General features: G+C 51.5%; 18 protein-coding genes, 3 long non-coding RNA genes and 2 pseudogenes across 53 annotated transcripts; 11 read left to right on the top strand and 12 right to left on the bottom strand.

Annotated features, from left to right (window-relative positions):
• Positions 1–13,966: 13,966 nt before the first annotated feature.
• Positions 13,967–85,124, bottom strand: PRMT8 (protein arginine methyltransferase 8). 4 transcript variants are annotated; one of them, XM_027541048.1, is made up of 11 exons: positions 85,032–85,124; positions 84,811–84,941; positions 54,652–54,837; positions 46,692–46,847; positions 44,090–44,153; positions 37,779–37,921; positions 37,101–37,188; positions 28,025–28,140; positions 21,911–22,061; positions 15,590–15,711; positions 13,967–14,814 (listed from the first exon to the last, which is right to left on the bottom strand). In XM_027541048.1, the coding sequence occupies exons 2-11, from the start codon at positions 84,883–84,885 to the stop codon at positions 14,731–14,733; spliced, it is 1,185 nt and encodes a 394-aa protein (XP_027396849.1). In that variant the 5' UTR covers positions 84,886–84,941; positions 85,032–85,124; the 3' UTR covers positions 13,967–14,730. The 4 variants fall into 4 exon arrangements, with proteins under 4 accessions (XP_027396849.1, XP_027396848.1, XP_027396850.1 ...); XM_027541047.1 differs by lacking the exon at positions 85,032–85,124 and having other exon boundaries at positions 84,811–84,986; XM_027541049.1 differs by lacking the exon at positions 85,032–85,124 and having other exon boundaries at positions 21,911–21,998; positions 84,811–84,904.
• On the top strand, positions 85,017–92,251 carry LOC113892318. The gene is made up of 2 exons (XR_003511024.1): positions 85,017–85,338; positions 88,303–92,251. It is a non-coding gene; the product is annotated as an uncharacterized LOC113892318 (long non-coding RNA).
• Positions 92,252–180,484: 88,233 nt separating this feature from the next.
• Positions 180,485–245,179, top strand: TSPAN11 (tetraspanin 11). 3 transcript variants are annotated; one of them, XR_003511021.1, is made up of 10 exons: positions 180,485–180,616; positions 183,041–183,146; positions 209,914–210,008; positions 222,159–222,350; positions 233,921–233,995; positions 235,158–235,262; positions 236,410–236,568; positions 236,950–237,036; positions 237,199–237,270; positions 241,815–245,179. XR_003511021.1 is itself a non-coding variant. In XM_027541043.1 (9 exons), the coding sequence occupies exons 3-9, from the start codon at positions 209,925–209,927 to the stop codon at positions 241,872–241,874; spliced, it is 762 nt and encodes a 253-aa protein (XP_027396844.1). In that variant the 5' UTR covers positions 180,493–180,616; positions 183,041–183,146; positions 209,914–209,924; the 3' UTR covers positions 241,875–245,179. The 3 variants fall into 3 exon arrangements, 2 of the variants coding, with proteins under 2 accessions (XP_027396845.1, XP_027396844.1); XM_027541043.1 differs by lacking the exon at positions 237,199–237,270 and having other exon boundaries at positions 180,493–180,616; XM_027541044.1 differs by lacking the exons at positions 183,041–183,146; positions 237,199–237,270 and having other exon boundaries at positions 180,492–180,616.
• A 3,412-nt stretch (positions 245,180–248,591) lies between these two features.
• On the bottom strand, positions 248,592–441,425 carry TSPAN9 (tetraspanin 9). Of its 2 annotated transcripts, XM_027541045.1 has the most exons (9): positions 441,362–441,425; positions 433,634–433,702; positions 325,099–325,178; positions 256,790–256,981; positions 256,387–256,461; positions 254,488–254,589; positions 253,738–253,869; positions 253,338–253,421; positions 248,592–251,929 (listed from the first exon to the last, which is right to left on the bottom strand). In XM_027541045.1, exons 3-9 carry the CDS (start codon positions 325,159–325,161, stop codon positions 251,858–251,860), a joined length of 720 nt encoding a protein of 239 aa, XP_027396846.1. In that variant the 5' UTR covers positions 325,162–325,178; positions 433,634–433,702; positions 441,362–441,425; the 3' UTR covers positions 248,592–251,857. The 2 variants fall into 2 exon arrangements, with proteins under 2 accessions (XP_027396846.1, XP_027396847.1); XM_027541046.1 differs by lacking the exons at positions 433,634–433,702; positions 441,362–441,425 and having other exon boundaries at positions 325,099–325,763.
• Positions 418,016–420,707, top strand: LOC113892316 (annotated as a pseudogene).
• A 15,141-nt stretch (positions 441,426–456,566) lies between the features above and the next one.
• On the bottom strand, positions 456,567–462,871 carry LOC113892312. Its single transcript, XR_003511020.1, has 3 exons — positions 462,274–462,871; positions 459,326–459,450; positions 456,567–459,034 (listed from the first exon to the last, which is right to left on the bottom strand). It is a non-coding gene; the product is annotated as an uncharacterized LOC113892312 (long non-coding RNA).
• Positions 462,872–463,527: 656 nt separating this feature from the next.
• Positions 463,528–530,021, bottom strand: TEAD4 (TEA domain transcription factor 4). Of its 4 annotated transcripts, XM_027541036.1 has the most exons (13): positions 529,736–530,001; positions 529,185–529,282; positions 500,309–500,563; positions 484,791–484,855; positions 484,339–484,401; positions 479,744–479,872; positions 478,509–478,552; positions 478,057–478,112; positions 475,727–475,866; positions 474,303–474,476; positions 470,321–470,461; positions 469,380–469,532; positions 463,528–468,620 (listed from the first exon to the last, which is right to left on the bottom strand). In XM_027541036.1, exons 1-13 carry the CDS (start codon positions 529,984–529,986, stop codon positions 468,507–468,509), a joined length of 1,683 nt encoding a protein of 560 aa, XP_027396837.1. In that variant the 5' UTR covers positions 529,987–530,001; the 3' UTR covers positions 463,528–468,506. The 4 variants fall into 4 exon arrangements, with proteins under 4 accessions (XP_027396837.1, XP_027396840.1, XP_027396838.1 ...); XM_027541039.1 differs by lacking the exon at positions 529,185–529,282 and having other exon boundaries at positions 468,332–468,620; positions 529,736–530,021; XM_027541037.1 differs by lacking the exon at positions 479,744–479,872 and having other exon boundaries at positions 468,332–468,620.
• LOC113892311 lies at positions 529,470–543,058 on the top strand. The gene is made up of 3 exons (XR_003511019.1): positions 529,470–529,557; positions 539,122–539,217; positions 540,216–543,058. It is a non-coding gene; the product is annotated as an uncharacterized LOC113892311 (long non-coding RNA).
• On the bottom strand, positions 541,493–571,541 carry TULP3 (tubby like protein 3). Of its 3 annotated transcripts, none has more exons than XM_027541040.1 (11): positions 571,362–571,512; positions 559,196–559,247; positions 552,764–552,923; positions 551,875–552,048; positions 549,423–549,556; positions 548,864–549,061; positions 546,396–546,508; positions 546,053–546,167; positions 544,590–544,688; positions 543,968–544,139; positions 541,493–543,447 (listed from the first exon to the last, which is right to left on the bottom strand). In XM_027541040.1, exons 1-11 carry the CDS (start codon positions 571,445–571,447, stop codon positions 543,314–543,316), a joined length of 1,437 nt encoding a protein of 478 aa, XP_027396841.1. In that variant the 5' UTR covers positions 571,448–571,512; the 3' UTR covers positions 541,493–543,313. The 3 variants fall into 3 exon arrangements, with proteins under 3 accessions (XP_027396841.1, XP_027396842.1, XP_027396843.1); XM_027541041.1 differs by having other exon boundaries at positions 541,498–543,447; positions 571,407–571,541; XM_027541042.1 differs by lacking the exons at positions 541,493–543,447; positions 543,968–544,139 and adding an exon at positions 544,146–544,502 and having other exon boundaries at positions 571,362–571,513.
• Positions 571,542–572,473: 932 nt separating this feature from the next.
• Positions 572,474–581,982, bottom strand: RHNO1 (RAD9-HUS1-RAD1 interacting nuclear orphan 1). Of its 2 annotated transcripts, none has more exons than XM_027541034.1 (3): positions 581,945–581,982; positions 575,292–575,546; positions 572,474–573,705 (listed from the first exon to the last, which is right to left on the bottom strand). In XM_027541034.1, exons 2-3 carry the CDS (start codon positions 575,460–575,462, stop codon positions 573,151–573,153), a joined length of 726 nt encoding a protein of 241 aa, XP_027396835.1. In that variant the 5' UTR covers positions 575,463–575,546; positions 581,945–581,982; the 3' UTR covers positions 572,474–573,150. The 2 variants fall into 2 exon arrangements, with proteins under 2 accessions (XP_027396835.1, XP_027396836.1); XM_027541035.1 differs by lacking the exon at positions 581,945–581,982 and adding an exon at positions 581,852–581,894.
• A 195-nt stretch (positions 581,983–582,177) lies between these two features.
• On the top strand, positions 582,178–596,155 carry FOXM1 (forkhead box M1). Of its 3 annotated transcripts, none has more exons than XM_027541032.1 (10): positions 582,178–582,287; positions 582,534–582,618; positions 584,006–584,554; positions 585,179–585,330; positions 586,924–587,124; positions 588,723–588,851; positions 589,615–589,659; positions 590,239–590,305; positions 590,452–590,621; positions 594,181–596,155. In XM_027541032.1, the coding sequence occupies exons 3-10, from the start codon at positions 584,050–584,052 to the stop codon at positions 595,192–595,194; spliced, it is 2,283 nt and encodes a 760-aa protein (XP_027396833.1). In that variant the 5' UTR covers positions 582,178–582,287; positions 582,534–582,618; positions 584,006–584,049; the 3' UTR covers positions 595,195–596,155. The 3 variants fall into 3 exon arrangements, with proteins under 3 accessions (XP_027396833.1, XP_027396834.1, XP_027396832.1); XM_027541031.1 differs by having other exon boundaries at positions 582,179–582,287; positions 590,236–590,305; XM_027541033.1 differs by lacking the exon at positions 589,615–589,659 and having other exon boundaries at positions 590,236–590,305.
• Positions 596,156–596,725: 570 nt separating this feature from the next.
• Positions 596,726–600,322, top strand: TEX52 (testis expressed 52). 2 transcript variants are annotated; one of them, XM_027543517.1, is made up of 3 exons: positions 596,726–596,839; positions 598,086–598,636; positions 599,694–600,322. In XM_027543517.1, the coding sequence occupies exons 1-3, from the start codon at positions 596,768–596,770 to the stop codon at positions 599,977–599,979; spliced, it is 909 nt and encodes a 302-aa protein (XP_027399318.1). In that variant the 5' UTR covers positions 596,726–596,767; the 3' UTR covers positions 599,980–600,322. The 2 variants fall into 2 exon arrangements, with proteins under 2 accessions (XP_027399318.1, XP_027399317.1); XM_027543516.1 differs by having other exon boundaries at positions 598,086–598,677; positions 599,694–600,164.
• A 4,612-nt stretch (positions 600,323–604,934) lies between these two features.
• NRIP2 (nuclear receptor interacting protein 2) lies at positions 604,935–622,704 on the top strand. Its single transcript, XM_027543391.1, has 9 exons — positions 604,935–604,972; positions 608,473–608,539; positions 609,051–609,062; positions 615,618–616,091; positions 619,618–619,773; positions 620,864–620,946; positions 621,592–621,713; positions 621,936–621,988; positions 622,292–622,704. Exons 1-9 carry the CDS (start codon positions 604,935–604,937, stop codon positions 622,382–622,384), a joined length of 1,098 nt encoding a protein of 365 aa, XP_027399192.1. The 3' UTR covers positions 622,385–622,704.
• A 1,464-nt stretch (positions 622,705–624,168) lies between these two features.
• On the bottom strand, positions 624,169–633,546 carry ITFG2 (integrin alpha FG-GAP repeat containing 2). Of its 2 annotated transcripts, XM_027541029.1 has the most exons (12): positions 633,305–633,546; positions 629,069–629,164; positions 628,485–628,526; positions 628,219–628,390; positions 627,353–627,492; positions 626,831–626,979; positions 626,351–626,448; positions 626,114–626,167; positions 625,918–626,009; positions 625,613–625,730; positions 625,096–625,269; positions 624,169–624,972 (listed from the first exon to the last, which is right to left on the bottom strand). In XM_027541029.1, the coding sequence occupies exons 1-12, from the start codon at positions 633,398–633,400 to the stop codon at positions 624,869–624,871; spliced, it is 1,335 nt and encodes a 444-aa protein (XP_027396830.1). In that variant the 5' UTR covers positions 633,401–633,546; the 3' UTR covers positions 624,169–624,868. The 2 variants fall into 2 exon arrangements, with proteins under 2 accessions (XP_027396830.1, XP_027396831.1); XM_027541030.1 differs by lacking the exon at positions 628,485–628,526 and having other exon boundaries at positions 633,305–633,545.
• Positions 633,547–642,162: 8,616 nt separating this feature from the next.
• Positions 642,163–650,257, bottom strand: FKBP4 (FKBP prolyl isomerase 4). Its single transcript, XM_027541028.1, has 10 exons — positions 649,862–650,257; positions 647,894–648,038; positions 647,332–647,474; positions 646,439–646,559; positions 646,013–646,169; positions 645,311–645,401; positions 645,137–645,220; positions 644,709–644,894; positions 643,863–644,102; positions 642,163–642,940 (listed from the first exon to the last, which is right to left on the bottom strand). The coding sequence occupies exons 1-10, from the start codon at positions 649,964–649,966 to the stop codon at positions 642,833–642,835; spliced, it is 1,380 nt and encodes a 459-aa protein (XP_027396829.1). The 5' UTR covers positions 649,967–650,257; the 3' UTR covers positions 642,163–642,832.
• Positions 650,258–662,612: 12,355 nt separating this feature from the next.
• Positions 662,613–693,805, top strand: DDX11 (DEAD/H-box helicase 11). 2 transcript variants are annotated; one of them, XM_027541024.1, is made up of 27 exons: positions 662,613–662,753; positions 668,230–668,377; positions 671,526–671,774; positions 672,447–672,533; positions 672,785–672,933; positions 681,255–681,300; positions 682,087–682,194; positions 682,385–682,472; positions 682,857–683,071; positions 683,685–683,837; positions 684,841–684,887; positions 685,209–685,288; positions 686,111–686,155; positions 686,248–686,315; positions 686,762–686,800; positions 686,964–687,075; positions 687,172–687,303; positions 687,772–687,884; positions 690,145–690,217; positions 690,547–690,686; positions 691,174–691,323; positions 691,575–691,643; positions 691,722–691,822; positions 692,148–692,232; positions 692,460–692,538; positions 692,682–692,836; positions 692,919–693,805. In XM_027541024.1, exons 2-27 carry the CDS (start codon positions 668,234–668,236, stop codon positions 692,946–692,948), a joined length of 2,757 nt encoding a protein of 918 aa, XP_027396825.1. In that variant the 5' UTR covers positions 662,613–662,753; positions 668,230–668,233; the 3' UTR covers positions 692,949–693,805. The 2 variants fall into 2 exon arrangements, with proteins under 2 accessions (XP_027396825.1, XP_027396826.1); XM_027541025.1 differs by having other exon boundaries at positions 690,501–690,604.
• WASHC1 (WASH complex subunit 1) lies at positions 693,802–709,777 on the bottom strand. The gene is made up of 11 exons (XM_027541026.1): positions 709,530–709,777; positions 706,529–706,682; positions 697,379–697,490; positions 697,025–697,171; positions 696,752–696,888; positions 696,414–696,549; positions 696,055–696,256; positions 695,797–695,961; positions 695,234–695,392; positions 694,351–694,419; positions 693,802–694,239 (listed from the first exon to the last, which is right to left on the bottom strand). The coding sequence occupies exons 2-11, from the start codon at positions 706,675–706,677 to the stop codon at positions 694,100–694,102; spliced, it is 1,416 nt and encodes a 471-aa protein (XP_027396827.1). The 5' UTR covers positions 706,678–706,682; positions 709,530–709,777; the 3' UTR covers positions 693,802–694,099.
• A 33,842-nt stretch (positions 709,778–743,619) lies between these two features.
• IQSEC3 (IQ motif and Sec7 domain 3) lies at positions 743,620–835,691 on the top strand. Of its 9 annotated transcripts, none has more exons than XM_027541020.1 (15): positions 743,620–744,215; positions 775,422–775,505; positions 793,300–793,570; positions 801,341–802,455; positions 804,363–804,524; positions 815,453–815,575; positions 816,143–816,309; positions 818,806–818,945; positions 820,290–820,415; positions 822,630–822,729; positions 822,848–823,009; positions 826,154–826,246; positions 828,893–828,945; positions 829,028–829,107; positions 832,230–832,317. In XM_027541020.1, exons 1-14 carry the CDS (start codon positions 743,698–743,700, stop codon positions 829,100–829,102), a joined length of 3,189 nt encoding a protein of 1,062 aa, XP_027396821.1. In that variant the 5' UTR covers positions 743,620–743,697; the 3' UTR covers positions 829,103–829,107; positions 832,230–832,317. The 9 variants fall into 9 exon arrangements, with proteins under 9 accessions (XP_027396821.1, XP_027396820.1, XP_027396816.1 ...); XM_027541019.1 differs by having other exon boundaries at positions 832,213–832,300; XM_027541015.1 differs by lacking the exon at positions 829,028–829,107 and having other exon boundaries at positions 832,213–835,691.
• A 7,175-nt stretch (positions 835,692–842,866) lies between these two features.
• On the bottom strand, positions 842,867–862,368 carry SLC6A12 (solute carrier family 6 member 12). Of its 4 annotated transcripts, none has more exons than XM_027541009.1 (17): positions 860,756–862,364; positions 860,363–860,488; positions 858,007–858,090; positions 855,352–855,628; positions 852,397–852,531; positions 851,695–851,835; positions 851,100–851,187; positions 849,964–850,096; positions 849,423–849,557; positions 848,958–849,061; positions 848,453–848,577; positions 848,047–848,159; positions 847,455–847,592; positions 846,647–846,749; positions 845,745–845,845; positions 845,123–845,293; positions 842,867–843,791 (listed from the first exon to the last, which is right to left on the bottom strand). In XM_027541009.1, exons 4-17 carry the CDS (start codon positions 855,572–855,574, stop codon positions 843,648–843,650), a joined length of 1,854 nt encoding a protein of 617 aa, XP_027396810.1. In that variant the 5' UTR covers positions 855,575–855,628; positions 858,007–858,090; positions 860,363–860,488; positions 860,756–862,364; the 3' UTR covers positions 842,867–843,647. The 4 variants fall into 4 exon arrangements, with proteins under 4 accessions (XP_027396810.1, XP_027396813.1, XP_027396811.1 ...); XM_027541012.1 differs by having other exon boundaries at positions 848,453–848,547; XM_027541010.1 differs by lacking the exons at positions 860,363–860,488; positions 860,756–862,364 and adding an exon at positions 859,930–860,193.
• A 2,754-nt stretch (positions 862,369–865,122) lies between these two features.
• Positions 865,123–906,787, bottom strand: SLC6A13 (solute carrier family 6 member 13). 3 transcript variants are annotated; one of them, XM_027541006.1, is made up of 15 exons: positions 906,715–906,787; positions 903,770–903,976; positions 886,444–886,578; positions 883,483–883,623; positions 880,426–880,510; positions 879,722–879,854; positions 878,267–878,401; positions 871,336–871,439; positions 870,473–870,597; positions 868,729–868,841; positions 868,266–868,403; positions 867,457–867,559; positions 866,899–866,999; positions 865,893–866,063; positions 865,123–865,584 (listed from the first exon to the last, which is right to left on the bottom strand). In XM_027541006.1, exons 2-15 carry the CDS (start codon positions 903,969–903,971, stop codon positions 865,462–865,464), a joined length of 1,809 nt encoding a protein of 602 aa, XP_027396807.1. In that variant the 5' UTR covers positions 903,972–903,976; positions 906,715–906,787; the 3' UTR covers positions 865,123–865,461. The 3 variants fall into 3 exon arrangements, with proteins under 3 accessions (XP_027396807.1, XP_027396808.1, XP_027396809.1); XM_027541007.1 differs by having other exon boundaries at positions 865,893–866,036; XM_027541008.1 differs by lacking the exons at positions 865,123–865,584; positions 865,893–866,063; positions 866,899–866,999 and having other exon boundaries at positions 867,554–868,061.
• A 19,737-nt stretch (positions 906,788–926,524) lies between these two features.
• On the bottom strand, positions 926,525–988,667 carry KDM5A (lysine demethylase 5A). The gene is made up of 28 exons (XM_027541005.1): positions 988,280–988,667; positions 985,740–985,817; positions 984,657–984,779; positions 978,835–979,005; positions 976,756–976,890; positions 975,946–976,051; positions 974,689–974,780; positions 973,925–974,083; positions 972,699–972,818; positions 971,826–971,984; positions 968,449–968,630; positions 966,645–966,807; positions 965,458–965,577; positions 962,589–962,783; positions 960,163–960,344; positions 959,673–959,797; positions 957,397–957,547; positions 955,916–956,030; positions 953,141–953,496; positions 949,366–949,504; positions 946,022–946,201; positions 944,694–944,855; positions 942,516–943,067; positions 942,170–942,313; positions 937,393–937,552; positions 936,316–936,536; positions 934,182–934,592; positions 926,525–927,794 (listed from the first exon to the last, which is right to left on the bottom strand). The coding sequence occupies exons 1-28, from the start codon at positions 988,442–988,444 to the stop codon at positions 927,588–927,590; spliced, it is 5,073 nt and encodes a 1,690-aa protein (XP_027396806.1). The 5' UTR covers positions 988,445–988,667; the 3' UTR covers positions 926,525–927,587.
• LOC113892297 lies at positions 946,490–947,020 on the top strand (annotated as a pseudogene). Its single transcript, XR_003511017.1, has one exon. The product of XR_003511017.1 is annotated as a 60S ribosomal protein L27a pseudogene (transcript).
• Positions 988,668–992,844: 4,177 nt separating the features above from the next.
• Positions 992,845–1,019,156, top strand: CCDC77 (coiled-coil domain containing 77). Of its 2 annotated transcripts, XM_027541004.1 has the most exons (13): positions 992,859–992,932; positions 993,563–993,755; positions 996,926–996,978; positions 998,713–998,956; positions 1,002,944–1,003,086; positions 1,008,573–1,008,669; positions 1,009,566–1,009,638; positions 1,011,073–1,011,164; positions 1,012,114–1,012,262; positions 1,015,529–1,015,745; positions 1,016,968–1,017,093; positions 1,017,174–1,017,326; positions 1,018,668–1,019,156. In XM_027541004.1, the coding sequence occupies exons 3-13, from the start codon at positions 996,941–996,943 to the stop codon at positions 1,018,812–1,018,814; spliced, it is 1,479 nt and encodes a 492-aa protein (XP_027396805.1). In that variant the 5' UTR covers positions 992,859–992,932; positions 993,563–993,755; positions 996,926–996,940; the 3' UTR covers positions 1,018,815–1,019,156. The 2 variants fall into 2 exon arrangements, with proteins under 2 accessions (XP_027396803.1, XP_027396805.1); XM_027541002.1 differs by lacking the exon at positions 993,563–993,755 and having other exon boundaries at positions 992,845–992,932.
• The last annotated feature ends 4,769 nt before the right edge of the window (positions 1,019,157–1,023,925 follow it).

Genomic DNA, 1,023,925 nt, shown 5'->3' with positions numbered 1-1,023,925 from the left:
TCTGTAAAATTACTGTGTGGTGTTTATTTATACAGAGTAAGGGCACAAACATCCATCTCTGTGGCCTCATGTTGGGTACACTGGCCAGCAGCGTTTGCCTAAAGACCCAGCTGAGAGCAGAGCATCACGAGCACCTGGTGGGTCACTCGGCTGGTCACCTGGACCCTTGTGGCCTGGTAGACCCATGGGTGTGCCTGCTAGTTCCAGTGAGGAGCTGCTTCCAGCTTTAAAACAAAGTGTCCAGGAGCGTTCCAGCTGCCGAGGTCTGATTGCCTTTCAGTCTCTGTGCGGCCCATCAGAGCGTCCATCTCATTGCCCTGAGCTGCCCCGGCTCCCGCTGGCAGTCATCCATGACCCACAGGCAGCTCGACAGCTCAATTTGACTTGGGCTTTGTGCCTCTGAGCATTAAAAGATGCTTCCCTGCTGGCCCTCTTCTTTCCTTGTGTGGAACCAGCCACCTTCACCCAGACAGTCCCCTCCCAAACACTTTCTCTAAAGACCTGTGCAGAGTGCGGACCTGCAGATGTGTGTGTGGCCGTGGGCAGAATCTGGACCCACTTGCTGCTCTGAGCCCCAGCTTCCCAGGCTGTAAAAGAGTTCTCTCTGCCCAGCTACACTCACCGGGCATGGACGGGTCAAAAGAGAACTCTTGGGGACAGTGCTTAGTCAACCAAAAAGTTCCAGACAAATGTTAGTTATTACCTCTGTCTCTTGTGAAGAGATCAGAACAAAACACAATAGGAAAGAGAGAAATCTCACATGCCTGGGTAACTGGGAGAAGCTGGGGTCTCGGGTAAGAGCATTGCTTGTGTCTCTGGGCAAATAGAATAAGGAAACCCTACATATCTCCAAGCTAGAGATGCCGTCCCAGAACAGAACTCTCTGTGTCTTCCCGCCCTCCGTGGACGGTGGACTGGGAGCGGAATCCAGACTCCAGGCTCCCCCCTCCACACTACCTGCAGGGCTCAGGTCTCAGTCCCTTTTGTATTTATTAGAAACTGGCATGCAACAGACACTGGTTGGGTGGATGGGTGGATTTAAGATTTTAGATATTAATACCACACTCCAGATAGAACCATCTTCACCGGCATGGTTTATGAAACACTTGCACTCTGCGATGAGCCCCAAGTTCTGGCCTTGGAGGGTAGGGAAGGATGGCTGCATGTACTGCTGTGGATGTGCTAATCAACGCTTCGGGATTGTACATTTGAAGATGGTTAAAACTGTAAATGTACATTATGTATATTTTTCTGCGATACATTTTTTGAACAACCTCTTTCACAAACGTTTATGTTCCATGAATGGGTGAAATCTTGGTTCTCTCCAGTGCCAACCACCAAGGCTCTAAGACACATGATGTTTGTTTCAGGCTGTGTCAGGAGATGGGGGATCAGGAGAGGGAAGAAGCTTGCTGACAGCCCTTGAGTGTCAGGGCTCCAAGGGGAGGAAAGACCTAGAAACTCTCGACTGTATATTAGTATGTTGTAAAAACACCATGACAATGATCCCAGCTCCCCTCCCCCAAGGACCTGGAGCCAACCCCACCCCAGCCCACTCTGCCAGCCTCGTTGCCCTTGCCCACCCGAGCACACCCTTCTTTTTAGGAGTTTGACTTCTCCCTCTGGAGATAGCTCCTGGGATAAGGGTATTCCCATACCCCAAATCCCAACAGTAGGCATAACCTGGCCCCAAAATAGGGGCCAGAGTTTGTTGAATGACAGAAAAAATGAATGGCAAAGTCTTTTGTCTTTCCTGGAATTTTGTCACATCAGGAAATATGCATTCTTACAGCATGGAATATGTTCACTTAGCACCAAGAAATATTTTGGCTTTGCAGAGATTTATGGGTTAAATTTTGAGGTTCCTTGATGGTGGCTCAGATGGTAAAGAATCCGCCTGCAATGCAGGAGACCTGGGTTCAATCCCTGGATTGGGAAGATTTCCTGGAGAAGAGAATGAGTACCCACTCCAGTATTCTTGCCTGGAGAATCCCATGGACAGAGGAGCCTGGTGGGCTACAATCCATGCATTCTCAAAGAGTCAGACACGACTGAGTGACTAACACTTCCACTTTCATGGGGGTACTTTTATGGTAGGGAAACTAGGAATTGGCACAGAAGGATGGAGTTGGGGAGGGAGCTGAGAACTGTGTTCAGAGGTGAAGGGCTGACTTTGGCATCATACACAGAGAACCAGGTTAGAACCAGTCAGCACAGAGCATGGGGCTGTGACTCATCCCAGGGAAGTTTATCCCAGTGACTGCTGTCCAGCAGAGGAACAGGCTGCCTCGTGAGGTAGTGAGCCCACCAACACGAGAGGCATTCAAGGATATGTTGAGGTCTGCTCTTAGGAGTGCAGGTGAGAAACTAGATACCCTGAATTACTAGGCTCCTACCTCCACCCCCATCAACCCCAAGGGTCTGGGATTCTTTTGAGCTGAGATTGAAGTGAAAGTTTGTAGGATAAGGTGTAACAAAGGCTTCCCTGATAGCTCAGTTGGTAAAGAATCCATCTGCAGTGCGGGAGACCTGGGTTCGATTCCTGGGTCGGGAAGATCTATTGGAGAAGGGATAGGCTACCCACTCTAGGAATCTGGCCTGGAGAACTCCATGGACTGTATAGTCCATGAGGTTGCAAAGAGTCACACACAACTGAGAGACTTCCACTTTCACTTTAAGGTGCAACAGGGGTCAGGATGCGTTAAACCAGGAGGCTTCCCTGGACCAGAAGAGTGTAGGTCCAATTCATTTCTCCAGTTTCGTTTCCTGCCAACCTTCCCCTCGCCCCCAGTGCATGTCCCCCTCCCTCAGTCCGCAGGGAGAGCACCTGCCTAAAAGCGCCACCGATTCATGTTCCTACAGCTTCCTCAGCAGCACAGGGAGAGGCTCTGGGCCCTCGCCAGCATCCTGCCAGCCCCTCCACTGTGGCAAATGAAATCACCAGCTTCACTCTGCAGATCTATTTAAACCAGCCTTTCATGTCTGATGGATTTAAAAATATGCTAGAAGTCAGCATCTTGAACACAAGAAACACAAACAAGCAGATGAGGCTGCATTTTCCTTCCTCGGTGCCCACCCCGTCCTCTTTCTTTTCTTCCCCCCCTCTCCTGCCCCCTCCCAGAGCAGTTTTCATTCATGAGGCCCATCTCCCATCCCTCCCCTTCGCTCAGTGGCTCTGAAGTCTGCACCCTGAGAGTGGCTGGGTGCCCGAGGAGTCTGGGTTTCCTCCTCAGTGCATAGGAGATAAGAGACAGCGCCCCACAAGTGGGCTGCCCTCACTCCCAGCTCACTCCCTGCCTGGCCGGGCAGACCCCAGAGCAGGACTCACCAAGGTCCTGCCTGTCACAGACAAGGAGCCTGCAGCCTGCTGCCCTGGGGATCACAGCCAGCCTTACTGTCTGGTGCCTTCAGAGCCCCCAAGCTCCCAATAAGCCCCTCATGAGCCCCTTACAGGATGCTGTCACAGCAGGGGCCCCAGTCCTTCCCCAGATAATTCTGGGGCTTCAGCCCACTTTGGTTGAGCTAACCCAATTTTCTTCTGCCGTAATTTAAGCCATATTCTGTTTACTAATCCCTGAACATCATTTCTTTGAGGCTTGATAAGAGGCCCTGCAGGAGGTCCTCCACCTGCAGGCAGGCGGCCGGGATTGCAGGGATTGCAGTGGTCGAATCTGAAGAGATGCTTTCCTGGAAATGGCCCATCCACCACTCCGCCCCAGCTGCACCAGGAAGGCCAGGCTTCCAACTCCACATTTTTAGTCTCAGAGGCCCATGGAATCTCCTGAGGGATTTGTTTTTATTTTTACCATTTATTTATTTTTGTTTATTCTTCTTTTAATTGGCTTATTTGGCTTGACATTAAAAAATAATTTAAAAATAATGTTTAAAACAGTATCACTGTGTTTCTTTGGCGGGGGAGGCTATTGTTTGGTATCTGTCTAGAATCTTAAAGTTCTTGTTTCATTTTGTTACTTTACCTGTCATAACTGGTGGATTATTTCTTTCAACATACTTGGTTGGTAAGCACTAAGAAAAAAATAATACCAGTGCTTGTCCAAGTCCCCGCACAAGAAATTCTAATGTAATTAGAAGTTGAAAGTTCTTTTTTTAAAATGTGTTTAATATTACCATTATCAGCAACAGTAACAGTGGTGTGGAGTAATAGAAAGTGGAAAACCTACCTGTGTGTGAACTAGTCTCAGATCTGCCTGTCTCCATCTTCCACACTCTTTCCTGCCTCCACCTCCGTCTGGATTCCTCCAGAGAATTTTAAAGGGTTCCTCTGTCCACACAGCAGGCCATTAGCGAAGCAGCTGCCTGACAGTGTTCTGAGACCTCCTCAGAAATGCAGAGCCTCTAATCACCAGACCTGGACAGTCAGTGTAGGTGAGCCCTATGCTTAGGGGGCTGGGGGGTGGGGGCTCAAGTGCTACAGTCCTTCATCCTGTGTCTGTGGGTCTACAGCACACACGGACACACACACACACACACACAAAAACACACACACACAGTCTCTCTCACACACACACATACTCACACTCATACACAAACACACACACACACAAACACATATACACACACACTCATATACACTCATACACATACACACACACACACTCACACACACATAGACACATACACACACGCACACACACACAGTCTCACACACTCACACTCTTATACATATACACACATACACACAAACACGTACACACACGCACATACACACACTCTCGCACACACATAGGCACACACACACACACACATTCACACTCATACACACACTCACACACACACACACGAATCCACACACTCCACCCATTCCAATTTCATCCCTGGCTCCCTTCCCAACTATCCTACCCCTGATGGTGGGGACGAAGAATGTTCTGGCCCTTTCTGTGAACACGGATGTTACAGCCATAAAGCCATCAGCCGCTGCTGCTGCTCTCAGCTGAGGGGATTCAGGATGGAGAAAAACAGGATCCTGGCCCCAGGTAGCTGAGGTGCAGAAAACCCCCAGCTACCTGGTGCCTTGGAGTTCACAGGTCTCTCCTGTGACACCCTCTGTGAACCACTTCCTTTCTGTTGAAGTGTGAGGACCTCCTACGAGCGCGACTGGGGCTCATCCAAACCAGGCCCTTACATCTGGGCCAGATCGCTGTTTGGACATGAGCACGTCTATGGTCGTCTCTCCTGGCCTCCCCCGATCCCGGACCCCTGTCCAGCCCTGCTGGCCTCTAGGCTGCCCTCGCCTTCTGCAGAAGCCCAGCACTCCAAAGACCACTCATTAGGAAGCTGTGGGCATGATGCCTGGGGAATCTTATCAGAGACGATAAACGTGGGATTGCATCATCAATTCAATGGACGTGAGTTTGAGCACTCTGGGAGATGGTGAAGGACAGGGAAGCCTGGCGTGTGCAGTCCAAGGGGACATGACCGAGCGACTGAACAACGACAACAACAAAAGCAGAGCTAACACCCTGCTGGATGTGAGTGGCCCAGCCCTGGCCGGCCGGCAGCCGAATCCTTAATTCCATTTCCTCTCGGTTATTAAAATGATTTTCCATGAGATAGTCCCGGCTCAGCAGAGCTGCAGACGAATAATGGAGCTAAGCGCCTGGAGGAACCTGGCAACCTGGCTATCCCCTCCTCATCTGCTGTGTGCTGGCAAAGTCGTGGGATATTGTTGTGCTATAGTCCTGGTGGGAACTTCTCTCCTCCCCAAGCCTTTATTTCTCACCCTGACCCCTGATCTCCCAGCAGCCAATCTACTCTCCCCCGTAAAAAGTCCGGAGCAAAATCTCCTTGGAAAGCTCTGGGCCCCGAATTTCCCTGGTGGTCCAGTGGTTTTAAGACTTCGCCTTCCAATGCAAGGGGTGCAGGTTCAATCCCTGGTCGGGGACTTAAGATCCCACATGTCTCCTGGCCAAAAAACCAAAACATAAAACAGAAGCAATATTGCAACAAACTCAAAAAAGACTTCAAAAAAAAAAAAAGAAGAAGAAGAAATCTCTGAGCCCAGGGCCACAAAATAAGAGGCACAGAGCCACTGAATCAGCTATTACAGCTTTGCCAGCTGGGTAGACGCCTGGAGACTGTTCTAGGCCGACACCTTCATTCATAAGTGAGAACCCAGAATCCTAGGGGGATGGTGCTGACCTCAAGGCCACGTGTCAGGCAGGTGCCAAGAGCAGGAAGAATGGGTGCTTGCACCTGAGAGGAGCATCGCAGTCATAAGTCTTCATCAGTTCATTTGGCAAATATTCCTGAACATCTGGAAGAACTTTGGTGGGCGTGATCTATACCTGACACTGAGCATAAACACGGATGAGAGGCAGAACCTGTCCTCTAGGAAATCACCATCGAAGGAGACACAAGACCAGACACTGAAATTACAGCAGGTCCCATACCTGGGCACATGGAGACACGGGGAGCCAGACGGGCTCAGCCAGGCCGTGTGTCCCAGCCCCGGAGGGGCTCAAGTGGACCCAGGTCAGAGCCACAGTCGTAACCACAGTCATGACAGTAAACCCATGCCCACTCACCGCATCCCCGTCACGGCTCCCACTTACCTCCATCAACGCCCCTGCAGAGGGGAAAGGTTATAGCCAGTTTGCGAGTAGAGGAAATTGAGGCAGGGAAGCTGCAGGTCACACAGCCAGGAGGTTGTGGGGAAACTGGGGGTTGAACCTGGTGCTCCAGCCCAGAGCCCACATTCCACTGTGCTCCAGGCTCCCCCCTCTTAGGGGACCTTGGGTCCTCTGTGATGAACCCGGGGGAGCCTCCCGCCACCACGGGCTCCAGGTTTGCAGGTGGTCCCAGTCCTGAGTCCTATTGAACAGCCTGGGGTCCTCCAAGCCCTGGCCTGACCTCCTACCCTGTCTCTAATCTGTGCATCCCCAGGCCAGCTGTCAGAGTCACTTCCAAGAAACAGAGGATGGGGGCCTTGGCCACTTGGCCCCTGGAAGCAGCACTCTGACCCACTGTGCACAGAGGTTCAGCTTGGAGGGGCTTCTCCCTCCCAGGGGCTCCTGCACGCTCTTGTCCGGATCCCTCATTTCTGAGAAAAGGGGGCTACCATCTCACCATGCGGGATGTGTTCCTGGGTCAGCTCACAACAGTCTGGGACAGAGGTGTGATCATCATGGCATTTCACAGAGGAAGGGTCCACCCAGGAGACAGCAGTTCTGGTAACTCACTGCAGCGCTCAATTGTTGGCCGGAGAATCCAGGCTGCAGCCCCAGCTCTGTTTACTCCAAGGCTGGCTGGAGTTCATCCATGACCATGAAGCTGAGCGGGAGCCTGAGAAGCCTGTGTCTTTGGCTTCAAGCTCCATCCAGCTGAGCTAACCAACCGTGGCCAGAAAGCAATCGTCATAATGTCAGAAAGCCATTACGACCCACGGAGCCGCTGAAAGATGCTTCGAGAGTCCTTTCTGTGAGTGGAAAGTGATGCTGGGTGTCATGGTCCCCTGGAAACAGCCGCAGAACAATTCCCGAGCACACATCAGCCTGGCTCAGACCCTTCGCGCCCTCCCGCCTCCCAGACAATTACATCCTCCGAGCCGTCTGTGTGGGGAGAACAGTGCGACGTGACACAAGAAAGGAGGATGCAGACGATCTCAGAGCTGCACAGGTCGCCCCTCTGAGGCTCCCTGCTGGGGAGCGGGCAGTCCTACGAGGCAGCCACCTGTCCCCCTGCCACTCCCCAACACAGCATCCAGAGAAGCCTCCCCTCCACCCTCTGCCCAGGGCTCCCAGGGGCGCTTCTGCCAGGCGTACTTGCCGGCACCTTTCCTGTAGCTGATTTCCCGAACTAGGCAATAAGTGAAGTCCATTGCCATTTTGCAGGGAAAGCAGCCGCCAAATTGAGCTCATTAGCTTCAGAGCACGTGCGGCCTACAAACCTTATCCTGTCTCTTTCCTGATTACAGTCCCAGTGCTCTCTCACTGACCGAGGAAAACGTCTCCCTGACCTGGACATGGGCTCTGGACCGTGGACCCTGGCTGCATCCCAGGCCTCCCTTCTCCCCGCTCCCCCAGTCCCGGCTTTTCCCTTGTCTCTCCTCTTCTTTCCAAACAAGCCTCCCTCTCTGGACGCCTTTCGGTGGGGCCTCAGCACGTGTCACTTCTGCCAACCGCATCCTCTACCTTACCATCCCCTCCTCTTCTGCTTTTTCGAGTTTCTGTTTCAAGTCGTGTCTTCAGAGAGGCTCTTGATCTCCTAACAGTCTCTACTCCCTCGTAGCATGTATGACCCTTGTGGAGAGTCTCCTCCTGGCGTCTGCTCCTCAGGAGGGACCGACAAAAGTTGATGGAATGAGAAAGTTGGAAGAGACTCCTTGCGTAGCTCTCCTGGGTTCATCTGAGATCAGGACTGGAGCCACTGTGTTCAGGATGGCCCAGCACCCATGCCTGACCTGGAAGTCACGGCCAGCCTCCCAAGGTCACAGGCGTGAGTGTATCTCCCTCCCCACCCCACCGCTCAGGCAGGACTTCCGCATTTGGTGATCACACAGGACTCATTGGAAAAGCCCCTGGTGCTGGGAAGGATTGGGGCAGGAGGGGAAGGGGGTGACAGAGGATGAGATGGTTGGATGACATCACCAACTCAATGGACACAAGTTTGAACAAACTTCGGGAGATGGTGAATGACAGAGGAGATGGGTGTGCTGCAGTCCACAGGGCTGCAAAGAGTCGGACACAGCTGAGTGACGGAACAACAAAAGGACTCCTAGGCCACGCCTTCCTCCCTGCACGGTGTTCTCCTGGGAAGCCCACTCCAGCCCTGGGCACAGGGAAGGACCTCCTGTTCTGTCCTCCTGACTCACCACGTCATGGTGGCTCTGTGCTTCTGTCACATTAATGATGATTTAAGACGGTGGGGGATTGGGCCGGTTATTTCCTGTTCCGTGTAGCCAGACAACTCTGGAGCATTTCTGAGGCTGTTACGCCATCAAGAAAGGGTTGTTAGGTCTCACTAATCCCCACCTCCTCCCTTTTCCTGGTCCCCAGAAAGTTAGAGGCACTTTTGAGCCTCTAACTCTGGCCGTCAAAGAGAATGGTACCCCATTACACCAACTGGATGTATTATTTGTTGTTGTTGTTCAGTTGCTAAATTGTGTCTGACTCTGCCACCCCATGAACTGCAGCACACAAGGCTTCCCTGTCCTTAACTATCTCCTGCAGTTTGCTCAAACTCATGTCCATTGAGTCGATGATGCCCTCCAACCATCTCATCCTCTGTCACCCCCTTCTCCTCCTGCCCTCAATCTGTCCCAGCATCAGGGTCTTTTCCAATGAGTCAGCTCTTTGCATCAGGTGGCCAAAGTATTGAAGCTTCAGCATCATCCTTTCCAATGAATATTCAGGATCGATTTCCTTTAGAATTGACTGATTTGATCTCCTTTGCATCCAAAGGACTCTCAAGTGTCTTCTCTAGCACCACAGTTTGAAAGCATCACTTCCTCGTCTCTCAGCCTTCTTTATGGTCCAACTCTCACATCTGTACAATGACTCTTGGAAAAACCATAGCTTTGCCTAGACGGACCTTTATTGGCAAAGTAATGTCTCTGCTTTTTAATATATTGTCTAGGTTTATCATAGCTTTTCTTCCAAGGAGCAAGTGTCTTTTAATTTCATGGCTACTGTCACTGCAGTGATTTTGGAGCCCTCCCAAAATAGACTCATATTATTAACCCAAACCAAATATGACTTTTCCTGGGGGAAGCAGTGTGTGTTGAATTCCAAGGTGAAGTGGACGCTGCAGGTTTCCACTGCTCCTCTCCATGCAAACCAAGCCTTAGGCCAGGTGGGTCTCCAGGAGGTTCTTGGAAATGCAGGTAGAGAGCCAGAAGCGGGGGCCTGCAAAGAGCAGCCCAGGCAGGGCTGTGACACCTCAGTAACAGAGTAGCATTTAGCTCTAATGGAAGGCCATGCATGTCTTGATGCCAGGCGGTCACTGCCTACCGGGGAGCTGGGAGATGAACATCAAGATTGCAGGGAGACACATGTGAAGCCTTTAACGAGCTAATGAGCACAGTCACCACGCATGCCACTCCCGCCCAGGGCTTCTGGCAAGAGTCTACATGTGCGTCGTCTGCAGGGCTGCCCGGCTCCCTGGGCCTAAGCCCGTAGCCCTGGGATCTGGCCAGCTGCTGACCATGCCTACTGCTCCCCGGGGACCTTCAGAGGTCCACAGGCCTCAGGCGCTGACACCCAGTCATGCTTCTCAGTGTCAGGGCTAGAATGCAGGCAGAAATGTTATTACTATAGCAAGCATAACTGGAATGTCCATCGTACTTTCAGTTTCCAGATGTGTTTTCTGGTTCTTTCAGTTGATTTCCTTGGAGTCTCAGGAAGGTGCAGTGCCTGGCCCAGACTCACATAGTTAGCAAGCAGCAGCGCCAGGGTTTGACTGGATGGTTTGGCTCCAAACCTCTGTCATGTGGCAAAGTTGTCCAAGGATGGATGCTTGCCTTCAGAGCAGGGGTCCGCAGGGGCCTGGATCCTTGACTCAGTACCCTAGGGGCCTCTTCTGCCCCGTGGACTCTGGCTGCCCTTGAGGCCGAGATGTTGACTGCACCCTAGAAGTTGGTAAAGATCCTTTTCACTTCCGCAGTGAGACATGATCTCTCGATAGAATACAAGAGGGGTCCAGGCCTCCTTCTCTGAACGTGACGGCCTGAGCCCCCATGGGGGCTTGCAGAAGCAGGCAAATTCAGTGTGATCTCTTTCTGGACCAGCTTGGGAGGCAGCCCGCCTCACCGCGACCTGGACACAGCTCGCATCACCTGCCGAGGGGTCAAGACTGTGGGGGTCGCGGAGGGGGGTTGTGCTTAGGGAGAGTGGCTGAGGGACCCTGTTTGTTTTCAGAAGGGAGCAGGCCCTGCCCACCTAGAGACTGACCAGCAGGCGGTATGGACCAGGAGTCCCAAGGGCAGGGACGGGGCTGTGGACTCTGTTGCCAGTGTCTGGCTGAGCCTGGAGCCCATGCCTTTTCCAATACGTGTTTCTTTCAGCTAAATTTCAGATCACTGAACAAGTTGTGTCTGGGTCTCACCTGAATGTAGGCTGATGGCTCCCAATGGGACGGGCGCACAGCAGCCTTGGTGGCTCTGGACAAGGGGCCGGCATGTCCACTGTGGTCAGACTGCCCAGCCTCAGGAAGCCAGGCTCATCCCAGTGGTCTCAGGACCACAGGCGAGGGTCTGGGCCCAACACACCCAAGGGTCTAAGGTGAGGTAGGAAGCTTCACAGGTGGGGCTGCACTCAGAAACCAAGGCGTGTGGACAGGTGCCATTCAAGATGCCAGGTGGGGAGCAGGGATTCAGAAAAAACAGTCTTTAGGAAGGGAATTCAAGAAACCAGGCTGGGGACCCTCCATGCCGTAGAGAAGGTGGAGAGAACAAGATAAAGCCCCAACCCTGTGTGGGACCTGAGACTTAAAGATAGGAGATAGGGCTTCCCTGGTGGTCCAGTGGTTAAGAATCCGCCTGCCAATGCAAGGGACACAGGTTCCATCCTTGGTCCAGGAAGATCCCACATGCTGAGGGGCAATTAAGCCCATGAACCACTACTACTGAGCCTGTGTGACTAGAGCCCATACACTGCAGCAAGAGGAACCACTGCCATGAGAAGCCCACTCACCATGACTAGAGTAGTCCTGACTCCCCAGCTAGAGAAAGCCCGTGCGGGGCCATGAAGACCCAGCACAGTCAACAGTAAATAAATAATAAATATTTTTTTTAAAAGATAGGAGATAAAGCAGAGCAGAAACCCAAGGATCTGAATTGGTCAGAAGGCCAGGGACAGACTCCTGACCAGGGGACCACCCCGAGGCACAGCGATGGGCTGGAGCCAGCTATCAGTTGGCTGGGTGCTGAGTGTGGTGCCCAGAGGAGAGGAAGGCCACAGAGACAGGACAAAGGGGAGATGGGCATCTCCTGAGCGGCACAGATAGAAGGGACAGGAACCTGGAGCCCTTGAGTCACGCTGGGGCACGTATTGAGGAAGTCAAGCCCGTCTGCTGTCACCGTGTAGACTCCACCTGCAACCCCACTCTGTCCAGGGGAAATACGGGCAGAACGAGAAAGGTCTCTGCCCTCGGAGCTTGTGGTCCAGCGGGGAACCTGGACCTCAGTGGACCTCAGAGCAAGCAGCGTGTACAAGCAAGCCAAAATCAGACCAGAAAAGGGGCATCGCAGCTGCAGGCTTGGGGAGAAGTGCGGTGGGGATGCAATGGGGAAGTTCCCCAGAGAGGGAAGAGAGAGACACGGAGAAAGTCACTACTGGGTTTTGTAGTCTCAAAAGAATGGAAGAAAAAAGGAAGGTAGGAATGAAGGAAGGGAAGGCGGGAGAGAGAAAGGAAGGAAGGAAAACAAGGAAGAAGGAAAGAGAGAGGGAGGCAGAGTTGGGGAAAACAGGTTTGACAAGTGAAGCGGTCTCCCGCGGGAATCCCCAAGGTCAAGCTGAGACCTCATCCCCTACAGAATGTACTCAGAACGGACACTGCTTGTTTCCCACTGAGTCAGGGGAGATGGCAGTCCCACTGCAGCGCTCCCACGGGCAGGAGGGAGGGGGCTGCTGTGGACATGCTCCTCCATGTCCCCCAGGCTTCACTCTTGGAGCCCCAGGAGCTGATGCAGCAGGTGCTGAAGGCCCAGGGCCCGGGGAGGCCTCTGGGGTGCCCGCTTCTCAGCTGGTGGCTGGAGAGGCCCGAAAGACTGCCGGTTCTTTGCTCAGCGTGGGCCTCCCTTCCAGGCCCCCAGGGATGTCAGGGACACCTGCAGCCCCCAGAGGCCTGGAGCTCCTGGAAGCGCATCCTCCTTGCTGGCTCTCGGCGGCCATGGAGGATTTGACCCCATGGACCATGAATGGACTCTCCAAAGCTGGATGGACAGGACTGCCTACTCCCATACTTCCACCACAGGGGGTTCCCCTCGAGTGCCCTTGGGGGACCCCACCCCGGTCCTTCCTCGACCCCCTTCCTTCTTTTAACACTCTTACTGTTGTCCTCGAGTTAAGTTTCTCTATTTTTCTTGTCCAAAACATATGATGAAAACATTCCATGATTTGCATGCATGGTATTTGTCTCTAGTTATAACGAGAGGCCTCCCCAACTGGAAGGGCAGAGGACTGAGCACAGGGTGGGTGTAGGGGAGCCGGGGGGTGCAGAGGGCATCTAAGCAGGCCTGGAGATAGGGTGGCTCCTCCATGACCCCTCTCCTCCCCCCCTCCCCCACCCTGGAGCCCAGAGGCTCAGCTACCAAAGTGGAGGGGTGAGGGGGGCCCTGTGCTCAACCCCAGGGCTCTGGGGAAGCCAACATGTACACAGAAGCTCTAGTGGTAAAGAAACTGCCTGTCAATGCCGGAGACATAAGAGACACGGGTTTGGTCCCTGGGTCGGGAAGATCCCCGAAATAGGAAATGGCAACTCACTCCAGTATTCTAGCCTGGAGAATCCCATGGACAGAGGAGCCTGGTGGGCTACAGTCCATGGGGTCAGAAAGACTCAGACACGACTGAAAGCCTTAGCACACACGCAGTGAAAGGGCAGGCTCCCTGCCGCTGGAATCAGTGGTCATGTTCCCGGGCACTGCCATCCAGAAACCCCAGCCCCGAATCAAGAGCTCAGCCACCACCTCCTGCCTCCTCTGGACCCTCCCAACCTTTCTTGCCCCTGACCTTGGTCCCTCTCCAGGCTACATCTGGCCTCCCATTCCAGAGCACTCGATGTTAGCCCATGTCCCCTGACCCCCACTCCAGAACCCTCCTCCCATCCCGGAGGGTCACAGGGGAGATGCCCTCAGACAGGTCCCAGCTTCACGGCTCCCTCACCAAGCAGCCGCCTTCCTTTTGAGAGCAGCGCCATCCGCTCTTCTGTTCCACTGTGGCCTCTGACTTCCTCCCGCACGACCCGCCCCGCCCCCGCACGCCCCCAGAGCACGAGGAATGCAGCCGCCCCATCTCTTCACTCTCGTGTGCATTTATTGAGCGCCCACGGAGTGTGCGGTCCTATGCCCAGGGTTCGGAGCCACAGTCTAGTCAAAAGGAGACCGGAGCTAATACAGAGAACGTTTCATAGCTGGGAAGGGCTGGGGACGGGAGAGAACTAATCACAAAACAAATTTCTATTGGAAAGCAACAGAATCTCCTCTGAGAGTAATATATATTCTACGCACGCGCACACACACACACGCACACACACTCCTGTGATGAACACGGACGTCACCCGCTTGACTGTATCTGCACACACATACAGGTGCGCGGGGTTAAGTAACTAACCGGGATGTTGTCCGCGCACGCGCACGCGCACTGCCGCACGCGCGTAGAGTCTGGCTTATGCTATCAAAGACACTAGTCTCCAGGTTCTAGAGAAGCAATCTGACCTAGATGCCTGCAGCATGCAAAACTTGAGGATCCGAGAGTCACGGTTAAGGAGGACGATGGGGACACGCGTGGACTCCTCCATCGGGGCCCGGCTGCCGCGCTGGCCGTGGCTCAAGGTCGGGAAAACAGAGCCTCTGAGAAGGGCCCCCCGGAGCAGAGCCGAGGGGCTGGGGGCCCTTGGCCCAGGGGCAGGGCCCTCGGGAGGCCGGCGGAGTTCACCAGTCTCGAGGGCACTCCAGGTTGGATCGTGTCGTCCTGCAAACAGGGTCCCTGGTGTTCGAGCCGCAGATGGGGGCGAGTTTCCGGGCTGGCTCTCGCTCTCTGCAGCCTCCCACGTGTGCTAACGCATTTTGTAGTAATTAGATACAGATGTTTCGCACAGCTGTCCCTTAAAATCCAAGTCTACTGTGAAATCGAGGTCTCGCTGCAAAGGAGGAGGAGTCGAGGCGTCAGCACCGAGGAGCCCTGGGACCACGCCCCTCCCCGCAGGCGGAGGGCCGCGCGCATTTGAGCTGCTAAGAGCTTCCAGCTCAGGACACCCCACGAACAGCCCTCACGAGCCTCTTCCGGAGCCTCATTATCCTCTTGGGAAAGTCGTTGGTTTCTAACCTAAATCTTTCCTGTGAGAATATAGAAATGTCCCCTCCGGTTTCAACTCGGGAGGAGTGGAGCGGTTGCTTCTCAGAGGAAGAGGCCCCAGACAACCCCCTCCCCCACCCCCAACCTTGGCATTTGCAGGGCCAGTGCCCGTACCCGCACCCGGGGAGTGAGGGGGCGGGCCCAGAGAGAACCACACCATCCAGCCCACCAGGCCAACTGGAGGAATGCGAACTTGTCTTCCAGGCCACCAGACACGGTGGTTTCCTGGCTCAGCTCATCCCAAACGAGGTGAAACCCATGGCCACAGTCTCTGCTCAGGGAACCCCTCTCATCAAGGGCTGGAAGCTGCCCTCATGGTGGGGAGGGTCCCAGGGGGCCCTGCAGGAGGGCTCCAATGCTCCAGTTTTAAGGGGTCCAGGTTGGGTGTTTCTAGGGTGCCATCACGGCCACACCTGCCTTTCTTCCACTTCGCCTATAACTTTCCTGATTGTGCACAAGGTGCCCAGGTCCCTGCCAGCCAGTGGGGGAAACCCCCTCCATGTCCCTCCTCCTCTCTGCGCCACCTCCCCCTCCAAACCCCCAGCTCCCCCAGCACTCACCACGTTTTTGGCATTTGGCTTCATGGATATAGTCCCGTAGATCTCCTCCCCTCTCCGGACAGTGAGGTAATCTTCCAGGTAGAAGACGGTCTGCTTCCAGTGGGTGTAGGGGGCATCAGGGGCTGAGGGAGAGAAGGGAGAGTCACAGGAGACGCCTCCAGGGGCTTTCCTGGTGGTCCACTGGCTAAGACCTCTGCGCTCCCAGTGCAGGGGAAAGTGAAAGTCGCTCAGCTGGGTCCCCATGGACTATACAGTCCATGGAATTCTCCAGGCTAGAATACTGGAGTGGGTAGCCTATCCCTTCTCCAATGGATCTTCCCGACCCAGAAATCGAAACGGGGTCTCCTGTATTGCAGGTGGACTCTTTACTAGCTGGGCTACCAGGAAAGCCCCAGTGCAGGGGGCCAGGGTTCAATTCCTAGTAGGGGAACTAGATCCTCCGTGCTGCCGCTGAAGATCCCACGTGCTGAACTAAGACCTGGTGCAGTCAAATAAATATTTTTTAAAAAGAGAGAGAGAGATGTCTCCAGAAGGGCTGGGACCCCACCCGGAAGCTGCTGGGTTTCTTCTGGGACATGCTGAACACTCTGCCCAGCCCTCTCACTGGGTCAGGTGCCCAAGTTCTGGCAGGCCTCCCCACTCAGCCCAGGGGCTCAACTTGTCATCAACTCCCCACGCCCTCCAAACTGAGGATCTTAGTGGACAACCAGAGGAGAAACCAACTGACATTACAAGGTCATACCAAGGGTAGTATTAACACAAATGAATCTCAAAATGCTGCTGTTTCATTGGTTCAACAGAGTGAAGACTTGCAGACAAATGTAGGGGAGAGATACAGAGGGCAGTCCATCCACTCTCCTGTTAAATGACAGCACTCACACCAACTCCACAGCTAAACCAGTTTCCCCAGTTTCATGGATATCCCAGCCCTACAGATAGTTTTCTCTGCCTGCCTCTCTGTCCTAGTTCACAAACCATGGGTGGGTGGTGGCTTCAGGATGATTCCAGTGTGCTACATTCTTAGGCACTTTATTTCTATTATTATTACATCGGCTCACCTCAGGTCATCAGGCATTACATCCCGGAGGTTGGGGACCCCTGCTATAACCCATCCTGCTACTCTTGGCTTAGGCCTGCAGTGGGGTTTCGAACAAGCCTTCCTACCTAGATAGGGTAAAAATTCAGAATGATTCTCCTTCTACAGACCCAATGCTGGTCCACAGCTCACACCTCATGCATGAACCAAAGTCACACTGACGCTCACACCTCTCATGAAATCCCATCCATCCTCTGGGCTCATGACAAATTCTACGACTAGATGAGGGGTCCTGTCCCAGAAGCTGCCGTCCCTCGGACACTCTTCCCTCCTTAACCACCAGCCTCTCCCTTCCTCATCCTCCAAGGTCAATTCTCGGGAGAGCCTCACCTGACCACCTAGCTGGATTAAGGGCGTCCTGAGCCTGTGTGATTACTGTAGCAGTCACACTGCTGCATAACCATCTCTGTCTCTTTTTACTTTCTGTAGTCTCCACAAGACTGCAACCTCCATCAGGACAGGGGTCTGAGGGAATACTATTACACCCTTGGAGCCCATCACCATACTTGCTAGGTCTGTGAGCACCGAATACATGACTGATAGTAAAAAGCCAGAGCGGGTCTGGTGTGAGGCTTCAAGGTACCCAGGGATGTTCAGCAACATTGAGACTTTGGAACCAAAGGGTTGTAGAAAAATACATCTTATCGCCAGTTCCTCTTGTCCTGCAGGCTCTTACCTTCCTCCACCAGGAGGCGTGACTCACGAACACTGATTCATTCTCTTTCCTTACAACCAGAGTTGAAGGTGGGAAGCCTTGGGGAGGACTTTCAAATATTTCAAAGTCTGTCACATGAAAAGTCTGTGGCCTTATGGATGGCTTTGGAGGCAGAACAAAGGCTAGGCCCTGGACATCATCAGAAGGCAGAGTTTTAATTCGCAGGAAGAGTTGGGGCTGTCCCTCAGTCATACTGGCCACTGGTGATCCAGCCTGAAGGAATTCACACACAGCCTGCATGGAGATTTATCGCACCCACAGTGGGACCAAGATCATTCAACCCTCAGGATCTATTTTAACTGTCTGTGTCCTTCGTAATAGACTAGCTTGATCAAATGTCAGTGCTTTGAATACAGATCTGAGTAGCCTTCAATATGTGTCTTTGGGAAATCGATGCAAAGTCAAGGTCGTGGGGAGGGGAAGCAGCCTGAGCATTTGGAAGGGCTTGAAGGAGAATCATGAACATGGAGTCTGTGCTGCTCATATTGTGAATCTCCAAACATGTCCAGCCTTCCTGGCCTCCAAGGCATACTGCTGCCCGTGGGCAAAGTCCAACTGTTCCCAGTACCTTCTCTGCCAGTGGCACCTAAACGAATTGTCAAAAGATAGCTTCCGGGGTGTGCGGAGAATGGCAGTGAGTGACTGACAGCACTCTCGCCGCCACCGCCACCCACGCCCAGACAGGTGCCACTCCTTTTCTTAGAGACCTTCAGGCAAGGAGATTCCAGCAACTTCCTCTGTCTCCTAATCAGATGCCCTGGGAGACTCCCAGAGACTTCACTGACTCAGATCTGCCAGCCAGCGAGCCCAGACCATCCGCCTCTGATGCTGACCCCCCAAAACGTGCCAGCCTTGAGTTGGAGGAAAGGGATTTTTTTCCCTCAACATCAACATTAAAAGGTTAACAACTTCCCCAAACATCTCATTTCTGTGATGGGTCCACAGACTCATTGTCTAAAGCAGTTTTTTCAATCTGGGGCCTCCATCAGGGTCTCCAAGAGAAGCTGATTGCAATGTAGATGTTTTGACTCTGGTCCTAGGGATTTGAAATGAGTAATTCTAGGGTGTGAGAAGGGGGCAGGTTTGCCAAGACATAAAAATCTCATGTAGATATACAACCAAGGCCGCAATGGCTGTGCAGACCCAGTCCTTCACACCCTATACATCTGTTGGGTGGGTATCAGTGGAAAGGACATTTAATGAGGCAACAAGAGGCCCAGTGTCCAGCCTCCTCCTGCACTGTGACTCTGGCACGCACGTTCTACATCTGCAGAAGGTTTATCTCCTGAGGGACTGTGAGGATTAGATGATGGGAAGCGGGGGAAGACCGAGTATGACCATCTCCTGTTGCGCCCAGGTCCATGTTCCCAGCGTAATTATCAAGAGCTCTCCTCTTTACTCTCAAACTGTCCTCAATTGAAAGATGAATTGCACGGTCACCTTAAATACAGATATATTTATATAACATATCAGGCCCAGATCAGTGGTTATTGACTCTTTGTGGAAAGCGGTATGTCATGTCATTTATCCATCAACTATGGCTCTGGTTTGTAAAGCAGGGCTGCCGCACTTGGTCTGGAATGTTCTAGGACTGATTCCCCAGAGAGTTGCTGTGCACAAAGGTGAGCACTCAGCATCACTGTGGACCACGACATCCGGAGATGTGGTCAGTGAACGGGCTTTTCCCTCCCTCCCAGCCCCAACTACAACTGTCAAGGTCATATCAGTGGCTTTTAAATTTCCATTATAATAATACTGTCATTCACTCCCTCATTCATGCATTCGCTCATTCATTCAGCAGACATCCACTCAGGATGCCTATCATACGCTTGACATGGTCCTAAAAGTGGGGAACAGCAGCCAGTACAGCCTTGCCCCACGAGATCCGACAGCCTATGTGAGAAGACACTCGGGTAGCTGGCCATAACGTCCAGTGGGAGTTGTGACTGGTTGTGACAGAGGCTGGGAGTGGGGCACACAGGGGCCGGTGGGTACGAGCAGAGGGCCCTCTCACAGGAAGATTTTTCCTGGTGCTTTTGGAGTCAGAGTGGAATCCTGCCTTCTGGTCTCTTGCCAGTGATTAAGGGGATGGTAGTTCTTTCTGGAATTTAATACTTCTTCAGCTGTGAATTTGTAATTCTATTCCCTAAGGTTTTCACAAGCTTTTCAGAGAATTCAAGACTATGCATGAAGAAGCTTCTTTGACCTGGGAAGCTGACTCAGTGTCACAGGGTAGCCAAGCTGGGAAAGCGGCTGCCAGGCCATTGAAGTCCATCCGGGCCATTTCACTCATGATGAGCCCAAAGGCCAGAAAGGGACCCACTCAGATTTATTTCCACTGCCGGCCGCCTTCCCTTGCTGATTCCTGGAAAAACTAGTACTTAACCCCAGGCTGCTTCCACTCAGCACCGCCCGTCCACCCACTCAGTCTCCCCAAGGGGCCCAGTTCACATATTCCACCCCACCCGCAGAGGATATGTCCAGGGGGCAGGGCCGCCGGGCCCGCCGGCTGGTTGGCACAGCCCAGAGCCCTGCGTGGCTGTGCCCATTTGCAACAGCTTCTGCCCAGAGCTTCGGGGGGAAGACACGGGCAGAGCCATTAGCAGGGATGGTTTCCAAGCTGCACAACGTGACGTGCTTTCCAGTGTGTCTCCTGGAGCAGCTCCAGCCCCCGGGGGCCCATGGGGAGGAACCACTTAGAACAACCTGCATTTCAGCTTAAGTTCAAAGCTAGCTGAGACCAAACAATACCTTATTTAGGCCTGTACGTACACATGAAACAACTTTTTAAAAATAGCAGGGGATAATTAACCCAAAATTCAGGATAATGTTCATCTGGTGGCGATGTGGGGAATGGGATAAGGGGACCACCCAGGTAGATGCAAAGATGTTGATAGCATTGACGTCCTTGAGTTAGGTAGTAAGCTCACAGGGATTTATTTTGTGACTCTGAATTAATTTAATCTCCTGTGTTATCAGTCATGTCCAACTCTGCGACCTCGTGGACTGTAGCCCACCAGGTTCCCCTGTCCATGAAATTTTCCAGGCAAGAATACTGGAGCAGGTCACTTCCTACTCCAGGGGCTCTTCCTGACCCAGGGAGCGAACCCATGTCTCCTGCTTGGCAGGCAGATTCTTTACCACTGAGCCACCTGGGAAGCCCTCTGAATTAATTGACTTACATTTATTAATTATAAACCTTATTGTATTATGCTTGTTAATAATATATTTCAGTTTAATATTTATATTCTAATGAACAATGGTTTATCTCATGATATTAACTAATACATTTACATTCTACTAATAATAAACTTATTTCTAGTCACTATTTCATTCGAATTAACAATACTTTATTTACAATCTAGTTACTGAGCTAGGTGGCAAGTTCACGAGTGTTTGCTGTATTAATTAAAACATAAGCAAAAAGTGAACCGCGCGTGGCAGTATGTCATAGCAGTATGTCATGAGCCAGGAGTCAGGATTAATCTATTTCTGTGCATCTGGGGTCCCTAAACACAAAGAGGAAATACTCTTTCCTTGGTGGTCAGAGTGCAGAGGGTCTGAGTAAACCCGACTGCCAAACCCATGCCAGCTGGTAAAGATGGTAGGACATCTCTTACACGCTGGATCAAACCCTATGCTGACACCCACCAGAAACAGACCATCTCAGGGAAAGAAAGACCCCAGCTGGGAGCTAGCTACAATGCTGGAGCCCAGGCATTAGAGACACAGAACTCTTTCCAGAGAACCCTTGCCCCCTGACTTTCTCATCTCCGGCAGCAGGGTGGGTGGGCCCTGCGGGAGGCATATCCCAGGACTGGAAGAGGGAGAAACAGCCATGTGGCTCCACCCTTGGCCTCCAGTCACAGCCAGCATCCTCCAGCGGGCTCCTCCTCAGCCCCACTGCCCCACCCTTCACCACTGAAAGGCTGAGTCCCACCCATCTGTCAAGGTCCAGGTGAAATATCCTACTCCCTGTGGGCTGAAGGGAGGGGAGCGGCTGATAATGACTGGGACCAGGGTCCTCTGGTTTTCCCGGGATGAGGAGGCACCAGGGCTGGCCTGGCTGATGGAAACCAGAGGACTCCACTTGGTGGTCAGGGGCATCACCTCTGGAAGAAGCCCTCCTGTGAGGAATTAAGGTAAGTCTCTTGCCTGCTCTTTGCCACAAGAAAGTCTCACTCCCCTCCATACCCTCTCCTGCACACAGCAGGTGCTCAGGAAACACTAAATGAATAAGCATGCATTCAAAAAGGCAGCCCCAACACCTGCCCCTGCCCACCCGACACTGGCTCTCAGCGCTGGCCACAGCTGCTACAGTTTTTTACCTTCTCCTCTAGCAGCCAGAACCATGGCATTCCTCCAGGACTGGAGAGGCTTGCGAGGTGCCAAGTGAGGATCCCTGGCTGATGCCCCCCGGCCCTTGCCCCACGTCCAGGCTGGGGAGATCACATCCTACAGAGCCTGGGCACCAGGCCAGGTGGGTCTGGAAGGCCAGCAGGAGGCTCACCTGTGGAAAATCCCATTTTCTTGTGGCACTTGGTAAACTCGATATTGAAATAGGTGACCAGGGCGTGGACGTAGTCGTTGCGCTGTACCTGCAGGCAGAAGGCAGACGTGAAGGACAGCTCCTCCGTCTTCACCGTGTAAATGTCCACCTCCTGCAGTCCAGAGGAGAGAACGTGCGGGTCAGCACCTCTGCCGGGTCTGGGTCCTGCCTGAGGCTTCATCCCCTAGGGAGACTATAGACCACAGACTCCCCTGGGTGTCACATTTCTTGGGACCACGTCCCAGGCCCACCCACCACAAGCTCCCCCATCCTTTCTCGGGTGGAGTCTGCTCAGTGCGTGCATGTGTGCATGCTCAGTTGCTCAGTCCTCTCCGACTCTTTGCAATTGCATGGACTGTAGCCCGCCAGGCTCCTCTGTCTATGGGATTCTCCAGGCAAGAATACTGGAGTGAGTTGCCATTTCCTTCTCCAGGATCCAAGGATCCAACTCAGGTCTCATGTCTTCTGTGCTGCCAGGTGGGTTCTTAACCACTAGCGCCACCTGGGAAGCCTCGTACTGGGGGGCAAATTCCAAGGGGTGGGGTAGGGAGGTGGGGTGCCCCAGAGCCACTGCATTAAAGCAGCCACCTGCTCCATCAAGCCCTCCTGGGTTCCAGCAGAGCTGGACTACTCATTTCCCATCAACAAGAGACACTGAGAACCGAGCCCACACAATCACAGGCTGAGCCGAGGGAAGTCTGCTGACCATTTATCACCAGCTGGACAGTTAAATACATAAAACGGGGAAATAAGAGGTGAGAATTTTTCAGTTCTAGCTGGGAATGGAGAACACAAAGAACTGATAACTCTAACAGTTTCAGCCGGGAAGTGACTGAAAATCAATCTTGGGTGGCAGCAGGAGTCATGAATTACGGTTTGCAGTGTGGTATTCTCTCTGTGCAGAGGATGCTGACCTGACGTGGGCCACCTCCAGTGAGACAGGACAAAGCTCCCCAGGCATCCAGACCACTTTCGGTGAGGTCTAACTGCTGGGTTGCACAGTAGGGACCTCTGTCCTGAAAGCTCTGTGCAAGCCAGACAGACACCTGTGTGCCTGGAAATGGTTCCCAAGGGTGTGCCTGAGACCCGGATGATGGAAGATGCTGGGAATAAGTAGGAGAGAGGGGTCTTAGGGGAGGGGGGAGGAAAGACAAAGAGGCTTTTATCTCTACAGGTTTCTAGGATGAAGAAAGGAATCCCAGGACCTTCAAAACCAAGTCCTGCCTCCACAGGGTGGACAGAGGCAGAGGTGAGGCCAAGTCAGCAGCCAGCCCAGAGCCCCATTACGGTGCAGGGTGGCAGCTTCAACACCCAATGACCTGTTGGTTGGGAAGAGGAAGTGACTGCAGGTGTTGGGGACTGTGGGGGCCCTTGATGTCGGTGACATCACTTCAGATAAGCCATGCTATGCTTCTAGAGCCTAAGGATGGGGAACAAAGACTAAAGGTCCTTGTGAGGCCAGGTCAGGCATCCAGAATCCAGCAGAGTCAGAAAGCTGGTCCCCTGTTACCCTGGGAATGCGTGAGCCCTAAGAGCATCCCCAGGAAGTTAGTGGCCCTGGACACCTGACCACCCCCAGGCAGGATTTGCTCACTGCCTACCAGGCGGCCAGTCCTCCCCAACGTCTCCAGTCAGTAGGTCCTGCTTCAAAACCAGCCTCTGTATCTTCCACCCACAGAACAAGCCAATGCCTGCTCCTGCTCACATGGATCCCCAAACTTTCTCTTCTCCTGTGTAAACGGCCTCTCCTAAGTCATGATTTCATCTCCTTCTCCCTCCTCACTGGGGCTTCCCAGGTGGAGCCAGTGGTAAAGAACCCGCCTGCCAATGCAGGAGATATAAGAGACACGAGTGCGATCCCTGGGTCGGGAAGATCTCCTGGAGGAGGAAGTGGCAACCCACTCCAGTGTTCTTGCCTGGGAAAGTCCCTGGACAGAGGAGCCTCGTGGGCTACAGTCCATGGGGCTGGAAAGAGTTGGCCACAACTTCTAGCCTAGGGGGTCCCTTCTAGTGGGGACCTACCTCTAGCAGCTGTGTGCTGTGTGTGGGCTCATTTGCCTCCTGACCCAGGGATCGAGCGGGCATCTCCTACACTGGCAGGTGGACTTTTTCACCATTGTGATGCCTGGGAAGCCCCACTTCTAGCAGCCTCTGACCTCAAGGACCACCCTGCTGGCTCCTACCTCCTTTAGGCAGGTAAGCCCCTCCCCCACTGAGCCGCTCTCAGAATCCGTGTCCTTTCCACCTGGGACCAGAGTGCAGCGGCCGGGGGCGTGGTGGCAGCGGTGTCCTTCATTCTATGCCACCCTGTGAGCTTGGGCATTGCCCCATCGGGAAGCCTGTCTAGCTGCAGCACCTGTCAGCTCACACCACTGGTCATCCCTCCCGTGCACGCATCTGGAGGTCCCTCCCACCCAACAACTCTCAGAGCACCGGAGCTTAACTGGGTTTTTGTTGGGGGCTTCAGCTCAGTCTCCAGGGCTGGGCTCATGGTGTCTACACTCACTAGCTTCTCCATCTCTTTCTCCATTGGGGCCAGCCCACCTGTCTCCAGGCTCCTCCCAAAGTCCCTGTCCCTGTCCCTGTGCCCTTGGCCACCAGCCCAGCCTGGTCTTTGTACACTGCTTCTGGCTCGGCTCAGCGGTCTCACCGCCTCTGCCCCTGTCCCCACCATCAGACCAGAGCTCGTTAGACACAGGGACCGGACGTGATGGTCCGTGCACCCTCGGTGTGTGACCTGGCCCCTAAAACTCATCATTTTCCTCCTGACACTGTCTTCCCGCCTGACGACTCTCCCTCCCACCCACCCCCAGGCCTCCCCTTCAGTGTGCATTTGTGTGCGCTCAGTCGTGCCCAGCTCTGTGTGACCCCATGGACTGTAGCCCTCCGCTCCTCTGTCCACGAGATGCTCCAGGCAAGAATAGCTCCTCTGTCCATGAGATGCTCCAGGCAAGAATATTGAAGTGGGTTCAGACCAACCCACCAACCTAAGATGGATTCAGGCTATGCCGCTCCCTGGATCTAAAGCCTTCCAGAACTTTCTAGGACTCACCTATAAATATCCCAGCCTCTGGGCCTGGACCCAGAGAGCAACCTGGGAAGTACGCTGTGTGACTCACCTGGACTTGGTTTCTTCCTTCTCTGGCCTCCCCTCACTTCCTCACCACTCTCAGTGTGCACAAGAGCACACATGCACGCATACACACGCGTGCACACACACACACACACACACACACACCACCCCATCTATCAGGGATTCTGTCTCTATGGGGTTCTCAGATGTCCATCAACAAAATGTCAGTGCTCTGACAGCATTCTCTAGGTCCTCCAGACATTTGCCTCTAAACAGGGGCCTCTGCAGGAACAAAAGCCGTCCAGACTGAAAGTCTGATATTCATTAAAACGGGAAAGACAGAGGGGCAGCTGCTCTTTTGGAGTGCCCCTCCTCCGCCCTGCCATCTGTGCCTCATAGACACAAGGCCCTCTGGGTCGGATCCCCCCTCCTCTTAGACTCAAAGTCTCCAGAGTCAGACCCATCACCTGCCCCCCGGAGCCCTGATCCCTCTGCCAGAAAGCTTCCTCTTTCTGCAGCAGCAGCAGCAGTAGCTCTGAGACCCCAGGGGGACCCCTGACGAGGCCTCAGGCCACACCAACAGGCGCAGGGCTCCGCAGGCATCGGTGACTCTGAGGAGCCAGGCCGCTGCTGTCCCCACTATGTCATGTTACAAACAGACGTCTCAGAGCAGAAGGCTGGTCAAAACAGAGTCTTAATTATCATCAAGTGTCACAAGCCGCAACGTTAATAGCGATGAAAATAGCAATTAAGTGTGTGAAGAAGGGCAACTGTTTTCCCAACAGACCCGGGAAGACAGTGCTGAGCACAGTAGCAAGAGCTGATGGACGGCTCTCCTGGTGGCGGAAGCAAACACAGCCGACCTTGCCCTTCTCAGAGAGCACAGGAAGGAAGGTGACTGGCCGGGGAGGGCCCGGAGCTCCGGTTTCTGCCATGCCTCCAGCCCCAGGCTGCACTCCGGAGAGACCCTGGCCTGTTCCTGGCTGGGCGGGGGAGAGGAAGGAGGGGAGACAGAGCAGGCCAGTCCAGGACCAGCAGTGGGCGTGCACAAGGGCTGTGGCCACCCCTGCCCGGTAGGGGCAGAGAGTGACCTGGGAAGGAATTTCATCCCCTGTGGGAAAATGCTTAACGGCTCCATGCAGCTGCCGTGTGCCATTTGGGCAAATTCAACGGCACCAGGTGATTTCCACTCATGCTACAATATTTGCAGGAATGTTTTGCACCATGGGTGAATTATCTGGAGTGTAGTTTGCTGGACCTGGGCTTCGCTGGTGGCTCAGATGGTAAGGTCCAGTCCCTGGGTTGGGAAGGTCCCCTGGAGAAGTGAATGCCTACCCACTCCAGTATTCTTGCCTGGAGAATCCCATGGACGGAGGAGTCTGTCCTGTAGACCCCCACGGCTCCACAGTTCATGGGGTCGCAAAAAGCCAGACAGGACGGAGCAACTAAGCACATGATAGTTTGCTGGACCTCCTAGGCCAGAAGGGAGAAGCTTCATGGGCAGAGGGGCTGGTGGGAAGAAATAAAAGGACGTTTGCTCATCATGAGTCCTGCCTGGACTCGGAACCGGCAGAGGTAACAGGTGGCAAAACCCTCCAGCGTGAGGCCAAGGCAGGATGAGAGGGAAGCATCCTTTATCTGATGGGACCTGTATGAGGTTCGCCTAGTTTTATCTGTCCTCCAGGGTCCCTTCTAAATCCAAGATGACAAGGGTTCCTTATGAGGAACACAGCGACCAGGGACTGGGGACTGACTGCTCTCCCCTGGACAAAGCCGCGGTTTGCATTCACCCTGCAGGAACCTCCCCTTCCCCCAGTGGCCCTGGGCTCTTCCCTGTCCCACCCACCAGAGCTCCTGGAACTGCAGTGATGCTCACTGGACCAGAGCGGGCAGGTGTGTTTCAGCACAATGAGGGCTGGGGGGAGGGCCCAGGACAACTGACACAATGAAGCTGGAGACACAGTGAACCCAGATTCTTTGATTAAAAAGTGAACTTGAACCCTGTGAAACGGATGGATGGCTTTCAAGTACCAGGAGTTCTCCTTGGGCCTGGAGGACAGATCAGCATATGTAAATGCAGATACTTAGACAAAGGGCTGGAAAGGTTAACCTGTTGTGTGGACAGTGGTCACCTCCAGGGGGAGCGTGGGGCTGGAAGGGTGGGGAGGTCACGGAGCGCTTTTATTGGTACCCTCGCCAAAGGGGTTTCCCAGGTGGCACTAGTGGTAAAGAAGCCACCTGCCAATGTAGGAGACACAAGAGATGCCGGTTAGATCCCTGGGTCTGGAAGATCCCTTGGAGGAGGAAATGGCAACCCACTCCAGCGTTCTTGCCTGGAGAATCCCATGGACTGGGGAGCCTGACGGGCTACAGTCTATGGGGTCTGAGTGTACACGCACACAGCACAGTTGGCGAGTTTGGATATTTAGTAATAGGAATGCCCTGGGGGAGGACCCTGGTGAGCAGTTCTCCATCTGCACTGAAGACGGAAAGCCATGGAGGACAAGATGTGGAGCCGTGTACAAACCAGGGAGCCCAGGATGCGGTGAGTCCCACCCGGCCATGTCACAGGTACGCTTGGAAGCGGGGGAGTGTGACGCTGACTGCATAGCCGATTGAGGTTTGGGATTTCTTCCCTAAAGCCGCCGTCCTGCTCCGAATAGGGGGGCTTCCCCCGACCTGAGCCTCCAGGACTTCTCTCTCTGATGCTCCCATTCCCCCGACACACACCCCCGCTCACATCACCAGGAGACACGCACTGACCACCCCCCAGCTGTGCCACCATGGAGTCCACTGGCCCTCTTTCGACAGCTCTGCTCAGGGCCAGTGCCTGCTCTCATTGGTCACCCTGGGCTGCCAGAGGCTCCGGCCAGCCGAGGTGGCCTTGCCTCACAGCCTAGGGCCCTGCAGGAGCCTGCGTAGCTTTGACCCCAGGCCTGAGCATCCACGTGGCACAGTAGGCTTCCCTCACCCCCAGGCCCATGCAGGACGCATCTGCAGACCTTTATTAAACAGGCGTTGGTCACCACTTGCTTTGGATCCACGATGTCCACCAGGGGCTCCTTCATGGCAACGTCCCGAATACAAGTCATGTCAAAGCCATAGACGTTCTCCCACCCTGTGGGGACAGAGCGAAATGTGAGGGCCAGCAGCGGGACCCCCAGAAGTCCCTGGGGCCCCCTGAGTCCTAGAGGGTGGGTGGCAGCTTGTGTTCCCTGGTCTGACAACAGGAGAGGTGCTTGCCTGGGGGAGAGTTTCACAAGGTGCCAAACGGTTCTTCACACCATCTAATGTGCACAGGTCCCGATTCAGGGTTAGGAAAAGTGAAGCTCAGAGAGGGTAAGAAACTTCACCGAAGTCACATAGCTAGACTCCTGTCGGGCCAGGACTAGAACCCAGATTCCTGACTGTTCTGTATCTGCTCTCCTCCCTTCTCTCTGAGCCTCAGCATCTCCTAAGAACTCTCTCCTCCACCGTCCCCATTTCTACCCCACTGCCTCGGCTCCATCCTGCCCCACAGCTATAAAGCCATCTCCCTCCTACCTCCCATCCCCACCTACTGAAGCTCTCATGAAGCAGAAAGAAACATGGGATTTCCTGGTTCATGAAACAGGCTGCCATTGGAATCCCAGTGCCATCTTTTACTAGCCAGCTGTTGCTGCTGCTGCTAAGTCACTTCAGTCGTGTCCGACTCTGTGCGACCCCATAGATGGCAGCCCACCAGGCTCCCCCGTCCCTGGGATTCTCCAGGCAAGAACACTGGAGTGTGTTTCCATTGCCATTTCCTTCTCCATGCCCTCATGCAAATCTCCTAGCCTCTCTGATCATCCACTTTCTCAACTGCAAAATGTGAGGTGGGGATCCGGGGTGTCCAGCAGAGGCCTTGCTTTTTTCACACACCACAATGTCCTCATTAGGACCCATCCCGTGAGACATATCCCCCAGGTGGGGCACAGAGCAGCCCAGCAGTGCCCCTTTGCCCCCAGGGGCTGCTCATAAGATGCATTAATCAGGGATTCAGGGTGCAGGGTTGGAAGTCAATGAATGCAAGTCTGATGGTCCAAGTGTTGGTCGCTCAGTCATATCAGACTCTTTGCAACCCCATGGACTATAGCCCACCAGGCTCCTCTGTCCATGGGATTCTCTAGGCAAGAATACTGGAGTGGGTAGCCATGCCCTTCTCCAGGGGTCGACCCAGGGACTGAACCTGGGTCTTATGCATTGCAGGCAGGCTCTCTACCATCTGAGCCACCAAGAAGTCCATGATGGTGCCAGATCACTGGTAAATGACGATCATCACTGGTACCACTGCTTGATCACCCAGCCCTGGCCGGACCCATCACTGACTCTCCCCAGCAACCGCATGAGGATACCTCAATAAAGCAGATGAGAAAATGGGGCTGGCAGCAGCTGGGGCTCGGCTTACATGCATGTGGGATACTGGGCTGGTATCCCACAGCAGGGAAACCGTGGCGCTAGGGCGCAAACCCTGTGTCCTAACCAACACAGTCGTGAAAGCAAGCAGGAATGCCATTTGCTTGCCCCACAGTGCAGAGCCGTCCCCAATCTTTTTGGCACCGGGGACCAGTTTAGTAGCTCAGCTGGTAAAGAATACACCTGCAGTGCGGGAGACCTGGTTTCGATCCCTGGGTTGGGAAGATCCCATGGAGAAGGGAACGGCTACCCACTCCAGTAATTCTGGCCTGGAGAATACCATGGACTGTGTAGTCCATGAGGTTGCAAAGAATCAGACATGACTGAGTGACTCTTACTTTCACCGGTTTCATGTAAGACAATCTTTCCCCGGACAAGGTTGGGGGAGGTGGTTTCAGGATGATTCAAGTGCATTACATGTGTTGGGTGCTTCATTTTTGCTATTTTACGTGAGCCCCACCTCAGATCATCAGCATTAGATCTGGAGGTTGAGGATCCCTTAGCCGAGTCTAGTTACTGGGTGGCTGAATCTCACTTGTTTGTTTACTCAGAGGAGTTTAGAAATACATTGAACTAAACTTGCTTTTGGAGAAGGCAATGGCACCCCACTCCAGTACTCTTGCTTAGAAAATCCCATGGACGGAGGAGCCTGGTGGGCTGCAGTCCATGGGGTCACTAAGAGTCAGACACGACTGAGCGACTTCACTTTCACTTTTCACTTTCATGCATTGGGGAAGGAAATGGCAACCCACTCCAGTGTTCTTGCCTGGAGAATCCCAGGGACGGGGAGCCTTGTGGGCTGCCGTCTATGGGGTTGCACAGAGTCGGACACAACTGAAGCGACTTAGCAGTAGCAGCAGACTTGCTTTTCTCTTAAATCTTACAGGATTAAATTATTTTTAAATGTTCACCAAACAAATGGAACCATAGGAAACTTATGTCCCTCTGTGTCTTTAGGAGATGGGGGTGAAATGAGGGAGGCGTGAACGGCCAGGGAATGCTGTGTTCCTTTTACTCAGGATCTTTTCAAGGGCACACAAAGACTTTCCTCGGAAAGAAGAGGCTGAGAAAATAATCATCTCCCAGAGGGCAAGCACTTGTGCAATTTTGGCTTGAGGATTAGATGCCAGTCAGCTCCCATTCTATAGACGAGGCTGGAGCCAAACTCCCAACTTAACCTATCTATCTACATTTGGGGCTTCCCTGTTGGCTCAGATAGTAAAGAATCTGCCTGAAATGTGAGAGATCTGGGTTCGATTCTGGGTCAGGGAGATCCCCCAGAGAAGGGAATGGCAACCCACTCCAGTATTCTTGCCTGGAGAATCCCATGGACAGAGGACCCTGGTGGGCTAGAGTTGATGGGTTACAAAGAGTCAGACACAATTGAGCAACTAACACTCAACGTTTGGGGAAGTGTGTCGACAGCTCCAGAGAAGATCCCCTGCTAGAATCTGGAAAGAGTTGTCCATGCTTACCCAGGTAAAACATGCACACCCACACACACTTTTTTTAAAACCCTTTCTCAAGACACCTACCGCTACACATCTGCTCTTACCCTCCGCCCTGCTTTAAGTTAAGGCTCTGTGAAAGTGTATCTGAGAGTCCATGTGAAATGGTTAAAATCCTGGGTTTGGGCTTCAAATCTTGGCTCTGTTTATTTGCTGTGCAAATTTAGGCAAGAGTTTAACCTCTTGAACAGCTGGTTTCTTCTTTAAAATAGAGACGATGAACTTACAGTTACCGGGGGATGCGGTGGTGCGGGGGGGAGGATTGGGAGAAGGGATAATTAAGGGATTTGGGGATGGACATATATCAGATCAGATCAGATCAGATCAGTCGCTCAGTCGTGTCCGACTCTTTGAGACCCCATGAATCGCAGCACACCAGGCCTCCCTGTCCATCACCAACTCCCGGAGTTCACTGAGACTCACGTCCATCGAGTCAGTGATGCCATCCAGCCATCTCATCCTCTGTCATCCCCTTCTCCTCCTGCCCCCAATCCCTCCCAGCATCAGAGTCTTTTCCAATGAGTGCATTGCTATATTTAGAATGGATCACCAGTACAGCACAGGAAACACTGTTCAATGATATGCGGCGGCCTGGATGGGAAGGGGGTTTGGGGGAAATGGATACATGTATATGTACGGCTGAGTGCCCCTACTGCACACCTGGAGCCATCGCCCCATTGTTATCTCCAACATAAAATAACAAGTTTTTAAAAACGGAGATGATGATGATGATAGTTGCTCTATAGGGTTGTTATGAGGATCACATGTGATGATATATATAAGGTTCACAACAGGGTCTGGCACAGAGAAAGCCCTTGAGATGTGATAGTTACTGTAGTTACGTGGTTGAGCTCTGGCTTTGCCATCAACCAAGCTTGTGACCCTGGCAGCTTGGCCCCCTTCTTTCCGAATTGTTTGTAAAGTGAGGAGTTTGGTCCACTGGTTCTGTGTTCCAGAATCATCTGGGACACTTCTTAGAATACAGATTCCTGGACCATAACCAGACCTACTGAATCAGAATCTTCAGATTTGGGCCCCAGGGAGATGGGATTTCCAAGTCAACATAGGCAGTTCCAACCAGTTGGTAATCCTTGGGCTCCACGATCTATGAAGTCCCTTGCAGTCCAATTTTCAAATGGACTTAAAGCTTCAAATGGCCACTGTGACATCTCCAACCACTCCCACCTGTGGAACCCCTCTCCTCTGTATCCTCAGCACCTGCAACAGAGCATCTGGCACAGTACAGGTCCACCGATAATGTTGGGTTTTTTTTAAATGAATGAATTAAATTTAATGAATTTATTCCCAAACATTCAATGCCTGCACTGCTTCACAACACCTGGTTAATTTATGTCTGATCTTCCCGGCCAGATGGCCCTACCTCCAGTTATTCAGTGAGAGATTATCTAGGACATAAGGGTTTTTTCCTCTCCTTCCCACTGACCATGCATTTCCCACTAGCTTCTCCACCATGCGTGCAGCAGGCATGGGTGAGGATGCACATCAAGCATATTAATTTTTTGTTGCAATTGTCTTATCTAGTAAATGAGTGAATATGGAGTGAGGGTCATCAACCACCAGGAAAGGGTTAGCTAACTTTCTAGGGATTCAAAAATAATAACAAAAGACCTGTGAAATTTAGTTTATGGATTGAAACAAACTCTTGAAAAGGACCACACCATGGTGCTCTGAATGTAACCGAAACAGCAACCAAGTCCAGACCTACCAGCTAGTCCAGACTAGGTGGACTAGAATCCCCACTTGAATGGGCTGGTAGAGGAAGAGGCATGCTCTTCTCTGGGCATAAATTATTTATCTGTCTCTACTGTCCAGCACTACTCACAATGTCCAGCATTAATCAAAAATTACAAGACACATGGAAAAGGAAGAAAAATATGACCCATTACCAAAAGGAAAAATAGTCAATAGAACCAGACTCAGAGCTCAGGTATTGGGAAAATGTAACAAGGAGGTTCAAATACTTTAATAAATATTTTAAAGAATCTAATGCAGAAAAAACATGCATGAACAGATGCAGAATTTTATCAGTGAGATGGAAATGCTGGAAATGAAAAAGATCACAATATCAAAGATGTAGAACTCTTCCAATGAGCTTACGCACAGAATGGATATATATTAGAGGAAATACTAACCTGAAAACAAAGACAGGAATATGAAGTACTGGAAAACAAGCTCAGTGGAGAGATTGGTAGCTACATCCCCCATCCCTGTCCTGGCCCCGGTAATTTGAGTTTCTCTGCTAGAGAAACTAGTGGGGGTGCCTCGGGGAAAAACAGAGCAGGTGGCACCAGGCACCACTGACAACTTCCTCCAGATAGAAAGGAAGGTGTGTATAATAGTTTAATATATTTTAGGCTCTCAGATCAAAGTCAACTCCTTGTGTAAAATAGGCTAGAGCCAGGCAATAGAGCTCTGGATGTCAGGGTGGTGGAGAAACTCATGGAGAGCACCTGAACCCTCCAAGAGATCCTGCCCGCCAAGCCTCCAGCTACAGGCACCACCATCTCTATGCAAGAGGTCCCTTGTCATCTTCTCATCAGCCAGGAAGCCAGTGCCCATCCTCTGACCCTCAGCATGTTTTAGAGTCAACTACTGGGTAAGAAAATCACATGGAATATCTACCCAATTTCCTTCCAATTTTGAGATTCTAGAAATCTTCAGAGTTAAAAAAAAATTAATGATTGCACCTCTGTCTGGGAACCCTCACTGGATCACTGGTAAAGAATCTTCCTGCAATACAGGAGACCCTGGTTCAATCCCTGGGTTGGGAAGACCCCCTGGAGGAGGAAATGGCAACCCATTCCAGTATTCTTGCTGGGAAATCCCAAGGACAGAGGAGCCTGGTGGGCTACAGTCCATGGGGTCACAAGAGTCGAACATGACTTAGCGACTAAATCACTGCCAACCACATATTGGCACTTGCCATGGGTGCTTGCCATCTACCTCTACAAGGATTAAATCACGTGCTGCTGCGGCGGCTGCCCTCCAACACCCCCTGAAGAAGTCCAGAGTGGAGAGCAGAAACGAGGCACTCTGTGCTCCAGAAAGCTAGCAGGACAGGTCTTCAGATAGATGTTCTCAGGAGTTGATTTTATGAGCCCAATTCTAGTACCTCCTTATATGTAGAAAAACACTAACGTCCTTCATTGTGACGACCGTTTCTCGTGACTAGCAGAAGCTTCACAAGACCAGCAGAAACTTTCTAAAAAAATAAACGTGCCTGACCACATGTACTTCCTCTTTACCAAAATCACATATATACTGTTCTTCCCCCGACGTCTTTGGAGCAGTTTCTCAGAGCCGCCAGAGGTGCTGTCTCCCAGGCTGCAGCCCTCATATTGGCCCAAATAAAACTTGACTCATAGCTCTCACATTATGCCTTTGTTTTAAGTCGACAGCACCGCTGCTGCTGCTCTCACCACCACCACTTTGTACATTCCTTTGCTGGCTTACTTCTATTCCTTCATTCATTTTCTCGTTCATTCACTCAACAAGCTGTGCGTTGTGAGCCTGGTACACGCCAGTGATCTGTGTGTGTGTGTGTGTGTGTGTGTGAGCAAACTGAGGGCAACTGCTGAGTTCACTCATGTTTTTGTGTTCCCATGTTGCGTGTGGTGGAGAAAAGAGGGGAGGAGAAGGGCAAGGAGGGAGCGGGGAGGGGACAAACTATTTTCCCAACAATTTTCTTTCTGAAAGGGATTTGGGCACAACTCCTTCTCCTGCCCTATTTAAGATTTTTCTTTTTTAGCCGGTTCTTGAGCCATCAGAAATTTGCTTACAATTGTTCCCTTAGCAACCAGCAACCTTTATGCTTTCACTTTGGATTTAGAACTCTGAGTAACCAAAATCTCTGTTTATTTAAAACAGATTTCTAAATGCGCTTGCTTCCTTTCCTAAAAACAGAAACAGGTCATTTTCAAAAAGACATGTTTAAATAGAAAACTTGGAAACTATGTTAAATAAAATGTAAAGGTGCATTTGATTTTGAGTTTGCGGGGAATACTGTTGACAGACTGGAGAGATTCCACAAGAAAAAAAACGGGGCTACCTTTCAGTTTTGTTTTTTTTTTTTCTTTTTCAGATGGTATGAAAATTGCAATAAGCAGGAGGAGACTCAATCCCATGGTCTCCGAGGGTCCTGGGCTGGCACCTGAGTAGGAGCCAGTGCACCAGGGCCTGTCAGGGCTGATCCAGTCCTCATGGCAAGGTGCGTGAGGTCAAGGTCCCGATCAGGATCCAGACAAGGAGGAGGGTGAGATCTGTTTGCGTTTAAACTACGAGGAAGTTCCTTAAAGCGCCTAGCCGAGGGTCGGAGTTCAATCAGTTTAGAGCATGAGAGAACAAAGAATGTGCCTGTAGGTTCTCCTCCAAACACAATTTATACTGTTACAGCAAAAACTCCAAAGGCAGCGTAACCACACAGCTCCAGGGCAAAATATGTCCTATTTATTCATGCATTTGATCAACATTTGCCTTTCAGCTGTTTCTGAAACCTATCACGAGAGCGCATCTGGCCTAGATTCTGAGCCTCTGGAGGCCAGCGAGCTCGGCAGTCAGGCTCAGGGCCAGGGCCACAGGCAGGAAGGAGCTTAATGACACAATTGGGGACCAGATCCAGGCTGCCACGTGCGGCATCAACAACTGTCACGCCCCTTATATACATCGTCTCACTTCATCCTCCTGACACGTCTATAGGCTGGGGGAGTTTTATCTCAGACCGAGGCTCGGAGATGTTAGGTGACTCGTTCACGGTCACCCAGAGGATGCAAAGCCAGAGCTGGCCACCTTCAAAGCTTTATCATCTAACCTCCTACCTCTCATTGCTCGTTGAACGTTAGAAATGACGCCAGATGGGCGGGAGGGCTCAGACAAATGTCCCATTTCTGTCTTGTCCTGACCTGGCTCTGAACATGCTCTGAGTTTATATTTCCAGAAAGGTGAGGACACAGGTGGACGCATGTACTCCGAGGCACAGCCCAGCAGCACAGACAACGACCAGACTTTGTTGGACTCTGGAGTCCTAGCCTCTGGGGGCCGGAAGCCAGTCTGTTCAATCTGGGAGCTTCTCTGTCACAGGGAGTCTAGACGAGGGGTGTTTAGCACTGCGCTGGCAGGAACCCAAATCTGCAGAGACTGTTGGACTGTTTGGAGTTTCTGCTCACGCTTGGGGTTGTGCTCACTTGTATGTGTGCGGGGGTTGGGGGGAGGGCTGGATCGTGTGCATACTCACTTGTGTGTGTGGAGGTGGGGAGGTGGTCTTCGCACTTTGTCGCTTTAGTTAGTTCTGGCTAAGGACACAAGTCTGTCTCTAAACCTTGTGTGTGTGTTCAGATGCTAAATCATGTCTGACTCTTTGTGACCACTTGGACTGCAGCACGCCAGGCTTCCCTGTCCTTCTAAACCTTATAGAAGCATAATCCATTTAAACACATGGAGGACCAGGCTTGTATCCCTTGAGAATGGTCACTCTTTAAATGAAATAGAATCAAACAACTCTTTGGGGATCAGATAAAATGTTGGAGAGTTGTGCAGGGGTGGGGGACATTTTTTCTAAGAGAGCACCTTTTCAACTGATTAAGCACAAAGAGCACAGATTCGGATGAGCCCCCACCCCCAGCTCAGCGCTCCCCCAGCCCTGTGCTCAGCCTTCATCTCCCTCTGTATCTTACTTATATGAAGGACAACCAATGCTATGCTGACAGATTTCAGGCATACAAAGGCAGAGTTCAAACACCTGGCCTGGCTGGAGACCCTCCCTGTCCTTATGTGGATGTTAGGGAGAAATGACCTTTAGTAGCTTTCAGCCACCTGCCGGCTCTGCAAAAAAACCTCAGCTTCTGCTGCTTCATTCACTTTCCATCCACACTGCATTCATTCTCTCCCCACTGAACCTCCCACCAGCCACATTCTTATTTCCTCTCTGTAGAAACCCCACCCTTGGGACCAGAGGAAAACATCCAGAGAGAAGAATCCAGAAAAGGTCACAGGTATAAACTCCTCAGAGGCACAGCAGCTGTGTCTGCGAGACTGACCACTCACGCCCAGCCCTCTGAAGTGCTTCCCGCCCCCGCAAAGCCCCCCTAAAAGCCCAGCAGAGAATGAAAGGGTGACTTACAGTGGATTTTGAAGTCCTTGTACTGTCTGTCCTCAATTGCTACCACGTACAAAGCCGCCCGGTCTGGAAACATAAGCCCTCCAGGTTTCTGTTGATGAATTGTGGGGAAATGGGTCTCGTAATCTATTCACCTGACAAAGACATACATTTTTGAACTGCACATAGAGTCACCAGACAGGCACCCCCTCGCCAGCATTCCTCATGCAGCAGACTGTCACCTCGGCCGGGGGGAGGGCTGGGTGGGGAGGCTCAGTGTCGATTTTGGTACCAGGAAAAACCCAAGGGGTCGAAGTGGGGTCCATAGGATAAATGTGGATGGGCAGAGATGTGTCCAGTGAGGGTGGTGGAAGATGTTTTGACTTCTCATTCTGGAGAAGCTAAGGTCAAAAGCACACTGGCTTACTGACAGCCGTGCAAACCCTTAGTACTTGCTGACCAGCATAGACTTTGGACAGCAAACAATGGGTCTCTATTATAGCAAAAGAGGCCAAGGTTAGACCTACGAATGCTCATTCTGTCCCCCAGAAGCAGATCTAGTTTAAAGAGAGGGGTTTGGGAGCGGTGACCCTGTAGCCCAGGTCCTCTCTGAAGTCCTCGCAGTCTCCCTCGGCTACAGGCGGGGGCTGAACAGCCAGGCAGCCGACGGGGCAACCAGAGGATGGCATGCAGCAGGCTCACCAGCCACTTGTCCCTGGCGAAGATGACGGTGGCGAGCATCGACTCGTAGAACAGGCAGTAGCCCATCCACTCGCTTATGATAATGTCCACCTTCTCCACGGGCAGCTCCACCTCCTCCACCTTCCCCTTGAATATGGTGATGACTGCAAAATAAGAACCCCACGGCCGCACTTTGCAGGGACCCAGGCTGGGAAGCACCCCACATCAGGACGTGATCAATCTACAGGGGTCATCGCGGTTCTGATTCTTCTCTCCCTTCACCATGCCAGTTTATACTGAGGACTGAAGACTCCTTGTGTGATTCCTCCTGAAGTGTGTTGGGCAGTTAAGATCAAACCAGTCCATCCTAAAGGAAATCAACCCTGAAAAGTCATTGGAAGGACTGATGCTGAAGCTGAAGCTTCAATACTTTGGCCACCTGATATGAAGAGGCAACTCATTGGAAAAGACCCCAGTACTGGGAAAGATTGAGGGAAGGAGGAGGAGGGGGCAACAGAGGTTGAGATGGTTGGATGGCATCACTGACTCAATGGACATGGGTTTCATCAAGCTCCTGGAGATGGTGAAGGACAGGGAAGCGTGGCATGCAGCAGTCCATGGGGTCACAAAGACACAACTGAGCAACTGAACGACGACTAAGGGCCCATGCTGTGCTAAGCCCAGGATGGACACTATGTCCCAACAAGCCCTTGAAGCAGACACAGCATTCTTATTCTCATTTTTAAGGAAAGTGAGGCTTAGAGGGGTTCAATGGTCACCATGGAAACAGAGCCCATACCCTTACCAGGGCCCCCATCCCCCATGTCAGGCTACCATGACAACTCAAACCCACAGGGGGCTGAGAGACTGCCGCCACTGCATCTGTTCACAGCCCAGGCTCAGCCCCAAGGATGCCTAGCTAGTGTTGGAGAGGAGAGGACTTGGTGTTTTGATAAGAAAGAATGGGCTTTGCACTCAAGAAAACTGGCTTAAAGTGCTGGGTCTTCTCATGATTAGCTGTACGACTTTCTGCAAGTTACTTGACTGAACTCCAGTTATCCAGAGAACAATCAGGAGAAGTGACATCTACTTGACGAGAGGCTGTACTGATGAAATGAAATGACAGGTGAAGGGCAAGCTCGCAATCGGGGCTCTAGAGAAGGCAAACACTGACATTGTTTCCTTGGTGACCGGATGACTGAGACGTAAGGTGGATAGAATTTAGGCAAAGCCCCTGCTGTAAACATCCTCTGCCCCTGAGTCCCTTCCCAGACCTGCCCCTCCCTCTACGGCAGAAGAAACTTCTCAGTTGAGTTTTTGATCATTCAAGACAGATGTACACCTCATTTGGGGGCTTGTTTTGCATTCATTGCTGTAAAGATCCCAGCAAAAGCTCTCCTAGGTGCTGCTGTGCAATGGACAGTGGGCTGGTTCCATCAGAACTTTCCTCTAGAAGGAAACTCATCCTTCACCATCCTCTGAAAGACCACCCGGTGCCTGAGCTTTTCTGGGGAAACTAAACAGTGACCTGTGTGTGTTCAGTCGTGTTCAGACTCTGCAACCCCCTGGACTGTGGCCCACCAGGCTAATCTGTCCCTGGGATTCCCCAGGCAAGAATATTGGAGCAGGTTGCCATTTCCTTCTTGAGGGCATCTTCTTGGCTCAGGGATCGAACCTGCATCTTCTGCATTGGCAGGCAGATTCTTTACCACTCTGCCACCAGGAATTCCCCCAGAATATCAAAAGAGGGTGCCAGAATCTAGGCCTGAGCCTGGATGGGAGGGGAGTTTGGGGGAGAACATATATGTACAGCTGAGTCGCTCTGCTGAAACCATCACAACATTGTCAATTTGATTCCCTGGTGGCTCAGTTGGTTAAAAACGTGCCTGGAATGCGGGAGACCCAGGTTCGATGCCTGGGTTGGGAAAATCCCCTGGAGAAGGAAATGGCAATCCACTCCAGTATTCGTGCCTGGAGAATCCCATGGACAGAGGAGCCTGGTGGGCTACAGTCCATGGGGTTGCAGAGTCAGACACAACTGAGCGACGAACACTTTCACTCTCAATATAAAATAAGGCTTCCCAGATGGCAGAGTCATAAAGAATCTGCCTGCCAATGCAGAAGTCATGGGTTCGATCCCTGAGCTAGGAAGATCCCCTGGAGAAGGAAATGGCAACCCACTCCAGTATTCTTGCCTGGAGAATTCACGGACTGAGGAGCCTGGCGAGCTACAGTCCACGGGGTCGCAAAGTCAGACACAACTGAGCACAAACACACTGATACAAATCAAAAGTTGAAGAAAAGTCCAGGCCTGCTGTTCAACCTGGTAAAAGCCACTTGAGACCCCCGTCCTGCATCTGCGCACGGACAGGATCACGACCTGATTACCCACCACTGCCTGTGGTGTAGACACGCCCACCCTTGCCCTGCTCTGGCTCAGCCGTGATGTCACGGGCAGCAGGGCTGGGAGAGAAGCGCTTGTCCACGGTATGAGCAGAGTCAGACACGCCTGGGCGGCCACCCCATCCAAAGCGGACCCCAGCTTTCTCAACTGCTCCATCCTGTCCTCCAGAGCACAGTCACCATTTGCGATTCTATTGGGATGCTGTGTGTCCACTTGCTTTGGAGTCTGTGCCCTCCCTGAGACTGTAAGCATCATGAGAGCACAGACCTCATCTGTGCTCTTCTCCCCAGCTCCCCTGCATCTGGCCTGGGGCCTGGACTGTGGGTGACATCCCTCCCCCAGGGGTGGGTGCACGAACCCAGTCCTGGGATTATTCATGGGCTGCCTCTGAGGGAAGCAGCCATTGCCAAGAGCCACTACAGGTTCATTAACAGCGATTATATCTGATTAAACTCATCCCTTCTTTGGACCAGCCTATTAGTCAAGTTAATGAATGAAATAATCATAACAATAGCTAACATGTATTGGCTGCTAACGGCCCAGGTACACTGTTGTGCTTTACAGAGAGCTGTGCTGGGAGACACTTAACAGGGACTTCTCCAGGAAGGATACCCTGACTTGCAGCATCTGCCTGTTTCTCCACATAAATACTCCCACTGAGGCCAATTTCAAGCCACCACATGCCCTGCATCCATTCTGCAAATTCACTGAAAGTATGGTAGCTCTGTGAAACCCTCTGTGGTCTGTTCCATTGTCATTCCCATTTCCCAGAGCAGGAAACGGAGGCACAGAAGGTCAGGTGCCCAAGATCACAAGCTGATCTTTTGGAACTGAGTGTGAACCTGCCGGAGTTCTCAACCACCATGCCAGGCCCCACGTGAGGACCAGGCAAGGCACCTTCTCCACAGCCTCTCTGGAGTGGAAGCTGACCAATTATTGTGCAAATTCACAGCTGTTCCCTGACTGTATTCAAAGGTGCTGGCTCAGAGCTGAACTGGATTAGACCTGCCTCCACCCCAGCTCCTCCCTATGTAGACGGCGCCTCACAGGGAACAGTGATCCCCAAATAGCAAGGCTCTGGGGACTCCTCGGTGCGTGCTCAGTCCTGTTGGACTCTTTGCAACCCCATGGACTGTAGCTTGTCAAGCTACCCTGTCCATGGGATTTCCCAGGCAAGAATACTGGAGTGGGTTGCCATTTCCTCCCCCAAGGGATCTTCCCTACCCAGGGACTGAACCCACACCTCTTGTGTCTCCTGCATTGGCAAGCATGTTCTTTACTACTGAGCCACCAGGGAAGCCCCAGTCTCTGCCTGGGGACTCCGAGTAGATTATAGTGAAAGTGCCAAAGTGAAAGTCGCTCAGTTGTGTCTGACTCTTTGTGACCTCATGGCCTATACAGTCCATGGAATTCTCCAGGCCAGAACACTGGAGTGGGTAGCCTTTCCCTTCTCCAAAAGATCTTCCCAACCCAGGGATTGAACCCAGGTACCTGCATTGCAGGCAGATTCTTTACCAGCTGAGCCACGAGGGAAGCCCAGTAGATTGTAAGGAAGAGCCAAACCTAACAACATGAGACTTGATATGTAGATAAGGTGGGATTCTCAGTTTGGATTCAAAGTATCCACAGACTGGACAGAGGTGAGGAGTTGCTGCTAGGCAGCCACATGTGGGTAGATTGCAGATCATGGCTGATGCCAGCTGAGCGCCAGTGTGGCCTGAGGTCAGCACAGCTGCTAAGGGAGCCAGAGCGTCCTCTGCCAGGGTGAGAGGGATGCTGGCGCATGGCCAGAGGAGAACGGGGCTGAAACCAAAGCCACGGGTGAAGGAACGTGTGTCCCTGCATCTGTGGGAGTAGGGCTGCCAGGTGAAGGGGAGCCCCCTTACTCTGTGCGGTCCCAAAGTGATGACCCAGAGCATTGTGGTCAGGCTGCAGAGAGGCAGACTCCAGCGGAAGGAAGTTCTTCAAACCATCACAGCCCCAGGTGGCTGCTGGTGGGACCCTCATCAGGGGAATCATCCCAGGACTGGATGGCCACAAGCATGGAGGGATGCTACAGGGCAGAGAATTCAAGCATCGTCTACAAAAGGCTTGGGATGCGTGACCAGGAATGAGCAAAGTGCAGAACGTAAAGCCAGAAAGATCTACAGTTAAGGCTTGCTGTACAGGCCCTTCGCGTGTATTCTCTCTAATCCCTCCGTAATCCTGTGAGTTGAGTGTGGCGGCGTCTCCTGCACCAGGAGCCAGGGCTCAGAAGGAGAGCCACCTGATGAAGCCCTTCCTGCTGCCTCTCTGTGCCTCACACTCTGCTCAGGCTTCACGGATGCTCCAGGGCAGAAGAAGAGAAAGAAAGGCCCAACTATTCCCTTTAGTTTTCTGAAAAGTCAATGGATTAGCATTTGTCTTCTAGAACTATGGGTCTCCTGGGCAGGCAAAGAGAGGAATTGGCGGCTGTCAGCCCTGATGTCCAAGATGACACCCTGATCTGAGCACGTGTGTGGGCCACGCGGGTGGCAGGAACCACGTGAAGGCCACACTCACGCCTGCAGGTGGCCGTGTGGAGGTGCGCGTCTGCCTGGGAACAAACCCATCCGGGGAGCCGTACGGAGGTGGAGAGGGAGGGAGATTGATTGATTCTGGGTAGCAGGTATTTTATGTCCTGGGTTGTTATTTATGTCTCTACACCTACGCTCCCGAGACCCACACAATTGGCTGTTGCCACGTTTCAGAAGCATTTCCATGGAAGCCAAGCTGTCCTCTTTCTAGTATACATGCCAAGGCAGAGCATGCTTTGCCTTGAAAAGACCTCCCCCCCGGGCCTGTGTGAAGAGGACAAGCATGGGCCATGGGGGTGGCCATCCACCTGGGGACAACTGTTTGTCCCTCCCAGGTCTTTGCCTCCGTAGCACAGAATCAAATGTGAGCCATCGAAATACAGAGCAGGGAATGATTCTCTCCTGGAGCCACGAGGTGGGCTGAGAAGATGCCACCAGCAGAAGACAGGCCAGATAGGGTCTGAGGCCACGTGATGAGCAAGGGGTCACCCTTGGAAGGGCACGGTCAGCAGAGGCAGCCAAGCTCCGCCCACCCAAGCCTGAGCCCAGAGATCCGGGCCCATTCGGGGGCCTTCCAGCCAGGAGTGGGAACCCAGCACTGCATGGCAGGTGGGAGAGCAGGAGGTGGTGACCACACACAGGAAACTGACCCAGTGTGTGCACGCGCACTAAGTCGCTCCAATCGTGTCTGACTCTTTGCGACTTCATGGACTGTAGCCCACCAGGCTCCTTTGTTCACGGAGATTCTCCAGGCAAGAATACTGAGTGATGGGAGATACAGGAGTTATTCCTGATTAGGGGCCCTCATGAGGGTGAGCATGTTCAAGATGAGTCCCAGAGGGAGGGGCCAAGGAGATCACAAACGCCTGGGAAAGGAGTGAGGAGAGGAAGGGAAGGAAACACAGCTCCTCTTGTGCTCAGACTCTAGCTGTAAGAAGGTCCCACTCCCAGGGGCAAGCTACTTGCCAAGATAGTTCATCAGCAGCGGGGCCTGTGGGCATGAGAAGACAACGTTTCTCCAAATACAGAGCGTGGGGTCTACTGGGATGTTGCTCAGTGGACATAGGGCTGGAGGCATTGAGAGGGAACGGGAGGAGGAGGGACAGCTGGGGCCAAGCAGAGGGCTTGGAAATGAAGGCTTTAGCCTCAGGCTGGGCTCAGCGCAGGCTGAGCTGGAGCAGACATGCCCTTGGTGGCCTGGCAGGGACTGGGAAACTCTGAGCCCTGTGGGCACAGTCCTGCTAATAAGGCAGTGGCTGGCATCCACCTTTTCAAGGCCAAGTGGTCTTACATCAGTCTCTGCCACCTGAACAAGGAAGTACAAACCCCTTGCCCCCTCCCTCCACGGGAAAGCAGGCGGAGGTGAGTCTTACTGTTGTCCAAGTGGTTGGCCTTAATGATCTTCTCTGAGTAGTCAGAAATACTGGAGCATTCAATCTGGAAGGGATACAGAGCAAAGGGGCCAGGCATTAGAAGAATCACAGCATGCAATTTAGGGCCAGTAGAACAGACAGGGGTGCTGAGGCCTGGGGATGCGATGACCTGCCCAAGGCCACACGGCTACTTCGTGGCAGATGGAAGCCTAACCCGCAACCCTTCCAAAGCACAGGGCAGTGGCTCTCCCACTAAACTGGCTGCTTTTGCCCTGCAGTGGAGGGCTTGGCCTCTGAGTTGGTAGAAGTGACCAGGCCTCATTCCCCTGGCATGGCCACTGTCTTTGGGGTGGTGGGGTTGAGGAGGTGGGAAGGTAGATGAGGTGGGAAGCCAGAGCGACGATGAGCCTCCCTGCTGTCATTCTCCTTCCTTGGCCCTCCCGGGACCATCAGAAAAGGGCAGGTCAGGGACTCAGGACATCTTGAGACCCTTCCCCGCCCCATGGGCAGACCTGTGTTAACTCTAACTCCTTCTGCAATCTCCACCTTTGAAAGAATTGATTCTTCTTACTCTTGCAAGCCTTAGTCTTGCCAGGCTCTCCAAATCTCCTAAGCAAAGTGTAAGAGTGTTAGTTGCTCAGTTGCATCTAACTCTTTGTGACCCCACGGACTGTAGCCTGCCAGGCTCCTCTGTCCATGGATTTTCCTAGGCAAGGATACTGGAGTGGGTTACCATTTCCTCCTCCAGGGGATCTTCCTGACCTGGGGATCAAATTCTGGTCTCCTGCATTGCAGGCGGGTTCTTTACTGTCTGAGTCACCGGGGAAGCCTCTCCTAAGCAAAGGGCTAAGATACTTGAGGAATTCATTGACCTTGTGGGAACAGCAGGAGACCAAGCCCCAGTCTGGCCGTAGAAAACCTGTTTCCTAGGTGCTGGAATCAGAGGGGCAGCTGTCAAACCTGCAGCTGAAGCCCCCTGACTTGGAAGCGAATGATGGCTGCCCTGCCTTGCTTGGCTCTGCCCTGGGCTCCTGTCTGACTCTGGAGCTGAGCTGGGACCTCAGAGAGCCCCTGAAGGGAGGACGGAGGGAGTCACAGGGGATGTACATCAAGCCCTGAGGCTCTGTGAGCACCTTGGAAGGGAATCAGTCCCTTGACCAGAAGCCCCCATCTTGAGGAAGAGGCTTCATGAAGGAAGGAAGGTTGGAAGGTGGGGAGAGGCAGTGCCGTGGAGACAGCAGGACTTGACTGTGTGCAGCCGGGCTGACTCTGCACCCTCTACATGGACCTCGGCAAGTACATCATGGCTCTGCTGGTCAAGGCTACACCAGAGGGGCCTTGAGACCACCCTGAGACCCCTTCCAACCAGGACCCGGGTATCTTTCAAGTCAGGCATGTAAAGTGAAAGTGTTAGTTGCTCAGTCGTGTCTGACTCTTTGCAACCCCATGGACTGTAGCCCGCCAGGCTCCTCTGTCCATTGAATTCTCGAGGCAAGCATACTGGAGTGGTTTGCCATTTCCTTCTCCAGGGTATCTTCCCAACCCAGGGATCCAACCCTTGTCTCCTGAATTGCAGGCAGTTTCTTTACCATCTGAGCCATTAAGGAAGGCATGGAGGGGGATGTTGTTCAGGCAGGGGGTTGTGGGGTGCAGAGGGATTTGGGGGGCTCTAGTCAACCAGGAGCCTGGCAGGGGGCGGGGTCTTGAGACAAGCTGCAGGATGATCCAGCTAATGAAGCCCCACTGAAAGCTTCCCGCCGGCCTCTGCATTGGGCCGTCCTGTGCACACGCTGTGTGTTTAACTGCAGCGTGCCTTGTGTTTTGATCATGATGAATTCCTGTTTTCCAGCCCTAGACTCACTATGTCAGCCAGCAGCTCAGAGCTCTGCTTTCTCAGTTTCTCCCCAGTTCTGGACCCTTGCAGCCCCTGTCCTGGGGCTGCGCCCAGCTGCATTGCAGGAGCTCTCCCAGTGGGTCCCCCATCACCACCTCTAGCTGGAGAGGCTGCAGGAGCCAGAAGAGCAGGATGAAATCTATCATCTTGCCTTTAAAGAACAGAGGAAGGAGACTGTCTTGTTAGTGCTGAGGGCCCCCTCCCAACTCTACTAATAAAGACTGGGCATTTGACTTGCACCAAGCACTGTGCTAAGCACTTGATTTGTGTATTAAACTCATCCCCTCCTCATAGTCACCCTGTGGGCAAGGTACTGTAGTTATGCCCACTTTACAGGTGGGGAAACCGAGGTACAGAAGAGATGTGAATAGTCCAGGTCATACCTATTGGGAGTGGAAGAGCGGAGATTCCAACCAGAGCTCACAGGTGTGGCCACCCTGCCTCTCAAGCCCACATAGGACTAAGGACTCCAAGGCAATGATGAGCCCAAAATGGTTTCAGAAAAGTCAAGTCTTCTATACATGTCAGCAGCTCCAAGGCAAGGCCAGGAGCAATGCCCAGGTGACAGGGAGCTAAGGAGCTTGCCTGCCTCCCGAGAGCCATGCCTGACTGCCTCCTGGAGGGTGTGTGTGACCCCAGCAAGGACGGGAACTGGGAAGGACCAGAAGGACCGGGAAGGGCCAGTGTCCCCGCAGAGGCCATGCTCACCCCGAACACCTTCTTGGCCCCGGCCTTGGCAGCAAACATGGAGAGGATCCCGGTGCCGCTCCCCACGTCCAGCACCACTTTGTCCTTGAACACATGTTTGTTGTGGTACATGGAGTTCCGGTAAGTGAGCGTCCGCACCTCGTCCTTCAGCATCTCCTGTGTGGAAGGAGAGGCAGAGTCAATGTGTTTAGGGCACCTGGCCACACACCCACGCACCCAGGGCTGTCCCGCCAAATTCTTCTGGGACCTCAGCTCTGTCATGAGGACGAGCCACGGAAGAGCATGGGCTAGGCCAGGGCCCCCCACAGAGGACACACAGTTCCCTAAAAGTCTGCCCCGGGAAGGTCACCTTGTACCATCGAAGGAGAAACTCCCATCCAGACCTGGGAAGGCTCCGATTTCTCAAAAACCAAAAAAAGGGGGCAGTATGAGCACAGCATGAGGGATTTAAGTTAGACCCGAAGCAGAACTTTCTGTTGCCGTGAGAGAACTGTCATTTCTTGCTCCTTTCCTGATTACGTGCCCTGGACTTCAACTCCACCATCAGACATGGAGGCAATGACCTTACACAACTGCCTGAGGTTCCAAGAATAGCTCCTAAGGAACAGAGCTTAAGGACGGGTTCTCTGAATAGGTTCTGAGTTTTCTGGAATTGGTTCTCTGATCTGATTAGATTTAAAGGCATTAATGAATCTGTTGCCATTGGTGAAGAGGGCTCTAGTGAAATGGCAAAAGAGTTACTCAGATTTTAGCCTTAGATATCTGTGATAAAGTTCCTACAAAAGACAGGACTCCGAGTGGCCAAGTATTTGCAACCTTAGAGCATTTTAATGGGGTGGATTGATTGGTTGGTTGGTCATTGCTAATTGTACTAGAAAGCTTAAAGGAAGACAATGATGAGCTCAGGGACTTAAATTCCCAGCTCATTTAGCACCTGAAAACTTCTACGACTTCTAGGAGAAAAAAAGAAAGAAAGAAAAGAATAAAAGCAAGGCGTGAAACCCTTATTTTCTTGCAACTAATACAATTATGTAATGTTTAAAAATATAATAAAATTAGAAAAAAAAAAAAAAAAAGATTTCTGAAAAGCAAAGCCAAAGTCTAATCTTGTCTGAATGACAACACAGATTGAATCCCCTATCCTTGCAGGGTCTCTTTGTTAAAGTTGAGTCATCAACTGGAAAAGAACAAGGTCCTGAGAACTGGAATGGGAACATACGGGCAGATTCGGGTGCAGCTGGGACCTCAAGTTCCTAAATTGCACGGTCTTATCTGCCAGCAAAAGCACCTCCTACCCCTGCCCAAGAAAGCTTGTTTTCCTGAAGAGTCTTACCTGTACGTGCTGTGCTATGCTAAGTCACCTCATTCGTGTCGGACTCTTTACAACCCCATGGACTGTAGCCCACAAGTCTCCTCTGTCCATGGGATTCTCCAGGCAAGAATATTGGAGTGGGTTGCCATTTCCTCCTCCAGGGGATCTTCCCGACCCGGGGGTTGAACTAGTGTTTCTTATGTCTCCTGAGTTGGCAGGTGGGTTCTTTTACCCCTAGTGCCACCTGGGATAAGGTTGGTGAGGGTGGCCCTGAGGAGTATTCGTGTTACTTTGCAAGCAACTGTACCAGCATGGGGCTTCCCAGGTGGCGCTAGAGACAAAGAACCACCCCCACCCCCACCCCCACCAATACAGAAGACGCAAGAGACATGGGTTTAAGCCCTGGGTCAGAAAGATCCCCTGGAGGAGAGCATGGCAACCCAGTCCAGTATTCTTGCCTGGAGAATCCCATGGACCAAAGAGTCTGGCAAGCTACCATCCATGGGGTCATAAACGGTCAGACACAACTTAGTGAGTAAACAACAACAAAATAGCAAGGCAAAGAGTGACGCGGGAGGAGGTGTGATACCCACCAAAATAACTGCACGATACTTCTAACTTATACAGATGGAAAGCTGGGGGATAGTTGGGGGGGTGTTGTGTAGGAAGAGTGAGAGAACAATTTGAAGGGAACACAAAGTTGGATTGAGCAGCGTCTATTGACGTGGGTCCGTGAGCAAAGATTGTGGTTTCAGTGTTTTACGTCCGGGGCTTGGAGCACCTCTAATGGTTGTGGTTGGTCGAAGGACACATGGTCAAAGCTAGTTGACACTAAATGAATCGGAAATGCCAGCACATCCCTGATAAGCAGAAAGGGAAGGTATCCAAAAAGAGTCGGGGAGATTGGAAAGTTAAAATGCACCTGTCATGTGAGACCCACACACCAACGCCAGAGAACAGACCTCACCGCTGTGAGGCAGAAGTTCATGAGGGAAGTCCAGCACCCTTGACCAGCTCTGTGTGCCCTTCTCTCCAAGTTACCGTGGGATCAGCATCCAGCTGGGATCCTGGGGTAGCAGGGGCCAGTCGCCAAAGATGAGGAGGGTGTGGCCACTGTGAAGGACCGGAGAGCCAGAGCAGTGTTTGTAAGAGCTTGGCTCACCAAACCCTAGGGGGCGACCGGTTAATTAGAATACCTCTAGAAAATAAGTCCTGAGAAGCATACTAAATTCTCACTTGTTCTGTTTCAGCAGAAAAGCTATAGGTCTAGTGAACGGAAGTCTGGCTTAAATCACCAAAACAGCGTCCATGGATCCTCATGGACCATGAGGATCCAGAGTGGACCCAGAGGATCCTCATGGACCCAGAGTGACCATGGATCCTCATAGTCAGGTGAGGACTACGATTGCAGGGGCTGTCTCTGATGTGGTTTCATTGTTTGAGCAAATCAATCCAGAAGGTTACTGGCCTTTTTAAAATCAATTTTAGACATTTATCCATCCATATTTTTTCAAACATTTTTTTTTCTGTCCCATTCTTTCTCTTCTCCTCTTGAACTCCAATTACTCACGTTTTACCACTTAATTCTGTATTACAGTTCATCAAGGCTCTGTTTCACTTGTCAATTTTTTTCTCTCTGTTCTTCAATGATTTCTTTCTTTCCTGTCCTCATATTCATACATATTTTCTTCTATGTATCCTATTTGTTATTAATTCCATCCAGCAAATATTTGGTTTAGATACTGTATTTTTCAGTTGGAAGATTTCAGTTTCACCTATTACATCCATTAGCTCTCCCTAGAAATTTTTAAAAATCATTTTTATTATACTGATAGCTATTTACAAATCTTTATCTAATCAGCCCAACACCGGGGCTGCCTGTAGATCTGTTTCTATTGACTGATTTTTCTCTTGACTATGAACAAAATTCTCTTGTTTCTTCTCAAGTCTTGACACTTATCCTTTATGCCATGGCTGGTGTCTAAGGAACTATAGTAGCTGAAGTCAGTTGTTTCTCTAAGTGGGAATGGCCTTTCTTTCTAGACTGCTAAAATGGTGAATTGGTCGGTTCAGTCCAATCAGGGGTTGAGCAGGTTAGGAGTTGAGTAGGATTCGTTCAGATGGGGGAATTTAATTCATCTATCAGGGCCTTGGAATTCAACTACAGGAGCTAAAAGTATGTGTGCTTGCTTTTCAGTCCAGCCACTACTTCCTGTGCTGCCCCAAGGCTCATATCTTTGGTTATCTTAGAAGCTGGATAAGGTGACGGTTTGGTTAGGCTGAATTCACGTCTCAGTCTAAATACTTTGTAAGTGAGTTTGTGCCTCTCCTTCCAGAAGCTCTCTGGAACCAAACACTGCAAGATCACTTGACATAAAATAAAAAAACAGGGCCTCAAAACTGAGAGCCTACAAGACTGCAAGATGGCATCCCCAGAACCAGGCACGGGGCACAGGGTGTAATCTGTGCTCTATAAGGAAGGGGCCAGGGCACCTGCATGCAAGTCACAGCTCCAGTGAGCTCTCCGGCAGGCCCAGAGCATCACTTATCCTTCTGCATCTTAGTCTCATTTGAAAAATGGGATAATGAGAGCAGCTATTTCATAGGGTTGTTGTCATGACCAAATAAGTGAAGGAAGTATTACAAAAGTGCTTAGCTCTGGGTCTTTGTGAAAACGAGGACCCTTTCCATCTCTGGGAGGAGATTGTTGAGGGTGAGTAGGGAATGGAGGCAAAAATATGACAAAGATTCCGAAATCTCCCAATCATACTCATAGTTCAAACTCCTCACTGCCTGTCCCAATGGAATTAGATCGGCCCAGTGTCTCTGCAGATCCTGCTATTGCTAAAAGGGATCTCCCCAGGGTCCCCTTCAATTCATCATCTTTTGTCATTTCTTTGGCCCCCTTTTCCCTTCCGTAAGGCTCTAGACCACAGGAGTTCAGTCCAAAGGCACTAGTTCTGGGGAAGAGAAGTTGTGACATAGCAAGGCTATCTCCCTGCCTCCCCACCCCTCCCTACACGCCCTTGCTTTAATCCCTCCTGAAAGAGAACAGCCCAGAGACATCTCCAGACACTCAGACAGGAGCATGCCACTCTTCGGTGGCAGCAGTTCCCACCCCCAGCTGTGGGTGACTTTGTCTCCTGCCCACTGAACACATGGCAGGACATTGACTAATGGCTGCGAAATGCAGCCCTGAGGAATCTATTTCAAAAAGAACCTGCAGCAAGGCTGTCAAAAGAGCGCTGGCTGGGAGCGGGTGGGGCGCCCAGAGCTGGGCGCGGAGCTGGGAACATGGCCCGGCTGGGCTTGATTCTTCTGGCAGCTGAGGCGGGATCTCAGAGGTCATGGGGCCAGGTCGTGGGGCCGGGCCCCTCCCCTCTGCACACAGGGACATCTGTCGCTTCCCCACTCCTTTCTTCTCGCAGAGGCCGTGGGAAAGGATTCACGGTCCTCCTCTCCCTGTCTCCTGCCTTTCCAAGGCCAAGCGTGGAGTCAGCTCTGGGGGAACCATAGGATGCAAGACCAGAAGTGTTCAGAATTACCTCCCACTGTGCCCTCCAACCTCCGACGGTGCCCCCCACACACACCACACTGGGCACTTGTTTGTATTTGCAGATGAATCAAACCCAATCCTGCCTGGACCGTGTTTCCTAAACACTCACTGGTCACTGTGAATCAGCGAGCTGGCGGTACCGCTGCCGGCCCATGTGAGGGGCTTGTTGATGATGGGAGAAGCCTGCCGAGCAGTCAGCTCGGTTCCAGGTGGGCTATGAGATGTGGGTCTTGTCCAGACTGAGGAAGTAAAGACATCCCCATGAGCCGTCTGGCATAGAGAGGTGATCTCTGGTGTCTGATAACACAGAAATGAACAGGTGCTCTCTGCAAAGGATCACAGGAGGAGGCCATCCACAGGCCCTGACCTCCTTTCACAGCGGACAATCAAGGAGACGAAAGGGCTGGAGGGGAGTTTAGGGGTAAAGGAAAGCTAGTTAGCCCCCGCCACTATTAAAGACCCCTGCGTTTCCCCAGGGGCTAGGATCTAGGGATGGCCCCCCATGACAACCAGAAGGATTCCAACTGGGTCATCAGAAGTACTTCCTGATGCAAAGGTCTGGTAAACTATTCTAGGACAGGTTACTAGGGAGAGATGCGAACTGCATGACCTGAATATAGATCCTTTCTCTACTCCAGGTTCACAAGCTCACTCAGTCCACACTCCACTCATATGTGTTCATAAGCAGGTGTGAGTTTTCTAGTGACGCATGGAATGGAGGGAACCTGGTCATACTGTCTGCAGGGGGTGAGCCTGGGTGGCTCCCCCCAGGGGACATCAGATGCTCCAGATGCCCGGCCATGGAGGGACCAGCAGTGCCCAAGTGAGGAGATGAACCTCTAGTTCAACAAACCTGTATGAATCAGAGAGTGTGCTGAGTGCCTGAGTCAGAGGCCGGGAACCCTGTCCTGAAGGAATCGTAGAGGTGTAACAGCTCAGAGAGAGCATCCTGCCCACATGTGTCGTGGTGGGCGGGGGGGTCAAAAGGAGTGGGGCAGATGGGAGGGGCACACCACAGTCAGCTGGTCCCTAACAGGGAGCCCAGGGGGGCATTTGGGGACCCCCAGAACTAATGCCCCGGTGGTTCAGGCGGTAAAGAATCTACCTTCAATGCAGAAGGAAATGGCAGCCATTCCAGTATTCTTGCCTGGAGAATCCCATGGACAGAGGAGCCTGGCGGGCTACAGTCCATGGGGTTGCAAAGAGTTGGACACGACTGAAGACTGACTCAGAACTGCTGCCTCTTCCTAGGATCCTGCTCTGAGACAGGTGCCCACAGTCCCAGGCCTGTCCTTTAATTAGAGGCAGGGTCCTGAGGAGGGAAGCTCTTGAGAGCACCTTTCCTGCCTCCCTAGGACAGGGCTCCATCCACCATCCCCACCCAGATAGAAAAGAAAGAAGAAAATGTTAGTCGCTCAATCATGTTCGACTCTTTGCGATCCCATGGACTGTAGCCCACCAGGCTCCTCTGTCCATAGCATTCTCCAGGCAAGAATACTAGAGCAGGTTGCCATTCCCTTCTCCAGGGGATCTTCCTGACCCAGGGATCGAACCCAGGTCTCCTCATTGCAGGCAGATTCTTTACCGTCTGAGCCACCAGAGAATGTGAGCTTCCCAAGCCCAGTGGGAACTGCCAAATGCTGCAGGCTCAGCTGCCCAGGGCTCCCTTGGCTGGGACCCTGGAACTAAACACAGGGCCCAGCCCCTTCCCTGCAAGGCCCCATGCTCTGATGTGGAGAGCCATCTTCAGGGGGCTCAAACCCCTCCACCCACTACCTCCATGGGAAACTGCAAAGGGACTGGCAGGAACAAAGCCAAAGTTTCCAGAAAGAGAGAAAGAAAGACCCGTTCAAAACACTATACGGCCTAGAAGTTAGGAATGAAGCCCCCAGGGCCACAAACACGAAGGTTTCATTTCTAGCTCTGCCAAGTATCAGCTTGAGCACCAAGGAACCAGCAAAGATGAATGGAGGTGGATAAGATTCTTAAGGTCATCTAGCCTCATCTGTGAAATGGGGACAAATAAGAATACCAACCTCGTAGGGTTGGCCTGAGGAATAAATGAGTCAGTAACATGAAACGTGGGGAGCAACACCCAGTGTGGATGGAGTAGGCACTCAGGAAAAGAAAAAGCTGCCTATGACTTATTAAACATGCTTTTGGCAATGCAGCATCACTGTTTGGATACAGGAAGGGTTTACAGAAGCATCTAATTGAAAGGGGAGCTCAGAGACTTCTTTTGAAAAAGCATTTGCATAGCAAGCGAGCCTCTGTTCCTTTTTCAAAACGTTTTCGTGTACTGTAGGGGGATCATATAAACACTTCCCTCACAGAGTGCCTGGGGCTTCGATGCAACGACACGGATAGCTTGCTGAGAAGAGCGGCCAGCCCTGAGTACGCATTTGGCTCATCTCATGTCCGTTGTTTGTTTGGAGTGAGGAGGTGCTGGAGGTGGTGGGGAAGGGAGGTAAGAAACACTGCCTGTGCCCCTGCTGCAGCCAGGAAGCACTCGTTAGGAGGCTCTGTTCTGTTCCGCAGCTAACATCAATCTCCCCTGCTATGGAAGAAGACAGCATTTAGACATAAGGACTTCCTGAGAATCAATCAGGGTGTCAGACAGGCCCAGGTTCCCAAGGAAGCCTGCTGACCCTCCCTGGAGGTGCTCATTCGTCCAGGGAGAACTTGCGGACCCGTGGACGCCTGAAGCCAGCACATCAAGATGCCAGAAGGACCCCAGCTGCAAAGCATCTGGTAGCAAGGACCAGAGATGTCTGGTCTTCTTGGACCTTCAGGCTCAGGCTCAGAAAGAGGCGAGGATACCGGACCATAAAACAAGGACCCCGGGAGCATCTCTTCCTCTCCGACTGAGAAACACCCAGACACATGCTTCCCCTTGCTCACCGGCTCCAGGCCTGGCCCTGATCTCTTACCTGGGGAGCCTCCAGGATGGAGACAGGCCCTTGGCCTTGAGCCTTGGGGAGATCTCCCTTAATGACAGCAGAGAACCGCATGCAGGATGCTGCCCTAGGAAAAAGTGCGGTCGCCGCAGGACCCAGCTCGCCTCGCTTGGCCACCAGTGCAGGACGCCATACCTCGTGGATCCCAAAGTGGGCGTAGGAGTCAAAGTAGTAATCCCTCGAGGTCATCTCCTCCGGGTTCAGCAGCTTGGACATCTTGCCCCGTCCCGGGCAGCTGGGCTGAGTGGACACGTGGTGGACACACTGCACAGGCTTGGCTGGGACGACCGGCTGCGGGGGCTGAGATGGGGGGCTGCTCACCTGCAGGAAAGAGGAGGGGCAGGTGTGAACAGCGGCCACCTCCTGCCCTCTGAGACTCCGCCCTCCTTCTTCCTCTCCCTTGGCTCCCCCAGTCCAGCTTCCACCAGCCCCAGCACCCAAGGTGACGAAGGGATGGTGTCCCCAAGCTGATGGTCGTGCTGTGTGGGTAGCAGTTTGCTTACCTAGGAGCCAAACCTACCTGTTGTTTAGTCACTAAGTCGTATTAGACTCTTTGCAACCTCATGGGCTATAGCCATCAGGCTCCTCTGTCCATGGGATTCTCCAGGCAAGAATACCGGAGTAGGTTGCCATTTCCTTCTCCAGAAGATCTTCCCAACCCAGGGATCAAACCTGTGTCTCCTGTATTAGCCACTGAGCCATCAGGGAAGCCCCCTGAATTTAACCTAATTCTGTCTCCTACTAGTTGGTGACCTGGGCAAATGTGTGCCTCAGTTTGCATATCCGTCAAATGGGGACAATAATACCTTTCCTTAGAGAATAAAGGGAAAGAGGTAATAGCGTCACATAGCACTCCATAGCAGAATGGCTGGAGTATGGATCCCAAGGGCCAGCCCCCTTAAACATGAAGCCCTGCCACTCACCAGCTGTACAACCTTGGCCAGAGTTATTCACCTCTTGGCGCCTCAGTTTCCCCAACTCTAAAATGGGAATATAAATGTCCCCACTTCGTAGAGCCGTCCTGAAGACTAGGGAAGGTGGTATCTGGAAAGCGCTCAGAGAAGGACCCAGGGCACCATGAATGTGTTTGACGAAAACAAATCCCACCTGTGTTCTTAGGCAGTTCAAGCCCCTGGACTTCTTTCCAGCCCCTGGCCCCCGAAATGCAGGTCTCTTGGGTTCTGGCTTCTCACACCTGTCGTCTGCCCTCCCCCAGCTTCTGGTTCACTGTTTGACTCTGAACTTCAGCAGAAGTTTGCTCTGAGCTGCAAGTGCCCTCACTGACAGACAACCTCCTGCAAGCGCATGGCCCATCCCCGGTTCCCTGACCTGATAGCCAGCTCAGTTCCACCTCCCTCAGCTGCTGCACGGCACTGATCAGTCCCTCCTCCTCCACCGGCTAAGGGGAGGGCAGAGGAGGAGACGGAAGCCCAGAAGTTCAGGTTTCGTTGCAGAAGCATGATTCTGCCAGGAGAAGATTGCCTTTCCCAAAGTGTAGGAAATCCAGGTGTCCCGAATTTATAAAAGTCTACTTTAAGTGATGAGTTAATACATGTAAAGAGTTTAGAACAGTTTCTGCATATAGTAAGTGCTTTATTATATGACCTATCATTGGTTAATTAATGCTGAAGCTGAAGCTCCAATATTTTGGTCATCTGATGCGAAGGGCCGACTCGTTGGAAAAGACCCTGATGCTGGGAAAGATTGCAGGCAGGAGAAGGGGACGACAGAGGATGAGATGGTGGGATGGCATCATCGACTCAATGGCCATGAGTTTGAGCAAACTCCAGGAGATGGTGAAGGACAGGGAAGCCTGACGTGATGCAGTCCACGGGGTCACTAAAAGTAGGACATGACTTAGCCACCAAACAACAACAACAATCATTAGTAGTAGTAACACTATTCCGAGTACACTAACATCTCCTTATTTATGCCTCAGTCTTCTCATCTGTGTGCTGGGTCAACACAGACTTACTATCTCCTCTCCAGCAAGGGAAACAGGGAGGTCCTAGGACAGAGCAAGATCAAGAAATCCGAGTCCATCCCCTCCACTGTCCTGCAGGCATAGCCCCAAGACTTCCCAGAGCCCTGGGCTGGAGGGGAGCGAGCTCGAGGGGGTGGTGATGGTCCCGTTTTCCTGGTGTATCTAGGCTACAGCCTCTGGGAAATAAGCAGACTTCCCAGTTTAGCAACATCAGATTCCAGGTCGGCGCTATCCCGGGCTGTCTGGTAGTGGAGGCAATGGGCTGCCTCATTAGAATGCGGCAGGTGCATCCACCCTCCACTTGGGATGTTGGTCACGGTCTCTGGGAGGCTAAAAATAGACTGTGTCAATTGCACACTCCCGTGCTGGCTGCAGAGTCACCTCTAACGCTGGAGAGGGCTCTGTGCATGAAGCTGACCCCAATCTTGACTCCGTTTAAATATATTAAGGAGATAGTCCCAGCTGGACTGGGCTCTCCCACGGTCAAGGTCACAGGGGCCTCCTGCACCCCTGAGCTCCAGGCAGCTGAGTCCAAGGTCCTTGCCACAGGCTCCATGAGATTCTTTCCCTGGTGCCAACTTACAAAGTGCCACCATGTGCCTCCCATTGCATCGCGAGGCAAATGATGGATGGATTCAGGGCCGTTCATCTCAATAATCACAGGTCCAGGGGACAAGGAGTTGACTGTGACCCAAGCCCTGGTGCCAAGGCTGTCAGCCCAGCTCAGCCTCCTGCAGAGACAGGGGACTTGCGATCTGCCTATTGGCAGCCAGGGTGCCCTGTCCCAGGGGGCTGGGGTGGGGAACAGCAGCGGTATGTTACCTCCAGGCATCGCCGCCTGTTTCATTCCACAAACACCCACTGAACTTTGGCGGCCGTGAGTGCTGTGCATCCCGTGGAAGAAACAGACATGCAAGTACTGTACCCTCAAAGGACTCGATCTAGTGGGAGCCGGAGGCCCTTGAGGCTCCACTGGATGGTGGAGAAAGATTTGTTTTACAGGAAAAGCTCAAGCAAACCGCTCTGGGCCGGGGCAGGGGGGTGGAGGAGGGTGGGAGCGGGGGTGGAGGGGTGGGGGGTGGTGCGGGTTCAAAGTACAGAGAAGTCACTTCAACTGGAAGATTCTGAGAGACCTGAAATCTTGGGGCTTTCTCCATGGATTTTGGTGGCTGAGGATGACGGGAGGGAGTTTTAGAAGGACTAGAAGGACGTGAGAGTTCTAGGAAGGCGTGGCTTCAGCAAATAAGAAAAGGGTGGAGAAGCAGTGGAGCCTGTTTGGGGAACATGGCTGGGATACTGGGAGATCGGACTGGAAGAAATTACAGCCAGGTGCCGTCTATGGGGTCTCACAGAGTCGGACACGACTGAAGCAACTTAGCAGCAGCAGCAGCAGCAAGAGGCTGTAAATAAATACGAGATTGAGAGGGAGCTGTTGGTGGTTTGCAACAGGGGAGCTCTAGGGTTGAGCTCTACTTGAGCTCTAGGGTTGAGCATCTACTTGCCAGTAGATGTGCTGGCAGCCTGCGGGGGGCGGGTGGGGGTGGAGAGCGGGCAAGGAGGACGGCTGTGGGGGAAAGTAGGGCTGGGAGGCAAAGTGCGAGCCTCCGAGCCGGTTCCAAAGTCCAGATAATGAGCCACTGAGCCACTGTGGTGTCAGAGGGGCTGCCTGCCAGAGAAATCGCAGAAATAGAATCCACAGGAGTTGGCAACTGTCAGAAGGGAGGGGAGAAGAGAGATGCTGGAATCAAAGATGACTTCAACATTTCAAGCCTGGCTGACTAGGATAGTGGTGGTGACACAAAGAGAAACAAGCAAGTCAGCAGGAAGAGCCTGCCAGGGCCAGAGGGGAAGAGGTAAACTTCGATTTGCCTGTGAGAAGTTGGACACGTCACTGCACAGTACGAGGAAAGATGTCCGGCAGGCAGGCGGTGATGTCGTCCCAGCCGGGAAATGCCATAAACACAGCCGGAAGGTCAACGGGGAACTGAGAAGCACGTCTCTGACACATGTGGCAGCGAAGGTTAATATCCTTCACACGGTGGAATCGTTAGCTGCTCGGTCGTGCCTGGCTCTTGGCGATCACATGGACTGTAGCCCACCAGGCTCCTCTGTCCGTGTTATTCTCCGGGCAAGAACACTGGAATGGGTAGCCTTTCCCTTCTCCAGGGGAATCTTCTCGACGAATTTAGGGATCGAACTCGGGTCTCCTGCATTGCAGACAGATTCTTTACCCCTTCAAATGGAGGGAGCCCTTACAAATCAGCCAGAACAAGAGGAACATCTCCAATTTAACACTGAACAGAGGATCTTACAGTCAGCTCACATGAGGATCACCACAAATGGCAAATTAACATGCTGCCAGAATATTCAGTCTCTCTGGAAACCAGATAACTTCCAGTGAACACGGAAAAGTTATAACTTTTAAATTCCAAATAAGCGCAACTCTCTCCCTACCCACTCCAAAAAAAAAAGACTAAAACGGCATTTGCAATGATTGCAGAAAAATACGTGCTTTTGGATACTTCCAATACTAGTGAGACTTTTTGGGAAAATAGTTTGACAAAATGCGTTAAAAGTGGTAAAAAGCACAAATCCTTTAGCACAGCCATTCCATTTTTTTGGACTATATCATAAGGAAAGAATCATGAATAATCGTAAGCACATCGCTGTAAGAATTTGGTGATGACTCTATTCATCACCGCAGGAAATGAGTCAGGGGCTTCCCTGGTGGTCCAGTGGTTAAGACTTTGCCTTCCAGTACAAGGGGTACAGGTTTGATCCCTGGTCAGAGAGCTAAGATCCCACATGCCTTTTTGCCAAAAACACAAAACATAACACAGAAGCAATATTACAACAAAATTCAATAAAGACTAAAAAAAGGAAGAAAGAATATGAGCCAACCTGGGGTTTTCACAAAACAGAACTGATTGTACAAACCACGGAGCATCTACACAGCCATTTCAAATGTGGCGGAAGAGTGTTTAATAACAGAAAAGTGATCGTGACGAACGGTGGGTTGAGGAGCACCAGTGGGAGAAGAGAGAGCATTTTTAGAACTGAAGCCTCTTCATGCCTCTGAGTGGGGAGGGGAGGCCCGGGGAAGGTCCTAGAGTCAGCGGCAACTGTCACAGCGTGTTGGGTTGTGGACAGTTCATTCTTTTCACCCTTGTGCTGGTTCACGTATTTTTAAGTGTACGCCACGAACCAGTACGAGTTTTGTGAAGAGCCGAAAGTAGAAACACTGGAACCGTAATCCCAGACCTCAGATGGAAGCTTAGGCTGGCTCTCTGGATTTGGAGGCCATCTGCAGAGGAGGGGGCCTGAGGGGTTCACTTGGGAGAGATCTCAGGGAAGAGGGTAGAGGGGGTGAGGATGGGGCAGCGAGAGAAGCACCCTCCTCTGAGGACCATGGAGGCACCAAGGGACACAGAGGAGAGGCTCAGGAGGACATGTCCTCACGCCTCTGGTTCTGTGATGGCCCCTGCTCTGAGGACATGCGACCCAAGCGCTGCACTCCAGCAACCAGACAAGACACCAGAACAAAGCCAACCTCATTCAGCCTCTCGAATCCAGAAGATGCTGTGCTCAGGAAGCTGTATATTCAACTCTAATGCAGGAGAGGGCTCCAGCATGAAGCTGCCCTAATCTTGACTCCACTTAAATATATTAAGAAAGAAAAAGTTCCAGCTGAACCAGGCTGTTGCATGGTCAAGGTCACAGGGGCCTCCTGCACTCCTGAGCTCCATTCTACTCTGAGTCCAAGGTCCCTTCCATGGGGCTCCCTGAGGCTCTGTCTGGTTCTGGTAACATCTTCCACATGGCTATCTCCTGCCGTGCCCTGCTCTGACCTCCCCGCTCCTCCGCAGGGCCCTGGGCTCAGGGCACTGCTCTTGTGGAAAATCTCGCACTGCTGCCTGCTCCCCAATCTGCTCAGGGTCACCTTCCACTGAGAGGATTTGTGACTTTGTCTTCTATTCTTAGTGCCTACTGCAGATCAGGACTGCTCGGATGCTGTGACCTGCCCCCAGGTCTGGCCTCTCCCAGGGCGTCTTCAGCACAGCTTCTCACCAGTACTTCTCACCTGTCATCTCCCTGGCCCACCATGTTCCACTGCAGTCAATAGGCCCAGGCTCCTAAATGCTGAGAAATTAGATAAAGGGCTGTGGAAACACCGAAGCTGGAGACTGGAGTAGGGCTCCCTGCAAAAGTGGTGTCCAGCTGGTCTTCAAAGGGTGGGTGAGAATTCCATGGGCAGGGCTGGGGATTCAGAGACAGAATTTTTTACCTAACCCCACTTCCACCTGAAAATGAGGGTAGATGATAATGGTGTTGATGACAGTGATGGTGGTGATGGTGGTCATGATGGTGGTGGTCATGATGGTGGTGATGATAATGGTAATGATGGTGGTGATGGAGATGATCGTGGTCATAATGGTGGTGATGGTGGTGATGATGATGGTAATGACGGTGGTGATGGTCATGATCATGGTCATGATGGTGGTGGTCATGATGGTGATGGTGGTGGTGATGGTGCCGATGGTGCCGATGGTGATGGTGGTGGTGGTCATGATGGTGGTGATGATAATGGTAATGATGGTGGTGATGGTGATGGTGATGGTGATGATCATGGTCATGATGGTGGTGATGGTGCTGATGGTGCTGATGGTGATGGTGGTGGTGGTGGTCATGATGGTGATGGTCATGATGGTGGTGGTCACGATGGTGGTGGTCATAATCGTGGTGATGGTGGTGATGATAATGGTCATGATGGTGGTGATGGTGGTGATGATAATGGTCATGATGGTGGTGATGGTGCTGATGGTGCTGATGGTGATGGTGGTGGTGGTGGTCATGATGGTGATGGTCATGATGGTGGTGGTCACGATGGTGGTGGTCATAATGGTGGTGATGGTGGTGATGATAATGGTCATGATGGTGGTGATGGTGGTGATAATGATGGTGATGATGGTGGTCATGATGGTGGTGATGGTGATGATGATGGTGGTGATGATGGTGATAATGGTGGTGATGGTGGTGATGGTGGTGATATGATCCTTAACAGTGACTGAGAGCCCACTGTGTGCCAGGCACTATGCTAAGCACTTCACAAATATCCCATAAACGCCTCGTAATAACTCAATGAGGTAATGAAATTTACAGGTGAGGAAGCTGAAGCTCAAAAAATTCAATCACTTCTTAAGCCCAGAGTTAGTGAGTACCAGTGCCAACACAGGAACCAGTTGTTGTCTGTCTGACAGCAAAGCCGTGCTCTTGACCCCGATACTGTGGTTGGGCCAGTTCTGTCCCACCAAGCTCGACAGCTTCTGCTGGGAGCCAGACTCTGCACTCAGAAGTAGGTAGCAAAGCCAGCCCAGGCAGGAAGCCCAACCTGGGGTTTGGGGGGGGGGTCAAAGGTCATGTGGAAGCAGAGGACAAGCCCTCGGTGGAGGCTGGCACAGGTAGGCACCTCGCCAAGGTGACTGAGTTCCAAAGCGAGCAGACAGCGAGCTCCAGGAGAAGTTGGGGTCTATGTGAGGAAGGGGATGTGTCTAGGGTCACGTGGGCAAATCTAGAACTGGGACCTCTAGGAAATGGGAGGTGGGGAGAGAGGAGGGAGAGGATAAGGAGGGTGAGGAGCAGGGAGGCCGAGAGCCTGCAGGCGGTGGAGGGGCAGGGGGCAGCCAGCCCTTCTGTACCAGGCAGCTGAAGCCACCTAAGCCTGCTGGGCTATAAATGGCTGTCACTGGCGCCGGCCCAAGCCGAACGAACAATTTTCCTGAGAACAAAAGGCGCCACTGGAGGTGCCAAATCCTGCTCTGTCTCTAAATGTCAGGAGAGCTTTTTCTAACCTGAGCCTGTCCTCCGCAGCCGCCTGCCCAGCCTGAGGCCCCGCGGAGGGACAGAAAGGGACCTGCAGGGGTGGGGCACCAGAGGGGGAGCAGAGGAGGGCGTGGGAGGAGGAGGGCTCCCAGCCCAGGTCTCACAGCCTCGTCCTTCCCAGCTGTCTTCATCTTCTCCCTACCCAGCCTGGGGTCACCCTTTTCTCCCCCTCATCTGTATTGACTCCCAAGACTGCGATCTTGACCGTGGTCCATGCAGCTGGTAGTGACCCAGAGCAAGATCTTCTGGCACCATCTGTCTGCCTCTAGGAAGGGGGTCAGAGCTCTGCTGCAGGGGGACCATCCTAAGGGTGCGTGTCGGGCAGCACCCAGGCAGGCATGGCTGTGTCGGGAACCGGGGACTCCCCTGTCGCCCACCACTGCCATGACCACACCACAGATATCCAGCTTTCTTGCCTGCCTTGGGCCAAAGACGGGCCTGGTTCCACTGCTGCACCCATGTTTCCTATCACCTGGGCTGAAAGAGGAGGAATCAGCAGAGGAATGTTGACGTCAGCCCCCATCACTCTGGAAGGAAGCACAGTGCAGTGGAAGCCAGGATCCAGCTAGCTCCCTGTTCCTCACCCTGCGGTGAGAAGCCTGACAACCCAGCGATGGATGGGGAGAGGGTTCTAGAGGCTGCTGGTCCCACAGGGCAGAGTTGTCTCCCCAGGCATGGCCCCTGTGCTTGTTCATTTGTCAACAGTCACTTTCACGCACCTCCCTTGAGTTGGCTTTTTAAAGGCACAGAGACCCCTGGGGCAAGGCCAGACGCTGATCCTGTCACAGACTGGTATCTCTCCAGTGCATGGTGTGAAAGTGTTAGTCACTCAGTCGTGTCCGACTCTTTGCTATCCCGTGGACTGTAGCTCACCAGGCTCCTCTGTCCATGGAATTTTCCAGGCACGAATACTGGAGTGGGTTGTCATTTCCTTCTCCAGGGGATCTTTCTGACCCAGGGATTAAACCCAGGTCTCCCGCATTGCAGGCAGATTCTTTACCATCTGAGCCACCAGGGAAGCCCGTTATATGGTGTCCCTGACTGCAACTCTGGCATCTCAGCAAAGCCCACCCCACATGCTTTTTTCTAACTTCAGACTCACGCCCCTTCCAAGGCTATGCTCCCAAGAATGCCCTACCCCCGGGTCTTGCTGCCCACCCTCCCTCTCTCCCAGGGGCTCACAGAGGGGCCTCAGGGTGGCTCTCGCTGGCTGGTCCCAGGTCCACTAGCAGCAGCAGCCACCACTTGGAGGCTTGTAAGAAACGCGAGTACCCGGACCTCACCGGAAACACTGAGTCTCTGGGGTGGGTGGGTTCCCGCAATCTATCCCAACAAACCTCCTGCCTCCACCCCCGGACTCTACCGTGTCCAGAGACTGAGAACCGCTTGTCTGCAGCTGAATTATTTTCACTTTGTTTCCCACAGAAGATATACTCCTGGAATCAAGGGTTCTGTGGTTGAGTGTGGGGAAAAAAAAAAAAAGCCAAAGAAATTTCTTTTCTTTCCCTGCTTTCTTGAGATCAAATTGACATATATCATTGTGGAAGTTGAAGGCATATACAATGTAACAATTTGCTGTATGTATAGACTACAAAGTATAAAGCGATTTCTTAATTGCAATCCTCTTAAGCCTTTAATTTGCTAAAACGAATCCTGAATCTCTAAGAGGCAACAAGGGTGTCTGCATGCGTGTGTGTGTGTGCTCAGCCGTGTCCAACTCTTTGAGACCCCAAAGACTTGTAGCTCGCCAGGAGAAGGAAACGGCAACTCATTCCAGTACTCGTGCCTGGGAAATCCCATGGACAGAGAAAGGTGTCTAGTGCTACCAATTTAATAGCCGGGGCATCCTTTTTTCCTGAGAGAGCTATAGTTGTCTCTAGAAAGCAGCGTTCTGAGGGAAATCACCTGGGGACTGACTGACTGAGGACCATATACATCAGTCACCTTAGGGTGGGGGTCAGGCCCCTCCTCAGACTGACAGAATCTGATCCTCTGGGGGTCAGGACGGACAGCCTGCACTTTAACCAGCTCCTCCAGGGCTATCCATGAAGCCTGGTCCAGGCAGGACTGGGGGCAGCTGCCCACCTTCTCCATCCCTCGGTGACCCTCTGCTGCAGCCCTTGGAGGCCAGCCTGGCCCTGTCTCAGGGCCACTGCGATCCCCAGACAACGCCAGAGCTGGCCAAGGTCATCTGAAGGAGAGGCAGCCACGGCTTACAGAAAGCATGTTGGCTCTCACAGCCAAAGGACTGGGGTTGGGTGAGGGTTCAGCCACCTGCAGGCTGGGCGACCTGGGCCAGCCCCTAACTTATGGTCACGGCCAGGGTCACAGTGCAGCTCAACTCCAAGGACGTGCATGGTGTCCCATCGCTTCCTGGCAGCACCAGGCCATCTTTTTGTGGCACAATAGCCACACCTGCTTCATGTCGGGGGGGCATTGCCGCCATGCGGTACCCCCTCCATCTCCCAGATCTGGAACTGCTGGGAAGGAATCTTTTGGAGCTGTTGGGTCTGACCTATTTTTTTTTTTTAAATAAACTGGGGCTGTTTTCCAGCTATTAGTCACTTTTCTCCCAAGCCTCCACATATTAAATTTTCTTCTTATATCCTCAAATATTTTGGCTGCAAGAGATGTCAGGTTAATTGGATGCTTGGCTCCTGGTTCTTCCTCCTGAATGGCCTTAAACAGCAGACCTGCCATGTGCCCCAACCCCTCCCCCTTTCCCCTCCCCACTTCCCCTCCCCAAGCCAACAGGGGCCTGTCTCTCCTTTGACTGGAAGGACACCACCAAGCTGCTCTCTGTTTCCTTTATGGACAGATGTGCAGAAAGACCATCTCCTCCCCTGACCCTCATCTTGCCCAGAGTTGGATTAAGCCCTCATCCCGGATTTGGATCACAGCATCCACGTGGGATGTGAGCCGGGCAGGTGACTCTACACTTGGCCGGGGTCGCCATGGAGACAGAGGGTATCAGGCAGAAGTCACATGCACACGGGGCACCTGTGGGCTCTGGTCTTCATTCTCTCTTTCCCTATTCAGGTTATGATGCAAACCCCATTTAACCTTTCTGACCTCCAGCTTCCTTCCCTGTCACATGGCAATAATTATGTGTCCAGACTTTTACAGGGTTTCAGTGATGACTAAAGACATCTCGTGTATAAACATTCAGAGGAAATTCTGAAGTGTGGTGCAGGAGGACCAGGCGTCCATCTCCGGCCATCTGACTCTCTGCCCTGGTGCTATTTTTGGATGCTCCCTGGGCTCTTCTCTGGCACTGGACATGGTGGCTTTGGCTGCTCGTAGAGCTCTGTTCCTCTGCCTACTGGACTCCGGTCCTCACCCTCCACGCTGTCTGCTCCCTGGGCTCCGTTCTGCCCCTCCTCCCCAGAGCTTTCTGAGAACTATGCAGTTGCTGTCTTCAGGAACATGCCCATCACGGAAAGTCAGTCATTTTCTCCAGCCCTGACACCTGTTCTCTCCTGCTGCTTCTCAATTTCCATGGCATCTGCTGGTCCGAAGCTACTGGTTACGTTCTGTTCCGTTTTGTTGGCAAAGGGTCTCATGAAAACTGTCTCACAACTATGGGCACTGGGAGCTTCCCTGGTGGCTTAGTGGTAAGGAATTTGCCTGCGATATAGGGGACACAGGACATGCGGTTCAATCGCTGGGTTGGGAAGATCCCCCTGGAGGAAGGCATGGCAACCCACGTCAGTATCCTTGTCAGAAAAATCCTGTGGACCAGAGAAGCCTGGTGGGCTTTAGTCTGTGGGGTCGCAAAGAGTCAGATGTGACCAAAGCAACTGAGCACACACACATGTAGGTATTGAGTCTACAACGAAGAAGCAGATTCCTTCAGACCAGTAAGCAGACCTTCCGTGTCACTGTTTCTCTCTTCATACTTGGCACAGTGCTGGGGCTCAATAAAGACGTGTTGATTACAGCATCTTTGCATTCATCTGGGTCAATGCTGCCCTTCATAAATATATTATGCAAGGTTCCTTCCCACCGTGCAATCAGAGACCTTTCTTTCCCCTTTACAGGGCAGAGAGGTGGCAGGAAGAAAGACAAAACCAAGACAAATAACCACCAGAATCTGAATAATATTCAACATTCTTTGGAGGGTTCGGTAGTGCTTCTAATATCTTTACTGAGAAGTGTGCTATCTCCTGGGATTTCTAGAAGGAAATATCTTGCAAATACAGAATGCGTTTACTAAGCCCCATCGTTTCATCTGTAGAGTCTACAAGTGGCTTCAAGTACAGATTCAAGAGTGTTCGTAGATGCTTTTCCAACAATCTCTTCACACTCAAATGGTGCAAAGATAGAGCTGCAGATAACAGTGCCAAGGTTCAGAGAAGCTGACTCTGCCCCCATGGCAGGACTGGTCAGGATCCCACAGCTGGTCCCTCACAGAGACTCTGGCCCCATGATCTGTCTGATACGCCAATGGCTGGAGAAAAACAAGCTACAGAGTCTTAAGTCACAAAGAAAATCACACGTTGCTGTTGTTGCTGTTCAGTTGCTAAGCCATGTTCGATTCTTTGAGACCCCAGGGACTGCAGCATGCCAGGCTCCCTTGTCCTTCACTATCTCCCAGAGTTTGCTCAAACTCATGTCCATCGAGTTGGTGATGCCATCCAACCATCTCGTCCTCATCTGCAAGTTGTTGGCCAGAACCAAAGCCACATCTGCTTAATCCAGATTTTCGTCTGGTTTCCATGGACTCCTCCAGATACTTTCCACCCAGTTCCCAGAAACTGATTTGCTTTAAATATTAATAAATATCTCTCCACTCAAATTCTTAGCAGAGGTGACTGACTCCTTTAATCAGAGGCTCCCAATGTGAGTATTGACTGAAAGTACAGATGCTCCAGCTAGAAAGAGAACACTGTCAGCCACCCAATAATATCCAGATCTACTCCAGAGTGGCCTCAAATTAGCCAATGGCAGATCCCAGGAATCTGGGTTTTTCAAAGCACTCCCATGCAATTCCGAAGATCAGTTTAAAAGCTGGAGAAAACATACGAAATAACAGTTTTCAAGACACTGAACACCAGGCAGTGAAAAACTATATCTCTGGAAGATGAAAGACAAGGCAGGCCTACGATGGCCCAGCTGCCCGGCGTGTCTGAGCTGTGCTGTGGGGAACGGGAACACTCAGAGGCAGAGCGATACATCTGTCCTTGGTGGAAGAGACAAAGGTGGGAGTCAGGACAGCAAGGCAGCTAGAGTCTGCGAGGCAGAGTGCTGGGGGGCAGAAGGCTCTACAGTGAGGCAGCTTTGGAGAATTGGAGAGAGAGTCCCTCCAGTCTTCAGCCAAGGCTGACCAAATCGTGCCTGTGAGGACGCTACGTGAGACCAAGAAAATACGTGCAAACAAGATAAAGGGACTGCTGGGACTTCCCTCGCAGCCCAGTGGGTGAAAGTCTGCCTTTCAAAGCAAGGGTCTCAGGTTCGATCCCCGGTCAGGGAACTAAGACCACACGTGCTTTGGGGCAACTGAGCCAGGGCCCTTCAACTAGGACACAACATAGCCATAATTAATTAATTATTTTTAAACTTCTAAAAAAAAAAAAAAAGATAAAGGGACTACTTTAGTTACTCATATAGAGCCAGGAAGAGCTCTTGTCCCTCTGGACCAGAGTGGAAAACCCCATAAATTCTGAATACTCTGAAGAGTTGGGTTTCTTTTCCCCCCTTCAGTGATAAAAAGTTAGCCCTGGATTTAAGACTGCTTGAGAGTCCCTTGGACAACAAGGAGATCAAACCAGTCAATCCTAAAGAAAATCAACCCTGAATGCTCATTGTAAGGACTGATGATGAAGCTGAAACTCCAATACTTTAGCCACCTGGTAAGAAGAGCTGACTCAATGGAAAAGACCCTGACGCTGGGAAAGATTGAGGGCAGCAGGAGAAGGGGCAACAGAGGATGAGATGGTTGGATGGCATCACAACTCGATGAACATGAGTTTGAACAAGCTCCAGGAGATGGTGAAGGATAGGGAAGCCTCGAGTGCTGCAGTCTATGGGGTGTCAAAGAGTCGGACACGGCTTCAGTTCAGCTCAGTCACTCAGTCATGTCCGACTGTTTGTGACCCCATGAACTGTAGCGCACCAGGCTTCCCTGTCCCTCACTAACTCCTGGAGCTTGCTCAAACTCATGTCCATCGAGTCAGTGATGGCATCCAACCATTTCATCCTCTGTTGTCCCCTTCTTCCCTGGTGTCATCCATCAGGGAAGCCCAAGAATACTGGAGTGGGTAGCCTATCCCTTCTCCAGTGGATCTTCCCAACGCAAGAATTGAACTGTGGTCTCCTGCACTGCAGGCGGATTCTTTACCAGTCGAGCCACCGGGGAAGCCCAGACACAACTTAGTGACTAAACAACCATCTCCACCAAGGCCAGATGAGAATGCTGAGCCCCGATGTTAACTCACAATGTCCAGCAGTTGCAGAATGAGCACCCTCGTTGCTCCTCTGAGCCAGCATCTCCACCCAGAACTCATGCATTCATCCCCCCAGCATCCACTGCGGCCTTCTGGAGCACAGGCATCCGGCTGCCATGATGAGGGTGGCCTGGCCAGGGCAGGGGCAGAAGCAGGGCAGCAGGCCCAGACAGAGTGCAGCCAGGGTCTGACCAGAGGCAGCAAGCGACGGAGGAGGAGACGCAAGCCAACGATATGAACAGGGTAGAATCGGCAGGACTCTGTGACAGATTCTCTAGGGTTGGGGTTGGGGAGGTGAGTGTAGAGAGGCTGCTAGTGTGACTCCTGACTACTGGCCTGAGTAAGGGAGGATGCACTTGGAGTAGGAACAGATGTGCAAGCTCAGAGGTAAACGTAGGGAGCATAGTTTGGGTTGTGTAGGACTTGAAGGGCCTGCCAAACACTGAGGAAGAGGAACATAGCCAGGAGTGCAGGTCTGGACGTCACAAGACATGGAGGAGGAAAAGGTCACCCAGGGATGGGGAGCAGGGTTCAGCATCACTCATGGGGGAAGCAAGAAGGATCCAGGAAGTCAGAGTTGTGGGAGCGGAGGGAGGAAGGACACAGAAGCCTGAAGAGCAGAGAGCATCAGGGAAAACAAAGCACCAACAGCGTCTGATGCCATCGCCATCGATCGATCAGGTGAGATTAGAGGCCGTTGCAGTTGGTGACAAGGGGGTCTCCAGGGCCCGTGGTAAGAAGATGTCAGGGGAGGATGATGCCAGGGCTGGCTGTGGCATTCTCCCTCCTCCAGGCCCCCGGCCTGGCGCTCGGCCGCTGGCACCAGCCAGGGTACCAAAGAAACACAACATCCTGGCTCAGCCTGGATCCTGGGAGATAAGCCAGGTCCCAGCACTTCAGAAATAATGGTCCAGCAGTGCACACAGGGGAAGACAAAGAAGCACGGCGCTAACGGACTCGAGACGCAAACCTTCTCTTTCTTCTCCTCCATCCCGTACTCGTTAACAACAGGCTAGACCTATGGCGCATCAAGTGTCTGGAGGTTAAGGCGCAGCTGCTTGAAACTGGAATCACTCCAAGATCCAGGCCCGCAGAGTCCAGAACTAAGAAGCTGAGGCTGCCTCCCCCAGAGCCCTTCATCTCTCTCAGACTTTATTTTCTTGGACTCCAAAATCCCTGTGGATGGTGACTGCAGCCATGAAATTAAAAGACAGTTGCTCCTTGGAAGAAGAGCTATGACAAACTTAGACAGCGTATTCAAAAGCAGGGACATCACTTTGCTGACAAAGGTCTGTATAGTCAAAGCTAGGATTTTTCCAGTAGTCATGTATGGATGTGAGAGGTGGACCATAAAGAAGGCTGAGCTCCTAAGAACTGATGCTTTTGAGCTGTGGTGCTGGAGAAGACTCTTGAGAGTCCCTTGGACTTCAAGGAGATCAAACCTGTCAATCCTAAAGAAAATCAACCCTGAATATTCACTGGAAGGACTGATGCTGAAGCTCCAATACTTTGGCCACCTGATGAGAAGAGCTGACTCATTGGAAAAGACCCCGATGCTGGGAAAGATTGAGGGCAGGAGGAGAAGGGGGCAACAGAGGATGAGATGGTTGGATGGCATCTCTGACTCAATGGATATGAGTTTGAGAAAACTCTGTGCTGCAATCTATTGGGTCACAAAGAGCCAGACATGACTGAGTGACTGAACAACAACAACAACACATCTCTCCTGCCTAAAAAAGAAACAGCCCTGGCTCTCAGCAGCGCAGAAGCCCCAGCCTGGGGAAGGGAGGCGGCTAAGCCATCAGGCGGGGAGCAGAAGAGGAGGCGGAGGTTTCCAGAAGGTTTGCTCCCCAGCCCGGATAAACACCTCCCTATCAGCCTTTGTTCAATTCAGGACCCTAGGAGAGGTCAGCTCCCCACCAAGCCCAGACTGGCGGCTCCTTTTCCCTTCCTCCCAAACCTCCACTTTCTGCGCCACCTGCCACCGAGAGGGGAAAACATCTCTCGTGTTCAGCAGCACGAGTCCAGCACACGTGGGCACGTCTGGAAGGGGAGCCACGTGGAGCGTGGCGATGAGCTGTCTCCATCTCCGCTGACAACCTAGTAAAGGGGAAACGAACACAAAATTGCCCGGGGAGGCACCTGGGACAGCTGGGGAACCACAGCAAGGTTTACAACTTGCATAAAACACCCCCCTTTCCAAAGGCACTCAAGATCTGGTCTCCAGCTTGTTCAGGGGTTCCCCGAATCCCCACAGACAGAGGAGCCTGGTGGGCTACAGTCCACAGGGTGACAGAGAGTCAGACACGACTGAAGCGACCTAGCTCGCACACATCAGGTGGGATAGACGAGGACCAGCTCAGGTATTTTTCACATGGGTGGCTGAGAGGCAGAGGGCAGACAGCACCAGAGTCAGGGCCTCGGGCTTCTGGGCTCTTTCCATGCTACCTGGTAACCACCCAGGGCCCGAGAAAACAGAGCAAAAAATACAGGAAGGCCAGGGCCGAGACTCCTCGGGGCTTAGGATGGAGCCCGACTGCCTGGACTAGGGCACACGTAGTACCTTCCAAAGGCGGGGGCAGAGCCAGAGCTCTGGGTTCTGATGCCGAAGCAGAGCCACAAGAAGCAAGGGGGATGGGCACAGGCTTGGCCAAGCATCAGGGAAGCCTCCAGTAAAACCACCAGAGCTGTCCTTGTGGACAGAACCCCAGGGCCCGGTTGCATCGGCAGCCCAGCCCGCTGGTTTGACTTTCTTTCCCTCCTGGAGTAGGGAGCATCTTATTGTTAACTTTATAAATAGCAGAGTGGATGACGGTGCCAGCCTAAGACAACTGTGAATAAAGGAGGCTCAGGAGAAGCTGGGCGAGAAGTCACATCCCCCTGCAGAGTGCTGGCCCTTGAGCCGGAGCATGGGACTCCAGAGAGCCTGGGGCTGGGAGCCAGAGCCTCAGGGTGGTTCAGATCCCTGGTCTGGACACAACCACCCACCCTGCTCAGCTCCTACTCACATCAGCCAATGATGAGCATCAGGCCCAGTGGGAAAAAATACACTGGCTGATGCAAACCAACATCTGATGCAAACTGTGGTGTTGGAGAAGACTCTTGAGAGTCCCGTGGACTGCAAGGAGATCCAAGCAGTCCATCCTAAATGAAATCAGTTCTGAATTTTCATTGGAAGGACTGAAGCTGAAACTCCAATACTTTGGCCACCTGATGCTGAAGCTGAAACTCCAATACTTTGGCCACCTGATGTGAAGAACTGACTCATTTGAAAAGACCCTGGTGCTGGGAAAGATTGAAGGCAGGAGGAGAAGGGGACGACAGAGGATGAGATGGCTCAATGGCATCACTGACTCAACGGACATGAGTTTGAGTAAACTCCAGGAGTTGGCGATGGATAGGGAAGCCTGGCGTGCTTCAGTTCATGGGGTTGCAAAGAGTCAGACATGACTGAGCAACTGAACAGAACTGAATTGAACTGATGCAAACCTCCAACTCCTGTGCTTCAAGTGAGGTTTTTCAGGGGAGGCTTCACGGTCTCTCTGCCTCCTCCTCCCACCACAGAAGTCCAGGGAATTCCCACAGCCCAGGCACAGCCCTGACCTCCCCCAGCCCTTTCTGAAACTTAAGGCTTGCCTGTTCAGGAGGGTATTAAACGTATGCTCTCCCAGGTGGCTCAATGGTAAAGAATCCACCTGCAATGCAGGATAGGCCCAAGATGCAGGTTCAATCCCTGGGTCAGGAAGATCCCCTGGAGGAGGGGCATGGCAACCCACTCCAGTATTCTTGCGTAGAGAATTCCACAGACAGAGGAGTCTGATGTGCTCCAGTCCGTGGGGTTGTAAAGAATCAGACAGGACAAGCGACTGGGTATGCACACACTTGTTTATCTGAAAATTGCTTCTCCAGTTTGCACAACTGTCCCCGTCTCTCTGCAGCCCTGCCTTTGCTGCTTGGCGGTGAATATCCTTCTGGGGGCAGCTTACCTGCAACCTTTCTTTGGGTTGGGGGATGATGACTATGACCATGGAGACTTCCTTTTTAGGGGATGCTGTGTGAATGACTGACAATCCCAACCAGTGTCAAAGGAAGGGCGCCATAATGATTTAACACCAGCATCCATAGAACGGGCTTCCCGGGTGATTCAGTCAGTAAAGAATCTGCCTGCGATGCAGGAGATCTGAGTTTGATCCCTGGGTCTGGAAGATCTCCTGGAGAAGAAAATGGCAACCAACTCCAGTATTCTTGCCTGGAGAATCCCATGGACAGAGGAGCCTGGAAGCCTGCAGTCCATGGTGTTGCAAGAGTCAGACGCAACTTATCAATTGAACCACTACCACCATCCATATAACACTGTCCATGCAGGAAAAGTACGAGCCACAGTGATCATTCATAGGACAAAAGGTTTCTAACCTCTAACAGGTATCAGCCCCTATGCTAGGTGCTGGGATCCAATGGTGAACAGCACAGACAGAGCCCCTGCCTTCACAAAGTTTATGGTGGACTTGTCAACGAGGAAGTCAGCCAATGAGTACAGAGTGCTACACACTGCGACTGGTGTAGGATCTGCGACACAGGTAGGATCACATGGTGGAGAGTGGGGAGAGCTAAGTCTGACTTAAATGAGGGAGTGGAGTCGGGGAAGGCTTCCTGGAAGAGGTGGCATCTAAGGTGAGATCTGAAGGAAGAGTGATGAAGGAAGGTGATGAGAGGAGGGAGGCAGGTGAGCGTATCTAGAGTGGAAGGGAAGGACATCAGAGAACAGCGCTCTGGGGTGTGAGCTTGCAGAGCCGACTAAGTCCTGGCAAGGAGGTGGGACCTTCTGCAGTGATAATGGAAAAGCCATTGAAGGCGTTTGAGGAGAGGGGTAGCACAGTCTGGCCGCCACTTCAGAATGCAGGTCCGTGCTGCTATGAGGACAGAGGAAAGCCAGGGGCAGCTGGCGGGGGTGGGGGTGGGGGCGGAGGGGTGGGGTGTGCATCTGGAGCAGATGCAGAGAGTCAGGCAAGAGGTGGGCGACGTGCCCGGGACGGCCAAAGTGGGACCCAAAAGAGGAGGACAGAGTCAGGGCAGAGGACAAGCCAAGGAGATGCAGAATCACTGGAATCGCCAAGGACACAGGACTGGGGCTTGTTCCTCGGGTGACTTCACACCCCAAGATGAGGATCAGGAAGAGGGGGCAGACATGGGAGGAGGTGATGCTCCCGAGGGACCCTGTGAATCTGAGGTCCCTGAGAGGCACCGCAGTGGTTGCGACAGGGGGGAAGCCAGACTGAACGGTCCAAGCTTGGGGCCCAGGTCTGGGCTGCAGCTGAGAAGCACCAGCATATTGGAGAGAGGGCGTGAGAGGGTCTGGAGATGGTGTGTGGAGCAAGATGGGAAGGCCACCTACCCCTGACCTGAGGAAAACAGCATCCGGGTTCCGTAACAAAGGTCGTGCATCAGCTGCAAAGCCGGGGCTTCGGACCTCCCTGACCCTGACACTCAGATCCATCTCTATGATGTCTCCTCCCTGGAATCTTGTGCCCCACGTACAACTCTGCCCACCACACTGAGTCACCATTCCCTGGCTCCATCTCGGAGCTCCAGGCCAGCGGTGAAGTGTGTACCTGGTGTGTGCTACCTGCAATGAACTACAAACCACACGTGATAAGTTCATAAGAGCGGGAACACGTGCTTCTACAGATGTCTGTCCACACCCCCTCGCATAAACACGCCCGCCACCCTGCTACCTGGATGAGGTGGTTCACACCCGCTCTGCACTGAAATCCAAAAGCACACTTCATGCTTTGAACTATAAATCGTCCCCTAAAAGCAAACCAATAGCTGAGCAAATAAACTCAGAGTTACAACAGCGGGGAAGAAGGAGAAAACATGTGTCGAGTTTCTATTTTTCTGTCTTCTCTCGCGATCGTGTTTAATCCTTGTTTGTGGACTGTGAAGTGGGTTTTAATCCCACAGAGATGAAGATAAGATGATCAGACTCAAGGCTGCCTCCAAAACCTTCCCCACCTGCATCCTGGGACCGTAGCTTTCATTCTGGAAAGCGGGGAGCAGAGAGACTTTCCAAGAGAAGGAAGTTGGCTGGTGTGCATGCAATGCGCAGGTTTATCTCCTTTATTCATTCAATAAATATTCATCAGTTCCCCACTCGGTACCTGAAGGCGAGAGTTGAACTAATGTGCATTAATAGAGAACATCCCTTAATTAGGAGCCCATTTAGGCTGGCAATGGGCTGCAATCATTTTCTGGGGATCCTCTGATTGCGCCTCCTTGGAGAGCGGCTGTCATAACTGCCTGTCAAGAAGCGATGAAGCCCTTGGATGTCACATGCCTGTGAGAATTGCAGCCTTTCATTTCCTGGCAGCCCCAGCCGTAAAGGGCCACCCCTTTCCCTCCCTCCAGCTAACAAGAGAGGATCCTTCACAACAGAGCTGCAGGTCAGGCCCTGATGGAGGCGTTTGCTAATCGCTGCTTCCTTTAGAGTGGTCTGCTCTCTACAGTACAACCCTCCAGTCAAGCCTCACCCCCGGTGAATACACTCTCCTGGGTCCATGGTCAAGAGGGCAGTGTGTTTAACTTGGTATTTAACACCCGATGTGTGGAGGGAGACTGGGCCACACCTCTGTCTTCCCTTCCGCCAGGCCTCAGTCTCCCTCTCAGGAATGTGGGGAGGGGGGCTCGATCCAGTCACAGACCAGTAGGAGTCGCTCTCATCCCAGGAGCAGGGCTTGAGGGGGGCCCAGAGGAGGCTGAGAGGTCTGCAGTGGGTGCTCCCTGCTTCTCTCCATCTCTAGGGGCTCCATGAGATTTTGTTTTCATGCTCTGGGTCTTGCAGACACCAGAACCCTGGACCCCAGCATTGAGTGTGCATGTGGAATGGGGTAGGTAGGGCAGCCCTTGGGGCTTGGAGGACCCCATCCCTCCTGAGAATGTTTGAATCGGTGAGTCCATCACATCAGCAGGGGACACCTTTTATTCATCTGTGTGCCGCCCTGCTCCTTTGAGACATTGCCAGAGAAGCCTGGATGATAAATCAGAGCTTGTCTTGAGCATCTCCCTGTGTGCCAACGTGAGCTTATGTGAAGTCACTTGTTTAATCCTCGTAACAGCTTCATGGGAAAAAAGTGCTACCACCATATCATAGATGATTAAACTGGGCACAGGTGATCGTGAGGCCCAACGGGCTGAGGTCTGAACCCCAGGGGCAGGGCTCCAAACCTTCGCACAAAACTGCTTTGGGCCCAGAAGCCAGTGACCCATGTGGCTTAATTGTTTGGAAGGTGCCCACAAAGTCTTCACCCCTCCAGTCCTCCAGAACAGCCCTTCATGGAAGCTGGCAGTGGGCTCACGATGCTACCACCACAATAAGTCTCTGGCTACAGGAGGAGAAGAGGATGACAGAGAATGAGATGGTTGGATGGCATCACCGACTCTATGGACATGAGTTTGAGCAGGCTCCAGGAATTGGTGATGGACAGGGAAGCCTGGCATGCTGCAGTCCATGGGGTTGCAAAGAGTCAGACATGACTGAGCGACTGAACTACTCCCAAGCCAGTCTCCTGGGAGGACCAGCGGATTGAACACATGGAGCCAGGTGCAGGCTGGCAGGCTCCGCCCTCTTCCACCCATGGATGTCTATCAGTTCCTTCCAGCCCTCCGGCGGTGAGAGCTAGTGCGGAGCAAAAGGGAGGACAAGCTTCCTGCTGGAAGGGGATGCAAGAGCGGAGAGAGGCCCCCATCAGTAGCAGAGCCACCAGCTCCAGAGCACCTCCATTCTGCTACTTGGGGCCCTACAATGTTTGTCAAGATATTACAACACAGGAATAAGAAGAGTTGCTTTGCAATTTGTGTAAACTAAACAAGGCAATACATATGAAGCATGGAACACCGTGTCCAGCACAAAATACAGACGTGAACACCGCAGCTCTTGCTATAATTTTGCTGCTACTCAAGGAAAGGGGGCCCAGCCAAGGTGCTGGGGAGGTGGTGGGGGAGGTGGACAGTGGGTGGACTGGAGAAGAGAGACTACTTCCATTGATTTTGCAAGTATTTTGAGTCCTGTTCATTGTCATCTGCAAGTCACTCTCTACTCAGGCCTATGATGTGTTGGCTGAGGTCATGGGTTGAGTCGTCCCCCCAAAAGATGTATTGAAGCCCTAGCCACTGTTAGGGCTTCCCGGGTGGCTCAGTGGTAAAGAGGCATGCAGGAGACACTGGTTTGATCCCTGGGTCGGGAAGATGGACAATCCGCAGGAGAAGGAAATGACAACCCGCTCCAGTATTCCTGCCTGGGAAATCCCATGAACAGAGGAGCCTGGTGGGGCTACAGTCCACAGGATGACAGAGAGTGGGCCACGACTGGGCGACTAAACAGCAACCCCTGTGACCTGTGAATTTGACCTTGTTTGTAAACAAGATCTCTCCAGTGCAATCGAATTAAGGATTCGAGGCCATACCTGACAAGGTGGGCTCTGGTTCAATATGACTGGTGTCCCTAGAAGAAGAGATACAGACACACAGGGGAGGGGGCCAGGTGGAGAAGGAAGCAGAGAGGTGGTGCTGCATCTATGAACCACAGCACAGCTGACAACCACCAGAAGCGAAGAAGAAGTCAGCAAACACAATCCCCTAAGAATCTCCGGCAGGAACCTCACCCTGCAGATGCCTGGATTTCAGAACATCTGGCCTCTGGAACCGGGAGACAATAAATTCCTGTTGCTGAAGCCACCAGTTTGTGGTATTTTGTTGCAACAGCCTGAACAATGAAATAAAATTACAAAGATAAATTAAAAAACAAAGTTCCTGTCCTGAAGTCTCTGCTATTTACTTCATCCCAAGAAAGAAGCTGGATGAACGTTCAGATTTAACGATGATCAGACAATGGTCTTCAGTCCAACTTTCAAAAATGTATACTTTGTTACTCAAGAGTTTTTCCTGGCCCACTGGCAAGGATTTGGGGCTCAGGGGCATCGTGGAACAAGGACTGTCCTGGCCATAGGTCCCCGCCACCCATGGGGCACAGCAGTGAGAACCATAAAAACAGGAGAGGAAAGCCAGGGCTGGTGTCTTTTCTTGGACTTCTTCCCAATCCACCATTTGTGGTTTCTCCAGTTAATTTCCGCATTCTTTCTCTTCGTATTTATTTTGAGTATCTACTCTGGTCCTCCTGCTGCCTTCACAGCCCCATAGAGTGGAGAAGCCACAGGTCTCAGTGGCTAGAAAACCAGAGCTTGGGTTCCATCACTTCCTCTCTGTGGGATCTTGGGCAAGTCACACTAACTTTCTGTGCTTTGGTTTCTTCATCTGTCCCATGGGAATAGGATGGAACTCGTTGTGTTTGTATATGGTGTACAGGATGGAGCCTGTGTATGCATGTATGTAATATAGGATGGCATCTCTTACACGAGACAATAGATGCCAAAGCATTTGAAGTGTCATATGAAAGGGAGAGGTATCTTGTTATGCACAATTCCTAGATCTTATATAGGGTAACAACTAGTTTTTAGTATTCCGTATCAGCATACACCAGAAAATTAGTGCCAAGTATCAAAAGCAATCAATTAGAGTCTAAAGAAGGTAGAGATGGCATTGACTTAGGAGGAAACATGGTATTAACACCAACATTGAGGAACTCTGGTGTTGGAAAAATTTTCCTGCCTCTTAAATAACTTAAAGTTCCCATCTGGCTCTAAGAGTCTATGACTTTATGAAAAGGTATACGTTGAGCTATTTGCTTGTATAAAATTACATTTTAAAAAGAGATCCTTACAGACTTCCCTGGTAGTCCAGTGGTTAAGAATCCACCTGCCAACACAGGGGACGTGGGTTCAATCCCTGGTCCGGGAAAATTCCATATGCTGCGGGGCAACTAAGCCCGTGCTCCACAACTACTGAGCCCACTCTCCAGAGCCCAGGAACCACGACTACTGAAGCCTGCACGCTCTGGAGCCCGCGCACACATCTGCCACTGCAATGAGAAGCCCGCACACTGCAAACAGCAGCCCTCTCCCACTGCAACCAGAGAAAGCCCTCGTGGAGCAACAAAGACCCAGTGCAGTCAAAAATAAAAATGAGTTAAAAAAAACAATCGTTACTTATGGGTCACCCGTTACAAATCTGGGGAAAGTTGAGATGCTTGATGGACTTCTAATAACAAAATAGAAAAGCCTTTTGGTGTGTGAAACATTCAACTGTCTGGGTACCCCTGGAGGGGTATATCTTCTCAACCCCACCTCTCCTGGCTAGTCCAGAATTTCAGAGGAAAGGGTTGGCATCACTCAGAACAGAGTTTAGTACAGAGGGTGACAGCCCTCGTGCAGTCCCAAATGCAAAAGCAACCAGACAGTCTTTAATCTCCTTTTAGAACAGAACAAACCAAAGTGACTCCCATGGCAATGAAGAGGTGGAGCTCAGACCTAAGAACTTCCTGACTGAAAATGCACAAGGAATTTGGTGAAGCTGCCTTCTCTGAAGCTCTGTAACTAACAACCAAGGGGCCAACTGCATCGTGGGTGCAGGAAGTGGGCTCGGGATGGTCCTTGCTGCCCGAGCTTCCTCTCCTCTGGCCAAGCCCGTGCACGACTGGACAGCAATGCCTGCCCATCACACAACACCACCATCCACTTCCAGTTACCTTGGCAGCTCACATCTCGCAACGCTGCCCGTTCTTCCCCTGCTGGCACAGGAGAAGCCAAGGTGTAAATGCTGTTTTTACAGATTTTTTGCATGTTCCACGCTGGAATGTGATAATCACTTCACATCGCAGTTAGCACAGAGGAGGAAATGAAAACCGCTCCTGAATCAGAGACGGGAGTGTGGTTTCACCCTCTCTGACAGCCAAAAGCCAATGGAGGACTCCCCCAAGAGCCAAATTTCCCAGGAGGAAAACAAAACAAAACAAAACAAACGTGGCTATCTTCTTAATTCTCCTGAGTTCAGTTCAGGACTGAAATCCGTGTTTGCAGAGGGAGGAGAAATGCGTGCAGACCATGGTTTTGGGGACCATTTCAGCTGGAGAAACAAGGGCAGGGTGAGTCCATCCTGTTGGCACTTTCCCGGCGAGGCTCCTAAAAGCTGATGGCTTGATGGTGATCGCGAAGGTCTCTGGAGCTCACGAGGCTCTAAACCCTTTGCACGAATTAATTCATTCAATCATCGCAACAGCTTTACGAGGCCCAGAGAGGTTAGGAGCACCTTGTTCATCATAACAACACATCTACTGAGTTCAGAGTAAAAGCCAGGCGGTCTGGCTCCAGAGCCCCACACTCGTTAGAAAGAGACACCATGTGGACCTCAGAGAAGTGGGCCTGGGTCTTGCCAATTCTTGTCTTCTTCCTCCTCCTCCTCTCTCACTTTTGTGCTATAGGACCACACACTTAAGTGAGAAACCCTGAGAAGAGGGATCCATCGGCCAAAACCACCAACAGGCACCATGTCAGAATACAGCCCCGGTCTCCCCGTAACTCACAGGAGCAGCGCCCACTGGCGCCTCAACCCGGGTCTTATTGTAGTTTTCCCAACCCATAAATATTCTCTCTCTCCTTGGACCAGGAAGTCAAGATGACATTCAAAAACCAGTCTCCAAAATGACTCCTTTGCTAAAACTGTTTTCACACCCATGGAGGCTTCCCTTTGAGGTGCTGAAACCCCAGTCAGGGAGGTGGGCACCATAAATAATGCATCAGGCTTTCACTGAGAGCCGGTAAAGCAAGCAGCAGCTCCAAAGCGTCCACCATCGCCCACGGCTCCTAATTGGGCATTGTGATTAATCCATTTATTTGCTATTCAGACGAACACCCCATAGGAAGAGTCAGTCATTACCAACTATTAAGTAGGAACACGGGTAACCAAAACGTACCCGGGCTTGGAGCTTTGCAGCACCTAATTCCCAGAATCTCCTCTCATTTTATGTTTTCCGGATCCACAAGAATCTAAGCACAAGAGTGGGAGATAGGAGGCCCAGTTTGCAGAAAGTGATTAAGACCCAGAAGGCTCACGAATTTGTTCATATTCCTATGAATCAGTCAACATTTATCAACGATTTTAATTTACTCTGCGTCAGGCCCAGTGTCAGAACAGGGTAGACCTGCTCCCCACCACCCCGAAAGTTCTTTATCCAACTAGAGAAACAGATATATAAAAATGCAATTACCTTGTAACAGGGAAAGTGAGAGATAGGTGTTAGGAGCACAGAAGAAGGAGAGGAACACTCCATCTCCATAGGGATGGAGGATATATGGAAGAGCTATTTAAATGGAAGGCTGCTCAGAGGAAGTGACCTTTGTATTGAGTCCTTCAGGTTGAGGAAGATTCGGCCCCCTCCCCAGAGAAAGAGGGGGAAAGAGCAGCCCAGGTAGAGGAACCAGGATGTGCAAAGGCATTCAGGCATGAAGTCGGTGTTTGCAGAGAACTGCATGGGGCAGATATGGAAGGGTTAAGGACATCAAGTTTTATCCTGTGTCCTAAAGGGAACAGGGTGACATGGTAAGTTTTGACAGCCACGTGTGCTCTTGAGCAGGTCTGTGCTTCTGAAAGCCCATTGAGCAGTGATGAAGAGGTTGGACTAGAGAAGAGGACAACGGGAAAGCGCCTCCTGCCTGAGTGAGGGTGGCAGCCTCTCGAGTGCGGGGTGCTGAAAAAGAGACTCCGATGGGCCCACTAGGAGGTTCTGAAGGCACGTGTGGAGCAGGGGAGAGGGAGAAGAGGCTGCCAGGAGGGGATGCGTGGGCGTTGATGCCCTCAGCTGAGGAGGAGAAGTGCACCTGAGGGAGGGAGCTGGAGAAAGTGGCAACAACGTTGGCCATGCCCCCCCCACCCCACCCCCCACCCCCGCCACAAGCTGCACCCAGGATGCCCTCGGCCCAGCTCCAAACCTGTCTGGTCCAGGGAGGCTCTGCTCACAGATAGTTTTATTCCCCACTCTCCTTCCTGCATAGAGATTAGAATATCTCTCCCTACCTTTACTTTGTGAGTGATCACTTGCTCCCTGTTCTCCTTGCCTGTCCCAAAACAGCATCTCTTCCTTCCCAAACATCCTCTCTCCCCATCTTCTTGCCTGCTCCCATCCACACATGGCATCGTTTTAGAAGTAGCCATGTAGGGACTTCCCTGGTGGTCCAGGGGTTAAGACTCTGCACTTCCACTGGGTGGGGGGTGGGGGAGTGCAGGTTTGATCCCTGGTTGGGGAACTAAGATCTGTATGCTGCATGGTGCAGTAGAAAAAAAGAATCAAGGTAGCAGTATAGGGCAAAGGGCAATGAGTCAGAAGTGGAGGCAGTCTGTGCTCCAAGGCTGTCCTAGCCGGTCAGGTAATATTTAGAACTTGCTGGACCTCTCTGCCTCAACATCCTCATCTGTAAAACGGGGCTACACAATGAATTCTAACCTTCTCTTATCTCACAGGATTATGGTGAGGATAAAGTGAGATAAAGTGCTTGCAAACCACGCCAACAAAAGTCAGGAAAAGGTGCTACCGAATGATCTGGATCAGCCGGCACTCCTGTCCACCAAACTGTGAGTTCCATGAGGGCAGTGGCCTAGTGTCTTTATCTTTGAACCTCGGGAACCTAATTATTCCTGGCACAGAGTATTTGATAAAGATATGCTGAATTGAGAACAAGGAGAGCTACCACCATAGACACACACACACACCCCGAGGCATCCTTGCTTCTCTCTCACCATAAATGCAGGCAAACCCACAGCACCCCACTTTTGGAAGTACTGCTCTAGTCCTGGCTCATTCCAAAAACAGGCAGTTCCTGGAAGAAAACCAAGCGATTGTCACGCTGCCTGGATGCCTCCACCGGGGCACGTTGGCCCAAGTCTGAATTCCTCCCTTTCTCGGGGAAGCTGCGAGGAACTGAACCCCAGACTCACTCCCCGCCCCGGGAGCCCCAGCTGGATCTGCCCCTCCCCCTGTGTGCCAGGCGTGCGACGTGGGTTGTTTTTTTTTTTTTTTTTTCCCCTCGCAGGAGCTCGCCGCCTCTACTGCTGTTTTCATTGATGCCTTGAGCAGAGCTGGCATGTGCAACCGCCGAGAAGGGGGAGCGTTGGAGCTGCGGGGGAAGCAAGTAAAAATAGCCTGGCGCGCGCACACGCCGCGCTCTGCCTGCTCCGGACGCCTTGAACCTTGGCGGAGGTGTGGAGCTCACAACAAGCTCACTGCGGACGCTGGCCCGGGGTCTGCGCCCGCATCTCGCCGGCAACAACAGGAGTGCGGGGGCCAGAGACCCGTGAAAACTTTTTTTTTTTTTTTTTTGGCGGTGGGCCGGGAGAAGCTGTTCTTTGCTGCCCGTGCTCCAGCCACATGGCTGCAGGGACTGCTACGTGCCCGCTGGGCCAACGGATTACAGAAGTGCGGCCTTGACTCGGAGCTATTTTTAGAAATCACTTCTGCGGGTGGGCGATCACAGCGAGGAGGGCGAGGGGTTCCGTACAGGCGAGCTCTCTGCCTAGCGCTACACAGCTTCCTAAATGCCCTCTCACCGGTGGGGCACCGGGAGGGCCCCCGCACGCGCTGGCTCTGCCCTAACTCAAGGAGACACAGTAGCTCCTGGACGCCCCGCTGCTCTATCCCGGAGCATTTTTTTGTTTCGAAATCGACAGGATGTGTGCTGCTTCTAGTTTCTCGGAGAACGGGGATTTTAAAAAGCTTTGCTGCCTCCGCGGTGGGGTAGAGGGTTAGCTGCAGTTCAGACCTGGAGGGAAGACGGTTGAGAAGGGTCTCTGCCGCTTTGGGCATCCCACGGACGGAGGGACAATCCCCGCGCGCCACACCTCCGTCCCCGCCCCACGCTGCATATGGGCAACCATCTGTGAAAGGCACGGCAGCCCCACCAGACACCAGGCTATTAATAGAGTCCGGGAGTTTGTTCTCTGTCTTTTTCCTGCCACCGAGTAAGGGATGATCTACACACACACACACACACACACACACACACACACACACACACCCCACTCCGCCCCTGCCCCGGCGCACCGTTCCTCCAGGAAGGTAAGGGGGCTGCCCACGCGGATCCCCTGCATGACTACAGGTGCCCGGAGCCTACGGGCTGAGCCAGGGGTCATGACAGCAGAGTCAAAATGAGGACAGGAAGCCCAGCCTCTGGTCGGTCTCGGGACGCTGGGCTCTTGGCGGCTCCGAGCCAACTCGAGAGTCGAGAAAGGGCAGCTGCCGGGCTGCCGGAGACTGGGGGCCAGAGCGCAATTTGCGGAGGTCCCACTACCTCCTCCTCCAAGCTGCTGTGGCGCGGCGCGCAGCCCCCACAGCGCGCGCGGGCTCGGCTGCGGCAGGCGCGGGCGCTGTCCGCGGTCCTGAAGGTGGCCGCGGCCCGAGCTCCCTCCCCGGGTTAGCACCCCCGAGGCGGCTCTAGGTCCCGGGTTGCGGACCTCTCCCCCGCCCCGGTCTGGGCGCCAGGGTCTGTCGGCGGTGCCCCTGCCCTACCCCGGCGCGGCTCGGCACTCCCGAGGCCCGAAGCTCTCCGCGGTGCGGCGGGGACCGAGAGCGCGAGCTTGAAGGGTGACGGCCCGGAGGGACGGTCCAGGCCCTGCAGGGAAATGACCTGGCCCCTGGGTCGCCCATCCAGGCTCAGCACAGCCCGCCACTTTGGAGCCCTAACGGAGCCCAGAGGAGAGGGCAGGGGAGCGCGGCCGCCCAGGGCTTGGGACTCTGGGTTGGGGGTGGGGGGTGGCGAGGCGGGCGCGAGCGAGCAGCGGGTGGAAGGAGAGGAAGCTGGGGTAAGAGCGACTCTTTTGCATTTTTCAAGAGGGAGGGGTCCTGAGACAGGCACCGTCTTTCCCCCACCCAGCACACACACACACACCACGCACACACACACAGACGCGCAAGCGGCCGGCTGGAGCAAGCGGGATGGAGCTGAGAAAGTTTGGCACCGGGAGCGGCGCGGCGCGCGCTGGGGTCCGGGCGGCCGCGGGGTAGCCCGGCGGCCGCGGGGTGGCCGGGCCGGCCTCTGGCCTCCTTACCTCGGTGCTCTCGGCCGCGTTCTCCGCCATCTTCCTCCTTAGGAGCAAGCAGCGGGAGGAATGTTTCATGCCCATAAGAGCCAGCGAGGGTTTGGTGGCACAGTGATGGGAGAAAGAGAGAGCGGGTGTCGCTTTAAAAGAGAGAGAGAAAGAGAGAGAATGGGAGGGAAAAAAAAAAAAAAAGCCCAACCCAGCCCCTCTGCCGGAGCGTCGGCCGGTACCATCAACGGCGGTAGGGTCTTCCCTGCCGAGTCCACTTTGTTTTATTCTCCTCGGAGTCCAGTCCTTCGCACAGATCCGAGCGGCTCAGGCGCCCGCGACCCCCTCCCCGCCCCTCTCCGGCCGCGCTGCGGGCCCGGCAGGCGGGAGGCAGCCCCCGAAGGCTCCGCGGCGGCGGCGGCGGCGCCTCGCCGGCTGCTCTACTCGCAAAGTCCGGCCGGCCGAGGCAGCCGGCAACTCCTCTCAACTTCTGCCGATCGGCGGGCGAAGCCACACGCTCCCTGCGCGTCCCTCCCGGGGGCTGAGCCGGTGAGTGGGGGCGGGGAGGAGGCTGGGCCGGGCGGGCGGTGGCTGGGCGCAGACCGAGGGCTCCCGCGCCCTGGGGCCGCCCCCTCGGCTGGGCTCCGGGGGTCTCTGGGCCGCCTCCGCTGCCCGTAGCCGTAGACAACTTGCAGGGGGGTGGGGTGGAGGGGAGCCAGGGCTGCGTGGACGCGGCTGGGCCACGCTCGAGGCTCGGAGAAGGCAGGCGCGCCGGAGCTGGGCGCTGGCAGGTCCTCAGCCCCGGTGTGCGTCCTCCCCGCCCCCCAGGACTGGCGCTGGGCAAGGCTGGGCCACGGTCACTTCGCCCCGACCCCACCCCATCCCACCCCCTCTCCTGCTCCGCTGCCAATTCCTGGATGCTTCCTCGGCGTTTGGGGTTTGGGGAGCAAAAGGGTGGCTGTCTGGGTGAGGGAGGGTCCTTAACTCCTTCAACTCTAGGGCCAAGTGTGGCATCACCATCCTTTTTTCCTCCCACTCTGCCTCTCCTAGGGCTTGGGGCTCCCAGCCTCGCTGGGAAGGTGGGGCAAAGGTTCAGCCAGAAGTGGCTTGGAAAAGAGGGTGGGAGGAAGTCAAGTGGGTGACCTGCAGCCGACCTCTCCCTCCCCCAACCTCAGTCTTCCCTGGCAGTCCCCTGCCCACACATCTCTCTTCTCCCTCCTCACCCCTCCCCCAGCATCACCAGATTTTGAAGTCCCTTTTATGGGAGAGAAGGAGGATGTCACGTACCCATTAGGATTCTCTTGGTCCTTTTTTAAGGGAGTTTGGGCGGTAGCAGGGGGTGTGAATTTTTATACAATGCATTCCTGTCTTCACTTGGAGAGCTTCTTTTTCTCTTAGTGGCCATCTGTCAGGCTGGTGGGAAACAAAGCTGGGCTTGGGGCAGGGGGCGGGGGTGGGGGGTGGGGGGAGGCATTCTGTCTCCAATTACAACAGGCCAACTTGGTTCTGACTCCTTCAAAGACAGCTGCACTTTTAAAGCTTTCACTTCACGAGTCGAGGGCAGGGACCCAAAAGGGGCTCCTTGGTCCTCCTGGTGCTCTGAACTTCATCCCCATGCTGACCCAGGGAGAGCAGTCCTGCATGCATGCCCTGGTTGTTTTTTAACATCACCTTTGACAGCCTGATTGTCCTCAACTAACCCCAGCGTCCATTGAAGAAATGGGCCAGAAACTAAAGAGGTTTCCATCACCTGGTCCTGCGGGGAAAGAGGATGCCTTGCAGTAAGTGCAGGAGGGAGAGGATGGAGAGTGAGCGAGCAAGACGGTTGAGTTCCCAGTGATTCTGTGTGTATGTGTGTTTAATTGAGGAAGGAGTAAATTTAAACGAATGACCTTAACCTCCTTAACCCTGTCCTTTCTCAGCCCACAGACCTGGGTAAGTGACCAGAGTCTTTGGTGACACTGGTCATTCTCCTCCCCTTTCACATCCTGCCAATGTGCCGAAGGTTGGGGGTGGGGGTGGGAGGGTAAATGAGCTGAATTTAAAGAATGACCTTTACCCTCTGGAACCCTGTTTTCTCTAAGCATCTTTCTCAGAGACAAAAGATCTCTCGAGACATATGATCTTCCGCTGGGAGAGGCTCAGCACTTGTAAGATCAACGGAAACCAGAAAGGATCTTCCCACTTCAGTCCTATCCTGTCATTTTTTCGGGCAAGGACCCTGTGATCCTTCAGCTGGCTGACGGAGCATCTGAGATGAGCTCCCCAGCCCTTGGCTTCCAGTCCATTATTCTCCCCTCACCCCAGCCCATGCCACCCCACACTGCTGCAGCCTGTGCAGGGCATCCATTCTGTGACTAACCGGGGCGGGGAGGGAGGTTCAGACAAGCTCCCACCAAAATAGGCTGCTGCCTGTGCGTGATTATGTTGCTATGAGAACCTCAGTGGGTGTGTTTCCTCTGTTCTCTGTTGAAATCTCTCGCTTGGCTTCTCCCCAGGCACGGCTCCCCTCAGAATGGGGAGCAGAGAGGCTGAGATGGGAGAGCTGTATTCTCATGGCAAAGAGTGTTCTAGGCCAACACATCCAACCCTGAGCCAGCCTGGGGTGGTGCCTCAGTTGCCAAGGCCCCCAGGGTGGCTCCAGAGTGGTTGGAGGACCACACTGGGCTGTCTGAAAGTGGATGCTCCTGTCCTCTGCAGAGCCATCTTGGAGCAGAGAGCAGTGGCCCCTTCTACGCTCCCACCTCATTAATCACTACTTTAAAAGACTAAGTTTGGGGGTGAATTGCTACACAGCAAAAGATGACCTGAATACTCATCTCCTGAGTTGTGAAAAGTCATAATGTATTTAAAGTGCCCAGCACACAGTAGGCATTTTGTGGTACCATTTTTCTCACCATCCCCACTGTTCACAAGGATTTCCGTCTTTCTCCATATCTTTTGCGCAAGTATGTTGGCATACTCCTTTGCAGGATTAATGTAGTCATTCCACCAAGAACTTACTGGGCAGCGCTTTTATACCTAGCCCATGAGCAGGCACTGGGCTTTAGCAATAGGCAAAGACACTGGAATGACCATTGAGGAGGTCCAATCACCTTGGATGCGCGTGCATGTGTTCAGTCGCTAAGTTGTATCTGACTCTTTGCAAGTCTGACTGTAGCCCGAAAGGATCCTCTGTCCTTGGGATTTCCCAGGCAAGAATACTGAATGGGTTGCCATTTCCTCTTCCAGGGGAACTTCTCAACCCAGGGATCAAACCCACATCTCCTGCGGGTTCTTTACCACTGAGCCAACTGAGAAGCCCTTAATCACCTTGGATGTTTTGAAATATACGGAACTTTTATAGAAGAGCTTTCTTTGGAAAGGACTCTGGTGGGAGGCAAGAGGGCCTATGACCGGGGGTACAGGGGAGCTCTCCAGGGTGTGAGTTAAATGTGTGGTCTGTACAGTAAGTCCTACCTGGTAAAGAAATCCCAAAGACTAATTTTGCTGTTGTCATTTTTCTTACACCAGGTCTGCAATGCAACAAAATGGATTGAATAGTACAAGTGAAATGCTTAGAACATGCCTGGTTCATGGTAAGAACACGGACACTGCACTCACATTTCAAGGCCCTGAGCTGGGGGCTCTGAGTTCAACTCAATCAAGCCCTTCTCACGTGCTGGAGATTCTCCCAGACGTAATGTGTCCTCGTGAAGTTCTTTCGACAACTCTGTGAAGTTGATATACTGTCGCTGTCTCCACATCATAACAGATGACACAAAAACACAAGAGAACAGCCCACGTGGTGGAGTGGGCTTGCGAGTCCAGGATGCCAGCATGATCTTCCAGAGGTCACCCAGGGTTCCAGGGACAGGGGGTGGGTCCCAACCTTGCTGAGAATCATCCAGAGAGTTTTAGAAACACCATGCTCTGGTTCTACCCCCAGAAACTAAGACTTAGTGAAGAAGAAACTAGTACCTGGATCTTTTTTTTTAAGTCCCCGGATGAGTCAAACAGGTAGTCATGGTTGAGGACAGTTGGCTATTTAGAGATGAAAAGACCCATTTGAGGAAAAATCCCTAAGTCACAGAGAAGACCCATCCAAAACTGTAAGAAGCCTCACATTATCAAAAGGTCCATCCCTAACAGAGGTCCTTGAGAGAGTAAAGCTGTGCTGTGGGTTGGCTGAGTATGCAGAGGTTTTTGAAGGATGCTTGGGGAGGACTATGCTGTAATTGGACCAGTTATCCTGCCTAACCCCTTCATGGATCACTGTCTTGTCGTGGCAAAGGGACTTGCATAACTCAATGAAGCTATGAGCCAGGCCAAGCAGGGCCACCCCAGATAGGCAGGTTGGGGTGGTTATATCTCCAGGAGATAGTGGGGGACAGGGAGGCCTGGTGTGCTGCAGTCCATGGGGTCATAGACAGACATGACAACCGAACAACCACAATCCTTCTTTATGAGATGCCACAGAAAAATCAAGTCACCTGTCACTAGAAGGGTCCAGTTGGACTCATTATTTGGCATAGATGTAGTAGCAGAGCTGCAAACTCTGGAAGGCTGAGCAATGCCTCTAATGTTCCATCCACCCCATCATTGTCTCCTCCAAGCCCCACCCCCGGAAGATGAAGACCGTGTGTAGTAGATGTTCTTCAGAAGCCAGCCAACCCTTCCTCTGCTGCCTCCCCAAATCCAGCACCTGGGCTCAGGGTGCAGTTTCTCTGGCCTGCACACATACTGTTTAGGGAAACCCAGATGCCAGCTTGTTCAAATGTGGTTGCTGCAATAAGAGGGGATGTATAAGACGTGTCACGTGGCTTCCCACCCCCGACTCCTCCTCCTCGGGGGAGCTCACACGTGGCCAGGGCTCACATATGGCTGAGACACGCTGCAGTGAATCCATGGCGCCTCAAGAATCAGGCCACAGTCGTTACCCATCATCACCTCCCAGCAGCAAACCCAGCAGTGTTCTTAGTGTCTTCTGGGAGGTGGGAGCCAAGCCAAGGCTGCAGCAGCCAGCTACCTGGCTGAGCCTTCAGACAACCCCTCACCTGGGGAGTTCTCCTGCATGAAGCCTCCACAGTCCTATTTCTCCCCAATTCAAGCCAAATTGTTTCTTAAACTATGTTCCCCCAAACAACTTAAAGAGTGCCACCAATGCCTGCAAAGTAACGTGAGTTTTTTTTTCAGTTGCCATAAAAACCAGAATGTTATTTCTTCTTTACTCTGATAATGTCTGATTAAATGGATTCATTGTAGTCTTCTGCTGGATATGATCTTGTTTGACTTGACTATTTATTCTAACTATACTTGGGAGGCGTTTTCTTGGTAGTTCTTCAGAGCTTACTCCTTGGTGTTTTAAGCCCCTAAGAAGCTAAACCCCAGGCTATTGTTACCTTTCTCCCAAGGTGAAAAGTGAAAGTCACTCAGCCATGTCTGACTCTTTGCAATCCCATGGACTGTATAGTCCATGGAATTCTGCAGGCCAGAATACCAGAGTGTATAGCCTTTCCCTTCTCCAGGGGATCTTCCCAACCCGGGGATTGAACCCAGGTCTCCCACACTGCAGGCAGATTCTTTACCAGCTGAGCCACAAGGGAAGCCCAAGAATACTGGAGTGAGTAGCCTATCTCTTCTCCAGTGGATCTTCCTGACCCGGTAATTGAACCGGGGTCTCCTGCATTGCAGGCAGATTCTTTATGAATTGAGCTCTCAGGGGAGCCCTCCCAAGGTGAGAAGGACTCATAAGACATCCATACATTTTCTCAGTGGCCTACGATGGAACCTAAACTTCTCTGGAGGAGGCAGAAGAGGAATACGGTAGCAGAGCCCTTAGAGATACTATTTTAGTCTTTCTAAAATGCTGTCACAACAAAAATCAGCTTCTTCTCCTTGGTGGAAGCTGGATACTCCATTCCTTTCCTCTTAAGTCATTAAGATTCACCTTCTTCTGGAAAATCTCTCCTGGGTCCCCCAAAGCCAGCTAGAAGTCAATTCCATTTATCTGGTGCCAGAACTCAGCACACGTTTTCTTCCATTAGCCCTTCTATAGCAGATACGCTAAGCCAAGCACTGTGCTGAGTGTTCTGGACCAGAAGATGAAAAGACACAGCCCTGCCCTGATGACCTCTCAGGAGGAGATGGTTATGGATTCAGAGGTACTATCAGAGGTCATATGGATTGGGTCTTACAGGTTCAATACAGCTATAACCAATGGCTTATTGTCAGGGAGGCCCTGCAAGAACTAACCACTGATATAGACAGGAGACCCTGGAGGCTTTAGGACCTGGAATAGAAGCATAGTAGCCTCCATTCAGGTAAGGCTGGGGACACATTATCAAGATACTAAAGTTCCTGTGTGCTTCCAAAACTTTTATGGATGGGAAATTTTGCAGCCTTGCCTCCCTCCCCAAAACATCAAGTACTGATATTTCTTGGGACATAACACACTGTGTGACCTGCCCCAGTGAAGAGCTCATCCTGAGTTTTAGGGATGGTCCTGCCTGGGGGTGCACAGTAAGCTGAGGTGGCAAAAAAAGCTGTGCTTGGTTCCACCTGTTTTCTTTCTGGACCAGTTAACTGCCCTGACCTATCTCTTCCCTTCCTAAAGCATTTTTTTTCTTTAATATAAACTGCTAGATTTTTAAAAACTTAAAAATTAAGTTACCCCTCTCTGGTGATACGCGCATGTTTCTGTATATCCTGCTTTTGTTTCTCATGCAAATGTATGAACAGATCTTCCTTGACTTACAGTAGCGATTGTCTTCTGATGAACCCATCCCAGATGGAGAATACCATGAGTCAAAAATGCGCTTACCCTCCTGAACATCACAGGCAGGTTAGCCCTGCCTGCCTTAAACATGCTCAGAACACTTACATCAGCCTACAGCTGAGCAAGATCATCTCACACAAAGTCCATTTGGTAACACCCCACCTCCCCACATGGAATATACTGAAAGCAGGAAAGCAGAACGGCTATCTGAGTACAGAATGGCTCTACGAGCATCGGTTGTTTACCACAATTGCAGGGCCGACCAGGAGATGTGGTCACTGCCACTGCCCAGCATCACAAGACTGTATTGGACTGCATGTCCCTAGGCCAGGAAAAGATCGAAATTCAACCTTTAGAGTATGGTTCCTGCTGAACACACCATCACTTTCATACCATGGTTAAGTTGTAAAATCATAAACCAAAACTCTGCTAAGTCAGGGACCATGAATGTGTTGTACAGAAGTGGAATAACATACATCACTCAGCAACTTGATCTCTTTGTTAAACAGTATGTTATTACCTTAGAGACTCCTTTCCAGGTTATTACATGTAAATCCAAGTTATTATTTTTAAACATGCAAAATGTCTCGCTATGTGGATAAACCATGCTTTTGTCAACCAGCACCCTACTACTGATGGATTTTCAAGTCATTCTGATTTTTCTTGTCAGTCTAAGTGATTTTGCAATAAATGGTCTTTTACATACACCCCTATGAACAGGAATTTCATTTCCACAGGATAGTTTCTCAAAAGTGGCAGCATTTTAATGTATGTTGCCAGATCCTTTCAAAAATTTGATTCCTTGGGGTGTAGCCTGAACCCTTGGAAGGTGAAAATCCAGCCTCCCTTCCCCGCCACTATTCCAATGTTAAGTACAAAAATATTTACTTACTGCATTAAAAGCCCTGGATTGGGTATTTGAGGGGGAGGATCCATGAAATAAAAGACACAATCCTTGTTTTAAAAGCATTCCTACGCCAAGAGCTCGACAGCCTGGCAGAGTGTTCACAAGACCATCTGAGGCATGGGGCACTTTTCCTGAGAGGAAACCAGGTTGATTCCAGGTCTAGGCAGCCAAGCATGGATTGGATGCTACCAAGAGGTTCTATGGTCTGAAAAACGATAAAGACCAAAAAATGACATCAATTACCTGTCACTTGGGTGCAGTGCGCACAGGGGACTCTCAGGCCTGCGGGCACGTCTCATTTCCCGCTCCTTCTGGAGAGTTGTGCCAGGAGAACCTGGCTTGGAGGCCAGATGCCCCTGCTTCTTGTCCAGGGGACCCAATAGAAAACCACCACCTGCAAAACCACACCCTGACTTTCCAGTAAGTCTTGCTTAGTCCCTTTGAAACATCTGTTGTGTCCAGACTTGCTGATAAGATGCAGTCCACCCGTGACTCACCTGTAACCCAAGGAAACCGTATACCGCTTAAAACCTCCCATGTTAGGCCGTTAGAGCCTGCTTCAGAGTGTGTGAGAGGCTGAGGGAGGAAGAAGCAAAAGGGAGGAGAGACCTTTGGCCAGAGCCTGGGAGAAAGGGCCTGGGCTTTGTGGTCTTACAGACCAGTCGGTTAACCTCTCATTCCTATATCAGTGGCTTCATGGAGATGGCTCTCTGGCAGATGCACTGTGAGAATAAAATGAGCCAAGGCAGACCTAGCGTCTAAGACAATTCCTAAGAAAGAGTGTTCTAATAAAAGTGGGTTTCCTTCCCAGCATCTTCATAGAAGATCATGTCTGTCCACATAAGAGGGAAACAGAGTGATGTGGGGGAAGAGGGTCACCGCAGGGGTCAGCAGATCTGGGCTCTGGTCCCAGCTCTGTCAGTCAATGGCTGGGTAGCTTGAAAAAGTCCCTTTCCCTCTTCAAGCCCCTTTCTTTTTCTTTAAAAAAAAGGGGGGTTCACATGAGATAAGCCCCAGTCCCCTTTCTGCTTTGTCCTTTTATGCATGGTTTGAATGACGAATCCAATCACACCCAAATGACAACCAAGACTGGTCACATCTCAGACCAAAACTCAACTCTGATGGCCAAAACAAGGGCTGAAAAGTGAGGCGTGTCAGAGGGATCAAATGGAAAATCCAGTCCTGGCCAGTCAGACATTTACAAGAAAGGCTTGCCGCTAATGCTCATCGCAATGGTCACTCCAGCACTGGGCTAGGAGGGCGCACTCCATTTTTTTTTTAAACAGTCCTCTTTGGCTTTCGCAGCCTCAAAGTCAATAAGCAAACAATCATTATAAATAGTCACCACTTCATTTTTGAGATGCTTACCAGGGGCAGAGTTCTGTGGGGGAGCCAGCAAGCTTCCCGACAGCCCAGGCTGCAGGGTTGTGGCCAGTTACACCCCCATGAGGTCTCGGGGATCTTTTTTGACACATGAATCATTCAAAGCAGCAGATGATCCCCAAACTGCTTCTCTGACTCATGTATGTATCCAGGTACATGCAGACAGAACTTCTACGTGTCTCATGACTCTTGGCTTTAAAATATATTCACATTAATGTCTTGTCCCAAATACTCAATGTCCACCTTGGGTGATAGTCCAGGCAGCAGCTTGCTGGGGTGCTGACAAGGCCAGCCAGAGTCTTCATCTCATCAGAAGTGGTCCCCCTGGAGCTGATTCTCCTGCAGGAAAACAAAAATCAGTTGTCATCATTACACACCTCCCAGGGTTATTCTATGGGAAGAACTGCGTAAAGCTTGTGTGATGTTTAAAAATCATACAACAAGAAAAGAGTGGCTTCAGTTTCATGGACCATCCAGGTATCTGTTTAATTCAAATGCAGCTGTGGCTTCCAGAGAGCAGAGCTTCCCTCTCTTGGGCTGGACCAGCCCTGGCAGGGTTCAGGGCCTCTCCCGAGCTTGTGCAGCCTCTCTCCAGAGCCTGGAGGGAAGGGAGGGAGCACGGTGACCCCAGAGCAGTGACTGCAGGCCAAGTGCCTGCTCCAGGCCAGGCGCCGAGCCCACACTGACCCCAGAGGTGAGCTGCATTATACCCCTGTTTTGTACATCAGGGAGGGATGGCTCAGGAAGGTTTCAGAGCTTTCTCAGGTCACGCTCCTAATGGGGGGCTAAACACAGCCCCTGTCTCCCCAACTCCACCAGCAGAAGGAGCACAGACCCGGGTTTAAATCCAGATGTTGATACTTTCCGTTATGGCTCTGGGCACATCGCTCTATTTCTCTGAGCCCCGAGAACCCCATTTGCAAAAAGAGGTAGGCCAAATGGGCGCATGAAAAGATGCTCAACATCACTAGTTACTAGAGAAACGCAAACAAAACTAAATACAATGAGATATCACCTCATACCGGTTAGAACGGCCATCATTCGAATCTACAAATAACAAATGCTGGAGGAGGTGTGGAGGAGGGGGAACCCTTCTACACTGTTGGTGGGAATATAAGTTGGTGCAGCCACTATGGAGAACAGATGGAGGTTCCTCAAAAAACTATAGGAGTTTCCATATGATCCGGCAATCCCACTCCTCCTGGGCATATACCCAGACGAAACTCCAACTCAAAAAGATACATGCACCCCTAGTTCATGACACTCTTCACAATACCCAAGACAGGGACATAACTTAAGTGTCCATTGACCAGAATGGGTAAAGAAGATGCGGTACATATACACAGTGGAATACTGCTCAGCCATAAAAAAGACTGAAATAATGCCACCCACAGCAACGTGGATGGACCTAGAGATTGTCATACATTGTGAAGTTAAGTCAGAAAGAGAAAGACAGATACCATATGATGTCCCTTACATGTGGAATCTACAATATGACACAATGAACATATCTATGGAACCGAAACAGAATCACAGACAGAGAGAAAACAGACCTGTGGTTGCCAATGGGGAGAAGTGGGGGAGGGATGGAGCTGGAGGTTGGGGTTAGCAGATGCAAGCCATTATATAGAGGGTGGATAAGCAACAAGGTCCTACTGCATAGCACAGGGGACTATATTCCATATGATAAACCCTAATGGAAAAGAACAAAAATATAAAGAATAGAAAAATAGAAAAAATATATATATATACGAGTCACTGTGCTGCACAGCAGAAATTAACGCAACATTGTAAATCAACTATCCTTCAAATAAAAAACAAAAGAGGCAGGCTGCGCTGTGGCAACGTGCCTGACCCAGAGCCAGGCTCCCTGCAGAGCTCAGTAGACGGGCGCAATGGTGTGCGGCCGGATGTGACCGACTTCACTCTGCCAAAACTGCATCTCCTCTGGTTCTGTTTGACTCTCCGGGTGAAGAGCACACCCCATCCCCCTGAGGCCGCAGCATCCGTCAGTCAGCCGGGCAATGGCTCAAGGCAGGGCCACTCCATCTAAATGGCACCTATCAGGCCGTGTTCCTGCTGCAGCTCCTTCTGTCACATCTGCTTAGTTCCTGCCCTGAGTGGTGTCACCCTGGGTCGCATACCATATTTGCAGGCGTGGAGGACCTCGCCCTCTTAACTTCTGGAACTTATAACTCGGCTTATTCAAGGGGCCAGATCTGCCACTCCACGGCCTGGGGACTTAGTGAATGCGTCCTGGACCAGCATGGGATTAATCACAGGCAGGAAGGAGAGAGCGGGCCCAGGGGCAACGACAGCAGAACAACTCTGCTTATCCGCTCTGACTTTTCTCCAGCCTGCAGAGACGGCCTTCTCTTTTTAAAACAAATCTCTGTCTGTACCCTTTCCCCGCTGGCCCATAATCTAGGCCCCAGGAGGTTCATTCAGGTCATGGTTTCCAGCCCGGAGCCTCTGAGCACACCTTGTCTTCCTCCTTCAGCCTCATTTTACCCTCAAGTTCATAAGACAAGGTGGGTTAGGTTTCCCCCTTCCTCCTCCAGGTTGGATAATGAGGTCCCTGAAAACTCCGCCCTTTCCCAGACTGAGTTTGGTACAAATTGCAGTCCTGCAGACTCATGGCCTAGACATAGAGGGGAAGAGGAGGCTGCACCCGTGAGCTCCGGCACTTTCTCCAAGCAGGGCCGTGGTCTCTATCCCAGGTCCCAGGACCAGAGGCTGTTTTTCAAGCAGCATCTCAGGCAGGGTTCAGATGGTATACAGAAACTCCAGTTATAACCAGGCCAACTCCACCCTGTGTCCCAACCAAGTAAAAGCGGCCCAGAGTTCTGCTTTTTAAAATGTCACGTGACAGAGGATCCTTATAACCCCCTCCCCTACCAAAGCCCCTCCTATGAGTTTCCAGGAGACCCTGCAGGACCACCCTGTAGGCACTCACACGGAGTTCTCCTTCTTCATCTCTGCTCCCCTTCGTCAACGTCCAGTAACCTTGAACTTGCTTCCAGAAGCCTCGCCCGTGCCCACGTCGACCGTGTCGCTTGGAAGGAGGCTGATGGCCGTGCAGGGCTGTCGTCTCCCCGCCCACCTGGCAGTTCAGGATGCTGTGCAGAAGCTGGGGGCAAGACCTGATGAGCCCCCAGCCCCCTCGTCGTGCTCTGAGTCCCTCTGAGCCTCCTGGGGAACCGGCCCTTTCTGTTTCTGGCCGGAACCCTCCCACTCTGTGTCTGCAAGAACACAAAGCCCTGTGTCAGGGTAGCAAGCACACCATCCCCTCGGCCTCTGGGGGCCCCTCCTCTGCCTTTCGGTCACAAAACAACAGCTCAAGCTCTTCTGTTCCCTCAGCCGGGGACCAATGCACTGTGTGGCTCAGTCCATGCAGAAGCAGCTCTGGTCGTGTTCTGTTGTGTGTGCTGGGCAGATGGGTGGTAGCCTGTAAGGAACGTCTGCAACAAGGAGGACTCGTCCTCACGACACCCCCAGCTTGTGGTCTTTCTGCATCTTCATGCATGCTCAGTCACGTCCGACTCTGTGCGACCCCATAGACCACCACAGCTCCTCTGTCCGTGGGATTTCCCAGGCAAGAATACTGGAGTGGGTTGCCAGGCCCTCCTCCAGGGGATCTTCCCGACCCAGGGATTGAATCCTCATCTCTTCTGTCTCCCGCATTGGCAGGCAGGTTCTTTACCGCTAGCACCACCTGGGAAGCTGTCCTCCTGCTTCAGCGAGTTTCAGATCTCTCTGTCCTGGCTTCTCCTCCACCCCTGCCACCATCAGATACCAACTGTCCTGCAGGAACAGCCCAAGCAGGTTGTTAGCTATCAGCCACGGGTGGCCTTTCCAGAGTTATAGGCCGGCCTCACTTCCAAGTGACAAAGGAATGAATCTCTAATGGTGGAAGGTCAAGCATCAGCTACCTGCCAGGGGGAGCGTCTTTCTGGGGTGGAAGTGCGCCCTGCACTCTAAGATCCTATTTCATTCTCCTGCCTGTGGGTGGGTTGTACCCTGGCCTGCAGGCTGCAGAGAAAGCACAGAGCACTGGGAGGGTGGGGGAGCGGAGAAAAGCACTCAGCTAGAATTAAGAGGCTCAAATTCTAACTCCAGCTGGGTCTCAGGCTGCTCAAGACCCTGGAGAGGGAGGTATCAGATAGACGGAAGTGGAGGAGCGCGGATGGCTAGGGTCTGTCCCTGTCCTTAGAGTCCCGGATGCGCCCTGTCATCACTCTTCCTCTGTTGAGTTGGGACTAGCTGAGCCAGGAGCTCGCTGTCAACTCTCCATTCTGTCATTGGAAAGCCCAGGTGGTGTCTAGAGGCGAGATGCTGTCCCACAGCATGGCAAATGAGGAAAAGAACAAAAGTGTTGGAGAGCCTTGTGCCCCATCCAGGGGCTCAGGCACGCGGGCCACACCAACACCCAGCCCCACTCATCTTCAAAGTGGTTTTTCTGTAAAAAAAAAAAAAAAAACACACAAAAACGCAGGGAAAAAAAAAGAGAGAAAGCTGTAGATGCCACCTCCTGCCCCCAAGGATCTCAAATACTCATGGTCTCCTGGGAGGAATCATCTGCTCTCAAATACTCCACCCAAGTGCAGCTTGTAGAGTTGGGGAAGAGGGTGTCCTTCTAGCTGGGAATTTATGGAGAAATATACCTGATAGCTCAGTTGGTTAAGAATCCGCCTGCAATGCAGGAGACCCTGGTTCAAGGCCTGGGTTGGGAAGATCCTCTGGAGAGGGGAACGGCTACCCACTCCAGTATTCTGGCCTGGAGAATTCCAGACTGTGTAGTCCATGGGGTTGCAAAGAGTCGGACACAACTGAGGGACTTTCACTTTCATGCCAGCCAGTGTTCCGCTTTCTCCGCACCCACTCGAGGGGCGTGCCAGCCCTAGGCACCCATGGACTCGAACTCCTGGGAATCTACTTGCAAGGCAGCCACGAATGACTTCCTGTTTCTCTCCAATCTCCCCGTTTACTCTCTGCTCCCACTTCCACTGCATCGTCCACTTGTGCTCAGATGCCTTTAAATGAGTGGATATAGCCTAAAGTGTGAATAACGAAATCGGGACAGTCAAATCAGCCACCAACAGGTGATGTGTAAAAACATGTAATTTACACGGCAGCTTCAAGAATCAAGGGGCCTCCTCGTTCCAGGGCCAACATGGAATAAGGCCATTGGTGCCCAGTGCTCCTCACGGGTGGGGAGAGTCCTCAGGCTGGCCCTTCCTCTGCGCCCAGTGGGCCTGCATACAGCAGTGTAACCTCTTTTGGCCAACAGCAAGCAAAGTGCAGGAAAGCCTTTTCAAGAAATGCAGAAGGACCTGCATCTTCAGAGTTTTTTTTTTTTTTTTTTAAGCGAAGAAGGCAGTTATCTAAAGAAAACAGACCAGAGCCAAAGGGGCTGGATAAAGGGTCTCAAGGTCCCCCACTAGATTGCACATTCTAGGATTATAATAAGAGCATGGGCCAAATCCCCAGGGCCCTTCCAAAGACAGCCGACTGGGCACACTGGTTCCCAAATTCAGCCCCATCTGGAGAACCAGGCAGAACCCAGGCCAAGGCCCATGAGGGTGAAGGAGGCTCGGGGCCTCCTCTGGCCCCTAGGGAACCAGGCAGGGCCACAGAGAGCAGCCACCAGGGAGGCACAGACTCCTGTAGGGAACATGAGCCTGGCATGGTTTTCTCAGACACAGTTATACAGAGGAGAGAAACTGGAGTGGGGGAGATGACTTTAATACCATATGAAATTTTAAAGAGCTTCCAAAGCCCCCTCAGTGGGTGGAGAGGCCTGCCAGGGGATCCAGACCATTCCCAGCCAGGACCAGCTCTGCCGGCTCAGACCACTGAGACCCCGGGGCAGCCCTGTAAGCCTCGTCTCTCAGCCATCCAGTGTCCCAGAGCAGCACCCTGGGTCTTTGCCTGGAATTCCAGTACCTGTAGCCTGTGACAGCAGTTTTTATTTCCTTCCTTCACTCCTTCCCAAGGCCGTCAAGGGCTTCTTCCCAACAGATCGTTCTCCTCCCTCCAGCTGAGCTGGCAGACTCTCAAATTGCCAGGCCACTGGGCAGAGTTCCCAGAGGTCCAGGCCATGACCCTCTGCTCAGCCAGGCATGCACCTGATGTTCTGAGCATCTAAGGCTGCCGTGACACGGATTCCAGTAGGCAAAGGTTGCACAAATGTGTCTACTACTGCCCTGAGCATCAGTCTGGGGGAGAGAGCCTCTCCCAGCCTCATCCCCTCTTTAACGCCTACGGGACGGATTTGAGAATAAAGAGAAGCAAACACTCCACGGGATGGTGGCCACCCCAGTTACGTAGCCAAGCCTCTTTAGGCTTCAGAGAAAAAAGCAAGTCCTAGGATGAGGGCTGAGAGGAGATGGCCAGCGTCAGGCCCTGTCGCACACTTTACCACAGTGACCACACAAGGGCAGGCCGAGACCTTCTAGAGCTGTTGACAGTTAAGCTTCTGTCCAGCCAGCTGGCCTGGGGGAGATGCTCAGTCTGCTCTTCTCCAACCAGGAGCAAAGTGACCATCTCTTTCTGAGACAGAAGTGTGGGGAGTCAGCAAAAAAAGGAGGTTCTTCATTCCCACTTTTCTTCTGCTTTTTTCTGACCTTTCTTTTTAGAGAGAAGATAGGGAACTCTTTGAGACCTAAATGTCCAGAGTGACTCTTTCCCCTGCACACATGAAGGCGAGTGTTACTGGGGACAGGTTCCTGGCTCGCGGTCTTCCCTACCCCAGAGGGTTCCTGTATGTGGTTCCACTGCCTTTCTGCATCTAGTGTAGCCAACGAGAAGTCTGTTGTCCCTCTCATCCTTCTTCCATTTTAGATCATCTTTTCCCTCTTTCCCTGGAAGTTTTTGTTTTTGTTTTTTGGGTTTTTTTTTTTTTTTTTTTAGTAGTTTTCCTCTAACTCTGTTGTTGTGCTGTATCCAGTCGCAGGTGTTTGTCACTCCCCCTTCTTGGCACTTGGTCATCCGGTTTCGTCTTGCAATTTGGTCTTCAGTGGTTTCTTTTCTGTCTCCCGGTAAGCTTTCTTATTGTGTTTCACCCTTTCCATCCCTCACAAACTTCTTGTGGACAGAGTGTGTTCTCCACCTCTCTCGCAAGTGCTTCAATCCGTATCTCCATCTCATGGTCCTGTAGACCACAGGCTGCAGAGAACACCTCCAGTTCACCAGTTACTCTTCACTCTCATCCGCACTGCCGGTCCAGCCCATCTGTTGATTCTTATATGTCCTTGTGCACAGTTTGTTTCCAAGGTCTCCTGCTGATCATTTTACAGATCTGATAGTGGTACTTATTACTCCAAAGGCTCCAGAGAAGTCCCATTCTGCTTGTACTGTTAGCACCTGCTTTGGTGTGAACTTTTGCCTCCTACAATCAGCACATCTTTTTCACAGTTGGGTTTTCTACAGCTTTTTGGTGAATCCTGGAGGCATGCCCCTTTCTGTACTGGAAAGTCAGGTTGGCAGTGGGAAGTGGGATGTGTTACAGGGTAGGTTTGGCTCCAGCCTTTCCAATCTAAGTGAAGGGGAAGTGCCTGCTGTTGGGGGAGTGAGCAAGCAGGGAGGGGAGAAGTGAAATCTTCCTCTTGGGCTTGTGTCAGCCACCCTGGAGCACTGCTCAGCTTCAGTCTCTCTCACCCAAGTATCCAAGCAGTCTCCACTGCTCCCTGCCTGCCCTGAAGAGACTGGATGTGGAGGAATGGAGGGATTCAGTTGCCTACCCAAGCCTCCTGGTGACCTCAAGCCCTCACCCTATCACATACTCCCACCTCCCTTCACCCCATTATCTGCCACTTCTGGGCCCAGAGCACATCTTTTAGTGATCCTTCTGCAGGGACATTGGAGTTGTGGTTTCCCTCATCAGTCTGATCTTGACTGCTCTCCATCCTTGGGGGAGTCCTCGGTTTCTTCTGTACCAAGGACACCTTTTTTTTTTTTTTTTAATTTCCGGCACTGTTTTATGTTCTTTAATGTAATTTTATACAAGTATTCATTCTATTCTGTCATCTCTGGGATCTTGGGATGGAAGGGTGAGAGGGCCACTGTTGCTGAATCCCTCATCTTGAACCAAACATACTATGCTTTCAGTAAAGAGTGGTTGGATGAATGAATGGATCCTAATGCCTATAAGTTTAACATCTTCCTCCATTTGAAAAATTGGAGAAGGCAATGGCAACCCACTCCGGTACTCTTGCCTGGAAAATCCCATGGACGGAGGAGTCTGCAGCCCATGGGGTTGCAAAGAGTTGGACATGACTGAGTGACTTCACTTTCACTTTTCACTTTCATGCATTGGAAAAGGAAATGGCAACCCACTCCAGTGTTCTTGCCTGGAGAATCCCAGGGATGGTGGAGCCCGGTGGGCTGCCGTCTACGGGGTCGCACAGAGTCGGACACAATTGAAGCAACTTAGCAGCAGCAGCAGCCATTTGAAAAATAGTTGACTCATTAATAGTGACTGATTTCAAGAGACTTTTCACCTTACTCTAAGTGAATACACAACTGGGCATCACATGGAAGGGTCTTAGGCCCAGTTGCATGTCTTTTTTTTTTTTTCCCTATTGTTCTAGATTTCCAAGGAATTTTATAAATTGAAAAAAGACCCTCATACTTTTTTGCTAATAACAGATACCCACATGAGCTCATACCCATTGGTGGCTCCTGATTTCAAGTGCAACTTTGTCATCCTTCTGAAATATTAGGGCAAGTTGGGTTCCAGAGAAGGGGACGGGCCTTTGACAGTGCAAAGAGGGGATGGAACCAGCCCTCTTTCTCCTCTGCCTTTGACAGACACATGCAAGCTCCATAATGCTGTCCCATTTTGAGTCATCGGAGTCACAGCTGGTGCACAAGTCTCTGTCTTGTGATTCAGGCCCACAATCCAGGCAGCACCCACAGCTGGCAAATGCACCCATGAGTGCCTATGGAACCCAGAGCGGCCTAGAATCTGCATAATACATCCCCACCTGGCCTGCGGGTAGAAGACATGACACCACATAGAACCCCATGAAGAGTTATGTGTACAGATCACAAAGACCCTCTGATTCCATCACAGAGTTCAGCCTACTCCTCCTTCTTGATAAAGGGGCTGCCTCCCCTCAACTCACCAAGCCCTTCATCCCCGTCACCAAGGCCTAGCTAACTTTCTGTTCCATAAAACCTTTCCTGGGGCTTGCCAGCCCCTGGGGAATTTTTTTTCTTTAAACTCTCAAAGTATTATACACCACGTCACTCACTTTGACACTGCATCTTATAGAGTTTTGCCCTACTTTAGCCAGAAGTTACATCCAGCCACTGTGAGTCTGCAGAACACAGCTTAAGGCAAGGAAAATGCTCAGAAAAGTAAGAGAACAGTCATCACCCTGTCTCTGCAGCACCCTACCCACCAAGCCGGAGCTTGTTACCCTTAGGTTGAACGCAAGGCGAGGCTCACTCATTAAACAGAATCGGTTCTGTCCTTCCTCCAGTCAGTCTTAAATTCGTAAGGGCAATGGCCAATTGTATGGCAGCAGGGGAGCAAGAATAGATTGGGGGACAGTCAAGGGGAAGGAAAGATTAGGACCAAAGCATTGAAAAGAGATGAGGTTGTGTTCTGTGGATTAAATTTCCTAAGGCAGAGGGGATGTCCTTTTAAAGATCTCCATAAAAAGTGCTCAAATGACATGTTTCCAAACTTAGAGGCTGGAAGAATTTCCAACACAGGGAAGTCTGGGCATTCAGCACCCCACGTCCAAACCACGGTGAACAAGGGCAGCCACCTCCCCGCCTGTGCTAGAGGGCTCCACCACTCCCTGGCCATGCCTTTCAGTTTCCTCACAGTGAGGTGAGTCCCAGGAGAGCAAAGCCTGACCTTCTGTGTGTCCCCCCTTCTCCATGCCTAGACAAGTGCCAGACACACAAAAGGTACTCATAGGTACTAGTTGAATGAACGAATGAATGAATGAGTGAATGAATGAATGAATGGACACAAGATGCCTTCCTGTAACTTTTTATTTCCAGGCTCACTGCCTTTCATTATTTGGGAGCAAGATTAGAAAGTGGATTTTTTTTTTCTAAATACATTTTGTACAACCAGAAAGCCTTGTAAATGGACCCCAGCAATTCTACAGTCCCCCAGGATACCCTTCCTTCCACTTCCTCCTCATGTCCAGCACCACCAGAGGAAGATACCTTCCCACCTACGGCCAGTCACACGCCAGGCAGACCCGACAGCTGTAAGTTCCTGCTAATACACATATGCACACAGGATGCCAATATGCTTAAAAATGCTGCCTGGTTTCTCTAAGTCCCCGGGCCTTGCCAGCCCAGCTCCTGAGGGGCCATCCTCCCCTCCACTGTCCACCAATGGACAGACTCAATGCCCCATCCCTGTTTGATTCACAGCCCTGCTGCATGCTCAGTTGCTTTGTGTCCAGAATCTGTGAACAGCTTCAGGCCTTCTGTCAGGCAGAGAAGAGAATGGGGGCAAGAGGTTGCCGTCGGAACTCTAGGGCAAGCATCCTGGTGAACCCAGGCGGGAGGGCTCCTCCAGAGAGGGCTTTTTTGTTTTTTTTTTTTCTTGCAGGGACTCTTTTCCTGACCTGCCTGCACAGCACGAGCCAGACGCCTGGCCCGAGGGAGGGGAGACGGACAGAAATCTCCTGTGTGCCTGCGTATGGAGGAGCCACCAACCGGGGCCTTCTTGGATGACTCTGCGCCTGTAAATACAGACGCCCAATGTGGGCACTCCTCTGTTTAGATACTCCACTGTTTAGATACCTGCCAACAGCGGAACCTTCATGCCGAGAGTCGGACTTGCAAGAAGACGTCTGCCTGGGACCGGCTGCCTCAGTTTCCCTCTCCCCCTTCCCCAACAGGCTCATGTTTCTATCACTGCATGTGAAGGAGGGCTTGTCCCCAAATCCACGGCATCCTTCACGCCCAGACACCCAGCTCCTAAGCAAGGAGGGTTGGGAGCACCTGGCCTCACTCACCCCCACTGCCAGCTGAAGGGTCGCCCCAGAGGGCAGATAAAGGAATTTTTATTCACATCGGTCTTAGGACCAGTGACCCAAATGAGGTCTTCCCTCTACCAAGACACGTAGATGTTCATTAGACTGAATACGACTCCTGAAGCTCGGCCGAGTACCTGGCCCAACCCCATTTCTCAGCAGATTATCAGAAGACCAACTTTATGAAAGCTCTGATATGGAAAAAGGTGTTCAGAGCTAGGGGCACAAAATTCATGGCCCTCTAGCTCCCAGCCCTCCACGTTCATCACGCACCCACAGGACAGGGAAGAGAGTGAGCATACAAACAAGAGTTTCCCTGAGGTGCCAGGATCCCCCCGGATGGACACCAGCACAGCAGTGGGCTTCAACTCCCTCCTTGGGATCAGCCCCCCATGACCCCAGTGCTGGGCACCCAGGGTGGGGAGGGTGAGGGTGCCCATCTTCCCAGAGTGACCAGAGGCGATAGCCCACAGGCTCTTGCAGGGTCACATTTAGGGGGGCTTGTGCATCTTTCTTGCAGACCACCTCCACCTCAAAGCAAAATACCCCAGGAGTGCAACAACTCAGGGGTGGCAGGGGTGTGAGGGGAGTTGGTGGCAGGCTGCAGAGAGCCCAGGGCAGCTCTGAGGCAGAAGGCTGGCAGCTCGGCCTGGGTCCTCAGGCAGGAGAAAGCCCCCAGGGATCTGTCACATTACAAACAGGCAAGTTCACCCGTTCAACTGATGGGAAGTGACATTCAGAGATGCTCTGACCTGGCCTGAAAACTCGTTTTAAAAGAAAAGCTCAAACCAGTTGGGTAAGAAAAGTCAGTCCCTGCCTGACAGTCCCGGGTGCGAATGTCCACCACTCTCCCAGGAGACTGTGTGTCTCCTCGGGGCCTCAGCTCTGCCATCCTGCTCCCAAATGTGCCCTGCCCCCTCCATCACTGCTACCTCTCATGACCCGGTCGGTACCTTGGGGACAGCCCAGGACCCTCCACGGCCACCGCGTTTGCTCTGCACACAGTGGGACTAGGACCCAGCCACCCCACGTGACAGTTCCCTCTTCTTAGAAGTTGGGCGGTCGGCAATACGGATGAGGCTCCCCGCCGTGTACTCATTGCACAGGGCACCCCTCAACCGGAGACCCTGCCCTCAGGGAGGTTACAATCTGATGGGCCGCCCAGGCCCCTACTCCCCAGAGGAGCAGAAACAAACAAGAATGAGAGCATTATACACCGATAAATACAGTCAGGATCCCAGTATCACCCTGAGACAATCCCAAGTCTAAATTGTTCATTCAACAGAGGTTTATAGACAGCCCAGGGTGCCGTACTCCATACTAGGGATATAAAGATAAGTAAGACATGATCCCTACCCTCTGGGGGGCTGCCACGAAGCTCAGCCAAGAGCCCTCCAGGGAGGCAGGAGGGGAAGGCCTGGAAAGACTCCCCTGGGACATTTGGGAAGTAACTAGTCTGGGTGTGTGCACGCAGGAGACGCTTCCCGCAGGGGGTCTTTTAGAAGACCCCCTCAGGAGTGGAGAGGAGTCGGGCAAGCACGGCAGGAAGGCGCCGGCCTGGGACGGGGGCTGCAGAGAGTGGCAGCCGAGTGGAAACAAGGATCGGGACCAATCTGGGGGTTTCCTGGTAGAACTGTGGATATTCTGGGGAGGATGCAGGGCGGCAGCGTTAGGGCAGAGTTTGTCTGCTGTCTGGGGGCATAAGCTGTTGTGGGCGAGAGACAGAGTGCCGGGTGCAGGCCCTGGGGTGGGAGACAGTGGCTGTGCACCTGCTTTGAGATAAAGAGAAACAGACCTGGCACCTGAGCGCCCTGGACACACAAGAACACGGAGGCTCATAGAGGTTAAGTAACTTACTCAAAATCACACAGCAGAAGTGCGGCTGAGGTTTGAGCTCAAGTCTCCTGGACCCACGCAGCACTGGGCCACGGGACATGGGGTTGGGGGTGGGGGGCTTGAACACCCCGCTAAGGAGTTTGGACTTTACCCTGAAAGCATCAGGGAAGCCGTGAAGAGTTTTAAGTGGCAGTTTGCCACGAGCAGAGCTGTACCTGTAGATATTCATCCTGGCAGCTGCATGGAGAATGAATGGGAGGGGACCGCACACGAGGCAGAGACGGCACGCATGGGTGGGGAGGCAGGGGCCCCCCTGAACCCCCACAAGAGGTGCCAAAGTGGGTCTGGAGGACACCGTGACTGCAGAGTGAAGGATGAGCTCCACCGACAGTAAGAAGGTAGAGTCGACTAAGCCAGGTGACGAGCAGAAGGAACCATCAGAGACGAGCAGGAGGCACCAAGCAGATACCCAGGAGGGACGAGCCAAGGTTGGGTCTCAGGTCATGGTTGAGCCGGCCAGCTGGGTGACCAGAGACAACATCTACCCAGAGAATGAACTAAGAGGAATAGGAAGAAGCAGGGGAGTGAGGGAAGAATCTGTTTGAAAGGATTGCCAGAAGGAGATGCCCTGTTCTGCAAAGGACCTGATCCTCCTGGCATTCCCGTCTGTCTACAGGAGATGCCCTGTTGACAGGGGGCGCTCAGAAAAGACCCCTGGTGGGGTGGCCATGCCAGTGTTGGTGGGGGTGGGGGAAGTCATCAGCATCGTGACGGCATTTAAACCCAAGGAGAAGTGGACAATTGGGAATGGCAGGTGGAGAATTCTGGGAGACCCGTCTTTCAGCAGGATCAACAGAGAAAGAGGAGCTTGGAGGAGAAGGTTGAGAAAGACCGGCTCAAGAGACAGAAGTAAAACCAGGAGACAGGCCAGTCAGGGCTGGAGGAGGTCTCAGAGAAGCCTCAGAGGTGCGTCTGCTGGGCTTTGCAGTCGGAGGCTGGCAGTGGTCTCAGCCGAGTGGTCGCACAGAATCTTCGAGAACAGGCTGGGTGGCAGTGGGGGGAGGGGCCGCCTATGAAAGCTGGTTCCTGAGATGAATGGGTGGGCGGGAGGGAAGTGCCAGGAGGAACAGGTACTTTCCAGAACGTCAAACTGTCAGGAGCGGCAGTGACAGGGCCCTGGAGTCAGGGGGACCTGGGGTTGAGAGTTTTGCCAGTAAATTGTATTGAATGAGCCAGTAGTGTGTTAAAATGCTAACAGAGAGGAGGGGCTGGCTGGTGAGGAAAAGGTTCAGGTGGGGAGAAAACCACCAGACCCAGAATAAGACCCCTAGGCCACAGGGAGGGGGCTGGACCAGAGGGTCCTCCCGCTACTGAGCTTCAAGACCTTTACCTTCAAGTACAAGGTGAGGTGGCAGGGGGCTGGGCAGGAGAGGGGCACGTCAGCAGGAAACAGGAGCTTAGGGAGACAGGTGAGGGTTAGGATAGGGACTGGGGGTGGGGGGCAGCATGGGAGGTTGCGGGGGGAACTCGGGGCCTCATTGAGGACTGAGCACAGCTGGGAAGTCCTTGAGGCTGGGAAGGGGGTGGCCCTCAAGCTCCCAAGGCCGAGAATTGAATGAAGAGAAGGTGGGCTGGGAGAGGCCCCGGGCAGGAGGACCGTGATGGAGGAGGCTTGCTGGGTGGCGGGGCGGGGGGAGCGGGGAGGAGGAGGAGTCATGAGGGCAGTCGTCCCCACCCGCACACGCGCTCACAGCAGTGGCCACGGTCAGCGAGGGGCCCCTGCTGGAGCTTCTCTGGGCACCTGGTGCCCCTTCCCCACTGACCCTCCCCTCCCCACCTGCCATCTGCACCCCATTAGAGACTCGGACGTCAACAGCCTGCTTGGCATCAAGCTGGGTGGACGGAGGACTCTGGGGACGGACAAGGAGGAGGCACTCTCCAACCTCTTAGGTCACACACCCCAGGCAGCCAGGGCACCCCCCTCACCCCAGCCCCGGGGCTTTCCCTGTTCTCTGATCCTGCTGGCTCTTCACTTGTGGCTCTGGCCTCCCCTTCACCACTGACCACAGACTTGACTCTAAGCCTCAGTGGACCCCACGTGGATTTTTGGCCCCGCCAGGGCTGTTACCCCTCTCTGGGATCCTGCTCTTCCCAACAGCCCGGCTGGGAAGTGCCTCCCACCCCCCCTTCCCCCCACCGCCAATTGTTTAGCCCAGGCCTGGTTGGAACTGGACCGCACTCCCTGAGCCCAGTGGGCCCCTCTCTCACTCCCTGGGCATAAAGAGGATTCAAGCAACTTGGGGCTGGCCCTGGCCTTCGCACTCCTCCTGACACACACACACACACAGGCGAGTGACTCTTTCCCCAGTGGGCTCATGCCCCCGTGCCCACACGTGGTGGGTGTGCAGTCCCCACCCGCCAGCCCCCTGGAGCCAGCCTGGGTCATTACAGCTCTCAGAACCCCAGTGCCCGGTGTCAGGTCCTGTGCTGAGAACCTTCGGCTCATGGGAAGCCCCACAACCACTTAGCACTGGACATTAACCTCACCTTACAGTTGAGGAGAGGGAGGCTCTGAAACGTTAAGTAACTTGTTCTGATGTCACACAGCTTGCATGGGGTAGAGCCAGGACTCAAAGCGAGGCCTTGCTCCTACCAGAGCCCAGGCACCGGCCTCTCCCAGCCGGCCCCAAGTGCCGATGGTTTTCACTCATTCATCTGTTCATTCATTTGCCAAACACTGACTCACTCACTGGGCTCCGAATACTACTATGAAACTAAGGAACGTTAAGTCTGGCATCCAAAGGAATAGGTTCTGATGGGCCAGAGGGTCAGGTGAACAGGGCCAGAGTGCAGCCCATTCCTTAGGACTTAAAACCTGAGTTAGTTCCTGCAACCAGAGAAAGCCCTACAAACACTTAGGGTCACCTCTTCTTGTTCTCACTCACAGGACCCCAAAAAGGAAAGAGGGGGGTAATGAGGGAGTCCTTCCCAGTCTCATTTGGGGAGACAAGACTCAAGAAACAGCAGCACCCAGGCAGGGCTGCATCCCATTGATCTGGCTTCATATATGTACACATTTTTTTTTTTTTTCTTTTTGCTGGGGTGGAAGTTCAGACCAAGTCTTAGGAGACCTGCTATTCGCTCCTTCAACACAACCCGTGCACACTGGCCCCACCACCAACACAAACAGTCTCCATCCACCCAGGACACCCAACTGTCAGCTGCCACCACTCTGTTGTACAAGCCACAGCTGAGGGTTCCATGAGCGTCTGACTTCACCACAGCCCTGTACCATTACGGGAGGTGGCTTCGTGTGACAGTGGCCATGGTGACAATGGTCTAATCAAAGTACTTCCAGAAGTTTGAACCTCTTCCAGAAGTTTGAAGGTGAGAGAAAAGGTGCTGGGAGTGTGACTAAAAGCTAAAAGACACACAGAGAGGCGTGCCAGTGAGCCGGGGCAGGTGCGCTTGTGGCCAAGATCACAAGCAGCAGGGCTGGGCGGGTATAGAGTTGGGGGCGTCATGGTCTAGGAGTTCCATCTCACCAGAGGATCCGAGAGAAGCTCGTGCCTGGAGCTGCTAGGGATCCAGAATCCTGTTCCAAAGCCCTGGAAGCCAATCTGTCCTCAGTGTTTAGCGTAACCATCCAGTTTCCAGAGATATCCTTACAATACATCCCCGTTAGTGAAGGGAAAACACCTCTGTGCCCCTGAGAGGGTCTGACCGACAGACAGCCTTGGCTCCTCAAACCTGAGGGGGTCGTGGGAGGGGACGGAGGAGAAGGGCTGGGGACAGGGTGGGTCTCCACACTGGCTGCCTTTCACTCCATCCTGCCCACCTCCCCGACTCCTGTCCAGAGCCCAGCAGGTGACAGGAGCCCAGGAGAAGCCCCGGGCCTCCACGCAGTCTCTGATGGGCCATCACTGAGACCAGCCCCCCACCTCCACCCAGGCGTCTCCATCACCCCACTTGTTTACAGTGAAGAAGTCGCCATTCCCTCCGCCCGCCTCCCCCCACCCCGCACCACCCCGTTCCCACTCAGCTTGGCTCTAGTCTTCCCAAGACATGGGTCCCCATCTCCTGGTGTTCAGCCTCTGGATCCCACCAAGGGTGGCCCCGGTAGAAAGAGGCAGGGTAAGGGGTGGGGAGCCAGGTCTTCTCTTTATACGTATCATTTCCACGAGTGGGTCTGAACCTGTGCCTTTGAAATCTCCCAAATGTTTCTTTGAAAAGCCCTGTGTCCCAAAGCCTGTGGCAAAGTCAGAACCTAGGGTCGCTGGCAGCGGCCTGAGTACCGAAATGGACATTCTGAGCTAAGGACTCATGTGCCCAGGGCTCGAAAGAGGCCTCAGCTCTCCTCTTGCGCACGCCCAAGGCCCCCTCTTAAGCCGCCGCAGACACAGCTGTCCACTGGGGCTGTGATTTAGAGCGGTGCATGGCTCTTCCTTTCGAGAGACACCAGTCCCGGGGTGGGAAGCAGGGGCTCATGTGGCACCTGCCCCACCTGCTTCCTCCAGGATGTCCTGCACATGAAGCCACACAGAGTCCTCCACTCGCTGAGCAGCACCGAGAATGGAGAGCCTAGGGAAGGGGGGGCAGGTTTAATCCGCTCCTGCCTCCAGCAACCCCCAACCTCAGCCCCATCTCCCAGAGACTTTCCCTCCATTTCAGGCTTTCTGTGTTCTCTGCCCTCTCAGGAAGATGCACGTGGAGCCTCTTGGGAAAACAATACAGGTTAGTACCACTGGGGCGGCGGCCCTGAGAACCCAGATGCCCAAGGGGGCTGGAGGAATCGCCCGTTGTCTGGGGTTAGTGAACTGCATGGGGACATTTGCCTTTCCGTGAATGCAGCGAGGACCCCGCTTCTCTGGGAAATGAGTCATTCCACATGCATTATCCTTCTAGCTCCCTGACACTAGCCACCGGCAGCTTCCACCTTTCTTTAAAAGGTTGGTGGTTTTGAAAGAAACTTCTTTTTTTTTTTTTAAACAAATTTATCACCCATGACCCACTCCTCTGCCTTCTTAAACTAAACAGTTTTGGACATCAGTCAGCTGCCTCAAAATGGGGTCACCAATACGTATGCCGGAACTGCAGTGTGGAGGTGACCTCCCCCACTCCAGGCAGCAGGGGCCATGTCCTAACTTGTCTTTCTACCCCCTCAGCACCCAGGTCTGCACGTGGCCAGCAGGGACACCACATTATGACGACGAAGCCAGCGGAGGCTCCAGGCAAAGCTTGAAGCTCTAGATGAGTAAAGATGTCTACTGTGCTTGGACTCTCTCTTGCCATCAGATTACCAGGTTGCCAGACAAGGCTCTCCTTCATTCTAACTTTTTAAAATCAAAACATAGATCACCTATCACTAAATGTACCCTTCTAAGGTGGTTTTTAGTATATTCTCCAAGTGGCACAACCATCACCACTAATTCAAAATATTTTCATCCACCCCACAGAAGAAATTCGCATCAATTGTCACTCCCCACCCCTTCCCCCAGCCCTGGAAACCCTTACGGTCCCCCTCCTGTGCCCTGGACCTACTTCTGAACATTTCCTTAGAAACGCGGTCTTGGTATCTGGCTTCTTTTATCAGCACAGTGCCCTCAGGGCCCACCCACGTCTGAGTGGTCCTGTCACTTCCCCTTGAGTTTCTAACCTTCTGTGAGTACCATGACAAAACCAGTTAGAGCAGAAAGACTTGTGTTAAACCCCGGGATCTTGTAAACACCTGGGGCATTGGGGGGGCTTTTATTTCAGGTGCTCAGAAGTGTGGCCTGCTTGCTTCTAGTCCTTGACTATTTTCTCAAAGGTCAAGGATTGTGGGTAGGGAACTCCCAGATAAGGAAAGTATCAGGGTAAGAATTATTGATTTCTCTTGTGCTTTTCATTTTTACACATCCTTCCACGGTTCTCCTGCTTGGAGTCTCCCAGTTGCACTGAAGAACCGGTCTATGTGAGACAGAGAAATACAGCCCCAGACCCTCAGGAACAGCCCCATTTACCCACATAGCCTGGCCTCCATCTGCCAGGCGCAGGCATAGGGCCCTGGACCAGGGTGCCCTGGTGGACATCATTTCCCAGGACACCAATGTGAGACATAACCACTGACCACAGGGGAGACCAAAAAAAAAAAAAGTTACTCCTTCATAATCTGGTCTAAGCAGACACACAAACGTCAGGCGTCTCCCCATCTTAGTGACGCACCCGCCGCGCTTGAACCATCCGCCAAGCATCTCACCCTCTAGGTGATTAACCGAGATCCGCAGTCAGAGCCTCCCACCTGCTTATCGATGTTATTCAGAGACCCCGCCATCCTAAGCTACACCCTCCCCAGAATTGTCCATCACAAGCCCAAGCCCCAGAGTTCCTTTGAACACCCTCTCCACAGGTGAGCGTTCCTCCTTTTGGAAACAAGTCAAGGAAAACCCATTTTTGTTCAACTTCAGGCATGTTCTGGGTGGGTTTCAGCAGGAGGCACGTGGCAGAAACGGAGGTTCCCCTGCGGGGTGAAGTGAGCCACCACTGAGCACAGAACCTGAAGACACCATCCAGCCGTGGACCGCACGTCAAGCCTCCAGGCCTCCCACCGGGTGGGCCCGTGGCTGGGGATGAAGCTCGGCCCAAAATAAGTTCTCGGATCACCTGGAGGGCCCTCGGCTCTGAGCCCCTTCTTTTCTCCTAGGAACGAGATGCTGTGGGACTTGTCGGTTGTCTGGTCAGGCTTGGGCTGCTCCCTGGAGAAAGTGTTTCCAGCCTTCTAACGGCTGCTCCTGTGTCTGTCTCTGTCTGTCTGTCTGTCTAATGTCTTAAGTGCTGTTTGTGGGAAAGCCAACAGGAAGAGCACAGACATGGAGATCAAGAAGTCTGTCCTGGCCCTGGTCACCAGGACGCAGTTCAGGAGACCTCTTCAGATCAGTGTCCCTTCCGACCCCACTTGACCCTCAGGTCACTGTTTCAAAGCCTTCAAGACCCCTTCCCCAGTCCCGTCTTTCTGTTGTTCTGGGGAACCACCTTCCTTAAAAAGTGCCACCTGCCTGGATTCTGGAGGATTTGGGGTCAGCCCCTGACCACTGATGTCCAGCCATCGGCCTCTGACCGTGGTCCCGAGACACAGAGCCTCCTTCCAGGTTCTTCTGGTTTGCTCGGGGTCTTTCTTCTTAAACCCAAACGACACTTTTGGGGCACGACACCTGCTATTTTCATTTTCTCTGTCACCTTGTCCCTCTGTGTCTCTAACGCAGCCGTGAGAGACAAGTTGGAATGGCAGTGGCCCCTTGAGGGAATTTTGACACAAGCAAGATGATTTGAGAGGAAACTGCATGAAGATTGTCTTGCCTAAAACAAGACTATTTAATATAGGCAACACAACCCCCACCCCTACCTTGGTTTCCGCACTTTGGGGATAAATAAGTGCTGGCTTTTTACCTTGCAGCTTGATACAACTGTCAAGGGCCCGTGCTGTTGTCTAAAACAGTGTAAGGCCATTCGCTTTTGAGTGCATATGGCAAATTCTATTTTTCTATGTCTAACCTTTCTTAGCTCTCTGTGTAGAAGAGACTCCATTAGCCTTGTCATGATAATTTCATATTATTGGAAGCCAGTTTCCTCCATTTTTTAAATTTCTATCTTTCCCTCTCTTAGAAAACTAAAGGTAACCAATCAAAATATCAATCTGTAGTTGTGTGTGCCTTCCAGGAATAACTAGAGTGCAGACAAACTGTAAAAAAAGTCTGAAAAGGAGAGCAATTCAATTGTGTTTCTTTCAGTAGACACTGAAAAGACACTTAACCTACATAGCAGTCTTCTCATTTTTACTACACTGTTGAGGCAATTATTAAAGGCTTTAGCTCTGAGATAAAGGGCCTTGGGTTTGATTCAGCATCTGTAAAAAATTAATTTACCCTATACAAATAATGTCAGCACAGTATTTTGCTTTGAATGAGGCCCTGGTTCCAATTCTCGTGATTCAACCTTCCTAGGTTTTCTATATTGGTTTCACGGTGTCAGTAAGTTCTGCTGTTTTCATAACTTGTTTAAAAAGAAGAATTATATGTATTTGCACACGTAGTATTCAAGTAAATAGAATAATGATAATGGCTCATGCAGGGAGTGTGCAAAGCCCTGTAAGTTCTCGTTCATGTGTGTGTCATCTTCTGCTTTCTGCTTATCACTGTGCTTTGCTCTCTTTTCTCAACATGAGCTCCCATCCCTTCCTCCTCCCCCCAACTATTTTACTCCGTATGATCCTCTTAGGAAAAATCAAAACACTTATTTTTTTTTCAGCCTTAGCCACTGCCCTGAATTTAACTGATTTTTGACAAAGTTTAATAACGCTTCTTTAAACATCTAAGAAGGTCGATTTCCTTCGTGGGCCCCTTCTGGTTCTTAAGTTTCTCTCCCATGACTGATTCCAAACTTGAGTCTTTGAAAATTGAAACCTGCTTTTCCACTTCAGCAACATGTTTCTGCTGTGGCTATTACAATCCTATCAGCAGAACCTAGTCCACCAGGAACGGGAACTAATATTGGGGCTCTTGGAGCTACAAGAGCCAGACTGTTCTTGCTCTGCGGGAATGAATTGAACCCACTCAAGGGATCTGTCCCGATGTGAGGGACAAAAGCTTTGCTCATGTTTATTGTGGTAAACAATGTTCTCCTAATCCAGTTCTCCCCACTGCTTCTGCAGACATTAGGCTTTCACCCATCTGCCAACACACTGACTTTCTCTCTTCAGGGGAGCTGTTGGGAGACTTTCAGTTGCATCCAAGGACCACCCCTCCAGGCTTCCCTGAGGAGTATACTCAGAAACCTCCAAAAGAGGCAAGAATGGAGCACGTCATCCCCTCTGAGAGCCCCAGTTCCCATGGTAGGGATTAACACGACTGAGAAAGGCGGTCCAGACTTATCTTTGAACCTAACGGCATCATAAATGGCAGCACCCTCAAACACAGAAGTCCAGCAGGTCAGTTCAAACATCACTAGCCAGAGTTGGCTCATTGTGAGTAATCACAGACCCCTCAGTCTCTTTGTAGGTAGGGAAAGGGAAACTGACATCACAGCCAACATGTCTTGCTATCCCTGTATGTCCACATTATAGGAAAACTAGCACAGCATGTGACTGGGCACAAGAGAAAGCCGCCAGGCTCTAAAGCAGGCCCAGACGGATCCTGGGACATGTTTTCATCATCTGAGTTTCATAATCTGGGCCCCCTGGCATCGAGACCAGTCCTAAGAACTAACCAGCCTTTTGTTTTCAGAAGGTTCCTGTGTTGCAGTTGGTCCATATATTCTGCCCAGGGTCTGTGATGCTACCCTGTAGCCATTAGCAACTCACAGGAGCCACAGCTCACCTTGTAGCCAAGGAACCAGAAGAAGACTGATCCCTAGACCGACTAATACACTGCATTCTCTGAACGGCTTTCCTGATCTAGACGGCAAAAATTCAGCAATGGGCAAGATCTGGGTGTCAGAGACGAATGTCCTACAGCTTGACTCTCTCTTGGTCAAAGGAAGAATGTTTGGCTAGAGGGCATGGCCAATAAAGTTATCCATTTTTTTAAGAAAGGGAAACAGAGACTCATAGAGGTGAAGTGATTTGCCCAAGTTTACACTACTGACCTATAGCTGGGCCAGAACTTGAACTGGGGTTGTAAGACCCGGCTGGGGACCCAGGGGAGAACACCCCCTGTTGAGTTGTCTTCCTTGGCACCAGTGAGAGGGAAGAGAAGGCACCTGTGGGCCGTGTGTCCTGCAGGAGGGACCACAGCCTCGCTTGGTCCCACGACCCACAGGATGTCAGAGCTCAAAGGACAATAGAGACCACCCAGTTTCACCCTTCAGTCTACAGCGGAGGACATTTCAGGCCCAGAGAAGAAAAGTGACCTGTTCAAGGTCACACAGTGGATTAGTGGCAACGTTCAGACTTGAGCCAGCATCACTAGAGCTTGGCGCCCCCTCAGTGTCCTCCCCGCTTCCCCATCGACATGCGTTCATCTTGGCCGCAGAGCCTATTACCGTGCCCTGCTTCCACGCCCCGCCCACCCGCCTTAGGAAGAGACATCTTCAGGCTGGGGAAGCCACGTCTTCCTATCTAGTATTTTTAGACACATCCTCTAGGTTTCTCAGTCGTCTGAGGCCACCTCAGTCAGAAAGGGAATTCCAAAAGAACCTAACTCTGTGTACACGTGCTTCATTCTCCCTGCCAAATAAAGAGAAGCAGCAAATGTGACATTAGCAGAGGGCCCACTCCATGTTGCTGCTCTCTTTCAAACATCCTCAAGTCACTTTACATCCACCCGTGCAATTATTGTCTGCGTTCATTCTCAGAATTAAGATTCCAAATTTCAGGTCTATATAGCCAGACCATCATGCTGCTCCCTTGCTCAAAACTTCTCTATTACTCCCCACATCTTAAAAATAAACTGATAAATTGTTAACCTGTTATCCAAGGCCACCTGTGACCCGGTTTATTTAATCCTACCTCTAAGGTTAACTCCAGCTCTCTCTTCCCATCAGCCACTCAATCTAACTCCTGACAGCTCAGATATATGAAAAATAAACAGTCCTCTTTTTCATCCCAAGCCTGTTCCCTTTCCCCAAAAGTCAGAGATGCTGGGGTGTATATCTTTTCTTCCTAAAGGACAGGGTCTTTTCAGTTTATTTTTGTTAATCCCCACCTAGGAGACAGCTCAAGTGGTGATGGGTCTTAATAAAGAGTGAGTAAATGAATAAGTGTGTGCTTAGGGAAAATTACATTTATCCTCCCCCTGGCACCCCTGGGAAGAATTAGCTACTACTGTAGAGAAAAACAGATAATGTCTTGAGATTTTCTCAACAGAATATAAACATAAAGCTCAAACGAGATAGCAAGTTGGAGAAAATGTGGTGCTGCTTTATTTTTAGGCATTTTTTTTTCTTAAAGAAAACACATGGCGTCAGGAGCGCAGGAGATGGGCTAGGTCTTTGTGGCTTGCGTGCACTTTTTAACCACCACTCCTGGCTGGGGAAACAAAAGAGCCTCTTTGCCTGTGTGATTGTGCTCTCTTCCTTCATTGCTTTAAATAGGCAAGATGTGGTTTGCATTCTTTTCACCGCTAATGTTTGCTTTGTACTGCTGAACGAAAATAACTCACCCATTTCATAAGGCTCTCAAAGGTTGATAATTATCCCATCTCCCTGTGCATTCCAATCATTTGTAACCAGGGTCTCCAGAGTTGCTAACAGAGGCTCCCCCAGTCCCACATCCCCTAGGATAAAGCAGTAGGTGGTGGGTCTAGGTGTGTGAAACCCCAGGCAACAGTAGCATCCTTTAACCTGACTGGAGAATCCTCAAGCTGGAAGGATTATCTTGTACATACAATTGCTCTAGACAAGAACATGCACCAACTTCCTAGGGTTTAGTATAAAGCTCCTCTCCATCACCATTGCGGAGTGATGACAGCTCTTTACGGTAAACGTTATCTTTTTCCTGGTTATGTCCCCACCTTGATCATTAAAGGCGTCCCCTGTAATATAGGTGTTACTCTCTAGATTACAGTCAAAAATGTTAAATGGCTTGTCCCAGAGCACACAGCTTGGCAGGGCCAAGCTTCAAATTTAAATCCAGTGCCATCTCCTTTATGCTGCTGCAAACCTCCTATAGAGTTTATGAAAGTCCAACTGCTTGGCAACGTGGAGAAGAAGCAACTATAACCTTCCTTGATATTGTAACCTAGCTAACAATCTTTGGCCTAGAGAGAATCTTCCAGAAGTCCAAGACAGATAGGTAGACCTGTGTCCCTGCAGATGTCTACTTCCACCCGCTGACCACAACCTTATGTCTCAAGCCAAAAACTAGAAATTCTCAGGGCAACGTTGTCTCAGCCATGCATCTCACTTTCAAAGCCAGTAGATTCAGGTTTCTGTCTCCATCCTTCCAGATGTCTCTGATTTTACCATAACCAAACCCTGAATCCTAGATCGAGCCTTTCTTCTGCTAATTTCACTTCTTGTACACACATTCCTGTGACCTCCACCATTCCCCAGTAAGTACTGATCCCCACCCACACTTGTGCAGTTATGAAGGCTTTCCATGTCTTTTCCATCCACCTGCATCTGTGCTACAAGATCTCAGGGAAAAGGACCAGCCCACTCTTCCTAACAGATGCATTTCTGTGACTTCACTGGCTTTGACCAGTTAAGTCCAAAAGGACCATGTTTTTGGATTGTCGGTGGTGATCAGGGGACCGCTGACCCTCCCCAAGCACTTTAATTCCTTGGCACCCCTCTCCTTGGCTTATCTCTGGCCCTGCCAGCAGTTGCTTGTAGGACTAGTCCTGACACCCATACGGGAGCACATTGAATAAACAAATAAATAAGAATAAGTAAAAGGTAAGAATAAATAAAACACCCCCTTCCTTCCCCTCTCTGAAACTTGGACTGGACAGGAGAACATTTCCCGCTCCAAGACAGGAGGGAGGCAATCTCAGAAGAAAGAGAAACTCGTGTCTGCTGAGGACACAATTCTATCCAATGAGGTTAGGGCAGAGCTGTTGGCAGCTTCCGTTAATTCCGTTGGGGCAAGTGAGTGGCAGCTGGCAGTTAGTTGAGAGGTTGCGCTGAGGATGCTGGGGTAGAGTTTTAAGTAAACAGTTAGTTGGCCCTTATACATCATGAGCCTAGCTTAAGTGCCCAAGGAAATGGAATAGCAGAATAAGGAGATATTCACAAATAATGCCAAAACCTCTTGTTAGTCTTTGGCTTCCATATCCTTCCCCCAAACTGGAGCTCAAGTGCTAAACAGGCCAGCTTCTCCATCACTTCCGCCGTCCTTCATGTAGAGGGTCCGGCTATAAAGCAGTAGCTGAGAAGTGGGAAAGATAAAGGGTTATTTGAAAAAACTGCTCTGGAGAATCTACAGAAAGCCCTGCTGGAATTAGGTTATGAATTTCTGAATCTGAGCTAGGTTTGTTGGGTCAGTGACTTTGCCAGTTTATTGGCTCAAAAATTGACAGGACAGAAGGTGTTTAATAAATGCTCTTTGGATGGATAAACAGCTACATGAGTGTTTACCTGAGCCTGAAAAACTGTTTTTATAGGCGCAAACATAAAGCCCCAGCATCCTCAGGCCTGTACCTGCTGGAAAAATTCTTGTCTGTCTACCCCAGCAAAAAGAGGGAGAGAAGAAATGAGTCGTGAGCATGGGTAATCCAGGGAATGTCTGTTCTCCTTTTCATGCCCTCACTTCCACTGTGGTCCTAGAAATCCCATCAAGACAGCAGCAACAGGCAGTTAAAAAAGTAACATTCTGTGCTGCTGCCTCTTGGAAGTTTCCTAGATACCTGACTTTATCCCTCCAGCGTGGCCCCATGAACATGGTGATGACAAGCTTCGGCTCTGAAATCAGAGCGAGGCTGCTCTTATTACTTGATGTGAGACTTTGGGCAAATTACTTAACCTCTCTAAACCTCAATTTCCTCAGTCTGTAAAATGGGGATAATATTGGGTAAAGCACTAAGCAGAGTGCCAGGAATATAGTTAGTGCTCAATCAATGTTTCTAATTCCTCCTGCACCTTATTCTGCCATTCCCTTCTTTCTCACCCTATCACTTCTAGCCACATTACTGCCTAGGATCAGCCAGAGAGTAGAATGGTTAGGGAAAAGTAGGTCATTTGGGAAAGCCAGGAAATGACTGGCAAGTCTGAAAGCGAGCATGGCAGCTGCACCAACTGCTTGGTCTTTGGAAGAAAGGCATAATGAGAACCTGGTGATGCCCACAGCCCACGTAGATTGCTAAGAATGACAGAGGTGTGTCTTCATTCGTAAAGTAACTGGACCCTTAGAAAGAAGACTAGAATTTTTTGCTCCCAGGATATCTCAAATGGCACCTGGGTTGCCAAGAGCCTGCTATTCAATCATTGAAGTCACCCAGCAAGACAGATGTGAGGTAGGTTAAGAGTCTATATCTGTGAGCCGGGTTGAGCACTTAGGTCTCAGCTCTGAACCCTTATGGGTAAAATGAAAGGGGCCATGCCACATATTCACTGAAGTACCTGCATGTTCTAAGACTTACATTTTCGAAGGTTCTCTGATAGTCAAGAGATTATCCTAGAAAAGTAAAAAATACACAAAGTTTAACCTCCCAGGGGAGCAGTAGAAATGTTTTCATTGGACGTTAACTAGAAAGTGATAAGAGATGGATGAAAGAAGACAGTGACTATAGCTTACCAGGCTCCCCCATCCCTGGGATTTTCCAGGCAAGAGTACTGGAGTGGATTGCCATTTCCTTCTCCAGGGGATCTTCCCAACCCAGGGATTGAACTCGGGTCTCCTGTACTGCAGGTAGACGCTTTACCGTCTGAGCCACCAGGGAAGTTAGAGATGGATAGGAATTAACCAAAGCTGGAGGTCAGAGGACTTGGACCTCTTTCTCAGCACCAGACGTGACACCTGGAATTTCCCAGGAGACACCTATAGATTCTGTCTTCACCTCTGCTCTGAAGATGCCCCCATTAGTGAGAAAGTGACAGGGAGCCCAGCTCTGTTCACCCCATCACTAGCCACCTTTTTTTCCCAAGTTGCAAGGCAGAGGAGGAGACCCCAAGGTCTCCCATCGCTGCTGCGGTCACCAGCCAAGGCCTCCCCAATCCTGTGCCCCTATCCCCCAACAGAACCCCGTTAGGTATTAGGTGTAGCTGCACTCCACGTGCCAAAGTGCTTCCTTCTTCTGTGTTTGTCACAAACACGTGCAATGCTGATTGCACACATTTGCAGGCAGGGTTCGGCAGACCGCGGGTCAGTCCACTTATGCAAGAGAACACCCAGTGACCACGTCTGAAGTCAAAGAAGGCTTTCAGGAGAGCACAGCTGGTTTTCCACGGGGTGTGAGGTGTGCCTGCCCCTGTGTGAGGCTAGGATGCCCACACAGCATCCCCCATGCCTGCCCTCCCCACACCAGCCCCAGGAAAGGGGCACTCTCTTTGAAGGTTGGCTTGAAGTCACGCCACCAGGAAAGAAACAAGTTTCGCCCAGAAATGTGGGCAGATGAGGAGGGGGACGGAGGGCAGCCAAAACCCCCAGTCCAGAGCTGGTCACCAAGCACTGAACGCTTGGCAACGCTGCCCAAGGTTCTTAGATTTCTAGTCAGTCAAACCTGGCCATGGTTTCCGAAGCAAATTTCCCCAGAACAGCTGAGGGAGTAAAAGGTTTCTGACTGAACGGTGAACGTAGGAAGAGTGGCCCCGGCCGTCAGGTTCTCGGGCCAGCCTGACAAACGTCTGCTACCTCACACCCTCAATCTTTGCACACATCTAGCCGAGGGAAAGAAAAAAATCCCCAACTCGAAAAGCAAGCGGGTGTGGAGCAACTCCGTGGGGCCAATCATTTTCGAGTGGACACCCTCCAAGCAAGTTGGCAAATAAACCAGGAATTGACCTTTTCCCAGGAGACTCGGCAAAGTCTCCTGTTGATTGCCCACGCAAGGAGAGGGGGTTCGGATGATGACCCCGAGAGGGAGTAACTGGCCACCGACCGCAAGGGCGAGCGGGGTGAGACCCAGAGAATGGGAAGTCACAGAGGCCACCAAAGCCATCAAATGCAGAGAAGGAGGTCATTACTCACCAAACAAGGGGAGGGTCCCACTGCATTTAGAAAGGTCAGGAAGGTGGTCCAAACGGAAGGGCCATGGGACAGAGAGAGTGTGCACCAGAGGAAGTTTGGTCCCAACTTTGGAGTGGCTCATAAAGCAGATAATAAAACTCTGTTTTAGGATCTCTTGCTGTTCTGACTTTGTAGCACAGAGGCCTGGGCACAGCTCTGAACAGATCCCGGAGGGATGGACCTGTGGTGTCTGGTCCCAGCTGGAGGATGTGCCTGCTCTCAGGTCAGGGAAGTTTTTCTTTGACACATACTTTTGTGAAGAGTTAGGAGCCCCAAGCTCCTTGGCTCCTGCATAACTTTGAAAGTGCCCATCACTCCAGCTGTCTTTTCCTTGCTGCCAACGATGGACAGGCAGGCCTCTCTCCTGGCCAAACAGACGTGATAATCATGGGAAAGTAGCTGGAGAAATTTGTTAGCGTGTAGCTATGTTTTCCAAACAGGAAAACTGAGGTCCAGAGCCCCAGCCCTGGAAGGTGAGGGGAATAATACATGATTTCAATACCGCTGAATCAGGGTGGGATGAGGCCAGCTGAAATGATCTCATCAGAGGTCAACAAGCACTCAAATGTGGGCGGTGGGATTACAGGTGATTTTTATTTTCTTCTTTTCTGGCTCGGCTTTCTATATTATTCTTTCCCATGCTGGGGTTCTATATTCTCCGAATTTTTCCACTAGGTGTGGTTTTGAAATCGTATTTTTGAAAAAAAATGTTGATGCAGCAAGGATGAACTCAAGGTCAAGGTGGCTCTGGAGTTAAGGGTGGGGGTTGCTGCCCCTGCCTTCGCCCCTGACCCCACCCAGGAGTTGAGAATTCAGAGCCTGCTGCTGAATCTGGCACCCCCCACCCCATTCCGACCAGAGCCCCCCAGGGTCCATCTAAGCCAGAGGGGCCTGTCTGTGCTCCCCCCACAGAGAGGGTGGCCATGCAGGTCCAGGCTCCAGACACCGGCTCTTGTAAAGCTTACTCGGAATCCAGGTGGAACAGAAACTGCAATGAGCATCTGGCCCTTAGGAGACACCTCCTCTGCAAGATGGACAGAGAGCGCCTGGCACTCTCCCCAGGTCCCTGGGTCCCCAGGATGCTACTTTTCTGGCCTTAGTGTTTCCATGACCGGGATGGTCAGCAGGCCAGGCCCCCAGTCCCGGCCACCCAGGAGAAAGCCTCTGAGTTGAGAGAGCCCACAACTTCTGTTCTGTTGTTCACCTACTATTTCCCTACAGGAGGGTTTCAATTCTGTCTGTCCGGTAAAACTCCCTTCCCCACACCCACCCACCCCTGGCCTTCTTTCCTGTCTTGTTCGACCTTAGTCAATAGGGAGGGAGAGGGTGGACACCTCTAGTGTCAGTCCCTTGTCATCTGATCTTCACTGCGGTGTGTCCTCCAGGCCCAGAGGACTCAACCCTGGAACTGGGGTGGAGACCTTCCCCACCGCCCACCTCCAGTCCTCCATGTGTGTGTTCCTTCCGCATTGGGTGGGTTCGGAAGCACCGCCCTGGCCCTCTCACAAGGGAAAGACTGGGGAACAACTGGCGAACACAGCAAGTCACTCAGTGTCAACATTTACGCTCATGCGTCCTGGCTTTCCATCTGTCAAAAGACTTTTGCAAGTGGCTCTGGGGACTCTGGGAGTTCCCCTGAAATGCTATAGAAAATGGTATAGGGTGGATGTGTTGGCATTGGGCTTTTTTTTGTTTTTTGTTTTTAACTTGGGAGAGGGATCCATGGTTTTTGTTAGTTTCTGAAAGAAGTCTGTCAACCAGAAGAGCATGCAGAATGTTTCATCTGATGGCTCCGTCCCCCAACTTAGAGTCAGCAGCCTTAGGTTGTGGTGGGTACGAGGTGGCCACCTCCTAGTGGGTGGAGTGCACAAGACTGCCATAAAATACTCTGAGTTGGTAGAGACTTGTGGTTCTAAGAAAGGAGGCAGGTGCCCTTTTTATGGGGCTTTTGTGGTTTTGGGCCGGGAGCCCAGCTCCACAGCTCCAGGGTTCAGTTCTTGCTCGAACCCCACTTTTCCTCAGCCATGTAGGACTTATTATCCTCATTTTACAGATGAGGAAACAGGCTCAGAGAAGTTAAGGGACTCCCCCTATGTTACACAGCTAGCAAGAGACAGAACCAGACCTAGAACAGGGACTGTGAGAGGGCTCAAGATCCACACCGGTTTCACGGTCTTCCGCAGCAGGGTCCCCGCTGCTGGGGTCCCTGCTGGGCTGGGGGGCAGTCCAGAAACACGTCATCTGACGTCTTGGGCATCCAGGTCTCCGTACCTGCAGAATGGCCTTCCTTCCCTCCGCCCCCTGCTCCCAGCTGCCTGGCTGTTTGCGGAAGGGAGGCAGAAGGACCTAGCCACCACCTTCAGTTTAGCGGGTTCAGCTCCACCGCCTCTCCTCCCTCAGCCTCCGCCAACCAGGAGCTGGGCAGGAGGTCGAGGCCACCGGCCGGGGATGCCCTCAGCCTGGGCAGAGCCCAAGACCCGGGCCCTCATTGCCTCCTCTCCGTCACCTGGGGTGGTGGTTCAGAGAGGAGTGGGGCGAGAATCCCTGCGTGCCAGGTGGGAGCTGCTGCCCTAAAGCCCACAGCGGGCAGCTCCCACCTGGCACGCTCGGAAGTACCCTAAGTGTATGGCACGTTGTTCACGGGGGAGGGGTCAATTTCAATTTAGCGAGGGGCACAGAAGCAGAAGTAAGGGCAGCACCTCACCCTCCCCCAGCTCCCCTCACGCCCCTCGCCCTGTCTGAGGGTCCTAGTCCTTGTGCCTGTGCCTCCTCCCCCAGGCTTGGAGGCCCCTGCCCTACCTGCAGCCTCCGCCACCCCTGAAAAAAACCACAAAGATGAGCTGGTACATCATCATGGCTAGGTTTTGGGGAGGCACTGGGAGCCAGGGTTCCTGGCCCCGCCTGCCATCCCCCCACCCATGCTCCGCCAGGAACGACTTCCTCTGAGGCCCTTCCACTCCAGCCCCCATCACCCCCTCCTCTAAAGAGCTCTCACATAATGTGGTCTTGTCATCAGGATGGGTGATTCACTTCCCATCCAACTTTAAATACTGCCCCCCTCCGCAATGAGTAATCCTGACTCCAAAGGGAGCCTTGCCATCGGCCACAAGGTTCTCTGGTTCCTGCCGCTCCTGTCTTTCCCATATAAGGCCCTGAGAGGTGGGTGGGGGAGGCCTTGGTGAGTGAGCGGGCACCCAGCCCAGGTAGGGAAGGGGCTGACGTGGGTGGGGGTCCAGAGGACTCAGCACATGGACTAGAGATGGGAGTCCGAGGCTCTAGCTACCCTTGATAGTCCTTTCCAGCCCCTTCCAGAGCCTTGAAGGGTCTGTGAAGGGCCTTTGTGGGCACATACGAGGACTTCAAATAACATGGGGAGGTGTCCCTGAGGCTCTTTCCCAGCTCTCTGATTACCCCCTACCCCCAGGCTCCCCTCAAGCACATGCCCAGATCTCAAGAGGGCAGCCACTGGGCACCCCTCGCCCGCAGGTCACCATGCTTTGTACCCTGTGACACCACCAACCACCCTGGCCACAGATGCTGGATGGGGGGTTAGTGCGTGAGTCCACAAAGGCCCCCTTGGGGCCAACCAGCAGCCCAGGAGGTACGCTTGCTGGGGCCCCGGCCCCCCCAAGCCGTGTGCCCCCCCGCCAACCTTGTAAGGACTGGGAGGGAACTTAAGGAGATGCTGACAGAAGGAGAGAGAAGCCAGGGCCTCCCCAGGGGCAGGCAGGGACCACGGGACATGAGACAGATGGCAAGTGAGATGCCAGAAGCAGGTCGCTTGCTGGGAGCAAGGCGGGGGCGAGGGCAGGTGCTGGACCTGCTGCGACTGTCTGCTGCTGCCCTCAGCTGAGAGCTGGGCGTGGCCCAGCCTGGCCACTCCCCTGTGTATCCTTACAATACACCCCCGTTACCCGGGGTGACCTGAGCCTATCATTGCTGCTCATACTTGCCAGAGCCCGTCGTGGACTTTCCACGAGAAACCCAGGCGACCGTGTGGTCCCAACCCTGAGGCCCATGCTCCACCAGAAGCCAGAAGGCCCTCTCCCCACTGGGAGGCCAGGTTGAGGGAGGGGGCTTCCGTGAATAAGAGCATCAGGGTACCTCGTGCTGGGCCACCTAGGGACCTGATCACAGGGGGGCTGATGTGAGCCACCCAGGGCCAGGAGGCCTGGAGCAGTCAGGACCTGGGCACCCCTGGAGGGGAGGCTGGCAGGGCAGGGAGGTCTGTGAAACAAGCAGCTTCTAGGCCACACAGTCACCCTTCTGGATACATCTTCAGATGTGGGTCCTTGGTCACTGCCACTGGGAACTGCAGGAAGGAACCAGAGAGGCCACCCAGCCCAGCCTCCGGCTCTGGACAGGGGGACTCCAGCCTGGGACAGCTTCCAAGGAGATCACTTGGGATATTAGCTCTTGGAGATCCCTGGTGGGGAAAAGGCACAGAAGACAGGGTTGGAAATAATTTTCAAGTTCCATGTCAGACTTCTAAACTTTCCCATGCGCTGCAGTTGGCCAGTAAATTATCTTTCTGCAGTGCTTAAGTGAAACCAAGGGGGAAGGGGGGCCCTATTTTCTCAGCTCAGCTCCCACCAAAGGCAGGCCCTGCACTTCCTTTCTAAAGAACATTGCAGGTCACCAGGAAGAGGTACTTGTCCTCACTGTCATTAATAACTGTGACTCTGCACCAGAAGCCTGTTTACGGGGAGAATCTGTGTCTGTCTTCCATGTCCCACCCCCCACCCCTCGGGACAGAAAAATGGCTGCAGTTTTCCTGTGGAACACCATTGCGAGGCACAGGAGGTCATAGTGATGGCTGAGGACAAGGCAGCTCCCTGGAAAACCTTCCAGAAGCTTCTTTTAAGTTTGTCAAAGTGCATGGTCAGTTCAGTTCAGTTCAGTCATTCAGTCGTGTCCAACTCTTTGCAACCCCATGAACCGCAGCACGCCAGGCCTCCTTGTCCATCACCAACTCCCAGAGTCCACCCAAACCCATGTCCATTGAGTCAGTGATGCCATCCAACCATCTCATCCTCTGTCGTTCCCTTCTCTTGCCCTCAATCTTTCCCAGCATCAGGGTCTTTTCCAATGAGTCAGATCTTATCAGGTGGCCAAAGTATTGGAGTTTCAGCTTCAACATCAGTCCTACCAATGAATACCCAGGACTGATCTCCTTTAGGATGGACTGGTTGGATCTCCTTGTAATCCAAAGGACTCTCAAGAGTCTTCTCCAACACCGCAGGTCAAAAGCATCAATTCTTCTGCACTCAGCTTTCTTTATAGTCCAACTCTCACATCCATACATGACTACTGGAAAAACCATAGCCTTGACTAGATGGACCTTTGCTGGCAAAGTAATATCTCTGCTTTTTAATATGCTATCTAGATTGGTCAGAACTTTCCTTCCAAGGAGTAAGCATCTTTTAATTTCATGGCTGCAGTCACCATCTGCAGTGATTGGAGCCCAGAAAAATAAAGTCTAACACTGTTTCCACTGTTTCCCCATCTATTTCCCATGAAGTGATGGGACCAGATGCCATGATCTTCGTTTTCTGAATGTTGAGCTTTAAGCCAACTTTTTCACTCTCCACTTTCACTTTCATCAAGAGGCTTTTTAGTTCCTCTTCACTTTCTGCCATAATGGTGGTGTCATCTGCATATCTGAGGTTATTGATATTTCTCCCGGCACTCTTGATTCCAGCTTGTGCTTCTTCCAGCCCAGCGTTTCTCATGGTGTACTCTGCATAGAAGTTAAATAAGCAGGGTGACAATACACAGCCTTGACGTACTCCTTTTCCTATTTGGAACCAGTCTGTTGTTCCATGTCCAATTCTAGCTGTTGCTTCCTGATCTGCATATAGGTTTCTCAAGAGGCAGGTCAGGTGGTCTGGTATTCCCATCTCTTTCAGAATTTTCCACAGTTAATTGTGATCCACACAGTCAAAGGCTTTGGCATAGTCAATAAAACAGAAATAGATGTTTTCTGGAACTCTCTTGCTTTTTCGATGATCCAGTGGATGTTGGCAATTTGATCTCTGGTTCCTCTGCCTCTTCTAAAACCAGCTTGAACATCTGGAAGTTCATGGTTCACATATTGCTGAAGCCTGACTTGGAGAATTTTGAGCATTACTTTACTAGTGTGTGAGATGAGTGCAATTGTGCTGTAGTTTGAGCATTCTTTGGCATTGCCTTTCTTGGGGATTGGAATGAAAACGGACCTTTTCCAGTCCTGTGGCCACTGCTGAGTTTTCCAGATTTGCTGGCATATTGAGTGCAGCACTTTCACAGCATCATCTTTCAGGATTTGAAATAGCTCAACTGGAATTCGATCACCTCCACTAGCTTTGCTCGGGCGTGGGGTATCTCCTCCCAGCCGCCGCCCCTGACCTCGGATGTGGGGTAGCTCCTTTCGGCCGCACTTGTGCGCCGTCTCAGCCGCCCGTGATGGCTCTATCCAAGAGACAGACTCTTTTCTGTCCACTCTGCATACTACACCAATAATAGCTCTGTTTTCTGAGAGTTTTGATGATCTGATAGACCCGCACAGTGCCTCAGCATCCAGATGTTGGGAATTTCTGTGGTCTATGGTGATGATGTCATGGTGTTTGTCCAGGAAACAGGCGAGGGCAGTCTGAGCCTCCTTGGTAACTGAACACATAAACCTTGCTTTTTGACATGCCGTGAAGAATCCTTTACACTGGTTACCTTCTTTGATAAATACTAGAAGTACCTGGAGTTGATCTGGATGAAATCTCATGGGGCCAAGTTGCGTGCGCATCAGCTACTGCTACCTTGCTGCTGCTGCTGCTTCTGCAAGGCTCAGACTCTGTGCAAGGTGGGGAGTCCTTATAAAGTAATCACACTGTGATGTGACCCAGTGAAGCCAAGGAACCACAGAGTTCCCTGGCTAATCAGTTTGAAGGAGGGCCTGACTGTCAGAACACACAGGGCCCACCTGGTGCCTCTGCCCACCTGGTGGTCCCAGCACCTGGAGACAATAGCAGCCAGCCCCCTCCCCCAACCCCCCAGTGCTGCTGGGCCAAAGGAAGCTTGCAGACACGTGGTCTGTATGTAGGGTAATGACGCACAGTCACCCCACATGCCCTCAAGCATCTTCTTGCAGGTGGACACCTGTTCGAGGCCCCACGAGTCTCGAGACTAGTGGGAGAGAGCTAGGAGGAAGAGCACTGGATTGGGAATCAGAAGACCTGGGTTCTAGGCCCAGTTCCTCCACGAGCAGCTGTGAGACCTTGGGTCTATCTCCCAGCTGGGTCTCAATCTGCCAGTCCGCAGTCCAAAGAGGCTGGATCAGACGACCTCCTGGGGCCCTTCCCTGGCGCTTCCCTAGCTCATCATGTAAACAGCTCCTGTTTGCTCAAGACAGACACTTGCAGTGGTCTTACCTCACCATCAGAGGGAGACGAGGCTGGTGGTGACCAGAAGGCGTCCACTGGGGTCCCCAAACCCCTTCCGGCTCAGCAAGGTCAAAACAAGCTTCGTCGTTGATCGAAGGTGCCACGTGCCTTTGCCCCCGTGTTGATACTCGCACTGATGGTGTTGAGTGTGCAGCGGATGCATCAGACGGGTCTCAGGGTCAGTCGAACAAAGCAGGGCTGGTCGTCATGGTTGTCACAGGGGACTGGGAAGGGGGGTGGGGAGTGGAGGGGGGAAAAAGCCAGTTTCCCTTAGGAATGCGCTTGATGAAGCAGTAAACATGAATTTTACTCCAGTCCTGATACACTTTTTACGATATTCTCTGGGCTGCTGAGGGAGATACCCAGAAAGCACTCGGGCTGTTCACTGGGCTAGGTGGGATGTCGGGAAGAAGCCCACGGGGGAGGGGGTTGAGTCGGGGGCTGCAGCAGCCGCTTTAAACACAGAACAGTATCTTCACTTGAAAGAATCATCTGTACTCCCAATTGTGTAAACGCTGGTATTAGGTAGCCATTTTTTCAAACGTCAGCGAGCCAGTCACTTCTAGGAGAACAATTCATAGTGTTTTTTGGCCAAAATCGGATTTTTAACAAAATCGGATCTTTCCAGATGGAAACAGATTTTCAGATAATTTGAATCGGTTGTTGTGATCTTGACAGTTGCCCAGAATTTTGAAACTTTTGTAATAAGACGAATACGAGCACATGTAATTTCTTTTACAGTGAGATGCACCAAACTTGAAAAGACCCGTGCAAAACTTTTCTAAAGAAGTTATGTGTGATGTTTCAAAAATCTCACTTGTGTAAAAGGCACCATCCAAAGGTTAAGATAAACAGATGTATTTGGATGTAACAGTATAAAAAGTTCACGAACACAGCAGATTCCACGTTATAACTAAGCTTAAGGAAACTGCCACACGTTGGGTTTTGGGGTAGCACCAAAGAAGACTATACACAATTATTTTGAAAGCTATTAAAATGTGTCTCCCTTTTCCAACCACATGTCTGTGGACAGCTGTAAGTTCAAGACACACTGCAACCAAAACAACATAACCACAGCAGACTGAATCCAGAAGCAGGTGGAAGGATTCAGCTGTCTTCTGTAACTGAAGACATTAAAAAGATTTGCAGATGTAAAACAGTGGTTTGACAGTATGACTGTCCCCTGGCTCACTCCAGGGCACATTAGTTGTCGTAGCCGAGAGGCGGTGCTGGGTGGCCCTGGGTGCCCCTAAAACCTAGTGGGCATGAACACCAGGGATTTTGCTCAAAGTCCTACAAGTAGGCACAGGAAAGCTCCCCTTGTCCCCCCTCCCCACACATCACCAAGAATAACCTGGTCCAAGATTTCAATAGTGCCACGGTTTAGAAACCCTGATATAAAATAACACTGCCTCTCCTCAAGGTTTTTTTTGTTTGTTTCAAAAATACTCACGTGAGTGTGTAACAGATTTATTATTGTTATGTTTAAGGTAGTGTGTGTGTATATATATATATATATATATATATTTTTTTAATTTCAGCTTTCCTTCATAACACCAGAACCATCAGTAGACATAATCCACATAAACAAAAGCTCTTTGGCGTCCTTAGCGACTTTCAAGACTACAAAGGGGTCCCGAGAGCAAAACATCTGAGGACTCCCCAGACAGGCAGGAGGAGGGTATAGATGACAAAAGGAAAGTTGCTGAGCAGGTCTACCCACTGGCCACCGTAAAAAGAAGAGCCCTTCTTTGTGGTAGATGTGCCCCCAAGCATATGTCACTTCTTCTCGAGGCCAGCTGAGGGGGCGAGCGCCAGAATGGGGTGAGGGTATCAGCAGAAGAACGTGTCTGGGCTTGTGGTCACCAAGGCGGACGCAACCAGGACTGACATGCACCCACTGTTCCCAAAAAAGCTTACTGTCTAGAAGGGAAGAGAGACGCGATAGCTTTGACTGTAATTAACATATGGATGGGAAGCAGGGAAATACATGCACGGAGCTCATGAGATCAGTGGGCAGGAGTCCACGGTTAGGGGTTGGCGGGGGGTGGGGGTTGAGGAGTGGAGATAAAAGAGACAGGGACGGCTCCCCAGAGAAAGAGCTGTCTCAGTTGAGTCTTGAAGGATGAGTAGGAGTTTGGTCTCAGGGCTTGGGAGGAGCCCTACGGAGGAGACAGGGTCCCAGGCACGGGGAACAGCATAAGTTGAAGGTTCAGAAGTACCAAACGGCCTGGGAGATTTGGAGAAGGTATGAAAGGATGTAGAGAAAACAAACACATTGCTAGATATGCCCCCTCCAAACAAAATGCAATGCCACCAATAAAACTAACATTTTCAAATCAAGAAGGAACAAAAAAAAATAATAAAGGAAAGAACAGCTCTGATAACATGCAATATCTATTTTTAGAAGAGAACAACCTTCTGGTGCTCTGATACCAACTAGCTATTTGGGAAAACACTTAAGTGAGACCTTGGTTTCTTGTCCAGACACAGGGTAAGATGTTTCGTGATTCCTTCACCGCCAACCCCCACCCCCGAGTCCCCCATGCCTCTCTCTCTCTTTACCCTCTTTCCATCTCGGGTCCACCAGGGCTTTCCAGAACATTCACTGTGGGTCAGCAGATCCTGCCAAGAAAGGGCAAGGGAAGCTCATTAGCACAGATGCCCAGGACCTGACTCCCCATCATTCAGAAAAGGGTCCCCATGGCTCACTCCATCAAAGACACCCACACTTGCTTCTCCCACCAAAGAAGACGACTGAGGTGGTTGTGTGTTGATTTCTGAAGCAGCAAGTCAACAGCATCCAGCACACTGGACCAAAGCACCCTGGGTAGGAGGAGGCTTTGCTAGTCGTGTAAAATAAAAGAGGAATGGGGGGAGAAGAGCCCATCTCTGCTCACCAACAGCCCCCATCAGAGGCTTGAGCTGGTGGGAAGTACACTCTGTGCTTGCCCTGGGCCCAGGGGGGAGCCTGCCGTTCCCAACAGTCACTGCTGGCTGCACAAGAAGTCTGTCTGACACGCATCCGTGACTCTGTCTCCAATACAAGTCTGACTGGTCTCCCTTGAATTAAAGGGAGACCCCAGGCTGGGGTCTCAGCCCAGCATCCCTCAGAGGGCCGCCTGCACAGGCTGGTATGGGTGGCCCATGAGGGTTCGACCAAGATGTTTTCCCAGAACAGCAGACAGCTGAGACCATGCAGCCAGAGTGAGGTTGTGCAGGGAAAGTGGGGGGTGCGGTCAGGATGGGGAATGAGGTGCTGGGGAGGAGGGCTGGTGGATGATTCTAGGAGCGGGGGAAGGAAGGGCAGAGGCCACAGAGCAGCTGAGGTGGGACATTTAGGGCAGCCTGGGGGCAGACAGCAAAGGCTCGAGGGTGCAGTGGTATGTGACGAGCGAGTCCTTACTCTGGAGCAAGCAATGTAACCAGGAGGGTCTCACCCCCAGAGGCCTTGCTCACACACTCCTCTGGCCAGTAGCCCAGGGGTAGACAATCGCTCCTGGACTTTGTGAACATCTATGGGCCCACTGGGCTGTGTGTGTGTGCCTGAGTCGGCGAGCTGGGCAGGGAAGAGGGTGCCCTGCAGCCCAGGATGGCCCAGCCCCTCCCAGCATCCCAGGCCAGGGCACAGGCCCAGAGTGAAGGCTTATCAGCCAAGTCTAAATTCAGGTGGAATCATCTGGGTACCCTCTTTGGTGGTGCCAGGAGGCAGACGGCTCAGAAGGGAACACCTACATCACAAGTCCCACCGGAGGATGGGCAGCCTGCACACATCCTATAGCACACACCTGTCGCTAAAGGGGGCTTCTGGGATGCCCAGCACTTCACCCACACGAGGTGCCAGTGCCAAAGATTCAGTTCAGTTCAGTCGCTCAGTCGTGTCCAGCTCTTTGCAACCCCATAGACTGCAGCACGCCAGGCTTCCCTGTCCATTACCAACTCCTGGAGCTTACTCAAACGCATGTCCGCTGAGTCGGTGATGCCATCCAACCATCTCATCCTCTGTCTGCCCTTCTGCTGTCTTCAATCTTTCCCAGCATTAGGGTCTTTTCCCATGATTCGGTTCTTCGAATCAGGTGGCCAAAGTATTGGAGTTTGAGCTTCAGCATCAGTCCTTCCAATGAGTATTCAGGACTGATTTCCTTTAGGATGGAGTGGTTGGATCTCCTTGCAGTGAAGAGACTCTCAAGCATCTTCTCCAGCACCACAGTTCAAAAACATCAATTCTTTGGTGCTCAGCTTTCTTTATAGTCCAACTCTCATGTCCATACATGACCACTGGAAAAACCAAAGCCAGAGGTTAGGTCTGAGCAAAGAGCCATGTGGACCAGCTGCTTGGGTGACTTCCTCCTCCCAGCCTGTGAAGCTCATCCAATGAGCCAGTGGAACCATGGGTGCTGCTCTGTCACCCTCGAGTCACCCCGGTTTACTCGGGTCATCAGAAGTTAGAGGCTGAAACACTGTAGCTGCTACACTGATAACAAGAGCTGGAGCAGCTACCAGTGCCAAGCACTGTTCTAAGCACTTCACAAACACTAACTCAGCTGATTGGCACGAGTCGATAAAGTGTTGCGTCTGCAACTTAAATCCGCAAAGTAAAGGTACCTGCCTCTGGTGACTAACAAGAAAGCAAGCAGGTTGTGGCAGGGCCTTGGTATGGCTCCCCCACCCCCCAGGTCTGATGCTGTCTGGATGGCCCCAGGCACCAGAGGCAGAGGGTTTCCTTCTTTCTGTGCTTGTCCGGCTTTGATTCAGCAACGGTGACGGTGAGGACACAGGATGCCACGTGGATGCACATGGCTCTGGTTTATCAAGTCCACTCCCTGTGAGGTTATAAAAGCAGAACTGGGAGGTCTACCCCAGGCCAGAGTTTCCTTCCAACCCACAGCCCCCAAAATCCCTGCCCTGCTCTACTGCAAGTCCCTCATTCAATCATCATTCATTTATATGGTACAAAAGCCCCCTCCCTCTTCTCCTGATCTCCCCCTAAGGGAACCAGGGGAGCCCCAGGACCGTGCCCTTGAGGACCATGTGTTTCCTGGTCTTTTTTCCCCCACGGTCACAGCCAGAAGCAGGGCTGTAGCCGGGACCACCTCAGGGAGCCTATGTGGACAGCTTCTGCACACTTTCGGCCACCCCATGGAGCCCCCTCACCCTCACCTTTGAAGCAGGCCAGCCGACCGCCACACCTCCTGTGTCTCCCCACTTCACCCTTGTCCCAGGAATTCGAGCAGCGTCCACAGTCTGCCCCGATCGTAGCAGCCTAGCTCCTTCCATCAACACGGTGCTACTGGCCTGACCTGCATGCCAGTCCCTTCCCACTGAGGGAGAGCTGATCTCTGAATTTCCCCTCTGACCACGGCTTCCGCTCAACACCCGCTGATCACAAGAAATACCTAGAGGGAACTGAGACCGTAACCGGAAAGACCAGATTTTGCACGAAGACTAGAAGTGGACGACTTTGGAGGAAAGGGGCACACCTCCCTGGGACTGCGCTGCAGCGGGGGGCACTGCCAGAGACCACGGCCCCAAGGCTCTTGTCTGGAGCAGGCGTCCTCCTCCTGGCCGCAATCCCTTTAGGGATCAGCTGGCTAAAACAGCATGAGAAGCGAGGCGACAGCCCCAGAGGGAGAAATGCCAGTGGGGTGGGGGGCTTGATCACCAGGAGGCAAGGCGACCGCACCAGGAGGAGGAATGCCGATGGGCGGGCAGGGGTGTTACCGTGATCACCAGGAAGGCCAGGAAGGCACCTCACGCAGGAGAAAAGCATTCCCAGCATCTGGGAACAGCACGCTCCTACAGTGACAGGGGAAAAGCTTCCTAGCGCATCTGATAAGAAAGGAAATTAACCCAAATCCTTGTCTGGCTGAGTTCCAGACTCTGGAGGAATCGGACCATGGCCCTCTCATTCCTGGCCACTGCCATAGATGTGTGGCAAAGTACGAGGACTTTGAGATCACCCTGTACCTAAAATATTGAAAATATCACAGGGAGGTGTGAGCGAGGGATTGGGGGGGTGGGGCTCCTTGAGCTGGTTTCAGAGAGATGTTTAAGCTGAAACCAGGCAAATTAAAATAGTTATGAGATTTGGGGGCATGCATTTTGGGCCAGTCTCTAAGGTAGGAACAAACTTGGGGAAAAGAGACAAAGGCCACTGTCGCCAGGGCGGGCTGGGTGTAGGGGAGAAAGTCAGGGCTGACGCTGACAGGGCTGGAGGGGGCCACGCTGTGTGTATAAGTCAGGAGACTGAAGGCCAGGGAAAGGGGTCTGGATTTTGTCACAAGCCAGATAAACATCGCTTAGAAAGTGGCGGGTGATGTCGTCTATTCACAGTTAAAAGATAACTCCGTGTGGTCCACGGAGAAACCCAGAGAGGAAAGGAGCAGACACGTGAACACCACGTAAGAGGCTGTGGGCCATGGCACTCCAGGCAGGAAATCGGGTGGGAGACAGACACAGTGCCAGTTTGGGAAACGTCTTAGGGGCAGTCTCGACGAGACTTTACGGTAGATTGCACGTGAGTCGGGGGAGAAGGGCACCGAAGACGGATTCTGAGGGTTTCCCTTGAGCAGCTCTAGCTGGATGGCGGGGCCACTTAGATGAAGTTGCGGGGAGCGGGGAGCAGATTTGGGAGTCATCGCTAAGAACTCTTGCTTTTATAACAGAGTCAATCAAAATAGTGGACAACTTTGCCTATCAGAGTGGAGTGTTATTTGCCAGATTAAAATCCAGAACATCCCAAAGGGAGCCTGAGCATTTGTGTGTGTGTGTGTATGTGTGTATTCTCCAAATTATAAAATAATATCACTCAAAAATCACCTTGAATATATTCTGAAATAAAACTTGGTTTCAAATTAAAAAAATAAATAAATGAAAAAGAAGGCTGGTTTTGGACGTGTTGAATTTGAGAATTAATGGCTTGTAAAATGAAACGCCATCGTAGGACCCAGAACCCTCCCCAGAGCTACGGCTTCTTCCCTGAGGTTTTAAGCTCTACGGTGAGGACCATCTACAGAGCCCACAGTGTTACAGGTCATCCCTAAGGTCATCAAATGATAGCTTTGTCCTTAGGACACTCATTTGTTCATCTGTCCCACAAGTACACACACGGGTTCCAGAGAGGAGGTCTGCACTTCCCGCGATCTTCATAAGAATCCGAACCGTAAAAGACTTTGGACCCAGAATCTGTCATCTCACTTTTTAAAGATGATCTTTTGTAGCAGATGGAGGCAAGGGAAAGTACAAATACGCCCAAGCATGGCCACCAGCCCCCAGGAGAGGGTGCATCTGAGGGGACTCATGGCTGCTCCCAGCCTACCCAGGGATCCCAGCCACAGGGCGGTCCAGATGGGAATGTCTTACCTCCCATCCACCCCAGGAGGGACTGCGCTATTCTCGTGGGGTGGCGGAGGGAACAGGTCGGGGTGGGCAGTTGCCCAGGAGCCTCGAACAACATCGCCACCCACTCCCCGTCTCTTCCTCCACCGGCACAGCCTTCTGGAAGGTAGGCTCCGAAAAGTCACTTTCCTCTTAGCCTTTGGTTTTGCATTCTTTTTCATTTTCACTGTTGTATTTCTGCCTTCTCTGTTTAAAAGAAGAAATAACAGCCACCCTACAAATCCGCACTTCAGTTACTTGAGTCTTCAGATTTTCTGAGTTCTCAAAGAGTTTGTTGCAACATTATTTCCACTGCTCTCCTTTCCTTGTGATTCTTTTTCTCCCCACTGTTAACTTTTCTAGCCAGATACTCAGTTGTCCAGTTCATCACCACACTTTCATCTTCCGGAATGCTATGAATTTTCCTCTTTGTGTAGCACTGGCTCTCTTTCTCAGGTATTGATACAGTGCCTTCACTGTCAGTATCCTAAATAATGGTGCAGTTTGGGCTCTTGTGGGTTATTTTTTTTTTCCTGATTCAAAGTTTATTTAGAAGAGTTTTGAGATTTCCAGAGTCGCCTTTTGATTTTTGTGACTTGTTTATTAAATTTACTGAAATGTGATTACAGAAAATGACCATCAGAAAATTTTATTTTTCAAACAACATTGAGTTTGAATTACAAAGTTACACCCTTTGTAATTCAAAGGGTGAATTCTGATGAATGTTTTGTGGTCATCCAATGTCGAACATTTGTTAAATGTTTTTAATTATTTCACACAGACGCTTTATGCCCAGGGGAGTTCAAAACCCATGAAACAGAACCATCCACTGAGACAGTAGAGCTTTGTGTGTGAGTCCTCAGAGACTGCCAACGATGGCTTTCCGCTTATTTGGGCTTTTATTCCACAAACATGGGGAGTGCTAAGCGCCTGCTGCATGCCAGGCCCTCCACAGGGCCCAGGGACACCAGAGTGAGGCCTGATGGCTATGAATAGACACGTGCTCACCACACAGTCCTGAGTTCAAAGACCTTCCCGGTACAGGGGACAGTGGGAGTTTCACCCTGTGATGGAGAAAGACCAATGCCTGGGGTCCCCGGAGGTGTAGACACAGGCTTTTTAGCAAACCAGCCGGCAAGAGAAGAACCTGGATGGTCAGATCAAGAGGAGGACCAGCTGTCTGTCACTTCAACAAAGATCCACATTCTGAACAAAGAAGCCAAACCCATGGGAACACAAGAGGAAGAAGCTAAAACACTTTAAAATTATTGTAGGCAACTGAAGGAATACTCGGGACCTGTATACTGACCTCTAGGACCCGTGGAAGGCTTACCAGTCCCTGCAGGAATGTCCATTGATGGAGGAAGAAGTGGCAGCTTCCGTGAGAGAAGACACACAGGTGATAATGTGGGGTCAGGAGGTGGAAACTGGCGGGACCCCAGGCTCCTGCTCTCGGGGCCAGAAGAGAAGGACTGATACGAGGAAGGAAGGGAGCATCTGAGTGCCCAAGGTGGAAAGAAAAGTCTGTATCAGGGCAGGAGAAGAAGACGGAGATCTGAGAGCAAGCCCCAGTGGGCAGTGCAGATCCAAATTTTTCAGGCGAGTCCCTGAAGTGACTGAACTTTGTCAAGAAGTGGAGCTTCTAGGAATATTCTGTCAAAGCAGATGATGACTTGGAGCAAAGCGGGGGACTGTCCTGAAGCAAGAGACGAGGTGAGCCATGCCGACGAAGCTCCAGATATCGACAGGGGCTGGGAGGGAGGGTAACTACATGACCTTGAAGAAAAGCAGAGAAGTATTTCTTCTTCTCCAAACCCTGATGCTGTCCGGTGAGCTGAGAACTCTCGAAGTTCCGCTGGGAGCTCAGGAGACTGATAGATGCCTCCATATCTCCACAAGAGGGTTGCAGATCAGAGAAGAGTCACTGAAATGGATTAAAGTCAAGCTCCTGGAAGTGGACCCTCATGCGTCTGATAACCCAGGTGGAGCATCTGCCAGAGAACACTGCTCATGGTCCCTGGGCACAGGTAGAAGGCTTGGCTCCTTCCCTCCAGAAGCCCCTCGTGGGTGCTGCCGCTTCCTCCTTGTTCCCTATTCTGCTCCTCTTTCCCTCCATTTATCCCCAAATCCCACATTTCCATGGATAGTAACAGGGAGCTCAGGACAAGAGGTCGTTCCCACCACCAGGAGCTGCTCAGGCTCTGCCGTTGACCCCATCCTCTCTCCCTCAGGACCAGATCGTCCCTGGACCCCCTCCCTCAAAACAGAGCGAGTTCCCTCCCAGGGCCCCTGACTCTCATGACCGTACTCGTCAAAATTGCAAAAGACCAAGAGGACGTCAGGACACTGTGCTTCTCCAGATATTTTTTAATTTTCCGCATTTATTTTTAGTTTAAAAAACTTCTAAATGGAATTGTACTTTTACTCAACTTGCATTTGATGCTATTATGAATTTCAAGACTTTTAAAAAATAGAGGTCATTGAACGTGCATTGTATTATCCCGATATCTACAGGGTGGGTGTAATATGTATTGTATTATGCATTGTATTATCTTTTCTAGAAAATGTAAGCAGTAAATTTTCATTTAATGATTCACTTGTCTGTTCCCCCAAAGTATATAGCATCTCTGAGCAGTGCAGCAATAAAGGACATTTGAAATAGTAAAGACTGTATCCTTCTGTTAATGTTCCACAGTGATAAAAAAGTGGAAGCCACTTGTTGGTCTTAATAAATTTTGATCGATCTTTTAAAAATTTGTTAGATGTCAGATCCTGACATACCCCTTACAAACGTTTCTTCCTGAAATTATGACTGGCTTCTGAAAGAGACCCCAAGGGAAACATCATAGCCGGAAGATTCGTCCATAATTGTCGGATTCACATCTTTACCCTTCTTTGATGGGATATCTCTTATCAATAAAAATCCTGAGTCATACCCCCCAAACAGGTACTTCTTTGTATATAAATTATAACATATGTGTCTCTGTATAAATATATTTATTGTAAAGCAAATGTTAAACGCTTTTGAAAGGATGCCATGAAAAATTTTAAACGTTCCCAATGTATTTAAATTTACTCGTTAATTATGCAAAATGTCTGCTCTCCTGAAAATGCTATCCATATTTTTAGTGAGAGCAATGTGGTAAGAGACACGCCATTTTTAAAACAGGTTTGGTGGTATGCTTTGACATACATCCATGTGAATATCTGAAATATCAAACGTTTGAGGTACCAGCTCGTGCTTGCTTTTAATGGTCATCAGAGTTGTGCTCCCAATGGCACAATGGACACACCACAAGGTCTTTGGCTCTGCCACTCTGAACATCCCCTCAGAAGCCATCTGAGACTCCTGAGAAGTGTCATCTCAGAAGCCAAGCAGGGTAGGGGCTGGTGAATGCTTGGACGGAGACACATCACACAGAGCACATTGTTAACAAGAGGAAGCAAGTCTGTATTTTTAAAGCCTAGAGAACTTGGCAGTTGAAGTCAAGTTCTTCTGTGACCCAATTAGGTCTTTCACTGTTTTTTATTCATAATGAGAGTGAGAGATTGTTCCAGGAGCAAAAGAAAGGTTGATTATACTGTTTTCTGTCTTTGCAAAATCACTTATCATTCATCCATGCATTTCTTCAAGAAATCTTAGTCACTCATCCTTGTCAAGGGTTAGTTTGGTTCAAACTAGATAATACATTTTAGTGGGGCCTGGGGAAAGGGAAAAACGCTGCATTTGGCTGAAAGCCAACACCTTTGCATAATGAAGCTCCGCCTTCCCTCAGCACCATACGGGACACGCCATCCAGGGGGACTGGCACAGGGCTCCAGACTCATGAACCATAGATGGAGCCTGAGTACCTGGCACAAGACATCAGTCTCTATCCAGATGGATTATTTTTTAAGATAAAATAAGAATACAAGGTCTAATATCTTCATCCTGTGCCTCGATGGCTTGCATAGGCATCCCAGTAGAGGCCACCTATTCGCTTTCCAGATTTAGAAAGACTCGGCACGTGCAACTTGCCCCAGGCCTCACATCACAGCCAGAGGAAAAGGAGGCTGCGCCAAATGCCCAGGCCAGGGCTCACTCTGCAACACAGGGCACCTGAAGCCTCTGCTACAGCCACCCTCTCCAGTTCCCTGACCCAGTTTGAGACCCCTAGTTCCTGCAGAAAACAATAAATGCTCCAAAATTAAGGCAGCAATTTTATGCATGAGTGCAAACGTGTGGGTCATAGCGAGTTGATGGTGGGTGACACAGCAGACACTACTCGTTATGACTATAAATGCAAGGGAACAGAGTCACCCCCATCTTTATTTCCCACGTGGATTGCTCTGAGTGAGATGTAACAGTAGCCGTTGTCAGTGAGAAATCAGAAAACACTGAACTGGTGCCTACTGAGAGGAGTGAGCTGCAGTTTCAGAGAATGAGGCTGAAACCATGAGCTGATAGAGTTTTGTGCCAAGTCAATCAGGAAAGATGCTGGGATGGAAGGTGAGAAAAGGCGGATCCAACATTTTAGAGAAATGAGGAAATGATCAGAAAATATATCAGATTTTGTTTTTTTTTTTAATCCATTTCAGATGACAACAACTCCAGCTGTATTGGTGACATCAAGCATAAATGAGGTGTGATGCTGGGCTAAAGAGCCTTTTCCACTGAAACCAGTGGTACCCAGGAGTGGGCAAGGGAGCGGGAGAGGCCACCCGGAACAGTGTTGCCAGGCCTTGGGATGTAACAGTTCAGTCAGTCACTCGGTCATGTCTGACTCTTTGTGACCCCATGGACTGCAGCACGCCAGGCTTCCCTGTCCATCATCAACTCTCGGAGATTACTCAAACTCAAGTCCATTGAGTCGGTGATGCCATCCAACCATTTCATCCTCTATCATCCCCTTCTCCTCCTGCCTTCAATCTTTCCCAGCATCAGAGTCTTTTCCAATGAGTCAGTACTTTGCATTAGGTGGCCAAAGTATTGGAGCTTCGGCTTCAGCATCAGTCCTTCCAATGAATATTCAGGACTGTATATATTTGGGATGTAACAGATAAGGACAATTCTAAAGTTTGGGACTTCACAAAGGATTGCCTATTTTCTGATCTGTCCAAATATGGACATAAAAACAGGGGAGAAACTAATAAAATATTGAAGTTTAAGGGGGGAAAAACCATACAAATTTGAAATATAAAATAGATTTCTCACGGCTTTATCTAAATTGCAAAAGGAATTGAATACGAATACATAAAAATGCAAACTACACACCAAAAAGTGTGATCCATAAAATCAAGTGACATATGACAAGTCGGGAAGCCTTTGCAAATATTTCCCTTAGAGAGGTGGATGTTTGTAAAATCTAGGCGATTTTACAAGTCAACGTGAAAAGCATTAACACCCAATGGACATACGGGCCAAGTCCTTGAACAGAAAAATCACAGAAATTAAAATATCATTGGAAACGCTTCCAATTGTCAAAAAAGAAATGACCACCATTTTCAAAATGACATTTTAATGCCAAAAAGGCGATCTCTCCACCACAGAGGATTAAGAACAGTCCTCAACATTGACCATACTCAGCATTAAGAGAACTCACCACTCTGTTCTTATTTTTCTCATTTCACCATGGACCAATGATGGAAACCAGTGTGGGGGCCACTATTGGCGTCTCTGACCTAGAAAATTCTGAGTACATGGACAAGCCTGTGCACACTGATAGCGGGCCCCAAACCACATGCACACCCAAGGGTTTCTGGGCTATTAAGGAGGCCACCAGGGTACACGTGTCTGATGGCCTTGGAGTCTCCAGAGAGAAACAGCAGAATGACTCAGGGATGACCCCAGAGGTCCCTGGAACCTCGAACGGAGAGGATCTACAGAGCAAACCAGGCCAACCTCTTGGTTGGCGTGCGGGTGGGGGGCCGGCAGCACGGAGGCAGATGTGATGCAGTGAACGTTCCGCCTGTTTGCAGAACGCACGGGGCTGACACCCAGACCCCGTGTGCTGTCAGCTTTTCATCACAGGAGGCTGACAGTTGAAGACCAGCTATACAGCACTGGGCAGCCGCAGCCACTGAGAACTGAGATATGTCTAGATAAACGACGACAGCCCTTACAGAGAAGTGCCAGTGACATTGACGCCGGAGGTGGCAGCCACTGCCGCATGGGTGTCGGGGGATTGGGGGCCTCAGAGGGGTTCTACTCACAGAGCAGAGGCAAGAGGCCCAGGTCCTCCCTGGGGCTTCCCAAGCCCCCCACCCGAGGAGGCTGCGTCTTTGCTGTTGTTCAGTCTCTCTGTCGTGTTCAACTCTTTGAGACCCCAAGGACTGCAGCCTGCCAGGCTTCCTTTTCACCCTCTCCTGGAGCTGGCTCAAACTCACGTCCCTTGAGTTGCTGATGCCATCCAACCAACTCATCCTTTGCCATCCCTCTTCTCCTCCTGTGTTCAATCTTTCCCAGCATCAGGGTCTTTTCCAGTGAGTCGGCTCTTCACATCAGGTGGCCAAAGTACTGGTGTTTCAGTTTCAGCATCAGTCTTTCCAAGGACTATTAAGGGTCGATATCCTTTACAACTGACCAGTTTGCTCTCCTTGCTGTCCAAGAGACTCTCAAGAGTTCTCCAGCAACGCAGTCAAAAGCATCAATTCTTCGGCATTCAGCCTTCTTTATAACTCTCACATCTGTACATGACTGCAGGGATTGAAGGGTTGGCGTGGCGGGATCTGCATTCCCCAGACCCTGGAGAGTCCTAGCCTCCAGTTACACCAGTGAGAAACCTGCCGAGACAGGCAGAGCCTTCCAAATCCGCAGGTACCCCTGAGCACCCACGCATGTCAGGCCCTTCTCCAAGACACTTGATCTGGACCATCCCCTGCCAGCCTCACCGCGTCACTTCAGTCCCCATTTTGCAGCTGATAACGCTGAAGTTAGAAGAGCTCAGAGACTGTATGAAAGTTCACACGATAAATGGCAAAGCTGAGATTCACACCCAGGTCTCTCTACTCCCAAAGCCCCTGTTTTAGGCACAAATACTTCCAGAAGGAAGTTTCTGGGAGCAAAAGCTAGAAAAAAACTGAAAACACACGGGAAGGAGAATGATTAAAGGAACCACACAGCCCCCATAATGTAACCAAGCAGGACCCTCTGAGGCTTTCTCTGAACAGATTACTGCCCACCCGACTTCTGTGTTCTCCGTCCACCTCTTGTCTGTAGAAAAACTTTAGTCTCCTAGGTCTTCCCCAAGTCCCAAAGAGTAAATCAGGGAAGTGAGAAAATGCAGAAAGGAAAACAGTCAAGCAAGACAAAATAATAGTTTAGTTCATTAAACAAAATCTAGGGCCTTTAATTCCTCTTCAAGGGCTATAGATAATATTCTGAGCTGTGTCTTTTGAGCTATTTTACAGATATTGAAATCTCCACCAGGTGGAAGAAGTTAATTGCCCGCTGTCCACAAGCCTGTAGACCCCAGACCAACTGGAAACACAAGGTGGAACCCCAAGGTAAACTCCCAATGACCTCACCGCCAACCAATCAGAAGAAGGCCCATGAGCTGATGACACACCCCACAAACCTTCTCCCTCGCCCTGATTTAACAACCTTTCCCTGAACGTCTTTGGAGAGCTTTAGTCTTTTAAGCAGTAGCTGCCTGGACTCTTTGGAAGGAATGATGCTAAGGCTGAAACTCCAGTACTTTGGCCACCTCATGCGAAGAGCTGACTCATTGGAAAAGACTCTGATGCTAGGAGGGATTGGGGGCAGGAGGAAAAGGGGACGCCAGAGGATGAAATGGCTGGATGGCATCACCGACTCGATGGACGTGAGTCTGAGTGAACTCCGGGAGTTGGTGATGGACAGGGAGGCCTGGCATGCTGTGATTCATGGTGTCGCAAAGAGTCGGACACGACTGAGTGACTGAACTGAACTGAACTGCCTGGACTCCCTGCTTGGCACCTGCAATAGACACTGTGAGTGGACCCAAGTTTGGTTCGGTAACAACAGCATGTGATTCTATGCAGCTACTGAACAGAAATAAGCTGGATTTATATGTATCAACCTAGAAACTCTGTTATATGGTTAGGAGCAGGGGTGGGGTGCCGGGCTTGAAGAAAGTTGCAGAAAATACAAATTGTATCACACATATACTTGTAAATTCCTATACTTGTGAACATGTTCGCAGTGGCATAGAAAACCTATGGAAGCCTATGGTGCAAAGGCACCTTGGACACCTCACGGAGCTGGGAGTTGAAGGGGAAGAAGATGATCATCGAGCTTGTCATTAGAATTGTTAGAACAAGAATGTTTCAAATCCATAATTTAAAATCACAAAGAAGACCTGCTTTTGTGTACTCTGGACACACAGGAGGAGCTGAGCGAATGTTTGCTAAAAGAATCAAATGGAACCAATTGACCTCTCCCGTCCACTGGATCCCCCACCAATGAGGCAGGCTGCCCAGAGCAGGAACAGGGAGTCTGTGCTCCCAGAGACAGAAGTCAGGGAGCCGTGGGACAGCATGGGCAGCCTAGCCTGCCGAATCTGTGCTCCATCACCCGGGCCTCAATGCTGCCAGTGATCAGCTGGAAATAACTTCACCTTGATGTTTAACTGACTCATGGCTTTCGCATTTCCAGGCAGCACGATCACATTAGCAGCCCCATAACCCAATTACAGCCACGCACCCAGCCGAAACCTCATGCAAAAGTGGGCGGCCAAGCTTGGCCAGCTGCATCAATGCCTCCTCTTAGAAAAACCACCAGAAGCATGAACTCTTTAGTCTATTAATAGAGATCTCCTGCACTCTGACAATAGCAGCACATGAAAAGAGAACGCTGATACCCGGGTTCTGAGGGATGAGACCAGAATTTTCTCACCGTGGCTCAGCTTCCAGCTTACCTGGGGCTGCCATCGTTGAAAAGATGGAGAGCTTTTTGCCTTTCAAAGGCGTGAACTTGAAAGTTACCCAGAGTTCCTGTGGAAACCGTACTAAGGCGTTTTAAAAGCAAGTTGAGTGTCAAAGACAAATGTGATGGAGCCATGAGACCAGAAAAGCCAAGGATCTCTCAGCACTTTGGGTGAACTCAGTGCATGACTGGATCCCGCCGATCCTCACCAGGCCATGATTTTTATTCAGGTGAGTGAAGGGGACCCAAGGAGCCCAGTAACCTTGACTCCAAGTCACAGGGCAGCGACCGCCTCACCTCAGACCAACCTCAGCATGGTGTGGGTTCTGATCCTGGATCTATCCCATCCCTGCCCCTCCTCCCAACCTCCATCACTCCTTCCTAAGGAGGAATCAGTGGTGGGACTTCCCACTGGTTAAGACTCCAGTGGTCAAGACCCAGCACTTCCACTGCAGGGGGCATGGGGTCCACCCCTGGTCGGGGAACTCAGATCCCAAATACCGCGAGGTGTGGCCAAAATATACAAATAAAGGATTAAATGGGATCTGGGCTCAGTTGCCATTCTGACACAGAGTGGTGTCTGGGACCAAATCCTGGTTCCCTACAGTTGACATGTAACAGGTGAATCCCCCCTGCCAGGACACAGAAAGGACCTGTGAGTCTGTGAGGTCCCGAAACGGTTCAAATGAAAACACATGACGTTATCACAAGAAGGAAGCAGCATCCTCTACAGCCATGCATGGTTTTGAAAGCATTTTGCAGGTGACTCTCAGGAGCCCCGTGTGACACGCCTCGCCCCTGAGGGCTGGCGGGACTGGCCGATTGGCCTGTTTAACATATGAGGAACCTGACACAGCGGGAGCGGGCAGAGCCGAGACCAGGGACTGAGCTGCCCCCCGGACCGGGCGCCTTCTGCACACCTTACAGAGCAAAAAGCAAACAGCACCTCTCCAGAGATGCTCTCCCTGCACACCTGGGCCCTGACACAGAGCGAGGGATCCCGCCAGCCACAGCAGTCCAGCCCGGAGCTGGGGCTTCCCCAGGGCCCCAGCCCCCCCAGTCAGCGCTGCCCTTTCATCACAGTTCATGTAAACCCCCAGACCCTGCAGAGATTGCAGCTGGCAAGTGAGTTATTACACAAAAAAATATGGAGATTCAGCCATATTCACCATCCCCTTGCCAACACATACACTCACACATACAACACACCGCTGTATCATACCCGAACACTTGCTTCTATACATCAGGGTCTGGAAACTCCTCCCACTGAGTTTTCCCGGAAGCACCTTCTGCAACCTGATTCACCAGCTGTGTCTCATGGTGAGAGGGGAGAACACCCATGAAATTGTAGCGAATCTGGTCAGTGCCACTTTATGGGGGTTGTGTGTGTGTGTTTGGGGTGGGGGGCTTTTGCTCAGAGTTATGTGAAAATTAGTATACTCAGGAGACAGCAAGGAGAACGTGGGTCTGCTTTTCATTCCGTGCTCGAGATAAACTAGGAAGTGACTGACCCTTGACAAAAATCTTGGTTTCCCTGAAGTCTTGGCTTGTTGGTGCCAAGTAGCCCTCGGTTTGCAGGGTCGACATGGGGCCTCTCGGGGCACCTCGGATCAGCCTTCTCCTCCCTAGGCTACACTCCCTTGGTTCCACAACTGTCCTGAATGGGTCTGAATGGCGGTGGTTTCCTTTCCACTGTCTGGACCTCTGGCTCACAGAGTGCGTCGTGCTCCAGGTCAGGACAGACTATGGCCGTGGTCAAGTGCAAAGCCCTCATTTTTCCTCTCGTCTCCCTCCTCGTTCACCCCACAGGCTGTGATGGAAGCTTCGCCTTTCTTTAAACTCCACGACTTGTTCCCAATTCCTCCTCCTCATGGGAAATCCCTGCTCCTCCGGTGCCCCATCTCCCTGCTGGGAGCACCCTCTCCCTGTCCTAAGCAGCAGCACCCACCGCTCACCCCCATGTCTCCCGGGTGATCTCCCAAGTATATCAAAATGCTCAAGCCCCCTGCCCCTACCTAGCCCCTTCCCCTCGAGTGCACTTTCTCTTAAGAGACAAGCTTCTGGAAAGTGCAGACTGCAAATTCCCTGCTTGCTCATCCCCATCACTCCATAACCCATGGCTCAGACTCCCTAAGGAAATGGTTCCTGCTGGTATCTTGACCAGTGACTTCGACTTTGCTCTTGTAACTAACATCTTGCAGCCCTAGCCTTGCTTGACTGCAGCCTTGGCTACCATGCAGCCTTCCTTCCTGAACCCTGATCATTTTCCTTGCTCTCTGGGACTCCATTTCCTAGTGGTTTTGTCCTCTGGGGTCTGCTCCTCTTGGCCAACCTTTATATAGGAGTATCCGCCCCGCACGGCCCAAACTTGGCCCTGCCCTCTCTGATCCTCCGAGCCTGACCTCCTCAGTTTCCCTTTCCCACCTTCACCACCAGCATCACCACCACCCCTCCACCCCCGTGGTGAATGGCATCACTTAACTCAGGTGATGTCGCCTGACTCAGAAGCCTCTGCCTCGTGGAGGTTTTGCCTTAAGCCCCCAACTCAAAGGGTCATCAGAGCCAGTGATACCACCACCACCCCCTGCCTGAAGTTGGCCCCTCCTTCCGTGTCCATGAGGTGCTGCTCTGACCAGGGCTCCAGCCTTTTCAAGCTGAACGTCTCAATTGGCTTCAATGCCTCCAGTCTGACTTCCTCCCAGCTCATTCTCTGAAATGCAGGCAAAGGGATGTTTCTAGAACAGAAACCTATGTCAGTCCTCTGTTTAAGACTACATATGGGCTTCAAAGGGGCTTCCCGGGTGGCCCTACTGGTAAAGAATCCACCTGCCAAAGTAGGAGATGTAGGAGACGCGGGTTTGATCCCTGGGTCGGGAAGATCCCCTGGATCAGGGCATGGCAACCCACTCCAGTATTCTTGCCTGGAGAATCCCATGGACAGAGGAGTCTGGCGGGCTGCAGTCCATGGGGTCCCAAAGAGTTGTACACGACTAAATTGACTTAGCATACACGTGCTTGGGCTTCAAAGCCAAGTCTAAATTCTTCAGCACGGTGCAGGGCCCTGCAAGATGTGGACGGCCTGGTCTCCAAGGTCCTGAGTCTGTGTGACTCACCTCCCTGCTCAGGGGTCAGCAGCTCACCCAGGGCACCTTCCCTGCACCTGCTCCCCGCTCCCGGCTGGCCCTCTTCCCTGAGCCCCTGCCATATCTGGTCCTCCTGACGCCAGTGGACTGTCTCCCCACCAGGCTACAAACACCTCATCTTGTGCTTCTGTGTTTTCCAGGGCCTATCACAGCGTCGCTCCACTGGGTAGATGGACAGATATGCTAGAATGTTCTACCCTCTGTGGGGCAAACCCTGCCTTAAATACGTTATAATATGGTTAGTTCTTGGTGCCAGACTGGACAGGCTTAGATAAAGTCAACCAGTGCAATGAAGGGACCTGAAACTATGTCACTGGAAGATTTTAAACAGGGTGGGGAGTAGAGTAACAGAAAGGGCAGCTGCTCATGGCTTCTTAGTCGGCATTTCTTAAAAATGTGATCACATTCAGTCTCCATAAGAATAACCTGACATCAATGTTACACTCACTGTACAGATCCAGAATGAAGGCATGGAAGTGTCAGCTGGGCTGAGGCTGCACGGCTAAGTGGGAACACCAGACTGAAACACAGGCCTGTGTCTCATCTCAAAACCCATGTTCTCTCCACCGCATTTTGCCCAATATCCATCCAGACAACAGTGAAGGTTGGAATGGGGAGGGGGGAGCCGAAGACCAGGGATGAGACTGCTGTGAGGGTCCTGGTGACGGACGCCAGCAACGTGAACCAGGACAGGAGCCGTGGGAATGCGGAGCCGGACATGGCTTTCAGGCTCCTAAAAGGAGCACCACACAGCGTGGCGTCCAGCTGGACTCCCGGAGGAGAGAGGGGAGAGTGGGCGTGGCTTCTGGGGCAACTGGACGGATGCAGGTGTCCCTGCAAAGAGAGGTTAGTTTTCTGTGGCCTTTAGAGGGATGTGACAGGAGTTGGATTCCTGCTCTGTACACGGACATGCTCTCTGGCCAGGATGAAAGGGGACAGAAGTGGAGGGCGACAGACACCAGCTCAGAGCCCCTCGGTAGGGATGGGCGACCGTGGGCACCAGGGTCAATGAGGTGAGGACTGAAGGGAATGCCCTGACTGACCAGTCGGTGGCTCTGATCCACTCCACAGGTGTTGAAGGGGTCGCAAAACAATGCCATCTGTTTAGCCTCTCCTACACTTCACAGTGGAGAAGGAAATAGCAACCCACTCCAGTGTTCTTGCCTGGAGAATCCCAGGGACGGGGGATCCTGGTGGGCTGCCATCTGTGGGGTCACACAGAGTCGGACACAACTGAAGCGACTTAGCAGCAGCAGCAGCACACTTCACAGAGGCAGTAAGGATGGGGTTTAATGCAGGTCAAAAAGAAGGACCTAAAAGCTGAACCACCAGCTCACAGGCAAATATGGCCATGACATCCTCCCGCCTCACCATCTGGCTCTAATGACACACTCTATATTATCTGGCTTTTGCTTAAAAGAAGACATACAAACTTTCATATTAACTTCCTTTAAATTCAATGATACTCTGCATGTAATAAAATACACTTACTTGGTTAAAACGGAACATTTTTGGAATAGCTCCTAGGGTTTCTGTTTCTGCTCCCACTGACTTCTTTTGTTTAAGCCACGCAACTGGCCTCGTTGGCTGTCTCACCCTCTGACAGTCTGATGTCTGGGATACACAGACAGCCCGGCTCCGCCAGCCCCTCTCATCCTTCTGATCTTAGCGCACAGCAGGTGAAGTTCATCTCCAAGTAGGACACAAGGACCTGCTTCCCCAGCTTCCTGTTTGTCACCAAGATGTGCGTGCTGTCTGCTAACTCACTTCAGTCATATCTGACTCTATGACCCTATGGGCTGTAGCCCGCCAGGCTCCTCTGTCCATAGGACTCTCCAGGCAAGAATACTGGAGTGGGTTGCCATGCCCTGCTCCAGGGGATCTTCCTCACCCAGGGATCAAACCTGCTTCTCTTATATCTCTTGCACTGGCAGGTGGTTTCTTAACCAGTAGCGCTACCTGGGAGGCCCCAAGTGTGCTTATCACCAAGATAAGCCCAGGGGCCTCTGTCCAGTGTAAGGGGGTGCAGAAAGCAGCTTTGGTCCTTTCTAAGTGTTGATGATGGAGAGACCGTCCAAACCCCAGAACCACAGCCCGGCAGCCTGACACCTCAGAGGCTCATGGGAAATACAGACTGGTCAAAGAAAAGCTTGGCCGTCTTTGCATCTCACCCCATGCCCCATTTTACATATGAGGAAACTGAGGCCCACAGAGCTAAAGGGAGAGCTGGTTCTGAGCTGCCATGCTCGCCTCTAGCACCCCAGATCAGACCCCACGTCCCCACAGCCTCCCCAATCCTCTGCCCCCAGAGGACCCACAGGCTCCACGGAGACTTTGAGGAAGCACTGAGGACACAGCTCTGCCACCCCAGGCGAGCACCACCCTGGGGGGAGGCCAGCAGTGCCCGCGGCCCCGGCAGAAGCAGAGACCCAGGCCAGCTCCCTCAGTGGCAGCCTCGGCCTGGGCCCCTGGGTTATGGCCCTTCCTCCTCCAAGAGGTTAATGGCTCTGCCTTCACATCTGTCAGACTGGCTACTCACTCTTTCAAAATGGAAAAAAACTAGAAACACTGTGATTAAGTTCTGTGCCTTCAAAGGGCCTCTTTTCCAGACATGCAGTTAGGAGTTCCAGGGGTGGGGCTTGAAGGCGTGTCCTTTGTGTTCCCCAGGGGGCAGGAGTCACGCTCTTGTGAGAATGCTGTCCAAAGTGGAGGAGACAGCAGCCCGGCATTCAGGGACTGAAGGGCAGAACAGAGGGAGCTTAGGATGCTCCCCGGCATGGGGAGAGCTGACATCAACTTCACCGGGGGCTGACCCCCCCAGGTGAAGCCTGATCCTTGGTGGGCAGCTTCTCAGGCTCCACGCTGGGGGAGACTCGGTCCACGGCCTATAGGGCTGTCTTTCCAGCCTGCCCTCAGCTACAGAAAAGTGACCCTCAAGGCTGCTGCACTGAACCCAAACCCACTAGATTCCGAGCAGAAATAAATCCCTGCCTTCTGGGTGCTCACAGTCTATGGAGATGGGTCTGCACCGCTCTCCACTTTTTTTTTTTTTTCTGAATAAATACGTTTTTAAGCTAAACTGAAGGCACAGCGGAAGAGTGGGAGATGAGATGGTTGGATGGCATCACAAACTCAATGGACATGAATTTGAGCAAACTCCAGGAGATGGTGAAGGACAGGGAAGCCTGGCGTACTGCAGTCCATGGGGTCGCAAAGAGTCAGACACGACTGAGCAACAAACAACAGAGGCCCCTCAGTTGGTGAGACAAGGAGAAGGTCTTAATTCTCCTTGGCCTCATAGAGCATTTTCACAATATCTCCACCTCCCAAAGAATGCCTGACATTTGATATAATTCTGATTATTAAGATTTCGGCTTTCTCTAAAGCGTGTGTGTCCCAGGCCCCACCCACTCCCACAGAGCCACACTCCAGTCTCACAGAAGCAGCCCCACTGACATGTCCTGCTTGACCCCAACCATCTATGCAGGGGGTGGGGTTATAAGCCAAGAAGACCCTTGGTTCCGTCCCCAGAAACAGATTGGCCAACTGAACAGCATGAATGGAATTTACTGGGAGGGGACAGTGCTGCTCCCAGACAATTCTAGAAGGCAAGGGAGACAGGATCCAAGCTCTGGGTGCAAGGGCGTCTGGGCTGGACACGCTGATGTGTGACAGCCTCCACTGGCACTGTCACGCCCACTTCTAATTTTCCACCACACCTACCTGTTTTTATGAGAAAATGTAAAGTACTGAAAATAAAAACTAAAACAAATGATCGGGTGGGAGGAGGCCATGCAGGAGGCTGATGTGGCTACAGGTATTTGGAGCCGGACAGAGAGAAATGGAGCGATTCAGGAATTTTTAAACATGGGATTGAAAGTTCTCAGCGATGGATTAAACATACGTTGGGGGTGGGAGTGGGGCGGGAGTGGGACGGGAGCGGCAGGTGGGCAAAAAGGAAAACCCAATGTCTCAGGCAAGTGGGTGGTCGGTGGTGCTCGCTAGTATCGCAGGTGAAAGTGGGCTGGGAGGCTCGGAGCTGAGAACGCAGGCAGGAAGCTGGCAGCTTAAAGGTCAAATACAGCCTCTTGGATGGTCACTGTGGGTGGCGCCCCGGTGTCTGAAGGCTACGGCGGCATCAGTGCCCCTGCATAGGGTATCGAAAGGTAAGCTGACAAGTGACAGCCCCTGCAAGTAGTTGCAAGGTGCAGGGGGACCTGGGGTCTCCCATCAGCTCTGCGACAAACCCAATTCGTGACCCTGAGAAAACTGCTTGCCCTCTTGGGTCTTGGTCTCCTGGCCATCACTAGCACTCCAGAGACTCACGGATGAATACTGGAGGAGGCGAATGCCACGAAAATGTTTTCTGCTAATGCCAAACCATCCACAAAACGTCTCTGTATTGCCTGGGCAACCCAACGGCTTTAAAAATCTTAAGTGGCTCTTGTTCTTCTGATTCATCGCATCCTATGCATTTAACTTCTAGAACACATTTAGCCCTCAAAATATCTTGGTACATTTTCTACCCACCCCTTAACATTTCAGTCCTCCGTCTTCCACACCACGGCTCCATTTCGGCATCACCTGTTCCCCCAGCACATCCTCATCCTTTTCTTCTTCGAGTCAGGAGCCCAGCGCACCCACCCTGCCCCCGGAGAAGACAAAAGCCATGAGACACACTGCCTTGCTGGGTCTGCCCAGCCCCCTCCCAAAAGGGAAACCAGCAGAGATCTAAAAGAAAAGACCATGGGCGCCACAGGGTCGCAGAGTGGGACACGACTGAAGCAACTTAGCACACAAAGGGGAGGGGAGGCAAGGAGTTAGGACCCAATTGAAGGGAGGGACAGCGTAGTTAGATTCAGACCTGACCCCCACCCCCCACACACACACACATGTCCCCTGGAAGCTGTGGGATCAGGGAAGGTCTCCACAGCATGTCAGTTTCAGCCCTCTGGTCACTGGCTAGATCACTGGTGTCATCAGCAGTGGGGCTGAATCGACCAGGAGTCCCAGCCCCGCCTTTTGGTCATTTGGACCAAAATCAAGGTTTGCACCACTTTGTCAGAAGCATTTGCCTCATCCTCCCATCCTTCCCACTACTTGCTTTTTTATTTAAGCAGAAATTGCTTCTCTGGCAGTTAAGAGCCCATGCTTCCAATGCCAGGGTGCAGGTTCAGTCTCTGGTTGGGAAGATAAGATACTCACAGCCAAAAAACCAAAACATAAATCAGAACCAGTATTGTAACAAATTCAACACAGACTTTAAAAATGGTCCACATCAAAATATATATATATATTTTTTTAAATAATAAATTGCCTCTAAAACGACCAGCAAGGCTGTTGCGTTTGCTGTGCTGCGGGACCACCTGTGTAGGGAGCTGAGGAGCAGAGATTCAACAATTCCCTTGTTCATTGACATTGTTTAGTCAGCAGGTCATGTTCAACTCTTTTGCAACCCCATGGACTGTAGCCCTCCAGGCTCCTCTGTCCATGGAATTCTCCAGGCAAGAATATTGGAGTGGGTTGCCATTTCCTCCTCCAGTGGATCTTCCCGACCCAGGAATCCAACTCTGGTCTCCTGCATTGCAGGCAAATTCTTTACCACTGAGCCACCGGGGAAGCCCAACCCCCTCATTAACCGGTGACCAGATGCGGTGTGTGAGGTTTTGTTCCAAGGAAGCTTCTCTTGAAAACACTTAGCCCAGGTTTCGCTTCTCCTGTGACCTGTTTGTTTGATTTTTCCTTCCCTCCTCTGAGTGCTCACCCCATATCCCAGTTTCATTCTTCCTATCACAAGGGCTGAAGAGTATTCCGAGGGTCTGCAGTTGAGACGCGGAGAGAACTCGCAGCCGCACCCAGCCTCCATCCCACAAACAGCAGCTGCCAGCCTCCGGAAAGCTGGGACGAGTAAGGAAAGAATCGGTACTGAGCCCTTCGTAGGTGTCAGAAGCCATGCCGAGTACCTTACATGCAATATGAGAGCCCTGTGAAGTGAATACTCTTAGCATCTTCATTTTACAGATGGGAAAGCAAAGCACAAAGCGGGTAGACCACCAGCCCCAAGCCCCCCAGGTGGACGCTGCAGAGCCCGGTTCAGAAGCCAGGCAGGTGGCTTCCACCGAGGCCCCTCTGAAAATGAAGACACCTGGTCTATGTCCATGGCCAGAGAAGCCACTAAGGTGGGATTTCTGTCTCCTCGTCCCACCTCTCCTCCCCGGGCGCCATCTGAAGCCCCTTAGAGATGGGAAGAGGACCGCCCTAAGCCTCACTTGAATAAGGAAGAGGGGACAAGGTGGGATGAATGCCTGGTGGAGAAGTTTCCAGCCTCCGGGCTTCTGAGCGAAGGTGGGATTTTGAGCTGGGGTCAGAGCATCAGCCCCTTTGAGGTCTAGATGCTACTTCAAGTGCGGGCACAGTGCTCAGGTGTGTCTGACTCTTTGCAACCACATGGGCTAAAGCCCATGGTTATTCTCCTCTGTCCATGGAATTCTCCAGGCAAGAATACTGGACTGGGTTGCCATTTCCTACTCCAGGGGATCTTCCCGAGCCAGGGATCAAACCTGTGTCTCTTAATGTCTCCTGCATTGGCAGAAGGAATCTTTACCCCTAGCGCAGGTAGTAAGACCAGCCCACTCCATACCCAAGAAAGTGTGCCAGTGCAGGGACCCCACCTCCTCCAGGCAGTCCCCCATCTCTCCAGACCCGAGTCCCCATCCCATTACTTCCTCTTTCAATTATCTTCACCTCAGACAGCATAAATCATTCTTCTCCTTTCAGTACTGTCCCTTCCTGACTCAGGGCCCTCTTACGTCTTTCTGAAACTGACGCCAGCATCCGGAAGAAAGGAGAAGCCGGCAGAAAGTCTCTGAAGGGCTCTGCTAAGAAGTTCTGCACTGCCTATCCCTCTGCCAGCGGCTCGTCCACATTTCCAGTCTGTTCCTTCCAGACCTGCCCCGGCCTCTCACAAGCATGCTCTTTCCAACAGCTCACACCTGCTCCACAAGTGTTCACAACACTCACACCAGACCCTGACTGGTAGGCCAGGCGGAAGCCAGCGTGCAGATGAAGCCAGCCCCAGAGTCTCAACAAGGAGAACGCCGAGCCTGGGGGCTGGGTCTTCCCAGACGAGAGGCACAGCCTCTACCCACTGAAGAGGAGGACAAGCCCCGGAGTGGCAGGTGGAGGGAACAGGAGAGGGGGTCCTGATAGGGGATCCGGGGAACAAAGCCACAAGCACCCTGGGGACGGTGAATCTGCTGCTCGGCATGGTAGGACCAGACGAGCATGGCGGGGTTGAGAGGGTGGCGCACAGGCCAGGGAAGACAGGAGGAATTTTTATGTTTGTTCACCTCTGCCTGGAAAGGTATCTGGCAGGCAAGAGGTGCCTGTACTATTCTGCCTGTGAAATGGGCATTTAACTATAGGCTGGATAAATTGATCAGAGAATGAGTGCACACTACTGGAGATGAGAGCAGTGCCAAAGACAGGAGGAGCCCTGGTGCTTCTCCCCAGAGGCCACCTTCCAGAGCCCAGAGGCCCCATCACTGAGAAAAACACACACAGCCTACCTTCATCGACTTCTCAGGCTAGAGTAATCAGCTAAATAAAGCAGTCTGTTGGCCTGACCCACAGCTATTCATTCAGCCCAAAAGATGCATGAAACATCTGTGTATGTGTGTGCGTGTATGCATGTGCGTGTATGTGTGTGCTCTGTCGCTCAGTCATGTCTGGCTCTTGTGACCCCACGGACTGTAGTCCACCAGGGTCCTCTGTCCATGGGATTTCCCAGGCAAGAATGCTGGAGTAGGTAGCTATTCCTTCTCCAGGGAATCTTCCCAAACCAGGGATCAAATTAAGCACCTACTATGTGCCAAGGATGGCACTGGGCAGTAGAGGCCCAGTGGTGAACAAAATGATCAGTTCTCTGCCCTCCTGGACATTATCATCCAATGAACATCATCAGAGCAAATGAGCAGCAGAATTATCCATCATAAGAAGTGCTAGAGCTCCTGCCCAAGTCACATTCTTCTGAGACGAGGCAGTGTAGCCCAGTGGACAGCAGTGTGAGCTCAGAAAGCACACCACCTGATTCGGTCCTGGTCACACTATTAGCTGTGTGACCTCGGGAAATTTACTTACCCTCTCTGAGCTTCAGTTCATGCATGCACGCACCCTAAGTTGCTTCAGTCATGTTTGACTCTTTATGACCCTATGGACCATAGCCTGCCAGGCTTCTTTATCCATCGGATTCTCCAGGCAAGAATACTGAAGTGGGTTGCCACACTCTCCCCGGGGATCTTCCTGACCCAGGGATCGAACCTACATCTCTTATTTCTCCTGCATTGGCAGGCAGGTTCTTTATCGCTAGCGCCACCTGGGAAGCCCAAGCTTCAGTCCCCTCCTATGCAAAATAGGAATCTTAGTAATATCTTCATCTTATCTGGGTTACTGCAAGGATGAAATAGGTCATCCATATAAATACCACAAAACAGTCTGGCATCATAAAATGTCACGAATCTGTCATGGTTGTTGCCAACTGTTGTCAAGGGCAAGGATCCATGGCCAAGCTGCATGAAGTCATTTCATCAGCTCCCTAAGAGCTGATGTTTCCTAACTGGCCTGACGGTGCCACTGGTCAGCGGCAGGAACAGAACAGTGCAGCCCGAACTTTTCACTGCCTGTCTATGCCTTGGTCTAACCAGCACCAAATTCCTCCCTTCCAGCTTGTGATGTGATGGTTCCCCTGTGCAGAATCAGATTCAGGCTTAGAGTGGAGCGATAACCGAGTGTCCGTCATGCCCTGAGCCGGGGGATCACAGGGCCCCCGGCAGCTGATGCGGCAATTAGTGACCCGCGGGCCGTCGTGTCCCTGGTGTCCTCCCCTCTTCGCCCCCGGCTCCCGCCCTGATGCCCACAAGCACAAACAGCTCTGGAGCTGGACGGCCACAGGGGACGCCGAGCTCTTGTTTAAACCTTTGAACCGAGTCGATAACCAGCTCCAGGCTGTTAATGGCCACACCAGCCACACCAATTACTCCCAAGGCCCTGATAGGCTGTTTCTGAGTCCCTTCTGAACTCCTCTCATCACACATCTACCAGATCTACTCTGCTTTTCCTTCCCATCCTTTCTTCCCTTTCCATGTGTGTGTGTGCAGCAGCAGGGTGGGGAGTCATATCTATCCCAGCAAACTCCCACGTGCCCACAGAACATCAAGGCATCCTTCCTTGTCTGCATCCCAGGGGCTCTAGACGTGAGTGTTACCCTGGCACTGAACACTTACTATGGTGGTTGTTGGATGGATTCCCTCCTCCAGCTAAATAGGACCTGCTTTGAGGCTGACACTGTTTCTTTTCTCTCTATACCCCTGCACCTGGCACATAGCAGGATGATAAATGTGGGTTAGCAATGAATAAACCAGTGAAGGAAGAGGGGAAGCATGACCCAGCACCTTCCAGACAACAAATCTGAGAAGAGAAAGGCTGGGAGAGGGCAGCAGAGAGACCGGGGGGCGGGCAGGCTGGTCAGTGAGGCTGACCCTGGGCAAGGGTGCGACCGAGCATAACCTTAGTGGTTTTGGGGCGCTAGTGGTAAAGAACCCACCTGCCAATGCAGGAGATGCAAGAGACATGGGTTGGATCCCTGGGTCGGGAAGATCCCCTGGAGTAGGAAATGGCCACCCACTCCAGGATTCTTGCCTAGAGAATTCCATGGACAGAGAAGCCTGGTGGGCTACAGGTCCAGGGGGTTGCAAAGAGTCGGACACGACTGAGCGACTGAGCATGCACATGTGCAAGGAATCCCTAGTCTGGGCCCAGATCTGTGGGTCACAGCTGTGACCTTGGGCGCCCTCTCACCACCCTAGGGCTCAGCTTCCTCATCTACAAAAGAAGGGAGTCGGGCCAGGTGATCTCTTCACTCTTGTAATTTTAATACATTACCATGTTTTAATTCAGTTCTTTTTTCTTTTTGGCCTTGCCCCGTGGCATATGAGATCTTAGTTTCCTGCTGCTGCTAAGTTGCTTCAGTCGTGTCCAACTCTGTGCGACCCCATAGACAGAAGTCCACTAGGCTCCCCCATCCCTGGGATTCTCCAGGCAAGAACACTGGAGTGGGTTTAGTTTCCTGACCAGAGACCAAATCCATGCCCCCTACACTGAAAGAACAGAGTCCTAATCACTGGACTTTCAGGGAAGTCCCTCAAATTCAGTTATTGACTGGCAAGTTTGGCACCAATAGAAAAGTATATCGCCACCCCCATTCCCAGGACCCCTCAAATCCACCTTTCTGGGTCCCAAGAGCGCCCCAGATGAACAGTATCACTCGAGGACTTAGCACAGAATATTATGGTGATTGAATCGATCTCCCCCACCTATGCCGTGACCCAGAAAGAAGGCCCGTGAAGTCATCACTGGGGATTGAGGCAGGGGTCTTCCTCACACCTGGATGGACCGATACCACGTGTGAGGGCGTCGACCACAGTCCAGTGCTGGCCAGCAGTCAGTCCTGGACACCAGGACAGCGAATCAAAGGAGAACAGCACAGTCCAGGGGCCACTGGACAAAAGCATAATTTAGTCACCACGTGTCAGGTAATAGTGAAAGGTGAACTAAGAGGGGCGAGGCTTCAACAGGGGAAGAAAGTGCTTAGGGAATAAGAAGAAAGAGACTCCAGGGTTGAAATGAATTGTGTCTGATATGATCTTAAAAATCACCTTTTCTTGTCTTGCCTGGAGCAAAAGGGATGTGATGTCTACCTCCAGACAGAACGAAGTGGGGAGCAGTAATAGAAGACGGGTGAGAGGCAGCCAGACCTGGGTTGAAAGCCCAGCTCCGTCCCTTCCCAGCCTTGAGCATGCCTCTTTATCTCTCCAAGACTCAGCCTTTTCACTGTACAAATAGGGGAAACGGTATCTTCCTCACAGGGTTATTATGCGAGTTTAAAAAGATACCGTACGATCGTGGCCAATGATTGCGAAAACCACCAGGGAAAGTCACACAACCACCCAGCAGCACCCTGCAGCTTTCCAACTAATTACAAGGGAAAACGGCATCTCTGAGACATAGAAGTCAGGCAACAGCCGCCTCGGCCAAGCGATCCTAACATCATCAGTGAGAGGACAAACTGACATTTTACATCGCCCCCCCGACGGGATGAACTGAGAAGCACACAGCGTCATTTGTGCAATTATTCTTGCCAAGCAATATTTACCCCGAAATCTTTCCATGAGGGAACATCAAACAAATCTAAAACTGAGGGACATTTTGCAAAATAACTAGCTTGGACTCCTGACAATGGAAGGAGAAAAGGAGGCTGAGAAACTGTTCTACATTAAAGGAAACTATCAAAGCATGAAACATAAGTGCAATTGACAAGCCTTGATTAGATCCAGGAAGGAAGGAAGGATTGTTATTAGGAGAATTGGGAAATTTTTAATAACCACCACAAAGTGCATAATGGAATTGGTTTAATGTTAAATTTCCTGCATGTCATGGTTCTATTTATGTAGAAGAATGCCCTTGTTCTGAGGAATTATATGCTGGTATATTTAGGATGAAAGTGTCGTGATGTCTGCATGTAACTCTGAAATGGTTCAAATATATATGCATAGAGAGAGAGAAAGAGAGAAATAAAGCAAAAATGTGAAACTAGGTATAAGAAACTAGGTGTAAGAAAGAAAGCAATTAGTAAAATTCAATGTTTCCTTATATATTACTGCTAATTGTAGGTTTGGAATTTTTTTCAAAATAAAGCTTTTGGAGAAAAGATAATGCTTATCAAGTTCTTGGCACTTAATAAAAGCTCCATAAATAGTAAATATGATATGCTGGTGATGACTATATCTTGGCTTGATGGAAACTATTAAAACCTAACAATGCCTATTCTATCGCTATATCTCAGTTCCTCACTTTCCCTGTGAGGTGGCTCAGCCCCTAGGCCATTGGGCTGAAGTTTGGTTTTTCTACCCATAAACCAGGACAGTTATTAGATCCATATGTGGAATAGCAATTGAGAAATGGGATGCCGAGAGGATGGTAATTAGACATAATGAAGCAATCAAATTCTTCTCAGGGGCTGGGATAAGTCAGTCCACATTTCTGCAATCATGACAGTGACACTCTCTGATTATTTGTATGAACTCTGTCCTGGTTTATTTTCCTCTTTTTTTGCATCCTCTTTCAGACTCTGATGAAATTAGTGTCTCTTTGTACTTTTCTAACATCCCAGGTAACTTAGAAGGGAAAAGGACTGCCTGTCTCAGGAGGTTTGACGAGAAGGCAGGCATTGTCGGAGGGATAATCCAATTCTACAAACGTTGACTGAGTACCTTCCTCTGTGTCAGGCACTTGGCACAGAAGGAGTAACAAGACCCTTTCTTGTCCCTGCTCAAAGAATCTATAACCTATTGAAGGAAAAAAAATCTCATAATCAAAAAACTGACAAACCATATGAATTCTTTCTTAAGTGTTAAGGCATGTAAAATATAGTAGGGTCATTGTGTTTAGCAAATCATTGTTGAATTAAAGAATAGCTGAGTGGATGGATGGATGTACAGATAATGGGAAGATGGAGGGATGGAGGGATGATGGAGGGATACAGGAAGAGATGGATAGATGGAAGGACGAACAGGCAGACAAACGGTTGGAGAGGTAAGTCATGAATAACCCTCAATACTGGCAAAGTAGAAATGCCCCCAGGAACTGCTTCCTTAAGGATGTGTCTACACCAAAGCTTCCAGTGGCTGGTTTTGCCTCCTGGAAGCCTTGTACAAGCAAAATAGCTTTACAATGCCTAGAATCATTGAGAAAATAAAAAAGCATGAAGAAAGCCAGAGCTTAGATATGGAGTAATTAAAAACAATACTTGAGGAAAACAACTTATACTCACTGCCATATTTTAATTTCGTCCTAATCATATCTTTTCTTAAGAACTGTAAACTCTGGGTTGTAATTAAGGCATACCCTAATAGTTAAACTGTTGCTTTAATGAGGAGTTTTTCTTTTAGAAATAGCAAGATAATATGGCTGAATCACGCTCTTTCATCTCTTACCCCTTCTCAGTCATACAAAACTAGAGTAAGTTTATTCATTTTCCCCTACATTCCCTCCAGCTGGTAGGGAGACACGGTCACTGTGGGCATGATCCAGGAAGAATTGCCAGACTTTTGGAGAATGTCTTGCTAACCCACTCAGAATAAATGAAAGCAAGAGACAAAAAGGCTTATTTCACTGGGGAAGGAGTACAGTAGATCAGCAAATTCTGCTGACTCGGGAATCAGCTCTTAAGCAACTTCCTTTCTCTGGCTCTGCAGAAGACCCCGTCAAGAGGATGAAAAAGCAGCCCACGAACAGGGAGAAAATATGTGCCAACCACGTATCTGACAAAGCACTGGTGTCCAGAAGAGGTTAGAACTCTTAAAATTCAGTAGTAAAAAACAAACTTATCCTATTAGAAAAACAGGCAAGAAATACAAAGAAACATTTCAACAGGGAGGCTATGCAGATGGCAGTTAAGCAGGCCAGAAGCCACTGAACAACGCCGGTGACTAGGCACACGCAAACATGAGTCACATCAAGATGCCACAGAGCCTGCTCAGAATGACCGCAGTGAAAAAGTAGTGGCCACATCACACACCGGTGAAGACGTAAAGAAATGATGACTCACACGTGGCCGGTGAGCACGTGCAACGGAACAGCCACTCTGGAGAACAGTTTGGCCATTTTGTTCAAAAGAACTAAATATGCAACTATCATATGACCCAGCAACTGCACCCCTGGGTATTTATCCTGGAGAGACGAAAACTTGTATTCACACAAGAAACCCATACACAACTGTTTCTGGCAGCTTTCGTCAAAACAGCCCCAAACTGCAAGCAACACAGGTGTCCTTCAGTGAATGAATGGGGACAAATTTATACCAGGAATACTGCTCAGCAATAAGGAGGATCTATTGATATATGCAACAGCTTGGATGAATGTCCAGAGAATTATGCCTAGGATACAAAACAAGCCAATCCCAGAAGGTTACAGAACATATGATTCCATTTATATAGCTTTCCTGAAATGACAAAATTATAGAAGTGAAGACCAGATTAGCAGTTGCCATGGGCAACTGAGGGGTATAGTAGGAAGCGAGGGATGAGGGAAGGCGTGGCCATAAAAGGATAACGGCAGAGACCCTTGTGATAAGATGCCCTGCGTCTTGAAAGTACCAGCATATTTCTCCTCCACATCCTCCTTGTGATACTGGCTATAGTTCTGCGAGATGCTACCATGAGGGAAACCAATAAACGCGGCCTGGACTCTCTCTCTGCATTTTTCTTACAACTGCCTGTGAATCGAGAATGAGCTCATAAATAAAAAGTTTAATTTTTAAACATTGCACCAGGAAGCCCAGAGCCCCGTGGTGGGTGTTGGAGAAAGATGACAATGGACTCTGCAGGTGAGCAAGAGGGAAAAAGCCAACAGCCCCACAAGGGGTCAAGACACACGCACACTGATATTCCCCTCGCAGGAAGAAGGAAGGAAAAGAATTAAACCACGCAGGCCGGTTTACCAAAGAAACCTCTTTCAGCCCAAACTCCTCTGCAGCCAGAGGCTCCATTCAGCCCGGCACACGTTCAAACAGCAAGGCCCCACCCCTCCCCGACACGGACTTGGAGATGCGATCCGTTCACACCGAGTCAGCAGTCTGGAACATGTGTTTGCAATCGGAGGCTTCCTGTGAGGTTCGCGGGCCTTCATCACATGTCTTCCGGCATCTCTGTGGTTTGGGAGGCCCGGCCAGCCGGCCGTTGGACTAAATTTCTGGCTGAGCATAAACAAGGGGTCTAAGGGGCAGTTCTCCAGCCAGCAGGCCAGACTGTGGGCCTCGGGGTGCACACGGGGCCTGCTCTCGTGCATTTTCTCAGAAGATCATTTATCTTTTTCTCCCTCGTATCAGAGAAGAAAATCCCTCTAGGACTGACCCACTGCTCCATTCCAGCCTCTCCTGGGAACCAGGGAGGTGGCACAGAGCCCCTTGCCCTCTGTACCCCTACCCTCTCTGCAGCCCAGAGGGAAAGCTGGCAGGCCAGCCACACATATCAAGCAAAACCACTGCCTCCCCCACTGCCTGGCTGCCGCCCCCACTCACCCTGGCTCTTGCAAGGCCTGTTTTGCACGAGTCACTCCCAGAGGAGCCATTCTCGTCCTAATGTGCTTCTTGGGCATTTCAAGGGATTCCACGAACCACACTCTCAAAAATCACGTATTAGCATGACCGATTTCTCATTTAATCTGCCCCTACCGTTCTTAACTTCTTTTCCGGATGGGATCACAGAGATCTGGAAAAGCTCATTCTTTCTTACTTAACGCTGACATCCTTTCAACAATTTCTCCTCCCCCCACCATCTGCTTCAGGAAACAGAAATCAAGAGTCTGATGAGGAAACTTTCGGGAATTCCCTGGCAGTCCAGGGGTTGGGACTCTGAGTTCTCACTGCTGCGGGCTTGGATTCAATCCCTGGTCAGGAAACTGAGATTCCACAGCCATGTAGCTGGTCAAAAATAATAAATAAATAGGTGAGGACTTCCCTGGTAGGTCCCGTTGTTAGGAATCCTGCCAACGGAGGGGACACATGTTCGATCCCTGGGCTGGGAAGACCCCACAGGCTGCTGGGAAGCTAAGCACGTGCACCACAGTGGCTGCGCCCGGGTGCTGCAAGTACTGAAGCCCGTGTGCCCTAAAGCCCGTGCTCTGCAACAAGAGGAGCCACAGCAATGAGAAGCCTGTGCACCGCAACTAGAGAGTAGGCCCCTCTTGCTACAACTCGAGAAAGCCCTCACGTAGCAGCAAAGAGCCAGCACAGCCAAAAATAAATAAAATTCAGAAGTAAACAGGTGAGAGCACTTCCTTAAGCTATCAGCACACACTGGTCCTCCATCTGGCCTCAGGTCAGAGTCCTGAGCCCCCTCCCTCCGTCCAGGGTCTCCAGGACTATCCTCAAAGGCAAAGGAAAGCAGCTGATGAATTTTCCAGAGGCTCTTCTGCAAATGTCCTTTATCATATGCAGCCTCAGGGCCCACATGCTGGAAAGAGATGTCAGCCAGCCCGGGGGACCATGAATGTTCTCTATCCAAACATGGAACTTTCTCAAGGCCTGTGCTTTTGTTTAGTAGTGGGTGAGGTGGGCACAGAGGAGAAAAATGAGAGAAAGGACAAGGAAAACTGCCCAAGTGACCAAGAAACCTGGTGACGGAACAGTTCCCAGACTCTGAGGTCCTGGCTCCCTGTTCCCAGGGTGAAACATCACGTCCTCACGGGTTACAGGGGAAGGTCCTCAGAAACAGGGGAAGGGGCCCGGGGTGTATCTGCAGGGCTGCTGATGCTCTGTCCTAGCTGTACCATGAAGGCTACTTACCGGGCCAAAAAAGCAACGGAGTAGGGCAGGTAGGTGGGGCAAGAGCAGTGGACTTCTAGTGTGTGGATTGCATGCTCTACAGTTCTCTGTCCTCTTAGTCAGACACAGATGTTAACACCCATCTCACCTTTACAGCAAGGAGATCGAACCAGTCAATCCTAAAGGAAATCAACCCTGAATATTCATTGGAAGGACTGATGCGGAAGCTGAAGCTCCAATACTTTGGCCACCTGATGGTCACTGGAAATGACCCTGATGTTGGAAAAGACTGAAGGCAAAAGAAGAGGGCAGCAGAGGATGAGATGGTTAGAGAACATCACCGACTCAATGGACATGAATGTAAGCAAACTCCACGAGACAATGGAACATGGGGGAGCCTGGCATGCAGCAGTCCACGTGGTTGCAGAGAGGCAGACACGACTGAGCAACAGCAACAGGAGGTGCCATAAATATCAGAAAGCCTGACAACCAGGCCCCAAAGAATTAGGAGTTCTTTGTTCTCACATGAATCTAGAGGTAGATATTCCAGGGCTCAGATACTTATTCCATTTGCATCGACCCTAAGACCCACTTTTTTCTTTTTTCACATTTTAACATCTTGGGAATCTGACTGTGCTTTACCAACAAACCAGGGTTTCATAAGCAGCAAGCACGTCTCTTTCCTACTGATACTTAAGTAAAGGTGTGTCTTAAAATATGGACTGTGTTTCAGTGAAAGACAATGTGTTCTTACCTTGGGGGCATTGCCTCACGGTTGCAGGGCGGCTGCTGCACCTTCGATCATCACATCCAGGTTGCAGATGGCAGGAAAAGAGACGTGGGAAGCAAATTCAAGGTTTTTTCTTCTGGAAACTTTGTCTTTTTAGTTAGGAAGAAATGCTCCTTCCAAGAAATGTCCACTTTTATATTATTGACCAGAACTGGGTCGCACGGCCATGTGTTGGGTGCTGGGAAGGTAAGCTTTAGGTTCCCAGGTTCTGAGTGAGCCAACGTGTCGAGTCTGCTCCAGGAGGTAAAATGACAATCCCGTGTCCTGGCTACTGTAAATAGAGCTGCACTATAGCCAGGACATGGAAACAATCTAAATGTCCATCAACAAAAGAATGGATAAAGAAGATGTGGTGCATGCATACAATGGGATATTACTCGGCCATAGAAAGGAATGAAATAGTGTCATTTGCAGCAACATGGACGGACCTACAGACTGTCATACAGAGTGAAGTAAGTAAGAAAGAGAAAAACAAATCTCATATATTAATGTGTATATGTGGAGTCTAGAAAACGGTATAGATGATCTTATTTGCAAATCAGAAACAGAGAAATAGACATAGAGAACAAATAAATGGACACCAAGGGGGCAGATGAGGTGGGATGAGTTGGAAGATTGGGACCGACATACGTAGGGCTTCCCTCATAGCTCAGTCGGTAAAGAATCTGCCTGCAACGTAGGAGGCTCAGGTTCAATTCCTGGGTTGGGAAGATGGACCACATGCCAAGATCTTGGTTTTTTGAATGTTGAGTTTTAAGCCAGATTTTTCACTCTCCTCTTTCACTTTCATCAAGAGGCTCTTTAGTTCCTCTTCGCTTTCTGCCATAAGGGTGGTGTCATCTGCATATCTAAGGTTATCGTTATTTCTCCCTGCAATCTTGATTCCAGCTTGTGCTTCATCCAGTAACTATTCTCTACAAAAAAAAAAAATTAATTTGAAAACATAGTATAATAACAAGCCCAGTCTCTGCTGTGTATAATAGTAGAAGCTGCCCAAGCAGCAGCTCTTTATCTCTGCTGCTGCTAAGTCGCTTCAGTCGTGTCCAACTCTGTGCGGCCCCATAGATGGCAGCCCACCAGGCTCCCCCGTCCCTGGGATTCTCCAGGCAAGAACAACTTACCTCTACACACAAACAAAAAGGCATGACTTCTGTGCTGGGGTGAGGACGCCAGCACACTAAACAACCTCACTTCTTGGAACGTGGCAGCCAACACTCTAGGAATGCAAATGAGCTTTGCCCAGGGAAGAGCGAGACATACAAGATTCTGCAGAACTATCTCCACACGCTTATACACCTATTCATTTTCTGGTGCAAAATAAATAAACACACTGTTGTGCTTTGCTCACAAATGGTTTCTTTGGTTTTCCTCCACCAAGCGCAGCCCATCTCCTGCTCCCACTCTTGTGCGCTCTCAGCCCCGCAGCCCCTTCCAGCCTCAGTGGGAACGAGCCAGGCATCCTGGACATCTGGCCATCCCACGGATGTGCCCAGCTTTCTCAGGCAACTGGAAAGGAGCTGATCTCTCTTCAGCCTTTCATAGGGCTTCCCTCGTGGCTTAGATGGTAAAGAATCTGCCTGCAATGCCAGTGATATTTCAATCCCTGGCTCAGGAGATCCCCTGGAGAAGAGAATGGCAATCCACTCCAGTATGCTTGCCTGGAGAATTCCATGGACAGAGGAGCCCGGTGGGCTATAGTCCATGGGGTCTCAAAGAGTCGGATACGACTGTTCAACCAATACTTTCACTTACTTTTAGCTTCTCATAGAGTAACTCATGTAATCTTCCTGCGAATCTGCACGCAGGGTATAAGCATTCCTATTTGCCAAAACTACGGCTCGGAGAAGTTAGAGACGTGTTCGGGGTCACCAGCTGGGAAGCAAGGAGCTGAGATACAAACCCAGGCTGCCTGCAGCCCGTTCCCTCCGGGGCACGACTCAGTGCCTCCCCCGTATTGCCGCTGTTTACCTCTCTGTTTAGGTCAGAAAAAAACACATCAGGAGGCCATGGAAAGAGTAGGTATTGCAACTACAGGGGGCCCTAGGACCCTAAGACCTCCGCTCTTCTGCCTGTGCTGGGCGGGCTGTGCTCTGGAGTCACAGAGGTGGCCGGCACAAGACCAGCCAATCCGGTTCCCTCCCAAGACAGGTGAGGACAAGGAGGCCCTGAATGGCAACAAGAAGAAATGGAGCCAGGGCTCAGACCACAGCTTCTAGGCCACTTGCAATTTCCAGCATGATCTTCAAGCTCTCCAACGACAGTCACTCACGGGGCCAGGCCGAGAAGCTGCCCCCACCATAGCTACCTTGTGGATTTCCATTTGTCAATTGCACAAAAATATTTCCAGATAGAGGACCACAGGCCCAGCATTGTTCTGGAAATGGGGCAACAAACAAGAGGTAATGACTAGGTTCTCGTGCAGCTTATATTCTTGTACAGCAGACAGGAAGGTTGTGTAAAGGGCCCCGGAGTTGCGCTTTAGAACCGGGGTCAGGGAAGCACTCTCGTAGGAGGTGACACTTACACAGGGAAGGATGAGAAAGAAGCAGCGGGTGAAGGTCTGGAGGAAGAACAGTCCAGGCAGAGAACAGAAGGCCTTGACAGGGAGAGGGCTTGGCTACCCTAGCAAAGAAGAGGGGCCACTGGGGCTTGATTCTGGAAGAGAAGAAAGTGACAGGTGGGAGAGGAGGCCAAGGGCAGGTCCCGTATAGCCCAGGGGCAGGGAGAGGGGCTTGGCTTTTGTTCTCCATACAATGAGAAGTCACTACAAGGTTTGCACCTGAGCCTGGGCTCTCGAAAGATTGTTCTGGATGCTGGGGAAAGAGCAGAGAAGGGGCAAGAATACAAAGAGGCAGCTGAGTCCTCAAGCAGGGCCAGCAGTCCTCAGGTCATGTCCTCATTAAACTGAGAGCCTGGAGTTTTCACAAGGCTGCACTGCACAGCTGTGTGGGTTGTGCACTGCCCAACTCCGGGAAGCCCATCGCTTAATCTACATATGGACAGCATCCTGCTTGCTTCAGCCCTTTGTGATCCTGAAAGACTCTTACCAGCCTGACATAGTCAAGTCAAAGGAGCAAAATGAAAACGCCTTTAGTGCCATTTTTCTACATGAAAGTGAGACACACAACAAATCACTGTGTCTAGGACGGGATCCTTAATTATAGAATGATGTGAACAGGAGGAACCATAAAATCTAAAATAATCTTGTACCTTTAATGAATTCACATCCACTGGAAAATACATTAATCCCTTGGTTATCTGGCCCAGCACTTAAAAAAAGAATCATGGATGATCCCCCCAAAATGGCTTTATAATTGTAATTGATTTAAACACGCACCAGGGAATTCCCTGGCGGTCCAGTGGTTGAAATTCCTCCTTCCAATGCCGTGGGTGCAGGCTCCATCCCTGGTTGGGGAGCTAAGATTTCACATTTGGCCTCCAGGCCAAAAATTCAAAACATAAAAAAGGAATGTTGTAACAAATTCAATAAAGACTTCAAAACTGATCCACATTAAAAAAAAAAAATCTTAATAAAATCAGCATGCACGGGACCATCAGTACTCACAGAGACAAGCTGCAGCTCTTCCACGGGCAATGGCGTTTCAGTTCATATTACTGTCCAAACCTGACTCATGAATATTTAAAACAAACATAAATTCTTGTTCATTCTCTCATCAAACATGTGTTGAGAGTCTGCTGTACCTAGCCAGACACTGCTGGGTCTTGGAGCAAACAACCCGTGTGTCCCCTGCTTTCATGGACCTTGGCGTCTAATGGTCTGCACAGACACTAAACAAGGAAAAACACACAAATACGTAGACGGTTATAACTTGTAATAAGGACTAGAAAAGAAAAGGACAGAGAAGAGATTAGGGTGGGGGAGACTCCTTTCGGTTGTAAGGATCAGAGAACAAATCCCTGGTGCCATTATGATGACCAAAGGCCACCACGGCTATGACACCTTTCCATGGCTCTCCCGTCTCAGTCTCCTTGCTCTCTCTTCAAGCAAATATTTGCCCAGGAATTCACTCTCTTACCCCCATTATCCTCCCTGCCCACCCCAAGCCCTCCAAGCTCTGGGACCCTGAAGCAAGAAGATAATCCTCCGAACCAGCACATATCAAAGTGTTCTCGGAAGGACAGCAGTGAGCAATATTGAAGAAAGAGCTTAGTTTCTTGTCCAGGAATTGGACCTGGGTAGCATAGATGAAAACCAGGAATCCCAGCCACGAGTCCACCAGGTGTGCGGGAGCAAGCACACAGCCCCTGGAGTCCCCACATGAACCCCCAGAATTGACTCTGCTGCACAGACGGCCTTGGCGGCCCCACAGCAGACTGGCAGACAGGCTCCCAGGCCAGCCAGGGAGCAGAGCAGCAGAGAGCATCATAGAAGAGCCCTAACCCCTGCCAGGTCCCCCAGCCTCTGGCAGGGCCAGACCCCAGGCACAGACTCCCCAAAGACGTCTTTGCCAAGTCTGCCCAGGGCTGTGCTGCTGAAACTTACTGCATCGCCTGAGTGTATCCAACAGGCTTAAGAGCCAGTGCCCCCAGCAGACCGGATCTGGGAAATTTACATTAACCACATTTTAGATTGGGCCCAAATCATGATCTATGCTGTCAGCAGAGCCTCTGGCTGGTTTCATAATTTATCCCACAGGTATCGAGGTCTATTACTGTCCGGCTGTGCTCAGAGCTAGAGAAATAAAGATGAATGGAACCCAGTCCTCACTCTCCAGCAATTTCCAGCTGACCAACTGTAGCACCCTGGGGTGTCCTGAGCTAGAGCACCCATTAGTCCAAATGGCACCTTTTACACAAACTAGGAAGAGGGACCCCCTCTAGGCCAATGTAGTCTGGCGGACAGATGGGGCCGGCCACTGGTCCCCCTCTGTCCCTTCATCTGAGCACCCTGATGCAGCAAGCAATCTTGCCTCTGAGCTGGAAGGTCATGATGGGCTGACAATTTACAGTCAGTGTCTAGCAGATGTTTCTGCTCCCGAGGGATTCGCATGTTAATGACGTCTTTCAAATGGAAAACAGACCCAAAAAGTCCCGTGACAGTGGAGAGAGGAGTAAGCCAGCTCTGAGAAGGTAAGAGCTGCAAACTCAAGCCAGCATGGTGTTTATTGGAACATAAGAAACCATAGTGCTTAAAATACACAAGAGCTCATATTCAGAGCAGCAACCAGTATTAAAGGGAACCAAGTGATAGATAGAGTGGGAGCTTTTATAGTCGCTGTGGGACCCAGTTACACTGCAGCAGTGACTGTGCTATAATTATTCTCGACTTGTTTAATGTGTTTTTAGTATTTTAATGCCACAGGGTGCGACACACACACCAGTGAGGAAACACACACATACGCAAAGGTTGGAAACCTTTAGTCTACCAGGAAAGAGGTGTAAAGAAAAGACTTCTGGCTCCCTGACTCAATTCTTACCGGAGACCTCAGATCAAAAAGACAAGACACACAGTTCTACCTGGAGAGGTCAAGAAGGACTTCCTGAAGGAGGTGAGAATGCAAACAACCTTGAAGACTGAGTAGAAGCTTCCTGAGCAGAGAGGATGGGGAGAGCCTTGCGCAGATGTGAGAGGAAAGAGCAAGCTCTGTGTACATCCTGACTGTAGGCTGTGATGTGGCTGGATGTGGGGATGGGATGAGTAAAGGAGGGGGAAAGAGGGGAAGGAAAAGCAGCTCATGAAAGAAAATCAAGGATGTGGCTCTGTTCCTCTTATTTCCCCTCAATTCAATGCCCTCCCAAACCCTGCAGAAAAGGTAAGATTAGTCTGAAGACATACGATGGCACTTTCTTTGGGATCAGTGAGATTCCACAAGCCTGCATCTTTAACTTGAGTGGGAAATGAGTAGTTTGCAGAAATATCCAGGGCCTGGCTCTGCTGAACAGAAGCCCATGTTCAGGATCAGCGATGCAAAATGAAAATGGGGGCCTCCTGTTAAAAAATTACAGAGAATTTCAAGACAGCACCAGCAAAGCATTAAATGAAGGACAAGCCTCTTTGTATCATCCATGACTCTTTCTAAGTGCTGGGCCAGATAATCAAGGGATTAATGTATTTTCCAATGGGCATGAGGTAATTAAAAGTACAAGATTCATGCCATTTTCAGAAAATTGCATGGACCTAGAGGTGATCATACTAAGTCAGCAGTCCCCAACCCCATTTTGGCACCTGGGGTCAAATCTTATATATAATGGAATACTATTCAGACATAAAAAAAGAATGAAAATTTGTCTCCAAGTCAGCATCATGGATGGACTTGGAGGGCGTTATGCTAAGTGAAATAAATCAGAAGGAAACAGACAAATACTGTACAATATTACTGACATGTGGAATTTAAAAACTACAACAAACTAGTGAATATAACACACAAAAAAGGCAGACTCACAGATACAGAGAGCAAACTAGAGCTTACCAGCGGGGAGCAGGAGGGGAGAGGCAATAGAGGGGGAGGGGACTAAGAGGCACAAACTATTATGTGGAAAAAAAGCCACAAGGAAATACTGCATAACATGGGGAATATAGCCAATATTTTATAATACGTATAAATGGAGTATAACCTTTAAACATTGTGAATCACTGTATTATACCTGTAACTTATATAATATGCATCAACTACACTTCAATTCAAATGTTTTAATTTATAAAAAAGAATGTAAAATCTCTAAGTCAAAATGCTCCCTTTATGTCATTTTTACCTCATACCTTTTGAAACTGTGCACAAAGATTTATGAGTACCTAAGACCAAAGCAGAACAAAACCCTCTTCTCGGACCATTAATTCTTTTGGCTTCAAATTCCATCGTATCTCACGTGAACAATGGCACACCTATTTCCCATGGTTAGCATCTCCACTTCTTCACTTTGCAACTTTCTGCCTTATATTCTTGCATCCCCATTTAAACAACACATACCTGGATTTTGTTTTGTTATCCAACATGAGAGGCACAGCCTTTTAAAGGACACTTTAACCGAAGTACACGGATTGTGAGCCCTGGAATACAAGGGTGCATTTTGTCCATAAACTTGTGTTTTCTATTCGTAGTGCTTTCCTATTGTTTCTTTTTTTTCGTTTTTTATTTTTGTTGTATTAATCACGTTTTAGCTGTTGTGTTTCCCTTCTCTCTTTTAACAGTTTATAATTTATATATCCCGTTTCTAGTCTTCTTTTTTTTAACCTTTAATTTTTCTTCAGTAGAAGAAAATGAACAGTTTTATTTCCAATGATGTGTGATCTTCAGCTGATAACTACTTTATCTTGCCCTGTTTGTTTTTGTTGTTTTTAATTTTTAGCAATGTTAAGTTACACAGATATTTTCTTCTTGTGAGGAACAAAAACATTATGGATTTGGTCAATTCCTCTTTGATTACATCCTCAATGCCAGTCCCCTCTCAAAAAGTAGTGACTATATTAAGTTTAAAGATATTCTTCTAACATTTTCCATGGATTATATTATTATACATTCAGTACATGTGTGCTCAGTCACTCAGTCGTGTCCAGCTCTTTGTGACCCCATGAACTGTAGCCTGCCAGGTTCCTCTGTCCATGGGATTTCCCAGGCAAGAATACTGGAGCGGATTGCCACTTCCTACTCCAGGGCATCTCCCCGACCCAGGGATTGAGCCCGCGTCTCTTGCATCTCCTGCATTGACCAGCTGATTCTTTACCACTAGCGATACCTGGGAAGCCCCACATTCAATGCACATATATTCACGAAAACTGGTATTTTCTTCAATCCCATTTCTAGAAATCTGTTATGAAGAAATAATTTAATAAGTAGGCCAAAATATTGGAGAAGGAAATGGCAAGCCACTCCAGTATTCTTGCCTAGAGAATCCTGTGAATGGAGGAGCCTGGTGGGCTGCTGTCTATGGGGTCGCACAGAGTCAGACATGACTGAAGCGACTTAGTATGCATTGGGGAAGGAAACGGCAACCCACTCCAGTGTTCTTGCCTGGAGAATCCGAGGGACAGAGGAGCCTGGTGGGCTGCCGTCTATGGGGTCACACAGAGTTGGACATGACTGAAGCGACTTAGCAGCAGCAGCAGCAGGCCAAAATATATAAGAAAAAATGTTTCACAACCACACTGTGAAATTTTTAATTAAAAACATTCTAAATTTTCATCAATAGAAGACTGGTTAAGTAAATTATGGTATATTCATATATTACATCAAAGGTGGTGCAATATATTCTTAATTTCATTGACATAAAACAGTGACTAGAATGTATTTTTAAAAGAAATAAGGATTTCCCTGGTGGTCCACTGGCTAAGCCTCTATGCTCCCAGTGCAGGGAGCCCAGGTTTGATCCCTGGTCAGGGAACTAGATCCCACAGGCTGCAAGTAAGACCCGGCAGAGCCACATACATAATAAATATTTTTTTAAAAGAAGAAGAAAGAGAAATAATCAGGTTACAATCACACACACACCAGTATGCACACATGTACACAAACACACATACACTAGGGAAAGGGTATTGACATAATAATCCAGTGATTCCCTCTGATGGCTAAGATTTCAAGTGATTTTGCTTTCTTTAGTATCTTATATTGATTGAATTTTTACAATCAGCATACACAGATGTTAGAATTTTTAAAATATTTTAAAAAATCTTTTCCAAAAAGATTCATCCTAAATGACATAAATGCTCCAGGAATATTTGTCATGTTTATCCCAAGGTTTCTCCTCCTCCCTGGCATGTGGCCTTTGACGCTGGGAGATCCTATGTCCGCATTATAAAAGCAAGCTCTGGAGAACTTCTAAATAAGGAGGAAAGAGGGTTAGCATCATGTGCTATGCATACTAAAAACATCCAGCTGCAAATAATCGGTGTCACTTCGCGTGTTACTGGTATCATTTGCTCAGCTGTCAGTCCTTATGTTTTCTGAACCCTAAACACGTTTTTCTGTTTTGCCTTAAATAATATTCTTCTGGAAAAGAAGCAGGCAGTAAAGCCCTTCGTGAAGAATGCCAAGAGCATGGCAAGCAGTCTGAGCAATGCTTCTGACACTGTTAATGAAAATCAATAATTATTTCAAGTACGCATTAGTGCAATCAATGCTCTTGGCATCATTGGAAGTGTGCCTCACAACCGCTGAAAAACTCCTACTCCTGGTGGAACATTTCTGTCCTGGGAATTATCCCCGAGATCATGAGGTTTGGTGCCACAATCATTTTGTTACTACCTCCTATTAAGTACCAGGAGTTGTTGCAAAAAAGAGTAGCTTGGTCATTAAGCTCCCAGTTAAACACAGGCTGAAGTCAAGCTGATCAATATTTAATATCTTGTCATTCCCCTGTCCCTTTGGAAGAGGCTCACCAGAGGCTACTTAACGCTATCTGTCACATGAAGAAACCAAGACCAGCTCCCGCACCCTGGGGGTAGAAAGAGTCTTAAGAAGAGTTTCTCCTGATTTTAAATAAAGATAAGGGGCCAGGCTGTCACACAAGCTAAAGGCTGTACACATGAGGGGAGTGCTTTCTACCTGGTTGAGTCCACCTGCAGGAACAGGGCCATTTTTCCTGAAAAGGGCTCGCAGTCTACACAGAGTTCTTATCGGGACCACATCTGGACTGTGGTTTAACAAGCAGGCATGTCAGGGAGCAGGAGGAGAGGTTGTCAAGGGAAACTTCATTTCCTTGCAACCCTCCTGGGTGCTGACTGCAAATTGTTTGGGAAGACAGGCTTGTCCTGGAGGATGGAGAAAGCCAGGTTTTACATTTCCTGACCTGTGATGGCTCAGGGTCCAGCCTGCACGCTAGGCTGATATACCCAATGTCCTGGGGGCGGGGATGCCAATAACATCAGATCATGCTCTTTAGTGTGTGTGTGTGTGTATGTGTGTGTGTGTGTGTAAGCATCCATCCAAATAATAAGGTATTTTCTGTGACTCCATCTCTAGGAGTGGACATAGATACCATTGCCAGGAAACCAGGATACCAAGCCCCATGCTGGCATGAAGGGGACCCTACAAGACCTACTCTGTACCTGCAAGCAATAGGCGATGGTCACTTTAGATCTCAGGAAAGAAGTCTAAATGGCATTATTATTTTTACATCTCTAAAGGAGTCTCAACGACTCCCACCCTCCAGCACTCCGTGATGGGTCTCGCTCAGACATAAGGCAGCAAACAGTGCTGAGTGCAGACTGGAAGCAGAAGCTGCCAGCCTCCAGCCCGGGGCAGAGAGTGCACTGCAGGCCTGGACGAGGTGCGTGCATGCTTCGGTCGTGTCCGACTCTTTGCAACCCATGGACTCTTGTCAGGACCCTGTTCATGGGACTTGCCAGGCAAGAATACTGGAGTGGGTTGCCATGACTTCCTCCAGGGGATCTTCCTGACCCAGGGATCGAACCCATGCCTCTTATGTCTCCTGCACTGGCAGGCGGATTCTTTACCACTAGTGCCACCAGGGAAGCCCAGGATGAGGAGCGCAGATCTCCAATCTGGGACTAAAACTCCTCCTTCACTGTGGCTTCCTACTGGGGTTTCACCAGCTCCTCCTGGTTTTTCCCTCAAATGAAGGACTTCGTTGTTATAGTTTACTTGCTCAGTTGTGTCTGACTCTACGCAACCTTGTGGACTGTAGCCCACCAAGCTCTTCTGTCCAGGGGATTTCCCAGGCAAAAATACTGGAGTGGGTAGCCATTCCCTTCTTCAGGGGATCTTCCTGACCCAGGGATCAAATCCAGGCCTCATGCATGCACTGATAGGCAGGTTCTTTACCACTGAACCACCAGGGAAGCCCAAATGAAGGACTATTCTTCCTATTTTTCAGATGCAGGAGCCAAGGCCAGGACCCAGCAGCCAAGCCCAAGCGCCTATGACTCAGTGCTCAGAGCTCGGGGGGCCGGTGTGGGGAGCTACAAAAGGGGGTCCTGGCCTGCATAAGGAGAGCCTTTGGAGGAGCCAGCTTGACCAGAAAACCACGGCCTTCTTCACATGAACACAGGAGGAGGATGGGAATGGAATACATCCAGCTCACATCTCACTTACCTGTCATCACCAAGGTGGTCCAAGTCGACCCCCAGTTCCCTTCCCCACAGGGGCTGGATCCTCAGCCACTCTGTCATCTTCTCCAAGCATGTCCTGTGAAACAGAACGGAACGGATCAGGCTCTTGTTGGTGGAGCAGCACCTGGAGGGGCCAGGGGTCCATTCTTTCAAAGAAGGTGAGGACAAAGCAAAGACCAAAGTCTAGGATTTCATGACCATGAGCCTGATATGGGAACACGGGCCACGTGTGGCTACTGAACACTTGAAATGTGTTAAGTGCAACTAAAGCACTAAATGTTTTATTTCAGTTAATTTAATTAACCTAAATAAATGTAAAAACTGACCATTTGAGCGACTTCCCTGGCAGTCCAGCGGTTAAGACTGCAATTCCTCTGTAGGGACGCAGGTTCGATCTCTAGTATGGGAACTAACATCCCGCATGCCACACAGTATGACCAAAAAATAAATCAGTAAAAATGAAAAACTGGTCATTTGATTTGGTTTTTGGAAAGCATGTGTCGAGCAAACTTAGGTTTATAAATCTACTTTCTCAATCTTAAATTTTATGAAATCTAAATGCAGAGCAGACACTTCCAATGAAAAGGGAACATCTGAACTCAGAGGTGCTATGAGTGTACAACGCACACCAGGGTTGGAAAACTCAGTAGGAAGAAAATCTAAAATACCTCTTTAATAACTTTTTATATTTATGCATCCTGAAGTCATCACATTCTAGATATACTGTGTTAAATAAGATGTATTATGAAAAATCATTTCACCTGTTTCTTTTTTTACATTTTTTTTTTAATGTGGCTACTGGGAAATTTAAAATTACAATCACATTTCCATGGGTTCACTACTCTCGATGTTAATGTTGCCAGGGACAGTGCTGGAAAGCGGACAGCCAGGCCTAGAGGTTCATTTGTCACCGGTCCTCTCATATTGCTAAAAGGTCCCTCTGGAACATTTTCCAGCCCTCTCTTTTCTAATTACTGTTTCAACAACACTAACTTCCATGAGCACGCACGTCTCCTGCGCCTCACCCCCACAGCCTCTTCTCCGCTCAAGCCTCCTCCCTCTTCTCTCCTCCACCGTTTTGAAACTACCTTCTACATCTCCTCCCACCCATTTCTCAGGGCTTTTTCTTTACCGTTACCTTCTCTGGCATATCTATGTCACTTCATTAGAAGTTAAGGTGCTCCCCAGAGGTCAATGTCCTCCCCAGAGGCCAAGGTGCTCCCCAGAGGTCAAGGTCCTCCTCAGAGGTCGTGGAAGGTCAGGGAGAGGCCCTCATATTCCATCTGCTCTGTCCTCTCTCCCACCACAGGCTCAGCCTTCACCCCAAGTGTAGTGCCGGGGGTCCACAGCCTCTCCCTTGCCCAGCCCACCACCTTTTCTTTCTCACTGACCCTCTGTCTCAGGATGGATTTCTGGGAAACAGGCTGTGCACAGAGATGGACAGCCCAGCGTCAATGGGAAGGACTCTTGGGGACACGACTGTGAGAAAGCCAGAGAATAATGAGGCCGGGCAGACAGTGAACTTGAACTGGATGCCATTTCCCCAGGAGCTGAGCCCTCAGGAAGCCCTGGAGCCCGGATGGCCTCAGAGGCCTCCGGAGCAGAAGCAGGTCACCCGAGTGGGTCTAGATGCCCCTAAAGAGACTGAAGGCAGGAGAAGGGGACAATAGAGGGTGAGATGGCTGGATGGCATCACCGACTCAATGGACATGAGTCTGAGTAAACTCCGGGAGTTGGTGATGGACAGGGAGGCCTGGCGTGCTGTGGTCCATGGAGTCTCGAAGAGTAGGACACGACTGAGCGACTGAACTGAACTGAACTGAACTGAAAGGTGGGGGATCCCCCCCACCTCCAGCAGACTCTCTCAGAAGCCCCCAAAGATATACTCATCGTCAAGTCTAATGCCGCCTCCTCTTCAGCATCCCTGGAGCCGGAGTCCTGCAGGACCTGCGCCCTCCCCCACCTCCTACTCCAGTGATGTGCCCCTGGCACCGTGCAGACCCCCGCCAACCAGGACAGTTTCTTTCACCCACTCCTTTCCCGCTTAGACTGGGGTCTGTCTTCAGCCAGGCCCACTCTGCCCCGTCTACACTCGTCCTGCAACTCAGCTTCATGGCTCTCCAGACCTCGGGTTGGCTCCCTCACCCGCAGCTCCACGGTGGCCTCCTTTCTGAGACCCGCCCCCCACCCCCAGTTTCAGCTGCACGCCCCCTTCCCCCACTACCCCCAACCCCATAACTCTAGAGAGCTGTCCATTGCATCTTCCCCAGTCACCACCCGCCCCATTTCAGGTCTTCCTCCATGGGGACCACAGACCCCACTGAGACCACCCACCCCACCTCCCCTCTGTCCACCTTTCACAGTCCTGGGAGGCCTGTCAGCTCTCCCCGGACTCTGTCTTCCCTGACCCAGCAGTCTAGCAAATGGGTAACAAAGCTCTCTGTGGTCAAGTCTTAAGAGACCATGAGTTGGGTAAGTTCTGGCCTTTGCTACTTGGGGAAATGGCAATAGCTGCCTCGCCCTGCGGGTTAGATCCAGTTTAGGCAGCTCTGCCCCTGCGGGAGGCCAGGACAGGACAAGGTTTGGGGAGGTGGGTGTCGGTCTCTGCTGCTTCTCTTCCTTTTCCTCCAGTCCAGGAGGGGATCTTGGCTCCCCCAGGGCCCAGGAAATGGGAAGCTGACAGCACACAAGACTCTCAGAGGGCCAGGGCAGCGATGGGGTCGTCCTTGTGTGGGGGGCTCTGCGGTTTGGGGAGGAGGGAAGGGAGGCTCTGTGATAAGGGCTCCAAGGGGTTCTTGGAGTCCCGGGGCAACCTCCCCGCCCCCCACCACCACCACGGCCAACTTCTCCCAGGACCCTGCCGGTTTAACGCCCCACTAGGAGCCGACCGGGGGTTGGGGGGGTGGGCAGCGAGCCTTGGCGGAGGCCCAAGTGGGGACTTGCAGGCCCCCCGACATCTATCCATCCATCTGTCCATCCCCGCTCCTCGCAGGGACCCGGGGGCCACCACCCAGAGCCCTGATTCCCACTGGATTCGCCCCCGCTCTCCAAACGAGAGAAAGACCAACCCCAAACAAAGACCGGCGCAGCCGGCGGGGCGGCGGGAGAAGGAGCCCGGGCATTGGAGGGGCCGGGGGTGGGCGCTCGGGAGGCGGGGCGCGGCCGCAGGAAGTGCCGATCTCGATCTCGGGGCTGAGCGCGGCTGCGGTGCTGACCCGCCAGCCCTGCAGCCCCCAGCCGGCCCGGCCCCGGCGGCCCTCGCTGCGGAGCCCGCAGCCGGTGAGTGCGGCGGGGGCGCGGGAGGGAGCCCGGCCGCCGCTCGGGACTCCGAGGGAGGGGGCTGGAGTGAGGGGTGGCCGGGGCCCAGCGCGGCGGCCCATTCTGGAAAGGAGGGGCAGGATGGGGCGGGCACGCAGTGCTGGCTGCCCTGTCCCCAGCTGGTGTCCGCAGCTGTCCTCCCGAGACGCCCGTCTGCACTTTGTGTCTTGGAAGGAAGCTCAGTGCACGCTGTCCCTCCTCCAGACGTCACTCCCTTTGTCCACCCTGACTCCTGGCGGCTCTTATGCACGACCCGAGGTGACAGGTCGAGAGCCATCCCAGCTAGCACGGGAGGGTCCTTGGCTCAATGCGGGCCGCTGGCATGTCTCCTCCAGGCATCGGGCTGTTCTTGGCGCAGGAGTCGTCTATCTGCTGGGCAGGCTGGTCCACAAGTCCGTGGGCACATCTGTGTATTGGGGTACCCGGCCCTGCAGGGCCTGTCACCCGCATGCCCTGCCCCTTCCTGTGCGTGCAGCTGGCTGGCTTGTGTGCAAGGGCAGGAGGTGTGAAAGGTTCTGGGTGTGTTGTTTTCACCAACTCTGTGTCCACACACGTGACTTGGCTGGAGAACATGGAAGGGGCTCCGGAAGGCATCTCGAGCTGGGTCTCAGGTGCCGAGCGTGAGGGGCTGGTGCTGGTGGTCTCTGCGTGTGGGCACACACTGTGGGGCAGGGTGGAGAGGTAAGGCTTCCCTGGTAGCCCAGTGGTAAAGAATCCGCCTGCCAGTGCAGGAGACACAGGTTCAGTCCCCGAGTTGGGAAGATCCCCTGGAGAAGGGAATGGCTACCCACTCCAGTATTCTTGCCTGGAGGATCCCATGAGCAGAGGCAGGCTACAGTCCATAGGGTTGCAAAGAGTTGGAGAGGAAAGAGCTTCTGGAAAAACCCCAAGTGCCCTCTAGCTCCTGGACTCTTGGGGACACGCCTCGGGTAGGTGGACATGTAGGGAGAGACCGGGGCTGTGGGCAGCTGCATTAGAGGTGGCCTTAGAGGCCTGAGTTTGAACCAGTGATCTGTCCCCTGCTCCTGTCATCCTGGGGCTCCATTGCTTTGGGTCTAATGAGTGCTGTCCTGCCCACCTCTCGAGGTGGCTGGCTGCTTATTTAAGTGAGCTGAGTCATGGAAGAGTGCTTTGGCAGCAGGCAGGCTCTGAGGGCACAGGCCGAGGGCTGGGCCACAGTTCCAGTCAAGGATTTGGGGAGTGCCTGCAGGAGACCCGGGTTCGATCCGGGTCAGGAAGATCCCCTGGAGAAGGGAATGGCGACCCACTGTAGTATTCTTGCCTGGAGAATCCCATGGACAGAGGAGCCTGACGGGCTATATATAGTCCATAGGGTCACAAAGAGTCGGACATGACTGAGCGACTAACATTTTGGGGGGCCCACTCTGCGGGCAGTGGAAGGAGCTGTCTTTTCACTGCTTCCCTGCATGTTCCAGAGATGAGAGTGTGTGCCCAACGCCAGCCTTGATCCCCTGGAGTGTGAGGTTTGTGCAGGCCTGCTTGGGGCAGGCCCTTTGGTATGGACGCCTCGGCAGCACACAAGGGCAGCTGGCTCGATGGGTCCTCACCTTGTAGCCCCGGAGCAGCTGGGCTGTAGAGAGCCTTCTCCAGGCAGGCCAGGACCTTCGCACCCACTGGCTGGCTTTTCTCCTTGTGTGACCCCTGGTCTCGGCCAGGGCACCTTCCACAGCTCAGGCCAGGAAGGTGGCAGAGGAGGGAGATCTCTGTCCCAAGTCACCAGCCTCATTTCAGTTCAGTTCAGTTCAGTCGCTCAATCGTGTCCGACTCTTTGCGACCCCATGGGCCGCAGCACTCCAGGCCTCCCTGTCCACCGCCAACTCCCCAGAGTTTACTCAAGCTCATGTCCATTGAGTCGGTGATGCCATCCAACTGTCTCATCCTCTGTCCACTTCTCCTCCTGCCTTCAGTCTTTCCCAGCATCAGGGTCTTTTCAGATGAGTCAGTTCACCAGCTTCAGAGTTCTCTCTTCTGGTCACAGGGGCTCCTGCCCCATGCTGGACCTGCTGAGGAAGCTCGGCAGGGTGTCTAGAGTCCTGACAGCCCCAGACACAGGGGTGTGGTTGTGCTTTGCGGCCCCTGGATGTCACCTGTCACCGAGGCTTCTTGGCCCATAATAGCTGCTTAGGAAACATTGAGAGGAAAACTGGGTTCAGTCCAGCTCGGCTTCCTACCCGCTGTGTGACCTAGGGAAAGTCCCTTCACCTCTCTGGGCTGTTCCCTCGTCTTTGGTAGAGATCGGCATCTTTCCAGGTTACAATTCTGATCTTGACTCACATTTCACATCCTCAAAGAGGAAGGGACCCTTTATCTAAAGCAGCCACCTCCTGGCCTCAGTCACATTGCCCTGGTCTGTTTCCTTCCTAGCACCGTCTGACCCTCTCTTGCCAGCATCCGACCTCACAGAGAGCTTTGCTGAGGAGCTGCCCTGCCTGGGTCCTGCTGCCTGCCGGCTCATCGCGCCTGGAACCCGGTGGGTGCTCCGAGAGGCTGTGTCAGTGAGTGAGTGAGTGACTTAGTGAGGAGTGTGTCTTTCCCCTTGTGCTCCTGGGAGCTTGTGCAGGAGCTGCAGCCCTATAGGCAGGTCCTGGGGCCGCGCACCCCAGCTCTGGGCTGACCTGAGTTACAGGCTGGCTTCTGGGTAGGACTTCCTTTGAAGAAAGGGCCCTCCCACTATAATAAAGCTAGAAAACCATTGCACCCAAAGACGATAGGGCCCTTTCAATACCAGTACTGGGACTGGGAATATCTCATACTCGGGGAGGACCAGAGGCGGAGGTTCAGATGCTCAGAGCTATCATCCCACCAGTCTCTGCTTGGCCATGGATTCCATCATATGGTTGATTTTTTGCAACTGGTTTAATTTCCTGAGCTTTGGGTCAAGGCTAGTGGGAAATTGATTCCGCACATGGTATGGCACGGGACACTGAAGCAGGAGGCTACAGCAGAGATCACAGAGTGAACAGAATGCACACTGATATGGGAGAACTACGCGTGCAAGGGATCCTTCTGTCACTCTCCTCCCTTGGGTGAGTCCCAGGCCACCTGCCCAGATATGTCTCTCTCTAGGGGATTGCTCAACCTGGTTCTCTTGAGTAGTTGGCAGTGGAGGACGCCCTTCTCTTTGAGTGATTCTTGAGGCTGGAGGCCAAGGTGGACGGCAGGCCCTGCCCTATATTTAAGCAGCCATGGGAAATGTCCCTCCTTTGTCGCTTCTTGTAAATTCACCTGTGAATGGCGGGGTGACTCCGTGTCCAGTGCTGTGCCTGGGTTTGGGGTATAGTTCATCACCGCCTTTGCTAAACCCTGAGGACCAGGCATCAGTGGTTCACCCAGGGATGGGGAAGGAGGTCGAGTTGTTTGTAGGGTTGTTCTAGGTCACTGGTCAAGGAGGGAGACTGGAGTGAAGTGGACAGAAGGGACCTGAGTGCAGGACTGAGCCCTCTGTTAATTCCTTTGACCATTGGCCTTGCTTCTTGTATGCGTCCCCCCTGGGCTGACCTGTGGGTCTCGGGTCCATAAGGTTTATATTTCCAAGATGGCACAGGCAGAGGGCAGAGCCAGTGGTGGAGGGGAGCCAGGGGTTCGGGGCGTGAGCCTTGGTCCTGAGAAATAATAAAGAGCCAGCCCTGACCTCCGGGCATCTAGTTCTGGAGGAGATGATGCTTACTCCCAGGAGGAGAGGAGAGAACAGCTGAGTGCAGCCTGCGGAGGAGGCTGGAGGGAGGCTCCCCCAGGCTACAGCTGGAGCTCAGAGAAGAATCGGGAAAATTCAGCCTGGAATCCAGGCTCTGCTTTCTCCTGAGCAGCTTCCGTGACCTCACTAAGCCTCAGTCTCCTGCCGTGTAAACGGAGGAGATGGTTTCTGGGTCCTAACCTGGGTTCAGGTCATTGAGGTTACCCAGCAGGCCAGCCCCACCTCTGGATGCCCCTCCAGCTAGGCGATTCCCATCCCCAAAGGTCTGCAAGGAGGAGCCAGTTATATTCCAGAACTTCTGCCCCCCTCCCTGGGGGAGGAGGTGGGTACACAGATGGCCCTTCTTAAAGGCTTAAGGAGCTTTGCTGGCAAATACCAAGAATTCAAGACCTGAAGAGATTACAGAGGCTCAGGAAATGTTATGGGAAGTTGCTCTGCCAGGTCCCTGATCTGCTAAGATCCAGAGTAGTGTTCTCAAACCCTCTCTGAAGGTAGTGGGGGTGGGTGACCCTCAGTGGTTCTCACCCTCATCCCGACTTACAGATTCCTCTTCTTTTTAAACACGGACCTTTGAAAGATGTTTTATCAGCCAAACTTCAACATAAGTGAAAGGTGTTTTTCCATCTGACAAAAGTAACCAAAGAACCACCTTTCTGTTTTGTTTCATTATGTTTAAAAAAAATATCAGCTTATGTCATTTACTGACAAATTCTGTTGTGTTTAAAAGGCTCAGAAGGAGGACATACCAGGTGGTGCAGCGTAGGGGATGCGGATTCAATCCGTAGTCAGGGAACTAAGACCCCACATGTCTTGGGGCCCAAAATCCAAAATGTAAAACAGAAGCAATATTGTAACAGATTAAATAAAGACTTTAAAACTGATCCACATTTTAAAAAATCTTTTAAAATAAATTAATAAAAATAAAAGACTCAGAAGAGGAAAGAACAAAGGACAGGAGTGAGCTGTGTGTGTTGGTTTGTTTGAGGTCTGGAACCGATTGCAAAAGTTTAATAAAAAAGCATCACCTCTTCTGGTTGATCGAGGAGGGTGGTAGCTGATCTCTGAAGTATATTGGATAGGTGAAGGCCCAAGTTTCTTGTAATATTGGAAAGAGATTTCTCTCTTAGAAGCCCCCTTCAGAGACATCTATGAGAGTTCTCACATTCGGAAAATGATGGCCCAAAACCTGGTTGCAGAATGCTATTGCGCCCCACCACGAGAGGATGGAAATTGCATTCACAGTATTGACTTTCTGCTCCTGGCAGCCAGCACACAGCTGGGCAGACAGGAGGAGTTCAGTACATATTCACTGGGTGAATATTTTAGGAAGGACTCATCAGCCTGAGACCGTGTCTCAAACTCTCATCCGGGACCTTAGTTCAAAAATCGGGAAAAAAGGACCAGTAAAGGCACTAAGATATAAAGCCTTTCCCTTTCTTCCATGCCCCCTTTCTCGACTTGTCATGACGGGGTTTTGTTTTGTTTTTAACTTGCCTTTTAATGACATTGTAAGTAAAGTCGAAATTGTGAATGATCTGCGTGAATCGCACCATTCACTTTTACACTGCTGTTCAGTCGCTCAGTCGTGTCTGACTCCGTGTGACCCTGTGGACCTGCAGCACGCCAGGCTTCCCCGTCCTTCACCATCTCCTGGAGTTTGCTCTAATTCGTGTCCACTGAGTTGGTAATACCTTTACATTGGACAGTGCCGGTTTTCAATGTAAGTAGATAGCCCTTTAACTTGTATGTTGAGTCATCAAAGTGATACGATTCTTATCTCAAACCCCATGTGTGCACAGGTATTTTATTATTATCAGGACAGTAGAAACAGGGCACGAAACTGATTCAAACTGTTTTTATTTCACTTCTTGACACACACACATTCTATCAACACACTCCACTTTTGGCTTAGTAATAATAAAGGAAGGCTGGAAAAGAAAAGAAACTACGCTTGACTGTCTTTGCTTTTCTCCCATGTCATCATCTGCTGTGGAAGTGGGTGTCTAATGCAGGAAGTAGCAGAAATCGGAAAGGACGGGCCATCTCAGGGTCCTTTGGTTGTTGGTATTTCTCAGAATGCACGGCTTTCTGTCAGCTTTGAACCAAGCTCTGGTTCCTGGCCAGCAGGGAGCTTGGCCTCAGGGGCTGCTATGTCATCGACGTAACCCCTTACCTGTGCAATAAGCCCCCTACGTATGAACCTTCACATTATGAACTTTCAAAGATGCGAACGTGCGTTCACACGTCCGATCATGTAAGTTAGTTCCTGTGCCTGGAGTACACTGTCATGTGAGAGCATCCTCTACAAATGGGTGTGTACTTGTGTTCTTGGTACAGTGGTACGCAGAGGACAGTGGTACAGTGTCTTTATTTCGAGCCCAGGATGTCTGGAAGCAAGTGTAAAACCAGCGGCGATATAGCTAGTACTGCTGTAATTTTCAAGGTACTGTACTGTAAGACTTAAAATGGTTCTTTATTTTTGTGTTTTTTAATGCGTTATTTGTATGAAGACTATTATAAAACCTATTACAGTACAGTACTATATAGCCTTTTGTTGGATACCTGCTGCTGCTGCTCAGTCACTTCAGTCGTGTCCGACTCTGTGCGACCCCATAGACAGCAGCCCACCAGGCTCCCCCATCCCTGGGATTCTCTAGGCAAGAACACTGGAGTGGGTTGCCATTTCCTTCTCCAATGCATGAAAGTGAAAAGTGAAAGTGAAGTCACTCAGTCGTGTCTGACTCCTAGCAACCCCATGGACTGCAGCCTACCAGGCTTCTCCGTCCATGGGATTTGCCAGGCAAGAGTACTGGAGTGGGGTGCCATCGCCTTCTCCAAGTTGGGTACCTAGGCTAACGTTATTGGACTTACCAGAAAATTGGACTTAACGAACGCACACATAGGACCAAACTCCTCTGTATGCAGGGGGCTATTGTACTTGTTCTGAGGCTCTCTGAACCCCACGCAGCAAGAATGCCCTGGGATTCTGTGCTCACGGGACACCAGAAACGCCAGGTCAGACGTGGCGGCAAGGACCAGTGGGCACGTATACTATGTGTATCTCCCCAACGTGCCCACCATCCTGTGGGACTCCATGTACCAAATACAAGTTCAAAGATAAATGATTAAGAATTCCCAGATGAAATGGCTGAGCATTAAAACCAGGGGTGGGGCCTTGTGAAGCTGTACATGTTTCTGTTCAGCTTCCTCCAGGAAGCCCAGGAGGACCCTCCTGTGGGTCACATTTTTGGATAGTGGCCCAGTTAGGGCAGAATCAATCCTTTAAGGCAAGAGGAGAAGGGGGCGGCAGAAGATGAGATGGTTAGGTAGCATCACCGACTCAGTGGACATGAATTTGAACAAACTCCAGGAGATAGTGGAGGACAGAGGAGCCTGGCGTGCTGCAGTCCATGGGGTCACAGAGAATCAGACCCGACTTAGCAACTGAGCAACAACAACAAATCCCTTAAAAGACTGGGCCGGTCAAGTGTCCTCAGATCCCCATTCAAGGCTTATATCTTTGGAAAATGCTGGAGGCTGCCGTTTCCTTTCTAGGCCTCCACCCTTCTACTTGAAATCATTTACATTTTTTGAAAGTCAGCTTAGGTCATTCACCCACAGGTTCTCGTGCGTTTTAAAGGCTCGGAAGAAAAGACCAGGAAAGGAGCAGAGGTGGGTGTTGTCCATTTCATCTGGGATCTGGAATGGATCAGAAAGCAAAAAGCCTCTAGGAGTTCTGAGGCCCATTCAGAGAAGCTCCCCAGCTGCTCCGGGCATGGCTGTTTTCTGGCCAAAGCTGAGCAGATAAGTTGGGACAAGGGAGGGAGTGGCCTGATGACCAGGGACCCAGTGCCCTCAGGGCTGGAGAGAGGGGAGGAGAGGAGGGGCCGTGTGCAGGTGCTGCGTGGCTCCACGTTTGGGGTGTGTTTGGCATACACAGAGGCTTAAGGAAGCCAGGAGTTTCATTCCAGAAGAAAAACTCCTCTCTCCCTGTGGGGAGGGAGGGTGAAACAGGAAGCTCGGACTAGAAGCACAGGGAGAGAAATAAATGCTCAGAAAGCAATTAGCACTTGCTGGCAGCTCTAAGCAGATCACTGAGGGCTTTTCAGTGACTGGAAAGTTCCAAGCACATTGTAGGAAGCAGGTAGTGGCACCGTGAGCCAGAGGAGGAGGCTGAAAGGAAGCCTGCCCCCTCTTTAATGGAGAAGGAACACTGTGTTAGCGGAAACAGTGAGGATGAGAAGGGAAAGGTGAGCGGGAGAAGCCGCGTTTACAGGGTACCTTCCGTTCCTTTGACTCAGTCTGCCTTCTTCCTTGGTTTTCATTTACTGTGTGATTAATGCTGATTGTGAGTCGCTGTTTCCATCATTAGATTTAATAGTTGCATAACTGGCTGTCCTCCAGGGCTTTGCACACCGTTTTTGGATGACCAGCAAGCTGAGGGTGATTTTTACCTGTTTAAAGGGCCGAAACAAACAAAACAAAGAATATACAGCCGAGGCCAGAGGCCCACAAAGCCTGAAATGTTTCAACTGGTCCTGTGCAAAGACAGAGCGCTGGGCACTAACAGTGAGCCCCAGGCTGAGACCGTGGACAGCTCAGCGCACCCAGGGCGTCCCCGCTCTGAGATCCCAAGGTTCAGTGCAACTCAGGTTGAAAAGCACTGCCCTGAGGCAGCAGTTCTCAAAGGAGATCTCGGCCTCCTCCAGCTGGATAGAGATGCAGCATTCCGGCCCTCCTGACCTGCCAGCTCAAGAACTCTTGGGCGGGGATAGTAAACTGCATTTTAACAAGCCCTCCAAGGGATTCTGATGCACCTCAAGTCAGAGACCACTGTCTCTCTTAGCCTTGGCCTTTCAAACCTAAAGCTTCTTGTTTGCAGGCAAACATCATAGATGGTTAGGTGGAGAGGGGTGGAACAGCGAGGCCTGGAAGACTCTTCCAAGGCTGCACGTAACTGTAATCATTGCTTTATACGCAACCAAGGCCCCAGGAGACACTAGTTCAGAGACACTAGTTTGATCCCTGGGTCAGGAAGATCCCCTGGAGAAGGAAATAGCAACCCACTCCACTCTTCTTGCCTGGGAAATTCCACGGACAGAGGAGCCTGGTGGGCTACAGTCCATGGGGTCGCAAAGAGTCTGACACAACTGGGCGACTAAGCACAGGGCCCTAGGAAGTGACATGAGTTGCAGGAAGCAGATCTTGGGACTAGAACAACACCACCATTGACAGCAATAATGTTATCCCTTAAAATTTTTTTTTTTTTAATTTTTCGTTGTAGCACATGGCATGTAGAATCTTAGATTCCTGACCATTGCTCTAACCGTCATCCCCTGCATTGAAAGAGCTGAGTCTGTACCACCAGCGAAGTCCCAACAGTAATGTTATCCTTAATCAATGTTACCATGAATATCAATATTAGCTTTGGGCTCTATTTTTCATGACTGTGTGTATGTTTGTCTTTTAGTACACCTTTTGGAAGGTGCACATTTGGTAAATGCAAAGATTTAAGCACACTTGTAAACAACCTTGAAATCATTGAAACAAACATTGTACATGCCTGGGGAGTCGGAAAGCCGTGTTGCTGACCTTCACGTCATGACCGAGTGTGAATTCTGTTTTCTTGGCATCCCTCAAGTGCAGACAGACCACTCCCACCCAGGGTACTTCAACCAGTTGCTGGCCCTCCAGTGATGTAGCACGTGGCACGCTGACCAGAACGTCACAGGGACTTGAACCTATTGATGTCCTGCTGCGTGCCAAGCACCGTGTGAGGTGTGCATGCATGCTCAGTCACTAAGTCATGTCTGACTCCTTGCAACCCTGTGGCCTGCCAGGCTTGTCTGTCCATGGAATTCTCTGGGCAGGAATACTGGAGTGGGTTGCCATTTCCTCCTCCAGGGGACCTTCCTGACCCAGGAATGGAACCCATCTCTGCTGCATTGACAGGTGGGGTCTTTACCACTGAGCCCCCTGGGAAGCCCATGTGAGGGCTTAGCCTATGTCATCTACCATCATCATGGTGCAGTTATCTCCATTTTACAGCTGTGGATTCTGAGGCACAAAGTTCAAGGCTTCCCCCAGTCCCAGGATGTCTGGCCTCAGCATTGGTAGGGGTGGAGGGAAAGCTCACCCACAATCAGGCGGTATGCAGCATTTCAGTAAATCTAAGCTGGTGAGCCTGTGGACATGGAAACCAGTTATTTCCTTCCCAGTTCTCCCAAGCCTTGCCCAGTGTCCTGGGTGTCCTTGGAAGGGTGAGCCTGCTCCCTCCGAAGGCTTGCATCTCTGACGTGCCATCTTAGAAAGAATTCAAGGATCAGAGGCGCATGGGCGACCAGAAAGAAAGACTCCATCTGGGTTATCAGGAATGCAGTTGCTCCCCGCAGAGCTGGCTGGGTCCTTCCATTCTTCCTTCCTCATTTAGAAAATTAATAGCCAGACTGGTAGGCAGATTTTATGTATCATCAGCATCAGCAGTAATGAGGCATCATTTTAGAGTGTTCACATCTCCAAAGTACTAGACCCTCCCTAGCTTCTGACGTCCTGGTGTTAGTGGGCTTGGTTACAGCCAGAGGCAACGAGAGTCTAGGGATCATGACCGTGGGGGCAGCCCTGTGAGTCTACAGCATCGCCCCCCCCCACCACTCCCAAACCAGGACTGAAGACCAGAAATACAGGTTTGTGTCCCAGCTCTTCCCAGTCTTACCTGGTGAGAATAGAGAAATGGTTTCCCTGGCCAATATGGGGATGAAGTGATTTCTAAGTGATTTCTCCATCTTCTGGACCTGGGATCTGCAGACAGCTTTCCAAACCTTGGGAACAATGGATAATGATGCTCCTGGTGATGATGTAATTGGCACCGATTACATCGGGAGCCAATGTGGGCAATAGCTAGGGTATTCTGATACCAAGTCCATTTCTATAACATCCTCCCTCTGTAACTCATGAAACTAAAGCTCTTTTGGAAAGAATTAGGGTGACAGTACAGGGGTTGCTGGCTAGTTGCCACACGAGTGTGCTATTTCTTGGCCCGGAAAGATCGAGCATCTCCAAAGAGACAGGTTTCTGTATGCTTGGCTCTCCTGCAGGGGAGATTCTAATACTTTGGTCGGGGGGGCAAGATGGGGGATGATGAAAGTCCCTAGAAGATGCATTTTCACAGACCTGGGGATGAAGAAACATGATTTATTTATCAGGGAGCTTAGCAGCTTCCAAACGCTCTTCAATAAATTACATCATCTCCTGGACTTAATACCTAGCAGATTTAGATCCGAGTCCCAAAATGAAAATTGGAGTTTAGAATCGGATGCATGAGTGTCCTCTCTCACCGCCTTGCATACACACATGTACGGATCCACAGTCACTGTGCTGTGGCAGAGAGCGAGCTGAAGCAGGGGGAGGTCTGGAGACCCGGGACGCCTGGCTTCTTCCCCAGCTCGGCCTCTGCTGCTTCCCTGGGGTCTCTGAGCCTGTATCTAAGACAGGCCCTTCCTGCATGAGTTCACACTCCAGGTCTTGTCTGTACCCACCCAAAACAGGCACCTTAGCCTGTTGCAGAGGAAAGTCATAAACCCCTTTGCGGGTGTGCTGAAACTTATGGGACCCCCACAGGTAAATGGCAACATTTTTCCCCACAAATTCAGGGGCCTCCAAGTTATATATCTAACTCCTTGGAAGCAATGGTCTTCCAAAGCCTTACTGCCAGGCCAGTGTCCTGTACCAGACACAGTGCAGGCCCTATTTTGAAACCAAATGAGGAATTGCACCAATCCTCCTCTTTGGGAACGGAGATGAGTTATTGTGTCATTCGGGGCTTTTTTTTTTTTTTTAATTTCCTGGTGCCTGGAAAGGAGTGTCTGTACCTTTCTCACTGCCGGGGGGTGGGAGGGTGGGGTTGTGAATGTCCATCAGCATGACGTCCTGTGCCTGATACTGAAGGGCTCTGAGTCACCCCCCCACCCCCAGCATCCCTCCTGCAGTCTGACTGGTCCCTTAGAGCCACAGAGCGTCCAGACCACCATGGTTCCCTCAACGGAGGCACTGCTGCTGCTGGTGTGATGGGAATGGGGTGGGGGCAGGCTGCATGCTAGCCACACTGCCTGGTCTTCATAGTCACTCTCTCGGGGGTCCTCACTCTCTCGCCCTTACAGGATGGAGGGGGACACTGGCTTAGGTACTTAGATGACCTACCCAAGGTCACACCGCTGGTCAGGATGATGTGTATGTGACAGCCCAAGCCAAACATCAGAGAACCACACTGGGGGCAAGGGGGGTGGGAGCAGTGCTGTGGGGGCATCTCTGTCTGAAGATTTGGGTCCCCGAGTCAAGCCCGGTGGCAAGTCCTTGTTGAGTCTGAGAGCTGGGACCATTGTTGCCGGGGGACCCGAATGCCTCCTGCACCCTCCAGGCTATGAGTGTATCTTACACCCCTTTCCTGCTCAATACCCACAATGGAGGAAACACCTCCCCCAACCCCAGTCTCCAAGAACAGCGCCACCCCGAGTTCCTCCAGCTCCAGTCTAAGCCTCGAATCCAAGCTTGGGAGCTCGTGGACCCAGTGTTCCCCACTTCTGCCTGGATCACTGGGAGACTGTGGGTATGGGGTTTTCCCTCCACTCTCGGGGCCATATTCACCCAGCCCTTCTGACCGTCTGTGAGTTCTCCAAGGCACTAGCACCCAGATGTCGGCTGGACCACTGATGGGTGGATGGGTGGGTGGCAGACTTGTGGGAAGACCTGCTTCAGATGCACCCAGCCTACCCTGTGCCAGAGGGGCTGGATCAGAGCTGACCAGCTGGCGTCTCTGGCCACCGCCTCCTCTGGGCCTATGTGTGGCGGTCAGCCTTTTTGCCTGGCCCTGGTCACCGTGGCCCCAGACTCCTGAGGTCCCAGTGCAGCTTCCTAAGACCCAGCCCAGGTGCAGTCTCCCGGCTGAGTCCAAGGTCGGGACAGTGTGAGTCAGACGTGCTGGGAGCTGCTGTGGGGAGAGGGAAGAGGCCAGTCCTCCTGGCCTGAGGTCCCCATGCCCCCACCGAAGGCACAGAGCAAGGCTCCACTAGCCAGAGGCCTCCTGGGGAGAGGTGCTGTCATCAGCAGCTACAAGCTGAGCAGATATCAGAGAAGCCTGATGCTGAAACCGGAGAATAGCTGGGCTCATGAACTGGCCTGGCCAGACCCAAACTAGGACGTATTCTAGGGAGGCAGGCACCAGGAGATGGGCAGAATGACCTGCCAGGCTCTGGGAGATGGGGGAGCAGGTGGGGAGTGGGCGAGGAGGTGGATTTGTATTTAGACTGAGCTGTATGTCCTTGAGTGACTGCTTGTCTGTGGGGTTGGGTGTCCTAAGAATGCTGACCTTGTAGTTATCATGAGAATTGCTCACCCCTTGGCTTTATTACTCCCCTTGTCTGTGCAGGTGGCCTGAGATGGTGACAGCAGTAGATTTTATGTTGTGTGTATTTTGCCACAATAAAAAATGAAAGAAAAAGCAGGATGGGGCTGAGGCCAAGGAGGACCACACGAGCTGAAAGTGAAATTATAGTCGCTCGTCATGTCCGACCTTTACGACCCCATGGACTGTAGCCCCCAGGGTCCTCGGTCCATGGGATTCTCCAGGAAAGAATACTGGAGAGGGCTGCCATTCCCTTCTCCAGGGGATCCTCCCGACCCAGAGATAGAACCGAGGTCTCCTGCATTGCAGGCAGATTCTTTCCTGTCTGAGCCACCAGGGAATCTCAGCACAACCCAAACCATCTATCAGATGACGGGCTTCTCAGATGATCATGGAGGTCCCTTTCAGTTCGAAAAATATCTCCTGGGCCTATGATGCAGACTCCTGGAATGCAGACCCCTGGCTCTCCCCTGGCTCATCGACCGTGGACAGTGCCATGTTGCTGCTGCTGTTGTTCTTTAGTCGCTCAGTCGTGTCCGACTCTGCCACCCCACGGACTGTCACCCACCAGGCTCCTCCGTCCATGGGATTCTCCAGGCAAGAATACTGGAGTGGGTTGCCATTTCCTTCTCCAAAACGAATCTCAGTGCAACCCAGGTGGGACACGAACCCACAATCCCTAGTGCCGGGTGATGGTACCATTAGAGAATAAAGAGGCTCACGCCTGCATCTTGGCCTCAGACAGAGCTAGAGTGGGTTTCTCTGTGCTTCCCGCTTTAGGGTGTGTAGGGGAGGGGAGACAGGGATCAAGTGAACTTGAATGTGGGGAAGAGGCTTAACACACCCCCTCTGCCAGAGAAGCCATACTTTATCTGTTTCATATGTTGAGGTTCTACAGGAAAATTTACCTAAAAGAATGTCCTGCTAGAACAGCAGCGTCCTCCTATGCAGATAAAGAGACTGAGGTACACAGAGGGCAGTGACCTACCCAAGGTGCTGGCAGGTAGGGAGGGCTGCCCCAAATTAGACACCCGGACACCTGGGCCCTCCCCTGTCTGCAGTGCCTCTGTAACACCATGCCATGTCCATTAGCCATTCCGAGCATCATTCTCTTTGGGAATCACGGGAAGGGAAGACCACCCTCAGTGCCTGTTCCTCGCCTGGGGTCCAGGGCACACGCTCTCCCACCCAAATCCCCTCATGCTGAGCGCCTGCCTTCCCTGGGGATGATGACCAAGCAGCTCCCTACCCCCAACAAGGCCTCACACACAAGCCTCCATGTGGATGATGAAAAGAGCAGCTCTTTCTAGGTGGAAAGTGCAATCCATTCATTCAAGAAGATCAGGAAAATTATAATATAGATCCATCTGTGAGTGTGGGAAAAATTATAGACTGTATTCTTCACTATAATTAAGCTGGTTTTAGTGGGAGCAGTAAGTACATTTGATGGCAATGCTTTGTTCTTTAAAGGTGCATTTGAGACCCAGTGCATCAGAGTTAAAACCCTGTGGTGTTAGTTCGGAGCAGCAATGATTTTCCCTGGTGGATTCAGGGTCCCACGTCTCACCACCAGCCTCCTCTGCTCCCCTGGCTTGGTCCACCCGTGCAGGTGGGCAGCCTAGGCTGCTGCCTGGGACCGATGGTGGCTGAGATGGCCAGCCCTTGGATATGAGAGTTGGACCATAAAGAAAGCTGAGCCCCCAAGAAATGATGCTTTTGAACTGTGGTGTTGGAAAAGATTCTTGAGAGTCTCTTGGACTGCAAGGAGATCAACCAGTCAATCCTAAAGGAAATCAGTCCTAATGTTCATTGGAAGGACTCAAGCTGAAGCTGAAACTCCAATCTTTTGGCCACCTGATGCAAAGAACTGACTCATTGGAAAAGACCCTGATGCTGGGAAAGATTGAAGGTGGGAAGAGAAGTGGACGACAGAGGATCAGATGGTTGGATGGCATCACCAATTTAATGGACGTGAGTTAGAGTAAGCTCCAGGAGCTGGTGATAGACAGGGAAGCCTGGCATGCTGCAGTTCATGGGGTTGCAAAGAGTTGGACATGACTGAGCGACTGGACTGAACTGGCCTTCCTAATACCACAGTCTCTATCGTGACCTTACAGAGCCACCAGAAGTCAACAAAACACATACCCGGGCCCATGGGTGATTTTGAGAATTCGCTTAAGTGAATACTCATCCCCAACCCCAGGCTCTGCTTTATAACTTGCTTAACCATTTGGATTTACTTAATTTAACCTCCTAAGTAGTGACTCTAATCCTGTCATCCCCTGAGTCAGAAGGTCCAGTGATGTCCCCATGCTTTCAGAATAAATGCCAGTTTTGAGCCTGGCATAGACCTGCTTTGCACCTTCTCTGCTAAATTCCCGCTCATCCTGAGCACTCTTCCGGGGCTCCCTCCTTGGCCCCGTGCACACGTTTCTGTCTGAGCCTTGTGCATGGTGTGGAAGTGATGCCCATGTGTCTGACTCCCCAGCTGTGGTCTCTGCGAGGTCAGGGCTGTCTCAGTCACCTCTCGTCTTTCATCCCAGCACCTGGCGCATCACACAGTGAGGTTCCATGAATTCATAGATTAATGAGTTCCTCTCAGACGGGAAAGCAGATACAGGAGCAGTGAGAAGCCCACTGCAGCCAGAGGTGTGGGTGGGTCTGTGGCAGGATGTGAGCAGTGAGAGGTACAGAAGGAGTGGGTTCATGGCAGGTGGGTTAAGGAGAGCCAGGAGAGGGGTCAGGAGACAGAGGAGCCCTGAACTCAGCAGCAGAGAGTGAGCTTCCAGGGGAAGGTGACATGGGTGGTTTCAAAGGCAGCAGAGCTGAAGAAGGATGGGTTTGAGACACTGCCTCTGGCTTTGGCAACTAGAAGTGACTTTGGGGTGAGTGGAGGGGGTAGGGGGCCAGACGCCTGGCTGTATCCCACCCCCATGACTCCCCTCTGCAGAGCCTCACAGCCTGGGCTCTGGGGACTTCTGCTTCTGCTGCTGCTTGCCCTACAGACCCTGAACCCACCCTCAAAGGCCCCCTGTGAGCCTCCATCATCGCTGTGCGAGGCTTCTCAGGAGGTGTGTCCGGGCTCCGGGGGCCAAGCCTGAACAGGGCAGTGAACTCTGCATGGAGGCAACTCCTCCCCTCCCCTCAAAGCCTGTGGAAAACCCAGACCCAAGGGGCCGGGACTTTGGTGTCCCTGACCCCAGGACCTGGTTCCTGGGTGTGTGGAGGGAAGCCTCAGCCTCCTCGTTTATGAAATAGACGTGATGGCACCGGCTTCGCTGAACCGTCAAGACCGTTGAAGGCCTGGCCCTGCCGAGGGCCAAAGCCAGAGGGGGCTGCGATTCGGACTGCTGGTCAGACTCTGGAAGAGGTGCTGGGGCTGGAGATGGTTTCTCTGGGCCCTAAAACAGCTCATCTCTGTGACTAGGAAAGCTTCTGTTTCTGGAACAGAGCAGGATGACCTGCCTCCCTCAGAGCTGGTATTTGTTTATTTAATGAGCTACTTCCCAGCTCAGCGCACCTCTAACAGCTCAGCCACCACTGCCGTGATGCTGGGCCTCCTGCAGTAGGAGGGGGAGGAAGCCAGAGGGTTTGTCAGCCTGAGAGCCCCCTGGGGCAGCTCTCAGGGCTGTGGGCTTTCCTAGCCTCGCTGGGGAGCCATCCCTAAGGGCTGAAGCCAGCGCAGGGAAAAGAGGGCACGTGGGGGTCGGAGAGGAGCTGATTTACGTCTATTTTCAACACCTGTGGTTTCAGCTGAGGCCGGCCTCCTCTAGGGGGCACCTGTATGTCCAGGTATCTCCCCCTGGGGGTATGTCCCGGTCCCTGGTCCCCTTCGTGCTGCGTTTGGATTATTTTCAGAAAGGTTTTCTATTTTGATGCACCGTGGATCTGGGACTGTGTTTCTCAGCTGGGGCTGGCGTTGAAAGATGAGGGAAAGGAGAGGGTGGCCTAGAGAGGAGGGAGGAAGCACCCGGTGGCTCGGGCGGGACGTCCCGGGAGGCCTGGCGGGAGGTGCCGGGCTGGTGCTGAACCATCTGTGCAAAATGCCTTCCACACTCGTGTGCATCAGGGCGCACAAAGGATAACCTAAGTTTTGCTTCTCTCTTTTCATCACCTTTGACCCAGGTATCCTGGGGAACTTGTGAGACATAGTTCTGTAACTCTTACAGGTACAGGCTTTCACGTGGCTCTTTGGTGCGTATGTTCGTCCATCCATTCACTCCCCACCCAGTGATGCATTGGGTGCCAGGAGCATGTTCAGGATACAGACTTAGCTCAAATCTTAGCCAGCGCTGTGGTTGCGGGAAATGCCTTATGCTTCTCTGTGGCGTTGGTGAGTCTGGATGTCAGAGCCTGTGGGCTGGAGAAATCTACAGCGTGTGGAGGGGATGGGCCAGAAAGAGTCGGGGACTCGAGGAATGTTGAACGTTGTTGACACATGATGTAAGATAGGGGTGAAGAGCCAGGACTGAACACCCACGTCGCGATATTTTTTTAAGTGAAAAGAGTACTGCCAATCTTCATGTCAAGGCAGTAGGTGTGAACCAGGACTGTCCGAAGAAACTGGCCTTGGGGGGGCAAACTGGAACATATGGGCCCCCGAGGAGAGTCCACTTTGAAGCCAGACCGCGTGACTCTGAATTCCACTCCCTGCTTACTGACAGACTGGCCCGGGCAGAATCTGTCCCGTCTCTCTCCCTTTCTTCTTCTGTCACGTGGAGTAATGCCTATGCCTACTCATGGGGTTACTGTGAGAATTAAAAGAGGGGATGCTTCCAAAGGGCTTGGGACCATACCTGACAGGTGGTACGGGATCAGTAATATTGGCCCTTGTTATGTGTAAGCACACGATCATACACACGGAGCCTCAGGTGAGGCAGAAATTACATGCCAGCAGGAAGTCCTAGACTAGAGACGCAGCCTTACCCACCTCAGTAAGGGATACAGAGTCATTGCAGTTTTATGTGCTAAGTTGCTTCAGTCGTGTCTGACTCTCTGCGACCCCATGGACTGTGGCCCGACAGGCTCTTCCGTCCATGGGATTTTCCAGGCAAGAATACTGGAGTGGGTTGCCATTTCCTTCTCCAGGGAGTCTTCCTGACCCAGGGATCGAACCTGCATCTCTTATGTCTCTTGCATTGGCAGGTGGGTACTTTACCACTAACTCCGCCTAATCAAGGCCCACAGACACAGAGCGAGATAGAAACAGAAATGGGAGCAGAACCCAGGTCTCTAGATGCCAAGGCTAGTCCTTCTTACATCCTGCAGAGGGACAGAAGGGTTATGGAGAGAATCAGTAGGGGTGATAGCCATCCCTTTCTGTGCTTAATGACCTCATTAGCCCTACTTTGATGACAGAGGCCTTGCCACGCTGTCCCATGGAGCCCCATCCATAGGCCCCCCAGGCTGCAGCCCTGCCTTGGAGCCCCTTCTTCCACCTCACAGAGGGTGTTCCTTTCACAGCATCTTCCTGTGTTGAGAATGGAGATGAGGTGCTTAAAGTTCACCAAAACCCTTGCCCTTTCCCCGCTTCTTTTTCAGTAGAAATATATGTTTTAAAAACGTAATTAAGAAAACTGAGAAGTACACACTCTTTTCAACACACATGGAACATTCACTAAAGGAAATGATTTTTCTGGGCCATAAAGCAAATCTCAACAAATTGCAAAGGACTAAGATGATACAGAGCATATTCTCAAGCCACAGTGGAGTCAAGCCAGAAATCGGCAAGAAAATCACAACTAAAACATTCTCCAAATGTTTGAAAAATCAAGCAACACTTGAATAATCCTGGATCAAAAAAGAAATGGCAGTGGAGATTAGAAAATACTTTGAAATGTATAGTGAAAATATGACAAATTAAAATGTGCAGAAAGCAGCCAACACAGTACTCAGAGGGAAATATATAGCCTTAAAATGAATCTATTCACTTTGAAAAAGATCATCATCAAGCTATACACTTAAGATCTCTACACTTTACTATGTATTTATCGAACTTCAACTTTAAAATTTGGTAAAACAGGAAATCATCCGATTTAGCAAATTCATACCAAAATACAAATGAGTGATAACACTCAACTATATCTACCTTTTAAGAGAAGGGTATTAAAAAGTATAAGAAAAAATGTGTTTTTTTGGCCACACTTTTAAGCAGAATGTCCTTACAAACCGGAAAATTTCAGATGACCCATGTCAGAGTTTGGAAGCCTTTCAAATGAAAACTGAGACCAACCCATCCAGCAGGAGATTGTACAAAAATTGCTCATAGAAACATATTTGGGTGAAAGAGAGCTTAGATATAGAGATGCTGATGAAAGATAAGAAGGGAAAGTCTAGGAAAAATAATGTCCAAATATGTATTTTATAGGTTCATATTAAACATGGTTGATAGAGACCTAAGGAGCTCTTTACTGGTATCAACCATACTATTTCTAGTATAATCCTCAGTAAACATCCCCTTTAAAGCTCAGTTGCCTTTCAATGTATAAGCTCAAATCGATTTCCCTGTAATCTATAGAGAGTATAATTCTTTATCATTCTTACCCTGCCTGCTTCCACCGCAGGTTAGTTGATAGACTTTCATGACTTGAGGCTCATCTTAATCGTAGCCTTAGTTAAATATTATCAATATTTATGCTCCCTTCTTTTAAATGACTGTCATGTCTGGACCAATCAACTCTGTTGATGAAGGTATTGATTTTCTGCAGGTGCATTCTTCCCGGTCAGCTGAGGACACGGTCTCCTGTTGTGGCCACTGACGTGACCCCACTAGTGGGCAGCGGGCTTAGGTGCAGAGGCCGTGAGCCTATGTTTCCAGCTGTCAGATACACAGCCTCTGGTTGATGTTTTCTATCAGGTTACCCATACCTTGTTCCTCTTAGGGCGTTGGTTGTAATAATCCCTTCACCCTGGCATGGCACTGAGGTTGTCCTCATATAACACACAGTTCTTGTAAATTCTTCCGCTCGTGTGATCCCCATGACCACCCTGCAAGGGAGACAAAGCCGGACCAGCATCAGCCCCATTCCACAGATGAGGAAGCTGAGGCCCGAGAGGGCCTAGGACCTGCCCAGGGTCACACAGTCATAGGTGACAGCTGATATTCACACCAGCATCTTCTAATCCGCCGACTAATACTGTTTTTGCTTGTTCGATGATTCTTTTTTTTTTTTTTTTGACGGTGCTGCATCTTTGCTCCTGCAAGGGCTTTCCTCTAGTTGTGGGTTGTGGTGCTTGGGCTTCTCGTTGCAGTGGCTTCTCTTGTTGCAGAGTCCGGGCTCGAGGGTGCTCAGGCTTCAGTAATTGTGGCACATGGGCTCAGTAGTCGTGGCTCCCGGGTTCTAGAGCACAGGCTCAGTAGTTGTGGCTCACTGGCTTAGTTGCTCCGAGGCATGTGGGATCTTCCTGCATCAGGGATCGAGCCCATGTCTCCTGCATTGGCAGGCGGATTCTTTACCACTGAGCCACCAGGGAGGCCCTCCCTGTTCACTGATTCCTATCATAAGCACTAGGGAAGTGCTCATTTCCTGGGTTCAGACAACGATTTTTTTTTTAAAGAAGGACTCAGTAAAACAACAGAGAGTGATACTCGCCTACAGGCAGAACCTCCAAGACTGTGTATGTATTGCTGCAGAGACTCAGAAGGCAGACAAACCACCTGCTTTAGGTTTTGAGCGCAGCCCCGACTAATCCGTTGAACACACATTGGTACTTGCACATGAAGTAAAAAAAAAAAAAAATAGCCCCGTACTTAGGAAAATATGTGTCTCTGGAGATTAAGACTAAGAGTTCTTGGTGTTGGGATTTTAATTCAAGTTTCACCTCTGGCACCATCCACATGATGCTCTAAGTAGCATTTGAACCTATGTGTGGTCCTAAAGAGTCACCTGCATCCCTCCCTGCCCACAGTAAACACGATGATGTAACAGAACAAGCCAGTGGTCACTCAGAGCCCCCGGGCCAGCCGCAGTCTTGCTGTAGCACTCACAGCTGCCAGTCCTCAGCCTTGAGGTCTAGGAGATAGAAGAGCAGGGAGAGGGGCCTGGTCCCCCGCAGGGTCCCCAGGCATTTGGGGTCTTGGTGGCACTCCTGACCCAGGATCCTGCCAGGATCAGAGAACATCAGCCCCGCCCCCTCCTGCAGTCCCCATCTGGGGTCTATGCCCGGCGAAGACCCCTCCATTCAGCTTCAGCTAGAGACCACGGAGCTGGAAGCGGTTACAAGAGGCCGAAACTAGAATTTTCCAAAGACCAGTAAACATCTGCTCCCACTCTCACATCCCTCTCCACTTTCTCACTCTGTGCCTCGGTTTCCTCCCCAGTAAAAGGGGTAATAACCCTCTCGTGGCTGTCTTTGGTGTTAAATCAGTTAGTGCGCCTACGGCACTCAGTGCAGTGCTTACCACCTGTTGTTGTTGTTAGTCATTCAGTCCTGTCTGACTCTTTGTGACCCCATGGACTGTAGCCCACCAGGCTCTTCTGTCTATGGGATTCTCCAGGCAAGCATATGAGAGTGGGTAGCCGTTCCCTTCTCCAGGGGATCTTCACAACCCAGGGGTTGAACCCATGTCTCCTGCATTGGCAGGCAGATTCTTTACCTCTGCGCCATCTGGGAAGCCCCTAAGCACCTATTAGCAATTTAGCAAAAGTTAATGATGATGACAAGCATATCAGCCAATCCTAATCCTCTTGGTGGCCATGGAGCCAGAAGTCCAGCTCTCTGTCCTGCCGTTAATCTGCAGTGTGACCTTGGCCACAGTGTGACCCCCCCAGCCCACCCCGGGGCTCAGCTTTCCCAGTTCTCAAAGGGGCCAAGTCAGGAATGCTGTGTTCTGACCAGCTGTCCCTCTTGGAGGCCTGCGGGAGCTCCACTTCTCAGACCCCTTCAGAGGGATGGTCCACCCACCAGGACTAGGTCAGGCATGTGGAAATGAAACAGAGAGGGAAGAGGGTGAAGAAAGCCCACACACGCAGCGGCTGCAGCCAGGGTTCATTCCAAGCCTGTATTCGGTTACACGTTAAACCACTTAGTCTGTTTTTTCCTTTCCAACTGTTTGACCATCACGCAGGCCTGACCCTTTGTTGAGCAAGAACCCAGAGCAGGAAAGTGGCACTTATTTAACTGATGGAGAGGGTGGAACTGGTTTTTCCACAGCAAATACACTGGCTTCGTTTTTATTTTAGAATCACCAAGCTTCCCCTACACCCCAAGTATGGGATCTCTCCACTTGAGAGATGGAGGCTCAGGGCACCTCCAGCCTGAGCTAGGGCTTACAAAAGCATCAGAGAATAAGGGGTTGGTGAGACCCCGGGAGCAGAGAGTGTGTTATAGACAGTGTATTATTGTGTTGTTGTTGTTCATTTGCTGATTCGTGCCCGGCTCTTTGTGACCCCATGAACTGGGGCCCGCCAGGCTCTTCTGTCCATGGAATTCTCCAGGCAAGAATACTGGAGTGGGTTGCCTTTCCCTTCTCCAGGGGATCTTCCCGACCCAGGGATCGAACCCAGGTCTCCTGTACTGACAGGCGGATTCTTTACTGGCTGAGCCACCAGGAGCGAGGGTCAAGGAGGCAGGGTCACCTCCTCATACCCACAGGATTTTCTGGGATCCTGTGACACAGTTGACTATCATCCCCTGAGGGGAGGGGGGTCTCTGCCCCGCCCGCCTCCCCCACCACTGTCTATCTCGTACCCCTTAGAGGAGCATCCTCCCATTGATTCCTGCCCACCCAATGAAACCCACTTAAGAAGATGAGTCTGTTTCTGAGAAATCACGAGACACTCCTTGGAGCTCAGGGGGAAATGGTTCTGGAAGATGATCCAAAGCCTGGCTCCTCCAGTCACTGGGGGTGCAGGGGGGCAGGGGGCAGGAGAAAGCAGCTGGGGTTTGCTTTCCTCTCCAGGGGCTGCTGCCGCCATTCCCATCCCCACCCCTATTACTGCCGAGGAGATGGTCTTAATCACAGGGGAGGGCTGAAGAAAGCGGGGAGAAAGGAGGGCAGGGAGGAGAGTACTCTAAGCCGGCTGCCTGCTGGGCCCATCTAGAACCACTGGGGCCCACCCACCCGCCTTCAGCCCGTCCCCCCATCCCTGGTCACTAGCCAGGAGGGTTTAATGGTGGCTGTGACGTCTTTCCCCGTGAGATGAACATGCAAATCACTCTTTCTTACAAAGTCAGAAATGCTTCTCCACCTTAAGCCTTCTAGCTGCTTCCCCCGCCTTCTTATTTGAAAATACCTACCTTGGGTCTCCACTCCCTCCCCGCCCCCAGTACTGATCCCTAGCCCTCAGCATCCTCCGCTGATGCTGCTCTGGCAAAGGTGAGACCTGCCAGGCTCTTGGGACTGGCTGTCTCAGCAGCACGTGGCCCCGTGGCCCACCCCTGGCTCCCCTGTTCTCCTTCGGCCAGTCCCTTGTGAATCAGTCTCCCCAAGGCCACTTCCTCCTCCCAGGATCTTTCCTCCGCTGCTTCCTGGCTGTATGTGCACCTGCCTTCAGTGTCTGCCCCCTGCTCTCCAGCCCGCTGCCCCTGGCCTGTTCAGACCCTGCTCTCTTTCTCTTGGACAGCCTCAACTGTACCAACTGCTTAACTGGTCTCCCCAAGCACTCAGGCAGCCCCAGCCCCGTGCTGCCCCTGCCCTGGGACTCTCTCTGAAATGCAGGTCTCATCAAGGGACCCCCTTGATGAGCACTTTCCTGAAGCTCTCAGGATGTGAGTCCAAGGCTTGGCTGCCTGTGGTCTGACCCCTACCTGCCTGTACACCTCTCATCCCTCCATTTATAGCCCATACCAGTGGGCCTCAAAGTGCAGACAGACAATTTACTTAGGATTCTTAATTACTTTCATCTTTAAAACAAAAAACAAAATTAAGCTTTGATGGTATTTACTATATAGGTTGACAACAATCCATGAATAAAATTTATAAATAAATATACATATTTATGGGGTATGCTGAAAACATTTTAGTGATGAAGTATACAGTTAGAAGAGTTTGGTGACCAGTGCCCAGCATTACAGCCCATCTTACTGCCCATCCTCAGCGACCCTGTTAGCATTCTCTGGCAGACATTTGTACTTATCACTCCATCCACCACACCAGGCTGAAGTTAGCTGTGGGTGATAGAATATTCAAACACATACCTTAAAGAACCATCAGTTTTTTTGTTCTCTCATATAAACTAAGTCTGGAGGTGAACAGCCCACAGATGGTGTAGCAGCTCCAAAATCATCTGAGATCCGGGCTCTTTGAACTGATTGCTCTACTCTTTTCAACTCATGGTTTCCAGCTCATGGCTCAAAATGGCTGCTTGAGCTCCAGCCATTCCATCAGCATTCCAACTTACTAGAAGAAGGAAGAGGGGAAAAGAGACATGCCTTGCCTTACTTTTAGGATATTTCTGATTACTAGAGATAAAGAGTGGCATTTATTAATGATAAAGGGGTTGACCCATCAGGATGATATCACAACACCAAATCTATATACACGCCAAGATATATGAAGCAAAAATGAACAGAGCTAACCAACAAGGACATATTGTATACAAGAGAACTATGCTCAATATCTTATAATAAACTCTAATGGAAAATAACCTGAAAAAGAAAAAAAAAATATATATATATATACTATCTCAATATCTTGCAATAACCTATAATGGAAAATAATCTGAAAAAGAATATATATGTATAGGAAAAGAATATATATGTATAGAAAAAGAATATATATGTATATATAACCTAGACAGCATATTAAAAAACAGAGACATTATTTTGCCAACAAAGTTCCATCTAGTCAAGGCTATGGTTTTTCCAGTGGTCATGTATGGATGTGAGAGTTGGACTATAAAGAAAGCTGAGCACCAAAGAATTGATGCTTTTGAACTATGGTGTTGGAGAAGACTCTTGAGAGTCCCTTGGACTGCAAGGAGATCCAACCAGTCCATCCTAAAGGAGATCAGCCCTGGGTGTTCATTGGAAGGACTGATGCTGAAGCTGAACACCTGATGCGAAGAGCTGACTCATTTGAAAAGATCCTGATGCTGGGAAAGATTGAGAGCAGGAGGAGAAGGGGACGACAGAGGATGAGATGGTTGGATGGCATCACCGACTCAATGGACATGAGTTTGAGCAAACTCTGGGAGTTGGTGATGGACAGGGAGGCCTGGCATGCTGCAGTTCATGGGGTCACAAAGAGTCAGACACAACTGAGCAACTGAACTGAACTGATACATGTATATGTATATATATTCTTTTTCAGATTATATATATATTATTATATAATATCATTAAATATTATGTATTGTTATATATATATAGTTGAATCACTTGGCTATACACCTGAAACTAACACAATATTGTAAATCAATTATATTTTAATAAAAAATGTTTCAAAGAAAACAATAAACAGAGTTGAAGACAGATATATAAGTTCATGGTCCTAGTGAGAGTCTGATATACCTTTTTTAAGAGTCAGTAGAGCAAGCAACAGAGAAGGCAATGGCAGCCCACTCCAGTACTCTTGCCTGGAAAATCCCATGGACGGAGGAGCCTAGTAGGCTGCAATCCATGGGGTCGCACAGTCAGACACAACTGAGCGACTTCACTTTCACTTTTCACTTTCATGCATTGGAGAAGGAAATGGCAACCCACTCCAGTGTTCTTGCCTAGAGAATCCCAGGGACGGGGAAGCTTGGTGGGCTGCCGTCTATGGGGTCGCACAGAGTCGGACACGACTGAAGCGACTTAGCAGCAGCAGCAGAGCAAGCAGCGGAGAAGGCAATGGCACCCCACTCCAGTACTCTTGCCTGGAAAATCCCATGGACGGAGGAGCCTGGTAGGCCGCAGTCCATGGGGTCGCGCAGAGTCAGACACGACTGAAGCGACTTAGCAGCAGCAGTAGCGGCAGAGCGAGCAGACATAAAATCAGTAAGACTGAAGCTGTAAAAAGCAGAACTAGAAAGTTTGACCTAATTGATGGCTATAGAACAATGGCAGCTCATGGTGACAGGGTTTACCTTCTCAAACACACGGGAAACGTTCACCCAAAAATGTTACTTTAAGAAGGTGCATATACTGCTTATGCTTCCGTGCCCTCTGCCATCAGTTAATCCTGGCAGTACCCAGCAGGGCAGGGGGCTGGAAAGTGTCATCCACTCCAGGTGGCCAGGTACCCAACTGAAATGGGGGCTTCTGGTCCTAAGGCTGAGGGGGAAGTGTTAGGAAAGCCAGCAGCCTCGGTCCTTCTAGCTGCCTTCCCCTGGCAGCTCTGGTCCCAACAGCAGTGCATGGTGGATAAGGGCTTGGGCTGAGTCAGAAGCTCCTCGTTCTGTTCCGGTTTTACCACTTAATTGCTCTGTAACTCGGACGAGTTATTTAACCTGTTGGAGTCTCAGTTTGTTTATCTAGCAAAATGAGAGTAACTCTATTTCATAGCATCTCATCCATCTGGCATCTTCGACTCAATAGACATGAATTTAAGCAAATTCCAGGAGGTGTTCCGGACAGGGAAGCCTGGTGTGCTGCAGTCCATGGAGTTGCAAAGAGTCAGGCACGACTGAGTGACTGAACAACAACAACTACTACTTCTTAGGGCTGTTGGGTAGCTGGAACGAGATCATGTGTGTAAAGCACTTAGTCCTGGGCTTGGCACGTGATAAATGCTCAGTGTCAGCTGCACAGAGAGGTTAAGTAACTTGCCCCATGTCACACAGCCAGGAAATGACAAGGCTAGATTTCGCATCCAGGCATCTGGCTCCAAGCTGGTTCTGATACTTCTCTGGGGACCTCTGCCACCCCCAGCAGAGGGCCCCATAGATGGTAGGGCCCCATGGAAGAAGCACACAACAGGGAGGATAGGAAACCATTAGCCATGTGACTTGAGAGAGGTTATGTTAAAATGTGTGACTTAACTCAGATGTGTGTTAATTTCCTCATTTCTTCTGCAGAAGTTTGGATTAAGTGAGCCCAGAGGTTTGTACTGACCCTGACATTCCACAGACCCTTGCGGTTCTGTCTTCTCTACCCCTAGTGGCTGAAACTTTGCCATTAGCAATGTGTGATTTTAGTTAAATCCTGTCACCTGCCTGAACTCTTAAATACAGTTTCCTTCGGAGTATCCTGATACCTCGGTTTGTGGGTCAAGAGAAGGCTCTGGTGCATGGATCCAGTGGGCCCTGGCTGGGAGGGGAGGACCAGACACAGGGAGAGGAGAATACAGACAGGAGAGGCCGAGCCCACTGGCCCAGAGGGTCCCTTTTTAGGGACCCGCCTGGTGACCTGCATGATGACTGTGTAATAGCTCCTGGGTCAGTCGCCTAGCCAACTCCAGCCACTTTTTTATAGCGCTTCCTTTTTTCTCCTTCTGTATTTTTTCTGCCACCCTACCTCTCAGACTAAATTGGAAGAAAATGGGTTTTGTCTTTTTTTAATGAGAAGACAAAGTCTTAAATTACCTTATTTGAGGTCTGCAAATAGAAATCCCAAATAAGACATCCACCTCTTCTTTTCTCTCTTCCTCTTGCCTTGTCTCAGGAGCCCCTGAGCTCAAAATAAATCACAGAGCAGTGGCTCTGGAGGAAATAATCTGGGTCGGACCAGTACCAGTCACCGAGAGTGGGCAAGGCGGTGGGGGAAGAGCCCGATTGGACAGTGGTGGGAACTGTGGAGAAGGACACAGGGGTGGGCAGAATGATGGCCTTGCTGCTCTGGGTCTGGAATAAAAGAGGTCCCCCTAAAGGGGCAGTTCCTTCATGAGCAGCTATGTTGAGTGTTAGCGTGTGTGTGTACGGGTTCCCAGGAGACGAGGAGCCCGAGTAGAGACCACAGAGGCTGCTATTGGATCTTAGATGCAAATGAGACCCCCGGGCACAGTGACCCTTCACTTTCTCATCTCACTGACGCCAGTGCCCAAGGAGCCCACCAGTGGGCATCCACCAGGGCTAGGGGAGGGACCATGGCTCTGGGGCAAAGACTAGGAGTTCTACGGCTGACATCCTGATTTTAATCCCTGCCCCAGGTAATCAAAATAGCCAACCGAGATTTACCCCATGCTGGGGACTATGGTCAGCCCCTCACAGAGACCATCCCGTCGAGTCTGCAAGACATCCCGCTATGCAGGCATCGTCATCATTTCCTCCTGTCCAGATGAGGACGTGGAGGACAAGAGGTTCCCTAACTACCCAGATTCTCACGTGGCTGTGACAGATCAGGGTTGGAACCCAGGAGCTGGGCTCCAGAGCTCTTGTCTTCCTCCTGCCAAGCCACTCAGCCCGCTGACCCATTTCCTTCTTTGGAAAGTCGATGTGCTGGGGGCAGGCAAGGTGGGCTGGGGATCATTGAGGCCCTTTCCGAGCACGGTGCTCTGGTTTGAGGTTCACGCCTCACCTACATGTGCAAAAGTCCTATTCAAACGATGCAGGATTCCACTGCAAAGCAGGTGCACTGAGTGTGTGTGTGTGTGTGTTGTGTGCATTCACGCACTTGTGTCTGGCAACCCTGCTGAGACAGGGCAGAGAGTAAGAGCACAACAGGACTGGAGACTTCCCTGGTGGTCCAGTGGCTTAGACTCTGCACTCCCATTGTGAGGGGCCCAGGTTCGATCCCTGGGCAGGGAACTAGATCCTACATACCGCAACCAAGAGCTCACATGCCACAGCTAAAGATCCCACGTGTCACAACTAAAGATCCCACACATCACCACTAAGACCCAGCACAGCCATGGAATTCTCCAGGCTAGAATACTCGAGTGGGTAGCTGTTCCCTTCTCCGGGAGATCTTTCCGACTCAGGGATCAAACCCAGGTCTGCACTGCAGGCGGATTCTTTACCATCTGAGCCACCAGAAAAGCCTATTTAAAAAGAATACAGCAGGAAGGTGCAAAGTTGGTGGGAAGACTTGCAGGTTAGACCTACGTCAGAGGGGGCAAACCAAGATCCACAGGCCTAGAAAATTCTGTCTGGGTCACCTCCATTGTATGTCCAGTGGCCTCTGGGTTTTTCTGTTCTTTGCTCAGGGTTGCATACCTGCAACCTCAGAGCCCCCGGTCAGACAGGCTTGGGAGCCCCTTGAAAGGAGCCTCACTGGGCAGCCTGGCTCTGGGCTGGTGAGGCTGACTCTCTGGACGCCCTGGCCACGCATGTGTCTTCTTTGCAGGCCCAGCAGCCATGGCCCACTACAAAGTGGAGCAGGATGACTGGCTGACCGTCTACCTGAAGTATTTGCTCTTCGTCTTTAACTTCTTCTTCTGGGTAAGTGCCCCCAGCATGCTCCCTGCTACCCCAGCACTGAGTGAGTCAAGTCATCTTTGCTGTTTTGTGTTATCACTCTGGCGTGGATTTTTTTCTTTTCCAAAGACCACTCAGGGGCAAACTCTGCCTGCTTGAGAGCAAATGTGTGCATTTATTACTGAGAGGGAATGAAAGTCTCAGTCCACAGGTTGGCATGGGCAGCGTCACGGCCTCTGAGAGAAGGATGCTCGGCCTCGCTTGTATCCCAGCCTCCTCAGCCCACGGGGTCCACTCTGCCTTCCCAGCCATAGCTCGAGGCCCTGGGGCCTGGCGGGAAGTGTGACGGCTTCTAATAACTGCTTCTTTGTGTTTGAAGCCCATTTGCCTCTTATGACTCACATTCTCCAGGCCTGAGGCAGAGAGACGCAAGTCCTGGGGTGGGGTGGGGAACAGCAGGGCGGGGGGCAGGATGCCTCTGTGCTTGGGGAATGGTCTCCATAGTGACCCCACCCCAGGAAACTGCCCAGACTAGGTCCTCTAGGAGCAGAGGAGTCTGTCCACTTGAGACAACTCTCCGGGTAACCGGGAGCAGAATACCATCAGGTGCCCAAAGTAGCCAGATACTGGAGTGTGTATATCACTTTGTGAGATGGTCTCACTGGGCCTGGAGGGCTAGGGTGTGGGCAGCGTGGGCAGCTCTGCTGTGAGCAGCTCATCTGTGCTGTCTGAGGCTGTTGTTGTTCATCAGTAAGTCGTGTTCAACTCTTTCTGCGACCCCATGGACTGCAGCATGCCAGGCTTCCCTGTCCTTTATCGTCTCCCGAAATTTGCTCAAACTCTTGTCCATTGAGTCGGTGATACCGGCCAGCCATCTCATCCTCTGTCGCCCCCTTCTCCTCCCGCCTTCAGTCTTTCCCAGCATCAGGGTCTTTTCAATGAGTCTGCTGTTTGCATCAGGTGGGCAAAGTATTGAAGCTTCAGCTTCAGCATCAGTCCTTCCAGTGAATCCCCAGCTAAACAAAAGTTAGCTCTGCAGTGACAAACCTGCATTTTTGCCTGAATAATGTGCTTGTTCCCTGTCCCTCCTGCCTGGAAAAATCTTTCATGTTATACGTCTCTAAGAGCTCCTTTTCAACTGCTCGATGGGACGCCGCCTAGATTCAAATCAACCTCAGATTTTGTTCAAATCAACCTCAGATTTTGAATGTGCCTCAGTTTATCTTTTATTGGTGTGTTTCACAGATGCCCTGAAACGGTGTCTGTATGTAAAGTGCTTGATTCCGTCTCTGCACACAGAAGGCACTCAATAAATGCAGTATTTTGGATACATGAGATGTAGAAGGCCCCAAATGCCACCAGATCAACCTGCTGATGAGGCTGGGCTAGATTTCCTTGTTACCATGGCAAAAGATACAGTCTTGGAAGCATCTCGGAAAGGCAGAGGCAGAGATAGGCTGTGTCTGCCTTTTCGGTCTTTCACTAAGATAAATGAAATTGCTTAATATGGGGAAGGGTCCTGGTGCAGCAGTTAAGATTTGATGCACACACTGAGGCAAGGTTTCAAAGAGTCTTGGAGGGGAGACATGTGATGCTATCTATTCAGAAGTTGAACAATCTGATACATGTTTAAACGCAAAGTTCCTGAAACAAACCATAAACTCATTTTATTTGCACCTTTTATCTTCCTGGGCAAGTGTTTCCTGGAATAGTGAAGTTGTATAGAGGAAGACAGTAGAACAATAAAGTCACGTGGATGTGATCAGTATGCTCTGTGGGTGTAGACACTTCCGATTCCCAGAGATAAATCCATTGGGGTGTTTAGGATACTCGCTGAGTGAGGGTTTTTTTTTTAAAGAAGAAGTATGCTTTTCCTGATCATGAAAGTCTGATGTGTCTACTTTAATAATCTTAAAATACTGAAAAATATAAATAAGGAAAAATTGTCCCAGTATCTTACTGTCTTGGGCTGCTGAGGAGCCTTGACAAAGGAGCATAAATTGGGTGGCTTCAGACAACAGAAATTTGTTGTCTCATAGCTCTGGAGGCCAAAAGTCCAAAGTCAGCTCCCCACACAGACCTCCTGCTCTGAGTTAAAAATACCCCTGCCCGGGGGGTCTGGCTGAATACGGCCCAGCCTCCAGGGACTCAGTCAGCCAAGTCTCCTCCCCATGCAGGGGATGGTCAGTTTCAAAGGTTCAAGCTTTGAGGTTCTGGCATCTGTCCCCCGGACTCCCTACTATCTCAATAGACATGGGACAGACCCCTGGTCTTCCTTCTCCCACGGCAGAGCCCAGCCCCATGCATTCGGCGGCACACAGAGTCCCTGGGAATTTTCAAGAATTCTCCAGGGAGAGATCTTGTCCTCGAGGACCCCTTCCACACACCCCAGAGTCCAGTGGCTGGTCCTCCCCTCGGAGCAGCCCCTCTTATAAGACGCATATCAGAGCCAGTGTCTGCACTGTGGGTGCTCTCCACCCCCCAGAGATCCCCACCTCTTCCCCCTTCCCCATGGAATCTGTGTAGAGCACCAGGGAGGGTCCCCAGATACCCCCCATTTGCCGTCCACCGCCCCTCCCCGCCAGAGAAGGCAAGACACCCCACTCCAGTACTCTTGCCTGGAAAATCCCATGGATGGAGGAGCCTGGTGGGCTGCAGTCCATGGGGTCGCACAGAGTCGGACATGACTGAAGCAACTTAGCAGCGGCAGCAGCAGCAGCCCCTCCCCCCACCCCAAGCACAGCCGCGGAAGGTGCCCTAGACGGCAGAGGCAGATTGATTGGGGTGAACACTCCAAACACTTCCTTGTCAGAACAGTGATCCTGCCCCGTGCATCTCCTTGGTACACCGTCCAGATCCGGCTGGGAGAGAGTAAGAAAGCCCAGGTTCTCCTAGTGGGAAGATTTGTGGGGACTCCCCTGGATAAAGACCTTCCGTGGATCATCCCTTGCCATGCTCGGATCAGCCCTGGTGGCCGTACCTCCGTTATCCTCGTCACCAACAGGGAGCAGGCTCAGTCAGTTCAGATTCCTCCTTACTGTATTGTTGTGATAAGCAAGCTGGAGCTGACATCCAGGTATTCTGGTCAACGATAATTGAAAATCCAGTCCATGGCATTTATTAAGCAGATGCTAAGTGCCAAGCCCTGCTGTGGGCCCTTGGAGTATGTCTGTGGATAAAGCTGCCTGCGTCCGTGGAGCTCACAGCTGAGGGCTCCCTGGGCTGTGCTTCCACCTGCATCATCCTAGATAACCTCCCAGTGCCCCGGGGCTGTGAACAGCTCTGTGAGAGCCCCGGGTTACCAAGGGGGAAGCCATCTGCCCAAAGCCCCAGAGCTGGAGGCACCTCTCTCTGATCCCTGAGTTGTGTGCTTGACCATCGGCTCTGATGTCATCCATTGCCTCCAGCTCCGAGTCCTGCGTGTTCCCAGTGTCCTGGGGGTATGTGCTAAGTCGCTTCAGTTGTGTCCAACTCTTTGCAATCCTATGAACTGTAGCAGGCTCCTCTGTCCATGGGATTCTCCAGACAAGAATATTGGAGTGGGTTGCTGTGCCCTCTTCCAGGGGATCTTCCCGACACAGGGATCCAACCTACAGCTCTTATGTCTCCTGCATCAGCAAGCAGGTTCTTTACCACTAGTGCCATCTGGGAAGCCCATGAATTAGTGACACAGTAGAGCATGCCAGGAAGACTCAGGCTCAAGTTCCAGCTCAAATTCAGAGCCTATTGTTTACTGTCATGGTGCTGTGGACTGAATTGTGACCCATTGGGATTCATGTGTTGAAGCCTGAATCGTCAGTGAGGCTCTATTTGAAGACAGGACGTTTAGGAGGCCTGGCGTGCTGCGATTCACGGGGTCTCAAAGAGTCGGATACAACTTAGCGACTGATCTGATCTGATCTGAAGGTTAAGTAAGGTCATAAGACCTGCCTCTTGAGAAATCTGTATACAGGTCAGGAAGCAACAGTTAGAACTGGACATGGAACAACAGATTGGTTCCAAATTGGGAAAGGAGTACGTCAAGACTGTATATTGTCACCCAGCTTATTTAACTTATATGCAGAGTACATCATAAGAAACACTGGGCTGGATGAAGCACAAGCTGGAATCAAGATTGCCAGGAGAAATATTAGTAATCTCAGATATGCAGATGACACCACCCTTAGGGCAGACAGTGAAGAAGAACTAAAGAGCCTCTTGATGAAAGTGAAAGAGGAGAGTGAAAAAGTTGGCTTAAAGCTCAACATTCAGAAAACTAAGATCATGGCATCTGGTCCCATCACTTCATGGCAAATAGATGGGGAAACAGTGACAGACTTTATTTTGGGGGGCTCCAAAATCACTGCAGATGGTGATTGCAGCCATGAAATTAAAAAACATTTACTCCTTGGAAGAAAAGTTATGACCAATCTAGACAGCATATTAAAAAGCAGAGACATTACTTTGCCAACAAAGGTCTGTCTAGTCAAGGCTATGGTTTTTCCAGTAGTCATGTATGGATGTGAGAGTTGGACTATAAAGAAAGCTGAGCGCCGAAGAATTGATGCTTTTGAACTGTGGTGTTGGAGAAGATTCTTGAGAGTCCATTGGACTGCAAAGAGAGCCAACCAGTCCATCCTAAAGGAAATCAGTCCTGAATATTCATTGGAAGGACTGATGTTGAACTGAAACTCCAATCCTTTGGCCTCCTGATGTGAAGAACTGACTCAATGGAAAAGACCCTGATGCTGGGAAAGATTGAAGGCAGGAGGAGAAGGGGACGATTGAGGAAGAGATGGTTGGATGGCATCACCAACTCAATGGACATAAATGTGAGTAAGCTTTGGGAGTTGGTGATGGACAGGGAGGCCTGGCGTGTTGCAGTCCATGGGGTTGCAAAAAGTCAGACACGACTGAGCGACTGCACTGAACTGAACTGAAGGTCATAAGAGGCTTCCCAGGTGGCGCTAGTGGTGAAGAATCCACCTGCCAATGCAGGAGACTTGAGTTCAATCCCTGGGTCGGGAAGATCCCCTGGAGAAGGAGTATTCTTGCCTGGAGAATCCCACGGACAGTGGAGCCTGCCGGGCTACAGTCCACAGAGTCACAAGGAGTCAGACACGACTGAAGCGACTTAGCATGCATGCACTCACAGGAGATCATAAAGGTGGGGTCCTAATTCATAGGGTTGGTGGCCTTAAGTGGAGGACGAGAGCACTCTCCAGAGGACACGTGAGGACACAGTGGGAAGACAGCTGTCCGTAGGCAAAGAAGATCCTTACCAAAACTGAATCAGCCGGCACCTTATTTTCAGGACTTCCCACCTCCAAAACTGTGAGAAATGGAAATAAATTTCTGTTTAAGTTGCCCAGCTATGGTGTTTTATCATGGCAACCTTGAGCAGACTAAGACATTAGGCAAATCACTTCATCCCACCGAGCCTCGCTGTTTTCATACGTCGTGTGGGACTACCAGTACCTGTAAGAATTAAAGATTAGTATCGAGGAAAACATTTCCCTCTTATTTCTGGCACTTACTGCATGCTTAGCTGCTCTGCGTTGCTACAGGGATTAGACTAAGGGGTCTGCCTAACCTCCAAAAGCTTTCTGTGTCCATATCTCTGACTTGATGGCTTTGGGGATCACGACCCATGTAAGCAGTTCATGAACGCACAAGAAACGCCTCCATGAAGCTAAACTTACCTTTCAGTGTGCTGTGCACTCGTATTTTCTCCTCCGTCTCATGGTGGGTGTTCTGTTCTGCGTTTTAGTGCAGGGTGCTGTTGCTCTTGCTGTTAGTCGCTAAGTCCTGTCCAGCTTTGTGTGACCCCGTGGACCTCAACCCACCAGGCTCCTCTGTCCATGGGATTCTCTGGGCAAGAATACTGGAGTGGGTTGCCATTTCCTCCTCCAGGGGATCTTCCTGACCCAGGGATCGAACCCATGTCTCCCATGCTTCCTGCATTAGCAGGTGAATTCTTTACCACTGAGCCACCTGGGAAGCCCTTTAGTGCAGGTTACATCCATCCTACCAAGTTTATCTCACAGCCCTGAATGGTTACATCCCAAAGTTTGAAACACCCAGAGCAATGGGATGGGGGTTGGTGGGGGGGGAGATTCAGGTGCCAGTTATGCAGTGCAAGGTCTTGATGAGATTTTAAACCAAGCCTCCACCAGCTGCCAGTGCAGCACAGTTTGAGGGTTATAAATCATCTCACTCTCCAAAAGATCCTACAAGCACTCTGTAATTATCCTCACTCCCGTTCTGTAGATGATGAAATGTCAGCTGAGATGATTCCCAGAGGTCAGTTCTGGGCTTTCTGACTCTGAGTCCGCTGCTCTTCCATCTCCATAGACCACGGACATGTAACCACAGCCTTAGACCCACCTCGCTGATGCCCTTGTGAACTCCCAAATGTCCCCAGGGGTCAGGGTTGAACCCGGATTAAGATGTGTTTTGATGGCATGGGCAGTTTAGACACACAGAGTGCGAAGAATATAAGCAAAACTGAAGTAGCATGGCAGTACACACTCACATTCTACATCTAAGCTCCGCCCCACCTCCAGACCCCTACCCCCGCCTCATCCCACGCCTGCGCCCCATCCTTCACCATCACCTGCCCCTGACTCCCCCACCCCACCATGCAGTTCCATTAACGCAGAGTTGATCGTGCCCATCTCACCAGCAGGATACAGCTCTGGGTCAGGAACCAAAATGCCAATGCTTTTATGATTCTAAAATGAGCGTGACTCAGGCTTGCTAGGAAATGTTTTACTCGCCCTCCTGTGTCCTACATGGGTCCCTACAGTTCCCATCCCTCTTGCAGTGTTGCTCTCTAACTTATTGTTTTAATTAGCTGCTTGGCTGTGTTAATAATCAAGGCTTTCCCAGCCTCTCAGGAGCTGCGCTGGCTGGGAGAACCGGGGAGCAGCGGCTCCCTTCCCTGGAGAGGCGTCTCTGCTCCGGAAGCTCTGTGCTGTCTGGGGTGCTGGCTGCCAGGTGGGCATCTCCCTTAGGGGCCCGTGGGGCTCGGCCTCTGGGAGATTCCTTGGATCCCGTGGGAGGACACGGGCCAAGGCGGGAGGCAGCTGTGATGGAGGACTTGCCGAGCCAGGGGGAGAGAGGCGTCTTGAGAGCACCCCTCCAGGGTCCTCAGGGAAGGAAGAGACTCTGCTCACCTCCCCGCTGAGAGGAGAAGCCTTCACTGCTCACCATCACCCCCACAGAATGAGGCCTGTGCCCACCTCCTGAAGCAGGCCATCTGAGGAAGAACATGAGGGGCCCCATGGCTGGTGTTTCTGCCATGTCCCATCTTAAGATGCCGAAGTCACAGGACCCCATGGTGCCTGGGCATCTTCCTCTCTGAGCTGCAGCATCTGCTGGGGGACAGGCCCTGCTTGGGGCGGGGTTGCTCATCTGGTCTGCCCAGGGCCATGGTGGGGAGGCTGGTCCAGGAGGAATCCTGGGGTGGCTGCTCTGAGCTGTCCCTGATGCATCCCAGAAACCAGACAGTTTGCTTGGAGGAATCCACGCCTGAGTCTGGGCTGGGGGCCTTGGGTGCTGGGTGCTGGGGGCGATTTTTCGGTGGGGATCCCAGCTGGTCAGCCCTGGAAGCACACACACTGCCTCTGGAGTGAGCAGGGACCAGGAGGCCATACAGGGTGGGCTGTTGTTGTTCAGGTGCTAAGTCATGTCCTACTGTTTGCGACCCCATGGACTGCAGCATGCCAGGTTCCTCTGGTCTGCACTATCTCCTGGAGCTTGATCAAATTCATGTCCATTGAGTCAGTGATGCCATCCAACCATCTCATCCTCTGTCATCCCCTTCTCCTCTCACCCTCAAGCTTTTCCAGCATCAGGGTCTTTTCCAATGAGTCCCCTCTTCGCATCAGGTGGCCAAAGTATTGGAGCTTCAGCATCAGTCCTTCCAATGAGTATTCAGGGTTGATTTCCTTAAGGATGGACTGGTTTGATGTCCTTGATCTCCATGCTGTCCAAGGGACTCTCAAGAGCCTTCTCCAGGGTGGGGTGGGGGGACGAAAAGCTGTGGCAGCACTTGGGGTGGCAGATGGCGAGCTATGAGGTCAGAGGGGGACAGGCCCCTGCTGTCCCTGCAGGAGAGTGAAGAGTCCAGAGTGACCCTGGGGGGCTGGTTGCTTTGGGCAGTGGCGGTCCCGTTGATGAGGCTGCCAGGGGTGGGGAGCTGGAGGACAGAAGTGGTTCTGACTGGGTGAACTCACATCCAGCTCCCAGTCCTTCCAGTCCAGGTGGTGCTTGGCCCCTGGAGGCCTGCAGCAAACACTTAAGGGAGAGGACAACACTGTCACCTGGGCGATCCCACTCCTGTCCAGGGTCCCTCCACTGGGACCCCCACCATCCTGGGCCTGCTCCACCGGCCGGTCCTCCACCAACCCCAGCACAGAAAGCCTTTCAGCGGCCACACAAGACAAGGAAAACATGCAGTAACTTTTCCATTCTGCCTGCTTTCCTTTTCTGCCTGCAGCCTGAGGTCTCTCCGAACCAGCGTGTGCAGGCCACTCAGGCTAATCCTCCCCGTGATGACAAGCGACTTTTTGGCCATGTTTCTCTTCTATAAATGGGCCGTTCCTAAAATTACACGGCCTGGGTGCCCTGCCGCCCCTCCCGGCCTGTGTGTGTCCTCGTGGGTAAGAAGGCCAGCTTCACCCTCTGCAGGGTTTTTCTGGCTGATTGGCTGCAGGCTCTGGTTTTGAAAGATGTACCTAATATTCCACAGGAAACCAACCCAGTTTCTGCAAAGAGCCAAATGCTGTTGGATCAACTCTATGCAAATAGCCGTCTGCCCAGCTCAGCGGGGTCATTTGGCTCCAGCCCGAATCATCCTCCCCCGGGGCCTCTTCCACTGCTCTTTCTGCTGACCTGACATCTCAGAACTGCTTGGCGAAAGCTATGAGTGCTCTGGGTTTTTTTGTGTGTCTTTTGGGCTTTGGGCCACAAGGCATATGGGATTTTACCTCCCCGACCAGGGATCAAACCCACTCCCCCTGCATTAGAAGGCAAAGTCTTAACCACTAGACTAACCAGGGAAGTCCCTAAAGATGATTTTCTAAAGAGCCAACTGGATCCCAAGGAGGACATCCCCCTGGAGGACTTGAAACCCACTCCGTGTCCCCAGAAGACGCATGGGATACCCCAGGGGAGGGTTGGGGGCCCCACTGACTCGGACTCGCCTCCTGATTTCTGGATGTCAGAACCAGTCTGGGTTTGTTGCTTTCCAGACCCAAATCAGGGCACTGTGTCCACCCAGACCCTCCTGTGTGGGCAGGGGCCTGCTGCCACCGTGCCTAAGCTGCGGCCCCACCTGCCTTGTGAGACCCCAGCCCATCTGTGACCGCAGGATGCGCTCTTCCTTTAGGGGTCAGTGTGCTCCTCTCCTGGGAGCACATAGTCTTTTCCTTTCTTGCATAATCTGATTTTCATCCCTTTGGACTGAAAATCCTGCTCCTCGTTACCCCACCTTATACCCCAAAGCTCCCATCACTGCAAGCACCCTGACGCAGACAGGGAAGGAGGTGGGCAGTCCAGAGCCCGGCCAGGCGCCTCCAGATGGTGGCCCAAAGGGAAGGTGTTCTTGGGGTCCTGCTCAGGGAAGGGGGACAGAACACTGACCCCTGTTAACTAGGAAACTATGTAATGGTTCTCAACTGGAAGCTACTGGAACTTGGTAAAGGAACCATGGCAGTCCCACCCCCAGTCACCTGTGTGATGCTCCGGGGTCCCCAGGCAGCGCAGCCCGACTGAGGAGTGCTGTCTTATGGGATGAGAGATGGCGGGGGCCCCCAGAGGCATCTACGCTGGGGTCGTTGTCTATGCAAGATGGGACCACGACCCCTGAAGCAGGGCACGTTAGTTCATGTGGATGGCACTTCTCTGGGCACTGTGTGCAGAGCTGTTTCCCAGATTCTCAGTGGGTTAGGTGTCCCCGGGGCAGTCCATGCCCGTCCCTTTGGGTGGTTCTAGATCCAGTGTAAGCCTGTGGGGTCGACAAGCCTCGTGGATGATGTGCAGGTTTCTCTAAAGACCCTACACGTGCTAAAAGTTAGAGCCACTCAGCGTGGTCACGTTGGCTGTTTCGTGCTGCTCAGAATCTCTTCTTGGTAGTAGCATGTGCCTTTGATTAATAAGAAATGAGAAATGAATTATCATGTAATACACTGCGTTTGGTAGACAGAAGCCCTTCAAAACCTAAGACCCCTGGGAGAAAGTCATTAAAGGGGCCCTTGGTGATTAGAGGTTGGGAACCCCTGGCCTAATACACCTCCATTGTTTGAGAGATGGAGACATGAGGCCCAGAGAGGTTCAGGGACCATCTTTAGGTCACACAGCTAGTTATGCACAGCTGAGGCCCTCAACCCCAACCTTCTCAGGTGGACTGTAGGGGCAGAAAGAATATGTGCTGAATATTTTGCTGGAAACCCTCACTTGACACAATCCCACGGACCCAGTTGTAGGAAATCCCTTACTGGTCACGGAGATTGCATGGCCAGAGATAGCCCATGCCCTCAGAGGACTGGAAAGTCCGTCATAGGCCAGGATTTCATCAAATCTAAGATACCATCACTTGGAAGATACACCCTTGTTTTCAGTACAAGGCAGGAGTGCTGCCAAGTGTGGTTGTCAGATGCCATCAACCGTAAGATGTATCTTGATCTTTGTTGTTGGTGTTTAGTCACTCAGTCGTGTCCGACTCTTTGGGAGCCCAAGGACTGCAGCACACCAGGCTTCCCTGTCCTTTGCTATCTCCTGCAGTTTGCTCAAATTCATGTCCACTGAGTCCGTGATGCCACCTAACCATCTCCTCCTCTGTCGTCCCCTTCTCCTTCCTCCTTCAGTCTTTCCCAGCATCAGGGTCTTTTCCAATGAGTCGGCTCTTTGAATCAGGTGGCCAAAGTACTGGAGCTTCAGCATCAGTCATTCCAATGAATATTCAGGGTCGATTTCCTTTAGGATTGAATAGCATTATCTCCTTGCAGTCCAACGGACTGCAAAAAATCTTGATCTTAGAGATGTTACACTGTGAGGAAAAAAATGTGTCATGGAATCAGAGCAGGTGGATTCCACTCAGAGGTGGTTCTCTTAACCTGCTGGAGGTGCTAAGGGGGATGAAATGGTCCTTAGAAGGAAACACGTGTATCTGAAAAGCAGGAGTGAGTCGAGAGCCTCCCAGCCCAGAGTGCGCAGTCCCAGGATGGCATACTCGGATTGGCCCTCGGCAGACCTGGATCTTCGTCTCAGTCTTGAAACTTGAGGGCTGTGCTCGTGAGCACATTCTAGTCCCTCCAGCCTCCATTTCTTCATGTGCAAAAGAGGGGAAATGTGCGCTCCCACCTACCTGCCCTGAGCCTCCTGGACTCTTGTAAAGCTCGGAAGAGAGGACATGGGAAGTTGAGTCCTAAAGGTGTCTGGGGCAGACTCATGGTTAAGGAGCCCCCACTCGCCCGCAAAGGTCCCCGTCCGGCCCCTGGAGGACACACACACAGGCACACACACTCTGCCCGGCATCACAGGAAGGGTCACTGAGCCTCACTGTAGGAGGAACAGGGCAGGTGTGTTCCCAGGGCCCCTTCCTGGGATCAGGGCTAGAAAGGATCAGTCAGCAAACAGGACTCCTCCCCTCCTGCTCAATGTCCTGCTGTCCCAGAGCGACTCCAGTCTGTGGGGCATGTGTCCCTTCTGCCGAGGGGGCAGCACGGTTGAGCCACAGGCCAGGGCCCAGAGCTGGAGCCAGCCCTGCCCCGTGTCTCCCATTAGAGGTGGCCCTCAGGCAGCTCCCCTTCTTCTGGGGGCTTGTCCTCCATTGGCAGAGCGCAGGGAAGAAGCCCAGTCGTGTGGCCCCCCAGGGCGATGAGAAGGGGGCTTGTGAAAGCGCCCCTCTGGGGACACGAGCGGCAGAATGGCAGGAGGGGTCCCCACGACTGAAGTGTCCCTGACTCGTGACAGAGATGCTCGGGCATCATGGTGGGAAACGGGACTGGGAGGCCAGACCTGGATTCTTGCCCTGTCCCTGCTTCTCCCCTCGACCATGGACAAGCCTCTGTTTCCCCATCTGCAAAATGGGCAGCCAGACCCTTCCCTCGGGCTCCTCCAAGGACCAAGCGAGTGGATGGGCGAGAAGGGTCCCATGCGGAGTGGGTGCTCAGACCCCGTGTCCCGCAGGTGGGGGGCGCCGCGGTTATGGCCGTGGGCGTCTGGACCCTGGTGGAGAAGAGCGGCTACCTCGGCGTCCTGGCCTCCAGCACCTTCGCCGCCTCTGCCTACATCCTCATCTTCGCGGGCGCCCTCGTCATGGTGACCGGCTTCCTGGGCTTTGGCGCCGTCATCCGCGAGGACAGGGGCTGCCTCTCTGCGGTGAGTGCCTGCCCACCAGCAGGGAGGAGGGGGCCACCTGCCCGGGGCCTCCGACCACCTGTTTCCCCCCTGACCCCCCGACCAGGCTCTGTGCTGAGAGCCCCACTCGGGGACACCGGCCCCGGCTCTGAGGCCTGCAGAGGGCAGGCTGGGGAGGGGTGGGCGGCCACGGGCCGGCTGTTTGCCACCGTCTCCAGGTTCTTATTAGGACCTAAGCCAGGAGGACACCTCGCTGGTGGTGGCAAAGCTGCTCCCTCACCTCCTTCCTGTCTCCTCCTCTTCTTCCTCTGTCCAGGTTTTATCATGGCGATTTTCAAACATAGGCTAAAATGAAAGAACGTTTTCATGAAGCTCGTGTCATCACCCAGACTCACCTCCACCATCTCAGAGCCAATCCTCTCTGCCTGCCCCCTGCCCCGCCCCCACCCAAGACCCCAGACAGCATGGCATCTGTCAGTGCCTCAGGGTATACCTCAAAAATCAGGATTCTCTTTTTAGAAAGGGTAACGACAAGACCATTATCACACCTAGAAACCATTAAGAGCCGATCCTTAATATCATGAAATAACCAGGCAATTTCAGATTTCCCCCGTTGAGCCATAAGCTATTCTTTTTTTTTTTTTTTCAGTTTATTTGAATCAGGATGGAAGTGAGGTCTGTGTGTTAAAGTCAGCCGAGTTGTCCCTCGGGTCTCTCTCGGTCTCTCCGCTCCCCATCAATCTCTGACTCTTCCTCGCAATGTACCTGCTGGAGGAAGCCATTTCATTGATGGCTCTGCTCCCTCCCCGTCTGGACTTTCCCATGCCGTCCTGATGATGCTTTGGGAGTTGGATGTAGAAGCTTGGTCAGACTCAGGTGGGATCGTTCAGGCAGGTGTTTGTTTCATGGGTGGGGTAGGTACAGGCTCCTTGACAAACACCCCCTGGGAAGCTGGGAAGAGTGCCCCCCACCACCACCGCTGACCCTGAGCACCAGGGAAGGAAGTCAGGGCTATACCCGAGGAGGCAGAAGCCGGAGTCCCACTCTGGACTCCCAGGCCTGACCCTCCCTCCTTCCCTCCCTCCTGGGCACCTGTCAACAGATCAGGCTCCCTGGGGCCCGGCTGGCATCTCCCCCTTCATGTCCCCAACCACAAGCCCTGTGTGGACAGTAATTAAGAAGTGTTAGTCGCTCAGTCACACCCAACTCTTTGCAACCCCATGGACTGTAGCCCGCCAGGATCTTCTGTCCATGGGGTTCTCCAGGCAAGAATACTGGAGTGGGTTGCCATGCCCTCCTCCAGGGGATCTTTTCCACCCAGAGATCGAACCCAGGTCTTCTGCACTGCTGGCGGATTCTTTACCATCTGAGCCACCAGGGCAGGGGAGGGAAGCTGCAAAACATTCAGACATAGACAGGAAGGGTCAAGGCAGATCCAGTCTGAGTCTCAGTGAGGAACCAGGTTGAGCTACAGGAATCAGGTGACGAGAAGAAGCCTTGAGGTCAGTCCCCACCCCCCGCCCGTCTTTACGTGCCCACTGCTGACCCAGCAGCCTGGGACCCGCACATCCGACCAGGGAGAGGAAGCTCCATCTGGAGGGGCTGAGCCCCGGGCCTCTCTCACCAGCCATAACCTAGTTTTAGCTCTGGATGCAGCAGTCTGCGGTCCAGGCTCAGCGGGACCGCTCTCCCCTGCCTGGAAGAAGTTCTTAGTTCTGCTCTGAGGATCGCCCAGAGCAAGGTGCAGGCCATGCGGATGTGGCTCCTGGGGAAAGGGGGAGGGGCTGAAGGCCCACAGGGACCAGCCTCCAGAGCTTGGCTTTGACCTGACCTGTCCTTCCAGCCATAGGACAGGGGTGCCCTGAGCCAGCCCGTCTCCAACAATGTCCCCCACGCCAGAGTCCCAGTGAGCCTGCTGATGCCCCTGATCAGACCACTGTAAGCTGGATAAGAGAGAATACAGGGCCTGATTGAGTGACCAGGGATGCAGTGTGATGGGGGCAGGGAGGTCCAGCTGTGATGGGACAGAGGCTTACAGGGGCTGGGGCCACTGGGCTCTTCCCCTTGGCGTCCTTGGGGACCAGAGGAGAGCCAAGGGGTTCATAACCGACCCGCCCAGCACCGACCGCAGCCTCCCCTTCCTACACCGTCCATCTGTGAGACCTGTCCCGCCATCCGGCCTCCCCAGTCACAGCCAGACCATCACGTGGTCTGAGACCTGCCCTGGGGAGGTAGGTGGAGGGGAGCAACCATGCAGGGAAGATGCGAAGACCCAGGAAGGCCAGAAGCTTGGGCCTGTGGCCCCGGAGCACACCTTTCACCCTTCTGAGCTTTGGAAGGTCAGAAAACAGACCTCTCATCTCCCTGGGCCTGGTGGCAGGACAGGGGCCACAGGGGCTGCTGGACAGGCTGCTATGAGATGCTATCGTCCTTTTCAGCCCCACCTTGACCCTCCTGCCTGCGTTCACTTCCATCTACACAGAACCAATGGTCTCTGTGCCCCAGTATCACTAACTAGACACTTCAGAGAGGCATCCCCTCGAAAGTGAGGTCAGGAGAAAGTGCTTGTGTGTGTGCGCGCACACACACACACACACACACACCTATCTAGGAGTGTGGAGCCCAGGGCTTATAGACAGCAAACCTCAAAACCTGGTGTCTTCTTCCTTTGCTTTTCCCTGTCCGACCCTTGAAAGAATCAGAAACAGACCCAGTCTGGGGACTGAACACAGGTGAGGGGGCAGACCCTGAGTCATCCACCTGTTGGCCCACAGCCCCTGAATTACTGAACATCGGAATGTTTTAACCAAGAAGACGGCTATCAGACTTTTTCTCTGGTTAACCCAAGTAGATATTTTAAAACCCAGGCTCCCATTTGGAGGCAAGCAGGGATGCTTAAGGCAGTTTAAAAGCGTTCTGTGGTTTCTGGAGTTTCCTTCCTGGTTTCATTTCTTCTCTCCCCCTCCGTGTCTGACTTCCTTTTGAAACCTTGAGTCAGCTAAAGGAGAAATGCAGTGAGTGGAATGCTATCTAAAGTGGCCCCTGAAGAGGAGAGGGGGAGATGAAAGACCAGGCATCCGAAGAGTCTATGTCCAGCTTAGCTCAGGCCGAGGAAGGGGCCCGACATCAAAAGCTTCCCTCGAGCTGCCGGGCGAGGGCCAGCCGGCTCCCACGGGCACGGCATCTGTCCCGGCCCGAGCCCTTCCTCCAGCACATCTGCAGCCCCTCAGAGTCACTTTCCCCAGAAGGAAATGTTCATCAGGGACAGGAATAGTACGTCTTCGCTGGTGCCGAAATCATGATCAGCGAGAAGTCGGAAATCTGCAAAAGGGGAAAGGGAGCAAGATTTAAATTATTCATGCCAGCTCTTCTTTTTTAGCGCAGCCTGCGTGAATGAGCCGGGTCATTCAGGCCAGCCCAGTCCAAGACAATGACCAAGACAGATGCTACCCTGACCGAAAGCAAGGGATGTTTTTAGAGTTTTGAATGCGGGCTCTGAACGCTCACATCTTCAGTCAGATGAAGATGAGAATGGGTGGTTCAGGCTCAGCTGGGTCTTCATTAGGGCTTCTTTTATATTTAGGGGAGGGAGTTGAAGGAAGAAGTTCTAGAACCAGTTTTGAAAATGAGGGGACCCCAAGTTGCAGCACTTCCATTGGGCTTCATTAACCCGGGCAGTCAGGGCTGGAGTAGAAACTGTATCTCGTGCAGCCTGCTCGGGGACCCCTTGGAAGTCACCTGGCCCCTCCCGGCCACCTTAATGTCCCCATCCCCATATGGGGGGCTGGGGGGAAGCATGAAGAGAACAAGACAGTATTTTAGGTCTTAGGAAACGAGTCACCACATTATATAAAGATCATCAAGTGTGGCTATAATTATCATTTGCATCACCAGCACCAGCTCCTTTGAGAAGGAGCCTAAATAAATGGAGTTATTCTTAGGGCCGTGACTCCCAGGGTCCCCACATCTTGGCTGGGCCACTCTCTCAATAGAAGCAGGGGACAGGGTGGCAGAAAGGGTGCCTGGATCTCCATGTCCATGGTTTTGACCATGTCCTCCCCAAGCTGGTTTCTTCCTTTTTTTTGGAGAAGTGGGACGGCCACCCCATATGGTATGTGGGATCTTAGTTCCCTGACCGGGGATCAAACCTGTGCCCCTTGCATTGGAAGCACGGAGTCTTAACCACTGGGCTGCCAGGGAAGTCCCTCCCCAGGCTGTTTTCTCACCCATTCCTTACTTTGTCAGGGCCCCACCAGTCACCCAGACAGGTGGTCACAGCCTCATCCGTTGGTGGCATTCTGATCTTGGTGTCACCGCCTGCGCGTGTCAAAGGAATGGGTCCTACAGCCGAGGCCTGGGGAACCCTGACTCTGCCCCGTCAGAGAGGGCCTCTGCTTGTCTGCTTGATTTGGGGCAGTGGAGGCGGGGAGTGGGCAAGAGGACCCTTGCCAGGCTCTTGGGGAATCAGGTATGAGTAGCCCCAGGAGCCGTCCAGAAGGTGCCCCATGCAGTCACCCAGGGCCCCAGTCTCCCAGCTGGGGCCTGGGCTGAACTCGGCTCTGCACCCCACCAGGACAGCACACGGTCGGTCGCCTGCGAGACTCAGCCCCTTCCTCTAAGATCCTCCCGTCAGCCTCCTCCTCCCTGGCCTTGCTTAGGTTAGGGGCTGCACAGGAAGGGGCTCCCTGGCGGCCAAGGGGTGAAACATCCCACCCTCACCGCAGCCCCAGAAAAACAGACTTGCCCGAGGTCACACGGCCATCACCCTGGCTTGGTCCAGGCCCTTCCCCTGTCCCGGCCGCCTCTGTCCCCACTTCCTGGAGGGCTCCCACACAGGGAGTGGGTACTCAGCTTGTCGTGACTCGGGGTCCATGGTTGGCATTCTGGGTGCAAAGGGAAACACAGAGGTGAGGACTAGGGGCTGGTCACCTGGCTACCCACCACCTGGCCCACTCGGAAGTGGGGGTCAGGCTGCAGAGCGCTGGGGTGCAGGGGTCAGCTGTGAGTGCACCAGAGAAGGCCTTCGGCTGAGCTGGAGATGAGTCTAACATAGCTGGGGCTTCCCAGGTGGCACTAGAGGTAAAGAACCCACCTGCCAATGCATGAGATGCAAGAGACGGGGATTCAGTCCCTGGGTCGCAAGTCAGGGGGGCTCATGGCAACAGTTGCTATGGGCCTCTGTTAGTTCTGGAGATGACCTTGGTGTGGCACTCTGCACCTGTGGCCTTGGTCTAGGGCTCCACACAAACCTTATTTCACAAGCAAGTGCCCAGCAAGGATGGCCTGGCGAGGGCTGGCCGTGGAGCAGAGCTGATGTGGAGAAGAAAAACTCCCCTCCCAGCCTGGCCCTCTCTCTGCTCCCAGCCTCTCAGGCCAGCTCAGGTATCAGCATCAGACAGGAACCAGAGCACACCCCGGCGTCCTGCAGAGCAGCCCCCGGCCCGGTGGAGTCACTGTGGCTGGGCTGGGGCCAGGAGGGTAGAGGTCACCTTCATCCTTCCAACAGTGACATTTTGTTACTGGAATGGCTCCAGGCTCCAAAATCCACATCCTCACTTTTCTGCACGAACATGTAGGCAGCTGCGCCCCGAGCCCTGCCTGCCTCCAGCCGGCAGTTAATTGCCAGCAAATAACGTGGCCTGAGGTCACTGCTGCTCAAACAGCTGGCTCTGTCTTTTCCGGTCCAGCCTCTTTGGCTGTTCCAAGCTCCCTGACCCTCCCATGGCCGTGATCAGATCACACAGCCAAGCTGGGGGCTGCGGGCCGGCTCTTCTTCCCGAGACTCAAGCTCAGCCGCACCTGACTCTGCTCTCTCCCCACCGGAGAGAGTCAAGACTGTCTCTGGGTTAAGCCGGCCAGTATCTCTGCCTCACCCCCACCTGCCTGGACACCGAGCCAGCTGTGGCTTGGTTTCCATCCCTGACTGTGCTGATTGTGGAGGAGACAGAGGAGAAAACCTTTGTCCAAACCCCCTTCTTTGTGGCAGAAGCAGTCCCAGGGAGAAATTCCCAAAGTCCAGTGGTATAAAGTTCTTAAAACTGACCTCAAGGACAGCACCAGCTGGGCTAAGTTGACTGGTCTCGTGGGCATCAGTGAATCCATCTCAGAAACTGTATCTGGGGCTCGGCTTGCCCCAGATACAGGCAGGGTAAGTCCATCTGAAGACCCACTTGCTAATTAATCACCTTAATGTCACAAGGAGGAATATTTTTGCATGGTTCCTGTGGAGTCTCTCATTAAAGAAGGTATCAGATTGGTTCAGAAAGGGTTGTGCTGTTTCAGCTTCATTTGGGATCCGTAGCTTTAGAAACTATCCACCTTTTCTTCCAGTGCAAACTACTCCATTAGAGAATTAAAAAAAAAAAAAAATGTTGGTAGATGGTACAGGGTGGAGGTGAACGTTTGGGTCCTGTTCTGTCTTAGCAGGCTGGTCCGTTCTGTGACTAGGCTCCGGTCTGGCGTGTTTGGAAGGGGCCTGTCCTAATGGAGGGCTCTGGGGCAGAGGTTCCTAGAGCTGTCCTTGGAAATCTCATTACTGGTTTCTATCAGACCAAGATTTAGGGGGTCAGTTCTGGAAGGACGGGGGGCAGGGCTGAGTACAGGATTGGGAGGCGGTCACAAAACTCAGCAAAGGGCAGGGGTCTGGGAGGAGTGGGTGTGGGTGCGTTCCTTTCACCCTGCGGAGCAGGGGGACAGGACGAGATGCAGGTCAGAGCCGGATGGCGAACATCGCCGTGGGTTGGATAGGCCTGAGTCCCAGGAGTCAGACGGGGTCAGGAGGAAGGGTGTGGCTACGAGGTCACGGTCAGGACCTTCTGGCTCGGTGAGGGCTTTGTGGAGGCCTTGCCCAAGCCCAGACTAGATGGCGCTCAGCTGCACACACAGATGTGGTCAGGGCAGCAAACCCACGCAGGACCAGCAGAGACTGAGGCACGCCCAGTGTGCGCACGGGGGGTGTAGCTCAGCTGGGCAGTCACTAGACTCGGAGGGTCAGGCTGGGCTGAGTAGAGTGAACGGGACGGACATAGGCATCAGAGCTGTGGCTGTGACTCTAGCACAGGCGTGAAGGCTCAGGGCCCCTTAGGGAGGAGGTGGCCTGCCCAGGAGGGGCCGTGCCTGGCCTGCCCGGAGGGCGCTGTAGGCTGGGGGCTGAGTGGTGGTTGGAGAGAGACCCTCCTGTGCCCAGTTTCCCCTCTGCCTCTTGTCACCACCCTCTCCTGATGCCTGGCGTCCCCCTAACCCTGGCCCCCCACCATGAGCTCATCTAGCCCATTCGCCCGCCGCACCCCCTCATGCCGTCAGCCATCGAGGGGAGCCAGTGGGGTCAGCACCAAGCTCTGCAGCCGGGATCCTGGGTTCAATTCCATGCTAGCGGTGTGACCTCGGCCAAACTGTAGCCCCTCCATGCGCATATGTGACGCTGGGGCCACAGAGCCGTGTGATGAACAGGGTCGCGCAGGGAGCACCTGCTGTGTGTGCTTGGGGAGCATCTGGGTGGATCAGGCACAGATTCTGCCCAGGGAGAGCTAATTTGGGGTTGGGGGCGGGGTGTTGTGGTATAGAGGATCCTGCCCATCGCTCCCATATAGAAAAACTGCCTTTCCCGTGCTCCTGAGAAGGCGGCACCCGTGAACAGTTATCACCCACTAAGCTGCAGGCTGGGAATTCTGGGGGCCCCTTGGGGATGGTGGGCTTGGGGTCCATTACGTCCTGACTCATGTTGAAATGTGACTTCTGCAAATGACTCACAGGGGATCTGAGAACATTGTACTGCCTTTTGTTAATAATTCCAAACTAAAGCAAACCAAATTTAAAGGAGACACGCTGTAGCTTAAGAACCTTCTTCATGCTTCCCAGAATCAAGTACTATACACAGACCTTCCGGGCCAGCCCTTTCCCAAGGACCCACCTGGGGACCCCAGAGTGTCCCCCAGACAGCAACATCTTCTCTGCACTCCAGGTCCCAAAGTGCCCTCAGCTGATGCCACGTGGACATCCCTCATCCTGCCCTGAATCACGGTCAGCAACGTTCTGCTGTGAAGGTGCCCTCCCAGGCAGGCGCAGGGTAAAACCCCTCACCTGCTTCTGTCTGTGTTGTTTCAGGCTTCTCAGGGCCCAGACAACCTTCCTCAGATGCGTTTTTGCCGTGTCTCCCATAGTACTTAGAGGCACACACGCAAATCAAGTCCTAGCATCAGCCTCAGAGCCTGAAGGTAAATGTGTGAGTCAGCGTTTCTCAGCGGCCTTGGCACCAGTAACATTCAGGCCAGATCATCTTTGCCATGGGACCTGCCCCATGACCGTGTCCCTGGGGCCTCTACCCACTCGAAGCCAACAGCACTCCTTCCCCGAGTTATGACAACAACAAAAAACGCCTCCAGACATCGCCAGTTGTCCCAGGGTGGGGTGGGGAGCATAATCACACCAGGTGGAGAAACTTTGGCATAAGCTAAAGCAACAATTTCACGCCATCTGCAGATCAGAAAAGGATTAAGCTGCTGCCCCCACGTGTGGGCTGCCTGCTGCGGCCAGTTCCCCATCTCACAGGCGCGCTCAGTGAGAAGCGCACCTGCAGGTCTCCTGGAGCTGCTTTCCGAGCCTGGCGACCCAGCTCTGGACCAGGCCATGAGGAAGATCCAGGGGAGCCTAAGAGAGGGGCTCACGGCCACCTGGGGAGAGTGCAGCCCCAGGGGCTCACGGCCACCTGGGGAGAGTGCGGTAGCGCTGACACAGCCTCCAGGGAGCGGCGGGTGACGTCGCGCCCCTCACCCAGTGGAGGCCACTCACGCACTTGTGGACTCCTGCCTGAGGACCAGGAGGTGGGCAGGGGAAGCCGCAGTGGAGGACCAGGGCCTGGTCAAGGGGAGAAGCAAAACAGGCGTTGTCGTCAGGAGACGAGGCAGGTGAAGCGCTGAGGCGCTGGGGCTGGGACCCAGGGTGGGTTCTTCGGGGGGCTGTGATGAGCTGCAAGTGGAAGGCCAGAGAGGCCTGGGAACAGGGCGAAGAAAGACTGGGAGGCTGGGCCTGGGTTCGGGGACTGTCTACACAGACTTCTGTGCTGTGGGAGTGCTAGGATGATGTGGCTGGACCCGGGGAGTCAGGGCAGGCGTGGTGGAGTGCGAGACGGGGTGCAACGATGAGGCGTGTTACAGCTCATGGCCCCCGATGGCAGAGCCCCCCGCCCCAGCCTGGCCCCTCATGCCCAGGCTGCAGCCAGCCCCGCTCTAGAAGCCAGGCTGCCAGGCTCCCTGTGTGGGAGGATCTCCGTGCAGGAGGGTCCCAATGAGCACGACCCTTTCCCACCCCAGGGACTGTCACCCTGAGCTGTGACTCAGGGCCTCCCCCACGCAGGTGACACGCCTCCGACCTCCAAAGCTGCTGCCTGGAGCCGGCGCCCTGCTCCCTGATCACCCCGCCGCTGGCACCCGCTGTCCATCCCCCGAGCCCCGGCCGGACCCTCACTCCCCTTGCGGAGGCATCTTCACATCCTGGGCGCCGGTGGGAGGGAGCCTGGAAGCCTCTTGGGAACACTCCCCTCCCTCCTGACAGCTGTCGCAGGTCGCAGGTCGCATGTTTGACACCCGCTTGATGCCTCAGGGCGGTTCTGAGTGACTGGCAGGTACTCATTTAGCCTGCCATCGCGTCAGGATGTGGCTGGGTCCCCTCCCTTCCCATCAGCCCTCTGCGCCAGCCCAGCTTCAGGAGCAACTGTAGCAGTGATGTCCCGGGGGCATCACGGTCCACCCTCCCACGTGACCTGTGGCTGGAGGGGCGCTGGACCTCCCAGCACCGAGGGCCCCGGTGTGCACTCAGGAAGCCTGGGACCGGTCACTGCGAGTAGGGGCCAGGTGGCAGGAGGGTGGTCTCAGTGCCAGGCAGGCAGGGCAACAGGGGCTCTCACCTGCTAGAGGAGGGTGGAGGGGGCGGCAGGCTAGTGCCGTCATCCCAACCGCTGGTTCAGCCACACAGGCCTGGCTGCCTGGGTTTAGGGAGGTGGGGAGGCTGGTTCCAGCCCCCCACTCACTGCGCCACATCATCGCTTCACAAAAGGCACCAGGGGCCCCCATGTGGAACCAGCCAGTGGCTGAGCCTGGACTTGAGCCTGGACGTCAGCCAATGTCCCATCACTGCTGCTTGGGTTTCCAGGCCCTGTATCCAGGCCCCATATCCCAGAGGTTCCTCTAGCAGCAAGGGCACATCCACAGACCTCTGAGCAGCCTCCAGCCTGACCCTGGGGGTGGGTGGAGAAGGGGGACCAGGGACCCCCGCTGTGCTCTTGCCTTGGGCCCCACCCCACCCATACTTGGGGCCCTGCTGGCAGCTCTGATGCTGGGAGGGCGGGACCCAGGAAGATGGCTGTGGGGAAGGGGGTGATTTACTCAGCCTGAATGGAAGCCTGGCTCTCAGTGGAAAGTTATTCCTCTGTGCCAGCTGCCCCAGGGGCTGGGAGGTGGTCAAGCTAGCCCTGCAGCCCCGTGGACCAGCATCACCCCAGAACTTGCCCCACGCAGGCCAGGCCCTGCGTGGTCTCCTTCCCACTTGTACCCCTTCCTGTCCTCCTCCCGTCCCCTGCCTGATGAATGCTGGTTCCCACATTCACCCCCAGGCTGAGCCTTCCCTGGAGTCCAGTGACCCAGTGGTAGGTGGGTAGGCAGTTCCCCCCGGAGAAGGAGGCAGCACTAGTTAGGGCTGGGGGAGGGGCCCCTTCCTGCCCATCCTCCCTCAGCCCCCCTCCCTGTCCCTCCCGGCCACATGCCTCCGGGCAGGCAATCCCGACCCCCTGACTCCTGCAAGAACACTGCAGGACAGGCAGTGACACCAGGCAGGTGTGGGAGGGGTGCAGACCCGTCATCCCGCAGTCACTGCGAGTGCACAGCCTGGAACTCAGCTGGCAGGGCTGTGACGTGCAGAGTGGTGCTGAGAGGGGTTTAGAGCCCTGGCAGGGCCCTGCAGAGCTGGAAAAAGACAAGGCAGCACCTTTCTCAGGATCTCCACTTTGCTGTTTCCCAGCCTCAGCTGTTGCTGCCCAGCCGGCCTCTATATACTCAGCCTTGCCTCTCTCTCCACTCCCTGAACTCCAGCCCCACCTCCCCCGAGCGCTGTACACCCTCCAGGCTTCCCCATGTTCTCCCCTCCACCTAGAACGTGCATCCCTTCTCCTTCACCTGGCATCTCATTCTCAGAGATACTACTCAGGTGTCACCTCCTCCAGGAAGCCCACTCTGACTGCTCCCTGCAACCTGGGCCTTCCATAGTTTCTAGAGCTTGCCCCATAGTAGCATTTATAACACAACGTTGTGATCACATACTTATCTGTCCCCTCCACCAATAATTGAGGGCAATAATTGCCTTACTCTACCATACCTGGCACATGGTAGGTATTTAACCAACACTGGTAGCAGATCAGTGCATGAAGGGTTGAGAGGGGAACTCCAGGCTGGCAGCCAAGAGAGGTGGGTGTGTCCAGAAGATGCTGTGAGGGACGGGGGTCCCCATTGTTCTGGAGAAGTGTTTGTCAGGGGTCCTGAGGGGCCAGCTGGCTGCCCAGGCCTGACCCTCCCCCCGCGACTGCCTTCTCTCCTTTCTTCTAGTATTTCTGCCTGTTGCTGGCGATCTTCCTCGTTGAGCTGGTGGCGGGGGTCCTGGCCCACGTGTACTACCAGAGGGTGAGTGGAACGCTCTCCTTGTCTTTACTTTACCCATCAGCACCCCCGGGAGGGACCATAGTGAGAGGGGCGCACAGGGGCAGGGAGGCAGTGACACACGGGTGATCCCAGGCCTCCCCTGCCTGCTCTGGACAAGGAAGAGGTAGTCAGAGCCCTCCCACTGGGCGCTCTGTGACTCAGGGGTGATACTCAGCTCATACAGACAGATGACCACATTGTCCTTTCACACCAGCGCCCATGTGACTGACAGATATCCTCAGATAACTATGTAAATATTTTGAATGCACACGTGCGTGCTCAGTCGTGTCTGACTCTTTGCAACCGCATGGACTGTGGCCTGCCAGGCTCCTCTGTCCATGAAATTTTTCAGGTGAGAATACTGGAATGGGTTGCCATTCTCCAGGGAATCTTCCCAACCTGGGGATTGAACCTGAGTCTCTTGCATTGCAGGCAGATTCTTTGCCACTGAGCCACCAGGAAAGCCCTATTTTGAATATCACCTTGTAATCAAAATGATCATGGGTTCCAGATTCACAGATTCAACCAAGCTTGGATCAAAACTATTCAGAAAAAAACTTCACAAAGCTCCCTAAAGCAGAACTTGAATTTGCTATGCACAAGTGTTTATGTAGCATTACATTGAATTTACAGCTGTTTCTACAGTGTTTACATGGCATTAGGTATTGTCAGTAATCTAGAGATGACTCAAGTGTACAGGAGGGTGCGCATAAGTGATATGCAAACACTGCACCATCTTATATAAGGGACTTGAGCATCCATGGAAGACCCATGCTGGCCCCGGAACCAATCCCTGGGTACCAAAGGATTATCTAAAGTCACCTAGTGCCCGGCCTCCCCTTTGCCATCCCACCAGCCTGGAACTGTGGTCCCCCACCTGTCTCCCATTTCCATCCATCACACTCCGCCCTGACACAGGGTAACAGCCTTTGCAACACCATCTTCACAGATCCTGCCTTCTGTGCAGCCTCCTTCCCATGGTCCCCTGGTCCTGGGCAGTCAGAGAGGGCTTCCTGGAGAAGGTGACACCTGAGTGGCATCTCTAAGGATGAGATGCCAGATGAAGGAGGCACGGCCTTAGAGGGGCCTGGGGGCAGTCGGTGGGTGGTTCTGCTGATGCACCGTCTCTCTCCATGCTCCTCAGCTGAGCGACGAGCTGAAGCAGCACTTGACTCGGACCCTGGCCGAGAACTACAGGCAGCCGGGCGCCGCAGAAATCACAGCGTCTGTGGACCGTCTACAGCAGGATGTAAGCGTCGCCCTGGGGCCTGAAGGCCACGCAGACACAGTTCCCAACCTGTCTCTGTCCCTGCCCATCTGTGTGGCCCTGGGCAGGTTACTCGCCTTCTCTGAGCCTAACTTGCCACGTCTCTGAAATGAAGCGTCACAGGGTATGGAAGCATTAACCGCAGCCCCCTAGAAGGCCCTCCCACATGAGAGTGCTTCCTGGGTCCTGGTTCGTCCGTTCCTCCCTTTCCTCTGCATTCGCCTCTGGGTACCTGGTGGGCAGCACGCTGGCCGTGCCAGGATCCAGGCTCTTCCCATCAGCGGGCCTCCTCCTTCCTCCCTGGGGAACTGATGGCTGCGGCTTCGGGAGAGTGAACTGCAACAGGCAGAGTATTTCAGAGAAGCAGCTTTAAGAATTTCCCAGTTATCATCAGGCAGAACTCGGGGGACTGGGGGGTCTCTCCTTGCAAAGAAGGGACTCGCAATCCCCCAGTGAGGCCCGCAGTCCTGCAGAGGTAGGGGAGGGGCACGTGGACCTCAGGCCAACATGGTCGCCAGTGGCCACACATGGCTCTTAACATCCAAATGTAAGACCTCGGCTTTATGCAGCACGCACACCAGCCTTTCCAGCACTGACCTGACCTGCCCATCCAGTGGCCTCTGGGACATCTCTCTGTCTTGCAGGTCTGGGGGCGCTGAAGCTTTGAGGTCTGGATCGGGGACACCTGAGCCTCTGGCAAGGCTTGGGTCCCTGTCCTGGGGGTCCTGTCTCCCTGGATGACCAGGAGCCCACGCCCTGGTGGTTTGGTGCTGCCCTGGGCCTGCCACACAGGGATACACAGCCCTCCTCCCTCGAGGACCTGCCAGCACCCACCCCCCACCCATCTTTTCCCAGATCCTCCCTGCCCCCAGGACACCCAGCACAATCTCCTTAAAGGACAAGGGTGCCCCGAAGAGGTGGCCATCAGGTTCCTGCAGCCAGCTCCCCACTTGCCTAGAGAGAAGGTCCCCCCAGAGCCAGGTCCCTGCTCAAAACAGGGGAAGCGAAAAGTCTCCAGCAAATAGGGATGAGATTAGGATCTGAACACTGTCCTGCGGCCCCGTAACTGAAGGGCTGGGGTGGGGCCCAGGCTCCCTCCTCACCTGCAGCCTCTGCCTCTCCCCCTCAGTTCAAATGCTGCGGGAGCAACAGCTCAGCCGACTGGCTGCAGAGCAGCTATATACTGTCTCCAGAGGCTGAGGGCCGCCGGGTGCCGGACAGCTGCTGCAAGACGGTGGTGGCACGCTGCGGCCAGCGGGCACACCCCTCCAACATCTACAAGGTGGAGGTGAGTGCCCCGTCTCGCGGGGCCCAGAAAGGCTGGGCAGGTGGGCGGAGTGGTGGAGATCACACTTACTCTCTGACCACAAGATGGCCATGGGCCTTCAAAGGTCCCCACAAAGTCTGGGGGCCGCAGCTGCTCCAGGGAGATCTGGGGACTTCATAGCGTGCCCCTGGGTCACTAAGAAGCCCATGGGCACTTGAGAGGCTAGACTTGGCCCTTTAAGTGTCTGGCCTCCCTCAGCGGGGAGCAGCCCCCACCAGCCTTTCCTCCCTATCCTCACCTACTTCCGGGCCAACGTGTGTGTGTGTGTGTGTGTGTGTGTGTGTGAGTGTGTGAGTGTGTGTGTGTGTGTGTGTGAGTGTGACCTGCCTACCTGCCTTCCAGGGAGGCTGCATCAGCAAGCTGGAGCAGTTCCTGGCTGATCACCTGCTGCTCATGGGGGCCGTGGGGATCGGGGTGGCCTGCCTGCAGGTGAGTTGGAGTGAGGATTCTAGGGGGGGTGGTGTCTGGAGCCCCGAACCCCTCTCTCACTGGCTGAGATCTCAGCTCTTGGCCTTCTGCCCGCCCCTGCCTAGCCTGCCCTCTCCTCTCCCATCTATCCCCTCTGCAGCCAAGGTCACTCTCTTCCCCCAGAAAACATGAAGGAAAAGGCCCTGGGAACTTGTCAGGAACAAAGACCTGGGAGGAGCGGGAGTGTGGGTGCAGGTATGTGCATGCACTCCGTGTGTGCACGCTGGCCTGCTGTGGTGTGCGTGGGGTCCGTGGGTGTGTCTGCATGTATCCGGGTGTACGTGGTCGGGGCTGGATGCACGTATGTGTTCAGGTGTGCTGTGCATGTGTGTATACGTTCGTGCATGGACGCGCACTCGTTCCTCTGTGTGTGATGCGTGTGTGTGTACCCCTGGGGGGGGGTGTGCACCCCTGTGTACACCCAGCTCCATGCTCCAAGGATGACTGATGCTTTTGCTCCATTTCATCACTCACACCCCTCTCCCAGCCACCACCCAGGGGTCCTGTCGAAGGTGGAGGGAGTGGACTCACGAGGGGCAGATGCAGTGAGTAAGGATTCTGCAGGCCCACCTCACCCAGCAGAGCTAGAGGAGCTGATTCACCACAAAGTGTCACCCCCGAATCCCCATCCCGGGAGGTCAGAGCAGAGGCCGGCATCACAGGACCCGTCCCGTCCAGCCCCTGCTCCTGTGCGACTTGAGAGGTCACTTCCCCACCCCTCAGGGCCTTCATCCACAGCAAGAAGCTCATTCCCAGCCACGAGAGGTGTCGGTGGGAAAGGAGATACCTGGCTCACGTAAGGCCTCCCTGAGTGCTCTCCTCCAATCCTGCCGTGGCCAGAGCTTATCCAGGCCAGCAGATCAGAGAGCCGATGGCCCGAGGGTCTCACTCCCTGAGCTGGCACCAGGCCCCTGGCTCCTGATCCTTTGTTCTCCCAGGCTCTGTCCCTGATGCAGGATCCATGGAAAGAGTTGGGGTGGTGGCAGTCGTTAGCTTGGGAGCCTCCCCGGGTAGGGTTCCTTCTGATCACCATCTCCATCTGTGCACCCAGGGGACCTGGCTGCAACCCCGGGTGGGTGGGAGATGGCCCACCCTCTGGAGGGGACCAGCCGTTCCATCTCTGAGCCTCAGGTCCTCATTTGTAAACGGGGCTGGTCATATCAGATCAGTGACCAGTGTGCACATCAATCACTCAGCTCATCGCAAACGGACAGCAGCTGCTCGGGAAACGGTACCCACCACGTTATCGTTTCCATGTGGGCATGGCATCTCTCAAGAGAGCTGGTGGTTTCCTGGCCAGACCAGCCCATCCCCTTCACCCCCGACTCAAGTGCAGGCGCAGCGGGTCTGGGGGGCACTCACACGGCCCCTTCATACCTACCCAGGCAGGCCTCCTGCCCAATGCACTGACGCCTGGGAGCTGCCAGCCTGACTGGGGAGGGGGTGCTCCGCTGCTGTGCCTCCCTCACCCCAGCTTTCCAGACACCTCCTGCCCACTTCAGGTGTTGGGGGCCTGCTCTGCAGACACTGACTGGATCTGGGCTTCACTCTCCATCTATTTCCTCCTGACCTCTGCCCTCAAAGCCTGAAGCTGAAGACAAGGGCAGTGAGGCCAAGGGCATGGAATGGGATGACCACCGAGTCTGAGGTCAGGCAAGTCCAGCCGTAGGAGTAATTCCAAGGTCGGGTCACCAGGCAGTGCCCACAGCCCCGCATTGACTCCATCATGGGCAACTCATCCTTCACAGTGCCCTGCAGAAATGTGCTCCTGTCCCCGAGAGAGCGTCGCTGGGCCACCACCAGGGACCCATCCCTGGCCCATTTTCTCTGTCCATTCCATCCATTCTGCTACAGCAACCAAGCCTCAGGCTCCATCGCCCCCTGCCGTCCAGTGCTGGAACTACCACCCGACCTTGAGGAGGGGCTCGGGCCAGCTGGGCCCCCAGGCTGTCATTCTCCACCCAGCACCCAGAAACCTTCCCCACTCACACTGACCTGGCACTTTGGAAATCCCCAGGCCCAGGAGATACAAGGCCAAGATGTCCTGTCCCCCTGCCTCCAGGAACGGGGTGGGAGGGTGATGCCTGAGAGTCGGAGGCCCCCGTTGTAGACAAAGCTTCCTCTTCCTTGTGATCTGAGGGGGCCACCCTCCCTCCAGAGCCTCAGTTTCCTTACTTGTAACATGGAGGAGTGGGAGGTCTGCAAACCTTTTTAAGCAGCAGTGTTCTCTCATCGTGGCTTCCCCAGTGGCACCTAGTGGTAAAGAACCTGCCTGCCAATGCAGGAGATATAAGAGAGGTGAGTTCGATCCCTGGATTGGGAAAATCCCCCGGAGGAGGAAATGACAATCCACTCCAGTATCCTTGTCTGGAGAATCCCCACAGACAGAGGAGCCTGGCGAGCTACAGTGCATAGGGTTGCAAGGACATGACTGAAGCGACTTAGCACGCAGCAAGCACGTTCTCTCATCGGTGGGAATCTCACCCAGGAGCCCAGTTTATTCAACATGAGGCCAGAGCTGACCTGATGGAAGGAAGCAGGAGTCAGGAGACTGTCGTGACAGCGGTCCAGAATAGCCTCCCGTGGTTTTCCAGGAAAGAGCACACCTCAGTGAGACGGAGGTGCTGCGGTTCCTGGGTGTCTCATGAATTCTCTGAAGACCAAGCAGGAAACGATGATGAACGGAGCAAACCTGCTTTCAGCCAGACACCACGTGCTGCCTCCCAGACTCGCAGACCAGGCACTGGTCTGCCTGCGGAGATGCTGGCAGGCTAAATGGCCAGGATGCAAGAAGGGACAGGCCTCCCGGAGCCTCCAGGCTCTGATCCTCAGCCAGGGCTGCACGTTGGGGTCACCCGGTGAGCTTTGAAAGGTCTAAGGCCAGGCTGCACTCCAGCACAATGAGAACTCCATCTGCAGCCGGCACCCTGGCCACAGTGCCAAGGTCAGGCGCCTGGGCCTCACAAAGGCGGGGCCCAGCAGCCCGCCCTGCCCCGCCCTCCACCTGCTCCTGCTCCCGCAGTGCCCTGGCCTGTGTGTTCTCTGCTCACAGCTGTTGGTGCAGATTCCTCTGTGTCCTCTGTCAGGAAGTGGACGCTGGGGCTCTTTCAGGGACCAGGTAGTTAGTGCCCATGCCTCGTCTGCATGTATCAGGGTGGTGTGTATATGTGTATGTGTGCACGTGTGTGTGTGTGTGGACACTCATTGATGTCCATCTCACTGTGCCTTCCCCCGGGCACCCTGGGGCCACATGTTGTGTACAGAGCTCTGGGCACTCAGTCCTCCGGGTCCTCCCCAGCGTGAGGCGTGCACCTTAGAAGATGCAGCCATGAATCTGTGCTGGGCTGGCTGCTCCCATCTGGCCTCCCCTTCAGCAAGGGTCAGAAAGGTCCAGATGACCCTGCAGGAAGAGTCGTCAAGCCCTGAGGGGGGGATAGGGCAGAGAGCGTGTCCGACACCTGGGTGGAATGGCTGGGACAGCCACCCGCTTAGAGTGAAAGACGAGATGAGCTCTAAGCCACCTTTCAGCCCAAGACTGAGTCCCCCGGTGGATTAGCACTGCTCTTAGCACCAAGTCTGACAGCTGAAAGCCGTGTTCCCAGGGGGTGAACCTCCCGCGTGGGGAGAGTTGGGAGGAGGAAGGGGACACCGAAGGGCTCAACCCCTGTGCCCTCCTTGAGCCTCTTGAAGAGAAACTAGTGTCTGCCAGTTCTGGGGCGTCCTCGTCAGCCTGTCATCAGGTGTGTCCTGAGGTATCCCAGGAAGATCAGGTCAGCTGGAAGGTCTGGGAAAGACGGGGCACTGCTTCCCGTCTTTGGGAACCCCTCTGGACCTCTGTCCGCGGCACGGTCGTGGGCTGCCCCCTACCGCCCCCTCCCGTGGCCGGGGAGCCAGGAGCCAGCGGCATCATCTTTATCAGGGTCACTGTCACAGCCCTGGGCCTCCGTGGTCTTCACACCCTCCCCTCCTCATCCTCAGTGCATCCTTGGGTGAAGGGAGGGCGGAGGCAAATGAACAGCGATCCTCTTCCTCTGCATTTAGAGGTCGGCAAGTGAGACGTGGAAGGTGACCGCCCAGCACTGCCCAGCCTCGGCCAGCTAGTCGGCAGGACAGAGCGGCCAGCAGGCAGGGCAGGCTCCCGGGGCCCAGGGCTTGTCCTGAGCCGGCTTACAGGATGAGCTGGTGACTGTCCTGGGCCCTTCACTCGGATCCTCGGTTTCCTTTCCTGCACATCAGCTAAAGAATTAACTCCACACCCTGGTCTTTGCTCCAGAACCTGAGAGCAGCTAGATGTAGACAGACCTTCCTGGAGAAAGGCTGCTTCGGCAGCAATGTCACTACCTCTAATTGAATCAGGTCTAATTGAATCAGGCCGTCTCCGGAGAAGAACCGGGACCACGGAGCTGCAATGTGGACGGGAGGCTTGTTTAGAGGTGCAGGCCCTCACCCAGGCCGCAGGGCTGGAACCCACAGCATCCCCGGGCAACCCATGCACATTCAAGTGGGAGAAATACCACTCTTGGCTAGTGGTTGTCAGAGTGGTCCCCGCTCCAGCCCCTGCCCACATCACCTGGGAGCTTATTAGAAATGCAGGCTCGCAGGCCGCACCTGAGGCCCCCTGGGTCTGAATCTGCCCTTGACTGAGTCCACAGGGGACTCCTGGGCGTGGGAAGGCTGGCTCTGGCCGGCAGGCTGGCGGACTCCTGACTCCTGTGTGTCCCTGCACTCTCTCCCCGCAGATTTGTGGCATGATACTCACCTGCGGCTTGCACCGGAGGCTCCAACTGCATTTTTACTAACAGCCGACCGCGTTCTGCTCCGACTGCCCCTCACAAGCTCAGGGGCCCAAGGCCCACAGGCCAGGCCTGTGGGGTCAGCACCAGCCGGCCTGGAAGCTCCCAACAACTCCCCCTCCTCTGTGCCCAGCCCTTCTGGACCACCCAGTCACTGCGACCACGGCCCCTGCAGCCCCAATCCGGCCGGGGACCCTCGGCCCTCGCCCTCACTTCTGCATGCTTATCACCAGAATCCCGGGGCAAGAGAGCACAGCCCAAGCCTCGCCAGGCCTAGGCTCCCATGGACCCTGGGGGGCTGTGATGAAATCTGCTTTCCTCCCCACTCCGGAACCCTGAACAGGGGCTGGCCACTTTGCCCCCACTGGGATGCCCGCATACAAGCCTGTGATCCCCCATACAGGCGCTGAGCGCCCCTCTCCCACCCCTGCTGGATGTGCTCCCTGAGAAATGCATTGAATAGGCAGTTAGAGTTGGCTCTGCCCCCAGAAGACCGCGGCCTTTGCCCTCCCCGCTTCCCCTCCCCTCCCACCTGCACCAGCTCACATGGAGAGAAGTGTCCCATGGCCTTATTCCTTCCTGCAGGGCAGGGTTGGGTGGTGGCAGGGTGGGGAGCAGGTGCCTGCCTCCAGGCCCTCCTCAGGAGGGTCCCCTGGGAGCCCATGACCCCAAGCCCCAGTCTTCAGCCATGTGCCCCTCGGGGGTCTCCTCTCTGGACTGATGCTCAAAGAAAGCCAAGTTTTTAAAAAAACTATCATCTGCCCTTCATGTTGGTGGGAGTAAAATCCTTCCTGATTAAACCAAACCACAGACCCTGCAAAGCTGGAGCCACCGAGAAGGTGCAGCTCTTGAGTCGAGGGGTGCTCTGCCTCGAACCTCCTTTTCCTGAGCCGGTGCTCCTGGATCACCCAGCCCCCAGCACTTGGCCTGCAGAGACCCCGCTCTGCTTCCCAGAGTGGACACTGTCCCTTCATTAGGTTCTCTCTTACAGCTCTTGAAGCAGGGAATTTTCAGAAAGGACTTTCCAAAATGTGGACGGAGAACAGAAAGGAAATCCTAGGAAACACTGGGCACAGGTGCTGGAAGTTTTCCGGAGAACTTGAATCAACTCATAAGATACCCCAGAGGGTCCCACATGGGCAGAGACCCCCATGCCGGTCCCCTGGGTCCCAGGTCCTGGATCCTGCACTTCCTACTTCCCACCCTCATGATGCCGAGGTCAAGTCCGGAAAGGGCACACCTGGCCTCCGCTGTCTCTTGCTGACCTGGGCCCATCCCAGGTAAAGGTATATTCTTTCCCATTCATGGGTCAGTGCCGTCCCCGTCACAGCCCCCACAGTACCAAAACCGCACACCCCTGGAGAGGGGCGACCCATGCACTCAGAGGGCAGAGCAGCCTCCTGCAACCAGTTGCCTCCTGCCCTGGGACTCTGGGGCTGTCGGGAAGGGCCCTGGGGTCACTGATGCCAGTTCACTCTAGGGGAGACCAGCTTTCCAGCAACCCCAGATTCCCAAGGCCCCCCAAAAATTGGTGCTGTGATTATCTTTGCTGCCTCCAACTTTCTGCATTTGTGCAGATAACAAAAAATGACCATAAGTCCCAAGTTCTCTGCAGGGCTAGATGTTAGCTGACATCTTACAAAGTGAGGGCTGAAAGGGAGAGCACATTCTTCCCCCTGAGGGGCCCGAGGGAGGTGGCAGTGGGCCGGGCAGTGCTGGCTGGCTGCACATGTGCCCTGCTGGGGTCCCTGCTTACTTTATCAAGGTCAGCGGGGGCTCACGGAGGGGTAATGGGCAGGTGCCACCTGCACAGCCTTGTCCTGGTGGAGGCCCAGGAGAGCCCAACTTTTCTGCTCCCCCCGCCCCCATGGGTAGAGGCCATCCTGGCTAGGGTAGGAGAACTGTGATTCTGCCCTGGGCACGGTCCCACCCAGAGGGTGGAGGTCCACACTGCAGAGAAAGCCCTGTGCTTTCTGAAACTGGGACCTCCCTGTTGGTGCCAGCGGCTCGGGAGATGAGACAATGTGAGAGGAAACAGCAGTTTCTCATGGAACACACAAAGGGTTAGGATGGGGCTGGCCCATCCTGCCTACAAGGATGCCGCTCTGTGCCCAGGACAGCCCCTCCCAGGTCCCTGCTGGGAGGTGTCCCAATCCCGAGCTCCCTGGAGAGGGAGCAGGACACGACGCTCAAAGGTCATCCATCGGTCCCCTGACACTGGGGACTGGCCGGAAAGCCGGGGTTGTGCAGAGGTCTGGACGTGGCAGGTACGGGAGTCCACGCGGCCCTGGTCCTCCCCCTGGACCAGGCTGCCCCACCTCCCTGGGCTCCCAGTGCAGCACCCAGGAGGAGCGGAGTGCTACACCCCGGGGACCCTCAGCCCACAGCCAGTTTCCGGCTTGGACTCTGCCACCTGGTTCATCTTGGGGGGTTGAGGTAGAGGAAGTGAATTGAAACCATTACTACCATCACCACCCATCCCCCTCAGCTTTGTAAAGGTTCTCCGCCCGGTTCGCCACTTGAAGCCTGGACAGAAGGGGACAGGGGTTTCCACGGGCTAAGGAGGACACCTGTCTTTGTATCACCACTGGGTGGTGCCCACACCCCCGGGGGATGCTGGTGATGGAGTTGTCTAAGCCGGGTTCTTAGCACTGGTCAGGATCAGCCTGAGAGCTTCTGAGCCTTCGCTGGACCCGCGTCCTGACAAGTTCCCAGGTGACAGTGATGCTACTGGTCTCGAGGCCACACCTCGACAGGCCTCTGCCACCTCCCGTGTGTGTCACAGCCCCCCGGGGTTCAGAAGCCCCCCCAGGTGTCAGGCCAAATCCCACTGGATTCACCGGAGCATAGGATAAAGCACCTGACCTGCTGTGTACCTGCCAGTCCGTGACCTTGGCAGGGAGACCAGGGGCCTGGGTCCTCTCCCTGGAAGGGACAGTGATGCCCCAGCCCCGTTTTCCCACCACCTCTGTGTGCCTCAGGAGGGCCCACTCCATCCTCGCCCCCCCGTCCTCTGTTTCCACACAACGCCCAGCCTTGTGCTCTGTTCACAGTTCCATGTGGGCCCCCTCTCTGCCCTGCTCCCGCACCAGACACACCCCTGCAGGTGCCACCAAGAGTCCCAGGCAGCCCAGTGTCAGGAGGGCTCCTGGATCCAGCTGCCCACTGGATAGGGGTCATCACAACATTCTGGAAACGGAAAAGTTGCCTTAACCATTTTCACAGAGAGGAATTGCCCCAGCGTAAACACGCCCCTCCTTAGCCTCCACCTCCATCCTGGGGGCACGACAATAAAGGAATGGTATCCAGGGCTGCAGTCTTCACTGTCCCTTCTCGGCAGTTGGTTTGTCAGAAGCCCCGCTGCAGCCTGAAGTGATGGGGGCAGGGGCCCTGATAGGACCCCACACTGGTCAGGGCCCTGCTCACCCCTGCCCGCCCACCAGTATCCTTAGCTCCTGCCTCAGGTGGCAGCCGCTGAGCTGCCTTGGGCTGGACCCTGTTCCCTCCCTCCCCTGGCTTGAGGATGGGCAGGCTGTGGGTGGTGGTACAGGGTGCTTCCCCTTTCCTCCTGCATCCAGCAGTGACTGAGCAGAAAGGTGAGGCTGCAGTGAGGGGCTGGGGGGTGGGGTCCAGGGTTGCAGAGGATGGGCAGGCAGTAAAGCGTGAGCCCGGCCCTGCCCATCAGCCAGGTCCACACTGTCCACGTCTCTGCCCTCTGTCGTCAGCCAGGCCAGCCAGAGCCAAGAGGGCTCCTGTTCCCACTGGCTGGGCACTGCTTCTAGAGAAGGGGACAGTTTCCAGCAGACTTGGTAAATGTTTCAGTAACTATCTCTGAACCCCTAATTGGGGGTTAGGGATTACGGGTCGGGGATCAGGTCTAATTTCACATGCTGCTCCTGAATTGCCAACCAGTGAGCAAGAAGGCTGAGTCTTTTGAGGATCCAGAGTCTCTGATAGAGTGGGCATCTACTGAGACACTAAGGCTGCAGGAGTCCAGTTGGGGGAGTGGGGTGGGGGGAGGGAGGCAAAAGGCAAGGAGCTTCTTGACGTCGCTGACCAGTGGGATGGCTCCACCTTTTAACGTGTCGGATCAGCCCTGCTCTGGACACTGGCCAAGTCTGGACCCTGAACTCACCAGCCACTGGAAGAAACCTCTCTGGCAGCAGAAGGCTCTACCAGTAGACCCGCAGAGCACGGTGTGGCTTGGCCACACTGTTCCCCCTCTGTTCGGCATCCAGGGGCACTCCCCTGGTGGCTCAGATGGTAAAGAACCTGGCTGCGATGCAGGAGACACAGGTTTGATCCCTGGGTTCCGAAGATCCCCTGGAGAAGGAAATGGCAACCCACTACAGTATTCTTGCCTGGAGGCAGCCAGACAGCCTGGCCCAGGCACACCCGTGGACTTATTCTCTTTGTTAGTTTGAGGAGTTAGTAGTCCACCACGGCTGTCATTACATCAGCAGAAACAAGATGGCTAAATCAATAGCCTCCTAGTCTTTGCCGGACATTATAAGACAGAACACTTGCAAAGCCGATATTCTTGTGTCCAAAATGACATCCCCTTAATCTGACTTCGGTCTGACTTCTGTGGATTATTGAATGCTGCTACTGGGCCAGCAGAGCAGAGCAGGCTCAGGGAGGGGGAGGAACCACTCATGTCCATGTCCACAGGTCTCCTCCTGTGCTCTCTCCCCGCTCCACACCCCAGCTCCCCCTCCAGATCACACTCTTGCATCCCCAGTTTGCAGCCGGGGAATGCTCTTCTATGGGGTTCTACCTCTTGTCTGGGGACTCCTGAGGTCCCAGACTTGGCCAGTTTCTTGCCCAAGTGCCTACTCTGGTCCAGGAACAAGCTAGATGTCTTTATATGCACACTTTTATTTAATCCTCACGAATTAAATCCTGAGGATTTAACTCTTCAAAATGGTATTATCTTCATTTTGCAGATGACAAAACCAAGGCATGTTCAGTGAGAACCCAGTGCTCATGTGGACACCAGCCACATGCAGAGTGGGAGCCGAACCCAGGCTCCAGCCCTGCAACCGGAGCTCTTCCCACCCAGACCACCCAGACGTGGTGCCTCACTAAGGCTGAAAACTCAGGCTCAGTGACAGCCAATAAAACAGCTGTGGTCAGGAGGGATCTACAGAGCACACAAAGGCATTTCAGGAGCTGTGAATCAGCATCAACCAAACGAGATTTAGTTACAGCCCACAGCCCTCTCCTCCCTGTACATGAGACCCATGAAGCCTTCGTTCGGTTCCAGGAGCCCTCTCCTGTTGAGAGAGGCACTCACGATGGCCAGGAGGGAAGGCAGGAAGGTTCCTTCTCCCCCCCAGACTCTGGTCCATCACCACGGCTTGTCAGTCCTCCCATGGGGTCCCTCTCACTTTCCCCGCATCCTGCTGGTATACCTCCCTTGGTTGTCACGCTGCAGCCAGCAGGCTGGCGCTCATCACACCAGACTTCAAACCTCCCAGGGGCTCCCTCTGCTCTGTAAGAGCAGAGTTCAAGCTCTCCCACCAGCTCACAGGCTGTGGTCCCTGCCCGGCCAGGGCACCATGTGTTCACGTTGCTTAGCTCAGTTGACAGGTGCCCAGCACTCACACTGCAGCCAGGATGCTCCGGGGCAGCTGGCCAGCTGCACTCTGCTCCCAGGAGTGGATAGCACAGGGGCTGGGTGGGCATCCCCTTGGGGCATCCATGGGCTGGGGGCAGGAGTGAGAGCAGGACGGGAAGGGGGAGCAGCCCCACCACGCTCTTATGACTTGGCTGGTCCTCAGTGGATGACTCGGGGTCACTGGCCCTTCAGCCTTAAGGCCCTCTGGTAACCATCCCTGGGTAGGCTTTCAGGGGCTCCCACTCTGGCTGGACCTTTGAGGGGGTCACCTCAGACCCCCCAATCCTCAGCAAAGCCTCAGGGGCTTCGGAACACAGCAGCCACAGGAAGGGTCCCCAAGGTGGGTGCTCAGGACAAGTCGTGCCAGCCTGGCCTTCCCCCGAGGAGGGATTCGAGGAGACCCCGAGCTGCACCCTCCCTTCCTTCCCTCCCAGCCCATCAACCCGCCTCTCTTCTGTGCCTTGTCACCGTGACAGTGACGGCAGAGGAAAACCACAAACCAGAGCCCCAGCCGGGGAGCCGGCGAGCATCCCACTGCAGCCAGCAGATCAGGGCTCTCGAGGTTCCAGGGTCCCCCTCTCCCCACCACCGATGAGCATCTCACGCTGATGGGTATGTCCCAGGGCCAGGTCACAGTGTGAGGTCCCCTCAGTTCCGGGCGAGACATCAGGCCCACAAGAACCCCAGGAACATCGTAGGTGCTTAACCCTGACAGCCCTGCCCCATGGGGCCATGGATGACTTGCTCCAGGACTGCTCCCACACACAGGTATGAACCCAGCCCACAGGACGGGCCATCAGTGGTGGGTGACAGACACTGAGCTGGGAGCTGGTCTCTCATGCGGCTGCTCAGACCACTCAAGCTGGCCCCTGATGGAGCCTGCATCCACTGACCAGGCGAGGCTGGCGTGAGGACTGTTCAGTCCCCAGAGAGGCAGGCCACCACCTACAGATCTGTAGCCAGGGCCCGAGGAGGGGAGGAGAGCCCCCTGCCCTGGGCTCAGCGTGGACAAGGCAGGCTGGTCCCTCACACCAACTGCCTCATGCGAGAGGCCACAGTCACAGCTCAGGGGGCTCGGGAACGCCACAAAGAGACAGCTTGAGTGTGCTTTTGACATGTTACCAGCTTTTATTTAAAAACATGCTAAAAACATGGCGTTCCACAGCCAGGACCAGGATGAAGGAAGCATACAGATGCGGCATCGCAAGCAGGAAAGTGCGCTGAAACCAGCCCGCAGGACCCGCTTGGCCATGTCGCCTCGGTGGACGGGGTGTAGGCAGGAGCCCCGGCCTCGCCCTCAATGGGGGGCCCGGTCAGGAGGGAGGCGGGGACGTATCCTGGAGCCCGCCACACGGCGGTGGAGGGGAGGATGGGAGGACGGGCACACCAGAGGCCGGCCCTGCAGGGCGCCTCCCTGCTCTGTCTGGCCGGGTCCCTGCTGTTAGCACCTCCACCAGTGGTGGGCAGGGGCCGGAGAGGCGGGGACCTCCTTTCCATCCACCTGGACCATGCTTTGGCCACCAGAGCAAGGAGGGACGGCCAACGGGTGCGAGTCAAACCAGAACACCTGTTTGAGGGTCTCAGAGGGGTGGGGGTGGGGGTGGTCAGCAGCCTTGCCAGAGTGAGAGGCTCACACTGGTGGCAGGCGGGGAGCTGGGGGTGGGGGGTCGCACCAGCTGCTGCCCCTTGGGGCGGTGCTCAGCCCTGCTCGCCCACCTGCCCTGCACCCACCTGGCTGCAGAGAAAGGCTGGGTGGAGGCAGGCATGCCCCTAAAGGCTGCAGAACCTTGGCCTTCGGAGTCCACTCTAACCTGCCTGCATCAGACCCCCTGGAACTGACTCTGACCTGGGCAGGGAGCTGCCAGGGAGGGGACTCACTCACTCAGGTAGCTCTGGCGTGAGCCCAGAGTCGGAAGACACCAAGAAGATGCCGAGCCCCATCACTGACAGCATGCAGCATGCCTTCTGTGCAGCAGGGGAACTGCTCTGCACGACGGAAAAAGGGTCACAGAAGGGCTCTCCCCCAGTTCACAAGAGCCTGCCGCCCCGAGCGGACGTGGCCAAGTGACCGATCAGCCAAGCACAGGGCCAGGCAAGAAGGCAGTTTGGGGAACTGTGGATAAGGCTCTGCAGACAGATGGACGAGGCGGGGTGGCTGGCAGGAGAAGGGAGACTGAGGCAAGGGCCCCAGGGCCGGAGGGCACCCCCGAAGCTCCAGAAACATGAGATTCCAGGGAGACCCAATCACCCCCAAGGTGCTAGGCTTTTGCTGTTGATTTTAACACAACTTTAAAATTGCATTGATAGGCATAAACAACCCCCCCCAAAACAAACTCATTATGCAGCAGTCCCAATGTGCCACTCAAATGCTCGTTTGCTGAGAGTGCCGCGAGGGGGCAGGGTGTACATCTATTCTGGGCTCCACAGACCTGGGTTCCCAGGGGAGCCACTGAAGCTCCTTTCCAAGAAGTCAGGCCCAGAGGGTGGGGAGGGCCAGTCATGTGTGCACCGGCCTATCCTCCACCCAAATCCCGCCCACAAGCTTGCCCACAGGCACCCCCACTCCTGTCCCAGGAGGCGGTCTCTGCTCCACCCAGCTCACCGAGACCACCCTTTTCTCCGCTCCCCACCACCCAGAAGCACGACCCTTAAACACACAAAGTTCTGCACTGCTGGTCCCAACCATCTTATGCTTAAGGGGAGAAGGGGGTGCTGGCTGGGTGTCAGCTCTTGGATACACAGGCTGGGGAGGAGACAAAGCGGGGGGCGCCCCTTGGCAGATTGGGGCGCCCAGCCAAACGGCGCAGGACAAAGGCAGCGCCCAGGTGAGGCCTGTCTGGGGAAGTGCTAGCTGGTGAGGAACCTTTCCAAGCTCAGCCCTACGGATTCTTAACTTATATTTCAACTGCACAAATTGCTTAGACCAGCGTGAGCCCTGGTGGGGGCACCTGGCTGCGGCCAGACGCCCCTCAGCTGTCCACCTCCAGTCCCTGACTCAGGTTGCTTTGTCCTGGGGCCACCGTAATAGGATCCCTCTGGGTTTCCTCAAGTTTTCTCTGCTTTCCCTTGGGGTCACAGAGGACAAGATTGCCAGCCACCACAGCATCAGTGAACCCCGAGCAAGGAGCTGAGGGTCCTGGCAGCCAGGTGGACATCCCCACCCCACCTCCCTCCCTCCCGGCAGTGACTCCGGCTGGACCATCATGGCTCCCCACTCCCTCCCCTCTGGAGGTCGCGGGTCCTCTGTCACGTCTGAGCAGCTCCACGGAAGGACTGCTTCCCCTTCCAGAAGCAATGTGAGAGAGTGAGCAGCATCTGAACTAGAGAGGTATTTGTCTGAGAGTTTCTAGCAGGAATGTCTGTGAAATAACGGGTTTGCAGAACCTGTCGCGGGAATCCCCCGCAAGGGGTGGAAGGGGAGCCTCCCAGCCCACAAAGGGCAGGCAGGAGGAAGAAGGAAAAAGAACTGCTCATCGGAGACGTGTAAGGACCCACGCCTGCTCCGCCTCGTTCCTGGCAAAGCACCCCTAGCTCCCAGAAGACCCCCTTGCCCTGCGTCTTGCTTCCATCCCGTGCCTCCCACCCCCCCGCCGTCTCCCCTGCCGCCTTCCCCCAGGCTCCCCCCTCCCTCAGTGCATCCTGGCCGCAGCCTCCTGAGTGTGCCCAGCGGTCTGTCCTGATAGAAACCAGACGAACGGACGTGCCCTGTCCCTTCCCGTCCCCCACCAGCAGAAAGAAAACCAAACCGTTACAGAAATCAACGCAGTACAAAGTTATAAATCAGAAAGCTAACCCTAAACTTATCTGAGAGATAGTATTCCTGAATAATCATAATCAGAGTAAAATAAAATAAAAAAAAGTTACACTGTAAGGTATAAAATGCCTGGGTGAGACGCTCTCACAGCCCAGCCCGGCCTGGAGACGGTCAGCTGGCCCCCTGCCAGTGCGCCCCACCTTCTGGGTGGCTGGGGGGCACCGGGGCCGCTACTGGGCAGTCTCTCCACCAGAAGGCAGCCCTGAGCGCCCCCACCCCCACCCCATGCCATGCGGGGGACAAAGTGTCAGCTGAGGAAAAAAGACAGGGCAGGAACGCATCAGTGCTGGGGGCTCCTGGAGCACGCCCCCCACCCACCCACCCTGTCTTCTTTGGCAAATACACAGGAATCTGGGCGCCCCAGCACCCCCAAGGTCTCTGCATTTCCTCCCCCGCCCCCGGCCTCTGCCCACCGACAAGGCTTTGGCAGGTGGCCGGGAAGGCAGGCCAGGGCGGGGATGCAGGGGTCAGCAGTCTGGAGGTGCAGGCGACACAGAGCTGAAGGCCTCTTGCCTCGCACAGTGTCTGCGGGGGCCGGGGCACTCGGCCAGCCGCTCAGGCGTCGTACTTCTTCCCAGTCCGGTGGATGTGCTGGAAGAGGGTCATGGAGAAGGCCATGCCCAGAATCTGAAAGACATGGGGCCCAGGGGCCTGAGACGGGGGCCCAGGGGGCACCCAGCACCCGGAGGGGAGCCCCTCCCATCATGCAGACAGGGGGGCGCGAGGGCAAAACAGAGCTAAGGCGGGCTGCACGTGGGGAGCTTGGCCCCTCGGACTGTCCAGGCTGGATGTCACCCAGCTGCGAGGCCCAGAAACCTGCTGTTTCAGAGCACGGGGACGGGGGCCTGGCCCTAAATGGCAGGGGGCCGAGGAGCTGGGGAGTCGGTGGGGAGGCGGCAGGAACACTGAGCAGAGTCCCAGGGCCCACAGCACGGCGACTCACAGCTGCTGCCTCGGGAGGATGTTGATGGCCATCTGTGTCCCTGTACCCCCTGGGTCCTGATGCACTGGAGGAGCAGGGGGGCAGCCTGCCTACCCTTCAGGCAGCAGCACACAGCACGGACCCGCTGGCTGGGGACACTCACTGCCTCCATGGCTCTCACACTCAAGGTCTGCGGTGGCCCTGGAGGCTGGGGGCTGGACCCAGCCCAGCCCCAGCGCCCTGCTCCAGGCCTTGCCACGGGCCACCCTGACCTGAGCCCCACTCGGAACCACACAGCCTTCTCCCACAGGCCTGCCTCCCGTCAGAGTCCTGAGTGGGCACAGTGGTTCATCCACCAAGCTCGAAGTCTCTTCGACGAGCAGACTCAGTCTAAACCACAGGCCCCAGGGTTTAGGGAAGAAAAGGCACTTCGAGCAGGACGTCTGTCTCTCTGTGGACCCACTGGTCAGGGGTCGGGGCTCATCAGGGGTAGCAGTTACACACAACTGGGCGAGGAGGGAGCCCCCAATCCCCAGAAAGATGGGGGGGGTCTCCTGTTCCCACCACGTCAGCCTCCTCATCCAGGAGGGGGCTGAGGGTCTCCTTGGCATTCTTCTCCATCACCCACGCTGGGCCGTGCAGCACAGCCACCCACAAAACGCAGACCAAGGAGGGCAGCCAGCCCTTCCTGAGCGCCCTCCCGGCCTGATGTTGCGGGTATCAGACTCACCTAGTGCTAAGAAGTGACCCATGATCAAGCCCACTACACAGACGTGGAAACAAAGGCACAGAAACCAAGCCGCACGCCCGGCGACGAGACACTCTCACAGGCGCTGGGGCGGGACGGACCCCGAGGAGGCTGCCCCTGGGCCTTGCTCACACTGATGCCACACGGTTGGTTCACAAAGTAAAAAAGGTCCCTGTGCCTGGGGGGGACAGGCCTGTCCCAGCCGGCCGTTCCTGAAAGGCCAGCACAGGCCCAGGGCTCAGGGGGATGAGAGGAGGCTTGGGCAGGCCCTGGCGGGGTAGGGGGGGCGGGGCGCGCAGGCCCTGCAGGCAGGGGTCTCCCTCAGGCTATCCCCTCCACCCCGCTGGCAGGACGACCCCCCTTACCTGCGTGATTAGAAGGCACATCCCCACCGTGCCGAGCACGTGCTTATTGTCAGCAAACCACTGTGTGACCTTCTCGTAGCAGCCCTGGGGAGTGAGGACCACAGCTTCAGGTGCTGGGGTGAACCGAAGACGCTCCTGCCCAGCCCCCAGCTCACTTCCCTTTGGACCCCGCCCCCACCCCGGTTCTGTCCACAAGGCCCCACTGCACAGCCCCAGAGCCATTCCTACCCGACTCTGACTCCCTGAGACGTGGGCCCAGACGCTCACTCGCCACTGCCTTTTGGCTTCAGGCCTGTGTGCTGTCCCCCACCCCACATTAAGCCACCTCCTTGGTGTCCTGGGCCACCCCCGCCCCCGCCCAGACTGTCCACCCAGGGGCCCCCGGGGTGCCCAGCCTCACCGTTTTCCACACGAGGGTGGTGTTGTTTTGTCCGCAGCCCTGGGAGTTCTCCATGCAGCAGCGGTCGGGAACCGTGTTCTCCCCCAGCACCGAGAACCAGTCTTTGTAGTCGGTGACGCCGCAGCAGTGCATCTGCGGGGAGGGGCGGCGGGGGGCCGTCTGACGGGTCCAGCTCGGGCCTTTCCCTGCCGCCCAGCCCCACGGGAGCGGGCACCCAGAGTCCAGCTTGCTTGTCCCTTCTCTGGGCCCCAGCTAGGCCCAGGGGACGGAATGATATCTCCCTCCTGGAGGCCGGCTGCCTGCTCTCTGAGCGGGACGCTGGGCACTGGGCACTGGGCAGAGCACTCAGCCCTCTGCTGGTCTGCCCCCAGCTCTTGGCTTCGTGATGGCAGCCCCTCCCCAGGCTACACAGACATGTTTCCTCTTAGAACAGGGTTTCCTGAGTCACAACCAGGGAGGCAGACCTGTTGCTAAAACACTGTCATTCGTGCCGAAGCTTCAGAAAGGATGGGACGGAGGAGGTGCCTCCTGATTGCCCATCTTGATTCCCAGCTCCCAGCCCCTCGGATGGCTGCTAGCCACATCCAGGCCCCTGCGCAGCCCACCACCCACCCCGCCACCCCACTGCAGCTGCCGCCCAGAGCACCATGTCTGACCCAGAAAGCTGGTGGCCCAGCCCAGGCTGGGACGTGGAGTCTGAGGCCCAGGCCCCGCCTTCCACCCACACCTGTCCCTGCCCCCAGCCCTCACCTCTGCCTGGATGATGTTCCAGGCGTTCTTCAGCCCCACGTTGTTCTCTGAGTTGTACAGCAGCAGGCCCTCCTTCAAGTCCTTCTTGGCATTCTCATTCACCTGTCGGGCGAGGGCAGACTCAGGTTGGTGGGGGGGGACCAGGAGGCTGCCCCTCTCCCCAGGTCGCCCAGGTCAGCTGCGAGTGCCGGCCCCACAGACTCATGGGGGAGGCCTGCTGGGGGCCGGAGGTGACCCCCGTGAGAGCCGAGCATTTCAGGAAGGAGCAGGGACCCTCAGAGGTGGAGACAGCACAAGGCCCCCCCACAACTCCCCTGTTCCCAGGACATGCCCCCCACAGGACATGTTGCTCCCTGGCCCATGACATCCCACCCTACATGCTGGCCCTGTGGGAACACACCCTGGGAACTGCAGGGCGCAGAGCCGCCGTCCAGAGTGTGGGGCCACCCCTTGCCAGCAAGTTGCTTACCCTCTCCCACCTCTGCCTTGTCTGTAACACTGGCACATAACATCCACCTCGGAGACAGTTGTGAGAATTAAAGGAATGATTGCCATGAAGACCAAGAACAGGGCTGGCCCGCAGGCATCTCTCAGTATTATTAGTGCCTCCTTTATACAGATGCAAAGGAATCACTGCTTCTAACCCTCATAGTGACTCTCCCTCTTGGTGTGGCCTGGGAGACTCCTTCAGGACCCAAGGGGCAGATGGTTACATGGTTCTGGTTACCATGAACAAGAAGAGCCCCTGAGCCCTAAGTCTGCACGCTTGGCCAGTCATTCTTGGTGGTCCCAGAGGAAGTTCCCCAACTGGGTGGAGAACTGTCCAGCCTGGTGAGGGGTTAGTCCTTCTTAACCTCCTGAACCCCCAGTGCAGCCTGAGATCAGCTGAAGTGAGTGAGTGAAAGTCATTTTTGCTCAGTCATGTACAACTCTTTGTGACCCCCATGGACTATACAGTCCATAGAGTTCTCTAGGCCAGAATACTGGAGTGGGTACCCTTTTCTTCTCCAGGGGATCTTCCTAACCCAGGGATTGAACTCAAGTCTCCCACTCTGCAGGCCGACTCTTTACCAGCTGAGCCACAAGGGAAATCCATGAGATCACCTGCCTATCCCCAAAGGCCTCTGGAAAAGGAAGCACAGCTCCCTTGATGCTGAGCCCTATGCAGTATCCCCTGGAAAATTTCACCATGTTACCTCTGGGTTACCCTCCCTAGCGCCCAGCCCAGCCACCCAGTGAGTTCTGTGCAGGGTTTCTGGCCTGAAATATGAACTTTTCCATATTTCAGCCTGGGAACTTGGGGCACAGGGTTTCTGGCCTAAAATGTGAACTTTTCAAGTTCTTGGAGAATAACTTCAAGTTCGTGGAGAAGTTCTTCTTGGAGAAGAACTTCAATAAGTTGGACAACTTCAAGAATTTGGAGCTTCTCAAGTTCTTGGAGAACTTGACCCTTCTCCAAGTGGTCAGCACAGCCATGCTTGAATGCTCCCAGTGATGGGGAGCTCAGTGGCACTCCCCAGTCAGGGCTAGGGTTAGGGCATCCCTGGGTAACTAGAGGGTCTACATCCTAAGACATGCAAGTTAATCCCTGAGTCAGGAAGATCCCCTGGAGTAGCAAATGGCAACCCACTCCAGTCATCTTGCCTGGGAAATCCTATGGACAGAGGAGCCTGGCACGTTACAGTCCATGGGGTCGCAAAGTGTCAGACACGAGTGAGCAACACACACACACACACACACTTCCTAAGACAACACAAGCAGATGAGCCCCCTGCTGCCCCCACCAAAAGCTCTCCTCTCCTCAGAGATACAACTTGTCGGTGCTTTTCCTCCAGATTCCCTGACCCAACTCCAAGGGCAATGATACTCCATACACCCCCTCCCCTCCTGGAAGACTTACCTTGTCCATGTAGACAAAGAAGAGGATAATTAAGATCAGCTCCGCCAGGAGGATGATCAACAGGACGATGAAGAACTGGAATGAGAAGGTTCAGGCATGGGCAAGTGGTCATGGACTGGGACGGGGTGCAAACACGATGGCAGGGGGCAGGCTTCCCAGGTAGGGAGGGGCCACCACTCTTGAGGATCCCATGTGGGCAGGGGAGGGAGATAAAGCCTGACAGTCAATCAAGGAGTGGGAGGGGCACCTAGGCCAGGGGTAGCCAATCATGAGGAAGAGGGGCGTGGTCATTCTAGAAGCTCAGGCTATACACCCAGTGGGCTCAGCGGCCCCAGTGTTCAGAGGGCTGGGGTGCTGGGGAGCTGGGGGACTTGGGGCCTAGGGGGCTGGGGGTCCAACTTACACTGAGGAGGAGGCACCTGTTCTCCTTGATGGCCCCCAGGCAGCCAAGGAAGCCCGTCACCATGACGATGGTGCCTATGGCGATGACCAGGTTGGCTGCTGACAGCGAGGGGAAGCTGGGGGAGAAGGTGGCAAAGTTGCCTTGCGACACGGACAGCCAAATGCCCACTCCAAGCAGCCCACAGCCACAGAGCTGGAGAGAAAGGAAAGCCCGTTAGCCCAAATCCATCTCCATGGGACTCAGAAGACTGCCGGTCCCGCCCCCACCATCCCCACCCCCACCCCACCCCATCCCCGGCCCCAACCGTGAGACACGGAGCGGGTACCACATGGCCCGAACTACACCGGGGGTGTGACCTGCACAAAGCCCCCAGCCTCTCCGTGTCTCAGTCTCCTCATCTGGCAAACGGGATGACACCAGCCTCATGACCCCTGTAGGTCACTTCAATGAAAACAGATTAAACAGGGCACAGGGAAAGCACGTGACAAACGCGGAAGGTCCCCGCTGCACAGGCAGGGCTGCCGGCGTCCCACTGGGCGGAGGAGGGCCTGGAGCTCAGGAAGGAGACAGGCTGGGGTGGGGCCACGGTGGCCATGGAAGCAAGTGAGGGCTTTGGGAGAGAACCTCAGAACCCCGTTCCTCAGAGCCAGACTCTGCGGCGACTGTGTCCTGCTGCCCTGATGGGAAGGGGCACTTGCCCACAGTCCTCAGGAGTGGGAAGAAAAATTCCACAGAGCTGGAAATAGGAAGGTGCTCCCTGGCCTGGCTAAGGGGCTGGCGGGTACCGCTGTGCAGGAGCCCACCACTCCCCACACACCCTCAGGAAGCTGGCAGCTGCACCCAGCTCTGCTGCACGGCTCCCCTGGGGCTGCGATGCCTGCAAAGATGCAGTCTCCACAGCGGCCTGTCTTCTGCTCCATAAACTGACACTCCCTCCTCCACCCCCGCGGAGCCTGAGTCCAGCAATCACCAGGTATTTACTGAGGACCTATAGCCACAGGCTTCCCTGGTGGCTCTGGCGTAAAGAATCCACCTGCCAAAGCAGGAGACATAGGAGATGCGGGTTCTGTCCCTGGGTTGGAAAGATCCCCTGCAGGAGGGCATGGCAACCCACTCCAGTATTCTTGGCTGAAGAAACCCATGGACAGAGGAGCCTGGTGAGCTACGGAGGCTCCTACAGAGGCTGCAGAGTTGGATACGACTGAGCAATTAAACAACAGAACACAGTTGTTAGCACAGTGGTGCTGGTGTTAGGGAACTGTCTTCCCGGGGCCTCTACTGGGGCCAGATGGGAGCCAGGGAAGCACAGCTTCCCAGACTGTATGCTCGGGGAACAGGTGAAGGGCTCAGAGCCCAGGTGCCAGGTGGAGGGGCAGCCCCGCAGACATGTGGACCGGGCAGGTGGAGAATGTGACGCTGCCCGCCTCTTCGGGACCACTGTGAGAATTTAAAAGAAAGAAGCCCTGTGGAGAGGATGACAGGGCCAGGTGCTGGCCTCTGGGTGACATTTCATGAGCCAGGTACCAGGCTGCGACGCTCAGAAGAAGCCTCCAGGGAGCAAACACGTGGCCATGAAGGCCGGGCAGCCATGTGCAGGCGGAGAGCAGGAAGCCAGGCAGGGCCAGAGGCTCCTGGAGGAGACACACTTCCTCTCTAATCTGTTCCACAAACCGGAATGGCGTCGCCGCTCAGGAAAGCCAGGCCCTGCCCTGAGCTCAGGGAGACACCCTGGGGAAGGGAGGACAGAAGACAAAAGTCCAGGTGCCGTGAAGAAAAAGAAGTCAGGATGAGAAAGAGTCAGAAAGTAACGGGGGTCGGGGCGGGGTGGGGGGCGGTCAGGGAGGCCTCTCGAAAAGTGTCATTTGAGGAGGGACCCACGAAAGGAGGGACTTTCCAGTGATAAAGAACTCATCTGCCAGTGTAGGAGATGCAGGAGATGGGAGTCCGATCCCTGGGTTGGGAAGATCCCCTGGAGGAGGGCATGGCAACCCATTCCAGTATTCTTGCCTGGAGAATCCCATGGACAGAAGAGCCTGGCGGGCTGCAGTCCACGGGGTCGCAAAGGAGTTGGACACGACTGAGCAACTAGGCACCAGAAGAGGAGCAGTCAACCACATGAATAATGGGGAAGGAAGTTCCAGAGGAGACAGCAGGTGAAAAGCCCTGACTGGGGGTGAGCCTGGCCAGCTGGGGGGCAGGGGAGGGGGGAGCGAGGTGACAGTGGTGGGGACCAATGGGCGGGCCCTCACAGCACCTGTTCTCGGTGAGATGGCGAGCCGGGAGCAGGTCAGGGATGTGATCTGGGATTTCAGTAGGTCACTCTGGCTGTTGTGCGGACCGCAGGCCATCGGAGGGCAAAGGGGGCAGGCGAGCCGTCAGGCCACCGCAGTGACCAGGTGACAGGGCAGGGCGCTGTGCAGGAGTGTGGAGAGATGCTCCCACTCAAGATGCAGCTGGAAGGGCTTGCTGGGCTTTGACGAATGAGCAGGATTTTGATAAATGGAGAGACAGGAAGGTGGTCCAGACGGGGCATGACAAAGGAAGTTGGGCTTTTCCCACCATCACTAAACCAGTGTGCTTCTGCTCAGTCGTGTCCAACTCATTGAGACCCCATGGACTGCATCCCGCCAGGCTCCTCTGCCCATAGGATTCTCCAGGCAAGAATACTGGAGTGGGTTGCCCTGCCCTCCCCCAGGGGATTTTCCCTACCCAGGGATTGAACCTGCTTTTCCTGTGTCTCCTGCACTGCAGATGGATTCTTTACCTACTGAGTCACTTGGGAAGCGCCCCTAAACCAGATGCCCCACCCAGAGCTGCAGCGATGGAGTCGGGTGACCAGAGCGGCTGCTGGGTCCCCGCGCCATGGAGAGCCACCCTGGCCCCATGTCCCGCAGCAGCCCCAGATGGACAGGGCCAAGGCTCTGAGGGGTGGGCACACCAGGCCCAGAGCCCCCACCTTTAACGGGGTGCGTCCACTCGGCTCAGCCAGGGACTGGGTGCTACCATCCTCGCAACCACCAGGTGGCGCCCCCAGCCGGGTCAGAGCTCTGGATTGGCAGGGAGGCAGGGAGACCATCCAACTTGTCACTGACTCTCTTCAACCCGGTCACTTTCTGTGCTGCCGGCTCAATTTTTCTTTCATTAATCACCCCATGGAAATTCATGCTCTCCACGCTCAAGATTTAAGGACCTACAAGCCAGACCCTGGAATGAATAACAGGAGACCTCGCAGCTGCCAGCTCACTACTGGTAAGGAGGTAGGCATTGGGACCCCCAGAGCCACCAGACACTCTGTGCTGGAGACGCCCCCCCCCCCCACCAGCCTCAGGCCTGGGAAGGTCCTCAGGGTACTAGGCCGTGCACTTGATGCAAGAAACGCCAGCATCCGAGGTAGCAAGGGATGACACTGCAGCTCCCCCCACCCCACTGACGCTGAGAGTGGGCCCCGGGGCATCCTCATGCCCCTCCTGGGGGAAGGGTCCCCATGTGGGAAAGAAACCTCAGAAGCTCAAAACCTCTAGGCGCTGGTCATCATCTCTGGCTTCAGGCGTCCAGTCTCTGACGTGCCGTGCCAGCTCCCCAGAGCCTGCCTGGGAGGGGGAGCTGCTCCCCGACTCCCACCCCCGCTTCCCTTTCACTTCCCGCCCTAGATCACCTTGCCCCAGGGAAGACGCGGGTAGGGCCTGCAGCCAACAGCAGGGCAGCCCTGACCCCAAGCTGCCAGTAGCTGGGACCCAAGCCCTGCATCTTCCCCTCAAACCCACACCCCCATCCCTGCCCCCCAAAGGCCACTGCTGACGGCATTTGGGGACATTTCCTCCCCAAAGCAACGTGTTGTCTCAGACCCCCACCAGCTAGAGGCAAGTCCACAGCTAGAAGAACCTCCAGGAGAAGGCAGGGTGACTCGGAAACCAGGACCCAGCCAAACTCCCAACCCAAAGACACCAGGCACCTCACTATACCAGCCAAGCCTGGCAGGCATCCAGGGGCCACCCTGACCACTGAGCCTCCCTGCCTCCTGCCCCACCCCCAACCAAGGGCACTTCCAGGTATTTTCCACTTGAGCTCCAAATGAACCCACTTCCAGCTGTGGGCAAACCCTTGCATTTGCTGGTGACTTCAGCGTAGAGCAGTGCCTCCCCTTAGCAGGGCCCACGGATCTCCCTCCTCCAGGCTCACCCTTCAGAGAGACCCTTCAGAGCCAGCATCTTCCTCACCACCCTGGGCCCATCCAACAGATGTGTAACAGGCAGACTGAGACCAGCAGGCTATGGCCTCATTGATCAAGTCTACTGTAATTAGCCAATACCCCCATGGCATTTTCCCGTCTTCAGTTGAAACCACGTTGATTTGTAGTTTTAATATATGTTTCCGCCTCATGTCCTAATGTATTTTTCACGTAGCATCCCAGTTCTCTGGAGGTGAAGCCATAACCTCCCCTGAACCAACCTCCCTCTTGAGCTCCATGCCCCCAACTTGCTTAGAGCCCAGGGACAGCCACTGCCCGTGTCCCCCACCGTGGCCACCATTTCCCCCGCATGCGGGACAGCCTTCCCTGGGGTGACCTTTTGCACCAGGGCTGAGCATCCCTGCCCAGCCCTCTGTGTAGACGCGCTGCCCACCCCCATGAAAACACCAGCACCTCCAGGCCAGGCTCACAGCTCAGCCGTTTCACTCCCATCATGAGGCCCAGAACATGCCTGGATACTACAGACACATTCCATGAATGAATAGATGGGTGGGTAGATGGATGGAGGGAGGGAGGGATGGATAGACAGGTGGATGGATGGATGAATAGATGTATGTATGGATGGATGGATGAATGAATAGATGGATGGATGGATGAATAGACCTATACATGTATGTATAGATGGATGGATGGATGGATGAATAGATGCATGTGTGGATGGATAAATGGATGGATGGATAGATGCACGGATGGGTAGATGGGTGGGTGGATGGATGTATGAATAGATGTATGTATGTATATATGTATAGATGGATGGATGAATGGATGCATGTGTGGGTGGATAGACGGATAGATGAATGAATAGATGGACGGATGGATGGATGAATGGATGCATGTGTGGGTGGATAGATGGATAGATGAACGAATAGATGGATGGATGGATGGATGCATGTGTGGGTGGATAGACGGATAGATGAATGAATAGATGGATGGATGAATGGATGCATGTGTGGGTGTATGTAAGTATGGATGGATGGATGGACAGATGGGTGGGTGGGTGGATGGATGGATGGAGGGTTGGGAGGGCTTGGGAACAGGGCCTGACACACACAAACCCACGTAAAAAAGAAGCCCCCCATGTACCCGCTTCCCCATCTAACACCAAGGCCCCCAGCTCACCAGAAGCCCACCCTTCGCCTGTGTAAGTCGCCTGCTCTTCCTGCCCGACTCTCAGAGATCCACACACCCTCTGACTACCTTTGTCCCCGTGGCCTCTGTGGCTCTGCAGGGGCCCCCACGCCCTCTTTGCTTTGAAGGAAGCCCTCAAACCCTCAGCCTCAGCATGTCCCCATGCTCTCTACAAGCCGGGGCCCAGTGGGATGTTTAACAACATTTAATAAATTAGTGGATGTGGAGAATAAGAGAGCAAACAGAAACAAGTTTAATTTCACAGCCAATGTGCCTGCTGGTAACAATCCCGCCCTGCCCTGGGAGAAGCTGACTGCCAGGAACTTCACCACAAGGAGAAGAGGCAGCAACAGGACTGTGAAGGCGGGCTGCTTGGGGCTTCAGCCGTCCTTGCCTCTGGGGGCTCTGCAGCTCACTCACTGTCACGGCGATAAAAGGAGGAGGGGCCAACGGATAGTGCTTCCAATTCCGTAAGGAAGGGACAAAGCCTCCAAGCCACCCAGTAGACAAGAGGATGAGGGCACGGATGGCATGGGCCCCTCCGCTGAGAGGGCTCCTCCATGCCTGTCCCCAGCCCTAGGGGTCAAGCTTCTGTCTGAGCCCCCCCAGGGTCACCAGCCAATAACACACTCAGTTCTTTTTAGCACAACTCTAATTGGTCAAGAATTCATGCTTATTAACTTAGGAATCCGCTTCCCCGCGGCTAACATGTGTCAGTCCTAGTTTTGCCCCGGAAGCCCACCAAGCTCAAGTGCAGCAGGACTTGAAGTTGTCTAAGTCCCATACCTAACAACATCCTTTCCCAGCCTTCTCCCGGCCCATGAAGAGGCTTTAGGGCTCTCACCTCCGAGTCACCAGCAACTAAGGAAAGTTAGGTTCCAGCGCTGGAGGGGCTGGCACAGAGAGCAAGACCCCACCCTCCCTTTCTGCACTCTGAGCTCTGTACCTCTAGTAATCCAGCCTGTGCCGGCCCTGGCCTGGCTGGCAGCCGCGACACAGGTGTGGTTCACACTGAGCTTGTGCATGACTCAATCAGTGTGATTCCTCGGCCGTTCTTTTTTGGACCCCACACTTTGTCTCAAAGCCCCCGATTTCTTCACAACTTCACAGCCCCCAGTGGCACCAGCTGGCAGAGGTGACAGGGAGATCACACCCATATTTCTGAGCCAAATTTTCCTCCAAATAAACAGGACATAAGGCATTTGCATATCTCAAACCCAGTTACATGCTGATTATTGGAAAATGAGGTTATTTTCTATCTAAGATGGTTCTAGGGGCATTTAGACGCAGCCAGACTTTGGGGTTGTTGTATTTGGGAGCTGTGCATCTCTGAGGTTAATAAAGCTCTTAAATTAAATGTTTCCTGAGCCCCCTTCTCTCCAGAGAACTTTGCAGGGACGTTGGGAATGTGGGAGCCCCCAACCCGATCCCCTGGCACACCCTGTCAGCCCTGCTACAATACCTCTTGCCGTGTAAGGCTCTGAAAAGCGCTGGGGGCAGGGGGGCTCCCCTGGTGGTCCAGTGGTTAAGAATCCACCTCCTAATGGAGGGGACACAGGTTCAATCCCTGGTCTGGGAAGATCCCACATGCCATGGAGCAACTAAGCCCGTGCTCCACGACCTCTGAGCCAGCTCTAGAGCCCATGCTCTGCAATGAGAAGCCACTGCAATGAGAAGCTCGCACACTGCGATGAAGGGTAGTCCTGCTCACTACAACTAGAGAAAGCCCACATGCAACAGTGAAGATCCACCACGGCCCCCCAAAACATGCTGGGGATGAAAGAGCTGAGATGGGGGAGATGGGAAGACAGCCTTTCCTCCCTCCAGGGCGTGAGGGCTCCGGATGTGGGTAAACGCCCAGGCACCACAGCCTGGCCCCCAGCTGATGTCCTCTGATCCTGACGGGGACAAGGAGGGGCTGGTTTTGCTGAAGTGCTGCCCATCTGTTTGGGCTTCCTGGCCTGACCTCAGGGCACTGGGCTCACCTCAACAAGGCGTCTGTGGGACCCCAGGGTGAGGACCAGTCCTGTGGCTGTCTCTGGGCTTCAAAGGCCAGGGTAGGGGTGCTGAGAGCAGGCCCAGATCCCAGGACAGCTGATGCCCAGGGAGCAAGAGGCAAGGACTAAACCCGGGAGGTGTGGGGGTCTGCCACGCACTCTCCCAACACAGCCCCCTTACAACTTGGGTCCTCCAAACTGTCCCTCCATTTGGGAGAAAGGCCTGAAGGGCACCAGGGCTCCCCTCCCCCACCTCCACCTGCACCCCCATTCCCAGGCCATCTGGGCTCATCAAATCTGACAGCAGGGCCCAAATCAAACTTCTCAGGTGCCAGCATCTTTCCATCTTCTCAGACTGACCACAGGCCCGCTCACTTGGTAGGGAGATGGAAAAGGAGATAGGGACCAACTCAGAACCCCCAAGGGGGCCCGAGGGAATGGAGCCCGAGGATTGGGCCCAGAAGGACCATAGAATGGTGTGTGCTTGAGATGCCAAAGGGCAGCGGGTGACACGAAGCCCCCACTGGCCTTGCAAACGGGGCGTGATCATCCACCGGTGCGTCCACACTGACCCAGGCCACCAGACTGGCAGATCCACACGATCTTCCCACTCCAGCAGGGGTGGGGTGGGGTGGGATGGGTGCAGGGGAGAAGGGTCACACGGGGAGCACTGCAACGCAGCGTTCCCAAGCCCGCTCCCCAAGGATGGAGCCCCCAGACGTGGGGTCCCCCTCCCCTTGGGAGAGCTCACAGTTATTCTCCATCCTGCTCGGAACACGCCAAGGAAGCAGGCTGAAATGGCAGGGAGCAGGCTCGGGAGAAGACAGGCAGCCGTCCTGGCTCTGGGGGAGGTTTCTGCTCCCCGAGCCAGTGAGAGGGCTGCCCCCGCACCGCTGGGGGCGTGGAGGGAAGGTGACCCCAACTCCAGGACTTGTCAGCACCTAACAGGACACAACTCGCAGCCTCAGGCCACCACGCCCGGGAGCACTGTCGGGAGAGTGTGAGTGCACACGGGGTGCCTAGAGCTGGGGCAGGGTGGGTGTGCGCGGCGCCCCAAGCACCACGGCTGCCTGAGTTCTGGACCTGGGAAGGAGCTATGGGGAGACAGCCTGGACCTGTCAGACAGCGAGGCACTGTCTGAGCTCCCAAGGTCACCGGAAGTTGGAGAGAAGAGCGTCAAGGACGTGGGATACTTGTCAGAGGAGTCTGGAGAGAGGATTTCTCATCACCAGCATATTCCTTCCCTCCTGCATCTGTTTTATTCGATGCATCTGTGGAGAAAGGCACCGTGGACAGCATCAAAGCACGGAATGGAAGGTGGAACTGGGGCCGCCGCGGGAGGCAGGGGTGGCTTTCAAGGTATACGTTGAAGCCGGGGCCACGCGGGCTTCCTGAGAAAGTACAACCATCCGCGGCCCGCGTCTACGGATGTGAAGCCCCGGGGGAAGGCAATGGTCCAGCATTTCTGGCCGCTTGGCCTTTCTGGGATGTCACTCCACTAAAGACTGAGGGAGGAGGAAAAAAAACACCTCCCCAGCACTCGGAGACACTGGAGGATGAATGGGATTATGCCCACCGTGCACTCTGTGTTCCTGGGAATATAAATGATACAAGGTACCCTGCTATTATTCAAGCTCCCTGGAAGATGCAGGGATACCTTGAATTCACATCGTATCTTTTGGCAGAGAGCAAACGGTCTGGGAGACTGTAGTTCACCCTACAGAATGAGGAGGGGTGGGGGCCATTCTCCATGTTTGAGGAAAGCTGCCCCCAGCTCCCCCCGCTCCCCTGGAGAGGAAGAAAAGCCACACCGTGAAAGTACCATCCATTTCTGGATGCCTCTCATTCAGCAAGGCTGCCTCCTCCATTCAGTATCTCATGCAATGAAGGCCCTTTAATAATGTAATGAGGATGGTCTTCCCTGGCTCCAGTTCAGCAAATAACACTCTCTAATTACACGTATAGATATCAGGAAGGATCGGACTGACAACCAGGTCCATCTCTGGCCCCAGGACAGCCCACCCACACCCACGTCTGCTCTAAGCCCTGGACATGGCCAACGCGATTGGTCCTCTCTCCAGGGATGCCCGCAGCCAGATTATTTATACTGCCAGCCGGGAGCTGTGTCCACCCACGCCAGGACTTGGCATTTCTGACACGCTTTGTGGGGGGGTGCATGGGCTGGTTAAGTTCAAGCCCCCCTGACAGTGATGGTCTCTGCACTGAGTTACATGACAGCCTGAGAGCCCTTCTCACCCACCCCTGAGCCGACTCTGTGATCTCTTCGTCCGCCTAGTAGAACTGGAGACCCCGGCCCACTCTATTCCTCAAGGTGCTCACTGCGATCAGGTCACTCGCTGAAAGCAGCCAGGCCAGGGTCTGGCAGGCTAGTGTGCCCAAGGTCACAGAGCTGGTTCAGGGAGGACCATGCCTTGCCCCACCCTATCCCCGACTTCACTCTCCCCCAAAGCTGTGCTGCCAGGGACACTGACCAGGTGCCCCACACGCCTCACTTAATCCCCCCGACCCAATGGCAGGGACCGGGGTGGTCACTTTTGTCCTTCCAGTTCCACAGCCTGGGAGGACAAAGACACTGGGAGGTTAGGTGGTGAAACAACGCAGGAGATCTGGCTCCGGAAACCACGTTCTGACCCACCAGGCCCCACGGCTTAGTTCTAGGGTGTCCCAAAGGCATCAGAAAAGGTTCCCTGGACATGTCCACGCTGGAAGAGAGGAAGGCCAACCACAACGTATAGGGCGTGCCTGGGACCCACCTGCAGACGAGGAGGCGGGGAGGGCAGGGAGGGCGACCACGATGGTGGTGACGATGACAACAGAGACACTGAGGACGCTGATGAGGAAACTGGCAGCCACTGACCCGAATCCACGCCAAGATCGGTGCCAACCCCGCCTTGCCATAAAAACCAGACAAGGGGGTTCCTATGGTTTCCCACGCCTCCACTTCGCAAAGGAGAAAACCAAGTATCAGGGGTTTACAATCTCGTCTGAGCTGGATTTTAATCCAGTTCGAAGTGACTCCAAATGCTATGACTGATGAATCTCTGGGCCTCCACTGCTATATTTGAAATAGATAACCAACGAGGACCTACTGTACAGCACAGGGAACGCTGCTCAGTGCTGTGTGGCAGCCTGGATGGGAAGGGAGTTTGGCAGAGAGTGGATTCATGTACATGAATGGCTGAGTCCCTTCGCTGTCCACCCGAAAATATCACAACATCGTTAATCAGCTATACTCCAACATAAAAGTTAAAAAAAAAAAAGAATCTCTGTGCCTCAAACAGACAAAAAACAAGCAGATTAAAAAATCCTCATTTTATTAAACATTCTCAACAACTTTGCAGCCCAGTCTGAGTCCAAGGAGGCAGGGAGAAGTGTGGGGGAGGAGAGGGCCCAGGCACAGTCCAGGGAGGGAGCACAGGGGCAGGAACAGCAGACAGTCGTCCTGGGCACAGGCTGGGTGGGTGCAGGAGAGGACCCATCGCTAGGGGTGCCCCCACAGGGACAGGGGTACACAGGGGGCGGGGGGCGGGGAGCGGAAGTCATGCCAACCAGGGCTGCCCACTTCGCTGATTTCACCAGAGTTGTGAAAACTGTTGGCTATCCCGCTGCACGAGGAAGCAAGAGGGAATGAAATACACGGGCCTGGAGCTCAGCAGACCTTCTTTCTGTGCCTCTAGCGCTACAACCAGAGCAGCTCGTGGAACCGATCCCCTCCCCCCGCCCAGTTTTCTGGGGGAAGGGGGCTTTCACATGCTTCCCACAGTCTCCCGGGGTTTGCTGCTACCCGCGTCAAGGACGAGGCCCCTGAAGCTCGCAAGAGCCACAGCCTCGTCTCCTAAAGGCCCATCACCACCCCCCACACGGCCCACAGGCTCCTGGGGACACTGCTTCTGACCCACCAGGAGACTGAGTTCAGAGGAACTCCCAGAAGGGGACACAAGACTTTCCTTTCTTCAGGAAGGGCCATCAGGGAGGCCTGGCCGCTGCCCCGACACCCTTCAGCCCGGTCCCTCTGCAGGGCCCCAGTACCTCCCCTGAGCCAGGCGCAGAGCTGGCCGTGGCCACACAGGAGCAGGAGACCTGGCTGGACCGGCGAGACCCGGCCGGAAAGGCATCCATGAGGTGCAGAAGAACACAGGACCAGGCTGAGGTCCAGGTCGGGGCGGGCACGGCTCTGGCCTCGGTTCAAGTTCATGGTGCTCTCAGGTACAGGCCAGGGAAGCTCAGAAAACCACTTTGCAGGGCTTGTTCTTTCAAATGGGGTAATTCACGGTTCCTACCACACAGAGTTGCAGTTGGAATTGAATGAGATTCACGAAAAAATAACTTCCCAGCGTGGCACCTTCACAGAGCTATCAACGAGGGTCGTTATGAGTATTTATGGCCCATGGCCTTCATTCAACCAAACTGCTGAGACCCGGCACAGCAGCTGTAAGCCAGGGGCCAGTGGTGGACAGGGGTCCTCAGCCCCCAGCCCCCAGGGGTGCCCACCGGGTGTCATCCAGGCCACACACCCGTCAGCCCACACGCGCCCTCCCCACTCTGCCGCCCACCCAGTCCCCAGCCGCCCATCTCCGGGAGGCAGCTGGCTTTCCCGCTCTACAAGCCTGCTTTCTTTTGGCAGGGAGCTGCTGCCGTCTGTGCTCTGGACCGTAAAACAAGTTTTCATCAATAAATTAAGATAAGCGGAAAGCCAGCGCCAGAGGGGGCGGGCTGAGGCGGACAGGCAGCGGGCGGGAAGTGGCTCTGTGACCCAGAAGGGGTCTGAGTGGATCCAGAGCAGGACTGGGCTCCCCGCTTCCTCTCCTTGGATCCCAAGGGCCCCTGCCCCAGGGGGTTCTCAAGATGGGAGGCTCACTAGGGAAGTCCCTGGCCTCCCTCGGGTCCGTTCCATCCCCCAGGCGAGTGAGCAAGCAGCAGCGACAGGTAGAGAGTCAGGTTCCCAGCAATGCTCTGAGCCAAAATAACGATCGGGATCGCTGCATCAGACACGGGCTAAATCTAATCAGACACGTGCCCGCCCCACCACTGACACCGAGACCTGCCTCTAAAATAAGGCGTGTTGGGCCAGAGCCTCCCCACTCCTCGGCGTGAACTCTCAGGTCCCTTCCACATCCCTGCCTGGCTCATGGCACCCCGCTCACCCAAGAGCCTTCCCTCTCCCCTCTGCACCCTTCTCAGTCCCACCCAGGGCCCTCTAGTGCCCGCTGGCACGCCCACCTGCTCCCGCAGGCCAGCCAGCCCCGCCCTGACCACCACCTAACACCTGCAGCGGCTCCGACCATCTGACCACTCGTCGGCCATGGACCTTTCTCTGCCTCCCAGCGCTGACCTGGCCGGTGATGCCCCAGCCCAGTGGCCGCCCTGCTGCCCTCACCTCTCTCTGTGCGTGTCCCTGGCACCCAGCTGACCCACCAGCTGGGCCAGGTGTGGACAGAGCCACGGGGGGACAGAGGGGCAAGGGGATGGGGAAAGCCAGCCCAGTGTCCAGCTCGGCAACAGGAGCGCCTCCCTAGCCCTGGCGAGAGGGCACAGAGGCACCTTCCGGCTCTGACACTTAAACAGGCCAGAGCATATGGCAGGAGAAGGGCCATCTGTCTGTCCAGCGCCACACGCGGGGAGGTGCGGCCCCGCATATGTTCCAAGTTAACAGACAGGTGAGACTTTAGGCAGAGTGGGGAGGTGGGGGCGTGAACCCTGAAAGGTACAGCCCACGGCCACACGCTGCCAGCAGCCAGAACCCCAGGCAGCTCCCACCCTCCTTGAGCCCTAGCGTCCACCTTTCCAACAGAAGGTTGAACCTCACAATATCCCCACCTCCCACCCCAGCCCCGAGAACCTAAGTTTTCTACTCAGCTCCCCGCCCACCCTGGCCGAGAGGCAAGGAAAATAGCTGTGTCCACTTTGGGGTGTGGAGGTGAGGTCTCTGAGGCTGAATGGTTTGTCCCCGAGCTGGGAGCCCACCTCTCTGCCTCCCCAGAGTGAGCTGGGGCATCACCAGCCATGTCAGCGCTGCGGCTGGGAGAAGGGTCTGCGGCCGATGCCCGACGACTGGTCTGATAGTCAGACCCCACTTCCCTTGGGGAAGGCAGTAGGAGGTGACAGTAGCAGAGCTGGGCCCCCCACCACCACGGCTCAAATCCCCCAGTTAAGGAGACAGGTGCCCCGAGATGAGACAGGGTCCCACGGTCAAGGGGGCGGGCAGAGACCAAGGCAGGAACCGACCACTGAAACACACATACAGAGCGGGAGGGAACGGCAGGGCTTCAGGCCATGACGACATGAAATCAAGACTGCTAATTATACCCCAACGAGGATATAAAGTCAGAATCGATCACGTCTGAGTTCAGGGACTTCCCCAAAGAGGAAGGAGCAGAGGGGTGTGAGTTCTTTGATCAAGTCCAGGGCTGGGGGAGGCCGACCTCCAAGCAGATCTGAAATGGCTCTCCCCCTCTCCTCTGGGCCCCCTCTTCTGCAGGGTGCACACGAACATGCACACACACACACACACCACACACACGGACAAGTGCTCCCCACACCAAGACCTGGCGGGGAAAGGAGGCCACTTCATGAAGGGCAAACGGAAAAAATAACCTCGATGTGACGTGTGGGTTGGCAGGAGCTGGGCAGAGCTCAATGAACAGAACAGAAACATATTGACAATAGCAAAAAGAAACAATTACCACGCATTTTCATATGAGATCCCATCCCCAGGAATAAATTTGCTCTGGCTTTTGCTTATTCGACAGAAAAACACGAAGCAGGAGACGGAGAGGGATGAGGACCGGCAGAATGCAGACGCTGGCATTTTGTGCCTCCACGTTTCCCCGAAGCTCTCTAAAGAGTGTTTTTTGGAGATACAGGCTGACACGGCAGTCAGGAGGAAATAGAAAGAAGAACATTGTAAGTGGAGAGGTTTCAGGGTGCTGCCTCCAGGGCAGCCACAACATAGACACCGTCAAATTAACAGGGAGAGGGGCCGCTCCCAACCACTCGGCACAGTTTTGCACCTTGGGAAGTAGAAGTTATGGGAAAAAAAAAAAGATTTTAGGTCCATGGTACCAGCATGGTGGGCTTCCCTTGTGGCTCAGCTGGTAAAGAATGTGCCTGAAATGCGGGAGACCTGGGTTCAATCCCTGGGTTGGGAAGATCCCCTGGAGAAGGGAAAGGCTACCCCCTGCAGGATTCTGGCCTGTCCGTGGGGTCGCAAAGAGTCAGATGCGACTTTCACTTTCATTGGCTTCCCTTGTAGCTCAGTTGGTAAAGAATCTGCCTGCAGTGCCGGAAACCCGGGTTTGATCCCTGGGTTGGGAAGATCCCCTGGAGAAGGAAATGGCAACCCACTCCAGTATCCTTGCCTGGAAAATCTCATGGACAGAGAAGCCTGGTGGGTTGCAGTCCATGGGGTCGCAAAGAGTCGGGCACTACTGAGCAACTAACACTAACACCAGCATGGTACTCATGCTCCGGGGGAACCAGAGTCTGGCTTCATCTCAGGAAAACTCTGACCTCTTTTGCACAAGTGAACCTCTAAGGGAGTCCTACAGATTCTGTCCCTTCTCTTCAAAGCGGGTCACCAAGGGCCAGAAAGGTGGGACCAGTGCTGGGGCGGGGTGGGGGGAGCACGACAGCCCTGCAAAGCAGAGTGTCCTGTGCCAGTGGAGCTGATGCGTGGGTGCTTCGTCTTCTGTGGAGGGCCCTGCGCCTGCACCGGGATGGGGGTCATGCTGACCACACAGGTGCTGCCCTGCCTCTTGGGTCGCCAAATGTCCAGGGCCCTTCGGTCAGACTGGCCATCAATGCCTCCTCTCCACGGTGTCACATCCTCTCTGAGTGACATCCTCTGAATCAGGGTGTCTGTCTCAGCCTCCTGAAAAACATGCCTCTCCCTCCATGTCCCCTATTTGGGGACACGTTCCTCCAGCTAGTCCTCCATCTAGGAATCAAAACTTGGATCTGCAGCCAGCAGTTCAGCCTGGCTTCTGAACCCCAGCTCTGTACCCCCCACAATGAGCCTCATGCCAGCCGACCTCTGTGACTTTGACTGGTTTTGGTTGGTTTAACCACTCAGTCGTGTCTGACTCTGCGACCCCCTGGACTGGCCCACCAGGCTCCTCTGTCCATGGGATTCTCCAGGCCTGGGTCTCCTGCATTAGCAGGCAGATGATTTACCCACTGAGCTACCAGGGAAGCCCGTGACTCTGATTCCTCATCTTGGAAAATGAAGGCTTTAGAAGTTTTCTCCTACTTAATAATAATGCTAACTCCCCCAAAATTGCATGTGGTATCTTCAAGGTTTGTTGTGAAGATTAAGTAGGAGAAAACTTCTAAAGCCTTCAGAACAAGAGCATGGCCTAGCATCTACAAGACTGTCATCACCATCATTAATTACCCTCCCGTATCTCACCATCTCAAATCTTCCAGCCGCCTCCCTGCAACTCCCCTGCATCCACTCTAATGGTGCATCCTTTTGGCCAGAACACCGGGAAGCAACCCTGTTGGTCACCCCACCTCCCCGTCACCACTGCCCTCTACACACCCCACCTGGGGTACATCCACAGATATGGCTGGAACTCCTGAGCACAGCGTCCACCCCAGACCTCCTGCGGGCTCATCTTTTCATTATCACGGTGCTCTCTCCCCACAGTCCAGGGCACAGATCCCTCTGTGAGGTATCCCAAGTCCTTTCCTGTGTACCTCTCCACCAGCTCTTCCCCCGGCCATGCCCCTCTGCCACCCGCCACCTGGCAGTGCCCATTCTTCCTGCAAAGCACTCATGAGCTCTGAGCTCTGTCACTAGAAGCATCTCACACCACCTAACACGTGTCGCCCCACAAGTCATCCCTTGCTGGTTTTGCCTAAGCTGACTTTTCTGCATCTCCGCCAGCACCTTGCGTATAGTAGGCTCCCAAGGGGTAATTTTTTGTTTTGTTTTCACGAAGGCAAACTCCCATGGCAGCATGGGACTAAGATGGTACAGCTTCTTCTATGCAGCCCCCAGCTGGTCCCCTGGGTGAAAGGGCAACTCCCCTTACACGGCCACGGCCAGTAAGGGTCACGCCTTTGCATGAATAAGTCGACGCCAACTCTTAAGCAGCACAGAATGCTGTCATATCAGATGCAGCTGTGTCCTCACTCTCATCCCACCCCACCCCACCCCACCCAAGGCTTGTGACCACAGGGATCACCAGCTTGCATCCTCTGTGTGACTCAGTCATGCCATCATCTTTCTTCCGTTCCAAAGGCCATTATTAGGCAGAAACGATGCCAGGAACCACGTTCAGCAGAGCTGGCCACCTCACAGGCCCTCCGAGTGTCCCAAGGGAGCGCCCCATCTGATTGCCACCAGGTGGACGAGGGGTGCCCCTCCCTGAGCTCAGAATCCTGCACCCACTTGCCCGCCGTGACTTCCACACGGATGCCTTACAGACACCTCACTAACGGGGCCAGCTAGTGAGCATGATGCTCAAGGCAAGGGGAGCCCGAGTCACCCACGACTCTGCTCTCCCACCCATCACCCAGCAGCGGGTCCTCATAACTCTACCTCCGAGTTGTGTCCCCAGCAGACAGAACCCTCCCGTCTCCTCTGCCACCCCCGTGACTTCCTTGAGCCTCTGCAGTCCTTTCCTGGTTTCCCAGCTGCCAGTCTTGCCCTTCCATTACCCTCTCCACAGAGCAGTGTGATGGTCCTTGTTCATATTTCCAGAGGCTCCCCTGGTGTGTGGAACAAATCCTAGACCACCTCCCGTGGCCTCCGAGACCCTCCACAATCCGGCCTCTGCCTTTTCAGCCTCCTCCATGCCCTGGGCCCGTTCACTGGCCTCTGCCAGCTCCCACACTCTACGCTACCTGTATTCAGTGTATCCCTGATCCAGAATGTTCTTGGGGACAAGACCCTGGGAGTAGGTTCAGTGAGGGAGGAGGGACACGGTGCAATGTCATTCAGTACCTCTTGGTTCATTCAATACCACCCCTAGCTCCTCACAGCCTTGACGGGAGCAGGACAAGGATAAGAACCAACTCGCCTGACATTTTGGTCTCAAATGCCAAACAGCAGCTCCAAGCCCAGGGAGGGGTGGAGGCTCCCTCCACTCTTAGCTGCTTCCTGAAGGGGAAGAGCCTCACGGCCTAGGCCAGGGATGATCAGAGTCCTTGCTCCTCAGGAGTCAGGGGCCTGCGTTCTCCTTCCCTGTCCCAGTGGACAGGACACCTGAGAGATTTCTAGATGTCCTTGGGTGGGAGGGCACGTCCTGGGCCCACTTGGACCCCCAGTGAATCTTGCCCAGGCTCTCCCTTCCTGAGCCCCCCAGCCCCTGAGGTGGTCCTGGGCTGGACCACTGGGGTGTAGATGCAGCCCAGGATGGAGGCAAGCCGTGCCCAAGGGGCTGGACCCTCAGGGGCCCGACACTACCGCAGTGCCCCCACCTCTCTGCCCCTCTCAATTATTCTTCCTAAAACTGCTTCTGCCATGCCACTCCCATGCCCAGAGCTTCACGGGCTCTCCATGCCCTGTGAGGAGCCCATGCCCTCTGGTCTGACAGTTAAGGTCTTGGAGAGGCAAGCAGCCATGCTCCCTGCCCAGCTCGCCCTCTGGGAACCATCTCACTCCTGCCAAACGGAGAAGTCAGCTTCATTATCACCAAACTGTCCCCTTTTCATAGAAAGAGGACCTTCCTTCTCCTAGCTCACCCCCACAAAGCTGGCTAAATGTCCTCCTGCAGGCCCATCGGTCTGTGGCAAAGAGCATGAAGAAACTGAAGGATAAAGTCCAATCCTCGGGATTTCCCTGGTGGGCCAAGGGTTAAGACTCCAAGCTATCAATGCAGGGGTCCTGGATTTGATCCGTGATCAGGTAACTAGATCCCAGAGGCCGCAACGAAGGTTCACATGCCACAGCTAAAGATCTCGCGTGCTGCAACTAAGACCCAGCACAGCCAAAATATATAAGTACTTAAATATAGAAAGAAAAAAAAAAGCCCAATCCTGCCCATGTCTGGGCCCCCGCAGCATCGGTGCCCTGCCTGAAGCTCCTGACTCAGTGCAGAGCAACTGATTAAAGAGACGATGTCCCAGAAGGTGCAAGGGACACGTGGAGGGGAACAGAAGGCCAAGGGGGACGGATGGCAGGAGGCTCCAGAACCCTGGCTAAGATGCTAGCGAGAGCGGGGCCGGGGGCTCAGCAGAGGAGCCCAGAGAGCTTGTTGGAAATAATTTATTCCCGCAGCATCTCAGAGGGCTTCGGCTGGTTGAGTTGATAACCGAACAAGCAGCGCCCCCCATCTTGGACGCCGCGGCCGTGACGGGAGTGAGCGCGGAGTGACAGCGGCCATAAAGCAGAGGACGGCCCCTTGGGGGGCGCGACACTCCACGGGGACTAGCTTCACAGGCCTGCAAACAGGAGGTTCTGAGAAGCCCAAGAGTGCGGCCCGTTCACAGCAGCAGGAGATGGAGCGGGATCCCAGATCCAGAAGGAAAAGGTGAGGCTGGAGGAGAAAGCCAGGCCAGACCCCACACTTGCCTGGGAAGCAGCGAGCACCTCCCATGAGGCTGGCGGCCGAAAATCGCCCACCCGCCGCCCCCAGGGGACCCCGAGGAGCAGGCAGGCTGCAAACCTACCCTTGCTCTGCAGAAGGCAGGGCGGTGCTCCAGTTTCAGTAGACAGGATGGGAGCAGGAAACCTGGAAGCCTAGAACCATGGTGGGGGTTCTCCCTGCTCCTACTCATGGAGAGTCTCTGGGGAGTGGGTCTCAATGCATCAGACTGTGGGGGAGGGGACAGGACCCCGACCTTCAACAGTGCGACCCCAGCACCCTGACCCTCGGCAAGGCAGGCCTGGACCTGAGCTACTGCCCAGGGAGAAGCACATGGTCTCTGCCCCACACAATGACCACAGGGCTGCCCGAGAGCATCCTTCCCCGGGACAGCCTTGTGGGAGAGGCGGTCACACAGCACAGTCCACTCTGGACTGCAGGCCCCGGCTCTCCCCAGACGGACCCTCCTGAAGTCCAGCCCCTTGACGGCTCCTGCTCTGGCCTGGACAACGTGGAGTCGTCACAACTTTGGGGGTCTTTTTGCAGTCCCCTCGAAAGAGTTAACCTGGCCTCAAAGTCAAGATCGGGGGTGCTGCTAGGGAGCTTGTCTGACCTCCTGAAGGGATTAGCACCCAGCTCAAGAAATGCCAACCAGCCACTGGGGCCAAATTTAACCCAGCCGTCCTCTCGGCCCTCGCCAGGGCACTCTCAAAATCGGCGATTACGCTAGAGGCAGCTCTCGGTGCAACCCGTCATCCGCTATTTATAACACACTCGCCTTCTGGGAGGAACCAGACACCGCTCGGCACAGCGAGGCATCCAGCACCAGGCCTGCAGCCTTGGCCTAGGGGACTCAGCCACTGGGCCGCCCCTGCTCTGGACCCTGCCAGAGGTGCCTCCTCCAGGTTCAGAGCAGCCCAGCCCTGTCTTCTCTGCAGCCCAGACCCTGAGCATCTCTGCCAGGGCCCAGCATTTCCTTGTGCAGATTCTAGGCCAACCACCTGGAGGTCTCCAGGCCCCTCCGGCTGCTGGCTCCCCCACAGCCTCCTCCATTTTCTTCATCCCTCCATCATTCTGCATAGTCAATACAGACAATGGAATGATACTCAACGCTGAACACAAATGAACCCTCACACCATGAAAAAACATGTACATGTGTGCTCAGTTGCTAAGTGGTGGCCGGCTCTTTGCGACCCCATGGATTGTAGCCCACCAGGCTCCTCTGTCCATGGGACTCTCCAGGCAAGAATACTGAAACGGGTTGCCATTTTCTCCTCCGAGGGATCTCCCCGACCCAGGGATCAAAGCCGCGTCTCCTACGTGTGAAGTGAAAGTGGCTCAGTCGTGTCCGACTCTTTGCAACCCCTATACAGTCCGTGGAATTCTCCAGGCCAGAATACCAGAGTGGGTAGCCAGTCCCTTTTCCAGGGGATCTTCCCAGCCCAGGGATCGAACCCAGGTCGCAAGCATTGCAGGTGGATTCTTTACTGACTGAGCCACGAGGGAAGCCCCATCTCTACGCGGGTGCACATTAAATGCATATGACCAAGTGAAAGAAATCCATCTGAAAAGGCTACACACTGTATACATTCCAAAAAAGGCAGCACTATGGAGACAGAGAATTCATCAGCGGTTGCCAGGCTTTGGGGGTGGGGTGAGAGTGAAGAGGCGGAACACAGAGGACTTTTAGAGAAAACACTCCACCCGATCCTATACTGCTGGGTGCACGTCAAGTCCACAGCACATACAACACCAAGTACGCACCTTCGCATAAACTACAGGCTTCAGTGACCACGACGTGTCCATGTACAGTCATCCTCGGTGACGAACGTTACATCTGGGGGGGGTGGGGTCCTGGTGATGGGGGAAGAGGCTGAGCTTATAGGGGGCAGGGGCGTAAGGGTTATCTCTGTACTATCCTCTCAATTTTGTGGTAAACCTCAAAGTGCTCTTAAAAAGAAAAAACTCTTCTAAAGAAAAAAAGAGAGGTGGGTGACAGCAACCAGCTCTATGAGGATATCACTAGCAAAAAAAAGACAGGTCTTGCACTCAAGGACACAAACAGAAGCAGGTACCCATCCCTCAGAGACACCAAGAGGGTCCAGCTTTGTTCCCACCAAAGGGAGGCCAGACCATCTCCTGAACCTCAGCTCATCTCCAGACCCAAGAGAGGCCAGCCCTTCTCAGCACTGCCCTGCCACCAAGGGCCCATCCGCTTGCCCGCACGAGGACTTCACCTGAAAGACGTTGCCTCATTCTAAGTGAAAAGTGTTAGTTGCTGACTAGTGTCCAACTCTTTGTGACTCCACGGACTGTAGCCCTCCAGGCTCCTCTGCCTATGGGATTTCCCAGGCAAGAATACTGGAGTGGGTTGCCATTCCCTTCATCAGGGGATCTTCCCAATGCAGGCAGATTCCTTACTATGTGAGTCACCAGGGAAGCCTCATTCTAAGGGTCCCTTAAAGAGAAAGGCTCGCTGGCTTCTCGGGTACGAGCAAGGTGTCCCAAGAAGTTCTTTCTGAAAGCCAGCTGCTCCTCTGCCACCGAAGGAGGGGCATCCCACCAGCAACTAACACAGGCCCCCACCCCTCCTCCATGTATGGGCTCATGGCGGCCACAGCCCCCTGGGGTGGCACAGGGACAACCCTGTAAGCATGATGGCGAAGGGCTGAGTGGGGAGAAAGTGCTAGAGAAAAGTTTAATAATAGCTGGGTCGGCACAGCCCGTTTCCTTTTTCAGCTCCCTGGCGGACTGCTCCCATTACGCGATAAGGCCATGGGCAGGGCTGAGCAGCTGCTACCGGGACTCAAACCCAGGTCAGCGTGGGGGCCACGTCTCCTTAGGCCACCCCAGGGTCCACATGCCGTGGTCAGATGAGGGCCATGCACAAATGCGCCGGCTCACCCAGTGCGGCTTCTCTATAAATAAAGCCCGGAGCTGGCGGGACAGGTGGGGCCAGGCCTCAGGGTTGACCGTCCTGCACCCACCAGGCCTGTGGCTCCGCCACCTCCCTTGCTCCTCACTGGTCCTCCTGACCATGGACCACTATCCCGGGCTCTGGGTGGGGGGAAGGGGAGCTAGTGAGTGCAGCAGGAGGCCCGCATGGGGGGCGGGCTGGTGTCAGAGCTGCTCTCGCCGCGATGGGGCAGCTGCTGCCCTCTGTCTGGCCTCTCCATCCCCTGGAAACCAACAAATAAATTCACCCAACAGTCAGCACACATGTGCAAAGAGCGTCCACCCTGCACGGCAGCAGAGGACCACAGAGGGAGGAGACCATGTCAAACTGTGCTGCGTGCTTGTCACCGTGGCTGGGCTGTAAACGGAAACTGACTCAGAATCAATGCTAAAGGGCAGGACTGGGGAACAAATGGCATGCTTGAAAACACAGCCCTGAGCGACGCACAGCTCAACCGTGACTCATCTTCCAAACCTGTTAAATGGGTTTGAAGCTAAAATAAGTTTGAGTACGAAGAGCACATGAAACAGCGCCTGGTTTCAGAACCACCAGGCACTGGATGCTGCGTCATCTTCACCATCAAGATGGACAGGGCAGAACCCGGGGCCTTCACCAGAGTCCTCTCTCTGGTGGACAGATGAGCTGGGCACGGGTCTGGAGCCAGGAACTCAGGCCCAGGCTGGGTTAGGAGGAGCCTGCAAACCTGACCCAGGGGCAGCCCAAGCCGAGCACCAGTGTCCAGCTCTTCATGGACCTGTAGACGGTTCTCCCCTGCCTCTAAAACGAGAACTCCACATCACCACTGCATTTAGGCCTCCAATATGGGGGTATGGGGAGGGGAGGGGAAGGGCGAGAGCAAGGAAGAGACCCTTACCTCCTGCCAAGCCCAGAAAAGGTGGGGAGAAGAAGTTTGAGCCCTGAAGGCAGCCAGTACCTGGCCTGACACAGGAGGGGCCCCCACCCAGCTGGGGTTGCCAAGTTCACCATCACAGCCACCATGCATGGAGCAGGGCTGCGTGCTAAGCTCTGGGCCGGCTGTTTCAGACCCACTGTCTCATCTCATTTCACACCCGTCTGAGGAGGTGGGCACTGCTGTTCGAGGCTAACCAGCGGGGCCAGGCTGAGTCCTATCTGTCCACGTAGTCCTTATCCCCTGACCTGCTGTGCATCAGTCTCCAGAGCTGTAACCAGCCACCTTCCCAGCCCGGAGTGGCTCCCTGGGATGAGGCACAGCAGACAGAAACATCCCCAGGGGCACGCTGCCCCTTGAGACCTGCCGTGCCATGGCCCCTTCCCTACTTCCCCTCAAGAATGAACACCTCTTCACCACTGCCCCGGGCATCCCGCCCCCTAAGACTGGGCTCCATCTAATCCCCACTGGGAGCTCCTGCACCTGGATGGGCAGGGACTAAGTTCCCACTGAAGCTGGTCCTAGGCCGATGGGTGCCCGTCCTCTCCGGGTCAGCATCGGGGCAGGCACCCTCTGTCTATGACAAGGATCTGGGAAAGTCACGGCAGACACTAAAGCACTCAGCAGTGACTGGCGGCAGGGACCCAACTGCAGACCATCATCTCATCTCGTGCCCCCTGACACCTAGGAGGTCAGCAACCTCATCATCCCCTTTCCCCGAGAAACCGAGGCTCAGAGAGGTTGGGGATATTATCCAGCGAGAGGCTCAGCCAGCCAGACCCAGAACTCAAGCTCTGAAGTTCAGGCCACACTGGTTCTTCATGGGTGACGGTCATTCTTCCATTCACCGAGCCGGCAACAGTCTTTTGAGTGATGGGATGGCCTCTGCTGCCTGTCTCCATCAGCTCGTTACTGAGTTTTCTCAGGAACCTGGGTCTACTTAGAGCGGGCTTTGCCTGGTGGGAACGGTGACTCTAGCCAATGAAGCAGGATGGCCAGGGTCGGTACATCTCAGACGAGCTCACAGGGGTGCTCTGAGAGCCAGGGCAGAGCCTCGCAGGCCCCCATTTCCCAGACAGTAAGGTAAACACGGTGGCCAGGTCCCCTGCTCAAGCACAGCCACAGTACCACGGAGGCAACACAGACAAACCTACGTCCCAGCCCAGCCCGGCCAGCCACATCATCCTGAAAACCCTTCTCCAGAAGGCCCTGCAAGAGCCCGGCCTCCACCCTCTGCCCTCCCCCAAGACAGGGGTCCCAGGCTCATGGAGGGAGAAAGCGATCAGCCCCCAGCAACCAGCCCCTCCAGGGAGGGGTCCCTCTCTGCTTAGCCCGGGAGGTACCTCTCTCTGCTCCCTTCAGTTTAAAATAGGCCATGGGGACACCTGCCAAAGGCCCGGGGCTCCTGCCAAACAGGAGGGTTATATTTCTGGCCCGGCACCGTGAAACCCGGGGACAGCTTCCCGAACCAACAGCTGACTCCCGGCTGTGATGACAAGACTATCCTGAGAGTCAGCCCAGGGCCGAGCGAGTGGCAGGCTCCCTGCGTGTGTCCAGTGGGGTGGGGGGGAGCGTCTCCACCCGGACTCCGGGAGCAGGGCGACAGCTATATAAGGGCACATGCGCGGGGGGAGCCTGGGGGGCCGGGATTCCTCTGGTCCCGGCGGGAGCTCACCCTCACACGGGCCTGCGTGCACACCTGCCGCGGATGAACATTCCTGCACGCCATTCCCTGGCCCGGATGGGGCTTCCCCATCCCAGCGACATCACCGCACCCTCTCACCTGCTCCTGGAAGCCTGGCCAGAGGTTCCACCTCCCTCCTGCCACTCCAGTCCCACACACTGTGCAGCCAGGCTTTCCACGAGCAACGGGTGGGACCGCGAGAGGGCTCAGGGGAGTGGCAGGGACACAGCCGCAGGTTTTAAGGACAAGAAGCCCAGCCATGGCTCGTGGTGTCCGGGCTTATTCCACGAGGCTCTGGAGGGCAGAGCTGGGGGACCAGAGTCAGAACTTACAGGTGAAAAACGATCCATCAGCCTCACTCACCCAGAGACCCGGAGCTGACCAACAGGGTAGCTGCCACTAGAAGTCTGGACACAGACCCACAGCCACCTGACAGGAGCCTATCTATGCTTTGGGGCAGGGGCTGTCCCAGGAGCTAGTGGGGTCCCAGCCACTTGGCTCTGTGCTTTCATATCACAAAGGAACTTCCGGGAACAGAGTCCGCCTTCCGGTGGGTGCTCGAGCAGCCCACTGGGGCTGACGGTCCAAGTGGGAGGCTCCCCTGGCAGCCCAGGGTGGAGGCTGGGAACCCACTGTCCCCTGCGTCCTTCTATTCCTTTAAACGTAAGGTGTCCTTGGCAACAAAACAATCTCCTCCCACATCCACATCCACACCCAGAAACTATCAAAGGTGAGGGGAGATTAGTTCTGCAGGGCAGCGTGATGAGTCATCTTCACTTATGCAGTTTCTACCCCTCTGCTCTTCCCAGTGCTCTCCAATGACCACATACAAATTTTATCATCAGAAATAAAAGGACGAACTAACTTCCCTCTCGCCTCTCAGACACCCCCATCAATGGTGAAGATCGGCCACCTGGAGACCTCTACCCTCCCCTTGCCATCCCCTCCGACACATTCACACCCACCAGGGAAAGTGTGACATGCAAGCGGATTCTATTTCTAGGGCCGCTCATTGCTCCGGAGGTAACAGGGCTGGACTTGCCTGTTTTCAGGTGCTGGGTGCCTGTGTGGCAGCAGGTGTGCCCAGCAGGTGCCCACGGAGTGCCATTTTCCTTCCTGTCATCCTGGAAGTGGTCTCTGCTATTGCCAAGGCTCCATCACCACCTCCAGAGATGGCCTTGGATCTTTAACACACCTGTAAATTTCTTTAAGAAACCCAGGCTGGTGGCAAGCCCCAGAGCGGAAGAGCTTCCGAACTCTATAATCTCTGGCTGGGACGGTACCAGCCCACAGGCAGCCTCGTGGGGACTCCCAAAACATAAGAGGGAAAGGAAAAAAAAAGAAAGCTGAGGAAGAAAGGGAGCCTGCAAGGAAGGAGAGGCTGAGGGGAGCCGAGAGGGACCCTGGACCAGAGCCCAGCACCACCTCGCCCACCTCGGTCCACCTGCGACCCCTCCCAGCCCCGAGCCCCTTCCACTTAGCAGGTCACACCCATCGTAGCCATTAACCTGGCCGTCCCCAGGCCTGGCACCCGTGGTGGGCACAGGAGGCCAAGAGCCATGCTCCGCGTGCCTCCGGGGTTCCGTCACAGCACCAGGAAAGGCTCTCATGTCATAGGCACGCAGCAGTGAGCCAGCAGGCCTGGGGCGGGCCGTGTCCACAGCCACTGGGGAGCTGACCTCAGCATGGGCGGCTGGGCCCGGAGTGGGAGCAGAGACAGGGCTTCTCAGGGTGCATCCGTGCAGCAGGAGGCACCCCATGTGTGCGGCCGTGGGCAGATCAGGGAGGGGTGCCCTGACTCTAAGGGGGAGACCGCTCTCACGTCAAACACACCAGATACACAGGAAGCGAGCGAGACGTGATGAGGGACCCCCGCAAAGCTGCAACCTCCCCATTCTGGAAACACAAGACGGGAAGGGTGGTGATTCATGAGACCAAAGTTTCCAGAATCGTGAAGGACGATGACAGAGCCGCGCAGAAAACCTCACGGCGACAGAGCCACAGGGGGCCGCTCAGGAAGCAGGGACGCTGGGGGCGGTAGCCCTCCCCGACGGCCCCTGGCCAACACCGGTGGCCGGGCTGCCCTCCCAGCGCGGCGGCCCTGCCCACGTGCAGTCACGTGGCTCTTTAACAGGTGTGGGTGAGCAGAAACCACGCTGGGTCTGCAGTCACATCGCCACCCCATCACTCGAGCGGAGGGAAGCTGTGAGTCAATAACACATCGTGCTGGGCCGTTCCCTCACTTGCCAAACACGGATTAGGAGGCCTTCCATGCGGGATGTCACACGCATGAACCCCAAGGATGGTGCCGGGTGTGAGGGAGGGGCACCAGGGGCCCCTCGCGAGGGTCCACATCCACCATGGGGGTGACTCAGACGTGGACCTGTCCACGGGAACGTCGGATGTACATCTGGGGAGAGGTATAGCCCAGCTGTGGCTCTCAGCCCCTCTGTGCCTGAGTCTTAGCATCGAGCACATGGACCAACTCTCCCACTTGGCTGGCCGAGCGGTCGTACGATGAACTGCAAAGGACAAAGGTGCCGGATACACCTGGGCTGCTCTGATCAGGGTTCGCAGCTGAAACCAAGAGGCAGGACAGGTTGGTCAAGAGAGAGAGAGAGAGAGTGACAGCCAGAGGCGGCACTTTCAGGGACATTAGGTCCACGGAGGAAGCACGGAAGCAGAAGGAAGAGCAGGAGAGAGTCTGTCTCCAAAGGAAAAGCCAAAGAGCCGTGCCTCCAAAGAGGGGGCCGTGTAGGCTCCTCCTCTACCACCCACACTGGCCCCCCGCCTGCCAGCCCAGCCACCACTGCCTGGCATCCCGCCTCGTGGGGCCAACTCAGCTCCATCTCCCCAAAGAGGGGGATGGTGTCCAAGGGAAGGAAGGTCCTGGCAACAGGAACAGACCAGAGAGAAAGCAGAAGAGGGGGCTGGGCAGAGAGCAGCTCACACAGATGCAAGCCTTCTGGGCCAGCCCATCCTCTAAACCAGATGGCCAGCAGAGCGGGGCTAAGCGTGTGCCCTCCTGGGGTATCTCTCTGTGGATTCCTCTCAAGGGCACTACCCCACCCTGCACGCCCTGGTGCGGGGAGGGCGCGGTCTGAGACCCAGGAAGGGTCATTCTGGCCTGACACCTCTCAGGCCTCCCTGCACTTTTCCCCGCTCTGCAGGAAGGTTCCCCCACCCCCAGGGCATCTGTGCCATCCCTGGCCTCCATGCTAGCTACCCTCTGGCATCAGAGATGCCTGGCGGCCACCACTCTGCATTTTCCAAGCCAGCAAATTCCATCAGCCGCAGCTAGAGTCAGTGAACTCCTCTCGGCTGTGCCTTTAGTACATTTTACAGGCCTCTATCAAGTCGCTTCTGCTGTGACCCTGATCACTCCTGCCAGGCCTCGGACAGACTCACAGGCTTCAACACAGTATGTTTACGAGCACCGTCCACAAGTCCAGTATACAAGACACGCCTCCTCGCTGCCCTGGAGAAACCCACACCCCCTCCGCCCACTTCTTCCTTCCACCCACATCGGATGATACCCTATCCCTCAGACCCAGGAGTCACAGACGCACTGCAGACTGGGGGCTGCTCCCACTGACCCCAGAGCGGGCACACGGCCTCCTCCCTGTGTTGTCAGAGCCACACTCACCACCAACCCCCGGGGCTGAGCCTCCCTGAGGCCCGGCCAACTAGGATGGCCAGGCAACACACAGAGAAGGGGGCTGGAGGATACACCAGGGCTGCTCTGAACAGCCCCCAGCGGGGCTTTACCCTGCCCTGCCCAGAACGAGGCCATCATTAGGCCCAGAAATCGGAGGGTCACGGTCCAGAAGGGCGCAGGTGTCCTGACGATGGGTTTGGAACAACTGGGCTACTGTTCCCTTGGCGCCAAGAGGGACGTGGACTTGGAATCCCAAACTTTTCAAGTGGGAGAGGTTGCCAGCTGTCCATCTGTCTCCTGTCTCCCCGCAGGGCCAGCCTCAGGGTGACTGGGGTTCATGCCCTTCTGTGAGAAGCAGCTGCAGTCCCCCTTGCCCCAAGGAACCCGGGAGGAGGGCACTGGAGCTGGGAGAAGGATGGCGTGTCGTGGGGGTGCGGGAAGGCAGCCCCCATCCTCCCCTGGATTTTGAGGAGCCTGCCCAGGTCTGCCCACGGGGACCGCAGCCCGTGACTGACGACCTCCTCCACGACAGACGAGCCCAGACACAGAATCCACCCGTTCAGGCTTCGGTCCACAGCCCCACCCCCACACCTGGGCACCCCCACACCTGCCCCCAAGGGATGACTGGGGGCTGGAGGAAGCAGGCTAGGCCTGCCTCCACGTCCCCTCTTGCCTATTTCATGAGCGCGGGCTCCACCGACACAGAGCAAAGAAGCCACGTGGAGAGAACGGGTCAGGCAGTCCTTCCTGGTTACAGGGGGTCCATGGTCACCGGGCCCCACCCCCACACATGGCTGGGCTCCAACTCAACGGGCTTCCTCCTAGGGACATTCAAAAGGGGGTCGAGAGAAAGAAGGCTGAAAGGTGTGTCTGTCTCTTGGCAAGAGTCAACCTGCCCTTTCCATCTGCAGGAGGAGCGGCTTCGAGGACGTAGCCCTGTGCCTTCCCGCACCTTTGGGCCCTCCCTTTGGCCCGAGAACCAGGAACAGGCCTGGCACCTTCCGGGGCTGCCCCGCTGGCTGGCAGGTGCGAGAAACGTGCCTTGGTCCAGGCACCTGCTCGCTGGCTTGGCCTCCCCAGGACGGTCCGGTCACAACGGTGCCGAGTTCCAGAACCAGGCGCTGCCAGCGAGAGGCAGAGAAGCAGAGCCTTGCCAGGGGCCGGAAGGCGGGGGGGAGACTCAGATGGTGCCCTGGACTCATGGAGGTCTGTTCCCCCTCCACGCCAGGACCACGGCACCCAGGTGAGCTGCCTGGCTCAGACCTGTCCTCCCCAGGAGCCAGGACACACGGGATGTCTGTGCGGCTGGGACACTAAGACCATGGCAGGACGGGGCAGAGATGGGAGTTGGCACAAGAGGGTCCGTGGAGCTCCAAGAGCACAGCACCAGATGCCAGGAGACCGGAGCTGGGTCGACTGACCTCAGGACGGGGAGAGAAGGAAGAGCCCAGCCGTGCTCAGGGGGAGAAGGCTCCAGAGTCTGGCTGGGGCGGTGCATCCCACTCCAGCACGATTTGACTGCCCCGCGCCCCCGCGTTCCCCACCATTACCCGAGCTCTCATACCCGTGACTAAAGAGACCAGCAGCCAGATGGTCCCCTTCAGGGAGCGGCCGGGGGCTCACCATCTGGCAAGATCGATGCTGTGAGCCTGTCGCTCTAGAGGCCAGCAGCGCTGGGGGAACCACAAAAGCTCAGTCTCCCAAAATGGACACTGCCAGGCTCTTACGACCGACCAGCTAGGCCTTGCCAGTAAGGTTCTCAGGAAAGCAGACCCAGAAGGCCACATAGGAGAAGCAGGACCCCAGGGCAGAGAAGGGCAAGAGTAGCTCAATCAGAGAGGGGTTCCTGGAGGCAGCAGCCATCAGAGGCCAGGGAGCCTGAGAGCCTGTATCAGAGGAGACAGGAAGTCAGTGGGGCCTCCGTGTCCCTCCTCAGCCAGGCCAGGGCAAGGCGGCCACGGGGAGGGAGTTGGCGGGGAGGGTGGCAGAGGCAGAGACTGAAGCCTGAGCTGCCCCCCTTCCCACCAACTCCTCCCAGGCTGGCTGTGACCCAGTGCTGCGCTAAGCGGCTTAGCCGAGGGCCCTATCTCCTCGGCTCACGGCTGGCGTCAGGGGCTGCAGGAAGCCAGTGCGACCACTAGTAAAAGCCAAGCTGATCCCTCAGGTCCTCTGAGCCTCTTATGTGCAAAAGAAGGACAAGTGCAGCCCCCCCGCTCTGGGCCTGGTGGGGATTTGGTGGGGTTGTGGGAGTGAGCACAACTCTGAGCCTGGCACACAGGAGACCTCCACACAGGGGCCTGTGACAGTGGCGTGGAGGTGGGTCGGAGCAGCGGAAAACAAGGAACAGAGACCAAGCTCTGTGCGGTGACCTCGGCAGGAAAAAGGTGGACGAGCCCGTGGAAAGCTAGAGCATCTCCCAGACAGGCTCGAGGAATGACTCTGCACCAGGAAGGCTCATCCTCAGCCTTCATCCCCACCACCCCCGACCCCAGCATATCAGTCCACCCACAGCCCAGCTACCCGCTGCCCTGAGGAAGAGAGAGCTTTCCCGGGTCCAGAATGGAGTGTCCCCCCAGGCACAGCCCATCGCCTGCTGCAGCCCCCGACTCTGAGCAGCTGCCTGGCGGCCATGGTGAAAACAGGGCAGGGAGCTCTGCCCTCCAAGCTCCATCGGGACACAGCCTGGCCGGCAGCATTCCGTTCTATACTGAGCAAGTGACGCAGCAGAGTCGCAGGCTGGCCGTGCCGACCGCCTCCAGCCCCACTGAGCAGCGCGCTGGCCGGGCCAGCCTCTCCACCCAAGGTCAGGACCGGTCCAGGCCGGGGCCCACACCCACCACGCAGAGCAGGACTGGGGTTAGAGCACCAGGGTGAAGCCAGGGTCCCTGCATCCAGCCTCTCACGTACAGGAAAGAAACTCAGGATCAGAAGGAAAATGCTTGTTCAAAACTCTCACAGCCTGTTTCTCTGGGACCACTTCCTTGGGTCATCTTTTCAGGAAGTCCTTCCTATCACATACAGTCATATACATACACATTTTTTTTTTTAATTTAGGCAATGGCAACCCACTCCAGTACTCTTGCCTGGAAAATCCCATGGACGGAGGAGCCTGGTAGGCTGCAGTCCATGGGGTCGCAAAGAGTCGGACACGACTGAGCGACTTCACTTTCACTTTTCACTTTCATGCATTGGAGAAGGAAATGGCAACCCACTCCACTGTTCTTGCCTGGAGAATCCCAGGGACGGTGGGGCCTGGTGGGCTGCTGTCTACGGGGTCACACAGAGTCGGACACGACTGAAGCGACTTAGCAGTAGCAGCAGGTGGCTTAGATGGTAAAGAATCCACCCGTAATGCAGGAGACCAGGGTTTAGTCGCTGGGTAGGGAAGATCCCCTGGAGAAGGGAATGGCAACCCGCTCCAGTATTCTTGCCTGGGAAATCCCACAGACAGAAGAGCCTGGTAACCCGCTCCAGTATTCTTGCCTGGGAAATCCCACAGACAGAAGAGCCTGGTGGGCTACAGTCCGTGCGGTCACACGGAGTCAGAGACGACAGGCCTCCCCCGCCTTATATTCGGGTTCAGAAGAGCCTGGTGGGCTACAGTCCGTGGGGTCACATGGAGTCAGAGACGACAGGCCTCCCCCGCCTTATATTCGGGTTCAGAAGAGCCTGGTGGGCTACAGTCCGTGGGGTCACACGGAGTCAGAGACGACAGGCCTCCCCCGCCTTATATTCGGGTTCAGAAGAGCCTGGTGGGCTACAGTCCGTGGGGTCACACGGAGTCAGAGACGACAGGCCTCCCCCGCCTTATATTCGGGTTCAGAAGAGCCTGGTGGGCTACAGTCCGTGGGGTCACACGGAGTCAGAGACGACAGGTCCCCCCCCGCCTTATATTCGGGTTCAGAAGAGCCTGGTGGGCTACAGTCCGTGGGGTCACACGGAGTCAGAGACGACAGGCCTCCCCCGCCTTATATTCGGGTTCAGAAGAGCCTGGTGGGCTACAGTCCGTGGGGTCACACGGAGTCAGAGACGACAGGCCTCCCCCGCCTTATATTCGGGTTCAGAAGAGCCTGGTGGGCTACAGTCCGTGGGGTCACACGGAGTCAGAGACGACAGGCCCCCCCCGCCTTATATTCGGGTTCAGGAGAGCCTGGTGGGCTACAGTCCGTGGGGTCACACGGAGTCAGAGACGACAGGCCCCCCCACGCCTTATATTCGGGTTCTCTCACCTTTGGCCCACCTCAAAGTGTCCAAGCGCGCCCCACCCCCGTTTCCTCCCCCACTCAGCTCTCCCCTTCTCCTTCCCCAACCTCCTCCACCTCAGATGCCAGCAGCTCCTGATGACCCTCCATGAAGGCTAAGTCCAGGGCAGCAGGCTGGGAACCAGGACACCTGGGCTCCCATCCCTCCCATGGGAGGCGACCTAGGCGACGGATCTCAGCAAGCAGAGGCAAGGAGGCTTGCAGCGAGGCCCAGAGTTGCAGAGACTGGACGGAGCCCACACCCCCTGCTGCTTCTAAAGGGGACCAAGAGCCCCTACCCCGTCTCTGACCCGAGCGCAGCCCTCGGACTCCCTCGGGTAGCGGAGCTGGGATGAGGCGAGTCCCGGGACAGACACTCCTCACCCCTCCCATCTGCGGAAGTGAGAACACGGGCCATCACGGTCCCCGTGTGAACAAGGCCACGAAACAAAAGGGGCGGGGGCTCTCCTCTGCCGAAGAGTCCGAGGCAGGGGGGCAACTTCCCAGGAAGGATGCCTGCCTCTCACTGCCCACCCCAGCTGCCCCGGGCTGGCCTTCTCCCTCTTCTCCGGCCCAGGAGGACTGGAGGGGAGGCTCAGGCCTGGATAGCAAGAGGCTCCTAAGATCCAGGATGAATCTTGAGCCCCGTCTGAACCTAGTCCTGCTCTGCCCTGCAGAGCAACTATGGACAGCCCCTCTCAGGAGACAGCAGCCACCTGAGCCCCCCTGGGGAGACCAGGCCTCTGGTCCCCAAGGAGAAAACCCGTCAGGGACCTCCCTGGGGATGAAAGTGCCGCTGGGCAAGGGCCGCCTGCAGCCCACACGCCCGCGCCCCAAGTTCAAGCAGTTGAACACTAACTGGTCTGCATGCTGCCCCACCAGGGATGGGGGTCTGAAGTGGTAACAGCCTTCACCCCATCTTCTGAGTGGGCACATGAGGGCATTCGACTTGGCTCGGAGCGGGGCCAAGGGGCAGCTGGCTGTGGGTCCAAACCAGGCGTCCCCTCCCAGCCAGGGCTCTCCCGTGAGCCACGGCAGCATTGACACGGCTCTCTGGGGAAGAGGACTACGGCGAGTGGGCTTTGCTGCCAACTCAGGAGAGGAGCCAGCCCCGTCGTAACTCAATGACATTCGCAAAGGGCACCGTGGGGACAAACAAAAGCCACAAACCACGTTCAGCACAAAGCAGGCTGGCCCCTGGCAGCTGCAGTCCCCGCTGGGGCCAGTGAGGACTCTGCACGGGGCCCCAGGGAAGGCGAGTGTCACGCCGGCCGGACAAGGGAGCAAAGGACGCAGAGTCGGGACCCAGGTTCGAGGCTCAGCTCGGCAGCCTTGAACCTTCAGCCTCAGACCTGGGTCTCTCTGACCCTCACCTGTGAGGTGCAAAGAGAGCCTCTTCTCCAGAGGACAGATAGAAGCTGCTGTGTGCACTGCAAACAGAAAGGAGGGAATATTCTAGTCTTCCTCTGGAGGCTGGAAGGGGAGGGGAAGGGACGGGAGGTGGGAAGACACAGGAGGTCGTAGGGAGCATCCTTGGCAAGGCCGAGACTCCGAAAAGCAACCTGCGGACTTGCCAGACAAGCCCTCCATCATCACAGGAAGGCTGGCCTGCAGCTAGCGTCCGCCGAGTTCATAAACATGACGAAGAAGGCTGTTTGCAAAATTCATGCAGTGGAATGAGCTGCAGATGGTGGCGGTGCTGCCCTCCGCAGCGGGAACAGCTGGCCGCGTGGACACGGGACCCACTCGGCCCACTTGCAGCTTTGCAAGGGGAGGGGGTGCTGACCTGCCCTCCCCGTGATGAGGGTCGGGAAGACCCTGAGCCAGGAAACTGCCGTTCATTCCAGAGAGGTCAATCAATCAGGTTTTTAATTTCAGCCCCCCCCAGGAGGGCCGGCCAGACCCAGACAGAGGAGCAGCCTGAGCCTGCCTGGCAGGACCCAGCCCTGGAGGGTCCTCGGTGAGGGTGGAGGAAGGGGTCAGCAGACCTGAGGTCCTCCCTGGCGTGAGGAGATGGGGTGGGAAACGCAGGGACCTTCTCTCCTGCACGGGGCCCCGCCGCACGGCCTGAGGTCATGATTACCCCAGTGGCATCAGCCCTCCTGCCTTTGACAGCGAGCCCCCAGGAGGCAGGTCCAGGACTTGGTGACCCCAGCTCCCAGGAGGGTAGCCCACATACAATGCTCCTTAAAAAACGTGATGAGGGGACGGTGCTGATCAGGACGATACAAGGAGGCCTTGACCCCAGTTTAAAATGCCCCCTCCCCCTCCTGGCTACACTCCACTCCCGCTTCAGCAGCAGCCCCCGGCTCCAGGAAGCCCCCCGCTACTGAGTCACCCCCAGCACATCACATCTGAGGGAGCCGCCCTTCCCGTGGTGCCGCTCACGTGGCTGGGCTGCCGGCCCTAGTCACCCATCTCTACTCCCGTGTGTGTGTGCCTGGAGGCTGTGGGCCGGTCACGTGCTCCCTCGGGGCAGGCCCACCTGCGGGGCAGTTCTCAGGTGACCCCACAGTTCCAGGGACCCAGACAGCACTCCAAGACCAGGTCCACGACGAGCTCTCACAAACCTGCAGGACGAGCTGAGTGCCGGGCATCGTTACCCACCCCTTGGCCTCCCGCTGAGCTCAGAGGAGAGTCATCAGGCTGCCACCAAAAATACGTCCTGGCCTGCGTGACAGAGGTGGGGTGCACAGACCTGGCTTGCCAGTCTCTTCTCTACCTCCACCCCCATTCCTTCCAGTCCCCAGAAAGCCCCGGCTAAGCTCTCAGTAATACCACAGAGACCGGGTCAGACTCAGATCCAGCCGCTGCACACTGGACACTCTTCACATGTCATCTCGTTTACAGAGAGGAGCAGCACAGCGCAGATGGACAGCACAGGTGCCCACTGGTGCCAACCCACCCTGCAACCACCAGCTGTGCGACCTGGACAAGTCACCTAATCTCTCTGGGCTGCAGCAGCCACATGGAACACCATACCACCCCTCTCGGGGCTGCTGCTGAAATGACGCCTGTAGAGTATGTACCCTCTTGGCAAGCACTCAATCAACGGTCATTAGTATCACACGATTGCATGACCCCCTCAGGGTATCACTGTCTTCTCTCTGCCACAGAGGAGGTGACGCTCAGAGACACCAGACGACTGGTCCAGAGACAGAGGAGACGGAGATGGGGGCTGCTAAGGAGACGGAGATGGGGGCTGGAGCCCAGCTCTTCGGGTCTCAGGGCCACTATTCTTGCAACACCATGGGCGTGCAAAGGCCACAGAAAGACAGAAGCAGCAGATGTACCCTCAACCCTGGGAAAGCCTCAAGTCACAAGAACCAAGGAGCTGTGGGACCCTGGCTCACTAGACTGCCCCCTCCCTGACTTTGGCAGCTCCCTGGGGATTCTGGAAGATAAGGCACGACCTCAGCAAGTCTCTATTTGAGAGGACTGGCTAGTCTCCCCAGATTAAATGCTGTTGCAGCAGCGAGTCCAATGCCCCCCCAACCCCAAGCTAATCAGATTGACACCTGCTCTCCCCACAGCAAAGCAGGAAGGTGCTGCTGGCTGGGTCTGGCCATCAGGTCTCCCATGTCCCAGCACAATGGGAAAGAAAGCGTTTGCAGTGCTCTGGCTACAGTACAAACCCAGCTTGCGGGGGGAACCAGATTCTCCATCAGCAAATGGCCAGCAATCACCAGGGCTGGCAGAGAGGGTGAGGGGGCACCTCTCGAGTCATAAGCAACCCACTTGAGAGGGAAACATATCCATGCCTATCACAGCCAGTCTCCATCCACCGAGATCTCGGTTGCGCAGACGTGACCTTGAGGGGAGCGGGCACTTTCACAAATGTGATCCCCAGTGGTCTCCTGGGCCAGCCTGGGGATGGACACACTTCTGCCCCGCTTCACATAAGAGGGAACTCAGAGGACATTAGGTGACTTTTCCAGCATCACACAAAATAATGAGGAAAATGCTCCCAGCCAGCGTTCTTGCCCATAATGTTCCTGGTTGTCTGCCCTCTGCTTCAGTCACTCACTCATTCGCTCTCCACTCATCCCTTCATTCATTCACTAAATTTCTTCCCTAAACAGCTCTAGTTCACTGCCCTCTGGGTTGTATATCCCCAGATGCCCGAGAAAGCCTGGGAGACCAGGATGGCATCTTTGTTTCCTGCAGACCTGCCGGGACAGCACCTCTCCTGGCCCCCCCAGCAGAGCAACTGGGTCGGGAGCCTGAGACCAGCACAGCCCAGGCCCCGCCCCCACCCAGCATGCAGCCCTGGCCTAGAATTGCCCCTCCACTGCACAATGAAGCTAAGAGCCTCATAGAGAACACATCCGAACCACCCAGGAATACAGCTCCGGGGATGTTATTTTTGGAGGAGACATGCAGTAAGGAACAGGAGGGACCGAGCAGCCAGTCACCCAGCTCACAGGCAGGGGCGTGTGGCCTGCGAGGACCCGGCCATTTAGTCAATTAACAGCAGGATTGACTGAGTGCCCACTACAGGACCTGGGGCAGGGGAAGAGGGGTACTGTGAAGGATGAACAGAGGTCCTGCCCTCAAGGGGCTGATGGTCTGGTTGGAGGGGACATGTCTGGAAAGGGAACTGTCTGAGCAGGACACAGACCCTAAGCACCACTGAGAAATTCAGAAGAAGGTGCAAACACGGCTCTAGAACGTGTAGTTGAGGGCCGTGTATGAGTGTCAACATCGCAAAACCAAGGAGAAAGAGGAACAAAACACAGCCAGGATGGGGGTCCCTCCAAGAGGAGAGGCCAGTGATGACCACAGATGTGCTGGTGAGGCTCTGGCCTTGGGGGTGTGGTGGGTTCGGGGTGGGGGGGGTCCCTTCTATTAACCTTTATAACTTACATGTGCCTTCTGTACCTTTAAAATACTACCAAATGATGTTATTTAATGTTCTTGCTAAGTTAATTATTAATAATCAATAGTGAGGCTGGGGCAGGGGGCGGCTGGAGAGCTCCATGAAGATGGCCTGCTAATGGTGACTGGGAGAGACAGAAAAAGATGAGGCAAGGTGCAGTCAGGGGGAGGCCCAGCTAGCAAACTTAGGGTTCGCCCTTACCCCTCCCCTCTGTCGCCTGCTCATGCTCCTGCAGCCAGGGGAAGGCGGCTGACAAGCCTGAGAAGGGGCCGGGGTGCATAGACTGGGGAGGACTGGAGTGGCTGAGATGACCGGACTCCTTACACGAGAAGACCACCCCAGAGAAGAGGGCAGGCAATCCGTCCCTGCAGCTCTGGGGAACAGACCAGCACCAGTGAGAAGGAACTTCCCAGAGTAAAACACCCCTAGACGGTAGATGGCCCCCCTGGGGAAGTGGGAGTTCGGTGGCCTCAGCAGAGAAGGGAGAGGGCCAGCACTGCACTAGAGCACGGGGACCAAACACCACCCCCAGGACCAGGAAGCCAGGGGTAGGCTTGTCAGGGTCACCCGGGCGCTTACAAACCAAGTGTGTGTTAGTCGCTCAGTCACGTCCCACTCTTTGTGACCCCATGGACTGAAGTCCACCAGGCTCCTCTGTCCCTGGAATTCTCCAGGCAAGAATACTGGAGGGGGTTGCCATGCCCTTGGCTCTCCTGCATTGCAGGCAGATTCTTTACCAACTGAGCCACCTTGTTAACCAAACCGAACCCCAATCCCCACTTGTGCCCAAGGGTGTGAGTTGCAAGCTTCCCAGTGACTCTTGACGCACAGCCGGGCTCAAACCACCAGACTGAATGCCCTCTGGGTGTTCTCTAGTTCAAGATTCCAGGGGGCAACAAGGGGATGGAGAGGAGGCGGGGGAGGGAACACACCAGATCCGGGTGATGGTGGCGGGGAGCGGAAAGTTTCCAGTTCCCACAGCCCCGAAGACCCAGTCCAAACAAACCACGCTGCTGCTGAGTTCTCCCTCACTGTTGTTAAACAAACCTTAAACAGGTTTCATATCCGCTGCTTATCAGAAGGAATTTACATGTAAATAAATAAGTAAAGCTCACAGTAAAAAGAGAAAGGAGCTTATCAAGGAAGCTGGAGCTCGGGACAGAAAATATCTGGGGAGGAGATTACACGGATGATCCAGGATTTGCGTGTGTGTGTGTGTGTGTGTGTGTGTGTGTGTGTGTTGGAAGCAGGTACCTGGTGACACTCTGGGAGCTGAGAGGCCTGTGCCTGCCCCACTCGCCATCCTCTGGCTGTTAGAATCCTATCGAAAAGAAAGATCCAGGGGTGCACGCCAAGACCAGACAGCAAGGACCTCGGGAGAAGTAGGGGCTGAGTCCAGCAGGCTCCGGTCCCCTGCGGGGCTCGGGGGACTGCCCGTCTGCACCGGAGAGGCAGCACGATGCTTGCAGGGAGCAGGGAGACCCTACGCTGGGCTGGCCTGGCCTTTGGAGAGCCAGCCCAGCCTCAGGGAGCTTGCAGCGCGGGGCAGAGAGGAGCGGCGGACTCTCTGCTGGCCGGACCCACATGCCACAGTGGGTGAAAAGGTGGAGGAAAGTGAAAGGCCCTGCCTGGAGCCAATGAGAAACCCGACCCAGGAGATCATCTGAAGGTGCCGCCCGCCCACGGCCTGGAGCGAACCCCATGCCGGCTCCGACGCCAACATCTGTTGCCCTGGCACCGAGGCGAGCCAATTCCACGTGAATTTCCACCCGCCCCGCCCTGCCAGCCCCACGCTTTGCTGACCTCTTCAGGGTGGGCCCAGCACGGGCACAGGGGTAGCCGGTGGTCACGCGTGGATCTGGAGAGCTCCCTCCAAGCCCTCTCCCCACGGCACCTCTCCCTCGGGAAGCGGGGGCAAGGCCAGGAACCTGGTCCTGGCCAAGGTCAGCACGAGGGCCTGACCTGGGAGCATCGCCCCCACTGACTCCCCACCCCAGAGCACGCTTGCGTCTGCCGTGGGGGCAGCAGAGCTAGGATCTTCCTTCCTGACCTGGAGGGTCAGGGTACCACCAGCAGGAATCCAGAGGCACCAGACAGGGGGAGGCGCCCGGGCCTGGTCAGGGAAGCCGGGGGCGGGGGGGACCTGGGATGTCCCTGCCCTCTCCACCCCCACCCCCGCCTGCCTCTCTCATGTCTGCACCTGCTGCCTCCTGCAGGGATCACAGGCCCCATGGGGCAGAGAGAGAAAGAATGTGTGGCATTCTTGGCAAGAAGTTAAAATTACTTTTAAAAGCCCACAATCCTTACACACCCAGGCACACGCTCTTGACTAAGCAGTGTCCCCAGTCTGAGGCGTCCTTCACCTCCCGGCCAGCAGGCTGATGGCAGGACACGCTGGGCCCTGATAAACAACCCCCCCACCCCAGCCCTGCCCCATCACTCCAGGCAGGGAGGGGCGCAAGAGATCCTACTGGCCGGGGGTCTCCGGATGGGGGTCAAGGAAGCCCCGTGGCGTCCTTGGGGGTCTCCTGGGGTGACCTCGGGACAGGCAAGCTTCCAACAAACCAGTACTTTCTCAGGGAGCAGAGGACCAGAGCAGCAGCTGACTGGGGAGGAGAGTGGAGAGTGAGGGACACGGGTAGGGGGGTGAGCTGGGAGCAGCCAGTAGGACAGGCTGGGAGGGACTCTCACCCCCTCTGGTCCCAGAGTGACCGGGAACACCCCTAGGGCTGAGATGGTCCCCAGGAACTGAGAAACCACTGTTCCACCCTTATTTTGGGAGACTGTGGCCCCAAGCGTTGAAGAGCATTCAGTAGGCATCGACTATTTGCAGAGGCAGGTGCAAAGGAAGCACTGTGTCCTCCGGAAACGTTTGGCCCCAGGGCAGGATGGGCTAGGCCCTGGTGGGCACTGTTTGCAACAGAGGAGACCATCTGGTCAGTGGAGGGACAAGGGCCGGGGTGGGGGTATGGGGAGATGGGGAGACAAGGTCAGGGAGAGAAAAGCTGGGACCCGGGACCAAGCACCGGGGAAGACATCTGCTTCCCCAGCTGAATCCCCGGAGGAACCGGAACTGAGCCTGCCTCCTGACCCCCATGGAGAAGGAATGACAACCCACTCCAGTATTCTTGCCTAGAGAATCCTGTGGACAGAGTATCCTGGAGGGCTGCTGTCCACAGGGTCGCACAGAGTCGGACACGACTGAAGTGACTTAGCATGCATGCAGGCATTGGAGAAGGAAATGGCAACCCACTCCAGTATTCTTGCCTGGAGAATCCCAGGGACAGAGGAGCCTGGTGGTCTGCCGTCTATGGGGTCACACAGAGTCGGACACAACTGAAGTGACTTAGCAGCAGCAGCAGCAGCCTGACATCCAAGACCCTTCATCCCCTTGGGTGATCCAAGATGCCCCCCACTTCTGCCAGGATTCCCAGCCGCTCAGGCAGGCTTGGGCAATCTGGGGGCAGGAGGTGTGCAGGGGGGTGGCCAGGGCAGTGCTCAGACGAGCTGGAGGGGCGGGAAGGCTGGGGAATGAGCCGAAAGGGCAGGAGGCCCTGGTCTGCTGCTCAGGGAACCACAAGAGCGCCCACACAGCAGCGGTTCCTGAAACATCTTTGCAATAGAGGCTGAGGCAGCAGCATCTACCAGACCGAAGGCTGCCGGCTGGGCCTGTGAGGCGGCAAGGGGCTCCGTCTGCATTCAGCCCGGGTAGTACCTGGCAGGACAGCCGTGCAGCCATAAGCCCGTGTCCTCGCTCTCTCCAGTTCAGCAAAACGCAGAGGGGAAGCAGCCCACTGCTCCACCTCTGGGCAGTCCCACCAAGAGCCCACCCCCCATCAGGCCTCAGGGCTCTCAGCCTGGGCACGTGCACAGGGCTCTCAGCCTGGGCACGGGTTCACGGCATAGACAGGTCCTGGTGAGAGGCCCTTGCCAGCCAGCCCCAGGCAGGAACACTGCAGAAGGCAAGTGTGGTCAGAAGTCAGGAGAAAGTATCTGATCAACAATGAGAAAGCAGAGGGCACCGAGGGATGAGTCCAGAGAAGGCAAGTCCGGAGGCCAAGAGAGGAGCCAGAAACTCGAGGGGCCTCCGGGTCCAGAGGCTGAGAGTTAGCAGACAGAGCAGGAGGGAAGCGTGAGGGCAGCTCGGCCACGGCCCTGATGCCCCCCAGCAACCATGAGGCCCCAAGTGGGGGTCACCGCCCTGGCTCTGCACGCCGGCCCTTGCAGGGAGGGCTCATACACCCAGGGTCTGAACTGGGACCAGCTCCTGGCGCCTGGGTCCACAGCACCTGCGGATGCCCTCACATGTCCATCCACACCCTAATTCAGAACCTGTGGGTGACCTGATTTAGGCAAAGGGTCTTCATGTGTGTGACCGAGTTAAGGGTCTTGAGATGGGGAATCATCCTGGACCACCCCTAAGTACCATGACAAGCATCCTTATAGGAGAGATCCAGAGGGAAAACAGGGGTTTCCCTGGGGACTCAGGCGGAAAAGAATCTGCCTGCAAGAGGGGAGACCTGGGTTCCATTCCTGGGTCGAGAACATCCCGTGGTGAAGGAAACGGCAGCCCACTGCAGTATTCTTGCCTGGGAAATCCCATGGACAGAGGAGCCTGGAGGGCTACAGCCCATGGGGTCACAAGAGTCGGACACGACTTAGAGATGAAACCACCCCTATCATTCATTTACAATGTTGTGTTAGTTTCAGACATAGAGAGAAGAGATTTCATTACATACATACATGTATCTATTCTTCAGAATCGTGTCCCATATAGGTCATTACAGAATACTGAGTAGAGTCCCCTGTGCTATACAGTAGGTCCTTGTTGATTATCTATTTTTTATATAACAGCGTGCATATATTAATCCCAACCTCCTAATTTATCTCTGCCCTCCCCAACCCTTTCCCTTTGGTAAACAAAGTCTGTTTTCTAGGCCTGTGAGCCTGCTCCGATTTCATAAAGAGGCTCATTTGTGTCATATTTTAGATTCCACACACGTGTTAACCACATCAGTGTTATATGGTATTTGTCTTTCTCTGCCTGACTTACTTCACTTAGTAAGATCATCTCTAAGTGCATCCATGCTGTGGCAATGGTTTTATCTCATTCTTTTTTATGGCTGAGTAATATTCCATTGTGTATATATGTACCACATCTTTATCCACTCATCTGTCAATGGACATTCAGGCTGCTTCCGGGCCTTGGCTGTTGTAAATAGTACTGCTATGAACATTGAAGTGTGCGTGTACATTTTCAAAGTATAGTTTTCTCCAGATATACGCCCAGGAGTGGGATTGCTGAATCGCCTGATAGCTCTATTTTTCGTTTTTTAAGGAACCTCCATACTATTCTCCAAAGTGGCTGTACCAATCTACATTCCCACCAACAATGTAGGAGGGCTCCCTTTAGGAGAAAATTTTTTTCAAATGCATGTAAAACATTTAGTGCAGTGCCTGGCACTCAGTAATTGCTCAACAAATATTAGCTGTTGTTACATCCTTGAGAGAAGCCCTGAGGAGCAGATGAGAAACGTGCATGAAGGTGTGTTGTGTGTTGAACAGGTGAGCATCACACAGGTGTCAGTCATCCTTGGTCACTATCACTTTGGCGGAAGTCAAGCTTTGTCCCACCCCAGCCCACCTGGGTGGGACTCATCACCCCTGTTTATGAAGCATCCCACCTCCTGTTATCTACAGGGCCCTCCGGGATCCAGGCCCCCTGCCTCACACAGGCTCGGGCAGGGAGGACCCAGCCTGGTGGAGCAAAGAGGCAAGCAGGACGAGTCACACGAGCAGGCGAGGGGATAGAGGCAGGAGTGGTCCACCCACGAGGCAGCCTTGCACCATCTCTCATCCACACTCCTCCTCCGTGCCCACCAGAAATAGCTCTGTCCCTTCGGGCATCTGACCGTGGTGGCCCACGGAGCCCAGGGGTGTACCAGCCATGGGGCCATACAGAAGATGGGCCTCCCTGAGGCCAGTCCTTATCAGGAGTCTGCAGCAGCTCTCTGAAGCCTCTGCCAGCAGCGCCAACAAGCCAGACTGCACAGTCTTGGGGGACACGTTCAGGCCCCAGAAAACCTGGCACAAGCATGGCAGACAGTGCCTACTGCCGCCCTGGGGCTCTCAGTCTCCCTGTGTTGCTTGAAATGACTGCTGGCTTCGGCTCTTGCATTTAATTCTTCACCAGTAAGCACTCACGGGGCTTCCCAAGTGGCGCTAGTGGTAAAGAACCTGCCTGCCAGTACAGGAGACACAAGAGACGAGGGTTCGATCCCTGGTTCAGGCAGATCCCCCAGAGGAGGGCATGGCAACCCACTCCAGTATTCTTAACTGGAGAATCCCATGGACAGAGGAGCCCGGCTGGCTATAGTCCATGGGGTTGCAGAGTCGGACACGACTGAAGTGACTTAGCACGCACACACTGATTCAGATTCGCCAACCGGGGTGCTTGTCGCTGATGCACAGACAAGATGCTACAGGGCTCGGCGCGTCCACAGACAGAGGCCTGGGAATGAGGGCTCCATCCCAGCCTCCACACCCTACCCAGACACGCCAGGTAAGTGCTAGGGTCTCCCACCTGAACCTAAGTGTCTCAGTAAGCAGTGGGCTTAGGCCCTCTCTGCTGTTAGGTCAGATGTAAGCAGACAGCCCTAAAATCTGAACCCTAGGGGAAGCCTGGACCCTCCATCCCCAGGGAGAGTCAGTGCTTCCCATGGAGGGAGGGGAAGAGGCCAGGCGGCCCCCAAGGACATCCCAGCCAGAGGACTCGGGTTGGGCCCTCCCAAGGCTGCCGGATGTGATCCAATCTTTCTGGAACTGAGCATCCCCCAGAAACATCCCAGCCAGTCTCCTTGAACTTGTGAGTAGAGTGGGAAAATGAGTCGCCTTACCAAAGCTCCAAAACTAAGAAGGGACGGTTCTCATCTCTGGTCTTGAAAGAAGCACCTGCCGTTATGTGCAGTTCTGAGAATAAAAAACCACCTTCCTTTTTGGCTCTTCCTTTCTCCTCCCCCGAGGCAGATCCAGGGCAACCTCCAGGATCTCTGTCCTCCCCAGGCTCTCCTCTGAAACCCCCAAAACTGACCAGCAGGAGAGATGGCAGAACAGCAGCCCTGACCCCTCTCTTCTGCCTCACATCAGGCCTGGGATGATGGTTTTTTGGTTTTGTTTCTTGGGTTGTTTTGTTTTTTTTTGCCTGTGCTGGGGTTTCAGTGCATCATGCCAGCTCTCTAGTGTGGCACCTGGGTTTGGTTGCCCCACAGCAGGTGGGATCTTAGTTCCCTGACCAGGGATTGAACCCACATCCCCTGCATTAGGAGGTGGTTTCTTAACCACTGGAACACCAGGGCAGTCCCAGGCCTGGGATGTCGATGGGCCCTGGGACCTTGACTGTGGTCAGAAGGAAGGAAGTGGCTCCAGCCTGGCCCAGCAGGTAGACTGAGCACAAAAGCATGGTCCCTCTGGGTCCTCCTGGCACAAGCCCCCTCTTCCAGCTGAGAAAGATCCCACCCACCTTTCCTGGGGACCAGCCTGGAGGCTCTGGAGCTCCCGGGCAGCTGTGGTCACGCCCCTCTGATGAGCATGACCTATTTGGATAATAATCCCTTCTGTTCCCCCAGACAAGCCAATTCCTCTGCCCCCTCTTCCTGTTATTGCGGAGGGGAGGGGGCTGTTTCCCCGCTTCCAGGCTCCGGAACTGAGCTGAGTCAGGCAGCTTGCTAAGATGCATTGCTCATCTCCCCATGAGGACGCAGCAACCGGCCAGCAGCCCACAAAGAACTGCCCGCTTGCAGCTGCCTGCAGACTGCCCCCGAGCAGTGTGGGCACGCACGAGACTCCTACACTCAGACCTCCAGACCGCGGGCGTGACGGCCTCCCTACTACCCTGCCCTCTCCTGCAGAAGGTGCAGAAACCGAGCTCGTCCCTCTGCTGGTCTCCTGGCAGGGTCGGGGCAAGGGCGGGGGCGGGGGGTGGCCTGCCGGGTGGGGCGCAGGGAGAGACACCAGGAGGCAAAGCCCGGTCTGGCCTGAAGTGGTTCGCCTCCGCTCACCCCCAATGCAGACGAGAGCACGCCCCAGGCCCTGACTTCAGGCCAGGTGCCCGTCCCGGCATCCACACAGCTTTCTGTGTTTACCCACTCACAGCTCCTAGCACTCCAGGCTGACATGGAACCCGTCTCTACGCTGGAATGGAGCTCTCCAGGCTGGGGCTGAGCCCACTGAGAGCACCTCTGTACACCGCATGGAGCCAGGTCACAGGGGATGCTCACCCTGCAGTGACGAGTGACAGCCTGACCACCACATGGGGCCGCTTGTCCCGGACACCCTTGCTCTGCTCCCCCTCCTCGGGGCACTGGCCCATCCAGGGCAAACCTGCATCCCCCCTACCACTGCCACAGGAAGCACGTGGCCGCAGCAGTCGATCTGGCAGAACTGGGGGATGTGTCAGGGGCCTGCACTGGCATCAAACCAGACCCGACAGCTGTCATTCCCCCAGCCCGTCATGCGGTGCTCCTGGCACAGCACGTGTGTCTGGGAGCCGGCAGGCGCTCAGCCTCACTTGAGATGCGGGATCCTACCCCCCAGCTCAGTCTCCCCAGAGACAGGGTCCAGGCCCACTTCTTCCCAGCAGGGTCTGCATGGGTGGGAAGTGGTTCTGATGGGAGTCAGGCCTGGGGCTTCCAGGCCAGCCTGAACTGGAGGCTCACTGCGACCTGCTGGCCAAGTCCTCTCCCTGTCCGGGTCCCGTGTAAATAAGGGGTCGTTGGACTGCTCGCACCCCTCCCTCTGACACTGCAGGTCCCCGAGGGCTCCCAGCTCCACTCCAGTGGCCTGGAGCACACAGCACGGTCCTCAGGGAAGCCGCGCTGTCGTTGTTCAGTCGCTCAGTCGTGTCTGACTCTGCGACCCTGTGGACTTCAGCAAGCCACGCTTCCCTGTCCTTCACCATCTCCCTGAGTTTGCTCAAACTCATGTCCATCGAATCGGCAATGTTATCTAACCATCTCATTCTCTGTCGTCCCCTTCTCCCACCCTCAATCTTTCCCAGCATCAGGGTCTTTTCCAATGAGTCAGCTCTTCGCATCAGGTGGCCAAAGTATTGAAGCTTCAGCTTCAGCATCAGTCCTTCTAATGAATATTCAGGACTGATTTCCTTTAGGAGTCACTGGTTTGATCTCCTTGCAGTCCAAGGGACTCTCAAGAGTCTTCTCCAGCACCACAGTTCGAAAGCATCAATTCTTCGGCGCTCAGCCCTTTTATGGTCCAACTCTCACATCCATACATGACTACAGGAAAAACCGTAGCTTTGACTATTCAAAGCTCTGTCAGCAAAGAAACGTCTCTGCTTTTATTATACCGTCTAGGTTTGTCACAGCTTCCCCAACAAAAGCCTCAGCGTCCAGTTTATGGGACAGCAGGGCCCCCATGCTCCCAGGGATGACCTGCCGCCTGACACCATCCATGCAGAGAGATGGAGCCAGGCACTCACATCCAGCGATGGGAGGATCCGAAGCAGCAGGAATTCTGGTTAGACGGAAGGAGGAACTTCCCACCTATCAGTTCCCCATTTTCGTTTTTTTTTTTTTTTTTTTTTTCCGGAGAGCTTTGACATTAGTTAGGTTGGCTCCCTAACTGGTAGAGACCCATACTCTCCACAGGCGCCATATAGGTAGCTCAGATGGTGAAGAATCTGCCTGCAGTGCAGGAGACCTATATCCGATCCCTGGGTTGGGAAGATCCCCTGGAAGAGGGCATGGCAACCCACTCCAGTATCCTTGCCTGGAGAATCCCCATGGACAGAGGAGCCTGGCGGGCTACAGTTATGGGATCACAAAGAGTCAGACACAAGAAACAAGTGACCAACTAAGCACAGCTCAGCAGCACAGTATGGCTCCCATCTAGAGGAGCACAGACCCATCTGAAGTCAGGGAAACAGACTAGATGGCAGTTCTCAGCCTTGGTAACAGGTGTATGTGAATCCCCAGGGTGGGGGTCCCCAGGAGACACCCCAAACCAACCAGAGCAGGATTTCTGAGGATGGAGCCCAGCATCAGGATTTTGTCTTAAATCTACTTGAGACTCCACTGGGTAGGGAAGGGTGACAACCGTCCTGCCGTCTGGCTGCCCGTCGGCCCCCAGGCTGATGGCTCTGCTGACAAGCCCCTGCTGCCACTGCTGCCGCCAGTTCAACGCTCCCCGTCCAGACACCTGGCCTCCCCTGCTCTGCCCCAGAGCCCAGCCCAGAGGGTGGGCAGTGAGGACACGGAGGAGCTGATGATGGGAAGTGCTGGGGAGGCAGGATACTCGATGACGGCCTGGCCTCAGGGGTACTGTTTTTCACTCCAAGGCAAGACAGACACACACGCGTGCATGTGCACACAGACCGGCACACGCAGGCACTCACACAGAGCGTCACAGCAAAGCACACTTCGGAAGCTGGGGGTGTGGAGCAGGCAGGGAAACAAACTCGGCCTGGCCAGACGCCTCCACGGGACTTCAACACGGTGGTTAACCAGCCCGACTCCAGACAAATCCGTTTCGAGACACCGCTCCGTCAGGAGCTGGCCATGCCAGGGGAGCCCTTGGGGTTGAGCTGTGTTCAAATTAGGCGGGGAAAGGGCTCAGAATCTCCCTGTAATGGGTCGTGGTTGGTCCAGGGATGATGACCACGGTGCACTTCTCATGTTAATATCGTCCGGCTACCGTGTACTGCATTTATTCTGCATCGATTTTAAAGCCGACTTAGCACAATAGCAGCTTCTAATTTGTAAGCAAAACCGCGGCGGCATAAATCAAACTGTTAGAGGGAACGCCACAGAGCATGCTAATGGAGACTTAATAGACAGCAGCGGGCAGCCTGGGCAGTGGGCCCCGCAGGTCCACCCTGCCCGCGGCCCGGCTTCCCTGCCCACGCTCCACCCATCTGTCCACCCCGACCTCCTCGTGCGTTTCTGGCAGTGCCTCCCCAAATCTGGATGGATGAGCTGGGACTAAACCCAATGTGGGACAAAACCCACAGCGAGGAGAGGAGGAGAGGTCCCAGCACGTGGCCTGGGGAGTGATTTAAGGAGAGAGCTATAAACCGTGGGAGAACAGGGGCCCGGAGGCCAGCAGTGGGGAGCCTGAGTCTCTGGTTCTCGCTGACAATTAGTATTTCCTGGGGACCCACCAGAGAAAGGCCCTGGACTTGGCATGCTCTCGACAGGAATGCAGGTGACAGAGCCAGAGCACAAAATAAGCCACCATCTCACAGGCCCCACACACGAGCATCGGGAGCATCTCTGGGTGGCATTGGGCTGGGGAGGGGCTGTCAGGAGCCAAGACCCCTGTGGTTCACCCAGACATGCCCTCACGGGTGCTGGGAGGCCTGCCAGCCTGGCAAGGGGAGGTCCAGCCGGGCAGTGCGTGCTGGACCTGCCTCCCTTCCCCCTCCCCCACTTCCTTCGGCCACCATCACCGCAGGCCGCGCCGGCAGGGCCTCCGCACCACCAGCTGCAGCCGCCCCCAACTCTAGAAGTCTCCCAGTTCAGCCCAAGGCCAAACAGGCCTCGCCGGGGCCTCAGCCACTACCCCGTGTACAGGAAATGGGGATCCCGTTCACACCGCCTCTTCCTTGGGGCCGTGGTCCGCCCCCTGCACCCCATCAAGGCCAAGCCCAGCATTGTGTCGGGAGTAGCCGAGAAGTTCAATATGGTTCATCAGAAGAACTGCCAGGAGCAGACGGCAGAAGCCTGGGCAGATCTAAGGAAACAGCACCAAGCCGCTGCCTACTTCCTCTCCAACACACCCTCATTGGGGTCCCTTAAATAACGCATTTTATGTCCACGTCCGACGGTAAGTTCGAATGCAGAGGGAGAACACAGAGGGTTTCTTGGGCAGTGAAGTGAGTCTGTATCATACTTCCATGGCGGATACCTTTCATGATACACCTGCCGAACCCACAGAAGGTACAAGAAGGGTGAGCTCCAATGATAAGGATGCACTTGGGTGATAAAGGTGTGTCAAACCTGTTCCCTGGTTATAACAAATGCATGCTCTGTGGAGGGGAGCTGACTCCCAGGGGGAGACTGCCTGGGGCTGGGGGCAGAAGGTAGCTGAGAACTCTAACATTCTGCTCAGTTTTGCCATGAACCTGAAACTGCTCTGAACAAGGCATTGAATGGCCTGGTGATAGTGTTATGAAATGAAATTTTATTAAAACTAAAAAAAAAAAAAAAAAGCTTCGATCAGGTGCTCAGCCTGCTTCAATATTTCCCGTGGTTTTTATTTATTCTATTTTACGTGTATTTATTTATTATTTGGCAGAACCACGTCTCAGCTGCGGCAAGCAGGATTTTCAACCTTTGTTTAGGCGTGTGGGATCTTACAAGGGTGGCATGTGGGATCTAGTTCCCTGACCAGGGATGGAACCCAGAAACCCTGCATAAGCAGCACGTAATCTTAGCCACTCGGAGAAGGCAATGGCACCCCACTCCAGTACTCTTGCCTGGAAAATCCCGTGGATGGAAGAGCCTGGTAGGCTGCAGTCCATGGGGTCACTAAGAGTCGGACACGACTGAGCGACTTCACTTTCATTTTTCACTTTCCTGCATTGGAGAAGGAAATGGAAACCCACTCCAGTGTTCTTGCCTAGAGAATCCCAGGGACGGGGGAGGCTGGTGGGCTGCCGTCTCTGGGGTCGCACAGAGTCGGACACGACTGAAGTGACTTAGCACAATCTTAGCCACTGGACCACCAAGAAGTCCCTACTATTTCCTTTTAATACAAAATAATGTCTCCGTGTGTCAAGGTAGTCCAGTTGTGACAAGGCAAAGTCTGTGTCCCACCCCTGCAGAAGCAAGTGCCTCAATGAATGAACAAATGAACGAACCAGGGGAGGAGCGAGTAATGGATGGGGTAAGAGACCCGCGAGTGGTCCTGATGAGAGGCTGCCCCCTCCCCCTCGGCCTGCAGCCAGAGAGCCCAGGGAAGCCCCGCCTGTGCTTGGGGTGACGTAGCCCCATGACCCTGGCTGCTCTCCCCTCCCTCCTCCCACCAAGAGCCAGCAAACCTGCAAAAGGTCAGCCCGATGCCCAGTCCAGGGCTCTCCTGTCCCAGAGCCATAGAAGGTGACTTGAACTATCTCTCTTCATTTTTGGAAGAGAGCAATGGGTGAAGGGTGGCTGCAGAGTTGGGAGCTACGGGCCAAGGCTGGCGTGCTGCTTATCCAGGATCTACGGTGAGCAGGGCCTGCCCTCTGAAGGACAGAAGCTGTCCCACCTGGGCCCCTTCGCTGGCAGCCTGGCGTGCTGGTCCCCAGGGGATGGGACATGGGTCTCCCATCACAGGGAGGCAGCCACCAGGGCCAGGATGGCAGGGCTATGTCAGTCCCAGTGAAAACCTGTATCAGACTCCTCCACAGATCCCCCCATGCTCCCCACTCCCAGCAAACAGCCAGCTTCAGCCTGATCACCCTGCCCACTCTACCCACCCGTGCCGAGCCGCTCTGTGCTGGGCATGGGCCACCAGGCCTGGCCCCTGAGTTCCCTCCATGAGGGTAACTGGCCATGGGGCTTAAGACCTGCCAGCCAGGTGCTGCCTGCCCTCCCAGATCCCCCCAGAGGGCATCCGAGATGAGGCCCGGGGCCTGGCCAGCTCTGAGAGCTTCACACCAAGTCATGTTCCCCGGTCCATCATCGGCCTGCAGGAGCAAAGGGAACATAGCAGTCAGGAGCAGGGACAGCTCCAGAATCAGCCAGAGGAGATTAACACAGGTGGGTGCTCAGACCAGGGTCCTGGGTGGTGTGAGCTCCCAGAACGGGCAGCTGTTGTGGGTACCTTGAACGCATCCTCGACTTCTCCCTTCTCCCCCCTAATCCTGGATCTCAGAGTAAGGAGTACAAACCAGCCTCGATCCCCGAGTGAGGAGTACAAACCAACCTCTAGAGGCTTAAAAGGAGGCTTGGTTTAAGAGGACTGCCAACCTGGCTGCTCCTTCACTCCTGGCTAGGGAGGTCAGGATGTCTCCCCTCCAGAAGCTAAGTCCTACTCAGGGCCTGACACTGGCCCCAGGACTGAGTAAACGGGCTGCCTCCTTTCCCAGGTGGCACTAGTGGTAAAGAACCCACCTACCAGTGCAGGAGACTTAAGAGACACTGGTTCGATCCCTGGGTTGGAAAGATCCCCTGGAGGAGGGCATGGCAACCCACTCCAGTGTTCTTGCCTGGAGAATCCCATGGACAGAGGAGCCTGGCAGGCTACAGTCCATGGGGTCGCAAAGAGTCAGACACGACTGAGCGACTTAATACAACCAAGCAGCAGGTCCCTTCCTCCTGCGAGCGGGACACGCCCTGCAGACCCCCACAACAACACCCAGGTCAGCTGTGCTCACTGTCATCATCCACAAAGGAAGACATCAGCCTGGAGAGGCCGGGCCGCCTCGCTGGACCATGAAGTCTGACTCTGAGCCCACGCTCACAGCCACCAATGGGAGAGAAAGCCCTCGTTTCTAGCATATCCCTCTTGGTTTGAGGCCTTCACTTCATAGCCACACAATGCAAAGAGTCACCACGGCGACTGCCTGGCTGGCTGATTGGCCCTGACAGCTGGCAAGTCCACCCTGGCACCCGGTGCCTCCGGCCCTTCCTAGGGTCCCAGCTGTAGTCCAGGGCACTGCCGCCCGAGGTAAAGGAAGACGAGAAACACCAGGTTGATTTTTCTGATGACCCAGATCCAGCTAGATGCATTTATTACTGGCCGGGCAGCTGGTGTTGCAGAAGTGTGTTCATCACCGAGGTGAGGAAGAGGCAGCAGGTATCCCTGCGATGCTACCTCGGCGCCCCTCTGCCCCACCCCGCCCCACCCCACTCCTTCCTGCCCTTCTTCCCTCTCCTCCTCCTCTTCCCTTCTCAGGCCCTGCTCTCCTCTTTCACTCGGTCTCTGCCGAGACCCTCAGTGGGGCGCACAGTCTCCGCCACAGACAGGCCTCAGCCCCGCCAGCAAGGCCAGGTGGGCATGTCACAAGCCCATGCCAGCCCCTCCACTTGCCTACCCACGTCCCGCTGGCCTGGCTGATGCAGGCCCCAGGGCCAACTCCAGGCCCTCCTCTCAAGAGCTCAGAGAAGGTTTCACTCCGGTTTAAGCACTGAGTCCCTGGAGAGCATCCTAAAAGCACAGAACCCCACCTTCCATTTCCTCAGCCTCTTAAAGCCCTGGGTGGCGGGACTCACTCCACTTCTGGCCGCCTCCTCCTCCTCCCCCCGCCCTGAAGGAGCTAGGGGAGGGGCGGGAGGAGGAGAATGACTCGCCTGCCCGCCTCCTTCAGCTGGAGAAAAAGCCAACACACAGCCTAGAGGGCCGGCTGGGCGGGGCGGCCGAGAATGCAGACCAGGCCCTCCAGACTAGTTCTGAACACAGGCTCCCTACGGCTCCTGGGTGGGGAGCACGGTTACACCACTCTAGCCAGCATCACATACACACCTCACCTGGCCCCACACGCCCGTCGTGCGCTGGACGATGGGCTAAACCCTCATCAGTGTTTCAGTTACTCCCTGAGCCAGAAATTGTCCCATTCTACAGAGGAGGAGGTCAGGTTTGTACAAACAGGAAGCAGTGATGCGAGGAATCAGACCCGCCTGTGTGTCTCCAAAGCCAGTGCCCTTCCTACCTTATTACCTTCACCTCCTACCAGGGCTGGGGAAGCCTGGAAGGAGGGAAGGAGGATGAGCGAATGTTGGGGAGGGGGAGAGGGAAAGGGGGAGGGGGAGGAGGAAGGGAGGGGGGAGGGCCACAGGGATGTGGGCAGGACACAGTGAGGCCAGAGCATCCCTGTCTCCATGTGCTTTCTTCTCCCCATCCCCAGTTTCCTGGGGGAGAAACGTGTCTGCACCACCACAGGAGGTCTGGAGCAGCGTTCACCTCAACCCCCTCCCCGCGCCCCGAAAGGCCGGCCACCCCTCTGCCTGCTGCCTCCGTGATGCGGGAGACGCCAGAGCAGTGGGCGCTGGCCGGGGTGGGGCTGCTTCCTGCATCACCGAGAACGCAAGACCTAGGTCAGCCTCTAGCTCGACGGGGCTATCGCCATCAAGGGACCCGAGATGCCTTCCACAAGGGCCCCCAAATTCCAGGTCAGGGGGCAGCACAGGGGAGCATCGAGGCTCACCTCCCAGTACCTCCTAAAATCTCCTAACAGCCAGGTGGCGGGAACCCAGAGGGAGAGAGGCATGAATAGAAGTTTGGAAACATCAAACAGGAAAAAAACAAACAAAAAACAAAACAGAAAAATAACTCTAGTAAATTAAGCAGCAGGGCGTCACTCTGCCCACCCCCTCCTTCCCAGCCCCTCCTCCAACCCTGGTTCACAGGTCCATTCTGGCAGCCTAGTCTCCCCCAGGACAGTGGGCCCTTGGGGTAGTGGCCTGGCCTGGAATTCCACGAGGGCCCTGTGAAGCAAGGGGCCAGGCCTGTCTTGTCTAAAGGCTGGAGGTCAGGGCCTTAGCAAAGGAGGGCCACATTCCCACGTTTCCCCAGGACGCCCGCGGCTGCCTGGAGACACTGGCCAACAGTGGGGAGCAGGCAAGGGGCTGCAGCAGACCCCTGGGGGAGCCGCCCAGCCTGGAGGCCAGGCCACCTCCTGCCCCATCTAACACACTTGGGCACCTGTGGTTCCACTGAAGCCAGGTGGGCTTGATCTAGTCCCCAGGTGGCTGGACCCCCGACCACCCAGCCTCCATAAAAGCAAAATACGGTCTTGACGCTCTCCAGGGAAGACATGCTTTGGGCTCCTCAGAGATGGTGCAGAATGGGGAGGACCGGGCTGGAGAAGCTGCCTGAAGGCTCTCGGAGGGCCCGGCCCTGCCCACAGATTCAGCTGCACTGTCTAAGCAAGAGTGTCTGCACGTGTCTGGGGAAGGAAGGAGCCTCCTGGTCTCCTCTAGAGGAGAGAGGAGTGGCCCATGGTGATGCAGGTGAGCATCCTTCCCCAGAAACCTACCTCCACCTCCATGGTTGAAGCACCAGCAGAGGACGGGAGCCTGATCTGGGCAGCCCCATGGGGTAGTTACAGCCAAGAAGAACATGCTCCCCCAGCAGAGACCTAGGCAGGGAGTGAGGGCAGGGCGCCTCATCAGCCCCAGGTCACAGGATCTGTGCTGCGTGATCCTGAGATACCCAGGGCATCCCATGGTCATCCCAGGACCCTGGAGCCCTGGAGCAGCCAGAAGCCCGAACCAGCCCTACAGAGCCTCTCTCTCCAGCCTCGGTAGATGCTCCCAGGCCGGCCCACTTCCCCCCAACCCAGCGCAGAGCCTCAGGTGGGCCCCTACTCAACAACCCACTTCCTGGCGGTCTTGAGCAGGCTCTGCCGAGGTGTCAGCCTCCATTGGCACCTGGGCAGGCAGCCTGCAAGAACCAGACCCACACACAAGGCTGCCTGGAAGGAGAAATGCCTTAGGAAACAACCACTGCCAGCTTTGGGGCCACCCAGAAACAGAAACACGGACACAGAACCATAGGAAGTCACAGAAAGAACAAGACAGGCATCGTAATTTACACCAACCTCACCCTCTACAGGTTTCAAGGACTTCCCCAAACACCCCGATGTGTCCTCCAGACAATTCTCCCAGGCCGGCCAGCCGAGTGTTAAGGTTTATTCCCATTCTGCAGATGAGAAGCTCAAGTCCCCACAGGGAGGCCAAGGCAGGGCGGCAAGGGGAACCCGCACACCTGTCGAGGCTCTTTCCACGTGTGCCCACAGCCCTCGAGACAAAGTTGGAAGGACAGAGGGCTGAGAGGAAGAGGAGATGCAGCCAGTGGTGGTGGAGAGCCAGGAAGCAAAAATTGTGTGTCCTTTCCAGTGGCGCGGGACAGTCCTGCATTCACAGTGGGACAGTATTACAGCCTGCAGCCGTGAGTTTGTGGTGGTGGGTGTAGGTGGGGGGGTGTTCGTTTGTTTTCTCCAAGGGCAGGGGCTGCCAGTACAGCAGGATGGGGAGGCGCCCGGATGCAAGTGGGTGCTGGGAGAGACAGAGGTGGGAGGCGGAGGGAGGCAAGAGCAGGGGCTGGGGAAGCAGGAAGAGAAAGCTCTTCCCGGTGCTGCAGGGTGGAATTGGAACAATCGTAATTAAGGCTTCTTTCTAACAATAGGAAGGGAGCCGGGAGGCGCTGGGTGTCAAACACAGCACCGTGCTCCTCTCCTCTCCTCCTCTCTGTAGCTGGGGTGCCTAATGAAGCAGCCCGCCCCTCATTACCGCTTGGCTCGGTGGTGACAGCCCTCCCAGGAAGGGAAGGCGGTGGGTGGGGGGGGTTGCTGCTGCGGCTGGATCCCTGGCCAGATTCCCCTGTCCTCCTGGCCTCAGTTGGGCCATGGGGCCCAGAGACCATGCACCTGGGCCCAGCCCCACAGCACAGCAGCTGCAGGTTCCCAGCAGGGAGCCCCGAGATGAAGCAGAATTCGGGGCAGTTTGGTGAGGCCTGGAGAGTGAGTTTCAGCACATGCAGGACACACCAGGTCCTGGCCAGTGGCTCCACCCTCGCTCTGGCCTCAGTTCCCCCACTTGCCAGACGTAAATAACTCCATCCATAGTCCCCAGCTCCCTCTCTGGTCCCCAGCACTACCTCCCGTCCCCAGCTCCCTCTCTGGTCCCTCACTCCACCCAGGCTACTAAGAGGAAGAGAAAGATAAAGCCTCTTGAGAAAACACAAAGGGGAGCATAAGAAATGCATAAGATCACAGGATGTCAGACCCCGGAGGGATCTTAGAGACAAGCTGATCCAAGTCCACCACTGAGCAGAGGTGGTAACTTCCGCCCAGAGAGGGGAAGTAACTTGCTCAGGGTCACACAGTCAGCCAGCAACGGCTGGGCTGGAACCCGGGGCTGCGTGCCCCTCTGCCACTCTTTCCCACCCTCCCACCTGGGTCCCAGGAGCGACTGAAGAGTTAACTGGTGCACATCTCCTGTGAAAAGCGGGACTCCTGCACTTCTAGAAGCCGGGAGGGAGGCAGTCTACATAGCTGGGCTCGCTGGGGGGTGGGGGGCTGCCCAGCCTACCCCGCCCACCCCACCCTGATGAGACGCGAGGCACCTCCATCCACGCCTCCATCCAGGAGGGAGGAGAGGAAACAAAACAGCGATGCTGAGAATCCTGTCACTCCTCCCCCCACCACCGCTCCTGACTCACACCCACACAGGCGCCCCATCCCCGGCAGGCGGTGGAGCTCGGGGCAGGCGGAGGAGGCTCCAGGCAGAGGGGAGACGGGAGGGGATCGCTCGCTTTGGCTGCCATAAATGGTAAGGAATCAAGCACCTTCTGCCTGCATACACGTTTCTTTCCCCCACCTCCACCAGGGTGCCCATCCCCTCCCCAGCGCACCCTCCCCCGCAGGCCTCAGGGCCCAGTCAGGACCGTGTCCTAAATGGCTCAGACATCCCAGGGCTTGTGCCCAGGGCCCAGGCTCATCGGCCTGACAGGCTGTCACTCTGATTTGGGTCCAGCGACTTCTCACCTGCAGGTGGGAGGCCTCCCGTCAGCAGGTGGGGGGCACAGTGACTTGGAACACACCTGACCACCCCCTGCCCCCGCCTTGCCACAGAGAACCCTAGGGCTGCTGCTGCTCACCACAGGAGCATGGAAGGCTCAGGAAGGTCCTGCCAGCAGCTGCACCTTCCCTAGTTGTTCAGTCTCTCAGTCGTGTCCCACTCTTTGCGACCCCATGGACTGCAGCACGCCAGGCTTCCCTGTCCTTCACTATCTCCCGGAGTTTGCTCAGACTAGTGTCCGTTGAATCAGTGATGCCATCCAACCACCTAATCCTCTATCTTTCCTTAGAGCCCATGGCAAAGGGCCGTGAGGGTTTGCGGGCCAGGCAACCTTCACCTGCTCTCCAAACCCACCACCTGCAGGCTCCACCGACCGTGAGGGAGAAAGTCCCTGCCCACCACACTGGACGCATCAGACCTTTTCCAGGCTTCCAGTATCATCTTATTTTTCCTGCCCCCATGTCCTCCACGCTGCCCTGCCCCCTCTCACGCAGAACCTTCCACGACTATCCCACTGCCCTGCCTTCTCCCCAGCGGTCCATGTCCCACCCTCCGGGCCCTGGAGCCCCATTCTCCAGGTCCTGGAGCCCCATCCTTGCTGGCCATCAGATACTCCCTGAGACCTGCCTCCTCCATCAAGACAGCTCTGCTCAGAAGTCAGATGGCAGGCACTGGACACAGAGATGCAGACATCGCCTGCCAGGGTCAGGAGAGCCCCCAGCACCACCTCCGGACACGGCAGCCACTCCACGCGCGGCGTTCCCTCCACTCCCGAGGGGCAGCCACAGGCCCCCCACCCCCTCTCTTCTTCTCCAAGCTCACCTCCTTCCCGGGGTCCATCCCCAGGTTCACACCCTGCTGGGCTCAGATTCCCCTTCTCACGTGCCTGCCCCTTGTCCAGGCCAGTCTGGGGATTAGTGAACCAGGGCTCATCACTGAGGACACATTTGGGGAATCAAGGGACTCAGCACTGAGGAAGGTCAGGACACCCCAAGGCAGGGCTGAAAAGAGCAACATGCCCACACCCACACCCCAGGGCATTGGCTGGCCTGGGCTCTGGCCCAGCGTGGTCACAGGGGAGGCATGTGGAAAGAGGCTGACAGGCTAGGATCCACGGGGGACACCCCAAAGGGTGTCCTGCCCCTGGGGAAGCCAGAATACCTACCCCCGAGAGACTCAGACACACCCGGATGGCACAGCCAGACGCTGGGCACACAGAGAAGCACCCAGGCTGCCCTCCTCACCTGCGGGAGTCAGGGCAGCCATGCAAACAGAAGCAAAGCCGCTGGCCGGGGCCCTGGGTCTCACGTCCCCACCTGCTCCTGCCCTCTCTCTCCAGGAGGTGTGGAAGGTACATCTCAGTGGACGAGCAGACCCCAGGAGCGGCATCCGGCCCTGGGGGGCTGGCAGGGGGGCAAGCACTTCATCTACATTCTACCCTCCCCTTCTTTTGGCATCAGCACCCGTTTTTTCTCCAGGGAATTCTCCTCCTCCCCAGTGCAGATGGCCTTGTCCTGTCAATCAGGGACAGGACACCTCTGCCCACCCCTGCCCAAGGTGGCTGGTGACCAGCCAGCCTCTCTCTCCCAGGGACACCAACTCCTGAGCAGTGAGTTCCAAGGGTCACAAACAGCAGGAGCTGTGGCATCCTGGAGAACCAATGGGGCCAGGCTTGCTGTCATCTGTCACCCTCTGCTTCTACTCTATGTGTGGTGACACGACTGAAGCAACTTAGCACACACGCACATATAAATGCACACACACACACTTACACCATGAAAGTGTTAGTCACTCAGTCGTCTACAACTCTTTACAACCCCATGGACTGTAGCCCGCCAGGCTCCTCTGTCCATAAGATTCTCCAGGCAAGAATACTGGAGTAGGTTGCCATTCCCTTCTCCAAGGGATCTTCCTGACCCAGGGATTGAACCCAGGTCTCCTGCATCGCAACCAGATTTTTTACCTCTGAGCCACCAGGGAAGCTATTCACACATGCATACATATTTGTGTACATACATACAACATTAGTCGTATACACGTGTGCACACGCATACACATACACATCTGTGTGTGCAGCGGGGAGGAAGCTCTGAGAATGTACAATTTGTGTACCTCAGGGAAGATGCAAGTGCAGAACCAGACCGGTGGAAGCTGAGGATATTTTAAAAACCCTCAGCCAGGGGGGCTTCCCTGGAGGTCCAGTGGTTAAGATTCCATGCTTCCACCGCAGGGGGCATGAGTTCGATCCCTGGTCGGAGAACCACATGTGGCCAAAAATAATTGTAAAGACCCTCAGGAATTTGTCCTTCCCTCTGTGGTATCACAGCAACTCCACACACAGACAGACTCACGCTGGCTGTCCCTCACCCCGCCTTCTGCTTGTACTCTCTGTACTGTCACTGAGACATACCAAGAAAGGTTAAAAGAAAAAAACTCATCACTGAGGACTTCCCAGGTGGTCCAGAGCTAAGACTCTGTACTCTCAACACAGGGGACCCAGGTTTGATCCCTGGCCAGGGAATTAGATCCCACATGCCATATTTAAAGATCCCACATGCCTCAAAGTAGATCTAAGATCTTGTGTGCTGCAACTAAGACCCAGCACAGCCAAAGAAGTAAATAAAAATAAATATTAAATAAAAAGAGCAGCAGAAACATTCCTGAAAAGCAGAAGATGAGCAGACTTGCCCTACCACTTATGGAGACTTGTCATAAAGTGTTGGGAATTGAGACGGTGTAACACAGGGAAAGCTGTACGGTACCCATCGGTGGGGAAGGGAGGCCTGGCGTGTGGGCAGGGGGGCGCTCAGACAGCTGATGTTACAAGAGGAGAGGAATAGGAGCCCTGCTCACATCACACACAAATACATTCCAGATCTACAAAGCATTCAAGTATGAAAACTAAAGCTTTCAGAAATAAACACAGGGACTCGCCTTGGATCATTCATTCAAAAATTTATGAGTGCCTATTATCTTGTGACAAGCACTGTCCTATTACCAGGGACATAAAGATGTCCCCGAGATGTTATATATTTCCTAAATAATACATAAAACGTACAATCTCACAAAGAAAAAAGACTGAAAAGTTTGACTGCATTAATGTAAAAAATTTGTTTATCAAAAGACCTGTGAAGAAAGTGAAAAGATAAGCTGTAAATTATGTTTGTTCTACACTTAGAAGGCAACAGATGATTACCCAGAACATAAATAAAAATACCTGAATATTAGTAGGAAGTAGCAAACAATTCAGTAGGAAAATGAACAAAAACATCAGCAGGCATTCGCAGCGAAGTGTGACTGATAAACCTAGGAAGAGAGATTCACTAGTAATCAGAGAAATGCAAATTTAAAACACAACACAGCATTTTACACCCACTGTATGGGAGAATGCCCCAAATTTTCCATTTACAATTGCCACTCCACTGGGGGAAATGTCAACCAATGCTTCCACTTTGGAAAACAATCTGGCATTCTCTGATACAGTGGAGATGCAAGTATCCTAAATTTGAGCAATGCCAATCCTTGCTGTGTTCCCTGAAGCAGTTCTCCAAGTGGGGTCCTTGGACCTGCTCGACACTGAGGAACTTTACAGCCATTTGACATAGCCAGAACATTCCTGCACACAATCAATGAGCTCAGGAATGCAGGGGGTCACCTGTGACTGCAGCTGGCTACCAGTCACACAGGACACGGCCATCCGAGCGCTGGAAGGAAAAGAGCTGCTCCTTCAGAGATATTTTTGGAAGCGCTGCCCTAGAGACACTCCTGCATATGTGCACCACGAGGCTTGTTTAAGAATGCTCCCAGAAGCGTGTTTGCAAAGAAGGAAATAACCCAATGTCACCACCAGAAGAACACACCGCCGCACACTCACACAACAGAACCCTCCGGAGCAGCGAAAACACAGACGCTCTTATGACACACATCAACATGGATGGATCGATAAGTGTAACGCTGACCTTCTTCAAAGTTCAGAAGGCTTCCATCTCTGACAAGTTTAAAAACAAGCCAGCCAAACGACGCGGCGGTGTTTAAGGATGCCTATACATGCAGACAAACTATAAAGACATACACTTAACGCAAACTGTCAGGAGAATGGTTCTCTCCAGGGAGGGTGCTGGGTCTAGGGCCCAGGGAGGACCACAGAGACTTCACGGGTCCACAGGACCACAGAGACTTCACAGATGATGATCCCTGAACTACACAGTGGGCACATGTTCGTCATATACATTTTCAAACTATATGAATTTAGATATGCTATATTACACATTTTCAAAGTTTTAAGTGACCATTTTTTTTGATTAGTAAAGTGACCTGGGGGAAGCCCAAACGCCTGGCGTCTCTTGTCAGCTCAGGTTCTGGCCAAGCTGCCCAGCACAGCCCAACCCTGAGTGCACCAGCGGCCATGACCTGCCCTTGGAGCACCCAGGGCAGAGGGCCATGAGACCCCGCTATGTGACTGCTGGCCCAGTCGGCCCGATTTACAGCACCAGGGACAAAGGGAGGCAGGGGAAGGTATGGTCCGACCGGAGTCAGAGGGAAGGGTGCAGTGAGGCAGGGCAGCCGCAGGCCTGAGCTCTGACACCCCTGCCCTCTACCGCTGCCTTCCACCCTATCCTCCACTCCCATTTCTACCCCATATGCCTGAGAGCAGAGGACATCCAGAACTCTGCCCAGCCTAATGAGACATCTGGGGCTCTGTCCAGGCCCCAAAGCCCTGCCCAGCACTGTCACACCAGCCCTGCACACCTGACTCACTGTGGGGAGGCTCCCTGGGGGGCCGTGCTCTCACTGCAGGAGGATGGTGACACCACCAGCACCCACCGGTCACCGAGTCCAGCATTCCCGCATCTCTCTACGAAGTGGACCTGGACAAGGCACACACTGCCGCACCTGGGCCCCGGGACAGCCCCACAGGACAGGTGATGCTGTCACATGTGGGGAAACCCAGGCAGCAGGAGGGGCAGGAGACCCCAGCCACACAGGCCTCGTTCCTGGGGACTCTGAGTCAGTAGGTCACAGGTCGAAGGGCAGGGTATCTGTACAAAGCTGCCTGGGTGACTTGAACCCATAACCCTAGGGAAGAGCCCTGGAGTGGACAGGAAGCCCCTGAAGGCAATCACCCTAGCACGCCTCCTACATGGTACTGAGCTGCCTGAGGATTTGAACCCCACAGCCTGCCTTTCCAGGGGCTTCCCTGATGGCTCAGACGGTAAAGAATCTGCTGACAGTGCAGGAGACCCAGGGTTGATCCTTGGGTCAGGTTTGATCCCTCAGTCAGGAAGATTCCCTGGAGAAGGGAATAGCTACCCACTCCAGTATTCTTGCCTAGAGAATCCCATGGGCAGAGGAGCCTGGTGGGCTACAGTCCATTTCCAAGGGCTCCTCCAGGCTCTCAGGAGGCCTGCCAGGACCCAAAGGAGAAGACAGCAGAGCCCACCCGAATGGAAGCATGGACTGACGCTGTTAAAAGAGATTTCAGGTCCCCTGAGGTCCCAGGGCTGGAGGAGGACAAGCTGGGGGTGACAGCCCTCACCCTCCCCACCACGTGCCATTTTTAACGTCCCAGTCCCAACCCCCCGCCGCTCCTGCCGGCAGATTAGCTTTCAAATGTGAACAGGGACAATGGCTCAGAAGACTTAACTCTGCCTGACGGGTTTACCTCCGCCTCAAAGCTTCCTAACTGGGACCAAGTGAGCAGGCACATCGCAGCCGGAGGGGAGCGGCAGGCGGCTCCTAAGCTGGATTACCCACGGCAACAGCTTGCAGCCTGAGTGGCACAGCAAGACCTGTCACGGTGGCCACTGCCCAGAAAGCAAAACACCACTCTCCACAGAGCCCTGGCGCCAAACCAAAGAACCCCAGCCACTCACAAGCCCAGGAAGCTACGTTCTCCTGGCCCCGTCCAGGCTGTTATTACCCATTGTCTCCTGTGTAAAGCCCATTTCACATGTGCTAGAGACTGTCTGGATCACCCTTCTCCCTGGCCTCATCCTCATCTATCCAGCAAACTCCTATTCATCCTTCAAAACCCAGCTGTCACTGTCCTCTCTGTATCTTGTTGCTATTAAGCAGTATTAATTCCTGGGTCATTGTAGCTCAGATGGTAAAGAATCTGCCTACAGTGCAGGAGACCCCAGTTCAATCCATGGGTCAGGAAGATCCCCTGGAGAAGGAAATGGCAACCCACTCCAGTATTCTTGCCTGGAGAATTCCATGGACAGAGGGAGTGTGGCAGGCTACAGTCCATGGGGTCACAAAGAGTCAGACACAACTGAACGACTTTCACTTTTTTCTTTTTTAAGAAGCGCTATGGAGACTTACTGCCCAGAACTGCAATTGCCTGACTCTTCTGTCAGGCTTACAGCAGGTGCTCAATAAACGCACGCAGGGCACACTAGCCACAGAACACCCGATCAGCCCTTTCCACAGAAGAAACAGAGAAGACATAATTCACTAATGCTTTTTTTCTCAACTTGGGCACTCTTTAAAAGAAACAGGAGGTTTTTCTCTCGCCTTTATCTCTGATGGACACAGACATTTTGGGGAGGGGGTCAGACAGCCACCACCCCACACGGGAGAAGGGAGACACAGGTTAAGTCAGGCTCCCAGGATGGATGCAGGGTCAGGGCCACCGCTGCCCCAGCCCAGAATGCCAGGGAGGGTGAGGGGCCCTCAGTGTCCAAGTGCCTCGGGGAGAGGATAGGCCAGGTGACCTCTCCAGCCGCGACTTCCTGGCCGGGAAAGCTGATCTGCCCTGTATGAGCCCAGTCAGCCGGTCCCCAGCGCTGGAGGCCCCTGCGCACGCAGCGGGCATTCAGGAAATAGTTGTGGCATGAGTGCATGGGCTCGATTGAGACCCCACAGCCCAGTAAGCCCGCCGTCAAGTTCAGCCAAGGGCAGCCGGGCGCACGGAGGCAGGGCAGGGCGAGGCCCCGTCCCCCGGGGAGGGCTATGGAGGCGCCTTTTCTGTGCTCCTTCGGGGCAGCGAAGGACAGTGGGGGACAGGCCTGGGGCCGTTCCCCACCACGGCGACAGCATTTTCCCCGTTTCAGCGGGACTCTCTCTTTCTCCACCCTCCTCCTCCCCGCCCCGTCTTGACTGACACCAATGCTGGCTCTGACATGATTTAAAAATAGATATCAAGACAAGGAAGTTTAATTTTTAATGCTTTGGAAAGGAAGCGAACACAGCCGGCATCCCCTTGCGGCCACGTGCCCGGGGCTCCGGGCGTCTGCCCCCCTCCCCCACCCAACCCACCCCGAGGATCCACGTGGAGCTGCCCTGCGGGGAGCAGGCCGGGAGCCCCAGGGTACGGGGCGGGGAGCCTCTCCATGCCTGTTGCTGCCCAGCTTGGCCTGTATGTCCTGCTTGGATTCTGTGCTGACCCCTCAGAGCCCACCCCCGCCTTCCCCGAGAGAAGGCAGCCCACAAACTCAGGACACCCAGGCCACCCCACGCGCACTGTGCACAGACCTTGTCCCGGGCGTCATGGACCACAGGGCAACCACGGCATCCACTGGCAACCAAGCCAGTACCGAATACGTGCCCCCGAGGTGACTGGAGAGCTGAGATCAAGCTGCCCGCACCCAGAGGGCAAGTGGACAGCCTGAGGGGAGGCCAAGCTAGAGCCCTGCCCCCACATAGGAGAGGTTAATCAGGGCACCACCCCCACCCGACCCAGCCCTGCACCAGCCTTCCTCCTGCTCCGGCAGGCACCCTTGGGTAATTGGCCTTTATTAAGGAAGCAATCCACAAGGGACAGACTTGCCAAAGGGGCCAGAATGTCACCACTCTGCCAGGCATGATTTAAAGCGATGGGACAGCTCTTCCAGCCACGTGAAAAGTGACCATGATCCCGAGAAGCAATTATGATAGCACCCCCAGCTCTACCACCAGCACCCCCTCTTCCATACAAGATAGGAACTCAGTACGGGTTGGGGGGAACTGGGCTGGGGTCACAACGTGCCATCCCAAGAAGGGGACAGAGGCCCCCAGCACTCGGAGCTCCCCCTGTACTCAGAGTTAAAAACCCTGAGCCTTTTGTGCCCTCCTGGAGGGGCTTAAATACACCTGATCTCTGCCTGGAGAACTCCACCAGATGGTCCTGGAGGCCGGTGAGATGGGGCTGACTGCCGTGGCCGGAGGACTGGTGGAAGGGCCCCTCAGGTCGGGGAAACGTCTGCCCAGCTCACTTCCTGTCCACCTTGAAGCCAGCCTTCTCTTTGGCCCCGAGGATCTGGGCAGGGTGTATGCAGGCCCAGAGGAGATGAGCTTCATTCAGGCAGGCTGACCTCTACCCCAACATCTATATCAGGACCTCAGAAATGCAGCCCCGGGCGCCAACCTGGCTAGCACCAGCTGGCTCTAGTCCGCGGTGCCAGGGGCAGACCTGAACACCACCCCCTCCTCCGCCCAGGCAGGCGCCCAGCAGCCCGCAAGGCACCTGCCCTTTCCTGGGGAAAAGAAGGAGGCGGTGCCAGCCCCAGGGCTCCGCCTCCATCCTGCCCCCGGTGATGTCACCCCGGCCCTCACCAATACCAGCACCCCAGAAGCTCCACCCAGTGGCCAGGAACTGAGCCCACTCAGGCCTGCCAGAGGGGCTGCAGTGCAAGAAGGCTGCACCCCTCCCGGCAGTGGGACTCTTCCCCGGGGGGCTCCCCTGAGGCAGGGGGTGTAGAGACAAGAGGCAGGTCTGGAGAAGGACCAGGTAAGCTTCAGGATCTGTGGGAAGATCTCTATATATGGACTGCAGGCCTCAGGTTCAACTCTAACGCCTCCTTAGAAAGAAAAGCCTCCTTTGGGGATGTGAGCCGGGAGACTAGAGAGCGGATGCTACACAATTCCTGACAATCTCTCTGGGTCCCCGAGGGCTCGGCTCTGACTGCTGGCCTCCTGGCCCCCACCCTCTCACTCCCGGCTGTGCTTTCCAGGAGGGCTCTTCAGGGGTCCTGCCTCGTCAACAACCCCACCCGCCTCGGATCTTTCTCTCGGGATTTGGCTCTTCCCTCCATGGCTCCCCCCATCTCAGACCCCCAAGCACCTCCCGCAGGAAGCCCCTGCCGCACTGGAGCACAGGGACCACCAGCCCAAATCCTGGCCGCACCTGCTCTTCCCCCTCCCAAGAAACGCAGTGCCCACAACGGTCACACACACACAAGCCTCTTGTCTCTTGTGCTGATTTTCCATCTCTCCTAAGGTCCGGGCCTTATGTCATCGTCTCATACGCTACTAGCATGAAAGAACTGGGTCTCTAAGACTTCAAATTTTTCCCAGCCCATAGCATGTCTTGAGAAATCTGAAAATACTAAGTAGCCAGAAAAGACTAGGAGAGAGTGACTTCTTGCCTGGTAAAAGACAGGTGGGAGGTGCTTTCTTAACAGGAGAAGTTTTCTCACTATAGCCAAAAGGGAAGGCCATTCCGCCGACCGGCTCGTTCTTGGAATTGAAAGTCTGTTGTCACCCTACAGCTAAGCAACTAGGAGAGCCTGCACCACTGACAAGTTTGAGAACTGACTTCTCCTCCCCCTCAAGTGGGACGTGGGAACCCCTACCCCACGTTTGAATTTTGTGCGCTGATCCTTCGTCCATTCACCCACAAACACCTAACTATTAATAGTGCCTTCTACGTGCAGGGCCAAGGTCCCTAAATTCTTGGAGAAATGAAGAAGCAGTCATACCTACTCTGGCCAGAAGGTGGCGGGGTGGGGGTGGGGAGGAGCACAGCTGAGTTGGAGGTACTGGCCAGGGCAGGGAGCATCCCATGAGGGTCTTTCTAGCAAGAGAGGGGCATAGGCAGAAAGGCAGAAAGGGAGGTCGAGACCATGAACAAGGGCAGAGAGGGAAGCCATGCACAGTGAACGGGCCGCATTCGTGCAAATCCACAGGCACCAGAGAAATACACACGGGTGCCTGACTGACACTGATGCTGGCAGATGAGCCAGAGGACCAGCAGCAGCTGCCCAAAGGCAGCCCCAGAATCATTCCTGACATTCCCATGGATCTGCCCCAGTCTCCCCTCACCACGGGGCAGGTAACATCTTACAGCCGTGGCCAGAGGACCCCAGGCCATGGAGGTGTCTGGGGAAATCCTACTCAGACCGTCTCAGAGCAGGTTCCTGAGAAGAGACGGGGGCTCCCTCCCCAGAGTGAAGGCAAGCAGGCGGGACGTCCCGTAACTAAGGAGGTGAGGCTGTGAGGGAGACCATCATGACTGCCCACCCCCACTGGACTGCAAAGGAAACCAGTCCTTGGGGATGAAATGACTTGCCCAAGGTCACACGAAGAGCTAATGCAGAACCAAGCCCAGAGGCCAGGCTTCTTCCTGCCCTAGCCTGAGTGCGCCCTGTCTGAGAAAACTCACCCTGCCCAATCCTACACACCCACAAAAGTTTTTCAGTTCAAGTGGGTCAGTTCACACAAACTCTTGAACACCAAAGCACACTGCGCCCAGCCCACTGCACTGAATGACTCCCCTTCCCTCCACCCCCCCCCCCCCGGCCCCAGGGACTCCTCCTGGACCCTGGGCCGCTGACAGCCTCCAGGAGGCAAAAGGACAGCCCTGGGGCAGAGCCAAACATCTGTGCTGACTACATACATCTGGGCTCTGGAGGAAAAAGGCGAAGGCAGAAGTTGGGCTGAAGGAAGAACCAGATATGAATGTAAGAAGTTTTCAGATTCGCCAAACTAGTACAGATATTTTTCATGCACACAGGGAAGGAAGGAGAACAGCAGACGGAGAACAATTCCGAGCCGCCCCACCCACTGACACCTCCCCTGGAACATCATCTCTCACCAAGGATGGGGCACGCCCTTTGTCCCTTCCAGTCTCCGGGTTGCATGGTCAGAGCACATGTTTGGCCCGCTCGCTGCCCAGTCCACTGCAATCCCTCAAAAGCAGCTGCCGCCACCCGATGGCAGCACCCCTCCCACATCCTCCTTCTCCCCGCAAGCCCCAACTCCCTGGGGGGTGGGGCATGTTGGGCAGAGCTGCAGGCCACTCAGAGGCCCCCTTGACCTGGGACAGGGGCCCCACAGCTTTTCCTGGGATTCACTGGAAGGAGGGGGGAGGGGCATGACCTCCTCCACTAGCGGACCTCATGCCCATAAAATGCTGCAGACTGTGTTCTACGACATGCAGGAGGAATATAAGAAGAAACTCGGAAAACCATCTGCACTTCTGCCTGAATTCAACTCAAGGTCACAGCTGTTAAAAATTCCGACCCCCACACCTATTTCTGCACAGGACCCAGTTGGAGGCACGGGTTTCTTGGGGACGGGGGTGGGGTGCAGGAGGTGGCGGCAAACTTCAGCAGCCTCCTAGGAGTAGAACAAGTCTCTCCTGGAAGAGTTGCAGTGTCCATTCAGCCACCAAGGAGAGAGAAAGGTGTATGAGAGAGGGAGGGGAACTGTGTTTTAAGACCCACTTATCACTGTGCAGAGAGCAGGGCCATGCTGCTCGGAGTGGGTAGAGGGTATGTGCTTAAGCAAAGAGGAGAGGCCAAGGCAGGCGAGACACTCGGAAGGACTTACCCAGAATATCAAATTGAAGAGGAACATCATGTACTTGAGGCAGCACAGGCAGCCCCTGGCCATGTTGCACTTCTTAAATTCTAGGAGGAAAACAAAGGACAGGTCCAGGTAAAACACCACGTACTTGCTGCCTTTGGGCGCATTGTACTTGTCGGTCTTCACGCCGGCCTCGGCGTGGCTCTGGCCGCGGGAGCCCGCGGTGCCGTAGAAGGCGCCGGCCGTGAAGCCGCGGCCGAACGGGCGGCCCGAGGTGGACGGCTTGGCAAAGTCCGAGTCTTTGCTGTCCAAAGATGGACTCCGGTGGATCGAAGAATCCTCGCTACTCGACTTCTCCATGCTCGCGTCGCTCCCGGCGGGCGCGGGGGGCGGGGGGCATCGCTCCCGGAGTGGCACGGGAGGGGCGCCCGAGAAGGGCGCGGGGCTGCGAGCTGGTCGGAGGAGCCTCGCACGCCCCGGCTCAGTCCCCGGGAGCGCCGCCGGCCGGACTCCGCGCTGGGGCCGGGGTGGGGGTTGTTGGGGGTGAGGGGGGGGGTCGGGGCCCCGCTCCCCACCGGCCGGCCCGGGAGGGCTCTGCGGCGCGGCTTGGCTGCACGCGAGCTCCCTGGGCGCCGGCTGGCCGGCGTAACTTAGCGCCTCTGAAGAGGCTGCGATTGTATTTCTCGATCCCAAACGTCAGCTCGCCTCCCAGGCGCTGCACCGCCGCTCCGCGCGAGGCACCGGGGCGCCGGGCTCGGGCTCCGGGGCACACCTCTCTCAGTCTCAGCCCGGCCCGGCCACTTTGCGAGAGCCCGCCTCCTCTCGCCCAGCGACTTTGCGGAGCTACCCCGGGGCCCTGGGCTGCCGGGAGCGCGCGCGGCGGCTAGTGACGAGGGATCCGCCGCAGCTGCAACCACCGCTGGGCTCCCCCTGTGAAATCCCTGCCCGACTCCCGACTCCCGACTCTGAAATCGCCGGAGCCCCCTCCCCGGCCCTCGGCCCCGCCCCCTGGTTTGCATTCGGCCAATGAGCGCCAGGCCTGCAGGGGGGCAGCCCCCCTCCCCGATGACACCACGGCTTTAATGGGATTAGCGTTCTGCCGGGTGCCTACACCAGTGCGCCGCGAGCCCAGCTAAATGTCAAGGGCTCCGGAGCCGGGGTGAACCAGAACCTTCATTGCAAGGCGCTGGCCTCTTCCAGGGGAGAAAAGGGAGCGGGAGGGGAGGGCAACGGCTGGAGGAACCACGATCCAAGGGAACCAGAGGAAAGTGCTGGGGAGGACTGGAGGGGACAGAAGCGCGGCCACAGTCGAGCTGTCCGCCGCCCCCTGTGTCCACGGGGCCTTTCCGAGCTGGGCACACGGTCTGCGGGCTGCACACACACACAGAGGCTGGCGCGTCTGCACACGTGGGTCTGGCTGGGGCGCGCGGGGAGAGGGGGACCGCAGGGGAGGCGCGAGGTGTGGGAAAGGCGCCGGCGACCCGCGCCGCCCGCCCCGCCCCCCTCCGCGCACGCGCGCGCGCACCCGCGGCTCCGGAGGCTCCTGCAGCTGCGCAAGCTCCTCGCACCCACCCACCCTCCCTCCCCTGCCCCGCGCTCCGGGCAAGACCCCCATCCGGCTGAGAAGAGTAGACGGCCCAGGTAGGGTCCTGCCTTGCCCCTCCGAATCCTTCCTCGCCCAGGGTGACACCGGGGTGCGCGGGGGCTACCGGATGCCCAAGGCGCAGCACCAAGAATGCTCTGGCCGAGGACTTGGGAGCATCCAGGAGCCCTGCATCCTACCGCGAAACACCAGCTGAGCCCCGGGCTCGCGCGGAGGTCTGCACTGCCCAGTTGGCAAATAGAACCAGAAGACGGGGTGGGGGGTGGGGGGGGGAGGGCATCTCTCTTTTCGCCACCAGCCAGAGGGTGAGAGAGCCCCAGAGCACCCCAGCCCTGTATCCCACGCCCAACACCGCGCCTGGCCGCCGGGAGGCGCTGCGTAGGGTAGCTGGCTGCGGTGTGAGTGTGCCATGTCCTCCCCGGATCGCATCAGACATTTACTCCACACCTGCTCTGTGCTGAGCGCCCAGGGGGAAATGCATGAGGTGTGCGGCTCCTGCCCTTCAGGTACACAAGATCCAGCCAGGAAGACAGAAGGACCTCAATCACCAAGACGGCGGGCAGGAACAGAGCTACCATGCGGCTGTGGCCGAGGGGGACATTCATTCCGACCAGACCCTCATCACAGATGTTCCGCAGGGCCCTAGGCTGCTGAGTCTGCATCTCGGGACTGGAGGCAGGCCAGCATTCCGGGGTGCAGCCACTTATTCTGAGGGCACCTAAGCTTCTTTAAAGGGACCGGCAGGGGTGCCACTCTTCCAAGCCCCTTCCCCACGCACGTGGCAACGCAGAAACGGAACCCAGCGTGCGTCACAGCCATGGCAACTTGCCATCCCCCGGTTGGGCACTGCGGTCCCATGGGTGCTGTGCACACGTTGGGGGCAGACGTCCGGTTAACTCTGATGGACGCCACGGCCACCCGACTGGACTAGCTAACGCCTCTTGTCCGCTTCAGCCTGGACTAGCTCCGGAGGGCTCTCAGCTGCACTTCATTCTCACCACATCACTTCTTTGATGCAGGAGAGATCATACCAGCTGGAGAAACCTATTTTTCACTCTGAGCTGAGACTTTAGTATGTGATCAGGGTGAGGTAGTTCACTTCTCTGAGGTGCCATCTCCTCCTCTTTAAACTGGGGTTTGCAGAGCCCACGTCCTAGAGGAGTGGGCCAGTGTGAGAACCATCTGACGACGCGAGTGCTGTCCAGGGGCTGTCATCGCTAGTCTTAGGATGGGCACTTGGAGTAAGTCAGGGCCCCCAGGCTGGCCCTCTCTGCCTTCTAATTTCCTTTCAACTTGCTCTTCTCCCCAACTTACACTGTCCTGGACTATTCCACACTCATTTCCGATTATACATGGATTCCTGCCAGTATGACACCCTGCGGGGGAGCAGGGGGGCCAGGGGTGCAGGACCACAGGCAGGTAGGAGAGGAGGAGGGGCTGTCCGGTGTAACCAGAGCTCTGCTCTGCTCCCTCCTGGCCTTGCTCGTCAAAAGGGCACTGAAGTCCCAGTCATCGGCTGACCCACAAAGCCTCAGTGAGGTTCCACGAGGGCATGCAACTTAGTCATGATCAGAAGAATAACTGCAACTCCGATATACAAGTCCCCAGTATATCCCAGGCACCAAGCGTCAGCCCCAATCACCCACGGAATCCTCAGACAAGCCCGCAGGATCGAGATGGTTATCACCTCACTTTACAGTTAAGGAAATGATGCTTTCAAAGCCCATGCTCTTTACTCCCTTGAGCTCTAAACCCAGCTCCTACCCTTAGGCATCTGCCAGTCTAACAGACAGAACCTAAAAGCATAACAGGGATGGGACTTCCCTGGTGGTCCCGTGGCTATGAGTCCAAGTTCCCAATGCAGAGGACCCAGGTTTGATCCTTGGTCTGGGAATTAGATCCAACTATTACTAAGAGCTGCAACTATTAATAAGAGTTCCATGCCACAACTAAGACCCGGTGCAGCCAAATAAATTTTAAAAAAATAATAAAAGCATAACATGGAGCCTGGTGAAAGGTCATTAGCAGAAGGAGCTGAGTAAGGGGCAAAGGGGAGGGGGCTGGTCAGGGCAGTGCTGCTGGACTCACGGTCAGCAAAGGGGAGCCCCTGGCTGCCGTCCCCTGCTTGGGCACACCGGGCCTGCGGGTGCTGTGTACACGTGGGGGGCAGATGTCCAGTTAACTCTGATGGACCCCACAGCCACCCGACTGGACTGGCTAACACCTCTTGTCCATTTCAGCCTGGACCAGCTCCAGAAGGCTCTCAGCTGCACTTCTTTCTCACCACATCACTTCTTTGATGCAAGAAAGATCATACAGCTGGAGAAACCTGTTAGATCAGCCCTGCATGATCTTATGGAGGGCTAGAAGAGGAAGGGGTGCAGGGAGAAGGCAGTCTGCAAGACAGGAAGCGAGTCCCTGAAAGGAAGCAGCTCTGGAAAAGCCGGAGAGGAGCCACGGAAAGGCAGTTTCAGCTAGCGGCTTTGTCCTCCATCTACCACGAAAAGACCACGCATCCATAATAAACAGCTCGTCGCGGCCAGGACGCCCAGGGACACTGGGAGAGACAAAGGTGAGACGTGGCCATAGGCCCGAAGGAGTTCGAGATGCAGTGAACAGACCAGCCTTCCACCCCGCTCCAGAGCATCCCCGGAGAAGCCCAGGCACAGCAGAGTGACCGAGCGTGCAGGAGCCATAGCGTGCAGAGTGAGCGCGGCACAGTTTGGAGAAGGGCCGGCCGGGACAGGCGAGGCAGGGACCAGGGAGGGCATGGTTAGGGGCCCTTCGGGGCAGCGAGGAGACAGAGCCTGGGGCTGCATCACAGTGAGCTACCTGGGAGGGCATGGTTAGGGGCCCTCCGGGCAGCGAGGAGACAGAGCCTGGGGGTGCATCACAGTGAGCTACCTGTGAGGCCTCACACGGCACACGGGGAGTCTGGGCTTCATCTCGGGGCTTCCCCAGCAGCGGGGCATGGCACAGACTCGGGGCCCTAGGAACCGGGCCTGGCAGCAGAGTGGGAAGGCAAGGCCAGGTGCTGTGCTGACTCGGTTTCTTGGACTTCAGGCACAGAGGGAACACTGGAGAGAGAAGGTGATGGGAGACAGCATCCCCCCTTCCAGGTCCTCATCGACTTGCCGGGCTCAGGAGAGCCGGAAGGTACAGACTGCCCTTGAGGATCTCGGAGCATGTGAACAAGGCAGAGCTGCCTTTTTTTCTTTTATTATTAAACAACAATGACAAAAAGTGAAGCAGGTACAGAATTCCCAGAGGGAGGAAGAGACGTGAATACGTGAAATCTCTGCTACATGAAATCCCCAGCAGCTGGGGAGGTGAGGGCTTCAGAGTGAACACCAAGTTCTTGGCCTCTCCTTGCACTTCTCAGGCCTCTGGGCTCTTGCCCACCTGCACACATCAGAGCTGACAGGCTACATAGACTCCCTCTGGGCCTGCACTGAGGTCTCTGTATCTGACAATGTGTGGCTCATGAGGTATCCTGGACCTCTGAGGCTCAGATGAGGCGGCCACACCAAAATTTAGGTGAGGCAGGGAGCACTTGCCATCCAGAGGGGCTGCCCTCAGAGGAGAAGGGGGACTTACTCCCCTCACCTCAATTTTTTAAACTCAAGAATTGAGATCATCTTCAGCAATATATTGCTAAGCAAATTGTTTATGGATAGATGGTGTCAGAAGGAAAGAAGGATGGATAGATGAACAGATAAAAAAGATGTGGGGTACGTAGAATCTAAAAAGTCACGATACAAATGAACTTACAAAACAGAAAAAGATTCACAGACTTGAAGAACAAACTTCAGGTTGCCGGGCGAAGGATGAGGGGAAGAGATGGTTAGGGAATTGGAGGTGGACATGTACACATGGCTAAATTTAAAATGGATAACCAACAAGGACTTACTGTATAACACAGAGAACTCCGTTCAATGCTATGTGGCAGCCTGGATGGGAGGGGAGTTTGGGGGAGAATGGATACATGCATATGTATGGCTGAGTCCCTTCGCTGTTCACCTGAAACTGTCACAACATTGTCAATCGGCTATACCCCAATTTAAAATAAAAGGTTAAAAAAAAAAAAAAAAAGATGTGTATACAATGGGACACAACTCGGCCATGAAACAGGCCCTGCCATTAATGACAACACAGAAGGACCTCACGGGTTAAGTGAGACAAGTCAAAGGGAGAAAGACAAATACCATGTGATCTCACTCATATGGGGGATATCAAACAAATAAACAGAACAAAACAAGCCACAGACGCAGAGAACAGAACAAGGCTATGGGGGTGTGGGAGGGGGTCAGCTGCGTGGTGACGCATGGAAACCACGCTCTTGGTGGCGAGCAGCCGCAGAGCACACAGAAGTCAAAATAACATGTGGTACAGGTGAAACTTACACGTCATAAACCAACCTTACCTCCACGAATGTTCAAAAGAAAAGACAGAGGTCGAAGGAAGGATGGAGAGGCCCCTAGCAGGGGCCACATCCCAGGATGTTCACAGGAAGGTTCACCCAGTAGGGAGAGGTGAGGAGGGTCCAGGGTGGGGCAGAGGCAGAGAGGGAGGGGGAAGAGGCCTCCTATTTGCTGTAGAAATTAAATAGCTCCAGGGTCAAGAGTCACCAGACTTGGCTAGGATTCACGAAGGACCATGGTGATGGTAAAGGGTTGGGGTAGAAAGGAACTAAAGGTCAATGCTGCTGCTGTTGCTAAGTCACTTCACTCGTGTCCGACTCTGTGTGACCCCATAGATGGCAGCCCACCAGGCTCCCCCGTCCCTGGGATTCTCCAGGCAAGAACACTGAAGTGGGTTGCCATTTCCTTCTCCAATGCATGACAGTGAAAAGTGAAAGGGGAGTCGCTCAGTCGTGTCCAACTCTTCGTGACCCCATGGACTGCAGCCCACCAGGCTCCTCCGTCCATGGGATTCTCCAGGCAAGAGTACTGGGGTGGGGTGCCATTGCCTTCTCCAAAGGTCAATGAGGCACTGTAGCTACTGTAAGAATTATGCTCGTTGATCCAAATGAAAGGTCAATGAGGCACTCTCATTTGGATCAACGACCATAATTCTTACAGTAGCTATGGTCTCAGTCCCCAGTTGATCAAGAGGTGACTGAACAGAGAAACATACAAGACAACACATAATCAATATAAAGTGTTCTTTGGCTCAGATTCTAAGGGCAGGTGCTGGTGGGTCTTCCTAAGGGTTTACCTGGCCCTCACCTGTCTTCTGAGCCCCGAGCATGCGTACCCAACCCCTGTGCTTGGCATCCCCCAGCGGCTGTCACGAGGGCAACTCCAATCTCTCAAGCTCCATGGGACTCACCTTGCCTCTGCCTGGCGCCCCTGGCAGCACTTCTCAATAAACGGCCTAAACACACATCCCAGCACTCACGCCGGAGCCCAGGATCCATCCCAACTCCCTGCTGTCGGTGCCCCACCTCCAATCAAACACGAGTCCATCTGATGAGCCACCTTCTTCTCACTGGCTCCACGGGCACCGCCCTGGGCCAGCTCCCTCACAGCTCACGGAGGATTCTCCTTCCCACCCTTTGTCCAGGGAACAGTCACCCCATCTTCTCATTCACCCTGCCCTCTTATGGCCCTTTAGTGCCTTCTGTTTTGCTGATATTGTGGTCGTGTGTGTGTGTGCATGTGCACGCGCACACATGCGCACATGTATTTGTTATTCTACTTTTCTACCACAATCCACAATCCTAAAGCGACCTCAGAGGTCTGGCAAGCCTGGCCCCGCCCCTCGCTCCAGCCCACTGTGCTCCCGCCAGCGAACCCTCGGAGCCCACCCTCCTCAGGGACTTTGGCGTTGGCGGTCCCTTTGCCTGGAATGCTCTTCCTCAACCCACCGCCTGAGGACACGCCTTGCTTCTCGTCCCTGAGCTCTTGTGAGTTCTTCACAACAGTCCCTTCCTGGTTTCTGCCTCCTCCCTGCCCCTGCCATCTGAATTAAAGCCTGAATCCTCAGAGCCCCCCTTCCCTCCCTTGCAGCACTTTGTTGGCTTGGAAGCACATGTTTACTTGGGTAAGTCTGCTGTCCAAGTCTCCGACCTGACCAGAAGCCCCAGGGCAGCAGGGGCTGTATCCAGGACAATGCCTAACTAGCAGCGGGACCACTGAGCGATGATGAACAAGGAGGTGCTCAAAGCAGGGCTGCGCAGGGCTGGGTGACAGCACCACTGGGAAGGGCTTCCTGGGTCCCCACCTGAGGAGCACAGCTTCAGGACGCTGGTTACCTGCGTGACCTCTGGTTCCTCAACTGCAGGGCAGGAAGTCTGCACTGGTTGCTTCTCTAAGGCTCTTGCCAGCCCTGAAACCTCCCCACCCAGTGACGTGGGACCCAACCCGCTTCTCATTCAGGACAGGTCAGGGCAGGAGGAAAAGCATCTTGGTGGGCAAAGGCTGGCGAAGCCAGAGAGAGAAGACCATCAGGACGTCCCAGCAGAAATGAGGCTTCATGGGATGTGAACTACAAAGAGCAGCGGGGGTGGAGCAGAAACAACTCCAGATGCCAGTGCTCCCCACCCCTGCCCATTCCCCCTCCATCCCCAGAATCCACTTAGCTAAACTCCCACCAGGACAAACCTCCCCAGTCTTCCCCGCCCCCAGTCTTGGCACCTCCCTCCCCCGCCCACCTGCCCACGTCCACAGCCAGGCTGGGGTCCTCGATCAGAGCACCAAGGCATCTGGGTCCATCCCCTGCCCCCCACCGAGCTGCCCGCTCAGTGCCATCTGGCCCCAGACCTGGAGCCCTGGAGGGCGAGGCTCGTCCATCGTCTTTGTACCCCAGAGCCAGGGCCCAGCACTCAGGAGCTGTGAAATCACCGCTGAACACACTCAGGGAGAGGGCAGGCCTCCTGGGGGCCTGGAGCAAGATGACAGAAGGATGGGCCCTGCCTTAGCGTGGGTAGGGGGCGCTGCCATGCCTCCTCTCTGAGCAGGCTTACAGGGTTGGGGCGCAGGCTGGGGGCCCACCAGAGAGCTGCCCACCCTGGGCTCTCAGGCCCTTTTCTCCAGGCGAGTCCCAAATGAGCGCCCCAAGTCCAACCAAGCATCCCAGTCAGGTCCCCCTGAGGAGGGCCTGCTGCGCGCAGCGGGCACTCACCACACCAGCCCCTCCCGGACGCCCGAAGCCAGGAGCACCAGTAATGAGCACTTATCATGGAGGGCAGGCGGCTCCCGGAGGTGAGATAAGACTGGGCCGCAGGCACCGGGCAGTGTGGTGAAGCCCCAAGGCTACCGCCATGCACCAGTGGAATTTCCTGACCCAGCAAATCCAATATTCCTAAACCGCTCCATGGAGGGCATTGACTGGCCAGCCGGCCGGGACGATGGGCTCTCTGACCTAGGGGCCGGCCTTGGCGGGGGGGCTCACATGGCTGGGACCCTCCCCCAATTCAGGAGCTGCTGCCCCCCTCCCCCTGCACTGAGCACAAAACCACTGCAGGAGAAGCAGACAGCACAGAGACGCTCTCAAGAAGACGGAGAAGGGACAGAGGCCGGGCCCCTGCCTGCTCTGAAGCCACAGGGGAGCGGAGCCTGCACACACACACACACACGCATCCCCCACTCCCGGCCGAAGGGAACAAGAGGCACAGGGTGGGGGTGGATAGTGGTGAGGAAGCCCCACTAGGGCATTCCTGTTGGGGAGAACTGGGCTGTCTGAAGACTCAGAGGTCTCAGGGCCTGAAGCCACGTGGTCTCTGGATCACCGGCCACTCTGTACGGTGAGGCTCCCTCCCCTATGCCCACTCAGGCTTCCCTGAGTCCAGGCGGCCGCCGTTTAGGGTGCCGCCCACCCAGGGGGCCTCAGAGAAGTATCTGGTCCACCCCAGACCTGGAGGCATGTCTCTCATCTCAGAGTGCTTGAGGTGAAGACGGTCACAGACCACACGCTCTAGTCTGCTGTCCAGGCTCCTGAAACCCTCAGGAGAGTCCTTTCAGCAATGTCTAGGGTTGCTCCAGCAGACGGTAATTCCAGTCGTAACCTAGCTGCACGCGATGCAGACCCAGACTCGTTCAACCCTCACACAATGCATGCAGCCCTCCAGCCCACCGCCCCGCCTTCCCGACGTCTACTCACCTCGACCCATGCATCAGACACCCCCTACCTCTGCCCTCAGCCTCTCCCGTGGGTGCTCATCTTGATAGCTCACCACCATGTCTCTCCCCGGAGGCCCTCTCTGGGGTCACCAGCCAGCTTTGGTCACCTCCTGAACCCTGGAGAGCTCAGATGTCCAGGCTGGAGCTCAGAGAATGTGGCTGGGCTCCGCGAGGCCTGAAGCATCTGGGTGACTGCGTGTCACTCACCCCCAAGCTCCGGCCCCAAGGGGCACTTCCATGTCCCCGTCGGGCCAGGCGCCAGGGCACACCTGCTTGTCCCCTCCCCCACCTGCTGCCGGAGGAAATGCCAGCCCGCGGCCCCGAGCAAAGGGCTCCTCACTCCTAACAGAGATCTCTCCTTACGCCAAGTGGTTTGCCCAGGCCCAGGGCTGGACCCTGTTCCTATGTATGGAGGCAGACATGGAGCCATCCCTCACGCACAGAGGGAGGAAAGAAGTCGGGTGGGAGGGGCCCTCAGGCTCTAGGACCACCCAGCCAGAACAAGAGCCAGCCCCCCTCCCCACCCCCAGTCGACATGGGACACATTCTGGAAATCCTGGGGAACACGCCAACACCCCCAGCTCCACTCTGTGTCAACCCCAGTCAACGTGTCCCCATGCCCTGACCTCACAGAGCAGGAACCAGGGGCAGGTGCCAATGACAGAGGCACAGGCCCCGACCCCCAAGACCTCGGCCATGGTAGAGTAGGGATGATGACCAGGGTGGGCTGTCCACGTCTAACAGCCAGCTCTCTGGGGCAAAGCCCAGATCCGTGGTACTCACCACCTTCCCTGGTGTAAATATTCCCCAGTGGCCAGTTTCAAGCTACCCATGGTGTGACAAATAACTGGCAGTGTTCCTGCTTATTTACTACCAGGCTCTTGACCACTGGGACAGCAGGCTTTGGCCAAGCCCTGCAACAGCCCAGCTCCCTCCATCCAGGGGAAACTCCAAGGCAAGAAGAAGCCAGCACCCTGCTCATCCTCCCAGGAGAAGTCACATGTCAGGGTGGGGACAGGAGTGGACATGTCATGGGGAGGGTCCTGGGATCCCCCACAGGTGGCCTAATGACCCAGAAAGACCATGGACATTGGCTCCTGGACTCTGGTGACCCTCTTAGGTAAGGCAGGCTTGTGGATTGATTCCCTAGGGGCTCAGATGGTAAAGAATCCGCCTGCAGTGCAGGAGACCCAGGTTCAATCCCTGGGTTGGGAAGATCCCTGGAGAAGGGAATGGCTACCCACCCCAGTATTCTTGCCTGGAGAATCCCACGGACAGAGGAGCCTCGCGGGCTACGGTCCACGGGGTCCTGCAGAGTCGTACGCAACCGAGCTACTTTCACTATTACTGCTAAGGTAAGTCAGGCCAGGTCCCCGCTCTGCTCCAAACCCTCTAAAGGCGCCCATCTCTCGCAGAGTAAAAGACAAAGATCTCACAGTATTTTCTCAGTCGACACACACGTCCATCTCCCTCCTCCCTCCACTCCGTCCACTCGGTCCTTCCTGCTGCTTCTCACGGGAGGGCCTTTACACTGGCTGTTCTCTCCTCTGGACACTCCTCACCCAGGTGTCTCCTTGACCAGCTCCCACCTCCTTCACAGCTGCCACCTGCCCAAGGGCTGCCTGCTGAGCTCCGTACCTCCCCAGCGTGCCCAGCATCACCAGGCCCTGCTCTTTCCACAGCACTCAAACCCATCATTCAGCGCAGTTTGCTTTATTAACTGATGGTTTACGATCTCTCTTCCCCACCAGAACTAAGCTTCACGAGGGCAGGGGTTTGCTGTGTTTCATGAATTGCTGTTTTCCCACGGCCAAGAGCAGCTTTACACATGACAGATGCAAGTGCATGCATGCTCCGTCATCCGACTCTTTGCGACCCGTGGACTGTAGCCCACAAGGTTCCTCTGTCCATGGGATTCTCCAGGCAAGGATACTGGAGTGGGCTGCCATTTCCTCTTCCAGGGGATCTTCTGAACCTACATCTCCTGTGTCTCCTGCATTTGCAGGCAGATTCTTTTACCACTGAGCCACAAGGGAAGTCCCTTACACATGGCAGGTATCCAGTACACATTTGGAGAGTAAAGGTAAGGCCAGAGGAGGTGTCTGCCAAACCCAAGAGGAGGCAGGTGGGGAGCGAGGGGCCCAGTGGTCAGTGTCCACCTGGCTGGGACTCAAGGTGTCCTTGACCTGGCACCCCACCCCTGCATCTCCTTTTCTCATTTAGGCTTCATGGGACCCCCACGTGGCTAACTCTGAGCAGTACTGAGGGTCAGGACCAAAGAGGACGCCAGGTCTGACACCCTCTGACCCTGCAGTGGGAGGCCCTGTGGTCTGGTCCGAGGCCTTCCCTAAAACGTCTCAGGAAAGACAAACTCCCTGCTTCCCACTCTGTACCTGCCACACCTGAACCCCCAGCCTTGCGATCGATCAGGAGACGCCCCCAGAGAGCACTGTCCACCCACGGGTTAGAGCCACTGATGCCCCAAATCCAGGCAGCTGCCCCATCCCGCCTCGGCGGGTGCCCCACACGCACAGCGGCCAGCTCACCGGCTATTTTAAGCTCCACGGCCCAGCTGAAGCACACTGCTCGGGCAGGCTGGCGGCCTGGGGAGGAGGCAGGGGCTGCTAACTCACGGAGGAGCACTGACCTGGGGAGCTCCGAGAGGGGTGGGCATCTTCTGTGACCACAACCCCTCCAGGAGGGACTGGAAACTCCCGTCCACACCCTCGAAAGCACCAGCCGTGAGAAAGTGAGTCCAGGGCTGCCCGGGCACGCCCAGATTCCACTGCTGAATGTGACCCCTGAGTCTCCACATCAGAATGAGTGCTAGCCCCACCCTGCCTGCCCCCAGAAATGCCAACATGCTGCACCCGCTCTCTGGGGCCCAGCGATGCAAGACAGACCACATTGTAGACGGAAGACCTGGGGACCATTCACCCCCGAGCCCCCAGCCCCTTCTCCACCTTGGTCTCCCCAGCGGCCGCTCAGTCTTGGCTCACAACCACACTCAACAAACCCTTGTTGACCAAATGGTTACTTCTAAATGTATTCTCAACCACATGGGATGGAAGCGCGAGAGACACAACCCAGTCTTGACAGCTGGTATCAGTATCAACGCTACTAAGAAAATTTCTGCCAGCCCCATGGGGCACCAAGCCTGACGATAAAGACCACGGGACTGGGCTTCAACTGGTGGCTCAGTGGTAAAGAATCCGCCTGCCGATGCAGGAGACACGGGTTCGAGCCCTGATCCCAGAAGATGCCACATGCCAAGAGGCAACTAAGCCCATGCCCCACAACCACTGAGCCTGTGCTCTAGAGTCCGGGAGCAGCAACTACGGAAGCCCACGCGCCCTAGAGTCCGTGCTTTGCAGCAAGAGAAGCCATCACAGTGAGAAGCCCAAGCACCGCAAAGGAGAGCAGCCCCCGCTCACCACATCTAGAAAAAAGCCCATGCAGCAACAAAGACACAGTACAGCAAAGAAAATTAAAAAAAAAACAAAAACATGGAACGAAGGAATCAAGAGAGCTCAGTGAGGAGACCGGGGCGCCCCAAGCTGTGGCCCTTCCAAGGAGGGTGGTCGCCACCCAACTAACTCCACGGGGGCGTTTACACCTGTGTTCTCTGGGAAAAGGGTCCCCTGAAGTTGTGCAACATGGAGGCCCAGCTCTAACCCACCCTCCTCCATAGGACATCCAGCAACCAGGAGCTGCCTTACTTGAGAAGCCCCGTACAGAACAGAAACCCCGGGGCGAGCTCTTCCCACCCCCAGCCTCCGCCGCAGGACATCGGCAAGCCCAGGGCAGGAGAGGTCACACGTCTGGGGCGCTGGCCACATCCTCCGGCTCTAATTGCTCCGTTGAAGCAACATCAGAGCCAGAGAGGAGGGAAGGAGACCCAGAAGGTGCTGTAATTAGGGAGCTCTGTGACCTAGCTCCTTGCTCCCGTCCACCTCGAGATGGATCCAGCCACCCACACCTTAAAGAAACAGACTCACCACCTGCATTGGGGGAGGAAGTGGGAAATTCCTTGAATTTCCTTGTTGGAGGAAGATTTCCAGAAGCTCTGGGTCTTCAGAGACCATTGGGTCCACTCCTCCTCCTCTCCCCTGGCAGCCCCTTCCCCTGGCCTCTGTCCTTTCAGACTCTTCCTGAATATTTCTATTATAACTAAAAAAGCAATGGCAGCAGCCTGCATCGACAGAAGATTAAAACATTCCTTGCTGAAAGGGACTTCATACAAGTGACTCTCCCCAAAGTCAGGTCAGAGACAGCGTCGTGTGGAAGGCAAAGTGACCCGCACTAAGGGCCTCATACCACCCATCCAGCCCCACGTCCCCTCAGCGAGCTGTCCAATCCCCCACTCAGAGTCCTCAGATGTCTGGTACCAAAATCGGAATTTCTGGAGGCACTTACTATGATAACCTCCTCTGTGACCGGCCCCTCCCCTTGAGAAGGTGGTTAACTGGACTCACTACCCAGGCAACCACTGGGGTCCCCCCCACCTCCAGGAAATTTTCCAGAACTGGAGGCTCTGGGGGGTAACGAGGCCCCCCACAGCCCAGTTCGGTGCGTTCCCTGAAGAGACATCTGCACACGATCACCAAAGTGGCTGAGACATTTCAGTCCGTAATCTGAAGTCACCCCAGCTGGGGGAGGCACGCGGGCCAAACTCTCCCCCTCCGGCAGGACAGAGCTGCCAAAACCACTGTGTCAGCTGAGCCCATCCTCACAGACGCGCCTGAAGAAGGGGGATGGGGGGTGCAGAATGACAGAATGAAGTCACTGCCGGCAGCCCCTCCCCCTCGTGCCGTATCATCAGCCCTCGGGCAGGCCCTTGGCCACCCAGCCACACAGCACAGAGGCCCGGGGCTCCCTGCACCCCTCCAGAGATGGCTTTCAATCTGTCCTCCACGAGCCCTGACCGTGAATCCACTGCGATCCCCGCCTTGAGGGGGGCGGGGGGCGAGGGGGTGGGGGTGGTGCTGCACGCCTGGCTCGGCTCTCACCAGCCTGCCCCAGTTCTAGGAGCCTGGGGGCTCCTCAGGCCGGTGGCCCAGTTACCATCCCCCTCCTCACGGTCCCCCTGTCACGTGGCCTCGCTGACTCAGCCCGGCCAGCCGCGTGGGCAGGTCGTGCCTCGGCCAGTGGACTGTCAGCCTCAGGAGAGCAGGGCACACAGATTCTCGCCGCGCCCCTCGGCTTCCTCCCTGTCCAGTCCTGAGCCAGGGACCCCCCCACAAGTGCTTGTTGAATGAATGAACAGAGTCTGGAAATTTGGCCCAGCTGGCTCTCCTGGAGGCATCTCATGCCAACAGAAAAAAGGGTGGTGGGGGGAAAGGAGAGGGAAGAAAAGCCCAGGGAGAGAAAAAAGGGAATAGAGGACAGCTCGCCCACAAGGCAAGACCAAAGCCACGGGCCCGGGAAGCCTGAGCACCTGGGTGCTCCCAACCCCCTGCCCCCATCAGAAACCAGAAGTGGTCAACTAGCAGTTTCCTCCTTCCATCGGTAGGGCACACCCGCCCCCTCCAGCTGAAAGCCTGTCTGAGCTGAGTGAATTAACTGAGTAATTAATTTCTCTAAACTGCTGCCCTGGCCCACCTCTCAGAAAGGATGGGAGACCTAGAGGGAGGGGGCTAGGGTCGGGGGAGGAGCGAGGAACAGGGCAGACACCTGCCCTTCACGGTCTCACCGCCTTCTCCACCAGCCCCACAGTGCCGGCAACTCCAGCCTGCTCACCCCACATCACACACAGCCCCGAAGCCTTCACACCACCCTCAGGGCCTCCACAACACACACGCGCACAGGCACATGTGCACACAAGCACACACATGTGCACACAAGCACACGCTCACACACATGCACACTGGCTGTGGTGACACGTCTCCAGCAGCCAGGATGCCAGCCCCCGTCTGGAGCTCTGGAGCCTGTCCGGTCCAGAAAGGAGCAGGGCAGAGCAGGTGGAAGGAAGCAGAGACAGCCTGCTGGGGGGCGGGAGGCAGGGGGGGATAGCAGGAAGGGCACATGGGGAAGGGGGGCGCTCAGAAGACCCAGACTGCCTGACTCTGTCTCAGTGACTGTGACTCTGAGCAAGATATGTAGTCCCTAGAGCTGCAGTCTTCCTGTATGCAAAAAGGGGATAGAGTCCACCTTCCCCGAGGATTTTCAAAAGATCCAGACAGCCCACAGAAGAGTTACTTGCTTATGTCCACTCTCCTCCCCTCCAAAGAAATCCCCTGAGGAGACACCCCCCAACACACACACACAAACAGCCTTCACCTTCTGCTTGAACACAGTCGCCAGGCAGCTGTCCCCTAATCTGAGCCCCACCTGCCCACCTCTCCCTGGAATCAGCCAAGCTCTGCCCCTTCCCACGTCACCCGCTGCTCCATGCCTCAGCTTCCCCACGTGAATCATAAACACAATCAATGCTGCAGCCCAGGATCTACGCGCAGCGCCTTGATCGGTGCCTGGCACGTGCTACACTTGATGAAGAGTAGGTAATATTTCTCTTTGTAAGTGTCGTCGTCACTGTTGCTGTTTAGCTGCTAAGTCGCTTCAGTCTGACTCTTTGTGACCCCATGGACTGTAGCCTGCCAGCCTCCTCTGTCCATAGCATTTCCCAGGCAAGAACACCGGAGTGGGTTGCCATTTCCATCATCACTACTCTGGCTAAAAGAATGAGTTCTTCCCTCTGGAGTGGTAAAGTGGAGGCCCAATTCCTCTCCTTGGTTCCAGGCTGTCACACATAGGGAGACAGTGTCACGTGGCCCGAGCTTCTCTCTCCGAGCCTCACACCCCCTTCTTAGCAGATCCCTGACACCCCCCTCCCAGCTCTCCTTCCTGCCCTCCCTAAAATGCAGTGCCCTAAACTGCTACATCCGAGCACCTGGCACACAGTAGGTGCACAGAAACGTTCAGTGACAAGTATCTGATGAATGAGCAGGACACTCCGTGGAATCTGAACTTTGCAAGTGACAACAGGCTGGTGGCCTGGGGATGCCCCCTCCCACCATTGCAGCCTGGTGACGCCTCCACGCTGTAACCATTACAGACTTGAACGGTGCCAGGCCAGCCCCATCTCCCCTCCAGCACTTTAAGCCGGAGCTCCTCACTCAAAACTCCTGTCCTGCCACTGCTACATCTAAGTACAGGATTTGGGTTACAGGGGCGAGTGTGAACACCTGCTTACTGTCTTCATCTTGTTAGATTTGCTCCATCGTTACAGACAATGGGGATTTAAAGCCCCAGTTCTAATGTCCAATATATTGGTAAATCACTTCTCTCAGTGTTCAGAAGACCACAGAATTTTCAGCACTTCCCTGGTAGTCCAGTGGCTAAGACTCTGTGCTCCCAGAACCGGGGCCCGAATTCGATCCCTGGTAGGGGAACTAGATGCCTCAACAAAGAGCTGTACAAATAATTAAATAATTTTAAAATTTAAAACAAAGGAGTTTTGCCCCAGCATGCATGTTAAAGATGGTCAAATTCAAGGCTTTCCATATTCAAATGAGCAAACCAAGGCCCAGAGCAGTGATGTAACTTGCCCGAGGAAACCTATAATTTTGTGGCAAAACTGAGATTTGAGCCCTGGACAGTTCCTCTCAGCCCAGATAATGAACAGTAATGCTGTAAAACTTTAGAGAACTTGCCCTGTGCCAGAATGTTCACATGTATTTTCTCCAGTCCTCATACAACCTTGTAAGACAAATAACTGCTTCCCCATTTGACGGATGAGAGAGCTTAGGGTAGGTAACTGGTCCTGGACCATGCAGACCAGGAGCCGCGGCCAAAGCAGGCGGGGAGTCTGCTCTGTCTTACCCCAGACTCCTCCCTGCCGCACCGCTTGAGGTCACTGAGCACCGGAACATCTCCAACCAGACGTCCGACATAAACGTAACCCGACAGGTCAAAAATCTAAATTCGTTCTCTTCTCTCTCCAACACCTAGCTGTTCCTCCCGTGGTATTTTCTACTGTTAACAGCATCACCACCAACGTGGTCACTTAAACTAGAAACCGAGAGAGTCCTCAGACTCTGTGACTTTACCTCTATTCCTTGCAGATTCAAGCCAGCCCCCAGGACCTGCAGCTCACCCCTCTTCCTCTCCTTCATTCTCCCTGGCTCCTCATCCTACCCACTCCCTCCAAAACCAACACGAAACTGTTACCCACACTCTGCCTGGTTACTCTCCCAGCTCCAGCTCCTGGGCACCTTTCACCTTCTTCCTCACAATCACCTTTCTAAAATAAGTCGACCTTACGTTGCTCCAACTTGAAAACTTGGTTAGTTCTACAGTAAGTCCCCTATATATGAACTTTCAAGTTGTAAACTTTCAAAGATGCAAACGTGCGTTCCATCAGTGTCAAGAGTGAGTGAACCGGCAGCTTGCCCTCCATCTCCTGCTGTTGACCATCCTTCAGCTCCACCACCTCCCCCCTCCTCTCCCTCCTCCAGTCAATAACTCTTCTCGCCTGGTCACTCGATGCCAGCCCCTGTGTGCCAGCTGTTGTGCTGTCTTGTACTTTTCAAGGCACTGTACTGTAAGGTTAAAGACGTTTTCTTTATTTTTTGTGTTTGCATTTTAGGTATTATTTGTGCAAAAGTTTTATAAACCTATTATAGCACAGCGCTATACAGCTGATTGTGTTAGTTGGGTACCTAGGCTCACTTTGTTGAACTTACGAACAGATTGGACTTATAAACACACTCTTGAAATGGAACTCATTCATATGTAGAGGACTTCCTGTATCTCAGATTTCTCTGAAGAGAAGAAAACCAGCACCTTCATCACAACCTGGCAGGCCTTTTTCTCGAACTCCTATGCATCCTGCAAGACCCACCTCAAAACCCCTCTGCTCCTGCCCTCCGGACCCTCCGAAGTCAGTGGTTCTGACTCAGCCTCTGGGAAGCCTCTGCTCCACCCCGCATTTCGTGGGCAGGTCTCTCCCCTCTCTTTTTGAGGTGAGCTCCTTGATGGCAGGTAGGTGACACTGCTGAATCCCCAGCTCCAACTCATGGATCTGCTCATTTATTCATTTGCTAATTTACTCCACCTTGAAAACACTCAACAGAGTGAGTAAATTAGCAAATTCATAAATCAAGGCTCGGCTACCCACTCCAGTATTCCTGGGCTCCCCTGGTGGCTCAGCTGGAAAAGAATCACCTGCAATGCGGGAGATCTGGGTTCCATCGTTGGGTTGGGAAGATCCTCTGGAGAAGAGAACGGCTACCCACTCTAGTATTCTGGTCTGGAGAATTCCATGAACTGTATAGTCCATGGGGTCACAAAGAGTCGGACACGACTGAGCAACTTTCACTAAAGCAGGGCTCTGTTTTTAATTGCATTATAAAAAATAAACTCCTGTTAACTTAAGCAAAGACCTGCGTCATGAGTTAAGATCAAATTTATTTTAGAAACACGATGTTAAAACACTGACTAAAGTCCTTGTTAAAAAAAAAAAAAAAAAGCATGAAACTCAAGCTTCCTGGTTGTCAGGCACTCACTTTGGAGGCATCAATGACAATAAAGAGAAGAAAAATTCAATTTTAAGAAATGAAGACTCTGAGCTATCATGGATATAATAGATGTGTGACTGTGACCCAGATGAATTAATTTGCTAATCATATCCATTTGCTCTCATCTGGAGCAACTCCCAGATTAGTATTTTTTCAGACAGACGGTCATTTCTCATTAGTGGGTCATAAAATCAGTTTAGTGGGTCAGGAAGAGGATTTTTTAAAAATTAAAACAAAACACAAATTCCCAGAATGTATCTCACACAGCAGTTTCGTGGAACACTTTTTCAGGGGTAGCACACACGCACACAGCTTCCCTGGTGGCTCAGTGGTAAAGAATCCGACTGTTAATGCAGGAGACGCAGGAGATGTGGGTTCAATCTCTGGGTCGGGAAGATGCCCTAGAGAAGAGCATGGCAACCCACTCGAGTATTCCTGCCTGGAGAATCCCATGGATAGCGGAGCCTGACGGACTACAGTCCACGGGGTCACAAAGACTCGGACATGACTGATCAAATGAGCACGCCTGAGCAAACACACACACACAAGCACATGCTGAGCCACGAAGCACAGCCCTGGGCCTCTCACGGTGACATGTGTGGCCCACAACAGTCTCAGAATATGGGCTGGCCGCTCATGAGAATGTGTGCTTTCCAGACACAAGCTCATAACGAGTTGTTTTCTACAGGCAGGCCACACCTGGACGCGATGGTTCAGCCAACTGCAGGAAATACACTTGGATTCACCCTCCACGATGGAAATGTGGCTACAAGATGCCAACGAGTTACATGTCCCATGAAGAAACAGGGCAGGAAAATGTGTCTGAGTCCCCACATTCAGCAACAGCATCTGCCAGGCAGAACTCTGGCTGGGAAAGTGGACACAGGGTGCTGAGCTATGAGACGGGAGATCAGTGCCCACCTCACAGTGAAGCAAAACCTCAAATGGACCATGAATAACATGGGCTCTTTATTCATGTATTCCCCTCTTGATTGCTGAAACAAATCAAAGTTGGTTTAAAAAATGCATGAAGTTCCCTCAGCACAGAACTCCACCTTCCTAACCCATTAAACCAGAGAAAACCAATTCTGAATTGAGCCAATATTTTATCCGTTACAAATTCCACTCAGCTGTCCCCCTCATGCAGCTGAAGGAGACACCACCTCCCTCTGGTCCCCCCCAAACAGAAAGAAGACATCAGCCCTCGTGTGTCCGAAGGCCCTGGGCCCAGGACGGTGGGCTGGGGTCTTATTTCGCTTTAAGGTGGGGTGAGAGGAAGGGTCTTGAACCACAGGGGGAAGCGTCCAGAAAAGAGTGGTTAAGGACAGGGGCAGGTGAGCAGAGCACGCGCTCGGCACCACCCCAGTCTGGCCTAACCCCGCCCCACCTGGAGCCCGGTGGGGCCGCACCGTGTCTGCTGTGTAATACAATGACCTTGCACGGCAGCAGCCTGGTCCTTTCCTTCCTATGTGACTTTGGGAGGTGCCTTCCTGTCTGAGGCATCTCTGGTTCCAGGATGAGGAGTGATGGTGACCATGGCGTTGCCATCAACAATGGGCCCTCCCCTCCGGGGCCCCCCGGCCTATTTCCAGCCCCCGAGAGTTCCTGTCTAAGGCCAACGTCGCCTGAGGAATTCAGGGCATCCCGGGCCCAGCATTGTTCACATCACACATTCCTCTTCTTGAAAAGCTCCTGGATAGCTCTCATTCCTCTACCTCCCGGGAGAAACCATAGTAGAGGACGGGCCACCAGATCCCCCATGTGATGGGAACAAAGGAGGGACAGCCACAGGGTACCCCTGCCCACCAGCTCCCTGGCAGGGGGTGCTCAGACCTGCCCAGAGGGCTCGTCCACCCCTGACCCGGAAACCCCTGCCTACAGGAGCCCCTGTCCTTGGAGGCCCTGCCCACGGAACCCCTGCCCACCAGTTCCCTGGAAGCAGGTACTCAGACCTGCCCAGAGGGCTCACCCCTGTCCACAGAGCCCCTGCCCACGGGCCTAGCCCATCCCCAGCCACAGCCCTTGGAGCCCCTGCCCACGGGCCTCGCCCACCCCCAGCCACGGCAGCCAAGAACACCTATAAGCAGCCCCGCCTGCGCCCTTGGCCCCGGCACGCTGCCCTTGGAGTGTCCGTGTTTCTACACCATCTGTCTCCCTGGTTCTTTGTGAAAACTGCAGTGAAAGCCTTGGGGAAGGGAAAAAGATCACTGATTGTCACCAAGAGCCTCACTCTCAGGCTTAGCAGGCGAGGTGAGAACCCTCTTGCCCCCTGTGGGTCACTTGCCAGGGTGGGAGACTGACCTCCAATTGGGGGGGGAAAGACCACAAGTCTTGAACACAGCAGGAGGGGAACAGGCAGAAACATAGGATGGATGGAGGCTGCCGTGGGGAGAGGCTGGCACTGCCCTCAATCTGTCCACGAAGTGAAGACACCACCCTCTCTGTCTTGCTCGCAGAGGTCGGGCACGACGTGCCCACGAGGAGCCCGCTCTCCATCAAGAGGTCAATCAGAGGGCCAGACCCACCCCAGGGCAGAGCTCACAGGACCCCACACTCCGGGTGCCAGTCACCCCATCCTTCCCACCAACCACATCACCAGTCGGTGACCGGGGATCTCTGTGGATACCTTCTGCCACAAGGAATTTCCCTCCTTTGTTTCTTGGCTGTAAGAAACCTGGGGACATGACAAGTCATGGAAATATTACAAATTAAAACAGTGAACCGTCACTGATCATCTATGGGGCTGGTACAACACCTGCATACGGTGAAGCCAGGCCGCCCAGTGCTGACAGGAGTGGGGTGCACCTCCTCGGTCCCCCCGCCCCACACCTGCCCCATAGTCTCATCTGCCCTCCTTCCCAGGGTCTCCCCAGGAGACAGCAGGCACCCTCCTGATACTCAGACCTGCTCATCTCACTTATCTGCTGAAACACGTCAGTGGCCACAATTTTAAGGAGGGTCTAAAGAAGAAGTACACTGGGGGGTTGCCTGGGGGCAGACTGAGCAGGAGCCAGTAGGGCCAAAAACATGCACGATTCGTGGCCAGGTTGGGGAGGCGGGCCAGGACAGGGTACAATGTAAAGATGGCACTCAGGGTATCTTTTCCTTGGGATTTCCCTAGCACTGACCTGACACCCTCTCCCCTGTGACCAGGCCCCGGAAAGGGCTCCAGGTCACCTGATGATAAGGAAGGAAGCCCCAGGGATGGTGAAGTTATTTAGTCAATGGCTCAGCCTCCTTTTAACTAACTTTTCCATTGTGACCAGGCCAAGGGACAGAATACTCAGTGAATCAGCAGACATTGATGGAGCATCCTCTGAGGAGGATTAGCAGAGGAGGTTAGCAGAGGACGGAGGGGAACGTTACGTGGATGGTGCCATCCACTGGCCATGCTTACACGCACCCCCTCCCCGGCCACACTGCCTTCCTCCCCCAGCCCAGGCCAAGCAGGACCTTCTCTTCTGCACTTGGAGCCAGGACCAAGACTCATCCTGTATGCTGCTCTGCAAGTCTCAACACCCAGACAAGGAGACAGCGGGGGAGGGGGGGTTCCCGTCCATCCTGGAGTCCCAGAACCTAGCACAGGTCCGGCCTCTAACAGGGGAAATCAATTAATGAATAAATGAACGAATGACCCAGGGGATGGACGCATGGCCGCAGAGAACATCCAGAGGGCTGGGGAGACAGACCCAAACCCCTGGAAGACCTAGGCTGGCCTGGGCTGGGCAGCAGGCATTCTGAGCGGGGAAGGAGAAGGCTTGGGGCGAGTGGAGCCCTGGGAGCCAGCAGGGTCTGGTTAAGATGCAGCATGCAGAGTCCCAGAAATCAATGCTCATTTTTAAAACACTGCTGTCCGGAGCCACCTCCCTGTCTGATTCCAGGCTCCGCGTCGGTGTTAAGTATCTTTCTATTTATAAAGTGACCCTCCCAGCAGCGGTGCAACTCCGGTCCCACACCAGCCACGCGGCGGGGCAATAGGGGCCAGAGGAGAAACTGAGGCCTGGAAACCAGACGCCAGGAATGCCAGGGGGTTGCTGCCGGGGAGAGGATCCCCAGCTCTGGGCCTCTCGCCAGCTGGAAGATGCTGCCTTTCCCCTCGGTCCCAGGACCACCGCCGGGTAGGCCAGGCCTTCCAGAGTGAGTCCACAGAGCACCTGGGACAGAGCACTGGGGGTGTGGGGACATGAGCATGGGAGCTTGGCCTCCCACGCCCCCACCTCAAACCTTCCCCCAGCACAGCCTCTGCTTGGCAGGCCCCTTGCCTGGGGGCTGACCTCCCAGTGTCTTGTCTGCGGCTCCCTTGAGGCCTCCAGGAGCCTGGATAACTTCTGTTCAAGGCCCAGGAGGAAGCTGACTCCTCCCACGCTGCCCTCAGGGCGTCTCCTGCCCACTCGGGCTTCAGGCTGAGGACTGTCCTGCTCCCCAGTCCCAGCCCCCGGCTCCTAGGTGCCTGGGGCCCAGCACATCACAGGCGACACCCCCACTTAGCAGGGTGACCCACAGAGCCCTTGAAACGTCAGAGGCCAGCCCTATAGCGCACGTCACACTGGGCACAAAGCCACTGCGGGCGGCTCCTGGCCACCTGCTCAGAAAATAGGGAAGGAAAGGGAGGGGCCAGAGAGGGGGACACTCAGGACCTTGCAGCTTGTGCGCCCCCAAATCGGGGGCTCCTGAGGTCCCGCCCAGGTTAACCATGCGGCCGAGAAGCACTGCACAGGCGCCTGGGAAGGCCCTGGGCCAGGCACGAGGGGACACAGGCTCTGTACCTCTCACACTGAACCAGGAGGTCAGACCTGGACAGCGACCTAGAAATCAGTCAGGTGGGTGCTTGCTTCACAATGGAGCACAACGGGCTTCCTGGGTGAAGAATGGGCAAATCTGGGGTCATCCAACAAGGCAGTAAGACAGGCAACAGGAGCCCCAAGGCTCCCGGCTGCACACTCAGGCTTCTCCCCTGCACTTAGCCCATTCGACACTCACTCACTGGACAGAGGTCTGCAGGCACAGCGCCCGGCACCTGGGTTCAGGACATACTTGGTTCCTGCCTCCAAGAACCTGAAAATTTAATGAAGGAAGACGGCAATGGCTGGACTGTCCTAGTCCTTCGTGTCAGCTCCTCCTGGAGGCTACGGTGTCATCTCTAGACACACTCAAAGATTTCCTTGGGGAGGGGTCACATGTACTTACAGCTGATTCACATTGTGGTACAGCAGAGACTAACCCATCAGTATAAAGCAACTCTGCTCCAATTTAAAAAATTAAATAATACCAATAAATAAAAAATTAAAAAACAAAGCAAAAAAACTTCAAACAAAAAACACAAAAAAGTCTGAAATGCAAAAAAATAAATTTTAAAAAAAGCTTAAAAAAGATTTCTTAAAAGATAATGATAAAAGATCTCAAAAACTTTAAAAAAAGAAGAAGCTTAAAATTTAAGAAGAAAGAGAGAAAAAAAAACAGGGGGAGAGATGTATCAAACAAAAACTTCAGAACAGGGCAAATACTTCCAACAGCAGATGTGCCCAGGGGTACAAAACCAGGCAGTGTGTGGGTGATGCTTCCTCCAGGAGCACACGTGCCCCGGCCCCGACCCCTCGACCCCACGGCTGAGATGGACCTGCCTGCATGGCAGAGGGGAGGAAGGGCACCCGGGTCCCAGGGGGAGCTGACGGCATGGGTTGAGACCCAGAGACTGGATGGCGTGGTGGGGCCACGGCAGGACCAGAGGAGGAGGAGGGCCAGCACCGCAGCCAGTGAGAGCCTTGGCAGCAGGGCTGCAGAGCCCAGGAGGCCACACAGAGCCTGGGCCTGCTCCCGGACACCCGGCGACCACTGCAGTCAATCCATCCAGACCCGATGCGCAACCCCGTCCCCCGGCCCAGCAGCAGCACAGGTTACCAGGTCCCCGGGCACGGCCACTCCAAAGAGCGGGGAAGACAGCTTGGAGGGGGCTGGGGAGGAAGCTGTTCCAAGGTTCAGGTGGGAGTCTGGGAGCACCTGCACTGGGACAGGGGGATGGAGAGACAGAGCCGGGGAGGAGACCACAAAGGCTGGAGGCAGGTGTCGGGAGAAAAACGGAGGAAGACTCCTTACATCTGGGGGAGGACACGGGGTGGGGAGGGCTGCCCCGCAGGAGACCACCCACTGCCTGGAAGAGACGTCTCTGCCTCCGGTTAGTCACCTCTGGTGTCTACATGCCTACAGCAGCTCTGCGCCCACCAGGAGCTCAATCAATACCTGCAGGCAGACACTGATTACAAGGCAAGCATGACTCCAAAGCTGAAGAAAGCCAGGCTAGGCGACAGCGCTGATGGATCTAGAGCCAGAGCGGGTCACACGAATGGCCCATCCCACCACCTAACCCGCCACCCGACTCACTCTTCATCAGTACCGTCCGTGGCTCCTGGCCAGGAGCAGGTACTGGAGCAACCAGGCAGGGGCCAAGGAAGCTAGGTGGAAACACCCTAGAAGAGCCCCCCGAGATACCAACTCTGTGCTCTGGGGTGGGGCTCACAAGCTGCTCTTAAATTCCCAGGTGACTCAGATGCTTGATCCGGACTAAGAACCACCAGTCATTAACCCCCTCGTTTTAAAGATAAGCGGGCCTGCAAAGGGCTTCCCAGGTGGCCCTAGTGGTAAAGAACCCTCCTGCCAGTGCAGGAGACATAAGAGACGTGGGTTCGATCCCTGGGTCAGGAAGATCCCCTGGAGAAGGGAATGACTACCCATTCCAATATTCTTGACTGGAAATCCCATGGACAGAGAAGCCTGGTGGGTACATAGGGCTGCAAAGAGTCGGACATGACTGAAGTGACCTAGCAGGAATACACAGCTGATACACAGTGGTGTATGGCTTTGAACAGAGAACAGCCACAGTCCAGTCCATGCCTTCTCCCCAGGGCCACGGGCAGAGCTGGGCAGGAAGGCAGAGTAGCACCTGCCTGCCGGGACCAGCGTGCGTCCCTCCCTCCAAGGCAGTTCGTGGAGAGCAGATTGGGGTGGTGTGGCCGTGATGGATGGGTCCTGCTCCGCTGGCTACTGCCAGAGGACCAGGGAGGAAGAGGAGAAATGAAAAGCAGCCCGGAGATATTTTCCCTGTGATTTGTGCCGGCCGAGATGCCCTGGAGCAATATTTATCCTGCGGCTCTGTCCCACTTTCGTTTATTATCCAGCTTAGCCTGAGTTATCACAACCAGGACGGGACCCATAAACTAGCTACCTGACACCATCGGGACCATGCAGCGTATTTTAACATCTCAAGGAGCAGTTGCCACCCTCTACGGAAATTTAAAGGAATAGGTGCGGTCTTCACCCTCTGGGGACAGTGGCCATTCTGGAAGGAGATGCAAGAGCCCAGTCACTTGGTTGCCACTCCTGGAGCTGCAGCCGGGAGCCGGCACTGTCCACACCCCTCCACGCCCCTCTAACCAGAATCCCCTCAACCATCCTCTGCCACTGCCTCTTGTCCAGTCCCTAAGGCACACCTTCCAAAGGGGCCAGGTCATTTTCAGTGTTGGATATACGTCAGTCAGTCCAGTCGCTCAGTCGTGTCCAGCTCTGCAACCCCATGAACCGCAGCACACCAGGCGTCCCTGTCCATCACCAACTCCCGGAGTACACTCAAAGCCATGTCCATTGAGTTGAATATATGTATGTATATGTGCATATATATATATATGGTTGCACCAGGTCATTTTCAGAGTTGAATGTATGTATGTGTATATATAAATATATATATATACACATATGGCTTCACTGGGTCTTCGTTGCAGGGTGCGAGCATTTTTTTCTCCAAGCAGCAGCAAACTGGCTTAGTTGTCACTCAGCATTTGGGATCTTCGTTCCCCAACCAGGGATGGAACTGGCACCCCCTGTAGATTCTTAGCCACTGGACCACCAGGGAAGTCCCCCAGGGTTGAATTTTACTCATTTGTCAACAGCAACTGATTAAAACATTTGCCAGTAGAGGAATGGATAACAAAATGATTGAGCATCTTCTATTACGGACTAGATCCATGCTGGGCAAAGGGGTGGGGGGTATACGGCCAGGTCCTCAGTCATTACACCTACCAGATGGACCCAAACAAGGTGCAGGGCTGGATCGCTAACCACTCAGGAAGGACATCCACTGCGGGAGGGGACAGGACAGCAGGGCGGCCAGATCGTCCAGGACAAGGGATCCTCAGGGTTGGCATTGGTATCAAGGAAAACTTGATGAGAGGGTGGACGGTAATTCCGAGACTGATGACAGTTTCTAAAGATCACAGATTAGTCATGCGATCTAAATTACTGGGCTTAGAGCATTGCACAAAACCGGAAGGGAAAAAAAAAAAAAGATCAAAAACCCCCTGCCCTCAGACGGCTTACATTCTGACTTGAGGACAAGGAGATGACCACGAAGAAAGACAGAAGTCTGTCATGCCCAGTGAAGTCAGAAAGAGGAAAACAGATGTCACACATTAACGCAAACGTATGGGATCTAGAAAGACGGTACTGATGAACCCGTGTGCAGGGCAGCAATAGAGACACGGACATAGAGAATGGACTTGGGAGCACAGCGGAGGAGGGGGAGGCTGGCATGAACTGAGACAGTTGCACCGACACAGATGTACCCCCATGTGTAAAACAGATAGCCAGAGGGAAGCGACTGTACAGCCCAGGGAGCTCAGCTCAGGGCCCTGTGGTGACCTAGAGGGCTGGGTTCAGGAGACGATGGGAGACTCAGGAGGGAGGCAATATATGTATACATACAGCTGATTCACTTCATCGTACCGCAGAAACCAACAGTACATCGTAAAGCAATAGTGCTCTAAAAAAAAAGAACTGAAAAATATAGTCTGATGTGCTAAGCAGAAAATAAAAAGGATGGGGGAGACCAGGAATATATGAGGGGTGGGGTTGGCAGGCAGCTCTTTTAATCTGTAGTCAGGAAAGGGCCGCCTGGTACCTTTGAGCAAGGGCAGCGGCAGGGAGACACCTTGGCAAGTTTTTATCATATTCCAGGCAAGAGATGATGGATGCTGCAGACGTGGAAGCACCAAGGAGGGCTGGATCCCGGCACAGTAGGAGGAAGCAGGGTGGGAAAGCCCAGGGGGCTGTCAACACACGAAGGCGTCTGTCAGTCTTCCAGTGGAGGCGCGAACCCGTGACTGTGAGCCGAAACACTTTAGAAACAGGAGAGACTGTACGGAGGACCATCTGAGAGTCCCCACCCAACGGGGATGTGCTGGTGGCCTTTGAGGCCACCCTTGCATCCCACCCAGCAGGGCCTTCTGCCTCACTCAGGGTCCATGTCAGCATTCCCCTGCACCCTGCTTGGCTCACTGGAGAGGCCTGCTCTCTGCATCTGTCTCATCTACAGGTGAGCTCCTCTGAGGCCGGCCATGTGATGGGGCCGACACCTCCCCGCTGGGGGCAGAGGTCAGCTGGGTGAGCCCTTTCCTATGCCGCCCAGATCCACACACTAGATTCTGTTTCCAGGAATGGGATTTTGACGCCCATGAAAAGATCTCTGCTTCTAGAAGTTTCCCCATAAAGTTGCTTTCGAACTCTGAGTTCCTTCCTAAGAACCTACGTTCCATACAAAACCCATGCTACCTGATATCCAAAGGCAAACTGGACACAGACAGGCAGGTCTGGGCCGAGAATATAGGTTTTTGATATGAAACAGGCATGGCTGCAAAGTCTGTCTCCACAGAAAGAAAGGGGAATACTGAGCCCCAGCGTGGACCCACATGGATGTGTCAAGAGGCTCTGGAATATTCCCGGCAAACGCCATAAATGAGATGGATGGAAGAGAAATTCAGATTTAAGTGACATTTATTGAGCACCTTCTATTTCCAGGCTGTTCTATGACTTCACTGAATCCTCACGGCGACCCTGTAAGACAGGTACTGTGATCCCCAGATGAAGGAAGTAGAACATAGGGGAGGCAGGACATGCTCAAGGTCACAGCAGCTGGAAAATGACAAGACACGGGGGATTCGGGACACCTCGCCCAAGACATTCTCCTAAATCACAGCCCTCCCACTGCCACTCGGCCTCCTAAACAGAGGGCAGAAGGGCCCCACCCGCAGGCCCCAGTCGATGGCTCATCCTAAGCCCGGGGAACCGCCACCTCCAGGCTCCCCTCCCCTCTCCCCAGGACCAGCACCCTCCAGGACGTGATGTTGACATAGTCTTCTTCCCTTCTCTAAATACGTTCAAAGCTGCCCCCTTTATCCAGGGCTCCACGCTCACCACTGTGCTCCACACCCTCCAATGAGCTGGGGGCCTGGGAGAACCTCACAGATGCCGGGCTTTGCCCCGCCTGACCTCAGCCCTCAGATTCACAGCTTTTCCAGCTGCGACTGCTCACAACCCCATTGGTACCCAGATACCTACGGCCTGAGCGTAAGGACAACAACAGTACATTATCAACAGCGATGTCGCGTGACTCCTGGGCTGCACTTGCCCTGGGCTGTCACGTGGTGAACCCATGCGGCCCTTCTCACCACTCTGGGTGGCTGGAAGGCAGGCACTTAACACGTGCAGGAACTAAGACGTGGGGGCCGAGGGACCCTCCCAATGACACCAAACTCATGAATCTCTGAACCAGAACTAGAAATCAGAGCTGCTCTCTTCGAGGCCAGAGACCTTTCTGCCAAACCATAGGCGCTCCCTGTCTCTGCACCGACGCCCTGAGTGCTCCCCTCCACGTCCTCAGAGAGAGCCAAAGCCGATCAGCCTTCCCCACAGCCCATCCTGAAGCCCCCGGAACACAGGGAGTGCCTTCTGCTCCCTGTGGGGAGCGCAGACTGCTTTACAGAGAGAAGGCAGCACGCGTGGAGGGCCGGCACCCTCTCCGAAGCTCCCACGGGCACTGAGACCTCTGAGAAGGTGACAGGGCAGCCAGGGTCCTCTGCCTGATCACCCTCCGTGGAGAGCCCTGTGGGGGCGGGGGTTCTGGGACGAGGAAAGAAAGATGGGAGGATGCGGGTACCCACCCCTCGTGTACCCGCCACACGAGATCACCCCCTTGAGTTTCTCCTTCCTTCCTTCTGAGTCAGGTCCAAACCTGAGCTCATCCATCCGCACGCCAGCCCTGTGCCAGCCAGAGCGGAGGCGGGTGGGCGGCCACGCGCCACTTCTCATTCAGTCATGTGCTCCTCAGGTGCTTGGCTAATAGAGGAGGGGGGCCGCCTTGGCTTCCCGAAGGGCTGGGGAGGGCTGGGACGGGAGCTGTCACCAAATCCTCCCCACCCACATCCTGTTCCTCCCTAGGCCCGACAACCTCCCTAGAGACATCCATCAGAGGAGAGCCGGGATGCCCACGGCCTGAGTGAGTGATGACGCTTCCCAGATGGGCAGGGAGGCAGGGGGATGACGGGGTTGGGGAAGAGACCACCCCCGCCCCCGCTGCTCTCAGCTCCCGTTGCTCTCACGCCCGGTCCCGCACGCGTTCCGAGACTCTGCGAATCCCGTCCTTGGTGCCACCCGCTGGGCACCTTCGGGCAGGGCCAGTGGCCTGCCCACCCAGCGCCCCCAGGACCCCTGGTGCATACATGCTGGGGACACACTCGTACAACCCCCCTCTTTTGGTTCTGAGGTGAAGGCGGGCCTGAAAGGCAATTTCACAAAGACCTTATCAGCTGGGAGGTTTGAAGCGTGTGGAAGGAGCTGGGATGCCAGAGAGAGATGTGGGATTTTTTTGATGATAAAGAAGTGAGGAAGTGGTCTTCACTATGGACTATGCAGGGCCCCTCAAGGGGAGCTGAGCTGAAAGGTATGTGGAGTCTTTGAGCTCCTGAGGCGAGTTTAGTGCATTATTTGTGACAGACGGCCCCCCGGAGCCCCGCAGCGGAGTCACCCAGAGCCCGCCTTCATCCACAGAGGCCACAGATGCTGTGGACTTTATTCCCTCCTGGGGCATCTGCCCACACCCTGACCCTGCAGAGTCATGCCCAGAGCTCCCACAGGAGCCAGAGGAGGTGACCAGCAGCACGCTGCCCCAGACGGGGATTCTGCAGGTCCAGCATAAGGCTCTCCAGCCCCAATCCGGGTCATGCCAGCCAAGGACCTTGGGAGACCCCAGCCTTGGCCCCTGCATTCCAGGTCAGGGGTCACCTCTGTGCCCCGCGGGCTTCTAGTTCCTGCCTTCCCAAGCCTGCAGAGTGTCCACGGGAGGCATGCTCACAGCGCTGAGCCAGCGGCTAACAAAGCTGGCCACATTTGAAAGGTCTATGCACCCCAAACCCAGCCCACCCTGGGCTCCATGCCCCACGCCCACTCCAGACCCCACGTCACGCCTCTCCAGCTGGACCTTGGGTCCACACCATCCCCCACCTTCACTGGGCACTGGGGTGCCCGAGCATTACCCTCACCACCAAAGGGGAGGATGGTACAAAGACACAAGCCACATCCCAGCCCCAGGGTGCTTGCAGCCGTCTCTAGTCTAACCTCAAAGGTAGATATTGGGCATGGCAACCCACTCCAGTGTTCTTGCCTGGGGAATCCCATGGACAGGGGAGCCTGGTAGGCTACGGTCCACAGTGTTGAAGAGTCAGACACGACTGAAGCGACTTGGCATGCACGCACCATCCCAGAAATATGTCTTCATCTCTCTGCTTCTTCCATGGCTGATATAGAGTAACTTCCTCAATAGAAGAGCTAGAAACCCAGTCTCCCCTTAGAGCCCTGATTCTAGGGTTCAGTGTCACTGGTCATCAGCGAAATCAAATCAAAGCCACAATGAGATACCACTGCACACCTACCAGAAGGTGAGAACAGAAACAGAAAACACCACGTGCTTGTACAAACACGAGCATCCAGATCCCTCACACACCACCGTTACTGGGAGCAGAGACTGAAACAACCACTTTAAAAAACGGGTCACGTCCACACAAGTGCAATCTACCCATGTTCCACATCCCGGCAATTCCACTCTTGGCTGTAAACCAATAGAAATGGGTTTTGATGAAAATAATATGCCGAGATATACTACTTAAAAATAGCCCAAACCTGGAAACTACCAAAATACCTATCAATGGTACAAATCAATCAGATCAGTTAGGCAGAGTCCCACGTGTGGCTAGACCACACAATGATAAAAAAATAATGAACTACACCACTTGTAGTTGGGGCGGGCAGGGAATGTGGAGGAAAAGTCAGGCACAGCAGAGCACATACTGTACAATCCTCTCAACATCCAGTTCAAAACTCGTCTGTGTAGTCAGACACCTGGGGAGTGGCTCTGCTGACCAGGATAGTGGCTGGAGGGAAAGGGAGGGGGTCAGGAGCACTAGGTTTCTTGATCTAGGTTTCTTGACACTCGGTTTCTTGATCTGGGCTCCAGCCACTTTATAAAGGTCCACTGAGTGCTGCATCTCTGTGTGTGCAACTTATACACCAACAAACGGTTTGGAAAATTCCCATTTCTCTCCATTCACAAGAGAGAGCCTCAGGACTGCCCTGGTGTTCCGGGGGCCAAGCCTCCACATTCTCAATGCAGGGACACTGGCTTCAATCCCTGGTCAGGGAACTAGATCCCGCATGCTGCAACTAAGATCCAACGCAGTCAAATAAATTTAAAAGAATAAAAAGAAGAGAAGGCTCCACCCCCTGCAACTCTTTCATATTAAGGGACAAAGCTGTTCGTGTAAAAGAAATCACTGATCGTCTGCGAGTGCATGTAATAATGTAGTATTTTTTCATCTCCAAAATGAAGACAGTGAGATGATCTCTAAGGAACCTTCAGCTCTAGACAGTCTGATGCTTTGATCCTATTCTTAGTAAAACCTCATTAATCGGTAATCAGAAATCCTCCTCAAGTTAGTGAAAAGTAAAAAAAAAAAAAAAAAAAAATATACCAGAACATTTGTTTAAAGACGACAGGGTAACTGCTTTCAAGAATAAGCGTATCACAAATTAAAATGTAAATGTCCACTAAATCGAAGTTAATGAAAAAAATGGCAATATACATTAGGCTTACACTACTTAACAATGCTCGAATGTTATTAAAATTCTGTGTGTCGCTCATCTGAGATCTTTATTTCAACCATTTTAATCAAGAGGAGTCAAGAATGCCAAATGACTACATCTGCCGTGTGACTCAGAGTGACACGGGCACAGACAGCCCTCACTTCCGAGCCTGGCCCTTCCCTTCTCACACCAGGGACAAGGCGAGCCCAGGCTGAGCCCCGAGCTGACCCCCTCCTAGAGGACCATCTCTGCACCAGGCTGCCTTGGAACACGGATTACTTAGGAGACTTAAGACACCCCCGGGAGTGGGTCAGCACCACCGTCAGCCGCCGAGTCGTGCAGGCAGCAGGGCGGGATTCGAGGCGACATCATAAATAAAACCTCTGCTCGGTGGCTAATCTCCCGGGCGCCTCACAAGCACACAAACAGATCCACGACGAAGGCCCGCAGTCTGTGAGCTTCTGCTTGAGGCGCCTCCCCCGCTCCTGCCTCCTGCACAACAGCAGCGCTGCCAGCCCCTCCCCCAGGCCTCAGTGTCTCCCTCCATACAATGGGCACACCCGCTCCAGAACCCCCCTCGCCTTGCCTTGCAGACACAGGGACCGATGAAACTGGACTATTTCTGGGCTCCCTTGGCACGCAGGGGAGCAAGGGAGCACGGCTCAAAGGAAGTCACTTCCTGGGACCACTTGAAAGGGCAGACCTGATCAGAGCATCGGCTCCTCCAGGACGTTCCCTGACAAGAGAGCCAGCAGACCTAGACCCCTCAGTCAGCTCTGCTTTCCCACTGGCCAGGGATGGGGGTGCCAAGTACTTGGCTCACAGGGTCCAGCTCCTCTGCTGAGATCTAGACGCACTGAGGACCTGGCTGCAGATCGTCCGTCCATCAGAAGGAAGGCCAGCTGGGCTGGGCCTCGCATGTGAACTCCCCCCTCCTCCAGGCTCCACCACCTGTCTCTGGACCAAATTCGGATCACAGAGAGGCATTTCCTGAGCTCTGCCAGCCTGCTGACCCCGGAGGTTAATCCGACCCCTCCACAGCCAGGCCTCACAGTGATGAGGGTCCTCCCGCCAAAGCAAGGAAGCCAGGAAATCCTAGCATTTCAGGGGCTTGAGACAGGGTTGAGCGCCAAATCCAGAAAACTCTGCTCAAGTGTCTAATTGACTACTCATTACTGAGTGCCCACCGTTCATTTATGGAACAGACGCACATGCAACACCCACTATGTGCAAGGAACGGGGTGCCTTCCTACCCACCCTACATCCCAGGAGCGGGACCCTGCCTGTCCCTGCTGCCACCCTTCAGGAGCCAGCTGCCTGCCACTCCACTCTAACAGCTCCCAGGATTGTTGTGAGATGCAAACTGGAAACCTACATGAAAGGATGTTCACTGCTGTTGTTCAGTCGCTAAGTTGTGTCCAACTCTTTGCGACCCCATGGACTGTAATCCGCCAGGGTTCCCTGTCCTTCACCATCTCCTGGAGTTTGCTCAGGTTCATATCCATTGAATCAGTGATGCCATCCAACCATCTCAACCTCTTTGGAAACAGAAGGCTGTATTAGCACTGGTGGTCAGACTGTCCCTCCCCTCCCTTTTCTTTCCTAGGGACAAGATGCCAGCCCAGCTCAGGTGTCCGCAAAGCCCTCTGCAGCTCAGCACCCCAAGAGGCTCTCCCTCCCTCCCGGCATCCTCTTGCCCCAGTCACCCCACCTTCCAGGTCAGGACTGTGGGGGGTAGGCGGAGGTCCCAGAGAGATGAAAGAACTGAGAAGGTCATCCCATCAATGGGAGGGAGGTGCCCAGCAACAGCAAGTGAGTTCCTAGCATCCGGGGACTGGCAGCTCACCCGGGAGATTGTCTGTATCCTCCAGGGCAGAGCAAGGATTACACTGCTGTGTCATCTGCTCCAACTCTTCCTGCCAGGAGTCGGGTATGATACCTCAGTAATACGGCCGGCTGACGCTCCCCACAGAGATATGCAACTTACACACGCTGGATCAGGCACCGCATGCTGACATCTGTCTCCCACAGAGAGTTCCCACTCCAGGATGTGAGGCCAGGGACATCCTCCTCAGGGCAGCATGAAGCTGAAGGCAGGACTCGAGCCTGGGGTCAGGGGGCGCAGGGGGCCAGCCCCAGTGACCCAAGGCCCAGGCACCATGACCGATCAGATCGTTGAGTTGCAGAGTCTGCAAGACCCGGAGCCAGGTGTGGCAGAGAGGGAGCAAGTGGACACAGAGGGGGAGATGCAAAAGGAGAAAGCACAGTCCCTGCGCCGCATCCTGGGCTCCAATTCTGGGGTTAAGACATGCACACAAATATTTTACCACAGGGCAGAGCGTGTGTGCTAAGTCGCTTCAGTCATGTCCGACTCTTTGTGATCTTATGAACCATAGCCCGCCAGGCTCCTCTGTCCATGAGATTCTTCAGATGATAACACTGGTGTGGGTTGCCATTTCTTTCTCCAGGAAATCTTACCGACCCCAGGGATCAAACCCGAGTCTCCTACGTCTTCTGAATTGGCAAGTGGGTTGTTTACCACTAGCACGACCTGGGAAGCCCGAGCAGAGTGTGGCAAGTGACAAGACAGAGGTAGAAACACAAAGAGAAGATTCGAAAGAGAAGAGATCAGGACTTCCCTGGTGGTCCAGTGGTTAAGACTCCATGCTTCCACTGAAGGGAACATGGGTTTGATCCTTTGTCGGGGAACTAAGATCCCACATTAGCCCAAAAAATAAAACTAAATACATTTAAAAAAAAAGGGGGGGGGGTGTGAGATCATCATATTCAACTAGGGGACAGGTAGGGGTGATAGGGCTTTAGGGCTTTAAGGGCAAGATCTTTACACCAGACCCTGAACAGGCTTCCCTGGTGGCTCAGATGGCAAAGAAGCCGCCTGCAATGCAGGAGATCTGGGTTCAGTTCCTGGGTTGGGAGGATCCCCTGGAGTAGGAAATGGCAACCCACTCCAGTATTTTTGCCTGGAGAATCCCATGGACAGAGGAGCCTGGCAGGCTACAGTCCATGGGGTTGCAAAGAGTCGGACATGACTGAGCGACTAAGCACACACATGCATACTAAACAGAGACGCCACAGGATGACGGAGAAGGAGAGAGAGGATGGATTGTGATCCAGGTGGGGAAAGCCCAGGTTCACCCACCAGCTCACCAACCACTGCCTGCAGTGCCAGGCAGCTCGTCTGTGGCAGGCGCAGAGGTGGGCAGGACAAACTCGCCTGGGAGGGTCTGCATGACCACAGCAGGGACCGTGGAAGAGGATGCGAAGAAGCCTGGACGAGAGCGTCGGGGGCCTGCTGGAGAGATTCGCTCCTCTTGCCAGTCTGTCAGTGGCAGGAGGAAGGAGGAGGCCCATGTCCTCCGAGAGCCCCACTGCCCTCCGCCCAGCAGGCAGCCCGGGGCCGGCCGTCTGGCCCGGCTCTCAGGATGGGCGAGATGAAGCTTTGAGCTGTGGCCCAGGACGCCTGGGAAGAAAAGGGGGACACACAGCCCAGGGTCTGGTATAACCATACGTTGTCTCACTAACTCCCCTTAAATCCACCCAGGAGACCTATTAGCGCAGCTGAAAAAGTGCTGAGGGGAAGGAAAATGGTCCTTGCTTGGCCCAAAATCAGAGTTGGATTAAAGAAACCAAAGAGCTGAAAATGCCCTCTTTCTCTTTCTCTCCAAACATCCTTCACCTGCGGTCCTCGATGTCACTGTCACCTCCTCCCCAGCCGGAGGACGGGCCTGCCAGGGCCATCACCGGGACTGATGGAACGAAGCTGATGCCTTCTCTGCTGTTGGTTCCGGAGGTCTTGTGAGCCAGGGACAACCCTGTTACGATGGAAGCCCCCAGCCTCCACCGTCACAGGTCACTGACGTAGCACCCAGCTGCACACAACGCCATTCCAGAAGTGGTGCAGAGCACGTTAAACAAACACAGGACGATAAAATCTCAACACAAAAGGCTGTCGAGCAGGGGCTGGAGGCTATGTGTGGGCGCTGGTGCCCTGAGCACTTTCCCTGGGCCAGGCTCTGCTCTCACCATACCCATACTTCCTCCTCAGACGGTGGGCTGCTCTAAGGGACCATTGAGGTCCCATCCATCTAGTCAAATGGTGCTGGACCTCCACTTACCCACCCACAGAAAAACGAAGCTGGACACCTACCTCACACCACAGACAAAACCTAACTCAAAAGGGATCAGGGATATATTTGTAAGAACTAAAACCACAAAAGTCTTAGAGGAAAACACAGGAGTCAATCTTTGTGACCTTGCACTAGGCAATGGTTTCTTAGATACACCGGAAGCAAAAACAAGAAAAATTAGATAACTTGGGCTTCATCAAAATTAAAAACTTCTATGCTGCAATGATAGCACCAAGAAAACGAAAATGAAAAGACGACGCACAGGATGTGAGAAACGATACACAGATCTGATAAGGGGAGATACATAAAGGACTCTTACAGCTCAATAATTAAAAGACAACTCAACTAAAAATAGTGTATATATTAATAGATATTCCTATACAAGTGGCAAATAAGTATGTGAAGAGAAGCTCAACATTATTCATCATCAGAGAAATGCAAATCAAAACCACAGTGAGATACCATTTCACACCCACTAGGATGGCCACAAAAAAGACAGACAATAACAAGTGTTGACAATGGTGTGGAGAAACCAGAATCCTATACACACTGCTGGTGGGAATACTTAATGGTGCAGCTGCTTTAGAAAATAGCTGGGTGGTTCCTCAAAAAAGTGAGACCCAGAGTTACCATGAAAAGTGAAAGTGAAAGTCACTCAGTCAAGTCCGACTCTTTGTGACCCCATGGACTATAGTCCATGGAATTCTCCAGGCCAGAAGACTGGAGTAGGTAGCCTTTCCCTTTTCCAGGGGATCTTGCCAACCCAGGGAAGAACCCAGATCTCCCACACTGCCGGCAGATTCTTTACCAGCTGGGCCACAAGGGAAGCCTAAGAATACTGGAGTGGGTAGCCTATCCCTTCTCCAGCAGATCTTCCCAACCCAGGAATTGAATCAGGGTCTCCTGCATTGCCATATGACCCAGCAATTCCTCTCCAAGGCACATAACCACAAGAGATGATGGCATGTCCACACACGAGCTTGTACACAAATGTTCCCTACAGCATTGCTCATAATAGCCAAAAAATTGGAATAACCCAAATGTCCATCAAGTGATGACTGGATAAACAAAACGTGGCATACCTATCCAACGAATCGCCATCGAGCAATAAAAAGGAATGGAGTATGGCACTTGCTACAGCATGGACGACGTCATGCTAAGTGAAAGAAGCAAGTCACAAAAGACTCCACTTACAAGAAATGCCCAGAATAGACAGTCTGTAGAGACATCGATCAGTGGTCGCCCAGGGCCGGAGGTGGAGTAGGGGTTGGGGAGAAATGAAGGGTAGACTACTAATGCGGGGTGGGGGGTTTAGGGGATGATAAAACACTCAAAAATAGACAGTGGTGATAGTCAGACAACCTTGGAAACATATAAACCATTGAGTCGTATGTGAAATGGCTGGATTGGTTCACTCATGCAGCAACAACAGAGGACCACAGGCTGGGCGGCTTAAACATCATGAATCTATTTCCTCCTGATCCTGGAGCCTAGAAATCCAAGACCACGCTGGTGGCAGTTTTGATTTCATTCTGAGACCCCCTCCTTGGCTTGCAGACGGCCATCTTCTTCCCATGTCTTCATATGGTACCTCCTCTGAGCGTGTCTGTGTCCTGATTATCTCTCAGAGGACAGTAACCATATTGGATTAGGATGCACCCTTGGGACCTCATTAACATTAATCACCTCTTTGGTGGTGGTTTAGTTGCTAAGTCGTGTCCGACTCTTGCGATCCCTGGACTGTGCCTGCCAGTCTCCTCTGTCCATGGGACTCTCCAGGCAAGAGTACTGGAGTGGGTTGCCATTTCCTTCTCCATGGATCTTCCCAACCCAGGAATCAAACCCAGGTCTCCTGCACTGCAGGCAGATGATTTACCAACTGAGCTATGAGGGAAGCCCTAATCACCTCTTTAAACACCCTATTTCCAAATACGGTCACATTTGGAGGTCCAAGGGGTTACAATTTTGACATATGAACTTAGAAGGGCCACAGTGCAGTCTGTAACGATGGGAGAATTTTATGGTATGTGAATTATATCTCAATACAACTATATTTGGGCTCCCCAGGTGGCGCTAGTGGTAAATAACCTGAATGCCAATGCAGGAGATATAGGGGATGCGGGTTTGATCTCTGGGTCAGGAAGATCCCCTGGAGGAGGGCATGGCAACTCTCTTCAGTATTCTTGCCTGGAGAAACCCATGGACAGAGGAGCCTGGCATATTAGAGAACACAGTGTTGCAAAGAGTCAGACACAACTGAAGCGACTTAGCAAGCACACACGTATAACTATATTTAGAAATCCCCCACAAAGTTTCAGTTCAGTTCAGACGCTCAGTCATGTCCCACTCTTTGTGACCCCATAGACTGCAGCACGCCAGGCTTCCCTGTCCATCACCAACTCCTGGAGCCTACTCAAACTCATGTCCATCGCATCTGCGATGCCATCCAACCATAAGACCTGGAGCCAGGTAATTCAACCATACACATTACAACTGGGGAACCGGGGCCCACAGAAGGGGAGCTGCTTGCCCTGAACCCCAGCAGGTCAGAGGCCAAGCAAGAGGCTCCTACTCCAAGTGTGGGGCTCCACGTACTACGCCCTCCTTCCATCTTCACCTCCTAACCCCAGACTGAACCATGGGGAAAGCACAACATTACAGTTAAGAAGAAAAATGCCTAAGAAGCTAGATCACGTGCAATTAAGAAGCAAACACACTCCCCGACTTATGGAGACAGGGGACAGACAGCACAGCTCCAAGGAGGCCCTGGAAGAATCCCGCCGCGACACGCACAGCCCTGCAGAGAGTCCGACACTCACTTCATGTCTGTCGTCTGCCAGGCGGAACAGGAGCATGTTCCTGGGAAAGGTGTGGTTTCCAGAAGAGTTGGCACTTCAGCTAATCCCTGAAGCACGGGTCTGAGTCCACTGGGCTGGGGGCTTTCCAAGCCAAAGGAAATGCGTGACCCCAGGCAGGTCATTTTCAGACCTGTTCAGCAAACAGCAAGCTGGCCAGAGCAGCGGAAGCAGAAGCTTTGTTCCAAGAGCAGCAGGGGATACCCAGCAAAGGGACACCGAGGTCAGGTTCCCGATAGCCTGCCCACTATGCTCAGAAGCACAGACCTGAGCTCGTGACTGAGCTGCTGAAGGTTCTGGGCAGGTTTGGGATGTCACCTGGGCCAGGCTAGGGGAAGGGGATTTGAGCGCAACCAGCAGACGGCTGGTGGCCACTTCCCTGGCTCTTGCACGAGGTGTTCACAGGACAGGGGAGGATGGGGACAAAGAAAGCAAAAGAAAAGACTCAATGGGAGCCGGACCCCGGAAACTCTCTGCTTCCAAGAGGGGCACTCTCGAATTCATCGTAATTAAATTTAGGAAGCAAGAAGTTAAGGGGACTCTCTGCAGGCCCTGAAAAGCTGCCAACTCCTGGAGCCCGTGTTGTGATCCTGTGCTGACAGCCCTTCATCTTTTCCATTTCTTGTATTTTTTTAGGCGGTAGAGGGAGGGAGGGGGAGGGGAGAGAGAGACAATGGAGTTGCTTGGTGAACAAAAGCCCCGGTACATTTCTGTTCATCATTTTCATCAGGGCGTGCTGCTCCATCGGCACCCTATAATCAGAGGTAAGCAGGGGCGCAGCCCATAACGTGCAATTCAGGCATCGAGGCACCTGGACGGCGCTGGGCCTGCCTGCCCACGTCCCGCCAAGCCTCTGTCTCTTCGGGGGTGGGGAAAGAAGGGCCAGGGACTCAGAGGAGGAGAAATGAAGTGAAGAGAAAGTCGCTCAGTCGTGTCCGACTCTTTGCAACCCCACGCACTCTAAGGAATTCTATATCGTCCATGGATTAGAGTCCATAGGGTCCATGGAATTCTCCAGGCCAGGATACTAGAGTGGGTAGCCTTTCCCTTCTCCAAGGGATCTTCCCAAACCAGGGATCGAACCCAGGTCTCTCACATTGCAGGCAGATTCTTTACCCGCTGAGCCACAAGGGAAGCCCAAGAATACGGGCATGGGTAGTCTATTGCTTCTCCAGGGGATCTTCCCAACCCAGGAATCAAACCGGGGTCTCCTGCATCGCAGGCAGATTCTTCAAGAGGTCGAGAGGCCTCGGTTCGAGCCCTTGCTGTTCCCCCACCAGGTCTGTGACCTTGTGCAAGACACGGCCTGTCCCAGCTTCCGCTGCTCGGTCTTCAGTGACGGCGACTAGTAGTTATTCCACATCTGCTCTGTGCCAGCGACTATTTTAGTTGCTTTGCCCTCACAAAACCTCCTGTGAGAGGAGTATTAGTCTCTCCCGTTCCACAGATGGAGAAACTGGGGTGCAGAAGTTAAACAGGTTAATCAAGGTCGGAAAACTCTGTCTAGTTTTGAAACCCTCATTCTTTTTTTTTAATTATTTTTTAATTGAAGTATGGCTGATGTACAGGGTTTGCTGTACAACAACGTGGTTCAGTTACACACACACACACACACACATACACACACACATATACACACATTCTTTTTCATTTTCTTTTCTACTGTGGTGTATCACAGGATATTGAATACAGCTCCCCGTGCTATACTGTAGGGCCTTGTTGTTTATCCATCCTATGCATGATCGTTTGCATCTGCTAATCGCAAACTCTCATTTCTTCTCTCCCCGACTCCCCGCTTCGTGGCAACCGCAAGTCTGCTCTCTGTGTCTGAGTCTGTTTCCGTCTCATAGACAAGTTCATTCGTGTCCTACTTTAGACTTCACATGAATGATATCGCATGAAAACTCCCATTCTCAAACTGTACACACCAGTGTGAAATAGGTGGAAATAACCCTGCTCTCCACTCTCTCACCTGCTTGCCTGAGGCTCAGTGGGGAGAACCTGTGCCCGATACTGCAAGGGTATCACCTGTATCGATACCATTGGCCTTCAGAAGCTGCAGGATTCAAGCAACCGTGGATTGAAAAAAAAATTTTTTTTAATTCCAGAAAGTTCCAAAAACTCAAAAGTTGAACTTGTTGCACACTGGCAACTACTGATGCAGCATTTCATTGTGTGGGGGCTTCCCAGGTGGCACAAGTGCTGAAGAATCCACTTGTCAAAGCAGGAGACGTAAGAGACACAGGTTCCATCCCTTCAGTCAAGAAGGAAATGGCAACCCACTGCAGTGTTCTTGCCTGGAGAATCCCCATGGACAGAGGAACCCGGTGGGCTACAGTCCATGGGGTCGCAGAGTCAGACATGACCGAAGCGGCTGAGCACGCCTGTACGCAGAGATGATTTATAGTATACGGCAGAATGTGCACAGGTTATTTGCAAATTCTATGCCGTTTTATCAAAGGGACTCAAGCATCTGCAGATTTTGGCATCTGGGAGATTCCTGGAACCCCATCCCTGGATACCCAAGGGCAGCTATACTGTACTTACTCCAGGTCAAAATATGGCAGCTCTCAATCAGCTAGACCTCCCCTCAGCTAGGGCCTTCTCGTCCAGAAAGTGCTCCCAGCGGGCCCAGCCTTGCTCCACTGCTCACTCACGGTCACATCCTCACGATGCTCTTGCTCCCTGAACTCTACTCGACTCTTAGAAGCAAAGTCCATCTTGCCCTGATTCCAGATTCTGGGAGACTGTCCTCTCCAGAGATGGTGGGTGGGATTGGCACCCCCTCCTAACCACTGCCCCCTCTATCCTGGAGGGGGTCACACAAGAGGGTACAGAGTGCCCAGCGCAGGGCCTCACGACAGGCTCTGGACTCAGGCACCCCCACACCCTGGACACCCGTCCCCTCAACAGTCACTCCTTCCAGAGGAGCATCCAGACGCAGCTGGAGCTCCTGATGCCACGGGAGGGACACCAACCTGTTATTAACAGAGGAAAATGGGACCCGACACTGTCAGTGATCTGAAACCTCCCAGCCGATGGAAGCTTTGTTTTTTCAATAAATAATAAATAACACAGGGTGTTTATTTCTCCAGCAAGTCGTATTTCTTAAGGATCACTACGCTCGTACGTCAGGGCTGTCATCCGGGGAAGGAGAGAACGATACGGTGGCTTCAAGTCCTTCTCTTTCGCGAGGAGTTCAGAGCACCTCACGCAGACCCCCTCCGTCATCCCTCCGGCTCTTAGCGGGCGGGGGACCGGCAACCCACCTGCGGCGAACGCCCGCTGACGGCCCCAGGGGCCAAGTGCTCCCTCCCCGGCTCAGCCAGCACCCACCTGGCCCCATCTCCAGTGCCCATTCTGCATCGGGCAGGGGGCCTGCAAATGGACAGGTGGTCTCTTGCTCGAGACTGACAGACAGACGTTCCCGTCTCAGCACACACCCGACGGTGCACAGAGAACATGTCCTCCAGGACGGCTCGGTTAGTTCTAACCCCTGAGCAGCCTCCTCAGGAGGACCGACGAAGGACCGTCCACCCTCTCAGGACAGGATAAACACCAGGCACTTTCAGGACGGGGCGTCTCTGTCTCAGGAGTGTCAACAATCACAGGACGCCTCCTACATCATGCTCCTTGTGCGGGTCATTCCCCTCCGCGTGATTCGTGGTCATCCCAGGTGGCACGAGTTGTAAAGAACCCGCCCGCCAATGCAGGAGACATAAGAGAGGCGGGTTCGATCCCTGGGCCAGGAAGATCCCCTGGAGAAGGAAATGGCAATCCCACTCCAGTACTCTTGCCCAGGAAATTCCGTGGATAGAGGAGCCTGGCGGGCTACAGTCCATGGGGTCAAAAAAGAGCTGGACACGACTGAGCCACTAAGCACAGCACACAGCACAAGGGCCCAACATAACACATGACCCAGACACAACACGGAAAGCAGGGGCCACAGACCAGCATCCCAACGGCAGGTGGGTTTCATTCCGGATGCATCGTGTTTTAACTTTTTTTAGTTAGTTGCCAGCAGTTAAAAATCAGATTTTACCCCTCAAGTCAGGGATGCGGGCTTCCCTTGAGAAACGGAGGCTCGGCAGTACCAGGCTGTTTGTGACGCGGCAGCAGGCTCTGGACAGCAGGTGCATCCGCACACGGGGGCGAGGCCTATTTCACGCCCTGAGTCTGCAGCGCTGCGTCCAGTTTGGCTGATGAACCAAAGGTGCGCGGAGCTCACTTCCGACCACGAGCCCCCGAGCGTGAGCACTCGATCTACTTCTCTTGCTGTGGAAGGGGAGCCTCTGAGAAATCACTCCCAGAGTGAAACATACACAGTGCAAATCCACGCCCCTGGACAGCGGCTTCAACAACAAGCCTCTAAAACAGGGACTGCGCCTTCTAACTCACTGCCTTGGGTGGTTTCAAGGTCAGACTTAAACGAAGATCTGAGTCCTATGTCTGCCCTCAGGCACCTGACTGCAGGCTGGCATTTCACAGCCCAGAACAAGATCTCCCATTACGCTGGGAAAAAGTGCCCGCTGTTTGACACATACAAGACGGGGAGAAACGGGGAGGGAGGTTTAAAAGGGAGGGGATGTGTGTATACCTATGGCTGATTCATGTGGATGTATGGCAGAAACCTACACAATATTATAAAGCAAGTATCCTCCAATTAAAAAATTTTAAAGGGAGGAGAGGTGAAGAAAAGGAGAGAAAGAGAAGAAGAGACAGACACAAAGACATACACTATTAATATATCAATGCATATTAATGAGTTTTATTTGGAAGTACTATTAATGCATGATTATTTAGGTATATTAAAACCTGAACAAACTTGATGTCCAACAATGGGGAAACTGATAAAAACTCAAACTCAGCCACTTAAAAGTCTAATTGTGATGCTTATGGGAGAAGATTAAATAAAGCAAACAGAATGCAAAAATTACCCACATTATGACTATAACCATGTAAAAATTATGTTTGCAACTAAGTACAGACTAAACGCATGGTGGAAAATGGAAAGTTGATTTGTCGAGGTGGCAGGTGGCAGGTCTTTTTTCTCTCTCTCTTCCTTTGATTTGTATTTTTTGCACAGCATTATTTATACAAGAAGTACTTTTTTGAATACCCATCCCTCCCCTGATCCCAAATTGAGTGAGTACAGCCCAACCAGAGAGTGATATCAGGCATGGCTCCTTTCCCCGGGGGTCCCTGGGGGTCACACACAGGCCCAGGAGCGAAAAGCTGGGGGCTTCAAAGGAAGCCCCCCTGTACCCGCCGCCCCCACTCAACAGGGTACAGGGGAGCTCAGCTCCTCTGGCCCAGCGGGCACCTTGGGGTCACCCTCTGCTGCTCTGCCATTGGTCGTGGATTCAGAACCTGTCTTCTGATTCCATGTCAGGAAAGAGAGGTTCTGGGGCCTCCAGACAGGCCTGTCCCTCACTCACTCTTTTCTTTCCAATACACATTTCACCATGCCCATCACTGTAGACTCAGGAGCCAGGTCTATGGAGGGGGCTGGTAATTCAGAGCACACGAAGCACCCAAGCACCTTCTAGAAGGCGGGCTCAGCATAGCATCAACCCAGACCCCATGGAGAGCCTCCAGGTGAGGGCGGGCCTGAGGTTCTGGTCCTTTGGACACCAGAAGACCTGACCCCACAGTGGCCATGGGAGGGGGGACAAGGTGGGGTGTCCCCCCCGCTGAGGGCGGTGGTGTGGCAGCCGCCTCATGTTTGGTTAACCATGATGGAGAGCTGGGGCCTCAGAAGACAGAGAAACTCCCTTACCCGCACTGTCCAAAGGCTCAGACTCCCCGGGGAGCGATTTCCTGCTCTGAATTCCCGTAAGACCAAGAGCTGGAGGAGGAAAAGACTCCTCAAGGCAGCCCGCATCCACAGGGCATCCATTTGCAGGGGGAGGCGCTGAAACTCAATTGTCGGGCTTTCATTTCTCAGTTCCTGAGATGGCTTTTTTATTTAAAAAAAAAAAGAAAGAAAGAAAGAAGGAAGAGAGGGAGGAGGGAGATTTCAGTCACTGCTGCCCCATTGGGTCCAGCCCCTGAGGTTGGCAGAGCAAGTGCCCAGGGAGGGAGCCACGCTTCCTTATCAGCAAGGGTAGGAAGAGGGCAGCCACAAGGTCCAGCCATCAAGCCCACGGAGGGGCACTGGCAGCCCCTGGAGCTTGCCCAGCTGGTGGCATCTGCCAGGAGGGGAGGTGGGGACGGGCTGGAGAGGCGGGTGGCAGGCGGCCCCTCCTGTAAGCAATCCCCATGGGGTTATTTCCAGGCACTTTTTCCTGTGAGAAAAGAATGGGAGGAATGCAGCCCAGCCGTTACCCAAATCCCCCCTCCCCGGTCCTCCGTGCCCCGTGATGTGCAGTTGTGGGGGGTGGGGGGAAGCCAGCGCCAGGAATCGGCAAATCTGTTTCAGAAACTCCAACTGGCAGCAGACCCCAGGGACACAGGTAACGCCAGCCCCGGGCCTCCCGGAGGAAAGAGGGGCCAGGAACACTCCTGAACGTTTATAGCTCCTCAGGGATCTAAGCTCCAGGAAGCGCTAGCAACTGCGATCCAACTGTGTCCCTGGCCAGAGAAGCCGGCTGGAGACTGGAGCCGTGCTCGGGGAGGAAGGACTTCATTGGGAAAAAATGTTGACAGAGTTTCATATGAGCGGAAGGACAAAGGCTTGGATGGCGGGGGGGCCTTCCTGAGAAACAAGGCATGGAGCACTCCAGCAATTTCCATGGGGCTGTGTGGGGAGGATTGGGTTCAAAGGCCTGGACGAGGGGCCGGACTCCCCCAGTCAGGGCCAGGCCCAGGGTGAGGAAGGGGCGGCAGGCGCCCCCCTGCAGTGCCTGAACTTGGCACCCCAACCCAGCCCTGCAGTGGGAATTCGCTCCAGACCATCCCCCACCACCCCACCCCACCCCACTCCCCTCCCCGCCACCCACCCCCACCCCCACCACTGGAAGCAGGGTTCAGAAAACTGAGGCCAAAAAACAATGCTGTCCTCGCTCCAGAGACCAAATAAAATGGTGGAGAAGAAATTCGAGCATCTCCCAAGCCCCTGGCGTGGATCACGCACACGGTCCCCTCTAAGAGCCTGTGGTAAGCGGGCACGTCATTCTCGCACTGCAGGCAAGAATCTGGAGTCCTGGACATGGACCCACAGCACGTGGCTGGAACCAGGCCCAACGCATCACCTGCACACACCTTGGGGGTGCAGAGAGACCACACCCCACTACGGGCTACAAAGTGCAGCTTTTCCTAAAGGAAGCCCAGCCCCCTCCAGACCCCGCTCTCAACAACCACCACATAAGCCAGCTCGCCCAAATGGCCTCAGTCAAGCTCCTTGGTCTCTGTGGGCCTCAGAGCAGGGGCGACTGAGGTTCCTTCTTATTCAATAGGTGTAGGAAGAGTGTGTAAGCTCCTAATTCTGGCCAAGAACTTGATCAGACCAAGGGGGCTGCATTCTGCCTGCACCCCTCCACCCGGAGCCGCCTCCAGCATGCTGCAGACACTGGGTCAATGTCAGCGGGCCAAGTGGACGAATCCGTGAACTGACAAGTGAAGAAGTGTCCTGGGAGCCGGGCCCACCCGCTCAGAAAGAAGCACTGGGAATATCTATTTGCCAGACATCCCCCCCAAAGGCGGAAGACCTGGACCGTCCCAAACCTCACTTTGCATTGAAATCATCTGGGAAGTTTGTCAAAATACAGATTTCTGCCCCACTGACGCAGTGTGAGACACGAACGCTCTGGGCGGGGTGGGGGGGCCCAGGAGCCTGAATTATTCAAGGGCTCCCAGATGTCTCCAGCTCAATGCCAGGTCTGGAATCACGGACGTACGTTACTTGGCTGACGCCCATTTGGTCCTGGAGCTGGGACCGGATGAGGCTAAGAAATCAAAACAAAAATAAGCGACTCTCTCCTAGAGCTATTTTCCAAAGAGTTCAAGTCAACTTTCTATGCCAAGATGCTGTTTGCTACCTGTCTGAATGAAACGGGGTAGCAGTGCCTCTCCCCATCTTGTAGGTTGGCAAACTGAGGTCTGCCCAAGAAAGAGGGCTAACTCCGCTTTTCACCCCCTGCCTTTAGCTCCTGAAGAATGCAGGGTACTAGAGCCCGTATTAAGGTATTGGAGACTCAGCTAAACTTCATGAGAAAGAAGGAGGCCAGGCACATGTTTGACTGCAGGAGAGGCTGATGCCAGGAATGATACCTGTCCCCCTCCTGCCCAGACTGGAGGACGAAGCCCACCTGTTTCTTGACAGCTCACATCCCCCCAGAGTCCCACCACATCAAACCATCAAGCCGGGAGTAAGGAGACCTGTCCCCTTCATCTCCAGCCTGAGCCCACCTCCCCATCCTGAAGGTGGTGGGGTCATTCCCTGATTTGTTCATGAAAATGACAGTAAAGTAAGAAGTACCACATGCAGCAGGAGAGTCCCGGTGGGGGTGAAGGAAGAATTCATCCCTATTCTTTTCAGTAAAAAAGTGGCCCTGCTGGGGGGATGAAAGCTGAGCCATCCACAGCCCACAATTTACCCAGGAGCCTGGGGGTGGGGGTGGGGGGCACACACCACCCCAGCCTCCTCACTTGGCAGCTGGAGACTCCTCTCAGAGGCAGGGGCCAGAGTAGCCTCAGCCGGACACACCCAAGAGGCCCCCTCTTCCCCCGGCCCCCTCCTTCCTCCCAGCCCTGGGTGAGACTGATGGAGCTGAGACAGCTGCAGCAGTGGGGAGCGGGGGGTGGGGGACAACAGCTGGACAGAGGGAAGCCCCTCCCCCTGCCTGGGCAGAGTCCAGCCAGAGCTGGAGAGAAAGAGAGAAGGGGCCTCCTCCAGGAGCCCCCTCCCACCTTCCCCTGCCCTCCTGGTCATCCAGGCGGCCGAGTGTCCCCAGATCCCCCCAGAGCAGGGCTGCTCAGCAGCGGTCACACATCTGGGCCCTGGAGCAGGCAGCCCCACACTGCCCGGCCGTGTTCCCTGCAGACCACACCGTCCACCCACCTGGGACTGGACTGGTTACCCCTGGTACTGCAGGTAAATGCCCGGGTCCTGACCCCACCCAGCATGAGGAAGGGCCACACAATGACCTGTGGTGTGGAGGGCTGGCCTGGCGGTCAGTGGACAGTGGTTCTGTCATAAATTAAGCTTGCGACTCTTGACAAACATGGGCTCACTCTTGGTTCCACTAAAAACCTTTGTGACTTTGATTTATCGTCGCCTTGTCTGCAAAATGATGACACTCCCTACTTTGTAGGGTGGCCCTTACTTAGATGGCTTCCCTTGTGGCTCAGATGGTAAAGAACCTGCCTGCAATGCAGGAGACCTAGGTTCAATTCCTGGGGCGGTAAGATCCCCTAGAGAAGGGGATGGCAACCCACTCCAGTATTCTTGCCTGGAGAATCCCCACGGACAGAGGAGCCTGGCAGGCTCCAGTCCATGGGCTCACAAAGGGAGGGACATGACAGAGCAACTAACACTTCCACTTTGGATGGAGAGGAACCACACTGGGGTCTGTAACAGGCCTTAGCTTCCTCATCAGTAAGAGGAGTGAGCTAGACTCGATGGTCTGTGGGCCTCCTCCAGCTCCTATGAAACCCACTCAGCCCTTTGGCCAATAACCCTGGGATGTAGCCCCTTCGTCCCTTTCCTCTAAGAGACCCGCTCAGAACACTGCCCCTAGTTCTGCTGCGTCTCCCAGATAAACGCAGGCTTGGGACTTCTCCCTTCCCAACCCCTCTGCAGATTCTAACTCAATCTCCAAATGTGCCCAGATCAGACCCCCAAGGGCCACCCTTTCCCTGCCAAGCTATGCTCCCCACACCTATGTAAGCCCTCCACACAGCTCAGCAACACCTCACCAAGAGCACATCACCCACTCAGCACATCTCACACCAAAGGGGAACCCCCCCAGGGGTGGTAACACTGCAAGAGGAAACTGTTAATATAGAACCGTCCTGTCCAATGCAGCGGCCACGAGGAACATGCGGCCATGAGCAACACGTGACCAGCCATGAGAAACATGCAGCCACGAGCAACACGCGACCAGCCATGAGCAACATGCGGCCACGAGCAACACGCGACCAGCCACGAGCAACACGCGGCCACGAGCAACACGCGACCGGCCACGAGCAACACGTGACCAGCCACGAGCAACATGTGGCCACTGTTAAAGTAAGGCTAATTAAGGCTGAATAAAAAGGAAAATTCAGTTCCTCGGATGCACCAGCCACACCTCAAATGTTCAGAGGCCATGTGGAACCGGTGACTGTGCCTTGGGCGGGGCGAGTGAGAACATCTCCAACTCTGAAGCTCTGGTTTCTTGTGTTCACAGTCTGAACAAGAGTAGATGCTCTTCTCCTCCCGGGCAGGACGGGACCAGGCTGCTCAGACAGAATCCAGAGGAAGCAGGGGGGCGAGCGGGAGGGCAAACCTAGAGGGGGAGGGGCCGCTTCCCACTGCTTCGGGGGAGACACCGCCAGGATGTGGGGCTGCAGCAGACCCACCAGCTCGGCAAGGGTCTCCTTGGCCCCAGCACCTGGCAGCGGGCAGCGGGCAGCTGTCACACACACTTCATTTTTAGGATGCCTGGGGCGCTTGTCATTCTCTCCAGCCCCTGGTGGACTCCTGGCCTGCCTCACGCAAGGTCTGCACTTTGCCCCAGAACAGAGGCACCCTCCTGCCATCCTCCTGCTGCCCAACTTCTGCTGAAGGATGTCCTGCAGAGAGCCGGGCTCCTCTGCTTCCATCCCAGACTCAAAAATACCTGGCTGCAAACTCAGATGGAGGGGAAGGAAGGGGCAAAAGCTAGTTGCAATCAAGCTCCCACTATATTTGGGGGGGGGCCTCTAAAATCACTGCAGACATTAACTGCAGCCATGAAATTAAAAGACGCTTGCTCCTGGGAAGAAAAGCTATGACAAATCTAGACAGCATATTAAAAAGCAGAGACATCACTTTCCGGACAAAGGTCCATCTACTCAAAGCTATGGTTTTTCCAGCAGTCATAAATGGATGTGACAGTTGGACCATAAAGAAGGCTGAGCGCCAAAGAACTGATGCTTTTCAACTGTGGTGAAGACTCTGAAGAGTCTCCTGGACTGTGAGGAGATCAAACCAGTGAATCCTAAAGGAATCAGTCCTGAATATTCATTGGAAGGACTGATGCTGAAGCTGAAGTCCCAATACTTTGGCCACCGGATGCGAAGAGCCAACTCATTAGAAAAGACCCTGATTCTGGGAAAGATTGAGGACAGGAGGAGAAGGAGACGACAGAGGGTGAGATGGTTGGATGGCATCACTGACTCAATAGACATAAGTTTGAGCAAACTCCGGGAGGTGGTGAAGGACAGGAAAGCCTGGCGTGCTGTAGTCCATGGGGTTGCAAAGAGCCGGGCATGACTTAGCAATTGAACAACAATATTCAAGGTACCACCAAGGTAGTTACTTTCACTTGCATTTTCCCACTTGATCCCCCAAAACTGCTGCAAGGTAAGCGCAGGTAAACCCATCTTCCAGATGAGGATGCTCAGGCTCAGAGAAGGTGAGTAACTCACGCGGGTTTGTTAAGGGTACAGTCTGAGCACAAACCCAGAACGTCTGATTCCAAAGCTTAGGGCCTGCTACCCCTCAGAGGCTACGGGTCTAGACAACAGTCCAGGAAGAGGGGCCCTGCCACTCTCCTCTCCCAGGAAGGCCGCAAACACACAAGTAGGAAGGTCAAGACGCAGGGCTTCTTGAGTTTCTGGCCCAAGAGAGCCCAGAACCTCAGGAAGGCCCTGGTTTTGAAGAGATGAAGACAGCGGCACAGCGGGATAAGGAAGGGGCAAGGAGGCAGTGCAGGGGGCAGAGAAATAAAGTCATGAAGAGAGGCAGGTGCCGGAGATTATTCAGATCAGATCAGATCAGTTGCTCAGTCGTGTCCGACTCTTTGCGACCCCATGAATCGCAGCACGCCAGGCCTCCCTGTCCATCACCAACTCCCGGAGTTCACTGAGACTCACATCCATCGAGTCAGTGATGCCATCCAGCCATCTCATCTTCTGTCGTCCCCTTCTCCTCTTGCCCCCAATCCCTCCCAGCATCAGAGTCTTTTCCAATGAGTCAACTCTTCGCATGAGGTGGCCAAAGTACTGGAGTTTCAGCTTTAGCATCATTCCTTCCAAAGAAATCCCAGGGCTGATCTCCTTCAGAATGGACTGGTTGGATCTCCTTGCAGTCCAAGGGACTCTAAGGTGTCATAAATTGATCCTGTAACGCTTTGTCTAGGGCCTACCTTCCTCTCTGTTAGACATCAGGTCCTGAATGAAATTTACTCACCTTGTTCACAGCACAGAGCCTGGTGCACAGCAGGGGTGTGTGTGTGTGTGTGTGTGTGTGTGTAGTCACTCAGCTGTGTCTGACTCTTTACGACCCTATGGACTGTAGCCCGCCAGGCTCTCTGTCCACTGCATTTTCCAGGCAATACTGGAGTGGGTTGCCATTTCCTTCTCCAGGCGATCTTCCTGACCCAGGGATCAAACCTGCATCTCTTTTACTGCCTGCCTTGGCAGGTGGATACTTTACCACTGTGCCACCTGGGAAGCAAGTTCTCAAAGCATACCTGTAGGAAAGACAGAGAGGTGGACACCATGACAAACAGAATGTCCAGAGAGTATATATACAGGAAAGTCCTCTTTCCTGCCTTTTCAGAGGCCACCTCCTCCAAGAAGTCTTCCTGACTGCAGGGCCAGCTCAGCTCAGAGACCTCAGGTGGGGAGAGCCAGACTATGCCACGCCGGGCCACATCTGCCCCTTTGCCATCAGCCACAACCCAGTCACCACTCTCCCAGTGACCGCAGATCATAAATCTAGGCGATGTCAGGGCCCAGAGACCTCAAAGGTCATCTGGTCCACTGTTCCCAAGTTATGGACGAGGAGACTGAGGCCAGCAAGGGAACTGTTCTGCCCGGGCACACAGCTTCTAAGTGGAGAGAGTTCCTCGTGCCCACGCCAGCAAGAGCTTGATCACAGAAGCTCACGCCAAGCCCCGAGGGCCTGCAGCTCGCCCGGGGGTCCAGGCCCACTGCCCGCAGCCCATCTGTCTCTCCAGCCTGCCAAGAGGCCTCCCCTCCCGTGCACGCATGTGGATGAAGCCCACCGCGGGTGACTTCAGAACACTGCACCAGGGGGAGGTGATGCTGGCCCCGGCTCCGGGCCTTTAATTTCCGATCTCCCAGCCTGACACCCCTAATGTCCGAGCCCTCGCTGCTCTGAGCCCCATGTGGTCATACATCACCTTGGCCGGTGCCAGCCATGCCTCCCCCACAGCCATCTGGACACGAACACGAGGAGAGAGCAGGACAGGATGATCCTGGCTGAGAGGATGGCTGGGATGCCAAGGACACCTGGTCCCTGCCCCTCCTGACCTCGCTATGCACATGCCATTGGCAAATGGGATTTGGCATGCTTCCCTTTTCCCAGGACTCAGTTTCCCCATAAGCAGTGGGAATCTCCAGCCCCCAACTCAGTGAGATGCGTTGAGATGGGGGTGCCCTCACCCCTGGATATAAAGAAGGCCACCCCATGGTCCCTTGGACTGCAAGGGATCAAACCAGTCAATCCTAAAGGAAATCAACCCTGAATATTCATTGGAAAGACTGAGGCTGAAGCTCCAATACTTTGGGTACCTGATGCGAAGAACTGACTCATTAGAAAAGACCCTGATGCTGGGAGGGATTGGGGGCAGGAGGAGAAGGGGGCAACAGAGGATGAGATGGTTGGATGGCATCACCGACTTGATGGACACGGGTTTGAGCAAACTCTAGGAGATCGTGAGGGACAGGGAAGCCTGGTGTGCTGCAGTCCACGGAGTCAAAGAGTTGAACACGACTGAGCGACTGAACAACAGCAATCTGTAGGGTAAAATACACATCCGTGATCCTTGCTACACAACATATAGCCACGCATTTGTTATATATTGTGTAATTTAAAAAATACTGTGATTCTAATGACAAAAGACCACTTAATAAGTTAGCAAATAAATAAAGGAAGGAAGTAAGAAAAGACAAGGGCCAGCTCTTTCCAAGAGAATTCCAATTAACCAGTGTAGTGGAAATGAGGGAAACAGGAAATGAACATTAGGCAGACACCACAATAATGACTACCGCAGCAAAGAACCACTGATGGACGCTAAAATTAGTGAGTAAAAGTCGGAGGATAAACAGGATATCTGTATAGTCTCAACGCACCTCCCCACAAGATGCCTATTTACTACCAAGAGAAAAAGAGCAACTTCACAGAAAAGCTGCCTGGCCAGCATCACCTTCTCTAAGCACCGAGGTTAACATCAGCAGCAGTAAGACGTACTGGGACTTCCCTGGCAGTCCAGTGGTTAAGAATTCGCCTTTCAACACGGGGGACTCAGGTTCGATCCCTGGTCAGAGAACTAGCATCCCACATGCCAAGGGGCAACTGAGCCCATGCACCGCTACAAAGACCCAGTGCAGCAAAAAGAACACCGATGTGTGCGCCCCACGACTCAATGCGCTGGGGACCCAGCACCCCACGTGCAGCATCCTTGCCAAAAACGCACAACCTCACCCCAGTCACAAGGAAACGCCAGCCTCCTACAAAGTGACCATCAAGGTCACAAAAGGCGAAGAAACACCAGGGCACAGCCACAGGTTGGAGGAGCCTCAAAAGAGACACGACAACTAAATGCAAGGCGGGGTCTGGGAACAGAAAAAGGATGCTGGTGGGAAACTTCAAAGAAACTCTGTCGTTGAGTTAATGAGAGCACACCAATCTGGATTCCTACTGTGGTTATGTAAGATGTTTACAATGACCCAAAAAAACAAAAGAAAGAGGGTGTCGGTGTGTGTGCACGCGTGCACGCTCCACGGAACACAGGTGCAAGAGTGCCCACAACCGTGCAGGAGAGCAAAGTGGGGAGGGGCGGGGGCGGGGGGCAGGGCCTCTGGCTGCTGGAGGCGGCATGCTGAACCTCCAATCCGATTCGCACAAAAGGATTACTAGATTACATTCTCTGCTGCCGGCAGCTGTCCCTGTCAAATAAATAATCATCGCCTTACATGTATAGATCACCTTTCATGCTGCAGCCCCTTCCTACGGTGGCGAGGACCAGCCTGGGAACCCACTCAGCCCTGCCCAGGGAAGGCGGGAGGCGGGAGCCACCCCGAACCCCATGTGGCTCCCAAGGAAGGAGGGTTGGGACTCCCACCAAAGAAGGGAAACTCAGCTACTAAGAGGGGAGAATGGTGTGGGTATGTGGTTGTGTGTGTGTTGGCGGGGGGAGGGGGGTGCTCCAGAAAAGGCCAGGCAAGGGACAGAGTGGCAGGCAGCAGGCCCCCCAGAAGGGCTCGCGCTGAGTAGTGCCAACCCAGGAGCAGCGGTCAGCAGCTCTCAGCCTCCAGAAAGTGTGGGTCAGCCCCTTCCCCATCTGTGAAGCGCACCTCTCACAGGATCCTGGGAGCATCGACCCCCATTTCAGCTTTAGCGTGTCGTCTGAAACCACAACTTTTTTAATATATATATTTATTTACTTATTCAGCTACTCCAGATCTTAGTTGTGGCATGCAGAATCTTTAGTTGCAGCATGCGGGATCTAGTTCCCTGATCAGGGATCGAACCCAGGGCCCCTGCACTGGGAGAGCAGAGTCTTAGCCACTGGACTTCCACGGAAGTCCCCTGACACCACATCTTGCTATTCACCTGCCGGCCACGTGAGACAGGCCAGACGAGGGCCAGATGGAGAAAGCGGGCGTCAGGCGTGGTGGGAAATACAGGGAAACGGCTGGCCCTGAGGAGAGGGGCCATTAGCCCCCAACACGGAGGAGTGCCACAGCCCCTGCTGAGCAGCGTGGGGAGGCCCCCTGTGCCCCAGTCGCCCACCCAAGGCAGTGACTTGTTCGTGCGCAGGGCTGTTCTTCCGACAGCTGCCCTGTAAGGTCTGCAGAGTGGGCCTGGGCTGGGCCAGCGGGCAGGGAGGGCATATGAAGGGTGGGCCCCCAACTCAGAGAGACGCCTTCAGACACCCAAGCACCTAAGACAGGATGTTGGAGCCGCCCAGGCCCCACTGGGCAGGCATGTGTGCACGGGAAGGTCAGGTCAGAACCGTGCCAGGCAGGCTAGGGGCAGGTGAGTGAGCAGGGGAAACGCCATGATCACCTGGGGAGGACAAGGTCCCACAAAGTTTCCTCGAGCAAGCAGAGCTCCAACTGAACCCTGAAAGACGTGTGGGACCCTGAGGAGTAGAGTCAGGGCAAAGGGGAGGGGAGGGGAGCTGGCAGAGACTCCAGCATGCTCTCCGGGCACGCTGGGCATCCATCACTGCTGTGGTGGGGGACGGGTGGGCTGGAAAAGCCATCTGGAATGAGGCTGACAAGAGCTGGGGCAGGGGCTCTGAGCTCAGACCCTCCATGAGCCCCTCAGAGTGGGCACGCTGCCTTGGAACTGAGAGAGCCTGAGAAGCTGAGCCAGGGAAGATCTTGGCACCAAGGAGCAAGCCTTCAGGGGACAGGTTGAGAGATTTTTGCAAACGTTCTCATTCCCTCTTACATTCCACATGTAGGAGATGTCATATGATATTTCTCCTTCTCTGTCTGACTTACTTCACTCCGTATGACACTCCCTAGGTCCATCCATGTGGCTGTGTGCGTGCTCAGTCGCTTCAGCTGTGTCTCACTCTTTGTGACTCCATGGACTGTATAGCCCGCCAGGCTCCTTTGTCCATGGGATTTCCCAGGCAAGAATATTGGTGGGTGGCCATTTCCTTCTCCCCCTCAGCCTCCTGCACAGCATCCCAAAACCCCTCCTGTGAACCCAGACACCCCCTCTCCCCAGGGCTTCCCTGTGACCTCCTCCAGCAAACCCTGAAACTCTCTGAGTCCTTACCCGACAGCCATCCAAATGTCCTTCTCGTCTTCCAAATAAAACCTCAAATTTCTTCTCAGCCCTGCACTGTGTACCTCAAACCTCCACTGGCTCACATGAGCAAGCTCACCCTCCCTTCTGTCCTTCCCAGGAACCTAGTATTTCCTTGTGTCATCACCCAGGGGACCTCAAGGAGCCATCTGCTCTCCCAGCCTAACCCCAAACCATCCCTACCTACATCCTCCCAGCGCAGACCCCAAGCTCCCCACTAACTTCCCATGCCTACAAACTTCCTCATTCCAAGTCCCCTCAGAATTCTTGAACTTTCCTTGAGCCTGCATCCTCAAAGTTAAGCCTGTTCTCAACTTCCCACATCAAGTCTGAGCCTGCAGCTTCTCCCAAGAAACCCCCAAAGTTTCTTCCCGGGATACGGGCAGGTTGGGATGCTGAGGGCAGCACTTCCCAACCAATCGGTGGCAAGTGCCAGGCCTTTCATTTCCGGTCCATCCTGGGCCCTTAGGTGGTCATGCTCGGGAGGGACAATCCCAGCTTTCACCCCTGGAGAACCGCCTGAAGATTCCAGCAACATCCAAACTGGCCGATGCCCTGCTCCACAAGACAAGTCCTTCAGCTGCAAGGAAAGGTCCCAAAGAACCTATTTGGTTCCAGCCACCAGGATCCATGACCCCCCTCACGCTTTCCCCGGGAAACGCCACACTACCCTAAGACGGCCACGTCAGCCACTGCAAATGGTTCCCTCTATTTTTACATTTTCTTATTTTTATTTATTTATTTGGTCCCGCCGCACAGCTTGTGGGATCTTAATTCCAGGACCAGGGATGGAACCCAGACCCTTGGCAGTGAGAGTGCAGAGTCCCAACCACTGGTAGCCTGTTAGGCGCTCAGTCACGTTCGACTCCTCGCAACCCCATGGACTGTAGCCCACCAGGCTCTTCTGGCCACGGGGATCTCCCAGGCAAGAATACTAGAGTGGGTTGCCAGTTTCTTCTTCAGAGGATCTTCCTGACCCAAGGATCAGGCCTGGGTCTCCTGCATTGCAGGCATATTTTTTACCATCTGAGGACCCCCAGGGAAGCCCCACTGCAAACATCTCTGAATATGAACTTTCTACTCTGGACTTAGTCACCATCGTCAGCGCTGGCCCACAGGCCCCACTTTAAGTAGCACTGGTCTAGACGATCATTCCCTCTTAGACTGTCCTGGTGGAGGCCCCGAGAGGCCCTTCCACAGCCCAAACGAGTCACTTCCCCAGGTGTGGCTAGCCAAGAAGCAGGTGGTCCAGGGCAGATGTCCACGGGACCAGCTAGAATCCACTGTACCCTTGCTTCTGGGGAGATGCAGGTACAACAGTCTGAGCCTGGTGGGTCGGCCTGGGGATTGGAGGGTCACCCCCTGCAGAGGGAGAATTAAATCCACCCGGGGCTGTGGCAGGCCCTGAGGCTCAGACCCTGTCCAGGGATGTCAAGAGAGGCAGGCCAGAGAGAGTCCACTGTCCGCAGGTTGTCCCGTGACACAAGCTGGGGCCCCCAGGAGGAAGCCCCTCCCACTGCAGGGTGGGGGACACTGTGGGGCAGGCTGAGCTCAACTGCCCAGCAGAAGAGGGAAGGTGCGAACAGAGAAGGGAAATCTAATTACAACCAGTTCCTGCCCCACCACCTGCTAGAAACCACAGCTCGCCCAGGACTTGGACGGAAGGATCTCTAACGACATGGCCCAAGCGCCTCTCCCCCCACAGCCGCCGGATAAAGGGAGGGGCCAGCTGAGCCTCCTCCACCCTGAGCAACCCCCCCACAAGAAAGAGACTCCTGGAGCTGAAACCCGAGCAGATGCCAAGGGGCAGTGGGAGGCGATTTACAGCCGGGAAACTGAGCACTCCGGCCAGATGTGGGCCTCGGGGAGGGCAGGAGGGGCTCAAACGCACGTGTGCACGGAACGGGGTGCAGAGGCCTGGGGCGCCGGACTCTGGTGGGGCGGGGGTCCAGCTCTGCCTGCCCAGAGAGCGGGGGAGGGGGCTGAGGGCCTGCAGGGCTGGAGGATTGGATCAGGGTCAGCACTGGAGGGGGCGGGCAGGCAGGCATGAGAGGCATGGAGGGATGAGAAGCAAAGGGAAAAAGGTAGATGGAGCAAAGTAGAAGAAGCAGCCAGGAGTGATGAGCCCAGGGCAGGGGCCCCCAGGAGCGCACAGCAGGCTGGACGCTGAGGCCTCTGCCCTCTGGCCAATCGGCCCCTGGACGGCCCCTAAATCCCAAGACTACAGGAGGCGCTGTGGGGGAACCAACCAGAGTCAAGGCTGCCTTTGCTTCTCCAACCCCAGACAGAGCCAGGTCTTCCTCCACCCTGGCCTGGCTGATGTGCCAGGCCCCCCAGGACCCTGCCACACCCACCAACCCCCTCAACAGGTGGAGGGGCTGCCCCAGGGTGGGAGCAGGATGGAAATTCACTCCATCAAGTGCGAGCTGGACAGAGTCCACTCTCCAGAGTGGGATGTGCTGGGAACTGCCCACTGCCCACCTGCAGATGGCAGGTGGACTCCAGGACACGAGCAGAAAGCCAAGGCCCAGAGAGGGCAAGGGCCCAACCCAGATCACACAGCAGCTGGCAGGGAAGCAGACCCTAGACCCCTGACTCCCAGCTCCATGATCTCTCCGGTCCCTGCCTTCCTCTGGGCCCCAGTTCAAGGAAACAAATCTGTCCCCTTTTTCAGAGCATCGGGGGTTGGGGGGGGGTGAGGGGGAAGGAGCGGGTGGGAGGAGGAGGGAGGAAGCCAGACCTCTAAAGAGCTGAATGCAGAAATCCATGTGACAAGGGTGGAATTATTTCCCCTGGAAAAAAATTAATAAAAGGCGCTCCCTTAGCAGACCCCAGGAGTCCTGGGCTGGAAGCTGACATAATATGGAGAGGAGAGGCCCCCCTCCCCACCACCAGCAAGCCCCGCCAAGAGACAAGGGGAGGCTGCAGCTGGAGCTGCGGGAGAGGCCACACCCACCGAGCAGGGTGCTGGGGTCCCGATCCCCGGCAGCAGAAGCCTCTGGACTGGCAGCCCAGGGGCTGACAATCACGTCAGACCAAACCTGGGCATGTCAGGGCATCAAGGGGGCGGTGTCTCCTGGCAGAACCCACAGAGTGGGAGCCCAGACAGGAGGTGGGAGGCAGGAGGCGGTGCTCTGGAGAGCTGGGGTTAAGACAGCGACTGGGTCCTCCCTCGAGGAGTAGTGGGGACCCAGGGGACCTTGGGTGGGCCCCATCTCCCCATCAGCGCCCGTCACTCAGTTGCTATAGTTCTGATAAAGCTGACTGGGACATAACAGCCCCACACCTGCACCCAGAGAGATCAGGGGAGGTGGGGGAGGAGGACCAGGATTGGGAGAAGATTCAACCTGGAGCGGAGAAAAGACAAGAAGGAGCCAGAGCCGCCCCCACTGCTGCCCTGAGGTTGGCAAGGGCTGCGCTGAGCAAAGCCCAACCGGAAAGGGGTCCCAGCAAGGCCCCCTGGCTTCAGATGAGCCCAGAGCAAGGCTGAGAGCGCAAAAAACCAACAGGAAGTTGATTCCAGCACAAGAACACCCCTCCTGGCCCAGGCCCTCATGGCAGGATGCCAGCGGAAGTTCTGGCAGCTCCACAGTCCAAAGTGTGAGTCAGGACCGTATCCCCATCAACCTGCCCTCCACCCCATACAATGGGTGGGATGCTTGGAGAAGGCGGCAGGGCACAGTGGCCAGGCAGCGCCCCCCCCCACACACACACCTCATCTGCACCCCCTCCTCCAGTCCCTGTTCCCAACAGGTTGGGCTCCCTCTAAGAAAGGCGCTGGCTGGGGCTGCAAGGTAACAGGACAAGTGTCCTGACAGCCATCCCACTCGAGCGAATCTTCCCAATCCCACATCCTCCCTGCCGCCCAACATACAAGGTGCTTCACTACAAAAAGAAACAACAGCTTGTGCAACGCAGTGTGTTCAAACCAAAAGGCCCCTGGGCTTGGAATCTGGTGCATGGGGCAAGCATCCTGCCTTTTTTTTTTTTTTTTTTTTTTGCAGCTTTTGAGATCTTAGTTCTTCAACCAGGAATCGAACCCAGGTCCATAGCAGTGAAATCGTGGAGTCCTAAGCACTGGACCACCAAGGAAATCCCTGGCAGTCTGTATCTGAAGGGCATGCCCTTCCCTTCTCTGGGCCTCTCAACTGTAAAAGGAGACAGCCCCGTACCCGACACGAGGCCACTGGGAAGACTGAGGGAGTGGACGCGGTCAAGTGAAGTGCTCAGTGCACAGCCACCATCAGCAGCCTGTGACTCACACTGGAACCAGTCTCAGAGCTGCGGCCTGACCCAAAGCCAGCCGCAGGTGAGGGGGGCATGTGAGCCAGGAGGAGTGGAGCAGAACCCCTTCATCCCCCCGCCAGAGTGCTACATGGACCAGTGTTTGTATGGCACATGTCCTGGCCTGTGCTGTGTCCACCACACACACCACCACAGCATCCGGCCACAGGAGCACAGATTCCACTTGGGGGACTCTGCCAGGAGCAGCTAGAATTCCTCAGTGACCCTGGATCTCAGCTTCCAGTTGCTCTGAGGCACTAACCCACAGCCTGGGATGTAGGACAAAATGAAAGTGACAGTCACTCAGCTGTGTCCAACTCTTTGTGACCCCATGGACCGTAGCCTGCCAGGCTCCTCTGTCCAGGGGATTCTCTAGGCAAGAATACTGGAGTGGGTTGTCATTCCCTTCTCCGGGGGATCTTCCCAACCCAGGGATCAAACCCAGGTCTCCTGCATTGCAGGCAGATTTTTTACCATCCGAGGCACTAGGGAAGCCCTAGGGACATAGGACAATTCTTTCCCAAGTGGGAGCACTGAGAAGCCACCTCCTGTCACTGGGCTGTCTGAGCTGAAATGGTCACTTCTCAGGAACGTGTGCGGGAGAGCCAGCTGCCTCGGCTTCACCCTGGAACCGGTGAGACGGGGAATCAGAGAGTCCCTGTGCCAGCCCAGAAGCGATGCCAATCCACCCCAGAGCAAAGGGCTTAACCTAAAAGCCACGTGGAAGACAAATTGACAGGTTTCCTGCTGCCATCTAGTGGCCAAAATACACAAGAGTGGGCAACGAGCCAGAAGGCCACCAGCAGGTCTCGGTGACCAATGGTCAGCCCTGAACGCCTGGACGAGAGGGAAGGACCAGCTCTGGGAGGCAGATCCAGCAGAAAGGGCTGGGGAAGAAGTACGGTTCATTCTCCACAGAAGAAATAAAAATGGTGTTGCAACTCCGGCCAAGGCACTGCCCAGGCCGAGAACGAACAGGCAGAAAGGAGCTGGACCTGAGCCCAGGACCTCCCTGTGTGCCTGTCCTCCCTCCCCCTGGGCCCGGGCAGCCTGCACTCTGGTCACACTCGTCTCTGCAGCCCCAGCTCTGCCAGGCTCCTCGTCATGAGGCTCCCTCCCCTCTCTGCTACAGGCGGACAGTCTGCCGTGCGAAGATTCCCCCACTGCACGCATCACCCCCGGTTCATGCTTCCACACTGGACAGTGGCCACTGGACTGTATGTCCACCTCTCCCACTGGATACAGCCCCGCCTGCTCCCCGCCCCCCAGCTCTCAGCAGTCACATCTACAGGGCGGCAGAGCCAAACTGCACCTCAGCCCCAAACACTTCTCTCCCTCCCTCCTGCAAGATGCGGGGCCGGCCCCAAACCTGCCAGGCCAAGTCCAGGGCCCTGTCCCTAAATCTCCCTCCGTTCCTCTAAAAGGCCCATCTGTCTGCCAGCCTGTGAGCCTCCTGCCTCGGGGACCCCGCACCTGGAAGCTGCAGCCCCAAGCAGAAGCGGGCACCCAGATACCAGGCTGGGCGTCAGATGAACAGAGCACCAGCCGGAATCAGGAGACTGGGCTCCAGTCTCGACTGGCCCTTAACTGACTGCATGACACGCCTGGAGAGTTGCTTCTTACAGCTTTACGATGTCCTTATTTGTAGCATGAAGGATCATTTCTTGGGTCTCTTTTGCATCAAAAAACTCCATGACACTAATTCATACTCATGTGTCAAGAACGAGTAATTTAACTGTACGACTGTTCCCAAGAGCCCATGAGACCCTCAGCCTAAGCGGAGAGGGGAGCCTCAGCCCACCACCCATTCATTCTTAAAATACAAACACACTGAGCACCCGGGCGCTGGCGTGGGGATCACTATTTTTAGCGCTGTGACCTGCTTAGCTCTGCTCTGGCCACAGGGAAAAAGGCCAACGAGGAAGGTCAAGGACCGATGCTGAGCTGACGCAGGCAAAGCGGGGGAAGGAACGCGGTCCCCGGGCCTGGCGCTCAGCAGGGACCGCAAGCCAAGCTTCACACCGCACCTTCGAGGCCATGTTTCAGTGCTAACCCCTCACGACAAGCTAGGCCTTGACTGTGTTATAATTGAAGAGACTGGGGCCCAGGGAGTCACCTACATTCGCCCAGAGGGACACAGGCAGTGAGTGCGGAGCGGGGACTGACCCAGGGCAGCTGCGGCTCTGACTCTGTGACGGAGACCAACATAAATGGCAGGGCCTTGTCTGGCCCTCGGTCCATCCGTTTTCCTGGTGTCTGCCTCCTAAGAGCCTTCGCCCTCCTCACTCAAGGTTTTCCCTCCCAGCCCCCTCACTCAAGCCCCACCTGGGGAGGAAAATTCCAACTGCTGTCTGGCTTTTAAGAAGCATCTCTCCGGTGCACATCTGAACCCTTTCTCTTTGATGCACTCAGCCTAACGGTGCTATTTATCCTGCATGTGTGCTGAGTGTTCAGTCAGTCGGGTCCAACTCTTCTGCAACCCCATGGACTGTAGCCCACCAGGCTCCTCTGTGCATGGGATTCTCCAGGCAAGAATCCTGGAGTGGGTTGCCATGCCCTTCTCCAGGGGATCTTTCCAACCCAGGGGTCGAACCTGAGTCTCTTACATTTCCTGCACTGGCAGGCAGGTTCTTTAACCACTAGCACCACCTCAGAAGCCCTATTTATTCTGGAGCTGCCCTTAGATGTGAAAAAATGAACGCACCAGAAGGAAAGGCCTTGGAGGATCCACAGTCCACACCAGGTTTTACCTGCGTTCCCCCTGGGAAGGGAACTGGGGTGGGGGGTGGGCTTGGAGATGGGGCCTCTCACATTTTACTCGATTACTCTGTTATTTTATTTTTGCAGCAAACCAAATTTTCATATACTAACCAAGTCATCATTTAAAGGAAACGCTCTGTGCACACAGATCAATGGCAGACGACCACACCCTGCACTTTCGAGAAAAGAGCCCGAGGCAGAGGCAGGCAGGCCAGGTCTCACCAGACAGGCCCTAGAGCAGGAAGTGATCCTAGTCTTTCCAGGATGGGCCGGGTCTCTAATTCAGAGGCAGATGCGGGAGTGGTTTCTGGAACACAGGCACAAACTCTCTGCCCCCCAAAATACCTCCTCCATCTGCTCAGTCATGCCTGAAATTCCATCACCAAGGGGCAGTCTTTGATTCCTCGGTCAGAAATAGGCCTGAAACTGTAAACCCACCCCGGAGATGCAAAACGGCGCCTTCAAGTCACACTTAGAGGGAACGAGGTTCCTGGACTTGAGGAAGCCAGGCTCTTAGGAGGCTCTCAGAATAATCCCACGGACAAGAGGGGGATGCTCGGGCTGGGGGCTGTCATGGCCGGACGGATTAGTCACTGCCCACAGACGAGGGGGCGGGGGAGTTGTGTGCCAGGCTGTCCTCACCCCGACCAGGCTGGAAGAGAGAGCCAGGGGCCCAAAAGTGAGAAGGATGAGGCGGAAACAGCTGGGACCAGCTGGGAGGAAAGAGTCAGAACCTGAGGGGCCTCAGGAGCTGGAGCAAAGGATGGCGCCATTCAGAGGGGACTGGGGAGAGAGAGCAGCGCTTCTAGTGAAGTGGAACCTCCATCCCCATAGAGGTCCGCCCTGGGATCTGAGGGCTGTGAACAGGGACGAGACTAATGAGGCCACGCTTGGAAAACCATGAACAGAACGGTCTCAGGAAGACCTAGGAACTGGGTCAAGAGAAAGTGGGAATGTTAAAACTGAAGGAGAATGCTCGATGTCGTTAGCCATCAGGGAAACGCAAATTGAAACCACCGCCAGCTACCACTTCACACCCATGGGGACGGTCATAATTTTTTTTTTTTTTTTGGATGGAAAATAACAAGTGTTGGCGAGGATGTAGAGAAACTGGAGCCCTCTTACAGTGCTGGTGGGAATATAAAATGGTGTGGCCACTGTGGAATATAGCTTGGCAGAGCCTCAAAATGTGAAACATAGAATTACCACATGATCCAGCAATTCCACTCCGAGGCATATACCCAAAGGAATTGAAAACAGGTGTCCAAACAAAATCTGTGCATGTATGTTCACAGCAGCTCTATTCACAATAGTCAAAAGATGGAAATGACCCAGACGTCCATCAACAGACGAACAGATAAACAAAATATGGTATATACATGCCACGGAATATTATTCAAGCCATAAAAAGGAATGAAATACTGATACATGCTACCACGTCAGTGAATCTTGAGAACATTATGCTAATGGTTGAAATAAGCCAGACACAGAAGGCTGTATATTGTATGGTTTTATTTATAGAAAACGTCCAGAATAGGCAAATCCATAGACAGGAATCAGATGAGTGGTTGCCAGGGGCTGGGTTTCAGGGGCACTAGGGGTGATGGCTAAAGGGTGCAAGGTTTCTTCTATTTGGGGGTGATGAAAAAATCGAGGAACTAGGTATGGGTGATGGCTGCAAGATGACGTGAATGCCCTTAATGCCAATGAACTGGACACTTCAAAATGGTTAAAATGGTAAATTTTATCTCATGTGTATTACACTGCAGTCTTTTTAAAAGGTTTAAGAAATGGAGAGGACTTTGGGAAGGACATGACACCTGACGTCAAACCCCCGAGGGTGTGTCCAGAAGAGGTCAGGAAGCTTGTTCTGTGGGTTCCCAGAGTCAGGACCCTCAGGACATCAACCCCAGGAGGGGGCTCACATTCCCCACACGAGGCTCATGGTGTCACCAGCACCTGATGTTGCTGACACCCCCATTTCCAGGTGGACAAACTGAGGACCCCAGCCACGCAGTGATGGGGGGCAGGGCAACCATGTGGTCAGCCGTCAACGCAGAGCACGCTGTAGCTTCACCCAGGCTTAATCGAAGCCCACTGTCCCCTTCTTTTTTCCTTTAATATTTACTTGTCTGAGCCAGGTCTTTTTTAGTTGCAGTGTGTGGGCTCTAGTCCCCTGATCAGGGAGTCCCTGACCCAAGACCTTGGCAGTGGGCGTGCGTGGTCTTAGCCACTGGGCCACCAAAGAAGTCCCCTCCAGTGTCCCCCTGAGCTCTGGCCACCTCCTCAGCCTCCCTTTGCCTCAGTTTCCTGCCCTGTGAACACAGGCATGACATCATCACTAGGCTCGGAGACTGCTGGGACGAGCTGGCAAGCCTGGGAACACGCCCGCAGCTCCAGGCACAGAGGGGCTCCATACAATTCGGCTCCTTTTTTTACCCCAAAGTGGAGAAAATGACAAAGACAGAACAAACTATCTCAGCAGGGAGAGAGCTCCAGGTCAGAGGAAGTAAGGAAAAGCAAAGGCATCACTCGGCCATAATCGTATCAGGTGCGGACGGGCCAGACTTGAGCTTCCACCCTTGAACCTGGCAGGGCCACAGTTTGAGACCCTCCCCAGAGTGGGCTCCACCAGAGGAATGCACAAGTGTGCTCAGTCGTGTCTGACTCTCTGCGACCCCAAGGACTGTAGCCACCCAGGCTCCTCTGTCCATGGGATTTCCCAGGCAAGAATACCGGAGTGGGTTGCCATTCCTCCTCCAGGGGATATTCCCAACCCAGGGATTGAACCCATGCCTCCTGCATCTCCTGCACTGCAGGCAGATTCTTTACCACTGAGCCACCTGGGACGCCCCCACCAGAGGAGAGAGGGGGCAATGAAAGGATGCAGGGACCCAGCGGGGGCGGAGGAGGGGGTGTGTATCAGCACTGCCACAAAAAGAAAAGGTGGAGAGAAACGAATGGCTGGAAACAACAAAAATAAAGTTTGCCAATAAAAATAGCAGTAGCTTACGTTTTTAGAGCATCCCATGTGTGCCAGACGCCACGCTAGGCATTTCACACAGATTATCTCACAGAGGCCTCACATCTCTGTAGGCACATGCTATTATTATCTCATCTCACTGGTGAGGAAGCTGAAGCTGAGGTCAAGAAGCATGCTCAAGGTCACACAGGTGCCACCGAGCCACGGGCCAGTCCTGAGAGCTGGCCCGGAGAAGCCCATCACCAAAGGGCGACCCCCTTCAGATACAGAGCGCCAGTTCCTGCCCTCTGCTTTTAGGCAGAAGCCTCCCCACCCCAAGCAGAAAATCAGCACAGAGCCCAGAACCTTCTCCCCACCCCCCCCCACGCGAGAAACCTGAAGCCAGAAGCCAGCATAAGAAGAAATTGTGAGAAGATCCAGTAAATATTTAGGAAAAATTTAAGAAAAGAAAAAAAGAGAGAACTGTTTTCACCAGCTCCATCAACTTCAGGAGAACACAGGCGGCTTTTAGAGGTTGTAAACGCTGGTGTGCGGGCTCCGCCGGGCCAGCGGGGCTCAGGTTTCCTGAGCTGGCGGGCAGGCCGGCCACAGGGACACAGCTGACAAGCTGCGGTGGCCTGGGGCAGTGACCATCCCAGCCATCCCAGCAGGATGCCCTTCAGGAGCCCAGAAGTCCGTGTGATGTCCAAGTTCACCCGGAGGACCAGCGACCCCGCAGGCAAGAGGATGCCAAGGAGGTATCCAAGACAACCAGGGACCACCTGAGTGGGAATGGAGGGCATGCGGGGGACAGGTAGGGACCAGCGGAAAGTGGGCTCTCACTCTTTCTGGTTCTGAATAGCTCCCCGCTCTGACCCTTGGGACTCCAGTACATATCAGGACTGGAGGGGGGTTTAGTATTTAAGGGAATACAGAGATCCAGCTTCTTTTTTTTTTGTTTACATAGAATATTTTTTTATTTTTAATTGGAGGATAATTGCTTTACAATGTTGTGCTAGTTTCTACTGTACAACAACATGAATCAGCTGTAAGTATGTATCTATCCCCTCCCTCCTGAGCCTCCCATCCCTGTTCTCCCATCCCACCCCTCTAGGTCAACACAGAGCACTGAGCTGAGCTCGCCTTGCTGTTCAGCAGCTTCCCAGCAGCTGTCTGGTTTACACATGGTAGTGTATTTATGTCCACGCTACAGAGTTCTAGTTCTGAATGATGAATAAGTTCTAGAAATGGACAGTGGTGATGGCTGCACAAGAATGTGGAGGCGCTTAATGCCACTTGTGAAGGTGAATTTTATGGGTCAACTTGACCGGCTCAGGGGTGCCTAGATTAAACTCTATTTCTGGATGAGGGAGTTTCAGGTGAGGTCAGCACCTGCACCAGTGGACCAGGTAAAGTAGGGGGCCCTCCCCAACATGCGTGGACATCATCCCACCCACGGAGGGCCCAAATAGGACAAAAGGAGGAGGAAGGAGGGACTCGCCCCTCTTTGCTTGCCTCAGTATTTGAGCTGGGCCATCCCAGTTCATTTCCTGTCCTTGGACGAAGAACTATACCATTGGCTGCCCTGGTTCTCAGGCCTTTGGAACTCAGAATTTCACCACCTAGGTCTCTGGCTAGCAGATGGCAGATGGTAGGCCCTCTCAGCTGCCATAATCATGTGGACCAATCCCCCAAAATAAATATATAGTGTAAGCTGCTCAGTCGTGTCAGACTTTTTGCGACCCCCATGGACTGTATTCTAGGGAATTCTCCAGGCCAGAATACTGGAGTGGGTTGCCATTCCCTTCTCCAGGGGATCTTCCTGACCCGGGGATCGAACCCAGGTCTCCTGCATTACAGGAGGATTCTTAACCACCTGAGCTACCAGGGAAGCCCATAAGTATATGTCACATATAAATCTGCTTCCCTGGTGGCTCAGATGGTAAAGAATCATCTGCAATCCAGGAGACCTGGGTTCGATCCCCGGGTCAGGAAGATCCCCTGGAGAAAGAAATGGCAACCCACTCCAGTATTCTTGCCTGGAAAATGCCTTGGACAGAGGAGCCTGGTGGGATGCAGTCCCTGGGGATGCAAACAGTTGAATACAACTGAGTGACTAACATGCTCACTTTCACATGTAAAATCACCACGCTAGTGGGCCGGGATCTAAATCTCTCTGATCCAAAATCTGTCTTCTTAACTGCAACAGGAGACCACTGTCTTTGTCCGCCTGAACACAAGCTCACAGGGCGTCTCACTGCTGGGAACAAAGGTTGCCGCAAAGGCCAGTATTTATCCAAACGACACATGCAGGGTCTTCAATGCCACGTGATACACCACATTCTGATCAATATCCACAAAACACAAGCACAAAGGCCGTTCTGAGCCAGGACCGTAGGTGTTCTCTGGGCTCGTGTGGCGGTCAAGTTCAATCGTATCATCGGCCACAGAAATGCCAGCAGAACTGCAAGCTTCCCATCTTCACGCCTGAGTGAAACCTGGCCCGACCGGTATTACCTAACAGGCCGTGGCAGCGAGGCTTCATCTTAAATTGGGCTTTCAGAGCCCATTTGGAAGGCCTGAGCAGAAAATTCTTCTATCTGACAAAGACCATCTGAACTGCAGAGAAGAAAAATCAACCGGGATCACATGAAAGGAACTTCAATTAAGCTTTTCTTTCAGAGGGAGACGCAGAAAATGCCTCCTTGTCAGAACACGCAGGAAACACGACAGAGAAAAAGAATGCATACTTTTAAAATCATCCTTCAGTTGTAAATTTACAGCCAATTCAGGGAGAACACTGGAGGGACAGACTGTGATGGAGAAGGAAAGAAGGAATGGGGACCCAGGGCAGAGGTTCCACTCCCCGGGAGCTCACCCCACGCTCTGCTCAGGGAAAGTGCTGGAGACCTGGGGTCACAGGCAGGAGGGTCTTATCTGTTTCATAAGCACCCCGAAGTCCCTGGACACCCAAGACCTTTTTATTGTTACTATAGGTTACTAAAGAAAAAAATTTTAAGTCTCTATTGACTTTGTTACAATATTGCTTCTGTTTTTTGGGCCCCAGGCATGTGGGATCCTAGCTCCCCAACCAGGGATGGAACCTGCACCCCCTACACTGGAAGGCAAAGTGTTAACCCCTGGACCACCAGGGAAATCCCTGAAGAAATTTTAGAAATCACAGAAGAACATAAAACAGGAAATAAAAATCACTAACAATCACTACCATCATTAAGATTTTTGGTGTATTTTCTCTACTCTGTTTTTCTTCATCTTGCAAAAGGATTGGAATTTATAGAATATGCAGTTTTACATCTTATAGTATTTGCTTGATAGTTTGCCATAAGTATTATCTAGAATCACTATATATAATTTTTGAAGACTCAATGTTTCTTTTTCTTTTTTTTGGCTGCACCATGCAGCAAACAGGATCTTAGTTCTCTGGTGGTGGTTTAGTTGCTAAGTCATGCCCAACTCTTGCAATCCCATGGACTATAGCCCACCAGGCTCCTCTGTCCATGGCATTTTCCAGGTAAGAATACTGGAGTGGGTTGCCATTTCCTCCTCCAGGGGATCTTCCTGATCTGGGGCTCGAACCTGGGTCTCCTGTGCTGCAGGTGGTCTCCAGGATTGCAGGCAGATTCTTTACTGACTGAGACATCAGGGAAGCCGTTAGTTCTCTGACCAGGAGTCAAACACGCACCCCCTCCTGCATTGCAAATACAAAGTCTTAACCACTAGACTACAAGGGAAGTCCCAAAGGTATGTTTTTTTTTTTTTAAAAAAGGCTGTACTGTATCAAAATTTACAAACTAAACATCTATTGCTGATAATTTGGTATGTTTCCAATTTTTTACTATTGTAAGTAACATTACAAAGAAGATATATATGTATATACACATATGTATCTACGTCTATACATATACACTTGTATATGATTAGTTCCTTAGTATAAATTCTAAGGAACAGAATTACTGAGTCAGAGGGAAAGAATACATCTCAGGCTACTGATATAAATTTCTAACGAACTACTAAAAACAATTCTAAGTGACGTTGCATTTTTGCAACTCTAGACATAAACAGCATTTATGGGATTTCCCTGGTGATGCAGGGGATAAAACTCCACCTGCCAACGCAGGGGACAGGGGTTCAATCCCTGGTCTGGGAAGACCCCACATGCGGTGGAGTAATTAAGCCCGTGCACCACAAATACTGAGCCTGTGCTCTAGAGCCCGAGAGTCACAACTACTGAAGCCCAAGTAGCCCTAAAGTCTGTGCTCCGCAACAAGAGAAGCCACTGCAAAGCAACAAAAATCCAGAGCAGCCAAAAGAAATAAGTAAATAATTTTTTTTAAAGGAATTAAAACAAATACTCTTAGAGAGAGAAAGAGTCACTGGAAGAATTAATTTGGATAAGTCATGAAAAGTACCACTTAGCAACATGACAGGAACCTAGAAAACACTCAAAAAACAATAGCCTTTGTTTAAAAAAAATCATAATACACAATAACAAACCCACCAAAAAATTGCTTAATCCTCAATCCACTGGAGGAGATTAAAGAGTCCCACAGCTGTCTCTCTTGTCGGAAGCTCATCCAGGTCTTGGATGCTTGGGTAGAGACCCAGGGCCCCAGGGACTGCGCCAAACCCACAGAACCTCAAACCGGGGGTGAAGGAGGTCTGCCAAGGCTGGACTTGGAAAGGCAGGCGGGCAGCTGGTCAGCACGGAGCCTCAGCGGCTCTGAATCAGCTGTGCATGGAGAAGGAGGAAGACAAGCTACTGGGAAACCAAAGGGCAACAGCCACCCCAGCCAGGACGGGCCCTGGGACACCAAGAGTCAGCAGCGCCACGGTTCCCGGTGCCCCCGGCTCCTCCCGACCACGAGCCTGGAAGCAGGTGACCGGCACAGCACAGCTCCCAAACTGACCCTGACATATGTGCCATTGTCCACCAGCAGCACTGGGAGGTGAGTCAACAAGGCATTGTCTGACCGCTCTATCGAGAGGAAGCAGCTGGACAGACCGACACCAAGTGCAGGAAACCTCCACCTCCACCAAGGCTCCCCTTGGACCCTGCCCTGTGTGGGAGGCCCAGCATTAGCATCCTGCCTGCCTGTCCGCCCCACCTCCGGGGAACCCTGGCCAATCCTGCCGCACCCTCTGCCTGAGTTGACATCCTTACATTCTGCTCCCCTTTGCTTGGGAGCCAAAATATTGATACAAGCTCCTTACGCGGCATTTTGGCAACACTCATCGGGGTGGGGAGGTGGGTCTCCTGGGTTCAACCTACCAGTAAAGAGAAACCAAGGGGCAGAGAAACAAGCAGGGAAACAATAATCACCTTAATTTGAAAAGGACATGCCTGGTGGCAGGGAGGTGACTGTTTTTCTGCCTGAAAGGTGAGTAGCAAGCAGACACCAGCTCACCGCCACAACCCAGCCTGGGGCTGGGCATCAACCTCCCGGAGAAGGAGAATTCTTGCCAATTTCCTCATCTAGAGGCTGGACCGGGGGCTCTGAGGCGCCAACAAAGGAGCCCAGAGTCCCTGCCAGGTTTGGGAACAACTGGGAAGAGCAGCTGAGTGGTTCACATTTGACAGAGAGCCAGGCCTGCCTCCTGCCCTCATGCTGCGTAGCTGTTGGCCTAAGGCGTGAGGTGCTGCTCCTGCTGCTGCTGCTAAGTCTCTTCAGTCGTGTCCGACTCTGCGACCCCATAGACAGCAGCCCACCAGGCTCCCCCGTCCCTGGGATTCTCCAGGCAAGAACACTGAAGTGGGTTGCCATTTCCTTCTCCAAAGCATAAAAGTGAAGTGAAAACTGAAAGTGAAGTTGCTTTGTCATGTTTGACTCTTCTCGACCCCATGGACTGCAGCCCACCAGGCTCCTCCGTCCATGGGATTCTCCAGGCATGAGTACTGGAGTGGGGTGCCATTGCCTTCTCCGGCATGAGGTACAGCACACTTTAAATCAGGGCCTGCAACTCAAACCTGCAGACGCAGGCAGAACATGGGAATGAGCAAGTCCAGCCAGACACCCAGGCATGTCCCCAGCTGCATCAAGACCTGGATGGGTGGGGGGCAGGGGGTGTCAGGAAAGCACAGGCCCCACCCTGCTGTGATACCTGAGGCTCAGATGGAGCCAATAGTCGGCTCTGTGCCATTTGGGCTCCAGGCAATGGACCTCCTTTCATCTCTTTCAAGCCAGAACTCTCAAGTTTGTGAGATCTCTTCAGGGCTTCAAAGTTGGCTCTGAAAAATAGTAACATCACTGGGCCTGGATCTGACTTAGGGGCCAGATTATAACCTGGGCTCCCAAGGTTGGCTTTCTCATCTATAGTGAAAGTGAAAATGAAAGTTGCTCAGTTGTGTCTGACTCTTTGCCACCCCATGGACTTATATAGTCCATGGAATTCTCCAGGCCAGAATATTGGAAAGGGTAGCCTTTCCCTTCCCCAGGGGATCTTCCCAACCCAGGAATTGAACCAAGGTCTCCTGCATTGTGGGTGGATTCTTTACCAACTGAGCTATCAGGGATATATATCTGTATCCTCATAAGTGGGGGCAAATCTGAAAGCCTGGCGTGGCAGTGGGGTGGAGGATGAGATGGGGTCAGACCTGACCCCTGACCCACAGAAATCACCTGAAGAATGATGGGTATAAAGCAGGCAGAGTTGGAAGGGCCTTCGGGAGGAGCACCCCCAACCCGCTCAGTCTCTAAAGAGGAAACCTCCAGAGGCCCTGGCGGCAAGCCAAGACCCACAAACGAGCCAGTGGACAGAGAGGGGCTGGCCCCAGACCCTTGGGCTCCCACCATGTCCACAGAGACCCCAGGAGCCTCTGTCGTCTCATCTGGTTTGTCCCTGCTGGCTCTGTGACTGTCCCGCACGAGTTCAGCCGCATGAGTTCAGCCTCGGGACTGTGACAGGCGGCTGACCCCAGGCAAGGGTCCTGTGCTTGGCTCTGTTTCGCCCTCGGAGCACAGCCTCATCAAGGTGACCCGACCAGGTGACCGGAGGTTGCTCCCCACCCCCTGCAGCTCTGCTCACAGTGAATGGACGCTGTGGGCTGGCCCTGTGCCAAGCTCAGCCCCCAACCTCCCCCAGCCCTAGCTGTTGGCTAAGGGAAGAGGGCAGAGGGCGCAAAAGGGAGGGGGTGCCCTCAAAGGCACAGAGGCTGGGGCTCAGGGAAGGCAGGCAAAGGCCAGGGAGCAGGGCTGGGCCGGAGCGGGGCCTGGGGCAGCGGAGGAGAGAGGATGAGCGGATGGGATGGGGGTAGGAGGGGGCCTGGAAGAAGTCCAGGGTCCCCAAGCCAGGGGGGCTCTGGACCAGCTGGCCTGCTGGGCTTCTCCCACATCAGGGCACTAACCAGGCAGTGTGCAACCAGCCACGTGTCACCAGCCGGGTGTAACCAGCTGGATCCCAAAGGGCTCGCTGTGTTCCCTGAGGTGGGCCAGGGTTGCAGCCTGTTCCCAGGCCCTGGGGGTATCCTGTCTGAACTTGAAAACTTTTCACCCCCATGTCTGGAGCAGTCAGGCCCTGGATGTCTCCAGGCCAATCCCACAGCACACGTGGAAGCTTCCGACTACCAGCAGCGGAGAAGCATACGCCAGCCTTACAGAGGCAAGGGGGAGGGAGACAGGAGGAGACCAGCGGCTCCAACGTGGGGAACCTGGAGGGCTGAGGGAGCTGCGGGACCACTGGGTACACACCTCCCACCCTCACGATACAGCCAGGCCACCGGCAGGCACTAGGCAGCCCTTGGGAGGGACTTCCATCTCCTTCCATCTCCTTCCATCTCTCCCCCGGGAAGCCACCAGAGCCACAGGGCATCTCACCTCCCCTGGTGGCACAGAGAATCCTAAGGAAGCCCAAGGTCACCCACACCTTCCAGCTCAGTCTCTGTCACCTGCTGCTCTCCCTCCCCCGCCAAGTCTCAGCAGGCAGGGGGGATGGGACAACAGGCAGGGGAGGTGAGGGGCGGGAGGGGAGGCAGAAGAGAGAACACTTAAGCATCACATGTTGAGAGATTTCACAACGACGACGCTCCAGAAAGTCAGAGAGACGTGGGAAGTCTGCCCCAGAGCCGGCCTTCCCCATGTGAAAAGAACACAGGCTCTGGAATGCCCCAGACAGGCGTTTACATTCCTTCTCTGGCATATTGCACTGTGTGACCTCGGGGAGGGGAGGATGCTCACGAGCCCCTCTGAGCCTTGCTTTCTTCATTCCACAGAGCAGCGGCACAGCACAGTGGCTGGTACAGCAAGGGAAAGCAACGACCCCAGGTCATTCAGGGCTCTAAGACCCCCCTCCTGATATTAAACCACCCAGCAAGGGAAAGCAACGACCCCAGGTCATTCAGGGCTCTAAGACCCCCCTCCTGATATTAAACCACCCAGCAAGGGAAAGCAACGACCCCAGGTCATTCAGGGCTCTAAGACCCCCCTCCTGATATTAAACCACCCAGCAAGGGAAAGCAACGACCCCAGGTCATTCAGGGCTCTAAGACCCCCTCCTGATATTAAACCACCCTCTGCCCCTTTGTAAGCATCCTGAAGGCAAAAAGCATAGTCCAGGGACCTCCCTGGTGGTCCAGTGGTTATGACTCCCTGCTCCCAGTGCAGGGGGCCCCAGGTTCTATCCCTGGTTGGGGAACTAGATCCTAACTGCCGCAACTAAGACTCAGCACAGCCAAATAAATATTTTTTTAAAACAAAACAAAACGTTGTCCAGTCTGGGGTCAGAGAACGAGTGCACCTGAGCTCACTGAGAATACTGGTTTGTGATCGACTTCTCATCTGCATCCCACCTGCTCCAGTGTGAGCAGAGCCACCCAAGGGACACGTGTCTACTCACAGCCCGCACCAGGGCTACTCAGCTCCACTTCCAGCCCACGAGGACCCCCGAGACTCAACCCTGAGCCCCCAGCCCTCCCACACCGTCCGCCAAAGTTCTGTCCTCCTACCCGTCAGCCTCGGTGAGTAGAGGCCGCCGGACAGCATCCACAGCCCTGGAGGTGCTGGCACAGAAAAGGGAGGGGTGAGCATTTTTCCTCAAGGTCACAGATGAGGGCAGCAGACCGCCTGCTGCCCCTGCCATCGGCCCACAGCGCTCTCACCGTGGTGGGAGGGAGAGAGAGTGGGCGCTAAGGAGCCTAAGGGCAATCGCAGTGGGCTTGAGCTGAGGCCAGAGGTTTTCATACTTGGAAAAATGCTTCTGTCCTGTCTTACTGGTGAAAGAAGTAGGGGGACTTCCCTGATAGTACAGTGGATAAGAACCCGCCTGCCAATGCAGAGGAGATGGGTTCGATCCCTGGTCCGAGAAGATCCCATGTGCCCCCAAGCAACTAAGCCCGTGCGACACCACTACTGAGCCTGTGCTCCAGAGCCCACGTTCCACAAGAGAAGCCACTGCAGCGAGAAGGCCGTGACTGCAACGAAGGGTAGCCCGCATTCACTGCCATGAGAGAAAGCCTGCGTGCAGCAACGAAGACCCAGCGCAGCCAAAAATAAATAACTTTTTTTAAAAAAAGAAGTAAGGATCGGGGAACCCCATAAGCTAGGAAGCATCCGACTGTCACCACTAATGGCCGCAGTGCCTCCTGTATGCCAGGCAGGTTCTAGACGCTGGACTGTGTTAACTCGCATCGTATTCATAACCACGTGTAAAGCAGGTCCTTTATTATCCCATTTCACAGAAGAGAAAAGGTCTCCAAGACCTCGTCCAAGGCCACATGACTGGCGAGTGGCGGCCAGGGCATGAATCAGGATGCACGTGGCCTTATCCGCCAAGTGTACCCCTCTCGCCACCCCTTCGCCGCCCAAGCCCTGTGCTGCCCTCAGGCCCTGGGGTCCCTGCACCTGCAGCAGCAGCCCCCAGGGTGCTCTCCCCAGCCACGGAGTTGGGGCTCAAGACTGCTACAGATGGGCTCCCTCTCCTGCAGGGACGAGACCCAGGAGGAGGCAGGGGCCGGAATTCTACCCTGATGCTCTGTTCCCATGGACTCAGAACCATGGGAAAACAGAGAGATGGGGGGATTTCTGAATGAGTTAACATAGAAGAACACAGTTATGTAAGTCAGCCGCGAACCCAGAGAGAGATGGGCTTTCAAACAAGCAGGCCTGGGAGCCGGGAACGCCCCATGAGCGCGGCTCCCCGAACGCTGCCACCTACGGGCAGAGCAGGGCTGGCTGTGGGCTTCCAGATGCTCCTGATTACAGAACCACAAAGTCGACAGAGCCCAAGGGCAGCAGCAGAGGGAATTCTAAACACACGTGGGTCCCTCCCACCAAGAGAAGACAAGACGCCTCAGGACACAAAAATCAGACCGACAAATGGTGCCGCCTCCAAGGCCTCCCCTTCCCCATGTTGTTTCTGCTAAATTGCTTTTATCAATGGGCTTTTATCACCACCTCCCTCCAGCAGCTTATACAGCAGAGCCCAAGAAACATATCAACAGCTCTGCCCTTTCGGGGCAGGAGGTGGGTGACAGCGGGGGAGAAATTCTCCAATCGCCACCCCTGTGGGCAGACCTTGTTGTGCCCATCAGCGAGCCAGATGCTGCGGGCGGCCTGGGCTGCCTGCCTGAGCTGAATGTGGGAAGCGGGAGGGGGAGACCGGGCAGGCTTAGGCTGGAAGTTTATTTTTTCCATAATTTAGAATGAAGTTATCTTTCCTGCTCGAGCACTTTCTCCCATAAAACCGTCCTGCTGGGAAAGGTGAAGATTTGTCATCTTCCAGGCTTACAACTCATTCTGGCACTGAGAGTGTGGAGCTCCAACAAGAAGAGCCTCGGCCAGGCCAGGAAACCAGCAAACGAGTTGGAAGGTGTCCAGAGGCGGCCACCGGGCTGTGGGTCTGGGGATGGAGGCAGTGGCAAGACAGCAGGTGGGACTGGAGGGGAGACGGGGGTAGCTATTGACAAAGGGTCCTGCATGGTCGCGAGAACGAGGCGGCCGGCTCAACCTTGGCTGTGCCCGCAGAGTCATGGCCATAGGACGGCTCCAAAAAGGCAGGAGTGGTAGGGAATCTAGAAAGATGCTACTGATGAACTTATCTGCAGGGCAGCAATGGAGATGCAGACAGAGAGAACAGACTTGTGGGCACCCAGTGCAGGAGGGAGAGGGTGGGGCGAACTGAGAGAGTAGCGTGGAAACACACATGTTACTACATGTAAAACAGACAGCCGGTGGGAATTTGCTGTGTGACACGGGGAGCTCCACCCAGTGCTCTGCGACAACACAGAGGGGTGGGATGGGGTGGGAGGTGGGAGGGAGACTCAAGAGGGAGGGAATTTATGTCTACCTGTGGCTGATTCACGCTGGTGTATGGCAGAAATCAATACAGTAGTGTAAAGCAAATATCTTGCAATAAAAAATTAAATAAATAAATACCAGCAGGAAAAAAAAAAGGCAGGGTGAAGACCAGACCATCCAGCCAGTGGGGGAGGGGGCGTTCATCCCTGAACTGTCCGAGCAGAGGCTGGAATCCACCAGACTGGAGCCCAGGGCCAGGCGTGAGAGGGGAGGACGAGCTGTGAGCATTTTCCATCCTCTGAGGGTCCCTGTGGTTACCTGACCACAACCTCGAGCCCTGAGGAGCTGCGTGGCCTCAGACAGGGCAGGTCCTGTTTTCTGGATTTTCATTCTTACCATTTATAAAGGGCCTACAAGGGCTTCCCTGGTGGCTGAGACAGTAAAGAATCCGCCTGCAATGCAGGAGACCTGGGTTTGATCCCTAGGTCAGGAAGATCCCCGGGAGGAGGGCATGGCAACCCACTCCTGTATTCTTGCCTGGAGAATCCCATGCACAGAGGAGCCTGGCGGGCTACAGACCATGGGGTTGCAGAGTCAGACACGGCTGAGCGACTGACATGTTCACTTTTCATAAAGTGCCCAAGACTATGCTCTGTTCTGCACGTGTACCACCTTGCTGAATCTCCACTGTAAGCCAGAAGACAGGCACCATGCCGCCACACAGTAGGTGCCCAGGACACATCTACTGAATGAATGATAAATGAGTGAATCCTTTCCACCAACGAGAGAACAGGGGCCTAGAAAGGATGAGCGTCTTGTTAAGGTCTGGCAGCCGCGGCAGCAGAGCTTTCAGTAAAGCTGGCTGAGCCCCCAGGGCCTGCATCCTAAGCCACCGCACTGCTCCTTGTGGCCACCTCCTCGATCTTCAGAGACACTTAAAGAGCTGGTGGCTGTGAACAAACATGACTAGTGCATCGCAAAGAGGTATCAGGTTTTGTTTTCCAAGTCCACTCTAATAAGCCTGCGTTTACAGGTGGTCATACTGAGTAAAAAAAGTCAGAGAAGGAGAAATATCGTTATGATGTCCTTTATATGCAGAATCTAGAAAGAAATGATATAAATGAATTTATTTACAAAACAGACTTTGAGAATAAGGAGTGCCAGTGGGGAAGGATTGGGGGAGGGACAGTTAGGGAGTTTGGGATGGACATGTACACACTGCTCTATTTAAAATGGGTAACCAACGAGGACCTACTGTAGAGCGCAGGGAACTCTGCTCAAAGTTATGGGTGGGGAAAATGGACACATGTGTCTGTGTGGCTGAGTCCTCTGCAGTCCACCTGAAACTATCACAGCACTGTTAATTGGCTATATTCCAATACAAAATCGTTTTATTTTTTAAAAAATAAGCATGCATTGCTCTTACAAATGAAAATAACCAAACTTCTCAAAATATTTCTGTTCAGCCCACAATCTCACAACCAAGGGTGGTGTGTCCATTTAAGAACTAGTCAGCCAACCAAAAAGACAGAAAATAAACGAATCGTTCAAAAAATTCGAGTTGTCTGCAAGGATGTGGGGAAACTGGAACGCTGCTACATGGCTGGTGGAAACGTTAAATGGTGCACCTGCTTTGGAAAAGAGTCTGGCAGTTCCTGAAGGCGTTGAGCACTCAGTCACCATATGATGCAGCAACTCTACTCCCAGATACCTTCCCAAGAGACACGAAAGCACATGTCCGCACACACCCACACAAACGGATATGCATGTTTACAGCCTCATTATTCATAACTATTAAAAGTGGCAACAACCCAAATGTCTGTCAACTGATGAACGGATGAGGACAAAATGTGGAGCGTCCCCGCAGTGGAGTATGACTGAGCCTCAGAAAGGAATGAGGTTCCGATACGTGCCACCACATGGACGAACCTTGAAATACCACGCTAAGTGGAAGAAGTCAGTGACAAAAGACCACATAAGGTCCGGTTCCAGTCACACGAAACATCCAGAAGAGGCAACACTATAGGGATGCAAAGTACATTAATGATTGTCTGGGGCTGGGGAGGGGCTGGAAACTGGGAGAAGAGGAGAGAGGCTGATGGGAACAGCATTTATTCTGGGGGGAGAGGTGACAAAATGCTCTAGAATTGATAGTGATGAGGGTCACACAATGGAGAATGTGCTGAAAACTACTGAACTGTATACTTTAAATGGTGAATTTTAAATAGATGGTATCGAATTATACGGAGAAGGCAATGGCACCCCACTCCAGTACTCTTGCCTGGAAAAGCCCACGGGCGGAGGAGCCTAGTGGGCTGCAGTCCATGGGGTCACTAAGAGTCAGACACGACTGAGCGACTTCACTTTCACTTTTCACTTTCATGCATTGGAGAAGGAAATGGCAACCCACTCCAGTGTTCTTGCCTGGAGAATCCCAGGGACGGGGGAGCCTGATGGGCTGCCGTCTCAGGGGTCGCACAGAGTCGGACATGACTGAAGTGACTTAGCAGCAGCAGTGAATTATATCATAGTAAAGCTGCTTTTTTAAAAAAAGAACCAGTTGCCTATCTTCCTTAATTTTAAGGGATTACAAGGAAGCTGCTAAGGGGTCGAGATCATGATGTTAATAGAGGGAAAGCAGCAGCTCACAGGCTCACTACTACTGCCCATGGCCAGGATGTCATTCAGTCACTCAACAAACATCTATCGAGACCCTAAGCTACACCATACACTGGGCTACATTTGAGGTCAATAAACCACAGCCCACAGGCTGAATCCAGCCATCGCCTGTTTTTGTACAGCTTGCAAACAAAGAATGGTTTTTGCATTTTTATGAGGTTTCAAAAAAAAATCCAAAGCAGGATAATATTTTCCAACGTAGAAATCATATGAAATTCAGATTTCAACATCCATACATAAATTTTACTGGAACGCAGCCACACTCAATTGGTGTATGTTTTGTCTTTGAGCCACAGGGCAAAGGTGAGTAGCTGTAGTAAAGACTGAATGGTCTGCAGAGCCTAAAATGTTTACAATCAGGTCCTTTACAGATAAAATACACCAGCCCCTGCACTAGATGCTGGAGATGTAGGGGAGAGAAGAGATGAGCATCACAGTCAGGGCCACTGTCCTTGTCTGTCCACGGCCCCGACAGCCAGACAGCTGGGCACTGAGGACCACAAGCTGAGTGTGTGCAGCGAGCCCAGAGCAAGGGGGTGACCTGGCCAGGCTGTGGACAGACTTCCCTGGGAAGAGCTGGCCGTGAAACCAGGAGGAGCAGGAGGTGCAAGGCCCTGGGAAGGTCCTGAGGGTCCAGAAGACCACCGAGGAGGAGCGCCCAGTGGAGGGCGGGGAAGGCAGGGTGGCACCAGGGTCTGGGCTCCACAAGTCCTTCTCCATCCCCTCCCCCTCTCCCTTCCTCCTTCCCTTCTCTTCCCCTCTTCCCTCCCCCATCCCCTTGTCCCCTTCCTCATTCCTCTACCACCCAGACATCCCTGAAGCCCTTACCTTGCTCAGTTTTCTCCCCAGCAATTAACTCTACCTGTTATACAAGCATTTGCTTGCTCACCCATCAACTCTTACACTAGAACCTGAGGACAGGAACTTTGTTTTTTCACTGCTGTATTCCCAGTCATGACCTGAAGTAGAGTTGCCGCTCATAAAAAAATCTGTGGAATAAATACAAACACCAAACCCTTAAAAGAAAACTTAAGAGAAATGTCCTTGATTTGCAAACTTGAGCAAGCTATTTCTTTGCGGTTTGGTCTCCTGCTTTGTAAAACAAAAATAACAAAAGTAACTCCTTCATGGCAAATAAGGAAATGCATATACATGTTGGTGATTATTGTTATTTTTATCCTCTTGAGTCACAGATCTATTTCAAGTCACAAGTTAAAGGGGGAATTTTTAAACCTATCTCATTTAATTATCGTATAAGCCCTATGAGATAGTGATAAGTTTTATTACAAATTCCACTTGGACAGATGAGGAAACAGAAGCTCAGAGAGGCTAAGGAAGTAGTCCAAGGTCACACAGTAAGCCACAGAATTAAAATTCAAACCAGCATCGTGGGACTCCCAAGGCTCTGCCCCTTCCTCTACACCCTGCTCTAGAGTGAAAACGCCTGAGTAGGCTGGGGGAAGGGAGCCAGAGTGTCCCGGAGCAGCTGGGGAGCCCTCGTGATGGGAGCGTGCAGATCTGAAGGACTGAAAGGATGCGGAAGAGAGGGTGAAAGGCATTCTAGGTCAAAAAACAGAAGAGGAGGCGGGGGCAGGTCTTTTCCAAAAGCAGTTACACTGTCGTAATACAAACAAAAGAGGACAAAGCACAGGGCCGGCGCTTGGATGAAACCTTAGCTACATCCGGTCCAACTACTTGTTTTAAAGAACGAGAAACAGAGGTGAGGTGAGCTGGGGACACTGTGCCCACGCTGGCGCTTCATGCTTATTCCTACTCGTCTCATTCACCTTCCAAAATCGCAGGGGTACACAGGCTCACCGCGGCCGGAGAAACACTCCAAAGGAGGAAAGCGATCACTGCGTACCCCTCACCAGCCACGACGAGTTAGTTCCACGGTCAACAGGCCTGGAGCCACAGTGAGCGGCTGGCATCTCAGAGCAGACTGGAGCCTGCCGGAACTGTGCTCCGGTTTCCTTGTTTGTTTGGCTGGTTTTTGTTTGGGGGCGGGGGGTGGTTTGCACGAGTTTTATTGTTGGCTTTTGGCCTTATCACGTGACATGCAGGATCTCAGTGCCCCAGCCAGGGCTGGAACCCGTGCCCCCTGCAGTGGAAGTGCAGAGTCCCAACCACTGGACTGACGGGAAGTCCCCAGTTCCCACTTCTGTCACCAAGTCTGTCTGCAATTCCCGCATTTGCTCACTCGCTCACTCAGCCAGTGATTATGAGAATCTCAAATAAACCCGGCCCGGTTCCAGGTACTGGGGTCTTGCATCGGACACGCATGATGAAATGATCTTTCGTTCCTTCCTCACAAGGGCTGAGCACGCTGGTTTGTGAAAAACGACAAATGGGAGCAATGAAACACAGCCTCTCTGCTCTGGCTAAGCTCTCAGAGAACAGTGCGTCCCCTCCGAGGCCCTGACGCCCCGTGAAAACAAGAATAAAAAGACTTGTTAAGGAATAAACAGGCTTCCCAGGTGGCTCAGATGGTAAAGAATCTGCCTGCCAATGCAGGAGACCCAAGTTCGATCCCTGGGTTGAGAAGATCCCCTGGAGGAGGAAATGGCAACACATTCCAGTATTCTTACCTGCAGAATTCCATGAACAGAGGAGCCTGGCAGGCTACAGTCCCTGGGGTGGCAAAGAACTGGACACGACTCGGTGACTAAACAACAAGGTATAAATGTCCGCAAGGGCAGACACATATATAACCGATTCACTTTGCTGTATACCTGAGACTAACACAGCGTTGTAAATCAACTATACTTCAATAAAACATTTCTGAATAAAAATAAAATTTAAAAAAAAATGATAAGGAAGAACCCTCTGTCCCAGAATAAAACTATCATTAACAGCTTCAGAGTAAAAGAGGAAAGGCTGAACCCATGAAAACAAGACAAGATGCTATAAAAACAGGAAACGTCTATTTAGAAAACAGGAGACCTTCTAGATATTAAAAATATGCTAATGAATGTGAAACCCTCAACAGAAGTCTACAAGATAAAGCTGAAGAAATCTCCCGGGGCAGGGTGCCGATAAAAAGAAAGACAGTAAAATTATAGAACTAAATCCAGGAAATTCAATATCCAACTTCTAGGAGCTCCGGAGGAAAGAAGAGAGAAAATGACAGGAGGAAATCAATGAAATTATTCAAGAAAATTTCTCAGAACTAAAATAATGAGTGTTTCAAGATCGAAAGGTTCCTGCGTGCCTGGATGGACACTCATCCACACAGGCGAATCATTTGGGAAAGTTCAAAACGGCAGCCAGATAGGAGACGTTAACACGCACAGCACTAAAGATTTCAGGAAGAAAAACTGTGTTACCTACCACGGATTAAAACTGGAGTGACATTAGCCTTGTAGACATAGATCCTAGAACTTAGGCAAAAGGAAGTACATGCGTGCTCAGCCATGTCAGACTCTTTGCGACCCCATGGACTGTAGCCTGCCAGGCTCCTCTGTCTATGGGGTTTCCCAGGCAAGAACACTGGGGTAGGTTGCCATTCCCTTCTCCAGGGGGTCTTCCCCGACCAAGGATAGAACCCGAGATTCCTGCATTCCAGGCAGATTCTTTACCACTATCACCACCTGGGAAGCCCAAAATTAAGCAGTGCTTTGCACACAAAAAAAACCTAAAGCAAGCCACAGCATCAGTAACACGTGAGCGTGGAAGGAACGCTTTTCTCAGGTCCGTATGGCCAGTGAAGGTTCAGAGCACCTCCTATGCAGCCAGCACACTGACTGCAGTGTGTTTTATGCACGACGTTGTCAGTGCCAGATTACCATGGCCCACACCCTAGACTCCAGCGCTGAGGCTGTGTCTCCGCACGAGGTGCTCCCAAGAAGGGGGAGGCAAGGGTCGCTTAGTGAAGAAAAGGAAGCCCAAATGGACTCCTCGGGGATACAGAGTCACAGCATTGCACCGTCCAGACAGCAAAGACTAGGGGCTAAGGCCCCTCCACAACTCATCAACCTGCTGAGCACAGATAAGAAAGAGTTCTAGACGGTGGTGAAACCCAAGCAGGAATGAATGAACTTATGCCCAAGTAGGACTGATGAGGTTAACCAGGTATGTGGGGTTTTTTAATCATCATTTCTGGGACAAGGTGATACATGTCGATGAGCTACAACCAATCTGAGCAGGAAGAACAGGAACACTGAGGCAGTAGACTGGCTCTGGTTGTGACCCAAGGGTCCCCACAGCAGTCTGGCAGCCCCACGGGGCACAGGCCACCAGGATGCCACAAAGGGGCAGCTGGACCTTACAACCAGCACACAGAGGCCCTGGAGGGAGGGTACCTGGGCCTGGGGCTGGGCTGGGCCAGGAAGGCCCTCTCTCCTCACCCCCACCTGTGAGAGCCAGAGCTTCAAGACTCGGAAAGATCCAGGCCCCGAGACCAGTCACCTGGCTGGTTAGCCAAGCCAGCCAGGAATCCAAGCCCATCTCCGGGCCTCCGACCGCACATTCTCGTGAGGATATTCGCCTGCTGGATTTCCAGGTGGGAAGAACCGGCCCAGGAGGAGCACAGCCTGGGCCCCCCAGCACAGGGAGAGGGCCTCCCCGCCCCACGCCCGCTCCAAGGAGGCGCCGAGTCTAATTGGATTGCCATGGCCCGTGACGATGCTATGCTCGGCAGTGGTGTCGGTTCTGAAATAGAAACTAGTAAAGGGCCTGCCTGCTTGGCTTCCGAGGCTGGGAATCTGCTAGAATCTGAGCAGCCAACAAGGAACCTTCCCTTCCCCCAAACGGTCCCGAAACAGCACTGAGCAGCGTGCCCTCCTCCCCGGCCCGCCAAGGCCTGGCTCTGCCATTGGTGTACGTTCAAGGTTGCGGGGGTGGGGGGGGTTGGCACACACAGGGGAGCCCGGCAGAGGGGCCGTCTCCTCCCCTTTCAGAGTCTTCCTGCTTTCGACAGCCAGTCCCCTCCCCCCGCAGCTGATTCTACAGGACATGTTACTCGTCACAGGCACAGCCCTCCCAGCTGAGAGGTCCCCTCATCTCCGCCAGGTAAACCGAGGCATGAGTGGGGAGGCCAAGGGCCCGGTGCTGTGGGGTGCCCCCCGCTGCTGTCACAAGCCTGGCCGCCAGGCCACCTGCAGCCGGGGTCCTGCCTCTGATGGGTGCTGTGGGCGGTGCGTGCATGGGAAGCTAAGTGTGCATGCGAAGAAAAACATGGGCATGTGCAGAGCGTGAGTGTGAACCAGCACAGAGGAAAGCACATGTGCAAGCGTCTGTGTGCATGCTATATGTTAGTGTGCAAGGGGGGATAGAGGAGGGAATGTGTGAGAACAAGAGATGTGTGTGCAAGGGGTCTTGTGCAGAGACCAGAAGCTGAGTCCCCAAGACGCCGCTAGGGAAGCGCGGGGCCCTCCTCCAGGTGCAGACACCAAAGAGCACAGTAAATGCAGAAGGAGCAGCCCCCACCATTTCCCACTCAGCTCACCTCGGCCCTCCATGCCCACCTCAAGGTCAGCTGCACCCAGCCTGGGCCTCTGGGTTCCCTCCCCCACCCTCCTCCCCACCCACCCCCCCCAGCTTCATTCTCTGACCCTAATTTTCCACCCCCAGCGTTCTCTTTAAAGACAAGGAAAAATTCCCCTCACTTCCTTTGGGAGCAATAAATAGGAGGATTACGGAAGTGACATTCTGAAAGTGATCTGAACTACTCAGAAGACAGGGATGGATAAAATAGAGGGCACTTTGGCCCAGACTCACTCAGAAGGAGAAGGAGGTTCTGCCTCCAGGGAGGGGGCTCCATCTGCAGAGGCCTCAGGCTGAGCCTGAGTCGGTAGCAGAAAGCCCAGGCCTCTGAGTCACCGGGTTTGTCTAACACGCCAAACACGAGACACAGGGCCCTCAGGGGCCGGAGAGGCTGCTGTCTGGAGTCGGGGCACAGACTCCACTCTCTTGTCCCTCACCTGGAAGCAATTTGCCGACCACAGCAAATAGTCTCTCACCCCCTCCTGCGTGGCCAGCTCAACACCTGAGAGAGGCCAGAGATCGGACACAGGGCAGCCTGACACACACATCAGATGTTTGCACCTGCCATCCTAAACAGTCTCTCCCTTCGCCCCTGAAAACTGGACCACAGTCAAGAGCGCAAGCTTTGGACTCAAACTGACCAGAGCAGGCAGCCGCTCCAGCAGCTGAGCCTCGGTGTCCTCCTCAGGAAGATGTGGGTAACTGTCATCAAGAGGATCAACAAGACATGCGTGCAAGGGGTCTGCCCAGGCCAGGCACACAACACATGCTTGGTAGACGGCAGTCACTACTGTGCCTGCCGCCGCCCACTCAGCTGACCACACAGCAGCCACACGGTCCTTCTAGAATGAAAGGCGAGTCTGTCTGCTTGGTCTAACTCCTCCAATGGCACCTGCTTTGCCCATCAAAAAAGCTACGGCCCTCAGAATGGACTTCAAGACCCTGTGGGGGGACTTCCCTGGTTGGTCCAGTGGCTAAGACTCCACACTCTGAATGCAGGGGGCCGGGGTTCAATCCCTGGTCTGGGAACTAGATCCCACATGCCGCAACTAAGACCTGGCACAGACAAATAAATAGATGAGAAAAAATAAGCATTGCTCAGAAGATGGGGTACCAACACAACACTGTAAAGCGAGTATACGCCAATAAGAATTAAAAGGAAGGCCTGTGGGCTCTGAGTCCCCTGAACTTTCCCTCGCTCGCTTCACTCCAGCCCTACTGGGCTGCAACACACCTCTCACGTTCCTACCTCAGGGCCTTGCACAGCCTGCTCCCTGGGCCCTGGGCCCCACATCTCCCCAGGACTCGCCCATCTCTTCTCCCCTCTCTGCTAGACCGTCACCTCCTCAGTAAGACCTTCCCTAAGCACCCTGTTTAACCCGTAAGACCTGCCACCACCCCATTTTCTCACCCCCTTCCCTATCTTGCTCTTCCCCATAACACTTGTCGCTACAGGTTTTTTCATTGTCTGCCCCCACCCCCCACCCCCAAAATTATAAGCTCTTCGATTTTTCTTCATTCCTGCATTCACAGAGCCTGAGCAGGTTGGCCCGGAGATGCCCTCTAACATGTACAGGATGAATGAGTCTCAGGACACTTAGGACAGCCCCACTGGGGGTCACCAGCCCTCTGAGGCTTAGTGGCCTCCTCTAGAAAAAACCAGTCTAGGGCTTCCCTGGTGGCTCAGGGTAAAGAATCCACCTGCCAATGCAGGAGACACGGGTTCAATCCCTGGTCCAGGAAGGCCCCACCTGCCACGTAGCAACTAAGCCTGTGCACTACAACTATTGAACCTGTGCTCTAGAGCCCAGGCGCTCAATTACTGAAGCCCAAGCAAGCTTAGCGCCTGTGCTCCACAATGAGAGGCCACTGCAATGAGAAGCCCGTGCAGCACAATGAGAGAGTAGCCCCCACTCACTGCAACTGAAGAAAGCCCAGCACAGTCAAATATATATATATATATACATAAAATTATTAAAAAAAAAACAGTCTAGCCACTTCTCAAGGTCACTGTCAGGAAGGAACGACAGTAAGATGACTTCTGGGAATATGCTTGGGTGCTTTCACAGTGGGGTGCCATAAGAGAAATGGAAGACCTCAAAACTATTTCTCTGGCAGCACCTGTCAGGCAGCTTTCAGTCCCAGGATGGAGGCTCTGAGTGCTAACAGGACACTGCAGAGAGGGACTTAGAGAGACGGTTCCTGCCTCCAGGGACTGCCTGAGGCCCTGGGACAGGTAGGCACAGACTGTGCTGTTCTTCACGGAAATCACCAGCACACGGCAGGTGCCCAGTAAATGTCTGGCAGAAGCACACATGAGCAAGTCCCATACGGATAACCACACAGAGACCAGAAAGATCACCCACAAAACCCTCAGCAAAATACCAGTTCACCCACAGCAGCGTGCAGACAACAGTTACCGCAGATGAGACCAACAGAAAGAGTGAATATAGTTTTATTATCTTCACAACCGGAGAAAACGTGTTCCTACACAGATGCCAGGAATTGGTGCAGAAAGCCCCGGGGGGTGGAGAACAAGCCCAGGAAACTGCTTCCCAGTGAGTGCATCTCAAGAATTAGGCCAAAATCCTGCAGATCATGACAGAATGCGCTCCGTCGATATTAGCTGTGATTATATCATTGTTTTTATTATGGTCTTGGCGCCCCTCCAGTGGAACAAGCAGGAAACGAGGAGACGGAACACTCAGGTTTCCATCGAGCAGTGAGCAGCCCGGGCGCACTGCTTCCTGCTGAAATACCATTGGACTGGGCCGCGACCCTAACCACGGGATGCTGGGCCACCTTCACTCGGTCATCAAGGGCTCCGGAGTGCCTGCGTTGTGCCAGACATCATGTGGACGCTGGAGGGACAGAGCGAGCCCAGAGCGATGGGCCTCCTCTCCCCACGGCTCCCTTCGGGGGTGCTGGCTTTGTGAGCCCAAGTGCAGGCAGGAGCCAGCCCTCCAGATGCACCAGTCTCCAGAGGACATTCCCTCTCGGCCTCCAAGAGAAAGGACTCTCATTCCCAAGGCTTCTGATCACCTGCTGGGGAATAAGCCAGGTCTGCACCGCTCCGGACAGAGAAAGCTACTCTGGGCAGTCAGCAGCCTTAGACACCAAAGTCCTGTAGCTGGATTTTCAGTTCCCATCCTCCAGCCCCTCACAGTCTTCCCTTTTTATAGATATAATTTTATTTATCTATTTTTGGTTCTTCTGGATCTTCATCGCTGTGCCTTTCTAGTTGCAGTGAGCATGGGCCACACTCTAGTTACAGCGCGTGGGCTTCTCCTTGAGGCGGCTTCTTTCGTTGCGGAGCACAGGCTCTAGAGATCAAACCCGCGTCTCCTGCACTGGCAGGTGGATTCTTTCCCACTGAGCCACCAGGGAAGGCCCTGTACCTCTCATTTTGCAGAGGGAGAAACTGAGGCTTCTGCAGATCACACTGGTCTGGCGGCCAAGGCTAAGAGAGCCAGAGAATTCCCAGTTCAAGAGCGAGTCTCACACCCACCTGTGATGGTGCCTGGCTGGTGAGATAGGGGAAGGGAGCCCCACACTGGGAGAGAGGTTCCCGAAGCTCAGGCTATTTGTTCAGGGTACAGACAGGCACTTGGCTGTCAGGAAGATCTCTCTTGTCCAGCACTTTCTACAGAGCCCTTACCCCAGAGCCCGCCTAGCTATGACTTCCCCCGGCGCCCCTGACGACTGGAGGGGCTACGAGGGGGGCCAGGGAGGCAGCACAGACTTCCCCAGTAGCCCACTTACAAGTGACCTGACCAGGCTCCTTCCACACAGAGGTGGGGCAACAAAGCTTCAAGAGACAGGACCCTTGGCTTGCTCCTTGAGACACTGACCCCTTCCCCTCCCCACACCCACCGAGCTGTAGCCCTGCCCATCCTTCCCAGCCTGGAGCCTTATTTGGAGCTCCCTGAAGGCCACTTAGAAAAGGGGAAAGGCAGGTGCTTGAGGCAGGTCCCTTGAGAATCTGCCAGGACCACCCTGGTGGCTCAGAAGATAAAGAATCTGCCTGCAATGCAGGAGACCCAGGTTCGACCCCTGGGTTGGGAAGATCCCCTGGAGAAGGGAATGGCTACCTACTCCAGGATTCTTGCCTGGAGAATCCCATGGACAGAGGAGCCTGGTGGGCTACAGTCCATGGGGTCGCAAAGGGTCAGACACGACTGAACAACTAACACTTTCTCTTTGACTTTCCCTAGCACCCGTGAACCAGAAGTGACATCTCCTGGGCGCAAGCAGTCCAGGGAGGAGAGGGTTCCCCCAGAGGCAGAGACCCGAGACCCAGAGAAACAAGCCAAAGACCAGGTCTAGGGCAGCGGTGCCCCGGCAGAGGGATGTTCACCAGTACAGGAAAGGCTGCCAGGGTTTGCCGTGCGGGAGGCAGGATGCTCAGAGTCATCATGTCTCAAAGGCTCTGTGTGTCCAGACATAGAAGACAATGCGACGAGGCGCTGACACAGGACCAGCGGATCCACGGGGTGCCAGGCAGGCAGAAGGGGAACGACAGGGCCCAGCGTGGGCAGCAGGGGCCAGTCATCAGGGCCCCAGACGAGGCCCAATAATGGAGGCTGGGAGGAGAGTCACAAGAGTAGTAGGGAGCATGTTGCAAGTGTGTTTCCTGAACTTGGTTATGCACATGTGTGCATGTGTGTATGTGTGTGTGCTGCAGAGTTGGGAGGGGGGATAAATCATGGGCTCAAAGGCAGGAATAAGATGGGGAGGTGGGAGGGAGGTTCAAGAGGGAGGGGACGTATGCTTAAGGCTGACAGGTTGTTGTATGGCAGAAGCCAACACGATATTGCAAAGCAGTTATCCTTCAATTAAAAATAAATTTAAAAAAATATTCAACATCATTGAGTAGAAAACTATCTTGGAGAGTATTTTGTGTAACACTATATCTACTCTTACAATCCCAAACAAAACTCCAGATCAGTGTCAGTCTTTGCTTAAACCCCAGCAGTGGTGGGGAGCTCAGGACCTCCCAAGGTAGCCCACCCTTCCTCTGCTGGACAGCCGACGGCTCCAGCTGTTAGAGAGTTCTTTCTGGAACTGAGTCCACCCCTGACCTCCTGGAATCCCCACAGGTCCTAGGCATTCGGGGATCTCGGCTTTGAAGCCACAGGACATGTTTAAACCCTCCTATTCCACATCAGTCCCACACATGAAGGGGGGCCACTACTGTGTATGCCCTCCTCCCCATCAGTTCAGTTCAGTCGCTCAGTCATGTCAGACTCTCTGTGACCCCATGAATCGCAGCACGCCAGGCCTCCCGGTCACACTCCATAAAAATAATCCCCAGACAAACAAGCATTCCCAAATCCTCATCCAATTCCCATGGGGTGTAGTTCCCACCATTTTAGTCATCCTCCTCTGGACGCATTCAGACTTGTCAGTATCCCAACCAGAATTAACAAAACCCAGATGCAGACGTGGTGTAAATGCCACAGAGCAAGGAGAGAATCTAAAACTTCATACCCAGGGCAGCATCGTTCTTCCTAGCAACCTGTAACAGCACAATTAGCTGATAGTCCCTTCCATTCATCTCTTCTATTCATTGGATCAGCAAACATGAGGGACTCCCCTGGTGGTCCAGCAGCTAAGATTCTGTACTCCCAATTCAGGGGGCCTGGGGTTCCATCTCTGGGCAGGGAATAGATCCCGATACACACCGAAGCTAAGACCCAGAGCAGCCGAATAAATAAATAAAAATACATATTACAAAAAGCCAAAAAATCTAAAACATGAGCTGCCTCCTATATGCCCAGCACTGGACTAGGTAAAAGGGATACTAAGAAAAATACCATATCATCTTTTGCTCAGGGAGACAGCCTATGTAGAGCGATAAGAAATAAAACCACGTACAACATGGTGCTTATGGGGTCTTTCCTGTAGGAGAGATGACTAGCCCGAGGGGAGTTTCCCATGATGCCAGATTCGGGTTGTAGCCACAGTGAAGGCTGGCTTCACCCTTGCCCCTTGAACAACTAGAAAGCTGGCAGAAGGCATGAAACATGGGCTTCAGACGCTGGACAACAGGTAACTCTGGACTGTGATCTCTGAAAGAAGGAAACAAAAGAAAGAGTTCTGTGATGCCCAGCTTACTGCCTGGAGGCAGCATCCACGTAACAGCTCAGGGTGAGGGATCCACATGGAGTCCAGTGGTCCCTTCAAGTTGAGGAGACGGAAATTGGTATTCATGGAGACAGAATTCTTAGGGCAGAACATTGGAGAGAAGAGCTTTCCCGGTAGCTCAGACGGTAAAGACTCTGCCTGCAATGCAAGAGACCCAGGTTTGAACCCCAGGTTGGGAAGATCCCCTGGAGAAGGAAATGGCTACCCACTCCAGTATTCTCGCCTGGAGAATTCCATGGACAGAGGAGCCTGGCAGGCTACAGTTCATAGCATGGAGTCAGACACGACTGAGTGACTGACACGTTTGCTTTCATTGGAGAGAAGGGCACTGCACGGATAGGGTGCTCTAGAGAAGAGTCCCCTGGATTCCCCGCCTGACCCACACAAGTGTAGGGTAAAACAGCACAAGCCAGGGGACAGAACTGACAGAAAGCGGGGAGCCAGCCACCCTGCAGAGCTGCACTCCCACCACCGAGAGCAGAGAGCTCACGACACACCAGGTGCTGGCGTGTCCTCAGAGGGCGATGCCTCAGTTGCGAAGCTGAGAGAGCCCTAGGCTGAAGGTGGGTCCACCCTAACAAAGCTTACAAGCAAGATTCACTGGAGGAGGAACTGACAACCCGCTCCAGTATTCTTGCCTGGGAAATCCCATGGACAGAGGAGCCTGGAGGGATATAGTCCATGGGTGGCAAAGAGTCGGACACGACTGAGCAACTCAACAAGCACAGAGCCCTTTAAAGGCATGCCAGAACAAACTCCAATAGGATTTGAAGAGATAGAACAAAATCCAGCAAGATTCAATTCACAACGTCTAACATTCAATCAAAAGCTACCAGGCACTCAAAGAAGCAGGAGAAAAAGCAGTCAAGAGTACAGACCCAAAAATGACAGAGATGATGAAACCAGTAGACAAGGATGGAAAAACAGCTACTGTATGTTCCGTGAGCACAAGAAACTAGAGGAAAACACAAGGATAATGAGAAGAGACATGAAAGATATAAAGAAGACTCAGATGGAACTTCTAGAAATGAAAAACCCAGTATCTGAAATGAAAGATACACGGAAGGGGAGTTATTAACATCAGATTAGACACTGCCCAAGGAAAAGTCTTGAAGACGTAATGACAAGATGAAGCACAGAAAGAAAAAATGACAGAAAAAAAAAAAAGTCAACAGCGCATCAACAACCTACAGGACATCAGTCTAAATATACATGCAATTAAAGTTCCAGAAACAGAGAAGAGGGAACAGACAAATAGGTGAAGAGGGAATTCCCCCGGCCCGTCCGCCCGACCATGACGCCGGGGCGGGGCGCGGGGCGCGGGGCCTATGGCGCGCCTGCGCCTGGCTCGTGGGCGCCTTCTTCACGCTGGCGGTCTTTGTGCAGGTGAACTATCCGGATGCAGAACTGTGGGTGGTTGTGTATACGATTCCCGCCACTCTGACCCTGCGTGTTGGACTTAACCCTCTTGTCACAGGTAACTTTATTTGGAAGAGTGTGTCTGCAATACACATATTCCTTTGTGTCCTGTGGGCTATCAGCTTGGCATACAACCTCTTGCTTCATAAGAAACAGAACCTCTTGCATGAGGAGGAAGGCAGGAAGCTGTTTGGTCCCGTGATCATCACAGCATGGCTGGGCCTGTGCCACAGCTCTTCAAAGGCTCCAGGTGGTGGAAGAGTTCAGCTGGCCAATGCTACCACAGTCGCTCTTCTCCTGTTTATCTCCTAGGTCTATATACACAAGGAGATGTGCTCCCCCTGGCCAACTCATTGCAAGACGGTGATTTAAATGAAGAATCTTGTTTCTAAAATGAGAGTTCTTGATTTTTTGTAAACATGGTTTTAACAAGCTGACTTCCTAGGAATTTCAGTTGAGTTACTACTAGAGATGAATTTTTTTTTTTTTTAATCCTAAGAACTCTGTATACTTGCCTACAACACAGGACTGGATGGGACTAGTAAGAAAAGGGTCTGACATTCTGTTTATCATAATATAGTAGGAAAGTTAAGAAAGATGAATTCCAATTCTGCTTCATCACTATCCATGTGACTTGGACAAATATATAAATCTACTTTAATTCTTTGGAATTAAAGAATTCCAAAGATAATTGAAATTATCTTTTGGATAATTCTTTATCTGTAAATACCAGCCCGCCTACTTATTTATATAATTGTGAAGATTAAAGTAGATAATATGAGAGCATTCCAGGCATAAAGTCCTCTGCACAGGGTAACAGAGGGAAGCAGGGTTTGGATAATAATAGATAGGAGTTTAGGAGAGGCCTCTGCCCTTGAACTAACATCGTTAGACTGGACTGGCACCATGAATTAAATGAGGTGCCGTGAATTAAATGAGGACTTTGGGTGAACAAAGTGGAAAACTATGTCTTGGAAAGAAAGGAAAGAAAGGAACTTGGGACCAAAAAGAAGCAGATCGGGAATATTAATTACCATGTAATTGAAAAGTAAGACCAAAATCTATACACATATCTTTAACGAATGTCAAAAGTAGCTCTGGAGAGATCATTTCAGAGCTGCACCATCTGGCGACCACAACCCACATGGTGTATTGAGCACTTGAAATGTACTTACTGAAGAAGTTTTAATTTTTTGTTTTAATTTACAAACATCAATTATGAGGAAACTGATACATGTATTTGGAACACTTGGTTTAAGCTTGTTTGGAACAACTGAAATATGTGAATCCACTTCTTCAACTGTAAATTTTGTACCTAAAAACAGACCAAGTTTTTCCAATGAAAAGTTATTGTCCAAATGGATGGATTATAAGCATAAAACACACACTACATTTGAAACTTAGTATAAAAAGAATGTAAAATATTTTTATATTACATGTTGAAATAACATTAGATGTATTGGCATAAACAGAATTATATTATGAAAATTAAAAAAAAAAAAGAGGGAATTCCCTGGCAGTCCAGTAGTTAGGACTCCACGCTTTCACCTGGGTGCCTGGGTGCCGTCCCTGGTCAGGGAATTAATATCCCACAAGCCACGTGGTATGGTGAAAAAAAGAGAAAAATACTTGAAGATATAATGGCTGACCAAGCTTTCAAATGTGCTAAAGCAATGCTCATAAGAGAAAAAACAATGCAGGATGAGAGGGGCGCTCTGAGCCAGGCAGACCACGCCAAGGACACCGAGAAGTGGGAGCCTGCGTGGAGGACATCCAAGACAAACCGGACAGAGTGGCCTCAGGTGGGCAGCAGGGAGGCTGGACACTGCTCCAGGTCCCTGCAGACTCTGAGCCTCACTCAGAGGCTCGGACCTCATCTTGTAGCCCAAGGGGTGACCACCTCCTCCTGTACGAGGACAACCAAGCTCTTGAACCTAAAGTCAGACTTCCCAGATTCCCGTGCAGGAAGACAGGAGAGAGGCTAGAGACCCAGCGGTGACATCCGAGCCCATGGGGATGATCCAGCTGAAAGGTCCACCCTGGGAGCCCATTTGGAACACAGAGGGGAGGCAACAAAAATATCCCACCCATCTAAGAAGGGTCTTCCTCCCCGAGACCCCTGGAATCAGGGAAACTCTCAAGCCTAGAAAGGACTTGGGGATCACAGACTCCTCACTTTACACTGAAGAACAGGAAGGTCCAGAGAAGTGATGTGGCTGACCCAGGACCAGGGAGGGGTCCTCTGGGGCTGCTCTTTCCCCTGACCCGCTCGCCTGCTACGATCCTCACTGCCCCTCCAGGGCTGCGGATGGTGCTGAGTCTGTGCCGGTCTACACGGTCTCTGCACAACCAGCCCAGCTCCTCCGGGGCAAAGGCAGGTGCCTGGCGCCCCTGGGCTCCTGACCTGCCACAGGGTGGGTGCTTGGTACCTGCCCCCGTCACGTGCACTGAACAAAAGGGTCCCTGAGCCTGACTCTGGGGGAGGGAGAGAGAGACGAGGCTCCCCAAGACCCAAGGCCAGAGCTGCCCGAGCCTGCCGAGGCCCAAGAGACCCAGAAACAGAAAGAGCAGAGATCCGGAGAGAGGGAGGTACCGACCCAGCCGCTGGGAGTTTACCAGGCAACCCCCTGAAGAAGCAGGGATGGGCCAGCGTGGGGAGGGACACTCCTCTGGCCTCTAAATGCTGCTCCTTATCAGATTGGCCTCGAGTCAGCCCTGAGCTGCCTCCCGCTCCTCCCCGGATGAAAAAGAGGAAACTGCCTGAGCTCTACCTCCTCCCCACTCCCCATTCCAGCACCCTGTGGGCTCCGGGCAGGGCGGCACCTCGTTAAGGGGTTAAGAATGAGCAAATTCCTGCGCTATTCCTGGAGCCTCAATTTCTACCATCCTTCCATTCTGGTCAATTCTGAGAGAGGCCAGCGGCCGGGAATGCCAGAGAGATTCGAGCCCGGCCCACCAAACCCAAAATAACCGCACACGTGCCTCTCCCAAGTCCTCCGGGATTTGGCCATTTTGGGTGCATGTTTTCCTACAACACTGCGGGGTCACCACACACAGGTGCTGGGAACTCTGAGGTGCTCCCAGGGGGAGCTGAGGAAGGTGGGAGCAGGTGAGGGGAGTGGTAAGAGAGACCGAGTCCAGGGTCGGGGTCTGGCCAGGCTGGTTCCAGCCCTCTCCACTCTGCTATCGGGGAGCTCCTGGGGGAGTCAGCCTCGGGAAACTTCCAGGCAGTGTCCTCCTCTTACCCACAATTTCCTGTCCGCCTCCTCGGGAGAGGTCACCATCAGTCTCCCTCCCAGATGTGGACACGTTAATAAGAAGCTCCTGGGTTGAGTCCCTCGCCCTCCCCAGAGACAGCTCCCAGCCTTGAGACTGTGAAGATGTGTTAACTGCTCAGTCGTGTCCGATCCTTTGAGACCCCACGGACTGTAGCCCTCCAGGCTCCTCTGTCCACAGGATTCTCCAGGCAAGAATACTGGAGTGGGTTGCCATCTCCCAACCCAGGGATCGAACCCGGGGTCTCCTGCATTGCAGGCAGACTCTTTACTGTCTGAGCCACCAGGGAAGCCCACCATGAAGATGGATGGTTTTAAATCAAGCGAGTGCTCCAAGTGTCTGGGGAAATGGACTGGATGAAGGACATGTTTCTTTTCATATCTCGAAGTAAGTATTCATTCACTCAAAAGAGATTTGAGTGTGTACTGAGTGCTGAGTGATGAGAAAACAGGCAGAGCATCAGTGGAGGGGAAAATCCAGGCCTCTGCCTTTCAGCAGAAATAAAGAGACAGAGGTTGAGGTGAGTTGACGGAAATGCCCCAGCCGGGCAGAGACTGGAGGCTGCACAAGTCTTCAGTTTGAGTCCTCTGGCCACGTGAATGCTGCTCAGAGTCCAGAAGTGGGGAAAGGGACGCAGGGTCTCAGAAACACCAGCGTGGGTGGAGACTGCACCACGGGGTTTAAGATGTGGCATCCCCGAATGGTTTAGCTCCTGACACAAGTCAGAAATGTCAACGATACTTGACTTAACCACTGTCCTAAGACAGATACTGTCTCTTAGGTGTTTGTTTAAAGCTGCACCATCCCTCCAGTGAATGCCTGTGAGGATTTTTTGGCAATGAAAATTTATTTTGAGGTAAGGAAAATTTAATTTTTGGAAAATTGAAAATGTAGCCATTTTTGGTGGGGGTCCAAAGGAGAAAAGCCCCCACAGTCTAAGGAATTGCAGCCTACCCCTACCTGTGCTCCACAGTCAGGGTGGGGCTCACCGCCCCCAGCCCAGTGCCTTCCCTCACCCTGCCCCACAAAGAGAGGGTCAGGTCCCCCCACCTCTATCACAGGCACAGCACCACCAACCGAGCGTCATTTGGATGAGCAGGGATGAAAGCAAATGATGAAACAGACATAGCATCAGTTTTATTCCAAACTAGGTCCAACTACCACGCCTGAGGCTTCAGCCGGTGAGGCGGGCTTCTCCCCCAAGCCCTGTAGATAGAGCTCTGGCCCCCTCTACAAGCGATCCCATCCCTTCTCACTCGGCCTTCAGAGCCCAGACCTGGTGCCATGGATGCTGCAGGGCCAAGCCTCAGGGGGAAATGGGAGAACTTGATGAAACAGAGGCCTCTGGTAGCCCAGAACAGGTCAGAGACTCACCTAACCTCACATCACCTGACATCCTCTGATCACACAGAGCACCAGGGCCAAAAGATGACGGGGACCCTCACAGACTCAAAGTTGGCCAGGGCTCACCTGCCGATGGCTCCTGACGCTGCTGACATGTGAATCCATCCTCCCAGCCACAGAGAACCAGAACTCTGGGGGGAGGCATGGGCAGAGAAGTTAGGGATCAGAGACGGGCCTCCTGGGTCTCCCCAGAGGGAGAGTTTACCTACCGTCCGCCTGGAAGTGGCAGACTCTCGGCTGGCGCAGGCTGAGAACCTCCATTTAGTTTTTCCAGCTCCTCGGCCAAAAGGAGCGGCTGAGGTTCCTTGTCTCACTTGTGAGGCCAGATTTCTCCAAGGTCTGCAGCGTCAGCTCTGCACGTTCTTAACTCTAAGCACCGGGACACATTAAGCCCGAGAGCTGATCAGATATCATGAAGCCGGCAACAGGAGCAGGACGCCGGCGGCCCGGCACCTGGGAAAGCATCAGGGCAGCTGCAGTGGCCTGCTCCGTCCTGCCCCCAGTCCCCACCGAGCCCTGTCCTGTCTCTGAGCTGGGTCCCTTCCCCACCGGGACAGCCTAGGAAGGGGAGAGAAGGGCCACAAGGCCGAGCCGTGCGGCCTGGACGGTTTCACAAACAGCAAACCTTTCAGCCACAAGACGGTTCTTTTCCGAGAGATGCTGGGAGGGAGCAGGGAGAAAATAAAACACCAAGGGGTTTTCAAACGTGAAAGCCCTCTCGGCCTTTGTTCTCGGTTGATGAATGCACAAAGCACCAGGCAGATGACAGGAGAAAAGAACACGGTGTGCAGGAAAGTGCACTTCATCAAGGCCAGGCGGGGGCCCCAGGGAGAGGGAAGCAGGATGAATGAGAGCCCTGGGAGGACTTCTTCTCTAGCGGCTCCACAGCAGCACCCTCAGACCTGGGAGAGGCATTCCTCAAGGACCCCCCCGCCCCGCCCCCAGCTGGCTCTCCCCCGCCCACCCCATTTCCTTCTGCCTCCCAGCCATTTCAGACATTTCACACGAAGGAAGAGATACCACAAGTGGCAGGTGATAAGATAGCTATACAAACAGAAACATCAGGGGAAGTCAGAATGTGAGGTCCACTGTTGAGTTGTCTGGGAAGCAAAGTCGGATCAAGCAGGAGGGTCTTCTTGCTCCACCTCTAAATGTGGGAGGGGACGGGGAGAGAAAGTCTGGACCACCGGGGGGTGTCCCGTTTGCTGGGCGAATGAATGAATGAGTGGCCAGCAGAGGCCTGAGTCTGGAGTGACCAACTGGCTTTCATTAGGACCCCTGCTTCACTCACTGACACACATTCTCCAGAGATGCCATGAGAATCAGCAGCTGGTACCAAGTAGCCAAGGGGCCAGCAGCTTCCGGAGGACAGGCAGGCTCCCGCCCTACTTCTCAGCCAGAGAGCTGTCCGTTACAAAGCCCTCACTCTAGCTCACCCTCACCTCCTGCCAGATATGCTCCCCCGCCACACACACACAGAATGTACCACTAAGCCAGCAGGAGGGTCAAGCCTCCTGCCTTGCCAGTCTCCCTGGGTGACCCACGTGGGCAGAGGGGGCTGAGAAGGGGCAGAGCCTGGACTGTCCTCCAGACGTCTATGAGGTCGAGCCCCCAGCATCCCAGTCTTTCCTCCTGGGCCCGTGCAGGGACTGCACACCCCCACCCTCCCACTGCTCAACACACCTGCTCTTGACATGACTCTGCCAGCCCTCCCATCAAGAGGGGTGTCTCCGTGTACCCCAATGTTCATCACAGCACTGTTTATAATAGCCAGGACATGGAAGCAACCTAGATGTCCATCAGCAGATGAATGGATAAGAAAGCTATGGTACATATACACAATGGAGTATTACTCAGCCATTAAAAAGAAAACATTTGAATCAGTTCTAATGAGGTGGATGAAACTGGAGCCTATTATACAGAGTGAAGTAAGCCAGAAGGAAAAACACCAATACAGTATACTAACGCATATATATGGAATTTAGAAAGATGGTAACAATAACCCTGTGTACGAGACAGCAAAAGAAGACACTGATGTATAGAACAGTCTTATGGACTCTGTGGGAGAGGGAGAGGGTGGGAAGATTTGGGAGAATGGCATTGAAACATGTAAAATATCATGTATGAGACGAGATGCCAGTCCAGGTTCGATGCACGACGCTTGGGGCTAGTGCACTGGGACGACCCAGAGGGATGGTATGGGGAGGGAGGAGGGAGGAGGGTTCTGGATGGGGAACACATGTATACCTGTAGCGGATTCATTTTGATATTTGGCAAAACTAATACAATTATGTAAAGTTTAAAAATAAAATTAAATTAAAAAAAAAAAAAGAGGGGTGTCTCTGCCCCAGCCCTAAGGTTCCAGCGGGTCTAGTGACTTGCTCTGACCAAGCGGAGGGTGGATATTACATCGTGAGACCTCAGAACTTTCATCTCAAGAGGTCTTCAAGATTCCGTTTTCACTTAAAAGGCCAGGTCCCTTGAAAATGAGAAATCACGTGGGGGAAGACAGGCCAAGCCGCGAGCCAGTACCAGCCCAACATGTGCCAGAGGGGCTCCTGGACCACCCAGGCCACCCTCCAGAGCTCCCAGCTGACTGCCACCGGACCACCCAGGCCCTGCAGAGCCCCCACTGACCGCATCCGCATCCACAAGCTCAGGTGCCAAGCCCAGCTGAGCCGTGCCTGGTGCTTGAGGATCAGCTCAGACAGCAAAAGAAGTTTCCACTTAGTATATCGTGCTTGTCACTCAGTCATGTCTGACCTTTTGGGACCCCAAGGACTGTAGCCCGCCAGACTCCTCTGTCCAGGCAATACTCCAGGAATACTCCAGGCAAGAATACTAGCGTGGGTTGCCATTCCCTTCTCCAGCGGATCTCCCCGATCCAGGGATCAAACCTGGTCTCCCACATTGCAGGCAGATTCTTCACCATCTGAGCCATCAGGGAAGCCCTTCCAGTCAGTATAATGCGATGCTATTTATGGAAATTAAGATAGTAGGTAGACAGCTGGATGCTAGTCTATCATTAAAATACCTGGAAAGAACATAAGCCAAAGTATTAATAGTGATTGCCTCAGAAGGGTAGGATTATAGAGACTTTCCCTTTCCACAACATCTGTATCATTTGAAGGTTATAAGGAGTTTGTATTATTTTTGTGCAACAACCATAACAAAAAGGTACTTTTAAAAAATTCACCTTGAATTCTGCAACAAGCCTATTTTCCTAAAAATCCATTTTCGTTCTCCACACTCTGCTGTTCGGGGGCCAACACCAGCTGTCCACTGCTAGTCTGCCAAGATCAGCCTTCTCTGGGGGGCATTCCAGGTGCCCCTGAGTGAAGGCTCGCCCCCCATGGCCAGCTTGTTCCTCCCGCTTCCAGCCCAATCACTGGGCCATGACCGTCTTGACCCAACCTCCCAGCTTGCCATCCTGGTCTCTTAAGGCCAAGCCACATCTTCCCTGGGCTCCTCTGGGGGTCCTCAGAGAACAGCCCACCCAACCCTGCCCTCGATAAGACAGTGTCCTGTATTATGCTCCGTACACTGCAGGGACTGCCTGCCCCTCGTAGGAGACATCCATGGACCCAGGCCAGCTGGCCACCACCATTCCCAGCTTCTGGGTCTACAGCAGGGGCAGGCAGAGCCCAGACCAGAATCCACCCCGCTTCCCTCTCCGCTGCCCCAGCCTGGATGGTGGGTGGTGACCCCGTGCTGGTGCCCAGCCCAGCAGCAAGCCAGCAGGAGCCCCTCTGTAATAGCTGCAAGTGTGGAGTGACTCACACCCCGGGGGTGCTCCGAGAGCTCCCCCCACCCTCGGGTCCCACGTGCTACATCCAGAGCCCAACTCTGGCTTCAAACCTGATCGCTTTCCTGGGGGACCCAAGGGCTCTTCCTGATTCAGGACTCTGCAGTCAGCATGTCCAGTGTTTAAACAAAGTTGTTTAGAATCTCCCAGGATGAGACAAGCGGAAATGGCAAGCTTCGAGCTCCACCTCACTTTCCCCGAAACAAAACATGTCATTCTACATGTTCACAGCTCCTACTCGGACCCACCTGGCACCCCGCTCCTCTGAGCCCTTCCAACCGTGGCAGAGGGGGGTGGGGGAACTTGCCAGGGCAGGACTCACGCCCCAGGGGCTTGTTGGAGAGCACTGACCCAAAACCTCAGCCTCCATGCTGGGGCCGGGAGCCAGGGACTGTGTTTGCTTCACACTCTAAAGGGAGGGAGGCATTCGCATCACAAGTATATGCTGACCTGGTGAAAGGGCTCAGGTGGGCCTCTCAGCTAAGAGAACAATGCAGGAGAACGTCCTTCTAGACAAACCCACGCGTGCAAACATGCTGAGACAAACACACACATACTCGCACACACACACACACACACTCACACACACTCACACACACACACAGGTATACTCACAGACACACATATACACACACAGATATACTCATAAACATACACATACTCACACATGCACACATGCATACTCACAGACACACACATACACACACACATACACACACACACACTCGCACACACATACACACACATATACTCACAGACACACACACATACACACACACACTTGTGCACACACATATTCACTTACACATACACACACACATATACTCACAGACACACACATATACACACATGCATACTCACAGATACACACATATATACTCACACACACGCATACTCATACACACACATACTCACATATACACACACATACACACACGTATACACACTCACACACACATACTCACATATACACGTACATACACACACACATACACACTCACACATACTCACATATACACACACATACACACACGTATACACACACAGGCATACTCACAGACACACACACATATACTCACAGACACACACATATACACACATGCATACTCACAGATACACACATATATACTCACACACACGCATACTCATACACACACATACTCACATATACACACACATACACACACACGTATACACACTCACACACACATACTCACATATACACGTACATACACACACACATACACACTCACACATACTCACATATACACACACATACACACACGTATACACACACAGGCATACTCACAGACACACACACATATACTCACAGACACACACATATACACACATGCATACTCACAGATACACACATATATACTCGCACACATGCATACTCACACACACACATACATATACACACACATACACACACATGTATACACAGTCACACACATACATACACACACACATACTCACATATACACTTACATACTCACACACACGTATACACACATGCATACTCAAAGACACACACACATACATACATACACACACTTGTGCACATTTTCATACTCACATAGACACACACACGTATACACACTCACATACACATACATATACACATACATACTCACACACACGTATACACACTCACACACATACATATACACACATACTCACACACGTATGCACACTCACACGCATACACACACACATATACACACAGACAAACACACACTCGCGCACACACACATATACTTACACATAAACATATACTCGCACATACACATACACACACACATACACACACACACTCACTGACACACACGCACAGCCACACCCGGTTCTACCCTTGCTCTGAGCACCCCCTGAGATCACACCCCTCCCCTGTCCACTGCTCTCAGAGGCCCGTTCCCACCCCAGGCCCTCTCCCCAGCTCTGAACCCAACCCCCTCTCCTCCCGGGGTTGCAGGGAGCACAAGCTCTGCTGGGACGGACGCACAAGCATAGGCCACTGCCCGCCAGGGCTCCAGAAGGCTGGCCCGGGAGGAGTGGGACGTTGCTCAGGTTTACAACAGTTTACTCACTCTAATTTATTTTCTTTCTCACCTGTTGTTTTCCAGTCACTAAGTCATGTCCGACTCTTTGCGACCCCATGGTCTACAGCACACCAGCCTTCCCTGTCCTTCACTGTCTTCTGGAGTCTGCTCAAATTCATGTCCATTGAGTCAGTGCATTTTCTGAATCTGCACAAAGATGCTATGACAGTTAGCAGTGGCCCTGCGCTGCCAAGGCCAAGGCCAGAAGCACATCAAGATCCTACCTGGGGGCTGAGGGACCCTCAGTCTTCCTGCAGTGACAGCCAGGCCTCCCCAACAAGTGGGGGGGTTCCAGGGACCGGCTGAGATGCCTGACTCTTCAGACCCCCTGGGCGGCTCTCCACCCCTATCCTTTCCTGCTTGCAGCACAGGTCAGATATTTTTACAAATGCTGACACTGGGTGTAGAGATGATTACAAGACTCTCAGCAAGCAAGTATTCAAAGTGCAATAAATGTCCATGTCCTGGAAGGGGAGTGGGGAGGGGGTGGGAAACTCAAACACACAGATAGTATTAAGCCAGACACTCAAAACTCATCTCTAGGACTTCCCTAGTGACTAAGCAGTAAAGAATCCTCCTGCCAACGCAGGAGACACTGGTTCAATCCCTGGTCTGGGAAGATCCCTCATGCCTCGGAGCAACTAAGTTCACGCGTGAGTGCTAAATTGCTTCAGTTGTGTCTGACTCTGCGACCCCATGAACTGGGGCCCACCAGGCTCCTCTGTCCAGGGACTCTCCAGGCAAGAATACTAGAGTGGGCTGGCATGCCCTCCTCCAGGGGATCTTCCCGACCCAGGGATGGAACCTGAGTCTCCCACGTCTCCTGCACTGGCAGGCAGGTTCTTTACCACTGGGAAGCCCAACTAAGTCCATGTACCGCAACGATTGAGCCTATGCTCTAGAAATCCGGGATCTGCAACTGCTGAAGCCCACGTGCCTAGAGCCCATGCTCTGCAACAAGAAAAACCACCACAATGAAAAGCCTGTGCGTCGCAACTAGAGAGTAGCTCTCCCTCTTTCCGCAATTAGAGAAAAGCCCTCACGCAGCAACGAAGACCCAGCACAGCCAATAAGTAAAAATTATTAAAAAAAAAAAAAAAAAAACCCTCATCTACACGTGGCTACTGATCGGGGAGCGAAGCGCACGCGGTGATAGGTGAGCCCGCAGACTCACAGCTCCTGGCTGCCTCTTCGAGAGCCCCGCCAGTGCCGCTGAGTTTGGGCTGCGGATCTGGTTTGAGAGGAGGGCAGGGGGAAGCCGGCCTCCACCTGGCAGATGTTCTCATTCCACCAGACTGGGGCTCTAAGAAGATGTTAGTCGCTCAGTCGTGTCCTACTCTTTGCAACCCCATAGACTGTAGCCCACCAGGCTCCTCTGTCCATGGGATTCTCCAGGCAAGAATGCTTTAACAGGTTGCCATTTCCTCCTCCAGGGGATCTTCCTGACCCAGGGATCAAACCCACGTCTCTTTTGTCGCAGGCAGATTCTTTACATATGAGCCACCTGGGAAGCCAGGGGCTCTAATTGACGCTCAGACTATTCATGTGTTGGGCTGGAGCCCAGAGATGGGGCCTCTCACTCCTGAACTCATCAGGTTGGGGCAGGAAGCAGGTGAAATGAGAGTGGCCGCAGAGGCGTCAGTGCAGGACAGAAGTCAAGCCGCTAGCTAACCAGCTGGGCAGCCGTCTCTGTGGACATCCTCGGCCCCCAGACCGGCTTCCATCTGGACTCAGAGCTCTGGTTCACTCATTAACCTCGTCCTTCCGTCCTCCATCCACCTCAAGGCCAGAGACAGAAGGCATCTGAGCAATGGAGGGGAGGAGACGGGCCTGCCCCAGGTCACCTAACCAGGCAGAAGTAAACGACCATCCACCCAGAGCTGGTCACCACTCCAGAGGCTTTCAACCGCAGGAGAAGACCTAGCTAAATCAAAGCCTGAGAAAGCCTCAGGAGGGGATAAACTTCCTGTCCAGAAGGCCCTTTACTCAAACCACCCCCACTCTGCCTTCAGCACAGACCCACAGAAGGACAGCCATCTGGCTAGATGGCAAGTGATGCTCAGCTGTCCGGCTCCTCCCTCAAGGCTCCTCCCAGCATGCTGGGCCTGGCAGGGCCCCTCCGGGCAGGCCCCATGGGATCTCTGTGATGGGGCAGGACAAGGCAGGACCGGCAATGACCCTCACCCACTTGTCCACAAGTCCCTCCATCCCCGCCACCGGATTTTCAGCAGACTGGCTTCCATCGGCCTGGCCTCATGCCGGCTGCCAGCCAGTCGTCCTGTAGGCGGTGCCCCAAATCCCAGGGCGGCAGACTGGAAGCACACCCCCTGTCCCCTGCCAGGCCCCAAGGGAGACTTAGAATGAGAGCCTACATCCTGGCTGCAGCAGACTGCAGACTCAAGGAGGGACGAGACAGATTCCCTGGCCTGATAGGAGGGGCCGAAGGTCAGCTGGGAAGGCAGGGGCAGCAGGTGTGTTGAGCTGCTGACCCCACCCCCAGCACTAAAGATGTGGTCTTAGGCAAGTCTCTGGCCTGCGCTCCACTTCAACGGCTGCCATTGCGAAACGGGAAATGCTAGCTACCCCACAGGACCCTCGTGAAAACTAAATGAGAGTAAAATTAAGATTCAATACTGCATTCATATTAAATTAGGTGTGTCTGTGTGTGTGTTAGTCACTCAGCCGTGTCGGACTCTTTGCGACCCCATGGACTGTAGCCAGGCTCCTCTGTCCATGGGATTTTCCAGGCAAGAATACTGGAGTGGGTTGCCATTTCCTTCTCCAGGGGATCTTTCTGACCCTGGGATCGAACCCAGATCTTCTACATCAGATGCAGATTCTCTACTGTCTAAGGCACCAAGGAAACCTAAATTAGTTGTGGACATACTGACACTGTGGCAGATGATGACGATGACAAATATGAATACTGGCACCTGAGTATCATGTGAAAAGCAAAACAGGCCAGTAAGAGGCCCAAGGCTGCTCCTGGGGCTCCAAATAGCTGTGCTGGGATTAACAAAGAAGGGACTCTTGACAAGAAAATTTCCCAGCCACCACCCTTATCACCGCACCACCCCCTCCACCTCGCAGCCAGGTTCTGAAAGGTAAGACATTCACAAACCACCCAGCAGGAGGAAGCCACAGGATAAAACACACATCAGGTAAAACATTAGAAGACCCAGGTCTGTAGGCAGCAGCGCTGGAACCTGAATCAGCACCATCCACAGCGGAAGCCTGGGTAGGCTGCTGCCCACCTCCAGCTCCGCAGGGGCCTCAACACACGGGTGCTGAGAAGAAAGAAGGTACCAGCAATATCCACCTGGAGCCTGCAGGAGCAGAGATGAGGACCCCCGGCGAGCATCCTGGCAGAGGGTGCCCACCCAGAGGGCTAGAGGCTTTCCTGCAGGGCCCAGTATAAAGGAACAGACACAGGTGGGACTGGCCAGATTCCCAGAGATTCCTTTCTGGCCGGCTGGCGGGAGGTCCTCCACCCTGGCTCCCAAGCCCACTGCCGGGAGGAGACAGGAAGCAGGAAGTTACAGGCCTCTCCTGTATCCCCCCAGGCTTCCTCCCTACCATCAGGGTGGTCAAGAAAGAAATTAAGAATATTGCCGGCCACCATTCAGAAACAGCGAGGAGGAGGGACTATCTCCCCTGACCCCCAAAGCCCAATTTAAGGGGCTTATCAATTCAAAGTCAAGAGCTGGGGGGCAGAGAGACAGCTAGAAAATGTCAACATCCCAGGCCATCCTCAGTCCCCACCCCACAGTGAAAGAGCAAGAGAGACTCTGGCTTTAAACAGTTTATAACACTCAAACCTTCAGAGGCCCCACCACACAGTGAACCCAGACCGGCACTGACCTGTTTTTTCCTTGAATTTCCTGTGAACACCTTGACGGCTGACAGATCAGAGACGATCCCAGGATATTTCTGCAGGAAAACACACAAAACACTAGGTCATTATCTGCTATGAAGGCACTCCAGGGTGAAATCCGTCCAGCAACGGCCATTCTTTGGTCTGCAGTCTCCCCCATCAAGAACCCATTCATTAGGACTTCCCTGGTGGTCCAGTGGCTAAGACTCTGCGCTCCCAATGCAGGGGACGCAGGTTCAATCCCTGGTCAGGGAACTAGATCCCACAAGCCGCAACTAAGAGCCTCCCAGGCGCAGCCAAATAAAATATTTAAAGAAAAAAAAACAAAACCTCATTCATTCAACAGCTGGAGAAGGCCAGAAGGGCAACTGGGTTTTGGCTGCTGTGTCAGTCCACTCAGCTGGTGCGTGCTAAGCCACTTCAGTCGTGTCCGGCTCTCTGCGACCCCTTGGATTGTAGCCTGCCAGGCTCCTCTGTCTGTGGAATTTTCCAGGCAGGAATACTGGAGTGGATTACCATGCCCTCCTCCAGGGGATCTTCCCGACCCAGGGATCAAACCTGCGTCTCTTCCGTCTACCTGAACTGGCAGGCAGATTTTTTACCACTAGCGCCACCTGGAAAGCACTCAGCGGGCGGTGGGTGCTAAAGACTCAGCAGGAAAGACATCCAAGATGGCTTAGTGATGTCTGCTAGGGGCCCTTCTAACAGTAAGAGTATCTGTGCCAGGTATTTGCCATCCCTGGGGTAGACCCTTGGCATCCAAGGATTTAATGTTTGGAATTCTGACCACTCACAGTGAGACAAAGTTTCGAATATCTGAAAGTGTATAACTTGACTGAGACAGGAGAGAGACCCTCTGAGGCCACTTTGTTGCAGCCATCTCTGCCACATCCAAAGCTACTTTTTTCATGTAATTTTATGTATTTATTTATTTATTTCTGGCTGTGCCGGGTCTTTGTTGCTGTGCGGGCTCTTCTCTAGTTGCAGGGAGCAGGGGCTACTCTCACTGCGGTGAATGGGCTTCTCATTGCAGTGGCTTCTCTTGTGGAGCACGGGCTCGAGGGCACACGGGTTTCAGTCGTTGTGGTTCTCAGGCACTAAAGTCCTAGAATACAAAGTCGTGGTGCACAGGCTTACTTGCTCCGAGGCATGTGGGATCTTTCCAGACCAGGGATTGAACCCACGTCTCTGGCACGGGCAGGTAACTTCTACACCACTGAGCCACCAGTGAAAGCCCCGAAGTTACTTTCGAGGAGCGATAAAAACTTGGTGGAAAATGGCCATCAGGTGAGAGATTAAACCGCTGCAGAAGTTGAAAGTGTGGTTAATTTGGGATGCGAAGATATATACAGGAAACACTTGGCCCTTCGCGGAAACATGACTCCGGAGAAAGCCAGGCTCACGCACAAATGGTGCTGCAGATGCAAACTTGGGATTCTAGAAGGTACACGGTCCCCCCAACACAATCTATTCACTGGCCCGACTGAGCTGTTCAAAGCCCCAGCACTTTCTCAGCGCTGTTCCTCAGGCTCACCCTTCCTTCTTTCTGTCGAAACGAAAGCGGTCCTTCAGTGCTCACGTCAAACACCGCCTGGTACATGATTCCTCTAGAATCAGGGTGATCAACTCCACCCCATTTGAATCCATATTCTACTCTCATAGGCTGTTCACCTCATATTTTGAACTGTCATTTTTCAGAAGATCTTTCTTAACCCTTTAATGCATGAAGACAAGGACCTTTACCATTTTCATTTTTGTATCAGTTCAGTCCATTCGCTCAGTCATGTCAGACTCTGCAACCCCACGAACCACAGCACACCAGGCTTCCCTGTCCACCACCAATTCACAGAGCTTGCTCAAACTCATGTCCATCAAGTCAGTGATGCCATCCAACCATTTCATCCTCTGTCATCCCCCTCTCCTGCCTTCAGTCTTTCCCAGCATCAGGATCTTTTCTAATGAGCCAGTTCTTCGCATCAGGTGGCCAAAGTATTGGAGCTTCAGCTTCAGCATCAGTCCTTTCAATGAATATTCAGGACGGATTTCCTTTAGGATTGATTAGTTGGATCTCTTCGCAGTCTAGGGGACTCTCAAGAGTCTTCTCCAACACCACAGTTTGAAAGCATCAATTCTTTGGCACTCAGCCTTCTTTATGGTTCAACTGATGCTAAAGCTGAAGCTCAATATTTTGGCCACGTGATATGAAGAGCCAAATCATTGGAAAAGACCTTGATGCTGGAAAAGACTGAAGGAAAAAGGAGAGGATGGTGACAGAGGATTAGATGATTAGATAGCATCTAATCATGTTCAACTCTCACATCCATGCATGACTACGGGAAAAAGCATAGCTTTGACTATCGGGACCTTTGTTGGCAAAGTAATGTCTCTGCTTTTTAATATGCTGTCTAGGTTGGTCCTAGCTGTTCTTCCAAGGAGCGAGCATCTTTTAATTTCATGGCTGCAGTCACCATTACAAGTGATTTTGGAGCCCAAGAAAATAAAGTCTGTCACTGTTTCTGTTGTTTCCCTATCTATTTGCCATGAAGTGATGGGACCAGATGCCACGATCTTCGTTTTCTGAATGTTGAGTGTTAAGCCAGATTTTTCACTCTCTTCTTTCACTTTCATCAAAAGACTCTTTAGTTCCTCTTCGCTTTCTGCCATAAGGGTGGTGTCATCTGCATATCTGAGGTTACTGATATTTCTCCCAGCAATCTTGATTATAGCTTGTGCTTCATCCAGCTCGGCATTTAATGTGATGTATTCTGCATATAAGTTATATATAAGCAGGGTGACAATATACAGCCTTAACATACTCCTTTCTCAATTTGGAAACAGTCTGTTGTTCCATGCCCAGTTCTAACTGTTGCTTCCTGACGTGCATACAGATTTCTCAGAAGGCAGGTAAAGGTGGTCTGGTATTCCCATCTAAGAATTTTCCACAGTTTGTTGTGAGTCACACAGTCAAAGGCTTTGGCATAGTCAATGAAGAAGAAGTAGATGTTTTTCTGGAATTCCCTTGCCTTTTTTATGACCCAAGGGATGTTGGCAATTTGATCTCTGGTTCCTCTGCCTTTTCTAAATCCAGCTTAAACATCTGGAAGTTCTCGGTTCACGTACTATTGAAGCCTAGCTTGGAGAATTTTGAGCATTACTTTGCTAGCATGTGACATGAGTCCAATTGTGTGGTAGTTTGAGCATTCTTTGGCATTGCCTTTCTTTGGGATTGGAATGAAAACTGACCTTTTCCAGTCCTATGGCCACTGCTGAGTTTTCCAAATTTGCTGGCATATTGGGTGCAGCACTTTCACAGCATCATCTTTTAGGATTTGAAATAGCTCAGCTGGAATTCCATCACCTCCACTAGCTTTATTCATAGTGATGCTTCCTAAGGCCCACTTGACTTCACACTCCAGGATGTCTGGCTCTAGGTGGAGTGATCACAACATCACAGTTATCTGGGTCATTAAGATCTTTTTTGTATAGTTCTTCTGTGTATTCTTACCATCTTGTCTTAATCTCTTCTGCTTCTGTTAGATCCATACCATTTCTGCCCTTTTTTTTTCTGTCCTTATATGCAGTGCCCATCTTTGCATGAAATATTCCCTTGGTATCTCTAATTTTTTGAAGAGATCTCTAGTCTTTCCCATTCTATTGTTTTGTATCATCAGATGTAGATCAGCACAAACTCTTTTTTAACATTAAGAAAGCTTTATTTATTATTTATTTTGGCTGCACAGGGTCTCTGTTGCAATGCAGGTTCTCAATGTGGTGCGTGGACTTAGTTGCTGTATACGAACTCTTACTTGCAGTATGTGGGATCTTAGTTCCACGACCAGGGATCAGACCCAGGCCCCTGCATTGGGAGTGCAGAGTCTTATCCACTGGACCACCAAGGAAGTCCCAGCACAGACTCTTGTACTAAGACACACATTAAAGAATCACCCCCAAGCAGTGTGGCAAAGCCAGGAGAGATGAAGACATAAAATGCCAAAAGGTTCTTTGGGGATGGCTCTGTGAAGGAGCTCAGACATGAGTAGGATCCTAAAGAGTGGAAGGAAGGAAAGGGGAGGCACAGTTCAGGAAGGTGGAACAGTCTGACTAAGAGACAAAGAAGGAATGAGCCAGGCATGCTGGGAGATGAGTCTGGCTGTCACCAGGGATCCCTGGGGGAAGAGAGTGGAAGATGAAGCTGGACAGGCAGGGCAGGTTGGGTAGGAAGGATGTGTGTGTGCGTGCTCTGTCGTTTCAGTCATGTCCAAGTCTTTGCAACTGTTTGGACTGTAACCCACCAATCTCCTCTGTCCATGGGATTTTCCAGGCAAGGATACTGGAGCCATGCCCTCCTCCAGGATCTTCCTGACCCAGGGATCGAACCCATGTCTCTTGCATTAGCGAGCGGGTTCTTTACCCACGGAGCCATCTGGGAAGCCCAGGAAGGATATGCAGTGCCAGCTAAGGCACCTGGATTAGATCCACACCCTCTTAGTCCGTGGGGTGCCCACCACAGCAGGCCTGGGCCTTGACAGTAGAAGAAGTCCTCTCCTCCTCTGTGAGTCTAGCTCCTCAGCTAGGTTATAAATAACAGGCACCACTTAACTGCACACCTGCTGTGTCTGAGGCCCTAAGCTACATGCTTCACATACACGCTCTCACTGCGCCTTCCAACAGCCCTGAGAGCTGGTATTGTTATCCTCCTTTTGTAAGCAGCAAGGGAAAGCTCAAAGAGGTGAAGGCACTTGCCCAGGCCTCACCTGCTCACTCATTTACTGAACAGATCGGCTGGTGCTGGGGCTTCCCAGGTGGCTCAACGGTAAAGAATCTGCCTGCCAATGCAGGAGACTCAGGAGACACAGGTTCAATACCTGGGTGGGGAAGATCCCGTGGAGGAGGACACTGCAACCCACTCCAGCATTCTTGCCTGGAAAATCCCACGGACAGAGGAGCCTGGCAGGCTATGGTCCACGGGGTCACAAAGAGTCGAACACAACTGAGCGGCTGGCCGGTGCTGAAGTTATATTCACAGGGATGAGGACTGGCACTCTAGCCAGCTACCTACTTGCCTTATTCATTCCTCAAGGGCAACATTTATTAAGGACATAGTAGGAGCCTAATAAACCACACTGAGTAGGGTGGAGGTAGCCGGGGGCTGAGGGGATGGGCTACAGTTTAATGGGTGTACAGTTTCAGTTTTGCAGCAAAAAAATTCTGGAGATCTGTTGCAGGACCATGTGAATATACTTCCTGCAACTGAACTGTACATTTTAAAATGGTTATGATGGTCGTTTTTATGCATTTCTTTTACCACAATTAAAAATAGAAAATAAACAAAGAACACATTAACTCACTGACTGGCTGCTGATAGCATCTTACACTGTTAGATATCCAAGGATGGAAGAGACCCTAAACACATTTTAACCCATAATCATCCAAAACAGAGGACTGGGGACTTCCCTGGAGATCCAGTGGTTAGGACTTTGAGCGTCCAATGCAAGGGGCACAGGTTCGATTCCTGGTCAGGGAACTGCCAGAAGCTCTGGGGCATGACCAAATTCCAAACACAAAGAGAGGCCTGGAGAGGGGCGGTAACTTGCCCAGGGTTGCACAATTAGGCGATGTTGGGACGAAGGTAGGAGCCCAGGTCTTCTAGGTTCAACAGTGAAGAGTGACAGAGGCAGCTGACAGAGCAGAAAACACAGCCTAAGGGGTCAGAAGCCACGGGTTCAAGTTCTGCTTCTCCCACTTATGAGTTCGGTGACCTCAGGGAAGTCATTTATTCTCTCTGAGCCTCATTTTCCTAAACTATAAGGGGGCAATTTAAAACGACATATGCTTGGGGACTTCTCTGGTGCTCCAACGGCTAGGACTCCATACTCCAGGAGGCCTAGGTTCGATCCCTGCTCAGGGAACTAGATTCCCATGATGCAGCTAAAGAGCCTGCACGCCACAATGAAGATCGAAGACTCTGAGTGCTGCAGCGAAGATCCAAAGCAATCAAAGAAATAAAAAATTTTATTTCAAAAAATTTTTAAATTATGTAAAAAAATAAAAATGTGTTCATCAATTTAAAGATTAAAATATGACTTGCTGCTGTTGTCTAGTCACTAAGTCATGTCCTACGCTTTGCAATCCCATGGACCCCTCTGTCCATGGGATTTTCCAGGCAGGAATACTGGAGTGGGTTGCCATTTCCTTCGCCAGGAGATGCTCCCAACCCAGGGATCGAACCCACGTCTCCTGCATTGCAGGCAGATTCTTTACCGCTGAGCCACCAGGGAAGCCCATAAAATATGATTTAATCAGATCAAAAAAAATCCCCTCTCCATTCTGGTTCACTCTCAGCTGTTCCTGGCCTTGCACACAGCAGGTCTTCAACAAGCGATTGTAGAACTGAATCACCATTCAAGTTTATCCACCCCAACCCTCCTCTCTCGCTCACCCCTTCAACCCACAGCTCAGTTGCATGGGCCCTGCCAGGATCCGGCAGAGGGTAGGAAGCCAGAGTGAACGGTCTGCCTCCCTGGCTGCATTCCTTAGCTAAATATAAATGATTTGTCCAGGCCATTGTTTGAAATTGTCCATAATATGTCTCCTCCCCTTCCCATTACTTACAATGACAAATTGACTGCACATCTTTATAGCAGAACATACATACAAAACATTCTCTGTGGTTATTTTTAGTAAAGAGAGGGAAGCTGGCTGATATGCAGGGATCAGAGCCTGAGTCCTCAGTATTCTCCACTAGTCCAGGAAAGCTTCCTGGAGGAGGAAATACCTGAGTCACCCCAGGGAAGGGGACAGCTGCCTGTCAGAAGGGCACCATCACATAAAGAGTTTGGTTCTCTGCAGTCTTATCCATGTTTGGGGTATGGGGAGGAAAGGTCTACCCAGCCCAGGGGGACCCCATACTAACCTAATGCTTCAAACCTCCCCAGACACTAGCAGCATTGGGGAAAGAGAGAAGGGACAGTATCTTTTCCAAAGACAGGAGATCCAAGACTCCAGCTCTGAAATACACGGCTACAAACACTGCTCTTGGTAAGGAGCCAGATTCTTGTTTGGACTTTTTAATTTCTTTATAACCACAGAAAGTTTTTTAAAGTCCCAAACTTGGATGCACAGATGGGCTACATCCCAGACCTCAGGGCCTGCCAAAGCCCTGTCACTGATTGCCGACCTGCCAGCGGTGGCCCAAGGGGTGGTCGGGGAGTTCCGGGGCTGCAGGCGGTACCCAGCCCTGACCGAGCTCCCGGCCCTCCCTGGGGGCGCTGAAGGGACCTCCCCGCGCTGGCCCGCTGGGTCCCACAGTCAGAACCCCTTGACAGCTCCGGAGCTCCGCCTTCCTGCTGCATCCTACAGACCCCCATCCCTCCGCCTAGGGTTCCGCCGGCCACTCCCGCACCCCGTTCCCGGAAGGTCCTCTTCCGAGCCTTTCCCCGTGAAGACCCCTCCTCGCCCCGTTACCGGGCCCCGCACACGTCGTCCCCTTCAGGCGGCTTGCCGCCCCCTCACAGGGAGCAGATCCCACCCCGCCCTCAGCTGGCCCACTGCCGCCCCCGACACCCCTTCCAGGGGCGCCCTGGGCCGCTCGCCCCTCCGCGGACCGGGTCGGGGGCTTGCCGGCCCGCCCCCCGCCAACCCGGACCTGTAACCCTGCTCGTTCCTGAGCCCCCGGCCCGCGGCCCGCCGCCCTGCCTGCCCCGGGCAGCACTCACCGAGCTCCCAGGAATGTGGGGTCCTGCTCGATTGGGCTCGCGCGCCGCAGCCACTGCCGCCGCCAGCGGAAACAGGGGGCGGGGCCTGCCCTGGACTGCGAGGCCTCGGGGCGGGGCCTGCCGAGGGGGTGAGGCGGGGCCTGCCCTGGTATGGCGAGGGCGCGGGGCGGGGCGCGGGCGCGGGGCGGGGCCTGCCCTGGAACGGCGAGGGCGCGGGGCGAGGCGAGGCCGGGAGCGGGGCGGGGCCTGCCCGGGAATGGCGAAGCCACGGGGAGGGGCGGGGCCGGCCTAGGGGCGGGGCTGGACAAGGGGGCGGGGCGAGGCGGGGCCGGCTGGAGAACTACAAGGCCGAGGGGGCCCGATCCCCGCGCAAAGGGTGGGGGAAGGGACGGAAGCGGGGACCTGGAGCGGACACTTCGGGTGGGGCGGCGGCTGGGGAAGGGGTGCGCGAGGCTGAGGGCGGGGTCTGGGGCCGGGGACCTCCAGCAACCCCGGCCAGATCCCCAGCGTTGGAGCTGGAGGGACCCAGCCGGACAGTGCCGGGCTCGGACTCCCCGAGCCAGGCATCCCGGGCCTGGCCCAGGCTTGGCTGCCCTCCGGGAGACTTCCTCCCTCCCCGCCGCCTGAATTCTTGGATCGGCCGCTCCTCCGGGGCAGTGGTACGACCTCTGCCCCTGCTCCATGCATGGGCCAGGGTGTAGGGGGAGATGAAGGCCTGAAGGTTCACGCCCCTGTGCCCGGTCTGGTCCCAACCAGGGTCGCAGCCTTGCGTCTGGAGCAGGGCCCTGTGCCCCCGCCGCCACACCTAGGCAGGAGACCACATGCTGGAAGAGCTGCTTTCTCCCCAAGAGTCATGGCCTCTTAAGTGTTGGTAAAGGGCACCATGCGCCCTGAGGACCTGACCAGCAGCTGGACAAACTCAGGTTACACATCTCCACCCCAGGGCTTCCTATAGGCCTTCCTTCCTGGGCCTGGACTCTCTTTCCGAGTGACCCCTAAACAGCCCCATTGCTGTCATAGAAATGCATTCTGTGCTTCTCACATGCACCATCCCCTGCTAAGTATGATTTGAGACAAAGTTTTTTTAACTAACTCATCATCCTTGGCCTTTCCTAGTTGGACTGGCAGCTAGGAAATCATACACACAATCTTATTTTTGTCTGTTAGATTGAACCCAATAACGCATTGCCTCTGACTCCCCTCTTCCTTCAAACCCTTGTTCAATGCCCCCATAAAGTCTTCCCAGGCTGAACCCCCTGCCCCACCCCACAATCTCTCCAGTCACTAGGACAGCCTTTAGCACATGTAACCACTCCTCCCAGCTTCCAGAAGAGGAAGGTGAGACCAGAAGGAAAGGGACTTTCTGTGATGTCTGCTAGGTGAGTGATCTTACCGTAAAGACACTGGGAGCAGCCTCGGGTGGTAAGACAGGGCTTTGGAGCCAGACAGCTCTGGGATTGAACCCCAGCCCTGCCTTTCATGGGCTGTGACCGCTCTAGGCCTCAGTTTCCTCACCTGTGAAATAGGGCTTAATAATAACAATCCAGTAATACCAATCCCCAACCAGCAGTGCTGAAGAAGCTGAAGTTGAATGGTTCTATGAAGACCTACAAGACCTTCTAAAATTAACACCCCAAAAAGATGTCCTTTTCATTATAGGGGACTGGAATGCAAAAGTAGGAATTCAAGAAACACCTGGAGGAACAGGCAAATTTGGCCTTGGAGTATGGAATAAAGCAGGGCAAAGGAGAATAGAGTTTTGCCAAGAGAACACACTGGTCATAGCAAACACCCTCTTCCAACAACACAAGAGAAGACTCTACACATGGACATCACAATATGGTCAACACCGAAATCAAATTGATTATATTCTTTGCAGCCAAAGATGGAGAAGCTCTATAAAGTCAGCAAAAACAAGACCGGGAGCTAACTGTGGCTCCGATCATGAACTCCTTACTGCAAAATTCTGACTTAAATTGAAGAAAGTAGGGAAAACCACTAGACCATTCAGATATGACCTAAATCAAATCCCTAACAATTATAGAGTGGAAGTGAGAAATAGATTTAAGGGACTAGTTCTGATAGACAGAGTGCCTCATGAACTATGGACGGGGGTTTCTGACACTATACAGGAGACAGGGAGCAAGACCATCCCCAAGAAAAAGAAATGCAAAAAAGCAAAATGGCTGTCTGAAGAGGCCTTACAAATAGCTATGAAAAGAAGAGAAGCAAAAAAGCAAAGGAAAAAAGGAAATATATACCCATTTGAATGCAGAGTTCCAAAGAATAGCAAGGAGAGATAAGAAAGCCTTCCTTAGTGATCAGTGCAAAGAAATAGAAGAAAACAATAGAATGGGAAAGACTAGAGATCTCTTCAAAAACTTAAAGATACTAGGGGAACATTTCATGCAAAGATGGGCTCAATAAAGGACAGAAATGGTATGGACCTAACAGAAGCAGAAGATATTAAGAAGAGGTGGCAAGAATACACAGAAGAACTATACAAAAAAGATTTTCATGACCCAGATAATCACCATGGTGTGATCACTCACCTAGAGCCAGACATCCTGGAATGTGAAGTCAAGTGGGCCTTAGGAAGCATCACTACAAACAAAGCTAGTGGAGGTGATGGAATTCCAGTTGAGCTATTTCAAATCCTAAAAGATGATGCTGTGAAAGTGGTGCACTGAATATGCCAGCAAATCTGGAAAACTCAGCAGTGGCCACAGGACTGGAAAAAGTCAGTTTTCATTCTAATCCCTAAAAAGGCAATGCCAAAGAAGGCTCAAACTACCACACAATTGCACTCATCTCACACACTAGTAAAGTAATTCTCAAAATTCTCCAAGCCAGGCTTCAACAATACATGAACTGTGAACTTCCAGATGTTCAAGCTGGATTTAGAAAAGGCAGAGGAACCAGAGATCAAATTGCCAACATCTGCTAGATCATTGAAAAAGCAAGAGAGTTCCAGAAAAACATCTATTTCTGCTTTATTGACTATGCCAAAATCTTTAACTGTGTGGATCACAACAAACTGTGGAAAATTCTGAAAGAGATGGGAATACCAGACCACCTGACCTGCCTCTTGAGAAATCTGTATGCAGGTCAAGAAGCAGCAGTTAGAACTGGACATGGAACAACAGACTGGTTCCAAATAGGAAAAGGAGTACGTCAAAGCTGCATATTTAACTTCTATGCAAAGTACATCATGAGAAATGCTGGGCTGGATGAAGCACAAGCTGGAATCAAGATTGCTTGGAGAAGTATCAATAACCTCAGATATGCAGATGACACCACCCTTATGGCAGAAAGTGAAGAAGAACTAAAGAGCCTCTTGATGAAAGTGAAAGAGGAGAATGGAAAAGTTGGCTTAAAGCTCAACATTCAGAAAACTAAGATCATGGCATCCAGTCCCATCACTTCGTGGCAAATAGATGGGAAAACAGTGGAAACAATGGCTGACTTTTTTTTTTTTTTACTCCAGAATCACTGCAAATGGTGACTACAGCCATAAAATTAAAAGACACTTGTTCCTTGGAAGAAAAGCTATGACCAACCTAGACAGCATTTTAAAAAGCAAAGACTTTTGCTGACAAAGGTCTGTCTAGTCAAAGCTATTATTTTTCCAGTAGTCATGTATGGATGTTAGAGTTGGACTATAAAGAAAGCTGAGCGCTGAAGAATTGATGCTTTTGAACTGTGGTGTTGGAGAAGATTCTTGAGAGTCCCTTGGACTGCAAGGAGATCCAACTAGTCCACCCTAAAGGAAATCAGTCCCGAGTATTCATTGGAAGGACTTATGTTGAAGCTGAAACTCCAATACTTTGGCCACCTGATGTGAAGAGCTGACTCATTTGAAAAGACCCTGATGCTAAGAAAGTTTGAAGACGGGAGGAGAAGGGGACGGCAGAGGATGAGGTGGTTGGATGGTATCACTGACTCAATGGGCGTGAGTTTGAGTAAATTCTAGGAGTTGGTGATGAACAGGGAGGCATGGTCTGCTGCAATCCATGAGGTCTCAAAGAATCGGACATGACTGAGCGACTGAACTGAAATACCAATCTCATGGGGTTGATGGGATGACCAAGATGGTTGAAGAAAAAGTACATTTGAGCCATGGTGAGTGGGAACATTAGCTTCCCCCTGCCCTTTAATGGAAGATAAGCAAATCTGAAATAGGATGATGGAGACTAGGAATCAGAAGAAACCTTAGAAGAATCCCCTCAATAGAGTCACAGATGCAGAAATCAAATTTATGGTTACCAAAGGAAAAACAGAGGGGATAAATTGGGAGACTGGGATTGACATACTACTATATACAAAATAGATAAGGACCTACTGTATAGCACAGGGGGCTTCCCTGGTAGCTTAGCTGGTAAAGAATCTACCTGCAATGCAGGAGACCCGGGTTCGATTCCTGAGTGGGGAATCTCTCCCCTGGAGAAGGGATAAGCTACCCACTCCAGTATTCTTGGGCTTCCTTGGTGGCTCAGATGATAAACAATTCCCCTGCAATGCAGGAGACCTGGGTTCAATCCCTGGGTTGGGAAGATCCCCTCGAGGAGGTCATGGCAACCCACTCTAGTATTCTTGCCTGGAAAATCCCCATGGACAGAGATGCCTGGCAGGCTACAGTCCATGGGATCACATAAGACTCGGATGTGACAGAGCGACTCAGCACAGCACTGCACAACATGGCACAGGGAACTCGACTCAGTACTCTAGAGTGACCTATATGGGAATAGATCTAGAAAAGAGTGGATATATGTATATGTATCACTGAGTCACTTTGCTGTAGCCCTGAAATCAAGGCAACCTTGCAAATCAACTATAAATCAATTAAAAATTTTAAAATAACATAGAAAGTGGCCACATACTCCCTCTCTTTCAACACATCCAGAGATGGAGGACTCATGCCTCTGAAGGGGTTTCCAGCTGGAAGAGAAGCAATAGAGGATACAGCAGAGAGGAGGCCTTGATGCCTGGAAGTCTGTGGGGCAGACACATGCCCACCACGTCCAGCGGGGACAGAACTCAAGCAGATGACCTGACAAGCAGGCAAGACACTCTTAAGGCAAGAAGACAACACCTGCCGGAGTTAAGACACCCCCTAAAGCACAAGGTCACAGTTTCTTGTTCTGGGATCTTAAGGTATGTCAGGGAATTTCCGTCCTGGGGATTCTGAAAATACTGAGGAAAAACCTCCATGGATGGGGTGCTCATGTTTAGATTCTAGGGAAACACCCAGAGTACTTCTCTTGTCCTGGCATCATTACTAACAGTCCCCTTCTCACTCCTAAAATATCTTCATTTGGACAATAAAGTACTTGTCGCATTAACTCTGGACAAAGGTAGGAGTCCAGAGAGCCTCTTCCAGGCCTGGACACCAGCAATTCTGCTGGAATTTCTGGATCCCCAGAGACTTCAAGAGATAGTGTGCGAGTTTATCCCCTTGAAATCACCAAATCAAATTGAAAATGATAATGAGCAAAAAGTCAAGCTAAGGGACGGGCAGGGCCTGCTGAATTGCGACACCTAGTGGGGAGAGTTCACAGTGCTGGAGGCTAGGTTAAAGGTCCACCCCAGGACTGGCCATTGGTTATTTCAAGTCAGCTGGTAAAGCAAAGAACAACAGCTAACATTTACCAAGCACTATATTTTCCAGTAGTTATGTACGGATGTGAGAGCTGGACCATAAAGAAAGCTCAGAAAAGTTAGGTAACATCCTCCAGGTCATTTAGCTAATGAATGGGCACATCACTGCCTCCTGGTCCAGTCTCCTTCAGCTAGAGGACAAAGCTCCTTCAGAGCTATCTCCCATCTAAGATGACTTCAACTTACCCTCTGACGTGGAGATGATGTGAAGGAACGGTGAGAGGCAGAGTGTGTACCAGGAGGTCTGCTTCCACATCTAACAGAAAAGAGTAGTTGTTTCTGTACCGATCAGGGATTAAATTGGGGGCATTAAACCAGACAATGAGGAAATCTATAAACCATCTATTCAAGGCACAGTGGAGCTGCTCATTTAAATAAACACTTTCCAGCAGGAAAAATGAAACAGCTCCTCCCCTCCCCATTCCCTTCAACAACATTTGCTTGTGGAATTTGAAGAGTGGTCACTGCAGCTTGCCAACTGCCCCCGGAGGACCCAAACCCAGATGTCCCACCATTCTCACTACAAGGAAGGCCAAAGTGACCGAAGACTTTCTCCTGCTTCCTTTACACACTCTCCCTTCTAAAGAAGGCAGATCATCCCCAGGAACTCTCTCTCCTTCAACTTCTTTCTCTTCCAAAGCTAAAAAGTGAGGCAGGTGAAGCAGGGCCAGGGGACTATAGACCATGGACAGTCTTGTTAGAAGTTTGTAAGGTTGCCAGGTGATATTTGGGACATGCTTATTTTCAGTTCAGTTCAGTTCAGTCGCTCAGTCGTCTCCAACTCTTTGCAATCCCATGAACCACAGCACGCCAGGCTTCCCTGTCCATCACCAACTCCCAGAGTTCACCCAAACCCATGTCCATTGAGCCGGTGATGCCATCCAGACATCTCATCCTCTGTCGTCCCCTTCTCCTCCTGCCCTCAATCTTTCCCAGCATCAGGGTCTTTTCCAATGAGTCAGCTCTTCGCATCAGGTAGCCAAAGTATTGGAGTTTCAACTTCAACATCAGTCCTTCCAATGAACACCCTTTAGGGTGGACTGGTTGGATCTCCTTGCAGTCCAAGGGACTCTCAAGAGTCTTCTCCAACACCACAGTTCAAAAGCATCAATTCTTCGGCACTCAGCTTTCTTTATAGTCCAACTCTCACATCCATACATGACCACTGGAAAAACCATAGCCTTGACTAGACGGACCTTTGTTGACAAAGTAATGTCTCTGCTTTTTAAAATGCTGTCTGCTGCTGCTAAGTTGCTTCATCGTGTCCGACTCTGTGCGACCCCAGAGACGGCAGCCCACCAGGCTCCCCCGTTCCTGGGATTCTCCAGGCAAGAACACTGGAGTGGGTTGCCATTTCCTTCTCCAATGCATGAAAATGAAAAGTGAAAGTGAAGTCGCTCAGTCGTGTCCAACTCTTAGCGACCCCATGGACTGCAGCCTACCAGGCTCCTCCGTCTGTGGGATTTTCCAGGCAAGAGTACTGGAGTAGGGTGCCATTGCCTTCTCCAAAATGCTGTCTAGGTTGGTCATAACTTTCCTTCCAAGGAGTAAGTGTCTTGTAATTTCATGGCTGCAATCACCATCTGCAGTGATTTAGAAAGCATTAATTGCTTATCTGAAATTTGCTGTTTACATAAGTGTCCTGTATTTTTAACTGCTAAATCTGGCAACTTTACTTTGTAATTGTCACTGAAACGGCTGGAAAACATAAGACAGTCAGAGTTCTGCAAACTTCTTCTGTAAAGGGCCAGATGCTAAGTATTTTAGGCTTCGAACACTTTACAGTCTCCATCACAGTTACTCACCTCTGCCACTGTAGTACGTAACTCAGCCACAGACCACACCGGGTGAGTGAGCATGACTGTGTCCCAGTAAAGCTTTATTTACAAAAATAGACATCAGGCCATAGTCTGCAAATTCGTGGACCGTTAGATCCTTCAGACATCGGGCTATCTTCACAGGTGTGGTAGGGGCAAGAGTGGCTTGGATCTGAGTTTCTCAAGTGTGGAAAAAGTGAAAGAGATCAAAAATCACTGGGCATAAAGCATACGCGTAATTCAGGGTGGGTGTGCACACAGGTACATGTGGCCCTTCGGAAAGCAGGCACTTCTAGAACAGGGGTGGTCTGGAGCTGCTGAGGTTTTGCAAAGTCTCTGCCAGCCCCCGTGTGAAGAAGTGCAGGTTCTCTGCTGGAATTCCTGACAGTCGGCATGTGCTCTGTTAAGACAGAAATGCACAGGCAACATCATGAGATCAGACAGAGGGCACAGACAGCAAGTAAAGCAGGTCAACCCAGGAGAAGGCCTTCAGGGGAGCTACAGCTGCTGGCACTTGTCTATCTGAGCCTGCGTGCTGCAATGAAAATCAAAGATGCTGTAGGCCACAACTGAAACCGGCACAGCCAAATAAATAAATATTAAATGAAAGAGTCAGGTATGGCTGAGTCCCTTTGCTGTTCGCCTGAAACTATCACATTGTTAATCGGTTATACCCCAATACAAAATAAAAAGCTTTAAGTTTAGGGAAAAAATAAACCACAGCCCTGGGACACCCTAAGCAGTCCAGTGATTAAGACTTTACCTTCCAATGCAGGGTGTGTGGGTTCAGTCCCTGGTCAGGGAACTAAGATCCCCCATGCCTCTTCACCAAAAAACCAAAACATAATAACAGGAGCAATATTATAACAAGTTCAATAAAAGACACACAAAAAATTTTTTTAAAGGAATCAGGTCTTAATTGACCAACTCTCCCACAGATAAGAGACTTCCCTGGTTGCTCAGACAGTAAGGAATCTGCTTGCAATGCAGGAGACCCAGGTTGGGAATCCCTGAGTTGGGAACATCCCCTGGAGAAGGGAATGGCAACCCACTCCACTATTCTTGCCTGGAGAATTCCATGGACAGAGGAGCCTGGTGGGCTACAGTCCATGGGGTCACAAAAGAGTCAGACATGACTGATAGACCCACAGATAATATCTATACATGCTGGACAACATACAAAAATACAAAACCAGAAAAAACAAGCAAACAAAAAACAACAAAACCAAAACAAACAAAAAGGCTCCCAAAATCCAACCACCTACGGGCTCTTAAAAACTGAACCCAAGCACAGAGACTTTGGAGAGGATTCAAAATGTGTGCAAAGCAACTGGCATTGGAAGATTTCCCATTTTTTAGAAAAAGTTCCCCACATTGGCCACAGCCACAGTGCAGCATGAGATGGGTGAAATGCAATAGAAAACCCACTGTCTTTCTGGCAGGAGGAACCAGAGACTGGAGCCCAGAGCAATTAAGCTTGCTGAAGAGGTGGGGGGCGTGAATCTTGGAAAGGAGAGAGCCAGAGAAGAGGAACCCTGAATTCCCTGTACAGCAAACTCTGCCCAAGTCTCCAGTTGAGACGCCTGAACCACATCTGAGCAGGGGAAACAGCAGCTATCCCTGCAAAGATAAAAGAACCAAACTGAGCCTTGAGCAGTTGCCAGCTGCAAGGAAGACAGTGTGTGTAGTTTGACGTTAACCTAGTTAATTACCTACTCAAGGAAAATATCAGCAATTTCCTAAAGGATAAAGTAGAATTCAGGGTCTCTTCAATACAACCTTCAAAATATTCAGGGTATAACCTAAAATTCTCAGTGTACAAAGAGCCAGGAAAACATGACCCATTCTCAAGAGGAAAACAAAACGGAGGCCAATCTCAAAATGACTGAGATGCTGGAATTATCAGACAAGGACATTTAAAGCAACTCGTATAACTGTATTCAAGGATATAAAGAGAAAGTACATTTATAATAAAAGAACAGATAGGAAACCACAGCAGAAAAAAAAAATAGAAAATATAAAAGAGAACCAAATGGAAATTTAGAACTAAATATCTGGAATAAAAATAATTCAGGGTGTGGGCTTAATGGTCAAATGAAGATCCAGGGGAAGAGAACATGAACTTGAAGACATATCAATAGAAAGTAACGAATGGGAAAGAAAGAAAACAGATCAGAAAGGAAAAAGATGACAAAGTGTCAGGGACCTGTGGAATAATATCAAAATGTCTAATATATGGGTAATTAGAGTCCCAGAAGGAGAAGAAAGGGAAAATGGGACAGAAAATATGTATACATATATATTTAAATGGAGAAGGCGATGGCACCCCACTCCAGTACTCTTGCCTGGAAAACCCCATGGACGGAAGAGCCTGGTGGGCTGCAGTCCATGGGGTCGCTAGGAATCGGACACGACTGAGCGACTTCACTTTCACTTTTCATTTTCATGCATTGGAGAAGGAAATGGCAACCCACTCCAGTGTTCTTGCCTGGAGAATCCTAGGGACGGGGGAGCCTGGGGGGCTGCTGTCTCAGGGGTCGCACAGAGTCGGACACGACTGAAGCGACTTAGCAGTAGCAGCAGCATATATTTAAAAGCTTGTGGGAAGAGATTTCCCTGGTGGGTCAGTGGTTAAGAACCCCCCTTCCAGACTTCCCTGGTGGTGCAAGGGATAAGAATCCACCTGCCAATGCAGGGGACACGGGTTTGATTCCTGGTCCAAGAAGATTCCACATGCCTCGGGGCAACAAAGTTTGTGTGCGACAACTACTGAGCCCGCCCACCTGGAGCCTGTGCCCACCACAAGAGAAGCCAGCACAATGAGAAGCCCACGCACTGCAGTGAAGAGTAGCCCCAACTTGCTGTAACTAGAGAAAGCCCGCGCTCAGCAGTGAAGACCCAGCACAACCGAAAAAACAAAATAAAATCTGCCTTCCAACAGACGTTGGTAAAGAATCCGCCTGCAATGCAGGAGACCCTGGTTTGATTCCTGGGTAAGGGAGATCCGCTGGAAGAAGGGATAGGCTACCCACTCCAGTATTCTTGGGCTTCTCTTGTGGCTCAGCTGGTAAAGAATCCACCTGAATGCAAGAGACCTGGGTTCGATCCCTGGGCTAGGAAGATCCCCTGGAGAAGGGAAAGGCTACCCACTCCAGTACTGTGGCCTGGAGAATCCCATGGACTATATAGTCCATGGGGTCGACACGACTGAGCGACTTTCATTTTCCAACAGAGGAGACATGGCTTCCATCCCTTTGCTGGGGAACTAAGGCCCCACATGCAACTAAGCCTGTGTGCTGCAACAAAAATCTAAGACCTGACGCAACCAAATAACTAAAAAATGAAAGAAAAACAAAAGCTCCTGGGAGGATCCTGTTGAGAGAAAAAAGTTGAGTACATGGGAAAGATAAGGAACCACAAATTGTAGACGTTTTCATAGAAGGAGGAAAGGGATTACAGAAGTAAAGTGTAGAGATTTGGCTAATGCAGAAAAGATGACAGCCTTTGTACTGGGAGCAGGACGGGGAGAGGAGGGACAGGGGCAAGGAGAGGTGGATTTCTGTTCTTCGTGGGGATGCTACAGTTGTGATGTCACCAGATGGCAAAATGACGGAGGGTCGAGGTCAGGCTGTCCCCAGGACTGTTAGAAACATGCATCTGCAGCCTGATAAGGACAGCAGACAGGAAGCGAGAGGACCAGAGGGCTGGTAGTGTGAGGGTGAGAGCTGGGGCGCCGATGAGGGGGGACGGTCCAGTGGGAGTAACTGAGCAGACAGCAGGAAAGACAGGAGGGAGGCTGACTTCGGGGTTCGGAGCAGAAGTCTCCTGTGATGCCAGACCCAGCAGGGCTCAGCAGGGCTCCCTGCTCAGGATGTTACAGGAGGCGACCCGGGTGCTGGCCAGGTTGTGTTCACTCGGGCCGTGGTCAGAATTCACTCGCTCACGGGCCCTGGCTGATGGCTGGCTCCCGCTGGAGGCTGCCCCAGCGCCTGGCCAGGTGGCCTGGCCCAGCACAGCCACCTGCTTCATGGCACCAGCAGTCTCTGACTACATCTGGTAGTAACATGGAGTCTGTATAACATAATCACAGTTCGACATCCCATCGCCTTTGCCATGGTCTCTTCGTTAGAAACATGTTGCGGGTGCACATGCTCGAGAGGACAGCATTTCAGAGAGGTGTGAATACCAGGAGTCAGAGACCTGGGGTTGGGGGTGCGCCTTGGCGTCTGTCCTCCACAGAAAGGAAGGGGATATGGGGATTTGCTGGTCACTGCAGGGCAGCGTGCTGGGAAGAGGCGGGAGCTGGGTCAGGGCAAGGGCCTGGCAAGAGATGGGTGGGCTTGGGGAGAGGGTCTTAGATGTTGATAGAGACTGAATTCTCTGCCTTTCATGTGTCACACAGACTATGAAAAAGCAATCTGCTTACCTATGATAATATGCTGTGTCAAATTGGTTAACTTTGTTAAGTATATATTGATTTTATTTCCTCCCAAAGGATGGCCTCTTTAAAGAGCAGATGGTTGAGCACAGACACCAAGACAGCCTGAGAGGAGTCCGGGAGAGGACAGGGAGAAAGAAAATGACAGCCTGTTCCCAGCAGAAGAGGCAGAGGAGAAGGAGAGCGTCTAAGCCGATGCTTTGAAATTAGAACTCAGCCTAGTGAGCTCCATAAGGTTGAGAGATGAAATTGTGTGACTGGCCATAAAATGATCAGAGGACGATGGCTGATAAGACCCGAGGATCATAAAAGGGATGAGGGCACACTTGAAGCCCCAGCCAGGACAGCCACCATCCAAGTTGATATACATCCATGTGTGACATTAAAAAAATTCATTATAATTAAAATATGCATTGAAAGAAAGTGTTAGTCTCAGTCATGTCTGACTCTTTGCAACCGGGCTCCTCTGTTCATGGAATTCTCGAGGCAAGAGTGCTGGAATAGGTAACTGCTGCTGCTTGGGCTTCCCTGGCGGCTCAGATGGTAAAGAATCCACCTGCAATGAGGGAGACATGGGTTTGAACCTCGGGTTGGAGAGATCCCCTGGAGGAGGGCATGGCAACCCACTTTAGTATGTCCATGGAATTCTCCAGGCAAGAGTACTGAAGTAGGTAGCTATTCCATTCTCCAGGGATCTTCCTGACCTAGGGATGGAACCTGGGTCTCCTGCATTGCAGGCAGATTCTTTACTGCCTGAGCCACAAGGGAAGCTCAAAATATGTACAGCGTGACAATAAAAAGAAGCAGCAGCTGGTAGCTAAAAGCTAGTCATTTAGAGGGGGCAATCAAATGAGAAGTTCTTATAATATATTTTCTTTTTGTTTGTTTGTTTGTTTTAATTTATTTTTATTTATTTGGCTGAGCTGGGTCTTAGTCACTGCATGTGGGATCTAGTTCCCTGACCAGGGATTGAACCTTGGTCCCCTGCATTGGGAGCACAGAGTCTTAGCCACTGGACCACCAGGGATGTCCCCAGTAAAGTATATTTTCTAAAGGACAGAGCAGGATTGGAGTTAACAGGACACATCCACAATAACAGGACACATCCATGTGAGCTCGTGTTCCAGCTCTCTCACTGGAGTGGACAGGAATGGACATTCCTTCCTGCCCTCCGTGCCCATGGAGACGATGTGATTTGCACCACGAGGGCCCAGGTATTTGTCACTAATAACATTCACCATTTAAAAAAGCAGGGCTCCCTGGAGAATGGCTGAGTCCACATCTCAGTGCAGAGAGGTGGCGGCAGACCTAAGTCTGCTAGCTGAGGCCAGAGCTTGGTGATCCAGAGGACTCAAAAGGTGGTGTTGAAAGGAGAAGGGACACAGCAAAACAAACCAAAGCTGGCAATCTGAGTTATCAGAAAGGAATCAAACCTTGTAAAAAGCCTGAGTCCCTAGTAACACTGAATACTGGTTAGACTTTAAAAAGGTGCATGGGAGCTCTCAAAAATGTCAGCTATTCCAGCAATGTGCATGCCACAGCCAAGTGCAGGATAATAATTAAGCTGTGAATTTCTGGTGCTTTTATCCAGGCAGTAAGATACCTAGGGATGAAAGAGGCCCCGAGGTGTCTTTTTTTTTTTTTTTTTTGGTGAGGCTTTTAGCGATTTTGTTATTGTGGTAGGTAAAATTTGACCCCAAGAAGTCACTCCCACAGATAATTGCCAGACTGAGTGGCATCTAGACTCTACCCCTAACCTCCTGCAATCTCTGAATCTGTAACAGTATGGTAACTTCAAATACAAAGCTCATAACCCCAAAGTGTAAGGATACTCAAGTCCTAAATCTTCACTGTAGTCATCTCAGCCCACCCGTGAGGCCGATTCTGCTTGCTTCGTTTGGACAGAGGTTTGAAAATAAATGTAAATATGATGAATGACACAAACATGTATCGATATTGGAAATGTTGTGATAGGTTTAAGGATATGTGTGGCAGTAAATGTTATAACCGGAGAAGGAAATGGCAACCCACTCCAGTACTCTTGTCTGCAAAATCCCATGGGTGGAGAAGCATGGTGGGCTACAGTCCATGTGATCTCAAAGAGTCAGACATGACTGAGCCACTTCACTTCTTCACTTTAAATGTTATAATCGTTAGGGTAATCTATATTTTCTCTTGGTTTGGGGATAATTTTAAAAACACAATCTTTGTTGTTGGTGGTGGTGGTGGTCAAGCCAAGTGGCTTGCAGGATCTTATTTCTCCAACCAGGGACAGAACCTGTGCCCTCAGCAGTGAAAGCTCAGAATCTTCACTACTGGACCACCGGGGAATTCCCTAAAAATATAATAACTTAAATTTTAAGTAACCTAAATTTTAACTTAGATTAATAAATAACTTAAATTTTACATCCTCTTTAAAAAGTCATATAACATGAAATTAACCATTTTTAAATGAACAATTTTTATCTGCTTTTTTAAGTTGTTGGAAAAGTATAAAAGTATGTGATATATTAGACTTATGATGTTAATTTAATACTAAGGTGCCTTAACTGTGAACGTTAAATGTTTAAATAAGTATGCTTAGGTTTGTAAGTTGAATCTTACTATGTTTCATGAATAGTGTGTGTTCCTACTATTACATTCTAATTGTCTAAGATTTTGTTAGATTTGTAAGTGTGCCTTGTTAGATATTTGAAGTGCCTAATTATAGTTTTGCTAAGCTAATTTAACCAAGTTTGTAAGTGATAGTAAATGTTTAGAGAATTTGTAAGGAAAGTAAACATTAATCAAAAAGAAAAAGAGATTTAACATAAAATACTAGCTTTCTGAACAAAATAGCAGGATTTGCAAGTTGAACTTAATAAAATCAGGCTTTAAAATTTACAACTTTAATCAACCGAAAAAAAATTAAAATACACAAATAACTTGAAGTATTCTTTCCCATGCATGAAAGTTTCCCCTCGGGCATTAAAAACTCAATAATAGTGACTTAGTAGTTTATAAAGTAATACAATGGTGTAGAATGATATTGTTGAAATTTTTGACCACTAAAAATATTACAAGTCAAATGAAAAGGAAGCATCCTTTTTTGAATTTGTTAACTTTTTAAGTTCTAGTTTTATTGATATTATTTTATTTATAGTAACTAAACCAAACAATGATGAGGGGGAGTTCCCTGGTAGTGCAGCGATTAAAACGCTGTGTTTCCAGTGCAGGGGGCCTGGGTTCAGTCTGGTGGGGAACTAAGACCCCACATGCCAGGTGGTGCGGCCAAAACAGGGGGCCTGGGTTCAATCTGGTGGGGAACCAAGACCCCACATGCCATGTGGTGCGGCCAAAAAACTAAAAATAAATAACTAACGGCAATGCCTTAACTGATTTGATTAAAAATCCAGACCCTTCTCTGCTGCATATTAAAGATGGCCACTAATTCTTCAAAAGCAAAACAAACAAACAGAAAACCAGTGATGAGCACGTTGATCAAATGCACACCTTTCCCAGGGGAGGAAGTCCATCGCCTGCTCCACCTCCCAGAAGGAGGAGTGATCACTGAAGAGTCACGGGTGGTGGGCACCTGGTTAGAAAGCCTAGCCTGTTGCTTCTCAGATTGCACTGTGTGTAGGAATCACCTGCAGATTTTGATCCCAGGAAGGCGGGTGAGAGTATATGGGTTCTGAGCCCTAAGTGTGTGCTCTGCCCACGTGAGCACACACGGATGTGGCTCTTCTCGGGGGTCCCATTTACCAAGGGCCAGAGCTGCCCCCTCAACCAGATCGGCCACGTCTGTGTCTCTGTGGCTGGAACAAGCCGTCTTGCTATCACACTACAGGGGGGCCAGGGGGTCACTGTCTCCTCTAAGGAGTCATTGAAGCAAATGCTGTCTGTTGCCCTTGACTCACTTCCTCCATCACAGAGACCAGATCCAAGATTCTCTGGGTACGGCCATGGGAAGGATAAACAGAACAGAAAGGCAGCCCAGTTTTGCTTATTTGTTGTGTGATCCCCTGCTAGCATATAAGCTCTCCCAGGACCTGGACTTTGATTCTATTCACGGCTGCGTCCCAGGAGCAGACACGGGAACCATGCCAGACACATCCCAGGTGCTCAGCAATTGTTTAATGGGATAAACTTGGCCTATTTGGGCTGTAGGCTGCCAGGCCAACCCTTCTAGAATTTGACATTGGGGTCCAAGTCTCAGCTGATAAAGACAGTGGTCAGTGCCTTGCTGAGCCTCACTTGTGCATCTCTCTCTCTCGAGGGAGAAGAACTATGATCAAGAGTAGATCTGGGTCTTCTTAGGCCCCTGGCTGAAATAAGAGTTGAAGACCATTTCCATCTCAGAGCCCAGGCCAGAGGAGGGTGGTCCTCACTCAAGGCCAAGGGAGGACACAGACCAGAGGTAGAAATAGAGCAGACGGCAATCGAGAGAACTGAGGCCCCAAAAGCTGCAAGGGGAATGTGATGAGTTGCCAAACCCAAGGGAGCAGAAGCAAATATCAAAGCCAGGGACCACGGCCAGGAATCCAAGACCCAGGGAGATGAAGGGGAAGAGCAAGTGGGCCTGCAGTAAGTGGGGAGGAGCCGGGCCGTTCCCCGGAGCAGGCATGTAAGGCTTGCTTTAATGTGCCTCCAGGAGCAGGGCCAGGGCAGTCTGTCAAGATTAAAGGGGGCCTGGGTGGGTTAGACAGAACGGCATTCCCTGGGGGCTCCTGGTTTTCTAGAGCTAAAGCTAGGAGTTGGGGGAGTGGGCGGTGTGTGGTTTCTCGAGTCCCAAGGCTGCTTTGAATTCCAGCTTGCACTTCCCAACTTCGTAACCTCTAGCAGTCACTGAAAAGTCATCTCACCTTCACTTGCTGTTTGTTTTTGTTGAGGGGCCAAGCTCTGTCTGACTCTCCATGACATGTATGGACTGCAGCATGCCAGGCTTCCCTGGCCTTCACTATCTCCCAGAGTTTGCTCAAACTCATGTCCGTTGAATCAGTGATGCCATCCAACCATCTCATCCTCTGCCGCCCCTTGCTGTTAGGAAGGTGCAAACTCATAACCAGTTTAAAGTCTGTTTCTCCCCCACAGTCTCCAAGTGATATAGGCATATACAGCCTCCACAAAGTGTCTACATCAGGATCAGTGGGGGATTCAGAGAAAGAAACTGGAAAGAAGTCGGTCAAGTAGTGACTGGAGAGGAAAAGCAGAAGCAGAGAATCGTGCCAAGCTTCAGAAGTGCTGGGCTCGCCTTTGGGAGGGAGTCTGCAGAGAGAAGCAGATCCCCTTTGATATCAAGAAAACACCTCCCCGTCCCCGCCCCCATCACAGGATGCTCGGCAGGCTCTTGCTCTGAACATCTCATTGCTACCCAATTACTTCCAAAATGGGACTGCTCGCCCGCCAGCTGGCATGCACATTTCCCTCCGGTGTTTGTGGTTGTCTGATCTTTACTTCTCTAATTATCCTCCACAGTCTCCACCCCTGTGCAAATAGCATTTTCCAAAGAGATGAGAAAGCTTCCATTGTCAATGACTGCCAGTGACTCTCAGGGTCTCCGGGGCCAGCTCCCAGCTCTCCGCCCAGCACCAGCATCTGGAACAAAACCTCCTCCATGTTCCTAACCTGCTCCCCACTACAGTCACCAGGCGAGGAGCCAGAGGATCCAGGTGGAAGCACAAGATCTGCGACGTAGTGACCGGGTGACGTGCGTGAGCGATTCTTCTGAGCCTCGGTTCCTTCATCTATGAAGAAAGCGTCTACAGCATCACAGAGCAGCTGCAAAACCAAGCAAGACAGTGTGTTTAAAAGTGCTGTGTAGGCGCTTCCCCGGTGGTCTGGTGGTTAAGAATCCACCTGCCAATGCAGGGGACTCAGGTTCGGTCCCGGAAGATTTCCCATGCCGAGGAGCAAGTCGCCGCGACAACTGAGCCCACGTGCCTCCTGCCTGTGTTCCACAGCAAGGGAAGCCCACGTGTGATAGCAGAGAGTAGCCCCCACTCTCCACTGCTAGAAAGAGCCCTCAAGCAGTAACAAAGACCCATCACAGCCGAAAATAAATAAACAAACCTTAAGAAAGAAGTGCTCTGTAAACTGAACGTGCTAGAGTCAGGAGTGGGATTATTCCTGTTGTTGTTATAGCCATTCATGCTTCAAACATTATGCCGTGATGCACGAGTTAGAAATATGTTTGGCTGCAAATTACAAAAAAAACACAAAAGAAAAGTGACTTAAAGAAGATAGTTTATTTCTCTCTCATATAAAATCAGTCCAGAGCTGTAATGGTGCTTCATGGAACCAAAGATCCAAGACCCTTTTACCTTACTGGTTTGCCACTGGTAACTTCTATTCCTAAGGTTATTTCCTAGTACAAAATGGCTGCAGGAAATCCAGCCATTACATCACAATCCAGTCAACTGAAAAGAAGGAGAGGTGAAGAAGAGCATGCTTTCTTTCATTAATTTATTTGACTTCCCCATTTCTTAGTTGCAGCATGTGGGATCTAGTTCCCTGACCAGGAATCTAACTCAGGCCCCTGCATTCGGAGTGTGGATTGTTGGCCACTGGATAATCAGGGAAGTCTCCCTCTTCCTATTAGGACACTTCCGGAAACTGCAGCTCTATTTGCCTCCATTGGTCAAACTTAGCCTCATTTAGTGGCACAGGAGACTAGGAAATATGGTTTTTATTCTGAGGGCCATGTGCCCAGCTAAAAATGGGGGGTCCTATTATTCAGGAAGAAGGGAAACCAGGGCATCTCTGCCCCAAATGATCATTTCTCTCTCCTCACTTTAATCTACATGCTAGTGCACAGCTCCCCTAGAAATGCTTTTCTCTTTACAACTGAAAAGAAAACCACTATTTCCTGCTTTCCTCGCCGCTCTTCTCTGCCCTTCAATGTTGGAAAGACTCAGGGCAGTCCTGGCGACACCTCCTCTTCTCCAGCCATCTTCTCCTCTTAAGTAATCTCATCCAGTCTCAAGGGCTTAAATACCAACCCAGGCGCCAGTGAAACCTAGACCGAGCCCTGACCACTCCCCTTCATTCCAGAATCGCAAGGGCAGCTGCTATGGACGCCTCCACTGGGAGGTCTAACAGGGATCTCAGCTCAGCTCCGATCTCCACCCGCATATTTGCTCCTCCTTGAGTCTCTCCCATCACTGTAAGTATGTGACTTGAGCCAGGAATCTTGGAGTTAACCTTGCTTCCTCACTTTCCTGCCCGCCCTGGACCCAAGACTCAGGAAATCAAAGTAACGGTCTTCAAACACATCTCAAGGTCATTGGCTTTCTTTCCTCTCCTCCACTAACCTGCATCCAGAGCACTGTCACTCCCCTCAACTCTGCAGCCACCTCCTAATGGGGTCTCCCTGCTGCCCCCGACCCCTGCCCTCCACTTATCTATCCTCACCTGACAGCCAGATTGACATTTCAAATAAGTGACTCAGCACAAAGGTGGCAGATTCCACAAATCCATCTTTGTTTTCTCTTGAAATCCTTCTAAGATGACTGCATAGGGATTTTTTTTAAGATATAAATCCTTGAGGATATAAATCTTTTTTTTTTTTTTTAAAGATATAAATCTCAACAAGATCAGGAAGATGGGGAAGAAGTTCAGGAGCTGGAAAACAGAATGGGTGGTGGCTGACTTAGCAGACCAAGAGAGCAGAACCCTAACCCAGAGGAAGCCAGAAAGGAGCATGGTTTCTACCACTGACCCAACTTGCCAAGAGTCAAGAGCCAACAGCTCTGGGGGTGTCTGCAAGCGGAGGTGGAGGTGGCGGCTGGGGGTGGGGGGCTGCTCCAAGTCAGTTCAGGAAGAGATCAATGCCCCAGAGCCCCTCCTGACTCCTTGCAGCTCCCCCTCCCAGCTCTGGCAGAAGTCTGAGCTCTTCCCCATGGGCTGGGGGACACCAGATCCAAGCGAGCACGAGAGGCTTGTGCAGAACAGGGGGTCCGTGGGCAACACTGGGGCACTTTTCTCCCACTTGGTTCATAAGAAGCTCGCGGCTTGACGGTTCTCCATGGCAGGAAATTGGGGGAGCCCTTACATGAGAAACGCTGGACTGGAAGAAGCACAAGCTGGAATCAAGATTGCCGGGAGAAATATCAATAACCTCAGATATGCAGATGACACCACCCTTATGGCAGAAAGTGAAGAGGAACTCAAAAGCCTCTTGATGAAAGCGAAAGAGGAGAGTGAAAAAGTTGGCTTAAAGCTCAACGTTCAGAAAACGAAGATCATGGCATCTGGTCCCATCACTTCATGGGAAATAGATGGTGAAACAGTGGAAACAGTGTCAGACTTTATTTTTCTGGGCTCCAAAATCACTGCAGATGGTGACTGCAACCATGAAATTAAAAGACGCTTACTCCTTGGAAGGAAAGTTATGACCAACCTAGATAGCATATTCAAAAGCAGAGACATTACCTTGCCAACAAAGGTCCGTCTAGTCAAGGCTATGGTTTTTCCTGTGGTCATGTATGGATGTGAGATTTGGACTGTGAAGAAGGCTGAGCGCTGAAGAATTGATGCTTTTGAACTGTGGTGTTGGAGAAGACTCTTTGAGAGTCCTTTGGACTGCAAGGAGATCCAACCAGTCCATTCTGAAGGAGATCAGCCCTGGGATTTCTTTGGAAGGAATGATGCTAAAGCTGAAACTCCAGTACTTTGGCCATCTCATGCGAAAAGTTGACTCATTGGAAAAGACTCTGATGCTGGGAGGGATTGGGGGCAGGAGGAGAAGGGGACGACAGAGGATGAGATGGCTGGATGGCATCACTGACTCGACGGACGTGAGTCTGGGTGAACTCCGGGAGCTGGTGATGGACAGGGAGGCCTGGCGTGCTGCGATTCATGGGGTTGCAAAGAGTCACAACTGAGCGACCGAACTGAACTGAACTTTCCACGGAACCAGATGAGGCCAGGAAGCAATGCCCTAAAGCAGACTGCACCCTAACACAAGAACCCCACCAGATGGTCACAGACGAGCCAATCCCCCGCTCATAGCTGCCCACCTGCTCAGAGTCTCCCACCGGCATCTGGGACCCTTTTAAGCAGAGGTAGACGACCAACAGATGACTGGGTGGATGATCAAGGATGACTGGGAGTCTGAGCTAAAGCTCCAGTACAAACAGCAAAGTCTAAAACAGATCCAGAGGAAACAGGTCAGGTCGGGATGGGACGCACGCCCCTGAAACGATTGCTACCCTCACTCAGGTCAACCAGTGATGATGTGGCCCCTGAGACAGGGGCAGGATGCCACCCCAGCTGCACCCATGGAATTTGCCCGTCTTCCGACCTCAGCGCCCTCCCAGCGGGTCTCACTTCGGCAGGTCATCATGTGGCCGCTCTTGCTGTCACTGTGGACAGGCCCTCGTTGGCCCCTGCTCTGAGGGAGGCCCTTGGTCATGCTCTGACTCGGGAGTTGGGAGCAGTTCCTGGAAAGGGCCACTGTGAGCCAAGCCACCAGAGCCCAGTCCAATGACGCCCAATTTACCGACCCTGGGACTTGAACTGCAGACCATTGTTACAGGCCATGTGCTAGTGTCCTTTGGATTTCTTTTTAGCCATTTAAAAACATAAAAACCGTACTTAGTGTCACCAAACTGTACAGTTAAATATGCTGAAAACAGTGTGTTTTATATTATGTGACTTTTACTACAATACAAAAAAGGTTTAATAATAAAAAATAAAAACCTTTCTTAGCTGCCAGGCTCTACAAAGGCAGGCGGTGGACAGGAAACGGCCAAACTGTGCTCTGAGACGCCCCCCGACACACCCGCCACCAGTGACCCGGCTCCCCAGGGGGAAGGGCCCCTGGGAGGGGTCCCGGGTCCCAGGGAGCGGTGCAGCTCAGGGTGGACTGAAGTGTGTCTGGGCCCCTCAGTCCACTATAACGTGCAGTTCTGATTTTGGAGAGCCAGCCCCGTGGGCCTGCTCACTCCCGGGTCAAGGCTAACGTCACGTTCCCAGAAGGCCAACTTAGGGACGGCATCCCTAAGGATGCCCGGCCTGAACCTCCGGCTTTGACCACTCTTTGAATGCAGGGGGTGTTAAGTCCATTTGCTGTTTACTGAGTACCTAACGCTCTGCATCTAGAACCACGGTGCACACAGAGCCCGGGGTCTCAAAGGAGGAGGGGAGGTTGACTGGCCCGGGTGGCGGCCGAGGCTCATCCTCCCTGACACCGGCCAGCTGGACCTGCTGCCTTGTCTTCCGTCCACAGGGACTCCTTCATTTCCATACAAAGAAAGCACCGCACAGACGCCTTTGTGTGTGGAGCAGACTTTACTGAGGTTTGGAGACAAAGGGGGTTCACAGAGCAAAATACAAACACTGGACGTTGAATATCAGACACCCATGAACCCGGACACCGTTTCCTCCCACCGGCCTCCCGCCCTCCTCAGAGGCACAGGCCCACTCACCCATCCTGTCACGGGAAGTGAAACAAAACCCACTTCCGGACAGCTTCTCAATCGGAGCGGCTCGTCGCTCCCTTTCCAGAGTTATTTTCCCAATGAAGAACACCTGCTCCCTGTTTCCAACACCCCCCCCCACCTCACCACCGCACCACCTGCCCACGGAGTGAGGAGGAGAGTCTAAAACGGTGGCCTCCTTGCTGAACCAGGCGCCCCGAGGCCTCCTCTCTGCCTTTTTTTTGGCCATACCGCAGCATGTGGGATCAACCAGCATTCGAATCCATGCCCCCTATATTGTTAACCCAGAGTCGGAACCACTGGACCACCAGGAAGTCCCTTCTCTCTGCCTTTGCAAGGACGTCAGAGCAGAGCTTTTGTTTCTCTAAGAATGTGTGTGCGTGTGCTGGCACCTACGTGTCCATACGTGTGTGTGTGTAGTGCAAGTATGTCTATATGATGGATGTTGAGTGTGTGTGTGTAGGTGTGTGGTACATGCAGTATGTTTGTGATGGTGCGTATGTCTATGTGTGAATGTGTGCGTATAATGTGTACTGCATGTGTGTGTATGAGTGTGTTACAGTGTGAGTGTGTGTGTAGGAGTGTGGTACGTGCATGTGTGTGTGATGAGTATATGACTGTGTGTAGGTGTGTGTGTCTATGTGTGTAGTTGTGTGTGCTGCATTGTGTGCATGGTGTGTATGCAATGTGTGTGCCCGTGTGTGTGCTGTGAGTGTGAACGTGTAAGTGTGTGTGGCCGAGGTGGCAGGGGCAGAGTCAGGACCAACCTCTTCATGCGTCGCACCCCGCCGTGTGCCCCTTGAGCTGGGTGTGGGGCTGCCCCCTCACACGTGTGCTCACCCTCCTCCCCACAGCAGCCCACAACCAGCCCACTCCATTCCCGTTTCACGGACGAGGTCACAAAGGTTCCCGGAGCTAAGTCACTTGCCCCAGGCCACACGACTGGTAAGAAACCGACTCAGCCCCCAGCAACCTGGCTCCGGGTTTCCATCCTCAGAACAACGGCTCCAGATTCACCTTCTTGCTTCCTTTCTTGGCTGACACAACAGTAATGTCAGAAGGGGTCAAACGCAGTGACCCCCGGGATAACCAGGTAAAATGGGCCACAGCCCAGCTCCAGCTCTGCCCCTCCTCCGGGCAGATGTGGCCCACATGTGCACAGGTGGCCCTGTCCCTGCAGGGTTTGGGGCTCCCTGTGGTCACCATCCCTGCCAGTAAGGGCCGCACCGCCCCTGGCTGGGTGGGAGGGGAGCAGGTGCCCCGGCCCCACGCTCCTCACCCGTTGGATCCAGTCTACATGCCCCTCAACTCCTGCTGCATGGGGCTCCCCCCGTTAGGAAGAGCACCCCCACTCAATGGAAAGTCCCTGATGACTGTCGGGGCCCTGCTTAGTCACCAGACACCACGGGTCAGGCACCGTCCGGTTTCCACGTCCCCACCTCTTGGCTCCTAGTGCCATGAAGAGGGTCCTATCGCTAAGGGTCGCACAGACTCCAGGACCCTCACTCACAGCCCCAAAGGCACGGATCACACACCTGGGAATGTTCACCAGGCGCCTGCCGTGCCCCAGACGTGGGGTTTGGATTGTAGAAGGTGACAGAGCAGGACACCTCTGTCCTGCAGTGGCTCCCTTGCCCCTGATGCTGAGTCCAAGGATAAGACAGACTCGGAAACAATGACACTGCTCTGCGGGCCACAGCCGCCTGGTGTCGTTTCCCAGAAACCAGACTCGACAGTATTACTCCCTCTCTTAAGATCCTTCCAGGACCTCCCATCATACAGAGGAAAATCCAAGCCCTTCCTGACCTTGGGGGCCAGGAGCTGGGCCACATCTGGACCTGCAGCTCCCTCTCTCGGTTCCTGACATGGCCTCCCTGCTGTCCCCAGGCACACGCCACCCTCCCCAGGCCCCAGGTCCTCTCTCATCTCCTGGTGGTCCGTCAGTCTGCCCATCCTTTACCCACTCGGGTTGTCTTCCCTCCTCAGTAGGACATAAGCTTCCCAGAGACCCCATCTGTCTCAGCCGTAGGTACATCCCTGTGCCTGGCATGAACCGGAAGTTAAATAAACACATGTTAGGCTGGTGAATACATGCATTCAGATTCCAGAACACTCCAAGCAAGTTAGCTGGCCTCTCTGGACGCCCTTCCCTCATCTTTAAAATGGGGAGAGCACAGCACCCCCGGGTGAGAATGGAAGAGATGTCTCAGCCCCGATGCCCAGGGATGGGTGACAGGTGCCCTGATGGGTTGTGAGTGGAATGCTTTTGCCCCGCCAGGCAGGAGCCAGCATCCCTTCTGCAGGAGAAGTGGCTCCATGCTGGGAGTGTCACTCCATGCAAGAATGAGTGACAGTTCTCTGGGGGCCTGCTGGCCAGGGGACATGAGGGGCCAAGACTAAAGGCAGAGAGTGGCTAGGAGGGGATGTGTGTGAGATGGCGGCGCAGGAGAAGCAGGCCGGGTGGGATCTCCCATTTATTGGCCCCATGGGTCATGGTCTGCACTGTGCCTCAGGGAGAGGTGCCTAGATCTATGTTCTCGGTGGTGGAATGGTCTGGACTTTCCAGCTCTAAGTAGGTGACTGTCCATTAGGCTGCTGAGACCAGGTCCTAAAGAGAAGGGAACACTCGCAGCCAGCCCCTGGCCCCAACATCTACATGGACTCCCTAGACCCAGGACACAAAACGATGGGCGCAGCTTGCGCATCCGTCCCAGGGCCCAAGGCTGCTCACACGCAAGTGTTTTGTCCGAAGCTTCAGTCCTGTGGGGACGCAGAGGTCACGGGCTCCCTTTATCCTGACAGCTCCGGGAACAAGGGTGGGGAGGTGGGAGGGCAGAGGCCGTGACAGTGACCAGGGGTGGGCAGGAGAGCCTCCCCAGACCCAAACCACACAAAGATAGTAGACGATTCTCAGGGACTCAGGGACCCCTCGCCTCCCTCCACATCACATTGTCTATAGATGAGAGGCGGGCCCCGGAACCCAGGAGGGAGACACGACTTAGCCCAGGGTCTAGCAGCTGTCCAGAAGGAACCTGGAGGGCTGGTCCGCCTGCCCTGTCCAGAGCTGCCAGCAGACTGCCTCTTCAGGCTGCTTATCTAGGCAATGCCTCTCTTTCAAGAAGCAGCCCCTCTCAATTTCCGCCTCTTCTCTGAACCTTCCACGCCCCACCCCCTCCCACCTCTGAATTCCAGTTGCTCTGAGGACCAGCCCACCCCCACTTAAGAGTTTCCCAAGCTGACTCCTCAGACTGCAAAGAGTCAGTGCTATTAATAATAATGCATACTCACGGCACACACTCGTGTGATTGGCACCATGCTAGGCACTCTACATATACGAGGTAGGTACTATTGTTATACCCATTGTACAGATGGGGAAACTGAGGCACAGTGAAATTAGGTAACCTCCCCAAGGCCACACTAGTCCAAAGCTGAGCACCAGGATTCCAATCCTAGCCGCTGACTCCAGAGCCCTGGCTCCTAACCACACAACACCTCCTCAGCACCATCTTATTCACTTCATATCCCCACACATGTCCCTGAGAGATCAGCATACAAAACTCCTGCAGGTGACTCTTGCTCCCCTTGGGCTCCAGGCTCCTGAAGTGTGGTTCCCTATTAGGGAAGATGACAGCAAATAGCCACTAGATGGCAGCAAAGAGCCGGTTCCCCGCATCCCAAGGGCCAGGAGGAGAATGGTAGCAACTCTTTAGTGAACCTTGCATCAGGCTCTATACAGACCCGTCCTCCTCACTAAGGCCGTCCTCCTCTACAGGGAGGAAAGGACACACACGCTGAGACAGGGCGGGCAGTGGGAAGCCCTAGGACTGAGGCTAGTTGCCAGGAGGAACAGACCAGGGAAGTTCCCTCAGCTGAGGGGTCCCCTCCAGGCCCAGGGTGGGCTCCACTCCCCCACTCCTCCATCCCCAGGGGGCACAGAACCTTCCGTCCAGGGAGGGGGTGGTCAGCCCGGCTGCTCCAAGATGGTCACCACCCAGCAGGCTTCTTGACTGGGAGGCGTTTGCTGTGAGATGGCAAGGCATACCAAGTGCATGGTCTCAGAGACCACCAGAACAGTGCGGACCTCGGACCAAAGTCTTGGCCTTCACCACCGAAGAGGACCCCAAGGGACCCCAGGGACCCCCCCCCCACTCTCAGAAGCTGGCCCCAGCACTCCTACCCTCTCTGTCTTGGGCTACCCCGACCTGGAACCCACCCCCCGGGCAGCTGGTGTGGCCAGACTTCACGTCCACTGGAGCTAAAGAGCTCTGATTGCCCCTGTCTAACCTCCACACCTGAAACCCACCCCCGAGCTGGGCTGGCCTCCCCATCGGCTGTTCAGGGGGAGCAGCAGCAGAGGCGGTGGGGGAAGGGGGGCAGACACATCGCTCCCCGTGGCCGAGGTGCCTGCACGGGACACGCAGGCTGGGGACCCGCGCCCGTCCCCAGGCCTCCCACTGTGGCCAGAGCCGGGGGCAGGGCCTCCAGGGCAGCTCGGGGACATGCCATCTTGAACGTTGGCAGCTGGTGACCATCCTGGCCGAGTCCATGGAGCCCTGGCTTCACAGCTGCGCCCGGGGCAGGGTCCGGCCCCTTCTCCCTCAGCCCTCCCGGGGCTAGCGCAGCCAGACGGGGCCTCTGAAGACGCACAGAGCTGGGGTTTATTGGGCTTGGGCAATTGCGGGTTCAGGCAGAGTTTGCTCCTGGGTAGAAGAGTCACCACCTCAACTCTCGGTGCTTCGGGGGGCTGCCCCTGTGGGGCCCCTCCCCTCGTCCCTGCACACGTGACGTCACCCCCTCCCTGTCCCTGGTCTCTACTCCTTCACCAGCCGGTAGATGTGGTGCTGAGCCCCATGCTCGCTCGCTGACACCTCGAAGACGTACGCGACGCACAGCAGGGTCTCCTGGGTGTCTCTGTTGGTGACCACCTGCGGGGGGGAAGGGGGAGGGCCTCAGGAGACAGCGCGCCGTCTGCTCCAACCACTGCCCACTCCTGCCCCCACACCTGCACACACCACACACCTGTCCCCTCACACACACACCTGCCTTCCCACATCGGCACACACACACACACCTGTCCCCCCACACCTGCACACACCACCCACCTTCCCCCCACATCTGCCTTCATACCTGCACACACACACACATCACACACCTGTCCCCACACACACACACCTGCCTTCCCACATCGGCACACACACACACACACACATCTGTTTCCCACACCTGTCTTCACACCTGTCCCCCCACACACACCTGCCTTTCCACCTGCTCCCACACACACACCTGTCCCCCCACACCTGCACACACCACCCACCTTCCCCCCACTCCTGCCTTCACACCTGCACATGCCACACAGTCCCCCCCACACCTGTATTCACACCTGCACACACATCTGTCCCCAACACACACCTGCCTTTCCACCTGCTCCCACACACACACCTGTGCCCCCACACCTGCACACACTACCTACCTTCCCTCCACTCCTGCCCCCATACCTGCACACACCACACACATCCCCCCACACCTGTATTCACACCTGCACACACATCTGTCCCCATTAACACCTGCCTTCACACCTGTTCCCCAACACACACCTGCCTTCCCACATCTGTACACACACACCTTCCCCCCACACCTGCACACACACATCTGCCCCACCTGCACACACACCCGCACGCACACACCTGCAGGATGGTGAAGTTCTCCAGCACGCTGTTCATCATGTACTTCTCAGGCAGGTGCTTCAGCTTGTGGATGAAGTTGATCATGTACTCACAGAGCGGGGAGCGGTGGATGCGGTAGGAGTAGTGGCCATTCTCGTAGCGTGCATACTCGGTCTGCAGGGCCGGGGACAGCGAGGCTTAGAGGGCCGCTGCCCACCTCCAGCCCGGCAGGTCCCTGAGGAAGGTCCACGACCCACTAGGGCTTAAGTAGGGAAGGTGGGGCTGAGACCCGGGGTCCCTGGAAACAAGACCTCCGCCTCCCCCGGGGACCCAGACACCCACCGGATATCCAAGGGAGGAGCTTAAAGATGGGAGGTGGGGACAGAGTGACAGCTCAGTTCTGGCCACACACAGGGGCAGGGTCACAGGGACTTTGTGGCCACCTATGTGCATCTACACGTCTGTGCACACACAGGCACACAGCTGAGCGTGTGGGCTACATCAGAGTCAGCTTCAGGGTGTTAATGCTCCGTCCACTCGTAGGCAAGATGCACAGGGGGGCTAGCAAAGGGATTACAGTTGCATGTGGATCACAACTATCTCAAACTAAAACTTCACTGGAAATAACTCGAAGAGCTTTTCAGAGACTGCGACTTGCCCAGGCACCACCCACAGGTGGGAGAGGTCTGGGTTAAACACTGTGGGGGACTCAGTGCCAGGGTTGGCCCCCCAAGACCTGATGTATAGCTGGTGAGAACCACCAGGATGAGGGGGCCTGGGCTCCCACCGCTCCCCTGGCTTGTGTTGGGCGTGAGGTAGGTTGTCAGTGATAAGGACGAGGTGAGGGTGAGACTGCCTTAACTCAGACAAATCTGGGGAAAGAGGTGAGAAGCCCAAGCTGGGGTTGGGGATGTGTGTGCGTGTGCATGAGGGGCCGGAACCCGGGTGGGCAGCGTGCCTACCTCCACTTTCTCCACCACCTGCTTGCCAAAGGAGCACACCTTGGTGGAGCAGGTGATGATCATGTTCTCGGGGCTCTCGTACTGGCTGGACACCCCGTAGAAGGAGCTGCCCTCGTCCTCCATGTTGGTGTTGAGGTCTGCCTGGAGGGAGACAAGGGCGAGGGCGGGGTGGTGACTCAGAGGGGTCTTGTTGGAGGTCATGGCCCAGGTCCCAGGGCCAGCACCCCCTGAGGGGGCGGTGCTCAGAAAGAACATGGATGTAGGGCCTCAGAAAGCTTCCATTCACACGCAGGCCTGGGGTAAAGTCAGACTGTGTACAGAAACAGTGGAAAGAGCCTGGCCCCTGCTGCCCACCAGGTACCAACCGCCCAGCAGATGGGACCTCACATTGGCCTTCAGTGCAAGGAGACCCTGCCAGTGCCTTTCAGCAATGGCTCTGGGGGGCCGGCCCCTTGCCATCTCTGTGGCCCCGTGAGCCCAGCCACCCTAGACTTTTGCATCTCAGTTCTGCCTGCAGATCAGTCTCCCCAACACCAGTCCCCTTCCGCTCGGCCCCTCCTCTAACTGCTCTGAGACGTCTTGGCACCCTTGTGCAGAATCCCTTTAAAACGGGAACACCACTAGGTTGGCAGGGCCTGGCCTTGCCCCTTCCAGACGGTGAAGACCCTGGAGGCAGGAACCAAGCTGTCCCAGGGCTTGGCCAGGTGCAGGGTGTGTGCCTTAACAGAGTGCGGCACGTGACTATCTGAGCCTGCCCCCTCACAGTGGCTCTGGGCGAGGAGCGGTCCTGTAGTCACGAGGAGGGCACCTAAGCTTCCTGCACCTGCCAATCCTCAGGACCGCAGCCCCACTCCAGCCCATAGACACTCCCGGGCCTGCTGGCATCACCTCCCACTCGCCCGGCCTTTCAGTCACCCATGCATCCTGCCCGGCCCAGAACAGTCAGGGTGGAAGGGGAGAGGCTGTGACATAGTCTCTGCCCTCAAGGAGTGTGTGTGTGTGACTTGGGGGGTGGGGGGAGCAGCAAGAACAGGTGAGCTGGCAGCTGAGAGAGAGAGAAGGAGATGAAGCAGAGATGAAATTCCACTGGGACTTCCCTGGCAGTCCAGGGGTTAGGACTCTGTGCTTCCACTGCACAGGTCCTGGGTTCGATCCCTGGTCGGGGAACTAAAATCCAGCATGCAAAAAGAAAAGTCTCACAAGGGAAGGTCCAGAGTCCGCCCCGGAATCTACCCCTGGGGACCTCAGCCAGCGATAGCCACACAGTATCCTCCGTGACATCCTAACTACGATCCCACTCCCTCAACAGCCCCACCGCAGGATTTCCTGCCCACCATGTACCCCCACTCTGAGCACCGTGCCCACACAAGCTTGGCGTCTCCACCTTCCCAGCCTGAGAGCAGAGCTGCCCCCATTACCCTAAGAAGCGCCCCACCCCCCACCCCTCGCGCCCCTCACTCCCCTCCCCCACCCTATTCATAGCCGCGGCACGGTGGGCAGCTCACAGGCTGTGCCCAGAACAGGTGTGGGGGATCGGGTGGCTGACAGATGAGCCGAGACAGCCGGGCAAGGGGGCCGGGGGCTCAGATTCATTGTCACACGCTGGTATGTGCCCAGGAGACAGGGCCCTGCGACGGAGGAGGGGCAGGGGCCCTGTCCTCCCTGCCAGCTCAGCCCAGCCTTTTCAATCTGGAGTTAACAGCCATCAGTGTCCAGGAGGCCCCTCTCCCTCCACCGACGGACAGAGGAGGACTCTGCTGATCTCACAGGTCCTGGGGAAGGAGGGCGGGGCGCTGGCCTCTCAACCCCTGCATCTCACATGCACCGGGCCCAGCCTGACCCCTCAACCCATCCTGCACCAATGCCCCTGCCAGCTGGAACCGACGAGCCCCGGCGGACGCAAGCCAACCATTCACTCCCTACTCCCACCAGTGAGGGCAGTAACTCAGCAGGAGGGGCCGGGAGGCCGAGCTGGGGACATCAGAGTCCTCCCTCCTCCCACTCCAATCACCCTCTAACCCACCTCACAGCCTGCATGCCCAGGGCCTGGGGCCAGATGAGAAAACCACCAGGCAGGAAAAAGGAGGCTGGGGGTGGGGAGGGGGCTCACCATGTCCTTGCCCAGCTGTGTCCCTGCCTAAATGTGTGGCCAATCTGGCACCAGCTCCATGCCAGGGTGCAGGAGGAGAGGGTTTTGGATGACTGGGGTCTGGGGCTGCCCAGGAGGACCCCAAGTCCCATGGTTAGCAAACAGGAGAACTGCCTTCCCCACATCGCAGGTCTGACCTTCCCTGGAGCTTCTGCCTTCCCCACACAGGAGGAGAGGATCCAAATGAGGGCTGAGGTGTCCCGGCCACCAACATGACCCCCCACCCCACATCCCCAGACTGCTGCCCCATCCCCACCTCCGATTTCACCCACCCTCACCCTGCCCAAGCCTCTGGCCATCAGGGCTCAGGTTGGGGACAGGAGGCAGGCACACAGTCCCCTTCACCATCAGCTGACCGCACACACCAGGGTCCTCAGACACACAGCCTCTCACATGCCCCCAAGAACCAAGTGCTGATTCTGCAGGTGGAGAAACAGGGTCCAGCGGAGCCAAGACTCCCAGGAACGCAACTCTCCAGCCAGGCTCTCCGCTGCCCGCCTGGCTCTCCTTACATGCTAGAGGGCTCACTGGTAGCCCGCCCCCAGTCCTGTGTGGTGACCGCACCCGGGCGCTGAGAACGCAAGCTCCCGTCGGGTCCATACAGTACAGGCTCTGCGTGAAGCCCGTGGATGGGGCACTGAGGCCAGCATGGAACTTGCCCTTTCACGCTTCCTGGCACCTCCGCCCCAACCCCCTCTTCCCTAATCACCCCGCCCCCAGCCCCCCAGAGTCAGAAGGAAGGAGAGGACCAGGGCCACAGACCAGACTGGGGAAGGATGCTCTGGCTCCACCCCCAGTCCTGCCAGCTCTGATCTCCAGGCAGGATGCCCCCGACCATCTCCTGGAAGCGAAGTCTGGGCTCTAGAAAATGACTCTGAATGCACATCTAAGTCTGCTCTCTTCCTGACCCCGCTTAGGGGCTGGGGTCCCTTTTTAGGCAATCCACAGCCTCCTCCACCAGGACAGGGGAAGCACCAGGGCCCTGCAGAAGGCACAAGGCACCTGGCAAAGCAGGAAATGTAGGGTGATGGCTACAAGCACACTCCCAGAGCTGGGTCTGCACTCTGGGATGCCACTATGAACTGGGTGGCCCTGGCAGGTCATTTCACCTCTCTGTGCCTCAGTTTCCCCTCTAGGGACCAAGGCTGTCAACTGTACCTCCCTTCGGTAGGGTGGCGAGGATGCATGCTCAGTCGCTCAGTAGTGTCTGACTCTTTGCGACTGCATGGACTGTAGCCGGCCAGGCTCCTCCGTCCATGGCATTCTCCAGGCAAGAGTACTGGAGTGGGCTGCCATTTCCTCCTCCAGGGGATCTTCCCGACCCAGGGACTGAACCTACATCTCTTATGTCTCCTGCCTTGGCAGGCGGGTTCTTTACCATTAGTGCCACCTGGGAAGCCTGGTGAAGAAGAAACATGCTAATTAAAGTAACACGATCAGGGTGACCTTCTCTCGACGGCCCTGATCTTCCCCAGCACGCCCATCACAAGCGGGACTGCAGGAGCCAGGCTCACCAGGGCTGGGGGTCTCCCAGCCAGGCCCTTGTTGACTCCATGCCTCAGTCTCCCCATCTGTGAATTGGGGGTCTAGGGTGGTTCTCATCTGAGGGTGGCTAGAAGAACACAGGCTATTATCTCCAACTGGAAGAAGGCAGATGCTGGTGAGAAGGGCCCCCACGCTGCTATCTCCCCTGACCAGGGCAGGGTTCCCATCAGTGCCTCCTGCCAGCCAGGCCTCCCTGGTCAGGCTTTTCCCTCAAGGCAGTTGAGCCAAGGGCCAAGTGATGGTCATCGACGAGCTGGGGCAGGAAGGAAGAGGCCACCCGAGACTTACCCAGAACTTCACGAGGAAAAAGGCATTGGAGGGTCCGCGTTCAAAGAGCTCCTTGAGGCCGCCCTTCTTCTCGGGGAACTTGTCGTAGATCTGGTGGATGTCCACGGCTTCGAGGTAGGGGTCGCTGTAGCTGGGGCTCGACTGGCCGATGTGCACGAACAGGTGCTTGTTGTACTGTGGGCACAGGAGAGCTGGTCTGAGGGGCCGAGGGGCGGATGGACCAGCCCTGGGGCTCCGAGCACGGCCAGGGGCCCAGAGCAGGGATGCCACGGCAGGGCCTCAGGTTCCCCCCTGGTAACACGGAGCAGGAAGAAGGGCTGAGTGCAAAGCAGAGTAAACAGGCATCCCACGCGTGGGGCAGGCGGCCCCCCACAGGTGCTTGGCATGTGTTGGTCGCTGTTTGCACTATTCTGAGTTGTGACTCGGTCACTGAACATCCTTAGGCGAGTCATTTCTATCTTTGGACCCCCTCAATCTCATCTGTGATGGAAGACCACTGAACCAGAAAAAGGGTGTTTCCCCCGCTTGGAGTGATGGTGAGGGTGCTGGGAATCCCTTGCTGCAATCCAAGAAAATCCACTTCTTTCACAATACACTCTGGGCTTCCAAGGAAGGGTTTGTCTGACTAACAAGTTCCTCACCTGAAAAATAAGCTTCTAAATGTCAAACTGGGAGTGCGGGGGGTGCGGGGGTATAGGAGGGAGGCTCAGGAGGGGAGGGGATGTATGTGTACATATGGGCTGATCCACGTTGTTGTATGGCAGAAACCAACACAACGTGGTAAAGCAATTATCCTCCAATTTAAAATAAATTAAGAAAAAAATAAAGACCTTGAGAAATCTTAGCGTTTAAGAAAAAAAAGCGTTAAACTGAAATGATCACTGAAGTTTCCCAGGCTCTGGCCTCCTGTCCACCCGGCCAGGTGCTACTCTGAACTCTGCAGGTGACGCTGGTCACCCAGGATGGAGACACAGAAGGGGACAAGGTGGGGGTGGGCTGCTGCTCCTGCTGGTGTCCCCGAGGATGTGGGGCAGACGGGCGGCTCCTTGGAGCCACAGGGGGCAGTGCAGTGCAGCCTGGGGTGGGGCTGGGACCAGTGTCTTCAGAGGGAGAGGTGACTAGACGGCAGGAAGGAAGACGTGAAGGGACTGGGGACTAGGATGGGGCACAGAGACCAGGGGAGGACTTAGGGGAGGGAGAGACGCAAGGTCCAGTGAGAAAGAAGCCAGGGCAAGGACGGGTGAACCAGGAGAGGATGGGAAGGAGCAGGGAACCTAAATTCAGTCCCAAGGTGGAGCGGGGCAGAGGGCAGGGAGAGAAAGCCCGAGCAGGTAAAACTGGAGCTGGAGGAGGCTGGGGAGCAGCACCCTCCAGGAATGAGGGTGGGGCGGGAGAAAATCCAGCTGGCAAAGGCTAGGACCTACCGTATCAGGGTCCTGCTGCCGCTCCAAGAAGGCAGAGAACTCCAACATCCAGAGCTTGGAGCTGGCCACGCTGCGGCCCTGCCATGGAGGCGCGGGGGGCGCAGAGGGCGATGGGGCAGGTCCTGCCGGAGACTCGAACCCTGCATACGGTGGACAGCACATGGGAGCTGGCCCACACAGCCTCCCGACTCCAGCCTCCCCCAGACCCCCAGACCCATTGGAACCTGCTGTGTGCCTCCCAGCAGGCATGGGGGTGGGGGCAAAGCACTGGCCAGTGGTCCACGGGCAGCCCTGGTAGGGAGCTCAGCCCTGACAGTTCAGTCCCCTCTGGGCCCAGGATGGCTCTCAAGGGAGATGATGCTGGCCGGGGACAGGTTGGGAGGTGGCAGGGGGGTGGGCAAGGGGACGGGGGTGGCTGGGTGCAGGGGGCGAGTGGAATGCCTGCTGGACCCAGGGCTTCCAGGGCAGGCACTGCTTGGTTCTTGCTCTGAAGGGGCTTCAGGTCCAGCCAGGGAGATAAGTGGACAAATGACTACAATGACACAAGTCTCTGCCCAGCCCCTGTGACCAGCATCTGGCCCAGAAGTGAATGCAGGTTTGTGATTAAGTGAAGCAATGAACGTGATGAAAACAGGCTGAGCACTGCAGCGGGGCTCCTGGTCCACCTTGGAGGTGGTCAGAAAGGCTTTCCGCAGGTGATGCTTAAAGAGCTTACGCAGCGGGGGTGGGAGGGAGGCTCAAGTAGCAGGGGATATATGTATACTTATGGTTGATTCACATTGTTGTACAGCAGAAACTAACACCAATTAAAAATAAACTTAATAATAAAAACAATAAAAAGAAGTGATGCGGCAAGAGCAGGAGGCAGCAGCAGAGACAGGGGAATGGGCTCCAGGCAGAGGGCATGAGGCAGCCGGATGGTCAGTGGGCTGGGAGGCTCTGTTCAGCAGTTTTGTGCGGGGGCCAGAGACAAGGCTTGAGAGTTGGGGCCTGGCTGCTGGGTGAGGAGTACAGGTTTCAGCCTGAGCTCAGAAGGGTGACAGAGGATTCTAAGCAGGGCCGAGGAGAGACTGGCTGAGCATTTCTGCACATCTTGCTCCTCGTGGAGGAAGGGCTGGGCAGGGGCAGGGCTGGCCAGAGATGCGGGCCTCATGGGCTCTTCTCAAGGGGGGAGAAGAAGAGGGCAGTGAAGAGGAGGGGACACAGGAGGGACAGGGAGGGAGCAAGACTGCAGGACTTGGTGACAGACAGGACGAGGGGGCAGCCGAGGCAAGTAGGTCAGGAGCCCGGGGAGGAGACAGAGAAGGGATGGCAGAGAAGCAGGCAGAGGCCCACAGTGGACACACCAGCTCACACACTGGACGCGTGAGCTGAATCCCTCGTTCATTTGTCCAAGGGCAGCTTCCTAGGTCCTGCCCGGTGGGGACACACTGGACGTGGCCCAACACACGGAGGACAGACTCCAGCCCGGGATGGTGCCCAGGTGCACGGAGAGTGACAATCACCGGGAACCTCTAATGGATTCTAAGCCGGAAGCAGCGCGGTGAGAAAGATGCTTTAAAAAGATGAAGGGTGAGTTACGGGGTGGAAGAGCAAGGATGTGGCTGCAGATGGGGAAGCTGGTCAAGAGGCCACGGCAGTGACCCGGGCAGGAACGAGGAGGGCGTGAGAGAAGCTGATGGGCAGAAAGGGGAGAGCACAGATTAGGGGGGTGGGGGTGGCCCCAAGCGGCCGTTAAGAACCTAGGAAGGCGGCAGGGCTCCTGTCAGAACAGGAAAGCCAGGCTACAATGTAGGCAGGAGCCAATCCCAAACCAGGAAAGGTGGCTAAGGGCGAGGATCCTGTCTTGCCCTGCAGAGAGGCAGGTGGAGGGACCCTCCTGAGAAAGAGGCAGGGACAGAGCTGATCACGTGAGCAGCCAGGGTGCCGCCCAGTCTGCCCCCTCTCAGGAGCCTTCCCTCTGCTGACCAGGGGCTCCAGGCTGGAACGCCAGGCTCTGCGGGAAGCCTGTCTTGAAGGAAGTTACAGTGTCCCAGAGGGAGGCCAGCCCAAGTGCCAGGCTGCACGGGACGCACATGCAGGTGGGGCAGCTGCCCGGGGCACCCACCGTGCCCCTTGAACCTGCACGCTGCCAGCCCTGAGTCTCTCTGGGGAGGATGGGCAGCCCTGGGAATACAGGGGTCTTAGCTCTGGAGAGGACCGGGGTGCACAGTCTGAGCACGCACCAGGACGGTGTCGAAGGGAGCATGAGTGCCCAGCTGTCGGGGCCTGGGACCAGGACAGGAGCCACAGGGCGTGACACAGGAGGGAGTCAGACCCTGCCCACCCACCTGGCAGAGGCAGTGACGGCTGGACAGTGTAGGTTTGCTGGGAGAAAGGTTTCACACTGCAGGAGACGAGAGAAGACGCGTGAGCCCGGGGCAGCCATGGGGCCTCGGTCAGGCCCCAGCGCTGTCTGTGAGGCAGCCTGGGGGGTCGGGACTCTGGCCTCCTGCTCCCCCAGGATTCTGGCCAGCCCATGGAAGCAGCATGTCTGTGGGGCGAACCCATCACTCCCTCCCTTCCACCCAGGCCAGCCTCCTCCCCTCGGGTCCTGAGCTCAGGCCCTGCCCCACCCAGGACAGACCAGGGCTTTGGCAAAACCCGGGTGCGCCATCCTTAAGCACAGAGCCACCCAGAAACGCTGACTCCACCCTGTGGCCCACCCACCCTGTGGCCGGGGTCAACAGAATGGTTCACTGGCTCAAGTGCAGCCCAGGGAGCAGTCAGAGGCCATACTCACTCGTGGGACGTTCCGGCTTGGCCTGGCAGAGCTCCTTGCCAAAACTGAGGAGGTAAAAGCACAGGGTCAGCAGAGCCCCGGGGGTACGGCAGGCATCGTGCAGTCAGACGTCGCAGGGGCCCTAGAGCTGGAAGGGAGGCTGGAGCCTGGGCCCGGGGGCTGGGGAGGGTGTTAACACCCCTGCCTCCATCCAGGCAGCATGGCCTCCCAGAGAATGCATCCAGGAAGCCCAGCCCCGGGAACACCCCCCAGTGAGGGGCTCCCAGGAGAAGCCCCCAGACTCAGACACGGCTCCTCCCGTCCCCTCCCTCAGAGACAAGTCCTCTGTGGCGGTGCCAAGTATGGCCCCCAACAGTCCTGGAGTCAGGCATCCTGCTTAGATCTGAGCGCCCCAAAGTCACGTGGGCACACCTCAAGTCCTGTCGTCCTGTCTACTCAATGTCCTGCTGGACACACTGAAAAACGGCTGGATGAGAGGCTCGCCAGACTGCCCCTTGTTCTCGGGCCTGGGGTGGTGCGTTAGTCCCGACAGCCAGGAAAAACCCTGTACGGAAGGACACAGCCCTGGGATGGAGGGGCCTTTCTGGACTGTTCATAGAGCGGCCGAGAGACCCTTTCTCAGGCCAAGGAGTTCACATTCAAGGGGAGTTTGCTCTTGGACGTCAGCCTCCACCTGGGAGGGACACCTGAGGGGGAGGAGGGGATGAGGCCAAGTGGGGGTGGGCATTGCTGGGCACCGGCCAGTGCTGCCCCAAAGCCCGGGACCTAGGCTGCCTCTTCTGCATGTGTGCATGTTAAGCTGCTTCAGTCACATCCCACTGTTTACTGTGAACTGTAGCCCACCAGGCTCCTCTGTCCATGGGATTCTCCAGGCAAGAATCCTGGAGTGGGCTGCCATGCCCTCCTCCAGGGGATCTTCCCCACCCAGGGATCGGACCCAGGTATCTCATGTCTCCTGCTCTGGCAGGCGGGTTCTTTACCACTAGCACCACCGGGAAACCGGGCCAACTCTGCAGAGCCCCCAGGCCGGCCATCTGATGGCGTGGCTTCGGCCTGTGTCCCTGCCAAGGCCCCAGAGGGCGGTTCCAACACCTGCACAGCCCTGGGTCCTTGGTCCCTCCTTCCCTGAGAAGACTCACGTGACGACTCTGGTGTGGCCAGCGCCATGTCTCCTCAGAAGGGGGAGAAGGGAGGACAGGGTGGTCCAGCCTCCGGCTACAGGCAGCTCCACTTACCCCTGAGACCGCTGGGTAGCCTGGGCCCCGGGTGAGGGTCATTTTACTGTGGAAGGCTGCGGCGGAGATGATCTGGGCGGACGACATGGCAGCCATGCTCTGCAGGGCCTTGTCCTTAGCTGCCTGATCCTGGGGAGACATTGGGGGGAGGCCTCAGCGCGAGCACCGTGGCAGGCCAGGAGAGGCCCCGGGATCAGGCTCCCGCTCCTGCAGGGCTGTGAACCTTCCCTGTGACTCTGAGGAAGTCATTGGGTGGCTCTGATCCCTTTCCTCATCTGTCAAAGGGGACACTTGTCCTGCCTGTCGCACTAGCGTTTAAAGAGACTTTGACCCACTCCCGGGCATATAGCCCGAGAAAAACATGATCCAAAAGGATACATGCACCCCAGTGTTCATTGCAGCACTGTTTACAATCACCAGGACGTGAAAGCAACCTAAATGTCCATCAACAGAGGAATGGATAAAGAAAATGTACATATATGCAATGGAATATTACTTGGCCATTAAAAAGAATGAAATCATGCCATTTGCAGCAACAATGGATGGACCTAGAGAGTGTCATACTGAGTGAAGTAAGTCAGACAGAGAAGGAGAAATGTTGTATGACATCCCTTATGTGTGGACTCTAAAAAGAAATAATACAAATGAACCTACTTACAAAACAGAAAGAGACTCGCAGAAAACAAACTTATAGTTGCCAGGGGGGAGAGATAGTTAGGGAGTTTGGGATGGACAGGTACACACTGCTGTATTCAAAAGGGATAACCACCAAGGACCTACTGCCTAACATAGGGAACTCTGCTCAATGTTCTATGCCAGCCTGGATGGGAGGGGGCTTTGAATGAGAATGGATACATACATATGTAAGGCTGAGTCCCCTCCCTGTCTACCTAAAACTACTGCTGCTGCTGCTGCAGCTAAGTTGCTTCAGTCGTATCCGACTCTGTGCAACCCCATAGACAGCAGCCCACCAGGCTCCCCCTTCCCTGGGATTCTCCAGGCAAGAACACTGGAGTGGGTTGCCATTTCCTTCTCCAATGCATGAAAGTGAAAAGTGAAAGTGAAGTCGCTCAGTCGTGTCCGACTCTTAGCGACCCCATGGACTGCAGCCCACCAGGCTGCTCCATCCATGGGATTTTCCATGCAAGAGTTCTGGAGTGGGGTGCCATCGCCTTCTCCGACCTAAAACTACTAGAACATTGTTAATCAGTCATACCCCAATGCAAAATAAAAAGTTTAAAGTTCGAAGAAAAATAAAAAGACTTTGAAGGTCACCGGCCAGACCACAGCTCTCCTGTTACCAACCTAAGGGACACCTGTGAACAGAGACCACCCAGGCCTCGCTCACCTCCACACCAAGGGTGTCTGGGGCCCCACCTGGCTCATGGGAGAGGAAGCAGGAATACGCTCAGCAGAGGTCATCTCCGGTCACATGGACAGTGACAAGGGCCAGTCTCCTGTGGTCCCTGTCTCAGACCTGGCCTATGGGTGTCAACTGTACCATGGGCACCCACGGCTCCTGAGCCTTTTATGTGTCAGAATGTGACTGTCTGTCCTCTGTGGTCCAAAGACCCTCCCAAAAAAATGGGCTCACCCGGCACAGGCTCTGAATGAATCAGCAGTTATCATCTGCTTATAATAAATCCTTGTTAATACTTGTCTAAGCCAATGGTCCCATCCTGAGCTCCCCAACCCCAAAGGGCCTCTCAAGCAATAAGACAACATCCTGTATTCCAAAAAGTCCATATGGATCGGAAATAAGACCATACAGACAGACGGGCTGGTGCAGGGAGCATTACTGGGGCTAAAACGCTGGGTTATGTCAACTCGGGAGCTGTGATTAGAAATCCTGTATCTTTATGATGGATTATTTTAAATGGGAAAAATACGTGGGCCCTTTATTTAATCACCAACTTGGTGACCCAAATCTGTCCTGAATGATAAGCAAGCGGATTGCTGAGGGAGGGCCTCACAGCTCACAGCTGGGTTTGCTGTGACTTCACTCGCCCGGTGGGTGGCATTACAGCAAAGGTCCGAGTGGTGAGCCCGGCATCCTGCGGGACACGGCGTGGGGCCAGGCCCTTCTACCCAGACTCTCAGGGACCTGTACAGTCACAGGGCACTAGACAGCCCCCGGAAAGTAAAGAACACTGTCTCACTTTGGCTCTGAACATCATAGGATCCCTGTGAGGCTGGCAGGACTTGTCACACCCCTATTCTAAGATAAACTGAGGCTCAGAGAATTTAGGGGACCCGGGTGTTGACAGGGGTCACAGGAGGGTCTGCCCTGCGAAGTGGGTCCAGGACAGGCCATCCATGACCTCTGACCTCTGCAGGCCCAGGGGCTGAGCAGACCGAGGAGGGGGCAAGTCAGGACCTGAGGGCAACCCCATCTTCAGCACAGAGGGTGCAAGAGGCCACGCTGAGCGGTGGGCACCCCAGCCCATTGTCCTTTTGGGGCCAATCTTGAATCCTGCTCTGAGGTGATCCCTATTAACCAAAGTATCAGGCTGCCTCTCTGCAAGGATTCTGGGGGTCTCAGGAGCATCACTCAGGCTTGCTCCCTCCAGGACATGGGTGGGGCAGCACCCCAGGAACAGGGTCTGTTAACAGACCCCTGTTAACAACGGCAGTGGGAGGCTGGATGGCTCCAACCAGAGATCAGAGACCTGTACTCCTTTCTCATAGCTGGCCTAGTGAACAGCCAGGGACCAGCAAGTGGAACAGGAATCGGGGGGAGTTGGGGGGTGACATCAATGACCTGGTACTGAATTTTGAGGTTGGAGGGGACCTCAGACAGCACCTTGATTAACCCTGTCATTTATAGGTGGGGAAGCTGGCTGGAGCTTGAGGTGGATGACCCAGCCAAGTGCCCATGGGCAAAGCCAGGCCAGTGACCCAAAGATTTCCACCTGACCTTGCTGCCCACAGGGTAGCTTAACTGCACTGGGCCCCAGACCCCTTGGAGAATATGGTAAAATCCTCAGACCAAATTCTCCCCTAAGTGCATATGCAGGAAAATGTGTATATTACTTAAAGGACCCGTGGCTCCCCTTGAAGCCTGTCTGGCGGCCCACTGAGGCTGTTCCTGGCCCCTCATCAGAGTCTATTGACAGGGACAAGTTCAGTCCCTCCAGCACACGTGGGCCATACAGCCGGGCCCCTCGGGAATCAACAGCTCCCCTCTACAGCTCTTAACAGAAGCCTGGACACCCGACTCTCCATCAGGTCCCCCACTGGGCCCCAGGGAGTCACAGGGCAGCCAGAGAGTGGAGTGGGGAGCAAGTGGGCGCCAGGGCTGAGGGTGTCTGGGTACATGTGCCAGCCTGAGAGGGAGGGACCAGCAGCTGCGGCCAGCCAGCTGTCCTGGGGGCAAAGGAGCGAGGGCTGGGCCGCAGCTGTGGGGGGCAGGGACAGCTGGGCTGATGCAGGAGGAATGGAGCTGGGTGGGCAGCGGGGGCAGCCTCCTGTGGCCTCCGACCCACGCCTTCCAGGCTCCAGTGTCAGGGTCATGGGCCGCAGTCCCAGAGGGGTCCTCTGTGGTCCTCTAGCCCAGGGGCTTTGAAACTGGGTTCTCGTATGCTTTCGGGTTCGAGAGTCGTGGGGCCTGAGAGGGATGTAGAGGAGGGGTCCCTAGCCCGCTCCTCCCAACTTAACTTTGACCACAGCAGCTCCTCCGACATCATATCGGTGATAATTCAGTTAGGAAAAAAACCAGAAAGGCTTCCACTGCTTTAGAAAATGTCTGTGGGGAGTTCCCTGGTGGCCCAGTGGTTGGGACTCTGCGCTTTCACTGTTGAGGACCCAGGTTCAATTGCTGGTCGGGGAGCTAAGACCCTACAAGTCACACAGTACAGTCAAAAAAATTAAAATTAAAAAAAATTTTTTTAATGTCCATGGATTTACTGGTCTGGTCTAAGGCCCAAATGCTGGCTCCTCCACGGGAGGAGTAGTCACCCAAGGGGCCCTGGCTCTGGGGTCCAGAAGGCCTGAGTCCCATGCAGAGGGGGTTCCCACCAGGGCTGGCCCCCTCAAACAGTCACCTGTCCAGGCCTGCAAGGTGGGGCTGATCCAGGGAGGGGCAGGAACGTCCAGTCCCAGAGAGTGGGGTGGGAAGAATTCCACCAGCCCCTCCTCCAGCATGGAACCCCGCTCCCCAGCAGTGCCTCCCAGGTCCCGCCACCCTCAGACAGTAAGGGGCTGAGGGGTCCTCAAGGAAAGGGGCCTGGAGGTCAATCCTGTCGCCCTAGCCACGGGATTTGGGGCGTGCACTGTCCCTCTGAGCTGGGGCGGGTGGTGGTGGTGGGTGGAGTGCACAGCAGGAGACTGGACTGTGCCTCCCAGGATGCTGAACCTGGCCGTTCACACACACACACACACATGGCTGCCAGTCAGTGGTCAGTGTCCTCTGCCGGATGGGGCTTACAGGGTTACAGGCTGAACCCCACTTTCCTCAGCACCTTGAAGCCCGCTGGCTCTGCAGGCAGTCCCGAAACCCACAGAAAGACTTTTCCTCCTGGGAAATGAGCCCAAAGTCCCAGAGGCCAGCCCTCCCAAGCCCTGGGCCTGTGCTCCCACCGCCACCCCTGTCTTACCTTTAGCTTGGCCTGGATCTCACGGGCTTTTCGCCGAGCCAGCACCTGGATGTGGCTGGACACCTGAGGCAGGAAAAGGGACTCCTGTTCCTGCCTTCTCCCCGAAGGCCGCTCCCCACGGGGTTCCCCCCAACCCCCCATCCGCCACAGCCCCCCATCCACATCACAGACTGAAAGAATGAATGAGTGAATGATCCATCACTGACGGGCCCTCGGTTCCGCCCTCCCAGCTAAACAGAAGTGCGGTCCTCCTGCTGGCCAGGAGAAGCAGGGGAGGGGTCTTTCTCCTCCCAGCGACGGTGGCGGGGACCCCAGGGAAACTGACCGTCTGGGGCACACCCAGTGGAGGACCCCTCCTGAGTTGGCCCCCAGAGCCCACATCTGGCCCTGCAGAGGGCCAAGCCGACCCCGAGAGCCACCGTTGGTGCCAGGGCACCCGCGCCAGGGCCCACCTGCTTCCTGGTGCGGGTCTTCCCTGTCCGGAGCTTGATGTAGCGGGCGATCAGCTCATTCCGACCTGCAGAGACACAGCACCTTCTCAGTGGGAGAGCCCGAGGGACCCCAGCCCTCACCTCTGCCCACCTGCCCGGCACTTGGGGTGATGATTCTGCAGGCCCCTTTCCCCCGCCACCCTCCTTAGATCCCAGGGGTCTCCGGGCAGCAGGAAGGAGCCAAGGCCTCACTGGGGGATGGTAACCTGAGGACACGATGACAGGGCCATGGGTCTCCAGCTGGTGGGCACACAGCTTGGAACCCCCGCCCCCCACCACCCCCGCCGGAGCCTCCCCTCACTGCAGCCTGGCAGCTACCTCTGCTCATGCCACCCCTGGGGCCTCCCTGCCTTGGCCCTGGCTCCAGACAGCTCCCTCGGTCCCCACCACCTCCACGAAAGAGCAGGACCAGACAGGGTGTCTGTCTTGTCTGTGGGCAGCAGAGGGCACGTGGGATGCAAGGAGCGTCTCTGGAGGGGAACCCGCGGCCCTGACCCGGACACAGCTCCATGGCTCCTGCTAGACCATCACCAGGTCACCCGAGTGCTTCCTGCTGGCCCAGCCTCCTAGAGGAGATGCTGCAAGACCCCATGTCCTCTCTGGTCATAAATGAGACCAGGATGAGGGCTCCCTGCCTTCCAGGAGCTCACCACCCGTGCGGCCAGATGACGGCCCAGTGCCTGCAGCCAGTGGGGCCCATGCCGCGTGCTCAGAGGGCGAGGTGCCAGATCAGGCTGGGTGGCCAGGTGAGCCTTGAGCTATACTGACCACTGGTAAGATTAGACCATAAAGAAGGGCACTGGAGGAGACGGAGGGTGAGAGGGTTTGAGCAGGAGTGATGACCTCCTTTCTCCGCCTATGGGCACAGTCGCCAGCCAGCCCAGTCCTCTAGGCCTGGCTGAGCCAGGAGGCCTGTGGGGGGTGAGAAGCTGCTGATGCAGGGTGGCAGCGAAACGAGCGGGCCACCCGCCACCTGGGTGGTAACCAGGGCACCTAGCCAAGGCCACGCGGGTCCCCCAGCTGACCTCTCCCCACTGCCAAGGCTGAATCAAGAGCCGCCCTCAGGAGGTCTTGTCTGCCAGGAAGACTCGCCAGCCTGGGAGCACAAACCTGTCTGTGTCAGGGAAGGAGGGGGAGGTCCAGACCTGGGGACACTGCCTGCGAGCTGATCTCTGTAAGCCCACGGTCCAGCACCATGCCCCTGCTCAAAGCTTCCCAGGGGAAGGTATTCCGCAGGCAGTCCAATGGACACGTGACAGTCCTACTCCACGTCTAACCAGAGGCAGTCATGCTGCAGCTGTGAACAGCAGAGACGTGGTCACAGGCTGGGAGTCGAGGAGCCAGATTGCAACCTGGCAGCTCCACAGACAAGCTCTGGGGGCTCACTGCTCACTTCCCTCCGGACCCTCACACGGCCTCCTCATCTGAAACCTGGGCCCTGACGGCCATAGGCTCATCATTCAAACGTGTCCAGATTGTACAGACTTGGGAACAGACCTGAACTCTGGCTCGACCACAGCTCTCTGGAGCTCAGTCTCCCTTCCTGTTAATCAAACGAGCTCCCAGCCCACAAGAAGAGTCCACTGCCAACGTTCAGGGACAGAGGGCAGACGGGGTGGAGGTTCTTGGGGCCCCTAGGCTGAGTGCGGTGCCAGTGGGTATGGTGCCGGCAGTAGGGGAGCCGATGGGGACCCTTTGGTCAGCATCCGGGATCCGGTTCTCCTGCTGCTCCAGCCCAGCCCTTGTAAGGGCAGCAGCCCATCACTTCTGTGTCTCTTCCTGCTAGATTCTTAGCATCACAGAGGAGGGGACCGCACCTCCCTTCAGGTCTGCATCCCCAGTCCTGGCATCTCTGTGTCAGATGAATGAACAAGTCTGCCAGCAAAAGCCGATGATTCTGTTTTCAAACTAGGTTGGAATCCAGCCCCTTCTCCCCCAACCATCACCATAACAGTTCAAGCTACCACCTTCCCTGGCTGAATTCCCTGCTCTGAGTCCATTCTCTACACAGCAGCCACTGTGATGCTATTAAAACTCAAGCCCCCTCCAGGGGCTCCCATCTGCCTGCCTAGAAAGTGTCCAAATCCCTACAACAGCCCAGAGGCTCCCCCAGGATCTGTCCACCTATCCCCAGCTCAGTCCGTCCCTCACCCCACACCACCAACCTTTGAGGCTCTGAGCTTTTGCTGGATGTGCCAGGCCTTCCCACCTCAGGGTCTTTGTATGTCCTGTCCTCTGCTCAGAGACCCTCGAGGCCCACTCCCTCACCTTCACGTCCCGAAGGCAACTTTGGCTCAGCTGCCACTAGAGGGGGGGACGTGTTCCCTAAACACCCCACTGAAAGCTGAGGTCACCCCCCCAAACCCCGCAACTGCCCGTCTACCCCCGACTCCCAACAGGAGGAAATCTCCTGTTTATACCTAAAACTAGGAAAAGTGCTACACAGAGCGAGCACTCAGCCAATGCTGCTAAATGAATGACCCGATACTGGTCACACCTTCCGCGGGAAAAGTGAGTTCACTTTTAAGTGCAAATAGGGGACTTTCCCGGTAGTCCAGTGGTTAAGACTTCTCTCCCTCCAATGCAGGAAGGTGTGGGTTTGATCCCTGGTCAGGGGAGCAAAGATCCCACATGCCTCACAGGCAAAAAAGCCCACCTAAAGGAGAAGCAACATTGTAACAAATTCAATAAGACTTTAAAAAACAGGTCCACATCCAAAAAATATTTTTTATGGCTGATACACGTTGTTGTAAGGTAGAAACCAACACAACACTATAAAGCAATTGTCCTCCAATTACAAATAGAATAAATAAATGAAAAAAAATTAAAGAAGAAACAAATATACAGATAATCTACTTTCGATGAGTCTGGCATTGTTCTCAAAGTGCTCTCCTAGCCTGGTCTCATTTGAGCCTCTCAGTTCAGTTCAGTTCAGTTCAGTCGCTCAGTCGTGTCCAACTCTTTGCGACCCCTTGAATTGCAGCACGCCAGGCCTCCCTGTCCATCACCAACTCCCTGAGTTCACTCAGACTCACGTCCATCGAGTTGGTGATGCCATCCAACCATCTCATCCTCTGTCGTCCCCTTCTCCTCCTGCCCCCAATCCCTCCCAGCATCAGAGTCTTTTCCAACGAGTCAACTCTTCGCATGAGGTGGCCAAAGTACTGGAGTTTCAGCTTTAGCATCATTCCTTCCAAAGAAATCCCAGGGCTGAGCTCCTTCAGAATGGACTGGTTGGATCTCCTTGCAGTCCAAGGGACTCTCAAGAGTCTTCTCCAACACCACAGTTCAAAAGCATCAATTCTTCGGCGCTCAGCCTTCTTCACAGTCCAACTCTCACATCCATACATGATCACAGGAAAAACCATAGCCTTGACTAGACGGACCTTTGTTGGCAAACTAATGTCTCTGCTTTTCAATATGCTATCTAGGTTGCTCATAACTTTCCTTCCAAGGAGTAAGCATCTTTTAATTTCATGGCTGCAGTCACCATCTGTAGTGATTTTGGAGCCCAGAAAAATAAAGTCTAACACTGTTTCCACTGTCTCCCCATCTATTTCCCATGGAGTGATGGGACCGGATGCCATGATCTTCGTTTTCTGAATGTTGAGCTTTAAGCCAACTTTTTCACTCTCCACTTTCACTTTCATCAAGAGGCTTTTTAGTTCCTCTTCACTCAGGACAGAAGCAAATCCAGATTTCCATGAGGCCTGAAGCATCTGAAAACTGGGGAGCTTTCTTTGAGAAAAGGAAATTAGAAACAAACACAGAACTAGGTTCAGACCTGCTGGAGGTGAGGGTGGGCTCCTTCTCTTGATGATGGTCACGGCTCCACAGGTGGACATATGGACACGTGGACTCTTCACCTACCAAACTGTCCACTTCAAATATGTGTCATTTATTGCACATCAATCAGATTTCAATAAAGTTATTTTAAAATTTTAATTAAAACTAAAAAGTTTCGGGAACTCCCATGGTTAGGACTCCGTGCTTTCACTGACAGCTGCTGTTGTTCAGTCGCTCAGTGGTGTTCGACTCTTTGCAACTCCATGGACTGCCGCTCGCCAGGCTTCCCTGTCCTTCACTGTCTCCCTGAGTTTGCTCAAACTCAGGTCCATCGAGTCGGTGATGTCATCCAACCACCTCATCCTCTGTCACCCCCTTCTCCTCTCACCTTCAATCTCTCCCGGCATCAGGGACTTTTCCAATGAGTCGACTCTTCACTGCTAGGGCCCAGGTTCAATCCCTGGTTGGGGAATTAAGATCTTGCAAGCCACACAGTGCGGCCAAATAAATAAAAGGAATTTTAAACATAAATAAATTAAAGGTTTAGGCCCCTGGAAGGGGCCCAGGCAGGTGAGGGCCCTGAAGCGTGAGCCTCACTGACTTCACTGGAAATGCACCTGGCCCAGAGAAGTGCAGGCAGATGGAGCATCTCACCCAGGTGGGCACCAGCAGATGCAGGGTTAACGCCTGGGTTCGAGTCCTGGCTCAGCCACTTGGAAGTGGCTCAGGGCCTGGCAAAGAAGGTGCTCCAACTGCAGGAGGCCACTCCCAGCCTGGGAGGGCCTCCTGGCCTGGACAAAGTGGAACATCCTTCACTGCTGTGTGTGCTCAGTCGTGTCCGACTCTGTGTGACCCCACAGACTGCAGCCCACCAGGCTCCTCTGTCCATGGGATTTCCCAGGCAAGAATACTGGAGTGGGTTGCCATGCCCTCCTCCAGGGAATCTTCCCAACCCAGAGATCGAACTTGCGTCTCCTGCATGACAGGTGGATCCTCTACCACTGAATCACTTGGGAAGCCCTGTTAAACAGCAGCCAGGAGGCTCCTGCCCACCCCTGGCTGAGACTGTTTCTCCCCACATCACAGAGACCCCCCCAGGTCCTAAAGACAGAGCCCTACCCAGCTCTAGAACCACCTGTGTCTCTGCTACAGGGTCCAGGAGCTCTGCCTCCAGACAGGCCTCCTGGCCCTGGGCCAGCAGTAGGGCCAGAGGAGCCAGACCCAGGGATCCAAGGCTGGCTCGGCTGTCTTTGTGGTTTTCAAGTTGTGCTTCTCTCCTTCCGGGGTGATTCGCCCTCCTCTCCCTGGCCGGCCCCTCTCAGACCATACCGCAGCCAGGGCCCTTGTGCTGGTCAGCAGTGGAGGATCGTGGGGTGGCGGTGGAGCCCCAGGTTTCTCTGGGTGTCTGGAGCCGAGGGGGACAAGCAGCTTTCTTCCTGCACCCTGAGGATCTCCCGAGGTCAACCCGGCCGTTCTACTGCCTCCAGACCAGCTGGCATCTGATCCAGACTCCAGACTTCATACAGACATAGGGAACTGCTGCAGTTTCTTTCACGCTTGTGATAATAGTAATAGTAATGAACACTTGTGGAGCAAACAGGCATCTGTACAAATACAGAGTGAAGACGGTAACTGCTCTGTACGCGTTCACACTTTTGCCCTCCTGTAGCAGCTGTTCTATCTCCCATTCCAGCCGCAGGGAGATCGAGGTACAGAGAGGTTTACAAGCTTGTTTACGTCGGAGACCAGCAAGTGGTTGAGATTCAGATCCAGGCAGTCTGGTTCTCTCTGCCTCTCTGTTTTGTTTTGTTTTGGCCACACCATGCAGCATGCGAGATCTTAGCTCCCCGACCAGGGATCGAACCTGCATCCACTACATTAGGAGCAGGGAGTCCTATTCACTGGACCACACAGCGAAGTCCCTAGAGCCTCTCTCTTAACTTCTCTTTAACATGAGAGTGAAAGGACCGACCAGGTGGCCCCAGGGGTCCTGTGTAGCCTAAGTGAGAAGAAACTAAGGCCCAGAGAGGGGACGTGATTTATTCAAAGTCACATGGTTTATTACTGACCCAGGGCCATGGAACATCCGTTTTCTAAGGCCACACCCAGGGCTTCACAATGGCTCCTTTTCCCCACGGATGGTCTGGGAGTTGCCCAAGACCATTCTACTCCACCTCTCTGAACCAGTTCCCCCACCACCACCCCAGGCCTCTGCGTGAAGTAAGTCCTTAGTGATGGCTCACTGTCCCTTGCCCTGACCCTGCCCAGGTCCTGCAGGGACAGCCAACTATTTGGACCAAGAGCCCGGCCCGCTGCTTACACTCTCTCCTGGACAGTGGCCCCCAGAGGTGTGGGAGCCAACGTGCCTGAGCTTATGGGAAGCCAGGAGGACCCCGGAGCCTGGGCAGCAGAGGGAGACAGGGAGTGTGCAGAGCTGCGAAGCCACAGAGAAGGCAGCGGAGAAAAGCAACGGCAGAGGGAATGTAGTAGGAATCCAGATGAGCTGGTGGGAAGACAAGAGACCTGCACCCTGTCCCAGCTCTGCCCCCAGATGCAAACCCCCTCCAGGGGCTGAGATCACAGACTGGGGCAGCAGGAGGCCAGCTTGGACCACGTGGAGGCCAGCTGGGCAGCTGGGCATTGCAGTCTGGCAGTGACCTTGGCCAACCCCAGAAGAGAGTCTGGGTGGGGCTGGAAAGGACACCCCACCAGAAGGTGGCCCATGTGTCAGAGAACATGTGCCCAAAGCCCCCACCCAGCTCACACCCATGATCCCATCATCCATGGGCGAAGACGGCCATAGGGATTGACCCTCGGGCTAAAGGTGGGCTGCTCCCAATGCAGCGGCCACACCAAGTGACCACCCCCTACTCTGAAGCCCACAGCCGGAGTCACACGTGTTCTGCCAGTCACCCCAGGCTCTTCCTCAGTCACACGTGAGCCACACATGAACCTTTATCCCATTTGCAAATCCTATCTGGGACAGGTCTCTTGTGTGTCTCATCCCCTCCCTGCACCAGGCCTCCCCCGGGCCATAAACATGTTCAAAGTTTATGTCCATTAAGAAAGGTCGGAAAGACAGTTGTTTTTGCTAATATTGATAATACAGTCCTGTTAGAACTAGTTTTCTAGTCAAAGCTATGGTTTTTCCAGGAGTCATGTATGGATGTGAGAGTTGGACCGTAAAGAATGCTACATGCTGAAGAGTTGATGCTTTTGAACTGTAGTGCTGGAGAAGACTCTTGAGAGCCCCTTGGACAGCAAGGAGATCAAACCAGTCCATCATAAAGGAAATCAGTCCTGAGTATGCACTGGAAGGACTGATACTGAAGCTGAAACTCCAATACTTTGGCTACCTGATGTGAAGAACTGGCTCACTGGAAAAACCCTGATGCTTGGAAAGACTGAGGATGGGAGAAGGGGATGACAGAGAATGAGATGGTTGGATGACATCGCCGACTCGATGGACATGAATTTGAGCAAGCTCTGGGAGTTGGTGATGGACAGGGAAGCCTGGCGTGCTGCAGTCCATGGGGTGGCAAAGAGTCGGACACGACTGAGCGACTGAACTGAACTGAAAACTAGTTTTCAAAGTTGAAAAGGGCATGAAGCAAAGGGAGATATTCAGCAGAGTCCTCACAGGGAGGGAGCTCGTTAGAGGAGCTGACATTTCACTCTTGCACGGGGTGGCTGCGGAGGAGGCCAGCCCCTCCCCACCGCCATGCACATGGCCTGGCCTGGGGGCTGCTCTGGCCAGGGGTCAACTGAAGCTATAAACACCTGCAGCTGGAGGAGAAGGCTATTTGTGGAGAAGACACTTTTCAGGCCTGACGTCCGAGCTGTCACCACCATTGTCCCTGGAGGGCTCTGGGACTTCTGGTGAAATCCAACCCCATCTTCAAGGCCACCGCCAGGTGGGCATGCCCACTCCTGCCTCCAGGCCTGGTGCACAGGCTCTGTGGCTCCCTGGGCTCAAGTCATCTGAGCTCCTCCAAGGCAGGGAAGGGGTCCCCCCTCAAGTGCTGCAGCCCACGTTGTTCACTGGGCACCTCTAGGCCCGGCAGTGACACCAAAGACCGTGCCTTCTTTCAACAAGAGCGTGAAAAGGTGCTGAACATCGTTAACCTTAGGGAAATGCAAATGAAACCATGAAATACCACCTCACACCTGCTAGAATGGCTATTGGGGAAAAACGAAAAATAAGTATTGCCAAGGATGTGAAGAAATTGAAACACTTGTACATTGCTGGTAGAATGTAAACTGGTGCAGCCACTGTGGGAGATAGTCTGGTAGCTCCTCAAAAAGTTAAACAATCAGCATACGATCCAGCAATTCCATCTCTAGGTACACACCCCGAATAACTGAAAGTGGGTCTTAAAGAGCTATCTGTACACCCATGTGTACACTATTCACAATATCCGGAAGGCAGAAATACCCACACAGAAATTAATAGCTTAAATGGATCAATAAGATGTGGTCCAGCCATACAATGGAATTCAATGGAATTATTCAGCAATTAAAAAAAAAAAAAAAGAACGAAGTTCTGACCCAGGCTGCAACATGGATGAACCTTGAAGGTACTGTCCTGAAAGAAATACGTGAGACACAGAAAGGCAAGGACTGTATGATTCACTCACTACTGTGAGGTACCCAAAATGTTGTTGCTATTGTTTAGTCACTAGGTCATGTCCAACTTGCAACTCCGTAGACAGGCTTCCCTGTCCTTCATTATCTCTTGGAGTTTGCTCAAACTCATGTCCATTGAGTCAGTGATGCCATCCAACCATCTTATCTCTATGTCACCCCCTTCTCCTCCTGCCCTCAATCTTTCCCAGCATCAGGGTCTTTTCTAATAAGTTGGCTCTTTGCATCAGGCAGCGAAAGTATTGGAGCTTCAGGTTCAGCGTCAGTCCTTCCAATGAATATTCAGGGTGGGTTTCCTTTAGGATTGACAAGTTTGATGTCTTTGCTGTCCAAGGGACTCTCAAGAGTCTTCTCCAGCACCACAGTTTGAAAGCATCAATTCTTCAGCACTCAGCTCTCTTTATGGTCCAACTCTCGCATCCACACCTGACTACTGGGAAAACCATAGCTTTGACTCTGCAGATCTTGGTTGGCAAAGTGATAGCTCTGTTTTTAATACACTGCCTAGGTTTGTCATAGCTGTACCCAGAATAGGCAAATTCATCAGGACAGAAAAGAGATTAAAGGCCATCAGGGCCTGGGGGGAGGGAGGAACGGGAGTTACTATTTAATGGGTACAGTTTCTGTTGGGAAGAAGGAAAAAGTTCTGGAGATGTCCGTGAGGTTGGTTGCCTGACACCGTGCATGTGCTTAATGCCGCTGAGCTACGCACTTAAAAAGGGTCAGAATGGTACATGTTAAGTTCTGTGTATTTTCCCACAATAAAATATATGATAAGTTGGCTGTTCACATGAGTAATGTGAGTATATGTGTAATATATGAGCAATAAAATGAAAATATATGAGTAATAAATAAAACTAACCCCCCCAAAGGTAGTATTATTACTCTCCCCATTTCTCAAATAGGGAAACTGAAGCTGAGGAGAGGCCCCTGGACAGAGTGGATGTGGGCAGAGGTGCCCATCGTCAAGCCTCCAGACACAGGAGGCCAAGGCCCCAGGCCGGATGAGGGAGACGCACCGCACAGGGCGGCGGAGGGTCCAAGATCACAAGGATGCGGGCAGAAGTGGACTGAGGCCTCCTGACCTGTGCCGTCCCTGCAGTGACCAGAGCCCCACCCAGGTCCAGCCCGTGCTCTGCCTCTTGCAAGCTAGTGATTCACCTCTTATGAGGGCTTCCCAGGTGGCGCTAATAGTAAAGAACCCGCCCGCCAATGCAGGAGACCTACGAGACGCAGGTTCATCCCTGAGTGGGTAAGATGCCCTGGAGGAGGGCATGGTCACCCACTCCAGTATTCTTACCTGGAGAATCCCATGGACAGAGGAGCCTGGTGAGTCTCAAAGAGTCAGACACAGCTAAAGCAACTTAGCATGCATGCATCTCAGATGGGCCCGGATCACAGTGCTTTGCCCAGATCCCCAGGGGAACCCCCAAACCCACACGGCTAGTCTCCACCTCTGGGCCAAGGATCACTCCCTTCAGCCCTCCTCCACCCAGCCAAGCTCCACTTCCTCCCAGAAAGCTCCCAAGGTAAGCCAGCCCCAGGCTGACTCCTCTACCCAACATAAGTGCCATCCATTTTCTTTAAAAAGATGTTCCTCCAGCATCTCCCCCAACCATGAAGCTGGAGAGAACAGAGACCATGGCCCCAGCCCGGCCTCGTCCTGGATAAGAGGCAGGTGCTGGATAAGAACCACCCGACAGCTAACAGGCCACAAGGCACCCAGGGAGACCCGGGAGAAAGAGGGGTGGGGGGGAGGGCAGACACTTGGGAGATTCAGAGCAGAGTCCAAGAAGGCAAGGGGCCTGCTGGGCACAGAGAAGGAAGGACAGGAGCAAGACAGCAGCAGAGGGAGAGTGAGGCCACTGGGGCCAGACTCACCTCCCGCCACCTGCCCACAGGGCCAGAGCCAGGCTGGGCAAGGAGGTCAGAGTGACCAGCAGCGCCAGGGTGAGGGTCACACCATGACGGGGCAAAAACAAAGGCTGCTGTGAGCTGGGGAAGGGGAGCCCCGGCCCAGGGGAGGCTTGGCATAGACAGGTCCCTGCACCCAAGTGTCACCTGCATGTCTGTCTGACCCTAATCGGTAGCCCTGCTCTGGGTGTGCGGTGGGCTGGGCTGGGGGCAGGCCTGAACCCCCATCCTCAGAGACTCCAAGTCTCGGATATTCCTCTGGGCATTTTGCTCTTCCTGCCTGAGAAGTCAGCTGCTCACCTGGAAGCGAGGTTGAGGCCTCTGGATGCAGGGTCGGGGGTTAGCGGGGGAGGGGAGGAGCCCTCCAGGGTGCCCAGGGCTCAGGTCGGGCGGGGGCACAGAGGGTGGCAAGAGTGGGTCCAGGAGCCAAAGAGGGTGGTGAGCAGCCCGAGGTCTGAGTCAGCTTGGCAGCAGATCCCTCTCCCCCTCCCCCTGGGCCTGGGGCCCATCCCACGCCCAGGCCTGAGCTCAGAGTTATATATACCCCCCAGCTGGGCCACTCGCTTGGGCAGAGAGCCCTGTCCACTCCCCGGTGAGGCCCCGCCTTGGCTCAGCCCCCGCGCCTGTAAGAGGAGACGGAGAGCTGGGAGAAGCCAGCGTCTGGGCCCCGGGCAGGATGTGTACCCGAGGAGGACAGGTGCTGTGGGGGCTGGGTCGGTCACCAGACTCTGCAGGGAGGGGTGAAGGCCCCCCCTCCGGTCCCCCTGCCCAGAGCCTGACCCACCTGAGCCAGGGCCAAGCGGGAGCTGAACTGGCTTCAAAGAGCTCACCGGGGCCACTTGGGATGACAGGGAGTGCTGAGCAACCCCCCTCAGCCCCCACTTACTACCTGAGCGACTCGGGGACTCAGCCTCTGAGCTTCTCTCTCTGCATCTACAGAGGCTGTAACCCCTCCCTACTCACCCCTCCCCACCAAAGACGGTCGCGATGAGACTCTGGCCTCCTAGGCCCATCTCCTCTCTTCCTCCTCCTGGATGGCCCCCCCACCCCTCTCTTGCTCCTCCTGGGTGACCCCCCCACCCTCAGCCCCTCTCTATCTCTGGGCACACGGGAAGGAGGGCCACCAAGGACTCCAGCAAGACCCGCACTGTGGGCCAGATGCCGCCTTCACCTCTCTTCCCCCACCCATCGGCTGCCCTCCTGCCAAAGAGAATTCCACCCCCGGGCCTGCCGAAAGTGTGCCTGCCTTTCCCAAACCCTGCCTCAGTCGCATTGCCAGGGGACTAAGCTCAAGTCCCCCAACCCCCACATCTCTCTACGTGAATACAGATAGAAATAGCCACCCATAACGACTGTCAGTCTGGTCGAGGCTATGGTTTTTCCAGTGGTCATGTATGGATGTTAGAGTTGGACTATAAAGAAAGCTGAGCACTAAAGAATTGATGCTTTTGAACTGTGGTGTTGGAGAAGACTCTTGAGAATCCCTTGGACTGCAAGGAGATCCAACCAGTCCGTCCTAAAGGAAATCAGTCCTGAATATTCATTGGAAGGACTGATGCTGAAGCTGAAACTCCAATATTTTGGCCACCTGATGTGAAGAACTGACTCATTTGAAAAGACACTGATGCTGGGAAGGATTGAGGGCAGGAGGAGAAAGGGGATGACAGAGGATAAGATGGTTGGATGGCATCACCAACTCAATGGAGTTGAGTTTGGGTAAACTCCAGGAGTTGGTGATGGATGGGAAGCCTGGCGTGCTTCCGAACGGAAGTGAACGACTGAAAAAAATGAAGCGTTTACCCAAACGTCCATCAACTGAGTAAACAGCTATGCACTACGGGGTCCATCCATATGACAGAACGTGACTCAGTCTTCAAAAGGAAGGAGGTTCTGACACCCACTACATATGACGTGGAGGAATCTTGAGGACACGACGGTCACTGAAACAAGCCGGACACAGGAAGACAAGCACTGTGTGATCCCACTTACGTGAGGGCCATAGAGGAGTCACAGCCACCGAGGCAGAAAGTGGATGGCAGGTACCAGCGGCCAGGGGCTGGGGGTGGGGGGGAGTGGCAGGTGAGTGTTCAAGGAGGACAGAGTTTCAGTCTGGGAGGATGAGAAAATTCTAGAGATGGATGGTGGGGATGGTCACACACCGTGTGAATGTACTTAATTTCACTGAACTGCATGCTGAAAAATGGTTATAACCGTCAATTTGATGTTCCATATACTTTACCACGATACACAAAGGAACAGCCGGTCCACAGCGGCCCTCAAACACTGTCCGCTGGCTCTCCACGGTTTGCAGTCCCTTGGGGTCTTCCCCACATGGCAGTGACCTCAGCTTCCTCCCCACGCTGAGCGCCTCTGCCCGCCTGTGTTTGCCAAGCCCTCTGTCCCTTGAAAGCAGGAAGAGGAATCCTGCCAGGTGCCCAAGAACCCATCACAGTCCCACCAGGGACCTGCCAGCTCTGCAGCCACCCACCTGCCCCTCCCTGCACGCCCTGCCCTCTTCTCACCCTCATCCCTCAGCTCGTGACCCGCAGGCACCCCACTCTCCACCTGAGCAGCGGGAAGCACCCCGGCTACCAGAGACACTTCCTCCCCAGCTCCGTGGGCAAAGCCTCCATGAAGCAGCCCCACCTGGACCACGGATGCTCCACGCACAGTGCTGCCTCCTCCACGGAGCCTCTGCAGGGACCAGAAGTGAGAAGCAGCCACCAGAACAGAGGTCAGGCAGGGCGGCCCAGCGGCTGACACAGGGCCTGAGTAGAGCCACGGCGGAGGGGCCAGTGAGGAGGGATGAGCAGCTTTAACCGCTGACCGAGGAGCACACCCGGGGTCCAGAAAGGACCTTGCTTCCCCAACAAGCAGGGGAGAAGGAGTCCTTTGTCCTCACAGGTGAGGTGCAGGTGAAGGGTAAAGGAGGTAGGGCTGTGTGGCTCCGCGGCACCCCGGGCCAGTGAGCCAGAGGCTTTGGGTTTGGTCACTTGAATTGAGTTGAACAGTATCCCCCCAACATTCATGTCCACCCAGAGCCTCAGCACATGACCTCATCAAGAAGCAGGGTCTTGACAGACATAATTAGTTAAGATGAGGGCATATTGAATATAGGGCTTCCCTGGGGGCTCAGTGGTAAAGAATCCACCTGCCAATGCAGGAGACACAGAAGACGCAGGTTTGATCCCTGGGTCAGGAAGATCCCCTGGAGGAGGAGATGGCAACCCACTCCAGTATTCTTGCCTGGGAAATCCCATGGGCAGAGGAGTCTGGGCACATATTGGATTAAGGTGGGCCCCCGATGTCTGGTGTCCTGATAAGAGGAGAACAAACAGAGTTTCGGAGAGGACAGCCATGTGACAACAGGGTCAGAGACGAGAGTGATGTGGCCACAAGCCAAGGGCACCAGGGCTGCCAGCTGCCACCAGAAGCCAGGAGGGAGGCACAGAACACATCCAACCCCACAGACCCCCTTGGGTTCAGACTTCTGGCCTCCTGACCCTCCAGAGGATACATTTCTTTGTCTAAGGCACCCCTTAAATTTGTGGCGATTTCTTACAGCAGGCCTAGGAGATGAGTTGAGTCAGCCCCCAAGGCCCCCTCACAGTTGATGAAGCATCTGTGCTGGGGGGAGGGCATCTGGCTTGGAGCCATCTCATTCAGGGCAGAGGGCGACCCTGGGAGCAGCACCCTGAAGCACCTCCTTTCCTGGGAATCACAGCACGGGAGCTGGAAGGCTTCTGTCAGTCACAGAGACTCCCTTGCCTGCCCAAGACCCATGTCTCAAGCTGGGTGTCCTGGGGGAGTTTCCAATGGCTGAGCTGAGCCTCCCAACAGCTGTTACTATTTGCTCTGCTTCCCCAAAGCCTTCCTTCAAGGCTATGGTTTTTCCAGTAGTCATGGATGGATGTGAGAGTTGGACTATAAAGAAAGCTGAGTGCCGAAGAATTGATGCTTTTGAACTGTGGTGTTGAAGAAGACTCTTGAGAGTCCCTTGGACTGCAAGGAGATCCAACCAGTCCATCCTAAAGGAAATCAGTCCTGAATATTCATTGGAAGGACTGATGCTGAAGCTGAAACTCCAATAGTTTGGCCACATGATGGGAAGAGCTGACTCATTTGAAAAGACCCTGATGCTGGGAAAGACTGAAGGTGGGAGGAGAAGGGGACAACAGAGGATGAGGATGGTTGATGGCATCACTGACTCGATGGGCATGAGTCTGAGCGAGCTCCAGGAGCTGATGATGGACAAGGAGGCCTGGTGTGCTGCAGTCCATGGGGTCACAAAGAGTCGGACACGACTGAGCAACTGAACTGAACTGAACTTGCTTCCCCAGATACCGTATCTCCCACCCAAAAATCAACACAGAGCCTGGATGGGAGCGGAGTTTGGGGAGAATGGATACATGTATATGTACGGCTGAGTCACTATGCTGTGCACTGAAACCATCACAACAGTGTTAATCAGCTATACGCCAATCTAACATGAAAAGTTTAAAAAACAAAACACAGTCACAGAAGGCAACACAGCCCCAGGCGAATGGCTCAGTCCACCGGCTGCTGGACACTGAGCATGTTCATGTTCCCAATCTTAATGGCTCAGGAAGACCTAGCCTTCCTGATCACTGTCCTCTCTGGGGACACTCCATCTTCCCCGTTACATGTATGCTCACCATCCCCACCACCCTCATCTAGCAGGGCAAAGATCTGCCCCACCCTACCTGGTACACAACAGACTCCTGCCTGGGGGAGGGAGGGAGGGAGAAGATGAGCAAGGACATCTTCCTAACACCCTTCACAGTCAAGGTGGGAAGCTAGGAGAAGATTAGGCATTTGCCTGGGGGATGGCGGGAGGGATTTTCCCAGCCTGCCCTGGGGGGATGTTCTGCCACTTTTCCAAGTCTTCCCCTACCACCTTCTTACCAACCTCCACATCCATCCAAGGGCACCTCCTCCAAGATCCTCCCATCCCTTGGAAGTCCAGACAGAATAAAGCAGTGTCCACCTGGGAGGAGTCCCAGGAAGTCACATCCCTCCATCACTTGGTGGGAACCTGGTTGCTGTGCTGAAACAATTTCCGGGACTGGACCCTGAACGGGGGTACGGCTGCCCAGACCCAACAGCCTCCTTACCATACATCTTGCCTTCATCCGACAGGATGATCTTGCGCCGACCGCAGGGTGGGTAGATGGCCAGGGCCTCCTGGAAGCTCTGCTCAATGTCAGGGCTCCACACGCCCTCCGCGTCATTGTCGATGGGCTTGTCCAAGGCCTGGCTGCCCCCAGAGACGTTGCTCCCCTCGGGGGAGTTGGGAGAGCCCCACTCGTTGGAGGTAATGGTGCCGGCCTTGCCCTCCAAGGCTCCGCTTGGAGGAGCGCCCGTTGGACCTGTTTGGGCAGAAACCACCAGGGCATCAGTGGACAAATGTGTGGATGAGGGGCGGGACACCCAGGGAGCGCCACCTCACACAGCTCAGGAGATGGAAGAAAAAGGCCAGGGACGCCAGGGAACAGAGTGAGGCAGAAGGTCTGGGGGGTCAAGGGCAGGTCATCTTCAGTCCATCACCCTCAGCTTCCCACCTTGTGAGAGCTCAATGACCGGGCCCTGATTGTGGCTCTAAGACCCAAGATGGCACCGGGAGGTCAAAAATGAAGACCAAGTATCCGGGTTGTTCTATGTTAAACCACAAAGGGGCAAAAGAATGCAAAATATTGTGCACTTTTGGCGGGAACGTAGAGTAGTACAACAGCTAGGGAAAACAGTACAGATGTCCCTAAAAAAATCGGACTGCCATATGGTCCAGCAATTCCACTTCTGCATATACACCCAAAAGAACTGAAAGCAATATCTCGAAGACATAGCAGCATTATTCACAATAGCCAAGAGGCAGAAGCAACCCAAGTGTCCATGGATGGATGGATGGATAAGCAGAACATGGTGTCTATATATTATACAGTAGAGGTGAACCTTGACACTTTATCCTAAGTGAGGTAAGCCAGTCACTAAAGACAAATACACTGTGATTCCACTTTTATGATGTCTGAGAGCAACCGAAGTCATAGAGACAGACAGAATGGTGGTCATCCTGGGGCTGGAGTGGGGAGTAGGTAGGGAGTTGCTGGGTACAGAGTTTCCGTTTTGCAAGATGAAAAAGTTCTGGAGATCTGCTGCTGAACAACAAAAATGTATGAATATACATTTTTTTTTCCTGGTTTTAAGTTTACCTTTTATTTTAAAAATTTTTATGGCAGTACAGTTGATTTACAATGTTGTGTTAATTTCAGGTGTACAGCCAAGTGTTTCAGTTATACGTATATCCACTTATGAATATACTTTGACATGACTCAACTGTATCCTGCAAAACGGTTAAGATGATTAATTTTATGTGTCTTTTTAACCATAATTAAAACATGAAATTAAAAGAAGCATGCAAAATAAAATGCAGGTCACCATTCTCCTACTGCATCCCAGCTCAGGCTGCTTTTAGAGGAAGAGTCTAACCCTGGCAGATTCTCAGGTGTTAGGGCTTCCCTGGTAGCAGTCAGTAAAGAATCCCCCTGCACTGCAGGAGACCCGGGTTCAATCCCTGGGTCAGGAAGATCCCCTGGAGAAGGAAATGGCAACCCACTCCAGTATTCTTGCCTGGGAAATCCCATAGACAGAGGACCCTGGGGGTTACAGTCCATGGGGTCGCAAAGAGTCAGACATGACTAAACAGCAGCAGCAGCAGCAGCACACACTAATAATCTTAAGGCAGGTTTTGGATTATAAAAACCAGGTGGACACCATTTACCTCCCAAAGCCCAAAATCCGTGGAATTTTCCGGGCAACAGTACTGGAGTGGGGTGCCATTGCCTTCTCCGGAGAACAGTATGGAGGGTCCTTAAAAAACAAAAACTAGACCTACCATATGACCCAGTGATCCCACTCCTGGGCATCTACCCAGAGAAAACCATGATTCAAAAAGATACATGCATCCCAATGTTCACTGCAGCGCTATTTACAACAGTCAGGACAGGCAAGCAACCTAAGTGTCCATCAGCAGAGGAATGGATGAAGATGTGGTACATATATGCAACAGAGTATTACTCAGCCATAAAAAGGAATGAAATTGTGTCATTTGCAGAGATGTGGTTGAACCTGGAGACTCTCATACAGAGTGAAGTCAGTCAGAAAGAGAAAAACAAATATCATATATTAATGTATATATGTGGAATCTTGAAAAATGGTATAGATGATCTGATTTGCAAAGCAGAAACAGGGACACAGACATAGAGAACAAACATTTGGGACGCCAAAGGGAAAAGGGGGTGTGTGGGATGAATTGGGAGATTGGGATTTGCATATATTGATAATATATATAAAATAGATAGCTAACAAGAACGTACTGTATAGCACAGGGAACTCGGTGCCCTGTGGTGACTTAAATGAGAAGGAAATCCAAAATAGAGAGAATATATGTATATGCATTGAGAAGGCAGTGGCACCCCACTCCAGTACTCTTGCCTGGCAAATCCCATGGGCAGAGGAGCCTGGTAGGCTGCAGTCCATGGAGTCGCTAGGAGTCGGACACGACTGAGCGACTTCACTTTCACTTTTCACTTTCATGCATTGGAGAAGGAAATGGCAACCCACTCCAGTGTTCTTGCCTGGAGAATCCCAGGGACGGGGGAGCCTGGTGGGCTGCACACGACTGAAGCGACTTAGCAGCAGCAGCAGCATGTATATGCATGGTTGACTCACTTTGCTGTACAGCAGAACCTGACACAGTGTTATAACGCGATTATACTCCAATTTTTTTTTTTTAAGTTTCCCTCAAAGTGTGTCTGAGGGTGTCACAATAATACTGGAATGGGTTGCCATTTCCTCCTCCAGGGGATCCTCCTGACCAGGGATTAAACTCACATCTCCTGCACTGGCAGGTGGATTCTTTACTCCTGAGCCATCAGGGAAGCCCAGTAATGAAGCCACTGAGTGGTTGTAACTCAATCCTCGGAGAAAAGGTAGACTATTCATAAAATACGACAAGGAAGATGGTCTGTCTTGGCCTAAGCCCTAGGTATAAAAAAGAATCGTCTTTCCTCAGAATTTGCAGCCAAAGTTCTGCCCTTAAGTGGATTTGAGATCTGAACTTTATATTACAGGAAGCTCTAGTCAATTCACAAAAATAAACAGTGACCCCAGGCTAATAATCTCTAAGTAGACAATCTTAACTTAGACTGCTGAGATCCAAAGCCTAGCTAAAGAATCTCAAAATCCAAAATGACAAATGTAAGAGGAAACGATCTCAGAGCTTCTGAGTGTGGTGACCATGTGAAGAGGTGGGGAGAGGGGCTGCCCACAGAAAGGGCATGGAAGCTTGCTTCCTTCCCCAAGCCACGTCATATGCATCCCTTGCATCTGCTGTTCCTGAGTTACACCCTTTTATAGCAAACTGGTAGGCTGGTAAGTGAAATGTTTCTCTGAGTTCTGAGAACCACGCTAGCAAGTGATTTGAACCCAAGGAGGTGGGGGTCTCTGGAACCTCCAATCTATATGCGTGCGTGCTCAGTTGCTTCAGTCGTGTCCGACTCTTTGTGACCCCATGGACTGTAGCCCACTAGGCTCCTCTGTCCGTGGAATTCTCCAGGCAAGAATATTGGAGTGGGTTGTCATGTCCTCCTCTGGGGGATCTTCCCAACCCAGGGATCGAACCCGTGTTTCCTGCATCTCCTGCATTGCAGGTGGATTCTTTACCACTGAGCCACCAGGGAAGCTCCCCAGTCTGTCTATAGTTGGTGATAACCCGAACTTGCAGGGTGAGGGCCGTCTTGTGGGACTGAGGCTTTAGCCTGTAGGATCCCATACTATTTCCAGATAGATAATGTTAGAACTGAGTTGAATTGTAGGGTACTCAGCTGGTGTCGAACACTTGCTGGCTGGTGAGTGGAAAAACACCTAGTCACAGATTGGACTTGGTGACCAGAACTTTTAATGATTAAACACTAAAACTATTACATTTAAAGTCAGAAATAAGATAAAGAATGCTCACTTTCAACACTGAACACTCAACACTGTAACAGAAGTCCTAGCCAACACAGTAGAACAAAAGAGCTCTGCAGGTTGGAAAGGAAGAAGTAAAATTGTCATTATGCTTAGGAATTATGATAGAACATAGAACACTGAAAAGAAACAAATCATTAAAAAAGCTTCTGAGTTCAACAATACCAACATAACAAAATCAATTCCATTTTTATTCCAGAAATAAGAAATTTGATAACGCAATTTTTTAAAATATCCTGTTTAGATACAAAGTCATAATTTTTCAAGTAGTGATAAATCCAACAAAGGAAGAGATCTTTAGAGAAAATGGTAACTGCTTTAAAAGATATCATTTCTGCATGAGACAGGGTGCTCAGGGCCGGTGCACTGGGATGACCCTGAGGGATGGGATGGGGAGGGAGGTGGGAGGGGGGTTCAGGATGGGGGACACATGTACATCCATGGCTGATTCATGTCAATGTATGGCAAAAACCACTACAATACTGTACAGTAATCAGCCTCCAATTAAAATAAATTAATTTTTTAAAAAGACATCATTTCTAAATAAATGGAGAAGAACCTGTATGTTCATGGAAAACAGTATCACCAAGAGGTTGAATCTCTCTGGATAAATTGTAAAATCAATGAAAGTATGACTAAAATCCCACAAGGTTTTCCACAAACTTTAGTTGATTTTCAAGACACATGGAAGCCCAAGACAGTTCTCAAGTCATCTAACCCACTGCCTTCACCTTGGATTAGACCTCCCCATTCAAACCCGAGACTTCCCTGGGTTCTGGCTGCAGAGTGACCACTCACCAATCATCAGACATCTCCAAAGCTCTTCCCTCTCAACGCGTCCAAAGTCATAAGGCTTGAGACTGAATCCCGCTCCTCCGTCTCTCAGGAGATGACCTCACCATCCGCCCCGAGGCCAGCAGCCAAGGAGTGTGCTTTGACTCCCCCTCTCATCTCCCATCAGCAGTTAGTGACCACATCCTGGCTTTCTCTCCCGGAGCCCTACCCCAGAGCTTCAGTTTTGCCAGTGCTCACCTGGACGACTGGGCCAGTCCAATCCGGACCCCATCATCTTTTCATTGCAGCTTCTACAGAACACGTCTGATCACGTGACTCTTCCATTTAAACTCTTTCCCAGGCTCTTAGATAATGAGATTTTACAAGGCCCTTCATCCACTGATTCCGGCTCTCCAGCCATACCTTCTGTCCGTCCACACCATCCTCCCTCTTCTTTGCACCCACCCCAACATGCCAAGCTCTCCCCCTGCACAGGGGCCGAGCTACCTGTGACCTTGCTTCCCACCCCCCGCTTTTCATCCGGCCAATTCTCACCCATCCTTGAGGTCCACCCAAAATCTTCCTTCATTTTTCATTTTTGTTACTGAAGCATCCTTGATTTACAATACTGTGTCAGTGTCAGGGGTACGGCCGTTGCAGGCAAACTCACTTCCCCTCGGAGGATGGTCCTAAGCTCAGTCTCTGTGCTCTGGGCACCCTCAGCCCCAGCTCCCAGGTGCAACTTCCCCCCAACCAACACACCGCACCCCCCCCAGAGGGCAGGGCTCATCGTCTTTCTCTACTAAATCTTCCGCACGCTGCACACACTGGGGCACAGAAGGACGAGCACACGAGTGGCTTTTGGTGCGTGTTTGTGGATTAATGATTTCTCTGTGGAAGGACACAGGGTTCTGTTTAGTGTCAGGAAACACAAGAAAATCTCAGCAACCTCTGGGCCTGGGCACGCCCAAGGGAGGGCTTGAGTATGTATGCAAATCCCTTTGGAGTTTATCCTGGAGGCTGAAAAATGAAAGGATGATGCCTGGGAATCAAGAGTCCCAGGATCTGGCTCCTGTTCTACAAGCCGCTATGACCATGGACAAGTCCCCGTGTTTCCCTGGACCTCAGCCAGCTCACCTGTGAACTGTGCAGGCAGCTCCTCCCTGCCCCAGCAGAGCCTGTGGCTCTTGACCTAATCCCCAGTCTCCAAAGGAAAGAGAAAGTGTCAGTCACTCAGTCATGTCCAACTCTTTGCGACCCCATGGACTGTTGCCTGCCAGGCTCCTCTGTTTGTGGGATTTTCCAGGCAAGAATACTGGAGTGAGTTGCCATTTCCTTCTTCAGGGGATCTTCCCAACCTAAGGGTTGAACCTGGGTCTCTTGCATGGCAGGCAGATTCTTTTACCAACTGAACCACCGGGAAGCCCAGTCTCATTATTAGAAAGATCTCAATAAAAGCTATAAGTTCCCGGTTCTTTGGAAAAGTTCTGAGTAACCAGCATCAGTGGTCCCTAGGAGGGAGCCAGAGTTTGCCTTGGGTGGGGGCAGAACTGGAGGCCTCCGGGGCAGGCCCTGGGGCCAAGTCAGGGATTATTTTTGTTCCTCTGCTGGTGGCACCTGGCCCAGGCTTAACGAGGCCATCTGTCCCCTCCAACTCCTCCTGGCAGGCCCCCGAGGGTCTCTGGGGAGCGCTGGGGGAAGGGCAGGGGGACCCTTCTCCCAGATGCTGCTGGCTCACCTCACTCCACACCCTTCTAGCCGCAGGCAGAGGCTGTGTGGAAGCTCTGTCATGGCCGTGGGCTGAGACAGGGGGAGAGGCCAGGCACCCGGCCTCGTGGGCCAGGAACAGCAGGCCACACAGGGCTGGGAGCAGCTCCATTTTGGTAACGGATCCCAGGTCCAGGACCTCGGGTGACCGCTGCCCGGCTCTCCCCAGGGCGGACCCAGTGCAGGGCCTCGGCAGACCTGCCTTGTGGGGCAGCATCCGGGGCCACCTCCCAGCTTGGGGAAGGAAGGACCTTGGGACCACAGTCCCTGCTCTGCCAGGGGCACACGGGACATCAGGGAAGCTGGAGCACCCTCCTATCATCTCCTAACTTTCTGGCCTCCCAGACACTTGCTGTGTTTAGTGTTCAACCCCAGGAGAAAACCTAGGCATAGCCAGGAGACACAACGCCTTAGATATTCCACATTATTAACTAGCCAGTTTAATTATTATTGGGATTTCCCAGGTGGCTCAGTGGTAAAGAATCTGCCTGCCAAGCGGGAGACGCGGGTTAGATCCCTGGGTCAGGAAGATCCCCTAGAGAAGGGAATGGCAACCCACTCTAGTATTCTTGCCTGGAGAATCAAATAGACAGAGGAGCCTGGTGGGCTACAGTCCATGGGGTTGCAAAGAGTCAGACACGACTGAGCGAGTGAAGAGCAACAGCCGTCCTGGCCCAGACTGGAAATGATGGAGAAGGAAACTTGGGAATTTCATAGGACTTGCCTGGTATCACCCAGAAAGTTAAGGAGAGACCGTTAGGACAGGGTCTGGGGTTCCTTCCCAGTCACGAGGATAGGAGCTCTGGGATCCAGGCTAAAGGTTGCAGCCACACAGGACTCTCGGGAGGGGGTCTGACATCCTGCCCACCGATGCCTCAGCTCTCACGCTGCTGCTCCTCTCCTGGGGGCCTCTGGAAGAACCACCTCCTGCATCCCAGTGACTCCTAACTGAGAAGCTGGGAGGAGAAGAAAACATGGGGTTTCTTTCCAGAAACCACTCCCAGTCTTCCCGATACAGGAGGCCCAGGTGTAAAGATACAGGAGATGGGGGAGTTGTTCCTATTGCTGCATAGTTGCTCAGTCGTGTCCGACTCTGCGAGCCCATGGACTGCAGCGCGACAGGCTTCCCTATCCATCACCAACTCCCAGAGCTTGCTCAAATTCATGTCCATTGGGTCACTGCTCCATCCAACCATCTCATCCTCTGCCGCCCCCTTCTCCTCCCGCCCTCAGTCTTTCCCAGCATCAGGGTCTTTTCCAATGAGTAGGTTCTTCGCATCAGGTGGCCAAAGTATTGGAGCTTCAGTTTCAGCATCAGTCCTTCCAATGACTATTCAGGGTTGATTTCCTTTAGGATTGATTGAGGTTGACTACAGTAATCTGGGGTAGGGAAGCGGGTCCTGTCCACCTCAACCCCAAACAGGGATCCTTCTTCAGACTGAAGGACTTGTCTGCAAGGCCCGGTTATCAGAGCGTTCATATGTGCTAAGTCGCTTCAGTAGTGTCCGGCTCTTTGTGACCCCATGGACTCTAGCCCACCAGGCTCCTCTACCCATGGGATTCCCCAGGCAAGAATATTGGAGTGGGTTGCTATGCCCTCCTCCAGGGGAACTTCCTGACCCAGGGATCGAACGTGCATCTTATGTCTTCTGCATTGGCAGGCAAGTTCTTTACTACTAGCACCACCTGGGAATTCCAGTTATCAGGGCAGGTGGGGTCAAGTCTCTGAACCCCAGGTGCTTTGCCCGACCTGACTCAGTTGTTACAGAACCCACAGAACATCACAGTGGATGGAACGCGAATGTTTTTCATCCAACAGACATCAGAACTGGGACAAAAATGGCTCTCCCATCATTACCATGGCTACTGCTGCCAGACTAGGCTCTGGAGATTGGACCCAAGCGTACGAGGACCACAAAGTCCTGCACACACTGAAGCAGGTAGAGACCTCCGGTGGGCTGGACTGGGGCCGAGGGGTAGTCATCTCGGAGGCTTTGCTGCTCGGACCTCACTCCTGAAACTAGATCTGGAGGGAAATTCAGGACCAGTGGGTTCCAGCCTTCCTCCAGCCCCGCCCACTCTTTCCTCCAGCTCCTGGTATCCTCACCGTCTCCAAATTCACACATATCACTTTCCAGAGGCCAGGCCTCTGTACTTAATTCTGGACACCAGTCCATCTACAAATATCTACTGAGGGTGGAGAGAATGGGAGAGGTCAGCAAAAGGGCACAAAACAGTTAACCTCTAAGAATAAGGTCTGAGGTCTAATGTCTCACAAGGTGACTGCAGCTGCTAGCCCTGGATTGTACAACTGAAATCTGCTAAGAGAGTAGCATGTAAATCTTCTCACACACAAGAGAAAACTATGTGAGCTGAGATGTGTTAACTAACCAGATGGAGGGGACCCTTTCGTAGAGTACACGTACATTAAATCACCAGATGTGTGCTTGAAGTCTCTTACATTTCCAGATGTCAATTATGTCTCAAAAAGTTGAAACTGGGGCTTCCCTGGTGATTCAGATTTTCCAGATGTCAATTATGCCTCAGAAAGTTGAAACTGGGGCTTCCCTGGTGATTCAGATGATAGTGAACCCGCTTGCAGTGCAGGTTCGATCCCTGGGGTTGGGAGGATCCCCTGGAGAAGGGAATGGCTACTCACTCCAGTATTCTTGCCTGGAGAATCCCATGGACAGAGGAGCCTGGCGGGTCACAGTCCATGGGGTCAAAAAGAGTTGGACACGGCTGAGCAACTAAGGACCCAGGCAAAGCTGAAATGACCTACTGGATGCCAGGCTTGAGGTCCAAGGTTACTAGGACATGGTCCTGCCCTCTACTTCCTTCAATCTAGGTGTCCAGGGGTCCCTGTGACGGTGCAAGTACAGTCATCCTTTATTATTCATAGACTCCATGTTTGCAGACTCGCCCATTCACTAGAATCTGTAACCCAGGTCAACACTGGCGGTGCTTCCGGGTCACTTGGATGCATCCCTGAGCTGTGAGACCATCACTCTTGAACTAGCTGAGGTCCAGCGAGGCTGCCCTGCCTTCCAGTTTCAGCTCAGACCCCAAACAAGCATCCTTTCCTCAGTCTATTTAGTGCCACAACTTTGACATTTCTGTCTTTTTTGTTGTTGATCTCACTGTTTAAAATAGCACCCAAGTGAAGCGCCAGGGAGCTGACTGGTGACCCCAAGTGCAAGAAGGTCGTGACACGCCTTACAGAGAAAATCCATGCATTAGATAAACCCTGCCCAGGCATGAGCGATGGCGCACTTGGCCGTGAGTTCAATGTTAATGAATCAACAGTCTATAATCAATTATGTCTCTGGACAGAAATACAGATAAAACAAGGTTACGAATTAAACAGATGACAAAAATGTTGCAACCAAGGACTCACAGGACCCTAACCCGAGTCTGCCCTTGGAACTCTGGCTCTGTACCTGCTAATTCATGTTCCCAGTGACGCTATGGACGTCAGGAATGACAAGAATCCAGTGTACCTGGGAGAGTACCATTACAGGTAAACATCTCAGGCAGAGGGGAGGATTCTAACAGGCGCCAAGATCAAGGCCCTGGGAAAACCAAAGTTGGTGGAGAAAAATGTGCCCAAAGGCCCCAAGACAGCCAAAAGGTGGAGACAACCCAAATGTCCATCATGAGCTGAAGGGATAAACGAAAGGTCATTTATCCATACAGTGAATTATATTATTCAGCTTTAAAAAGGAGTTTTTTTAAAAAGATGGGGGGCAGGAGGAGGGGAGATGGTGTTCCAGTCGATAGGACTTGGCACTTTGACTGCTGGGGTCCAGTTTCAATCCCTGGTCAGGGAACTAAGAGTCCACAAGCCACACAGCATGGCCAAAAAAACATTTTTAATAAAAAAATAAAATAAAAAGGAATGCAATTCTGATACATGCTACAACATGAATGAACTTGAGGACATTATGCTAAGTGAAATGTCAGACACAAAAGCACTGATATTCTGTGATTCCACTTGTATGAAACACCTAAAACAGGCAAATCCATGCAGACAGAGAGCAGAAGGCAGGTTATGAGGGGCTGGGGGTTGGGAGAAGTTACGATTTAAAGGGGACAGAGTTTCTGTTTGGAGTGCTGAAAAAGTTCTGAAGACGGAGGCTGATGGTAACACAAGATGCCACTGAACTAACTACACATAACAGTGGTTAAAATGGCACATCTCAGGTTGTGCATATTCCACCACACTTTTTAAAAATGAGCAATGGCAACCCATTCCAGTATTCTCGCCTGGAGAATCCCATGGACAGAGGAACCTGGCGGGCTATATAGTCCATGGGGTTGCAAAGAGTCAAACACGACTTGGTGACTAAACAACACTCACAGGAGGCCAGCAAAGGGCCTTTTGCAAAAAACCACACAGAGCCGGGGGCCATGATGCCCAAACGCCCCCACGGTCCCTTTGCAGTGGGCAGTACCCCCTCCTCCCTGAACCCACGCAGCTCTGAAGAAGCTGAGCATGAGGCCGTGTGGTCCACCATCAAGTTCAGAGTCTCAGGACCTGGGTTAAGGTCTGCCTCTGAGCGTTCTGCAATTACCTCCTGAAGCTCCTGCGTCCTCACCTCGGAAACCAAACCAGACACCCACCCCTTGCAGAGCAGTGACAGGGACCGCATGGGATAAACAGCAAAGCCCTGAAGGGTAGCAGGGCGCCCCTCCCTCTCCTTTCAGTGGGGATGTCGACTGCATCCCATTTCTTGACAGGACAGGATGGGGAGAGGGTGGAAGGGAAGAAGGCAAGAGGAGCAGGCACAGACCTTCCAGTGTGAACGTGTGCTGGAACCAAAGTCACGGAGAGCCAGGCTCGGCCAGGAGGGCGGCGCTGTGGAGCCAGGGTCAGAGGCCTGACTGGGCCTCACACTGGCCTGGGGATACCGACCTGGCAAGCCACGACTCTCTGGGGCTACATCCTTGCAGATACACAGCAGAGGCAGTAACGATCGTGAAGAACAGGATGACTCGTATCCACAGACACGGCACCTGGCTGGCTCCCAGAGGAATGATGGATGGATGACGGAGGAGGGGAAGGACAGTGAGGAGCACTGCCCCTGGACAGTGGGAGGTGAGGAGCAGGAGGGGTGAGGGGCACGGAGAGAGGTAACTGGAGGAGAGGGAAGCAGGCCAGAGGGAGGAGTCAGCAGGGAGGGACAGAGAGGCTCAGAGAAGCAAAGAAAGATGGGAGATAAGATCCCTGAGCAGATACAGGCTGAGGCCCATCCCCAGATGCCCCACCCCCCCAGGGGCAGCAGTGTCAATAAGGGCGAGGCACCAGCACGCCACCCCCTCAGCTCTGACCCCAGCCCTCCTCCCAAATGGCCAGGCCGTGGGTGTATGTGGACCAAGCCCTAAGGCATCCAGGAAATGGGTGCCCAAGGCCCTCCACCCCCACCCCACCCTGGGGGCCTGCCTTGGGGCCCCCAAGGGGTCTTGATGAAGCAGTTCTGAAGTCCCTCTGATCTCAGAAGGAAAACAAACTAGTTCCACGTTCAGACCTGGGGCCATGTCCCCTCCCTGGACCTCAGAATCTCCCCAAAGACAAACAGAAGAGCTGGGGAAAGTGGAATATTGTTCATGGTGAAAAGAAATAAGCTGTCAAATCAGGAAGAACATGGAGGAGGCCTAAAGGCATATTCCCGCGGGAGGCCCACCTGAAGCCATCGAGAGAGGCTACGGATGCGGGACCACGGCTACAGGACATCCGGAGAGGGCGACACTGTGGGGACACGCAAAGCTCCACGGAGGGATGAGCGAGGGGGACACGGGCGCTCTGGGGCACTGAAGCCAGCCCATCCGACGCTGCAATGGCGTGTGCGTGCAAGTCACCTCGGTCGTGTCCGACTCTTCGCAACCCTATGGACTGTAGCCTGCCAGACTCCTCTGTTCATGGGATTCTCCAGGAAAGAATACTGGAGTGGGTTGCCATGCCCTCCTCCAGGGGATCTTCCCAACCCAGGGATCGGACCCGGATCTCATGTCTCCTGCATTGGCAGGCGGGTTCTTTACCACTAGCGTCAGTCACCTGCAATTAGATATTTGTCCAAACCCACAGAGCACACAACACATACATCAGACCCTAATGTAAACTGCGGCTTTCAGTTAATAACGTGGCTTTCAGTTAATAACCTAATAGGGGAGGGGGTGGGTACTGCCACACTCCAGTGCTACCCCCCTTCCCCTGCAGAGTGCGGGATGGTGCCCAGCAGTGGCAGTGGTCCTGGGCACTGCCTCAGGACCCAGGCAGTGCCCAGGCTGGGCACCCCTGCAGCACAAGGCCCCGCCCAGGGAGAAGAAGCAGGTAGGAGCCCTTGGCGTTGCTGGGAGAGTACCCCAGGAACTATGACATCAGGGAGCCAAGGGTGGGGGCAGAGGGAGCCCCATCCTCAGCCCTGACCACTGTCTGGTCATCCCTGGGCAAGGCCTGCCCAGCGGAAGAGTGAGGACCCTGCATGTGGGCAGCACCCCAGCCCCCAGCACACAGGAGTGGGATGGGCTGGATGGAGCTTGGAGAGAGGCAGGAGGCAGCACCCACCCCACCCTGGGTCATTTTCATAGGAATGTCCTGATGTCTCAGAGCCACCCCCCCCCCCACCCCCGGACCAGGGTAGAAATTCCAGTGGCCAGAGCCTTCGGACTCCAGGCCGAGGTCACACAACCCAGGACCCACCCTAACCCAGAAACTCACCCTGTGATTCCCTCCTGCTCCAGCCAGACACGCACCAGGCCCCCGCTCCTACAGGCCAGCAAAGGCCCCACCTCCATACCAGGATGCAAGGTCATCTCATTCAGAAACGAGGCCATGTACGCGGCTGATACCCAGGCTTCACACAAGCGTTTGTTGTTCTTGATGGGCTGCCCCAGCCTGGCCCAGTGGCCGCAGGGAAGTCTATCGCGGCCGGCCAGCATGGGCACCTAGAAGATGCCACGGGGGTCTCCTAATCTGAGACAGATGCTATGCGGGGCAGGACCTCACAGAAGACCAGGTTCACTTCTTACCTTATCAGGAGGTCTTTCTCTAGGGGACTCCCAACCCCTACCTCAGAGAAACCCTAGAGAAAGGTCAAGGTTCAGGATATCAAATTCATGCACCACACCCACCATCTTTTTTTTCACACTTTATTTTTCCATTTTTATTTTATAATATCTTAGTAAAGTTTATGTTGTTTGTTGTTTAGTCGCTAAGTCGTGTCTGATTCTTTGCCATCCCATGGACTGCAGCACGACAGGCTTCCCTGTCCTTCACTATCTCCCAGAGTTTGCTCAAACTCATGTCCATTGACTCAGTGATGCCATCCAACCATCTCATCCTCTTGTCCCCTTGTCTTCCTGCCCTCAATCTTTCCCAGCATCAGGGTCTTTTCCAACAAGCCGGCTCTTCACATCAGGTGGCCAAAGTATTGGAGTTTCAGTTTCATCATCAGTCCTTCCAATGAATATTCAGGGTTGATTTCCTTTAGGATTGACTGGTTTGACCTCCTTGCAGTCCAAGGGACTCTCAAGAGTCTTGAGTTTATAACAGCATATAGATGGATCATTATACATGTTTCTGGGCTTCCCTGGTAGTTCAGAGGGGAAAGAATCTGCCTGCCAATGCAGGAGACGAGGGTTCAATCCCTGGGTTGGGAAGATCCCCTGGAGAAGGGCATGGCAACCCACTCCAGTATTCTTGCCTGGAGAATCCCATGGACAGAGGAGCCTGGTGGGCTACAGTCCATGGTGTTGCAAAGAGTTGGACACGACTGAGCGACTAAGCACAGCACACAGCACAGCATACATGTACCTATGTATGAATATGTAATAAACTGGATAGAGGAAATAAAATATTCACTTTATTTTAGGCTGGAAGATCTTTATAGAGTTATGCTGGAAGACCACTTAGTCCTCTTCCAGTTATACCCAATTGTGATTTTTTACTTTTCTGATTATTTAAGAACATTTTCTGACATTTAAGAACATTGTCTAGGAGCTTCCCTGGTAGCTCAGCTGGTAAAGAATCAGCCTGCAATGTGGGAGACCTGGGTTCGATCCCTGGGTTGGAAGATCCCTTGGAGAAGGGTATGGCAGCCCACTCCAGCATTCTTGCCTGGAGAATCCCCATGGACAGAGGAGCCTGGTGGGCTACAGTCCCTGAGGTCACAAGGAGTCAGACACGACTGATCGACTAAGCACACAAGAACATTGTTTACAATAAGATGTCAGGTTGTTAAAAACACACTGGGATGCGATATCTAAGGTAATAATTATCTTAACAAACTGACGTGTAGTAAGTACCAGAGACTAGGGACAGAAATAGCACTGGAAACTCCATGGATGAGAACGAGATGACAGGGGCTTCCCTGGTGGTCCAGTGGCTAAGACCCTGTGAGTCCAGTGCAGGGGACCCGGGTTCAATCCCTGGTCAGGGAACTAGAGCCCATACACCTTAACCAAAGATCCCATATGCTGCGGAACAACTGAGCCCGTGAGCCACAACTATTAAGCCTATGCTTAGAGTCCCTGTTCAGTGACAAGAGAAGCTCACACGCTGCAAGTGGAGAGTAGCCCCCGCTTGTCGAAACTAGAGAAGGCCTGTGCCCGAAGGAAGACCCAGAGTGGCCAAAAATAAATACATTAAAATGTTTACAAGATTGAAAATAATAAACTTATAAATGCTGCTGCTACTGCTGCTAAGTCCCTTCAGTCATGTCCTACTCTTTGCTACCCCAGGGACTGCAGCCTACCAGGCTCCTCCGTCCATGGGAGTTTCCAGGCAAGAATACTGGAGTGGGGTGCCATTGCCTTCTCCGAAACTTATAAATAAATACATATAAATAATAAACTTAGAAAAAAGAATGAGATGATAAAGCAGTATTATTCCTGATAAAATTAATCACCATGTTCTCAAATAACAGGGTTTTTTTGTTTTTTGGTTTTCTTTTTGCTTTCTTACATATATCTCTTTTTTTACTGGAGTATAAGTCGTTCAGTAGTAAAGAATCTGTCCAGGTTCAATCCCTGGGTCAGAAAGATCCCTTGGAGAAAGAAATGGCAACCCACTCCAGTATTCTTGCCTGGAAAATCCCAGGGACAGAGGAGCCTGGCGGACTACAGTCTGTGGGGTCGCAAAGAGTGGACACGACTGGGTGACTGAGCACACGCAGCTGCTTTCCAATGCAGCGTTAGTTTCTGCTGTACAGCAAAGAGAATCAACCCACCATTTCTTTTGGAAATTTTCTCCTTAAGCGAATTTTCCAAAAAATCTATAAATCAGACATCTGAGAAACGACTTGTAACCAAAATATTAAAGACAAAACAATCAAAAGAAAGAAAAAAATAGGCAAAAGATTTGGACAGACATTTCCCCAAAGAAATTGTATGAATGGCAAGTAACTAACCTGAAAGGATGCTCCACAGGGTAGTCAACGAGGAAATGCAAATTAAAACCGTGACCTCGATGAGATTCCACTACACACCCTGGGGGATGGCGCAAACAAGCCAGAGGGAAAGGCTACGACAGACACTGCGATGGAGCTCCGCTGGGAAGAACGCAAGACGCGACACGTGGGAAAACAGTTCGGCAGCTTCTTTTTTAAGATGTTTTTTTGATGTGGTTCTCTCTTTTTTTTTTTTTAAGTCTTTATTGAATTTGTTAACAATATTGCTTCTGTTGTATGTTGTTTTTGGCCACAAGGCATGTAGCATCTTGGCTCCTTGACCAGGGATTGAAACCATCCTCCTTACGGTGGAAGCATAAAGTCTTAACCACTGGACCACCAGGGAGGTCCCTTGGCAGCTTCTTACACCATTAAACATACATGCAGGGTGTGACCCAGCAGCCCCACTCTAGGCATTTATCCAAGAGAAACGGAGGCCTGTGTTCACGAAAAAACCAACACGTCAGTGATGATAGCAGCTTACACAATCAACAAAGGCTGGAAATACCCCAAGTCCTTCAACCAGCCAGTGGCCAAGCACACCGTGGGATGTTGTATAATGAGGTCCTTACAACTCAGCATCTTCTGACCCACACGCCACCTGGTCGAAGGGAGGGCCCTGCTAGTGAAGCCCACAGAGCCCAAAGCTTCATGCTGTGTGATTCCACAGGAGGACAGGACCACAGGAGTGAGAGGAGATCAGGGAGGGCGGAGTGGGTGAGGGGCGATAGGGCTGCAGTATCGGGCAGTTGTCTGGAGAGATGGACAGTCATGGACCCTGATTATGGTGGCCGCCACCCAACTCTGTACATCTGTCAAAGTCCATAGGACTGAGACTTCCCCCGTGGTCCAGTGGCTAAGACTCAGCACTCCCAACGCAGGGGACCCCCATTCAGTCGCTGGTCAGGGAACTGGATCCCATGTTCTGCAGGCCGGATGGAAGACTGAAGATCCCATATGGCATAACTTAGGTCCAGCAGAGCCAAATAATTCAAAAAGAAAGAAAAAAAGCCCACAGGACGGACACAGCACGAGGAGAAAACTCTACTGCAGGCTGACAGGTAAACTCTTAACAAGTCCTCCCTATTCTGCCCAGAGGCCCCCAAATCAACCTCGTCATGAGGCCCAGTGATCTCCCCCACTTCCCCGCCCCACTGTCTCATGACCACAGCCCCGCAATCACTACCACTTCTGTCTTCTCGCAGACGCTTCTCCCACTCGCTTCCTCCCTCCCTCTCTCCTTCTCTCTGTCCCTCTTACACACGCCCACACACACAGCTGTCAAATACCCATCTTTCAAAGCCCGCCCGAGTACCTCCTCCTCCACGAAGCCTTCCCTGGCTGCTCCCTCTCCGAGTGGGAATGAATCCTCTTCCCTGGGCACCCCCTCAGCACTGATCTGTGCTTCCCCATCACCCTCCTTGGCGCACCCCCACAGGCTCTCAGTGTTTGCCACTCAGGGTGTCTCCCCTGCCTCATGGGACACCCCTCGAGCACAGAGACCAGGCCCTCCCTTCCAGGTTCCCCCCACCACACCTGGTCCAGAGCCTGGCACACAGTGGGTGCTCTGTGACCACTGTGGCTTGGCCAAGGGCAGGTGCAAACCAGGGGGTTGGGGGTTGATGCCAAGACAGAGAGCTGGCACTGCTGGCGCTGGCGGAGCTCCAGGGTGGGTATCGGAAGCCACTGATCCTGTCTCCCTTCTTCTCCTGCACAAGCAGCACGACTACCAAGAGCTGGAAGCAACCCGCCTCCCATCCCAACTCGAGGTCCTGCCACTTACAGCGGAGCATCCTCACCACGAAGCAGAGCTCCGAGCCCCAAGCAGACAGACACCCAGGACACACCTCTTGAGGTGTGGACCCTGCCCTGTCCTGTCCTGTCCTGTTGTTGGGGTGCTGACATTTCTCTCCCATGAGGCGACCCTCTTTGCAGCAACTGTGGATCAGCCCATCTGATCTGAACCCATTTCACTCTGTAGAACTAGGGGGCCCGCCCAGGGAGCACAGGGTCCCCCCTACAACAGGGCTTTCCCAAGTTCATCACCACCTGCCCCTCTAGCCTGTCCAGGGGTTAAGGACCAGTTACAGGTCATTTATTTGATAAGCACTTTACAGAAAGTTTCTGGAGAAGGAAAGGGCAACCCACTGCAGTATTCTTGCCTGGAGCATTCCATGGACAGAGGAGCCTGGCAGGCCACACAGTCCATGGGGTTGCAAAGAGTCGGACACGACTGAGCGACTTACACTTTCGCTTTCACACAAAGTTTAATACATGCCAGGCCAAAAAAACCAAGCACTTTACAAACATTGCCTAATTTAATCTTCACATCAACCATATGGGCTTGGCACCATTATTATTATTGCCGCCATTCATAAGAGGGGTAAGTAAGAGACTTCCCTGGTGGTCCAGTGGTTAGGACTCTGTGCTTCTGCTGTACAGGGCACAGGTTCAATCCCTGGTCAGGGAGCAAAGATCCTGCACGCTGCTAGGCAAGGCCCCCCCAAAAAAAGTGGAAAACAAGACACACTGAAGTCTGAAAACTTGCCCCAGGCCACATAGCTGATGAGAAGCAGAAAGAGCAGGCCAGCTGTGAACCTCCACGGTCCAAAACAGTGGCCAGTCACATGTGGCTGCCGGGCACTTGAAAAGTGTGGCTGGGTGACAGAGACGTGCCGATGAGCATAAAACACAGGCTGGATCTCCAACCCTTTGTATGAGAAGCAACATAACAATCTCATTATATTGTTTTACTATTGATTACACAGTAAGCAGTAATATTTCAGACACAGTAGCTTAATAATATATTATTAATACTCATTTGGTCAGTTTCTTTTTGCTTCTTTAACGTACAATTTCACATTCCCATCAGACGACACAGCGCTGCAGTCTGCTCGCAGCCACTACCCCCCGCCAGGGCATCTTCCCCTCCCCAGCCCCGGGGGCAGCCTGCCCCTGACACCTGTCCATTCAGCTTTCACAGGGTGATGGGGGGGCCATGCAGTGCCACCATGTCTCCCTCCTCAGACACTGCCCTTCCCTCCCCCCGCCACCACATCTCTCAGCCTCTCCTCTGGCATTACCTCCCTCTAGCAGGATGGATTTTCCAGAAAGTCCAAGTGGGAAATACGCCCCCACCCTACTGGTGGAGAAACTGAGGCCAGGACCACATGGTGGAGGCGAGATCCCAGAGGTCATTGATGCTCTCTCCCAGCCAGAGCAGAGACCTCCTGTGAAGCATCCCGAACACATTCTTCATAGAAATAGAAACTGGATGTGGTTCCGCCTGGTCCTCCCTCCTCAAATGGACCGCAGATCAGACGGAGGGGTCTGCTGCTCCCGAAAAGAGGGCTGCCTCCTTGGAGAGAAGTGCCAGCAGCCACCCTTGCTCCATCCTGGCCGAGACAACCACAGCTCCGTGCTCCCTGGGTGTGGTGTGTCCACCCTCCAAAACCAGAAGAGGCTCCCAGTGTGGCCAGAGCACCGCAATGGACTCAGCCCTCCCGTCGCAGGCCCCTCCCACACCACTGGCTCCGCAGCAGAGAGCCAGATGGACCTGGGCACATACTCCCACCCCACATTAATCTCCATGTAACTTCTTCCTCCTCTGTAATCTAAGTTATCTAAGTCACTTCAGTAGTGTCCGACTCTGCGACCTCATGGACTGTAGCCTGACGGGCCCCTCTGTCCATGGGATTCTCCAGGCAAGAACACTGGAGTGGGTTCCCATTCTTTTCTCCAGGGGATCTTCCTGATCCAGGAATCAAACTTGCATCTCCTGCATTAGCAGGCGGGTTCTTTACTACTGAGTCACCTGGGAATCCTCCTCTGTAAAGTAGAGGCTAAAAAAACAACACAAAGCCTATGTTACAGAGCCGCTACAAAGATTAAATGAGAGATTTCGAGAGAGATGCTTAGAATACTGCCTGGCACTCAGTAAGGCACTTAATAAATGCTCATTTCCCTTCCGCTTCCTTCCTCAACGAAAAACCTCAAGATTTTTCTCCTCACAAGGATTGACAGTAAGTTCCTATTCAGCATATAATTGATGTTCTGAACTTAAACACACGATTTTACAAGTAAACTTTTTAGATTTCATCTTCAGATAGGCAAACACGCTAGATGTCAAGCAATTTTGAATTGGTTAAACATTGAAGACAGTTTTTCAAAGTCCAGTAGGGCACAGTTAAATAAATTGTCATATGGCACAATATTGTTTGGGGCTTCCCAGCTGGCCCTAGTAGTAAAGAACCCACCTGCCAACACAGAAGACTCAGGCTCCATCCCTGGGTCAGGAAGACTCCCTGAAGAAGAGAATGGCTACCCACTCCAGGATCTTGCCTAGAGAATCCCAGGGACAGAGGAGCCTGGTGGGCTACAGTTCAGAGGGTTGCAAAGAGTCGGACACAACTTAGCGACTGAGCACATAGTATTCAGTAGCTTAAAAAAAAAACAAAGAATAGAGTATAACCGCAGTTTCTGTCCTTTATCGAGCCCATCTTTGCATGAAATGTTCCTTTGGTATCTCTAATTTTCTTGAAGAGATCTCTAGTCTTTCCCATTCTGTTGTTTTCCTCTATTTCTTTGCATTGATTGCTGAAGAAGGCTTTCTTATCTCTTCTTGCTATTCTTTGGAACTCTGCATTCAGATGTTTATATCTTTCCTTTTCTCCTTTGCTTTTCTCTTCTCTTCTTTTCACAGCTATTTGTAAGGCCTCCCCAGACAGCCATTTAGATATTAAGAAGAGATGGCAAGAATACACAGAAGAACTGTACAAAAAAGATCTTCACGACCCAGATAATCACGATGATGTGATCACTGACCTAGAGCCAGACATCCTGGAATGTGAAGTCAAGTGGGCCTTAGAAAGCATCACTACGAACAAAGCTAGTGGAGGTGATAGAATTCCAGTTGAGCTATTTCAAATCCTGAAAGATGATGCTGTGAAAGTGCTGCACTCAATAGGCCAGCAAATTTGGAAAACTCAGCAGTGGCCACAGGACTGGAAAAGGTCAGTTTTCATTCCAATCCCAAAGAAAGGCAATGCCAAAGAATGCTCAAACTACCGCACAATTGCACTCATCTCATACGCTAGTAAAGTAATGCGTAAAATTCTCCAAGCCAGGCTTCAGCAATATGTGAACCGTGGACTTCCTGATGTTCAAGCTGGTTTTAGAAAAGGCAGAGGAACCAGAGATCAAATTGCCAACATCCGCTGGATCATGGAAAAAGCAAGAGAATTCCAGAAAAACATGTATTTCTGCTTTATTGACTATGCCAAAGCCTTTGACTGTGTGGATCACAATAAACTGTGGAAAATTCTGAAAGAGATGGGAATACCAGACCACCTGATCTGCCTCTTGAGAAATCTGTATGCAGGTCAGGAAGCAACAGTTAGAACTGGACATGGAACAACAGACTGGTTCCAAATAGGAAAAGGAGTATGTCAAGGCTGTATATTGTCACCCTGTTTATTTAACTTAAATGCAGAGTACATCATGAGAAACGCTGGGCTGGAAGAAGCACAAGCTGGAATCAAGATTGCCGGGAGAAATATCAATAACCTCAGATATGCAGATGACACCACCCTTATGGCAGAAAGTGAAGAGGAACTCAAAAGCCTCTTGATGAAAGCGAAAGTGGAGAGTGAAAAAGTTGGCTTAAAGCTCAACATTCAGAAAACGAAGATCATGGCATCCGGTCCCACCACTTCATGGGAAATGGATGGGGAAACAGTGGAAACAGTGTCAGACTTTATTTTTCTGGGCTCCAAAATCACTGCAGATGGTGACTGCAGCCATGAAATTACAAGACGCTTACTCCTTGGAAGGAAAATTATGACCAAGCTAGACAGCATATTGAAAAACAGAGACATTACTTTGCCAACAAAGGTTCATCTAGTCAAGGCTATGGTTTTTCCTGTGATCATGTATGGATGTGAGAGTTGGACTGTGAAGAAGGCTGAGCGCAGAAGAATTGATGCTTTTGAACTGTGGTGTTGGAGAAGACTCCTGAGAGCCCCTTGGACTGCAAGGAGATCCAACCAGTCCATTCTGAAGGAGATCAGCCCTGGGATTTCTTTGGAAGGAATGATGCTAAAGCTGAAACTCCAGTACTTTGGCCACCTCATGCGAAGAGTTGACTCGTTGGAAAAGACTCTGATGCTGGGAGGGATTGGGGGCAGGAGGAGAAGGGGATGACAGAGGATGAGATGGCTGGATGGCATCACTGACTCGATGGACGTGAGTCTGAGTGAACTCCGGGAGTTGGTGATGGACAGGGAGGTCTGGTGTGCTGTGATTCAAGGGGTCGCAAGGACACAACTGAGCAACTGAACTAAACTGAACTGAACTGATACCAAAATACCAACGGTACTCATCCCTAAGTTGTGGTCCTAGGTACTATTTTATTTCCCCTTTATGTATTTATTTTCCTGGTGTTCTATAATGAGCATGTATTTAACTGAAAAAAATTTTTTTTTAATTTCAGAGTTCTGCTTAACCTCAGCCTCCTAGCCTGTTGAGACGTTTCTAAATCCTGGTTCGATAGTCCTCTGTGCTTGTTGTCCTGAACACCCACAGAACTGATAAGAGCACAAAGCCAAAAAAAAAAAGAGCCCTGTGACACATCACTAGAGACCTCGCCCCAGGGCGTCATGAGGTCGTACCAGGACACAGGGCGATCTTTCAGTCAGCTCCAAATCCCTCTTACCGCTCTTATCAGCCAGAACGCACTCAATTCTCTTGAACCCAAGAAAATCCTACACCCAAGTTAGATTCTTTCCCCATGACTTGGTGAGTGAACGCACGCTGACTGCTAGCTTCCTCAAATTCATTTCTGAAGCGCCCCCTAGACCAAATGTTCAAACGTCTGACCTGGAATTTGGCAAAGGATCCATAGGAAGCACATCAACTAGTCTTGCCCTCTGTGTGTGTGTTAGTCGCTAAGTTCAGTTCAGTCGCTCAGTCGAGTCCGACTCTTTGCGACCCCATGAATGGCAGCACGCCAGGCCTCCCTGTCCATCACCAACTCCCGGAGTTCACTCAGACTCACGTCCATAGAGTCAGTGATGCCATCCAGCCATCTCATCCTCTGTCGTCCCCTTCTCCTCTTGACCCCAATCCCTCCCAGCATCAGAGTCTTTTCCAACGAGTCAACTCTTCGCATGAGGTGGCCAAAGTACTGGAGTTTCAGCTTTAGCATCATTCCTTCCAAAGAAATCCCAGGGCTGATCTCCTTCAGAATGGACTGGTTGGATCTCCTTGCTCAGTCCTGTCCAATTCTTTGCCACCCTGTGGACTGTAGCCTGCCAGGCTCCTCTGTCCATGGGATTCTCCAGGCAATAATACTGTTGTGTCTCCAGTTGCAATAATACTGGTTGACACTTCCTCCTCTGGGGATCTTTCCAACCCAAGGATAGAACCTGTGTCTCCTGCATTGGCAGGCAGATTCTTTACCGTTTGAGCTACCTGGGAAGCCTTGCCCCTTAGAAGGGCTAAACCAGGACAATGTGGATTGCCTTGCCATGCTCACCTCCTCCCACTGGTCGGGGCTCCTCCCAGAGCCCAGAAGTTTCTTTCAGGTCCCCAGAACCCGATCTGTGAGTAAGGCCACCTGAACTGAGGAAAAGCAAGTGGTCTGACTCACTTCTCCCAAAGCCACCTTAGCTCTCTCCCACGTCGGCTCTGCTCTTACAAAGATGAAGGCTAGATAAGGGTGCTTCATCTCCCAGAACATTCTGCCACCTGCTCTGGGTAGTATCTCCCTCTGCCTGTCCTGGTCATATGAATAATCCCTCTCTGTAGTCCAGCTGACCCAGACCGGTTGCCTCCCCACCCAGACCTCTGCCCACTGCCCAGTCAACGATTACTCAAGGCTTAACGCCAAGGTGGCCGTCAGCCAGGAAGAAACAAGACTGGCCTTTTATCCCAGCCAGGCCCATTCACGCAGACATCCCATCCAGGGAGCTGGCAGGAAGGGAGGACCGTGGTTCTGGTGGGAGTGAGCCGGGCTGGCAGACCCCAGGGACACCTCTGCTGAGAAGACACTGAGCAGGAGGTTCAGCCAGAGTGGGCTTCAGCGGCCCAGGTCTCTGAGTCAACAGCCCCTGCAGAGAAGAGGCCCACCCTGTGTGTCAGTGGCCAGCCCCAGTGCCCTCTGCCCTGCCCCCAACGCCCTGCCTTTCCTCCAGGCCGGATGTGTATCCCCTCCCCCACGACAGTCACCCAGCTTCAGCACAGCTCCATTTCCTGCCCCTGGTGACTCCTCTGAAGTCCATTGTTCCCATGAAGTTTGGGTCAAAGGAAGCCGAGTCCCACCCATGGGGGCCCGCCCACCATGGGGGCCGCCCACCCCAGCAGGACGCACAGCAGGGAGCCGGGCCCATCCCCCTGATGGGCGAAAGGCCAGAAGGTGTGGGCACCCTGGGGAGAAGGGGGCTGCAGTTCCAGTGGAAATCTTCCCAAAGGGCCAGTCGCTACAGCTGAGGCTCCAGGACCACACCTGGCAGGAGCTGGCTGTTGTTCAGTCACCAAGTCATGTCCGACTCTTTGTGACCCCAGGGACTGTGGCATGCCAGGATTCCCTGTCCTTCACCTGCTCTCAAACTCATGTCTGTCAAGTCGGTGATGCTAACTAACCCCCTTCATGGATCACAGCTTTGTCATGGCGAAGGGGCTTGTGTAACTCAATGAAGCTATGGGTCATGCCATGCAGGGCCACCTAAGAGAGTTTTGACAAATCGTGGTCCACTGGAGGACGGAACGGCAAACCACTCCGTTATTCTTGCCCTGAGAACCCCATGGACATGAATAGTATGAGAGGAAGTGGCCAGAATCTCCCTGCTGTCCACATGGCAAAACCAGAAACGTAGGAAGAACTGTCATTTCAGGAGAGGTCAAGGCAAAGCTGGAATGAGATCCTAGAGCTGGAGGCTGTGCCAGCGACACAGCGCTGCCCCCACGTCCACCTGGGCCCCGAGCTGGTCACACCGCCGGGAGGCGGGGGCCGACAGCAGCTGTTCAGCTACAATTTCAGAGCCTGAAAGGGAGCTGTGGTCTCAGCCCCTGCCAGCAACAGGTCACAGGGGGCAAAGGCAGGCAGGCTACCCGGGCCCAACCTCGGCGGCAGGAAAGCCACCACATCCTCCACTGCCATGCTCTGCGACAGTCACCCGTACAAGGCCGGGACAGAAGCTCCAAGCCAGCTGCGCTCTGCATCCCAGGAGACCTGGAAGGACAGGGACGCTTCTCACCTGGCTAAGTGACCTGCAGGCCCAGGAGGAGAAAGGCGGGTGCATTTTAAAGACCTTGTGAGGGAACTCCCTGGCAGTCCAGTGGTAAAGATCCCAAGCTTCCACTGCAGGGAACACGGGTTTGATCCCTGGTCAAGGAACTAAGATCCCACATGACACCATTGCAGCAAAATAGGGAAAAAAAAAAGACCTCTTGAAGTCCCTGCCCCCTTCCAGAGGTCATTCTCAGGTTCCACGGTTCCTAAGGGAGTATTTCTGCCCAAACAAGCTTATCTGAGCCACAAGACGGGAGACATCCCCAGGCGGACTGCTCCAGACTCCACACCTGTTAGACCAAGCTGGCCGGTGGTCTGGGCATTGCCACCCCCAGAGCAGGAGAGAGAAGGCATCAGAATGGACCAGAGTGGAGCTCTAGTCCTAGCTCTGCCACTCACCAGCCGTGAGACCTTAAGCAAGTTATGGTCCCACCAGGGCCTCAGTTTCTCATCTTGATATTTATTATTTTTAAATTTTTTATTGAAGTATAGTTGATTTGCAGCATGATTTACAATGCTGTTCTAGTTCCAGGTGTATAGCAAAATGATTCAAATATATATATCAAATATATATATATATATGTTTTATATTCTTTTCCATTATAATTTATTACAAGATATTGAGTAGAGTTTCCTTTGCTACAGTAGGTACTTGTTTATCTATTTTATACATAGGAGTATGTATCTGCTAATCTCAAACTCCTAATTTATCCCTCCCCCACCCATTTCCCCTTTGGTGACCATAAGTTTGCTTTCTATGTCTGTGAGTCTATTTCTGCTTCGTAAAAAAGTTTTTTTCTACCATTTTTTTTTTAGATTCCATGTGTAAGTGGTATCAGACAGTATTTGTCTTTGTCTGACTGACTTCACTCAGTATAAAAATGTCTGGTTCATCCACGTTGCTGCAAATAGCATTATTTCATACTTAATACTTTTTATGGCCAAGTAATACTCCATTGCGTATAGATCCCACATCTTCTTTATCCATTGATCCATCGATGGGCATTTAAGTGGCTTCCATGTCTTGGCTATTGTAAATAGTGCTGCTATGAACATACGGGTACATGTATCTTTTCCGATTATAGTTTTCTCCGGATATATGTCCAGGAGTGAGATAGCTAGATCATATACTAACACTATTTTTAGTTTTTTTAGGACTCTCTATACTCTTCTCCATAGGGAGTGCTTCCCACCTTTAATATGAGGGGGTTCGGTGCTGACAGTAGAGTTCTGTAACGTTTAGCAAGTTCACCCTGGGGCAAGGCAGGACCGGAATCTGAACACGGAGACCCTGTGCTGTTCAGTGACAAAGCCCAAATCCCACCTCCACCTGGGCTGCTAGCTAGCCCGGTTCCTAAGCCCGAGACAGGAAACCTGTAAGGTTCAGCGCACAGCAAACACTCGATCCATTTTGCTAAATAATCATGAATGACAGGGCAGGGTTTAGCAAAGGTGTTAGGAAATTTCCTGGATAAAGGGGTTCTGTGGTGAAATAGGGTTAGGAAACACTGGCTTCTTCTGCACGGTGCAATTTGCTCTGCAAACACTGAATTTTCACCACAAAAACTTCTTGGATAGATGTTAATTACCCCTCCCACATTACTCATCAGGAAACTGAGCCCAAAGCCTTAAAGGTAGTAACTGTCAGGATTTATACCCTGCTATGTCTGACCCCAAACCTGAGTCCTTTCTACTACACCTATAGACCAGACACCCTCGAAGCCCCACCCACACACCTGGCCTGAGCAGGTGAAGGAGGAGGTGGCTCCCAGCAGAATATCAGTGTCCTCAGGGTGGATGGAGGACCAGTGGGAGTCCCACCTGAGGGCATCTCGGCCCTTCCTGGCAAGAAGCCCCGAACGTGATGCCCACAGCATTCTGTCATGGGATGAAGAGATAACTCAAGGATCAGTCTGTGGCCCCCATCCTCCTCACATGCTGTCAGTCTCAAACTTCTGCCCATCTCCTGGGCACTGGGGCTCTCACCCCACCCAGTTCCACCCTCTGAAATGTTTCCAGTGGTAAAACTCCAAAGGGAGAGAAAACAGAAAGCATAGCAGAAAGGAAGAGATGGGAAAACAGCTATCCAGAAGGGCCTCCCCACAGGTCAACCCAGTGACTCAGAGGCAGCCTTCCCCCCACTAGGAGGGCAGGAAAACACCCTCCCTACATCCCAGTGCCTGGTGGTTCAGTCAGTCATCAAGAATGAAGGTCCTTCCATTTGACTCCCAGGTGGCTCCAAGGAGAGCTGGACCAGTAGTTCAATTTCCCCTGTCCTTGGGGCCAACTTTAAAAGCACTGTCTAGACAAATACTGTATGATATCACTCACATGTGGAATCTAAAAAATACAACAAACTAGTGAATATAACATAGGACTCACACATACAGACAGCCGACTATTGGTTTCCAGTGGGGGAGTGGGGGTAGAAGGAGCAAGCTGGGGGCGGGGGTTGGGGGGGAGGGCGGGTACAAACTATTGAGTGTCAGACAGGTACAAACTCAAGGATGTATTGTACAACACGGGGAGTATAGCCAGTATTTTGTTGTAACTGCAAATGAAAGTAACTTTTACAAATTGTATTTTTTTTTAATTTTTAATCAAAACAAATAAAAGCACTGCCTACACAAATCTCAAGATGCAAAATGAGCTCTTTCTGGGGGGAGGGTGTCCAACCCCTCCCACAAACATGCCCAAGTCTCACTATCAACAACCCACCCCATCACCAAAAGGCAAGAATCTCGGCTTCCCTAAACTTTCTACCAACGTGTTCCCTAAACTCTTCCAGGCAAGAACAAAACCGACCTCCACAGAAAGACAGCTGCCTGCGAGAGGCAGGTGTGCACAGCTTCCCTCAAGCTCCGCGAGTCCAGGGCGAATGAAGCCTGGGGACCACACAGCCCCACAGCCACCGCCAGCTCCTTGGGCACAGACACCACCAGAGACTCGGTGTCCTGCCCCTGCTCCTGCAGGGAGGGAGGACCGTCCCGCCCAGGAACAACATCCTCACGGGGGAAACACACACTGAGAGACGTGGCATCTCGCTAGTCCTCCAAGATACTCAGCTTACAGACAAACAGCGCTTTTCTCGGGTGGAAAGGCGCTCCCGTTCAACACAAACAAACATGCCTCCTAGAAGGTAGGTGAGTCATCGGTGAGCAGGTATCACCCTCAGACACCCGGAGCTAAGGAGGCGGCACAGTCACACGCCACGTGAACTCATCACTGACCTGCCAGGTCTGGCCCCGAACCCCCTCTCCGCTCGACACACAAGTGCACGGAGGCGCGAGTCCCGGGTCTGCTCTCCCTCCGGGGAAACGTTCGCTTCGGGCTGTGGAGCTCTGCTCTCCAGACTCACTGGCCTCCAGCACGGAACGCACCACGCTTCTCAAGTCCTGGGAAATGGGGACCTTTGGCGGAGGTCCTCTCCGCTCTCGCAAAGCCTTGGCTTGAAATCGCCAGGACACCCTTTCCAAGCCCGAGAGGCGCCCAGCAGAAGAGAGGCGCGGGCGCTGGGTCTCTTTTCGGCCGCCGGCGACCTGGGCTCGGCCTCGTCTTTTCGGCTCCGCGCGCTCCCCTTACTCCTGGCCCTTGCGCCCACCCCAGCCTCGCGGTTCGCGCGACTCCACGTGCCCGGCTCGCCCCTAAGTCCGATCCCGGATGAGAGCTCCTCCCGCGCCGCCGTCTTACCGGTCCCAGGGTGCGAGGAGGTGGGCGGGTACGCGGAGCCAGCCCCGCGGCTCTTCCAGCCGCGGCTCCGCTGAGGTCCGGAGAGGCGGGCGAGGGCGCTGCAGAGACAACGCGGGGTCAGCGAGCGGAGACCCGGGCTCCGGCCCCGGGCCGACCGGCTGGGCGGGGATGAAGGCGGATCGCGGGACGGAGCCGACTCCGCGCGGGCCCAAACCCAGCTCGCCCCGCCCGGCGCGCGGTACTCGGTGCGCGGTGTCCGGTGCGCGGTGTCCAGCGCGCTGTGGCCGGTGCGCGGAGCGGGGCGGAGCAGAGGGAGGAGTTTTCCCAGAAGGGGACTGACGGGAAAGCACAGGCGATCCCTATTCCTGGCGGGGTGAGTCAACGGGAGAGGAAGGGAGCTGGGGGAACAGAGCGCGCGCGGGAGGGCGGAAGGGAGGGAAGCGGGAGAGCGGAGACGGGAGAGGGGGACGGCGGGCCCGGCGCGCAGGTCCCAGGCGGGAAGGAAAGAGCGCCCGCGGCGCGGCCGAGGGGCGCGGCGGCCGGCCACTCACCTGGGGGACGCGGCAGCGCGGCGGAGCCGGGAGCTGCGGGTTCTCCCCGCCCCCGGCCTGGGGTTTGAAAGGAGGAAGCCTGGAATGCGCGGAATGAGGGCTGGAATGAGATGCGCGCGGTCGAGGGCGGGAGCTGGAGGGAGTGGCGGCCCAGCCCCGGGCCCTCGGGGAGGAGACTGGGACGCGGGGAGGGGCCGCGGGCTGGGCGGGCCGGGGGCGGCCGCGGGGACCCTCGGCTGTGACCTCGGCATCCGGCTCCGGCCGGGGCCATCGCCCGGCACACGTGCTTCCCCTTTGATCTCAGCCCCGACTCTCCTCCTCCTCCCCGGGCCCGGGTTCCCGCCCCTCCCGGCCAGTCCCCCGCTCTCTGCCGAGGCCGGAACCCTTGCTCCCGACCCTACGGGCCGGGCTCTGGACTCGCGCCCGGCCTCCTGCTCGCCTCTCCCTCCGCGCCGGCCCCGAAAGGCCTGGCAAGGGCGGGCGTCCAGCGCGCGGACATCTGCGCCCTTCTTCCCTACGGCGCCCATCCACCTGGGACTCCGGTCCGGGGCCCAGCACACAGGAGCTCCGCGCGCCCACAGGTGCCCTCCCCGCAGGGTCTTTCGGCCGCTTCCCTCCGCCCGGCGCCGGCCTGCATCGCGGTCACTGCTGAAAGCCGCTCACGAGGGGAAGGGATACTAGTGTGGCGTGGCCGGAGACGCGTCTAACCCTGATCCCGCGTCTGTCACTCGCCCACCGGACACTGTGGAACAGCGAAGGATAAGACCTCAGCACTTGCCCTCTCAGAGCTTATCATTGAGCTGGGAAGACTCGATCTATTGTGGAGCATCGCCAGAAAGTGGGGAGTCTGTGTCTTAAATACGCCAGGATGGGTTTAGCGATTGGGTTTGTTTTTTGGAGTTTTGTTTTTAAGTCTTCAGAAGATACTGGCTTGACACAGGGTGCAATCACAGACCTCAGTCACCCTTCTTGCTGGGAGGTTGAAATCAGAGGACTTTTATCTTTTTCCAAAACTCAGGTCCAACCTCCCTGGAGCCTTATTGCTTAACCCTGTACTGTAGTGGGTGTCCAGATCTTACCTCCCTTACCAAACAGAAACTTCCTTAGAGACAGACTAAATGTCCGATTTATCTTATCTTTCACCCAGCTCCAGCTTGGTGCCTAGGATAGATAAGTGTATAATAAATATTAAGTTAAAAATGAAAAAGCAGAAAGCTACTGCCACAGAAGATAAAAGAAAGTGATACAAATGCGGAAGTTACTTCCAAGAGAGATGTTCCAATGGTGTGTGTGTTTTTAATAATTTTATTTCTTTAATTTTGGCTGTGCTGGGTCCACTGCATGGACTTTTCTCTACTACCTGCAAGCAGGGGCTGCTCTCTAGTTGCAGTGAGCAGGCTTCTCACTGAGGTGGCTTCCCTTGTTGCAGAGCACGGGCTCTCGGGCTCAGTAGTTGTGGGGTGCAGGCTCTAGAGCACAGGCTCAGTAGTTGGGGCACACAGGCTTAGTTGCTCCGCGGCATGTGGGATTTTCCCAGATCAGGGATGGAACCCGTCTCCTGCCTTGATAGGCAAACTCTTTACCACTGAACCACAGGGAAGCCCCTAATGGTGTTTTGAGCATCACAGCATCACTGACAAAGTATCAAGTCTCTTGAGGTGGAGACTTTGAAGGAAGCAGGTCTTCAGTTCAGTTCAGTTCAGTTGCTCAGCCGTGTCCAACTCTTTGCGACCCCATGAATCGTAGCACGCCAGGCCTCCCTGTCCATCACCAACTCCCAGAGTTCACCCAGACTCAAGTCCATCGAGTCAGTGATGCCATCCAGCCATCTCATCCTCTGTCGTCCCCTTCTCCTCCTGCCCCCAATTCCTCCCAGCATCAGAGTCTTTTCCAATGAGTCAACTCTTCACATGAGGTGGCCAAAGTACTGGAGTTTCAGCTTTAGCATCATTCCTTCCAATGAACACCCAGGACTAGTCTCCTTTAGGGTGGACTGGTTGGATCTCCTTGCAGTCCAAGGGATTCTCACGAGTCTTCTCCAACACCACAGTTCAAAAGCATCAATTCTTCGGTGCTCAGCCTTCTTCACAGTCCAACTCTCACATCCATACATGACCACAGGAAAAACCATAGCCTTGACTAGACGGACCTTTGTTGGCAAAGTAATGTCTCTGCTTTTGAATATGCTATCTAGGTTGGTCATAACTTTCCTTCCAAGGAGTAAGCGTCTTTTAATTTCATGGCTGCAGTCACCATCTGCAGTGATTTTGGAGCCCAGAAAAATAAAGTCTGACACTGTTTCCACTGTCTCCCTATCTATTTCCCATGAAGTGATGGGACCGGATGCCATGATCTTCGTTTTCTGAATGTTGAGCTTTAAGCCAACTTTTTCACTCTCCTCTTTCGCTTTCATCAAGAGGCTTTTGAGTTCCTCTTCACTTTCTGCCATAAGGGTGGTGTCATCTGCATATCTGAGGTTATTGATATTTCTCCCAGCAATCTTTTTTTTATTTATTTTTTTTTTTTATTTTTTTTTTTTGGTTTTAATTTTATTTTATTTTTAAACTTTACATAATTGTATTAGTTTTGCCAAACATCAAAATGAATCCACCACAGGTATACATGTGTTCCCCATCCTGAACCCTCCTCCCTCCTCCCTCCCCATACCATCCCTCTGGGTCGTCCTAGTGCACCAGCCCCAAGCATCCAGTATCGTGCATCGAACCTGGACTGGCAACTCGTTTCTTACATGATATTTTACATGTTACAATGTCATTCTCCCAAATCTTCCCACCCTCTCCCTCTCCCACAGAGTCCATAAGACTGTTCTATACATCAGTGTCTCTTTTGCTGTCTCATACACAGGGTTATTGTTACCATCTTTCTAAATTCCATATATATGCGTTAGAATACTGTATTTATGTTTTTCCTTCTGGCTTACTTCACTCTGTATAATAGGCTCCAGTTTCATCCACCTCATTAGAACTGATTCAAATGTATTCTTTTTAATGGCTGAGTAATACTCCATTGTGTATATGTACCACAGCTTTCTTATCCATTCATCTGCTGATGGACATCTAGGTTGCTTCCATGTCTTGGCTATTATAAACAGTGCTGCGATGAACATTGGGGTACACGTGTCTCTTTCCCTTCTGGTTTCCTCAGTGTGTATGCCCAGCAGTGGGGTTGCTGGATCATAAGGCAGTTCTATTTCCAGTTTTTTAAGGAATCTCCACACTGTTCTCCATAGTGGCTGTCCCAGCAATCTTGATTCCAGCTTGTGCTTCTTCCAGCCCAGCGTTTCTCATGATGTACTCTGCATAGAAGTTAAATAAGCAGGGTGACAATATACAGTCTTGACGTACTCCTTTTCCTATTTGGAACCAGTCTGTTGTTCCATGTCCAGTTCTAACTGTTGCTTCCTGACCTGCATACAAATTTCTCAAGAGGCAGGTCAGGTGGTCTGGTATTCCCATCTCTTTCAGAATTTTCCACAGTTTATTGTGATCCACACAGTCAAAGACTTTGGCATAGTCAATAAAGCAGAAATAGATGTTTTTCTGGAACTTTCTTGCTTTTTCGATGATCCAGCGGATGTTGGCAATTTGACCTCTGGTTCCTCTGCCTTTTCTAAAACCAGCTTGAACATCAGGAAGTTCACGGTTCACATATTGCTGAAGCCTGGCTTGGAGAATTTTGAGCATTACTTTACTAGTGTGTGAGATGAGTGTAATTGTGTGGTAGTTTGAGCATTCTTTCACATTGCCTTTCTTTGGGATTGGAATGAAAACTGACCTTTTCCAGTCCTGTGGCCACTGCTGAGTTTTCCAAATTTGCTGGCATATTGAGTGCAGCACTTTCACAGCACATCTTATTTGCATATAAATTCTGGTCTGTTTGTTAACTAATGCAACACGTCAGGGCTTGGTCATAGCTCGTCCACATGAGACAGCTCAGGACAACAAGCAGGCACTCAGTGAGGCACAAATGGTAAGCACTGGCTACCTAGTATAATAACCATTTGTTGAGTGACTGTGAGCTTTGAGCCCCGTAGAGGAACCCAAGGGAAGGCTCAGAAAATCCAAGTTATAGAGGTGACTTGTGACCTAGATCTTGCAGGATAAATGAGAGCTTGCTGAATTGAGTCTGGAAGACTCAGGAAGGCTGGTGGTCTGTACTCGGGTGCGGGGGGTGGGGAGCGCGGGGGAGGGGGGGACGGTGGTGGGAGGAGGGGGAGGAGGTTAGGAAAAGTCTGATAAACAGAAGTGGCTGCAGAACAGAAGGCAGGAAGGATGGACTGCAACAGCAGTGTCAGCTATGTTGTTTGGTATTGTTTCTATTCCTTTAATTTTTTTTTAATTTAAATTTTAAAAAATCGTTTAATTGTTAAAGTTTTTTCAACCCATATTATGTGTGCTTAGTTGCTTCTGTTGTGTCTGACTCTTTGCCATCCTATGGACTGAAGCCTGCCAGGCTTCTCTGTCCATGGGATTCTCTAGGCAAGAATACTGGAGTGCATTGTCATGCCCTCCTCCAGGGGATCTTCCTGACCCAGGGATCAAACTCATTCTCCTGGGTCTCCTGCATTGCAGGCAGATTCTTAACCACTGAGCCACTGTGTTAATAAATTTTTTTCCAACCCAAATTATGGTCACAGTTAAATTATCCATGTGATACTGTGTTAAATAAATTCAGCCACATCCATGTGATAGTATTCTTTAAACAAGATTTTTAAAAATAAACCCGACAAACATTCTTGATATAATAAGTGGAAAAGCGGATTAAAAAAATAGTGTATATAGGATGATCCTGGGTTTTTTTTAATTTTTTATTTTATATTGGAGTATTGCTGATTTACAGTGTTATATCCTGTTTTTGAAAAATAAATTGAAAGGTATTTTCGAGTGATTATCTCTGACAGGTTGAAGATTAAGGGGCTTTCTTTGTCATTTTGTTATTATTTATAACAAACGTACTTCTTTTATAATGGGGGGGTAGTGGGTGAGATGTGACTGGAACTATATGCCTAAGTGAAAGAAAGTGAATGTGAAAGTCACTCTGTGTTGTTCCAACTCTTTGCAACCCCGTGAACTGTATGTAGCCTACCAGGCTCCTCTGTCCATGGTATTCTCAGGCAGGAATACTGGAGTGGGCTGCCATTCCCTTCTCCAGGGCATCTTCCTGACCCAGCGATCGAACCTGGGTCTCCTACATTGGGAATATGGAGTCTTAGCCACTTTTTCATATGTCTAACCCTGCCCTAATTTTTCCATATCTTAAAAAAAAAACAAAACCATGACTGGATTTAATAGCCTAATATGAAGCTGACCAGGGCAGAATCAAGAGAAGATTATTGCCTAGTCTTTAGGTCAGAGGAAGATGCACTACTTTAGAGATGCCCCTAAAGCATGCCCCCTCACCCTCGGCTTAAAAGTAGGATGCTGCTGACTTGGTGCTGGAGTGTGAGTGCTGGGACTCTAGGTCCTTTCTTTTTTTAAAGTGTTTGGTTATTTGCCTTCACCCAGTCTTATGTGTAGCACACTGATCTTTAGTTGTGGCACGTAGGATCTAGTTCTCTGACCAGGGGTCGAACCCGGGCCCTCTGCATTGGGAGCAGGGAGTCTTAGCCACTGGACTCCCAGGGCAGTCCCCAGCCACTATCCTGTATTTCCTTTTGCTTTTTTTCCTTACGAAGACTCTTCACTCCATACCATCTCAACTGCATCATCATGTATTGAAGGGCTAAACAGTCCAACTTTTATCAAAGCTGCAAGCTTTCTTTTCCCCTATAGAACAAAAGCAGTCTGTAATTTGAAAAGTATAGCATTAGTCCTGTTATCTCTTCATCAAAGAGAATGTGGACAAGCTAGACTCCAGGTCTACCATGGAGGGGACAGTATGTGCCAGGAGCTGACTTGTGCTTCCTCCCCCAACCCCCAATCCATCCATTGAAGTCTTAATCCTCAGTACATCAGAATGGGATTGGATATGGAGACATCTTTAAAGAGGTGATTAAGTTAGAACGAGGTCTTTAGGTTGGCCTAATCCAACTTGCCTGGATCAGGGCCCTTCCTAATCTTCTTTGTAAGAAGAGATTAGGATGAAGACTTCTCACAGAGGAAGGACCATGAGGACATGGAGAGAGGATCCATCTCTAAGCCAAGGAGAGGGGCCTCAGGAGAAACCAAGCCTGCCTACACCTTGACCTTGAACTTGCATCCTCCACAACCGTGAGGGATAAATTTCTGTGTAAGCCACCCCTTCTGTGGTATTTTGTCACGGCAGCCCATGCAAATGAATGCAGTATCCAGACTGAAAAAAGATGCTTGGTTTCTGGAGCCCAGAGGTGAAGCTTTCTCCACACAGTTCTTCCGAAATTTCTCTGAGGGTCCCAGAGCATCGTTAGGATCCAATATTCGGGAGCTTCCTGGAAAAAAACTCAGAAGGGAGGAAAGGCTTCCTCCAGCCTTACTGTTGAGTTTCATTTTCAGTGACTCTGATATTTTGAAGATGAAAGGCAACAGAAGTCACGTGTTATGTGGTTACTGGGGAGTTTGAACAATCACATTTCGTCCAAGACTAATTATGACCCTGGGGACACTTAGGCATCTGAACCTCAGTCTCCTGTCACTCGGGTTTCCATCCCACAAGGACTGAGCATGGATAAGGTCCTTGGCACTGTACCAGGTAGGCACTAGCGATGCACAGATGTCACAGCCCTGCCCTGCAAGCTGCTGACATTCTACTGGGGGAGCTGGACAAGCGCCACTTCCACTGGGAGGACACCTGGTGAGCAGAGGTTACATTTTCGGAACCTGAGGTTGAAATTTCTATGGACCCACATTCTCCGACAGAACATTCTAGAATGATGAAGTGTTCTTTATCCACACTGTCCAGTATGGTAGGCACAAGCCACGTATGGCTACTGAGCCCTTGAAATGTAACTAGTTGACTAAATTTTAATTTGAATAGTTCCACGGGACTAGCAGTGACAGAAAGCACAGCTGGGCACCATCCAAAAGGAGATGCTCAACCAGCATGTAGATGACACCTGCAGAGCGAAGGGGAGAACTTGGGACTGTGGGAGACGCCAAGCGTAGTCATGCCAGGGAAGTTAGTGAGTTACTTATTACAGTAAATAACGGGTCCCTGCAGCACTCTATATACTTAAAGCACACTGATACAATTTCTCAATGCTCGAATTGTACATGCATGGGGGACTATTTCGGAGAAGGCAATGGCACCGCACTCCAGTACTCTTGCCTGGAAAGTCCCATGGACGGAGGAGCATGGCAGGCTGCAGTCCATGGGGTCGCTAAGGGTCGGACACAACTGAGTAACTTCACTTTCGCTTTTCACTTTTATGCATTGGAGAAGGAAATGGCAACCCACTCCAGTGTTCTTGCCTGGAGAATCCCAGGGACGGGGGAGCCTGGTGGGCTGCCGTCTATGGGGTCGCACAGAGTCGGACACGACTGAAGTGACTTAGCAGCAGCAGGGGGACTATTTAAAAACATTACAGTACTTCCCTGAGTGAATGAAATACTGTAGCATACAAACAGGTACATGCACATCTCAGAGACACTGCAGGCTCAGTCCCAGACCACCGCAATGAGGCAGATATCAAAATAAAGGGAGCCACACAAATGTGGGGCTTTCTCAGTATATATAGTAAAAGTTGTGTTTATACTATACAGTAGCCTGGTAACTACTAGCATGATGTCTAGAAAACAATGCTTATACTTTGATTTTAAAATATTTTATTGTTAAATGATAATCGGCATTTGACAACACAAGGTTGCCACAAAACTTCAATTTGTGTAAAAAAAAAAAAACACACAAAAACAGTGTCAACAAAGCATAATAAAGCAATAAAATGAGGTATGCCTCTATAGGGAAGGGCTGTATTTATTGATATGGAAACATCTCCAGGATATATTAAATGAAAAAAAGCAAGCTACTGAACCAAGTCCTGATGCTGGGAAAGATTGAAGGCAGGAAGATAAGGGGGCAGAAGGATAGAAAATGAAATGGTTGGATGGCATCACCGGCTGGATGAACATGAGTTTGAGCAAACTCCAGGAGTTGGTGATGGACAGGGAAGCCTGACACGCTGCAGTCCATGGGGTCGCTAAGAGTCGGACATGACTGAGTGACTGAACTGAACTGGACTGAATCAAGTATGTAATATGCTACCTTTTGTGCACAAAGATTGGGAGATTACAAATACATTTTTATTTTTGCATGAAGGAACACTGGAAAGATACACTGGAAACTAAAACTGGTCAACTGTGGGAGTACGGCAGGGCGAGAGCAACAGAAGAAGGGGATAGGGGTGGGAGGAGGCTTTATTGTATAAACACTGTTTGAACCACATGAAATCATTAGTATTTAAAATTTGTATCCATATGTGACACAGGCTATCATAAGACTGACCAAAGGCAAAATCAGGACGTATTTCTAAGGGCATCCTTCTGTCTTACCCTGATTGAGTCCACACTAGGCATGCATCAGTTCAGTTCAGTCGCTCAGTCGTGTCTGACTCTCTGACCCCATGAATCGCAGCACGCCAGGCCTCCCTGTCCATCACCAACTCTCGGAGTTCACTCAGACTCACGTCCATCGAGTCAGTGATGCCATCCAGCCATCTCATCCTCTGTCGTCCCCTTCTCCTCCTGCCCCCAATCCCTCCCAGCATCAGAGTTGACTCATCTTTTCCAATGAGTCACCTCTTCACATGAGGCGGCCAAAGTACTGGAGTTTCAGCTTTAGCATCATTCTTCCAAAGAAATCCCAGGGCTGATCTCCTTCAGAATGGACTGGTTGGATCTCCTTGCAGTCCAAGGGACTCTCAAGGCATGCATCAGCACCCTAGAAAGTCCATCTAGACCCACTCTTCAAAGCTTGATCTAAGTCCCAGCCCCCTCTGCCTGTCACCCTTCTTTCCTCTCAGAGCATCCTTCCTTCCTGACTTCCCTGCCCCCAGACTGCAGAAGAAAGGGAACTACTGATTATTCTTGGAGTCTCTGAAAATCACAAGGGACAGAATCTAGGTGGATAGTACTTAACCAGATGTTAAAACCCCAAGGTTTGAGAACCACTAGATTACACCACCATGTGTAATGAAAAGTTGGAACAGACCACGAAAGTCCCACTTTCACCCTGGCCCCCACCAGCTCCGTCCTCCACGTGGCTCACTCTTCTTGCGCCTGGGCTCCTGGGTCTCAGCTTGGCCCCATGCATGGGAGAGTGGGCCTGATAGACAGAAGGACTCGGCAGAGCCAGAGAAGACCACAGAGGCCTACTTCGTATTTGAAATACTTCAGAAACTTGCATTAATCTCAGGGCATTTTTTTTTTTTTTGCATGGGCTGTTCCTTCAAGCAGAAGAAAGTGAAAGTGTTAGTCGCTCAGATGTTTTCTCCTCTTTGCGACCCCGTGGACTGTAGCCTGCCAGGCTCCTCTGTCCATGGAATTTTCCAGGTAAGAATACTGAGGGAGGGGTACAAAGTCAGGAAGGCAAGGTAAGCTCAGGCCTGAGACCACAGTAGGAAGGTTGAGTTCCCTAGTTAAGTCATGCTGCTTTCCTTTCCTCGGGCCATAGTCCCTGGAAAACTTAATGAGCATTTATAAACCATTTTGTGTAACTGCATGGCTAAAAAAAAGTCAACTGAGATGCTTTATTCCATTTGTAAAAAGACACTAGTGAAAATGGGAACATTGATATCTGCCTAGGCATTTGGTGCCGAGGCCCAGGCGTTCTGCCTGGAGTCCGTCCACTGTCTACCCTCCAGAAACTCTACTGTCCCCAGAGCTTCTAGAGTCCTGTTGATGCCGAACCACAGAGTGCCTAGTAAGCACAGGACAATAGGCCTTGGAATGTGTGCTCCTCACGTTACTGCACTTGTAACACGCCCCCTGGGTCAGCAGGTGGTGCTAGGGAGCCGCCCACGGTTTAGGGAGGTGCTCAGACTTCGCAGCCCCCTGGACTGTTAACCCACCAGGCTACTTTGTCCATGGTTGCCATTTCCTACTCCAGGGCATCTTCCCAACCCAGGGATGGAGGGATGGAACCCGTGTCTCGTCTCCTGAACTGGCAGGCGGATTCTTTACCACTAGCACCACCCGGGAAGCCCGGTGGCTCAGGAGGGCTTGCCTGAACACTTCACAGACAGTGCCCCGCCCCCCAGACTGAGTTTGTGCAGAAGGGAAGAGCTGTGAGACTTGGAGAGCACACACTGACTAAGAGAGCCAGCTGATAGAGCGGGGGGAAAGGGGCAGACTAGGCCACGTGCCCTTGGCCAAGAAATGTGTGAGGCCAACCCACGCGGAAGGGAGCTGGAGGCTGAGGGGGGCCAGCTCTCAACATCCATGGGTTTTCTCCAGGAACAGTTGTGGCCAGTGGTTGGGAAGCAGCTTCCTCAGTTGCAGGGTCACGCCTTTCCCCAAGTGTGCTCCCCCCAGTCGTCTCCCCTCTCCAGGTTTCTCCAGCTACAAACAGCGAACAGCCGACAGCCACTGCGCACGAAGGAGAGAACCAGAGCACGTGACTGAAAACACGCTGTGGGGTCTTGGGTGACTGTGGGTGTGGGCAAGGAGGATTGGGTTCACTCGAGGACAGGAGAGCCTATGTTAGTAACTCTAACCCCTCAATCTACAGGAGAGGCAAATCCCTGGCAGAAGAGCCAGAACCCAGGGACTCTGCCCGATTTGACCGTCGCTTTATTTCTGTACCCATGTTGCTATCTAAAGGCAGTGAACTGATGCTCATTTCTTTCTCTCACCTACGAACCTTCCTCTCAGAAAGAGCCTTGTGTAGAGGGACGGGATGGAGTGGGAGGTGGGAGGTTCAAGTGAGAGTGGACATATATATACCTACGCTGATTCATGCTGATGAATATGACGGAAACCAACATGATATTGTAAATAAATTAAATAAATTTTAAAGAGCCTTTTGCAGGCTTATTCAGATGTTTGAAAATCACCTGCTGGTATCTTTCATATCAATGACCACTGATATTATTCTTGGCTATTGAAAAGTGTATAATACTGGGTCACAAATAACCTGTTTAGAAATCAAGTGAAAAAGAAAACGCAAGCTGTACACATCAGACTGGCCCCAGCCCTCACCATAATGTGACTCTTCTTCTACGGGACTCATCCCGTGACCCTAAGAGCAGGAAGGCCTCACCAGGACTCGTGAACATACTCCTTTTATCTTGTCTGTAGAAGGAAGCCTTAAATGTGACCACTGAGAACTGACAGAGTCCCTTCATTCCGTTTTTTTTCCGCTGGCAAATCAGGAAGGTGACCCAGGAGTCTGACGGTGAAGGCACCACCCTCTGGGCCCCCTGTCTCAGCTCTATCGTCTTGTCTTCTGGGGCCCCAGTCCAGTCTCAGCTCCACTGTCTGTCCTCTGGGCGCCCCGTCTCAGCTCCATCGTCTTGTCCTCTGGGCCCCCTCAGTCTCAGCCCATCATCTGTCCTCTGGGGCCCCCTCAGTCTCAGCTCCATCGTCTTGTCCTCTGGGGCCCCTGTCTCAGTCCCAGCCCCATCGCCCATCCAGGAAACGCCCAGTGTCGTGCATGTGATGACTCCTCAGACCCCTGCTCTCCTGTGATGGAAACTCACAGTGAGAGTCACTTGGCTTCAAAGAACTGACTAGTTCACGGCTGCCTAGCGACGAAACTATCACAACAGATGTGATGGAAAGAGCCATTCGAGGGATGGGGGGGTCTGAAAGAATGGCAACACTCACATTTTTATAGAAATCATTTTTTATTTCTGTAGCATACAAAAAGTATAAATATGTAAAACCGATCACCTGCACACTTGAGCAGGAAGGACAGGAGGCCAGGGTGTGTCTGCGCCAGAGTGGGGGCAAGAGGAGGTCAGATCAGCCGCCCCCCAGGTCCCTCCCCAGACACTTCATATCCCCCACTGGAGGCAAGCGAGCAGCCTCAGGACAGGCCAGCGGGGAGAGGGCACCTGAGGACCGAGGCACTTAAGGGACGCAGCCTGAGATGACCGCTGGGTCAGGACAGAGCAGTGGACGTGCAAGTGGGGTGAGCCATGAGTCGGCTCACTCCCAATCTCTTTCCTTCCACTGCTTTCAATGTGGAGCAGGGACAGGAAGCAGGGACAGAAAGGACGTCCACGTAAGGAAACACAAGGAGCAACAGAGGCTGCCGCCCAACCCCAGGCTGGCAGACAGGCCTGGGAGTGACCGACGCCAATGCGGAGCTCACAGCGCTCCTGAGCCTCAGGACACGGGTGCCCGAGCAGGCTGTAAACCGGCAGCAGAGCCATGCAATTTGTTGGGAGAGGCTAATAATCTGAACAAAATAGCAGAACGCTTACAATCTGTGAGCAGAAGCGACAGAACATGACCTGTGGGGGAGCCAGGCCTTGGGGCTAACGACACTTGTGCTGAGAAGAAAGGCCTGAGTGTCCTCGCCCTGGACAGGGACAACGGCAGTTTACACACCCACACGGTTCTCCCCCTCCCATGGGGCAGCAGGTGTGTCTGCACTGACGGCTCCACGGTGACCCATCGAGGGAGGCGCTCAGGCTGAGAATTGTGGAGGCCACGTCAAAGCCTCTCAGTCATGACCAGACCAGGCCTCCTCTGAAGTTCACGCTTCCAGCCTAAACCACGATTAAGACAATTTGTAAATTTCTCGTATCACTGATCACAAATCAGGCCACAGCCACCCTGACTGAGACAGGAGCCAGTCAGCCAGCCTTGAGGGAAGAGGGGACCGTGATCAGGTGACTCCTGAACCCCCGAGTGGAGCGGCTGGCTCTGGGGAATGGGCGCCATACTCCCCCACTCCACCCCGGCTGCTGCTGCTACTGCTGCTGCTAAGTCGCTTCAGTCGTGTCCGACTCTGTGGGACCCCTGCCCCCTGACAAAAGACAGCAGGGAGCGAGCACTCCTCCCGGGGCCCCTCCCCCATGGGTGAGGCAGGTGTTGGGTGGACTTGGAATAACCGCTGATGGTAAATGATACTCTGCAAACCGCTGTGGGCAGGACACGGGAAAGGCTACGTCGCAGCGGACAAGGCCTCAGCTGTGACCTGCACTCCTGGAGGGAGTCGTCCCCCCAGGTGCTCTCGTGACCACAGGCCCATTATGGAAGACCGCCAGGCCCAGGGCGGTACAGAGACCCTGGAACCTGGGGACAGTCACATCTCCATGGATGAACCGGCCATTTTCAGAAAAAGTCTGCAGACCTGGAGACTGAAGGTCACTGAGGTAACTATACCTCTCTGAGAAGATCTGCAGGAAAGGGGAGTCAAGCTGATTCTGGCTGCAAATTTCCAAGAACAAGACTCTTGACAGCTGGGCGATAACATCAGATCACTTCTGTGCTCTGCAAAACCTCTCACCCGAGTTGAGCCGTGATCCCTGACCAGGGCTATGTGACCAGGGAGTAGGGGTGTACAAACATACATGTGCGCGCACACGTGTGTGAATCCACACACATCTACACACACACTTCCAGGGACCGCTCCACAGGGGCAGCCTGTCACTCTGGGTGTCCTGGGGCGAGAGTGCCCTGCTCCGGCCACTCGGCCTCACTCGCAGGCCAGCTTGCTGTCGAAGCTGGAGAGCCCGATGGCAAAGGCCTGGAGCGCGCAGAGCGGGTAGTTGTAGTCCAGCGTGAACACGTCGTCCGCCACGCGTCCAAACTGCATGACTATGTAGTCAGCTGGAAGCAGAGGGCAGGCACGTCAGCGGGGGAGATGCTTCCACCCGGAAGGGCCCACTTTAGATACGGAGACAAGCCTTCCACACAGGCCAGTGACCCCGCCTCTCTAAAGTGGGAATCCCTCAGGACGACGGAAAGAGGCATGACCAAGAGTGCCCGCTCCCCGGCACCCCAGGCTCCACTATGATCCGCTCCAGGGAAGGAGCTGCCCAGGGCAGAGCCAGAGGAGGGGACGGCGAAGAGGAGCCCGCCGGGCACAGCACAAGCTCCGTGGGCCCAACTGGACTCGCCCAGAACCTTCACTGAGGAAGGAAGGGTCTGTGCCCCTGCCTCACACTGCCTCCCCCGGACGTCTCTGTCTCACTTCTGCCCTCCACATAGCGACTCACAATGCAGCTCTGTCTTTCCAAAAGAACCATTTCTTTCTTAAACCACTTTTTCCTGAGTGTAACTTCCTACCAAACAAAGGAAATGCTCATTTCCGAATCTCGCCAGAATACCCTTCTCCCTGGGGGCTTACGGTCGTTGTCGTGGACGATCTGGAAGTTCTTCACAGACGCCTGAGTGACCCGGCCGTGGAAGTTCAGGACGTAGGACTGGGTGTCATCGTTCCAGACCGGGGACTTGTTGTGCAGCTCGATCAAGTTCTCCATGGCTTTGTTCTGCCATTTTGAAAGCAAGCTCTCATGGTCCTGCAGGCAAGGGGTCTGTGCTGAGAGCCAGGGGAGACCACCCCTCCTCTACCCTGTGCAGGGGCGGGCAGAGGAGGGGCCTATTTTCTCCATTTCAGAAAACAGAACAGAAAGTCAAAGATTAAGCCAGGTTTTCTGGATTCTTAGAGAATCACTAGCAGTTCTCTTTGCAGAGTAAGTGGCCGCAATTAGCTGCGTGAACAAGTGCAGGTGCCCGGGAGTCTGGAGACGGCTCTCTGGAGCGGGGCCGGTTGCCACACTGGGCTCTGGTGGGAACAGGAGTCTCTTCTACTGTGTCTGCATCACGGTCTTATGTTTAGGGTCCTCTGCTGATTAAACGTGTATACCTATGGCTGATTCATGCTGATATACGGCAGAAACCAACACAATATTGTAAAGCGATTATCCTTCAATTAAAAATAAAGACATTAAGAACAAATACACTCTTACATTTCGTGGCTGAAAAGGAATCCGTTCATGATTCATATTCATCCCAGGGATGATCACAGACATTTTCCTCGGGCCTTTAAATCCAAGTACATTTGTCTCCTAGAAGACAGGGAAATAAGCAGGAACTTGAAACAGAAAAGAAAAAGCGATGACATTCTTAACACAAGACTGCTGGTTACGCGCAACATCCGCAATGTGGAGAGCACTAAAAACCATTCAATTACTTCATTGTAGTTAAACAAAGAGAGATGGGTAATCAAGACCAGGAAAATAATACTGTTTCCTCTTTTTAACCTACTTTGAACATCTGAATTTAAAGCAGACTCTATTATCTAGAAACCTTACTCTTCCTCTTTAGCCTGAAGTGAAATTTAAGACAATTTTGAGCAAACTGCCCAGTTTTATCATCATCAGTAAATATCTATTTCCCAACTAAGGACATGGCACTATATGATACACAGGGAGAATTACAGTTAACTAAGGCCTGTACTTGGAAGCAAAAAATTAAAATGCCTGTCAAGCCAGGCAGATTACACATGAATAAGTACATTAAATATGTGGATGTGTGTATATTTACATATATATACACGTGCGTATTAAAGTCATGCATAGTTAAAATATTTCATTGATTCTGAAGCTAAAACATACCATAGCTTATAAAGGGTTAAACCAAATGATTCTCAGTCACACAGATAAAATCTCATGGGAATCAAGTGATGAGATTAATTCCAACTGAAGAAAAGCTGAGACTCTAGGATCAAAGCAACAACTGAGTTGGGTTAATTTCTTCTCGCTTCTCTGACTCTGCATGCCCTCTACACAGCGGGTCCGGGTTTGTGTAGAAACAGCAGTGAGCGGGAGTTTACAAAGTGGTCAGAGAAGGATCAGAAGCATGATGGGGGTAGCTCACAGGGTGTGAGAGGAATCGAGGGGAGCTGAGGGCAGTGTCAAGCACGTCCCGTGTGGGGAGAGGCCCCTCTGCAGACCCTGGTGGGCAGGCAGGAGGGGGCAGGCAGGTTTGGGGTGGGGGGAGGGGGCGGGCAGAGACAACAGGAGGGAGCGTGCTGCCAGGGGAGCCAGAGGGTGAGGTGGAAGGTCCAGGCTGGACTCTAGACTCGGTGGGGAGCAGCCTGAAAGGCTGTGGAGCAGAAAGATGTCGTCTGCTGGAGCAGGGACGTTTGGCAGCAGCAATACACAGCAAACCAGCTTAAGAAGATGGAAGCAGGGACCGGCTTCCAAGCCACCGTCACCTCCAGCCAGTGTGTCAGCGGTGATGCAGTGAGCGCTCACACCACCACGGCACAGGGAAGGGACAGAGCAGAGGGGACAGGCCTGCCGGAACAGCAAACACACCAAACCTGGCAGATGACAAGTGAACCTGAGCGAACAGGGAAACAAGCGTGAGGGGAGGGGTGGCGGCCTGCGAGCTCGGGCTGGTCAGGAGGCTGGGAAGATGGACTCACATAGCACACGGCGGCCAGCTCCTGCCGCATGTAGGCCTTCTCCACCAGGCCCTGGGCCTTGGCCGGGCTCACGCCGTGGTCATACACAGTGAACTTAGTCCCCATGAGGTTGGACCTAAAATCAAGAGAGAAAGTCACCACAGAGCTCTGCAATTTTCTCTCATTTTCAGTCACTCTCTCAAAGATCCATCCTTAAATCATGGAGAAGCCTTGGGCTTTCTATTAACTTATTTCTCTTTAGATGACATCAAGCCAGCTCACTGTAAAACCAGCGTGGACTTGCTTTGAGACTACAGGAATCAAGCTCTCACAAGAAGAGGACGTGACATGAGGTTGCCCCCACCTGAGCTTGCCAATGTAGCTCTCCCCTTCTCGGGACAGGTCTGTGGGGTCCGTGGAGATGAGGTAGTTGGATGTCTTGCTCTTTTTCCGCTTCCTACCTGCAAGAAGAAATATCTAGAAAAGGAAAAAGCATTTCAGTAAAAAATGCACTCGAGAGCTGCCGTGTGTGTCCTACGCATTCAGTGAGCAATTATCCAGCAGCTGCCTGTCCTATACCAAGCAGTCCACCTCTGGGTCTTTTCTATTTTTAAACAGGTTTAATGCACTTTAACTTTTCTTGTAGAAAAGCCACGTGGTGGCCACAGCTGGAGTCCTCTGCATTGAGACTCCAGTGTGGGTCGTTACAGGGTGCTCAGCGCATTCTCAGAGACGCTCTCCCTTCAGAGCCCGGGGTGAGGCAGCCCGAGTCTTGACGATGGCACCAGTGACGATTTCAGCAGAGCGCCCGGGGCGGCATGCAGCCCAGCCACAGCGCAGCGCTGTTCACGCTGGCCGGCTGGCAGCTTCCAGGCACAGGAGCAGAGGCTATGCTAGGGTCCCGGGGCGGGGGTGAGAGGCGCCAGCCAGGAGCCGAGGGGCCAGTCAGCCTGCAGGATGGTGTGGGGCCTGCTGATCCCGCTTCCAGCAGCCTTACCACACAAGGACTGTGGAGAACCTGGCCAGAACCACGGCCTCATGGATGGCAGCAGCGACCTCCCTGAAGCCCCGAACACCCAGACCAGCCTCTGTGCACTGGAACCCCAGTGGTGACGACACCTGGCCCCTGGTCTGTAGGCTAGCACGTGTTAAACTCACGCATCATGTTCAAAACCTAGTCCTGGAAGGATAGTCCCAGGCAGAAGTCAATCATCTCAGGTTCCCAGATAGACAGACACGAGAGACGGGTCTCCTGCAGAGCCTGGATGAGGCACCCAGCTGAGTGAGGGGCACCCACTCCCTGTCCCTGACCTTGCCGCCGTGTGCTCTGTGGCCTTGGGCCCCCGGTGCCACCGTGGAAGCCCCTGCGGCCTCCTCTCCCAGGGCCCCTGGGGCCTCAGGCCCTTTCGCAGTACCGGCACACCTGCCATTCGGGGTTTTCTCAAAGGAGACCAATCTCTAGGTCTTACCACTTTTTCTAATCCTCACTATGTCTCTTAGAATTCACCACCAGGGTCTCCCAACTGCCTAATTTTTCTAAACTCACTCGCCTCATTCTCACATCATTATTTGTAACTTCACCCCTAAAACCTGCACTGACATTTTATCTATTTATTTGCCTGCACCAGGTCTTATTTGCGTCGTGTGGGATCTAGTTCCCCGACCAAGGACCAAACCCAGGCCCCCAGCGTTAGGAGAGCGGAATCTTAGCCACTGGACCTCCAGGGAAGGTCCACTGACATTTTAAACAAGCTTCGTGCAGTTTCACGAGAAGACTGCCCCCACCCTGGAGAGGCAGGACCTCGGACACTGGGCCCCCCGCTCCCCACCATGCTGCCTTCCTGCCGCACTGTGTGCGTGGCTGTTCTGAGCTCCTGGGGCTTCAGGGACGTGGGTACCATGGTGCGGGCGTCCTTCCCAAACCCTGCTGGACCTGGAGAGTAACAGGGAGGCGGGCGAGGGCAGTACCCGGGGCAGGGGGCACTACGGAGTCAAACAGGCTCAGACTGGCTCTGGCACTCGTTAGTGATGTGGGTGCTCCCCGAGCCCGTCGCCTCGCCCGCACAGGGGGACAAGGAGTCCTGTCTCACAGCCTGTCCTGTGGGTTCCAGGCGATGACACACACACAGCCGGAGCGCACGCCTGGTGCGCAGTCCACACGCAGTGAACGGTGGCTGTCAACAGCACTGACACCTACTACCACCAGCTTATTTCTAGAATCGTCAAGTCATCCACGTAGACCTGGTATCAACACAAAACAGGCTGGTCACTAGCAAAACCTACTACCACCAGCTTATTTCTAGAACCGTAAAGTCACCCACATAGACCTGGTATCAACACAAAACAGGCTGGTCACTAGCAAATACTAATTGCCTCAAATTTAAGGGTAAATCAGAATTTCTAGGATGAAAAACAAGACATTTCACTGACATGTTTTTGTTTTTCCAATTCCTCCTATTCCCTAAAATGTACTCTCTTTTTTCCACACTGATGTTCTACCATGTAATAAAAATAAAAGTCTAAGAGCACGCTGGAAACCCCTGCACCCCAAAAGAGGGATGGAGGTAAAAACAACTACATTTGAATATTCTCCTCCATTTTATGACTCCTGGATAAAACTCTCTTTTTTCTGGGGCGGGGGTGGATTCTGACTATTAGACTAGGACCTCTGTGAAGACAGTGAGAACACGGCACTGGACACTTGGAGGTACACCCTCGTTCCTGCTGACTAGGTCTAAGGCTGGTGCCCCCCGCCCCTGTTCTTAAGACCACCACCGCCCCCACCCCGACAGCACACTACCCTCCATCTCAAGACAAGAGCCACTCGCCTACCTTGCGATTCTCATCCTTTTCCAAGTGCATGTAGTAGGTGGGGAAGAGCCCCCGGTCCATCCCTTTCTTGTCCCGGGTTATCCGGCACTTCACTGTGACACCTCGTGGGGCAGGACTGTACGCAAAGCCTTCCAAGTCCTCTATTTCTCCTGGCTGAATGTCAGAGTGCGGGGATGCGGTCCCGGAGGCCCCTGTGCCCTGAGAGAGCAGCCGCAGCTCGGTCAGGAAACCTCATGTTCTCTTTGAGAAACACTTAAAGGACAAATTAACTTACTGATTTACCCATATGTCTTCCGTCTTCTGACAAAATAAAGAAAAACTCTGAGAAGTTAAGTAAGTATATGACCCCTGGGAGTAATGAAGGAGAGAAGTATGAAAATGGGATACAGCTTTACAAGAGCTAGCTGAAGACACAGGAAATATGAGGTCGTGGGCTCTAAATATAATTCCAGCTTAAATCCTGGAAGCAGCCCTCATGCAGTGATGGCACTTAAACAGGAAGACGTGTCCAGGAAGCAGTGAAATCAGCCCCAGAGGAAGAAGGATCAGGACTACACACCGGGGCTGGCTTCTGGCTGGATGCAGAACCGGGCCTCTCTGCCTCTGAACACGGCGACTGAGACCTTAGTTGGTTCCCTTCTCCTTCCTCCCCATCAGTCTCCTCCTCGTCAAAGTTCAAACTCCCTGAGATCCCTGGCAGAAAGGGAGAAACTGTTTTAAAAAAAGGCCAGAAAATCTTTGAGCCAAATATAACTTTAACTCCCTTGCTTAAAACATTCCAGCTGTTCTGACTTAACACATGGCTCTTTTATGCACATTCTGACAACTCTTTCTTCATATTCTCACCTACTCCACCCCTCGTTTTCCCTGCCCACTGCTGCCACCCTAATTTGAGCCTCTTTAAAACATTCTATGAGAGAAAATATCTGCAAATCATACATCTGATAAGGATTAATATCCAGAATATTTAACTCAACAGCAACAAAACAAACCCAATTCAAAAATGGGTCAAGGACTTGAATAGACATTTCTCCAAAGAAGCTATATAAGTGGCCAATAAGCATAAGAAGATTCTCAACATCACTAGTCATTAGGGAAATGCAAATTAAAATCACAATGAGATACCACTTGACAAGCACTGGGATGACTACTATAGAAAAAAAATACCAGGCTTCCCTGGTAGCTTAGTGGTCAAGAATTCACCTGCCAATGCAGGAGACACGGGTTCTATCCCTGATCCAGGAAGATCCCACATGCCGCAGGGCAGCTAAACCCGTGCGCCACAACTACTGAGCCCGTAGCCTATAGCCGGGAGCTGCAACCACTGAAGCCCGCACACCCAGAGCCTGTGCCCCCCAACAAGAGAAGTCGCTGCAATGAGAAGCCCCCAAACCACAACCAGAGAGCAGCCCCCACTGCTGCAACTAGAGAAAAGCCTGGCAGCAACAAAGACCCAATGGAGCCAAAAACAAATAAGTAAAATAATAAATTAAAAAAAACAACAAAACCCCAAAACAGAAAATAAGTGTTGGTGAGGAGAAACTAGAACCCTCATGCACTGCTGGTGGTGATGCAAAATTATGCAGCCACAGCAGAAAACAATATAGTTGGTTCCTAAAATAGACATATAGAACTGCCCTAGAATCCAAATCCAACAATTCCACCTCTGGGTATATTCCCAGAAGGAGACGAAGCAGAGACACAGACAGACACTTGAACAACCGATGTGCAGAGCAGTGTTCTTCACAATTTTCAGATGGTGGAAACTACCCAAATATCCACCAACTGATGAATAAACAAACCGTGGCACATACGCAAATGGAATGCTATTCAGCCTTAAAAAGGAATGAAATCCTGACACATGCTACAACATGAATGAATCTTGAAGACATTATGCAAAGCGAAAATAAGTCAGATACAAAAGGCGAAAACCCCTGTGATTCTATGTATGTGAGCTGTGAGGGGAGAGGAGGAGCTGGGCAGGCAGAGTTCACCGGGGACAGAGGCTCAGTTTGTGAAGGTGACAAAGGCCTGGAGATGACAGTGGGGAGGCCCGGGAGGAGCAGTTCTGCCCAAGACAAAGCAGCAGAGCTACGCCTGAAACCCAACCCTCTTCCTCTTTGGTCTCCAGGGTGAGGCTGCCCCTCACACAATAGCTGGCACAGCCCGCAAATCATAACTGACGAGGAGGCTGAGCAACAGGCAGCCCTACCCATCTCGGAGGAGGGGCCACCATGAGCTCCTTTCACACAGTTCACAAATAAATGGTATCAAGTTTTTCTCAAGGACACCCAAGGATAAGGCTAAGGCCAGGAAAACATACATCCAAATGAAAATGCACGCATAACTGTTTACAGTGGCGCTATTCCTAACAGCCAGAGTGGAACGAACCCAGTGTCCATCAGCTGATGACAGGAAGGACAAAAGATGGCTTATCTGTACAACAGAACGTCACTCAACTACAGACAGGAATGAAGCCCTGACAGGCCAGAACGTGGATGAACTCTGAAAAACCAATGCTAAGTGACAGCCAGGCACAGAGGACCACACGGCGTGTGAGTGCTGACGTGACATCCCAGAGTCAGCAGGTCCACGGAGAGAAGGAGACTAACTTTTGGGGGCGGGTAGCAAAAAGGCATAAAACTCTTGGGACCTCACTCTCAGGTTGGCATCTTCATTCCTACTACGCTTTCTTCTTTTTTACAGAAGTACCGTTGACTCACAACGTTAGTACTATGTTTTCAAATGCCATTTTTATACTAAAAACTCAGTTTATGTAAACACGTACCTTAAGACAGAGGTCAAGGATTTCTCCCAAACTTGTAAGACAAGCAAATGAACCTCCACCTGAGGAACATTATCTTCCAAACTGACACTTCCTGAATCTTGGTCTAGGGAGCACCTGTCCCCTTCACTTCATTCTTCACAGCACAGAGTAACTCTTGTCCAGCCCACACCTGACGTCACCCCAGCTCAACCAGCTCACAGCCTCAAAGCCAGGACCCCCTCACCGTGCTTTCGGAGAACCTCCTGCAGATCCGGCTTGGAGGCAGGGTCCCGTGCGCTCTCCCCATCTGCGCTCCCTTCAGCGTCCTCTGTGGCAGCAGAGCCCACCGTGAGAACGTGAAGTCTGGTGTCCACATCCTGAGCGTCTGGCTTCAGGAAGGCAGCAGGACCATCAATGCCTAGGAGCCCAACGAAAAGAACAGAAGCCGGTATCACCCGCCCTGTGGCCAGGTGGCTCTGGTGCGCGTGATCCAAATGAACACCCACCAAACCGGTCCACTCCTCCAGCCTTAACCTCCACGAGGACATCTGTTAAAAGGAAACCACTCCATTATCTGTGTTCATTTTATCAAGCTGCCCTGACTAGAGGCTGAAGTATGAATGAAACGCACCTGATGCTGTGCTTCAGACACTTAAGAAAGAGACGGAAAGCAAAGCAGGTCCTCCAGACTCGAGACCTGGTCCAGGCAGGTGGCCAAGGGCTGGCTTTGGCCGTGTTAACCCTGCTCTTTCTCCTCCCTGCTGCTGTCACTGCTGTCCCGAGACCGGCTACTGGAGGAATGGTTGCCTCTATCTGCTCCTGGCTTTACGGTTCACTCTGCCGGGAGACAACAACCAAGCCTGCAAGCTCCTCAAATGGGCTGTTCTGGGGGCTTCCCTGGTGGTCCAGTGGTTAAGACTCATCACTTCAACAGGGAACTAAGATCCCACACTCATTCATTTTGTAGATAAAACAACTGTTTCAGGATGGCTGTGAACTTTCAGGTATCCTCCGCTGATTGGACCACTGCGTTTATCCCAACTCAGAAGCCTAATCATGATCATAAAGATTGTGAAGGGACTGGTAACGATGCTAACAGCGGCAGCAGGAGGGGGTGCTGCCTGAGTACACACCCTGCAAGATGACTCCGCCGTGCGGGGCCTGCGGCTCCACCAGCAGAGCGTGCTCCTCGCGGCCCCTCGGCCTTGCCCGCAGCGGCCGGGCCTCCAGGTTCGGCTGCACCATGAGCGGCTCCAGGCGCTTCTTCCTCTGCTTCTTCTCCAGCAGCGCTCTCTGGGGAGGATTGAGAGGGGACAGCCAGGGGATCGACCACCAGGTCTGGCTACTTCAGCATATACACTCTTTCACAGATCCTTACAGAGCCTCTGGTAAATTACATTTTCCCACTTAAGAAGTGGGAAAAACTAAGGCACAGAGAGGGGTAAGGATCCATTTACTTCATTTAATAAATAGTTACTAAACACCTATGAAAAGCCATCTAAAGTGATACAAATGCATTTTTAGCCAAGCTAAGATCATAATCCAAGTATATGAAAAATATATAGTAATTAACATATTATTATCAAATCACAATCACAAGTTTATATAAACATATGAGTGGGAGAAAACATGAAGGAACACGGTAACAGTGATTTGTCTAGCAAGTAGAATATGGATGATTATTTTTCCTTTTCCTACTTTTCTAAATTTTCCTACTTTTTTAACTGGAAGAAAAAAAGAAAACTTATTATCCTTTAGGTGTGAAGAAAAGGGGACCATCAAACACTGTTGGTGGAAATGTAAACTCTTACAGCTGCTATGGAGAACAGTATGGAAGGTCCTTAGAAAACGAAAAACAGGACTATCATATGATCCAGCAATCCCACTCCAGGGCATACATCCAAAGAGTATATGCCCTTGAAAGGACACAGGTACCCCAATGTTCACTGCAGCATTCTTTACAATAGCTAAGTCATGGAAGCAACCTAAATGTCCATTGACAGAGGAATAAAGAAGATGTGCTACATATATATATAATGGTATATTATTACTCAGCCATTGAAAAGAAAGAAATAATGCCATTTGAAGCAACCTGGATGGACCTGGAGATTATCATACTTAATGAAGTAAGTCAGACAGAGAAAGACAAGTATCGTGTGATATTGCTTATATGCAGAATCTAAAAAAAAAAAACATACAAATGAACTTATTTACAAAACAGAAAGACTCACAGATTTAGAGAACGAACTTATGGTTGCCAGGGGGAAGGCACAGTTAGGTAGTTTGGCATGAACATGTACACACTGCTATATTTAAAATAGATAACCAACAAGGACCTACTGTACCGCACGGGAAAATCCGCTCAATATTCTGTAGTAATCTAAATGGGAAAAGAATTTGAAAAAGAACAAATACATGCACATATCACTGAGCTGACCGCTGCCACCTTGAAGCACAGGGTGCCTGCAGGCCATGGGCCACGCTCCATTGTGGGTGCACAGGGAAGGCTGGACCCCTCCCACGGGGCGGCCCGAGAGGCAGGGGACTTGGTGAAGGCCCCACAGAGGCACGAGGGACACCAAGGGCCTCACGGTGGCCCTGGAGCAGACGGCCCCAGCAATGTCCCCCTGGAGACAGCTGAACTAGGTTCCACCTTTGAAGTAATTTACTGCCCTCCAAGTCCTCTTACACAGAAGAACTATACAAAAGAGATCTTAATAACCCAGATAACCACAATGGTATGATCACTCAACTACAGCCAGACATCCTAGAGTATAAAGTCAAGTGGGCCTTAGGAACCATCAGTACAAAGCTAGTGGAGGTGATGGAATTCCAGCTGAGGTATTTCAAATCCTAAAAGATAATGCTGTGAAAGTGCTGCACTCAATATGCCAGCAAATTTGGAAAACTCAGCAGTGGCCACAGGATTGGAAAAGGTCAGTTTTCATTCCAATCCCAAAGAAAGGCAATATCAAAGGATGTTCAAACTACTGCACAACTGCACTCATCTTACATGCTAGCAAAGTAATTCTCAAAATTCTCCCAAGCCAGGCTTCAACAGTATGTGAACCTAGAACTTCTAGATGTTCAAGCTAGATTTAGAAAAGGCAGAGGAACCAGAGATCAAATTGCCAACATCTACTGGAATGGCTGAATTTAACTCAGATGACCGTTATATCTACTACTGTGGGCAGGAATCCCTTAGAAGAAATGGAGTAGCCCTCACAGTCAACAAAAGAGTCTGAAATGCAGTACTTGGATGCAATCTCAAAAACAACAGAACGATCTCTGTTCGTTTCCAAGGCAAACCATTCAATATTATGGTAATCCAAGTCTATGCCCTGACCAGTAACGCTGAAGAAGCTGAATGGTTCTATGAAGACCTACAAGATCTTTTAGAACTAACACCCAAAAATGATGTCCTTTTCATTATAGGGGACTGGAATGCAAAAGTAGGAAGTCAAGAAACACCTGGAGTAACAGGCAAATTTGGCCTTGGAGTACAGAATGAAACAGGGCAAAGGAGAATAGAGTTTGCCAAGAGAACGCACTGGTCATAGCAAACACCCTCTTCCAACAACACAAGAGAAGACTCTACACATGGACATCACCAGATGGTCAACACCGAAATCAGACTGATTATATTCTTTGCAGCCAAAGATGGAGAAGCTCTATACAGTCAGCAAAAACCAGACCAGGAGCTGACTGTGGCTCAGATCATGAACTCCTTATTGCCAAATTCAGACTTAAATTGAAGAAAGTAGGGAAAACCACTAGACCACTCAGGTATGACCTAAATCAAATCCCTAACGATTATACAGTGGCAGTGACAAATAGATTTAAGGGACTAGATCTGATAGACAGAGTGTCTGATGAACTATGGACGGAGGTTCGTGACATTGTACAGGAGACAGGGATTAAAACCATCCCCAAGAAAAAGAAATGCTAAAAAGCAAAATGTCTGTCTGAGGAGGTCTTACAAATTAGCTGTGAAAAGAAGAGAAGCGAAAAACAAAGGAGAAAAGGAAAGATATACCCATTTGAATGCAGAGTTTCAAAGAATAGCAAGGAGAGATAAGAAAGCCTTTCTCAGTGATCATTGCAAAGGAATAGAGGAAAACAAAAGAATGGGAAAGACTAGAGATCTCTTCAAGAAAATTAGAGATAACAAGGGAACATTTCATGCAAAGATGGGCTCGATAAAGGACAGAAATGGTATGGACCTAACAGAAGCAGAAGATATTAAGAAGAGATGGCAAGAATACACAGAAGAACTGTACAAAAAAGATTTTCATGACCCAGATAATCACGATGGTGTGATCACTCACCTAGAGCCAGACATCCTGGAATGTGAAGTCAAGTGGGCCTTAGGAAGCATCACTATGAACAAAGCTAGTTGAGGTGATGGAATTCCGGTTGAGCTATTTCAAATCCTGAAAGATGATGCTGTAAAGGTGCTACACTCAATATGTCAGCAAATTTGGAAAACTCAGCAGTGGCCACAGGACTGGAAAAGGTTAGTTTTCATTCCAATCCCAAAGAAAGGCAATGCCAAACAATGTTCAAACTACTGCACAATTGCACTCATCTCACATGTTAGTAAAGTAATGCTCAAAATTCTCCAAGCCAGGCTTCGGCAATACATGAACCGTGAACTTCCAGATGTTCAAGCTGGATTTACAAAAGCAGAGGAACCAGACATCAAATTGCCAACATCTGCTGGATCATCAAAAAAACAAGATTTCCAGAAAAACATCTATTTCTGCTTTATTGACTATGCCAAAGCCTTTGACTGTGCGGATCACAATAAACTGTGGAAAATTCTGAAAGAGATGAGAATACGAGACCACCCGACCTGCCTCTTGAGAAGTCTGTATGCAGGTCAGGAAGCAATAGTTAGAACTGGACATGGAACAACAAACTGGTTCCAAATCGGGAAAGGAGTACATCAAGGCTGTATATTGTCACCCTGCTTATTTAACTTATATGCAGAGTACATCATGAGAAACGCTGGGCTGGAGGAAACACAAGCTGGAATCAAGATTGCTGGGAGAAATATCAATAACCTCAGATATGTAGATGACATCACCCTTATGGCAGAAAGTAAAGAAGAACTAAAGAGCCTCTTGATGAAAGTGAAAGAGGAGAGTGAAAAAATTGGCTTAAAGCTCAACATTCAGAAAACAGCAGAGACATTACTTTGCCAAAAAAGGTCCAGGCTATGGTTTTTCCAGCAGTCAAGTATGGATGTGAGAGTTGGACTATAAAGAAAGCTGAGCTACAAAGAATTGATGCTTTTGAACTGTCCTGATGGAGAAGACTCTTGAGAGTCCCTTGGACTGCAAGGAGATCCAACCAGTCCACCCTAAAGGAAATGAGTCCTGAGTGTTCACTGTAAGGACTGATGTTGAAGCTGAAACTCCAATACTTTGGCCACCTCATGCGAAGAGCTGACTCATTGGAAAAGGCCCTGATGCTGGGAAAGATTGAGGGCAGGAGGAGAAGGGGACAACAGAGGATGAGATGGTTGGATGGCATCACCGATTCAAAGGACATGAGTCTGGGTAAACTCCGAGAGTTAGTGATGGACAGGGTGGCCTGGCGTGCTGCTTTCCATGGGGTCGCAAAGAGTTGGACACGACTGAGTGACTGAACTGAACTGACTTGATCATAGAAAAAGCAAGAAAAATCCAAAAAAAATCTACTTCTGCTTCACTGACTTCACTAAAGCCTTTGACTGTGGATCACAACAAACCGTGGAAAATTCTGAAACAGGAATACCAGACCACCTTAAGCCTCCTGAGAAACCTGCAAGCATGTCAAGAAGCAACAGTTAGAACTGGACATGGAACAATGGACTGGTTCCAAATTGGGAAAGGAGTACATCAATGCTGTATATTTAATTTATATGCAGAGTACATCATGCGAAATGCTGGGCTGGATGAAGCACCAGCTAGAATCAAGATTGCCAGAAGAAATATCAATAACCTCAGATATGCAGATGATACCACCCTTATGGCAGAAAGCAAAGAGGAACTAAAGAGTCTTTTGATGAAAGTGAAAGACAAGAGTGAAAAAGCTGGCTTAAAACTCAACATTCAAAAAAATGGAAAAAACAACAACAACAACAACAAAGATCATGGCATCTGGTCCCATCACTTCATGGCAAACAGAAGGGAAAACAACAGAAACAGCAACAAACTTTATTTTTTTTGGCTCCAAAATCACTGCTAACAGTGACTGCAACCATGCAATTAAAAGACGCTTGCTTCTTGGAAGAATAGTTATGACAAACCTAGGCAGCATATTGAAAAACAGAGACATTACTTTGCCAACAAAGGTCCATATAGTCAAAGCTATGGTTTTTCCAGTAGTCATGCATGGATGTGACAGTTGAACCATAAAGAAAGCTGAGCGCCGAAGAACTGATGCTTTTGAACTGTGGTGATGGAGAAGACTCTTGAGAGTCCCTTGGACTGCAAGGAGATCCAACTAGTCCATCCTAAAGATCAGTCCTGAATATTCATTGGAAGGACTGATGCTGAAGCTGAAACTCCAATACTTTGGCCACCTGATGCGAAGAGCTGACTCATTGGAAAAGAACTTGATGCTGGGAAAGATTGAAGGCAGGAGGAGAAGGGGACAACAGAGGATGAGATGGCTGGATGGCATCACCAACTCGAAGGACATGAGTTTGAGCAAGCTCCAGGAGATGGTGTAGGACAGGGCAGGTTGGCACGCTGCAGTCCATGGGGTGGCAAAGAGTCGGACGTGCCTGAGCGACTGAACAACAGAAAGTCCCATTATGAGGTCCAAAAGCAACATAAAGGAGCAAGACAGCACTTGGAAGTGTTTTTAGTCACCTGTCACTCCAGACACTGATGGCTAATGATCCCATGTTGGCAGACTGGATGGACCTAAAGAATTTCCTGAATTAGAAAACACTCCTATGAAAATAACTCATGTTGGGTATAAGATTCTAGGCTGACTAATCAGGACTCTCACAGTACGTGACAACAGAGAACTGCATTTATCTCTTCCATCATTCCAGTATTTAATGAAGGACTACAATGGGCCCAGCCCCAGGCCAGGACCTTCTGATGGAAAGGTCATCATTAACAGACTTCTTGGTTCCTGTTCTCATGGAGCTTAGTCTGATGGAGGAAATGAACACAAGTCAAATCACTGCAAATAATAACATGTAACTGAAAAGTGAGACCAATACTGTGAGAAAGTATTCTGTAGGCAGCAGAAGCTTTTAAGAAGCACAGTACCACTTTCAGATTTGCATTTTAAGATAAAGAAAAAATCTTGTAGTTACATGAAATTACAGTGCAGAGAGATATTTGGGCAGCAGTTTCATATTACTACACAGAAATACAGCGTTAACATTTTTCTAATTCTTATGACAGATGCCAAGGAATCTTTAGTGACTATAAGTCCAAGGCCAGTTTTAATGCTGATGTCCTCAAGCGCTTTGGCCTTGCTGAAGCCACAGTCAGGCCCATTGGCTTCCTGGTCAGGATAAGCTGTCCACATCTTTCAGAAGAGGAGACTCTGCTCACCTGGTTATCCAGTTTCAGCTGCCTGAGCTTCATGGTCTCATCTTCAAAGGCACTGTTAAAAAAAAAATGAAAGCACTTAAAGAGAAAATCCTCTTAAACCACATCAGTCTTGTCATGTCCGTGTAGCGAGCTACTCCTTTGGGCCATTTGGAGCCAGTTAAGGCTACCTCCGGGAAGCACCAGTCTCCACAGGCTGCCCACACTGACTGCAGGAGGACCGGCCACGCTTCATGCCACACAGTCCAGGGGACTGACGAGACTGGATACCCACAGGATGAGAAAAGGCAGAACACGGACCCCCGCGCACGCCAGCATTTTTTTCTCTTTAAAATCATGTACTGAGTATTCATTATATTCCAGACACAGTGTTAAGTACTTTAAATGTATTCTTTTATTTATTCCTCAAAACAGTCCTATGAATTAAGTACTGTCATTTTTCACACTTTGAAGATAAAGGAAACAGAGCTGAAGAGCCACGCCTAGGGTTAAATAACAGAAAGACACTAATCCTGGTCTCTTTCCAGAGTCTAAATTACATCTAAAATCAAATATATTCTACTTCTGTTTTTCTTTTCTTTTCGTTTTTAATTTTTATTGGAATATAATTGATTTATAATGTGCTAGTTTCAGGTATATAGCAAAGTGATCAGTTAATACATATACTCTTTTTTTTTTTTAATTCTTTTCCCATATAGATCTACTTCTTTTTTGGAGATAGTTCTAAGAGATAGTTAGGTAGTATATAGCATCTTACTAAAATCACTGACTTCAAGATCTAGCAAATCATGTAACTTCCTTTTCAATAAAAGAGTAAAACACTATTCAGTCATTACAAGAGACTACAAATGTGGATGGACAAGATTTAATACTATTAGGAGACAAATTTGTTTCACTGAAGGAAGTCAACAAAATGGAATCAAATTACTGTCTCAATTAAAAAACCAAACCCTTCTGTCTGTCTTTAAACTCTTTCTGAAAGTCTTTTCTATTTTTGACAATTTCCTAACTTAAGATTTTGTGACTCAGCATTCTTAGAAACGAAGTATAAAACAAGGCAGAAGTGGTTCTCAATTATTTCTATTGTTAAGTTTTTACTAGGAGCTTCTTGCCAAAAAAAAAAAACTATAAATATGATGTCTTTATTTAAGAAGACATGCTCCACAGCTACAAAGGGAAGCAGGGCTTTTCCCGCACTTTGGGTAAATGCACAAAAGCATCTCTCTATGGCTGAATGGCTAACTAGGACATTCCCACACTGTGGAAGGGTTTATAAATTTTAATAATGCACAGCAACCTGGAATTTGTGCACCATCTCCAAGACTCCTCCTGCCCACTAACTGTAAGCAGATTTAATAAGCCCTGAGATACAGACAAGGAGGTGTGCTGATTCTCTGACAGTCCCCTCTATTTAAATTCCTATGTAACCTTTACATTTGGAGAAGGAAATGGCAGCCCACTCCAGTACTCTTGCCTGGAAAATCCCATGGATGGAGGAGCCTGGTAGGCTACCGTCCATGGGGTCACAAAGAGTTGGACATGACTGAGCGACTTCTCTCCTTCTTCTTAACCTTTCCATCTGATGTGAACATCCAAGTCATTGGAAAAGTCCCTGATGCTGGGAAAGATTTCAGGCAGAAGAGGAGGACATCAGAGGACAAGACGGCTGGATGGCATCATGGATGCAATGAACATGAACTTGGGCAAATTTCAGATGGTGAGGGACAGAGCGGCCTGGTGTGCTGCAGTCCAAAGAGGCTGCAAAGAATCAGGCACTACGGGGAGACTGAACAACAACCACCACCTTTACATTTAAGAATAACAACACTAAGTGTTTAATCATCTCATTTTTTCCCTAGCTTAAAAGAGACACAAATAGACAAAAATAAGAGATACGGTACACTCTTCACCTTGACTTTGTGGGCCCCTATCTAGGTATGCTCCTGATTTCCTGTCTTTAATCCTCATTCACATATTTTTAAATCAAGCTTTATGTATACAGTACAAGAATATTATGAGTATTCAGTGAAAATTAGTATACACTTGAAAAAGTCCTATATAAAACAAATAAGACAAAAAATAAACTCACTGTTACAGACTAGTATTTTCAACAACTACTGCTATGAAACTGCTTTTCCTCCACCTCACTGGTCCCTCTTCACTAAACCAGAATTGTGAGCATGGGGAAAAAAATCATTCTATCTCAGCACTTCCCTGGTTGTCCAGTGGTTAAGAATCTGCCTTGCAACGCAGGGGACAAAGGTTTGGTCCCCGATGGGGAACTAAGACCCCACATGCTTCAGGGCTCCTGAGCCCACGCACCACAACGAGAGAGTCCTTGAACCGCAACAAAAGCTCCCGTGGGCCACAACTAAGACCTGACACAGCCAAACAAACAAGTGTTTTTAAACGCTCTAAAACCATCTTATTCCCCATAAAATACTAAAACCTTTCCAATGGTGCCAGATTCTGAAATACAACTAAAATCCTCAAACATTTCTCTTACGGCCTCTAACAGTGAAGAAGACAGGTGTGTCTTTAATGCCTTATCTCAACACCACTAATTCCTTTCATCAAGCCTGGGCAAGACGGCCAATTTAAATAAACAGTGTGGTATATTCAAAGCATTCTGACCTGAACAGAAGAGGCACTAAAAAGATGTTATATAATTGTAACATTTAGATCCCTTCTGTACTTCAAAAGTTACACTTTCTCTGAGCTCTAGTTTTAAATTATAACTTAGCAGAAATAATCAAGATTTTTATACACTTATAATAACTCTGAACTAGGATTTCTGGTCAAACTGTATTATGATCTTACTAAACTTGCATTCGTTGCTTTAATATTCTCTTTTCTTCATTTCAAACCAAGTTGTTGAATAGCAAGCCTAAACAAGCCTGGTTAGCAAATCTACACAAAACAAAACGAAGTTCTACAGAACAGAGGGAGAATCATTAACTCAGAGGGAAAGTTAACACCAGAGAACTGTTAACTCAGAGGGAGCTATCTGTTCAAGGTCAGAAAGTGGATGAGTGGACGAGCTAGAGTTCAGCCTCAGCCCCACAGCACCTGCCTCAGCGTGCAGACTGCACCTTCCCCACAAATATTCAAATGGTCAGCAGAGAGTCTGGGATTTCATTATTATGGCATTTCAACAAGTCTGCCAAGAAGCTTTTCAGTCAGAATGTCAGTTCATGGCTATTTTTAGGCAGCAGAATTTCCAAGCCAGTGAATGGATTTTGAAGATGCCCATGGGAGCAGTTGATCACAGGTTATAAATACTATTGGAAAAGGGTCATCAGATTTCATCGTGTCTGAACTGATCATGGCGTCAAGTACTTGGGTCAACAGCTATTACTAAAAGCATTTTTCTCTAAGTCAACTGACAAGTAGATTCACCTTGTCCAAATCCCAAATGTCAATACTGGAGGCGTAGTTTCACATGCAGTGAGACCCAAGAGTACATCTGGCTGGAACAAAACACTGCTTCTGTGAGAAGGCACAAAGATCAAATTAGAAAGGCCAGAAAAGACTCCACAGAAACCTACCCTGCCTCACGCAGGAGAACTGTTAATATTCCGGGCTCAGCGGTTTGTTACTTGAGTGACTGCCACAATCTGGGACTAACTTAATTGAGGCAAGGGAACGAAAACCCATTTCCTAAGAGGCCCATTTAGAAAAGACAATCAGAGAGAAGGGAGAACTGCCTGGGGAGAGAGAGGCAGTGAGAAGGGAAACTTGGCAGCTGATGAGAGGATTCATTTGGCCCCAGAGAACACAGTGAAGAAAACTGCTTCAGATGAAGAAGCCCTCTCTCTCATTCTGCATGTCACACACGACGAAGGCTTTAAAAAGCATTCTTTTTAGTGAGCCCAACAGAAAAGTTATTTAAAACGAATGACTTTATGCAGAAGTTAAACTATCCGTTTATTCCTCACAGATTTTAAAAAGGACACAACTGAGAATTCAAGTTCACTTCACCTCCTGCTGGGCTGTCCTCTTCTCAGGGGTTTCAGTTTCTCTCTGGTAATGTCATTTCCTTCTCTCTCATGTAAAGATCAAAGTACATTGTTCTGGACGTCCCCGGTGGTCCAGAGGTTAAGAACCCGCCTGTCAATGCAGGGACGAAGATTTGATCCCCGGTCTGGGAAGACAGCACGCGGGGCAACTACTGAGCCTGCACTCTGGAGCCCAGACTCCACAATGAGAAGCCACGGCAATGGCAAACACGCAGGGCAACTGGAGAGTAGCCCCCGCTCGCGGCAACTAGAGAAAGCTCCTAAGCAGCCAGGAAGACGCAGCACAGCCAAAAATCAAAGTGGCAAAGAGCAAGTACATTCTTTTGCCTTAGGACACCAACTAAATCCTTCCACTCCCATTCCACTGGATGGAATCAGTACTCATTAGTACTTTGCTAGGATGTCTGATTTCTTCAACCTTGCTCTAAAAATAATCAGAATGTAATCAGTAGCAGCTGTTACCGGTTATGTGCATAAATGGCATCCAGAAATATCTGGAATGGATATCTTAATAGTAAGTGAGAAGAAGAAGAGAGGAGATTAGAAGTCAAAAGCCCAGTTTTAAGTCTAGATTTCACTTCTGACCACCTCATTTACCTGCCACGCAACTTGGCTGTACTGCACCTTTTCTGAGCCTTAATCTCCCCACCTATAACATGAAGACAGTGTCAGAAGCCCTGATTTCTGCAGAGCTGTGAAGCTCAGAAGACATCACGTATGTGAAAGCTCTCTGTACTCTGCAAGGATACGCAAATGTAAGTCATCATCATGGATTCCTTTATCTTGACAGATCTTCCCTCTCTGAAAGCACAGCTCACCAGCCTTCCTCAGTCAAAACATCTCCCTCTGCTTTGCTTCTGGCTTATGTGATGTATCAAATTCTCATAAGAAAATTACACTGAATTTCAATAGGAAAACAAATCAATCCTCTATAAACTTGCTTCATTCTAAAACTGAAAATCGAATTTATGGACTTTTCCTCCAGCAAATCTAAGAAGCAATGATTTATTTTTCAAGAAGCGTGTCTGAAAATTATTTTTCAGACAAGTCTTATTTTCTATACGTTAATTATCACACAGAAAAAAAGCTTGAAGCAACCACTATAGCTCATATTCTAAAAATATATCTTGCCCATGATCAAGGTAGGTATCAGTGTTTAGACAATCGTCAGTCACTCAGTCGTGTCTGACTCTTTGCGACCCCATGAATCACAGCACGCCAGGCCTCCCTGTCCATCACCAACTCCCAGAGTTCACCCAGACTCACGTCCATCGAGTCAGTGATGCCATCCAGCCATCTCATTCTCTGTCATCCCCTTCTCCTCCTGCCCCCAATCCTTCCCAGCATCAGAGTCTTTTCCAATGAGTCAACTCTTCACATGAGGTGGCCAAAGTACTGGAGTTTCAACTTTAGCATCATTCCTTCCAATGAACGCCCAGGACTGGTCTCCTTTAGGGTGGACTGGTTGGATCTCCTTGCAGTCCAAGGGACTCTCAAGAGTCTTCTCCAACACCACAGTTCAAAAGCATCAATTCTTCAGTGCTCAGCTTTCTTCACAGGCCAACTCTCATATCCATACAGAACCACAGGAAAAACCACAGCCTTGACTAGACGGACCTTTGTTGGCAAAGTAGTATCTCTGCTTTTGAATATGCTATCTAGGTTGGTCATAACTTTCCTTCCAAGGAGTAAGCATCTTGTAATTTCATGGCTGTAGTCACCATCTGCAGTGATGGAGCCCCCAAAAAATAAAGTCTGACACTGTTTCCCCATCTATTTCCCATGAAGTGATGGGACCAGATGTCATGATCTTAGTTTTCTGAATGTTGAGCTTTAAGCCAACGTTTTCACTCTCCACTTTCACTTTCATCAAGAGGCTTTTTAGTTCCTCTTCACTTTCTGCCCTAAGGGTAGTGTCATCTGCATATCTGAGGTTATTGATATTTCTCTCGGCAATCTTGATTCCAGCTTGTGCTTCTTCCAGCCCAGTGTTTCTCATGATGTACTCTGCATAGAAGTTAAATAAGCAGGGTGACAATATACAGCCTTGACGTACTCCTTTTCCTATTTGGAACCAGTCTGTTGTTCCATGTCCAGTTCTAACTGTTGCTTCCTGACCTGCATACAAATTTCTCAAGAGGCAGGTCAGGTGGTCTGGTATTCCCATCTCTTTCAGAATTTTCCAGTTTATTGTGATCCACACAGTCAAAGGCTTTGGCATAGTCAATAAAGCAGAAATAGATGTTTTTCTGGAACTCTCTTGGTTTTTCAACGATCCAGCAGATGTTGGCAATTTGATCTCTGGTTCCTCTGTCTTTCCTAAAACCAGCTTGAACATCTGGAAGTTCACGGTTCATGTATTGCCGAAGCCTGGCTTGGAGAATTTTGAGCATTACTTTACTAGTGTGTGAGATGAGTGCAATTGTGTGGTAGTTTGAGCATTCTTTGGCATTGCCTTTCTTTGGGATTGGAATGAAAACTGACCTTTTCCAGTCCTGTGGCCATTGCTGAGTTTTCCAAATTTGCTGACATATTGTGCAGCACTTAGACAGCATCATCTTTCAGGATTTGAAATAGCTCAACTGGAATTCCATCACCTCAACTAGCTTTGTTCATAGTGATGCTTTCTAAGGCCCACTTGACTTCACATTCCAGCATGTCTGGCTTAGGTGAATGATCACACCATCGTGATTATCTGGGTCGTGAAGCTCTTTTTTGTACAGTTCTTCTGTGTATTCTTGCCATCTCTTAATATCTTCTGCTTCTGTTAGGTCCATACCATTTCTGTCCTTTATTGACCCCATCTTTGCATGAAATGTTCCCTTCAATGAAACTAAGCCATGCCGTGTGGGGCCACCCAAGACGGGCGGGTCATTGTGGAGAGGTCTGACAGAATGTGGTCCACTGGAGAAGGGAATGCTGAACCACTTCAGTATTCTTGCCTTAAGAATCCCATGAACAGTATGAAAAGGCAAAATGATAGGATACTGAAAGCGGAACTCCCCAGGTTGGTCAGATCAGATCAGATCAGATCAGTCGCTAGTTGTGTCCAACTCTTTGTGACCCCATGAATTGCAGCACGCCAGGCCTCCCTGTCCATCACCAACTCCCGGAGTTCACCCAGACTCACGTCCATCGAGTCAGTGATGCCATCCAGCCATCTCATCCTCTGTCGTCCCCTTCTCCTCCTGCCCCCAATCCCTCCCAGCATCAGAGTCTTTTCCAATGAGTCAACTCTTCGCATGAGGTGGCCAAAGTACTGGAGTTTCAGCTTTAGCATCATTCCTTCCAAAGAAATCCCAGGGCTGATCTCCTTCAGAATGGACTGGTTGGATCTCCTTGCAGTCCAAGGGACTCTCAAGAGTCTTCTCCAACACCACAGTTCAAAAGCATCAATTCTTCGGTGCTCAGCCTTCTTCACAGTCCAACTCTCACATCCATACATGACCACAAGAAAAACCATAGCCTTGACTAGACGAACCCCAGGTCGGTAGGTGCCCAATATGCTACAGGAGATCAGTGGAGAAATAACTCCAGAAGGAATGAAGGGAAGGAACCAAAGCAAAAACAATACCCAGTTGTGGATGTGACTGGTGATAGAAGCAAAGTCCAATGCTGTAAAGAGCAATATTGCATAGGAACCTGGAATGTTAGGTCCATGAATCAAGGCAAATTGGAAGTCATCAAACAGGAGATGGCAAGAGTGAACGTCGACATTCTAGGAATCAGCGAACTAAAATAGACTGGAATGGGTGTATTTAACTCAGATGACCATTATATCTACTACTGTGGGCAGGAATCCCTTAGAAGAAATGGAGTAGCCATCATGGTCAACAAGAGTCTGAAATGCAGTACTTCGATGCAATCTCAAAAACGACAGAATGATCTCTGTTCGTTTCCAAGACAAACCATTCAATATCACAGTGATCCAAGCCTATGCCCCAACCAGTAACGCTAAAGAAGCTGAAGTTGAACGGTTCTATGAAGACCTACAAGACCTTTTAGAACTAACACCCCCAAAAGATGTCTTTTTCATTATAGGGGACTGGAATGCAAAAGTAGGAAGTCAAAAAACACCTGGAGTAACAGGCAAATTTGGCCTTGGAATACGGAATGAATCAGGGCAAAAGCTAATAGAGTTTTGCCAAGAGAACACACTGGTCATAGCAAACACCCTCTTCCAACAACACAAGAGAAGACTCTACACATGGACATCACCAGATGGTCAATACCAAAATCAGATTGATTATATTCTTTGCAGCCAAAGATGGAGAAGCTCTATACAGTCAGCAAAAACCAGACCGGGAGCTGACTGTGGCTCAGATCATGAATTCCTTATTGCCAAATTCAGACTTAAATTGAAGAAAGTAGGGAAAACCACTAGACCATTCAGGTATGACCTAAATCAAATCCCTTAGGATTATACACTGGAAGTGACAAATAGATTAAAGGGACTAGATCTGATAGACAGATTGCCTGATGAACTATGGACGAAGGTTAGTGACATTGTACGAAAGACAGGGATCAAAACCATCCCCATGGAAAAGAAATGCAAATAAGCAAAATGGCTGTCTGGGGAGGCCTTACAAATAGCTGTGAAAAGAAGAGAAGCGAAAAGTAATGGAGAAAAGGAAAGATATTCCCATCTGAATGCAGAGTTCCAAAGAATAGCAAGGAGAGGTAAGAAAGCCTTCCTCAGCGATCAATGCAAAGAAATAGAGGAAAACAACAGAATAGGAAAGACGAGAGATCTCTTCAAGAGAATTAGACTATCGTATCCCACCCTAAAACTAAAATCATCATATTTTAAGAACAGTAAATGAGGGACTTCCTTGGTGGTCCAGGGTTAAGACGGTGCTTCCAACGAAGGCATGGGTTCAATCACTGGTCAGGGAACTAAGATCCCATATTCTGCATGGTTCAACCAAAAATTAAAAAAAAATAAAATTTAAGTAGCAGAAAAAAAAAATCCAAACTTTTTAAAAGTAGCACAAACAAACAAAAAAATCCAACATGCCATAAATTCAAGACGGTATTTTTCAATGTATGGGTCACAGAATGATTCCCGGATATTTGTTAAGAGCTAACATACTTGTGCCTCAGCTGAGTTCTGTCAAATCAGAATCACGGAAATCAGCACTGTGACAAGCAATGTGAAAATTCTGACATACTCACTTGTTTACAAAAATAAAACATAAAGAATAGGAAAGGAAAAGATGAGATTACTTAATACACAGAAAATCTTTAGAAGATCCCCCTAAGAAACCTACCAATGAGCAAACTGAGTGACATGAGAGACAAGAGAAGACATACTTTTCAGAGAATACAGTTTTGTACCTTTCAAAATTTGTTACTGAAATATGTTATTTTATTAATTCGGTATAAATCATTAAGGGAATCCAAAGAAACCCTGTTATTCCAGAGGAGAAAACTCAAGCCAGACAAGTAGCTGAGGGGCTCCAGGTGGCACTGAGAGGCAGTGAGGAAGCTGGGACTGGAGTCAGGAACCCAGTGGGAGCCTCCAGCACTCGCCCCACCTCAGTGCCTGGTGGCAAAGCAGAAAGGACCACCTGATAAACACTAGGGCACTACTCTCATCACCTTCAGAACAGGGGCCTCCCAGAGGTCCCGGTGACCCCTATGGTACAATCCCTTTATTCCAGAGATCATTCCTGCTAACCATGAGTGGTGTCACAGCAGTCCTAAGGCAAAGGGTCAGCGATGACAATCCTCATTATCAAGACTCATGACAAGTACTGAGAGTCAACAAAGACAGCACATCCACCAGCACGTGGACAGGGTGTCTCTTCTCAAGCATCAGTGGAGTCAAGCTCTAACCAAGCCAGGACAATGCTGTAGGCCTTACTAAGCACAAGAACGTCTGGCGAGGCAGCACAGACTTAATACAAAGAGCATCTTCCTAAGGAACTGGCTCAGAGGAAATAAAGGAAAGCAGACCACAGGAAGTCTCAGTTTGAAAGAAGCCTTAGCAATTTCACTGTTAACTGTACTCAACATACCTAAGGGAATTATCAAGGCCCCTTCCAAGGCCTCAGACCCAGGTTCAATCCCTGGGTGAGGGAGACCCCCTGGAGAAGGGAATGGCAACCCACTCCAATATTCTTGCCTGGGAAATCCACGGACAGAGGAGCCTGGTGGGCTATAGTTAATGAGGTCGCAAAGAGTTGGACGTGACTGAGAAACACACACACACACACACCCACACACACACACGTCCAGTCCTCAAATCCTCTAACTTGGAGGAAGACAGCTTCCACTCTTCCTCTGAGCAACTCAAGCACACTTTCCCTCTTGGTAAGAAGAGATGTTAACTTTTTCTTTCAGTGGACACAAAGGCAGGGGAAACAGCACAATTTCCACAGGAAAGAATAAGACAAGCTGGAAATGAAAACTATTCCAAAGAATGTCTGAGTCTCTTTGCTTGGAAAGGAAATGTATTACAGGGGTTATTCTTGCTTTCCTAGGTCTCTATGAAGTCTTCATATTTGGAGAAATACATGCACGATGGATGTCAGAAGGATTTTACTATAGCTCTTGATAATGTCCAGATACACCGTAGTCTTGCATTAGTTAATCTAAGCATATTCAAGCACTGGGGAAGTCTGTTTACCAACAATTAGCTCATCTGATGAAACATCTGAAAAAGAGAGAAGGTGAAAGAGGACAGCAAGCCTGGCCAAGACATAACCCCCAGCCACCACCACTGGCTGCATTTCTGAAAAAAAACCACGGCATGTGGACAAAGCAGAGACCAGGACTCCCGTAGTCGGCTCTGGGTCACCAGGTCACACCACGCGGAGCAGCCTCTCCCACCATATCTTCGATCCTGTATCAGGAACACAGAGCCAGGAAGGCTCAGGTTCCAAGCACTGGCCAAGCACTGCTGTCATCTCCAGGGGAATCTACAACACAAGCGCCTAACTCAGCCAAGGGGCTGAGAGTGCTGTTTCTAATTCCATCTCCAGTTTCCACTAAATAGTTCAGATACAGGAAAAATGTTCCGTGTATTTGCTCATAATTTTTCTACTTTGTTGAAAATAACTCTGGGGAAACGGTCTCATCACTCAAAAGAAGAATAAGGAAAAAAAAGTCACACGAAACTTTAAAAAGTCAGATGCTATCCTTCACACTGAAAAGTACTCATACCGAAAACTCTATCCATGTATCTCATCAAAAACATCCAAAACATACAACGTGAAGCCAAAAAAAGCAAGAGACATTCATTCCACTCCCCTCTCGGCAACAAGTCAGTTAACCAATGACAGAACATACGGCAGGAGAAACATTTGGTGACTCACACATTCCTCTTTGAAGTCAATTTTCAGATTAAAGAGCTGGTTTCTCTGGGAAGACAAAGAGGAACAAACTTGACAATTATCCCTTGAAACTTCAGGTCCAAAGAATTAAAAACCATTTTGCCTCTTGGTCTCTCAAAGTCAATTCCATTTCTTTTTCCCCAAAATCATGAGTCACACCAAACATCTGGTAGCCGGGAAATTTACTGCCTTAAATCCGTTCACTTAAGATTGACCGGATAGCCATGGCAGAGCGAGCACCACCCGAATTCAACGGATGATGCTGAATTTTAACTGGATGTCCGCCTTGCGCGTCCATATTTATACTTGTAAATGTCGGTTCTTCTCTCGACTTAAGAAACCAAAAAGCAGTGAACCAACTTCACAGAGCGTTGCTCTCACGTAAATAAAACCCGATGAAACAGAAAAACGGGTGTTGTCGGCACCAACGCCTCTCGGGCGACCAGCTTTTGAGTGGTTTCAGCTGCTGACCCAGGGCAGGGTCGGCCCGGCTCCGGACGCACGCCAGGCGGTACAGGGCAGCAGGCGGGCGCGGGCCCAGGCGAAGCCACCCCGCCTGCGCCTGGCCCGGCCTGCGCTGACTACCCGGAGAGCCCGCCCTGGGCCGGGATGCCGCCGCCCCCTCAACTGCTGGCCCCCAGAGCCACCCTGCACCCCCGGCCCAGGCCGAGCACCCCCTGGCTGACGCGTTCTGACGAGGCCGGACCGACCCCGCGGGTCCCGGCGCGACTGGACACGAGCTGGCCCTCGGCGTGGGGGCCCCGCGCCCCCCGGCCCACCCGCCCCCCACTCCCCTCGGCGCCCAGCCCAGACCTCCACGGCCCTCTTGGGTCTCCGCCCGCCGCCATCGCTCCTGACCTGTCCCCGCGGGGGCCCGGGCGACGGAGCGACGACTCCATCCTGCAGCCCCGCGAGCGCCGACCGCGTCCACACCCGCGGCAGCTCCTGGCCAGCCTGGCGCAGCCGCCCCGTCCCGCAACCGCACCCCACACTGTCACCACCGCCCATTGGTCCGCGCGCCCGCCGCTCCGCGCCAATTGGCCACCGCACGCCCGACGCTCCGCACCTATTGGTCCGCGCGCCCGCCGCTCCCACCGCCCCCGCGTGTGGGTTTCTAGGGGCGGCGACGCCGCTGGAGGGTTGCTAAGGGTGGGTTGCTATGCGCCGCTGGGCTGGAGCCGAGGTCCACACCCCAGTTGCGGCCTGGCGCCCCGGCTGCCCGCGCTCCCCTGCGGTCAGTACTCAGAGACCACCCAGGGCGCTTCCTGGGGGGCCGCCCTTCCGACCCCGAGACATTCCCGGAACCACACTTGCCAACCCAGCAGTCCTTCCCATCCATGAGCGGCCGCGCCCCCTACCCGCAGGACGCCTTCTGCCTGCCCTAGTCCTGCCCAGACTTAGGGCGTCCACGAACTTGCTTTGCACGCTTGCCTGACGGTCTTTTCCATCTCCCGCCCTTGACTGCCTGCCGGCCGTCTTCTAACGTCCGTATCCCGTAATGAGATCCGCTGTCGGATCCAGTAAATCTTGTCCCCAACTTATTCGCAGTTTTACGGTCCCTACAGAACATCCTGTCAAAACTCATCGCGTGTTGACTTTACGGCGTTCGACTTCGAAGCTAGTGTGACGTCCACGTTTTGAGTTTTTAAAACGCAGAAAACGTGGCACAAGCTAGGAGAGCCGAGCTCTGTGCTCGCCGGCCAGCCTCCACTCACTGTGTGACCCTAAACCCGGTTCATTATCTGTGCTTCAAATCCCCACATTGAAAATAATCCCTGCTTGTCTTGCTCTGGCTGGACCTGACACAGACTACGTTCTGAAGGCTGAGGGAATGGAGTGGAATGAGAAGCTACTTGTATGGGTGGGAAGAAAAGTAAGATATTTTGTTGACTGGACAGTCCCTCTGCATTAATAACAGTAAGAAGTAGTATTTGAAAAGATTACAGATTTATTTACATACATTTTAAACAGGACAAGAAATCATTTTCCCACCCTAGTTAATATTTGCAGGTTATTTCAACTGGAAACAAAAAAAATCAAAACATAGCAACCCTAAGTAACTTAATCATGTCCCCTTTATCTCCCTAGCAACCCCCCTTCACCATATTTATTACAACACTCTGTTCACCCTGCCCTCTCAGATGAGCCAAGACTGCAGGGACAGCAGCTCAACTAGGAAAAGTCACAGTCTGCTTGAAGTTTTTCCATGTACTGGGTCAAAAAGGAAGCAGTCACTGAGTTGGTCCTCAAACATGTGCACTGAATTACTTTGAATGAGGTGATTAAAAGAATGAATAGATAGTGGGTAAAAGGAACAATTAAGAATGACCATTTATGGGGGGAGGGGAGGCAGTATTGCTGCATTAGTGTAGGTCAGAAGCAGGGTTCTCTTAAAACTCTGCAGCCATTTATTTACAGACATTCTAAACAGTTATATTTAAAATTTGTTAAACAGTTAATACACTAAAAATATGAAGTCAACTGTTTACGATACTAAAAACTGTTTATGACACAAGATATTTTAAAAAGCAAATCTGGGAATTCAATTCCCTTTTGACTCCAGCAATCAATTTCTTGAGACCACGGATGTCTGGGAAATCAGTCAGTCTTTCACAAGGAACTGGCTTCTGCTCAGCTTTCCCCTCTCCCTGAGGTACGCGAACAGGTGTCGTCGCCTCCTCCACGTGACCTTTATCCCGTACTTCTCCTCTGGGGTGTCTGTAACCAGAACAGGCCCGGGCTCTGGGCTCTTGGGCGTGCTCGTGTGAAGGGAACAGCTGGGAAGGCTGTTTTCCCTCAGTTCAGAGGGAATGGGCTCTCCCTGCCCCGGGGATTCTGGGGTCTGGATGTCCGGGGGAATGAACACACATGGGAAGTCTGGAAATGTGTGTGCCGACAGCTCCCTGCAGCTCTGGGGGCTGAGCATGGGCACCAAGGGCCTTCCGGAAATGTCCTTTTCTGGTTGACTGGGGCCATCCCTGATTGCCAGGATCCCAGGTGTGGCTGAACTGGCAGAAGACTGCGGAGTCTCAAACGTTAGACATGGAAACCTGGAGCTGGTAGATTTTCGACTTGAACGCCTTGCATGGTCTCGATGATGATGCTTCCGCTTGCCTGGGAACCAGCTTTCTGCTGTTGTATCAAACTGAGGTGATACCTAAGGATTCCAAAAGAAAGAAATAAAAGTGAAGCACGCTAACTCCCAGACACAAACCTAAGGAAACTGCATCAGAGGACCAGAATCCTAAATGGGGGCCCACAACAGCAATGGACTTAAAACAGCTGCCTGAGGGACTTCCCTGGTGGCACAGTGAGTAAGAATCTGCCTGCCAACGCAGGGGACATGGGTTTGATCCCTGGTACGAGAAGATCCCGCATGTTGTAGGGCAACTAAATCCATGCACCACAACTACAGAGTCCAGCTCTAGAACCCAGGAGCCACAACTGCTGAAGTTTGAGCGCCTAGAGCCCGTGCTCCACAACAAGAGAAGCTGCCGCAGTGAGAAGCCTGTGCACTACAATGGAGAGCAGCCCCTGCTTGCTGCAACTAGAGAAAGCCCAAGTGTAGTGGCAAATACCCAGCACGGCCAAAAAAAACAACCGCTGTCTGTCTTACTGGATAACCATAGGAAGGGATGAGGGCTTTGGGCAAGTTACTCAGCCTCCCTGGCTTCATCACACCCTACAGCTGCAACACACATAACCATCTCCCTTTCAGTTCTGAGGGCAGGCCCAGCTGTCGTCTTCACCACTGATGCCCAGCACCTAGCAGGGCGCCTGGCACCTAGAGGACCCCAGTGTAGGAAGAAAGGGCTGAAGGCAGACCAGTGAGTGAGATCAGGCATGGAGAGCAGCAAGCAGGGCCTGGCGCGTGGGGAGCACTCTGTACGCATCCACGTGCTCATGCCTCCTCCCACCAACAGCGCTCTAACATCTACGCTTCCTCCCCACTCCTGAAGCCAGGGGTCCAGTTCTCCCCAGTACTCCTGCACCACATCTGTCAGGCGCTCTGGGGCAGAGCTCAGGCTTTTGTCTGGCTCTTCTGCTACACCACTTTCTGATACCCCATAGCTGTGTTCTCTTCCCGGAGCTTATAAACTGTCAAGACAGAACACATGCCATTTCTGAGAGTTTTTCTTCACTGTTTGGTCCATTAAACAGTAAACAGAGGGACTTCCCTGGCAGTCCATCAGTTGGGGCTCTCCATTTCCAAGGCAGGAGGTGTGCATTCCACCCCTGGTTGGGGAGTTAAGATCTCACAGGCCTTCCAGCCAAAAAAAAACAAAGCATAAAACAGAAAAAATGGAAAAAAAAAAAGAAAAATGTTGGAACAAATTCAATAAAGAGTTTAAAAATGGTCCACATTAAAAAACCCCCCCAAAACAGTAAATAGACTACTTAGCTAAAAATTCCACCTCTCACGTGAAGCTCAGGGAACAATCTCATTTTTCACTCATTCTGCCATTTATCTGACTTTCTCACCCGGCTACCAGATACTTTTATACTGAACTCTTTCAGGGGAACTGGTGGGGGAAAGACTCCAATTCCAGTCCACCCATGCCCCAGCCTGAACTTAGGCGAAAAGATGCAGCAGAGAAGACGGCTGAGGACGGAGGGAAAGTGAGCACTGCCTCCTTGTCCCTGAGTCCGTGAGGCTCCTAAATTCTTTGGCAGCCCTGGTCACGGGGCAGAGTATGCACTCTGAGAAGCCTGGCAGAGCAGAAATCAAGGCAGGAACCCTACCCAGGAAGTGATGGTGTTGTGGTCCACAGGCTTGCTGGGCACCTGTCTAGTGTGGGTGACCACGGGAAGCTGGGGAGATCGACAGCGGTGTTTGGGGGCCTCCAGTGGTTGTTGGTGGAATAGCAGCTGGGGTTTCTGGGCAGCTTGGCGGCGCTTTTTCCTGGGAGGCATCAACGGGTGAGAGAAGAGCAGTTAGCAACTGCATGATGCTGGCTGTCGGCAGGTCCGGGGAGAGGCTCCGCTTCCAACCCATGCCTGCAGAGAAGAAACAAATGCCAGGAGAAAACAACCCGGTGATTCCCCAGCTCCTCCTCACACTCTGCCAGCCATTTCTGCTAGCAGCTTGCAGCCCTACCATAAGGGGTGGGCTGGCATACCTAGCCCAGCTTCCTACAGCTGCAACACACAGCACTTCCCACTCAACAAACATCGCCCCAGTGAAAACTTATCAAGCGCGGCCTAAGCACCCTGCTGGGTGCTAGGAGTTCAAAGATGAATAACCACTTATTGCATCATCATTTATGGGGTGCCAATCACTTGTACTGAGTGACTTCACTTTCACTTTTCACTTTCATGCATTGGAGAAGGAAATGGCAACCCACTCCAGTATGGAGAATACTGGAGAATCCCAGGGACAGAGGAGCCTAGTGGGCTGCCGTCTATGGTGTCACACAGAGTCAGACACGACTGAAGTGACTTAGCAGCAACCACGTGTACAGACACGGCCCATGCCTGTCTTCAAAGACCTGAAAGTCTAGCAGAGGGAGGCAGTTACAATAATGGGAGCCGTGCTTCCCTCCACTGCCCCCGGGGAGGCTCTCTGGGGAGGGTCACACCTGACCTAGGTACAGAAGGGCAGGAAAAGCCAAAAAACGAGGGGTGAGGGTGGGGGCTGGGGGCAGCTCCAGGCTGAGGAGCAGCACACACAAAGCAGAGACGTGAGGAGCTCGGTGAACCCAGGGACCGCATGAAGCTGGACACAGGGCAGGAGAAGACAAAAGAACACAGGCTCGACGTGGTATCAGGACCAGGTCGGAAAACCAGGTGGACCACCTGAGTTTGGACTCTGGCCTAAGTAGTCAGGGCAGATTCTCAAGCGGACAGATATCGTCACACTTGCATTTCTTTTTTCAACTTTTACCCCAGCTGATTTTGAACACAGGAAAAAAAAAAAAAAGTTAATAACACGAGCTGCTATGTGCCCATCACTCAGCTCCAACAGCCTTAAACCCACGACCAGTCACAACCCATCCACACCCCATCCATTTCCCCTACCGATTTATAATTCTCAAAACATGATATTCCCAGTCATGATATCATTCCTAGTAACACAACCCATATAAATATTTGAAAACTATAGGTATTATACGGGCTTCCCTTGTGGCTCAGCTAGTAGAGAATCTGTCTGCAATGCGGGAGACCTGGGTTCGAACCCTGGGTTGGGAAGATCCCCTGGAGAAGGGAAAGGCTACCCACTCCAGTATTCTGGCCTGCAGAATTCCATGGACTATATAGTCCATGGGGTCGCAAAGAGTCAGACACGACTTAGTGACTTTCACCTCACTTATAGGTATTATACATATTTATATACTAATGTATTAAATATACTTATTTACATACTATCCAGTTCAGTTCAGTTCAGTCACTCAGTCATGTCCGACTCTTTGCGACCCCATGAATTGCAGCACGCCAGGCCTCCCTGTCCATCACCAACTCCCAGAGTTCACTCAGACTCACGTCCATCGAGTCAGTGATGCCATCCAGCCATCTCATCCTCTGTTGTCCCCTTCTCCTCCTGCCCCCAGTCCCTCCCAGCATCAGAGTCTTTTCCAATGAGTCAACTCTTCGCATGAGGTCGCCAAAGTACTGGAGTTTCAGCTTTAGCATCATTCCTTCCAAAGAAATCCCAGGGCTGATCTCCTTCAGAATGGACTGGTTGGATCTCCTTGCAGTTAGTATTCGTGTATTTACATACATTCATATGTTTGAATGTGCAAATTCCTTAAATAGTAAATATCCAGTGTTCACATTTTCAGTTGTCTCATAGGTACCATAATTTTTTCTGTGTGCTTTTGTCTTAAGACAGATCTTCCAGGCAACAGAGGCGAGAGCAAGTGTCCTGGAAGCAGAGGGACCAGTAAGGTTATTGTGTTGTCTGAGAACCGCTGGGGCCTGCACCCAGGCTGTGTCAGTAGAGATGGGAGGCTGGAGGCAGAGGCAGGGTCAACAGGCCCCACCGGCTAATGAAAAGTCTGAGACGGTGTCCAGGAAATCTAGCAATGGGAGGGGCCACCAGGCATCGAGGAGAGACAGTCACACGGCAGAGCAGGCGGGTTCCATCAGATAGCCATGACCCTTCATTCAGTGAACAACAAAGCCACACGCTCTGATCTGTGTTACTAGGCAGTGGAGAATCAGGTGAAGAAAAATAAGGACGAAGTCTCTACCCTCCGGAATCTAACATTTTAGGGAGAGCGCAGGTAGGAAATACATCCATTTGCTCATTCATTCATTCAACACATATTTACTGAGTGCCTACTGTGTTCTGGGCAGTTACGGGTGCTGGAAATATATACCAGGTTACAAAATTAAATCCCTGCCCTCGTGGTGCTTACATCTAGTTGAGGGAGTGATTAGAGGTACCGAGAAAAGTGAAATTGGCATTCAAGGCTGAGGTGACCCAGGCCTATTTGAGACAGGGTTGTCTGGCAAGGCCTATCTCAAAAACGATATTTGAGCAAAGACCTGAAGGCAGAAATGAGAACAAGCGGACAAAGGAAAGATGTGAGAAAGAATATTGCAGACTGAAAGAACAGTAAGTGCAAAGACTGCCAGATGGGACTGTGCCTGACTCGCTCAGGAAGCAGTAAGGCTCAGCCCGGCTAGACTGGAGAGTGGAAGGAAGTGAAGCCAGTTCACATGACACAAGGTCAAGGCAAGGTCAAGGCCTGGGTTGCATTATTCTCAGTGTGCTAGGAAGTCGCTGCAGGGTTCAGGACAGGGAAGGAACATAATCCGATTTATACTCTTACAAAATAACTCTTGGTGCTTTGTAAGGAAAGGTGGGTTGGGAAGAGGAAAGTGAAAGGGAAGTCGCTCAGTAATGTCCGACTCTTTGCAGCCCCATGGACTGTAGCTCCTCTGTCCATGGGATTTTCCAGGCAAGAATATTGGAGTGGGCTGCCATTTTCTTCTCCAGGAGATCTTCCCAACCCAGGGATTGAACCGGGGTCTCCTGCATTGCAGGCAGACACTTTACCGTCTGAGCCACTGAGAAGAGGGGGCATGGACAAAGGGAGCAAAGAAGCAAGTTAGAAGGCCTCCATGGAGCCAGCGGAGAGATGACAGTGGTGGCAATATTTCCAGTGAGCAGTGCTCCAGTCAACAGCACACTCAAAGTCCCCAGCCTCATGGGGACCCCACACTGTTTAGCAGTCCTACTGTGTCCTGATCAACTCATTTTCCCCACAAAGATCATCTTAAAACTTTAGAACTCCTCTCCCAACCAACTGCCTTACTTCCTCCTACACAAAGAACACAGGAGGCATCAAAGGAAACACCCTCAGCTTCCAGGAAGCAGCCACACATCTGCACCCTTTTCTGCTATAACCAGAGGTCGGTCCCTTTCGCGACAGGGGCCTCACCCTCTGCTGGGTTTTGGAGCCTGCCTCACTCTGTACACCTTTCTCAGGCAATCACCCGCTTACATGTCTATAACCACCTCGAAGTAGGTGAGTTAAGACTCAATGCAGGGGGCCCAGGTTCCGTCTTTGGTTGGGGAACTGGATCCCATATACCACAACTAAGACCTGGGGCAGCCAAATAAATAAATAGTTCTTTTCAAAATACTAACAAAGGCAAATTTCTAAAATAAAAATACTCCTCTCTTGGGGAGGGCAGTTGAGGGGTAGGCAAAATAAATGACGGAGGTCAAGAGGTACAAACTTCCAGTTATAAAATAAATACACCGCAGGATGTAATATGGGGCTTCCCAGGTGGCACCAGTGGTAAAGAACCCGCTTGCCAATGTAAGAAATGTAAGAGAGAGATGTGGGTTCAATCTCTGGGTCAGGAAGCTCCCCTGGAGGAGGGCATGGCAACCCACTCCAGTATTCTTGCCTGGAGAATCCCCATGAACAGAGGAGACAAGTGGGCTACAGTCCATGGAGCTGCAGTTCATGTACAGTCTATGCGCTACAGTTGCATAAGAGTCAGACATGACCGAAGCGACTTAGCACACACGCACAGAATGTAATATACATTGTGGTCACTATAGTCAGTATTGTATTTCAAATCTGAGAGTTGCCAAGAAAATAAACTTAAAAAGTTTTCATCACAGGACTTCCCTGGTGGTCTAGTGACTAAGACTCCACACTCCCAATGCAGGGGCCCAGGTTCGATCCCTGGTCAGAAACTAGATCCCACGTGATGCAACTAAGACCCAGCATAGCCAAATACATAAAGATATATTTTTTTTTAAGTTCTCATGACAAGGCAAAAAGTTTTTGTCACTATGATGATGGGTGGTAACTAGACTTATTGTGATCACTTTGCAATGTATAATAAATACCAAATCATTATGTTGTACACCTAAAACTAACATAATGTGCTATGACAATTATACTTGTGGAGGGGTGGAGCTTAGATGTATGGGATTCAGTGATATAGTTCAGGATTAAATGTGGGATCACAATCAATGGCAATCTACTTTTGAGACTTGTTAGATGCAACTCAAAATTTGATAAAAAGCATTTCTCCTGTGTGAAAAATAATACTATTACCCTACCCTTCTCTCCTTCTCTCCACTACCTGAAGTTCCAATAATCATGGCCTGGTGTAATGCAGTAGTCTAACTGGTCTACCCTAACCTCTGGCACCCCCTGCCGGGGGACGTTTTGGAAATGCAAAGTTGATCTCCACTCCCTCCTGCTTGAAACGTTTGTTTGGGGCAAGAACGAAACTCCTCCGTGGTGGCTCAGGCCCTGTTGCTCTGGTTCCAGTGTCATCGCCCACAGTCCGCCCTTGTCGCTTAGCTCAAACCCCTCAGATATATTCTTCAGCCTTTGTGCTGCCCCTGCTTCCTCCTGTCATATGGTCCTTCAGCTCAGTCACTCAGTCGTGTCCGACTCTTTGTGACCCCATGAATTGCAGCACGCCAGGCCTCCCTGTCCATCACCAGCTCCCGGAGTTCACCCAAACTCATGTCCATCGAGTCAGTGATGCCATCCAGCCATCTCATCCTCTGTCGTCTCCTTCTCCTCCTGCCCCCAATCCCTCCCAGCATCACTTTTCCAATGAGTCAACTCTTCGCATGAGGTCGCCAAAGTACTGGAGTTTCAGCTCTAGCATCATTCCTTCCAAAGAACAACCAGGGCTGATCTCCTTTAGAATGGACTGGTTGGATCTCCTTGCAGTCCAAGGGACTCTCAAGAGTCTTCTCCAACACCATAGTTCAAAAGCATCAATTCTTCCGCGCTCAGCTTTCTTCACAGTCCAACTCTCACATCCATACATGACTACTGGAAAAACCATAGCCTTGACTAGACGGACCTTTGTTGGCAAAGTAATGTCTCTGCTTTTGAATATGCTATCTAGGTTGGTCATAACTTTCCTTCCAAGGAGTAAGCGTCTTTGTACCCCCTCAATTCCCTTGTCCTGGAGTGTCTCCTTCCCTTGTTTGCATAACGGCATCAGATCTCAGACCAAGCTTTCAGTCAGTTCATCAGAAATGCCTTTCTGGGTACTTCCCTGGGGGAGGCGGGGGTTGCGGGGGTGGTGAGGTCCAGCGGCTGAGACTCTGCGCTCCCAAAGCAAGGGGCACGGGTGAGATCCCTGGTCAGGAACTAGATGCCCCAGGCTACAACTAAGACCTGGTGCAGCCAAATAAATAAATATTTTTTTAAAAAAGAAAGAAAAGAAATGCCTTTCTCACCTAACTTAAGGCAAGATCTCCTTATTTACATACTCAGTTATCCCTGAGCTCTGTTATCACTTCACAGCTGTAATTCTTCATTTGCTTAAATACGCAACTCGACGGGAGCTTGTGTGAGCCCCTCCTACCTCCCTACAGACTGTAAGCTCGGAAGAAAGACGCCAGTATCTCGCCCCGCCACTGCATCCCAGAGCCGCCCAGCACATGGCAGGCGCTCAACTAAAAACGTGCTAAATAAGCAAAACAAAGTCCATTACTACAAAGAAAAGACGGCGAGGGACCGGGTGGGAGGAGATCAGAGCTCCAAGATTCGGAGCGGAGGCGAAGGTCCGCGGCGTGCGCGATCATTTTTAAGGAAGGAACCAGAGCGAGGGGGTCGTAGCCCGCTTCGGGCTGCTCGGGGGGCCAGGACGCTCGCTGCCCGGGAGGTCGACGGCGGACAGTACCCCCGCAGCGAGAAACCGGGGACCGGGGGAGAGCACGGGGCGGCCGGGGGTCCCTACTGTCCCCCGGGGTCCCTCGCGTCCCACCGCGGAGCCCTCCTGCGCCCTCCCGCCACGAGCCTACGGCCCCACCCGCCGCCGCTCGGCCCGGCCGCCCGGTCAGCACGCCGCTCGGCTCGCCTCACCGGCCTCACCCGCCGCCGATCGGTCCGCCCTGCCTGCCCACCGAGGCAGACGATCCACCCGCCCACCTCGCCGGCCCCGCGGCGCCGCCTCACCTGCCCGTCCCGCCGCCGCCGCCACCGATACGCCCGCCTCTCCCGCCCTCCCGGCCCGGAGCCCCGCCCGCCGCCGGCGTCCCGGCCGAACGCGGATACAAAGCCGACGCTGATTGGTCACGCTCGTCACGTGACCGCAACGCTCCGCCGGCGCCAATTTCAAACAGCGGAACAAACTGAAAGCCCCAGAGCGGGACCCCACCCCCGGCCCGGGCCTGGGACACCCTCCCCCCCCTCCCCTCCCCCGCCGGGATCCCGGGATTCCCCGCCCCGCAGCCGGGGTCTCGGTCAGGCCCGCAGGTCGGAGCAGCGCCGAGCCGCCCGGAGCCGACGGTGCAGCGAGGTGAGTGGGCGACTGGCTGGAGGCCCGGGGCCGGCGGGCGCGGAGAGCTGGCTCCGGCCAGGGGGTTGCGGGGGACTGGCGACAGTGCGCCGTGCTGCTGCATCCAGCCTCCCGGGCCCCCACCCCCCCCTCACCTCTCCCACTAAGCCCCCCAGCCTTTCCCCTGGGGCTGGGGTCCCTCTAAGCTTACTGCGCTGGTTGCCGCGGCTCGCACTCTCCCCTGAGCCCAGGTGCTCTCCCTTCTAGGTAACCCAGTCTCCACTGCGCCCTGTCCCAGGACCCTCCTCCGGGTTCCAGAGACCCCCGCAGCCTTGCCCTGGTCTGGATGATGGTGAGTCCCCGGGAGCCGCTCCGGAAATCTCCCGGCTAGAAAGTGTTGGCAATGGTAGCAAGTAAGCTGGTCAGAGTAGAAGGAAAAATTAAGACGCTTTAGACCAGGAAAATATCTTTTTGGGGGCGAGGAAGAAATACTAGCATCTACTGATTGATGGGTGGAGGGAGGAAGGGAGGGCGGAAGAGATAGGAGGTGGAAGTAAAACTGAGATTTGAAGGTAGAGGAAACCTAGATATAAAGGAAAGGGAGGCAGCAGAGTGGAGAGGGTCTGTGACCTCTAAGCAGGTGGCAAATGTCAGACGAGCGTGACAGTCATTTCTAGGGAGATTGCAGATATTCTAAAGACAAGGCAGACAGTTATTCTGTCTCTCAAAGTACCTCTCAGCAGAATTTCACTACTTCACACAATAGTAGAGTATGCCATGGATCTGTCAAAATCAACAAAACACAATTTTTAAAAGATAAAACTCTTCCTTAATGCACAGCACTAGTCAGGAGACAAGGATTATAGTCTTGGTTCTGGAAGAGAAGTTAAGCAAGATGGTAACATGCTTAGAAAGTTGAAATATGAACAAGCATATGCACGTACTAAAATGTCGCTATATAAATAGTTTGCAAATTGTGAAAGAAAAAAATGTATATACTTTTTTTTAAGATCAGTGCTAGCATAATAGTCCATGAAACGATGTCACCCCTCAGCATTACTCTGGGTGTTGAATAGAGCAGTTTCCCTTCTGTCTGAAGTCTTGTGCACTGGGAGATGATTTCTTCAACGGTGTGACAGTAGTATAATGGTACAATCTGCCTTTTTCCTCTGATTCTTCGGGCTCAGACCAAGTGGTCTATGCTAGAATGGATCCTGAGATCAGAGTTCTGTCAGGATGGCCTGTTCCAGGGTCCTCATCCTGACAGTTACCGCAAGTGGTCTGTGTTAGACTAGGCAAGAAGAGACATTTCCACATTTTTGTAGCTTCTCCGCTTGTTTCTGTAGCTGAACATTCCTTTTGGCCATGCCCCAGGGCTTGCAGATCTCAGTTCCCCAGCCAGTGGTTGAACCCACACCCTTGGCAGTGAAAGTGCAGAGTCCTAACGGGCTGAACCACCAGGGAATTCCCAAAACATTCTTCATCTTCCAGAGCCTTGACTATGTGGACCTACAGCCAACCTTATCCCACTTTCCCCCTTTGAATTTCTTGTTTGCTTCAGTTTTGTCTATAGAACTCATCTCCTTATAGTCCGCGGTCCTTGCAGAGACCCAGGGAGCATTCACCTGGGCCTGTGGGTTCACACTCCTGGTCACATGATGAGGAAGACCCCTCCCTAACAGAACCTCCTTCTCAGCCTAACAAACCTTTGACCTCCCACTGACCCTTGCCCTTTGCAGGGTCCACGCTTGTGATGCTCAATGGAGAGTGAAAGCGCAGATTCATGATGAAAACTAGCCCCCGTAGGCCATTGATTCTCAAAAGACGGAGGCTGCCCCTTCCTGTTCACAATGCTCCAGGTGACACAGCAGAGGAGGAGCCGAAGGGGCCCCCTGCCCAACAAGAGCCTGCTCAAGCGCAAGCCCCCAAGGAGGTGGCAGAGCCCAACCCCTGCAAGTTTCCAGCCGGAATCAAGATCCTGAACCACCCAACCATGCCCAACACCCAAGTGGTGGTCGTCCCCAACAATGCCAACATCCAGAGCATCATCACAGCACTGACCGCCAAAGGGAAGGAGAGTGGCAGCAGTGGGCCCAACAAGTTCATCCTCATCAGCTGTGGGGGAGCCCCCACTCCCCCTCCAGGACCCCAGCATCAAGCCCAAACCAGCAAGGACCCCAAGAGGACAGAAGTGATCACCGAGACCCTGGGACCAAAGTCTGCAACTGGGGATGAGAATCTTCCAAGACCAGCGGGAGCCCTTCCTGGGCAGAAATGGAAGAACTGTGGTATGTGGTCCGTAAGGCAAAGGGGGGAGGAGCCAGCCTTCGCTCTCTGGTGTAAGGACCATAGTCAGCCATGCTGATACCTAGGGCACACACACAGGTGTCTGCCTGAACTGGGGGAAAGTCTTGCCTTCCTTCATGCTGAAACCTTGACCCAGATCTTTGGGCCCTGTCGACAGGGTTGCAATGTAATTCAGCATTCTGTTGCCTTCTTTATATTGGAAAAGGATTTGTTTATTATTCTATTTCTCCTTTGCAGTGACCACATAAGGAAGTAGGAATCTTTCTCCATCTTAATAAAGGAGAAACACGAGATGGAAAAATGACTTACTTTGTTGAGATGTTCGATCATGCTTTTTGTAAGGTTGCCTTGACCAATCTCTGAGGCTCAGGGTGGCTCAGGTTGAAATGCAACTTGAGCCCTGCTCCTGAATTTCTCCTGAAATCCTAAAAGGGCACCGTAGATTCAGCATGCGCAATCCCTGTGCTTAAGGGCAGAGGTCCTGGAGAGGTGATCCCTGATCGCAGTCATCACCTGGAGAGGTGATGCCTAACTGCCAGTCTCGGTGGACCTGCCAGGCAGGGAATCGGGCACCGAAGTGGCGTCTTGGGTTGTCTCCCCTGTAGCTGGCGGTGAGGCAGCCAGCTGCCCCCTGGACAACAGCTTGACCAACATCCAGTGGCTTGGAAAGATGACTTCCGACGGGCTGGGCTCCTGCAGCATCAAGCAAGAGGTGGAAGAAAAGGAGAATCGTCACCTGGAGCAGAGTCAGGCCAAGGTGAATGAACAGTCCTGTCCCCCACCAGGGCAGTCAGAGCCAGTACAGGGAATTTCTAAGAAGGGAAGTAGGTCAAGTAGGCTGTGGAGCAGAATTGCCAAGTTTTCATGTTAGCACTTTATTTAGTGTTATTCTGCATAATTTGGAGCTCCCTTTCTGCCTGGGATCTTCCCTGCTACCCCTATCTGGGAAATTTCCTTGAGGGCAGATTCCTCTGGCTCACCCTGTACCCTGTCAGCACTGGGTTTAACACTCTATCCTTAGCAGGTACTTAGTATTCAGGGACTAATGAAGAGGCCTGAGTTCAGAAAGCCCCTTGAACTTTAAAGAGGTATTCCGACAGTGGAAAAGGAGTACAGCATTTTTAACAAGATTGCTTTATTAGAAGACAAATTAACAGCAAATAAAATGAGTTGTGAATTTTAAATACCTCTCCAATCAAAATTGATTTGACCCATTTGTGTGGTCTGGGTTTATTTTTCATGGTTGCTCTTCATATATACCCTTAATTCCTCATTCAACAGATTTGGTGGGGTTTTTTTGGCCTTGTCAGCAGCATGTGGAGATTTTAGCTCTCCCACCAGAGATCAAACTCTTGCCTCCTGCTTTGGAAATGTGGGGTTTAACCACTAGACTGCCAGGGAAGTCCCGTCAATAATTTTTAAAGGGGAAAATTTACGTGAATGTGTGCATAAGTGAAAATTGAGCTGTTCACTTAAAACTTGTGTACTTTATAAAGTTATGGCTCAGTTTTTTTGAGGGGAAAGGGGGCTGTGCCTCATAGCTTGTGGGATCTTATAACAGTTCCCCGACCAGGGATCGAACCCAGGCCACCACAATGAAATTGCCAAGCCCTAACCACTGGACCTCTAGGGAATTCCCAAAGCAGGGAGTTGATTTTTCGGGTTTTGTTGTGGCTGCACCTCGCAACTTATAGGATCTTGGTTCCCTGACCAGGGATTGAACCCACACCCCTGGTAGTAAAAGCACAGTCCTAACCACTGGACCGCCAGGGAATTCCCTGAAGTTATAGCTCAATCTTTTTAAACATGGATGATCAGATCTTTGCCTCAGACTTATCCAGATGTGTGCATTGCTGACCTTTGTCTGCCCACACTTTGGGGAATATTTCTGTTCTACAAACACTGAAAGGAGATGGGTTTGTTCACATCACATCAGGAGCAGGAATCGGACTAAGACCTAGGTCCCTCAACCCTGAGGTCTGAAAAACGGGTATAGTTTTAACATACGATCGGTGCTTTAAGGTCATAATATATGCCCAGACTTTCCTGAAAGGTTTCAACCAGCAATGACTAGATGGACTTCTGTTTATTACCGGGCAATATTCTCAACAAAATGACCGATGACAGAGAAGTGGTCCTGTGTTCAGAGACTAGATGGAATCGTCTCCAAAATCCTTCCTGATCCTAAAGTTCTCTTCTATAGAACAGTGGTCTCGGATGAGTTTGTTTCTGTTCCGGTCTGTGGGAGAAAAGCTTTCTCTAGAGAGTGTTCTTAAGGTGGGGGTGGGGCAGGGGAGGCCTTGTGACCCCTCCTTTCATGGCCTATTTTTCTTTCCCTCTGGCTTCTCAGAGCCCTCAGGTGGAGAGGCCCCCTGGAGCGTCGGCACCCTGGCCGGACTCCGTGTCTGAACGACCCCCATACTCCTACATGGCCATGATACAATTCGCCATCAACAGCACAGAGAGGAAGCGCATGACCCTGAAAGACATCTACTCTTGGATCGAGGACCACTTCCCCTATTTCAAGCACATCGCCAAGCCAGGCTGGAAGGTATCATGTCCCGCAACAACCACAGTCTAGGTCGCCCAGGCCTGTCGTTTTGTCTGCACAGCAGAGTGGTAGTCTGTGTCTGGTGCGGGGGGAGGAGTTAAGTGCCGATGATGCTAGAACCGGAAACAATAGTCGTATCTTTTGGACTGAGACTTGACCCTACTGAATCCGGGCAAAACCATCAGTAAGAGCCCTGCAGCCACTTCATCTGTCGCTCCCTGGGTAATGCACACTCTTCAGTGACGCTCAGAGCCCACTTCTAAGCTACACTGAATAGCGGTTAGAGTGTCTAGGTAGCTTTATGAAAAGATATTGATGAAAAAAAAATAATCTGGGAGCCGCAAGATCCAAGGTTCACCTCCTGTAAAGTCACATCTCTTCTCCAGTAGGTGGGGATGTTCTCTGCCTCATGTTCATGGGAAAACATGCCCTGGAGCCATAGCTCATGCAGGTCTCATAGCCACAGCTCAGGGGCCCTACGGATGCTCTGTCCCAAGCCAAGGGGCTTTTGGATTGTTTTCCCCACAGCAGGAATCTTTTTTATAGTTTTTATTTATTTACTTATTTTTAATTTGCACATAGCTGCTTTATAATATTGTGTGGGTTTCTCTTGTTCAACAACATGAATCAGCTATATACATATATCCCCTCCCTCTTGAGCCTCCCCCCTGACCCCAGCCCAGCCCTCTCAGTCATCGCAGAGCACCAAGCTGAGCTCCCTATGCTATTCTGCAGCTTCCCTCTGGCTGGCTGTCTTACGCATGGAGGCATATGTCAGGCATATGTCAGCATGTGTCAGTGCTGCTCCCCCAGTTCATCCCACCCTCCCCTTCCCCACCATTTCCACCAGTCTGCTCTCGACGTCTCTGTCTCTATTCCTGCCCTGCAGCTAGGTTCGTCTGTACCATTTTTCTAGAGTCCATATATATATGTTAATAGACGATGTTTATTTTTTTCTTTCTGACTCAATTCACTCTATAACAGGCTCTAGGTTCATCCACGTCTCTGCAAATGACTTAAATGTGTTCCTTTTCGTGGCCAAGTAATATTCCGCTGTATATATGTACTGTAACTTCTTTATCCATTCATCTATTAGTGGACATCTAGGTCACAGCAGAACTCTCAGCCTCACACTCTCACCTCAACTAAATTCCCCAGCTTCCCGATTTCTTTTTTATTTTTTTGCTGCACCTTGTGACTTGCAGGATCTCAGTCCCCCGACCAGGCTTTGAACCTGGGCCCCAGCAGTGAGAGCACCGCGTCCTAACTGCTGGCGCACCAGGGAACTCCCCAGCATTGTAATTTCTCCCTCCACCTCTCTGGCTACCGGTTATTGCCACAGCCTCACTCATCTTTCCCAGCCCCCAACAGCTGTCCAGGTCTCTGCTTTATCACCACCTCAGCAACGGCCCCGGTCTCTGTCCCTACTAGACAGCTGGGTTGGTGGCTCAGGTCACCTAGCCTACCAAGTGGACAGTCCCAAGAGCAGCCAGCAAGCAAGGTTATGAGACACGAAGCCAGGGGCTAACCTCCTCGGGGCCATCAGAGGTGGCGCTCCCAGGACAGAGTAGCTGATGAGCTGTGTCCTCTACTTTCAGAACTCCATCCGCCACAACCTCTCTCTACATGACATGTTCGTCCGTGAGACATCTGCCAACGGCAAGGTCTCCTTCTGGACCATTCACCCCAGTGCCAATCGCTACCTGACACTTGACCAGGTATTTAAGGTAAGTGTACTGGTTTTGTCCAAACAGAGCCAGTGCTGGAGGCCATGATGTCCATCTCAAAAGAAAACAAGTCCTTGGTGGGGAAGTGGGGGGCAGGCAGCCAAACTTTGGATAGGAATCCATCCTTCCACGCCCCCCGCCCCGCCCCACCCCAACCCCAGCTGCCAGCATCCTAAATAAAGCAAACTTTCCTCTCCACCAAAAAATAAGAAAGAAGCAAGTCCTCCTTGGGATGAGCTTGTCTGCTAAGGGCAGAGTTAAGGGCCAACCATCCCCTAAGGAACAGCACCTTCTCTGCTAGACCAGGCCCCAGAGAGGACTTCCTCTTCCAGAAAGGGGACCTCCTGGGGCAGGGTGGCCCCTACTGCCCTGTGATAAGAACTGCCTAGGATACTTCTTAAAATACAGCCTCCCAAGCCCCTCTTGGGGCTTCTGATTCAGTAGGCCTGGGATGAGCCCAGGAGTGTTTTTAGCAAGAATCTCAGGTGATTCTTAGAAAGTCTAGGAAACATGGGGTTAAAAAGCCGATCTTTACAGTGGAGAGTAGAAACGGAGCCTACAGAATCTCTCGTCAGAAGTGATCACTTTGGGGCTTCAGAGTGCCCACAAGGCTGCCACTAGCTGCCTCCACTGTCCCGGGAGAGCCCATAGTTGAGGGTGGCCCTGGGCGTCCATCCGGAGTAGGTGTATCCATCTGGTCAGCTTGACTGCACTGGTGGTAACTTGGTCTCATTTCTCTCCCACGATGCCCATCCACCACCAGCCACTGGACCCAGGGTCTGCACACTCGCCCGAGCACTCGGAATCAGTAAGGTTCTTTCCCTCCCGCTCGGGGCTCAGCCTTGTTACCCCTCCACGCTCAGCATGGCTTCGGTGACAGGGACAAGGTGTTAGCCGGAGATGGGAGCCTGTGGCCGTGCGCCTGCCAGCCCTGAACGCAGAGCCTTGCTTCTGGGCATCAGAACACTGGTGACCGCCACCGCCTCCCACTCCCGTGGACTCATCAAGGTGGCCTGAGCAGAGCAGCATGTGGCAGGGGGACCCGCCACAGGCTCACCAAAGGATGCTGATGAGGTGCACGGCACAGGTCCAATGGGCAGCCGTTGCTCTCTCTTCTCTACCTGGCTTTTCTTTGCCCTCCTAGAGCTCCATGCTTTGCACCCTGGGGGTGAGGACACCTAGATGAGGTGGGAGGATCGCCCGCCGCCCTGTGCCTCTGCTGCCACCTTCCTGGGACCAGGCGGTCGGTCCACTCTGTGCCCGGTCCCGGAGCAGGCGGTCGGTCCACTCCATGCCTGGTCCCGGAGCAGCTGGTGGGGTCCCCTACCCAGTCCCCCTGCCCTCCTGACCCAGGTCTGTCTCTCTCCCTCTCTGTCCCAAACAGCAGCAGAAACGGCCCAACCCTGATCTCCGCCGGAACGTGGCCATCAAAACCGAACTCCCCCTGGGTGCACGTTAGTACAGGGGGAGGCCTGGTCCCTGGGCACACCCACAGGGGGGCAGATGCGGGAGTCAGGGCCCAGGGAAGGAGAGCAAAGAATCCAGGGCTGGGAGGGGACCCGGCCCTGGACCTTGCTCCCGACCCATCGTGTTCCCCCAGGGCGGAAGATGAAGCCACTACTGCCGCGGGTCAGCTCATACCTGGTGCCCATCCAGTTCCCCGCGAACCCGTCGCTGGTGCTGCAGCCCTCGGTCAAGGTGCCCTTGCCCCTGGCGGCCTCGCTCTCAGAGCTTGCCCGCCACAGCAAGCGAGTCCGCATCGCCCCCAAGGTCAGTGCCTTAGGTCTTCTCCGAGGAAAGACTCCAGTCCGTGACGGGCTCTGCTTCGTGTCCGTTGAGAAGCTTGTAAATTTAGTGGGTAGACCAGGTATCGACGCACAGGAAAATGCAATAGTGTTAGAGCCAAAAAGGAACTTGTTAGGGACTTCCCTGGTGGTCCAGTGGTTAAGACTCCACACTCCCAGTGCAGAGGGCATGGGTTTGATCCCTGGTCAAAAAACTAAGATCCTGCATGACACTCAGCATAGCCTTAAAAAAAAAAAATCCTAGTAAACTATCCTTAAAAAAATAAAATTCCCAATAAAAAGGAACTTTACAATGTAAGCAATGTTAGAAGGCCCACATGTGCCTGATGAGTTTGTGAGAATTGAGATGAGGGTGATTGTTATAGGAGATGGGCTTGGACGGTTCAGGAAGAGTTCACTAGGGAAGCAGGCTTAAGAAGTAGGTCGGGGCAGCAGTGTGGAGAGGGCCTTGTAAAGGGCATGGCCTGGGGCACGCCCAGTCACAACCATAGAGTGGCTGGACAGTCTAGCCCTGGGTTTCTCGACCTCCAAACAGCTGACATTCAGGGCTTCCCAGGTGGCGCTAGTGGTAAAGTACCAGCCTGCCAGTGCCGGAGACGTAAGACACTCGAGTTCGATCCCTGGGTGGGAAGATCCCCTGGAGAAGGAAATGGCAACCCACTTCAGTGTTCCTGCCTGGAAAATCCCATGGATAGAGGAGCCTGGTGGGCTACAGTCCATGGGGTGGTAAAGAGTCTGAGGCGACTGAGCATGCACAGTGCTTTGTGAGGGCGAGGTGCACCCTGTGCCCTGAGGGATGCTTAGCAACCGCATCCATGGTCTCTTTGCTGGATACCAGGAGCACCGCCTGGTGTGACAGTTAGGACATCTTCTGGTGTTGCTGAGAGTCCCCTGGGGAGAGCTGCTCCTGGCTGAGATCAGCAGTCGAGCTGGAATGCTGGAGAGGGCAAGTTACACCCCCACCATGACATAGAGAAGAATCTGTGAGCAGGACCTGGCCCGTAACAAATTAAGGAAGGGCCCCTCTGCCCCTTTCTCAGAGATGGAAGTAGCTGCAATTTCAGATAAAGAGACTTGGGTTTGCTTTTGTTTTTTAATTTAAAAATATCACTTTCAGTTCAGTTCAGTCGCTCAGTCGTGTCTGACTCTTTGCGACCCCATGAATCGCAGCACGCCAGGCCTCCCTGTCCATCACCAACTCCCGGAGTTCACTCAAACTCAAGTCTATCGAGTCAGTGATGCCATCCAGCCATCTCATCCTCTGTCGTCCCCTTCTTCTCCTGCCCCCAATCCCTCCCAGCATCAGAGTCTTTTCCAATGAGTCAACTCTTTGCATGAGGTGGCCAAAGTACTGGAGTTTCAGCTTTAGCATCATTCATTCCAAAGAACACCCAGGGCTGATCTCCTTCAGAATGGACTGGTTGAATCTCCTTGCAGTCCAAGGGCCTCTCAAGAGTCTTCTCCAACACCACAGTTCAAAAGCATCAATTCTTCAGCGCTCAGCCTTCTTCACAGTCCAACTCTCACATCCATACATGACTATAGCCTTGACTAGATGGACCTTTGTTGGCAAAGTAATGTCTCTGCTTTTGAATATGCTATCTAGGTTGCTCATAACTTTTCTTCCAAGGAGTAAGTGTCTTTTAATTTCATGGCTGCTATCACCATCTGCAGTGATTTTGGAGCCCCCAAAAATAAAGTCTGACACTGTTTCCACTGTTTCCCCATCTATTTCCCATGAAATGTTGGGACCAGATGCCATGATCTTCGTTTTCTGAATGTTGAGCTTTAAGCCAACTTTTTCACTCTCCTCTTTCACTTTCATCAAGAGGCTTTTGAGTTCCTCTTCACTTTCTGCCATAAGATTGGTGTCATCTGCATATCTGAGGTTATTGATATTTCTCCCGGCAATCTTGATTCCAGCTTGTGCTTCTTCCAGTCCAGCATTGTATACATAAAAGTATACATACCAGCGTAGATAATTTTCCTTAAATGCGTTCATGTGATTGTAGCATGGATAGTGTTTTTGTTTCGATGCAGTCTTGTAGTTTTTCCTCCTTCATTTTGCCTCTCCTCACCTTCCCCATGTCCCCCCTGCTCCCCGTGATAAGCCATGTTGACAGTTTAGCACGCCTTCTCCCATGACTCATTCACGCTCTTAGCATGCTCTGCGTACACGGATCACCGTAACCATGGTACACATACTCACACACCACCCAGAGCCTCGACAGTGGGGTCGTATTACACTTTCTGCCCCATGGAAATTCTTCCAATCACTTGGCATCGCTCTAATTCACTTTTTTTTTTTTTAATATATATATTTTTTTAATGTGGACCTTTTTTTTTAAAGTCTTTATTGTATTTGTTACAATATTGCTTCTATTTTATGTCTTGGTTTTTTGGCCTCCAGGGATGTGGGATCTTAGCTCGCCAACCAGGGGTCGAACTCAGGTCCCCTGCATTGGAAGGCGGATTCTTAACCACTGGATCACCAGGGAAGCTCCTTATTCACTATTTTTTCATGGCACATAATAGTCCATGATGTGACTTTGCCATAAATTTTCTAACCATTCTGCTTTCATGGGCACATTTTTTCAGGCTTTTTCTGCCCTATGACCAACATTGTAATAAATACCTTTGCAAGTATCTTTCTTGCTGGTGCTTTTATTTCTGTGGGTAGAGAACAAGACATGAGATTGCCGAGGGGGCAAGTGTTTTAAAGTTTATTAAATACTGCAGGATTGATTTTAAGAAAAATCTGTGGTAACTCACATACATACCAACAAGACCCATTTGCTGGCAATTGGTATCATCACCCTTTTACAATATTTGCCCATGTCCAGTGTGTGAAGGATACTTGCTTATTTCATTTCATCTTCTCCTTATGCGTAAGTCAGCAGCCGCTCACCACGCTCAGTCACTTGGAATTGTTCACTGTGAGATGCTTATTTACACTCACGGACTGTCTTCTTACAGGGATTTGTTAAAAAGTGTATAACTTGGTATTTTCAGATATTTTTTACTCCTCTTGCTTGCTTCTTAACTTTATGATCTCTCTTGCCACAGTAAGATTTCTATTTTTATATAGTCAAATATGTCGCTCTTCTCTTTTACAGCTTCTGGAGTTCCAGTCTTGGTTTAGAAGGTTTATCCTACTGCTGACCCTCAGATTATAAACGTACTCTAGAGAGTACATCTCTAGATTTCCTTTCAGGATTTGAATGGTTTTAGTTTTTCTGTTTAAGTCCTTGTATGAAACAGACATCCACTTTTATTTTCTCTTGGATGGGTGCTAATTACACCAGCACCATAGAAAATGCTCTTTTTGCCCCCAGAATTAAACCACCACCTTCATCACACGGTCTCATATTTAATAGTCTTCAAGACCTTGAAGACAAGAGGAACGGCACCAAACCAGCACGTCATTCGTCTCAGTGATAAGCTTGTGTCCCGCCCCCCACCTCGCCCCGGTGCCTGATGGCCTCTGTGGGGCTCCCTTTCAGTGTGTCCTGCTTCCCTTCCAGGTGCTGCTAGCGGATGAGGGGGTGGCCTCTCTGCCCACGGCAGGACCGGTGACAGAGGAGAAGCTACTCCTCGCGGAAGGACTCTCTCCTCTGCTTCCTGTCCCGTCCATCAAGGAGGAAGACGTCCATCCTGGGGAGGAGACACCACATCTAGGGAGGCCCATCAAAGTCGAGAGCCCACCCCTGGAAGCGTGGCCTTCACCCTGCCCATCGGTCAAGGAAGAGTCATCCCACTCCTGGGAGGACTCGTCCTGCTCCCCAACCCCCAGGCCCAAGAAGTCCTCCAGCACTGGGTCCAGGTCCCCCACCCGCCGTGTCTCCGACCTGCTGGTGATCAAACGCAGGGAGGGGCGGGAGATGAGCCGGTCTCGGAGGAAACAGCACCTCGTGCCGCCCCGCCTGGAGGAGCCTGAGCTGCTCCTCTCCGAGGGCCCGGGGGCTCCCCAACCAGCCCTGGCAGGGCCCCCGCAGCCTACCTGCCAGCCCGGCTCCCCGCCAGAAGACGGAGGCCCCTTTAAGACACCCATTAAGGAGATGCTGCCCACCTCCTCCACCCCCAGCAAATCTGCCCTCCCCACGACCCCTGAGTCCTGGAGGCTCACACCCCCAGCCAAAGTCGGGGGGCTCGACTTCAGCCCTGTACGAACCCCCCAGGGTGCCTTTGGCCCCCTGCCGGGCTCCCTGGAGCTCGCGGATCTCAGTGCCACCCCTCTGAAAAGCGTCCCCCTCTTTGACTCCCCCCGAGAGCTCCTCAATTCCGAACCCTTTGACCTCGCCACTGACCCCTTCGGCAGCTGCCTGCCCTCCGACATGGAGGTCCCCAAGCCGGGTTCCCCCGAGCCGCAGGTGGCCGGCCTCTCGGCCAACCGCTCTCTGACCGAGGGCCTGATCCTGGACACGATGAATGACAGCCTCAGCAAAATCTTGCTGGACATCAGCTTCCCTGGCCTGGAGGAGGACCTGCTGGGCCCCGGCAGCGTTGGCTGGACTCAGTGCATTCCTGACCTGCGGTAGAGGCAGGGCTCCTGCCCCTCAAGCCATCCACTCACTCTCCAGGCGCTCGGGGGCCGGCCTTCCGAGTCCTCTGCGAGGACAGTCTGCAGGGGCCATCCACTCGCCCAGTGCCCCACTCCCCGGACTGGCGATGCTACAGCAGGCGCCCTGTCTGAGCCACTCCTGGGCCTTCTGCAAGCAGCAAGGTCCTGGGGGCTGGTCTCTATGCCCCCAACTCCCCACCAGGCACTGAGGGTGGGAACAGCAGAAACAGGGTGAGAAGGGAGGAGGGGCCCCCAGACCGTTGGCATCTGTGCCCAACAACATCCCTCCGCCTTCCCTGCTGCATGCAAGGTGGCCCTTGTAAATAGTGTATATGCTCCAAATTATCCTCTAATTATAAACGTAAGCCTATCTTCTTAGATCATTATCCAGAGACTGCCAGAAGAGGGGTAGGATGACGGGGCGGGGGTTCCAGTTTGCTTCTGTCCCTTGCTTTTGGCTCCTGGAGGCGGGAGGGCTGCAATGCACGGTTCCTTCGGGGCCCCTCCCTCGAGAGTTCCTCGCAGTGGGTGCCCAGAGGAGCGGGTCTGCCTGCCAGGGTGCCTCGCACTGCTCTTCCCTCCCACCAGCCCCCATTTCCAAGTCAGCTTTCCTGCACGAAGAAATCCTGGTAAAGGGGGCCCTTATTATGGGTCAAGAGTTGAGGTGGGGGTGGAAGTACCTGGACCAGAGTGGCTGCCCCCACATGCCCAAGAGACGTTTCTCTGATCAGGAACCTAATCATGCCAGAGAGACACGACAGAAGGTGGAGGCCAGCCAGCCTGCCCGCCTTACCTGGCCTGCCTGCCCACCTTAGCTGGCACCACCGCTTCGTAGAGAGCCGCCCTGGGTCCCTGCTGACCACGTACACAGGCCCCGGCTCCAGAACACTACTGTAACTACCTACCCAATAAAGCCCAAGGGCACGTGCTGGTCTGTGCGCGCTGGTGTCTGGTCCCTGTGGCGTGAGGAGGGGCTGGGAAGGAAAGCGTGTGACAGTGAACCTGGCGATGGGGAAGATGCAAGGCTTGAGGGCCCTGGAAGGAGAGTGCAGAGGGCTTCAGCCTGGTCACCGCACTCCCCACACCCCACCCCCATCCCCACCCTGGTACCTCCTCTAACTCAGCAGTCAGCTGCAGGTCTCCCATGCTGGTCCCTCATAACAGTCCTCTTTTCGGGGTCTCTGAACCTGCTGGAGGAATTTGGGCCTTTTGGAGAGAGCTCCCTAAGAGAGAGGCCTACCCAGCAACCCCCCAGCCCCCAACGTTAGGGAAGGATGCCTGCGAGCCAGCGACCCTGCCTTTCTCCCCCTGCCTTCCTAGCAAGAAATCCCTCCCCTGAAGCAGCTCCTGTTACAAGTTCTATCCCCCACCCACCTCACCTGAAAGGCAGCCAGGTACCAAGGGACAGGTGAGCCCTCCCAGGGAGGGGTAAGGGCCTCCTCCCTGCGTTGCCACCCAGGAAGTATCGCCATAGCAACCCCAGCAGCAAACAATGCTGCCAAGAAAGTCTTCCCTACAAAGCTGCCCCTGCTGCTGGGGAGCCCAGAAAAATGGCCAGCCATCTGCAAAGACCACCTGGAGGGCTAGACAACCCATCCCGAGTGAGAGAAACTTTCCTGAAGGTAGGAGGCAGGAACACAATACTCTGCAGCGGCCTTCTGCATCCCGCTGGGTGAGGGGCTGTCCCCACCCTGGGATGGGCCTTGCTCTCCCCTGGGCAGCAGAGCTCCTGGCACATGAACCCTCATCCTGTGACCCTGTGAACACGGGGCTCAGAGGAGAGGAGAGGAGATGTCTGATCATGACCTCTCAGGCCCTCCCCCCAGGGTGCTGGTGTGGACTTGACTCAGTGGACTGGGCCCAAGAAATGGATGAGTTTTTGGAAATAGAAAAGTCCTCAGGGCCAGTGGGAAGGAGAGGCATTTTGGGGAAGCATGGGGGTCCCAAGCAGCACAGCCTGGGGCCCCAACTCCACCATCCTTGCTCAGCGCTGCGGGTGAGTTCTTCATCCTCCTGTGCCCTGCTTTTAGCATCTTTGAGATGGAACAATAGCACTTGCTCGAAGGCTGTGAGAGTTACATGAAAGTAAAAGTTGCTCAGTCGTGTCCAACTCTCTTCAGCCCCATGGACTGTAGCCCGCCAGGCTCCTCTGTCCATGGAATTCGCCAGGCAAGAATACTGGAGTAGGTTGCCATTTTCCTTCTCCAGGGGATCTTCCCAACACAGCAATCGAACCTGGGTCTCCTGTATTGCAGGCAGATTCCTTACCATCTGAGCCACGTGGGAAGCCTGTGAGGGTTACATGAGACGTGGATAAGTGTTTAGCAACATGTCAACTACATCTTTCCTAGTGTATTTCCATGGGGAAAGGAGAAGAAAGGGGAGGAACCCCATCTGACACTTCCTGCACTTGCTTGTATCTCAGTGAGGAATGAGGGGAATGCAGCAGTCACAGAGAAGCTGGGGAGGGGAGGAGCCGGGACAGAAAAGCCCTGGCCCATCCCCTGGAGAACCATTTCCCTTCCACACTCGTCTTGGAAGCAGCATTTTCTGGAGAGGAGCTTTAGACCCCAGGCAGGAATTGGGGACCCAGCATGGGAGGAGGGATGAAGGCCGAGTGAGAAGTGGGAACACGTCAGTTGAGGAAAGAGGCTGGAATCAAAGCCAAAACCCGATAGATGGAAAGAGAAAGACTGATGAGGTTGCATGCGAATCACACAGAGTGGCCACACACTTCGAGGGCTTGGCAGAAACAGTCCCTGGCCAGGCCACCAGGTCCTAATGAGAACCCGAGTCCAGAGGTGGCTGGCAGCTGGTCTTCTCTGGGGAGGAGAGGCAGAGCACCCAGACTCCCTTGTCTCTCCCCAGATGGTCCACGCCCATGAGACCCTCCCGACCCCCGGCACGTGGGCCCAACGTGAGTTCCTCCTCCCCAGGGAGCCCAAGGAGCTGCCCGGCTTCACCCAGCAAGCCTACTACCAGCTGGCCCTGAAGCCACCACCCTACACAGAGATGAAGGCCAAGGTGCGCCAGCGACTGACCTGCCCCTGGAAGGACACCGCCCAGCACACCTGGGGCTTCCACACCTGGCTGGACGTCGGGCGTCTGCCGGCCACCTTCCCCTCCAGGCCCGACAAGCCCTATGACAGCAACGTCTGGCGCTGGCTGACGGACTCCAGGGCCCACCACCGGCCCCCGGCAGAGCCCCCTGTGCCCCCTCCCTCCTGGCTGGGTCAAAACAGCTTGCTGACCTTCATCTCCTGTACTCCAATCTTCCTGGATGTGAACAGGAGGAAACAGGTGATCTTCAGGACGATGAAGGAACTCCAAGAGGTGGAGAAGCTCAAGCTGAGGAGTGAAGTGAGGGCGCCCCCACTCGACACCCACGGCAACATCCTTCCCCCCAAGGCCTCCAAGAAGTAAGAGGAGCTCCCTCGTCAGGGAGCCCACCTGTGTCCAGGTGACCCCTCCCTCTTCCATTCCTCTTTCTGATGCTTTACCTTCCCTCCTCCGTGGTCCTGAAAACCACACTCTTGTCTGAACATAGCTGGAGGGGAGGGGTGGAGGCCAGGGAACCACAGCACAGGAGGGGCTTGATGACTTAAGGGGAGTTTAGGGGATCCAGCTGTGTGCTGTACACCTGCCAGGCCCTGGGGATACAGAGACATGTCATTCAGTCCCTGCCCTCCAGGAGCTTCCGAAAGGCAGGTACCGCTGCACACGTGTGGAAAGACGGCTCTCAATGCCAGCCCACACCCTCCAAGTACCCAAAGTGTGAGACAGACAGTGGATGTCGTGAGGACGTCAATTATCAACAGAAAGAGCCAGAGGCAGAGTGAAAGTGTTAGTTGTTCAGTCATGTCTGACTCTTTGCGACTCCATGAACTGTAGTCCCCCAGGCTCCTCTGTCCATGGGATTCTCCAGGCAAGAATACTGGAGTGGATTGCCATGCCCTTCTCCAAGGAATCTTCCTGACCCAGGGATCAAACCTTCAACTCTTAACACCTCCTGCATTAGCAGGCAGGTTCTTTACCACTGAGCCACCAGAGAAGCCCTGAATTCAACTCTGTTGTGTGAAAATTGGATTTCCCAAGGCAGAACTGAGCACTGCACGTCTGCAGACCAGGGCCAGAGGGTGGTGGGTCAGAGCAGGAAGGTCTTCTGTAATTGTGGTGTTGAGAACAAGGAGTATGGCATTGGTGGAGGAGGTGGGAGGGCTTAAAAAATAGCTAGAATCTGAATGAGTCCCTTACAGACCACAGGGTGGAAGACTACCAACCACATAGCATGATGTCACCAGCCTCACGTCAAAACATACACGCAGGGTGCAGGCCACCGGGCTTAGGTCCGGGTCTAGGTGGGCAGAGGGCTGGAAGGGGTCCCCATGGGCTGATGGCTGGCAACATCACCTCCCCAGCCCTGTCCCCTGAGTCTCCCTTTTGACCTCTGTCCTCTCTGCACCTTTCCCCCGACAGGTACCGGCACTTCTCAGCTGGTGGAAGGTATGAGCCTGGGGGCCTCCAGCTCATGCCCAACCCTCTTCCCAATGATCTGGCCAGGAGCTGGCCCTGCCCGAACCCGCTGCCTCACTACCGGGAGCGGGCGGCCAGGCTGGCCTTGCTGCCCAGCGCGCCTCTGAGCCAGGACCTGGTGAGGAACTACCAAACCCTGCTGGAGAGCCGGGTGGCCTTGCCCCTCCACTGTCCCTCCAGGGCCCGATCTGGCAGAACTTCAGTGAGAAGGAGACCTGGACACCTGTAGACGCCTCCAGGTGTGTGGCACCATGGTGGGCACACAGAGCCCCCAGCTGTGGTGTCTCAACCCGAGGACCTTCAGCAGGAAGTCTCAGCGGCCAGAGGACTCAGGCTTCTGCAGACAGAGCCTCTCCACCACCCTCCCCAGCTTCATCTGTACCCCAGCTTCTGGAGACTCTACTGAGATTCTAATCTGTTCTCTCTTGCTTGGAGCGACCACTCAAGGCAGATGGGAGGACTGGGGAGAGCAGAGGAGGATCCAGTTCCTGGCGAGAAGCGGTGTGTGCCTGTGTGTGTGTGTCTGTATGTCTGTGTCCACGTGTCTGTGTGTGTCTGTGTGTGTGTGTCTATATGTGTATGTCTGTGTCTATGTGTCTGTGTGTGTATCTGTGTGTCTGTGTGTGTGTCTGTGTTTCTGTGTGTGACTGTGTCTGTGTGTCTGTGTGTGTGTCTCTGTCTGTGTGTGTGTATGTCTTTGTGTGTGTGTCTGTGGTCTGTGTCCGTGTGTATGTGTGTGTGTGTCTGTGTATCTGTGTTTCTGTGTTTGACTGTGTCTATGTGTCTGTGTGTGTCTCTGTGTGTGTGTCTCTGTGTATGTATCTGTGTGTCTGTGTCTGTGTTTGTGTGTATATGTCTGTGTGTGTGTCTGTGTGTGTATGTCTATGTGTGTCTGTGTGTCTGTTATATACGTCTGTGTCTGTGTGTATATGTCTGTGTCTGTGTGTGTGTATGCCTGTGTGTGTGTCTGTGGTCTATGTGTGTGTCTGTGTGCGTGTGTCTGTGTGCGTATGTCTGTGTGTGTTTGCATGTGTGTCTGTGTCTGTGTGTGTCTATGTGTCTGTGTGTGTGTGTCTGTGTATATATCTGTGTGTGTTTGTGTGTGTCTTTGTGTGTATATCTGTGTCTGTGTCTCTGTATGTATATCTCTGTGTGTTTGTGTGTTGTGTGTGTATCTGTGTGTCTGTGTGTGTGTCTGTGTTTCTGTGTGTGACTGTGTCTGTGTGTCTGTGTGTGTGTCTCTGTCTGTGTGTGTGTATGCCTGTGTCTGTGTCTGTGTGTGTATGTCTATGTGTGTCTGTGTGTCTGTTATATATGTCTGTGTCTGTGTGTATATGTCTGTGTCTGTGTGTGTGTATGCCTGTGTGTGTGTCTGTGGTCTATGTGTGTGTCTGTGTGTGTGTGTCTGTGTGCGTATGTCTGTGTGTGTTTGCATGTGTGTCTGTGTCTGTGTGTGTCTATGTGTCTGTGTGTGTGTGTCTGTGTGTATATCTGTGTGTGTGTGTGTCTTTGTGTGTATATCTGTGTCTGTGTCTCTGTATGTATATCTCTGTGTGTTTGTGTGTTGTGTGTGTCTCTGTGTGTATCCATGTGTGCTTGTGTGTCTCTGTATGTGTGTGTACATGTGTGTGGTGTGGGGAGAGCATGTGGATGATGAGTTATCTCCACTCTCAAAGCCCATTTGGAGCAAGACTGGGATTGGTCAGGACACAGGAAGCTTCTTAGGCAAAAACAACCTCTATTCCAGCCCTCCCTGGACCACGTGAAGTCTGGACAGAGCCCGGAAGGCACCCTGCTGGGTTGTGGGTCCCACACAGAGTTTGGGGGAGCAGAGGTCAGCCCAAGGCTGTGCTGGAGGAGGGAGAATTGGGTCTGAGGAAGGCTGACCAGGCCTCGGCAGAAGGACAGGAACAAAGTGGAGATTTAAGGTAAAAGTGGCAGCAGTTGCCCCAGAGCCACACCTTAGGGCCCGTGCTCACCCCAGGGCCTCAGCTTTCACACTGGAGGTGGGGGGAGGAAGGTGGAGACAAGGGACCTCAAGCGGAGGCAGGCAAAGCGCATGGGTCAGAAGGGTGCTGACCGGCTGGGTGGAAAGTGGGCAGGAGGGGCTGGAGAGGGAGAAGCTGCAGCAGGGGCCCACCTCCCCTCCCCTCGCCCATGTCATACCCCCACGTCAGTGACCTTCCCCAGCTGGTTTCTCTAGGCTTCTCTGCCCCCTGCCCTCTTTGCCCACTTGTCTTGAGCCCGTGGGAATCAGAAGGCACCTGGGAATCAAATATCACCAGGGTTCCAGCCCTGGTCTAGCCGCTCACCAGACGAGCACCCTCTGACAGGGTCCTTGTTCCCCCTGGGCTCTCAGCTTCCTTCTCTGCACAGTGGGAACCACTAGGGCAAAAATAAGTGGAATAGGGCTTCCCTGGTGACTCAGTGGTTAAGAATCTGCCTGTCAAGGCAGGAGACACAGGTTTGATCCCTGGTCCGGGAAGATCCCACATGTCTCAGAGCAACTACGCTTGTGTGCCACAATCATTGAGCCTGTGCTCTAGAGCCCGGGAGCTGCAACCACTAAAGCCCCCGTGCCACATACAGACGCCTATAGGCCCTAGAGCCTGTGTTCTGCAATGAGAGAAGCCACTGTAACGAGAAGCCAGCACGCTGCAACTAGGGAGTAACCCCCACTCACCACAACTAGAGGGAACCACCCAGCAACGAAAACCCGGCACAGCCAAAAATAAATATAAATAAATAACTTTTAAAAATAGATTAAAGAAATAAGTGGAATAAATAAAAGAAACAAGTGGCAAACCTGCAAAGTGACCTCCATACCTGCAACTGTCAATCATTATCTATAGAATCAGAGAAATAAAAGAGTGGAAGATGATTCAGTCTAAGGCATCAAGCACTGACACAGGCAGCAGTGTGGATGAACTTTCAACACTGAGCGGGAGACGCCAGGCACAAACGGGAGCATACCATTCAATTCAATTTCTAGAAAGTGTCCAGAATAGGCAGTTCCTTACAGACAAAGATGAATCAATGGGGCTAGGTGCTGGGGAGGGTGCTGAGTGCTTCACGGAGGTGTGGGGTCGGTGGGGAGGCCCGGAGCCAGGGAGTGAAGGCTGCAGGGCAGTGTGGGGTTCAGGGATGGGCCTGTTCTCCTCGCTCTGGATTAGGAATGGGAGCTGGAAGAGGAGGCCCCTTCCTTGCCTTTGATCCCGACATGTCAGAGGAGGTCGGGCTCTGGGAAACAAGGGTTTGGATGGTAAGCTGAGGCCCAGGGAGAGGTGACTGGCTCCAAGCCACACAGTCAGGTGGTCCCTGCCCTCCTGGTGCACCCTGGGCTCCAGGGCCCTGTGATCATCCTGCTTCTTGGGCCACTTGCCCATCAGGCCTGAGTTTTGTCACCCCAGCAAGAGAAGCCCAGGGGACACTTAGAGGGTTAATGTGAAGTTTTAGGGGGATGGGAGAGAGGAGAAAACCTCATCCTCTCTGGCCAGAAGCTGAAGCCCGAGGAGCAGAGGCATAAGGAGCGTTTCACAGATGCCTGCCTTACAGACCCAGCCCCCTTCTCCGAAGGCAGGCTGCCGGCCTCCCTCCGGACCTCCACTCCAGCCTCCACCCTCCTGCTCTGCTCTCTGAATAGCGGCCTCCTTCCTGCAGGTGGCGCTGTCGGGCCATCTGGTCCGTCACAAGTCAGAGATGCAGAGGCCAGGCTTCTGGAATTCCTGAATCCCACTGGGCCATGGGGCTCCACAGGTCCTCCTGGTTCTAAGGATTCTTCAAAGCCATCCTCAGCCCAACCAGCCCACATCACAGGCATCACCCCTACCCCGGCCCTTCCACATCCACTCACAGATGTGGAGTTCTCCAAAGCCTCTGGGGGTGATGCCCCTGGTGCCTGGGCCCACCTTAAGGACCTCCTCTCTCAGATCCAAGAGAGAGGCAGGGTTGGAGCCTGCCCGCCCTCATCCTGCACCCCTCCCCAGGACACCCTGTGCTCTGCTGGGTGCCACCAGCTTCAGGACACGAATGGATCCCAGCACAGAGGCTCAGAGCCACTCCTGGGTCCTCCCTCCCTCCGCAGCCTCCCTCTCCTTCGGCCGGGTTCTGGCTCATAAGTGGGCGGCTGGGGCATGAAGCAGGGCTGGGGCCTGTGAGGCTGGAAGCTGGGGAGCTGAGGGCCCCTTGGGGAGTCTCAGGGCAGCCAGCCGTGATCTTCAGTCTTCATCTCCACCGCCTGGCTGCAGAGCTGACCCCTGTCATTGCCATGCCTCAGAATGCCCCACCGCTGCTCTGGGCTGCCAAGTCAGAGCCACCATCCTCTGCCCAGGCTGCCCAGACCCACTCCTGGCCTCCCGAGATGCACTGGCCTCCCGTCTCCATCCTCCGATGACCTGCTTGCTCAAGCCCTTCACCGTCCTGCGTGTCGTCCACCTCCAAGCCTCTCCTGGTTCAGGCTGTCCCCTGAACCACACCACTTTCTCTTCTCATTACCTGGGATAACTCATTGCTATAGCCTGCTTGTCATTATGTCTAGTGGTTTCCGTGGCTCTTCATAGACTCGCCCATCTCAGGGGAATCTCGAGCAACACATACTCTGCACCTTCCCAAAGGCCCCCCTGGAAGAAAGCTGCTGCATCGCAATATAGTACAGACTCCAAGGCAGAATCAGGACACGTGGTTTCCCCTTGCCCAGCATCGCTTTCCCTGGACGACCACTGAGCACTGCCACGAGACAACGCGACAGGCTCCCTGGGCAGTAACCAGTGGCTTCTTTAGCAGGAGTATCACTAGAGCGACACCTGCCACCCTGGGCAGGTCCAAAGCTTAGGCGAGGAGAAAGAGGAATTGGAGGGAAACGGAAGCAGGAAAGGAAGTCGTTAAACACAAGACGGGCACGTGGGGCTGCGGGGAGACGGGCTGAAGCCAGAGGGAAGGCAAAGCAGGATTCCAAGCCCCCTTTTCACCCCCATCAGGCACGTGATGTCCAAGATGTTCAAGGGGAGGTGGACATCTTTGCCAGATTCCTTGAGGGCACTTACAGGATCAAGATTGGAGTGCAGAGCCCAGGGAGAGGGGCAGTTAGAGGGTCTGGCAAATGAGTCCCATGGTGCCAGGGAAAGGGGGTCTGGAGTGACTGCCAATGGCCATCAGCAGATTCTGCAACTGGAAAGAGCGGGTGGGATGCTCAGCAAGCTGGTGTCCCAGCACCTGAGTCCTCGGTAAGAGTAGCACAGTTCCTCCTGGGTCCTGGAGTCCTGCCAGACAATTCAGTCGGCAGACCGTCTGTAAAAATGTTACTGGAAGGTGTGTAGGGTCCAGCTACTTGCCGCTCAAAAGCCAGTAAACAGGCCAGGCTGATGGAAAGGAAGGTTTGCTTCATTTCAGATGCCTGCAACTAGGGGGCAGAGTTGGGAGAATGGAAGTTTGTCCAAAGGCCTGCTCCCCCAACCACTAGCAATCAGTGGGGCAAGAGCTTTTATAGACAGAGGGAGGGGGGTCCATGCAGAAACAGCACAGTCAGCTTTGACCGTCATCTTGAAATTGGTCGTCAGTGGTCTGACTGGCGTCATCTTGATTGTTTTCAGTACAGTTAAGCTTCAGTTCCTGCGTCAGTTTGTTTCCATTTCTTTGAGGCCAGTTCTCAGAATTGTGGCAACTCAAATCATGGGTGCAATCTGGTTGTCATGTAATTAACTTCTTCCACCTGGGGTTTCAGTATCTATTAAGCAGCTCATAGGATATAGCTCAGAATATTATCCACAGAATATTATCCACAGAGAAGGAACTAGAGGTCCCTGACTATGCTTAATGACTACATTATTATTCATTAGTCTCCTTTGACTGTTTTCCTTTGTTTCCACATTTCTCATTCCTCTGGTTAAACTTATTTTTGACTAAAGTTTCCCATAGATAAAAGGCAAGCAAAGGACTTGGGGTTGGGTGGGGGTGGGGTGGGGCAGCAAGGACAATAGGGAGAGAGAAGGGACCAAAAAAAGAAAAAGACTCTGCCCTTATAAAGGCTAATATCTGGTGGGAAGATGGACAAGCAAACAATTTTAAATAGTGTGAGAAATAAGGTAAGAGATGCTTGACCCAGCTGTGCTATGAGAGCAGAGGGGAGAAACCTCTAGGTCAGAGCCTGTATGCGTGTGTGTGTGTGTGTGTGTGTGTACAGGAGTGCTCACGTGAAGATGAACGTCACCTCCCAAACAGCAGCAGGTGGGTACCCAGGACTCTGTGTGTTGGACAGGGAGTTGCAAGCTTTCCATGAACCAGCCCACATCACCCTCCCAACATGATGAGGAAGGACCCACAGGGTCCTCATTTTAGAGACAAGTAAACCCGGGCCTCCAAACCCTCTTAGCCAGTTTGCCGTTATGCCTCTCACTCAAACTTCACAGCTGTTCTGCAGATGACACGTTAGCTCAGTTTTACAGATGAGGACGTGACTGCGAAAGATGAAGCGCTTCACCCAAAGTCACCCAGCTAGTGAGTGAGCTGGGAGACATGACCAAGTTTATCTGAGTCCCACATCCCGTGCTCAGTCTGCCTTCATCAGTGGAGACGAGCGCTCTGCCTTTCTGTGCCTTGTTCTTGTTGTCTTTCTTATTGCTATGTTTTGTTTTTTTGTTTGCCCTGCGAGGCTAACGAGATCTCCATTCCCTGACCAGGGACTGAACCCAGGCTTCGGCAGTGGAAGCCCAGAATTCTAGCCAGTGGGCCACCAGGGAACTCCTAACACCTTGTTTTTTGTCATCTAGGAAACACGAGGAAAGTATCTTAGCCTGAAGTGTAAATAGTGTTCCTAGACTGGTAGCCTTTGGAATATCTCCCCTTTGGGGGTGAAAATTGTTGTTATTTAGCCACTCAGTCATGTCTAACCATCTCATCCTCTGCCTCTGCCTTCTCTTCTTGCCCTCAGTCTTTCCCAGCATCAGGATCTTTTCCAATGAGTTGGCTTTTCACATTAGGTGGCCAAGGTATTAGAGCTTCAGCCTCAGCATCAATCCTTCCAATGAAATGTTCAGGGCTGATTTCCTTTAGGACTGACTGGTTTGATCTCCAGGAGGTAGAAGAAAAATTTCAAAACTGGCTCAGCCTCCTGGGACCCTTGCTGGACAGGAGAATTCTGGAAAAAGCGTCATGCCTGTCTTGAGCAGATCTGATAGGGCCGGAGGAGAAAGCCTGAAATAGACCTGGCTGCCCTCACCCTCCACAGACCCGAGGGAGCTGTTTGTCCAGCTCTGAATAACCATTCTAAGGAGGATGTCCTGGGAATTTCCTTATGTGGCAGGGCGTTTGACTAGATGACTTCACAATGCTAGATGGACTCTCCCCCACCTCCATCTCTAACCTCCATGATAAGAAACAGCACTACTCAGATTCTTCTTAAAAAGAAACTGTGTAAAGATATTTAAAGACATCAAAGGTTATCACAAGGAAGGTGGGAACCAGTTCATCTCCATGTCTACCGAGGCTTGGACAAGAGAATGGGGATTTTGAAAACAGCTACAGGGATTCCCAGGTGGCTCAGACGATAAAGAGTCTGCCCACAATGTGGGAGACCTGGGTTCAATCCCTGGGTCGGGAAAATCCCCTGGAAAAGGAAGTGACAATTGCATCCAGGATTCTTGCCTGGAGAATCCCACAAATGGAGGACTCTGGCGGGCTACAGTCCATGGGGTCTCAAAGAGACGGACATGACTGAGTGACTAAGTACAGCACAGATGATGCTAGTAGTAAAGAACCTGCCTACCAATGCCAGTGCAGGAGACGATAGAGACTCGGGGTCGATCCTGGGTCAAGCAGATCTCACCGAGAAGGCAATGGCAACCCACTCCAGTATTCTTGCCTGGAAAATCCCACGAATGGAGGAGCCTGGTGGGCTACAGTCCATGGGATCATAAAGAATCGGACACTCCCTTCACAGGGATTTAGATTCGACACAAGAGCTTTCTGATAAGGTGAAGAAAGGCTGGAGTGGATTTTGCCAGGTTCCAGGAAACAAGTTGTGAAGCTCTTTAAACCTGTGATGTCTTGCAGAAATATAAAGGAGCCACATATACAACTTTAAATTTCTTAGCTGCCATATTTGAAAAGAAAAAAGAAACAAGGGACGTTAATTTCTATAACATATTTTATTGAACCCAACAGATCCAAAATACCATCAATAGAAAAGTAATGTAGGGACTTCCCCGGTGGTCCCGTAGTTAAGAGTTCACCTGCCAATGCAGAGGGAGTGGGTTTAATCCCTGGTCGAGGAATTAAAATCCCACCTGCCCTGTGGCCAAAAAATCAAGATGTGTAACAGAAGCAATGTTGTAACAAATTCAATAGAACTTTTAAAATGGTCCATATCAAAAAAATATTTGTTTAAAAAGTAATGTAATTTACATTCTTAAAATGAGATAATTTCTATTAATGAGATAGTTCACTTTGTTTTTGGTATTGTCTTCAACACCCAGCACGAATTTTATCCTTACAGTGTGTCTCAGTTCAGACTGGTCCTATCGCCGCTGCTCGGTAACCATGTGTGGCCAGTGGCCATGCATCAGTCAGCACAAGTCTCAGATCACTAATGACTGACACCCCATGGAGAGACAAGGTGTATCTGGTTTTACCTGCAGGCAGAAAGCTCTCCAGAAGTCCTGAGAATCTGTGGGGGTGAAGGCCCAGAGAGCAGTACCTCCTAGCGCCTCTCAGCCTTCCTTGTTGCCAGAAACACACGATCTATCACCATCCGCAGTTCTGAGAACCCGCTGGGCAGGGCTTTATGTGCCCTTTCGGTAGAGGGAACCCTGACCCCGAGGGTCTGTCAGGTCCAGGGTCAGTGACTTGTTGACCACTGTGGGTTAACACTGCCCAGGAGAATTGGGAGGTTGGGATTGACATATACACACTGTTGATATATCATGTATAAAACAGATAGCTAATGAGAACTGAGTACAGCACAGGGAGCTCAGTGCTCTGCGGTGATCTACTTGGGAAGGAAATCCAGAAAAGAGGGATAGATGTAGACTTATGGCTGATTCACTGTGTTGTACAGCAGAAACTAACACAACATTATAAAGTAATTTTTCTCCAATTAATTAAAAAGACAAAGGCACCGCTTGGGAGAGTGAGGAAATTTTCCGTGCTGGCCTCCTGGTTGATCTCTCCACATCTTGCTAGTGTGAGGGACTGGTCACCAGATGGGGGCACCAGCCCGGGCAGAGGGGTTGGAGGTCTACCGCACCTAGGGTGTGGTGTGGGAGCATCAGCCCAGGCCAGTCTGACCCATGTTACCCCCGGCTGCAGCACCTCCGCCAGGTACCTTACGGCCTGCCCCCTCCCCTGTGCTCATCTCCACACAATGTCATTTGCCCCACGCTCATCCCTCCGTCTCCTCTGCCCTGGTGTATCCTCCAGCACCCAGCCCTCCCCGGCATCATCCATGCAGTTGTCTATAGTCTGCCTTCCTCATCAGGATGTGAGCTGTATGGAAGCAGGGCTCCATCTGGCTCACCACTGTGCCCCCAGGGTCTCGCTCAGTGTCTAACACACAGTGTTGCTGTTCAGTCGCTCAGCCGTGTCCAGTTCTTTGCGGCGCCATGGACTGTGGCACACCAGGCTCCCCTGTCCTTCACTGTCTCCTGGAGTTTGTTCAAACTCATGTTCATTGAGTCAGTGATGCCATCCAACCATCTCAGCCTCTGTCGTCCCCTTCTCTTGTCCTCTTGCCCTCAACCTTTCCCAGCATCAGAGGCTTTTCCAATGAGTCAGTTCTTCGCATTAGGTGGCCAGAGTTCTTCAGCTTCAGCAACGTGGGGCAAGGGACAAATTTACAAAGGAAGAAGCCAAGGGATGCAAAAAGCAAGAGTCTCCTTACCCCCGAGCCTGTGGGACCATGAGACAGTGAGAGAGCCAATATTAATTTAAGCCACAGAAACAGGGACCAGCTGGACCCCTTCTGCAGCCACATTCCAGAGAATGGTATTTCCTGAGCACGACTGGTTCCCAGGCCTCGTCAGATCCACTGGGAAAGAGGTGACACTGTCCCCAACCTCTCCCCATCCAAACTTCAAACGCCCGAGTCCCCCATCTTCTTCTCTATTTTCTAAAAATATTTATCTATTTGGCTGTGCCAGGTCTTAGTTGAGGCATGAGAATTCTTAGTTGTGGCATGTGGGATCTAGTTCCCTGATCAGGGATCAAACCTGGGCCCCAACCCTTGGGAGCTCAGAGTCTTAGCTACAGATGACCAGGGAAGTCCCCCCCGCGCCCCGCCAAATCCCCCTTCTACACCACAGGAGCTTGTACGGTCCTGTGGGATGCAGACACACGCTGGGAAACCCATCTAGGCTGTCAGCCCAGCCTGAGGCAACATGGCTAAGCCCCCAAGGGTCCCCTCATTCTTAACCGTTGACTGTGGCCCCCCTCCAAAGAATGTATTAATAAAGGACTCTTGAAGAAAGACATTGAAGACTTTTCAGACCTAGGGAATGGAAGGCTGAGAATGAGGTTGGGGGAGATACCTGTCAACATGGGCCTGCCGGGTATCCTTATATACAGAGTCCACGTGCACGGTTAATCCCGCTGTAACAACCAGAGACCCCGGTACATGCCACTGGAGCCTCTTCAACCTCTGTGCCCCGCTAATATGGGGGTAATGGGTATCCAGGCATGGGAGTGGAAGGGAGCTGGAATATTCCACTGAAACTGAAGCCACAGGAAGCCAGGATGTGGGGGCTGAGCTGGGTAAGTGGAATCACACCAGTATTTGGTTTTCAGTCCACACTCGCCGTCTCCCTCGTGCTTTGGCTTTGGCACAGCAGGGACCGAGCAGGACTCGGGAGACAGGCAGGAGGCTTTGAGTCCTGGCTGTGCCCCCGACCTCAGAACTTGACCTTGAGTAAGTTTTCTGAGTCTTGGTGTACTCGCTTCCTGGGGCTGCCGTAACAAAGCCCTGAAACCTGGGTGGCTTCAACAGTACAAATGTGTTGTCCTGCTGTCCAGGGGAAGCTGGAAGCCAAAGGTCAAGGTGTGGGCAGGACTGGGCAGGACTGTTGCCTCCTGAGTGCAATGAGGCAGGATCTGCTCCAGGCCTCTCTCCCGGCTGCTGGTGGTTTGCTGGTGACCTCTGACCTTTCTGGTCTGGACACACACCACCCCACCCTCAGCCTTCATGCTCACGTGGTATTCTTCCCAACTGCAGATCTCGCGGGGTCCAAATTTCTCCTTTGAAGAAGAACACTATTTGAGCTATTTCAAATCCTAAAAGACGAGGCTGTTAAAGTGCTGCACTCAATATGCCAGCAAATTTGGAAAACAGCAGTGGCCACAGGATTGGGAAAGGTCAGTTTTCATTCCAATCCCAAAAAAAGGCAATGCCAAAGAATGTTCAAACTACCGTGCACTCATCTCACACGCTAGCAAAGTAATGCTCAAAATTCTCTAAGCTAGGCTTCAACGGTATATGAACCGTGAATTTCCAGATGTTCAAGCTGGATTTAGAAAAAGCAGAGGAACCAGAGATCAAATTGCCAACATCTGTTGGATCACTAAAAAAGCAAGAAAGTCCCAGAAAAACATCTGCTTTATTGACTACGTCAAAGCCTTTGACTGTGTGGATCACAGCAAACTGTGGGAAATTCTTAAAGAGACTGGAATACCAGACCACCTGACTTGCCTCCTGAGAAACCTGTATGCATGTCAAGAAGCAACAGTTAGAACTGGACATGGAACAACAGACTGGTATATTTTCATCTTGCTTATTAAACTTCTATACAGAGTACATCATGTGAAATGCTGGGCTGAATGAAGCACATGCTTGAATCAAGATTGCCAGGAGAAATATCAATAACCTCAGATACACAGATGCCACCACCCTCATGTCAGAAAGTGAAGAAGAACTAAAGAGCCTCTTGATGAAAGTGAAAGAGTGAAAAAGTTGGCTTAAAACTCCACATTCAGAAAACTAAGACCATGGCATCTGGTCCCATCATTTCATGGCAAATAGATGGGGAAACAGTGGAAACAGTGACAGACTTTATTTTCTTGGGCTTCAAAATCACTGCAGATGATGACTGCAGCTGTGAAATTAAAAGACACTTACTCCCTGGAAGAAAAGCTATGACCAACCTAGACAGCATATTAAAAAGCAGAAACATTACTTTGCCAACAAAGGTCAGTTTAGTCAAAGCTATGGTTTTTCCAGTAGTCATGTATGGATGTAAGAGCTGGACTATAAAGAGAGCTGAGCGCTGAAGAATTGATGCTTTTGAACTGTGGTGTTGGAGAAGACTCTTGAGAGTTCCTTGGACTGCAAGGCAATCAAACCAGACAATCCTAAAGAAAATCGGTCCTGAATATTCAATGGAAGGAATGATGCTGAAGCTGAAGCTCCAATACTTTGGCCACCTGATGCGAAGAACTGAGTCACTAGAAAAGACCCTGATGCTGGAAAAGATTGAAGGTGGGAGGAGAAGGGGACGACAGAGGATGAGATGGTTGGATGGCATCACCGACTCAATGGACATGAGTTTGAGCAAACTCCGGGAGATAGTGAAAGACAGGGAAGCCTGGCGTGCTGCAGTCCATGGGGTCACAAAGAGTCAGACGAGATAGAGCGACTGAATTGACTGACTAAAGAAGGACACACCCATATACACAATGGAATATTACTCAGCCATAAAAAGTAACGGATTTGAGTCAGTTGTAGTGATGTGGATGAACCTAGAACCTGATATACAGAGTGAATTGGGTCAGAAAGAGAAAAATGAGTATCATATATATGCATATGCATGGGATTTAGAAAAATGGTACTGATAAACCTACTTGCCTCGGAGAAGGCAATGGGACCCCACTCCAGTACTCTTGCCTGGAAAATCCCATGGATGGAGGAGCCTGGTAGGCTGCACTCCATGGGGTCGCTAAGTCGGACACGACTGAGCGACTTCACTTTCACTTTTTGCTTTCATGCATTGGAGAAGGAAATGGCAACCCACTCCAGTATTCTTGCCTGGAGAATCCCAGGGACGGGGGAGCCTCGTGGGCTGCCGTCTCAGTGGTCGCACAGAGTCGGACACGACTGAATCGACTTAGCAGCAGCACATGACCTCATCTTAACTTGACTATCTCTATAAAGATCCTATCTCTAAATAAGGTTACATTCTGAGGTCCTAGGGGTTGTGCGCGTGCCTGCATTTTAAGTCACTTAGTCATGTTCAACTTTTTGCGATCCTATGGACTGTAGCCCACCAAGCTCCTCTGTCCATGGGATTCTCCAGGCAAGATTACTGGAGTGTGTTGCTGTGCCCTCCTCCAGGGGATCTCCCCCACCCAGGGATCAAACCTGTCTCTTATGTCTCCTGCATTGGCAGACAAGTTCTTTACCACTAGCAAGCACCACCTGAGAAACTCCCTAGAGGTTGGGCCATTAACACATGGATTGGGGGGGACACAATTGAACCCCTAACATCTCGTCTGTAAATGGGGATCATAATGTAATTGTCGTGGTTGCAAAGTGCCTCAAGGAGGCGTGGTCCACAGTGGGGCAGGGGAATGTCTGCCTGGTCTGAATGGGCATGTGCCTCTGTGTTGCCTGGATGGGATCGAGCCCCAGGGAGCAGGGCCCAGGTCAAGACTCACCCTTTGAGTATCCTACACAAGTCAGCAGAACCTTGACCAGGGCGTGCCAGTGACGGTGGGGACAAAAGGCTGGAGAGAAAAATCTGGTGGCAGATGCATCAGGGCTCTACAAAGTCTGAGAATGGACTTCCCTGGAGGCCCAGTGGCCAAGACTGTGTGCTCCCAGTGCAGGGGGTGCAGGCTCCATCCCTGATCAGGGAACTAGAGCCCACATATGGCAACTAGAGAACCTGAGTGCCACCACTAAGACCTGGGGCAGCCAAATAAATTAAAAAGGAAAAGTCTGATACCAAGTGGTGACAAGGAAGTGAAGCCAAGGAACCCCATCTGCTGCTGATGGAGTGCCGGTTGGTACAAACACTTTGGAGGGTAATTTGGCATCATGTCAAAAGAGGCAAGATGTATATCTGATGCCCCAGCAATCCCACTCCCAGGAATGCTTACAGGTGTACCCCAAGAGACAGGTGCAAGAAATGTTCACAGCATCTTTGTTTGTAAAAATGAAAAATAACCTAAACTTCCTAAATGTGATGTATTCACTAGAGAAATACTATACAGCAATTAAAGAGAATTAGCCCATGGGTGTGGAGAAGGCGATGGCACCCTACTCCAGTACTCTTGCCTGGAAAATCCCATGGACGGAGGAGCCTGGTAGGCTGTAGTCCGTGGGGTCGCTAAGAGTCGGACATGACTGAGCGACTTCACTTTCACTTTTCACTTTCATGCACTGGAGAAGGAAATGGCAACCCACTCCAGTGTTCTTGCTTGGAGAATCCCAGGAACGGGGGAGCCTGGTGGGCTGCCATCTATGGGGTCGCACAGAGTCAGACACGACTGAAGTGACTTAGCAGCAGCAGCAGCCCATGGATGAATCTCACCAATAAAATAATAAGCAAGAAAGAGCAAACTGGGACTTCCCCAGCGGCCCAGTGGCTAAGACTCCGAGCTACCAATGCAGAGGGTGTGGGTTCAATCCCTAATGGGGGAGTGAAGATCCCACATACCTAAAAAAATTTTTTTTTAATTGCAGAAGGATGTCTACAGTGGGTCAGACAATGTGAAATGACACTGCTTAGGATATACACATACCTATGTGCTTGAAGAGAGGAAGGAGAAGCCCCAGATGCCAGAGCAAATGTCATCTGGGGAGCAGAGGCACCCAGGGAGCTTCACATATGTTTGTGGCAGTTTTTTTTTTCTTTTTTAATGAGATGAGGAGTAAAGGATATTGTTTATGCCTTATAACTTTCTGCATGTTTGAATTATAACTGTTTTAAAAACAGCTAGGGGATTTCCCGGGTGGTACAGTGGTTAAGAATTTGCCTCGCAATGTAGAAGGCTTCCCAGGTGGCACATCGGTAAAGAATCCATCTGCCAGTACGGAAGACTCGAGTTCCATCCCTGGGTCGGGAAGATCCCCTGGAGGAGGAAACGGCAACCCACTCTAGTTTTCTTACATGGAGAATCCCATGGACAGAGGAGCCTGGGGGGTTACTGTCTATGGGGTTGCAAAGAGCCAGACACCACTGAGCACCAAGGCTCTCTCTCTCTTCCAGTGTGGGGGTTGTGGATTCAATCCCTGGTTGGGGAACTAAGATCCCACATGCCACAGAGCAACTAAGCCCGCTGGCTGGAACTACTGAAGGCCTCACTCCGCAACTAGAGAGTCCATGAGCCGCAATGAAAGATCCCACACGACACAGCTAAGATCATGCATGCTGCAACTAAGACCCAACACAGCCAAAATTAAAAAGAAAAAAAAAAAAAGAGCCAGACTCAGTGAGCCTTACATAAAGGGGAAGGGGAAGCTGGGGCCCTACTTGTGGGAAGATTCAGAGCTGCTCTTGCCAACCCTGGAACCCAGGACCCAGAGTAAAGGAGCAAAGGATGCTGAAAGGTTGAGACCCAGAAGGGGTGAGGCTCCCTGTTGAGACAAATGTAATGCTGGACCTCCCTGTTCCGAACCTGCACCCCAGGTGTTGGCCTGCACCCCACCCTGGGGCTGCAGATAACCCCAGGTGGAGGGCACAGCCGGGAAACCCAGGAGACACATGCCCAGGGATATTTGTCCTGCATCTCACGCCTGCCCCTGCACACTGACACATGCTGCATTTCCAACCACCTGGCACAGATACCCTGACAGTTTACAGCACACATTCACCCCCTCAGCCACACACGCACGCACACATTCACACACTCCTCCACCGCCCACTACGGCCAGGACCCCAGAGTTAGAGATGCTGCAGAGCCTACCAGCTGCAGCCCTGCCAACCACCACTCCCCCCCACCCCCTCCAGAGCTGGGTTTTTCCAGCCGGAGCCCCACTCCCTCTACTGCAAGCTCTGGAAATTGGTGTCTGACGCGGCTGCTCCTGCACGCTATTTATTTCCTCTCTTCTTCCCGCCGAGACGACCCTCCGGTCAGGAGAGCCGCCGCCGGGACGCAGCAGGGGCTGCAGAGGCAGGGAGCACGGAGGGCAGGACCACTCAGGAGCCCCCGGCCCGCCCCAAGGGGGCCATGAGCATCAGGCCGGAGGCCCCGCGGGAGGAGGGCGACGCTGGGGACAGGGGCCGGGAGGCAGAGCTTCGGGGCCGAGCTCGGCTGAGCCAGCAGCGCCGGCTCAGACAGGCCACCCAGTTCCTGCACAAGGACTCGGCCGACCTGCTGCCCCTGGACGGCCTCAAGAGGCTTGGCACCTCCAAGGACTGGGTGAGGCTGCCCTCTCCCCTCCCCTCCCCCAGGGGAGCTGGGACCCCCACCTTCTCTGGCTCTGCTGGGAGGGTGAAGACCCCAAGCCTCCAGACACCTGCCTGCCCCTGGGGTGGGGGGAGGCGGCTCTGACTTGTGGGTTCACCTTGACCATTCCTGGCTCCTCACCGGGCTGTTGCCATGGGTTGGTGGCTCTGGGGGACCCTATCTGTTGTTCAGCTTCCCTAGAGAGCTCCAAGCTTCCCTCCAGGGAGGTGAAGAGCACCGGTTAGAGCAGAGGCTTGCAGGGGGCTGTTTACTGCTGGGCCCGGAGAACCGGTGGGTTCAAGGCTGTGATTCACTCCTCTCCCAAAACCACAGGTCCAGGCACACAGGGACTGGACATTCATTGCCTATCGCCTTTACCCCTGCTAGAACACCAGCATTTCCCATGGCTCTGGCCTGGGCACCCGGCTCCTCAGGGCCCCCCGGGTCCCTCCTAGTTGATGTGGCCCTTCCAGGCTCCTTTCCTTCCATCCCTCTGCAGCAGCTGTGCACCCCCTCCCCGCCCACCCACCAAGGATACTGGGTCAGGGAGCACCCACCAAGGGGTGGGTGAGTCAGGGGACAGCTGCATACGCTCGCTCCCCCCCGCTCCCCGCTCTGACAGAGGGAAGGGCTGAAAGTGTGGGCTTCTGCAGAGCCTGGAATCTTGGGTTCAGATCCTGGCTCCAGCACTTGGCATCTTGGGCAAGTTACTTTCTGTCTCTGAGCCTTGGTTTCTTCATCTGTTACATGACGATAAAAATAACAGGTTGTAGCTCATAGAGAATGTCAGGGTTACAGCAGCTAAACCTGTAAAGGGCTTAGCACAGTGCCTGGGAAATAGGGAGCGCCGTCTAAAGGCTGTTATTCCTCTAGCTACTCTTCTGTTTTTAATGTTTGTTTATTTTGGCTGCAGCGGGTCTTAGCTGTGGCATGCAGGAGGTGGGCTCTAGGTCCCCTACCAGGGATTGAACCCGGGCCCCCTGCATTGGGAGCACAGAGTCTTAGCTGCTGGACTCCCAGGGAAGTCCCTTCTCCAGTTACTCTCACTCCTCCATTTAGCCTGAGAGAGAAAGTGAGGTTCACGGGGTCCAGAGAAGAAGAGATGGCTCTGGCCTCTGGCTCAGGAGAGAAGAGAGCTTCTGTAGAAGGGCTGGGGGCACCCTGTCGCCTCTCTCACCTAGTAGGCAGGGGATTGGAGAGGAGGGACTCCTGCAAGGGGAGATATTTGAGGCTATTTCCGGGTGACCTCAGGCCACTCCAGCAGTCCCCTCTTCCCAGAAACCTGGAGCCAGACACTGTCCCTCACTTCTTTTCCTGAACCAGCCCTCCCTTTCCACATCCCTCCCAGCCAAATGTTCCCCCTCCAGGAACCCGGCCCAACAGCACCCCCACTCAAGGGAAAAGTAAGCAGGCTGAGATTTCAGTTCAGAGAATGGCCTTGCTAGCAGCGTGCACAGCTGAGACCCCAAGGGAGCAGGGAAGCAGGTTCTTGGCTCTCATCGGCCCATCTTCATCTGTTCAGCCCTGGCAAAGGGGCTCTAGTAACACTGCTGTTCCAACATGGAGATTCGGCCTTCTGCCCGCAGGACCTCTCAAATTGATCTGGAGCAGTTATCTTGTGTGGCTTGGGGAGTGAAGACACAGCAGTTAGGGGGACCCTGTCTCCCTCCCTGGGTGACTCTGGAGCACGCTGTATGGGAGTCGGATCAGAGCTTGTGCCCCTCGTGGGAAAGGTGGGCGGGCCGCCCTTCCCAGCCGCTCCCAGCGCTCGCCGCCACTTTTCCCAGAGCTGGGCTTTCTGCTGGCAGCCTGCCGGCAGGAGTAGCCTCAAGGGCCTCATTAAGCCCAGGGTAGAAAAACAGTCCCAGGCTCTCATGGAAGGAGGGCAGGTGAGGAATCATGTGTGGAGCTTAGAGGGACACAGTCATTCTTCGGTGGGCATTTATTGAGTGCCTACTGTATGCAGAGCCGAGCCCTGGGATATAAAGAGGAGTGAGTTACAGACCTGACCTCAAGGGCAGAAAACAGCGGTGAGATGCATGACAGGGTGCGGGGGACAAGAGATGCAACACTGCCCCTGCATGGTGTGTGGACAGAAGAACGCAAAGAGGTCAGAGAGGGCTTCCTGGAGGAGGTGAACCCTGCCTGGATGACAGTACACTCTTGGAACCCCAGACTGAAAATCAAAGCCTCCCTCCGGAGAGCAGTTTCTGAACAAGTGAGTTGAGCCTGTTACCCAGGCTGGCCTACAGAAGGGTGAGGACTTTCAGGAGGAGGGATGAGCAGGGGCAGAGGCCTGGACAGCCTGGCCCAGGCAGGGCAGCAGAGGGAGATGAGGCAGTGGCCAGCTCACCAGGCTGTCGCTTCCAGGCAAGCAAAGTGGGGAGAGGCAGGCTCTGATGAATTTTTTTTTTAATATTAAAAAATTTTTATTTATTTGATTGTGCCAATTCTTCATTGTGACATGTGGCATCGTTTGCAGCATGTGAACTCTAGTTCCCTGACCAGGGATTGAACCCAGGTCTCCTGCATTGGGAGCACAGAGTCTTAGCCACTGGACCACCAGGGAGGTCCCTCTGATGGATTTCATGCAAGGGAGGGACAGGTTTAGTCTAATGGGTTGCTTTGCGCTTCTCAAACTTTCCTGCGAATGTGGGTCATTTGCACGTCTTGTTAAAACAGGGTTCACACGGGTTATTTGCACATCTTGTTAAAACAAGGTTCCGATTCAGTAGGTCGTGATTCTGTGCTTCTAATGGGTGACAGTAAAGCCGCTGATCTGAGGACGGCACTTCGAGTAGCACAGTCTCAGAGAATCCCTGGCTTTGAGCAGGTGGATTCAAGAGGCAGGTTCTTATGGACTAACGGAGGCGTCCCAGGAATGCAGGAGAGCTGTGCTGAATGAGTCAGTAACAGAAGGCAAGGTGGGCTGTAAACACGGGAAGCGAAACTGGTGGAACTGAGAAGTGGCTGGACAGGGCGGCGTGGCTGTGGGGGAAGGACGGGAGGATGGCTCCCAGCTTCCTCGTGAAGAAGATTGGGACTTTCCTTCTTGTTCTTGTTTCTTTGACTTCTTGTCATCACACTGTCAACCCTGGGATCTGTATCCCATGGAAGAATGGGGTCAGAGGAAGGAAAAAAGAAAAAATGTCCCCAAATTTGTGTTGTAGACAGGAGACAGAATTGCCACCTGCCTCCTAGCATCACACCAGTGCCTGCAAGGTCACGTCTAACTCAGGATGGACCCCTCCCCTATCCCGCATCTCTCCATCACTGAGCTATCCATTGGAGTCCTGGAAACCAGCATGATTTGATGCTGGGGCTTGCTCTGCTATCATGATCTGACCGCTGGGACCCTTGGGGAAGCTTCTGCCCCTTCTTACTCCCGGGAGACTCAGGCCAGGGGCAGGGCTGGCAGGAGAGCATGGGACTTGTGAGCTGGGGGACCGAGCAGACCAGGCACTGGGGTTCAGCATCTCCACATTTTGTGATGGAGCAGCAGCCACACAGCGTGATCCAGAGGCGCCTGGTGGTGGAGGGGAGCCCGGGCCGGCCTCAGGGGGAGCCTCCCCGGGCACAGGCCCCGATCCACGGCCAGGAGAGCAGGACGAAGACCAGCAAGCCCGAGAGGCCAGCGCTTCTGGTCAACTGCAAGGTGAGACCCTCTCCTGGGCCTGGCTCCCCTCACCCACCCTCCCTTCTGCCCCGGAGGTGAGGAGGGGTGGGGAGCCAAGGCACTCCTCCTGAGCCTGGGCCTAGAACTGGGGTCCTCCACGTTCTTTGTTCCCTACTTCCCCGTCTTTCAAGGCCCACAGGACTCTTTTCCCATGAGCCAAGCATCCTCTTTAAACTGTGGTGTGCTCTACACATGAATGACGCACACATGTGGGTCACGCAGCCCTCCTGGGAAAGCTCACGCTCCAGGCCACAGCCTTGTCATGTCTGAGCCCTCCCTGGCACACGCCTGCTCCCTCCTGCCCGACTTTGCTGGGTGCCTCCTCTGCCTGCTCTCGGGTGTTGTCCCATGTCCTTCCAGCCCCCGCTGTCACCTCCTCCAGGAACGGTCCCCGACTTTCCTGATGAAAGGGCCTTTCCTCTGGCTCAACATCTAAGGTTCTAGCCCCTCAACCCACAGGCCTAGACACTCTCTCCCCGGACTGGTGACCCTCCACGCCCAACTGCCTCTGGAGGAGCAGCCTCCTCTGCTGCCCCTCCCACCTGCCATTGCCATACACAGCAGACCTCAGCAAACGCGGAGAAGGAGGAAATGACTTGTTTTGCGGTATCAAGTGCAAACTCGAACGTCTGTTTTTATCCAAAAGAAAGCAGCCTCATTCTTCACCTGCAGTGGCGAATCTGGTTCCTAGCATTTCATTTCCTAATTGGTGCCACGGTCCCCGCCCCCACCTCTCCTCACTCACATCCCAGATCCCCCCCCAAAGGATGCACTCGGTCCTCCTCTCAGCAAAAGGAGTTCCATTCGGTTCCTCCACTTCTGATGGAATTCTCCCCAAACGTATGCGCTCACCACTCACAGCTCTTGATCTGATCCACTTCTGCCTCAACTGTATGACCCCCAGAAGAATCACTCTTAAAGACTCAGTTTACTCCCTTCATTCATTTCTGAAAGGGACTTATCAGGGGCTGGGAAATATGACAGAGTCAATCCCACCCCATTCCCCCTTGTGCCTGCCCCCACCCAGCCCCACCCCCAGGGACTCACCGTGACCCTTCCCTTTTCTCAGTGCCGGGACCAGGATCTTCAGGTGGCGGTGGACACAGGCACCCAGTACAATCAGATCTCTGCTGGATGTCTCAGCCGCCTGGGGTAAGGCAGGGGTGTGTGTGTGGGTGTGTGTGTGTGTGTGTGCTCGCGTGCGCACGAGGGTGATGGAAATATTCTGAAATTAGATAGTGATGGTTGCAGAACTCTGCTGTCTACTTTAAAAGGGTGACCCTCGGCAATTCCCTGGTGGTCTAGGGACTAGGACTCTGGGCTTTCACTGCTGTGACCCAGGTTCAACCCCTAGTTGAAGAACTGAGGTCCCACAAGCTGCACGGCTTGGTCACACAAAAAAGTGACTTTCATTATATATATGAACGTATCTCAATAAAGCTATTATTTTACTGATATTTTTAAAAAATATGTAACAAACTCTACTAATTTTATTATTACTTTATTTTATTTCTGGCCATTCTATGCAGCACGTGGGATTTTAGTACCCTGATCGAACCCGAGCTCCCTGTCATGGAAGCTCAGAGTCTTAACCACAGGACTACCAGGGAAGTCCCAATAAAACTGTTTTCTTCATTTTTTATTTTTAAGAGTTGGTGGGGGCTCTGGCCGATAAGACTGGATTTAGACCCTACTGGGGCCAGGGATGGGCTGCAAACCCAAAGTGTGGTGGGAGGGACATTAATGGGGTAGGGGTGGGAGGCCGTGGTGGTCATAAGCCTTGCTTCCCAACCACAGGTTAGGGAAGAGGGTCCTAAAAGCCCCAGGTGGGGACCTGCACCCGGGGCCCCCAGCCCTGGTGGAGCAGCTGGAGCTACAGCTGGGCCAGGAGACCGTGGAGTGCTCGGCTCAGGTGGTAGGTAAGTCCTCGCTCCATCAGAGCCCAGTGTCTGTCTCAGCAATTCTAGCTCTCCCTCCTGGGTGGGGCAAAGGCAGAGCCTCTCAGCTCTGGCCAACACAGACGAGCCACTCCACCCCCAAGATGCTCCCATTATCCCCCAGGTTCTCGGGCCCGGGCTGGGGTGGGAAGAGAAGGGCGAGGGCTGACGGGGGACAGCAGTGTCCTCAAATGGTTCCCGCAGATGTGGAGAGTCCTGAGCTCTGCCTTGGCCTCCAGACCCTGCTTTCTCTCCAGGTAAGGCGATGCTCACGCTGGTACCACACCCTGGCCTGACCCGGGGCCCGGGAAAAAGAGGTAGGAGGCGTGGGTGTGGGAGCGTGGACCAGGCTCCGTCCCATAAGAACGGAGTTGAGGATGTGGAATTTTACCCTCGCTTCCTTAGAGGTTCCTTATCTGCCCACAACTGAAGAACATGGAGAACTTGGTCCCTTCTTGACAGTGGTCTGGGTGCATGAAATCGGGGAGGCGCAAGGAGTAGGGCGCGGTGGGAAGGAAGGGGGTCACCTGCCCAGGTGAGCTCACTGCCCCCACCCACAGTGCTGCATCGACCTGGAGCATCATGTGCTGCGGCTGAAAGCCCCGTTCTCAGAGTTGCCCTTCCTGCCTTTGCACCAAGAGCCCGGCCAGTGACGACGGCAGCCCCGGACAGTCCCCTGGGGGAAAACTCCCTGCCTCAGGAGGCAAAGCCCTGGGGGATGGGGCATGACTAGAGCCTGGTAGCTGCGGACTGTCCCTGCTGTCACCACCCTAACCCCACCGTCCCATCTCCCTGGTGGGCAGCCACACTCCTCTGCTTCTCAGCACCTGCCCTGCCTCCCGGGAAGAGCGATCCCTAGAAAGGGCCCAAGACCTCAGGGTTCTGGTTTTCCCATCCTCTCTTATCCCCTCCCAAGAACAGAGCCACATCAGGACTGCAGAAAAGGACATCGGCAAAGCGGGGCTCCAGGCTGGGCCCTGGTGCGGCCGGGATGCCCCGAGTCCGAGGCTGCAGACTGCTGCCTGTCCCTGCCTGCCCCGTCTACCCTGAACACCCTCGAGGCCTTGATTCCACGTTGCTCACCTCACAACTAGCCTGCCCCCTCACCGGCCCTGGGCCCTGGCCCTGCTGGCCCACGTTTCCAATTCTGTGCTCGGCTGAGCAAGAGAGAAACCACCGTCATGACAGGGACGTGTCGGGAGAGGAGCGCCCGGTCCACGAGGCTGCGGGCTCTTTCATCAGCTGCCTTTTCTGGGGCTACAAACGACTGAAGCCAGTTATTGTTTTATTGCCCTGTGCAAACCCTGGATATACCTCTATGACTCACTCCAAACACTTGCCCTCCACCTGCTTTCTCACCTGTGGGGCGCCTGAACTCTGGGTGGGGCGCATGTGGAGAACTGCCCCCCAAGCCAGATGGGATGGTGGGATTGTCAGCACCAACTTTACCTAGCCAGTATTCCTTACTTCCAGGACTATCCACCTCATTCGACCTTCCCACCCCTCACCTCTGGCCTCCTGAGCTTGAGCTCATCTTCTCTGGCACCAGTAGCTCTTCCCAACCCCCACCCCACCCCAGCCCTGAGTCCAGTAAAGACCCAAGGAGGCTCTGCTACCTTCACTGTGAACAGAGGATCCCAAACCTTAGGGCCCAGGCGCCTGGTGTCCTTCTGTCTGAGTCCCAAATCTGGGGGAAGAGTAAGACAGTGGTGTAACTAACCTGACTAGGGGACTACGTCCCTTGGGTTGGAAACAAAATCCAGAGCCTTGACTAGGTTAGACCAGAGCAGGCCCAGGAAAGGCCGTGCCCCCTGGGCATACCTTCCTCAGCTATGTTCCTGGCACCCAGAAGAGGGGCTCCCTGGTACAGGTGCAGGAGCGTGCTGGCCCCTGCTGTCACCATGATCCCTGCGCTCCTGGGGCTCACCCTGTTCCTCCCCTTCCACCTGTTGCTTCTGCCATTGCAGACCCCAGGCCCAAGAATGCCCTCCGCTCAGCAGCGACTTTGTTGGAATAAACACCCGTTTCTCTAAGCTGGTGTCCTTCTCTGCTTCTAGGACGCTACATGATTGCCCTGCCCTTACTCCCAAACAGAAGGAAATATGAGCGTGGACCTTCCCCTGGGGTGACCTTCTGGCTGGGGTCAGTGTAATTGAGAGTACAGGTTTTCCAGTTCCTCTGAACACAGCTCACACACGGTAGGGACATTCTATGTTGCCCTCAGCACACACGTGTGCATGGACATGCAACCTGCAATGTAAAAACCACTGACTCGGAGCAGAGGAATCCACAGCAGAAGGGATATAAGGAGCACCGGGTACCGTTCTGATTGTCGTTGGGATTGAAAACCCACATCAGATTTTAAAATCATGAGCGTGAACAACCAACATACTTAGAACCATTCTGTACTCAGTCACCACTGTGTCTCAGTACAGTATTTAGTAAACCACAGGAGATACCCACTTTATTCCAACACTTTCATAAATGACACTTTATTATAAAAGAGGCTTGTGTTAGGTGATTGTGTCCAACTGCAGGCTGATGTAAGTGCTTGGAGCACAGTTAACACAGAGAAGGCTAAGCTGTGATGTTCAGCAGGTGGGGTGTGGGAAATGCATTTTCCACTTAACGATATTTTCAACCTATGATGGCTTAATGAGGGTGTAACCCCACCATGGTGGAAGAAGATCTGTGGTTCGCCATTCCTGTAACAGGAATGTTACGGGAATGTAAAGTCAGTCGCCTGGAGCTGCAGGAGATGGAACTTGTGGGGGGCTGGGCCCTCACTGCCTTCACTCTTCTAGCCCCAAAGCCTGGTTTCCTTTCAAGTTGGGGCCCCACAAGTAGGGGGCCCTGTGTGTGTAGCCACTCCTCACAAACAACAGGAGTAGGGGGCTCTGGGGAGGGGCAGTGCCTGCTGACGGGACAGGTGAGGTACACAAGGAAATGGGCAGAGGGGCAGCTTGTCTCTTCCTTCACCAAGACGACCAGGGGGTCTACAGTCCCCAGCACCCAAGGGTGCCGCCATCCTTCCCCAGTAATGTGCACTCCCTGTCTTCCAGATGCCAGACAGCTGTGGGGGTGGGGGCGGCGGGGAGGTTCAGAAGGCTCCTTGTTCTGCCAGGAAGCCGGTCCAGCTAGGTGGGGTCCTGGGGGCCCGCGGGGGAGCACTGTGGAGGCTGGTTTGGATGGTAGAGGGTTTGGTGAAGCAGGGCGCGGGCGGCGGGCAGCTCATCAGGATCTGAGGGCGAGACGGAGGCTGGTGGGTCTGCTGGGACCTGTGCCACTGGGTGCCTGCAGCCACAGGCCCCAGGGCTCACCCACACCCAGCTCTCCCAGCAGCCCCACCAATCCCGGGTCTCACCCACGCCCAGCTCTCCCAGCAGCTCCCGGAACTCCGGCTGGGCCTCCAGCACTTTGAGCAGGTTGGTGGACTCCATCCGCTCCAACTGCACCTCCCAGTACACGTAGATCTTCTGGTTGAACGTGACGTACACGAGGCAGGGGCTGTTGCGGCTGTCTTTGCAGGCATACAGGCCTGGGGGGTCGGGGATGGGGAGACAAGGTTGGGAGGCTCAGGCCCCATGGGTGTTTGTGTCAGCAGTTTCCAGCCGCCCACAGACACCGAGCAGAGCACTGAAGGCCCCTTTCTGTTTCTCCTCTGTTGGGAACTCAGTAAAGCAAGGAAAACAGTAAGATATCTGGTCCATTCCTGACACGGAGGGAAACCCCGGCAGGACGGCGTCCCAGGGGGTGTTTGCCGAGTTCCTGTCTCAGTGGCAGCCCCGGGGAACACAGGCAGCTTCTCTCGGGTGACGACCCCTCTCCCCAGGTCACTGGAGCGAGGGGACAGGTGTGCTGGGCACGGGGCAGGATCCCACCTGCACAGAAGGCGCGGATGTTCTCGTCCACCTGGAAGCGGACGACGGTGCGGTTGTGGTCGATGATGTACGTCTGGCCGTCCCAGGCACAGGCGACCACCTCCTCATGCCCGTTGCCCTGAAAAAGGCCACACAGCGGATGTAGGGGTTGCTGGGAGCCTCTGAGAGAGGCCTCCTGCGGGGGTGCTGCTCACTTCAGGGGGGTCAGACCTCTCCAGGGAGCCCTAAGAGGAGGGAAGACTTGGCTGTGGAGGGAGAGTGGCCCCACTGAAGGAGGCCGCCCCCCTCCCCCAGGTCCCACTCACCGTGACATCCAGTTTCTCAAGGGCGAAGAGCTGGTGGTCCACCTGCACCGACCACAGCAGCCTGTCCGCCTCCTCCATGAGCTTCAGGGTCCCTGCGAGGAGAGGCAGGCCGGGCTGGAGACCCCCATCTCTGCGCAGATATCCGGGCCCATGACCACCCACCCTGCACAGCCCACGGCTGACCTGGGGGACTCACCATCCAGGGTGCAGAGAGCAAAGAGGCCAGAGGCACTGCTGTCGGGGCTGTGGCCTAGGTGGGAAGGGATTTGGGGTGGGGGCGGGCAGGGAGGAAGGACCAGAAGAAGGAAAGGTGAGATCAGAGCCGGCACTGAGGGTGGGGAGGGGCGGCTAGAGACCGAGGGAGGCCCCGCACCTGCCCTCCTCCCCCCTCACCCCTGCACCCGCCGCCCCACCCCACCCCCGCCGCCCCCACCTCGCTTGATGTTGCCGATGAGGTGAGTGGAGACGTTCTTGTTGTGGATGCGGCCAGAGGTCTGGTGCAACACAACGTCCCGGGCAGCCAGGGGCTCCCTGTGGGGAAGGGGGTGGGGGTGGTGCTAAGTGGGAGCCCAAGAGAACCTGGTTCTCCCAACCCCTTGTGCTCATCTCTGTATGAGATTCCAGGGTGTAGACCAGGTTGGAGACTTGACAGCCCAGCCCGCCTGGCCCAGGGGGAAGGTCAAGAGACAGGGAGAGAGCGCGGAGCTGCCAGGCTGGAACCCCAGAACCTCCTCAGTTGCCACAACTCATGGCCCGGACTCCCTGGCCCCAGAACAATCTTCCTTAATGGGGCTCTGGTGCCAGCGCGGGGAATCGGCCAACGCAGCTCTGCCAACTGCAGACCCGTCCTCGGCCCTGGGAGCCCATCTCAGTGCCAGGCACACCACTGTCCACAGACCCACACACCCCTTACCGAGTGCCCTCCATGGGTCCCTCAGAGGTGGGGGTCGCCCCAGGGTCCTTGTTCCAGGTACACAGCAGAATCGCATAAGCACAGCCTGGCTGAGACACCATCAGTTCAGGAACACCCAGTGGCCCTGGAGTCACCGAGAGACTGTCCACCTGCACCAGAGGATGGGGGCTTACAGGGGGCTGGGGAGAGAAGCGGGAGCCTGCAGAGGCCGGGACAGGAGGGTAGGAGCCCTGGGACACATCCTTAGCCTTCAAGGACAGCAGCAGGGGAAAGGCAGAGTCCACGGGGACCACCCACCACGACACACCACACCCACCGTCACACCCTTGACTCAGCACAGCGGCCTTTCCTGTCTGCCTGTTACCCGCAGTCTCCCCTAAGACTCTCATTGGAAGTGAACTCCTCCGGGTCTCAGTCACAGGGCGATTTTCCCTTCTTCCCGCCTGTGCCTCAGCCCCAAGTCCCCTGGAGGATGGAGCCCCTCCCCACCCCTGGTCTGCGGTCCCGGCCTCAGCTGCCCACCTGACCCTCCAGCATCCACTTCTTGAGCGACACCAGCTGCCCCATCGGGTGCTCGGCGCCTTCACCCAGGTCTTCCCAGCGGAAAGCCCGGACGACTCGGTCTGTGTAGCCCACCACCAGCTCACAACGGCCATCACCATCTGCACATCCGGAAAATAAGACGGGTTTGGAGCCACGTCTGCCTTGGTCAGCTGAGTCCTGCCAGCACGCTCTCCCCACCCCTCCAGCACCAGCACTTTTTATCAGGTTCAACCTCGGGCCCACCTGCTGGAGCCTGGGACCCGCTCTCTACCCTCCCTCACATCCAGAACCAGGCAGCTGCCTTGCAGGGCCTGTCATCTCTTCCCTGGGTACACGACTCCAGTGTCTTGACGCACCCATATCCCTACCAACACCCTCTAGACGGCCTCTGGCCCAAGTACCCGCCCCGCATCCTTGACCTTGACCTTGAGGGCTCACTCCCCTCAACCCTGACCTGTTGCTCAGATGACCCCTCCCAGCAGGGACTTCCCTGACAACTCCTCTCAGAACAGCCATCTTTCCCTCAACACCCTCCAGCCCCTTTCTTGATGTATCTCCTCTACACCTTCGAGTGTACTATTTCATTTTCTTACCCCATTTCTATTGCTTATTTTTTGTCGCTACCTTGTAAATGTCCAAGAGGGCCATGATCTTTGTCTGTTTTATTCACTACTGCAACCCCAGTACCCAGGACAATGCCTGGTTTATGACAGGAGCGCAATAACTCGGCGTTAAACGCATAACAACTGCCCAGACGAATACTGACAACCCCCCAGCTCCCTTGACCCCTGCTCTGCTGCCCCAACTCCTACTCCCCAGCTGCCTGCAAACACAGCCATGCCCACCGATGTCGCTGATCAGCATGACCTTGGTGTTGGCAGGGATGTGCTGCTTGAAGACTGGGCGCTGCTCCTCCCCACCAAGGGTCTCGTGGTGCCCGGAACCATCCAGGGACTTGGCAGGCGTCAGGTCACACAAGTGAAACCAGCCCTCGGCACTCACAGCCACCACCAGGTTCTGGGCGAGACGAGGCAGAGGAGGGGGCTGGTGGTCAGAGCATGGGAATCGGGGGTGGGCCGAGAGAAGCCCGGGGGGCCCCTGGGCTTCTTACCTTTCCTTTATTACACACGTCTCCAACCCCAACGCAAGTGAGCTGCAAGAGAATAGAGAGGGGCTCGGGGGACGCGCCTAGGGACCCCAGTGCTCCCTGACCTCCTTGCAACTCTGTCATTCGCTGAAAGCGCGTGCACATGGCCCGCGTCAAGAGGCTGTGCTAATCCTGTTACCGTGCTCTGGGTCCCGTGTACCAGACAGTGGTATGTGGACCTAAAGCAGTGACAACAACTTGGGCTTAAACAAAACAAAAACTACACGTATCAAGGGAGCCAGACTACCGTGTCTAGACCTAATCAAATGACCGCCCCCGTTTTCTACTGTACTTCATACCAACGGACAACCTATGCAGATCCAGGAGTACTAGGGGAGTCATTCCATCACATACAATGAAAACCAGCCCAGCTGTGTACGTGTGCACCCGTGAGTGACAGCTGGGTGAGCTCTGCCTGGGGGCTTCCCTCCCTGACTCAAATGAGCCCTGAACCAGGAGCTGGTGGCCGAGCACAAGCTGGGGAGCTCGGTGGGGGCCCCCAGCTTCGACAGTGCCTGGACAGGAGGGACCCAGGGTTGAATACTGACCATTCCCTGGCAGGAGCAGGTGAGCCACGGCCGGCTATCATCATTCTTATACACTGACAGCTTTCCGCTGGTGTCCCCCACCACCAGTTCATTTAACTTCAAATGGAGAGAGAAGAGAGGGTTAGGCTGGGGTCCTGCTGAGCCATGCAAGGCCTTCTAGACTCGGCCCACCCTGCAGAAACCACAAGACCTCAATCTGTATCTTCATTGACTTTATCACAGATATTTTGAGACCAACACAGCCATGGTTTCCCAGTTTATTTCCACGCAGCGGTGTGTGGGCTTTGAGAGCAGGGCAGCTCAGACAAGGGGCAATACAGAATCTGCGATCCATCTCAGAAGAGCCTGACATCTGAACAGCTCAACGCCCTACCTGCCTGCCTTTGGCTCTTCTAATTCACCCTGATGCGTGGGACAAGTTTTGAAAACAACCCCACATATGCAACTTTGGGGGAATTTAGGGCTTCCCTGGTGGTTCAGATGGTAAAGAATCTGCCTGCCCTGCAGGAGATCTGGGTTCAGGAAGATCCCCTGAAGAAGAGAACGGCAACCCACTCCAGTGTTCTTGCCTGGAGAATCCCATGGACAGAGGAGCCTGGTGGGCTACAGTCCATGGGGTCGCAAAGAGTCGGACACGACTGAGTGACTAACACACTTGGGGAATTTACCTTCAGAGTTCATACTTAATCAGAGGCCAAATAAAAACAGTGGTGGCTCTGGGGCACTCCCTCCTCTAGCAACAAGATCTTTTGATGTTGGTGCCTCCGAGCGGGCCCAGGTGTAAATGGTGAAGAGGCTCCAGACGCTCCCGGGAGCTTAGCCACCACTTGAAGGCAGTGGTGCCTGCATCTCCACTGGAGGTGCCTGAGGGGCAGCATCTGAGTTCTTGGCCTCTAGTGCCCTCAAGTGGTGGCCAAGCTCCCAGGAGGGTCTGGAGCCTCTTCACCATTTACACCTGGGCCCTCCTTTCCCAGAGGTTCCCCAAAGGCTGGCTGCCCTTTCAAGGGGATAACCATGAAAACCAACTGGCTCCACAAACCTATTTCCAGATGTCCTTTCAAGATTCCCCCTTAGGGGGACATCTAACACCCCTCCTGTCCTCATATGAATACTATTTTCTCAAGAGATTTTTTTTTTTCGCCATGCAGTGAAGCATGAGCAATCTTTTAGTTTCTGGACTAGAAAATCAAACCTGTGCCCCTTGCAGTGGAAACGCCGAGTTTTAACCAGTGGACTGCCAGGTAATTCCGTTAATAGACAAATTATAATTTTTTTTTTTTTTTTAAGAAACAAAGAAAAATCAGAATCAAAGAGAATGCCCAATCAGCCCTTTAGTTTTTTTTTTTCAGGGAAAAATCTTTGGTGGGGATCCAAAGACAGATGCCACAGACTTGCAGTTTAACAACTGCTGAGAAGGACCTCAGTCAGCAAGGGCACAGATGCAGGGATGAGACTCATAGAGCAGTGTGGTTAAGTGTGGTGAGCAAGCAGGTGCCGCTCAGCGGGCAGAACCCAGGCCAGAGCAGGCGTCCTAGAAGGGGACCCTTCCAGGGTACTCCACCTGCTCCCCAGCATGGGTGCTCCTAGGCGGTCCATCCTGGCCCTGGCCTCTGGAGGTCACTCGGTGACACTACAGAACCAAGCTGCAGAGCACAGCTTCACTCAGAAATGCTAACAGAAAGGAAGTGAGTTCTCTCTGAGTGGGTGTGTATTCTATCCCTGGCTTCCCCCTCTTAGCAGGAAATAAATCACTTGTAAAAAACTTTAGGTGAATGGTTTATCAGGATGAAATAAAAGTCTTTTTTCTGGCCTGGAATCTCCTAAGATTGGCCTGGAGCACCAGTTACAAAATGTCTATGTACACTCATGCAGGCTGAATGGACCACATCCTATCACTAGCCAACTACCTCACCTACTTGCCCTTCTTTTAATTACATTTATTGATAACAGGCAAAGCCCCTCAAATTGCCTTGAGATACATAATAACATCTGCCTTTCCTAACAACCCTCATTTAGTCAACAAACATTTATTGAGTGTTAATTATGCACCAGGCATTATAGGTGTTGGAAGGGAATACAGCAGTGGAAAAAAAGATTAAAAATTCCTGTCATTCTGAAGCTTACAACTTTTTTTTTAAGGGTAGTATAATATACCCAATGTTGCAGAACTGAGTGTGCAATGCAGTTAGAAAAGTACAATTTAATTTCAAAAAAAAAAAGTAACACTGAAGCTATGAGAAAAGGCATATAATCTTCCCTTTTAAACAAAGAAGACGATCCGATAAAATGGAAAATGACTATCTCTAGAGTCACTTCGGTAATTTACTACTCTAAAATGCCTCCCTTGATTTTCTCATAAAATTATACTGCTTAGTATATGAAGAAACATGAAAGCCCAGAAAACATAATACAAATTTACGAGAATAACTTTTTCCTCCCTAGAGGAGGTAGAGCAAAGAGGCCTCAAAATACCTTTCCCATCACAGGGCAAAGGAGGCTAGGGGCGGGGCAGGATGGGGTGGGGGTGAGTGGTGGGATGTTTTAGCCCTATGGCAGAACGTGAAGAGGAACTAAAAAGCCTCTTGATGAAAGTGAAAGAGGAGAGTGAAAAAGTTGGCTTAAAGCTCAACATTCAGAAAACGAAGATCATGGCATCCGGTCCCATCACTCCATGGGAAATAGATGGGGAAACAGTGGAAACAGTGTCAGACTTTATTTTTCTGGGCTCCAAAATCACTGCAGATGGTGACTGCAGCCATGAAATTAAAAGACGCTTACTCCTTGGAAGGAAAGTTATGACCAACCTAGATAGCATATTCAAAAGCAGAGACATTACTTTGCCAACAAAGGTCCGTCTAGTCAAGGCTATGGTTTTTCCTGTAGTCATGTATGGATGTAAGAGTTGGACTGTGAAGAAGGCTGAGTGCCGAAGAATCGATGCTTTTGAACTGTGGTGTTGGAGAAGACTCCTGAGAGCCCCTTGGACTGCAAGGAGATCCAACCAGTCCATTCTAAAGGACATCAGCCCTGGGTGTTCTTTGGAAGGAATGATGCTAAAGCTGAAACTCCAGTACTTTGGCCACCTCATGCGAAGAGTTGATTCATTGGAAAAGACTCTGATGCTGAGAGGGATTGGGGGCAGGAGGAGAAGGGGACGACAGAGAATGAGACCGCTGGATGGCATCACCGACTCGATGGACGTGAGTTTGAGTGAACGCCGGGAGTTGGTAATGGACAGGGAGGCCTGGCGTGCTGCGATTCATGGGGTCGCAAAGAGTCGGACACGACTGAGCGACTGAACTGAACTGAACTGAGTGTATTCCCAGGGAAAAGAGAGCGTAGAACAGGGAGGTGAGGATGAGACGCAGGTAGCCAGAGGGCAACAATGTGCTTTGCATTTAGACTGTGAAATAGAGATTATGGGAAAAAAGCGTCCCGCACCCTCAACAGCCACGGCCCCCTTCGATGCCCCCACCCTAGAACGCTTGGCACATTTTAATCAATGGGCTTATGACATTTCTCTATTATTGTGACTATCGCGCAGTGGGAGTGTTCCGTCCACTTTTGAATTCCCCAGAATTTCGCAGAATCCTCGGACCACAATCCAACACTAACGACAACGCTGAGGCTTCCCTGAGCCTTCACCGAGCACCAGACTCGGTTCGGGCCTGTTCTACTGGTATTAACACACTTTAACGACGGGAGAAGGAAGGAGAGGAAAGGGAGATGGACACTGAGCTTGTAACTCAAGCCAAGGATGGCCGGCCAGGCGAAGACTTCCCGGCCAGGCGCTTAAAGCCGTCCGGTGGGCCGGGCCAGGCCGGGTCGGGAGGCAGGTGCTCCTGCGGAGCCGCACACGCACTCCTTGTTTATCTTCCGAGGCTCTGAAAGGGAAGCGGGCCACGGAAGGGCGGGGAAGCCGGCCATGCAGTTTATTGGTTCCTCCTGGACACAAGTCATTGAACCACGCAGCAGACACGTTACGCGAGCCCCTAGAAGGACACCGGACCAGGGTTCCGGAGCAACGCAGCCAGGACACCTTGAACCGGACCTGCCCACACGGCCCCTCCCAGTCCATTTCCCCTAGCGCCCGTGCGCACGCGCGCGGACCGCACCGCCCAGCCTGCAGGGCACGCCATCCGCTCCCACGCAGCACGTAGGCGCCGGCCGCGTCCCCCGCCCCTGGCTCCGCCCCGCGTGCGCAGACGACTGCGTCTCCAGTGCGCATGCACCGACCGTGTCGTTGTCAACGTCTCCGAGGCAAATGGCGTGTGGGAAGAGGCTCCCGCTGAACTCTAGGGCTACGCGCTGTACGTAGCTAACCGACCTCATCGCACTTCCGAGGGCTCAGGGACCGTGAAGCCCCGCTAAATGTTCCCCGAGCCCCCCTCGACAGCCGCCCGAGCGGAAAGGCCACCCAAAGCGGAAAGCTTCGTCAACGTCTGAACCTCCAATCGCGGCCTACCTCGCTAAACCTCTGCGAGGGGGCAGGCCTTCCGGGCGCGCCGGGCGTGGGGGCGGGGCTCCCGAGCCTGAGTTGAGTGACAGGGCCTCGGGCCACTCCTCTTCTCCGCAGGTTGCGGCCTGTACGGGTCTGCCGAAGCTGGCGGGGCTGAGTCGTTTCCTTGACAACAGGGCTCTCGAGAGCTTGACCTAATAACCTTGACCTCGTGCTTTGTTGCACTGGCAGTGAAGATTCCTAGCCCCTAGACCATCCCTGAGAATCATAACTGTAATAACCAACGACTCTGTGGTTTCCAACAATGTTTTTTAAAAAAACAAAACTGTAACATCTCTTTGCTGCTGCTGCTGCTCTGTCGCTTGAGTCGTGTCCTACTCTGTGCGACCCCATAAGCGGCAGCCCACCAGGTTCTGCCGTCCCTGGGATTCTCCAGGCAAGAACACTGGAGTGGGTTGCCATTTCCTTCTCCAATGCATGACAGTGAAAAGTGAAAGTGAAGTTGCTCAGTCGTGTCCGACTCTTCGCGACCCCATGGACTGCAGCCCACCAGGCTCCTCCGTCCATGGGATTTTCCAGGCAAGAGTACCGGAGTGGGTTGCCATTGCCTTCTCCGTAACATCCCTTTCAGTTCAGTTCAGTTCAGTCGCTCAGTCGCGTCCGACTCTTTGCGACCCCATGAATCGCAGCACGCAAGGCCTCCCTGTCCATCACCAACTCCTGGAGTTCACTCAGACTCACGTCCATCGAGTCGGTGATGCCATCCAGCCATCTCATCCTCTGTCGTCCCCTTCTGCCCCCAATCCCTCTCAGCATCAGTCTTTTCCAGTGAGTCAGCTCTTCGCATGAGGTGGCCAAAGTACTGGAGTTTCAGCTTTAGCATCATTCATTCCAAAGAAATCCCAGGGCTGATCTCCTTCAGAATGGACTGGTTGGATCTCCTTGCAGTCCAAGGGGCTCTCAGGAGTCTTCTCCAACACCACAGTTCAAAAGCATCAATTCTTTGGCGCTCAGCCTTCTTCACAGTCCAACTCTCACATCCATACATGACCACAGGAAAAACCATAGCCTTGACTAGACGGACCTTTGTTGGCAAAGTAATGTCTCTGCTTGTCAATATGCTATCTAGGTTGGTCATAACTTTCCTTCCAAGGAGTAAGCGTCTTTTAATTTCATGGCTGCAGTCACCATCTGCAGTGATTTTGGAGCCCAGAAAAATAAAGTCTGACACTGTTTCTACTGTTTCCCCATCTATTTCCCATGGAGTGATGGGACCGGATGCCATGATCTTCGTTTTCTGAATGTTGAGCTTTAAGCCAACTTTTTCACTCTCCACTTTCACTTCCATCAAGAGGCTTTTTAGTTCCTCTTCACTTTCTGCCATAAGGGTGGTGTCATCTGCATATCTGAGGTTATTGATATTTCTCCCGACAATCTTGATTCCAGCTTGTGTTTCTTCCAGTCCAGCGTTTCTCATGATGTACTCTGCATATAAGTTAAATAAGCAGGGTGACAATATACAGCCTTGACGTACTCCTTTCCCGATTTGGAACCAATCTGTTGTTCCATGTCCAGTTCTAACTGTTGCTTCCTGACCCGCATACAGATTTCTCAAGAGGCAGGTCAGGTGGTCTGGTATTCCCATCTCTTTCAGAATTTTCCACAGTTTATTGTTATCCACACAAAGGCTTTGGCATAGTCAATAAAGCAGAAATAGATGTTTTTCTGGAACTCTCTTGCTTTTTCCATGATCCAGATAGTCTTGAAATGAGGGTAGTGAATCGGACCAGCTTTTTAAAAAATGAAATAGAAAAAGCTAAGTAATCTCGAGTAGTAAGGTAAGTATTATTTTTGTGAAACCTTTGTTTCAATTGTATATATTTATACATGTATATAGGGCTTCCCAGGTGGCACAGTGGTAAAGATTCTGCCTGCCAATGCGTGAGTTGCAGGAGACGCCTGTTGGATCCGTGTATTGTGAAGATCCCCTGGAGGAGGAAATGGCAACCCGCTGTGGTATTCTTGCCTGGGAAATTCAGTGGACAGAGGAGCCTGGCGGGCTACACTCCATGGGGTCGAAAAGAGTCAGATGCAACTGACCACACACATACATGTGAATACAGGCTTATTATGTAAAGAAATTTTTTTTCCATGGTGGGTGTGCTCTGTAGGTAAAAGTTTGAAAATCACTTGTAAAGCGCATACAGTCACTTGTAAGGCACATTGCACATATATTATCTCATGTAAGTAGTGCATGTGAGCTTGTGTGTCTGTTCCAGATTTTTTATTGAAAAAAACAGGTTCAGCAAGATAAAATAGGAAGGCAGAAAGTGATGGAGGTGGGTCAAACCAGAATTGTTTGAGCAAAAACCCACATCCTGTATTTGACTGCCAGAGTTCCCAGAAAAGTCCTCAGGCTAGAAATCAGGGTTGCTGGGATTCTGGGTCTGGTCTGGCGCTTCAGCACAAAGCTCTTGCCCTCCTCAGGGGCCTCCATCTGTAGTGTAAATGGAACGTCCCCATCAAGTCTAGACTTGGAGTGAAACCTTCCATGTTGACTCCAGTGCAGCCTTTCTTTGGGCTTCATCAGTCAGAGCATCAAAAGTATTATTTGTGAGATTCTGCAGGTGCTCAGTGGGTTTTCAGGTTTAGGCCAGCAGGCCCAGACTAATCTACACATGGGTTTTTCAGGAGTCAACATTGTAAAAATAAGGACATCTACCTCACCCTGGTGGCTCAGTGGTATAGAATCCACCTGCCAATGCAGCTGATGCAGGTTTGATCCCTGGGTTGGGAAGATCCCCTGGAGTAGGAAATGGCAACCCACTCCAGTATTCTTGCCTGGGAAATTCCATGGACAGAGGAGCATGGCAGGATACAGTCCATAGGAGTGACAGAGTCAGACACAACTTAGGGACTTATCTGGAGAAGTGGAATCATCTGACACAGTGGAAGAAAGCCCCAGGAGCTGGGGAGGGGTGGCACCTTTTGTCCTAGAGGTTCTGTGGCTCTCCTGGCTCATTAGATGAGGACAGGGAGCAACTGGTCAGAATAGCAAGAGGAGGCAATCTGGACAGATGTTGGGCACAGTGCCCTCAGGTTTCTGTTTCATGCAAGGTCCATGCAAAAGGCCCTGGGTCACACACATATCAGTTCAGTTCAGCACTCAGTCATATCGACTCCCCGCGACCCCATGGACTGTAGCATGCTAGGCCTCGCTGTCCATCACCAACTTCTGGAGTTTATTCAAACTTGTGTCCATTGAGTTGGTGATGCCATTGAACCATCTCATCCTCTGTCGTCCCCTTCTCCCGCCCCCAATCTTTCCCAGCAGCAGGGTCTTTTCCAATGAGTCAGCTCTTCGCATCAGGTGGCCAGAGTACCAGAGTTTCAGCTTCAGCATCAATCCTTCCAGTGAATATTCAGGACTGATTTCCCCTAGGATGGACTGGTTAGATCACCTTGAAGTTCACGGGTCTCTCGAGTCTTCTCCAACACCACAAAAGCATCAATTCTTCGGCACTCAGCTTTCTTTATAGTCCAAACCCCACATCCATACATGACTACTGGAAGAACCATAGCTCTGACCAGATTGCTTTTTAACTTGCTGTATGGGCTGGTCATAGCTTTCCTTCCAAGGAGCGCCATGTGTGCCTAGTGCTGGAAGCCCACCTCCTCTATGGCGGGCGCGTGTGCTGCTCACCTGGCTCTGCCACATCTCTGTCCTCGAATCCTGGCTCCAGTCCTAAGCGTCCACCAGGTTTAAGGGGCGGAAAAACAACCAGTTTCAAAACGTTTATATCTAAATGTAGACTTAGTTTTGAATTGTGTTTTTCACTGTATGTATAACTCCGTTGTTTTTTTTTCCCAGCTCTTTCAGTGAAATAGTAAAATAATAAATAACCCGGGACAAAATACTTGAGGATCACCTCACCTCAGTCACCCAGTGCCCTGACCTGACCCAGCTCTCTTAAAGGGTACCCTGACCCAGCACCCACAGGAGCTTGGTTTATCTTCCTCATCACTTGGGCTTATTGTTCTTGACCTTTCTCTGCCGGGGTGCCTGTTTTTGTTTGCTCTGTCATGTCATGAAGGTCATGTTACTGTGATTACAACTTGGATTTATTGCCTCTTGGCTTTTGTCAAGAGAGCCAAATAAAGTTAGAAAGGAAGGAAAGATAGGTCTCCGGGAAATAAAGCATGAATCAGTGCCCACCCCCACCCCACCCCTGCCACGCCTCTCCCTTCTCTGTCAGTTACTTTTAACTGCACCAAGTGTTACAGTCACAGCGAGTGGAATACAGGCCCCGGCATTGCAGAGCCTTGCGGACAGAGGCCTGGCTCCACAAGGAGAGCCCTGACTCCACAAGGAGACTCCTGTTCTTGGCCCTTTCTGGTGAGATGATTGGTGGGTCTCCACTGGCACCATCTAGAGCTCAGCTCCTTTAGGACAGGCACTCTCAGCGTGGGTTTTGGCTTCCTCCCCAGTGCTGCCTAACCAGGCCTTCTTCTTGGTCAGATGACTTGGATGCAGTGTTCATGTGGGTGGCATATTCTCTACAAACCAATAGCCAAACAATAGCTTCAGTAGAAACCTGCTAATAGCAGGGCAAGGGGAGGTGCGTCAAGCGGGAAGCATTTCCTGGGAGACTGTCCACTTCTCCCCGAGTAGACATGGGTTGTTCTGTTCAGGGTGTGGACCTAGGATGCTCAGTAAGAGACGGGAGCTTTCAAGAAATCTCTTCCTGTATGTGAGACCCAGAGCCGCTCACCATCCAGAGGGCACGGCCAGAGCTTCCAGTGGGCTCAGTGTGAGACTCCACCAGTCTGACTCATGATGCACCTTAGCACACGGAGGGTTCTAGGGCCCTGAAGCACAGAAACCTGTCCCTCAGACTTGACTTGACCTAGAATTTAGGCAGAATAACAGTGCAGGCAGCTGTGCTCTGAGAGACGTGGTTACTCAGAGTCCCCCCACCACCACAGGTCTGGCCCTATTAGGATCCCGAGCTCAGGAAGGCTTTGCTCTCAGAACCCGTCTGGGCTGCTGTCCAAGACTCTGCTGCTGCTGCTAAGTCACTTCAGTCGTGTCCGACTCTGTGCAACCCCATAGATGGCAGCCCACCAGGCTTCCGCATCCCTGGGACTCTCCAGGCAAGAACACTGGAGTGGGTTGCCATTTCCTTCTCCAATGCATAAAAGTGAAAAGTGAAAGTGAAGTTGCTCAGTCGTGTCCAACTCTTCACGACCCCATGGACTGCAGCCTATGAGGCTCCTCCGTCCATGGGACTTTCCAGGCAAGAGTACTGGAGTGGGTTGCCATTGCCTTTTCCGTTCAAGAATCTACTGCCCGTTAACTGAAGGATGAAGAGTAGTTCTTGTCACTGAAGGCCAAATGCGAGGAAATGGGCAAAGGATGGTAAACATGTTTTAGAGCTGGATTGAGGTGGTCATGCAACGTTGTAATTGGACTAAGTGCCACGGAATTGTTCCCTTTGAATGGGTAAAACTATGTGAATTTCACCTCAAAAAGAAAAAAAGCAAACAAACCCAGAACCACATTCTGTGTGAGGCACTTCTCACCATGGAACCTGAGACTGGAGATCTCGAGGAATGTGTGTGTCTTGGATGGGGGAATAGGTATGACTGGTCCTCACCTCTAGTCAGGGGACTCTCGGAGTTCTAAAGGCCTTGATTTTTCTTGGTCATTCCTCCTTAGAACCACTTTGTAAATCTTTCACATCCTGTTTGCCTCCCAAAGCAGTGTATTTAGTGTTGTTCATTACATGCTAATAAGGTTTTGTTACGTTTCAGAATTAAGGATTGTTGGTGCATCCACATTATCAGAGGTTGGCAAGCAGCTGGGGAACTCGGGCGGTAAAGCCAGCATAACGATTTCCAGAAAAACAGAGATGTCTTCTCTCTTTCGTTGGCTTTTCTCGGGACTGCCCTGAGCCCGCTGCCATTTCCACCTGAGGGTTACCTGGCTTTGAGGAGGGCTCAGGTGGTCAGAGGAAAGGCAATGGCACCCCACTCCAGTACTCTTACCTGGAGAATACCATGGATGGAGGAGCCTGGTAGGCTGTGGTCCATGGGGTCTCGAAGAGTCTGACACGACTGAGCGACTTTGCTTTCACTTTTCACTTTCATGCATTGGAGAAGGAAATGGCAACCCACTCCAGTGTTCTTGCCTAGAGAATCCCACAGAGCCTGGCAGACTACAGTCCATAGGCTCACAGAGTCGGACACGACTGAAGCAACTTTGCAAGTACAGGTGGTCAGGGACAGGGGAGGCTGGTCTTTAAGACAGAAGGAGTAAGGCATCAAAGGTTCTATGGTGTAATTCTTGATTTTCAAGCAATAGTTTCCTGAAAGGGAACTCCTTGTTACTAGTCCTGCCGAAAATGTCTTTCATCTGTTCTTTTTCCAACTGAAACAGTGGACACAGTTGAGCCTCTCATGCAGACTGATGTGGAGGGGAGTCCAGCGTACCACCGCTGGGAGGGCAGGCTGGCCCCACCCCATGGGGTGACCTGCAGCCCAGATGGGCTGGGAAGGTGTGGTCGGGGCTTAAGCCTGTAGAGATTTATCTGCCACGCAGGGTCCCTGGTGCTCAAGGGAACACTGGGGTGCCTTTCATGGGACCAGAGGTGGGTGGGGGGGCCCCACAGCAATGCTGGAAGGAGGCTGCTGGAACCAGGACTGCAGATACTCAGGAGATAAAATCTATAGAACGTGATGTTCAGACCAGCACTAGAACAAGATAAACCCTGTTTAAAATTTTCCAGAGACCACTTTAACTCTGCAGGAACCGCTCAGGCCTGGTTGCTACTAGTTCTGTCTACTCCACATTTTCTGCATGGAAAGATTTAGGCATTGGTGAGGAGGGTGCAGCTGCCTGGCAGACGCACTTGCAGCTGACCCAGAGCAGAATGGAGTAGGAGGTGCATTTATCTTTAACCTTAAAGGCTTCTAACTGCTTTAGTAAAACATCTTCAGAAGACAGTTTTAATGTTACATAGACCAGAATTTGTCCAGTTCAGGGTTCTGAGTGCAGTTTTTCTTTCCCAGTTATATTTCAAATTCTTAGAATCCTGCGGAAGCACCCAGAGGTGGAAGGACCCTCACACTTTTTTTTTTCTTCCCATCTCCATTTTTGCAGATGAGCAGAGGTTCAACTTGCCCAAGGTTTCATGAACCTCAGGCCACTCTGGATTTGGTTAAGAGGTCATCTCACATTCCAGGCAGACCTTCTTCCCATTCAAGTTCTGAACCTTGGTTTCCTCGCCTGTAATCCGGGGCAATGCCTCTTTCTGTGGAATGGTTTCAAGGATCCAAGTTAATCCGTGTGACGCTCTTGGTTTAGGGCTGGGTTTATATTGCAAGTGCTTACCGAGGGTTATCTGTATCATGGGCTGTGACACCAGGACACAAACCCTAAGCCCAGGGCGTTGCTGTGACCCCAGCAGAGAGCAAGCAGAGGCGCTGGGAGAGAACAGGCGAATTTTCGTTCTGGCTCCAGCAGCAGCTGTGCTCTATGGCTTGGTGAACCTTTCCACACACAAGTGAGTCCTGCACCATGACAAAGAATGGAGAAAAGTCCTCCTGGAAGTAACTGCACAGGCATGTGGCATATATCGTGCACTCTATCACGGTGCAGGAAGGAATGGACAGCCCACACAGGGGCAGAAAGGCACACAGGCTCTGGCTTGCAGTCAGGAGCATCTGGACAAGACATGTGATGCCTCACTTGTGCCCCTTGGCTTCTCTCAGAGCCCTGGAATGCTGCAAAAGCCATGGGTCAAAGCACGGCGAGAAAGCAGCACAAGCTTTCCCCCCATTGAGGCCAGGCAACAAGCTGGAGCAGAGAAGGCAGTGGCACCCCACTCCAGTACTCTTGCCTGGAAAATCCCATGGACGGAGGGGCCTGGTGGGCTGCAGTCCATGGGGTCGATAGGAGTCGGACACGACTGAGCGACTTCATTTTCACTTTTCACTTTCATGCATTGGAGAAGGAAATGGCAACCCACTCCAGTGTTCTTGCCTGGAGAATCCCAGGGACGGGGGAGCCTGGTGGGCTGTCGTCTATGGGGTCACACAGAATCGGACACGACTGAAGCGTCCTAGCAGCAGCAAGCTGGAGAGTGGGCCCGAGCGGCTGTCAGTGCCGTCAGGCTTTGTAACTATTCGTCCCTGTTCCCTTGTGTACAAGGTGACAGGTATTGCTAACACCAGGGGTTTCACTCTGTAAGGAAGCCAAGAAAGCTTGAACACTCTACTGAATTGCTTAGGCAGAAGCCAAAACATTGAACCTCAAAGCAAACTCAGTAGTTTGGTCCCAGAAGTTTACATGTTTGTATATTTTCCTAAGCAGTTAGGACAAGAAAAACCAGAACTACTAAGACCTGCCAGGCTGCGGCAGGGAGGGATGTGGGGAGCCCCTGGCCAGGCCTTCAGCGCAGGCCCTGCTGTAGTCCATGCAGTGCCCAGCAGGCCCTCCTAGACCGCTGCACAAGTCTGCTGCGCTGCAGGTGGGGCTGCGCACAAGGTGGGCGGCTCCCTGAGCTTTGCCCCAACCGTGCAGCCGCCCACACCCACCCTGAGGCTGAACAGAGAAAGGGCTGCCCGACACCCAGGTTTTTAGTGTTTCCACTTTATTGCTCAAGCACGGAACTTGAGGCAAGCCTGGACCTTCAGCAACGTGCAGAGAAGAGGCTGAGGGGGTGGGGATGCGACCTGGCTGAAAAGGGACACTGACAGGAGGGGGTACAAGGGTGGTCACCATGACACCAGAAGACAGCATCAGCCGCAACAACTGGGCTGAGGAGGAAGGGAGTGGAGGTAACGGGCACAGCAGTGGTTTTCCCATGCCCCTAGCACCCACATGGAGGCCGCGTGTTTGGAAACGGACCAGGAGGAGGGAGGAGGGGAAGTGGCTGCCCAGGAGGAGTCTCCCTGTCCACCCTGCCTTCTTGTCGGACCTCACATCCCTACCACTCGCCCCTTCTACTATCTGAAAAATGGACACAGCAAACAGGAAGCAAAATAAATTAACATTCTGATGAGTGTGCATGTGGAGGGACATTCATTCACGTGGAATGGAGTGGGGGGAGGGGAGACACCACCTAAAATGACCCCCCCACCCCCCAGCCTGCTCCTCTCTCCCTTCCCCCAAAGCCACCATCCAACCAGATAGAAAAATAAAGGTCTAATTCACTCAAAATTCTTCAGTTTGTACAAAACTAACAGGGTGGAGTAGGGTGGGGGGGCGGGCAGGCAGCCATGGGGACAGGGCTGGGGCAAGGCTATGCTTCCGCCTCCACCTGAGGCTGGCCCCCAGCCACGTCGTTCTTCGGCTCGTCCCTCATCTCGGCGTCAGCTGGCTGGTCTCCCGCAGCCACTGTGGCCTTGGCCTGTGAGAAGGGAAGAGGGGCAGGGAGTCAACACCAGTTCTCATTTGGCCCTCTCCCCTGACGAGAAAGCTGACTGTCACTCCAGGCCCCCACTCACCTGCCTGTACCCAAGTGATCGCCCTGCACACTGACACCATGGAGTCTGTACCCAAAACCCGCACGCCACATAAAAAATAGTACACACGAACTTCCAACAGAATTACAGAGACCAGACACACCTGTGCATGCGTGTACAGAATCAGGGACTCATCGTTTATTGCAATACTACGGAAAACTGAACTTGGCCATGGCAGGGCACTGAACGCTTCAAATATAGCTAGTTCAAACTGGTTTAAAATACACATTGGATTTTGAAGTGCCACGTGTTAAAATATTTAGATACCTTGGGTCAATTAAATATTAAAATTAACTTCACCTATTTTACTTGTTTTTAAACACAGCTACTAGGAATTTAAAATTAGAAATGTGGTTTGCATTATATTTCTGTTAGTGCAGGCTTAGAACGCAGAGACTAAGAAGCAGGGAACAGGGTAAATAAGATACAATACACCCACTCAGTGAAATACTACATGAGCTCTTTTGCACGTTGATGTAAATGAGCTTCAGGTGTGACGTCCAAGAAGCACGAGGCACAGGCAGGAGGCAGCGCCTGCTGCCCTACACCCGGGAGCACTGCCTGCCCTGCAGCCTTTTTTACTACAGGCTCTTCTGTGCACTTTGAATCCAACTATCACCTCTTTAAACCTCAGGTTCTTAAACCTGTGTTTTACTAATGGGCACAGAGAATACAGGGCGGGAAGCACAACAGAACATCCAGCTCCCAACCCGCAGGGCCTGAGCAGGGACAACACACAGGGATACACACAGACTGGCACGGGACCAGGTGATGGCACCTCCTCCCACCCACCCTGCCCATCCTCACCTTGGTCTCCTCCTCAGCCAGCCTCTCAAACATGTTGGCGTAGAGCTTCTTCTCCTTCTCAAGCTGCTTGCGGATGCGCTGCTGGCACACGACCAGCTGGGCCTTGGCCGCCTTGTTGCTGGGGTAGAGCTGCAGAACCTTCTGGAAGTCAGCCCGTGCCAAGTCAAAGTCATTCACTGCCAGGTGGGCCTCTCCTCGGCGGAAGAGGCCTTTCTCATTGTTGCTGTCTAGTTCCAGGGCCTAAGACACACAGAGGAGCAGCAGCAAGTCTCAGATCCTCCCAAGTCACTGCCGGTGAGAGGGGCCCCACCCCCGATGAACAGGTCTTACGCACCACGTGGAAAGGACCTGAGGCTAGGAAGGCACCTCATTTAGCCGAGGCACACAGGAAAACGGGCCTTCAGATGAAAACCACCTGGACGCTAACACGCTCTTCTCTTTCTGGGGGGCAGGGGAACCATGTGGCTCATGGCTTGGTTCCCCACCAGGGATCCACGCGCCCCAGGGATAGAAACGCAGAGTCCTAACCACTGGACCTCCAGGGAAGCCCATCCCCCTTCAGAATAAAGCGGGTACAGGAGGGAGAGGCAGAGGGCCAGGAGGGGAGAATGCTGGACTGGTTCCTCCAACCAGTGCTTCCACTCGCCTCTGTGCCCTCGTCCTTGACCTTAACTAAGCCAAAAACCCGCTTGCTTCCCACACTGCTGCCTGTGGGCCTCCACCTCAGAGCCCCACAGCTCCATCCTGCCTCCCCTGCCCTAGTCACCAAGGCCAAGTTTCAGGCACACCGGGGGCGCACCCAGCCCTGCCTGGACACACCGCCCTCACCCGCCTAAGGAGCCTCACCTTGTTACAGTTCTCAATGGCAGCGGAGAAGGCTTGTAGCTTCAGATGACACATGGCCAGGTTGAGGTGGGAGGCCAGCCGAAGGGCCTGCGCCTTCTCTGCGTCCTCATCAGAGAAGCTGGACTCGTATTCCAGCCAGGACACAATCTTCTTGTACTGCAGCACAGCTTGCTTGTACTTGCCTTCCTACAAGCGGGGGCAGGCTCAGGCACCCAGCACAGGCTCGGCGGCCCCAGGCTGTCACAGTCCGTGGACACCAGTGACCCAGGGGTATGAGAGTCATGACCCGCCCTGCCCCAACCCGACCAGCCAGCTCAGATCCTCTTGGTGACAGCTGCAGGTACCAGCCTGTCCACTTCCTGGCAGAAAGCCCGCTGCCGTGGCAGAGCCCACCCTGGGAGTGTCTGAGGACCTCGCTGCGGGCTCACCTTGAAGTACACAGTGCCTCGCTCCTTCACTATGGTGCTCTGCTCCAGCTTCTCCTCTGAACTCATCTCCCAGGACTCCTTGGCCTGCCATACCCCAAAGGAGAAAAACAAGCTGTCAGCCGCCCCAAGGAGTTACGTCCGAGGTGGCGCAGGGAAGACCCTGAACGAACTCACCTTCTCAAAACTCTTGAGATGTATTTCATACTTCAGCTCAGCATTTGGTGGGATCTGGAACTTCTCCTTCCCAGCACTGCCGAAAGCATATCTGTGGTGGCAAGAAAACACCAGGTCGTTTCTTAACTTGCTTCATACTTAAAAGGTTTCCTGCAAAGTGCCCTCCATCCCTTTGGTCTTGGTGCAAACTTCCCTGCTTGGCAAAATCTTCCCTGATGCTTCTTCACACAGTTAGTTGGGCTCTTACATCTTACACATCATTCTAGTAACTCACATTACGCACTGGCACGATTATCTCCCTGAGCAGAGAGCCATTAGAAGGTGGGAACAATGTCTCTGAACACCCAGGAATTTTCTGCACTGTGTCTGGCACATAGTAGGTATGTTTCAACAAACATTAGTAACGACTCAATTAACAGGAGATGAAAATCTTGGGCTGGGAAAGGTAATCTGCCACAGCCATAACTGAAGAGATGAGGTTTTGATTCAAAAAGATGTGGGTGATTGTGGCCACGCTCCTGAGTACAACAGAGGTCCTGAGGTGTCTGTGCCGAGTGACCAGCGCATAGTGACTGCTGGCAGGGGAGGACACAACTGGCTATACAATACAGGCTGGCTCTACAACTCACCTGGACAAGATCTGACCTCAGTTCGTCCACCTGCTCTACAGACTGCCCACACCTGGGCCAGAGCTGGCCTCACCTGGGCTTGAGATACACAATGGAATGTTCTCCTTTTTCCATGCGCTGGATGGCTTTCTCCAGCCCACAGGGCAGATCCATGCTCTCCCCCTCGCCGACCTCAAAGCGGAGCTCCCGCCGGTCAAACACCTGGTCCTTGAAGTATCCTTCCAGTACAACTGGCGTGGCAGACAGACAATGCACTGGATTTGAGTGGGCTGGTGACTAAGGGATGCACCAGCCACCCCCAGCCACCCCCCTGCCCTGTCCCTTCCTACTCCCCAGATGCCTTTCTGCATTCTCAGATGGAGGGATGTTAAGAGAATGTGGTTCAATCCCTCACTTTACAGATAAGAAAGCTGGATCACAGAAAGGTATGGACCTGCCCACAGCCACCCAGGCCCTGCACAGCGGAGCCCGAGTGAGAATCCCAGATTGTGAGCCTCACCCTCCACGAGAGCACCTTCGTTGGGCTTGGCATAGCCCTCCCCCCGCGTCCGTATTCTCCTGATGATTCCGCCGTCCTCCTCTTCTGTCAGGTCCTCACCCTTGAACTCGAACAGCTCCACCTGTGGGACAAGATGTAAGGATCCATGCTCCCCTCTCTCCCACAAGAGTCCCTAGTAAGGGCCAGAGCAGGTCTGACTGCACAGGCAGCCGCACCAGGAGTGGACCAAGTGGCTAAGTTCTCAGGAGCGGCCCTGGTCTCGACCTTGCTATCAGTCTCCTTAATGACTGCCCTATAGAACAAGCACGTGTTCCAGATGGTCCTAATTCAGCTGCTAGACAAGCTCCATCCGACAGGCATTAGAAATGACCCCACATCTCTCACTAGTCTTTCCAACATTCTCCAAGCCTCCACTGCGTAGGGCTCAACCATCTGTGAGTCTTAACACAGTGAAGTTCCATCTTCTCAGCAAAGGCTTGCCCCTTGCCTCGACCCATGCGAGAAGCATCTCTGCCTGCATCTTATCTCCAGGGCACCAATGTTCTCCACTGTCAGTCATGACTGCATGGAGCCTGTGACCTCCCAATTCCTTCGTGTTGGTCCACCTCCCTCTGAGCACCCCTCTCGAGATGAATAGGCCTCAAGCCCTCACCCCGCTGCTTGAAGTCTGAAAGAGGGGCTTGCGGTCACCTCCCCACAACTGAAACCTGCCCACTGACAATTCTCTGGCAGTAGCAGTAGGTGATGCGCACTCCCTGTCTTCCCTCCCCTGAGAGCAGGCCCTCAGCCTTGGCTACATTGTCTCCAAGCAGCAGGAAGGGCTGGAGGGCAGCCAGACCCTGGGCTGAGATAAGGTTGGCTCTCTGCCTGGCCCTCTGTGGCTGGACACTCACCTCAAACACAAGCGTGGCGTTGGGAGGGATCTTCGGGGGGCTGCCCGCTAAGCCATAGGCGTACTCTGGCTTGCAGGTGATATGGCACACTTCACCCACCTTCATGGTCGCTACAGCAATATCCCAAGCCTTGATGACCTCCCCTGTAGGTACAGAAAAGAAACAGGTCCTCTTTGGCAGGGATCTCCCTCTGGGTTCAAACAGTGGCCTGAGAGACTTACTGTCCCATGCCCAAAGGGAAGCTGGGTACTATTTAGAAATGGGACCAGGAAGGTAGAAAATCTGGTTGCGATAAATGGTATCAGGTCTCAGACCTCTCAAAAAAAAGAAAAAAAGAAAAATCACTCAACTCTGAAATAAAGAGGTTCCACCCCAGAAAAGGAAGCAAGGTTTTTGAAGGTGATCAAGGCAATGAGAGATTAAAAAAATCAATAGTTTCAGGACAGTGGAAATTAAAAAAAGAACTGTAATAAGCTGTTCCCTGTTTAAGCTTCTGAGAATACGGTTTCTGTTTGTGACAGCGCACACACCCCAGTCCTAAGAGCCTGCTAACCATGCCCACCTTTCCCCAGGTCGAAGGAGAACCTGTCCTTGCGGTCCAGGCTGGAGTCGAACTTGGTGCCATCGAGCAGCCAGCCTGTGTAGTGGACAAAGACTCGGTCCCCAATCATGGGTGTCTCTGTGCCGGTGCCCTCTCGCTTGATGACCTGGACGGAAGGGAAGGAGAAAAGGTTGAGTCCCTGGGGATGGACACAGAGAGGAACCATGACTGTTCGCATGCCTCTGGCCAGAATGTAAACGGTCTCTTCTGCCTCCTTGCAAGTAACTCAACAAACCCTTCATCAAATGACTCTGCTGTGGGCTTTGGCTAGAATTAAACTGACCTCCCTTTCTTGGACCATGACATGACTTGGTTTGAAACACTGGAGACAAAACACCTGAGATCATTTTTGCTGTTACGATCTTAAAGAAGTCACTTTAACTCTCTAAACTGACCATATTTGTAAAGTAGTGATGATAAACCCTATCACAGTGGTTACAGGACTAAACCAGTAAAACACTGAATTTATCAGCAGCAAAGGGGAAAGTATTTATGCTACATTTCCTCATGCTTCCTAAACTCCAGTCATCCAATCAGGTCTGGTTTAGAGAGAAGAGGGAAACCAGAAAGTCCAGGAGAGGTTAAGAGCAATTACCAGCTTACAAGTGAGCCAAGGGCCTTTGAGCAGGAGGCCCTAGGCTCTGACCTGGGACTTGAGCGTTCCTGACTGGTAGGCTACTGCAGTCCTTGAAGTCAGGGCCAGAATATTTCCCAGTGTTTAGAAGAACCTGCTTCTCTTCTTTAGCGTTTATAAAAAGGTGGTCTACCTGGTTAAGTGTACAAGTTACCCTCTAAAGGAAAGCTCCCACGATGCAAGGCACATGGACTTGAGTAAACAGAAAAATGAAAAGGTGGTGTGGAGAATGAAAAGGGGAAATGGGGGTCTCCCTGGAAGCCCGCGTGCACACTGGGAGAGCAGCCAGGTGCGTTTCTGAAACGGCTAAGAAGCTCGCCGAGGTCTCCAACCTGCCCTGGCCACACGCACACGTGGGCTGAGCTGCGGGAAGCCAGGAGAAGCAGAAAGACTGGGTGAAGATAGGAACGAAGCCGGGCTAGGATTTCGCCATCCTGGACAGCGCAGAACCTGCTCCGAACCGCGGCCGGTTGTCCTGACCCGGGTCAAGACGCCCTGCTGCCTGGCTCCTCCAGCCGTAACACGGTTTACGGCGCCCAACCAAAGCACCTCCTCCCAGTCCCGCACCCCGCGCTCAAGAAGGCCCCGGGCCGGGGGTGGAGTGGGGTGGGGTGCGGTGCGGGCGGGGAGTGGGTGAACTACAGGTCCCGGCATGCACCGGGGCCGGGGGGGGGAGGGGGACAGCATGGCCGAGCGGGTGACCTAGCCGGGTCCCAGCCTTTAGGAAAGGGGTGACCAGAGGGCGGAGGGCGCCAGGACCGCGCGCCAAGTCGCACAAAGGCCCGCGCGGGCCAGGCAATAACTCCCGGGACCCTGTTCGCGTCCTGGCTAATGTTTAACTGCCGGGGTCGGCAAGCTCCGCACCCCGGAGACGCAGGCGGCTGGGGTTGGGTGGGGGTGCTCCCTGGCGGCAGCGGCGGCCGGGAAGAAGCCGGCCGCGGGTCGCAGATCGCAGCGGGGCGGTGCACGCCGCCAGGCCCCCCGCGCGAGCGCGTCCGCCCCCAGCCGCGCCCCTCCCGGCGTATGCCGCAGCCAGAGCAGGCGCTGCGCTCAGGGACCCTTCCCAGGCCTGGGGAGCCTCAGCCCAGATGTTCCCCTTCCGAACGTGTGGCAGCCCTCCCGCCCTGAACCGGCAGCCTGGCCAGGAAGGCGATGCGCAGGGCCACGGCTGCATGGCCTGCTCAACGGCCAGCCGGGAGGCTGAAAGGCGGCCGTCCGAGCCCTGGCCAGATACTGGGGCGCTCCCAGTGCCCGAACCCCCCCGCCGCCACCCCGGGGCGCCCCCTGCCCCTTACCTTAAGCACCCCTTCATCCTGCTTGGGGCTGATGTCCACCCCTTCGAGGCGCAGCGGCGCCGACTGCGCTCCGCTCTCGGCCGCCTTCGTCTCCTCGGCGGTCATCACGCCGTTTCTCGGGCAGCGGGCGCCGGAGTGTGCGCGGCGGTGCGGGCAGCGGGTCGGGGCTCGCGCACCTCTCTGCTCGGGCGCGGGCGGAGGAGGAGGTGGGGTCGTGGGCGGCCGGGGGAGCGATTGGTCCCACCGCCTCGGAGGGAGGGGCTGGGAGGAGCCGGGCGGCCGCGAGGGACGTGGGGGGAGAACTTTCTAGAGGCACCGGCGGCCGAGCGGGTTCAGGCTCTGGAGCTCAGGGCGCTCCTGCGGAAGGTGGTTTCTGGTTCGTTCCTCCCGCCGGCCGCCTAGCCCCGCCCCGGCCCCGAGACCCTCGGACTCGGAGCCAGCCCCCGCCCCCGCCTCTCGTTCTCCCAGCCTCCCCCTCCCGTCCCCCCGGTCTAGCCAGATTCTTCCAGATCCTTCTCGATACCCCCGCAGCATCCGACGCCGCGCGGCCGGACGTGGGTGCCGCGCGTGCGTCGCCCCGGCCCGAGCCGCGGGCTGCCGGCCTCCCCGCCTGGCCAGGCGCGCGTCCTGAATGCAGAGCGAGGGGAGCGTTACCTGGGCGTGTAGGGCCGGGGAGGCGTCTGGGTTTCCCCGGAGAGGGGCTAGCGTGCGCCCTGGGCCCGGCGAAACGCTGCGATCTGCCCGTTTGCAAGAAATGGCCCGTGTGTTAAAGGGGCCTTTCCCGACAATAATACAACTGAACACATAGAATGGGTTCAACTCGCGAGGAGAGCCACTGCATCTTACTGAAGGCCCATGAAGAGGAATATTTTCTTAATACTGGGTTCCCGTGTATTCATGGACTTCCTGTGGCGACTAGGAAGCGCCATAGTTACCAAAACAATAACTTTTTGACAAAAAGATCTGTGTATGGAGGGTCCTGCTCTTCCTTACCACTTAAGCCCAGTTTAGTATCTGGTGCGTGTTATCAAATAATTATTGGCTGAAGAAATGTGTATGCCAATAATAATGAGGTTTTTTGTTTATTTGTTTTGGAGCCCTTGCTCAGTGCTTGGCACTGTATTATGAAGACTGTCCTATATAGGTAGAAAACTAAAAGGGCTGTTTTCGGATAAAATTTCAATATTATAACCAGGTAATTCATTGTAGTCTTTTCTCTTGGGATTGGCTGGGAAGGGATGCAGGACAAATAAAATCGTTTCTTCCAGCAAATGTATTTAGCCTCGATTAAGACGTTTTTCATTCAGTGACTGGCCTTCAGCGGACTTGAGGGGATTGCCTCACTAGAGAGTAAATCCGCTTCCTTTCTACCACTGTCCTCAGGAGGGTGAGAAGTAACGGTGGCCCTCCGAAGTTGCGGGAGACGGGCGGAGGGTAGGGTGCTGGCTTGCCGCCTTGGCAGTTATCTTGCTGTTGGCTCCTGCACCTGTGTACGGTCACTGTCTTGTGTGTACTGATTTCTTTTGAAGCTGGGGCCACTGGATATTATCTGGCTGAACAAGTTGGTATAGAAAAGTTCCAGTCGAGTAATGCTTTTCTAAAAGCATCTATTTCTTTACTGGCAGCAAACAGTTGTACGTATCTGCTAGTCAGCATGTTTTACTTGAGCACCCAAGATATGACCGCTTTTGCACACATACTGGCAGTAGAAAGAGCACGTGCTCTTTCTAGAGAGTAAGCAAGGAGTTGGGTCCCCAACATACTAACCAATTTGGGGCAGATTAACAGGGATAGGAACACCTGTCAACGAGGGTAGTTGTGATGGTTACAAAGCAGGAATGTATGTCGGGCATCTAGCCCAGTGCCCACCTTCACACAGGTTAGTAAATCATGCTCATGATTCTGATGGGATGAGTGCTCTGGTGAGACCTGGATAGGATACAGAGGTCTGTAAGACAGGAGAAAACCTCGTGGAAGGGGAAAGGGAAGGGTCAGAGGTAGAGGTTTCCAGGGAGGAAGTGCTGTGCTCTTTCAGTCAATGAATGGTTGAGGGGTCTGGGAGATGGAAGGGGTGAGGAGGGACAGTAGTCACTGGGTTCTAGGATCCCCCAGTTTTTTTTTTCTGTTTCTGGAATTATTTTGCATTTTATTTACATTATATTCTTCGGATTGTAAAACTTACACGTACTCAATGTAGAAAGTGCACAGATAGGTTTGTTTTTTTTTCCAATCTGTTTTCTTTTCATTCTTTTCTTGCTAGGGATTGAACCCATACCCTTGGCAGTGAACAGGCAGAGTCCTAACCACTAGATCACCAAGAAATTCCCCAAATTTTCTTTCCCTCTCCCTCATCTGTTGCCCAGCCACACCCCCTTTTTTTTAACCCTCAGCTGGTTTAAATTAGTATTCCCATTAAAGATGTTTAATAACGCGATTATTTTCAGTCGTACCAGTCAGTCATTCAAAATCCTTCTGAAACTCCCCCCTTTTGCTAGAGGAAGAGAGCACACTTTTCCTTTCCCCACTCCCCACCTTACTCTTTAGGTGCTCTGGTTAGTTTTGTTATTATTTTTATTATCTGGCTCATTATTGTCAGAATGAACCTTTTGGGAACTCACATGGTACATCTCCCAAATGCCAGGTCCATCCCTCAGACATAAACATCCCTTGTTTTAATTGTTTAGTTTTTATTTTATTTAGTTGTTACTATTTTGGCCATGTTGCTTGGAGTGTGGGATCTTAGTTCCTCCTGACCAGGGGTTGAACCCTTAGCTGTGGCGGTGGAAGCAAGGAGTCCTAACCACTGGACCACCAGGAAATTCCCTAAACCCTTTGTTTCTAAAGGTTCTTTAAAAAGGAACTTTTTTGACTGCTAATGCTCTTAAACAGTAAAAAAAAAAAATAGTACTTGAATCGTCCAAGAGAATGTGAGATGAGCATTGTGTACACATATACACGTTATGTAACATACCAACATAATGGACCTTGGGAATATACCACACTCCCAACCTAAGAATTAGAACATCACCGATATGACTGGTGTGAAAAAAAATGTTAATACCAAAAATGTTAAGGACATTTCATAATTTCTTGCTACTTCTGGTGTCTGTCAACTGAGAAAACACAATTTATACTACTAACCAAAACAGCTACTGAACATTTCATAAAATATTTACTTATTTTAGAGATTACAGCTCCATTTTCACGCATTTGAATAACAATAGACCGCTATTCGGGCTTCCCCAGCGGCTCAGGGGTAAGAATCCACCTGCAACGCAGGAGATGTGGCTTGGATCTCTGGGTTCAGAAGATCCTCTGAAGGAGGAAATGGCGACCCACTGCAGTATTCTTGCCAGGAGAATCCCGTGGACAGAGGAGCCTGGCTGGCTACAGCTCGTGGAGTCACAAAGAGTCAGACACGACTGAACACTGCATACACATGTGGGGTCTGCACACAGTGGATGCTTGAAGCTTCATCACTGAACACACCCCGGGTCACTGGGCAAGCATTCCTCATCTCTGGGATAGATGGGAATCATAATACTGTCTATGTCACAGGGGTTTTCTTTGAGGGTTAAATGATAAATTATCACGTGTGACGTACTTAACGCAGTGCATGGCACATAGCAAACGGTCATGAGTGTGTGTGTGCCATGTCTCACTTGTTCAGCCTGTTGAATGCTGGAGTATAGATCTGAAAGACCCCAAAGTCTCCAGTCTTCAGATTGAGAGCCACTGACTGGTCTGGACAGGGGTTTGATGCATGGTGTCTAGGATAGTGCTTTTTCCTGATGCTATTATGAATAACATCTGTACTTTTTTCTCTTTCACACTCAATGATGAAAATGACTATCTAATACACTAGCTTTGATATTTTGTCATCCCAACAAGTCTGGGCACCCTGTGAAGTAAAGACTTGATCTTAATATTATTTCCTTGGGTTTCCGATCTCCTTGGGGGAAAGCAGATGGTATATTTGGTGCCTGTCCTACTGAAAGAAAAGAGTATTTTCCTTCTTTTAAAAGATAAAATCTAATTTCATACTTAAGATAAATATATTTTGTTTTGTTTTGCTCTTTGGGACAATAAAAAGTAGCCTGTCTTCATCCTTCCATGTCTGTAGGTAAACTGAAATTTGGCTTTGGCCTCATTCATGGGAGTGTCCAATAACCAAATGCCTCATTTCCACCTTCCCCAAACCTGTCTGTGATCAAGGATCACATGTGGGTCCAGGGCATCAGATCTAATCAGCATAACTGGAACTAGGATCCCCTTTTGGGAGGAACCCAGCCCTGCATCGGCCTCAGTGGAGAGTGAATGTGTTTACCATCATAAATGTGCTCTGCAGTGACCACAGGGGCAAGCCAGCAGCTCTTACTATTGAGAAATTAAGAAATTATTGTTTCTTTGGTATTACATCAAACTTCTGTAACTGGTCTGCTAATATTTTTAAATGTTTAAATCGTAAAATAATAACAAAAAAAGCTTGTATGAAAGCTCAGATTTACTCTTGTATCCCAAAAGTCCATCTGTGTCGGTCACAGTCAGCTCTAGTCAAATATTGACTTTGCTATTTATCCTTTCAGCATGTAGCTAAAACGTGTACTCAGAAGCACCTGAGAGTTCATGTCTTCCCAAAGGCCCTGCAGGTGTGTTGTTCAGCAGCCTTCCTCCCCAAGCCAGCCTCCTCCAGGGGCACTATTTTTGGGCGTGTCCTCGGGCTGACGGCCTCAGCTTTTTTCTTCCCGGGTTTCTGGGCGCCCCTAGCCAGGGGGGTGGGGCGGGGTGGGAATACTCAGGGATCTCAGGTAGAGGGCGGAGGGGGAAGGGGTGTCTTTCTGCACGGGGCTCTGGGTTCCTCAGGGGCTTCACTGATCAGTGGCGACATCCTAACTATTCTTTCTCAACTTGCACCCACTTAACGCTCACCGTCTGTATTACCTATTGATGGCCAGTTGGTGCAAAGCTATTTATTGAGTGGGTCCGGAGACCTCCAGGCATGGAGTGGGCAGGCGGCCGGGCCCATAGGCTTGGAGCCGCAGGCGACCTTAGGGCCCTGGAGCTGAGAGCTGGCGACAGCGCGCTGGGCACTGAACTCAGGGCAGCGTTGCACTTTTCCTCGGTGACAGCCCTTCCAGTTGTCCCCCGATTTGTTCCAAGGGCAGGTGCTGAACTGAGTGTGCAAGGCCACCTGGGATCACTGGGCTCAGACCCAGACTGTTCAGGTAGCTGCCCTGGATTTCCCATTGTAGGGACATGGCCCAGGGACCCAGGGATGGAGGGAGGGAGGGAGGGAGCTTGATCGCATCAGCTCGAGCAGAGCCTGCGCCGGCGCTCAAGAGTCTTCTCCAACACCACAGTTCAAAAGCATCAATTCTTTGGCGCTCAGCCTTCTTCACAGTCCAACTCTCACATCCATACATGACCACAGGAAAAACCATAGCCTTGAATAGACGGACCTTTGTTGGCAAAGTAATGTCTCTGCTTTTGAATATGCTATCTAGGTTGGTCATAACTTTCCTTCCAAGGAGTAAGCGTCTTTTGATTTCATGACTGTAGTCACCATCTGCAGTGGTTTTGGAGCCCAGAAAAATAAAGTCTGACACTGTTTCCACTGTTTCCCCATCTATTTCCCATGAAGTGATGGGACCCGATGCCATGATCTTCATTTTCTGAATGTTGAGCTTTAAGCCAACTTTTTCACTCTCCTCTTTCACTTTCATCAAGAGGCTTTTTAGTTCCTCTTCACTTTCTGCCATAAGGCTGGTGTCATCTGCATATCTGAGGTTATTGATATTTCTCCCGGCAATCTTGATTCCAGCTTGTGTTTCTTCCAGTCCAGCGTTTCTCATGATGTACTCTGCATAGAAGTTAAATAAGCAGGATGACAATATACAGCCTTGACGTACTCCTTTTCCTATTTGGAACCAGTCTGTTGTTCCATGTCCAGTTCTAACTGTTGCTTCCTGACCTGCATACAAATTTCTCAAGAGGCAGGTCAGGTGGTCTGGTATTCCCATCTCTTTCAGAATTTCCCACAGTTTATTGTGATCCACACAGTCAAAGGCTTTGGCATAGTCAATAAAGTAGAAATAGATGTTTTTCTGGAACTCTCTTGCTTTTTCCATGATCCAGCGGATGTTGGTAACAGCCTTACTGAGATAGAATTCAGATACCATATAACTTATCCATTTAAAGTGTACAATTCAGAGAGTTCCCTGCAGGTCCAGTGGTAAGGACTCTGTATGTTCACTGTGGAGGATCTGGGTTCGATCCCTGGTCAGGAAATTAAAATCCTTCAAGCTACACTTCATGGAAAAGATGTGTACAATTCAGGGGCTTTTAACAGAGTCATGCAATCGCCACTCTAATCCATTTTATTTATGTATTTATTTCGTTTCGAGGTTTGTGGGATCTTAGTTCCCCAACCAGGGATCAAACCCAGGTACCTGGGTCCCCTACATTGGAAGTGTGGTGTCTTAACCACTGGACCACCAGGGAGGTCCCTACAATTCATTTTACAACATCTTCATTACCCTGTAAAGAAATCTCATACCTTTTGGCTGTCACTTCCCAACCATCCTCAGCACCCAGCCCATGAATCCACTTTCTGCCCATATTCTTAATTCACAAGTATTTAAGAGTTAGAAAGAGTGACTGGAGCTTTCTTTGTCTTTAGGCACTGCCTCCCTTTCCTCCTTTTCTTTTTTGGCAAAGGATGGGAGGGAAGTCTGTGGTCTGGACAATGCCTCTTGTTGCCAGGAGAGGGCAGCAGTCAGTTCCCTATCCTGCAGGCACAACCTCAGCGCCATCTCCAGGAGTCAATGAGTGCCCACCAGGTGCAAAGCTCTGCGCTGGGCACTGGGGGTGCCAATCTGACACCCCACTCTGGAGGAGTCCATGATCTAAAAGAGTGAGTCAGCGTAAAAAGAATGAAATAATGCCCATTAGCAGCCTGCTGAATCTCCAATACTTTGGCCACCTGATGGGAAGAGCTGATTCATTGGAAGAGACCCTGATGTTGGGAAAGATTGCAGGCAGGAGAAGGGGATGGCAGACGACGAGATGGTTGGACGGCATCACCAACTCGATGGACTTGACTTTGAGCAAACTCCAGGAGTTGGTGATGTACAGGGAAGCCTGGCGTGCTGCAGTCCGTGGGGTCGCGAAGAGTCAGACACGACTGAGCGACTGAACAGCAACAGCAAGCAGCGTCGTGGATGGACCTAGAGACTGTCATACTGAGTGAAGTAAATCAGAGAAAGACACATTATCAAATGACATCACTTATATGTGGAATATAAAAAAGCGGTACAAATGAACCTATTACAAAACACAAATAGAGTCTCACAGCCCCCTTCCCTGTTGCTTCAAAACCAGCTGAGTGAGCCTGACCCTCCACGGCAAGCTCAGCTTGAACAAAGGGTGATGGAGAGGGATGGAGAGACTCAGAAGTGGGGGCCACGGAGGGGTCATGGACTGCTGTGCAGTGGAGCCTGGGCCAGACCCATGGAGGAAACAGGAAGCCACAGGGGTTTAACTAGGGGTTTAACAGGAGTTAAACTAGGGGTTTAACTAGGAGAATATTGAATGCGTTACAACATTGCTTCTGTTTTACGTTTTGGTTTTTTGACCCCGAGGCATGTGGGATCTTGGCTCCCTGATCAGGGATTGAACTTTCACCCCATGCATTGGAAGGTGAAGTCTTAAAGCACTGGGCTGCCAGGGAAGTCCCTATCCTCCATATTTATTGCCGCTCTTGAGATCCAAGTCCCTACTGCATTGTCTGGTTTATTGCATAACCTGACTTGTTTGCTTGCTTTTGGTTTCTTTCCCCTCCAAGCTATTCTTCACCCTGCTTCTGGCTTATTATTTCCAAGACACTGCTTTTGCAATTTCACTCCTCTGTTAAAAAAACATTTCAGTGATGTACAAATGGCTTATAAGATAAAGTCTAAACTTGTTAGCTTGCTGTTTAAAGTTTTCTGGGCTTCCCTGGTGGCTCAGCTGGTAAAGAAACCGCCTTCTATGTGGGAGACCTGGGTTCGATCCCTGGGATGGGAAGATCCCCCGGAGAAGGGGAAAGGCTACCCACTCCAGTATTCTGGTCTGGAGAATTATACATATACAATCCATGGGGTCACAAAGAGTCGGACATGACTGAGTGACTCACTTTCACACTTTAAGTCTTCTACAACCAGACTCCAAGTATTATCATCTTCTATTCCTCCCATGATGCTTCTTAGAGAATTTGTACTCTAGGGATGTGTGTGTGTGTGTGTGTGTTTAGAATGGGGAGGGGGAACTTTGAAAAAATAGACCAAAACGCAGTACATTTTCTTGAAGTGTCAAGTTTACCAGATGACAATTACTTTAAGACAATTTTTAAATGTGGAAACAAGCAGTGGTTGTATAGTAAATGCAACATTTACATAAACTTAAGACTGAAGCATCAGAGACCTTTTCAGGATTTTGATGGGCCTCATTCCAAAGGGCCCATTCTCTAGGGGCTTCCCAGATGGCACTAGTGGTAAAGAATCAGCCTGTCTTTGCAGGAAATGCAAGAGTTGTGGTTTCAATCCCTGGGTCGGGAAGATCCCCTGTTGTAGGAAATGGCAACCCACTCCAGTATTCTTGCCTGGAAGATTCCATGGATAGAGGAGCCTGGTGGGGTGTAGTCCATGGGACCGCAAGGAGTTGGAATGACTGAACACATATATATGTAGAAGACATGAATCCATGGTTTGTGTTAGGAACTGAATTGTGTCCGATGTAAAAATTAAATGCATTCCAAAGGGTGATAGTACTTTGCCCTTTTCAAACTACACCAGTCAGTGATAGTTGGAAGTACTGACAGAAAACAGGCTCTGGAATCATCCTTTTGTAAATTCCCACCCCCAGGTTTTTACACAACTGGTAACACTGGCTCTTCTTCTTGAAAACCTTTCCTTTAAGCCTCAGAAACTGTCCCTAAAGTTTCTTATCTTGCCAGGAAATCACACCAATTACCAAGGTCATTCCCAGGGACCATTTAGCATAAAATGCCCCCAGTTGTAATTTCATAGACCCTTCCTGAGATATTGTGATAATAAATATACTTTTGGCCTCTGTCCCAGCTCTTAGCAGAGCTCCTAAAATCCTTGAAATTTCCCGAGGAAAGACATACAGGTGTCTCTTGTTATGTTAATGATGTGATTTTGGGGAAGCCCCTAGGTAACCAGCCTAAGGTTGTGAGCCAGGGGAACAAACTGGGTGACTGGGAGGTGGGAATGGTCAGGCCCATCCCCAAGCCTCCTGGGAGGGGAGGGGGCTGGAGATGGAGTTCGATCATCAATGGGACTTCCATGGTGGTCCAGTGGTTAAAACTCTGCCTTCCAAGGCAGTGGACGCTAGGCTAGTTCAGTCCCTGGTTGGGGAATTAAGGTCCCACGTGTAGCAGGATGTGGCCACAAAAGAAAAAAAAGGAAGACATCACCAATGACCATTGATTTAATTAACTTGTTCGTGACGTAATGATGCCTCTATTAAATACATGGAAAGATGAGGTTTGGAGAGTTTCTGGGTTGGTGAGCTCATGGAGGTGTAGGGAAAGTGGAAACTCCGCTCCCTCAGCATACACTTGCCCTGTGCATCTCTTCCTCCTGGGTTCCTGAGTTATGTCTTTTTATGTAAACTGATGTTTTCATAAGTAAAATGTTTTCCTTGGTTCTGTCAGTCTCTCTAGCAAATTAATCAAACCCAAGGAGGAGCTTGTGGGAACCTCTGATCTATAGTCAGTAGTAGCTTAACAACTGTGGTGCTGGTGAAGACTCGTGAGAGTCCCTTGGACAGCAAGGAGATCAAACCAATCAATCCTAAAGAAAATCAACCCTGAATATTCATTGGAAGGACCGATGCTGAAGCTGAAGCTCCAATACTTCAGTCACCTGATGCGAAGAACTGATTCACTGGAAAAGACCCTGATGCTGGGAAACACTGAAGGCAGGAGGAGAAGAGGGCAATGGAGGATGAGATGGTTGGATGGCATCATTGACTCAATGGACATGAGTCTGAGCAAACTTTGGGAGACAGTGAAGGACAGGGAAGCCTGGCGTGATGCAGTCCATGAAGTCACAAAGAGTCGGACACGACTGAGTGACTGAACAACAACAACAACAAGGCAAGCAGCACAGATGATGACCTGGCCTTGGGGCTGTCTCATGTTGCAGTCCTGTGGGACTCAGCCCCTGACATGTGGGATCCCAGTTACCTGCAGGTAGTGTCAAAACTGGGTTATTGTGTGGTGTTGGAAAACACACACTGGATGTGCCTTCAGAAAAGCTCACAGGGGTCATGCAGTCCAATCCCTGAGTGGACAAAGAAGAACCACGTCCGAGGGGGTGAGGAGATGTGCTCTACCCTCCCGACCAGGTGAACCCCCCGAGGCAGGACTGGGGCCAGTAGCAACAGTCCTCAACTTGGCTTCCAGACCAGAAAGTGTCATTTCACAGGGGCTCCGAAGAGCTTCGTTACCATAGTCCTTTATGTCTCAGTGCAGAGAAGAATTCAGTAAGAGCAAAGTGGTAGATAAGTGATTTACCGGAATAGGACATGTGTGAGGCTTTTAAGCAGGTGGGCAAAACATGCCATATGCTGAGGACGTACTGGGCTACAGTTTTATAATCAAAGGAAAAGTGGGGAGGGGGATAAGACCTTCTTTGTCTTTCTTGAGTAGATGTCATTTTCATCATTAGTTCCTCCTCCGGGTTGAGCAGGGGAGTTTTCTTGTCCCTGCATGGTTAATCTAGGTTCACAAACAATATTATTTTTCATCTGTGCAGAGAGCATGTCCTAGGGATCACTAACTTACTGAGCTCACTGGGCAGGATGTGGGGCTCATGCCACCACTGTTTTATTGTCTGGGGGCATGTCTCATGCTTCTGTCACATGGGTGTGTTGCTAAGCACACCTGCTTTCTCAAGTAATCATTAACTTACAGGAGTCTCCCATCTTTCTATATAGAACCCCTTAGTGGGATTAACTATTTAATCACTTAGTCTGTCTCAACCCTGCTGAGGTGGGCTGGGGAGGTGCTGTCCATTCCAGAGGTAAAATAACTGGGTCTCACATTAAGGTCAGACAGGAGCAGGGTCTACGACCAGATTGAGCTTCGGGGCTGCTCCCCCTCCACACTGCGTGGTGGTCCATGGGATTGCAAAGCGTTGGACACGACTGAGCGACTGAACAACCCTCCACATGGCAGTCAATTTCCTGACAGCGGGTTGTGGTGAGGGAAAGTACAAGGCTGACTGCAGGACTGAGCCAGGAGCACAGCGGCTGTCTTCTGATTGGTTGGAGATGAGGTAATAGGGCAGTGTTTCAGGTATCTTAATCTTCAACCTTCTGGTTCCAGACAGTCTGGGTTTCACATGCTTGTGCTCAGCTTGTAGCCACCGTCCTCCCCGGGGTGAGGGTCTCAGTTCCCACAGAACTGCTCAAAGATGGGTGTCAGATTACTATGTATACGTCTTGAGGAGGCTCCAGGGTTGTTTTATCAATGAATGATGCTCCTAACTTCTGTTTAACTGCTCTGTTTCTGTGTTCCTTTATCAATAATTGCCTGTGCCTTCCCTGGGGAACTCGGGAAGGGTATCAAAAGACCAAAGTCCTTTTCTACAAACAAGAAAGAGAACAGGGAGAGGCGTTTTCACCTGGGAAGCCCTTGTAGGGTGCTGCTGGGTTCCAATCCCCCCTTTTCTTGGATACTTTTCAATCCTGAGGGCAACAGGTGCGGGATAAGAAAGGGAGTAAAGTTTTAGATAAAGATGTTAATGAAAACCTGGGCAGAGGAAGCTGGTTTTACCAGGCTCAGTTCCAGGACCAGAATACTGGCTTCCTTAGTCAGCTACGCACCTGGTCCTTAGGTGGTGCCAGGTCGGTTCAGCCGCATCTGTTTGCGACCCCCATGGGCTGTAGCCCACCAAGCTACATGGGATTCTCCAGGCACGAATGTTGGAGTGGGTTGCCTATGCTCTCCTCCAGGGGATCTTCCCAACCTACGGATCGAACCAGTGTCTCTTAAGTCTTCTGCACTGGCAGGCGGGTTCTTTACCACTAGCGCCACCTGTTCGATAAACATGGTCAATTGAAGTCAACCGACTGCGCTCAGCATTTATGTCTGCTGCTAAGTCGCTTCAGTCGTGTCCGACTCTGTGCGACCCATAGACGGAAGCCCACTAGGCTCCTCTGTCCCTGGGATCCTCCAGGCAAGAACACTGGAGTGGGTTGCCATTTCCTTCTCCAATGCATGAAAGTGAAAAGTGAAAGTGAAGTCGCTCAGTCGTGTCCGACTCTCAGCGACCCCACGGACTGCAGCCCAACAGGCTCCTCCGTCCATGGGATTTTCCAGGCAAGAGTACTGGAGTGGGGTGCCATTGCCTTCAGTATTTATGTCTCCCAGCTGGCAAAGAAACACCCCCCACGGATGGCGGCGGAGGGCGCAGAGAAGGAAGGGTACAGATCCCAGATCACGATCCCTCCTCTAGGGTTCCCGCCCCAGCTGAACGCGCCGGGCACGCGCAGAGACACCAAACGCGAACTCCATCCCCAGGGTAAGCCAAGGAGCGCGCACGCGCAGTGACCCCGGAGCGCAGCGACGGGACGCTCTATTTGGCTATGGAGGCAGAGCCCGGGACTAGCCTGCCGCGCAAGCGTAGTGGCGCAACACGGGGACCCGCCCCACCGAGCCCCGGGGTGCGCATGCGCTATGCTGGGGGGTGGGGGAGCGTGCAGCGCGGCGTGCTGCCCTGGAAGACGCTGACACCGGCGAGGAGCCGGAGTTTCAGGTTCAGCGGCGTCCGCCTGGACTGCTCGCCGGTTTGGCCTCGGCGGAGCAGCCCTCCCGCCGAGGAAGGTGAGCGCGGTGCCGAGAACGTGGAGCGAGATGAGAAAGGGCAGACTGGTGGATCTGCCGGGGAGCGGGACTGGCCGGTGGCGGGAAAGCGTCCTGGGGCGGGGTCGCCGTGTGATCGACAGGTCAGGCACCAATGGGAGGGCGGGAGAGGCCGCGGGGCGGGACCTGGTCGCCAGCTGGTGGCTGAGGGGCGGTTCCGCCGGAGGTGGTGAGCGCGCTTTGCACGTGGTAGTACCTGCTGATCCCTGCAGGGCCACCGAATGCGCCGTTCCCCGTCTCCTGCAAAGGACAGAGTCCCTTGGACTGCAAGGAAATCCAGTCAGTCCATACTAAAGGAAATCAGTCCTGAATAGTCATTGGAAGGACTGATGCTGAAGCTGAAACTCCAATACTTTGGCCACCTGATGCGAAGAACAGGACTCATTAGAAAAGACCCTGATGCTGGGAAAGATTGAAGACAGGAGGAGAAGGGGATGACAGAGGATGAGATGGTTGGATGTCATTGCCAACTCGATGGATATGAGTTTGAGTAAACTCCGGGAGCTGGCGTTGGGCAGAGAGGCCTGGCGTGCTGCAGTCCATGGGGTCGCAAAGAGTCTGACACAACTGAGCGCGAACTGATTGCCCCCTACAGCTGGGGAAACGGAGTCAGAGATGTGGACTTAAGCGGGGATACAGGCTACTGCTGCTAGTGCTACTGCTAAGTCACTTCAGTCGTGTCCGACTCTGTGCGACCCCATAGACAGCAGCCCACCAGGCTCCCCAGTCCCTGGGATTCTCCAGGCAAGAACACTGGAGTGGGTTGCCATTTCCTTCTCCAATGCATGAAAGTGAAAAGTGAAAGTGAAGTCGTTCAGTCGTGTCTGACTCTTAGCGACCCCATGGACTGCAGCCTACCAGGCTCCTCTGCCATGGGATTTTCCAGGCAAGAGTACTGGAGTGGGGTGCCATTGCCTTCTCCGGGGATACAGGTGGGATCCCAAATTGGGCAGTCTGACCCCCCAGAGCCATCCTGCCACTCGGCGAATCCTTGTGGAGCAGTGGCTGGCCAAGAGGACTGGGACAGATGGAAATGAGTTTGGGTGAACTCCGGGAGTTGGTGATGGACAGGGAGGCCTGGCGTGCTGCGATTCATGGGGTCGCAAAGAGTCCGACACGACTGTGCGACTGAACTGAACTGTGGGAGGCAGTGCCGTGAAAAGTGCAGCTAAATCGTCACACAGTGTGACAGCTCCGAGAGCAGAGCCGGGTGGGAGACAGAAGCAAGACGAGGACGTGGGGTTGGGGCCAGCTGGCAGCTCTCAGCCCTGCCACCCCAGATTCACAGCAGGTGAGCTAGAGCCGCGTTGTCTCCCAGGTATGTGGAGTTAAAGCGCTTTAGGAGGAGAACAGTAGGATGGTACCTGGAATACAGGTGTCTCACCTGCTCAGGCTGCCATAGGCTGGGAGGCCTGAACAGGGAACTTCTCTCTCCAGGTCTTTAGGCTGGGAAGTCCAAGGCCACCAGTCCTATAGGGGACAGGACCCCACCATTAGGACTCCATTTAATCCTAATTACCTCCTTCATTTAATGTTAAAACGTTAGTCACTCAGTAGCGTCCGACTCTTTGCAACTGCATGAACTGTAAGTCCACCAGGCTTCTCTATCCATGGGATTTCCCAGGCAAGAATACTGGAATGGGTTGCCATCTCCTTCTCCACATTTAATGTTAATTACTCCCTAAAAGCTCTTTCTCCAGATACAGCCTCACAATGAGGGTTAGGGCTTTTAACACATGAATTTGGGGTAGGGGGAACACCATCTGTCTGTAGCAAGCTTGTACCCAGGTAAATAAGTGATCATCGAAGACTACAGAAAATGAGAAAATGAGTACTTTCAGGACTTGTGTGTACCCTGACGCTGGGAAAGATTGAAGGCTGGAGGAGAAGGGGACGACAGGACGAGATGGTCTGATGGCATCACCGATTCAATGGACATGAATTTGAGTAAACTCCGGGAGTTGGTGATGGACAGGGAGGCCTGGTGTGCTGCAGTCCATAGGGTCGCAAAGAGTCGGACACGACTGAGCGACTGAACTGTACCTGAGATACCTTCGTGTGTCTTAACCCATTGAGTGAGCATGAGATTGCCGTTCCTTGTGTTTTCACACTGGTGGGGAGTTCTAGGGACAACTTGTGTGTGTGTGGGCTCATGTCCAGGCAACCAGCCTGAAGAGATTGGAAAAGTTATACTAAACATCTTTAAAACAGCACTTAGTGAATCCTTTATCCTTGGATTTAGCTAAACCCTTTTTTCACTTATGGTTTAGCTTGTGCTGCTCCTGGAATAATGAGATCCCTAATTACCACCCACAGAGAAGTGAAATAATAATTACTTTTGTTCTTTATTGTTTCGTGTTGTCATTCTAAAGTTTGGTAACCAAGTCTTTTCATCCTACTTACCCTGGTGGGAGGAAGATTAGAAATCTATAGCTCAGGAGCTCAGAGGCTGCTGCTGCTGTTTAGGCGCTTCGTTGTGTCCAACTCTTTTGTGACCCCACAGACTGTAGCCTGCCAGGCTGCTCTGCCCAGGCAAGAATACCAGAGTGGGTAGCTATTCCCTTCTCTGGGGGATCTTCCCGACTCAGGGATCAAGCCCAGGTCTCCTGCTTGGCAAGCGGATTCTTTAACCACTGAACCACCTGGGAAGCCCTGGCTCAGGCAGATATATGTTAAAATCTTGGATTCAAGCACTTGCTGAGTGATTGTGAGCAAATCACTTAACTTTTCTGAGCCCTGGTTTCTTCAACTGTGAAAAAGAACTAATAAAAATCCTGACTGCATAGGGTTGTGAGGTTATATGAAAACAGTTTGAAACCATCAAAGAACTGGCCGTTGGACTAGACACTGAAGTAATAGATATTCTCTCCCCATCTCTCTGAATGACAGAAACCCCCTCCCACAGCCCCTGCCTCAGACTGGGTATTCATTTATTGCCTGTTTACTGATTGCCTGCTAAGTGCCAGAGCAACCCTGAATGCTAGGGCAGGGAAGAGCAAGGCAGACAAGGTTCCTCCTTTTATGCTGTTTATATTCTAGTGGGGGAGGACAGTAAATAAGTTCAGATAGTGCTGAGAGCTATGAGCAACAAAAATACAGTGTTTCAAATAATGAGATAAAAGAATGACAAAGCAGAGCAGTGTTTGTGTTTGGAGAGGTATTTGACCACTGCTGCTGCTGCTGCTGCTAAGTCGCTTCAGTCGTATCCGACTCCTAGCGACCCCATGGACTGCAGCCCACCGGGCCCCTCTGTCTATGGGATTTCCCAGGCAAGAGTACTGGAGTGGGGTGCCATTGCCTTCTCCGGTTTGACCACTAGAGGGTGGCAAATAGAGTGAGAGGCCTCTGAGGAGCTGAGTCCTAAATGTCCAGGACTCCAGTCCCCAAGCAGAGAGGGACGGCAGGCACAAGGCCCATGGGGGCTGATTATATCATGGCTCAGCCAGTGGTCTCTAGGCTGTCGAGAAATCTGTCTTTAAAGACAGGAGATTTGCAGGGCAGGGGTAGAGATGCAGATGTGGAGAACGGACAAGTGGACACGGTGCGCGGGGTGGAAGGGAGAGTGGGACGAATTGGGAGATTAGGATTAACATATACGCACTACCACGTGTGAAATAGATAGTGGGAAGCTGCTGTACAGCACAGGGAGCTCAGCTTGGTGCTCTGTGATGACCTAGAGGGGTAGGAGGGAGGAGGGCTGGGAGGGATATCCAACAGAGAAGAGATATATGTGTCCATATATATGTATCCATGTAGCTCATTCCCATCATTACAAGTTAAGTGTTAGTCATGTCCAACTCTTTGCAACCCCATGGACTATACTTGCCAGGCTCCTCTGTCCATGGAATTTTCCAGGCAAGAATACTGGAGTGGGGTTGCCGTTCCCTTCTCCAGGAGATCTTCCCGACCCAGGGATTGAACCCAGGTCTCCCTCATTGCAGGTGAATTCTTTACGGTAAAGAATAAACGCCAGTTAAAAATAAAAAACAAAAGGGTTGGGCAGGGGGTGGTCAGATTTCTCTCCTGGGATTTAGAACTAGGAAACAGAAGACTTTGCTTGACAGTGGGACCTGAAGCCAGAAGGTTAAGGGGCTGCAGAGGCAGTGTGCAGGCTAGTGTCTGGGTAAAGCTGAAGCAGCGATTGAGCAGAGGAGGCTGGGCAGGCCCCACGTGGCATGTGTTGGAGCAGAAGAACTGGGAATCCCAAGGCATTTACTGCTGGTGGACTTCCTGGAACCGTCTTGAAACCTGAACCACTCTGCAGTTCTAGTCTGCAAGAAGTACTACCCTGTCCATGGCTTCTGCTCTTGGATTTCCCAGATCGGCTGTATTCTTAATCTCCAAGTATGTATCTTTTCAGTAAATCTCCCTTTTATTGATGCTAGTTCTCTTTTGCTGACACATGAGTTGGACTAGAACAGCCATGTGAACCTGGGCTTGGATCCCTGGGTTTCCTTTCTGAGCTGAGTCTTTTGAACAGTTATTTAATTTCTGTGTCAGGATCCAACAACTATATCCTTACAGTATTGTGCAGATTAAACAAGAGGACAAAAATGGAAGGGCCTGTGGAGTGTTTAACACAGGGCAGGTATTTGGGTTTGTTAGGGCCTGTCTCCTTTCCCTCCATGTTTTAGTGGGTTTTTGATTACAGGCCTACCTCTGCTATTGAACTGTCCTGGTTTTGTCATCCTTATTTTTATCGTTCCACCTCAGTCCTCATTTTAACTACCCCTAAACTCTTAACTGGAAGAACACCGTGCAACTCCCTCTCCTCATAAGTGAATCAACGTGGTCACTGGTCTTCCTGAGGCCACTTGTGTAGCGGAGGTGTACATGGGATTTAGATTTATTCATATTTGTACTGAGGTGAGCTGGTCCCGTTTACCTAGCTCAGAGCAGTGACTTCCAAAGAGAAAGAGCGGGGGCCAGGATGGAAGATGGTGATTAAAGGAAGAAAGGGTGTGTAAGAGCTGTCTCAGAGAAACCAGGGTCAGAAGAAGAGGAAAACGGAACGTGGAGGCGTGGCCGGGAGGTGTGTCATTATTTCTGCAGCCATTAGGCTTCTCCCATGCAGGCGTGGCTGGGAGGCGTGGCCGGGAGAGAAAGCGTAAATGGCTGGAGATATAATGACAGGCCATCCAGGGGAAATCTCCAGGCCCTTAGAAAGGTGTGCAGGCAGGTGGAGCGGCAGGGGTTTCTGTTAGGGCTGCCTGGGCCAAATTCCCCCGTGTCCAGTTTTGATGAGTGTCTCTGGATGAACTGCGACTCTGGCCAGGCCTCGTGGAGAGGCCCACAGTTGGAGAGATCTTTGCTTGCCAAAAATGGTCCCCTCTGGGGAGAAAGTGGGTAACTAGTACTAAAGCTGCTCTTAGGAACTGTTCTAGATCTCAGGCCAGTACTTGTCCATCAGAGAGCTGCTGGCTTTCTTTCCCTCCAGGATTATGGCTGACGAGACCCAGGAGGCTGGTGGCATCCACTTCCCGTTTCCCTTCACACCATATGCCATCCAGAAAGACTTCATGGCAGCACTGTACCAGGTGCTGGAGGCTGGCAAGATTGGGATATTTGAGAGTCCAACCGGCACTGTAAGTATGACCAGTGGGGGCCCGAGAAGGTCTGGGGAGACGCTGATGACAAGTCAGAGGCCACCAGAGCATGCTCATCTGCCTGCACAGAGAGTCATGGTGTGAAGCTTAGAAAGGTTGTTCTTTCTATTTATCATTCTGAGTAAGTCACTCCTGTCTATTAAACAGTTGAACACAGCCCTGGGGTCACAGAAAAATTAGGCTAGAGGCAAATGAGAATTTGAATGGCCGTGGAAACCACAACTCGGAGCACTGAAACCTTCCCTCTTACTCTGGGCATACAACTGAGAAACATAGAAATTAGTCTGGCTTACTCACAGATCAAACACGGGTTTATTCTCCACAAACTGGGTCACCAATGGCCAGAGTAACCCCGTCTGGAGCCCCGCAGTTTTCCTTCCTTGCCTGGAAGGAGGGGGTTTATTGGAGGTTGACCACTGAGGACTGTTGGGGTCCGGCTCCTCTCTTGCACTTTATTGTTGCAGCGAGTGCCATGCGACAGCGGGCTGCCCGTGCGGGCGTGGCTGTGACCTGGAGGACCTTTCGGGCCTTGCCTCTGTGCCCCTGCCACCTGGGGAGCTTGGCCTAGCTGGCCCGGGGTGGTAATGTGTGTGTTGACTGAATGAACAGAGGAAAGTGACTCATGTCTTCTCATCCGCCGATGGGAGTGTGTCATCTTTTCCTGGGGAGACACAGACGGGGCTGCTCTCCTGGTTCCGTTTTGTTCCTTCAGACGCAGTGAGTGGGAGGGACTCCCTCCTGCCGATTCACACGGTGTGGATCACGAAGTTGCTATGCGGATGAGGATGTTGTGTGGGACGAGGATGCTCTGCGGGTTGAGGGGTTGTTAAAGCAGCATCTTTCTGCCAGTCTCCAGCCCTCCATTTATAGCCAGTGCACACTTCCACTGCAGGGTTATGGGTTTGATTCCTGGTTGGGGAACTAAGATCCCAGGTGCCATGCAGCATGGCCAAAAATAAATAAATAATGCAGCGCATGGGACTTCTCCCCTCCCAACCCACCGAAAGACTGACCGGGATCAGAAGCGGCTTCCTGTAAATAGATCTGAGGACATTCAAGTCCTCATCTGACCATCTGCCTCACCTGATGTCATGAAGCATCTTTTCCTCTCTCTCTTTTTTTTTTCTTTTTTTTTTTTATAATTTTTTAATGTTTATTTTTGGCTCTGCTGGGTCTTCATTTGCTGCTTTGGCTTTTTTCTGGTGGTCAGTGGGGGCTACCCTCTAGTTGCACTGTGCAGGCTTGTCATTGCAGTGGCTTCTTTTGTAGCAGAGCATGGGCTCTAGGGCATGTGGGCCTCAGTAGCTGCAGCTCCCAGACTCTAGAGCACAGGCTCAGCGGCTGTGGTGCATGGGCTTAGTTGCTCTGGGGCATGTGGGATCTTCCCAGATCAGGGATGGAACCTGTGTCTCCTGCATTGGCAGGCGGATTCTTTACCACTAAGCCATCAGGGAAGCTCTATTTATTTATTTTTGGCCACGCCATGCAGCATGTGGATCTTAGCTCCCCGACCAAGGAGCAAACCTGCACCCCCTCTTTAGAAGCACGGAGTCTCAACCCCTGGACCACCAGGGAGGTCCCTTGTCCTCCTGTCTTTAAAGTCACACGAAACGTTGAATCAGAGAACAGTATGTGTAGTTTAAAAAGTCACATTTATCAAACTTGGTTCCTTGGGCTGGTGCTTTGACCTGTCTTATCTATTTCTTAAACACCGTTGGTCTGCATATGTTGAAATCACAAGCCGATGCTGCTGTTTTTCGCTTTATTGGCTGTGGTCACTGGGGCCTCTTTGCCATAGGTAAGATGGAGCTTTCTGACCACCTCTTTCCCCTCCCTCTGCCCACCCTCCTGCTGCAGTTACATATCTTCGGTCTCTTTTTTTTTCTCTCTTGAATAACTTTTAAGTCAGCAGTTGTCTTTTAAAGGTTTGTGTCACTTTCAGCGTACTTACACCTGTTCTTCTCTTCACCATCCAGCGGTGTCTCAACATTACAGCTCATCATACAGTCATCCTCTTTGCCTGCCTGCCCAGGCTGCCGTGAGAAAACACCACAGACAGTGGAGTAAATGTGGGAATTTATGGTCTCACGTCTGGAGACGTCCAGAATCAAGGTGTCAGCAAGGTCCCTCCTGAGGGCCTGGGGGAAGGATCTGTCCACGCCCCTCTCCTGGGCATGTGGACAGCAAGCTTCTTCCCGTCTCTTCACATTGTCTGCCTTCGTTGCTTCTGTGTCCACATTTCCCCTTTTTACTATGCAAGGGTACTGTTGTATATACGGGCTTCCCTGGTAGCTCAGCTGGTAAAGAACCTGACTGTCGACACAGGAGATGCAAGAGACATGGGTTCGATCCCTGGGTCGGAAAGATCCCCTCGAGAAGGGAATGGAAACCCACTCCAGTATGCTTGCCTGGGAAATTCCATGGACAGAGAAACCTGCTGGGCTACAGTCCATGCGGTTGCACAGAATCAGATGCGACTGAGAACATACACACAGACGCTGTTCCTCCGGATCAGGGCCCACCCTCTCTTAACTCAGGATGTCTGTTTTCTAGTGGGGCCGCATTCTGAGACACTGGGGTCAGGGGGACACAATTCAATGCACATCAAGGACCCCCAGGGAAAAGTCTGAAGTTTAAACCAATAGATGTATTCTCCAGAGCAATTGGTTTGCTTCAAAATTTCATAGCACTGGGACTCCCGGGGCCAATCACCTTCTGTCTGCACAGATGTGTTGACTGCATCTCTGCCTCAGCAGGTTGTATCCAGGATTTCATGACGTGCCCCTTTCGGTGGGGGAGCCTTAATTCATTTTCTGGGCTATTTATTCAGTTTCTGCCATTCTTCTCATTGTGATGACTTGTGGTACTTACAGGTAGTTTGATAAGCCTCTTTTATTCTTTGAAGAACAGTGAAGACATAAAATTAAAGAATTTCACTTTTATATATTTTTTTTTTCTTAGCTGTGATCTAGGAAAAGGCCAGTTCCCTTCCCTTTTCTTCCTTTCAGAAGCAGGTCTTGGAGCACCCTCTGATACTAAACGTCAGATGCTTTATTACGACAGGAAAGGTCATTCAGGAAGCTGGGTCTCTTGGCTTCTATGTCTGAGAGGATTTTTCTGCCTGTAGGGAAAATCCCTAAGTCTCATCTGCGGGGCCCTCTCCTGGCTCCGCGACTTTGAACAGAAGAAACGCCAAGAGGAGGAGCGTCTGCTGGGGGCTGGAGCCCCGGCCTCACACAATGGGCTGGCCCCAGCCCTGGGTCTCCCATCCTCCTGCCAGGGGAGCCCAGGCACCCCAGGGGCCACCGGAGAGCCCGACTGGATCACTCAGTTTGTGCAGAAGAAGGAAGAAAGGGACTTGGTGGACCGATTGAAGGTGAGATTGGGTTATGGGAAGTGGGGCAATCTGGGAAATGGGGCGTCCGGGTGACGTCAGGTGAATCCCAAGGCCGGACAGCCTGTGTCCTTGCTATGGGTCCTCTGGCCACCTCCCGGGTGGATGGTGCTGCGCCTTTACTGTCTGTGGTAAGCTGATGTCACCAGGCTTTCTCTAGGTTGGCGTTCATGAGTACGTGCTAAGTCGATTCAGTCGTGTCTGACTCTGTGCGACCCCATGGACTGTAGCTCACTGGCTCCTCTGTCCATGGAGTTCTCAAGACAAGAATACTGGAGTGGGTTGCCATTCCCTTTTCCAGGAGATCTTCCCAACCCAGGGATCAAACCCGGGTCTCCTGTATTGGCAGGTGGGTTCTTTACCAGCAGTTCCTTTCATTGCTGGGAGAGGAACCGCACTGTTGCCAGTGGTAGCATGGACCTGGCTTCCCTGGCGCCGGACGCCTTAAGGGCCATGCTGGATGGAGAGTGTGTCCTTTCTACAGCGAGCCTGGGGGCTCAGGGTCTGCTGGCCATGCTGCAGCCGACTGGAGGCCAGCAGGGCAGGGCAGGCTGCCCAGAGGCGAAAAGCCCTGGACTGGGGCACCCCGGCTCCAGAAGCGGCCTGCTCCAGGGCTTCCTGCAGGAGTCTCCCTTCTGGCTTCCCCCGCTCCAGGAGGAGCAGGTCCGGAGGAAGAAGCGAGAAGAGCGTCTGCAGCAGATCCGTCACAACGCGAAGCTCCGGTTTGCGGCCAAGCGCATGGTGAGTGTGGTCCCTGGGACCACGTCCAGGCAGCGTCTGCCCGCGCAGCTGGTCGGGGTGAGCAGCCGGGCCCTCAGCCCCTTCCCTGGGAGCGGGGCAGCCTGAGCTGAAGGACTGATCCTGGGGCATTGGCACCAGTCGCTTGAGGCCCATGTCAATGGCAGGCGCACTGCCCTTGGCCATGGCTGCCTGATGCTGCCTCATTGTGGGTGGGGCACCAGCACCAAGGTTTCTTTCTCTTTGCCCCGCAGAGACAGGAAGATGAGGAAACAGAGCGTCTGCTCCGGCTCAGCAGTGAGATGCTGGCCACAGGCACAGAGCCTGAGCAGGTGGCCTCTGGGGAGGAAGAGCTGGTCCTTGCAGAGTATGAGAGCGACGAGGAGAAAGGAGTGCCCAGTGGGTAAGAGCATCACCTCCACCCACTGCCCTGCCTGGGTCTGCGCAGGTTTCCAGGGAGCAGCTCCTTCCTCCACCCTGAGAGCCGGGCCCCCTCTTCTGCAGTGAGGCCCCTCTTCATGGCACGGAGGATGCCCACAGCGGCAAGCCCTTTCTCTGCCAGCTCGGGCAGCTCCCTCCTCTCAGTGGTATTTGCATCTCGGCTCTACATTCAGGGCACCGTGGTCCAGCAGGGTGCCAGGCCAGGGCCAAGGCCACCAGCTGGGGATCTGAACCCCACTGGTCTGACTCTAAGTCTCAGGCTCTAGCACCAAGTCAAGCTGTGTAAGGCTTGTGAGGTAAGCCCTTGAGTTGTCGTCAGGCTGTTTTTCTTAACCTAAGGCTTCTGTTGGTCTACGCTCATAGGTTTCTAATTGGTGAGCTATTATTTCCTGAGTGAACTAGAAATGCTGGTTTTGATTTGCATTTCTGTGTTGATCAGTGATGTTGAACACCTTTTCATGTTCAGCTCTGCTCAGTCGCTCAGTTGTGTTTGACTCTGCAACCCCATGGACTGCAGCATGCCAGGCTTCCCTGTCCTTCACCAACTCCCAGAGCTCGCTCAAACTCAACTCCATTGAGTCGGTGATGCCATCCAACCATCTCATCCTCTGTCATCCCTTCTCCTCCTGCCTTCAATCTTTCCCAGCATCAGGGTCTTTTCAGATGAGTCAGCTCTTCACATCACGTGGCCAAAGCACTGGAGTTTCAGCTTCAGCATCAGTCCTTCAAATCAATATTCAGGACTGATTTCCTTTAGGATTGACTGGTTTGAGCTCCTTGCAGTCCAAGGGACTCTTAAGAGTCTTCTCCAACACCACAGCTCAAAAGCATCAATTCTTCGGTGTTTAGCTCTCTTTATAGTCCAACTTTCACATCCATACATGACTACTGGAAAAACCATGGCTTTGACCAGGTGGAGCTTTGTCAGTAAAGTAATGTCTCTGCTTTTTAATATGCTGTCTAGGTTGGTCATTGCTTTTCTTCCAAGGAGCAAGCATCTTTTAATTTCATGGCTGTAGTCACCGTCTGCATCTGATTTTGGAGCCCAAGAAAATAAAGTCTGTCACTGTTTCCATTGTTTTCCCATCTATTTGCCATGAAGTGATGGGACCGGACGTGTGGACTACAGCCTTGTCTAACTCAGTAAAACTATGAGCTATGCCATGTAGGGCTACCCAAGACGGATGGGTTATGGTGGAGAGTTCTGACAAAACATGGTCCAGATGACACCACCCTTATGGCAGAAAGCAAAGAAGAACTAAAGAGCTTCTTGATGAAAGTGAAAGAGGAGAGTGAAAAAGTTGGCTTAAAACTCAACATTCAGAAAACTAAGATCATAGCATCTGGTCCCATCACTTCATGGCAGATAGATGGGGAGACAATGGAAACAGTGAGAAACTTTATTTTTTGGGGCTCCAAAATCACTACAGATGGTGACTGCAGTCATGAAATTAAAAGACCTTGTTCCTTGGAAGAAAAGCTTTGACCAACCTAGACAGCATTTTAAAAAGCAGAGACTTTTGCTGACAAAGGTCTGTCTAGTCAAAGCTAATGTTTTTCCAGTAGTCGTGTGGATGTGAGAGTTAGACTGTAAAGAAAGCTAAGTGCCAAAGAATTGATGCTTTTGAACTGAGAAGACTCTTGAGAGTCCCTTGGACTGCAAGGAGATCAAACCGGTCAATCCTAAAGGAAAGGACTGATGCTGAATATTTGTTGGAAGGACTGATGCTGAAGCTGAAACTCCAATACTCTGGCCACCTGATGTGAAGAATTGACTCATTGGAAAAGACCCTGATGCTGGGAAAGATTGAGGGCAGGAGGAGAAGGGGACAAGAGAGGATGAGATGGTTGGATGGCATCACTGACTTGATCGACATGAGTTTGAGTGACTTCTGGGAGTTGGTGATGGACAGGGAAGCCTGGTGTGCTGAAGTCCATGGGGTCGCAAAGAGTGACACGACAGAGCAACTGACTGAACGGATGGGACTGGATGCCATGATCTTAGTTTCCTGAATGTTGAGTTTTAAGTCAGCTTTTTCACTCTCCTCTTTCACTTTCATGAAGAGGCTTTTTAGTTCTTCTCCACTTTCTGCCATAAGGGTGGTGTTATCTGCATATCTGAGGTGATTGATATTTCTCCCTGCAGCCTTGATTCCAGCCTGTGCTTCATCCAGCCCTGCATGTCGCATGATGTACTCTGCATAGAAGTTAAATAAGCAGGGTGACAATATACAGCCTTGACATACCCCTTTCCCAGTTTAGAATCAGTCCCTTGTTCCATGTCCGGTTCTGACTGTTGCTTCCTGGCCTGCATGCAGCTTTCTCAGGAGGCAGGGAAGGTGGTCTGGTGTTCACATCTCTTGAAGAATTTTCCACAGTTTGTTGGATTCCACAGAGTCAAAAGCTTTAGTGTAGTCAGTGAAGCAGAAGTAGATGTTTTTCTGGAACTCTCTTGCTTTTCTGATGATCCAGTGGATATTGGCAGAGGCCTTTTCTAAATCCAGCTTGAACAACTGGAAGATTCTCTGTCCACGTACTGTTGAAGCCTGGCTTGGAGAATTTTGAGCATTACTTTACTAGTGTGTGAGATGAGTGCAATTGTGCAGTAGCTTGAACATTCTTTGGCATTGCCTTTCTCTGGGATCGGAATGAAAACTGACTTTTTCCAGTCCTGTGGCCACTGCTGAGTTTTCCAAATTTGCTGGCATATTGAGTGCAGCACTTTCACAGCATCATCGTTTAGGATTTGAAATAGCTCAACTGGAATTCCAGCACTTCCACTAGCTTTCTTCATAGTGATGCTTCTTAAGGCCCACTTGACTTTCCCATTCCAGGATGTCTGGCTCTAGGTGAGTGATCATACCATCGTGGTTATCTGGGTCATTAAGATCTTTTTTGTATAGTTCTTCTGTGTATTCTTGCCATCTCTTCTTAATATCTTCTTCTTTGTTAGATCCGTACCATTTCTGTCCTTTATCGAGCCCATCTTTGCATGAAGTGTTCCCTTGGTGTCTCTAATTTTCTTGAAGAGATCTCTAGTCTTTCCATTCTGTTGTTTTCCTCTATTTCTTTGCACTGATCGCTGAGGAAGGCTTTCTTATCTCTTCTTGCTATTCTTTGGAACTCTGTATCAGATGGTTATATCTTTCTTTTTCTCCTTTGCCTTTCACTTTGCCTCAGCTATTTGTAAGGCCTCCTCAGACAACCATTTTGCCTTTTTGCATTTCTTTTTCTTGGGAATGGTTTTGATCACGGCCTCCTGTATAATGCTGTGAACCTCTGTCCATAGTTCTTCAGGCACTCTGTCTATCAGATCTAATCCCTTGAATCTATTTGTCACTTCTGTATAATCATAAGGGATATGTATAATGATAAGGGATTTGATCTTTTCATGTACTGTTGACTATTTGTATGTTGCTTTGGAATAATGTTCATTCAGTCCCCCTGCCCATTTAAAATATGGGGGTTTTTTTGGTTTTTTTTGTTATTGAATTGTAGGAGTTCCTAGTATATTTTAGAAATTAATCTCTTAATAGATGAATGGTTTTCAAATATTTTCTCCCATTCCATAGGTTTGCTTTTCACTTTGTTGATTTTTTTTTTCTTTTGTCTGGAAACTTTTTAGTTTGAAGTAGTCCCTCTTGTTTATCTTTGCTTGTTGCTTATACTTCTCGTATATTCAGAAAAGTCATTGTCAACACCAATGTTAAGGAGCTTCTTCCCCATGTTTTCTTCTAGGAGTTTTGTGGTTTCAGGGGTTACATCTTAAGTCTTTAATCAAGTTTGAGTTAATTTGTGAGTGGTATGTGATATGTGTCTAATTTCATTCTTGTTCTTTTGAATATCTAGTTTTCCCAGTACCGTTTGTTGAAGAGACTCTTTTCTCCATTGGGTATTCTTGGCTCCCTTTCACATTAGTTGACTGTATACACAGGGGTTGATTTCTGGGCTCTCAGTTCTGTTCTACTGGTCTGTGCATCTGCTTTTATGCCAGTTGTTGATTTTCAGTCATTAAGTCGTGTTCGAGTCTTTGCAACCTCATAGACTATAGCACTTGAGGCTCCTCTGTCCTCTGTCTCCCGGAGTTTGCTCAGATTCATGGCCATTGAGCCAGTGATGCTATCTAACCAACTCATCCTCTTCCACCTTCTCCTTTACTGAATCTGTTTATTAGTTCTAACAGTTTTTCGGTCACGTCTTCATGGTTTTCTACATATAAAATCATGTCATCTGCAAACAGATGATTCACTTCTTTCTTTCCAAATTAGATGCCTTTTATTTCTTTTTCTTGCCTGATTGCTCTGGCTAGGACTTCCAGTACTGTGCTGAGCAGGAGGGGTGAGAGTGGGCCCCCTTGTGCCTGATCTTAGAGGAAAAGCCTTTACCACTGAGTGTGATGTGACCTGGGGGCTTGTCACAAATGGCCTTCATTGTGTTAAGATAGGCTCCTTCTCTGCAGTTTCTTGAGAATTTCTATCATGAGAGAACATTGATTACTTTTTTAGAGCTATTAGCTTTTTTTTTTTTTTTAAGAGAAATTTCATTGATTTATTTTTGGCTGTGCTGGGTCTTCATTTCGGACTCTTTTGTTGACCATGATGGCTACTCCATTTCTTCTGAGGGATTCCTGCCTGCAGTAGTAGATATAATGGTCATCTGAGTTGCATTCACCCATTCCAGTCCATTTCAGTTTGCTGATTCCTAGAATGTTGACATTCGCTCTTGCCATCTCTTGTTTGACCACTTCCAATTTGCCTTGATTCATGGACCTAACATTCCAGGTTCCTATGCAATATTGCTCTTTGCAGCATCTGACCTTGCTTCTATCACCAGTCACATCCACAGCTGGGTATTGTTTTTGCTTTGGCTCCATCCCTTCATTATTTCTGGAGTTATTTCTCCACTGATCTCCAGTAGCATATTGGGCACCTACTGACCTGGGAAGTTCCTCTTTCAGTATCCTATCATTTTGCCTTTTCACACTGTTCATGGGGTTCTCAAGGCAAGAATACTGAAGTGCCATTCTGTTCTCCAGTGGACCACATTCTGTCAGATCTCTCCACCATAGTTGTGAAAAGAAGAGAAGTGAAAAGCAAAGGAGAAAAGGAAAGATATAAACATCTGAATCTAGAGTTCCAAAGAATAGCAAGAAGAGATAAGAAAGCCTTCCTCAGCGATCAATGCAAAGAAATAGAGGAAAACAACAGAATGGGAAAGACTAGAGATCTCTTCAAGAAAATTAGAGATACCAAGAGAACACTTCATGCAAAGATGGGCTCGATAAAGGACAGAAATGGTATGGACCTAACAGAAGCAGAAGATATCAAGAAGAGGTGGCAAGAATACACAGAAGAACTGGACAAAAAAGATCTTCACGATCTGGTGCCAGCCAGATAATCACGATGGTGTGATCACTGACCTAGAGCCAGACATCCTGGAATGTGAAGTCAAGTGGGCCTTAGAAAGCATCACTATGAACAAAGCTAGTGGAGGTGATGGAATTCCAGTTGAGCTATTCCAAATCCTGAAAGATGATGCTGTGAAAGTGCTGCACTCAATATGCCAGCAAATTTGGAAAACTCAGCAGTGACCACAGGACTGGAAAAGGTCAGTTTTCATTCCAATCCCAAAGAAAGGCAATGCCAAAGAATGTTCAAACTACCACACAATTGCACTCATCTCACACGCTAGTAAAGTAATGCTCAAAATTCTCCAAGCCAGGCTTCAGCAATACGTGAACCATGAACTTCCAGAGGTTCAAGCAGGTTTTAGAAAAGGCAGAGGAGCCAGAGATCAAATTGCCATCTGCTGGATCATGGAAAAAGCAAGAGAGTTCCAGAAAAACATCTATTTCTGCTTTATTGACTATGCCAAAGCCTTTGACTGTGTGGATCACAAAATTGTGGGAAATTCTGAAAGAGATGGGAATATCAGACCACCTGACCTGCCTCTTGAGAAATTTGTATGCAGGTCAGGAAGCAACAGTTAGAACTGGACATGGAACAACAGACTGGTTCCAAATAGGAAAAGGAGTACGTCAAGGCTGTATATCGTCACCCTGCTTATTTAACTTCTATGCAGAGTACATCATGAGAAACGCTGGACTGGAAGAAACACAAGCTGGAATCAAGATTGCCGGGAGAAATATCAATAACCTCAGATATGCAGATGACACCACCCTTATGGCAGAAAGTGAAGAGGAACTCAAAAGCCTCTTGATGAAAGTGAAAGTGGAGAGTGAAAAAGTTGGCTTAAAGCTCAACATTTGGAAAACAAAGATCATGGCATCGGGTCCCATCACTTCATGGGAAATAGATGGGGAAACAGTGGAAACAGTGTCAGACTTTATTTTTGGGGGCTCCAAAATCACTGCAGATGGTGACTTCAGCCATGAAATTAAAAGACGCTTACTCCTTGGAAGGAAAGTTATGAGCAACCTAGATAGCATATTGAAAAGCAGAGACATTACTTTGCCAACAAAGGTTCGTCTAGTCAAGGCTATGGTTTTTCCAGTGGTCATGTATGGACGTGAGAGTTGGACTGTGAAGAAGGCTGAGCGCTGAAGAATTGATGCGTTTGAACTGTGGTGTTGGAGAAGACTCTCGAGAGTCCCTTGGACTTCAAGGAGATCCAACCAGTCCATTCTGAAGGAGATCAGCCCTGGGATTTCTTTGGAAGGAATGATACTAAAGCTGAAACTCCAGTACTTTGGCCACCTCATGTGAAGAGTTGACTCATTGGATAAGACTCTGATGCTGGAGGGATTGGGGTCAGGAGGAGAAGGGGACGACAGAGGATCTGGATGGCATCACTGACTCGATAGACGTGAGTCTGGGTGAACTCCAGGAATTGGTGATGGACAGGAAGGCCTGGTGTGCTGCGATTCATGGGGTCGCAAAGAGTTGGACACGACTGAGCGACTGAACTGAACTGAACTGGGTCTTCATTGCTGTGTGGGCCTTTCTCTAGTTGCAGCAAGCGGGGGCTACTCTCTGGTTGCAGTGCTTGGGCTTCTCATTGCCTTGGCTTCTCTCGTTGCAGAGCACGGGCTCTAGGGTGTGTGGGCTTCAGTAGTTGCAGCTCCTGGGCTCTAGAGCACAGGCTTTGCAGTCGTGGTGCACGGGCTTGGTTGCTCCGCGGCCTGTGGGGTCTTCCCAGATCAGGAATCAAACCCGTGTCTCCTGCAGTGGCAGGTGGATTCTTTACCACTGAGCTGCCAGGGAAGCCCCAGATGTTGACTTTTGTCAAATGCTTTTCTTACACCTATTGTGATGATCATATAATTTTTTTTATCTTTCATTGCACTAAGTGATTTATGACATTTATTGATTTACTTATATTGACACATCCTTGCATCCGAGGGATAAATCCTACTTGATCATGAAGTATGATGCATTAACATGCTGGTTTGCTGATGTTTTTGTTGAGGATTTCTGTGTCTGTAGTCAGTGGGGATCTTGGCCAGCAATTCTCTTTTCCTCTGTGTCATTATCGACTTTGGTATCAGAGTGACACTGGCCTCATGAAATAAATGAGTTCGGGACTGATCCCTCCTCTTCGGTTTTTTGGAAGCGTTTGAGAATGATTGGCATTATTTCTTTGTTTGGTAGAATTGACCGGTGAAGCCACCTGGCCCTGGGGCTTTTCTGTATTGGTAATCAAAGGCCTGCCCTGAGCCACAGGTTTCAGCACCTGGACAAGAACTGACACTTGTGACCCCACCCAGGGCTAAGGTGCCAGGCTGCTCTCCACACCCCATCCTGCTCTGGGGAGACAGGAGCAGCTAGTGCCCCACAGCCCTTCCTACCCATCCCTGGATTGCTGGCCTGCTCTCCTGCTCCTTGCCCGGAGGCCCCTGGGGGACATGGTAAAGAACTTGAGTGCACTTTGTCAATATTCAAGCAGAAAGTGCACCTCAGGGTCCAGCCAGGCCCCTGATCCTGCAGCTTAGCCTCTGTGGCTTCGATGCCCTGCGTCCTGAGATGCCAGCCTCTGAGGACACGCCCCCCTGGTTCTGACCCACAGGATGTGCTTTGCCCCCTCCCACATCCAGCCCCTCATGGGGGTCATGCCAACTTTGTCCTGGGTGGCCTGTGGTTTAAATCCCAGAGTTGTCCGAACAGCCCTTCACGGACCAGGAGGCTGGCCCTGTTGATGACTCCTCTCTGAGAGCCTCGGGCAGTGCACACTAATGCCTTTTAAAAACGTTGAATTTCTGTGTGGATAAAAACAAAAACTGAAGTCTGAGAAGACTTTTTCCGTGTGTGTGTGTTTTCCTCTCAGAGTGGACATGGATGAGGATGATCTGGATGAAGAACACGTAACGAAGGTGAGACACAGGGTCCTGGGTCCCAGGTGAGCCACCCGGGTCTGCGGATGAGGCAGGAGCCTCGTCTGCATGTCTCCAACCCCCAAGTTTCCGGGTACTCACTGGGCAGGGCCCCTGGGAGATGGCTGCGCCCCAGGGTGTCGAAGGGCAGCCTCTGGGCCAAGGGCCCAGGTCTCCATGGGGGTGGGGGGAGGGTGGCGAGTGCTCTGCTCCCTGTCTCCAGGGGGTGGTGGGTGGTGGCAGGCCCCTGTCCTTGGTCTGAGTGTGCATTTGCCTGGGGGCTGGGAGCCCTGTATGGTTCTTACGCTGCTCCAGCTTTCTGCACTGAAGACTTTTGGTTTTCTCTATTGACATTAGATATCCCCCCCTCTCCTTTTCCACTCCTGGTTCTCAGAGGGGCTCAGAGAGAACTGAGCTCAGCCTCCTCCTGCTTTATCCCCACCCAGCCCCCAGCCCCTGAGCCCTGAGAAGTGTGTGTAGACCCTCACCCCCACCCCCACCCCTCTGACTCTCAGAGTCCTTCTGGTGTCTGAGTTACCACTGAGGGGACACTCCCTCTCCTGACATGACCGAGCCCTGCAATGCACCCGAGGCAGAAGCCGGGCGTGACCCAGGGGCAGGGGTCACCTGGGGTCTGCTGGCGGTGGGGGGATGGGGGGTGGTCGCCTTCTTTAGGTCTGAGTCCTGGCTGCCCTCCCCATTCCCTTGGCCTCTTTGGCCCCGGCCATCCTCCCTGTGTGGAGTGTTTGGAGTGACGGTCTCCCCCGACGCCCCCTCCCCGGGCAGATTTACTACTGCAGCCGGACGCACTCCCAGCTGGCCCAGTTCGTGCATGAGGTACAGAAGAGCCCCTTTGGCCAGGACACCCGGCTGGTCTCCCTGGGCTCTCGGCAGGTGAGAGCCTGGCGCCATCCCACTGGTTTCCATCCCAGAAGGCAAAGACCACCATGGGGCTGAGGCGGGCCTCAGGGCAGGACGGGCCGTGCTGGCCCCTGGAAGGAAGTGGGAGGGCGGGCAGGCCTCGGGGCTCCCTCTGTGTCGCTCAGGCAGCCCCGTTTCTCTTGCCCTCTCCTCGGTCTTACAGAACCTGTGTGTCAATGGGGACGTGCGGAAGCTGGGTTCAGTGCAGCTGATCAATGACCGCTGTGTGGAGATGCAGAGAAGCAAGCATGGTAGCTGCCGACGCCCCAGGCCTCTGGGACCCTCGTGCAGCCCAAGGCGGTGCTGGGAATGGAGAGGGGAGTGGCTCCAGGGATGCGGGAAACGGTGGGAGTGAGGGCAAGGCAGACCCGCCTTCCTTCCTAAAGAGCCTCACTTGGGGAAAAGGGGCCTGTCTGCCTTTTAGTCCAGATCTAGCCCAAAACCCTGGCTGAGAGATGGTTTTGTAGGCCTTTTCTAGAAAGACAGTAAAATGCCGGGATGTTTCAATGAGACCATAAGCAGCAGTTCTGGAAGGTCCATAGGCTCCGCCCTGTGGGAACGGGTCTGGATGGTACAGAACCATTCCTGGCCCTGGGACAGCTGTGGCTTTCTGCCTGTGCCCCTGTGCCCCTCAGAGAGGAAGAGCATCACTGAGGAAGAGGAGCCCACGAGGAGGAGGCGGAGGCAGGAGCCGAGGGCTACCTGCCCCTTCTACAGCTACGAGCGGCTGCAGCTCCTCCGAGACGAGGTCCTGGCGGGGGTGAAGGACGTCGAGCAGTTGGTGGCCCTGGGCGAGGAGGCTCAGGCCTGTCCCTACTACGGGGGCCGGTTCGCCATTCCCGCAGCCCAGGTGAAGACCAGGGGTTGGGCAGTGGTGGTTGTATGTGAGATAGTGTATCGAGCCCATTTTGCAGATAAGGAAACTGAGGTTGACTTTCCCAGAGTTGCATGGCTCCAGGACCAGAACCCAGGGCTGCCTTGGGGGCACAGAAGGGGCTCTGCAGCCGGGGTCCCAGCCTCCTCCCCCAGGTCCCTCCCCACTTCCAGGGGCACAGAAGGGGCTCTGCAGCCGGGGTCCCAGCCTCCTCCCCCAGGTCCCTCCCCACTTCCAGGGGCACAGAAGGGGCTCTGCAGCCGGGGTCCCAGCCTCCTCCCCCAGGTCCCTCCCCACTTCCAGGGGCACAGAAGGGCCTCTGCAGCTGGGGTCCTAGCCCCCCCGCTCCACGACTGCCAGTGGTCCACTGGGCTCCAGCTTTATCTGTTTCCTATTTGGTCCACACAAGGCTTTCTAGGCAGGGTTTCGTGTTCAGTTCACAGTGTGCTGCTCTAGCTTTCTCCTTTCTGTGTCCCCACATGTGTTCTGGGCGGGAAGTGGAACCATGCACACGGCTGCAAGGGGGCTGGGCCAACGCCCCTGGGGAGGAAGGGGGTCCCACCCCCTCAGTTCCTCTCTCCCCCTCCAGCTGGTGGTGCTCCCCTATCAGATGCTGCTGCACGCACCCACCCGCCAGGCAGCGGGGATCCGGCTGCAGGGCCAGGTGGTGGTCATCGACGAGGCCCACAACCTCATCGACACCATCACCAACATCCACAGCGTGGAGGTCAGAGGTTCCCAGGTGGGTGGGCCTCCGTCTTCCCAGGCCAGGGCCTGCCTGGGGTTGAGGGGCAGGGCGTGTGCTGAGCTGAGACTGGGACCCCCCAGCAGGATTTAGGACTGGGCCCATCCCGGCGGTGGGCACTCTGCGTGGTCCTCCCTGGCCTGTGACCCGAGGCCTCCAGGTCAGAGTGGCAGCGTGTGAGAAGCGGGTCCTCACGTGGCTGGATGTTACTGTTGACACTGCCGTGAGGGATGCTAGAGATGGTTGACAGCCGCTGTTTATTGCTTGTTATGTGCCTTGCACCTCGTTGGCGGGGCTCCCTGACTCTGCATCGGGCTGGTCCTGTTAACTCTGAGAGCTGGGAGTCTGAGGGAGGTTAAGCGCTGTCCCTGAGGGTTTCCTGGTGGCTCAGACAGTAAAGAATCTGCCTGCAACATGGGAGACCTGGGTTTGATCTCTGGGTCAGAAAGATCCCCTGGAGAAGGGAATAGGTAGGTACCTACCCCAATATTCTTGTCTGGAGAATCCCCATGGACAGAGGAGCCTGGTGGGCTACAACCTATGGGGGTCGCAGAGAGTTGGACATGACTGAGCGACTTTGACTTTGAGGTCAGTGGATTTGACCACTGGCTCCTGATCCTTAAGCCCACATGATGCTCCCCTTGACAGACCTGGGCCAGGGTGTGAGGGTTGCCTTGAACCGTCTCTCTCAGCAGACAGCGTGTCCTTCCTGTCCCAGGAAACACTAGCAGAGATGTTCTTTACGTGCGATTATTGCCGTCTGGCCTTTTCCTGACCCTCACTGGATGCCCCAGCAGCAGTCTGCCTCCCCCGTCTCTCGGCCCCACCAGCCGAAGGGCCTTGAAAACCCACACGTTGGTCTGCCCCAGCTCCCCCTTCATTTCAACTGTCCCGAGTGTCCTGAGCTGGCATACTCAGGCGTCAAGGGGTCACTGGCACCGCCCAGGGCGGCTCGCCCAGGTCTGCTCTGCCCTCTCACCTGCGCTGTCTTCTCCCCCAGCTTTGCCAGGCCCACAGCCAGCTGCTCCAGTACACGGAACGATACGGGTGAGAGGCTGCCTCCTAGGTGGGTGGGAAGGCCCCGCTCAGCCCTGGTGCCCCAAAGCCTACCTGCGAGAGGAGGCATCGCTGGGTGTCTCTGGCCTGGGCTCAGAGCGGTGGACCGGCATGCCCTTCACCTCCTGGTTCGTTGGGTTTGCATCCCACTAGGCCGTGGAGGTCTTGGGCCCCGGCCAGCCTGTCTTCTGGGAGACCTGGCTGCGGCTTATGCCCCAGTTGGGAAGGCAGCAGGCAGGAAGGCCTCAACTCAGAACCAGGAGGGGAGTTGGGATCCCTCCCACTGATGTGCTCGGGCTTCCCCCCTCCCAGGAAGCGCCTGAAGGCCAAGAACCTGATGTACATCAAGCAGCTCCTGTATCTTCTGGAGAAGTTCGTGGCTGTCCTGGGCGGTGAGCGGCCTCCCCGCCCCCCCAAGCCTGGTGGAGCCCAGTCCCCGGATGCCAGTCAGCACCCCCAGGGTTCCGGTCGCAGGCATCGTCTCAGCCATTGGTTTAGGAATCCTCATCTGTCCCCGCTTAGATCTTTTTAGAACCTGGATGTGTATGCTCCTGTCCCGAGTCCTTTTTACTTGGCCAGGCCTTTTCCTCGGGTGGCAGCACCCATCACGTGTTGTGCTATAAACGTGTGTGTGACCCTGTTGGTGCTGGGACTCAGGCCTCGGTGCTCCCACAAGGAGGGAGGCATAGGCGTGCTCACCCTCAGGGCAGTAACTGAAGCCCGGGCAGGGGCATGGCCGGCCACTGGTTCGTGAGCCCAGCGAGAGGGACTGGAGTCCCTGGCTTCTGGCCCCACGCTCCTTTGTATTACTCTGTGCACCAGCATCCCTTTACTGAGTCCCTTTACCCATAGAAGCTGAAGTGCAGAAGGGCAGGGGAGTTTCCAGGGTATCTCTCAGCTCGGCACTCTTCACTCGGTCTCTGCCCTGCAACCTGGGGGTCTCCTGCTCACGCCTATAGGAATGGGGGTGGGGGGGTCCCTGTCCTTGCCTTGCAAAGGGTGACATCGCCAGGCTCGAGCTGTACATGCAACACGTGGGTCAGACCTCTGGGCCCCTGGGACATTCTGCCCCCCTCCACTGGGTCCTTTGGGTGCTATAAAGGGCAGAAGACCCCTTCAGACAGCAACGTTCTTGCTCGATAACTACAGAGCAGAGGGAGAAGACCGGAGGCCAGGCCCACTGTCCTGACCTGTTTGATTCTCTTTTTTTTTAGGGAACATTAAGCAAAATCCCAACACACAGAGCCTCTCGCAGGCAGGTAAGAGCGGGAGGCAGCTGTTGGTGAGCTTCCCTCCGGGATGCAGGCCTTGGTCCCCGGGGGGGACATCTGGCCCACATGTTTGTTCTCAGGGACAGAGCTGAAGACCATCAACGACTTCCTCTTCCAGAGCAAGATCGACAACATCAACCTGTTCAAGGTGGGTAATCAAAGGTACCCGCTTTGGGGGTAGGCACCCCCAGGCTCCTTTATTATTCCCCACCTGTGGGCAGGACTCTGCATCAAGACCGTGGAAGGAATCAAAAGTGAGTTCCTTCCGTCCTTGAGCATCTCAGAGGTCTGAGGGTCAATGGGATAACTTAACACACAGCTCGTGTCAGGAGAGGGGTCGTCAGCTTGGGGTGAAGGGTCACTGTGATGACAGCCGCACTTTTCTCTGTGATAAGCTGGTGCTTCCAGGTCCCCCCTTTCTCCTCTCTGCAGTGATGGGGGCAGTGGCAGAGGAGAGGCCCCAGGCGGGAGGCTGACGTGGCCACAGGAGGCTCCGGGCACTGGGGGTGGTGGTGGGCCCACTCCCAGGCGTGTGGAAGGTCTCTCTCCAGCTGTGTCCATTTTCACAGCGCCTCTGGCCGTGTGTTTTTGCAGGTGCGGCGTTACTGTGAGAAGAGCAAGATCAGCAGAAAGGTACCCGACCCTCTGCTCAGCCCGAGGCTGCCCCGCGTGCCCCTCCCTCCTGCCCTGCAGAAGTACCAGGGCACCTGTCCCCGTGTTCACTGGGGGCAGCTTGTGGGCGGGCAGGGAGGCCCGTCTGTCTCCCCTCACGGCTGCTGCTCTCACCCCATCCCAGCTCCTTGGCTTCACAGAGAGATACGGGGCAGTCCTGGTGCCCTCCATGGAGCAGCCCAAACTGTCTGGCTTCCAGGACTTCCTGCAGAGCCTGCAGCCTGGGGCGATGGCGGGTGAGTGGGGACGGGCAGCCTGGGCTGCGGCCTTCCTCACATGCGTGGTCTCTGTCCTGTCTGGAGTCGCTGACCCTCTTCTTCTGCTCTATGCAGCCCCTGCCGCCCCCGTGGAGGTTGGGGAGGACCGGTCTCCGCGGCCTGCTTCCCCGCTGATGCATGTTGAAGGCTTCCTCGAGGCTCTCACCACTGCCAACCAGGATGGCCGGGTCATCCTGAGCCGCCAAGGTAACTGGGAGGAGCCGGGCTTCTTCACCTCCAGTTGGTGTTCATATCTCGCTGGGTTAGGACAGGGAAACGGCCGCCTGTGACCCGCGCCGGCAGTCGAGGGGGCGAGGAGGAGGACGCGGACGTGCTGGGCTGCTGGCCGGCCTCGGCGAGGTTACCTGAGAAGCCGCGCGGCCCGGTGTGAAGGTCAGGGGGGCTGCGTTGGAGTCGTGGCCCCATCATCTACAAGCTGCGTAACTGGGACCAGTTTCTCCCCAAACCTCAGTCCCTCGTGTGGGAAGGGAGACGATTGTGCGTCTCCCTCGTGGTCGTCCTGGGGACGAAATGGGTCTCATTTAAAGAGAAAGCGGCATCTGTGTGGCTCCTGCGTGGACCCGACTGGACACCATCTTTGTCTCAGACAGACGGAGGTTTTGGTTGGCGTGCACCCACCCACCCTTCTCCACGTGGCTGTCTTTTTGTCTGCAGGCAGCCTCAGCCAGAGTAGCCTCAAGTTCCTGCTCCTGAACCCAGCCGTGCACTTCGCCCAGGTGGTGAAGGAATGCCGGGCGGTGGTCATTGCGGGGGGCACGATGCAGCCGGTAAGGACACGGCCCAGCCTCGCACCTGGATATTGGGAGGGGAAGGGTCCCTGGCCCATAGGGCTGGGGGTGGAAGGGTAGGAGGGTGCGGTGGGCGTGCAGCTTGAGCCGGCCAAGCAGCGTCCACCAGGTGGTGTTGCTGTTCTGTCTCTAGGCCAGTGTCTGGGGTCAGGCAGACCGGATGTTTCTGCAGCCTCTTCTCCAGAGAAAGCCATCCTGGAGCTTCAGACCCAGAATGCAGTGGCCGTCCTTTGTTGTACCCACCCTACACACAACTCTCTTTCTCTCTTATAAACTCTCTTTCTCTCTTATAAACTCAAGTTTTAATACACCCATTTTAGGGGAGTCTAATGGGAAATCAGTAATAGATCGTAATCCCACCAGGAAAAGACTGATTTTGGTGTACGTCATTACTACAGAATTTGAACGTGTAATTGTCACAGACATACAGACACATTTTGAGAACAAAAGTGGTGTCTCCACACTCTGCTGTTGTCATTCGCTTTTTTCACTCAGCAGCAAAACGTCTTAGGCGCTTTTCCTTGTCGGCAAATTGGCATTTACCTGCCCAACTCTGGCTGCGCTGTATTCCGTTACGTGACTGTGTTATTATATATGACCGCTCTTCAGCGGACAGACTTAGGACTTGGTTTTCAGAAGCTGCGAATCCACAGTGATGTTTCTGTATCAAAGCCAGTCATTTTACTTGACTTTACACAATGCCTGTTAAGCTGCAGTTTGGTTTCTTACAGCACATTAACATCATTCTTTGCTCTGTCCCACAAGGTACTTAGAACAGTTGTAAAATTATACCAACACTCAAACAAACTGTGGATTGAATTCGTTTACCTGCGTTTATTCTTTGCCCTTGAAGCTCCCCACCAAGGCAGTGTGGTCACTAGGCGTGGAAAGCCACTTGGGAGCCAGCTCTGCTCTGTGCAGTTGTGCTCTGAGTTTGACAGGTAGCCAGGCTTTCTTGGTTTGTTTTCAGTTTCACAGTTTGCCTTTTTACTTTCTTGTGTTCTAAGAGATGTCCGCATCCACATGGTTCAGAAGTCAGAGCTGTAACAACACATACTCAGTCTCACTACCGTTCCTCTCCAAACTTCTGTTCCCTGTTCCCACAAGTAATCCTTTAATTAGCTTCTGCTCTGTCTCCCCAGTGTTGCATTGTGTGTGTGTGTGGTGTGTGTGGGTATCACTCCTCAGCCTTTTGACCAACATGAATTATATTATGGGGCCTTCCCTGGTGGTTCACTGGTAAAGAGCCTGCCTGCCAATGCAGGAGATGGAAGAGACGCAGGTTCGATCCCTGGGTCGGGAAGATCCCCTGGGGAAGGGCATGGCAACCCACTCCAGTATTCTTGCCTGGAGAATCCCATGGACAGAGGAGCCTGGCGGGCTATAATCCATAGTGTCACAGAGTTGGGCATGACTGAGCAGCTTAGCACGGCACAACAACTATATATATATATTTTTTTTTTTGTAAAAATGAGCAGATACTTTCCCCTGTGCTTTCCTACTTGCATCAGCGGCAGCACGTGCAGCCCTGACTTCCCCGGCACGCCCACCCTCGTGCACGGGCTGGTCTGCATCCTTCCCGGGGCTGCACGTCCTCTGCTGGGTGGAGGCAGGGTCGCTCCTTCAGCCAGACTCTCTCTCGAAGTACAGATTACAAACAACCTCATGGGAATAATCCCCGTGCATATGTTTGGTTTGTGGAGCTGTGCTTCGGGGGAGATGCCCAGATACGGGATTATGGGTTAAAAAGTAAAAATTGTCTCATTTGTTAAGTGCTGTCAAAGTCCCCTCCCCAGGAGTTGTTCTGCTCCGTATCCCACCAGCAGCCTAAAAGAATACCTGTTTCTCCAGAGAGTACTCAAATTTGGGGAATTTGCCAGTTTGATAGGTGAAAAAACCTGGACCTCTTTAAAAAATACAAATGTGTGTGTCTTCTCACTATAGATTCTTACTCAGTAGTTTGGGCTGGGCTTGACCATGTGTATATATATATATTTTCCAAATAGTGATTCTGTTGCACAGCCAGGGCTGAGACCCACTCTGCCAGGTTGCTGAATCTCCCCCGTTGTTCCCTCAGGTGGTTGGAATGAGGCCGCCGCCGGCTATCACTAGTTTTGTCTTTTCTTTCAGCGAACCTGTTACCAGGCTTTCCCTTGACCTCTCCCTCCTGTTCTTATGCGCTTGCCCCCTCCCGGCCCAGCCCTCTGGGAGGTGACGGTGTTGGCCTTGTGGTCTGCAGGTGTCCGACTTCCGGGAGCAGCTGCTGGCCGGTGCCGGAGTGGAAGCGGAGCGAGTGGTGGAGTTCTCCTGTGGTGAGGACCCAGGCCCGGGGCGGTGGCAGGGGGCCCTTGTCACAGTCCAGCCGTGTGTTGTGATCAGCCAGGGGCTAAAGCCATGGCGGTAGGGCTGGGGGAAGGGGAGAGCTTCTGGCCCTGAGTCCCTCTGTCTGCACGCGGAGGCCTGGGCGTCCCAAGTTGGTTCTCCGTGGGAGTGGGGCAGAGGGCGGGTGCTGGAAGTTGCTGGTCTGGGTCTGGGAGACAGGGCTGGGGGTGGGGGGCGTTCTCCATGGACTTAGCCTCACTGGGTCTCGCCCAGGTCATGTGATCCCTCCAGATCACATCCTGCCCCTCATCATCTGCAGCGGGCCCTCCAACCAGATGCTGGACTTCACGTATCAGAAGAGGGGGCTGCCTCAGATGGTCAGTCCAGCCAGCGTGCCTGCCGGTGGCCTTCATGGGGCTGGAAGATGGATTTAGGGCTGGGCACTCTGGCCAGTCCCGGGTATTCAGGCTCTGGGTCTCCCATCTCAGGTGGCACAGGCTGAGCTGTGTCTGTGTGGATGTCCACCAGGGAGGGACTGAGCCGCCCCACCCTCACCCTTTAGCAGAGTGTACGAGCAAGCTGCTTACTACCTTGGTTCTCTTGCCATGTGGCTCTGTGGGTGCCACCTGGGCAGACATGGGAGTCCTGGGCACAGCTCTAGGGGCTCACCTGGGCGGGTGTGGGAGTGCCAGGCATAGCTTTAGGGTCCTGGCTGGGCAGGGATGGGGGTGCTGGGCACAGCTCTAGGGGCCCGTCTGCAGTTTTCTGTGCCCGATTTGTCACAGAACCATCAGCTGGGCCTGTGGTAGGGAGGGTGGCACATGACCCACTGAGGTGGTGCCGCCTGGCTGCACCCAATAGCCGATCGCAGCCACCCTGGCCTTGGTCCGTGGGTTTGAGCCTTCCGGGAGGGGCTGCAGGATTGGCTCTCGTCTTCCCTCCCTAGATGGACGAGACGGGCCGCATTCTCTGTAACCTGTGCAATGTGGTGCCAGGAGGGGTGGTCTGCTTCTTCCCCTCCTACGAGTACCAACACCAGGTCTGCACCCACTGGGAGAAGAGCGGCCTGCTGGCCCGCCTGACCATCAGGAAAAAGGTGAGTGATCAGCACTCAACCACCTGAGAGGATGGTGGCACTCAGAGTTCCTCCTGGGGTTTCTCATGTGTGGGGCCTTCCTTTAGTGTCTCATGCCTACTTCCAGTCCTGATACCAGGCCATGGGGGGGGTCCCTTCAGGACCCCGGCTCTGTGGGCTTTTCCAGTCCCCACAAAACTTTAAGGCTAAGAGTGACCCAACACCCAGGCAATCTGTGGCCCTTTTCTGGGAGGTGTTCTGTTTACCTTCAGATATTTCAGGAGCCCAGGAAAGCAAACAGGGTGGAGCAGGTGCTGCTGGAGTACTCCAGGTGCATCAAGGTGAGGCTGCGGGTCCCCAGGGCCCTGAAGGGGGCGCCCACAGTCTGGCGCTGCAGCTCTGGGCTGGTGTTCCCGCAGCACTGCGGCCAGGCCCAGGGCACGGAGACGGGTGCCCTGCTGCTCTCCGTGGTTGGGGGGAAGATGAGTGAAGGCATCAACTTCTCTGATGACCTCGGGCGGTAAGCAGTGGCTTCTCACCCCTCGGGCTCCAACTCTGCACCCGGGCTGACGGCTCACGTCCACAACCGTGAGGGGCCTGGACTCACCAACTCTGGATTGGGCCCTTTGGGGCCAGGTGGAAAACCAGGCTGCCCTCAGTGGATCAGGACTTGGTTCCCTGGTCTAGACTGGACGTCTGGGCTGACGAGAGAACTTGCTCCAGGTAGCAGGGATGAGGGGAAGGAGAGGCCAAAGGAAGCTGGTGATGGTGGGTGAGGACAGGCCCCTCGTCCTGGGCCTTGGGAACCGCCCACATGCCCCAGCTCATGTGTGCCTCCGCCCTAGGTGTGTGGTCATGGTGGGCATGCCCTACCCCAACATCATGTCTCCAGAGCTGCAGGAGAAGATGGCTTATCTGGACCAGACACTTGTGAGTACCCCCATGCCTCCCACAGCCGCAACTACCCCTCGACGTGTGTGCCTGTTTGCCCCAGAGGGACGGACGTGCTTCGTACTTCTGGGTGTCTTCGTGCCGTCACCTGTTGTATCGGCTGCTGGTGCCCATGAGGCCCACTGGTCTCGCCCCAGAGCCTCGGTCAGTCGTGACCTCGCGGGAGGCAGACATCAACCCTGATGGGTCCTCTCTGCCCTTCGCAGCCCAGAGGCCCAGGCCAGGCCCGCCCTGGGAAGGTGCTGGTGGAGAACCTGTGCATGAAGGCTGTCAACCAGTCCATAGGTGAGCCTGGGGCGGTGCTGCTGGCGGGAGGGGTGGCTGCGGGCTGAGGTGACAGGAAGGAGCAGTTTCACCTGCGTCTCTCCGGCCTGAGCACTGAGCAAGGGGAGGGGCACAGTAGGAAGACCCGTCCCCGTTCTGTCCAGGCAGGGCCATCAGGCACCAGAAGGACTTTGCCAGCATAGTGCTCCTGGACCAACGGTACGCCTCCCCAGCCATCCAGGCCAAGCTGCCGGCCTGGATCCGGGACCGCGTGGAGGTCAAAGCCACCTTTGGCCCTGCCTTTGCTGCTCTGCGGAAGGTCAGTCCTGCCCTTCTCCTGTCTCCCTGAGACTCTCCCGCACCTGCCCCAGTCTGGTGTCATGGTCTTTCCCTCTCTGCAGTTCCATCGAGAGAAAGCTGGCCTTTGCTGACTGGTGGTCACACCGCTGCCTGGTCGCCAGGCCCTCCCTTTACCTGCCCATGGGCAACTTCATCATGAGCTTGGTCTGCAGGGATCCTGCCTGAGAAGGGACTGCTGTGGGAGCCCCTTTGGGACTCAGTGGGCTGCCAGTATGCAGGAATAGGTGGACCAGCCAGCAGGAGACAACGAGGCTGACCCCGAAGAAACAGTGACCCCACCATTCCTGGGCTCACCCCCGGGCAGCTGCCCTGCCTGGATGGAGTCTGTCTTCTGCTCATGGGCCTGCTGATTCCTGGCTGGTCTGTGAGCGGCTGTGGAGGCTGCAGCCACCCTGCCCTGTTTCGCAGAATCCACATTCTCAAAGGTGAGATGGCTCTTCCAGCCTCTCCCTTTCTCACTGAAATAGCTGTCCCAGACCTTTCACCCTCGGAAACTCAGAATGTTATCCATCCCCACCTCCTGGTGTCTGCAGGGCCGTTCTGCCCCAGCTTCCGGTCCCCTCAGCCACCGTTTCTCTAAGTCCTTAAACTGCTCCCCAACCTCCCGGCTTCACTTCCTCCCACACTGCTGGCCCTCACCTGCCCCTGGCCCTGCCAGCAGGATCCTCCTCCTGGCCTGGCTCCAGGGCCTCCCGCTCAGCCACGGAGCAGACGCCAAGACACCACCTCCCCTGACATCAGCGATTATGCCGAGGGCCATTAGGCTCTCAGCATGGCTATTTTTAGAGACCCCGTGTCCATCAGGGAGACACTTGCCTGTGTGGAAACAGCCCTCCCTCCGTGCAACGCACCCCCGCCACCTAGGCCCCAGCTCCAAGCGGCGTCTGCACAGCTAGGGCTCCTTAATTAAAAGTGCACTGCTGGTTTAGGCTCGCGTCTTGCATCACTTCTTTATTGATTCATGTACTGTTTTACCGCAGTCTCTCTAGGGAGGAGGGGCACACGCTGGTGAAGGGGGCTGGAGCAAAGGCAGAGGTCGCCCCCCGCCACTATGCCTCCCCCTCTCCCCAGTTTGGCCTCCGAAAGCAACCTCCTTGCTCCTTGAAGATCCCAGCAAGAGAGCTGGAGAGTCCTCCATGACCCTGTCCCCCAAGGAGCCGGTTCAGCTGTTGTGCACGGGGGTGTGGTGCACCCAGGGACCTGGGGGAGGGTAAGCCCAGCCCTAGGACTCCCAGTCATCCTCATCTTCCTCGCCCAGGGGCTGTTGTGGGGGAGGCAGGGGCGGGATGGAGTCTGACATCCGGGCGAAGGCTCCCCCTGGCCCCTCGCTGGCCCCGGATCCAGGTCCTTTCCCGGAGATGCCTAGGAGGGCAGACACTGGAGTGAGGAGCTGGTCTGGGGCACCAGGCCACCCAGGCCCTAGAGACCTGAAAACCGTGAGGAAGGAGGCGGCACCGGGGTCCTGCTTCCTACCTTTGCGCCTCATGGCCAGCTTGTTGAAAAGGTCCGACATCAGGTCCCCGCCCTGGCTGGTGGCTCTCACTGCAGTGGGAAAGCACGGGGACAAGGTGAAGGCACACGGGGTGGGCTCAGTCCAGCCCATGTGACACCCCGGGGCTCAATCCTGGGGTCCTCTGCACTGTCAAAACCCTGGCCCCTCCACAGCCACCAGGTCACCACAGCTCCTGGAGCACTGGTCAGTGTTACTAGGGAAGCAGGTGACCACTGAGTAACGGAGTCGCCACCGCTCTGAGTCAGGCACAGGGAGCGGAGTCGCCGCGGCCCCGAGATGGGCAGAGAGCAGAGTTGCTGCCGCCCTGAGATGGGCACAGGGAGCAGAGTCACCACCTCCCTGAGACGGACACAGGGAGTGGAGTTGTTGCCGCCCTGAGACAGGCACAGAGCTGAGTTGCCGCCACCCTGAGACGGGCACAGAGCTGAGTTGCTGCCGCCCTGAGACGGGCACAGGGAGCAGAGTCACCACTGTCCTGAGACGGGCACAGGGAGCAGCACTGGACAGAGGAGCCTGCCCCGGGGTCCCCGGCTGGTGCTCAGAAGCACAGCGGGGATGACTCAGGGCTGGGATCCCAGAGCACGGCTGCTTTGGGCCCAGACGTGGCATCTGTCAGCACTGGATGCACAGCTGACGTAGCCTGGAGCCTCAAGGGGCCTCGAGAAGTGGGACACAGCCAGGTCCCCGTCTCTAAAAATATCCCTAGTCCCTGTTTCCTTGGACAATTGGCCGAGTCTAAGCAGGCTCCACCACCGGGCAGGAGGGGCCCACACACGCCGGGGCAGCCTGCACAGCCCCTGGAGACGCGGGCAGAGCGCCCTCCTGCAGCGGGTCCAGACTCACCTTGCTCCTGCTCCTTCTGCTTCTTCTTCTCCAGCTTGCGCTCCTTGACACTGCGGAGCTTGGCCTTGCCGATGCCCCCGGCCTGGCGGATGGACTCTAGCAGAGTGGCCCGGCCACTGGAGGGGTCAACCACTTCCTTGGGCGCTCCCTGGACCGGGGCTGAAGGGTGGAAGGCGCGAAGAAGAAAGGCTGCTGGGGTGGAGCCAGGCTGTGGGCCACCACCACCCAGGGTAGGTGCCGAGGTAGCCCGGGAGACACACCACTGAAGGGTGTGTCTTCACACGCGGGGACTCTCGCTGTATTTTCCATGGTTACTAGCAGCCCTGTCACTAGTTCAAGGGGAATGGGGGTCCAGGCTCCCTCTACCCGGAAGGTTAGAATTTCAGGGCCCCACAGATACCGTTCGGAACCACTACTTTATGAACTTGGGAAAATGTGATTTTGAAATCAGAACTATTCTGAAAATCTAGAATTGATGACCACTTAAGCTACAGAAACCCCTCCAGGGATCCAGAAGTTGGAGGCGCCCCTCCCCCACCCACACGCCCCAGGACTGCCCCTACCTGAAGGGGATGCACCCCCGCTGTCGTCCCCCTTGGCGGGCTGTCCTGGTGGGGCCTGTGGCGGGGGCGGAGGTGGGGGGACACTCATCAGCACGGCTGGAGCTGGGGGAGGCGGTGGAGGTGGCGGGGGCGGTGGGCGTGCCGTCAGCACCCCATCCTCGAGGTCTGGGACAGAAATCGAGAGTGTCAGGTACCTTAGGAGGCAAGAGGCTGAGCAGGGCAGCGCCCACCCCAGTCCGTCCCCAGCTCTTGGCCCACCTGGCTTGAAGGGCTGGGCCACCTCCGTGTGGAAGGTGGGCAGCTCGGGAATGGCGCCAGGGGCAGAGGGGGCGATGCCAGGGCCCAGATCCGCGCTGTACATGAGGTCGTCGGCCACGCCTGGCAGGTCAGGCAGGTAGGACGGTACGTCGATGTCTGGCACCTGGCCCAGGTCGGGCACGTAGAAGTAGTTCTCTGGGACCTGTGGGTTTGGGAGGGTGAGGGGAGCCAGGGAACGGGCCTTGGAGGTTCCCAGGCCCCCAAGCACAGCTGGGCGGGTAGGGGGCTCATCAGACCCCTGGTCCAGACAACACTGGGGGGCCACACCTCCCCCACACCCAGGCATTGTCTCCGTCCACCTGCCGCTCCAGCTGCTCTCTCCTGCTGATGGACAAAGGGGCATCGAACAGCTTCTCCTCTGTCTCGGCCCCCAGCATCACGTGGGTCTTGGTGACAGCACCGGCCAGGGGGTCCAGGAAGACGTACTTCTTGTACCTGGAGAAGGCAGAGGGCAGGGGATGCAGCGCCTGTGCTCGGCCCTCGGGCTGGACCACCCTTCTCACATCGTTAGGGCCACAGCTCAAGTCAGGATTATGGCCTCCCAGGCCTTACGAGCTTCCTGGTTCCCGGGCCATAGACTTCTGCTGCACCTGAGCCTGGAGACCCCCCGGTCCCCCGCCCCCCCGCCCCCACTCACAGGTTCTCGGTGGTGTTGAAGAGCAGCAGGGAGCTGACAGAGCTGATGTTGCTGGGGAGTCCGCCCAGCCCTTCCTCAGCCTCGTCTTCAGGCTCTGGCTTGGTGTTCACACACACGGGGAAGAATTTCAGCTTCTCCTGGGGTGTGGGGAGATGGGAATTGACTGAGGGAGGCAAGTTTCGGCTCCAGGCCAAAGTGCTCCCCCCACTCCCCCAGCAGTCAGAATCCTCTGGGGCCTCAGTTCCCCCCAGGGTGCAGGGCACCCCCGTAGACCTGCAGGGCCCGCTCATCCAGGGGGCGGTGCTTGCTCTGGATCCTGTGGCGGGGACGCCTCTGCAGGCCGGGGTCCTGGGCCCCCATGAAGATGGAGCCGTACTCCTGCAGGCGCTCAGGGGCAGGGTACTTGGCGCTGGAGAACACCTGTGGACACAGGGCGTCTGGTCACTCCTGCTGGGGCCTGAGAAGCTCCAGCCATCCTGGGTTTGGGGTGGAGGGATTGTGGGCAGGAGGAAACCTGAGGGGTAGCAGAAGCAGGGACCCGGCAGCTTCAGAGGCATGGGGAGAGGGGAAAGAAGAGGACTTTGGGGACCACCAACCAGCCAGAGAACAGAGCTACACGCTTGCTACCTTGATGGCTTTCTTGCTGCCCTTGATCTTCTCGATCTTGGCCTGGGCCAAGGACACCCTCTCCCCGATGGCCTGCAGCTGACTCCGGCTGAGCTCTACTCGCTGGGAGATCCTGCCACCAAAAAAAAAAAGGCAAAACAAAAACTAATAACCAGGGCTGGAGGCTCCTCCCCAAGCCCCTGCAGCCTCTGGCCCCCCTTCTGTTTCCAACAGCAAACAGGCGAACGAGGACTCGGGTAAGGGCTTGTGCCTGAATTTTGTGTTTTGGCCACGCCCCACAACATGCAGGATCTTAGTGCCCGACCAGGGATTGAACCCATGCCCCTGCAGTGCAGACACAGTCTTAACCCCTGGACCGCTAGGGAAGCCCTCAGGTAAGGGCTCTTAAAACGGCGATATCCTGCTTGTCAGGGCTGATCCTGGAACTGCCCAAGTGCCCTCGATCAGAACCATCCAATCTGAACGGTCTGGGAACAGACTATATTCCGTTCCCTGGAGCTCTGGGCAGGGACAGGCAATCACCCTGGCACCAAGCTGGCACCTGTACGTGCCACCTGAAAGGATATAGTGCCCACCCACCAGGGCTTTCATTCTCAGGCCCAGGTGAGCAGAGACAGAATCTTCATGACTGACATGGAGGAAATTAGAGCTTAGCGAGACTGAGCAACAGGCCAGACTGGCCCTGATTCCAGTCCCAGAGCTGTCCATAAGGAACCGCCTGACTCAGGGCAGGCGGCTCTGGGTAAACCCTAGTCCCCATTGAGGTTCTCACAGCTGTGGGTGGGCTGCCAAAGGGCTGTCCCTCCCCTTGCCAGGATTAGCGGGCTCCGGCAATAGGGTACCCTTTTAGTTCCTGAATATGCCCAATGCTGCCTTGTCATACGGCCCAGCCGTCTCCCCACACGGCTGGTCCTTCACTCCACTCAGCCCCTGGCCAAAGCCTCCCGGAGACAGAGTTTAAAACTCACTGTCACTTTCCAACCCCTAGTAGGCTCTATTGTTACACACTGCCACCTGTCACCATCACAGAGACATCATTTTGCCAACAAAGGTCTGCAGAGTCAAAGCTATGGTTTTTCCAGTAATCATGCAGGGATGTGAGAGCTGGACCATAAAGGCTGAGCACCAAAGAATTAATGCTTTCCAACTGTGGTGCTGGAGAAGACCTTTGAGAGTCCCTTGGACTGCAAGGAGATCAAACCAGTCAATCCTAAAAGAAGTCAATGTTGAACTGATGTGAAGAGCCAATGCACTGGAAAAGACCCTGTTGCTGGGAAAGACTGAGGGCAAGGGGAGAAGGGGGTGACAGAGGATGAGATGGCTGGATGGCATCAGTGACTCCATGGATGTGAGTTTGCGCAAACTCGGGGAGGTAGTGAAGGACAGGGAAGCCTAGCATACTGTAGTTCATGAGGTCGCAAAGATTGGACATGACTTAGCAACTGAACAAGAACCACCTGTCGCCACGTGTCTCCTGCCTGGGGGCTCCTGCACTTGGGGCTCTGTTCTCTGCTGTGTTCCCAGCACGTGGCACTGTGCCGGGCACCTGAAGGGCTCCTCTGTGGTCACTGAATGGCCAACACCACATGCCCCAAGGTAAATGCACACGCACCTCACTTTCACTATTCAGCAGCACAAGGTTCTTCTCACTTCCCAGGAGCCCCAGCCCACCCCACCAGGGTGCCCTCTGCCCAAGAGTCCCCCTACCTCCAGGAACACCAGCCCCTGACCACGGCCACAGCTGGTAGATGGCAGAAGGGCCCGTGGTCTCTGGTCAGAGACCACATGGCGAGGGAACTCAAGGACTTTTTACCAGCCCTCATCAGCCAGTTTCACAAGCCCAGGGTCTCCACCCCGATGAAGTCTCCTTGATTACTCCTGTGGCCGCTCGTGTGCAGGGGCTTGGGGACGCATAGGATGGGCTCCAAGCATGTACCCAAACCAGCTTAGTTTTCCTTGACAGGCTGGCCTGAGTGGGGCAGCAACGCATACCAGAACAAAAGGCACAGCTTCCTTCCAGGAGATATGGAACCAGTGACCTGTCTGGGCCCACTTTCTGGCAGGGAGGACGGGTTCTCTACTTGCACACAGGCCATCTCCTCTAGTTCCCAGCTCAGCCCCATGCTGCTGGGGGATGAAGCAACCTCACAGTTAACGTAACGGCGGCATAGAGGGTGGACGTCAGAACTGGACACAGACAGAGCCTGCTCTCTGTCTGATTTCTCACAGTTGCAGACATCAAGCTTAACAGTGAGCCCTGGCAAATTTCTGGAATGGATTATTAAATACAGGGTCCTGAGAAATCTGAAATGGAAGAGGTGGATCCCCGGGGCCAGCACTGTTCTAAATTTACAGCGTTTTCTGACAGGGTTATTAGCCTGCTGTATGAGGGGAAAAACCTTACACAGTACAGCCTGAGTCAGCAAGGATGCTGATGGCTTCTCACAAAGTCCTGTGGACGAGATGGAGCTGGGGGCTGGAGAAGAGCACACATAGGAAAAATCAGAGCGAGCCAGGGAACAGCAGCACCTGGAAGGCACCGTGGGCTGATTTCAGTCGTGAACAAAGGTCTCTGGAAGGGCCTCGCACAGCTCACCTAGTGCTTGATGAGGAAGCTGGAGTATCCAGTGAGAAGGCCCCCAAAAGGTCTGCATGGCGGAATCAAGACCCACGTGAGCTGAAAGGCCAGGAAAGGTGACACTGATACAGAATGACTATGAAGCTCAGCACTCAGGCTTAAAAAGCCAAGTGCACAAATGCAGCAGATAGAGGTTGAGCAGGAGTTCAGGTGAAGGAGGACCTGACGACTTTGGTCACCTAGGCGCTAATGGCAACCTGGACTAAGGAAGTGAGTGCGTGGAGCACACGGCACCATGTTCCTTTCCCACCTTCTTTCAACAAACAGGACGTCCACTCTCTTGGAGGCACGGCAGAGGAAGCAGAGCCCTGGATTCATGAGCTCATCTCCTGGACATCCCACTCACCCACAGCCGTGTCCCCTTCAAACCAGGTCCACACGTTAAAAGGACCCTGAATTCCCTTCCGGGCTACAGGCTCTGCCTGAGTCACGGTTGCATCACTAGCACCTGGGACAGCGCCTGACCTGGAACACAGCAGCTAGGTAAGACGTGACGAGGTAACGAACGTCCAGAGGAGGGTGAGGAGCAAGGTGAGCAGTGAGAAGCTCACGTCATACAAGGTAAGTGAAGGACATTCGGTCTAAAGATGAGATGACTTTGAGAATGTAACTCCCTTCAGATAGCAGAAGACCTCAAGTGCTGTCAGGTGGGAAAGCAATTGTCACTGCAGACAGTGGGTGCATCAGAGTCCGCGGTGGCAGTGGCAGTGGGTGTGACATGGACGCAGACCTCAGTGCTGCAGAGGAAAGCATCCCCGTAAAGATGAGATGACTGAGAATGTAACTCCCTTCCGATACCAGAAGACCGCCAGTGCTGTCAGGTGGGAAAGCAATTGTCACTGCAGAGAGTGGGTGCATCAGAGTCCGTGGCGGGGGGAGGAGCAGTGTGTGTGACGCGGATGCAGACCTCAGTGCTGCAGAGGAGAACGTCCTCGTAAACCACTGTCTGGCCTGGGAAGCCATCAGACTCCAGCCGGATGCCCACTGTCGGGGTGCTTCGGGGTGGACTCCTGTGAGGGACAGGACGGAAGATGAAATTCCCAGAGTTCTATTCTTATCTAAGTAATGTCCTGCTTGTTGCAAAGGCCTCAGGCAGCCCAGTCTCAGACCAAGGGTGAGAGAAGAGGTTTCAGCTGGCGGGTCATCTCTCCTGATGGCAGGGACAGGCTGGAAGGCAGTGTTGGGAAGGAAGGCCTGCGGGGGCACGTGGGGTGGGGCCCGAGAGCCAGGACTGATCAGCAACATCCACTGTGAACAAGACGGTGCCAAGAGGGTGGCTTGTTTGTTCCTCATCTAGACCCCACGGCTCAGCTTCCAGGCTCATCCCTGCAGCTGCGTCCGCACAGTGTCACCAGGACCCCAGCAGGGAGGGGCAGGCTCAGCGGGTCTGCTCAGAGCCTGGGGCAGAGAGAAATCAGGCAACACACGCCTGTTTCCAAGGAGACAGACAGCTGCCATGTCCCCAAGCCCTGGGGACAGGAGCAGTATGGCCGTGGGCAGGTCACTTAACTGGTCCATGTCCCACCTTCTTCAGATGAGAAGCAAAGCTAGTAACTTCTACATCGGAGAGCTGCCATAAAGGTCAAAGTCAGTGATGTGTGTCTCATGACCCAGACAAGCCAACAAGTCCCCAGAACATGGTCAACACCTGCCTGGACCACCCACAGACTGGGTGGGGTGAGGGGCCCCAGGCAGTGCTGAGTAGACCCGGAGAAGAACATTCCAGACTCCAGACAAGGACACGGCACACTGCAAGGGAGCACCGTGGAGGGCAGAGAGTTCCTCTGCCAGGGCCTGGGGCGTGAGGCGATCAAGGTCAACGAGGCCCCCAGGGGGCCAGGACAGCGCCTGGGCTGCCTGTCCCATCACCTCCGAAGCTGAAGCTGATCCCCACAACCCTCTGTGGAGATCGCCTATGGAGCCAGGCAGGCCCAGGGCTCCCTTGGGGCTGCTGATGCTCCCAGCATCATACCAGTCAGCTGCTGGTGGGGGGCAGGGGAAGACCCCCAGCCCTAACTGCCACTTCCCTCCCCTCCCCAGCACCCCGCCATCAGCCCTCTGAGCAGCTCTTGCTTTCCCCTGGATCTTCTCCACTAGCTGGGGTAATTAAGAGCGATCTGCTAATTATGCAGGCGGCTGATTGAGGCCTCCTAACCCTAGGAGGCACCAGGTGCCAATTGGGGGGAGGAGGGGAGCATGGAGGAAGGGGAGAGGATGGAGGAAGTGAGGAGGAAGAGAGGGGAGGAGAGGTGGTGGGGGGAAGGAAGAAAAGACAAGGGAAAAGCTCTGCAGAGGGCAAGAGGTCAGGCTGGGGCCGCCGGAAGGGCCGTCTCGAAACCCGCCGTTCACACAGTCCACTGCACTCCTCCTGCAGCCCCTCTGCACGTCATCTAAGTCATGTGGAGCAGGTGACGTCTCTGGGTAGCTATTTTGGGGCTGGCATCTCCCAGGTGACGAGGGGCAGGTGAGGGCGGGAGGTCTGCTAGGCAGGAGAAGAGGCCGGGGAGGGGCTGTGAGGAGCGGTCCGGGCGCCTGCAAGGTCCTTGTCATTCTCTCCAGCTCTGTAGACTTGGCTGCGGCAGAGCGGAGCGGGAGAAGGAGCCGGCTCGGAATGCTAATACCCTATGAGCTCACCTGCCTGCAGAGCTGGGCACGGGCTCCAGGGGGGCCAAGGGCTGGGCCTGGGCCTGAACAGAGGGGAGGGGAGGGGAGGGGAGGCGAGGGGGCTCCTCTCTGCAAGAGGAGTACGTTCAAGGGGAGCGATTCCAAGCTGGGGTCACATCCCCACTGCAAAAGCCCATGAGGACAGAAGAGCCTCAGGCTCGTAGGCAGCTGGGGGATAGGGGGACAGGGCTCGGCATCCCCACTCCTTGTCGTCCCCTCCCCCTCCCCGCCTTCGACCTCGTTCCCAATCTGTCACCATGTCCCATCACCGTTCCCTTTAAAGTGTCTCTTACCCGCCTGCCCTGCACCGCAGCCACCTCCTTGGCCCCTGTGCAGCTGCCTGATGACCCCTCCCAGCTCTCTGTCCCATCACTTCCTGCTCAGAACCCATCCAGGCTCCCAAAGCCCTGCGCTTAAGCTCAAAGCCCCGTCCAGCTGGGAGAAGCCCTCACAGCCCTGATGTGGCCCAGCTCTCCCCTCACCCACTCCTCCCACCAGGGACCGTCCCAGCGTTGGGGGGACATGAGAAGGGCTTGGTGGTGGGGGGCGCAAACACAGAGGCTGACTTTCACTCCATCCTGCAGTGAAGGAGCGGACCGCAGGGACAGTGGCTTCTGGGCTGGGGTGCTCAGGTCCCTGCCGCCTAGGCAGCCTCAAGCCCCTGGCGCCCCTTTCCAGGTCCCATGCAGACCGCATTCCCTACCCCTCAGCAGAACCTGCCCCATGTGGCCCCCCTTCAGGAGGCCTTCCCTGACCCGGGAGCAGGCGGTCATGTTCCTCTCACCATCTGCTCCCTCATTTCATCACAGCCAGCCTCCACTGGGGATGCCACTGCTCCCACAGGCCTGGTCCCCACATTTCAGGTTAAACCCTAGGTTCTGGGGATTAGGCATGTGACCAAGGGCTAGGCCAGCCGCTGTGTTACCCCCACGCTGCCCCAGCCATGGCTCTGGGACCGCCGTGAGGCTGGGGCTTCTGTGGAGGCGCTCTTTCCTGCTGGACCTGAGCTGTGGGCCCACTGGTCCCCTTGCCAGAGCAAGGCCTGTCTGGGAGTGGGGCCAACCCAGAGGCAGCAAGTAGGGAGGGGATGAAAGCAAACCGGTCCTCACGACATCACTGAGCCCTGCGGCTCCAAAGCCTGCTCTGCCGACTGGTTACTTTTGCTTCAGTTGGCTTGGGGAATCTAACTGATAAATGTGCTGCTAAGTCTTGATCCTCTCTCCTCTGGATCCCCAGGTGCCCACACAGTGCATGCTACACGGCTCAGAATCAGCTCAGCCGGTGGCTCTCCCCTGAGATGACGCAGCCCCTGAGCACAGGGACCACATGGCCATGCACCATCGGTATCCCTCAGTCCCGAACGCCGGGCGCCTGCTGGGAGAGGGGCAGGGCCACCAGAAGTCAGCTGTTTAGGGGAGCACCCTGCCAGCCCTCGGCCTCAACGAGCCCACCACCCCTCCATGTGACATGGCCTTCCTGCCCTCTGCTTCTCCCATCCAGGAGCAGAGGAACCTGGAGATGTCTACAGGAATGGAAAGCACGCTAAGAATCCAGTGCTCCCCTCAGACAGACAGGCACGCAGTCATGGTCCTGGTGAGGAAACACAAGCATCTCTGACGGACTGTTTCATCACGAGGTGCGGGGCGACCGGACTCTGGCACTAGTGGCTTTTAAAGGCCTGTGTCCTCTTGCTTAGGTGACCCCTGGATATATTTAGCACCTAACACCTTCTATAACTATTGACAACAGGTAATGGAGGGCTAGCATAGGCGGCAAATGAGCAGACATGATGTTACCAGATAACAAGAGAGAACATTTACTGGATGCTTACTATACACCAGGCACTTCGGTTCCTCTACACATTTCAATTCATTTCATCTTAACAATGATCCTCTGAGGAAGGCACCATTATCACTGCCATTCTATGGATGGTAACGTTGAGGCTTTATAGGGAGGTTAAGAGCAAGCAAATGGGGAAGCCAGACTGGAGCCAGGAAGTCCGCTCCAGAGTCAACCCCCTTAATGAGGCCCCACTCTCAGTTACATTCACATCCTGGAGAGGCCTGGGGCTGCTGCTGCTAAGTCGCTTCAGTCGTGTCCGACCCTGTGCAACCCCAGAGACGGCAGCCCACAGGCTCCCCCGTCCCTGGGATTCTCCAGGCAAGAACACTGGAGTGGGTTGCCATTTCCTTCTCCAATGCGTGAAAGTGAAAAGTGAAAGTGAAGTCGCTCAGTCGTGTCCAACCCTCAGCGACCCCATGGACTGCAGCCTTCCAGGCTCCTCCCTCCATGGGATTTTCCAGGCAAGAGTACTGGAGTGGGGTGCCATCGCCTTCTCCAGGGCCTGGGGCAGCCATGTGCATTAGAAGGCAGCTCAGAGGCATTAGAGTCAAGTGGATCTAACGTTGGGACTCTCCGTCTGGAGACAATGGCCCCATTTTCTGCCTCCACTGGGGAAGGCTTCTGGGAAGAGGTGGGGTTCCAGTTGGTGGAGGAGGAGACTGCACGCTGCAGTGGTGGGGGTCCCTGGTCTGGGATACAAGCAGGGGACAGTGGGGGAGACTTGGCCAGGAGAGGGACCTGAGTCAGGCGGTCAAATGCTCCAGCCGGGGAAGCACAGCGTGGGCATCCAGGGAGAAGCGCTAGCCCATCTTAGTTTGCTCATGACCAGAGAAACAGGACCTTACACAGGACAAAACTAGGGAACCTTTGCAGAAAACAGCAAACACCACGCACACACGTTCAACCAACACTGAATGAAAAATCACAAGAGCCTGAGAGCTGAGCTGGATCAGCGCTAGGGGTACAAACAGCCACCACTCCCCACCCGGGATCACTGAGGAACTGAGGCCACCTGCCAGCCTCACGAAGCCCCTTGCTCCAGCCACACTGGCTTCCACTCAGGCCCCTCTCCACTTTAGTTCATGCCCTTCCTCCTTTCTTGAAGGTTTTCCCCCCAGCCCACCCACTCACGATATCTCCCCTCCCCCAGTCCGGCTTTTCCTCACAAATGTCTTCCCTGACCCTGCAGACCAAGTCAGGCCTCTTATCACAGAGATGGGTGTGACTCCTAGTTCCACCGCTCAGGCAAGTCTCCTGACCCTTCTCCCAGAGTTTCCTCATCGACAAAGTGGAAATAACAGAAGCTCAAACAAAAAGTTGTTGAGGGACTTCTCTGGTGGTCCACGGGCTAAGACTCTGTGCTCCCAGTGCAGAGGGTCTGAGTTTGATCCCTGGTCAGAGAGCTAGATCCCACATGCCGCAACTAAGACCCAGCATGGCCAAATAAATAAATACATATTGAAAAAAAAAAACTGTTGGGAGTGTTGAATGAGTGAGCACACTCAGGTCAAGGGTGGCACACGGTTAATGCGATACAAATGTTAGGTGCTGCAAGACAGTAGAGACTGGCTTTACCACAACTGTAACCAACACTCGACTGATCACTTAGAGTCTGTCTCTGCTGCTGGAGCGGACCCTCCAGCTGGGCAAGGATGCTGCCTTATTAAAGGGCCCAGAGCCTTGCACACAAGAAATGCTGGATAACCAACCATGGGCTGACTGGCAGAAGAGGCGAAGGAACAGGGCACCCTAGCAAGGGAAGAGCAGTTGGGAGAGTCATACCACCGCCAGGGCCCGTGGATGCATGGGGAACCCCAGGGCTAAGCGGGATGGTAAACAGTGAGCGCTTACAAGAAAAAGTTCTAAGCAGGGCACCCAGCTTGGCCCCCTGGGCACAGGGAAGCCAGCTGGGTCCCCCTCAGGACCGAGAGTCACCACAGAGGTGCTCCAAGAGGATGCCTTTGGGACTGGCGAGACGACTGCCCGGGCCAGGGAGCAGCACCCACCTGCTGAAGATGTCTCCGGAGACCTTCTGGAGGTACTGCAGGGCATCCGCCACCTGCTGGATGGCCTCCTCTCGCCGCAGGTCTGGCTGAATGAGGGGCACTGCATAGGTCTGACCGGCCAAGGAATGCTGGGTCCCCGTGGGGGTCATGGTGCCTGGGGGAGAGAAGGGAGCATCAGGACCCCCCTATACTTGCTCACACCCACCCGGCACAGGGCCAGGTGCAGGAGAAGAGCGTGCACGCAGCCCCCCATCCCAATGGTCTGCACGGCTTCAGCCTGGGTGGCAGTCGGGGGGCTCCCAGGAGCTGCTGTTCTGCCAATGCTGGTTGAGTGAACAAGGGAAACTGTAAGGACCAGAGACGGACACAAGGCATCAGAGGGCACTGACTGGCTGCCACAAGGTGGGTGCATGGTACCTGGCTAGGTGCCCCGGCCCTGCCTCATCTCACCTCAACCTCCCAAGCCTGGATGAACAATAAAGAAACCGTGGCTGCGGAGTGAAAAAGAGGGATGGACTGCAGGGCAGTGGGGAATTGCCTGTGTCTACTGCCAGGTACTAGCAAATGGCACCGGTTCTGCAAGAGCACAGAAAATATGGACTCTGGGTTCTTCCTCTTCTGGTCCCTGGGACCAGCTCCCGAGAAAGGACAGGCAATGGCGGGAGGCAGGGATGTCCGGCTTCTGCTCTCCCAGATTAGAGCTGCTCGTGGGGTGGGGGGAGGCAAGAGGAAGGAAGGACACATGGGAGGTGGACGGGAAGGAAAAACCCTCCTTCGAACTGCAAGAGGAGGGCAGAGTCAGTCTATTTATACTGGCTTTAATTAACTCCGCTCCCTGGTGCCACCAAAGCAGCAATCACTGCAGACGGCACTGATGTGATTGGCAAGAGAGGCATCGGGCAGAATATTAAGGCACCAAGCCCCTATAAATAGGCCTAATCATGGCCCCTCGGTAGAAGACCGTGAAGAAGACATTAATCAGCTTGGCACCATGGCCCAGACCTGCTCTCCTAGGTTGCAACAGAAGTGTGGGTGGGGCTGGGTCAGTCAGTCCAGGGTGGGTTTAGGAGGCTTTGTTTGAGCTTCAAGTCCTGTGTGACCTGGGTTAAGTTGCTTGCCTTCTCTGAATCTCTGCTTCTTTCCAGTTCTCATCCCACAGACTGAGAATGGCACTGCCCTCTGAAAAGTGGTTATGCTCAATGCTTCACACCAATATCCTCACCATGCCGGAGCTTACTCCTTCTCGCCCTTTGCTGGCTTCCCCCACTCTTCCTTCCACCCAGCTTGTTCTCTCCTACCCTTCCGAGGCCAGCACTCTTCCTGGTCTGAGATGACCAGTCTGCTCTCCAAGCCTTTCTCCAGTGGTGAACACCGCAGCTTCCTACACCTGAGCCTGCCTAGCACCCTCGTCAGGATTCTCGGAGTAACTCCTCACCTCCCCACCTCTCCTCCCATCATCAAGTGACCAAAGTGGAGCCAACTGATCCCAAACCACCCCCACCCCTGCCCCTCTTTGCATTTGCAGTGATGCAGCTCTGCTGGGCATCCCAGCTTAGTTCAGTAGCTCAGTTTTCCCACCTGTAAGACAGAGGGAGGAAAAGGCAGAAAGAAGGTACTTTCTGTGCTCATCTTGAGATGCACTTCTCATGGTCAGTCACCCACCTAATGTGTGTCTGTCCACGCACCAGGGGGTGCAACAGGCACAAAGCCCCCCGGGAAGGAAACAGCAAGTCTGTCAAAGAACTCAGAGCCTGAGTACAGGTGTCCAGAGCTTTTACTCATTCTGTCTAACAACTATCTGATCAACTATCAGGCACTGGTCCTGACCACAACGGAGAAGAATAAGACGCTATGCTAGCTGTGAAGACAGCCTGGAAAACAATTAAACAGTAGGTGTTAATGCTCTAATCCAGCTGTGAACCCAGTGCTAGGGGACAATGAGGAAGGAGCAAGTGGGGTCAGGGAGTCTGGAAAAGCTTTTGGCAGAAGCTGTGTCTCCCTACCAGGCCTGGGAGAGAGGGCAGGGAGAGCACCCCACGGAGAAGGGGCAGCTGAACAAAGGTGTGTAGGGAAGGGCAAGTGGTTTGGGCAGGGAAGATAAAACCATCCTTGGAGGAGGAGCAGAAAGACAGTGGCCAGACTGTGAAAAACACTGATGGCAAGGAGTACGATTGGAGCCTCAGATCTGCCATCCGGTATAGGGGCCACAAGCTACAGGGCTCCTGAGCACCTGAAATAAGCGATGCTCGTCTGAATGTAGATGGAGTCGAAGTGTAAAATACACACCGAATTTCATACTTCCTACCAAAACGAAGAAAATATCTCATTAAAAATTTAAATACTGATGACATCGTTGAAAAGACCATACTTTAAACACAGTGGGCTAAGTAAAGCGTATTACTAAGTTAATTTCGCTCTTCCCTTTTAAAGTCACACATGTAACTCGTAGTTTCTTGCACAGTATTTTTTCCTTGACGGCGGACGCTACCTTTGACTCTACGGCTTAGAGAATCTTGGTGAACACTGTGGATTCTCAAAGGAGAGTGAACATACAGCAAATCGACTCTCACAAATTCTGCTTTTACAATAAATTTGCAAGTGTTGGCATACCGACACCAGCTGCGGGCAGGAACCCAGGCAGGGTTATAGCGCTGTGGGGTCAACCAGGGGCCGGGAGGGACGGCCACAAAGGGAGGGTTCTGAGAGCCGGGCCAGTGGTGGGCAGGCCCGCGGGGCGGGAGCCGGGCCCTCCTCGCAAACCGGTCGGGGTTCCCCGGGGCCCCGGGTCGGGGAAGGGGGAGCGGCGACGGCGCGTACGGAGGCCCAGTCCGGACCCAGCGGACTGACGCACGGCCAGTCGGCGTCCGAGGCGGAAGTCACCCTGCCCGGGCCTCCCGGCCGGCGTGCCCTGAGGCCTCTCCCGCCTCCGTCCGTCCCCTCGGCGACCCGCCCCCAACACCCCCTCTCCGTCCCGCCATCCCAGCCAGGCCTGCGCCCTCACCTGCGTTACGCCCGCCGCTTCCGCGACGCGACGCGCCGGGCCCCCTCAGCCGCCCGCTCCGCCTCCTGGGTGATCCCGGCCCGGAGCTCCGGCCCCGCCTCCAGCCGTCAGTTCCGCCGGCTACGCGCCGCGGGTCTGGGCCCCCAGCAGCCGCCGGTCCCCTCAGCACCTCCTTGCCCGGCGGCCAGACGCGACCCCCACGCAGCCCCGCCCCCGTGCCCTCTGCCCCCTCTCCCCGCGCAGCCGCTCCCTTCGCCGCGCGGCCCCGCCCCCGTGGCCCCGCCCCCGCGAGGCCCCCGCCCCCCCCCCCCCCCCCGGTCCCGCTCCACCCACTTCTCTGTGATGCACTTGATTGTGTCTTTCTCTGCCCGTGTTTTCTGGGCTTGGCCTCTGCGGGCCGAGCTCCCCAGAGTCCGCCCAGTGCCCGCCCTCCCTTAGATAGTAAATGCCAGACACAGAAGGACCACGCTGTGCGAAGTGCCCCATAGCCGCCAGATCCAAACAGAACCAGAGCTGTGATTGCGGTGGAAGCGTTATGGTTTAATGGGTTCAGAGCTCCTGACCATCTGTCCTGGACTACACTTTAGTCAGGCTCCTCTTAATCCTCTTCCCAACTAGGCCTCCACTTGCGTAGCCCAGTTTTAGCAAGAATCCTGTCACTCGATTTAGCCAGAAACCTCCGCCCTCTTATCTGGCCAAATTCCTTCCTCCCTTACCCGCCACCTGCCCCCCATCCCTGTCCCCAGGTGATGTCCCACCCCTCACCTGCCCGCCTGCAGCGAGAATCCTAGTCTAGAATTACCTAGAATTATCTCTTGATTATATTCTTTGCAGCCAAAGATGGAGAAGCTCTATACAGTCAGCAAAAACAAGACCAGGAGCTGACTGTGGCTCAGACCATGAACTCCTTATTGCCAAATTCAGACTTAAATTGAAGAAAGTAGGGAAAACCACTAGACCATTCAGGTATGACCTAAATCAAATCCCTTATGATTATACAGTGGAAGTGAGAAATAGATTTAAGGGCCTAGATCTGATACATAGAGTGCCTGATGAACTATGGAATGAGGTTCGTGACATTGTACAGGAGACAGGGATCAAGACCATTCCCATGAAAAAGAAATGCAAAAAAGCAAAATGGCTGTCTGGGGAGGCCTTACAAACAGCTGTGAAAAGAAGAGAAGTGAAAAGCAAAGGAGAAAAGGAAAGATATAAACATCTGAATGCAGAGTTCCAAAGAATAGCAAGAAGAGATAAGAAAGCCTTCTTCAGCGATCAATGCAAAGAAATAGAGAAAAACAACAGAAGGGGAAAGACTAGGGATCTCTTCAAGAAAATCAGAGATACCAAAGGAACATTTCATGCAAAGATGAGCTCGATAAAGGACAGAAATGGTATGGACCTAACAGAAGCAGAAGATATTAAGAAGAGATGGCAAGAATACACAGAAGAACTGTACAAAAAAGATCTTCAAGACCCAGATAATCACGATGGTGTGATCACTGACCTAGAGCCAGACATCCTGGAATGTGAAGTCAAGTGGGCCTTAGAAAGCATCACTACAAACAAAGCTAGTGGAGGTGATGGAATTCCAGTTAAGCTATTACAAATCCTGAAAGATGATGCTGTGAAAGTGCTGCACTCAATATGCCAGCAAATTTGGAAAACTCAGCAGTGGCCACAGGACTGGAAAAGGTCAGTTTTCATTCCAATCCCAAAGAAAGGCAATGCCAAAGAATGCTCAAACTACCGCACAATTGCACTCATCTCACATGCTAGTAAAGTAATGCTCAAAATTCTCCAAGCCAGGCTTCAGCAATATGTGAACCGTGAACTTCCTGATGTTCAAGCTGGTTTTAGAAAAGGCAGAGGAACCAGAGATCAAATTGCCAATATCTGCTGGATCATGGAAAAAGCAAGAGAGTTCCAGAAAAACATCTATTTCTGCTTTATTGACTATGCCAAAGCCTTTGACTGTGTGGATCACAATAAACTGTGGAAAATTCTGAAACAGATGGGAATACCAGAACACCTGATCTGCCTCTTGAGAAATTTGTATGCAGGTCAGGAAGCAACAGTTAGAACTGCACATGGAACAACAGACTGGTTCCAAACAGGAAAAGGAGTTTGTCAAGGCTGTATATTGTCACCCTGTTTATTTAACTTATATGCAGAGTATATCATGAGAAACGCTGGACTGGAAGAAACACAAGCTGGAATCAAGGTTGCCGGGAGAAATACCAATAACCTCAGATATGCAGATGACACCACCCTTATGGCAGAAAGTGAAGAGGAACTCAAAAGCCTCTTGATGAAAGTGAAAGAGGAGAGTGAAAAAGTTGGCTTAAAGCTCAACATTCAGAAAATGAAGATCATGGCATCGGGTCCCATCACTTTATGGGAAATAGATGGGGAAACAGTGGAAACAGTGTCAGACTTTATTTTTCTGGGCTCCAAAATCACTACAGATGGTGACTGCAGCCATGAAATTAAAAGATGCTTACTCCTTGGAAGGAAAGTTATGACCAACCTAGATAGCATATTCAAAAGCACAGACATTACTTTGCCAACGAATGTTTGTCTAGTCAAGGCTATGGTTTTTCCTGTGGTCATGTATGGATGTGAGAGTTGGACTGTGAAGAAGGCTTAGCGCTGAAGAATTGATGCTTTTGAACTGTGGTGTTGGAGAAGACTCTTGAGAGTCCCTTGGACTGCAAGGAGATCCAACCAGTCCATTCTGAAGGAGATCAGCCCTGGGATTTATTTGGAAGGAATGATGCTAAAGCTGAAACTCCAGTACTTTGGCCGCCTCATGCGAAGAGTTGACTCATTGGAAAAGACTCTGATGCTGGGAGGGATTGGGGGCAGGAGGAGAAGGGGACGACAGAGGATGAGATGGCTGGATGGCATCACTGACTTGATGCACGTGAGTCTGAGTGAACTCCGGGAGTTGGTGATGGACAGGGAGGCCTGGCGTGCTGGGATTCATGGGGTCGCAAAGAGTCGGACACGACTGAGCGACTGATCTGATCTGATCTGATCTCTTAAGTAAATTTCCATCCACCCCCATCCCCTACCCTACTGTTTGTCCAGAAGTCCCCACTTGCCTGCTGTTTTGGGTCTCTAATGACCTCTCTTTTCCCCTGTTGCCAAGTCCCCAAAAATCTGCTTTTACCATTTCAATGACTGTGCGGCTCTGGTTTCCTTTCACATGTTGGTTTGTGACGATGACAGAGTTCTGGATATTGCTGATGGTTGCGCGACGAGGTGAATGTATGTAATGACACTGCACTGTACACTGAGAAATGGTTAAAATGGTAGATTTTATGATATGTCTTTGTTTCAACAAGAAAAAAGGCCTAGATGGTTGTTTAAAAGACTTAAAAAGTTAAATACATAAAAGCAGCATCAGTGCAAAGATCCTGTAATAGTCCCTCCTGGGGTCCGTTGGCTTGCCTCAGAATTCTTGTCCCCTCTCTTTTAGGGTTGCCAGATGAAAACAGAAGATGCCAAGGTCATTTGAATTTCAGATGAAAAAAAAAGTTTTTTATTTTTATTTTTAATATAAGTATGTCCCAAACCGAGCATGGGGCACACTTACATTAAAAAAAAAAATCATTTGTTGTTTATTTGAAATTCAGGATTAAGTGTTTTGGTTTTTTTTTTTGCTAAATCTGGCACAAATTTCTCTCTACCGTCTTCCGATTACTCTCAGAATTTTGTCCTCCTTCCCTACCCCTCTCTGCATCCTTCCCTGGGAGAGAGTTAGGATGAAATGTCTTTTTTGCTGAGTAGACCCCAGTGTTTGCAGGCTGCAGCATACTGTTCCCACCAATGATAGGAAAGAGATGGGTTTGCACTTGTATTATAGACCAAATGTGCACCCCTTCCAACACATTAACACCTAACCCCCAAGGTGACAGCATTTGAGCTGGGGCCTTTAGGAGGTAATTAAGGGCAGATAATGTCACGAGGGTGGGGCTCTCATGAGGGGAGACAGCCCTGATGAGAAGAGATACTCTGTCTCTCTGCAACAGTAAGGACACAGACAAAAGGGAAAGGGGCTCTCTCCAGGAATCAAATCGGCCGGTACCTTGATCTCGGACTTTGGAGCCTCCAGAACTGTGAAAAATAAATTTAAGCTGTTTAAGCCACTCTATGGTATCTTGTTTTTGACTAACACAGCCTGCAAGCTTGTTTCCCCCTCACTCCACCTGTGCTGAACTGATTGGCTTAAGGTATCCAGAACACATCAAAGAGGGACTGATGGGGTCTCGGCCGCTGCATTTGTAAACTGGGGTTAAGGGTTGAGCACGGGAGAGAAAGGATGTCTAAGTGCTCTGTGATCTGTGAAGTGTGTTCAGACACGAAGGGCTCGGGATGTCTGTCTGTACATAGACATGTGCCCACATACTCCACACATCAAACCCAGCTGTCTTCTCACAAAAGTGCTACAAGACAGCACACCCGCCCGGAGCAGCCGGCTCACCCTCCAGACTACTTACCCTCACTTCATCCAAGTCCTCTACCTCATCTGCCACCGACTGGCTAGCCCACACTTCATTTCAAAGTTTTCCTAGGAGCTGGATTGCAAAGACATTTAACCTCAGCCACTTGAGCTGTAGTGATAATGCTGAGGATAAAGAAAAGCTGAGTGTCGTCTTAATATGTGGACACTGGGGCCCCACCTGCCGCTGGGAACCCATCATGTAATTCTATTCACACAAAATATCCAGAAAAGTCGATGCAGGTTGGTTGTTTCCAAGAATGAGGGGAAGGGGTAATGTGAAACGGCTTCTTAATGGGTACGTGTGTGCTCAGTCGTGTCCGACTCTTTGCGACCCTATGTACTATAACCCGCCAGGCTCCTCTGTGCATGGGATTCTCCAGGCAAGAATACTGGAGTGGGCTGCCATGCCCTCACCCAGGTGAGCTTCCCCACCCAGGGATCGAACCCGAGTCTCTTGTGTTGGCAGGTAGGTTCTTTACCACTGAGCCACCTGGGATGCCCTGCCTAATGGGTACAAGTTTTTAATTGGGGGTGATGAAAGGTTTCAGAGCTACACAGAAGGAGGGGTTTCACAGCATTGTGTGTGCACTAAATGCCACTGAATTGTTCACTTTAATTTTTTTACATTTATTGAATCCTTATTACAAGCACATCTACAAGACATATTGTTTGATGGTTTGGGGAGTGAAAAAGAATTTAATGGCCTGATTGGGAAATGAGAGACACAGATGAAAAACAACACAAGGCCATATCTTACAAATTTAGTTGATAAAGAGTAAAGCAAGGCTGTATTATTGACTGCATGATGATTAAAACTTTTTGTGCTTTCTTTTTTAATATAATTTTTATTGGGCTATAGTTGATTTACAGTGCTGTGTTAGGAGCTGTTCACTTTAAAATGGTCAGTTTGTATGGCTGTCACCTCACTCTAAAAACGAAACTGATAGACAAGGCTGGGGCATGAGAAATGCTGTCTGAGCACTAGGGGAAGAAAGGAAGCAAAAAGGTAAAATACAGATGTGAGCCCAATCTACTTCTTTTTAACAAAAATTCCCTAGGAATCTTCATCCAGCAACTTTCTCTAACATCTTATTGACCAGGTCTAGACCACATGACTTTGGCCAGCTGCAAAGGAGACTTGGGATATGAGTCTTTGTAACTGGGGTTATTACTTATCTGAACAAAAAAGGATTCTATCCCTGGTGGCTCAGTGATAAAGAACTCGCCTGCCAATGCAGGGCACGTGGGTTTAATCCCTGAGTTGGGAATATCTCCTGGAGAAAGAAATGGCTATCCACTCCAGTATTCTTGCTTGGGAAACCCCATGGACAGAGGAGCCTGGCAGGCTATTGTCTATGGCGTTGCAAAGAGTCAGACACAACTTAGCGACTAGACAACAGTTAGGAAAGAGTGGATAGAAAGAGGGTATTCAACTGTGCAGTGTCTGCTAGAGACACCTAACCTTTGCTTATGTTTGCTCAGAGAGGGGTTTCTGGAGGATGTGATGCCAGACATGAAGCTTAAAGGATGAGCAGGCGTGACCCCAGGGAAGGAGGGTGGGGTTATAGGCATTCAGGAGTCTATTCATCAAGGTAAGGCTGGCTGCTGCAGCAACTGGAAACAATCCCATCACTGCTCATCAACGGGATATCCAAATCCATGGAGGGCTTTCCTTCAGGCTTTAATTCAGTGGCCTGAGTTCTTTCCATCTATGGGTCTGCTGCCCTCAACAAGGGGCTTCTGGGGTTGGGAAGGGAAAGAACATGAAGAGCACATGCAGGGTTTGATGGAGCAGGTCTGATAGCAGCACAGATCACTCCTGTTTATCTTCCACTGGAAGGACTCTGCTCAAGTGGCCACATCTAAGTGCAAGAGAGGCTGAGAAACAGAGTCTATCTATTGATGAGCCAGTATCTGCTACAGTGATCAGGAGGTGAGACAGTGTGCAGAGGGGGGTGTGACCCTAGACCATCAGCAATTTGGTGCTGGTGAAGTTCAAGGTGAAGGGGCTGGAGATAAGATTAGACAAGAAGTAGGAACCAGACCACAATCAGTTCAGTTCAGTTCAGTCTCTCAGTGGTGTATGACTATTTGCAACCCCATGAATCGCAGCACGCCAAGCCTCCCTGTCCATCACCAACTCCTGGAGCTTACCCAAACTCATGTGCATCGAGTCGGTGATGCAATCCAGCCATCTCATCCTCTGTCGTCCCCTTCGCCTCCTGCCCCCAATCCCTCCCAGCATCAGGGTCTTTTCCAATGAGTCAACTCTTCACATGAGGTAGCCAAAGTACTGGAATTTCAGCTTTAGCATCAGTCCTTCCAATGAACACCCAGGACTGATCTCCTTTAGGATGGACTGGTTGGATCTCCTTGCAGTCCAAGGGACTCTCAACACCACAGTTCAAAAGCATCAATTCTTAGGCATTCACCTTTCTTCACCGTCCAACTCTCACATCCATACACGACCACTGGAAAAACCATAGCCTTGACTAGATGGACCTTTGTTGGCAAAGTAATGTCTCTGCTTTTGAATATGCTATCTAGGTTGGTCATAACTTTCCTTCCAAGGAGTAAGCGTCTTTTAATTTCATGGCTGCAGTCACCAACTGCAGTGATTTTGGAGCCCCCCAAAATAAAGTCTGACAGTGTTTCCACTGTTTCCCCATCTATTTCCCATGAAGTGATGGGACTGGATGCCATAATCTTCATTTTCTGAATGTTGAGCTTTAAGCCAACTTTTTCACTCTCCTCTTTCACTTTCATCAAGAGGCTTTTGAGTTCCTCTTCACTTTCTGCCATAAGGGTGGTGTCATCTGCATATCTGAGGTTACTGATATTTCTCCCGGCAATCTTGATTCCAGCTTGTGTTTCTTCCAGTCCAGCGTTTCTCATGATGTACTCTGCATAGAAGTTAAATAAGCAGGGTGACAATATACAGCCTTGACGTACTCCTTTTCCTATTTGGAACCAGTCTGTTGTTCCATGTCCAGTTCTAACTGTTGCTTCCTGACCTGCATATAGGTTTCTCAAGAGGCAGGTCAGGTGTTCTGGTATTCCCATCTCTTTCAGAATTTTCCACAGTTTATTGTGATCCACACAGTCAAAGGCTTTGGCATAGTCAATAAAACAGAAATAGATGTTTTTCTGGAACTCTCTTGCTTTTTTGATGATCCAGCAGATGTTGGCAATTTGATCTCTGGTTCCTCTGCCTTTTCTAAAACCAGCTTTTTTCTGTCAGTTCTTTCTGACAGAATGTGGTCCACTGGAGACGGGAATGGCAAACTACTTCAGTATTCTTGCCTTGAGAACCCCATGAACAGTATGAAAAGGCAAAATGACAAGATACTGGAAGAGGAACTCCCCAGGTCAGTAGGTGCCCAGTATGCTACTGGAGATCAATGGAGAAATAACTCTAGAAAGAATGAAAGGATGGATCCAAAGCAAAAACAATACCCAGTTGTGGATGTGACTGGTGATAGAAGCAAGGTCCAATGCTGTAAAGAGCAATATTGCATAGGAACCTGGAATGTTAGGTCCATGAATCAAGGCAAATTGGAAGTGGTCAAACAGGAGATGGCAAGAGTGAACGTCGACATTCTAGGAATCAGCGAACTAAAATAGACTGGAATGGGTGAATTTAACTCAGATGACCATTATATCTACTACTATGGGCAGGAATCCCTTAGAAGAAATGGAGTAGCCATCATGGTCAACAAAAGAGTCCAAAATGCAGTACTTGGATGCAAGCTCAAAAATGACAGAATGATCTCTGTTCATTTCCAAGGCAAACCATTCAATATCACGGTGATCCAAGCCTATGCCCCAACCCGTAACACTGAAGAAGCTGAAGTTGAACAGTTCTATGAAGCTTCTATCACCAGTCACATCCACAACTGGGTATTGTTTTTGCTTTGGCTCCATCCTTTCATTCTTTCTAGAGTTATTTCTCCATTGATCTCCAGTAGCATATTGGACACCTACTGACCTGGGGAGTTCCTTTTCCAGTATCCTGTCATTTTGCCTTTTCATACTGTTCATGGGGTTCTCAAGGCAAGAATACTGAAGTAGTTTGCCATTCCCTTCTCCAGTGGACCACATTCTGTCATAGAACTGTTTACAACTAACATCCCCGAAAGATGTCCTTTTCATTATAGGGGACTGGAATGCAAAAGTTTGAAGTCAAGAAATACCTGGAGTAACAGGCAAATTTGGCCTTGGAGTACAGAATGAAACAGGGCAAAGGAGAATAGAGTTTGCCAAGAGAACGCACTGGTCATAGCAAACACCCTCTTCCAACAACACAAGAGAAGACTCTACACATGGACATCACCAGATGGTCAACACCGAAATCAGACTGATTATATTCTTTGCAGCCAAAGATGGAGAAGCTCTATACAGTCAGCAAAAACAAGACAGGGAGCTGACTGTGGCTCAGATCATGAACTCCTTATTACCAAATTCAGACTTAAATTGAAAAAAGAAGGGACTAGACCATTCAGGTATGACCTAAATCAAATCCCTATGATTATACAGTTGAAGTGACAGATAGATTTAAGGGACTAGATCTGATAGAGTGCCTGATGAACTATGGACAGAGGTTCGTGACATTGTACAGGAGACAGAAATCAAGACCATCCCCAAGAAAAAGAAATGCAAAAAAGCAAAATGGCTGTCTGAGGAGGCCTTACAAATAGCTGTGAAAAGAAGAGAAGTGAAAAGCAAAGGAGAAAAGGAAAGATATAAGTATCTGAATACAGAGTTCCAAAGAATAGCAAGGAGAGATAAGAAAGCCTTCCTCAGCGATCAATGCAAAGAAATAGAGGAAAACAACAGAATGGGAAAGACTAGAGATCTCTTCAAGAAAATTAGAGATACCAAGGGAATATTTCATGCAAAGATGGGCTCGATAAAGGACAGAAATGGTATGGACCTAACAGAAGCAGAAGATATTAAGAAGAGGTGGCAAGAATACACAGAAGAACTATACAAACAAGATCTTCACGAGCCAGATAATCATGATGGTGTGATCACTCACCTAGGCCACACATCCTGGAACGTGAAGTCAAGTGAGCCTTAGAAAGCATCACTACAAACAAAGCTAGTGGAGGTGATGGAATTCCAGTTGAGCTATTTCAAATCCTGAAAGATGATGCTGTGAAAGTGCTGCACTCAATATGCCAGCAAATTTGGAAAACTCAGCAGTGGCCACAGGACTGGAAAAGGTCAGTTTTCATTCCAATCCCAAAGAAAGGCAATGCCAAAGAATGCTCAAACTACCACACAATTGCACTCATCTCACACGCTAGTAAAGTAATGCTCAAAATTCTCCAAGCCAGGCTTCAGCAACATGTGAACCAGACCACAATACTGGGTACCATTATCTGAGCTCCTGCTCTGTGCTGGGCAATGCACTTGGTACTTTACATCTATAACTTCAGTTGATAAGGGGCCTGACCTGAGGAGAAGAGGTGGGTGATCTTCTCTGTTTATTTGTTTTGTATGACAGTTCTGTTGCTATTTCAGTCACTTGGTCATGTCTGACTCTTTGTGACCCCATGGACTGCAGCACGCCAGGCTTCCTTCACCATCTCGCTTGCTCAAACTCATGTCCATTGAGTCGTGATGCCATCCAGCCATCTCATCGTCTGTCATCCCCTACTCCTCCCACCTTAAATCTTTCCCAGCATCAGGGTCTTTTCCAATGAGTCAGTTCTTCGCATTAGGTAGCCAAAGTGTTGGAGCTTCAGCTTCAGCATCAATCTTTCCAATGAATATTCAGAGTTGATTTCCTTTAGGATTGACTGGTCTGATCTCCTTGCTGTCCAAGGGATTCTCAAGAGTCTTCACCAGCACCACAGTTCGATGGCATCAGCGTTCAACCGTTTTTGTTGTTCAGCTCTGACATCCAAGCATAACTACTGGAAAAACCATAGCTTTGACTACATGGACCTTTGTAGGCAAAGTAATGTCTGATTTTAATATGCTGTCTAGGTTTGACATAGCTTTTATTTCAAGGAGCAAAGTGTTTTAATTTCATGGCTGCAGTCACCATCCACAGTGATTTTGGAGCCCAAGAAAATAAAGTCTGTCACTGTTTCCATTGTTTCCCCATCTATTTGGCATGAAGTTACGGAACCATATGACAGTCCTACTTCCTAACAAATGTGTAGCATTTTCTTGGGTGCAAAGCACGTGTTGGTACACAATAGTTAATACTTATAAGAATTTGGTAAGGAAAATATTCCCATCATTCCTATGTACACTTGGAGGAAAATGAGGCTTTGAGAGGCTTAAAAACTTGTCCAAGTTCAGCCAAGGCCACCTGTTAGCAGACACTCTCACCAACTCCTGTATCAGCCCCTGAAGAGGGCCACATGTGCCACAGTGGGCAGTTAGGACTTGAGCCAGAACTCCAGTGGCCGGTGGGTTCAGAAGAAGCCATCTCTTTCTGATGCCAAAATTGGACTCCCTCAGTTGCTCCGACTTATCTGTCATCAGTGGCATCTGGGGGGCGGGATGGACTCCATGAAACCATGAATTTGTTCTTCTTGGGCAGCACCAGGTTCTCCCAGCTGAGGAAACTCTCCTTTTTCAGAGGGAGCAGACAGGGGACTTCCAGGCCTCCCTCTGACCCCCAAATGACCCACTTTGGGACCTCATAGCTCTCCTGACACCCCCAATCCCAGCCTCCTCTGCAGCTTTGGAGGACCAGAGCTGGGAACAGAGTGGGACAGGCACCAGCCAGCCACAGGTGGCGCCAACTTCCCCCATCACGCACAGTAAGACAGCACTTTCAGAAGACCACAAACGTATCTTCATTAAGAATCAGAAGAAAAAAATGAACTTCAGATTGAAGAAGATATTTGAGTATTAACATTTTCATCTGTGTACCAACATAGTCAGAGAATATGATATTTAATATTTTTTTATGGAGTAAGATTCCCACAAATGTAAAAGAACCAACCCAGTCCATTAGAGTTGTGATGAGGCTGGTGTGTGAAAGTGAGGAGGAGGAGAGGATGTGGATGTGTGTGTGTGTGTGTGTGTGTGTGTGTGTGTGTGTAGAGAGGGGTGTGAGTGTGTGTGTAGAGAGGGGTGAGAGTGTGTGTGTGGAGAGGGGTGCATGTGTGTGTATATGTGGAGAGGGGGGTGTGTGTGTATGTGCAGAGAGGGTGTATATGTGTGTGTGTGTTTGGAGAGGGGTGTGTGTGTGTGTGTGTGTGTTTCAGGGCAAAGACTGAGGACCTAAGACCTCAGGCTCTGACTCTCCAGCCTGTAGCCCAGCAAGCTGCCTATGTCCTTCTGCTCAACTCCACACTCCAGGACGTGCCCTTAGCCCAGAGCCCAGAGCCTGGTGCCCAGTGCCCTGAGTAGATCTACAAGTCAGGAGCTGCACCCCTGTTCCTGGCCCAGCGTCCACAGCCCTGAAATCCCACCCTGTGGTTGCTGGGCACCAGGCAGCAGGACTAATCCTTGAAATAGCTCAGGGCGGATTATCCCAGCTTCTCAGCAGGAGCGCGGCCCAGCTCAGCCCCAGGGAAGGGGAGGCTGGGGCAGGGTGGCTGCCCACAGTGGGAAGACCCAGGAAGGTGAATGAATGCCCAGCAGAGAGCCTTTCCTGATGGACCAGCAAAAAAGGGGCTCCGAAGGGGTGGGGCTAAATATCAGAGGTGGGATTATGCAAATCAGGCCAATTCCAGCCAGAGATCTGAAGCTTAGAAAAACCTAGCCTAGGGGAAAGAATTTAATTTATAAAAATTTAAAAGTATGAAATGTCAAATAATCCCTTAAGGTGCTTACTTAACAACCAAATCATTCTGACACAATGAATCAAATGTAAAATGTTCCTCCCCGCCAGCTCTCCCCACCCGACCCCCTACGTGATCTCTTCTCTCCCCAGTGGTCTCCCACCCATGCTGTCCATGCTCCTTCCCATCTCACTAACCCAGCAAATTCTGAAATCCCACCTCCCCTGGGGGTGACTGGAGGACAAGACCCAGTTTCCTGGGGCCCAAGTCAGTGGGGGTAACCGGAGAGAGCCCAGGCAGCAGAGGCTTACTCCCTGGTGGCTGCTGGTCACAAGTGGGTGTGGAGCATTAGAAATGCGGCCTGTGTGTGCAGCTGAGGAACTGACTGAACTCTTAATGTGCTTAATTTTCAGTAAAAATCAATTTAAAAGTCGGTTGCAGATGAACCAGTTGGTTGGGGTTGGACCGAGAGACTGTCACACAGAGTAAACTAACTCAGAAAGAGAAAAACAAATATCGTATATTAAGACATATATGTGAAATCTAGGGGAAATGGTATAGATGATCTCATTTGCAAAGCAGAAATAGAGATAGACATAGAAAACAAATGTGTGGAATGTATGGATGCCAAGCAGGAATGGGTGGGGGGTGTGTGTGAGGGATGAATTGGGAGGTTGGGATTGATACATATATACACACTGTTAATATATTATGTATAAAACAGGTAACTAATGAGAACCTACTGTATAACTCGGTGCTCTATGGTGACCTAAATGGGAAGGAAATACAAAAAATAGGGGCTATAGGTACATGGAACAACAGACTGGTTCCAAATAGGAAAAGGAGTACATCAAGGCTATATATTGTCACCCTGCTTATGTAACTTATATGCAGAGTACATTGTGAAAAACACTGGACTGGAAGAAACACAAGCTGGAATCAAGATTGCCGGGAGAAATATCAATAACCTCAGATATGCAGATGACACCACCCTTATGGCAGAAAGTGAAGAGGAACTCAAAAGCCTCTTGATGAAAGTGAAAGTGGAGAGTGAAAAAGTTGGCTTAAAGCTCAACATTCAGAAAATGAAGATCATGGCATCCGGTCCCATCACTTCATGGGAAATAGATGAGGAAACAGTGGAAACAGTGTCAGACTTTATTTTGGGGGCTCCAAAATCACTGCAGATGGTGACTGCAGCCATGAAATTAAAAGATGCTTACTCCTTGGAAGGAAAGTTATGACCAACCTAGATAGCATATTCAAAAGCAGAGACATTACTTTGCCAACAAATGTTCGTCTAGTCAAGGCTATGGTTTTTCCTGTGGTCATGTATGGATGTGAGAGTTGGACTGTGAAGAAGGCTGAGCGCCAAAGAATTGATGCTTTTGAACTGTGGTGTTGGAGAAGACTCTTGAGAGGCCCTTAGACTGCAAGGAGATCCAACCAGTCCATTCTGAAGGAGATCAGCCCTGGGATTTCTTTGGAAGGAATGATGCTAAAGCTGAAACTCCAGTACTTGGCCACCTCATGCGAAGAGTTGACTCATTGGAAAAGACCCTGATGCTGGGAGGGATTGGGGGCAGGAGGAGAAGGGGACGACAGAGGATGAGATGGCTGGGTGGCTGATGGACGTGAGTCTGAGTGAACTCCGGGAGTTGGTGATGGACAGGGAGGCCTGGTGTGCTGCAATTCATGGGGTCGCAAAGAGTCGGACACGACTGAGCGACTGATCTGATCTGATCTGATAGATATATGTATGGCTGATTCACTTTGCTGCACAGTAGAAACCGACACAGAGTTTCTGTGTAGAGTACAGTAGAGCAACTGTCTCCAATTAAAAAAAAAGAGAAAAGTTGATACTCCCTCCTTTCAGTTATTAGAAAAAAATATGACTGAGACAACTTGAATTTTCAATGTAAATGCTGTGAAATTAAATACAGGCCATGCATTTCCGATTAAAGTTCAGCATCCACACTGAAACATGCTCTAAGTGTAAAATGCACACAGAACCTCTAGGACTTAGTATGAAAAAAATAAAATTTTCAAGGACCTCATTAATAATTTTGTATATGATTACAAGTTGAGAAGATAATACTTTGGATACATTGAGTTAAATAAATATATTATTGAAATTAATTTCACTTTTAGTTTACTTAAACATTTTTTTAAAAAATATTTTTTGTTGTTGGAGTATAGAACCCATCCCTGGCCACCACCCTTTTGTTTTTAATCGAGCTATAATCCACATACCATAAAGATTTCCTTTTTTAAAGTATACAATTCGATGATTTTTAGTATAGTCATAAAGTCAGCAACCATCCTCAACAATCTCAAAATATTTTCATCACACCAAAAAGACATCCCGTACCCACCAGTAGTCATCCTCATCCTTCCCTCCTAGCCCCTGGAAACCAGGAACATGTTTTCTTTCTGTCTCTGGACATCTTATTGCAGTTCCTTCCTGCCCGGATACCTGCCCTTCACCAGCTGCGAGATAATAAACATGGGGACTTCCCTGGTAGTCTGGGGACTAAGAGAGCTCCCAATGCAGGAGGCCCCAGATTTGATCCCTGGTCAGGGAACTAGATCCTGCCTGCCGCAGCTAAGTCTCAGCGCAGCTAAATAAATAAATAAATAAAGATTTTTTTAAAAGATAATGTGTGTGCTGTTTTAAGCTTTTTAGTTTATGGTTAAATTATTACATGCAATAGATAACTAATACAGATTTCAGTAATGAAAATGGGGCACTGCTTTAACAAATCCATAAAAATGTGGAGTGCAGAGGGCAGAGGCTGGAAGAGTCCTGAGGAGCCTGACAGACAGCACCTTGGATCCTCAAAGAGCCTGTCGGAACTGCAGGCTTCCAGCACTTGCCAGACAGGCCTCAAGGGAAGTGGGGGTTTTACTATGAGCAGATGGAAGAAGGAGACCCTTGGGGAACAGCAGCAAAGAGCTAAGAAAAACTGTCTCTTTGCAGGGACTTGGAAAACGGAAAGGGTAAGTGATACACTGGTTAACAGAGTGGAGGGGAACGAGGGCTGCAGGTTGCTTCCTGTTTTTTCCTGCTAAAATGTGAGAGGAAAGAGATTAATGGAAGAGAAGCTGTTTTTTTGTTTTGTTTTTTAAATTTATTTTTGTATATTTTTTGGCCATGCCACATGGCTTATGGGATCTTAGTTCCCCAACTAGGAATTGAACCCAAGCCCTCGGCAGTAAGAGCATGAAGCCTTAACCACTGGACCACCAGGAGATTCTCAAGCAGAAGCTGGTTTAAAAAGCCATGGAAAGAGAAGTCGGACTTGAGGATTTTGAGAATTTTCAGTCTCCCCACATGGCACAAGATGCGAACGTGAAGAAACGACCTCCAGGAAGATGGACTAGAGAAGAGCTGTCTAGAGGAAAAGCAGAAAGTGTACAATTTTTCCTTAAAACCTCACAAAGGACTTCCTTGGTGGCGCAGTGGATAAGAATCCACCTGCCAATGTGGGGGACACCAGTTCGATCCCTGGTCCAGGAAGATTCCACAGGCTGAGGAGCAACTAAGCCCATGTGCCTCAACTACTGAGCCAGCACTCTAGGGGCCATGTGCCCCAACTATTGAAGCCAGCACGCCCTAGAGCTGGTGCTCCACAAGAGAAGCCACCGCAATGAGAAGCCCACGCCCTGCAAGGAAGAGTAGCTCCTGCCTCATTGCAACTAGAGAAAGCCAGCGCAGCAACAAAGACCCAGCACAGTCAAAAAGAAATACATAAAATAATTAAGGAAAAAAAACCCTCATGGAGCTCAAAGCATCTCAGCAGCATTGAATCACGCAAAGGGCTGCTTTGAGAGACTGGGGGTGTGCCTCCCAGAACCAGAACCCCTTAGTCCAAACACAGAGCTTTGAGGCAGCCGGAGGGGGTCAGCCCTTGGTGATCTCAGCTGGGGCTGAAGGGAGGGAGGGCTCATCTCACAAAGATCTGGGGTGTGGCTTTTGACAGGCAGGGTGAACCCTGTTGAAATCCAGGGAAGACACACACAGTATGTTTTTTTTAAGTCTTTGAATTTGTTACAATATTGTTTCTCTTTTATAATTTCTTTTATTGATCAGGAGGCATGTGGGACCTTGGCTCCCAGACCAGGGATCGAACTCACATCCCCTGCATTAGAAGGCGAAGTCCCAACCCCTGGACCACCAGGGAAGTCCCAAACGCAGTCTTGACAAAGGCTTATTCAGCAAAAGCACTTCCTGACTGGACCTTCAGGGCAATGGGAGGCTGTAAGATCTCCCAAATTCTACTGGCAGGAAAAAGCTGAAAGAACTACTCAGTTGCCTTTCAGTGGAAAGATGAGCCCAAGAGCAGAATGTCGAGCCAACAGACGAGGATTCGTTCTCAGGTCTTGAAATGTAGGCAGGGAACATGCAACGCGGGCCCAGCAGAGTCTCCGTGGACCAGCCGTTCCTTTGTGCTTCCTGTTGCCCCTTTCGGAGCTGTTGTCCTGCCATTGCGTCTTGTGCGTGTGTGGGTGGGTAACAGGTATCTTTACTTTTACAGATCAGCTAAGAGGAGCACCTCAAACCAGCTCACTGACACCTGCACCTCAAAGAATATGAGTTAGGGGCCTCCTCCTCGCTTGGTGACTGGGCTCAGCATGGGCCCAGGCCTGGTTGATGGCTCTGGGTTCAAGCCCCAGCTTTCCTCCCTAGTGCTGTGCGACCTTGGGGAAGGCACTCCACTTCTCTGAGCCTCATTTTTCTCACATGCAAGATGTAAGGACGCGTGTTAACTGTTGGTGAAATTATTAGTCACCTACCCCACCGTTGTCTTTTCTTCTCTATCCTCTTCGCTCAGTGAATCTTAGCTATACTCATGGCTTCAGTTTTTAAATTGTGGGTTGTTTTTTTAAGGTTTAAGTTACAGGCACTAAAATTCACACATTTCCATGTACAGTTCTGAGAGTCTTGACACACATACAGCTGTGTGACCACCGCCACAATCATGGTGCACAAAACAGCCCCATTATCCCCCAAAACCCGTGCCCCATCCCCACCCCTTTGTAGTCAATTCACGCCCCTCTCTGCTCCAGGCAGTCACTGATCTGATTCCTATCAGTAAAGATTAGTTTTGCCTGTTCTAGCATGTCATGTAAATTGAATTAGGCATATGCACTCTTTTATATCTGATTTCTTTCCCTAAGCATACTATTTTTGAGGTTCATCCTTATTGTTCCACGTAGCCGTAGTCTGTTCCTTTTTGTTGACACGTAGTATTCCAGCGGGTGCATACCCACAGTTTGTTCATCTATTCACAAGTGAAGTGCATTTGGTTTGCTTCATTTTGGGGTTGTTACGAATAAGGCTGCGGTGAACATTATTTGAAGTCTTTGTGCGGCTGTCTATTCCAGCCTCTCGCATGGCTGTAGTTTCTTTAGCTGAGAACTCCAAACCTCACTTCTGGGCTCTGAATGAAGATGCCAATGGCATTCTCAATACTCTGTCAGGATGTTCCAAAGGAAACTTAACTGAACATAAAGGAAAACTCATAAACTTCTCTCTCACCCGTCTTCCACTCTCCAAACTTGGCCTCTATCACTAATACATGTCTTGTAAATGACCTCACCACCCACACAGTGGCTAGGAGCAGAGCTTAGGGGTCCTTCCGGATGTCCATTCTCCCCTCTTCTTGCCCCCTCCATTCACTCCATCACTTAAAGCCATTCAACCCTCTCTCCCCACTGCAGCCTAAGACACCATCGTCTCTCACCTGGATCACTGCAGTAGCCTCCTTTCTAACTAGTCTTGCTCCTTTCAGGCTGTTCTAACATTTGTTGATGAAAAGTCAATTAATTACCAAGTTAAGAAGAAAAAAAAAAAGGTAATTTTATTTGAGTCAAACTGAGAATTATAATCCAGGAAGCAGGTTATCAGAAAGCTCCGCGAACTGTTCTGCTGTTAGAAGCAGTCATACACGTTTTTGAGACAAACGATTGTACATCAAAATGACATACTGATGTTTTACATAAAACTCACCAAGGATGCATGGTCCAGTACATACAAAGAGGGGGGTCAGCTCTGCATGACCCCCTGCAGAGCTGGGACAGAATGCTCTTCTTTTAAGAAGTTACATTGCTAGCATCAGAAGAAAGAAAAAAAAAATGATCTTCACAGCTAAGAAGGCACTCCCTTGTTTTCAAGGTTCTGGTTAATGGGAAATGTACGTGACGGGGGAGGCTCAAACACACAGAGAGAACTTTATGTTTAATTTTTTCTTGCCCTGCCTTAAAATATAAATTTGATTTCATGACATTGTAACCAAGAAGGAACTTTTCATTTTTTAAAAAAAAACACAGATTTGACCTCATTACTCTCTTACTTAGATTCTTCGTGTGTCTGCATGTACCAGGAATCCTATTTAGATTCTTCCATTTGTTTATGGGTTTTAATTTTTATTTTTTGGCCATGCCACATAGCAGGCAAGATCTTAGTTCCCTGGCCAGGGATAGAACCCACACCCACTGGGATGGAAGCGCACTCTTAACCACCGGACCGCCAGGGAAGTCCGCTATCCAGATTCTTTAATGGCTTTCCATAACTCCTAGGATAAAGATCAATTCCTCGATGGGACTTATAAGACGGCCATGTCCAGTCAAGTGGCCTTCTTTTCCTGGGATGCCAGCCTCTGTCCTGCCTCAGAGCCTTTGCACACACTGTCCCCTCTATCTGGACCGCTTACTCCTTTTCTTTACTTCATGAACACCTGCTTATGCCTCACATCTCTGTTTAAACATCACTTCCTCTGACCCCAAGGCTAGTTTAGGTCCTGCTACTATGTGCCCTGAGGTAACCTTCTGATTTTTTTTACTTAGCACTCATCAGCTTGTATGCATGTGTGCTAAGTTACTTCAGTCGTGTCTGACTCTTTGAGACCCTATGGACTGTAGCCCACCAGCCTCCTCTGTCCATGGGATTCTCCAGGCAAGAAAACTGGAGTGGGTTGCCATGCCCTCCTGCAGTGGATCTTCCCAAACCAGGGATTGAACCTGCGTCTCTTATGTCGCCTGCACTGGCAGGCAGGTTCTTTACCACGAGAGCCACCTAGGAAGTCCACTGATCAGCTTATAATGATGTATTTCTAGGATCATTCATTTCACCTGTGTTTCTCTCACTAGACTAGTAGGTTCTATGAGGGCAGGGACTGTGTTTTGTTGATCCTGGATCCCTGGGGCCTCATCCCTAGGGCTACTATGTAATGTGTGGGCCCCACACAAAATGAAAAGGCAGTGCCCTGTTCAAAAAGCAGGAAAAAATGCCATTAGAGACAGTCAGACAGCTTTTCCTTTCCTTCTGTGTTTTCCGCCTTGACTTGTCATAGCATTTACAGAAGACTGGAGGGTGGATACTTCCCTGCTGGTCCTTCCAAAGCACGGGGTGCAGGCCCAGTCCCTGGGTGGGGTGCTAAGACCCCTACATGTCTCGCAGCCAAAACACCAAAACAGAAAACATAAGCAATACTGTAACAAATTCAATAAAGACTTTAAAAATGGTCCACATCAAAAATAATTTTTTGGCCTATAGTTAATTTACAATGTTGTATTTGTGTGTGTGTGTATATATATATATATATATATAAATGGAAAAGAATCAAAAAGAATACATCTATATTTAAGAATAAATACATATTCTTAAAAAGAATATCTATCTATATATACTCTTTTAAGATTTCTTTCCATTATAGTTTATTGAAGCTTTTTCTATTGAAGTATAGTTTGTCATAGTATTTTTCTTTGCTATTTAATGCCATCCTAAGCTAAGAGGTTAAAAAAATAAAGTTAAATGATCATCACGAATTTTCATTCATCTTTGTGTCGTACCATGAAAATTTTAAATGGAAATCTGAGCATTTGAATCCTATGTGGAATCACCAAAATCACACAGTTGACAGCTGGTTCACATGGACGAGTTTCACCCTTCTGGGACAGTGGACATGCTGCATAAACCTGGATGTTCTCTCTCTTCACTTGCAGCTCCACCCCCACACTCTGCCTCGGGTCACTGATGACTCAGGCAGGGCTGTGAGGACAAGGAGCTGGCGGCTGCTCTCTCTTTTCCTTTCCTTCCACATCACCATTTTCAGCATCACTGCTGGTTAATAAGGATGTGACATCAGTAGGAAAGGATGTGATGGGGTTCCTCGGTTATTTGCGTTTCTTCGAATGTCACTGCCTTCCCTCTATGCACAGAGCAAGTTCTGGGTTGGATGTACAGTGGCCTCCCCGGCCTCTGGGTGACCCACCTACTAGTCGGGGACCCCACGCCCCTCCCTGTGCTGACGTGAGTCTCCCTACGCTGTCCCCGCATGTGCGTCCCTTGGAGTTCTCTGCTCACGGGGTGTCAAGAAGGCTGCATGGGAGTAGGGTGACGGGACGGGACACACCTGCTGTCTGTGTGCAGGCTCTCCTGCGCCAGACTTCCCTACAACCTCACAGAACAGCCCTGTCGAGATAAAATGAGTAACGATTTCAAGGTTCTGACAGCAGACCATGGAATCAAATGTGGGTTTTTCTGAGCATGAGACTCTGTATGACTGCAAAGGTCACCTGCTTATGAAGGTGGCCCTTCCAAACTTACATAATAGTTGCTCGAAAACTGTGTTAAACGAATGAGTGAGGGTTGTCACTTGATGTAAGAGACACAGTTCATTTGGTTTTGATTAAAAACTAAAGGCCTCTCTGCTCTGTCACCTTGGAGACGCAACATAAACATCGGAGGGGCACCTCTGCCTGGGACTGCTTGTTTGTGGACACACGTCCTCTCCTGTTCCCGAGTGAGAGAGGAGGGGAGAGGGGGCGGAGAAAGCCTGGTCTCTGGCTTCCTCTGTCAATTAATCACTGCACCTTGTAAATACAGAATGTGACAGCTTGTAGCCTAAGCCCTTAAGACCAGGCCTAAGGGTGAATTAAGCTTCACAGCTCATCGCCTTCATTCACCTCCTCCCCACCTTTCAGCCTCCATCGTTACTTCAAGAGGCCTGAAGTTGCTACTTCGTCAGCAGAAGACCTCTGGGACCCACCCTAGGGTGAATGGGGAGCAGCACAGCTCAGCCAGGGTCAGACCTGCTGGCTGCTGGGTGAGGCTGAATCCTTGTCTGTGGCCTTGCCTCGGGTCCACAGCTTGGCACATGCAGAAAGACCTCTGAGAATTGCAAAGTCCAGGAGGCAGGAGACCTCAGCTCAAAATCTGGGTTTATTCTACAGCACTCCATCGTGTGACCCTCTAGAGGTCTCTATCAAATGCGAAAATGAGCTAGATAAATTGTCTACAAGCAGTGTTCCCAGAATCTTCAACGTTTCAAGAATTACACTGGTTGGAGGAAGGGAGAGCCTCTCCAACTTCAGCCCTTAGCAATCATCTTCATTTTTGCCATCACCACCATCATCACCATCACCACCCTCATCATCATCACCATCATCATCACCACCCCCATCATCATCACCATCATCACCATCATCATCATCATCACCACCATGATCTCCACCATCATCACCATCATGGCAGACACTCACTACGCTGCTGCTGCTGCTGCTAAGTCACTTCAGTCGTGTCCGACTCTGTGCGACCCCATAGACGGCAGCCCACCAGGCTCTGCCGTCCCTGGGATTCTCCAGGCAAGAACACTGGAGTGGGTTGCCATTTCCTTCTCCAATGCATGAAAGTGAAAAGTGAAAGTGAAGTCGCTCAGTCGTGCCCGACTCTTAGTGACCCCATGGACTGGAGCCTACCAGGCTCCTCTGTCCGTGGGATTTTCCAGCCAAGAGTACGGGAGTGGAGTGCCATTGCCTTCTCCGCTCACTACGCTAGGGGTTCTCTTAAGGCTCTAGATGCAATAACTCATTTAGTTGGCACAATATTCCTATAAGATGGGTTTTAACCATCACACTCATTTGCAGATGAGGAAACTGAGGAGCTGAGAGGTTAAGTGACTTGCTCCAGGCCAGTAACTAGTAAACAACAGAGCAAGGACTTGAACCTTGTAGTCCGGCTCTGTAGTACTCCTACATAACCACACCACTCCCATTTTATCCAAGTACCTGCCTCTCCATTCATCCATCCAAGTTCCACCTAAGAGTCTATTTGATAGAAAAGGATTCTTCTGAAAAAATTATTAAAAATGATAAAAAGGTGAAAACTGCTAAACATTGTCATTCAAACTGGAGAAGCCCTAGGGGGTGAGGCGCTATGATTGCTTCCCACTTCCTGGGTCATTCTCAGAGCAGTGTCAGTGGGTGGGGGGGGGGGGGTGGTGGTGAAGAAGAGTTGGCAGCAATCAGAAAAAGAGAATATTTTAAAACAATTTGTCAAACGTGACACCCACAGCTTCCGTAGAGACGATGCTATATGAAAAAGCTCAGGGAGTTTGCAGGTCGTTTACTCCCTCCTCCCCCTTTCTCATCTCCTCCTCTTCCTGGGAAGGCAGAGCTGCAAGATATTGGCTGGTATAATGAGACTTCAGAGTGCTGAATGTGACCCATGGGAGAAAGGTTAAGGAAGGCAGATCACAGCTCAACATAAGAAGAATCTTCCTAGGATTTCCCTGGTGGTCCAGTGGCTAAGATTCCGCACTCCCAACACAGGGGCCCGGCTTCAATCCCTGGTCAGGGGACTAGATCCCAATGCTGCAGTTAAGAGCCTGCATGCTACAGTGAAGACTGAAGATCCCCCGTGCTGCAACTAAGACCTGGCATAGCCACACAAACAAATATTTGTAGAAAGGAAGAATCTTCCTAGCCATGTTGTCATCCTGGTATTAGACAACCATGTTGTGGTGCAGAGACTTGTCCGTCCTGGGAAATTTGGGGCAGAGCCTGGTGATCAGGTGACATGGTGGGGTGCTTGGGCTTGAGTGGGGAGAGTGTCCTTGGGTACGTGAGCTCCCAGAGCCTTCTTTCTCCTGGGTCTAGTCAGTCCACCTCCACCGTGACTCCACTCGGGACTTCTGAGGTCCGGAGGAGAGAAGATCTTGCCCCCAGCCCGTGGGCTTCTCAGGGTCAGAGAGAAAGGGTCAGAACCAGTAGCCAGCATTCTCAGAGCTGTGGCTCCAGCTGGAAGCTTCTCAAATGTTCTCAGTGACACCCCACTGCATGCTCACCCCCCTCAAAGACGGAAGATAATTCTCTCTGTGCCTTCTCACTACAGGGCTTTCTGACACATCTCTGAGAGTCTGTCATGGAGCCTTCTGACCTCCAAATTCAAGGCGGGCCATATGTTGGGGCTGCAGATGAGGGCACAGAGGTGGAGGGGCGTTACCACCTTCAGCTGGGCCCTCAGGTCCTGCTTGGACCTGGACTTCCTCTTTGAACAACGTGTTCAACACTTACTGTTCATGAAGGACATCCATGGGTGCAATCTCAGGCAGCGCCGCTACTGACCCCTCCACGGACAGGATTGGGGGCATGTGGCAAGCAAGTGACTCGCCAGGTGCCAGATCCCAGGGAACCCTTCACCTCTCCTGCTCCTCAACAAGGCAGCATTTCCCCTACGGCAGGTGTCGTGGAACCACACGGCTTTCCGGAACATCTCTAGGAGTCTGACGTGGAGGAACCACAGCACACGCCTGAGACCCACATACAAGTGAAGAATGCAGACTCAGAGAAGGTGACTGATTCCCCCAAGGTCACCTGGGTGGAAGGGGCAGAGTGAGGGCTCAAACCCATGTCTGCCTTTTCCAGAACTCATATTTTTTTTTTCATCCCTAAATCCAGAGACATCCCAAGGAAATGGCGTCTTAGGAGGAGGGATGTGGAACTCTGTTCAGGCCAGAAAGCTTGGGATGCCTTTGGAATGGCCCAGAAGGACTGGAAGGGCTGGGCTGATCCACTGGGGGTGATGAGGCTGACTAGGGCTCCTACAGCCCAAATCCTGACTGCAGGAGGGCCTCGGAGATTCCCTCTGGGCCCAGGCCATGAACTGCATCCCATCCACTGACATTCACTATGCGAGACCCGGAAACACCATTGGGCTGCACTTGAAAGAAGCCCCGAGTGAGGAAACCCAGGCAGCCTGGCCTGAGCGGGCCCGGGGCGCCGTCATCTGCCAGCCTTGGGAACGCTCCGTTATTCCCGTGTGCCCCGCACCCTTTGCTGTAAAATGGGGTTAATACAAATACTCCATGGACTTTTCTGTGAGGATGGAACGAGCCTGTGTATCTGTCAAAGTACTCTGCTCATGGTATGGCATTGCTTTACTTATTATGGTATACATACAAGCTTTATTAAAGTAAAACTGATCTTACTGGGCATATGCCCTGCACCAGACATGGTTCTGAGTACGCTGACACTTCATCTCATTTAAACACACATACAAGAATAAGATTGGGGCTTCCCAGGTGGCGCTAGTAGTAAAGAACCTGCTTGCCTATGCAGGAGATAAAAGAGACTTGGGTTCGATCCCTGGGTGGAGAAGATCCCCTGGAGAAGGGAATGGCAACCCACTCCAGTATTCTTGCCTGGAAAATCCCATGGATGGAAGAGCCTGGCGGGCTACAGACCGTAGGGTGGGAAAGAGTCAGACAGGACTAAAGTGACTTAGCGTGCACACACAAGTATAGCGTCCCTGCTGACCACCCCTCAAAGTATTCTTTCCACAACCTGTCAGGGTGTCTGAATATATAGCGCAGAGGAAAAGGAGTAGGGGCTTAGAACAGGAGACCTGGCTTCCAGACCTAGTTCTGCCATTGTTGGCTGTGTAACTTCAGAAAAGCTTCTTGCCCTCTCCGAGCCTCATTTGCCACATCTGAAAAATGTCCATGTCTGGCTTACCATTCCTGAGAATCAAATAAAATGAATACGTGTGATTGCACATATCACGCACTGTTTATTTATCCTTACAATACCCTTACAACTTATGATGGGGATTCAGTTATGATTCCCACTTTATAGTTAAGAAAACCCAGGCCCAGAGAGTGAAAGACAAATGCTGGCTAGGATTATCAACACTGTTATTAAATAACAATAAGGCAAACGCCAGTGAAAACAGACCCAAAAGGTCACGGGGAGAGGCCATGCTTGCTTTACTTCCCTGTAGGCTGATAGCTCGATTTCTTCCCATTCCTGGCAACAGCGCGCATAAGAAGCACGTGTGTGCCCGAGTTCTGGTTTGCATGGAATCCAGAGGCAGAGGATTGAACAAAGAGCTCCTGAGTGCCCTCGCTAGTGGTCTGGCATCCCCTGAATCTTGTGGATAGGAGCAAACGCAGCCACTGTTTCCTCCCCACTCCTACCTGCCTCTCTGGCAGGCTGTCCAGTCAGAGCCAGGTGTGAAATCTGTGTGGGTCTTCTGTGCTGAAGTAAGAGGATTCCCCCTGCTCCTCACCCTGTGGACAGAGGTGGCAGTGTCTTCTGTCCTTGTCAGGTCATTGAGGGATAAGAAAGGCACAAATTCATATCCTGGGCCAGAAAAACTGAATCCCCCACTGTTCACTGGGCATCAAAGCCCTTGTCAGTATCCTTCCTGCTGCCATCAGGTTACCCTTGAATTCTAATCTTACCAGCACACACGTCATAGCTAAGAGACAGGTCCTAGAATCCCACCTCCTACAGGAAGTCTTCCTGAACTGATCTCAATGTTGAAACATTTTATTGTTGATTATGCATTGCATATGTGTAGAAACGTATACACACACACAATTTAACCTGGTGTCCTAGCTTTTTTTTTTTTTTAGCAGTTTTAAGTAGCAAGAGTTAATCAAGCAAAGCAAAAGTCCACTCCCCCAAAATGAGAGTGGGCTGTCCAGAAACCAGAAGCAGCCCTGTAATTGGGTGCGTGTGTGCGCTCAGCTGCGTCTGACTCTTTGTGACCCCATGGACTGTAGCCCGCCAGGCTCCCCTGTCCACGGGATTTCCCAGGGAGGAATACTGGAGTATTCCTACCATGTCATTTTAAAAGAGAGAGATCTGAGGCTCAAGGAGGTAAGTGCCCTTTTCTGTGGCTGGATTCTTCCCTATGACTACCCATAATTGCTCACTGGTGTCTCTCTCACTCCTCCCAACCATTTCCAAGACTTCCTCGGGCCTCAACATGCGTGTCCTGAAAGAGGAATGGTAATCCCTGCCTGCCTTTCCCAGCCGGAGGATGGGAGGATGAAATGATAACAAACACGAAGGTGAAGGTGTCCTGTGAACCGGAGAGGCATTCCTTTTGTTGCTTGCTAGCCCAGGAGCTCTCCACATTAAGGTGCATCAGAATCACCTGGGGTGCTTGTTAAAAATGTACTTCTTGGCTCCTGGCCACAAAAAACGGGCCAGAAGCCAAGACCTATGACTGCATTTGTCCTCCTTCTATCAATGGCTAGAAAATTGTTACATTCCAGTATACACGTGAATTTGAAAACCAATTTTCAGACATTGGAAAAGCAGCAGCACAGGGCGATGGTTCCTAAGAAAAGGAATGCAAACTAGGTGAGCCCCAATCACCCTGGCTTGTGGCCTCAGGGAGGAACTTTCAAGATTGCAATGCAGAGTGGGAGGGAGGCTCAAGAGGGAGGGGATATGTGTATACATACAGCTGCTTCGCGCTGTTGTACAGCAGAAACTAGCACATTGTAAAGCAAGTATATTCCAATTAAAAAAAAATTTTTATGCACCCCCATGTTCATTGCAGGATTATTCACAATAGTCCAGACATGGAAACAACTTAACTGCCTGTGAACAGATGAATAAAGATGTGAGATATATGTATATATATGAATATTACTCACCTATAAAAAAGAATGAAAGCTTGCCATTTGTGACAACATGAATGGATTTTGAGTGCATTATGCTAAGTTAAATGAATCAGAAAGACATAACCAAATACTGCATGATCTAACTTAAAAAAACACACACACAAAAAACCTCATAGGTACAGACAGGTGGTTGCCAGAGATGGGAAATTGTGGCCAGAAGTACAAAATTTGGGTTACAAGATAAGTCTTGGCAATGCAATGTACAGCATGGCAACTACAGCTAAACAAAAAGTAAAAAAAAAAAGATTGCCATGCAGGGAGCAGAGCAGAGCATGATCTTCTCTGAGCTGAGGACTTAGACACTTAGGGAGGCTGAGGTGGCTGGAATTTACAGAGCAGAGTCAGAGAAGGAGTTACATGACGAAAGAGCTCCAGGAATCCACAGAGAACCCTTCTTGGGTCTGATGCTAAACACTGAATGCACACGAATATGGTAAAACTCTGTAAGACTCAATAAATAATGACTGGGATAGGGTGGGTGGTTAAGCTGAACCATTCGCAAGGCTCACATAGGCTGGAAGAGATTAGAGTTCTGTCCAGTCACACTGAAGAGACCCTGATGGCATTTGATCAGAGGACAGAATGATCATACCATGGCAACAGGGATAAATTAGCCCAAGAGTTGCCCTAAAAAAAAAGCTTACAAACTAGTCTTGAAAGGATCAAGTGGATCTACAGATAATTTAATGACTTACAAAAGCAGAGCCCAACACTCTTCAAAGGAAAACAACAAAATTCTGTACTCAACAAAGTCACGTTCAAAATGCCCAGCATATTCTACAGTGGAAATTAATACAACACTTGCAAAGCAATTATACTCCAATAAAAGAAAAAGAAAAAAAATTTTAAAGTCCAGTATAGAATAAACAATTACTAGATATCTGAGGAAGCAGGAAAATGAGACCCAAATTAGGAGAAAACCATAAACATAATGAGGTGAGAAATGAAAAATACAAAAAAATAACTAAGTGGAACTCCTAGAGGTGAACCCATCCTCACAAAGCTCAGAGGGAAAAAAAGACTGAGGGTAAAAAAAAAAAAAAAGAATAGAGAACTTGGTGACCCTTTGAGCAGTTTCTGTTGCTTTATCTTTTAGTTTTACTGATTTTTAAAATTCTGCAGTGTTTATCTGCTTTAATCCCACCCAGTAAAACTTTCCTTTTAGATATTGTATTTTCACCACTAAATGTTATCTAAAAGAAAAAACAGTTTAAATGTAAAGACACAGATAGATTTAAAGGATGGGAGGAAATGTAACTTGTTGTATTAGTTTTCTGTGTCTGCCATAACAAATGATCACAAACGGAGTGGCTTAAGCCATTCAAATGTATTATCTTATGGTTCTGTTAGAAATTCAACATGGGTCTCACCAAAGCTTCAGCACGGCTGCGTTCCTTTCCGAAAGCTTTAGGGTAGAACCAGTTACCGTGCCTTTTCTAGAGACCACCCACACTCCTGGGCTCACGGCCTCTTCTTCCACCTTCTTTTTTTGGCTACACCATGCAGCTTGTGGCACCTTAGTTCCCTGACCACAGACTGAACCCCGGGCCCCAGCAGTGGAAGCCAGAGTCCTCCCCACTGGACCACCAAGGAATTCTTTCTTCCTCTGTCTTCAAAGCAAATAAAGTAGGTCTAGTCCTTCTCAAGTTACACTACTCTGACCATTCTTCTGGAGTCATGTCTCCATGTGCCCACAGCCAGAGGAAGTTCTCCGCCTTTAAGGAACCATGTGGTTAGACTGAACACACCTGGATGACACCTCCATGACATTCTTCCCATCTCAAGGTCATAATTTTAATGGCACCTGTAAAGTCTCTTTTGCCATGTAAGGTAACATATTCACAGGTTCTCAGGGTGGGATATGGACATTTCGGGAGCTATTATTCTGCTTACCACACATGCAAACATTAACGGTGAAAAAGCTGGAGAGGCTATCAGGCACTTGCATGTAAAATATTAGTCAAAACTAACTGCAGGGAATTTGCTGGAGGTCAGTGCTTGGGACTTTGCCTTCCAATGCAGGAGTGTGGGTCAATCCCCGGTCAGGGGGCTAAGATCCCACATGCCTTATGGCCAAAAAAAGCAGAACATACAACAGAAGCAATTTTTGTCATATATTCAATAAAGACTTTTTTAAAAATGCTCCACATTAAAAAATATTAACAAGAAAAACAGACTGTAGATTGGACCATATAAAGTCCCAAAAGTTTCAATAAACGTAAGAAGACTGAACTCATATGTTCTGTGATCACAAAGGAATTTAATTAGAAATTAATAATAGAAAGATTTAGAAGTAACAGGGAAATTGCAAAATATTTTGCTCTGAATGAAAATGAGAACAAAATTTGTGGGATGCAGTAAAAAGAGTGCTTTATAAAACTTTAAAAACAGCAAAAATTTAGAGCTTTAAGTGCTTATATGAAAAAAGAAGAAACGTCCAAAGTCATCAACCTAAGCTTCCACCTTAAGAATCTAGTAAAAGAAAAGCAAGAGGAAACACTGCTGGGGCTGCTGCTAAGTCGCTTCAGTCGTGTCCGACTCTGTGCTACCCCAGAGATGGCAGCCCACCAGGCTCCCCCGTCCCTGGGATTCTCCAGGCAAGAATGCTGGAGTGGGTTGCCATTTGCTTCTCCAATGTGTGAAAATGAAAAGCCAAAGTGAAGTCACTCAGTCATGTCCGACTCTTAGCGACCCCATGGACTGCAGCCTACCGGGCTCCTCTGTCCATGGGATTTTCCAGGCAAGAGTACTGGAGTGGGGTGCCATTGCCTTCTCTGACACATATTTACTATCTGGCCCTTTACAGAAAATCTCCCAACTCCTGCTCCAGCTTGTATCAAAATATTTATTTTCCAGAGCAATATGCTTTAGTACAGGAAACACAAGTAGGTAGAAAAAGAAAAACTGAAAATAAGAGAAGAGGGCTTCCTTGTTGCTCCAGTGGTTGGGAATCTGTCTTACAACGTAGGAGACAGGGTTTGATCCCTAGGTCGGGAAGATCCCCTGCAGAAGGAAACGGCAATGCACTCCAGTATTCTTACCTGGGAAATCCTATGGACAGAGAAGCCTGGCGGGCTACAGTCCGTGGGGTCACAAAGAGTCGGATATGATTGAGCACACACACATTCAGGCTTCTTGCATTCCTTGCCCTCTGGCTACCACAGAGCAATTGCCTCATCATGACCTCTGCTTCTGTTGTCACATCTCCTCTCTGACATTCTCACCTCCCTCTTACAAAGACTCTTGTGATTCAAGATTCTTAATTTTATCACATATTTAATGTGGCTTTTGCCATATAAGTTAATACATTCACAGGTTTTGGTGATTAAGACTAAGACATCTTTGGGAGGTCATTCTGCCTACAAGAGAAGCAAATTACCAAAATGGATACCCAAAGAAATAGAATGTTTGAATAGCCCCATGTGTATTAAAGAACTTGAATTCTTCCTACAGGGGCTTCCCTGGTGTTCCAGTGGTTAAGAATCTGCCTTGCAATGTAAGGGACACGGGTTCAATCCCTCATCTGGGAAGATCCCATATGCTGCAGGGCAACTGATCCCACAAGCCACAACCAATGAGCCTGAGCTCTAGAGCCTGTGAGCTGCAACTACTGAAGCCCATGTGCCTTAGAGCCTATGCTCTAAGAGAAGCAACAGGAGAAGCCCCGGCAACGAGAAGCCTTTGCACTGCAACTAGCGAATGCCTGTGCACAGCAACAAAGACCCAGTGCAACCAAAAAAGGCTAAAAATAACAAGTGATAGCAAGGATGTGAAACATGTGAACCTCTCACCTACTGCTGATGAGAACAAAAAACAGTACAACCACTTTGGAAAACAGTTTGACAGTTTCTTATTGTTAAATATTTGTGTGTGTGTGTGTGTGTGTGTGTATATATATATATATGTATATGACTTGGCAATTCCAATTCTAGATTTTTCTTTCTTATATGACCAACCTAGATAGCATATTGAAAAGCAGAGACATTACTTTGCCCACAAAGGTCCGTCTAGTCAAGGCTATGGTTTTTCCAGTGGTCATGTATGGATGAGAGAGTTGGACTGTGAAGAAAGCTGAGTGCTGAAGAATTGATGCTTTTGAACTGTGGTATTGGAGAAGACTCTTGAGAGTCCCTTGGACTGCACGGAGATCCAACCAGTCCATTCTAAAGGAGATCAGCCCTGGGTGTTCTTTGGAAGGAATGATGCAAAAGCTGAAACTCCAAATACTTTGGTCACATTATGCGAAGAGTTGACTGATTGGAAAAGACTCTGATGCTGGGAGGGATTGGGGGCAGGAGGAAAAGGGGATGACAGAGGATGAGATGGCTGGATGGCATCACCGACTCGATGGACATGAGTCTGAGTGAACTCCGGGAGTTGGTGATGGACAGGGAGGCCTGGCGTGCTGCGATTCATGGGGTCGAAAAGAGTCATTCACAACTGAGCGACTGAACTGAACTGAACTGAAGACACATGTAGCATAAAATATGAAACATATGAAAACATGTCTGCATAAATAACTGTCCATTAATGATCACAACAGCTTTATTTAAGATAATCAAAAGCAAGAAACAACCAAATGTCCATCCATTAATAAGCGAGTAGATAAATTATAGTGTGTCCATATCATAGAAGACTACTCAGAAATAAAAGGGAACAAAATATTGATACCTATAACAGATGAACCTCAAAAGAATGATGCTGTGCAAAAAGAAAAGACAAAAGAATATATTCGCTGTGATTGCCATTTATGTGACTAGAATAGGCAAAACTAATCTCTCTTGACAGAAAGCAGATCAGTGGTTGATTGGGGATGAGGATGACAGCAATTGACTGCAAAGGGGCATGAGGTAATAACCCCATTTTTTGCAGTGATGGAAATTTTGATTACACAGTATAAATTTTTGTCAAAATTCATTGAACTGTGCACACGAAGTGGGTGCATACTATTACATGAGTTGTAACTCAATAATTTTTTTTTAATCAAAGGAAAAAAGTTAAAAGATAAAAACATTTGGGCTCCACTCCAAGTGATTCCAACACAGCAGAACTAATAGGGACCGCCATAGATAATTATGCTGCAGACTATTTCACTTATAGACATAGTATTGGTGTCTATGAACAGCCAACTCTTGTTTCGACAACAAATCAACTAGGCAAGCAGAGAAAATTCAGAAGAAAAGCATTTGCATTGTGTGCGCTCTCATCCCACCCTCTAATCTCCATTCTTCAGTGGAAGTACTGGTCACCCTCTTGGGTGCTCTGCTCTCACAACTGCTGGCTCAGCTGTGGATAAGCTTTCTGCACTTATTCTTTACAAAAGGAAATCTGCTAGGAAAATAAATGGGAAGAAAGCAAAATAAAAACCCAAGTGCAGAGAAACCAATATATTTGCAGAGCACAGATCCTCCCCAGGTCATCTAAGTCTGGCACCAGATGGGTGTGGCTGACCCAGCTCACTGGATACCTGGTATCAACAGATATACCCACCCTGGGGGAGCAGCAGGTAGACAGGGAAAATGCAACAGTCCAACAAATATGCTAAGAGCACTCCTAGCCCAGAGGAAAGGGTCATTTCCTGCCAAACTGGATTGAACAGAGGTGCTGTATTTCCATTCCTTAGTCTTTTCTTGCTGCCTGACGTATCTTCATGCCTGACATGACCTTCCCCTGTTCTGTCTATTTGATGACACACTTCCCATCCTTCAGGGCCCAGCTTGAATAACACCTCCTCCTTATCAGATCACCATAGTTAAACACAATTTCTCACTCCCCTGAACTCCTATGGCACTTGGCTTAAAGGCCTCTTACAGAAACTTTGATTTATATTCTAGTTGTTCATGTGCATGCCATAACTACTCTACTAGGTTGCAATCCTCTTGAATACAGAAATGATAACTTGTGATCTACGCTACGGCTAGCCTGTATAGTTCCTAGTATGTTACTTAGCACTTAGTGTGTGTTTTATGTAAATTTATTGTAGAAATTATTGAGTGACTCAGTCCACACTGATTCCTGTCTCTGAGCTTTTGCTAATGCTGTTTTCCCTTTCTGGAAAATCTTTCCCACTTCAAGTGTTATTCCCCCCAAGGAGCATACTCAAATCCCCAAGCCATTGGGCTCCTAGAGCACTCGGGGCAATCTCCATCTTATCACTTACAACCACCACTGAATATTGAAATGGAATATTTATTACCTGTTTCACCTACTTAATCATAAGCTTCAAGAAGCCAAAGATTCCATCCTAGTCACCCTTATCTTACCACCACCCAGCACAGTGTTCTGTGCAGTATGCATTTCATAGATGTTTTTTCAAACAGAATGATCTCTTTAAGAAGCTTCTGGAAGCTCTTTAGTCCATGACACAGAGGGTCTGGTTTATTTAGTTCATGTTCCTATTAGAATGGCTAAAACTGTCCTGAGGTCTCATTCCCAGAGAAAATCAAGCATAAACAAACAGCCTTCCTAGCCTAAGTTTCCCCTTGGCTGAAGAAGTAGGACCAGATGTTGTCTGGGGTCTCTCAGTGTCCCATGACCCTCCTGTTCCAGGGGATTCCCCCAGCAGAATACAAGATTGCCGAGCACTCAAGAGGCAAGGGTGGCCTCTGCTCGGAAGGTCTTTAAAATGGACCCTCACCCCCTGGGATGACTGGACACAGGAAAAAGAACGAGTGACCTGTCAGACTTCCTCTTTCTCGTACATTTCTGTCTCTTTTCGCCATCCTCTCCCTTTCTGCTTCCTCTTTCCTTGTCTGCTTCTGTTCTCCTCCCGGTCCCACCTCACTTCCACCTCGCCGGCTATGCCTTCTTGCCAGATTCATGTCATCCATCCCGGGCCCCCTCCGTTTATCCTGAGCCTCTACCCGCTCTCTCATTCGCCTCTCTCCGCCCCTGACAGCCCTGCAGGAAGCCGAGACTCCTCACGAAGCCTGGAGGGGGTGGGAGGAGGAGGATGGGAGGGGGAAGGTGGGCCCGGGCGCCGCGGTCCCGCCCCCCGTGCGTGTGTGAATGTCGGTGTGGCGGTGACGCGGCGCCGGCGGCGGGAGGGAGGCGAGCGGACCGCCGGGGCTGCTGGGCTCGTGCGCGCCCTCGCGCTCCCCGCCGCCCGCCGAGGCGCAGGCAGGGCGCAGGCGGCGGCGGGCGGCATGGAGAGCCTGCTGGAGAACCCGGTGCGCGCCGTGCTCTACCTCAAGGAGCTCACGGCCATCGTGCAGAACCAGCAGAGCCTCATCCACACCCAGCGCCAGCGCATCGACGAGCTGGAGCGGCGGCTGGACGAGCTGAGCGCCGAGAACCGCAGCCTGTGGGAGCACCAGCAGCTGCTGCAAGCCCAGCCTCCGCCCGGGCTCGTGCCCCCGTCGCCGGCCACCGCCGGGGCCCAGGAGCAGCTCCAGGACCACGGACAGCTGCCTCCCGCCGCGCCACAGCCCGCGCCCGAGCAGCCCCCGCTTCAGCACCACGGACAGCTCCTGGCTCAGCCCCAGCCGGGCCCCAGCGGCAGGGCTCACGCGCCCCAGTCGCCCCACCAGCACCCGGTGGCGCCCGGGGCCGTGGCCGACAAGGAGAAGGAGCGTCCCCCGAGTTGTTGCGCTGCTGCTGGAACCCTCCTTCAGCACAAATCCCCCGCCGCCCTCGGCAAGGGCGTCCTGAGCAGGAGACCCGAGTGAGTGGGGAAGAAGGCATGGGAACCGTTGTGGGAGGGAGGGAAGCTAACGGACGTGAGTGGGGGACGAGAGGGTAATCAGATGCACCCGAGTCTGGAGGACTAGGGCAGTGTGAAGTGGAGGGGTGAGAAGATGCTTAGGGGCAGAAGTATGTCAAGGAGATTTGGGGGGAAGGAGGGAATGACACCAGTGTTCGAGGGGGTCTGGGGGATGTTGGAGCAAAAGGGGTCAGAGGAGGAAAGACATGGGGGTTAAGTGATTAGGGTTATTGAAAACTGGCAGATTTCAAAGGGGACAAGACTGGGGGCGAAGTTAGGGAGGAAGATTAAACTGAAGAAAAGAGAACAGTTGAAGAATCTTTTTAAGTTAGGGAAAATCTGGATGGGAGTTTGGGTAGTAAAATTATTTGAATGGAGAGGGAGATATGAAAAAAAAGACATGTTAAGAGCTTTAAAAAGGACAGGGTCCAGGAAGAGTAGAACTGGGGTCTGAGGGGATTTGGGAGGCAGAACATAAGGCTGAGAGGCAGGATGATGTGAGAAGGAAGGGGGGCTGGATACAGAGGAAGAGGAGGGTGGGAGAAAGCATCTCCCAGGGGAACAAGCTAGCTCTTTAACCGATGCAGTGGGAGTCAAAAGCCAGGAGTGGCTTGTTTGGGGAAGCTTACTCTGCTCTGACCTGAGTGGACCCTCTTTCTTCTGAATCCCCACAAATCTAGAGGGGTGCCAGGTAACAACCCATCAAGCCTACAGAGAATCCCTTTTCAGTGTCAGGTCTGTCTGGTTACAGCTCTACCCTCTGACTCAAGGAGGATTTCTATGCAAAGTGTTAGCAATCGTGGAAAGGGAATAATGATGAGACAGTTGGCAAACGGAGTTGGCATTTGGATGTAATTCCTGTTATGGCTGGTGACTGCAAATCTTGTCTCCCCTTGGTTATTTGGTGATAAGTGGAATCTCATGTTAGGTCCAGAGAGAAATATGCTTATTAGCTCCTAATGAGAAACTCTAGAACTTCAAGTTCTTTTTCTTTACATCCAATGTCCATGAACTAGGGATATGGGAAGAAGAGAAGACTGGAATATTCTCTCCTCTGTGTTGGGAAGGCTGTGACCATGTCAGCTTCCTTTCTCTGAGGAGACAGGTGATGGAAGAACAGCTCACGGGAAATCAGAAGCTAGTCAGCACCTGACCCTGACAATGGGGATGGTAAGGAAGTTGGGGGTGGGAAAGGAGAAGAACCAAGAGTCATCTTCAGCAGCCTTGGCATGCTTTAATCTACAGATACTTGTGAAGATTTGATGTAGGCTCATTTTTTCCTTGTATCTACTGCAGAGTTAGACAAGTTGGGTCAGGACACATGGTAGACGTGACCAAAATCTTGGGCTCTTAAGAGGGGAAGATCCAGGATGACTCCACAGCGTTTGATTCAAACCCCAAGAAGATGCGGCTTTTTTTCCAAGCTCCCTCAATGGTCCATTGCTCTCCCTTCAGTGTCACGGTTTTCTTTCCTTATTTGGCAGAAAAAGCAGAAAGGCAGTTTTCCCTTACTGCCCATGGCTCAGCAAAAGGTGAAAAAAAAATCTGAAACAAAAAAAAATCCAAAATGCCATGTGTTTCCCCCCGCCCCAAATAGGGGGGGAATTATTCTATTCCATTTCCTAGGGCAGCCACAGCTCCCAGGGAATCGTGGTTCCTCTCTTCACGCTCCTCAATGTCCTCCTCCTTTTCCACCACATTCCCACTTTCTCTGCATCCCTTCGGGGACTGTGTGGGCAAGAAGGGTGGAGGAAAGCTCATTTCTCCTGAATAAGGACTTTGCTGTGGCCCCCAAAGCAGCTTAAAGAGCCCAAACTCTCTGGCCCAGGGGCTCTTGCTGGGAACCCAGGGGTTTTAGGTATCATCTGGATTCCTATCCAGCCTCACATGTCACAACTGGAGAGAAACCATCAGGTCCTCATCTTCCCCTCTCCCTTGTCCTGCTTTTCCTTCCCAAGGGAGCAGGACAAAAATAAGTAATTAAAATGGTGGAAGAGAGTGGAAGTTGTTGGAAATCTTTCAGGAAGTTGTGCCAGGTACCAAGAGGTTAACACTGCCAGCAACCCCTTCCTTTCTTCAGATCGGCCAGCTCACCCTACCCTGCTCCTCAAGCCTAGACACCCAGAGACTTAGAGAGCTCAGAAACAAATGCCTCACCTCCTCCCTCAGCTCCCTCCCCACTTGGATGGGAAATCTTGGGCATCCAGACAGACTAATGCCTTTTGGATCCCCGTGTCTCCCCACTTTTCTGCTTAACTTCAGCCCAAGTTTCCCCCGCAGAACCTCAGGAAGGAATCGTCTTTGCTGACTACAAGTTTGGCCCCATCCTGCTCTCCACCCACGACCCCCGTTTTGCATGTCTGTCCTTTTCTACCCAACCTCTCAGTGCTGTTGGGTTAGATATGGGCAGCACTCCATGGACCGGATGAGACTGGGGGAGAGAGAGCCGAGCCAGCAGTCCTTTTCCTGGGGCCTCTCCTGGGAATCTCCCTGCTGAATCAGTTCCCTACTGGGCATGCTGACGTAGGAAGAAGAGCCGGCAGAGGGGTCTCTCCTTCATAATTTTGCTGAAATCCTTTTTCGTTTCTTCCTTCCCCTTTTCTGGCCTCAGTAGGGTGAGAATGCAGCCCTGGTGAGGTTGCTGAGGCAGGGGTGAGGGTTACCAGGCACTGTGAGGCTTGTGATCTCACCGCACAGCTTATCTCTTATCCCCAGAACTCATCTTCCTCCCCGAATCCAGGAGAGGCGGGAGCCCTGGGGACCCTGGGGCTGAGAAATAATAGATCGTTTAATTGTCATCAGATCTCCATTAATATGCCGCCCAGCCTCTCCCTCCTCCAGCTAAGGGAACTGCGAAGCTGGTGGCCTTGGAGGTCAGGTCAAGGAAGCAACAATGTGGGAACGGGTGAGTGTAAAGACATCCCGAAGAATGACACCCAAGGGGTTAACATTCTTTCTCTGCTGCTTCCTGGCTCTTGCTAAGCTCCAGCCCCCACTGCTTTTGCCTTTTAATGAAAGCAGCAATCTAGCTTCCTCCTCTTTATTTTTTCAATCAAGGCTCACAGCCTCTACAGAATTGATTATCCCTTTCCTGGCTGGAGCCAGAGCTTCAGCCTGACCCAGCAAAGTCCCTTCCTCGCCATGGAAGCATATGACCCAGCCTGAAGCTCCAGGCTGCAGTGTGGCCACAGCTTCTCTGCTTGAGCATGTGTCCATCTGTCCACCCAGCCATGTGTTTAGAGCCAGTGGATCCCAGAGCTTGCCCAAGTCCTCACGTCCATGGGCAGAGGATTACTGGAGGCAGGCTAAGATTCTCTCATTATAATTCAAATTCAGCTCCTACCCTGGAGCTCCCCATCTCCATGGGGCCGAGAACTCTGAATGTCTTGTGAGCTCCTGTCCTCTCTTCTTCCTCCTTTGTCTTTTTTATATGTTCTGTCTTCCCCCTTTCATCCCTCCCCTCAAACACACCCACTCCCCATATTTTCTTCCTTCCATCCTTTGCTTCCATGTAAGCTGTGTAGACATGTCTCCTCCTCTCTGCTCCCATCCTAAGCATAAACTAAATCTTGGGTCATCTGAGCACCATGGTCTTGTGCTCCCCAGAGTCAGGGGATGGCAGGAAGACTACTGGAAGTGACTTCTAGCCTGTTGTCTGAGACCCTGATTGGAGCAGGCATCTGTGCTCCTACTGAATCAAGGTTGTCTGCCTGGAGGTGGCAGATCTCCAAGAAGAGCCCCTCATGGGAGCTCTTAAGAGTGTGTGAAGGTCTGTCAGTCAACTCTATTGTATCCGTTCAAAATCCTGCACTCTCTGCTGCGAAAAGACAGAAAAGACACAGACCATCCGTGCTCAATGCACTTGAGACACGGGTTTACAAACATCTTGGTAAGTGTTAAGCGGACTGCAGGTGCCCAGAGCCTGCCTCTATCAGAACAGAATGGGGTAAAAAGGAGAGTGTACACAGCATATCCACAGCCCAGAGAGGTTTCTGAAGTTGCCGCCAAGGGTTTACGTGAAGAACAGTGAGAGGCAGGGACAGCTGGGTGGGGACAGAGCTGGGAGGAGTCAATCCAAGGAAATGTCTGTGATGCACGCACTTACCATTCCCCACTCTGACCTACAGCCCCTCCCCCATCACCCCCCTCACCCCCCAAGGCTAAACCCATCAACGTAGGAAGAACTCAGTACTGGTCCTTTCTTCCCAGTGGCTAAAACCCCTGCTAGCTGAGGAAGTCACACTACGCTCTTGTTCCCCAGCCTCCCTGTCCTCCTCTTGCCCATTTCAATAAGGAGGGTACGACACCAGGCTGGCCAGCTGGAAAAGGGGCCTGAGTGAAGGCTCGCTGAGAGGGGGAGGGCTTGGGCATCTTCTGCCCACCCAGAAGCTGGCACGGGCAGACACTCAGGGCGCTCTGCCATCCCCTGCCGCTCTGAGGGCCCGGGCCACTGCTCCTTCCTCACTCTCAGCCCAAAACAACCGGACTCCAGAGAAAAGTCACCTGCGTGCCTGCTCCACCGCCACCTCCTTCCTTCCCCAGCCCTTCTCAGAACCACACGGCCAACAGCAGAGGCCCTCTCAAGGCCATCCTGGCACATCTTCCTCTTGGCCCGAAATCCAGTGAGAGGAGCAGCAGTTGGTCCTGCTGATTCAGCAAATATCTATGCGGCCCGAGTTTCAGAGGTCACTTGTGAAAAAAGGCAGATGGGTCAGGTCTGGGGGGAGGGTGACATGAAAAATCAGGGAGAGCCAGACAATCAGCTGGACTGTGGTCTGGAAAGAGGCCTGGATCTTGGACTTAAACCCCACATAAGGAATTTTAGACACAGATGGCCCTGTTGCAGGCCCTAAACGTTTTCCACTGGGGCCTGCAAGAACTCTCAGAGGACCCAGGGTGGCAGCGGTTTAGCAAGGGGTATCTTAGGAACAGGTCCTGGGGATGCGCTCCTTGCACCTGGCAGACCCCCAAACGCAAGGCCATGTGGTGGGACTTCTGAGGCTGAGGCCGCTGCAGCACCTTCCTCCTCTGCTTCGTGAGAAGCATGAAGTGTGGGTTCCTACACAAGCTGCAAAGGGCTTCTTGTGTTCACACAGGAATGGAGGGTTCTGTCCACTTCAGGCAGCAAGGGCATTAACAGTCGAGTAAGAGGAGGAGTAGCGGGAGGGAGAAACTAGGTTATTCAGGCTAAAAGGAACTTAAGGAAACCACGTTGCTGTTGTTCAGTCGCTCAGTCGTGTCTCTTTGCGACCCTATGGACTGCAGCCTGCCAGGCTCCTCTGTCCAGGGGATTCTGCAGGCAAGAATACTGGACTGGGTTGCCATTTCCTCCTCCAGGGGATCTTCCCAACCCAGGGATCGAATCTGCGTCTCCTGTGTTGGCAGGTAGATTTTTTTTACCGCTGAGCCACCTGGGAGTTTTCAAGACCCAGGTGGTTCAGAACCTGGGCTTTGCAGGCAGGCATACCGGGTATGAATCCTGCTCCACCAGCTACCAGCTGGAATGCCTTACATTTATTTTTTCAACTGTTATTGGAGGATAGTTGCTTTACAATGTTGTGTTAGTTTCTGCTGTACAGCAAAGTGAATCAGCTACATGTATACATATATCCCCTTTTCTGGGTTCCCATTTAGGTCACGAGAGCACTGAGTAGAGTTCCCTTATACCTTTTTTGAGCCTTTTTTTTTTTTTTATGAAATAAGGAATAATATCTACTTTAAAAGGTTGTTGTAAAAAATTTTTAATTAGATTATATACATTTTAAGCTGTTCTGGGCACGTAGTAAGTGCTCAATACACTGTAATATTTCTACAGATAAAGAAACCAGGACCCAAGTTTCATCCAGAGTGAGACCATAGCTATCGAGGAGAATCCAGGTTGAGGATTCCTTCAGGAAGTGTTCCAGGCCACATTTCTATGTGTGACCTTTCTTCAACCACCACTCAACCTCTGGACAGTGTGCACCAGATATGTGAATGGGAGCCTGCCTCGAAATGCAGCTGGGCGGGACAAACCCGTCGTCCCTTAGTGAGCTGTGAGGAGGTCTCACAACTCAATAGCTGGGAACTGCTTCCTTAAGCCCAACCTGAATTTCTTCAGCTGCATTTTCAGATTGCTTGCACTTTTCTTATGGACACTGAGGGGACCCGAGTCGCCACCCAACACCCCACAGTGGTGACAATGACCTCATCCGTCTTCTAAATGGGGAAACCACAGTGTCATCTCGTATGTGACCTTGTCAAGGACAACAGGGGAGGGTGGGGGATGGAGTCTGAACCAGGAGAATGCCTCCCGTTCACTGGAATGAAAGCTAAATCCATTTCTCCAAATTCTCCCATTCTGGGAAGGGAAGGGAGAAGGCAGACCCACTCTTCGCAGGACTCTGCAGTCAGAAAGGGAGACAGAGCAGGGCTGAGAAAAGTGGGAGGCCTGACCCAATGTGGTGTTTTGGCCGAAGCTGGGCGGTCAGGGTGGCTGGGGGAGGACTCTGCTTCATTCTGGTCAAGCCCAGAGGCTAAAGGAGTTTCATCTTGCAAGGACTCTCTTAGAATAAATACCTTCTAGAAAAAAACAAGGGAAGACTGGTGTGCTGCAGTCCATGGGGTCACAAAGAGTCAGATATGGCTTAGCAGCTGAACAACAGCAGCAAGAAAACAAATGGAAAAGAGAAGATGGAAAGGTAGTTGTGGCTGTGAGGCCATCACAGGCAAAGGCGTGTGGGGGGGGGGGGGTGGGGCGGGAGGGGGGAGCACCGGGCAGGGCAGGGCAGGGCAAAGGCTGCTGTGCTGTTGCTGTTTAGAACATCCCATTGGGAGGGTTATGTAACTGCCAGGCGGGGGCTGTGCGGAGCACTACCTTCCCTCCCCAGCAGGGGGCGGACTGCTGTGGACAGGAGGCCTACAGGCCAGTGGAAGTCCTGCCCAGAGAAGCACCCCACCCCTGCCCCGACCAGGAAGGTGTCTACAGCCCCAGGGGCTGGACCGCCTTGGGAGCTGTACCAGGGTCCCCCAGACCCTCCGAATGTCAGGGGAATGTCAGAGCTGAAAAGGTTCTGGAAGGTCATTTGCACCGAACTTCTCATTTGGTAAATGAGAAAACCATGGCCTGAGAGAGAAGGGGCTGGTGCTTCCAAACTGATTAGTGGCCGAACTAGGTTTACAACTCAGCTTCTCCATGCTCTTCATCCAGCGCTCTTGTCAGAGTGCAGTGAGGGGCTGAGAGAACCAGTCAGCGCTGCCCCGTGGGTGTGCAGGGCCAAACTTACCTCCAGTTACAGGGGTGTAGGGCACCCAGGGAGGTCTCTCTGCCTTCCAGAACATCTTGCCTAGGCCGGCAATTCCACAATTAGGGACTCCTTTGGGGACTTCAGGTTATCCCCCTTGTTAAAATGCAAATTCTCCTAGGACAGGAGAAAAACAACACGTTTGGCTCTGAAAGCATGGGAGTTTATCTGAACAGTGTCTGAGGACAAGCTTGACAAGGGAAGAGATGTCTAACAGTTGGGGCAGGAGGCTCAGAAGGTGTTGAAGGGCTCACAGGGGAGGCTGATGAAGCCTGAGTGGTCTTCACATCCACTGTATTTTGCAAGGAATTAGCACTGCCTGGCAAGCAAAGGGGAGGGACCCGGGGCACTCACTCCCACACTGGCTAGTCTTGAGATTATCTGCGCTGGAGAAGGAATACTTCCCCAATGAGCCCCATGTGTAAAATTCACAAGGCAGGAATCTAAGGAGCATCCTGGTGCTTGGTTAAGCAATTTTGATCCTTTCTAGACCCTTAAAATAATATGTTAGATGGCAAAACTCTCACACAACTCTAATGGAGTCTGTCATGGTGGGGGGATGTTGGCAGGCAGTAGGTGGGTGTTACATGAGCTTGAGAAGGGTGGGGGATGGAGGCCAGCTCAATACGTAGCAGTGTGTGATGAACAACATGAGAAGGAATAAGCTCTCAGTGCGTAGGGCACAGGCAGCCTCATCCATCCTTGAGTGGAGGGAGGGGGTACGGCGTCAGGGCTGAAGAAAGTCTCAGCTGGAGGGAGGTCCATGAGGGGGTGGGCGGTGCCCAGACTCATGGGCACAGTTTCCCCAGCTGAGCACCTGGGAAACGCTGGATCAGAGGCTCAGGTCTGAAGGCCAACTGGGGAGCGTACATCCCACCCCAATTCTACCCGTGAGGATGGAGAGCCCCCTCCTCCTTTGACCCAAGCCTCTGAGCAATCCAGTCCTCAGCCTGGGAAGCTTTAGGAAGAATGAAGCATAAGAAAGCCTTGGAGTGTTCCAACACACACACACACACACACACACACACACACACACACACACACTCTCTCTCTCTCTCTCTTTGCACATGCACACAGCCCATCAGCAGGCTCAACTAGAAATGGAAAACAGGTCTAAGAGGATGGGAGGGAAAGGAAACCTGATTTGCTGCCGTGTCACCAGGTAGAAAACAGACAAAGGAGAAAGGGTTGGATTCTGGGGTCACCGCCTGGCCTGGGAGCAGCCATGGGAAGCAGCAGCCAGGCTCCAGGCCTCTCCCGTTTCTCCACCAGGCAGTGGTGTGAGCTACGGTCAGGGAGCCGCTAGGACGCTGCCGGGAGGGAGAGTGGGTGTGAGTCTGGCGTGGCTGCATTTGGGGGACGGAGAAGGTGCGTCTGTGCGAGGGTGGGTTCGTTCCTGACTCCAGGCTGGAGGAGGGGGTGATGGCTCCACCCCACAGCACAGGCCTCCTCGCTGCCTTCTCATCGCCCAGACTGCGCACGCTGTCCCGACTCTGGCTTCCTTCTTTCTCTGAATGCTTGCTTCTCTCTGCTGCCCAGCCAGCTCTCCTCCTGGTCCCCCAATGGGGCAAGTCTACAGCACCTCCACTTTCTCCCCCTCACTTTGCCTGGAGCATGGAGGAGATTTGGCCTCTGGAGGCTGTGAGCTCCGGGAAGAAGGAGGTGGGCGGAACAGGGGCAAGGTATTTGGGACTCTGCAGAGGTGCTGTGTTTGGACGCTCAGGTGCTGGCAGCAGCAAGATGCTGGCCAAACCGCAGTGATCTGCTCTGAACTGGCCCAGCTGTGGCCAGGGCCTGGCGCCCATGACCTCTCCAAGTTTGGGTGCAGCAGGTCAAATCAGCTGCCTCCCTGTTTCCAATCAGGAATGCACTCCCCATCCCAGTGGAGAGGCAAGGGAATTCCACAGTTTCCTCCGTGATAAATGATTCCAATCTACCATGATTTTCATTCAACACATCACTTCAACACAATGATTATTTAAAACAGCAACAAAAACTCAGCAGAGCAATTGGGAATCTCCTGGCTGTGTCTAACGTTTCCGGTGCACAGACTGGTCTTTAGGAACAGAGATGCCCGGGTGCTTCCAAATCGGCTTGCTGGGCATCCTGGATATTCTTGGAGCTACTCAACTCCTAAGGACCCGTGGGAGAGGGCCAAAGGGAATTCCAGAGGCACGTGAAGGCACCCTGAGGCAGCAGTGGAAGGGGTGGGTAGAGGACAGTTTCTTGGAGCAGCTCGACTGAACCCAGAAGCCAGGACTCCGGGGTCCTGATCGCTGTGCCCACCCTCACTGACCCCAAGGGTGAACTGCTGCAAATCCACCCCCCTCCCTTCAGTGGGCCTTGGTGTCCTCTCTGCCCAGTGGGGACAATCGGTCTTTGCCCACCTCTGGGCCCCTCTCTGCCTACCGGTCACCGAGGCTGGGGCAAAGCTGAGCCGTTCAGAGGTCACTGCAACAGGACCAACTTACCTTGGATGAGAAAACTGACTTGCAAATGCTAAGAGCCTCAAGAAGGGAGCTCTGAATCCGCTGGTGTTTTGTTTGTTTTTTTTTTTTTTTTGCGAGAAACCAAGGAGACAGACCCTGGAGCCCCGTGCAGGGAGGCCAGGGCCCGCAGGTCAGGGAGGGCGGGTTGCATTCCGCGGGGTCTTCCCGCTCCAGATTCTCAGGATTTGCAGGCTCCCGCCCCTCGGACACTGAAGCGTAAACCCCGGAGCAGCCGGAGGGGAGCGCTCGGAGCTTGGGGAAGCCCTTCCGCAGGCGGCGCGTCCCGTGGGCTCCGCGGGGGCGGGCGCGCCGGGCCGGCTCGGGGCTGCGTGGGCGGCTTGGCGAGCGGCCGCTGCGGAACGTCCCGGCCCACAAGCCCCTCGGCGCTTCCCGCGGGGGCGACGGGGCGGCCCCCTCCTAACCCCCTCGGAACCGCCCACGCGTCGGGAAGCTGTGTGCCCCGCGCCCCGCCTGGCGAGGCGGCTGCTGAGTCACGCGCCCGGGGAGCGTGGCCGCTGCCCCCACCTGCGCGCCTAGCCCTGCAGGGTGGGGAGGGGCGCATCTCGCGGGTCGGCTGCTCCCCGGCAGCGCACTCCGTCCCCCCAACCCCCACCCCGACTGGCGCGCCGCCCGCCCACGGTGTCTGGGAGCATCCCAGCCCCCGCCTCCCCTCCCAGCTGGGGCTTCCGGCAGCGGGCCCTCCCCAGACCCGACCCGCTGCCCTCCTCCGGGGGGCTGGAGACGGGTTCTGGTGAGGGGCAGGGGAAGGGGCGCTGCCCTAGGGTGCGTACGATCCAAGCTGGATGTCTCAGCCGGGACTGTGGAAAGGGCCATTGCCTTTCTGGGAGAAGCCGCAGGGGCAGCGAAGAGGATCGGGGATCAGGGAGGTGTCAGGGAGGTCCAGTTCTACTCAGCATCCACCTCACTAGCCTTCCTTGTACCCAAGTCACTTTGGCAGAGGATCCCAGCCCTGCCTTAGCTTGCTAGATCAACCTAAAGGAAACCAACCCTGAATATTCACTGGAAGAACTGATGCTGAAGCTGAAGCTCCAATATTTTGGCCACCTGATGTGAAGAGCCAACTCATTGGAAAAGACCCTGATGCTGGGAAAGATGGAGGGCAGGAGGAGAAGGGGGCGCCAGAGGGTGAGATGGTTGGATGGCATCACCAACTCAATGGACATGACTTTGAGCAAACTCTGAGAGATAGTGAAGGACAGGGGAGCCCGGGGTGCTGCAGTCCTTGGGGTTGGGAAGAGTTGGACACGACTGAGCGACTGAACAGCAGCAGAATCACACGACCTTTGAGTTCTGGCCCAACCTGTGATGACTGTAGTGGTTCAGACTGTGGCCTCCGGTTTGAGCCCTGACTCCATCACCTACTGATGTGACCCCTCAGCAGTGACAGCCTCGGTTTTCTTGTCTCTAAAGTAGGAGTAGGAACAGTGAAACCCCCCAGGACCACCGTGAATTTAGAGTGGATGTCAGTAAAGCACCCAGCAACCTGGGCACCTGGCCCAGTGGGGCCTCAAGGACAGGTATTATCTGGGGCCCCCTCTGGCAAGAACTGGGCCGAAAAGTGTTTTTGGAAGGTGGAGTCTTCCAGAGGGCTTAGAACAGATCTCCTCATTCTCTGACAGCCACTCAAGTATTTGAAGGCAGTCAATTCTCCTTGGCCTTCCTGACCACTCTCTCCAGCTGCCTCCTTTGCTTTTAGACAAGCGTACGGAGGCCTGTAATTTCTGCTCCAGGCGGGTCTGTGGGTGGCTCGGTCCCCTCAGTCTGGCTCCTAGAACATTGGAGCTGCAATGAACCCTGTGGCTCAGGAGTCAGATGTGGCCGGCCAGCTGGGGAGGCGGAGTCCTTCTCTCAGCCCTGCCCCAACCGTGCAGGTTCCGCTTGCTCCCTGGCTCTGCATGGCACCTAGGAACTCACTGGCTTTCTCAGCCCCGGGCCGTAGATGCAGAAGCCACTGTTAGAGAAGCTCATTCTCTGTTCTTCAGGAAGCAGTCTGTCCTTCTGCTCTGGCCCCCTGTCCTTCTGCACGTGGCTTTCATTTTAAAACCCTACGTGCTGAACTTTTCACGTTTGGCTTTCATTTTGTCAATCTGGTTGTGTTTTTTTTAAAGTTGAATTTACTTTTTTTAAATAGGTAGTATCAAAACATCGACATAGTACAAAACTTGAAAGATGCAAGAATTTACAGTGAAAAGTGTTTCCTCACCTCTATTTTACACCCACTCACCCCCAGCCCCTGTTCCCAGAAGCTACTGTTAGCAATTTCTTGTATATCCTTCCAGGGATAGTGTGTGTGTGTGTGTGTGTGTGTGTGTGTGTGTATAGGCTTCCCAGATGGCGTTAGTGGTAAAGAATCCAACTTCCAATGCAGGAGACACAGAAGGCGTGGATTTGATCCCTGGGTTGGGAAGATCCCCTGGAGGAGGAAATGGCAACCCACTCCAGTATCCTTGCCTGGAAAATTCCATGGGCAGAGGAGCCTGGGGGGCTGTTGTCCATGGGGCCTGCAGAAAGTCGGACACAACTGAGCACTCATACATTTATATGTATATATATTTGTTTAGATGTGTATATATTTCATTTTGTACCAATGGTAGTATACTGTACACTTCTGCATCTTGCATTCTTCCCCCCTAATAATCTATCTGGGTGAGGCTTCCGTATTCAGTATAAAAAGAGCTGTCTCATTCTTTTCAATAGCTATAAAGTATTCCATTGTGTGACTGTGAATCTGGGTCCTTTCTTTTCGTTCACTGGGCGTGCGGAAGGCAAGCTCTGGGCAGCCTGCCTCTGTGTAATCATTTGGGTGGGCTTTTCTGAGGGTGGGGATGGGTCATGTGCAGGTAGGCAGGCATTATCCAGGGGCTCTATTTGAACTTGGCCCTCCAGTGGGGGAACCTGCTGGTGGAGCTTCCTACAGACACTGGTAAATTGTGATAGAAATAGATTCAGGAAGTGGGCTTCCCTACCTGAAAACACTCCACTGCTCTTCCAGCTGGGCTCCCTGTGTTGTCTGCACTCATCAGTGTTGGGGAAGCTGCCAGGATGTTATAATCTGGTTCGAAATGAGCTGAGAGTGAGCTCTACAGCCCACCTTCTCCAGGAAGTCTTCCTGAACTGAGAAATAAACTGAGCTTTTCATCATCTCTTCCCCTACTTGCCACTCCAGGCTGAACACACTCCAGTCCTTGCTGAGGGTGAAATTAATTCTTTATTCCTGTGGCTTAAAAGTGCTTATTTTCTTCTCTCTGTAAGTAAACGTCTATGGCATCTGCATTCTTTCTTTCACTTAACAAATATTTATTGATTGTCTGCTGTGTGCCAGGTACTCGGATGTAGCAGCGAGCAAAATACCCCACATCACTTCATGAAGCTTAGAGACAAAAATAAATAAATAAACAAGGTTAAGAATTAAAACATATGTTTGATGGGATAAGTGCTCTGGGGAGAAAGAGAGCAAGGAGGCCTGGGAATAAAAAGGTTTGCCATTTCAGAAGGGGTGCCCTGGGAAGGCTGGGAGTAGGATAGTGCCTGAGTATGCCCTGGAGAAGGGGTTCTGTGTGGTCTGGAGGAGGAGGGCTCCTGGCAGGGTTCGCAGTGGCAAGGGAGCAAGGGAGGCGGGGGGCTGATGGAGCACAAGGAGAGTGGTCTGAGGGGAGTCAGCGACCTTGGAGGGGTGGCAGTTGCAGGAGTGGGGGGCATGCAGGGCTGCAGCAAACCTTGTAAGAGAGTCTCTCCTGGGATTTCCAGACCCACCAGGCAGTGTTTGGAAGTGCGTAGGGACATTTTAGTTGTCACAATGGCTGGCAGGGGTAGGAGGGGATCCTTTGCTGGCATTTAATGAGCAAGGGCTATGGCTAACATCCTCTACTGCTCAGGACCGTCCCCACCAGGAAGAGTTTCCCTGCCCACAATGCCAGCGTTGCTTGATGAGAAACACTGATGGAGCCTTGGAACCTGTTGTGAAGAGTCTGGCTTTTACTTTGAGAAAAACTGGGAGCTGGTGGATGGTTTTGAGCAGAGAATGCTTTAAAGGGACCTCAGCTGCTGGGTTGAGCCTGGTTTATAGATAGACTGAGGAGGAAGAAAGCTGGTGGCAGGGAGAGAAGGTGGGATGTTGTTGCAAGGTCCAGTTAAGAGACGGAAGTAGCTTGGACCAGGGGTTGTGGCAGTAAGTGGCGATAAGCAGGCAAACCCACAGGGCTTCCTGAGGGATTAACGTGGGTATGAGAGAAAGAGGAGGTGAGGATGAGTCCAAGAGTTAGGGCCAAAGTTATTGGAAGGATGAGATAAGGATGTCTGTAGGGGTTGAGTTTTAGCCACGCTAAGTTGGAGATGCCTGTTAGACATGCAGGTGGAGATGGCCTTTGGACGGACTAGAGATAAAATCTGGGGAGGGTGACACCAGCAAGGAATAAGAAAAGAAAAAGAAAAGAAAAAAAAGAGGGCCAGTATGGAGCCTTGGAGCACACCAGTATCAAGAGGTGGGAAGGGGAGTGGAAAAGGAGCAGCCGAAGAGGGAACGGAAGAGCTGGAGACCCACGTGGTGCCCCAGCAGAGAGGAGTCTCAGTGCGGAGGATGGGAGCAGAGTCACCCCCGTGACAGGGTGAGCAGGGAGGGCAGCCCACTGAGCAGCGTGCAGGTCACTGGTGACCCCAAAAAGCCCAACTTGGGTAGAGCAAGGGGTAGGGCAGAAGCTTGATTGGTGTGGAGAAGGGAAAAGAGACAAATTGACCCCGTGTGAAGTCTGGGCCTTAACTAGGTCCTGATTCAGGTGAAAGTAAAGTGAAAGTGAAAGTTGCTCAGTCGTGTCCGACTCTGCAACCCCATGGACTATACAGTCCATGGAATTCTCCAGGCCAGAATACTGGAGGGGGTAGCCTTTCCCTTCTCCAGGGGATCTTCCCAACCCAGGGATTGAACCCAGGTCTCTCGCATTGCAGGTGGATTCTTTACCAACTGAGCCACAAGAAGAGCCCTGATGAAGCAACTGTAAAAAGACTTTTTTTTTTCTTTTTTTTAAAATGTTTTTAGCTGTACCATGAGGCACTTGGGAGCTTCCCTGACCAGGGATCAAACCCACACCCCTTGCATTGGAAGCAGGGAGTTTTAACCACTGGACTGCCAGGGAAGTCGTAAAACATTTTTAAGGCAATCAGGGACATTTGAAAACAATATTAGGGCTTCCTAGGTGACACAGTGATAAAGAACCTGACTGCCAATGCAGGAGATTCAAGAGATGCAGTTTCGATCCCTGGGTTGGGAAGATCCCCTAGAGTAGGAAATGGCAACCCACTCTAATATTCTTGCCTGGGAAATCCCGTGGGCAGAAGAGCCTGGTGGGCTATAGTCCATGGATTTGAAAAGGGTTGGACATGACTGAGTGACTAAGCACACAGCAAAAACGATGGGGATAGAAGACTGGCAAAGTACATGTTTGAAATTTCCCTAAAAGGAAGTTTAGAAGATGACGGAATGGAAGGATCTATAGAAAGTGAGTACAGAAAACTCTTTGATGAATTTTTCTAGAAGGAAGAATAAGGAAATGGGGTGATACCTGGAGGGGATGAGGGTTCAGGACAGAAAGTTGTTCTTGAAGGTGGGAGCGACGGGGGCGTGCTTGTCTCAGCCAGCTGCAGGGACGGCCATCCACAGGAAAGGCCCTATACCAAGCACAGCAGGGAGATTGAGGACACGGCCTCACTGCCTGGAGGAAAGTAATGAAAATTTAATATAGGCTAATATTTTATCTTGCACTCACTGTGGCCTGGGCATTCTCTTAAGTGCCTTACAACCTAACTTTATCTCAATATATGTCTCAGTAACTTCTATAGTTGGTGGGGGGTGAGGCACAACAGGGTCAGGAACCCCTCCTCGGTCAAGCAACCATGAGGCAGCATCCAGATTCAAAGCCAAGGGGGATGTGACTCTGGAGTCAGTGCTCTCAGCCTCTGTGCTCCGAAGCCTTCCTGCAGACGATTGCAGGAACCAGGAATGGGCATGCACGTGGCCTTCACCCTGGAGACCGTCGTTGAGGGGGAGGTTGCGGGGGAAGGGGAGTACCTGCATGTACTTTATTTGTTTATTTAGTGTTTTAAAAAGCAGCTTTATTGAGAGATACGATTCATTTCCCATCCAATTCACGCATTTAAAGAATACAATTCCTGGGACTTCCTTGATGGTCCAGTGGCTAAGACTCAGAGTCCCCATTGCGGGGGGCGTGGGGGCAGTCCCTGGTCAGGACCTAAATCCCAAGACCCTTCATGCCATGGCAAGGATCGAGGATCCCATGGGCCCCAGCTAAGACTCAGAACAGCCAAATAAATAAATATTAAGAAAAAGTAAATTATGCAATCCATGGCTTTTTAGCACCACCATAATTTTAGTGCATTTTCATCACCTCAAAAAAGAAATCCTATACCCTTTGTCACTCGTCTAATCTTCCAACCCTTCTCAACCTCAAGCAAGCACTCATCTCTTCTCTGACTCTAGAGAGTTCCCCGGGCTGGATGTGTCATGGGAATAGAGTCGTGGAAGAAATGGTCGTGTTTGCCTGGCATCTTCATAATGTCTTCAAGGTTCATACACACACACAGTAGCTTGTATCAACACTTGGTCCTTTTTCTTGGTAGAATGTTATTCCATGGCATGGACAGACCGCACTTTGTTCATCCGTTTGTCCATGGATGGGCATCTAGGTTGCTCCCACATTTCGGCCAGTTCAGTTCAGTTCAGTCGCTCAGTCGTGTCCAACTCTTTGCGACCCCATGAATAGCAGCACGCCAGGCCTCCCTGTCCATCACCAACTCCCAGAGTTCACTCAAACTCACGTCCATTGAATCGGTGATGCCATCCAGCCGTCTCATCCTCTGTCGTCCCCTTCTTCTCCTGCCCCCAATCCCTCCCAGCATCAGAGTCTTTTCCAATGTGTCAACTCTTCGCATGAGGTGGCCAAAGTACTGGAGTTTCAGCTTCAGCATCATTCCTTCCAAAGAAATCCCAGGGCTGATCTCCTTCAGAATGGACTGGTTGGATCTCCTTGCAGTCCAAGGGACTCTCAAGAGTCTTCTCCAACACCACAGTTCAAAAGCATCAATTCTTTGGTGCTCAGCTTTCTTCACAGTCCAACTCTCACATCCATACATGACCACTGGAAAAATCATAGCCTTGACTAGATGAACCTTTGTTGGCACAGTAATGTCTCTGCTTTTCAATATGCTATCTAGGTTGGTCATAACTTTTCTTCCAAGGAGTAAGCATCTTTTAATTTCATGGCTGCAGTCACCATCTGCAGTGATTTTGGAGCCCTCAAAATAAAGTCTGACACTGTTTCCACTGTTTCCCCATGTATTTCCCATGAAGTGATGGGACCAGATGCCATGATCTTCATTTTCTGAATGTTGAGCTTTAAGCCAACTTTTTCACTCTCATCAAGAGGCTTTTTAGTTCCTCTTCACTTTCTGCCATAAGGCTGGTGTCATCTGCATATCTGAGGTTATTTATATTTCTCCCGGCAATCTTGATTCCAGCTTGTGTTTCTTCCAGTCCAGCGTTTCTCATGATGTGCTCTGCATATAAGTTAAATAAACAGGGTGACAATATACAGCCTTGTTGTACTCCTTTTCCTATTTGGAACCAGTCTGTTGTTCCATGTCCAGTTCTAACTGTTGCTTCCTGACCTGCATATACGTTTCTCAAGAGGCAGGTCAGGTGCTCTGGTATTCCCATCTCTTTCAGAATTTTCCACAGTTGATTGTGATCCACACAGTCAAAGGCTTTGGCATAGTCAATAAAGCAGAAATAGATGTTTTTCTGGAACTCTCTTGCTTTTTCCGTGATCCAGCGGATGTTGGCAATTTGATCTCTGGTTCCTCTGCCTTTTCTAAAACCAGCTTGAACATCTGGAAGTTCACGGTTCACGTATTGCTGAAGCCTGGCTTGGAGAATTTTGAGCATTACTTTACTAGCGTGTGAGATGAGTGCAATTGTGTGGTAGTTTGAGCATTCTTTGGCATTGCCTTTCTTTGGGATTGGAATGAAAACTGACCTTTTCCAGTCCTGTGGCCACTGCTGAGTTTTCCAAATTTGCTGGCATATTGAGTGCAGCACTTTCACAGCATCATCTTTCAGGATTTGAAAGAGCTCAACTGGAATTCCATCACCTCTATTTTGGCCAAGTCTACTTTATTTATTTATTTTTTTATTGATAGAATTTTCTGTGATGTTATAAGTGTGCTACATCTACCCTGTCCAATTCTACAGTTAATAGGTACATGTGACTTGTGAGCACTTTAAATTGTGACTAGTGTGACTGAGGAGTGAATTTTAAATATTATTTAATTTTAATTAATCTGATGCAAAGAGCCAACTCACTGGGAAAGACCCTGATGCTGGGAAAGATTCAAGGCAAGAGGAGAAGAGGATGGCAGAGGATGAATGGTTGGATGGCATCACCAACTCAAAGGATATGAGTTTAAGCAAGCTCCAGAAGATAGTGAAGGACAGGGAAGGGTGGCATGCTGCAGTCCATGGGGTCACAAAGAGTTGGACACAACTGAGCAACTGAACAACAACGATATAAATTTAAATAACTGCATGTGGCTACTGCCTATATGGAGCCACATGGTTCCAAGGCCACTTTTTATATTTAAGTAGGATGACAGAAGAAAAAGAAAAGCAAAAAGGCAAAATGGTGTTTGAGGAGGCCTTACAAATAGCTGAGAAAAGAAAAGAATCTAAAGGCAAAGCAGCAAAGATATACCCATTGAATGTAGAGTTCCAAAGAAAAGCAAGGAGAGATAAGAAAGCCTTCCTCAGTGACCAGTGCAAAGAATAGAGGAAAACAATAAAATGGGAATGACTAGATATCTCTCCAAGAAAGTTAGGGATACCAAAGGAACATTTCATGCAAAGATGGCCAAGTCTACTTTAAAGGAAGTTTTCAGGATTCCCATGCAGCTCCCTGCCCAAGAACTATTAGAGGGACTTCCTTGGTGGTCTAGTGGTTAAGAATCTGCCGTGTAATTCAGAGGATGCAGGTTCGATCCCACAAAAGACAACGAAGATCCTGCATGCTGCAACTAAGACCCAATGCAGCCAAATTAAAAAAAAAAAAAAAAAGCCGTTAGAATAGATCAGCTGAATCAGCTAGCTGGGGGGCTGGGAAAAAATTAAAATATATTGAACTAATGAACTGGGCTGTGCAGGAGAGGGAATGCGAAGAGAGGGGAACTGAGCATATTATTGTTGTTTAGGGATGGAAGTTTTATTTGGGCTCCTCAAGAGCAGAGTTCTAGCTGTCCATCCATTTAACAAGTAGTTACTGAACATCTACTGCATGTCTGGCTCTGCTGTAGGTGTAGGGGACTCACAGTGAACAGGTCAGACAAAGACTCAGCCACCAGGGAACTCACATTTGAGAGGAGAAGACAGATGTTCAACAAGAAAAGTAACTCATGTATATACAAACTCATTCTGACTGTGAGGAAAAATCAGGGAGAGATGGGAGGAGGGCAGTTCATAGGCAAAACCTCATGTAGGAGGTGACATTGACCAGAGTTTAAATAAAGTGAGGAATGGAACCACAGGAAGACCTGAGGGGAAAAGATTCTGTGCAAAGGCCCTGGGGCTGGAAGAAACACATGTGTTCAGGGAATAGAAGGGCAAGGTGGAGAGAGACAGAGACAGGTGTGTGGCTGCAGGGCCCCTCCAAAGGGGTGTGTAGGGTGGACGCTGGGGGAATTTGAGCAGGGAGCAAAGTCTCCACTCAGACAGGAAATACTCAGGGGGCTAAAGGGGCACAAGAAGGAGAGCAGCTTGCAGTGAGAGCCCTGCAATGCAACCCACAACCATCTGATCTCCATTCATCTCATTCATTCAACCTTTCAACATCCACATACTAATTTCTACTATGCACTCAGCATTTTTGTATGTCTTTAAATCTCATTTTATCTATACAGTCCTAATGGGAAGGTATGATAATCCCCATTTCACAGATGTGGTGACTGTGGCCCAGAGAGGTTAAGTTGACCCACCAAGGTCACACAGCAACAGTGATGTCTTCAGGATTCACACGCAAGCTCTAGCCTCGTGCTCCCTGATGTAGCTATCCCTACTCCAGAGGAGTATAGGGGACTTTCCTGCGGTGGGGAAGTGCTTCTTGAGTCAAGGTCTGATCAGGAACTTTGTCCAGGGTTCATGGTCAAAAAGGCCGGTGGTCCCACGTGCCCCCCATGTGACACACTCTCATGCTGCTGAACTTGGCCTTTGGCCCACTCATCTATGTTGTGCCCTGAGGACTGGGCTTTAGGATGGGCAGAGTGTCACGTGCAGTCACGGATGGATGATTTGCAAGGTCCCCATGGGACATTGTGGGCTTCCCAGGCAGTTCAGACAATAAAGAATCCACCTGTAATGCAGGAGACCTGGGTTTGATCCCTGGGTCGGGAAGATCTCCTGGAGAAGGAATGGCAACCCACTCCAGTATTCTTGCCTGGAGAATCCCATTGACAGAGGAGCCTGGTGAGCTACAGTGGGTTGCAGAAGAGTCAGACACAACTGAAGTGACTTAGCATGCACTGGATATCATAGCCTTTCATGGCCACGTGGTCAGCAGGGTTCATGTAAGGGATGAAACATCCTTGGTCTCAGTCCTGTGTGTGCCCATCTGCACACGCAGGGTTGCACGTGAAACTATGTGTGTGCATATGTGTGTCTACACAGCCAAGAGTGAGTGCATGTGCATCCATGACACGTGTGCAGGATTGTGTGTGCGTAGGTTTGGGGTATCCATAGCCTCGCCAGCGAGGAGGCAAGGACTGAATGAAGCTCCTCCCAAATCTGCAGCTCGTAGCGTCTCCAGGAACCGAGCTGCCTCCTGCAGTCGGAGAAGGGGTCCTGATGGAATTCCTCCCTAGGGCATCTGTGGCTCCCTGGCTGCTCCATGGGGCGCTCGCCTAGGATGAGAGGAACTCGGCACAGTGCTGGTTCCCCACCCCACTGTTACCAGCTGTGCAACCTCAGGAAACCCAGGTCACCTCTCTGTTCCTTACCTGCCAAGGGGAACAACTGGATCTAACCCAAAGATGAAAAGGTGTGTGACAAGATGCTGTATAAGCTGCAAGGGGCTGGAATGAAGGGAAGAGACAGCAACCTGGGTGCCCAGCAAGGTGCTGGTACCGAATGTGACAGGAACACACTGGCAACAAAAGCAGAAACAAGCAAGTGTGATGGCATCAGACTGAAACGCTTTCTCACAGCACGGAAACCATCAACAGAACGAAAAGGCAGCATACCGAACGGGGGGAAATATTTCCAAATCATGCTGTGATAAGCGGTGAATATTCAAAATGTATAAAGAACTCATACAACTAAGTAGCAAAAAACAAACCCGTTAAAAAATGGGCAGAGGGGACTTGCCAGGTGGCTCAGTGATAAAGACTCCACCTGCCAAAGCAGGAGGCATGGGGTTGAATTCCCGATCCGGGAAGATCCCACCAAGGGATCTAGGTGGGAGGAAAAGCCAAGGAAAAGCTAGGCCTATGCACCACAACCACTGAGCCTGTGCTCTAGGACTTGGGAAATACAACTGCTAAAGCCCTCGCTCCCAGAGCCTATGCTCTGCAAGAAGAGAAGACATCACAGTAAGAAGCCCACATACCGCAACCATGGAGTACCCTCGTTTGAGACAACTAGAGAAAGCCTGTGTGAAGCAACGGAGACCCAGTGCAGCCCAAAATAAATTAAAAAGATAAAATAAAAACCACCATGAGACACCATATCACCCCTGTTATTACGTGGGTTGTAATCAAAAGGACAAGAAATAACAAATGCCGGAGAGGGTGTGGAGAAAAGGGAGCCCTTGTGCGCTGTTGTGGGAATGTAAATTCATGCAGTCGCTATGGAAGACAGTATGGTTCTTCAAAAAAATTAAAAATACAGCTACCATATGATCCAGTAATTCCACTTCCAGTTATTGATCCAAAGGAAATGAAAACAGGATCTGGAAGAGATAGCTACATTCCCATTTATTGCAGCATTATTTATAATAGCCTAGATATGGAAACAATCTACATGTCCATCAATGGGTGAATGGGTCAGGAAGATGGATCCACATATGTACATATATATGTATATACACACACACATATATAATGGAATATTGTCATCCAGCCATGAGAGAAGGAAATCTTGCCTTTGTGACACCATGGATAGACCTTGAGGATGTGATCCTAAAGTATTTGTCTAAAGAAAGACAAATACTGCATGATATTACTTACATGTGGAATCTTAAAAAGAAAAAAAAAAGTCAAATTCATAGAAACAGAATGGAGAAAACTGGTTGCCAGGGGCTGAGTGTGTGGTGGAGGAAATAGGGAGAAGCTAGAAATGGGGTGTACAAACTTCACCTGTGAGATGAATAAAGTCTGAGGAGTGAGTATAAAACAGAATTGATAGCACTGTGTTGCATAATTGAAAAGGAAACAAAAGAATGCACTAGACCTAGGCAGACCCCCAGGCCAGCAAACACTGAACAGTAATGGGTGGCCAGCAAGAGATGGGGGTGTGGAGACACAAGACGTGGTGTTTGCTGTTCGTTTGGGAAATAGAGCAGCTTATTCAAGAATGAAGCCTGACCCCAAAGGCTCACTTTCAGGATGATCACAAGCGCTGGCCAGGCCAGTTGGTGTTGTTAGACGTCAGCTTCTTCTTTTTCCATGGACTTCTCCCCCCACGGGGATGGGTTCCTCCCATCACCGTGGAAACAACCCAGCAGACCACTTCCCAGGAAGCCAGGGTCAGGGTGTTTCAAGAAGGAGGGTTTGGCCGATGAATCTGTGGAAGAGTCAAGTCAATGAAGCTCGCTGGGGGCTCCCTGGGGAAAGCTCTGTTAGGGCTCCAGGGAGGAGCTACATTCCAGTGAGTTCCAGGAGATCAAGGTGAGAGGAAGCGCCTGTAGCAGACAGCTCTTTCTGGGGGGGTGTAGAGGAGAGGGGAGGGTGTAGCCTGTGAAATGGGACAGCGTTGAAGACCATCGAGGAGGAGAAAGCCTTACGAGGGGGCTTGGAGAGAAGGGATCACCCTCCCTGAGATGGAAGAGTGGCAGAAGCAGGGTCTTTAATAATAGCTGACAGTTATTAAGCAGCTGAATATGAAAGTGTTAGTTGCTCATTTGTGTCCGATTCTTTGTGACCCCATCTACTGTAACCCACCAGGCTCTTCTGTCCATAGGATTCTCCAGGCAAGAATACTGGAGTGGGTTGCCATTCCCTTCTCTAAGGGATCTTCTTAACCCAGGGATCGAACTCAGGTTTCCTGAACTGCAGGCAAAGTCTTTACCATCTGAGCCACCAGGCAAGCATCTATTGTGCGCCAATTTCTATTGTAAGTGCGTGTGTTTTAACTCATCTCACCCTCAGAACAATGCTGTAGAGAAGTTCTATCATTAACCCCATTTGTAGATGAGGAGACCAAGATAAGGCGGGTACCGGAGAGTTAGGCAGAATTATACAAGGAGGCTTCCTCCAGGCAGTGAGACCAGGAGTGTTGGGGTGAGCCACCAAAGCTCCTCTCCAACACCATGGAGACTGGAGAGGTGGAACAGGCTTAATCACCTCATGAAGAGAGCGTCCAGTTAGAAGAAGAGTTTCCCAGTTGTTTTTTAAAACAAGGAAACTTTTCCCCCTACCCTCCACATCAAATCTGATGGCATCCTAACATGTAATTAGACCAGATCAGAGCTCCGGTTGGAGTGTAAGTTCCATGCCCAGCCTTCTCCACTTGCCTTCTGACTCCAGGGTGGCCCTAGGGGCGGCCGATAGGGCCCTGAGTCTCCTCAGAACCCAGGAGAGAAACACAGGGTTTCTGCAGGACCGGACTTCTTCACATGAACATCTAAGAGCCAGCAGCCTGTTTTCAGGGGAATCCTCTCTGAGAGGGAGACCAGGGTAGCTCTTCCCCCAGGCTCTGTAACCCCTATTCCTTGGCAGCGGGGGGGACACGGATGAGATCGAGGTTCCTCACCCACCAGGATCTAATGCCTGATGATCTGAATGGAGCTGATGTAATAAGAACAGAAAAGGGCACAATGAATGTAATGCCCTTGAACCATCCCGAAACCATCCCCCCACCCCAGTCCATGGAAAAATTGTCTTCCACGAATCTGGTCCCTAGTGCCACAAAGGTTGGGAACCGCTGGACTAGATGACCTTTAAAGCTCCTCCAAAGGAGACTGGGCAGAGAGTGAGAGGGAAACAGAGGCTGGAGAGAGGGAGGCCCACCTGATCTTGCAGCCCTGGCCTGACTTGGGGTGGAACATGGAGCTGCAGGCCTCCTAGACCAGGGTGACATTTCTGTATCTTTCTGCCCCTGGCTGCTGGGACATCTGTCATCACTTGCCTTATTATTAAGACCTTTCCAAAGGTTTCTGAGGAGGAGGTACAGTTGGCAGACTGCATTGAGGAGCAAAGGAAGTCCACCCTTTCCTTCTTGCCCTTGGCCTGCGGGAGGGGCGGGGGCTGGGAGGAGGAAGTAGGGAAGGCACCTGGCAGTCTCTGCTGGCCACGAGCTGGGGCCGCTGAGTCCCTCAGTTTCCCAGACCAATAGCAGTAATAGACTTCCAAGGTGGCTCGAGTGGTAAAGAACCTGCCTGCCAAGCAGGAGACGTAAGAGACACAGGTTCAATCCTTAGGTCAGGAAGATCCCCTGGAGGAGGGCACAGCAAACCATTCCAGTGTTCTTGCCTGGAGAATCCCATGGACAGAGGAGCCTGGTGAGCTACAGTCCATGGGGTCACAAAGGGTTGACAGGACTGAGCGTCTTAGCACCGCACAGTCATGTCTGTGTGTCTGTGCTGGGTTTATTAGGTTTCTTCCAGTGCAGTTTTGCATTTAAGTCTTCCCCACAAGTCAGTAAGATGCACAGGGCAGGGATAAGAGCCTGGTTTACAGTGATCTGACAGGTTTACAAGGTGAGCCTGGTTTATAGGCCAGCATGTGGAAAGGGGCCTGGGTCTCCATCACCAGGTCCTGCGCTGTTGGTGCTGCACTTCTTGGAACATCCCTCCCACCCCCGCTGCAGGCCCCCGGCCAGTATTTTCCCAGCTCAACCACCCCCACCCCCAACTTTCTCATTGTCCTGCTTTCTGGCCCCCTGGCCTCCTTTGGCTCAGTTGCAAGCCATCTGGTCTCTGAAAATCCAATCTAACAGTTGAAGAGAATGAAAAAGTTGGTGTTTTTTCCTGCTGCGTGAGGGCAGGGGGGTGGTTAATAATTAGGTGACCCGGGGGCAATGGGAGGAGGGAACTTAGAAATTATTCTCAAGATCCTTGATGAAGTATCAAGAAGTGAGAAGGGGAAGAAAATATTTTGGTCTTAAAAAAATCAGCCATATTAAGATACAGTTACATAAAATAAAATCCTCCCATATTTAAACGTGTAGGTTGTGATTTTTGACAAATGTCTACTACTATGTAGCTACTTCTCAAGTGATGGAACATCTCCACCACCCCATGACCTCTTGTTCCCTTCAGCTTGAATCTCCCCGCTTCCGTGTCACTGAAACTGGTCTGCTTCCTGTCACTACGGATTTGCCTTTTCTAGAACCTCACTCGCATGGAATCATGCAGTGTGTGGACTTTTGTGTCTGCTGTCCTTCACTTACTGTAAGGCTCTTTTGAAATTCATCCACTTGTTGCCTATATGAGAAAGCTTATTCCTTTTTACTGCTGAATAGTATTCCTTTGTATAGATATGCTACAATCTGCTTATCCATTTACCAGTTCATGGACACTTAGGGTTGCAGGGTTTTCTTTTCTTTAACACAAATCTCTCTCCCTTTTTTTCTAAAAATACTGCCTCTACATACATGTAGAACACATGGTCCATATGTGTGCAGGGTACATCATTTACTCAACTTACTAAGGCTTGGTGTGCACATGTGTTTACACTCCTTGAATTAACTCTGGGCCAACTCCATCCCACTCCCACTCCTCTGACCAGGGCACAGAGGCTCACAAAGCAGAAATCATTTTTTTATTTTATTCGGTTGCATGGCATGTGGGATGTTAGTTCCCCGACCAGGGATCAAACCTCTGCCCTCTGCATTGGGTTCTCTAAGAGTTAACCAACAGAGTGCCAGGGAAGTCCCTGGAAACCCTCCTGTTAGTCACACAACTCGAGAAATGAATATTTGAACCCAAACACTTACATGGATATTTAACCTTTTTACGTATTTTATTTGATTGTGGTACAAACACACAATGTAAGATCCACTCGCTTAACAGATTCCTGGGTATACATTGCAGCTACTGGCGCAATGCTGTGCGGCAGGCCTCTAGGAAAAATTCATCTTGCACGACTAAAACTTTATGTCTGTTGATGAGCAATTTCCCTTCTGTCCCCTCCCCTCCCCCATCCCTGGCAACCACTATTCTAGTCTCTAATTCTGTGAGCTTGACTATTTTAGGATCCTCATTCATGTAAGTGGGATCATGCAGTATTTGTCTTTCTGTGACTGGCTTATTTTGCTTAGCATGTCTTTAAGGTTCATCCATGTTGTCAGATACGGCAGAATTTTCTTCTTTTTTTTTGTTCCCATTTTTATGTATTTGTTTTCTTTCAGCCATAGCACGCCATCTGTGGGCTCTTAGTTTCCCAACCAGAGACTGAACCTGAATCCTGGGCAGTGAGAGTGTGGAGTCCTAACCAACGGATCACCAGGGCATTCCCAGAATTTCATTCTTTTTAAAGGCTGAATGGATTCCACTCGTATAGAAAGCATTGTCTTTATTTGTTCATCCATCTTTTAGGTTGTTTGTGAATCCTGGCTTTCGTGAATAGCGCTACACTGAATGATGTGCTGTACTCAGTCCTGTCTGACTCTTTGCAACCCCATGGACTGTAGCCCGCCAGACCTCTCTGTCTATGGAACTCTCCAAGCAAGAATCCTGGAGTGGGTTGCCGTTTCCTCCTCCAGGGCTGCACTGAATATTGGAGTGCTAATATCTCTTTGAGATCCTGGTTTCAATTCTTTTGGATAAATACCCAGAAGGGAGATTTCTGGATCATGCAGTAGTTCTATTTTTAATTTTTTGAGAAACCTCCATACTGTTTTTCATAGCACCATTTTTTTCATTCCTACCAACTGTGTACAAGGGTTTTAATTTCTCCACATTTTCCCCAATGTTTGTAGTCTTTGTCGTTATTTTTTTTTAAGAATAAATATCCTACCACGTGTGAGGTAATAGCCGCTTGTGACTTTGATTTGCATTTTCCTGATAGTTACCTCGAGCATCTGTTGATACACCTGTGGGCCATTTGTATGTCTTCTCTGGAAAAATGCTTGTTCAAGTTTTTAGCCTACTTTTAATTGAGTTACTAGGTTTTGTTGCTATTGAGTTGTAGGAGTTCTTTCTGTATTTTGGAAATTAACTGCTTATCAGACATATGGTTTGCAACTATTTTCTCCTGTTCTGTAGGTTGCCTTTTCACTCTTGATTTTTTTTTTTTTTTGCAGTGCGGGAGTTTTTTGGTTTAATGTAGTTCCACTTGCCTATTTTTACTTTTGTTGACTGTGGTTTTGGTGTCATATCCATGAAGTCATTGCCAAGACCAATGTCATAAAGCTTTCCCCCTAGGTCTTATGCTTAAGTCTCTCATCCATTTTGAGCTGATTTTGTGCACAGTATAAGATATGGGTCCAAATTCATTATTCTGCATGAGGGTGTTAAACTTTCCCAATACCATTTGTTGAAGAGATGATCTCTTCCCATTGTGCCTTCTTGGCAACCTTGTCCAAGATCAACTGACAGTGTATGTGTAGAGTTGACAGCTTCTTACTTCTGGGAACAGTTGCAGCTGTGAACAGTTTCATGTCAATATGTATTTTTATTTATCTGGGGTAAATACCTAAGCATGCAATTAGTGTTAGTCATTCAGTTGTGTCCAACCCCTTTGCGACTCTTCACTCTGTAACCCGCCAGGCTCCTCTGTCCATGGAGTTTTCCAGACAAGAATACTGGAGTGGGTACCCATTCCCTTCTCTAGGGGATATTCCTGACCCAGGGATCAAACCAGGGTCTCCTGCAATTGCAGGAAGTTTCTTTACTCCACCAGGGAAGCCCTAGGTATGCAGTTACAGGAGCAAATAGTGTGTGTTTTAACTTTATAAGAAACGGCCAGGGTCCTTTCCCAAGAGTTGTGCCGTTTTACATTTCCACCAGAAGTGTGAGAGTTCCGGGTGCGCCACACTCTTCTCAACACTTGGTGCTGTCAGACTTTTGAACTTAGTCCTTCTCGTGGGCATGCAGTGGTGTCTCATTTTGATTTTCATTTGCATCTCCCTAATGACTAGTGAGGAGAAGGCAGTGGCACCCCAGTCCAGTACTCTTGCCTGGCAAATCCCATGGACAGAGGGGCCTGGTGGGCTGCAGTCCATGGGGTTGCGAAGAGTCGGACACGACTGAGCGACTTCACTTTCACTTTTCACTTTCATGCATTGGAGAAGGAAATGGCAACCCACTCCAGTGTTCTTGCCTGGAGAATCCCAGGGACGGGGGAGCCTGGTGGGCTGCCGTCTATGGGGTCGCACAGAGTCGGACACGACTGAAGCGACTTAGCAGCAGCAGCAGCAATGACTAGTGATGTCAGTATATTTTCTTTGGTGAAATATGTATTCAAATCTTTAGTACACTTTTCTATAAAGTTGTTTGTCTTATTTCTTAAAATTAATTAATTTATTTATTTCTGGCCATGCTGGGTCTTAATTTCTTTTCTCCAGTTGTGATGAGTGGGGCTACTTTCCAGTTGGAGTGAGTAGGTTTCTCATGTTGCAGTTTCTGGGCTCTAGAGCACAGGCTCAGTTGCTGCAGTGCACCGGCTTAGTTGCCCCGAGGCATACGGAACCTTCTCGGACTAGGAACCAACCCCTTGTCTCCTGCATTGATAGGCAGATTCTTTACGACAGAGCCACCAGGGAAGCCCCTCATTACTGAGTCATAAGAATTCACTTTTCTTAACAGTGTCTTTCAAAACAGAAAATTTCTTTTTATTTCAATGAAGTCTAATTTATCAACTTATTTCCTCCGTGGTTTGTGCTTTTTGTATCCTACAAGGAGATCTCTGTGTCCTCTAAGTCACAGATTTTTTTCTATGTTTTCTTTGAAAAGTTTTATAATTTTATTTATACATTCATTCAGTTCAGTTCAGTCGCTCAGTCGTGTCCCACTCTTTGTGACCCCAAGGACTGCAGCACGACAGGCCTCCCTGTCCCTCACCACCAACACCCGGAGTTTATTCAAACTCATGTCCATCAAGTCGGTGATGCCATCCAACCATCTCATCCTCTGTCATCCCCTTCTCCTCCCACCTTCAATCTTTCCCAGCATCAGGGTCTTTTCCAATGAGTCAGTTTCTTCGCATCAGGTGGTCAAAGTATTGGAGTTTCAGCATCAGTCCTTCCAATGATCTCCTGTAGGATAGACTGGTTGCATCTCCTTGCAGTCGAAGGGACTCTCAAGAGTCTTCTCCAACACCCCAGTTCAAAAGCATCAATTCTTAGGTGCTCAGCTTTATTTATGTTCCAACTCTCACATCCATACATGACTACTGGAAAAATAAAATCATTAGGTCTGTTTATAAAATTATTACATCTGTTACTTTAAGTCTATGATCCAGTTAGTATTAATTCATATATCTATGGTGTAAGATATGGATTGAAGTCCATTTTCCATATTCAACTGTTTCAGCACCATCTGTTAAAAAAGTTATTATCCCTTACTGAATTATCTTGGTACTTTTACTACAAATCAATGTACCAAGAATCAGTTGATGTTTGACTCTATTTCTAGCCTCTGCTTTTGGTACAATCTGTATGTCTGTCCTTATGCCAACACCAAATTCTCTTAATTTGAGCAGCTTTAAGTCTTGAAAACACACAGTGAAAGTCCTATAACTCGTCTATGTATTTATTTATTTATGGCTTCACTGGGTCTCCGTTGCTCTGCGGGCTTTTCTCTCGTTGCAGTGAGCAGGCTACTCTCCAGTTGCGGTTCGCGGGCTTCTCATTGCGGCGACTTCTCTTGGTGTGGAGCATAGGGCATGGTCTCTAGGGCGCTCGGGCTTCTGTAGTTGTGGCACATGGGCTCAGTAATGATGGTTTGCAGGCTCTAGAACACAGTCTCAGTAGTTGTGGTTCACGGGCTTAGTTGGTCCACGGCATGTGGAATCTTCCCGGACCAGGGATTGAACCCGTGTTCCCTGCACTGGCAGGCGGATTCTTAATCACTGGACCACCAGGGAAGTCCCTATAACTTGTTCTTGTTTCTCAAAGTTGTTGGCATTTCTTTCTCGGTTCTCCTGCTGGGTGTCCCCTCGTCTGTCCATCCTCTGCCGCTTCCCCCACTACAGGACCACATGTCTCATCAGTCCCCTCAGTGACTCAGCTGTGTTTATGGCCGAGCCGTGGAGTCCTGAGTCTGAATACAGACGTGGGAGGTCGTGGTTGGGCAGCCTCCCCTGGTTCAGGGCCTGGCCGGGCGACGGCCTCATGAGCTCTTGGCGTTTGGTGCTTCCTCTCCCTCTGGCCAGCTGGCGTCTCTGGTCTCTGACTTTCCCCTGGCAGTATTGCCACTCTCTTCTCCACTTCCTAGCTCTTTTGAAATAAGAGATGGGGTCCGCTTCCGGATGAATCCCAGCTTCTCCTCTTCTTTCAGGCCACGCTGCCTCCTTTTTTAATTTTTCTGAATTCCCTCTGTGCTGAAACACACACAAAAAACTGAGCCTCAGTAAATCAAGACGTCGTCTGTGTGCTCAGTCACTCAGTCGTGTCTGCCTCTTTGCGACCCCATGGACTGTAGCCTACCAGGCTCCTGTGTCCATGGGATTCTTCAGGCAAGGATACTGGAGTGGGTTTCCATTTCCTCATCCAGGGGATCTTCCTGACCCAGGGATCGAACCCGGGCCTCCCACATTGCAGGTAGATTCTTTACCATCTGAGCTTCTATGAGCGCTCTGCATCTTTGCACATGATTAGCCAAAAATGTTCCCTGAGTGCAATTCTGTGCATCTTGGATGAATAGACCTAGTTCTGCCTTGCTGGCCGGACCTTAGTGGGTGGCAGGGCTATGGAGGACTAACTGTGATCGTGACAAAAGTCAGGGCTGAATAGATGGTACATCCACGTGGAGGAGCCTGCTGCGGGTACCAGGGTGCAGAGGTAGAAGAGGTGGGAGGGCTGCGAGCAGGAGGTGGTGTCTGCAATGACGCACGTCCTCCCCGGGCAGCATTTGGGACCTCGGAGTTCCCCGGGGGGCAGCATGCTGGGCAGAGGCGCCTTGTGGTCAGAGGGCACTGACCTTCTCCCTCTGCTCTGCCCTCAGGAATGAGACCGTGCTGCACCAGTTCTGCTGTCCAGCCGCTGACGCCGAGCAGAAGCCCGCATGCTCCGACCTGGGCCCCCACAGGTGGGAAGAGCCGCTGCGCGTCCTCCCCTCCCCACCTCACCGTCCTCCGCCCTGGGCAGAGCACACACCGGGGGCCCACTCCGCTTCTTCCTCCCTAGTCTCGCGTTTTATTTGTTTTTACCTCCTTCCTCATGTTTCCATCTCTCCTTCCTTCTTCCAGACCCCAGATGAGCCATTGCTGACTTTTAGATCATTATAACCCTACTGTTCAAATCCCAGATCTATACTCGTCCCCACTAAACAGCCTATAAAAAGTACACCTGTTTAAACATCAGGGGAAATTAACTTGATTCTATCTACATGTCTTAGTGGTGGGTTGTCTGGCACCCAAAGGTGCCCACCTAATAAGAGGACCCATACTGCCTTTCTTACTCAAGACTTGCATTTTTCTTGATAATTTTTCTCCTTCCACGAAGGAGCCAAGATAACTTTGATTTTTAGGCTTGTCCACCTCCGCTGGGTTGGCCGACCACCTGGGAAGGGAGGGAGGCGCTGAGAAGTCAGGGTCCTGTCCAGGCTCTCCTCCTCACCTGTCCTGGGTCATTCACCCAGCCTCTCTCTTCCCCCCGTCCTCCCCCCAGCCCTCCAGCTCTCCTCCTCGCCCCATCAGTACTCTCTCCCTCCATCTCCACCTGGAGCCGCCCCCTCTGTGCTGCTCACACTTTGTCCTCTTCTCTTTCCCCCAAGATTTCTGCCTCAGTTCTGCACCTTTCTCTTTCCTTTGCTCGTCCTTTACTTCCCTGGGGGTCAGGACACTCAGACTCGGGCGCGGAGTTGACCCCATCTGCTGTCTCCTCTTGTTGGAGTGAACTTGGGCAAGTTCCTTAACTCCCCTGGGCCCCAGTTTCCCCATCTGTATGAAGAAGGGCTGTTCTACGTAGAGAACAACATGATGTACCATCTCTCTGAGCCTCTGGGCTGCTCGCAGCCTAGATGGGCTTTAGGTCTGTGTGGGAGGGCAGCAGAAGGTTCTGGGCTGTGAGCACCCAGGCCTAGACCTGCACTAAGGGCCACTTCCGGGTTTAAGCCTCAGTGACCCCATGATCCTTCCCCCTTTATTCCTAGGAAAATAATGGGTAGTCATCAGAGGTGGTAGGTGGTGAGCTTGGCGATGGAAAACCTTCCCTGCTTGTTTTCCCTTGGAAGGAGTCGGGGGCGGGGGGGTTGGGAAAGGCAGGACTCTCGGGGAGGGGGCGGGAATGGAAGTGGCGGGGGGTTAGGTTGGGTTAAATCAGGTGTCCACCTTAGGGTGCTCACCTCCAGGGCTGTAGGAGGCACGGTTGTTCCCGGAGGTGACCGCACTGGGGATGGGAGCAAGGGGAGGACCAGGTGCTGTGCTGATGCCCAGAGGACTGGGGGCTGAGCTCTGCTCCCATGACCACAGGAGAGAGCGGCCCCCTGGATCCCCAGGGGCTCCCTGTCCAGGGGGGCATGTGAGCCCCCACATTGGAAATGACCCTCCTGGAAACTGGAAGGAAGATGAGAAACGAGAGAATGAGACAGTGGGAGAGGACGGGAAAGAGGGCAGAGAGTTAGTGACCTGGAGGAAGGATGGGCAGGCCGTGCCCTGTCCCGTGAGCGGTCACTGCTCAGACACACGGCCGAGTGGTCCTCCTTGGTGGGGAGGAGAAGAGAGGAGCTGTCTGGTCTGCCCCCGCTGCCCATCGGTCCATCTCAGTCCGGTCCACATCTCTTGCTGCCCCTCGAGCCCTGGCGCCAGTGAGCATAGATGACACAGCGCCCCCAAGACGCTGGCGCCTGGGAGGTGCCCAAGGATAGAAGTCATCTCTTGGGTCTTCCTCGCCCCTTCCCAGTCACCCCCACCCTCACCCCAGAGCCCTGACTCCTGGTGGGAGGGGGTGGGAGACGGGGGCAGGCAGGGCGGGAGGGGGCAGAGGGACAGGCTTCTTTTCCAAGATGGTAGGAAATCTCTTGTCTTCGAATCCCTGGGAGGGAGGTGGGAGGCTCTCTAAGTCCCCCGGGGCCTGTGAGCTCTGCCCGCTGCTTCCTCCCCGCCCGCCCCCTGCGCAGGGCCGGGGGAGGGGCCCCCAGGTGTGTCCCGACTGTCAACCTCTGTCACTTTCCGCTCCCAGTTGTTCCAGGTGTCCTGTCTGTCCGGTCTGTAGTTTCCTGGAGCGTGTTTCTGTTTGTCTGTCCGTCAGTCTGTCTGATGTCAGTGTCTCGGCTTCTCTAGGAGAAGCCCCGGATGTTCAGTAGTCTGTGTGTCCGTCTGTCTGTCTGTTCTTGGCTTCCTGGGGAAGCCCTGCCCAGATAAGTTTCCTCCCATCAGACACCCAACACGCCTGTTCCCAGCTCTGCCCGGGACCTTCCCGGCCCTTCCCTCCCCTTTAGCCTCCAGAGCGGGTACCCGACCATCACCCTCGAGCTTCCCTAAGGAGGTGCTGAGGTCAGAGACTGGGCTGAGGTGAGGATACAGGTCACAAGGCCCCTGAGCCACCCTCAGGAGACCCCAGTTTGGGCTCTGAGACAGGCCAGGCTGCCCCCACCGCTCAGTCTGGGTTTTCACCGGCTCAGCGAGGCTCCAATAATGTGGCCGCCTAATGTGAAGAGCCGACTCATTGGAAAAGAACCTGATGCTGGGAAAGATTGAGGGCAAAAGGAGAAGAGGGAGACAGAGGATGAGATGGTTGCAAGGTATCACCGACTTAACGGACACGAACTTGAGCAAACTCAGGGAGGTAGTGGAGGACAGGGAAGCCTGGTGTGCTGCAGTCCATGGGGTTGCTAAGAACCGGACTTGACTGAGCGACTGAACAACAACAGAACAACAGCAAGGCCTCAGCTGGTGGGCCTCCTCTGGGGTCTCCAGGGAGAAGCTGGATGGTCCTTACAGGAGGCCCAGTGAAGACTTCACACCATCAGTCACAGCTCAGGGTCAGGGTCTCCGGTGCGTGAGTGCAGGGTTGGCCACGAGGCCCCTTACCTCCCTCCTCCAAATATGGCCCAAGCCAGCAGTGATCCAGGTCAGCAGAGTGTGAGGTGCTGTTCCCCCACCACCAACCATCCCCCCACCAACCATCCCTACCCAAGCTGTAGGCCTGAGCAGGAGTCCCTTTCTGGAGCCGATGGGCTCATCCTGGGGACGGGGGTGGTGGTGGGGCAGACGATGGTCCATAGTTCCTTTGATCAGATGTACAGAAAAGAACTGCTGGAGCCTGAGATAAACCCTCGGTCCAGGAGAGACCCTTGCCCCCTCCCAAAGCCCTAGTCCTGGGGGTGCAGGGGTGCGAGCTCAGCCTTATCCAGCTACCCCGGGGGGAAGCTTTGGGGCTGGAGTCAGGGAACCTCTCTCTTGGGACCCAGAGCCTGCCCGAGAGCGATGCTCACAGAAGTGGGAAGATTGGGAGGCCGGAGGTGGGGTGCCCTGGGGTGGTTACGGGGGCCACAAGGCCTCTGAGGCTGGACCACCCATCCCCGTGCCCATGTTCACGCGGCCCCGAGTAGGCACCCCACACTTCCCAGGTGGGAAGCAGGGCGATCAGCCTCCAGGGCAGCGAGTGGAGTGCGAGCTGGGCTCTGCCCCACTTCCTCACGTCCCCCCACTGCCAGTAATGACAGGGCTTTATTCTGGGTGACTGAACGGGGCAGTGATTGCGGGCCCTGCCCTTCTTCCCATAGTCTCCCCTCCCTTTGGGGTGCTCAGTAACCTGGGGAACAAGCAGCCTCCGGCATCTAGAGAGAGAGATATAGCAGCCCATTTGTCTCTGTGGGTGGCACGGAGCGCCCCCCCAGAGGAGGAAGACTGACATCTGTTAGAGTGATGACAGGAGGTGGGGGGCGCTCAGGAGGGGGTCCCTGGGCAGGAAGCAGAACCACCCCCGGCCCTGGGGGAGGGGAGGGGCCGGGGCACTCTGGGCGTCGGTTCTCCAACAGGGATGGGAGAGGCACTTAATGTTACCTAATGTGCCAGGCCCCAGCACTAAGCAGCCCTGGTATTTTGTCTCCATTCCCTGTGGCCACCTGCAGATGACGGCTTGGGGTGGAGAGAAGTTCGGGGTCTCAGCAGAGGGACCCCTGCCCACCGGTTCTGGGGCTGGAAGGTCAGCCCAGGCTGAGCTCCCGCAGGCGGCTGCATTGCATGGAACTGCCACCGGGGTTTTCTTCAGGAGCATGGGAGGGATCCTTCCAACCACTGCATTCGACCCTGAATAACATCTATTTTCTCTGATTATAAGTTACAGTTGCTAGTTTTTGGAAATGTGGAAAATGCAGAAATATAAAGAAGAAAATAAAAATGGAACCCGGTCGTATAGAATTAACTGCTGTTAATGTATTAGCATGCAACCTGCCAGGGTTTCTAGGCTGGAATTTATATCTCCCTCCACAAAAGAAAAAACGATTCTGTAGTCTACCTTTTCTGCTCAGGGCACTGTGGCCACAAGGGAGCCTGCCCCCACTCCCCACCAGCCAGTCCCTCCCTGTCCCCCTCCTCCCTGCCAATCAGCCAGGCTGGGGGCCCTGCTGGGGACCCCTGAGGAGGGGACACTGGCCAGCAGTGGTGTTGCAGGGGGAACCCCACGTCAGCATCCACCACAGTGGCCAGAGGCCTGATCAGTGGACCAGCCAGAGTTTACTCAGCGATTACGGAGTGATTGAATTCTCAGTCGATACAGTTTAGTCTTCAAACAGGTGGGCTCAGGGGCCCCGAGTCCTGTGCCTGCTCCACCCATCACATCAGGTGCCCAGGCTGCCGGGAACACTTCCCCCCACCCCTCCCCATTCTGGGACTTCAGAATTGCCTGCTCTTCCCCAGAGAAGCACAGAGAGGCCTCAGCTGCTGTCACTGTATGGGTGGGGTGGGGCAGGGGTAGGGGTGGAAGGATGCGCGCCCAGCCCACCCATCCTCCAAGCTCCAGGGTCTCCGAATCTTTAGGCCAGGGGGGCAGTGGGCAGCGGCAAGGCCAAGGGGAAATTGTCTGATGTTCTCCTCAGAGTCCAGAGATTCGGTTCCAGAGGCCTTTGCAGGGGTTGGGGTCCGGCCCCTGAGCCAGGGCTGTGAAGACTGCCCCCTGCGATGTGCTGTCCTGGAGCGGAGCCTGGGTGGGAGTCCTGGGGGTCGAAAACCACCATCCACTGTGGGTGTAGCAAACTGCGGGTGGTGTAGAGCAGCGGGAGTGGGGAGCGGCTGCTCATCCTTATTTGGGCTCCTGTTTTCTGAGGGTCCCCAGCTTGTCACAGGAGAGCCCATCTTGGCCGACTCCATCCCCGAGGGTGGCCTCAATGGAGAGGGCAGAGAATTTGGTCCCAGAGCCAGAGACGGTGGTCTTCCACCCCCAGACCCCCTGTCATTTTACCCCTCTGTGCGCTCCGTGCCCCTGAGTCTTCCCTGCTGGAATCTGGGGGCACAAGAGATGGAGCAGATGCCGTGTGGGGGGGCGGTTCGCTGGGTAGGGGCGGTCCCCCTAACTCCAGTGGGCATCAGGAAAGTTCTGTCCTGTGCTGGTGTCCGCATTCTGCTCTGTGGGACATGGGACTTGTGTCTGGAGCAATCTCCCGTGTGCTTCCGCTCAGGCCTAGCTGTCCTCTAAGATGGTCTCTCCTGTGACCTGGGGAGTCATGACGGATGCTCAGCCCCGGGGCTGCTTCCCTGGGAGCCAGGCCAGGCTGGGCCACCTCCAGACAGGCTGCTGGATGTCGGAGCTGATTAGAGAACCCCTGCTCCCTCTGTGACTCTGTTTTGTGTTCCCCACACACAAGAGGGAAGGAGAATGCTAGCTGTCCTGTGCTGAGAGCCTGCTGTGTGCAATAGATACAGGTATGATTTAATTCTCATGGAAAGCTTATAAAATATTGTTGTTCCATGTTACTTATACACGAGGCTCAGAGATGATGAATGACGGTCCCCGGACCAGTCGATGGCACAGTTGGGATTTGAACCACGTCCGTTGTGGCTTCTACCACTGGCGTCAGGGGACAAAGGAAGGAAGGGATTCGTTGGTGCAGGAAGTGAAGTGTGGTCCCCCCAAACTTTGTCCCCCCGAGAGAGCCTGGCCTATGGTCCAGGGAGTGAGAAGGTGGGGCCCTTCCCTGCCCCCCTCTTCCCCTGACCCTTGAGCCGGAGGTTCGTGCAATCAGGCTGAAGAGAGAAACGTCCAAGGGAATACTTTTAGAGGATAAAAGCTCTAAGCTTTATTATTTAAGGAAAAGAACATGGGAATTCCGTGTTTGGGAGTTCCCTGATGGTTAGGGTTCTGAACTTTTACACCATGCTGCTGCTGCTAAGTCGCTTCAGTCATGTCCGACTCTGTGTGACCCCCTAGACGGCAGCCCACCAGGCTCCCCCGTCCCTGGGAGTCTCCAGGCAAGAACACTGGAGTGGGTTGCCATTTCCTTCTCCAATGCATGAAAGTGAAAAGTAAAAGGGAAGTCGCTCAGTCGTGTCCGACTCTTTGCGACCCCAGGGGCTGCAGCCTACCAGGCTCCTCGCCCGGGGTTTAATCCCTGTGTCGAGGAACTGAGATCCCACAAGCCATATGGCATGGCCGAAAAAAAAAAAAGGAAAGAAATAAACATGACTAAGATAATACTTTCAGAACAACAAAATGCAAGCTACCACGAGGACCAGCTTTTGTCCAATTTTAGAAGAAGAAACAAATTTTTGCTCCGTTTGCTGAAAACTGCTTGTTTGAATATTATAGAGGTTCTCCTTTCACTCCCAGGAAGGGAAGGCCTAGAGATTTCTCTAACTTCACTACTTCCTGGGTTAGTTTGTTTTCTCCTCTGAAAGGTCATCTTTACCTATTCATGTATCTTTTAACCCATAACGTGACCATGAAAATGACTTATCATTCCAGTAAGTATTTCTGATGGATAACAAAAAGGGTTTCAAATCCATTTCATCGGACTCCGAACGAGGAAACGATCTTAATCTATGTAGCGAGAGGAAGTGCATCAGATCAGGCATTCTTAAAGAATTTACTGCCTTTGAGAGGCCTTAAGAAAGGAGATTTTTAGAGATTACATTTGCGGTGATTAAGAAACAAAGCAAGGGACTTCCCTGGTGGTCCATCTGCTAAGACTCTGTGCTCCCAAAGCAGGGGGCCCAAGTTCAATCCCTGGTCAGGGGACTAGATCCCACATGCCGCAACTAAGACCCAGAACAGCCAAATAAGTAAATGTATCTATATTTTTAAAAAACAGGGAAGCCAGCTGTCTGTGAAGGACGATGTTTTTCGGTCTGGAACCGAGAGAAGGGTGGGGGAGGACAGAGAAAGGGGTCTGTGGACGTCAAGGTGGTGGACACACAGGGTGCAGGTTTTACTGTCTGCAGATGGGAGATGGAGACCAAAGTGCCTGTCCTCTGGACGCAGGCCGCCTGCCGGTGCTGGTGCTGACCTCCCCCTTCTCCAGGCCTCAGTGTCCTCAGCTATCACAGGGGGTGGGAGGGGGCGGTATGAACACTCTAGTCCCCAAGCCTCCTCCCCTAGAGTGATGCTACCTTAAGGTAAGGCGCTGCCTTGGCTGGAGGAGGCATCCATATGGAGGGACCAGGAGCATTTACAAAGCAGGACAAATCAGGGTGGTGTGACCCAAACAGGAGACCCTGGGTAGGGGTTGGGAGGTGGAGGGAGCACTTATATCAGAGGAGCCTCAGCAAGCCGATGGTGGGATTTCTCTCTCCATCTCACTTATTGAAAGTGAAAGTGTTAGTTGCTCAGTCGTGTCCCACTCTGCAACCCCACGGATTGCAGCCCACCAGGAGTGGGTAGCCATTCCCTTCTCCAGAAGGTCTTCCCAATCCAGGGATCGAACCCGGGTGTCCCCCACTGCAGGTAGATTCTTTACCGTCTGAGTCACCAGGGAAGCCTCATTTCACTTACTGTGAAAATACAAAGGGAGGTTTTAAAGGAGACCTACTGAGAGCACACTCAGTTCAGTTCAGTTCAGTTCAGTCACTCAGTCGTGTCCAACTCTGCAACCCCATGAATCGCAGCACACCAGGCCTCCCTGTCCATCACCAACTCCCGGAATTCACTCAAACTCATGTCCATCTAGTCGGTGATGCCATCCAGCCGTCTCATCCTCTGTTGTCCCCTTCTCCTCCTGCCCCCAATCCCTCCCAGCATCAGAGTCTTTTCCAATGAGTCAACTCTTTGCATGAGGTGGCCAAGTGCTGGAGTTTCAGCTTTAGGATCATCCCTTCCAAAGAACACCCAGGACTGATCTCCTTTAGGATGGAGTGGTTGGATCTCCTTGCAGTCCAAGGGACTCTCAACCCCACAGTTCAAAAAGCATCAATTCTTCGGCGCTCAGCTTTCTTCACAGTCCAACTCTCACATCCATACATGACCACTGGAAAAACCATAGCCTTGACTAGACAGACCTTTGTTGGCAAAGTAATGTCTCTGCTTTTGAATATACTGTCTATGTTGGTCATAACTTTCCTTCTAAGGAGTAAGCATCTTTTAATTTCATGGCTGCAATCACCATCTGCAGTGATTTTGGAGCCCCAAAAATAACATCTGACACTGTTTCCACTGTTTACCCATCTATTTCCCGTGAAGTGATGGGACCAGATGCCATGATCTTCATTTTCTGAATGTTGAGCTTTAAGCCAACTTTTTCACTCTCCTCTTTCACTTTCATCAAGAGGCTTTTGAGTTCCTCACTTTCTGCCATAAGGGTGGTGTCATCTGCATATCTGAGGTTATTGATATTTCTCCCGGCAATCTTGATTCCAGCTTGTGCTTCTTCCAGCCCAGCATTTCTCATGATGTACTCTGCATAGAAGTTAAATAAGCAGGGTGACAATATACAGCCTTGACGTTCTCCTTTTCCTATTTGGAACCAGTCTGTTGTTCCATGTCCAGTTCTAACTGTTGCTTCCTGACCGGCATACAGGTTTCTTAAGAGACAGATCAGGTGGTCTGGGATTCCCATCTCTTTCAGAATTTTCCACAGTTGATTGTGATCCACACAGTCAAAGGCTTTGGCATAGAGAGCACACACAGAGCGACTCAAATCTGGGTTCAGGTCCTGGCTTGGTCACATACAAACCCTGCGACCCTGGTGCAACTACTGAAGCTTTGGGATCCTCGATTTCTCATCTGTCCAATGGGGACAACAGCAGCACTCAGCTCTTAGGATGGTTTTGAAAGTCGCTCAGTCGTGTCTGACTCTTTCGACACCATGGACTATAAGTCCACGGAATTCTCCAGGCCAGAATACTGGACTGGGTAGCCTTTCCTTTCTCCAGGGGATCTTCCCAACCCAGGGATCAAACCCAGGTCTCCCGCATAGCAGGCAGATTCTTTACCAGCTGAGACACAAGGGAAGCCCCTTAGGGTGGTTGGGAGGATTCAGTGACGTCATGTGTGCAAAGGTATCTGGTATATAGTAGGCACTCAATAAATGCTAGCTTTTTTTTTTTTTTAGCATGAGGTATGTGCCATAGAGGGCTTCCTTAGTGGCTCAGATGATAAAGAATCCATCTGCAATGCAGGAGACTCTGGTTTGATCCCTGGATCGGGAAGATACCCTGGAGAAGGGAATGGCTACCCACTCCAGTATTCTTGCCTGGAGAATTCCATGGACAGAGGACTCTAGTGAGCTGTAGTCCATGGTGTCACACAGAGTCAGACACGACTGAGCAACTAACACACACACACACACACACGCATGCACGTGCCATGGCCCAGAGCTGTCTTCCTTTTTTTTTTGATTTTTAAATTAAAAAAATTTTTAAATTTTATATGGCCACGCCACAAAGCATGTGGTATCTTAGTTCCCCAAGCAGGAAACAAACCTGTGTCCCCTGCACTGGGAGCTCAGAGTCATACTCACTGGACCACCAGGGAATTCCTGGTGCTAGCTGTTTTAAAACTGGATTTTTTAAGAGCAGAAAGGGATAAATCAGCTGAGATCTAGGAGTTCCAGGAGAAGGCTCAGGCATGACCGGGAAATACTTAGAATGGGCCAGCTCAGCAGATGAGGTCCCTGCAGCAGAGACCCTAGTACAGCAAGAGGAAGGAGACACACAACTCTGGGTCTTGCTCTGGGTTGTTGAGCTGTGCCCTTCAGGGAGAGGGCCCAGTTCCTCCTCTGGACGGCAGGCAACTGGCAAGGAGGAGGGGGCCACGTTCAGATGTCTCTACTCCAGCCTGGCCCATGACACATGGAGAGCTGGCTGGAGACAGCGAGCAGGGGTGAGGAACTCAGAACCGAGAGACCAGCTGGGGGAAGAGATCAAAGGAGCTAAAAGCCCTGATGAATGCCAATCAAGCAGGACCAGCGGGCCCTGAGAGCGGATTTTCTAGATGTCAGGGCAGGAGAGGAAATGATTTAACCGAGCACCCGGCTGTCACAGTGCAGCGAGGATGAGATTAAGTATACAGGCATTTTATCGGGGAAATCGCGCCAGCTGACAGTCTGGTCTCCTTCCGTCCTAAGAGGAGGAGACAGTTTAGCCCCCGCAAGGACAGGTTTGTGGCCTGGGGCTGACCCCTGCCCTGCTTGGAGTTGGGGGCTGGCTCCGCACAGTGGGAGCTCTGGGGCTTCCTCCCAAAGCTTTTCTGTCTTGCTTCCTTTTTCACCCAAACACCTTTGGAGATGACCTGGGAAACCCACAGGCTTCCCTATAGCTCAGATGGTAAAGAACCTGCCTGTAATGCAGGAGACCTGGGTTCTATCCCTGGGTCAGGAAGATCCCCTGGAGAAGGAAATGGCTACCCACTCCAGTGTTCTTGCCTGGAGAATCCCATGGACAGAGGAGCCTGGCAGGATACAGTCCATGGGGTCGCAAAGAGTCAGACACGACTGAGCGACTTAACAACAACTATTCAGTGCAGCTGTCAGGTGACGGTGGGGTATGTCAGGACAGACTGCAGGCCATGTTTCTGGAGCATCATCCTCGGGGTGGGTGAGGTGGGAACATGGGCAGGGAACTAGCTTCTGTAGGGGGGGGGGGGTGGGCAGACACAGGAGGTGAGAAAGCCCGAGGTGTGTCCTCGGGCTCAGAGAAGCCGGGACTTGTGACTGTGTGCAATGTGTCAGGCAGCGAGCTTGGAGGGTGTCCTGAGAGCTTGATTTTGCTACCGGATCCACACCTATTGGGGAGGAAATAAAATGCTCAAAAATATTAGGCTTCCAGTGGCAATCAGATCGCATCACTGGTGTGGTCCAGCCTGTGAGTCTGTGTGGGACGTGTCCTGAGGAAACTTCTAGATGTAGACCCCCTCCCCAGTGGGCACCAAGTGCTGGCATCTCACCGTGAGGGGCTATGATGCAGAGATGGTTTCCACGCTGGACTGGGGGGCCCACCCTGAGTGGCACCCTGGGCTTGGTTCTGCGGAGGACACAGGCCCAGAGGGCTGTGATGCCTTCAACAGGAAACCCCTCCAGACAAACCAGCCCTTCCAGACCCTTCTGGAACAGTCGTGCAGCCAAATCCTGGAGTCTCCACTGAGCGGACAGGAGAGGGAGTAACTTACTCTCTTGGGGTCCGTGGGAGGAAGGACGGCCTCTGCAAGTGGACAGCAGGGAAGACCCAGCCGCCCTCCTCCAGAGCCTCCTCCTGCGAGCCCCAGCTTCCAGCGTGGATGACGGTGGTCAGGGCAGAGAGGAAGGCAGGGAGGCCTTCACCATGTCCCTGGGTATGGAGGCCAGAGGGGCGTGGACAGGAACAGGAAGGTGCAGGGTGTGGGCCCGGCCCCTTGGAGGGAAAGGGAGAGGGAGGAAGCTGGCCTCTCCTTCCTTCCTGTTGTCAGAGCCTTTTGCTCAAACTGTCCATCTTATGATGAGCAATCCAAGGTGCAGGGAAGCCATGTGCCTACTGTTACAGCTAGCGCAGCCGGCGGAGGCGGTCAGACCCTGCCCGGGGCCCAGGGCTCTCCACCACCACAGGCGGCATTTTCCAGCCTGTGCTTGGAATCAGCACAGGGTGAATTTGTTACAGACGCTGGCCCTCTATTCACTGCAACCCCTCCCCAGCACCGTCTGGGACCCTCCCCCCACCAAGGACACTCGACTCCCCTTGCTCAGCCTTTATTCTGACCATCGAAGATCACTTTATCGATTCAGGCAAGAGAGAGAAAGGAGTGTTTTAGTAAAGGCTGAAAAATCTTGAGATGTGAGGCGTTTTGTTAGCTTTTGTCTGGAAAATGCCTAGTTTCTTTGTCCCAGAAGGGCTTTCAGAAAGGCTGGCGGAGTCAGGATAATCTAGTGCAATTGGTCAGGCTCAGGCCCTCTGGGGGAACCTTGCCGCCCAAGGAGTCCTCCAGCCTTCAAAACACTTCTGCCTGGGTCTCAGGAACTGCTGCTCTGGCCACTGCTCAGAGGGGAAGTGGCCCTCCGTCCCTCCCTCCTCACCCTGTCCCCAAACCCCACAACATGCCTCAGGCTTCCCCTCATCCCTTTCTCTGCCTTTGTGCCAGGACCACGTCCCAAGCCAATCTCTAGCGGACCGGACAAGCATAGGCCTGGTGCTCCCTCCCCTGAAGTCTTCCCCAGCCCCCTCACAGGGCTCTTTTATTAATTAATTAATTAATTTTTGGCTGCTCTGGGCCTTCGTTGCTTTGTGCGGGCTACTCTATAGTTGCGGAACTTGGGCTTCTCATTGAGGTGGCTTCTCTTGTGGAGCGCAGGCTCTAGGGCTCAGGGGCTTCAGTAGCTGTGATACATGGGCTTAGCTGCTCCAGGGCAGGTGGGATCTTCCTGGACCAGGGATCAAACCCATGTCCCCTGCGTTGGCAGGCGGATTCTTATCCACCATGCCACCAGGGAAGCCTTCATACAGCTCTTCGGCAGCTCCTGGGCCCTGAGCTCCTGGTGGCGGGCAGGGTCTGCCTGGGAGCCCAGGGGGACACCACCGCCGGGACTAGCTCCTGGCAGGGGCTGCACGGCCGCCCGCTCTACCTCCTCATCCTTCTCAGGGATGCATTTTCCCAGCACACTAACCTAGGAGGTCAACCTCATCTTCATCACTCTCCTGGAAAGGAGATATTCATACCCCCATTTTGCAAATGAGAAAACTGAGGTGCAGAATAAATATATTTTCCTTGAAATCAGTGAGTCAGAGGAACAGAAGCTCCCTCCACTCAAGCCTTCTGACCTGTGAGCGAGGACCCATCAGTGTTGAGGGAACAGTGGCCAATGTCTGAAAGCCCGGTGGCGTGTGAACCCTGACATTTTCTTTCTGTATGACCAGAGCTGAGCTGCCTACAGCTCTTGGAGCCAGCCCTCAGTGCTTGGCACAGTCCTCAGCACATGGATGAAACCCATGACCATCCCCCCAGAAGAGTGCTTTCAGCCCGATCCACGGAGCCTGTAAAGCCTCTGAGTGTGGAGGTAGGACTCGGCACATATGAAAGCACACCCGTTTTCTGGGAAGAGAGCCCAGAGTCTTTATTGAAGGTGTCTGGAGCCCAGAAAAGTTTTACAGGCCTGGGAGCAGGGATACCAGGGTAATCGTGGCTGACAAGGAAAAGGAAGGAAAAAGAGAAGCTGGGTGCCCATTGCTGGTTGGGTGCTCATCGCTCATTGGTGTCTCTGGGAAAAAACTCTGAGTCTAGTGTGCTGGATGTTGACTAGAGGATGCTTAGGGTCAACACGCCTCGGGGGAGGGCAGGAGCGTAGCGCGGGGCAGGGAGAGGTTAACCTGTGACAGACGTCCACTAGGAGCCTGGGCTAATCCCATCACGAGCTCTGCAGGGAGCATGACCTCTCAGATCCAGACTGGATCACATGACTGAACCTTTATAACCACTGTCGGCCACTGGATGTAGACTGCCCTGGGGAAAACATGACTTTGGGCCCAGGAGCTCATTGCAGCTCAGACAGTCCCAGAAGGAGCTGGGGGAGCTGACAGCTGAAGGCAAGCTTCAGTAGCAGCCCCAGGGCTGGACAGGAAATCAGTCCTTGAAGAAGGGTCTGGGGCTGTATCACCAAGCTCACCACAGTATCTCTGCTCTTGGGAAAGGGTGAGAGATTAAATGCTATCCATTCACCCATCCATTTATCCCTCCATCCATCCATCCACCCATCCACCCCTCCATCCCTCTATCCATTTAACATTTCCTAAACATGTCTTATAAGCCAGCCTAGGTGATAAGCACCTATGATAAAAAGCTGTGCATGGCACTGTCTGGTGGAGGAGAGAGACACATCAGTGAATAATTTAGGTAGAGTGGTCAGTTATGAAATAGAGGCAAGTGCCAAGAACCAGTGGAGCACACTGGAGGGCGGACTTTTCCTGGAACAATGAGTGAATTCTGAAAGAGCTATCAAGGCAGAGAAAGGATAAGGCATTTTGCTGCTGCTAAGTCGCTTCAGTCGTGTCCGACTCTGTGCGACCCCACAGACGGCAGCCCACCAGGCTCCCCCGTCCCTGGGATTCTCCAGGCAAGAACACTGGAGTGGGTTGCCATTTCCTTCTCCAATGCATGAAAGTGAAAAGTGAAAGTGAAGTTGCTCAGTCGTGTCCGACTTAGAGACCCCATGGACTGCAGCCTACCAGGCTCCTCTGTCCATGGGATTTTCCAGGCAAGGGTACTGGAGTGGGGTGCCATTACCTTGGCAGGAGGAAATGACGGTACAGGCATGGTGGTCTGAGTGGGTACAGCAGATTTGAGGAAAGTTTCCAGGTGACTCAGATGGTAAAGAATCTGCCTGCAATGCAGGAGACCTGGGTTATCCCTGGTTTGGGAGGATCCCCTGGAGAAGGGAATGGCTACCCACTCTAGTATTCTTGCCTGGAGAATCTCATAGACAGAGGAGCCTGGCAGGCTATAATTCATAGGGTTGCAAAGAGTCAAACTAACATTGAGCAACTAACACTCAGTGGATAGAGTGGCCAGGTTACTCCCAGAGATGGGTATGGACAAGGAGATTTGGGTGAAATCACGAATGCCCTTGAACTATATCTGGCAGTACCAGAAAGTCACTTCTGGGTTTTGAGCATCTGCACTTTAGGAAGCCAACTCTGGTAGCCGAGACGACGGACAGCTGGGTGGTTGCTGGAACCTCGAGGAATCCTAGATGTGCCAGGACCAGGCATGTGCACTGGGCACCTAGAGGCCCTCTAAGCACAAGCCAGCGCCCCACATGAGTGACCCTCCCCTGATGCGGTGCAGAGCTTCAACACACAGATCATTCTGGTCCTCTGGGCGTGGAGTGTTCCTCTGAGGAGCTGCTTGGTTCCCCAAGTTCTCAAAGACTTTCACATCCCATACTCAAATCTTATGGTCTCCTGTGTGGAAAAACCTCCATGGGTGGCCTCGGCCCCTGGATGCTTATAGGCCTAATGTCATGCATCTTGAAAACCTGGGGTGAAGAAGCCTTGGGCATCACCACCAAGGACAGTCCAGAGTCCAGAGTGAGAGCGCATTCTGCCCCCTGGAGGCAGGTTGTGCTAGGGAGGAAAGTGACTCTGGGGCTTTTCCATGTGACCCTGGGGCTTCCCTGGTAGCTCAGTTGGTAAAGAATCCACCTGCAATGCAGGAGACCCTGGTTTGATTCCTAGGTCAGGAAGATCCCCTGGAGGAGGGCATGGCAACCCACTCCAGTATTCTTGCCTGGAGAATCCCACGGACAGAGGAGCCTGGCAGGCTACAGTCCTTGGGGTCACAAAGAGTCTGACACGACTGAGCGACAAAGCACAGCACAGCACACGTGACCATTCGGGAAGAATGGGCGTGTTCTATCTCAAGAAAAGTTGAAGTTAGACCTTACAAAGAACTTCCTGGTGATACCAGTGAAAAAACCCAATACTTAGAGCTCATCCAACTATATAGCTTGATTGGTGGCCACAGGAAAAATGACGAAGCAAAGAATTATGCAGAGGCAAGGAGTCAGGCTCCTTGTTGCTAGGGAAGCCAGTGAACTCTTCTTTATTTGTGTTTGAGGGAGGGGGTGGGGTGCAGGGGAGTGCTGGGAGGACTTGAATGAAGATGGACTCTTTACCCTTGGTTATTTTAGCACTAGGAGGCTTTAAAGTTAGGCAGAAGCAGTTGCTCTGGCACGACTTGGGGCATCTTAGGAGGGACAAAGCCTTGGAAGAAATAAATCCCAAGGTTGCCTGGCCCTCCAACCAGAGCCAGCCCACCTCCCTGGGCCCCCACTCCTCATCTGTGAAAAAGGGAGATGAGAAAGATGGGCTAGATAACCTAGGGTACCTGTCCACCACAGAGGCTGTGTCAGGGGTCTTGGGTTCTCTTCAATTCATCCTTCAAGTTTTTGTGGAGCCCTCATTGTTTGCTCAGCACCAACTGGGGAGAAGGGGATCAAATAGAGTACAAGCCTCAGGCTTGTGGGAAATCGGGGGTCAGGTGGAGAGATGGGGAAAGAGAAGTTAACATTTCTGGAGCACTCAGTCCGTACCAGGTGCTGCACGAAGCCCTCAACGTGCTGATTCCTTTCCACCTCCCAGGGACCCTGTAGGGCAGGTACCAGCGCCTCCCATGTACTGATGGGGAAACCAGGGCTCAGAGAAAAAGCAACTTGACCAAAGCCACAAGGGAGGGGGCTGCATTGGAGCCCTCACCGTGAGCCGAGATGCTCCTCTGTGATGCAGGTGGTGACCCTCTGGGGTCCTCGCAGATGGAGGCTGGAAGCTGGAACCACCAGGAAGGCTTCATGCTGGAGAGGGCTCAGTGCGGGGCCTGGGGAAGGGGCAGAACTCGGAGGCTGGCCGGGGAGGGGAGCAGCCTGAGTGTCATCTCAGAGGCGGGCATGTGGGCAGCAGCTGTGGCTCCTGTCCCTGGTTCCACCAGAGAGAGAGGGGCTGGGGAGGGGCAGCGACTTCATCTAGAAGCGTCAACTCCTCCCCCAGCCTCACATCGGCCGTCTAAAAGACGGACCTGGTTCAGTGGGGGTCAGCTTCCTCTCAGCTACTTAAGCCACTGGCCAGTAAGCAGACCACTGATAACTATGGTAGTTAACACACACTGAGCAGGCAGCAGGAGCCAGACCCTGCCTTAAGAACTCTGTAACTTACTTAAGCCTTCCAAACATCCCAGTGAGGTAGGTTCTATTATTATTCCCATTTTATACCTGATGCGAAGAGCAGACTCATTGGAAAAGACCTCGATGCTGGGAAAGATGGAAGGCAAGAGAAGGGGATGACAGAGGATGAGATGGTTGGATGGCATCACAGACTCAATGGACTTGTGTTTGAGTAAGCTCCGGGAGATAGTGGAGGACAGGGAAGCTGGGCAGGCTGCAGTCCATGGGGCCGCAAAGAGTGGGACACAACTGAGTGACTGAACAACAATTTATAGATGGGGAAACAGAGAAAAGTGAGGTTAAGTAACCCGCTTAGCTGTTAAGTAACAGCTAATAAGAGACAGGACCCAGATCGGAACCCGGGTAGTCTACCCTAGGGCTTCTCTGGTGACTCAGACAGTAAAGAATCTGCCTGCAATGCGGGAGACCTGGGTTCGATCCCTGGGTTGGGAAGATCCCCTGGAGGAGGGCATGGCAACCTACTCCAGTCTTCTTGCCTAGAGAATCCCCAAGGACAGAGGAGCCTGGCCAGTACGGTCCGTGGGTCACAAAGAGTCGGACATGACTGAGCGACTAAGCACAACACGGCACACATATTACGTCTAAGCAAGTTCCTGAGCCCCTCCCTCTGCCCCTCGGGGACCCTCCCCAAGCTCAGGCTTTCCTCCTGGCCTGGAGTTCTTGCACACCAAGATAGCCCCACCCTAATGAAGACAGCAGGAGGCCCCCACCAGCCCCTCCACAGGCCCATAGCTACCCGAGGGCCCCAGCCCCCTCCCCGTACCCACACGCACCCCGCCCCCCCCAACCGAGCTCCGTTGCCTTTCGTTCGCAGTGACGGCGCCTGCGCCCAGGCCGGTGGGGGCACGGAGGACTCCGTGGCGGCGGCGGCGGCCGGCAGACCCAGTGCCCATGCCCGGAAGGCTCAAGCCCAGCAGCTGCAGGAGGAGGAGGAGCGGCCGGGGGCGGGGGGCGCCTCCCCGCGGGCCGGCCCCCACCGCGCGGCCTCCCCTGGCCGGCAGCAGCCTGCCCTGGCGACGGCGCTCTGCTCCCGCGCCCCTGCCGCCTCCGATTACGAAATCTCCCTTGACCTAAAGAATAAACAGGTACCCAGGGCCTCCGAGGCGGGCGGGAAGGGTGGTGAAGGGCCCTGACTCGGGCGCTGTCCAGGGTCCCAGGGATGTCCCTGTCTGGGCCGCCTGTGGGGCAGGCCCACCTCTTGGCCGCTAGTTCTCCCAGCTGAAAGGGGTAACTGCCCCTCCCTACAGCCAGCTCTTCCTGCAGCCAGCCTTGCCAGCGGCAGGGGTCACCCGTGCAGTGCCAAGCCCACAGGCGGTGTGTCCAGGGCTCTGCCCCTCTTACCACTGCAGAAAGCCCAGTGGCCCACATACTTCCAGGCAGGTGAAGCCCCCACCTCCAATCCTGCTCCAAAGAGATGCCCAGCCTACCTGCCCACTCAAGGGGCGAGCGCCCTGCTCAGGCACACACAGGCTCCAAAGAGGTTTGAAGACAGTGGTGCCCTCCAGGTAGACTAAAGATTCCCGGGATTAGCCCAGATTGGGAGAGTCCACGTGAAGGACCAGGGCTGCCTGGCGTGCTGCAGTTTGTGGGATCGCAGAGTCGGACAGGACTTAGCCACTGAACAACGAAAGCCCCCTGTTGGAAAACAAACTTCACTGAGGGGTTCTGGGTCTCCATCTTCTGTTCTGTGAAGCAGCAAGAAAAATAGTGTCCCCGTCGACACCCCCCAAATGACAATGGCACAGTTGTTTTGGTGGAAAATTAAGAGACCTGAAAGGAGATATGTGTGTGTGTGTGTGAACATGCTTAGACACAGACTTTGTGACTTAGCGTTTTTGAGGAAGAACATTGAGCTTGGAGCCACACGTGTGGGATTCACTGTGGGTCCTTGCTCCAGTTCCTCTGTGACTTTGGGAAACACCAGTTAAGCACTCTGGGTATTCGTTTCCTCATCAGCAAAACTGGGAATTACACCTTGAATCATCACTGATGTCCCTTCTAGCTCTAAAATGTGTAGGTTCTAAAGAACCATTCCTTAACCTGATGGACGGATTAGGAAGCGAAGCTAGTAGAGAAGTCACTAAGACTGGGTTGAGCCCAGTTGAGCCCCGCCAGACACATCCCTTCCTTTGAGCATGGATGCCAAGCTGTTACCCTGGGTCAGGGGCCAGCTGCCCACGATGCACCACAGGGCTTTTAGTAAGGTGTTTGACAAAATCTCCTGTGATATCTATGTGGACGGGATAGGAAGTGGGTTAGTTGACAATATAGTCAGGTGGGTTGTTCTCAAATGGAATTATAGAAAACAATGGTTTTTTTATCAGCACCAATTCCAAGGTGATTGAGTAGGGACTGCCCTGTTCAACCATTCTGAAAAGGGACTGATGCAAAGCCGAAAGGGGACACCTAATACCTTGACAACAGAATCCCAGATTAAAAAAAAATCTAATTAGGACAGAAATGTGGTTAAATGGAAAATGTAAAGTGAAAGAGGGAAAAATCTCAAGTTCTGTTCTTAGCTTTGAAAATTCCACAGCACTATTACAAAATGAGCAGGCTTGGTCCTGGGCGAGAGGCCTTAGGGCTTGAGCTGACTACAAGCTCAAGATAAATCAACAGCCAGTGAAGCCGCTGCCAGAGAAGTGGGCCCAGAGGCCTTCACAGACGTGTAGATAAAACCCCCAGTGAGAGGAGCCTGGAGTGCTGCAGTCCATGTGGTCGCTGAGTCAGACACAACTGAGCAACTGAACAACAGAAAGGAGGCAGCTGCCTGGGGCCCCACTGGGTACTGGTCAGGCTGTCTGGTTCCAAGGCCTCTTCTAAGAGGCAACAAAGAGAACCCTGAGGTTCTGAGGTTCTTCTAAAAAAGAAAATAGATTGGCTGGGGTCATATGATGGAGAAAGACATGGCAACTCACTCCAGTATTCTTGCCTGGAGAATCCGAAGGACAGAGGACCTGGGGGCTACAGTCCATGGGGCTACAGTCGCAAAGAGTCGGACATGACTGAAGTGACTTAGCACACACCCATTCACAGGGTCATATGGGGAAGTTGTAGACATGAAGATGAGTTTTAAACATGGAAGAGCTGAATGTGAATTGGGTGGATCAGATTAGTTTCTATCATTCCAGGTAAAAATAGTGGTGCTTGCCTGGCAGTCCAGCCTTTAAGACTCCCTGCTTCCAATGCAGGGGGCATGGGTTTGATCCCCAGGGAACTGTGATCCCACATGCAAGGACCAAAAATAAAAAGTTTTCTAAAAAACAAAATAAAAATAGTGGTACTAGTGCATTAAACTTAAAGGAGAGGAAGGTTTTATTTTCTTTTCTATTGCTTTTTTTTTTTTTTTTTATTAACTAACAATAAGAGCTGCTGAAAATGTAGCAGGTCCTGCTTCTGGGGTAAGGAATCCCCAAGCAGAGGCCGGGAGGCAGCCTGTCTGGAGCGGCACGGTGTGATGGGATGGTCAGCTGGCCATATGAGAGCGTCCTCTCCGTTCCCTGAGGACAGAGACCATCTCCTGTTCATCTGTGCACCCATCGCCCAGCATCCAGCAGAGGGTCTTGGACAGAGTAAGAGCTCATCGAGTGAATATTTTTAAATAACTCTGATGAGCAAAGCAATGAGGAAGTGGGATACCCAAAAGAAAAACATGGTCCCTCCCTGCTCTCCGAAGAGATTACCATTCAACTGAAGCAGTGGCCTGTTAGTAACACCAAAAGAAACTCGTGCCTTGGCCTGGGCAGGGAATTAGTTTAATTCTCACTGACTAGGGGCTATGGAGAGTCGTGCGGGGTTCTAACAGGCACCGTGGACCTTTTTCACGTGGGTGTAGTTCTAGTAGATGGGCTTGCGTGTCAGGAGGGCAGAAGTGGGCAGGAAAGATGAGGGCTGGTAGGGGTGCAGCCAGGTCCTCCTGTCCTGGGGAATAGCCCCCCTCCTCTGGCCCAGGGAACCCTCCAGGCCAAGCACAGGCTAGGGGTGGGAGTGTTAGTCGCTCAGTTGTGTCTGGCTCTTTGTGACCCCATGGACTGTAGCCCTCCAGGCTCCTCTGTCTGTGGGATTCTCCAGGCAAGATTACTAGCAAAAAGCGATCGAGGAGTTGGGCAGAGTGACTGAAAACATGGCATATGTTTACAAAAGATGGAACTCCACAGGTCTCTCTTCTGCAGATGGACTGTGTGACCTTAGACAAGTTCCTTCCCTTCTCTGGGCCTTGGTTGCTGCATATAGCCCTTTGCCTCAATTGCTAGCATTTCTGTGCCCGGCCCCCGTCTCCTGCACTGGTCCATACTCACTCCTTCTCTTCCTTTAGAACTTCCCTGTGCCTTCCTTCTCCACCGCAGCTCTCCCAAGGCTATGGAGGAGGCCCCTTCTCAGTGTTCCCATGGCACTCAGGTGCTCCCTGACATTGCCCTCCAGCCCTGGATCACCATCCCTGTTTACTTGACTTCTCCTTGAAGGCAGGGCAAAGATGTCCATCATTATATCCCTGGTGCCCGACACAGCACCTGGCGTGAGAAGATGCTCAGAAGATGAAGAGGGGAGGTACCAGCTCAGTGACCTGAAGGGGATGGAGAGGTCATGAAGCCTGGCTCAGGGCCTGACTCCATCTCAGGTTTTTTTGAGATCTGGGATTTAGCATTCTGCCCCTGTGGTCCTCACGAGTCACTCACATCCTGTAGTTTTGGGGCTGGAAGGGATCCTGGACAATCCTTATTCTCCTAGTTCACCAACCTGCCTGGCCTGCTCCATCAGCCAGTCCAAAACTCCAGGTGAGAGGGCCTGGCTGGGGCGCTGCTGCTGTTGAGGGGCACTGGAGTGTCCCCCAGGCCTGTGGGTATGGGGGAGGGGAACACATACGGGGCAGGGGCTGCAGTGGTGCAGACTTTGGCTCCGATCCCAGATCTAGAAGACAGCCTGCACTGCACTCCCCTGGTTGAGTTCAGTTCAGGGTGCAAACACCAATGAAGCCCCAGTCACAGGTCAGGATGGCGGTGCCACAGAGAATGGTGTCCTGCCTGTAGGGGCGGGGGGCCGGGGCGGGCAGCAGGCATGGGGTGGGGGGCCGGGGTGGGCAGCAGGCATGAGGCTGGGGTGAGGGGAAGCCAGCTATATGACATGATGCGAACAAAAAGTGATGATTCTGGGACTGAATTTGGAGGCCAGCACGAGCAGTGGCTCCGGGCCAGGCTCTGGGCTGAGGCCACCAGTGGAGAGAATGAGGACACATCTGGGCCTCCAGGAGTTTCTGCTCTAGGAGGGGTCTGGGGGAGGGAGGGGAGGGCGGGAGCCTGAGTTAGACGAGCACCACCAAGATTAGTGAGGAAACTGAGTGTCAGAGAAGCAGGAGGCAACCTTCTCCAGGGGACTCAGGGCAGGGAGACCCGTTCTGGTTGGGGGACTGGGAGGCGTCCTGGGGGAGGGACACTGAAAGAAAGGGCGAACGTTTTTTGCCTGGAGGAGAGGGCGAGGGTGGGAGCTGAGGGTGAAGAGGGGTGACAGTGTGGGGAGGGGTGTGGGGGGTTGGGGGTTGTAGGGGGCTGTGGAGGTGGGGAGGCTGAGCAAGTGCTGGGGCAGGAAAGCCCAGTATGTGGGGGTGCGGGCAGGGGCAGGAGGTGGGGCTGGCATGTGAGCAGTGGACCTCCTGTAGTAGGAGGGGCCGGGGTGGGCGGGGCCAGGCTGCTGAGCCCCAGACACCCTAGAACAGGGTGTTTATATTTATTTAGGGCAAGGATCTCCAGCGACTGGAAGACCTGTGTTTACCCTGCTCTCTGAGTACACTGCTCAGGGGGATGTAATGCAAGGTGGATGGTGCTGGAGGAGGAAGCAGGGAAGCAACCGGGGGCTGCCAGAGTATCCAAGGGGGGAGTCCAAAGCGCCCCACGTAGGACAGTCAGGTGGAAAGTTCAGAGTGATGGCAGAAGGTATGGAGGGGTGGCGCTATAGGACTTTGCGCTTGACAGATGCACAGGGGGACCCAGATGCAAAGGGGGACCCAGGGACAAGTGCCAGGTCCCCAGACTGGACAGCCTTGGAGCTGGGGTGCTGGACGTGACTAAGGATATCACTGAGAGCTGGTTCCTTTCAGGGAAAGGGAGCAGTGGGCTGTTGGAAATGTAGGTCTTGAGTTGAGTCTACTGCTGCTACTAAGTCGCCTCAGTCGTGTCCAACTCTGTGCGGCCCCATAGACGGCCGCCCACCAGGCCCTGCCATCCCTGGGATCCTCCAGGCAAGGACACTGGAGTGGGTTGCCATTTCCTTCTCCAAAGCATGAAAGTGAAAAGTGAAAGTGAAGTCACTCAGTCATGTCCAACTCTTCGAGACCCCACGGACTGCAGCCTACCAGGCTCCTCTGTCCATGGGAGTTTCCAGGCAAGAGTAGTGGAGTGGGGTACCATTGCCTTCTCCATGAGTTGAGTCTAGGCATGGAGATTTGAAAGTCATGGAATCAACACTTCACCATCAAATTGCTACCACTTATTGAGCTTTGACCTACTGTGTGTCAAGTACCATGTGAAATAAGAATTCTCACCACAGAATGAAATCACAGAGTCGGCAGGATTATCTTCATTTAACAGACAAGAAAACAGATTCAGAGATGTTAAGAAACGTGTCCAAGGTCAGCCAGCAGGGAAGAGGTGGATCTGGGCTGGGTGTTTCCTGGGCTTGCTTGTTCACCTATCACAGTGCAGTGAAGTTACGATGGAAGAAGACAAGGTTCTCAAACAAGAGGTGAGAGGATATTAGCCCCAGAGATATCTATATAGAGTTGCCATGAAGGCTGTTCCCTAGACAGTTCCCTCTTCATTAGCTGTTAATTATCAGCTAACAAGGCTGCTCTAAAGACTTCCCACATGGAAGTCAGGAAGATGTCCAGCATAGGAAAATCATGAAGATGTGCCTGGAGAATGGAAGAGGGCACCCAATGACTCGTCACTAGCATGGTTAGAGACCCTGTGGTCAGAATATAGGATCCAGGAGTTGTACGGAGACAGGAAAACCAAGATAGACTGGGTCGTGAAGGCTGAGGACAGAGTTTCAAGGATAAAGTATCAAAGCTGCAGGAAAATTGGGGAGCGAGGGAGTTGAGCATGGGATTTAGTGATTAAAGTTCATTTTGAGGTGATCCTTTGGAGAATCAGAAGTCTGGTGGGAGCAAGAGGCAGCTGCAAGGAGTCGGGGCACACGGGGCTGGCCGGTGGTTCGGCATTCGCTCGCAGATTGAGGCACAGGAGGTAGAGGAGTCTGCCTGTAGGTTTAGTAGAAAATAGAGAGTGGGCTAGTGCCCCGAACAGGGGAGTCAAGCAGAGTCATGATCCAGTCTGGGAGACTTAGGAGGGTCTGTAGGCTGGTGGAAAGGGCCCAGTGCTGGGCTGGAGGCTGGAAATGCAAGTAGAAGGGACTAGTGGATGAAGAAAGCTTACAAAGAAGGCAAGAGATGGTGAGATCGTCAGCCTGAGAGAGGAACGTTATGGTGAGATTAGGAAGCAGGTCGAAGGGTTCCATGTCCTGGGGGATGGAGTTTGGCCTTTCTGTCCGTACCGCACTCCTCTGTGATCCTGGGGGAGGTTGAAGGGCTAATGGTCTTGCCTTGAGCTGTTGATCCCAGCCACCAGTCGTGATTCTCAGTTCAGGAATGTCACTCTGTAAGTGGAGTGTACGGCGCGTGACTAGCAGCAGGACACAGTTTCAGAGCCCAGGAACACTTTCTCACGTCCTAAGCTTCCCTAAGAACCGATGGAACCCGCCACAGTGCTGCCATTTTGCCCGCCCCTTTGTCTGGTCTTTGTGTGTTGTTTAAATGCAAAAAGTGTCCAGGAAGAACCACTGCTAACCCCTCTTGGTCATTCACACCTCAGAGAGAATGTTTTTTTAGTCGTTTCCCCGGAGAGATTTTTGATAAGGGAGGAAAAGTCAGTGCTTAGCCACCCAAGGAGAGAAAAGACCAGAGTGGGGAGAGAGCTGAGGGGAGAGGAGGAAGGACAGACTGGCCAGTGCCTGAAGTTTTCCTGGGTTCGGATCCACCCAAATGAGGCAGCACCCCCTACCCCACCTCCCCATCAGTCCCACCAAGCCCTGCCCCGATCGGAACAGTTCCCATTGTTGGGAACAGAGGTGAGTTGAATTGAAGAACATGGTAGCTGGAGGATCTCCCACTGTTGAAATATCCATCCATCACCCATCTGTCTTTTTACTAAATTCACATTTACTGAGCTCTATCACATGCCAGCCCTTGGGCTCGGTACTGGGAACACAGAGATAATCAAACTCCAAACCCAACTCTTATGTGGCTCCCAGAAACAGGAAACGACCCCAATTCGTGACATGAATACCAAGAAAGAAAGCAGGTGAACAGGAGTAGCAGCAATGTTTTTTACTCTTTCTATTTAATCTTCATTTTTCTATTATTTAAAATATATGCAAAAGTAGAAAGAATAGCATAATAAACTCCCATTTAACCATCACCCAGTTTCAATTAATATTGTTTCCTCTAACCCTTCTACTTTTTTGATGAAATATTTTAATACAAATTCAAGATACCACGCATTTCAGAAATAAATACTTCCATATATGAAAATCACCTACTACCATTGGCAACTGCCCCACCCTTGGGTGGGTATCCCCAACCCCAGAATCCAAACCTCCAGGCCACACCTTTAGGAGTCTTGGCAGCAACCTGGCATTTGAGGCCATCGCAGAGTTTTCAGACTTTGGCCCCTCAGTGCCGGCCTAGTTGTGTCGTCCCAGGCCCCCGCCAAGGGTCAGCCGGGTCACCCCCTGCCCTGGTCTCTGAAAGCGTTGTCACATCCCTTCCCTAACTGAGATCCCACGCCTCTCTGTCCTCACTGCAGATTGAAATGCTAGAACACAAATACGGGGGCCACCTGGTGTCCCGGCGCGCCGCTTGCACCATCCAAACCGCCTTCCGCCAGTACCAGCTCAGCAAGAACTTCGAGAAGATCCGAAACTCTCTCCTGGAAAGCCGCCTGCCGCGGCGCATCTCCCTGCGCAAGGCGCGCGCGCCCACGGCGGAGAGCTTGGCGGCCGAGAGGGCGCTGCTGGAGGGCTGCAGCCTCGCGGGGCTGCCACTGGTGCGCTCGCCCTCCCTGCCGCCCACCTTTGCGGGCACGCTCACCGAGCTGGAGGACTCTTTCACCGAGCAGGTGCAATCCCTGGCCAAGTCCATCGACGACGCCCTCAGCACCTGGAGCCTCAAGACCATGTGCTCCCTGCAGGAGAGCGGCGCTTACCAGATCCACCGGGCGCTGCGCGCGGGCGCGGGACCGCCGGGCCTGGAGGGCGAGGCGCGGGAGCCCGAGGGCGCCTCCCCGGGGGCCGGGGCTGAGCCCACTGAGCCCCCCAGTCCGCCCCAGGGCCACGGCAGCACCCTCATGATGGCCTTCCGGGACGTCACAGTGCAGATCGCCAGCCAGAACATCTCTGTCTCCTCCTCCACGGCCCTGTCGGTGGCCAACTGCCTGGGTGCGCAGACGGCCCCTGTCCCCGCAGATTCCGCGGTGGTTAAGGCTGAGGAGGGCCAGGCCAGAGCACAGGAGGCCCCGGAGGGCCCCGAGGCCCCCAGTGCCGGCCAGGGGATCGCGCCGGCTGAGGACCGGAGCGCAGAGGTGGAGGCTGGCGGGGCCCTGAGCGCCAGCTCGCCGATGGCCGCGGGGCCAGCGGTAGAGGAGGAAGAAGAGGAGGAGACCGAGGAGGCGGCGAAAGAGACCGAGGCCGAACTCGAGGCCGGGGACAACTCGGAGCAGCTGAGCAGCAGCAGCACGTCCACCAAATCAGCCAAGTCGGGCTCCGAAGCGTCGGCCTCGGCCTCCAAGGAGGCCCTGCAGGCCATGATCCTGAGCTTGCCACGCTACCACTGCGAGAACCCCGCGAGCTGCAAGTCACCCACGCTGTCCACCGACACCCTGCGCAAGCGGCTGTACCGCATTGGCCTCAACCTCTTCAACATGTAAGTCGGGGTGGAGGATGGAGGGGGGAAAGGGGGCAGCTGCACTTACCGATGAGCAAGGTTCCTGGGAATGGAAATGGACCGCATGGACCCAGGGGCCTCCCCTGGGGGCCTGGGGACCACACCTGCTCCTTGAGATACTGTGTGGGGACACACATTTTATTTTTAATTGGTATGAATTTACTTTAAGGACTAGGGCTAAAACACCTCAAACCTATGCTTTAACCACTAGTACTGCTGGAAGAAGCAAGGCTTTGAAAAGTGAGATATTTACAAGAAAATGCAGCGTTAGGTAAATAATGCAAGGATGGAGCACGAATCCCTCAGGTGGGACATGAAGTTGGGGAAAACGGGGAACATCAGCCCCATGGGATTGATGATGGGAGAAGAGAGACAGTGATGAAAAGAGGAAAGGTCAGGGGAGCAGAGACCTAGTGCAAGGAACAGGAGAGGGGTGGTGGGGGCCAGGCGGGGAGTGTGATGCAAGTGGAAGTGGAGCAGAAGAGAGCAGGGGTGTGGACACAGAGATGAATGACCGCGGTAGCTCAGAGCCTCCAGCCAGACTTTCCTTGCTACCAAGAGGTATACAGCTGGTGGCAAGCAGAGGAAACGCACACACCCGTCCTAGGGAGATTTCAAGTATACCTACGCATCTCCACCCTCACTCACCCCTTCCTTCATAGACCTGAACCAGAAAACACAGCATCTCTCCCACTTATCAGTGAGGACTAAGCAGAAACCATTCACCTGTGTGTTCGTTTACTCATTCCATGACGATTTTTGGAGTGCTCAGTCCAGAAACCACATAGATGAGCAACACACATCCTCTGGCCTCAAGCTTATATTCAGTAGCTTGCCTGAGATAAAATGTTTGCAAACTTAAAATTTTTAGAGAGAGCATTATTATGTCATTTTATAGAACAGGAATAGGGCTCGCACAGTGAGGTGAGCTGAGTGCTGTGAAGCTGCTAGTAAGTGGAATAGCTGGGTGAAGTCATATCTGCTTGATTCCCAGCCCAGTGCTCTTTCTTCTATATCAGGAAGCCACCAGGATGAGGGTAGCCTCAGCCCTGCCTCCCCAGGCCCACACAGATGCCTGGACCCAGCTAGGCAGTGCTTCTCAAATGATGTGTACTGAAGGATCAGCTTGGGTTTTTACTCAGTATGTCGTGGGCTGATACTTTTGTAAAATTCAATAAACGTGAGTTGCTAGAAAAACAGTCACATGCTTGGTTGTCCTGAAAATGTCAGCCTGCTATAAACGGGTCTAAAGGCTTACCCTCTATTTCTGTCCTTATCTTCTCCTGGACCAGTAAGACCCAGCTCAGGGAGCAGCAGGGATTTGCAAACCAGGCTGGGAGCACATTTACCTTAAATTCCAGCACCCACACCCACACCCACACCCACGCACAGAGACTCCAGCCTGGGAAAGTAATCCCTGGGGAGCAGGGTCTTTCTTGTGTCTACAATGCACAGGGAAGAGGGATGTGGTAAGAGATTCCACCTCCGTGTCCCAGTCCACCCTCCTCCCGGTTCCAGCGTGGATCCTGAGTAGAGAAAGCAGGATACAGGTGGGAGGAGGGCTTGGGGGCCTGAAGATCGGATCCAGTGGGACTGAGGCTTGAAGACAGAAAGGATGCCCCTCCACCTGCTCTGGAGCCCACTTTGACCAGCCCTCCCCAGCCCCGCACCATCGTCTGTCCTGGGTGGGGAGTTCAGAAGCATGCGCGAAGAGAGCCTTCAGAAAGGGAGGCCCTCTGCAGCAGAAGGAATAGTGGCATTTCCTGGGAATTCCACCTGGGGACCTCCGGGCACTTCTGTGGGTTCCCTGGGCTGGAAGAAAGGGAGGAAAGGAGTCACGGATTGTCTTGCCTCACTCTCTACTTCTTTTCCCCACCCCACCCCAGAAACCCAGACAAGGGCATCCAGTTCTTGATCTCTCGAGGCTTCATCCCCGACACCCCCATTGGAGTGGCCCATTTCCTGCTCCAGCGTAAGGGCCTGAGCCGCCAGATGATCGGGGAGTTCCTGGGCAACAGCAAGAAGCAGTTCAACCGCGATGTGCTTGAGTGAGTGCCCGCCTCCGGGCTCTGCCCCGCCCTCCTAGCCCACCCTACACTCCAGGATCTCCTGGATGGCCTGGGACCTCAGCTAGGGAAGGACACAGGGCAAGACAGGACCTCTGAAATCTGGGTGGATTCCCAGAAGTCCTGGCTCCAGTCCTAGGGGCTTCCTGATTGGTCAAAAGAGCCAGGCGCCCCATGATCCTTAGCCAATTACCTGCTTCCTCTCCAGTTATTCTGCCACTTACTGAGCCAGGGTGCTCCTCCCACAGGCACTGGGGATGAGGATGGGGCTGGGGGTGGGGCTAGCACAGAAATAGTCCAGGGAGACCAAAAGGCAAGAGAGTGAAACTGAAAGAGGGCTGTGTCAGTGCTGGGGCCATCTCCTCCTGGGGGACTGACCCCTCAGCATCACCTGCTGCCTGTCCAGTCCCCCAGCCCCTGAGCGTCCGCTTCATATCGTGGAGGAACCATGAGGCAGGAAAGGAAGGGGTTAGGGTTTTTAGAGCCAGAAAGTACGTTTGATGTTGTGTAGTCGCTAAGTCATGCCCAACTCTTTTGAGATCCCACGGACTGTAGCCTGCCAGCCTCCTCTGTCCATGGGATTTTCCAGGCAAGAATACTGGAGTGGGTTGTCATTTTCTTCTCCAGGGGATCTTCCCAAACCAGGGATCGAACCAACGTCTTCTGCTTGGCAGGCAGATTCTTTACCACTGAGCCACCAGAAACTAAGATTGCGTAAAGATAGATTGACCACCAAGATCACACAATCAAAAAATCATTTTAAAGTCCAATAGATGAGGTATTTAGGGGGAGGGAGAGCGAGGGGGCTGCCTTGGTTTGAGCTCAACTTCATGGGTGTGATGCTGTGGGTAAGTAGGTGAGCCTCATGGAAGGGGCAGATTCCCTGGGGCTCAGGAGCAGACCTTGGAGTCACCTCGCCTCTCCAAAGAGGGGGTGAGGCCCTGTGAAGTCTGCCCCGGACCCCTACCTCCCCTCCTGACTCTCTCCATGTTCCTCCTCTCTTCTGCTGGCTCCCTGAGCTCACTTTCTCTCCAAAGTCACCCCTCTGTAGGGAGCCCTCCCCGCTTCTCTCCCACCTCCTTGTCCTTGGGCACACTCAGCAGAAGTGTTTCCCCAGGGGTCCTGGGAGAACCCCCTCCTTCTGTACTTGCGCTTGGAGCAGCAAAGGCCCACCACAGAGGGCTAGGGCTCCTGCTCCAGGTTTAGAAGCAAGAGGGTCACTGTCAGTATCCCTGGGGTGGGAGCTAGAGACCTGCTTCTTCTTTTTATTTTTTTAGAAACATTTATTTATTTGGCTGTGCTGGATCTTAGTCGTGGCATGCAAGATCTTTAGTTTTGGCATGAGAACTCTTGGGCTTCCCTGGTGGCTCAGCTGGTAAAGAATCTGCCTGCAATGCAGTAGACCTGGGTTCGATCCCTGGCTTGGGAAGATCCCCTGGAGAAAGGAAAGGCTATCCACTCCAGTATTCTGGCCTGGAGAATTCTATGTATGTATAGTCCATGGGGTTGCAAAGAGTCGGACACAAGTGAGCGACTTTCACTTCACTTCATTTCATGTGAACTCTTAGTTGCAGCATATGGAATCTAGTCGAACCCTGGCTCTCTGCACTGGGGGCTCCGAGTCTTAGCCACTGGACCCCCAGGGAAGTCCCGACTTGCCTTCTGTTTGTGGAACAGCCTTGGTGCTGTGTCTTGGGACAGCCCCTGCCCTCCAGCCATGGCCTGTGTTTCCATACCCAGAGAGTGGAGGGGTTGGGCTACGAGGGGAGGTCAGCTGTCCTTAGGAATCCCTTTCACCTTCCTAAATCCATGATGGGGTAGTTGTTACCTGAGTGCAGTCAGAAGAGAGGGAAGTGGGACCCATCTGAGGGACCTTGAGATCCCTGATGGCCCTCTCCTGTCTCTGACTCAGTGGCTTTGGACAGTTGGTTGTCCCTCCTGGTGCCCAAACCCACAAATGCACGTGCTTCCCTTCCCCCTCAGGGGACGCTTTGAGGAACTGTGCAAGAGGAGAAAGAGCCAGTTCCTGTCACTTTCCTCTCCTATTTTTCTTCTGGTTCATCTCTCCAGCATTTTCATTTGCCTTTGTCCCCTTCCCACCGATGAGCAAGTGGAGCTGCTACATCTGATGGCTTCATTCTTTCCAGCTGCCCCACGATCCGGGGGGCGACCCGGCTTTGTTCCTCTACTCTGGGGCAGCGGTGGCAGCTTCACTTCCAGGCCCTGACTGCCTCGTCTGCTCTCTTCCACTTTTCCAGTTCTCATGCGGCCTGGCCCCAGAATTCCAACCTGCTTCCCATCCCCCTCCCCCCCTACCCCAGCATCCCCGGCCTGCACTTCAGGGAACACATGGTTTTTCTCCAGCCCAGGTTGTGCTGAGCAGCACATGGAAAACTTAATTGCCCATCCTCCCCGGGAGACCAAGTGTGTGGGCTGGAGACTCAGACCAGCTGCTATGCGGGAGGGGCACAGGGCTGGAGACTGGGCTGGCGGCTGGATGGGCTCAGGCTTAGATGATGGGGCAGTGGGGAGAGAGAAGTGGCTTGACCTGAGAGGCCAGCTCTGACTCCTGCTCTGCTTCGAACAGGCTCTAGAGCTTTTGCACGTCACTTCTGCTCCAGGCCTCAGCTTCCTCACCTGCAAAGAGAGTGGGCTGGGCTGTGTGAGTTCGGGTCCCTCCAAACACCGCCGGTGAATCTATCATTTCCCCCAATCCTTAGTGCGCTTGTAACACCTTGGCATCATGCAAAATCTTCTGCCCTAAAGTGTGCTTTGTCACCATGCCACAGCCACCCAGAGGGGCACTCAGGGGAACAGGATGGCCATTCACCACTCATTCACCAAATATTGAGTGCCTACTGTATGTAGGGAACCAGGGCTGAGCTGGGTATCCCATGTGTGTATGTATGTGTGTGTGTGTGTGTGTGTGTATAGAAAGGTGAAGGAACAGGAATGGCTTCAGAGAAGATACAGACCCAGGGGTCAACAGGGAGAGATGAGAGGAGGAATGTGGAAAGAGAGGCGAGGGGCCCAGGAGCCTCCAGTGGGCACTGTGGGCTTGGGGAGGATGGAGAGCAGAGCCAAGCCCAGATTCTGCCCCAGTGAATGCCCCCCACCTCACGTGCTTTGTTCTGCAGCCACGCAGGCCCTGGGCTCCAGGGCCCTGGCACATTCAGCCTGCACGTGGCAGCTCCTCCCCCAAGTCTGCATCACCCAGATGCCTGGTTTGTCCCCTGCGAGGTGCCCGGAGAGGACAGAGAGGCAGGAAGAGGCAGGCAGTGGCGGGGCAGCCAGGCACGGGGAGTTCTGGCATCTCCCTGCCGCTCAAGCCAGCATCCCCTGCCCCTTCCTTCTCCCCACCCAGTGCCGTTTTGGTTTTGTCCTGGCCGGGAAGGCTTCACTGGGATTCCGCACTGCTCCCTGCCCCCACCCGTGACATTCAGCCCATCGCATCCATTCCGTACAAAGCTGTTTGCTGAATAAAAGACATAAATCACCCCTCCCTTTGGAGACTGAGACAGCCCAAGCCACCGCACTCTCCAAGATACAGCCAGACAGGAAAGGGAGAGGCGGTGAGGCAGAGGGCCTGGGAGGAGGGCAGACAGGGTGAGAGGAGGGGCCGTACCAGATAGAATCTGCCCCTGACGCTGATCTGCATTTGAGCATCACAGAGGTGCTGATATTTGCCTCCAGAATTAGGCCCTTGGTGCTGTTAAAAGCTGACCTTTCTTTTCATCCCTTTCTGTGCTAGTCTGTGGAAGCCCCATTCCAAGAAGGAATGTGTCCAACCAGGCTTTACTGAATAATAATAGAAGGCATTCTGAGTTCAGAGGGCCATGTCCATTCCCGTGTTTACCTGGGAAGGCTTTGGTTTTTGGCTCTCTCTCTCTTTTTTTTTTTTTTTAGGAAAAACCAGCCTCAAGTTTGTCATTTGTCAAATGGGGATAATAGAACCAGTCATATGAATTAAATTTTAAAATGGATATGAAGTGCTTAACTTGGTGCCTGATGCTTAGTAAATTCTTTTAAAATGTCAGCTATTTCTGTTACTGTATTTTCTATTTAAAACCACAGGGCATAAAAAGAAGCCCAGGGCATTAGACCTCCTCGACCCCTACTCCCCCACGGCCCCTCCCCTAACACAGGGAAACTCAGACTCCTCAGGGCAGGTCTCAGTACCACGGCTGGGGAAGGGAGGGGCCACCCCGAGCCTGGAGGAAGCCCCCCTCTGGTGTTGAGGAGGAAGGGCAGTGGGACCCGGAGGGCAGTGGGGGTCGGAATTCTTGGGGGGCTGAAAATGCTTCCCTCTCCGTTTTCACATGGCTGGGAAATTTGGCTCTGCTCTATTTCCTTCCTGAAGTGTTCGCTTCAGCAGGTTTGAAGGCCAGGTTTGAAGCGGATTGGGGGCTGTTGCGTGTGGGTTCTCCGCGGCCTCCCTCCTGGCCCGCGTGATCGCTGTGCACGTGGACGGCATCTGTCCTTCCCACGGAGATGCAGGGGGAGCAGTATGGGGGTTGAGCAGTCCCGGGGGGCAGGGTGGGAGAAAAAGTTTCCCCGGGGGATTCCTTCTTGCACTGCGCCTGCTCCATTCTCTGTTAGATACTGGAGTAGGACGTTTCAGTCAGATTTCATTATTTCATTTCCGTGGAAATGTGTTGGCCAGCATGTAACAGATTTGTTCTTCTTGGGGACACTCAGAAATGAAGACAGATTGTCTGTCAAACTCAACAGGCTGGAAGGCGCTGGCCTCTCTTCGCTGGGAAGGACTGACTCCAGAAGGTCCTGGGCGTTGTCTGTATGTAGCTTCTGATGGGGGTTGTCTTGCTCCTGAGGAGATCCACAGGCGAGGGGAGAGCAGGCTGGCACCCATGCCCACCCTGGTGGGTCTAGAGGGGGATGGAGAGAGGCCAGGGGCAGACGCGGCTCTGAAAACTTGGTGCTGCCCCCACTCAGAGGGATGGAAGGAGAAGGTCTCTTCTAACAGGGGTGTCTTGGGGTTTTATGACCTTGAGCCCTCACCTCTCCAGTGCCCTTTCCTCCACCCTTGCCTACACACATACACACACACACACACACACGCACACACGGATGAGAGATTCTCCTTAACAGTTAACAGTCACTGGCATTTCAGAATCACTCACTCCTGTACATGGAGACTCTGGAACTCTGGAACTCCAAGTTCAAGAGTGGGATGAACTCCACGTCCAGAGTTGAGACTCCCTTTGGCTTGGTCATGGGTACATGGAGATTGGGCTTTTATACCAAAGTAAATAAACCCAGCGCCAACTCCTTTCCTGAGCCCTCTGGTCCTAGCTCTGGAGGGGTCTCTCTCAATCCTGTGTGATAACTCAGGGGTGGCTGACACTGGCCGCTCAGTGCAAGGGGACTTCCTGGAAGGGCATTCTAGGGTTTCTCGGGAGGGCCGTCTGTGAGTGAGTGGGCAGCTCACGTGTGCCAAGTGTATATCATGTGCCAGCAGGCATGGTTCCAAGAGCCTTATATGCAGAGCCACGTTTTTTCTTCCCAGCAGCGCTGTGAAGCGAATGCTGGAGTCTGCACCCAGTGAAGGAACCAGAGAAGGTGGGTTGCTTGCCCACAAAGCTGAGCAGTTGCTGAGATCTGAAGCCGGGCAGAATGGTCCACAGCCCGAGCCCTTAGCTCTGCACCTTCCTGCCTTCTGCTTCATCCCAACAGGCATCTGGTCCAGATGTCTCTACCACGCATGTCAGACCCCAGTTGTGAGTGGTGGTGCTGAGAAACACCTTGGACGGTCAGTTAGTCCAGCCCCCTCATTTTCCCCGGGCAGGAGCTGAGGGCTGAGAGAAGAAACATCTAGTGCCCCGACCAAAATCAGGTGCTCTGCCCGTGTATGTGCTAAGTCGCTCATGTGTTCAACTCCATGTGACCCCGTGGACTGTAGCCTGCCAGATCCTCTGTACATGGTGTTCTCCAGGCAAGAACACTGGAGTGGGTTGCCATGCTCTCTTCCAGGGGATCTTCCAGACCCTGGATCAAACCCACGTCTCTTGTGCTTCCTGCATTGGCAGGTGGGTTCTTTACCACTAGCGCCCCTGAGAAGCCCCTCCCATCCCCGATGCACCTTTATTTGCTGGCCCTGGCCCTCTCATCTAGGAAGAAAGCAGAGCTGAGGAACTGGTCCACAAACCTCCATTGGTCTGAGCTGACTTGGTTTCCTCTGTCTGACGGACTATGTTGTAAACAGTTGATGGATCTGGTGATGGACTTTCAGGCAGAGTTAATTGGTGATGATGGCAAGGGTGTTTATAGCTCTGCTAGTAGAAACTTCAGATCTGCTTAACCACCAGGCACATCAGCTCTGATTTGGTCCCTAACTAGAACTCTCATTTCCTTTTTAAAAATGTATTTGTGTTTATATACATAAACCGTCTGAGTCACCAGATGTATATATACATATATAGGCTTCCCTGGTGGCTCAGATGGCAAAGAAACTGCCTGCTATGGGGGAGACCTGGGTTCGATCCCTGGGTTGAGAAGATCCCCTGGAGGAGGGCATGGCAACCCACTCCAGTATTCTTGCCTGGGAAATCCCATGGACAGAGGAGCCTGGCGGGCTACAGTCCATGGGGTCACAGAGAGCCGGATACGACTGAGCAACTAAACACATACACACACATGTATATTTTTATTGAAGTATAGTTGATTTACAATGTTGTACCAATCTTTGCTGTACAGCAAAGTGACTCAGTAATATAGACATTCTTTTATATATTCTTTTCCATTATGGTTTGTCATGGGATATTGAGTATAATTCCCTGTGCTATTCAGTAGGACTTTGTTGGTTATCCATTCTAAATGTAATAGTCGTGACTACCAACCCTAAACTCCCAGTCTATCCCTCCCTCCCCCACCCCTTGGCAACTGCAAGTTGGGAACTCTTTGTTTCTTATACTCTGTTATAACTGAGAGCTTTATATACATCGTCTCTTCTAAAACCCATAACCCCACCTGCCCACTGGTAGGTTACAGGGATTACCTGTAACAGGGGTTACAGGGTCAGCTCCATTCTAGAGATGAGAAAAGTGAGGCCCAGTGAGGCTAAGTGACTAGAACCTAATAGTTATATGGTAGAAGTGAAGTGAAGTGAAATTTGCTCAGTAGTATCCAACTCTTTGTGACCCCTTGGACTATAGCCTACCAGGCTCCTCTGTCCATGGGGATTCTCCAGGCAAGAATACTGGACTGGGTTGCTATGCCCTCCTCAAGGGGATCTTCCCGACTAAGGGACTGAACCCAGGTCTCCCGAATTGCAGGCAGATTCTTTACCAGCTGAGCCACAAGGGAAGCCCAAGAAGACTGGAGTGGGTAGCGTATCCCTTCTCCAGGGGATGTTCCCAACCCAGGAATTGAACTGGGATCTCTAGCATTGCAGATGGATTCTTTACCAACTGAGCTACCAGGGAAGCCTAAGATTCAATCCCAAGGGTGCCTGACACCAAGGGCCTGACCCCCCTGACCCAGCCCTGTCATCAGCATAGAGCATGGGTCTCGAACAGCAGCAGCCCCTGAGAACTTGTTAGCAATGTCAATTCTCAGACTGTAACCCAGAGCCCCGGAACCAGAAACCTGGGGGTGGTGCCCGGCCTCCTGCTTGCTGATCAGCCTGCAAGGTGGTTCTGGTGAGCCCTCCAGTTTGAAAACCACCAGGTGGGGCTGCCAGCCCAGCGAAAGGAAAGTGGCCTCAGCCTCCTCACCAACTCCCGATTTGTGGGCAGGTTCAAGGCGCGTCGGCAGCCATCCCCCTCTGAGGCCCTCAAACGGGATTTCCTTCGTTGCTCTGTCGTCACCAGGGACCCCGGCAGGCCCTCCTGTGTCAGCCTCCTCCAGCTTTGTTTTGTTGGCCACGCCACCCTTTTGTGGAAGGCCCTGACCTTTGTTAGGCATGTTATGAGTTCTGACTAACGAAAATAACTCTGTGGCGGATGGGGATATTTTTAATTGAATTGTATGATACAAGAACTGCAGAAATAACACCCGGGTTCCTCCAGCTCGTGGTGGTGGGTGGTTTCGTTTTCCATCCTAATCTTGAAACTGGCCCGGCTCTGCCTGGAGCAGAGTCCCACGTGGGCAGCGCACACACCCCTCCCAGCCTTGGCCCGAGCCTCAGCTTCCAGGTCTTCATGGTCTCTTCTGGCCAATTAAAAATCCCTGCTGCCATCATCACCTATTTTCAGCTCTCATCCAGTGCCTTTGTCTGCCAGACACTGTCTTGCTATCGTTCAAAAAAAAAAAAAATAGTGGAGATGACAACATTCATTTTGATCACAGTTGTGTACGACGCTTCGTTTTCCTGCAACACAGACTGACGCCAGGCATGGATCAGTGCTAACGAGCAATTTTATGCAAGGTTGTACGTGTTTATATAGATGCAGGGAGCGTCTGTGTTTATGCTTCCCCAGCCCTTGCAAGGGGCTTGCCACATCTCTGCAGAAACTCACAGGAAGGAGGGCACCTCCCCCGCTTCCCCCGACCCAAGTGGGAGCACCACCGGGATTACCCCCTGTTAGCAGCATCTCGCCAGGCAGGTCCAGACATCTCCCCGGGAGCAGCCTCATCAGGGCCAGCTGGCCGAGTTCTCATCACTCCCTGGCCTGCAAAGGCAGCCGAACAATGGGAAGTGTGTGCACTCCACGCTGCTTCACTGCCCACGGTCTGGAATCCACTGTCCCTTCCCTTGGCAGCTGTGTCCAGAGGTCAGATCCAGCTGATTTGGGCCACCAGGTCAAGGCCCCAGCCACAGGGCTCCTTCTCCAGCCGACCCCTTCTCCAGCTCATGGCCCCAGTCGTTCTCCAGTTTGGTCCTGTCACTCACTCATTCATCCACCCCAGGAATGTTTATTGAGTTCAGATATCCGCTAGGAATGCAGAAATCGACTCTGGGGATCTGGAAGCGTGTGGCCTGGTGGGAGACACAGCAGAGGAACCACGGAGGTCGAGGAAGACTCTCCGAGAGATGGACATCTAGACGCAGACCCGGAGGTCGGGGGTGGGCTGCAGGACAAAGGAGCAGCCTGGGTGAATGAGCATGCAATGATGGAGAGCAAGGCTGCAGGACAGAGCCAGGATGCCGCAGGGGCAGGGGCGACTGGGAGCGACCAGGGCCGTGCTTTGCCAGGGAACTCGGGTTTCATACAGGGGGTGTGGGAAGCCTTGGAAAAATTATAAGCAGAGGAATGAGTGACAGGGCCGCGGATGTCCTGGAAGTGTTCTTCCGGAAGATGGTTTGGAGGCAAGGAGGCTGGTCTAGAGGCTACTGAAGTCACAGCTGTGGTGCGATGCTGAGGCCCTGACCCTCAGCAGAGGCCGTGGGGAGGAGAGAGGTGGGCGGAGCCCTGAGGCAGGGAGAGGCCCCAGGGCCTGCTGACCAGAGTGGGCGGGAACAGAGGCGGCCAATCTCAGGAAGAGCCTCCTGGGCTGCTGAGAATTCAGAATGCTTGGTCTTTGCTTCAGACCCACCGGAGTACTTTGTCCAGGTTATACTAAATAAACACGTTTATACTTTCAGCTTTGAGAAGAGAGAGATGCTGGGTGTGGGGACATTTTATCTGAAGAGTTCCTCAAACCAGACATTATCAAATATTTACTCAGGCCAACTTAAAATATTAAATACTTGGTAAAACATAAAAGATGTACACCCTCACTTTCCTGCAAGAGTTGCTAACACAGCCTGTGGCCTGGTGAAGGCTGCCCAGGGACTGACTCCCGCCCTCAGCAGTCTCCTCTGTGTGTAGTAGCACTGTTATTTAACGTGGCCTCTTATGAACCCTGTCGATCAACCAAATGAATCCTCGTCCCCCCAGGTTCTTCCTTTAGGATGTCTCTCAGATTCTGATTTGGCCTGGTCCGTTCGGGTCCATTTGATTTGTTCCGATTTAGCCCCGTCTCTCGCCTGGCCCTCTGCAGGTGCATCCTGACAGCCCCTGCTTCTCTATTGCTCCTGCCCTTCCCTGTACGTTCATTTTCCCCCAACACCAGAGAAACCATCGTCAAACAAACTGGATTTGTCAATCCTCTGATGGTACCCTTCTACTTCTTTCCCCTGTGTTCAGGAAAACCCCCCCACTCTCTGCATCCTGTGGGAACCAGGAGAGGGCAGCATGGGGCGGGTGTGGGGTGACCAGGACGGAGAAAAGCGGAGCGGCACGTGTGTGCGGAAAAGGACACGTCAGCTCCACGCGGGAGCCTCTGTGGCCCTCGGGGGCGTCAAGCCTGCTGCTCTGTGGGGCCCAGATTCCTGCCCCAATGCTCATGATCCTGGGGACAGGGTGCCCCAGGAGGGCAAGGCCAGATGCGCTGGGGGCCAGGAGGTTAAGCTGGCCTGTCACTTGCTTGGGGGTGGGCAGTCTGCTCGGCTACAAACGCTCAGACACTGGAGGGGTTGTGTAAGAGGAGACTCCCAAATGGAACGGAAAGTGGGGAGAAAGCCAGGCCCCTGACAGGCCTTGGAGAGGATAGGAGAGGAAACTGTGTTCACCTTTTAAATCTCTGACTTCTGGATGCTCAGGGGCTGAGAGGAGAGGCCCTGGAATTTGGAGGCGGGAGGTCTGGGCTCAGCATCCTCTTAGCCGGAAGCCTTGGACTGCCGGCTGCCGCCCTGGGCCCCAGGTTCTGGCAGTGGGAGGAGGACCCTCAGCCAGCACCTTGCAGGGCTGTCTGGGAGGGGAGGCAGGGTGAGGAGGTCCTCCTGGGCTATGGCAGGAGACCCTGGCATGGGTAAGTCCCTCCTGGTTGGTCTCAGACCCCCAAGTCTCGCCTTTCCTTCAGGGAGGGGTTGTCTGGCCAGCAGGGGGGCTTTGCCCCCCTTCCCAGCTCTGGCTGGTGGAGGGAGGTCTGGTCACTGCCCTCATGGCCCTCTCCCCTCCCGGCCTCAGCTGCGTGGTGGACGAGATGGACTTCTCTGCCATGGAGCTGGACGAGGCCCTGCGCAAGTTCCAGGCCCATATCCGTGTGCAGGGTGAGGCCCAGAAGGTGGAGCGGCTCATAGAGGCCTTCAGGTGGGTCCTCCCCAGCCCTCACATACGCTGGGTGTGGGGGAAGTAGGGGGCTGCCAGCCGGGGGCAGGAGTCCCCCACACGCCCAGGGAATGGAGGAAGCAGCCCGGGCTGTGAGCTGAGGACAGGAGTCCCTAGAGGGCTGGTTGGGGTTTGGGCGGGGGAGGGTGGGAGGGGGGCAGGAGGGGAGGAAAGAAGCAGGCAGACCTCTGGGGCTCTCTGAGCTGGACCAGCATCTGGCCTCCAGGTGGCCTGGTGGCACTTCGTGTGTCCCCATCAACCAGCGGGTTTTTACTGAGCATCAGTCTGAGGCTGGTACTGTTGGGGAGGGGGTGTCTGGGGTCTTTGGGTGCGTGACACCTGCCCTGTCCCCTCGGTGGGAATGGGGGCCAAAGAGTGGAGATGGGGAGCCCCCCTGGGCCTAAGCCCACACTCAGAAAACCGGACATGTTCCCAAGTGCCCCCCTCTCCAGAGTGTGGGGAAGGCAGGGCCCTCACGCCCCACGCGTGTCCCCACTGCATGCCCCACACGTGTCCCCACCGCATGCCCCACGCGTGTCCCCACCGCAGCCAGCGCTACTGCATGTGCAACCCCGAGGTGGTGCAGCAGTTCCACAACCCGGACACCATCTTCATCCTGGCCTTCGCCATCATCCTGCTCAACACCGACATGTACAGCCCCAACATCAAGCCCGACCGCAAGATGATGCTGGAGGACTTTATCCGGAACCTGCGAGGTAGGGGAGGCAGTGGAGATTCATCCCTTCCAAAGAATGAAGGCTTGGAGTGGAGGAAGGGGCGGGGATGTCTAACTGCCTTTTATTCTAATTTTCAACTGATCCAGAACCTGCTCAGAGTCGTTCCGGGAGTCTCAGACCCCCACGGAAGGCTGTCACCCCCGGTGGTCAAGGGCACTGGAACTGCTGTCTTGGCCCAGGAGGTTGCTAGCATGCTGGGCATCGGGGGAGTCCTTCGTGTTCTGAGTTTCATCATCGTGTGCCTTCTTTGGCTCTTTCTTCACCCACTGTGCTGGGAACCAGTTTCTTCCTTTTACTAATAGTCTAGAAACACATGCCTCCGAAATATTGCATCTAATCATTTCCCTCTCCTTTTTCTCTGGACTCTGTTTCTGGAACTCCTGTGTTCCAGATGTTAGACCTCCCAGTCTGAGCCTCTGACGGCAACTTTCTGTCTGCCATCTTTGTCTTCTTGTTTGACTTTCTTGAAGAGGGCCCTCAGCTTTCTCTTTCAGATCTCCTGCTTAACTTTTCATTTCTGCGGTCATCTTTTTCACTCTCAAGAACTCTTTTCTGCTAAGTGCTGCTCTTCAGAGCCTTTTGTTCCTGTTTCGTAGATGCAACATCTTCTCACGTTTGCACTTGTTTGTTTTGGTTTCTCCTCGCTTTCTTCTAAGTTCCTTTTTCAGTTTTCCCCGTACTTTTCCTCTCTTGTGTTGGAGACTTTCCATACACAGCGAATGAAACTTGGTTGTCCATCCAACATTTAGCAGTGAGCCACTAAAAGGCTGATTAAAGCTCCAAGTGTGCGTGGGGTTGCCGACTGGTGGGCTTTCTCATGTCGACATTTCATTAAGCTGTTTCACGGGGAGAAGTGACTGCAATATCTTTAGATATTTTCCCTTGGGATGCTCAATCCCTCAGAAGAGAAATGTCTAATCTGTGGCCCAGAGCGGGTGAGTCTCTCTGCCAGCACTGAGAGCTGCGTGGGAAGTGGGCTCGCGGGGGTCTCCTAATACACAGGCATCAGCTCCATCCCCCGGTTTTCAGCACAGACTCTCAGTCTTGGTTGCGCTTAATGTCAGTTGCTCAGTCGTGTCCGACCCTTCGCAATCCCATGGACCGTAGCCCCCACGGCTCCTCTGTCTGCAGGATTTCCCAGGTGAGAATACTGGAGTGCCTTGCCATTTCCTTCTCCAACAGGTTGTGCTTGGGGTCCACCAGCCCAGAGTTCCTGGTTCATCCCTTCCAAAGAATGAAGGCTTGGAGTGGAGGAAGGGGCGGGGACGTCTAACTGCCTTTTATTCTAATTTTCAACTGATCTTCCTATTTCGAGCCCACCTTCACCTCCAGGGCTCTGCCAGCTCCAGAGCCCTTGATGGTTCTGAGCCTTCTAATCCCTCTGCTGGTTTCCATTTCCACTTTCCCAGGTTTGCGGATCATGTGCTCATTCACCCACTTTCAGGTCCCCTGGTGCCCCTGCCTCTTCCTCCGTCTCTGCCGATTCCTTTTTCCGGGGCGTTCAGAAGGAGCAGAGGTGTGCAACCTGCCATCTCTACCTGGGAGCCCCGTGTGCTCAGCCCCTGCCCTGCTCCTCTTGGCCGCAGCCTGTTTTCTTTCAGGGGCCCTGGGGGGTGCTTCTTGGTTCATCTGCCCAACTCAGAACCAAGCTCAGATGTGGAAGACACGGGGTCAATCCAGAGAGTCACTCATAGAAGGTGTAATGTCCTCTCGACACTTAAGAAAACTGCTTGGAGAGCACTTGCCCAGGATGTTTTATTTTTCATTTTCCCCTCTTGAAAAGAGGAGTATATAATCGTTAAAAGAAGATTTAGAAAAAGTAGAAGGAAGATTTTGTTTATTGCTTCTGTTTCTCCCTCCCGGGGAAAGTTGTTTTCATGTTGGTGTACTTCCTGCTGGTGTTTTTTGTCACCAGAGTCTGATCATTACCATGAAGTGGGAGACGGGTGGTGGTCTTGTTACTGCATCACTGCGGGGGCTGCCCTGCTCTCCTTCACTTAATGTCCCACCCCTCCCTGCGCTCCCAGCAAGGAGGGGATCTTCTCACCATCTGACAACTAATCACTGAGCTCCCTGTGGAGGGGAGGGGAGGGCCTGAAAGAGACAAGACAGCACACGGGCAGTGCCCTCATGGTGGGGCCGGAGCGGGAGATGCTAGGGGGAGCAAAGGCAGGAGCCCGAGGCTGTGATCAGAGATGAGGAGGAGGCCTGGGAGGTAGGAGCCAAGACTGTGGCTGTGGGGCACCTGGAGGTGGGGCTGGGACACGTGCTGAGCCCTCATACAGCAGGTGCTCTGGCCAGGGAGGTCATCTCTAATTCAGCAGGGATGTGAAGCCAACCACTGAAGGCTTTGGAGCAGGGACAGGGCCAAATCAAGGCCACCCTTGGGGAGCGTCACTCAGGTAGCGGGCTTCCCCTCTCTGGCTCCAGCCCCTGACCCCCCGACCCCCTCCCTTCTCCACTCCTCATCCTCAGGTGTGGATGACGGTGCCGACATCCCCAGGGAGCTGGTGGTCGGCATCTACGAGAGGATTCAGCAGAAGGAGCTCAGGTCCAATGAGGACCACGTCACGTACGTCACCAAGGTGGAGAAGTCCATCGTGGGCATGAAGACTGTAAGTGCCCACCGTGGGGTCATGGTGCTCAGCTGGCAGGGAGCTGGAGGGGTGGAAGTGGAAGGGGTGAGGGATCACTTGCCCCCCACCTCGGGCCACAGAGCCCCTGTCTCCAGCTCCTTCCCTTTCTTCCTTTCTTTCTTGCACCCTCTTCCTTCCACCTGCCTATCTCCTCATCGCCACCTTGACCAGCTCCTGCAGTGGGAGGGGTGGAAGTGAGGTCCTGGGTAAGACTGTCCAGGCTCTTGGGTTGAAGCCTCTGGAGGTTGGAGTGGAATAGACCCTGGGCATCCTGGATGATCTACTGAAGAGAAGGAAGGACATGGGCTCAAGCAGGCTCTCGATGTGGGGTCTCAAACCCTTGAGGTGCCCCTGAGCTGTGGCCCCGGGTCACAGTTTGCTCCAAGTTTGCAGTGGTTTTTAAGGGCAGTCCTCTCGAGATGTCCACAGAAGCTCCGTATACCGCAGACATAAAGGTCTGGCCTCCATCTCTAACCCTGATCTCTCTGGTTCCTCCTCCCCAGTGGCTTGCTCAGGGGGCAGTTTGGGGAACTTTCTGGAGGCTCTGTGCTGGACTCCTCCACCCATTCATGCGGGGTCAGCCTTTCCTGGCTAGAGCCCTTCATGCTGAAGTCGCAGCCTCTGTTAGGCTTGCGGATGCCCGCCAGGAGCTGGTTCATACACTAGAGCAGGTTTCCAGTGTCCCCGGGACCCCCTCCCTGCCTTGCACACTCGTGTCTGGGTGTGCAGTACAGAGAAGCACAGCACAGAATGTGGGGGTGCCCTCGAGGAGGACTCGGAGGGAGAAGGGTGCACAGTGATGGGACTTGAACGATCCAGAGGTTCTTTTCTCTCTTTTTAAAAATATTTATTTATTCATTTTTGGCCATGCTGGGTGTTTGGTGCTTTGGGGGCTTTTCTCTAGTTGTGGGGAGCAGGGGCTACTCCTTGTTATGGAGCCTGGATTCTAGGGTGTACGGGCTTCGGTAGGTTCAGTGCATGGGCTTAATTGCTCCGCAACCTGTGGGATCTTCCCAGATCAGGGATCAAACCTGTGTCCCCTGAGTTGGCAGGTGGATTCTTTACCACTGAGCCACCAGGGAAGACCCAGAGACTGTATTCAATGTCCTTTCTCTGTCTTTTATCCTCTTACTTCTTCCCAGCATCGAGAACCCCTCTTGCCCAGCCCTGATCCCCAAGGAGCGTGAGGAAGGGGAGAGAGCCCTGGGGGAGGAGAGGGGAGGTTCAGGGTCAAACCGGGCCTGCATCTGCTCTTCTGGAAACTGGTGCTAGGGGGTGACGGCCCCCCCACCCCCTGTTGAGCACTGTGTGCCCCCCCCCCAGGTTCTCTCTGTGCCACATCGCCGCCTGGTCTGCTGCAGCCGACTCTTCGAGGTGACGGACGTGAACAAGCTGCAGAAGCAGGCTGCGCACCAGAGGGAGGTGTTCCTCTTCAACGACCTGCTGGTGGTGAGCGGGGAGCAGAGCCAGGGTCTGAGCAGGGAGGGGCTCAGGGGACCCCTCCCCACAGGGTGCTGCACACCCAGCAGCCGATTTCCACAGCCTGGGATGAGTCATGGATGGGAAGGGTGGTGGGGGATGGAGAGGAGACAGATCAGATCCTGTTCTCCCCTGCTTTCTAGCACTTAGAACAATGCCTGGGACACTCACTAAATAGTCATTGTATGGATGCCTGTGTTCAAAGAACCCACCTACCAACACAGGAGACGTATGAGACTCAGGTTCGAACCCTGGATCAGGAAGATCCCCTGAAGGAGGGCATGGCAACCCACTCCAGTATTCTTGCCTGGAGAATTCCATGGACAGAGAAGCCTGGTGGGCTAAGTCCATAGAGTCACACAGAATCAGATATGACGCATGCTCTGTGTTCAGAGCAGACAGGTGATGGCCCGGGCAGACAGGATCGTTCCTACTCTGTAGGTTATAAAGCCAAGGCACAGAGAGCTTATCTGCTCTGGGTTCCCGGTCCTGGTGGGAATGGACTAGATCCCAGAGCGTCTGCCTCCCCGTCATAATGAGATACCTGGGGCTGGAGGGTACAGGGCTGCACGTCCATCTGTCCCGCAGCCTGGGAGGTGCAGGGGGTCTGCGAGCAGCCGGTACTGTCCCTGGGTCCAGGGGAATGCTGGCGTGTGTGTGTGTGTGTGTGTGTGCGCACACACACGTGCGTGTACATGTCTATACATCTATGGGGCATTTAGCCTTCGCTCTTTGAACACAGAGCATGTGTGCTTCAGTCATGTCTGATTCTGTGTGACTCTATGGACTTAGCCCACCAGGCTTCTCTGTCTCACACCCTGACTTTGCTGCTCATCATCTGCTTGAAAAGCTCCCAGACCTTGCATGACCCCCTCTCTCCCCTCATTCAGTGCAGATGTCCCCCCACCTCAAATGTGGCCTGCCCACTCACTGTCCAGTCCTTACACTACTTCATCCTCAAAACACATACCGGGGACTTCCCTGGTGGTCCAGTGGTTGAGACGCTGCACTGCCCCGTTAAGAAAAAAAGTACCAGTTTCTGCCGTCACCTGTGTATGCATTTCTTCACTGCCTTTCGGCTTGTTGTGCTTTAATGGGCTGACCCATTGATTGACTTATGGATCCCGAGGGTCCTCCTCCCGCAACCCCGGCATCCTGAGGCCGAGATTTTTCTTCTTTCATTTTGTTTTTGTTTGTTAGAAATGGTGGTCAGGGAAGGGGTCTCTAAGGAGGCCGTATTTGAGTCAAGCTCTAAGTGAGGGGGAGAAGTCAATGGCACCCCACTCCAGTACTGTTTCCTGGAAAATCCCATGGATGGAGGAGCCTGGTAGGCTCCAGTCCATGGGGTCGCTAAGAGCCGGACACAACTGAGAGACTTCACTTTCACTTTTCACTTTCATGCATTGGAGAAGGAAATGGCAACCCACTCCAGTGTTCTTGCCTGGAGAATCCCAGGGACGGGGGAGCCTGGTGGGCTGCAGTCTATGGGGTCACACAGAGTCAGACACGACTGAAGTGACTTAGCAGCAGCAGCTGCTAAGTGAGGAGGGGCTTCCCAGGTGGCGCTAGTGGTAAATAACCCGCCTGCCAACACAGGAGACTTAAGAGAACCAGGTGCCATCCCTGGGATGGGAAGATTCCCCTGGGTAAGGGCATGGCAACCCATTCCAGTACTCTTGCCTGGAGACTTCCATGGACAGAGGAGCCTGGCGGGCTACAGTCCATGGGGTTGCAAAGAGTCGGACGTGATTGAAACAGCTTAGCACAGCACTAAGTGAGGAGAGTAGCCGACCATGCTGGAAGCTGCAAGGAAATAGTTGGTGCAGAGACCCACAGTGGGACCCACCTGCTCTGTTCAAGCCACAGAAAGGATGGCTTGGCCTGAGCAGAGCAGGGACCAGATGAGGTGGGGGTTACAGACCAGGCCGGGAGTCCGGCTGCGTGTTAGATGCAGTGGGAAGGGCCGCTGGACGGCTTCATGCGGTATATTGTGCGTATATGTATGTGTGCACGCACGTGTGTATACGTGTGTGTGAATGTATCCTAAGTGTGTAAGTCTGCCTGGGCGTGCCTGTCCTTTTCTGTGTATTCACTTGTGTTCACCAGAGCCCCTGGGTGTGTGAGGCATGTTTATCACACGAGCGCACACCCGTCAGTGCACGTCTATCTCCCTCTCTTGGACAGATTCTCAAACTCTGCCCCAAGAAGAAGAGCTCCTCCACGTACACCTTCTGCAGGTCCGTGGGCCTGCTGGGCATGCAGTTCCACCTCTTTGAGAACGAGTGTAAGTCTGTCGTCTGCGGATGTGGCCGGGGCTGGGGGAGGGGAGGGGCAGGCACCCCAGGGCCCAGGCCTCGCCTGCGGCTGCTCACGGCCCGTGGCGGCTGGGGTCTGGCTTCCAGATTACTCTCACGGCATCACCCTGGTGACCCCGCTCTCGGGCTCCGAGAAGAAGCAGGTGCTGCATTTCTGCGCCCTGGGCTTGGACGAGATGCAGAAGTTTGTGGAAGACCTGAAGGAGTCCATCGCTGAGGTGACAGAGCTGGAGCAGATCCGGATAGAGTGTAAGGACGCCTCACCTCAGACCCCTGGGTGGCCTGGCTCCAGGAGTAGGGTCGCTCGTAGACAGACACCCCTCTGTGGAGTGAGTGTGGGTGAGCAAGGCCCCTCTGCCTTCCCAAGCCCTCCCCGCCCCCTGCCCCACTGCGCCATCACGGCTGATAGAGGCTTCACAGTTAAACCGAGGTACGCAAGGGTGTGTGCACGTGTAGCTAGGCTGTGGGGCTCCCTGTGGGCCCCTCAGCCACAGAACTCGCTGGGTTTGAGCAGGACCAGGAAACGAGCCGGCCCTAAAGACAGACATGCACACCAAGGCGTTCCGGGCAGATTCTGACCCAATCTCCCTGGACAGCCTCCTCCCTGATCCAGTTCAGATCCCCACATCACAGCTGGTTGTTTCCTGTCTTTCATGCCTTTTAACCTGTAAGGATCCCCCCACTTAATTTTTTTTATAACATCGTCTTCCTGAAGAGCCCTGGCTGGCTTTCTGACTGTCCCTCGCCTTAGAGCTGTCTTTCTGTCCTCCAAGGAGTGCCTGTTCTTGGTTGCTCTCATTGATGTCGCTCAGGCGTTGTAGACAATCTCAGAGCCACTTCATCCATCTGGGTGGTTTACCGGTGGCTTCTGGGTTCAAGACAAGAGCAGTGACAACCTGCGGTCTCTGCCCACATGCACGCTTTCCTGTCATGGAGCATCACGGCAGCTTCAGAGAGCCTTTAAAGGAAAATTAAATAAGAATGGATTCAGAAACTCCAACAGAAAATAAAAAGACTCCAGGTCTGCCTTGCATGGCCACTTAGTGGAAAAGTAGTTCAAAATTGGTCTAAACCCCTTAGGCAGAAGAAAAGGCAGTGGGAGCTTTGAGCAGAGTGCCAATGCGCCAGGTGATAATGTTTCACGAGCATCCCTGGAGCGCCTGCTGTGTGCCTGGCAGCTTGTTTAGGTGTGCCCAGAGGGAGGCTGCAAGGACTCATGGCCTTACGGAAAATGAGACAGAGCAGTTAAGGGATGTGTCTAAGGTGCATAGTCTAAGGTGCATATTAGAAGCGGACGACCAGTTGCACTGGAGTCTGATTCTGAGGTTCACGTACTTTCCAGTCTGAAAATGAGAGGCTAGTTCCTGTCTCTAATTTCCTAAGACAGCAATGAAATCAGGTTAAAACAAAAAACTCTCCCGACCAGCGCATATAACTTAACTTATTAATGCCTGGTGCAGGAAGGGTATAAATTCCCTTTCTGCTATAGGTGGGCAGTGTGACTTCAGGGGCATAACAGACTCTTTCCAATGCCATCTTAGCTGTTGGTCTAGAACATTCTCAAGGACACACCCTCACCTTGTCACAATGTCAGAATGTTCCAGATGCAGCTGGAGAGCCCAGCATCCAAGGCAGCACCAGCCTGGCTGCGCATGGCCGCTTTCCCCATCAGCCCCTCTGCCCCTCTGAGAACAAAGGGGTCGATATCGCCAGGATCTGGGTGCTAAGGGCAAATATCCTCTCCTGCTGTCCAGAGGTTGAGGGAAGAGGGGGAGGGCTCACATCTGCTCCTGCTCTTCCGGCGGAGAGAAAGAGAAGAAAGCTGAGCAAAGAGGAGGAGTTGCTCAGGAAGGCCAGGAGGAAAGAAAAGAGAAAAAGGAAAACAACAGCCAGCGTTCCTGTTTATCAAGCCCTTACTACGTGCCTAGCCCTGGGCTGAATGCTGCGCCTGTTGAATTATTTAATTCTTGCCACATCTTTCCAGTAGCTGAGTAGTAGTATCTTCATTTTGCAAATAAGGAAACTGAGTCAACAGAACTTAAGGAAGTGGTCCCAAATTCACGCAGTCCGTGACAAAACAAGACTGGCACCCAGGTTCCTTGGGCTCCTTGGTGATTTCTCCAAAACCAAGGCAGCCCCTCTAAGGGAGAGAGGAGCAACTCTCGGTTCAGTAAAATTACTGAGTATTGACTGATGGTGTGGTTCAGGCAGTCGGCACAAATGGTTCTGGTTTGGGGTTTGCAAGCCGGTGTCCCCAGATTACAGGCGACTAGTTGCTAGAGTCCGTGCGTGTTCAGTTGTGTCTGACTCTTTGCGACTCCCTGGACTGTAGACTGCCAGGCTCCTCTGTCCATGGGATTCTTCAGGCAAGAAAACTGGAGTAGGTCGCCATTCCCTTCTCCGGGGGAAATCCCAACTCTGGGATTGAACCCATGTCTCCTTTGGCAGGTGGATTCTTTACCACTGGCACCACCTGGGGAGCCCCCTAGCGAGGCAAAAATGGAACCCAAGGGAATAGCTTTAACACAGGGAACGTTAGTGATGTCTCCTGGAAAAGAGGAACCGAGGAGGGATGTAATAACAGCTGTCGAACCCCCAAGGAGGGTAACTGGCCTTTCTCCAGCACCACTGAGGACAGACAGGAAGGAATCGGTTTTTAGTCTAGAGAGAGGAATTAAAGCTGAGTAGCAGGCAGACCAACTCAATGGACATGAGTCTGGGCAAACTCCGGGAGATGGTGAAGGACCGGGAAGCCTGGTGTGCTGTAGTCCATGGGGTCGCAAAGAGTCGGACACCACTGAGCGACTGAACAACAAAAGAGCAAAGCAGACAGGTACCCACCGGAGCCTCGGCGGCTGGGTACTCCCTTCTCAGGGGAGCTCGGCCGGCGGACAAGGTGGGCCGACAGGACGGCTCCAGCGGTGGTGAGGCGCTAACTACACCATATGAGCCTTCCATGTCGTCCTAGGAGCTGATGTGTGTTAAGTGCCTGACAAGCCCTGAGTGCCTTGATGTCTTTTCTCCTGCAACCCTCTTAATGATCCTATGAAGTACTGTTGTCCCCATAAGAGAGGCACAGAGAGGTTAAGTAATCCGCCTGAAGCCACACAGCCGGGCAGCATTGGAGCCAAGATGCAGACCCAGGTGGTCACCCCCATCTTGTCCGCCTCGTCCCCCTCCTCTTGGGCTGTCAGAGCAGGGGCTGGCATCCCTGCCTCTGGAGGGGGAGCTGAGGCTCCAGAGGGCACTGGGCCTGCCATGAAGTGGGGAAGTGGGTGCCGTGTGTTCGGGACCCCCTCTCCCACTCCCCCCCACTCTCCCCTCATCCCTTCTCACCCCTCTGTGTGCTGGAGTCCAGGTTTCTCTCTGTTCATGAGTTTCTCCGTTTCCCAGGGGAGCTGGAGAAGCAGCAAGGAACAAAGACTCTCTCCTTCAAGGCCGGGGGGTCCCAGGGAGACCCACAATCCAAGCAAGGATCGCCCACAGGTGAGTTCCAGACCTGGGGCCCCAGCCTTGGGGTCCTGGGAGATTTGGGTGAGGGAGATGCTGCTTTACACGGCCCAGCCTCCTGGGGCCTCAGCAGTGGGAGTGGGTGAAGGGCGAGTGAGAAATGTGTCTACTGACAAACGTCACTGTCCTCCTGGAGGTGTCAGGACCCTGGGCCCCTCGCTCTCTGCCGACTGCTGGTGTGCGGGGTAGGGGCATCTGCAGCCAGGAGCAGGTAAGAAAGGTGGCCAGAAGGGTCTGGAAATCTTGGTCTGCCCCCTCCAGACCTTTCCCTAAGGGGCCACCAGCACTCTCTCATCCCAGGCCTGAGTCAGCCTCCCGAAACCCACATGAACCCTCAAACCCAGTGTCTCAAATGGTTTCTCCAGGTTGAATTATTCACTCCAGATGAATTCAGCCGGCTTCGGATTTTCTGTCACCTGTGGCCATGTTCTGTAGACCTCTTCCTCCCTTCCCTTGGCCCCCCTCCTACTTTTCTGTCCCCGGCCCCTTCCCTTCCCCCAACCTGCAGGGAAAAGACGTGCCCCCAAAGAAAAAGAATCAGAAGGAGAGGTGGCATGAGAATTAAATCCCAGCCCAACACACCCTAGCAAACCATCCGAGACTCTTCACTAATTAATTAATTCAGCCATTCATCCTTACAGTAATGAACTCTTATTGAGCGCCTGCTGTGTGCCTCATGCCAAGCCCTGGGAAACCAGGGTCCCAGCAGGACGTCAGTTTGAGCTGAGCCTCCAGTGGGCTCCATGCTGGTCCCAAACCCCCCCGGTTACGGCCACGGCGCCGAGATGCTGTGACAGCATCACAGGACCAGCCCCACCAGCTGGGAGATGAGATTGGTTTTCCAAGCACGGTTTTTGCTCATGGAGACCCTCACTGTGATGTCTCCTCTGTGTGTGGGTCTGACCCGGCACCATGAGTTCCTAATTCTCCACCTGCCCCATTGTCAGCAGGCCCCTTTATGTCTGAGGTCACAGCACATGCCTGTTTACACAGCTGTTTAAACGCCAGAGTCAAACCTCAGCTGTGGCTGATCCCTGAACACCCCGTCCCACTCTCTGCAGCACAGCCCGTCTCTGGGGGTAGCTGCAGCCCCCGGCCTCCCCCCGCGGCAATGTGCATCTCCAGGGCCTCATCCATTAGCTCCCTCCCCAGCGGGTCCTTGGTTCCAAACATTAGCCCAGCTTCCTCTTGTGTTACAGAAAGCAGAGGGGTGGGCATTGGAGGGAGTGGGCGCCCTCCCAGCAATGTGAGAAATCAGAGGGCCCTGGCAGAGGGCTCTAGGATGTTGCTGGGGGTGCGGGAGGGAGTCAGGGGTGACTGAGTTGGAAGAAGTCCTCAAGCTGTCCCCGGGGGTACACAGGGTGTGCCAGGCCCATCAGAAAGCCCTCATATATATTAACGCATATATGTGAAATCTAAAAAAAAAAAAAAGGTATAGATGATCTTATTTGCAAAGCAGAAATAGAGACACAGATGTAGAGAACAAATGTATGGGTACCAAGGCAGGAAGGAGGGGTGAGATGAATTGGGAGAATGGGATTGACATATATACACTTCTCTGTATAATAGAGATAACTAATGAGAACCTACTCTACAGCCCAGGGTACTCTTCGCAGGGCTCTGTTGTGACCTGAATGGGAAGGAAATCCAAAAAAAGAGGGGATGTATATATATATGTCTGGGGCTTTCCAGGTGGCTCAGGGGTGAAGAATTCACCTGCCAATACAGGAGACACAAGAGATGCAGGTTCAATCCCTGGGTTGGGAAGATCCCCTGGAGGAGGGAATGGCAACCCACTCCAGTATTCTTGCCTGGAGGATCCCATGGACAGAGGAGCCTGGCGGGCTACAGTCCGTGGGGTCACAAAGAGTTGGACACAACTGAGCGATTGAGCAGCAGCAGTGTGTATACGTATGGGCGATTCACTTTGCTGCAGAAACTAACAGAATTGTAAAGCTGTACTCCAATAAAAATTAATGGAAAAGAAAAAGAAAGCCCTCATAGACGGGGAATTCTCTGGTGGTCCAGTGGTCTGCACTTCCAATGCAGGGGTCACTGGTCTGTTCCCTGGGTCAGGGAACTAAGAACCTACATGCTGCAGGGCTCGGCCAAAAAAAATAAATGTTTTTAAAAAAGAAATCCCTGGTAGCAATCACAGACTGCTCTTACCTGCACCAGGCTCTGCCCTGGGGTGCATGCAGCTCACTGAATCCTCAGCACTCAGCTCGGTAGCAGAAACAAGAAAGGAATGGGGCCCCTCCCTCACAGGGTCTGTGCCACAGACACTCAGGAGCCCCCAGGAGCTGAGAACCAAGGCCTCCTCACAGCCACTCTGCACAGTCCGTCGGGGGCTCTGATAAAGGTGAAGGAGATTCGACAATACCCAGCAAGGAACAAATGGGCCCAGAGAGGTGTAGCATCTTGCCCAAGGCCACACAGCTGCTCAGTGGCAGAGCTGGGCTCAGGCACCAAGTCCACCGCCCCACACAGTTGTGGGGCCCCTGGAGGATCCAGAAGGATGCCAGGTTGGGAGGTGTGGGGTGGGGTGGCGGCGTGGGTAGGCAGGGCTTTGTGCAGGAACAGGGCCGTGGAGAGTGAGCCCTGTGCTCTTTGCATTCAAAGCCAAAAGGGAAGCGGCGGCCGCGGGGGAGAAGGCGGCGGAGAGCTCGGTGGAGGTGAGTGGAGGCCTGGTCGCCCAGGTGAGTGTGTCTGCGTGCCCCGTCCTCTTCTCACTGTCTCTGTTGTTTCTCTTCTCAGGTTTTAATCAATGCCTCCCCAGCCCGACTCACCATATTACCAATTTCAAGAGATACAATTAAAAGTTACTGCTAGCATGGGTAATGCCACTCTTCCAGCGCCTAATTAAGCCACAGTGCCCCCTCCAGTTCCCCGGATGCCCAGCCCACCGAGCCCCCCAGGCTGAGCTCCCAGACTAACACGTGCAGATGAAGCCCCCAGCAGGCCCACAGCATCCCTCCACAGCCCCCTGAACCCACCGCCCCGCACATGCTATGGTCCTGACACTCCACGTCCTGCCAGCCTCTGTGGAGGGAGTCTGGCCCCTCCGAGAATCACCCCTCAGGTCCACTCCCCCAGTCGACGCCTCGGGAAAGTGGGGGCGGCTGGGAGGATACAGTGTCTGCTCAACACAGCTGAGCCACCTGGAAAGCTGGCCACGGGGTGGGATGTGCCGGAGGAAGTGAGGCAAGATGGGACCGGGGTTGTCTTAGGGCTTCTCCTTGTCGGGGTGGGGTGGGCGCTGCTGTGTCTGAAGACCCTCCAAGTTGGAGGGAAGGGACTGGTGGAGTGACAGGAGCAGCTGGTCCCTGCCAGCCCAGAGCGCCACCTGGGAGGGGGCATGTAGTCGCCCTGCAAGCCTGGGGACCCCAGCCCTCCCCACTGGCTCCCCTTGGAAGCCGTGAGCCCCTCACTCATTTCTGCCAGGCCTCCAGGGCCCCTCATGCTCACACAGACCCCCCCACTCCAAGCTGGAGGAGCCCCCTCTTAGGGCTCTGAGGGAGGAGCCCTGCCCCAGCCCGACTAAACTTGGGGAAGCCCCAGGAAACCCTCACTCTCCCCGTAGCCCCCCACCCCCCACACACCTGTGTCTGGAGGAGGCACCTTCACACGGAGGAGCTTCCTGCCCCGGCAGCTGGCAAGCCCCCAGGGTGGGTATTCCATCCTCCGCGACCACCACCCCCCTGCCCATCTCCCTGCAGCTGCCCGTTCTCCAGCCTTGCAGATAAACACCACAAGTTACCAGCCCTGCCCATGCCTTCGAGCCCCTGCCCAGGGAGGACCACGGTCTGGGGGCCCTTTGCCCCCTCCTCCCCGGTCCAGAGGGCCACGTGGCTATCTGCAAGGCTAGCCCCAGGGCCCCGCCAGCCTCCGCTCCCCTGCACCGAGGGTAGCCTCGCCGCCCACCTCTCTGCTGGACCCCAAGCTCCTGCGTCCTCCGCCCCCCACCCAGTCACTGCCTGGCCGCCTGCTGGCAGGCGCTTCTCCAGCTTGTCTGAGCTGTCAGGCTTGCTACTCATGTTCCATCCCTTCCCTTCTCTCTTCTTTCTTTCATCAGCAGGGAGTGGGGGGGTCAGAATGAGAGAATGTTCTGCTGTCACTTCCTGCTTTTCACTTACTAACGATTAAAGATAAGGATGGGCCAGATTGGGTGGGGCGGAGGGAGGTGCAGACAGCGGAGCAGGGATCAGGGACAGGGAGCGGAGGAGGCGCAGGGTGAGACCAGAGCTGCGGCCACGGTGGGGCTCGAGGGTCTCAACCGGGGCGGTCAGGTATTTTCCCCGAGAGGGGCTGCGGTAAAGTAAAGTCTGGGAGCAGTGAGCAGAAACCTTGACCCCACAGTCTCAGGCCACTTTCTCCCGGAGAATAACTCGAAATAGAGTGGGGAATAACTCAGAATAACTCAAAGCAGGTGGGGAAAAGAGCCGCCTCCCACCCCCCAGTGGATGGAAGGAAGCCTCTGTCCCAATGAGGACCACAGAGGACTCCCCAAGAGGGAGGGAGACGCAGCCCTGCTCTGCCCTGTCTGGGGCACTGAGGGGCTTGGGGACTCCTTTGTTGGAATAGGGCAGGGAGTAGTTGGGGGAAGAAGCTCAGGCCTAGAAAACGCTGCCAAGGTAAAGGTTGAGAATGGAGAGTAGAGCCCACGGCCTGCAGACCCTGGCAGTGGGGGCTTGTGAAAACCAAAGAAACAGGGCTGGAGTCAGGGGATAAGGAGCAGGACTGGAGAGCCAAGTGACCCATCAGGGCAGCACCCGGACCCAGGAAGGGGGAGTTCTTGACATTGCACCTTTTGCCAATAAATAGGGTCAGGACCTGCTGGCTTAGGGCTCTGAGATAGTGTAGGGCAGGGCCATCGTGGTTTAGCCTGGCTATAGGGTCCCCTCCTTTGCAGCCTTAGTATTCCCCCATCCTGAGCCTGAGGGGTGATGCCCCCAGGACAGACGGAAGCAACCCCAGAGATAAGGGTCTCAGCCACCCCTGGAAAGGTCCAAGAGTCCAGAAAGGCTTGTGTGTCACATCTACAGGCTGGGGCGCTGGAGGGATGAGGAATTAATTAAACCCTCCTCCTTCCAGAATCCTGCTATTTCTTCCACCATCCCTGCTAGCAAGAAGAGGACAGGCTAGTCCCCAGTGTCCTCCATGGGCTGAGGGAGGGACCACGCCCTCACACTCCAACCCAGGGGGAAAAATGGGGGTCCTTTGGGTTCCCCCTCTGGCAGCAGGGCAGATTTCTTCAGGACCCAGGTTGGGCCAGAAAGGCAGCTAAGGACCTGACTGTGGCTGGACTCTGCTTTCGAATGTGTGGGCATGGCCCTGGGGAGTCTGGGAGGATGGGGCAGGTCTCTGGACCACCCCTCGGGGTCCCTGGAATTCTGGAGTTTAGACACCTTTGTGATTCTACAGTGACGATGAGGCCTCGCTCTAACAAAGCTGGTGGGAGGGGAGGGGCTTGCAAGGCTGAAAGCCACCTGCCTCCTGACCCTGTCCTCGTGTCCCCAACACACCCCTGAGAGATAGGGAAGCGGTAGAGCTACTCCTGCTTTTCCAGCTTGAGGCCAGTGGGGAGGCTAGTGGGTGCTCCCGCGTGGCCCAGGGCCACCCAGCAGGTCTGTGAGATCAGACTGCATAACCCGAGTCCATTGGTCCAACTGCCCACCCCACAGACAGGAGCCAGGAGGCTCAGCTGGAGCAGAACATGGCAGGCTCTGGGCTCCGCCCGAGCCCAGCACCTCTGCCTGGCAGCCGGGTGCCCTCTAGGTGGTGGAGAAATGGGAAGTGGGGCCTACGAACCCCTCGTGGGCACAGGAGCTGGGAAAGGGTTGCGGGGTGGGCGGGGAGGGAGGCCCGGGAGGGAGGCCAGTCCCAGCAGCTGGGAATTAGTCTTGTAACATTTCATACTTCTCTGGCTGTTTCTAAACTAGGTGTCAATTCACAACAGGCTTCAGGTGTCCCCACACAGCTCCGGGCCGGGGGCCGAGAGGGGAGCGCCGTTGCCAGACCTGCAGCCTAGCCCCTCGAGGGAGCAGCCCCCACCTCCGCCGCCGCCGCCGCCGCCCACGCCCCCCGGGACCCTGGTGCAGTGCCAGCAGATAGTCAAGGTCATTGTCCTGGACAAGCCCTGCCTGGCCCGCATGGAGCCCCTCCTGAGCCAGGCCCTCTCCTGCTATGCCCCAGCCTCCTCCGACTCCTGCGGCTCCACGCCCCTGGGCGGCCCAGGCTCCCCACTTAAGGTGGTCCACCGGCCCCCGCTGCCCCCACCCCCACCCCCCTACAACCACCCACACCAGTTCTGCCCGCCTGGCTCCCTGCTGCACCAACGTCGCTGCTCCAGTGGCTCCAGGAGCCTGGTGTAGACATGCCCGCCCCCCATGCTGCTGTCGCAGAGGGAGGGGGCCATGCCAGGGCCCCCACTGCCCCTCCGCCCGCTGCTCCCCACGCCCGGCACGCCGCGTTCCTGGTCACCCATCGCTGTCATTTTGGAGAGAGCATTCCCATCCCTGGCACCTGGTTTGCTCAGCCCAAGCTTCCGTTCCTCAGTTGAGCAGCCCTCCCCTCCAATCTCCGGCCTCCCTGGCTCCCTGGGGCCCCACCCAGCCCTGCACAGCTAGGCCTCTTCTACCCTGACCACCCCTCCAGCCGCTTGGACCAGGGATTGAGGGCGACAGGAGCTGAGGGCCTAACCAGCTTCCTGGGCCAGGTCTGCCAGGCCCTGGCCCTCAGGGCGGGCAGGCAGGTGTGACAGCTATGGGCTAGCACCCGAGCCTCGCATGGAAGGTGGTCTGGCTCCTGCTCCAGCACTGGGTGGGGGCCGGTTGGCCCTGGATCCCTGGAGCAGCCAAGTCAGGGGGAGGCCTGGGGAAAGGGGTGGGTCTCTCTGATGCCCCTTCCTGCCCCTCAGTCCAGTGGTCTCAGGAGGCCGCTCCTCTGTGCCCCGGGGACGATGACCCATCTGGCCTGGGGCGGGGGGCCGGGGCTGGGGGCGCTTCTCCTGCTTCCTCAGGGGCTGGGGCACTGCCTGCCCTGGGGCTGCTGAGATTTCAGGAAACGGGGAAGGGAAGGGGCGCCCCTCAGCTCTCTCTCAGTCAGGTCCACAGAGCCAAGGAATTGTGAGGTCACGTAGCTGCAAAATGCACCTCTTATAGAGTTTCTTGTTCTCTAAGCCCCAAAGAGTGTCGTGTGTGCCCAGAGCATAAACACGCACACACACAGGAGAGCTGGGTCTTCCCGATGTAGACGCAGAAAGAGGAAGAAGCCGGGTTTGCCCAGGGGCAGACACAACCAGCAGGGCAAGGACTCCCACCCAGGTCGGGCTCCCCCTCCCCACTCTGACCCCAGAATATCTTCTGTGGCCTCCACGAGGGCTGTGGACACAGAATGGCTGAGAGGTGCCCACGCAGAAGCACCCAAGCTGAAGCAGGTGCTCAGAGGCTCAGCATCTCCCCCCTGCACCATCGCCCTCAACTAGCGCTCTTAATGCCTGCCCCCACCCCAGAAGGCAGCAGGCCCGTGTCCAGTAGGGGTGGCTGCAAGTGTCCCTACACCCTCGAAACCGCGAAGGAGCACCACGCAGGGCTCGCTGATCTCCCCAGCGCCTGGCAGAGCCAGGGCCAGCCTCTGTGCGACCCCTCTGAGCACAGGCCGGCCCGCCCCAGTCACGGCCCTTCCAGGGATGGTCTGTCCCCTGCCAGGCTGGACCCTCCTCTGGTCCTGAGCTGACAGCGCACTGCCGACCTCCCTAAGGGTCCTGCCGCTCCAGGCCCCAGGTCCGAGACCTCCCGAGAGATGGCAGTTGAAGTCGGGACCTAGAGTGAATTCACTTCTCCCCAGCCCCACCCCGCGCCCCAGCCGCAGGCCCAAGGCCGCAAGGAGGCACGATTCCTCCTCCTCTCAGAGATCCCAGGTGGCCTAGTTTCGTGTATACGTGTGTGAGCACAGGCGTCACTGTGATGTCACCAGTGAGTGTATTTCTGGCTCTGTCTTTGTCAGCCCGTGTCCATAACGTGTGATCAATTTACCGCCTGAGCCTATCTGTGCCCCCCCGCCCCCCCACCGAGTCCTCGTTGTCCTGGCCCCCCTCCCGTGTCTTTTCTGTAACAGGGTGGCTCCAATCAGAGCCTTTCCAAATGGAGCGGCCAACCAATGGGGCGGCACGGTTCAGGTTCACATGCCCAGTGCCCGGGGCCTGGGAGCAGGGGCGTGGGCTCAGAAGGAAAAGGATGTGTCTGCGGGGTGGGGGTCGTGGGGCCCCTTGTCATCTGCTCACACAGCTGACGAAGTGTCTGCCGATGCCCAGACTTTCCAGGTCAGGACCAACCCGGGGGGGGGGGGGAGCGGTGGTGGCGCTCAGGGCGGGCGCATGCGTGGTCCTCTCCACTGAGGATGCGAAGCTCAGGTGTCTCAGTGGCCTTCCCCAGGTAGGGCTTCACCCCTAGCGTGCCCCCCTGCCGCCCCTTCCCCTTCCCCCCAGTCACTGCTGTGGCTGCCCTGTGCCCCAGTGGCGCCCTGGGAATGCTGGCCCCAGGAAGCAGACCAGGCTGGAGTCAGCAGCATGTGGAGCCGACCCTGAGCTGTGAGGGGCTTTAACTCCCGCAGGCCTGGGACAGGGGGCGGCAGGGTCTCCTCACAGTTGGGGGCGCAGGGTTCCCAGCCTCTGAACCTCCCTCCTCTGATGGGCCAAACGGCTAGGCTTGGGGCCCGCCTCTGTGCCAGGCCCCAGAGCCGACCCCCAGACAACTGGGACAAGCCTCGGGCCCTCTGCACAGCCGTGGCCACGGCAGGGACCCCACCCTCCGGGAAGGCCCAGTGGAGGTGCTCTTGGTCTCCTGCCCCCCAGCCCCTACCGAGGGGCCCGTGGAGTGCTGCTCAAGCCCCTAAGACGTGGCCTCCTGGGCAGATGCGCACTGACCCCAAGGTGGCCCTGCTCTGTCCGTGCTCCAGGCCTTACTTTGGGGACCTGGCCCCTTCCCGGTTTCACCCATTTGTCCCCACCTGCAGAATCAGGAGCCGGAGATGAAGATGAACCTAGCTTCCCTCACCCTGCAGGGCCAGCCCCCCTCCAAGCTGGAGCTGGTGTGCACAGGCACCCGCCCACGTGCTCAGCCCTGAGCCCGCCCCCCTGGCCCCACAGCCTGCCAGACGACAGTGTGCCAGTAGGCTTCCCCGCCAACCACCGATCTGTCTGTCCCCGTGTCCTGCTGTACATACATCCTCGCTGCACCCCTGCCGTCGCCACGTACGCCCCCTCACCCGTCGAGAGCAGCCTCTCGAGGGCAAGAAAAGCAAGGTGGCTGCACCCAGCGACGAATCCAAATGGCAAATATTTTGTAACAAAATAGCCCAGAGGTATTTTATCTGTTCAATTCATAGAGTTTTAGAGATTATATTGAAATATGTCACTTGAGCAAACTGTGTCGGTTCTGTTTCTTTCGTACCCCAAGAGGCGGTCTACCGCAAATCAGATCTCAGTGAGACCACAGAGGCTGAGGGCACCAGCTGGGCCTCCTCTGGCCATTGGGGTGTCCCCCTGTGACGCAGTCAGGGAGCCCCTTCATGCACAAATGGGGCAGACTCCTCTGGTGGTCCAGAGGTTAAGAATCTGCCTGCCAGTGTGGTCTGGGAAGATCCTGCACGTTGCAGGGCGACTAAGCCCAAGTGCCGCAACTACAGAAGCCTGCAAGACCTGGAGCCCGTGCTCCGCAGTAAGAGAAGAGCCCCACTCATCACAAGAAAAAGCCTGCGTGCAGCAAGGGAGAGCCACTGCAGCCAAAATAAATCGAAACAAAAATGCAAAAACAAAACAATAAAAATGGGTCGAGGAACTATCTGATGGACAGGCACTTGGTCAGAGCTCTGGGTGCAGGGCCAGGGAATGACCCCCCCCCAAAATACACATGCACACGGAACGACCCCCACCAACACACACACACACAGGAAATGACCCCCATTGACACACACACACAATGACCCCCACCAACACACACACACACACAGGAACTGACCCCCATCGACACACATACACAGAATGACCCCCACCAACACACACACATACGGAATGACCCCCACCAACACACACACAGAATGACCCCTACCTACACGTACACACATGGAATGACCCCCACCAACACACACACACACACATGGAATGACCCCCACCAACACACACACACACACGGAATGACCCCCACCCACACACACACACACACGGAATGACCCCACACACACACACACACCAAATGACCCCCACCAACACACACACACACGGAATGACCCCCCCACACACACACACACACAGACACGGAATGACCCCCACCAACACACACACATATGGAATGACCCCCACCAACACACACACACACACACGGAATGACCCCCACCAACACAAACACACACACACGGAATGACCCCCACCAACACACACACATATGGAATGACCCCCACCAACACACACACACACACACATGGAATGACCCCCACCAACACACACACACACACGGAATGACCCCCACCAACACATACACACACACACACGGAATGACCCCCACCCACACACACACATGGAATGACCCCCACCAACACACACACACACACGGAATCACCCCCACCCCCCCACACACACACATAGAATGACCCCTACCAACACACACACAGAGGGAATGACTCCCACAAACACACATACAGACACATGGAGTGAACCCTACCAACACACACACACACACACACACACACAGGGAATGACCCCCACCAACACATACACACATGGAATGACCCCCACCAACACACACACAGAGGGAATGACCCCCACCAACACACATACAGACACATGGAGTGACCCCCACCGACACCCACACACACCCAGCCAGTTAAAGCAGGTTTCAGTGGCGACCAGCACAGCTAGGAGACTAGGACATGGAGGGAGCACCACGACAGCCAACGTGCACCCAGCAGAGTGGGAGTCCGGGGGTTAGGACTTGGTGTTCCGCGATAGAGGCCCTGCTTGGTTTTCCATGAGAGAGGCCAGGGTATGCTGGTGTCAAGGTCCCACTGATCACATTTGGTCCTCAGCCTCAGGTGATTTTCTCCAGATGTCAACTCCGAAGCCTGACTTTCTCATCACAAGGTCTGGGTTGACAAGCCCCAGGTGTACCCTCTTGAAGTGGAGGGGGACAGGCCCAGGTGAAAGGGTTGGGAGAAAACTGTCAGGAAAAGTGATGGAGCCACAGACTAGAGTGGAGCAAACATCTACTGAGCCCATGGCAGGCTGCTGGAGCTGGAAGGGAAGCCAAGGCCCTGCATAGGCCTGAGTTGCTGAGATGCGGAATGCAAGACTGAAATCCCAGTTGGAGGGAGACGTGGTGGCCTGGGGCCAGCGTCACACTGCATGCAAGGCCCTTGCCTGCCACCACTATGAGGCAGGGGCATGCCCAGAGCCATGTCTCCCAGGAGAGCAGAGAGGAGAAGCCCTCCAGCAAAGCTGAGGCCTGAGGGAGAGAAGCAACTGGCCCGAATGGCTGGTCTAGGGACACCTGCTAAGAGGGTGTCCGGCTCCCCTGGTGACCAGAGCAATGAGCACCCAAAAATCCAGACAGCACCCCAGGCTGGGCCCCATTATCCCATGGAAGTGCAAAGGAACAGGCCCTTGCCCTCCTTCCAGGAAATGGGAAATTCCAGGAGAAGCCTGGGGCCAGCTCTGACCTGGCCCATCCTGAGAACTTTCTGACCCAGGAAGCTGAGGACTTGTCCCTTGGGAGCACCCCTGAGGGGACCCAGCTCAGCCCAAGCCTGGGAGAGGGCCCAGAGCCAAATGGGATCCTGCTGTCCCTGTGGGGACTTGGGAAGGGGCACCATCCTGCAAGTCTTCTGGCCTCTGCAGTCGTCAAGGAGGAGATGGGCAGCCCTCCGGTAGCAGAGGAGACACCCACAGGGACCCCAGACCCTCTGGGTCACCCACTTAACCACTGGACATGGGGATGGACGGAGCTCTATGGCCAGTGCCTCTCGTTGTGGGACCCTTCAGACGTGGAAACAAGCTCATCAGCCCTGACTTAGAATGCTTCTGACAGGGTGGCCCCCAGGTGTTACAGGTTTCTGGCTGAGAGCAAGGGGCCGGGTGCCAGTGCGAGAAGACGGAAAATCCAACAGGGTTTAGCACACCTGGTCCCTGGTGTGCTCCTGGTGAGGGTCCAGGGGTGAGGGATGTGTGGTGATGGGCCGAGCACAGTGCCTGCTCTCCAGGGGTTCATGTTGGGTGGTGCCGTCGAAAATACACAAATAGAGACTTCCCTGGTGGTCCAGTGATTAAGACTCCACGCCTCCGGTGTAGGGCGCACAGATTTGATCCCTGGTTGGGGAACTAAGATCACATATGCCATGTGGCACGGCCACAAAAATAAATAACAACTTAAAATAAGAATAAAAATACACAAATGGACAGTGTTTTCACACAGCAGATGGTGGTATGACAGAGGGATGGCCTCAAGGGGCTGAGGCCTCTACAAGGAGACAAATTCAACAAGGTCTAGGTTGGGTCTGAGGGCAGGTAAGCCACTCAGAGACCACCTCTAGGCATGGAACAAGGTGGAAACCAGGCGAGTCTGCCACATATTTCCCTTCTATGGGCATCCCTCGTGGCTCAGATGATAGAGAATCAGCCTGCAATACAGGAGACCCGGTTGAATCCTTGGGTCTGGATGATCCCCCGGAGGAGGGCATGGCAACCCTCTCCAGTATTCATGCCTGGAGAATCCCATGGACAGAGGAGACTGGGGGGCTACAGTCCATGAGGCTGTAAGGAGTTGGACATGCTGCTGCTGCTAAGTCATATCAGTCATGTCCGACTCTGTGCGACCCCATAGATGGCAGCCCACCAGGCTCCTCTGTCCCTGAGATTCTCCAGGCAAGAATACTGAAGTGGGCTGCCATTTCCTTCTCCAATGCATGAAAGTGAAAAGTGAAAGTGAAGTCGCTCGGTCGTGTCCAACTCTTCATGACCCCATGGACTGTAGCCTACCAGGTTCCTCCGTCCATGGGATTTTCCAGACAAGAGTACTGGAGTGGGTCGCCATTGCCTTCTCCAGAGTTGGACATGACTGAGCAATTAACAATGTCACTTTCATATAAGCCTACTTATATGAAAATTCCTACTAAATCTTGAATGCATTTAAAAACCACTTTTATTCAGGAAATAATAAAATGGGCCTCTCTTAGGAAACCATCCTTTTGAGAAAGGAAGGGAGTGGGGACCAGGTAGTCAGGCAGCTCCTGAAGCCTGAGGGGTGGGTGGGGGCAGTGCTAAGGGCTGGGTCGCTGCAGGAGGACCCCAGAAGACTAGCCCAGTAGCGAGGAAAAGTGCCCTGGCACTGGCTGCTGCTGTCCAGAACACCTCCTGTGGGGAGGAGTCCTGCCCCAGGCCTGGTCAGCCTGCAGGCTGCATTGCCCCCCTCCTCCTCTTCACCCCGGCCCAAGAGGACTCAGGTTTGCCATTTAGAATAATAACAGGATGGACCCCACGGCGTTTAGCTCCAGGTTCTGGGGTTGATGACCTGTCACACCTCAGCATGGAGCAGATAAAGTTGTCACAGTTTGATTCTCTTACAGCAGGGCTGGCAGACACGCCCCGCCCCCCAACCCCGTCTCAGCCTCCATAGACGTGATGACTGATCCTCGCTTTCTGGGAGTTCCCACCAAGCACCATATGTGGACGTGCAGAAATTAACACGGCGCCACCTGGAAGGAAGGTGGGGGTGGTTTAGGGCAGGAGGTGCGGACTCAGGCCTGGGCTGAGATGGGAGTGGGGAGAAAGGCCCTTCGAGGGGTCACCCAGGGCTGCTCACGTGGCCCACCAGTCCCTGACTGCTCTGGGGGACGCCTGCTCTGTCCCCTGGCCCCCCACTGCTCAGCCCCTCCCATGCATGCGCCTGGAGCTGCTTCCTTCTAGGGCTCCACGTGCCCCTGGCCACCTGGCAGCTGCCTGATAGCAGGTCCCCTTACCTGCTCCTCTCACCTCCCACCAACTCCATGTCCTTTGACCCCAGAGTGAGGAGGACATGGCAGCCGGGCCAGGTGCAGGAGGCGCTCAGAAGAGTGCCTGTCCTAGTGGGAAGCCCAGCCTGCAGGGGCCTAGGCTGACACTGCTGGCTTTGGGAGAGACCCTGCACCAGGACGGGTCAGGAGGTCACTCCCCCCATGGGGAGGAGAGGCCCAGCTGAAGCTCAATGGCCTGGAATTGCAGGCTGCATTCTTATCCTTACCCCTCCCCTGGTCAAGAACCATGGGCTTCCCTAGTGGCTCAGATGGTAAAGAACCTACCTGCAGTATGGGATACCTGGGTTTGATCCCTGGGTCGAGAAGATCCCCTGGAGAAGAGAATGTACCCACTCCAGCATTCTTGTCTGGGAAACCTCATGGGCAGGGGAGCCTGGTGGGGTACCCAGTCCAGCATTCTTGTCTGGGAAACCTCATGGGCAGGGGAGCCTGGTGGGCTACAGTCCGTGGAGTTGCACAGGGTCGGACACGAGTGAGCGGCTAACACTTTCACTGCTTTACTCCCCAAGAAGGCTGTCCAGTTCAAGATCAGCTCCAAGACCCAGCTTGGAGTCAGAACTGGTCCTACCAGGAAAATTCCACTCTCGGGGTGGCAAGAGGATGAGGGAGCTGGGCTCGGGAGATGGGGAGGAGGGATGGGAACTCTTTCCTTGCCCCTCCTCCCATTCCCCCTGCAGGTCTGGTGGCTTCTTTCCCAGGGGAACCAGGAGCCCTCACCCCACTGGCTGCTCCTAGCACCTCAGCGCTTCCTGCTCCCACGACCCTGAAACCTCAAGGCAAACTCTGGAAAAATTGTGGGAACTGGCCACAGGGATGGAGACCACCAGGAGGGCCGGCTCTTGTTCCCACATTCCCAACACCACTGGAGAGGCCTATTGCCCCCATAGGAACCCTCTAATCCCTTTCCTCCCAAGACATCTGGGTGGGAAGCAGCTTCCCCCTCCACTGCACCCCAACCCCACAGGGAATGAATGTACAGCAGGCATGAGGGAGCCTTGCCCACCATCACAGGGGGCCACAGAGTCCCCGGATGTCAGACCTGGAAGCAAGCAGATTATGAGACAGGCGGGGACTGGGGACCTGGGACCCTTTACTGCCGTGCGTGTACCTGGACAGGTGTCTCCTCATCTCTTCAAGCAACAGATACAAAGAAACTGTAAGGAACTGAAACTAGCGGCACGCCCGCACAGCTGGGGCAAGTCATGAACCATAAGATGCAAAAGCCAAAACCCAACTGCCATGATCCCTGTCCACCACTAAGGGGGTGGGCAGACCCCCTAAGCCACCCTCCCACCTGACCCACCATACCCTCACCCCAGCTCCTGCCCCGCCCCCAAGGAAAGGAGCTGGAGAGAGCCCATGCCCCGCCCCTCCGTGTGCAGAGTTGCCTGCTGCCCACAGCAAGGGTCTCCAGGCTGAGGACCCAGCTGCACAGCTTGGTGCACTCGGGGCAGGTGGCCAGCCCCTGAGAAACCTGCTGGCCTCCACCCCATGCCCCCGGCAGCAGGGCTGTCCCAAAACCAGCAGACTCTTGTGGGAACACCCACCAGGGCCGTGAGGAGGAGGGTGTGGGAGATTTTTTTTCCAGAGGGCGCTAGCTTGCACAGGGAAGGGGAAATGCTCAGCCAGTCCATATGTCCAGCGAGGGCAGGGGTGAGGGGGCCTCAGGAGGTGGGAGGCCAGATCAGGGAGGTGGCCCTGCTCCCATCTGCCACCAGGTGGCAGCAGAGAGCACCATGCCTGCCCCTCTCAGGTCCCCAGTTCTGGAAAAGAGGAATCCGGCTGGAGCAGAGTTCCTCTCCATCCCCGGACGGCCTTCTTCACCCACCAACTAGCCAGTTAACTGCCACGGTGTGCAGGCAGTCCAGAGGGAGGCAGAAGGGGCCACCCAGAACCCAGGAGTCTGGACATCTGCTTGTGCCTGGCGTGCCAGCATCCTTGTTCTCACAAGCTAAGCAGTCCTCAAAGTTCTGAGCAAAGGATACCGGATGCTCTGAGGATGCTGGGCAGTGGGGATGGAGCTCACCCTGGCTGGACCACAGACTTTTACTCCAGCCACCAGGTGGTGACTTCTACCTACACATCACTGCAGGTGGCTTCCCTTCTTCCAGCCCCCAGGTCCTCCCCAGGACACTGTCCCCAAGTGGCCCACTCCATCCCCACTCCCCCTCCCCCCTTCCCTTTGGAACAAGACCTCACAGCTTATCCAAGCCCTGCCTTCTTCCTCCAGGAAGCCTTCCTCCTCTAGGAAGCCTCCCCCAGCCAGGGAAGGGTCTGGCATGGTTTGGCAGGGGCCTCGGGAAAGGGGCACCCCCATATCTCTGTGGGAGACTGGGAGTCTCTCACAGATCCAAGGTATCCTCTGGTGGAGAGGGTGGAAAGTGGGGAGAAGACAAAAGTCTAGAGAGGAAATCTGGTCAGAGGGGTGTGGGCTGGTAGAGGAACTGCCAAGGGGGGCTGCCAATCTGGGGGGCTGCTCACCCCCACAGAGGGGGCCCTCTCTCTCCCACCCCAAGAACCACAATGGACAGAAAAAAAGGTTGGCACATGCAGCAAGCGCTCCATGGGGCTTGTTAACAAGGCAGGAGAGGGAGGTGAGGGGGACACTGGCCTGAGAGCAGGAGGCTTCAGTCGTGTCTCTGGCCCGGAGCAGCTGTGTGAATTGCAAAAGTCACTTTGTCTCTCAGGTCCTCAGTTTCCTCGTCCACGACGTCAGGGTTGGGACAAAGACAGAATGCCAAACAGAGCTGCCAGGAGCTCTGTCTTCAGAAGGTCATGAGCTGGGGAATGTCTGTGCAGGGTGCAGGCTGTGCCACCCCGAGCCCCTGCCACCCCAACGCTCCATGTGTTGAGGACAACACTGCAAGGCAGGCTGGAACTGGAGACGCCTTGAGAGCCTGTCTCTGGGAAAATGCCAGACAACAGTGGCTGTGTCTTTCTTCGGTTCCTCCCCGTAGACTCCAGGATGCTGAGCCAGGTGAGGGGTCCCCTCCAGCAGAACATTGGGATCCAGCGTGGGTGTCAGTGGTCACGTCTGACATGGCACTACCCTCTCCAAGCCCAGAGATGGTAAGAGGAAGCCCCCCATAGAGGGCACTCCCCCCGTGTACACTGCAGTTGTCATAATCAGACAGCGGGCTTCAGGAAGACCACCTCCTGCTCAGATAAGATGCTGAGTTCCAACAGGCACGGCATGCTCCAGCCCCAGGAGGGGTTGCCCACGGACAGCACAGAGTTTCTCGGCAAGGCTGCGGGAGGGGGCAGAGGTGAAGCTGTCCGCTGGGGACACAAGAGCCACCTGGCTTCCGGGCACTTCCTACAAGTGCGTCTCCTTCTCCCCAGCCATGAGGCCCTCCTTAAGTGGGGTGGGCCTGCAGTCCCGGCTGCTGCCACCATCCAGACAAAGGTGTCTCTTGGGCTGCGGCAGGCTGGGGTCAGGGGTGACGAGCTGCCGTAGGCGCTGTGGGGAGAAGAGGGCGTCAGTGGTGCTGTTGGCTAGAGAGGCAAAGACAATATGTCCTCCTGTCTGTGTCCCCAGGGCCCAGCTCGGAGCCCGCCCGTGCGGAAGCTCAGTGCGGTGCGACTGGATGAATGAGCACAGATCTCGAGAAGAGAGAGGAGGCAGTGGCGTGGGGACAGCGTGGGAACCAGTCCTGACATCTGTGTAGCCATAGGCAACCCACTGAACCATACCACACCTCAGCACAGTGCCTGGCACAGGATCAGTGTTCAGGGTCTATTTTGTCCTTATTATAACTATTCTTATTGCTACTTCTATCAAATACTCAGTAAATGTCTATCACTTTTCTTCCTAGTAGTACTGCTACTATTACTATTGCTATTGATGCCATCTCCCTGCCTTGAATGCTGATGTGATGGCTGGAATCATGACCACCTTCTTGTGACCATGAGGTGATAAGTATGATGATGAAAGGACACCATGAGCAGGATGAAAGTGCAGGAATAGAGGAAGCGTCTGGTCCCCAATGGCCTCTTCAGGCAGCCGAAACAAATGCCAGAAGCCCTAACTCTGATCTTCTTCATGTGTAAGAAGACACTGAGCCTGTTTGTTTATTGCAGTTGGGTTTTCTGTGACTTGTAAGTGACACAGATTGCCATATATGTAATGTCTTTGTGGGACACTGGCTCTATGTCTTCCAGGAAGGTATGTCCTACAGCCTAAGCAGGGAGCCTTTGCAAAGGGTTCGCACAGGGATAAGAGGAGAGAAGAGGGGAAACTGTGTGGATGAACTGTGGCTGCCGGTCACCAATTTCCAGGCGCAGGAATCTGTGCTCTGTGACTCCCTGTGTCTGGCACCTATGAGGTCTTGTTTATAACTTAGTTTCCCAGGCGGTGCTAGTGGTAAAGAACCCGCCTGCTAATGCAGATAGATGTAAGAGACGCAGCTTCGATCCCTGGGAAGACCCCCGGAGGAGGAAATGGCAGCCCACTCCAGTATTCTTGCCCAGAGAATCCCCATGGACAGAGGAGCCTGGTGGGCTACAGTTCATAGGGTCACAAAGAGTCAGACACAACTGAAGCGACTTAACAGGCACACACACCCCTTAACCCTTTGACAGTTGCTCTTGGTCAGCCTGCCCAGATGATCTGGAGGTCAGATTCCGAAGGTCTAGACTCCTGACCATTTCTGCAAATGAAGCCACGGATCTTCAAAGACCCTTCTCCTTAAGATTCTCTTAGACAGAAGGGCTGCCTGGCCTCAGAGCTGCCCCAGCCATGATGCCCTGCCCATTGTCCAACCTCCGCAGGGCCACTTTCCCAGCCCCTACCTTCTTGAAGGAACCCCGGGTCTTCAAGAGGGTGACGATGATGAAGAGAGGGACACAGCCCATGGAGGAGCCAGCCAGGAACCAGCCAATGAAGTATCCCCAGGCCGGGTACACATAGACGTTGTTGTATTTGAGAGGTGTGTACTTGCTCAAGGAGAAGAAAAAAGTGGCCTAGAGAGACAGGGGGAGGGCAGGCGCAGATGCAGGAGGGGCCCGCGAACCCTCTCCTCGGGGACGGAGCACAGTTAGATACACTGGTGCTTCTGGAGGTGGAGAGTAGACGCCATCGCAGACCGTGGGCCAAGGCGTCAGTCACATCCAGAAGGAAGGGAGGGGAGACGAGATGCTCCAAGCAGACAGGCGGAAGTAGACCAGCAGCTGGAACATCAGGCAGACGGACAGACCGACAGAGTTGCCAAAGGAAGGGATGGAGCAGGAACCAGGCCGGATGATAGTGCTCGTAAAACCAAGAGACGGTGAGAAAAGAGGGGCGGGGGGACCAGCACACAGAGGGCACGGACCTGCCCCCCAAGGAGCCCCAGAACTCAGCCCCCTGCCCCTCATCCCCCGGAATCGACTGGAGAGGCAGGAGGGGATATAGGGGGCACTGATGGGCACATACCAGGCAGAGGCCAGGGGTCAGGAAGAGCCAGGAGATCTTCACCAGGGGCCATGGCCGGTAGCCAATCATGTCTGCCACGTTGTCATAGAAACGGTCGGCCCCTGCCCAGGTGGGTGTCGGGAGAGTGTGAGGACAGGATGGGGGGCAGCGGATGGGTTTGGGGAAGGACTCGGCTGCTCCGTCCTCCCCATCCCCCACCGTGTGGGGGAAACTGGATCAGCACACAGGAGTGACACTCGGGGAGGGGGAGGCTGCCCCCAACAGGGAGCCCCCTCATCCCCCAGGGCGTCTCTGGCCTCCCGCCTAGGGATGAAGACCCACGTCCTAACACACGGAGGGTGTGAGCCAGCGGGTGCTCAGTGGCCACACAGATGCTTATCGCATCACAGAGACAGATTCGGTTTCAAGTAAAAGCAGCAGAACAGCCAAGGGGCCGCTGAGCCACGCGGGGCACTGGGCAGGGGCGGTGTATGCATCCCAGGCTCCAGGTATTCATAATTATTCTCACTATTCAAGGAACCCAGGGTTGTCCCAAGCACAGCTCCACCTGCCATTTGAGAAATGCCTGGGTTCCCAGCGATGGATAAACCTCAAGTAAAAAGAACCAGGGCAGAGACTTCCCTGAGGGGCCAGTGGCTAAGACTCTTGTGCTCCCAGGGCAGGGCGCCTGGGTTTTGATCCCTGGTCAGGGAGCTAGATCCCACACGCCGCAACTAAGAGTTCTCATGCCGCAACTAAGACCCAGAGCAGCCAAATAAATAAATACAAAATAAACATGAAAAAAAATTAAGAACCAGGACAGCAGCTCAAAGAGCCACAAAGACCAGAAGGCCAGCTTGCTGGTCCTTACCTGGGGCAGATCCAGCCCTTCCAGGGACCCCAAGGCTCCCCCCACCACTTACCATACACCCAGCCGACGCAGATCACCTCAAACACGGAAAGGAAGAGCAGGCACGTGCCGCTGCAGGCATAGTAATCAAACAGCTGAAAGAGGTACATCCCGCCCTGCAGGCAGGGGATGGAGCTCAGGCTTCAACCTTCCCCTGGGCGGTGGTGGGTGGCAGGGGACACACCCTGCCCCACCAGAGAAGACAGATGCCCACCTTGTGGGGTGCCACCCTGCTCGGCCCAAGGAAGTTGTCCCTTGCAGCTAGAGTGTGCCCTGCCTGTCCGTGCCTCCCAGGCCTCATCTGACAACCATCTCTGACCTCAGTGAGGACCCCGGGGACTGTGGCGTAGATCCACTGTGTTGTCTGCCCAGAATCCCACCTTCTGGAAGGTGCTGTGTTGTGGCCATCTCACTGTGAGTTTGTGCGCCCCACTCCCCTGTTTCAGGCCTGAAGAGGAGCCAGGGCTGACTCTCAGGAAAAGGGCCCTGTGTCCCCAGGGTTGGCCAGTGGCACAAGGGAAGCCCAAAGCTGCCCCAGCCATCTGTAACATCCCAGGAGGAAAATCTGCCCAAGAATGACATCATCAGAGGAAAGGAGGGGACCATCTCTGATGATGTCATTGGGGGCTGCTGGATCCAACCGTGCCTGAAACCGAACATCTAGACTTATCTGTTCCCTGACTCAAAAAGTTCATTTTCCTGCTTAAGCCAGCTTATGTTTGGTTTCTGTCACCTGAAACCAAAGGAGAGGAAACCAACACAAGAAGGCTTGACCGTGTGGCCCCTCCAACCTCGGGGGAGGCTCCGCCCCTGCCGCTCACCTCAGTGACCAGGAAGAGCCCGATCAGGCAGCACGTGACTGAGATGGCGAGGATCAGAAGCTCCCGCCGCCCGCTCCTCCGGAGCTGCCTGGGGAACATGTCCATGGAGGCCGTCACCAGGCACTCCATACAGACAAACTGTGGGCCGGAGGGGGCTGGTGAGAGGGGTCACTGCCCACGCCTGCTCCCTGCCCCCCACCTCCACGCTGACCCGCAGAGTCAGGGGCACAGGGGTCAGAGCTGGGGTAAGGCCAGCCCAGGTCTCCACCACAGAGGCTCCCAGCTGGGATGGAGGGGGAGGCTGGGTGGCCTGACTGCTCGGGAGGGATGTTTGGGAGAGCATGTCCATGTCTGCGAAGGGTCAGGCCTGGGGGTGGGGGGTCGGAGTGGGGGACAAAGGAGGCAGCCCCTCACAGAAGAGGGTCCCTAGGCCAGGGGTTCCCCTCCCGCCAACCTCAAGGACGGGTCCTGGTCATGCAATGGAGGAGGAGCGACCCTGGGCTGGGGCCAGGGAGCTGGGGAAAGTCCTGGCAGGGAGCACAGAAGCTGGGAAGGGGGCTGCAGGGTGGGGCGGGGTGGGGGTGGAGCAAACCTGGCTGTCCAGCCCGAGGAAGATGAGCATGATGAAGAAGAGGCAGGACCACAGCTGGGACAGGGGCATCATGGTCACGGCCTTGGGGAAGGCGATGAAGGCCAGGCCGGGGCCTGCCGGGCACACACAGCATCAGGGGGGCCCGCCCGCACGCGTGTGTGCACGTGTGTGTCTGCCTGCGTGCGCTGGCTGAGCCAGTCGACTACTCTGGGGAGCACACTTTCCACCCGTCCGCTCGCCTCTCCCTCCTCCCTCCCTGGGTTTTGGGGTCCTGCTCTGTGCCAATCACTGCCCCCCAATGTTGAAAGTTTCCTAGTATCTGGTTTCTGGGACTCCCACTCCCACCCCACCCTCTGTCCCCTGCCCATCCTTCCCTCCAGCTCCCAGACAGCCAGGCAGCACCCACCTGACTCGGCCACTTCAGAGATGGGCACCCCCTGCTCCCGGGACATGAAGCCCAGGATGGAGAAGACCACAAACCCGGCCACGAAACTGGTGCCACTGTTGAGGAAGCAGAGCGCGATGCTGTCCCTGTGGGAAACGGGAAGGAAGAGGGAGAAAGAAGCCCAGCATGCGAGGAGATCCAGAGCCAGTGAGCGGTGAAGGGCAGGGAGAAAAGGAGGTGGGGGATGGAGACCGAGGCCAGGTACCGGGAGAAGAGCCCAGTCTGGAAAGCGGACCACAGGGTTGGATTTGTGCAGCTCGGGCCCCCACACCCACCCCTCCGTCTCCGATCACAAAGGAGGGAGGCCCTCTGCCACCCCCAGGCCCCACCCACACCCACCCCTCCGTCTCCGATCACAAAGGAGGGAGGCCCCCCGCCACCCCCAGGCCCCACCCACACCCACCCCTCCGTCTCCGATCACAAAGGAGGGAGGCCCCCCGCCACCCCCAGGCCCCACCCCGCTCACCTGTAGCAGTTGTTGTGGTACTTGTTGTAGCTGCCCAGGGCCGTCAGGCACCCCTGGCAGATGGCGAAGGAGAAGAAGATCTGGGTGCCCGCGTCCATCCACACCTAAGGGAGAGAGGCCCCGAGAAAGTAGTGAAAAGATGGGGGGAGCCTGCAGGGAGCCTGGCGTGCGTGACCACACAGCCCCCCATGAAGAGCGGCCCCTCCGCCTCCCCTCAGAGCATCCCACGTCCACCAGTGGGTCCTCCTCCTCCTGTCCTGGGCGCGGTGGGCATCACATGTATGCGTGCTGTCCACACTAGCTCCAGGGCAGCTATATTATAATTTCTTCTATATTATCTCTCTTTTCTGTGGTGGGCATATTTTGCCTCTACACCAAGGGAAAAGCAACCAGAGGTTTTTAGAAGTCTGGATCTGGTTTGGGGCAGGAGACACCTAGGATAAGGGTCCCCAGCAAGGTTCCTACCTGGGGGTCCTTGAGCCGAAGCAAATCTGGTTTCAGGTAGTAGATGATGCCCTCGTAGGCTCCGGGCAGGGTGACGCCTCGAACCAACAGGATGACCAGCATCAGGTAGGGAAACGTGGCTGTGAAGTAGACAACCTGCAAAGGGGAGGCCAAGGTCACCCCTCTCCAGACGGCACGAGCCTCCTGAGGAGGGGTGAGTGCAGGAAGCTTGCCACCCTCCCTCACACATTCCGGGGGGTCTGGGGCTCCCCAGCACAGGGTGAGACGCACATCAGCGGGCCAAACTGGGGCGGGCTTATTTCACCCTGCAGGTTGCTTGCTTATGTACACAGGCCTTTGACAGTCATATCGAAAAAGAAAGACTTTCCCAGTGTTGAGCTAAACCCCTTTCCCGGGACATCCCCTGTTCTTAGCAGGCCCTTCCCTTCACTACTTTCTCTTTCAGGTCTCCAGGGGGATGCCGTGGTGGTGGTAGTGAGGGGAGGGGTCCCTGCAGACTCTGGGGGCCACAAAGAGCGTGCCCGGAGCCCGAGCCCCTCACCTTGCCCGTGATCTTGACGCCCTTCCAGATGCAGAAGTAACAGATGATCCAGGCGAGCAGGAGACACAGGGCCAGCTCCCAGCGCAGGCCGCCCAGGTGCTGGATGCCAGGGCTGATGCTGAGAACACGTCTCCTGCAGATGAGGGGTGGGGGGTACACCGCCAGGTGAGGCTGAGGGGACAGCAAGCCGCCTCCTCCGTCATCATCGGGTGTCCTGATCCTCAGAGCTGACCCCACGGATCTCAGCCTCCAGACCACCCCACCCCCTGCCCCTCCCCTGCCCCATGGACAGCACGTTCCCATCTGTGGTCTATAAGTCCTTGGCCATCATGAGACCAAATCACATAATGCCACAGGTATGTCTGTCTAACGCATCCAGCTTTCTCTGTTGCTCAGAGAGACAGAGACAGTGAGGGTGGCACGTGCCTGAGGGGCCCGTGGTGGGGCACAGCTGATGAGCAGGTGGGTGAGCAGATGCCTGGGGAGCAGAGGGACTGGTGTGCACTGGGGTTGGCAGGTGACAGTGATAGGAACATGTGAGCCAAGGGCTGGAGGGCGTGAGGGTGAGTCAGGGCTGGGCGGGCGCCCTCGGGAGAGTGTTGGCAGCTATGTGTGTGCCGAGGTGAGTGTGTGTGGGGCGGGGGAGGGGGGGTAGACTCTGTAAGCGCAAAGGTGGACACGTGTGGATGTGGGAGAGGGTGTAAGTGCTCAAGTGGAGGCTGCAGGTGCGAGTGTGGGTGAGTGTAGAAATTTGCCAATTTGTAAATATTCCAACTTCGGCCAAGTTCAAGCTACGGCCAGGACGTCAGGGCACCCAAAGCTGGAAAGGTGCACAGAGCTGATCTCCTGAGCTGCGAGGTGCAGGCGGATGAGTGGGTGCGGGTAGGGGAGGGTGAGCAGGCTTGAGTGGGAAGGGAGTCACATGGACACTCACATGGAGTCACTCACACCCATGTGAGTCTAGGTGGACACGGGGGTGCGGGGTGAGGGTGAGGGCGTGGGCGGTAGGTATGCAAGGGTCCCTCACCTCTTGGTGATGGGAGGTGTGTGCTGGAAAGGACCCCACATCCCAGGTCCTGGACACCCAAATTCCCTCCCCTGGCACCCCCGGAGGCACATCCAGGCCTGCTACCTACTCCCAGAATTCCATGACGGGGGACGTGACATTCTCGGATGGGCCCGTTGTGCCGGCTGTGGAGTGGTTCAGGAAGTCCATGCAGTGCTCTGTGGGGGATGAGGGGGCATCCGCAGTGGGCGAAGCAGGCAGAGACACCCTCACATCCTGTCCCCCACCCTCTGGCCTGCTTGCCCCATCATTCCCAGCCCTGGAGACCCCGCTTTCCAGTGTCAGGAGATCCCCCTCGGGAAGCCCAGGGAACCAGCCCCCTCTCCCACCAAATCTGGTCCCGCCGAATCTGACTGCTCCTCTGGGCCCCCCTGGTCTGCCTCTTCCCCTCTGGTCTTCAGGGTCTGGCGCACAGTAGGCCCACGGTAAACACTGGCTCAATGGGTGGACGGTGGGGGCAGTTAGCGCCTGGCAGCCAGTTATCACCCACAGTCCCACGGGGCTGTGGGCTGTCAGGGCAGTTGGTTGAGTGACCCACATGGGGCTGGCCCACAGAGGGGCCCCCAGCAGCCCCCACAGCTTGGCTTGGGGCGGGTTGGGCTGGGCGCCTGGTCACTGTTAGCCTGTTGCCAGCCTCCCTGTCCCGGTCCCAACCCAACAGGTACCTGTGTTCCAGGAGTGGGCGCAGGTGGTCCAGGGCAGCTCGGAGGTGAAGGAGCTGAACAGGTAGAAGAGGGCCCAGGCCAGGATGATGATATAGTAGATGTTCAGATAGGCCTCGATGACTACAGACGCCAGCCCAATGCCTTGGGGACAGGGTGGGGGGTGGGGGTGGGGAACAGGAAGGTCTGAGAGATCAGAGTTAGCCCGGAACCCACAGGAGCTGTCAGTGGCGCTGGAAGGACACGGGGCCACGGAGACACTGCCAGGCTTACTCACAGGCCTGAGAACCCTTTACTCCTTATTTTTCTAAATAAGAAGAGCAGGTGACACCACAGCACAACACGGCCTTAGGCCTTCTCCCATCACCGTGGTCACCGTGGTTACACCATTGGACGCACATGGGGGGCCCAGCCGTTTGCTTGTAGCACATTTTTCCGTGAAGCTGTGAAAACTCAGCTCCAGGGCTCCTCGCTTGCAAGCACCCCTCCTAAGACTGCACCTAGTTTTGTGCCTGAGTACGATTTTGTATTGTCTTTCCCTGAAGACCACTTGCCCCAGGTTTTATAAGCTTTATAATCCGGTCCTACAAAGCCGGATTATACTTCCTGCTGCCCCTGCAACCCTGAGCACAGTGTGGATGAGGGAAGGGGTGGTGGGGATGGGGCTCCTGGGGGCCTGCAGGGGGGCGGGGGGAGGACACTCACCCTGGAGGAGGGGGCAGATCTTCCGCCAGGCTGTGACGCTGCCCTGGCTGGTGTACTGGCCCAGTGCCACCTCCAGGAAGAACACCGGGATGCCACAGGAGAAAAAGAAGATGAAGTAGGGGATGAAGAATGCTCCTGTGGAGAAAGGGGAGGTGGGCTGAGCCTGTAGCCACCCCTCAATGTCCCTCCCGCTCCCCCCAGACCCCAGAGGCCCAAGGCAGCTTCCTACTGTTCTGAGCAGGGCTGGTGGAAAGTTTCTGGTCTGCACCCCACCCAGGATAGGAAAGACCTTCGAAGGGAAATGAATGAAAAGGTAGGTGGAGATCCCAATATACATACTATTTACTGTCTCAATGTGCTTCACAAATCTGATTCAGTTTATTATTTTTGGAACCAAAAACATGTGTTCTGTATAATTTGATCAATGGCACCCCACTCCAGTACTCTTGCCTGGAAAATCCCATGGACGGAGGAGCCTGGTAGGCTGCAGTCCATGGGGTCGCTAAGAGTTGGGCACGACTGAGCGACTTCACTTTCACTTTTCACTTTCATGCATTGGAGAAGGAAATGGCAACCCACTACAGTGTTCTTGTCTGGAGAATCCCAGGGACAGAGGAGCCTAGTGGGCTACTGTCTCTGGGGTCACACAGAGTCGGACACGACTGAAGCGACTTAGCAGCAGCATTAAATTATCAAGTAGGTTACTTTTTAGAGGAAAACTAACAAACAAAAATATCTTGGAAAAATTATTTTCCTTCTCATTCAGAGGGTTTTTTCCCCTCATATTCAGAGGGTTTTCCCTTCTCTCAGGCTCTGGTCTGAACTGGGCTCCTCTGACAAGGTCACTCTTCTGCTGGGGGGCTATTCTTGGGATGTGGTTTCAGCGTCGGAGGCACTGACCTGCAGGCCATGGAGGGAGGCCAGGCCTAAAGACACCCTGGAAATGACAGCCCAGGGTGTCCACCTCCCTCATCTCAGAAGTGTGTGCCTGGGTGAACACATTGCGTAGTAATGCAGTTATTGCAGAGTTAATTGCATAGTAATAACACTTGGCACCTGGGCTTCTGTCTGTAAAGCCTGCTTCTAAATGCTTTACCAATATCAAAACCCTCACAAAGCAACCTCCCAGGTACTGATGTTATCCCCATTTTACAGATGAGGAAAGTGAAGCAGAAACTCAGGTGGTCTGACCCTGAGACTGGGTTTGTAACCACAGTGTTACAATGCTTCTCAAGCATGTGTTACTGTGTAGAAAAAATAGAAAGTATAATGGGAAAGAAAGAGAAAAGCATTATATCAGTGAAAAGTGAAAGTGAAAGTCTCTCAGTCATGTCCGACTCTTTGCGACCCCATGGACTATACAGTCCATGGAATTCTTCAGGCCAGAATACTGGAGTGGGTAGCCTTTCCCTTCTCCAAGGGATCTTCCCAAGCCAGGGATCAAACCCAGGTCTCCCGCACGGCAGGCAGATTCTTTACCAGCTGAGCCACAAGGGAAGCCCTTGTATCAGCATATCCGTCCAATTTTCTTATAAACATATCCACATATATTTCTTTTTTTGCAAAAATAAGAACCTACTACGCATGACTTGATGACCATTTAAAAATGTACAGACTTCCCCAGTGGTCCGTGCTCCCAATGCAGGGGGCCTGGGTTCGATCCCTGGTCAGGGAACCAGATCCCACATGCCACAACTAAAGATTGGTTTCAGTCAAATAAATAAATATTAAAAAAAGAAAATTAATCATGGATGCTTAAAAAAGAGAGCAGGATACATAGTAAATGTTCAATAAATATTTGTCAACTTAAATATAAATGGTGTTTAGAAGGATTTTCTAAACAATGGCTATTTTTACACAGGACTGTTCCTTCTTTTTCACCTTTCTGAAATATTTCTAATATTCACATACATCATTTCCACAAAAGAATAAAGGTATTTTCAAAAGGCAAAAATGAATCTGGCCACTCACAAACAAACCCATGTAAATGAATTATTCCACTGATGTGAAATATTCCAAGCAGGTAAAACCACAGCCACAGGAAGCAGATTTGCGGTTGCTGAGGGCGGGCTGGGAGAGGGCTGGGGAGTGACTTCTGATGGGTACAGGGCTTCTTTTGGGGGTGATGGAAAGATTCTAGAATCAGTTGTGGTGATGGTTGTACAGTTCTCTGAATATACTAAAACCACACTTTAAAAGGTGACTCTGGCCCCTCCCCATTACACCCTTGCTCATTTTTACTGCTGGTGCTAAAACATGCATAATTGCTTCTTTAATTAAAATCCTAGACAGGGGTCACGTCTCTTATTTGATCAACGTTCCTCAGTGGCTCCTGTCTCACTCAGATCCAAACCTCAGGTCCAGGCCCGTGCCCTCTGGTCTCTCCCCCACCACCCACCCCATCACTCCCCTCCTCGGCCCTCCTCAAACAGGCCAGCTGCTCTTCACTTGGCCTTGGCCCTTGCTGTCCCCTGAGTTTGGCGTGTTCTTCACCTGGACTCCACCCTTGGAACTCGCTGCTTCACCTCCTTCAATTCTCAGCTCAAAGGCCACCTCCTGGACAGACCCTGTCCTGGTCCCCTCGCCTCCCGTGTCTCGTCCTTCCCTTCCCGATCCAGTATCTCCCCACCCCGTCCCTCCACCCTGCTCTGCTTCTAGCCCGTCCACGCTTCACCTCTCGACAGACTGCGGTGGACGTGTTTCTCTGTGACCTGCTGCCCTTCGCTGCAACGTGACCCGGAGTGTGTTCTGTTTTGTATCTAGCACAGTGCCTGGCACAGGGTGGCCCACAGTAGGCGCTGAGCGAGGGACTGAGCTCTTCAGTGACTGACTTCCTCTTGGAGAGGAGCTTGTTCTGAGGAGTCAAGCCCATTTCATGGCGGGGGATGCTGAGGCCAGTGGTGCAACTGGAGCTCCACAGCTCTCCCCCACCGCGCTCACCTCAAGTGAACTCACCTCCCCCGTTTTTGTAACAGAGGTAGGGGAACCTCCAGACGTTGCCCAGCCCGATGATCTCCCCGGCCACGGACAGCACGAACTCCATCTTGTTGTTCCACTGGCCTCGATCCTTCACCTGGTCCTGGGCTTCCTGGTCCGGCCTCGGGCCCTCCTCGGGGGCCCAGGGGACCACCGGAAGCCCCTCCTTGGGAGCTGCCAGTTTTCTGTCGTCTGCAGCCATGGATGGGCTGGGAGGCCGCAGATGGGTGTGAGCGGGACGGTGGGAGAGGCCAGCCTGCAGGGACGAGAGGAATGAGCTGGGCAGCCCCAGGGGTACTACCACCCCTGCTCTCCCCATTCTAACCCTTCAGCGTTGCCGGGAGGTTTTCTAATAGTGTTGGATCAGATTCTCAAATTCTCAGTGACATTTGCACCTCAAGTTACCCTTTGCTCTCATGGCTCCAATAATAAATAGGGAGCAGTTTGCTCTTTTAAAAAATGTACATATGTATTTATTTATGGCTTTAAAAAATTTTATTGGCATAGGGTTGATTTACAAAGTTCTGTTAGTTTCTGCTGTACGCAAAGCGACTCAGTTATACATGTATATACACCACTCTTTTTTAGATTCTTTTCTCATATAGCTCATTACAGAGTATCAAAAAGAATTCCCTGTAACGTACAGAAGGACCTTATGAATGCAAGCATATTTTTTTAATGGGAACTGCATCAGGATTTTATTTTATTTTTTATTAATTTTTACTGGAGTATAGTGGTTTTGGGCTTCCCTGGTGACTCAGCGGTAAAGAATCCACCTGTCAATGCAGGAGATGTGGGTTTGAAATGGCAACCCACTCCAGTATTCTTGCCTGGGAAATCCTATGAACGGAGGAGCCAGTGGGGTACAGTCCATGGGGTCACGAAAGAGTCGGACACGGCTTAACAACTAAACAACACAAATAGTAGTTTCTTTACGATGGGAGCGGCTTGCTCTTTGCCCATTTTGCAGATAGGAAAACCCAGGCCTCGGCAGGCGAAGTGATTTGCCTGAGACCACGTAGGAACTAGGTGGGGATTAAAACCCAGGCTCGGGGACTGTTATCCCAAGTCTCTTTTGATCCTTGCAGCCAGCTGCCATCCCCGCTGGCCCATCTGCCTTAGGTCCCCAGCGTCCAGTGAGTGGCACCATTCTAGCCATAAGGGGTCAGAGGCTGCCGGGAGCGACGGGAGGTCAAAGGGCTGGTGTGGCCAGGTAACAGCATGGTCTTCTCCGGGCCAGCTGCGTGCTCGTCACTGTGCCAGTACAATCGATTGCCTCCAGGTAAACACGGGGCCAACTCGCTCTGGGCATCTGATTGGGAGGGCAGGGGAAGGTGGGGCCACCTCATGAGGCCAGATGGGGACAGGGTGGCCTTCAAGGGAAGCCTGGTTCTTCCCCCTCTCTTGGTTGAACCTCCATCCTGAGAGCTGGCAAGGATCCTGGAGGCGGAGGGGGTCACCAGAGAGAGCCTCACTTGGGTGGTCACCTCCAATCCAAGTGGTCTCCTCAAGGGAGATCCAGAGTGAGTGCCCATCACAGGCAGGTCATTGTTCCTCCTGACTCCCTACCATCCTGAAGGGCGGCCGCTGCCTGCTCTCCCCTGTCTGCTCTCCCCTGTCCCTCCCATGGCCCATTTACCGGCTGCCAGGAGATAAACTGATGCCTGCTCTATCCGGAATCCTTGTTTGCCTCCCCTCCCCACACTCTGCCCAAGGCCACCTCTGATTCTGTTTCCAGGAGCTGCCAGGAAAACGTGCCTAGGCTGCAGAGGGGGGCACTCACCCACATGCCCCCTCCCCTCCCCCGCCTCCAAGGGGCACTGGGGAACCAAAGTGACCAGGAGCTACCAAGGGCTCTGTTCCTCCAAGGCTCCAGAGAAACACAAGGGATTCTTTTTATTAAAAGAAGCGTCTGTTTACTTGTTGGTTCTTTTAACCCAGGCAACAGCCCAAGCCCAAGTCAGCTAGGAGGGCGTGGCAGGGCCATTTGAGGTTATGGAAATTTTTGAAGGTGACTTGGAGGGTGCAGATTGTCCCAGGAGTGAGGAAGCATGTCGGGGGCGGAAATTCAAGTTCTGGGACCTACGAGGAGGCTTCCCTGGCAAGCTCAGCCCTGGACGGAATGTGAGGAGAGAGGCGCCTGGTGGAATCAAAGACCTCAGCCTCTGATACAGGGAAGGGGTGGGGGGAGAAGGGAAGGAAAAACAAAGAGGCCGGCCCCCGGGGCTTTGAGAACCAAGCCTCAGGTGGAAAGAACGGGGTGGTCTGGCCCCAGGGGACACCTGAAACAATGGTGGATGCTGGTACAGAATTGAGGCTGGGCACCCTGAAGACTGGGCCCTGAACCCTTATCAAACGAATGAATGGACTTGAAAACACAGACGAAGAAGCATCAGACAGGGACTCCAAGGTCTGGTCCAGACCTGGCTCAGAATAACAACAGAAGCAAACCTTAGCACTATGCCCAAAACATACACGTTTGCACGCATTATTAAGTTTCATCTCCATAGATATCTTTGTGCTAGGAATTACTACTAACTCTGTTTTACGAATGATGAAATGAAGTTCAGAGAAATTCAGGAACAGGCCCTGACACCCCCAGTAACTATTTTTGAATGATCTGAAGAAACTTACCGATACAGTAAGTGGGGAGCTGTGCCTCCGGGTTGCTCTGTTCTCTTAGGTAAGTCTCACCTCCTCTCTGGGCTTTAAGTCTCCCTGAAAGTGAGAATGACGCCTGCTCAACTGTGGTATTGGGAAGGGGGTGGACACAAATGAGATCCACAAGAGCCAAGGAGAGATATTGCCTTTGCTTGACACGCCATAGGGTAGCCGAGCTCCGGGCCTGAACACAGGGTCACCAACTGGGCGGCCGGGAGACAAGGCTCACTGTCCCCAGACCAGAGGCAGTTATTTCAGGGCCAAGTCGTCCCCAGCAGCTGGAGATGCGGAGACCCCCTCCCCAACTCTGGGAAAGGAGGAAATGAAGGGAAAACTGGAGGAGAGTACAGGATGCGGGGGAAACCTCAGAGCTCAGAGTGGGCACAGGATTTGGGAGAAGAGAACGCGTACAAGCTGACCCTGATGTGAAAAGTTTTGCTCTGTTTTCTTTAAAAAAAAAAAAGAAATATTGAGAGGAGCATGATTTATGGGTTAAGGATGAAATACCGAACAGCAAGACGAAAGCAAGAACACAGGAAAGGGAAAGCTGGCTCAGAGCCATGGCAAGTCAAGGGGAAACAGACTGAAACTGCAGCAAGCAGGCTTCGAGTTAGACTCAAGGAAGAACTTTCCAGGCGGACGTTAGACATAAAAGCTGTCTGAGCTCTCCCTTTGGAGGGTTACTTTTAAAAGCCAGAAAGAGACTTCCTTGGTGGTGTAGTGGCCAAGACTCCACACTCCCAATGCAGGGGTCCCAGGTTCAATCCCTGGTCAGGGAACTAGATTCTGCATGCCACAACTAAGACCCAGCACAGCCAAATAAGTAAATATTAAAAAAAAATTTTTTTTTAAGCTAAAAAGAGAGCACCCTGCCCTCCTCGCCCACACTATGCCTTTCCACCTCTGGCCCATCTGCAAGGAATACTTAAACAACAGTGTTACCCTCAGTCTCGATGACTTGCAGAGAACTCCCCCTTCCAAGGGCTCACCCCAGCTCTGTCACCTCGCCAGCTCCTCGCATCGCCTGCCCAGGCTGCCGCCGGCTCTGCTCAGCTGAGGCAGGGAGTGAGGGTGCGACCTGGACCTCCCCATTCTTCAGTGCCTCCAGAGGCAAGATACCCACACCCATGGCCGGCTCAGCCCTGCCCAGGAAGGAACTCTTCAAGAGGCTGATAAGCCCCACAGTCACCATTTTTAGGGGCTGGGCAGGTAGGTGGAGGCCTGCCCAGTGTCCAGCCAAGGAGCAGACACAGGTGAAAACGCCGCTGCCCAACAGGCCCGGCGATGGGGGAGCGGCCCAGGCCCTGGACGCTCAGCCCCGGCTTCAGCCCACACCCACATACCAGCTCCCGTTCTGCACACACACTGGGGCCGCTCCCGTCACGTCCCCATGCGCTCACATACCTGTGTGCACCGCACCACGACCTGACCCCCACCCCTGTCCAGTCCTTCACACCCCGTGGGCTGCCTGGCTCAGCCCTTGTGGTACCCCGGTGCACAAGCCCACAGCCTCCTCCTCCTCTGGGGAGCCTGCCCGGCGGGAGTCTGATCAGGTCGTGGCCCTTCACCTGCCAGCCTTCCTCCTCACCTGCGGGCACCACCTGCCTGCCTCCACTTCCCTCTCGAGCCGGTGATCACCTCTCTCTCACCCGCTCCCTGGGGCCACCCCCCATCCAAGGACTTTCCTCCTGCTAGGCAGGCTTGTCCTCAGCAGCTCAGATGCTGCTGATGGTGCCGGGAGCTGGGGGGTTGCCGTGTCCTAAGAGTCCCCAGCACCAGACTTCCCCTCCAGCCTCGCTCATAACCAGACACACGCTTCCACCCAGTCCTCCTCCCGGGGGTCCACTGAGCCCTCTGTGGCAGCTCTCAGTCCTCCTCATCCCACATCCCACTCACCTCATCCCTTTGTCCAGCTCCCCGGCTCCCGTGTCCCCAGCAGAGTCCCGGGAAGATGCTAAGAGACCCAGCCTGAAAGGGAAATTGCCCCACTCCTTCCCCTGTTCCTCCCAGCTCAGAATCCCATCCAGTGTGGTCCTGGGACCGCCCCGCCCGGGACAGAAAGTGACTGTGTGTGTCCACATGCATGTGAGCCAGTGTGTTGGAAAAAGAAGGGGCAGAGAAATGCCGCAAGCAGAAAGAGGGCCGGAGGCCAAGAGTCTGAACCAGGATTACAACTCCTAACCTCAGGAAGTCTCCTTCATCCCCAGCCCCCTCCCCCACCTCCCTCCCTCCCAGCCGGGGCTGGTGGCTGAGGCGCTGTCTCAGGAGGACCCCCCAGAGACCCACATCCCTCCCCTCCTTTGCCCTGTCCGTTCCCCTCCCCTCTCACCTCGCCCCTCTGGTGTGGCTTCTGCTCCTCCGGAGGGAAGCAGATGGGATGGACAGGGCTGGGCACAGCCCTCTCTCACTGGGTGGTAGGGTCGGTGCTACCAACCCCCAGGCTGCAGGCTGAGATCTGGGGAGGGCAGGGCAGGGAGGAGGTGAATCACCGCTGGACTTTTCCACCAGTACCTGCCCTCTGCGGTTTCGCGGCCAGGCTCTGGACCTTCCCAGCCACAGCCCCTTTCCTTGGGATTTTCCTAGACACAGTGCCCAGAGCATGCCTCGGGAAGCAGCATCCGCAAAGGACACAAGTTTGCAGGCAGACAGCCCTGGGTCTGCCCCCTTCTCTGTCACCTCCCGGTCATGTCAGCCGGGCAGGCATCTGAGCCTCTTTTCTCACCTGATAGCACCCACTTGCAGAGCTGCCAAGAGGGCTAAAGGGTGTTACTGGTGTCTCAGGCCACTTGCTGGTGTTTGCTGGGGTCTTCCAGAAGCAGGGGCTGGGGTGCAGGAGTCCCGGGCGGCGACACGATGCTCTGGTGACCTCTGGGCAGTAAGCACACAGTCGGGACTTGTCTGACCGCCTGGCAGCGACCCGTGGTGAACTGGTGTCTGAGTTAGCGTCTGTGTCCCCTCTGTGTGCCCGGGGAGCTGCTCTAGAACAGGGTCCTCATTGACGTTTCTGCAATGTCCTCACGGCAGTGGCACAGGGCTGCCTGTGATCTTTCACTCTGTACAGCCAGGGTCTCCTTCTGGACAATGAAGACGTCTCTCTGGCCCCAGGTGGTTGCGGGGGAGGAGAAGTTGTGGGGAGAAGGGAAATTTCCCTCAGCCTGGACTTCCCCTTCGTGTTCTAGAACTTCCCCGCAGGGCCGGGGTGTGAAGCTCGAGTCTCAGTCTGTAGTTTTCCATCAGCACCCTACTCAGCGTCTCTTGGGCCCCTTTCGGCACTTCCCCCAGGCTCCATGGACAGAATCCTCACTCCCTGCCCCCAGCCCCCAGCGGGGATGGAATGACTGTGCTGCTTGCTGCGATGCCCAGCTTCTGTCCCCTGTCCCCACAGTGCATCAGCCGAACGGCAGAGGGGCCCCCAAAGTCCCTGTGATTGATTACCTGGCTGCAGCTGCTCAGAACCAATGATTCCACCTCTCGGGGAAGCGGGGAGCGTGAGGGAAGAAAGCCAGGCTGGGCAGAGGGTGAATTTCCCAGCTCAGGCATTCATTCAGAAATGTTTCTTGGTGCCAAGTGTGTCAGGCGTCTCTGCAAGGACCTGGAGATACACGTGTCACCTCCCCTTCGTGTCAAAGAGAAGGGCTGCCAGGTTTCACCTGGCTGCCCTGTGTCTCCCACCCTCCCTGACTCAAGCCCACCAAACCCTTCAGCTTCCAGCCCCCACTGGGCATTTAGAACAATCTGTAAGTTCCCAGAGGCATGAGACTCGCATCTTTGCAAAAGGTGAGGATCCCTAAGCTACCTGGAAGGCCTGCCTAAGGCTGGGCTGTCTCCATGCTGGGGAGGGTCGGGAGTGAAGATGGACTAGTGAATCCGGTATCTTAGTGCAGTGAAAACCGTTGCATCACCGCAGTCATCTTCTATCCCAAGCCTGCTTTTGGAGGGCCTGAGGTGGAACCTGGTTCCTGAGCACCTAACTCAGGCCAGGCGCTTTACATGACACCCCATTTTGTCCTCACGAGAAACATGACGAGAAACATGAAATCTAGAAATTGTTAGCCCGTTTTTCAGTGAGAAAGCTGGGGCAAAGAGAAGCTCATTTACTAGGTGTCCCTAGTAAATGAGGGAGCTAGGATTTGAAGCTGGGCTCCGAAAATCTGTGCCTGTTTCTCTGCAGCAATGTTGCCTAGACCAGGAATATCTAGAGGGCAGGGATCACATCTCATAATTCTATGTTTCTCCCTCAAGCATTTGATATAGTGCTGGATCAGAGTAAGCACTTGGATGGATGGATGAATTTGTGGATAGATGGATGGGTAGATGGACAGATGGCTGGATGGATGGATGGACAGACGGATGGATGGATGGGTGGGTGGATGGACAGTGGGTGGGTGGATGGACAGACAGATGGATGGATGGATGGATGGATAGGTGGGAGAGAAGAAGGGATGGAGGGAGGGAGGGAGGGATGGATGCAACTTGAGGGAAATACTGATCTCGGTTTTCCCTCTCCAGAAAGGGTATTGCTCTCTCAGAACCAGGGGATAGATTAGGGCCTGGAGGACTCAGGTCTTGCTTTTCTTAGACAAAACTACTGATGCTAAGCAGGACCCTCAGGCCATGGATGTAGGGTTATTTTAGGTCTGCCTCTCCCTTGCTTCCTAGCAGAAATGCTTAGGTAATAAATGTGTAGCCTTCTTCCTGGGGCCCCTTGCAACCTGATACACAGGGCTGGGGAAGTAGCGGGGCAGCAAAGATGTCTCTGAGCTCTTTCTGGGCTTTTCTGTTTCACTGACAACTCAATGCAGGGGTTGGGGTGGAGTCATGGAAAACAGGATGGATTTGCCTGAAATATGTCTCCAAGGCAGCTACACCTACCCTCTCCACTGGACTCTAACAACACAATGAGGTAAATATTATTATTCTCATTTTATAGCGGAGAAAATTAAGGATCGGAGCCATGAACTTGCCCAAGGTCACATCGCTAGTAAGACCCACGCCAGACCTGCCCGCCTGGCAGACTGTGGTGTGTCCAGGTCTGTACACATTCATCTGTGGAGAGTGAGGGGCTGTGTGGGTGCACACGTGTGGGTCCTAGACCAGTTGTATGTGTGAGCACAGTCTGAGGGCCCATGAAGCCTGGGGACTCAGTGTCCCCTTGGCAGCTCCCCGATCTCAGGACGGCCAGCCCTAACTCTCTGGGTACTACTTCCTTTCCTCTTCCTTCCAGCTTGCCCTGAGGCTCTCTGTCCGCCTCACAGAAACCTTGATACAGAGGCGCTGATCTGCCCATTTTACACATGAGCAAACTGAGGGTGAATAGAAGCTAAATGATGTGTTCTAAGGTCTTCTTCTCCAATAGGTGATGTCTCTAGACAAAAGGCTCTTCTTCCTCTGGGAACTGCAGGATCTGAATCTCCCAATCAGGGCTCGAGCAGAGGGGACAGAAAGTGGCCCCACCCCAACCATCCCTTTGAGAGGCTGAAGTCACGTCCAGGTATGGCCATTCCCTTTCCCTGACCTGAGCCCTGACTTTTAGGACAGCTCCCCACCTCATCCATCCCCCACTCTTCTAATGACCTCAGGGGTGGGCTCACATGCCCGTGACCCCATCCAGCCCCACCACAAACCTGTGTGTGGGTGAGGTGCCCAGTATCATCTCTGTCTGCAAAAAATGAAGACCTGAATTCCACCGAGAAACATGGCAGGTGTGAGGCAGGAGAAGACCAGAACCCAGATCTATGGATCTTGTGCTGGTGAGTTATTTTCCAACTCCATCCACCATCAGTGAAGCTCCCAACTCGGGGTCAGATCACCATGACTGAACAGCCCACCTCCCTCCCTGGGTGTTCCCAGACCCCTGGCCTGGGATCCTCGGGGTCCCTCCCACACCCACTTATTCTTTCGCAGAGACTGCTTTTCTATCATAGCGGTTGTCGTCCTTTGTCCTTAAAGAGATGTCCGTTTTCGCTCCTCACGTGTCCTGAGCACAGCGCCCCGTAGTTTGTGTCCTGGAAATGTCCTCAGCTGGGCAAAGACTCCACGTGTGTATCTGGAGACCCACAAGTTCCTCTAGCAAACTTATTTCTCCCATCTTAGGACTGGGTTGCGCCTGGCACACTGGGGTGGGGGGTGGGGGCGGAAGCCACTGTCCACGAATGAGCTGCCACCACTGATTTTAATAAACCCTCCCAACAATAAAAGAATAAAACCTGAGGACTTCAGTGCATTTTCCTACTAGTAGGCTCACTAAAATGCTAAGAAAATCACCCAGGAAACTCTGTGCACCTGTCTGCATCGCTAAGAATCCTTGGAGGCCCCCAGGACAGGCGCCTGCTCCACTCACCTGCCAAGCGCCAGGTTGCAGAGCGCACCTGCGGGCGCTGCAGAGCCAAAGTCAGGCCCGCTGACCCCGAGGTCGCACAGGCTCTGCTTCCCACCTGGCTCCTCTCTGGCCGCCTCTGCGCGCTCAGGCCCGGCAGCCCGCGGAGGTCCCCTAGCCGCCCACCTCGAGGCTGCGTCCTGGTTACCGAGTCTGCATCCATCCTCCTGCGAGCGGAGAGGCGCGGCGGCCCCGAGGAGGCGGCGCCCTCTGCTGGCCGAGTCGGGTAGTGGCCTGCTCCGCCAGGGCTTCGCGGACTGTCTCTACGTGTCTAGAACCCGGCGCACGATGCCCGGTGCGGTGTGCAATTTGGGAAGGCAGGGCCAGGAAAGGACTCGGCGGCGGGAAATCGGGCGGAAAGAAGCCCAGCCACTCTCATCCTCCTTCCTCTAACGAGAACTCCTTCTTCTCCCTTCCATCTCCTTTCCTATTCCAGAGTGAAGGAGCAGGGGAAGGGACCTGGGAGAGGGGACGGATGGGGAGAGGGGATGGATGGGGGGTGTGGACAGAGGGGAGACAGCCCCTCTGGCCAAGGGCCTGGGGACAGAGGACCTTGGCTGGGCCCCACCCCCTTCTCCCACAGCAGCCCCTCTGCTCCTCCACAAGGAGAGACCCCAGTCAGTGTGGGAAGGAGAGACAGCGGACGGGGTGGGTGAGGAGGTGGGGAGGGCAGCAAGGGGAGGGGGCAGAAACCAGACGGACCCGCTAGCAGCTGGTAGGAAGAACTTGGATTTAATGGAATGAAGGGAAGCCAAACAGAGCTCTCGCCCGTCCCCCAGACTCCCCAGGCCCCTCTCAAAGGGGTTGCCCTCGATCCTGGCCCTTCTCACCCATCCAGCCACCCCTGGAGCAGGGAAGTTGGCACCCAGCTCAGAACTGGGTTCTAAAATGTCCCCTATTATCTTGTCTAGTCTCTGCCTGTCCCCCCCCCTGCCACCACCCCTTCCTAAGCCGGGGCGGGGAGCCTGGAGAAACACAGAGGGCTGCTTCTGTGTGTTCCTTCTGTAATCGTGTCCATAGCCAGGCTCACTGGACCACTCAGGCCCTGGCCTCTAGTGGTGAGGCTCCAGCTCGGTGAGGATGAGAAGTGATGTCCTGGGTGTGGCCGGGGCGGAGGGTCCTTCTCGGTGCCCCTGGGGAAGGTCCTTGGCTGGGCACAGGAGCTGGCGAACTCTCTGCGAGCAGAGTGGGGTCTGTCGTGAGCTGGAGACGGGGGGAGGGGAGGTGGGGGGCAGCGGCCCTCTTCGCTGTTGTGTGCGTGCCTCCTCCTACACAGACGCTCTCCCGGTAACCACAGCATTGTCTTGGCGGCCTCCTGTCTCTTTCTGAGACTGCTGAGCGCTCCATCTGTCCCTCCCCAATGCCCACGCCAGGACCCCTGGCCCTCCCGTGCACCACCCTCTACCTAGGCAGGCTGCCACCTCTCAGCAAGGACGAGCCACCAGCTCGTCCTCTGACTCTTTCCTCCCCTCCATCTCCCTACCTCTCTGAAAGACCCCTTGAGGGTGCTGAGTTTGTAGCAGCTCCAGGCAGGAATGCAGACCATGGAGGAGAGGGCCAGGAGCCAGCCCAGGGCATCGCCCCACCACGGGTATTTGTACTTCTTGTTGTAGGTCAGCGGGGTGTACTTGATCAGGGAGAAGAGGAAGGTGGCCTGAGGGTGAGAGCAGGAGAGACGGGGCTGGGGGAGCATGGGTCCCCGACCCAGCTGGGCCAGTCTACCTCCAGCCTCCATCCACAGACTGCTCAAAATCCATACCCCCGGGGAGATATTTCCAAGGTGCCTTCTCTGTCTCTGCAGGGTCCCCACGACCCTGGGTGTCTCTACACATGGTTGGCCCCCAGTTGGGACTTGGTGTCCAGCTGTGAGCACCTGGAGCGCAGGGGTGGAGCCTCCATCCCCTGCCTTGTCATCAGCACAGTGGGTGTTCAGGGGCGCTGCTGACCCAGGAAAAGCCAAAGCAGCGGTGCTTAGGAGCTCAGGCCCAGACTCCAAGCCAGGCTGCCTGGGCTTGAGCCCCAGCTCTCGGCCACCTTCCAGCTCCAGTGAACTGCTTAACCTCCGGGGCTTCAGTTTCACCTGAGAAGCGAATGCAGCAGTAATTCTTCGTGGGGTTCTTGTGAGGACTGATTAAATGTGTGATGCACTCTGTGCCCAGCAGGAAGTTAAGTGTTCTAGAACTGCTATTGTCATCACTGGACTTTATCAGTGAGTATCATCTCAGCAGCCCGAGGCATCTGCCCCACGTTAGACTCACACTGTGGAGTAGGTTGAGCTGGCTGCCCTGGCCCTCAGTTTGTACTTCTGTGAAATGGGAAGGAAGAAGCTATCTGGCTCGCATTTTGCAGAACCCAACAGGAGAATGAATGAAACCTCTAAATGATTTTCAGTCCCCACGGAGAAGTCCCTTCTAGGGTAAGGGCCCGTTACCCTCCTGGACCACCGCCTCTCTCCCTTCATCTGGTTTCTCCTCCGGAGCTTGTCTTACTGTGCACACAGCCGGTGTGAGGAAGAGCCAACAGTATTTGATGAGAGGCCACGGCCTATACCCAATCATGTCCTCGATGTTGTCATAAAAGCGCCCAGCTCCTGCCACGAAGGAGAGGAGGGAGGGGGAGAAAGGACCGTCTAGCATCTGAAGCATCAGGACAGGGACCACAGCGACCAGGAAGGGCAAGGAAAAGACGTGGTGGATGTCTTCTCTGATCGCCCCTGGGAGCTGACTCTTGCCTGGATTTCACAGACATAAACAGCAGCGGGCAGAACTCGGCTTGGGCCAAGGCAGGGACTTTCTGATGATCGAGGTTGTTAAAGGCTGAAAAGCTCTGGATAAGATGTGATATGGTCCCCCAGGGTGGGCTGGGGGCAGCCATCATTAGGAGGGTGCACAAGACCACCTCTTGGGGGCCATTTCAGATTCTTGAGATTTTTTTTTTTTTTTGAGGTTGGGTCAGGGAAGGTGGTTGTAAGCAGTGGTATCTCCTTTGTCTGAGAGCCCTGGGCAGAGGCGAGTGCCAGGGTCAGGACCGAGGGGAGAGTCACTCACCGTAGGCCCACGCCACGCAGAAGGACTCAAAGATAGCCACGAACAGCAGGCACATGCCGCTGGCTGCATAGTAGTCAAAGAGCTGGAACACGTACATGCCGCCCTGCCCGGGGAGGGGGAGAGGCAGAACCTTACCCGAGGAGACAGGCACCCTCAGGGCGTGAAGTGGAGGTGGGGAGGATCACAGGAGACAGAGATGAAAAGAGAGCCTGGTTGGTAAGCTGTAAAGCTCTGGCAGACATGTGACAAGGATAGGGGCTTCTTATTGTTGAAAGAGAGCTGAAACAGCCATTGTTAGCTCAGCCCTGAGAACAAGCAGGGGGTGACGCAGAGTCCACGACAGTGTGCGTTTTTGGCAGAAGGTCAAGATAGGGGCCATCCTGGATACCATCAGGCTACGAGTTCCGTCTCCTGCCTTCTCCCCTGAGATGTCACCCGGAATGTCACCCACCCCAGGGCTCCCTTTACTGCCTTTGAAGTCTGTCCCTGGAACTTGGGTCAGCTGCCTGGGAACTCATGGGGTCTTGCTGGATGCAGTTTTTCCCAGTCCAACCGCACTGGACACTTTTGATTTTCCCATCCAGGCTTTCTATATTTCTCAGCATCTGGGGAGCCAAAACATCCCTCAGCCATGACCAGAGCTAGATGTTCAGTGCTTCCCAGGCTGGGAAAGGACCAGACCCCAGGCTCTGAAGCCCAGATGGCAGAGACCCAGCATCACAGCAGCTGCTTCCCCTGCCGGGAGGACAGTGACCCTCCTTGGCTTCTCCTCCTCCCCAGGACCCACCTGCAAGCCCCCACACCCTCACCTCTGTGAGCATGACCAGCCCGACGAGGAAGGAGGTGACAGATACCCCCAGAATGAGGACCTCCCTGCGGTTCTTCTTGCGGAACACACGGGGATACATGTCCACCAGCGCCGTCACCAGGCTTTCCACACACACGAACTGGACGAGAGGGCGAGGAGTTGGAGGGCAAGCGCCCCCCACGAGAAGCTCCGTCAACCAGCTCTGGCTCGTCCCTCCCAGAGGCAGCCCTGCCTGCCTCCTGATAGTCCAGAGCGCCCCCTGCATGGTTGGGGTTGGACCCACCCTCCCAAACTCCGCTTGGTCCCTGGAAGGGCATTGTCTCCTGACACGTGCCCAGCCCCCAGCTGTTTTAAGGGCCTTCAGGGCATCAGGTTCAATGTTGGGGAACAAGCCCGCTGCTTCCCACCCACAACCCACGCACACCACTGTCTCTCAGGCTCTGAGTGGCCATCCCTCTTGATACCTGGCTGTCCAGTCCCAGGAGGACGACCATGAAGAAGAAGCAGCAGGCCCAGAGGGGCGAGAAGGGCAACATCACCACAGCCCGGGGGTAGGCAATGAAGGCCAGGCCAGGGCCTGTGCAGGGAGAGAGGGACATGCCGGTGCCACCCCGAGGCAGGCGTCCCGGTGTGGGACACAGGACAGCGGGAGCCCTGAAGCTAGCCACCACCACCACCGTCCTGGCCCAGAAGAAGACACCCAGACCTCGACCTGATCCCTGCTCTTCAAGGCACCACCCGCTGTTTTCTCGGGGCAGGAGGAGAACATAAAGGCTGTGTGCATTTTAAAGGGTTTTGGAAAATAGAAAGGGGTCTATTTCACCCACATTTCTATAAGTTCTACCCCCAAATCCTCAGCGCTCACTCTCCAGATCTATTGCTCCAAATCAGAGGTTTCATATTTAAAAAGAGCTCACAGATGTTTGTGGAGCTGGTTGTCCCAGTGTAAAAGGGAGAGTGGGGGAGGTGAAGGACGTGGAGCCTTCGTGCAACCGTAAGGCAATTACTGGAGAGTGGTTTCTGTAAGTTTCCAAAGAAAATACCTTCTGGACTAGATTGGGTCTGGGGCACCATTGGCCACCTCTGCACCTCTGCACTGCCTTTTCTCTTGCCCGACAGCAAGCGAGCTGGCATTGGGTGTCATGATACTGTGCCCCGCCACCCCCCCGCATCCTCTCAAACACTTCATGTTGCCCTTGGCTGGCTCAGATGGCAAGAACAGGGTCACGTGCCAGCACCCAGTCATCCATAGGGAGCTGCCTTTGAAAGGAAGGCACGTCTATGGCCATAACACTCTGAACGCGCCCAATCTTGTATAAAAGGAAGAGCAAGACCGTGGGCCGGGATGACAGTCAGCTCCTAGCCTGCTTCCCATGCTGCCAGAGCCCACCCCACCACTCTCCATCACAAGTCACCGCAAACGCTCAGCACCTCGCCTGGCACAGGGCAGCGCTTTGTAACAGAGAAACGCGATTGTTCTTAATAAGAACCCATGATGTCAGTTATCTGGTGCCCGGCACCTTGTGTAACAGGGGAGCTTGTGAACCCCATGATCAAAATCATCTTATTACAGGTGCAAGCAGGTGGTCCACGGGCCTAGAGGGTGTACAAGGCAAACGCTGGCCACTTAACCAGATAGGGGACCATCTGTGATTTTATTTAAAAGCAGCAGCAGTGCATCATGGGTGGGGGCGGGGGTGAGGGTCAGGCACTTAAAGGAGGAAAGCCATGTGCCGGTAATTAACTTACCCCTGAGACACACTTTAAGGGGTACAAGACAGGGCAGGATGCAGGACAGTGTATACTGCACCTTAGCAACTGGCTGTTACAAGATGTAACAAGCAGAAACAGTAATATGTATGTGTGTGTGAATGTGTATGTACAGACGTATGTGTATTCTTTTTCTCTTAAAATACTAAACCATTTCTGGAAGGAAAAGCGTGAACCGGATGACACTGGTTGGCTCCAGGGTGAGGAACTGGAAGCGAGTGTGGAAAGGAAGGTGTTCTCTGCACACCTGTTCGCCCTTTGAAGCTGGAATTGCTGCTTAAGTCCACCCCACATCTTTCCAGGACGCAGCCACTGAAAGGTCACCCGAGTGTAGGGGACAGTAGAAACGCCTGTGAATCCCGGTGGGCTGGCGAAGGTTCAGACAAAGCTCACAGAGTCACCTGGCTTGGGCCCCCCACCCCCCAAAACACCACCCACCTGACTCGGCCACCTCAGAGATGGGCACCCCCTGCTCTTGGGACATGAAGCCCAGGATGGAGAAGATGGCAAACCCGGCCACGAAGCTGGTGCCGCTGTTGAGGAAGCAGAGCGCGATGCTGTCCCTGTGGGCGGGGCAGGGCAGGGAACAGAGGTCAGCGGGGCTCCCAGCGCCTCTGGCAGGGACCAGGGAACCCAAGGGACACCTCTTGCCCAGCAGGGGCAGAGGACACCCAAGGGGCTGGTCTTGAGCCCCGACTCCATGGGCTCAGACTTGGACTGACCCACGGTCATCCTGGAAGAGTGAGGCCTCAAGGGAGTAACAGGGTCTGAACCTCGCCCACGGACACAGAGCCTCCCTCTCCCACCGTGCTGTCACTGTGCCTCCTGGGACACCACCCTGGTACCCACACAGCCCGCACGTTAGTGGAGGGGAGAGGGGCACCCAGGCTACAGATGTTCCTTACTCACCTAAGTTTCGATTTTGAAATGCATGATGTGATTTTGTTTAGCTAAAACTGGCTTGAATTCTCTGACAGAACCCAGGCGGGCCCACAGGAACCATGGGGAGGGGCCAGAGCAGGGAGGCCTGGGCCGCTCGGTGTGACTCGCTCCCGGGCAGGTCTGTTTGCATGCCTGTGCCCACTGCCCTCTACGTGAGCCCGGGGCTGGGTTTCCCAGCCAACCTCAATTATCAGGTCCTCCAGGGAGCGATCGCTTGCCCATGCTGCCCCGGCTCCTCTCGCCACCTGGCAGCCCTGGGGGATTGACTGGAGAGTGGGGTGAAGACAGGTGGGGTGTAGGGATTGCCCCTGACCTGGCACACCTGGAGGGGCAGGCACCCAGGCCCCACCCCCGCTCACCTGTAGCAGTTGTTGTGATACTTGTTGTAGCTGCCCAGGGCCGTCAGGCACCCTAGGCAGATGGCAAAGGAGAAGAAGATCTGGGTGCCCGCGTCCATCCACACCTACACAGAGAAAAGGCAAGAAAGCTGCCCCTCCGAGGTGCCCACAGGCCCACAGCCGAGCCAGACTGGAGATACAGAGCCCTGCCCTCAGCCGGGGCAGAGAGCCCCGAGACCATGCTGTCCCAATGGGCTCGAATTCCTGGGCCTCTAGATGGGGTGTCTTGGGCACCACTGGGATGGCACGGGCATCAGGACTAAAGGACCCACGATGGAGGCTGGCGGCCAGGTGCTGTAGAACCAAGTGAGGCGTGGGAACTTCCCTGGTGTCCAATGGTTAAGACTCCCTGCTCGCAATGAAGGGGGGGCCCTGGGTTCAATCCCTGCTCAGGGAACTAGATCCCACATGCCGCAAAAAAAAAAAACAAAACTTCATGTTGAAACTAAGACCCGGGCAGTCAGATACAAAACAAAAAACAAACAAGCTAAAACAACACGTGAGGCTGGGCCCCGTGCTGCTGTAATGGAAACAAAGCCCGGGGCTCAGCCCCCACTTTCTCCTGCCCCAGACCCCGGGTGACGTGCCCAGTTTGGAAGGAAGCCAGGACAGTCTTTCTGGGGATGTGGGTCCTCAACGTCAGAGCCCTCATGAGCATGTGTCCCAGGCGCCTCAAAACCCTCTGAAAACAAAGGAGGGATCCTCCGCTCACAAAACATCCAGAGGGTGAAGGGACGGCATCTCTAAGGGGCTGTGTGCTCCTGGGGGAAGACGGCGCTCGGTAAACACAGGGCACAGCTGTCCCTCTTATTATCTCAGCTGCCGGCCCGGCCTGTGCTCGCTGTGATTTAGATTTCACAGCTAGAATAACATCCCAAAGAGAAAGAAGATCAAGGCAAATGGGGCTCGGCAAGGCTGCAGATCCACAGGAGGTGGGGGTCCTGGGGCCACGGACCCGCCCCAGGCACCTCCTGCCTTCAGGGAACGTGAGCACTGAGCTGTGGCCACGGACGTCGCCAGACTGGGGGCGGGGTCCCCACTTCTGGTCTCACCCTCCGCAGTAGCCCCCAAACAGGTCCCTGCTGTCCTTCCGTTAAAATCAGGCTCCCGTGCCCACGGGCACCAAAGCCTCAGCTGCTTGTGTCCACAGCTCCTCAGCCCCTGCCCACCCCTCCCACCTCCCTAACCGAGACCACCCTTGACCTCCCTTGCTCCTGCTCTCACCACTCACTCCCCGCAAATGCCCCGCAAATGCCCTCACCACTCACTCCCCGCAAATGCCCCTTTCCCTCTGGCAGGTCCGAGGGAACCCATGCCAGCTGACTGCCTCAGAACACAGATTCCTCAACCAGCATCCCAGATGAGACCCCGAACTAGACCTAGAGCAGAACCCAGAATCCTGTGTGGTTTCAGAGCCTCCTGGGGAGCCCCAGTGTATAGCCCAGAAGTGGGGATCCCGCCCTTCCAGCCTCTGAGAACTGGAGTCCACCCCGGCGCTCTCGCCTCCTGCTCTCTTTTCACTTGTGCGGGGCTGGAGACAGACAGGAAAGAGGGTGAAGAGAGGGGAGCCGTGCCTGACCATCTGTGCCTCCTGCCCACCAGGACTCCCAGGGCATTTGGGAGGCAGGAGCTGCCACGTGGGGCAGGGGGTCCTCAGCAAGAAGCACAGAGGAAGACCCCCAAGGGGGCAGGGCCAGAAAGGAGCTAGCAGGCAAGGTCGACCACCCCAGGGAAACTTTCTTAAACCTCAGGGGAAATGATGATGGGGAGAGGGGAGGGGGCCTCAGGATTTATTTCAGAAGCTGGAGAAGGAAAGGGCAGGCATGAGAGAAGCCGAGCGGGGGGTACCAGGGTGGGTACCACAAAACTTTGTGGATACCGCAGGCGGAGGTCACGCCTCAGGAAGTCCGGTGCCTCCTTTGCGGTGTCTCAAACGCTTTCCTCTTCTAAAACTGCCCCAGAGCCTGAGAGGAGCGTCCTCCCAGGAAAACCCAGTGGTCTCTGGTCTGAAAGTCACTCATCCGCTCCCTTCATTATCGCAGCCCCAAGGGTGGGTTGGTGAGGCAAGAGGCTCTGAGCTCGAAAAGAAAGGATAAGGGGGGACTTCCCTGGTGGTCCGGTGGTTAAGAATCTACCTGGCAATGTGGGGGGATATGGGTTCGATTCCCGGTTGGGGAACTAAAATCTCACATGCTTTGGAGCAACTGAGCCTGTGGGCCACAACCGAAGAGTCTGTGTGCTGCAAAGAAAGAGCCCGCGTGATGCAGTAGAAAGAAACCTCACGTGCTGCAACTAAGACCTGCTCTGTGCACTCTGTCGGCCATGTGCGACTCTTTGCGACCCCACGGACTGTAGCCCACCAGGCTCCTCTGTCCATGGGATTCTCCAAGCAAGAATACTGGAGTGGGTTGCCATGCCCTCCTCCAGGAACTAAGACCTGACGAAGCCAAAATAAAATAATAAATAAATGAAAAGAAAGAATCAGGGAGGTCTCTCCAGGCAGGTCATCCAGGACCTGGCCCAGCCTCGGGCCCTGGAGGTCCACTCCCACACCTGGCGGGGCCCACAGTCCACATGGGAAACTCTCTATTTCCTCAGAGACAGTCCCATGGTTGCCCATGGGCAGATCCTGTTGTTAGGAAGTATTTCGAACTTGGGCTTGGGAAGAAGAAATAAAGGAAAACTGTGACTCGGCTGTTCACCTCGCCCTCGGGGGACACACTCAGATCGAGCTGGGAGGAGAGGTTGATGAGAACTGAGAAAGAGGAAGCAGGGGGCCTGAGGGTTCAGAGTGCAGGGTTCAGCCCCGCAATTGTGACCCAGGCCCCTGGTTAGTGAGTTGGCTTGCAGCTGCTCTGGGCTGGCCTGCTGGGGTAGGGGAGACGCGGGCTGGGAGCGGAGTGGGGAAGGGCCGGAGGACAGCAGAGCAAGCCATTCTGTTCCCGCCACAACCCAGCTGCCACCTGCCTGGTGCAGGAGCCCTGGTTTCCAGAACAAAACTCCATGAGCTTGGCTGGCGCAGAAGACTGCCCGACAAAACAGGTGTGAAAAAAACTTGGCCAAGTGTGGGTTAAAAAGAGGTCTTGGAGTCGGGGACAGGGGAAGAGAGAAGTTTCTAGAAGATCCAGGAAAGATGTTTTTCAACCCGGAGTCCAACCTCAAGAACTATTTACTATTTTGAGAAAGGCAATTATGGAACAGAAAGAGCCTGGGCTTTGGAGTCAAACTGGGTTCATTTCCTAACTCTGTTCATTACTTGCTGTGTGATCTTAGGCAGATCACTTAACCTCTCTGAACCTCACTTGCCTTATCATGAAAATGGTAATAATAAGTGAAATAAAAAGGGGTATATTAACAGATAAAATGTGTAAAACAACAAATAAAAATAAAATACTGTTTGTCAAATGCCTAATACATAAAAAAATACTAGTTCCCTATCCCACCTCAGGGCTTCCCTGGTAGCTCAGCTGGTAAAGAATTCGCTTGCAATGCAGGAGACCCTGGTTCAATCCCTGGGTCAGGAAGTTCCCTGGAGAAGTGATGGGCTACCCACTACAGTATTCTTGGGCTTCCCTGGTGGCTCAGATGGTAAAGAATCCACCTGTAATGCAAGAGACCTGGGTTCAATCCCTGGGTTGGAAGATTCCCCTGGAGAAGGGCATGGCAACCCACTCCAGTATTCTTGCCTGGAGAATCCCCATGGACAGAGGAGCCTGGAGGGTCACAAAGAGTCAGACACTACTGAGTGACTAAGCACAGCACAGCACAGTGGGCTATTTGCTCTTGCTATTTGCTCATTTTAAAGAAGCAACTCGCCTTCCAGGTTCCCTAGGTCTCAATGTGTGACATCAAAATAAAAAGCCTCTTTCTAATTAATGGCTCCAACCTCCCCCCGAAATAAACCCTCCCAAGAATAGCCTAACACAGAGATTTAAGATGTCCAACAAGGGTTCTCTGGACACCTTGTCCCTAACCCCTGTCCTTACCAATGGACAGACAAAAAGGGTCAGGGTGGGTGAGGGAAAGAAACAGAGCCTGACCAGCACATGCACCAGCGGAGCCCCCGGGGCTGCTCCCCAGTGGCACAGAGTCGGTGCTGGGGAGCCCGGGAGAGGCGGCAGACCACCCACTGCACAGCAGCCTGGCAGACAGAGAAATCCAGTCGTGTCTCTGCCTGGCTTCAGCTCCCAGATTGAGAGCTTGACAGACAGAGACGCTCTGGTCTTTGTGCTGCAGGAATTTTGCACCTTTCTCAAGTGCCAGCCAAATGCAGGTTGGAACTGTCACACTTCCTGGGGAACGCCAACTGGATTTGATTAGGACTCTGGCCGGGACATCCCGCCCTGCAGGAAGCCAGGACCAGCAGCTAACATGGCTGCTTACAAGCTCAGGACCAAGCCTGGCTCTGGAAACATCTCCCTCCCATGGCCTCAGAGGACTCTGAGGGCATCGGCTCCCTGCATGGCCTGCAGCTGCCCGGGGTTGGAAGGACAGTGTCCTGGAGAGGAGACTGAAAGAGATCTTCATCCCTGCAATAGCCAGACACAGAATTATGGCCTTTTAACTCTCAGAGCTGCATGCTCTCTGGTCCTCCTTCTTATTTGCTGCCAACTGTTATATGTGGTGCTGGAGAAGACTCTCAAGAGTCCCTCGGACAGCAAGGAGAGAGAACCAGTCAATCCTAAAGGAAATCAGTCCTGAATACTCATTGGAAGGACTGAGCTGAAGCTGAAACTCCAATACTTTGGCCACCTGATGCGAAGAACTGACTCATTGGAAAAGACCCTGATACTGGGAAAGATTGAAGGCAGGAAGAGAAGGGGACGACAGAGGATGAGATGGTTGGATGGCATCACTGACTCAACGGACATGAGTTTGAGCAAACTCCAGGAGATGTTGAAGGACAGGGGAGCCTGGCGTGCTGCAGTCCATGGGGTTGCAAAGAGTTGGACACAACTGAGCAACTTAATAACAATAACAACTAACAAAGGTGGGGATACTTCACTGGTTGATGGTGAGGATGAGCTGAAATAGTTCACATGAACCTCTTAACGATGCCAGGGCTGTGGCAGGCACTCAGCAGTTGTCGGCTGCACATGGCTGATCAGCACAAACAGGGCATCGATCAGAAAAGCCACCGGTCAGTTCCAGAGATTCTGGACCCTGTCTCCCTTTCTTCCTTCATTCCATCTGCCCGTCTCCCTGTCTTTCACCCCTCCTTCCTCCTGCCTGACCCCCAAGCAAAGACACCTCGTGGCTCAGCCACCGGTCCACACTGTGCTCCAGAGCCACAGCAGCTCCTCCTGCGTGAAGGATCCACGCCAGACCCACACCTGGCTCCTCTCCCCCCAGGCCTTGCCCAGCTCTGCTGCTCCACCACCTTCAGCTTGCTGCCTGGTCCCACCACAGGGTCCCCTGTGGGTCTCAGCCTGCTGTTACTTCCATGTGAGCCTGGGCCCCGTCTGCTCATCTGTGCTGTGAGGAGTTTGCACAGATGACATCTGGGGTTTTCTAGCTTTGGCAGCTGCCGTTCTACAGTTTGGCTCCACGGCCACCCTCGGGCCCAGGTGGAGATGAAGCAGCTGTGTCTGTCTCTATCTGTCTCAGAAACAAGTGCAAGAGGGCATGCTCACATCCCACCAGAGGTCATGAAGGAACCCCAGGGCCGAGGCTGGGGCAATGTCTGGGCTCGAATGGTCTGGATGCTTCTGGGGGCCACAGCAACCCTAAGACCCAGGATGGAAGAGCTTGTAGTCCATCTGGGTGGGGGAAGGCAGGCTGGAGAACAGTCACCCCAACCTCTGCACAAGGAACAAGGGGAGCCACTGCCTCCGTGGGGACGTCCCCGCCTCAAAGGGAGCTGGGGGAGGGGCCGTTCCCTCCTCTCCTGCCCTCCTTGCCCCTCAGCAAGACAATGCCGCTGCCTTTACTATTAAAATGTTTGAAAAGCTGTCCGGTTGCTGGTCTGTCCTAAGCTGGGCGGCACTTTCAGGGACATGGCCCCTCCCCACCGAGCAAAGGAGGCTTCCAGGAGGTGACCTTTGCTGGGGCGATGGGTGCAGGGGGTAGCCCGGTGTGTAGGGCTCTGGGCTTCCCTCGCCCATGGCCTCTTCCACCCTCTTCCACCTCCGCACCTCCTGGCTTTGCATGCATATGCATCCTAAGTCGCTCAGTCCTGTCTGACTCTTTGTGACCCCATGCACTGTAGCCCGCCAGGCTCCTCTATCCATGGGACTCTCCAGGCAAGAATGCTGCAGCGGGTTGCCATCCCCTCCTCCAGGAGATCTTCCCGACCTGGGGATGCAACCCTAGTCTCCTGCGTTGACAGGCCGGTTCTTTACCACTAGCGCCACCTGGGAGGCCCTTCAAAACGGCAGGCAAACAAGGAGGCGAGAAGCCGACAGAGGCTTCTCTCAACAGGCCTTGCTGTCCAAATCCTCGTCAGCAAGCACCCGCTCCTGGAGGGTGGACCTGAAGGAAGAGCCGGGAGGGACGGGGAGGCAGGGTGCAGCCCTCTGGACAGCAGGCAGGAAACTCAATACCAGCCAGCTGGCTCCAGGCGGGGCCGGGGACACTGCCAGGGGTGGGCCGTGTGGGCAGAGAGGGGGAAGCAGAGGGCTGGCGGAGGGTCAGGGGAGAAAGGCTGCCCAGTGTGAAAGGAGGTGCCAAGCGGGGGTGGGAGGTGGAGCAGGGCAGAGCCTGGAGAAGGGCTTTTAGGACCTTCAGCCCCCGAGGGACACCCTCCGGGCTCCCTGGCAGCTGTGAAACTAGCAGGGAGCACACACAGCTGCCAGCAGATGTGTGGAAATATCCCCCACCGCAGACGCCGGAGATGGAGCAGAGATGCCCATACAGAGCACAGGGGCAGCCCTCGTCGTCGGGGGTTTCTTACCTGGGGGTCCCACAGACGCGTGAGGTTTGGGTACAGGTAGAACTGAATTCCTTGCGCTGCCCCGGGCAGCGTCACCCCTCGAATCAATAGGACCACCAGCATGAGGTAAGGGAAGGTGGCCGTGAAGTACACCACCTGGGCCAAGGCGATGGAAAGACACGGAAGCCGTGAGGGGCTGGAGGAGCTGCGACCCCACGAGAGAGGTCACGGAGCCCGCCTGCTCCCCCTCCCGCTCACCCCTCATCCCGCAGCTGTTCAGTCCTGTCTGCCCTCTGCCTCCAGCCACAACCTCCTGCCTCCCTCCCTGCAGCTCCCCCTACACAATCCCCGGCAAATATTTGTTGAGTGACTGAATGAACTTAGGCATGCCCCTGACAGGGGGCTTAGAACTGTGGCCAGGGTCGTCGGGAACGACAGTTCTGTCACACGTGATCCCTGTCCTCGCCGAGTTTACGAGCTTAGCATGACTGCACGGCCCGATTAGGAGGGCGGCCTGGTCAGAGGCCTCGGGGACCAGAGTCCAGGAAAACTCGAGCTGCCCTGCATGACACTCCGGGGCAGGGCGTCTCCCTCGGGCCTTGGGTGGCTGAGAATTGTGTCAAGATGAACAGTCCCAAAGCACTGCTGTGTGAAACGGCGCCGTGAACCGTGTTCCTTGTGCGATGTGCCCACACACGTGGTGTGTTCCGAGATCCTATCGCCCTCCCCGTCTCTGCCCCCACCCGTCTCTGTCTCCCCCGCCCGCCCCCGCCCTCCCGCTCCCCTCCCCCCGTCCCCCCCCCCGTCCCTCCCGCTCCCCTCCCCCCCACCGCCCTCCCGCTCCCCTCCCCGCCCCGCCCCGCCGCCAGCTCTCTCTGTCTCCGCCGCGGCCCCCCCTCCCCCGCTCTCTCTGTCTCCCCCCCGCCCCCCCCGCCCCCCCCGCCCCCCCCCGCCCCCTGGCTCTCTCTGTCTCCCCCCTCCCTCTGTCTCCCCCTCCCCTTCTCTGTCTCCCCCTCCCCCTCTCTGTGCCCCCCTCCCCCTCTCTGTGCCCCCCTCCCCTCTCTGTCTCCCCCTCCCTCCCTCTGTCTCCCCCTCCCTCCCTCTGTCTCCCCCTCCCCCTCTCTGTCCCCCCCTCCCCCTCTCTTTCTCTCCCTCCCCCTCTCTGTCCCCCCTCCCCCTCTCTGTCTCCCCCTCCCTTTCTCTGTCTCCCCCTCCCCCTCTCTGTCTCCTCTCCCTCTCTCTGTTTCCCCTTCCCTCTCCGTCTTTCTTCCATTTCACCTTCCCAAACAGAAGGACATGTGACTGAGCCCAGGAGAGGCACAGAATCAAGCAAGCAAGCACCAAGCAATCTTCGTGGGGTCATTCCCTCCCATCCCTGACTAGGTACAACTTGAGGAACCTCTGGGTGGCTGAGCCCCCCAGCGAGGGCAGAGGGTCCCGGGAGGGGGGGGGGGCCCAGGGCTCTCTGACACAGACCTTGCCCGTGGACTTGACGCCCTTCCAGATGCAGAAGTAGCAGACGACCCAGGCGAGCAGGAGGCACAGGGCCAGCTCCCAGCGCAGGGCCCCCAGGTGCTGGATGCCCTCTGAGATCTTCAGGACCCGCCGCCTGGGGAAAGAGGGGTGAGCTGCCGGCCTCAGCTCCCTGGGCAGCAGAGCTGAGCCTCTCGCTCTGATCTGAAAAAGGCTCACCAGCTCCTTTACTCTGAACCGTGAGGCTCACCTTTGCCCAGAGATGGGGATAGACAGAGAGGGAGGCAGACAAACTGTCCCTGGGTAAGTTTATTCTGCCAGGCCGAGTGCAACTGAACCCAGAGAAGGGAACGCAAACATATTCTCTCAGCTGGACTGTGAAGATGCTTTGATATTAGGAATCATGTCTTAGGTGAATGCCAATATTTGGGGGGAGGAGCAGTAGAGGTAACTGACAAGGAGCTGGGGAGGAGGCTGGACACTCATTGGGGTGGCCCCGGGGGAGGGGAGGCAGGCCCGGTCTGAGGACAGTCCTGCATTAACCACAGATACAGGCAAAAGGGAAAAGCCACTTGGATGGTGGGGCCACCAAAGGAGGAAGCAGAAGTTCGTCCCTTGCCATCTGTGGAGTCACCACTGTTTGAACTCACCCCCCTGCCCTGGACAAACCATCCACACTGGATGAAGGGAGAAAGGGCCTCACTTACTCCCAGAACTCGATGACGGGAGAGGTGGCATTCTCAGCGGTCGCATTCAGAGAGCCATTGGTCCTCTGGAACTCCACGCAGCGCTCTGTGGGCGGTCAGGGGAGCAAGAGAAAGATCACTGGCCAGTGTGACCAGAGGGTGGGGGGAACTTTAGGAGACTCGGAAGGAAGGTGTCTGGGCTGAAGTTATCTAAACAAAACAGTCTCACAATGAGACATGAAAGACATAATAACCTCATCAAACCCATGGCACCCTTTCCCACTTCTCCATGGCAGAGGGGGTGAGGGGTGGGATGGGGGGTGGGTCGTGGCTGTACATGCTAATTAAAGCAAGACCAGGCAGCCTCAGCAAAGATGCTTTGCACACTGCTTCAAATAGGCAAATATTTCTGGGCCGCCGTCCTGGATGGGCTCACAACCTTTGAGGAACAATCAGGACGCCATCCAGGGAAGTGGTGCAGTCATGGCTAAGCGCAGGGGTACAGGTCAGGAGGCTCTGGCTTGAATTCCACTCCCCACCCCCCACCGCCAGGTTATTCACTGAGAGGCTCTCTAAGCCTCAGTCCTGTCGGCTGTAAATGCACATGGCAAGAGCCCTGCGCAGGGCCGATAAGGGGATTAAATGAAAATGAGACTCCAGGGCGCTCCATAAATAGTGGCTCTCAATTACCCCTCTATGCCTTCAGACTTTTCACAAAGTGTTCACACCCTTCTTTGCGTTTTTATCAGGACAGCAATCCTGCGAAATACTAAGATAGCATTTTCCCTACTGCATGCACGAGAAAGCGAATCTTCTCAGAGATGACTTGTCATCACCCATCTGTGAGGAAGTGAGGGCTGGGCTCCTGCTCAGCAAAGTGTGTTAAGTTCCACCTGCAGAGGATCTGGGAGCTGGGGACTGCCCTGGGGGTCCAGCGGTTAAGAATCCACCTTCCAGTGCACGGGACTCGAGTTTGATCCCTGGGTGGAGAACTGGTCCCTGGTCAGGCTTCCCTGGTAACTCAGCTGCTAAAGAATCCACCTGCAATGCAGGAGACCCTGGTTTGATTCCTGGGTCAGGAACATTCCCTGAAGAAGGGATAGGCTACCCACTCCAGTATTCTTAGGCTTCCCTGGTGGGTCAGCTGGTAAAGAATCTGCCTGCAATGTAGGAGACCTGGATTCCATCCCTGGATTGGGAAGACTCCCCTGGAGGAGGGCATGGCAATCTACTCCAGTATTCTTGCCTAGAGAATCCTCATGGAAAGAGGAGCCTGACAGGCTACAGTCGATGGAGTCGCCAAGAGTTAGACATGACTGAGCCACTAAGCACAGCACAGGGAGCTAAGATCCCACATGCCTAGGAGCAACTAAGCTTGTGGGCCACAACTAGAGAGCCCATGAGCAGCAACAAAGACCCAACAGCCAAAAATTAAAAAAAAAAAAGTCGGGGGGGGGGGCAGGAGGGAGGGAGAGAGGGAGAGGGAGGGGGAAACAAAGAGAGGAGAAGAAAAAACACAATAAAGAAAATATCCGGGAGGAGGGAGGAGGGTTCAGGATGGGGAGCACATGTATACCTGTGGTGGATTCATTTTGATATTTGGCAAAACTAATACAATTATGTAAAGTTTAAAAATAAAATAAAATTTAAAAAAATGTAAAAAAAAAAAAAAAAAAGAAAATATCCAAACAGAACAGACTTTTTAAAACTTGATTCATTCCACAAATATGTTTTGAGGGCTCAGGATATAGCACACAGCACTAAGCACAAATCAAACCAACAAAGAGAAAAACCCGGGTGAATGCCAGGGCCGGGGGCCGGGACAGGCACAGGCAGACACACTGTGAGCAGAACCTAGTGGATCAGCGACCCGCAGGGAGGGACATCCAGGATTGGACTTTTCACTTGAAAAGTAGTGGCACGGAGGTGGTGGCAGAGAGGAACGAAGGAAGGAAGGCCTGGAGAGACAGCACACAGTTTGGGGGCGAGGGGGGCCTAGTGGCTGCCGGGTCAGAGAGTACCAAGGACGTTCATCACCCCAGACGGTTCTTCTAGACAGCACTACTCTAGGTAACTTTCAATTTTATCTTTTATTTAATGTTTACTTTCTATTCATTAGACTCAGTAGTTCTATGGCCCTTATGGGCCCCTGTCTTAAAATGGAACCCCAAGAGACAATTACTTGCTATTATAAATGATAGAGATACTGTATAAAATGGTGTATCCCCTGGTTCAGTCCAGATGAACTGGGAGTTGAAAAGGCCTAAAATAGCATCAGAAAGAAGACATGAGAAACAAATAAATGAAATAATATATACATATATATTATATTATAATATATGTACACATATAGTAATATAATATATACATATATTTATATATGCATTGTATACAATATATACATATATAAATATATGTATTGTATATAATATATACATATATCAAACTAACCATGTCTCAGATCACATAAAGGGCTAAACTGCACAAAATGAAGTCAGTTCTGTCTTCAAAATATATGCATTTATAATGTGTTTGATGGAACCCATGAATTTTTTACACTGTCTGTAGGGCTTTTCTGGTGGCTCAGTGGATCGTGGGTTTGATCCCTGAGTCAGGATGATCCTGGGTGCTGAAGAACAACTAAGCCTGTGTCTCACGACTACAGAGCCTGTGCTCCAGAGACCGGAAGCCGAAGCTACTGAACCCACGTGCTGCAGCTACCGAAGCCTGTGTGCCTAGAGCCCGTGCTCCCCAACGAGAGAAGCCACCGCAATGAGAAACCCAGGCACTGGAACTAGAGAGTAGTTACCGCTTACGACAACGAGAGAAAAGCACTTGCAGAGCAAAGACCCAGCACAAGCAAAAAATAAATAAGTAAAATTGCTTTTTAAAAAAAGGCCTGTGACATTTTCCCTGTGATGCTGGTGGATTCTCGCTCTTATCTTTGGCGTAAGACCTCCATGATGTCCTTGGAAGACTTCTAGAGCAACCCAAGTACGGGGTGGGGCCTAGGTCCCAGGGTACAGGGACGATCCCTCTCCCCGGTCACCACAGCCAAGCAGGAGGGGGTGACCTCACCTGTGTTCCAGTCGTGGCGGCAGCTCCCCCAGGGCAGGTCGATGGTAAAGCTGCTGAAGAGGTAGAAGAGGGCCCAGGCCAGGACAATGATGTAGTAGATGTTGAGGAGGGTGACGATCATCTGGGAGGCGTAGCCAATGCCTGGTGGGGGCGGGGAAGGGGCAGACCAGGCTGGGGCACCGGGCAGGTGTCTCACTCTCCTGCCCACCCCTGCTCGGGAGAGGGTTTGTGCTCCACTGGGAGTGTCCTAAGACGTAGGATTCGGGACCCGGGCTTCCTACTCTCCTCCCCATCCCTGCTGCCCTGCCCTGCTTCCCGTAAACTTGCATCAGTCTCGGTGCTAAAACTCCACTGTTTCCAATTCCAAGTTATTTTACACATGTGTAAGGCTAACTCCGAGATTCCAATAGCTTATGTTCCCTGGAATTCATCTGATCTATTTCTGAAATATAAAAACACGTGCTACGAGCAGGACGAGACAGTTCACAGAGGAGCAAGTGCACGTAGTGAATGAGCGTCCTCAAAATGCCCTCACGCTCCCTCATCCTAGGCTTGCAAACTGAAACGATGAGGGGCAACATTCTGCACCCGTAACACAGCGAGCATTTCTACAGACGCTGTCACTCGGTGAGCTCCAAACTCGTCCACATAATAGGAGAATTACCTGGCGATATTTTTAAAATTCCAAAGCCCAGTCTAGATGCCAGACCAGTTTAATCACAACCTCTGGGGGTGGGGTACAGGCCTCAGGATGTTTTGAAGGTCCCGGGGTGTTTCCAATGTGCCGACAAGTTTGGGAACTAGGGTCATTACTCAGAGCTGTTAAAGATATGGGAGAAAGTCCTTACTCAAGTTCAGTGACTGTATATCAGTATAACACTTCCATAAGCCAGATCAAGAGACATCGACTTGGTTGTCCATTTGATCCTGTGATTCTGAACTTGGGAATTTATCCCAAAGAAATAATTTCAAAAAGAGGGGGGGCTATTTCTACCAAGATATGTGGTAGAAGGGTATAACAATTCTATAAGTGATCAAAAATAAGCATAAATTTTGATATATGCATCTGATGAAAGTTTATGCAACTCAATGATTGCTGTGTAGAAAATGGAAAATAACACTAACTAAAGCAGAAACACAAATAAGTAGGAAAAAATTCTTAAAAATAAAAACAAAAAAAGAAAAACGAAGGAAAAAACTGTATATTTCAAACTAATAGATACCTACATTTTAATATAGAGAAAGAAATAGTGAGATAAATCTCTCCAAACTACAAACAACCCAAATGTTCTTCAATGGGTGAATGGTTAAATCAATCATAGTACCTTCATCCATGCCATGGAATATGGCTCAGTAATAAAAAGGAATGAACCACTGATACCAGGAGCTCCCCAGGTGGCACTAGTGGTAAAGAACCAGCCTGCCAATGCAGGAGATGTAAGAGACTCGGGTTTGATCCCTGGGTTGGGAAGAGCCCCTGGAGGAGGGCATGGCAACCCACTCCAGTATTCTTGCCTGGAGAATCCCATGGACAGAGGAGCCTGGCGGGCTAGTCCATGGGGTCACAGAGTCAGAAACAACTGAAGTGACTTAGCACACACACACACATACGCACACATGCGCTGATACCCGAGCAATCTGGGTGTATCTCCAGGGCATGATGCAGAGTGAAACAGTGGATCTCAAGTCACACACTGCATGACTTCATTTATATAGCGCTCCCCAATGACAGAATCACAGAGCTAGAGAACAGATCGATGGTTGTCAGAGGTTAGGAATTAGGGCAGGGAGGGGGTAAATGCGACTATAAAGGGGCAGTGGAGTGGAGTTCTTTGTAGCCATGGAACAGTGGTGGTGGTCGCACAAATCCACACACGTGATACAATTACACACAATTACACATACATACTCTCACACAAGCGAGCGCATGGAAACGGGTGAAACCTGAACAAAGTCTGTGGATGGTACCAATGTCCATTTGCAGGTTTTGACATTGTTCCATAGCTATATAAAATTTTTACCATGAAGGAAAACTGGCTGATGGGTACACGTGACACTCCTGGGCTACTTTTGCAACTTTCTGTGAACATATAATTACTTCAAAATAGAAATTTAAAGAAAATCCTACAGAGAGAGGAATATTAAAACACCCTAAGTAACTGCTGTGTCAAGATAGTAGAATTATTTATTTATTTATTTTGGTGGTGCCTTGAGGCTTGTGGGATCTTAGTTCCCCAACCAGGGATTGAACCCAGGCCCCCAGCAGTGGAAGTGTGGAGTCTTCTTAATCACTGGACCACCAAGAAAGTCCAAAGATAGTAGAATTATTAATGGATTTTTTTTCTCATTAAAATTCCTTTTAGAGACTTTCTTGACCATCCAGTGGTTAGGACTCTGTACTCTCACTGCCGAGGGCCTGGGCTCAATCCCTGGTTGGGGAACTGAAATGCCACAAGCTGCATGGCACAGCCAAAAAAAAAAAAATCCCCAAACTAAAAACAAATTAAAAACAAACAAAAAAATCTCTTTTTAAATGCTTTCCATTGATTAAATATGTTTTTAAAAGCATAAAATTATTTGTATGCATTGCAAAATATATACAGGTACAGCTAAAATAGCTTTGCACTCTATTTATTAGCTAAAGCCTTTGTGCCACCCTCAGCCCCGTCTTCTCCTCCATCCTCTGCTGGGCTGAGTGACTAGTTCTGTCTTGGGCACACAAGTGGAGTTGTTCAGTTACTCAGTTGTGTCCGACTGTGACCCCATGAACGCAAGCCTTCCCTGTCCTTCACGCTCTCCCTGAGCTTGCTCAAACTCATGCCCGCTGAGTCACAAGTGGAAGGTTTAACATAAAGACCCAGGGGCTTATCTCCATTAGCACTGCTGCTGAACCCCCCAGTTATTCCAAATGCAGTTTATAACCTGGTACAGAGACTCTGGTGTCAGGGACGAGCAACTCACCCTCAAAGATGGGGCAGATCTTCCTCCAGGCAGTGATGCCCCCCTGACTGGTGTACTGGCCCAGCGCCGTCTCCAGGAGGAAGACAGGAATGCCGCAGGTAAAGAGGAAGATGAGGTAGGGGATGAAGAAGGCACCTGCAGGTGGGAAACAGGCTGTGTGTTCCTTGGCAGCAGCCATCTTCTGGTCCAAGTCCAACTCCTCCCGCCACCACTGCTTCCAAGGCGGGGGTGGGGGGTGCTGTGAAAAACTGGGAACACTGGTCTAAATGTCTGGAACCAAGCAGAGATCAAGTGTCACCAAGTTACTTAGGACCTGGCCAGTCCCTTTCTTCACTCTGAAGTTTCTGTCTATACCTACCAAGGTGTACTTCCCATCAACTTCAGTTATCATCTAAAAAACACATAACCCGTGGCCATCGAAGGAGCTCCTGGAATCCCAGAAACCACGAGCATTTACAGAGCCCACAGTCCAGGATGTGTCGAGGAAATGATTGCTCTCAACGTCAGAGAGGGATTTTTAGCAGACTGCAGTCAGATTTCCTTTTAGTAATCCTTTCTGTTTTCACAGTCATTGGCTGAGACAAGTCTACTGACTCCAGAAACGCTGGCATTTTCTCCACCCTAGACCTCTATCTGCTGGCATCAGGGCAGGGAGTTCATAGGACAGAGACCCAGGGAGCAGAGATGTGCACAGAGAGGGACTTCCCCGGTGGTCCAGCAGTTAAGAATCAGCCTGCCAATGCAGGGGACTCATGTTCAATCCCTCATTGGGGAACTATTATCTCTCTTGCCTTGGGGGCAGCTAAGCACACCATGACTAGAGAGCCTGAGCACTACAGTGAAGACCCAGCACAGACAAAAAAGAAAAAAGAAATGTGCATAGAGAGACCCAAATATCCGCAGAGGGTCCCCTATTAGCTTGCAGCTGAGTACTGGTCAGTACATATGTGTGAGGAAACCACCCAGGAAGGGAAAGTATCTCTCAAAAGGATTGAATCCAGTGGTGCTTATGCAGGGCTGGGGACATTCCAAACATTTAAGGAAGAAATAATCCCAGTTCTATAGAAACTCTTCCAGAGAATGTAAAAGAAATTCTTTCCAACTGATTCTACAAAGCTAGCATTACCCTGATAAGAAAAGCAGACAAAGACACGAAAAGAAAACTATAGGTCAAACTTTGATGAATATAGATGCAAAATTCTAAAAAATTTTTAGCAAATCGGATCCAACAACATGTATTAATAAAAAGGATAATACATTACATAGTGGGGTTTACCCCAGGAATACAAAGTTAACATTCAAAAAATCAATCTGTGTATCATATTAATAAATTTAAAGACAAAAAACCATATAATCACTGCAATAAATGTAAGAAAAGCATTTGACAAAATCTAACAGCTATTTGTGATTAAAAAAAAAAAAAACTCTCGGCAAATGATAAACAGAAGGAAACCCTCAATCTGAAAAAAGGCATTTACAAAACATCTGCAGATAACATCTACAAATTACAGTGAAACACTGCTTAACTTCTGAGATCAAGACAAGACAAGGGTGTCTAGTCTTACTATTTCTTACCATTTCTATTCAATACTGTTTCCATCAGTATTGATTCTAGTCAAGGCAATAAGGCGAAAAAAAAAAAAAAAAAGGGATGATAGCCTATCTAGAATACCCTCTGGAGTCTGAAACAAATTCACAGAAGCAGAGTATAGATTAGTGATTACCAGGGTCTGAGGAGGGGACAAACAGGGAGGTGTTAGTCAAAGGGTACAAAGTTTCTGTTACCTAAAATGAATATGTCCTAGAGCTCTATTGTAATGGCAGTGCCTGTAGTGAACAATATCTAATTGCTTTCTTAAAATTGTGCTAAGAAGGAGGAGGGGCTACACCAGCTAACAGGACACACAAACTTCTGGAACACCTGCCACCGGCAGCAAGTGAAGGTTCCTATATCTGCTTGACGGAGCTACTCAACTGGATTCCTGGACTTCTGCAGAGGCTCTCTCATCCATGGGTCTGACAGTTCTCTGGGGGGCCATGCTGAAGGGCAGGAACCAGTTAACAAGGCATTGCAGGTTCTGCTGCCAGGAACGAGCCTATATGCCTATTCTTGCTCTGAGGAGATTGTTTCAACTTCTGTATACATCAGAATAGGTTAGACCTACGCTGTAGTACCTATTATTCTGCCAAATCTCAGTGGTTAGACAAAGCAAAAGTGTATTTCTTGAGTTGCTGGGAGTGGCTGAGGCAGTGAGGAAACTGAGGCACAGAGAAGTCAAGGAATTGGCTTGAGTTCACCTGAGTGACTTCTGACTTGAGCTTGCAGTGTGCTTTGAGAGATGCTCCACCAGATCACCTCAAGCTTTTGTCCCTTGGTACCACCCATTAGCAACAGTCGTAAAAGATCAAGTCCTGAGCATTTGGAGTGGGAGCACTGACTCCAAGACCCAACCAGAGAACTAACCCTGCTGCTGCTGCTAAGTCGCTTCAGTCGTGTCCGACTCTGTGCGACCCCATAGACAGCAGCCCACCAGGCTCTGCCGTCCCTGGGATTCTCCAGGCAAGAACACTGGAGTGGGCTGCCATTTACTTCTCCTAGGGAGTATCAAATAGTGAAAACTCACACAAAGGAAACCTCTTGAACACAAGACCCAGCATCATCCAACCATCAGTAGCACCCTGTGCAGGATGCCTCATCTAAACAACAAACAAAACAAAAATGCAAATGCAATCATCAGCAGACAGGATTACCACCTCACCTAGCCTTGCCCATCAGAGGAAAAACAAACAAACAAAAACTCAGCACAAATCTCACCCTATAGGAAGCTTACACAAACCACTGGACCAAACTTAGGAGGGCAGAAACCAAAAGGAAGAAAGAATTCAACCTTGAAGGCTGGGAAAAGGAGACCTCAAACACAATAAGTTAAAAAAAAAAAAAGAAAAGGCAGAGAAATACTACACAAATGAAGGAACAAATTAAAAACACAGCTGCTAAGTCACTTCAGTCGTGTCCAACTCTGTGCGACCCCACAGACAGCAGCCCACCAGGCTTCTCCACCCCTGGGATTCTCCAGGCAAGAACACTGGAGTGGGTTGCCATTTCCTTCTCCAGTGCATGAAAGTGAAAAGTGAAAGTGAAGTCGCTCAGTCGTGTCCCACTCTTAGCAACCCCATGGACTGCAGCCTACCAGGCTCCTCCATCCATGGGATTTTCCAGGCAAGAGTAATGGAGTGGGGTGCCAGAAGTCCAAATAAATGGAGAGGAAATGGGCAAACTACCTGAAAAAGAATTCAGAATAATGATAGTAAAGATGATCAAAAGTCTTGAAAACAAAATGGAGAAAAGTGCAAGAATTAATTAACAAAGACCTAGAAGAATTAAAGAATAAACATACAGAGACAAACAACACAATTACTGAAATTAAAAATACTCTGAAAGGAATCAATAGCAGAATATCTGAAGCAGAAGAATGAATCAGTGAACTAGAAGATAAAATGGTGGAAATAACTTCTGAAAAGTGGAATAAAGTCAAAAGAATGAAAAGAACTGAGGATAGTCTCAGACACCACAGGGACAATATAAAAACACACCAACATTCAAATTATAGGGGTCTCAGAAGAAGAAGAAGAGAAAAAGAAAGGATATGAGAAAATTTTTGAAGAGATTATAGTTGAAAGTTTCCCCAACATGGAAAAGGAAATAGTCAATGATATCCAAGAGGCACAAAGAGTCCCATACAGGATAAACCCAAGGAGGAACACACCAAGGCATATACTAATTAAACTAACAAAGACTAAACACAAAGAAAGAATATTAAAAGCAGAAAGAGAGAAGCAACAAGTAACATACAAGGGAAACCCCAAATGCTTAACAGCTGATCTTTTAGCAGAAACTCTGCAGGCCAGAAGGGAATAGCAGGATATATTTAAAGTACTGAAAGGGAAAAATCTACAACCAAGATTACTCTACCCGGCAAGGATCTTATTCAAAACTGATGGAGAAATAGAAACCTTTTCAGACAAGCAACAATTAAGAGGATTCAGTATCACCAAACCAGCTTTACAACAAATATTAAACGGACTTATATAGTCGAGAAATACAACAGAATAAAAAAGATCTACAAAATCAACCCCAAACAATTAAGAAAATGGCAATAGGAACATATATATCAATAATTACTTTAAATGTAAATGGATTAATGCTCCAACCAAAAGACGCAGACTGGCTGAATGGATACAAAAGAAAAGGAAAAAAAAGACCCATATATATGCTGTCTACAAGAAACCTACTTCAGACCTAAAGACACATACAGACTGAAAGTGAGAGGATGGAAAAATATATTCCATGCAAATGGGAAGCAAAAGAAAGCTGGAGTAGCAGTGTTCATATCAGACAAAATAGACCTTAAAATAAAGAAGATTACAAGAGATAAGGAAGGACACTACATAATGATCAAGGGATCAATCCAAGAGGAAGACATAACAATTGTAAATATCTATGCACCCAGCATAGGAGCACCTCAATACATAAGACAAACACTAACAGACATAAAAGGAGAAATTGACAGTAACACAATAATAGTAGGAGACTTTAACACCCCACTCACACCAATGGACAGATCATCCAAACAGAAAATTAATAAGGAAACACAAGTCTTAAATGATACATTAGATGAAATGGATCTCACTGATATCTTCAGAACATTCCATCCAAATGCAGAAGAATACATCTCCTTGTCACGTGTACATGGAACATTCTCCAGGATAGGCCATATCTTGGGTCACAAATCAAACCTCAGTAAATTTAAGAAAATTGAAATCATATCAAGCATCTTCTCTGACCACAGCACTATGAGACTAGATATCAATTATAAGAAAAAACCTGTAAGAAACACAAACACATATAGATCAAACAACACGTTTCTAAATAACCAACAGGTTACTGAAGAAATCAAAAGGGAAATCAAAACATTTCTAGAAACAAATGACAATGAAAACACGATAACTCAAAACCTATGGGATGCAGCAAAGGCGGTTCTAAGAGGGAAGTTTATAGCAACACAATTCTACCTCAAGAAACAAGAAAAACATCAAATAGACAACCTAACTTTATACCTAAAATGACTGGAAAAAGAAGAACAAAAAAACCCCCAAAATTAGTAGAAGGAAAGAAATCATAAAGATCCGAGCAGAAATAATTGAAAAAGAAATGAAAAAAAAGTAAAAATTAATAAAACTAAAATCTGGTTCTTTGAGAAGATAAACTAAATTGACAAACTTTTAGCCAGACTCATCAAGAAAAAAAGAAGAGTCAAATCAACAAAATTAGAAATGAAAAAGGAGAGGTTACGACAGACAATGCAGAAATACAGACGATTATAAGAGACTATTATGAACAACTATATGGCAATAAAATGGGTAGCCTGGGAGAAATGAACAGATTATTAGAAAAGTTCAGTCTTCCAAGACTGAACCAGGAAGAAATAGAAATTGTGAACAACCCAATTACAAACACTGAAAGAAGCTGTGATCAAAAATCTCCCCAAAAATCAAAAGCCCAGGACCAGATGGCTTCACAGGAGAATTCTATCAAACATTTAGAGAAGAGCTAATGCCTATCCTTCTAAAACTCTTTCAAAAAATTTCAGAGGAAGGAACACTTCCAAACTCATTCTATGAGTCCACCATCACCCTGATACCAAAACCAGAAAAAGACAACACAAAAAAAGAAAACTACAGGCTAATATCACTGATGAACACAGATGCAAAATCTGCAACAAAATTTTAGCAAACAGAATTCAGCAACACATCAAAAAGCTCATACACCATGATCAAGTTGGTTTTATTCCAGGGATGCAAGGATTCTTCAATATACACAAATCAATCAATGTGATATACCATATTAACAAATTGAAAGATAAAAACCATATGATAATCTCAATAGATGCAGAAAAAGCCATTGAGAAAATTCAGTACCCATTTATGATTAAAACTCTTCAAAAAATGGGCACAGAAGGAACTTACCTCAACATCAGATCAGATCAGATCAGTCGTTCAGTCGTGTCCAACTCTTTGGACCCCCTGAGTCACAGCACGCCAGGCCTCCCTGTCCATCACCAACTCCCGCAGTTCACTGAGACTCACGTCCATCGAGTCGGTGATGCCATCCAGCCATCTCATCCTCTGTCGTCCCCTTCTCCTCTTGCCCCCAATCCCTCCCAGCATCAGAGTCTTTTCCAGTGAGTCAACTCTTCACAGGAGGTGGCCAAAGTACTGGAGTTTCAGCTTTAGCATCATTCTTTCCAAAGAAATCCCAGGGCTGATCTCCTTTAAAATGGACTGGTTAGATCTCTTTGCAGTCCAAGGGACTCTCAAGAGTCTTCTCCAACACCACAGTTCAAAAGCATCAATTCTTCAGGACTCAGCCTTCTTCACAGGCCAACTCTTACATCCATACATGACCACTGGAAAAACCATAGCCTTGACTAGACGAAGCTTTGTTGGCAAAGTAATGTCTCTGCTTTTGAATATGCTATCTAGGTTGGTCATAACTTTCCTTCCAAGGAGTAAGCGTCTTTTAATTTCATGGCTGTAGTCACCATCTGCAGTGATTTTGGAGCCCAGAAAAATAAAGTCTGACACTGTTTCCACTGTTTCCCCATCTATTTCCCATGAAGTGATGGGACCGGATGCCATGATCTTCGTTTTCTGAATGTTGAGCTTTAAGCCAACTTTTTCACTCTCCTCTTTCACTTTCATCAAGAGGCTCTTTAGTTCCTCTTCACTTTCTGCCGTAAGGGTGGTGTTATCTGCATATCTGAGATTATTGATATTTCTCCCGGCAATCTTGATTCCAGCTTGTGTTTCTTCCAGTCCAGCGTTTCTCATGAAACCTCAACATAGTAATGGCCATATACGATAAGCCTACAGCAAACATTATTCTCAATGGTGAGAAACTGAAAGCATTCCCCCTAAGATCAGGAACAAGACAAGGGTGTCCACTTTCACTATTATTCAACATAGTTTTGGAAGTCCTAGCTACAGCCATCAGAGAAGAAAAAGAAATAAAAGGAATCCAGATTGGAAAAGAAGAAGTAATGCTCTCACTGTTTGCAGATGACATAATACTGTACATAGAAAACCCTAAAGATAGTATCAAAAATTATTAGAGCTAATCAGTGAATTTAGCAAAGTTGCAGGATACAAAATCAATACACAGAAATCACTTGCATTTCTATATAGTAACAATGAAAAATCATAAAGAGAAATTAAGGAATCAATGCCATTCACCATTGCAACAAAAAGAATTAAGTATCTGGGAATAAACTTACCTAAGGAGACAAAAGAACTGTACACAGAAAATTATAAGACACTGGTGAAAGCCGACATAAGCAGATGGGTAGGATATTCCATGTTCCTTAAATATTGCGAAAATGACTATAGTACCAAATGCAATCTACAGATTCAATGCGATCCTATCAAATTACCAATGGCATTTTTCACAGAACTAGAACAAAAAATTTCACAATTCATGTGGAAACACAAAAGACCCTGAATAGCCAAAGCAGTCTTGAAAAAGAAGAATGGAAGTGGAGTAATCAACCTTCCTCTCTTCAGATTATACTACAAAGCTACAGTCATCAACACAGTATGGTACTGGCACAAAAACAGAAATATAGACCAATGGAACAAGACAGAAAACCCAAAATAAACCCATGCACCTATGGGTACCTTAGTTTTTACAAAGGAGGCAAGAATATACAATGGGGTAAAGACAGCCTCTTCAATAAATGGTGCTGGGAAAACTGGACAGCTACACGTAAAAGAATGAAATTAGAACACTTTCTAATACCATACACGAAGATAAACTCAAAATGGATTAAAGACCTAAATGTAAGACCAGAAACTATAAAACTCTTAGAGGAAAACATAGGCAGAACACTCGATGACATAAATCAAAGCAAGATCCTCTAGATCCACCTCCTAGAGTAACAGAAATAAAAACAAAAGTAAACAAGTGGGATCTGATTAAACTTAAAAGCTTTTGCACAGCAAAGGAAACTATAAGCAAGGTGAAAAGACAGCCTTCAGAATGGGGGAAAATAATAACAAATGAAACAACTGACAAAGGATTAATTTCCAAAACATACAAGCAGCTCATACAACTCAGTGCCAGAAAAACAAACAACCCAATCAAAAAGTGGGGGAAAGACCTAAACAGACACTTCTCCGAAGAAGACACACAGATGACTAACAAACACATAAAAAGATGCTCAACATAGCTCATTATTAGAGAAATGCAAATCAAAACTACAATGAGATATCACCTCACACCAATCAGAAAGGCCATCATCAAAAAGTCTACAAACAATAAATGCTGGAGAGGGTGTGGAGAAAGGGGAACCTCTGGCACTGTTGGTGGGAATGTAAATTGATACAGCCTATAGGGTAAGAGTTAGAGAAGGCGACGTTCAGAAAAAGAATGAGACTAGCACTTTATAGGAACAGATGACCTTTAATGAAGCAAGAAGGGGCAGCAGTCAGATTAGCGAGCTGCTGCACTAAACTAAGAAATGAATAAGTATATATAGGCATGTATGTGCAAAGTTATTGTCTTAGGGGGGCCTGTTCTCCAAGGTTGTTCTGAGTAGTTATCTCTTAAACGGCTGGGGAAAGGAATTTTGGAAATTGGACAGAGGCTGGACTGGGTGGGAGCTGGGTGTAATCAACCTAATGTCCATTTTTTCTTCGGGTGAGAGAGTTCTTTGTTTTGCATAGAATGGTGGAGAGGACCTGGAGGGGAGTTTTAACTCCAGGCTACTTCCAGCCATGCAACTTTCCTTCACAGCCACTATGGAAGACGGTATGAAGATTTCTTAAAAACTAGAAATAAAACCACCATATGACCCAGAAATCCACTCCTATGCATATACCCCAAGGAAACCAAAATTGAAAAAGACACACATATCCCATTGTTCATTGCAGCACTATTTACAATAGCTAGAACATGAAAGCAACCTAGATGTCCATCAACAGATAAATGGATATAGAAGTTGAGGTACATATACACAATGCAGTATTAATCAGCCATAAAAAAGACCACATTTGAGTCAGTTCTGATGAGGCGGATGAACCTAGAACCTATTATACAGAGTGAAGTAAGTCAGAAAGAGAAAGATAAATATTGTATTCTATATATGGAATCTAGAAAAATGGTACTGAAGAATTTATTTACAGGGCAGCAATGGAAAAACAGACATAGAGAACAGATGTATGAACAAGGGGAGAGGGGAGGGGAGGGTGAGATGTATGGAAAGAATAACATGGAAACTTACATTACCATATGTAAAATAGATAGCCAATGGGAACTTGCTGTATGGCTCAGGAAACAAACAGGGGCTCTGTATCAACCTAGTGGGGTGGGATGGGGAGGGAGATGGGATGGAGGTTCAAAAGGGAGGGGATATATGTATACCTATGGCTGATTCATGTTGAGGTTTGACAGAAAACAACAAAATTCTGTAAAGCAATTATCCTTCAATTAAAAAAAATAAATTTAAAAAAATGTGCTAAGAAGATGAATCTTATATTGTGTTCTTATCACAAAAAATTAAAATAAAAAAAGGACAAAAGGAAACTTCTGGAGGTGATGGATATGTTTATGACATTGACTGTGGGAATGGTTTCACAGGTGTGTGTTTACCTCAAAACTCATTGAGTTGATATGTTAAATGTGTACAGCTTTTTGTAAGTCAGTCATAACTCAATAAAGTGTAATTAAAAAGAAAAGAAGGACTTCCCTGTGATCCAGTGGCTAAGACAGTAAGAAAACAAACAACCCTTTTTTTTTTCAAATGGTCAGAAGATTTGAACAGGTTTTCACCAAAAAAAAAAAAAGAAAGAAAAAAAAAATACGTGAGTTGCAAATAAGCAGATAAGATGTTCAATATCATTAGTCATTATAAATTTAAAAAATGAGGTAATGCTACACACCAATTAGAAAAATTAAAAAGACAGACCAGGAATTTCCCTGGCAGTTCAGTGGTTAAGACTCCACGCTCCCAATGTAGGGACTGCAGTTCCATCTCTGATCAGGAAACTAAGATCCCACAAGCCTTGCATGTGCGTGGAGCAGGCAAAAAAAAGTAAAAGGAAAGAAAGACCAAGTATTGGTGAAGATGTGGAAAAGCTGGCACCCGCATACACCGTTAGCAGGAATGTAAAATGGCACAACCGTTTTGGAAAAGCGTTTGGCAATTTCTTAAAAAGTTAAAGGTGCATTACCATATAATCCTGTCATTCCACACCTAAGTGTTTACTCAAGGGAGGTGAAAGCATATGTTTATACAAAGACTTGTACACAAATGTTCTTAGCAGATTCATCTGTCATACCTAAAACCTGGAAAGAACCCACATGTCCATAAACAGGAGAAGAGATAAATGGCAGTCCACCCATCTAATGGAATGGTGGTCTAGTCACTAAGTCGTGTCCGACTCTTGCGACCCCATGGACTGTAGCCTGCCAAGCTCCTCTGTCCGTGGGATTCTCCAGGCAAGAATATGGAATGGGTAGCCATTCCCTTCTCCAGGGAATCTTCCTGACCCAGGAACTGAACCCAGGTCTCCTGCATTGCAGGTGGATTCTTTACTGACTAAGCTACATTACTATTCAGCAATAACAAGAAAGGAACTACTGAGACATGAAAAAGACGGATGAATCGCAAAGTAATTACGCTAAGTCAAAGAAGCCAAATCATGATTCCATTTAAGAAAAGTCTAAGGAATGCAAACTAGTGTATAGGGACAGCATGGATAAAGAAAATGCTATACGTATCAGTTCAGTTCAGTTTAGTCGCTCAGTCGTGTCCGACTCTTTGCGACCCCATGAATCACAGCACACCAGAGTAGGGTATTATTCAGCCATAAGAGAGAAGGAAGTACCATGCTTTGCAACCATGGATGGGCCTTGAGGGTATCATGCTAAGTGACATAATTTATACAGAGAAAGTAAAGTAAATATTGTGTGTTCTCACTTATATGTGGGATCTCAAAATAGTCAGATTCATCAAGGCAGAGAGTAGAATGGTGGTTGCCAGAGGCTGGGGGTGGGAGACATGGGGAGATAATCAAAGGGTACACAGTTCATTATAAGATGAACATTTCCTGGGGATAGAACTGTACAGTGTGGTGACTACCGCAAATGGTACTGTTTCATATACTAGAAAGTTCTTAAGAGTGTAGATCTTAAAAGCTATCACCACCAAGAAAAAGTAATGATATAAAGGAATGGAATTGCTAACTAACCTTATTGTGGTAATGATTTTGCAGTATATACTTGTATCAAATCATAATGTATGCCTTAAACTTACATATATTATGTATCAGTAATAAATCAGTAAAGCTGGAAATAATTACATCTTTCAAAAACAGAGACCTCCCTGGTGGTCCAGTGGTTAAGACTTCACCTTCTAAAGCAGGAGATGCAGGTTCAGTTCCTGATTGGGGAGTTAAGATTCCACATGCCTCTTCGCCAAAAAAAACAAAACATAAAAAAAAAAGAAGCAATATTGTAACAAATTCAATAAAGACTTTAAAAATGATCTACATTAAAAAAAAATGGTCTACATCAAAAATCTTTAAAAAACAAAACAGGTTTGTGGTTGCATTGAGATGGGGTTGCAGAGGTTGGGGGTGGGAGAAAGGGTCAGGAAGCAATTTGGGGGAGTCAAGGATACATTCACAATTTTTTTTCTTTTAATTTATATTTTGGCCAGGCCATGTAGCATGTGGGATCTTAGTTCCCCAGCCAAGGATGAAACCTGTGCCCCCTGCAATGGAAGCTTGGAATCCTAACCACTGGATCACCTGCAAGTCCCCGTTAATTATCTTGATAGTGGTGATGGTCTCAGGGGTGTATACCTATGGCAAAACTCATTAGCTGTACACTTCAAATGTGTGCTATTTATTGTAAGCCAATTATACCATACTAAAATTGCTAAAACAAAAGTTGGTGGTGAGGAATCAACTCCTCCAATTCTCTGCCTTCCAAGTCTCTTGGTATGTAGTCCATGCATAATTCAAGCACTGAGGGAGACGCTTGGTGAGTATAAGGGCAAAGAAAGATCATCAACAACTCAGGCAAGTAAGTACACAAATCAGTCCAAGACTCGCTGGGCAGGAGGAGGGAATTAGGAGAGAGAATCCAGTAGCCGAAACGAACTGTCACCACTGAGAGTTAGAAACATCAAAGCAAGAGAGCAAAGAGAGAGTGGGGGGCCGGGAGAGGGGTTTCCAAGCCCCTCCTCCCATCTCTATGCCACCTGCTCTTTCCCAATAAACCAAGCCAGTGTTTAACTGCACCGGGTCTGGTGGTCAGTCTGTTCCCCTCCTCCTCTGCCTCCTTGAGCACCTGGGCAGCTGGCCATAAGGGTCAAAGTCCACACCCACCAGGCAGAGTCACTGGCCCCAAACTGGGGAGGGAGTTAGAGAAGGGATGGAGCCCAAGAGGGGACCTGTGTGCCCACCAGGGAGTCCTGGGGACACTGCCTATTTCCTCACCTGAGCCATAACCACCACCCCTGCAAGACATATCCAGTCCTGGAGAAGGGGAATAGAGTCACGGTTACCTGCTCCCCCAAAGCCCCACTCAATCTCCTCCCTCAATTCTCAAATGTCCTGGCATCGTCCCCCATGGGATGCCAGAGACCACACACCCATCCTGGAAAAGAACCATTCTGCTAGACATCCTTCTCAGTAAGAGCACATTCTGTGGTGTCACCTGTCATGTTCCAGGTGACAATTTTTTAAAAAATTTATATATTTGCTTGGCAACTCGGTCTTAGTTGCAGCTTGTGGGATCTAGTTCCCTGACCAGGGATAAAACCCAGGCCCCCTTCACTGGGAGCTCGGAGTCTTAGCCCCTGAACCACCAGAGAAGTCCCTCCAGGTGACACTTTTTTAAAAGACAAACTGTTAAATGTTCCACATGAGTAACACAGCAGCGAGCATTCATGAAGTATCACACGCTGTCATCAGCACTACTGAACCAATACTTGGCACTGAGTCACTAACTAAAAATGGTAACCAGTCGTCAAGTACTAATAACGTAACCATGACTCTTCCGTGAAGAAATGCGCTCCTTGTCTCTCTTTGCTCCTTAGTGTCTACGGACATTCTCAGGGCACAGTGGGGCCGTCTAACACCTGTGGCATTGGCGTTCTACGTGCTATCTCTCCCTAGAGCTGGTCTAGATGTCTAGAGCTGGGGCTTGCTTGGCTGCACCCCTGCCCCACAGCCTTCCCTCTGAGATCCCGGTTTCTGAGTGGCTCAGCAGTGGCACATTCTGCTGTGGTCTCACTTGGCGTCTCCGGCCCCAGGCATCCTGGGTGTTGGGGAACTCAGAATGCTGGTAGCCCAGAGTCCAGGGAGCAGGAGAGGTTCCAGCTGAAGTCCCGGGTTCTGCAGCAACCGGGATCTGGGTATTCAGGTAGAGTCAGCAGGTATGTGAGAAAGAAGGACAGCAAAGAGACCTCAAGATTCTTAGCCTTGCAACTGGTCTGCTTCCAGCCTGATGCCTCTGCCATCAGTTCTTAGCACCATAGATACAGAGATTGTGTTCAAGTGTAAGATTTGGCCGCTCTGCTCAAACCCCTGCCCTGACTCCCCATCCCTGGAGTGAAAGCCAAACCTCACAGTGGTTGACAAGCCCTGCATGACCCACCCCCGACAGTGACTCCCCTCCTTTGACTCCCCAGACACACCAGACAGCCGCCTGCTCTAAGGCCTTTTGTTTCCTCTGCCCAGGGTGCACTCCCCACCTCCAATATCCCCAAGACCGGGTCTCACCCCAACCCCAGAAGCTGTCACTCAAGTGTTCTCAGTGCGGCTGCCCGCCCCTGCTCCTGCAATGCTCAGCGACTTCTGATGCGCGGTGACACTTTCTTGTTTACTGAGTTTACCGTCTGTCTCACCCCCACCCACACCCAGAATGAAAGCCCCACAGAAACAGGGAGGTGGTCTGTTCTGCTTCCCTTTTATCACCACAGCTCAGAGTAGTTCCTGGCAGGTGGCACTTTCTCAGTGTGTGACCACCGTTGGGTGACTTACATTGGTTGGCCTGATTCTAGAAAGTCATAGGGGCCGGGGGTGGGGGCAAGTGCTCAGGGTGGCCTGGCCGCAATGCCTGGACAGCAAGGAGCACACTTACCTAGAAGGCACCCCTTCTTTCCCCATCTTCTGTTGGGTGATGATTCTATATTTTATTTATTTATTTTTAAGTTCTTTTTTTTTTTTCTTTGGATGTGGACCATTTTTTAAGTGTTTATTGCATTTGTTACAATATTACTTCTGTTTTGTGCTTTGGTTTCTTGACCACGAGGCATGTGGGATCTTGGCTCCCCAAGCAGGGACTGAATCCACATCCTCTGCATTGAAAGCCCAAGTCCCAGCCACCGGACTCAGTTTCTTCACACCACTTTCTCAGCGTCTCTGTTTTTAGCTACCGTGTTTCACTGTCGACCTGTCCTCCATCATATTCTTACCTCAGCCTTTCCCCTGCTCTGGGACTCACTTCTAATCGGATCTACCAAACATCCAAGCTGGAAGGAACCAAAGACAGCACTTGCATTTTTAGTATGGAACTGATGCTGTGCTTTGGGGACGTCTTCCTCCCTGAGCTCCCCAACCAACAAACATTAGCAACAATAAGGTCCTCCCTCCAAGCACAAAAGCAGCTATTTGCAGCTGTGAGTTGGAGAAAGCACCCAGCAGAGGCAGGCTGATAGCACATGTGACCTCGGGGGGGTTCACACCACGACCTCAGCATCCTCAGAACCTGCTCAGAACCATCCTCAAATCCCCTGGGAGTTCCAGCCCTGATCTGAGGGCCATGGGTTTAAATAAAAACACTGAACTGGGAGGAGGGGATCAAACCTACCTAGGAGGCCTCTGTCCTCCTCCCCGTCTGCTCTCTCATGTCGGCAGTGAAGGGCCTTGTCATAAGGAGATGTCTGGTCCCTTCCAGACCAAGATGACGAGACAAAGTGTGGAGTCTATGCTCTGAGGGGCCCAGGAGGGGTGAAGAGTACAGAAAGGGTGAACCTCTGGGAACACCAGAAACCAGAAGAGCTGGCCTGTCTGGGTCCCTGCACAGACCCGGCAGGTCCTGGGCGGGTCCTCATCACGCCAGCAGAGGCACCACCCATGTGTCCACCTGCTGACCCTGGGTGACTCAGGGCCTTCAGAGCAAAGCTGGGCATCAGCCTCCAGCCCCAGAGCCCCTCAGTGCACTTCCTCCAGCTGCCGTTGTCCGTCAAGGAAAGAGAAGAGGAAGCCTGAGGCCTGGCGCCCCACTGGAGAAGGGATGGGAGGAAGGGGGATGGCGTCAGGATTCTGCAGATGGTCCCAGGACCCCAAAACAGCTCCTGGGACCAGCATGCTAGAGGGCAGGCCCTGCCCCGGGAGGAGGCAGCCACGTCCTACTTCTGCACCCCCGCTCCTTCAGTGAAGAATCAGGGGCTGTGGTCGTGATCCCAGCCTGCGTTTCCTTTTCTGAGACACAGCCACACATCCTCAGGCCACACAGACCTGTGTGGGCCCCCGAAGCAGAGCTCAGGTGCAAACCTACTGGGGGACGCCTCCCGTAGACAGGATGACCCTGTGCTCCTGCCCTGGCCGCCCCTCCCCCTTCCTTCCCTTCCTCAGTGCAGGGGTCCCCACAGACCCCAGAATCCCTCCCCCACCTCTTCGTGCCAGTCCTGCTAATTCCCAGGCCAACCTCGCGGTCCCATTCCAGAGCGGCTTGCGAAAAGCAGCTCACGTCCTAATCTTCTTGCCGTGTGAGGAGCTAAGCTGGTCACCGGGTCCAGACACAGAGCCCCAGGCCCGGCTTAGCCCCCCACCCCTCCTCCTTCCCGGACTAGCCGAATCCAAACTCCCTAGGGCCCAAGGGTCTGAACAAGCTGTCGGAGGGTCCAGCGCTGGGCGGGGACCTCCTGCCTTCCCTAGAGATGCCAGCTGACCCAGCAAAGTCCTGCAGCTTCAGACTGCCAGCCAGAGAGTCTGGGGGACGGAGAACACACCGGGCCACTCCCACCTGCTCTGGGAAAATACAAATTAACCTCCAGTCCCTGGGCCAGTGCCCAGCTGCCACCATCCTGAGAGTACGAATGGGCTCAGGGCTTCTCTATATTCGCCTCCCTCCTGACCGCCCACCCCTACTCTGTGCTGTGGGCTTTCTCTCCCCAAAACCACTGCGACTGGGCTCAGGCACGGGGAGGCTCCCACGCCCCCGCCAAGGGTGAGTGTTGCATTAGGGTCCCCTAAAGTCCTCGTGGCCCACAAAGTCCTACCCCTTCAGTCTTTCCCCGTGATCTACCTCAGCATTTCCCTTCCTCCAGCCCAGACTGCAGCCCCACCCCGCCCCCAAAACCAGCCGTGGGAGCCCAGTCCCGCTAAGCTTTACCCACCGACGAGGAGACCTTCCGAACCCACTGCTCTTCCCAGAGGCCTTCAGCACCTGGGAAATCCCTCAGGGGCTCCCCAGAGACCTGGCAAAGTGTGGGCGTGCCTAAAAGAGAGTCCATGGTGGGAAAGCGACCCGCATTGCTAAGGAGACAGTGGGATCACTGCAGGGCCTGAGAGGCAGGAAGGATCCAGAAAGGAACTGGAGTCCATGCTCCCCACCCCATACAAACATTTCAGTGGGAAAATTATAAAAGAAGAGTCACTGGGATCAAAGGTGATACGTGATGTGGGCAGGGAGGGGTGTGGTGCGGGACAGGCGACCCTGGTTGCAGAGTCTCGAGACCACGGGACAGCTGGGTGCCAACATTGCCCTCAGCACAGCCATGGATTCTGAGGCCCTTTGCCCACAACCTCCAGTCCTGACAACCACCTTGAGGGGCAGGAAGAACCGTCTCTGTTCACAGCGCCCACCTGAGGTCCGAGGGCTTGCCCCAGGTCGCAGGGAGTGAGTAGCAGAGCCAGAATCCAAACCCCCATCTGTTTGGTCCCAGACCACACCTGTGTTTCTCTGCTGCCACCATGGGCACCCAGGAAGTCACCCCCATCAAGGTGCTTCTCCTGCAGGGTCCTGAGCGACTTCTAAGGGTTTTTCCAACTCCAGCATCCTATGCATCTCTGGGGCTCCCCAGAGTGCAGTAGGTGCAGGAGATGGAGACAGCCTTGCAGGGGTGAAGGGTGTGGTGACCCTCACCTCCCCCTGTTTTTGTAACAGAGGCAGGAAACCTCCACCCACTGCCCAGGCAGGAGGCGCCAGGCAGGCACAGGTCTCCCCCACCGCGCCCACCTCAAGTGAACTCACCTCCCCCGTTTTTGTAGCAGAGGTAGGGGAACCTCCAGACGTTGCCCAGCCCAATGATCTCCCCGGCCACGGACAGCACGAACTCCATCTTGTTGCTCCACTGCTCTCGCTGCAGGGCACCATCCTCCGCCGCCTTTTCCAGGCCTGGGCACACTGGTTTGGTCTCGCCATTACTGGTGGTGCCCGAGACCCTGCTATCCATTCCCCCTGGAAGACAAGCAGGGCGCTGTGCTACTGCTGGGGGCTGGGGGTGGGGAGCGGTGCCTGGAGGGAAAGCTTCCCCTTTCCCTTCCAGCAAATTTCCAAAGGAAAAGTGCCAGGGAGGAGAGTGACTCCTGCTGCTGTCCGCAGACCCACACCCCCCTTGGCATGTCTGGTTGGTAAAGGCTGAGCGTATATGTTCTCTTCCTGCTTCAGTAAGAAGGCACTGACTCTGAGGCACAGACACTGCACCCCTAGAAGGTGCCTCAGGTGGGGGCTTGTGGACATGGGGAGCTCACCTGCCCGGGGCTGTCTGAGTTCTCTCTGCTACCCTCCAACCAGCCTCATCTGCATAAACATGTACCTCAGTCTCTCTATTCCATGTTTAAGGATAGTTTAAGGGATGGGATTTGTATGTACCCTTAAGCCACCGATTCTCCTTTGGGGAATTTACCCTACAGAGATAACTGTGACTCTGTGCAAACATTCAGCACTGAGGATGTTCATGCTTAAAACCATGAAAAATTAGAAAGTACATAAAAATGTTCAAATATGGTAACTAGGTTAATAAATTATGGCTCAGACAGTGAACTACTATATAATCATTAAAAACTGTGCTGCAGAAGAAAGAAACAAAGAGGTGTTCACAAAATGTGAAGTGCAAACACTTACAAAATAGACCACGTGCAAGATGACCCTGAGAAAAATACCTTATAAAGTATTTGCATGCATGAAAATTAGGATATTCACCAAGATGTTTCTTTCTCAGCAGATGGGTTTTAGAGATATTTTCCTTATCTATATTTTCTACATTTTCATCAAAAACATGTTTTATTTTATAAGAGGAATGTGAAAGTCAGCTTTTTTAGATCCTTGCAAGAAGACGAGAAAGGTTGAGTAGAACCAGGAACTCTGAGTAAGATGAGCTGACCTTCCCAGGTCAGCCCTGCATCTCTCTCTGAGAGCAACATAAGAGGAAGACGACCCGTAGGCTCCTTTTCTTTTCTGGTGATGCCAGCGCAGGACTCCGTTACCACAGAGACGACAACATAAGATGAACGCAGAGCTGAAGGCTACACCCTGCCCGCCCCTATTCTAGACTCGAACTGGGGTTGAGGGTGAGATTGGACGTGGTCATGTTCAGAGAACAACTACTGTAGGCCAGGAGCTTTACATGCCTTTATGTCATTCAGTCCACGCGGCCCTGGGATGTGACGGTTCCCTCTGCTTTGTAAGCAGGGAGCTGCCCATCAGAGAGGTTGGATGACATGTGTGCAGCCATGTAGCACAGCCGGGACCTGACCCCACGACGTCCTGCTCGTTCAGCTACCTCCCTTGCTTACACTGGCTGGTGGGTTTAGCAGCAAGTCTAATGTAAGTATCTCGGATTGTATACAGCGGTCTCTTCTCTGCAGAAGTGGATTCATGTGCTTCTTTCTACGCACCCCCTCCCAGAAAAGTTCCTGGGAACAAAATTTTCTCACAAGAGCCCCATCTGGCCACAGAGCCTCCTGCAGGTCTGTCTCCCCAGTGGGGCTGCCCCAGGGGATCCAGAAAGCCAGAGGGAGGTCAGGAATGTGCTGCTTATTTGATAAATGAGGGAACGGGCTCCAGAGACTGTGGGTTAAGAAGGAGAAACCCAAGCCATTGGTCCCCAGAAGCTTCCCCAGTCCTTCTGAGATGGTCGCCTCTTGTGCAGGTTCTGGGCCTAATGGGAGTCTTCCAATGATTAAACACTACCCCCCTCACTTCTCTATCCCCCGCAGACCCCAGGAGAACAGAAGCCTATCCTAGGTCTCTTAGCCACGTTGATTAGCAGAGGCAGCATCATGCAATTGAAGGGCAAGTCTGGATTCAAACCATAGCTCTGCATCAGAGACCACCCGACTCCCAGGAAATGAATTCATCACTCTGAGCCTCGGTTTGCTTGTCTATAAAATGTCTCTTCACTTCATCTCCTGATTCCAGCTCTACTCTCCAAATGTAACTACTAACAACCGTGCAGTGAATATTTCTTCAGACTTTTCTATATGCAGATGTGTGTGTGCGTGTGTGTGTGTGTGTATGTATTTGGGAAGTTTTTCTAACTGTCCAAAGTTTTATAATTTACACATCTTTATTCTAAATCACTGTCCATTCCAAGTCCTAAGCTGTGAAACAGTAAGATAAATATGCGTTTAAATTAATCTACACAACACTTGACCAAAGAGACATCTACTCTTGATGGATTCATATAGGGGCATGACAGGATACACTTAGCCATGAGGATTAAATGAAGAGATGTATATATATATACATGTATTTCATACACATATATGTATATATATTTCATACATGTATATATATTACATACATGTGCATATATATACATGTATATATATGTGCACATACACACATATATGAAAGCACTTCATAGTATAACAGGCACTTGAATTTTTATTTTCTTTCAATCTTGTTTTATGGTCTTTCAACTTTCAATCTTGTCTCAGAGCAGAGAGCCTTCATTTTCTTAAAAGTAAACCCAAATGTCTTCCCCTTTCATCTGGGGTCCTCTTTCTCCAAGTTACATTGGTCCTTGAATCAGCAGCCATCAAAGTTTCAGAAAGTCAAGAAAATAGCTAGTCTTTGAGTACCACACATAAATGTCATATTTTCTAGGAGAGGATCCCCAAAATGTAAGTCTTATGGATCCAACCCACCTGAAGTCTGACACCCAGAGAAAAAGAGAAGAAAAGAGCACCAACCTTAGTGTAGTTGCTGCCAGAGGTCCGGTCAGAGGGGAGAAGAATTATCTGGGGGACGGGGAGGTGATGGCTATTTAAAGTGTGGTTCCCACTCCTCTGGCACTTGTAATTCTAAACTTGGCCCAGCCCACATTCCGCCCTTGTCCCCTCCCCTCAGCTCAAAGGCTCACCCTCGCTCACCCTCGAGTGCGAGCTGGTAGGCAGCACCCTCCTCCTGGGTGACCTCAGGTCTCTCGAGAGGGATCCCGCCTTCTCTCTCTCTCTCTCTCACTCTAGACTCAAGGGCTGCCATAAATCCACCAAGAGTAGGTGTTTCTTTGGTCAGGTGCTGTGTAGATTAACTTAAACTCATATTTATCTTACCCTTTAGCAACTTGGGACTTAGAATGGACAGTGATTTAGAATAAAGATGTGTAGATTATAAACTTTGGCCAGTTAGAAATACTTCCCAAACACACACACACACACACACACACTTATCCGCATACAGAAAAGTCTGAAGAAATATTTTCTGCCCGGTTGTTAGTAGTTACATCTGGAGAGTAGGGTTGGGGTCAGGCGATATGAAGAGGCACTTTCCACTTCTGCTTTTTAAGCTTTAGTATTGCTTGAATTTCTAAACAATGTGCTAGAATTTTAAATAATTGTCTAAACTATCACAGAAAAGGATGTGCCAAGGTTCACAGCAAAGCAAAGCCCTACCCGGGTCATGGTGCAGGAGCGGACTGACGGGGAGGAGATGAGCAGAGGGTGGAGTCGGGAGCCCCAGCCCCACCAGGGACCAGGGAAACAAGCTGAGTGTGCCCAGGGCTGCTCCGGCTCCCGGCTCCGAGGCCAAGGTCGTCCAGGGTCTGGGTCCCGCTTCTGACCCTTCCCAGGCTGCTGTGGGGAGCAAGGTGTCCAATCTCTAAAAGTCCTGTTTTCTCATCTAGATGAAAAGGAGCATCCAATGGATCTAGAGGTAGTTATACCAAGTGAAGTAAGTCAGACAGAAAGACAGATACAATATGATATCGCTTATCTGCAGAATCTGAAATATGATACAAATGAACTTAGCTAGGGTAAAGAATCTGCGTGCAATGCAAGAGACACAGGAGATGCAGGTTTGATCCCTGGGTGGGGAAGATCCCCTGGAGAAGGAAATGGCAACCCACTTCAGTATTCTTGCCTGGGAAATCCCACGGACAGAAGAGTCTGGTGGGCTGTAGTCCCAGGTGTTGCAAAGAATTGGACAGGACTGAGCATGAGTGCAGACAGAAGACAGACAGGGACACCCCTAGATGTGGAATGGCTAAGACTGCACTCCCAGTGCAGGGGGCCCGGGTGTGACCTGTGGTCAGGGAACTAGATCCCACATGCCGCAACTAAAGATCCCACATGCCACAGCTAATATCCGGTGCAGCTGAATAAATAAATAAATAAAGATCTTTTTACAAAGACCAAAAGAATCCCACAAATGGACTTATCTACAAAACAGAAATGAGCTCACAGACGCAGAAAATAAACTTATAGTTACCAAAAGGGAAAGGAGAGGGGGAGGGATAAACTAAGAGACTGGGATTAGCAGATACCCACGGCTACATGTAAAGTAGATAACAAATAAGATCCTACAGCACAGGGAACTCTATTCAGTACATTGTAATATCCTATAATGAAAGAGAATCTGAAAAAGATATATATATATATGTATACATATGTATAACTGAATCACTTTGCTGTACACTTGAAACACTGTAAATCAACTATACTTCAATAAAAATAAAATTTTTTTTTTAAAGAGGAGAATATTCCTTACCTTGCAAGGCTGTGGGAGCTTCTAGGAGATCTGAGTATGTGTAAAGGGCCTATAACACCCAGCCAGCCCTTATTTACCCTTAAGGAAGTGTTCATGGTCAGCAGGGACATGCCCTGAAGGGGACGGGGCTGAAAGACACCTGAGCAAAGTCGGCTTCTGCTGGACAGAAGTCAGGGGGTGTGAGGGATGCAAGGGGTGGGATTGTACAGCCATGCCAGAAACAAGCGTAAATCAGAGATGATGCTGCTGCTGCTAAGTCGCTTCAGTCATGTCTGACTCTGTGCGACCCCAGAGATGACAGCCCACCAGGCTCCCCCACCTGCCTTGAGACCTCGGAATCGCATCACAAAAACTCCAGTGAGCCTCTCAGAGATGATTATTCTTCTGTTTGTTCTGCCTCTCTCCTCTCCCCGCCTATCCGTCCATCTGACTTGAGTGTGTCAGCAGTAGACCACAAGGTCCTCCCAGGGAGGCTGCAAACTCACGCAAAAAGACCTGTCTTCATGAACTCCCATCCTTACTCATCAGCAAGCAGTACTCACAACACAGTAAGGCCCCTAACAAATGAGCAAGGCTCCAGAACAGAGTCCATGAAACAAACTCTGGAGGAGCAGCCCGGGAGGCCTGGTCCTCCATCAGATTGACTCTGGTCTTTTTAAACACCAACATGCCATGACCTAGTTTCCCCCATTTTTTTTTTTTTGTCTCTCCTCGGAATGAAAGAAGAGCAAATCAGTTTTAAAAGGAGCGTGATTTGTTTCAGAAAGAACATTTCTGAGCAGCGCTGGTTTCAACATTGGAATGGGTTGGCAAAGGAAGAGGTAGGTTCCTCTCTTCTGTGAATTAATGGGCATAGTCATGTTTAACTGCAGGGGGGAGGGAACTTTTTGATTCCTGTTGACCTTTTTGATCTCTTTTCAAAGATCATACTGAAAGGGAAGAAAGGAGCAAGCCCAATAAATGAAAATAAAAATCATGGTTTGCTAAAACTGGAACAATTTGAGCAAGAAAATGAAAAACGATGGTACTGGATTATAACCCAAAGAATAAAATATAGTCATGATTTCACACTAACAGAAATAAATACTCTACTAAACAAATAAATGGGGAAGGAAGGCCAGCTTTTCCAGATGGTGGAATTCCAATGATTAAATCCAGAAGGAAAGAGAGAAATAGAAAATCAGCTTTAGACAGTGAGATAATTTTTGTACACAAGTGAAAGTTGCTCAGTCATGTCTGACTCTTTGTGACCCCGTGGACTATATGGTCCATGGACGGGCAAGAATACTGGAGTGGGTAGCCTTTCCCTTCTCCAGGGGATCTTCCCAACCCAGGAAATCAACTGGGGTCTTCTGCATTGCAGGCAGATTCTTTACCAACTGAGCTATCAGGGAAGTTTGTAGACAAGATCCCCCAATAAATTAGTGGGAGTTACCTGGTGGCTCAGAGGTTAAAGTGTCTGCCTGCAATGTGGGAGACCTGGGTTCGATCCCTGGGTCAGGAAGATCCCCTGGAGAAGGAAATGGCTACCCACTCCAGTATTCTTGCCTGGAGAATCCCATGGACGGAGGAGCCTGGTGGGCCACAGTCCACGGGGTCGCAAAGAGTCGGACATGACTGAGCGACTTTACTCTTACTCACCAAGGTAATAAAACATCAATATTCACATCCTGAACTGCTTGAGACAGTTACTAAGAAGGACACAACAGTTCTGTGGTTTTCTTGCCAAAATTGTTCTTCACTCATAAGAAAATGTAAGACAAATCCAAAGTGAGGGACATTGGGCCAAATAAGTGGCCACTCACTCTTCAAAAGTGTTCTGGACAGGGGACTAAGGGGAGATAATGATTCAGTGCAGAGTGGGTGATGGGTGGGGTCCTGGGTGGGATGAGGACAGAAGAGGGACGTTGATGTGAAAAGGCCTTGAGTTTAGTTCAATCATGTTCTACCAATGGTAACTTCCTGAGAGACGACACCACGGTTACGTGATTTGTGAACATGAGGGGAAGCTGGGTGATGGGTATATGGAGACTCTGTATTATTTTTGCAACATTTCTATAAGCCTGAAATTAATTTAAAATAAAACTTTTAAAAAAGATTATGATTTGCTCTCTCCCCCATCCTGGTTTCTCCAAACAAGAGAAAAATAGACAGGGCCCCTTCAGACATGCTATGTCAGCACTGGCCAGCCAACGCCCACCAGGAGCACATGTGTGGTTCACTGGTCATGGTGGGAGGGAGATCACCCCCCACGATTGTCTGTGAGGGGCTGTGGGGGCCCCTTGGTGTGTATTCAGCATTATGATATTCACGGGAACAGAGAACATGAAGGTTTTTCCCCTTAAGGAGACACAAACTCCCGTGCCGGAAGCAGTTAGAGAACAACACAGGCAGGAGGACTACGGGCTGAATCAAATCACAGAAGGTCAGCCGAGAGGGTGTGCAGCTGAGAGCTGTGTGGAGGCGGTGAGGTGGGAGTGAGGTCTTGAGGGGCCAGGCGGGCAGGGGGGACAGAAAGGAAGGCCCGTGAGACCACAGCAAGCAAGATGTCTTTAGGGGACGTGGACAAAGAGTTTTACTAGAGAGGGAACTGGGGTAGGTAGGGCCAGATCACCACTTGGCCAGATTACTATCAGCTGCAATGTGAGAAAAAGGTGAAAGTGTTAGTCACTCTGTCGTGTCTGACTCTGCAACCCCATGCACTGTAGCCCGCCAGGCTCCTCTGTCCATGGGATTCTCCAGGCAAGAATACTGGAGTGGGTAGCCATTCCCTTCTCCCGGGGATCTTCCCGACCAATTCAGGGATGGAACTCGGGTCTCCTGTGTTGCAGGCAGACTCGACCATCTGAGCCACCAGGGAAGCTCCAATGTAAGGATCCCCGGGCATGATGCAGCTCTGGGGGCTTTCAGGGCAAAGGGAAAGTGTCAGACATGCAGTGCTTTTCGTGGAGGGCCTGCCGACGGGAAGACACCTAACGCAGGAGCACAGGGTCCTCCCCTGGGAAGCGAAGCCAGCGCTGACCGCCGCAGAGTCATTACAGAGGTGCTGTTGCTGTTGCTCGCTGTTTAGTCGCTAAGTCGTGTCTGACTCTTTGCGACCCCCTGGACTGCAGCCCTGCAGGCTTCCCTGTCCATGGGATTTCCCAGGCAAGAATCCTGGAGTGGGTGGCCATGCCCTCCTCCAGAGCTTACTGGCTATCTATGTTCAATACATCCTGTATATAGCATACATATAAACTTACAGTCTGGGCCCAGCCTAAGGAATTCCAACCTTGAAACCTGACTCTAACTCAGGCTCTGTCCTAAACACCCACAGAGCTGAGAGTCTGTTATCTGCTGACAGCATTTCCAGGGAGGAAGGTCAGATCACACGGCATCACTGACTCGATGGACACGATATTGAGCAAGCTCTGGGAGATGGCGCTAGACAGGGAAGCCTGGTTTGCTGCAGTCCATAGGGTCGTAAAGAGTCAGACATGACTTAGGGACCGAAAAATAACAACAAACAGGTCCTCTTCTAAATCATGCGACCCTTAGCACTTAAGGAGATTTACCTTCACCCTTACCATATGTCCTCAGCCATGGGCTGGCCACGGAAACCACCCAGGAAATATTAAAAACTCACCAAGGCCCAACTGCCAACCCTGAAGATTCAGCTGAATTGTCCTAGGGTGTAGCTTGGACACTGAGGGTTTTTAGAACTCCCCCTGAGTAACTCTCCAGAAACCTCTGCAGCCTAAACCGTCAGGCTGCTGTTACGTTATTGCTTGTTCTGTCCTCAGGGAGGAGGTGTTACAGCTGGTCTTACATTTGAAACTCTATCTGAACGCCATGCTCAGCTTTTTCCTCTCCAAGAGCAATAAGCACAAACCCTTTCATCTTTCCTAGGCATCTTCACTTCTTACCCCACCCACTGTTTCCTTTCTGGACACCCTCCAGGCACTCAACAGCCCCATCAGGCCAGAGCATCCGGAATGACCTCCTGACTCCCCCACTCTGTGCCCTGCTGATCAGCTAGCTAGGTTGTGTTTGCTCCGGCCGTGGCTCTGAGCTGCTGACTCAGCTCTCGGTTTCCATCGATGAAGATTTTAGCAGTTGAGTTCTGTGTTCGCACCTGAAGACTAGCAGGCAGGAGCCTGAAGAAGTGACTGTTGGGACAGGGCATTGAGGCCTGCAAGGCGATCAGTGTGGGGGAAAAGGCAGAAAGGAAGGGCATAAATGGAAGATGAGGGACTTCCTGGGTGATCCAGTGGTTAAGACTCCAAGCATGCAATGCAGGGGGCCCAGGTTCAAACCCTGGACAGGGAATTAGATCCCATATGCTTCAACTAAAGATTCTGCACATTGCAACTAAGACCCGGTGTGGCCAAATAAATACGTATTTTTTAAAATGATAAAAAATAAAAAGAAAATGAGGCAAGAGCACATTTTGGTGTGATGAAAACAACGGATACCCTGGTAGACAAAACAGGAATATTCAGTCCTCAATCTGATAACCTTGGCCATCTATTCCATCTCTCTGGCCCCCGTTTCTCATATGTGAAATAAGAGGATAAGACTGGGTCATCTCTTGGTTTCCTTCAGCTCTGACTCTTCCACAGCTGATCTCGATAGAAAAAAGAGATTGCCTGCTCCTTCCCCATCTACCTGACCTACCCAGAGTCTGTCTCCCAGCAACACCAGCCGTTCCGAGAGTGACCATCCTCCCAGTTCTGAGGGGCAGGGAGTAAAGTCCAGACTTAGCACCACTGGAATGAACTTAAGACAGTGCACTGCCCTCTCCTGAACACAGAAGACTCTCAGAGTACTTGGACCACTCAGCAGACAGTTGAAATACTTGAATGAGTTAAAGATATTTTTCTCACACCCACAGAAAGCCATCCGTGTTGGCAGCAATGGCCCCATGCCGGGAAATTTAACATATTTCTTCGTTAGTCCTAACTGACCACCAGGAAGACCAGCCTCATCCCTGATTTATATTTATAGGTAAGAAACCAAGCTTCCGAGAGGAGGACCAAAGATGCCAAAACCTACTAAGATACACAGTTAGGATCTGAACTCATGTCTCCCCCTGAGACCTGAGCTTTATCCAGCAGAGGCACATACACCGTGAGTAAAAGTTAATGAAGCTAACAAAGCTGGTCTTACAGCCCCTCCCTTCCAATGAAGTCGCTCAGTCGTGTCTGACTCTTTGTGACCCCGTGGACTGTAGCCCGCCAGGCTCCTCTGTCCATGGGATTCTCCAGGCAAGAATACTGGAGTGGGTTGCCATTTCCTTCTCCAGGGTTTCTTCCCAACCCAGGGATTGAACCCACATCTCCTGCATTGGCAGGGGGGTTCTTTACCACCAGCACAACTAGGGAAGCCCTATTTCAGTCTGAGGGCATTTTAAAGCCGTGCTGGCCTTCTGCTCTGTGAATGATGCTGGTGCTTTAAGGAAACAACAGGATGTGGCTTCCCCTTGTGCCACTTGAATGCGGATTGCTCACTACTCATTCATGGTACTCATTTTTCTTTGTATCCGTGGGGTTCTTCCCACACGACGGGTTTCCTTCCTGTCTCCCTGGGGCAGGCTGGCTGGAGCGGGTTTCAGCCTGTAGGAGCTCCCCTCTGGTTCTCACAGCCAGCCTTCATTCTGCCCGAGATCCTGGCTGGGGACCCAGCCCTGTTCCTCCAGTCTTCTGATTCAGTCTGCTCTCTGGACCAGAGCCTGTGGATGTTGGGGATTGGAGCTCAGCTGCTTTTATAACCTTCAAAGCAGTGTCTGTTGAGCCCTTGCAAAGGAATGACTTGAAAAGAGAGGCTAAATAGAGAGCACATTCTATACCTCAGTGTCTGTAAGATGGGTCCAGAATTTTTCACGTTTCAGTGCAGCTTCTTCTCTAACCCCATCAAAATATCCTAACACTACTTCTTATCTTCTGTTCCTTCCTTCATATAGACCTTAGTTACCAGATCGCTCTCCTTCTTTAGATTGAAGTCAATTTTCCCTCTTTCCTCCCCTCTCTGCAAACCAGAGAGAGTGCAGAGACAACTCTGGAAAAATACAGCTTAGCAAAGAAATACCTTGGAAACTGGGAATTTTGTGTGGACTCAGACCATCATGTTTCCCCTCCTACCCCCACCCACTCACCCATTCCCCACAGCCTTGACACCTCCTGCACAACTACAGAAATCTCACAAAGTGGAAAAATCTTTGCTTAGTAAACAGATATTTATTATACGATGGTAGTTTAATTCATAATATTAGAATGAAAAAGATGTAATTTGGCTATTGATGCATAAATTTCCCAGATACATTTTTCATGCAAAGATTAGCTATCTTTGAGGAATGGTTTAGATACCACTTATTGGGAACAGAAGCATGGAAAAGCTGATGTTAGGAGGCCTGGAAATCTTAGGACTATGTAACTCTAAAACATGACTTAGGAGATCTATCTATATAGAGATATCTAGTTTCTATCTATTTATCTAGATATCTATGGATATATTTTTGGCCACCTGATGCGAAGAGCTGACTCACTGGAAAACACCCTAATGCTGGGAAAGGTTGAGAGCAAAGGGAGAGGGGGGTGATATTGGATGAGATGGTTAGATAGCATTACCGACTCAATGGACATGAATCTGAGAAAACTCCAGGAGATAGTGAAGGACAGGGGAGCCTGGCATGCTGCAGTCCATGCGGTTGCAAAGAGTCGGACACGACTTAGCAACTGAACAACAAAAAGTAGTTAGATAGTACATAGATAGATAGATTAGGTGGATAGCAACAGAGCCTAGTGCAGGGGGATATTAAACATTTTCCAGGAAAGAAAAGCAACACAACACACAGCTAGCCCTGACCTGCTGAGGGGTAAACCCACCATGGGTAAGTGGGTGTACAGGAAGAAACTGCCTTTCAGTATCAGAGACAATCTCACCACCTTAGAAATAAATTATTATTTATTCATTTACAAATGTGGGATGAGATGCTTTAAAACTCTGAATTCTGCTTCCAGTCTCCTCTCTGACCTTATCCTTTCTCATATCAAGAAATCAATTTACTAAGCTGTCAACTTACCATTCCTAGGAACTAAATAGAAACTCTCACGATGAAAGGGAAAGATAAAAGAAGAGTAATTTCCAAGATGAGACAATCCTCCCATTTCCGTATCTCTGAATGGAGCTCAGGAATGGGAAATAATAGGAATTTTTGCTGACAGTCTCCAGAAGCATGAGGCTACAGAAGTGAAAAAAGAAAGACATACAGAGAGGAAACAAATTCACAAAGACTCTTCATTACGTGTACTGTGAATCTTCTGAATTAAAAATTCTAGGAGGTCAGATTTCTTCATCCAGAATTGTGATTTAAAGATCAAAAGAATGTTCTGCATAGACATTAAAAAGGATATGAACAATTTGGAGCGTGTTCAGTAGAGAACTACCAGTAGGGTCGAGGAACTCAGAACAGTAGAAATAAACTTGATGAGATTTGGAGATTTCTGTTTCTCTAAGACGCAGGAAAGTTTTGTTCTGCTGAATGCCAGAGGGTAGTTATAATTATCTCAAATTGAGGAGGTCTAAGAAACATTTAATCCAAGGGAAAAAGGTTACTGCTTTTCTTTTCATGAATATTCGAGAAACAAAACCATTACCCTTCTCTTTCCAAATCTGACATGAATAGAGTGAGTTTGTTAAGCTTCCCTCCTGGGGCACTACCATGTGAATTCGATCAGGATTTGACTCACAGGGACTACGAGGGGGACAGACAGAGCCCAGCGACCCCTGCCTCCTGGGCACCATGACCTCTGTGATCTCCCTCTTTTGCTGCCTTTGAGGAAACAAGTGGCCCCGTTGGGAAGCGTGTGAGCCCAGAAGCTGAGGATGCAGCCAACAGGAGGACACTTAGCCCTCAGTCTGACAGCCCACCGGAATTAAACACAACAGCCTCGTGTGCTTGGAAGTGACCCTTCTCCAGCCAGCCTCTAACGGCATCTTGACGACAGTCAGTGAGATCCCCAAGCAGAGGACCGAGCAAAGCCTGGCCCTGACTCTCCCCACAGAAACTGTCAGGTCATAGCGGTGCTGCTTTACACTGCGAAGTTTGTCGTAATATTGCTACCCAGCAATAGCACGCCAATGCAGTGGGTGCATTTCATGTACACACACACACACATACATGGCAGTAGAAACTTGAGATGACCACATTTACACACGGAGACGTGCAGGGTAGATGCTTCAGTACTTTCAAGAATGAATGTGGGCTCTGTAAGACACATTTCTTGGCTAAGAAATGTAGCCAAGAGAGGAATAATCTACAGAAACTTGGCATTCCTCCCACCAATTAATTCAAGGAGGAACAAGAATTTAGTATAGAGAATAAAGCTATAAAAGCATGAAGCAAAATTGTGGAGGTATTTTTATTATCTTGTTGGGGAGAGTCATTCCAGCCATGTCAGGAAAATCAGGAATTATAAAATTAAAGAGGTTACAGTTATGGCATGAGATTTAACAATGTCTATAAAGAAAAATGTAAATAAGGTTAAAAGACCAATGATGAGTGGTCAAAATTTTGCAACATAAGACAAAGAAATAACATCCTCGATATACATGACTCTTACAAAATCATTAAGATTTCATTGAATGCAAAACTACAAAGCCATTAAAAAACAATACAAATCTACACTTATTGTCATATATAAATGTTGATATTAAGTAAAAGAAGCAAGTCAAAAAGCACTGTGTGGAGTGTGATCTCATTTATGTAAAGGAGCACATATCTATAGATAGCATACCTAAATAGATACAGAGAGCTGTCTGAAAGTAAATTTACTGAAATCTTTCTCTTTTTTTGGAGAAAATCTTAATGTGGTCATTTGGGTGTTGAAGATGATTTTTCATTTATTTCTTCCTTCTAGTAGTTCTTAAAACAAATTTGCATGTATTATTTAAAAAAAAACAAGAAAGATGTTTTTCTCCCCCAATTTTTGTAAACATTAGCCTGTTTATGAAGAAAAATCTTCATAAAGATTTGGCAGAGAAGTTTCAGACAGCAAAACATAGGTGAAGAAACACCAACGTGAAAGATTCTCAGAGGAAAATAGCTTTATCTATGGGATGGACACCAGTGCTCTGTCATCACTTCCGGAGACACCATCTCAGGGAGGAAGCTCTGAGAGAGGTTCTGTTGCTGTTAATTCATGAACAACAAGGGGGAAAGCAGACTAGAGATATTTTTAAATAGCCTGGGGAGAGAATGGGAGGCAACTTTGAATTTGATACTACAAGGCATGTGCTTAGTCGTTCAGTCATGTCCTACTCTTTGCGACCCCATGGACTATATCTCTCCATGGGGATTCTCCAGGCAAGAATACTGGAATGGGTTGCCATGACCTCTTCCAGAGGATCTCCCCAATCCAGGGATCGAAACCAGATCTCTCGCATTGCAGGTGGATTCTTTACTGTATGAGCTACCAGGGAAGCCCGGTATAAAGGGAAAATAATAGGCTGGTCCATCAATTTTCATTATCAAGTTAATGATATTATATTAGTGACGGTTATGTGTGCTGGTGTGGGCACATTTTCACAACTGTGAAAGTATGTAAAATATCCTTATTATACACAGTTCTAAAAATCACTGGTTCCTTTTCATGCGTTTAGAACTGTGATATTCAACCGTGGCTGCATTATTAAAAATCTCCTGGGAGCTTTTTTAAAAATCCTAATGCTTGGGTCTAGAAAAGGCAAATCTGAACAAACTCGATTTTCCTGACTGGGGGATCAAAGCCATGTCTCCTAAATTGGCAGGTGGATTCTTTACCCACTGAGCCACCTGCAAAGCCCCTACTCTGGGATACTCTGATCCAACTGGTCTGGAATGAGCTCTCCAGACGATTCGAATGTGTCACCATAGCTGAGAAACACCAATTCAATTAGATGGGGCCACTTCACAGAATTGCTCCTGGGTTCTTTGAGATGGAGAGTATATTTGGACTACCCTTGGTTTCCACTGTCCATCTCTAGCTCTACAATAGAACCTTGGTATAGTCATTGTGAATCCACCTTGTTGGGGTGACTCTACACACAGTTCCACTTTTAGAATGGTAGGTTGAAAGCTAAAAGAATGCTCTGAATATAGGCACTAAAGATGGGTGTGAAGTGCGTTGGAGTTTGTTCAATTATATCCAGTGAGTTTGAACTTGAAGGCAAAGTCACAGCACATGGGAAATAATTAATACTACACCAGAAGATGGAAGGTGAAGGTCAGGAAGTAGAAATGACGGCCGTCCTTAACTGTTGAAGGGCTACCAAGCAAAGGCAGTGGAACCAGCTTCATACCCTCAGAAGAGTCAGGATTTCTGTAGAAGGTCATAGGAGATGGATCTCAGTTCTGTGTAAGGAAGATCTTTACAATAATCCCACTCCAGGCATTGCGTTCATCCTGGACATACAGAGGCCCTGATGATGAAACATTCTAATGGTTCTCCACCGCCAGCAGACATCCAACCCCCTGGAGGCTCGTCCAAACGCAGGTCGTTGGCCCTGCCCGCAGAGTTTCTGACTCCGAAGGTCTAGGTTGAGGTCCAAGGATCTGCCTTTCTAACAAATTCCCAGGTAATATTGATGCTGCGGATCCGGGAACCACATTTTTGAGAAGCTATACGTCTAAATGTCACCAGAGCTCCATAAAAGGACATCTGAGTCAGATCAGGGGGAGAGGAGTGACCCAAAAGACTTCTCAGCAGAGATTCAGGATGTGCTAGACGCTGAAGAAAGAAGAGGTGCGAAGGAGAAAGGATTGATGAGGACAGGGCAGCCCAGACACAGGGGACAATATTGAGGATGACTGTCCAGCTTCCCAGGTGACGCTAGTTGTAAAGAAGCGGCCTGCTAATGCAGGAGACGCAGGAGACACAAGTTCAATCCCTGGGCCTGGAAGATATCCTAGAGAAAGAAATGGCAACCCACTCCAGCATTCTTGCCTGGGAAATCCCATAGACAGAGGAGCCTGGCAGGCTACAGTCCTTGGGGTCACAAAGAAGTTGGACACGGGTGAAGCGACTGAGCACGCACACACATCCAGGGAGGAACAGAGGCATGAAACTGCATCCGCTCAAGTTATTTATCGGATATTTACTCTACACAGGATGCTGTTCTTGGTGCCAGGTACGGAGGTGAGGGAACAAAGTCCTTGCCCTGGCAGAATGTATGAACGATCATGTTGCATGCTACAAAGCCCCACAAGGGAGCAGCACAAAGGGCGGGGGGGCTCTGAAGAGGCAGCACCTACGCTCACATCTCAGAAATGAGAGCTGGGACAGCAAGGCAGAGACAGGAGCCCGACATGTTGAAAGAGACGAACGTGCACGTGTGGGAAGCACAGGGACTGAGGGTGCATGGAGGCAGACGCATTTAATAAACGCTGGCAGGTTCCTTAGGACAGTGCGGTCAATGTATCAGCTTTTTACAGTTTGAAAAGTGAAAAGTGTTAGTTGCTCAGTCATGTCCGAACGTTTGCGTCTTCGTGGACTGTAGCCCGCCAGGCTCCTCTGTCCATGGGGATTCTCCAGGCAAGAATACTGGAGTGGGTGGCCATGCCCTTCTCCAGGGGATCTTCCCAACCCAGGGGTCGAACCAGGGTCTCCCGCCTTGCGGGCAGATTCTTTAGTATCTGAGCCACCAGGCAAGTGGTTATTCTGGTAGAAATTTGGAAGATGAACTAGAGATCAGCCTAATGACCAGCATGGGAATCCAAGTAGAGTGGTGAGAGCTTCAAGTGATACTGCCCGAGGGGAACAGAGGAGATGGAGACGAGCCTGAAGGGTTCAGTGATCGTCTCATTGGACAAGGAAGCAAGCGGTCAGCAAGGATTTAGGATGGCACACAGAATTCTGGCTGTTCTTTTGGGAAGGTAATAGAGAAACTGGCTTGGTGATGGGAAGGTGGCAAGTTCGGGTTTTGGCACAAGGAGTTTGGAGTGATTAAAACAAACACAAGTGAAATCTTACCAGTTTGATTAAAGAGTAAAACAAGCCTGGGCAGGTCAGACTGATATTCAAACAACTGAATTAAGCATTAAATGGTGGGGGGGCGGGGAGGAGAAACGAGGGCATCCAAGGAGGAGATACAGGAAGAGCCTCTGATGACACTGTCTGAAGGGTAAACAGAAAAGATGATAGAGAGTACCTGCAGAGAAAAGCCAGTAGGAAAAAGTAGTGGCCAAGAAGCTGATGGAGGACTTGTAAAAAGGGAATGCACAGGTGCTCAGTGTCAGGTACGAAGTGACGTGTCCTCTGCACTTGCTGACACATAGTCACTAACGACTTCAGTGAGCAGCCTCAGTGGAATGTGGAGAGTAAGGAGGAGGGATTTGAAAATGAAGCAGAGGAAACAGTGGGGCTTGGCTGCAAGGAAGGATGAAGAGAGCTGGGGAGGGAGGCAGGCTCAAGGCTCTGAGTTCAAGTGCTAGAGGAGGAGGGGGTAACTGATGGAGTGAGGTCTCTAGGGAGGAAGGTGGGACGGGTCTCACCGACTAGCCCGTTTGCCTACACAGTCTTGTTGCCCAAGGACAGACACCTGTCCCAAGACAGATGCTGCTGGATGGACAGGTGATGGGAGCTGAGAGCTCTCCCGTTGGCTTCGGCTTTCTCTGCGTTATAGGATGGCCTCTGCCATGGGGAGAGAGGGGGTGGGGTGCGGACTGGATGAGAGACCAAGGGCTGCAGCGTCTTAAAGAGCAGAAGGGGCTGCTGCCCTGCTCTGTGTCAGCTCGTAGGGCAAACGATCCACAGCATGTGCTCAGCAGTATTCAGGACAGATGACGTCAGCTCGCCGAACTGAGCCAGAATGAGGCCCTGCAGGGCCAGAGAGATGGAGAAAAAACAGACCATAAAGCTTAATGCCAGGTAGAAAGGATGGTAGAGTTCGGCCAGCAGACTATCTGGATACTGCCAGGGCCTGGGTGGGCTGCTGCCTCAGCAGGCAGATGCCCAGTATGGAGAGGGCTGGGCCGATGCTTTGGGGAGGGGGGTGGATTTCTCACTAAGGCCAGGTACCCTCTCAGGGGGCTTCCAGGTGCCTCTGGAAGCAAAGAACCCGCCTGCCAATGCAGGAGATGTGGGTTTGACCCCTGGGTCGGAAAGATGCCCTGGAGAAGGAATGGCAACCCACTCCAGTATTCCTGCCTGGGAAGTCCCATGGACAGAGCCTGGTGGGCTACAGCCCATGGGGTCACAAAGAGTTGGACACGACTCAGTACAGCACAGGTACCAACTCAGGAGGAGGGAGGGGTTAGGGTTAGGTCTGTTGAAATGTGTTCAATGCTCTCATCTTTTCGAATGGCACAGCGGGATATCGGTCTCAGGGAGTAAGAAGTGGGTGACGATCTCTGCAAACTTCAGACCCAAGTGAAGTGAAAACTGGCTATGCTCTAATACGGATGTAGGGATCAAAACTTACATTCTCTAAACATAGGATATTCTCCCTCCTCAGGAGACCTGAAGAGATATTTCGCACTCAGTGGGAATTTAGACATGTCCAAAATTCCTTTAAGTTTTTGTAAAAAAAAAAAATCCTTAAAAATCGATTTATCTTACCTCCTTTAGAGTGAGATAACTCCATCTTTGTATCCATGTGAACTAACCCACACATAGTAGGAAATGGGACTCAGAAAAGCCAAGTAACTAAGAGAAGGCAGCCCAAAGCGCTAACACTCAGATTAGTGCATTCCTAAATCTGACATTCTCTTATGTAATGCTAAACTCATCTGGGCTTTTGAAGTTTTTTGCTTGTTGGTTTTGGTTGTGGGGGGCAGAGGGTTGTTTTTTTAAAAACTACAGAAGATTCTGAGTCCATCCCTATGTTCCTGGCAACTCACCAGAGTTCCTTACTACAAGCTGGAACCACCAAAACATCTTTAAGACTTCCTGTGGTGCCTTTTTTTTTTTTTTTAATTAACCCCCTTTACATTAACAAGATCATACATCCTGGCTCTAGGGATGATGTGAGAGAAAATCCTCACCTAATAAAGAATTTTCATGGGACTTTATTGTATGGAAATACAAAAGCTTTCTCCCTACTAAAAGCCCAGAGTAAAAACACACTTTAAAAAGCAAATAGGCAAGAAGAGTTAAGAAATCCCAAAATCACTTGGTCACAGAATGCAGTCCTTGCGTGTGTTCTCTTATGCCCTTGGGTCCCTGTATCATGTGAGACTTCCCAGTTAAAGATTTAAGTATCCCGTGAAGAGGTTCTGGGTCTTCAGCACACTGGTATCAACCACAATGCCAAGGCCCCACGAAAAACGTGGTCTGAACTGGGATGACTCCACACCTCTTTTTAAATGTCAGACTTACAAAGATTCACGTGTCTGTTGTCTTTCTTGGCAAAATTCTTTTCCAAGTTGAGATAATTAGATCTGCCTTCTTGCCACTAATTTCTACTCCCCAACACATATATAGTTACACACTTAAAAGTCCAATTTCACTGCAAGCAGAGCCTTTTTCATCAATGATGGGCCCTTTGCACCTACGTGACCTGGTAACCTTGGCAAAGAGAAAACAAGCACTATTCTCTGAAGTAAGTTTGCAGTTTGAACTAGTTTTAAGTACAAGGAGGCCAAAGGGAAAAGGGCCTATTTCTTCATTTCCCCTGGTATGACTGGCTTGCTGCAAAGGGGCACCCGGCTTGAGAATCAGCAGTGGGGAAATGTCTGCTTGGTCATCACTGTAAACAGACAAAGTTGAAATCTGCAGGAATCACTTCGTCTACTTCACACTTTCTGAAGACAACTATTCTCAGCAATGCAACAGGCTAATCACACCACTGGTGAAGTTATTTGAGGCCAGTTTTTTATTTTAGAGACAGCAAATGCACAGGTTAAAAGTGGCTCTCAGGTCATCAATACAGTGACCACAATCTAGCTTGGCTTGGTTACCCTGGAGTTGCCACCAACATGAATGACAGAGCAGGGGGCCTGAGTTCACACACAAAGCTTTTATTTTTTTAGATGTAATGCAAATAACCATATCTAATATTTTTTTTTTCAGAAAACAAAAATAAATGCAAAACATGCTCAAAAAACAAGAAATCAAGTTGTACTTTTCATAAGGCACCACCAAAAACCCTGGTAAATTAGAGTCCATATTATATTTAAGTGTCTCACTAAGGGGTAAATAAATATGTAAGGGGATAGTCAATAAGTCTTGAGGTTTACAAAAGACATTCCTGTTTGGACATCTTGGAGTATTGCAAGAGTAAAGACTGAGCAGGGTGTGGCTGTGAACACCTGTCACATCCTTTTCCAGTGCACGTCGTTCGGTCGTTGCATAGTGGTGACTGGATACGGTCCAGGCCAAGAGAAGACGCCAACCCCAGATACATTAATATCCATTCTTTCCTTCTCCTGCGGTAAACGCTAACTGCCACGGCACACCCATATCCAAAGTAAAGATAAGCTTTGATTATTTGGAAAAAAAAGGGGGGGGATTTCAAAAGGTAAAAAGCAAACCAAATGCCTGTTTTTAAAAATTTATATTACTGCAAAAGTAACTTTTTACACACATATGAAGCTAGTTCATATATAAACTTTACTGAACCCGGTTACGTGTGGGACTTCACCTTCGTTTTCCCACAATTTTCAAGTTCCACTTCAACTTTCCACTTTCTCCTTGGAGTGGCTCATCCACCTTTTGAAAGAAGGGCTTTCGCAGTTTTCCCTCTCCCCTCCCAGGTAAAAGCACTGGCTGGCTCTCACGTCAACGTACTACAGAATCCAGGGATTGACCAGTAGGGAGTTTCTCCTACAGCTGCAGAACTGCATCAGAATTGAAGAATTAAGAGAAACAAACTTCTCAGACACGTTGAAGATAAAGGTGAAAAGGAAAAGCACAGGTGAAAGCGTCCTTGGCTCACGGGTCAGCCCTCACTGGCGTTTTGATCACTAAAGTACGTCATGGGCAACCACAGGTTTCACGTTTGACATTTCAATTATCCAAAGCAGGACGTGCAGCAGCTGTCACTCCACGAAGCCCAGGTCTGAGTCACAGAGAGCTGGGGACTGGCCGCCCGGCAAGGCCCTGACCTGGCGCCTCCATGTGGCTCTGCTGCGGTCACTACAGGCAGTGAGGCCAGCACCAGCCAGAGGGACCACGGGAGGGCTGTGGCCCCACGTGCAAGGGGCCGAGGGTCTACTCTTGGGCTACCGATTTTCATCTTCCCTTCTCTAATACTCGCCAAAATGCTTTATAGTGAACATAGTGAGAAATGCCTTTGAAAGAATTATTACAAGAAAGTTAAAGTATCAATGGGGAAGAATTGTGACTTGAAGGAGACAGGAAGGGTGAAAAAACATTTTAAATCGAATTTTAATTTGACATGCTACACCACTGCAGAATGGGTTCAAGCTGTAAATATGTAACTTCCTCTAAGTGAAAAGTTTTATACTAGAGAATCAACATTTCTTTAAACAGATGAACCTTAGTCCACTAATTGCAAAATTACACATTTTATGTATTTTTCTTCTTCTTTAAACTAATTTCACTCATCTGTTCTCAGCCTGTCTAAATGGTCAAAAGTCAGAGCAAATTCCTGTGACTTTCAAATTAATACAGAAAATCCCACAATATCAATTAAAGGAATCAGGTTTCAAAATGTCTGAAGATGAACAGGAAGCTATTCATGGTTGGGAGATTGCCTTGCGACTTTCTCAGGTCAAACATACAGGCAAATGCTGTATTGTGGATATAAATAATTTCCTAAACAGCCCTCTCTCCCCATCTCCCACTCTCCAAGAAGCAGAGCCATCTTTCTCAGCATCCTCATGTCCCTCTGCTGACAGCTGAAGGGAAAAGAAGGTATTTTAAAGCGTGTTCCAGGCAGCCATCACTGAAGACTGCAATCAATTTTTAACCCACAAGTGTCTGAAGGCTTTTACAGAGAAGACCAAAAAGCAAAAAAAAAAAAAAAAAAAAATTGTGCTTTCTTCTATAATATAACCAGATGAAACTCTTAACTAAGTAATGGTATCTTTATGTACATTAAGCAAAATGAAAACTTATGAAAATAGTTACCTTGTAATTTCCACTGAAATCTTAAATGATACATACACTTGAGATGAAACATTAGGACCCATGCACGTCAACACTGATGAACTTCTTAACATTCAAGATTTTATGATACCAGGGGAAGAGAGACGGGAAGATTGGTAATAGGAACTATAGAGAAAGCATGTCCAGAAACTGGATTTTACAGGAAAGGTTTTTTAGGAAGAGGTCTTTTGAGTTAAATCTCATACCCACTCAAACTGTGACTCGACAGTACATTTCGCTTCTAGTTACTAGAAGACATTTCTTTAAAAAGGGAGGACGAGAGTATTAGCTGTTCTCTGGGCCCATCTTGCTCCTCCCTTTAAAAGGAAAACTGATGAATTTATAAGCCAAACCACATATTTTCAACCCAAAATAAAGGGACACAGGATAGTGAAGATGAAACACCGTTTTCAGCTTGTTTGGTGGGTCTTTTTTGTCCTTAAAAAAAGAAAAAAAAGAGTCTAATAAGAGCTTCCCTAACACCTCCAAGAGGACAGAACACGACAGGAAGGAGGACAACACAGCACCGTCGTTTCAAACTTTCACAAACAGAATGGAACAGAACCAAACAGAACCACCATTGCAGATACAGCACGATCAGGATTCCCCACAGACAGGGACGAGTCCCCACACACAAAGGAAACAGAATTATCTATTTGGACAAAACAAGATGGACCATCTGGTCAGGCGAGGCTGGAAAAGGAAGTGCTAACTCCATTTACTACAAGGAAGGAGTGTGACTCCTTTATAAAAAGCAAGAAGAGAAAGCAAGCCCCCAAATGGATTTCTGATGCTGAGACTCCGTCACAAGCTGCTGGTAACGGTAAATATATATATATTTATATATTCATATATGTATATTAAAAAAGGAAAAATAATCTATTTATAGAACAGTCAGTAGTCAGAGACATTTAGAAAAAAGTAAAAACAAGTCCTTTTTTCTTTTTTTAAAAATGGATTTACTAAAACAACTTCGTCACCAGAGGTACTCTATGCCCAACTCCTCAGAGAGAAGCCATGGGGCTATGGGATAGCGCCCGCGGCTGGCCTCTGTCAGCAACTGCCAGTCCTGGAACCAGACAGTGGGGCAGGGCTGCAAGGCAAAAAGCTGTTTTGCTGGTTTTGCTGGTGGCCATGCCTGAAGCCTGGTGGCACCTGGTACACTTGTCAATGAAGGTTTCCCCGAAAAGCATGCACCGCTAGCTCAGTGAAACATTCTGACTCTTTGTGTCTGCTGCTGCAGAAGCCTGGATCCATGTACCTGCTCTTCTCTAAATGCAGACCCAAAGCAACAAGACTTCTCAAAGCCAAAAAAGGCTGCTTGCCTTAAAATAAAATCTCTTCTTCCCAGAATCCAATCTAGTCAGATTCTGAACTGGATGCTACTCTCCTCCTTAGGAAGATGGGGTGATCTGCCCCTCACTTGGGGTTTTCCTCTTGGTACACACAAGCACACGGAGCGGAGGTTTACAGGCCGGGCTCCCCTCCCACGGCCTCTAACAGGACTATGTTCGTCCTGGTCCTCTCCGAGCTGGACCTGCCAGGCATCAAACGTGGGTCAGAGTGGAAGGAAGCTGGTCCTCTGATTCCTCCCACTGCCCTAAGGAGATCCAAGCAGTCAGTACCTCCCAACAGTGCTGGCTGTGAACCTCTAACTAGTATCAACTGGCCCTAAAACACACCCTTACAAGTCATGCGAGCATACCAATGCAATGATGCCAACCTGCCACCCTAGAGCTCCAGTGTCTGGCCTTAATGTGACAAAGGACCTCAGAGGAGACATGAACTGAAACCCCGGCTGCTGGACCAAGGCAGACACCCTCAGCACACGAGTGCAGACAGAGAACGCGGGTCCCACATCCATGCGCAGAGGAAGTCGGCTGAGAGGACTTTCCCAGAAGGCCGTTCATCTTTGGAAGCAACATTCCGAGTGGACCTAAACCACTCTACTCGATGACTACGGTCTCAGTGTGGTCCATTTTCCCCCGTGTCCCAAACCAACCCAGCGTCTGCTAACTGGTCTCTTTAAGATCCTCCACTGGTAGTTTGTAGCTCATTATGAAGGAAGGGGGCGGCGCTGGCCCTGGGCTGTCTGGCCCCTGCTTCTTTGCACAGTTTGTACAGATGTAGTCTTCACTTTCCGCCATTTCTGGAGAGACCCCCACACAAACTTGGTGAAACCACTCATCGCAGCCACCATCACACTGCACCCAGTCCACCTGTTGGAGACAAGATCGGGGATATTTAGGTTACACATGCAGGAAGCCTGGGATACAAGCAAACCAAAGAGCTGCCTTGGCTTAAATGATAGCAAATAACGGGGATGCCCAGAGATAGACAATAACTTCTTACGGAGTTATTTTTTAAAGAAAGAAGCTGGGAAGTTAATCCCCCCAAATTATTTTTTTTTTCCATAATGTGTCCACAAAATGAGGCCTCTTAGGTACTCCATCACCTCATAAATACCTGGGGCTCCTTGCAAGGCAGAAACATGTTTGAGAAAATTTGACAAAAAAAAGGAACTTCTAATAGAGCAGCCAAGTAGTTTTAGCTAATATTAACAACGTCTAGGCTCTAAGACAATGCAATTATCAGGAAAGGCAGAGTACAACAATGTGAAGGCAATCCTGTGTATTAGCTTTATTTCAAAGAGATAAGCCAAAGTACTAAGAGCATTAAATACCTTTTTAGAAAAGCAGTCACATAGGCCACTTTTAAAACTAATATTTTTTATTCTTCTCTTCTTCCGTTACAAATACAACTCCCTATAAAAAGTTAGCAAATATCAGAGGTCAAATCTTACAAATTAACCAATTAAAACAGTCAAAGACACAGGTCAATAGATCACTCTGGGGTTTAAAATTAAGGTCTGAGTAACTGACAGGTCAGTGGCAGAGGCCTGGCAAGCTGTGACCCTTCAGAGAGGATGGTGACTATAGGAGGCCAGAAAGGGACTGTGGTTTGGTGGCACTATGCCTTGGGTAGACACTTAATGGTGAGGAGATACTGGCTTTGCTATTTGGCAGGTAATTGGGGTGGTTTTTATGGCTATGCCATGGCAGATTAGAACCTTTAAGATAAAAGGGCTTCTTACTCTTCTCTATGCAAGATAAAAGTGGACCATCTCACTAACAATGTCAGAAGCCATGCACAACAATGAACTTTTCTAGAAACCAGAGCAAAGTGAGGAGAATGAAGGGATCCACGAAGTACTTCAGCACAGCTTGTGAGAAAGGACAGAAGGAAGGAGGAATGAGCTAGGAAATAAGTTTCAGGGAAAGTGGGCAGTTCTCAAAATCAGTGTCCACAGACTATAAAACTCATCAAAAGTTTGACAGTCATGTTAGTAGTTTCTGGGTTTTTAATAAAGGGTGGGAGAAATCATTTGTCAAAATTATCTTTTTGCTTTAGTTGTTCTTAGAGTTCTAGCTCTCGAGGGGCCAATACTGTGTGGCATAAAGATTACGGAATTCACTCCGAAGTCCAGACTTCTGATGTATGAGCTGAGGCAAGTCATTCAATCTCCCTAAGGCTCCACATCTCTCTCTGTAACACGGAGACCGAGTCTTACTCACAGAATTATTTACAGCAAGGGGTGCTCAACCTCCAGGATCTAATGTCTGATAACTGGAGGTGGAGCTGCTGTAGTAACAACAGAAATAAAGTGGACAATAAATGTAATGTGCTCGAATCCTCCTGAAACCACCCACTGACTCCAGGCTGTGGAAAAACTGCCCTCCATGAAATCAGTGGCTGGTGCCAAGAAGGTTGGGGACCACTAATTTAGAAGATCAAATGAAATAATGTTTGGCAAGGCACCTGGTCCCCAGGCTGGGACATTGGAGCCATTTCTAAAATTGTAGTCTCCCAGCTCCACTCCCTCTTCTTCACACGAAACATTCTGCAAATAACTGCCTGCAGCATGACTCATGCCAGAATTACCTGCTGTGTGTAGCTGAGACCTAGCCCAAACCCACAGACTCAAAATCACCTTGGTGTTCAAACCGGAAGCCTGTATCGTGACCAGCTCCCAGGTCATTCTCATATATTCTAAACCTGACCATCACTTTCACTGTGTGATACTGCTTTCTGCAAGTTCAGAGTGACTTGTTTCCTCAAACGAATTTTTTGTTCTGTAATTGTTTGTATGATATTTAGCTTCTGAAGTCTTAAATGGTCAAAGTGTTCCTACTGTGGCAAACTGCACTGGAGGTACAGAAAACGGAGATGACGACTCCGGTGCAGCAGATAAAAAATAAAGACAGCACAGGCAGGTGAAAGTTTATAGCCTGACAGTGGGTGAACACAGACTGTCTGGCTGTGTGGCGCTGGCCAAGGGACCTGGGAGGACCAGCTGTGGTCCTCTGGGCTGCTCAGACCGGAGGTGTCGTCCGGGTTATAAACACCTGAGTCGACAGGGAACTAACTATTCTAACCAGTCTAGTCCCCACAAGGTAAACAAGTTACAATTTGTCATGATTTGCTGCCAAGAAAAGTTTCTTTTAAAATCAAATTCTGCATCCTGCTCACTGGTTTCTGGTTTCCCAAAATCAAATCTACTGCTCTCTTTCAAATAAGGAAGATGGCATTTCCCCTTTTGAGAGTTTGGCTAGAGGTCCATTCCTAAGCCCAGCTTCCCCACCATTCCAAAAAAGCATAGTAACTTTTCCTGAGACTTGATCCTAGCCTATAGGTCAGACAACAATTTGGCCTAATAATTAGCAGGGAAAAAACGGCCCTATGAATATCTTTTGATCATGCTCCTTGACTAACGACTGAAATTATACTTTTGTCTGGAATGCTAACTGAATCCAGAGGATTCTGAACAGACTGTGGCAGCCTGAATACTTGAGAACAAAGAATCTGGTTAACTGCATAGTAAGTCCTAATAGTCATTTCCCCTTTCATTATTTCTAGGAAGCATATTTATCAAATCAAAAAAAGTAGTTCCTGAAAAACTTCACAGCTATGAGCTGTTCAAATATTAACCGATAAAGAGATTATCGGTTAAATGCGTGTTTAAAAGAGAAATATATTAAACAGAGAAAATTATGTTGGTTTGGCATTTCTTGTTTTGCTAAATGGTTTCATATTTATGCTTAAGAAAAAATATTTGGCATGTTGTATTTTCTTTGATTCTTAGTGCATATTATTACACTGGGAAAAAAGAAAGCTGGTGATTTAGTGATACTTTTAGCTTAGTTACCCAACTGAACTCTTTATATTTTTGGCATTCAATCTCTTTTGCACCAAACTTTCTTGCAAAAGCCAGATATGAAAATTAAAACAATTTACTTAATCAAGTACAACATATGCTTAGAATCCCCATGTATGTTTTTTGGTGCGCTCATCAATAAGTAACCAACCTTTTCAGTCTGCCCGAAATTAACCAGTTTCCCAAGACACAGGAATTTCAGTGCTGAAAGTGACAGCTGGTCACCTTATCATAACATCACCGTAGTTTGTGTGTGTGAGACTCACTCATTTAGGTAATCCAACCTTCGTTTATGCTAAAAGGAGATGAGAATGATAAAGGAACTGATAATGCAAATACTTTTGCCTATATGATTCTCCACAAAAATCCTTTAAAATCAGAGTGGGTAACAAACAATTGAAGTGAGAGAAGTTTATAATCTCTCTTTATTTACTGTATTGGACATCTTAGGGAGGTAGTAATGCTAAGAAGCAAGCCCCAGAAAGAAGGTAAAAAAGCTAAACGGGGAAAAAGTCTATTTTCACAGTGAGATCAAATATTTATTTCAATGCAGAAAAATATTATTTAAATACTAGCTTGAAAGAACTTGCTCCTTCAAGTTAACTCTTGGTACCAGTAAGATTGAATGAAAGTGGCAGAGTTCAGGGAGAAAAAGAATCTGAACCTGAAAACTAATCTTTTGAAAATAGTTAATTATTTAAAAAAAAATTAATTTCAACTTAAAGTCAATTTGATAATGATGGAAGAGATAGTTTTGGGCTTTTAAAACCTTTTACTTTATTCTGATAAAATTTTTCTTTTTTCTTTCTAAAACATCTTTGAAACAGAGGCTATATATATTTAAGTAATCCTTCAAAGTTTTCTCAATCTGCACATTTTTAGGTAAAAGTAACAGAAAGTACTTGTTAGAAAAAAATGTACATTTACCTAAATATGAATAAACTCTAGAAGCTGTGTGTGTTTTTTTGCTATGTAGTATTTAAAGAAAAGACTTCTTTTAAAAACATTCTTTTCTTGGTATCCTTTTGTAGTGAAAACGTATATCATGCATTAATTTGTTTTCCTTAAAGAAACACTACACTTCAAATTGAGGAAGTTGTAAAATTATTTACAAAGGTTTTAAAGAAATACACAGGTAGTAACATTGTGTCAGAAACAAGCTTGGAGCACTACAAAAACTGCAGAACAGCAGTGATGGGCAAAATGTGTATAATCTGAAATAATTCCCATTTGAAATTAAACACATTATAGAAATACATCATTTATAAGTTTCTTTTATGTAGCTACTGACAGGGTGAGGCACACCTGTTCACCTGTGTGTTCAACAATCTTTTCTACTAATCTTCACAAATTTCTGTAGTGATCTGTACAAATCTTTTTATATTTTAAACAATAGACATTTTCTCAAAATATGTTGCTATATTTCCTTTTGCTCCATCAAAATGGGGATGATAACTTTCCAGATTTTTTTTTTATTTTGGCCACGCCACCCAGCTTGAAGGATCTTAGTTCTCCAACCAGGGATGGAACCCGGGGCCCCTGCAGTGGAAATGTGGAGTCCTAACCACTGGACTACCAGGGAAATCCCTTTTCTAGATTTTCAAAAAATACAATGTTAAGAGCAAATCTTAGGGCTTATATATTGATCACATTAAATAAGTAAAGCAGGACATGTTAATATATCAATTTTGTAGCAGAAGAGAGAAAACTCTCTGCAGTGTTACATGCTATGGAAAGAGAACAGAGGCAGTAGATGAACTGAACCCTGTTTTAAATGCTAATTAAGCAGAGGAGAAGGGAGAGTGTATTAAGTGAAAAGGAGGGAAAAAAAGAGGAAGGTTATGACGGATATAAACACTGTAGAAAGGATGACGGTAAGTAAGCTAAAAAAAAAAAACACATCTTGCTGCCAATCCTACAACTGGTGAAAATTAGTTAAAGGAGAAAGAAAGGGGAGAAGGTTCTGCCAACACTAAGCTACTAATGTTTCAGGACCCAAAGAGAAACAGGTAACCTTTCATAGCCTCTTTAATAAACAAATTCAGATGAGAATACATTCAAATCAAAGATAAAAATAATTCATACACACATACTGTACCTACTAAGATGCTTTAAAAATGTTTATACTATAGAAAAATGCTTAGGAAATTAATAAAGAAAGATGCGAAACTGGACAGTATGACATGATATGAAACAAACCATACAGAAAAAGAACTGGAAGGAAGCACACTAAAATATTCCCAGTTGTTACTCTCAGAGAGCTGGACTATGGGGTATATATTTTACTATATACTCATTTTCCAAAAGTGAGAGGACCTTTAATAATTTAAACATGTCATGTAGTTCTGGACTGTTTTTGTACTTGCATCTCAATTACCGGAGGGGTGGGGATATTAGTGGAGCACCTGGTCTGGGAGTCAGGTTTCTCCTTGTGGTTTTGCCACTGACTAGTCTATGACTTTGGTTACATCGTTTATCCTCACTCAGTCCTGGTAACATCATTTGTAAAATGAAGAGGCTGGAGAAGGTGACCTCTTCAAGCTCTAACAGTATTTAGCCAAGGAGGGAATAGTGATACAACTGTATTTATTCTGTTTATATATTCAAACTGAGGGGTTATTAAAATTCTAAGAGTCAAGTGGCGTAAGGAGATAAAGTTAAAGCCATGAACTTACTAATAATCTTGATGGGAACACCAAAATAGATGCCTCCAGACGCTTAAAGAACTATGATTTTTCATAAAGTCCATCCACTTTTCTCAGAAGTCTGTAACATCAATATTGCCTTAAGAAAGATCATCATGTACTTACTAATATTTAAAGTTTAGGGCTGACATTAAAAAAAAAGATAGTACCTTTAAAGGTCTTCATTATTTTCTGCAAGAAATTTTTAAAAATCATCTTCTATTTAGGAGCATATACATAGGCCTGTGTGTAGCTAAGACACAGACCAAAGGGAAGATTCAACCCAAGTTTTATGTCTTCACACAAATCTCCAGGCAATTTGCTTCCTGGGTCTTAGAACTCTGGCCTGGGACCTTTTAGGCCACTGTGGCTGACTGACAAGGTGCTTAGTCCTCCGGGGCACTCTACAGGGAGGGCACACGACTGCTCTGAGCTCTGCTGAGGCCACACATGGGGTGCACTGCTCCTGGGTACCACACAGCTTCTCTCTGCTCATCTGGGATGTTTCGCTCTGTACACAAATTCTAAAACACATTTCTTCTATTAAAATCTCATAACTGAAAAAGGTTCTAGAAACTATATTAAACATGTGATGGTGCAAGGCCAAATCCTGGGATCAAAACAGACCATCACTATGTCACAGCCTCGTGTGCCTGGCTGCTGCTCCGTGTCCCCGCACACACTCGCTGGGACACAGAGAGACTCACCTTGTCCTTGCAAGGCCTCTGGCAGTTCTGCGCAGCGCACACGGCGTTCTCATCATCCGACTCCTCCGCACCAGACCAGTCGTACTTGGAGGGAATGTCTAGCACCTTCTTCTCTCTCTTCTTCTCGGTGCTCTCTTTCACAAGTTCGACTTTGGCTGCAGCGGCTTTCTCCTTCTTTTTCTTCCTCTCTTCTTCTTTTGCTAGCTTCTTGGCCAGTTTGTTCAGCTCCTTTGATTTTTCTGCACTTAATTTTAATTTCTTCTTTTTAGGTTTATCCATTTTCTTTAGCTCCTTGGACTTCTGCTTTCCTTCACCAAAAAGCTGCTCTACTTTTTCTAGCTTCCGTTTCCGTTTCTTCTCTGAAGAGTCCTTTCCTTTTATTTTTAATGGTTTCTCTTCCATGCTGTCATCCTTCAAAAATGTAAAAAGAGAAACAATTTAAAAGCAAGACATTCAAGAACAGTTTTATTCTCTTATATGAGGTATCATGAGTATACAATTTCATAATGACAGGAAGAATATGAATTACCAAGGCTGGGGGGAGGGAAATGGGATTTATTATTTAACAGGTACTGAGTTTCTCTTCGGAGAAGGCAATGGCAACCCACTCCAGTACTCTCGCCTGGAAAATCCCATGGACGGAGGAGCCTGGTAGGCTGTAGTCCATGGGGTTGCTAGGAGTCGGACACGAATGAGCGACTTCACTTTCACTTTCCACTTTTATGCACTGGAGAAGGAAATTGCAACCCATTCCAGTGTTCTTGCCTGGAGAATCCCAGGGACAGGGGAGCCTGGTGGGCTGCCATCTATGGGGTTGCACAGAGTCAGACACGACTGAAGCGACAGCAGCAGCAGCAGAGTTTCTCTTTGGAATAATTTAAAAGTTCTGGAAATGGACAGTGGTAACAGTTGTACAATATTATAAATGTGATTAAAACAACTGAATTGTATACTTAATAAATTTTACATTGTATACATTATACAATAAATATTCTGATATTTTAAGAAGACAAATATAATATTCAAAGAAGGTAACAGTAGAAAATAATGGCAAGCCCTGAATAAAATATCTGACTTATTTTTAGCTTATCGGGGACAGGGGGAAAGGCCAAAAAATTGTCAGCATACGTTATACAGTCTGCAGCATCTGTCTGTAACTGAGACGTAAACATAGAAAGCTCAACATATTAAATGTATACTAAGTTACACAGTAACTCTTTTGGTCTTTATTTACCAGCATTAAAATTCTTAACAAGAGGTGAGGCAGAAAAAGAAATACTGAAAATCATAAGCTTGGTAATTACTTAAGAAATAACACTTCCTAAGATTCTGCAGGTAGAGGATGAGATGATTAGACCACATCACTGACTCAATGGAATGAATCTGAGCAAACTCCAGGAGACAATGGAGGACAGAGGAGCCTGGTGTGCTGCAATCTATATGAGTTTGCAAACAGTAGGACACGACTTAGTGACAGAGCATAGGAATCTGCAGAATCAGACAATACTGGGTCACAAGTATCTTAAACCTATCACACCTTGAATAAGACATTTAACTTTTCAAAACTCTGTGTTTCCTTATATATAAAATCAAATAAGACAGTGGTTGTGAAGAGAAAGCTCTGCTAATTGGAAAACAATATCTAAATTAGGCACCTTCGATCTGACTTCCAAACCAAACTACAGCGTGCCAGCATACAACACTGTACCTTCCACTTCACAGAAACAGTCAAGGAAAAGAAAGATGATTCAGAACACAGCAACCAAATGCCACAGTTAGAGCCTGGGTACCTCCACTTTTACTGCAAGGGTGACTTCAGGAAAGTTTCTGCATCTCTGACCCTTACCTTCTTTAGAGGTAGAAAGAGCTAAACGCTTGCCTTGTCTGTCCTTTCCCCTCCTGCTCAGGATTATAGTATCACAGATAAAAAAACATGGGTAAATTATATAAAAATATATAAACTATGTAAAACCTCAATAAAGAAAACCATAAAGCAGAAATACTTTGGCTTGGTGAGAGAGAAGGCAACTGGAGCACTATCCACCAGTCCTCCCCTTGTGACCTGAGGAACCTCCAAGGAGCTGGGACATTCTAAGTGGTTTAAACCATTGTGTAATAAGCTTCCAATCTGTACCTCCATGATGTGCAGGAATCTATCTTCAGAGGGTGGGTGTGTGGCCTGCAAAATCCGCCATATGTGCTGAGTCTCGTCCAGGGACACCTCCAGGAGATCTCCCACCATCATCAGCTCCTCCAGCTGAGCTTTAGCTCCTGGCGACAACTCCAGCACTGGAGGCTCCAAGCTCCGGGGCACCAAAGGGCTCTTCCGAGGCTGTTTCCGTGGGGTGCTAGAACCTTTCCCCCAAAACAGAAGACAGAACAAAACATGAAAACTACTGAAAAAAGTAATGCTTTCAAAGTAAATATTTAGAGGAATGGTCCCCCTCTTCCTCCAACACTTAATTTAGATGTTTGGATTCACTGTATCAGTATTAAAGTGAAATTTTAAAAAAAACACAGAACAAAAAAGGCCTAGAATTCTAATGACACTCTAAAAAACTGGTTTAGAGTGAAAACACAGGTTCCATATTGTTTATCTTGTGACTGGAGGGGAAAGGGAATGCTCTCTCCATTGTAGAAGATACCGAAAGATTAGACATATAACTGCCACATATAAATAACCCATTATCTGCCTAATTAACAATAATAATATGCTGTCCCATAAAATCCTGAATTTTACTATGAAGACAGAGATAGTCTACATTTTCCAGAGGTGTGACCTAAAGCAGTCTGACTGATTTTCACTGGGGACAAAAACTAGATAGTGAACACAATAGAAAAATTATTTACCAAGGGATGAAGAATAAAGCTTTTCAAAACCAGAATGAGTATTCTTCAAAAGTAGCAAGTTCCTCAACAACTAATTATAAACAAATAGAGGATAAATAATGACTGATCAGGGGTTTGATAAAATCGGGTTCAGAAGGGGCTGGATGGACTCTAAAGGGCTTCCAATTAGGAGTCAATGATTCTACAGAAATTTTCTATCATTATGACCTAATGACAGAAAAATGCTACCAGAGACTGGATTTTCCAAAGTTGCATTTTTCAAGTTCTACTGCATTTCATGGTCAGGAGCCATACTTGAGGAGAGACTGCCAGTGTGGTGTCAGACTTCTCTTCCCCACACTGCTCCCCGGGGTGGCAATACCTTGAGAGCAGCTCTTAGAAGCGGACGAGTATGCGTGCTCTGCGCAGAAGGAGGGTGCCGTCCACATGTGCGTGACCACTTCCTCAGACTTGATGGGGATCTCTTCATCACAGAAGAGGTTGGGCTCCAGGCTGCTGGAGGACTTCACACTAGCTGTGTCCTGAAGAAGCAGCCAAGGGGGTGCTGAGAATTAGGAACATTTAACTTGTCCCATGACAATAATCTAAGCACAGGGTTTTAATACAACACAGTTAGCGGTGGGGTGGGATCCTTAAATATCTGGTATTAAATGGGAAAGAAAATTTCCACTGGGGAAAAAACAATGATCACCACAGTTTCAAGCCAAAAGTAAAGCTCAAGAGCAATCCACAGAGATAATAGATCTACAAGAAAGCTATGATTTGAAGAATAACCTTTCTACAGTCTACAACACATAAAGACTCCTGTAGCCCTGAGTTAAGAAACTCTGACCATTTAAGAAAAAATAAAATGGACTTAGGAGGGGAATAAAGGTTCAGATGTGGTACCTTAAGGACATGGCTCATTCAATCCTCTCTAAAGGTTTTCAAATCCAGATGCTTACCAGTTGCTACTTTTATTTACCAGCTAGCTGCCCTTACTTAAAAAGCCTGACTGACAGTGTTTTAGGTTATAAATCCTGACAACTTCAAGCAGGTCTCAGATGACTCTCCCCTGAAGTTAGGCTCCACAACCCACATGTACAGCTTTAACGGTCATAGTGCAATCAGGAATACAGAAACCTCAGGTATTTTAACTAGGAGAATTTAATAAAGTGAACTGGCTAAATCGTACACTGAAGGCTTGAAAAAGCAAACAGAAACATCAAAGTAACACCAAGGTAACTACAAGAAAGAGCTGCCATCTCTAGGGCTTGAGGTAACAGAGAAAAGAAGTGGGGTTATTACAACTAGAAAGCTGGGGGCCTGCAGAGCTGGGACCAGACCTGTGAGGAGCAGGCACTGGCCTGTGTTCTGCTATCTCTAACAAAACACAATGTGGCTGGCTTCTGGGGTGCAAAAAAAAAAAACTACACTGGAACCAGCTGCTACTGCCAGGGGAAAAGACAAAACGAAAAACAAATATCCAAAAACCAAACAAAAACAGAAAACAGTAAACAAAACAAGAAAACTGTAGTTCAATGATGGCAGGAATGGAAAATAAAACAGTAAGCCATCAAATCCTTTCTCACTACGCGGGCCTTTTAATGTTCTCTAATGCCCTCTGCTGGCAGAGGGAGGCTGCAGGCAAAGGATAAACGTGCAGAGCATGGGTTGGCAAACCACAGCCTGTAGGCCAAACCCAGCTGCTGCCTGGTTCTTGTATGGAGTGTGAGCCAAGAACATTTTTAAATTTTTAAAGAGCTGTAAAAATAAACAAACAAGAAGACATAACAGAGACCACATATGGCTTGCAAAGCCTAAAAATAATCTACTCTACATCATACATAATATCACTACACATAATGTATGTTAATATATACATGTGGTATTTTACAGGGAAAGTTTACCAAGCCCTGGGGTAGTCCCAGCCCCAGCACCACCAAGAACAGTACACAGGGGAGCTTAGAAGACCAGAGACAACAGCTAAGGACTAACACAACAGCTGACTGTAGGATGCATAAGAGGAAGACGTACTGTCATCAGAGACTATGCTTAATTAAACAGGATACTTAAAAGGTTTCACAAAGAGACTCTGGAAGACAGTTACAGTCACTGAGAATTTAGGAACAGCAGTTCACATAGGTCTTCTTTCCTGTTTCAGAGAATCTAAGTCCTAAAAGGCCACAGGCCAAGAGAATACTTTAGTACTCGCCTACTGCCGTCCCCAGGTACTTCACCTCACTGACTGGAGAAGGGTCTTTTCTGACCTTGACTCCGCTCATTTCATTGAAACTCAAGCAGAAAATTTTCTATTAAGCTTCTGAACTAGAAGTGAAACTGATCAGAAAATAATGGTTGAAAATAAAGATAGGTAAAAATAAATTTAAAAAAATTACTTCCCTGGGATGACACATGAAATATAATACATAAAAGTTCAATTTAAATCCAACCATGTCAACAATTATATTAACTATAAAAGAAATAAACACCCCCAATTAAAAGACAGATTGTAATACTGCCTAAAAACCCAGATTTAACCGTATATTTTACAAATACATATATATGCAGACTGACATACCAGAAGAACCCTACCACATGTGCTGTCTACAAAAGACGCCTTTTAAATATAAAGACACAGATAGGCTGGAGGTAAAACAACTGATAAACAGCAAGCTAAAGCAAATTACTCTTCCTAAGGGGAAAACTTCCAGTCAGTCCCACTAATGGTAAATACACAGGAAGGAGGAATGGCTTCTCAGTGAGCAATGTGTCTTATAACAGATCTGTCACTCCACCATATCTGGTATCAGCAGGACTAAATTCTCAGACAAAATCTACTCTATTTTCACCAAAGCTGAAGCCACTCAAGTATTAAGGGTAGAAAAGAAGAAAAATCAAAGAATCCAAGTGCTTAACTTGCCATTCTGTAAATTAAGCAATTCCTGGGATTAAAAAAAAGAACTTCCTAGGAGATAACAGCCACTTCTATTTTATACCCTCCTTTCTGATGTGTGATTCCACACATGTATGCATTTGGAAAATATAAACTGTACTATGGATGAACAGTCTAATAAAGGTAAACAATATGGTTTAAAAGGAAATAATCATATGAACATCTGAAAAAAACGTTATCCCAGACACAATCATACAAATCTGTAACAGATTCTCAGACTTTGTTTCATTAAATGTATTATTTTCCTGACTAATGAGTTCTCGGAATTGCTGCTCAGATTTTTTTTGTGGTGATCACATGGTGTGACATGCAAAATGAAGTAATCGAGCAATACAATGCACAAACCATCTGCTTTAAACATTTAAATGCTGTGATAACTAAGATCAAATGATTGATTTTCATTTTCTAATTACCTACTCGTCTTCCTAAACCAGCAGGGGCTCTTCATCTAGCGAAGATATTAAATTTAAGCTATTTTAAGGATAAATTCACAGTCACAATCAGGGAAGATCATACAAAGTGAAAAATCACCAAGTCAACTGCCAGTAAGTTGGCAAGTAAGATTTTCATTACACAGTAAGTGCTTTCTCTATAGGAAAACACTCAAGAGCACTTGAAATTTTTTTAGTACAAAATTTTGGAGCACTGAAGATACCAATCAATGTCAAGGTAAATCTGACCTTGAATTACCACAAGTCTTACCACCATTCTTTTACTCTCCTAAGTTGTCAATACACTGCTAACATTATAACATCCACAATCTTATTTTCCAGCCTGCCAACATCCCCTTCTAAGAGAGTGTAAGCTAAGAGCCCATATATACTTTGCAAACAAAGGACTACTCCATACAACCGTATCAAACCACAGTCCTGATCCATAGCCCTGAAATCATGTAATACTTGCGATGTTTTGTTTTCATAGGTTACTGATCTGCTTCCAAGCAAAGTCCATCATGTTTGACAATTCCAGACTACTGGTTGATACCTAACATGCTAGAAAGATAACAACCCAGGTACTGAAGGTCTCTAAGCCAAAACTGCAAACAGGCAATTTTAGTATTAGCTAACTAACCTATATGTGCTGTGGGCAGCATCCCCTTCCAGCTGCTTCTGGTCATTTTACCAGTTTCATACATACAGTCATTAACTTCACATAGCCATTAACTTCAAGGATGACAATGTGCTTCGAACCTCATTTTAAATGCTAATTCAAATTTCAACTTTTCTCAAGTCTTTAATTTATATGATTTTTAAAAAATTCCCTCACTGAAACATCCCCTGGATCCATTTTTATTTTGAGAAAAATATTTTCCAGCAGGTAATTTACAGGTATCTATGATGGACGGTTTCCCTTTATATCCTGGGAGTTCTAATGCCGATGGTATTTGTACTCTAACAGTGAGCTTACCTACCTGACAGACATGCTGAAAAAACAAAGGAAAAGGATGCACCCTAATTTTTTCACACACCAGACTATGAACTCCCTGGTTATAAGCACAGACGCTGAACACTATCTCCACAAAGAAGAATACAAAACACATCAACGGATTCATTGTGAGCTGGCAGGGTATCTGTCCAGATCACGGTATTACTTGACAAAAGATGAACGTCTTAGGTCTGACACAAAACAACAATAAAAGGCCAAGAAGACCCAACACAGAACCTTGCCAAAACCGCCCCTTCACCCCAGTGTGCTGTCACGATCAGAACAATCATACTGAGGGCAAACCCTTTGTTACGTGACTGTAACTCCACAAATTCAAGTCATGGGCCCAAGTATAACGCATCCCTGAATATGACATTCTATCCAGCACCAACCAGATGAGAGATCAGAGAAAAAGACCCAAAGCACAGCTAGAACGGGATTCTTAAAACCTAACTATACAGACTTAAACAATCCAAAGCAAAGAATGCTGAAATCAGCCATGAAATCTTTCAGTAACTTAAACATATAATTCTTCCAGCCCCTCTCAGGAAAATACATACAGGCTTTTTAAAAACATACCATCCTTTATTAAAAAATGTAGCTTCACCAATCTGTATTTTTTTAGAGCACAGAAAAAATGCCATCACCATAAACTCAGGATAGATATAACGACTAGCTTTCTCTCCCTCTTTCAGGCCTTAAACATCAGTGTTCAACAGCTTTTTAAACAAACCCAGTGATCAAATGATCAATCCCCCCAGCCCATCCCTGTAATTACCTTCATATCATAGCCATAGGTCTCCCGAATGTCTTCATCAGAATCTGTCTCCTCATCGTCATAGTCCGCCGTTTGTCGAGGGGAAGAAGACACACTGCTCGCCACCCGATTGAAAGCAGACGGCTGGAAACTAGGCAAGTGTCCCTAAACAACGAGCAACCCAGAGATGAAGAGAGGCCCTAAATACACACGAGTGTTAATGCATGCCTGAGTCCATCAAATTGTAATGAAGCAACTTACTGTTATTTTCCTAATAGTGGTGGGAGATTTGATTTACTGCTTACACACTGACAGATATTGCCCCATGAAATAGGAAAAAAAAGAAAAAACAAAATTCTCAACTTGCCTGCAAGTCTGGGTTGGCTGCAGCTTTCTGGAGTTCTGCACTAATGATCTTTTCAGTTTTCTCCCGAGCTGCCTGCTCCACCATCCGCTGGCTCAACACGGACAGCTTGGCCAGGGCAGAAGACAGCTCGTCTGTGGCTAGGGCTTGCCGGGCCCTGTCCTGCCAGCTCATAGCACGTTCTGTCAAACACTGAAGGGCCTCCCCCTCAGGCAGCCGCACCGGCAACTTCTGAAGGGACACCAGGAGGGACAGGATCGTCTCCAGCCGAGGCCTTCGAGACCGCATGCAGAGAGGACAAAGGAATTTTACTTCCTTAGCCTGCCAGCTAGACCCCTTCTTCTGGGAACTCGATTTAGGAAGAGGAACACAGCTGTTGTGAAACCAGTCTTTGCAGAGCTCACACTGGAGCATAAACCCACTCGCTGTCTTGCGGCAAATGCAAAACTTGACGTCCTCTATGCGGTCCACCATGCTCATCTTGGCGAGGTTGGCTGCCCTGAGGGAATGCATGGCTTCCAGTTCCTTCTGCTCCCGCTCTTTGAAAACTGCCACCTGCGTACAACAAACATTTAACTGAAGGGAGTCACTGCAAAATGTTCCCAAAATACAAAATCTTCGAGCGTAGGGACCATCTCCACACTGCAGACTCATGTTGACAAAGCACTGTCTTTTTTTTTTGGCCACACCTTGTAGTATGTGGGATCTTAGTTCCCCAACAAGGGATTGAACCCACAGCACCTCCACTGGAAGCACAGAATCTTAACCACTGGACCACCAGGGAAGTCCCAAGCACTGTCCTTAAAAAAAAAAAAAAAACCATCGTTTTCCTAAAATTTGGGGCAGCCTGACAGTTTCTATGCAAATACTCATCTGTGACATAAGCAAACTGCCGTCATATATAACAATGTCCAGCAGTCGAGTAGTTAATTCTTTCATAAGGGGCAGGAGAAAGATGGTATGCCTTGAAATCAAGCCACCCTGGTATCAGGCCGGGCTCTTATACATAACAAGACTCCTGACCCAGGTTTTCTGAATCTCAGTTTTCCAAAAAATGAGAATATTAGTAACTTCACTTTGCTGTTTTAAGGATTAAATAAGATAACATACGACAGTGCCTAACTTGGCACCTGGCACAAGATAAACATTTCATCGGTACTGACTCCCTACCTCCTTCTAATTCATTCTCTGGGGGAAGCCCAATACAAATCCATTTTATTTCTTTCTTGGAATTTCCAGCTTATGGAGAAGAGTAAAAAAGGCTGATGACTAATTATAGTAAGGTTTTATGTAACTCATTAAAAAAATATATATATATAAAAACAAAACTTAATTATCATGAATATTATCAGGGCATCTTCTTTTTAAACTCTGTTAGCTTTGAAACTATTTTGAGGCAATTTCAGTGCTATTTGTCTGGCAAGACTGACTCACTAGGTAGGCTAACAAGAAATTATTTCCATCAGCCTCAAACAGGATCATTTGCAGGCAGGAACGGCCATGTGAAGTCACTTAGTGAATGCGCTTCCCCACTATTACATATTGCCCAAGCTCATTTTTATTTTCTACTTCCTCAGGCTCCTTGTAATCATAACATATCCCTCCTACTCTACAATAAAACCCATAATTTTAATTATCTACAAACACTTTTTTGCATACTCACTATATTACTGAATGCTACCGAGAGAGGCAAAGACTGCAAACAGCAGCTGCGTCAGTCAGTCAGCTGGTACCACTCCTTTGAAGAGCACAATAGCATTAAGCACCATTAAACACTCTAAAATCTTAGCCTGGTAATCCCATTACTAAGAGTCAAGTGTAGGAATACAATCTGAAAAAGGAAAAGGCTAAGTCCACTTTGCTATTATCCATAATACTGAACACCGAGTAACAACAAAAATGCTCAGTATCAGAAATGTGTTCAGTAAATTATGGACAATTTGATGGACTACTGGACAACTATTAAAACAACAATAAAGAAGGATATGGAAAGGGCAATTTTAGGGAGAGAGAACAGTTTTTATATACTTTGACTTCAAATATTAAAAAGGTGTGAAATATGTACAACCATGAAGTCAAAGATAAACTATACAAAAATAAAAAGTTAGGAACATAAAACAGTGACTGCTTCACAGAACGCTGCATTCACCAAGCAAATTTAAGAAGCACTCTAACTCTCACCACTGTGGCTGCGTCTCTGGTTTCCTCCAGTCCTTCCTCCAGGTCACTCAGAGGCTCAAGGTCCAGATCCTTTTCTTTTTCTTTTTCTATCAGCTCTTTTACTTTTTTCCTTCTATTTTTTCCACTCCCATAAATACCAATGTCAGTCCGGGGACTAAGCACCTACAAAAATAAAACCAAACACTGAGCTCTGGTTTTAAAAAAATCTCAAAACTGAAAATAAACGTAACCATTTATTGACCACTCACATGTCCCAGACACATTCTTACAAACTTCACATGCATTATCGAACTCAAACTTTCCAACAAGCCTCTGAAGTAGGTGGTATTATCTCCACAAACAAGGGGAACAGGTTCAGAAAGGCAACAAGTTGCCCACAGACACAGCATCAACACCAGGAATCCGTCCTCAAACATGAAACAATCTTATTCCAACGTCTATGCTCTTAAGTATGTTCTAACTGTTCAACATGAAAAGGGTAATGAGCATTTAAATTTGTGCTTCTCACTATTTACAACAACCAAGACATGGAAGCAACCTAAGTGTCCACTGACAAGAGGAATGGATACAGATGTGGTGCATATATACCATGCAATACTACTCAACTGCAAAAAAATAATGAAATAATGCCATTTGCAGCAATATAGATGGACCAAGAAATGATTATACTAAGTGAAGTGAGTCAGAACAACAAATACCATATATCACTTACACATGGAATCTAAAAAAAGAAATACATACCAACTTATTAACAAAACAGAAGCAGCTTCACAGACATAGGAAACAAACATGGTTACCAAAGGGAAAAGGTGGGGGGAGGAATAAATTAGAAGTTTGTGGCTAACAGATATATAATACCTATATAAAAAAACAGATAAACAAGGCCCTACTGTATAGCACACGGAACTATATTCAATACCTTGTAATACCTATAATGGAAAATAATCTGAAAAAGAAAATATATATGTATAACTGAACCACTCTGCTGTACATGAGAAACTAACACAACATTGTATGTAAATCAACTGTACTTCCAGGTAAAAAAAAAAAAATTTAATTTGTGCTTCTGAGAATAATAAGATCTTTTGGTGCTAAGAGTCCATGATAACAACAGAGATAAGATGCAGGCTGACACAGTGTAAGGTGAACTGGAAGAAAGTCTGTTCAGGGTTCCAGATTACTAGCCAACATCTGATACCACCCAGTGGCAATGAACTTGTATAACCACGACCAGATAAACTGACAACCACCCTCACCTTAGGTAATGGGTCACCTACTTCTGGGGAGGGCACTGAAGGGCACGCACATGAAAACAAACCACTCCTCACCTGTAGCAGCGTGTGGCTGGAATTCTTCTTGAGAAAGGTCCTCCCTGTCCGTTCTCTCCAGGCCCGAGCTGCTGCCACTTGAGACTCCACCTGGGGCAGCGCATCAAGACGCACGGGGATAGGGCGGCCTTTAGCAGATAAGCTCTCCAGCTGCTCCAAGTAAGCATAATTACTGCCACTCTGGGAAACAGAAGTACAGCCTTACATAATCTTTGATCTCTCATGGAGTCTGGCAATACACTATTAGTAAATCTTATAAAGAGTTTAGTGCTAACCTTTTCCATTAACTATTAGTCATTAAACCTAACTGTATCTCTTAACAGTCTTCCAATGTCCTTTAAAAAATGTTTGTATAAATTCATGTTGTCAAAGGTTTTTTGAAATGAATTAACAAGGGATCCAGTAAGATGTAAAAACTAGTTCAAAGGACAATCTAAAAACAAACATATAAATGCAATTAGGAATGAGGAAAAGTAGCTCTTTCATCTAGGCCGCCGACATGCCATCCAGACTAAGGAAGACCCGGAAACTTAGGGGCCACGTGAGCCACGGCCACGGCCGCATCGGCAAACACCGGAAACACCCGGGAGGCCGAGGTAATGCTGGTGGCATGCATCATCACAGGATCAACTTCGACAAATATCACCCAGGATACTTTGGGAAAGTTGGTATGAGGCATTACCACTTAAGAGGAACCAGAGTTTCTGCCCGACTGTCAACCTTGATAAATTGTGGACCTTGGTTAGTGAGCAGACACGAGTAAATGCTGCCAAGAACAAGACAGGAGCTGCTCCTATCATTGATGTGGTGCGATCAGGTTACTACAAAGTTCTGGGGAAAGGAAAGCTCCCAAAGCAGCCTGTCATCGTGAAGGCCAAATTCTTCAGCAGAAGAGCTGAGGAGAAGATTAAGGGTGTAGGTGGGGCTTGTGTCCTGGTGGCTTGAAGCCACATGCTGGGAAATTCATTAAATGTTAAGTGCTTTTCAAAAAAAAAAAAAGGAATGAGGAAAAGTAAAAGTGAAGTCGTTCAGTTGTGTCCAACTCTTTGCGACCCCATGGACTGTAGGCTACCAGGCTCCCCCATCCATGAGATTTTCCAGGCAAGAATACTGGAGTGGGTCCCAACCCAGGGATCAAACCCAGTTCTCCCGCATTGTAGGCTGACCTTTACCGTCTGAGCCACCATGGAAGTCAGGAATGAGGAAAGGAATTTGCTAATAGATGGAAACACGCATTTAATATCATCCAGGTCTGTGGAATCACCTTTTCTACAGTGTGGAGAATCATTTGTTCCTCACAAATTTAACTGTTTTCCTACAGACTAATTCAGTCACATTACTATCGTTTTTAAATAACTGACAGAGTTGTAATGAGCATGGTAGAACAAAGTCTAAGGCACATACTCCGAGAATCAAATAAACCCGGGTGGTTCGCTAAACAACATCCACTACTCCACTGAAAGGACATCGTAGTCTCTTCTGCCTGTTTCAAAGTCTTTTAAAATTTTTCCAACTACTATAGAGCAGTATCTGACAACCTCCTCCATTTACAGACAAGAGTGGATATTCTACTAAGTAACAACGTGTCAGTATTTCCACTTAATGAAAATAATCAGTTTTTAAACTCAAGAGTGCTTTTAATTTACTGACGTTAAAATAATTAAGTCATCACAGGAAATGGAAGAGTTAGTCAGTAATCCATCCCAGGGTCCTGGCAAGAACATCAGAGTATCAGGTTGGCGGCCCACAGACGACAATCCAGAGTGATCCCTCAGATGGTACAACTCTCCAAGCAGACATACAGAACACCTTCTGGCTAGGCCAGGACACAGCCTCTCCCAGCCTGTGTACCCTGAAGGACAGCAGAAAATGTCCACTTTTTCAGAGCCCCCAAGTCTATCCTCCCACCAAAGGGAAGAGCTTGGTGAGAAACAGTCCTTGGAAAACCACAGCAGCTACCTCTACTTGCCAGCTCAGTTCTTCAATCATAAACAGCCAACTAAAGATTATCAGTCATCTGATAACTGCCTGAAACTGGTCAAAGATGAAACAAACAGAGGGGAGTCCTGATGAAAACAAGTAATTTTAAAACACAGAACAGAGAGAGTAGCAACTAAGCAGGTCCCAGAAAAACTCAACTGAAAAGAAAGCAAAACAGAAGTCATTAGACCATGACACCTCCTCTAAGGGCAGCAGCTGTTTAGTGGGAGAGCTGGTTTCCTTTCTCTTTCAGTCCAGTCCTACAACGTACTCACCACTGTAAACGCTGCAGTGAATGATCTCCGTAACTCAGAAGGAACCTTATGTATTAAAGCATACTTTCATCTCCAGTATTTAATTCACTGTTTTGAGTTATGTATGTGTAATACATGTCTTTTCAACTAGAATACGCCACTTTGAGGTCCGGGGTTGTATCTTTACACCCTTCTCTCCCATTCCTACTCCCAAACATCCAGATGAGTCCCAAGAGTATTGTGGGGTTCAGTAAATGTCAGTTTCATTTTCTTTTCCTGCTACTTGTTTCAAAAGTAATTAGAGGACAGTGGGGCGGGGGCTAAATTAGGAGTTTGGGATTAACATATACCCACTCCTGTACTTTCCTGGTAGCGTAGTGGGTTAAGAATCTGCCTGCCAATGCAGGGGACATGGGTTCAATCCCTTGTCTGGGAGGATTCCACATGCCCGTGCACCACAACTACAACTACTGAGTGCACACACCCTAGAGTCCTTGCTCTGCAACAAGCGAAGCCACTGCAAAGAGAAGCCCAAGCACAGCAACAAAGAGTAGCCCCCGCTTGCTGCAACTAGAGAAAGCCCCCCGCAAAGCAACAAAGACCCATGACAGCAAACAATAAATAATTTTTTTTAAAGTATACACTATATATATAAAATAGGTTAACAAGGGCCTACTGTATAGCACAGGGAACTATACTCTATCTTGTAGCAACCTATAATAGAAAAGAATCTGAAAAAGATTATATATATATACATAAAAAACTGAACCACTTTGCTGTAACCTTAAAATAAGCACAACACTGTAAATTAACTATACTTCCATTTTAAAAAAGTAACTCATGTACATGGCAAGAGAGTCAAATACAGCAGGAAATAAACTCCCTACTGCTAGGCATTAATTAAATGGCTAATTCTGTCATCTCTCACAGCAAGAAGTCAACAGAAACAAGTAATGTTTAAATAGGTAATACATGTTTAAAAATAAAAATCAGATAAAAGAACAAGTGAATTTCAAGTACACAATCACTTCAGTACAGAATTAAAGGCTTCAAGGATTCAGGTGTGAGATAGCATTCCCTGAATGGTAGACAACTCAAGAGGTTCTTTACCTGAATAGCTTCCACTTTAGTTGTCCATTCTCGGGCCTTCTGTAAGGCTTCTTTCAGGGACAATACATTGGGCAGAAAGGCTGGAATGCTCTTAGCTTCATTCACGATGCTTTCTAAACTCGCCACACTGTGCCGAGGCCTTGATAAACATAAAAACAGGGAGGATGCATGAGGATAAGTCAAACTACTGCTGCTGCTGTCACTTCAGTCGTGTCCGACTCTGTGTGACCCCGTGCGACCCCAAAGATGGCAGCCCACCAGGCTCCGCTGTCCCTGGGATTCTCCAGGCAAGAACACTGGAGTGGGTTGCCATTTCCTTCTCCAATGCATGAAAATGAAAAGTGAAAGGGAAGTCGCTCAGTCGTGTCCGACCCTCAGCGACCCCACGGACTGCAGCCTACCAGGCTCCTCCGTCCATGGGATTTTCTACTACCAACACTTAAATAACACTTGTACAACATGTAAAAGAACTTTCATACGTGTGACTTCACTTAATTCTCACCATAAGCCTATGAGAGAGGCAAACAGCTACTACCTTCATTTCCATTTTACAGGTAAGTTTAACTCAAGATCAATTACTTCCTCAAAGTCATTTAATGCAGTAAATGGCACACATGAAGCACTGACTCGGAATCAGTGTCAGATCCTGTGCTTTTTCCTACACTAAACTACCTCTATATCAGTTTCCACAGGATCTGAAACTGTCAGAGATGCATAAGAGACAGCAGTGTAGGAAGCAGTGGTCTACAAGTCCACTGATGTTGACATTTAACTATAAGCACTAACACCTCACTACACAAAGATGACCAAAATACAGACCTTATCCTAAGAAATATACTTGTACTGGGAACTAAGAACAAATGACTATGGGTTCACTACTAGGGAAAGAGTGATTAATCTGACCTGGGAGAGTTGAGAAGGGTTCTGAACTAGGCCTTAAATAAGAAGTGTGATTTGGTCGTGTGAAGGATTAAAGGAAAAACATCAGGAATTTAATGAACAAAGATGTGGAGAAAACCTGAAGTTGTTAAAACAAGTTTAAGATGAGGGATAGTGAGAACGGGAGGTGGGGTGGGAGTAACAGCAAGAAGGAGGGGAATCTGGCAGAAAAGAAAGATGCAGATTAAGAGGTCTTCAGGGCTGTGAATTCGGAGAAGGCAATGGCACCCCACTCCAGTACTCTTGCCTGGAAAATCCCATGGGTGGAGGAGCCTAGTAGACTGCAGTCCATGGGGTCGCTAAGAGTCGGACAAGACTGAGCGACTTCACTTTCACGCATTGGAGAAGGAAATAGCAACCCACTCCAGTGTTCTTGCCTGGAGAATCCCAGGGATGGGGGAGCCTGGTGGGCTGCCGTCTATGGGGTTGCACAGAGTCGGACAAAACTGAAGTGACTTAGCAGTAGCAGCAGCAGGGCTGTGAATTAAGGTCTATGTGAGCAATGGGAAACTACTGAGAGTGGAAACAGTTTGAGTACCCATGATCCCTATTATGTGCCAAGCACTGGGCTATGTCCTTGGGACGATTAATGGACAAGATGATATAGTCCTTGCCTTCATAAAACCTTTTAATCTTGGGGGAGGGGATTATCAATAAAATGTTACAATACACCATAAATGCAATAATAAAGGAAAAGGAAGATGCTGTCAGAATATACAGTAGGGGGACTTGGTTGACTTGGCAGTAAGGAAGGCTTCCTAGAAGTGACCTCTAAGCTGGCTTCTCCTTTCTGAATAGGAACTAGTCAGGAACGCCAGGACCAGGCCAGGGGAAGGGTGGTGGAGGTGCACCAACGTAGGTGGACAGAGGGGAAACGTGTACCCCAGGGCTGGTGTGGGGAGGGGAGGTCATTATGTCTGGAACACAGAACACAAGAAAAAGAAGAGCAAGGGGTCACGGTAGGTACTTAAGCAAGGGGCTAGATTACAAAAAGTCAGGTTGAGGAAGTCTGAACTTCACTCCAAGGGGATTGGGAAACAGTGGTGGGCTTTAAGCAGGGAAGTCAAACTGTCACTTCTGCACTTTAGGAAAATACTAATTTCACTGTGAAGAATGGATGACAGAGGGGTGAGATTATAGACAGAACCTGGTGCTGTGTGCTAAGCCAGCTGTAACAACAGCCCAAAGAAAAAGAATCAAAGAGAAAAACACCAAAGAAACAGCATCAGCAGGACTCAGGAGCTGAGTCTGAGGGGAAGGAAATGGGAGGGCAGGGCCAACACTAATTTCCAGAGTTCTGGCTTGTTCAAATGAGTGAAAGAGGGTTTAATTCAAAGAAAATAGAAACAAAGGAAGAGAACACGGGAAGCAGTGGATGAAGGTTATTTTGAATACGGGGAGTCTGAGGCACCTACAGGACATCCTCTGGAATTATTTAACAACCAGATGATAGCTACAGGTAAAAAAAACAAACTTGTGTTCTAGATGAGGGTTTGGAGTTAGTCTGCACAAAGATGGTAAATGGAGACAAGAAGTGAGATGAAATTTCCAAGGAAGGGTACAAAGTGAGCAGAGAAGTGGCCTAGGCCAGAATCCTGGGGAAAGCACACTAAAAGGGGGAGAGAGAGGCCAAAACCAGGAGGAAGAGATCCAGAAAGGAGCAGTCGGCAGCTAACCAGCGCTCAGGATGCAAAATGTTAATGATACATTTCAGAAGAGCTTTGACAGGAGCTGGAAAACTGACTCCATCAGTCCTCTCTACCAACTTCATTTTCTTCATGACACTAATTTGTTGAAACTCTGGGAAGATCTCCTGGAGAAGGAAATGGCAACCCACTCCAGTAATGCTTGCCTGGAGAATCCCATGGACAAAGCCTGGCAGGCTACATACAGTCCATGGGATCGCAAAGAATCGGACAGGAGTGAATGACTAACACTTTCACTTTTCATTCACTTCTTCATCTGTGTCTCCCCACTATGTTGGCCAATTTTAGAACAGACTTTCCTATCAAATGAATCCAAAATAAGTGACTGGCCAAGTAATTAAACACATGGAAACTTTGGAATGAAGTAGAAAAGGCTTTAAATTTGAGCTGTATTATTTAACAACTATGTGATCTCTGTAAGCATCCCAATTTCCTCATCCTCACAAAGGAAATTATATTAATATTAATCTTTGGTGAAAAAACACTTTCATACAGAACATGGAAGTCAAACTGACGGATGCCTGACTTTAATCTCGCAAGTCTATTGGGTGCCGATGCTAATGCCTCCCATTCTCCTGCCTGCCTCTCATTTCCCTCTACTTCCCCGCGTGAATCCCCTGCTGGGGTAAAATAACCACCGCTCAGCTTCTGTCACCTGGGCACACACTGACACATTCCTTAAGCTGATCTTAGGACATTTCTCTTACCTCCCCTTCCATTTCAATCCCACTCATTCTTCAAGGCTTGACTTAAGATCTCCTCTTTCTCTCAAGCGTCTCTTCTAACCATCCAAGCTACAATGACCTTTCCCCCTCTGATTCTAGCATTTTTCTGTTCCTCTCAGTTAACAACATACTGCAGCAGAGCTTCGTAACTAGAGTAGCAGTAATGGTGAGGCTGTAAACAAAACACTACTTTGTATCACTTACTAAAGTACTTAACAAAGGACTCTGCACACAGTGTGCTCACAAGATTTGAAACTGTCCATATGCAGACCCACTTGGTAACCTAGTGACCACTTGGGGAAGGCACAAGACATTCAACTCAACAGACCTTTATGTTCCTCCTCCCTCTCTACTTTCTAACCTACATCTTAAAGAGGGGACAGTCACCAATAGATGTGTGTTCACCTTGCCTGTAGGCAGACCTTGGCCTTCTCTTCCCATCGCTCAGAGACTGTGAGGAGCTCCTGAAGCTCGGCCATCGCTTTCTCCACAGCATGGTGGGGTGCCAAGCCGACCCCAGAGTCTATCAACTTCTTCATGACATCCAAGGTGACCTGCTGAGGGTCCGACAGCGTCAGTCTTACTTCATCCAACCAGCGAGCTTGCTGCAGCTCTTGCTTTAGTCGAGCTAACTCCGGGAGCTCCACATACAGACTGGAGCCCATATCGATCAGCATCTGGAGTTTGGACGAGTCTGGGGTCTCGTCCATCATGGCCTCCTGAGCACGCTCATGAAACTCCTCCACGTCATCAAGCAAATTCTGAAAAGGTCAAAGGAATAAAGAAAAAACTTAGGAGATACAAAATGACTATGGAATACATATGGTTCTGGCAAACTACCAAATTCTAGACCATTTAATAATCTCACCATCATAGCACCAAACAGACATATGATAAAGACATAAATAAGCTTCTCTGTAATTACTTACACACCCCTTTTCAATATGATTAAGTCACTTTATTTTTTTGGGCCCCAAGATCACTGCAGACAGTGACTGCAGCCATGAGACTGAAAGACGCTTACTCCTTGGAAGGAAAGTTATGACCAACCTAGAGAGTATATTAAACAGCAGAGACATTACTTTGCCAACAAAGGTCCGTCTAGTCAAGGCTACGGTTTTTCCAGTAGTCATATATGAATGTGAGAGTTGGACTATAAAGAAAGAATTGATGCTTTTGAACTGTGGTGTTGGAGAAGACTCTTCAGAGTTCCTTGGACTGCAAGCAGATCCAACCAGTCCATCCTAAAGGAAATCAGTCCTGAATATTCATTAGAAGGACTGACGTTGAAGCAGAAACTCCAATACTTTGGCCACATGATGCGAAGAGCTGACTCATTTGAAAAGACCCTGATGCTAGGAAAGACTGAAGGCAGGAGGAAAAGGGGACGACAGAGGATGAGATGGTTGGATGGCGTCACCGACTCAATGGACACGAGTTTGAGTAAACCCTGGGAGTTGGTGATGGACAGGGAGGCCTGGCGTGCTGCCGTCCATGGGGTCGTAAAGAGTCAGACGTGACTAAGCAACTGAACTGGTCACTCAAAAATATTTCATGACTACTGAGTTAGATGCAGGCACTAGTCTAGGCACACAGCATTAAACAAAAAATACAACATCCTTGTCCTCAAGGAACACGTGTTTTAATGTAAGTGGCCAGACACTGAAGACATGAATATAATGCTTCAGTTAGTTTTCAGTGCTATGAAAGTAGAATAGGGCAATTCAATACAAAAGTGATCAGAGGTGATGAGGTGGCGCGGGGGAGCATATTACTTCACAATGATGGTCACAACCAAAACCACAGTGAGGAGGTACAGGAGGAAGACTAGTTCAGGAAGGGCAAATAGTAACTGCAAAAGCTTTTAAAGAGGAATGAGCTTGTGTCTTGGCCCAAAGTGGATGATGGAGAGCAAAGTGGACACAGGAGAAACGTGGTTAAGGAATGAGCAGAGGTCCGATTACACAGGACCATGCAGATTAGTGCCCATCACTTCGCATTCACTGACGGCTCTGGGGAGCCACGAGGATCCTAACCACGGGGAGGTGACGTGACCTGGTTTCTGTTTCACATGATCACTCTGGTTACTGCGTGAGAAGTGAGCGGTCAGAACAAGAGCAAAAGAAGACAGACCAGTTAAGGAGCTGCTGCAGTTATCTAAGGGGCAGAGTCCCACGGTTTCGGGCATAATTTAAGTGACGGAGATGATGACTAGCAGTCGACTCTGGGAGACATTTTAGAGGCAATATAACAGCAGCACTAGTTTTGAAACTGAATGTGATATATAAGGGAATAAGGCAATTAAGGATTTTGATTCATCTCATCTAAAATGCCTTTCAGCCCACCACAGGCAAATGGAGTGGCTGCAACTGGATGGACGAGTCTACAGAAAAGAAGAAAGAGTCAGAGCTGGGCATCAACTGGATACAGGTGATATTTAATGTCACCAAGAAGAGATCAGGACCTCAAGAAGAAAGGGCCAAGACTCCCAATATACTCCAAACCCAGAAGCCAAGCTGAGGAGAAAACGAACAGCTTCCCTAAAGAGGAATGAACTGTGAATTATGAATCTGAGATAACCACAGTGTGGTGTCAGATGTTTAGAAAAGAAAATCTCTCAGGAAGGAAAGAATGGTCAATAATCAGAACACTCCTATGGCACGGGGTTCAGCCAATACAACTGATGTTGATTTCACTGTCGACAACCTTGATAAAAACCATTTTAGTTACCCAGCCCTGGCCAAATCACAGAAAGACACCACAGCTTACCAGAAGTTAACTATCCAGATTAATGTGTCTGAAAGACACTTCTGAGATTTTACATATTCATTAAGCCATGATGGCCCTGGTAATTTCAGAGCCCTGCATTTTCAAAACTTCATGGGCTAGTAATTCACTGATACATTGATTCCTTTAACTAGTTTTCTGCATTTCAATTACATCTACGTTAAATGGAGGTTCTGGCCTAAAAGTAACAGAGAAAAAAAATATTTCTAAACTAGCCTTAGTTCCAGAATTTTAAAGGAGGAATTAAAGACTAAGAATGAAACCAAGCGAGTTCTTACTACCTACTGAAAAACCTTAAACAGCAGCACTTATTTGAGAAAAGAAACATACAGAACAAAAAAACGAATCAAGACACACTATTCGCTTTACCCCAGAGAGAACGTGATACTCCACCTTTACTTGTCGAGCTTGGCTGATGACACATGGAAGACTGAAGAGCTGCTGGACAAAGGCCTTCAGCTCTTCCACTGTCAGTTTGGTCCGCGTCCTCCCACCATCTGGGCTCTGCCTGGTGTCAGACAATGTTGAGACATAAGTAAGAAAATTCATTCACTCCAGCATTAAGGGGGCTTCTAGTCTCTTCAGAATTCTAACCCAAGAAATCCCAAAATACACGTGTCTGAGGGATTTCATTTTCAAATGAGATTCTTAGCTCTTCAGTTAATGGCTCAAAGATTCAACTCTCTAAATTACAGTTCTTCCAACCTTACAAGTATTAAACATCTCAAACATTTAATAAATTCTCACAGTAAAATGTTAAGTTCACTGATAAAACTAAATCCTCCATCTCAGGAAACTGAAGATGTAGAACAAAGGCCTTTAACCTGGCTTAGGAGATAATAAACCCTGTGAAACTGACTCCAGATTATGTCTGTATGTACACTTTTCTAAGAAAAGGGTCTCTAAGCTTTGGCCAGATTCTCCAAGGTGGGGAGGTGGGGGTCAGAGACCCATGACAGGTGCGGAGTCCTGACTGATGATTGGTCTCTCATAAAACAAAAGATTAAAAAATGTACAAAGTAATTAAAAACCCAATGTAAACTGCTATAGAAAAAACCATTCAGACACAAGGAATGTGTTAGAATGAAACACCGCCACAGAAAATGAAACATGTGAATTATGGGAAATCCAGGGCATACACTGCCATGCTCCTTAACAGCGTCCCCTGCACCCAGGTCACTCTCTGCTAGCACCTGCCTTCAGCCTGCAGTATCATCTGTTTACAAACACCTATCACACACCTACTGTGTGCCAGGCATGCTTCAAAGCACAGCAATGAGAAGGATGAAAATCCCACATTCTACTCTAGCATTATCTTCCAGTGGGGTAGGAAAAGGAGGAGGAGATAAGAGAGTAAGTAGATTCGTCTATCAGGAGAAAAACAAAGCAGGAAGGAAGAATAAAAAGGCTGCAATTTTACAAGGTTGTCAGAGAAAGCTTCTCCAAGAATATGATGTCTAAAAAAGACTTGGAAGAAGCAAGGGAATAAGCCAGCTGGGTATCAGGGAACACAGCCCCAAGGAGGGCCAAGAGCAAACACGCAGGCCCTAAGCAGAGGACATGGTGAGGGTGAAGGGCAGGGGGACCACGGTGAGGGTGAAGGGCAGGGGGAGCACGATGAGGGTGAAGGGAAGGGGGAGCATGGTGAGGGTGAAGGGCAGGGGGAGCACAATAAGGATGAAGGGCAGGGGGAGCACAGTGAGGGTGACGAGCAGGGGAGGTAGTGCAGGCAGAGCAAGAGAAGCGCGAGCAGCAAGAGACAAAGCTGGGGCATTACTTGGGGAGGGATAACATGGCCTCACAGACAATTAAGACTGTCATTACTCTGGTCAAAATAAAACAGAAAACCACTAGAGAATTCTTCTCAGCCTTACCTGTGTTTCTGCTTTTTGCTCAGAAGCAGCTGAGCCACAGAAGCACACGTCTCAGCTTCTTTTACAGCATCCCTAAGTTTTCGAAAGAGATCATTCTCTGGGTACTTCCTATCCTCAGCATCCTCCAGCATTACTCGTAGCTCAATCAAATCTGTAAAAAGAAAGAGAGTCATATACTATCACCAGAGAAAATAAAAAGCCACTCACCAATCAATTAGCAAAAACACCATAGCTGTGAAAATCCCACCAATACAACTGAAGCTTATACCAGGTGGCTTGTTTCTAATTCTGAGAATTTCTCAGTTCAGTTCAGTCACTCAGTCATGTCTGACTCGGCGACTTCATGGACTGCAGCACACAAGGCCTCTGTCCATCATCAACTCCCGGAGTTTACTCAAACTCATGTCCATTGAGTCTGTGATGCCATCTAACCATCTCATCCTCTGTTGTCCCCTTCTCCTCCTGCCCTCAACCTTCCCAACATCAGGGTCTTTTCAGATGAGTCAGCTCTTCACATCACGTGGCCAAAGCACTGGAGTTTTAGCTTCAGCATCAGTCCTTCCAATGAATATTCAGGACTGATTTCCTTTAGGCTTGACTGGTTTGATCTCCTTGCAGTCCAAGGGACTCTCAAGAGTCTTCTCCAACACCACAGTTCAAAAGCATCATTCTTTGGTGCTCAGCTTTCTTTATAGTCCAACTCTCACATCCATACATGACTACTGAAAATCGTAGCCTTGACTAGACGGACCTTTTTGGCAAGGTAATGTCTTTGCTTTTTAATATGCTGTCTAGGTTGGTCATAGCTTTTCTTCCAAGGAGCAAGCGTCTTTTAATTTCATGGCGGCAGTCACTATCTGCAATGATTTTGGAGCCCCAAAGCATAAAGTCTGTCACTGTTTCCATTGTTTTCCCATCTATTTGCCATGAAGTGATAGGACCAGATGCCATGATCTTAGTTTTCTGAATGCTGAGTTTTAAGACAACATTTTCACTCTCTTTTCACTTTCATCAAGAGGCTCTTTAGTTCTTCTTTGCTTTTTGCCTTAAGTGTGGTGTCATCTGCATATCTGCAGTTATTGACGTTTCTCCCAGCAATCTTGATTCTAGCTTGTGCTTTATCCAGTCCAGCGTTTCTCATGATGTACTCTGCATATAAGTTAAATAAGCAGGGTGATAATATACAGCCTTGACTTACTCCTTTCCCGATTTGGAACCAGTCTGTTGTTCCACATCCAGTTTTAACTGTTGCTTCTTGACCTGTACACAGATTTCTCAGGAGGCAGGTCAGGTGGTCTGATATTCCCATCTCTAAGAATTTTCCACAGTTTGTTGTGATCGACACAGTCAATGGCTTTGACATAGTCAATTAAGCCAAGTAGATGTTTTTCTGGAACTCTCTTTTTTGATGATCCAATGGATGTTGGCAATTTGATCTCTGGTTCCTCTGCCTTTTCTAAATCCAGGTTGAACATCTGGAAGTTCTCAGTTCACGTCCTATTGAAGCCTGGCTTGGAGAATATTGAGCATTACTTTACTAGCGTATGAGATGAGTGCAATTGTGTGGTAGTTTGAGCATTCTTTGGCACTACCTTTCTTTGGGATTGGAATGAAACCTGACCTTTTCACGTCCAGTGGCCACTGCTGAGTTTTCCAAATTTGCTGGCATATTGAGTGCAGCACTTCCACAGCATCATCTTTTACGATTTGAAATAGGTCAACTAGAATTCCATTTCAAAACTCCACTAGCTTTGTTCATAGTGATGCTTCCTAAGGCCCACTTCATTTCATGTTCCAGGATGTCTGGCTCTAGGTAAGTGATCACACCATTGTGATTACCTGGGTCGTGAAAATCTTTTTTGTATAGTTCTTCTATGTATTCTTGCCACCTCTTAATATCTTCTGCTTCTGTTAGGCCCATACCATTTCTGTCCTTTATTGTGCCCATCTTTGCATGAAATGTTCCCTTGGTAACTCTAATTTTCTTGAACAGAGAATTGCTCAGTGAGCTGTTAATGTGAGTCTACTTGTAACAACGGTTCCCCAAAATATATGATACATCTGCTGTTAGCAATCTCATTTTATATCAACTTTATCACTTAACAAGAGATTCTCAAACAGGAAATTAAGTCTGTAGTCAACCAACCCATTGGTCTCAAATCTCTTATGAAGCCTAGGACTTTTCCTTAATGGAGGAAAAACACATGAAACAAAACAAGATCTCTTTCAAAGTGAAAACCATTTCAGTGTCTGCTTAAAAAAGGAAGAAACTTAACCTTTCTTGTGATTGAAGTTGGCGGATAATGCTTCTGTAACACGACTGACCCACGTGTCATAGGACTGTGCCCTGACCTTCACACCATAGAGCAGAGAAGGGAGGTCCTCCAATGGGTAGCGATATCTAAAAAGAAGATCACATACAAAAATAAAAACTTTCAAAACCCAACAATAATTTGAAAATAAATTAACATTGAAACAGAATCACCTTAAGGGAAGTACAATGGCCAGGTACACATAAAGAGAAAAACCTAAGCAGCTCACAGAGTTTTAATTCAGAGAAAGTCAAGGAATGTGTGACATCAACTTGATAAAGCAACTCATTTTATTCAGTAAGTTTAGGGCCAACTTTAATGGGCTGATCTTCAAGAAAGGAGGCGGACAGGTAAGAGGTAACTAGAACAAACACAAGGAAGGGCATTACGAACAAGAGTATTAACAATTTTTAAAAAGACTGTAATGGAAGCTTTACAAGAAACGTCTGGATACCTAAGACATTTTTTCTGCATGGGGCAGGGGCACAGATCAGTCGGATGGTAGAGACACACGAGCCGTTCAGGGTTACAGGAGCACGTGAGAGCAGAGAGGAAACAGGTGGTCCTGCAGGCTGAACACTGTCGCTCATCATCAGGCACAAGCTCAAACACCTCTTCCTCCGACATCAGGACACCCTGAAATACAACTGATGTCACCTGATCAAGTCTTTCCAGTCTTTCAAGCATCAGAGAACTTAAAGTGATTAATTTTTTTTCTACTCTGACGACATAAACATGGGAGATACGATGGCACATCCTCAAAATATTTTCTAAAAACATTGCTAATTTTTTATGAGCAAGACTAAAACCTTAGTATCTAAGAATGCACATGTGACTGACAAAAACTTCTTAAAATGCAAGAAATGCTTACTACAAAGAGGTTAAATGTCATTTGTTGAGGGAAGGAAAGGAAGCAGTAATTGGGAGGTACTTTGAAGATGGTTGATAAGGGTTTTTTTGGGCACAGTTAAGCCAAGACTTTTTTATTTGCTAGTATTATTTTTCTAACATATTTTGCCCTAAAAACCTTTTTTAATATACAATTTTGAAAGGTTATACCCTATAATTATTACAAAATACTGGCTAGCTGATAAACTTCTATTTCTTGACCATATAGTGATGACAACAAAGGTTGCCACAGAATAATTCATGAAGTTTTCTATGTTTTATGTAGTTTTGTTTTCTATTTAACATAAGAAAAATATAAATCAAAAAGTACTGTCCCCAGGGACAATATACCCTTGAACTAAAAATTTTAGTATTCTGAAAATAACACTGATAGGTACAAACACATGCAAGGATAAAAAGATGTAAAATTACTTAAACTATGAAAATCAAAGTATAATCTATTTCAACAAGGCATCAAAAAGAAAGCTAATCTTTTGCATATAAACAACAAAGCCCCATTATATATATCACAGAAAACTATATTCAATATCCTATGATAAACCATAATGGAAAAGAACACTAAGAATGTATATGTGACTGAATTACTCGGCTGTACAGCAGAAATTAAAACACTGTAAATCAACTAGACTTTAATTTAAAAAAATATTAAAACTGCGAAAAAAGAAAGCTTATCAAATTTGGTATGCCACTTTAAGAAAGTAAGGGCACCTGAAGCGCATTTTACAAAGGCTTCCGTTTGATAAATAAGGGGGTCCCCTTTACAGTTTCTACTTACCTGAGCACAGTATTTACAAGCCAATTCCACTATGAGAGCAATCTTCTTTTCTTCCTCCACTTAAACAAGGTAGTGATCTAATAGTTTATTCACTGGCAGACACAACCTAATTCCTTCAATATTTTCTTCTTATCTAGATATCTCCTGGCTGAACTCTATCTTTTCATTTTCTCATAGAGCACTTCGTATTTTCTTTAAAAGTTACTTTAATACAAAAATGGTTCCAAAACACATTGCAAGTGTTTCTTACGTTAACAGCTGGCAAACAGGGAATGCTAATACATCAACTGACTAAGTCCTGGCTGCTTTAAAAAATTCTACACCTCTTTCCAAAGCATACTCTAAGGACCACTAACCCTAGAAGGTATTCCACAAAAAAACAAGGAAATTTAAGGGGGAGATAAATGCTATGCATCATACCTCTTCCAACTGGAAATTAACAAACACCAGCATATTAAAGGATCAGGTAAGTTTTACAGTAAAGAATTCCACTAAAGGACCTCCATAGTGATCTGGTGGTTAAGAATCCGCCTACCAATACAGGGAACACGGATTCGATCCCTGGTCCGGGAACCAAGATCCCACAAGGAATCGTGTATCATGGGAAATAAAGTGGGCTATGCAGAGAAGGAGGGAGCATGGTACACACCCAGTGAGGCTAGCTACGTAGGGAGGGTTAGGGAAAATGGGCTAAGACAGGCTGAAGACATATATTTTCTCATTTAGTTTCCATTTCAATATGATATTTAGTTTATCTGAAGCATTCAAAATCCCAGCACTGGGTTATTCAGTGCCTCTTATATTCACTAAAAACTTAGATTGGAGGAAAAAGACAAATCGATTAACTCGGACAATCTGCAATCACCAGAAACACAACTTTTGTTTAATTAGAAAGCTGAGAGAAGAACTTGATCTTTCTCACCTAAAGAAACACTATACATAGGACAATTTTAAAAATAAATATATACCTAATAAATTCTACCTGACAGGACTGCATTTTTAAAAATCTGGAGATGCTGACATCAAGATTCCTAAAACTTCAACTTAAGCCAAAATGGCAGAAACAAAGGTATGAAATCTCCAAACTAGCAATTTCTGTGTTCAACTTCTAGAGGGATTGAAGATGAAAATGGATTCTTTCCACCATAGGTTCAATTTTTAGTGTATTCCGTGAGCACTATAATCAGCAAACTCACCATCTGCATCACAGACTCTCTTAACCGTGTCTCCTCCTCAGTCAGGAGCGTCAACTCCTTGCACACCATGGCAGCTAACCCCACATCTAAGCATTCCGGATCTGCTGCCATCTTGAAGATGAGCTCCTCATGTGAGAAGACACAATGGCGCCTCAGACGGCGGTAGTGACTCACACACTGACGTCCAATGGGCAGCTGAAAAAAAGACAAGATTCTCAAATTAAAGTACTTGCTTATAACACATTCCAGAACAGAACCACTGCTTACCCCAAATCCTCTTTTTTTCTTATAAACAACAGAACAAGAACGTCCATTTGAATATAAGAGGTAACTGTAAATATTAAAACTTTATCACCCAGCAAGAATTTCACGAAGGCCTTCCCAAAGAAAATCCCCCTAATTCACGATGCTGAGCTTCTAGCCTAAGCAGCTGATTTCCACTCATTACACAGTTATGCATCTCAAGCATGAGTTTCTTGACACATAAATGAGGCAGAACTCTTTTACACCAGTCACATGGGACTGCTCTTACAAGAAAAGGAAAAAAATTATCAAGCTATAAAGGTATAATTGGACGTATTCAACATTGATGTTTCCACAAAACAAAACAAAACAAAACCAGATGCTACTACAAAGGAGGGAAAATGGAAGGGAAGGGAAGGAAAAAGCACTAAACAGTTCACATGGACTATTTTTTATAAGGACTATTTAGATGTTATCTAAAAATTATTTTTAAAACTACCAGTCTGGCCTAGAAAAAATTCCAAGTGCAATCATGAGATTGCATGTACTTTAATTTTAATCATGTACTTTAATTTTCCTACGTGAAATAAATTACTAAATGATCACTTTTCATAAGCCAACAGATACACTAAGATAACTTCTGAAAATCTAACACGCTTCAAATAAAACTGATACTAGCTACACTACACAAACTCTCTCTCTCTCCAATTTCTTTCCTTTACTCAAGTGGAAAAACTTGGATGGCTCAAGTTGTTATTTGTATCTGAAAACTGTAACCTCAGAGAAAAAATAAAGTCAACCTCTAAGAACCTTTTGGAGCTCACCTCCATTTTGAGGAAGCAGAGGGGAATCACAGGAATCAGAGCGCCAGAGCACAGTACTATCTCTGAATCAAGCACTATTTCCCCACTCTTTCAAAGAAACAATCTTTCCCAAGAAAATACATGTTGAGCTTATGCTTTTTTTTGAGCTTATATATTAAGAAAAAAAAAAAGTTGAGCTTATGTTCAGCATTTATCTTGTCCACCAACAATATACAATTCTTTCTTAATTCTCAGATATGTAAACATTTCTCAGCCTTAAAGCAAGAGTAAGAAAAAAAATAAAACCAGAGGATTTGCAGTTTTTAATTATCACAAGGAAGCTACATAAAATAGAACTGATTGTCCACTGTAGCTTATAAAAATTTGTACCATCACTTTATTCCAGATATAAAGCTGCTTTTACTTTTCAATTATATCACACTCTTTTCCTAAGGAGTATCAAGGGCTTTCACATATATTACCTCACTTGTCTGAGGTCACTAAGTGAATCTTAGCATTTTTTACATAGGAGGTAAAAAAGAATTTAGGACCAGAGAAATTAAAAGTTACCCAAGATTAGACAGCAGTAATAATGAGCATGTTAAAGGTAGAATCATTTCCAACTCATCTCTGAATCACCTGCATTTCCACACTATATCTACCTGGCCAAGGAACAAGTAAATCATAAACACTTAATAAATGTAAGCTGAGTTTTCTGAAATAGAGTTCAAGTCCAAGACAAAGTCCTAAGCTCTGTTTTGCTCTTGCTACTTTCTAATTAGTAAGAAGTTTAGAATGACTAGGTCAAGTAGGATTGTTCATTATTCAATTTCATTCATTAGCTAAGGAAACAATATGACTAATTAGCCCACCAGGCTCCTCTGTCCATGGTATTTTCCAGGCAAGAAAACTGGAGCGGAGAGCCATTTCCTTCTCCATGGCATCTTCCCAATCCAGGGACTGAACCTGGGTCTCCTCCACTGCAGGCAGATTCTTTAGTGACTAAGCCACCAGGGAAGCCCAATTATGAAGTTTAACAAACTAAGATGCCCATAGAAAACATAAGATCTAATATTACTAAAAAAAAAAAAAAAAAAAAAAACCCAAATGTCAGGAGAGGTGACAAAACAACAGAATAGTCTCACTAAAGGAAAAATAAAGTCAAATAGTGTATTACAAGTTTGCAGTTTTACACCCCCACCAATAAGATGTACATACTACTAATTACTTTTTTATATCTACTTCATTTACAAGCAAAATAGCAATCAATGGCAACAACATCTACACAAAAGTGTAGCCCATAGAGATCTCAGTATCATGGCTACCCTTTAAAATAATCTTTTTAAAAAGAATATAGAAAACATAAAATGGCAGGAAGAATAAAATCAACTAATTGTCTATCAGAAGGAAAATAATAAAGGGATGTTTTAAGATAAAAATCAGAACTGGATATTTTAAAATAAAAATCAGAGCTAGCTATTTGATATGGTACAATTAATTCCCCCAAAAGATCTGGTCACCTTTATAAAATCCAAAAAGTGCTCAGAGAAACCAGAGACTAGAGGAATTACGTTCTCTCAGAGAAGATGCAGAAAACATCAACTGCTCATTTAAAATTCAAACAAAATGAGAAAGTAACGAATGAGAAGAACTACAAAACCTTCCAAATAAAAACTACCTGGAACTTTCTAAACCGCAGCAGACATCCCAATCCCTACTGAATACTCATAAACCCTCCCCTCCCAGCTAAGCAAACACAGCAATTACAATGCATCTCCAGGGGTGTTAGTAGACGTACAACAGCCACTTGCTATAGAACAGACCCAGTCAGCAGTGCAGAAGTTCACAGCCTCGGCGAAGTTGTAGCCTTGGTTAAACCCAGAGTGATAGGCCCGAGGGAACGTCACCACAAACTCGCCAGCACACTGATTGGTCCTGTACACCTAAATGCAAGTCAGAAACAGGATACGAAAGCAGAAGAAAACAAAATGAAAACAACAGAAAAAGGAAACATTTCACCAGTTTCAGAAGCGTTTTTTAAACTTGACAACAATAAACTATTAAGCTACACATACCAAAAAATAACATCAGGGTTGAAGAAGCTATCAGTTTCACCTTCTTATAATATTATGTCACTGATAAAATAATTCATGACAAGAATTCTCTGCCCAAAGAAATTTTCAAGGAGAAAACATTCCTCTCACTGAGCTACTAGTTTCCTAACTTGATGACAGTTTTACAATTAAGAGAATTTTTCTTTTATCCCTTTATTCCTATGGTGTACATAGTGGGAAAGGATGAATTTCACTGTTTTTGCATAATTTTTTTTTGGAAACTAACTGATCAGGTCCTATGCCATACAGAGAGCCTCAAATCAGTTTTCCTGAATCTCCTGGTTTTATGATAATACTATGTCTTTTGAAAAGTCCAAGATTTTGTACAAATTAACTCTTTAAAGACAAGATAACATTACTATTGCCCGATCTCCTTTCTCATTAAGGTTATAACTATTTGACTATATGAAGCAAACACTGAATTTATACTTTATCAAATATTAGCACAATTTAAATGTAATAATCATTTTCAAAACTAGATTTAAAAGTAGAAAAGGTGTTCATTGTGTCTTTACTTCATTATCTCATGCAAAAAAAGGCTATAAAATCTTCATATGAAAGATGGAAATATGATCTCCACAAAGATAAGGATCAGTTATTAGAACTACCACTTAAGACACTTCTACTTTGATTAAATGGGATAATAAAGAAAATAAGATGTTTACTAAAACCAAGATATACTGAAAACAAGGTTATTCTGACAGGCTGCTGTACATAAAGGTATGATTCACATTTCATAACAACCCATTCTTAATAAAATAAATGTTGTTCCCTTTGGAATATAAATTCTAATTTGGCTAGAAGAGGATCTGATTTTATTAACTATTATAAAACCAAGCATATATTATGATATACGTTAACTTTAAAATACTGAAGGGAGATGCAAAAAGACTCACCGGTACCCCGTGCTCCATCAACACGTTGGGGTTCATGATGGTGACTAACTGATGCAGGAGGTCAGGCTGGGACTCAAACAGCTCAGGGGCTAGCTCCCTCATCACCTCCTCCAGCTGCTCTGCAGCATGAGACGGCACGCCATACCATGTCTTTGGCTCTCCCCTAGCAAAGAAGTAACAGTTTATCCAGGCAGAGCACGGTGCCCATGAGGCCAGGGTCTCGGACTCAAATCCACTAAACTGTAATTAACTTTGTCTTGCTCTGTGGCCATAGATAATGGGCCCTGAATCCTAGCAACCATTTCAAAAATCTGTGCTACTATTCACAACAGGAGGTAAGGCAAGTGTATACGGACAGGTGGGTATGTAGTTTTCACTATGGAAAGGCAAGTCGAATGAACTCTTTAAGGTAGAGCAGTAAACAGCATCTTCCAACAGAAAAGATGCTATAGGAAAAGCAAGCATTGTACCAAAGGATACTGACATACTGCTTGGTTCACAGGTCCACTGGACATTCCAATTATCCCCACCATGATCAAAGTAAAAGTCAATGCCCTATAGAATATGTCTGTAGAACTTCAACATTACTATCCAAGGAAATAAGCCAAGGAAAGACATTGTTGAAATCCTGAATAATACTTATGAATCTTACAAATTGTTGAAATCCTGAGTTCTATCTATGAATCTTAAGGACCAAACACTTGGCATCAGTAACACACCAGACTTCAGTGGACTAGAGTTTACTTATAATACTAAATTGAAGTTCAAGGAAATTGATTTAATTAGTCATGCAATCTACAGAATAACTTAATCATAATACAATTCACAGTGCTGTCTCTAATAGAAACTTACAGCAATGACTGAAAATGTTCTGTATCTATGCTGGCCAATACAAGGGTCACCGGTCACAATTGACAAGTAAGCACTTAAAATGCGGTTAATGCAAATGCTGAAGTAAACTTTTAATTTTAAACAACCACACGTGGCTAGAAGCTATCATATTGCAAAGCACAGGGATGAAAGAAAGAAAACCATTAGTTTGCACAGCCTGACCTGAGCTAAGTTAAGCTAAGTTACTTCAGTCGTGTCCGACTCTGTGCGACCCCATAAAAGGCAGCCCACCAGGCTCCCTCGTCCCTGGGATTCTCCAGGCAAGAACACTGGAGTGGGTTGCCATTTCCTTCTCCAGTGCATGAAAGTGAAAAGTGAAAGTGAAGTCGCTCAGTCGTGTCCGACTCCTAGCAACCCCATGGACTGCAGCCCACCAGGCTCCTCCGTCCATGGGATTTTCCAGGCAAGAGTACTGGAGTGGGGTGCCACTGCCTTCTCCGCTGACCTGAGCAGTATCTTTCAAATGGAAAGAAAAATACTATTTGGTTAAGATCGGAATACTGAACATGGAACTGGGTAAGTAAATAAAAGCTGTGGGTCAAATAAAAACAAAAACCAACAAAAAACCTTAACTAATACACATGTAACACAGGCATTTAATTTCAAATACTGAAGGTTAGTCAGATCTTGACTATATAAACTTTAAATATCCTGCCTTACATATCAAAAGTTAAATCAAAGAAATGTTTCCTGTACACTGAATACTAAGAATCACCTGGTCTAAAACCTGGGGCTCGGCTGCACACGTTAAGAGTGGAAGTGTCAGAGACGCTGTACCCTGAGACCCCTACCCAGTACCTTATCCTACTTTGGGTAGGACACACTTTAAAGTCAGTTCTCCCCATCACCTAATTTTATCACACCTTTAGAAAGGTCACCAAGTGTGCATGTTGTTAACAAAAACTGTGCGTACCAGTGCAGGTAGTTGATGGAGTAACTCCAGTGATCTTCAATGTGCCAGCAAAAGGAGGAGAAGCACATCCCCACATAGAGCCACGGCACCTTCATGCCAGAGATGTCCACGTTGATATGTGCAAGAACAGACTGCTCTAGCACAGGCATGTTATTCAAGTTCCAACCAGAAAGCGCATATTCCTACAGAAGGAAAACAGTGTAAATGAGAGCAGAAATGACAAGAGCCCAACAGGTATCTCAAGAGAGTCTTTAAAAACAAAAGTAAAAATTGTGTTAAGTCACAATCATCTAATCCAGAATCTGTGCTCCTTGCTCTCTACGTGGAACTCATATTCCTAAATATTTAATCCTATCTCCTAAGTGATATTTACATTTCCCTTTAGTTATTTAAGCTATCTCTGGATTACTCTACGCATATAAGGCTTATTATTACTTCCCACCCACCCCCACAGCTTACCAGTAAAATACTGTGAGATTCATTTTAATAGGTTGGTATTGTATATCTACTTTATCCCTGGTAGCATAACTTACCAAAATGTTTATCAATATATTTGTGGTGCCAAGATACTGTGAGGACAAAAAGGAATAGGATCCTGAATCTGTGGCCAACGGTGAAGACCAGGATGGTGCAGAAAGTCAGCACCCCCAACCCCAACTATGTGCTCAGTAATGTCCAACTCTTTGTGACTCTGTGGACTGTAGCCCACCAGGCTCCTTTGTCCATGGGATTTTACAGGCAAGAATCCTGGGCAATCACACTACAAACACATCCATTAACAACAACGACAAATTTTTTTGTTTCACAAATGAGTTCAAGAGAAAAAAGAAATTGCAATTTCCAAAAAAAAAAAAAGCACAGCCACAATGAAAAAGGAAAGGTGCTGAGTTTTCAGGTTTCTAACTGGATATAAGCTCTGGACATGAGTTACAAACACCCACTTCTGAAGCCGTATGTGGCAGAGACTTAAAATGCTATCATCCTTGTGGCAAGCAGTTCTCAAAAGGGGCCTAAGGAACCCAAGTGGAGTATAAGGAATCCAGGAGACCCACAAAATCGAACTACTTTCATAACAGCTCTAAGATGCTATCTGCCTTTTTCACTGTCATTCTTGCAAGAGTGTAGTTGAGTTTTCCAGGATATGTGATGTGATACTGCAGAAGTCTGAATGCAGAAACAAGAGAATCTGACTGCCTTCTATTAGAAGGCTGGTAATGGTTGAACCTGGATGCCAGGGAGGAAGGGAGAGAAATTCATTACGATGTTCACTTTTAATCGTGTGAAAGTTTCTATAATACAGAGATTAAAACCCTCAAAGTAAAGAGGTTAAATAACCAGTGACAAAGCTGAAGAGAATCTGTGAATGAGAGAATCTATGAACATTTTCCTAATGCGATTATCTTAACCTGTGCTCTACTATGACAGGAGGGAAAAAATCAATAATAAGGCTAAAATAAGAAGACAGCCAAAAGACACAGCTTTTGATCATAAAACAAAACAAAAAACGAAAACCCTATTCAGCACATATTAAGTAGTTAGATATTTCTGACTGGACAGTTGGCATGATAAAGAGTGAGACAGTACCATGAATAAACTGGGTCGGTGATACTGTAAGGAGTTACAACGGACTGGTCAGGGCAAGATGGGACTCAAACAAGGGAAGCCAGGGTTGGAACGGTGTGAGCATGCACATTCCCATTCCTGTTTTAGAACATGACTGTAGGCATGATGCTTACCTGCTCACAGAGACATACTACATAGGGAAGGATACAGGAGAAGATGAAACAGGGTCCTCTGTCTAACTAGAGACCTGGGTAGGAAGGAGACTTCTAATCGTGAAGAACTTTTGGAAATGGTGATGTAGGGAGGTTGGGCAGTTCCCTCCACAGAAAACAAGGATAGAACTGAACAAGATTATCAGAACAACCATGTCAAGAAACTAGAACACAATCAAAGGCAAAAAAATTGAGAAGTATTTAGTCTTAAGAAACTACAAGGCTAAATACAGACATTCTCACATAAGCAAAGACAAGAATTCATTGCTAGCAGACCTGCACTACAAATAGAAACAGTCCAGGAGGCTCAAATAAAAAGTATCCTGGACCCACAGGAATAAGAGAAAGGGTACCAGAAAGGGTATATATGCGTAATGACGTAAAAGACTGTAAAAGTCTTTCTTCTGAATTGTTTTAAAGACCATAAGATGGTTTAAAGCAATACTATACTGCCGTGTTGGTGTATTATACAATATGCAGATACAACACACAATACACAAAAGAGAAAAGCAAATGAAAAAAGTTTCCAAGTTTCTAATTTACCAGAAGTCAATATTGAAATGAAGTAGAATGTGATCAGTTAAAGACAGACACTGTTGATGAAGCTGTTTTTTTTTTTAAAGCTATATACTGTAATTCTTAGGGAACCACTAAATAACTCAAAATATGTATCTCCCCCCAAAAAATTTCAGGCCAATTAAAATGGTATGATGAATACCTCTTGAACACCAAAAGAAGGCAATAAGAGAGAGAGGAGCAAAAATGCAGGAGACAGAGAAAGCAGCAAGACGGCAGATATAAATCAACCACATTAAGTTTAAATGTACTGAACACTCCAATTAAAGTCAACCTTCACACTAGATTTTTAAAAAGAAAGATTCAAACATATGCTGCCTATAGAGACACAGGCCAGATTCCAAAATACAAACAGCTTCAAGGTAAAACAATGGAAAGAGATACACCATGCCAATGGTAACAAGAGACCTAGAGGGGCCGTATTTTAAACTACGTATCCTTCTCCACTATGTACCTTTTTTTTTCTTACCACGTGTAAGAAAACAGGAAATAGAATTCTCAACTATTGCCAAATATAAAGGAAAAGAAAGTGACAAAGACCAAAGTAAGAGAAAAAGAAATAAATGATCATCTTACTTTAGCTTTACACATAAAGATCATCTGTTACAATTTAAATGCATATTTGAAAACCTATCTGCCCAGATTTTGAAGGAAACGTAATTGTGGACCTACCAGTGAAATGTAGTATTTTTTTCTAAAGTCATTTTCTACATTTCCAAACAGAGAGAGCTACGCAAAATCTTTTAACTGGAGTTAAGTTTCATGGGGTCACAAAGAGTCAGACACGACTGAGTGACTGAAGTTTTAAATTAATTAAACTGGTTTTAAAATGAAAAGTTAAATGATTTTTAAAGTTACTCTGAATTTATTGTTTTCAAAACGGAAGATTATTTGTAATGTCCAAATTCTACATACTTAGTGTTTTAAACGGATGTGGTCCCTAAGATTAAAGAAAGGCCATTTTCTACTAGCAAAGGCTGGGTTGGCCAGAGGTAAGAAGTATGGATATTACTACATGCTCTGCACCTCTTCTTCCGGCAGCATCTTTCTGCGGCCATCCTTCACAGGAAATCCACTCCCAAAGTCTTTTGAGGAGATGTCAGCTCCATACTCTACAATAACGTCTTCTTCAATGCTGCTCACCAGCCGCCAGAATTCCTTTTCTACCAGTTCTGTGGGGACCATCTACACATGGAAAAGAGAGATGACAGATTACAAACTCACTACAATCATAACCCATTATAACATAACACGCAGGTCAACTGAACAAAACCCATGAAAAAACAGAAACCTTCTCAGTTCTCAGAGTTGAAAAGACTGCCGTCTTGGCTTTTCTGATTGAGGATGGGGAAAAGCTGAAGACGACTTAGATGAAAAACATAATGAAAACACACAAAAAAAAACACAATGAACTTGAACTGCTTTCTTCCGCAAGCTGCTTTCCAACTAAGAAGGATAAAGATGACCCAGGACACAATGAAGAAAAAGGAAATACAAAAATCAAGGCTGAATTTTAATAGCTTTAGAAAATTATTTTGATGGAAATTTTTTAAAGCCCAAGAAGCCCCAGGAAAAGCAGCAAACCTCATAGTACAAATAGCTAAATAAAAGCAGCAACTGCCACATCTTCCACGCTTGTGTGAAAAGGACTGTGCTCAGAGGGTCCACAAACAAGGGAAAGACCAAAGTCAATTTCTCAACAGGAGAGTGCACACGCCCCAAGAAAGCTGAAGGAACAGAAGCAGACCCTGGGCCCCTGATCCTCAGATCCGATGTTCTATCGTCTTTTTCATGCCAATTCTGTTTTTCACAATATAATGGAAGCTTTTAAAAAGCAAAACAAAAGCTTTGGACTCAGATAAATCTTTCATACTTCCCCAAAGTGACCTAAATACTCACATGGACCGGCATATTGAAATAGTCAGACTTAAAATTATCTGCCATCTCTCCAAAGCTCTGAAGTGTATACTCTCGTACGGCTTGTTCAAATCCAAAAGCTTCTCTAGGTTTATTACATTCCTGGGAAGAAAAAAATATCTAAGATTAACTTACTTAAACTGAAGAAAGTATAAGGCTCTCAGGTATGACCTTCTTTGATCATTTTCCAAGGTGAAACAAATCCAGTCAACTCTAGACCACAAAACACGTATTAATTACTTTCAGTGTGGAACCAGGAAATAATGTTCTGAAACCTCAATTGCATTTTCATGCCTTCCAGAGGAAGGTGGTCATGAGACAGCTTCAGGCTTGGAGCTGGCATTAAGCTCTGGCATTAAGACACACACCTGGAGGGCTACCAACCTGGAATCAAGCCCAGAGATGTCTATCATCCTTGGTGGAAAAAACAAACATTCAGGGAGGGAGGAAAGGTAATGGAGAAAGGGACAGTCACCGGGTTGCTAGGACACGCAGAAAGAAGAATGTTTTTTTTTTCTACTACCAATCATCACGACCAATTTCTTAACACAAAGACTTAGAATAGAACTGCTTCTGAATTGCTTAATGTTGAAAATAATAAAAAATAATTAAAAGATCATAAACATATGCTTTCAATGTATCTAAATACACCCAGCCAACTCTTTCCTTTCAACATTCTATCATATTTTGTTAAAATAAACACACCAGGCATTTCATGAGAGTGACATTACTATAATCTTTCAATAACAAATTTAGTACAATCAAGCCAAAATTTAAACAAGTTAACAGATACCACCAGTTTATGTGGCAGCATGAAAACTGGATGCATAGATCCTAAGTTCTAGAGCTTCATATCAGATTTTTACTTTTTTTTTTAATTAAATAAAGAACAAATAACCTATGGATTTCCTCCACTTTTACTGTTTTCCTGGAATATGAATAGTCTAGCAAAAGTCTCATTCATCTGCAGCAATAAACAGAGTTACCAAACCAGTGAGAAAAAGACACTTTAAAAAACAGAACTGAAAAATAAAATAAAATAAAAAACAGAACTGTTACATTTCCAGTCACTATCACTCTTTTAAAAAGCCTAGCAATTTCAAGTTCTGAAAAACAAAGACAGAGGAGAAGCAGCTTCATGGGAAGTGTTGACTGTACACCCGTATGTATGTTTTTGTTCCCTTTAAAAGATAAGGTTGGGTGTGTACCTCGGCCACACACTTAGGACACCTCCAGTCGCCCTTGGGCACGTCAGGCAGTGGGGGAATTAAACAGAACGTATGGTAGCTGTCATCACACCCGTCACACAGCAGCAGCTTATCTTCATTGTTTCCCCGACCACAAAACATACAAACATACAGATCAACCTGTTAAAAACAAAATAAAGTAACATGAAAGTTTATTAATAAGTTTATTAAAAAGCAGTATTAAATCTTTACCAGGAATGCCTTAATTGAAACAAAATACTGTACACTAAAAAATAAACATAAGTCCTGAATACTTATTTTAAATAACAGTATATAAACAGCTTTGCATAAAACTTCCTGAATTTCCTCAGAGCTGCTACAAGCAAGTTAATAAAAGTGTATCAAGGTATCGGAGTAAACGACCACTACAAATCTAGGGTACTTGAATGTCAATTTCTATAAAAAAAATATACCATGTCACTTTTCCTACACACAAATGCTCTTCACTGGTAGAGGGCTCAGGACAGAGTATTGTCTAATTCAGCTAAGGGTTGACAGAGTCATCCTCTCACTCACTCATTCACTAGGTATATGACTCAGGAACCCTCTGTGTGTATACCACAAAGCAAGGTTAATGTGATATACACCAAAGCTGAAGCTTCAGATGCACTAAGTCTTGGGACTAAATGAACTAACTAAACGACACACCAGACACAGCAAGGTAAAAAAGCATAACTAAAATAAAAATAAATCCTTTCCCTCCTAACACATCTCAGAACACTTACAAAGTTAACAGAGAGAGTTCCTTTCCGTTGTCTCATTTGCATGTTAAATGCGTCTGACCTGTTGGTAACTTTTCGTCTTCGGGAGACCTCATCTTGAAATAAAAATAATTATATAATAATAGTAAAAACTAATGTTGAGAGCTTACCATGGACCAGACACTATTTTAAATTATTTAAATTAATTAAAATCTCACAACACTATGAGACAGATAAACTATTATCCCCCAGTGAAGATAAAGAATCTGAAGAACAGAGAAGTTAAGTAACCTGCCCAAACTCACACAGTGAGTCAGCAGCAGATTTGGGATTCTAGTCCAGGCAATTGAGCTGCAGAGAGTTTAAGTACTAATTCTGTATTGCCCACATGGAGAACTTATCAGGAACTAATTTGAGACTAGCATTAAGATCACAGCCAGCCAATACAATTACAAACATAAAAAAGATAAGGTGCTTAATTTTTAAAAGAGTAATAATAAACAATGTAATATATCAAGTAAGTCTGATCACACTGAATATTTGGTGATAGAACAATATTATCTGATCAACCAGAGTTCAGTTCAGAATTGGAATCATGACTTAAGTCATATCAGAAAATGCACAAAAATCAGTATGACTTGTGATTACAGTATTCCATTAAATTCTTATACAGTAAAAACACATCCAACACAATCTTCGTCAAATTGAGTCTTTTAAAACTGACATGTACTTATCTCTGCATTAGCAATTTTACTCACATGCTAATTCTAACATGCTAAGCTGGGAGCACCAGCCATTTTTCAAATAGATTACTTAAATGAAGTGTTATAATATACATCAAGGCAATTACAGAAAAATATTATAATTAGAATCTAAATAATTAGCTCTCCCTAGTATGTTCTGATTCTAAAGGTCAGAGAGACTTCTCTATTTCTTTTCAAAATTAAAAACAGCTAGCTTTAGATCACCAGGTAAGAATCATTAATTTTGCCATTCTCTTATAAATTGGCCTTTAGAAACAATAATTTCTGTGTCAAGTGGAAGGAGGAAATGGAGGAGGAAATTTTCTCCCAAAATAATATAAAAATTTAACATACTAAGGCTTCTTACACCTTAAGATTATCTGCCATTAAAAAGGTGATTTGTCTGGGAATCATGCTGCAAGTCTACAATATAATCCTTAGAAAACCCCACAGCAGACTACGATTCAAGCACAACCTGCATCTGTTATAACCATACCACTACACCTTAATACTTTCCGTGACCAAATAACAGATTTACCTTCCTTTTCTTTTACTCCCATTGCCAAGCCCACAACCTTAGGCCCAGCCCCAAAAATCCGAAGTTTCTTCAGTTCCGTATTTCTATTCACTTCTCCAGATTCTGACTAAAAAAAATAAATAAAAGTCACATTAGTATAATTTTGTGATGCATTAATTTACTTTCTTACATAAGAAAAGTTTCAAGAGCCAGTTAAAAATAAACAAAATTTTTAATTCTCTCTAAATCGGCTTGCTGCCTTATCCCTGATCCAGGAACTAAGATTCCCCCCAAAACAAAAACAAAACGCAACTTGAAGGACCACAAAGAAATGGGAATATGAAAGTGGGCGAAGAGCAGACAAAAATAAATTATGGGCATTTTTTTTCTGATGCTTTCATTAGGCTTTAAAATTATTCTAGGTCACAAGAACACTATAGAAATTACACTGGAATGATTCAGACACAAGAAAATTATATTCTGGTTTTTAAAGGAAGGATGTGTGAAAAATAAAATCTCTCCTTCCTACTCTTCTCACAGTAACCATGAAAATAAAATGTACTAGAAATCATCAGCATGTCTATGAAATTGGCCCAGTATCCAGAATCACTCCGATTTGCCATCTCTGTCAAAGTTATTTAATATTAACAAAAAACTCTCTAAATCAAATTTTACAATTTCCTCGTTGAATATTCATCTCAAAAGTAAATTAAAAAATATGTCTTTCAAGCTTTAAAGAACAGTACGTGAATGACCTCCCCAAACCAGGCATGTGTTCTGCACCGTCAATGAGGTAAAAGTCCTGTCAAAATGGCCCACAGAAACTGATACCTGACACTTGACGCGTCTTGTTCTCTTCGGCAGAATGTTCATTCTTGTTCCCGGTTCTGGCGAAGTTTGGATGTCAGTGCTAAGAACCTCAGGCTCCACTTTTTCCTTAAGGTCTAAATTAGGCATTTGTACACCCTAAAGAATTGAGAGCACAGGAAGAGGGCAGATTCAGTGATAAGAAATCAGATTTGAGAATCAGGAGAAAAATAATAAATTTCTAATATATCCCTAAAACTATTAACACATGAAACCAGATGACAATTTTCCCGCCAAACTGATCTATAGATTCAAGGCAATCCCTATCAAAATCCTAGCAGGCTTTTGCCATAGAAATGGAGTAGATTCTAAAATTTATGTGGAAGTGCAAAAATTTTGGAAAATTTGAAAAAAGAACCAAGCTGGAGGACTTATACTACTACCAAATATCTAAACTTACTATAAAGCTATGGTACTCAAGATAGCACAGTATTGTTGTTAGGATGAAACATACAGATCAAAGAACAAAATGGACTAGGAATAAACCTATATATTTATAGTCAACTGATTTTCAACAAAGGTGCCAAGGTTAATCACCTTGGTAAGGCAAATCACCTGGGCAAGGTAAATGGGAAAAAGGCCATTTTTTAAAGAAACGCTGCTGAACTATCAGATATTCCTATACCTCAATGCCCCCAAAACAAACTTTTAGCTTTACCTAAGACTATCACAAAAAATAATCCAAAATGGGTCACAGACCTAAACATAAAAACTAAAACTATAAAACTTCTAGATGAAAACAGACTTTTGGCCTTAGGTTAAGAGAAGATTTCTTAGATATGATAACAGCACAATCCATAAAAGAGGCAGAAAACCGAACCACAGACTAGAAGAAAATACTTATATGAAATCATACATCTGATAAAGGACTTATATCCAGAATACTTAGCAAAATTTTATAACAAGTATAAGATGGCAAACAATCCAATAAAAAAAGATTTGAGCAGACACTTCATCAAGATATACAAATGGCTAATACGCACATGAAAAGATGCACAACACCATTAGTCATTAGGGAAATAAAATTAAAACCACAATGAGATACCACTACACACTCACTAGAATGGCTGTAAGCAAAAAAACTGACAATACCAAGTGTTGGCAAAGATGTGGAGAAACTGGAAGCCTCTACATTACTGGTGGGAATGCAAGATGGTTCAGCCACTTTGGAAAACAGTTTGGCAGTTTCTTAAAAAGTTAAACACAAACTTACCGTATAACCCAGCAATTCCACTCCTAGGTATCTACCCAAGAGAAATGAAAACATATGTCCACACAAAGACTAGTACATGAATATTCATAGCATTATTCATAATAGCCATAAACTGGAAACATCGAAATGTCCATCAACTGATAAATGAATAAACAAATGTGGTATAACCATACAACAGAATATTATTCAGCCATAAAAATGAATGAAGTACTGATACTAAAATACAGATAAACCTTAAGAATCATTAGGCTCAGTGAAAGAAACCATACACAAAATCACACTGTATGAGTGCATCTATGTGAAATTTCTAGAAAAGGTAAAACTACAGAATCAGAAAGCAGATTAGGAGTTGTCCAGGTTTGAGGGTAGAAGCAAGAACCAACTATAAACAAACACAAATAAATCTTCTGGGCAAATGGAAGTGTACTAAAACTGGATGGTGATGACAGCTGCATAAATTTATAATTTATCACAGCTTACTGACTGTGTACCTACAATGGGTGAATTCTGTAGTATGTAAATTCTACCTCAATCAAGCCGTTAAAAAAAAAAACGCGAATCCAAGTGGAGAAATTTTTTTTTAAAGCTTAAGCCTTGCTTAAGTGTAAACATCTTATGTAAGTAAGAAGACATTCTTCACTCCCATTAGCCTTTACCTTGTAAACCATCAAAAACAGTTGTGATTTTTTAAACTTGCTCCCCCAAATTTTGGCACCTGGAGAAACCACACCAACTGCTAGCTAACCTGTTAGAATAAACAGTCTGAAGTGTGTTTCTATATCTGGCAGACACTGGATTTATTCACGCCTAAGAAAAGTGAAGCATCTCACCATAAGGCTGACCCCTGACTGGAAAAGCTCATAGGGGTAGAGAATTCTTTCATAATGTGACTTCAAAAGGGATCCAGTTCCTTTTCCTGGCAGATATCCCAAGCGGCTACCCACTTTAGACCATTTCTTCTCTTTGGTGACCATTTCAAAACCACCTTTGCTGGCGACAATCTGAAAAGAAAGTAAAAATTATTTAGGGAAAGAGGAAGATTCATGTATTTTGACTCGACATCTTGTGTGCTAAATGGAAAAATTATTTTGGGCCTCGATTTTAGATTTGCTTTCAAGAAACATGTGACAAAGTTGAAACTCACTGATATTTAAAATATGAAAGAGAGACAATGATTTTGGAAGTTTTAAACACTATTGTTTGTTACTGTGCCTACCTTCAATGAACCAAGCATTCAAAAACATTCAATGAATTTATACATTTCACATAATGCACCATGGGAATTCTAAACACATGTATGTACTCTATATCCACAGGGAATTCAAAGTACAAATAAAAGTTAAGAACAGACCAAGTACAGTCATAAGAATATTACATAATACAAAATGAACATTAATACTGATACTAGAAAATAAAGCAACTTAAGAGAATTTTTAAAAACTGTCAAGCGAACAGTGGATTCAGATGATATTTTCAAAAAGAGGCCATCATTTTTAAAAAAGAGAGAAGTTTTACAAGAAAGATTATAAAGAAATGATAAAGAAAGTTCAACTGCAGTAGCTATAGCACAGCATAGGTATTAAGGTAGGAAGTGATGGGAGAAACTGGCCAATTTTTGCTGAATGCTCATATCAAATGAGGGTTTCCATGGCAGCTCAGCAGGTAAAGAATCCGCCTGATGTGGGAGACCTGGCTTTAATCCCTGGATTGGGAAGATCCCCTGGAGAAGGGAATGGCTACACATCCCAACATTCTGGCCTGGAGAATTCCATGGACTGTATAGTCCACAGGGTCACAAAGAGTCGGACACAAATGAGTGACTTTCACATCAAACCAGGAGCAGTACAGAACAGACCTGTACCAAGGCCTCCATCTTCCAGAAGCTGATATTGTACATCGCTCACACTTCTAAAATGTACGCAGTTTTCAGTTTCATTGATGAAAGAATAAAGAAGGCTGTGATGAAGGTATCTGAATTGAAAAAATTTTCCTCTTTGAGTGTACACTATCGTATTCTACGACACCAAACAGCTAAAAGAGAAAAACAATTACCATAGGATCCAGCAATTACACATATCTAGCAGTATACCCAAAAGAAACAGTACTCACATACCAGTGTTCACAGGAGCATCACTCACACACAGACAGTAGGTAGAAACAACCCAAATACCCATCAAAAGTTGAGCAGACAAACAAAATGTGGTAAAGACATGCATGGAATATTATTCAGCCGTAAAAATTAATGAAACTCTGATACATGTGACAACATAGATGAACTCTGAAAACACTATACAAACACAAGAAGATGAATATTGTGTGATCCCATTTAAATGAGATAACCCTACAGAAGCAAATTTGTAGAAAGAGGTTTCACCAGGTGCAAAAGGGTGGGGAAAGTTCTGGAAATGGATAGTAGCAATGGGCTGTACAACACTTTGAAAATACATAATGCCATAAAATTGTACACTTATAAATAGTCAATCATGTGCATTTTACCATTTTTTTCCAAAGACTAAGAGCATGGACTCTGGAGCCAGACTGCCTGAGTTCACACCTCAGCTCTGCTAACAGCTGTATGACCTTGGGTAAGTTACATAATTTGCATCTCGGATACCTATTATTAAAATAGTAATAATAGCAGTACCTCTACTTCATTATGAGGCTGCTGTGAAGCCAAATGAAATAAAACATGAAAAGCACCAGGATAAAGTAAGAGCTGTATTACAAATGTCTGTGTGAGGTGGCAAATTGGGGATGGAGGAGAGGTATACAGACTATAAGTAAGGATGCATTTTCTGCTCTCGTGCTTAGCCCTTTATTACAGCAAAGATGAAACCACAGCCCAGGCAAAATGCTTCTCTAGTGAAGTATCTGAAAGTATGGAAGAAATGAAGAAGTTCATGTCCACAAGAGTAAAACCCATCTCCAATTCTTTAGCTTTTTTTAAAATCATACCCTCAGAGAAGTTCTGTATGTTAATAAGAGTCAACCAGGGAAAAATTAAGTAGAGAAAAAACTTTGATTTCTCAAATTCTGTAGTGTAGAGGAAGACACACTAAGGGTGGTGTGGCCAGAGGGCTGTCTGGAAGCAAATGGGTGATGAGAAGGTCTTTTATTCACAGCTCCCAGGGTCTTTACACTGTCAGCTCTGTTGCAGGTGCTGGAGCTACAGCTGTGAATAAAATAAAGACCTCTGCCCTGCTGAAGCTTATATCCTAGTGGGAGACTAAATGTCAATTTTGAAATGACAAAGCCTGTGGAAAAAACCTTAGAGTAGTTTAAAAGCCTCCCCAGTAGGAGAATGAGGGTGAACTGAAGCATTAAACAGTCACAAACGCCTCATCATGAAGGCAAGAGGTGAGCAAAGACCTGAAGGAGGGGAAAGCAGTGACCCAAGCTGATACACTAGAAACAGCCAGAGTCAAGGCCCACGGGAGAAGCCTGCACACTGAGAAACAAGAACGAAACCAGTGAGGCTGAAGCAAGTGGGAGAAGCAGTACAGAGAGCAAACAGAAGCCTTCTCAATAACGTGTGTTCCCCAACACAATTACCACCATTGCATAACAATCTGCTCTGTATTCTAAGCACTTCCAGCTAAATTTCCATCAATAACGATAGAGCTCCATGGATCCAGTCATGCTTCTCACCCAGGTCTGCCGACTTCTGACAGCAGCATGATCAAGGTGTTGACAAGAGAAAGACAGAACTGACTCACAAAGAAATCAAAGCCACGACTCTGGCTTCATGTTCGCAATACTCCAACAATCTAAGCAGGCCTAATACTTAAAAGCACACAAAACCTAATACTTGCATTTCTACAGTTGAGAGATTCAGAGATTATCATGCATAATTTCATTTACTCCAAACATTTGCCATGCAAGGTATCACACCACTGTCATTAGAAAACATCACATGACCCCATGCCCTAAAGAGAGATACATGGCAAGCACTTAAATTGAACACAAAGAATACAAACCTTTAATAAAACTTAACAAAAGAGTAATGTCAATCAAGGCCAAAATTTCAGTCCAATGAAAAACAAAGTCCAGTTAGCAGGGGACAATTTTAACAGACAAAAAGCAGCAGCAGTATTCAACTTAAAAGCTCCCTCTCAAAGCTCCACTAAAAAGTTGAGGGACAAAAAAGCATGCTCCCAAGAGGGCAAGAAGACCGAGGGAAAAGGAGATGTCTGAGTGACACTCTAGCAAGCAGAAACAACAAACAAAAAAGCCCCAAGCAATAGAAGAGAGCCAAAGAGCAGCAACATAGAACCTGGAAAGGCTTAAGAAATGGAAGCATCAGTATCTTTAAAATTAAAAAGAACAGTGTTGACTAAAAGCCTATATAAAAGCAGTCAGGCCTCCCCCAGTCAGCACAGCCAGGCAGCCATCCCTATTCAATCCCAGCAGAAGACTAGAGATCTACTCTCAGCAGAGTCTGAAAGAAGGAACTCGAACCTAGGAAAGAAACAGATAAGTAAACTAGACAATCAGTCTAACAGTCTCACATCCAAATAATGGCAGTTTAAAAAGAGAAAAAAGATAAGTGGAAGAAATTAGCGAAGAATTAAACACAAGAAAAGTTACAAAAACTCAAGGATGGGAGTTCAGATTAGAAAGATTATCAAGTGCAATAAATATATGCAATGAAAATTAACACGTACCAGTGCATATCACTGAATTCTCAAAGTACTGAGAATAAAGATCAGACCTTGTAGCTTAGAAAAAGTCACATACAAAGGAACAAGAATTAACATGGCATCATTCTTCTCAATAACACCACTAGAAGCTAGATTATGGAGTACAGCTTTCAAAATACAATTTTGAAGTAAAACGATTGACAATTTAGACTGCTAAACCCACCAAACTACCAATGAAGTTTAAAAGTAGAACATTTCTAGACAAGCAAAAAATTTACATTTTGTTTACTTTCTTGCCATCAAACTAGCAGAAAACTAGCAGAAGAAATGTTTCACCAAATAGGAATAAACCCAGTAAAAGGAAGACTTAGAACAAGGAGAAAGGCAAATGGAATTCCCAGAATGATGATAGTGAAAGTTCTAAGCTGACCGCAGACCTTAAAAAAAAAACCACCAGTCTGGATTGGAGTAGCAAAGAGAACTCTAGAGGAGTAACTCCAAGAAGGAAATAAAACTGACAGGTTTTTTGCTGGATAAAACCATACTGAGATTTTATACTTCTGGAAAGATAGGAAAATAAATCTTTGATACTCAAAGAGAAAACTTACAAAATAAAAAAAGGCAACGGGACCATTAACTCCAAGGAAAATAAAAACTGGTTCAAGGAAACAATCATAGCATGCTATTAAGCACAAGCAGAAGTAAATTTATGCAATCACAGCAATAATTTAAAAAAAAAAAAAATTTAGGGCACTTGAAGTACATAAGGATTTAATTTTTATACCCACTGCCCATCTCTAATAGTAAAAAATCAGTATGCATATTCAAAACTAAAACAATAAAGAAACAGCATGATCATGTTATTTGGAAATACGGAGATCAAACTCAGAAACAGCTAAAAGAACTGAAAGTGGTTAGCTCTAAGGAGCGCTAACAGGAGTGGAGAGATGGAAAAGTGAGAATGTTAGTTTTTACTCTAAGCATTTTTAAAAAGTATTACTTTAACAAAAATTTCTTTTAAAAATGACTAGAATGTTCCTTGCTGCACTGATTATAAACTGTAATTGTTTATGTAAAATTCCACTGAATTATAGACATTCCAAGTAACACTTTTTACGATCAAAAATAATAACCAGTGAGAAAGACAAAGTGACTTAATCAAAACAGGAAACAATCACACTGACGAAGACTCAGCAGACTGAAAACCTGCTTCCCATTAAAAAACAGTGGGAATCAAAGTGTGTTAAAATCATGTCTAACGTAACACAAATTCAAGAGATGTTCATAAGCTGTGAGCCAAAGATGATTTTTTCCCCAAAGTAAAGGGCATACGGAACAACCTAAAAATATCAGAATTCTCGGTCTTCTGTGCAGTTTTCAGCCTGTGCCTCTTCTAGAAAGTAATATGTCCTGTTAATGAGACATTCACCCAGGGACAGAGGGCAGGGCAATGGTCACCTTTGGGGAGAAGTACTGACTGGGAGGGAGAGGAAGGAGCTAAAGGAGTGCTGTGAACACTCGCTGTCTTGATCGGGGTGGTGCTGACACGAGTATATATACACTCTTCTAGAAAGATCAACCCAGCTGGACATTTAGGACTTGTGCATCACACTTTACCTCAAGCCTCAATTTAAAAGAAAATGTTCACGTGGTGAGAAGCAGCAATCTCACTATGATATTTAAGGAAGAAAAGTATTATAAACTACAAGACAACTACAAATCAAAAATGTCTGCCTTTCAGCTTTAAATCTCAGATTTATAAGCATTATCAAAGGTTAGCAGGAAGAGATGTCCATGCGACCTTAAAGATGAAATTCCAATAAACTCCAGGACAATCAAACTTATCACAAGAGATTTGCTAATTAAGACGTACTTCATAAGCAGTAGCCCCTCCTCTATGGTCAATCAAATCCCACCTAGAAAGCAATGTTTTCCATCAAGTATATCTGAAATTCTAATTTCACAAATTTTCTAGCCTCTGTTCTAGTATCTTAACCAACTACAAGCCTCACCTTGCTCAAAGCATACAGATCCAGGATTTTTCTCTCCACCACAGGGATCTTGAGAGTAGATCCCTGAAGTTCCCAAAATTTTGCTAGTTGATCCAAGAAGTCCAATCTCACTCTGGTCATCGCCTAAGATTAACAAAATAGAAAAGTCAAAAATAGGAACTAAGTTATGATTGAAAAAATGAGTTTTACTTAACAAAGGTACTCATCTCTCAAAAGAAATTCAGACTTTTCATCACTGCTTAAGTAAACCTTATAAGTTAAAAAAAAAAGAAGCAAACTTTACTAAGTCAAAAAAGTTAATTTATGTGAAAAGTTCTTATCTAAACAAAGCAATTTTTTGTAAAAGTTAACTTTAAGCTAATCAGAAAATTTAATAAATCAAATTATTCTGTTTCTAAGCATTCTATGCCTGACATTTCATCTGTAGATAATATGCACACTTCAGGGACACCAACTCTCTACCTCACTGACATTAAGACTCTTCATCAAGTATCTTAATATAAGAAACTAAAGAAAAATCAATGTTTTATGAGCATCATAGAAAAAAACAAACAGCATAACACATTAAGCCTTAACGATCTTTAAGATCTCTCTTTTGTATTCTAGAACAGTTTTTATCCACATTGAAGCATCCTTTGAAAATCTAGCAAGCGAAGGGAACAACTATTTAAACAAATTTCAAACTGGAAAGTTAAGACAGATCAGGAGTATTTAAAGAAAGATCTCAATAAATCAATCGAGTCCTAGAAAAGTTCTGTCAGAGGGGGGGAAAAACCCCTCTGAAACTAGGTTTTAATAGAATAGTTTAATAGTTTTTAAAAATATTTCCCAAAAGACTACAGGATAGAGAATTTTCCAACACTAACAACAACAAAAAAGTTTAGCAGAATAATAAGCACCGAAGAAAGCAGATAGTTCCCCATAATCCCAGTTAAGTAGAAAAAACTTTAACTGTTATAAACAACTTTTTTAAAAATCAGAAGCTTCCTTCCATTCAGTCACGATTCACATTAACTCTGAGCCTCAGTTCATGAGTTTCTCAAAGGTCTCCACCTGAAGTCCTGACATGAAGAAATCACTCACCTCAAGCTCGTTCAGGCGCTGGACTCTGGGAGTAAAACGGAAGCTTTTGACTTCACATGCAAATGGAGGCTGCCAATCCTAAATAGGGGAAAAAAAAATTCTTCACTACATTGGTTAATCAGCAAGGAATTCATTCTCTTAATTTATGGGATGAGTTGCCACAAATCATGATGACAACACACCAACTTACTAGTCTTCACTAGTGAGAAGCAGAACATTTTTTAGATAATTTATTACTATCTCCAATTACTTACCTCTAACATTATAATACTAAAATTATCTTATCTATTTCCTCCTCAAATCTCCCACTCTCATTATTTATACTGCACAATTACGCTTTTCCCAATTACTCAACTGGAATGCAATCAGCTCATCTCAATACAGCATCGAATAATCATCCGAGTTTATCAAATTAAAAACAAAATAGAATTTGAAATAAATGAAAAGAGTAAAATTAAAGACCAAAAGATAACGTTTTAAAAGTACTTATATAATATGGACAATGTGTTTTTTCATTCATGTGGAATGTGACACAGCACTTCAAAGTCTACGTTACATAAATGTTCTCTTCAAAGCCCAGCTTCTGGGCAACCAAATTTTTTTAAAAAAATGAAAATTAAAAAAAAAAGTAAGCAAACCCACAAAACAAGGACAATTTCCAGATTGGAGACGTGGTATAACTGAAATGAGATAGCACATTTCAAGTAGAGTTCTAGAGACCAAAGTTTGACTTGGTCTAAATAATACTAAATCTACTTTAAAATGTGAAAAAAAGTTTTTAAAAAATTATCTTATATAAATAAGACAAAAAATTATCTTAAATTATCTTGGAAACTAAAGAAATCCACCAATACTGAAATTAAATTCTGCTAGTAAACATTTATTTTCAGTAATAATAATGTGACACAAAGGTATATTATTTCAATTTTTTCTAGGTAACAAAAAGTAGTCAATTTTTTTTAACCAAGAGGAACCTTGAATAGAATTTCTAATTCATTAAGACAACAGAGTAAATGAACATATGGTTCAAGAAAAGCTTCAGTGCTTAAGGGTTTGAGGTAATCAAGAAAAACAAAGGATTAAGTGAAAATAAATTTTTCATAAAAGTGAAGTTCTGGGAGGATGGCAATACACATACCATCATTCATCACAGCAGTTATTTGTTAATCCTTTGCTTGCGAGTGATGGTCAATCTTAACCAAACTGAGCACAAGAGAAGTAGCTTGTCTGGGTTTTAGAATCAAACTGAGTGATCCAGATAGAAAAATTTACTTTGCCCAAGATCACACATCTGATAAGTTATTTAACTTATCCAGACTCGCCTCATCTGTAAAATGAGACCTTAGGAGGGCTTCAAAGGCTATTAAACAAAAAAAATCTGTAAGTGCTATGTTAGCTGCTCCTCCTCCTCCCTCTCAGCTAACCTCTTTTTATTCACTGCGCTGTATGCTTCTGTGGCAGAAAAAGCCGAAGCTTTTTAAAATACAACATGCAAAAGGGCAAAATTTTAATTACTAGGAGACAAAACTAAAAGCAAGGTATCACTTTAAGCAGCACTCGGGCATAGACATTCAGGAGCACTGAGAGTACTTGCTAGAAATGCAAATTCTAGAACTTCCATATCCAGAAAGTGGTTCTAGACTGGGAATGGGGCCTAGAGATCTGCATTTTAACAAACATTCGGGTGCCCCTGAGGCAAGTGGACCAGAAACACCAGTTGGAAAGCACTGGACCTAACGGGCAGAGGGAAAAAAAAAAAAACCTTCTGACCTTGACCAAATCCTCAACCTCTTGGGGCACTGAGCCCCACAAAACAAGGCACAGTATCAGCTTTCCTCACCGGAAGGACTGAGGACCGTAACCAACCTATGGGCAAAACCCAGCTATCTGCCAACAGTTGCGACTCTATATCTTTTAAGATTTCAACGTTTTCTTCCACCTCCGTTATGGACCAATTCTTCCTAAACCTCCGAATTTTTACAATAAACGCTGCGCCTTCTCTTCCCCGGGGAAGACTTTTTTCATTGCAGCAGTAATCAGTCTGGGGTTCTTGTTTGGTGACACCACCCCAAGAGCTTAAGAGCTCAGATTACCACTTAGGAAAGAAACCTTAGCCTAAGATGAGGCCGGCGAACATTTAATCAATTAAGCGTCAACAGGGCTGGGAGAAAGCAGCAGCCGTCGGAACCACAGCTTTTCCCATCGTACAGAAACGAGTGTACAATACACACACACACCCCCGCGGGTCGGGCTGTCGCGTCACAACACTTCCATCACCTTACAGGCCAACGAAAGGCCGAAAGCCTTTGTTACCCTTGCCCACAAGCCAAGACGGGAAGGCGAGTATCAGTTCCCAAGTTCTGGGCGGAGGGGCCCCGGGGACATCCCTCTCTCGCCTTCGGACCAGCCGACATTAAAAACCCCAAAGAAACCAAAACGGAAACAGAGAAACAGCGTCCAGGTGTCGAGAGACCAGGGCGAGCGAACATGAAAGCACAGCGGACCGGAAGGCCGCGCTGAGGCGGTCGGGACTCCGGTACCTTGGGAGGTCGGATTTTGCAGATGCCGGTTTTCTCCGCCATGGGCCGGATGCGGCCAATGAAGCTGAGCGGATCTGTGAACTCCTCCCAGCTGGGCTCAAACACCGGGCACTCCGGGGGCGGCACGAACTCCGCCGCGTAGCCCCCCGGCCCCACGCCCGCCATGGCGGTACCGGGGTCCGCGGGGCGGGGGAGAAGAGCTGGGCTGGGGCCCTGCCGGTTGCGCTCACGTCCCCTGACAGGGGCCGAAGCTCATCTTCTCGGGAGAGACCCGCTCCACACTCGCAGACCGACCCCGCTTCCTCTGGCGTTTGTTATTGTTTTCTTCAGGATTTTTTCCCCTCTCCCCGGTCGACGCTCGCCGGAAGTCAGCGTGCGGCCAAATCCCTCCGCCGCCAGAAAACAAGATTCCTCCGCAACGACGCTCTCCTGAGTGACCTTCCTTCCCCTTCCCTCTCCCGGTAGCTCGGATCGCTTCTGAGTTCCCTGTGTGTCGAAGTTCCGCGCTGTCCACGACTCCCGGCGGCAGAGCCCCGCGGCCCCTCCTACTGGGCGGTAGGGGAGCGGCTGGCCTCACGGGGCGCTCTTCCGGCGCGGAGGACGCGTAATGAGCCGGGGGCAGAGGTTCTGCTTCCGGCAAGCTGAGCTGGGCCCTTCTTTGTGTACGTACGGACCGGAACACAAGCTGCCTATCTTCGCCTGGCTGCCTGTTTCAACTTCCGTGTCCGCCTGTTTCTAAATAACTACGCTTTCCAGCGTCTGTTTTTTTTTTTTTGGTCCTTTCATTGTTACTGTCCCTTTCTCATCCCACTCGGCCACTTTTAATCCGCCCCATCTCCATGGCAACAGTTTCAGGTTCAGCAATCCCAGCACATCTCTCACCGGCCGGCCCTCGCCACCATCCAGGAATTGATTTTCGTCCACAGAGAAACAATGGCTGTTGACTTTGCTTTTCCAACCATTGACAACCCCCACAGCTTCTCAACAGCAATCGCTCTCTGGCAGCCATGCGCCGTAAGCCTTTCTCAGTTTTCTGTAACAGCTACGCCAGCTGTTCCGGCCCTGCTTTTCAAACATTCTATGCAAGAGTCCATCTCCACTTCCTGCAAGTTGTGGAGAGTGACGCAGGAAGGACTAAAGAAGAAACCGTGAAAGGACAATTCTTGTTTCTATTGGAAGGAAGACTGACTTCCCAGGGCTTGTTCTCATGCTCCTCGAGCAATCTCAACTTTCCCCACGAACTAAATTACCAGTTATGACTCTCAAATCTGTACTTCCAGCCTGGATTCCTCTCCTAGGCTACAAGTCAATATATCTATCTACCTACCAGACAACTCCACTCTGGTAAACCATGAACTCGTAGTTCCCCACTGGGTTTTTTTTTTTCAGTATTTCCAGTTTCCATGGATGACTTCATTCATCTACTCATTTGACCTGAGCCAGAAATCTAGAAATAATCCTTAACTCCTCCTCCCTCACTACGCACAATCTGATGTGGAGTTTGCGAGAGAGGGATGGATTGAGAATGACCCTGGGGCATTTGAATGGATGGTAACGCATTGACCTATAGCTAGAATGTAAGAAGCAGAGCACTGTTTAACTGTAGGGGCCACGCGCGGGGGCGGGGAGAGAAATGTTACACGTGGGTTCATGCATTCAGCAAGTTACTGAGCATCTGCTTGGGGCGATCTTCTAAATGCTCAATCTATGGACAATGAACAACAAAGCAAAGTATGCCCCCTCACAGAGCACTTACATTCTGACGGTGGAGGGAAACAAAATCATGAGTACTAGCAAATAAATACACTATTCTCAGTGGCCATAAGCCTTAAAAAGTAGTGAAGGGAGAGTGTGAAAGGGTGTTAAGTGGGGATAGGGTGACCAGAGAAGGGCTCAAGGCTGATGACATCTGAATAGAAGCTGTGTTATATATAATGACAACTTGCTACCTCAATATCAAAGGGTAGGAGTTACTTCCAATTAAGGAGATGATATTTGCATTGGCCTTGGTAAGAATTTTATGGGTGAGGGTTCATGGAAAGGGTGAATTCAGATTTTTTTTTTTAAGTGTGAGCCAAAGCTGCAAAGTGCATGCTGCATTTAGGGAAAAAATGGTTATTTATTGTAATAGAGATAGGTGGGGTCAGATTATGGCAAAGTTTAAATGCCCTGTTACTATATGGATTTCATCCTCTACTCTGGGGAGTCACCAGAAGTTAGGAGCAGGAGTACTGAGACAGTCTGGGCCCTGGGTCCCTTTTCTGCAGTGTTGGCACCTGGACAAGTCTCCTGGGCAACAGAAGAGGAAGAAACCACAAGAGACTAAAAATTACTGGTGCATGCAGCAGATGGGGCAAATTATGAATAAGATAAAGACCAAAACCCAACTGCCATGATCCCTGGACACAGCACCACCAAGGAGTTGGGCGACCACCCAAGCCACCCCTCTGGCCCAACCACCCCTACCCTCACTCTATTTAAAGGACCCGCTGGGTGGGTGGGCAGGGGTGGCTTTGAGAGTGAGCCCCAATAAAGCCTTGCTGAAATTTCTCTTCTGGACACTTTTCAATTTCTATTGACTAAAGGGTCCAGGAACTCATGTAGGTAACAGTATGACCTGTCGAGAGTATGCTTAAAAAAAAAAAAACCTTTTATAGAACAGATTGTAAAAGGTGGGGGGAAAATCTTTAGGCAAAAATGCCAGTTAGAAATCTATGGAAATAGTCCAAGCTAAAGATAATGCAACATGGAATGGAAATAAATAGTAAGATATAAATTTGAAAGCCAGTAGTATGACAAGATCACCATGATTTTTTTTTTTTTTTAATGCGGGTGCCAAAGTGAAAGTCGCTCAGTCGTGTCCAACTTTGTGACCCCATGGCCTATACAGTCCATGGAATTCTCCAGACTAGAATACTGGAATGGGTAGCCTTTCCCTTCTGGAGTATTCTGGAGTATGTTACTGGAGTATTCCTTTCTCCAGGGGATCTTCCTAACCCAGGGATGGAACACAGGTCTCCCACATTAGCAGGCAGATTCTTTACCAGCTGAGCCACAAGGGAAGCCCAAGAATACTGGAATGGGTAGCCTATCCCTTCAGCAGATCTTCCCCACCCAGAAATGGAACTGGGGTCTCCTGCATTGCAGGTGGATTCTTTACCAGCTGAGCTACCTGGGAAGCCCCAGGTGCCAAAAGAGAGATAAAAATACTGAGCTAAGATGTCTGGAAAATCTTAACTGTAACTAACAGAAAATCAAAAAAGAGGTGGAAAAGCAGATCTAGAAGATGGCAAATTCCTTTTAGACATGCTTATGTGTCAGACCAGTGAAGAGTCCCAGCTTTTCCTTAGCAGTAGTGTTACCAACCAGGGTCCTTGGACTCTAATCAATATAAATTGAGGCCAGGTAAGAAATTCAGGCGGAGAAGGCAATGACACCCCACTCCAATACTCTTGCCTGGAAAATCCCATGGACGGAGGAGCCTGGTGGGCTGTAGTCCATGGGGTCACTAAGAGTTGGACACAACTGAGCGACTTCACTTTCACTTTTCACTTTCATGCACTGGAGAAGGAAATGGCAACCCACTCTGGTGTTCTTGCCTGGAGAATCCCTGGGAACGGGGGAGCCGGGTGGGCTGCCCTCTGTGGGGTCGCACAGAGTTGGACACGACTGAAGTGACTTAGCAGCAGCAGCAGCAAGAAATTCAGGCAAGGCTTTATTGGGACTCATTCTGCAGCAGGAGGGAGTGAAAACAAGTTAACGGGTGCCCTGGCTTGCCTCTGGGCCAAAGGGGTGGCTTATGTGGTCTGTCTGCCACATTAATGGTTCTGTGTGCAAGCAGCAGTTGGGTTTTGGCCTTTTTGTTTCTAACTGTTCATGATTTTCCACAACCCCGCATGCACAGTTATTTTTATTCCCTTATAGTTTCTTTATATTCTGTTGCTGGAGGAGTCATTTATCAAGGTGCAAGCACTGCAGTAAAGGGTCCCCCGTCCCAGCCCATCCCCAAAGCTGTAGCCCTGAGACTAAAGTGCCTTTCCCCCTACTTCTTGCTCTTCTGCAAAGATGAAACCACAATTGGCTTTTGAACAAACTATATGATTTAAGGAAGTTTCTCACACCTCTTAGGAAAAGGAGGTAGTGCCTGCTACCTGATAAAAAGCCCTTTCATATACATATTCTTCTGACTGTACAAACTGATCCAGCAAGTCCTGTCTTGGCTCTAGGCCACCAGATCATTGAAGGAGAAACTATAATATCTTAGACTCTTCACCTCCTTAGAGATAAATTCGTATATCACAACTCATAATAATCCTGTGATTATTTACTGCATTCATGAAAACAAGCCTAAACTGGGAGACCTAAACTGCGCCAGGTCTAGCACGACTGACCCCAAACACCACAACCCGGTACCTCCTTCACCAGGAGTGCTGTGTGCAGAGGTGAAACTATATTTCCCAGTAACCTCTGCGGGGCAAGGAGCGCGAGGGAGGGCGGGAAGGGGCGGGCCTTTGTATGAACAGCTTTCCTAATGGTGCGCAATCCAGAGGCTGTGTAAGCCAGTGGGCGATTGGCCGGGCTTGCGCCCGCCGCGCCGCCCCTCGGTTTGAGTGTTTTTCTGTTGGGCTCTTGGCGTCTGCAGCTCCAGGCAGGGTGAGTAGAGTTCCGGGTTCCAGGAGTGGGAGGTCAGAGAAGGGGTCTGGGAAAGAAAAGAGGGACTGTGCCCGGGGCGGGGGTACTAACTGTGTGAGCAGTGCGGAGGGAAGGGGTGGGAGCCTGAGAGGGCTCGTCGGGAGGCCCGGGCCGTAACGGACAGTTAGCATCTTTACGGGGAGGATAGGCGGCACGGGAGGATGGGGGCTCTGGTCTCCGGGGGATCAAAACAGGACGAAATGGAGAAAGGAGTACGGAATGTAAGCTCCTGGGGTTCCCTCATCGTCCCCGCCGGGCTCAGCCTCACGTTCCTCATTTGTGAAGTTGAGAGATGAGATCCTTCACAGAGTTGTGGGTTTAAAGTAATAAATGTCCAAGTGCCAAACAGATTTTAGTTGTAAGTAGACAAGCTATGGAAAATGTAAACCTTATAAAGATATCATAGGAATGGGTAGAAGCTGGCTGAAACACTGTAATTTGTGTTATAAACAAGGGAAGGGCCAAGTTCTTTCAGGAGACAGGACGATGCTCCCATCTGCAGGTAGAACACACGGTCGTGGGAGAGGTGGGAGCCCCAGAGAACTCTATTCCGTCCCCTTTTAGAGAATGACAAATGCGCTTCCTCTGCAGCTAGTTCGTTTTGGATGGAGTGACTCAGGGAAGAGATGGAGGAGGTGGCACTTGAGTTTATCGTGTGCAGATTGGATTTCATTGAGTGAGATTATGAGTGGAGGGAACTATGGACCAGCTGAAGGGAAGCTCCTGAACAAAGACATGGACGCCGGAGTACACTAGGGGAGTGGAGGAAAACAAGGCAGGAGAGGTAGGTTTGGGCCGTACATTTAAAAGCCGTGAGGCTTAGGCAGAGTTTGATTTAGAGCATTAGACTATGAGAAACACCGATGAATCTTAACTTAGTCGGGTGAGGGGTTGAACAGTTAAGTCATTGTAGTAGGTTAGGTAAGAAGACATGGAGGATCCCTAAATAACACCTGTCGTTGTCAGAAGAGGGTCAAGAGAAGGAGTAGTGAAATGATTAAACTTTCAAATCCAGGTTACTTGAAAGATGTTGAATTGGTAACTGAAATAGTAAAGTCAGAAGGAGCATGTTTGGGTGACAAAGATGATGTATTTGGTTTGGGAGGCATTAGCTTTAAGATGTTAAAAAATACGTGGCTTGAATGATTTTTTTTTTTTTTTAATATTAAGGAGTTTCATTGGTCAGTTATGACCACACTTCTGGGTTCATGACCCAGGAGTGAGCTGTTTCATTCTGATTTTTTCTTTTTTTAAGTTAAACATTTCAAGCTCCAATGGGACACATATAGATGAAAATATGTTACATAATTGGAAATTCAAGTCAGGAGATTGAAAGATCTCATTTATTCACTCTAGAAGTCATTGTAAGTTATTCTTTTCCAGGTCGTGTTTTAGATGATACAGGTAATCATCAAAAAGAAGTGGGAATAATGTTCCCAAAGAAATGGAGAGAGGAAGTAGTAAAGAGAGTTGAACACAAAACCTTTTGAACCAAGGGAATAAAATTTTCAGTGAAAATAGTAATTGTCTGCATTTATTGAGTGCTTAAATGTGCTGGACATGTGCTCTGCTCTTTTATTCATTTAATCCTTACACCAGCCTGTGACATATATGCTATCATTATCCCCATTTTCTAATGAGTAACTGAAGTTTAAAGAGGTTAAGTAAAAACTTCCTCAAGGCCACACAGCTAACTGGGGACAGAACTTTGGCTCAAACCCAAGTCTGCTTGATTTCAGAGCCTGTGCTCTCAACCACAAAACAATATTTTAAAAGAGGTTAACGTTGTCAGGCACGCAATCAAAGCACTTGTTGAATGGAGAAGGATGGAAGCAAAAGAACAGTTGGACTTATGAATGTGGATGTCTGCTGATGAAGAAGGGCAACTTCAGTGCAGATGTAGTAGCAGAAGTGAGGTTATAAAGCTAAATGAGACATAAGTGTAGACAACTTTTTGTAGGTGTACACTAGATCAGGAAGGAGGAAGGAAGAGAGGGAGGTGAGAGGTTGCAGGTTGTTAGAAGTTCTTAGAAAGTTCCACTTACTCTTCACTGATTTGAGGACAGTGGCATTTCAGATGCCATCCAGATACATAGACAGGAATGGAGTGCTGCAACATAGAAGAGCCTTAAAAACATCAGGTGAAATAAAAGAAGTCAGTCAGAAAGACTACATACCATATGATTCCACGGGCATGCAAGTCCAGAACAGGAACCTCTGTGGAGCGGAAGTAGATTGGTGCTTGCTTAGGGCTGCAGTGGAGTGGAATGTAGGGGAGAGCTGGAGGTTACCTGGGTTTCTTCTTGAAGTGCTGAAGATGTTCTAAAGCTGCTGATGGTGATGGTTGCACGTGTCTGTGACTCTACTAAGCTCATTGAGCTGTATGTTGAAATGAATGAATTGTTTGGAATGTGGATCATACCTCCTGAGAGGGCAGGTTTGGTGGTGGGAGGTCTGTGTTGGGGGGCTCAGTGTGGGGCGTGTTAAGCTTGAGTAGACCTGCTCAGGCAGAAGTGCATGAGTCTTTTGAGGGCGCTCAGGACTGGAGGCTGCATTTGAGAACTGCTGGTGTGTTCCTGGTATTTAAAGCCACAAGGCTGCATGAGGTCACCAAGGCAGTAAGGATGAGCTGAGAACTAGAAGTGACTGAAGATCAGTGGCCAGTGAGGAGGGAGGGAAATGAGGAGCATATGGTGTCCTGGAGGCCAAGTGCAGGAAAGCTCAAGGAGGTGGGGGGAGGAGCGGGGAGAACACGGGGTTGTGAGCAGGAAAATGGCACCTGGAATTAACCAAAGTGGTGCGTGCTTTCACTCCTTGTCACAGAATTGCTCCCCAGGGACTGAAGATTGTAGGCAGACATTTACCAAGCAGAAGAGCACTGGGATAGACTGTTAGGTCACCTCTCGCCTGCTCACAGTCACAGTGAAGTGACAGCAGGCTTGACGAGAAAGCTTTCCCCAAAGCCAGGTTTACGAAGAACCCCTCCCATGCCCCATCTCCGCATCTTCCCTCCTCCCCTCTCTCCTTCACATAACATGGTATTCCCTCTTTGACAGTGAAGTTTATCTTCCTGAAAATTCCTGTGACAAGATTGATCTGTGTAGAAAGATGGTACCGACAGTCCTACATGCAGGACAGCAAAGGAGCCACAGACATAAAGAACAGACTTTTGGGCTCCGTGGGAGAAGGGGAGGATGGGATGATTTGAGAGAATAGTTGAGACATATATATTGCCATATGTAAAATAGATGACCTGTGTGAGTTCCATGTGTGAAGCAGGGCACCCAAAGCCAGTGCTCTGGGACAACCTAGAGGGACGGGGTAGGGAGGGAGGTGAGAGGGGGGTTCAGGATTGGGGGGACACATGTAGACCTATGCCGATTCATGTTGATGTATGGCAGAAACCATCCCAATATTGTAATTATCCAATTAAAGTAAGAAATGTGATCTGTATTATCAATTGAAATGGAAATTGTGCACGAGCTTTTTAAAGATAAAACAATAGATGCAGCACACCAAATACAGTTAACATCAGTGCCTTTGTATTTAACTTAAATTTAGCATGTTGAGTCCTCGGCCTGAATTCCCACTTAATTTCTCTTGGTTATTCGAAAGTTTTCTGTATCTCCCTCTGCTATTATTTCACGGAAAGAATTGTCAATTTGTTTTTGCGTGTAAATTCATTGCAGAAAACTTTCATACGAGGGCTTTTCTTTTGTGTGCTTGCCATTGAAATGTTAAATGTCAGTCTGATTGTATTTAAAAACAATGATGAGGAAGAATGTCTGAAAAAAAAAAGAATGTCTGAATAAAATCCCGTGATCTGGAGCTGCCCAAATAATACTGCATTCTAAAACGGCACATTCTGATGATGCTGGGTGGACCGGTCTGCGCATCCTGTCCTGTTTTTCCTGTTCCTGACCCCTCGTTCTGGATCTTTTGTGTATTCGACAGGTGTGAAAGGACAGCATGAACTTTACCCCGACGCAGTCCCCTGTCTGCAGAAAGTAAGACATTTGCTTATTTTTGAGTTGTTGAAATAAAGAGCCTAGACTTCTGGCACCCGAGTGCCCACTGGCTTAGGAACTAGAAGGGTTTTGGAAGAGAACTTCCCAACTCTGGATTTGAACTATGTTAGCCCTCACTTCTCTATTCTTGTTATGTGGAATTTAGATTAAAAACTAGGACATAGTAAATGTTAATACCAGAATCCAGGCAGTTTGAGTGAGCCTCGATTATAGGGGAAACAACCAACAGACAAAACCAGGAGACTGGACTCTGGCTCTCGGTCAGCCTGCATGACACCTCCTCTTCATCGCCCTCCTCGTCATCAACACACTCCTGTTTGTAGAACTTCAGAAATACCTTTTAGTTAGGTTATCCATTAACCTATTTGCCAGAGGTATCAGAAGGCAACACCTTTTTAAAATACGAAACTCAGTAGTATTTCTGTCACGAGCTTTTAATGATTTATAAAGTAGTATTTTTTTCGTCATGCTCATCTATTAAAAGTGCTGCCCATAACCTTCATTAACTACAACTCTGGGCTTGTTTAAACTCTGGTATAAAGTTTCTCTGCTCTGTGGTCTATTTTGTTGTTGTAAACTGCAGGCAGTTAGCTAAAGTGAATTAATTCTCACATGAGAATTTCTCTGCTTCTGCATCATTTGTTTTCTATAACTTTCATTGTCTCGTTTGCTAAAAGCAAACAAACCAAAAAAACCCTCTAATCTAGCCTTTGCACTTGGCTGGTTTTGGTCTGTGTAATTCAAGTCTCTGATGCTAGATGTTGGGCTCTGATTGGTTGTGTGATTATTGATGAGGCTTTATTTTTTTTAGTTTTTAAAAAATATTTATTTATTTGGGTGCACTGGGTCTTAGTTGTGACATGCAAACTGTAGTTGCTGTGTGTGGGATCTAGTTCCCTGACCAGGGATCAAACTCATGCCCCCTGATGTGGAGCTTGGACTTTCAGCCACAAGATCACCAGGGAAGTCCCAAGGCTCTGTTTTCTAATCCTGAATCTTGATCCACTTATTTGTCTGTCCCTTAAAGTAAACTTTCATTTTTCAAGTTCTGATTATAAATGAATAGTAATATCTTCTGTATATGCATCTGCGTGCATTTTCCCATTTAATATTGTTCAGATGGTTCAGTCATACAGGTATCTCTAATTCATGTTTTCTGTAACTTTGAAAATATTCCATTGTCTGAATACACCACAGTTTATCCGTTATCCTGTTGAACAAAAATTTGGAAAGTTTACTGTTTTTGTTATCACAAATAAGGTTTCTATGAACATTTTTGTGTATGTCACATTATATGTATGTGTAGACAAGAGAATTGCAATTTACTAGATTTAACCAATTTACTTTCTGTAGGTTAATCGAATTACACTCCACCAACAGCATATAAGTGTTCCCGTTACTGTATTCTTAATAGTATCAAATTTTCTGACTGTCACTCTCTGGCCTTACTTAGTTGATATTCCTTTTTTTCTTTTAAATGAACTCTTTTTATTGTCTAACTTGTATTTTGAATCCAGCTTTAAGCCTTTAATACCTGGAGAGCAGTTCATAAGATTGATTATTCACAAACCCGTAACATTAAACTCTCAGGTTTGTGAGCACCTTCATTATGAGCACTTTAAGAACATAAGCTTTATTTTTAATTTGAGGAATTGTAACATCTCATAGACGTTCAGACAGTTTTATGAATGTGTCCTTCTCCGTCTCACACAGGCCTGCAGCTGTCCACAAGCATGAGGCTGCCAGCAGCTTTAGCAGCCCCACCAGGTGGAAGGGTGTGTCCTTCTCCGATTCTGTACAGTCGACTCCCCTGCCTTCGGTGGAGGATCGCTTGGCTGTCCTCTGCCCGTCTCAGGAGCTTCTGGAGTATTATCAGAAGAAGATGTCTGAGTGTGAGGCAGAGAACGAGGACTTGCTGAAGAAGCTGGAGCTGTACAGGGAAGCGTGCGAGGGGCAGGTAAGGAGGACCCGGTGCGGCCGTCCTGGAGTCTGAGCAAGCCCGTCCAGTGCTGGGGACACCCGCGAGTGCCAGCTGGCGTCCGAGCACACGCGTCCGTGTTCTCTGTAGGTCCCTCCCACCTTGCCGAGCTGCCCTCCTCCCGAGGGCCTCGCTGGACCACGATGCCCCAGACTGCTGTGTCTTTTCCTCTCCGCCTTCTTGTGCCTCTGGTTCTTTCTCCCTCTCACGCCTGACTTTGCTCCAGTGTCGCCTCCACAACTCCCTGACTTCTCCGTTTACTAAGTGCTGTGTGTCAGCTTCTGGCCGCCCTGTCCCTCTCTAAACGGCACCCCCTTGGCTTCACTCTAGGAGTCGCTGCACTGCCGCATGTGGCCCTGCTGGTCTGTGCCCCTTGCTGGCAGCAGCTCGCCCTGTGGCTTACCCCTGTCCCCCACCTTGGTCCTGGATCAGGGCCTCTGGACCATGGCCCTATCCACGGTGAGGGCTGGCCAGTTCTTTGTCCTACAGACGGTCTGGTGCACAAAGGACGTGTGCAGCATCCCTGGCCTCTGCTCGCCGGATACCAGTAGTCCCCACCCCCACCCCCAAGTGGTGACAGTCAGCAATGCTCCCAGACATCACCAGAGTTCTCCTGGGGGCTTAGGCAAACCCCACCCCCCCCCCCCCCACCCTCCAGCTGAGAACCGCTGCCTAGAAAGGTCATTGCAAGATGAATTCACAGGAGATAAATCATGGTATCCTCAGACACCACATGGAAGTTTTACCCTTTGGTGGTAGACTCCCGGTCCCGGCCCCGCCTCCAGGCCCAGGCCCTGCCTTCCCTGCTCTCCTTTGGCCCACAGGCCCCTCTCCTCTGGCAGCCTCACTTTCCGCCCGACCACGCTCAGTCACCTGCACCCGTATCCGTCCCCTCCTCCTCACTGCTCCAGGGAGCATAGTGAGGCTGAACAGATCCAGCAGTTTCTGTTTATTTTTTGGCCATGCCGCACAGCTTGCAGGATCTCCATTTTCTAACCAGGCGTTAAACCCGGGCCATGCCTGTGAAAGCCCCAAATCCTAACCGCTAGGCCACCAGGGAACTGCCCTTTGTCTTCTGTCTTTAACCTCTTCTTCACATTGGCTTTTCCTCCTCAGTATATAGGTAGACTCAAGTCTTTCCCAATGAAGGAGAAAGGCCCCGCCTCTAGCCAAGCTTCCCTAACTCTTCTCTCAGGGCAGGGATGGCTTTCTTTCCCAGTCAGCCTTCCAGAATAGTTTGACTTGGTCACCTGCTCGGCGACTTCTTGACTGCAGCTGGGTCCAGTCCTCAGCTGCTCCTCCCATGGCTCCAGGATATGTTGCCTCAGTGACCTCTCTGTGACCTCTGCGGTATGTTCCCTATTGACCTCTCCTCTGAGAGGTCTGCTTCTGTCTTGATTCCAGAGTCATTTTTCTTTCCCAGTGTCTGGCTTGCCTCTCTGACTAGTTCTCAGTCTTGATTAACAACTTTCTTTCCTAATTCTTTTTTTTTTGGTAGGTGGGGCGGGGGGAACAGTGAAGTAGAAAAGACGTAAGTTACAACCCTCAAAACTTTGTCCCTTTGGGGAAGGTAGTGAGAAGTTATATCATAATGGTTCAGAGAAGGTGTGACCAGCTCATGGACATTCATTTGATTGGCTGGTGGTGAGGTCATCAGGAGTCAGCATCATCCCCCTGCTAGTTCCAACCTGTCTGGGGTCTATGTACTTGTTGGCAGCATACTGTTAGCATACAATACATTAACTGCTAACTTCTCCCACCTGGAGGGGGTTTTGGTCTCTGGTCTCAGAGCTTAGTAAATCAGGTTCTTGATGTCTCATTGCAGAAAAACTCAGTGAGAGACAAAATGAGACTCAAGAGGTAGAGGGAAACTCCACAGACGAGTATGGGCCACTCAGAAGGTGAGAATGGCCTCTCCTTCCTTAGCCTTAGATGTCAAAGTTCTTTGTGATTCTACCGTAAGTAATCTCATTTTGTCCACGCGTTGTCCTCCTGCCTATGGTGTTGTAGCCAAGCCTTCTGGGAAACAAACTCTCAGAAGGACAATGCAGATAGTGGAGTGCAGTTTATTACAGTGGTGGGCCCAAGGCAGAGTCTCCTCTTACCCAAGGACCCTGACCAGTTTTTGTGAAAACCTTATATACCCTAAGTGTACGTACCCAAACCCCTCTCCCTAAGTTCTCTGAAACTAGTCTGAACAAAGGAAAAGAAAGATATAATCAAAGTTAACCCATGATTCGTATGCCTTAAGCCTAGGTAGTTAACAGTGGACAATTATCAATAGGCCTGTGGTCATACCCCAATAAGCATAATAGAATTTATGATTTTATTCAGTTACACAGATAATTAGGGTATTTTTGTAGGCCGGGGAGAGTCTAGGTACTAGCCGTAGAAGCCCTGGGGCTCTTCCATCTAAGGGGTCTGGTTTTCCAGTTGGTATGTCGTTTCCATAGATACTGGTTGTATAGCTCAAAGTCCACAGTCCGGCCCAAGAGGCAGTCCTGCTTTCAAGATGGAGCCTGTTCTGTCTGTTTCCTCTTTCAACGGGACGATGACACCCCAGGTAACTAGGGCTGACTCCTCCTCCTGCTGAGCTCCATGGTGCTGTGTCCATATCTGAAGTCAGGAACCCCCTTCCCCCCTACCTATGCGTACGCGTAGACCCCTGCCATCCCCTCTCTCCACTCCTGTCTCTTAATGCTTCTTTCTTCTTCATGATGGCGTCAGTGCCTGTGGTTCTGCCCAGCCTCCCTCCGGTCACTTGCTGAGACCTGCTGATCCTGCCTCCCAGACATTGCTCAGTCCCTTCCAGCCACCTCATCATGGTTGCAACCACACTGTCCAAACTCCTGTTTCATCTCAGACTCTCATGCCACACTCTCAAACTCCTATTCATCCTGAACAGCTCCTAGGATCCAGCGCCTAGGGTCACACTGCTCCACCGACCTCTCACTTTCCGCTCCAGTGATGCTGTATGTTAGTCCCTCAGTCGTGTCTGACTTTGCGACTCCATGCACTGTAGCCCACCAGGCTTCTCTGTCCATGAGATTCTCCAGGCAAGAATACTGGGGTGGGTTGCCATTCCCTTCTCCAGGGGATCTTCCTGACCCAGGGATCAAACCTAGATCTCTCGCATTGGAGGCAGATTCTTTACCATGTGAGCGACCAGGGAAGCCTGTTTTTAAGAATACTGGAGTAGGTAGCTGTTCCCTTCTCCAGGGGATTTTCCCAACCTAGAGCTCAAACCCGGGTCTCCTGTATTGCAGGCAGGTTCTTTACTGTCTGAGCCATCAGAGATACTGAGGTCCTTGCATTTCCAGCTCTTCCCCGAGAGCACTGCCTTCCTCCATCTCTGCCTTCCTCTCAGGCTTCAGCTCTCTGGTGGCCTCTGACCCCCCAGCAGCTGTCAGGGATTCTTCCTGGGCCAGCTCACCCCTCCCCCATGTGTGCTGCATTCAGTCCTCTCAGTTTAATTATTGGCATGTCTGTCTCCCCACACAGTTCCTCCTGCTCTGTAAGCAGGAGTCACACCTTTCATCTTTGCTTTCCAGAGTTTTATAATGCATATTACATAAAAAGCATTAAAGTGTGACTTGGAATTCCCTGGTGTTCCAGTGGTTAGAACTTCGAGCTTCCACCTCAGGGGGCACTGGTTCGATCCCTGGTCTGGGAACCGAGATCCTGCAAGCTGCACGTTGTAGCCAGATTAAAGGAGTGGCTAGAACAGGTGGATCATGTGGTGTCCTGGGTTCTGTCGTCCGTAAGAGGAGGTGATGTGAGAGCTCTGAGGTCATTCACCTTGTGGGTTTAAACTCATCTGTACGCAGCCTGTTGTAATTTGGAGCCTGCATTGCTGAAACTGTCCACTTTGTAATATTTCTACGTGAACTGACGCCACTGCATGCAATAAGAGCTACTCCTCTGAAGCCCAATATCTTGTCAGCTGCCTTTTTTTTTCCCCACCAGCATAAACTGGAATGGGATTTGCAGCAGAGGGAGGAAGAGATTGCTGAGCTGCAGAAAGCTCTGAGTGACATGCAGGTCTGCCTCTTCCAGGAGCGAGAGCACGTCCTACGCCTCTACTCAGAAAACGACCGCCTAAGAATCAGGTACTAACGGGAGGAAGGAGACGCCAGGGGCATGTTTCTAAACCGCATGGAACGAGATACATTTCTTCCGTGGTCCTCTTAGCTGCGTTCCCAGGGAGCAGGCTCTGAGATAGGGGTTTGCCTGGGCGATGGTCAGTAGGGAGACTCTTAAGGGGAGCAGCTCTGAGCAGATTTGGGTTGAGGGAGAATTTGAATTACGATAGAGTCCATCAAGGACTTCCTGGTGGTTCAGTGGTAAAGCATCCACCTAGTGCAGGAGACACAGTTTCGATCCCCGGGTTGGGAAGATCCCCTGGAGAAGAAAATGGCAACCCACTCCAATATTCTTGCCTTGGAAATGCCATGAACAGTGGAGCCTGGTGGGCTACAGTCCATGGGTTTGCAAGAGTTGACACAACTTAGTGACTAAACCACCACCACCAGAGTCCACCAAGGGACAGAGATCTTGGTCAGCCCCACAGGGAGTGATCTGTCATTGGACGCAGCTCCCACCAGGGAGGGATATAAACTTGGGGAGGCGGCCCCCTTCAGCCCAGGGCAGTTGCTGGAGAAGGACTGAGCCCCTGGGTGATGGGCATCTGAACAGTGTGCCGGAACACCCACTACAGCGCAGTTCTTTTTAATTCTGGTAAAATATACTTAACCTAAAATTTACTCTTTTAATCATTTTTAAGTGTACAGTTCAGTATCGTTAAGTGTCATCATGCAGCCACACCACTGTCCATCTCCAGAACATTCTCATCATCCCACACAGAAAATTTTTATAGGACTTGCATGAAATCTGAGGATTGCTCTGAGCAAAGTTGACATCTTAATATTATGTTTTCCAATCCATGGACACAGGATATCTTTCCATTTGTTTATTTCATCCTTAATTTCTTTTAGGAGTGTTTTCAGTATACAAGTCTTTCCTTTCCTTGGTTAATTCCTGAATATTCTTTTTGATGCTGTTGTGCATCAAATTCTTTTCCGATACTTCATTGTCAGTGTATAGAAATGCATGTTGGATTTGTGTTATGCTCCTTTGCTGAATTCCTTTACTAGTTCTAACAATTTTTAAAGTTAAAAAAAAAAAAAATTTGTGGCACCCTTAGGGTTTTCTGAGAATAAGATCATGTCATCTGTGAATAAGGATTATTTTATTTCTTGCTTTCCAACTTGAGTGTCTTTTCTTCCTTTTTCTTGCCTACTTGGTCTGGCTAGGACTTCAGTACTAAGTTAAATAGAAGTTGCACAATGGGCAGCCTTGTCTTGTTCTTGATCTTAGTAGAGAATTTGCAGTTTTTCACCATTGAGTGTGACTTTAGCCATGGGTTTTCAATTGTGGCTTTTGTTGTGCAGAGATTGTTTCCCGCTCTTCTAAATTTGTTGAGTGTTTTTATCTAAAAAGGGTGTTGAATGTTTTCAGGTGCTTTTTCTGTATCAGATGATGATCGTGTGTTTTCCTCCTTCATTGTGTCCGTGTGATGTATTACTTTGATCAACTTCCATATGTTGAACCTTGCTTGTATTCGAGGAATAAATTCCACTTAATTGTGGTGTATCCTTTTAATATGCTGCCGAATGCAGGTTTACTAATATTCTGTGGAGGATTTTTGTATCGATGTCTGTAAGGTCTGTAGTGGTTTTCGTGTAGTGTCCGTCCAGCTTTCGTATCAGGGGAGTGCTGGCTGATAGAAAGTAAAAGTAAGAGTAACTGTTGCTTCCTCTTCAGTTTTTGGAAAAGTTTGAGGATGATTGCTGTTAGTCCTTCTTTAAGTGTTCAGTGGAATTCACCACGGAAGCCATCAGGTCCAGGGTGTTTCTTTGTTGGGAGGTTTTTGATTCCTGGCTCAATCTTCTTAATGGTTTCAGCCTTGACCTAATGCAGCACTTCATTTCAGTTCTGGGCCACGAGGAAGGGTCACCTTCCACGACACCTGCTACCCGGGTCAGCGCAGTGTCCCATTTCACCTTCCACGTCACCTGTTACACGGGTTGCCGCAGTAACAGCGTTAGCACAGTGTCCTGTGTCACCTTCCACGTCACCTGTTACACGGGTCGGTGCAGTGTCCCATGTCACCTTCCACGTCACCTGTTACACGGGTTGCGGCAGTGTCCCGTGTCACCTTCCACATCACCTGTTACACGGGTCAGCACAGTGTCCTGTGTCACCTTCCACGTCACCTGTTACAAACATTAGCACAGTGTCCTGTGTCACTTTGCACGTCACCTGTTACAAGCGTCAGCACAGTGTTCCTTGTCACCTTCCATGTCACCTGTTACATGGGTCAGCGCAGTGTCCCAGAGAAAGGACATGTTGTCTTCAGACACTGAGCAGTTCCTCTGGCATTATGAGTCTTTGGTGGCGGTAGGCATGAGGTACAATAATCTGTCCTTCATTTTGAAGGGAGTGGCCTGGCATGCCTCGATCAGACCCCTGAAACTTGGCTGATGTGCTATGTAGAGTTTACCTCCGGCCCTTTGGAGTACACTTGAGGGTTCTAACCCACTTGCACTTCTTGTTTGTCCCATCTGATTTAATTTGATAGCTCAGTAGTGAACAGATCCAGGTCCCTTTGGACAAATTTGATATTGAACAGAAGAGCTAATGGTCCTCAGAAAGCCTGTAGAAATATCCTCTTGTTCATGTCACCTGAACGAGAACTGCTCTGGGCCTGTTGATTGTGGAAGGGAGCAGCACATTTGCTTAACCATAGCCACATGCTGTGTACCTAAGACCTGGTTCTCTGCTCTAGCAAAAATGCTACTGCAGCTGGCACAGTCACCGACTTGTACCTACTTGGTAGCACTGCGTTGTTGCCTGTCTGGTTTTGCAGGATCATGCTTGTGAATTAATGGGGATTTGATGGGGACCCTCACCCTTACATCCTTTAGTCTTTGTTTACCATCGTGGCTGGGGTGCAGAGAGGCAGTTTCAGAGGCTTCCACTTGCTTTAACACCGAAACCAAGAAAACAATTTGGAGATTTTGCCAACTGCCAATTATGTTCATTTCAGTTATACATTTGGAGATGGGGAAATGACTCCTGACTGGGTTTGGATCCAGTGGACCCACTTTGAGCTGGACTGGAACCAAAATTCTGTTTATTACCTGGTTCCTGTATGCCCTAGATAATGCTTCATTTCACTAGGTGTCAAAGTCAGCTCAGACTGCCCAGCAGCCCTTCTCCACAGTGCACAGTTACTGGAATAAATGGCCGTGGGCCCTTGGAAGAAAGGCTGAGTGATCGTGACCATGGGCTCTGGCTGAGGCCTCACCAGACCTTACCTCTCGGAGAGTCAGCTTCTTCTTTAGGTAGTAGTCTTGACAGCTGGCTGGGGTGTGGGAAATGGGGCAGAGATTGTGAGTTTGTATAGAATGCAGCCCAGCTCTCCTCCTGCTTTTACTTTTATTTGATTGTTTAGCCTCTCCCCTGTTGACCACTCACCTGTCTTGCTCCTAAGAACACTGTAACAGGTCTGCACATCCCAGGCTCTGAAATCTCATTGTGTTTTTAAAAGATTTTTTAATAAAGTCTTTATTGAATTTATAACATGTTGCAATATTACTTCTGCTTTATGTTTAGTTTTTTGGCTGCAAAGTATGTGGGATTTAGCTCCCTGACCAGGGATCAAACCTGCTCCCCTTGCATTGGAAGGTGAAGTCTTAACCACTGGACCAGCAGGGAAGTCCCTGACATCTCTCTTAAAGTTTGCTTCCTTGGTCCATTTGTGGTATCAACTGTCTGGGGTCAGTTTCCTGGAAAATGAACTCCGCAATGGAGATTTGCTTGCAGGAGGTTTTCAGGGAGTGTGCTCAGGAGTAAACCACCAGGGGGCACTCTGGAGAGTCTGAGTGTGCAGAGGCTAAGTGGCGATTCAGTGACAGCAGGCCTCAGCCCCTGCCACAGGGTGCCCTTCTAGGATGGTCCTCAGATCCTGAAACGAGGTGAGAGGACTGGGTTTCGCACCCCTCAGTAGCCAGGCCCCGGGTGCAGGCTGCTCCTCAAGCAGACAGTTGGTGAGACAGGCCGCCTAGACTCAGAGCAGGCCTGGAGAGAGATCCAGCTGTGAACTGTCAGCTCCCATGTAGCTGAAGAGGCAGATTTGAGCAGTACGCCCTGGTGTCTGCCTTCACGCTCTTCAACCAACTGATTGAAGTTATTTCCCGCTGGGTTCTCTGAATTCCTGAATCTAAATGCCTGATGCTCTTAAAATTAGAGCTGAAGTCTAGATAAATCCTATTTAATTTAATTTAGTTTAGTTAATTTTTTGGAGCTTATTGCTGATGTTCTCTCCTCTCTTGACATTTTTGATTTTCAATGTTTCAGGCATACAGCAAAGTGATTCAGTTATGCATAGGTATGTGTATATACCTATAAATATATATATAGGTATACAAATATATTTACTTTTCAGCTTTTCTTCCCCAGGTAAGTTATTACAGGATATTGAGTAGAGTTCCCTGTACAGTAGGGCCATCTACTTTATATCTAGTGGTGTGCATATGTTAATCCAAACTCCCCGTTGATCCCTCCCCCCTTCCCCTTTGGTAACCATAGTTTATTTTCTACATCTATTAGTCTGTTTCTGTTTTGTAAATAAGTTTATTTATATCATTTTTCTAGATTCTACGTATGAGTGATACCATGATATTTGTCTTTGTGTGACTTCACTTAGTATAATAATCTCTAGGTCGATCTATGTTGCCATAAATAGCATTATTTCATTCTTTTTTATGACTGAGTAACATCCCATTGTGTGTGTGTAGTGAAGTAAAGTGAAGTGAAAGTCACTCAGTCAGGTCTGACTCTCTGCGACCCCATGGCCTACAGTCCATGGAATTCTCCAGGCCAGAATACTGGAGTATTCTGGAGTATATTACTGGAGTATTCCCTTCTCCAGGGGATTTTCCCAACTCAGGGATCAGACCCAGGTCTCCTGCATTGCAGGCAGATTCTTTGCCAGCTGAGCCACAAGGGAAGCCCAAGAGTACTGGAGTGGGTAGTCTATTCCTTCTCCAGCAGATCTTCCTGACCCAAGAGTCTAACCGGGGTCTCCTGCATTGCAGGTGGATTCTTCACCAACTGAGCTATCAGGGAAGCCCTCTGTGTTTAGAACATCTTCTTTATCCATTCACCCGCTGGTGAACACTTAGGTTGTTTCCATGTCTTGACTATTGTAAATAGTGCTTCTGTGAACACTGGGGTGCATGTATCATTTTGAATTAGATAGTTTTCGTCTTTTCCGAATATATGCACAGGAGTGGGATTGCAGGGTCATATGGTAGCTCTATTTTTAGTTTCTTTAAGGAACCTCCATAATGATCTCCATAGTGGCTTCACCAGTTTACATTCCCACCAATAGTGTAGGAGGTTAATCCAATTTAATTTTAACTTGAGGTTATCATTGCTTTAAAAATAAATGAGTCAGAAGGGAGATCCTTTAAACAAACATTTACTTACTCTGGACACAATGTATGCTTATTCTCTATGAGAATTGCAGGGAGCTAGAAGACAAGAAGAAGATTCAGAATCTCTTGGCTCTTGTGGGAACAGACACTGGAGAAGTGACCTATTTTTATAAGGAGCCTCCCAACAAAGTAAGTCCTCCTTTATATAGCAAGGTAGACAAGGCTTTTACAAAATGCAGCCTGGGTCCTTAATCAGACAACTTTGATCCTTGCTAAAGAAGCTCAAAGGAGAATTAGCTACCATGGTCTCAGTTTGCTTTTTTCAGAGCATTTTCTGCAATTACAAACAGGTTTGTGATTTTATTCTTTTTCTTCAAAAGCCTTGGAAAGTAGCATTGTTTACCCCATTCTGCCATTTGGAAACCTTAAGCTTAGAGGAGGAGGTGTCTTGGATGAGATTAGAGGGAGCAGCAGGAACAGACTTAGTGTGGGAGCAAGTTTCAATACTGGATTCTTTTTTAGGGCTTCATTTATACCGATTACAAAAGTAATGCGTGGTCTTTGTTAAAAACAAACACAGATTTCAGAAATCTAATAGAAAAGTGACAGTGTCCCATAATTCTGTACCCTAGAGATAAAGCTTTTTTCCTACTCATATAGAAACATTTATGTGTATAATTGAGATTTCCACTTGTTCACTCTATAAACAGTGCTTCAGTGAACATCTTTATACATATCTATATATGCATGCTTCAGTGTTTCTGTTACTTTCCTAAAAGACCTTGTCAAAGACCACTTTCTTTTTTTTTTTTTTTTGGTTTTTATTTTTATTTTTTTTGAAATTTTATTTTTCCATTTCTATCACCAGCAGTGGTTTTAGTCAGTGTGTATTCAGTTTGTTAGTGGGTTTTATCCAGTTTGTCTTCTCTGGTCTCCCATATGCTTGGCATCCTTATATGATTGTATAAGTTTTGACCAGTTTAATTTATGAATGGTGTTTGATCTGGAGAACTAAAGCTAAAAAATGAAATACTGTATTTATAGGAAGACTATTTCTGTACTTTTTTTTTTTTTGGCTTCTTCAGGTCAGCATTCTCCAGAAGACTGTCCAGCCTGTAGAAGTACGTGAAAAGAATGAGTCTTCAGCTCTCAGAGCAGGTACCAACTGTATTTTTAGAAATTCTTATTGATGCAGAATTAAAAACCATGGTGCAAATAATTAAACAGTTTTTCCTACTATACAGTGATAATAAATATTCATAATCATGCTGCTGGTGGTTTCAGATCTTACTGAGCTTTTTTTTAAAAACCTTTCTATGATGTTTTAATAAAGTAGAATAAAAAATATATCTAATTAAAATGCTTATGGTGATAAGTCATAAAATATACTTGGATAACATGTGGAGTCACAGCCTGTTAATTATTTTCTAACCCTCAGTCTCCTTATCCTTTCCTCTTTTATTAATGGAAATCTCAGTTTTTTAAAATTGAGATATAATTGACATATAATGTTAGTTTTAAGTGTGCAAAGTAGTAAATTGGTATTTGTATATACTACAAAATATTCACCACAATAAGTCTAGCTAATGCCATCACTACGCATGTGGAGAGAAGCACTTTTGAGGTCTGCTCTTAGAAAGGAAACAAAAATTCTAACTCGAAATAACGTGCACCCCAGTGTTCACAGCAATATTATTTATAATAGTCAAGATATGGAAACAGCCCAAGTGTTCATCAGCAGATGAATGGAATACTACTCAGGCATTTAAAAAAAAATGAAGTCTTGCCATTTGCAGCAACATGGATGGATTTAGAGGGCATAATGCTAAGAAATAAGAAAAATATTGTATGATATCACTTATATATGGAATTTAAAAAATAAACTAGTGAGTATAGAACAAAAACAGACTCACAGATGTGGAGAACATACTTACTAGTGGTTACCAGCAGAGTGAAGGAACAGAAGGGGCAGAATAAGGGTAAAGGATTAAGAGGAACAAACTACTATGTATAAAATAAATAAGCTACAAAGATATATTGTACAGGACAGGGAATATAGCCAGTACTTTATAATAAGTATAGACAGAGTATAATCTATAAAATTTTTGAATTGCTATGTTGTACACATGAAACAAATATTATAAATTACTATACCTCAATAAAAAGAATAAATAAGCTTCTTGATTCATCTAAATCATCAAATTATGTTTAGTGCAGTTTTAGTGTTGCTTGCTGATAAAATCATTTTGTCCATTGAAAATTGGGTTATACATCATAACTAAAATGTTTAGATTTAGTTTTTGTAATTCATTACCCTTTTTCATTAAATAAGATTTTACAAAGAAATTAGATATAACTCCAAAGGGAAATTTAGTAGTTTATTCTTCAGAAAGATCCAGGTGACATCCTAACAGAGTTCCGTTAAAAGATTCCTATTTGCACAATTGAGCATTGTAGTTATTGTACATTGTCCTTTTTCTTCCTTTCCTTCTCTTCCATATAAAGAAAACCAACTTCTCTGCAAAGATAATGTTGATGCTTGAAAAGCAGAAAGAAAAGCTAAGTGAAGGTCTCCACTGTTTTTTGTTTCAGACTCTAAAGGCAGCAGGAGGAAATCAGCAGGGAGAGAAAAGGAGGTGAGCACTGGGCTGCATCAGAGAGACGTCCAGACCCTCGCCCTCCAGGTACGATCGTCGCCGCTCCGCACACAGGCCTGGAGCGGGTCCTGTGCCCTCACTAGCATGTGCCACGTGTCTCCTGGCACACGTATTTCCTCTGGGCATCTTGGGATTGGAAATTTGAGGTTGTTCCTAATTTCCCAGAGCTCTATCTTTACAACCATTACTCTGTACTGCACCATTCTAGAAGTGCTGGTGTGAACCTGCAGTTCATTCAGCTCATAGGCCGAACCCTCCCACCAGAGTCGTCAGAGTCAGAACTCCCTGTGCAGCTGGCCTGGGACACGCAGAGCTGCAGCTGTCTGTCCCCAAACGGTGACCTTTGGGGGTACATCCATTTGTCTGGTGCATGTATTCCAAAGTCTAAGAAAGTAATGAGTCACCCTCTCACCATCTGGTCATCATATGTCACCTACAACCCTGATTTTTCATCTAACGGCATTCAAGTTCCTGTCCTTATCAGAGGGCGTGTTGATGTAAATGGACAGTTTCTACCTTTGGCCAGTGTCGCCATGTGGGGTCAAGACAGCCTGACTCAGACAAGGAAATCACATTATACTTGTTTTGCCACACTTTCTAAATTTAAAAATGAAGACATGAGTCTTTCTCTACACAACTGGGAAGTCCCAAAAGGGAGACAGTTCTGAAAGCCCAGAGAGAGAGATGGTGAGAAGGTGAGCATCTCGGAGAGGGGAGACGGGCTTGTCCAGCCTTTCTGGTGTGACTTGGGTGCTCTGCTTGGTGTGGATGGAGTCTGCTCTCATGTGGCCTCAGACCACATGTAAGACGTAAAGAGGAGTCCAGTCGAGATTTTTCTCTTGTTTGTTTTGCTGCTGCACGTCTGTTTTTTTTGTTTGTGGGGTTTTTGTTTTTCTGGAGAGAGGCTCGCTGTTAGGGGCGAGAAGCGAGCAGGAGTAGAGCGGGAGTGGACGCCTCGCCCCTCTGGCCTGTCCAGGTGGAGGCACTGCAGGCGCAGCTGGAGGAGCAGACTCGGCTCTCACGGGAGCAGGTGGCAGGGCTCATGGAGGAGAGGCGGATCTGCGTCGAGGAAGTGCAGGTTCATCAGCAGAGAAGCCGGGACAGAATCACAGAGCTCACCAGAAGGTGGGTACTCATGAGCCACACTGGACAGGTTTCAGGTGTCTTCCATGTGGTTTAGAAGGTCCGGGGGTCAGGACTGTCACACTCACTGCCAAGGTGGCAGGTTCGATCCCTGGTGGGGGAGCTAAGATTCCACAAGCTGGCAGTCCTGTCCAGTAGCAGCAAGGGTCCTGGCACTGAAGGAACCGTCTCAGCAGACCCCCACCCCCCGCCTCTCTCCCAGTTCCCTGGCATGCTCATCTGATGCTTTTCCTACAGGACTGGGGCTCTACATTCTCCCCTCAACCCCTCGGAGAGTTGTAGTCTGATCTTACTGTCCTGGAATATCCTTTTCTCCACTGATGGGTTATCTAAGTCAGCATAACAGTCCTTTTCTCTTGTTCGACTTCACATACCTGCACCAGAAAATGGAAACTATGTGTACTGTTTTTACCCCATTCCTGCCTGCCTGTCCCCCACTCTCTGCAGTCTGCTCTTGTTCCCTGTTTTGCTTAGCGTGCCCTGTCTAAAGTCATCACTGAGTTCATTCGTATCTTTCTGTGTGTCTGGGCCTCTGACCACCCCCTTTGAAATCCATCTCCCTTGGTTCCCGCAGCACCTGTCTTTCTTGGTTCTCCCCATTTCACCCTCCTCAGCTGTTTGTCCACTTGCAGTGACCAGAGCTAGGCTGTAGAGACATCTTCAATAAAGTGTGTTTGAAAATGTCAAATTCACCACAACTGAAACTCAACTTTCTCTTTCCCGACAAGCACCCTTCCCCATCTACCTGCTGCTCCATTCTTTCCCATTTAGCCCAGTGCCGTCGCATCCATGTAGTTTCTCAAGTTTGGAGACTCTGGGTCGTTTTCAGCTCCCCACTCTCCAGTTTCTGATTCCAAACCCCGTCATCTGTGAACCTGGAAGCCTCTCCTGTCCATTCTCTGCCCTCTCGTTCTCGGCTCAAGCTGTGTTCTGGTTTAATCATTGCTGTCACCAAGCTGTGTTTGCTGTCGCCGGTCCCCTTGTGCCCTGCAGGCTTCCTCCCTGTGAGTGTCTCCTGCTGCCTTGACCCTTGGGAGTCTCAGCCCTGAGTCTCTGCTCCTCTGGCTATAGCTCACCTCGTTTTTTAGCCAGACTCCTGCGGCTGTGGGTCACGCAGCACTCACGTTGCAGCAGCCCCTCGCTGTGCGGTCATCCTTCTCTGACCTTCCCAGGAATGGGTGCACTCTTCCTTACACATCTCCCCCACATCGCCTGTGGTGACCAGCGTGATTCAGCGATGGACCTTTTCACCTTCTGTTTTAATGATGTCTCTTCCCCAGGGTCTTTTCCTGTGTGCAGAGCAGGCACATAAATAATTCTTGAACACTTGATGACCTTTATCTTACCTTCTCTATCCTGCATTAAATATCCTACATTTTAAAATGTTTTTTCACAGGAATTCCCTGGTGGTCTGGTGGTTAGGACTTGAAGCTTTCACTGCCAAGGGCCCAGCTTCAATCCCTGGTTGGGGAACTAGGATTCCATAAGCCATGTGGTGCGGCCAAAAACAAAAAAATGTGTATATATATGTACACACACGTGTGTATGTGTGTATATGGGCTTCCCTGGTGGCTCAGATGGTAAAGAATCTGCCTCTACTGTGGGAGACCTGCATTCAATTTCAGTCCCTGCGTTGGGAAGATCCCCTGGAGTGTGTGTGTGTATATTCTTTTTCACCTTGCAGTCTTCATCCTGTTGGTTTTTTTATTACTTCACAAACTTTTTTAGTGTCTCTTCCTCCATTCTAAAGCGTGGTCGCTAAACTAGACATGATACTCAAGTTGAACTCGTTGACCACTGCAGGTAGAAGATGCCCCTGGCCCTTGGCAGGCCCTGCTGCTTCCAACATCATGTCTTGTTTGCATTTGGCTGGTACCTCTCCATCTTTATTTTTGGTATTTTGTGCTTAAGCGTAGCATCTCCAGTTTCTATTGGATTTGAATTGTTTTTCAGGGAACAATATTTTTAAATTGTCAGAGTAAAGTATGATTTTACATGTCAGAATATTAATAACCTTCCTAGTTCAACTTCTTCTGCAGATCTGAGCACTTGATTGGCTCCTTCCAGTAGATCGGCATCCTGAGGGTGTTGAATGGCAGGAAATCCAAGGCCATTAATGGCTGCCTGTTAGGTGTCACTTTGAGACCATTTGTACATTTTCAAGAGCATGCTTCCCCTGTTTGTAACTGAGAGCATAACACCAGATAGAATAAAATAACCTGTTGCAAGCAAGAGCAGTCCTTGAGGGAACTGACTCAATCTCTCCCTGTTTATACAGACACACGCGTACCTGAATATATTCATCAGATGCCGGTTACTCCTCTGACATTATGTAGTCTTTGTCCCCTTCTCTGTGTACTCTCTTACTCATGAGAAGAACTAAGTGGATCTCACCATATGTGTTCAGTGGAAAACTGCGGTATGGTATTTAGTGCCCTTTGCAAGCAGTCCGATCATTTGATACAGTATATTTCTAGCTGCTGATGTTAAACTGATGAGTTGCTAACTCTTCAGGATATTTTTTTTTTGAAGACAGAAACATCATTTGTCTATTCCCAAATCTCAGCAGGAATCTATTTAGTACCTGTGTATGTCTAGTAGCTGGTACTGTCCTTGATGGTCCTTGTGGCAGCTGGCAAAAATAAATGATAAATAAGGTTAAGAAGTGTTGCGCTACAGCACAGGGCGTAGAGTGGAAGCACTGAGGGGTTTCGAAGAATGGAGGGGCCACGTGGGCTGAGGCCATTGAGGTGCTTCCACCGAGGAAGCCTATCTCAGAAAAAGGACAGGATTTGCTGTTGGGCAGCTTGGCCCAACAGCTCACGGGGGAGCTCGGCCCAGACAGAAGCAAAGCTGTGTGGATGTTTTTGTTTTAGAACTTGTGTTAACCTTTAGTCAGAACCCCATGACTTAGTTTATTGTAAAGTCTGGTGCCTTGGAAAAGTCCATACTTAGGCTGTGTGTAAATATTTCTGTAGTCCGTCTAATTATGTAACCTGAAATTAGCACCCAGAAAAATATCTGTAAAGGCCGGTCTATGAACCAATGTAGGTGCATTATACCTTGTTCAATAAAACATGTAAGACTGCTGGTGATCAGATGAAGCGTGTTTTTTAAACGCTGATGGTATTTACAGAATCTATGTATTACACAGTTTTTAAAGGACCTGCATCTTGGCTGCGTTTGAAGTAACTGTCACATGTACTGGGGAAGCATCTTCATGTCCACATCTGTACTTTCTTCCCTAGTCTCCACCACACCCAGGAGCTGCTCTACGAGAGCACCAAAGACTTTCTGCAACTCAGATTTGAAAACCAAAATAAGGAGAAGTCCTGGATGCTTGAAAAGGATCACTTGATGTCAAAGATTAAGGAATACAGGATGCAGTGTAAGAAGAAAGAAGAGAAAATGGGGAAAATGTGGCTAGTTCACGAGAGTCATCACAACCAAAATGAATATATTAAGGTAGTTTCCTCTATCTTACAGAATTTTTTTTTTATTCTGGAATTGTTGAAAGAACTTGGAGAATTTCAAAGAACCTAATCATTGTCATATAAGATCCAGTCCAGGAAGCTCTTGTAGCAACGATCTCAAGAAATAGGTCTCAAAGAGTAGCTCTTTGTTACTGTGTTTGGGGATTTAGAACACTAAGTGTTGACTGATCGACAGATTCATTCAACAGATGTTTGTTGAAGTCCTGTGGTGGGCGGGGCTCTGAGTGTACAGCAGCAGAAGGCTAGACCAGGTCTGTCTTCATGGCATTTACATTCTAACAGGTGAGAAAGACTAGAAACATTAACAAATAACCAAGTATGGGTTACAGAAAAGTGGTCCTGGGAGTTCCCTGGTGGCCTAGTAGTTAAGATTTTGGGCTCTCAGTGCATGGCCCAGGTTCATTCCCTGGTCAGGGAGCTGAGATCCCACAAGCCAGGTGGTGCAGCCAAAATACATTAAATTTACGGAGGGAAAAAAAGTGGTGTTATAGAATTAGAAGGATTCTGTGAAGATTGTATGTTGCTGTTGGAGGTCTACTTTTGTTGAGAAGCACTGGGACACTATCTGGAGTCTGGCATTTTTGCTGAGACCTGGAGAGTGAAGCTTGCCAGGCAGACCTCGGGGAAGAGCATCAGGGCAGGTGTGAGGGAGCATGTGGCCGTGAGGGGTGGGCACGCAGGGTGGAGGGAGGGCGGCCGTCACGTCACGCTCCTGCTGAGGATGCACAGCTCCGAGCGTCGTCGTGTCTTTGAAGGATTCTGTGTAAGGAAGGGGCATCCAAGTTGGGCTTCTTCAGGATCATCCTGGCTGCTCAGTGGAGCATGTGTTTTAAGTGCTGTTGATGTTTCTTTTTAAAGAAAAACTTAAGAAGTGTATCCCCAAATAGTTTGTAATGTCTTATTTGGTACAATTCCTAACTCTTTTATCTGACTCTTCCAAGAGCCGAAAATATTTGTTTCGTTTAAAAATTTTTCTAAAAAATAAAGGGAAAAAAACCCAGAATTTCCTACTCTGTACACATTAAGAAAAAAGCTAGAGAATCCTCCAGAAGTAGGTTTTCAGATGTTCTCCGTGATGTCTTGTTCCTTCACTGATTTAGCACTTCTGGAAGTCCTTTCTTTCTTTCCCTCAGTGCTATTTGAATTACCCAAATTAAAGAACAAATGAATTTTTCTCTCCTTCTGACCCACAGTCCCTAAAGGATAAGCTCATACAAGAGAGAAGGCTGTCCAGCATGTACCAAGAGCAGTGCATTTCCCTGGAAGAAGAGCTGGCCCGGATTCGTGAGGAGGAAGGAGCAAGGAGAGAGATCTTTAAGGTGTGGGGTTCTCTGCCTCTCGGGGGGCGGGCAGCTGGCTAGGGGTGCCCCTTCTGCTCACAGAGGCCCTCCGGGTGTAGGACCGCACCAGCAGGATGGGGAGACGCCTGCAGGCCATGACTAAGCGCTACGAGGCCTTGGAGACCCGGCGTGTCTTAGAGGTAGAAGGCTTTAAGACAGACATTAAGATTCTCCGGCAAAAACTAAAAGACGTGGAGCAGATACTCTATAAGGTACTTGATCCTGAATTACCAGGAGGGAGTAGAGGTGTGGGTGAGTACACAGCACAAGGGCCCCTCTGAGGGAGGCTGGGCCACATCACCATCCTCCTGGTCTCTCTGAAATCAGTGTAAACAGCGCGTGCCAGAGGAAGACAGGACAGACTGAAGCAACTTAAGGACAATGTCAGAGTATTTCCACCTGAGCTCAGCTCAGCACAAGTATTCATCCCTCCCAACTCAAGGAGTGGGTTCAAAGAGTCGTGTCTTGGAGAAGGTGATGGCACCCTACTCCAGTACTCTTGGCTGGAAAATCCCATGGACGGAGGAGCCTGGTGGGCTACAGTCCATGGGGTCGCAAAGAGTCGGACACGACTGAGTGACTTCACTTTGACTTTTCACTTTCATGCGTTGGAGAAGGAAATGGCAACCCACTCCAGTGTTCTTGCCTGGAGAATCCCAGGGACAGGGGAGCCTGGTGGGCTGCCGTCTATGGGGTCGCACAGAGTCGGACACAACTGAAGCGACTTAGCAGCAGCAGCAGCGTGAGTAAGTGCCTACTTCAATTGTGAATTAATGATGGCTTAAAATATTACATTTTTGCAAATAAAACTCAACACTGAGAGCTGCTCAAGAGCAGGAATACCTTGTTTTATTCTTCTTGGGATCCCCAGTTCTTCGTATGGCTTCTGATTTAGAGCAAGTTGAGGTTAATAAATGTATAAATGAATTAAAAAAAAAAAAAAGAGTCGTGTCTGTGGGGAGTTCCCTGGGGTTCCTGTGGTGAGGACTCAGCGTTCTCACTGCCAGAATCCGGGTTCAGTCCCTGGTCGGGGAACTAAGATCCCACAAGCCATATGGCCTGGCCAAAAAACTGTCTATTTTACAAATAGGGAAAGTGAGTAACTGGGTTAGAAAGTACTTCTTCCCTATGAGACACAGCTTCACGTAGAATCTGAGGTGCCTCCAGTGTCATCTTAAAGAGATGTAACTCTCCATCCACACACCCTGAGCAGTCACTCTGCCAAGCAGGTTCACACAGAAACAAAGCGATGCTGCCTTTCATGCTTTGGCAGATTTACTAATAATGTCTATATTGGCCTCTTTTCTCACTGTTAATTGTTGATTGTCCTCTGACTCAGGCTTCTGTCCTGTTGTGTGGGGAAGCAATGGTTTCGAGCCTTTTTAGCCCTAACTCTACATTTCCCTTTTCTCAGTGAGTCTCTAGACTAAGCATTGAATCTACCCTGTGAACTAAGAGTATCAGAGAAAGGAGCTGGCACAGCTGGGGCTTCGTGCCAGGTTTCTCTCCTCTGGCATCTGCCATAATCACTTCTTTTTTTTTTGAATCTCTAGGCCACACTCAACGCCCAGGCAAACCAGGATCTTGCCATTCTGTGTGAGGTTCGTGATAGCAATCGACTGGCACACAAGATACAGGGAGAACTGAGGAACCTCAAGTCCAAAGTGTTTGGTCTAGAGAATGAACTTAGGCTCTGCTGATGTTACAGTTTAGGAATGGCACAGGTCTGGAGTAGGTCTGCCTCCTGAAATTCAAGAAAGTCATCCACTCCCAGAAACCATAGGCACAGAGTTGTCCAGAGTAGTGGTGTCCGTTGTTATGAAGACAAGGGGAAGAATCAACTTTTTTTTTTTTTTTTTGCATCCTAAGATTTATGGGTTTTGCTGTCCTGTTAACTGATACTGGGGTTTTTTGATTAATTAATTTTTTTTTTTTTTTTTGGTCTGGATTACAACCTGAATTACTTAGAGACTTTCCCACATTATTTGGGAGTTTATAATGATAGGGGTTTTTTCATTTGTTTGTTTTTGTGTTTTTAAGAAGACAGTGACAAAAACGAAAGTGTTTATTTTTGCTGTCGGCTTGGCTGAGTGTTAAGGGAGGAACACTTCCCCCAGGAGGTTAAGACTCCCACTAAGATTGCCTTTCTCCTGGGCAGAGGGCAAAGGCCACAGAACACAGGCCAGTCAGACATGAACTGTCCTTAATTCTCTCAGCCCTAAGCTGAGGGGCTCTTACTCCTTTCTGGACAGCAGCCTCAAGAAGTGTCACCAGAGGGCACCAGAGACCCTCCTCTTAAGCAAAATAATCATCTGGGAACATAAAGATGCCACTTTGGTAAGAGTGAGTGAAAAATTCAGTATTTTACCAGTGCCATGTGTGTGTTTTTTTTTTTTTTTAAATAATGTATATATTTTAAATTAGCCATTTTTCAATAAAACATAGTGGAAAATGTTCTATTTGAGCTTTCTATAATTTCTTGTTAAAACCACATTTATACTTGTTGATGACTCTGTTTACTTACCTGTCCATGATTTCTGCAGTGCTATACATTTATGATACATCCCTTGAGATTGTCTTGGAGGTAGCAGGAAAGAGAGTACAAGATGATGGCACTAAAACCATATCCATTTTTTTCATCTCTGTCCTTTTTTCAGCAAATAACTGTCCATCTGGGGCAAAGTAATTGTGAACATACCTAGACAGCCTCTGAGAATTCAGTTGGTCTTGACTTAGTATGGTTTAGCTGTGGTTTTTCCAATAGTCATGTACAGATGTGAGCGTTGGACCATAAAGAAGGCTGAGTGCCAAAGAATTGATGCCTTTGAATTGTGGTGCTGGAAAATACTCTTGAAGAGTCCCTTGGACAGCACAGAGATCAAACCAGTCAGTCCTAAAGGAAATCAGCCCAGAGTATTCATTGGAAGGACTGATGCTGAAGCTGGAGCGCCAGTACTTAATATGAAAAGACTTGATATGAAAAGGTATCTGTACCTGATACGAAAAGCCGACTCACTGGAAAAGACCCTGATGTTGGGAAAGATTGAGAGCAGGAGGAAGAAAGGGAGCAGCAGAGGATGGGATGGTTGGATGGCATCACTGACTCAATGGACATGACTTTGAGCAAACTAGGAGATAGTGAACGACAGGGAAGTCTGGCATGCTACAGTTCATGGGGTCACAAAGAGACACGATTTAGTGGCTGAACACAACAGTGGCTTAGAATAGCATCATTCTAATGTACCCACGACAGAGGAAAGGACTCAGGTGTTCATATTTGTGTTAAGGAAAACTGTTAGTAGGCGATGCTGTGTTTTATTTTTTTTTCTAAAGCTGATGGTAGCACATCAAGTGTCTTTCACTAATAAACTGAGACAGGTTCCCAAGGGGACCAGTCCTGGGCTTTCAAGGGATGTTGGTCAGTGGGTGGTACCTCCTTTTGTCCTGACACTCAAGGCCTTGGCTGTCCGTGATTGTTGCTGTTTTGATGCTGGAGAAACAAAAAGGCTTATTAAATCACAGAATTTCAGAGTAAGAAGGAATCTCAGAGATCATGTCGAGATACAGCATTTTATTTTATGTGAAAATCAGGCCTGCCACCACTGACTTGACCAACCAGTCAGTAATGTTTCTAACACCCTAGCCTCAATTCCAGTGATGTTCATCTTCACATTAACCACACACTAGTGTATGGCACCCCACTCCAGTACTCTTGCCGGGAAAATCCCATGGACGGAGGAGCCTGGTAGGCTGCACTCCATGGGGTCGCTAAGAGTCGGACACGACTGAGCAACTTCACTTTGACTTTTCACTTTCATGCACTGGACAAGGAAATGGCAACCCACTCCAACTCTTGCCTGGAAAATCCCATGGACGGAGGAGCTTGGTGGGCTGTAGTCCATGGGGTCACAAAGAGTTGGACACGACTGAGCGACTTCACTTTCACTTTTCACTTTCCTGCATTGGAGAAGGAAATGGCAACCCACTCCAGTGTTCTTGCCTGGAGAATCCCAGGGACACGGAGCCTTGTGGGCTGCCGTCTATGGGGTCGCACAGAGTCAGACGCTACTGAAGCGACTTAGCAGCAGCAGCATATGTAAAATAGATAACCAACAAGGACCTACTGTATAGCACAGAGAACTCTAATCAATATCTTGTAATAATCTATATGCGAAAATAATTTGAAAAAATATATATACATATATATATATAACTGAGTCTGTGCTATCCACCTAGTACTAACATTGTGAATCAACTGTCTTCAATAAAAGAAAGTTAAACACAATTATCATGTGATCCTGTACTTTGACTCCTTAGGTATACACCCAAGATAAATTACCCATCCAGAAAAATTGTACAAAAATGTTCAAAGCAGCATTATTCATAGTAGCTAAAAAGTAAAAGCAACCCATGTCCAATTATAATCAACTGTTCTGTTTTTTGGCTTCAGTTGACTTCCTATGAATTTCTCACCATAGCAGGTTGTATTTAATACCATTCATTCTTTCATTCAGCATTTCACTTTAAGGTGCTTTGTCCTAGAAATTCTGCTGGATCTTAAGTTTGTAGAGAACACAGAAACAGCGTGCTCCAAAGGTTGGCAGGAAGGTGAGTGCTGTGGGTGCAGAGGACAGGAGGCGGAGAAAGTGGCTCAAATGAGGTAACGTTGAGCCGAATCAGCGGTGCTTTTGGAGGAAGAGAACTGGGTATTTCAGATGGAAAAACAACAAGAGCAAAGGCAGGGAGAGTGGAAAGTTTGGGGAAGTGTGATACGGGAGACAGGCATAGGACATGGGATGAAATTTCATTTTATGCAATGATATAAATCTGTTACATATTTTAAAATCTTTTGCAATAATTGGAAACATTTGGTTTTGCTTAAAAAGGGGGGAGGGGAGCCCCAATAACCAAAATCAGAAACAGTGATACCAATTCATGTATGAAGAAAGAATTTGAAAAGCATACTCACTTTCTTAAAAATCAGGAGTAAGAAGTAAGTATGATGCAATAATAAATCTATGAAACATTTATTTCTTGGGAAATCTTTGAGGGTAAGGTACAGTCCAGTGTTCTTGCCTAGAGAATCCCATGGACAGAGGAGCCTGCTGGGCTGCTGTCCATGGGGTCGCACAGAGACGGACACAACTGAAGTGCCTTAACAAGCAAGCAAGGTACAGTCTATCAGGGTTTACTGCAGTATCTACAGCAACCAAGCAAAGGATGGTCTTTAGGTCTTCAGAAAAAAAGCCTTATCTGCTTTGTCTTTTAAAGTTTCTCTTTTAGCTTTTAACTTAGGAATCAGTTCAGTTCAGTTCAGTCGCTCAGTCGTGTCCGAGTCTTTGTGACCCTGTGAATCGCAGCACACCAGGCCTCCCTGTCCATCACCAGTTTCTGGAGTTCACTCAGACTCATGTGCATTCAGTCGGTGATGCCATCCAGCCATCTCATCCTCTGTCATCCCCTTCTTTTGCCCCCAATCCCTCCCAGCATCAGTCTTTTCCAATGAGTCAGCTCTGCATGAGGTGGCCATAATATTGGAGTTTCAGCTTTAGCATCAGTCCTTCCAATGAACACTCAGGACTGATCTCCTTTAGAATGGACTGGTTGGATCTCCTTGCAGTCCAAGGGACTCTCAAGAGTCTTCTCCAACATCACAGTTCAAAAGCATCAATTCTTCAGTGCCCAGCTTTCTTCACAGTCCAACTCTCACATCTATACATGACCCCTGGAAAAACCATAGCCTTAACTAGATGGACCTTTTTTGGCAAAGTAATGTCTCTGCTTTTCAATATGCTATCTAGGTTGATCATAACTTTCCTTCCAAGGAGTAAGCGTCTTTTAATTTCATGGCTGCAATTCTGACACTGTTTCCACTGTTTCCCCATCTATTTCCCATGAAGTGATGGGACCAGATGCCATGATCTTCGTTTTCTGAATGTTGAGGTTTAAGCCAACTTTTTCACTCTCCTCCATAAATCACTTTAAAAAATTTATTGAAATACAGTTGATTTATAATGTGTTAATTTCTACCATACTGCAAAGTGATTCACATACATACATATATTATTTTTTAAAATATTCTTTGTGGTTTATCAGAATATTGAATATAGTTCCCTGTGCTATATATACAGTTGTTTAGTTGCTAAGTCATATCCATCTCTTTGCAACCTCATGGACTGTAGCCTGCTCGGCTACAGCCATTCATACCATGGAGTTCTCCTGGCATGAATACTGGAGTGGGTTGCCATTTCCCTCTCCATAAATCACTTTTTATCCATGAAATTTATGTGATTTTGCCCAACAGAAAATAGCTCTGGCTATGTTATTTTTGGTTCAGTCTTATGATTCCCACTGCTCTCCACCCACACCACACTAGGTTGGCTACCAAGATTCACCCTTAATATTTACAACATAGCAGACGGTCCTGTCACCACTCACTGCACACAAGAACAGAAGGAAATCGAGGGCTATAGCCCTGATCCAGGAGAGGAATTCAAGGCCAGGTTTCAAGGGAAACATTAGGACTGGAGAGGAAGGGGCAGGTCTGAGGAGCATTCACGAGTAGAAAGGACATTGTTTCTTTGTGATGGAGAAGATGTAAGTGTTAGAAAAGAGTCAAGGGTAGTTCTTTTTTTGTGTGTCTAGCTGCGTGCCAGATCTTAGTTCCCCAACCAGGGATCAAACCTAGGCTCCCTGCAGTGGAAGCACAGAGTCCTGACCACTGGACTGCCAGGGAGTCCGGAGAGCAGTTCTCTAACCTCAAAGTTTCCGGCTGGGGCACCATGTATACGTGACACTATTAAGTGAGATT

The sequence above is a fragment of the Bos indicus x Bos taurus genome, chromosome 5 (genome assembly GCF_003369695.1).
Source record: "Bos indicus x Bos taurus breed Angus x Brahman F1 hybrid chromosome 5, Bos_hybrid_MaternalHap_v2.0, whole genome shotgun sequence".
Classification (NCBI taxonomy): Eukaryota; Metazoa; Chordata; class Mammalia; order Artiodactyla; family Bovidae; genus Bos; species Bos indicus x Bos taurus.
The sequence above is the reverse complement of the archived record's forward strand: the minus strand, read 5'-3'. Positions and strand labels throughout refer to the sequence as shown.

Excerpts from the sequence above, each read along its gene's own strand:
- WASHC1 (XM_027541026.1), bottom strand. The coding sequence starts at position 706,677 with ATGACCCCCACGGGGACCCAGCATTCCTTGGCCGGTCAGACCTATGCA. Across the intron at positions 696,889-697,024 it reads TGGATGAGCGGGCCCTGCAG|GAGAAGCTGAAATTCTTCCC; the intron begins GTCTACGGGGGT and ends CCCACACCCCAG. Across the intron at positions 695,393-695,796 it reads CGGGGGTGCATCCCCTTCAG|CCCCGGTCCAGGGAGCGCCC; the intron begins GTAGGGGCAGTC and ends TCCACCCTTCAG.
- TEX52 (XM_027543517.1), top strand. The coding sequence starts at position 596,768 with ATGGCCAGCCATCTGCAAAGACCACCTGGAGGGCTAGACAACCCATCC. Across the intron at positions 596,840-598,085 it reads TGAGAGAAACTTTCCTGAAG|ATGGTCCACGCCCATGAGAC; the intron begins GTAGGAGGCAGG and ends GTCTCTCCCCAG. Across the intron at positions 598,637-599,693 it reads CCCCCCAAGGCCTCCAAGAA|GTACCGGCACTTCTCAGCTG; the intron begins GTAAGAGGAGCT and ends TTCCCCCGACAG.
- NRIP2 (XM_027543391.1), top strand. The coding sequence starts at position 604,935 with ATGCTCAGCAAGCTGGTGTCCCAGCACCTGAGTCCTCG. Across the intron at positions 619,774-620,863 it reads CGCTTCTGGTCAACTGCAAG|TGCCGGGACCAGGATCTTCA; the intron begins GTGAGACCCTCT and ends CCCTTTTCTCAG. Across the intron at positions 621,989-622,291 it reads AGACCCTGCTTTCTCTCCAG|TGCTGCATCGACCTGGAGCA; the intron begins GTAAGGCGATGC and ends CCCCACCCACAG.
- FOXM1 (XM_027541031.1), top strand. The coding sequence starts at position 584,050 with ATGATGAAAACTAGCCCCCGTAGGCCATTGATTCTCAAAAGACGGAGG. Across the intron at positions 585,331-586,923 it reads TGGAGCAGAGTCAGGCCAAG|AGCCCTCAGGTGGAGAGGCC; the intron begins GTGAATGAACAG and ends CTGGCTTCTCAG. Across the intron at positions 590,622-594,180 it reads GAGTCCGCATCGCCCCCAAG|GTGCTGCTAGCGGATGAGGG; the intron begins GTCAGTGCCTTA and ends CTTCCCTTCCAG.
- TULP3 (XM_027541040.1), bottom strand. The coding sequence starts at position 571,447 with ATGGAGTCGTCGCTCCGTCGCCCGGGCCCCCGCGGGGACAGGTCAGGA. Across the intron at positions 559,248-571,361 it reads GACCCAAGAGGGCCGTGGAG|TGCCTTTGAAGATGAGACCA; the intron begins GTCTGGGCTGGG and ends TTTTTTTAACAG. Across the intron at positions 549,062-549,422 it reads CCAGCCAGAAGCCAGCCCCG|GGCACAGGGGCCTCCGGGAC; the intron begins GTGTGTAGTCCT and ends CTGCTCTCTCAG.
- DDX11 (XM_027541024.1), top strand. The coding sequence starts at position 668,234 with ATGGCTGACGAGACCCAGGAGGCTGGTGGCATCCACTTCCCGTTTCCC. Across the intron at positions 690,218-690,546 it reads AGTGGTGGAGTTCTCCTGTG|CGGGCCCTCCAACCAGATGC; the intron begins GTGAGGACCCAG and ends CATCATCTGCAG. Across the intron at positions 692,233-692,459 it reads CTTATCTGGACCAGACACTT|CCCAGAGGCCCAGGCCAGGC; the intron begins GTGAGTACCCCC and ends TGCCCTTCGCAG.
- IQSEC3 (XM_027541014.1), top strand. The coding sequence starts at position 743,698 with ATGGAGAGCCTGCTGGAGAACCCGGTGCGCGCCGTGCTCTACCTCAAG. Across the intron at positions 815,576-816,142 it reads CGGCTCATAGAGGCCTTCAG|CCAGCGCTACTGCATGTGCA; the intron begins GTGGGTCCTCCC and ends TCCCCACCGCAG. Across the intron at positions 818,946-820,289 it reads CCATCGTGGGCATGAAGACT|GTTCTCTCTGTGCCACATCG; the intron begins GTAAGTGCCCAC and ends CCCCCCCCCCAG.
- CCDC77 (XM_027541002.1), top strand. The coding sequence starts at position 996,941 with ATGAACTTTACCCCGACGCAGTCCCCTGTCTGCAGAAA. Across the intron at positions 996,979-998,712 it reads CAGTCCCCTGTCTGCAGAAA|GCCTGCAGCTGTCCACAAGC; the intron begins GTAAGACATTTG and ends CGTCTCACACAG. Across the intron at positions 1,008,670-1,009,565 it reads ATAAGGAGCCTCCCAACAAA|GTCAGCATTCTCCAGAAGAC; the intron begins GTAAGTCCTCCT and ends TGGCTTCTTCAG.
- SLC6A12 (XM_027541009.1), bottom strand. The coding sequence starts at position 855,574 with ATGGCTGCAGACGACAGAAAACTGGCAGCTCCCAAGGAGGGGCTTCCG. Across the intron at positions 848,578-848,957 it reads TACCACAACAACTGCTACAG|GGACAGCATCGCGCTCTGCT; the intron begins GTGAGCGGGGTG and ends CGTTTCCCACAG. Across the intron at positions 845,846-846,646 it reads CTGCGTCGGCTGGGTGTATG|GGGCCGACCGTTTCTATGAC; the intron begins GTAAGTGGTGGG and ends CCACCTGGGCAG.
- PRMT8 (XM_027541048.1), bottom strand. The coding sequence starts at position 84,885 with ATGGGCATGAAACATTCCTCCCGCTGCTTGCTCCTAAGGAGGAAGATG. Across the intron at positions 44,154-46,691 it reads GGGCCAAGAAGGTGTTCGGG|ATTGAATGCTCCAGTATTTC; the intron begins GTGAGCATGGCC and ends TATCCCTTCCAG. Across the intron at positions 22,062-28,024 it reads CCAACGCCTGTTTAATAAAG|GAGGTGGACATTTACACGGT; the intron begins GTCTGCAGATGC and ends TCTGGACTGCAG.
- TEAD4 (XM_027541036.1), bottom strand. The coding sequence starts at position 529,986 with ATGCCGAGGTCACAGCCGAGGGTCCCCGCGGCCGCCCCCGGCCCGCCC. Across the intron at positions 500,564-529,184 it reads CTCCTCGCACCCTGGGACCG|GTCCAACGGGCGCTCCTCCA; the intron begins GTAAGACGGCGG and ends CTGCCCAAACAG. Across the intron at positions 478,553-479,743 it reads GCTACCCAGCGGTCTCAGGG|TTTTGGCAAGGAGCTCTGCC; the intron begins GTAAGTGGAGCT and ends TTACCTCCTCAG.
- FKBP4 (XM_027541028.1), bottom strand. The coding sequence starts at position 649,966 with ATGACCGCCGAGGAGACGAAGGCGGCCGAGAGCGGAGCGCAGTCGGCG. Across the intron at positions 646,170-646,438 it reads CGAAGGTGCTCTCGTGGAGG|TTGTACTGGAAGGATACTTC; the intron begins GTGAGGCTCACA and ends CTGCCACGCCAG. Across the intron at positions 645,402-646,012 it reads ATTGTGTATCTCAAGCCCAG|ATATGCTTTCGGCAGTGCTG; the intron begins GTGAGGCCAGCT and ends TTGCCACCACAG.
- KDM5A (XM_027541005.1), bottom strand. The coding sequence starts at position 988,444 with ATGGCGGGCGTGGGGCCGGGGGGCTACGCGGCGGAGTTCGTGCCGCCC. Across the intron at positions 976,052-976,755 it reads CAAGACGCGTCAAGTGTCAG|TCAGAATCTGGAGAAGTGAA; the intron begins GTATCAGTTTCT and ends TATTTTTTTTAG. Across the intron at positions 944,856-946,021 it reads CCAGCCACACGCTGCTACAG|GTGCTTAGTCCCCGGACTGA; the intron begins GTGAGGAGTGGT and ends TTATTTTTGTAG.
- TSPAN9 (XM_027541046.1), bottom strand. The coding sequence starts at position 325,434 with ATGGAGAAGTCGAGTAGCGAGGATTCTTCGATCCACCGGAGTCCATCT. Across the intron at positions 256,982-325,098 it reads TCTTCAATTTGATATTCTGG|CTCTGTGGCTGTGGGCTGCT; the intron begins GTAAGTCCTTCC and ends CTTTCTCTCCAG. Across the intron at positions 251,930-253,337 it reads TGTGCCTTCTAATCACGCAG|ATTCTGGGCATGGCCTTCTC; the intron begins GTAAGGGGGGTC and ends CATGTCTTTCAG.
- ITFG2 (XM_027541029.1), bottom strand. The coding sequence starts at position 633,400 with ATGAGGTCGGTTAGCTACGTACAGCGCGTAGCCCTAGAGTTCAGCGGG. Across the intron at positions 626,449-626,830 it reads GGACCCATGGAGGGCACTCG|GGAGCCCCTGGCTGCCCGGG; the intron begins GTAAGGGGTGTG and ends CCTTCCCCACAG. Across the intron at positions 626,168-626,350 it reads CATCGGCAACATCAAGCGAG|GCCACAGCCCCGACAGCAGT; the intron begins GTGGGGGCGGCG and ends CTTCCCACCTAG.
- TSPAN11 (XM_027541044.1), top strand. The coding sequence starts at position 209,925 with ATGGCCCACTACAAAGTGGAGCAGGATGACTGGCTGACCGTCTACCTG. Across the intron at positions 233,996-235,157 it reads CCCACGTGTACTACCAGAGG|CTGAGCGACGAGCTGAAGCA; the intron begins GTGAGTGGAACG and ends CATGCTCCTCAG. Across the intron at positions 237,037-241,814 it reads TCGGGGTGGCCTGCCTGCAG|ATTTGTGGCATGATACTCAC; the intron begins GTGAGTTGGAGT and ends CTCTCCCCGCAG.
- RHNO1 (XM_027541034.1), bottom strand. The coding sequence starts at position 575,462 with ATGCCTCCCAGGAAAAAGCGCCGCCAAGCTGCCCAGAAACCCCAGCTG. Across the intron at positions 573,706-575,291 it reads ACAACACCATCACTTCCTGG|GTATCACCTCAGTTTGATAC; the intron begins GTAGGGTTCCTG and ends TGGAATCCTTAG.
- SLC6A13 (XM_027541006.1), bottom strand. The coding sequence starts at position 903,971 with ATGGATAGCAGGGTCTCGGGCACCACCAGTAATGGCGAGACCAAACCA. Across the intron at positions 879,855-880,425 it reads CCCGTCATCGAGTTCTGGGA|GCGGCGGGTCCTGAAGATCT; the intron begins GTAAGTGAGGCC and ends CTCTTTCCCCAG. Across the intron at positions 868,842-870,472 it reads CTCTGAGGTGGCCGAGTCAG|GCCCTGGCCTGGCCTTCATT; the intron begins GTGGGTGGTGTT and ends CTCCCTGCACAG.